The sequence below is a fragment of the Anabrus simplex genome, chromosome 1 (genome assembly GCF_040414725.1).
Source record: "Anabrus simplex isolate iqAnaSimp1 chromosome 1, ASM4041472v1, whole genome shotgun sequence".
Lineage (NCBI taxonomy): Eukaryota > Metazoa > Arthropoda > Insecta > Orthoptera > Tettigoniidae > Anabrus > Anabrus simplex.
In genome coordinates this window covers 304,224,582-305,378,014 of record NC_090265.1, presented here as the reverse complement: position 1 = coordinate 305,378,014, position 1,153,433 = coordinate 304,224,582, and the positions used below count along the sequence as shown (strand labels likewise).

At 39.8% G+C, this 1,153,433-nt stretch overlaps 1 protein-coding gene across 1 annotated transcript; it reads left to right on the top strand.

Annotated features, from left to right (window-relative positions):
• Positions 1 to 254,312: 254,312 nt before the first annotated feature.
• LOC136864566 (zwei Ig domain protein zig-8) lies at positions 254,313 to 983,773 on the top strand. Its single transcript, XM_068226246.1, has 8 exons — positions 254,313 to 254,331; positions 254,388 to 254,599; positions 586,959 to 587,169; positions 701,580 to 701,666; positions 774,058 to 774,185; positions 805,603 to 805,771; positions 838,489 to 838,617; positions 983,145 to 983,773. The coding sequence occupies exons 1-8, from the start codon at positions 254,313 to 254,315 to the stop codon at positions 983,300 to 983,302; spliced, it is 1,113 nt and encodes a 370-aa protein (XP_068082347.1). The 3' UTR covers positions 983,303 to 983,773.
• Positions 983,774 to 1,153,433: the final 169,660 nt, after the last annotated feature.

Sequence of the window (1,153,433 nt, the reverse complement as noted above, 5' to 3'; positions counted from 1 at the left end):
TCTCATTCCCCTAACGCCTCGAACTTTCCGCGAGAGGATATAAACTGCTGATTTTAGGGTCTCCGGGCCACTTCTGTTCCATCTTTCAGTGTGTAAAGTACATAGCAGGGGGCGGGAAGCGCCTCTTTCTTCGGCGACAGTCAACAACCAGGTAATGGCCGACTAATTACTTCTTTTCTTGCTTGCTGAGCAGTTTAACTCTCGGGGCGGGTCCGAAGTTTTTCCATTATGTAACCTTCCTTAAGATGTAAAGAAACTTGTATCCATTCTATCTTTTAAACTACATATTGGGATAGAGAGTGCTTAACCCTCTCGAGCTCCCACTCATATTGTTTTGAGGTGAACTTATATTTTTCTCAACCTATTCTTCTTCGACTTAATGTAAATTGTTTCCTTCTTAAGTCACCTCTTTAGTATGGGATTAGCCCTTGTATTAACGGCCTAGTGCCAAGTAGGTTTTAAACAAAGCGTATTAGGAGTGCAAGTTCGCCTCCTCTCTAATTGTTATTTTAGAGGTCAAGTAATTAATCTTTTCTCACTTAATAGACCTCAGTAGGTTGGGTATTTTACCCCTGTGTCTATGTCCAGAGAGGACAACTTGAAGGTGGAGTTTGGTGTGGCCTTTGAGAGGCTTAAAGTTGAGAGCGAGTGGCTCTTTCTTGAAAATTAAGTGTTGTATGCCTCGAGGAGGCTTTTCTGTGTAATTTGGAGCAAGTGGTCTGGAACATGAACGGGGTTTTCGGCCCCTCTGGTAAAATTTATTTTGGAGTAAAGTCGGGCTAATTGCTCAAGAATTGTGAATTTGGGGCTCGAAGCCCAAATCCTGTAAATCCTGTAATTGGAACTGTTGTTGCCTTGCTACTCTGTACCTGCCGTAATTGTTATTTCTTAATTTTGAAAAGAAAATATAACCTTGTTAAATTTTAAATTCATTTTACTTTCGTAGCTTGAGACCTGTTCACCACCCCGCACCTTCTTTCACCTCTACCTACCACCAAAATACGGTAACAATTATTATTATTATTGCTGTTATTATTAATATTGTAAGTATGTATATCTCACTGGGGTGGAATTTTGTTTCCGTTATAGAATATTTCGATTGCGTTTAACTGTGCTATACTTGGTATTAATTTCGGTAGTGTTCACTTTGATTCTATGTACAATAATTAGTTTAGTGCAAGAGAAGGCGTAACGGCCTTAACTACGCTAATAAAGACATTTATCTACCCACCTATCTATCTATCTATCTATCTATCTATCTGTCTATCTATCTATCTATCTATCTATCGTTCATTATCCACTAGACTGTGGAGTTTGTGGCAATTCAGTTTTTATTCAATATAATTTCTATTAGGACTATAATAATGCTCCGAAATCACCGGAATGTTTTCACGTCAAGTTCTTGTGTGACCTTTTTTTTCATCTTTGCTTGAATTCATATACCCTAAATACACTACGCTGATCTCCACGTTCCCTTTAAAATTCTAAATATTCAAAATGGTTATGTTTTTTCTACTTCCTGTTAAGTATATTTCTAAAACTGTCACCTCTCAATAAATGCTTGAAAGCTGTTAAGCTCTTTTAATATCCATCACACTCATTGTTACATCAAGCTATTCAATTGAAAAGCAAATTAAAAATACATAGGAATGAAATGTCACTGAGGAAAAGTTTAATTGATTGTAGTAATAACGCACGCATTACCGATAAAGCACGCAATGTGGACTTTTATGCTGCACTGCACAATCTGAAATCGATAAAGCGGCGCTTTCATAGCACATTTCTGGCAGGAAGTGTTGTGCAATTACAAATATTAGTTAGAACAACTCTCTCATGGAAAACATTTCAATTCTAAACATTTGAAATGGCATAGTTAGATATAAAAATGGAAATTACAACTTAGCTCCTTTGTTCAAACGTATAACACAGTTCAAGCTCTAAGTGTGATTTAAATAAACTTCCAAGGTCATGGGTTAGATTTCTCGTAAAGAATGTTAGGAAATTTAGGAAATATATCACTATTTTCTGAGAGGGTTGTAATCGAGGGTTTCACTCATCAAATGAATACCAAGGTGTTTCTTGAGGACAAGACAATCTGTATTTAAGTAAAATACGCTACGACTGCTGCTGCTGATGATGATGCTTGTTGTTTAAAGGGGCTTAACTCCTAGGTCATCAACCCCAAAGTTCAATACTGATCGAACATTTACGTAGATTTGTGTACCTCACAGTAATAACTTCTTTGCCAATCGTATACCGCGGTGCGAACATTAAGGGCGAACTCGATAAAGATTCAGTTTTGTTGTTGTTGTTGTTGTTGTTGTTGTTGTTGTTTTTGTTGTTGTTGTTGTTGTTGTGGTTGTTGTAAACATTAATCCAAACTACGAGAGTCGCGGTGTAATTAAGATATGTCTTCAGAAAGGAAAGAACATAAAATACAACTGTGAGGACTTCAGTTTGTCAGTACAAGATCTTACTCAGAAGTACGCCACACCATTGAAACTTTCAGCAAAGAAATTCCAAGATATCAATACATTAATTCCGCATGTGCCTCTTTCATGGAGGAATTACTTCAAAAAATTCTTAATTCTCGTGATAATAGGCGTCCTTCACACCAAAATAACGTAGACGTCGTTTAGGAGGGAAAAGATGTTGATCAACTAGACTATTGATATAATTTGTCCTGGGCCAAAGGGCAGTATACTACTAGAAATTTAGCCATGGAGCCGGACAAATCTTCGTTGACATTTGGTATACAAATAAACGCTAGAGAATAAAAGTAATTTAAATGGAATTCTATACAACTTTCCTTCAGTTCAAGATATTGGTATGATTAATTTTTGGAATTTTAGAATTACTCCGGACAACCAGACGGTAAGTGCCTAGTCCAAAACTTTATCACCTAACTTAGATTATGTAATTCAGTATATCGTCTTTGCGCCTTGAATTACCGTTATGTGTCAATGTTGAGGGGAGGAATACTCACCCGCAGCACATTTAACACAAAAATTCGCTGATATAGTTCAGGCAGTACTGAACTTCAGATGACAGAACCTTTCTGGTCAGAGTTCTAAGCTCAAATATTCTCATACAGCGGTGTTTTTAGGTACAACGACGATATAAAATCATACAATGCCAAGACATGAAATAATCCACCATTTCTTGTTAATTGGTGTTTAGCTCCCACACGAGTTCTCCCTATTATCACACTCACTGTAACAGAAAGTTTCCGCGCGAGTTTTCCCTTCGTCCCTTTCCACCAAACACGGTAGCTGTTGGGACGTAAGTCAGTTATTTTTATAAACAACCGGCCCATTAACGGCGGATGCATTTTGCTTGTTTATAATATAAATGGAAAATGAAGACGTAGGATTTAAAACGATTTATCATTTAGTGTATGTCTAATATACACACTTTTATCAACAGCAAATGCATACACATCAATACATAGGATATTTACAAATTATTAAAATTGAACTGAGCATGGTTACACGCATTTCACAACTGAATGTCCCGTCCATTAATCCACAGCACAGCTTCTGGAGTTGTCAGCATAAATTACTTCTTCATTACCATGATACGCTTGAATCTTGCAGTCACTGACAATGTGTTGTACTGTTTAACGTGGAGGACCGCAGTCACAGTAGAGAGTATACAGTTTGTTCCATTTGTGTAGTGCATCTTTTCGCCTGCCATGTTTTGTGCTGATTATGTTCAGGTAGTCCAGGTGTTGCGCGGTAGCTGAAATCCACTTCCAAGTTAAGCACCTGAGAAAATGGTAGATTAGGTTTCTTGGAGACCTTGTGGAATTCTCTGATAGGGGCAGTAGATCTGCGCAAATCAGGGGAAATTTTCCTCTTCAGCAGTGGAAGCCAGTGAACTTGAGTAGATTTGATTACGTGGGATATTAATAATTAATGTTATTTGCTTTACGTCCCACTAACTACTTTTACGGTTTTCGGAGACGCCGAGGTGCCGGAATGTAGTTCCGCAGGAGTTATTTTACGTGCCAGGAAATCTAAAGACACGAGGCTAACGTATTTGAGCTCCTTCAGATACCACAGGACTGAGCCAGGATCGAATCTGCGAAGTTGGGGTCAGAAGGCCAGCGCCTCATCTCTCTGAGCCACACAGCCCGGCTAGTCAGGTATTATACGCACGGTAATATTAATTTGGGTGTCAACAAGCCTTGTATGATTGCTGTTCATCGAAACATATACACAGTACTCAGCACTTGAGTGCACCAAACCCAAGTCTGAAGATCTCAGGGTGGTTGCTGAAGATTCCCAGGTAGTTCCACATAATTGATGGGGAATATTGTTACGAGTCATCAGTTCCTAAGCTAAGTTCGGAAGGTGTTCCTTGAAGGGCAGTGTTCGGTCCAAGATGACACGAGGATATTTTGAGTTCTAACTATGACGAAGAACTCTGCCACTGAAACGTAGCCTATGTTCAGTTTCACGTTCGCCAAATTATTATTCACTTGAAAGCAAGATAACTCTGTTTTATTCTCACTAGGTTGAATTCATCACATTTTGAAGTCTCCAGCATAGACAAGAATTTGGTCTGCATCTCTTCAGTCCTTTCCAGTGTATTGTCCTGTACGGCTAGAACCGGATCGTCGGCATAGCAGAATTTTCTGGACAGTGCGTTAGGAAGGGGAGATATGTAAACACTGTACAGTGGTGACTGGACTTATCCTTGGGGCAATCCATTGTTCGGCTTCCTCTCATTGCTTATCTTGCTTCCAGTGATTACCTGGAGATTCCGATCGCTCAGCATGTTATTGAAAAGTCGCGCCATCATGCCGCAGGGTATGATTCGTAGATATTTGTAGATCAGGCCTTCCTCGAAGCAGTGTCGAAGGTAGCAGTTAGGTCAACAATCGTCAGAGATGTAATCGACTTAATTTCGTGCTCTGCCTCTATGAACTACGTAAGTTGGTCATAACAACTCCGTCCTGGTGTAAAGCCTCCTTGATCAACTGGAATATAATCTGCAATAGTGCTATTTATTCTGTTATAGACCATCCTTTCAAAAAAAAAAAGCTTGTAGCAGCAGCTAAGAAAGACTACGGAACGATAGCTTTCTAGAGTTGTTGTAGAGTTGTCTGCGTCCGTAGCATTACTTAAGCTACACGTGCCTGCTGGGTCGTCCTCAACGAGCAACAGCGATACGGACAACCAAACTATCCATAGTATTTCCTGTAAAACGCACACAACTATAGTTGGAAAGAAAAAACATTATTACCGAGCTCGATAGCTGTAGTCGCTTAAGTGCGGCCAGTATCCAGTATTCGGGAGATAGTAGGTTCGAACCCCACTGTCGGCAGCCCTGAAAATGGTTTTCCGTGGTTTCCCATTTTCACACCAGGCAAATGCTGGGGCTGTACCTTAATTAAGGCCACGGCCGCTTCCTTCCCACTCCTAGCCCTTCCCTGTCCCATCGTCGCCACAAGACCTATCTGTGTCGGTGCGACGTAAAGCAACTAGCAAAAAAAAAAAACAAAAAAAAAATTATAAACACACTATGGCGAATTTCGTTCAAGAGCCAATTTGAACTACCTATGTCAAGTCGACATCTTTATTACACCATCCTTATCAATATTTATAAATCTAAACGATAAATATATATTATATTGTGGGATTACAAGCGAGCAAAAAGCATGAAGTGAAAACTGTTATATACGAGAAAAATACGTTTGAAAGTTTTCAGTCTTTCGTTATCAAGATCTGCTATCACAATAGGAATATATGTCTTTAAAATTATACATTGAATACCTATCTATATAGCACAGTGCAGTTGAAATTTTCGTAACTAACCATGTTTAACTAACAGTACTTGTTGTACATGCCATAAATTAAGGAAACATCAATTGAATTCATATATACTTAGCGTACTTTACCTTTTTAAATATTTCATTACATGCGGTATTTAGAAGACAATACTTGCTAACATATTCTTAAGGTGATTTACATGTTTAAATTTAAATTACGTTTCTACCACCGATAAAGTGGATGCGCGGGTTGGGTAACGTAGCTAACAGCTTGCATTCGGGAGATAGTGGGTTTGAACCCCACTGTCGACAGCCCTGAAGATATTTTCCGTGGTTTCTCATTTTTACACCAGGCAAATGCCTGGACGGAACCTTAATTAAGGCAATGGATGCTTCCTTCCCACTTCTAACACTTTCCTGTCCTACCGTCACCTTGAGACATATCTGTATCGGTGAGACGTAAACCAAATTGTAAAAACAAATTAAACATTAAAGTTTCTACCTATGAATATACTGTTTAGTGAGGGAAACAGCACAGTGGGGAAATTACTATTTAGCTGCTATATGACAATTCGTTATGTAACCCGTTTAAATTATTAAGCTTAGTCGGCTTTTAAGGCATCTCAGTTAGAAATTTCATTTGACATCAGCGTAAAAAGCAATGGGCCAACTAGAAAATTTATAGCCCTTGTCATGTCATATTGGCACGATTCAAATAAACATACGGGGGAACATTACCTGGCTTCCCATTTCAATTTGAACGCTGATAAGAACAAAACAATTTCTAAAATTTCACTATATTTTCAGGCCACAAAATTATTTAGAAAAAATTAAGTCAACTTTATTTGCTCTTCTCATTTGTGGTATTAATTATTTGGCACTTCAGATAATAACATGGAAAAGCACCAGCAGTGAATTTAACTAACAACAATTATCATCAATATTCAAACATGTTCGAACAAACTTCTTTCTACATCAGGTGGACTTAGATGTGTGATACCCATAAGATAATAAATAATGCGATAAAATTACAACATTAACATATAAAACACACCAAGTGCAACTAAATCACTACTCACATCACAATTTAAACTGGTTAAATGGTTTAATGTACTTTACCTGAGCTAAATTTATCTGTAGAGACTGCCGGGCTGAGTTGCTCAGACGGTTGAGGCGCTGGCCTTCTGACCCTAACTTGGCAGGTTCGATCCTGGCTCAGTCCGGTGGTATTTTAAGGTGCTCAAATACGGCAGCCCCGTGTCCTCGTGTCATTAGGTTTACTGGCACGTAAAAGAACTCCTGCGGGAAAAAATTCCGGTACCTCGGCGTCCACGAAAACCGAAAAAGTAGTTAGTGGGACGTAAAACAAATAACATTATTAACTTTAGAGACTTAACAAGAAAATACAGTTACCTCCTCGTACGGCTTAATGAATATCATCAGTGAGTGGAGCGGAAAAATCACATAACATATCGTGAAAATGTCAAAATCTGAAAAATCTATGTTTTACTTGTAAATCAATGGTGCAATAACTCGCCGTCGCAGAAGACGACTTTATTTTAAAATCCTAAGGTGGACATTTTGTACAGATGGTAGGATTCCAGGTGTCACCTCGTCGGCAAGTACCTACCCACAATTTACGAATATCCTCGTGTTTCGAGTATGTATAAAATAACATATTTCTTTGAGGCCATTTTTAAAAGAAATATATACAACATTGAACAAACAAGATAATATCGAATGGAATATAAATAAAATGTCAAGCAATCAAATTTTTAACAGCACTGTGATCAGTGTTCACACAAACCCGAGGAAATGAATGCACAACATTTGAAGAAAAGTACTGAATGTACGGTATTCTTTCTGAAAATACGCACACAAAGGATTTTACATTTATATTTAAGAAAAAATCTATAAGAAGTGTGTTATAAATATTTCTTCATGCAATGATCGCGACATCGTTCTGTCGTCCGGCTCCATGGCTAAATGGTTAGCGTGCTGGCCTTTGGCCACAGGGGTCCCGGGTTCGAATCCCGGCAGGGTCGGGAATTTTAACCTTAAATGGTTAATTTCGCAGGCACGGGGGCTGGGTGTATGTGTCGTCTTCATCATCATTTCATCCTCATCACGACCCGCAGGTCGTCTACGGGCATCGAATCAAAAGACCTGCATCTGGCGAGCCGAACTTGTCCTCGGACACTCCCGGCACAAAAAGCCATACGCCATTTCATTTTTTCATCGTTCTGTCGTCGTGAATGCCGCGGAAAATGAAGAATTTAATTTACTGCAAACCAAGTATATCGTGAAGTCACTTCTGTGACTATTACATGGGTCTCCAAACTGAAAAGTTCTTTGCACCGTTACACCGAGTTTGATCCTGGCTGAAGTCGGTGACATTTGAGAACGATAAATAACTTCTGTGGATTTGATTATGAAACTGTACTGTGTCAGGGCCATCCGAAAATGGAGAACTCTTATAGTGCTAAAATGCTGTGGTCATAAGCCAGATCAACAATTTACGACCAAAATGATGAACTTTAACGTGTGAAGAAGCAGGGCTTGAGAGAGAACCGGTATAAATTGTTTATATTTCACAATGTATTCATAGGATATACGTCATGAGGAGGAATTTATACCGTTTTATTATTCAACGATTAATTAGATATTACGATTTTGCTACTTACTGGATAAAAAGTAATTCAATTGAATTATGACCACCATTCTTTCAAAGCCGTTCGAAATTAGAAAGGAGGTGCTTTTAGGCACCTTAAATAAGTTGCAATGCTTAATTTTAGACCACAACGCCTGCAAAGCAGGTGGATCTAGATTCTCAAACAATATTAATGTTTTGTGTACTTTCATTTATCGGAAAACGATAATGCTGGAAAAGAAAAGATTTAAAGTGAAGCTTCCATATTCAAGAAATTCTACGAGCAATCACCCTTCAGCATAGGATGTAAATTTTCATCGTAACCTCGAAGAAGTCAGCACTCCGCTACTAGAGTTTGTAGGGAGAGCAGCTGGTGCTGACTTCAGAATGTAAGTGGCCCGATCACTCGAGTATCACGGACTACGTAACAGCACCTGACAGAAGAATAGCTGCTGCATCGTCTTCAAATATACTCATCATTAAAATATCTCGAGAATGAAATAAGCATACCATTTAGATATCAAAAACCAAACCCAACCCCATGGCAGTACAGCCCTTGAAGGGCCTTGGCCTTCCAAGCGACCGCTGCTCAGCCCGAAGGCCTGCAGATTACGAGGTGTCGTGTGGTCAGCACGACGAATCCTCTCGGCCGTTATTCTTGGCTTTCTAGACCGGGGCCGCTATCTCACCGTCAGATAGCTCCTCAATTCTAATCACGTAGGCTGAGTGGACCTTGAACCAGCCCTCAGGTCCAGGTAAAAATCCCTGACCTGGCCGGGAATCGAACCCGGGGCCTCCCGGTAAGAGGCAGGCACGCTACCCCTACACCACGGGGCCGGCATTTATATATCAAATGATGATAATAAAAATGATGGCGTGTGGCCTCCGGGAGGCCTGGCGCAGGTCTTTCGATCTAACGCTGTAGAAGCGACCTGCGTGTCTGTGAGCCATCGCAAATGAAATGAATGTTAAATTTCCCGACCCGCCTGGGAAACAAACCCGCTACTACTTGCACCAAAGGCCTTCCCGCTAACCATTTAGCTATGGAGTCGGACATTCTATAGTAAGACATTTTATATAATAACTTAATAACCTTCGAACGTTTAAAGCGATGACAACAGATTTTCTTTACATTCAACAATATTCCATTTAAAATGGATACATTCATTGAAACGAAATTATTCAGTATGAATAATTTCATTTTACTTTCTACGTTATAAAATAGGTTATTATTATTATTATTATTATTATTATTATTATTATTATTATTATTATTCATACACTTCTCCACAGGAAATATGGGTAGTAATGGGGCACGGGATGCACCAAGTGCCTTACATAATTAAAGTATTTACACATTATAATACAAACGTTGATGTACAGGTATATACAAAACTGTAGATCACGGGATCTTAATTCTTGCGAGAGGAACGATCGCACAATGTTGCATGTTGACAGGAGGACAGAATGTTGCATAATTTTGTACATGTTCGGTGGAAGACCCAGTTCTCGAAGACTCTTGTGAAGTGTGTGTGGAATGAGGCCGTTGACTGACAGAATCACAGGAACTATTCGTACCAGTTTCATCTTCCAGATCCTCTTTATCTCTTCTGCAAGTTCTTTGTACTTGGATATTTTTTCACTGTACTTCGTTTCGGCCGGCTGTGGACCACGTTATTTCAACCGTTTGCATCCTTGAGCTTTAAGTCTTTGCCAGTATTCCCGCATTCGCTTTCTGTGAGTTTCCTCTCTTTCATCAGTCCACATCTTGCCTGTTTTCAACTTCGGCTTTTCTTGCAATTGCTGGTATGCTCGAACTTTCTTCTGGAGAGGAACGCGTTCCTGGATGTCTTCATGCGTGATCCCTATTTCTTGAAGGTCTTTTTCAACTTCGGTGAACCAGGGTCCCTTGGTTTTCTTGTTTACAAAGTAGGATAAGATCCGGTTGGTCAGTCTCTGCGAGCTCATACGTGTTATGTAGCCATAAAAATTAATCCTCCGTTTCCGAATGGTGTCCGTTATCCTTTCCACATGCTTTCTACAGTTCGTTGTTATGCCGTCTCCTGTACTCACCATTTTCTCTGATTGGTCCTAGGATCTTCCTCAGGACTTTTCTTTCCTTGGCTTCTAACTTTTCAATTAAACCATTCCTGTTCAATACAAGACATTCTGCTGCGTAAAGGGCCTCTGTACGAATGACCGAACAATAATGCCTAAGCTTTGCCTTGATGGACACTGATCTTTTGTTAAGATATTTCTAGATAGTTGGTATGCCACTTCCATCTTGTTGATTCTAGATGTGATTGCTAGTTTCTCAGAGTTGTTAGGTGCTATCCACTCGCCTAAGTATTTAAACTTTTCTGCTCGTTTTATTTTCCCCTGTTATAAAATTAACTCTCTATAATCTGGCTTGATATTCGTTATAAATTATGTGTTTTCAATGGAGATCTGGAGGCCAGGCTTTGCTGCTTGGGTTTTAAATAGGTTGATTTGTTTTGCAGCGGTATGTAGGAAATCAGAGAATATCGCAAGAACATCTGCCAAAGCTAGGCAATCTATCTTCAAGCCAGTTCTCTTGTATCCTATTTGAAGTCCTATCCCGACGTCTTCCTTGGACATCTCTTTGCGCCATTCGAGAAATATTTTTTCCAGTACACAGTTGAAGAGGAGAGGCGATAATCCGTCTCCCTGCCTTACACCTGTCTTGATTTCGAAGATGTCCGAAATCTCTCCCCTGAATTTCACTCTAGAGGTTGTGTTGGTTAGAGTCCGTTGGATAATTGCTCTCGTTTTGTTGTCTAAACCCATATCCTTTAGAATTTGGAGGAGTGTATGTCGATCTACAGAATCATAGGATTTTTTGAAGTCGTCGAAGGTAACCACAAACTTCTTATTTCTGAGATTCAGATAGGAAAGAACAGACTTAAGATTCATGATCTGCTCTGCGCATGATCGACTTTTGCTAAACCCTCCTTGATATTCACTCAACTGTAAATCAGGCTGGTCTTCTGCCCGGGTCTGAAGGGCTTTCGAGAGAATTTTGTACGTTATCGAATGGAGGGAGATGCCACGGTAGTTGTTTACATCTGCTTTATCACCTTTCTTATGAAGGGGATTAATCAGGGCTGTTGTCCAGTCACTTGGAACTTTCTCTGTTATTATTATTTATTTTTTATTTATTTATTTATTTATTTATTTATTTATTTATTTATTTATTTATTTATTTATTTATTTATTTATTTATGTGAGTACGACGTTAAATAACTATCAAGAATAGTACTATTCATTTATTATAAGAGGTATTGGTGTCAAAGTCAATAGTCTCATAACATAATATCATTGACTATGTTAGGGGACCCCAGGCACGTCAACTATATACCCCAAGTGGAATTCAGAGGTCATCTGAAGTACTATGAAGTACTATTCTGCTACTCACCCAAAATATCTGGCTGTGTTAATAGACCATTTTATGACAAACAACGAACGTCAAATCAGAAGAGCAGCGAAAGTTCAATAAATAAACTAGATCCTGAACAAGCTTACACTTAGTGGTATACCGGGCGAGTTGGCCGTGCGGTCAGGGGCGCGTGGCTGTGAGCTTGCATCCGGGAGTTAATCAGTTCGAATACCAATGTCGGCAGCCCTAAGATGGTTTTCCGTGGTTTCCTGTTTCCACACCAGGAAATTGCTGGGGTTGTACCTTTATTAAGGCCACGGCCGCTTCCTTCCAACTCCTAGGCCTTTCCTATCCCATCGTCGCCATAAGACCTATCTGTGTTGGTGTGATGTAAAGCAAAAAAAAAAAAAACACTTAGTGGTACAGGTTGGGGAGCAAATGTGGCGGTTCTGAGAACAACAGTCGTTGCCTTATTTTATCCTGTTGCAGAATATTGTAGTCCTGTATGGCTGTTTAGCGCACGCTCGATGAGTGTTAACACCCAGGAGAATGGTAGAATGAGGACAGTATTTGGCACCACCCCTGAACTGGATTCCTTTTTTAGTCCATTCAATCTGTCCTCTCCATCTTTAAAGATAAACAGCCCTGAGATTCGAAAGGCAAAAATGTTCCGAAAATATTTCTTCCGATACACCAACATGGTACGCAACAAAATTTTGGGAGATTAACATAAAGAAATCCCTCATGAAAGCTAGGCGATAGATTGCTTGAATCTCTGTTTAGTTCGGATCAAGCTTGGTGTTAAGAATGGGGTACATGGAGCCCTGCTCCCCTGGCGTTAATCGCTGACCCTTGTAAAGAGCGCCATGGTTTCAACTTGCTGAGAAATATTTCGACATCATTCAACCGAGTGCGAACTAGTTACTTGTAGGTTTCGGCAGCAAAAGTGGGGAAGGATAGGAGAGACTGTGGTCACACACCTCAAACCATTCAGCAGGCAGTCATGGAAAGCCAGTAAAGTTAAGAATATCTAAAAGAAACGTTCATGAATAGCATGCGGCCTCACAAGAGGCCTGACTTCGTTGACATCTCTGGACATCCATTTCTGATAATGTCGCTATTCACCTGTGTAGTATCCACTAAAAGTATTAAAATATACTCGTTTTAAGTTTATATCCTTTTAGGATACGAAATATATATTATAAATATGGATATGGTGGAAGGTGACCAGAACGAGCTGGACGAAAAGAAAAAAAAACAACCTGGAAGTCTTAAGGGAAGTTAAAGAAGAGAGAAGATTTTTTAAACTAAATGGAAAACAGGAAATTAAAATATATTGGACATGTCATCAGACACAATACTTTCATCACTAACATGCTTGAAGGGAAAGTGCTGGGAAAGAAAGGCAGAGGAAGACCTTGGATGAAGTATTTGGACGACATCAAGAAGAGTTTAGGTTGTGACATGGAACTGAAACGAACAGCCAATGAAAGAAAAGAGTGGTTGCATCGACAAGGCATTAGACTTTAGAATATTGATTGATTTAACTAAATAATAATAATAATAATAATAATAATAATAATAATAATAATAATAATAATAATAATAATAATAATAATAATAATAATAATAATAATAATAATAATAATAAAAGTAATAACAATAATAACAATAATGTCCTTCCCGTGACTTTGTTCATATTATTTATCTAGAATTTGTCTTGCCAGAACTTGAAATGTGGTATTGGCCAAGAAATAGACAAGAAGAAATAACGAAACAGAGTAGAGGCATGGAATATATCTTACAATACTTTGGTTAACTACATGTGGTACACGATCTGCTATTTCAGAATCAAAGCAGCTAGCGCACGGTGTCTTCCAACTCTAGCGTGACATCACTGGCGAGCGTGACGTCACGGGAAGTCTGGAAGGAAAGGAAGCGTAAAAACGGACTGGCAGCTCATGATTATCGTGCTGTCACGCAGTTGGTAATGGTAGAATTAGGTAATGACTGGCTTTGTATATTACAATGCGTTCTTGCCGTAACCAATCATGCAATATGTCACACTAATCATTTACATGGCTGGTTTTAACTCAGCAAATTCATTTGCTTATTCATAACATTGATTGACAGACATTAGTAACAGACAGTAAGACGGGAGAGGAACATCTTTTTGAAAAAAGATAATTATTTGCTTCATGCTATAATTTATTTCTTTGTTACCGAATTAATCATTTATGTACGTTGTGCATTCGTTTGCAGAAGTGCTGTGAATACCTATATAATTCCTTAACTATATTATATTTCAAAACTTCTTTCTGTCCAATGTTATACAGGATATGATTAATATACTGACTTCTTTGCTGGCCAAGCGTCGCATTCCAGTGATTTTTATGGCTTAAATTTTCACTTTAAAACCATATAACGACCATCAAATACTCAACGAACACCCAAAGTGAGCCAAGAAGAATATGTAGGGACAGGTGAGGGACTGTACCACTTGGTTTTCTTGACGTCACCTGGCGCAACTCTAACTTTTGAGTAAAATGGAAGACACTTTGCTCTAGGGACACAGATACTTATATAGTCCGAAGATAATATATTTTAACATATTCAGCGAATTTCAGAATTTCGTGCACCATATAACTTCTGCCCCAATTGTTCTAATTTTACAACTACGATACCGTTTTATTGGGCGTAATATTTTCTATTCGGTGATGCACGCATCTTGGGTCGTAATTTACATTCATAATAAGATGCAAATTATTACATCTTCGTCCCCGCTTATTTTGCCCCTAAAAGCCATAGGGTAATTGTTTTGGTTATGAGGGGAATGTTGCATAATGATACCTAGTAACTATGATATTCCAATTTATGGATGATATCACCGGCCTACGAAGATTTTCCGGCAAAAGCAATTGTATGTGATATACGTTACGTTTGGATAGAGGCAGTCTCTTCTTTCGGTGTCTCCGTCAGATATTTTCAGGACTCTCGGTTGCCATAATTAAGGAAGTTGTTTTCAATGGCCCCCAAATTCGGAAGCTTATGAAGGAGCTGACATTCAGTACGACGATGAACGAAACACCCCTCTTCAGGCATGAGAGTCATATAAGGATGTTTGTAGGAAATTTCTGGGTAATGTTAAAGATGTCAACTACCAACAGATTGTGGAAACCTTGCTGTACAACTTCCAGAAATTGTGTTGCCGTATGAGCTTAAAATTACCTTTCCTGCACAATCATCTGGATGATTTTCCTGCAAATTTCAGCGAGGAATATGGCGAGCGGTTCCATCAGGATCTAAAAGAAATTGAAATGAGGTATCGGAGGCGATGGGACGTCTCCATGATGTCAGATTACTGTCGGTGTCTAGTGCGAGGTAACACTACTGAGGAACACAAACGCAAATCAACACAGCGTTCATCAACATCAAAGTGCAGAAAAACAATAGTGTTCTTGTAGTGAGATTCGTACTTTCTAGAATGAACGTGTTACTTTTTTGTATATTCGTTGCAATTTGATCATGTGCCAATAAAATCACATATATTCCCTATGATGATGTTTTCTATCGAAATTACAACAATATGTCAAATTTGGATTTAAAATAGCAAAAAAACTGTATGTGAGAGGCAAACGCGGTTTACATATTTGAAATCAGCACACCTAAATTATGGTAAATCACCACTTCAACCTTTCGCCGGAGAGAATTTATTTTTGCAGGCCGGTGTAATTTTTTCCCATTGTTTTCTGGTTCTACGGAACACTTTCCTTTCTTATTCTTAGAATTATCCCCTTGAAAGTTCAGCTTCATCTTCCAATTCATGTCTATTGCCTTTTTCTAGCTATGTTTTTGAACTGACTCATTCAATATAACATACAACAAAGCATAATAATCATTAATGGAGTGTGTCCTCCGAAGAGGACTGGCGCAGGTCTCTCGAGTCTACGCCGTATAGACAACCTGCGCGTCTATGAGGATGGAGCCCTACCTATGATGAACTGTAATGATGAATACGGCACACACACCCAGCCCCCGATCCTTCGGAATTAACCAATTAAGGTTAAAATCCCCGACCCGGTCAGGAATCGAACCCGGCAGTCTCTGGACCAAAGGCCAACACACTAACCATTTAGCCATGGAGCCGGACTAATAATTAATCACTTGATAACCTATCAAAATGATACGGAGACATCCTGAACACGAGAGGCCGGAAGAGTTTGAATAACATTGGAAACGACTGGAGTGTAGCCTATGATAAATAAATCCTATCTCACCTGAAACTGAAATGGAAATTCGCGGAAACCATTTTGTATATTATAATGAAATGTCGTATCTCCTGTCTTCCCAGCTAGTGAATGCTGCCTGCCACGACCATTGTTCAAATCGTGCATGAACGATTCGTTCAAATGAAAGTTCTTGTTTCTCAGTCATTAGTAAATTACACTGATAAACATTCTGGTGAAAAGGAAACTTTGACAAATGAAATTTGTTATTTATTTAAACACAATACTTTTCGTGTCAAAGGTAAACCAATATTAATAATAAACAGCTCTTTATTAATCATCATAATTAATAAAGATACAGCACAGAAATTGTGCATGGTATAAACAAAGTTTGTCATATGCACTGTCAACGCTCACTATTACAGAAGTTCACAATAGATAATCCCCGGTTTTGGCATATAATTACATGATATCGACTGCAGTGCTCACTGCACAGCTTGCAAACACATATTTCGTCAGGGTCATGGAAGTACTCAGTGTTGCACAGTTTATGGTGATACCCATGGACCGCCATCGAGTTAACGAAATGTCGCATTTCTTGATTAGTCTTCGTCCATGTTCTATTCATCATCGCCTCCGTTGAGTAAAACTCAAGCCAAATTTCTTCCCTCTGTTCTGCAGTAATTTTTCCCGAGCGTCTGTGGATGGAAAACCTCGCTTCATTCAGAGGTCCTCGATGAAGAAGGTCTCCTTTGCAAACTCATATGCAAGCCTTGATTTTGTGTATTTTGATATTCGCAGTGTAGCTTTCAGGAAGCGCGACTTGACTGCTTCAATCGCCTTCAGCTCAGCCAGACCCAGTTCATCCCATATAATGTCCAGTCCATATGTGGCAATTGGCGCAATTTTCGCATCGAATAGTTTCAAAGCAGTTTCTAGTGAAAGCTTGGTAATTATTTTAATATCATATATTGCTTTGGTGGCCACCGTTGCTCTAGACTTTACGTGAATCCTATAGGTTGTTGCTGTTGTTTGCATGGTCAGTCCTAGATACTTAAATGTATTGACAGACTTGAGGACTGTAGATCCTAGGTATATCCTGTCACTTGTGGCCTCTAGGCCACCTTTCCGAAATGTCATTTTCACTGTTTTCTCTGTGTTAAATTTCATCTTGTTATCTTTTTTCCACCTGTCTGGATTGTTTACAGCCTTTTTGCACATCATGTAGGGAACTTGATCCAGTGACCATGTCGTCTGCGTATAAGTATATTTTCAAATCCTCTATTCCTTGTTGAGTAATCTTTACCATATCGTACGTCGCAATGGAGTACTCCGTTGGTCTGCATGATCAGTTTCGAAGTCGCGACTTGATCATCAATTTGTATGTAATTTGTCGTCAGTATGTTACTTATCGGAGTCGTGAGCTTGTCTTTCCCTATTATGGCTTCCAGCTTCGCGATTATTATTGGTCTGCGTAACGTGTCGAAAGCTTTTGCATAGTCAACAAATAATGCATGGAATTTGCCTCGTGGATGTCTAAGGCCTTCTTCAATGCCATTGATGAGGTTGTTAATGGCATGGAGGGTGCTCCTTCCTTTACGGAATCCAAAATGTTCCTCGAGGAGTTTGTGTTCTACAGCGTCTGCGACTCTTTTTGTGAGAAGCTTTGTCATTATTTTCAGCATGCATTTTTCTATAGCTGTTCCTCTATATGAGTTAGGATCTGACTGGTCGCCTTTTCCCTTGTACAACATTTTCATAGTCGAGGTTCTCCAAGATGTGGGGATGTTACATACTTGTAAACAGAGGTTCATTAGATTTGAAATCACCGGTAATAGTGTCTCTGATGAGTCTTTGATGTGTTCGATGTATATGCCACCGGTCCTATGGCCTTCTTATTTTTTAGTGACATAATAGCTTCGTACACCTCTTCCTTTGTGAACGGGTCAGTTACTTCTTGGTATGATCGTGGTTCAGTGTTTTTCCTTTTCTTTTATAAGTTGCTTTACGTCGCACCGATACAGATAGTTGTTATGGCGACGATGGGATAGGAAAATTGCTAGGAGTAGAAAGAAAGTGGCTGTGGCCTTAATTAAGGTACATCCCCAGTATTTACCTGGTGTGAAAGTGGGAAACCACGGAAAACCATCCTCAGGGCTGCCAACAGTGGAGTTCAAACCGACTTATCTTCCGAAAACTGGATACTAACCGCACTTAAGCGACTGCAGTTATAGAGCATGATTTGTTTCAATATGTTGGTGCTGATGATTATTGTTTTAAGAGGAAGTAAAACTAGGCAGCCATCCTCTAAATATTTTTTCAAAACGTTAACTCCATTCTACTATGCATTGCCCAAACATTCTTTTTAAATTGTTTCCTTTACCACACAGTCCACCTGTTCACATTTATGAAGACTTCGGGAATTATGCACACGGGTAAACATAAGGCAGGCGCCGGGCTCAGTGGCTCAGACGGTTGAGGTGCTTGTCTTCTGACCCCAACTTGGCAGGTTCAATCCTGGCTCAGTTCGATGGTATTTGAAAGTGCTCAAATACGACAACATCGTGTCGGTAGATTTACTGAAACGTAAAAAAAACTCCTGAGGGTCTAAATTCTGCCTCCTCGGCGTCTCGGAAAGCCATAGAAGGAGTTAGTGGGACGTAAAGAAAATAACATTATTATAATTCATAAGGCAGGCCTAGAGACATACACTGTTTTCATCCTCTAGTTGCAGTAATTATTACTTTAATTGTAGTACTTGTATCATTATTCTAAATGAACTCTTTATTCGGGCATTAAATCAAAAAATTGGAGTAGTAGTAGCATGTCTCCCGGGGGCAGTGAATTAATATGGCTGCGAGTATACAGAATAGAGAGTTGGCTTTTAAAGTAAATACGTTGTAGTACATACAATGGATTATTGTGGCAGATATGGTGGAGACAAAGCCCCTATTCTCTTCTAAAATCAAACATTTGTGTATTTACATTACAACATTCCTTCTCGACAATTTAGGGCTGTATTGATTCATAATGTATTGCGGGCGTACGCAACATGCTGCGCAGGTGCATGTTTATGTAGCATATGGAACATTATGAAGAGGACATTGTTTATAATGTGCTACTTCGTTGTTCACATTTGAATGTTAACTTTAAATGGCCTTAATAATTTAAAGTAGTTCTTATCATGTAGTGGATACTTCATATCATTCATATTACTATTAAAATTAAAATTATTATTATTATTATTATTATTATTATTATTATTATTATTATTATTATTATTATTATTATTATTATTATTATTCAGGATGGGCATTGGAAAGTCTTGAATCCGTCACAACAACAAAACATGTTATACATAGATGATCGGTGAACAGAAATTGAAATGACCTGTCTAAAGCATTTGATAGGGTGGATCATAGGAGACTACTGGCAAAAATGAGTGCAATTGGACTAGACAAAAGAGTGACCAAATGGGTTGCTATATTTCTAGAAAATAGATCTCAGAGAATAAGAGTAGGTGAAGCTTTATCTGACCCTGTAATAATTAAGAGGGGAATTCCTCAAGGCAGTATTATCGGACCTTTATGTTTTCTTATATATATAAATGATATGAGTAAAGGAGTGGAATCGGAGGTAAGGCTTTTTGCGGATGATGTTATTCTCTATAGAGTGATAAATAAGTTACAAGATTGTGAGCAACTGCAACGTGACCTCGAAAATGTTGTGAGATGGACAGCAGATGAATGGTATGTTGATAAACGGGGTTAAAAGCCAGGTTGTGAGTTTCACAAAAAGGAAAAGTCCTCTCAGTTTTAATTACTGCGTTGATGGGGTGAAAGTTCCTTTTGGGGATCATTGTAGGTATCTGGGTGTTAATATACGGAAAGATCTTCATTGGGGTAATCACATAAATAGGATTGTAAATGAAGGGTACCTATCTCTGCACATGGTTATGAGGGTGTTTAGGGGTTGTAGTAAGGATGTAAAGGAGAGGGCATATAAGTCTCTGGTAAGACCCCAACTAGAGTATGGTTCCAGTGGATGGGACCCTCACCAGGATTACCTGATTCAAGAACTGGAAAAAATCCAAAGAAAAGCAGCTCGATTTGTTCTGGGTGATTTCCAACAAATGAGTAGCGTTACAAAAATGTTCCAAAGTTTGGGTTGGGAAGAATTGAGAGAAATAAGAAGAGCTGTTCGACTAAGTGGTATGTTCCGAGCTGTCAGCGGAGAGATGGCGTGGAATGACATTAGTAGACGAATAAGTTTGAGTGGCGTTTATAAAAGTAGGAAAGATCACAATATGAAGATAAAGTTGGAATTTAAGGGGACAAACTGGGGCAAATATTCATTTATAGGAAGGGGAGTTAGGGATTGGAATAACTTACCAAGGGAGACGTTCAGTAAATTTCCAATTTCTTTGAAATCATTTCGGAAAAGGCTAGGAAAGCAACAGATAGGGAATCTGCCACCTGGTCGACTGCCCTAAATGCAGATCAGTATTCATTCATTCATTCATTCATTCATTCATGGAAAAACCAGAGTGGGTATTTCTGCTGTGAAAAATGGAAAAGTACTTGTATTAGTTTTACTCGTGTTGTTTAATTTCATATTTATCCGATATTCATTAATTTCACTTAAAATTTTAGGAAACGCGAGGATTTCTCTATGAGACGTGAACAGTATTTTCTTGCAACTAACTCAATCTTATATTTTACTAGCTGACGTACCCGTGCTTCGCTACGGAATTCTACATTTTATACGGAATTCTAATGTGCACGTTGTGAGAAATATTGTATTAATTTGCACAGCTCTTAACGTTACCCTAGAAACGCGACGGGGAAGACACCAAACATCTTTTCTCTTATGAAAACTGAGTTAGGGAATTTTCACTGTAATGGTAGAACCGCTTGCATACCATCAGTCACAGTCAATTTGGGGAGTTTTCTTTATAATGGTAGACACTCACTCTCCACCTGCCTTTTTACATCTTCAGAAAGTCTGTCTTAGTGGTTTTACCAACTGAAAAGAACACACGTTAAAATGACGTCAGTAGGAATGGCGCGATTGGAAGCAGTGCTTTCATATGAAATACTCGATCCATTGAAACACCACACATTTTATCACTTTTAACGAACAGGACTACACTGCCGATCTAACAGTCCAAAGTTCCAGAGCTGGAATGACCACGCCGCAGAGAGCCGTGATTCGTGAACATTCTTCGTCATTTTTCGGCGGGGAGAGGGTCCAATAGTGGAGACTCCCAGGACAAAAACTATGCCCTACATATATCAGCCAAGGTTCCATTTTAATTCCGTGGCATGGGAAGCCATTTTTGGTCCCAGACACGAGGAGCCATATTCAGTCCGTGATGTCAGGAAGTGTTTGTCTGTATGTACGTATGCGATGGCCAGCCATATCTGTGGCATGCAGAGATCTGAAAATTTAATATACGTGGGCACAACATTTCACCGATCACGAATGACTGTGTCAAAGAGCAATTCTTGTTCCAAGAAATGAAGCTGTCGGCGTCATCAAGAAAAATCTTTTACAAGAATTACCTGCTGTTCTACAAATTACAAGTCTATCGTCATGACATGTCATACAGAAAGAGCTTTTGAACAACTTTGAGTCACCGGGAGTACCCTCGAACAGCTTAGAGCCAAGGAATGTGGCACCGATTATCCTTTCCTCTGCAGTGAAACACGACTCTCAGTCAAGAAACATATGCCGAATATTACTGAAAATATCGCAGGTGAAGTAGTATTCATTCCTCGGATTGAAACGATCCCTTTAGGTATACAGTTTCAATTTAGACGTCTGCAGTTCCCCGTTTGTATGTTTCGCTATATGCATCAAAATGGCACAAGGACAATCGCTTGAATTTGTAGGACCCCATTTTCGGAAACAATGCTTCTCCTATGGTCAATTGTACGTGGGTTGTTCAAGAGTGAGCAAGGCAGACACACTATACTTCTTAGCTCCAAATGGAAGGACACTTTTAATAAAGTAATCCAGAAACTCTATAAGTAAAAATAAAGTGTTTGTTTTTCATGCGATATGGACTTTTATATTGTTATGACATTATTTTGTACCATCCATGATCTTATAAATAATGTTGTAGGGGGTGCGCTGTATGTAATTTTGTTTGTTTTGCCAATTTGTCAAGACCGAATCGGTTGTTTTTACTTTACGTGTCAGTTTGTCTGTTTGTTTGTCTGTTCCACCATCACGGCAAAACGGCTGGATAGATTTCAACCAAACTTCATATTTGGTGTATACTCACCTCGAGGAAGGTTTCTATATGCATTTCATTTTAAAATCTTTGATTAGACGAGAGGTTTATAGGAAAACCAGAACGATTTTCCTGCATTTTCTCTTTTACTATTGATTTTCTGTAAACTCCGTGGACCGTATGTGAAACACATCTTCATTATAAACAACTTTCGTTATGTTCATAATTTACCTTACTATTCAAATGACGGAGAAATTTACTATTTTCTACGGGTATCATGTCTGCGTGTGTGACCGACAGACCGACAACGAACCTACAGGTTACCATGGCAACGTCTCTGACTGCTTGCCAGCAGGGAAGTAACGCATTGCCATTTTCCTCATCATACCTTTAAATTCATGGTTGTTCCTTGGGTAGAAGGCAAGAGAGGGCGTCAATCGGCCATTCTGCGGGATATTGACGGAGTATCGTTGGAGTTTATAAGCGTCCTCGAACAGCTTAAGTGATAACACCATTAGTCATCTTATCTGTTGACCGAAGAATGCCTGCGCCTAAATTTCTCCTCTGTTACCTCTTTCTTATATCCATAACTCACACCAGCATAATTTATTGAGGGGCATTTGATTTTCCAATACATTCACTAGGTATTTACATATTTGTCGTCATCCGGCTGTCCTCAGTTTTAATCCATTTTCTATTCATTTCAACTTTCTTTTCTGAATTATTTTCTTCCTTAATTACACCGTATGTATGCGAGTTCTAATCCCGAAAGACTGACACTCTTTCCTTTGAGGAAATATTCTAAGTTATGCAAATGTATAACTTTCGGCCCCGGAAAATATCGAAATATGGATGTAATTTTAACGACGGTGCACACCTTCGTTTCGGGATAATTGGTGGCTAATCTGTAAGTCTTATCACAAATCAGAAAGCGCAATCGCGTTTCATTTTGGAGAGATCTACAACTTTCGTCCTATGACTTTTTATCGTATTTCTATTCTTTATACGTTAAATAGAGCTGTATTTCTCGATTTCAAGTTAATTTTGTACTTTCACACGTATATGTTAACATTAATTTGGCACACTTATAGGAAAGATAGAATCATGACATTCGGCACGCACATTGGCATGACCAGTGGCAATGTGATAGCCAAATTTTATGATTCTATCTGTCAAATGAGTATCACAAATATAAAGTAGAATGCGAAAACTGTAAAAAATTTCACGCCCAAAGACTCTAATTCAATCTTACCTATAAATATAGGAGATACGAGAAGATGTCATGGGACCAACCATGTAGAACACTGAAAGAGGCGTCTGATAGTGAGGTCCGTTTGCAGATATGTCGCAGAGTTCCAAGGCAGTAACTCTCAAAATAAAGGTCTGCACTTCTAGAGTGTGTCTGTACATTGGCTATTTTGGCGACATTTCTGTACAGTTATCCGTGTAAGGTGTAATAATGACCACCTGCATCTTTTTAGCTTTGGTGTCTGTTTTTCTGTTTGTCCGTTTGTCTGTTTGCCTATAACTTGGAAACTACTGGATATATTTCCACCAAAATTCATATTTAGAATCCACCTGTCCTTGGGTAGGTTTCAGGGCAAATATTGTTTCTAAATCCATGAAATGACTGGGGTGTTTATACGAGACCGAAACCGTGATTTTGCACTCCCACAAAATATACACAACCAAACTTAATAGAAAAATACCTGCCTTAATGGAAATTAATTTTTAAACCTTTTTTCTCGTGTGCATCATTTCGGTAAGGGGATTTATAAGGGAGATATCATTAACTGGACTTAACTTAAGAACGGGCGCGTGTTGAGCGTATTTCTTACAACTTGAAAACTATTGAAGATATTTGAACCAAACATTATATTTAGCATCCACCTTTCCAAAGGTAGATTTTAAAGGTCAATAACATTTCCTGTTCCTGGAATGGACTGGCGGTTTATAGGGAACCGAAATGGTGAATTTACTCTTCCGCAATATATACAGTACATGACCAACCTGACTGGAAATCGACCAAATGTTTTGGAAATCCATTTATAAAACATTTTCTCATGTGTAGTTTTTCAACAGAAAGATTAATAAGGGAGATATCATGAATGGTCGGTTTTGCAGGGTAAGTCCAGCAGACATAGATCAAAAGGTGTTGTACATGGAGCAGATTACTTACCTATCGGGCCGATGACCTTCGATGTTAGGCCCCTTAAAACAACAAGCATCAAGCAACAACCTTATCTATCTATATAAGTAAAATCCTAACGACTGTGTACCTGTACATTGACTATTTTGGCGAAATGTTCGCACAGCTACGCGTTTTTTGGTTTAGTTTCCTGAAAGTCCTAAACCCTCCTCGCCCAAAATCCACATTACGGCATAATCTGCCAGACGAACAAGAAAACAGAAATTTGGCAAAATTATACGTTTTAGCCTGTAAATGACAGAACATTTCCAAGAGCTTTAAATTCCTCACTCTTTTCCCCGAAGAATATCGAAATATGGAGGCAATTTTAATGATGGTGCAGATCTTCGCGAAGTCTTATCACATAAGGGAAGGCACAATCTCCGTTCAATTTGGAGTGATCTACAACCTTGGTCTCATGACTTTTTGTTGTATCTGTATCCCTTTTACGTTTGATTTTTGTCTTTGGACTTTAGACTTTTCTCATGCATAATTAATACTTTCATTCACTTATAAGAAAGATAGAATCATCAAACCCTACACGAAAATTGGCCCACCCAGTAGCCATATGTGAGCCAAATGCTATGTACGTAGCAGTCACATAATTATCTGAAAACAATGCAATGTGAGATAATCTTACAAAAATTTTACCCTATTCAACGTTTCTAACTCAATCTGACCCATGAATAGATCAGATATCATACGACCAGCCATTTAGGCCGCTGAATCTGACGTCTTATGGTACAATCCTTTGTCGATATGACGTACCGTTTTGCAGCAGTCTATCTGTAAATGAAGGTCTGCAATATTTTAAGCATGCATATACTTTCGTATGTCAATCTATTTATATTCACTTATGTCGTCTTGTAGCGATCGAGAAAGGGTGTGTCTGGTATTGTAATCAGTACTTCCCACACCGACTTTGACTGGCAGTAGGAAAGGGGTCCTTCTCCAACACCTGTGTAACTGGCATTAGTAAGGAAGTCCTACCATTGTAGTGAATAATTCACTTCTCGATTTGACTTGCAGAAGGCAAGGGAGCATGCATTGTTGTTTAAAAGTCCCCTACCCGATTGTGTTTGGCTGTAGGCAAGGGTACCCGCCCTTATAAACAAATGTATCCATCTAAAATGTGACTGGTATTAGGCATAGTGGCCTGCTATTTTGATGGAAACTCACCAACTTGGTGTGACTGGTAGTAAGCTGGCTGGCTGTAGGAAAAGCGGCATGTCATTATAATTATAACTGCACAACTCAATTTCGACTGGTAGTAGAGAAGTTGCCAAACATTCTAATCACAACTGTAATCTGTCTGGAAGTAGGAAAGTGGGCTTGCCATTGTAACGAAAACTCCCAAATCGATTGTGACCGCGCAGTAGGCAATGAGGCCTGCAATTATAATGAAAACTTCCCAACTCGATTGTGAATGGCAGTAGGCAAGTGAGCCTGCCGTTATCATCACAAATCCGTAACAAGCACTTTACATTGGAAACACCGTATTGGGAACTTCCCTATGCTGTTTCTCGGATAACGCTAAGAGAATGCCATTTTAAAACAATCTTATTTACTGCATGTACAGTATTTACTTCGATATTCGAATACAATGTAGAATACCGTAGCGAAGCACGGGTACATTTGCTAGTTGAAAATAAAAATAAAATAAAAATTTAACTAGTGTAGTTCATGCAATTTATGAAAAAACGATGTGTGTTAATATATTCTTGCAAATTTTGCTTTAAATAATTGGTTTTTAACATCTAATGATTGCATTAATAAGCGCGGAAGAAGCCACGAATAAATGCTAATAATAATAATAATAATGATAATAATAATAATAACAATAATAATAATAATAATAATAATAATAATAATAATAATAATAATAATAATAATAATAATAATAATAATACCGAGCGAGTTGGCCATGTGGAGGGTTGCATAGCTATGAACATTTCGGGAGATGATAGATTAAAATCCCACCGTCATCATCCCTGAAGATTGTTTGCCAAGGTTTCGTATTTTCACATCAAGCGGCTGTACCTCAATATCTTTTTTTATAATTTGTTCTACGTCGCACCGACACGGATAGGTTTTATGGTGACGATGGGATAGGAAAGGCTCAGGAGTGGGAAGGAAGCGGCCGTGGCCTTAATTAAGGTAGAGCCCCAGCATTGTCCTGGTGTGAAAATGGGAAACCACGGAAAACCATCTTCAAGGCTGCCAGCAGTGGGGCTCGAAATCACTATTGCATCCGGGAGATAGTGGGTTCGAGCCCCAATGTCGGCAGCCCTGAAGATGGTTTAAATAATTGGTTTTTAACATCTGATCGTTGAATTAATAAACGCGGGAGAAGTCGCGGGTACATGCTAATAATAATAATAATAATAATAATAATAATAATAATAATAATAATAATAATAATAATAATAATAATAATAATTGTTCCAGGGTATCTGTGGAACGCAGAGGTGAAAGAAGGTGCTGGGTAGAAAAGGTCTATCTACGATATCAAAAACTAATTTAAAACTTTAACGCATGTTATATTTCTTTTCAAATAACAAACTTAACAATTTTTTCACTGAGTGAAAACATCAAAATCTCAGGTACAATGCCAATTATGCTACAAGGGTGGAACATCCAGGAATAGGGAATTTAACAGCTTTGGGCTTCAAGCCCCAGATGTACAAGTTCTGAGCTACAAGCTCCAGTTTACAAAATTTACAACGTCAGCAAAATCTCAATGTTTCTTTACACAGGGGTACCTAATACCCAACCTACTGGGCCTCGTTGAAAGAAGAACAGGTTAATTTACTGGCCCGAACACAAACGAATGGAGGCGTACACTTGCGCTCCTAGAAAATTTAAAAACCTAATTGTCCCCTCGGCCCGATGATGCAGAGGCTAATCCCAAGCTACTGAGGTGACTAGAATGTAGGTTAATCTAACACTTTGCAGAAAAGAAAGAAGGTTACAAAATCATAGTCACCTCAGATTAAACTGAAGGGGAACTTAAGAGGGTAACGCACTCGCTATCCCCAATTTACAGTTAAAGACGTTACGAAACTTTACATTAACCGAAAGGAAACTTACGTTTTAGAAAAGGTTGGTTACATAGTTATAAATTCGAACCTTCCCCTCGGATAAGTTTGCGGAGACAGCTAGAAATATAGAATATTGGTGGCCATTACCTGGTCTGTTGTTCTTCCTGCCGAGGTATGAGGTGCCCCACCTCCTGTCTTAACACACACACTCAGAAAGACAACGATCAATGAGACAAGGAAGCCAGAAAAGCCTCAGCTTATATACCTGAGGGGATTGTTCGAGAGGATTCTGGACAAATACGGACACAGACTCTCAATTTTATTGGCAGAATCAAAAGTTACACCCAAAAACCAATAAGAAGCCTGTGATAGTCTGAAAAATAATTACAGAAAAATTTGATTGGCCAGACACCAAAGCTGGCGGGAAGAGAAGGAAGTGTTACAAACCTTGAAATATATTAAAAAGATAAAAGTTAATTTCCTAAGAAAAACCTATAAACACTTAAGTTCTTTCAGTACCAAATTATTCCACTTTGCAACAGAGTGCGTGACCTCAGTTTTGTAGAGACATCTATAGAAAAACTTTCAAATTTCTTGATGTACACCAAAACAAAACAAAATACATCCAATCAGTTTATGAATCAAATGACAAACTTCTCAATTATTCAGTAGCGACATCTTCTGATTAATGTCCCAACTTCATGCAGTAGCAGTTTCACGTTTGGTTGATAGATAGAGTTCTTTAAGGTGCTACTTTTGAATGTGCGGAGTTGAAGTGCACCTCCTGGTACAAAAATAATACCGAGCGAGTTGGCCATGTGGTTAGGGTCGCATAGCTATGAACCCACTATTGCACCTGGCAAATGCTGGGGCTGTACCTTAATTTAGTCCACGGCCACGTCCTTACGTATCCTAAACTTTCCCATCCTTGCATCGCCGAAAACCTTTAACGTTACAACAACGTTAAACCATTAGCAATAATAATAATAATAATTATAATAATAAACGAAATGAAAGTCTGCAACCTTTATTTACCAGTTGAGAATCTCTGCGGTCGTTCACGCTTTCTCTCACTTCCATTATAATTATTATTTACTTTAGAATGATGAAATGGCGTATGACTTTTAGTGCCGGGAGTGTCCGAGGACAAGTTCGGCTCGTCAGATGCACGTATTTTGATTTGACACACGTAGGCGACCTGCTTGTCGTTATGGGAATGAAAATGACGATGAAGACGACACGTACACCCAGCCCCCGTGCCAGCGGACTTAACCAATTATGGTTAAAATTCCCAACCCTGCCTGGAACAGAACCCGGGACCCTTGTGACCAAACGCTAGCACACTGAACATGTAGCATGGAGCCGGACTTTAGAACGATGGTAGGTGTGAAGAAAATATTATATTCGTGCAAAAATTCCATCTCCAGTGCCTTTTCTTGACCATTGTTGATGTTTAATGACCCACGGACACTAAAAAGTGGCTTTCGCAATACCACTCAGATTTAAGCAGCTAGTTGCTTTACGTCGCGCCGACACAGATATGTCTTATGGCGACGATGGGACAAGGAAAGGCTGGGAGTGGGAAGGAAGCGGCCGTGGCCTTAATTAAGGTACAGACCCAGCGTTTGCCTGGTGTGAAAATGGGAAACCACGGAAAACCATCTTCAGGGCTGCCGACAGTGGGGTTCGAACCTACTATCTCCCGAATACGCACTCAGATTTAAATTTGAGGTATTTCAACGGTGCAGATCTCGTCGAAGACGATATTACGTTACGTTACGTTACGATGCGTTACGTTACGTTACTATTTGTATCTGGATGTAAATTGCAAGTTAGAGAGTTGGTCCGTATCCTCTTTGTCATCATGCCCTTTATCTTGAGGTTCTTGTTGTTTAAAGTAGGCTAACATCTAGGTCATCGGCCCGTGCCCAATGATCATGCCATGTGATGATTTAATGGCGTTTCCCGTACACACTGTATGCGCTAAAGAAATGCAGTGTATTTCGAATTCTCGTGAATGAAAGTTGTATTTTCAAAACGCACATTTACGCCCCAGTGATTCCAGTTTCACATGAAGCTGTACCTCCGTTTACTTTTGACAGAACCATGTTAATCTACAACCGTTATGTGAAGTTTAGAGGACTGTCGATTCAGAAGTGCGGTTTCTCTTAGCGAGCGTCGAGAAACAGGTAAACTACGTAGAAAACTGGACGCCGATCAAACAAGTTATGATAAAGTTTATATGAAACCCAGATTTGTACCGAGAGATGTTTAACGCGCGTTCGGTGACTCACGGTACGCAGCACATGAAGGAAAACATTAGTGCACTCCTTCGACGTTCAACGTGTACAGAATTCGCTAACAAAGGCTAGCCGAAGTCCGAACAGTTGTCCACCCGGAGAGAACTTATGTTGCTAATTGCTTCAAGAGAGTACTTCTTCTACCACTTTTCCCACACCTCTGTGGTCGCGGGTGAAAAACCTGTGGATTTTACCCTGTTTTACGCCCGGATGCCCTTCTTGACGCCAGCCCTTTGTGGGAAGATGTAATGATTATTGCATATTTCTATGGTGGACGGTAACATGGTGTGGTGTATGAATATGAAGTGGAGTGTGCTGGGACATACACAAGTACCCAGTCCCCGAAGCAGACGAATTAATAGGACGCGATTAACATCCCCGACCCGGCCGGGAATCAAACACGAGACCTTCTGATCCAAAGGCCTCAAAGCTGTACATTCAGATAGCTTGAAGAGAGTACTGTTTATTATTTATTTCACAAGTCTGAGCCCTAGCTTACTCGAAATCGAACGTTAACATTCCACAAAGCGCATGTGAGGATGTCAGGTAGACTACTTCCAGCATTGTATTACCGTCAACTTGTGGAACGGAATGAAGGAGATTATTTAATTAAACTGCTCGTTCTACGTGGGAAATTTAATCGAAAAGTTTATTTCAAGTTCTCGGTAACGAATGTTTGTGTGTTCTTTAAAAAGTAACATTAAACAGAACATGTAGTTTACACATCATAATATCCTCAACTATCACGTGCGGAACATTATAATTTCACATCATTTAGGACAGAAAAATCAGTGTCACAAGCCTGTCAATGATAGGCGTTCACAGCCCTAAGTCAGCAATATGGGAAAGTACAAGCCTACCGAGCGTTTACGAGCGCGCAGCTGTACCTTGCATTTGGGAGATAGTGGGTTCGAACCCCACTGTCGGCAGCCCTAAAGATTGTTTCTCGTCGTTTCCCCATTTTTACACCAGGCAAATACTGCGGTTGTTCCTTGATAAATTTCACGTTCGCTTCCTTCCTACTGCTAGCCCTTTTCTATCCCATCGTCGCCATAAGATCTAAGCCAATTGTAAGAAACAAAACAAAAAAATACAAACTGACTGAGAGGAAGAGACTTGCGTCCGCGTGCACAGATATTTCTAGCACGGGCACTGAGCTTACGGCGGGCAAGGTTTGATACCCGTGATTTTGGCTGTCCGCTTGTCAAATTCGATGTGCTGTTTTAGCCTACTTGTTGGAAGGGAAACCAGAACTCAGTTGGGCGACCTCGTGATTGGTATTAATTTTGTTAGATAAACACCAACACCATTCCAATTCCATGCCTACAAAACACAGACTCAAGAGAACAACGGCTATTACCCCTTAAAAAGCGATTGAATTCCGCTTCGGTCTGAAGACAGTGCACTAATACGGCATGTGGGCTACCCTTGAGTATAGTAATGTCACGACTGCTCTGTCACAAACTTGCTCTCATGGTACAATTGCGTGTGGAATTTCACATCAGCGTCATGAGAGCAGTAGTGTCGTGCTGTCGCATATAAAATAGTCTGTACGACACCACTGTCGTGGCAGTGTGACAGTGGCATCGACAAGTAATCATACGGTGACACTACTGCGACATTTATCGCCACGACAGAAGTGTCATGACATCAATGTCATCGTGAGAACTAACCTTTAGGCTGAGTAATTAACTATCTCGGATGACACTGAATGCGCCATCACAGGTGTTTAGCATGTCAGTAATAATGTCATGGTAGGCCAAGATTTTTACGTGCACTTTTGAATTGACTGACTCGACATCGAAACTGTGAACTTTGAAACTCTACGACTGATCTACCGAAATACATTCTAATAATAATAATAATAATAATAATAATAATAATAATAATAATAATAATAATAATGATCACCATCATCATCATCATCATCATCGTCATCATCATCATACCATACGTTTTACGTCCAACTTACTAGTATTACGATATTCCAGGTGCCAGAATTTCCTCTTTTTATTCACTTACCTGTCGTTAAATCCAACAACATGAAGATGACGTAGGTAGTTTCAGAGTAACTGTGACGGAAGGGAAGTAAAAGAAGAGACAGCGGTATAATGCTATGTTAAAATCATGCAGTTCCGTATTAAGGACACGTTAACATTACTTTCGTACCAACAACTTCTTTATAGGCTATTTGATAGTATATTTTTGCACAGGAGTAGCGTGTCCACTTAGCAATTCCCAGAACTAGAAGGTGATAAATGCTTTCTGCTCCTATTTCCTTTGATACTTTCAAACCATCCATGCACTGAGCTATTGCAACATATGTAGTCTATGTTCATTAATAATATATATTTTGTCCATCACTTTTCAGCCACGTTACATTACTTTTCCTCGTCAATAACTGATATGTATTTTCCATGTAACTTTTACCCGTATTATTTGGTATTAACAGGTTTAAGTGCGGCTACGAAGTCATGCATGACAGAAAGCACTCTTTCAGCGAACATGCAGTGTCGATATTTTTGTTTAAATTTCGGATGAGAAAGCAACATCTACGTAAGTATCTTGTAAATAAGCTCACCGGACACACATTAATCACCCCTGGAGAAATCATTACAAGCATAATCTAATGCCATATAACCTCAATTCTAGACTTGATATCCAGTTGAATTCAGTTATGAAGAAATTTCACAAGGTTGTGCAGGTACGTTGTATCCAGGTTAAGCCACTTGCTGAGGATTTGATCGCGCAGTTCCACCAAATTGCGGGGATGCTGATGTCGACGTTTTACCCACTGTTCCAACATGTTCCACAGATTTTCAGTGGGGTTCAAATCAGGTGATTTTGGAGGCCAATCGAGATGTAATAGGGTAGGGGAGTTTTCGTAAGACCAGTTACATACGCGTCCAGCCCGATGAACTCTGGTGTTGTCTTGAAGTATCGGGATATTAATAGCATACTCATCATGCAGATGTTGACTGAAAGGCAACACCTGATCATCCAGAAGATTTAAATAAACCTGCTGGTTCATGTTAGTGGTCACCTCAGTGAGTGGGCCCAATCCATACGAAAAAGTCCCCCAAAACGTCACAAACCCACCTTCGGCTTGAACCTAACCTTGCGCACATCGAGGATGAAATGCTTCATTTGGCCTTCGGTGCACTGGACGACGTGCGTCATTAGAATACAGGTAGAAACGTGATTCGTCAGACCACATTACGTTCCGCCAGTCAGCTACTATCCACGTTCGATGACGGGCAGCTTTATGTGGCTGTGTGGGCAACGGCCTTTTGCGAGATGACTGACTCCAAATGTTCATTGCATGCAGTTCCCGTTGCAATGTTCTCTCGCTAACAGTTGGGACGAACCTTCATTCACTGACTGACGGGTTTGGAAGCGCTTTTGATTCACAAGCCGTGAAACACCTCTTCGGTCCCTCTGTCAGGATTGTTTCAAACCACAATTCTGACTTTGTGTTTCGTGGCCACGTATAATATACCACTTCTTGTAGACACGTTGAACAGTCCGCTGCGAAACACCAACGAATCCAGCAACTTCACGCGCCGTATTGCCATGGGCACGGCCAAACCCGATTGCCCCTTCTTACCACTCTGCTGCATCCTTACATCTACTCATGTTGATGTACATTGTCCGCTTGGAACTTCAATGTCTCACTGATCGATACTGCCTTATGCTCACGTAGAGGCAGTGAGCGTGCGATTGAGCACGGGGCTCATTGGCTGCGCCGTCTGTACATACATACCGATCCATTTGTGCGTGCACACTTGGGTGACTATATTTTTTGTCAAGTGAGCTTACAAGCAGAATGAAATACTTCACAGAGCGCTGCAGGCCTGTGTATATGAAGCTGCATGAAAACACTCGTAGACTCACTGATTTTGCTTGCTCTTCCTAATAATCCAGCTATTACAGAACTAGATTTGTTCCTGGACATTATCATGTAATAAAACTGAAGTCTTCGGCGAATGTGATTTGAATGGTTTAAAAGATGCAGCTGGTGAAATCTTGTGTTTCATTTATATGAGGACCTTAAACTATACTTTCCGCTCGCATCATTATGGGGATCGAACTCACCATTTCCCGAGTGCAAGATACACATTCACGGCTCGCGCTCTGTGGCCATTTCGCTCGGTAGAGTAATAAAGAGTAAAGCATAACCTAACATTTCTACCATAGGAATGAAATTACGAAAGCCAAGAAACCTTTCGGCAACTAACTTACACTCCCAGAGCTTCAAGGAAATTCAGCCTAAGAGATCATGAACGAAAATACTGAATCAAATTAACATTAATCGGCTTGTTTCTTGCCAGTGGTCACACTATCACATACAGGCTTTGGGTAGTTAAAGTGATAGAACTGGGAAGGTAGTGACAGTGGCCTTAAATGAAATACAGAGTAGACATTTGCATGGTGGAAGAAAGGAAAATCACAGGCGACTATCTTCAGGGCTGCTGAGAGCAGTGTTTGAACACTCCATCTTTCGAGTGGAAGTTTAGTGCTATACAATCTATACCGTGTAGACAACTCGCTCGATACATTAAGAAGAATGGAGGAGGGGTGGGAACCCAGGACACGAATGATTACTGGCTGCGGTGGTAAGATAAGCAGAATGAGTAGTAGGAGACAATCGATGTTCGTGTTATCAGAAGGAAGGAAATACGGACACGGGAGAGGCGATTGTATAGTCGCTCAAAATAAAAAGGTATCCAGTATTCGGAAATTAAAGGGTTCGAACCCCACTGTCGACATCCCTAAAGATGGTTTTCTGTGGTTTCCTATTTTCACACCAGGCGAATGCTGGGGATGTACCTTAATTAAGTCCACGGCCGCTTGCTGCCCAGTCCTAGCCCTTTCCTGTCCCATCGTTGCCATAAGACGTAAAGCCAATAGCAAAAAAAAAAAGAATGAGTGCATGGTGTTGTACGTTCCTCGCTTTTTAATATTTCATCAGGCTTTATTTGAACGATCATCAAAACATAATTCGTCTCCCATATAGATACAAACCCTGTGTATACCCACAACAAACATTATATTTATAGGTTCAATTGTTTCTGAGGAAAGTGTACCTGCAAGGAACTTCAACAATTCCGTGATCTCGTTCTTTTTTGAACGACTGTACTTTTGACTACCAGCAATCATTCTCGCAAGTTATGCGAGTATTTCCCAATTACCAATAAATACTAACCCCTCCAGTGTACTGTGCTTTCACTTACTTCTGTACTGCAACATCGTCCTGAAAACAAAGGTAAAATGTTAAAAATAAGCAAAACTATCACTGTACAGACTCTGAATTTTCTTGAAGGAGTGAAAGGTGAAAGCTACCACTAGGCTACCTGTAACTTCAGTGCTAAGTGCCTTAGTGACGTTAGAGTCCAGCCAAAGTTAGTATATGGCCTAGGTTAGTATGTATGATAGACTAACCTTGGAGTCGCCCACCTTCGCCCCATCCGGCTCCGTAACAGCTAGTTAAACATGCTGATACAGCCGGGTCGAGGATATTCATCTAATTTGTTTAATTCTGTTATCTTGTGGACTGGGTGTCTGCGCATCTTCAGCATTCGATTTCATCTTAGGTAGGACCCAGTTCTCACAAACGTGTAGGTCGTCCATGGGCGTAAACTCGAAAGCCCTGCACCAGTCCGTTCTAGAGATCATAATCTATTATTACATTTCATTGTTTACCTTTGTCCCACGAATTAGTATTCATTTCTGATGTAGGTTTAGTGACCCTCAGGAACATGCGCCTCTCTAGAAGTGCAGAAAACTACTTTTTTAGTCCTGGTTTGGATCTAAGTTTTCTCGCCTCCCTGTTGGAGAATCGAACCTATCTCCTTTCACGTGAACAGAGTACAAGAATTCTGTCTCATGTTGTTAAACCTGAAGATAGAGATAGATGGGAATAATTTTCTCTTTGATCTTACTTCATTTCTTGAAAATTACACTCTGTCACGGCAGCGGGTCACTGTCTTCATACGTCTTGATTAAATTTCACAAAAGCTTAAATCCTTGTAGGAAACACAACTCAAGGACTAGAAATTTTCCACCTGTTTATTGATATTTGAGTGGGATGGCTACTCTTTTGTCAGTACTGGTTAACACTGGCGGTGACAAGAAATCTAAATCAATTCATTTTTTAGTGGGCGTGACAAGTCACTGGCTTCTCATTAAGGCGGCTGAAATTCGAATATCGATCGATCAATATCAGATTTCTAAAATAAACAGTCACATCTCTACGACGTAAAACTGTAGGTTCCATGACTTTAACGAATATACTGCAGTATTGTTTGCTTTTGTATCCAGCTCTTTCCCATTCCACAATTTTTCTTATTCATAGAATTTCATTCAACTCCCTTGTAAATATAAACAATGAATCCCAAACCGTAGGCACATTTATGTATCACAGATTTTCAGGCAGATTTCAAGAGCACTTATTAGGCTATACGAGACTGTTGACTACAATGCACCAAGTTTCTTAAATCACAGAACAATTATCATTCGTGTGCTACTTCGTCAAAAATATTGCTTACATTTCAGAAAGTTCTATGCACGTGCTCTACTGGCTAAGGAAGAGGTAGCAATAATAATAATAATAATAATAATAATAATAATAATAATAATAATAATAATAATAATAATAACCCACCAGTCTGCTTCTTTGGTTGAACGATCTGCGTACTGTCCTATGGTTCACAGAGCCCCGGGTTAGATTCCTAGTGGGCCCAACGATTTTGAGTGCGTACTGTTAATTCCCCTGTCTGGAGGACTGTGTGTGTGTGCATGTCTTGCTACACTTCTCTTCATCCGGATACACTGCAATACACTACCAGCACCACAGGAACATGCAAGGGTGAATGAATAGTAGGTAGCTCAAAAGAAAGAATGCGTTCATGGTACGGCATGTTCTTAGCTTGAAATATTTTATCAGGCTTCATTTTAATTAATATCAAAATATAATCCACTTTCCAAGTAGATGTAAATCCTATGGATTATATCTCTACGTTCAACCGTTTCTGAGAAAAATGTAACCCAAGAGGAATATATTAAATACCATGGTCTATGAGTGGCTGTCGATCCTTTACACAGGGTTGGCGTCTGGAAGGGCAACCATCCATAAAACTAGGCCATACCCGCATCTAGCGCCGACAAAATAAATTAAGAAATGATCCAGGAAGAAGAAAAACAAGCCCCCAGCTACCGATTGTAGAACGTCTGAAGTGGTGTCAACTAACCAGCCTTCGTATCAATTTCTACATTAATTGTTTACTGCTATATAGTAGTGAGAGCGGAATTGTGCAGGTATAATCCAAGCACAATTTCAGCTGACAGTATTTTATCAAATACGAGTATTGATGACTTCCGCAATCAGCCTTCAATATTTTTGAAAGTATTTTGCTTCTAAACTTTCAGCATTAAGTTCATGGATTACCACGACGAGAGTGTTCCCTGGTACGTTATTTTGGCAATATAATATGGCAAGTACAGTATATCGGTGAGGATGTATGGGCGGGGAGAATGAGACACTCAACAAGATGAAACACACACGAATTGTCGCCCGGTTCCACTCCGCACTGCACTGCCAGGCAGGGCTTGGCTGACCTATATACGACCAATCGATACCATGCAGCCTGCCCTACCCGACCCAACTGAGCCCAGCCCATAGCTAGGCTCTAGGTATTAATGATAGCCATAGACCTAGAACTTAAGACTAACAATTTATTTTAAAATGTGAGGGCTATTGAGATCTGAACCACAAGAACGGGGAAGATCCGCTTTCGAAGACATTTCTCTCTTGGTCAGGTCATTGCCCTGATATCGAGTATTCTGCGAGATTGCTTAGCATTTTTCAGATCACCCAATGTGATGGTTACTGCCAAAAGATTATTTCAGCGTAGGTTATGTGGACGGCCAAATTTGCTGCTGAAAGACACCTCAGATACTGTTTCATAACACTGCTAATATTCACGATAGTTTAGATTAGTGAGATACTACAGTTTTATCATACCGGGCGAGTTGACCATGCGGTTAGGAACGCGCAGCTGTGAGCTCGCATCTGGGATATAGTGGGTTCGAATCCCACTGTCGGCAGCCCCGAAGATGGTTTTCCGTGGTTTCCCTTTTTCACACCAGGAAAATGCTGGGGCTGTACCCTAATTAAGGCTACGACCGCTTCCTTCCCATTCCTAGGCCATTCTGGTCCCATCGTCGCCATAAGACCTATCTGTGTGAGTGCGACGTAAAGAAAGTAGCAAAAAAAACCAATTTTATCATACAGCTAAGTTCGTCACTTGTAAAGGCGTAAAAATGATTTGTACTAATATAAAGAGAGACCTTGAGTATATGTGTATGTAAGGGATGATCTCAGGAACTACTGGACCGATTAAAAAATTCGCTCACCATCTGGGAGGGTAACATTGTATCATCCCGGAATATTGCAAGGATCTTGCGTGAAACGTGACTGAAGGAAAAATTGGCAGCAAAATTAACTCCGAAAGTTTGTATGTTTGCCTGTCTGTTTTTTCCACGTAAAACTACTTGACTTACGCAGTTCAAATTTGACAAGGCTATTGCTGGTACCGTTGGTTTTTTGTTTGCTAGTTGCTTTACGTCGCACCGACACAGATAGGTCTTATGGCGAAGATGGGACAAGGAAGGGCTAGGAGTGGGAAGGAAGCGGCCGTGGCCTTAATTAAGGTACAGCCCCAGCATTTGCCTGGTGTGAAAATGGTGAAACCACGGAAAACCATTTTCAGGGCTGCCGACAGTGGGGTTCGAACCTACTATCGCCCGAATACTGGATACTGGCCGCACTTAAGCGACTGCAGCTATCGAGCTCGGTGGTACCGTTAGTTAACACATAGGCTACTTACTATCACTCTTTTAAGTGGGCTATGCAGCGTATCAAAATGTGAACCAAGTCAAAGGAAAACATATGCCTGGGTCCCTTAAAAATGAATACGCTGCCTAAAAGCTTAGTCCTATTTAACAACACATCGCAAAAAAGTGTACTTAAAATTCGATCACCCAAAAAAAGAGTTGTACGCATTTTTTTAATAACTCTTATAATTTCCGAGAAAAGAATGCTTTTCTGTGTTTTGGCGTATAATTCTGAGGGTTGGAGTGTGATTTCCTTAATTTTAACGAATAAAATGTGCCAAAAAATGCTGGATGTTACACCATTTAATTCGAGAACAGTTACACAGATTCGTGTGTATTTCGCGGCGCCCACTCACGCACTCGCCTTTACTTTTCGCAGCAATCAACTCTGCTTCAGTTTGACGATGACACTATAGCGCCGAGTGTGCGTCTTTTTTTAATTTTAAATACCTTTCATTGCCAAGAAATATAAATATATTAAACAAATGGCAGAACAAAAAAACACACTCGGTCAGCCAACATGGCATGGAGGTTCATGTTCTAACTGCTGTTGCTGTATATCTCATACAACTATATTAGTGCAATGTCTTGAAGTGAACCTCGTAGCAGTTGAATGGAGCGTACAACAGTCGGTATTTAAAAATTTCAAGCTATAATAGCTCGTAAAACAATTGTACTAGAATCCTGGGAAAAGCACCGTTGATATTCTAAATTACTATAGTTTTATTTTTTTAATATCAATAGGAATTTTTCCATTTGAACAATTAAACTACACATTGTAATAATTATGAACATTTTATGTATGTTCTACAATTATGAGTTCTTGGTTGCACTTCATTTCTGTGAAAATAGTACATCAATAGCACGTTACATTTGAGAAATATTTAGGGTGCTAGGTTTAGATGATTCAGCCTGTATATTATAAAATCAAACCTATAACTGTCCTTAATACTACGAACATATATGAAAAACAGGTTTCTAAGGGAATTATATATGAATTATGTCATTTGTACTGTTAAAATGCAATAATTTGCACATTTGCCAATGAGATAATTGCTCACGATTCCACACCACACATTTAAATTCTATGGATGCTGACGTTCCGCCTGACGAAGCTAAAGGGGATTGTTTAGGGATTAATGGTGGATGTTTCGGAGGTTTACTTAGCCATGGTTTTTAAATGTTAGTTCATAACTAAACAGTTTTTAATAATAATGCCCACGTACAAAAAGTTAACACAATTCTCAAAACCGTTTCCATGCAGGTCTTGATGGAGAGAGACATGTAAAAATACGGATGGAACTTATGACGGGTGAGAATGCGTAGTACAGTTACTTGACCCATGTCATGTCTTCGTTTTTAAGTGCGGCCAGTATCCAGTAATCGGGAGATAGTGGGTTCGAGCCCCGCTGTCGGCAGCCCTGAAGATGGTTTTCCATGGTTTCCATTTTCATACCAGGCAAATGCCGGGGCTGTACCTTAATTAAGGCCACGGCCGCTTCCTTCCACTTCCTAGGCCTTTCCTATCCCATCGTCGCCATAAGACCTATCTGTGTCGGTGCGACGTAAAGCAAATAGATTAAAAAGTCTTATTTTCTCTAATTAAAATTTGAAAGTGGTTGGTATTCGAGATGTATCCAGTACGTCTGAAGATGAATTTCACACAATGAAGTTTTTTTTTTGCTAGGGGCTTTACGTCGCACCGACACAGATATGTCTTACGGCGACAATGGGATAGGAAAGGCCTTGGAGTTGGAAGGAAGCGGCCGTGGCCTTAATTAAGGTACAGCCCCATCATTTGCCTGGTGTGAAAATGGGAAACCACGGAAAACCATCTTCAGGGTTGCCGATAGTGGGATTCGAACCTACTATCTCCCGGATGCAAGCTCACAACCGTGCGCCTCTACGCGCACGGCCAACTCGCCCGGTACACAATGAAGTAGAAGAGTACAAAGCAAAATGTGCAGATGAAGACTCCAAGTTTTGGAGTTTGTGACTAATACAAAGTAGATAAGAACCTAAATATAACAGCTATTTCATTCACATATCGTGATATTTCGCCCGGATCTGATAGATGCATTTCACAGCGATGTCTGATAATTTTACAGAATGACAGTGAACTGAATTCGAAATTAAGTTCATATTTATTGACAGAACCAATCTCTTGTCAAACTAGCAAGAAGTGACTGGCATTAATTGACGCGATGTCTTTCATTAGAGCCTGATGGCAGCGTTGAATATAACCTAATTCGATTTCCTTCAATCGGCTGGAAGTTAAATTATCTCTTTAGTATTTCATGTGGGACCAAAGCTGATTGATACTGACAACGTTGAGGCCAGAGAAAGGACTAAATAAATGAGAAATTAATTAGAATGTGCGCAAGAAATTACTTACTTGAAAATGGAACTAGCAACTAGGCTTATCGTTACTTGCATTCGGCTCACCGCTTATACTGGAGGGATGCAGTTAGTTGAAATACGCCAACCTCATGGTGTTGGTATACAGGTGTTCTCGAAAAAGGTTCTAATATTTGAGGCAACATGCAAAAAATGAAGGAAAGAAGCAGTGGCGAAACTACTTGTAGTCATCTGATGCAATGCCTACCCTAAGAAATACGGTTACATTATATAAATATGGTAACAAATCTATCTGCTCTAGTTATTGTGCTAAAACTGCAATAATCACTGTTTTAACGTGTGCTAAATGATGGCAGCAGATCGCTGATCGCCCGCTAGATGGTAACAGCGAACTACTTGTTGTGACTGGGAGGCAGGACGTTACTTGACTCACCCAGGACTTTTTGTTTTGTTTGCATTCCACCAGTTTGGGAGTCGGAGCGGGGTGGTGGAGGAAAGTTAGGTTACCACCCGCGCCCCTCTCTCCGCAAGATCGTAGGCCCGTTGAGGCATGCCGCTTCTGCCATTTGAGTGTGCAGAAATTCCAGCGCGAAGACGACAATGAAATACCATATTGTTAATAGTTGTGTAAGTGCGCACGCTATATTCTTTTGAACTAGTGCGCAATCAGCGCATTATTGGCATTAGACACAACCAAATACAGTAAAGACAATACGCGACACTGCGACATTCAGCGATATATCGAGCGACAGCTATTAGAGCTCTCTCTAGCGGATTGACCTGAGAACTACTAATTCTGTCATAAGAGCACGTGTATTTGAATGTGTAGTTTTTGGTGTTATTTATGCGTTTTCAGTAAGTTGACATAATTAAATAGTAGCGTGTGTCATTCCTACATATCTCCTCTCAACATGAGGGGAAGGTATGTGCTGTGTTTGGCTGCAGTAACTATGAAGTAGAGAAGAATGCACGGTCTTTCTTCCGTTCACCTCGTGACAAGAAAATGTAAGTAATACTGTGTTTGCATATATATTATTCCAGTGACAAAGATATTTTTATAGTACTTCATAATCTTCTGACCTGCTCGACCCATATTTTAACTGGCTTAAGATATAATACGCATATTTTATTGTATAGTACAGCAGTTAACCTTCAATACCGATGCGTTGTTGTAGGTGTGATCTGTGGGTTTGATTTAATTCAGGAAAATACATTTGCATATGAGTGTGGCTGGTTGTGTTCCATGTTACTCGATTTTGGAATGCCGTAATGCGTTGTCAAGCACTGAAGAAAATATGGGCGAGTTAAGAAATGTACATATTTTGTTGAAACAATATGATGATGCAAATTTGCTTTACCCTAATGTAATGGCATTATGGCAAGTATTGCTTATAGGGAAAGTCTGAATGTTTTTGAGGCTAAATTTATAGATTTTCTTTGTTAGTAGGCCTCATGTTAAAAGGAAAATTGTCCAGCTCTTAAATGTAAATGCATTGAATCATGTGCGTAAGTAATGTGCCGATATTTTTGTTGACAAGTGTTTAATATGATAATACAATGCTTTTAAATAAGAAAGAAGAAAAATCTAGCCGTGAATGTTCAGGCAGGAATTCTAAAGCTAAAAAAGGAATGCTTAAATGAAAGATGAAGCCTTCAAAGCAGTCCATTTCACATCTTGATTATATGTCTAATTTCAGTCTTTAAATAATAACCTGTTAATAATTCTTCACTCATTGCTTTAGCAACATAGAAGTTAATACCTTAGTAACACTTTCTTTCTAGACGAATTTATCCCTTTTCATATATACATTTCCACTGATATTTGAATTTAGTGCAAATTTTCAGGTCAAGCCAATAGGAGCGCCACTTGCGACTTGTCTCCCGTTTTAACAAGGCTAAATCCAGAAGTGTCACGTATTGTCTCTACTGTATTTGAAACAACCCATTAAAATTCTGAGTTTCTGCTAGTTGTGTAAAAGAAGACTGACATCGTATGGTGGAAACACGCGTTCAAATAATGAGAAGTAGCTTCGGGAACTTGACGAATCTTTTAACCTCTTAAAATGTAAACCATTCTCTTCTTTGAATTACGAAGAGGAGTTTGAAGCCAAAAACAAAAGATGTATGCCTGATTCAGATATTAAGTATTTTGACGGTGAAATAGCAAGAAAATTTCTATTTCCTTGGTATACACGATAATCATGGTTAACAGCCTGTTCCAAAAGCAAGAACCTTTTTTTTTTTTTAATTTTGTGGTGAAAAGGAATGGACATTGAATGGGGTAATTTTTCACAAACATCTTCTTTAAAAAAGCGAATAAGCATCAAAATTCAAATAAACATATTCAGAATCAGAGAGATTCCGTTTACTGGGGCGTGGGACGGTAGAACATTCTTTATATGAAGGTGCAAGAATTCAAGCCGTTAAACATAACGAAGTCGTGAAACAAAATAGGCTTGTTGTTGAGAGACATTGATATTGTTTTTTCTTGGGCAGGAGAAGCTTAGATTTCCAGGTCATTTCGAAGGAAAAGACTCAATCAACAGGGGATATTATCTACAGTTGTTAGATCTTCTTTCAAAACAGAAACAGTTCATTCGAGATCATCTCCAGTCCACATCGGGCTTTAAAGGCACATCAAGCGAAATACAGAATGAATTAATTGAGTCTGTAACTGCCATAATTCAGGAGACAATGAAAGCAGAGTTAGATTCCTGTGATTCCATTGGAATTCAGACAGATGAGACCGTAGATGTATCAAACAGATCTCAAGTTAGTGTAACATTCCGGTTCTGCTGGGTCCCACAGAAAGATGCGTAGGCTTTTATGATGTTTCGATTGATAATACTGCACCAGGCTTAACGGAATTAACGGTCGATATTCTGCGAAAGTGGGGAGTAATTGATAAAGTCGTATGTCAAATATATGACGGGTGCTCCACAATGGCAGAAAAGCATGGGAGTGTTCAGCATTACGTCAAACAAGTTTGCCCGAGGGCAATACTTCTACACTGCTACGCCGACAAGTTAAACCTTGTTCTTCTCCACTGCTCCAAAACAATAAAATTAGTCAGGCTCTTCATTCATAATCTGACAGCGTTTCATTTTTAGTAGTTCCTCAAAGAGAGCTCAATGTATTTGTTTGATCCGACATTTCGTATTACAAATGATCAAGGAAATACGCGATGTATAAAAGAAACTACTATAATTATCGAGAATTATAATTCTCAGGAAGGCCCAATTTATTTATTTGCTCTGTCTCTATCGAGATTTTTTAATACATTGTTCTGCTGCAACATAAAACCACATCTGACGTAATTCTGTTCAATACTGATATTAGGATAAACAACTGGTATGCGATCAGTAAACATGGTATCCTCTTCTATCGAAAAAAGTCGTAAGATAAATAGTGAGATAAAAGTAGATGATGGGACATTCCAAACGTTCAAAATTTTAACATCTGAATTTCTTGACACCTTACTTATGAAAATCCAGTTTGTTGAGTTGTTGGATCCAACTCACTTCACACGGTGTAGTTTACAAAGAAAGCTTCCCTGCTATTAAAATGAACATTTGTATGAACATATACCTCTTTTTTAATAGAGAAGGATTGGAAAATGAATTGATAAACATTTACTCCGATATAGAAAAATGTTTGTCCCCTCAAAAACTTCACATTATATTGTCCTCAATGACCTGTGTATGTGGAAGCGTCAAAATTGATTCGCTTAATATTAGCATTTCCTGTGACCACGGCTTCCTGTGAAAGGAGTATAAGTACTCAGAAGAGGATAAAGCACACTTGCGTAATACTGTGAACATATTGACCATTTTGAAACTAAGAAAACTCGACGTTTGAAACTACTCTACAAGAAATTTTAAGGTAAGTTTTCCTGCCTACCCATTCATTAACTAATAGCTTCGCCACTGGAAAGAAGATCCTATAAACATTGGTCGCAAACCCAGTAACTTCAGAGTTATGGTCCACTACCATCAATGATCACCGTGTCTTTGATCTACTCTTTACAACATGTGCTCGATGTGATCGCCATCCATTGAAATACAGCCTTCCACACCCTACGTCGCAGGGAGACACGCGTTAGTCCGGACAGCCCTGGCTGTTGCCGGATTAGATCACAGGCACTGAACACGCGTTCTTGTGCAAGGTATGTCTCTCCTACAAAATAAAACAACAGAACACTGTAGTAAGTTTAGGACCAATGTTTAGGTAGGAACGTATTTCCGTATTTTGTTACATACGACATTATTGGAACATCGTGATCATTGACAGCAGTGATGCAGACCACTGGGTTAGTGACCAATGTTTAGAGGACCTTTTCTCCTTCATTTGTTTCGTGCTGCCTCCTCTACTGGACAAGGACATCCTGTACATATTGCCGCATAAATTAAGTCATGTGGAATAAAATACTAGCACATCAACACCTCCAAAAGAGTTAGTGATACGTGAAACCAATAAAACAATCAATTAAGTAATACCTGGTTGCCAGCCCCTTCACTATTGTTATTTCGTCTCGGTGTTTTCCAAATTCGTACGTTCCTCATCGCCAGATGTTTCATTCCAGGCTTATGTCTATGTCTTACACCTCTCATATGTTACGCAAACACGTTATGTGAACCGCTTAGTCTGATTGTGATGGTTCGGTCAGCTTCCGCTTCGAACGCTAGCGTTGTGCCACGTTCTGGGGTCCATCTAGTGGTGAATGAACGTACCATTTCCACTTCTACTTCTATTATAACGTTCCAAATTCAAAAGTGTCATTGTTTAAGAAGCATTTCTCGTGGACAGTCGAGAATACTTCTGAGGACGCAGAGCACAGTCTTCTGCGAAACGTTAAGAATTTCACCTTATATCCTTGACACGGTACAAGTCCAAAAGCCTATACAATATCATGTCAATAATACTTTACTTTTAAAGAACGAAGCCATACTTTCCAGTGTTAACTTAGTTAATATAACTTAAAAGCCTTTCAGTTTGTCGAACACAATAGTTCAAAGTATAACATATAACACTATATAGCATATCTGGAAAATAATTATACACACTATCAGCTTCATAATATTGTAACTATAAATGTTATTTAAATGGTTAATATACGGTTTAATGTGTGAAGGATGACAATGTTCTTTGAAATTAGTTTCAGTGATCGGCGTGTCATGGTCTGCCACTTCTATCTGAATCGAGACCGCCCGACGTAGTAAAGCTAGTATAACTAGCGATTCCATGGAGTGCTGCAAGTGATACTGCTACATTTGTCTAGTAGAAATCTATCAAACTAGGTAATACCATAACTTCATGACCAGATCAGCTGAAATGATGAAAATCGTGCTAAATTTAAAAAAGACTACATATCTTCGGTATAAGTAGATCAGAGACTTCCAGGGATAGAGAAAAATTGAGAAATACGCTAAGCCCAAGAAGTGTGCAGCGAATTGTGCAAGAGAGTGCCGGCAGCGCATGACAGTAGGCATGTGGTGGGCATTGGTTTGGTATCTATACTAACAACAGTAATACTTTCACTATGCTGGTTGTAGTAACTTACCCGTTGCTCTGTTTTCTTATTCATTATTAAACTAACTCCTACATTTCCCCTGTTTGGTTTTGTGTTGATAATTCTGTAGTCGCCTGATCAAAAATTATTATATTCTTGCCAACGTACTTCACTTAAACAAACTACATCTAACATTAGTATATCCATTTACTTTTTCAGATTCTCTAAAATTTCTAACATTCCACGCTTTAACTCGCAGAGTCAGTATCCATCTTCCTGACGATTGCCCCTGACACCAGGACATCCGAATAGGGACTATTTTACCTCGAGAGGATTTTACCCGGGAGGAAGCCATCATCAGTACGTCATTCATACAGAGAGAGCTCCATGTCCTCGGAAGTTAGTTACGGCTGTAGTTTCCCTTTGCTTTCAGCCGTGTAGCAGTATCAACACAGCTAAACCATGTTAAATATTATTACAAGGCCATATCAGTCAATAATCTAGATTGTCACCCTTGCCACTTCCAAAAGGCTATTGCCCCGTTTTCGGTGAAACATTCGTAAGACTGGTCTCTCGTCAAATACTCATCGTGCGGCTTGGCTATCTACTTCTCGGGAGCGCACAAACCTCCCATCCGTTGCAAGATCACATGTTTCGCAGGGGAGAGTTTTCACAATATCGCTCTTAAAGGCAGACTGGGATGTTCCATACAGAGGCAGGAAATGAATACCAACACGAAAAAGACATTAGATTAATGCAATTTACGCTAACTTATTGTCAAGGTAATTTATTTCTTTGATTAAAGTTTCCAGGTTATAGGTTCAAGTATGCGTGAGAAGACGTACCTTTTGGTACGTTAATAACTGCTGAAGTTGCCACAATTTTGAATGCAAACATGCAAGCGTGCATGCATTGTGTCGTACACATGGCGTATATCATTGTGTAGGATGGAGGTCCATACTTGGTCATTTATATCAACAATGGTTAATGCTTGTATTGAATGACGCTGGACTTGGCGTCCAATAATATCCCATACATGATCAATGGGCAAATGATCTGGTGATCCCGCAGGCCAAGGCAACTGGTCGGCACTCAGTAGAGCACGTTGGTTGACAGCAGGGGTATGAGGATGAGCGTTATCCTATTGGAAAACAAAACCCTTGAACATTGCGAATGAATGGCAGCCCAACCGATACAATCACATGTCTGTCGTACACATCCGCTGTCAAGGTTCTTTGATTAACGACGAGAGTGCTCCTGCTGTCAAAAGAAAATTGCTTCCCAGACCGTAATTCCTGGTGTATGTCCAGTATGTTGACGCCACAGACAGCTTGGTACCACAACAGATGTCCAACCCGCTTTCCAATGAGATCTAGCTTGACAGCACTGAAGTCGCAGGCGCAGCGGTTCTGTGTTACGTGCCATGAACGTGACAGGACGTCCGGATTGGAGCTATTCCTCAAGTAATCAATTTGCCACGGTTTTCTGTGTCGTTCTGGTGCCACCTGAAGCTCTTATGACCGCTGCAGATGCAGTACGATCCACCAACACCCTCTCCATGGTGACCCATGTGTAGCCGGTCCTCGGTCTACTTGAGACTTCATCGGTGACCATTGTTGCCAACACCGATGCACTGTGGATGCATCCCTACCAAGTCTTTCTGCAATATTGCGGAAAGACGATACTTCTTCTCGTAGGACTATTACACGGCATCGTTCATACTCAGTAAGCTGCTAATACTGCCTTCCTCGTCTCCTTAAAGGCATGTTTGACTCAAACCTTCCTCACAACATCAAAACCTGACGAAGGCTAGCGCTCACCAAGTGTACAACACGTATTTAAACCAAACTTGCTCTGCAAGGTTGTAGTGGCATTACTAGCATCACTCTTCTCCGACTAGCGCGCAAATTTGAAAAGGCTTCATCTTTCAGATGTTCAAACACGCCTCCCGACTTTCGTGTATCTGGCACAACTCCTTCTTGGTGTCTGGATTTCATTTTCCGCGAGTATATATCGATTACATAGAAACGATGTAACTTCATACAGCAGGTTCATATAGCTACGAGCTTGCATCCAGGGAATAGTGGGTTCGAATTTCAATGCTAACAACCCCAACGATGGTTTTCCGTGGTTTACCATTTCCCACAGGCCTGTACATTAATGAAGTCAACGACCATTATCTTCCCTTTCCTTCCAATTCCATATACAATTATCGCCGAACACGTACCTGTGTTAGAGCGATTTTTTCTGCCCTGCCTCTTACCCGCAGAGAGTGGATTTTCTTCCGGGCAAGTTCTATTACTTTTTCTGAAGATAGGTGAAGGATATTCACTCAGTCTAGTGAAATCATCTGAAGAAATGACTTATATGATAGTCAGGGAACCCAGTCACAAACACCAAGCAAGTTCAGCTGAGGATATCACCGCGCTGACCATGTGGCACTCCAATATCTAAAGGCCCTCTGGTCGGACAGAAATAATCTAGGCAAGCCAAGAAACTTAATGGGCTGTGTATGCCACAGAGTTAGCGCGACGTTAAGCTATTAGGAATCGAAAAGGAAAAGAAGGAAAAAGAAACGAAAGTGCTGGTTGCTAGACGGCGGCCTTCTAACTGAACCTATAGTTAGCTGATCGTTTGAGTCTGGGTGTATGCTTTGTTGAAAGCTGCGTGAATAATGCATAATAGATTGATCTTTGATACATAGGAAAGCGTTACTTAAATAAGTACGAGTACAAAAATGGACTGCTCATACGGGAGGCCGAGTAGTCATCGATCCGACTTCTTTCTCCTGAACTTTTCATAGTTACTTGGGGTAGGTATTTTGTATGGTGTTAGCCCATTTTTACAGTTGGATGCCCTTCTTGACGCCAACCCTATAAGTAACAATATATTCACTATTGTGTGTTTCTATGGTGGTTTGTAGTGTGATGTGTTGTATGTAAATGAAGACGTGAATTACGACGAACACAAACACCACCCCCCGAGCTATAGAAATTAACCAGTCAACGTTAAAATCCCTGTATCGGCCGGTAATCGAACCTGTGGACCTCTAAATACAAGGAGAGTACACTGACTATTTAGCCAAGTAGCCAAACTTAGCACCGAACCGAATGCCAAAAGAAAAAATCAAGAATATAACCAAGAGTACAAGTAGGTTGGCAAACAACTCCCCCCTCTCCATATTCGCATTTTTACGAGCTATAATTCTTCAAACTCTGTTGGACACTGGGATGATATTTTATCGGCTACGTCAACTAATATTTATCCCATTTAAATTAAATAAGTTATATGCAGTAGTAAAACACCATATCGGCATATGTTTTCAAACTGACTTGCCACGTTTTGAGTTTACGGGTATTTTGACCACGATGCACATTCATCAGTAGTTTACCTCAGCATGTCATGATTTAAGGTATGCACATCAGTTCAACTATTGAAATTACACCACACTATCACTAAAAAATCTTCCAGATATCTCTAATTCTCGCAAAGCACTTCACAAACAAGTTTCCAGCAGTCTCTTCAGACTTGTACGAAATAACTGTCTTTATCTTTCTTCGCCAGTGAATAGCATACATTTCAACGTCGAAGTTGAAAATTGACTTGGTGGTGAGTGAACTTTAGAGTAACTACTCTGTATACATTACATACATACATTATCACTAGAGAACGTTATGCCTTTCAGCGTTCAGTCTGCAAGCCTCTGTGAATTAACTAAACGTCTCCACAAACCTCTATTTACAGCTAGTACTGTGGCCTTATTTAGTTCTATACCTCTTATAATTAAATCTTTAAAAACTGAGTGTAACCATCATCGTCTTGGTCTCCCTCTACTTTTCTTACTTTCCATAACAGTGTCCATTATTATCTTCGGAAAGCTATCTTCCTCCATTTGGCTCACATTACCCCACCACCGAAGCAGGCTTATGCGTACAGATTCGCCCATCGAGTTCATTCCTGACTTAGCCTTTATCTCCTCATTCCGAGTACCCTCCTGCCATTATTCTCACCTATTTGTACCAGCAATCATTCTCCCTACTTTCATGTCTGTTACTTCTTACTTATGAATAAGATATCCTCAGTCCACCCAGATTTCCCTCCCGTAAAGCAAAGTTGGTCTAAAAACAGACCGATGTAAAGATAGTTTCGTCCGGGAGCTGACTCCCTTCTTAAAGAACACTGTTGAACGCAACTGCGAGCTCACTGCATTAGCTTTACTACATATTGATTAAATTTCACTTTACTATATTACCATCCTGGAAGAACAACAACCTAAATACAGAAAATTATCTAACTATTCCATCTTTTTATCACCACTCTGACATTCAATTCTCTTGAATTTCTTACCTACTGACATCAAATTAGTCTTCGAAAGGCAAATTTTCATACCATACACATTGCACCTATTTTCAAGTTCCTAGATATTAGACTACAGGCTTTCGGCACAATCTGTCATTAGGACTAAGTCGTCAGTATAGGCCAGACCGCATACTACATTTCCATCTAACTGAATCCCTCCCTGCCACTGTATACCTTTCAGCTGATGATCCACGTAAACTACGAACAGCAAAGGTGAAAGATTAAAGGTTTGTCTAACTCCTGTAAGTATCCTGAACCAAGAACTCGTTCTACTATCAATTCTTATTGAATCCCAATCGTCAACATGAATGCCTTTGATTGATTTTAATAATCTACCATAATTCCAAAGTCCCCCAGTATGGCGAACATCTTTTCCCTCGATGCCCTTGTCATATGCTTTCGCTAGATCTATGAAACAGAAACACAACTGTCTATTCCTCTCATAACACTTTTTCATTTACCTAGCGCATACTTAAGATCTGATCCCGACAGCCCCTCTATTGTCTGAAGCCAGACTGGTTTTCATCCAACTTCCTTTCAACCACTGATCGCACCCTCTCTTCCAAGTCGTCAGTGAATACTTTGCTTGGTACACTTATCAATGGGATACCTCGATGGTTGTTGCAATCCTTCCTGTTCCCTGGCTTATAGGTAGGTGCAATTACTGCTATTGTCCAATCTGAAGGTATCTTACCAACACTCAGTGCTAATCTTACTACTATATGAAGCCATTTCACCCTGCCTTCATACTGTACTTCACCAATTTAGGTCTAATTTCATCTATTCCCGCTGCTTTATGAAAATGGAGTTTAGTAACCATCCTTTCCACTTCCTCAAGCGTAATTTCACCAACATCATTTTCCTCCTCCTGATGAGGTTGGTTGTTCGCGACACCACCAGGAAGATTTCCTTTTACGCTGAGAAGATTTTCAAGATATTCCCTCCACCTGTTCTGTGATTCCCTGGGATCTATTATGAGTTCACCTGAATCACCCAAAACAAAGTTCATTTCCTTTTTCCCTCCCTTCCTAAGATTCTTTATTACTGTCCAGAAAGAATTCCCTGCTATACGTACTTGACCTAGTCTTTCCAGGTTATTACCAAAATCTTCCCACGACTTCTTTTTGGATTCAACAACTATTTGTTTCGCTCTGTTTCTTTCATCTTCGTACAATTCCCTGTCCGCATCGGCCCTTCTTTGGAGCCGTTTCAGATAAGCCTTCCTTTTACGTTTACAAGCTGCTCTCACTTTATCATTGCAAGAAGATGTTCGCTTTTTACCATCTTTACACACAGTCGTTCCTAGGCATTCCCTTGCTGTTTTCTACTACAACATCCCTTTATACCACCCATTCTCTTTCTATATCCTGAACCTGCTTACTGTCCACTGTTCGAAACTTCTCACTAATCATATCCATGCACAGCTCTCTAATTTCCTCGTCCTGGAGATCGTCTAACCTGATTCGTTTGTAGACAGATTTCACTTTCTCTATTCTAGGCGTAGAGATACTTAGTTCACTACAGATCAGATAGTGGTCTGTATCATCGAATTTCCACGAAAAACTCGTATATTCTTAACGGACTTTTAGAATAGCATTATGCTTGAAGAATGTGTTCCTAACTGCTAAACCCGTACTAGCACAGAAGTTCAGCAAACGCTTTCCATTCCCATTAGCTTCCATATCTTCCCCACATTTATCGATCACCTTTTCGTATCCTTCGGTTCTATGTCCAACTCTCGCATCGAAGTCGCCCATTAGCACTATTATATCCTTGCTGTTGACCCTGACTACAATGTCCGTCAATGCTTAGTAAACTTGTTAACTTCATCCTAATCTGCACCCGCATATGGTGAATACACTGAAACAATTCTCGCCCTAATTTTCCAACCTCTAAATTTACCCACATCATTCGCTGATTTACGTGCCTAACAGAAACTATATTGCATGCAATAGTATTCCTGATAAACAGCCCTAACCCACACTCTGCCCTTTCCGTTTTAGCACCCGTCAAGTACACTTTATAATCTCCTATCTCTTCCTCGTTTTCTCCCCTTACCCGAATACTACTCTGTATTGTAGCGTTATTTTGAGAGCTCGAACAAGCTATTTGGTTCTCGAGTACCTTTTCTTGTGGTTGGATATCGACACTCAAAGCTGGTGTGAAGTCGTGTTAAAGATTTATGTACGCAGTGCCAGAACTTCAAAGTCACGTAGTACTAGTCCTCATGCTGCGTTTAGAAGCATGCACGACCTTTCCCAACCCTCCAGATGTTCATAACAATTTCCTAATATCAATTCAACAGCCTATTTACGAGTGTACGAGAATCTTTTACTTTATCAGCGACATGATTGAAAACGTTAAAATATGTACATATTTATATAGTCACAATAACAACTGCGGTTTTCTTGCGACAATGAGAAGTGAGAGGTAAGGAGCGCCCATGGTCCTAATTAAGGTACAACTCTGGCATTTAGTTGGTGTGGGAATGGGAAACAATGGCAGACATTTGCAGGGACTTCCGAATGGAAGCTTACTGCTACAGGTAAACAACCTATAGGGAATCCACCACCTGGACGTCTGGCGTAAATGCAGATCAGTGGTGATTGACTGAAATGGCGGCAAGTGTCAGATCGCCACCCTGATTGATAAAGGTCTTCTTCTTTTTTTTTTTGCTAGTTGCTTTACGTGACACCGACACAGATAGGTCTTATGGCGAGGATGGGATAGGAAAGGTGTAGGACTGGGAAGGAAGCGGCCGTGTCCTTAATTAATGTACAGTCCCAGCATGCGCCTGGTGTGAAAATGGGAAACCACGGAAAACCATCTTCAGGGCTGCCGACAGTGGGGTTTGAACCCACTATCTCCCGGATGCAAGCTCACAACTGCATGCTCTTAACCGCATGGCCAACTCGCCCGGTAAAGGTCTTTCTATGGGTATGGTTATCTAGTTACTTTCCCCCTTAAAACAAGAATCATAAGCACCACCGCCACCAATGTCTTGTTGAATACAGCTCAGTGTTATTGACATATTTTCCGTTTTCTTTCTCCAAACCATACTTCTGAAACAAAGTTCGTGGTAAGACTCTACTGCTTTAATTTCAATTGATAATACACTGCAATAAGACCACAGTTGATGGCGTATCAGATCCTCTGGAAAGTCTCTACGGATTCGTTTACTTATAAGCAAAGTTCTAGTTTCTGACTACAGACACAATTGTGACATTATCGAGTCATGATCCTATATTAAATCACTGTACAATTCCTTCACGAATCTTCATTTAAATATTGTAATATTATTTCATTTTTCAAAATGGTATAAACTTCACCCTAGATCTTGTCTTTCCTCAGAGCACTGGTCTGTAGTGTTCTTAGTATTTTTTGTAGTGTAATTTTCACGAAGTTCGCTATTTGTGTCAAGAATGTGGGAACGGAACGACACAGTTGGTCGGAAGGCGTGCTTAAATCCAAGATAGGTATGATTCCGGATGAAACGGCACGTTGAACACCACCCTTCCATGAAAATATTCCAATGTTCCTAAATGCAGATCGGTGGTGACTGAGTGAATTAACGGCAAGTGCCGGATACGCACCTTGGTCGATATTGGTCTGCTTAAAGGCATGGATATCTAGTTACGTTTCCCCTCAAAAGCATAATCATAATAACCACCACCACTACCAAACGTCTTGCTGAATACAGTCCATTAATACTGACATATTTTCATTTTCTTTCTCCAGATCATACTTGCCATCATCAGCAAATAAAGGGACGTCATATTACATTTATAAAATGTTCCTCTTGTTTAAAACTTGTGCCTCTTGTCAAATATGAGACTTATGTATTTTTTATTGTAATGTATTGAAAACAGTCAGATGTCTAATCTTAAGGTTCTTTTCTTTCACAGGTATGTGCCGTTTTTCTGTTTCAAAGAGTCCATTGAAATTATCAGCTGTTAAGAAGGTAAGGGAACACGGTCATGATATCGTTATTCAGATAAAGTTCAGTAATTTCTTTAGTCGTGTTGAATCATAAATTTTCGGGAAGTATTTGAAACTGGGAAATATTTCAGGTGCTCTATTCAGTGGATGACAACAACATCGTATCATTTTTATTGTGTTGACAATGCCACTCATCGCAAGTTCGATTATGTGAAATGAAAGACACGTTAGATAGTAAATTTGATAGATTTTATTTAATAAGTGGCCGATGAACAAACAACTGCTTTTATATTTGCGGTTGTTACATTACTCATGTTATTTATAGTGAACTAATGTAGAATAGAATAGAAAACTACCATCCCCCAGTTCCGGATCGCCTGAAACTAAGAAGAGAGCACACTTTATTGCAAATCATTAAGTTTGATACATGCATTATATTTTCCTCTTCAATTAATACATTACTACATATGATATTATATTTAACCTACTCGTAATTATATTCATTATTCTAGGGCCTCTTACCCATCTTATCTTTATCCTTCATTATTCTCGTTCGTATTTAGTTCGATTTGTTTTAAATTTCCTTTCTCAACATATTTTTTAAAATACAAAAGAATTCTGATATTCTTTCCGATGTAATCAGCACTTTATTTAATAGTTTAACAATTGTATAAATTCACTCTCTCTAATTTTGTTTTATATTCACTCGCAATTCTTCGGTTGCCCTACAAACTCTTAATAAATGCGCTTCTTCCTTTTCTTGTCTGTAGATTAGACACTGATTTTCCTTATTTCTCTCTCTCTCTCTCTCTCTGACCTTTATTTTTATATATTACCATTAGGAACTACACCATTCCTCTTCCTTCTCTGTTGGGGAGCCTTTCTCTCTTTACTGCATTATTTTGTATAATTTTACAAAATTCCAGCAGTGTCCTTTTAGTTTCACATTCTGCCATATACGCCTGTTTCTCAATATCCTTCACTCTAACCATTACATTTTTATTTAATACCTTATCTTTATACTGAATCCCTTTTTTACCCCAGTAGCTTCCCATTTCTATTCTGTCGAACATCCTTTTCACGTTCGTTAGCCAGTAATCATACTTTAGGTGTTTCATCTATTGATGGTATGCTAAATTCAGTATTTCCCTCCATTCTTTCCTTCTTAATCTTAACCAGTATTTTATTATTTTCCTGAATATATCTGCTTGAATGATTATATCCTCACAGCTAGCTAGCCGTGCAAGCTGGAAGCCCCATAATTATTTTACAGATTGTATTACATCTAATTATTTTATCTGTAATTCAAAGCCTCATATTGCTGCCCCATTCAATGCTTTTGAAATCAGTAGCGGATTTAAAATATTTTTATATAACTTGTATTAAGTATTAGGCATCCTCCTTTCTAAACACCCTGCGCTGGATAAAGTGGCTCGATTAGCACGAGTTTATCTTTACAGTTCTGCGTGGGAGATTTTTTCGTATTGAATGGTACCGGTTAGTGAATATATTAGAGTATTATCTGTGATAGAGTGATAATGTATAGGCAAATCCCACGTGTGAGTAGGAATATGTTGAGACGGTCAAATCCACGATTTTCAAACAAAATGTCAACTCTAAAATATGGGCCCGTTATTATAATTTTCTTTTTGGATTCAGACAATTTTGTTATATGAATGTAAGGCGTCCAGTTTTCTATCCTTAAACACCTAAAGTACCTCCGCGTGTCTTTGTGTTTTAGAGTTATTAATCGCAAGCCAACTGATGTACCTGAAAACCATCATTTGTTACCCCCCCCCCAATGTTCCTGTGTATCTCACACGTATATATACTCACAGAGTGCCCATCTAATGTACCATTTTCGCTCTCATGTACTACATTTCCAATCGAACAGTTCCTTAAACATTCGTATCAGATACTTACTCCCAGAGTTATAAGCCCGAATGTGAGCACATGATTTTGTTACACCAAAGTTCGAATACATCAGTGTGCCATTACATTATGCCCACCTATCGAATACGAGTTAGGACCACTTTTAGCCCGCAGCACCGCGGCCATTTGGCGAAACATCGATTCAACGAGGTAGCGGAAGGTACCCTGGAGTATCTGATACCAGAGACGCAACACCGTCTCCTCCAGTTTTCGTACACTACTTGACAGTGGTGATCTAGCATGAATCCGCTCCTCCAAGTCAAACAACAGATGTTCAATGGGGTTCATATCGGCCATATTTGGGTGCCACAACATTAAAGTAAATTCACTATCATGTTCCTTGAACCAGTTCTTCACAATCCTGGCAGTGTGCCATAGTGCATTTTCCTGCTGGAAATGAACATCACCATCAAGGAACACTTTGTAAATGAACGGATGGACGTCGTTCCCAATTACGTCTTGGTAGCAGTTACCTGTTAGGAATTGGTGTACCCATTGTCCCTCGCCCAGATCATGCTCTTGCACTAGTCTGTCTCCTCCCGATTAAAATCGGCGTACACACGTTTGGTCGTCGACGTGATGAACCAGGAATCTGGATTTATAGGTCCAGGCGAACATTTTCCTATCAGTCACAGTGTAGTAGCGATTATTTTGAGCCCCACTTCGTGAACTGCTTTCGGTGGAGTACAGTCAGCATTGAGGTATGACTGGATGGTCGACTCGACAGTTCCATGCGCAGCAGTGTTCGATGAACCGTGTGCTCTTGGACTGGTTATCACCGTTGTAACGTTTGGCGATTTCTCGAACTGTAACCCCGCGGTCGCTCCAAACACTGCTCGACGGCCTCCGCTGGCTTCTGGCATTTATAAGCACTGACCACATACGACTGGATGGAGCGTCGTTGTTTGCTCGTCCTTGCACCATTTTGTCACTACAGCGGCACGAGAACAGTCGACAAGCCTCGCCGTTTCAGAGATGCTGGTACCAGGGTACCGTGACATCACAATTTTCCCTCTATCAATTGCGACGGGATCGGCCGCTTTTTCCATTCTGATAATGGAGACATTACTAACAGCATAGCCTGTAGACATGACTTATATATTCCATGCTTCCACCCTCTGGGCGCTCTAAAAATTCCCAGGTCAGGGCGGTCATTATGAAATGGATCAGTGGTGTATATGTAGCCAGATCAATAGACGTGTTCACTTCAAAGTTTGGAGTAAACTAAACATCCTATCGGGACATACCTCTGGTGCTAATTTAGGAGCTAATTACGTCACTATCTTGTGAGATACAAGCTTGTAAACTTCAGAGAGCATTATGTATACTATCACATCGTAAATCTGATATTTTGCTACCGATATTTGATATTGGTCCAATTTTTCAAGGATGTACTCTTAATCTTTGTATTTAATTAAATATCGTATTTGAATAATGATCTTGTGGTTTTCCTCATTGATATACACAGCGTATATCCTGATATAACAGTGTCCCTTTTCCCACGTTCTCCACCAGTACCACTACAACCTGAATTGTGCTACGATATTTCACAATGTTTACGTACACTCAACCCCAATTAAAATAAGGCAGGCTTCCATTAGATTTAACCCATATAATACTGAATGTCGAGTCAACAATTTGGATTTGTAAGTCATAATATTGTTTATTAAGTGAACGAGCATTTGCAACCACATTATATTCATTCATCCCTTACATTTTCTGGTTGATGAACTTTTTTTTTTGCTAGTTGCTTTACGTCGCACCGACACAGATAGGTCTTATGGCGACGATGGGACTGGAAAGGGCTAGGAGTGGGAAGGAAGCTGCCGTGGCCTTAATTAAGGTACAGCCCCAGCATTTGCCTGGTGTGAAAATGGGAAACAACGGAAAACCATTTTCAGGGCTGCCGACAGTGGGATTCGAACCTACTATCTCCCGAATACTGGATACTGCCGCAATTAAGCGACTGCAGCTATCGAGCTCGGTAGGTTGATAAACTAGCATGTTATACTTTTGTTGTACTGCGATCAGTTTTCAAAATAACACTATCGTAACTTTATTGCAGACCCGATTCTTCAAAATTCTGTCAATAATTAGCAATTGAACATTTCGAATCTTGCCCGTAGACTGTGCGAAGTTGTGTTGCTTCGGTACTTCCGCCCGGCTTGTCTCGTACATGTCAGCGTGCAGCTGTGTGGCCCTGCCCACTCATGTGCATGCATATTTATACGCGGCTGGTGAAGTTACACTAAAAATGTTGGCAGCAGATGGATGACCATTCATCATGCCGACGCTAAGTGGCTGTGCAGAGCCCTCTACGACACTCATCAGAGTGACGACCCAACAAGGTCAACGCTCTGTTTCCAAAATACTGTTCAGCATCATTCTCCAGCTTGCGAATCCAGATTTCATGTTATGAAAATGAACTTCCTCCCTTTTCTGAGAATGCAAAATTTTAAAATGTTAGTGACTTGTATTGAATGACTGTCATAAAATGTTGTTGTTGTTGTTGTTACTGCTGCTTTTGTTCCAGACCGGCTGGAAAGCATAGTTGCGTAGAAGGTTGTGGGATCAAATCCCCGTGCAGCCATAGGGATGTAAGGGAACTGTGAGAATGCTGTGTACTTAGTATGTATGAAGACCGTATAATAAAGTATATGAATGTTGTAGCTATACTACTGACGAGTGCATTTCTAATTGGCTGAAGCCTGGATTAGGAGGTAAAGCCAACGCTAGGCTGTAGGAGTAGCAAACTTCCGTTTATTCTCGGTTCGTAAAAGCTGTTTAATACGTATTTGAGGTTCAGAAATGGGGATCACTCAGTCTCCTGCGGTCATCCCAGAAACTGTGTGATATGAGAGACAGCGAACTCGATCAAGACAAACAATTTAGCTGAGGAATGCGTGACTCATTCCACGGGGCACTCTGGTATCAGTCGTCTTGGCAGGGAGCGCGGATGACAGGTTTTGATTTAACCTTGTTAAGGAAAGATGTGTCATGATAAGTATTTCACGCAGTATCTCGGTATTTCCTTTAAAGTGGAGTATATTATAGTCTCATCTCAGTTGTGTTATCTGAGTCTAAATTAATTCAATTTTAGTCTCTAACAAACTAGCCTCTTGGCCTTGTTTAGTTTTATATCTCTTATCTTTAAAACATGTAGCCATCGTCGTATTTTTCACCCTTTGCTCAACTCTGGACTAGCCCATTAGTCTTCTCGGTAACCTACCTTCTCCATCCGGCTCACATTACCCCACCACCGAACCCGGTTTATACGTACAGCTTTATCCATGGAGTTCATTCCCCTGAGCGAGTTATCCGTGCGGTTAGGTTCGCGCAGCTGTAAGTTTGAATCTGGGAGATAGTGGGTTCGGACCCCACTGTCGGCAGACCTGAAGATGGTTTTCCTTGGTTTCCCATTTTCACACGAGGCAAATGCTGGGGCTGTACCTTAATTAAAGCCACGACCGCTTCCTTCCCACTACAGTCGTTTCCTATCCCAACGTCGCCAGAAGACCTATCTGTCTCGGTGCGACGTACAGCAAATTGTAAAAAATGAAAATAAAAAACAATGGAGTTCATCCCTAATTTCACTGTCGGCAGCCCTGAAGATGGTTTTCCGTGGTTTCCCATTTTCACACCAGGCAAATGCTGGGGCTGTACCTTAATTAAGGCCACGGCCGCTTCTTTCCCACTCCTAGCCCTTCCCTGTCCCATCGTCGCCATAAGACCTATCTGTGTCGGTGCGACGTAAAGCAACTAGCGACATCCCTAATTTTATCTCCTTATTTCGAGTACCCGCCTGCCATTATTCGCGCCTGCCTGTACTACCACATTTTCACTACTTTCTTGTCTGTTCCTTCCAAAATAAGAACAATATATCCTTAGTTCGAACATATTTAACCCCTGTACAGCGAACTCGGTCTGAAAGCTGAGAGTTGTAAAGATAATTTTGTTCGAGAACACCCTTGCTTCTTACAGAATACCAATGATCTCAGCTGCGATCTCATTGTATTATCGTTGTTATTGATTCAGTTTCACTTAATATAAGTTATTACCGTTCTGGGAGAATGCACATCCTAAGTATTGTTACAGTTCTGTATCTCCTACTAGATATTCTCCCTAAAGTCAGTCTGAAATATTGAAGTGTAAATATATGACTCATTACTGTACCTACAGTATGTATTTTCTATTAAATCATTCATCTGGCTCCCAAACTGTGAATGTTAAATTATTTTCTATGGTGAGGTGTAGAAACTTAAGTAACTTTTAGTTCCATTCGTCACTTGCTGTATCTGTCTCAGTACACCAACAAGAATATTGCACATTCTATCCACATAGATTGGGAGGTGAGACATAATATGACCCAACGACAAATATCATTTCTTTATTGCCCGCCTCCGTAGAGTAATGGTTAGCACTATTTGCTGCCGTCCTCGAGTGCCCGGTTTCAATTCCCAGTAGAGCCAGAAATTTAAGAATGGCAGGAGGAGTGGTATGTGGTTAAAATGATACCAAGAAATTTAATAGTGACAGTAGGACTGGTATGTGATTAAAATGAGTAAATCCAGCTCACTTCCATTAGGGGTGTACCTGAAAAGAGCAGCACTACCTCGACATGAGTACACGCGTTCCTTTTATTTCTTTATCAGTTGCCTTCTTAGAAGAATAAAAATTATTCATTTGACTGAGTCTAGCCAGTTAGAATCTGTACATTCACACAGTCACGATCCTGTGTGGCTGAGGCGGTAGAACAGGCCTCGTTGCTGCCTGTCGTGACAAGTGGAACCCCACGAACCCTTATTTTGGAAGTGTGTATTGATTGCAACGAGGCCGTATCTGAGAGTGACATTGATTCCACTTGATTGTGTCATTCTCCTCACTTTCATCTTTCCTATCTAACTTCCCTTGGTCAACTCTTGTTCTTTTCCGACTCCGACGGTATTGTAATTGTGAGGCGTACGGTGTCTCATTTTCACGTCCTTTGTTGATTCCTTCCTTTCTTTTGTTGATACTCCCATTCCTCACAAAGCCGGATCTACTTCATTTCTTCCTCCAATTGAACAGGTCTCTGGAAGACGAGCCTTTAGTTCACGGGCCACTTTTAAGGAAATTCTTCTAATTAAACCGGTATGATTTATAGAATATCCCCTCACGGTTTCGTTTCAGAAAATTATGATCTGAGCAATTGAAATAACTTATTGTTGCTGATTGACGTAATTAGGTTTTCTAATGTTACTTGGTGTAAGTATTTTTTTTAATTATTTGCTTTACATCGCACCGACACAGATAGGTCTTACGGCGACGATGGACAGGCAAGGGCTAAGAGTGGGAAGAAAACCGCTGAGGCCTTAATTAAGGTACAGCCACAGCATTTGCTTGGTGTGAAAATTGAAAACCACTGGAAACCATCTTCAGGGCTGCCAACAGTGGGGTTCAAACCCGGTGTCTTCCGAATGCAAGCGGCTCTAACCACACGGCGAACTCGCTCGATGTATATGTAAGGTAAACTGAAGAGAGCAGAGACAATCCCGTATCTAGCAGCTATGGCAGAGTGTATACATTATCCGTCATCACTTGAGTTTCTGTTGAAAACACTTTAACAAAGAACTGGAAAGGTGGTCTCGAAGAATAATTAACTTCCTAAATCCATTACAAAAGGTAAAAGATAAGAAGATAGATGCGATACAGTTATACAGTCTACGGAAATGCAGAGCAAGTAGTTCTATGCTGTGCTCACCAACATACTTGGACACATAAAAAATTAACCCCGTTTCGTGCTGTGGAAACAGAAATACAGTTCCCAACAGTTAAAGGATATTGAACTTGAAACCGTGAATCCGGCATAGGCCTAAGGAAAAATCTACGAATGAAAATCATGTTCGTTAATTATTACATGAACATGTATGTAGTTAGGTATAACATTTGATGAAAGTAAACTTTATAGACTAAGTATGCAAGACATTGTAACATATTTGGCTAGATTTTATATCATTGGATTTCAAACCTGTGTGTTGCAAAATAGTTACTTCCAAAATTACCAAACTCATTATGGTATTAATTACCCACATAAAATATTTCACTGCGAACGTAAAAGTTCACTATTATTGTTCAGTATTCACGATTATAGTATTTTTAATTATAAAGGTACTGTGTAACAATCATTGTTATAAACAGGAGCGGCTGGTGTTGAAGTGCTGTAGCACTTTGCAAATATTATCTGCAATTAAATACAGTGCATTGAAATAGACGACAGCCAAAGAATAGGAAATTATTTAACTGCCCTCACAACCAGGTAACTAGTCGTGTGCTCAACGCCGGGTGGCTGTGGAGGGTTGTGCAATCACAGCTCAGCGAGAATTTCTAAGCTTTTTGTCAGAAGGCAGGAACTCTGCCTTTTGCGCATGCGTGTCGAACTTCTCCGATAGGCTGTGGAAACTACAGCTAATACCGCCAAGACATCACTTCACAGCGATTCTTCACTCGACCACAGAGAGACAGCCCTAGTCATTCTTGCATTACGACCGAAATGAGAACGTGACACGTGCCACCCTCTTGACTCAGCGGTAGTATTTAAGAGGGGATCGCTCAAAACAAACGGGAAAACAAAATACTGTAGAGATGTTTTCGCCAGGTCTTTTAATACCAAAGAGGATAGGCTACTTCCTATTTGCCTATTCCCTAGCCACCTTTGTAAATCAATGAAGTGTAAAAATTGTACTTTTCATGTTGTAGAAATAAGGACATGATATTGTGATTTTCTTTAATAAAAGTGTCTAGTTTCTACATGTCACAATAAAAACATAACAAGTAATTTTGCATTACGACGTTGCTGGTTTTGTTTCAATGATTTTGGTAACACTGGGAAGTTCTGTTTTTGCGCGCTCACACCAAGTGTTTGAGTTCGTGAATATTTTGCCATAGCGGCTGTTATTGCGTGTTTAGTTATACAGTTGTATAATTTTGTTTTCATGATCAATGTGTATATGTGTTGGGGTTGTTTGCATGTTTGTTCAGTGTGGAAAACTCAGTGGAGAGCCTCTTGAAAACCGCATACCGGTATGTTTCTCAATATTCTTAAGTTTTGGAGAGGGATGGGTTACAGCACACAACTGATTATCTGCACCAGCTACCACTGGTTATAAAACTTCCCATTAAAATTGGGCTTACTTATACACTATACTTAATTTTGAAATAGTTCAAATATGCATGCAAGTATCTCAATTAACTATGTTGCCTTGTGGGCCCTTCTTTCAGAAGGCTTTTCAATTATTGTTAAAAGAGGATGGTTGCCGAGTTGTACCTCTTCTTTAAATAATCAACGCCACATAGGAACAACAGAATTGAGTGTGAAAGTTTAAATAAACCTGACAGAATTTTCAAACTGATGTGTGGACCGTATGTATATTACCACCACATCAATACAGTGTGTAAACGTTTTCAATATCCTTACGAACATTTTTCAACTTCAGGCTTCATTGATGATCATGAAACGTGCCAGTGGCAAAAATTGTTTCATTCTGTACATCGATATTTTTCATATACACTGACTGACAGTGACAATGCAACACCAAGGAGGAGTGGTTCGAAAGGGATGAGAGTTGGGGAAAAAACAGAGACGGCACGGATGAATAATTGAGGTTTATTTCAAACCGATATGCAGGTTACACAATGCGCACGGCATCGACTCAGTAGGATGTAGGACCACCGCGAGCGGCGATGCACGCAGAAACACGTCGAGGTACAGAGTCAATAAGAGTGCGGATGGTGTCCTGAGAGATGGTTCTCCATTCTCTGTCAACCATTTGCCACAGTTGGTCGTCCGTACGAGGCTGGGGCAGAGTTTGCAAACGGCGTCCAATGAGATCCCACACGTGTTCGATTGGTGAGAGATCCGGAGAGTACGCTGGCCACGGAAGCATCTGTACACCTCGTAGAGCCTGTTGGGAGATGCGAGCAGTGTGTGGGCGGGCATTATCCTGCTGAAACAGAGCATTGGGCAGCCCCTGAAGGTACGGGAGTGCCACCGGCCGCAGCACATGCTGCACGTAGCGGTGGGCATTTAACGTGCCTTGAATACGCACTAGAGGTGACGTGGAATCATACGCAATAGCGCCCCAAACCATGATGCCGCGTTGTCTAGCGGTAGGGCGCTCCACAGTTACTGCCGGATTTGACCTTTCTCCACGCCGACGCCACACTCGTCTGCGGTGAGTATCACTGACAGAACAGAAGCGTGACTCATCGGAGAACACGACGTTCCGCCATTCCTTCATCCAAGTCGCTCTAGCCCGGCACCATGCCAGGCGTGCACGTCTATGCTGTGGAGTCAATGGTAGTCTTCTGAGAGCACGCCGGGAGTGAAGGCCTCCTTCAGCCAATCGACGGGAAATTGTTCTGGTCGATATTGGAACAGCCAGGGTGTCTTGCACATGCTGAAGAATGGCGGTTGACGTGGCGTGCGGGGCTGCCACCGCTTGGCGGCGGATGCGCCGATCCTCGCGTGCTGACGTCACTCGGGCTGCGCCTGGACCCCTCGCACGTGCCACATGTCCCTGCGCCAACCATCTTCGCCACAGGCGCTGCACCGTGGACACATCCCTATGGGTATCGGCTGCGATTTGACGAAGCGACCAACCTGCCCTTCTCAGCCCGATCACCATACCCCTCGTAAAGTCGTCTGTCTGTTAGAAATGCCTCCGTTGACGGCGGCCTGGCATTCTTAGCTATACACGTGTCCTGTGGCACACGACAACACGTTCTACAATGACTGTCGGCTGAGAAATCACGGTACGAAGTGGGCCATTCGCCAACGCCGTGTCCCATTTATCGTTCGCTACGTGCGCAGCACAGTGGCGCATTTCACATCATGAGCATACCTCAGTGACGTCAGTCTACCCTGCAATTGGCATAAAGTTCTGACCACTCCTTCTTGGTGTTGCATTTGCTCTGTCAGTCAGTGTATAATAAGGGCTATTATAGATAACACAATACAACAAAGATGAGTCCTATAACCTCTCTTTTGACTAGTATGTACTAAATTGTACAACCTCATTACATTTATCCTGTTTTCATGCCAGGCTATATTGGACTTCATCTGATGGAACAGTTAATTCCTTAGCAGGACGTATAGGGAAAAATGAATTAAGGACAAGAGAAATTAATGTCTTTTATAAGGACATAGGTATTGTAGTAGATACCAAGCTTGGAAGACATGAGGAGCAGGACCACGTGATTCGAACTGAGAGGTACAGGAACCCAAAACTTGTACTAGATGCAAACCGGGAGAGTAAGATGAAGGTTGGAAAGCCAATGCTAAAATGGTTGGATAATGTGCCGGTATACCTAATAGAAGCACGAATAAGGGATGGAGAAGTTGAGAACAACATTGAAAAGAACAAATATCTGTCGTTGGGGACACCAAGGTTTAATTACAAATATCTCGAGCAAAAGTTGTAGTAGCAGTAGTAGTCCAGGTACACATTCATCCCCGTTCTACTCGTGTATTCGATCGGGGGTTTCTCATGTTTCATATTTAATTATAAACACACCAAACGTTTTAGCTAAGGGTCGTGTGGCAGTATATTTGCACTCGAACGATTAGGAATTCCATTACTACTGTCAACAGTCCTGGTTTCCGAAGTTTTCCAAACCAGGAAAGCTTGCAGATTTGCGTTTATGTTTATATGGTGACCATGGCCACAGGAACTCCGATTTTGCGTGGAATCTGAACCATATGGACGTGATTTATTATTTCAAACATCCCACGTGCATTGGCTTCGATTCGAACCACAGCCGCCTTATAATTCAGTAACCATGCCACTTGGCTATCACGCCCCACGCTTGGTTTTCCATTGTCAGACTAGGCAAATGCCGAGCTGACCTTAAGGTCAGTCCAGGTCCCTTTCCTTTCCTAGTCTCACAGAATGCGTATAAGTTATGTATTAGTAAAACGGTAAGCAGTTAGGACATAGAAATCTTGACTATGATAATATTTCAACTTACAGAGATCTTCAATCAGTGTAACGACTGGAGTGAATTCGTTTGAAGTCTTCAGGCCACTCCAAATCCTTTAATTGGAATTTATTTTCATACAACAATAAAATGTCTTTATATTCCAGCAATAACTTAGAAGTTACAAGACTTTTTAAACAAAGACTGAAAAAGAAACTTGAAAGGTAGCTTTTTTGTTCATGCTAATTATATACTTACCTCGCTAACTTTCATCTTTACTATAATTAACTTGCTGGGTTTGTTTTACCTCTTAATTTACTTTTAAGGGCACAAGTCTTTGATTCAAGCGAACTCGGTAAGTAGTAACTTTATCAGAAATTTTAATCACAATTAATGAATTCAAAACGGAACGGAATGCTCATGGGATTGCTTTCCAGATTTTCTTTATATACAGTGAAGTTAGCCGCGTTTACGAAAGATAAAGAACACATAGTGTTGTATTTGTATAGTAACAGTAATTGCTGTTGTTTCTTCACTTGTGTGCTGAGAAAGCTTTGATGTTAAATACCTAATTACTGGCGCTGTGCTCTAGCGATAGAGAGCCTGCCTCACAACCGGAGGACCAAGATTCGACGGCGGCCAGCTCAGGGATCTTTTTGCGGATCGGAGGGCCTGTTCGAATTCCAATCATCCAGTATGAGAACAATTGAGTAGCTGTCGGGTGGCAAGATAGTGGTCCTAGTCTAGAAAACCAAGAATAACGGTCAAGGAGATTCACCGCGCTGACCATGCGTTACTTTGTGATATGCAGGCCTTGGGTTGAGCAGTGGTTGCTTAGTAGGCAAAAGCCCATTAGAGTAGCATCATGAGGGTGGAAGGGGGTAATAAGTTTATTATCTCTTCTAATATTATGATTTAAAATGACTACTGCATTTGGCTCATGAATCAGTGGCCAGTCTTGTTTAAGAATATCAGGAATTTGAATCACTCACGGCTGTCTATCGCAACAAATTTATTTTTCTTTTATCACTTCCAATTTATCGCACTTACATACGCTTTAAAATCATCAGAAGCGCATCGAAAAATCTTCTTTGTTACATTAGACTCAGAACGCACAATCAGCAGGCGTTACTCAGTTATTCTGATGAAGCCCACATATAGGCAGGCTGTGGCTCAAAGGGTTTGTAATTTTCCATGCTGAATGTATTGTTTTCTGAACAGGTTAAAATACATAGTGTTTGTATTTGACTTTTTAATATTCATTCAGTTTTATTAACGTTACTTATTTAGTTTTGTAGTTATTCTTACATAAACAAAATAAGTACAATATAAATTCTGGAGCTCTGGTAATAATACGACACGTAATTCTGAACATAATAAAATATGTAATATGCACCTTCTTAAAATTTGTAAGGAAAATAATTTTCCGTCCTCTGGATATCGGTTATCTCATAGTAATTGAGTCTCTTCCCGGCAGATGTCTCACAAATGAGCTGAATATGTCTCTGTCCCTAATGACCCTTCGGGTTGAGCGTGGGACTCCCGCCAGGAGGGTGGAGTATTTGATCAAACCCAAAAATTATTATTTTCAGTTCTTTCTGCTTTAGGATCACGACCGCTTTACGAGATGGCGGTAGTGGTGATTATTTTTTTAGAATGAAGTAAAACTGGGCAACGATTCTCTATATAACACTAATAAGAGAGAGAGAGGAAATGGGAGGGATCCGGCACTTTGAAGAATGAAGGTATCGGCGTGAAAGTGAAAGACCCCCTCGGCCTCGAATACTCTAATACCATGGGGATCAGAAAAGAACAGGAGTTGACCAAATGAGGTCGGATAGGACAGATGAAAGTGAGGAGCTTGGCACAAGTAAGTTGAAACAATGCCAGGACTCAGCTAAGGGCCCCGTCGTCAACAACCCACGCTCCAAAGTTGAGAGCCCCTGGGACCCCTTTTAGTTGCCTCTTACGACTGGTAGGTGATACCGTATGTGTTTAAGGCACATTCTAAATATAGCTTATAAGCCTATGTACTGTATTGCACATCCTTAATTAGTAATTCCACAAAACGCTTTCACGGCCGCAGATCTAAAATTCACAGGAATAGAACCACTTAAAAGCTGGTTCTGTCTCTTTGATTTCTAAAGTTATTCTTCTTCTACTTCCTAATAATATATTCTTCCAAGATAACTTCTTGAGACGCACATGTTCCCGTGATTCACTAATCCTTTTTTATTTATTACTTTCGTGGTTTTCATGGTCACTGAGGTGCTGGAATTTACTCCAGTAGTTCTTCTATATTTCAATTAATCTAATGGCACGAGACTGATGTCAACTTGGCTCAAAAGGTCAGCAGTCGATGATCTGAGCCGCGCTGCCCAGCACAAACAGCTGAGGAAGGAGTCACAATGTATGCAGACCGCGTCACAGCTACTTCATTGTGTCGTGTAAACACCATATTTCACATTTTTTCACGTTAATGGCCGAATATACACTGACTGACAGAGCAAATGCAACACCAAGGAGGAGTGGTCAGAACTTTATGCCAATTGCAGGGTAGACTGACGTCACTGAGGTATGCTCATGATGTGAAATGCGCCGCTGTGCTGCGCACGTAGCGATCGATAAATGGGACACGGCGTTGGCGAATGGCCCACTTCGTACCGTGATTTATCAGCCGACAGTCATTGTAGAACGTGTTGTCGTGTGCCACAGGACACGTGTATAGCTAAGAATACCAGGCCGCCGTCAACGGAGGCATTTCCAGCAGACAGACGACTTTACGAGGGGTATGGTGATCGGGCTGAGAAGGGCAGGTTGGTCGCTTCGTCAAATCGCAGCCGATACCCATAGGAATGTGTCCACGGTGCAGCGCCTGTGGCGAAGATGGTTGGCGCAGGGACATGTGGCACGTGCGAGGGGTCCAGGCGCAGCCCGAGCGATGTCAGCACGCGAGGATCGGCGCATCCGCCGCCAAGCGGTGGCAGCCCCGCACGCCACGTCAACCGCCATTCTTCAGCATGTGCAAGACACCCTGGCTGTTCCAATATCGACCAGAACAATTTCCCGTCGATTGGTTGAAGGAGGCCTGCACTCCCGGCGTCCGCTCAGAAGACTACCATTGACTCCACAGCATAGACGTGCACGCCTGGCATGGTGCCGGGCTAGAGCGACTTGGATGAGGGAATGGCGGAACGTCGTGTTCTCCGATGAGTCACGCTTCTGTTCTGTCAGTGATAGTCACCGCAGACGAGTGTGGCGTCGGCGTGGAGAAAGGTCAAATCCGGCAGTAACTGTGGAGCGCCCTACCACTAGACAACGCGGCATCATGGTTTGGGGCGCTATTGCGTATGATTCCACGTCACCTCTAGTGCGTATTCAAGGCACGTTAAATGCCCACCGCTACGTGCAGCATGTGCTGCGGCCGGTGGCACTCCCGTACCTTCAGGGGCTGCCCAGTGCTCTGTGTCAGCAGGATAATGCCCGCCCACACACTGCTCGCATCTCCCAACAGGCTCTACGAGGTGTACAGATGCTTCCGTGGCCAGCGTACTCTCCGGATCTCTCACCAATCGAACACGTGTGGGATCTCATTGGACGCCGTTTGCAAACTCTGCCCCAGCCTCGTACGGACGACCAACTGTGACAAATGGTTGACAGAGAATGGAGAACCAGCCCTCAGGACACCATCCGCACTCTTATTGACTCTGTACCTCGACGTGTTTCTGCGTGCATCGCCGCTCGCTGTGGTCCTACATCCTACTGAGTCGATGCCGTGCGCATTGTGTAACCTGCATATCGGTTTGAAATAAACATCAATTATTCGTCCGTGCCGTCTCTGTTTTTTCCCCAACTTTCATCCCTTTCGAACCACTCCTTCTTGGTGTTGCATTTGCTCTGTCAGTCAGTGTATTAGCTACCTTAATGACAATTACCACGATAGTAAATTTTAACAACTCACATGAAGGTAAACTTGTGAATTTCCCTTCATGTTACCTTATATACCCACCCGCTCAACATATGTTGGTAGTTAATGATGAGCGGAAAAACTTCCGCTGGTTTAATACGGAATATTTACTCTTATGTTAACACAAGGGTGCAGAGATTTGAAGTTTCTGTCTCAGTGATTTTATTTATCCCTAAGTAGCTGGAACAAAGTTTTGGGGTAATATCTGAAGCATAATATGCAACCTGTCTACCAAATACATATACCGTAAATCCCTCACAGTCATTTAACTCACAGTTTTTGTAATGGTACTATGTATTTATTGGTCAAGCGCTCAATGAATCTCGTCGAGACTCACGCATAATTGTGCCACAATGTACACATTGCATAACATGAACATTAAATACCACACAGAAATTGGGATCTCTCATAAGGGTACAGCGGTGGGTAGAACATTCATATTAGATGCTCAGACTAGTGACCTTTGGCGCAGCATTGATTCTTCCAGTTTTGCCTACGGAAGAGTACGTTCCTGGATGTTCTCTCGAGTTGTTGGGATATTGCGATAGACACCGCCTTTGAGTATCTTCAAAGAAAGAAGTTTAAGTTCAGGAGATCGATCAGACCACTTAATTGGTGTTCCATGACCAATCCATCTACCAGGATATTTGTGGTCCAGAACACGACGTGCATTACAGGGCACTTTGTTCAGGACATCTTTCGTGCCGGTACTACATTATAATTTTGTTTTTTGGAGGCAACTCCTCCAGAAGGTGGCATACTCCCTACAGGTTCGGTTACCATTCACGAAATGAGGCCCCTATAACCGTATTGCCAACCATCCCACACCAGACGTTAACTCTCTATTGACTCACCCACCTGTCGAAGCCGTCGTGGATTCTCGACGGACCAATAATAAATGTTTCTTCATATTCACTTAGAGAACGACGATTCATCGGTAATATTAACATCCGTAAAAAAAGGTCGGGTTGGCGCAGAGTTGATGCTGTACCCATTGAAAGGAAAAGTCGCGCCGTGCAATTAATAGAGGCATGTACAATACTATCCTTGCTTCTGTTTCCGTAGTAAACTGGTGCATGCAACTCACATTTGCCAAGTTGTTTCTAAGGCTTCCCACGCCTGTCAAATGGGAGGGTGACTCCGTTTCTCCCATAGGTCCGAGGCTTGCTTAAAACGTTCTGAGTGTGCTCGGTGAAAATTCTGTGATATCCCCTCTAACGGGTTACGAAACACCGGTGGATTGTATAATCCTAGGCTCTTGAGCACAACGAAAGCCTTGACTCAGAATATGTCCGAGATGCCCGCTCCCATTCCACAACAACTGCTATCCCGACTCTCAAGTCCACTTACTAGGCCACACAACCGTTCCCTACAGTGACTACAGGAACCCACACCACGAACCAATCTTTCAATCCGGAAAGTATGTGTGATGTGTCGCATTCATAAACTTTCCTGTAAATGATTAATCAACCATATAACCACTATATTTAACCTATAGTTTGTCATGGAAATGATTTCATGTACAATTAAGTACATGGAGCGCGTCTGAAAATGCCCACGGTCTTCTAATATAGAGTCGTATGGATTGGAAATTGAACACTTTATAGTCTTTGTATTGCCGTATATTCTTAAGAATTTCCATAACTTTTATTCGACTGGCTACCATCAGGCGTGGAACTATTGATTCCTACACCCATTTGCTGTATGGTAATCTGAACGAGATTTTTTGCAATTATGTCGTCAAGGGTGGCATTCAGTCTAGCATATATTGCTATAGGTTGGATCCACATGTACAGTAAGGGAACGAACAGGAGAACTAGAGCATAATTTGTCAACTGATCCTTACTTTTCTCTGAAGTAAATGTTTCCATATCAACAAAACCATTCACTTGTAACGAATTTGAGTTAAAGCGAATTTCTTCTTTAAGCTTTACCTTATTAAATATGAGCATCCCAAGGCTTTTATGCTCCTTCCCTCCACTACAATATTGTGCTATGGCAGCAGTAGCATGATCATTTATCCCATCCGAATATTTGAGGCCCTTCACCAATTTTCTCAAATGAGCCTCAGAAGGCAAAGCAAGTACAGATTTAAGACTTTATTTTTAAAAGAAGGAAATCCAAGAGAAATTCATTCCATTTTTACTTTTCACTTGATATTTAATTAACATCGTACCGAATATAACTTTCTGCTCTTTGCTGCGAGAGACGAAATGTTTGGATTATGTGAAACTGCTCGTTGATTTTATACTTGAAATGCTTTTTCCATGCAAATGCATTTTATCTTCGGCGACATTTAGTCTATTATGTGTTCTAATGAAATTACGTGTCTTATTCTTCAGTCTCCTCTTTAACAAATCAATTGTCTTCCTAGCATTTGCGGCATCAGAGCTATGTACAACTGCTAAACGTACGGGATGATCACTGGCATTTACTTCTAATTAGGTCTTTTAATAGACATATCTGCTCGCGTGGATTGCCTCTTCGCAGGAGGATTATGTTTTCTAACGGTCGTGGAGATATATTTTGGCAGATTAGTTAGTAAATATATGGGGGAAATCTTCTTGTTTTAATTTCCACCGCTGTCTTGGTATCTCTACTCTTTCACCATTCACCGTAAATGAGTTTACATTTATTAAGAAGTTATCGTAAACCGTAAACATGAATATCACACACGAAACAGAAAAATTATGAATGTTTTCTTCGGACAGATTTCTCCCATTCCAGGTGAACACTACATCAAATGTAGATCGTTAGTGTCATACTGTATTTTACCATGTAGCGCAATCGTGCCCCAAAGCATCAAACAACGGGTCTTAATGGACCATTCTGAGTTACAAATTTTGTGTCTGTTTTTAAGGATCTGTTTATTAGAATGGTACATTTTGATTTATTTTTGAATAGGTCTTGAAGAGTTTCAGTGCCATTATTTTAGAAAACTGATGTTAGTTTCTATATCTCAATAATGAATTTCTCTATGTCTCACTACTCAGGAGTATTATTTTCTCCTTCCAGCTATACAAAATTCGTATGAAACACTTTTCCATTTAGAGCTCAGGAACGGAATTATTGAGGATGGTTAAGATAAACGGGACACCCTATATATATATATATATATATATATATATATCTCTAACACTGACTTTCCAAATTCTGACATCTGTAGACCGTCAATCTTGAGAGTGATGGACAGTAGTGTATCACGTATACGTGTATCAATTAACGTGAATGGTATCTCGCGTGTGCTACCTTAATTTTTACATCGTCCTATACCCTTATTGGAGTTTTCATGCTCTGATGTCAGTGCGCGTGATAAATAAGCTCATCCCGAACGAAATTGACGCAAATCCAATTCCCAGACTCATCAGTCGCTTCGTGAGAGATCGGACAAGAAAACTGAGTTGACACGATCACAATTGTGTTAGGTGACGGGTATTGAGTGGGTTCAGCATTATCTGAGCACGTCCACCCATTATACGTACCAACTCTTCCCGAAATTCATCATTGTCACCCCGTTCCTCTCTGCCCCTTACCCACTTCTGGTAAACGAGCTTCAGCTTGAGTTGAGAAGTGCCCCATCTATTGGATGTACTGTAGTGATTTAAAGAGCCTTTCAATGGATGTAGCCAGACTATTGTAATACACTGATACTAGACGACTTGTTTTAAGATAAGAATCTCTTATCTAAATTACAGTGAAAATATGTTTTTTCAAAATTGAATGGTGTACGATCACTACATGGATATGTGGGGAAATTTTTAATAGTAAATTGTAATCGCAAGATGTAAAAATTCTGAAAAAGAAATTCTAATGTTGGCTGCAACGGAGTTAATTGGCTGCATGGTGCAGGTCATGTGGCTATGAGCCTGGTGGTGGATTCAAACCCCACAGGCACACACCCTGAAGATATTTCTCCGTAATTTCCTATCAGGAAAATGTTGAGGACGTACCTTAATTAAAGCCAGAGCTACTACCAGTCCCTTTCCTACCTTGTTGTCGCCGGAAATGAAATTTTGATTCATGCGCTTGATATACTTATTAAGAAACTGTCCATTCCTGTCTATCAGGCCAATATTTTATGTTTGTGAATATAATATTAATGGACCCACAACAATAAAAACACTGGCGGTGTTTCAGTAATTCATATGTCAAATTTTATTTTTCTTAGAGGTTACATTCAGAAGGCTGCTGTTCTTGTATGGATAAGAAATCAAAGTTCTAGTTTTACGTCATCATTTATATAATTTACTGGCTGTAGTACCCGGCGTTGCCCGGTTGGTTTTTGAATGTTTACTAGTAAGATTAGTATTTCCAGTTATAGTTATGTGTGAAGTGAATATTTATATAATTCCTTTTTCGGGATATTGATTTTGACCATATATTATGTAGTTATAGAGTTATGTAGATGTATTTGATTTCATTTTTTAGATTATTTAAGTTTCGAGTTAAAATTGATCCTTTTGGAAGTTCGAATTTACTGGGAAGGATCCTTTCAAGAAATAATACGTGATAACTACATATATTCATCTGTCGCGCTATATATATGGTGTACACGATTTTATCTGTCTTTGAGACTGTCACCAATAAGCCTTGCGACCCCAAAAGCAGTGAATTAAACACTAATCTCGGTCATTTTGGACCATATATTATTAGACCCCATTCAGTCTCCCGTCTCAATAGAGGCTTAACGTGGACTTTCATGGTATTCAGAGCGTCACAGTTCGTCTGAGCGACAGAGAAACAATAGATTCGACATTAATGTCGGTCATTTTTCTATTTTTAAATGCCATCCCCTCCCATTACCCACCCAAAGCGGAGATTGGTATGTTTCAATTCCATGGTATTCTTTTTACAGATGGTAAGTAATATGTGTACCACGTTTCGTCGAGAGCTATCCAAAAGGGAGCTGAAACAGGACTTAAAAATCCGGAGTGTCACTATTCATCTCAGCGACCCCGAAAAGTATGGATTCGACACTATTTTCGTTTATTATTTGTATCTCACTCCCTCTCCCCCCCCCCCTTGCCACCACCACAAATTGGGCTAAAATTGGACTTAAAAAATCCGGAGTGTCACGACTCATCTCAGCGACCCCGGAAACTATGCATAAACGCTATGTTCGATTATCTTTATATCTCCCCCACCCCCTCGACCCCTACACCTAAGGGATGAAAAATCCGGAGTGTCACTATTCATCTCAGCGACCTCGAGCACTATGGATTCAACATAATTTTCGATTATTTTTATATCGCTCTCCCCCCTCGCCACCCACACGAAAGGGGGCGGAACTTTGACTTAAACAAACCTCATTGTCACCCAGAATATGGATTTGGGACTATTTTCGATTATTTTTATAACTCAGCTCCCTAGTCCCCCGTATTTAAGGGTGTTTGTGGTGTCTTTCTCCCACAAGGTTTATCTCCTGATACTAAGTAACAAGTGTACCAAGTTTCGTTGAAATCGCTCCAGTGCTTTCTGAGATGTAATATCTATATATATAAAGCAACTTGTCCTGACTGACTGACTGACTGACTGATTCATCATCGCCGAGCCAAAACTACTGGACATAAAGAAATGACATTTTGGGGATACATTCGTATTAAGATGTAAGTGCTCTCTAAGAGAGGATTTTTGGATATTCCGTCGCTAAGGGGGTGAAAAGATATGAGTGTATCTATATCTCAAAAGTTTAAAAGTTTACATATGTAAAAATTGGTGTTTAGAATCTTCTTTAAAAATAAGCAAACACGTATTTTTTTTGTTTTCGGAAAATCCCAATAGGAAGGGTGGAAAAGGGTGAAAAAGGGGTTGAATATCTTTAATGAGGATACTTATATCTCAGAAACTGAATATATTACAGACCTGAAAATTGGTATCTGGGATCTCCTTTAAAAATTAACACGTATTTTTTTGTTTCTGGAAAATCCGATTAATGGGGGTTAAACAGGAGTGACAAATTGGGGTGAATTTTTAGAAAGACTATATCTACAGTATATCTCATAAACGTGAAATATTACAGACATAAAAATTGGTATTTGGAATCTCCTGTAAAAGTAAAGAATCATAGGTGATTTTGTTTTGCAAAATCCACTTAAGAGGAACTAAAAAGGGGGGTTAAATTTGAATATGAGAATTTCTACAGTATATCTCAAAACTTAACATGTTACAGAAGTGAAAAATGGTATTTTTATCTCCATTAAAAATAAAGAAGCGTGTATATTTTGTTTTCGGTAAAGCCACTTGGGTGGGTGGGGGGTAAAAGTGACTGAAATTGGGGTTGAATTCTTTTAATTAGGATGCTGATTTCTCAAAAACTGAGGATGTTACAGATGTGAAATTTGGTATTTGGAAACTGCTTCAAAAGAAAAGAAACGTATTCTTGGAAAATCCAATGAAGGGGGGAGGGGGAGGTGAAATAATTGAAACATTAATTGAATTAATTGTATGAGAATACTTACATCTAATAAAAACTAAAGTTGCCACAGGCGTGAACATTGGCATTTGGATCTCCTTTAAAAAACAAAGAATAACGTGTTTGGGGGGTGGGACGGAAATCATCTTGGGGGGCGGGAGTGAAAAGGAGTTGAATTCCTTTCATGAGGTCACATATCTCAAAAAATTGAAGATGCTAGAGTCGTGATAATTGCTATTTAGTATATCCTTTACTACTAAAGAAACAAGAATTTTTTGCCCAAAAATTCACTTTGAGGGTGGGGGATTGTGGAAAGAAGTGAAAAAACTGAATTATTTTTATGGGGTACTTACATCTCAAAACTGAAAGTAACAGACGTGAACATTGATATTTGGAATCTCCTTTAAACATAAAGAAACACGCCTTACATTTTGGGAGGGGGGGGGGGTAAATCAACGGCGGTGGGGTGAAAAAGGAGTTAAAACCAATTGATTTTACTGTTCATAATATACTAAATAGGAGCCTCTGTGGCTCAGGCAACAGCACGCCGGCCTCTCGCCGTGGGTTCCGTGGTTCAAATCCCGGTCTCTCCATGTGAGATTTGTGCTGGACAAAGCGGAGGCGGGACAGGTTTTTCTCCGGGTACTCCGGCTTTCCCTGTCATCATTCATTCCAGCAATACACTCCAATACCATTTCATTTCATTTGTCATTCATTAATCATTGACCCAGAGGAGTGCGACAGGCTTCGGCAGCCGACACAATTCCTATCCTCGCCGCTAGATAGGGGCTTCATTCATTCATTCCATTCCTGACGCGGTCGAATGATTCGGAACAGGCTGTGGATTTTCAGTGTACTTATTCTGATCATAAACCGAACATTTTTAATCTTTTCTGGGTTCGTTTTCAAGAGCCATCCTTTGCTTTGGAGAACGTTCCTAGATTACAGTAGATTCTCCTTGCATATAAATAAAAATTTAAACACATTTGAAATAAAAAAATAGGAATGATATTGTCGGTGCAATTGTTCACCTCTTTAATAAGGTCAATAATGCACGGAAGTGTATCATTCGTATCGCCAGAAAACCCGCGCACTTGCATACGCGCCACAATGGTGTTGGTCACACAGTCAGCAATGAAAATGGCAGCAGATGTACTGTAATTTACCGCCAAGTAGCGGTCATTTATCTTGCTGTGAGGTCCTGAACAATAATAATAATAATAATAATAATAATAATAATAATAATAATAATAATAATAATAATAATAATAATAATAATAATAACAATAATATTGTTCTGGACCGTCGTCAAAATGTGCGGACCACGCTGGAAACAGGTCCTGGCCGGGTAATGACTACGAATACAGTCCGGCCGCGGGTTTAGTACCGCCATGGCACCCAAGACGACACCACGCCGGATCTCCACAAGGATTTGATCCATATTAAAAATGCTTATAGGAAAAGATGGCAAAGATTTAGGGACCCAACTGACCGGGTGGAATACTTGGACCTAGGTCGCAAAGTACGAAATCTATTGCTGGAAAAAAAATTGAAATATGGGAGGAACTTTGCCGTAATCTCTCAGAGAACGAGTCAGATCGCGAATGTTGGCGGATTCTCTCAGAAAACGAGTCAGATCACGAATTTCAGCGGATTATATATAAAATGTTAAGCATTCAGTTATAAATTTCAGTATAATCCCGTAGCGAAGCACGGGTATCTTGCTAGTATATATATATATATATACACACATACAATGACATTTATATATACCTATGGATAGATTACTTAGACTCGCCTTTGCTCTTTGAGAACCCCCAGTTGCTCTTTGTTAGGAGTGGATGATAACTCGTGTCTTTCCACTGTTGATATTGTATATTTTTCACAGTTTCCGAAATATTTTACGCGTCGAATACAGAGCTACATTTTTCAAATTGGACAGACCTATCAAACTTGGTCCTATGACATGAGTACTGTACATCTCTATCAGGGCATGTTGGATTGCTATGTCCATATAACAGGCATAAGGATGAACCTCCTATCAAGAAAGGTACTTTATAAAACATGGCGGCGTGTTCCCATGCTCCTAATATGCAGCATTTGTTACGGGACTATCATGATATAGCGTAAGCTGCTGTCGCCTACCGACAGTCTGTCCATCAAGTCGATCCAATCATTGTGCGGCTTTGCATTTTAATAAAATTACATAAAATTACTCATAATATTAAAAGTACCTATTCGATTTCGTTCAAACTACTTCATAATCTTTCTCAGAAGTAATAAGAACAAATTGTGAAATTTTCAGCGAAATCGGTCCAATAGTTTTTGAGTCTATTAATCTCAAATATATCAACATCCAATTTTATATAGAAGATGTAGCCAGAAGATCTCCAATTTTACGTGGAATCCAAACTACTGGGACGTGAAATGTCATTTACAAATCCTCCATGCATTGTTCAGGATTCTAACTGAAACCTGTGATATCATTCGACAATCACGCCCCTCTGCATCATACTTAGTGCCGATCATTATGTACCAGAAATGCTTCAGAAAATCACTCATCATACCTGATAGAGGATGCAAAATTATACTTGTGTACAAAATATTGTGAGGTTCGCGTCATTTCTAGGTGCCATTACCAAAGTAAGAACTTCACATACATTCATGAGTTTATTTCCAATTTTTTCCACTTGGAAAATTCCAAACCCCACTAGTATTTTATGGAGCTCATATGCACCACAGATGTTGAGGAAAGATACCATGCACCAGTTCTAGTTCAAGGAAGATCTCCTGCTTCACCAAACACACATACATTTTTAAATAGTACTAGTTGTCAAAGAGAATATAGAAAAATTGAATCGTTACGTGTGTGTTGCGTACAAGAAAGTAAGGAAGTGAGAAAAGGGAGAGGTGTATCATTTAGGTACAGACTAAACAACTTAACTCCATTGCAATACATAGTCTACAGTAATACTCAGTTACGTAACATAGCTGGAAAGGTGCACGACTGCTACTCTCATTCTTGTGGAATCGAATGTCAGTACCGTCGGTTGGAATTTAATAGCGCTTGAATGCAGGGGATACATATCGGCAGATTTTCTTACACATTAAATAACTAAATTTTGTGGCAAATTTTTGGTACTTCGTCGCTCTTCAGACCAAAGAATACTGTGCAAGCTTGCAGACTTTTTCTGACAATTGATCGTTAAAATAGCCACGGGGTCTCCAGTTTCACATGGAATACGAATTACAAGGAGATAACATTTCGTTTGAAAAATACCGAATGTATTGTTGGGAATTCAAATCGTAACCACCTTGGCGAGAAGCTGGACACTATGTAACTCTGTTATTAAGGCCCCCGCTCTGAATACCGACAGCAGGTGCGACATCATTAAACACACAGCAGTATAATTATTATTAGCACTTATTACCATATTATTATTAGCTGGATCATTCGCTGGATGATCAGCGTACTGCTCATCGGTTCAGAGAGCCTCGTGTTCGATGCCCGGCTGGATTAGAGATTTTAACTGTGGGTAGTTCATTCTTTCTGATTATATTAAAAATGTTTGCGAAATTACTAACAGGTTTGATAGAAGACAGTTGGGGTTTAGTAAAGGTTATTCAAGTGAAGCTCAGCTTGTAGAATGCCAAGATGCCAGTATTTTAGTTTCAAGAGGTCAAATGGACAGTATAGCGATTGACCTACCCATGGCTCCTAATAGAGTAGATCATGGGATATTAGACGAAAATGAGGGCTATTGAACCAGACAAAAGAGTTCTTGAATTGGTGGATACATTTCTAGAAAGTAGAACTCAGAGAATTACAGTAGGTTAACTGTTAACTGATCCTGTAATGATTAAGAGGGGAGTGCCGCAGAGCAGTATTATTGAACCTTCATGTTTTCTCATCTTCTTCTTTCTTCTTTTTCTACCGCTTTTCCCAAACCTGTGGGGTCGCAGGTGCGAACTGTGTCGCACACATGGATTTGGCCCTGTTTTACGGTCGGATACCCTTCCTGACGCCAACCCTATATGGAGGGATGTAATCACTAGTGCGTGTTTTTGTGGTGGTTGGTAGTGTAGTGTGTTGTGTGAATATGAAGAGGAAAGTATTGGGATAAACACAAACAGCCAGTCCTCGAGCCAGAAGACTTAATCAGAGGCGATTAAAATCCCCGATCCGGCCGGGAATCGAACTCGGGACCCTTTGAACCGAAGGCCTCAACGTTGACCATTCAGCCAATGAGTCGGGCGTGTTGTCATATATATATATATATATATATATATATATATATATATATATATGTATTACTTTATAGAGTACCGTAGTAAATGAGTTGCGGGATTGTGAGCGACCTACACAATGTTCGAAGATGGATAGCGGACAATGGTACGATGGACGAAAAGTCAAGTTGTGAGTTTCACCTAGTGGAAATGTCCTGTCTGTTTTAATTACTGTGTTGATGGGGTGATAGTCCCTCATGAGGAACACTATAAGTACCTAGGTGTTAACATAAGGAATGATATTCTTTAGGGTAATCATATTAACGAGGTTGTTAAGAAAGCGTATATATCTCTTCATATGGTTAAGAAAGTATTTACGGGTTTTAGTAAGGATGTAAATCAGAGGGCGTATCCGTCTCAGATAACACCCCATTTAGTGTACGGTTCTAGTGTATGGGACCTACGTACACCAGGAATAGTTACTACGAGAACTAGAAAAGAACCGAACGAAAGCAGCAAGATTTGTACAGGGTGATTTCTGACAAAAGAGAAGTTGTAAAGTTCGGGCCGAAAATACTTGGGAGTAAGAGACATGATGCTCGACTATGTAATATGATTCGTGCTATCAGTGGAGAGACAGCGTGAAATGACATTAGTGGACGAATGAGCTTGAGTGGAGCTTTTAAATGTAGAAAAGATCATAATATGAAGATCAAGTTTTAATTCAAGAGGAGAAATTGGGGTAAACATTCATATTTCGGACGAGGAGTAGGTGTTGGAATAAATTATCAAGGGATATGTTCGATGAGTTACCGATTCAAAATGTTTAATAATAAGCTACATAAACAACTGATAGTGGATTTGCCAACTGGGTGACATCTCTGAATGCAAATCATAGGGTTGTTGTCATGAAGAGGTCCTCGCGTAAAACTGGGTCCAAACCAGTCGATGTTCCGACCGAAATAATAGGGTAGGAAGGCCTTAAATTGTTATTATTATCATTACTATTATTGTTGTTGTTATTGTTATGTTATTTGCTTTACGTCCCACTAACTACTTTTACGGTTTTCGGAGACACTGAGGTGCCGGAATTTAGTCCCGCAGGAGTTCTTTTACGTGCCAGTAAATCTACCGGCACGAGGCTGACGTATTCGATCACCTTCAAATACCACCGGACTGAGCCAGGATCGAACCTGCCCGGTTGGGGTCAAAAGCCCAGCGTCTCAACGGTCTGAGCCACTCAGCCAGGCATTCTCATGTGGTTGGTAATGTGGTGTGTTGTGTTGTGCCACACACAAGTAAGTTCACATAATAGAGTAAATTCTTAGCCACAGCACGCATGTAGACTTGTGTGAGGAGAACCACACCGTCCGTAGCACTGATCAAGATAAATACGTAAGATCTAAGATTGCTCCTATTTATAGGGGCAAATTGGACGGTGATTGGTTGATTTAATTCGAAATCACAGCAGTGGCAACTTAGAATCAGATGAAATAAGCTAGCGAGTGACAACCCTCTAACAGTTACAATTCCTTGCTAAAGAATGTTCATACCAAACCCCTAAGTGGCACTCCAAACCAAAAGTAGTGACATCTGTTATTAAACGTGCTCTTCAGAAAGTTCTGCAGATCTCCGAAAGTTTTCACCGCCCTTAGGCGTTTAAGGTGTTGCCTACCACTGCGGAAAGGCCCTACTGCTTGTACAATAATAATAATAATAATAATAATAATAATAATAATAATAATAATAATAATAATAATAATAATAATAATAATAATAATGCCATGAGTAAGACCCTCCGATGAATTTTAAACGGTGTGTTCTACGACTGTGCATCCATCTCCAGGAAAAGCTGTGAACTTGATGAAATCATAGTAACTTTTCCATTTGAGGACTAGATGTCTGTGACATCAAAAGGTTACGTAATCTAGAGATCATATGTCATAACTTGTCAGGGAGAATGTTTGTATTTAGATGTTATTCATACTGTTGATCTTCCATTGATTAATTTAATTCTCTGAAGTTACTTAAACTGCAATTATTTTTTTTTTTTGCTATGGGCTTTACGTCGCACCGACACAGATAGGTCTTATGGCGACGATGGGATAGGAAAGGCCTAGGAGTTGGAAGGAAGCGGCCGTGGCCTTAATTAAGGTACAGCCCCAGCATTTGCCTGGTGTGAAAATGGGAATCCATGGAAAACCATTTTCACGGCTGCCGATAGTGGGATTCGAACCTACTATCTCCCGGATGCAAGCTCACAGCCGCGCGCCTCTACGCGCACGGCCAACTCGCCCGGTGCAATTTATTTAATCCGCCCCTCTAGAGGTGTGATATCAAGCTAATTCACCTATCAGAATGTATGATATGAATTACATTTATTATAATAATCAAAATAGTTTTCACAAATCGTTTAGATGGTTCTGCTAAAACTCCTATGTAAGAATTGAGCTTTGAGGAGAGTCTGTCTGACCTTGCGGCAGCTTTAAAGTATGTGTAGTACGAACTGAGAGAGAGGAAATCTCCTTAGGGATATAACGGGGCGGCGTTTCCAGCATCATGACATCGTAATGAACAAGGTATGGCTAGGTCGTCGGCTCCGTTCCCAAATTTAAGGTAGGTCTTTCTCTTTTGAGAACAAATGTTACTATTCGTCTTTAGATTTTTAGATTTTCATTTCCCCTTCGAAAATAGTTGAACTGTAAGGAAGGACGAGTGTTTATCCTTGTTACCCGCCCTAAATTTAAGTAAGGTGACTAAGTTTTTCAACCTCCTATATTTCTTTCCGAGCTTTAAATTATCAAATAGTCACCTGATACTATGGGATTAGCGTCTGTGTCATAGTGCTGAACGCCAACTCAGGGATCTTGATTTAAACATTAAACCGGAGCGCTTGGATTTCAGTCTCCGTTTCACTGCGTACTTTCGGCCTTATAACTTTAAACCTTATTTTCTTTTTCTTAGACCGAGTAGTGAGGACTGTATGCTTCTGTAAATCTTCCTATTTTTATGATAATTATGTTATTGGGTTTACGTCCCGCTATCTACTTTTACGGTTTTCGAAAACGACGAGGTGCCGGAATTTAGTCCATTAGGACTACTGGAATTCTGCCAGTACCGGTATATTTATATTTTCTGTCAGTGCCAGAATATTTACCGACACGAGGCTGACGTATTTGAGCACCTTCAAATACCACCGGACTGAGCCAGGATCGAACCTGCCAAGTTGGAGTCAGAAGGCCAACACCTCAACCATCTGAGCCACTCAGCCCGGAATTTATATTTTCGAGGCTAGCATTAATATTAGTTTTGTAGGGGTATTTGTACTGCAATGTACTACTGCTTTACATTGCGAGGATGACCGACGCGGTCATATGTATAAATTCATAGTCCATAACAGGCAAACTGTGTTATGATATATAAGGATCTTTCGGGGTTAGACACCCTGCGCATTATCAATATTATGGCTTTGCCTTCCTTTGACTATATAAATTCTAGACGGGATTACCTCCCTCTTGCTAGCAACTTAAGACCTGCGGATCAAAGAGTTTGACTGAGCTACTCAAAGCGAGTAGCATTTAATTCATCGTACTGTTGTAAATATGTTTGAGCCTTCGAGCTCCTCATGTTGTAAATATCCAAAATTAGTCTATTTAAATTCTAGAATGTCTCATCTTTCAGTGAATTATTGAAGGTAACTTCTCAATTCCGGTTATTATAAACTTGTTAAATACATTGAAAGAAAAATAATTAACCTCAAACGTAATTTTTCTCGTTACACGTAAATTCTGGTTTATCCTTATCCAGCAATTCACCCTTCACGCTTCTTTCCCCTCTCCGCTCCGCGGATATAAAAGTATGTAACAATAATAAACATAATTTCTGCTCAAATCGAACTAATTTCAGTCATGATCATGTTAGGAAGACAATTTCCATTCTGGTGCTCTTTTCGAAACTAAATAACTAAAAATTAACATTCAATTTAACTTCAGAAATGGTTAACGCCTATAATGTCATAAGTGGCTATTGACAGTTTTTCACGAGCCTATATCGAGGAGAAAAAAATTATAATAGATGACTGCCAGCGGCCTGGATTATTGCTGAAAGTCAATAGCTATGCATCATGTATATATATCTTACTGTATTGTAGCAGCCTCATAAATAAATAAATAAATAAATAAATAAATAAATAAATAAATAAATAAATAAATAAATAAATAAATAAATAAATGACCGATTAAGGTACTTATTTATCCTATAATGTACCAGCCGTATGTTCTGCTGCTGCAGTCCAGTCAGTTGTCAACCTCAGTTGTTCTGCTTTGTATTTCGTGGAACTAAAATTTTCTCTGTAAATAAATTAACTGTTAATTTCCTAATTATCTCTCAATTGAATCATAATGTATAATTCTCACCAATATAGTTAATTCAGTTTCTATTTCAAATTTTAATTATGTTTGGTAGTTCGTTATCCTCCACATAATGTATGTGTGTACAACTTTTCTGTTTAAATCATTCTTTTGGAATTCATCTGTACACGAGTAAAGGTATCTCATGAATATACAGTAATTAAAATACAATTGCTCAGTATCCATGCTTTCTTTAAGGTCTGTCAGGGCGTATTTCAGTTTAGCCTGAGGCTATGCAATTACTGGCTTTAACTTGTATTTCTCGCGCAAGAGGGCACACTTCTTTCTTCTAGAAAATGAGATAAAAAGGAAATTCTCTCTTTTAATACGGTATTCTTCTACGACTTGCAACGTCGTTTATTTTTACCACAGTGCTTTGTTCACACAACTGTAATTACGAAACGTTTCATTCCGTCAGGTACGTACGCAGAACACTGGGATTTCATAATGCATCGTTATATGAAAACTCCATACGGGTTTCAGATATTATAATTTATAATAAAGTAAAGGATGTAAACACTAAAGCTGACGATGTTAGAATAAAACAAAACAAATACAATATGTATTACTTTACTATCGAAAGACAATACAATTCATTCAAAATCTATTATCTAAGGACCTGAATACACACAACTATTGAATAAATGAACAAGAAGTTAACATTAGTTTTAGACTTGTATACGACTCCTTTTGGGAATATATGTTCCATATATTATGGACTTCCAGTGCAGGAAATTAGTAGAACTGATAACGTGCTTACATATTGACGAATCGACCGTCAGTCATTTTTTTAAGTTGCACATCTTAATTTACATCCAGTAGTCCAATAATAGCACTTTCTGATTTTTTCGATGACATTCTTTGCTCCATTAATTAAGAGTAAACATTTACTTCAAATAAAATTAAGTTTACATCTTTTACCTTTAATTTGTTGGAAGGAGAAAAACGAAACTAAGTCAATATTATTTTTAAAATTACAATACTTTAAAAGTATTCGGTTTAGTTATAATTATATCATATTCTTGATAAATTAACACACTGCACAAATATTACATCTGATTTCTGACTTTTATTAGCTTCTTGGATCTAAGGTTCCCTAATGGGAGCATTTTGAGTTTAGCATAAACAATGGATTCAGACAACAAAACATGTCGCAAACTGAAACTTGGCGAAGATTTTCATTTTTTGTCGTTGAGAAGCGACTTTTCCATAGATAACCAAGCCAATAGTGGAACCTACAGAATCTCCAGAACCGTTCCATGAAATATTGCCAGAAACACACCTCTACCATTTTCAATAGCTGACGTGTACACAAATCTAAAGGGTTAAATAGTGACTTAATAGAAATAATAAATAGCACAATTCTTTGGGTTTGTTTCGGATCAGCTACTGCAATTGCGTTCCAAGGGAAGGTAAGATCTATTCCACTGCAGAAGACGTGAATGTAGCAAGTGCCCTAAATACAATGCCAAGACCAACGTTGTGGTGTACAAATAAATGTTTCCACGTTATGGACAATATCCATATTATTATTATTATTATTATTATTATTATTATTATTATTATTATTATTATTATTATTATTATTACCGGTACTTTATAAGAACAGTTAAATAAATTATTTTGATGTTTTCTTTGGGAAAGGTGATTTAAAGAGAGCCCTTGACAGTGCCAAGGGACGCGACGAATGCGAATACGTCTGTTTTATATATAACTAGCTGATGTACCCGTGCTTCGCTACGGGATTCTCAGAAAGACTGACTTGGTGGTTTTCCTAACTGAATTCAACATAGGTCATTACCAAAAAGGTCAGTAGGAATGTAGCGATTGAAAGCAATGTTATCATATAAAATACTCGATCAAATAAATAACCGCACACTCTCTCACTTTCAACGAACAGTACTACGGTGTCGATCTAAGAGTCCAAAGTTCCAGAGCTGGAGTAGGGATTGTATAGCTCGAATACTATGATGAACCAGTGTGTTACGTACCAGATATATCAGAAAATGTATGAACCAGAGGAATGGCATGCTAAAGAAGAAAGTTATCTTACACCCCAGCTACTTCCCGCCAATATACAGGCAGGCTGTTACAGTTGATACGAACAGGCGAGTTGGCCGTGTGGTTACGGGCGTTCAGCTGTGAGCTTGCATCCGGAAGATAGTGGATTCGAACCCCACTGCCGGCAACCCTGAAGGTCGTATTCGGGAGATAGTGGGTTCGAGCCCCACTGTCGGCAGCCCTGACGACGGTTTTCCGTGGTTTCCCATTTTCACACCAGCAAATGCCGGGACTGTACCTTAATTAAAGCCACGGCCGCTTCCTTTCACTTCCTAGACCTTTCCTATCCCATCGTCGCCATAAGACATATCAGTGTCGGTGCGACTTTAAGAAAAAAAAGAAAAGATGGCATTCCGTGGTTTCCCATTTTCACACCAGTCACACCAGGCTGTACCTTAAAGCCAAGGCCGCTTCCTTCACACCACTATTCATTTCCTATCCCATCGTCGCCATAAGACCTACCTGTGTCGGTGCGACGTCAAGCAAATTAAAAAAACCTCGGTACGCTGCAGTAATCCTATCTATCGGGGATGAGAGGAAACAGAAGACAAAAAGCACATCGCAACAAACAATGGTCAATGTAATGTTATTGTTGATAAAGTTTATGAGCTTTCTATATTGCAGGCCTTCACATTAGTTTTCTTTCGACTCTGTGATGTTAGGGTGTCTTACAAAGTAATTTATATCGTAGACTGTAGTTCCTTATTCTCAGACTTTACATACCGATTTTCACTAAATTCTGTTTACCCATTTACTCGTGACTCGGCGCTGATATGGACTTAGTAACAAAAATCCAAATTCATGAATATCTCCGATTATATGCGGTACGGTAACAATGTATAAGACATAAGTGATCGGAAATTGAATAACTTCTTACATAACTACTACTAACTTACGACATAACTTATGTTAGTTATGTAGTATTTATCGACATGACCACTAATAACATAAATAACTTATTTGAGAATTATATTTCATACCTTCCCCTAAACCACCATTTCACTCAGCGTGTATAAAATAATTTGCAGCCTAGATTGCAGTAGTTCATCACCCGACATTACATACCGATTTTTTAAAAATTATCTTCAGACGTTTTATTATGATTAGTGTACATACATACATACATGCATACAGACAGACAGACGGAAATTACGGAAAAGTAAACAAATGCATTTCGTTGTTATTGTTGACATGACCGATACAGAAATACCATTACTTTCAAATTCTAAGTAATGTACAGACAAAACTCTTATTTTATATATATAGATTTATCGATACGACCACTAATAACATAAATAACTTATTTGAGAATTACATTTCAGACCTTCCCCTAAATTACCATTTCACTCAGCGTGAATAAAATAATTTATAGCCGAGCATGTAGCGGTTCATCACCCGACATTACATGCAGATTTTCATTAAATTCTCTTCCGCCGTTTTCTAGTGATGCGTGTACAATCAGACAGACAGACAGACAGACAGACAGACAGACAGACAGACAGACAGACAGACAGACAGACAGACAGACAGACAGACAGACAGACAGACATTATGGAAAAGTAAAAAATGCATTTCCTTGTTACTGTGGACACGACAGATACAGAAATACCATTCATTTCAAATTCTGAGCAATGTACAGGCAAAACACTTATTTTATATATAGATTACATTTCAGGCCTTCCTCTAAACTACCATTTCGCTTACTGTGAATAGCATTATTGACAGCCTAGATTATAGCGACCTATTCTCCGACTTTGCATAGCAATTTTCGTGAAGATACGGCCACTAATAAAAATAAATATTTGACAATTAAATTCTAGGCCTTCCCCTAAACTACCATTTTTCTCAGCGTGTATAGCCTATATTGTAGAGACTTATTTCCTATCTTTGTCTAGCGATTTTCGTTAGGACACGACCACTAATAACATAAATATTTTTGAATTAAATTTCAGGCCTTCCCCTAAACTACCATTTCACTCGGCGTGATTAAAATAATTTTTTAGCCTAGATTGTAGCGGCTCATCACCCGACTTTACATTCCGATTTTCATTAAATTCTCTTCAGCCGTTTTCTCGTGATGCGTGTACAGACAGACAGACAGACAGACAGACAGACAGACAGACAGACAGACAGACAGACAGACAGACAGACAGACAGACAGACATTACGGAAAAGTAAAAAATGCATTTTCTTGTTACTGAGGACATGACCGATACAGAAATACCATTCTTTTCAAATTTTGAGCAATGTACAGACAAAACTCTTATTTTATATATATATAGACTAGCTGATGTACCCGTGCTTCGCTACAGAATTCTACATTGTACACAGAATTCTAAGTTAGGTAGTGTACACGTTGTGAGCAAGATTGTCTTAAATTGTATAGCCAAAAGAGAAACCCCCTCTTCACTGCTAGTTTGGAATAAATTGAATGTAGAATTTAATAAAAGTGAAGTGAAAGGAGCTTTTCTTAAGAAACGGCTCTTTTCAAAGTTGAATTTTGAGTTATTTAGTGAATATTGTGGTGCTATAATTTGGAAAAGGCCTAAATTGTTATTCTAGACCAGGCCATAATACTACTACTACTACTACTAGTAGTAGTAGTAGTAGTACCACCGCCACCACTAAATTAGGCTCAGCCTTAAGTATGCACACTGCTCATTCAAAACAGCGCGTCAGAGTAGGGATCGAATAGCTGAAATACTATGATGATCCAGTGTGTTACGTACCAGCTGTATCGGAAAATGTACGAATCAGAGGAATGGCATGCTAAAGAAGAAAGTTTTCTAACTCCCTGGCTATTTCCCGCCAATCAGTCAGGCTGTTATACTCGGTACGCAGCAGTAATCCCACCTATCGGAGTTGAGAGGCAGCATAAGAGACAAAGAACATCACAATAAACAATGGTCATTGTAATGTTATTGCTGATCAATGTTATGCGCTTTCGATATTACAGGCCTTCACATTTCGTTTTATTCCCACACTGAAATACCACTCTTCTCATAGTCGGTACGGTAAAACTGAATAAAAGATAAATGATCGGAAATTGTATTCACTATAACTTTATTATATAGTACTTTTCGATAGGACCAATAACATTGGTATTTAAAAATGACATTTTAGACGCCTTCCCCTAAACTACAATTTCATCCAGGATGAATAAAATTGTTTATAGCTTGGACTGTAGTTCCTTATTCCCCTACTCTATATAGCGATTTTCATTAAATTCTGTTAACCCATTTTCTCGTGGCTCGGCATAGATATGGACTTGGCAACAAAAATACAAATTCATGAATATCTGTGTTATCATAGCCGGTACGGTAAAAATGTAGAAGACATAAATGGTCGGAAATTTAATTCTCTATAACTTTGGTTATGTAGTATTTATCGATACGACAACTAATAATATAAATATTTGAGAATTACATTTAGGCCTTCCCCTAAACTACCATTTCGCTCAGCGTAAATAAAATTACTTATAGCTTAAATTATAGTGGCTCATTCTCCGACTTTGCATACCTATTTTCAATGAAACAGAACCACTAATAACGTAAATATTTAAAAATTATATTTTAGTCCTTCCCCTAAACTACCATTTCACTCAGCGTGAATAAAATTATTCATAGGCTAGATTGTAGCGACTTATTCCCCGACTTTTCATACCGATTTTCATTAAATTCTCTTCGGCCGTTTTCTAGTGATGCGTGTACATACATACATACATACATACATACATACAGACAGACAGACAGAAATTACGGAAATGTAAAAAGTGCATTTCCTGGTTACTGTGGACATGACCGATGCAGATATACAATTCTTTTCAAATTCTGAGCAATGTACAGACAAAACTCTTATTTTATATATATATAGATGAATTGCCTATTCCCGTCTGCCTTTTACGACGATTTTGGGGAAACTAGGAAATGTCAACAACTGAAATTAGCAATGGATATAGGTTGTTATCTCTCATGTGTAGTAAAGAAAAATACGTTTCTTGCAGATAAGCTTCATCTGTTTTTGTGAGGTCGAACTACGTCCATCCCCGAGCTCCGTCGACTTCCAAGCGACCCTGGGAAAATGACAACGTTTGGAAAGCTGAAATTGGCATCAGTTATACGTCGCAGGGACATTACAATAATGACCATTATGTTTGAAGTGTTTTGTGAAAAATATCTTCTTTCAGTAAAGTGAATGATTCATATTCACCATTCTGGCGACTGTAATAACATTACCTCCATCTGCAGGCATGAGATATTAATATTAATATCATATTCTAACATAAGACTGAACTAAGTCTTGCCAAATGCTCTGAAGTATTCACGTGTAGAGAGCGATATCCAGTAAATGACTATCGTTAAAACTACGTTTAAGGTAGTTGCGTAGTAGATATCGTCTCTATTTATCCGTAAAACAATGGTAGATTTAATGCGTGATTTAGAATCCAGTGATCACTTAATGGAGGAACATATTTATTTCATATTTCCAAATACTTTACACGTTGTAATTTCAACTGTCTTCGGCAGATTTATGTACTATTAAATAAACAAATAATATTATAATTACACTGCATGAAATATTACCTTATAGCTGCAAATAATAACATTAATTCCTGTCCACTGTTAAAAGAGTACTTAACGTTTCTACTAGCTTTACTGCAACGAGGTAAGAAGTTATTTAGTCTTTGCTGCGCTATGCTCTGATTGAGCTAGCAATCATATGTCTAGGCTCGTATTGTCTGGTGTTACATGGCAATCGCTGTAGTACAAAAGCCTTTCCTTTTCCTGTCCTGCCGTGGCTCAAAGGCGACACGAAGAGGAACACAAAGGATAATGAAAGAATGGGTCAATGGAGATGTGGAGAACTCAAAAGATTGAAATCGTCTTTGTGAAATCACGATCTTAAAGAATCTCGTTTTAATCAAACGCAAATGGGAATCTTTCGCACTAAGAGGTCGATATTCGCTTTCGAATTGCGACTGAGGGACAACTTTCCCCATTGCTACATGCATTCATTGCAGGTGACATAGCTGCAGCTTGAAATCATTTGATGAGTCTTAGAAAATGTTCTTCCTCCGAAGGGAGAAAATGGCGTTAGAAATTTATATAACCAATTGAATTAATTCAGTAATGGCCTGCTTTATTAACTACTAAGACTCGCATTTTAATATCCTCTGTGTTTGAATTAATAATAAGAAGAAAATGCTCCTTTGAGCTTCGGTACTCATGGGTGTATTTAAACGAATTCGCTTGAGAACTATAAATGCAGTTTGAGATATACTTTGATGATGATAGAATATTTGAAATCCATACACTTCATTTTTGGCAAACTTTAATGAAATGATGTCCCTGCAGGAAAAGCAACATACACCAATGAGTAGAGGCATGATTTTGTTTGCATTAATTTAATGTTGGATTTCGCAAACTTTCGCGTTATTTCGCGAAATAGGGCTGATAATATTTTTTAAATTTCGCTTTAATCCTTTCCTAAAGTTTAAATCGCGAGATTTGCGAATTATTTAGGTGAAAGTTTAGATAAATAAAGAGAAGCGATATTGATAATAATTCATTATTCCGTATGTAATTTTTATTAGAACTATAATATAGCCCTAATCAAGATTACATAACGAATTACTCTTTCACCCACATGAACGTAGGTTTCACCCTATATCACCATACAATGAAGGGATTTTATAGAATATTAATACCAAGAGATACTTCTGTCGAAATGAGAAATCCTTATTCTGTTTTCTCTTTCCGTTCACACACGTGATATTTGATCACTATTTTCCATGAATCTCGCTGCATTTTCGCACTTACAGCAAAATAAGTAAATTTCGCTTTAAACTAGCCTTATCGCTTTAATTCGCTGTAATTCGCGAAAACAAAATCACTAATTTTCAACCAGAATCATATGATTCGCTTAGATATTTCGAAATCACTTCAAATATTTTTGTCGCGTTTATCATTAATGCAAAAAATTCATGCCTCTACCAATGAGCAGTTTCATTAGATAGCTGTCGTTTTAGAATATAAAGTGTTGTGGGCAGCCTGGTGAACGTAATAGTACCGCGTGGCACTTAACTGTCATGTCTTCAAACCTTATGCTGGCCGTGGGAGTAACAATTAAGCACAGGGTAGGTGGGTCGCGAGATCTAAGCGCATTTGATCACGACCAGATTGTCGCTGCTAGACGTAATGGTCATACCATTTCTGAAGTCGTGAAGGCACTGGGCTGTCAATGGGCCACCGTTTCAAGAGTTGTTTTTGTGAATTCAGGCAAACCTTCTGCCGACAGAATCAGTTGCCATGGTGAACAACGTGTTGGTGATAGTTTTTGACATTGGCTAGTTCGGATGAAAGGAGCAGACAGACAAGTCATAGTGCAGCATACAACTTGCGAGGTGTGAGTAGCCATGCTATTTAGAAACATCTCTTCGGAATGAGGTATAGAAGCTACCCATCTTTATATACCATACGTCACAAGGCAAACAGTCCGATATGGGGAAAGGAGCACCACGACTGGACTTTCAAAACATGGAAAAATGTCGCCTGGACAGGTATATCAAGGTACCAGCAGGTAAATGTCGAGAGCAGGGTACGAGTATGGCATCCAGCACGTGAGGTAACGGATCCTTCTTGCCAGCAGGATACAGTGCAGGCCAGTAGCGGAAGTACCTCTTATGGGGACTGTTCACGTGGGATGAAATGAGATTTCTGGTACATCTGCTCACGGGTCAAAGATACAGGGACCTGCTCTTGCTGTCAGATCGTATATACGCATTTGTTCACCTCCAGAACGCTGCAGAAGATCTGTACATACAGCAAGACAACGCCCTGGCCCATCACTCACGAACTGTGGCCATTTGGTTCGGCGAACACTCCACGAATATGTGGATGCTGCTGGAATGGATATGTGGGTCCTGGACCCCGTTCCGATCAATCTGTGCATTATGAGACGCTGTGCAGCAGTATGGCTCTTCAAATCTTCCGGTGTGTTGTGGAGCCCTTGCCGTGCCACGTCGCATCGTTACTGTCATCAAGTCGAAAGAGGTGCTTCATGCTACAAGTCAAGTATCTCTAATTAAATTGCTTTGTTTATTCGTACACAATTATTGTTAAATATTTAGACATGGAGCGACAGATTTCCTTCGTAATAGGTAGATTTCCTGAAAGAAGAAACTATCGGCTGGATAATGCTCAATCCCCGAATACAAGCACCATCACAAAGGAGAACACATTTTCTGTATTAATATTACGAGATATCCAAAATTTTATCTAGAGGAAATATGAAGCTAGATTTGTATTTATTTTGACTATTTAGAGCATAACTGCAAATTAAATAAGAAACGGTATTGTTATTAATAATAATCGTGCCCTCCGCTACCGTGTGCAGGCATTTTAATTTGACAACATCTGGCTGCTTGCTCGTCAATTTCGACGGTCGGTTTTATTCTAGGCCTAACAGATGGCAGCGTAAATCACGCATATGGCTGAGTTTTAATTAATTTTGTCTGTTGAACACCAAATGTGTCACAAGAGATATTTTACATGCCGAAATCGTACGATATGGAGTTCCGAATGGACTTTTCTTCCGCCCCTCAAAAATCCGACTACCTCTGCTGGGACTGAACCCAGAAAATCGTCACCACTCTGTCTCGAATTTTGTTCAGCCATGGCCAACTCGATAGATGGTTCCGGCCTGCTACACATGGCAGTTCACACGGATGACGTCACACACATGTAGTACATCAATATGGAAGCATGAGTCTTGTTTTCATGGTGGTTTGGTATCACGTTGTTGTTAATTCAACATTATTAACTGTTAGTTGGTGTTTTCGAGGGATAACTGTACGAGAAAGCATCAGAAGAGATTTTTTTTTTCAGCAATAGTATGTGTTTGTTACTGCAGCATTGGAATTTGAGCAGCCTGATGTTAAGAACTATTGCTAAGTTGTGTGATAGGTTACGTGAACCCACTGAACGATAATAAATTGTCTAACGTATTTTAAAGCTTATCAGTTGATTATTTAATTATGATTAGTATTATAGTGTGTTAGTATAGGCTCCTTTTTGTTATATGGGACGAACATGTAGTGTGCTTGGTTGTACGTATATTGCAGTTGCCGTTCAAATATCTCAACATTTGCGTTTTCTAGCGATAAGGAGAACGAAATAAGTGGATTCACGCTATAAACCGAGCTAATTTTGAACCCAATAAATATGCCTGTGTCTGTACTGGACATTTTTCTGAAAATCATATAATTCGGGTAGACACGGCGTAAAGACCATACGGTTTCTTTTCAAGCGTGCCCATGGAAAAGCCAAAATTAACTGACGATGCTGAGCAGTTGCCATATATGCCACTACACAGTGGAAAGCATAGGGATTTTTCTTTTAATGTTTCGAAAATGAAATTTGAAGAACCTGGCCAATTTCGGTGACAAGCGTGGGTGTGTGGTGTAGAATTAATTAGTGTTGTGTCCAAGATCTGTCATATTTTGGGAAATACTTTCTAACAGTTAACAACATCATGTGCTCGAAGAAGCATAAAGCTATGACGTTATTTTTAGAGAGAACAATTCGTCTAGTGGCGATCATCGTAGAGTCCAATTGAGTGGCCTTCATGCGAATATTTTGAATATGCAACATATTTTCAGTGCATATGTGTCTGATTTTATATGCAATTTCTTCTGATAGCGCTTCTTCAATGTTATGTGTTTATAGGAATAGTATTGCTTTATTTTGCTACGTCATGATAAAAGTATCGTATCATTGGTATAGGACTTAAACGCGCAACGAAGACTTAGCACTAAGCGTGTGACGTCAGAACCCTTGGTAGCAGGCTTCTATGTCAAGATGGCTATGGTTCAGCCGTATCGCAGTTCACCTTACTGCCACGTGCTTTCGGAGAAAGATGTCACTTTAAAATATCGAATTAAACGCGTGAATAGAGCCTTGTAACTTCGCATAAATTCGTGAAGAAAACATGTAATGCATTGCAGATTCTCCTACTTATAAGGGGTACAAGTGCTATTAATATAAATAAACTAGGGTGCCCGTGCGAGAAATCTCGCATGTTCATAAAGTATGTGGTGGAGTAGTCCCCTGATGAGCTACTGGTGAACTAAGGAATTCACAAATCAGTACAATGTTTGACAGTCTTATTTACCACTTAATATTATGTTTGATATTTTTAAACATTTATGGTTCATGTTTGTGGGTTACTGTAGTCACGTCCTAGTTCGTGAACCATGGGCAACGGCTGAGTGGCCTAGTAAGTGGTCCTGAGAGTCGGGATACCAGTTGCTATGGAATGAGAGTGGGCATCTCGGACATATTCTGAGTCGTGGCCCTCCTTGTGCTCAGGCGGCTAGGACTATAAAATTCACCGGTGGTCCATAACCCGTTAGAGGAGAGATCCTCACTTGGACTATGTGCAAGTAGGGCAGCATCCTGCTTCATGAATTTACCGAGCTCAGAACACTTTAAGCAAGCCTCGGACCTATGGGAGTAATGGAGTCCCACTCCCATTTGACAGGAGAGGGACTCCTTGGAAACAACTTGGCGAATGAAATGGAATTCGATGGGGAGCTATCAATATTAATGGGGCTTATGGAAGAAAATAGGTAGAACTGGCTGGGTCAGCAAAGAGGATGCATCTGGATGTGCTAGGAGTAAGTGATATTCGGGTAAGGGGAGATAATGAGGAAGAGATAGGAGATTATAAAGTGTACTTGACGGGCGTTAGAAAGGGAAGGGCAGAGTCTGGGGTAGGGCTCTTTATCAGGAATACCATTGCACGCAACATAGTTTCTGTTAGGCACGTAAATGAGCGAATGATGTGGGGAGATTGGTCAGTGGGAGGAATTAGGACAAGAAATGTGTCCGTGTATTCACCATGTGAGGGTGCAGATGAGGATGAAGTTGACAAGTTTTATGAAGCATTGAGTGACATCGTGGTCAGGGTCAACAGCAAGAATATAATAGTGCTAATGGGCGATTTCAATGCGAGAGTTGGGAATAGAACTGAAGGATACGAAAGGGTGATTGGTAAATGTGGGAAAGATATGGAAGCTAATGGGAATGGGAAGCGTTTGCTGGACTTCTGTGCTAGTATGGGTTTAGCTGTTACAAATACATTCTTCAAGCATAAGGCAATTCACCGCTACACATGGGAGGCTAGGGGTACCAGATCCATAATAGACTATATCTTAACAGACTTTGAATTCAGGAAATCTGTTAGGAATGTACGAGTTTTTCGCGAATTTTTCGATGATACAAACCATTATCTGATCTGTAGTGAACTAAGTATCTCTAGGCCTAGGGTAGAGAAAGTGAAATCTGTCTGCAAACGAATAAGGGTAGAAAGTCTCCAGGATGAGGAAATTAGACAGAAGTACATGGATATGATTAGTGAGAAGTTTCGAACAGTAGACAGTAAGCAGGTTCAGGATATAGAAAGTGAATGCGTGGCATACAGGGATGCTGTAGTAGAAACAGCAAGGGAATGCCTAGGAACAACTGTGTGTAAAGATGGGAAAAACCGAACATCTTGGTGGAATGATGAAGTGAGAGCAGCCTGTAAACGTAAAAAGAAGGCTTATCAGAAATGGCTCCAAACAAGGGCCGAGGCAGACAGAGATTTGTACGTAGATGAAAGAAACAGAGCAAAACAAATAGTTGTTGAATCCAAAAAGAAGTCATGGGAAGATTTTGGTAATAACCTGGAAAGGCTAGGTCAAGCAGCAGGGAAACCTTTCTGGACAGTAATAAAGAATCTTAGGAAGGGAGGGAAAAAGGAAATGAACAGTGTTTTGAGTAATTCAGGTGAACTCATAATAGATCCCAGGGAATCACTGGAGAGGTGGAGGGAATATTTTGAACATCTTCTCAATGTAAAAGGAAATCATCATGGTGGTGTTGCAAACAGCCAAGCTCATTGGGAGGAGGGAAAGGATGTTGGTGAAATTATGCTTGAGGAAGTGGAAAGGATAGTAATTAAACTCCATTGTCATAAGGCAGCAGGAATAGATGAAATTAGACCTGAAATGGTGAAGTACAGTGGGGAGGCAGGGATGAAATGGCTTCATAGAGTAGTAAAATTAGCGTGGAGTGTTGGTAAGGTACCTTCAGATTGGACAAAAGCAGTAATTGCACCTATCTATAAGCAAGGGAACAGGAAGGATTGCAACAACTATCGAGGTATCTCATTGATTAGTATACCGGGCAAAGTATTCACTGGCATCCTGGAAGGGAGGGTGCGATCAGTCGTTGAGAGGAAGTTGGATGAAAACCAGTGTGGTTTCAGACCACAGAGAGGCTGTCAGGATCAGATTTTCAGTATGCGCCAGGTAATTGAAAAATGCTACGAGAGAAATAGGCAGTTGTGTTTATGTTTCGTAGATTTAGAGAAAGCATATGACAGGGTACCGAGGGAAAAGATGTTCGCCATACGGGGGGCTATGGAATTAAAGGTACATTATTAAAATCAATCAAAGGCGTTTATGTTGACAATTGGACTTCAGTGAGAATTGATGGTAGAATGAGTTCTTGGTTCAGGGTACTTACAGGAGTTAGACAAGGCTGTAATCTTTCACCTTTGCTGTTCGTAGTTTACATGGATCATCTGCTGAAAGGTATAAAATGGCAGGGAGGGATTCAGTTAGGTGGAAATGTAGTAAGCAGTTTGGCCTATGCTGACGACTTGGTCTTAATGGCAGACTGTGCCGAAAGCCTGCAGTCTAATATCTTGGAACTTGAAAATAGGTGCAATGAGTATGGTATGAAAATTAGCCTCTCGAAGACTAAATTGATGTCAGTAGGTAAGAAATTCAACAGAATCGAATGTCAGATTGATGATACAAAGCTAGAACAGGTCGATAATTTCAAGTATTTAGGTTGTGTGTTCTCCCAGGATGGTAATATAGTAAGTGAGATTGAATCAAGGTGTAGTAAAGCTAATGCAGTGAGCTCGCAGTTGCGATCAGCAGTATTCTGTAAGAAGGAAGTCAGCTCCCAGACGAAACTATCCTTACATCGGTCTGCTTTCAGACCAACTTTGCTTTACGGGAGCGAAAGCTGGGTGGACTCAGGATATCTTATTCATAAGTTAGAAGTAACAGACATGAAAGTAGCGATAATGATTGCTGGTACAAACAGGTGGGAACAATGGCAGGAGGGTACTCGGAATGAGGAGATAAAGGCTAATTTAGGAATGAACTCGATGGATGAAGTTGTACGCATAAACCGGCTTCGGTGGTGGGGTCATGTGAGGCGAATGGAGGAGGATAGGTTGCCTAGGAGAATAATGGACTCTGTTATGGAGGGTAAGAGAAGTAGAGGGAGACCAAGACGACGATGGTTAGACTCGGTTTCTAACGATTTAAAGATAAGAGGTATAGAACTAAATAAGGCCACAACACTAGTTGCAAATCGAGGATTGTGGCGACGTTTAGTAAATTCTCAGAGGCTTGCAGACTGAACGCTGAAAGGCATAACAGTCTATAATGATAATGTATGTATGTATGTATGTATGTATGTATGTATGGTATCCACTTGAACGGAAGCAAATGCAAGTGCAATACTATACTGATGAATGTTCCGGAAGTAATTTTTGGTTTTACTATCATTATTTTCTTAACTGATAATTACAGCATATTATATTGACATAAAAGGGGCGTCACAGCAGCCAAAATGTGAAGTAGACAGGAATGATGGCGCGTATCTTCCTACTTGATGTTTATGAAATGAGAGTGCAATTCGTCGCTGTTAATGTCTATTCTCTTTCTTTTGAATGCTCATTTGTCACGATCGGTTACTTATGAGCGCCGCAAAAGGGATCTGTACTACTGAAATAATATATTTGAATTGTAGGTGGTCCGTTGTCTGTAAATTCGTTTATCGTGCAATGTTTGGAGATATTAAATCCGTTTTACGTCATCTCAAGACCTTATCAGTGGTTCTTAGCTCCCGTGTCCATTTGTTTGTTTGTTTGTTTGTTTGTTCCACAATCACGGGAAAGAGGCTGAAACATTCCTACCAAACTTCATATTTGGAGTCATCTCATCCAGAAGCAGGTTCTGATATGTTTATGATTTTAAATTTTTTAATTAATTTTCTCTTTGGGTAAATCAAATATTCATATATTTCAATAATGTGTGTGACGCGATGTTACCTAGCAACTGTGCAGGCTGTGATGTGAAGTATTAATGGGTTGCCGTGACATACAGATCCACGTCACGGTGCTCTCCAGCTTTGTTGAAAGTTACAAAGTACATGAGGAGTGAGGACCTTCGAAGTGGCGCTCGCCAATGTGTAAGATGAACGGGGTTCAAAACGATACTCATGAATTTTGAACAACGAAACACTCATGGGGCGATGGATAGTATTCTGGCCGGCGTTAGGAGACCATCTGTTCGGAGATCTTCAGTGAGCCTGCTGTATCTCGACTTCAGCATATACATGAAATGCTCTAGAGCTTAGTTGTGGAAATCTACGCCTCTGAGTGCCTCTTGATGAATCAAAAGGGCCCATTCAGGAAACTATAACTTAGGAAGATCTTGATGAGGAGACTAGGAGCCATAAGAGAGGAGGATGGCACCTTACAGGACAGGGTACAACAACGAGTCACAGCAAGACACAATAACATACATGAGAAAAAGCTGACTTCCTACGACCACATGGCACGTCTCAAACCCTGCAGGCTCACCAACAGAATCCTCATAATGACAAGTAGGGGAAAGACTTCCAAGTGGATTACCTCAGTAAAATCAGAGCTAGAGGAACTACATATCTCATTAGAGACCCCACAGAGTGTCGATCTCAGTACCGACAAGCCATCCTATAGGGAGTCTTTCCGCTGTCCCTCACAAGCAAAAAGTTTGCAGGTACCATCAGACCTAAGTGGAAGGAAGAAGGCACACAGCCAGAAAACATGCTGGGCCAAGAAAACGCAGAAGACCATAATTAAGAGTTAAGGTGAGTACCGTGGTCTCTAGTAGATCAAAACGAACCAAATAATAATAATAATAATAATAATAATAATAATAATAATAATAATAATAATAATAATAATAATAATAATAATATATAATATTATTATTCTTTTTCTGCTCGCTTTCGGCCACTACGGACCACAGAGTAACTACAATTTTATCCGTGATCATCTCTTCCCTCCGCTGGTTTTGAAGTTCTGCCAAAATAGCTTCATTCGTTGGTTTATCTGCATCCTTCTTTCTTCTGAAAATAAAACACTTTCGAAGCTTTATTTTCACCTCCTCCTCGGAAGCCTCTGAAGTTTGAAACGAATTGTCGAAAGTTGTTCCTGTTTTGAATGTCTTCATGACTAATGCCCATTCTTTCCATATCAGCAGGTATCTCCATAAACCACCTGGGAACAATTTTTTTTTTCCCTTCGAAATGTGCAACGAGTTTTCGAGTCAGCTTTTCTTGATTCATACATAGGGGATGTCCATAAAATTGTATTCGTCTCTTCTTCATCGACTCTATAATTCTCGCAGTCCCTTTGTATAACTCTTTGTTAGGTCTTAATCTTCGTTGTCCGCCAACATAGGTCCCAAAATCTTCCTTAGGATCTTTCTTTCTTCTTCGGTTGTTTAATATAATATTAAATATAAATAATAATAATTACTTTTTCTGAAAAAATCACTGTTGAAGGTTTATCTTATTATTATTATTATTATTATTATTATTATTATTATTATTATTATTATTATTATTATTATTATCATGAAACATGCTTCATCGTATTTCCCTTTATGTGCAATTTAAACACTCTTGGCAACGGTACGATAACCTTTCTTTCTCTCTTATTCAAATGTCGTCTGATTCCACCAGGTACTGTAATCAGGATATCTTTGTCAGACGAAATTCCTGCTGGATGAGCAGAAAGTGTAATCTAGGACTCCTTAGTGTGAAGCACGTGCTGTAACCAACTATCTGCTATGAATGTAAATCAGGGATTAAAGGTATGCATGACATAATATCTGTAATCAGAGTCGAGATTAATACGGAAGACAGACACCACTAATTTAACAAGTTTCGCGAACAAAGGAACTTTGTGTAGGCTGATGATCCACTTCTGTTTTCACTAATGACTGCTGTATGTCAGGTATACAAAAATATCCCTCCCCCCAACCACACAAGAGTTCTCATTTTGGGAGCGTAGTTTGGCGATCAAGGGCCCCTAGCTGAGTTTGATATTGGTTCTACTTACAGTACTTGTGCCAGACCCCTCACACTCACCTATCCCATGTGGCCTTTCTCGAGCAACTTTCGGTTTGTTTTGAATCCAATTATATTAGGTTTGTGAAGCCTATGCTGTCTTTGATTTTTCCTCTCTTCCCAGCCCTTACCTTTATTTCACTGATATCCTTTCTTCGAATGGTCGGACCTCTGCCATGTTTCTCCTGATGGTTTTCCTGTTGTACTTCACAAACCAATAACCATCTCCATCAGGAAAGGTTTCTCATTTTTTTTTTGCTAGTTGCTTTACGTCGCACCGACACAGATAGGTCTTATGGCGACGATGGGACAGGAAAGGGCTAGGAGTGGGAAGGAAGCGGCCGTGGCCTTAATTAAGGTACAGCCCCAGCATTTGCCTGGTGTGAAAATGGGAAACCATGGAAAACCATTTTCAGGGCTGCCGACAGTGGGTTTCTCATTTTAAGATCACTTTCCATGTTTTCAAGGGAGTTAAAAGTAGTTACCATTAAAATTTCGTAATAGTATTCCACCACACAGTGCTCAGTTTATCTCATGTGGTCCTCATACATATTATCCGTTATTTATTTTCTCCTTACAGCCTTTTGTTGTTTAAATTTTTATTGTTGGCTACCTTATTAGAGTGCTTCCACCAGTTTATTCCACGCCAGATCACCACTGACAGCTCGAAACATACCACATAGTCTAGCATCTCGTCTCCTTAATTCCAACTCTTCCCAGTCCAAAGTTTGCAACATTTTAGTAACACTACTCCTTTCTTGGAAATCACCCAGAAAAAAATCGTACTGCTTTCCTTTGATTTTTTCCCAGTCCTCGCATCAAGTAGCCGTGGTGTCGGTTACATACACCGGATCCATACTCTAACTGCGGTCTTACCAGGGACTTATACACCCTCTCCTTTACATCCTTACTACAATTCCAACTATTATCATAACCAGGTGAAGAGACCTGTAACCTTTCCTAACTACCTCGCTCAAGCAGATCATTCCTTATATTTACGCCTAGGTACTTACATTATTTCCCATGAGGTACTACCACCTCATCAACACAATAATTAAAACTGAGAGAACTGTTCCTCCTGGTGAAACTTACAACTTGACTTTTCATCCCATTTACATCCATAGCATTGTCTGCTGTCCGTCTCACTACATTGTTTAAGTCCCGCTGCAGTCGCTCACAATCCTGCAACTCATTTACTACTCTATTGAATAGAACATCATCTGCAAGTATAATTATCTATGAATCCAGATCTTTAGCCATGCCTCCTCTTATTCATTACAAGATCAGATAACGCTGCACCTGCTATAGTTCTCTGAGTTCTCTGAGTATTCTCTGAGTATTTTCTAGAAATGTAACCACCCATTAAACTACTCAATTGTCCACTCCAATTGTCCTCGTTTTCGCCATTAATCTACTGTGATGTACCCTGTCAAAAGCCTTGGATACTGTAGGTCAATAGCGATACGGTCTATTCGACCTTGTGAATCTAAAATATCTGATAAATCTTGCTGGAGTCCTAGACGTTGAGCTTCACTAAACCCGAACTGCTTTCTATTAAACCAGTTAGCAATTTCGCAGTCCGCCTCTGTGGTGTAGTGGTTAGCGTGATTGGCTGCCACCCCCGGAGGTCCGGGTTCGATTCCCGACACTGCCACGAAATTAGAAAAGTGGTACGAGGGCTGGAACGGGGTCCACTCAGCCTCGGGAGGTCAACTGAGTAGAGGTGGGTTCGATTCCCACCTCAGCCATCCTGGAAGTGGTTTTCCGTGGTTTCCCACTTCTCCTCCAGGCAAACGCCGGGATGGTACCTAACTTAAGGCCACGGCCGCTTCTTTCCCTCTTCCTTGCCTGTCCTATCCAATATTCCCATCCCTCCACAAGGCCCCTGTTCAGCATAGCAGGTCAGGCTGCCTGGGCTGGGTACTGGTCATCCTCCCTGTTGTATCCCCCGACCCAGAGTCTGAAGCTCCAGGACACTGCCCTTGAGGCGGTAGAGGTGGGATCCCTCGCTGAGTCCGAGGGAAAACAGACCCAGGAGCGTAAACAGATTAAGAAGAAGAAGCAATTTCGCAAACGTGTCTCATATAATCAGAAAGAATGCTTTCCCGGAGCTTACAAACTACAATGTCAAACTGACTGGCCTGTAATTTTCGGTTTTATGTTTGTCTCCCCTTCCCTTGTGCACTGAGGCTAGTATTGCTACTCCCTATTCATTTGGTATAGCTCATTCACGCAAACAGTAATCAAACAAGTATTTCAGATACCCCATAGCCTTCAAGATATCCCCAGAAATCTCAACCCCAGCCGCCCTTCTATCTTTCAACTTTTGTATATTTTTATAAATGTCTTTATTATGATGATGAGGAGGAGGAGGAGTAGCAGGAGAATAATGATAATAATAATAAGAAGAAAAAAGAACAACTTAAACTATAAACTCCTTTGGGATAGAGATGTTATATCGGATGTCACTCTCAGCAATAACAGATACATTGTTTTTGACAAGCATTGCAATTTGCAGACAACAATAGCAAGAAAATATCAACACACCCGGAAGTAACAATAGAAACACGAATGTGAAAATTTCACCCTGTTATCACCTTTCCAATAGTTTTATCAAATACTAGTGTTTTTCCAAGAATCTACACAGGTCAGTAGTTACACTTAATGTACTTGTGTGACATTATCCTTTCTGAGGATTTTTCTTCTTCCCCTCCGTCCGGGAGTTTTATCAGATACTGTATAACAACGCGTGGAAAAAACCGTTGTTACTTTCACTTCCTGACAAATACCCGGCATTGACACTAATTACACTTGCCACACATGTGCTTCGTAACTAGCAGTTGACGACAATTGACTTATCATTAAGGTAGTGTTCACCTTCACGAACTCACTAAGGAATATATATGCCAAAAATAGGCTATGTTAGCACTTACACTCAAGACCTCAATATCGACCGTTAAACATACATATACAGGATGAATCGAAATGCGCGCACTCGGGCGTCGCAGTGCAACTCCTCACATGACAGAAATAAAAAAGTGTCTCTCACACAAGTTCGTCCTGCGGGTATATCCGGCAGAAAGAGGACATTGAAGAGTGGCAATCTGGCAACACTGTAACCACCTCTCTCAACACATAACGGTCGTGCTCTACAGTTGGTGCAGTGGATAGTGTTCTGGGTTAGCATGCAGGAGGTCTAAGGGTCGATTGTGTTGAGGCGTATGTTTTATATTTCGTAAATGTAGTGTAGGTGGTATGGTATCTGGCATCTTAATCGTCAACAGCGAATAAATTCACGCCCACGACGTGGAAAGGGCGTCATTCAAAGCTGACCAGTGAAAACGATTGTTCTTCCATTTCTAGGATCGTCGTATGTAAGTGCAAATGGTTTCTAGAGGACCTGCTGCAATCGCTGTTGACGATTAAGATACCAGATACCATACCACCTGGACTACATTTACGAAATAAAAAACATACGCCTCAACACATGATCGACCTCTCGACCTCCTGCATGCTAACCCAAAACTCTATCCACTGCGCCAACTGTACAGCACGACTAATATGAGCTGACAGAGGTAGTTACCTTACATGCGGTTACAGTGTTGCCAGATTGCCACTCTTCAACGTCCTTTTTCTGCCGGATATACTCGCAGGACGAACTTGTGTGAGAGACATTTTTTTATTGCTGGCATGTGAGGAGTCACGCTGCGACGTCTGTGTGCGCGAATTTCGGTTCATCCTGTATACTACGAGGGTAAGAATTATTCAGCATAAAAATGTCTACAAGAAAGTCCGCGACAGAATACATAGCCTACTGTAAGTGTTTTTATGTTACAGTTGTTCTTGTTTGGGTGTTCATTCAATAAAATGGTTTGATGCAACCCTCCATTCCACCCTATCTTGTGCTAAGGTTTTCATATCTACGTAACGTACAACTGCATCTACTCGAATATGTTAATCATATTCATACTGCCTGCACTTCCCTCAAAAATAACTGAACAAGTCCTGGGTGTCTGAAGATGTGTCCTATCGTTTCATCTGTTCTTCTTCTTATTGTTAATCTGTTTACCCTCCAGGGATCCCACCTCTACCGCCTCAAGGGCATTGTCCTGGAGCTTCAAACTTTGGGTCGGTGGATACAACTGGGGAGAGTGACCAGTAACTCGCCCAGGCCTCACCTGCTATGCTGAACAGGGCCCTTGTGGGGGTTGGGAAGATTGGAAAGGATAGACAAGGATGAAGGAAGGAAGCGGCTGTGGCCTTAAGTTAGGTAGCATCCCAGCATTTGCCTGGAGGAGAAGTGGGAAACCACGGAAAACCACTTCCAGGATGGCTGAGGTGGGAATCGAACCCACCTCTATTCATTTGACCACCCGAGGTTGAGTGGACCCCGTTCCAGCCCTCGTACCACTTTTCAAATTTCGTGGCATAGCCGGGAATCGAATCCGGGCCTCCAGGGGTGGCAGCTAATCACACCATCCACTACACCACAGAGGCGGACATCGTGTTTTGATTACCATTCCTTTTATGTCGCACCGACACAGGTCTTACGGCATAGGGAAAGGCTAGGAGTGGGAAGGAAGTGACCACAGCCTTAATTTACAGGACCAGCATTTTCCTTGTGTGAAAATGCGAAACCACGAAAAATTCAGTGCTACCGACAGTGGAGTTCGAATCCACTATCTCCCGAATGCAGGCTGTTAGCCTCGTGATCAAGACCACGCAGCCACTTGCTCGGCAAGGATCGTGCTTTTGTTACGCCAGCCATCATAGAGTACATCCCTGCATGTTACCTTGGTGGATCAGTATTAGCGTGTCTGTCTCCTGATCCGAAGTTCGCGGGATCGGTGTTGCCGTCTAATATTTTTACTTCATCCCTACAGATCATCCCTGTGGATGGTGCCTGTGCAATATATCCTCGAAATATCCTGCCTGTTGTAAAATGCAACTTAAGGGGGACCATGGGCTCTGAGTGTGGGTTGTCGACCATGGTTCCGCGAATTCAGTCTGGCATTGATTCCACATGTGTCAGGTTCCTCACTTTGACCTCCCTTGGTCAACTCTTGTTTTCTTCCTACCCCACAGATATTAGGTTTGCGAGGTTTAGGGATATTTTTATTTGTTTTCATGTCCTTCGCCGCCCTTCCCTTTCTTTTGCCGATATCCTCGTTCTTCGAAGTATCGGACCTCTTCCTATTTCCTTCCCATTAGTGTTAACAGAGGATGGTTGCCGAGTTTTACTTCCTCTTAGAACTATAATAACCACCACTACTACCACCATAACCACGACCACCCGCTACAGACCTCTGAGAACTTCCCTACATTCGCCATATGAAGTCCCTACTGAAGTGTAAATTTAATTGCCACTCCTCCTCCTCCTCCTCCTCCTCCTCTTTCTCCCACTACCACTACTACTACTACTAACGGGTAAAGTATCCAAAGGGCATTGATACGTAGGGTGATTCAAGAGGAATAGTAAATACTTCAGGACGCGGAAATACGGACCCTTTCAAGTATAAATGTTCCTATAAACTTTTGTCCAGTGTGCAATCTATGCGAAATTATAGGTGTTCGTACGGTACTTTAAGAAGAACCATATAAAAATTATTGAAGGGACACACATTATTTATTGGTGCAAAAACCCTACATATTGTACAACAATTTCACCCAAAATGACTTTTCGATACATTTATTGGTCCACAAATCTACGTTCACACACCATTCAAATACCCTGCATGTAGTTTTGATAAGTAATAACAAACAAACCCCCTTTGAAAGAACGTTAACAATTTTAAGTCAAAAAGACGTAAAACAACTCTCATTTTCTTTCAAAGCGTAATTTTACTGGCACTTAATTTACGTTTCCGACTTTGTTTCTCAGTTTTCTCATTGTCCCTACCTACTTCCGTACGAGTATTATATTTAAACAAGCTTACATACAGACGAGAAAGAACACCACATGGCCTATCCAGTAAAAGGGCTAATATAATATTCTGCTTGATTGCATGTCACAGAGACTGCAGATGAGCAAACTCGACGAAGTTCACCAAGCACATATCTCCCATTTTATTGACATTAATACCCACCGTGTTATTCACACAAGGACAGCAGGGGTTTGACAATGTGCAGTGACGCTTTTTTAGCTTCTATTTTATTATTATTATTGGTCTCATAATTTTGCCAAAAAGTCTCTGCGTTACGAGATGGATTCAGAGATCCGTCCCTACTTTGTTAGGCAAAGAGCCATACGTTCTTACGGGTAGGAATGTGTCTCTACGGTTGGGTACACTGGATGCTGGCCGTGGTTGTCAAAATTTGAAGGACGGTCAAAACCTTTAGAACGCTCAGGTTCAGCTCATAAAATCAAATTAACACCTCCACAGGAGTCCAGTAGAATTTCGCTTACTTTGCTAGATAGCAGCACAGTCAAGAAGTCAGAATTGTTAGCCAGACCGCCAAGATTGCACCACTTCAGGTCTGCTACTCGGTGACGGAGACCATGCGATTGTCATTATATCTCTCCACGCAGGCTTAGTCTCAGAAAATGCATCCGGCTGTAAAAATCAGCCAGCTCGACGTATGCGATGTAGAATGAACCCTCAACACCAAAAGGACATGGAAAAAGCGGTGGAGAAAGAAGTAAATAACAATTTCTATGCTGCTTCGTCAAAATTATTATAAAATGATTTCCCTTGAGATTTTGTCCTCCATATCACAAGTAAGAAGTGAGGTAAGGTAAGGGTTATTCTGCCCGAAGACAGGTCCGAACCTCCGCAGAGGTGTTCCTGAGCCGGCGTTTACGTGCGGTAGGGTGGCCAGTTCCTTTCCACTCCTCCATTCCCTTACCCCCACCAACAGCGCGTGGCAACACATCCAACTCCTGACCACGCCCAATGTTGCTTAACTTCGGAGATCTCCGTTGGCAGTAAGAAGTGAACTGGTTTAAAAATCTCTTCTTGATGATAATACAATATAACTTGACAAAATTTCCCACCTGTACTTCAGGCTATGATTGTCATCCCCAGTTAATTACACTATACACAGGATTACAGTTTAGGGGGCGTTATCAGCTCAGTGGCTTAGCTGGTTTCCCACGCGAAAGGCTGACAGTGGTGATTATTAATTTAAGAGGAAGTACAACTTGGCAACTATCCTCTATTAACACTATTCGGAGGGAAAACCTGAAGGGGTCCGACACTTCAAAATATGAAGAAAGACAAGGGCCACGAAGGGCGTGAAAATGAATACCTAGGCCTCACAATGTAATACCGTCGGGGTCGGAAAAGAACAAGAGTTCACCAAGGCAGGTCCGAAGGGGCACAAGAAGAAATTCCAGGACTCATCTAAGTGCCCTGTGATCGCCAACCTACGCTCCCAAGTTTAGAGCCCCTGGGGCCTCGTTTTATCGCCCCTTACGACAGGCTGGGGATACCGTGGGTGGAAAGCTGAGGTTCGAAATCCGTTCGACCGTGGGTTGAGATTTTCACCTCAGAAATCACGTGGCATTAGTAAGAACCCGGCCTTAAACCTCAAGCACCGAGCTCGATCGCTGCAGTCGCTTAAGTGCGGCCAATATTCGGGAGATAGTAGGTTCGAACCCCACTGTCGCCAGTCCTGAAGATGGTTTTCCGTGGTTTCCCGTTTTCACACCAGGCAAATGCTGGGGTTGTACCTTAATTAAGGCCACGGCCGCTTCCTTCCCAGTCCTAGCCCTTTCCTGTCCCATCGTCGCCATAAGACCTATCTGTGTCGGTGCGACATAAAGCCAAAAGCAAAAAAAAAAAAAAAAATCCAAGAAAAATCGAAATGAGCCTGGGGACTTCAGCGACCCCAGAAATATCTGCGATAAGCTGAAGAAACCTTTAATACGCATGACTACAGATGCCACAGATACACAAGCTATGGGGCTACACACATATTGCACTTTCTGACCAAAATGTCCTAAACCACTTCCATTAAGCGATAATACTAACCTAAAATAACGTCTCACTTTTCTGAAGAGTTCCCGGAGGTTAATTGCACGTCATACTATACGTTATCATATAAAGCTCGTTTGCTTTGCCGGGATATTATAACTACTGTATGCTTGCATACATCACCAAACTTGAAGGCTTATTCGGAAAGCATCCCGCAACTATTAATTGGCTGGCTGCCTTCCCTAAGCGAGTAATCCCCTATATCTGATCGTTCAACAACTTAGGACATTTTTTTCGTTTTACTTTGTACCCTCATTCCAAAACGAGACAAGTTCTCGTGAGGAAACGCTGAAAACAAACAGGAACTGTACCTTTTAATATTGTAGCAGAAACTAGATTCAGTCCCATAAAAGATCACGTGAAGGTAACACATATTTTACAATTCAGTTCAGTTTTAAATATTTCACATTCGAAACTAATAGTATCTTATAATTTATTTTCATATAAACAAAGATATGTGGTCAGTTAATCTTTTCAAATTTTCATAAAATCATAGCAAGTGATCAACTGTAGATTTAAGAATAACAATATTAAGTTATGCGTAAATTCTTGATAATTAATAGTTAGTTTGACATTTCATGTGAAAATTTTTGCACTATTTCCATGGAATCAAATGTGATTATTGTTAAGTGGTTGTGGTAGTTATTGAGATGAAGTACAACTAGGCAATCATCCTGTGTTAACAGTAATCTGAGAGAAAAACAATGAAGGTGTCCAATACTTTGGAAAATGAACATATCGGCCGAAGAAAGAAGGCCGTAGAAGTAAGACTCCCTAGGCATCGCAACTTAATACTGTCGGCGTCGTACAGGAACAAGAGTTGACCAAGGGAGGTCGGATAGGATAGATGAAAGTGAGGAGCCTGGCACTAGTAAGTCAAAGTAAAGCTAGGGCCCGATTAAGGGCTCCGTGGTTGCAAACCTACGCTTCCAAGTTAAGAGCCACTGGAACCCCTTTTAGTCGCCTTCTACAACAGGCAGTGAATACCACCCCCACCCACAGGGTGTGAAATTTCTTTAAATAATATAACTTTATCTAACGATGTACTACCCGGCTTTGCCCGTTGGTTTTTTAATGTTTACTTTCAAGATTAGTATTACCAGTTATGTGTGAAGTGATTATTTATAGAATTCCCTTTTGGGATATTGAATTTTACCATCCATTATGTAGTTTTAGATTTATTTATACGTGATTGATTTCAATTTTTATATTGTTTCATTTCCCAGTAAAACTTTGTCCTTGTGAAAGCTCGAATTGACTGGGAAGTATTTGATCCTTTCCCAAAAAGTGACAACTAGACCTACATGTATTCATCCGTCGCGCTATAGATACGATCTACGCGATTTCAACTGTCATTGAGACTCTCACCAATCAGCCTTGCGACCCCAAAAGCAGTGGATTCAATAATAATCTCGTTCATTTTAGATTATATACTATTAAACCGGCTATTTCTGCGGGATTTTTCTGTTGGGGTTCTCCCCCTTAGCCTTTTGGGATCCCTCCCCTTTCCCACAAGGCAGTGGTTGCTAATCCTATTTACCCCGCAAAAAGCTGCATTGTTCTTTCTTCCAGTTCCACCGTTCCATGAACTCTTCTTTCCGCCTTCACTGCCATTGAGGACTACAGTAGAGTTCACCAGAGCTCCGTTAGCCGTCGCTTTTCAGAGTTTCTGCAGGGCCTTCACAAATACCGTGCCGGGGCACACAAAGCCCCCCACTATACTTCACTTCTGCAGGCCATCGTCTACTTCACGCCGTTGCCCGTCTCCCACCACGAGGAAGAGGGGTTGGACTAGAGCAAGACCGTTTACCTTAGTAAAATGTTATGAACCGACGGAGATGGTTGAAGATAGCTTTTATAGTAACTAACAAGAAACTTTATGAAATATACGGCAAAGAGATACTGTTATGGTAAAGGGAGACTTAAATGCAAAATTTGGAGCAAATTATGGGAAGGCATGGTATGAGAAGCCGAAATGATAGTGGAGAACGATCTGTGAGGTAAATTTGGATTGGTTATTGGTGGTACAATTTTTCCTCGTACAGAATGTCATAAGGTAACGTGGGTCTCTCTGGATCATAAGACTGAAAACAAGATTGACCATTTTTGCCATGAAAATGAATTGTTGCATCTATAGGAGAGGAGCTGACGTTGGTAGTGACAACCATCTAGTCACAGCAACTGTAACGCATTAAGATAGCATCAGCGAGACGATCAGGTCAATATGGTGGTGTGAAATATAACACCGGCAGGCTGAAGGAGACTACCATCAAAGAAGAGTTCTCGATAGAACTTCGAAATCGGTACGAAGAGCTGGGCAAACTGGAGCAGGAAGGGATCAAGGATATTGACCAACCTTGGAATAAGGCTAAAGAAGCGTTCAACTCAACCTGTGAGGCGGTACTTGGAGCAAAACGTAAAGGAAGACCTGACTGGATTTCACACGCCACTTGGAACTTAATTGAATAGAGAAGAATGGCTAAAATCAAGAAAAATGCTGCTAAAGCACGAGATACTAAAGAGAAGTCCAACAAGGAATATACTTCCATCAATCGATCAGTTAAGCGTTGCTTTAGAAGGGATAAAAGGACGTTTATTAATAAGCTAACCACAGAAGCAGAGCATGCAACGGAAGTAGGAGATGTAATAACTGTCTACACCATCACAAGACAATTGGCCAACAAGAAAGTTGGTGGTACTAAGCCAATTAAGAATAAAGACTGAGAATGGCAACCTTCTTACCTCCGAGGAAGAGCATGTGTAGAGATGGAGAGAGTATTTTACGGAAGTCCTGAATCGGATTACACAACAAACTGAGGAGCCAGAGCAGGAGGATGAAGAGATACCAGAATAGTGAAGGATCAGCAGTGAGCCACCAACAAAAGGGCAGGCTGGGTTTCAAGTAGGCCACTCCTGTGCCAACCAGATCAATACCGTACGGATAATAGCAGAGCAATCAGCAGAATACCAGTTATCTTTGTATTTGCTCTTTACTGACTTTGAGAATGCCTTCGGCAGAATTTATAAGGATAAGATCTCGAGAACAATGAAGATCTTCGGCATTCGCATGAAGACCATCAGTCTGATTAAGTGCATGTATGATAAGTATAGTACATGCCAGTTTGAACATAAAGGGCGTTTGACGAAACCAATTGCAGTTAAGACTTGTGTGAAACAAGGATGTCTACTTTCACCCATACTGTTCCTTATGACACTTGATGTTGTCGTGAGAAGCGCAATGAATCGATGATTGGGAATCCAGTGGAATCTTACTCAATGACTGGAAGACTTGGACTTTGCCGATGACCTATGCTTACATGCTCATAGTTGTAAAGATATGGAAATTAAGCTTAAACACCTAGAAACTGAAGCACAGGAAGTTGGACTTCAGATTAACATTAAGACGATGAAGGAAATGCGATTGAGAAACCGAAATAACGCTTTGTTGCAATTGGATGGGCATGTTATAGAGTGAATTCTTTTGCTACCTAAGAAGCTTTGTAACGGTGAATGAAGGGCAGATGACGATGTGACCAGCCATTTGAACAAAGCTAAAGATTCGTTAGCAACACTCCGTCCTATAAGGAGGTCTAAAGAACTCATTATGAGAATAAAACTGCGGATCATTAATAGCAGTGTTAAGTATGTGCTCCTTTATGCATGTGAAACCTGGAAAGTGACCAAATCTTTGCAGGAAGATGCAAACATTTCTGAACAAATGCCTTAGAAACATCTTAGGGATATATTGGCCAGAAGTAGTGTCCAGTGAGGAACTATGGAATATAACGCACCAAACACCGATTGAACAGCAGATTAAGAAACGAAAGTGGTAGAGGATTGGCCATACACTCTATAGACCTGATGACAGCATAGCAAAACAATGCTCCTCAACAGAAGTTTAAGGAATTAAGTCAAGTCACAATTAATCCCCTTTCGGAGTCCCGTCTCAATGGAGGCTGCTATTTGCTTTACGACGCACCGACACAGAGAGGTCTTATGGCGACGATGGGACAGGAAAGGCCTAGGAATGGGAAGGAAGCGGCCGTGGCCTTAATTAAGGTAGAGCTCCAGCATTTTCCTGGTGTGAAAATGGGAAACCACTGAAAACCACAATGGAGGCTGAACGTGGACTTAAGCGATATTCAGAGCGTCCCAATTCGTCTCAACTACACCTACACAATGGATTAAACATTAAATCGATTACTTTCCATTATTTTTAAATGTCATTCCCTCCCATTCCCCACCCCTATCGGGAATTGGTATGTTTCATCATCACGCTGTTTTTTTCAGATGGTAAGTCATATGTGTACCAAGTTTTATTGAGAGCTATTCTGGAACATACTCACATACAACCATATACCTCGGTTATTTTTACATACTTTTTAACCCCTTCTCAAACTCCATACTGATTGCGGTAAAGTATGACTTAACCATCCAGAGTGTCACAGTTCAACTCAGCAAACTCGTAAACGATGGTATTCGAAGTTAATATCAGTCATTTTCGTTTATTTTTATATTTCACCACCTCCGCTAGGAGTACTATGGGTGTTTTACCCATTTCTTTCAGATGTGTCATGTGTGTACCAATAATTTTGTATGAGGGCTATGTGAGAAGAAACACACATGCATCCTTAATTTAGTCATTTTTGAGAATTTCTTCTCCATTCTTTCACATCTCTATACCGATGGGGGTTGAACATTGACTTCAACGACGTCCGTAGTGTCCGTATTCGTCTCAGTGACCACGAAAGCTATGGACTCGACTCCACTTTCTATAGTTATATTTCAAAATCTCCCCCTGGCCCCTACCCCAAAGGGGTATGAAATTAGATTTTAACAATCCGGAGTAAAACTATTCACCACAGCGACCCAGTAAACTATGGATTCGACACTATTTTCGATTATTTTATATCTCACTCCTCCCTCGCCCCCACCCCAAAGGGTGTTGAATATAGACTTTAAAAAATCCGGAGTGTCACTATTCATCTCAGTGACCCTGAAAACTATGGATTCGACTCTATTTTATATTATTATTATTGTTATATCTAACACCCCCTCGCCCCATCCCAAAGGGGGATGAATACAGACTTTCACAATCCGGAGTGACACTATTTATCTCAGCGACCCCGAAAACTATGGATTCAACATTATTTTCAATTCTTTTTATATCTCCCGCCCCCTCGCCTCCATCCATAAGGGTGATGAACTTGGACTTCAAAAAAATTCCGGAGTGTCACTATGCATCTCAGCGACCCCCAAAACTATGAATTCTCTCTGCTAGGGGCTTTACGTCGCACCGACACAGATAGGTCTTATGGCGACGATGGGATAGGAAAGGCCTAGGAGTTGGAAGGAAGCGGCCGTGGCCTTAATTAAGGTACAGCCCCAGCATTTGCCTGGTGTGAAAATGGGAAACCACGGAAAACCATTTTCAGGGCTGCCGATAGTGGGATTCGAACCTACTATCTCCCGGATGCAAGCTCACAGCCGCGCGCCTCTACGCGCACGGCCAACTCGCCCGGTGACTATGAATTCGACACTATTGTCGATTATCTTTATGTCTCACTCCACTCCCCCCCCCCCAAAGGGTGCTGAATATGGATTCTAAAAATCCGGAGTGTCACTATACATCTCACCGACCCCGAAAACTATGGATTCGACACTATTTCCGATTATTTTTATACCTCATTCCCACCTCTCCTCCCAATACAAAGGGTAATGAATTTGGACTTTAAAAAAATTCTAGAGTGTCACTATTCGTCTAAACCATCCCAAAAAATATGGATTCGACTCTATTTTCTATTCTTATTCTTATCCTTATCCTTATCCTTATCCTTATCCTTATTCTTGTTCTTGTTCTTGTTCTTGTTCTTGTTCTTGTTCTTGTTCTTGTTCTTGTTCTTGTTCTTGTTCTTGTTCTTGTTCTTGTTCTTGTTCTTGTTCTTGTTCTTGTTCTTGTCCTTATTATTAATTCTCAATCCCCTGCCCTCGCGCCCTCCTCAAAGGGAGCTGAAATAGGACTTAAAAATTCCAGAGAGGTACTGTTCATCTCAGCGACCCCATGAACTATGGATTCGACACTATTTTCGATTTTTTAATATCTCACTCCCCCCTCGCGCTTACCCCAAAGGAGGCTGAAAGTGGACTTTAAAATATCCGGAATGTCACTATTCATCTCCGTGACCCGAAAAAGTATGGATTCGACACTATTTTCGATTATTTTTATAACTCATCACCTTCGTTCCCACCTTTAAGAGTGCTTGTGGTGTCTTTTCCCCCATGGGGTTTGTCTCATGATACTAAGTCATAAGTGTACAAAGTTTGGAGCAAATCGCTCCAGTGGTTTAGGAGGAGATGTAATACATTCCCACATACAATAATATTTATATACGTATATTGACCTGTAGACAGATTACATAGACTCGCCTCCTATCAAAAAGGATACGTTATAAAACATGGAGGTGTGTTCCCGTCCTCCTATATACAGCATTTTTTACCGGACTTTCATGATATAGCGTAAGCTGCTGTCCCCTAGAGACAATCTGTCCATCAAGTCGATACCATGTTGGTGCGGCTTTGCAATTTAATAAAATTACATAAAATTTCTCATCATAAAAAACTATCCATCGAATTTCTTTCAAATCACTTGATAAACACTCCCAAAAGTAATAAGAACAAGTTGTGAAATTTTCAGCGAAATCGGTCCAGTAATTTTTAAGTCTATTAATCTCAAATATACCAACATCTAATTTTATACATACAGATAGAACAATAATTTTTAGGGAAATAAATGTGGAATTGCTCTAGGGATAAATGGTCTCGGAAGAAAACAGTTCAGAGAACAGAAGTATTGAGGAAGAAATTCAGTAGGAAAAATAGTCTAGGAAGATAATATTTTAGGGATAAAGCTCTAGGGAAAAGTGTCTGGGAACGGGAGGATAGTCTTGTGTATGTTGTGTGAGTTGCAGGTATTTTTGGGACAGCGTAGATATCCAGTCCCGTGACTGTATAGGAATGAAATCCCTCAACCACACTGAGAATCGAACATGGATCCCCGAGGACCAACGGCCAATATGCTAACCATTATGGAACCTCAGTGTCTTGCGCACCCGACTTCGAAATGGAAGGTCGAATGATAATGCCTCAGCATTAAATATTTATTATTATTATTATTATTATTATTATTATTATTATTATTATTATTATTATTATTATTATTATTATTATTATTATTATTATTATTATGAAGTGAATGTGAAATTGTGGGGCATGGAGATCTAACTTCATTACGAATGATTACGCTATTATATGTATGTATATATATTAGGTAGATGATACAGCAACGTAACTTGTTATGAAAATAGCTCATGTGTACGACGATTCGATAGTGTACTGTCAAAAATTTCATAACTCCACCATCCTTGACATGAAAAGGAAAGTATCGATGTATTTTTAGAAGAACTCCTTCACTTGCTGGATAGCAGAAAAGATAAGACAAGCGAATTGTTACTTTTACATAGTGTAAGGTTCGTCTGTTTTGTCACTGGAGAAACTGGGGCAGGAGGAACAGTTTTAGCGGTATTGATGTTCTAGACAGGAAGATAGGGAAAGAGGGCCAGCTTATATTGACTTCCAGGACTTGTAGAGCGTTATGGAATCTCAATGTCTTGCGCACCCGACTGCGAAATGGAAGGTCGAATGATAGCTGCTCAGCATCAAAGCAAATTTAACCTTACCTTCGGCTCGTCGTAGAATACAAAAAACAAAACGAAATAATATTCATATTAGGTAGATGATACAGCAACATAACTTTTTATGAAAATAGTTCATGTGTACGACGATTCGATGACGGATAAATAAGTAGTTTGTAGGTCAATAACACCATTCATCCATTAATTATGTACTTATTCGTTTCTCCTCTAGCCAAGCAGGAAATTTATAAATGCTTTATCATAAATTAATTGATAAGAGCTCTGAAACAGTTACGCATACTGTACATAGTTCCTAGAGGTACTCTCGTGTAGTTTGCGGATAATGAATTAAGGAAGTAATGAATTACTGAATTAATAATTAACTAGAGCTGTGTGATTTATAGGTGATTAACACAATCCTTCATTCATTCATTCAATCCCCATCCATGAAAATTATTTGTCATTGAAATGGCGTATGGCTTTTAGTGCCGGGAGAGTTCGAGGACAAGTTTGGCTCGCCTGTTGCAGGCCTTTTGATTTGACACCCGTAGGCGACCTGCGCGTCGTGATGAGAATGAAATGATGATGAAAAACGACACATACACCCAGTCTCCGTGCCAGCGAAATTAACCAATCATGGTTAAAATTCCCGACCCTGCCGGGAATCGAACCCGGGACCCCTGTGACCAAAGGCCAGCACGCTAACCATTTAGTCATGGAGCCCGGCAATTATTTGTCATTAATCAGCAGGTTCCGTACTGTTACACCCACCAATGAGACTGATACTACGGGTGAAGTTTCATTTTATTCTGGCCTGTGAAATGAGACAATGGAAAAAATACTTCATCCATAAAAAAATAGAAACCAGACTGAATTCGTTGACAGAACTCTGTTCTGAATGTCATGTGATTCCTAGGAAATAAAGAGGAATGTTTAATACTCTCTTTTAAGTCGCACCGAGACAGTCAGGTCTTATTGCGACAATGGGATTGGAAAGGGCTAGGAATGGGTAGGAAGCGGCCTTGGCCTTAATTAAGTTACAGCCCTGGTGTAAAAATCGGAAACCACGGAAAACTATCCTCAGGGCTGCCGACAGTGGGGTTCGAACCCACTATTTCTCGGATGCAAGCTCACAGCTGCGCGTTCCTAAACCTACGGCCAACTCGCATGGTGATATAAAGTTTAAATATGATTTTTGACATGATTCTTGACTTTAATGGTGCAGTCGGACAGGCATTGCCTCATGTTCACAAGATAGTAGGCTCGAAACTGGTATGAACTGAAATCATTAATCATTTTTAGACCTGAAGTTATACTCGTATGTGTAACTTGAAACTTAATGGAACTTCTGATTATGTCACAGAAATGAGTGGTAGTGATTATTGTGTTAGGCAATCATCCCCTCTACCAGAAGAATGGGGCATTAGTCTTGATCCATTGCAGGATGATACAAATATGTGCACTCTCTAAAAGTCAAATAAGAAAATATACATGTATTATTACAATTTTGAAAATGGAGACTAAACTTTTATTATCCCATTACGATCTCTTCCCGGGCTGGACCGTGTTGTTGTTTCATTCACCGTATGTTCAGATTACCGACATTACGAATACATTGCAGTATTATTTATTAAGGTGATTGATCGGTTATAGCAATCAGTTTTCCCACACAAGCAAAATCAACTGTGAAGATGGCCTCTGTGGCCTCTCTTCTACCGTCTCTCCTTTCCCAGTCTACCGTAAACCCTGAGGACGTCTTTAGAAATTCTGGAACGTAACTGTCGTTCGACGGTCAGATGGGCAATTTCCTTCTTTAACTTGCGGTGGTCCTGTGTTTTCATTGACCGGCATGTAGGTGATTTACGTATCCAAGAATAGCTGATTAGCCTTTCTCTACATTTATGATGTTCGATGTTCCTTTATTTCTTTCTATAACTCGAGCCGCTCATGCTAGAAGCTTAGTTACCGAGCTCGATAGCTGCAGTCGCTTAAGTGCGGCCAGTATCCAGTATTCGGGAGATAGTAGGTTCGAACCCCACTGTCGGCAGCCCTGAAAATTGTTTTCCGTGGTTTCCCATTTTCACACCAGGCAAATGCTGGGGCTGTACCTTAATTAAGGCCACGGCCTCTTCCTTCCCACTCATAGCCCTTTCCTGTTCCATCGTCGCCATAAGACCTATCTGTGTCGGTGCGACGTAAAGCAACTAGAAAAAAAAGCTTAGTTTCATCAGGAATGCTTAGCTAAAGCTTAAATTCACATGGCATGGTTCTGGGTATGACGGATATGGTTTTTGTGTCTGGTGAAAATTAATTGCTGAGTTTGACTTGAATGTAGCTGCGGCATCTGCTACGTAAGCAACTAATTTCTACTTTTATTAACAACTTCAATAACCCTATATGTGTTGTATTTAATCCAAATTGTGAAACAACTATTATTATTATTATTATTATTATTATTATTATTATTATTATTATTATTATTATTATTATTATTCATTTCTTGTTTTTTTTCTTTATCCATTTACGTTCCAGGGTTGGTTTCTCCCTCGGACTCATCGAGGGTTCCCACCTCTACCGCCTCAAGGGCAGTGTGCTGGAGCGTGACACACTGGGTTGGGATACAACTGGGGAGGAGGTCAAGTACCTCACCCAGGTGGCCTCAACTGCAATGCTGAACTGGGGCCTTGTGGGGGGGGGGGGGATGGGATGATTGGAAGGGACAGACAAGGAAGAGGGATGGAATCGGCCGTGGCCATAAATTAGGTACCATCCCGGTATTTGTCTGGAGGAGATGTGGGAAAGCACGGAAAACCACTTCGAGGATGGCTGAGGTGGGAATAGATCCCACCTCTACTCAGTTGACCTCTCTAGGCTGAGTGGACCCCGTTCCAGCCCTCGTGCCATATTTCGAATTTCTTCGCAGAGCCGAGAATCGAAACCGGGCCTCCGGGGGTGGCGGCTAATCACGCTAACCACTACATCACAGAAGCGGACCATTATTATTATTATTATTATTATTATTATTATTATTATTATTATTATTATTCTTATTATTATTATTATTATTATTATTATTATTATTATTATTATTATTATTAAATGTTTAAGACTATGTACTATACGAATATCCGAAAGCATTTTATCTCTCATAATGATATGGATTTAACAAGGAATAAATCCACAGTTGGCTGTTACAACTGACTGTACTCATTTTGATTTTGGTTATGATGGGCAGCTCATGGTAAATCAGCGAAATTAACAAAATACAGAGTTTGGCTTAAAAATTTCCGTATCAAAAATCTCTATTAATTGGTGCAGAATTTGGCTACTGCAATGCAGACTGGTCCGGCCAATACATTAGAGTGTGCATTTGCGTGAATCGCTGAATGCTACGGTAAATATTCCACTCCAATAACCTCATCACACATATTTGGCTAACATGCAGTACATCTGTTGACGTTTGGAGAGGCTGGAGGGAATGTGTAGCATGCAGAGTCAACTTATGAGGTCGTACGTTATGATGTCAACTAGACAAAGGCGATTGTACATAGCTGACTCAATCCTTCGCCATGGTAAGACTAGTGTACGCAGTGGTGGTGTTAGTTGATGGAAGGGTTTTGGGATATCTTTGTGATCAGCTTCATGTTCTCTGCAGCATTTTCGTTGGTTTAAGTGTGAACAGGTCATGGCCAAAGAATTCAGTACTATCTAAGTTTAAGAGGCTTGTACGTCATTTTAAATTAGACGTAGCAAGTTGGCTGCACTGTTTGAATCACGGACTGTTCTTGTGAGCTTGCAATCGAGAGGAAGTAGGTTCAAACACCATTGTCGGCAGCTCTGAAGATAATTTTATCCGTGGTTTCCATTTTAACGCCTTAAATAAGACCACGGTTGCTTTCTTCCCACTCCGAGCTATTTCCTACCCCTATCGTCGCGATAAGATCAATTTGTCAGTGTGACAAGGCGCGGACAAGAAAAAGTAATGCAGAGGGATCTGATGACCTGAATGTTTTGAGAAATCTTCAAATGCCAACATTATCATGGTAAAATTCTCAAAACCAAAAAGCTAGTTATGATTTGATGTCAATCAACTTTTCTTTATAAGAACGAAACGTGATTAATAAAAATCTGGCAGCGAATGGAATCAATCACATTTAGTACTGTCTTGTTTAATTAAAGAACCTCAGATGTGTATTATGCCATACTATAAATTTTAACTTATTCTGGCGTACTTGACAGTTGCAATAAAGTTAAATGAACTTTTCTCGTTTAAAAACATTTAGTGACTTGCTTAATTAATTTTTCTCTTGAACGATGGGGTACAGGAGTTGTTATGAAGGGAAAATTTTATGAATCACCTTTGATATATACGCTCTGTACATTCTAGAGAAATATGGTGGATAAAAATAGAATTCCGTGCGGTGAAGTCATTAATCAGATGTATAAAAGAGAGAAAACTCTATATACATATCACAGAGCATTGGAAATACTCGTGAATAAGAAATAAGCCTTCGATATTAAATTTTAAAAAGCAAAGGCATCTCCGTCCATGCTATAAAGGCCCATGGAGGGGTATAACGTAAACTATTCGTAACCTCGGCACTTGGTGGGTAGACTGGTTAGCGCTACGCCCGACCCGTTTGTCCCAAGGAATTAACTTGATGCTCATTTGTGATGTAAGCAGGTTGCACCTCAAGATCATGTACATCACCTGACGTGAAAATATCGTTTCTTAATTTTATTATATATTCAATTAATGATCTGCATTTAGGGCTGCTGCCCAGGTGGCAAATTCCCATCAATAATTTTCTTAAATGTTTTCAAATAACTTGGACATTTATCACATATTTCACTTGATAAATTATTACTCCTCATCCTATAAATTAATATTTGCCCGAAATTTTTCGATTACCTAATGGGAAATAGAACCCACATCCTTCCGGGTGAACTGAGCACGGCTTTACCGCTTCGGCCGTATTAGCTCTTTCGGTAGTAAAAAGTGTACGTTATATTTCACGATAATAAAAGGCCGATTATAAATGTAATTTATGCAAGGACGTTACGCACAGTTGACAAGCAGACTTTACGAGTCATGTCCTTCATTACTTAGGAGTATATCAATTTTCTTTTCTGCTGAACCATGCTACCAGCACGCGTCCCGCAATTAGGTTTCGTTTGATATTATTTCCAGAACTCATCCTCAATATTTCTAATCCATGAAATTACCGGGATCGAGCGAGTTGGCCGTGCGGTTAGGGGCGTGCGACCGTGAGCTCTTATTAGGGAGACTGTGGTTTCGAATCCCACTGTCGGCGCCCTGAAGATAATTTCCGTGGTTTCCCATTTCCACACTTTTCAATTGCTGGGGTGTACCTTAATTAATGCCACGGCCGCTCCCACTCTTAGCCCTTTCCTATCCCATCGTCGCTATAAGACCTATCTGTGTCAGTGCGACGCAAAGCAAACTGTAAAAGAAAAAAAAAACCACTTTCGTAGGAAATTTGATGAGCAGCGCATAACCTGCGCGGTTGATGAAAGTTGTATATATGTACGTATGCATGTAATCGTGTAATGCATATCTTAGACGGTGAGAGCGCACGGCTTGTAATGTTCGCAATCGAACTTTGCTAGAAAATGGGTTCGTACGTTTTAGTTGCAAGGAGTTTAATTACGCCATGTGTTTTTAAACAAGATGGCTCCGCATTGAAAGCTCAAGCTCTCACTGTATTGAGAATACGATACAACATGAAAGGAGAAAGGTCTATCGGACGACCTCTGCCAGAGCTGAGTCTATTGAGAAGTAGGATCGTTTAAACAATGGGCTACAGAAGAAGTGGACGTCACGTAGGCTATAAGAAAAGCATAATAAAATTGCAACATTTGTTTGGAAGTGTAATGAGAATTCATGAAATGTTATTTTGTTAACCATAGGTGGTTTCATTCCGATTGGGTAACTCGGACTCTAGAGAGCTGGCCTTCTTAGCTCAACTTTGCAGGTTCGATCCGGGTTCAGTGGTTAGTCTCTTGTCAGGTTTACTGGTACTTAAAAGAACTCCAGTGGCACCTTAGGCGTCTCCGAAAACCGTAAAAGTGCTAGTGGGGTGTAAACACTAAGAACTTCATCATCATCATCATCATCATCATCTGATCTCCCAACTGAGTACACTTATATAAATACAATTGTTATAAATGTCTCTATACACTTCAAGTTTTCACACAGTACTTTGTATTTATCTCGGATGATGAGGTTCAGTTCAGTTTTAGTCTGTTTTTCTGTCTGTATCAACATCACAGGAAAACGACTGAACAGAATTTATCGAACCTGGGTATTTAGGATTAGGGATATCCTGGTCTTGCACTACGCAATACATTATTTGAATAGATTTTATTTTTACAAGTTGCTTTACTTCTCACCGACATAGATAGGTATTATGGCGACGATGGGATAGGAAAGGGCTAAGAGTGGGTAGGAAGCGGCCGTGGCCTTAATTAATGTACAGCCTCACAATCTGACTGATGTGAAAATTGCAAGCTACGGAAAACTATCTTCATGCTGCCGACAGTGTGGTTCGAACCCACTATCTCCCGAGTTCAAGCTCACAGCTGCGCGCCCCTAGCTGCACGTCCAACTCGCTCGGTTATTTGATTTGTATTCACTGGCACATCAATATTAACGGGGTCAAAACAGAAAATGTCAAATTTATCTGTTAGTATTACTTCTATTGAGACACTGGGACATAATAAAGGTTGTATAGACTGATATATAATAGCGACTTCTGGCTCGTTAAGGAAAGCAACGGGAAACTACCTCACTCCTCATTTCCCTAGTATGCCTCTTCAGTGACGCCTAGGCTATGTATGACAGCTGTTGCAGGAGCTGTAGAGGATCAAACCAGCCTTCGGGATGAATACCCAACATACAGCACAACAGTTATTTACTGAACTGCAAAGGAAAGTGTTGCGTACAATATTTTATTTCATACTATGATGAATTTCCTTATTTTAAATTAAGTGAATTGAATTAAAAATAAATTTGATTCGTTGCGACTCAAATCGTCCATGTTTGATCCATGAACAGACGTTTTCTTGTTTGGTTGTTCGTGTCATTCCTCCTTTCATCATAAAATGAAGAATTTCGGCGGTCTCCTCGAGTATTCCAAGAAAGACGAAACCCATTCATAGAACTTAGCGACAAAGCTTTAAAATACAATCCCGTTTAACCAAACATACTGTTGAGGTTATGGAAGGTAGACATCGAGTACCTCTAATCAGACGATCGAATAGAAGCCAGCCTCTTACTCCGATGTTCCGGATTCTGTTGACTCTGCGATTTTACGCGACAGGGTGTTTTCAAATCGTAGCTAGTGATTAAGCTACGGTCTATCGAGCCATCCATAAAGTAATGCGAGAAATTGCTACGTTGAGACGCACTTTATCAATATGCCGACTGACCAATGAGAAGCAAGGAGAATCGTGTGTCAGTTCTATGACATAGCTCATTTCCCAGGAATTCTTGGTACTATAGACTGTACACAAGTGCCTATCATATCGCCAGAGAGTAACAATGCTGAAGTGTTCAGGAACAGGCATGGATGGTTCTCCCTGAATGTACACGTTATATTTGATACTAATCTGAGTTTTCTTGACATAGTAGCAAGGTGGCCTGGGTCTGTACATGACAGTAACATATTCTATAACTCTAGAGTTCATGCTCTGTTTGAGGCGAAGGAAATACACAAAGGATTTCTTCCCAGAAATAGTGCCTGTCTACCTTTGCTACGAGTACCTCCTCATTCCAGCATTACACAAAGCGACACCTGCAGAATAACAGAGTTCATAAGAGATCGCGATCCACAATTGAAGGAACTTTCGATGTTGTTAAAAGACGATTTCCCTGCTTGAAGGTTGGTCTTCGAGTGAAATTACTCCTGGTTCCGCCTATTAGAGTGGAAACCTTTGTCCTATATAACATGGCCTTGGATTCCATAGATGGTGAACCTGAAGTAGAAGGAGATATTATAGTAGGAAGAACGGTTTTCGAGGAACTTCGAGTCTTCGAGGAAGCTCGTCAACCAGTCATCAATATATGAATAGCCTATACAATATTTTATGCTTGCCTATTTGTCTTCATAATTCGTCGTTTGACATTCTTGTACCATAACTGTAAGGTTTTCCAATCCCGTTACGTCAAATTTGCGTGGGAATTGAAGTGTGAAACTAGTGCTTTTCAGGCATTTTTCTTCTCTTTCGTACTTACAGCATCAGTCTTTTTATTTTCGATTGTATTCTTATATTTTGTAACAACTAAACCAATTAACAAGTCCTTTACATTCGCTGTAAAATTCGGGACCCGATTTCTCCGCTCATCGACATCCTTGTCATGCTTTTCTATGTTCATATCCATTTTTCAGTAAATGTGTTTGGGATCTGATTGAAACTAGACAGGAGAGAACAAAAAGATGAAATAACGTGACATTACTACCAACACACTCCTGATTAGTTCGAATTCCCTAGGCTGTTTACGACGTTACCAAGCGAAGTTCTATGGTCGCGGATCAAAGTTGATCCGGATCATGAGATCCGAGATCAGCGTTATACAACACAACGAGCACCTTGAAAAGAGTCATTTTCTGATCTCGAATCAAAATTGATCCCGGATCAGCTGTCCTGAGAATGTTTTTCCCTGCGTTTCCATTCTCTTACACTATGGCGGTTGCCGGGACAGTTCCAGGTATAGGCTACGGCCGCCAACCCCGCCACATTCACTATACGTACCCTTCACAGTTATAAATATCCTTAGCCTGAGAGAAAGCGCCACTTTCTAAGAGATAATAATAGTTATAATAATAATAATAATAATAATAATAATAATAATAATAATAATAATAATAATAATAATAATATATGGCCTCCGGAGAGGCCTGGTGCAGGTCTTTAGAGTTGACGCTGTATAGGCGGCCTGCGCGCTTGTGAGGATGGGGCTCTACCTAAGACGGATTCTAATGCTGAATGCGGCACAAATATCCCGCCAGATTAATTAACTAATGAAAGTTAAAATCCCCCACCCGGCCTGGAATTGAACCCGAAGGCCAGCATGCTAGCCATTTAGGCATGGAGCTGGAAAAAAGTAAAACCGTGTCATCATCCATAGGTGGTGTAGCTCTTTTCAGGCACACGACTAACCGAAGTGAGCTGCACGTGCCATTTTAACCACATACCAGCCCTCCTGTCATTCTTTAATCGTTGGCAGTACCGGGAATCGAACCTAAGCCTCCGAGTGCTAACGGTTACGCTACGGAGGCGGAGCCTTCCGCGTGGGAAGCCTGCAGCTAAGACACTGGTGCTATTCACGCCCCCTGGTAACATAACATTCGCAGTCCTAATTAAGATAAAGTGTCATATTTTTCGCCCGTGAAAATGTGAAATAACGGAGAATCGTATTCATAATCTTAATGATGAATTCTTACAACTACAAAACGCATGTTACCTTGTCAACTTGATTGGCGACATGATCTACATTGACATATGATAATCAATTCAATTAGTCTTGACTGATTGCCTAAGATAGTTGTTCAGGCACTCGAATCCAGTGCTCAAGGTTATGGGACCGAATTCCGACACAGTCGGCTGGTGAGTCTTTCCGGATAGTAAACTTACTTCTGAGTTAAAGAATCCCTTTACAGTGTAAATTCTGGTACTTCAGCACATCTTAAGACCGGCAATATTGGTAGCTGATGTGGTGTTAAGTATTTTTATTATTATCGACTATACAGGCTGTTAGGTGTATACGTGCAGATATTAAGCTAGTCGGCTAAGAAAAATACATCTCATAATATATGCTATGTACGTTTTACCTTGTCCTATTAGTTTGCCCATAACTGAGCCAAATATTTCAGGACCTAATGTGTTTTGAACGGCCGTAGCAGGATATGCCGGTGATGTCATTCTGTCCACGCGTAGCGGAAGTACAGTAGCCGAGTATAGGGCTTGTTGAACCTGTTTCTTATCGCAGGCCAACACATGTTGTTGTGCACTTCCCCTAAAGGCTTGGCAAGTAGAAGAGGATGACTCACGTGCCAGGTCACTTGCTGTACTCGAAAACCGGTGTAGGGTACTCTGTGTGAAAAGTACACAGAATCCTTACAGTGACGTCGAAGATTCGTACAAGCACATACGTGCGAATCAGGTGTTGTGTATTTGTGTGCGATTTTTAAGACGTCAATGGCATTACTCAGTGATCCAAGCTGACAAAATGAAAGGAAATGGTTAATAAGTGAATGAAATATGGGCGCAACATTTCTGTGCTGTTATTGCGACAGTCTACGATGAATTTCTGACAATAGACAATGCGGGTTGTCTATGCTTATTCATAAACTTTTCAGGTCATTGAAAGGACGGTGGACACTGAAAGAAAAGGCTATAAGTATTCAGTGAAATTGTTATTAATGAGACAAATTTCAAAAACCGTAGTTGCATCCATCGTGAACATTGCTCGAAGGAAAAAGACCTACTGTGGAATTGCCGCCGGGCATTTCTAATAAAAGGCTTATTCTTCTTTTTCCTAATCTGTTTACCCTCCAGGGTTGGTTTTTCATGGGACACAGCAAGGGATCCCACCTCTACCGCCTCAAGGCTAGTGTCCTGGAGCGTGAGACATTGGATCGGGGATACAACTGGGGAGAATGACCAGTACCTCACCCAGGCGGCCTCACCTGCTATGCTGAACAGGGGCCTTGCGGGGGTATGGGAAGATTGGAAAGGATAGACAAGGAAGAGGGAAGGAAGCGGCCGTGGCCTTAAGTTAGGTACCATCCCGGCATTTGCCTGGAGAAGGGGGGAACTACGGGAAACAACTTTCAGGATGGCTGAGGTGGGAATCGGACCACCTCTACTCATTTGACCTCCCGAGGCTAAGTGGACCCCGTTCCAGCCCTCGTACCACTTTTCAAATTTCTTGTCAGAGCTGGAAATCGAACCCAAGCTTCGGGGGTGGCAGCTAATCACACTAACCACTGCACTACAGAGGCGGACGGAAGGCTTATTACTGAACAGTAAGTACCGATAGGTGAAATGATGACTGTAATGGACCCGTTTAATTAGAACTTCCGTAAAAATAATATTACTGCTACTACTACTACTACTACTAATAATAATAATAATAATAATAATAATAATAATAATAATAATAATAATAATAATAATATCTTTACGTTCCACTAACTAATTTGCACGGTTTTCGGAGACGCTGAAATGCCAGAATTTTTTTATCGCAGTATTTTTAATGCAAATAAATCTACAGACACGAGACTGACGTATGTGTGCCCCATCAAATATCATCAGACTGAGCTAAGATTGAACCTGCCAAGTTGGAGGTCGGAAGATAAGGACCTCAACGGTCTCAGACACTCAGACCGGTATCAATCACCTTACTTGCATACATTTGATCGGTGTAGCTTTCCTTATGGTGACGATGGGACGGGAAAGGGCTAGTATCGGAAAGGAAGCGATCGTGGCATTCATGACGTTACAGCCCCAGCACTTGCCTGGTGTGAACATGGAAAACCACGGTAAACCACCTTTAGGGCTGCCGACAGAGGGGTTGGAACCCACTATATCCCACTCATGAGCTGTGGAATATCCCCATTCAATAGGACAAGGCAGTTTCCAGCACCGGTTCTAATTAATATCAGGATGGGTGTAGTTGGAGGTCGGTTACATCTTTTTATTAATGTTATCTTGCTCCTGTACAGTAGATACAGTACGTTACTGGAGCTTTCAGAGGACGTGTCGCTTCGACTACGCCGAACCACGTGGATTTTACACGATGGTGCAGACATTTCCTCAACGGTAGACAGGACGATGTGGAACTATCAATTGGCCAGCCCTTATTCCAGTGGATTGTTATGCCTAGGGGGACATGAGAAACAAAGTATACCGAACTGAGGTAACCACTTCGGATGACCTCCGTGAACGTATGTTTAAGCACCAGAGGATATTCTGAACCACAGTGGTGTCTTGGCTCGAATGACAAGTTGCTTTACGTCGCACCGACACAGATAGGTATTATAACGATGACGGGGCAGGTAAGGGTTAGGAGTGGGAAAGAAGCAACCATGGCCTTAATTAAGGTACAGCCCCGCATTTGCCTCGTGTGAAAATGGGAAACCACGGAAAACCATCTTCAGGGCTACCGACAGTGGGGTACGAACCCACTATCTCCCGAATACTGGATACTGGTAGCACTTAAGCGACTGCAGCTATCGAGCTCGGTGTACCAGTAAATATACCGACACGAGGCTGACGTATTTGAGCACCTTCAAATACCACTGCACGGGGCCAGGTTCGAACATGCGAAGTTGGAGTCAAAAGGCTGGCACCTCAACCGTTTTAGCCACTCAACCAGGCAGGAAGCACGAAATGTAGGTACGTTTAATTTACTTAGTTGTATAATATGTCCATTTTTCGTTTGAAACAAAACGTTCGATGTGCTTCGATAATTCAATTCTGATTCTACTCATATGGATATCCTATGCCATGCATTTGTTCGTTGGCGCAAGGAACTGTCTTCCTTCTTCTACCTTTACGCAATGCACAACGGGGATCGTACCGCATTTCACGTCCCAGCGTGCGTATCCCAACCAATAATTATATCACACGCTCGTACAGGTCGCGCACCGACACAGGTTTTCAGGTCATTTCCATACTCACTAGACCACAGGGCTGACGACCACAGATATCCCTATCCCCTAAAGGACGTAACAGCAAATGAACCAGTATTAACGCTGAGAATTCAATACATCTCCAGGGTCCGAAACCGATAACTAGTGTTGTTGAAACCCCTAAGACGGAAACTAAATACTAACAACAACAAACCAGTCTGGCGATAATGTAATGTAACATGTTGTAGACTGGTAGCCTTCAGCTGTTACCGTAGGTCAGTTGCTCGTAAACATAAAACCAGTTTGGCAAGTATATGTAATTTAATAGCACACAATTTGTGTATATAAAGCGATTACATGTCATTTAAACATAAGTCAATTATAGGCCTATTTCTCTTAGAGCATTCCACGACATGGTAACGAGAACAAGTCAAATTACACAGTTTACACACACAACTCTCGTCCGGTTCATGAAAGATCCTGGTTTTGCAGAGTTTGTAGTGGTATCCATGAATTGCCATAGAATTGATAAAATGTCGGAGGTCCTGGTTTGTATTGGTCCATGTTCTGTTCGTCATTGCTTCAGTCGTATAGAATTCGGGACAAATATCATTCCTTTTGGCCACTCTTTCGTCCAGGAGTTTCTTCCATTGGTCTGTATAAGGTAGAGCAAGCTTGAATCTCAAATCTTCGATTAGGAAAGGCTCCTTTGCGAGTTCATAAACCAGTCTTGATCTAGTGAATCTAGACACACACAGGGTTGTCTTTAAGAATCGGGCTTTGACTTTTTCTAGAATGTGTAGGTCATTCTTTGTTAGCTTATCCCAAATGATTTCCAGTCCATATGTTAAAATAGGGATTATTTTTGCGTCAAACAGGGTAATGGCCGTCTTGAGAGATAGTCTGTTTAGATTCTTGATGTCAAATATCGCTTTCATAGCTGCCGCAGCACGTAGTCTAATATGAAGTCTAAAGGAGTTTGCTGTCGTCTGCATCGTCAAGCCCAGATATTTAAAACTGTTCACGTCGTTTAATGTTTCTGCTTTGTACGTCACTTTGTCACTTGAGGATGTTCGTCCACCCTTCCTGAAAATCATGTAGACAGTCTTTTCGATGTTTACCTGCAATTCATTTATATCTGCCCACTTCTCCAGTGCATCCAGTGCTTTTTGTAGCTCTTTAACATCGTGTGATCCTAGAACCATATCATCGGCATATAAATACGTGGTTACTTCGTTTGTCACCTCTTTTATCGCTTGGACCACATCATAGGTAGCTACATTAAACAATAGAGGACTGAGAGGGTCACCCTGTAGAACGCCATTTGTCTGCGTGATCTCCCTCGATGAGGTTATATTGTCTGAGATGATGACAGTGTTATTTATCAACATGTTATGGATCAAAAGAGTGAGCGCCTTGTCCTCTACAAGAGAATCTAGTTTCGACGATATGATGTTTCTATTAAGATTATCGAAGGCCTTGGAGAAATCTATGAACACTGTGTGAAATTTACCCTTTGGTAGCCGTAAGGTGTCATGTATATCGTCCAGTAGATTTCTTATTGCGTGTAGAGTACTTCTTCCTCTTCTAAATCCAAATTGCTCTTCCGGAAGTTTGGCTTCGATTTCTTCCGTCAGTCGAGTGGTTATTAGCTTGGTGAGTATCTTCATCAAATTATTCTCCAGAGCAATCCCTCTATAGGAATTTGGATCAAGCAAGTTACCCTTTCCTTTGTATAAGACCTTCAATGTGGAGGTTTTCCATGCTTTGGGGATGTCTCCTAGTAACAAGCAGAGGTTCATGAGATTCGTTATGGATGGAAGTAATACATTTATTGAAGCTTTAATGTGTTCACTGAAAATGCCATCAGGGCCCGGTGCTTTTCCATCTTTTAGTTTGAGTATAGTGTCAGAGACTTCTTTTTGTGAGAATAGGGTGATGCCTCCCCTGTCTGCTTCAACGTATTTTCTTGGATAGGCTGTTACGGATCTTTGTTGGTTTAGGATGCGTGAGAAGTGCTTTTCCCATGTATTCATGTCTATTTTGCCAGTTGTTGGAACTTTACGTGGTTTTAATGCCATGAATGGGTCCTTCTTGGCTTCGTCAGCCATCTTCATTGCTTCAAGTTCAATATACTTGTTTCTAGAAGTCTTCAGTAGTTCTTTGTATTTCCTTCTGAGCTGACTGTAGTTAGTTAAGTCTTCTATATTCAGTGTTGTTTTTGCCACATGAAGAGCCTTCAGGACTTGCTTTCTTTCCAAATAGCAGGTCTCATTGAACCACTTTTTGGATTTTCGTGGAGTTATTGTGATGAAGGCGGATCTGAAGATGTCTTCTAAAACAGAAGCTGCAGTATCCAATTCATGTTCCATTATTTTGTGGTTTAAGTCCATGATTTTATCGGTGCTTTGCAGGAGGACGTTCTCATTAAGCTTTCGGGCTATAGGCTTCATGGCGGTTTGTGCATTCCATGGGTGGGAAAGAACGTTCAGATGAAAGATCGCTGAGACTGGACAGTGCTTCTTTAATATTGACTCTGGAGATGAGTAGCATACCTTATAATCAATTAGTTTAAGTCCAGCACCTTTGAAGAATAGAACATCAATTGTACTGCTTCCATTGTGGGCAAAGTACGTCTTGTCAGATTTCCTGTTGACGAGGGTGAATCCTTCTTCCTCCAACGTTTGAAGCAATTCATGACCTCGATATTCATTGTTGTCTATCCTGCAATTTAAGTCTCCAGCAATGATTGTATTATTTTCTTGGTTCACCTTCGATAGAGCAGTCAAGAGGATATATAATACATCTTCCATTGCTGAGGAGGGGTCGATATATAATCCTATTACCGATAATTTGTTGGATTCCATTATTATAATGTTCTTATCTCTATAAGTGCATGACAGTTTTCCAACAACGGGTTTAAAGAAGCAGGCAATACCACTCACGGGTCTGCCTCGTTGCCCTTGTATGGCGAGTACTTGCTCTGAGTAGAATCCAGGTATGTTGATTTCGGTGGTCGCGAATCAACATACGTATATTACAGTATATTACGTAACATCTCGTGGCATGGAATAGGGAGCGCTCAGCTGTCACAGTAGTTCATTTGCTCTTAAACATAAACAGAACAGAAACCAGTTTGGCAGGGATGGCACGTGACTTGCCTGTTATCAAAGGAAAGCTATTCATTCACATGAACAAGGCATACTACCTATTCTAAAAACATCGTACCCCTTTGCTCTCGAAAATAACTTCCGAGGATTACTAAAAGTTTGATATATAGTGGTTCGTCACATCGTTCTCTATTGCTACAATAAATATCTGCACGTATACACCTAACAGCCTGTATATTTAAAACTTTTACTAAAACAGATTTGTCCAGTCCGTACGTCCGTTCTACTAGACCAATTAGCTCCAGTTTTATTTTATAATCCTCGGAATTCCTTGCCAGTGAATCATCAGGCATTGACAGGTCCCAAAGTTCAGTCAACTTTGAGAAATCATAAAAACAAATCATAAAATGACCACTCCAACAATTGTAGGCGAAGGCTTACCCTTCCCGCAACACTGTACTTAGCGGGTTGCATATCGTTAAGGAGCAATATCTTTTCTCATTGAAGCTAAAATGACGGCGACTATAGGCAAACCTGCAATTTCCACCAAACTTGGTACACATATGACTTATCTAGAGAGAAATGTCGTCAGAGTAAGATACACCAAGCAACCCTAGGGGCGGAACGCGAAGGAACTGACATGTACAAATTTCGAAAACGACCTATATGAGAGTTCAGTCTACAGTTTTTGGAGTCGCTGAGATGAATAGTGACACTCCGGATGACATTTAAGTCCAAGTTCAGCCACCATCGGCAGGGGAAATGTGAGAGGGTGAAAATAATAATGTCCAAAATGACCGAGATTATGTATGTATGTTCCAGCATAGGTCTCAGCCAAACTTGGTACTATCTGCAGCAAAATAATGTGGGGGTAAGACACCCATAGCACCCATACGGTTGAGATTGGGAGGGAGCAACATGTAAAACTCATAGCAAAAGACCAATATTAGTGTCGAATCCTTACTGTTCGGGGTCACAGGTGAATTGTGAACTCTGGATGCCGTTAAAGTTCAATTTTAGCCTCATGTAACAGGCATGCGAGTCAGATGGGATGAGAAAGGAAATGTCCCAAATAACCAAGATTAGTATTGAACTCACAGTTTTCGCGTTCGCTAGGCTGATAGGTAAGAGTCCCAGAGACAGTGGGAATCGTGTAAATCATATCCATAGCGAGACGCGTAAACACATACAATTATTTACTTTTATTATTCGTTTGAAAGGTTCAGCTACTTCCCACACAATACAGGCTGCCACAAGGACAAAGTTCCGTGAGAATTTGTTTATCTAGAAATAAAATTTTAAATAAAACACACAACAATAACCTTAAATCTATAAAATAGTTCCTAAAACATTAATCAACGTCACTATAAAGAAATCTACAAAAATTCACTTGACACGTAAATAACAGGTAATACAAATCCTAAAATTACACGTTCGAGACAGTACCCGGGCAGCTCATAGAGCAATTTTATATCAAGACAAGTTATTTGACATTTATCATGAATGCTGCGGAGCCCCACGGGGCCTCTGGTTATTATTATTTGCGTATGGACCCTGCTGGATCACGCATTACATTTACTATTCGCCTTTCTAACAGATCATATTGCATTCATTCTTTCACTGTGTGCCTGTTTTCTTTCCTCTGACCACTTAATCCCCGATCTTTTAGGGACTTAATTCTCTGGCGTTACTACGCATCTATTTATCCTGACGGTGAATGCTTCTGCCCAGTATTTCTGCTGTTTCTATCTTCGCTTTTTCCAGATCATTTTTAACATCTTGTATCCATGGTACGTTCTGCAGTTTTTCAGTATATGTCAAAATCTTGTGAGTTAGCCTTGAAGACGATTGTCTGTGAACGTGTCCATACAATTTTTTTAAAATTAAGTTTATTTATTGTCGCTTTAACTTAAAAAGTCATATCGCGACATTCATAATTATACATACAGGATTATTACATTGATTACATAGAGTTACAATTGTAAAAATAATAGTACATATTGATCAGATAGTAATTATATGTCACTGAATAGATTTGTTTGTCTAAAAAACTTAATTATGTTTTTACACTGAGTATCTTTGTTGAAGATGTCACATACTCTATTATTCTGGTTTAAATTACACAACTGTCTTTGTTGATCGTATAGATGACATTCTAGTAAGATGTGGTCAACAGTCTTTCTTTTTTGACAGGTGTCACATATTGGTGGAGGTTTCTTAGAGAAGATATGAGCATGAGTCAGTTTGCTATGGCCTATACGTATTCTAGTAATGAGCACTTGTTCTCGACGCTGAAGGAATGAAACATCAAATTTATCTGTAGATCCACGCCTGATATCATGGAGTCTTGTGGGTTGTTCCCTTGTCCACTCAGTTAACCACTGTTTTCGGATCTTTGTATTAAAAAAAGGAGCAACGTCGGTGTAGGGGATTAGAAAGTTTGGATCATGTACAGGAAGACGAGTTGCTTCTTTAGCTGATATGTCAGCTTGTTCATTGCCTTTTATTCCCTTATGTGAGGGAATCCATATTATGGTAACTTGCTGTCCTTTATTTTTCACGGTATTGTAAGTTTGCAGTATGTCTTGTGCTAATGTATTTGAGGATGATGCATTTTGAATGAGTTTTACTGTTGATAATGAATCACTAAGGATTAGAAAAGGTTCTTTTTGGGGGGAACTCTTTATGGATTCCATAGCTTTTAGGATAGCATACAGTTCACATGTGAATATGGAGCATGTAGCTGGTAGTGCATACTTCATTGTATGATCGGGGTGGACAACAGCACAGCCGCTACCATATTCGGTTTTTGAGCCATCAATGTATATAGGAGTGTGTCTGGGCAGACTTTCACACTTTTCAGATAACATTTGTTTAAATACGGTACTGTCTGTTGTTTCTTTATTGAATTCACTTAAATCTAATATTGTTGGTGGTGGTTCAGCTTTCCATGGAGGGAATGTGATGTCTTTTTTAGTTCTTGAAGCAATCGGTGGAACTGAAGAATTAATTTCCTGTAAGTATTGCGTAAACCTAACGTGGAAGGGTGTATGTCTCTTTTGTTGCGAGGAATAGCGTTGAGGCTGATAGCGTGGGAAAACCTACTCATGTGCTCTGGAGTGAGGAGAGGCCGCTATCTTCACTGCGTAGTTGATAGTCAGTTGTTTTCTACGAGTCCGAAGTGGGGGTTCATTAGCTTCTATTAATAAACTTGAGATCGGGCTAGTTTTGAATGCTCCCAGGACAATCCTGAGAGACGTGTTTTGAATCGGGTCAAGCATTTTCAATGAGGATGGTGTAGCTGAATTATATATAATAGACCCATAATCCAGTTTGGTGCGAATTATAGATTTGTAAGTGCACATTAATACATGAAGATCTGCTCCCCAGTTGTTAGCTGCCAATGATTTGAGTACATTAATTCGATGTAGGCAATCTTTTTTTACAGTTTTTAGATGGGAGTTCCATGTTAATTTTCTGTCAAAGGTCATTCCTAGTATTTTTATTTCATTTACTATCTCAATTTTATTTCCCTTGAGGTACAATTCTGGGCAGTTACTATCACTCTTTTGTTTGGAAAATAAGATGCATTTGGTTTTGGTTGAAGAAAAGGTAAAGCCTGTGTGTTTTCCCCATTTGGCAATATCTTGAAGATAATTTTGTATAATTGTTTGGGTGGTTGACAGGTTGCGACCTCTGCAAAAAATAGTCATACCATCAGCAAAGAAGCAAGTTTTTACAGGAGGGTTAACGCATGACGTGATGCCATTTATAGCTACTAAGAATAGTGTTACACTCAGAACTGAGCCTTGTGGGACACCATTTTCTAAACTGACTTCTTGGGACAGGGCACCATTAGCTCGAACTTGAATGCGTCGGTCTTGCGGGAAGTTATAGATAAAACTGATCATGTTTCCCTTAATATTATGTTGCAGTAGAGTTTTGATAACGTGAGTTTTCCACACTATATCATATGCTTTATGAATATCCAGGCAGACAGCAAGGAGATGTTGTCCATAATGGAAGGCATCCAGGATTTCTGACTCTAATACTACTAAGGTGTCAGCTGTTGAGTGAAACTGTCGGAAGCCACACTGTTCTGCAGTGAAGAAATTCTGTTGTTCTAGAACCCATTTTAGTCTTTTATTTATTATTTTTTCCATTAATTTGAACATAGTGCAGGTTAGAGCTATTGGTCGATAGTTATCGGGTAACATGTGGTCGCAGCCAGGTTTAGGTATTGGAATTACTATAGCTTTCCTCCAAGCTACAGGAAAGACTTTCTGTGACCAAATGAAATTAAATATTTCAGTGAGGAATGCTAGGCCTTCAGGAGGTAGTTCTTTCAAAAAGTCATATATAATATCGTCAGGACTTGGGCTTGTACTTCGACAGCTACTAAGTTCAAATAGTACTTCAGTAATACTGATATTATCGTTGTAGGATTGGTCAGCACTTAGGTGGATGTGTGACTGTAAATCAGGACAATCTTCACGAGAGGATAAAAATTCTTGTTCATAGTTTGAATCACTTGAAATTTTTGCAAAGTTCTCTGCTAATGCATTTGCAATATCGTGATGTGTAGTTGTAACTGATCCAGTCGTTTTATTTAGGGCTATGATACGTGAGGGTTTTTTAAGCCCTCTTATTTTTCGTAGGTGTTCCCAAATTGTGTTTTGTGGGGTCTGATGAGAAAGAGATGACACATACTTCAGCCAAGATGCTCGTTTACTCTCTTTTATGACTTTTCGGGCTGCAGCACGACTTTCTTGGAACCATAATTTGTTTTGTAAAGTGGGATGGCGTTTATACTTGTAGAATGCTTGTTTTTTCTTTTTAATTGCAGCTTTACAGGAATCATTCCACCAAGGAACTGATTTTCTGTAAGTTGTATTGTTGGTCCTTGGAACAGAATTTTCTGCGGCTTTAAGTATGATATTGGTGAATTATCTTACAATATAGTCAATTTTGTAATTTTTGAAATGGGTAGGTGGTGGTAATCTATATAACTCTGCCTTAATATTTTCTTTATATTCTTGCCAATTAGCATGTTTAGTATTCCATTTATTTGGGCATACACTTGGGTGGGGCTTGTTGTTTCCATTTATTATGATAGGAAAGTGATCACTTCCAAAAAGGGTTTTGCTAGCTGATGATGTATATATCGTTGCTGCATCTGGAGTGCTCAGACACAGATCTATAGTACTAAAAGTACCGTGCTGGATATCATAATGAGTAGGACCATTCGAGTCTATTAGGATCAAATTTTCAGAATCTAGCAACGATTCAATTGTTCTTCCTCTTGTGTTAGTGTAGAGACAGTTCCATAGGGTGTTATGGGAGTTGAAGTCTCCTAGGAGGAGGAATGGTTTAGGAAGTTGATTTGTCAGATCTACTAATTCATTTAAATCCATTTTCTGGCTGCTGGGCAAATAAATATTACAGATGCGTAGGGAAAATGTTAGAAAGACTGTAACTGCTACTGCTTCCAAATGGGTTTTTAGTGGTATTTCTTTTTGAGGAACATTGTCACGTATGTAAGTGGCAACCCCTCCACTTGCATGAATGGGATTGTTGCGGTTTTTGTGATATGCTGTGAATTGTCTCATATTAGCTACGTAGTTATCTCGAAAATTGGTTTCTTGTGAACAAATTATTTCGGGATGGTGTTCATTAATAAGTTGTTGTAGATATTCGTATTGAGAGTAAAATCCGTTCATATTCCACTGCAGTATCCAAGAATTCATGATGGCTTTTTAAAGATGTATTTACTAGATTTGATCCTTATCAGTTATTGGTATTGTCTGATCTGGGGCAGGCCTATTGCTTTCTCCGTTTATGGCAGTAAGTAGTTTCTTAACAAGTCTGGTACTCTGGTTTTTAATTTTTTTGTCCTGATAGTAGGGGTATAGTTTATTCAGGGTCTCTATGAGATCTTCAACATGGGAAGTGTAAGATAATGCAATAGGTAAGATATTTGTTGCTGATGTTCATTTAGTATTTTCAAATAAACTTTTGAGTTGTATGAAATTAAGAACAAAATTTGAGGGATTAGCTTCTATTACTTCCTTAAGAGGAAGTAGTTGTTCTTCAAGACTGAGGGGATTTAATACCATTAGTTTCTTCTTAGGCTGTTTAATGTCTTGGGTTTTATGTGATCCTAGAACAGGAAATTCATCATCTGTTTTATCATCTCCCGAGATAGAAGAATTATCTAAGAAGGAATTATTATCAGCCTTGGAAGTGTTATTAGAAGAGTCACTTGAAAGGAAGGGTCGTTTTATTCCTTGAGGTTTAGTTATGAGTGATTCTTTATTTACTTCATATATTGGGACTGAAGTGTTCAAGTTCAAGGAGATGTCCTGTTCAGAGAGGTTTCTAGAGGAAGATGATGTGTCATTAGAATATTCAATAATTTGCTGAGGGTTAGTAGTTGGCTGAGGATTCATAGTGGCATTTGCTGGGTTGGAGGTGTCCTCCTTGGAAGAAATTGAATGTTGATCAGGTGGCTGGTTGCTTTCTTCTAGAGTCGCAGGTAGTGAGGGACATACTCGGGCCAGGTGGCCTTCTTCTTTGCAAATGAAACAGGTGGGAACGTCTGACGAAGTGTAGATCCAATAACTGGTTCCTTCAAAACATATTTGTAGTGCATTCGGTAGTTTATTGAAGTCGTCGGGTTTAACATATAGTTGTCGGCAGAAGCTAAGAATGTGTGTGAATCCCGGAATATTAATTCCAGCCTTTAAGTTGGATATAGATGACATTGGTTTGATACCCAGTTGTTGTAAATGTTCTTTAATGACTGTGTTTGGTAAAATAGGGCATACATTGGATAATATCACTCTCTTGTTTGCGACAATTAACGGTCTGAGAGTGAGATCAATATTATTGATTTTAATTACGGGGTGACTGAGTGATAATTCCTGAACAATTTTTGTGTTTGATAGGAATATGCAAATTCTTGAGTTTGAAATACGAGATATATAACGTATGTTAGCTGGATCTGTTATTTTTCCTACAGCAAGGACGTAGTCTCTTATTGGGATTCCGTCGTGAGCATCAATAATAATAGCCTGTTCTTTTTTTTGGTGTTAACTGCATTACAGAAGCATAACTTTTTTGAGATTGTTTTGGAACATTATGGGTAGAGCTGTCGGTAAGGTTATGTACGGTCTGATTTCCTTGGTAAGAAGCCATTTCTTTGAAGGTGGAAGGCTTTGAAGCCTCCCTGAATTACGATGTTCAACTGTTGGTTATTGATATCCTAACAGTTTTCTAAACGTAGAACAGAAAAGAATCAATTTCACTCTAATTAAATAAAATTATGTCGAGTCCAGTCCTCGAAGTTTACACTGAGTCGTAATACTCACATTTAGTCCAGTATTTGCATTGAGAAAGAACTTGAAGTATGTTTATTTACGTAAAAACTGGCACACATCAATAGCACGTTTGTACACGTTCACCGCCACCTCGATCCTCCATACAATTTCAGTCTTCGTTTCCTGATGTCTGCGGCAAGGTTGGACAGTCTTTCCGTAGCTTTGCGTGATTTGAGTCTATGCCCAGAAATTTCCTCAAGATCTTACCTACCGAGCTCGATAGCTGCAGTCGCTTAAGTGCGGCCAGTATCAAGTAATCGGAAGATGGTTGGTTCGAACCCCACTGTCGGCGGCCCTGAAGATCCCTGAAGATGGTTTTCCGTGGTTTCCCATTTTTCGCCAAGAAAATACTGGGGCTGTACCTTAATTAAGGCCACGGTCGCTTCCTTCCCATTACTAGGCCTTTCCTGTTCCATCGTCGCCATAAGACATATCTGTGTCGGTGCGGCGTAAAGCAAATAGCAACAAAAAATCTTCCTTTCCTCCTTCAAGATGTTTTACATATCACCTTTAATTATTAAGTACCAAGATTTTACCTGCATACAGCACTTCATGTTTAATTACCGTATTATAATGTTTTGATTTTTGTATGCATGGACATGCATTTCTTGTCGTAGATGTCACGGGTTCTCCAATATGCTCTTTTGAGTTTTTGTAATTCGACTTTCTGTGCTTCATTTTCCAACCCTGTTAATTCTAGGATCTCGCCTAGATACTTAAACTATGGAACTTGATCTGCCCATATTTTGTTTATAATTCCTGAGTGTCTAATTTAGTGCAAATAAACTTGGTCTTCTCGAATGAGATCAGTAGTCCAGTTTTCTCAGCGCATTCCTTGAGGATTTCAATCTGTTTGATCGCTGAAATATCAGTGCCTGTTAGTAAAAGGGCATAGCTTTTACCCTGGGACTCTCCACTACCGTCCGCCAAAAAAAGACGAAGAGTGTTCACGGATTCCGGCTGTCTGTGGCTTGGTCATTCCAGCTCTGGAACTTTGGACTGTTAGATAGGCAGCGGAGTACTGTTCATTAAAAGTGAGAAAATGTGTGGTTTTCCATTTGATCGAGTATTTCAATGAAAGCATTGTTTTAAATCGCGCTATTCCTACTGACGTCACTATAATGACCTATGTTCATTTCAGTTGGGAAAAACCACTAAGAAAGTCTATCTGAGGATGTAAAAAGGCAGGTGAAGAGTGAGTGTCTGCCATTATAATGAAAGCAACCCAACCTGATTGTGACTGATGGTAGGCAGGGCGTGAGAAAAGACGTTTGGTGACTTCCCCGTCGCATTTCTAGGGTAATGTTAAGAGCTATGCAATGTAATACAATCTTGCTCACGTGTACACTACCTAAACTAGAATTCTGCATACAATAATAATAATAATAATAATAATAATAATAATAATAATAATAATAATAATAATAATAATAATAATAATAATAATAAGTGATATGAAGAAACTAGTCACAGACCGGAGAGAGATAATGATTACGATATAGCTTTTATACATGTGGTTAGGCGGAAGTGAGAATGAAAATATTCTCAAAATCCAAACACTGAATCCATATCAAAAGCTGTAATATAATACAAATGCCAAAATCTAAGCTAGTGCTTTTAGCAAATTGTTGATACTAATCTGCAAGGGAATTTACAGCGTACCCCTAGCAAATAGGAAAGCTATTTCTTTCAAGGTCATGAAGGCCTTTGTAGAAGTGGAAAGTAGAGGTTTCCACGATCCTTAACCTCGGTACTGACTGCAACAGAATTTTTAATCGTATGTTCGGCCGTTTTGGACCCAGGAATCAAGGAGGTACTCATTTTAAGTGTAGGCTGAGTGAACCTTAGGGTCACATGCATCTCCAGAATTTGAAGTTCCGTTTCTATTTTGTCCACCTTCATGACGGGGAATCGAACCATCGTCCTTCCCGGTGAACCGAACACGCTTTTACCCCCCGACTATAAAGCCCCTGGATACTCCTATGATGATATCAAAATACACCAGTATTCATCTCTGGGGAACGAAGCGCTAACAATTCGTCAAATTTAACTTAATTGCCATAAATATGTCGGAGGATGAAGAGTAGCAAAAATTATCCTTAAATTGCTGAGGTAGTGTCAGGTAGCCTGCAACTCGTCCATTACAATTTCTAGTTTATTTAATGCCCGCCGGCCAGACCAACTGGTGTTAAATCATAATGGGACTATATCAAAACGTCAGCCGCCACACACGAGTATTTACGACATTTTTGTTGGCAATGTGCGACCCGACCAGACTCGAATAATTCATGCGTATACGTACGTACAACGAATCATTATCCGCATATTGTATAGTGACTGCATTACACCACTAACACCCGGCTCATGCCGCAGCTTACAAGCAAAGTAGGATTCGTTCGCATTCTATTCGGGCTATTTCCTCTTATTGACGTAGTTGACATGGTCATGGTCCGAATTCGCACTCGTTAAAGCAGTATACCAACAGTTAGAAAGTGCTCATCAATTTCCCTTTGCAGTCAGTTCTCATTTTGTGAGGTTTGACAGTCATTTGCACAATAGTTATTCGTACGAAGTCCTAATCATCCATCTTAACATCAGACACATGGCCGTTCTGTCATAGGATAATCTGCGGTAGTCTGGATTCGTCTAAATGACATGAGAAAAACTGAGGAGTTGCTCTGAGGGAAAATGGCTTGTAAATTGTTATATTGCGGAAGGATCGCATGTTCTTTCAACTCGATACACAGTCCTGGCTCTAAGAATTCAGTAGTTGATTATCAGGCCGATTAAATATCAGGATTGTAGTGCCAAGAGTTTATTATGACCGAGCTAGTTGGATACGCGGTTCGAGTCACATGTATGTAGGCTTGCATTAGGGAGATAGTGGATTGTAATCTGACCGTCGGCGGACTTGAAGATGGTTTTCCGTCGTATTCCTTTAAATTTACTAGCCAAATTCTGGGGCTATACATTAATTTAGGCCACGGTCACTCCTTTCCCACTTTCCAGTTGAGATCGAACCAGGTACTCTATAAAATCATCGACAAGTTTACGATAAAGAAAAGGAAAAGGAGACTGGCCTTTTATGGACACATTAAAAGAATATATCAAGAGAGGTTGGCCAACAGAATACTCCATCTACAGTAAAAGTGAAAAATACAGCCCGAGCGGCTTACACAAGTGCACGAAGACCTAGCAGAAGTAGGTATCAAGGAGGAAGAGATACAGGACAGAACAAAATATAGGAAAAAGTTACATCCGAAAAGCCTCTGGCCAAGCCACATGAAACAAATCGGTGAAAGAATAAGGAAGGAGAATCCTAAAACTTACCTTTCGCGAGAGTGCAAAGTGAAAGGCATTAGTTTAAGTGACAGAAAAGCAGGTAGATGGTGTAAACGATGACAGTATCGATGAATGGATTAATAATAATAATAATAATACTAATAATAATAAAAATAATAATAATTTCGAGAACAGAACACCAACGATTAATCTTTTAAGTCATTAATGAATTAGAATACTCAAGAACCTCAATGAAATCATGTGCGAAATAAGAATTGTTAAGGATTTATTTCAAAGCATGAACATAATCATCACTGATCTGCATCTGGGGTTGTCGCTCAGGTGGCAGATTACCTATCAGTTGTTTAACGAGCCCTTTATAACTGATTTCAAAGAACTTTGAAATTTATCGAACATTTCCACTGGTAAATTATTCCAATCCCTAATTCCTTTCCCTATAAACGAATTTTTGCCCCAATATTTCCTCTTGAATTTCAACATAGTGTTAAAGCTCCACTCAGACTTAATCATCTACTAATGTCATTCTATACCATGTCTCAGATGACAGCTTAGATCATATCCCTTAGCCGAGCAGCTCCTCTCCTTACCCCCAAGTCTTCCCAGCCCAAAGTGTGCAACAGTTTCGTGACACAAGAATTAATCGTGCGGCTTGCCTCTGGTCCTCTTCCAAATTGTTATAGTTGAAGTAATATAGTTATATAAAATTAATATAGTCATATAAAATTACAATTAAAATTCAATCGGTATAAACTAAATAGAAATGACATAACTTCAGTGACGAGAACCAACGCAACTCATCCAAATATTCCGATTGCCCCGCTCCTTTACCACCTGATGACAGGGATTAGGGGTTTGCAGTAAGAAACAAACTTCACTAGAATTCTTTTATAGAGTGGAAGGCTCTTGGATTAATGTGAGACAATTATATGAACTTATATTGTGCTTAAATATAGCGTTAAGAGAGTACTTCTTGCCTCAGCCTAGAGAATGCACTTTCTCCGTAACAAGGTCTGGATTGTGGGCAACTAGTATTCACTTCTCTGTCTTCAGCTGTTGATGTATTACATATAGAATCGATTACTGAGCTTCTGATAATAGTGCAGAACGTTCCTTCCACACCATGGAAATGAGTGTACTTCTTCAGTGGATGATGACTATTTACCTACTTGGCCACATCAGGAACGACATCATCAGGCTGTGTATTGGCGTGCCAATTTTACCTGGTATGTGCATGTCCAATTAGCTGCACCTAACACCGTCGCATAGACATCTTACCATCTGCAAGGCGAGGGAACTAGGCCACCCGGATGACTCAAATATAGATGGTACTGTAGGTTACAGTAAATCAAGATCTGAAAACAGTTCATACCAGATGATGCAGGTGACCGTCTAAGTGATACAAAAATTGACTAGAAATAGGAACTTGTGCCACATCAAAAATTCTATGAGGACGAAGAAGAAGAAGAATAAGAAGAAGGTGTATTGTATAATTAAAATTACGTCTCTGATCTACAAGACTTGATTTAGAAAGACTGCGGTCCAAACGTTAAATAATTTGATTTACAGTTTTTGTATTTCTCAGAGTCTCTCCATGTGTAATTCGCCTAAATGGCATTCTAAGAACTTATTTTGTGTCCTTAACAACTATTGGATGTTAGCCCCATGTACATAATTACTAACTAGCAGTAAAGCCCGTGTATGGACAAATATACTGGACTCTATGAAAAAGTTGTCTTTAATTGAAAAACGAAAATTTGTTAGTAGTTCCAAGTATTCCTAATACGGTAAGAGGTTTGAATCCCTTTTAGAGTTTTTCCCACTCCATTTTTCTAAGTTTGAACTAATTTAGATATTTTAAATTATATTTTGGAGTTTTATTGTTTCTTGATTGAAACGCATGCAAGTCGCATCGTCCTCTGAGCAAAATTGAAACGATGCTGACAGAATAATGCTCATAATATCTCATGTTACGTCGCAATCACGTGATAGTACTTTACAGTTCTGACAGCCTTCGTGATGCTCGGTTCTGCTAAAATTTGACAACAGAGGAAGCGTTCTTAGCAGCTTTTTCCAAATTACGGATTCAAGATTGTTATTAAAAAGGTATGCGGTAACATTTATGGAATATTTTTGGACACAAAACATTCTACCTTTCTGGGTCGGGGCTCAAGTAAAACAGCCTCCAACTCGATATCTTTAACGATTAAGTAGTCAGATGGCTTTACTATTTTGCGGTGAGTTTTCCAAGAAACCCAACGTGTTAGGACTTCGTTTATAATTCTCACAGCCAGAGCTTTCGAATGAGATAAAATTGTGAAAATCCGCCTGTTAGAACTCCAGTAATGGGTGTTAACATACAGAGCCTTTTCCTTTTATATACCGTGTCATAACGGACAAGTGCTGGATCTCGTAGGAGGTTGGTAGGTTGTAGGTTACTTGATTGGATTGTTCCCGAGCGGTTTAAATGTCACGAAACTCCAACTAGGCGAAGAGAAGAAGGATAAGAAGAAGATGGTGCCGCTCCCTTGAAGAATATTTAATAGTCTCGAGAAGACTATTATTATTATTATTATTATTATTATTATTATTATTATTATTATTATTATTATTATTATTATTATTATTATTATTATTATTATCATCTGTTGCGTAATCCTCTTGTCCACTGACAAGGATTCGTTTAGGACCTGCTCCGGCGATTTACTGACGGAATGCCTCGGGGTAGAGCTGCCTAAGCTTCTATAGACCTCCGAGCCCCACCCAATGTTCTCGAAGCTCATGGAAATGTTCTATGGAACGTCATTACAGAACATTCTACCGTGTTACGGGCTCTACCAATCAGAGACCTGGAAATCCCGTATTCTTCCTCTGCGACTCGACCAGCTAGGCTGGCCTGACCTATGTCCTGTGTATGCTGAATCATCGCCTCATGGTTCTTACTGTAAGCCTTGTGACTGACTTCTTTGTCAAGACTCTGAAACTCAGCTTTTCAACCATATTACAGTTCTACATGAAATAAATAATATTTCCTTACTTCTATACCGTAATTCACATATAATGAATCCCAGCACCTCACGCTTGTTAACTCTAATATATCAGGTTATAGCAGTCCCTCCTACTTCCCAACGCGTCAAACCTCGGAGGAAGCTGCGTCCTTAGTTGTATCCCGGGGAGTACACGACATACGGTGGGTTTTACGAGCAAAACATATTTACTCATTTTTAGAGGTTTTAACATTTTCGCACTGTCCTGCAGCGCTGTTCTGGATTCTCTACCTCTAAATAATAATAATAATAATAATAATAATAATAATAATAATAATAATAATAATAATAATAATAATAATAATAATAATAATAATAATGAGAGCAGATATTGGCAATGAGAAAAGAACAATTTTAAACCTCATTTTTCTCAGAAGTATGATGTTTGACTGAATGTGTTACGATATATTGAATACTTACTTAGAAACATTACAATAGCACATCATGACACTTTCTCGTTTTAAGGTCTTTGAAGTACAGTGCACGTTTGTATTGCCTCCAATAGCGACAAAATCAAACAGAAAATGGCGTGATAGCCGAGTGACATGGTCGCTGGCTTCTCATCAAAGCAGTCGTGGGTCGATTCTTGAATCACTGAATGCGAGCTTTAAATTGCAAATTCACGTCCTTATGGCTCTTATTCCTTGTAAAACTCAGGCCACGCGGCTATGATCACGGTATTGTTACGTATAACAAAACTACAAGCTTCCATTTTGGGATGGAACTCTGTCGACTTTCATTCATAAATACCGAGTACATTCGAGCATTTCGTAACGTACGGATTTAACTTCAGTGATCTACTTATATGTCATAGTTCCTACACGGTGTCTGATTACCAATCGAGTAACAAGTAACTTCAGTGAAATTTAATTACAAGATTCGTAGATAATGTCATTAGTCTTGTCATTGCTATTAGTTAGCATATGAACTCCAGGGAAATATATGGCTCCTCTGTCTGAGACGTAACCCACTTAATGGCCTGAAATTCCATTTACGGAACGTTCCTGTTTATTCATATCCACGGTGATATCAGTCAGGATTTGGTGAGCTCGAGTGGATTTCTAAGAGTTGATCCCATAAGCTTGCTTGCTTCTGCTCATAGCCACTAGGGGGATGTTTTAAATACGTATCGAGCTATTCAATTTATTGCAAACGGTCTTACTAAAGAGGGAGGGGAGAGGGAAACATGTCGTCACTACATGGGTGTCCCATTCATGCAAATGAGGACGAGTTGTTTGTGAGGCTATGCCGTGCTTGTCGTTATTCGTTTCGCGTCCCTCTAACTACATTTAAGGTTTTCGGAAACACTGAACGGTCGGAATTTTGTCTCACTGGGGTTATTTTACGTGCAGCTGAATCTACTGACACGAGGCAGGCATATTTCATAATCTTCAAATACTTTGAACTGAGACCTGATTGAACCCGCTAACTCAGAACTCAGAAGGCCAGCACACTAACATCTGAGCCAATCAGCCCGCCAGACCCACTGTGTCTTCAAAAGATACGCTAGTTGGCTAGGTTACGTCTCAAAACTCACGAGTTTCAAAACAGATGGGCCAAAATTAGTTACAAATTGTACCAGAACTCACGACTACAAACTGGTAGCTAAAGTAAACATTCTAATGAGTCTCAAAATTCACGACTCCAGACAGCAGGTGCTTGCGATGACTGCAGGAGGGATGAGGTGCGCGGTGACTCACGCTTCCCTTTTAAGTCGCCTCTTAACGACAGGCAGGGGATACTGTGGATGTTATTATATAAAATATTTTTCAGTTGTCTTAATAATAATAATAATAATGTTATTTGCTTTACGTCCAACTAACTACTTTTTAAGGTCTTCGGAGACGCCGAGGTGCCGGAATTTAGTCCCGCAGGAGTTCTTTTACGTACCAGTAAATCTACCGACACGGGGCTGTCGTATTTGAGCACCTTCAAATACCACCGGACTGAGCCAGGATCGAACCTGCCAAGTTGGGGTTAGAAGGCCAGCGCCTTAACCGTCTGAGCCACTCAGCCCGGCTCAGTTGTCTTAAAGTTAATATAATGCATTCCTTTCATTTCACACAAATTTATAATAATGACGTGTGGCCTCCGGGAGGTCTGATGCAGGCCTTTAGAGTTGACGCCGTACAGGCGACCTCCACGCGCCTGTGAGGATAAGGCCCAACCTAAGATAAAGTCTAATACTGAAGACGGCACGAACACCCAGGCCCCGAGCAATAGGAATTAACTAAAAGCTAGAATCTCTGACCCGACCGGAAATCGAACCCGGGACCCCCTGGATCCCTTGGACTAACAATTTATGCATGCAGCCGGACGACATAAAATTAAAGTAGGTATATTGCCCTCTGCTAGATAAAAGAGACTGTCAGTTGTTAGTACTGTGGCGTAGTTCCATTATGCGGCCAGAAGGTGGCATTTACTGGAATAAGGAACCGTATTTAGAGATATTAAAGATCAAGACAAGTAATACACTCATTTAGTTCCAACACTTGGAGATTCATTTGAAAAAAAATAAAAGGGCGTATTTCTATTTTGCGTAAGTGTTCATCTATTAGCTTATTTCAATAGATTGTCAACCCGACGCACTTAAACCGAAAAAATGTATTCATGACGCATCCGATTATTCTGTGCGATATAACTGAATGATATTTGAAACTCATTCGATTATTTAAATTGATTATTCATTCACCGAGTTCGATAGCTGCAGTCGATTAAGTGCGGCCAGTATCCAGTATTAGGGAGATAGTAGGTTCGAACCCCACTATCGGCAGCCCTGAAGATGGTTTTCCGTGGTTTCCCATTTTCACACCAGGCGAATGCTGGGGCTGTACCTTAATTAAGGCCACGGCTGCTTCCTTCCCACTCCTAGCCCTTCCCTGTCCCATCGTCGCCATAAGACCTATCTGTGTCGGTGCGACGTATAGCAACTAGCAAAAAAAAAAAAAAAAAAAAAATATTCATTCGATTATTTAAATAATCGGATGGAATTTATTCGATTATTAAAAGTATTCCATTATCTCGTCACTAATAGGGTGGACATTTATCCATTCAAAGAAGAAATGGCCCTGCTCGTGAGTTTTGAGACTGGCCCAGGTAGAGAAACCGGTTCTTACTAATCCTCTGTCTGGAATCCGTGAGTTTTGAGACTTGTGAGTTTTGAGACGACACGGTATGTTATATGCGGTAGTTAACATTATTTTGTAAAATAATAGAAGGGTATTCTGGGTTCTGCATTCTTTACCTAGTGGATTGTCAGAGTTTCACGGACCACATGGCTGTGCGTTTGCATTTAACAGATGGTGGGTACGAAGATGGTTTTCAGTGGTCTCTCATTATCAAAGCCACCGTTGTCGAAAACTTATCTGAGTTTGTGCGACGTTAAAACAGTATAAAACTCTGGGCTTATAATTGAACTGTATCTTCGTGTGAAACATAAAACATCATCGTCGTTATCATATTCAAGGATTCAGTGATTAAGCCCTTCTAAATTTGTTTTGTCTGTGTAGTCATCTGGACACGTCCAGTATATCAAGAATCTTCTTATTCTTCCCTTTCCTGTTGGTCTATAATTTTATCCCTTACTAGAGGGCGAGTATTACGAATGCAAAATGGTTGTAATATGTACCGTATTGTATTTTGTACATGTGTCATCTGGTTAACATCATGATGGTCGGGGGGAGTGTAACTTGCCAATGATCGAGCCAATCTTATGTCTGTTGCCTCTTCTACGCGGTTCTATTGATTTAAGGACCCACACGCAGTGTCACGTCTCACTTTCTTCAGCAGTGTCCTTACACTACCTACACATCTGGAACTTGCATAGTTGAGATTCAGCATCCCTATGCTCGAATGCGAAAGACAGCATCTCGAATAGCTAATGGAGTGACCTATATTGAACTATCCACCACAATCTCTGATCTGACATAATCAGATCCTTTAAGGATGAGAACATTTTGGAACTGGTTCTGCTGTAAACGATCTCCATCTCTGAATATCCCAGTACTTGTCCCAAGTTTGGATAAAATTGGAGAATAAACGGGTGGAATTTTGATACACTGATACCGCTTGGTGTGACTGATAAAACACCAGAATTGCTTTGACTATCAATGCTTCCAGATCCTATTACAAGGAAACCCTATCAGATAAGGTTTGGCAGCCCTTCAGAAACTTCTCATTCGTAGTCAGGGGTTCTTTCTTTTTTGCTAGTTACTTTACGCCGCACCGACACAGATAGGTCTTATGGCGACGAATGGGGGAGGGGTGTTGTGTTTCAGGCTGATGACCCATTAACGTAAATATCACTCACTCAGAATTTTAATGGATTAAATTAAATAAGGTGTTTTCCAATAATAATAATAATAATAATAATAATAATAATAATAATAATAATAATAATAATAATAATAATCCATTTTTACGACCCACTAAGTACTTTTACAGTTTTCGGAGAAGCTTAATAATAATAATGATATTTGCTTTACGTCCCACTAACTACTTTTTAAGGTCTTGGGAGACGCCGAGGTGCCGGAATTTAGTCCCGCAGGAGTTCTTTTACGTGCCAGTAAATCTACCGACACGGGGCTGTCGTATTTGAGCACCTTCAAATACCACCGGACTGAGCCAGGATCGAACCTGCCAAGTTGGGGTTAGAAGGCCAGCGCCTTAACCGTCTGAGCCACTCAGCCCGGCTCAGAGAAGCTTAGGTACCGGACTGTTGCCCTGCAGGAGTTTGTTTACGTGCCGGTAAGTGTACTGATACGAGGCTGGCGTATTTGAGCACCTTCAAATACCATCGGACAGAGCCAGGACTGAGACTGCCAACTTGGACTCAGAAGGCCAATGCTCTACCGCCTGACCTACTCAGTACGGCACGTATTTCTCATTTGCACAATAGTCTGGAGCAAATGATTTCTTTTATGATAATTGTATCTGTGCTCTCATGACTCAATAAGAAATCGTATTTACAAGTAAAAGTAAATATACGAACATCACAGCAAAAATTAATTATTAATTTCAAATTTATTTACGTACCGCCTTGCAAATGTATTAGCGCCTTAACCATCTAAAATTCATAGACTACTTGGGAAAATCTGAGTCTGTATTTATGATCACAGCAATAATTCTTTGAGGTGGATATGAGGCACGATTAGCTCCCTGGGTTAGCTGCTGGCTTTCCACCCAGAAGGCTGAGACTCAAATCCAGGTCGTTCTTTTGTTGAGGTCTTAATCTCAAAAAATAGTGCGGCATCAGGAAAGGCATCCAACCTGAAATCCTCGGCGAAATATTAATAAGTTTGGGTGGCTTCAGCTTCCTCAGAAATAGCTGGGATATGCTGAAGAAAGCTTTTTAAAATAATCATTGAAGGATGTTTTTCTTACGCGCAACTCTTAACTATTTTCCTTAAAGCTGAAATATGTACCCTCCTCCAATATTGAACAATATTTTCTATTATATTAGCAAATGTGATGGAACTAACCGGTCTAGAAAACCAAGAATAACGGCGAGAGGACTCGTCGTGCTGACCACATCACCTCGTAATCTGCAGGACTTCGGGCTGAGCAGCGATCGCTCGGAAGATCAAGGCCCTTCAGGGCTGTACTGCCATGGGGTTAGTTAGTGATGGAAGTAAACATAACGTACACAATATTCTGATTACATACAGTACAGGTGGTTTCATGTAACAGCTATTGATAGAAAATGAAGGCTTAGTTTTCTACCTATTCTATTTATTTGTTTGTTTGTTTCTTTGTTATGTTGTTTAAACCTCTGTAACAACCAAATGAAAAATTGTCATATGTTATCATCTTGTTCCTATACTGCTGTGAGGAAATCTAAAACAGAAGATTTTGCATTAAATATTTCACTTTAATATAATATAGAACTTGTTTCTTAGATTACAATTTAACATCAATGTATAGAGTAAAAGGTTTATCTGGCGTACTGGTCAACTGGAGGAAGTAGAAGATTAAGCTCCAAACATTTTTAGCCTCTGGGGCAGTGCAATTAAAATAGTTACTGCTATGTCTCAATTGACTTTCATTCCTAGCGGCGCATTTTAGTGGGAGCATTCCCTCCTGTATCTACAGTGATCATTTGCATTTGGAATGAGGAAAAAATTGAATACATCAATGCCACCACCGACTCTTAATATCAGCCTTTCCAATTTGGAAGATAGCTCGTATTTCCACGGCACCTGTATATTATTATTATTGTTACGGGATTTCCGTTTTTCGCAGAGATAAGAAGTGCCTGAGTTGAAAGGTTGGACAAGGAATTGACTAGAGCAAAACATAACACAACGAATTTGAAAAATGTTATTTCCTTTCTTTCTTTTTTTTTTTTTTTTTTTTTTTGCTAGTTGTTCTACGTCGCACCGACACAGATATGTCCTATGGCGACGGTGGGATTGGAATGGCCTAGGAATGGGAAGGAAGCGGCCGTGGCCTTAATTAAGGTACAGCCCCAGCATTTTCCTGGTGTGAAAATGGGAAACCACGGAAAACAATCTTCAGGGCTGCCGACAGTGGGGTTCGAACCCACTATCTCCCGATTACTGGATACTGACCGCACTTAAGCGACTGCAGCTATCGAGCTCGGTCTTTCCTTTTTCCTAGTTTAAAATAGATAGATGGAAAATCTAAATGAATAATTGACAATATATCAATATTAATGAGATAGTTAGCTCTAAAAATCGGCGACTTAGAAGTCCGAAAATCAGGTACAAAAACAAATGATAATTTTTTTTGGCAAGTTGCTTTACGTCGCAGCGACACAGATAGGTCTTATTGCGACGATGGGAGAGGAAAGTGCTAGAAGTGGGAAGGAAGCGGCCGTGGCCTTAACTAAGGTACAGCCGCAGCATTTTCCTGGTGTGAAAATGGGAAACCACGGAAAACCATCTTCAGGGCTGCGAACAGTGGGGTTTGAACCCACTATCTCCCGAATACTGTATACTGGCCGCACTTAAGTGACTGCAGCTATCGAGCTCGGTCAAGTGATAATTATCAGGCAGTTAATTTTCATAGAAAAGTACATCATTGCTCTTGACAGGTACAATATTTTACAAGAGCACGATTTGCTCCAAGAATATACACTACTGAGAAGTCTGAGCTCCGAGAAACCATAGTCTAGCCTCTCAGAGGCAGTCAGTTTCCTTTGCTACACAGAAATTTACAAAAGGAAACCCATCGGCTGACCTCACTTTAGAGTGTTCAACAATTACTCCACAATTACAATAACATTAAGCACTGTTCCTAAAAGAAATTAAGGCGCTAAAACAGTTAACGAATAGTCAGGGGCATAATTGACCATACTACATGGCCGTAATGGAAGAAGAAGATAGTTGCTCAAAACCGGCTATAAACCACATGCAAGTAGGCGAAACACCTGCACTCCTTATAAAAATTGTTAAAACCCTAAGTGGGCTTATGTCCCAAAGATACAGAGGCTAAGCGTGCACTACACCAAGGTGACTAAAGGAGAAATATTAAGACAAGATTTAAGAAATTCAGAGGTTGAAAGGTCTAGTCACCCAATGCAAGGCTGAATGGGAACGACAGAAGGTAATCACTCTTTGTTCCCTTACATTACATATATTCCAATAGGGAATAGAACCAGAGTCCTTAGGCTTGCGAAAATTCTACTTTTTTTTTGCTAGGGGCTTTACGTCGCACCGACACAGATAGGTCTTATGGCGACGATATTCTACATTTTAACCACCAGTTTAAAACATTAGGTCTACATTAAAATAAAAGAGTTTACAATCTTCCCCTCAAACTATCCGCAGGAGCTATCACATGTCTAGGTAAATTCTGCCATTACCATGTGCCGCTGGATCTTCCTCACGCAGGTCTCGCCCCTGCCTCCTGGCTCACGTTAAGTCGCTCTCCTCAGCACTGGAGCAATTCAGACAAAACGGTCCTAAAGTGCCCTGCTATTACAGAACCATAAAGGGGAAGCTTCCAGAACTCTTTACTGATAGGCTGGATTCCTATACATACCTCCGGTTTTAATTGCCTAGAGAACATATTTTCAGGAATCAGATAGGTTAATTATAATCGCGGAGAAACCAGCTGAAGTGTCGACAACTTCGGTATATTAACAAAATCCTCATAACCAGGTTAACAAACTTCAAAATAAACATTACTCTATCAATTAATTACAAATCGATGGTCTAGCCATCTAAAGGTAGACAACAAAATCTTTGGAAGGATACAAGTTTAAGTCCGTAATCATAGATGGCCTTAGAGAAGGCGCTCAGCTTAAATAGAAGGGATAGATGTACCCCTGGGACAATTATTATTATTATTATTATTATTATTATTATTATTATTATTATTATTATTATTATTATTATTATTATTATTATACATATATATAATTCGCTGGGGCCATCAAGGACCACGTTAAGTCTTGTTGCATTTGACACTGAACTTGGCCTTCTTTAGAGCCCAAATTTCCCTCATTCTTTGTGAGTGGGCCTGCTCACGCTCCTCTGTTCAAGGGGCACCGTGTCTTCTCTTCGGTTGCTCGTCTCGGTTTAGCCCGTTCGTCAATATTTTCTTGCGAAAGAGATCTCCGTTGAAGGCGTCTTCAGCTGAGATATGTAGCATTTGCAGGTCTTCTTTGGTATTTCTAAACCAGGGAATTGTGGTTTTGGGGTTTGAATCAAAAAAGTGAAAGATTACTTTAGTTAACTTTCTTCTGTCCATTCTTTTCAGATGACCGTAAAATCGTGCCCGTCTTTTTCTGATTGTATCGGTAATTTTCTCTATTTTCCTTGTTGGATCTCTTTTGATGGATTCCATTTCTGTACTTTGATCCCAAGATTCCTCTCACAATTTTGCGTTCTCTTTTCTCCAGTTCTTCAAGGAGTCCTTTGTTGTCATTTAGAGACAGGGTTTCGGCTTCATATAGAACTACTGGCTTAAGAACTGTTTCATAGTGGCGTATCTTGGTGTTTTGGGAAAGGCATTTTTTGTTGTAGATTGTGCGGTATGTTTGGTAGGCTACTCGTTCCTGAAGTGCTTCTTTGTCCAGTCCATTTTTCATGATGATCTCACCCAGGTATTTGAATTTGTCTACTCGGGTGATGTCCCCGTATTTTGTATGGAGTTTTGGTGGAGCCTCTTTGATGTTAGTCATTACTTCTGTTTTCTCAAACGATATCTGCAAACCAGTTTGTTCGGCAATTTCCTTTAAATTTTCAACTTGAGCTCTAGCGGTTTCTATGTCGGTTGAGAGAACAGCAATATCATCGGCAAATGCTAAGCAGTCTGTTGCGATCCCCTTGGATTTGGTTCCTATTCTCAATGGACTGTAGTTGGTTTCCTGTAATCTCACCCGCCAGGTTCTGATGATCTTTTCAAGAACACAGTTGAAGAGTATCGGGGATAGCCCATCACCTTGTCGCACTCCTGTTTTGATGTCAAAGGAATGCGAGAGACATCCGTGGAACTTCACCTTGGATTTTGTATCGGTCAGGGTGGCTCTAATTAATGCCAGCAGTTTCAAATCAACTCCAAATTCATTTAAGATGTTTAGAAGGACTTCCCGGTCAATGGAGTCGTACGCCTTCTTAATGTCCACAAAGACAGACACATACTGCTTGGACCTTAGTGTACAATATCTGATGATCGTTTTCAGATTTTGGATCTGTTCAGCTGTTGAGCGACCTTTTCTGAACTCTCCTTGGTATTCACCTATTTGATGTTCGACTTGTGCTTCCAAACGCTCCAGGATGCCAGGTGATAGAATTTTGTAAGTCACAGGTAGCAAAGATATTCCTCTGTAGTTGTTGATGTTCTTCACGCTGCCTTTTTTGTGTAATGGATGGATCAGAGCTATTTTCCAATCTTCGGGTAGGGTCTCCTTATTTCAAATTTCTTCTGTTTGCTTTTGCAAGATATCAAGTGATTCTTCTGGGGCATATTTCCATAGTTCTGCTACTACTGAGTCTTCCCCCGGCGCTTTGTTATTTTTGAGACAGGCAATGTGGCGCTTGATTTCATCTCTGTCGGGTGGTCTGGAATCTGGGTACCTGAGTAAGGATTCCTTGGTCTCAATGGCGCTTTGCGGTTTAGAGCAATTAAGTAAATTCTTGAAGTAATCTGCCAGAATGCTGCAATTTTCTTCATTTGACGTCGCCAGTGTGCCGTCCGTTCGCTCAAAGCATACAGATGGTGGTTTATAGCCAGTGAGTTTGCGTCTGAAGGCTCTGTAGTACTCTCTGCTTTCATTCTTCCTAAAGTTTTGTTCTATCTTTTCAATGAGAGATTTTTCGTATTTACGTTTCTCAGTTCTGAACACCCTAGCTGCTTGGGCTCGTTGGGTTTTGTAGGTTTCCCAATCATTTTCTGATTTCGTAGAGTTGTACTGTTTCCACGCATTGAGTCTTTCTTGGAGGACTGATTCGCAGGTACTATTCCACCAGGCATGCTTTTTGCTTCTCTTGATTTCTGCAAAGTCTATTATTATTATTATTATTATTATTATTATTATTATTATTATTATTATTATTGTATGTGTATGTTTAGTCATCAGCCCGAAGGCTGGTTGGATCCTCAACAGCTCCGCCATCAGCTGTCATAGATGGCCTAGGCATCACTGAAGAGGCGTACTAGGGAAATAAAGAGTGACGTAGTTTCTCGTTGCTTTCCTCACCGAGCCAGAATTGCTATTACATATCAGTCTGCCAAGCCCACTGAAATGCATACACCTACCGACACTATGAGCAACATTTTCACACCATTCATAGCAGGGACTGGCTGCATAAGGATTGGCATTACTAGCATCGCTCATACCTCAGTCACTTTCATATTGTCAAAGCCAAGGATAAGACAGAGACAGATCAATGAAAGTAACAAAATTGCTCTAGCCTATACCAGAAGACAGTGCACTGTAAACACTAAGTCCCGCCAGCAAAGGCACATTATTATTATTATTATTATTATTATTATTATTATTATTATTATTATTATTATTATTATTATTATTATTATTATTATTTACTATTTTCGACTCCTTGTTGGTCACTAATATTAGGGTGCGTAAGAAATACAATGAATTAGGCAAGCATTTTGATGCCAATTAGTATATTCCTCGAAAGTAAAAATGACATCTTTTGCAATATAACACTTGAATATTCTAAATTGGGAGTTCAGAACAGGAATTGGCAAGTACCGTTCGCATACGGAAGAACTTGGTTACCATAGGTATTCGTTCAGGTTCACTCTCTCGACATTTTCCTTCGTCTATACAGTGCTACAAGAAGTAATATTTTATAGCTCTAATGTCCATTTCAACAACTAAGATCTTAATACTGTACACTCCAATGAGTCGAAAGGTAGCATACAGAAGGTCTTTACCGTGGTCGAATACAGGAACTTAATGTTTGTTGTAGTTAAATGCCCCAAATTACACCAACCTCAGCTGGAGTCTAGTCCAGTCTACTATCTTTGGAACATATGGCCAACTACTAACCGAATATGCCACTGAGGTCGACTCACTGCAAGAAGGGTAAACTCTCGCGTTTTTTATTATTATTATTATTATTATTATTATTATTATTATTATTATTATTATATTATTTTATTTTAGTATTTTAGGTCTTTCCAGCTTCTGTACTGCCTTTGGGGACGAATTTCAGACATTTTACCGACAACAATAATAATAATAATAATAATAATAATAATAATAATAATAATAATAATAATAATATGGCCTCAGCTATCATGTGTGGGGGCTGCCAGATCATCAGTTTCGACATTCCGTTTCACTCTACCAGAAGGCAGAGTAATACGGAACTCTTTTGGCTGACCTAAGGCTGAGTTTTTAGTAAATTTTGTCGAGTGAACACTAAACGTGTCACCATATATATTTTACTCGCCGATATCGTATTTCAGAGCGCTCCTGAGGGTTTTAGTGTAAGACAGAATTCAGTTCTATACGAGTCGTCTGTTCACTACCCAGCTAGAGGAAGTCTTACAACAATGATCGTTATAGAGACATCGATATGGTATAGACCACCACGAGCAACATCACATGGCTTTCCGGTCGAGTATGTTTATTCAATAAATGCAAATATAGGATAACGAGATAAAGGAAAAGGAAAAAGGGCTAGTACTTGATTGATTAAAAAAACAATAATAATAATAATAATAATAATAATAATAATAATAATAATAATAATAATAACCACTTCCTCCATTGTGCATGAAATTATTCACTTTTGTCTTACAATTCTAATTACAGTTATTAGTATTAATAATAGACTAGTATATTATTTTGTCATAACTTAATAACTCCGTTTTATATTGTACTTTTCCTGTGCACAACAATGTTAATTGTTTAAATTTTACATTACTGAACCTCTATGGATCAGTGGTAGAGTGTCGGCCTCAGGAACACAATACCGAGGGTTCAATCCCAACCAACGGAGTTTTGAAGTGCTGGAAAAGTCCATTCAAATAAATTATCCCACTTAGATTTAAAAGTATGCAGATTAGGAGATTCCATTCGACTAGTTACATATATACCAAGTTCAAATGTCACTAGAACACATTGAGTGCCAGCATGAAATTTCGGGATAGATGACGCAACACAAACAGGTCCAGCGAGTAGAGACAAAGTATAGCAGTGCAGCAAGTTGGTGACCACATGGCTGTGTACAAATAAGTATATTTTGTTGAGACGCAGTCATTATTCAGGTAGTGTCAAATCCACCAGCTGCCAACTACAGCTGACGTAGCGAGAAGACTGATCTAACTTAAGGCACGAAGAACCATGGACACAGGTTTGTAGAAAATTGAGCGCGAATGCCACCAGTGGCCGTTTTGATGTAAACTATGTCTGTAGCTTCAGAATCGTACTTAGGCCGGTAATAGTTACAAATATGAAAGTTTTATGATCGAATTAGACTATACGTGTGAGAACAGTGTTCAATATCTCCTTGTAAGGAAAGACCAATGTACCTACTTACGATAATCTGACTTCCATATGCCATCGAGAGATGCAATAGCGCCGACGTCTTGCGGTACGGGGATATAACTCAGCTCTGAATATCGGCGCGGTGGCAACACGGCATGTGAGGTGCCGTTAGATTACTCTTAGTGAATTTTTCAAATGTACGGCAAAAGAATAATCAAGCAGTGAACATTTGAGAAATTTGAAGTGCTAAGAATTACGAACAGCATCACTCTTTAGCAAGAAGCCCTGATACATGGACAAAACGTGGCTTCGCAATGATAGAAAAAACATTCGAGAGGATAGGACAGCTTGTACCAAATCACCAGTGCCGAGCGTCGAAAGGATAACAGATTACGTCTCCAAGTTAAGACGTTCGAGCGTTGTGAGACGACTTCCGCTCAGCTGCACCCCCAGCCGAGCACGTTTACAGCCCATCTCTAGCTATATACACTGTTTGGACAATACCCATCGTGCGGTACGTATTCTGCGTATAAACGGACGGAGCATGACCCCCAGTACGGACCTGTTCATATATATTTTATAATGCTGAATTGCAGATCGCATTGATCACACTTAAGGGCTGGCTGGCTGAGGCGGTAAAGGCGTGCTTGGTTCACCCGGAAAGACGTGGGTTCGATTCCCCGTCAGGAAGTCGTGAAATTTATGAAACCAGATTTCCACTTCCGGAGGTACACATGGCCCTGAGGTTCACTCAGCCTACACCAAAAACGAGCACCAGGTTAATTCCTGGGGGGCAAAGGCGGCCGGGCGTAGAGCTAACCACTGTATCCCACCAAGTGCCCAGGTTACGGATGGTGCAAGCCTTCACCTTCCAGGCCTCCACGGGCTTTCATGGCCTGTACGGAGATGACTTTGCATTGCTTTTTTGATCACATTTGCTACAATTTTTAACAACCGAATAGACATTAAAATTATAATTTATTCTGAATACTAGGAATAGTATCATCAGAAAGTTCTTCCCACTGACTGTGAGATGTGACGGAAATAAGATGTATATATCATGTTTGAAAATGCTCCTTCTCGAGGCCTTCTTGCTGATAAACAGAGAGTGGAAATTTTTATACTATGTGTTTCAGTCACGGCACGCTAGCATTTTTTAAATAGAATTAGAATCACAAGTAGACTAGAGTAGCTCCTTACGAGAAAATTGCTGCATACGGGTACGTTGGCATTAGCCTTAATGAGAGAGCAGCTGCAACAATCCTACGTCACGTGTCCGCCTCATGCATGTTCTATTATAAATGCCAGATGATAAATTGTGTTACTTTTTTGCTGTAAACTACTCATGCATTTAAATAATTTTAAATAAGCACACGGTCCATGATCGTGTCGTACGATTGGTTAAGATTATTGGATTCTCGCTAGACAATATATACCGTAAAGGACTAACATTTCCACCTGTGTAATGAAAATAATTTCTCATGGACTCACAACTTGAGACGTCTGGTGAACATGATGCAACACCTTAAGTTATATTCTGTGTCAAAATGAAACTGCTTTGGCCTCGTGATTCTACTCAAAATTGCCCAACTGTCATGCCATCTTTCTTCTTATTATTAATCTGTTTACCCTCCAGGGTTGGTTTTCCCATCGGACTCAGCGAGAGATCCCACCTCTAACGCCTCAAGTGCAATGTCCTGGAGCGTAAGACATTGGGTCTGGGGATAAAACTGAGGAGAATGGCCAGTGACCACACCTGCTATGCTGAACAAGGGCCTTGTAGGGGGTGGGAAGATCGGAAGGGATAGGGAAGGAAGGGGGAAGAAAGTCACCGTGGCCTTAAGTTAGGTACCATCCCGGCATTTGCCTGGAGGAGAAGTGGAAAACCACTTCCAGGATGGCTGAGATGGGAGTTGAATTCACCTCTACTCATTTGACCACGCGAGGCTGAGTGGACCCCGTTCCAGCCCTCGTACCGCTTTTCAAACTTCATGGCAGAGCTATGAATCGAACCCAGGCCTCCGGGGTTGGTCGCTAATAACACTAACCACCACACCACACAGGCGGACGTTATGCCATCCCACACGCGGAATGCGTTGCACTCAGCGAAAACTGTATGTTAAATATCGGTTGCATCAGGGCATTATGTTTTTATCTCATAAAATTGAACGCGGAACCTCCATGGGTCAGGATGCAGCGCGCTGGTCTCTCATCGCTGAGTTCCGTGGTTCAAATCCCGGTCATTCCATGTGAGATTTGTGCTGGACATAACGGAGGAGGGATAGGTTTACTCCGGTTACTCCAGTTTTCCCTGTCATCTTTCATTCCAGCACCACCCTACAATATAATTTAATTTCACCTGTCAGTCATTATTGCCTCAGAGGAATGCGACAGGCTTCGGCAGCTGGCACAATTCCTATCCTCGCCGCTAGATGGGGCTTCATTCACTCCATTCCCTACGCGGTAGAATGAGTGGAAACATACTGTGGATTTTCAAAACCGAATGCTACTGAAACAGCTTCCCATTTCAAATGGACTATACATTAGTTTAATCTCGCTGCTCGGCTCCTTTCTTTCGGTCCGACTTTCGTTTGTTCTCTTCTGGTACATAAAATAAACTTCCTAGGCGTATCGCAGTCACGGGAGCTACTCATGCTTAATTAGGTTTCCCTTCCGGCCACCATATGACTTTTCAGTAAATTTCTAGACCATACTCGACTGGGAATCGAACTTCAGACATCCGGACGGAAAGCTAACAGTTAAGTCACTGCACTAATCACGTTCGCTTCTGGCATATACGATATTTGGCTTATAAGGCCTAAGTAATATTTTATATTCCCACCATATATGGTAGGGGCTGCCTAGCCGAGGCGGTAAATGGCGTGCTCGGTTCGCCCGAACGGACGTGGGTTCGAATCCCCGTCAGGAAGTCGTAAAATTTAAGAAATGAGATTTCCACTTCTGGAGGTCCTGAGGTTCACTCAGCCTACACGAAGAATGAGTACCAGGTTAAATCCTGGGGGCAAAGGCAGCCGGCCGTAGAGCTAACCACTCTACCCCATCAAGTGTCGTGGTTAAGGATAGTGGAAGCTTTTACCTTCCACCCCTCCAAGGGCCTTCATCGCCTGTATGGAGATGACTTTGCTTTTCACCATATATGGTCCAATTTCAATAGCGGATAAGGTACACCGCGCGGCCTTCGCATGGCCATTTACACAGCGTGAAATACACTCTAGTTCCAGACACGCCACTAGAATTTGTGTTAGCCCTACATTGTTTAACACAGATATATAATGGAACTTCAGAAGCAAAAAGGTAAATTAGGGAGCATTTAGGGGAGATGAACGAAGAATTATCTACAATCTGTATAAAAATCAGTCTGCCGTGATAAGAATCGAGGGCTTTGAAAAAGAAGCAGCAATCCAGAAAGGAGTGAGGCAAGGCTGCAGTTTGTCCCCTCTCCTTTTCAATGTTTACATAGAACAGGCAGTAAAGGAAATCAAAGAGAAATTTGGAAAGGGAATCACAGTCCAAGGAGAGGAAATCAAAACCTTGAGATTTGCCGATGATATTGTTATTTTATCTGAGACTGCAGGAGATCTCGAGAAGTTGCTGAATGGTATGGATGAAGTCTTGGGTAAGGAGTACAAGATGAAAATAAACAAATCTAAAACAAAAGAAATGGAGTGCAGTCGAACGAAGGCAGGTGATGTAGGAAATATTAGATTAGGAAATGAAGTCTTAAAGGAAGTAGATGAATATTGTTACTTGGGTAGTAAAATAACTAATGATTGCAGAAGTAAGGAGGACATAAAATGCAGACTAGCACAAGCAAGGAAGAGCTTTCTTAAGAAAATAAATTTGCTCACTTCAAACGTTGATATCGGAATTAGAAAGATGTTTTTGAAGACTTTCGTGTGGAGCGTGGTATTGTATGGAAGTGAAACATGGACGATATCTAGCTCAGAAAGAAAGAAAATAGGAGCTTTTGAAATGTGGTGTTACAGAAGAATGCTGAAGGTGAAATGGATAGATCGAATCACGAATGAAGAGATACTGAATCGAATTGGTGAGAGGAGATCGATTTGGCTAAATTTGACGAAAAGAAGAGATAGAATGATAGGACACATCTTAAGACACGCAGGACTTGTGCAGTTGGTTTTTGAAGGAAGTATAGGTGGTAAGAACGGTAGGGGTAGACCAAGGTATGAATATGACAAGCAGATTAGAGCAGATGTAGGATGCAATAGTTACGTAGAAATGAAAAGGTTAGCACAGGATAGAGTGGCATGGAGAGCTGCATCAAACCAGTCTATGGACTGATGACTCGAACAATAATAATAATAATATTAATAATAATAATAATAATAATAATAATAATAATAATAGGTTTTATTTATTCTGGTGAAGTTAGGGATGTACTTCCTTTCTTACACTTAAACCAGTCTTAACCTAGGACATTGTTAATAATAACTACTGATGACAATAATATGAAAACGATATTAACAATAGTAACAGTAACAGTATTAATAAAAGTAATCACACGTAAAGAAAAAAATAATATCATCTATAATTATAATCTATAAAATACGTACAAAGAGTAGGCCTACATTAAAGATATATCTATATAATCTATATAATACGTACGTAGATTAGGCCTACATTAAAGATATATGAATATTGAATACTATAACTACTACTTAGGAGAAAGTTTAGAAAATATATATACTTCTACAATATACCCAGATATCGCCTTCAATTGAGAGGTGAAGAGATGGATTAGTTAGAAGAAGGAGAAGAAGATCTGTGAAAGGAAGAGGGAAATAATTATGAAGAAGCGGTAGGAGGAGATGTTTTCAGGTAAAAACCTGATGATTCGTGCGTGTTTACCTAATATTTCGACACAGGCCTGTTTAAAAGCTGAGCTGCTGGACATGCTTCTGACATCCACTGGTAAGAGATTCCATTGTCGGGCTGCGGTAACGGTGAATGACTTCGTGTAGATTGCCGTTCTGTGTACAGGAAGGGATAAACACATGATGCTGCAGGATCGGGTATTTTTGTTATGGTATGTGGAGAGGAGTTTGCTGCGATCACGCTACGAAAACCAGACGCCTTCTTCCAAATTTAGTTCCAACGCATTTTTCAGGGTATCCATCGTATTTGCACATACAGATTTGCAGATACATTCTCGGAGGCAGGTACAAATATTTCAGACGTCTTTCAAGTAGAGCGAGTGGAAGAGAAAAAATAGTAAGCTCACGTTCAGGCCAAGCTGACATGGCCAAGTACAAATTGCACTCAACTTTCACAACCAAGGTAAATTGGAGACAACTGGCATCGCGTATTCTCACATGGGAAAACGAAGGTGCAAGAATAGGAATTTGCTTGCCCAAGTGAAGAAACAAAAGAGAAAATCACATTCAGATAAACTCTATGCCACATTCCAGGTTTGTTGTCGACGAAATGACAATATAACCGGAGCATATACATGATCGTCACTTAGACCAGTTTCTTGGGGGTAATGAACTTACTACCAAAATTAGCCAACAACGCCGAAGGCAGCATCCATGACGTATGCATGTGGTTATCTCACAAATGTGGCTGAAGATAACACAACTGTCTGTACATGCTCACAACAACCAACAACAAAAAAAGGACCACTGAATATCCTGATTCACAGACAAGATAGGGGGAGGACTTAGATACCCTAAGCCATCGTTTGCGTCTCTGGTGGTACTGCTTGTAGTTTTTTGTACTAATGCTATTCCATTGTTGTCGAGACGAAATAATAGAGCAAAATTTTTTGAGGACCCCAAAAATGGGAATTGTTGTGAAAATAAATACAAGGAATGTGATGACGATAAACTTTTTTTCTATTTTGTTAACCAAGTTATTAAATTCACCTTTGGATAACGTTTGCAGAATTCTTATCTAGTACTAAACTGGAAGAGTATTAGCAGTTCCAGATAAACTCTATGCCACACTCAAGGTTTCTAGTGAAGTGAAGGGCATGAATGCTACAATTTCACTCAAGTAATAGAAGGAATTTGGCATAAAGAAGGTGCAGTATGCAGAAGGTATTATAAACATTTGTAAATCGCCAAAAGCCAATGAATTTGTTACACATATATAGAAATATTGCTTTTTTCAGTCAAGATGAAGTGTATTTGCAGATCGTTGGAGAAACGAGAAGTACGCAGGAGTTAAGAGATAGGCTGGAAGCGGAATTACAGACACTTTCTACAGAACAGGGAAAGGTTTGCTCTCATACTATCGACGACCTGGGAAGGGGTCCCATTCCTCCAAATTTTGGAGAGGAATAGCGGTGTTACTCCTGGTGTAATGGTGTGGGGAACCATCGGATATGACTTTAGGTCACGGCTGATAGTGTTTGAGGAGCTCTGACGGCACAACGGTACGTCGCGGACATCCTGCATCCTCATGTGTTATCTCTTGTATTACTGCAGATAACATTCGCTAGAAATTGCTTTAAACGCTCCTTGTCACTTTCTTGCGCAGTTTACTTATAACAAGTGCATTGCAAGAACAGGTTTGGAGTATTGCAGGATTAAGCACGTTGTAAGGTAGCACGTATGTAGTCCTGTTGTAAGTCGTAGAGAATACTACTGTATATACACACACGTAATTCAGTTGCTTGTTTACATTACAGCAGATGTCGCTGCCTACGCTCTGTGTTGAGCCTGGGGTGAACTACGCCATTTCAGGGGAAGACTGGAGTAGTGTACACAGTTCAGCACGATCTTCAGCTTAGTATTTATATTGTACGTTTTATGTTCGATGGATATTTCCCACTTTGACAGAGCCAGAATTTTAGCATAGATTCAGGGTGACATGCACAAGCAGCAGTATCACGCATTGTAAGAAAACGTGAAAAGTGCCATGAGATCAACGATGTGATTAACAAGCTGAGGGAAGGTCGACTGAGAGTGGTGATGCCACGTCATGATCCCTATATCCGCGGAACAGTGCAGAGGAGACAACTTCGACTGCTCAACAATCACGAGATGACTTCTTGAGGGCAATCGGTGTCCACGTATTTGCAAAAACATGTACGTAATTGACTGTATAGGGCCCAGTTAAGGTCATTTCGATCGATTCGACATGTTTCACTGGAGAATCGTCATCGTTTTGAGAGGAGAAAGTGGGCGATCCAATATCATAATTGAGGATGGATGAACTTCGTAACGTCATGTTTGTAGATTAAAAAACGGGTATCACTTAGGCAAGATACACGACGTCAACGGGTGTGGAGACGTAAAGGATGTGGTGAAATGTACCAGCATGTTCACTGACTGCATTCGTTTGAAGGCAGTGGCGTAATGTTTTCGACTGGGGTTGTACATGTCGTTGTTCACCTTTGATTCCGATTCGAGGGACTTTAACTGCAGCCCGCTATACCGATGAAATTCTTCAACCTTTGGGGGTGAAAAGCCCAGAGGAGTGTGACAGGCTTCAGCAGCCGGCACGTCTCCTATCCTCGCCGCTAGATGGGGGTTTCATTAATCCCATTCCTGACCCGGTCGATTGACTGGAAACAGGCTGTGGATTTTCATTTTTCAGGGGTGAAAAGCAATGTTCACTCACATCGAAGTGCATCAGTGCGGAAGTTAATGAGGGAAGGGGGGTATCAACCATACGAATAGCCCAGCTACTTCACCGGACATGAACTGCATTGAGAATGCATGGACAGGTTGAAAAGGGCGGCTCTGGATCGTCTACAACATCCACAGATACTCCCATACCCCGGATAGAATGTGACTTTCTTCCTCAAGGTGACGTCAAAGAACTGATCGCAAGAAGCTCACATCGTTTCATAGACCTGAATAATGCCAGGAGAGGTCATCCAGGATACTAAAGTAGAGTGAAGGAGGGATGAGCTTCAATAAAAGAAAATTTTAAAAAGCTACTAATTAATATTGTTATTAATATTTTTATTTTCGTGAAGGGCACATGAGCCATGGATCGTGTAGGTGCAATACATATCTGATATACAAGTTGCATAGTTAAGACAACACAGATGATCATAGCATCTTATGTAAATATTTTACAAATTTGTGATTAAATACAGAAAATGAAGCAGTCTGTCGGATACGTTGGATATTGGAGCAAAAAGCATTCGTGTTTGTAAAAGTTTATATTACCAAGTTGTATGTCTCTATGATACAACAATAAACAACATCCTGTAACTTTATTATTACATTGCACCTTTGATATTTCAAATATTTTTTCGGTGTGTACATAGCACGGGGCGGAAAGATCTGACCCTTATATTTTCGTTTAACAGTCCGCTCAGTTGTTTAATAGGAAATTCTGAGAGAAACGAATTAATTCTAAGATATGCAAACTTACAATCAGACGCACATTAGTGTAAATATATCCATAATAGAGTTCATACGAAAACATTCCTTCAAAGAGTCGGATACACAGTTAATTGTATATGTGTCGTGTCATTTAAATTCAACTCTGTTTGTCCGCCGACTATTCTAATCACGCAAAGTGCTGGCTGGCGTTTACTTAGTTGACGTTAACATGTCTCCAGTCTCAAACATCTCCGAATAACGTTCGTGTCTTAACAGGTGCGCCTTTATCGATTGTGCTTGCCTATGAGGGTAATCTCGCAGATGATCTTCTTAAAAGCGTTCGCTATCTAAAGTGAATCGTACGGAGCTACGAATATAAAGCACTCCCAATTGTTGAAGTGCCCGTTTTCTATTACCGTCTAGGTCGTCGTATTTGTTAAGCTTAAACGGCTCGTAAAATCCTGATTGACCATAACCGGGCAAGGGGATGGCCTCCTAACCTCATTACTGAAGGAGTCGATCCCATTACCGTGCCGGCCTGAGCCTGTACCGAGCGATGTCGCCCTCATCGTACACGTGAACGACGAAGTGGCTTTGAGTACAGTACACCTACCTGCCAATGCACTTTATTTCTAATCTTCTTCATGGTGTTCAATGGGGAGCGTTTTCCACTGAATTCATGAGCTCTTTTCCCTGCCTGATGGTATCAAATTACAACACTTAATGTTCACGTCCACTTGAAGATAGCTTTCTCAACGATGACATTGCGATGTAAAACATTAACAATAATATAGGAAAGGTCTGCAGTTTTGTGGTACGTTTCTTGATAAAACTGCAGTGCAATTAATCTCCGTTAATCTTCGTAGTTCACGAGGATGATCCGTAGTAGAACACATTATCTTATAATAAGAAGTGTCAAGGGAATCTTTGTTGAGACAACAATCAAAAATTAAATGTAATTACAGGATTTTCCTTTATATGCTCTCTAAACCCGAATTCATCTCGGGTGAGATATAATATTTACAGTGCACTGTATCTTCTAGTACGTATGAGCTAACCCGGCGGCCCCAGGTTCGATTCCCGGCAAGGTCATGGATTTTTAATTGTCAATGATTAATATCCCTGGCCTGGGGACTGGGTGTTTGTGTCGCCCTTAACGTTCCTTTCCTAACATTCAATACTCTACACTTCCGCAATTCCAATTACATGCACGTTCATATCATACGGTGCAAGTAGGGACAAAAGATCTATATAGGTCGACGCTCCGAATAAATAACATTTAAATAAATATGAGCTACGTAGATAACTTGTCATGTTTTAATACAGTAGATATATCTTAGTCTCACTTTGGTTATGCTGGTTTTGTAACGCTGTGCAGTTCTGTACGGCATCTTTTCTAAGCCAAACGCTTGCATTTAGCCTCTTTTATTTTTTCGTCCAATCTTTAAAAATACTAACCTCTGATTATACAAAGTTCGTCACATAGTTATCAATTCATGGAGCTTTCACTTTCCATTTCAACGAACGCATTTTCATATTTCTGCCACGATTAGAGAATGGGAGTTTTAATACGTAGAAACCTCTCATCAATGTTTTAAAGATATCAGACAAGTTCTAAAGTTAAAGATTGTAGAAGACGAATAAGGCAGATGAAAGAAATGGCAGGTTAGACAAGTGCCATCCACCAAATTCCCACTGATATTTTCAAACAGTGGCAGGTCAATACACTGCTTCATCACGGTTGTTATCATCAAGATCATCATCATCATCATCATCATCATCATCATCGGAAAGTCTATTTGCGAGGAACTAATTCAGTTTCGAAGTCCGTAAAGCACACTGTTGTTGATATATTAACTTAGAATGCACATGCGCAATATCAGCTACTAATGAAAAATCCCGTCTGCATCAGAATGGAAAATTTACGTTTGGATGGTATGAAAATCTGTTGCCTCTGGAGAGAATAATGTAGGAGATAAGAGTTACATTTCAGACAATGGTCATTGTCAGAGTTTCACAGAATGGTCAAAGTAAACTTTTAACTCGCACCATTAGCTGTGAATGAATAACGTATCACTGTACTCTTCCACTACATTTCATCCAAGTAATTCAAAATCGAACTCCTTCGGTGATTACAAATACACAAATAATGACACCATTTAAACCCAGGTTTTCAGATAAGACATTTTTTAACAATTTGTTTTGCGCCACTCAGACACAGTTAGGTCTTATGGTGACGATGGGATAGGAAAGAACTAGGAGTAGAAATTAGTGATCGTTGCCTTAATTAAGGTAGAGCCCCGGCATTTTACTGGTATGAAAACTGGAAACTATCTTCAGAGGTGCCAACAGTGGGGTTCGAACCCATTATGTCCCGAATACAAGCTGACAACTGCGTGACCTTATCCTCACAGCCACTGGTTTGGTCATATCAGATAAGCCACGCATACATTACAGGGAGCTGTTGACTAGATGTCCCAGGCCGCTTGGTTTTGTATCATTTCCGAATCAAATGTACCGTACTTAAATTATATTGGTATTGAAAGGAAACTACAGCTTCCATATATCTACCACAAATTTGTTACTTCAATGATTTTTCTCAGTCTCATGCTTGCCTTTCACAATATGAAAGCGAAAGCAATGCTACAAATGTTCTTTATTCAACCTGTTCCCGTTAGTAATGGCGTCAAAGAGTCATTATGAGATCGGTTGGTGAGCGTGTTTCCTCGAAATTAGCAGACGTATGTAATAGCGCATACTGGTTCAGGAAAGGAACGGGAAACTAACCCCTCATTACCCTGGTACACCTCTCCAATGACGCATAGGTTATCATGACAGCTGACAGCTTTCAGTCTGAGGACTCATCAAGAAGTAACTATGAGATGCAAAACGAAAAGATAAAAAATCTCATAGGCCGTGATGAGTTCTCGATGAGGGAAAGATAAAGGCTTCAGCTAATCGTAATCTCGGCAAAAAGTGAGAAAGACCGGTTAGCTCTATGCCCACCCGCTTTGCCTCCTGGAATTAACCTGGTACCCATTTCTGGAGTTGGCTGAGGAAACCCAGGGCTCCCTCTAGAAATGAAAATCTCGTTTTTAAAATTTTCAAGTTCCCGACGGGGAATTCAATCTACGTCCTTTTCGTGAGATGAGTATGCTTTTATCTCCTCGGCTTACAGACTCCAATAAGGAAAGGCGGAAATGGCAACCGAGGACTAATAAATGGATGTGAGGTACTCCAACAAAATATAATTATAATTGTGTTTCTGAATGTACCGAAACACTTTATCCGCATTTAACATTTAACTGAGGTTCTGCTGGGGAATGTTTTTGTGTTGTAGTTGAGTAACTTCTTTTTATATTTTTCCTTTTTACTGCCCTTTGTGTGCTAACCCCAACTTAAATCAAGTGATCTCCTGGAGCGATCCAACATTTGTGGAAATCCCAGACCCATTAAAGAGCTTCCAAGACGGTGATGGAATATTCAGTGTCTGTGCTTACACCACTTACAGACTAGAGTGGAAAAGATGTAAATGACGAGCGGAAAGAAATAAAAACTCGAAGAAGTGAGAGAAAGAGTAGGCTGCTAGTGGAATACGGAATTGGATTATTAGCGATGAGCAAAAATTTCAGAAACCATTTGCAACTAAGTCGTACATCCAGAAGAAATGACTTTCGAGAATTCAATATAACGAAGGTTTGTCACAGTTGATTTATTTAAATGTAATTCACTTGAATCAAACGTAAAAGCAGTTAGAACTTCCTTCCTCGTTGAAAAGTCTGTCGTGCAGTTAACATATAACTCTGAACAATCCTTCTTCATATATCTTCACGAAATAGAACACGTTTTCAACCTATCCACATATTATATTACAACAGTTTTGTCTTTGGTTCATGGATGATCTTTCTTTGTTCATTACAGAGACGGATAAGTACAGTTTATCCAGAATCTATCTAGCTTTTCCGTTGGTGTCCATTGGTCAATTGGCCAGTAAAGGCGTAGAAGCACAAAGGCATCCGGGTGTTTATAATAAACAGAACTAAGTGTCTTATCCAAACCTGGTTGTTGTCAAACTAATCATTGCATGCAGCTGGTGTGAAGATAGATAACAATATAAACTCAGAAGGAGACGATTATCGCGCTGTTTTTTCTCTTACAGCAATAATCACCACCAACACTATCACCATAACATTAACTCAGCCCCATGAAGGTAAATGAGGTAATATATAATTCTCTAAGAGTTTGCAACCGTAGTCGCAAAATGTGAAATTAACGGCAGCGAGATCTTTCACCACAACACATTGCCTATCCGAGTCCCTGGATTGAATTTAGAAATTGTTCAAGAATCCTAATCCTGGACTGAGGGATGAAATATATTTCATTCCTCATCATTAGTTAAACAAGGATGCTATCTGATAAGATAGATTGCGGATATGGTGAAGAAAGCCGAACAATATGGCTGAGGAAGTCGTCATTCTGATTCATGATACTCCAGTACCTGCAGACAGGTAGACTGATACTCAATCGTCATCTTTGCCGGCCTAATATGCCATGGAATAAATTTATTTCCTTTTGCCTGCATTTTTTAGATTTACCATGACGTCTAAATGGCAGGCAGACATGCTCCAGAAAAGTAAGCCGCCGGTCTACTCGAGGCCTGCCACGAAGTTTTTTTTGAAAGATACTTCTTATGAAATAGTTGTCAGATAGTTTACCTGGTATAAAAAGAAGAATGACGTAATAACGTTGTTAGTTTTATGGTCTAGTAACTACTTTTGCGATTTTTGGGGACGTCCAGATACCGGAGTTCTACTGACCAGAGTCTGTCCTACTTGAGCACCTTCAACCACCACAGGATAGAGCCAACTTTCAGTTCAGTTCAGTTCTTGAAACATGCCAGAATTCTTAAAATGGGTTCTATCATTTATCCTCTTTCCTCCTCTTTAATGGTGAAATTGCAACGAAAATAAGACCTTTTATCTATAGAACACACGATGTTGTTTCTAATGATGTACTTAATATCCAAGGAGTGCTCTCTGTTCATGACTAAATCCAGTGTATTGGTGTCTCAATGAGACGTGTCATTTCTGGCCATATAGGCAAGAATTAAGAAACGAGGCTTGTAGAGTACCTCCAGGGAGACCCAAAGTCCTCGTCCTGCAGTAGTAATCTTTACCAAGGAATCTCCTAGTGGCGCCGCGTCAGACAGCTTCTTTCCTTTCTTATCATTCTGGAGCTTGCGAAGTCTCGTCCTCATACTCCTCTGCACATAACCATGATACTGAAAATTCTCTACTGGCGTTTCACCGTAAGGTTTTGCATTCACTACAGTCAGAAATCTTTTTCTGTCCCCACCCCCTAAGTGTTTAGCATACCTTACTCCATAAAGATCTTCTGAACGCATGGATATTGCCTTTGCCCCTTCTACCTCCATACCACCACTAACACCAGTACAATTTGCAACACAACCACCACCAACTTTATATAAATCTAGTTTCCTCTTTCCTCTTATGGCACATTAGTGGCAGTATTTCCATATCAATCACTTTGCCGCTGTCAATGCTGGTAACAGAAACAACACCATTCAGACTTTTATGGTCTCTTCGTCGCCAGCTTCCATCAATTGCTACATACAAGTCCGTGCTTCCCTCATTCTCTTCTACTGCTTCTTCCACGGCCTTCTTCATGGATTCCATGGCACATATCTTACAGTATTACTGAGCAATCTGTTGTACTTTTGGTATTTGGTGGTACCCTTGCAAAAATTCATCACTGCGCAGAGTAACTTTCCTGCACTTTACCCCTTTCCAATGGAGCGCATATCGTAAACAAATCTAATATTCACATTATAGCCGTATTCTCCTCTCTTACTGGCATAAAGATAGTGTTTTTTGTCACAAACTTTATATTTTTATTTTTATTTTTGCTAGTGGCTTTACGTCGCACCGACGGAGATAGGTTTTATGGCGACGATGGGATAGGAAAGGCCTAGGAGTTATAAGGAAGTGGCCATGGCATTAAAATACAGCCCCAGAATTTGTCTGGTATGAAAATGGGAAACCACGGAAAACCACCTTCAGGGTTGCCGACGCTGGGATTTGAACCCACTATCTCCCGGATTCAAGCTGACAGCCGCGCGCTCCTAACCGCACGACCAACTCTCCCGGTCACTTTAAAATTATCTTTGAGGATAGTCCATATCTCTATTCAGCATCCTCGAAACAATACAGACAATCTATTACTATGTTTACACTGAGCAAAACTACAGACAGCTGCTGACAGTAATTCAATGTCTATAATAACATGTCCACAAAAATATGATTTCTTCAAATTATCCTTTTCTTCAGGTAATTTTATTACGTGACGCACAAGCCGGATAATTACTGGGTACACTAACATCAGATGTGAATGTGGTGTCAAGAGAAGAAATGTTACTGTTAGAGGTATACAACCTAGATATGTCTTCCGTATTATTCACTATGCGATTTCCACTCTCTGAGGCATTACTAGCCTCAGAAACATTATTTTCAAGCACTGCACTGCACTGCATTGCACCTTAGCTTTCTTCCAGGCCTTCCTCTTCGCTTCTAGAACAGCCTAATTGATCGCGGCATCTTTACTTCAGTAATCTTCAAATAAAATCAAAACAAGCGGGAATAATGATGAATCTAAACAGTAAACAAATGATGTCTGCGTCCGCAAGCAGGTTAGCCATCATGTGATCAGGAAATACTTCACCTTCTTAGAATAAACGTATGCTAAACTCCACGAACGAAACAACTTCCAATAGGAGGCGTAACCAGCATGGCCGACGGTGCTAAAACACACATTTTATGCCTTTCTAGTAGTAATGGGGGGAAATAATCAAATATTCAGAAATATCAGACACTAAACTACCAAATTCTCTCAAAATAAAAATAATCGACTTTTCCCACCACAATGAGGTACGGTATCCCCTTAATTGCTTGGAGCAAATGCGACTGGTCATAAGAGTTGACTGCTCCATTCTATCCCACTAAGTGCCAAGTTAATAGAGGAAGCCTTTATCTTCCATTGCTCCATAATGTTTATATGGCCTCTACGTAAGTGGCTTCGACATATTTACAACCAACCAAACAAACTTTTCTTCTGTTCTTAAATGTGCGTTTGATGTGTGGTGAATTTCTTTTTTTTTTTACAAGTTGTTTTCCGACGCACGGACACAGACAAGTCTTAATGACGACGATGAGCAGGAAAGGACTAGGGGTGGATAGGAAGCGTCCGCGGCCTTGATTAAGGTACAGCGTGGTGTGAAAGTGAGAAACCACGGAAAACCATCTTCAGGGCTGCCGACAGAGGTGTTCGAACGCACTTTCTTGCGAATACTGGATACTGGCCGCAGCTAAGTGACTACAGCTATCGAGCTCGGTATGGCGAATTTTATTATCATTATTATTTTATTATATTTGCCAAGGTCCTATTCCTTAGTAATGTTACCATACTTAGCTGTAGGGCAAAACACATCTCATAGCATATTGACATAATCTTTAGTGTATCCAATCGTTAAACCTATCTGTTGTTTATTTTTGAACGAGAAGATTAATGATTTACGAATATAGAATGTATCTGAACTACGGTAATGATTATGCTGAACTAAGGAGTGTGGCATAAATATGCATACGTTACATATAAAAGAAAATATTTTCAGCATTGTAAAGCCCCAAAAGGCGTAAGATGCATTTTATGAAGAAATTATATTTAATTAAGTAATTAAAATTAGAGTTAAAAATTGGTTTCATTTCCTTTGCTATGGAATGCGTTGTTATTTGAAGGGCATTTATTCTTTTACAATCATATTTTTTAAATAAATGTACATTTTAGGTGAGATATCTTTCTTACGATGCAATGTGTTTTTTGGTATGGGTTTACAGTTTTATTCAGTCTATTTCTGTGTTGTCGTATTTTGCAGTATGAAGGCGACAAAGGTATAGGCGACGCTGATATGCCTTTCCTTCTGTAGTAAGTTTCTATGATGAATGGTGTGAAGGTGCCGGTTTGTGTATTTATTTCCGTGGGTTTGGCAGGCTAATGTGTTAGAGTATTTTATTGCTTGGGGTGGAAAGCAAGGGTAAACTATTTCTCCCCTTGTTTCTACTTTACGTTTCTTCAGTGACTCCAAGCTCTTCTATGAGTGCGGACACTCTGGCAAGGCCACTATTTCCTTTGGGCCAGACAGATTTCAATAAAAGTTGGGTAAATGCTCAGCAAACATGTCCCGAATTTAATTTCAACAGTCCTTTTGCTGCAAAATCATCGTATGGTTATATTTATTTGCTAAAATTTGCTGGTCGGTTTGGAAAATTAGGTGAGAATGACGCACTGTGGTAACCAATAGTTCTATTTTAAAGAACACCGAAAATCGGATTTTGACAACACGAACAGAATTTCGCGCTTTACAAATCTCTTTTACTAACACGTGCAGTGTATGAGAACATCAAAATATCGTTTTTGATGGAAACTAAAATATGATATAGAAACATTTTGGTCCCTTATGTACAAACGTGCATGCAACGATGTTCAAATGTCTTAATTATTCATTTTACCGAGTTACAATACAATCCATGCCTTAGATACACCATATTTCATGTGAACAGCAAAAACGAAAATTAAGTTCCGAAATATTACATTAGGGCAGCGTGAATTTTACCGTTAAGTTTATGCTGTTTTAATTGATAATCCTATCATGTTTCATCGCAATCACTCCAACCCAACCAAACACTTGACTTGTGAGTAGCTTGGACGATTGAGCGCTGGGTTTTTAGCTCAAGGAAGTGGGTTCAATCCCGGTTCAATCCATTGGTATTTGAAGGTGCTCACACCAGCCTCGTGTAACTCAGATTTACTGTCACGTAAAATTACTCCTGTGGCATTTCTGAACACCGTGAGTGTAGTCAATAGCGCATAAAACAAATAACATTATTATTATTATTATTATATGATGTAGGAGGTGTCGGAACTGCTGGGAGGTTTTTTGGGTGAATAACCGCCAAAAAATTCTAAACTATATTCCATTCCTGCATACTTAGGTAAGAGGTGAGGCGTTGAGGATTATACAGTAGAAGGCTGTGGAATTGATCATGTAATCACGAGTAAAACTCTCTTGTATTTTATGATTTTTGTATTTCCTTACATACTATTTGATGTTGTATAGTTGGTTGCGACTTCTTTAAGATTAATGTACAATGCTAAATATATCTTTGGATAGTTAATGAGCGTTTTGGGAATAATTTGTAATGTACAAGATCTTCTAGCTTGTTTACATGTTTTTCAAGTAATATAACAACAGGAAATAGTGCACGACAATTTAATCTTATTTTCAATCGCTGCTATATCTGTGTCATTCATTTTTCTAATCTATTCTTCTCCGGCGCTTTGTTCAGTTACATGTGTGACGGATTCTGAGTGACATCTTAATATCTTAATATGATGTGGCTTGATAAGTCTGATACAGTGAGAAGTTCACGATTTGGAAGATGTTTTCGTGAATTTGTTGAATTTGATGAGAGATTCTCTACGCTTAGAAGTATTTTATAGTTAAGTTGTCCGTAGCAATTGTGATCTAATTGTGAGGGTTTTTGTATGTTCTTTATGTTTATAGAATTCCACATCACTTTTATGCCTTGTAACATGTAACTTGTCTGCATGTACCGTATATATTGTACGCAGAGATTGCTTCTGCTTAGTGGCATCAGACATCAGAATACAGTATATTCTGATCATATGTTCATTCTGATCTGTTCGGAAAATAAGTTGAAAATTTTAGTACATTCTTGTCCAACTCAATCGAACTTTTGCCTGGTCCAAAACATCCAGCCAGACAATATTATCAAGATAGGAAACTTTAGTAACTAAAGAAAACATTCAGGCCAGTGAATGCAGTAATCCTGCTAAGCCGTCTCCTAGAACGCAAATACGACTGAACAGACGTGAAAACTCGTATATAACAAAAAGTAGAACAATGCAGTACGCGCAGATTGCCCGATTAATATAACTAGCGAAGAAGATACCAGAAGGTCAGGATATCATTTCAAGATAGAGTTTTTCAACTGCTGTTCTGTAAACCAACATATAAACTTTTTGAGGTCATAAAATGCCCTGATTTTGACGAATGTACTATCTCCAAGTGGTTGTGAATTGTCCTGAAAGCAAATATAAGAGCTCGCTCAGGATTTAAAGACCTATAAAATCAGCACATGCAATAGGCCCCCGAGGCTGAAAAGAAGCCCTAATACAAACACACACAACGCTCCTTTTATGTTTAAAAGACCCTTAGGTCATGCAATAACTCTTAGAGTTCGAAGAAGGTTCCCAACAAAAATTATTAGAAATTTGGACGTCCTCAGGTGAGGTGGTGGTGATTACCGTTTTAGGAGAAAGTTCAACTAGGTACCCATCCTCTATTAGAACGTCCTCACAAGCTCAAAATATCATCACAAGATATTTATGACATCTTTACGTCATAAAATGAGTAGATTCCAAAGACGGTACAGATTATACTATTAATAGAATAAACTTATTCTGAAAGTTCAAAAAGAAGAAGAAGAACCAAACACACACACGCTAACACACACATAAGATTTGTTTAACTGAAACAGAGACAGAGCTGGCAACACTGCTAATAACCGATGAGACAGCCGAAAGGGAGGAGCAGTAAATGGTTTTGTGTTTGTAGTAACGACTCAGAACGTGGTCAGTAAGTAAGGGGAAAGTTTAAACAACATCAGCCGCATGGGTAACGACATAGAAAGGAATGTTTTGTAGCGGATGAAAAATGAAATGGCGTATGGCTTTTAGTGCCGGGATATCCCAGGACGGGTTCGGCTCGCCAGGTGCAGGTCTTTCTAATTGACACCCGTAGGTGACCTGCGCGTCGTGATGAGGATGAAATGATGAGGAAGACAACACATACACCCAGCCTCCGTGCCATTGGAATTAACCAATTAAGGTTAAAATCCCCGACCCGGCCGGGAATCGAACCCGGGACCCTCTGAACCGAAGGCCAGTACGCTGACTGTTCAGCCAACGAGTCGGACTTTTGTAGCGGATGATCCGAACTTCCCAAATTTTAACTAGGAAGGGGATTCCAGTATTAATTGTTGTGAATGACAGACAGAATAGGGATATATATGTGTTGAAAGCTACAAAGGCAGCTGGGATTGATAAGATTTCGGGGGATATATTAAAGGCTACGGGTTGGGATATAGTGCCATATCTGAAATATTTGATTACTGTTTGCATGAAGGAGCGATGCTGACTAAATGGAGAGCTGCAATATTTGCCCCAGTGTGCAACGGAAAGAGTGACAAACATAAAGCGGATAATTACAGTTCAGTCAGCTTGACGTTTGTTGTTTGTAAGCTCTGGGAAAGAATTCTTTCTGAATATATTAGACACGTTTTGCGAACTTACTAACTTGTTTGATAGATGGCAATTCGAGATTAAGAAAGGTTATTCCAGAGAAGCTCAACATGTAGCATTCCAGCAATGTATAGCACATAGTTTATATTCAGGACTGTATCGCTGTGGAGGTATCCAAGGCTTTTGACAGGTTACATAATGGGAGATTACCAAAAGTGAGGGCTATTGGACTAGACAAAAGAGTTGTTCAATGGGTGGCTGTATTTCTACAAAATAGAACTCAGAGAATTAGAATAGTATGAGTGTTATCTGATCCTGTAATATTTAGTAGGAGGGTCTAGCAGGACGGTATTATTGGACCTTTATGTATGAATAAAGAACTAGAATCACAGATAAGGCTATTTGCGGATGGTGTCATATTGTAGGCCTAGTAATAAATGAATTGTAGAATTGTGAGCAACTGCAGGGGATCTAGACGATGTTGTGAGATAGGCAGTTGGCAATGGTATGATGGCAAATGGGATGGAAAGTCAGGTTGTAATTTTCACCGAGAGAAAATGTCATCTCAGTGTGAATTACTGCGTTGGTGGGGTGATAGTACCTCATGGGGAACGCTGTTAAGTACCTAGGTGTTCATATAAGGAATGACCTTCATTGGAGTAATCATATTAACGAAGTTGTTGAAAAGGTTACAGATCTCTTCACATGGTTAAGAAAGTATTTATGGGTTGCAGTAAAGGAGAGGACAGGTAAGTCTTTGGTAAGAACCCAATTTGAGTACTGTTTGGTTCCAGTATATGGGGCCCACACCAGGACTACTTTGATACGAGAACTGGAAAAGATCCAAAGGAAAGCAGCACGATTTGTTCCGGGTGATTTCTGTCAAACGAGTAGTGTTACGAAATGTTGCAAACTTTGGGCTGGGAAGACTTGAAGTAAGGAGATGAGATGCTCGGCTATGTGGTATGTCTCGTTATAAATAGGTCAGATAACACGTCTTGATATGCCTGTCGTAGTAATATTTTTTGCCTGCCATTTTCAATAGATTTAAATGAACAATTAATACCTGCACATAATAACTGATTCATTCGAAATGTAGTTTTTAGTACACTTTTTTTGCATACGATATTCACTGTGCGTCGACCATTCCGACGTATCTGGATCTTAACACTTTCAAACGACCTCACCCGAAATAGTGCAACATACAATTGGCCGTGGCTGAACACCGGTTCGGGTAGGTAGGCACCCACCTTTCCAAGAGTTTGCCCTGCGCTTTATTAAGGGTCATTCAGAAGGCTAGTCGACTTGATAGCTTCCCGTCTGTGCGCGCCTCGACTGTTTTCTCTTTTTTCTTGCTTTTACAACTTGCTTTACGTCGCACCGACACAGATGGGTCTTATGGCGACGATGGGATGGGAAAGGCCTAGGAATGGGTAGGAAGCGGCCGTGGCCTTAATTAAGGTACAGCCCCAGCATTTTTCTGGTGTGAAAATGGGAAACCATAGAAAACCGTGTTCAGGGCTGCCGACAGTGGGGTTCGAACCCACTATCTCCCGGATGCAAGCTCACAGCTGCGCGACCCTAACCGCACGGCCAACTCGCCCGGTTGTTTTCTCTTAGCAGCATGTAACTTATTAGGAACGTCTTACCATATGCTGAGTATATTTAGAAGCGGAGAAGATCAGAGAATCAAAGAGTATCTAGCAAAGAATAGTATTCTTCCATGATCAAAGAAAGTATATATTCTCTGGCTTGACAGGGAGTATTCAATCATGGCTTCATGCTAAGGATGAAAATCACATATATCAGAATATTAATTCCCCTATGGATGGGGGCGGTAGAATTACAACCACGGTATCCCCTGCCTTTCGTAAGCGGCAACTAGAAGGGGGCCCAGGGGATCTAAACTTGGGAGCGTGGGTTGGCCACCACGGGGCCCTCAGCTGAGTCCTGGTACTGCTTAATTGTGCTAGGATCCTCACTTTCATCTATCCTATCCGACTTCCATTCTTCAACTCTTATTCTTTTCCGACCCTGACGGTATTACAGCACTCGAGGCCTAGGGAGTTTTTCAATTTCACGCCCTTCGTGGCTCGTGCCTTTCTATGGCCGATGCCTTCATTTTTCAAAGTGTCAGATCCCTTCCATTTTTCCTCTCTGATTAGAGTTATATAGAGGATGGTTGCCTAGTTGTACTTCCTCTTAAAACAATAATCACCACCACCACCTCAGAATATTAATGAAAGTGTTAAATTCTTAGCAACCGTCTAAGCACAGCATGTATTTTGCGGGCTAGGTTAACCCTTCGCCTGCAATTATTAGAGTGGTCATATGGTGACTTAATTTTAGGATTACTCAAAGTTGCTGAAGTTAGAGACCTATCAATGTCTGATGATTCACCATTTGGTGATTTCGGAGAGAATGAAAAAGGAATAATTAAGGAATAATAGTAATAGTAATAGTAATAGTAATAGTAATAGTAATAGTAATAGTAATAGTAATAGTAATGATATTGCTTTTACGTCCAAAAAGCTACTTTTATGATTATGTGTCAATAAATCTACGGAAATTATACTGACGTATGTGAGCATCTTCAAATATCACTGGAATGCGTTGCGATCGAACCCGGCAACTTGGGATCCGAAGGCCAGAGACCTTCAGTCTGAGCCATCCAGCTCAGTGGTTATTCTGGACAATTTCCTAGGTACTTGTCATGAATTGGAACTAATTTTTTAATAAGGTTCAAAGTACTGTTTACTTGAATGGAACTTGAAGTGGTAGAAAACAAACTTGTAATACGACAGTGAACACGTGAGGTTAAATGAGACACTGTAACTTACGTCCCCCACGACTATGGGAGGAATTTCCTTTCACTTAAGATACCGAAACTAAATGATAATCGCGCTTCAAATATCATTGTTTGCCTTGAATGCTGAGTAAATTAGCACCATTGAAGGTGGATGAGAACTGAATAGATGGCTGTGGAGTGTTAATGACGCCTACAGAATAGCGTGTCTCAAGCAGAAGAGACACACCGTAATAGCAGACCATTCACAATAATCTCGACAATCCTGCGGTGAAGTTTGTGTGCTGCCGCCTGCCTGCAGAACTAGATCTCTGCTATCCTGTAAAAGTCTCGGAAACATTTATAAGTGTATGGGGAGCCCTAGGTCTACGATACGATGCTCATTTAGTGGTCTGCGAAGTGTGGCAATTGCACTCCATTCAAGGTTTTTATCATTTCTAACCGCAGGAAGAAGTTACCTATGATTTAGAATACTTCTTTTTCCTTCGGAACCGTACTTTGCTCGGTGAGCATTATAAAACATATACTTAAATAATTTCTGGACATCACGAGCGACGACAGTGCGCAATATCTCACTGTAAGGGGAAAACAAGAGTCTGAACTTGTTATGATGTCATCGGGTGATGCAATAGAATGGCCATCTTGAGGTACTAAACTAACCGATCCGCGCAGGTTAGCAATAAGTGTACCGAGCAGGTGGCCGTGCGGTTAGGGGCGCGCAGCTGTGAGCTTGCATTCGGAAGATAGTGAGTTTGAACCCCACTGTCAGCAACCTTGAAGATAGTTTTCCGTTGTTTTACATTTTCACACCAGGCAAATGCTGTGGTTATACCTTAATTAAGGCCACGGCCCCTCCCTTCCCACTCCTAGCCCTTTCCTATCCCATCGTCGCCATGAAACGTATCTGTGTTGGTGCGACGTAAAGCAAATTGAAGGATAAAAGCAATTTGTGTACTGTAGCTCTGGACTCTGGTGTTATAGCAGGTCGTGTGAGGTACCGTTTGATTCGTCGTAGTGAGTTCTACAGATATGCGGTAATCTTCTTCTTCTTCTTCTTTTCCTGCCGCTTTTCCCACACCTGTGGGGTCGCGGGTGCGAACTGCGTCGCACATGTGGATTTGGCCCTGTTTTACGGCCGGATGCCCTTCCTGACGCCAACCCTCTATGGAGGGATGTAAGCACTATTGCGTGTTTCTGTGGTGGTTGGTAGTGTAGTATGTTGTCTGTATATGATGAGGAGAGTGTTGGGACGGACATATACACCCAGTCCCCGAGCCAGAAGAATTAATCAGAAGCGATTAAAATCCCCGACCCGGCCGGGAATCGAACCCGGGACCCTCGGAACCGAAGGCCAGTACGCTGACCATTCAGCCAGCGAGTCGGACTCTACAGATATGCGGTAATAATATGAGAAATTCGTAGTGCAAAGGGAGTGCGAAAAAGTATTTCTTTCTCAAAACATTGCAATATACGGGCAATAATTGACTTCAAAAATAAAATATGCATTCAAAATTATCAAGCTTCTTGTCAGAATTCAAAAGGTCTAAATTCACCTATGCTGAGTGTCTAGAGGCATATCAGGAGCGTCTCAATTAGGTGGCTGAGCGTTGAGAGGCGACTTCCGTACTACTGGAGCCCTGTAGACCACGAGCACATATACTATCCCCGTGGTGGAAAATTATTAGGAACTGGGATGTAGGTACTGATCACCCTGGTGCGCTCCGGTGCGCCCATCAAATTTCCCACGACTCTGCGTGGGTCGCCCGTTATTATTGAAGTCAGTCACTTTCCGTATATATGTTTTTTCTCACATCACAGACCTATTGTATAACGACTATCCCTTCAAGATATCTAAATTCGTTTAGAACTAATAAATCAAATGGAAACAATACAATTCTAACACATACAGAGTAGATAATATCATCACACGGTACGTATTCTTGACGTCATGATTCCGACATAGCCCCGTTCGATGAAGTTTTAGTCAGTGGTGACACCATTACAATTGTTAATTTATTTTGATAGCGGCATAACATAACTATAACTCAAATAGCCTTTCGACAAAGACTGTTAATCAAAACGGTCTTATCCTAGTGCATTGTTTTTTCCATATAAAATCATAGGTTCAAAAATACCAGGTTTGAAGTTTTAAGAGAGAGAATATCCAACAGACAACAGCCTCTATTAGGGAATCTAACTGATCGAACTTCTAATGAGTTCTTACAGAATAATATTTATCACAATGATTTCTATATTTTAGCTATTTTTGTTTTGGCAAGCATGTTATATCTGGTATGGTTATCTGTTGGATTTCCTGTCTTCTACTTTATTGAAATTTGAATCATGTTCACAGTCATGTCTTACCTGGAATACCGGTGATGTCTGATAATTGATAACCACATTGTTAATGTTCCTTTTTGAGGACTAAGGGCCGTTTCACGAAACGTGTCAGCTGGTGAAAAGAGCGACTCACTATTAATGATTAGTTGACTATGAAATATTAGGTATAAGAGATTTTATTCAATTACTTTTTGTCCCTCTCTTTTATCTCGTGTGGGTGGGGTGCTTCTGACCTACATTATAAATGTATGCTTCGTTAACATGGAAGGTTGTATGCTCGATTCGACTCCTTGGGTGCATAGACCACTTTCAGAGGCACAGATTCCAATCATTCTAAAATATAAACGAATTCAAAAGTAATTCCAGATAAAAGGGACGGCTGAGTGTAGAGGTGTTTGTTTTAACGGGCTTGTTATAACGAAATTTAAATCGTTCTTCATGGAATTTAATAGACCTGTGCGGACTTGGCTTTAGGGAATAAACTAAATATTATCGTAGATGAGCCTTTTTAATGTTTGATCCTAAACTGATCTACCGTTTAAACTCTTATTAAAATATTATTTCTTTTCGTATAAATGGATTAAAATATGCTCTCTCTCGCCATTATGTCTACAAAATAGTAGGTACATAATAATGAAAATCCAAAAATGGAATGTTGAGAACAAACGGGTACACGTAAACAACGAATATAAATTCTGACACAATGTTAGTACTTTATTATTTACAAGCTACTTCATAATGACATTGTTCTTTGTAATTATTTCATATATTTATATTTGTTTTATTTGCTCTTTAACTGGCACCAAACTGTAATTTTACAGACATAAACAAATATTTGGGCACGTTGTACCTTTCTTTCATATAGCATATACTACAAAAATGAATGAAACAAATTGCCGAGGTATTTCGGAATACATTTTTCCCTGACAGACAGACAGACAGACAGACAGACAGACAGACAGACTGACTGACTGACTGACTGACTGACTGACTGACTGACTGACTGACTGACTGACTGACTGACTGACTGACTGAGTTAGCTAATGGTACCGAACCTGGGCTGTAAATTTGTATTCGCGATATGGCAGATTCGAACCCCGCCTTCGTTGACCGTGAAAATGGTTTCCATGATGCCATTTTCACACTGAGCATATGATGTAGACGTTCCAAATAAAGCGAAGGGCGCTGTCTTTCAAGCTTAGTAATTTTCCATCCCAGTGCCACCAAAAGCCTGTATGTGTTATCGGAACGTTAAGCAGTTAGCAAAACAGTACGAAACAAGAAGGTGAAAACTAACATGTACCTTATCCGTGGAACATAATTTTCTCGTACATAGCGGTAAACCAAGCTTACTTTTCTCTCAAAGTAATTCCTTGGGCTGGAGTTATTTGCACATCATCACTGCAGCTTCACTGATAATTTGTACGGCACTTACTGGTTCACCAAGTAAGTTGGTCACGTGGTTTATGTTACATAACTGTGAGATGGCATTCGGGGGATGGTGGATTCGAATCCCACTGTCAGCAACCATAAAGGTGGTTTTCCGTAGTTTCCCATCTTCAATTTAGGCGATAACTTACTTTAAACCACAGTCGCTTCCTTCTCAATTCTAGCCCTGTCCTATCCCATCGTTGCCATAAAGTGCGACGTAAAGTAAACTCTAAAATAAAAGGAACATTGGCTTCAAATGGAAATTCAGAACCTTTAGACGTAATTAAGGCGCAAAAATTAGACAGACTGGAAGCAACACCTACCCTCAAAGGAATGGCATACTTGTGATCCAAAAATGGGAAGGATTACAGTCTCATCATACTCGCCTACTTGCATTAATACTGGTCAGCAATCATACAGAAATCAATATTCGGTTACTCGTTCAAATTATATTATTACTACCTTATTCTGTAAAGAAAGTCATAATTTCTTCTCCGTTGAATAGACTTATTTGTAACATTCGTTACTAGATCATCCTGAATTGTATTACGAACTATCAAACTATTCAAACTATCGCGAAGGTAATAATTTACTACATTACGCCTGTAAACTTCCATTTAAAAAGAAGTTAAAGAGATTACACGGTAATAGTTAACAGTCGTTGCATTTTTATTGATTATTGTCGCTCTTCATATTGCTGACTACAGTTGAGAACAAAGGGTGTAGTGTAGTCAAGTAAATATAAATAAAAATCAGCTGATCTTGTATTCCAATCATTTGTAGTTCTGAGTAGGTAGTTAAAGTATCCGTAATTTATATTTCGCTCCCTCGATCTTTCAGTATTTATGAGCGGTTAGCTAATAATAATAAAGTTCATATATCCCAGTAATTGCAATTCAAGTCCCTGGAGTAGTAGTAGTTTTGACAGAAATATTTGAGAAATTATTGTAGACAACCTCGTATTTTTCAGTAGGCCTAATTAAAGACACTTTTATTCTCCATCCCGTGGAGAAAGGAAAATAATAGTAATCCACCAGCTGTAATAATCACATAACCACATTTCAGTTGAGAATTGTAGTGAAGATAAAGTATAATAATTATATTAGATAGTACTTTGCCTGCTATATTCGTGCTTTTCTTCGTGTTCGGCAATAGTTTCGATACTTAAGCATTTAACCAAACGCAAGGTTTCATTTCTATTAGAGCATAGTAGGATAAAGTAATACTAAAGAAATAATCTTCTCTCTACGCGTTTAACTTTGTTGGTAGTCCTTGAGTACGGTAGTTCTTGCGAATTTCAAACTTTAGGCCTAATAGCAGTTTTCATTTATATATTGTGCTTAATAATAACCTGTTGTAATTAGTATACAACTGAACGTATTTTAAAAACTGTTGTAGTGTACTGTAGAGATATTAGAAGTTAGAGTGCTTATTCTGTTATTTTGAGTAGTCTTGCAAACTTCAAACTTTAATTGCAACTTCCATTTCAGTTGTGCTTAGTAATAACCTGTTGTATTATAATTAGGATACGTCTGAATGTAGTTTATAATCATTATAGTGTATTATAGCAGGTATCTTATTATAGTGTGTTTATTCTATTACTGTAAAATATTTGTGTAATATACTACCTTTAGAATCTATAGTATCTGTGGTATCTGTATTAACTCTCTTACTTTCGGTTTTCAGTAATTAACAGCAATTTTCCTTCTGTTAGGGTGTTGTAGAAAAAACTTCGTGCAACTAAGTAGTATTGTAGTGTAGTAGTAGCTCATATTATTTACCTTGTTTTTGTGTGATCTTTGTGAACTATCCTAGGCAATATTTATTTCCTTTAATTTTTATTTTGCACAGAATAAATTATTTTATTTTTTCTTTTCTTCCCATTATTCCGTAAATAATGGCTAAGGAGTGCAAGTGTAGCAACTGTAGGTGTGGCCAGGCATTAAGGAGTATGAGGGAGGAGTTGGAGAGTTTGAGGGAGATAATTAGGATTCTCTCAGAGGACAGGAAGGAAAGTAGACCTCCCTCAAATAATGTACAGGATACAGTAGGTGTAAAGGAGGGATGGAAAGTAAATGGGGGAATTGTAGAAGACAGGCGGTCTAATGTTTTAAGGGGAAGGAGATTGCAGGCTAAGGGCTCGGTTCAGGACCAGAATTCAGGACAGGTGTATGTGAGAAATCGGTACGAGTCACTGCAGGTAGAACAACCGAGGGAAGATGAGGAAAAGGGAACTGTTGCTGAGATGTGTTGAAGCAGGAGGAAGGTAAAAGGTAGGAAAGGGAAATGTAGTGCAGTGAAAAGGAAAAGACAGGTGCAACAGGGTCATCGGAGGGAGAAAAGGGAGGAGGAAGTAGCTTCTGCAGATAGGGCTGACCAGGAGCGAAGGGGATCAAATCAGGTGGGTAGGGTTGAGGCTCTCGTCATGGGGGATTCCATCGTTAGGCATGTGGGGAAAGTGTGTGGAGGAAAGGGAACTAGGGTAGAGTGTTATCCAGGAATTAGGTTGAGGCAGATGTTGAGGGAAGTAGAAGAAAGAGGGAAAGGATAAGGTGGTAGTGTTTCACGTTGGTACTAACAACGTAAGGCAAGAAGGTATAAGTGCCAACATAGTTGGGGATGTGTGGGATCTGGTGAATGCAGCACGGATGTAGTTTAAGGAAGCGGAGGTTGTTATCAGTGGAATACCGTCTTTTTTTTTTTTTGCTAGTTTTTTACGTCGCACCGACAGAGATAGGTCTTATGGCGACGATGGGACAGGGTAAGGCTAGGAGTGGGAAGGAAGCGGCCGTGGCCTTAATTAAGGTACAGCCCCAGCATTTGCCTGGTGTGAAAATGGGAAACCACGGAAAAGCATTTTCAGGGCTGCCGACAGTGGGGTTCGAACCTACTATCTCCCGAATACTGGATACTGGCCACACTTAAGCGACTGCAGGAATACCGTCTAGGATAGATACTGACTGGAGGGTGATTGGGGATTTAAATGATACTATGGAGTGGGTATGTGGGAAACTGGGAGTGAGATTTCTAGATCCGAATGGGTGGGTAGGAGACAGGGATCTGCGCTCAGATGGCCTTCACTTAAACCGCAATGGTACATGTAAGTTAGGAAACTTGTTTAGAAGGGTTATAGGCAGGTACATTCAGGGAAACGGGGTGGCCTAGGGAGCGGTGTTAAGCGAACAGGGAACTGGAAATCAAGTAGGGATGACATAAAAATGTTAGTGCTCAACTGTAGAAGCATAGTAAACAAAGGAATCGATTTAAGTAATATAATAGATATATACTTACAAGATATTGTAATAGGAGTTGAATCATTGCTGAGAAATGATATAATGGATGCAGAAATATTCTCACTGAACTGGAGTGTGTATCGTAGATATAGGATAGGAATGATAGGAGGGGGAGTATTCATTCTGGCGAAAGAAGAATGTGTAAGCTACGAGAAAGTTAAGGATGAAAAACATGAAATTCTGGGTGTAAGGCTCATCTCTAAAGATAATAGGCAACTTGATGTATTTGGTGTGTACAGACCGGGAAAGGGTAGCGCTGACGCTGATTCAGAATTATTTGATAAGGTAATCAGCTATGTTGGAAAAGATATGGAAAGTATTGTGATAGTAGCAGGTGATCTCAATTTACCAAAAAAAAAAAGAATTTGGAAGGTAATGCGAACGACAGGAAGCATGAACAACAAATGGCAAATAAGTTAATATGGGAAGGGCAGCTGATTTAGAAGGTGATGGAACGAACTAGAGGGAAAAATATTTTGGATGTGGTGCTGATAAAACCAGATGAGCTATATAGAGAAACCGAAGTAATAGATGGTATTAGTGATCATGAAGCTGGTTTTTTTCGAAGTTAAAAAAGTGTGAAAGAAAGGAAGGTATTAAAATTAGGACTATTAAACAGTACCTTATCGCTGATGAAACAGGCATGAGGGAGTTTTCAAAAAGTAAGTATGATCGCTGGAAAATGGTAAATAAAATGTAAACAGACTCTGGGGTGGGTTTTAAGCAATTGTTGAGGAATGTGAAAATAGGTTTGTACTATAAAGGTGGTAATGAATGGTAATGATCCACTATATTATAAACAGAGAAGTAAAGAGACTAAGAAGGAGGTGCAGGTTGGAACGAAATAGAGTTAGAAATGGTTATGGAAGTAAGGAGAAATTGAAGGAACTTACTAGGAAATTGAATCTAGCAAAGAAGTCAGCTAAGGATAACATGATGGCAAGCATAATTGATGGTCATACAAATTTTAGTGAAAAATGGAAGGGTATGTATAGGTACTTTAAGGCAGAAACAGGTTCAAAGAAGGACATTCCAGAAATAATTAATGAACAAGGGGAGTGTGTATGCGAGGATCTTCAAAAGGCAGAAGTATTCAGTCAGCAGTATGTAAAGATTGTCGGTTACAAGGACAATGTCCAGATAGGGGAGGTGTATACAAAGTATTAAAATTTACCTATGATAACAATGACATTTACAGTAAGATACAAATTTGAAAACTAGAAAAGCCGCTGGAATTGATAAGATTTCTGGGGATATACTAAAGGCAATGGGTTGGGATATAGTACCATATCTTTTTTGATTATTGTTTGATTGAAGGAGCTATACCAAATGAATGGAGAGTTGCTATAGTAGCCCCTGTGTATAAAGGAAAGGGTGATAGATATAAAGCTGAAAATTACAGGCGAGTCAGTTTGACATGCATTGCATGTAAGCTTTGGGAAAGCATTCGTTCTGATTATATTAGACATGTTTGCGAAATTAATAACTGGTTTGAAAGAAGGCAGTTTGGTTTTAGGAAATGTTATTCCACTGAAGCTCAGCTTATAGGATTTCAGCAAGGTATAGCAGATATCCTGGATTAAGGAGGCCAAATGGACTGCATTGCGATTGACCTATCAAAGGCATTTGATAGGGTAGATCATGGAAGACTACTGGCAAAAATGAGTGCAATTGGACTAGAAAAAAGAGTGACTGAATGGGTGGCTATATTTCTAGAAAATAGAACTCAGAGAATTAGAGTAGGCGAAGCTTTATCTGACCCTGTAATAATTAAGAGGAGAATTCCTCAAGGCAGTATTATTGGACCTTTATGTTTTCTTATATACAGTGGCGGTCAAAATAATAGAGCCACCTCTATTGACGAGATTAAGAACTAGGATATCTATTAGTTCGCAAAATCTCCACGAGTGCCGTGTTGTCAGTCCCTTTTAGACAATATCATGGAAGACGTCGCTGCTGTCTGTAGTCGTGCGAAAGGAAGCGTCTGAGCTAGACGTTCGAAAAGAGGCATAAAGGTAAGAATCTTATGGGTCAAAATAATAGAGCCGTTTTATAGAAGTCCCGTTCAAATTGATTTTTTGCAGTTGTTTTGGGGGCTAGTGATATTATTTGTCAACAAACCTCCACTCAATATTATTTTGTATGTAAACTGACGTTTGGTTTTGTTTACATTCTTCTAGATGGGCAGAGCAGAGCATACAAGTGATGATGGTCGTATAGTAATGTTCCGGATGTTCAAAAGTGGGATATCCATGAATCAAATAGCCAAAGATTTACACGTTTCGCGAAAACGAGTCCAGAACGCCATTAGACTGGCAAAACAAACAAAGCCGCAGGTGGGGAACAGGGGGCGATCTCGTGTAACTACTCCTCGCGTAGACAGACTCATCACTAGGGAAGTAAAGAAACCCATTTTTGTCACCACCACGACTGAAAGCCATTTTGTTTAGCGACAAAAATGATGTTCAACCATCATCTTCAACGATTCAAAGACGACTGAGATCCGCAAAATTGAATGGGCGCATTGCGAGACAGGAGCCACATGTTTCAAAAGCTAATGTTCGGAAAAGGTTGGCCTTCGCCCGGAGAAATGAACACAAACCCAATATTTGATGGAGGAACATCCTTTGGTCCGATGAATCCAAGTATAATAGGTTTGCCTCAGACGGAAAAGTCTATGTGCGCCGCCCACCAAACCAGGAATTTAATCCCAAGTACACTTTAAAAACTGTGAAATACGGTGGCGGAAGTGTTACGGTATGGGGATGTTTTTCATGGTATGGCCTTGGTCCAATACACCGTATCAACGGCATAATGAACGCAGAAATGTACAACGACATCTTAGCAAATGTGATGCTGCCTTATGCTGAAGAGAAAATGCCGCTGAAATGGAAATTTCAGCACGATAACGATCCAAAGCATACTGCAAGGATCATAAGGCAGTTTTTTCAATATCACCATATCGAAGTATTAGAGTGGCCACCTCAATCCCCTGACGCATCATCCATCGAGAACTTATGGGAGATCGTAGACAAGAGAATTGACCTCTCAAAAGCTACGTCTTTAGATAAACTTTGGGAAGAAATCTAGAGAGCCTTGTATGCGATCAGCAGCGACGAATGCAGGCGTTTACTCGACTCTATGGGTAAGAGGTGCAGGGAAATCCTCAAAAATAAGGGTTACATCACGAAGTACTAATGCACTCCTATGCAAAAACGACTGTTCCTGCAAATTTCATAAGACTTAGATCAAGTACAAAATATTTGTGTCAATTGGCTCTATTCTTTGACCCTGTGGTCTGGTATTATTTTGAATATTATTGATTAGTTTCAGTTGTGTTATCTATATAACTGACTGTGGTACAATGTGACTCTGTTGTAATGGTTCCTGTACAACGTAAAATTTTGTTTCCATCATAGTACAAACATGTCTAGTAATAAATTTGCACTTTATTCTAAACCTTTGCCAGGTGGCTCTATTATTTTGACCACCACTGTATATCAATGATGTGTGTAATGAAGTGGAATCAGAGATAAGGCTGTTTTCAGATGATGTTATTAAGTACAGAGTAATAAATAAGTTACAAGTTTGTGAGCGGCTGCAGGGTTACCTCGATAGTGTTGTGAGACGGACGGTGGGCAATGGTATGATGATAAACGGGGTTAAAAGGTTGTGAGTTTCACAAATAGGAAAAGTTCTTTCAATTTTAATTACTGCGTTGATGGGGTGAAAGTTCCTTTTGGGGATCATTGTAAGTACGTAGGTGTTAATATAAGAAAAGATGTTCATTGGGGTAATCACATAAATATGATTGTTAATAAAGGGTACAGATCTCTGCACGTGGTTATGAGAGTATTTAGGGATTGTAGTAAGGATTTAAAGGAGAGGCATATAAGTCTCTGCTAAGATCTTAACTAGAGTATGGTTCCAGTGTATGAGACCCTCACCAGGATTACTTGATTCAAGAACTGGAAAAAATCCAAAGAAAAGCAGCTCGATTTGTTCTGGGTGATTTACGACAAAAGAGTAGTGTTACAAAAATGTTGCGAAGTTTGGGCAGGGAAGAGTTTGGAGAAAGGAGACGAGCTGCTCGATAAAGTGGTATGTTCCTTGCTGTCAGTGGAGATATGGCGTGGGAGGACATCAGTAGAAGAATAAGTCTGAGTGGTGTCTTTAAAGTAGGAAAGATCACAATATGAAGATAAAGTTGGAATTCAAGAGGACAAATTGGGGCAAATATTTGTTTACAGGAAGGGGAGTTAGGGATTGGAATAATTTACCAAGGGAGATGTTCAATAATTGTCCAATTTCTTAGCGATCATTTAAGAAAAGGCTAGGAAAGCAACAGATAGGGAATCTGCCACCTGGGCGACTGCCCTAAATGCAGATCAGTAGTGATTGTTGTTAACAGCTAAGTCCAGGAACGTATTTTAGTAGTAGGATAGAATGCAAACGAATATCAAAAATCCTCCTGCAACTCGAATGTTTTGCTATGAGAATTGCGTAGTAATTCCAGGTACGATTTGTAATAACCCGTACGGTTATACAACTCTCCCTACACAACCGTAGATACTTAATATTAGTTTGATTCCATCCTATTACTATGTGGAATTCTTCGGACAGTTTATCAGTAACGAAATGCTAATACATTTTGTGTCAATGGTACATACTTCTTTTTCAATACGCATAATTTAATTTCCCTCCGGATTACAAGGCTGTATCAAAAAGGTAAGTAAAACAAAGAATACTGCGCATTAACTTTATTATTACATTCAAGAACTTGCCGGTCGTGTTATTAAAAGTTGCAGTGCTCGGGACAATAGCTTAAACTTTTGTTATGAAAAGTTTTATTACGCTGAAAGCTTGTACGAAGTTCAATTTTGGCGCTATATCCAATGCTTGATCCTATCTAAGAAAAGATTGTAAATCCAACTGTTTGCTCTATGCATTTACTTCAATTATATATTTTTAATTCAATAACAAGAGTGATATGAGTTTGCTGATACCCGATTTCTCTCACTAGCAATTTTTTTTTTTTTTTTAATGCTGCTTGCTTTACGTCGCACCGACACTGATAGGTCTTATGACGAAGATGGGACAAGGAAGGGCTAGGAGTGGGAAGGAAACGGCCGTGGCCTTAATTGAGGTACAGCCCCAGCATTTGCCTGGTGTGAAAATGGGAAACCACGGAAAACCACTTTCAGGGCTGCCGACAGTGGGATTCGAACCTACTATCTCCCGAATACTGGATACTGGCCGCACTTAAGTGACTGCAGCTATCGAGCTCGGTCACTAGCAATGGGAACCTCAATGAAAATGTTGCGTACGTACATAACAAAGGAGATTTGTTGTTATTATGTGAATACTCTGTCTGTTATTGTGCTGTGGGAAGAAGAAACAGTTTACTTGCGAATAAGTTATTAGTTTCCAATCAACATTCTGAGGTAAAAGCCAGACTGAGAAGACTCTGAAATTACGTGGAATCTGACTGATTTATATTTATAGTGTTCAACAGTTCAGCACGAGATGTGCAGTTTGTATTTCTGCAATGTATACTCCAGCAAAAATGTTTGAATATATTATCCTTTATTTTAGAGAACATATAGGCCTATATTAGTATGTCAACGCGGCTTTTAACGAGGAAGAAGTACTTCACAGATATTTGATTGATTTTGTTCAATTTATTTAAGACTCGATGAAAAAAGATCAGTTGATACGATAGCCTATATACGGATATTTGATTGATTTTGTTCAATTTATTTAAGACTCGATGAAAAAAAATCAGTTGATTCGATAGCCTATATACGGATTTGACAAGGTTGATCATGTCCGCCTCTGTGGTGTAGTGGTTGGTGTGATTAGCTGCCACCCCCGGAGGCCCGGGTTCGATTCCCGGCTCTGCCATGAAATTTGAAAAGTGGTACGGGGGCTGGAACGGGGTCCACTCAGCCTCGGGAGGTCAAATGAGTAGAGGTGGGTTCGATTCCCACCTCGGCCATCCTGGAAATGGTTATCTGTGGTTCCCACTTCTCCTCCAGGCAAATGCTGGGATGGTACCTAACTTAAGGCTACGGCCGCTTTATCGTTCTACGATGGGATTCTATTTGACGTAAATAAATATCACACGAAACCACGTTCACTCCCTTGTATAAATTACTTTAGTTACACTGTACGTCACAACACACAACTATACATAGGAGCAAATGACACTATATACAACACTCAATAGCGGAGTACCCTGAAGTCGATTCTGACAAGTACAGATGTCAATAACACTGACGCGCGCACTATAACATACTCTCTCTTGAATTCACCGCCTCACTCACTTGAGTCCAGTACTCAGACTCCACCTCGGAGCCCAACAGTCACTCCCAGTCCATCACTTGCCTGAGTCCCAAGAATCAGGATTTGCGAACTAAAAACTTAGAACTTCGAACTGCCTTCACTGACTGACAGCTCGATATTTATACTACTCGATCAACCATCTAGAATGATTGACTTCTGGAAGAGTTCTTACAACCCTCTATTGAAACGCACTCGAAACATCGATCGACCAGCTAGTCGAATGGGTACTCGAATGTTCTTTCAATATTAAAAAAATGTACATGGAAATATCTACAACATTCGTAATGTATCTACATGTTTCTGGATAATAAAACCTTACAGTAAGTTTCCAGAACCTTTCACCTATACCAAATTATAGTACAATAAGTCTAACATACGAACATTATGGAATTTTCTACCGCTTTCGACTCTATAGATTTTGAGGTTAAACAATACGCATTTGAGGTTATACAATTTTGTACTACATATTTACAGAGGAACCATATACTAGTCATGTTTAACACTTAATAAAAGATAATTTAGCATTAAATACACTATAATTAAAATATATTAACCATACTAATTGAAGGTTTTACACCAATTACGATGTCGTACCTACGACAGCTTCCTTCCCTCTTCCTTCTCTATCCCTTCCAATCTAACCATCCCCCACAAGGCCCCTGTTCAGCATAGCAGGTGAGGGCGGCTGGGTGAGGTACTGGTCATACTCCCCCTTTGTATCACCCAACCCAATGTCTGACGCTCCAGGACACTGCCCTTGAAGAAGTAGAGGTGGAATTCCTCGCTAAGTTCGAGGGAAAAGCCAAACCTGGAGCGTAAACAGATAAAGTAAGTAAGATTCATCATGAGATTTAAGTAGTGAAATTATTTTTTGGCCAATCCTCTCAATTATCAAAGTTAATTTCTTCTTATTTATCAAACTGACGCAGTGCCAAACATTCAACCTGACTAGGACCTTCCGATGCCATGTTTTTTCAAGCGTCATTCAAGGGTCAAAGCTGAGCCCAAACATTTTTGCTATTAACTATTCGAAGAAACCCGTGTGTTACTCTAGAGGCGTACAAGCGAAGTCTAGAGTGAAGGATTTACCCAATGCTTTCCTCACTTAGCTAGAAAGTCTGCCCGAGCCCACTGAAAATTATAAATTAATTCACCACGGGGACTGGCTACAAAAGGAATGAGTTCCCAGCATCCCGCATATCTCAGTCACTTACTTATTATTAAAGCTAGAGATCAGACGTGGATATATTGAGAGAATGGACAAACTTGTCCTAGCCCATATCAAAAGACCTAGTGCACAGTAAATATATATATTAGCAGGCGAGTTGGCCGTGCGGTTAGGGGCGCTCAGCTGTAAGCTTACATCTGGGAGATAGTGGGTTCAAACCCCACTCTCGACAGCCCCGAGGATGGTTTTGCATTGCTTCCCATCTTCAAACCAGGCAAATGCTGGGGCTGTACCTTAATTAAGGCCAAGGCCGCTTCTTTCCCACTCCTAGGCCTTTTCTATCCCACCGTCGCCGTAACACTTATCTGTGTCGGTGCGACGCTAAAAACAAGTATCAATATCAAATACTAGCAAATGTACCCGTGCTTCGCTACGGTATTCTACTTTGTATGCGGATATCGACGTAAATACTGTGCGTGCAGTAAATGAGATTGTTTTAAAATTGCATCCCCCTTAGCCTTCTCCGAGAAATAGCATGGGGAGGTCCCAATACGTTGTTTCCAATGTAAAGTGAGGGTTGCGGAGTTGTGATGATAACGGCAGGCTCACTTGCCTACTGCCATTCACAATCGAGTTGGCAAGTTTACATTATAATTGTAGGCCCCATTGCCTACTGCGCGGTCACAACCGATTTGGGAAGTTTTAGTTACAATGGCAGACCCATTTCCTACTTTCAGACAGATTAGAGTTGAGGAGTTTTTATTATAATAGCAGGCAACTTCCCTACCACCAGTCAAAATTGAGTTGTACAGTTATCATTATAATGACAGACCCTTTTTACTGCTACCAGCCAGCTTACTGCCAATCACACAGAATTAGTGAGTTTCTATGAAAATAGCAGGCCACTATGCCTAATGCTAGTGAAATTTTAGATTGGAACATTTGTTTATAATGGCGGGCACCCTGGCCTAGAGCCAAACACAATAGGGTAGGGGACTTTCGAACAAAACTGCATGATCCCTTGCCTTCTGCAAGACAAATCGAAAAGTGAATTATTCATTAAAATGGTAGGCCCTCCTTACTAATGCCAGTTGCACAGGAGTTGGAGAAGGAACCCATTCCTACTGCCAGCAGTCAAAGTCGGTGTAGGGAGTACTGATTACAATAGCAGATACACCCTTTCACGATCGCTACAAATCGACATCAATGAATATGTATAGATGGACATACGAAAGTATATGCATGTTTACAATATTGCAGACCTTCATTTACAGATTAACTGCTGCTAAGCGTTACGTCATATTGACAAAGGATTTTACCGTAAGCGCAGTATTTAACGATCTAAATGGCTGGTCCTATGATATTTTCTCGCATCTCATCTATTCATGGGTCAGATTGAATCAGAAACGTTAAATAGGTTGGAATTTGTGTAAGATTATCTTACATTGCATTACTTTTCAGATACTTATGTGACCTAGAATTTGGCTCACATATGGGTGCTGGGTGGGCCAATGATCGTGTAGAGGTTGATAATACTATCTTTACTGTAAGTGATTGAAAGCATGAATTATATAAAGAGTCCAAATTTACTTAAAATCGAGAAATAGAGACGAATCTAACGTATAAGCGATACAGATACGACAACGAAGATTATGTCATCTGTTACGTGATAGGACTTCCCGTTTATCCCACGAAATACCTCTAAACGAAGGTCTGCACCATCATCAAAATTGCCTCCATATTTCGATATTCTTCGAGAATAAAAAATGAAAAAATTAAAGATCTGTGAAGTTTTTTGTTTGTTACAGACTGAAATGTATAATTTTGCCAAATTTCAATTTTCTTGCTTGTCTGGCACATTATGCTGCAATCTGGATTTTGGATGAGGGGGTAAAAATTATGACTTTCAGGAAATTAAACCAAAAAATATGCAGACGATCATTATTACCCCTCCGACGCGTATCTGTACGAAAATTTCAATAAAATACTCAATGTACAGGCACACACAGTCGTTACGATTTTATTTATATAGATAGATAAGGAATCTGCTCCACGTACAACATATTTTGGCTACGTCCGCTGGACTTAACCTGCAAAACCAACCGTTCATGATACCTCACTTATTAATCCTCCTGTCGAATAATTCACACGAGAACAAAAGTTTTAGAAACGGATTTCCATTAAGGATTGTAGATTTCGATTAATTTCGGATGTGCATATTTTGAGGAAGTGCGAAATCATGGTTCCGGTTTCGGATAAACCCCCAGTAAATTTAGGTATTCACAAATAATATTGGCCCTAAAATCTACACAAGGATAGGTGGATTCTAAATATCAAGTTTGGTAGAAATATATTCAGTAGTTTTCAAGTTATTAAAACTCATACAGTCAAACCGACAGACACCAAAGTTAAGAAATATGCAGATGGTCATTATTACAACTGAAACGGATAAATGTACGGAAATTCCGCCAAAATAGCCAATGTATAGACAGACGGTCGTTGCGATTATATTTATCTAGATGACAGATATGCATGGGCACGTTTGAAAGTGCAAACCTTCATTTCGAGATTTACTGCTCCTAAACGGTACATCATACCAACAAACGGTTTGCACCCTCAGACGTCCCCTTTATCGCTCTACATGTTTGGTGTTAAAACATGTTCTCGTATCTCACATATTTATGGGTTCGATTGAGTTACGATATTTGAATGGGGTGAAATTTGGGAACATTTTCATCATTTTACATTATTTTTCACATACTTATGTGAAAGCTAGAATCATGAAATTGGGTTCGCATATAGCCATTGGTCGTGTCAATGTGCGAGCCAAATTCGATGACTCTACCTTTCTTATAAGTGTGTCAAACGAAGTAATACACGTGTAAAAAGCACAAAATTTACGAGCCATCGAAATACTGTATACAGCCAAATCTACCCTATAAGGGAGAGAGAGAGAGAGAGAGAGAGAGAGACGACAAAATGTCACAGGACCAAAGTTGTAGATCACTAGAAATTGAACGGAGATCGTGCCATCCGTTTTGTGATAGGACTTACCGTTTAGCCGCGAAATTCCTCGAAACGAAGATCTGCACCGTCATTAAATTGCCTATATTTCGATATTATTCGGCATAAAAAGTGAAATATTTAAAGATCTTGGAAATTTTCCGTAGGTTACCCGCTAAAACGTATAAATTCGCTTAATTTCAATTTTTCAGCTCGTGTGGCAGATTGTGAGGCAATCTTGATTTTGGGCGAGGGGGTGTAAAATTTAGGACTTCCAGGAAACTATAGCTAAAAAATATGCAGGTGGTCATTATTACCCCTTAAACGGAAAGCTGTACGGAAATTTCGCCAAAATAATCAATGCACAGACACACGGTCGTTACGATATGATTTATCTAGATAGATAAGTGATCTGCTCCACGTATAACACCTTTTGGGCTATGTCCGCTAGACTTAGCCTGAAAACCGACCTTTCACGTTATCTCCCTTATGAATCCTCCCGTTGAAAAATGCATATGAGAAAAAGAAATTAGAATTGGATTTCCAAACAGTTTGATCGATATCCAGTCAGGTTGGTCTTGTGCTTTTTATATTGTGGGAGAGTAAAAATCACAACTTCGGTCCTCTATAAAATCCCAGTCCATTCCGGGAATTTGAAATGGTATAAACCTTAAAACTTACTCTTGGAGTGGTGGATGCTAAATATAAAATTTTGGTTCAAATATCTCAGTAGTTTTCAAGTTGTAAGAAATACGCTTTACGCGCACCCGCTCTTGCGTTATGTCCGGTGGAACTTGTACCGAAAAACGGTCCGTTAATAATATCGACACTCAAAAGTAAAGACAGACTTCCAAATAACAGTGTGCTCTCGTAATGTCGTATTTTCACTTATTGGAACTTTAGGATTTCAACTGAGTGCTTCATTCATAGGGAAAGTGTATCATAAACTCTTATTATACGATATTTACGTCAAGTACATAATAAGTTACAAAAAATAGGGCAATACTCAGAACTTTTTACCAGAAGATCAGATTTAATTTCAAGTGTATCATATTTGAGTTTTATGTGTTTACAAGAAGGAATTACAGATTTTACTTTATTTAATTTATGTATAAAGCGTTATCTGAAATCGCAGGGGCCAATAGAAAAGACTCTAGGATTTCTTATTTACAATATGCTTTATTATTAATTTATGCCATGAAAGTTATGATGGACATGACTGATTGAGAAAGACATTATTCAGTTGAATTTTACTTGATCAACTTGATTGTTTTGATATTCTGTTGTTGAAATTGGGATCTATTTTCTAGTAAATATATACGATTCGGCGATTTATTCCAGAAATTGAATAAAGGAAAGAAAGAAATAATATATATAATTAAGCCTTGCAATCCTCCCTCTCTTCTCCTAAGGACTAGGCACCCCTTAGAAAGACCTCATGCTCTTGAAAATCAACTTTTCCTGGTACAATATACATTACAACAATTCTGAAATTTTCAATATATTGCAGTAAAATTGTGTCCGCCTCTGTGGTGTAGTGGTTAGCGTGATTAGCTGCCACTCCCGGAGGTCCGGGTTCGATTCCCGGCTCTGTCACGAAATTTGAAAAGTGGTATGAGGGCTGGAACGGGGTCCACTCAGCCTCGGGAGGTCAACTGAGTAGAGGTGGGTTCGCTTCCCACCTCAGCCATCGTGGAAGTGGTTTTCCGTGGTTTTCCACTTCTCCTCCAGGCGAATGCCGGGATGGTACCTAACTTAAGGCCACGGCCGTTTCCTTCCCTCTTCCTTGCCTATCCCTTCCAATCTTCCCATCCCTCCACAAGGCCCCTGTTCAGCATAGCAGGTGAGGCCGCCTAGGCGAGATACTGGTCATTCTCCCCAGTTGTATACCCCGACCAAGAGTCTGAAGCTCCGGGACACTGCCCTTGAGGCGGTAGAGGTGGGATCCCTCGCTGAGTCCGAGGGAAAAGCCGAACCTGGAGGGTAAACAGATGATGATGATGATGATGATGATGAAAATTGTATTTTCCGTCTTCATTGGATGCAGTGAGAATCATGTTTTAAGTTAATTTGTTCCTTTATTTTGATTCTGAATTGGAATTTTGTTGCACTTGCTTCTCATCACGTATCTTATACAGCTTCTGAATATACTGAAGTCATAATTCGTGCCATGTTTAGTGGGAGCATGATACTCCTACTGCTAAAAGTTCCCAGATTTAATTCTTGTATTTCCTAATTACTGTTTAATCTGTATTCATCAAGTATGGATACTTTCAGTCTCCAATGGTATTAGCATTGCAAACTCATTCATTGTCTCACGTTTATCACCCTTCTTTGCTACCTAAAGTGTCCGGTTCCATGGCTAAATGGTTGGCGTGCTGGCCTTTGGCCACAGGGGTCCCGGGTTCGATTCCCGACAGGGTGGGCATTTTAACCACAATTGGTTAATTCCGCTGGTCCGGGGGCTGGGTGTATGTGTCGTCTTCATCATTTTATCCTCATCACGACGCGCAGGCCACCTACGGGTGTCAGATCAAAAGACCTGCATCTGGCGAGCCGAACTTGTCCTTGGACACTCCCGGAACTAAAAGCCATACGCCATTTCTTTTCATTTTGCTACCAAAGTCACTCTTTATTTGCTTGCGCGAAGCCAAACATTTCCTATTCAGTACGTTATTAGGACTAACCCCTTCAATCTCACATCTGTCAAACGTCACAACGTGCAGCCAACTTGGTGCCATGTTTGCCGTCGCATTTTTGTACGGTATTTCTTCAATGATGACTGGAGGGGCCGTACAGTGTTAGTGGACAGACTTCACTTTAAAACCTATCGTAATTTCTAGTGAGTGTAACGAGTGTCAAAGAAATAATGGCTGCGTAGATATCCTCAATGTAAGTTGTTATATTTGAAGAAAAACGTAAGGACTTCTCATCTCTATCATCCAAGACCAAATTTTAACATGTTACTAATTATAAAGCAAATAGTTATTATAATAGTTTATATAATCTCCATAATATATTTTAAATAATTAGCTGTTGTTTCAGTCGTTGAGAGGAAACGATTGGCCGATAGGAAGGCGTTTCTATCTCGAACCCCCACTACTCCTCCCCTTTCCCTTTACACCTCGCCCTTGAGCTCGATAGCTGCAGTCGCTTAAGTGCGGTCAGTATCCAGTAATCGGGAGATAGTGGGTTCGAGCCCCGCTGTCGGCAGCCCTGAAGATGATTTTCCGTGGTTTCCCACTTTCACACCAGGCAAATGCCGGGGCTGTACCTTAATTAAGGCCACGGCCGCTTCCTTCCACTTCCTAGGCCTTTCCTATCCCATCGTCGTCATAAGACCTATCTGTGTCGGTGCGACGTAAAGCAAATAGCAAAATATATATATATACCTCGCCCAGCACTAAGACGGGCCTTTTAGTTATTTGTTGTACGAATGAAATAAACTGGGCATCGATTATGGGAAATAACGTTTACTATAACCCTTTTAATACGTTATTTAGGTTAGAGTAGGCTAATATTCATGATGATATTAGGCATATTTTTGTTAATTTTTGTTCAAGTCTTCCTTTCAACAACCCTTGCTCTGCAATAGGAATTACATTATTAAACACTAAGGTTTGTTGGGATGTGTAGCTTAGACAGTAGAGTGCTGATCTTTTGATCTCAAGAGAGAGGGTTCGATCCCGGCTTAATCCAGTGGTATTTGAAAGTTTTCAAATATGCTCGCGTCGTTTCGGTGGATTTACTGACACGTACAACGAAATCCTACAGGACAAAATCCCGCCACCTTGGCTTTTCCGAAAACCGCAAAAAATTGATTATTTGACGTAATATTAAACTTCGTTTAACACTAAGCTTCATGACATTCCACGCAGAAGTCATAACGAACAGACAAGCATTAAAACCAAAAGTAAACTGAACCGACATTGCCTATTACTTTCCCTGTCCTATATAAAAGGGGCTGCCTGGCCGAGGCGGTAAAGGCGTGCTTGCTTCGCTCGGAAGGACGTGGGTTCGAATCCCCGTCAGGTAGTTGTGAAATTTAAGAAGCGAGATTTCCACTTCCGGAGGTCATATGGCCCTGTGGTTCACTCAGCCTCCACCAAATATGGGTACCAGACTAATTCCTGGGGGCAAAGGCTCCCGGGCGTAGAGCTAACCACTCTACCCCATCAAGTGCCGAGGTTACGAATAGTGAAAGCCTTTGCCTTCCACTCCTCCAAGGGACTCCATGGCCTGTACGGAGATGGTTCTGCTTTTATTTTGCTTTTGTCCTATATAAAAACAAGTACAGTAGGTACAGAGTGAAAGGAGTGAAAGCAGATAAAGGTATACAATAAACGTTTAATGTTTATCAGATAGCACTGCTGACTATTGTTTTTGTGAAGCCGGGATCAGTTCTTGGCCTAAGAGACTGTAATGGAATTGATTCAATCTCGCAAATGAATTTAGGAAAATAAGCGCCATGGTTCCCAGGTGTAGATCAATGGCAGAGATAAACCCTCTAGTTAATATGCACCCCGTAAATCTTCGGCAGTAAACTGTATGGCAAAAGTATAGTAGGTGAAAGTTCTGCAAGGTGTATATAATCAACACATCTTCTTCTTCCCAATTATATGGGGTCACTAAAGCGGATATTTCTCCTCCACGTTGCTCCGTCCTGAACCATCTCTTCCAGTAGCCCCAGCTGTTTCATGTTTCCTTGAATGCCTTCCATCCATCGCCTTCTGGATCGTCCTCGACTTTTTTTCCGTGGTGGAAGGAGTTCAGTCTCTCTCCCCATATAATCGTGATCTCTTCTTACAACGTGGCCGCGCCATCTGTGCCCAGCTTCTCTGACTTTCTTAGGAACTTGCACCACGTTAAGTTTTCCCCTAATCACTTCATTTCTCACTTTGTCCAATCTTATATGCCCACTTGCCCACCTGAGCATTCACATCACTGCTGCGTCCAGTTACTACTACTACTACTAAAATATTTTCATTCCTCGCCTGAAGGGGGAGGCGGGCCTCTTTAGACGGTGTCACCGTCCCTCAGGCTGGAAGATTTGTTACGATGAAGGAGATGTGCGGAGAAGGTTGAAGGATTTGGCGGCCGGGGCCTGTACTAGGAACTCTCCCGGCATTCGCCTTAGTGCAGGAGAATCAAAAACCACGGAAAACCATTCTCAGAACAGCCAACGGTTGGGGCCAATCGTGAGGTCCAGCCCTGTCCCGTCTACCAAATGCAGAGGCGTAGAGCCACGGTAGAGCCGTGGCCAGCCTTACTCTGCAAGGTTGGCCGGTCAGAGTGCAGAGCTGTTGGACCACGGACTATGCGTGGCCGCTTATGGGCCGAGACCCACTCTACATCTGCCAAGCCGCGTCCATTTGTCCGTCAATTTCCGTGTTAACTGCCAAGTTTCTTCTCCATATATCATTTTGGTCTCACAGCTGGTATGTAAGTTGCACAATTAACACCAAACAAAGAGAAACCATACGTCTAATAATCTTTAGTACCTGCAGCACTCTTCGGTTTACAGTATAATATCATATATTATGAAAGGAAGCGGAATCGTAAAAGATGAGAGGATCGCACATACAAAACAGTCTTTACAACAGTCATTCAGTTCTCTTAGTCTCGACACGAATATTGAGAAAGCTGGTAATTAATCTTGTTTTCGCGACTACTGGAATGTTTTTCCTACCCTTTTTTTTTTACAGTCCCAGTTGATTAATGTTTCATGGTGTGGGTTACTGTAGTCACTTCATAGTTCATGAACGATGGCCAAGTATGTGATCCTGAAAGTCGGGATACCATTTGCTATGGCATAGGAGTGGGCATCTCGGACATATTCTGAGTCGTGGCCGTCCTTGTGCTCAGGCGGCTAGGGCTATACAATCCACCGGTGGTCCATAACCCGTTAGAGAGATCCTGACTTGGACTATGTAAGTAGGGTAGCATCCTGCTTCATGATTTTACCGAGCTCAGAACATTTTAAACAAGCTTCGGACCTATCGGAGTAGAGGAGTCCCACCTCTACTTGACATGCGCGGGACTCCTTCGAAACAACTTGGTAAACAAAATGTAATTCCGTGGGGAGCTATAATGTGGGATGTAGAAGAAATAATGTAGAACTGGCGACACAAAAAGAATGCGTCCGGATCTGTTTAGCAGTTAATTATATTCGGGTATGGCGGAATAACGAGGAAGATATTCCCAAAAAAGGGAAGGGAAGAGTTCGGGGTAGGACTGTTCATCAGGAATACTATTTCTGTTCGGCACGTAAATAAATGAATGATGTGGGTGGACTCAGCAGTGGTGTAATTAGGACGAGAATTGTCTCAGTCTATTCACCATGTGTTGATGCAGTTGCTAATGAAGTTGATAATAAGTAATGTTATTGGCTTTGCGTCCCACTAACTACGTCTTCTGTTTTCGGAGACGCCAAGGTGGCAGAATTTAGTCCTGCACGAGTTCGTTTATGTGCCAGTAAATCTACCGACACGAGGCTGACGTATTTGTGCACCTTCAAATACCACCGGACTGGGCCAGGATTGAACCTGCCAAGTTGGGGTCAGAAGGCCAGTGCTTCAACCGTCTGAGCCCCCATACCCGAATATAATTAACCAGTAAACACATCCAGACGCATCCTCTTTGGTGTCTCAGCTAGTTCTACATTCTTTCCTCCATACCCTGCCCGTCCGGTGGAGTGTTTATGTGACCGGTAGGGTAAACACGCCGTGGCCAGTAGAACGTAGCAAGTGTTAAGAGATAGTGTCAGAGCGCTATGAAGCAAACGCGTGGAAGTTCTACAATTGAGGGAAACGGTGACGGAGACGCATGAAATGTTGGTTCACGGGATGCAAACCGTGAGCAATAAACGTCCCTGCGCACAGTGTGATCCATGTGCTAGCGCTGTGTGCCTTTCCTTGAGCATCAACTGTGCAATCCTAATCTCGATCCTGCGGACTTCTTCCTTTTTCCTCGGTCGAAGAGGGTGAGCAACGTTTGTGGACTTGGCAGCAATCTAAGTTCGTATGACAACCGTTCTACGATCAGTTTCTGCAGAGGCACTTGCTGACAGTTGAAGCTGTATGAACGTTGCCAAACACGTGGTGTAGTGGATGACGATTATTTTGAAGGACAGTAAAGGAAATTTACTTGTTTCTTTCATTCTGCTTTTCTAATGAGCATCGAAAATTTTATTCACATCGTGTACATGAAACCAGCAAGAATGATTGATGATACAAACAAGTGAGAACAGTGGCAGGTGGGCACTCATAATGAAGAGATAGAGACTATGTAAGAATGAGCACAACAGATGAAGTTGTGCGGATTCTGTAATGATTCATGTGAGGTAAATGGAGTTTGGTAATTACCTTGGAGAATAAAAGACGTCCGCCTGTGTGGTGTAGTGGTTAGTGTGATTAGCTGCCACCCCCGGAGGCTCGGGCTCGATTCCCAAGTCTGCCACGAAATTTGAAAAGTGGTACGAGGGCTGGAACGGGGTCCACTCAGCCTCGGGAGCTCAACTGAGTAGAGGTGGGTTCGATTCCCACCTCAGTCATCCTGGAAGTGGTTTCCGTGGTTTCCCAATTCTCCTCCAGGCAAATGCCGGGATGGTACCTAACTTAAAGCCACGGCTGCTTCCTTCCCTCTTCCTTGTCTATCCCTTCCAATCTTCCCATCCCCCCGCAAGGCGCCGGTTCAGCGTAGAAGGTGAGGCCACCTGGGCAAGGTACTGCTCATCCACCCCAGTTGTATCCCCGACCCAGAGTCTGAAGCTCCGGGGCACTGCCCTTGAGGCGGTAGATGTGGTATCCCTTGCTGAGTCCGAGGGAAAAACCGACCCTGGAGGGTAAACAGATATAGAAGAAGAATAAGATGAAGAAGGAGAAGAATAAGAATAGACTTGTTAATTGAGGGCAAGAAAAGCAGAAGGAGATCAATATGATGGTTAGACTGAGTTTTTAATGACATAATTATAATAGACATGGAACTAAACGACGGCACTGACCTAGATGCGAAGAGTGGATTGTAGAGGGACTTATTTCATGCACAATGGCTTGTAGGCTGGGCACTGAGAAGTATATATATTTTAATTTACATCGATTGATACAACGCGGGTTACGAATACACACACTGCGTGACACTTTTTGTTCCCACGCTTTTTCTTTATAGTCAGAGACGTTCTTAGCCTCAGGTTTCTCCTCAGTCATTCTTCTGCTGGAGTATTACATAGTTTATCAGATCTTTTCTCAGTATTAACCCTCAATTCTACAGCTTTCGTTCGCAAACAAGTTTACCTTGAATTTCTGATGGTTTTACCACCTACACGTAGATTTTTCTATCAGCCAGTAGGGATAAGATTTCCATTTCTTGTGAGACCTGAGTACTTTTGAGCCAATATCTTTGTCTTCATCCCCTCCAGATGTCTGTGAAATGTCAGTCTTCTCATTCTTTTTGTAGTGGTGATATTTTCGATCCTTGCATGTAATTCCTAGTTGTACCTCTGGTACAAGGCAAAACCTTGTAACATTTTCCTGGTCCTAATATTTTCCTGAGGAATTTTATTTCTCTTTTTCGGTCAGTTTCTCGCATTCCTATTGAACTACTTTGAGGTAGGTGTCTCTTTTTGGCGGGAAGGAAACGGATCTGGATTTTATAAGTACTTTGTCAATTATTATTATTATTATTATTATTATTATTATTATTATTATTATTATTATTATTATTATTATTATTATTCCCGATGCATAGAATAATGTTTACCTGTGCAAACGGAATGGAACTTCAACGTTTTCCGTTCATTGCCAACCTACTAGACGCTCGTAGTGTCAGGATATTTTTGGCGGGAACCTCCCGATTGAACGCGCCATGTTGCCAGGTACAAAGAAGTAATAAAGTAGAAAGTTGTACGCTGTCACCAGCGGAAACGAGGTAGTGCTGGTAATAAATGACTCGCGGGTTGCGTTCGAAGCGACTCGCTGTGGTAGGTAGTGGGACCACTAATGTGTTTTCTCACGCCGATTGCCCAAGTGATGAAACTGACGTTGGAAAATTACTCTGAGCGTTCAAACTCATTTCAGTCAGAAAGATTGGACAAATGCTAGAAGTTCAACATTACGCCACGTTAGGCGATATGAATTCGCAATCGTCTAACTCACTCATGCATCGGAGGTGCTGGGAATTGTTAGAAATTATCAGTTATCTGCAACTTACAGAAGGAAGATGGAGAAGGAATCTGATTTTTCGTGCGATGAGGATATAAGTTAAAATAGGGGAACTGAGAGGAATGGAATGTAAATAAAACTCTCTCTGTGGGAGGGGGATGTCATAAATTCAGTATGGGAATATCCAAAAGAAAACAATCATTGATCGAAGATGACTGGAAGCGTGGAAGCGTGGCCTCTGCTATTGCCACTCTTGTGCACTAGGAATTAGCCCCTAAGTTACACTTTATATCATAATTAATTACTGTCAGTGAAAGCGTACCACTGAACTGCATTTAGAGCTGTCGCTCAGGTGGTAAATTCTCTATCAGTTACTTACCTAGTCTTTTCTTAGATGATTTCAAAATAGTCGAAAATGTAACGAACATCTCCTTGAGTAAAATATTTCAACCGCTAATTCCTGTTCCTATAAACGAATATTTGCCCCAGTTTGTCCACTTTAATTTAAATCTTCATATTATGATTATTCCTACCTTTCAAAACACCACTTAAGCCTATTCCTCCACGTATATTAGCCTACGTCATTTCTCTACTGACAGCTCTGAACATAAGCGTTAGTCGAGCAGCTCTTCTTCTTACACCCGAGACTTTCCAGCCCAACGTTTGTAAAATTTTCGTAAACACCACTCGTTGGTCTGAAATCACCCAGAACAAATCGTGCTGTTTTCTTTTGATATTTCCCGGTTCTCGACTCAAGTAATCCTGGTAAGGGTTGATACCTTTGGTAAGATTAAATTATCAACAAGGTAAGAAATTTAAAGTAACTAGTAAAATTTTTTCGTATGATAATAGTTATAGTATTGATTTAATGTCCTTTAAATTCCTACATTTCCCCTCTGTGGTTTAGTGGTTAGTGTGATTAGCTGCCACCCCGGGAGGCCCGGATTCGATTCCTGGCTCTGCCACGAAATTTGAAAAGTGGTACGAGGGCTGGAACGGGTTCCACTCAGCTTCTGGAGGTCAACTGAGTAGAGGTGGGTTCGATTCCCACCTCAGCCATCCTCGAAGTGGTTTTCCGTTTTTTCACACTTCTCTTTCAGGGAAACGCCGGGATCGTACCTAACTTAAGGCCACGGCCGCTTCCTTCCCTCTTCCTTGCTTATCCTTTCCAATCTTCCCACCCCCCACCAAGGCCCCTGTTCAACATAGCATGTGAGGCCGCCTGGGCGAGGTACTGGTCATTCTCCTCAGTTGTATCCCCCGACCCAATGTCTCACGCTCCAGGACACTGCCCTTGAGGCGGTAGAGGTGAGATCCCTCGCTGAGTCCGAGGAAAAATCCAACCCTGGAGGGTAAGCAGATTAAGAAGGAAAGAAAGAAAATTCCTACAGATTTCAAGGATACTGTAGAGTCTATGTTGTTTACTAAGTGTCTTCCTTAAAGTGATGGTTGAGAATGACACGGACAAGTCGTATTTAAACATCTTCAAATGTCTCAGTTGGGAACTAACATGCACTCACCGTGGTCAACGCCTAGGAGAAGGTTACGCTTAAACTTACACCGTGGTCAACGCCTAGCAGAAGGTTACGCTTAAACTTACTCCGTGGTCAACGCCTAGGAGAAGGTTAAGCCCCATTCACAATGCAAACGTAACGTAACGTAAACTTAAAATTAACGTTAACTTAGAAGTTAGCGGCCATCTTATCTAATGGAACCATTCACAATGCGCCGACGTAAACTTAACTGCGAGTCCGTAAAATTAAGGGATTGCAAACTCCAAGCTCTTGCGGTTAATTTTACGTTAACTTTAAGAACCAGCCAATCAGAGCAGAGGTAAACATTGTGTGTTGTGCATGATATAATGACTTCTTTCGACGAAACACTTGTAATTCTCTTTCAAAATAATCTTTGTGTATAGGCTATGTATGATAGAAGGAAAAAGAATTACAAATACGCTGTACCGAAAAATAATAGGTGGAAATAAATTTCCTGTAGTAATGAAATCTGACGGTAAATGGCGGGAGACAAGCTCGTAGCGCTGGCGAACGGACGAGAGACAATCCCTGTCATAAATAAAACAGTGTCCCTGTATATTTCTTAACATTATGACGGACTACTAGTTTACGAAAACGATATCATCCAAAACAAATAGATCCAAACGCCTCATCGGGGTGTGATAGATAGGGTCATAGATGTCGGTAAAGGAGACCTTACATTTCTTTTTATTACAAAAGGGGAAGCAAATCGTAAGAAAGGCAAACAGTCCAGGTTTCCTCCGCATGTCCAAAAATCGCCCTGAGATAACCTTCTTTGATTCAAGGGATGAACCCATTTTCTGCACCGTTGTTTAGATCGCCTTTTCAGGTACCGTAGGCCTACACGGCTCCCAGGAGCAAAGCAATAGATGTTTGAAGTAATATGAATTCCGCTACCACGTTGTTTGATTCCATCGAGGTATTGAAATATAAAACTGCGAGATAGCCCAAAACCTGACTTCCGTACTCAATAACATGGCAGTGTTTTGATTGGCTGCTGTGTACTCTTTACGTTAATGTTACGTTCCTCCATTGTGAATACCACAAATTTTACGTTAATTTTACGGTTACGTTACGTCGTTAAGTTTACGGTTACGTTTGCATTGTGAATGGGGCCTTACGCTTAAACTTACTCCGTGGTCAACGCCTAAGAGAAGGTTACGCTTAAACTTATACTGTGGTCAACGCCTAGGAGAAGGTTACGCTTAAACCTACACGATTCAGAATGATTAACACAAAATTACTCAGATATAACACAAACGCTATAACAATTACACTACACACAGTTAAACAACATTTGTTATAGTCAACCGCTGGATCACAAGTCACGATGGCTCTCTGGAACAGTATATGACTCCACTAATATCAAGGAATTTTTTTTCTTTCTACAGAAATATTCATGTGTGACCTACTTCTGATTTCTGAAACTAGAGAGCTAATATCCATACAGTTTACGTGTGATACTGACCATGGAATGTGCATATGGACGTTTTCCTGTTGCTTCCTGTACTTTTAGCTTAAAAATGTTATCAGGATTTTACAATATGACGTCTTTCTGAGGTATTAATGCTTTCTTTAATAATCTTAGTGAAAAGAGAGGGCTAGTAGAGCGTGTTATTTATGGTGATAAAAGTTGCAATTAATCTACCTATTATCCTGTTTTCCTTTTTACCTTCAGTTGAACAAGGTCCATAAGTCACTCCTAAAAGCTAGAACCGAAATCAGATTTTTTAAAATTTTTCACGGAATGTCTTCACAAGGGTGCGTGTCCCTTATTTTACCTTCAGTCGCTTCAGTCACTGATCAATGTAATATGTCCGTAAATTGAAATACTTTTACGTTTTTTATCTTGCTACTTGTTTAACGTCACACTAGCACATCGAAGGTAGTCGGCGACGGAAAGATGGGAAAAGGCTAGGATTCGGAAGGTAGCGGCCGTGGCCTTAATTAAAGAACATTATTTGTCGGGTTTGAAAATGGAAACAACGGAAAACGATCTTCAAGGCTGTTGACGGTGGAATTCGAACCCACTCTCTCCCGAAGCTTACAGCTAAGCAACCCTAACCGCACGGCCAACTCGGTCGGTACATTTATGTTTCTGGAGACACCGAGGTGCCGAAATTTAGTCCAGAAGATGTTCTCTTACGTGCCAGTAAATTTACCGACACGCCAGTGGCTCATTTGAGCTCCTAAAAATACCACCGGTCTGAGCCAGAAACGAACGCGCCAGTTTGGGCTCAGGAGGCCAGCGTTCTACCACTTGAGGTAGGTACTCAGCCCAGCGAAGAGTATTGTGAAGTACCGTAGTCTTTTTTGAAGGGTGATAATAAACTTATCATTCATGTTGCTAGAAGACTACAAAGGACCGTTTCTACATGAGCTAGATTTTATTTATTTTTCTCGAAAGTGTGCATTGACCTACAACTCAGAACTGTTCATCCTCGTGGATGTTAAGCCTCTTGAAAAGAAGTTGTGTACGCCTCTGTGGTGTAGTGGTTAGTGTGATTAGCTGCCACCCCCGGAGGTCTGGGTTCGATTCCCGACTCTGCCACGAAATTTGAAAAGTGGTACGAGGGCTGGAACGGGGTCTACTCTGCTTCGACAGGTCAACTGAGTAGAGGTGGGTTCGATTCCCATCTCAGCCACCCTGGAAGCGTTTTTTCGTGGTTTGCCACTTCTCCTCCAGGCAAATGCCGGGATGGTACCTAACTTAAGGCCACGGCCGCTTCCTTCTCTCTTCCTTGTCTATCCCTTCCAATCTTCCTATCCCCCACCAAGGCCCCTGTTCAGCATAGCAGGTGAGGCCGCCTGGGCGAGGTATTGGTCATTCTCTCCAGTTGTATCCCCCGACCGATTTTCTCACGATCCAGAACACTGCCTTTGAGTCGGTGGGTATTGGATCCCTCGCTGAGTCCGAGGGAAAAACCAATGCTGGAGGGTAAACAGATTAACAAAGAAAGAAAGAAAGAAAGAAAGAAAGAAAGAAAAAGAAGTTGTTTCACTTTCTATGTTCGCTAGGTGAATTATCCTTGTTTTGAATAGTAGTATCTCATTGTATTTGAATGGAGACATTATTATGGAAGTAAAAGTGGTGTTTTGGTGCTAACAGAATAATAACTGAACATTAACTGTCGTGTGACGTGCACCACAGTCACGCGATAAACAAACTCCTCATTGCTATGTTCTTATCCTTTCACCGTAACAACCATTATAGTAATAATGTCTGACTTTATCGTCCTTCGCTGTATTCAGAACCATCAGAGATTTCAGACTACTGTATTTTATCCAAGTGAATCACCTCTACCAGCCCATACATCTGTTCACATTTGGGGTATGTAAATAGAGGAGACTGATTCGAGGTAACGGTGAATTCACTAATGTAATGAGCATTTCCCTACTCCAGTCTATATATTCAGGGTGTTAATGTAATCCTTTGTAACTAGCCTCTTCTTCTGTTGACGTGCGTTTTACTCTCCCAGGGGCTTTCTAGTTGGGAGCGTTGTGAAGTGACCATAGGGTCTTAACACAGACTTCCCGAACTGCTACCTTTTCCTCTTTCAAAACTCACGACACGGCGTTTGGGATATTTTCATGACTTTAATAATAATAATAATAATAATAATAATAATAATAATAATAATAATAATAATAATATGTACCCTCTCCCTAAAAATCAAGAGCAACTGGTTAACTGAAAGTGAAAGAGAGAGACCAAACGAAACCTGGGCAAAGGCAAGCAAAAAATTCTTCAGTGAGAAAGTGAAGAGATTTTGGAAAAAAAGTAAGCAAGTACATCGCCAGAATAAATTCAGTCATGCTCATTAGTTGGGAATAACGGTATAAAAATAATGTTATTGATCTCACGAACTACTTGTAACCGAGCTCGATAGCTGCAGTCGCTTAAGTGCGACCAGTATCCAGTAATCGGGAGATAGTGGATTCGAACCCCACTGTCGGCAGCCCTGAAGATGGTTTTCCGTGGTTTCCCATTTTCACACTAGGCAAATGCTGGAGCTGTACCTTAATTAAGGCCACGGCCACTTCCTTCCCATTCCTAGGCCTTTTCCTTCCCATCGTCGCCACAGGACATATCTGTGTCGGTGCGACGTAAAGCAAATAGCAAAAAAGAACTACTTGTAATGCTTCCGAGCACGTCACTGTGACGGAATTTTGTTTCGGAGGAGTACTTCAGCATTCTGCTGAATCTACTGGTATGAGAAGATAATATTTTTTGGACCCATGGGCACTGCCACCATATTTACAATTATTGATGGTTTCAACTGTCGAATATCATTGGTACAGTTTATTACATTACCTTTCTTCCCTCACAGTTGGTCCAGACTTGCGGTTTGAATTCCGGACAATGCATGTGTGAGTTTTGACATGAAATCTCACGTCACAGTGGTTTGGATTCCATGTAAAACTGGCGGTCCCGTGGCTATGATCTCGATATCAACAAACCCATAACAATACAAGCTTACTTCTCGCTTTTGATTTGTACTTTGATTTGATATCTAGTATGTACCTATTATTAAGCTCATTTAACGCTGCGTATTGAAAATGAGTTCCATCACAACAGAAAATTTTTCTGCAAGAAGGCGGACGTAGGCTACTGTAGGCATCAGATGAATTAAATATCCCATCTCGTTAAAAGTTATCACCGCATTTCTTGAACGAGTGTGATTCTTAGCTCTGCTTGTCGGCAAAATAATTCCATTCCCTCTGCTGGAAACTATTTTGCATGTATATTAAAGTCCATCTTTGTGCTTGCATGAAAAGTGATTCTTTAGTTATATTTGTTCAAGATCTGCTCGAGAGTAAAGGGGCATCAGCAAATAATCTTTTCTCTGTAGCCTGGAAGTTTTAAGACTGTTGGAGGAGTGACTAAGTGCGGCGGAATACTTGAGAATGAAATGTTTTTAGAGTTGTAATCTATAGATTTAAGGAAATCATTGAAATGAACAATGTATCTCAGTTTTGATTTGGCACTGCCAGAATTATAAATATATTGAATTTGAAGTGTCATAAACGTTACACACCACTGCCAAATAGCTTCAGTTCTAAACGTAGGGAAGGTACTCAGTCAATGTACGCGGTGTAGCAAGTCGGTGATACTTCTGAGGATTTGGGTGTACTTTAGTCTTTATTTTCTAGTGACCGGGTGAGTTGGCCGTACGGCTAGGGGGGCGCAACTATATAATTGCATCGGGGAGATAGTGGGTTCGAACCCCACTGTCGGCAGCCCTGTAGATGTTTTTCAGTGGTTTCCCATTTTCACACCAGGCAAACGCTAGGGCTGTACCTTAATTAAGACTACGGCTGCCTCATTCCCACTCTTAGCCCTTTCCTATTCCATCGTCGTCGTAAGACCTATCTGTGTCTGAGCGACGTAAAGCAGCTTGTAAATTGTATGTTCTAGTGCAGGGTTTCCCCAACGTTTTGTATCTAAGGCCCCCTCAACATATCGCATGTATGTCCAAGGACCCCTTAGCCACAGAACATAATACTGCAGTGAGTAACCAATAACATATTTGCCATTAATGCTTTCACGGCCCGTACCGGTACTTATAGACATGATAGTGTATAGGCTTTTGGGCTCATTCCGGTCAAGAAAATAAGGTGAAATTCTTAACGTTTTGCAGAAAACTGTGCTCTGCGTCCTGAATTTCACCTTATTTTCTTGATACGGCATAAGCCCAAAAGCCTGTACACTATCATGTCAAAAACATATTTGTTTAATGATACCATGTTTGATTTTATTCGTATTATTTAGGACTAATGTATATTTATTTGTTTATTTATTTGAAAATTAAATTTAACTTCATTTACATAAAGATACTTTATACATGCCCAGTAATTAATAAACAGTATGAGACTTAGCTAATAGTTACAACAGCCTCGATCTGGAAATTTATTTGACAAAATTCACTTGTTGCGGTTGTTGGATCAATAATAATAATAATAATAATAATAATAATAATAATAATAATAATAATAATAATAATAATAATAATAATAATAATAATAATAATTTCGTATGGCCATTTATAGACGAGTGTATCCCATGTAAGGCAGAACCTCCGATGAGGGTGGGCGACATTTGCCATGTGTAGGTAACTGCGTGTTATTGTGGTGGAGGATAGTGGTATGTGTGGTGTGTGAGTTGCAGCAATGTTGGGAACAGCACAAACACCCAGTCCCCGGGCCACTGGAATTAACCAATGAAAGTTAAGATCCCCTACCCGGCCGGGAATCGAACCCAGGACCCTCTGAACCGAAGGCCAGTACGCTGACCATTCAGCCAAGGAGTCGGAGTGTTGGATCAATGGGGCGGGGGGTGCTGTTCTCCAAAGACTAAGCGTATTACAGGCGTAGTCATTTGGATCGAAGATCAGCTTCTACATTAGCTCTGTTTTCTGTAGTTCGTTTACATTTGTGCGAGGGCAAAAAAAGTACATTCACGCGATGTTTGTCATGAAGGCCATTAAACGCAGTATTTCCTTTCTAGAAACTGTCGGGTATAGGCGATGTCATGGACACAAAAGTCGATCAGAGACGTAGAGTTGTGATACATTCATGGAACTTCCTCAAGCTAAACATACCACTCCATCTGACTGTCCACTCATGTCATCCCTTTATTTTTCTCTTTCTCTCTGCCAAGACACTTCCCCTAGTTGATCTCTCTCAAGGGAGGGCATTTTATGTTCAGTTTCAAAAAAGGGGTTTATGTTCGGCGAGATTTTCTCAACCAGAGACAGAAAATATGAAGTGTCTCACATGGAAGCAAGAGTCTCGGGCTGCTGGCAGCAGGGTGGCCGCACCGTATTGGTGGGTGTTATACTGCCAATCACTGGGCAGATGTTTGTGAAATGTGGAACTGTAGGAGTTGTTTCCAAGTAGTCACAGAACATGTGCAAAGATTTCAACGCTCAGGGAATTAAAGAATGGGACAAACATGGACTTGTTGGCATTGTGACCTGCCGCCATTAACGAGCCCTTTCTTCTCCAATTCCAGTGACGTCACTAGTGATTCCGTAAAGAGGTACAATTGTAAACATGTTGATAATAATAATCTGACAATTTTGAGTTTAACTCACGCAGAATTTTGCACCCAGGCAGAAAAGAAACCACTCTCGCTTTCCTCGCAAGCCCCAATCTCTCTATAGTGTGTATCAGCGAAACATGGCTGTTGGACGAAATTGAAGAATCTGAAGTGGTACCTGATTTCTCCACACCGTTCCGAAAGGAATGGTTCCTAACCTCAGTAGACGGATTTCTCCTTGCTGCGAAACATGATCGTAAAAATCTGACAAGACGCTCCGACCCGGAAATGTCCCCATAAGGGCTTAAGTGAAACTCTGCATTGACTCACATTAGCGCTCGTAGTGGTGCTTATGTGAAACAGTTCAGTGACTCACATTAGCGCTCGTAGTGGTAGAAGAAGGCAAACCGTCGACCAGACAACGATGATTGAGAAAAGGAGTCATTTTTAGGAATAAAAAGAATATAATCTCATACTATATTATATTTTATTTATCTAAAATTCATAGCTCATATCATATCCCTAGGATGTCTTCAACATTAAGTTGCTCGCCTGAATGGCTAGAGTTATGGAGTTTTGCATATCTTTAAATTGCTCCTGGGAAACCGGATACAATAAACGTTACACAGATAAATTCAAGAAATACTATTCATAACATTTACAACTAGGACATTAAACCACAATTCAGAATCCTTCTGGACTAACATAGTAATCATATTTTGTAGTGATATACAATTTAAGTAAATTAAAGCAGAGTACATAACTCTAAAACTTGAAATATTTATTAGTACGTGATAGGTCCCGATTAAATTACAAATAATTTGTAGTAAACCCAGCCAAGTAACATATTATTCTTTCAAATCATCTCAGTTAAAATACTCATTCAACATTAAGAATCCATTATGACAAGTAAATCAAACGTTGTCCGCATCTGTGGTGTAGTGGTTAACGTGATTAGCTGCCACCCCCGGAGGTCCGGGTTCGATTCCCGGCTCTGCCACGAAATTTGAAAAGTGGTACGAGGGCTGGAACGGGGTCCACTCAGCCTCGGGAGGTCAACTGAGTAGAGGTGGGTTCGATTCCCACCTCAGCCATCCTAGAAGTGGTTTTCCGTGGTTCCCCACTTCTCCCCCAGGCAAATGCCGGGATGGTACCTAACTTAAGGCCACGGCCGCTTCCTTCCCTCTTCCTTGTCTATCCCTTCCAATCTTCCGCATCCCCCGCAAGGCCCCTGTTCAGCATAGCAGGTGAGGTCGCCTGGGCGAGGTACTGGTCATTCTCCCCAGTTGTATCCCCCGACCAAGAGTCTGAAGCTCCAGGACACTGCCCTTGAGGCAGTAGAGGTGGGATCCCTCGCTGAGCCTGAGGGAAAAACCGAACCTGGAGGGTAAACAGATGATGAATTATGAAATCAAACGTTGTTAAAGAAGAAATTACACTTTATAATCAATAAATGTAATACAATTTAATTGGTCATTATTTAAAACTAGAATGTAAGCCTGTCTTCAACAGAGGAACTTACTGTGGGAAAAGTAATTGAAACTTTGATGTTAATGTACCTTATAAATATAAGGCATCCACAAGGTCGACAAATGCAATTACATTTCAGGTGTAATTGGAAATGTAAAATGAGTATGTTAATATGACCTATAAATAAAAGTTCCTAAGTCACATATATGCCTCCCGTCATTTCTTGATGGATGCAGTAATTTTGCATCCATCTCTCGGCACAGGCCAGAGCAAAGTGTAGCTTCCACTGAAGTCCCAGTCTCACCCATGGCTGTGACAATATGGAAGCTGCTGGGGTGTGGGTCGTGCTGTGTAATGACATTCAGAGCACAACCAGTGCGTCTGAGTGTTATAAAAGGTGTTGCTCATAGGGTCAGTTGTGCTATAGGTCGGCCGCTCGTTCTTGGCCGGTGCAATTCACGTGCGCAGTGGTCTCTCCACGCATAGCGAGCCTATAAATTTCTTCCCACTACGGTAACCAGTATATTTGACGTGCGCAGTGATCTCCCCGCGCAGGACATGCGAATAATAATTATGGCCTCAGTTCTCTCCTCGAACTGACAGCGTGCGGACACCAGAGTAACGCGAGCGGTAAGAATAGTGACTAGTGGTTCGTTTTTACTTCCTTACAATGCCTCCCGTTCATTCGAAACTAGGGTCGAAAACCTTGCGTAGTCAATCACGTGAAATAATTTCGAATGTACACGAATTTATGAAGAGAGAAGCAGCGGCCGGCGAAGTGATGATCCCTTTGAAAAAGGTTCAGGAAAGGGTCGTAAGGGCGACTCGTGTGTCTGAACGATCTGTGAGACGGATTATTAGGGAAAGAGAAGCCGCTGAAGAAACGGGAACATCATTTGGAACGCCTGGGAAAAAGCACGCAGTAAGGAAACGTATTACTGGTGTGGATGACTTCGACGTGTCTGTGATTCGCCGTACAGTGCATGACTTTTATCTTGTAGAGAAATGTGCGCCAACAATCGGCAAACTCCTTCCTAGACTTCAGGATGAGGATAACATAAAGTTTACAGGAGGGAAAACAAGTTTAAAACTTATATTGAAGAATATGGGTTTTAAATGGAAAAAGACAAGAAACAACAGGGCTGTTCTGATAGAACGACATGACATTAGGTCTTTGCGTGTAGAGTTCCTAAAGGCAATTAAGAAATGTCGAGAGGAGGGTCGTCCCATAGTTTATGAGGACGAGTCTTACCTTCATAGTAGCCACTCAAGCCCTAAGAACTGGAGTGATGACAGGGCAGCAGGTTTGATGACACCTGTATCGAAGGGCAGTAGATTAATAATCGTTCATGCCGGTGGCTCGTCGGGTTTTGTACCGAACGCCCTATTAATGTTCAAATCGGGGCGGTCGACGGGAGACTACCATAATGAAATGAACTCTGAAAATTATCAGCGCTGGTTGACAGAACAATTAATACCAAATTTACAACCTAATTCTGTGCTGGTAATAGATAATGCTTCTTACCATAACGTTCGTCTGAACAAAACTCCAACCTCTAATAGTAGGAAAGATACCATGAAAGCATGGCTTAGAGGGAAAGGAATTCCGTTTGAAGAGAGTATGCTAAAGGCTGAATTGTACAACATTATTAAATTGCACAAACCGCTCCATCAACAGTATCTCGTAGATGAAATTATGGCAAGACATGGGCACACTACCTTGAGACTACCCCCATACCATCCTGATTTAAACCCCATAGAAATGATATGGGCTGACGAGAAACAATGGGTAGGAAATAGGAACACCACCTTTAAAATGGACGATGTTATCGCTTTGTGCAGGGAAAGATTATCAGAAATCGGAGAAGAGGAATGGAGAAAGGTTTGCCGTCGCACAGAGGAAAATGAATTAGAATATTATGCATGGGAAGGACTAATCGAAGATGCTATTGAAAGAATAGCGTTCACAGTTAATAGCAGTTGTGACATTAGTGACAGTGACGGTGACAGTGAATCAGAAGAGAACATACAATCAGGAGACAGTGAAGACACAGCGATGTCAGGTGTAGAGGAACTGAATTATTAGCTCCTGTGAATATTAGTATTAGTACTTTACCTCAGTAGTAAGTTAGAAATATATTATCCTTTTCTTTTTAGTTAACTGGAACGTACAGTAATGCCTACTAGCGATGTGAATCTTTTAGTGTAAAGAATAATGTGTATAAAGATTTCGTGTGAACGGAAAGTTGGTTTGCTTTGCTTTGCTCTGACCGCTTCTTATACAGCCTGCAGCATGGTGACGGACGGACAGACGAGCGGGGCGAAGGGTGCCCGAAGACTGGCATGGGTAAGTCACATGCTCTTCTATACTCACTCTATTGTTCCCCGCGCAAGTGGGCAGCCAAGAACGAGCGGCCGACCTATACAATAGCACTGCCTAGCCCAGTGAGGAAAGCAATGGCAAACTACCTCACTCCTCGTCTTGCCTAGTACGCCTCATTTAGGTACTGCCATTGGTTTTTGTGGTTTTCCTATAACTGCATAGCCTTTGGTGGTACTATTTGGGGATCCAACCAGCCTCTGGGCTGATGACCTAACAGACAAGTCACATAGGCCTATATGCCATTCGCACAGAATCATAAATATAAAAATGTCCTTATAAATCATATCGAGAATGTTTGTAAATGAGAGTTGTACTTTGATGTCTATGTGTCTGTGTATTCTTGAAAAAGCTACTTAGGTTGCTACTGTCCATGGCTAAATACTGGAGTGGATACATTCATCTTTACTGTATGTGAAGTTTGCCCTAGAGACTTGTTGATTGTGACAGAAAGGGTTAAACTTTGAGAAAATTTACTGATCATTATGTTTGTTGTTTAAAGGGCCTAACATCTAGGTCATCGGCCCCCAGAAAATTTACCCAGTTAAGTTTAAAATATTTTCAATGTTAATATTTTTGTCCAACTTCACGACACCCAAACTCGTTCCGTTATACAAAGCAGCTTTAGTACTTACATTACGAAGAAAATGTATGATTCATCTAGCTGTTAAGTCTAACCTGGGAGGCGTCATGCTTGGAATATGAAGATACCTCAGCTACCTCCATTAAAAGCATCGTATTGCATGGGGTCAGTAATAATGAACGTTCTTTTGCTACACTTCAAAAACTCCAGAACTTGTTGGTTGATGACGTAATTAGGTATAAAATTGCTACATTGCATTGTTCGTATAACCTACAATCTAGTCGCGATTTCAGTATCTCAGACGTTCCCGTTTTCTCGGTACTGCTGTGGAAGGTGACAGAACTCAGAGATGGGCTTGTTCATGCCAATAGATGGAACTGTAATTGTCAACGTGGCAAATATGGCACAATCACATCGCTAAAAGAAACGCATTTTTCTTTACAACGTACAGTTATCGTGGTTGCGAGAGGTTTATTCTATTTTTGTTGTGAAGGAGAGATAACAACCTATATCTGGCACCAATTTCAGCTCTTCAAATGTTCTTGTTTTCTCAATATCGCTGTGAAAGTCACACGGAAATAGAGATTTTACATATAGTGAAGGTAGATAGAGGATATCGTATTTTTAATCTATTGTGCATTCTATTATAATGTGGTCCGTATTCCAATTAGGATGGAACTTTAAGGTTTATTTTATACATTTAACTGGCCATACAATTCAGTATATTGGTTTCAAATGAAGACAAGATTAAAATTGTCAGATTTTGTTAATTTCACACATGCTTTTCCTTTTTAATGAACATAGAGGGCATGTTCCCGCAGGCAAATCATATGATAATGCATTAAATTTTTAATTATAATATCATTAGTGAAATGTTTAATACTACCATTGAATGTGCCCTAATGTGATCACATCTGCATGTAATAATCACATGAACGAGCTTTGCTAAATGCTACAAGCTTACTATGAACAGAAAATTTCCATATTAACGTTTATTCGTTGCTGAATATTGAGACAATAAATGTCATAAAAATTTAAAGTTAATTGCTTTACTAAAATTTTCTACACTAATGCATATTTCGAGTGTTAATTATGTAGGTGTTTATTTCCTGTTTATCGATTTTTAGTTCGCCATTCAAATGAAGGAATGTGGAAATAATCTATTCCCCTGCTCAGTTATTTTGATTTTATAACATTTACAGCGTAAGGTCCTAACATTTGCGATAAAATGTCTGTAACTTGTATAAATGTTGGTCAGATACCTAAGACTATTAAAGAGTACCTCGATGATGATGCTTGTTGTGTAAAGGAGCCTAACATCTAGGTCATCGGCCCGATAAGAATACTCTCATAAGTAATATAGGAGTAGATATTGAATGTGAACACACAATCTCCTCATATCTCCGAGCTGAATATACAGTATGGGTCACGAAGCTGTAAGGTTCCATTCGGGTGATGGCGGATTCGAAATAACTGTCGGAAACTTCAAAGCTGGTCATCCTCGGTGTGGTTGTAGCCAATCCACTCCCAGTTCTGTCCCTACCGTATTACAGCATCCCATTCCGGCTCCATGGCTAAATGGTTAGCGTGCTAACCTTTGGTCGAAGGGGTCCCGGGTTCGATTCCCGGCCGCGTCTGGAATTTTAACCTTAATTGGTTAATTTCGCTGCAAGGGGGCTGGGTGTATGTGTCGTCTTCACCATCATTTCATCCTCATACCGACGCGCAGGTCGCATATGGGAGTCAAATAAAAAGACCTGCACCTGGCGAGCCGAACATGTCCTCGGACATACGCCATTTCATTCTTACAGCATTTCAGAAACATGTACGTATTAGGGTGACGTTAAAGGACAAGCAAACAAAATATGGTTTGATGTGTCGGAACACGGCCCCAGGTATTTTAACGTGAATCAGCCATGTAAAAGAAAGTAAACTGGTGTCCTTGTCTGGAGGTGGTCAGCCCTTTTCAGGCACATCGCCCAATAGAGGTGAGCAGCATGTAAAATTTTATCCACACGCCAGTCTTCTTGTCATTCTTAAATCTCTGGCAATGCCGGATATCGAACCCAGGCGACGAAGGACGGCAGCCAATGGTGCCAACCGTTACATTACGAAGGCGGACATCTCTCGTGTGAATGGAGGTGTCAGTGCCTTGTGACTCGTTAATGGGACACATCGATGACCACACCATTGCCGGATCACTGGCTGGTACATGGCCGGGTGGTATCTTCCTAACCTTGCTGAGTCTGTTCTATTCATCACTGGAAAGTGGCACCTTTGTGGATTCACCACGACTCGCACTTTCTTCTAATTATGATTTACGGTTATTTCACTATCATAAATTCGCCGTATGCCTGGACATTATTACTTGATACTTATTGTCTAACAGTTATCACAGCGTACCAGTGATGCAACTCTTTACAAGTTGACTATATTCTACATGAAATGACTTTTATGTCATTTAAATCGTTTGAAGCGAGCGTTCGCTACGCACACTTAAAATAGACTACCCGCGCGGAACCAAACTCTCTATAAGAGCGTCGATTCCTCGTTGTAACTTTGAATATTTTCGAAAACTATTCTTATTGGTGGACAGTAATCTGGCCTTGATGCAACTTCTTTCTTGTTGCTACCGGTATTTGCTTTACGTCGCACCGACACAGATAGGTCTTATGGTGACGATGGGATAGGAAAGGGCGAGAAATGGGAAGGAAGTGGCCCTGGCCTTAATTAAAGAACATCCCCAGCATTTGCCTCGTGTGAAAATGGGAAACCACGGAAAACCATCATCAGGGCTGCCGACAGTGGGGTTCGAACTCACTATCTCTCGGATACAAGCTCACAGCTGCGCGCTCGTAAGCGCACGGCCAGCTCGCCCGGTGACGCAGCGTCTTAGAGTATACTTCTTGCCTGAATTTTCGAATGTAGATGCAATTTTTGTAGTTTGTTTCAAGTATGGTGTGTAGGATCTTTCTTTATTTTTCTCTAAATCCGCAAGCAAACATTTCTCGGACAGGATAAGGCATTTGGATGCATACAGCGATACTGGTTTGATGACAGTGTTGTAGTTATTATTATTATTATTATTATTATTATTATTATTATTATTATTATTATTATTATTAATTCATTAATTAAGTAGATACCCAGAGTTCATCCACCTTTCGTCTCCACAGAGCAAAGTCAGCCTGTTAACAGAGCTATCTCTGAATCTGTGACTTCACCTTCCTTCAACTGTAAAGTTTCCTTTTCTATAATTATAGGAATTTGCGTATTTTGATAAATAAATAAGCCTCACCTTTCTGGTATTTACTTTCGTATAATAAACAATTTCTCTGTCTGTTCACTCAGTGCCGAATTTAGCACCTACGGTACTCATTGGCACAAGAAATTTTGCGTATTGCAAGATGGACTAAGCGTTGTTGAATGTGAGATTATTGTAAATAATTTTTAATCCTCGCAAGAGCCAAAACGCAAACGTTAAGGTGTGCAATTTTAAACAGGAGTACATGAATAAATCTTTATACCAAAAAAAAAAAAAAAAAAGCTGCCAGGCTGAGTGGCAAGACGGTTAAGGCACTGGCTTTCTGACCCCCAACTTGGCAGGTTCGATTCTGGCTAAGTCCTGTGGTATTTGAAGGTGCTCAAATACGTCAGCCTCGTGTCGGTAGATTTACTGGTATGTTAAGGAACTCTTGGGGAACTAAATTCTGGCACCTCGGCGTCTCCAAAGCTCGTAAACAATCAGTTAGTAGGACTTGAAACCGATACAGTTATTATTATTATTATTATTATTATTATTATTATTATTATTATTATTATTATTATTATTATTATTATTATTGTACCGGGCGGTACACCTCCACACCGTTTATTTAAAAGTTGCGCCAGTTGAAACTCCTCTTCTGGAGGAAGTCTGAACTTTATCTACGGTCTTAATTTCCAAATTTCTCAGAAGATGTCACTACCTGGAAATTTTTGAGTTTGTGAACTGTGTCATTTTCGACGTACTTTTGTCTTGCTTGTATTAAGAAGTGTGAACTTTCTCTTCTAGAGGACACTACGGAAGATCAACAATAGGGCACCCTAGTGCGGAGTCAAAGAACTATTTTGTTGGAGAAAATTTAATTTCAGGAGTTTGTTCTTTGTTAAATTTCTTTCTGTCATTGTTTAAGTTGGCAATATTTACCCCTTTCTTCCTCTTGTTTTGAATGTATCCAATCACGAATTTTTTTCAATTAATTTCTGACCAATCTGGTGTATCTTTCCCCAACTTGAATCTGTTGCGGGGTCCTACCCAATAAAATCTTTGTGGGAGGGTGTTTTCTTTCCCCTAACGCCTAGAACTTTCTGCGAGAGTATTTAAACTGCTGATTTTAGGGTCTCCGGGCCACTTCTGTTCCATCTTTCAGTGTATTAAGTACATAGCAGGAGGCGGGAAGCGCCTCTTTCCTCGGCAGCGGTCAACAATAAGGTAATGGCCGATTAATAAATTTTTTCTTTGCCAGCTCAGCAGTTTAACTTTCGGGGCAGGTTCTAAGCGTTCCCCTATGTAACCTTTTCCTAAAATGTAACTTCTCTTTTCTTCTATTCTCTTGTAAAGCGACATACTGGGATAGAGAGTGTTAACCCTCTCGAGCTCCCACTCACATTGTTTGAGGTGAACTTATTTTTCGCAACCTATTCTTCAGTAATGTAAGTTAGTAGTTTCTTAAGTCACCTCTGTAGTATGGGATTAGCCCTTGCATCAGTGGCCTTAGAGCCAAAATAGGTCTTAAAGACAAAGTGTATTAGGAGTGCAAGTTCGCCTCCTCTCAAATTGTGATTTTATAGGTCATGTATTAACTTTCTTGTCATTTAACAGACCTCAGTAGATTGGGTATTTTGCCCCTGTGTATATGTCCTTTGAGGACGGCTTAAAGGTGGAGTTCGGAGTGGCCTATGATAGGCTTGTATTTTAAGGGGAAGTTGCCCTTTTTGAAAATTGTGTTTCTGCCTCAAGGAGGCTTTTGGATGTAATTGGAAGCCGGTGTTTCTGGCATGTTTGGGGGTTTTCGGCCCCTTTGTTGTATGGTGTTCATTGTAAGGTTGGGCTCATGGCTCAAGAATTATGTTTCTGATTTTTTGAAGCCCCAAATGGGGTACCTATGTAAATGTATTTGTCAATCGTGTTTCGGCTACTAAGTACCTGTTCTATTTGTTGTTACCTAATTTTGAAAAGAAAATATAACTTTGTTAAATTTTAAAATTAATTTCACTTTAGTAGCTTGAGACCCCTTCACCACCCAGCACCTTCTTTCATGCATAACTACCACCAAAACACGGTAACAATTATTATTAAAACCAAACTGGAACACACGATGACATACAATCCACAAAATGATCAGCAATTAATTAGATAAAAGACCGAGCTCGATAGCTGCAGTCGCTTAAGTGCGGCCAGTGTCCAGTATTCGGGAGATAGTGGGTTCGAACCCCACTGTCGGCAGCCCTGAAAATGGTTTTCTTTGGTTTCCCATTTTCACACCAGGCAAATGCTGGGGCTGTACCTTAATTAAGGCCACGGCCGCTTCCTTCCCACCGGGCGAGTTGGCCGTGCGCGTAGAGGCGCGCGGCTGTGAGCTTGCATCCGGGAGATAGTAGGTTCGAATCCCACTATCAGCAGCCCTAAAAATGGTTTCCCGTGGTTTCCCATTTTCACACCAGGCAAATGCTGGGGCTGTACCTTAATTAAGGCCACGGCCGCTTCCTTCCAACTCCTAGGCCATTCCTATCCCATCGTCGCCATAAGACCTATCTGTGTCGGTGCGACGTAAAGCAACTAGCAAAAAAAAAAAAAGATAAAAGCTGTCATGAACAGCGTTAGAAACAAATTATAATGAGTGATCCCGATCGTTTTCCGTGAAACCAAACTAATTACTAGTGTGGCGTACAGCACCCACTGCTCACTGCAAACCTTCCTCATTCACGTTGTAAGATATATCAGAATGAATTCAAAACTTGTTTTAAACGTTTTCTGTGCATGGTTAACTTGTTGCTGCCCCATACTCTTGAATAAGGAGAACATAAATAAGACTTTACACTGCAAGGGAACTGAAATACGCGATGAAAAAGTCCAAATTGTTATACAGCACGAGTCGCTCACTACGGTAAGAGAAACAAAAAAAGCATGGAGGTGATTATTAAGATAACAAAGCTAAGATGTTTAATCCAGCTCTCTCTTTTCTATATTAAAATTGTATACTGCTAAGACAAGAATTACGCATCCAGGTCTGAAAGAGCAACTGCCATTCCTTAGTAACATCCTTAATGTTCACAATTTAAGTGTAAATATGAATAGTGAATACCGCAATCTCCGGTTGCCACGTTAGATCTACGCTGGACGGTGCGAGAAACAATGTCTCAGCAGTTGCCAAGTGACTTCTGTCGGCAGTCACATACAGTATGTCACTTTCTTATTCATACAGTTTCATAGTGTGGAAAGAGCATTCTAATTTGGACATTCAAATGGATGTTATAGTAATTGTCTTTTAAGAAATGTATTTCTGGTAGATTTCTTTACAATGCCATACAAAAATAATATTTAAAACAACATATAGTATAAATTACTCGAGAATATAACAAAACATGACCTTTTACTACGTCACATTGTTATTCATACAGATGCCAGTTCTTCAACTAAACGTATAAATGAAATGAACCGTAGCACCTATCCTAGTACTTTGTGGAGTAATCCTTGGCTTTAATGACAGCTTGACACCTACGCTGCATGGAATGTACTAGCCTCGCAAACGTTTCATGGCTGACACTGCACCACTCTTAGGTCACAACTCGTTTTAACTCACCTTAGGATGAAACCGTTCTACTGTGAACCCTACACTTCGAAAACGCCCATAAATGTTCAATAGGGTTCAAGTCAGCAGACTGGGGAAGTGTTTTTAATTGTTGTGGAATGTTACAAATTAACCACGCCTTGTTCAGAGCAGCGGTATGTTTGGGGTCGTTACCCTGCTGAAACATGTAGGTCGGTAGCATTCCAAAATTTTTCAGCACTTTGTTTAACATTGTTCTTCAAAATATTATTGTACACTATTTTGTCCATCGTGCCTTCAATAAACTGAATTTTTCCTACACCTTGTGCCGACATACACCCCCACATCTTAACCGATCCACCTCCAACTGTACTGGCCACATAGTTGTCCGTACTGGTCTTTCTCCACACCCTGCGGGCATCATCGGAACCAAACAGGTCGATTTTAATTTCATCTGACCAGAAGATATTATTCCTGAACTTCTGGCCCTTGTTTTCGTGTTTTTTTGCAAGGAGCAGTCTTCCAGCACGGTTCTCTTTACAAACATAGGCCCTCTTCCTAGGTACACGGCCATGGTAACCGTGTCGATGTAAAACTCGCCGGACCGTCCGAGTACACATTTTCTTACCAGTAGCAGCTTCCAGTTCTGCCCGCAGCTTTGGAGCACTTATGAGAGGGTTGGATTTCACTCGCCTCACAATGAGTCTTATGCTTGTGGACTTAGTTTCTTTTGTTTGGGTTTTCTTGGCACATTCTTCACTGACCCTTCGTACTTAAACTTATTCACGATATATTGAACAGTGGCATGACTTCTCTTCACCATGAGCACCATGAGTGCTACACTGACAATTGTCTGTTTCAGCTCATAGCCAAACTCTTTACCCTTGCCCATTTCTACTAGCACTCTCACAGGTCTAAGGCGAACACATCCAGCAACAACTCTCTTCGCACCACACCTACTTACGTAGGCCTATGCGCCGTTCAATGCTGTCCGATGACTAGTGTATGAATAACAACGCGACTTGAAGTTTTGGATTGAATGCAGTTTTTTTGTGTGTAAACACAAATTATTTGCACTCACAAAAAATTGTGCATTGAGTGGTTACGTCTTGTTATTACATTCGCGACACACAACTATAAATCAATCATTTCCATGACTATACAGGCACATGGAACGCTTTATAACGAAATGGGTTGTGTATGGATACGAAAGTGACATACTGTATGCTTGCTAGAGGCAACACAACACAGTACGAAATTAAAAGTTGTAATTAAAAATAAAATTACTTTATTGGACCATATATCTTGGCTTTATATCCTCCTTATCATCGCCCTGTCACCTTAGTGCATTTTGCCATGGAGGAGAGGCTCGCCTTGCATAATGGATCGAAGAGGCATATTAATATAAACAAGGAACAATATAAAGCAGAATGCAATTAAGAAGACATTAATGTTAAGAAGTTAAAAAAATGATAAGAGATTTCGTTCATTACTCCTAGTGCTTTGACCCCTACTTAAACACGGCACTGGAATGCGGCTCTGAGTGGATATGTAATAGTGTACACACTTGGCTGATGATTAGGAACCGTTTCAGGCCGCCATGACGGTTTATCAACGTGCATATTACTGTTAGTACACTAGATGCTGATGATGCATTCAACACCACGGCTTTATCACCAATTAGCACTATCGAGCGTCCTTAAAGGGGGTTGGGGGAGAGGGAGAAGCTGTTTGTAGCACAGTCCAGTGCAGTTGACACCCTAACACGAGGCTTATCACTTAGTTATTTGCTTTTATAACTCAAATAAATCCTTTACTAAAAACTCTATAGCGTACTTAATTTGGAAATTAAGTTTGGGACAAAAATATCACAATTCATCGTTTACCATTTATTTATGATAGGGCCGATTTTAATTTCTTAATATTTTTTTTTTCTGTCGAACCGTTAAATGCAGCAAAATTGTTGTGAAGATTTTGCAAACATTCTTCACTGACCATTTCCCACAACGTACATTTTGATAGAAATAAGGTACATTATCTCCAAAACGACTACATCAGCTTGGAATTATCATGTTATGCTTATACCTATAGTTCGCCGTGTATTAATCTGATGAACAATAAAGAATATTACCATTCATATAACTTGAGAAAAATTGCTAACTCACAATTAGAATTTTTTATTGATTATGACATTATCGGAAAAAATTGAGGGGAAACTTCTAACACTAGACCAAAAATGTTTTATTGGGTTGTAGGTGCGTCCTTTTCTGCATGTGCATAGTTTTAAGTCTAAATTACCTACGTGTATAAATTTTCATCACTATTGAATCAGTGATTTTGAAGGTAATAGCATTATATTGGAACAGATTTAGTCATATGTAAGTTAGTCATAGCCAAATCGAGATTAAAACTTATAAATCCTAGTATTGAAAGAAAATATCTCATAATAAATTATGTAAAGCAAGAATTGATAAATCGGAAAGTTATCAAATAATTAATTGCCCCATTTTATCCTTCCGCTAACAGGATATGATAACGAATTGAATTCTCGAATAATTCTTAACTATACGAAGTCAAATAAGTAATCCAATCTTATGCTAAAGAAGATGGAAACTTGAACACTTAGAAGAAGAATGTGACTAGGAGTTTCACAAATGTATGGTTTCAATTCATGGTAATTTAAGTAGAAAACCTATCACAAACATTCAAGAATACGACGAAGTAACATAACATATAAATATATTTAATTCTAAGGCATAGGAAACATGTGACTTTCAAAACCTTATGACTGAAATTACGCGTTCTAAGAAAGTCACTAAATTTCTGGAATGTTCACTCAAGTTCATAATATCCTAGTGGAAGAAAGTGGAATTAGAAAAATTTCTGAATCTTATTGTTTTGGGTATCATAGATCGAAATTAAGCAACCCTAAAAAATAGTTCCCTTTGGTAAAATTTCCCCTTGCTATACATTTGTCATAGGAACGTTTCCTCCTGAACATTGTGTATCCTTAACTTGGTATCTTCAGATTTCCAATCGATTTGATTTTTTTTTTTTTTTACAATTTACAATTTGTTTTACGTCGAACCGACACAGACGAGTCGATTTGAAAACTTACGAAAACACTTCTTATGTAAGGTGGTTGCAATCTACTATCTAAATGACGATTAACTGAATTTCTATACAAAAATGTTCATGATTATTTTTAATGGTACTTAGATCGCATTAACTATACAGTCTATATAAGATACTTTGTAAATCCCAGTGGCTTGATTAATTCGACAGCAAATTTTGAAATGTTTCCTCTTTTAAGAATTTCAACAAATTTAATATTATAAATCCTGTAGGATCTATACCTTTTTTAAATGTGGTATAATTGGCTAGTAAATCCTCCTTTTCCCCTAGTCTACCTTTGAATCACACTTATCCAGCTCCATGGCTGAAAGGTTAGGGTGCTTCCCTTTGGTCCAAGGGACCTCGGGTTCGATTCGCGGTCTGGTCGGGGATTTCAAGCTTAATAGGTTATTTCCACTGGGTCGGGGACTGGGTGTGTGTGTATCGTCCTTAAACAGAAAGTATATGGAAAACAATGAAAGAAAGAAAGAAAGAAAGAATTAGAAAAGTAAAAAACTATCAGTGAAAAAGTCTGAAAAAAACAGTGTCGACTTTAAACCTCACTGTGAATTCCCGTTTACATCCACAGCGATTCTTCTCTGTGTTTTCCACTAATTTAGACCTTTATTGATGACGTTTCATTTTAAACACGCAATATTTAATTGGAAGCTTAGCGAATTATATGGTATGAAATTTGTCAGTAATTTGTCAATAGATAATGAGGAGAAAACAAAAAATATAGGGCCTAGTTGTACCTTCCATATATTACTGTTTACTCTATTGCCAGATGTGTATCAGAATCACATTTCTTTCCTTCTGCACCTCTACCCTTAATTATGTCCTTGACTCACTCAGCGGGCAGCTCACCTACGATTAAGTTGAATTTTAACAGAAATTTCTTTATTCTTGTGTCAGATTTTTATGTTACGATAGCTGTTCTATTTCTGGACAGTCACTAGATCATGCAAATAGTTTCATTCTTAGTGTATTAAATTTCAGAAATAATAATAATAATAATAATAATAATAATAATAATAATAATAATAATAATAATAATAATAATGCCGGGCTGAGTGGCTCAGACGATTGAGGCGCTGGATTTCTGACCCCAACTTGGCAGCTTCGATCCTGGTTCAGTCCGGTGGTATTTCAAGGTGCTGAAATATGTCAGCCTCGTGTCGGTAGATTTACTCGAACGAAAAAAGAACTCCAGCGGGACTAAATTCCGGCACCTCGGCGTCTCCAAAAACCGTAAAAGTAGTTAATGGGACGTAAAACAAATAACATTATGAATAATAATAATAATAATAATAATAATAATAATAATAATAATAATAATAATAATAATAATAATATGAGAAAACACAATACATGGACTCCAAGAACAGTAGTGTGGAATCACTTGGGACCAAATATGGCAATATCACACGAGTTAAACATTTCAAGTACTTAGGTGAAATTATCGGAAGCACTGGTAACGACAGGATAGCCAACAAAACCCGTGCCGAAATTTACGTAAAGCCTACACAGTCACTTGGAATATCTACAATAAGAAATCCCTTTCCATCCAAGCCAAGCTGCGTCATTACCATACAGTAGTTCTTCCTGAAGCACTCGACGCGATTGAGACATCAACACTGACCATCAATATCAATGACATCGAGAAAATGGAACGGCAAATACTTAGGAAAATATTTGGACCAAAGTTCCAAGATGGAATATGGATGCGAAAAAGCTCGGAAGAACTCTACTCGCTGACCGAAAGATTCACTTCAATCGCCCGGGAAAGACGTATGCAATTCTACGGACATCTAGCACGAATGAACGACTCGCGACTGACCAAGAAAATCTTCCATATTATCAGCGAAACCCGACAAAATAAAGTACGACGGCTTGCTGACACCCAAAAGGATCTCGCAGAAGTCGGCGTTGAACCACTGACAACTACACGGGCTACATTTAGACACAAAATTAACTTGCACAGCTTTGCAGCCAGACAATGTACAAGAAACTTGAAACTCCAGGAGGCATGGACTCAAGAAAGACGACAGACTCACAGTGCGAGGATGAAGAAGTTTTGGGAGGATAAGAGAAACAAGAAGAAGAATGCTAACTAATGGTTCTACGTGCTCCTTAGAGGGCCTAACGCATATATATATTATAATAATAGTAATAATAATTTCTCATCAACGTTATAATATTAGTTTTATTCTTTGACATATGATCGGGACATTTCTTGTTATCTATTACGATAGCTTATGTAGATAGTTGGTTCCGAATCAGAAACTAGCCGAAATATATTCCTCATGGCTGATATGCTACAATTATGTTCATGCACCGAACGTCATAAAGTATTAGTGTGTGAGAAGTCAGTACAGATCAATGCATGGTAGAAGTTGATTGGACCATGTACGAAAGTGTCCATTGGTCACGAATCCTGTAAGAATACCACGAAAGGTATAATATATATAAAGCAGAATATCTATCTGTCTGTATGTTCGTCTGTTCCATATACAAATCTATACCGTTCCACCAATCTGAGCCAAATTTTGTATACATACCTTTCAGAACCACATCTACACGAAATTTTAACATCCCTCTCCATCCCCTAGATTTAGGCCCTTTGGAACATTAACATAGGCAAATGTAGGCGAAATATTCACTTTGTGGTACAAGGACAAGACAAAGCTCATTTTAAGTCCGTTAAGTAAAACAAAACGGACCCTGAAAACCATGTTTTAAGGGCCTAAAACCAATCGTATTGGAGATATTGGCATCACACTACCAAACTCTAGGAATTGCACGAAGAAAAGACCAGCAGTAATCATGGCAACGTCAGCTCTAGGATTTTGCAGTAGAATACAGGCCTGGTTTTCGAAGTAGGCACGTGCGTAAATGTAGTCTAGGCCAAGGAGAGATTCTGCTACACATATGACTGTCTCGAACAAAATACTGTGGGGTAAGCCACCGCTAGGGATGTTGCTCGGGAGAGGGAGGCATATATAAAAATAATCGAAAATAATGTCGAAACCATAGGTTTCGGGGTTGCTGAGATGAACGGTGACACTCTGCATGTCGTTTAAGTCCAAGTTCAGTCCCCGTCAGCATGGGGGTAAGAAGGGCTTAAAAAAGTTCATAATGGCCCTGTTTATGGATTTATGTGTGTGCAACCCTCTGAGCGGGAGTAGAAAGGGGATGAAGTATAAAAGTAATAGAAAACGACCAATATTAAAGTAGAATCCATAGTTTTCGTCGTCACTGAGATGAATAGTGACACTCTAGATGTCGTTTAGTCCAAGTTCACCCGCCTTGGCATGGGGGTGAGAAGAGGTGAAAAATAAAATATCCAAAATAACCGAGAGTATGGATGAATGTATGGTCCACAATAGCTTTCAAATAAACATAGTTCACATATGGCTTACCATCTGATAAAATTATTGTGGTGGAAGGACTCCCCTAACACCATGACACTTTGGACGCCGTTTAAGTCAAAGTTCAGGCCCAGTCGGAATGGAGGTTGAGAAGGGATAAGAAAAAAGGAATGACCAAAATGACCAAGATTATGGGTGTATGTGTTATATTCCAGCATAGTTCTCAACAAAAAATAGTGCACACATGACTTAGGCCTACTATACTACCTGGAAAAAATGACATGGGGTAAGACACCCCTAGCACTCCTGGCAGAGGTGATGATACTGAATAATAATCAAAAACGACGAATATCACTGTGGAATCCATAGTTTTCGGGGTTGCTTAGATGAATACTGACACTCCAGATGCCTTTAATTTGAAGGTCATAGCACATCACAGCTCTCAACCAAACAGCTCTGGGGGAGGGGTGACATATGAAACAATCTAAAACAGCCGATATTAGTGTCGAAGCCATATTTTCCGGAGTTACGAAGATGAATAGTTCCCGGCGAGTTGGCCGTGCGGTTAGGGGCACGCAGCTGTGAGCTCGCATCCGGGAGATAGTGGGTTCGAATCCCACTGTCGGCAGCCCTGAAGATGGTTTTCCGTGGTTTCCCATTTTAACACAAGGCAAATGCTGGGGCTGTACCTTAATTGAAGCCACGGCCGCTCCCTTCCCATTTCTAGGCCTTTCCTATCCCGTTGTCACCATAACACCTATCTGTGTCGGTGCGACGTAAGGCAAATAGCAAAAAAAGAAGGAGATGAATAGTGACACTCCGGATATCGTTTAAGTCCAAATTCAGCACCCATCGGCATGGTGATTCAGAAGGGGTGGTAAAGAAAATGTCAAAATTCACCGAGTTAACGTTGATTACATAGTTTTCGGTGTCCCTCGGCCGATTGGTGACAGTGTCAGTGACAGTTGGAATCGTGTACATCCTAATATAATGTGACACGTAAGTAGATTAGGTTATAACTTATTTTTATTATTTGTTTGAGAAGATAAACTACTTCCCAGTCAATCTGGGCTGCTACAAGGAAATACTTTAAGGCGAAACAAAATAATCTCCTGCTAAAACGTACAATTATACACAACAATATTTCTAAAAAGTGTTCATCAATAATCAATCAACGTCACAATTAAGAAAACTTAAAAAACACTACGAAACCTAAAAGTAAAATCTGTGAAAGATAAAATTACCGAAAATATAGAAGTGTGTGTGTACAGTATCTTCCAGAATAGCTCTTAACCAAACTTCGTACAAGGACGAATTACTAGCTCGAAAAGGTACTGGAGGAGTAAGACACCTTCTAGTAAACCCAGGGTAGGGAATGACGTACAAGAATAATCGAAAACGACTAATATTAGCATCGAATCCATAGTTTCCACGGTCGCTGAGTTGTATTGTGGCACTCTGGATGCCGTTTAAGTAACAGCTCAGCTGCGTAGGCATGGTGAATGGTGGTGATGAGGAAAATGTCCAAACTGACCGAGATTAGTTTAACTAACGAGAAAGAAAATAATCTATGACTTGAAATTAAACACATAACACTAACTTCTAAACTACAAAATAGTTAGTAATCATTCAACGTCACAACAACGAAATCTACAAAAAAAAAAACTCTTCACACATAATTTACAGGTAATAAAATACCTTAAAATTAAACATTCAATAAAACGCTTGGGCAGCGCCGGGTAATATGGCTAGTTTCTTAATGTAGTTCATAATGATCAATTACATTTCTTCAGAATTGGAAAATTATTTTATTTCACTACAGATACTATTTTACAAATAAATAAATTTCAACTAACCTTTGAATATAGCCTGAAAGCTAACAAATCTGAATATTTTCACCTTTTTCGTTCAGAGTACATGACACAAAAGTTTTCTCTTCGTGATATTCAGCAAAGCAATATCTGTACAGTGGAACTTGGCATCTCTCATAAGCCATTACCGTCTTCACTTTGCAACAAAGGGCACATCTCGTAACTTGCTTCTTTGTGATGAGATGACCTTCACGGGCCGCACGAGCAGGTTTATTTATCCTGGGCGTAGTGTCTTCGGAGAAGCGTCGCCCGAATCTTCATCTGAGCTACCATCTTCAGGAGGTCCAAGAACAACATCGGCACCAAGGACGTCTGACGAATCTAGAGTCTGAAGCTTCTCAATTATCTCTGCTACAATAACTGCCATGTGCTGAAAGACGGATGTTGAGATATAACGGCGATATTGTGTGTACAATCGTAACCGAAACAAGACCAAGGTTGCTTCAGTTATCCTTTGAAATTCAACAGAAATAACAAACTTTACACTAATATCAAAAATTATTTTTGAATCTGATTCTGGTATTTGGATCTTTTCTTGAATAATTTTGTATCAGGGTCTAGATAATTGACATAAAATTATATCTTCAAGCATTATGTGACATAAATATTGCAATTACATTGATTAAAAAAATGCCTGCTAGATTATGAACATGTTTGTAGGACTCATGTCCAACGGGCACTTTCATGCCCACCTTAAGTTTTAAGTATCATAGAATCACACCAAGTGCACATGAACACAATCCAGTGACAATGACATCATTGCACATCTTGGTATAATCTTTCTCAGCTAACAATTAAATTACACAGATGATAATGTGTGCGAAGATTACTTCCCCTTTGGAGCTTGTGATGACATTCAAACTTCCTTCGTTCCTTCCTTCCTTCCTTGTAACTCTCAATAAGTGATCAAACGCAATAGTTGGTAGGCACACACACACACACACACACACACACACACACACACACACACACACACACACACATGCTCATTGTTGTGCCTATTTCTTGCTGACAATGCCCAGACATATTTAAAAACATTGTAGATTCCTCCAATAATTAAATTTCCAAGAGGGCACAAAAGTGCCCGTTGGGCACAAATGGGTTATAGTTTTTCAGTGTACACAACAAGAAGCAGTTGTGATTTATAGTGTATAAACAAATTACTCCACAGTCCCATCCCCATGCGAACACATTAACAGGATCTATTATGGCATAATATCCTATCTTCCAAGGATATGGTACGTAATTTTCATGTTGATTGATATTCACTCATATTTTTCGACAAACGTTTGCTAATTATTCACTATTCCTTTACTCTGTCTACTGGTCTTAATGGCAGCCTGCAATCCAATATATTGGAGCTTGAAAAGAGTTGCAGCGAATATGATATGAAATTAGCTTTTCCAATATTAACGTGATATCAGCTTGGTAGAAGAAATTGAACGTCAGGTCGTGAATGCTAAACTGGAACAGGTGAATCAGTTCATTAATATGTGTATATTACTTTGGTAAGAAATGCTTAATAGATTACGAACATATTTGTGGGACTCATGTCCAAGGGGCATTTTCATGCCCACCTTAAGGTTTTCTTATTTACTTATTTACTTATTTTTGATGTGTTTATGTATGGCGAAGTTAAGGCTCTTACACTTAACCAAACCATGCGGCTTGATACTGAATACATTATACGTGTTCAGCCTTAATATAAACTAAAACTAAAAGATCTACATTTCAAGTCTAAAATGGGCACAACTATTTGAATATTAACTACTCTACTTGATATTCATATAACATCACAGTAATTTATAAAAATATTAGGGAACTATTTACTCAAGCCATTCATTCGTACATTCACACATAGCTGTATAACATAGCCTGCGAAATGTACGGGTTGTTGTAAGGATGTAAATGAGATGACGTACAAGTCTCTGGTAAGACAATTAGAGCCGAATTCATAGTCAGCACTTATATATAAGTGGAACCCTTAAGTAATAAGGGATCACTTATAATAAGTATTCACTTATATGAGTTTACATTTCATAGACAGCAGTTATAGAGCACACCCATTGATACAGTAAGTATCACTGGAGATGTGACAATGCTGTATATAATGCCCATGCTTCCTGGGTCGTGTAGTTTTGGCTACCGAATAGTGGGATGATCCATTGTGTTTTGTTTATCGAAGGACATCCCGCGTACGCGCGCGAAATTTTTGAGGTTTAAGGATCGTCTATATTGGATTTAATTATCAGAATGGATAACAAAACAGCGAGCTGAGACGGCACCTACAAGAACTTGTATCGAAGTACAGTAGATGCACATAATATAGAACAAGTAGACCGACGCAGTTTCTCATCAGAATATGAATGCCGTGAGAAAAACTTGTTGTGGACAATGCAAACTACGAAAATGCCCAGAGTCTAATTTTCTTCTTAATATGATATGTTTATATATATATATATAGTTATCCAGGCACTCGAACCTATACAAATATTCATCCAAATGTAGAACATCAAGCCTTACAACGCTTTTAATGATTTGACAAATATATCCGAAGCCGTTACGTTGTAATAGGCCCAATTACTTCCCCAATAAAATGCAATTAGTATGTTTTGATGTGCGATGCCATAATTTCAGAAACTTCTGATATATACCGGCAAACGACTGGTTGAATAACCTGATATAATTAGCACAAATCAACCTTAAAATAAATGGTAGTAGTGCAACACGTTCATTTTTCTTATAACTCAGTATAGTTCTTTACTATTCTATAGGCCTACAGTCTTGATAACTTATCAACTTGTAACACATTTCCAGTTAATTAAGTGAAATACCGGTAATGATGATGGTGATAATAATATCAATAATAATAATAATAACCTTAAGAGGTGGCATAAAATCCCAAAACAATATCTTCATTAATGGTGAGATAGAGAGTCCTCTAGAGGTTATGTTCACTCTCTCAATCAAAGGAACAAGAATATTCATAACTCTCACTTTACTAAAACGAAACCTTCTTTAAATTGTTGGTCACATTACATTTCGACAGGATTTTCCATCTCTACTGAGTGCACGGAAAGTATTCTGTGAATGAAATGCAACATATTCAGCAAAATAATCCTCCATCTTGCTGCAACATAAGTGAGTCACTTAAGTGTGTGTGGGAGGTCCACTTATAGCAATAAGTGGGACACTTAAGTAGGTAATATGAAATGAAACCTGGCTTATAAGGGGCACTTATGTATAAGTGCTGTCTATGAATTCCGCCCTTAGAGTATGGTTCCAGTGTATGAGCCCCATGGAAGGATTACTTAAACAATTTTAAAATATCCGAAGAAAAGCAACACGATTTGTTCTGGGTGATTTCCGCTAAGGGACTAGTGTTACCAAGATGTTGCAAACTTTGAGCTAGGAAGACTTGGAAGTAAGGAGACGAGCTGATCGACTGAGCGGTCTGTTCCTAGCTGTCAGTATATAGATGGCGTGGAATGGCATTAATTTACAAAGAACCTTCATAATATGAACAAAAATTTGTAAATTAAAAGGAAAAATTGGGACAAATATTATTTCATTGGAAGGGGAATAAGTGACTGGGATAATTTATGAATAGAAATGTTGGATAAATTTCTAAGTTCTTTGAAATCGCTTAAGAGAAGGCAAGGTAAACAACTGATTGGGAATATGCCACCAGGGCGACAGCTCTAAATGCTGATAAATGATGACTAATCAGAGGAATTAAAGTGAACGAGACTACGGATGTAATAGAGGATTGTGGGGGCCGTTATTTAATTCATAGAGGCTTGCAGATTGAGCTCTTAGTTGGCCTAACAGTCTGTAGTGAAGATGTATATAAGTATTTATGCCCTTACTCTGTTATTTATTGCTTGTTTATTAATTATAATGTTATTTCTCAACGTATAGGCCTACTTCAGTGGCAAAAATATAAGCCTGCAGTACACAAAAGTGTGTGTGAGAGAGAGAGAGACTAGGCATAAAGGAAATCTCTGACAGATTCGTAGGCTGTTCTTATTTTATTCTTTTTTATTGCTTAGGTTAGTTCCAAGTTCTCGGAACCCATAATCTAGCGGAGATTGTATATTTACTCGTCTACATTGACGGGCTTCTGCAGAGTTTCCCACGCTACTATTTTTGTGCCCTGATGAACGAGAGAAAAGAGTATCAACGTGCACACCACACAAGCGCTTGTTCAGAAATCGTAAGATCTAGGGAGAATTGAAATAACTACATTAACACTGACCTTAACAGTTTTGAATTCACATTTTACGTCAAGTAATATAAGTTACTTGATTTGTATCAAGAATGTTTTAAGGGGCGTGGTAGATGAATGGCATAGTCACTGGCTTCTGACTGAGTCAGTCGCGGTTTGAATCGCAGCCAATTCATGTGGGAGTTATGAAATTTAAATCCGTGTGGTTAGGATTTCACTTAAAACTGGAGGCGAATATAAATCAAGTCACGAAAATAAAATACAAGTTTGCCTTTTATAAATGCATTAACATTCTTTGAAATCATGGTAGGCCTGTGTTTGCGAAACACCAATAGGAATAACAGTGCTCGATATTTAACGTTCCGTCAATAACTGCTCATTGCAAGAACATTGAGTCTAGGTCCTATTGGTACATCAGCTAACGCACGACACATTTAAATGTAAATCGACTGCGCTGTGGTATGAACCCGTAACTTTAAACGTGGAAGGTAAGATGCCACCATTCTACGCAGTGAGTTGGCTACGCAGTTTGAGTCACATAGTTGTGAGCTTGATTTCGATACATAATGGGTTCGAGCTCCACTGCCTGCATCACTGCTTATGGTATCCCATTTTCACATCATGCAAATCCTGGGGCTGTACCTTAATAAGTTTACGGGCACTTCCTTCCTAGCTCTGTTCTATCTCATCGCGCTGTAAGACCTCTCTTATGGTGTTAAGAAGGGAATTTAAGAAGCCTAACCGACGAATCACGAAATATACAGCATGACGATCAATGTCATTACATTGGTCAAAGTGACGGTTGATCTATTACTGCGCACTCGAATCACCACGAGTCTCTCTTTAACAAGCGCATAATGTTCATTAATATTTACACAGCGTTTAAGCAATCAGTTCTCAAGTTCGAGGTGTTAAAATAGGTATAATTTCCTTGTCTACCATTTTTATCTAAAAAAATATTTCTGGTTCTTCTAGGAGAATTTGCTGTGCTAATACGAATTCTTGTGTCTCTTCCGTTAACAGCAAACAGAGAATCAATCAATCAATCAATCAATCAATCAATCAATCAATCAATCAATCAATCAATCAATCAATCAATCAATCAATCAATCAATCAATCAATCAATCAATCAATCAATCAATCAATCAATCAATCAATCAATCAATCAATTAATTAATTAATTAATTAATTAATCAAACAAACAAAAACAAATTAACAAGAAACAAGCAAACTCTACAGCACTTTTACAGCTCTGATGGACCTTGGCCTACTGTCCAGCTCGACAGCCTGCAGATTACGAGGTTACGCAAGGTCAGCGAGACGTTTATTTTCGGCCATTATTCTCCGCTCCCTATACTGGGCCCAAATCTCGCCGTCAGATGTCAAAAAGCTCAAGTATTCTCACGTAAACTGAGCTCACATCTCGTTTTAAAATCATTGAAATGTAGGTTTCGTTAAAACTATCAATGAACTTAAGAATATATCTTAGCGGATCAGGAAAAAGTTGTGAAGGTAGAATACCTTTCCTAGATTGGCAAACATTTTGTTGTAGATTTAGACTATTAAAGGTATTTGTGTCCTTTCTGATGACTTTAGTTCATTAATACTAGAATTACCACTTTGATTTAAAATTAATAATATACTTTCTGCACCACCTCCGTCCTTTCTTCACCATTTGCTCTAGACGGATCAGAATGGCTCAAGTCACAGCGTTGCAGGTCCCCTTGAAACAACATGAACTTGTTGCAGCATAATAGATGAATGTGGTTAATACCGTGAGATATTTCAAAGCTCCTAGGGATTTAACTTGGACTGGTTCACCTGCACTTCTTGTTTCACGGTATAATGTGAATGATTTATAAATGTTAACTTTACTTCCACAGTTAAGATCTAATTTGTAAAGTTGTGAACTCAGAGACTCCTTTTCGCCTTGAGAATTCTCTTTCTTCATTTAATGTTTCAGCATCTGGCGAGAGGTTGATAGCGCCAGCTACGAGCTTAAATTAACTGCTAGTCCTCAGATACGTACCCCCTTTTTCTTTATGTGCAAAACCATCCATTTGAATCCTTGCTGTGTAAGTAGATCTTACTTCATATTGGAACTTTGATTTATGTATGATTTCTTGGGAATATTACACCAAACATATAACAGAAATGAAATTAACTTTCACATATAGAATCAATGCAAGAAAGTCTACAACGCTGTACTATCTTAACTGATTTGACGTTTTTTATTTATTCTGCAAGGTATGAGTGTCAATTAATTTTATTCATTTATATTCATTAAATTTTAGATGTGCAATCCAGTGGTGATGGATGCAAACAGGGTACATACACGTAAGTACCTCCATCCCGAATAAACATTTCATCTTCTGCATAATCAATATTTTAAAAATGATGTGGCCGAGAAGCCTTTTGTAGTCCAATGGCATGTATAATTACTGAAGATCTTCTTTTATCTCCGATTGCAAACTTTCAATTTAAAGAACGATGTACAAATAATAAATTGTCACATATGACTTCGTCATTCACCCTTGAATGTACTAGAGAAATTATTAAAACTAGTATCTCCTGTCACGTTCGTATAATCACAACCTCTCGGCTGTTTTCTTTTTAACGACAAGTCATTAAGAGGAGGGGGTCACCCCCATATTTCTGTGTGTCTCTTTCCTTCCGTAGTAATGTCAATTATATTAACGATTATTGTGTCTTCCCATCCATTTTCTTGCTTTCATTCCGTGCCCTGTAGGTTATATGGTAACGCCCTCTCTCTGGCGGGGAGATGTGTGACTACTTGCGGTACAGTGAAGGAAGAAGGAAAAAGATCGGCCATGGTTTATAAATACGCTGGCGGAAAATAAAAGCCCAACATCAAGAAGACATTAGTTTAGAGGAATGCAATGTGACAGGGTGGTACATTAATAACCTCTGTAGTCGCGACGATTTTGAATACAAACATGCAAACGTGAATGCATTGTGTCGTACATGTGCCGAATGTCATTTTGTTGGATGGAGTTCCACGCCTGCTGCACTTGTTCAGTTATATCAGCTACGGTTAAGGTTGGTATTGGATGGCGCTGGATTTGTCATCTCATAATGTCCCATACGTTCTCAATGGGCGAAAAGCCTGGTGACCTTGCAGGCCAATGGAACAGGTCGACACTCTCCGACACTCTGTAGAGCACGTTGGTATGAGGACGTGCGTTATCCCGTTTGAAAACACCCCCTTGCTTACTACGAATGAATGACAGCGCAACCAGTCCAGTCAACAGATGGACGTACAAATCCGCTGCCAAGGTTCTTGGGATAACGACGAGTGTGCACTTCCTGTCAAAGGAAATCGCTCTCCAGACCATAACTCCTTGTAAATGTTCAGTGTGTCGACGCCTCAAACAGCTTAGTTCCAAGCGCTCAGCTGGCCCCCTTTTCACCAAAGTAAGACCATAACTGGCACCGAGACAGAAACGGATCTCGTCTGAGAACACAACAGATCTCCACTCCACCTTCCAATGAACTCTAGATTTACACAACTGAAATCGCAGATGGCAGTGATTCCGAGTTAGTGGCATGAACGCTACAGGACGTCTGGTTCGCTGCGTCACTGTGGCGCCAACTGAAGTTGCATACGCAGTACGCTACACCATATCCATGTAGCGAATACGGCTATCTTCCCTCCTCCATAGTGGCCAGTGTGCTGCTGGACCCTTGTTTTATGGGACAGTGCCTTCCCGTGACAATATTGCTACCAACACCGACGCACTGTGGATACATCCCTGCCAGGTCTTTCTGAGATATCGCGGAATGAACATCCACCTTCTCATAGGCCTATTAATCAGCCCCGGCCTTATTCAAACCGTTGCCGACAAGATATGCAAGACTAGGAAGTGGTCCGATAGAATTGCGGGACGCAAGTAGTTTCACGACATCCGCTAGAGGTCTCGACATTGTGCTATGCTGCTCGCGCGAAATGCATTAATTTAACAGTACATGTTAGTATTAAAACACGCAAAAACTAATGAACCACAAATAAAAAAATGTCTCGAACATGTAACTAGGAATTATAGTCGCTTGATACCTTGTAAAGTATATTTAAGTCATATTTAAAACCATCTAAAGTGAACTTTAGAGAAATAAATATAGTGTCGATAGAAATAAGTTAAAATTAGCATGACCATTGCTCGTATCATTCACATTTTTAACATCTTCCCGCTTAACAAAGGCTTTGTCTTGAAATCCTTTACCAAGTAATTTGTAATCTGTAATTTTATAAGCTTCGTTGTCGAGAATTGATTGTAAACGTTTTGTAATGAGAGTGACCTTTGATAACATTCATCATATTTGAATGCTTCAATTAACTCTGGGGCAACAAAAATGTTACGTTTTCTAATCTAAATTCGTGTTGCCCAGGTAACGTAAGGAATTACGCGCAAATTTTCAAGTATTTTGCAGAAAGTAAACACGTTTTCTTGAGAGGTAGCGTAATGCTCCACGATCTTGCGTCCTAATGAAGCACATCAGTAGACTGTCATTCTTGGACAAGGATAACTATTCCGAGCATGATTCACAATTGTTTTCTTCTTCCGCACCTCGAACAAGATGACCTCCTACCATGGCCAAGGAGGGTGATTCCAGAGCGAAAGGTTTCTCTGAAAAATTCTTAATATCAATAGCACGTTAGATAATATTAAACTTGCAGACCCTCAACCAAAAATAATGGATCTGAAAGAAAATAAAAATCGCGAAGTGACTGGGGAGCGTACCTTCAAGAGTCTCGTCAAGTTTCGGGTTGGCAACAATGAGGCATGAAGGGATTGTTTATATTTCAAACAAACGGATATGGAATGTCAAGTTGAGAAAAGTGAGCATTTCCGACGCATTTTACTCTTTGAGTTTAATCGAGGATCCAGTGCAGCAGGAGAACAATTTGTGAAGTGTAGGGGAATGAAGCAATTGCTGAAAGAACAACACATGAGAATACTCGTCAAACAACGCTGGAAATGGCGCAAGTTTTTTAATACGATCAGTCAACTATTGTACGCCAATTTCATTGGATGGGTAAGGTACAGAAATTGGGTATATGGGTACCACATATGCTAAGTGAGAGTAACAAAAATCTACGGGTAAACATCTGTTCATCATTGCTTGCGAGGCACCGGTTGGCTCGTGATAGGCATGAATCATTCCTTTCGAACATTGTCATCGCCAACGAGAATTGGTGCCTGTATGTCAACATGAAGAAGAGGAAGAAGTGGCTCAGTCTATCAAGAAAAACAACTCCCTCTGCCAAGGATAGTGCCCATCCACAGAAAATCATGTTGTGCGTTTGGTGGAACAAAGATAGCATTCTTCACCATGAACTTCTTCCGATAAACGTAACGATTACCTCTGCTGTGTATAGTGACCAGCTAAGACGGCTTGCCGTTGCTATTGACACCAAAAGACAAAGGCAGCAACCAGTCTTATTGCTCCATGATAACACTCGTCCGCATACAGTGCAATTGACGAAAGGTGTGATTCCTGAACTTCACTAGGAACCTCTTCATCATCCTCTGGATCACACTGAACTTGCTCCCTCAGATTTCCATCTTTTCTGCTCTCTTTTTAACCACATTCAGGGGCAAGTGTTTCCTGACGAAGCTTCTCTTGACAATGGCTAACAGATTTCTTTCAGTCAAAACCAAAAGAGTTCTACAGGCGAGGCATTCAACTGCTACCTTAACGTTGGCAGAAGGTCATACTGAGTGATTGTGATTGTGTGTCACAGGGCGTAACAGTGACAGTAAAATAAAATAAAGTAAAATATGAAATATAAGAACCGCATGAACTTATGCATCGACCCAACAATTTGAGAACTGTTCTTGGAAGAACAGTAGCTTCCAGATCTCATTTGCCCTGATCTTTCGATTATTCCTGACAATTTTCAGCAGCTGTCCTAAAAACCTCTCTTTCTACGTTCGAAGAGTTTGATTTACCAGGCAAGTGATTAAAGTTGTTTCCGTAGCATAAATACAGGACCTCACATCCAACATACCATTAAATCCGCCTCTTCTCCTCAGTTGACTAAACAGAAGTCAATATCGTCACTACTCAAGTTCCGACAAAAGAGAAAATGGAAGCCAACTGACAATAAATATTTAATGCACTGCTGAGTTGACTTGGTGGTAAAAACAGGGATTCATAAGTTTGTTGACCCATCTGGTGACTCTCCAAAACATATTGTTGAATTCATATAAATAAGGAAATATATTTTCAAAGCATCATCCGACTACATAAAGATAATTGTATCCGCATTTATCGGCATATTATAGTACTTAATGTTACATAAGTCTTAAATATCATGCCGTTTCCTGATATGGTCCATAAATGTTATGGTCTCTTTAAGAAATCCCATATCTGACACTGCTTCTGTAACGCATGCCAAAAATAAAAAATTAGCCCATTGGACATTCCTTTTATTTTTCAAGTTACATGGAAAAATCACTTCCCTCGTTAAACCACGAATAGGCTTCACTTTTGCTGCCTTTGTATATTATATAGCTCCTTTATTTTTTACGTCCTACTAACTAGTATAGTTTCTTAGTATGGATGCTTGATATTCTTTTTAATGGAAAATTCTTTCGGAAAGACTGGGAAAGAATGTTTCCTAGCACATGACTAGAGTCGAAACTCAGAAAGGGAGGCAGGTTTTGGTCATTTGGATGCTGAATTTCAGGCGAGATGGTCCCATTTCACAAGTCCTTTATCATACTTACATTAACTGTACAGTTGTCGGTAACCAACCGCAAAATTTGAAAACTTGTGTCATTCAATTCAGAAAAAACCTTCAAAATTAATTTACACACACTTTTGTGTACTCGTTAACCGACGGTTGAAATATAATGCTACAGGAATCCTAAAATAAGTAGAGAACCCTCGAAACACAAAGCAATGAAGCCTGTTATCAATGCTGTAGCTAAAGCTTTTTCATGTGCATTGGCGGAGTCTCCTACAATCGTTCAAGGTTATGATCATAGTGTACTTTTGGTTTGATAGCCACTTTAACTAAGATGCGGGATCTTCAATGTTCTTCCACGCATGTCACATTCATGGCTTTGTAATGGAGCTTTTGTTTATTGAGGGATGTTATTCCAGTTTCTCTATAGAATAGCCAACATAATTCTTAAGCGTCTTTTAATGGGTAAATCTGAGGCAGTGAAGTGACCTCGTGAATCTGTTTCCGACTAGCGATTTTCTTATATATTTCGTTCCATAAGGGTCTATTTGTTCTAATTTGAATAATACCTTCATTTCTCCATTCTCACCATTTTGCCTTAGTTACTTTTTCATCAAGTACCAAATTTTCAGCTTTCTTCGAGGACTTCAAATATTTTATATCTTAACTTAAATATGTTTGTCTCAGTCGGTAGGCCTAATTTAATTTCCTTTCCAGTATATATTTCTCTTTTGTTTTGGAGTCCTAGCTTTATGCTCAACAAGTGGGAAAGAGACTTGCATTTCTATTTCATTAGTGGTAGACCCACATGCGTAATCCGACTTAGTCATTATACATTTCCACAATCATTATAGGCAGAAAACTGTACGCTTATCTTATTTGGAGTTGTACATGTGGCTTCCGATCTCTTTCTACGTTCTACGTTCTGTAAGCGGGATAACCTGTTGAGACTGAAGGCACTCTGTTAGGAAGAAGTTATCTTTTTGTTGTACTTAAACTGAAGCCATAATCTTCAAAATATAACTTGCAGGCTCTGGATGACGTCCGAGGGGACCAAAATGGCTACTCCACCCCCCTCTACCTGTCTGGATAAAGCATTCTACATTTTTTCTTTAAAATTGGATCGGCAGGAAACGGATGAAAACTCCAGTGTTCCCCTTTCTTTGACGCATCGGATTTGCAGTACAGTACACAACAATAGGCATATGAAACTTACTTTGAGTTCATTTGAACACGAAGCGAAATCTATACGTAAACGTATTAAAATCACTTTTCTCCATATGTTAATAGCCTACAGCACTTGCAAAAAGTAACACGATGTAGAGACATCTGGGGACGATACTGCAAACATGGTTGGGGACGGTTGTTTTTCTCGGAACTAGCGCACACTTCTCGGCTTTTTATGTCTCGTAGGCAACGTTCAAACTCATTAAACTGCTGAAGCTGCTTTCTTCGTCCCCTTAAAGTCATGTTTGACTCACACCTGCCTCACAACGTCAACACCGGTCGATGTCTAACGCTCACGACGCGTACAGCGCGTATTTAAAACAAACTTGCTTTGCAAGGTTGTATTGGTGCTACTTACACCCTCTTCATTGACTAGCTCACAAACTTGAATAGGCGTCATCTATAAGACGTGCAAACACGCCTCCCGAGTTTCGTTTATCTAGCACAACTGGTTTTTGGTGTTAGGATTTCATTTTCAGCCAGTATAGGAACTTTCCCAGTATTTGCCTGGAAATGAGAATGGTAAACCACAGAAAACCATTCTCAGGACAGCCGATAGTAGATTATTAGCCACTCGTCTTCTGAATGCAGAGCTGCTGAGTGATAACCACTCAGCTCAATGTTGGTATTTCATACGCATTCGAACTGAGACGCACTGCCTACTTCTTACAACTTGTAAATATCGTAATTCATCTTTCTTGTAGCAGAACTCTTTCATTATTGTTCCTACACATCCTTACCAACAATATATTTCACGTACTTCATTATAATACCTTTCACTTGTGAATAAGTACAGTATCTTGCCTCCACCCAGCTTTCAGTCCTCTGCTTCGGAGTCAATATTTATAATCTGCAGCCTCCCATTGCAATATTACTAATTTGCATTACGTCGCACCGACACAGCTACGATGGGATGGGGAAGGGATAGGAGTGGGAAGGAAGAGGCCGTGGCCTTAATTAAGCTACAGCCCCAGCATGTGCCTGGTGTGAAAATGGCTAGTTGTTTTACGTCGCACCGACACAGATAGGTCTTACGGCGACAATGGGACAGGAAAGAGCTAGGAGTGGGAAGGAAGCGGCCGTGGCCTTAATTAAGGTATAGCCCCAGCATTTGCCTGGTGTGAAAATGGGAAACCACGGGAAACCCTCTTCAGAACTGCCGACAGTGCGATTCGAACCCACCATCATCCGAATGCAAGCTCACAGCGGCGTGTCCCTAACCGCACGGCCAACTCGCTTGGTCACAATATTAAGTAGATGGATTCTGAGAACTCGTTGTATGCACTTCGAAAAACCTGTCTTATAATACGTTCGCTGTGCTGTAATCTTGGGAAAGTACTCGGTATTGTGAAAACTCAGTAACTACTCAACTTAGGTGACTTCTACATGACTTTTGGAATCATTTCCCTAGAAAAACTTTACGTTAGTAAAGATTTAGAGCAATCAAAGCAATGATGTGTTAAATACACTGTAGGCAAGTAATTAGCGTAAAGCGATATTAGTTTATACGATTTCTACCTAATCGAAACAATTGTGTTAATTTGTAATTTATGCATGCCTCATGCGTGGGATGGATTTCAACATTTTTTCTATTTATTCGCACTACAGCCTCACTATCCGTACAATTACTTCAACTTTGTTATTCTCTATCATCACACCGGGCGAGTTAGCCGTGCGGTTAGGGGCGTGCGCCTGTGAGCTTGCATACGGGAGATACCATGTAGTGGGTTCGAACCCCACTATCGGCAGCCCAGAAGATGGTTTATCCGTGGTTTCTCATTTTCACAACAGGCAAATGCTTGGGCTGTACCTTAATGAAGGCCATGGCCGCTTTCTTCCTACTCCTAGGCCTTTCCTATCCCACGTCGCCATAAGACCTATCTGTGTCAGTTCGACGTAAGGCAAACAGCAAACAAAATATATCATCAGAATGAGCACATCTCTACCCATCACATTCGAGCATATAATTTGTGAAAACATACATGTGACTGTCTGCTTCCTTTATAGTAAAACTTTCAAGGTGAGAATTGAATTTTAGTTAGTGCCCTTGCGATCAGAAATTCTACCTTTAATCAGTCATATTTCTTGTACAGTGCCAGCATGCTAGAGCCGTGCAATGAACGACACTGGTCTCATTCCCTCTACACTATTACACAGCTCGTTTCGTCAGAGAACGAGCCTGCTGCTAGAACGAACTGAGACATATTTATTGCTGCTCAGTTGAAACCGACGAGAATTGTTCAGTGAGCTGTGTCAACCCAAACTCTATTAAAGGATCGGTATACCAGACCACTCAGTTGTTCAGACTTCAAGTTGTTGCTATGTTTCTACTCCGCGTGCGTGCGTTACGAGTGTCTTCACAAGAAATGCGTGTGGTGAACAGACGCATGTGGCAACAGTGTACAAGTGCCCGAGTCGCTTGAACTTCCAAGTTTCGGAGCTGCTCGACCTGTCCTGGCTCGCTTTTACTAACTGTGACCAGACAGCATGGGTATTTCGGTAGATTCATTTGTTTGGTGAAGTTGAGCGCCATTTAGAGTTTAAATTCTCTAAACACTCACTGAACAGAGGATTCGAATAGGAATCACTGAATGAGCTTCGACTGAGATGGACATTTTTTGTGAGTGAGTTTGAGTGAGTCTACACGTTGTTTTGCACAGTTGTAAACGTACTTTTTAAAAGGAGTCTTGATTGAAGAAATATTTCGATTGCATCTATAATTTCTACCTGTTTTCTTGTCTGGTAATTGGTGCTACAACGGATGTTGACGATCCACAAAACATCAAGCTTGCTTTTTGTTTATCACTTTCCTAATATATATATATATATATATCTTTTTTTGCTAGTTGCTTTACGTCGCACCGACACAGATAGGTTTTATGGCGACGATGGGACAGGGAAGGGCTAGGAGTGGGAAGGAAGCGGCCATGGCCTTAATTAAGGTACAGCCCCAGCATTTGCCTGGTGTGAAAATGGGAAACCACGGAAAACCATCTTCAGGGCTGCCGACTGTGGGGTTCGAACCTACTATCTCCCGAATAGTAGATACTGGCCGCACTTAAGCGACTGCAGCTATCGAGCTCGGTCCTAATATAAAAAAAAGTTACGCTGTTATATTGGCAAAGTAATTATTGTACATATATACTGTACTTTAAAGAGAAAGAAACCGGGCGAGTTGGCCGTGCGCGTAGAGGCGCGTGGCTGTGAGCTTGCATCCGGGAGATAGTAGGTTCGAATCCCACTATCGGCAGCCCTGAAAGTGGTTTTCCGTGGTTTCCCATTTTCACACCAGGCAAATGCTGGGGCTGTACCTTCATTAAGGCCACGGCCGCTTCCCTCCAACTCCTAGGCCTTTGCTATCCCATCGTCGCCATAAGACCTATCTGTGTCGGTGCGACGTAAAGCCCCTAGCAAAAAAAAAAAAAAAAAAAAAAAGAGAAGGAAAGAAATATTGTATTACGGAAATTCATTCCACTTTACAACGTTCAATGCTAATTCTTACGTACTAAATTTCCGAAGTGTGCAATGTCATATTTAAAATTTTGTTTGTTTTCTGTAACATTATATAGATTGTTAATGGTCTCTTTTCTGCCTCTCTAGGGTCCTCGTACGTGAGTGGAGGTTACGGTCAAGGGGCGGGGGCTGGCTTCAACTCGTTACAGCCTCCAGGTTCACCTCCTCCGCCGCCACCGCCCCCACCACCTGGACGGAACGATCCCTACTTCGACGCTATGACACCACGAAATGTGACAGCGCTGGTCGGAAAATCAGCATACCTGACTTGCAGAGTTCGAAACTTGGGCAACAAAACGGTAAGTAAAGCTGATAGATTCTACGAGTATCCGTTAGTTGTGTTAATGCATTCTTCTTCTTACTTGCGCGTCGTAGCTCGAGAGTTCTTCAAGGAATGAGGCGTGCTCTACGACTTCGTCACAATGAGTGCTCTTTCTTAGCTACTGCATTAAAAGCTGAGTGAAAGAAATGCCACGGCTTACTGCTATTGTAACTGTTAACTTTATCTGAATATTTTACTTTAGAAATAATGTAAATTGGTGAGCAGTAACTTTTACAAAATTTCAAAAAGAAAACTTTTCTTTGAAATAGTTGTCATAAACACAGTGTCCATTTTGTTAGAAATTTTGTGTCATATTCAAAATGGCTTTATCCTTTTGTTTAATAAAAAGCGAAATTCTAAATCGTTTGCTAATATTTAAAAACCGTTATTTCTTTTTTATTATTTTGTACTAATTTTAACACAGAAATCTCTCAAATTAGTGACATAAATGTTATAATTTAATGAAAAATGTAATGCGTTCAAAACTAACATATTACTCTCAATAAATTGATTGTTTCAGTCCGTGGGAATATGTTGAAAATTAAATTGATCGGTGGCCAGTTGTGTAATAGTTCTTCGTACAATGTCGTAGTGTCTTCCTCTTGAGAAATATACTCCATCAGCTTGGGAATGTCATCAACTATTCTTTTTATTGGAATGCGCACTTTAGGTAGAAAAATTGTACAACACGTTTTACATGAAATCAGTAGTAATTACACCGCCATTACTCATAAGGTGAATAATGTTCACATACTAGCTGAGTTTGAATTAGAACTCCTCTTCCTGTTGCGCAAGGGATGTCACAAAAATCTTGTCAAATCTTCTCAACCAACAGGTTATATTATATTGTATCAGAACAACGTGATATTGTTATTCAAGTATGGTTTTATTTCCTACATGTATGGGCTGTTAAGAGCAGAAACAACTTAGTCAATTACTTATGATGTACATGCAATAAAAAGTAATTTTCCATCGCCATCTATAGCTCTCAATAATAACCTTACGTATGCTTTTTATGGTTAGAATGATGAATTTACCTATACAGAACGTAGCTTCATTCTTAACCCATGACAATGAGTGAAGATATTTTTGACTACTACTACTAAATATTTTGTTTCCTGCTCTGAAGGGGAGGTGGGCCTCCTACGCAGTGACGCCGTCTCTCAGGCCAGGAGATTTGTATCGGAGAAGATGTGTGAGGAAGGTGAGAGGGTTGGCGGCCGTGGCCTATACTAGGAACTGTTCCGGCATACGCCTTAGCGCAGAATGGAAAACCACGGAAAACCATCCCTATGACAGCCAACCGAGAGGACCAGCCCCTCTCCATCTCCGGATATAGAGGCGTAGAGTCACGGAAGAGCCGTGGCCACCCATCTGCTTGGTTAGCGTGTCGGAGGGCCGAACTATCGGACCAAGGACCAGTTGTGGCTAATTGTGGGCCGAGACCCTCTCTGCATGCCCCGATGTTGTTTTGAAATTAATTCATTTAAAGATAATGCTATCACATATATTACAATAGTTATTTCTGAAATCGTATATCATTACCACTCGGCAGTCACTTCACATCTGGTAAGTTGCGTGCTTCTGATACGTTACACCTGTATGCATTCAGAATCCAAGGCAAACGTCAAAGGATGTAGATACATTTGTTTAAATCTGTGCCACTAAATGGTCATTAAAATGTAACCATGTATAAAGGTAGATACACAAATGGAACTATACATGAATTACATGAGGCACGTCCATGTACTCTAGAAACCTAGAGCTTGGTATCGGTGTATTTTGCATCCCCTTATTCAATTAAAAAAAAAAAACACGCTGTGGACCTGGTTCACGGCTTATCATTATCAACCTGCAACACGTTCCGTTCCACTTTCTTCTTCTTCCTGGATTTCTCCCACTTACCTGGGGGTTGGCATTTTGTATGGAATTACCCCACTTTTACGACTGAATACCTTTCCCGACATCAAATCTATGTATTTTTCTGATGGTTTGTGATGTGAAGTGTTGTATGCAAATGTGTATTAAGACGAAAAGAAACATTCAGCCTCCAACCGGGAGGAATTAAGCACATGAAGTTTAAGTCCCAGACCGGTCTGGAATCGAACCCGCGGTCCCCTGATCATTCGGCTACGTTCCATTGATAATACTCATTGTAACGTATGCGTAAAGTGATGTGCGCTTTCAGCCAGTAACAAATGCAGGCTGTGATGATGATGATAATAATAATAATAATAATAATAATAATAATAATAATAATAATAATAATAATAATTATTATTATTATTATTATTATTATTATTATTATTTTAATTTGATGCCATCTAGGCTGCCTAAACATCAATTTCGATGTTCGGTTGAGTGATCTATGGCTGAGTTTTAATTCCTTTTTTTTCGGGTAAACACCAAATGTGTCACAAGGGATTTCTTTTCTTTTCCGACATCGTTCGACATGGACTGTCGGATGATCATTTTGCCCTTAAAAATTCCGACGAGCTCTACCACGTTTGAATCCATCTTCCTGCCACTTGAAGGCCAACACTCTCTCACTGATCCAAAGGGAGAGCTTAGGCTGATTTAAGACGCTTTATCTAAAAAAAAAGTACAAGTTTTTCAAATAAGGTGTTGTAAACTTAAAGCTGATTTATTCTTTATTGATCTGATATGTACGATTCCATAAAGAATACATTTCACTTTTTCGGAATCCTTTCCTTAATAGCCATGAATATTAATGGAAAATATCCCATCTGATATCTAGATATATTACACTTCCTCAATTTAGAGGGAGCTTAAAAGACAAAGTATATTTTGTGCCGGGTAAAAGTGCATAATGGGCAAATAATGAGAAACAATCTGTTGGATTTTAAATACAAATAACAATCGAAAATGGTTTCTTAAAATGCTTAATAGAAAATAAATAAAATAGGTTTATCGTCTTAAAGAAAACCCCGAAAATGATTTCTTAATATACCTTTCGCCGTTTTAAGGTAGAAAACGCAATGTCGCTCAGCAAATATTTTGGTAGGTAGAATGTCCTGTAGAACTCGTCCATCACAAAGCCTATTACTTCAATAATTTTTAGTTTGCATGCTTAGAATAGTAGGCACATACATCCCCTTCTTCTAACGAATAACATCCTCAGGTTGACTCGTGGAAGGGTATCTCACATGAGGTAATACACTGTTTGTGAGGGTAATCTGCAGCTCCACTAACATCACGAAGATATGTTGATATGCTTTTATGAAAGAGTGGTGGACTTTAGTGTTTTATATCATATTATGCCTAAATAAAAATGAATGCAGCGAAATTTTATTTACGTGAACAGTTGTTAAAAAATCTAGTAGCCTAGTTAGATTTCGAAATAACTACCACAATTCATTCGGTCAATCATAACGACCGCTTTTCTTGGATGTGAACTAAGACAACAACAATAAATGTTTAACAAGAGAAATAAATTAATGAACCACTTACATTCGTAAAAAACGATATTGATCACTGCTGTCGATGACAAGGAAGAACGTGTTCTTCTGCCACTTTTCAATGGCAATATTTGAAATGATGCGATCTCTAGATCGACTCATGTACCTATATTTAATTTACTCCTTGGAACAACGATCCCTGTCACCACGCAATGTATGCCAGATGGAATGCAGTGGCTTAGAGTATTTTTATAATCCGTGTGAGAACAGACTGGAAATCATTTGTCTTATTGCCAAGACGTTTGCTAAGCATACATTCGTTATCTACGCAAATATGTACAAACTTCACCCTTATAGATATGAACGTTACTGGGAGGCGTGAAATTTTCCAATTTTTTTTTTTGCTAGGGGCTTTACGTCGCACCGACACAGATAGGTCTTATGGCGACGATGGGATGGGAAAGGCCTAGGAGTTGGAGGGAAGCGGCCGTGGCCTTAATTAAGGTACAGCCCCAGCATTTGCCTGGTGTGAAAATGGGACGGAAAACCATCTTCAGGGCTGCCGATAGTGGGATTCGAACCTACTATCTCCCGGATGCAAGCTCACAGCCGCGCGCCTCTACGCGCACGGCCAACTCGCCCGGTTTTCCTATTATTTTTAGCTGAAAGTCACTGTAAAGAAAGGAAACTCTATTTCTCCGTCTCTCCATATCTATATATCTTTAAAAATAATAAATAATAACACCCACTATACGGCACGAATTTGATAGATTTGTCACTCAGACCTGCACGAGTTACTTTTTATTGTCATCTTTCTTGAGAAATGATGCCACTTTCCAGTATATTTCCTCATCATACGTGGCTGTTAACTCTTGGGAACACTCGTAGGCCGTGGATCTCCAAGCTGTACAAGAGCTTCGGTGGTCCCCAGTCGTTTTCATGCTGCCGCTTGGCATACAAAGGAGGTAATATGTACATTTACAGTGTCTGTGGTACTTCAGTAAAGTGAAATACCTAGTGAGGGATTTACGAGTTAAAAAGCAAATCATCTGTGACCAAAGTGGGAACAAGAAAACTGATCCCAAAAGCACCATCTACGTGTGGAAGTGCTACTGCGAATCCCTGTACAAGGGAGGCCCAGCAAGGAAACGCGGAATTTATGATGGCTTACTAGATAACAAGGAACCTTCAATACTTAGATTGTAAGTGGAGAAAACAATCAGACATTTGCGACAAAACAAAGCTCCTGATGTGGGTGGAATCACTGCTGAAATCCATGAGTACAGAAGGGGTACATGTAATACTAAATATTTGTAAGAATATATGGGACACAGAGAAGTGGCCAGATGAGTGGTGTGAGTCAATATTAACCCCTATTTACAAGAATGAAGCTCCTGCAGATACTGACCTTTTACGCTAGCAATGTTCTTCTTCGAATCATCAATGAGACTGAAAGCCTTCCTTCTGCCACAAACATCTAGAGAGCATAGTGGGTTCATACGATGCAAGGGCAGAAGGGAAAATATCTTGAAATTTCGGCAGATCATAGAGAAGGTCCGAGAGTAAAACATCCTGGCATTATTTTGCTTTGTCGACTTCAGGAAGGCGCTTGACTCAGTGAAGTAGGAGCCTTTGTGGAATATACTTCGGAACATGGAAGTTCAGAACCATTTGACACGTCTGATTAAGCCAATTTACAATAACAGAGCCAAAGTATCGGTCAACGATTTTTTCCAGAACCTGCAAGATGAAGCAGGAGTGACATGAGAATGCATTTTGTCGCCTATATTACACAACAACTACCTTGAAGGCATCATGAGGAAGGTCCAGGATGGATGAGAATGCGGCTTCAAACTGAAATTCACAACGATCAGCAACCTGAGGTACGCCAATGACACTCTCACCATAATGGCACGTGCCAGGGAGCTGGAGATAATATTATGGATCGACTGATAAGGACGAGCAGGGATTATGCCCTTGACATCAAATAGAGCATGACGAAAGTCATGGTCTTCGACAGGGCGAACAACAACTTGCCACACATAAGTAGGGTAGAGATTCGTCTGCCTGGGAACTCTAGTCTTGAGGCCGCTCGGATGAGGTAAGGAGACGCCTTGCGCCGGCCCACGTAGCGACTACGAAACTGAGCAAGGCATGGAGGGACAGGACCATCACCAAGAATACGAAAATGAAGCTGGTAAATACGTTGATATTTCCGCCACGTACGCCGCTGTGACATGGGAAGTTAAAACAGGTGACAGGAAGAAGATAGAAGCACTGAAAATGTGCTGCAAATATCATGGACGGAACACCGAACCAACGCTTCACTTCTTGAGAAGATTGTCGTCAAGGAAAAATTCATGGAGAAGATCAACCAAGCATTCTTAAGATACTTTGCTGAGATTTCTGTGAGGAAGGATGCCATGGAGAAGGTGGTAGAAGGGAAGGTACCAGGAGGGAGAACTCAGAGGTGGGCTCTTGCGAGATTGGTCGATCGGATAAGGACACTTGTTGGATAGTTTTTATTCGAAGCTCCGCATCGATCATCATTGCGAAAACTTTCCAGCTGCTAGTGACATGTCACCACGCCCTGTAAAGGGTTAAAAAAAAAAAGGAGAGAGAGGGTTGGCTGATAAGGCATAGTGAAGCCTCCTACTTTGTTGCGATGCGCCAGGAGTAATCCATATAATAAAATCACATCCATGTCATTCTTCTTGTATGTTCTCTAGCCCATTACACTTCTATAAACTAGGATAATCTCAGAATATTAGTTGGAATAGAAACATAATATTTTCGTTAGTGTTAATCGGATACATTTCGGAGAGTTGTGCAGTCGATGTACGTGCCGTGCCCAATTTGTGTAATAGAAGTCAATGAATAGGAGGCATAATGCCAGAAGCAATCCATTGTGTGGCCCGTGCTTGACCAACCCACCTGTAAGTCGTCACTCCTGCGTAAGATATAAGCCACAAGCCGCGTCCTAATGTGTCATTGTTCCAAGATATTAATCGTGTACAGTATATTTCTATCAGGATTCTCTTTTTGAATCAGACACAATAAGAGTCTTTTGAATGTTTCTGGATCGAATGTGAAAGAATGCTTCGACGATTACTAGGACTTCTACTGTGTATTTGAATGCTTCATTGGATAGAGATAAAAACATTACTACTATGTGCTGTTGAAAAAATATTCTAGACCAACGGAGTTCCCAAATTTTGCACTCTCGATTTTAATGTAAATGTGATTCTGCCATGTGGAGATAAAGCGGGGTCTAACCAGTTGAGATCGAAAATTTAGAAATATGTGTGTCATTTATTGTGTATTATGTTTTCTTGAATGTGTAAACATTTGAAAATGGTATAGCAACTTGAAGTGTATAAAAGTAAATAAATATTGTTTTCAGTCCGTAGGTACTTCCACGCCCACTTTTATGCGTCATAATCATTCATCCACCACCTGTGTCCTAAAGAAAAATGGTGCAAGTATAATATTGAAAGCAGCAGTTACATGCACACTCACCAACTTACAGAAGCAGTGTTGAATGAAATTAAACCTATATTTAGAGCGCTCGGTGACAAAATACAAACTCACCATCTCAAATGGTATGAAGGAAATCATGGTAGGATTCGGGAGTTGCAGAAAGCTGGACTAGATCCAGTAGTTCACTCAATAAAATTCTTGCGTGGCATGGATCAAAGGCGGATGGAACAAGCAGTGACAAACTGCAACAGAAAGCGAAACAGGACAGAATACCTAAAACGAACAGCTTGTAAGACAATGAAAAATATGCACATGGTGGACACGAGGTTTTCTACCATCTGTAGAAATATGATTATGTTTTAGAAGTAAGACAAAATTACAAATGCTATTTCCATAACCTATATATTCTACCATTTATGTTCCTTTTCCACAGAAACTAACTAGTGAAAATGCATTAAATTTACAGGACTTAATTACAAAACATCCATTCTGAATGTCCTCTGTAATGAATTTAAACAGAATGCTAGCAGCTTATATATCATTCATAACACATTCCGAAACTTGGTGCAAAATAGACTAAAACTAAAAAAATGAAAAAAAATACTACTTACATCGCAGGTGTTCGAGCTCAGCACTTGTCGAAGGCCATAAGGTAACAACATGAAAACCAAATGAATTGCTTCATGGGTTACGGAGGAAAAGGAACATTTTTTTCCAATATATTTTTCAAAAAGTGTTGATAAAACTTCGCAATATGTTTTATTTGACACATACCTTAAATTTTGTTAGATTTATGATTAAAACTGAGGTCACAAGAATTACTATTAATATTTTCATCCTTTTCGGATTACATCCCTGCTTAATATGCGTCAACACAATTTGATTTACAGTAGCTTCTCCTTAAAGACGGCTGAGAATAATTAATAGAATAAAGAAAAGAGAGAAAGTAAAAAAGAAAGAAAGAAAGAAAGAAATGTTTATAATCCATTCTGTTGAACATGCACTGATTTGCAGGTATCGTTGGTTCTTTCAAAGGCAGGGATATAACGTCTTTCAAATTCTAGAAAGATTCAGAGGTATGAAGTGTAAGCTTGTTTGCGTTTTTCAGTCATCAAAGAACGTTATTGACTCCATCAAGATGTTTTTGTACTTTCCTTCTGGATATATGGTCCTCTCTCAGGGACTGAGATTTGAGCATATATTTTCTGGAGAACATAATATTTTTCTGCGGATGTTATGGAGGTCGTGATACTTGAAAAACATTTGGAATCACAGAAGTGAGATACAATCAAATTCTTGCGTTTCGTATTCTACGTAATTATTATCTGGGAAAAATGCAGTAAACCTGAAACTTAATTTGAATTACACCATAATTAGATTCCAAAATATGAGATGTGGTTAACCAAGGCATGGCATCGACCGGTAATGACAGCATAACGTGACTTAGAGCGGGTCTTTATCCCATCCTGGAAATCAACAGTGAATATCCGTCTTTTAGGATGACGAAATGAATTACTTTCTATCACTCGCTTTCTTCAGTAAACTGTTCTTCTGGGGAGACGGTGAGCTAGTGTTATACTGTAGAAGTTTCAGTTTACTATAACCCATTGTTTATTCATCGAGTAACCATTTTACACACCGCTGTGGAAGATGGTGGTTCCTTTGTAGAAGTATTTCCATGCAAGAAATGTGCTTTAAGACTGTGGATGCATGTTACTGGACTTTCGTTGCGAGTATATACTATACTAGCAGAAGTACCCGTTCTGGTTTCAGTTACTCATACTATCGGCGTGACCGACTTCATTAGATATTTATATCACTGGTGTATTTACTTAAGTACGTAGTAATTATTTGTAATAATTATAATGTATCTTCTTCGTCTTTTCTTCATGGGGCCTCTAAACATTAGTTACTAATTAGCGTCGACCTCTAAGATCTTTTGCTACCATGTTTTTCCTTCATTCACACACCTAGATATACCTGCTCCCTTCACAAATCTGCAGGTTTAGTGTAAGTATACTTCCGCTAGATTGTACCACAAATATAAATATTATTGAATGTATTTGTTTGATCCGACATTTCGTAACTATTACAAATGATCAAGAAAAAACGCGATGCATAAAAGAAACTACTATAATTATCGAGAATTATAATTCTCAGGGCTTGTCACTCATGTCGCACATCATACAATGAATCTGAGTATAAATTGTGTACAGTACATAGGTTGTTTTCATGGTTACAATGATCGTAAAAGTGGACCAAAATATCGGCACTAATAACATCAGTGATCCTACTACTCCATGATTTGACAGAAAATAGTTTAAACTAAAGGTAACAGACTCCGCAGAATGCTGAAACCTAAGCCAGTACATAAAAACGGAGGCCCGTCGGCAACCGCTGGTCGCTGTACAGCGGAGAACTCCGGGGCTACTACTTTTATACTTCACTCCCTTTCCATCCCCGCCCAAAGGAGTGCTATGAGCGTCTTACACAACAGTTTATATTTTCCAGATAGTAAGTCGTATGTGTATCAGTTTTTGTTGGCAACTATGCCCAAAAGTACATGCATAATCTAGCTGCTGTAGAATCCTGGAGCTGACGTTGCCATGGTTACGGCCATTCGTTTCTTTATCCGATTCCTAGAGCAGGGGTAGTGTGGTTCCAATATCTCCATAACGGTTGGTTTTAGGGCCTTAAAACATGGTTTTCGGGCCCGAAGGGTTTACCGAGTTTTGTTCTTTGCGTCAAGGCGCTTAAAATGAGCTTTGTCTTGTCCTTGTACGACAAAATCGATTTCACCTATATTAGCCTATTATCTTAATATTTTATATCTCCCCCCGTCACCCCCCTCGAATTGTTTTGAAAATAAAATACAGCCCATGTTACTCACTGGCAATGTACTATATGTGAAGTAATATTTAAAATCGGTTCAGTAATTTTTGAGTCTATCCGTTACAAACAAATATACCAATTTTCCCTCTTTACAATATTAGTATAGTAGTATAGATTGCATCCCTACACACACACACACACACACACACACACACACACACACACAAACACACACACACACACACACACACACACACACACACACACACACACACACAAACAAACAAACAAACAAACAAACAAACACATAGTTGCCGTCAGGAAGGGCATCCAGTCGTAAAACGTGGTCAAATCCACATGTACGACACAATTCGCACCCGCAACCCCACACGTGTGGGTAAAGCGATAGAAGAAGAAGAAGATACTCACTTTAAAAATTCACCCGCTTTTATATTCTTTTCACCCTCTTAAGTGGATTTTCCAAAAATAGTGTGTCCATTTTTAAAGAAGATTCCAAGTACCAATTTTAAAGTCTGTAACAACTTCATTTTTTGAGATATTTGTATCCTCATATAAATAATTCAACTCCTTCCTCACTTCTTTTCACACACCCCTCCCCCCCTTAAGTGGATTTTCTGAAAACGAACTTTTGTGTTCTTTTATTTTTGAAGGCGATTCAAAATATCAATATTCATGTCTGTAACATGTTAGGTCCTTGTGACTTATTGTGGATAATTTCGCTGCTGTAGAATCCTGGAGCTGACGTTGCCATGGTTACGGCAGTTCATTACTTTATCCGATTCCTAGAGCAGGGGTAGTGTGGTACCAATATCTCCGTAACGGTTGGTTTTAGGGCTTACCGAGTGTTTTCTTTGCGTTAAGAGGATTAAATTGAGCTTTGTATCGTCCTTATACGACAAATTTGATATTTAGCCTATATTAGCCTATTATTTTTATATCTCCCCCCCCCCGTGCCCCCCACCTCGAATTGTTTCGAAAATAAAATACAGCCCATGTTACGCACTGGCAATATAGCTTTCTATAGGTGAAGTAATTTTTAAAATCGGTTCAGTAGTTTCTGAGTCTATTCGTTACAAACAAACAAATTTTCCCTCTTTATAATATTGGTATAGAAGTATAGATTTGAGAAGAGTGTCTTCATTCGACAAGACGGTGGAGTTGCTGGAGGCAGAGATTTTGACGGATAGGATGCACTGGACGTTCGGTAATGGAATATAAAAGTGTATTCTTCTGGATTACAGGGGAAGGTTAAAACATTATAACATTAGATGGAATGTATCCGTGTGAACACTTTTCAGGAATATCAGGTAATTCGAAAAGTACTGTAACTCAAGAACTTTGGTTACGTTAGGTCGATTTTTATCCTTTTCATTTGGAATCATTTTAGAAATCTAAGAATCTTTTGTAATACCATAGGGGTAATTTTCCAATTTTCGCTGCCATACTTTCAACATGCATAACTAGTTCACAAAATTCTTCTTTATATCCTTTCATAGGCATTCCACAAATGGTATTCGTGGTTGAATGGCAGTCACTAATCCCGACTATTTCTGATGTTTTCATATTGTTAAATGATATTAAGGGATTCGTAAAATATTGTCGTAGGCTTTTTATGGGATTATTAATAATGGACATATCGATGTTTTAATATTACTGTAGTAATTTCTGACAATAGCAGAAAGGTTCGTACTATTACTTCAGATATGTTATTAAGTTTTACATTGGACAATTACATTTTGAAATATCAATTATACTACTTCAGCTTGCGGTTTTGGTGGCTGAGTTGGGCACTGGCCTTCCGTATCAGACTGGGTTCGATGGCGCAAGCTGTTCCCTTATTGAGATCCTTGCAACACACCTGATACTCTACAGTACCTACACGCATGTCTCGTAATTTCAATGTAATGTATCCCCTTTGGTTTTCAACTTGAGGGCAGGCGAACAAAAGACGTGTTAGTGAGGTTTACATTTTTTGAAGGAAATAAGATAGTGGTAAATAAATAATAATAATAATCGTATGGCCTCAGCTACCGTGTGCAGACATTTCAATTTGACGCCATCTGGCTGTCTGCTCGTCAATTTCGACGTTCCGTTTTACTCTAGGCCCCCACTAGATGGCAGACCGAGTAAACCGAAACTCTCTTGGGCGTCTATGGCTGAGATTTAATTAATTTTGTCGGGTAAACACCAAATGTGTCACCAGAGATCTTTTACATGCCGACATCGTACGACATGGAGTGTCGAATGGACTTTTTTCTGCCCTTCAAAAATCCGACTACCTCTGCCGGGTTTGAACCCGCTATCTTGGGATCCGGAGGCCGACACTCTACCGCTGATCCACAGAGGCAGCTATAAGATAGTGGTGCTGGTTGTTATCACCGCAACATGATGTGCTGCAATAACGAGGGAGACTTTTCGGTCTGTGGCATAATCACTCGAGATGAGACTGGAAATGGGCATTGCCATTGATGGTCCATACTTCGAGCACACACTAACATGGAAACGTTAATGTGAGGGTCACGAATTGAGGAACTTCTTATGAAATATATCCTAATTCATTTGTGATAATTCCACCGAGAGTTAACCAACGAATGATCGTGAGCAAAGAATCAACGTAGTGGCTTTATCGCATAAACATCTTTAAATGTAAAACTCCGTTGGTGTTTTAACAATTAAACAGACGATACTGTATTATGTTCCCGTGCCCAGCCCACTTCGATCATGACCGATGAAGTCTAACTCGAACATTCTTAATGCTCTTTTCTAATAGGAGCTGTTCAATTTTGTTGTTTTCATAATTATTTCAGTTCATATGTACTGCATTCACAAAACAGAGACAAAAATGTTTTAGTTACGTCCGTTTGTAACCAACACTGTTATTTTATGTATTTTAGAAGCGTAAAGCTCTCTATCCTGTATTTAGCTCCTTCGTCATTAAACACGTTGAAAACTCAAGGGATACATTACATTTTCTTTACGAGGCATGCTTGTACGTGCTGTAGAGTGCCAGTTGTGAGGCTGCGATCACACAAAGGAAACAGTTTGCACCCGTGAGCACCGTCTGAACGGCCCCACTCTCAGCGAGTAGACCCGAAAAAGTTACTGATTTCAAAAACTAATTATCCGATGTATAATTATTTATATGTTTGAAGTGAAGACTTTTCTGCTAGTGAGAAATTATTGTAGTTCAACTTAAACAAACGAAGTTGGTGTTGGTATCTGCATTACTGCGAGTAACAATCCCGCGGTGATACAGCTTTATGAGACTTCTAATAGCATTCAAGTATATTAGAACATCGATATCTTCAGCCGCTTATGAAGAGTCGTGGTCTACGTGGAAGATTCTGAACAGGCTGCGGTCTGGGTTCAGTCAATCTAAGAACAATATGAAAAAGTGGGGTCTGTCTGAAGAGTCAGCCCTGGGCCTGCGGAGAAGAACAAACCATGGCGCACCTACTTAATTGCAACTCCTGCCCTCTCGTTTGTACCATGGAAGATTTGGTGAAGGCCACACCAAATGGTCGAGATCTCGCCAAATTCTGGGCCAATATGATATAATTGTTACTTGAATGTTCCTCAAGTATGTTTTCACCAGTTAGGTCTATCTCTCATTCTTAGTTAATAATTTACATGATGCATTGCTTCTGATACGAATAAATAAATAAATAAATAAATAAATAAATAAAGTAGATTAGAAGTTACTTTGTGCAACATCCTGGGAGAATAACCCTGTATATGCCATAATCTGATGCACAGTGAGTGATATTGAAGCTCCTACTGGCTGAATGTTTTGCACTGGCAGAATAATTCGTGCAGGATGAGTTACTTACGAGGACAAGTCCAGTATAGCAGGTATATTTCCTGTACTTTGTTATGGTGTGTATTTTTTATTTTTTATTTTTATTTTTTAGAAAGAACTATACTCGGAGCTCCTCAAGTGGTACACTTTCTCGTTGGAATTCGACCACATTCCGTTTGACATTTGCGAACTGCCAGGGATAGGGAATTATCGAGTTACCTTTTTACGTCATAATTTGAATCTTCGTTGAGCGTTAGTAGAGCTGTTGTCACAATAGAATGCAAGGGAAACAAGTTATGTTGGGCCGTTCCATTATTCTGTTGAATTAGGGGAAGGTTTCCCTCCACATAGGCACCACTCTCCATCAGTAGAACTATTCATTGTTGCCATCACGGTATTTCGCTTGTTAAAAGAGAATATTAATAGTTAATAATAAACTATACGGTGAATGTAACACAGCTAGGCATGATGCAAATTACAAGGGTGGCAACGCCAGCGGGGAGCTCAGCCAACATGAGCTGTCCCAACTCACTTCCAGGTCGAGAAGGTGTAATTGTTAATAACGACAAAAGCACGTACAAAGTCTAGTTCGTATCCACAATAATCGCTGCTAATGAAAAAACTGGAGGACGATGGAGAGTTTACTTTTAGCTGGGATGAGAGGAATCTGCCTTTGAATAGGAAGAGGATAAAGCACATAGGATTTACAACTCGCAAACAATTCACAGCGAATGTAGAACGGGCCAATGATGTGATCATGAAAGTTCGCTCCGTATACACAGATAATTATCTCCTTCCGTGTGGTAAACCACTCTGCAAAAGAACGTATATTTAATCAACACGTTGTACAGGTATTCTGAACTGCTCACCAAGCCTATGGGATCACTACTGAATTACATGCCATGAACTCTTGTAATCAGTTCAGTGACTCGTTCATAGTGTGAGTTAAAAAGCTGCTTTGATCATTTGGTGAATTCTGACGACCGAGTGAGATGGCCGTGCGGTTAGGGTGATTGTGAGTTTGCATTCGGAAGGTGGTGGGTTCGAATCTCACCGTCGGCTGCCCTGAAGATGGTTGTCAGTGGTTTTCCAATTTCATGCCAGGCAAATGCTGGGGTTGTACCTTATTTAAGGCCACGGCCGTTACCTTCACAATCCTAGCTATTTCCCATCCTTGCATCTCCGAAAACCTTAAACGTTAACCGTTGGCAAAAAGTAAGAAAGTTCTGGTGATGGCCGCTTACTAAAATGGTTCTCCTATCTCCTACAGATATATCTGCTTTTCAGAGGCAGATGATTATCCTACCATTTGAACAAAATATTTTCTATCTCCTGTACACCAAATTTTCCATTAGTAGGTAATGCCTCAGATATGCACGGCTTCTTAGTGAAGGATTATCGTCGTGGTCTTCAATTCAGAGGGTACTGGATTCGATTTACAGTCTGGTTAGGGATTCCTTTTATATCTGGCTTGTTCCTCTTGCTCGGATACTGGGCGTTTGTGTGTATCTCAGTATGCGCCTCTTCATATATACACACGAACACACAGCATACCACCACAGGAATATGCAAAAGCGAATACTTACCTCCGTATAGGCTTGGCCTAAGAAAGAGTATCCAGTCGTTTCAGGATTCTGTTGCACCGCGGAGTGCATAAACTCTCGGCATTGTTCAAAAGTAGAACTAATTTGGGGATACTAAGGAGAGAGTAACGTTGAATTAGAGTTGCTTTGGAACGTTCTCATGATTACAACTGAAGACCACATTTTATGAGATCTGTAGAGTTATCAGCGTATTAAAGCACAATGAAATTAGTACACTTGTCTTAATTTTCACTGTGATATTATTTTTAATATACTTCATACTTATACATATCTCAAGTGCTGGTGTAAATATCGCTAGTTGACCCAGCAAGTTAGCTACGCCGTTTGGTCATATAACTGTGAGCTTGTATTTGAGAGATGGTGGGTTCGAACCCCATTGTCGACAGCCATGAAGTTGTTTGTCCATGGTTTCCCATTTTTACACCTGAAAATACTGGGGCAGTAAAATATAGCCACACATGCTTCCTTTCCACCCTAGCCTGGTCCTATCCCATCATCGTCATCATAAGAACATAAAACAAATAGTAAATAGCTTCGTTAGTAGATCACTGGCTGCTATGTTATAGAAGAGAACTGGATGTGTGGTAATACACTCCATTGAAGAGCCGATTCTTAAGATGTACTCCATCAGGTTAACGGAAGGTGGAACTTTAGAAGAAATGCATGACGTATAAGGTAAGCTAGCTTATCTTATAAAGTATACCTACAGCTTTGTTCCTTAACAGCATTTGATAGTAGGAGTCTTTGATGCGGTTGCACATTCATGTACACCACTTGTCATTCTTCCTTGTCAATGTTCTTCTCAAGCAAAATCCTCTCTCACGGAATCTATAAATGTTTTTCGGGGTGTACTATGGCATCGCCTGGCAAGTGGATTCATGTCCAAAATTCTTAGTGGACTCTCCTCATGACATGGTTGTACAAAATCAGTCTGCATTTATGGATCTTTATTTTGGTCAATCTCGTCTTCAGTATTATCACTTCATTCCTTATTCGGTCCATTCTTGTGACTCCACCAAAAAACGTACAATTTTCATCTCAGTCACATTAAGAGGCTTCTCTAACCTTTCACTTGTTTCGTGAGTTTTATATGCATAAAGAAATTCTATTCGTACAAGAGCCTTATAAATTCCCTTTTTTAAACCTATTAGCAAACTCTTCGTCACACAGTGGTCAAGAGTCTTCCATTCAACTAGCCAGCCTATATCCTCCTTGCTACTTCTCGATAAAAATTGTTCTCTTTCTCGACCACTGGGTTACATTAAGAGCCATGCTTTGAATGACCTCCTTTACTAGTATATATCATGTTATACAATATTGACTAGAAAGTATGCTATCTTACCTCTTCTTGCTCCATTCTCTCTCTTTCACTGGAAACCATTTGTTTGGTTTTAATGTTGTCAAAAAAACGTGGATGTTGTGCCTTACTACTAATCCAGTCCAGTTCGACGTGAATAGTAAGTTAAAAATTCCAGAAGTATTATTACGTTCCTGGGAAATAAGTGGAATAATTTAATAAAAAATAAAAACAAAGGAATAAATATATAATTTTCCTCTTATAGATTTTCGCAGACAACCAGATATTTTCCATGAAACAAAGTGTTGTGCACAGGTTATCATTCTATTCTGATTTAGTGTCGTGCGAAGTAAACAGGAAGTTACGGCATGTCTATGTAACAACTCCGCTGTCATATTGAATAGTAGGCATGTCGGACATTCAGAGTCACGCATAATTACCAGCGTCATTTCTATTATGGCCATATACGACTCACAGTGACAGCATTCAACAGTTCGCGTTGTTCAGACTAACTAGACTGGTGTATTATATACAATACTGAATCACTTGTAATGAGTTCTATTGCAGTTCAGTGCATGACTTTTGTTCTAGCGAATTTCGAATTATTTGAGATAATACTGTCGTAAGGAGATCCGACTCGTTGGCTGAGTGGTCAGCGTACTGCCTTTCGGTTCAGAGGGTCCCGGGTTCGATTCCCGGCCGGATCAGGGATTTTAAATCGCTTCTGATTAATTCTTCTGACTCTCAGGGACTGGGTGTTTGTGTATGTCCCAATACTCCCATCTGCATGTTCAGACAACACACCACACTACCAACCCTCCACATCACGCAATAGTGATTACATCCCTCCATAGAGGGTTGGCGTCAGGAAGGGCATCCGACCGTAAAACAGGGCCAAATCCACATTTGTTTTTTGCGACGCAGTTTGCAACTGCGACTCCACAGATGTGGGAAAAGTGGCAGGAAAAGAAAAAAGAAATATTACTGTCATAAGGAAAGACTAAAAGGAGAAATGCAATTCATGGAAAGTCTTTACTCTCGTCAAACGCAGAAATGCGGTCTATTTCGTTACATTTTCCGAAATAATAAATATGACATGATGCAACTGATCGCCGAGCAAATTGGCATTGCGGTTAGGGGCGCGCGGCTTTGAGCTTATATTCGGGAGGCAGTGAGTCCGAACCCCACTGTCGGTAGCCTTGAAGATGGTTTTCTGTGGTTTACCACTTTCACACCAGGCAAATGATGGGGCTGTCCTTAATTAAGGCCAAGGCCGCTTCCTTCCTACTCCAGGCCTTTCCTATCCCATCGTCACCATAAGATGTATAGCCTATGTGTCGGTGAGAAGTAAAAGCAGATTGTTAAATAAATAAAAATAAGCTACTGATCACAGACGGCAATATAGAAGGGAAACACGGTTATGGGTGGAGAAGATCATCCTGGGCGTGAAACCGCCAACAGTGGTTCTGTATCCACGATACGGCAACGCTGAAAGGAGAGGAGAAAAATATGAACAATTACTGCATGATGGTCGCCAGCCTGCTGTGAGGAAATGGCACCTGAAAGGAAGATGAAGAGAAAGAAGTTGTTATACAAAGGAAATGAACTAACCAGAGAAACCTGTTGCGACTGAGCATGACCACACCCGTCAAGACAAAGATGTAACATTTTGAAGGTATTGATGAGCTGGCTACCACCGAGCAATTCCATATCCGTTCACATCGACAGGAGACTGGCATTCTAAAAAACTTCAGTAACGAGGAAGAAGGCCTGTGTATAAACAGCATCTGTCTTCTAGCATTCAGAAACAGGCAGCGACTCAGTACCGGTAGCATACGTTTATAAATCCGAAACGTTCGTATCTTCACCTATATAAGGATTCAATTTCATTCGACTGTCCTGACGTGACCTGCTGTAGAGTAAGCGAAACTTCGATACCTGTCAAGTATATTTTTAGTAACTAATGCCGATGCTGATGCATTTAATATTTTCAGGTAACGAGCGTAGGAAAGACACGTACAGACAAAGAGAGACCTGCTAAGTGAGGATAATAGAGGTGCTCGGTTCATTCCTAGAGGATAGCGGATCAAACACTCAATAATACATAGTGAAAATGGAGTAAATATATGCTATTGGCTTTACGTCGCACCGACACATATGTCTTACGACGACGATAGGACAGGAAAGGGCTAGGACTGGGAAGGAAGCGGCCGTGGCCTTAATTAAGGTACAGCCCCAGCATTTGCCTGGTGTGAAAATGGGAAACCACGGAAAACCATCTTCAGGGCTGCCGATAGTGGGGTTCGAACCTACTATCTCCCGAATACTGGATACTGGCCGCAATTAAGCGACTGCAGCTATTGAGCTCGGTAGAAAATATATGAACGAGATCATTGGTCCGTTAAATCTTCCATATCGAGACGTCGTAACCCCTACTTCTTTGTAACTTCCAAATACATCTCTATGTAGTTCCTGACATGAAAACTTTTGTACGGATGAATCAGCACCAAACATTGTATTCCTCGTCCAAGTGCCATGGTCTGTCGAAATAAAATATTCTTTGTCTTGCTCTGCATTAAACATTTTGTGAGCTTGCATTATTCAGGAGATGGTGGGTTTGAACCCCACTGTCGAAAGCCCTGAAGATGGTTTTTACAACAGGCAAATGCTGCGGCTATAGCTACCTTAAGTAAGCCAATGTTGTATTAAACATTTTTCCCAATACACGCCTATCGACCGAGCGAGTTGGCTGCGTAGTTCGTGCCGTGTAAATGTTAGCGTGCTTTACGTAGATGGTGGGTTTTGCGTGGTTTACCCAGTGAGTTGGTTATGCGGTCTGGGGCATATAGTTGTGAGCTAACCTTCGGTAGATGATGGATTTTACCGAGCTCGATAGCTGCAGTCGCTTAAGTGCGGCCAGTATCCAGTAATCGGGAGATAGTGGGTTCGAACCCCACTGTCGGCAGCCCTGAAGATGGTTTTCCGTGGTTTCCCATTATCACAACAGGCAAATGCTGGGGCTGTACTTTAATTAAGGCCACGGCCGCTTCCTTCCCATTCCTAGGCTTTTCCTATCCCATCGTCGCCATAAGACATATCTGTGTCGGTGAGACGTAAAGCAAAATAGCAAAAAAAAAATTGATGGTGCATTCGAACCCCACTGTCGGCAGACCTGAAAATAGTTTTCGTGGTTTCCCATTTTCACACCAGGAATATGTTGGGGCTATACCTTAACTAAGGCTATGGTCACTTCACTTCCTGTCCCATCCCATCAGTCCTGTCTATATTGGTACGACATAAAAAAATATATTAACAACTTTTCCGTGGCTTCCTGTTAACACATCAGGCAAATGCTGGGGCTGTACCTAAGGCCATATTCGCTTCCTTCCCTGTCCTCTCCAATCGTCACCTAGAAATTTCTCTGGGTTTATGTGATATTAAACCAGTAGAGAAAGGAAAACTTTTCGGGTGAACTTGCGTAACGTTATGTTAAGAAAGTGACAGACCGTCTATGGGGCAATTTGTAATGAATATCACCAATAGACGTGCACCATTTTCTTGAATAAGTGTAAATAAACCTCTTTGTATATACCAGCTATGCCGATGCATTTAATATTTTCAGGTAACGAGCGTTGAAAAGACACCTACAGACAAAGAGAGACCTGCCTAGTGAGGATAATGGAGGTGCTTTCAGTCATGTTTGTACTCGAGGACTTCAATTTTCGTCCGATAATCTCTCGGGTCAGGAAATCTGTGCTATAAAACAGATCTGTCTACATATATTTACAGAATTATTTAACAAATAATTAATAATTTCCACAGTAGACAGTGTCTAATGATCCTGTTCTAATGGGTCTCTACTCATAATATACATTGTTACACGGAGGTCATGTTCAGAGTAAAACCAGAGCCTTGAGACAAACTAAATATTTAATATGTAAAACGATTTAATATTCCGCGAGGGGACTGAGATCAATATAATAAATGAATTCTTGTGGTTACCCTCGTCACTCTTCAGCAAATTTGCCCAAGCGCTTTGTCCCAATTTAAACAGCGCGTTCTGTGCGCAAACCCTGGGGATTTACAGCTGACACGAGCCTCGGATGGAATCGATCGATGGCTGGAGGAGCGAGATTTTAGTCGATTATATCAACTGATCTGCGTAATGTGCCCACCCGGTATGCATCATTTTAAACTCTCTAACCAGTTTCAGAAAGATAAAAAAAAAAAAAAAAAAAGGATTGTAAGGCTTTTGTGCCGTTGATATCATTAGTGTGCTTTCATTCAAAATGTTTTGAACTGCAAGTAGTGTGAGAAATACGCGAGGGATATATTTGAAAATGCAGTACACATTTGCGCTGTTCAAGTACGGTTACGTTCTTCCTTCCTACCATTCACGAGTAAATAAATAAATACATAAATAAAATAGACATGGTAAGGGTTATTCTGCCCGAAGGCAAGTCCGAACCTCCGCAGAGGTGTTCCTGAGCCGGAGTTTACGTATGGTAGGGTGGCCAGTTCCTTTCCGCTCCTCCATTCCCTTACCCCCAGCCAACAGCGCGTGGCAAGCCATCCAACTCCGGACCACGCCCAATGTTGCTTAACTTCGGAGATCTCACGGGATCTGGTGTTTCAACACGGCTACGGCCGTTGGCTAAAATAAATAAATAAATAAATAAATTAATTAATTAAATAAGTAGGGAAGGAACAACACATATAGAGAAATAAACAGGCTTAAGTAAATAAAACTATAAATCATACACACACTTCTAATTTTGTTTTGGCGAGATAAGATCACACTTTCGATACTTGATACGGGTCTGTGTAAGCCGTGTTTTCTTTCTTCGAAATCGTATTTTCTTCTGAAGGGTTACTGGTTCGAAATGTTGGAACAAAGTCGCTTATTTACGTTTTAATTTTGCCTGGAATTAATCCTTCTACAGACGGCTATGTTGGCAAACGAATAAGAGTACAACAGTCTCGAGAATGTATTTTCGTAATTGCACGCTTATGATGGAGGAGGCTTGTGTAACTTACGTAATTATATATTAATTTATATCATTGAAAGATAAGCCTCCGTGGCTCAGATGGCAGCGCGTCAGCCTCTCACCGCTGGATACCGTGGTTCAAATCCCGGTCGTTTCATGTGAGATTTGTGCTAGACAAAGCGGAGGCGGGACAGGTTTTTCTCCGGGTACTCCGGTTTTTCCTGTCATCTTTCATTCCAGCAACACTCTCCATTCTCATTTCATAACATCTATTAGTCATTAATAAATCACTTTGGGAGTGGAGACCCCATCGTACTAACAGCCCATATCTGCTTCATTCATTCCATCCCTGACCCGGTCAATGACTGGAAAACAGGTTGTGGGTTTTAATTTTCATTTTCATTATTGAGAGATAACGTACCCCTTCACCGATTTGCATCTAACTGAATAAACGATGATGGTTTTTAGGATATGGCGATAGCAGCCCATGGCCCTCCTCTTTAGTTTATCGCATTTTGTGCTCCTTTCGTATTTTCTGCTAGGGGCTTTACGTCGCACCGACACAGATAGGTCTTATGGCGACGATGGGATAGGAAAGGCCTAGGAGTTGGAAGGAAGCGGCCGTGGCCTTAATTAAGGTACAGCCCCCAGCATTTGCCTGGTGTGAAGATGGGAAACCACGGAAAACCATCTTCAGGGCTGCCGATAATGGGATTCGAACCTACTATCTCCCGGATGCAAGCTCACAGCCGCGCGCCTCTACGCGCACGGCCAACTCGCCCGGTCTTTCGTATTTTGGAACCCCCTGTGGGTGGAGGACGCAGACGAAGAATTGTCGCAAGAGGCGACTAAAAAGGGGCGACCACGGTATGATGGAATTGAAACCATGCCATTACTTGTGATTAGTACCATTAAGTGAGGAACACCACAGGTCGACGTTACATACAATTAGTACCATTATGTTAGGAACACCATGGGTCAGGGCGTTGCCTGTGATTAGTACCTGTTGTCCGTGCACTGAATTGCTTTGGTTCCCCTGTGTTCAGAATGGGTCTGCGTTCCCAATAAGTAGTAATAGTACAGTACATGAGGAAAACTATGGGTCTATGTCACCTGTTGCTGGTACCATAATGTGTGATACACCGTGGGTCTACATTGCCTATGATTAGTACCACTATGTGAGCAACACAATGTGTATACATGGCCTGTGATTAGTTGGCCACTATGTGACGAACACCACGGGAATACTGGCGCCCGTGATTAGTCCCACTAAATTAAGAGTACTATAAATCTGCATTGCTTGTGAGTTGTAACCTTAACCGAGCTCGATAGCTGCAATCGCTTAAGTGCGGCCAGAATCCGGTACATGGGAGGTAATGGGTTCGAACCCAACTTCGGCAGCCCAGAAGATGGTTTTCCGTGGATTCCCGTTTTCACACCAGGTAAATGCTGCGGCTGTACCTTAATTAAAGCCCAAGCCTCTTCCTTCCCACTTCTAGACCTTTCCTGTCCCATCGTTGCCGTATTACCTATTGTGTCGTTAAAGCAAACTGTAAAAAAAAAAAAAAAAAAAAAAAAAAATGTACCCTTATGTGAGGACCACAATGGGTCTGTGTTACCTGTGACTGGTGTCATTATGTGTGACATACCATGGGTCTACGTTACCTGTGATTAGTGCCACTATTCGAGGATGACCATGGTTCTACTTTACCAATGATTACGAGTGGCCGGTGACAATAAACATCATCTCAGCATATGGGGCATTGTGAATCGGATCCACTCTTTGTTTTGGATTCACAGTAATTCTTCATTATCATTTGTTATAGATTTTAGTCAGTGGATCTATTTTGTTTTAATTATCGTCTCATTTCGTTTAACCTCGTATAAGTTAGGTCCCTTTAAACAACAAATGTCATCATCATCGTTTTTGGACATTATTTTGATCATTTCTGATAGAAAATTAACAGTTTGGTCAACTTTCTTAGTTAACTTATCGATCTGTTAATTACGAGTTCTAAAATATTACGACGAAAGTGAGCACTTTAGAAATGTCAACGGCTTTTGCCGTGAAGATCGGAAAATTTCAGAGTTTCTAATTTAGACAGGATCAACGAACTAAAGAATGATAAACATTGGCGGCGATTGGGAATTAAAAGTGGGGAGGGGAATGTATAGACAACAAAAAGTACATGGGTTAGTGGGATATAGCGGGCGGGGGGGGGGGGGGGCTGGGAGGGAGGAAGACGGCGTGGTGTATGCATGTAAACTGAAAAAACCCTCCAAAGTGGGAATTATGTATGCTCTCTTAGCTAGTTTCCACAGAGAGGTAAATGTTTTACCAACTTATGTGTGGCAATAATTTGAGATTCTGATTTAATAATAGACTATACAATAAAAATTTCACCAAAGGAACAATATATACATCTATTACAATTAAATAGAAGTACGGCGAGATTATGCAATTAAAATCATTTAGTATTTGACTAGGCCTATACACTAAGAAACTAATAAGACAGTAAAGAAACTGCTAGACGGACGAATGTGCGCGGCAAGTCGGTGAATCATACCTCAGTGTTCATGATCTTGGCAAAAAATTATACCCCTGGTACCCTTTCTCACAGCATATGCAAAGTCCCCACTACTTGCTGTGGCGCTATGCAAATCAGTTAGCCATGACGAGCGACATTTTGTGCGTATTTCCGCTAATAATTAACGAAAATAAAGTAAAGAATTAGCTGATAAGAAAACAGAGCTTGTACAAAGTGCTTTTATAAAAAAAATACTCCTATATTCCTAATTTCAGACGGCTAAAATTGAATAATTTTTTCTCCACAAAGTGGGGGGGGGGGCAACTGCCCCCCTCGCCCCTCTTTGTCGCCGATACTGATGATATATGATACTTATCCAACACTCTAATTACTCTAATTACGCGGAGTGTCCTCCCACTGAATTGGGGGCGTGTGAGACAAATGAGTGTGAAAGTTGGAAGTTGTTGATGTATCAGAATCCAAGAGATGAAATGTGATTAGAGTTCTCCAATGCTGTGTAGTTTTTAATACAAGGAGGTGGCGTCGGGGTGATGACACACTAGAGTTATTTAGCATTTTCGTGATATATGTGTCATGAAATTCGATAAAATATAGCAAGGACGGGGAATATGAGGAAAATGGCTGAGTCTGGCTAAAAAAACACATCCAGCATGAGCTGATGAAGAAGTTGTAAGAGATGACCTTGACTTGAGGGTGTTACTGGTATGACCTTCAGGAATATTGAGATGTTATGGAATATGAGGTTACCAGTTCGCAGTGAGACAGTAAGTTTCCACTGGGACAGAGAAAACAGCGGTGTTAAAGTTTTGAATATTTACAAGAAACATATGAACTCTCCCTCAACCACGTGGATGTATGTATTGCTAAATGAATATCCGATGACTGCTAAAGTTATTTTGCCGGCTGCGAGATGTTGAGGTAGCGTGCCTGCCTCTTACCTGGAGGTCCCGTGTTCGATTCTCGGTCAAGCACGGGACTTTTACCTGAATCTGAGTGCTGGTTCGAGGTCCACTTAACCTACGTAACTACAATTGAGGAGCTATCTGACGCGAGATGGCGGCCCCGGTCTAGAGAACCAACAATATCGGCCGGGAGGATTCGTCGTGATGACCACACGACATCTTATAATCTGCAGGCCGTTGGGCTGAGAATCGGGTGCTTGATAGGCCATGGCCCTGCGGGGCTGTTGTGCTATGGGGTTTCGTTTTCTTTTTCTTAAGTTATTTTATGACCAAGTTCTGAAAGTGTGGATAGGCCGTGAACGCAAAGTATTATGGTACGAGACATTTGTAGAGAAACCTGTCATATATTATTGTATTGCTTCTTTTTCTCCTTCAATGTCACTTTCGTGTTTCGTACGATGACCGTAGAGTTCCCAGTTTCAATTTGGGATTTGACCATATAATCCTGGCCATTGTATGTGAGATTTTTGGAATGGATTCTTACGTCCCTAATGTTCGGATTCCACGTGAAATCGGAGATCGTGTGCTTATGATCTTGATATCAACAGTCACTTAAAATTACAGTCTTACCTGCTGGTTTTGCTCTTCCTACACCACGCGATGATCCGTGTAAAGGATCCCACGTGCAGTCACCGAAACTCTAACCAGGGACGCTTGGATTGGAAGCGTCTGGATCATTGTTCCAGCCCTCCCTTTCCTACTCTAATTGACAAGACTATTCTTTGATGTAGAACAAAGCCACTACGAGTCAACTCTGAGACATCAGCAATGAACACCGACACTGTGAGGAAGTATTCATGTCTGACTGTAATGAGTTACGAAATAGTACGATGAGTTCTTATTGAGGAAACAAAAGTCTCTTCTGTCAAATCTCATCAAAAAGCATCGTCATATAATAGGTGGAAATATCAGTAGCCGGAGTTCTAATAATGTAATGTAGAAATATTTTGTTTATTAGAACAAAGATAAAGGATTCAAGTATTCTCTAATAGGACATTTGTATGTACCGTATTTCTTTCTTTCAGGTCGTTATCTTGGAGTGATAAAAAAAAGATAGTAAGGTAGGCTTTAGAGTGAGTAAAACATATTGAATAATTTAAAAAAAGACGAAATGAAAGGTAAAACTGTCTGAAAAGAGAAAATTGATAATGAAGACCTCGCTAGGGTTTCGGAAACAAGTACCTCCTCGTTAAAGGATCGTTAGTGAGGTTACGTTAGGGGTAAGGGGGTGGGTGACGGAGTTGAAACAAGCACACGAAAAGAGAGCGCCTTCATTACTGGAGATGCGGCTATTGACAAACAAGCCGAGCCGAGCCGCCTGTGCGCTCAAAGAGTCATTCATCGCCACTCCCATCCTATATGAGGTAATTCAGTAAAACATGGTAACAAGGTTTCATTACGCTTTTGAGGAAGCTTTTAAATGGGGCGACTGTATGAGTGGTGAGAAGAGAGAAATATGTAAGCTTCCAAAGTAATGGAATGTGCAACCGTGTGCAAAGAACTGTTGATGTACGTGGAAGAATGTATAGGAGCCACAAGCCTGAGGATACCTAAAACACAGATTGTTAACAAGGTACAATGCATATCAAATTAGCGTACATTTTACGATATGTAGCTTCTTTCCTCATATTAGAAAGATGTCAAATATACACAGAAATTATACAGCAGAGCTGTGTAAAGACAACTCTCATTAAACACACACATCCTGTATGATCACGACAAACAAATCACAATTGCGCACGTGAAATTCACGGGGTGGGACTTGATATACGTTATTCTTCCAACAGCAACAATATCATTCACCTTTTGTAGCCCGAGTGGCTGGGTATCGATTCCGCACTTTTCAGTGACTTCTCCGTCTTGAATACAAAACAATTAACGGGTAGATTTCTGAATAAGGAAATCATGTAATATACGGCTGTAACAGTTGGACAGATTTAATAATTGAATATAATGAATAAATACTGATCTGCATTTAGGGCAGTTGATCAGGTGGCAGATTCCCTATCTGTTGCTTTCCTAGCCTTTTCCTAAATGATTTCAAAGAAATTGGAAATTTATTGAACGTCTCCCTTGGTAAGTTATTCCAATCCCTAACTCCCCTTCCTATAAATGAATTTCGTGTGGCCATTGTAGTTTGGAGCAACCGTTCGACGAATGTGTGTGAAAAATTGCGTGTTTGTGTGGTGGAGAGTAGAGTTGTGTTTGACATTCAGGAAATGTTAGTGTCAACACAAACATCCAACACCGAGACAAGGTTCCCTACTATCCCAAAACGCCACCGAAAATCGAACCCGGGTTCCGTATATTCGAAGGCCGAGACGCTGACCAGTCGGCCACGAAAGTCGGACTAACTACGAGTCTTCACAAACCCTGACGTGGAGCAGCTCTTTTTATTTACACCTTCAATGGAAGTGAGTTGCATGTACATTTTAACAACATACACACAATCCTGTCAATCCCAAATTTATGGCAGTAAAGGGAATTGAGCCGAGGCCTCCAAGGATGGAATCTAATAGCTTTAACCATTAAACTACGGCGACGAGCAAATGGGCAGATAAACAGGAAGATGGGACGCTGATCATCACTTTTATCGTGTGACTCTTGACACCTATGTACTCCCGAATCAGTGTTATATGTGGCACTACTTCATTTATCTCTCATTTCCGTCTTATACACTGTCCGGTAGTTTCTGATGTATCTGGAAATGCTGTTCACTGGCATGTGTCAAGTCATGCGTCGAGGTGTAAGACCCCGATGCTTCCTTGCTTCTTCCGTGCTTGAAACTTGCGATCTCACACCGGAGATATATGTGTCTGCAACAGTCCTACTTTTCGTCCAGTTGACATAGCCTCTTCGAGTAAAGACGACATTATATATGTACGTAGCTAATGTTGCCCAATAAGAGGTAAGGGAAGTGGGTTATGATTTAACATGGCATCTGCCCAACATTCTTCATACATATTGTACCCGTAAAAAGTGTTTATATCTTTAAGGCGCTTGATATTAAATTAACGAGCATGGATCTTATCCTAGGGAGTGGCTTTATCATTGGAGTTGGTACAGACAGGGGTATAGTTATCAATTTTAGAGATTCTTTTGATAAATTGAGTTTATTGATCATCAAAAGCAAGTTCATATCACCTTCGTACAGCAAGCAGCATGGAAGTGCCGTGGCTGGTTGGTACCTCCGAGTCCTGGGATGGCGCTGGACATCGCCTGGGCAGGGACCACACCTGCTCGGATGGGGAGTTCTGGAATGCCTCGAGGTTCTGGAATAATAATAATAATAATAATAATAATAATAATAATAATAATAATAATAATAATAATAACAATCTCGATAGCTGCAGTCGCTTAAGTGCGGCCAGTATCCAGTATTCGGGAGATAGTGGGTTTGAACCCCACTGTCGGCAGCCCTGAAGATGGTTTTCCGTGGTTTCCTATTTTCACACCAGGCAAATGCTGGGGCTGTACCTTAATTAAGGCCACGGCCGCGTCCTTCCGAGTCCTAGCCCTTTCTTGTCCCATCGTCGCCATAAGACCTATCTGTGTCGGTGCAACGTAAAGCCAATAGCAATAATAATAATAATAATAATAATAATAATAATAATAATAATAATAATAATAATAATAATAATAATAATAATAATAATAATAATAATAATGTATTATTACTTTCCAACTCTTTGGGTGAAAAGTCAACGTGGTGGCCTTCATTCCAGAGGTCCCCAGGTCCCATTCCCGGCAAGGCTGGGAACTTTAAGCGCCGCTGGTTAATTTCTTTAGCTCGAGGGCTGGTTGATTGAGATCGTCTTAATGCACATCTTCATTTACGTATAACATATCACACAAATAATCACCACAGAAACACATCATAGTGAATATATCTCTGCATACGGGGTTAGCGTCAGGAAGGGCATTCTGTCGTAAAACTCGACAGACCCCATGGATGTCTGGTCAGGTTACTCTGCCATGGTAAAGTAGTCTATTATGTAGCCAGTGACTCCACGCCGAGTATCGGGCGGTGGTCAATAAACCTGACACCTCTGAGGAAGCCAATTGCTTCGCGGGAGGGTGGTGGTCCCTCAGTGGAGTAAATGCCTCTTGCCTGCATCTTGTTGGAGAGCAGTAGCTTTGACAGAACTGACTATGGCCAAAGAGATCTCGCTCGTGGAAAAGGCTCAGGAGTAGACAGTGACACGTGAAGCTGGAGCAGCGGAAAGGGTGTCGTGCTGCGATGCAGAAAATGAAAATCACAGCCTGTTTCCAGTCATTTGACCGGGTCAGGAATGGAATGAATGAAGCCCCATCTAGCGGCGAGGATAGGAAATGTGCCGGCTGCCGAAGCCTGTCGCACTCCGATGGGACAATGGTTAATGACTGAAAGATGAGATGAAATGATATTGGAGAGTGTTGCTGAAATTTGTGATGTCAGGGAAAAGCGGAGTACCCAAAGAAAAACCTGTCCCGCCTCCGCTTTGTCCAGCAAAAACTCACACGGACTGACCGGGATTTGAACCATGGAACACAGCAGTGAGAGCCACGGAGGCCTCTGCGATGCAGAAGGACACGGAAAACCACTACATTATATTTCTCAGGATAATCATCAAGGCTGCTATGTTTAACCTCGGCCCCGAGTACCAGTGCCGCTTAAATGGGGCAGGGTTGCTAAGAATATCATGGTCAGCCGGGATGATATGTACTTGAAATGTCCGTGGTACGTTCGAAGGAGGAAAAATTGACAGCATAATTCAGTAGATCAGCGTGTTGGAAATCAGTGAGACGAGATGGCCATGCACTGGACAGCGTAGGATGTTGGAGCACACATTGCACTATGTGAGCAATGTCGACCAGCAGCACAGAAAGTTGTTGGAATGACACTGAATCACGAGACCTCGAGTACTGTGCTCGGCGTGCTGCCTCTTTCAGATAGAGTGTAGCTGGTGAAGCTACACGGCCAAACATTTGATAGCAACATCATCCACGTGTATGCGCCAACAGTGGTCAAGCCCGACGAAGAGATCGAAGAACTTTATAAGACCGTACGGTAAGCCTTAGAACACACCGAACGACGTGAGTTGATCGCCATCATTGGGTATTTTAACTCCAAATTCCGGAGAGGAAGTGTAAAAGACATCGTTGGGGAGTATACGGTCTTGGGGAGAGAAATAAACGGGGTGATCTTCTTATTCAATTTTGTCGCGAAGAGGATTTCGCTGTCATGAACACCAAACTACCACCTAGAAGGCTTTACACGTGGAAGTTACATGCAGACAATGAAAACAACCTAGTCATAAATCAAATAGATTTAAGTTTGTTCAACAATATTTCAGAAAGAGGGAGACCTCGGTCAAAACCTACCCGGGAGCAGAGGTACTGACTTATCATAACCCTTTAGTTTGTCAGATATGCATGAAAATGAAGAAGCTTGTTAAAAGAAGAAAATACGGCTTTCCTCTAGATACCCTAAAGGACATAGCAATACGGGAGGGAGTACGTGAAACGATGGGGGAGGTCTTAAAGGGCGCCACAAGAATGGTTATAGATACTGGGGAGAGATGAGACAACATTAAAAGTGCAATTAAACCTGCAAGTAGAAAACATCTGGATAGGAATGAGGAGAAGATTAAGAATGGATGACGAATGACATTCTGCAATTCCGCAGAAAAGGAATAAGAGCTGACAAGGAGGAGTAGGTGAATGGCAAGTGCAAAGAAGTCGAGGAGTTTCAGGACAAATATGTCCTTTTAAATATTCATCGTAGCCGGGATGAGTGGTTGAGGCGCTTGCCTTCTGACCCGAACTTGACAGGTTCGATCCTGGCTCAGTCCGGTGGTATTTGACGGTGCTCAAATACGTCAGCCTCTTGTCTGTAGATTTACTGGCACTTAAAAGAACTCCTGCGCGACTAAATTCGGCACCTCGGTGTCTCAGCGTAGTTTTTGGGACGTAAATCAAATAACATTATTACTTATATTCATCGTAAAATCAGTGAAACAATGGGCAAGAACAAATGAAGCCTACATCGTTCCTGCTCGACAATGATGGAAACCTGGTGGTAGAAAATGAAAAAGAAATATCTGGAAGGCGTACATTCTGCCATGAACGAGGAGAAAAATCAGACATAAGGGGAACTTTAAGACCTTTAATTCACGTGAACGAAGTGAAACATGCCCTTGAAATACGTAAAAGTAGAAGGACAAACGGATGAGATCCCATCGAAATGCTGAAGGTGATGGGTGAAGTCAGTGTTAGAGAAGTGCCAAAGCGCTTCAACGCCATCTACGATTCAGGGACCATTCTAGAGGACAGGCTAATATCGACATTCATAACGCTGCCTAAGAAATAATCCACTAAGAAATGTTAGGATTTCCGAACTATCAGCCTGGTAAGCCATATGTTGAAACTCTTTCTGAAAATCATACATACCGGGCGAGTTAGCCGTGCGGTTAGAGGCGCGTGGCTGTAAGCTTGCATCCGGGAGATAGTGGGTTCAAATCCCACTGCCGGCAGTCCTGACGATGGTTTTCCGTGGTTTCCCATTTCCACACCAGGCTGCACCTTAATTAAGGCCACGGCCGCTTCCTTCCAATTCCTAGGCCTATCCAATCCCATCGTCATCATAAGATCTATCTGTGTCGGTGCGACGTAAAGCCACTAGCAAAAAGTAAATCATACATGTCAGAATCTACAAGAAGTGTAAAGAATACACAAGTGAACCGCAATTAGGATTGGGTACCAGCTATACCGTTTTCGCCTTGCATGTACTCGTTAAGAGATGGAGGGTCCTGAACTGTGACGTTCTTTCGTGCTTCATGGACTACACCAAGGCGTTTGAATTTCTGTCTGCACAAGAAGATGACCTAGGCCCTTCACAGTGTAGGTGTGGATGATGGTGGTGATGATGATCATGATAATAATAATAATAATAATAATAATAATAATAATAATGTTTCTACGTCTCACTGACTACTTTTTACGGTTTTTGGAGACGTCTGGGTGCCGGAATTTTGTCTCCCAAGAGTTCTTTTACGTGCCAGTAAATCTACAGACAGGAGGCTGACGTATTTGAGCACCTTCAAATACCACCGGATTAAACCAGGATCGAACCTTCCAAGATGGAATCAGAAGGCCATCCACTCAGCCCGCCTGTGTGTGAATGAAAAATACATCTGACTTATTACCGGTCTCTACTGGTACCAGCGCGCTCAAGTCCGAGTCGAAGACTACTGTAGGTGACCGAGATAATAGAAAACCACAGCGATATCAGGCTTTGCGTACTTTCCCCTACTCTATCCAATATTTGCTCCGAGGAGATATTCGCAGAAGCTTTGGCTGACCTACATATGAGCATCAGAATCAACGGCCGGTACGTAGGCGACATGATCCTGCTAGCAACGAACCTGAGGACTGAGTGAGAACTGTAAAATAAGTTTCTGGATTAGAACTAAATAAAGAAGATCCTGTTCAAGGTGATCAATAGCAGGTGCACTGATGGCAAGAAAACGAAGAAATTGAGGGACATGGCAAATTCGTCTATCTAGAAAGCAGTGTCAACATACAGTGTCCCCCCCCCCCCGATGCAGTAATCAAAGCCTGAATAGCAATAATTGTCAGATCGAACAAAATGAGACCCTTATATTGCTGCAAGTATCTCGGCCTGTCGACGAAACTGTGCATTACCTTGTTCTCTTGTACGGAGTAGAGGTGTGGATTCTAACACAAGCAACTGAGAGGCGATCGAAATGTGAATCTATAGAAGCGGATCTGCAACGATAAAGAGCTGATGAAAATCGTGAAGAAACGGACATTACAATATTTCGGACACATCATGTCCAACGAGGAGAAATATCGAACACTCCAACTCATAATACAAGGCAAGTTATTCGCGAAAAGATGTCCAGAACACCGTCGGATCTCCTGGCAGATAAACCTCTGCCAGTGGTTTGAACTGTCATCTGCCGAGCTGCTCCGAAGATCTATGAACAGAACTACAATAAGTCCAATGATCGCCAATATCTGAAGAGATAAGGCAATTTTTTTGCTAGTTGCTTTACGTCGCACCGACACAGATAGGTCTTATGGCGACGAAAGGATATGAAAGGGCCCAAACTGGGAAGGAAGTGGCCGCGGCCTTAATTAAAGGTCAGTCCAAGCATTTGCCTGGTGTAAAAATGGGAAACCACGGAAAACCATCTTCAGGGCTGCCGACGGTGGGGTTCGAGCCCACTATCTCCCGGATGCAAGCTCACAGCTGCGCTCCTCTAATTGCACGGCCAACTCGCCAGGTGGGTAAGGCACGAGAATAAAAATAAGAAGAATAAGAATCCCACCATAGGTAATTGGGAAAAATGCAGGGAAACATTATTATTATTATTATTATTATTATTATTATTATTATTATTATTATTATTGTAGGACTTGAAGGACAGGGCAGTAACACTAGTGACATGTGTTTATTTACTGTGTATGTCAATATGAGTGGATTAATATTATTGATTTTACTGTAAGTTCCACTAAATATATTTACAAATTTCGGAGACACTGAGATGCTGTAAATTTTCCCCACTGGAGACGTTTTAAGTGCCGATAAATCTACCAGCACGAGGCTGCATATGTGAGTACCTTCAAATACCAAAATAGCAAGCGAGAACCGAGCCTACTAACTCGTGCTCAGAAGGCCACTCAGCCTGGCACGAATAAATTAATGCTTGTACATTCGATTACACTGTATGAGTATGCTGAGTCGTCAACACGAACACGTCAACATAACCACCATCAGCTGTCATAGATAGCCTAAACGTCACTAAAGAAGTGTACCAGAGAAATAAGGAGTGAGGTAGTATCCTATTGCTTTCCTGAGTGAACAAATAGTTGTTGTTACATAACAGTCGGCCAACCTCACTGTAATGTGTACATAAAGTGATCCTACGGCCATTTTAAACAAGGTTTGATGTATCTTACCGTGATACCACTTTCAAATATCCCGTGTGTTTTCTAATGAGCAGTGTGTTACAATATTTTTCTTTATGCAACGTCTCAAACTATGGCGATATTCTTAATAAATCTTTACCATCAGAATATTGGCTAACAGATTAGGAACGTGGTAGAGTACATGTCCTCGGACACTCCATCACTAAAAGTCATAAGCTACAGGAAATTAATAATACTCTTAAATAACATTAATTTTGAGAGAAAGATTTTGTTGCATTGTAGAGCCTAGGTCTCATACTAAAAAATGTACCCCATTGCAAATGTCTTCCTAAACCAAACGTCAGATCTTTCCCGTTCGCTACCCTTGGAGACTAACAGCACTACCTGTTGACCTATTGATAACTTATCTTTATGGAAATGAAACTCAATTTTTAGTAGTTTTTGACAGTCACGCAGTAGCACTGTATAAACTAGCTTCCTCGTAAGCATAGCGTTAGATTTTTCAAAATAACTTGAATGTTGATTACTACAATTTTTTAGGTAAAACTATTTTATTCTCACCAAGCTCGATAGCTGCAGTCGCTTAGGTGTGGACAGTATCCAGTATTTGTGAGATAGTGAGTTCGAACTCCGCTGTCGGCAGCCCTGAAGATGTTTTCTTTTCCCATTTTCACAGCAGAAAAATGCTGGGGCTGTACCGGCTTCTTTCTCAATCCTAGCCCTTCCTGTCCCTCCGTAACCATAAGACCTAGCCGATCTGTGTCTGTGCGACGTAAAGCAATTTGTAAAAAACGACGATTTATTTTCACCTAGGAATGGTTAAGGAGGTATCAGTTTTGTTTATGCACTATGACTTATTCCCATACATAATCATAATGTTAATGGCTTTACGTCCGAGTAACTACTTTCGCGGCTTTCGGAGACGCCGAGGTGCCAGAATCTAGTCCCGCAGGAGTTCTTTAACGTTCCAGCAAATCTACCGACACGAGGCTGTTTGAGCACCTTCAGATATCACCGGAGTGAGCTAGGATCGAACCTGCCAAGTTGGGGTCGGGAGACCAGCGCCTCAACCGTTTGAGCCACACAGCCCGGCACTTGTTCCCAGAGGCAGACAATATTACAGAGAAGCTGTTAATGTAAAGTTATATACTGGTGCAGTATACTTGTTCATTAAATATATTTGGAAGGAACCTATGATCCGAAACGTCAAAAAATCAGTATTAAAAAACCGTTTCTTCGAACTTAAAACTGATAACATAGGTACGGCAGATTTGTAATGATATATTGTCCAATATCACTACTAACCTCGAAAGTATCCGTAAAGAACATTTATCTCAGAATTTCTAATGGTAAAATTCCTAGAGCAGAAAAATGAATTCCGGCATTATTATTTGTGTACTAACTGCTCACAGGTAAAAGTATGCTAAACATCTGTCATCTATGAATTAATTTCAATTGTTTAAAGCAATTCGCACAGCGCAAAATTAAAATCGTATCATAATCTGGGGTTTGAAAGACACATTCAATTAGAATGTTAGCCGTATTATGGCAATCCACGATCTAAAATCAGTCTGTTAGCTTTCCCTCCAAGCTAGAGGCAACCGATTAAATCACAGGAGTTACCACACAATAATAAACACTGTCATGAAAACTGTAGTTAATGCGTTATGTAGAAGGCTAACGACGTCCTGTATGTGTAGTAACCGGTGCTGGATGGAGTTTAGCTTAAGATTATCCAAGGTAGAAATGGAATTCCTCCAGATCCTAGGAAGAGAAACAAGGAGATATTAATGAAGCACCTTGCTTAATGAAACTAATTAGACTGCCTTCTCGCCACACTAGGTTTATTACACTTTTTCCTCTCGCACTACCATGGCCATCTATTATGTGTTAAAAGAAACAGATGAGCGCATAAATCACAGGTTTCTGCATTGCCTTGTACATTACATTATCTTCACTTATAACGGAGAATCCGGATATTCCACGACAACCTCCCCTTACTTACTCTTTCTTTCAATCTCCTTGGGTTTTCCTCCAGTGTTACTTGCTTTCAAGATTTTGGCCCGGTTTCCTTTCTTTTCAAAATTAATACAGCACGAAATCGGCCATCCCAATAAATATCTCCGAAGAAAAGAAAAACCACATTGATTTAATTTATTATTATTAATAATAATACAGTATTAGTATAATTATCATTCGCTTAAAACCCACCCTTCCCACGCGAGAATGAGTTAGTTTTTTATTTCTTAATCATAAAATATCGAAATATAACATACTGTACTTACTTTTCTTAATTAGCTTGTATAAAACACTTGTGCAAACTTTGAGCCCTCTACCTTCGTGAGAAGTACGGTACGCGATTTAATATTATTGTCTTTTCTAGAAGTTAACCCAATTTCATTATGTTTATCAGAAATCGTCAGAATATGAGAACTGCATTTTTCTAATTAGTTTATAAGGAACAGCTGTGCCAAATTAGATCAATCTAGCATTATGGGAAGAGTGAAGTTTAGTGATATTATTTTAGGGTAGTTACCACAACTTATCCCCCATTATCAAAAAATTTGAGATAAAACATTAATTAGTTTATGCGAGACACGTGTGCCAAATTGCAGACTTCTATCTTCGTGGGAAGTGATCTATTTAGTGATACTATTCCAGGAAGTGAAATTATGTGTGAGAAATATTTATAAATTATACTTTGTTACTTTACCTTTAAATGATGTATATGTTTGTTTTAGTTTAGTTGATTATTTCAAAAGGTCAGGGGTCACTACGTGTAGAGGACCTATTTTCCCCTGGACTTCCATGGATTCTGAAAGGTTTTGTTGTTAATAAATAAGTAAATAAATAAATAAATAATGAATGAATGTTTTTTTTTGCTAGTTGCTTTACGTCGCACCGACACAGATAGGTCTTATGGCGACGATGGGAGAGGAAAGGGATAGGAGTGGGAAGGAAGCGGCCGTGGCCTTAATTAAGGTACAGCCCCAGCATTTGTCTGGTGTGAAAATGGGAAACACAACCATTTTCATGGCTGCCGACAGTGGGGTTCGAACCTACTATCTCCCGAATACTGGATACTGGCCGCACTTAAGCAACTGCAGCTATCGAGCTCGGTAATGAATGAATGAATGAAAGGGTAGTTAACATAATTTCTCTCCGTTTGTGGCAGAACATCGGAATAAAACATATTTACTTTTCCTAATTACCTTACAAAGAACACGTGTGCCAATTTCAACTGCCTAGTTTCGTGGGAAGTATGAGAAAGTGGTTGGTGAGTAAGTGAGTGAGTCGGGGCTTTCGCTCTTTGCAGTAGAATTAATCAATTTCTCTTAAATGTAAGGTACTGTAGTTATTAATAATATGTACCATACAACTAACACAATCAAATAAACTATGCATTTTAACAGATTATTATTATTATTATTATTATTATTATTATTATTATTATTATTATTATTATTAAAACTGAAATGAGTTATAGAATTACTTGATATGACCTTATTTTGCTAACATGGATAAATAGCATTATGCTGGTATACATTGATACCCCAACACATTTACACATTACTTCGAATTAAATTAATTTGCCAAAAAATCTCTATCAGACAGGAGACGAATGAAATTACACCCAATACAATACCCTTTGGGTGCCAATTTAACGATAGTTTTTTTTTCGATTGGTTTATGTCTCTCTAACACATCGACAGTTTTCGCCAAAGCAAGTATATAGAAGTGTTATGATTGGGAAGGTGGTGGCCATGGCTTTAATTAACGTACAGCCCTAACATTTTCCTGGTGTGAAAATAGGAAACCACAGAAAACCATTTACATGGCTGCCGACAGTGCGATTCGAAGCAACTATCTTCCGAATGAAAGCTGATAGTTACTTGGCACAAACCATGCAATCATGTTCTCGGTCTCTTAATTATTAGTTATTACGGCAGTTGACCTATATGATATTTCGAAAAGTATACATAGAGAGGTTATACACTTTATATTATGGACCGATGGACCTGATTAATGGCATCACCGTTGAGTAACCACGGAGATACAGTTGTCCTTTGCAAATTAAGATTTGAAAAATAGGGCTCACATCGACCTTCTGTATTCATAAAGTTGCTAATTTGATTGAATCTTCATTATGATAATTATGGGTTCTTAAAAATCATATAAGACGAATGACATTAGTCATTAACAGTAATTCATAATTATACGAGTAAAAATGTGTAAATGTATGATTTACTATTGTTAATTTTAGCCAGTAAGGGTGCCGAATGACACTGAAATTACGAGATCTGGTTGATTTAGAAATTATTAATTTTTTGGAATAGATCACGAATGTTCATATTTATCAGAGCGGAAGCGATATCTATATAGTTAATGAGTCTGTGCAACTTGAAATCAAGGACTGATAATACATGAAGTAGTTGCTAATTTTGTTAAACTGACATGGGATATTCAATGTGTTCATATTTGTTGTACAGGCGTGAATGAATGGTGTGTGTATGAGAAGTTAACAAAATGAAAGCGATAGTATTTTAAGTGAACTCGCTGAGTTCTTTATACCTTATTATCACGCAACCTATGCACTGTATGTCCTCTTCCTTCCTAATAAGGGCACAATACAGATGTTGATTTTTTTGTTTTCTACATTTTGGAATAAATAGTAAAATATACTGCTATGTTAGACTAAACCAATACAAATGAAATATTCAAAGGGCGGCACATGTGAAACACGTGGTGTCACTGATCCAACACTGACTATCTAACGTTTAACGGAAAGAATTGCCGGACCTAATGTATCATATATGAAGAGGCTAATAGGTGGCAACTCACCGCCGACATTCTGGCTGCATCCTGCTACCGTCAGCATAATAACTCAGCGTGCCTCCCTCCATTGTGGTATTCGATGTCATGACACTCATCAGTGAACATGACGCATGAAACTAACCTGTATGCTGCAAATGATCTGCAAATACTTTCCACTCCACAAGATAATTATGATCACTAATGATACCGTAATTGCCATCATTACCGAACAGTTCCAACTATTTTAACAGCGTGGTTGGAAGGGGACAGAAAAGTCCTGCATAAATAACCCATTCAACAAATTGTACAAATTGATACATGTTGTCAGTTTCTGTCGACCTTTGGTTTTACTGAATAACGCTAATTAGTTTGTGCAGTTACTACGTTTGGAAGAAATATATGATACGCGTGACTAGAGAAATAATTACGTAGCAGATAGGTTTTTTTTTTTTGCCGAATACTGTCATTAACTTCTGCTGGGTTGTTTAGTTTTCCTATAAGTGGAACAGGCGAATTCGAAGAGAACACAGTCACAAACATACTGTATGTTTTTGTTCACTGTTATAATTAAAATGAGCTTCAGAAGATAAAAAGTATAAAGTGTATCTCTGTCCTTCCTGTTGTTAACCGCTATTCCAATGCGACAATACTGAAATTAGTTTTAAAATAGCGTGATGTGATATAGTATAGTCTATTAGAGTAAATATAATAAATACTGTTCAAAGCTTGCATGTATTCTGGCATGCCTCTTGCAACTGGAAACAGATTTTCAATTCAATGTTTCATATCCATTCGCTAGAACTGGCCTAGAGTTTCATGAGGAAAAATTTTAAAATAAAAATTATAAAATAATGCGGACCTTGAATAGTGACCGAACTAGCAATAGACTGTGAGTTATATTACATATTATTATTAAAACACCAGTTCTTTGTGGCCGTGTAGAAACTGCTAGTCGTGAAGCGATCGACTTCAGGATTGTCAAGCCAGAAGAATTTGAAATAAATGACGTTGATGTCCATATGCTAAAACGTTTTTATGTAGGTACATGTGAATGCTTCACCTCTATTTGATATGATGAACTAACAACATTCGTTAATTCAGAATGAATTGTGTTATATTGTGGTGAAATAACCACAAAACTCTCAACGTCTTAGTAAGCCAAGGCTGCGATGACGGGGTGTAGTGGAAAATACCTAAACCAGTTGAACGTCTTGGGAGTTGGAAAATAAAAGCACTAGGTCGGTAGAAATGCATGCACAAGTAAAGGAAGTACGCGGTGATCACTTTAATTTAATAGCGTATGGCGTACAGAGAGGCCTGGTGCGTGTTCTTCGAGTTGACTCCCTACAGGCGTTCTGTACGTTTGTGACGATGGGGTCCTACCTAAGATGAGTTCTAACGATGAAGACGGCAAAAATACTCAGCCCCCGAGCCAGACGAATTAATCTATGGAAGTTAAAATGCGGGACCCGGCCGGGAACCGAAACCAAGACTTCTTGAACCAAAGGCCAACATGCTAAACATTTAGCCATAGAGCCTAAAACGGTGATCGCTGAATGATGATGATGATGCTGATGACGATGACGAAGTAAGTTTAATATTGTTTAGAATATTGCTGTGCGTGTTATAGTAGATGAAACGGCAGATATCAGCTAAAAGGAAAAATTGTAACGTGATTCTTGAGGTGAAAATCTCGACCCAGAATCGAAGCCCAGCCTTCCACGTGGAAAACCAGCCCTGGGATAATCACGCTTCCCATTTTTAACCAACAACCAGTGTAAAACAAATTAAAATCGGGGAAATGTTCGGCTTCTCAAAAGTTTATTATCAGCAACTGTCAGTTCATAGTGAACGGAAGTGGCTGTGTGATTTGGGTCACGTAGCTATCAGCTTGCATTCTGGAGATAGTGGGTTCGAACCCCACTGTCGGCAGCCTTGAAGATGATTGTCCGTAGTTCCCCATTTTCACACCAGGAAAATGCTGGGGCTGTGCCTGAATTAAGGCCGCGGACGCTTCCTTCCTTCCTACTCGTAGTCCTTTCCATTCCCATCGTTGCCTTAAGACATATTCGTGTTGGTTTACCGGACTTCGATTCTCGACTCTGCTTTACATTTTTGTTTTGAGGGAACGAAACAGGCTACTCACAATCTCAGGTAACGAAATTGATGAGAATAGTGAGATCAAATTCTACTATCGACCATAGAAGTGGCTTTCTCGCTTCCCCCCAGATCAATACCATGTTGGCATCCAAGAATTATTCCACGACTGCTTCCTTCTCAATCTAGCGCCGATTTGTTACAGATACGGGCAATTGTGCAGGTACCACTTTCACATAACGATACCGTATGTGGAGCTGATGATCTGAATCACTAAAGCCCTTTACATGAAGAAACTGAAGAAGCATGGATTTATCTTCTTGTTAGCGCAGCCTCATATAAGAGGACACTAAATTTTGGTCCTTTGTAATACTCATTTTCTGTACTCAGTAACCCATACATAATTGCTTAAAATATATAGAGGTTGTCCCACGTTTACCTACGAACTATTGCTTTAATAAAGGACGCTGTAAAAAGAAATGAAATGCAATATGTATGAATGTCAACTTGAGACGAATTGACCCACAAGAAAGAGCTACCAAATACCAGAATACAAAAATCTGTTGACTAGTACAATGCAAACTTTAGGGTTTACCTTTACATACTACTATATTTATTGTAGCCAATGGCCACAGATGATAGCATTAACCAATAAAGAAAAGGAAATTATTAGATATTTTGCAATTTGTTTCACGTCACACCGACACAGATAAGTTTTGTGGTGACAATGGGATGGGAAAAGCCTAGGAGTCAGAAGGAAGTGGCCGTGGCCTTAATTAAGGTACATCCCCAGCATCTGCTTGGTGTTAAAACGGGAAACCGGGGAAAGCCATCTAGAGGTCTACGGACAGTGAGGTTCGAACCCACTATCTCCCAGATGCAAGTTCACAACTGCGCACCCCTAAACGCACGGTCAACTCGCCCGGTGAAATTATTATACACAATGATACTAGGTTATGTATAGTGCTCTATCACCACTATTATTCATTCTCTACATGAATACAGCTGATATACAGACACCGTACCTCTGGGCCTTCTCTGGACCCTTCTCTACACAGGTGATGTGGCACTTGCCCAAACCAAAACCACTAGTAATCAGAATTAACGATCACGACCAGCAGAAGACCATGCATTTTAAATACCTCGGGTCTGTTGTCACGTCACTCTGCGATGCCCTTTCTGATATCCAGGCGAGGGTAAACGCAGCCTAGCTCAAATGAAGTATAGTTACCAGACTCACCTGCGACAAAAGGTACCTCAGCATCTAAAGACAAAAATTTACAGCACCGTGTTATGCCCAGCGGCAATTTATGGGGTAGAATGTCACCCAATGACGAAATAAAAGCAAGCTCTTCATACCATGGAGATGAAGATGCTTCGATGGACTCTTGGACCGACTCGTTGTGAGAAATGCAGACGCACGACTAAGACTTGGCGTTTCTCCAATTGAGGAAAAAGTAAGGGAAGCTCATCTCCGGTGGTACGGTCACGTAATGAGAAGGCAGGACTACTCTATTGTAAAACCAGCTCTCGAATTAGAACCGGGTGTAATACGGCCACGTGGGAGACTATTAAAGCGGTGGACCGATAACATCCAGGCCGACAGGCGTGATATTGGCTTAAAACCTGAAGATGTCGGTAAGAGACTGGAATAGAGGAGAGATAGCAAAACTGCGGACCCCGTATGTTGGGATAAACACTTGGAAAGGGAGAGATACGAAGTTATGTACTGTACAATGTTTGCGCTGGTCATTTCAAGTCTTGTCTTTGCAGAATCTTGTTAGTGACGCAGACCGCCGAAGGATTATGCAACTGTTCGTTACGACGTATCTCGTAATAATAATAATAATAATAATAATAATAATAATAATAATAATAATAATAATAATAATAATTTCGTGTAGCTATTTAGCCGAGTGCAGCCCTTGTAAGTCAGACCCTCCGATGAGGGTGGGCGGCATCTGCCATGTATAAGTAACTGCGTGTTATTGTGGTGGAGGACAGTGTTATTTGTGTCAGGAATGTTGGGGATAGCACAAACACGCAGCACGCGAGCAATTGGAGTTAACCGAAGAAGGTTGAAATCCCCTAACCAGCCGGGAATCGAACCCGGACCCTCTTAACCGAAGTCCAGTACGCTGACCGTTCAGCCAACAAGTGGTACCAAACTCATGATCTCATCCCGCGGTGGTGCAGCTCTTTTCAGGCACACCCCCAATGGAGGTGAGCTGCATGTACCAATTAAACAACATACCAGCCCTCCTACCATTCTTAAATTTCTGGCAGTATCGGGAATAAAACTGGGCCCCGAGGACGGCAACTAATAACACTAACTGTTACACTACGGAGGCGGACTAGCTGTGAACATGCATTCGGAAGATAGTGGGTTTGAATCCCTACTGCCAGCAGCCCTGAAGATAGTTGTCCGCGGTTTCCCATTTTCACACCACGCAAATGCTGAGGGATGTATCTTAATTAAGCCCACGGCTAATTCGTTCCCACTCATAGCCCTTTCTTATCCCATCGTTGCCATAGCATCTATCTGTATCGGTGCGACGTAAAACAGCTTATAAAAGGAATGTAGGTTATGCTCAGTTTAGGGCCGGGTATCCTTCCTGACACCAATCCTATGTGAAGGGTTGTATTCACTGCTGCGTGTTTCTGTCGTAGTTGGTAGTGTTAACTGGTGTATGTGAATGACGATGTGTATTATGAGGTCTACTAACACCCAGGCCCTGAAGTAGAGCAATTAGCCAAACGCAGTTAAAATACCCAGCCCGGTCGGGGATCGAATCTGGGGGCTTATGAACAAAAGATCACTACGCTAACAGTTTGAAAATAAATCTTCTTCAAAGTGAAAATGATAACCTACAACCTGTTTTCCAGTCATTGACCGGGTGAGGAATGGAATGAATCAAGCCCCTATCTTGCGGCGAGGATAGGAGTTGTGCCGGCTGCCGAGGCCTGTCGCACTCATCTGGGGCAATGTTTAATGACTGAAAGATGAAATGAAATGACAATGGGGAGGGAAAACCGGAGTACCCGGAGAAAAACATATCCCGCCTCCGCTTTGTCCAGCACAAATCTCACATGGATTGACCGGGATTTGAACTATGAAACCCAGCGGTGAGAGGCCAACGCGCTGCCGCCTTTGCCACGGAGGCTCTCTGCTTCAAAGTAATAATGAGCATTAATTTCCGAAAGGTGAGAGACTTCCAATCCGATCTCCTTCCGCAGAATCCTCATCCGATTGAATAGGCGATTCTGGAGGTTCGATGAAAATACTCTTGATCTGTATTCCTCCAGAATAGCTACTATTTCATGGATATTTAGGCCACTGCAAGTAACAACATATATAAATATAAAAGAATATTAGACTGCATCTCCATCTCTATCATGGGCTTGGTTAGGGGTAAAATAAATTCAAGTGTTATGTACTTAAAACTAATCAAAGTATTTATTCGTAAGCGATATTAAATATCTGAGCTTCATAGAGCATCAAAACAACACACTTCTATGGCAGACAAAAGTTGCCACGGTAAACGGCTAGCGATGCCGTACGGCACCGGACACAATTTATCGTAAGATTTTCATGACATACAATGTTAGTTTGATCTTAGCTCCATTTATAATTAATATGTAACGTGTTAGGAAGAGAAAGAACATGTGTTGGACCTTGTAATATCCAACAGTTTAATTTACAGGAACAGCTTACCTAACACAAGCATCCATAGTTCAGCTTCGTAAGAGTAACCAAACAATGACAAACAATGACGTTACACACAAGGCAGAAAGACACATTTGTTTCATCAGTGGGGCTCGGGAGAGTTTAGAATGCTGGAGCCAATAGTTTGCATTTTAACTGACCTTCTGTACGCTTCGGTCATGTGATGCCAAACGACATTGCCAGCTATTGGTGTCATATACGGTTGAAACGTTCCTTTACCCATCCACACACGCGATCAATCGTGGTAATGAACTTACCGCAGTATAGAATCTTTTGTACTGTATCTATATATTCACGTAAAGTATTGTGAATCTATTTCACTGTCTGTGCTATGTAAATGTATCTGCTCGGCTGTCCAGCGCATTTAAAAGTTGAAAGCTATCGCAGTGGTTGATATTGTATACCACATTCGTATTGGTCTGTCGTAGCTTTCCGGCATTTTAACCGCTCGCTGTCCTCCCTAGGGGGACAGCCTGTACCACAGACTGGGGGAGACAGAGGAGAGAAAACAGTTATAATTAGCTGGCGGCTGAGCGAGGCTAGGTGACCACTCGGTGGGCAGCTTTAGAAATTAACTTCGAAAAAGGCAGTGAACGTCCATTAGTGTACACCTCATTTAGCGTTAATTCTGTTTGTTATCGGAATGACAGTTCAGATTCACAGTGAAAGCAGAAAAGGAAGATTACTTCAATCATATTGAAATTGAAAATTATAATTTCAATGAAATAAAATATACGAGTTTTAAAGCACAAGTGATATACCTGCTGTATAGTACGTTGTGGGGGGCTGAAATCGTACAGGAGTGCATGATATAGATTCTATCGGGACTTAGTTGTTCAAAGTTACAGTTTTAAATGTTGCTTAGTCTGATTTAAAAAGACAACCAGTAAGAGCGAATAGTTAGATACATCGGCTAAAGAATGAGAATATCAACTCAGATTAATTCTTAAACGGGTCCATTCCGATGTGATAAAAGACAATGTATTTGCTGATTATCACCGCGATCAGTGGTAGATTGTAGGTTACATGAAGACTTTTCTGGTCTGTTCCCCCTCAAAACTATTAAAATAGCAAAACAGGCATCCTTGACATCCAGTCTCTTACTCTCACTGTACATATAAAGTTATCATAATAATAATAATAATAATAATAATAATAATAATAATAATAATAATTTATGTTTAATATACGTGATTTGTAATTGTTAGAAAATTGTCCAAGCTCCTTGATATACAGGTTGATTTAAAAGGTCGACTTACAACAACTTTTGAATAGGAACGTGTAGTCTGTGTTAAACGAAACCCCGAATCAGCGCAAGGCTAAGATTGTCAGAAACTTTATTATATTTAATTTTCCAAAAGGTTGTATATTCCTTTAAAAAAATCAGCACATTTAGCGAAGCCATAGTCAGTTGTGCTTATCTCTGCCGGAGTTTTGTTATGCTATATGAATGTGATGAGGGGAAGTTCGAGTAACTTTTGTGAATGGCATTCAGTGTCCATTGTCTAACTTCACTGAGTGTACATACGACTATCATGTCGTTGATTGTCATTTCTGCATTTTTCAAGAACGTAGAGCATTTTGAAAGTAAATAAATTAAATTTCCCGTTACATCGTTTCTGGGGTTCCCAGGCTTGCACCGACGCAGGGTTTCCTCTTAGACAATAGGCCTATGTTATATTCCCTAGTAGTATTTCGACCCTCTATGGGCTACCTTGATTTCAGCGCAACATTTTAATAACCCCTTATACAGGCAATTTTAGTATATGAAAGCAGCAAATGTGGAATTTGTCGAAATTTACTTTTACCTTCGATTTCTTCATCATCCAGTGTTACATATCTTAAAATATAGAGATCTTCAGCTGTGGTTGAGCTGGTAATCAGAATGGCAGAACCAATCACAGCTTCAGAATAATGTGTGCAGACACAATATGCATTACTAACTCGCTGTGTTCATTTATATTTCAAATTCATCCCTCAACTAACTTGATATCTACCTCACGTAACTGTCTACTACTATGAATTCCTCTCAATAACATAAATATTCTGAGGAATGGAGATCAATCAAATAGACGGTAGTACCTACAAGCAGTACCAGTAGCCGTAATTATTGCTATGTGATTATGTTAACTAAAAGTTACGAAAATGAATTTACAATTGGACCATATTTTTCAGAAAGAAATGCAAAATACATAAACTGACAAAAACGAAGTTAAAGTTAATCTGAAATTAAAAAATCATTAACAACTTTAATTAAATACTTATTGCTTTAACTGAAAACTCATTGCAAGGTACATTTTTTCTTCTTCTTTTTTTGCAATTTTGCTTTACATCGCACCGACACAGATAGGTCTTATGGCGATGGTAGTATAGGAAAGGGTTAGGCGACCGTGGCCTTAATTAAGGTACAACCCCAATATTTGCCTGGTATTAAAATGGGAAACCACGGAAAACCATCTTCAGGGCTACCGACAGTGGGGTTCGAACCCACTAACAGATAGATCTTATGGTGCGACGATGGGATAGGAAAAGCCTAGAAACGAGAAGGAAGCGGCCGTGGCCTTAGTTACGCCCCAGCATTTGCCTGGTGTAAAAATGGGAAATCACGGAAAACCATCTTCAGTTCTGCGGACAGTAGGGTTCGAACCCACTATCTCTCGGATGTAGGCTCACAGCTGAGCGTCCCTAACCGTACGACCAACTCGCCCAGTGAAAGGTATATGTTTGTGCTTTGTTTCCTTTCTGAAAAATGTCCTATAGAACAAATCTATGTTGCTGAACTAACTTGGGTGATATCTTTTCGGTTTCATTATGAATCTGATTCTACGTCGTCATATTTATTTATCAAAATATGGTTATGATGCGATATTTTCTCGATTTCAAAGTTAGGAAGTCATGAACAACCTTCATCATCTCCTGCGTCTTCTATCTCCTATCAAAGACCACGACCTAGTAATCAAGTCTTCAACAGAATTCAGATCCTCGAGCTTTGGAGCTGGTATGGGGTTTCTGCTCGGCTACAGATCTATCAGATTTACTAAGGCACCAGTATTCATAGTAGGTAATCGACCAAGTTGTTTCTCCTTGCTATAAATCTTAGAAAATTATTATGAAATTGTATCCTTAACAATATGGAGGAAGGTTTCTCTTTCGAAGAGGTATTTCTCTTGTTTCCTTGGTTTTTGTCAACTTTTCTGTTTGTTACCATGTTCCAAGCAATGTGTTAACTTTTTTTCACCACTAGTGGATTTTCTTTTCTACAACACTTCATCACTATAATGTAGTCTTCAGGAAAATATAGACGTCACTGGTTATTCTATGTCATAAAAGTCTGAATCATTGAACAGAATGCTATGCTTCGAAAGGTGAAATCGTAATAGAATTGTCTTTAACGATGCATGTGTTTCAAATGCAGCTTTCAGCACGAGCGTCAATTTTATATTTTTGTTCTGACTTCCACAACTGTCTGATCATAAAAGCAGCTCATCGATTTCCATTTCAATATTGTTTTGTAAGTGAAACAGTAGAGAGGATCCCACTACTTCCTTCTCCCCATAGATAACAGTACCCTTTGTTCTTCTTCCCTCCATGGACAGCCGTACCACAATTATATATCCAAAGCTGTCTCTTATGAAAAGGGACATAATATATTAACTTACCTGTATTTTGCATTCTCCTATATCGGACACCGATACCGCATTTTTAGACTGACATATTGACACATATCCTTCCCTTGCTAAAGGAGTTCGTTATTAAATAATATTACCTCAAAATAAATGGTCACTTCAAGACAAAAACTACGTACTCGTAGAACGTCAAGGTCGGATACCAAAATCATACTGCTTTCCAGTATGTAGCCTAAACCTTGGCTGCTTTCCTTTTAAGAACGGAATAACACTGAGGGGCCATAATTTTGTCCTATTGAAGGTTTGCATGCCAGTAAACTTAACGGCATCAGATTGGTGTATTTGAGCACCTTAGAAGACCAGCGATCTTGCGGATGAGCTTCTTGAGTTTGTATGGGTGTTACAGCTACATTATAAAAAATAATCACTTTAATTGCTTCTTATTTGTTAAGTATTCGGCGCGCAGGCTGGTTGGATCTTCGAAAAACACCACCAAATATTTTGTGGTAGTAGGAAAATGGCAAAATTTTGTGGCGGCCATTATGAGGCGTGGCGTACAAGGCACAGTTGAGAAATGATGTAACTTCACTTTATTATTATTATTATTATTATTATTATTATTATTATTATTATTATTATTATTATTATTATTATTATTATTATTATTATTATTATTATTATAGTTTTTAACATTAGTACGTAAAAGGCGTCAAAATCTAGAACTTAAGTAATACTTCGTGCTGTATTCTAGCTACTCTATTTGGGCATAACATGCCTTGTTGTCTGGACACAGCACGTTAACCCGCTATTACTAAGTATTACCAAACCGATATTAGCTACCATAACTTACCATGAGTGTAAACAACTTGACGTGAATTGCGGTGCTACTAAAACCTCAAACTGTGGTATTAAATGGCTAATTACTCTTAGCCGTTGATAAAACCACAAGTTAAATCACGTAAAGCAAACATAATTTCAGAATTCAAACATAAATGACTAATTATTGTGATTGTATTCATTGAAAGGGGATTAACTACCATGGTGAAGGAAAATCATTCTAAATGATAGATTTGCCGGATATATACCATACATGATAAATGCCAACATTTTATCTGTAATTAATACCACTATTTCAAATAACACCGCACTATACGTACAGGCATGCAGTATAAGCTATAATTTAAACTATACATTGATATAATGCAGTGGCTATAATACAAATTTGTTGATAATATTTTCCTCACGATTTATATACAAGCGTTTTAACGACCCATGTTTTATACCCGATTTTAAGTTAAATTTATCTAGTATATCCGTACTCCGTTAAAATTACATCTAATGATATACGTATGTTACATTACATTGTCGAAAGTTGTGAATCTTGAGATGTATTCTGGACACCAACAGAGGTCCAGAAATGATAGGTGCCAGAGGGATTACACTTAAAAAGATTGTCTGAACGTCTTGAGGAAGATTGAAACACCTGAATCCACAATCAACACTCGTTATTAATTCGGGAATCACTTGTATTCTACGTCATGACTGTGTATGTAAAATGCTTAACATTTTAATAGTAAAGGACAGGAAAGCCAACAGATTACCCTTGTGTTCGATACCAGATATGAACCTGCTTGCTAGGAAAGCACCAGTAAAATATAGAAGAAAACTATAAAGTTCATTGTCATAATTATTGTTCTGTGTAAACTAATTAGCCGGCCCCGTGGTGTAGGGGTAGCGTGCCTGCCTCTTACCCAGTGGCCCCGGGTTCAATTCCCGGCTAGGTCATGGATTTTTACCTGGACCTGAGGGCTGGTTCGAGGTCCACTCAGCCTACGTAATTAGAATTGAGGAGCTATCTGACGATGAGATAGGGGCCGCGGTCTAGAAAGCCAAGAATAAGGGCCGAGAGTATTCGTCGTGCTAACCACACGACACCTCGTAATCTGCAGGCCTTCGGGTTAAGCAGGGGTGAATTGGTAGGCCAAGGCCCTTCAAGGGCTGTAGTGCCATGGGGTTTGGTTTGATTTTGGTAAATTTATTAGGAGGCCGATCGGTTCAATTCCTCAATAGCCGCGGCTATCTGTTAGATATTGTATCTTAATATTGATTCCTCAATGTGAAGGTTGGTTCTACTCTCAATAGTTCCACCATCAGCCTTCGGATATAAACGTCTAACATTACAGACATAAATATATTCATGAGATCATGCAAAAATTCAGTCAACATATGTAAGACGATAGGTGTGAGTGTGTAAACGACTGCAATGTTTTAACGTAGTCTATAAGTTGGTATGAAGCAGTTGTAATTTCCCGATGGATAATATCAAGAAATGACTTTTAGCAATGTACTACTACCATGGCCATAGCATTTGAACTTTCTCATGGAGGAGGATGATCGTCTCCACCATTTACTGGAGGCTACTGTTTGATACCTGGCGCCTTTAATAAAACGGCCCCATTGCTGACCCTGAAAATGGATTAAATACTTTCAGCAGTAAACTTAAGATATCCTGGAACACTAATGTCCTAAGGAATATAAACTAATACTATCAATTCTCTAAATTTAGTACACATATCAACAAAATTAGTTAGACCTACTATGTTTTTGAATGACTGACGAGTACTGTTGCTACTCCAACCACTACTCTTATACCTTCATCTCCTTCACACAATATACATAACATTTGTTTGAGCGCCAGTTGCTTTTTTAAATAAAAACAACAAAATTTGGTAGAGCACACCTCTTATATCAATTATCTCAAGGCGTGAGGTGATAAACTCACATATTTGGCAATATACAGGGATATGGATCAGGACAATATTAAATTACTGTTGCATTTCCACAATTGAGGATTGTACATGGAACTAGAATCACTTATTATAATTAAAATAAAACTGAGTTTATGACTATAATTTACGTCACAATGAACAAGCATTGACGTCTTTTAATTTAACAAAAAAAATATATCTAGTGAGATTTGCGGTAATATGAAAAAGAAAATTTAATCTAAACAAAAAAAGCTATTGGCATGAACTTGAAGTGAGATGTGATATCGCCGCTGATTACATTCTTCTTCATGTTATGAATGCATAACATGTCTGATGCTTTAATTACCTGATGTCTGCATACACCGCTGTTGAACTTGAAATTCCTGGGAAAACCTATGAGCTGAAGTCGGGAGCCGTCTGCTGTTATCTTATATAACAAGGACTTGGCCTACATACTATGTACGCGTGTAGGGAGCTCCAATGTAATTACGTCCACTCAATATATTATAAGAAATTGGAAAATATTATTGAAACATCTTGTGAAGTCCATCCTCACAAGATGATGTTTCTTTATCAGCATAGTACTCGTCTCTGCTCGGATACAACCACCACTTGTAGACCTCCTCGATTATTACTTCTTCAAACACAACTCTTAGCACTGACCATCCTTAGATAATGAACAAAAGAAATTGTTAGGAGTGTGCTGCTATATGGCTGTGAAGGATGGACTCTCTTGAAGGAGGACGTGAAACGACTAGAGGCAGTGGAAATGTGGCTATGGAGGAAGATGACAAGAACTAGCTGGATTGAGAAGAAGTGCTTAGAGAAATAAACACCCAGATACATTTAAGAACAACGATAAAAAGGAGAACAGCGTCAGTTTTGGTCACATTCTCCGGCATAATGACTTCATAAAGAACTTGTTCGAAGGCAAGGTGATGGGAAAGAAAGGCAGAGGGAAACCACGGAAGAAGATCATTGAAGAAGTAGTTGAAATGATGGGATGCCAAGGTTATGGAGAGATGAAAAGGATCGCAGAGAGAAGAGATCAATGATTGCAGCGACAAGGCAAAACCTTTAGATAATGATGAAAGGAAGGTGAAGTTCCTCACGTATCACGTATAACATGGTTGAGGTCTTAAAGCCACGGTATGAGGACGTAAGTGCTTAAAATCACTGATCCTCAATCCAGTTATTTGAGATACACCTTCTGGTAAACGAGGAGTTGCCCTGTGAGAACTCTGTAAAAATTCAATTTGAAAATCACTGAACAATCTAAAAAACGAGGTCAACAGGTCGAGGTATAACATTTCCAGAAGGGTATTCAAAATCAAACATAAAAATCAAGCGAAAATTGATATATTTTCATGTTGTGCGGGAAAATGAGGGCTAATTCGTTCGGAAGAAGAAAATATTAGAAGAAACAGAAAGTTACCAAGGAGATGTGGATAGAATGAGTGTAAAATGACTCCAAGATGTCAGAATATGCTCAAAACCTATCTGTCAATCGAATTCATTGATATTTGCATTAATATTAAACGCTGAAATTCACGTTTGGCTTAAAGGTATGTATGTTATGTAAGTATTATATGCCTGAGCAATAAACAATCTTGCTGTCCCTCTGTTTTTTTAAATGATTTCAAAACATCTCTTACTCATATCAAAATGGTATCTTAGCAAATGTTGTATCATTACGAAGAATCCGCTACACATAAGGGAAGGTTTTAAAACTGTACTAATATCACTATATTTGCATCTTACTAACTACTTTTTAGGTCTTATAATAATTTACTAAAGTGAGAGTGATAATAGGATAAAATTAAGTAGTTGTTCGACTCACCTCACAGAATCCTGCACAAAAACTCCATAATTATGCATAAAAGCAAGTGTACGTTATGGCCTTGGCGTTGGGCTTCTGACTCCGACTTGAAAGGATCAATCCTGACTGAGTCCGGTGGTATTTGAAGGTGCTCAAATACGTCAACCTCTTGTCAGTAGACTTACTGGCACGTAATAGAACTCCTGCGGGACTAAATTACGGCACCTCGGCGTCTCCTGAAACCATAAAACTAGTTAGTGGGACGTAAACCAAATAACATTAAATTAGGCGTATGGAGGATCCTTTGATGTAGTCCTTGAAGGAAAGAAAACTTAATTGTGGTATTCGAAGCTCAGATTCCCGGGACAGCCAATCAGTTATACAAGTCTTTGCAACTCCAGTGGGTGATTTTCTTAGGAAAATGTCACGGAATGTATCTCCAAGAATACTGAAAGAATCGCCAAACATTACTGTAATTTTTTGTTCACTGTTTAGATAAAAATACACAATCACCGATGTGAAGAATTGCGTCAAAGGAAGGCCACTGATTAGAATAATAAATGAAATGTGGTGTGTGGACGTAACTGTTGGAATGTATAACGTTGGCGTCAGGAAGGACACCTAGGCGTAAAACTGCGAACTATCTATATCAAGTGAGAACTCCAGTAAATTAGGAAAAATTATATCAAGAATATGGGAACAAGTATTATCTTTCAAGGCACATTATCTCTTTTAGAATTTGCAATGCCTGACTTTAAGCAGTAGAATGTTGGTTAGTTTTATTTGACTGTAGGATATGAATCGTGTTCGAACGTCTAGGTTGTTTTATGTTTATTCTAACATTAAAATGTTCACATATCGATGGCACTGAAACTTCTTTTGTGCTATGTTGGTTATCGCTAGCAGCGGTCATTCATACACATCGATATTGGAACGCGGTGTACACGTTTAAAGGTATAAACAAGCTATATAATGTATAAATTTACATGACATCCACTGGCGTCTCTAAACGTTTCTTGAGATGCTGTTAATGTTCACATTAGGTAAGAGAAAGCACGTATTTTGTCAAAGTAAACTACACCTTTCAGATACGAAATGATGAAAAGTCCTCAGCCTACATCCAGTAATTCGTCCGGGACAGGAATGGAATGAATGAAGCTCCGAGCGCAATCCTCGTATGATATGTATAATTTACGTCAAATTAACTTAGTGAAAATTGCAAAACCTTGATTATCTTGTCATTCATGTGTTGACAATGTATTAAAATTACGTTCACAATGTATCCCTCTTTTGGGTTTATAGTGTGTAGAGGGTTATTTCGTTATTTCGTCATTTGGTCTCGCCTCAAACTTTTGAGTCCATGCAAAGATATTTCATTGTACTCCATATTAACTAAAAGCTACTTTACTAACTATTTAGCTCAAGTGCACGATGACCAAACCAGTGGAAGAATACCGAGGAAATGTCCCTATATTCGCCTTGGCGAAGAGAATGGAAAACCACGGAAAATCCTCCTCAGGACAGCCGACGGTGGTGCCAGCCAATTCGCCTTCCGAATACAGGATCCTAAAGCCACGGTAAGGCCGAGGCCATTATTAGCCTAAGATACTATACTCGGTGTGCAGAATTATATGTTAAATTTTGTGGTAAGATGGATTGGAATATGGAGAGTACCGGTAGTCTTTGTAAATCTGTCTTTGATATTAACCGACTCCATAGGTGTCAATACATTATAGTGCGTAGTAGTAGTAGTAGCAGCAGCTGTTGTATTTCCCACCGTTCGTGAAGTTTCAACCATTGCAACTGTATGTAATATATCTATGTGTTCATCACGTCTAGTATTCATAACGTAAAGAACGTATTCGTTATGCACCCTCTGTAGTGTGATGTTCGAAGTTGCAGATTTATCGTTATATACTACTGAATCATAGTAACAATAATTGGAAATACCAGGATTCAAACAACTAGCTTCCGCGTATATGGTGACGTGCATGAAGTCTATATTTCAAAATATGCATGGATTTTACACCCTTTCCAATCACATCTGACGTATAATTGACCAGGAAAATATTCTGTACAAAATTAGACCTAGATTCTTAACAATGTCACTGTAAGAGATATATATGTCTAGAATTCTTGTTGCTCGGAGTGATTTCAGATCAAAAGTGTTCAGAAATGTTGATATAAGCTTCGCAACTAAGGAGGAGAAGAAGAAGAAGACAAACGAATACGAAGACCTTTCTTTGTACAATTCTTTATTCTGTTTAGAATGGTTTCGATTGCTAATTATCTGCATATTGAAGTATGTTTTACTTGGCACTCATTCAAAATTGCCAACGAAATAATATCGTATAATACTATTGAATTAAATTACGTTTCGCTCTAAATGTTAAACATTACGCATTACTGTTTAAACGTATTATAATGAATTGTTAACATTGTGGTATTTATACCATTTATAATGGAATGTTTGAGTAAATTTTATTATAAGGATCTCATATTTAGCAGCTATAAACCCGAAAGGCATATATGATGATCCTCGTAGAAATGCTTCTTTCTATGCTGTGTTATCGTATCGGCTGCACTACAGTAGATGTAATGGCTCTCATTTTATGGGCGACAGCGAGCGCTAGCAGTACACAGCTCGCAGCAATAAAACGCACCTCAAACATCAAATTATTATTGAGTAGGAAGCTTGTGAGCGATCACCTGAACGACTCAGAGCGCCAGGATATTCAGTCCAGTGTATCAACGTTTCGAAAGATAAACATATGAGTAGCATTTAACGATATCTCTTCAATTATTTAAATTTATATGAAATACAGGTGCAATGTTACCATGGCTCAGTTGAACGGAAACAAGTGAATAATGTATCTCGACATGGACGTATGACTTTGATCAACTCAAGTTTTCATGGACACATTTTATTGGTGGACTAGCAATCAAACTTCATATTCAAATGGTCAGCGTTCTATTCTTTGGAACACAGGGATTGGAATTTCATTCCAATGCGAGTCATGGGCTATTAATATGAGCAGGTACCTTGTTTCCCACCTTGAGCCTTCGTGGGGTGTTTACGATTTTTATGAAATGAATTTGAGCCAGGTAAGTTGCGTTCAACAAAGGAAGTGCCAACTTTCTTCTTTACAAGCTAACTAAATATCGAATATTCTGAATGCATCCTTTATGCGTTCAGGTTGCGAAGATATAGATGCCGCTTTCACTGACAACCTGAAGTCGCTTCCGATGGAGGACGAAAATATAACTTCCGTCACGGATTATATTTAGGAAACTTGTATCACCAATTTCGAATTCTCCGCCACCTGCATGGACTGAATTTCCTCATACCACAAATGGATGTGAACCGTGTCACAGAAAACAGAACATCCTTACCACAGTCACCGCAAAATTTGATTCATATGGACATCCTTTAATTCTAGAGAACCCCGGGTGGGGGTGGGTGGGTGGGGGGGCGCAACTTACATACACACAAAACAAACATAGCACGCAGCTTACGTACAGTCAATTCCTATGGCTCGCGACTTAGATGTTTCCGCTCCTAATACTCTCGCAGCTCACATATAATACATTAAACCTCACTTCTCTACCCCTAAATGCAAATTAATTCCCGTGTGGCGTGATATTCGAGTGGCATAGAAACTTACTCCCCACTGAAGTGGGCTCAGTTCAATACACAGCCAATGCATGTGGAACTTTTAGCATGTAAAAGTCGCTCCCTCTTGTCCCGCTATTACTATGATATCAATATTCTCGTTGAAGCTTACTTTCCTGTCTGTTGTTTAGTTTACTTACTTCGACAGACGTCGCTCAACCTTCCAACGGCAATAAGTCACATGATATAAAGTTCCAACTTTTCCATCCAATTTTCGTGAAGAGTTTGATGATTCTGTATTTTCTATAAGTGATAAGTGATAAGTGATAAGTGATAAGTGATAAGTCATAAGTCATAAGACCAAGGTTGTAGATCATTTCAAAGTGAATGGAGATTGTGCAATCTGTTATGTGATAGGAATTCCCGAAGGTCTGGACCATCATTAAAATTGCCTCCATATTTCGATATTCTTCGGGGATAAAGAGTGAAAAATGTAGAGATCTTGGAAGTTTTCCGTCCGTTACAGACTAAAACGTATAATTTTGTCAAATTTCCATTTTCTTTTTCGTCTTTTCTTTGCCGCAATCTGGATTTTGGGCGAGGATGGTAAAATTAGGAATTTTAGGAAACTAAACCAAAAAAAATATGCAGATGGTCATTATTACCCCTTAAACGGGTAGCTGGGCGAAAATTTCGCAAAAATAGTCAATGTAGAGGCACACAGTCGTTACGATTTTATTTATATAGATAGATAAGGAATCTGCTCCACGTACCACACCTTTCGGGCTATGTCCGCTGAACTTAACCTGCAAAACTGACCATTCATGATATCTCTCTTATTAATCCTTCTGACGAAAAATGCACATGAAAAAAGAGTTTTATAGATGGAATTCCATCACGTTTGGGCGATTTCCAGTCAGGTTGGTCTTGTACTGTATATATTGTGGAAGAGTAAAATCACCTTTTCGGTTCCCTATAAACCACCAGTCCATTCCTTTAAAACCTACCTTTGGACAGGTGGATGCTAAATACAAAGTTTGGTTCGAATATCTACAGTAGTTTTTCAAGTTGTAAGAAATACGCTTTACACACACCCGCTCTTGAGTTAAGTCCGGTGGAACTTGTACCGAAAAACGGTCCGTTAATGATATCTCCCTTATTAATCCTTGTATCGAAATGATGCACATGAGGAAAAAGGTTTAGAAATTAATTTCCATTAAGTTTGGTTGTGTATATTTTGTGGGAGTGCAATATCACGGTTTCGGTTTCGTATAAGCCCCCAGTCATTTCAGGGATTTAGAAACAATATTTACCCTAAAGCCTATCCAAGGACAGGTGGATTCGAAATATGAAGTTTTGTGGAAATATATCCAGTAGACTATAGCACCCGCGTTCATACGGAGTAAGTAAGGAAGAAAATAATACAGTTAAGAAAGTTGAAATTAATAGAAAATGGATTATAACTGAGGACAGCTGGATAACGACAAATATGTAAATATCAAGTGAATGTATCGGAAAATCAAATGCCCCTCAATAAATTATGCTTGTGTCTGTTATGGATATAATAAAGCCGTAACAGAGGAGAAACTTAGGCGCAGTGATTCTTAGGTAAACAGATAAGAAGATGACTAATGGTGTTATTACCGGTACTTAATCTATTCGAGGGCGGTTATAACCTCCAACGATATTCCGCCAATATCCCTCAGATAGGCCGATTGACGCCTCTCTTGCCTTCCACCCAAGGAACAACTACGAATTTAAAAGCATGATGAGGTAAATGGCAATATGTTACTTCCGTGCTTGCAAGCAGTCAGAGACGTTGCCATGGTAACCTGTAGGTTCGTTGGCGGTCTGTCGGTCACTCAATGCAGAGCATGATACCCGCAGAAAATAGTAAATTTCTCCGTAATGTGAAGGCAAATTATGAACATAACGAAAAGTTTACAGAAAACCAATAGTATATGACATGCATATCGAAACCTTCCCTACCCAAACGTCCACCTACCCCCCCACCCCTGGAGGAAGCATCCTACTCGATACAGAGGAAGGCTGCATTTATCATATTCCCATGTTGTCTGAATCACTCTTCCTGAAGCTGCTTTCCTTTCCTTTCAACAGATGCACAATATGCACACACCTTCTTACTTCCTTGTATCTACGTGATTTTGTGTAGAATTTTGTGAAACATTGTTGTCGATGGTAACGGTCGTTGGCGACCAAGACGCTTCCTTGATGAAAAAATTATTTATCATCTGTCTATAGAGTGCCAATCTGAAGTTCTTTTGAGTGTCACCATGTCTGGAAGGTGCTGGTTGATTATTTTCATTGTATGAAATAAAACTATTCACTACTGTAGTGTTCAGTGCAAATCCAAAAATATACCTCCACCATTTCACAGTCTTCCTTCCCCAACTTTAGTACGATCTTGTTTTATGATCTGATTTATCTACAACCCCCATGTATTTTGTGCATCTGTCAATTGTTAAAGGGCATGGAACAGTAATTTGTTCACTTCCCTTCCCAGTTTTCCGTTTTACTTCAACTATGACGTTTCGATCACAGTTTTAGGAAACAGCACAGATGTCCCTGTTGTCATGCCAAGCCAAAGCTGTCACATCACTCACTTGATTTATTTTACTTTCTCTCCTTTTCAGTTCCAGATATTTAGGATTCTTTAGTTCAGCTGGCCATGCTTTACGATTGAGTCTTGTAGTTGCACAGGCATATACTCCATTGTCATGCAAGTGTTGTAATAACCCTGAGGATGAGAAATTTTTTTTCGAAATAAACGTGATGGTATGACCCTAACCTATCTTCTAATAAAATTGTGACAACCTGGTTTTCCAACAGTATTTCCTTGTTCCTGGTTTCCTTTCTACCACCATAGATATTGTGTTTGAGAACATATCCTTTCGGAGTGGCAAGAGTCCACGATTTGAAACCCTAATTTACCGGTTTCTATTGCATGTAGCCTACTGTTTCATAACATTGCGTCCATTGAGTGGGATCATTGCCCCATCAAGAGATAATTCTCTGCTTGGATTATATTTGTACTGGAAGCTTTCCATTATTTGCAAGAGTGGGAGAACTCCTTGAAGTATGTCGTAATAAGGTTCATCTCTGGCTTTTAGCTTTCCAACGTCCACAATATGAAAGTATTTTGTGAGAAACTTATACGTCATGAAAGTTATACAGCTTTTTATTACAGGACACTCAATGTCTGGAATAAATCAATAATCACGTGATTCGAGAATTGGAAAGATGTCCATGTATATAACAACTCCAATTTAAGCTTTCATTTCCTCTAAGCAAGTGTCCCATTCAGTATCTATTTGACAGGACTGTGCCTGTTTGAATACTGCATTGATATTTGTGCAATTGGCTATCCCATTGAATAGTTTACCTCCTCCTAACATACGTAAAAACATAATCTACTTCTCGTGACCCACTTTCAACACCCACATAATCATGCGGAGTAACGAAACGAAATGTTTGTGTTACCTGAATTGCCGGCGCATCGCTATGAGGTCCGATTTCTGGATATCCGTTTTCAGCTACATCACTGATATCACTAAAATTATCTTCATTGATATGTTCTTCACTCACTAAAAGTTCACTTCCATCACTACTCAACGAGTCTGTGTCACTTTCTTCGCCTAAATTTAACTCACTTTTCAATATCCGCAGTACTCAGTCGCGTCATGATTACGAACGAAACAGCTGATCCGCGCGCGCTGAAATTCAAGACAGATTATCGCTCTTCTTTTATTTCCTAAGTCGTGTATCTTATACAGAGTGTCCATAAATGCCTTGTAAACATTTCACTGCCGAAAAAGAGCACACAACTACCGCATAGATCGCAGGCGTGAGTAGATAATGCGGCCGGGCGCTTTCGGGCACTGAAGACCGGAAGGCAAAATGAACAGACGGGCGCTATCGGGCGCTAAGGGCGGGTAAGTGAACTGGCAGCAGTCCTTTCGCCGGCCACGCTTCGATTGTAACACTAAAATGACATAAGCGGTGTATCTTAACTTTGGCCAGATTAACACTCCAGTGGTCGCGCGGATCACAATAGTGGTCCAGCCGTTTAGTTCTTTTCGCTCCTGTTTTTTTTTTTTTTTTTTTTTTTTTTGGTATGACTGTTGATCTTGACCATCTGTGTACCTTCCACGCGCCCCATACCCTCTATGATAATGCAGTAGTCTGCTAACCTTGACTGGTGGTTGTTGCGTTATAAAGCAATTTATTCTTGTGGATCACAGCTGTGATCCGTGCTACACTAGCTTGACTTCTTTTGACTTTGTTTGTTTTCTTATTACGGTGTCTAATCTCAGTTCATGTGCATACATCTACTCCGTGTTATGAGTTTAAATTAATTATTGGTATATAAGTACAAAATGGATGACTATGAGAATATAAATCGATGGCTGAATGAACCAGACAGTGAGGTACCTCAAAAAGTTATACAGATTACTGTACAATGTCCGGTAATTTTTTAGGTATTTCTTATAAATTCATTCGTAATTAATTATATTATATTGTGCACAAAATAAAGTTCTTTTCATAATGCATAATCATATTCGTTGAATAAATAGCATAGAATAGCCTTATATTGCAAAGAAAGTACGGATCACAATTGTGATCCGCGCGACCACTGACGTGACTTTTCTTCGCGCGACCACTGGAGAGCTGTTAATGGCGTATGGCAACAAGTTAGATACATATGTATATACAAGTACATAATATTTAAAGATATACATAGACAAGAAACATGTTTCTTGGAAGCAAAATTTAGTTATAGCAGAATGTCCAGTTGGGTGGTCCACTGTATGACTTCCTCTGTTGGTTCCAAAAAGTCACTCGGGCTAGAAAATCACTACCACAACCAAAATTAATATTGTACTGTAACTTTCACGACTGACTAACAAAGACTAAGGCAACACAGTAGGTGCACGATACATAAGTGCGTGAGTCAACAACATGACCATCCTTCGCAATCCCAATGCGAGGATTCCACAATCCATCTCAGTAATGCAGTTCACTACATTCCAGCCCAAACATATCAACGTGTCAAATGCATTTATAAAAATGTCCGTAAAAATATCAGAGTTCTGAAATCAGAGGGCCGGATATGAGAAGCTGTACTTTATTTTACACACCTTGGGTTATATTTAACTTCAGTTTATAACAATTGAAGACTGCACATGTGCGCTATACGGCTGTTGATAACACAGTTTGTGTGTCTTTTTCGACCAAATAAGTTCTTCGATAAACTTATCATAAGTTAAAATTATTTTAGATTGTCACGTACCAGTACCCTTAACGTATCGGAAACGAACGGAATGGAGTTGTTGCAGTTTAACGGTCTGAAATGCCGCCTAATTCAGCCAGCGTCGAACCTGCTATCTTAGAAATAGTGGAACAACGACCAACGGACTGTGCCATTCAGGTTGACAACATTTTTGAAGTATCTTGAGTGTTAAAATAAGAAGAGTGTGAAATAGGCAGTACTTGATAATGTGGAGCTCAAGAGAATTGTATTCTTTAAATAGAAGACTTTTAGACAATCGTCACGAAATATAATCCAGTTAATAATATTAATAATTTAATAAAGCTGTAAGGCCAAAAATCTACAAAAGTACTATTAAAATGTAATTACTGCGAGGAACCCACTCTTCACAAGTAAAGAACAAAGAAGTATTCATTGAGAACACAAAAGTCGCGCTTAACAATGAAACTGGGAATACAATAGAGTTAATTACCGGGCGGACAGGAAATCATAAACTTTTCATCTTGAGAGGAAACATGCGCACGTCTAAAGTCTCAAAACAACCTCCTTCAAAGTTGAGCACCTTTTCGTACTTGGGGCTTCACCTTTGATTTTTGTTCTTACTCGCAGTACATATAATTAAATACATCATAACGCTGCTCAATTATCCATATTATATCGAGTTAATAACATTTTAGCAAGTACAATATGAATAATTCTGAATATTTATGCTCAGTTTTCTTCTTGCAATTGGCTTTGCTTCGGACCGACACAGATAGGTCTTATGGCGACGGTGGGATAGGAAACGCCTTGGAGTGGAAAGGAAGCGGTAGTGGCCTTAATTACGGTACGGCTCCAGCATTTGACTGGTATGAAAATGGGAAACTACGGAAAACCATCTTTAGTGCTGCTGACAGTACGTTTCGAACCCACTATCTCCCGGACACAAGCGCACAGCTGCGCGCCCCTAACCGCACCGCCAACTCGCCTGGTTGTTCATTTTCAAAAATCTATAAATGTACATGCATTCTAGCAGGGAATTGTGATGTTTGATACCAAAGACATTGACAAATAATTTCTTCAGAATAAATAAAAGCCAATAAATACTACACATTTTAAAAGGTAACATATATTTTTCAAATGTTGTAACACTTTATATATTTCTTCTTTATATTATATTCCTGAATTTTAGTTCTGAAACTTAAATATCACCGATCGCTCTGGTTTTTAAACACTTTTATATCTGCTATCATTGTAGTTTTTTATAGAGACACACTGAAAAATAAGTCCAGAAAGGAGAATATCATTTCAGAAATGATCCCTGGGTTCTGCGTTAATAGCAGATGTACAAGTAACAAGTTCATTTTGGAGCACTTATGGTAGAATTTCCACGTAAACTCCATTCCCTAATTCAAAATTCTCACGCAGAAATTACGGGGTCAATTAAGTTTCACTCTGAAGGCCTGCAAGCCGTAATTGGTCAGACGATTGATTTCTATTCTGAAAGTGGAATGATCAAATGTCAGCGCGGCCGGCTGATAGTTGAGGGTATCTAAATGCGAGAGACACAGGCCAGTCGATTTACTGTCACCTAATCTTGTCTTTCTTCACGACGAAATTCTGGCATTCCTACATTCTCTGAAATATAATATAGCAAATGAAGGGATAAATTAAATCAAGGATTATTATTATTATTATTATTATTATTATTATTATTATTATTATTATTATTATTATTATTATTATTATTATTATTAGTATTAGTATTAGTATTAGTATTATTATTAGTATTAGTCTTAAAAACCAAACCCCATAGCACTACTGTCCTTGAAGGGCCTTGGCCTATCAAGCGACCGCTGCTCAGCCCGAAGACCTGCAGATTGCGAGGGGTCGTGTGGTCAGCACGACGAATCCTCTCGGCCGTTATTCTTGGCTTTCTAGACCGGGGCCGCTATCTCACCGTCAGATAGCTCCTCAATTCTAATCACGTAGGCTGAGTGGACCTCAAACCCGCCCTCAGGTCCAGGTAAAAATCCCTGACCTGGCCGGGAATCGAACGCGGGGCCTCAGGGTAAGAGGCAGGAGCGCTACCTCTACACCACGGGGCCGACACATTATTATTATTATTATTATTATTATTATTATTATTATTATTATTATTATTATTATTATTATTTTGATTATTATTTTTATTTCAGTGTATTTGTATCAATATTCTAATAAGCAGGAATTCCATTATATTTACCCAGTGATAGCCGAATTCATCAGCCTGCTTCTTTTGAGCTCTACTTTCCGAATCCTGAATTTCAATACTGAAACAATGGTGTAATCCGTTTCAGTGGAACACTACACAATCAACCTTACAACAACTTTCAGTAGGCTTAGTAAGTTCTTAGTGAAAATATTCTTCCTTTCATTTGCGTCTATATTATCATTCATTACATTTACTTGGAAAGAATTCATGATACCTTTTACCTAGTGGTGATTTATTTGTTTGAAAACATGTTGTTCCTTAATGATATTCCTGATTGAATGAAAGTTAAACATTTTAAGAGCAGGACGAATATAACATTTTATCTATATCTAAGATACTATAAAATACTGGCAAGCCGATTGAAGGCCCTGGTCTACTCAAATTAATACTGCCCAGCCAGATAGCTAAACAATATTGGAATGCCAAGGGTCAGCGTTACGGCAATCTCAGCCGTATTGTTTGTCCTTTGCCTCTCATCATAGGCAGTCCCTTATTTGGTCTCACGAGGTCACTGCTCATTCCAGAATTTAAATCCTTGGACTGGTCGGGTATTGAACCCAGAGCCTTCGGATAAGAGACAGACATGCTATTCCTGCAACATGAGGCTCGATTGTCTGTTAATTAAAATGAAAATCCGCAATCTATATTAAGTCATTCAACCGGGTCAGGAATGGAATGAATGAAGCACCGTCTAGCGGTGAGAATAGGAATTGTGCCGGCTACCGAAGCATGTCGCACTATTCTTGGGCAAAGATGAATGACTAACAGATGTAATGAAATGATATTGGTGAGTGTTGGAATGAAAGATGACAGGGAAAACCGGAGTGCCCGAAAAAAACCCAACCTGTTCCGCCTCTGTTTGTTTCAGCACAAATCTCACATGGAGTGACCGGAATTTGAACTACGGAACCCAAAGGTGAGAGGTCGTCTGAGCCACGGAGGATCGCTCCGCTTTTAATAACATGAAAAATTTAAGTCAAATATCTCCTTTTAAAATACTGGTTTAAGTTTGGCGTTGAATGACTGGTGATTGGACAGTTAGGTGATTAGGGGTAACGTGTAGAGAATAAGACAGCAAATGGGAGTTAAATAGGTATAAAGAGACTAGCAGGCAATGTACGGAAGTAGTTGAAGGATGATGACAAATTTGTTAGTCGTTAATCTTCTATTACAAGGATTGTGGATTGGATCCCTGCAGAGGGCGGTGTTGTTTGACGGTGTTTCAGTGCAATACAATGTTAAATAATGCTGTGAGGCAAATTTACCACATATCAGCAACTGTTAAAACCTAGCGAAATTATTATTATTATTATTATTATTATTATTATTATTATTATTATTATTATTATTATTATTATTATTATTATTATTATTATTATTATTATTATTATTATAGCTGCCTCAGTGGATCAGTGGTAGAGTGCCGGCCTCCGGATCCCAAGATAGCGGGTTCAAACCCGGCAGAGGTAGTCGGATTTTTGAAGGGCGGAGAAAAGTCCATTCGACACTCCATGTCGTACGATGTCGGCATGTAAAAGATCTCTGGTGACACATTTGGTATTTACCCGACAAAATTCATTAAATCTCAGCTATAGACGCCCAAGAGAGTTTCGGTTTACTCGGTCTGCCATCTAGTGGGCCTAGAGTAAAACGGAACGTCGAAGGTGACGAGCAGACAGCCAGATGGCGTCAAATTGAAATGTCTGCACACGGTACCTGAGGCCATACGATTATTATTATTATTATTATTATTATTATTATTATTATTGTTGTTGCGGAGTTTTGTGGTTTTGCAGAGATAAAAGAAGGTGCGGGCTGAAATAGGTCTCAACTAAGAAGCACGAAAGATGAATTAAAATTTTTACAAGGTTATATTTTCAAAACTTAACTATGGTAGCATAGAATTTTGAGCATACAACAAATAACAACAAGTTAAATCAGGTACACAATTTAGAGAATATTTAACCGGTTCCCACTAGGGGAAATAACAAAGACAATAAGGTATACAGCCGTTGTACCAAAAACCAGTTAAGTGATTTTTACATATATTGGGCTATGGCCCGAATTCATTAACTCTTGAGCTCTCAGCTCACAATCAAAAAAGCTACAGGGCAGAAAACCCCTAAGTACAAGGAGGACTTGCTCCTAATTACAATGTTAAAGAAAAGAGCAGAACCGCTCTCAATATTACAAGCCTATCAAAGGCTACAACCTTCACTTCAGACTGCCCTCAAGGGACACTAAGAAACAGAGGTATTTGATACCCAACCTACAGGGCCTTTACATGAGGAAAACAAAACATCAGGTTAAATTACTGGCCCATAATACAAGATTGAATGGAGGCGATAACTTGCACTCCTACACAAAGTTTTTGTCTAAAAACCTATGTGGCGCTAGGCCGATCAGGCAGGGGCTAATCCCAAGCTAGGGAGGTGACTAGTATGGAAAACATTAATATATTAAGGAAGAGAAGAAACGGTTACGAAAACGTAGTCACCTCAATTTCAAAATGAAGGGGAGCTCGAGAGGGTGAAGCACTCTCTATCCCCGCTTTCAAGTTCAAGAAAAATGAAGTTTACCAGGAAAAAGGATTTACATGTTGTATGGTTTACATATTAAAGGTATCGAACCTTCCCCGAGAGTTAAACTGCTGAGCTAGCAAGAAATAAAGATGTTAAAAGGCCATTACCTTGATGAAGAACTGCTGCCTGAAGAACGAGGCGCTTCCCGCCCCCTGCTACATATCCACACACTTAGAAAGATGTAATACGAATGGCCCGGAAACAAGAAAATCAGCAGTTTATATATCCTCGTGGAACATTCGAGACCTTTCAGAAAAGATTAGACACACCCCTTTCGCTTTTATTGGATCGCTTAGAGCCTATGTCGAAGATGGTGTACATGATTGGTTGAAAATAAATTAAAGAAATTTGGGATTGGCTAAATTCAAAACAGGCGGAAAGAAAGGATTGATGTTGCCAACCCAAAAATAACAGAACAAAATATAGTAAAAGCAAAACTTATGAATACTAAATTTCTTCAAGAAGGTTCATTCCTTCACACCAGAGTGCGTAATCATAGTTTTTAGTAGAGACATCTGGTAGAGAATGTCCACACTTCTAGATACATGAAAAACAGAAACACCACGAAATTCACATAGAGCCATCTTCGGAGAACCTGTTGAGGTAATACAGTTTGTTCAGGCTTTTTCCTGTAGAGGAGTTTTCAACTGGCGCAATATTTAAATTCGCGGCGTGGAGGTGTACCGCCCGGTACAATTATTATTATTATTATTATTATTATTATTATTATTATTATTATTATTATTATTATTATTATTACTTAGAGTTAGGTATGCGTATGTGTAAAGTAATGGATGTTTACATCGATAATAATTTAATTTGACGATATATCTATCGACACAGGAAAAGATGTCACCACCACTTAACTGTAGTTGTAGCCTATTGCTTTCATTGATATAAGGAGGTCATTTGAGCTGGTACCGTATCGTTGAAAAAGCAAGGCCTGTAAACTATCGTATGAAATCGTAACGTTAATTTTCGAAAAGTGCTTTTGCAGTATGTAGCGTACGCTCTGAAGTTATATCATGAACGAGACTGGCCTATTCGTTCAAATGGCTCGACAGCCAATTAAATCTTATAGCTCCCGGCTTCCACCCTGGAGTATTCGTATGAATGACGTCACTGAAAGGTAAACTATCGGATTGTGCCCCAGCGAGAAGTAACCACTAATAATTAAGCTATTTAAACACAACTAGGTTGAGTGGAATACTGAATATCTGACACCTATCATTATTCATTCCCTCAGAGGCCACCGACGTTTACTTTGTCCTGTTGCCTGACTAATGATATAGAACGTTTATAATAAGAATACTGTTGAAAGAAACAGGCCAACGTTTGTATGTCTTTACTTTAAATTGTCAACTCGTAAACATTCCAATTATTTTGATGAGAAGCATTAGAGTAAAGAAATCAACATTTATTGATGCAATATTATCGTTAACAACGATACATTTGTCCTAATGAGCTAATTTGAACCGTACGAATCTCTTAATTTATCCGAATTCAAACCATTATATTAACAATAGATATTAATAAGGATGTGGTAAACAGTTCATGGAAAACGCGGAATAGAAATAACCAGTTGCATGATTGAAGCCAAAACAGCCTTCAATTAAAAAATGTAAATAAAACACTTCATATTCAAGCATCTTCTTCCTGGCCTTTTCTCAGTTTCTTGGGCTAGCCCTTATTGAAGATATGGCCCGCTTTTACGGAGGATGCCCCTTTCTGACACCAACCGTATATGGAGGGATATAATAACTATAGCGTGTTTCTGTGATGATTGGTAGCGTGATTCCCTTCACATTCAAGAATATCAGTATAAATATTAGAAAGCACCTGGTGAGTAAATATATCATAAGCTTTCTGCTTTATGGTACTGAAACCTGGACCCTTGCCTTGGATGAATAAAGAAGGATTACAGCGTTTGAGATTAAGTAACGAATGATAAAACGCTACGAAAGGTACCGTAGGGGAAAGGTCATGTTTGTGGAATATTCTGACGCACAAAAGAGAAAAAATTTTAGGTTAGGATTTATGTTATTATGAACCTCTTATTCACACAGTTCTGGTAAGGAAGAACTATAAAGGACGACCATGGCTTGCATACATCAAATAATAGGAGACAAGTCCTGCTACAGTTACAAACAGATGAAGAGTTTAGCTGATGAACGAGTGGCATGAAGAGCCACTACAGACCAATCAATGGATTGAACATCACAGAAGAAAAATGCATTTGTTATATCCCAGCTAGCCAATAAGAAACTGGAAAATTACTTATTCTTTCAAGAGAATATGAAACATGTAACTTTCTAGCACCTAATGTTATTAAGTGTTAGTATTTCCCAAAACCGTGCTAGAGTTTGAGAATGGAAGATCCAAAAAGGGCTGTCTGTGAAGAAGACGATCTATTATATAAATGCAACATTCGTCCTATAAAACCAAACCAAACCCAACCCCATGGCTCAAGAGCCCCCGTAGGGCCATGGCCTACCAAGCGACCGCTGCTCAGCCCGAAGACCTGCAGATTATGAAGTGTCGTATGGTTAGCACGACGTATCCTCACGGCCATTATTCTTGACTCCCTAGACCGGACCCGCCATCTCATCGTCAGATAGATCCTCAATTGTAATCACTTAGGCTGACTGGACCTCGAACCAGCCCTCAGATGCCGGTAAAAATTCTTGTCCTGGCAGGGAAACGAACGTGGGGCCTGCGGATAAGAAGCAGGCACGCTACCCTTTACATCGCGGGACCGGAAACGTTCGTCTTATACATTGGAGAAATGGCCTTCGGATGACAATAATAAATCTCATAAATACAATAGCGTTACCACCAAATGTAGAATGTTTTCAGAATCACAAGTGAGTTAAATAAACGTAACATTATACCTTTGCAGATTTAAATACACGATACCATATTGAGTGCATTAAGCTCCTTGGATAAATGATTAGCGTACCGGCCATCGGTTCAGATGGACCCGGGTTCAATTCCTGGACGACTCGAGGATTTCTACTGTGTATGGTTAATTCCTCTGGCTTGGGGACTGGGTGTTTTTGTTTGTCTAGTAAACTTCTCGTCATGTCCATACAATACACCACATTACCAACGACTACTAAAACACGCAATAGTGAATTCTTTCTTCCACGTTGCGTTGACGTCGGTAAGAACTTCTGGCCGTAAAACGGGGCCATATCCGCACGAAATGCTGACCCCTATAAATGAGGGAATGTAGATAATGAAGAATAGTGTGTTAAATTAATTAAACTGTGATTATAGGGAAATTGGTTAATAAAATTACTTAATACTTGAATATTTCGTATACTAGTAAGCAGAGGAAAAGTATTTACGATTTGGTAACGTTTCACGTGGATATTTGGAGAATAATTTCTTAGTATTCTCTCACAGATAAGTCACGTCTTCAGGCATGGCTTTCTTGTCTGATGCATATAAAAATGTAGCGTGACAGTGAAGGTACGAGGAACTTAAGTACCTCAAGGTCATAATATCCACATATAATAATAAAAATAACATTGACTGTGTAATCAGGGCATTTACTGTGTAGAAGTAGCGTAACACGTTTATAGGTCTGTAAATTAAAATTTCCACATGCACTTTGACGTTCTGAGAATGTTCAAACTGAGAAGTTGATTTTTATACCAGGAAATACTGTTTAAGCTGGTTATAAATAGAATTATGATGCACTCTCCTAACAAGGAAACTTGAATCAAGTGAAAGGCGCTGACTTTACTGTCTATTTATCTGCAACTTACCTCTCAAAGTTACAACCTATGTTATGGTTTTACTGCTGAGGACACGCTACCGAAGTATCAAGAATGAGCTAACTTAAAGGGGATATTCCAAGTACGGCGGACACATATAAAATAAGATATTCTTAGTATGGGACCACCAAGACCAAATCATACGTTGAAAACGATCTTCGAAGTATGCGGAAGGAAACGTACTTCGTTTGTTAAACAGAAAATCTTTCTTCTTCCTTTCTTCTTCCTTTCTTCATCCGTTTACCCTCCAGGGTTGGTTTTTCCCTTGGATTCAGTGAGGGATCCCGCCTCTACCGCGTCAAGGGCGGTGTCCTGAAGCGTGAGACTTTGGGTTGGAGGATACAACTGGGGAAGCGGACCAGTATCTCGCCTAGGCGGCCTCACAAGCTATGTTGAACAGAGGCCTTGTAGGGGGATGGCAAGATCGGAAGGGATAGACAAGTAAGAGGGAAGGAAGCGGCCGTGGCTTTAAGTTAGGTATCATCCCGGCATTTACCTGCAGGAGAATTGGGAAACAACGGAAAACCACTTCCAGGATGACTGAGGTGGGAATCGACCCCTCTCTAGTCAGTCGACCTTCTGCGGCTCAGTGGACGCCGTTCCAGCCCTCGTACCTATTTTCAAATTTCGTGGCAGAGCCAGGAATGGAAACCGGTCCTCCTGGGCTGGCCATCACGCTAACCACTACACCACAGAAGCGGATTGAATAGAAAATACTACTACAAAATCTAGTACATTTCTTTTAATGATCGTACAGTACCTTAAACTGTGATCGTTAAATCGTCCGTGACTTCATCCAATAATAACTTTTTAATGAAGTGTTCAGTTAAGGTTGCTAAAAACCGAGCGAATGGCTACGTGGCTTGCGTCACATAGCTGTCAGTTTGTATTTTGGAGATAGTGGGTTCTAACCTCACTGCCGGCAGCCAAGAAGATAGCTTTCCATGTTTTCCCATTTGGACATCAAGCATATGCTAGGGCTGTACCTTAATTAAGACCACGGTCGCTTCCTTCCCGGTCCTAGTCCTTTCTATCCCATCGTCGCCGTAAGACCTATCTGTGAAGGTGCGATGAAAGGCAAATGGTGAATTAACTAGACTTTATGAAGGGGGTTGACAATTGATGCGACTGTTCGTGAGTTTTGAGGACCCAGTTGACATTTCAAATAATGTTAATTTCCTTCTATAGTGATTGATTATCGTTACAACGTCATAGTTGATTGTTACGCCTTTCAACGTTGATTCTGAAAGCCTGCAGATTGTTGATTACTCCTGCACCTGTATAATGAAGATTAGCGTTTGCATAACTTATGTGCCATCATATTGGAAGAAACTTGAGAGGACTGCATGTCGGGTAGTGTATACGCACCTAGAACAGATGGATCATTACAATTACACGGGATGTAAAATTGTATTATATAGAGCGAAGGTGAATCAAGGCGTAGGAAAGTGAATGCAATAAACAGTATTCTGTAAGAAGGAAGGGGCTCTAGGACGAAATTATCTTTACAATGGTCCGTTTCGAGGCCAGCTTTGCTGTACGGGAGTGATAGCGCGGGTGAACGAATGCAGACTATGTCATTCATAAGTTTGTACTAACAGACATGAAGGTAGCAGAACTAATTCCTGGTACAAACAGAGGGAAACAATGACAGGAGGATACTCATGATGGAGAGATAAAGGCCAAGTTAGGAATGAACTTGATGGATGAGGAAAACAACAGGTAGGGAATCTGCCACCTGGGCGACTGCCCTAAATGCAGATCAGTATTTATTTATTGATTGATTGATTGATTGATTGATTGATTGATTGATTGATTGATTGATTGATTGATTGATTGATTGATTGATTGATTGATTGATTGATTGATTGATTGATTGATTGATTGATTGATTGATTGATTGATTGATTGATTGATTGATTGATTGATTGATTGATTGATTGATTGATTGATTGATTGATTGATTGATTGATTGATTGATTGATTGATTGATTGATTGATTGATTGATTTGTATCGGCTTCAGTGGTGGAATCATGTGGGACGAACGTATGAGGACAGGTTACCTAGGAAAATAATGCACTCGACTCTGGAGTGTAAGGGAGGAAGATGATATAAAGATTAAAAGTGGTGGCACAAAACGAGGCAGGAGAGCATCGACACAATATAATAATTACACGTAGTAATTAAGAGCATCTTATTGAGAACGTATTAAAATAAAGTGGTGTTAAAAATTTACAATAATTTTGATTACATCACGAACAACTTCCATTCAATCACTTTTTAAGAAGTAGGTATTATCTTAAGCTGTAACTGTTTATTTATGCTATAACGTTTCATTCCGAAATCCAGCAATATGACACTAATTTTTGTGTTCTCTTCTGACACGATGATTCATCCTTTACTGAACAGCACTTAGAGACTCATCGCTTATGTCAATAATTCATCAACCGCAGCCAGAGACAAATTGTCCAATTTGATTTAAGAAGTGAACTGAACTCAGTTGACATGTTTCCTGCTCATGATATAGTGGTGGAGATTATTTTTGAAAAGGGAATTACAACTATATGATACACTCGATAATAATCTTACAAGATAAGCCCTTTGGAAACAATCGTGGGTCTCTTGCACTGGAAAACATAGTCTGTTAATGTTCCTGGGAGTCATATATATATTTTTATGGTCTCCCCCACAGCCCCCGCTCTTACAAAATAGTGATTGTTTCAGTCGTGAACTGGATGTCAGACGACTACACCTCTCATTTCATCTCTCAGCGCACATCGTTAACGATGTAAACTTATATTTTATGCACGCTGCATTTCATTGTGCAAGAGCGAATTTAATTTCTTGCTATACAAAATCATAGGTATCTGAGATTTCTTATTTATATTTTACAATTTTGCAGAAGTGTGCATTTACTTCTACCTTGCAGACTAATACACTATATTCTGTTAGTGTAGCAAATATTAACAATTATTTCCATGTACCTCAGGATTGTTTATCTTCGTTGTCAAGACGATATTCGAGTTGTATCTGGTCGTTTATTATCTAGAGATGCAAAATTGAATGTTATATGCGCCTAGTTCTTAAATAGTAAGCGTTTTATTTATCATCACCATCATCATCATCATCAATGTCCCACTCCAGTCACCCGGGTGTGGTTCATATTAAAAAATTATGAAGACAATGCCAAATGCACACTCTTCTTCTTCTTTTCCTACTGCTTCTTCCCACGCCTGTGGGATCGCGGGTGCACACACACACACACACACACACACACACACCGGGCGAGTTGGCCGTGCGCGTAGAAGCGCGCGGCTGTGAGCTTGCATCCGGGAGATAGTAGGTTCGAATCCCACTATCGGCAGCCCTGAAGATGGTTTTCCGTGGTTTCCCATTTTCACACCAGGCAAATGCTGGAGCTGTACCTTAATTAAGGCCACGGCCGCTTCCTTCCAACTCCTAGGCCTTTCCTCTCCCATCGTCGCCATAAGACCTATCTGTGTCGGTGCGACGTAAAGCCCCTAGCAAAAAAAACACACACACACACACACACACGCGCATTTGTCCCTATTTTACGGCCAGATGCCCTTCCTGACGCCGACCTTATATGGAGGGGTGTAATCACTATTGCGTGTTTCTGTGGTAGTTTGTAGTGTGGAATGTTGGCTGAATATGAAGAGGGGAGTGTTTGGACGGACACAAACACCCAGGCTCAGAGCCAGAAGAATTAATCAGAAGCGATTAAAATCCCCGACCAGGCTGGGAATCGAACCCGGGACCCTCTGAACCGAAGGCCAGTACGCTGACCATTCAGCCAACGAGTCGGACATAATAAATGTACACTCATGACCACAAAAACCAGAACACCTTAAAAGACTAGAGATAGAAAGTTCATATTTATAGGACATGTGCATTCGTATATTCTGCAGAAATGATCAGCATTTGAACCATGTCGGCCCTCAGCATCAAGGTCCACGTCGATATCTCGGCGCACCACCACCGACTGGTAAAATGTGCGCATTATTGGCATGAGAGAACGTGATGCATCCATCCGGGAGATTGCTGCTCATGTGGGGCGAAGTGTATCGGCAGTGCAACGGGTGTGTACAGAATGGTTCACAGAAGGCCGTAGAATACGACGATGCAGGTCTGGTCGCACCACCCAGACCATCCACCCGAGAAGATCGGCATCTCATCGAATGGCATCGCAGGACAGATCTGCGTCCCCAACAGTGGAACAGTGAAACAAATCGTACACTATCAGGAATGACAGTCCGTCGCCGTTTATTAAGATCTGGGTTACCGGCACGTCGTCCACTTCTTCGCCTACGTTTCACTAATGTGCATAAACAGGCTAGACTGCAATGGTGTATGGAACGGCGTCACTGGGGACAGGAACGGCAACAGAAAGCTTTTTTGGACGAATCCAGGTTCTGTTTGTTTGAAAATGATGACCGCATTTTAGTTCGCCGCAGACAGGAGAGGCATCACACTGACTACATTCGTACAAGACATACAGCGGCAACTCAAGGCCTTATGATGTGGGCTGCTATTGGGTACAACCACAAATCACAGTTGGTGCGTGTCCAGCGCACTGTGATCAGTTTGACCTACGTGAATGACATCCTGCGACAGTAGCCATACCCTTTCTGCACGACACCCCAGACGCCATATTTTGGGAGGAGAATGCGTGACCCCATGTTGCTGCACGTACATGTGCATTTTTATTGTTACAGGATGTCAGACTCTTGCCCTGGCCCGCCCAATCGCCGGACATGTCGCCAATCGAAAATGTGTGGAATATGGTGAAACGATGGGTGCGTCGCTGTAACCCAATGCCAACCACCAAAGATGAACTGTGGAACCAGGTGAATGCAGCATGGAAGGCTATACCCCAAGACGCCATTCGTGCCGTATACGCGTCGATACCATCACGCATGGAACAAGTTGTTAGTGCCCATGCAGGATTCAGTGCCTACTAGGCAATAGGGCAAATGCTGAACGTAGATGATTGAAATGTTAATCGTTTCTGCAGAACATACTAATGAACATCTCCTGTGAATATGAACTTCCTAACTCTAGTCTTTCAAGGTGTTCTGTTTCTTTCATGAACATGAGTGTATTACTGAATCATTTTACCGGAGGACACTATGCTGACCGTCCAGCCCAGAAGCTGGACAGAATGTGTGCTTCTCAACATCAGCAATAATATCATAAAAATTCATTTCCTTACTGATATCAACGGATGGAGATTTCTGTATTATAACAAGTAAAATGCAAATCACTCTTCTTTACACATTCGCTATTAGTCCTACAGACCTTTCCGTTGCCAAGGAGCTGAAATTATGTAATAATGATGTAATACCATGAAGTTCGAGTTCTGTAATTACCAAATATTGAATATAAATCCCTAACACCATACGGTTATGAATGCCGAAATGATCACGAGCATAAGCCGCATTGGCTAGTAACATGCTCTGACGCTTGTAAGCGCAACTAGCAGTGAATTTGTTAAAATCTACCCCCTTATTAGAGGGCAGCCCGTGTAGCAGATATGACGTACGTTATTTTACAGTTATAATAATATTATGCTTTCGTATTTATAAAGGCATATATTTTTACAAGAAATAACTGGTTAACGAAAGCATTACTTGGTTATATAGTGAAGGTAAAATCAGTATTTTCCATTAATGCAGAGCATTGATGAATATAGACATTACCTAAGACTGAAATGAAGTAGTACGATATGTAAAATATTAAAAACTCATCACACCTTGACTTGGAATTAACACAATTTATAAACATATCTCCATGATTATTACACATTACTTTACGAGTTCAATGAAGTATTTTTTTTAAATCGTGCATTTTAATGTTAACGCTCTTAGTATCTGATGAAGGTTAAACGTATTTTAAGATGAGTCGAAAATGTCAAAACCCTGTGTTCAATATGTTTGGACTTTTTTCAATTGATGGTTGTTACGTGTATACAAAGTGAGCAAATTTGTAGTTGTGCAAGCTTTAATGGGTTGAACAGTCAAGGTAAACTCATTATCAAAATTTTTGCTTTATTCACCGCATTCGTGAGTATCATCATTCCCTAAGACTGAAGTGTGACAGTAGTGCCTGCAGTTAATTGCACAGTTTTATGAATACGCAGAACATTATACCTTGACTTTCAATTAAAACAGTTTTAAAAATACTTTCATGATTATTGCTCACTATTCTAGGAGTTAAATTATTATATAAAAACGTAATAAATCGTGCATTTTAAAGTTAATGCTCTTGATATCCGCTGAAGGTTGCAAGTACTAACAATGTGAGCCGAAAATATTGGAACCCTCTGTTCAAGATGTATTTGTCCGCAAGTTCAATTGATGGCTGTTACATATATACACAGTGAGCAAATATGTAGTCTTAGGACACTCTTATAGCCACGGTACCTCTATTCTTACGTAGAATTTGAATTGCAAGAACATGAAAATTCATTTTTGTAATTTTCCTTATGTTAACTGAGATTCAAATTTCGGCCATCTGGGTGAGCAGCCAGAAGCCAATATCATTCAGCTATCACGCCCCTAATATTTGCTGTGTTTCATAATAACCTTTTACTTAAGCCACATCCAACCATGTAGTTGTTGGAGGTGGTTCACCTTTAGAAATTTGTACAAGGTCATTTCCAGCTGCCTAAGGTCCAGATTATAACGTAGTGTAGTATTTTACACACTATAGGGCAACAAGGTACAGATACACTGATATCAGTACCAACGCCAGAATATCATTTCCAAAAACAGCCCCTCACGCTCATACAATCGGCGGGCAGAGTTGATCAGATGTTAGAAACACTCGCTTCTGAACCCGCGTTAGCGAGATCCATTGCATTTCAGTGCGATGTTATTTGAAAGTGCTCAAATAAATCAGCCACGCTTCACGCTTCGGTAGATTTGCCAGCAAATAAAACGATTCCTGAGGGATACAATTCTGTGCCTTCAAGAATCGTAAAAGTATTTAGTGGGACATAAAAAACATAACGTTTTTAGTCTTTTAGTCACACAGTCAGTGACTGAGTTAAACGCACTTAGTCTTTTTCATATTTAAGACCATGGCGATTACCTTCCCAATCCCAGTCCGTTTTCGTACTTACATCACTGAAGACCTTCGATATGTTAGTGTGACCTCAAACCGCCACCAAGAAAGTTATACAGCTCAATACCAAGTTGTTCCAACAAACAATACCAGCGTTGAAGGATGTCGTCATGTCTTTTCAAATTCAGAAGCAATACATCATATCACGTCTGCATGCGTGACAATAGCCACGAATATTACCCCAGTGGTGGGCGAAACTTTGCTTAACGAGATAACACACTGAGTATGCAATCTGCAAGACATTGTAATTGGACTTATTCGTATGCAACCTGCAGAACATATTCCAGAAGGGGTCTAGCAAATGCAACCCGCAAGACAAAGTAAGGAAGTTTCGCTAGTATGCAACCCGCAAGACAATAATTCTAGCTATTTGCTTTACGTCGCCCCAACACAGATGGGTCTTATGACGACGATGGGACAGGAAAGGCCTAGGAGTGGGAAGGAAGCGGCCGTGGCCTTAAGGTACAGCCATTTGTCTGGTGTTAAAATTGCAAACCACGGAAAACCATCTTCAGGGCTGCCGACAGTGGGGTTCAAACCCATTATCTCCCGGTTGCAAGCTCACAGCTGCGCGACCCTATCCGCACGGCCAACTCGCCCGCTGCCAATAATTCAAAGGGTTAGTAAAGCGAGTATGTTACAATAGTCTTTGTATGCAAGAAATTTGATTTGTATCTCTTGTATGCACACGCATTTATTTTCCTCATATTTTCAAAAGTTTAGTGTGGAGGGAGGAGGTACGATGAGGGCGGGAGCGTTTCATCCAGTAGATACTTCAAGTTCATGAAGTACGGGTGTAATTAGGAGCCAATGTCGCCCACATTTGCATTACGCAGTCGCTAACTTCACACACTGCGAATATAAACCGCGAACGTAGTACGAAATGCCTTTTCATCTTTTAAAAATTATGACTTCAATTTATTGAGTTCACACTTCTTTTCGTTTCCATAATGAGATCTGATGGAAAGCGAGAAATGATTTTGACGATGTCCTGTGAGTATATTCCTGACTGCGAATAAGTGATATAATTTGCTTCGTTGGAATTGAATGAGAATATTCAGTCAATGAAAATATTCAAAAGTGTAGAATATAGAAAACAAAATGACCAGTTGCACGTTTTCTAAATAAATATCATCTGAAGGGGTACAATATATTTAAACGTATTCTTTTTTTTTTTTTTTTTTTGTTCATTCCGCACGAATGAAGTAATTTCAAATATATTTTCTTCAAAAGGTACATTTTCTGAGTTCAGCTTTTGTATCCACAAGGCCTCATATTTTTTAAAAATATAATTTTATAGGTCGTCTTTTGAACAACATTTGATCATCATCTAGGTACAACTTTTACACATAAAATATGTACAACAGTATGAGTTAACAATTAAACAAAAATTACTTACGTTGATGAAGTACATAACAAGTAAAATTTTATATCATTTTTGGTAACCATGTGATAAACAAAAAAAAGTTAGATTCTCAAATAAGCAGTTTTCAAGAAATTCATCACAACATTAAGTACGCATTTGTTTTCTACTTGTAACACTAAGTGATACTGGTCGGGATCGGCAATAGGAGATTTTGCAATTCAGATAAATAGCCGTGTGGAGCAGTATCATAGAAACTACACTGCCTGACAAAAATATTAAGCACCCAGAAGGAGTGGTTGAACGTGAATGAAACTACATATGCTGAAAGACCATGTGCCTTTATTGAACTAATTACAATATGGGATGCAAAAGACAAGGACGTTGGCAGTTACAGGTGGAATTTTGGCGCCAGGTCAGTAGGTTATCCCCCCCCCCCCCCCCGCCTGGCCGCATTGCGTGTTCTTATGCGGTTCGGAATGGTGTCAAACAGCCTTTCGATCCTCTCCTGAAGAGAGTTAGTTCGCAGTGGTTGCGGCTTTCTCTCCATATCCCGCCGGTTGATGATGATGATGATGCTTGTTGTTTAAAGGGGCCTAACATCGAAGGTCATCGGCCCCTCCCCGCCGGTTGGTACTGGAACGGAGTCCCCTTCCAAGTAGGGGCTTCAGGTGGTTGTTTGAAGATACCACGGTCTGTCGACTGTTTTCTCCATATGCGTGACGCTTAAAATTTTCTCAACCGTCTCAAATTAAATGTAATTTTATGACAATCTCTACAAACAGTTGTTTGAGATGCTACAATCTTTATACTCGGTTATCCAAATAACCTGTTGTGAAAATATGAAAGTAAAATTCAGTTGATTGTAAACCATTGTTACAGTATCACGTGTTCAATGATGGAGAAGTCCAGGGATCTTTCTGGCCATGGGAGGATCTCAACATGCTCTAGGCAGTCTATAGACACGTTTGCTGTATTTGGAAGTGCATTATCTTGCTAGAATGTCCCATGTTGCTGTGCCCTAAGGGGTCGGATGTGCGGACGCAGAATGTCTGTGACGTATCGCTGTAGCGTCAAAATTTTCCAAATCACTATTAGATGTGACCTGATCGCATATACTATGGCTCCCCACACCATGATGCAAGGGATTACGTCTGTGGGTATTTCCACAATATGGGCAGGATCTACCCTCTGCACTCCACGCCGCCAAACCCGCACACGATGGTCATCGGAGGTTATGGAGAAGCGGGACTCATCACTGAACATGATGCGACGCCAGTGTCCCTCTGTCCGTACCCCCCGGGCAAGGCACCACTCCAAACGCAGGCGTTGGTGTTCTGGTGTCAATGGCAACCGACGTATGGGGCAGTAGGACCTCAATCCGGCGGTTGCACGTCGTTGAGACACTATGCGGGATCTCACATGATGTTGTAATGTTTCCGGTACATGTTTGCGGATGGTGGGTGCCGAGGTTATGGGATCCCGCAATGTTTGGCACACCATACGACGGCCCTCCCTCGGGGTGGTGTTTCCTGGTCGACTCGAACCTCCACGACGTGATTGGGTGCCCTCATGTAGCCATTGAGTCCAACATCGGACCACTGCAGAGTAACCTGAAGAGAAAATATTTAAAGCACAGTCCATGATTTCATACAAGTAACCATGCGTTCGGATATCCAACTGAAGAGTTTGTAATTTCTGCGCAACACTTTGTGAGTCCGTAATGATGAAAGCGAGGTTGAATCATATACGTTGACAAAATCGAAATGCAACATTTATAGACAAAATTTCTGCTGTGGAAGTATGGGCTTCAGGTGGTTGTTTGAGGATATCACGGTCTGTCGACTGTTTTCTCCATATGCGTGACGCTTAAAATTTTCTCAACCGTCTCAAATTAAATGTGATTTTATGACCATCCCTACAAACAGTTGTTTGCTTTTTTTTTCTGCTAGGGGCTTTACGTCGCACCGACACAGATAGGTCTTATGGCGACGATGGGATGGGAAAGGCCTAGGAGTTGGAAGGAAGCGGCCGTGGCCTTAATTAAGGTACAGCCCCAGCATTTGCCTGGTGTGAAAATGGGAAACCACGGAAAACCATCTTCAGGGCTGCCGATAGTGGGATTCGAACCTATTATCTCCCGGAAACAGTTGTTTGAGATGCTACAATATTTATACTCGATTATCCAAATAACCTGTTGTGAAAATATGAAAGTAAAATTCAGTTGATTGTAAACAATTATTTACACTATAAAAGAGCGCTAAGACGAGAATATGAAGCAGGAACTTTATTAAACACAGAGTCATATCCCATCCAGTCATCCAATTTGGGACCATATGTCTATACGTAAGTATGTTTGGGCCACATGGAGCGAATCAGAGCCGGAATGTAGTTCTGCTGTGTATTTCTATGGTGAAATATCTAGTAGGTGTATATAGACGGACAATGCGTTGAACACTGGAATCTGAAATTGAAACGGGGCATGCTTCGTGTGTTGACATTTAATGGGAAAATAATTTTCAGTTCATTGTGACAGCATAAGAAAAGCTGTGGCCGGTGTCGCGACCGTCGTCCATTTATGCCATATATTTCGGCCAATATTTGCAGTGCAGAAAAATCCGAACGCTGTAATAAAAATCTCTTACCTAATATTTACCGACTTAGTTGCAAAGTTATTTCACCAGCTTCTACTAAGAGCACATTTGTTAGTGTAGATCACATGGCACACAAACATATGTTGATCGCCAAAATTTGTTTGATGTCAATATTCTTTGTGATGTGTGCAAGATCATTCCCATACAAAAACTCACTTAGTAGATGGTTGAGCGTATCCTAGAACGATATAGAATCATTAGTATAACAGGATCCGCTCCCCGCCAGGTACGGGTCACAAAACGGATAATATTAAGCGCTCGTTCAATTTTTGGAAGAATGTGTGGCAATATGACAAGTCTAAGTTAGACCATCATAAATATGCAGACCCACAATGCATAATGACGGTTTACCCTGGGAATGTGAATGGCCTTAAATGAATATCAGCAAGCCGAGTAAACATCGCCACAGTAGATTTCGATCGAGACAGCTGAAGTCCGCTGTTATGCCTCTTTTTTACCTGATCACGTGCCATATGATGTTAGAGAAGAGATATGACGTCGAAGCTGGAGGAGTTGACTTTCTGTTCCATGTTGAGTATTCCCAAATTTTGGTAGGATATTCTGTGATCCCTACATTCCGTGTTTCCTTGAGAGGGAAGAGATAGGATAAGAAAGTATTATACGGTATTATACGTCGTAAGTGTATTTTAAAACGTGCACCTTGAGGCTAAACGGACGCTCAAGGTCAGCGGTGTAAAGTTTGTACAGAACCAAGTTGCACACAACACCCTATGGCAGCCCTTTACTCACAAGGTGAGGGTCATACTGACGACTATGTCCATCTCGGGTATATAAGGTATGTACAGTATGTCGTTCATGTAACAATGTCTTAAGACCGCGTATACAAGTTGAAGAGGGGGTTAATTTTGTTTATTGTTATAATCTGTGTTCTTCACAATTTGCTTTACGTCGCACCGGCACAGATAGGTCTTATGGCAACGATGGGATAGGAAAGGCCTAGGAGTAGGAAGGAATCGGCCGTGTGAAAAATTGGATACCACGGAAAACCATCTTCAGTTCTACCGACAGCGGAGCTTGAACCCACTATCTCCCGGATGCAAACTCACAGTTACGTGACCCTAACCACACGGCCAACTCACCCGGTAGTCTTGGATTTAGACTGTAAATTTAACATGGATTGCGACAGTATGACAGACCAGCCAGTTGCAAATATTTGCGTCAGAAAAATGGAAAAATTATATTGTAAATGCCGAACTCAAATACAAATATTTCTATGATGGAAAATTAGGCTGGTAAACCTAACCGTAATCACCATGAATATATGTTAATGGTTATTACAACGACATGCATACCAAGTGGGTACATTAATTACCGTTTCCCCCATATGTGTTAGACTTAGAAATGTCTTAACTGTCTCAAGTAAATCACGATTGCATGACAATCTCCACAAGCAATTGTTATAGATGCTGCAATCTGCATAGTTGATTATCCAATCATGTATTGTGAAAATATGAAAGTAATATTCAGTTGATTAATTACAGTGTAAAAGGGAGTTAAGACGAGAAAATGAAACAAGAACGTTATTCTCAGAATCGTATGTATTATCCAAACAAGTGGACATTAAACGAAAGAGAAAAAGCGTTTCACTACAGCTACCATCTAAACGTTACTATACCGTTTATAAAAATGAAATCGAATCCCCGTCAGGAAGTCGTAAAATTTAAGAAACGAAATTTCCACTTCCAGAGGTGCATATGGCCCTGAGATTCACTCAGCCTACACCAAAAATGAGTACCAGGTTAATTCCTGGGGGCAAAGGCGGCCGGGCTTAGAGCTAACCATTCTACCCCATCAAGTGCCGCGGTTAACAATGGTGAAAACCTTTATCTTCCACTCCTCCAAGGGCCTTCGTGGCCTGTACGGAGGTGACTTTGCTTGCTTGCTTGCTTGCTTATAAATAAAACCTTCTGGTTGTTTGTTAATCTGAAGTGCAAGTTACTGGACTGCTTCGCTTAATTTACATTTCCTCTTATATATTACTTCCCTGGGCCCTGTCTAGCGCATTATTTCCACATTCTCACTGTTAAGAAGTCGACGCAGAAAACCAGGATTCCACCTAAATCGATGGTGTCCTTACTCTCTTTTATGAAAGTAAATTTGTTCTTCTATCGCCTAAATGACACTTCTTAATAATAATAATAATAATAATAATAATAATAATAATAATAATAATAATAATAATAATAATAACAATAATAATATATTTCCTTACAAGAACAAAACCGAGCTCGATAGCTGCAGTCGCTTAAGTGCGGTCAGTATCCAGTAATCGGGAGATAGTGGGTTCGAATCCCACTGTCGGCAGCCCTGAAGATGGTTTTCCGTGGTTTCCCATTTTTACACCAAGCAAACACCGGGGCTGTACCTTAATTAAGGCCATGGCCGCTTCCTTCCCATTCCTACGCCTTTCCCATCCTACCGTCGCCATAAGACATATCTGTGTCGGTGCGACGTAAAGCAAATAACAAAAAAATAAATAAATTACAAGACCAAAGTTTTCATTGGACTCACCGGATGGGATACAAAAGGAGATCACGTACGTAGATAACAGCTGTCTTTTAAACAACATGACTTTCTGTTCCATGTTGAGTATTCCCAAATTTTGGTAGAATGTTCTGTGATCCCTACATTCCGTGTTTCCTTGAGAGGGAAGAGATAGGACAAGAAAGTATTATACGGTATTTCCTTCATAAAACATATGCAGTAACGGTATGTCATCGCCTCTTTCAGGTTGTCATAGCTAAAAAAATAAAATAAAATAAACTGATGGTATTTCCGACGTTGGTGTTGTTTGTAGTTGTGGAGGTGGAACTAACTGTTCTTAAGAGACCAAGCATCGTGACTGATAAATCTCTTAACGTTTCGCGTTATTTCCTATTTTCACACCAGGCAAATGCTGGGCTATACCTCAAATTACTACCATGGTGTTCTAGGTGGATGTGTTACAGAATATTTTCTAAACCATATTGCCGTTCATACAATCAGATCTGAAGACCATTATTCCACTGTGTATCACAATTGCAGTATATAAAGCAAATAATAAAAGCTAGTACACCCGCGCTGCGCACAAAATTCATTATAAATAGGTCAGATAACTTGTCTTGATATGCCTGCCGTAGTCAAATTGTTTTTCCTGCCATTTTCAATAGTTTATTGAACATTTAATGCCGGTACATAATTACTGATTCTTTCGTAATGTAGTTTATAACACTTCTTTCCATACAATATTCACTATGCTTCGAACATTCGGATGTATTTGAATCTTATCATTTTCAAAAGATGAGACTGTGCAACATACAATTGGCCGTGGCTCAATACTGGTTCGGGTAAGTAGATTACCCACTTTTTCAAGAGTTTTCCCCTGCACTTTATTAATGGTCGAACGGAAGGTTAGTCGACTCTCCCGTCCATGCGGACGTCGGCTGCTTTCTCTTAGCAGCATGTAAATTATTAGAAACGTTCTGCCATCTGTTGAGTATGTTTAGAAGCTGGGGAGGGTCAGAGAAGCAAAGAGTACTATCTTTCTTTCTTAATCTGCTTACCCGCTAGGGTTGGCTTTTCCCTCGGACTCAGCGAGCGATCCCACTTCTACCGCCTCAAGGGCAGTGTCCTGGAGCGTGATGCATCGGGTCGGGGGATACAACTGGGGAGGAGGACAAGTACCTCGTCCAGGCTGCCTCACCTGCTCTGCTGAATAGGGGCCTTGGTGGGGGATGGAAGATTGGAAAGGATAGACAAGGAAGAGGGAAGGAAACGGCCATGGCCTTATGTTTGGTAGCATCCAGGCATTTGCCTGGAGGTGAAGTGGGAAACCACGGAAAACCACTTCGAGGATGGCCGAGGTGGGAATCGAACCCCCCTATACTCAGTTGACCTCACGAGGCTGAGTGAAACCCGTTCCAGCCCTCGTACCTCTTTTCAAATTTCGTGGCAGAGCCGAGAATCGAACCCGGACCTCTGGGGGTGGCAGAGAATCACACTAACCATTACACCACAGTACCTAACAGAAAATAGTATTCTTCCATGATTAGATAAGGTAAGGTAAGGGCGTATTCTGCCCGAAGGCAGGTCCGAACCTCCGCAGAGATGTGCCTGAGCCGGAGTTTACGTACGCTAGGGTGACCAGTTCCTTTCCGCTCCTCCATTCCCTTAACCCCCCCCCCCCAAAAAAAAAACCTCGTGACAACCCATCCAAATCCTGAGCACGCCCAATGTTGCTTAACTTCGGAGATCTCACGGGATCCGGTGTTTCAAGATGGCCACGGTCGTTGACTCCATGATGAGAAGAAGGATGAAAATCAGACGTATCAGAATATTAATTAGAGTGCCAATTGCTTAGCAACCGCTATGTACAGAATATATTGCGGGCTAGGGTAATCCTCCGCCTGCAGTTACTGGAGTGGTCATTTAGTGATTTGATATTAAGATTACTCGAATTTGACTGAATGTATAGACCTTTCAATGCCTGATGATTCACCGGCAGGTATTTTCGGAGAGAATAAAACAAAAAACGAATCAAATCGGTCCAGTAGAACTGCTGGACGGTCTGGAAAATGCTGTTTCTAGTAAACTTCTTCAACATATAGATTGACTCGAGAAGTACCTATTCTTCGAAAATTAGGCGGTAAAGACTTAATAAAATATTGCGAGGGTCTTATAAGGGGGAAATGTTTACTAATAGACGTCGAACAGGGAATGGCAGAAGTAAATAGCAGAGTCGTTACACTCGATTAGGGGACTGTGATTCCTTCGGGGTTGTGTGATCTGAGATATTTCGTAATTTTACTTTGGTGACAAGCTTGTTATTGTCCTATTTGTTTTACTTTTTTCATTTGGACTGTTCATATGCAGCGGCGTGTAATATTGCCGCCCACGTGACCACAGTTTGAATTCCATACAAAGAATGTACTATTTCAGAAATGAAGGAAACATATCCCTGCGGTTCGGATTCCACATAAAAATGGAGGACCCACAGCTATGACCACGATATCAACAGTCAAATAAACCTAAGAAGGTTGCCTTTATAACAAATTACTCTAACAGCTACTTTGTTCTTCTTAATACAATTTTCTTCCATTTTTATTTACTGCAACACCAATATGAGTGTTCATTTTATTCATAAATAATGCCGCGGTTTCATAATTTTTGATCGTTAATGTAATCTGACACACAATGTTCAAGTGGGACCGTCGCCCGGCGACAGACACCAAGCGGATATCGATCCTCCAGCCCTCGGACTGGGAAATGGCAGTCGGCAGCATTGTGCATGCGCGGTTGTCCATAGATCACAGCAAGCTATGCTCTATAAAATATTCATCGCGGCAACACACACGCAAGTGCCATTGTCGCCCCCAGTTTCGAGCTTCATTCATATTACCGACTCACACAGCAAGTACTTCACTCCTTGCAGACCCACAACTATCTGATATAGCACCTATACTAAAGAGCAGTAATATATATATATATACATGAAATCGTAACGACGTGTGTCTGTACATTGACTGTTTTGGCGTAATTTTCATTGCGTTATCCGTTCTGGTGTAATAATGAAAATGTTCATATTTTGTAGCTTTGGTGTGGGTTAGTCTGTTTGTATGAGTTCTTATAACTGTAACAGACGGCCCCAAGTTCGATTCCCGGCCGGGTCATGGGTTTTTAATTGTAGATGATTAATATCTCTGGCCTGGGGACTGGATGTTTGTGTCGTCCTTAACGTTCCTTTCCTCACATTCAACACTCTACACTTCCGCAATTACACGTATGCGGAGGTTTCTATCATAAGGTAAAAGTAGTGGCAAAGATCTGCAGAGGTCGACGCCACGAACAAATACAACAAAATATACACAGCCAAACTTAATGACCGTTTCTCGGTACAAGTCCCAACGGACTTAACTGAAGAGTGGGTGTGTGTAAAGCGTATTTCGTACAACTTGAAAACTACTGGAGATATTTCATGCAAATTTCATACTTAGCATCCACCTATCCAAAGGTATATTTTGAGGTCCACACCATGTCAAATTCCCGGAATGGACTTGCGGTTTATAGGGAAATGGAACAGCTATTTTACTTTCCAACAATATATACAAGACCAATCCGAATGTAAATCGACCAACCTTTATGGAAATCAATTTTTAAAACATTTTTCTCATGTGCATTTTTTCGCTAGGAGTATTAATAAGGGAGATATCATGAACGGTCGTCTTTGCAGGCTAATTCCACCGGATATAGCCTAAAAGGTATTGCACGTGGAGCAGATTCGTTATCTATGTAAATAAAATCGTAACGACCGTATGTCTGTAACTTGACTGTTTCGGCGAAATTTTCGTACAATTATCCATTTCAGGTGTAATAAAGACCATCTGCATATTTGTTAGCTTTGGATTCCGGAAAGTCCTCATTTTTATCCCCTACCTCCAAAGCAAGAATGCGGCACCATCTGCCAGACGAGCTAGAATATTGACATTTGGTAAAATTATATGTCTCAGCCTGTAACCGACGGAAAGCTTCTAAGATCTTTAAATATTCCACTTCTTACCCCCGAAATATATCAAAATATTGATGCCATTTTTATGTCGGTGCAGACCTTCATTTCGAGGCATTTAGTGGCTAAACGGTAAGTCGTATCACAAAACGGATTGCCCTATCTCCGTTCAATTCTACACGAACATTGGCCCACCTGGTATCCATACGTGATCTACAACTTCGATCCTACGACTTTTTGTCGTATTTGTCTTCCTTATCCGTTAGATTTGTCTCTATTTCTCGATTATACCTACATATTGCTCTTTGTAGACGTGTAATTCATAGTTTGAATCACTTATACGAAAGATGGAAGCATTCACTTCCACACGAATATTGGCCCACTCAATTCTACTCTATATTTGTAACTGTCACATAAGTATCAAACACCTTACCCAAATTTCACCGTATTCAAAGTTTCTAACTAAATCTCACCCATAAATAGACGAGATAGGAGAAAAGATCATGAGTCCAACCATTTAGACCACTAAATAAGCCGTCGTATAGTACAATCCGTTTGTCGATATGACGTATTGCTCAGCAGCATTTAATCTGTAAATAAAGGTATGCATTATTGTAAACATGTATATACTTCGTATGTTGATCTATATATATTGATTGAAGTCGATTTTTAGCGATATAGAAAGGGTGTGTCTGCCATTATAATTAATATTTTAATCGATAGCGACCCTCAGCAAGAAGGTGTCTGCTAATCATTACTCTCCACATCGACTTTGACTGGCAGTAGGAATGGGATCCTTCCCTAACTGATGTTTAACTGACATTGGTAAGGAGGAACTACTATTGTAATGAATAATTCCCTTCTCAATTTGACTGGCAGAAGTCAAGGGAGCATGCAACTGTGTTCAAAACTCCCCTAACTGATTGTGTTTGGGAGTAGATAAGTGTGCCGCCATTATGAACAAATTTACCCTTCAAAAATGTGACTGGCAATAGGCATAGCGGCCTGCTATTATAATGGAAACTCGCCAACTCGGTGTGACTGAAATTATGAAAAGAGACCTGTCATTTTAATGATAATAGCACAACTGAAGTTTGACTGGCATCAGGGAAAGTGTCTGACATTTCAATAAAAACTCCTCAACTGTAATCTGTCTGGAATTAGGAAAGGGGGCCTGCCATTGTAACGAAAATTCCCCAAATCGATTATGACCGCGCAGTAGGTAATGGAGCCTGCCATTATAGTTAAAATTTGCCTACTTGATCGTGAATGGCGGTAGGCAAGTGACCCTTCCGTTATCATCACAACTCCTCAACTCGCACTTTACATTGAAAACAACGTATGGGAACCTCCCCCTGCTGTTTCTGGATACGCTAAGAGACAAGCAATTTTAAAAAATCTAATTCAGCGCATGTACAGTAATTTGCTCATTACGACTTTGTTTATATAGAAGACTACTCATTTTAAACATCGCACAGATACGCTATACCTATCATAAATGAGACACACATAAGTATTCTGTGTCATCACATTAACACTAAGAAAATACTGCAGGAGGAAATTACTCACGCATGAGAAAAATTCAACCGTGAATTCCACGCCGAGGTTTCTGGGTCTCTGCCTTGTATTTGTTTGTGTTATCGAGATACCTCGTGCAACTAAAAAATTGGAAGGATTCATTGTAGCACACAGAAAGGGGCACTAACTTAATTTATATGGATCAATCCGAATTCCACTTGTTAAAATAAGAAAGATGCGCGATGATATATTCCAATCGGGTTTCTCCGACCCTACTGTGGTTACGTTCTGTTCGATTGTTTGGGATTACAGTATGGGAACATATCCTGTAGCTATTGGGGATTATTTTGATTATACGGGACAAATGTCTATTGTTACATTCACAATACTGACAGTACGTCACGAAGGCAAGACTCTGAATAACCGAAAATAATTACAGTTCAGTTTCTCACCTTTACCAAGCCTGAAACTGTTTCTAAGAATACGTAGGAACGTATTACTACCAGTAAGTATATTAGTATTATTGAGGAAACGAAACTTGCAATATTTGTGACATATTGTAACCATGGTTCATTTATCATGATGTTATAATGACTCAGTTGCAGTCTTGTCCGCCTCCGTAGCGTAACGGTTGGTGTTATTAGCTGCCGTTCTCGGGGTCCCGGGTTCGATTCCCGGTACTGCCAGAAATTTAATAATGTCAGCAGGGCTTGTATGTGGTTGAAATGGTACATACAGCTCATCTCCATTGGGGGTGTGCCTGAAAAGAGCTGCACCACCTCGAAATGAGGACACGAGTTTACTTACTTTAGCTGCAGTCTTGAATAACACATATATCAGGAATGGAATGACAAAGGAGAGAACTTTACTGCCCAAATCGACAATCCTCCGATATAAAACAGAAGAGATAATTTCAGTCGCTGTTTGTTACAATTTTATCCTCAGAGTAGCCCAATTTTAAGGTATGATCGGAAGAAATAGCATTCGGGGAAACCTGCACGCTAAAGTCTCAATACATTCGATTTTCCATTGTCAACATTAAGACAAGGCATATTCTTATTAGTGTTGAAAAGGACGTTTACAGTGCCGTCCGTATTTATTTAACAGAAGATCCACTGTGGTTGCGTGCATTGTAATAAATACATGCTATCCCCTGTCTCTCGTAAAAGGCGACTCAGTGGGGGACTAGAGAGACAAAATGTAAATTTGGGCCAGGCGCTGCAAGCTAACTATAAATAAGGCATGAAATTCAGGAAGGACGGACGTCGAGCCAACGCAGCCTCCTTAACATGCAGTCAAAAGCCTAGAAATGATAAATCATTTCAAATACCTAGGGGTTACCTTCGAAGTGATAGGCTAAACTTTTACGCGCCTCATTGAAAATAGTGTGATAATAGCAGGAAAATTCACATGGGCCATTAAGAAATTCGACGAATTATCATTAGAAACAGCCTGTGAACTCTTTAACCTAACTATAGTCCCAATTGCTTCAAATGCAATCTGGACAATATGGCCTATTCTGACCTACAGAAATATGGAAAGACTTGTCAGATGCCGGCATTGGAAAGGGAAGTTCCACGAAGGCATGAACGTGAATAACTCCCTTGGTCTCAGGAACCTAATACCTTCGGGGTCGTAGGAGTTCGAGAGTTGACCAAATGCGGTCGATAGGAATGACTGTAGAGAGGAGCCTCACACAAATGGAAGCAATGCCAGACTCAGCTAGGGGAACCGTGGTGGCCAACCCACGATCGCAAGGTGAGACCCCTAGTCCCCCTTTTAATGAGTAGGATTATTAAACACGCTATGTACGAGAAAATAAACATTTAATGTTCACACAATGTTTGTGTCGTTTCCACAAAAACTCTTGTTCTTTTGGTACAGTCTAGGAGGTGATGCAGCGAATAGTGCTGCTCCGACACTGAACAAATGTGCTGGGGATCTATGTTGTGACGTCCATGTCTCAGGCAAATCTTGTAACTTAATCCGTGGATAGCCGTTCTTGTGTGCAGATGGCTAAGTTCGAAACTGCTCCCACTTCGAAGTGTCGGGTCACTTCCATTTTTCTTATGATTATTTTTCAGACAGGTTTGCGACACGTCCCCTTAAAATAATAATCACCATCACTACCTCAGAAAAATGGCAAGAAAAACTATTCTCAAAGTACGCGTTCGAAAGGGTACGGGGACGATAAAGTGTGCCTGCTCATTGAATGATCGCCAAAGGTGACGGCGGGGAGGGTTCGTCACTTCTACGAAAGCTTTTTGCGTTAGTTAATAGATTAACGCAGCAGGAAGTCCTCGCTATACTTGGTAATGTCCTCGGGAAGACAGCCGATCTCGAGACAACGTCAAGGACTGTTCTTTAGGAAAGGGTTTTCCGGGCTCGCTATCTTTCGAGGTTCAGGAAGGACCGAATCTTCGGAGTTGTTAACATTTGGATGAGGTATGATGTAAGGAGGGTGTCCGAAAGATTCCGCTGGCGGCAAAGCGCACGATCTGTTTGAATGGTTGCCACCGCTACCAAAGCTTCCTGCCTTAATTCATAAGGTAGGCAGAAGGAAGCCCTCGCTGTACTTGGTAATATCCTCGGGGTGACAGGCGAACTCGGGACAACCTCAAGGTCTCTTCCTCAGGAGAGCGTTTTCTGGGTTGCCTCCCTCTCTAGGTTCAATCTGCGACCCAGTCTCTTACCCTGCGAGCTAGCTGACGGAGACCTTCGTCATCAACACGTTGTATTCTACGGCAGTTGAATCCTGGTGTTGGTGGTATTCCGCATAGAATACGCTTGACTGGATGGCCCGCAGAAAGCTCAGTGCCAGAATAACTTCGGGGATGGAATGACTCATACGCCTGGCACGGATAATCTGGTCTCAATTGAATACGCATAGATATCTTGCCTTGTCCATCCTGTGGTCAACTGTTGCTGACACGACCAGTGCGAAGTATGATGTCAAAGCAGTCACGTGTTTATCGGGCCGATAACAGCGCCATTATACCAAAATGGTAGCTAACTCTAATTCAGTTGCTCATCAGTGTACTTCAGGATCGCCTGCTAAAACCGTCGTGAATAATAATTTAACCACGCTCTACTGTTAAGATGAGTTTCTAGAGAATAATTGGATACGAATTATCTTTCGAAATGTAAAACAAGCTACTCGTTACGATGACTAGGTAACTTCCGTTCGAATGGTATTCCTCGCACTACTAAAGCCTACTATATCATATCCTTTCAATACTTGGAATTATTCAAAATCTTCTGTTTGGAACATTTTGTCTCATTTTAATATGACGTGAAGTTACTTAGCTGTGGTATTTTAATGAAACTCTATCCACTGACGGTCTTTTGGTAAAATGTTACTGAGTCTTTTTCAAACCTAAAATCTGAAATATTACATTTAAATAGAAATGTTATGTTTTCAGAGAGTAAATTCCATATGATAAACTTTGTTATGCTCTTCTAGGTGTGTAGTTAGTAACCTGTAACTCCCAGCACGATTTTTAAAGTAGCTTTCAAGAGTAGGAAAGATGAAGATAAAGTTGGAGTTCAAGAGGACAAATTGGGGCAAATATTCATTTATGTCGGAAGATGAGTTGTCAATTTATCAAGGGAGATGTTCAATAAATTGCCAACTTATTTACATGTATTTAAGAAAAGACTAGGTAAACAACAGGTAGGGAATATGTCACCAGGGTGACTACCCTAATTGCAGATCAGATCGGTGGTGACTGACTGATTGACTAATTATTGATACTTCCTGATGTGTTCTTTGAAATGTTAGACATTTCAGACAATTTTTAAAACAACAGTTGCTGTTCCTTTCTCGTAAATAAGAAAGCGTATTACTGAAATCTTACACGGCTTCAAATATGTTCAAAGATGGAATCGGTTTCCAGGAATAGCAGCGAGTAAAGAGATTGCTGGTGCTCACCCACAAGCTGAACATGTTCTCATTAGTGGATGGGAGCCTGCAAATGTAGCGGACATGATTGAAATTGCCATATGCTGTATATCACAACACGTGCACTTGATGATATGCTGAGATCAAACGGACCGTGCTGCAGATAAATTATCTTACAGTGATTGAGAAGTGACGCTCCGAATCTAGATGTCGAGAAACTAGTATGTTTTAGTAAAGACAAAATTATCGCAGCTCTAATGACACGAATGGCAGAAATAAGCGGCACGGGATAATCCCTTCCATATTGTGACTGAGAGAAATACAAAGCAAATATCAGGCTCTAGGAACTTAAATGTTCTATTTAGTAAATACATTGAAAATGAAATTAAAATCCTCAGGTTTCAAGTTACTGTATCTCAGGTCCAATCCGAAGATTCGGGAATCTAATTCTGTTCATACGTCTTACTTCACCCACATCTGAAAGCGTAGTTCTGAGAAAGGGATAAGGTGATTTTTTTATCAAATTAATTCAGTGGAAATATCTTATCTACTGTCCATACAGAATTAGTATTACATTAAAACACTGTTCAGACAAGAAGGAAATAAAGAAAGAAATCGCATGGTGCTACATCCGTGATGTACCTTGGCCTACCAACCGTCCTCTGCTCAACCTGAAGTCCTGCAAACCACAAGATAACGCATTGTTTTCATCGAGCCCTCTCGGCCATTATTCTTGCCTTTATAAACCCGGGCAGCTACCTTACCGCCAGAGAATTTCTCAATTGTTCTCTCATGGGCGGATTGAACTTCGAACCAGCCTTCAGCTCGAGATAAAAATCCCCGATCTGGCCAGTACCCTAAACCACGGTGTTCTGGTAAGAATCAAGCTTGCTGCCCATGGACTGCAGGTCCAGCAATGCACTATTTCGCTAGATTAAATTAACTAATGTGACCTCTTAGAAAAATTCCGAATACATACAGTGTGTGAGCTGAATTTCCATTAATGTATCTTGGATAGTCTCGCACTAATAGGAAATCCTTTTTTGTATTCTTAAACTTGATACGAACAGTTTCAGTACGACAGTAATTTAACTTACATGTTGGATGTCGGCCTTCTACTTCTTTACGATCTCATTGTCTGGATGACGATGAATAGCGCCTTACACACACGTAATATAAACACGAACAGATGAGTGCATAAAATTTTGTCGACCTTCAAATGGTGATTTATATTGGTAATGGAATGTAGTAACAAACATTTTCACCCTTTTCGTGGCCCCTTTCGTTTGCTGATACCTGCATTCCTATGATTACCATTAACATGTTTTGGCTGATAATCCAGGTATTACTTAATTAATGCTTCCTCTCTTTTATCTTACGACATTTGATCGTAGCCTTGGGCCGATTGTCGTTATGTTTAAAATAATACTGTTAAAAAAAGCCCAAATGTTATGTGGTTAAGTGTAAGAGAGTATCATGAGCTCTAGCTGCACCACTTGTAACTAAATAAATAAATAAATAAATAAATAAATAAATAAATAAATAAATAAATAAATAAATAAATAAATAAATAAATAAATAAATAAATAAATAAATAAATAAATAAATAAATAAATAAATAAATAAATAAATAAATAAATAAATAAATAAATAAATAAATAAATAAATAAATTGCTCTGGGAAGATTGTAAGTTCGAATCCAAGTTGGCAGTTTTGAAGGTAGTTTTACGTAGTGTCCAATTTTCACACTAGGCAAACAAAAGCCTCGGTAGCTTTCTTCCCACAAAAACGCAAGATTGAATTATTAAGTGCACAGGATTCATAATTGCGTAGTCGTTGACCCTTAAAACAGGACATAATGTATATTGTGATGCTATCAATTCAGCAATGTAATAATGAATTTCGTACCGAAGAGATAAAGTAAATAACTTGAAGTACTCATTAAAAATGTACACGTAAGAAAGATATCTGTGAAGTCCGCAGTACTTTTGTTTTCCGTTTGATGTAAGGTCCATCTGTGATTTGGGGTGGCCGTAAGGTAGAGGGAAGGCCGCACAGAGCCATGCTATAAAGTGTGGGCCAACTCCGGGATACCTACGGGACTCCTGGCCGGTTCAGTATTTACTACATACATATAGACTTTGACACATGATGCAGCATTACGTATCACCGCACATCTCCGTAACGCATAGACCGTATGAAGGAGTAGGGACTAGTGTGTAATTTAAATTAACGTTTAAAGGGAAGTGATGTTGAATACCACTTAAATTTGACTAATATAAGTTTATATCATTATTAAATAATCTGTTGATTGATTGATTGATTGATTGATTGATTGATTGATTGATTGATTGATTGATTGATTGATTGATTGATTGATTGATTGATTGATTGATTGATTGATTGATTGATTGATTGATTGATTGATTGATTGATTGATTGATTGATTGATTGATTGATTGATTGATTGATTGATTGATTGATTGATTGATTGATTGATTGATTGATTGATTGATTGATTGATTGATTGATTGATTTAGAACTTTATTTTCATGGACGTAACGTTTGCTCTTCCCCTGATTATATAAATGTCATTTCACGCTCCTCCCCAGTCAATTTTTAAATCAAAACAAAGATGTAATTGTTAATACTACCTACATTTTCACTCAAGATTTAGTATTACTATAGTAGGCCTAGAGCAACACATCAGTTATAATACTTGACCAAAAAATGCATATACATATGATCAAATATTTTAATATCGAAGTTCTTTGTGATGGATATGCCTGTTTATGAGAACAAAGTTTATTAAACGTCTGTGAATATCAGAAATGGGAATTTCAAATTCTTTTAAACATCTTATCTTGAACGACTTCCAATTAATTGCTGGCAAAATAGAAAATCCTCTCTTGAATAAGTCAGTTCAAAAGAAAAGAAAGTTGGAAAGTCCTCACTAAATGCAACCACATCTCCGATAAAACCAATTTATGTGATGAAGTATTACACTTAGATCCAGGAGTTCTTACTCTTTTACATTCAGAGATGATGTATCGGGAACATTTTGAATTATATTTTAATTTAGTTACATTCACAAAGGTAAGGTAAGGGTTGTTCTGCTCGAAGGCAGGTCCGAACCTCCCCAGAGGTGTTCCTGAGCCGGAGTTTACGTGCGGTAGGGTAACATTCACAAAAATCACTGAAAATAATTTTTCTAATGACTTAGGAAATTTTTATTTTACATCCGTGAGAAAGTAAGCTACTCTCCATTTTCCGGCATTCTACGCCAACTTTGAGGGTCGCGCCAACCTGATATTAACCGCTCGTCTTTATTATTGAAGGAATATTTAATGGTTGGTCGTCAGGAGGTGTACATTATTTTCGACAGCTCGATTATCACTATAGTTAATATGGTTGAAGAAAAATATTGTTACCTTTCGAACGCTCTTTAAATACAACAGATGTTTAACACATATTTTCTTTTAGTAGTTGTGGATTGGGATAGGATTAGGACAGGGAAGATAGCAGCACTGGCCTTCTTTATGGTACAGCTCTGGAATTTGACCGCTGTAAAAATTATATGTGACCTGTGACGGAGGCCCGGCCGCAGATCTTTTGTGCGTAGAATACGTCGCGTGGCTGTTGGGAGTGGCTGGGTTTGTGGTTAGGTTAGTTTTAGGCTCCTGAGGTTATCTTTCCTTAGGCTGTTTACAAAAGTCTTGCGCGGAGACTAATTCGCTTTGAGAGCGTAGTTCACAACTTCTCTCGGATTTCACACGCCATCTATATCGTCAATTAAACTCTGCCTCGGATATTCCGGGACTTGTTTGCTTTCTTTTAACTTACTGTTTCTTCCTGTTTGCGCTCGCGGTTTACTTGAACTTCCTTTAAATTATGAAATGGAGAATTTTCGGAAATTTTCACTAAAGTCTCAACTTGTTCACAACGTTCTCGTATCTAATAATGCTTTTTCACAAAGATTACTACAGATATCGATATATCTCGCGAAGACGGAACGAATAGCACCTCAAAGTTACGTCGCGGTCTGTAGTTAGGCTAAATTTACTGCTCACTCCGAGCTCCAAACTGACAGATATGCGCAACTCTAACTTTTGCACCATCTGACTTTGAAATAAAGTTTTATATTTTTTCTAACATTATTAGTTTTGAAATTATTGCACGGAATCCGGAATAGACCTTTTGGGGACACAGGGAGTTTCACCGAGGGAGCCAGTGCCGGAACGGAATAACAGGAGCATTTTACGTCAAAGTGAAAAGTAACAAATAACCATCCACAGAGCTGGCAACTGTGGGGTTCGAACCCACCTTCTCCCGTATGTAACATTACAGCTTCATGACTCCAGCGCCGTAGTAAGCTCAGTTTGTGACACATATTTTAGGAGACACATTTCTGGTTGTGTTTACCTCCAGTGTGTTATGTCTAATCCTCCCAATTCCTATATATTTTTTACCAAAGTTATCCACATCATCTCAAATATGATATCATCCCGGAAAAAAGTAGCCTTTAGATGGTTCAGATGTTATCCAGTCATTATGTGTCTTTCACATCAATCTGTCAGTTATAAAGAGTTACTCATTTTTACATTTTTATAACAAAAAATAGGATGCACTAATGTACCGTGCAGTTTAATCACACCAGTCTCTTGAAATGGCAATCATGGAATTATTAAAAAGATAACCCATGACTTTACTACATGTTTGCATGTCGGTGAGGACGCGTAATTTCGAAAAAAAATCAATGGAACGTTTTCAGCCTATGTGACGAACAAAGCTGATGATTCCACTAACTCCTCATGTGTTAAAGAATGGATCGATTATGGTCATATCTCCTTAGTCGATTGCTTCACCATTTCCGTCAGCTCATTTGTAACCTTATGAATATGAAGATGTTGAGAGTCTTCAACATGTTTCAAAATACATAAAAGTTAGAGTATTGGACCTGTTTCCACTGAGTCAATAGTAACCTCTTAATTAAAGTGTTAAAGTGGAATCAAGCTCTTTTCAGTTTCGACATACATAATGTAAATATTTAAGTTTTCCGGACTGTCTAAACTAATCAGAGACAAAAAACACCATAAAATACTTCTAAATGAAAACGTTATGCTAACAAGAGAATTTACTTGAAAATGCCTGGAAATGAAATTATTATATTATCAATAGAATGATATGTTTAATTCCTAAATGAATATCATCAGACGATATCAGTCACTCTTCACCATCCGTATATAATTTCAATATTGTTTTCAGTGTTCATGTTGTTGATCAACATTTGTCGAATATTATGAAAAAGTGCAAATCCTTTTTTCTGTTAAAATTCTATGTTACGTCGTAATAAATATGAAACTGTTTTCTGAACTTGTCCTATTTATTACGACATATTGAAACACTCAAAAGATTGTGTGAGAGAGAGAAGGGAATGAGTGGAACACTTTTCCCGTTGCCACGCGGGGTATGGTCTGAAGTGAGATGAATCTTCATAGCTAGTTTTAACGACCAAGTGCCCTTTCTGATATCTACCTCACATCGAAATGAAATTAAATGAATGACGTGATATGGTAGGAAGAGAAAGAGTGAAACCCGGTGCCGGCACACAGCCTACTCCTGTCGGATAATATCACGGGGTCTGCTCAAAGTGTAAAGGCTCCATCTGAGGGACGAATCACTATCAATAACGTCATATGCCTTCGGTCCATAAGAATACTGCGATGATGTTTGGAATTGAATCCAGGCTTATAGCGAACATTTTAGTGAAAACTGAAAGATTACTTATGTTAATTAATCTACAGTATAACACTAGCTATCAGATCCACTTGATCTTTTATATATGCCAAACTTTGTCTGAAATACCGAAAGAAATTACTCCTTGTGGATGGGAATTGCCTTTTTATTTAAATTATTGTACATAATGATTCGTGAGCATTTCACCTTGTACTTAACCTCTATTGAACGGCGTTTCTTATATTTAACTCTTACCAAGCAAATGAGGGTGAAGTTTGGGTCACGTAGCTATCGGTTTGCATTTGGGAGATGGTAGGTTCGAACCCCACTGTCGGCAGTCTTGAAGATGGTTATTCGTGGTTTTCCATTTCCATACCTGGCAAATATATATAAAATCAACTGACTAAAGTCCAGTGTCCTGCGTTTAAGACAATGTATGTCCAATCCTTATCATGTTTCTCTGCGCGGATGGATATGAATCGAGATGAATCTTCGTAGTCAGTTATTGAGACCAGATTCCCTTCCTGACGTCAACCTCATCAGAGGAACTGATGAGACGAAACGGCAGTCGAAAGGAGAGGGTGAAACTTGGTGCCGGCACATAGGCTACTCTATCGAATATCACCAGCGGGCTGCTCAAGTCTTAATGTCTCCATCCGACGTAAGAATCGCCATTAGCAGCGTCATATGCCCTCATTCCACTGCGGAGAACTTTGACACTAAATCCAGGCTTTTGGTACGCAATCTAGTGATTAGTATTGTATATATTCTGATGGTAAAGATTTTTTCTACCAAGGGACGCGAATCAGCTAACCACGATGTCGAACATTTGGACTTTACGCCTTAACGATCATGGCCAACAGGTGGATTACAATGACGAAAATGTTTAATCCAAATTTGAATATAACTTCAAGTTCGTAATTTGTAATGAAATGAAATGTCCTATGGCTTTTAGTGCCGGGATATACCAGGACGGGTTTGGCTCGCCAGGTGCAGGTCTTTCTATTTGACACCTGTAGGCGACCTGCGCGTCGTGATGAGGATGAAATGATGATGAAGGCAGCACATACACCCAGCCCCCGTGTCACTGGAATTAACCAATTAAGGTTAAAAATCCCAGACCCGGCCGGGAATCGAACCAGGGACCCTCTGAACCGAGAGCCAGTACGCTGACCGTTCAGCCAACGAGTCGGACCGTAATTTGTAAATTTACTACTGACTGTATAAAATAAGATATTTTAGCGCTTCGTGCTCCAAGAAACAATTCGATTTATTAAGGAAAGCTCGATATTCGTAACTCATTCGTTGTCAACTCGTCGACTATTTGATGCTTTCAAAACATTCCAAAAAAAATTTCATACATCTAGAAGCACAGTTTCAATTCTTGCTTGTTCGGTGCTCTCTTTTCCTTCTGAAGCTATCGTGCAAATAATTCCATACACCAAATTATTTTTGCCCCAACATAAATGATAATGCTCTCAAAACAAATACTTTTTGCTAGGGGCTTAACGTCGCACCGACACAGATAGGTTTTATGGCGACGATGAGATAGGAAATGCCTAGGAGTTGGAAGGAAGCGGCCGTGGTCTTAATTAAGGTACAGCCTCATTCGTTGTCAATCCCACTGTCGTTGTTTTCCCCGACAATTAAAATATAGTAAAATTAATTTTGTCTTTAATGGGTTTAGGCTACTTATGTAAAGGTTCTTCTAGAGGGAATGGTGGTGCTTTCCGTTTTAGCAAAGAACTGTAAAAACTGTTATTGACAATGTTCACGTTGAGCTGTATTCTGCAACAATCTGTCTTTGATTCTGCAGTGATCTGCTTTGCACGAAGCTGACCCATAATATAAAGTATCAGGTAAGGTAAGGTAAGGGTTATTCTGCCCGAAGGCAGGTCCGAACCTCCGCAGAGGTGATCCTGAGCCGGAGTTTACGTGCGGTAGGGTGGCCAGTTCCTTTCCGCTCCTCCATTCCCTTACCCCTCACCAAAAGCGGGTGGCAACCCATCCAACTCCTGACCACGCCCAATGTTGCTTAACTTCGGAGATCTCACGGGATCCGGTGTTTCAACACGGCTCCGGCCGTTGGCAAGTAACAGGAGTACACTATTTTAAAATATTAATTGAATTAGTGAAGGTTCCATTGAAGTAGATGTAGAGAAAAAAAATGCAACGATTACACAGCAATGACCTAAAGCGAGTTTTAAAAACTTCAGCAGACACCAGATGACAGATTGTCAACACATTTCACTTCAACTAATATTTAACATGGTGCTGCCAAAGAAGACGAAAATGTCCTGCATGATTCAATCAGAAAGAAATTCGGTCCGATTCCTTATCAGAAAGCCGAGAAAATTTTGAAACGACACTTCTATCTCCGGATAGGCAAATGACTGGGTTTGACTCGACCTACGGTATAAATTAGTTTTAGGTATAGGATAAGGCGACCAAGTATAGAACTGACCTCGGTGTCATTGTGACCGGGCGACTTCGCCGAGCGGCTCGAGGCGCTCAGCTGTGAGCTTGCATTCGGGAGATAGTAGGTTCGAACCCCAATGTCAGCAGCCCAGGAAATGGTTTTCCGTCGTTTCCTATGTTCGCACTGGGAAAATTCTGGGGCTTAATTAAGACCACAACCGCTTGCTTCCCACTCCTAGCCCTTTCATATCCCATCGTCGCTATAAGATCCATCTGTGTCGGAGCGACGTAAAGCAACTTGCAAAAGGTATCATAGTGCCGACGATATGGCCTTTGATTTACATTTTTTCAGAGCACGTTGCGGTAATGATTTAACTTCCTTTAATATTTGGGGGAGAAATCAGTTCTTGATCCACGTTCCATTAAAACTGACTCTTAAAAATTGTCTCAAGATATCTCCTTGAGTCCGTTCCATTTTTTCAATTTTTACTATCATATATTAGGGGCTGCCTGACCGAGGTGGTAAAGGCGTGCTCGGTTCGCCCGGAAGGACGTGGGTTCGAATCCCCGTCAGGAAGTCGTAAAATTTAAGAAACAAGATTTCCACTTCCTGAGGTGCACATGGCTCTGGGGTTCACTCAGCCTACACCAAAAATGAGTACCACGTATTCCTGGCGGCAAAGGGGACCGGGCGTAGAGCTAACCACTCTGCCCCATCAAGTGGTGAGGTTACGGATGGTGGAAGCCTTTACCTTCCAACCCTCCAAGGGCCTTCATGGCCTGTACGGAAATGACTTTGCTTTGCTTACTATCATATATTACTGCTATCTATAGCGCTGTAAGCATGTGATACTAAATACCTCGAGTTCCACTCAATACTACCTAAAACTGAAATTTTCCTCCAATTAATAACACAGCTTATGAGGTCTATAGAAATCTACCTATATGTGATGGTTCAATGTTAGCTTCAACACTGGCGCATAAAGAATTTTTCCTCTATAGTGGGAAGCTGAAGAAGTTTCCGTAGAGATATCAGATGTCCCCTGTGTCATTTCCGTATTGGCCCGTAATATTTCCTTTCTCAACTCCAGCGACGCGGGTGAAAGGTTTCCTCAGCCAGAACGTCTTTGAAACCTATACGCTCGCGAGGGATTCACATGACCCGATATTCGCTGGAACGAGACTGCACCACGTAGGAAGGCATGAAGTGGAACATTTTGTCATCACGATGGCCTTACTGATGTGCAGCCCAGCATAAACATTTTGAATGGTATGGGACACATTGTAACTTTTGGATACGGTTACCCATCTAAGGCGACAAAGATATTCTCTGTTCACCTGAAAGAACGTGGATTAGATTCCTCTTCAAGGAGTCCAGAAATTTACTTCTGGAGAAGTACGTGGATCAGAGGTTCACTTGGCCTGCTCCAAAGCTCCGGGGGAAAAGGCGTCCAGAAATCGAATCTTCTACCCGTGGTAGTGCCGAAGTAACGAATAGTTCTACTCCTCCAAAAGACTAAATAACCTAAGCGCGGATGGTTATGCTTTTCTGTATTACGTTTGGGAACACAAGAGCAAACATTCTAATCATCAGTATTTAATAATACCAATAATAATGGTGGATTTATATCCCTCTTCCCACTGTTATAGTTTTGGAGACGATGAGGTGCCAGAATTTTGTCCCACGGAAGTTGGTTTACGTGCCAGTAAATTTTCCGACACGAGATTGGTGCATTTGAGCACCTCCAAAATACTACCATAATTTGGAATACCGACATAGCCACTCAGCCTGGCTACCGAACATTTTGAAGATGATTTAAACATTACTGAGGCATTCATTCACATACAGCAAGTCTACGACCTTGAGACGCTACACACGCAACGTTCATCCATTTTTGTCGAGTGGTGAGCGGCTTGCTTTCCGTTTGTCTTCTTTGGGATGTACAAAAGTAAGAGTAAATGCTGCAGAATGTACAACAAGGCGTTACTGTCAAATTTGTTGTATAAGAGGGCGTCCATCCGCCGAAAATATTATAGATGACTCTAAACACAGTTTAAAAAGGAGTTTCTCTCTGTAACCCATGTCTTTCAGTTGTGTAAATCATTCGGAGAAGGAAGGCAGAGCGAGTTCATCACGAACCATTTGGTCGTTGTCCATGAACTTCTACCACCCCCCACAACTATTGACCAAGTTAATGAAGTCGGGAGAATAATCGCATCACTGCATCAATGTTCTTACAAGTGTTCCGGAATTTCCCACCAAGTGTGACATTTTGAAAATAAAATGTAATAGCAACTATGAAAGAATAGAATACTATTGTCTCTAAATCATGCTGAGTAGCAACTGAGAAAAGAGTACTATATTATTTTACGGTAATTATTAATACCGTAATATACGAAGTTCTGATTATATTAAGGAATGCTGAAACTATTCCAAAAATGTTAGAAAATAAAGATATTGTTTATGTGTACAGTATAAATACTCTCCTCTTCATTCACATAAAACACGCCGGGCTGAGTGGCTCAGACAATTGACGTGCTGGTCTTCTGACTCCAACTTGGCAGGTTCGATCCTGGTCAGTCCGGTGGTATTTGAAGGTGCTCAAGTTCCTCAGCCTCGTGTCGGTATTTTTACTGGCACGCAAAATAACTCCTGCGGGACTAAATTCCGGTACCTCCGTATCTCTGAAAACCGTAAAAATAGTTAGTGGGACGAAAAGCCAATAACATTATTATTATTATTATTATTATTATTATTATTATTATGATTATTATTATTATTACATAAAACAAACCACACTACCAAACACCTCAGAAACACGTAATTGTAAACACGTCCCTCCACAGAGAGCGTGGGAAAAGACATATGGTCGTAAATGTAGGTCAGGCTCACATCAGCGATGCAGTTTGCATCCGCGACCCCAAAAATGTGTGGCAAAAATGTCATTATGATGATTATTATTATTATTACCTATTATTATTATTATTATTTTTTATTATTATTATTATTATTATTATTATTATTATTATTATTATTATTATTATTTATTTTTAAGTTCCACAACACCTTTTGTGTTCAGTATCGTGATCTGGGCAGAGATGATGCAAATTATTTTTGCTGTTTGTCTCTATTCACCGAGCTAGTGGCTGCGAGGTTTAGGTCACGAAGCTAGCAGCTTGCTCTCGGGAGATAAGGGTTCTAACCAGACTATCGGCATCCCTGAAAATGGTATTCCCTCCTTTCCCTTTTTCACATGAGGCAAATGCTGGGGAAGTACCTTAATTAAGGCCATGGTGACTTCCTTCCCAATCCTAGGCCTTTTCTATCCCATCGTCACCACAAGACCTATCAGTGTCGGTACGACATACGGTAAAGAAAATTGCAAAAATTGTGTCTCTAACGAAGTGTTGAAAATGTATTAGGTGCATCGTACTATAAGTTCTCTCAGTGTGTATATCATATGTCGAGTGTCGGCCTGCAGAACCCAAAATCGAAGGTGAAAAGTACATGACGCTGGAGACTAGAGGAATATTACTACTACTAATACTACTACCAGGCCTACTACCAAAATCCAAATGAGAAGGATCATAAATTTAGGTCTATTCGTTCATTTTCGTTGTGATTCTCAGAGCATAATTATCTGTAGTAATATAACAAGAGCTACAGAGTTTATCTAGAGAGAAATTGAAGCTCGATTTGAATTTACGTCTTTTTGACTCTTTACTCAAAAACTACAACATTAGATAAATAAACCGCACGGTACTTAACGCCCTTGAAAGGGCCTTGGCCTGCTCAGCGACCGCTGCTTAGCCCGAAGGCCTGCAGATTACGAGGGGTCGTGTGGTCAGCACGACGCATCCTCTCGGCCGATATTCTGGGCTTTCGAGACCGGAGCCGCCATCTCACCGTCAGATAGCTCCTCAATTCTAATCACGTAGACTGAGTGGACATCGAACGAGTCTTCAGGTCGAGAGAAAAATCCCTGACATGGCCGGAAATCGAACCCGGGGCCTCTGGGCAAGAGGCAGGCACGCTACCCCTACACCACGGGGCCGGCAATTAGATAATAACGATAGTAAAATTGTATAGTGACATAAAAATCAAATACGTATGTATTGATAACCTTTGCAGAGAACAAAACTGTCAACACCGAAATATATTGTTTCATTTTTGCATTTAATCTTTTTGGGCCGCAGTGTTAGTGAGAATAACGAAGTTCTGTAAATGTATCACTGTGGACAACTGAAGTATGATATTAGAGAACATAAGCTATAAAATCTTTGAGTGCCCTATTGTGATGAATTTATATAAGGAGAAGTGCATCCAGGTGTGATAATACGAAAACGATAATACTGTGGCGATAGACAGCTGTTGATTGACGAAAGTGCCCGATAGTCTTATACCGGCTTGGCCATCGGGGCCATGAGCTAAATAGTCGTGTATCTAGCGTCGCTTGTATCGATAATGTGTTTTATCATTCAGTCAGCACGTTCATTATGACTGTATCATGTTGCATTTCATAAATATTAAATATTCATATTGATGCAGTTACACAATTCTAAATGTTTGACAAATTTTAACTGTATGATTGGAATAGGACTTCTTTCTCTGTTCAGTTATCCTTTGAACGAAGGAATCGCCTCAAATGGTTATTTCAATTACTTTTATTCTGATAGAGCTAGGGGTAAGATTCTCTTCGTACTTACTATACATGAGAACTGATGGCTCTGTTCTCTGCCGGGATATTGAATATCTGGGGAAACGAGACACGGTCCAAATACTAATGGCGTCCGACTCAACTGGAGGCTTGGGGATTGAAGGAAGGGGTGCGAATAAAGGAACGACTGAAGGTCATCCTGAACCCTTCCCTGAAAAGTGATAATAGTCCTGAGCAGCCATTTTCTACCCAGAGAGACTTGTGCGTTGTGTGTGTATGAGTGATTGCTGTAATTTCACATTCTTACAATATGCCGAGTGGTTAATTTTTTTAACAGACAATAGAAACGAATATTGCACGGAACTAGTGTTATATTGAACTTGTCTTAAATTAATCTGCTTTAGTTCAAACTATAGTGATAATTTTACCACAGAAACCTTTTTGATAGCGTAGTATCCAACATAGGAATTGTCAAAAGCTGTCACTCGATAAATTGTGTTACAGAGGTAAAATATTTATTTTAACATAGAACTGATAAGATATATCTCGATTACAGATCCAACACAACATATTTTTGGATCTATACCATAAGGATAATTATTTAGGAATGAAAAAATAAAATCAACTGGATGAGTATGAGTGCCTAGAAAGTGAAGCAAATTTCACAGTAATCGTTCTTGTCGGTTTTCTTTTTTTGCTAGTGGCTTTACGTTGCACCGACACAGATAGGTCTTACGGCGACGATGGGATAGGAAATATCTAGGAGTTGGAAGGAATTGGCCGTGGCCTTAATTAAGGTACAGCCCCAGCATTTTCCCGGCGTGAAAATGGGTTACCACGGAAAACCATCTTCAGGGCTGCTGACAGTGGGATTCGAACTCACTCTCCCCCGGATGCAAGCTCACAGCCGCGTGTCCCTAACCGCACGGCCAACTCGCCCGGTGTGTCAAGGCTGTCAAGTACCGAGCTCGATAGCTGTAGTCGCTTAAGGCAGCCAGTATCCGGTAATCGGGAGATAGTGGGTTCGAGTCCCACTGTCGGCAGCCCTTAAGATGGTGTTCCGTGGTTTCCCATTTTTACAGATCTCATGGCATACTTTCGGAAGTTTCTCATACGTAACTTCTGAGTATATTGGTATAAGAAACCCGTATTCTACGGTGATTCGTTACAGGGTAATAATTTAGGCCTAATTACGATTTATTCGGTTTGTTACCACAGTCCTTTTGTTTCTGTTAAAACACCTTCATATCAGTGAAAAAGCCTGTAATATTCAGTAACCAAAACACACAACACGAAACACAGATTAATTCAAAGCCTGTATATGGAATAACCAAAACGTACAACACAAAACACAGAGTAATTCAACAACCCTAACGAGCCACCGAAGACCACGGGTCCCTTATACCAATGTACTCAGAGGGTATCCCTGAACAACCCCCGAAAGTTCGTTGGTGGAGTTTGGTTTCACACTGTATATGCAAATACATATGGCAAGATAAAAATAAAATACCTAAATTTGTAGATCTAGTGATTCTACCAACTGAATGGAAGAAATTGTACTGATGAATCAGTAAATCGAAATTAGCGATTACTGTTAAATGACAAAATTTTACACAATTTTGTACTGGATTGTCATTAACAAATAATGACGTGTACTTTTCATGGGTCAAGAGTGAAGTTTGATTGCGTAATGCATTTAGTCAGAATGGCGTGAGATTGTAGATTGTTTCAGATATCTTACTTCTAATCTAAGATTTCTGCCAGTGACTGAGATTTCAAATACCCGACGAGAAAGTTAAGAATATGATAATTTTAGTAAAATATTCACGTATAATTTTAAATCTGCCTTTATAAATAGTTTACTTTTCAAGAATTCACTCCTTTGAAACTCAGTGCATATTCTCAATAAATAATACATTGAATGAAAAAATGAAATGGTGTATGGCTTTTAATGCCGGGAGTGTCTAAGGACATGTTCGATTTGACGCCCGTAGGCTACCTGCGTGTCGTTATGAGGATGGAATTATGATGATGACGACAATACACCCAGTGCCCGTGCCAGCGAAATTAACCAATGATAGTTAAAATTCCCGACCCTGCCGGAAATCGAACCCAGGATCCCTGTGACCAAAGGCCAGCACGCTAACCATTTAGCCATGGAACCTTGAATGAATTTTCGACTTGTATTTGAATGTATAAGCCGGCCCCGTGGTGTGGGGGTAGTGTGCCTGCCTCTTACCCGGAGGCCCCGGTTTCGATTCCCGGCCAGGTCAGGGATTTTTACCTGGACCTGAGGGGTGGTTCGAGGTCTACTCAGCGTACGTGATTAGAATTGAGAAGCTATCTGACGGTGAGATAGCGGTCCCGGTCTCGAAAACCAAGAATAACGGCCGAGAGGATTCGTCGTGCTGACCACACGATACCTCGTAATCTGCAGGCCTTCTGGCTGAACAGCGGTCGCTTGGTAGGCCAAGGCCCTTCAAGGACTGTAGTGCCATGGGGGGGGGTATTTGAATGTATAAATACATTCTATTTAGAGGTATAGAATTTTCCCAGATTATTTCGAAAGGAATAAGACTGGGTTTCCATAACATCTAAGCTGAGTATGCGAGCATACAGTGGGTAGATCTATAGTAACTTGATATATGGAAGGAACGCTTTGCAGATGATATACCCTCATTACCTGCAGTGAAGATGATTCCAAGAGAGAGAGGATTTTATTCTAACTTACGGACTGGATAAAAATATGAGAAAGATTAAATTCGAGGTAATTGATCGAGGAGCTCAAATCAAATTTACTGGGGTGGTTTGAGATTGAGGTTGACTCAGTCATCAGTTACACAGGAAATTTCGAGAAGAAAATAAAAAAGCATACTATCCTGGGGCGAGTTGAATAAGCTTACTTGGAAATGAAAGAACATTTGAAATTTCGATGATTCGGTAGGTTGAAATACAGTACTTGCATTCCCCTTATTTTCGTATGGCTATAAAAGCTGGACTGTCAAGGCTTAAAACTAAAGTACCGAGCTCGATAACTGTAGTCGCTTAAGTGCGGCCAGTATCCAGTAATCGGGTGATAGTGGGTTCGAGTCCCACTGTCGGCAGCCCTGAAAATGGTTTTCCGTGGTTTCCCATTTTCACACCAGGCAAATGCCGGGGCTGTACCTTAATTAAGGCCACGGCCGCTTCCTTCCAATTCCTAGGCCTCTCCTATTCTATCGTCACCATAAGACATATCTGTGTCGGTGCGACGTAAAGCAAATAGCAAAAAAAGAAAAAAAAGGTCGTACCGTTACGTTTCAGCTGTGGGGTGATTGCGGAGAATTCCGCGTGTGTCTTGGACCAAAAGAAGAGTTCGTGTATTAAGATCTGAATATCAGTTCATTCATTTGTCAGTTCGGTGGGCACATTTTGAAGAGGGAAATGCAAGGCAAAGCTGAAGTTAGTAGTTCTCGAGAAAGAACAGTAAGTTACCGGGTAGGGCCTATATCAGGCTAAGAGGTCACTGGACTGCCACTTGAACTTACGTTAAGTAGGTGGAGATCGTTGTAGTTGAATTCTCCCCATGGATGTAGTTCCTTGTCTCTACAATTTACTGTACGTCGCACCGTCTTTTATAGATTTTACGGCGACGATGAGATAGGAAAGGGCTAGGAGTGGCAGCCGTGGCAGCTAATGATGAGGATGAGACATGCACACACACGCGGGTTGTCCCCTTTGAAGATGAGCTGATACCTATATCCTACAGGATGCATGCATCTATCATTATAATAATTGAAACACATTTCGGGGAAGTGAATACAGACTCCTCCTTCACTGTTCGTTCAGAATGTACGCAACAATGAATTATAAATAAATCGTATATGTTCCTAAATGGTACTATTCCATACGACATACTAATTCAATTAAGTTTAAAGCAAACTTTCAAGTTTCGACAAAGACAGAGCTACTTATAACACACACAAGGTTGAAGAATATCTCACTAATCAGTATATTCTCAATTTCTTATAAACTTCGACACCTGCACTGTGTAATACCTCACATATTCGCATTCTGTGCTTGCTGTAACCTATTTAGCAAAGTGTATTCCTTTGAGCTCACACAACAGGAAATGTAACAGTTGATTGATCAATTAGAATGCGGCTGGGAAATTTGTTCTGTACACGATTTGAAGGGGGTGATATAGTCCCTCTTGGAGAGGTTAAGCTCAATAAACACTAATTATTGTAGGTTTGTTGTGATTGAAATGGGACTGTGGTTTAAGCTTAATAGATCAAATTACATGGAGCCTACCGACGAGACTTGAATCTCTATACCTGGAACCTAATTACATTGTAATCCCCTTCCATATTTCCTTCAGCGTCATCTCACCTCCAGCAACTCTCGACAGCTTGAAGGGAATTTAACTGTAATTCGACTCTAGGAGCTTAGTTTCACAAATAGTATTTATGTGGGACTTAACATTACGCAGTTCCCAACACCAAACTCTGCGATCGGCTCAGAAAGTGACAGCATAATTTCCGAATGAAGAGCATTGTACAAAATATATTTTCCTTATAAGCCCACATCCATTACTGGTGAGACATAGAAAGCACTATGTTTTCTGCTATAGACTAGAGAGAAGAAGATGTTTTACTTTTAGTGATTTGTCTCCGTCCCATTCTTAGCTTTGAGGATATTAATTTTGACCAACGTATGCACAATACTATTAATGTCATTCCTTCTGCAGCCGTTGAGAAAGTGTTGCTTATAGAGTCGGTTAGTCTATACATTCAGTGGGCGTATCAGACTGATATGTAATAGCTAGGACTCGGAAGTAGAGGAAAAATCCTTTTATTTTGGAATGTCCAAAGACGAGGCCCAACATAATATATGTTAATTATGGGCCATGGTAAACCAGAAAACGGTGGGTTTTTGTCCCTTTTTGCCTTTTTTTAGTTTATTGAGCCCTTATAGCCCCTTTTAAGGTATTAAAAGCTCTTTTTTGCAATTTCTCCTTCTTTCAACTATATTTTAATGCCCATTCTCAGTTCGAATCATCGTTAATTCATCCATTACCTCTTAAATATCTTTTCTCTACTAAATACACAGGCCTATATTTGAACAATATCCTAAAATAGAGAAAATGAAATGAAATAAAAAATGAAACTAGTGCTTGAAAAATTCAGGGGTATCAAATTTCGCGCAAGATAAGTGAAATATTGAACGGAGAAAGTTCTGATGTGAGTGTTTTTGAAGAGTAAGATCTCACTTGCTTCAAGTATGAACCCTTAACATCCGTTGATGAGGAGAGATGTTTCGCAACGTGCTTTCTGAAAACTGACGATCCTCTACACTTTAGAATCTGGAGATGACTATTGTGATGTACTTGAAAAGCAACAATTTCCGAATTCCAATTTCTGTAACTCTAGTGTGCCGCCTGCGTTGTGTAGGGGTAGCGTGCTTGCGTCTTACCCGGAGACCCCGGGTTCGATTCCCGACGAGGTCAGGTAATTTTACCTGGACCTAAGGGCTGGTCCATTCTGGCTAGGTGATTAGAACTGAGAAGCTATCTGACGGTAAGATAGCGACCCCGGTCCAGAAAGCCAAGAATAATGGCTGAGAGGATTCGTCGTGCTGACCACACGACACCTCGTAATCTGCATGCCTTCGCGCTGAGCGGCGGTCGCTTGGTAGGCCAAGGCCCTTCAAGGGCTGTAGTTGCATGGGGATTGGTTTGGTTTAGTTAACTCTAGTGTTGTTAAGCCAAATATTTTTCCAATTACACTAATTTCAATTTCTTTTCCCTAGGACGTCCGTTGCGATTTCTCTGAATTCATTCTAGGTGGAAAAAATATTTTACTTTAAACTCTGCAAGTACTTTTTTAACAAACAAGGAATTCATTTTTTAAATATTATAATAAATATGCCCTGTCTGAAAGAAGAAATATTTCACTCTTATGTTTTTGCACTGTATGTTACATACCACCAAAATTTTACATTTTTAAACATTATATTCCTTCATTAAATAGGTAATTAAAACTCTGAATGAATTCGGATCGCATTTTTACGTTTCTTTCCTCAGGTCTTAGGTCTTTTTATAGGTTGTTAGACAATTTACAAGTCTTCAACTTCCGAGTCTTAGTAATAACAAACACATTCTGGTTCTGTGAGAAAAGTAACGGAAACGACCTAACTCCTCATTTCCCTAGTATGCATCTTCAGTGAATCTTATATGATCTGTACCAGCTACTGGTGGAGCTATTGATGATCCAACCTGCCTTCGGTTTCATGACTCCGACGATTATACTGAATTTTTTGGTATAATGATTGGTGATGCGCGGAAAATTAAGTATGGACCAATGTTTGAGCGTAGCGTTAACTGCTCTCCAAAGCTGCCTCAGTATGACTCATAACCAAAGTTCATAGGTTTTATTCCGGCCGAGGTAGCCGATCTTGGCACTCCATGTCTTCATTGTTGGCATTTGAAAGGTCTCTGCTGATGCCTTTACTGTTACCAGAAAAGATTGAATTACTTCGACGGAAGGAAACTTTCCGCAGAATTCCACTTTCGTTGTTAGATATCAGCAGAAGAATGTAAAAATTAGAAAGCGCGCCACGTAGGTGGCAGAATTTAAAGCAGATCTTCAGCTTGGTGGCCATGTAATTATTATGTTTGCTACTCGTGAAATAATCACAATATTAGAGTTGAACATCACATAATAACGTTTTAAGACGTCTTTCAACATCTCTATGTTTATATTTTTTAGAAAACTAGCAGTTTCTCTTTGGCTCCGTCCGCAACGAATCATGTTATTCATTATTATCCCCACGGATGTACATGCCAAGTTTCGAGGTAATGAAATATTAAATATGAACTGTTGTGATAACAAAATGCAATATTATATCACGTAGAGTAATGGAAAACTATGGTACACACGACTGAAGCAAGAACAGTAATCCAATCTATGACTAATACGAAATCTGTATAGGTTGGAATAAACAGACTTAAGAAAGTACGGCTGAAAGCAATCACTCATTACTCATTCCAGACAATAAATTGCTATACTGTATCATAGATAAAAAACCTCCACCTAAAAGCAGTCGTTTGATACTCATGTATAGAGGTGAGGTTAAGAAACGTAGGGCAATACAAAACTAGGGTACGTACGATTCCAGAAAATGCAGTTATCTACGAAGTTTGTATAGGTTGTAATAAATAAATTACGTCTGAAAGCAATTACTCAATACTCATTCCAGACAATAAATTGCTATATTGTATCGCAGAGCAAAGTCCGCCACGCATGAGTAATCATTTGATACTTGTTCATGGAAATGAGTTTAATTTTCCAGATAATAAATTGTTAGATTACCGGGCGTGTTGGCCGTGCGGTTAGGGTAACGCAGCTGTGAGCTTGCATCCGGAAGATAGTGGGTTCGAACCCCACTGTCGGCAGCCCTAAAGATGGTTTTCCGTGGTTTCCCATTTTCACACCAGGCAAATGCTGGGGCTGTTCCTAATTAAGGCCACGGACGCTTCCTTCCCACTCCTAGACTTTTCATGTCCCATCGTCGCCATAAGACCTATCTGTGTCAGTGCGACGTAAAGCAAATAGCAAAAAATGCTTGATTTTATTATAGACATTCCTTGCTATTTTAATTTCCATGTTGTATCATACATCTAAATCCGCCATCTGTATTGCCAATTATTATTACTATAAATTGATCAAATATCATATCATGGTCAATTATTAGTACGTTTTTTTAAATTTTTTATTAGGATTATATATCATAAAGTCAGTGCTACTGTAAAAGTTAATACTAAATGACTAGAACTTGTAAAAATATAAGGGAATAACCATTTGATACTCATTCATGGAATTTAGGTTAATATTACAGATAATAAATAACTAGATTTCATCATAGATATTCGTTTGTCCAGTCTATCCGTTAAGAGTGTTGGTGTCAAAAATGGCACCAACACATAAAACCTATCCGCATATCACATACTATGACTTTAATAAAATCTTTGACGATATAAATACTTCTAATACCCGTTGGACTCATTTAGGGGTTTAAAGTTAAGTTTCGAGGGAATAAATCGCTGGATTGTATCAGAACGAAATGCAGGGAAGTGCCAACGAATATCGTAGACCTGTACCTGCGTATGCTATTCTAAGTCCCTTAATTTTTCGTGTGTTTAGTCTATTCCTTAAGAGCTTTTGTATCAAAACTCTATTATATTCAAGTATTTTGCTATTTGATTTAAGTAATATTTTTCCGCTGGGTACCAGTAAATCTGTATTATGAGAAACAAATACAATGTCACGTGTAATATCAACAGTGGAAGGTTTTAGTACTTTAAGGATTTCCCCAACAACAACAGCAACAACAACAACAACAACAACAACAAAATGCGTGTCATTGACATAGTATTTATATCGTGTGGAAGGCGTGACCGCAATTCATCAGTCAATTTTACAATAACATTTGTTCATCCTTGGCGTATATTAAACTCAATGTCAGTTTTGATACTATGTGTGGTCACTTGCGAGTAGAGCAGATGTTATGACAAACATTTCTATTTTACCTTCTGCTTCACGTTCGACTAATGGGCTTGAACGTAGTGAAGAAGTCTCTTGCTGACTCACTCAGACTGTTGAAGGTATCGGCCTTTCTTTCAAAGGTTATCGCGTTGTGCATGTGGTCTTTGCAATGTAAAAAATTCCTATGAATCGAAAAGAAAAGTATGAAATTGGAAGAAAGCCAAAATTGCACATATAACGGAAATGGATAGCTAAAACTATTCCGGCCCCGTGGTGTACGGGTAGCGTGCCTGCCTCTTACCCGGAGGCCCCGGATTCGATTCCTAGCCAGGTCAGGGACCTTTACCCGGGTCTGAGGGCTGGTTCGAGGTCCACTCAGACTGCGTGATTAGAATTGAGGAACTATCTGACGGTGAGATGGCGGACCCGGTCTAGAAAGCCAAGAATAACGGCCGAGAGAATTCGTCGTGCAGACTACACGACACCTCGTAATCTGCAGGGCTTCGGGGTGCGCAACGGTCGCTTGGTAGTCCAATATCTTCAGGGCTGTAGTCATATGGGGTTAGGATAGATAGTTCATAGCTAAAAATGTAGCTAATAACTAAACTCAAAATTTTGTAGCAAGTAACTTTTCAAAATAGCTAGTACTAGATCTTAAATGGCTAAATTTGCAACACTACACGAGTGCCTCATGAGCTGTGGTGATAAATTTGATATTGATCAGTGAAGGAATTTAGAGTTGTATAACGAACAAACAAGCAAACATATTTTTGATTTTATAGATGGTACATGAATATAATTTCTTCACTACCTGTACATTTCCCTGACTTACTTGTGCGTTATATCAGCCAGGTGTGAGTTGTGATGGTGGTGATAATGTCGTATGGCTTTAAGTGCCGGGATATCCCAGGACGGGTACGGCTCGCCAGGTGCAGGTCTTTCTATTTGACTCCCATAGACGACCTGCGCGTCGTGATGAGGGTGAAATGATGATGAAGACAAATACACCCAGCCCCCGTGCCATTGGAATTAAACAATTAAGGTTAAAATCCCCGACCCTGCCGTGAATCGAACCCGGGACCCTCTGAACCGAAGGCCAGTACGCTGACCATACAGCCAACGAGTCGGACATGGTGGTGATAATTGCTTTAAAGATAAATACAACGAGGCAACAATCCCTATGTTTAACATTAATCAGATGGGAGAATGTAAGACTTATCACCCTTCAGAGAATGAGGTGTCAGAAAAAGAAAGGAACGGTCTTGAAGGGTGTAGAAATGAAAGACTTCCAATCGAACTCGATCGGGAACTGGGAAGAAAACAAGAGCTGACCAAGGAAGTTCAGAGAGAGAAGTTGAATACGACAAGCCTGGCACAGGAAAGCAGTGCTAGGCTCGGCTAGAAACCCCGTAGTTGTCAACCAACGCTCCCAACTTGAGAGCCGCTGAGGTAACACCACTTCATACGCTCTGAATATGGGCTGGGGATACTACGATTCTATTCTTCTACCCCAACCGACAGAGAGATAATTACTACATTGGGCCGACCTGAGTAGTGCATTGTTCTTCTGTTCCGAAATTGTGGATACAAACCTGGCTAAGGTTGGTGGCAGTTGAGGATTTTATACTGAGATAACTCCAAGACGTCTGAAGACAGCACGTTAAAGAACGCCAACGCACCAGTGTATCTTAAAGTACGAGTATTTAGAAATTGAAAGAAGGTGGTAGTGGTTGTGTACCGGGCGGTACACCTCTACACCGTTTATTTAAAAGTTGCGCCAGTTGAAACTCCTCTTCTGGAGGAAGGTTGAACTTTATCTATTCTATTAATTCTCTACTTTCCCAGAAGATGTCACCACGTGGAAGATTTTGAGCTTTTGAACTGTGTCACTTTTGATGTATTTTTGTTTCGCTTGAAGTAAGAAGTGTGAACTTTCTCTTCTAGAGGACACTACTGAAGATCAACAATAGTGCAACCTAGTGCGGAGTCAAAGAACTATTTTGTTGGAGAAATTTTTATTTCAAGAGTTTGTTCTTTGTTAAATTTCTTTCTGTCATGGTTTAAGTTGGCTGTATACCCCTCTTTTTCCCCCTAGTTTGGATCTAGCCAATCCCGAATTTCTTTAATTAATTTTCCACCAATAATGTGTTTCTTTTTCCTCTATGTAGGGGTTTCTTTTCCCGAACCAATAAAAAGTTTGAGGGAGGGTGTTTTATTTCCCCTAACGCCTAGAATCTTCCGCGAGAGGATATAAACTGCTGATTTTGGGGTCTCCGGGCCACTTTTGTTCCATCTCTCAGTGTGTAAAGTACATAGCAGGAGGCGGGAAGCGCCTCTTTCTTCACCAGCTGTTCAACTTCAGGTAATGGCCTCTTAATAACATCTTTTCTAGCTAGAGTTGGCAGTTTAACTCTCGCGGCGGGTTCTAGGTCTTCCACCATGTAACTTTCCTTTCTAATGTAAAAGCAACTGGTATCTATTCTATCTTTCAAACTACATATCGGGATAGAGAGTGCTTAACCCTCTCGAGCTCCCACTCACATTGTTTTGAGGTGAACTTATTTTTCGCAACCTATTCTTCAGTAATGTAATGTAAGTTTGTGTTTTCTTAAGTCACCTCAGTAGTATGGGATTAGCCCTTGCATCAGCGGCCTAAGAGCCAACGTAGGTCTTAGAAACAAAGTGTATTAAGGAGTGCAAGTTCGCCTCCTCTCAAATTGTGATTTTAGAGGTCACGTAATTAACCTTCTTTTCATTTATTAGACCTCAGTAGATTGGGTATTTCTCCCCTGTGTTTTGGTCCGTTGAGGACAACTTGAAGGTGGAGTTTGGTGTAGCCTTTGAGAGGCTTAAATTTTGAGAGCGTGGGGCTCTTTTGAAAATCGAGTGTCATATGCCTCGTGGAGGCTTTTTAGTGTAATGTGGAGCAAGGGCTCCGAGGTATGAATGGGGTTTTCTGCCCCTCTGTTGAAACTAGTGTCTTTGAGGTAAAACTGGGCTGATTGCCCAAGCATTGTGTTTTCGGGGCTCGAAGCCCAAATCCTGTAAATATTGTGACTCCCCGTTGATTTGCTACATTGTACCTGCCATGCTTGTTATATCTTTGTTTTGAAAAGAAAATATAACCGTGTTAAATTTTGAAATTAATTTCTCTTTAGTAGCTTGAGATCCATTCACCACCCAGCACCTTCTTTCACGCCTACCTACCACAAAAACACGGTAACAAGTGGTAGCAGAGCGTGGTTGAATGGGTCTCAATTTAGCCCCTTTTGACGGCTAAACATTGCTTTGATTCGAACTCTAACAATTGTCTCAGTTGCTGGAATTTTTTTGAGTTTTTCAAAATTGTTCTGTCATCATGCCCGGCCCTCGCGATGTTCTCCTCCTTAACTATTTGCGCAAAGAGGAGTTGATATACGAGTTAACTATCAGAAATGTGCAATCTGGAGGCACGGTTGCAATCGACACCAACAAGCTTAGAGAGTCCCTTGATTTGCCCATTTCCATCCCCAATTTGGGAGAGAAAGAAATTGATGAGTCTCTTTCCACGATCGTCGAGAATATTACTGGGCTAGCATCTGTAGTCAGTTTTTTTGATGAAAATGATCCGTCTCCTAACCAAATTAAGCGTGTGCAAGGCAGATTATATCACTTTTCAAATAGAGTTAATGATCTGTTGTCTCTGAAGGTGAATGACGTTCAGAGGAAGCAAGCTAATACGCTCCTTGAAACTATCTCTGAATTGTCTAGTAAAGTCACTCAATTGTTAACTGGGGAAGTTCCTCCCAAATCTGATCAGCCCACCGTTGTGAATGTAAGTAGTGAGGAAGAACCTGCTAAGGGAGAAGGCAATAGGATAACCGTTGCTGCTCAAACTATCTCTGCCCCATTGGACAACGAGTCTGAACGCCGCACATCGTTGAACAATGTACGTGCTGAATTAACTTCCTTGCCATTGAAACCTTTACCTACTATGTCGCCCGGGTTTAGCAGCTTGCCTCATCCATTGGCAATGTTGCTCAGAGGTATATCCAAGTTTTCCGTTAATACCACCAGTGACGTAATTTCATTTTTAAGATTTCTAGTGGAATTTCAGGATCATGCTCTTGTTTTTTCTCTTTCGCCATGTCAAATTTTGCAAATTATCTATCCGTATGCTATTGGTATTCTCTCTGATAAAATAGTTAGAGCCATCGCTGAGCAATCTTCTATTGAGGATTTCCATGCCCATTTGCTAGCTAACTTCATCCCGGCTAGGGCCAGGTCCTCCCTTATTCAGAAATACTATTATCGGGTACAGCGCTTGGATGAAAACCTGGCAGACTTCATCCAAGATATTAAGTTTTATACTAGGGTGTTTGCTCTTCACTTCCCTGAGGATCAAATTGTACAAGCTATTGTGGAAGGTATTTCACCATCCTATAGGTCATATTTGTGTTTCGCGGCGTGCCCGCAAACGTTCTCGGAACTTGAAGCATTGGCAGTCTCAGCGGAAGGAGTTAGATACGCCGATTCTTTGCGTGTCGCGAAAGAACCCCCGCCTTCCTTTAGTAACACTCGGCCTCCACCTCGCCGACCAGTCAATCCCCGTAAATGTTATGCTTGCGGGTCGCCTGACCATCTGCGGAATAAGTGTCCTCTGATCAAGTCAAGTGGGACAAGGAATGGAGCAGGGTCATCACAAGGCTGTTTTAAGTGTGGGGCCTCCTCACATATCGCCAAGAACTGCCCAAACTCAAATAGCACCCCCTCCTGCTCAACTTCTGGTGCGAATTCCAGCTATGCCAATAATAAAAAGTGACTAGTGGCGTCGGCTGAGCCGACTAATCCATCTTCCCGAGACTCAGCCCCTAGTAAACAGATTGTAAATGCAGAGAACGATCAGCCTTCAAGTTCATCTTTTGAATGCCCTAAAGAGTGTCTTAGGATTGCGGCGGATACCCCCGCACCTGTTCCTTTTCTTAAGATTGAGGTAAATAACGAGCCTATAACAGCTCTCTTAGATTCAGGCAGTGTTTGTTCCATTATTTCGGCTGATTGGTATTCTAAATTGAAATCTGTTTGTAAACTCCCTGACTATGACTCATCTCCTGTTAAATATGTTTCGGCTAATTCATCTCCATTAGAAATTCTAGGTTCCTTACATGTCAAAATTCGGGTTTTTAAATTTACATGGAAAATCAAATTGTTTGTGGCCAAGCATTTGTCTTGCCCCATCATTCTGGGAGCGGACTTCATGTCTCACACTGGTCTGGTGCTCGATCTTCAGAGTAAGTCGTGCACATTCAAATTTGCCTCTAACTGTAAAATCCCTCTATTAAAGTGTACTTCTGCATCATGTTCATCTATTTCGCCTACCCAGGATGAGATGTTGTTAGACCTTAGACATCTACCTGAGGAGCAGGCTGATAGTATTCGCAAATTGTGTCAGTCGTTTCCCGAGGTGTTCTCTGATACTCTTGGTGTTACTGACCTTATTGAATACAAAATTGAGGTCACGGATTCGATTCCTGTTCGCTTTCCACCGTATAGGCTATCTCCACCTAAAATGAAGGCTCTGAAAGAAATCATCGATCAGATGTTGAAGGATGGTATTATTAGGCCCTCTAAGTCAGCGTATTCCTCGCCTATTTTTCTAGTCCCGAAACCCCAAGGAGGCTTCAGGCCGGTCATTGATTACAGGGCTCTCAATCGGAAGGTGGTGTTGCAATCTGTGCCCCTTCCCGACCTTCATTCTTGCTTTTCATGGTTTCGTAAGGCCAAGTTCTTCACCATCTTGGACTTGAATCAGGCCTATAATCAAATTCCCCTTGCCGAAGAGTCTAAACATCTTACAGCGTTTGCCACGGACTGGAACTTATACGAATACAACCGCGTGCCTTTCGGGCTCCCCACGGGGGCAGCTGTGCTCACTAGGCTACTAGATAGGGTCTTTTCCGACATCAAATTTGAGTACTTATATCACTACTTGGATGATGTCGTCGTATTTTCCGAAACCTTTGAAGAACATCTAGATCATTTGCGAGAAGTTCTCAATCGCCTTCGTAAGGCTGGGTTAACTGTTAAGTTGTCCAAGGTTGCCTTTGCTAAGCCCTCTATGTCATTCCTAGGGCATATTGTGTCACCTGATGGTGTAGCAGTCGATCATTCTAGAACACAGGCCATCCGTGATTTTAAACCTCCCAAGGACATTAAAGGTATCGCCAGGTTCATTGGCATGGTGAATTTCTTCAGGAAGTTCATTCCTAATTTTGCTAATAGAGCGGCGCCCTTAAACCTTCTTCATAGGAAAGGCATCAAATTCGAGTGGGGACCTTCTCAACAAGCCGCTTTTGAAGATCTGAAATTAGCTCTCTGTAATGCCCCTGTACTTGCTATGCCTGATTTCTCGAAGAAATTCATCGTCCAAACCGACGCATCGTCGTCAGCAGTAGCTGCAGTTCTTCTTCAAGAGACTGAACTAGGGAGGCGACCCATCGCCTATGCGTCTAGGACATTGTCAGCTCAAGAAGCAAAGTACTCCATATATGAGCTTGAAGGTTTGGCAGTCTTATTCGCCTTAGAAAAGTTCCGTCTCTATCTGGAACACGTCAAATTCGATCTGGAGACAGATAATCAAGCCTTAAGCTGGGTCTTAGGTAGGCCGCGTCGTACAGGTCGTATAGCCCGTTGGGCCATCCGTATTTCTGCCTTCCAATTCGATGTCAGGCATATCAGAGGTACCGAAAATGTTGTTGCCGATGGACTCAGCCGTATGTTTCATAACGACGTAGAGACCCAAGAACCGGTCGACAGTTCATCACCTTCCGAGTCCATACTATCTGGTGTTAATGCCATCTTAACAGATGCTCCCATGCTCTTTAGGGATATCGAGAAATACCAACGTGAAGATCCGACGCTGGGTCCGATAATGGAAACCCTTTCTTCTGGGGAACATGTCGTCCCTTATGTTCTGAGGAATGGTGTTTTATGTTGCCCTTCGAGGCATGATAAGTTGATGAAAGTTGTCGTTCCAGCGGTTCTTGTACCTATGATCTTCAAATATTATCATGAGACCCCATTGGGGGGGCATCTTGGAATCTTTAAAACTCGTGAAAAGATTCGTGAAATGTTCATATGGAAAGGTATGGACGGTGAAATTCGGGAACTGGTAAAAGCTTGTAAATCTTGTTTGATCAGTAAACCCACCATGTCCACTAAAGTAGGCCTTTTGTCTTCTCATCAAGCGTCGCGCCCCATGGAACGCCTGTATATCGATTATGTGGGACCCTTCCCCCAGTCAAAGGGTAATGCCAACAAGTTCATCTTTGTGTGTGTAGATGGTTTTACAAGATTTTCCTGGTTATTTCCGACTAAGCTGGCTACCGCTCAGTCCACCATTACTTGCCTAAATTCTATTTTTGCTTCTTTTGGTCCGTGCCAATATATTGTATCTGATAATGCTAAGGCGTTCACATCAAATTTATTTCGTAAATTCTGCTTTGACTTGTCCATCTCTCATGTAACTACTTCTGCTTATTACCCTCAACCATCTCTGGCTGAACGGGTTAACCGTAATCTCAGGTCCGCACTCATTGCCTATCATCATGAAGATCCTTCCAGGTGGGACACGTCCCTGCATTGGATTGCTTTTGCTTTGAATTCGGCGGTTCATGAATCTCACAAGTTTACTCCAACTTCTTTAATGTTCAAGTTTGTTCCCAACTCGCCGCTCTCTAACCTCTGGTCTCTGAGTGACATTCTGCCCGAGACAATAGATCCGGATAACATTAAAGATCTTTGGAAGAAGGCTAAAGCCAATCTTAAAGTGTCTCATGAAAAGGTTAGGGAAAGGTATGATCGTGGACGGAGACCCACCACTTTGAAGGTAGGTGACCAGGTTATGGTCAAAAATTTTGTTCCCGCGGGCAAGCTTGCCCCCAGATTTCATGGGCCTTGTATCATTCTCGATTTTCTTACGCCGGTTACCTTATTGCTAAGTAACCCAGCCACCGAGAGGATATTTAGAGTTCACCTGTCCCAGGTGAAACCGGTGTAATTTCTGTGTTAACTTGCTTCATATTATTTTGAAAGGATATGAAGGTTATATTTTTTTTTTGAGTTTCACTTGTAAGGCATTCTGCCCCTTCTGTAATATTTTGGTTTTAGATGTAAGCCTTTTGTAAAACCCACCCCGATCCGTTAAACTGCCATCCTGTTCTTGCCACGGCCATTACCACGCTCCCGTCTCCTGCTCCACCTTACACTGTGGCTTCATAATAGTAAATGTCATGGATATCTACACGCCGCTGGCCCCTCAACCTCTCCACAAGCCTGTACCCTCAAAGAAAATGATTGTCCAACACAATTCTGCCGCCTAGCTTTAATGTTTCAGCGCCCCCGCAGCCGCGCAGCGCCGTGCAGCGACTGGGGAGGGGGATGGGCCCCCTCCTCTCCAGCGAGGACGACATGTGCACGGCGAGCCGGAGCTCACCTCCCGGCCAAGGCTAATGTGCGGCGCACGACCTGCTACATGCCCGCAGCCTGTATCTGTTCACCGCGGGCGCGGCGTACTTCAACACCTCTGCTCCCCTCATAGTGCGGGCGAGCGGTATCTCAGGGTACTTGAGGGGTCCGAGCGGCCTCCGTTGGACGCAAGCTGCAACGGCCGGTCCGGCCATTCGACTCAATCTACATCAACTACATGGACAGTCACCATAAGCAATAACTACACTTGGGAATTCAACTACAATATTTGGTGGACATTGCAAAATTTTTCTTCACCTTTAAGTATTAAAAGTTTATCTTCAGAAATTCAAATTCTACAAACATAAAGACTTTCATTCACCTGCAACAACAACATTTTGAAACTGAATTAAGAAATCTTGTAAATGCTTCTGCTATCTATCTTCATCATTACTTGGACTTTGTTTCAAACTGATTTCATGTGTCACCCCTGGAGGAACTTTTGGGGGGGGGAGGTCTGTACCGGGCGGTACACCTCTACACCGTTTATTTAAAAGTTGCGCCAGTTGAAACTCCTCTTCTGGAGGAAGGTTGAACTTTATCTATTCTATTAATTCTCTACTTTCCCAGAAGATGTCACCACGTGGAAGATTTTGAGCTTTTGAACTGTGTCACTTTTGATGTATTTTTGTTTCGCTTGAAGTAAGAAGTGTGAACTTTCTCTTCTAGAGGACACTACTGAAGATCAACAATAGTGCAACCTAGTGCGGAGTCAAAGAACTATTTTGTTGGAGAAATTTTTATTTCAAGAGTTTGTTCTTTGTTAAATTTCTTTCTGTCATGGTTTAAGTTGGCTGTATACCCCTCTTTTTCCCCCTAGTTTGGATCTAGCCAATCCCGAATTTCTTTAATTAATTTTCCACCAATAATGTGTTTCTTTTTCCTCTATGTAGGGGTTTCTTTTCCCGAACCAATAAAAAGTTTGAGGGAGGGTGTTTTATTTCCCCTAACGCCTAGAATCTTCCGCGAGAGGATATAAACTGCTGATTTTGGGGTCTCCGGGCCACTTTTGTTCCATCTCTCAGTGTGTAAAGTACATAGCAGGAGGCGGGAAGCGCCTCTTTCTTCACCAGCTGTTCAACTTCAGGTAATGGCCTCTTAATAACATCTTTTCTAGCTAGAGTTGGCAGTTTAACTCTCGCGGCGGGTTCTAGGTCTTCCACCATGTAACTTTCCTTTCTAATGTAAAAGCAACTGGTATCTATTCTATCTTTCAAACTACATATCGGGATAGAGAGTGCTTAACCCTCTCGAGCTCCCACTCACATTGTTTTGAGGTGAACTTATTTTTCGCAACCTATTCTTCAGTAATGTAATGTAAGTTTGTGTTTTCTTAAGTCACCTCAGTAGTATGGGATTAGCCCTTGCATCAGCGGCCTAAGAGCCAACGTAGGTCTTAGAAACAAAGTGTATTAAGGAGTGCAAGTTCGCCTCCTCTCAAATTGTGATTTTAGAGGTCACGTAATTAACCTTCTTTTCATTTATTAGACCTCAGTAGATTGGGTATTTCTCCCCTGTGTTTTGGTCCGTTGAGGACAACTTGAAGGTGGAGTTTGGTGTAGCCTTTGAGAGGCTTAAATTTTGAGAGCGTGGGGCTCTTTTGAAAATCGAGTGTCATATGCCTCGTGGAGGCTTTTTAGTGTAATGTGGAGCAAGGGCTCCGAGGTATGAATGGGGTTTTCTGCCCCTCTGTTGAAACTAGTGTCTTTGAGGTAAAACTGGGCTGATTGCCCAAGCATTGTGTTTTCGGGGCTCGAAGCCCAAATCCTGTAAATATTGTGACTCCCCGTTGATTTGCTACATTGTACCTGCCATGCTTGTTATATCTTTGTTTTGAAAAGAAAATATAACCGTGTTAAATTTTGAAATTAATTTCTCTTTAGTAGCTTGAGATCCATTCACCACCCAGCACCTTCTTTCACGCCTACCTACCACAAAAACACGGTAACAGGTTGTATTTAAGGTTTTAGGAGGAAGTAGCTGACAAATATGCAAAGATCCTCTCTCAACACAAATCAACAAGGGAAAAAGAAACAGGACCAATCCTTCGGTAGAAGCCCTGGCCTACTGAGCCCACGTTGGCAGTTTCGTTTCCGACTCAGTCCGGTAGTATTTGAAGGTGCTCCATTATACCAGTCAGTCGTTGTAGATTTAGCGGCATGTAGATAAACTCCTTGGGGACAATGGGCTATAACTGGTGTACTGTATTGCTTTACGTCGCACCGACACGGACAGGTTTTATGGTGACCATGGGATAGGAAAGGGCGAAGGAAGTGACGGTGGCATTAATTAAGATACAGCCCCAGAATTTGCCTGGTGTGGAAATTGGAAACCACGGAAAGCTATCTTCAGGGCTGCCGACAATAGAGTTCAAACCCACTATCTCCTGTACGCAATCTGACAGCTACGTGACTCAAACCGCGTGGGCACTTGCTCGGTACTGGCAGAGAATACAGTAATAGATGAACATACATGAAATCCAGACCACATAATACAGTTCGAAGCCGCTGAGGCACTCGCCAGGATATCGATATTGAGGCCAGACTAATTGAAGAATTATCCTCAAGTTCCAGACTGGAACTCATGGGAAGTCAAAATATGCTGGCCGGGGTTTATATGTAATTCATCCTAGTCTCAGGGGATGTAAATTGAGTGAGCTTCAGACGATCTGGTAAGATAAACTGTATCTCGTGATTTACAGACCTGTTTCCCCATCATTGCAGCCAACCTTGGCAAGCTACTGGGTATCCAGTGCTAGTCTGATGGATTAATGAACACACACAACTCTACGTCCATTGGGTCCTCACACAAATAAACGGACCTTAACAACGTGTGTTCTTAGGCTTCACACAACAACTATCTACCCCACTATCCACGCTGTTTTACTTGTTTTGCCGTGTATAATCAGCTGCAGCTGCTCCACAGTAAAGAACGCAGCATCCTGATTACCAATATATTGAAAACCTACAACCTGTTTTCCAGTCATTGACCGGGTCAGCGATGTGATGAATGAAACATATTTAGGCTGTTATTGCAATGGGGTCGCCACTCCCAAGGTGATTTATTAATGAGTGATAAATGCTATGAAATGATAATGGAGAGTGTTGCTGGAATGACAGATGACAGGGAAAACCGGAGTACCCGGAGAAAAACCTGTCCTGCCTCCTCTTTGTCCAGCACAAATCTCACATGGAGTGCCCGGGATTTGAACCACGGTATCCAGCGGTGAGAGGCCGACGCGCTGCCGTCTAAGCCACGGAGGCTACCAATATATTAATGAATGAAAATAATTTCTAATTTTATCCTCTGTCTACCAGATGCAATCAAATTTCACAATTCACTTTATGTCCTACCGACACATATAGGTCTTACGGCGACGATGGGATAGGCAAGGTCTAGGAATGGGAGGGAAGTGGCCGTGGCCTAAATTAAGGTACAGCTCCGGAATTCACCTGATATGAAAATGGGAAACCAAGGATAACCCTCTTCAGGGCTGCTGACAGTGGAGTTCGAGCACACTATCTCCCGGATGGAAGATCACAGCTGCACGCCCTTAACCGCACAACCAACTCGCTCGGCAAGCAATCTAATAATAATGTTATTGCTTTTTGTACTTTAAACTAACTACTTCTGACGGTTTTCGGATGAGATGAAATCTGTTCGAATCGCTTTAAATGTATATTTATTTGGAGGATTTTGTCCGAAGCAAAGATTGGCCATAACATGTTGTAGACTGTTTATCTTACTGTATTAACTAAGAGAGAAAACAGCGTAGGGTATATAAATCATTCTCTTATAACTAAACCAGGTGGAGGATATTACCTGTCCAATCTTTCTTTCTTTCTTAATCTGCTTACCCTCCAGGGTCGGTTTTTTCCCTCGGACTCAGCGAGGGATTCCACCTCTACCGCCTCAGGGGCAGTGTCGTGGAGCTTCAGACTTTGGGTCGAGGAATACAACTGGGGAGGATGACCAGTACCTCATCCAGGCGGCCTCACCTGCTATGCTGAACAGGGGCCTTGCGGGGAATGGGAAGATTGGAAGGGAGAGACAAGGAAGAGGGAAGGAAGCGGCCGTGGCTATAAGTTAGGTACCATCCCGGCATTTGCCTGGAGGAGAAGTGGGAAACCACGGAAAACCACTTCCAGGATGGCTGAGGTGGGAATAGAACCCAATTCTACTCATTTGATCTCCCGAGGCTGAGTAGACCCCGTTCCAGCCCTCGTACCAATTTTCAAATTTCGTGGCAGAGCCGGGAATCGAACCCGGACCTCCGGGGGTGGCAGCTAATCACACTAACCACTACACTACAGAGGTGGACACCCGTCCAATAATAATAATAATAATAATAATAATAATAATAATAATAATAATAATAATAAATTATTGGTGACGATATAATATATATCTCAAAAAATAAATTACAAGTACAAATAATGGTGGAAACTCTACTGACATATCCATTAAAACTGGTCTTCAAATTTCATATTAAAAACTAAATATACTGAACACAGACACAACGGAGAAAAGTGCCTAACAATGCAACATGGAAATATCCAAAGAACTGATAAATTCAAATATGTGGGAGAATGGACCCAGTCGAAAGGACTGGATAACACAACCTGCAAAGGGAGATCGAAAAGCCCGGGTGAGTTGGCCGTGCGGTAGGAGCCGTGCAGCTATGAGCTTGAATCCAGGAGATAGTGGGTTCGAACCCCACTATCGGCAGCCCTGAAGATGGTTTTCTGTGGTTTCCCATTTTTACTCCAGGCAAATGCTGGGGCTGTTCCTTAATTTTTTTTTTGCTAGGGGCTTTACGTCGCACCGACACAGATAGGTCTTATGGCGACGATGGGATAGGAAAGGCCTAGGAGTTGGAAGGAAGCGGCCGTGGCCTTAATTAAGGTACAGCCCCAGCATTTGCCTGGTGTGAAAATGGGAAACCACGGAAAACCATATTCAGGGCTGCCGATAGTGGGATTCGAACCTACTATCTCCCGGATGCAAGCTCACAGCCGCGCGCCTCTACGCGCACAGCCAACTCGCCCGGTGTGTTCCTTAATTAAGACCACGGCCGCTTCCTTCCCGCTCGTAGCCCTTTCCCATCCCATCGTCGTCGTAAGACCTATTTATGTCGGTGTGACGTAAATCAAATTGTAAAATTGGAGATTGAAGAAGATGAACATGGCTTTTAAACTCACTCAACACTGTTACACGAAATGGTCGGTATCGTTTGACTTGAATGAAATGGCGTATGGCTTTTAGTGCGGGGAGATCCCAGGACGGGTTCGGCTCACCAGGTGCAGGTCTTTTGATTTGACGCCCGTAACCGACCTGCGCGTCGTGATGAGAATGAGATGATGATGAAGACATAGAGATTATTTTTGTTTTGAGAGATCGATAGGTGACGGAAGTGTTTAGCTCGGTGACTTAGCTGCTGGTTTTCCAACCGGATAGCTGAGGTTCAAATCTCCCAATTAGTTCCGGGACTTCAGATATCCTTCGAAAAGACGGAACTAATGATTCAGGACAAAAAGGATCCGACACAAAATATTGTCACCAAATATGGAACAATTAAAAGAGTACAGAAGTTTAAATATCTAGGGGAATGGATAACCCCAACAGGACTACCAGGAATAGCATTACAGGAAAGGGCAAGAAAGATGGAAGCAGCATACCAGTTATGTCGAAATGTCTACAATAAAAAATCAGTTTCATTCACTGCAAAAATCAGACATTACAACACTGTCATCAAACCAGAGAGTCTATATGCGATCGAATGTATTCCACTGAACAGGAAGGGCTTACTAGAAAACATTGAAAAGACAGAAAGGAAGATCTTGAGGAAGATACTAGGGCCCAGGAAAGTGGGTCAAGAATTTAGACTGCGACCAAATGAGGAACTATACAAAAGGACCGAAAAAATCACAACATCCTTCAAGAAGAGAAGACTCTGCTTCTACGGACACATTAAAAGAATGCCACCAGAGAGAACAGCCAAGCGAATTCTGGAATACATGGAGAACAGGAAGACACAAACTAGCTGGCTTAAAGGGGTCAAGGAGGATATGGAGGAAAATAATATATCACAGCAGGCAGTGTACAACAGACAGGAATACAGAAAAATCATCAACAAAATTAAGGGATTCAAAGATCAAAGTAGAAAAAAACGGACCGGCAACAACTGGTCACGAGAACGTAAAGAAGCCCACTCCGAAAGGATGAAGAAGTACTGGGCCGATCGAAAGAGGAAGAACCGTAAATGAATGATACTTAACGTGGTCCATAGTAGACCTATTCGAAAACAAGAAGAAGAAAGTGACGTCAGGAAGGCCATCCAGCCTTAAACACCCGGAGAAAATCAAAATGATCCTGGGAGGCTCCAGCGACCTCAAGTGGTATGAACTGAAGACTCCGTTTCAAGAAATCAAACATCGAGTTAATCCAGCCAGAATCTAACAATATTTTCATTCAAGCCATACAATAATAATGGCGTGTGGCCTCCGAAGAGACCGAGTGCAGGTCTTTCTAGTTGACGCCGTATAGGCGACTGATGGATTCTAATGCTGAAGACGGCACACATACCCATCCCCCGTGGCACTGACATTAACCAATGAAGGTTAAAATCTCCGACCCGGCTGGAAATCGAACCCGGGACCCTCTGGACCAAACCCACGGTGTGTTTGTGTTTGATGGTGATTTCTCGGCGTGGCTCTCGATCTGGTCTTAAACCACGTACAGATTTATCAATACCGCCTCAGAAATGGTATTTAATTTCGCCCGCGAAGCGATCTGATTGGCTAACTTCAGCAGCTGATAAAATGACAACAGAGTGATATATTGAATTATATTTTCAAATTATGTATCAGTATGACCAACCCTCTAACGTGATATATCGAATTATATTTTCAAATTATATATCAGTATGACCAACCCTCTAACGTGATATATCGAATTATATTTTCAAATTATATATCAGTATGACCAACCCTCTAACGTTGTTTCACGTTGGTTCCGACCTCTTTGTATTTGATGTAATACCGTTTGTAGACCTGTGAGGTTTTTATCGCAAAGACCCACCAGCAGAGTTACGGACTGACTGCCGAATGTAGGCTTATTACACTACCCTATCAAATGATGAATACTAAAGTCTTTGATAATGAACTGACTGCACGCCTTTGATATACCCCGTGGGTAGAACATGTTATCAAGAGGAGATACTCCGTCATGTTCGGGAAATTATGTGTAGCTATTGATGCTTTCAGGGCCCGGTGAAATTCTTTACGCTTCGCAGAGAACTGTGCTCAGTCTAGACTGATTCTAAATGTTCGGTCAGCTTCCGCTTCGAACGCTAGCGCTGTGCCACGTCCGGGGAGCCATCTGGTGACGAATGAACGTACCTTGTTGCTGTCACATCTCCAGATGTGACGAACACATCCTGATACAACTGATCAGAGAGGGTTATATAGAAGGGAAATGTTGACATAGACGAATATTTTTATTTTACTTTTTTGCTAGTGGTTTAACATCACGCTGACACATTGAACGTCTTCGACGACTCAAGGAGGGGAAAGGGCTAGGACTGGGAGGTTAACGGCCATAACCTTAATTAAGGTACAGCCCCAGCATTCACCTGATGTGAAAATGAGAAACAACTGAAAACCATATTCAGGGCTGCCGACGGTGGGAGTCGAACCCACCACCACCTAAATGAAGTTCACAGCTACGCGACACTAACCGTATGGTTAAGTTTCTCGTTAGGAAAAATATTCCTTGAACGAGGAACCCCGGATAGCCGTTCGACCACCCACGATGCGGCAACTCTGAAACGGGAACAGGAAACAGAAATATGTAGTCCATGATCGACAAACTTTTATCAGGAGAGTGCACTACTAGAAGAAAAAGAAACATGTATAGTTTTAACACCGGTCCATTATCCCTGTATTCTTAACTAGAGAACACATTCCTGCTATTATATCTGCGTGTACGACTTTTGATTCTATCATTGGGTTTCTGGAGTATGGAGCAGTCTTGTTTCCTGCCCGCGGCAGTCTAGGTTGCTTATGTGATTCTCTGTTTATTCAAGTTGCTCTTCAAAATATTAGGAGAGTTTTGTGACTTACTTGTCTCTGCTTCTGATGAACAAAATAAAATGGAGTTTAACGTACCTAGAGAGGATAGTTGCCTAGTTGCACTTCCTCTTAAAACAATAATCACCACCACCATCACCTTATAATTACCTGGCTAATGGTACCGTTAGAAATAAAAATGGTATGCCAATTCAAAACAGTATATTAAGAATACAACTGAAACTATAAACTCAGTACTCACTTGCCCGTAAACACTCCCTCATATACAACTAATTTAAGATTAAGAATTTTCACAAATTTAGGGATGTTATCTTCGAGTCTGCTTAAGAGAAATCAGAACCGTAGCCACAAATATTACTATTAAATCAGAGGGGGAGTTCGTGATAGTGAAGTAACATAGTCAATGGCTTATCACAAAGACGGTCCTTGTTCAAATCCCGGCCTATGCATGAGGGATTTTTGAAATGAAAAGTCACGACCGCGTGGTTTGGATTCCACTTAAAACTGTAAGTTTCATGAGGTAATCACGCTATCTACAAGCTTGCTTTAATCCAGAGGAGATTGGCTGTGTGTTCATACAAAGAGGAAGCAATAACCAGTCGTGATTAGGGGATGTGTTTACCACCTCGATGTGAAGTCCACAAGGACACTAAATCTTCGTGAATAATGCATAGCTCGTACACATCATCATACGATTTCACAGAGTCATTCACGTGTTATATCTGCATAGACGTAAACGCATTTCATCATTTACATGAATATACCATTTATATGAGATGCAACACACCTAACCTACATGAATTGTTACATTTAACACTTGCAATTTAATCAGCAACATGTCTCAGTGACATGCAACGAAGCCTGCAGTGCCAGGTAAGTCTGCATAGCAATATCATAATTAGGCTACTATATATACCTTTGATGACGGTGAATTGTAATGTCTGCAGTCCTGATAAATTCAGCAATATGTAGTAAATTTGTAAAATTTGCATCCGGGAGAAAACATAAAGTATAAACATACAATTCCATGGACTGATATGTTTTTATGCCATGGCTGTTTTGAAATAAACTATTGAATTACTTTAGTTGCAATTGAGCGTTTGAGATTTTTACAGGACGTTCAAATGTTTTTCATTTAATGTGCTTTAAGGCTATTTTTTTTTCTTTACAGTGATTACGGTGCTTTATGTATCGAATTTAGATTGATTGTTAATTTATTCGTGTTGAATAACTTGAAGGGACTGTCAAGCCGGGATGATAAAGGTGTGCTAGTTTCACCCGAAAGATTCAGATTCGATTCGTCGTCAAGACATGGAAAAGTTTAGGAAAATACTTGCATATCCAGAGACTCGTGATCCTGGAGTTTATTCAGTCTACATCAGAAATCAGCAACAGGCTAATTTATGGACATGAATGTGGGCCGCTAACCACTGTTTCACTTTATGTCGAGATCACGGATAGTGCAAATATTTACTTTTGACACCTACTCGGGTATTCGTGGCCTGTTCGTAGATTATTTTAGCTCTAAATAACTTGAAATGAATAACCTTCTATAAATGGTGTATTAAAGTTCAAAAATGAAACTTCTAGCGATGACAGAAGAGACAAAACCGGATATTTTAATAATTTACTATATGTCGTGAATTGAAAGTTGTAGATCATTTTCCTATAAACTAATGTCGGATTTCCCCTGTTTCTTCTTTGATTAATACTGAGAGAGGCTCATCCTTTAAAAACATTTCCCCTTTAAAAATCGCCATCATTACCAGTCTCCACATCATTAAAAATCAGGATAACATAAATTTGAATTTTCGCGAGCGCACCATAAATTAGCATCCGATAAGAGCAGGAAGCCAGCTGAATGGTTCGTTACTGGGCTTCACTGACTTTCAGTGGCTGTTATTAATGTGTATATTGTAACATTCGCTGAGACCCCTCGTTTACGTAAATACAAGGGCATTTCCCGCTACCGATACCAGAAAAATACATACAATAGGATATGTTGTGTTAACAAAGGTACAAGAAGATGATTAACACATTCATACCACGAAATGAATTAGTAATAATTACTACACGAACAGATCCATGGTAGCAAAATTGAATTTATAAGAGTTTTGACGTGAGAACACCACTGTGAAGAAGTAATCAGTTATATTGGCTTTGATCTCTTCTGTTTCTCGTTTCAGATATGGATGAATACCTAATAATAATAATAATCGTATGGCCTCAGCTGCCGTTTTGCAGACATTTCGATTTGACGCCATCTGGCTGTCTGCTCCTCAATTTCGACGTTCCGGTTACTCTGTCTGCCATCTAGCGGACCTAGAGTAAACCGGATCTCTCTTGGGCGTCTATGGCTGAGATTGAATTAATTTTGTCGGGTAAATACCAAATGTATCACCAGAGATCTTTTACATGCCGACACCATAAATTAGCATCCGATAAGAGCAGGAAGGCAGCTGAATGGTTCGTTACTGGGCTTCACTGACGTTCAGTGGCTGTTATTAATGTGAATACCTGAATGGTTCCTAATAAAATAGGCCATGGCCCTTCCTTTGTATTATTAGCCCTAATTAATCACAAATACGCCAGTGTAGGCACCACGCAATAAGTAGGCTGCACAGATTGATTGTTCTCATTGTCGCATGACCATAAAGTCAAAGAATAACTGACGTTGTATAATTGCTTGGTTTTGTAGATAATTGTTTGAACATTTGCATTTTGTTACAGTATTTTCATTCTTCCTGAGAAGTTATTGCATATAATCTTTCAAGGAAATTTCAAGGTCTTGTCAAAACAGCATGTTGCCATGGAATAAGATATTTTCATTTGGTAGGTTTTTTTAATTTTCTCTGCGGCAGTAATGGGGTCGCCACTCCATTCCATAATCACGTGTTCCCTGCCACTCTAATACTTGTTAAACAGGTTCTCCACCCTAGTTCTTACATTCTGTGCTGTTCCGTTCCGGTGGGCCTGCGATCCATCATGGGAACGTAATATCGCCGCTGGCAACAGAACAATGCATTGGGGGTTGAGTTAGTGAAACACACGTGAATAATTGGTGTAATATAAATCGCTGAGATAGTAGAGTAGGGCTAGGTAACAAGAGGTGAACAAATTAAACTTATTAGACACTCGCAGTTGAAGTATCCTAATATATTTGGCCCATTACCATATTATATCCAGTTGGTGCGATTTGTCAAGTTTTTCTCGACTTCCCAATTAGTAATCAATAATACAATCGCAGGATGTCAGGCAGTACGCTTAAAAGGCATTTTCACATCCGAATACCATGGTAGGACTAAGAAACTGCGACGTTCGTGGTTCCGAGTTTCAAAATCTCCCGATGAATTTCCTCTCATAAAGTTGATTTTTCTCAGCGTGTTTCTCCCATAGTCATTGCACTACGTCTGTTATTGTATTATAGGCCTATTTCATTTTCAGGCGTGTAACCTATTCTTGGAAGGGAGAGGCTCTAAGCTTTAGAGCTCAACAGGACGAAACTGTGTTATTATGCTGATAGAGTGTACGTATTGGGAGGCTGCGGAGCATTGAGTTGAAATGCAAAAATAAAACACTATGTTCCCGTGCTGAACGTTTCTCTGTATAAGTTATGAACAGTTATGTATTTGAGTAGAGAATAAAGGGCGAAGGTAGTCGTTTGAAAAATAGAGCGCTGTGATTGGTCACGTGACTGTAAGACTTATCACGGCGTGTCGCAAATTCAAAATTTGGTGGGCAAATTTTCGGCGGGAAAAATATTTGGAGGTTAAATTTTTAATTTTGAATGAATTTTTCAGCACTAACAGCCGAACTGGGCCCAGCGCACGCTAACAAAAGCTTTCGATCTTTAAACTTCTTGTTGGTAGTCCTGTTCCAAACCATTTTGAATTTCCGTTTTTTTCTTTTTTTGGCAAGGAAAACAGAAGAACATATTATATTAGCAGGGAAAATTTTGGGCGATAAAATGTTAGAATTTTTAATTTTCGGAATATTTTCTGGCCAATCAGAGCCCGGTCTCTGATGACACAAAACTTACTGATCAGATCACAAGGCCTACTGATTAAGACTCTATACACTAGCCTGGAATGAAAAAAGGACCTGAAACTAGACTGAAACCGCGAAAAACAATGCTGATCAGTAGTCCTTGTGATCTGATCATAGAGGGTCTTGTGATCTTACCAGTAGGTATTGTGATCTGATAATTAGGCAAAAGGTAGCAAATACCAACTATGAAACAAATCAGATAATTATAAAAACAAACTGATAAAATGGTGAACAAAATTCAGCAACGAATGTGACGAAAACAATTCCTTCATCATCTTCAACGATTTCACCATAATAGCAACTGATAAGGCATCTTACTAGAATAGCGATTCAAAATTTCGCAAAAATTGGCCTCATTCCTCATCCTCCAGAAAAACATATCATTTAATATCGTCAAAGGAAGCTTATCAGTAGTGACCTGAAATGTACCGCGGCTTTAATATAAAATACATTTCCACAGGAGAAACTGTGAAATATCGGTGTAGATTTTTTCTGATTTAAATGTGTTCAATCCTCAGACCGTTCTTCACGACCTCAAAAACAAACTAGTGTCACTCAAGTCCTCTTCACCTTCTCAGCAAGACCAGCAGTTTTTGATAGTAAATGTCTTAAGTCGTCCAACTCTTATGTATCCTTTACAAACGATGCCACTAACGCAATACCACACTCATTCTTGTAGGACGTAAATAAAATGATCAAATATACAGTGAAATAAAGACTGTACTCACGATTCAGCATACCCCGTACAATGCTGTACAGTCATACTGTGCTCACGATCCAGCACACCCCGTACAATGCTCTACAGTCATGCTGTGCTCACGATCTAGCACACCCCGTACAATGCTGTACAGTCATACTGTGCTCACGATCCAGTACACCCCGTACAATGCTCTACAGTCATACTGTGCTCACGATCCAGCATACCCCGTACAATGCTCTACAGTCATGCTGTGCTCACGATCCAGCACACCCCGTACAATGCTGTACAGTCATACTGTGCTCACGATCCAGCACACCCCGTACAATGCTGTACAGTCATGCTGTGCTCACGATCCAGCACACCCCGTACAATGCTGTACAGTCATGCTGTGCTCACGATCCAGCACACCCCGTACAATGCTGTACAGTCATACTGTGCTCACGATCCAGCACACCCCGTACAATCCTCTACAGTCATACTGTGCTCACGATCCAGCATACCCCGTACAATGCTCTACAGTCATACTGTGCTCACGATCTAGCACACCCCGTACAATGCTGTACAGTCATACTGTGCTCACGATCTAGCACACCCCGCACAATGCTCCACAGTCATACTGTGCTCACGATCCAGTACACCCCGCACAATGCTCTACAGTCATACTGTGCTCACGATCCAGCACACCCCGTACAATCCTCTACAGTCATACTGTGCTCACGATCCAGCACACCCCGTACAATGCTCTACAGTCATACTGTGCTCACGATCTAACACACCCCGTACAATGCTCTACAGTCATACTGTGCTCACGATCCAGCACACCCCGTACAATGCTCTACAGTCATACTGTGCTCACGATCTAGCACACCCCGTACAATGCTCTACAGTCATACTGTGCTCACGATCTAACACACCCCGTACAATACTCTACAGTCATACTGTGCTCACGATCCAGCACACCCCGTACAATGCTCTACAGTCATACTGTGCTCACGATCTAACACACCCCGTACAATGCTGTACAGTCATACTGTGCTCACGATCTAACACACCCCGTACAATGCTCTACAGTCATGCTGTGCTCACGATCTAGCACACCCCGTACAATCCTCTACAGTCATACTGTGCTCACGATCCAGCACACCCCGCACAATGCTCTACAGTCATACTGTGCTCACGATCCAGCACACCCCGTACAATCCTCTACAGTCATACTGTGCTCACGATCACCCCGTACAATGCTCTACAGTCATACTGTGCTCACGATCCAGCACACCCCGTACAATGCTGTACAGTCATACTGTGCTCACGATCCAGCACACCCCGTACAATGCTCTACAGTCATACTGTGCTCACGATCCAGCACACCCCGTACAATGCTGTACAGTCATACTGTGCTCACGATCCAACACACCCCGTACAATGCTCTACAGTCATACTGTGCTCACGATCCAGCACACCCCGTACAATCCTCTACAGTCATACTGTGCTCACGATCCAGCACACCCCGCACAATGCTCTACAGTCATACTGTGCTCACGATCCAGCACACCCCGTACAATGCTCTACAGTCATGCTGTACTCACGATCCAGCACACCCCGTACAATGCTCTACAGTCATGCTGTGCTCACGATCTAGCACACCCCGTACAATCCTCTACAGTCATACTGTGCTCACGATCCAGCACACCCCGTACAATGCTCTACAGTCATGCTGTGCTCACGATCCAGCACACCCCGTACAATGCTCTACAGTCATACTGTGCTCACGATCACCCCGTACAATGCTCTACAGTCATGCTATGCTCACGATCCAGCACACCCCGTACAATGCTCTACAGTCATGCTGTGCTCACGATCCAGCACACCCCGTACAATGCTCTACAGTCATGCTGTGCTCACGATCCAGCACACCCCGTACAATGCTCTACAGTCATACTGTGCTCACGATCACCCCGTACAATGCTCTACAGTCATGCTATGCTCACGATCCAGCACACCCCGTACAATGCTCTACAGTCATACTGTGCTCACGATCCAGCACACCCCGTACAATACTCTACAGTCATACTGTGCTCACGATCCAGCACACCCCGTACAATGCTCTACAGTCATACTGTGCTCACGATCACCCCGTACAATGCTCTACAGTCATACTGTGCTCACGATCCAGCACACCCCGTACAATGCTGTACAGTCATACTGTGCTCACGATCCAGCACACCCCGTACAATGCTCTACAGTCATACTGTGCTCACGATCCAGCACACCCCGTACAATACTCTACAGTCATACTGTGCTCACGATCCAGCACACCCCGTACAATGCTCTACAGTCATACTGTGGTCACGATCTAACACACCCCGTACAATGCTCTACAGTCATACTGTGCTCACGATCCAACACACCCCGTACAATGCTCTACAGTCATACTGTGCTCACGATCCAGCACACCCCGTACAATGCTCTACAGTCATACTGTGCTCACGATCCAGCACACCCCGTACAATGCTCTACAGTCATACTGTGCTCACGATCCAGCACACTCCGTACAATGCTCTACAGTCATACTGTGCTCACGATCCAGCACACCCCGTACAATGCTCTACAGTCATACTGTGCTCACGATCCAGCACACCCCGTACAATGCTCTACAGTCATACTGTGCTCACGATCCAACACACCCCGTACAATGCTCTACAGTCATGCTGTACTCACGATCCAGCACACCCCGTACAATGCTCTACAGTCATACTGTGCTCACGATCCAGCACACTCCGTACAATGCTCTACAGTCATACTGTGCTCACGATCCAGCACACCCCGTACAATGCTCTACAGTCATACTGTGCTCACGATCTAGCACACCCCGTACAATCCTCTACAGTCATACTGTGCTCACGATCCAGCACACCCCGTACAATCCTCTACAGTCATACTGTGCTCACGATCCAGCACACCCCGTACAATGCTCTACAGTCATACTGTGCTCACGATCCAGCACACCCCGTACAATGCTCTACAGTCATACTGTGCTCACGATCTAACACACCCCGTACAATCCTCTACAGTCATGCTGTGCTCACGATCCAGCACACCCCGTACAATCCTCTACAGTCATGCTATGCTCACGATCCAGCACACCCCGTACAATGCTCTACAGTCATACTGTGCTCACGATCCAGCACACCCCGTACAATCCTCTACAGTCATGCTATGCTCACGATCCAGCACACCCCGTACAATACTCTACAGTCATACTGTGCTCACGATCCAGCACACCCCGTACAATGCTCTACAGTCATACTGTGCTCACGATCCAGCACACCCCGTACAATGCTCTACAGTCACACTGTGCTCACGATCCAGCACACCCCGTACAATGCTCTACAGTCATACTGTGCTCACGATCCAGCACACCCCGTACAATGCTCTACAGTCACACTGTGCTCACGATCCAGCACACCCCGTACAATGCTCTACAGTCATACTGTGCTCACGATCCAGCACACCCCGTACAATGCTCTACAGTCATACTGTGCTCACGATCTAGCACACCCCGTACAATGCTCTACAGCCATACTGTGCTCACGATCCAGCACACCCCGTACAATGCTCTACAGTCATACTGTGCTCACGATCTAACACACCCGTACAATGCTCTACAGTCATACTGTGCTCACGATCCAGCACACCCCGTACAATGCTCTACAGTCATACTGTGCTCACGATCTAACACACCCCGTACAATGCTCTACAGTCATACTGTGCTCACGATCTAGCACACCCCGTTCAGTGCTCTACAGTCATACTGTGCTCACGATCTAACACACCCCGTACAATGCTCTACAGTCATACTGTGCTCACGATCCAGCACACCCCGTACAATACTCTACAGTCATACTGTGCTCACGATCCAGCACACCCCGTACAATGCTCTACAGTCATACTGTGCTCACGATCCAGCACACCCCGTACAATGCTCTACAGTCACACTGTGCTCACGATCCAGCACACCCCGTACAATGCTCTACAGTCATACTGTGCTCACGATCCAGCACACCCCGTACAATGCTCTACAGTCATACTGTGCTCACGATCTAACACACCCCGTACAATGCTCTACAGTCATACTGTGCTCACGATCTAGCACACCCCGTACAATCCTCTACAGTCATGCTATGCTCACGATCCAGCACACCCCGCACAATGCTCTACAGTCATACTGTGCTCACGATCTAGCACACCCCGTTCAGTGCTCTACAGTCATACTGTGCTCACGATCCAGCACACCCCGTACAATGCTCTACAGTCATACTGTGCTCACGATCCAGCACACCCCGCACAATCCTCTACAGTCATACTGTGCTCACGATCCAGCACACCCCGTACAATGCTCTACAGCCATACTGTGCTCACGATCCAGTACACCCCGCACAATGCTCCACAGTCATACTGTGCTCACGATCCAGCACACCCCGTACAATGCTCTACAGCCATACTGTGCTCACGATCCAGCACACCCCGTACAATGCTCTACAGTCATACTGTGCTCACGATCCAGCACACCCCGTACAATGCTCTACAGCCATACTGTGCTCACGATCCAGTACACCCCGCACAATCCTCTACAGTCATACTGTGCTCACGATCCAGCACACCCCGTACAATGCTCTACAGTCATACTGTGCTCACGATCCAGCACACCCCGTACAATGCTCTACAGTCATACTGTGCTCACGATCTAACACACCCCGTACAATGCTCTACAGCCATACTGTGCTCACGATCCAGCACACCCCGTACAATGCTCTACAGTCATACTGTGCTCACGATCCAGCACACCCCGTACAATGCTGTACAGTCATACTGTGCTCACGATCCAGCACACCCCGTACAATGCTCTACAGTCATACTGTGCTCACGATCTAACACACCCCGTACAATGCTCTACAGCCATACTGTGCTCACGATCCAGCACACCCCGTACAATGCTCTACAGTCATACTGTGCTCACGATCTAACACACCCCGTACAATGCTCTACAGTCATACTGTGCTCACGATCCAGCACACCCCGCACAATGCTCTACAGTCATGCTATGCTCACGATCCAGTACACCCCGCACAATGCTCTACAGTCATACTGTGCTCACGATCCAGCACACCCCGCACAATGCTCTACAGTCATGCTATGCTCACGATCCAGCATACCCCGTACAATGCTCTACAGTCATACTGTGCTCACGATCCAGCACACCCCGTACAATGCTCTACAGTCATACTGTGCTCACGATCCAGCACACCCCGTACAATGCTGTACAGCCATACTGTGCTCACGATCCAGCACACCCCGCACAATGCTCTACAGTCATACTAAATTCATATGTCTCAGAATTTTCAGAACTGCCTGAAAATCCTTCCCACAACAAATAATTTCACTTAAATGACAACACATGGCCAACAATACAACAACGCAAGGTGACTTCATTGTCTCCAGGAACTGAATGTACAACACATGATGGAACAATGATGGAAAACCATGCATTGCTCAGAGGGATTCATAATATGACAAATAGTGCCATCTCCCTCATAAATATAAAGTTTTTTACCGAACACACCCAAGCCAACAACCGGGCTCAGAACCACCAGGGACTCACCAGGAGCGAATGGCGCGATTGCCTTAAGATGACAGTACACATTATTTCAGGCAGATCCTGTGTACCGTAACCGTTGTCGAAACTGGCACAACGAGATATAAACGCTCCATCATGTTCTAGAACGTTGTACGCACGCTGAAACTCTAAGTAATGCTAGGAATCACAGCATTCGTTCCATTCTAGCCAAGAGCTTGTAAGATTCTGGCGTTGTTTACCATCTCAACTACTGGCAGCAATCATTGAATAAACTATATCGTCTTCGACGACAAAACAAAGATCAGGTATATAATCGACTAACTATCAGATTCGAGACTGATGTGAAAACCTGTGGACAAAGAGAAAATAATAAAATACTATATTGATACGTACGTATGTTGGGTATTCAGCCCGAAGGCTGGTTTGATCCTCTGCAGCTCCGCCAACAGCTGTCATAAATAGCCTAGGCGTCACTGAAGAGGCGTACTAGGGAAATGAGGAGCGAAGTAGTTTCCCGTTGCTTTCCTCACCGAGCCAGCAGTTGCTATTACATATCAGTATGCCAAGCCCACTGAAATGCAGGCACCAACCGACCCTATGAGCGATATTTTCACACCATTCATAACATGGACTGGCTGCATAAAGAATGGTATTACTAGCAACACTCATACCTCAGTCACTTTCATATTGTCAAAGCCAAGGATGAGACTGAGACAGGTCAATAAAAGTAACAAATTTGATATAGCCCATACCAGAAAACATAGTGCACTGTAAACACTACATCTCACCAGCAAAGACGTACCAAATTAAAATCCTAGAAATTTTGGGACGTATGTTCGGTGCTAGAGGTATGATTACGTCTTTCTCTGTCAAATTCTGCAACAGACTCAGAATAAAAACGATACCACCCATACCTTTGCTTTCACAGCACCAAAGGGATCAGTCTAGACCTTGAGACATCATCTCCATGCATCATCATCTTGACGCACTGTAATACCGCAAATTAAAATCTCTCTCTTTGATTTTTATACTTCACCATTCATAACCGCTGTAGGCTATTAATGTATAAACTAGCTCTAGTATTATGGATTCTAGTATTATGGATAATTTCAGACATATTAATAATAATAATAATTCCGTGGCCCAAAACCTTCCATTGTTATGCAACTTTAAGTAAGTAGCAAAAATATTGATAACTATATCTTCTCAGTTCCTGAAATGTAAGTATTACAAGTAGATTGCACCTGGGAAACTCAATTTCGGCGTTTTTTCTCGTAGCTGGGGTTCAGCTATAATCAGAGCTTCTACTAGTTAGTAACAATGTTGGTGGCTTTACGTTCTAATAACTTTTACAAGTTTCGAAGACGCCAAAGTGCCTATACCGACACTAGGCTGGCGTATTTGAGCACGTTCAAATACCACCGGCCTGAGTAAGGGTCGAACCTGCCAAGCTAGGCTCAGCAATCACACTCAACTGAGTTGATGGCTATGTATATTCGTATTTCTTAATGAACCAACAATAATATAAAGAACGCTTTCCTTCTAGTAATCTCCTCTACACGTATTTGTTAGCATTGTGGACTTACGCTCAATTATTGTATGAGTGAAAATAATCATGTGTTTTGATTTCATTTTGAAAACCTGCTATGACAGATACTTCATTGTTTATCCTCCACGTGAACATAGTTTACATATTTAGATGGGATTTTATGGTTTTCAGTAATTTTCAATGAACCAGAATTCACATAATTTGCTTATGTGTTATTATTTAGCCAAATTAATGGCTATTATAGAATGCAAGTGCTCTATAAAAACATGTTTTAACACAGAAACACAATGTTTGTTAGAATAAAGAAAGGGAAATTAACCAACAGATTATAATTGTACTGATTATTAATATGATTTCAAAGAGCAAAGTTTATGGTTAATTTCACTGTGGCTGTAACACATTTCCGCAACTGTATTGAGTGCATGGGCTCTTTGATGGTTACAGTTCATTTTCATTCAATGAGAAGGGAGTGAAGAAGTGGAACAATTTGCCAGGGGATATGTTTGATCCTCTTCCAAAATCTGTACAGATATTCAAGAAAAGGATAAACAGCAACAGAGAAAAAAAAAGAAATTTTAGAGGGCATTCGACCTGTGCAGGTTGTTGTAAATAAGGATTTTTTGTGAATAAATTAATTCCATCCCCTTGTCTATGGAGAGTGGACAGCTGAAATAGCGGACTGCCTGTAGGAGTGAAGTACAGTGGGGACTTCGAGGGCTCCGGGACCGCTACGGTAGCTGTGAAGGCCCTTCAGGAACTCTGAAAAGCAGTAGCAAAATGGGCTCTGGTTAGGACGCAGCAGGTCGTTATGTACGTTAGATACCAAAATGGGTTTAAAAAAAGTAATGTACATTTGAATCTTATAGCCATTGTATAGTACTTTTTGAAGTGATTCCTTATATTGTATATGAGTTGATTTAGTGTGTAAGTTACATAAGATATTATGAGTAGAATTTTGTAAATAATATACATTTATTAAGGATGAGCTGTGTCGTTTAATAGTAAAATTATTAATGTAAATTGTATAATATTTTTTTGGAAAAATGAATTTTATTTTAAATGTAAGTTTTGTTTTGAGAACAATATTTTTTGTGTGTATCATTTACCACCGAGGTAGACACCTCATTTGCAAATATATTATTTTGATTGATTTGATTTGAACTAGCAAGGCATCAGATTATATTGATTTATTTTATTGTTATTATTAACGGAAATGCGCACAATGTGCAAAATACAAACACTATATTACATTATTCTAGTCCTAGTTTTGTCACAGATATTTGTCTTTTACTGCAGATATTTGCATGATATCTTTCACAGTGTTCATTGCACAATTCACACACACAATTTTCATTTGAGTGATGAAATCTATTATTTTGGCAGAACTCGTGATGAAAACCATGTGTTGCATATCACGTTATTACGAGTCGAAGCTCGTACTTTGCTTGTTTCCAATCATCCGGCATTATGGCGTCTGTTGAATAAAAGTCGTTCAAGGTATAGCTGCGTTTTTCTATTAGAATTTGGAATGTGTCCTCGTAGGCCCTAAGTGTTTGGCAGGTATATCTGCATTCTGATGTCTGCTATAAAGAAAGTTGACATAGATTAGTCTTGATGGTGCTGTTTTCCCGATACATTCAATAAAGTGCCCGGGCAGCACCGGGTAATTTTCATTGATAATTCAAAAATACTTCTTTTTTTTTTTTGCTAGTTGCTTTACGTCGCACCGACACAGATAGGTCTTATGGCGAAGATGGGATACGAAAGTGTTAGGAGTGGGAAGGAAGCGGCCGTGGCCTCAATTGTACAGCACCGGAATTTGCCTGATGTGAAAATGGGAAAACACGGAAAACCATCTTCAGGGCTGCCGGAAGAGGGGTTCGAACCCACTCTCTCCCGAATACTGGATACTGGCCGCACTTAAGTGACTGCAGCTATCGAGGTCGGTAATTCAAAAAAATACTACTAATATAAACTAATGATTTGTTTATATTCAGAAAATGAAAGTAGCAGCTAGTATGTTGCACCGTAAGGCTATAAGACCCTTCTATTTTTTGACATATTTTTAAGTGGGGTGCATTAGTTGAGAAAAAGAAATTCTTTTCAATGTTTTCAGTTTATTTTTCTGAATTCCTATTCCTCTCTCCTAACAGACGTTATTTTGCGAATCAGGAATGCTTCAGTTACTCATCGTTAAGTTCTACAGATAAAATCCTCTTCCTTTTGCATGCTGTTTGTGATTTTAGTAACCATGGAACTGTTTCTGTGTTACAAAGGTTTTGGTATGAAACGCCTCCAACTTGGTATTCGGGTGGTGTAACTTTAACTTAGCAGTAAGGAGCACGTTTTATGTAGAACGCAATGCAGTTAATATTTGTTTACACGAGTTAAGATAATGCACCAGCAGTGTCAAAACATGACTTCCACAAAGCTTTGCCTTGACATAATCATTCTAACACTTTACAAGTTACTAAAACATGGTAGGCTATATATATGAGGTCACCTCAAGAATTTTCTTCCATAGTAGCATAATACACGCTACCGAACAATACGTAGCAGCTCCATGAACGTCACTGAACCGTTACTGAGCAAATAGCACGCGAGTGTAAACAACGGTAAGACGTAAATTACAAGTGGTGCAAGAGCTGTGAATGCCGGAATAGGAATGTAGGAGACTCAAATAACATTGGGAATATGTTTTTTATTATGAACTAATGTTCTTGCACTGTGTGAAACGGTCCCATTTATTTGATACCCGATTCTTCTTCTACTTTCTTTGCTATCTTACACTTCTTGGCGGGGTCACGGTTGGGAACTGTGTCGCATATATAGACTTGGTCCTGTTTAATGGTCAAGATGTTCTTCCTGATACCAAGCTATTCGCAGGATGCATTCTACTGTTTTTATGTTTCTCTGTTGGGTGGTAATGACATGTGGTGTGTGCATATAAAGAGTCGTATTTTGAAACAAACACGAACTCCCAGTCACCGAGCTAAAACCTTCGGCCTGGCTTGGATTCGAACCCAGCACTCTCTGAACCGATGGCTCTGACACTGAATATTCCGGTAAGGATTCGGACTTCCTTTGAAAATTAAGTAGAGTAGGATATTCTACACTTAATCAAGGAAATACTAAGTTAGTTCGTTCTATTAATTCCCAATACACAAATCCAAGTCCCTCCGGCCTCAGTGGCTCAAGTGGTAAAGCGCTGGCTTTACGTGCACAAGTTCACGTATTTGATAGCAGCTCACTCCAATGGTATTTGAAGAAGCGCAAATACACCAGCCTCCTGCCGGCAGATTCACCACCACGTAAAAGAACTCCTGCGGGACAGAATATCCAACACCTTCGAAACCCATGAAAGCGGCTTGTGGGATGTGAAGTCCGTAACACTACCATAATCATATCCAAATCTTCGATGAGTTGAACAAGATATTCTAAGCTGGTTTCATAAAACATCATCATCATCAACAACAACAACAACAACAAATACAATAACCACCACCACCACCACCACCTACTACTACGGTATATCCCGGGATCAAATCATTCTAATTAGGCCTACATAATCTTTAGTGTCTGCCATGTCTGGAGCAGTAATTCAGTCCTTGCCCGGAAGAGAGTTTCATAGACAGTCAATTATACATCAGAGGAAAAGAACATTCTGTCGTGTGTTTACAACCTAATGGAATCGGAGAGCAGAATATTTCAGTTCGAGTCCCTAAGGTAGTCACACTTTCAGCTCCTTTGCCTTGTGAAATGACCGCTGTAGCACCACTACGACCTTACGAAGTAAGTTTGCTTTAATTACGCGCTGTACACTTCGTGTGCGTTAGCCATTATCCGGTATTGACGTTATGAGGTACGATAATAATAATGTTATTGGTTTTAGGTCACACTAAGTACTTTTCGGTTTTCGAAGACGCCAAGGTGCCGGAATTTAGTGCCGCAGGAGTTCTTTTACGTGCCAGTAAAACAACCGACATCAGGCTGACGTATTTGAGCACCCTCAAATACCACTAGACTGAGCCAGGAACGAACCTGCCAAGTTGGGGTCAGAAAGCAAGCGCCTCAACTGTCTGAGCCACTCAGCCCGGCTTATGAGGTAGGTGCGAGTCAAACATGCCTTTAATGAGACGAAGAAGGCAGCATCAGCAAGTTATTGAGCTTGAACGAGACCGTGTTATATAGGGCTACGAGAAGGTGGATGTTCTTTCCGCGATATTGCAGAAAGACATGGCAGGGATGTATCTACAGTGCATCTGTGTTGGCAACAATGGTCACGGGAAGGCACACGGGCCACTACAGAAAGGGAAGACAGCCGTATTCGCCGCATGACTGTGGTGGATAGTACTGCATCTGTAGCAGCCTTGTGACCAGAGTGACACAGTGTGGTACAAATGTGGCGATAGAATAGTTATTCCTATCTTAATCTATATATTAATTTTTTTTATGAAAACTGAAGTCAGTCAGTCCGGTCATTCTATACGGCCGATTTCCTTCATTCTTTTTTTAACTGAAAGGTATTCATGCACAGATTTGTCATCAAGTACTATAAATCACTTAACTTCCGCCTTCCTCAAATGATTTGATTTTCAGTATTTTTTGTCTCTTTGAAACCATCATATCTTTGGTTCTAATTGAGGTATGGAGTTTGTTGTAGCCTAAGAACACTCAGTGGATCAAGCTCTTTCATTTCAGCTCTTAACTATTCAAATTGGTTGATTCTGAGGAAAGTTATGAGTGCACATTCAATTTGACGTCTCATTTCTTCAACATTTTTCCTCATTGAAGCAATCATATCTTTCGTTCTAATTCAGATACGCAGTTAGTTTTGGTCTAAAAACGCTCAGTGGATCAAGCGCTTTCTTTTGAGGTAATAACTACTTAAATTGGTAGATTCTGAGAAAATTTATGAATACATTTGTCACCATGACGAATATCTTTGAAGGACTTTTTAACAGTTCGGCGCGTAGTGTTGTTCCAAGGAACGTTTAATTCAATTTATTTGTGTGATGTATTTTCAACTGTTTTGTTGACATAATATTACATTCTATTACCACAGCAGATCATGTGCTTTATTTCATTAACTCGAAACTTTGCAAATACATCCGTGAGGATAGTAACGAACAACACCATACTTTGTACGTTGCGGGCGGAGCCAGCGGGAAACTGCTAATTATACTTATTTCGATACAATCTTTCACACCTTGGTGAGTTTGCTCCGTCAGTTCCGACAATATGTATATGCCACAGTCCCCTCCTTCACTCTGTTTTCAAGTAACGACAAAAGTAAAGTTTACACAAACGCGGAGGATACTCAAGTCATCGGACAGCTGTCACTCGCAGAAAGCTCAAGAAGATGTTGTCCTCGATATCCCAGGGCATATACATGAAGCCACAAGAACCAAGTAAATGAGTAGCAAAAGTACGAGGTTGCGTAAAGGGGTGCCAGCTCGAAGTGAACGCCTTTCCCACACACTTCCGCAGTTAAATATTATTTTAACAGCACTGACAATGACTGCAATAGTTACAACCGTTCATATGGTTCACATTGTGGTCCAGCCAGAGTCCATTTCTCTGAAACACACTTCTTTAATGAAATTAAATGTCGTATGGCTTTTAGTGCCGGGATATCCCAGGACTGGTTCGGCTCGCCAGGTGCAGGTCTTTCTATTTGACTCCCGTAGGCGACCTGCGCGTCGTGATGAGGATGAAATGATGATTAAGACAACACATACACCCAGCCCCCGTGCCATTGGAATTAACCAATTAAGGTTAAAATCCCCGACCCGGCCGGGAATCGAACCCGGGACCCTCTGAACCGAAGGCCAGTACGCTGACCGTTCAGCCAACGAGTCGGACACTTCTTTAATAACACCATTATTATCTAATTATATTTTCCGTAATGCAGGTTTTGGAAATTGCTTTCGGCCTTCTTAAATTAGTACAAGCTGATTTATTGAAACATGAAATTTAAAGGAACGTTGTAATGAAATGTCACATGGCTTTCAGTGCCGGGATATCCCAGGACGGGTTCGGCTCGTCAGGTGCAGGTCTTTCTATTTGACTCCCATAGGCGACCTGCGCGTCGTGATGAGGATGAAATGATGATGAAGACAACACATACACCCAGCCCCCGTGCCATTGGAATTAACCAATTAAGGTTAAAATCCCCGACCCGGCCGGGAATCGAACCCGAAACCCTCTGAACTGAAGGCCAGTACGCTGACCGTTCAGCCAACGAGTCGGACAAAGGAACGTTAAGAAGTACGAAGAACCTTATCAAATTTCAGGACAGCTGAGTTTTGTGTTCGGAGGTGGCAATTGTTATTATAAACGGAAAAAGATTGTGATCATCAGTCTCCAGTGACATTAGAAGAGGTTTGTCCCTCGAAGATGAGGATGTCTGTTAAAGAAATGTTGACAACTAAGCTCTTTCAAACTTAATAACGTCAAATTCGGGCAAATGTCAATCAATGGCGGTAAGACAATACAAGATTAAAGGAAACTCAGGCATATGTTTGTAATAGTAAAGACTCAACTGGGATCCTGGCATGATATTCGATGGGGATGTTATTCGTAAAATAATAAATAATAATGTTACTGGCTTTATGTCCCACTAACTACTTTTGAGGTTTTCGGAGACGTCGAGGTGCCGGAATTTAGTCCCGCAGGAGTTCTTTTACGTCCCAGTAAATCTACCGACACGAGTCTGACGTATTTGACCACCTCCGAATACCACTAGACTGAGCCGGGATCGAACATACCAAGTTGGGTTCAGAAGGCCAGCGGCTCAACAGTCTGATCCACTCAGCCTGGCTATGTTATTTGTGATACAAGTACAAGCAGAAATGCATTCGAAGAGTCATTTGGAGCACATTACTGAATCACAACGACTTTAGGAATAAGAATATTATTGACAGTGTTTAAGAGTGACCAAGGTAGTGAATGACATTATTGCATAAAGGTTTGGAATACAACTACAGTTTAGTGGATGCTCATTACTCAGAGTAACTTGGTAAATTACCTTTGAAGAGCAATAAAATATGAGTAATGTTAATTATTATGTGAAAACAAATATATTAAATAAATTAAATTTTGATCAATCAACTGTAAGATATAAGTAATGCTTTTAATTAACAAATTATTGAAATGGATTCAATGTTTATTTTTCACATTGTATCAAAAGCTGTTGTAATTAATAATTGAGTGTTAATTAAATGAGCCAATTTATGAAGTGAGCGAGGAATACTTTGATACCCTTTCAAACAGAGATTATTTATTAAATTATACAGGTTTTTCATACGTCATAATATTGGGTTTTCATGAAAGGAATGAGTCATAAAAATAGGTTCAAAAGAAGTTTTACAGGTATTTTTTCCCTGTATCAGACAGTAGAATAAAGAAGCTCTCCAGTAACACAACTTATTATGACTTGTTTCAAATAAATTTCTTAAACATAATGAGATTGCTTTCAAGGTGGTACTGCGAGTTTATGGCAATGTGATTGAACATGTCACAAAAATCAAATACATGGTCAGTTTAATAATAGACGATTGGAATCCTGAAATGAAAAAAAAAAGAGAGAGAAACAGCAAGAACAACTTTTTCTTTTCTAAATGGGAACACTTGTCTGTGATGATATCAATTTCAAGTTTCGTCAACGTATGGTCAATGTTACATCTGGTCATTTCTTCTGTGTGTGGCAGAAAGCTTGGCATTAAAAAAGAGCACTCTAAGTAGTATGGCATTTGAAATGTGGATTCATCGCAGAATACTGCGTATTTCCTGTAATGACCTACTGATAAATGAAGTAGTTCTCACGCTGCCCAGAGGAAGAAGAGAATTAGTTTTGACAGTGAAGTGTCATAAACTTAGTTATCTTGGCTTATATTACGTGGAGAAGTCTACCACTTAATCTAGCCAATCCTGTATAGGAAAATAGAAAGGAGGTGCTGTGCAGGTCGAAGACGGATCTCACGGATGGACAATATTAAAGCATGAACTGGTATTAACAAAGTGAGCGATCCGTTCACGCTGGATGAAGACGGAGAATAACTCTTCAGAGTGATCGCCGACGTTAGTAAACCCGAGTACAGCACTTAAAAAAGAAGAAGTCTTGTATTACATCATACATCCTACTCATTGCGTGGTTCTTTGCAGGCGGGATTCGAGCGAACTAAGAGTTGTGGTGGCGCAGTCGGTTGAATCAGAGCTCGCGCTACAATCTACTCACGTGTATCTTTGTGCCACTAGCATTAATCTCGGGTTGCAGGTTGGATGCAGTGTTACTATAGCATATTAGAGAACTTGCAAACGTTTGAGGAAATTATGCAGAATCTGATCTATGATTGCTTTTTATTTAGAATGACGACATCCCCGAAAAAATTGGCGAAGTGTTGTGGCTACTCCGACCATTACTCTTATACTTACATATCTTCCACATAATATAAATAACATTTGTTTGAGCGCCAGTTGCTTTTTTAAGAAAAACAACAAAATTCGGTAGAGCATACCTCTTATATCAATTATCTCAAGGCGTGAGATGATAAACTCACATATCTGGCAATATACAGGGATATGGATCAGGACAATATTAAATTACTGTTGCATTTCCACAATTGAGGATTGTACATGGAACTGGAAGCACTTATTATAATTCAAAATAAAACTGAGTTTATGACTAAATTTACGTCACAATGAACAATCATTGACGTCTTTTAATTTAACACAAGAAATATATCGTGAGATTTGCGGTATTAAGAAAAGGAAAATTTAATCTAAACAAAAAAAGCTATTGGCATGAACTTGAAGTGAGATATGATATCGCCGCTGATTACACTCTTCTTCATGTTATGAATGCATAACATGTCTGATGCTTTAATTACCTGTTGTCTGCATACACCGCTGTTGAACTTGAAATTCTTGGGAAAACCTGTGAGCTGAAGTCGGGAGCCGTCTGTTGTAATCTTCTTATATAACAAGGAGTTGGCCTACATACCATGTACGCGTGTAGGGAGCTACAATGTAATTACGTCCACTCAAAATATTTTAAATAATTGGAAAATATTATTGAAACATCTTGTGAAGTCCATCCTCACAAGAAGATGATGTTTCTTTATCAGCATAGTACCCGTCTCTGCTCGGATACAAGCACCACTTGTAGACTTCCTCGATGATTACCTCTTCAAACACAACTCTTAGCTCTGACCATCACACTAAGACCACTTCTTCCATTTGATACATCAGACTGTTACATATGATCTCCACAATATCAACTGCTTATGAACTGAGTCCCTCTCCCTATCGTAGCATCACCTTATATCACCTCGCGATGACGACTCATCTCCCCACTCACTGTTCATCCCTTCCACTTCCACATACAGTAGCTGGCGAATACTGACACATGGTCGCAATCACGTGTCCACGCACTGATGTCATCAGTCATGTGTCGTCTAAGCGTACCCAAGCGGTCCGAGAATGACTGTACCGAATGCGTCACCGGGAAATCTCCTTGCACAGTTAAACATAGCCTCGATTGCAAAATACTATGCCAGCTCATCTAGCCAAAGTTACAAGCCACAGCATGACAATATGAAACCAAAAAATCTCACTTACTACAATACAGAATAATTACAAACATATTCACTTAACCTATGATTAAATACAATAATATACGCGATACCTAATTATTACAGTCTAAATGATGAGAAACAGAATATATAAAATCTAATGAATCAGGTTAATAGTAATAATAATAATAATAATAATAATAATAATAATAATAATAATAAATACAGAATGGAGTCTGTAACCCTGTTGTACGGTTACAGAACGCCTCCCTCATGAAATAATCGATTAAATGAATCGATTGATTCATGAAATATCTACACAATCACCTGAAATCGAGTACACCATAGATACATGTATAAAAATGCCCTTTACAAATTTGTACATAGTATCATCCATCTGGATGTTCGTTGTTACACATATAAAACATTTATCAATTATCATTTTCACTTTGATTATACAGTATTATTTACATACAGATTACATTTCTTTCTCACTTCTGCCGTTTCAAACGTTCATTGAGTGTTCAAAAGTAATTCTCGAAGACATTTCATTAGGTACACTGTCTCCAAGCACTGGAGTTTATTGCACTGCCGTGCTCACTTAATATCACAACACACGCTAATTTCACTGAAGTCCTGTTCGCAATGCCAGCTTCATAAAATATGGTGAATTAACATAATAATGAAACTTAATCAACAAACTCACATGATATATTTCTTAAGATTCCTTATATTGTATGTGCTTACGATATTTCCTTCCTTGTCTTCTAATGAATAAGCACATTTCCCAATCCGTTTCACTACGGTGAAGTATCCCTGATATAACAAGAAAAACTTAGAAAATTGACCAGCTTCTGCTGATGACGGAAGTGGCACTCTGAGTAAAACCTTGTCACCAAGCTCAAATTCATCCAATATAATCCTACAAAAGTTAAGTTATCAATAACATTAAATTTGTGTTCGTAAAGATGTGTTCTACCAGGCCGATCGCTAAAAACATCACTATGTGATATCAATAATTCACACAATTCGTCCTTCTGACTTTCCGCTAAATTACATGTCTCCCCTGTCTCATACAATTCATCTCTAGAATCTCTCTGTATAGACACATGGCAGACATCAATATTTTTCCTCATATTAGGAATTTCACAAGATCCTTCCGTACTAGAACACACTTTATTCGCACTAATTTCTGACAAAACATCATATGGTAAACTGACTTCCCTGCTACTCTTTCCCCAAATAAGATTGACATTACACAGATCAAAATTTAATTTAGCCTTGTGACACGTTAACCAGTCAGTACCTAAAATAACGGCATAAACTAAATTAGGCACAACTAAGCATGGTTGGAAAACACATTCTCCACTTAATTTAATGGGGACAGCTATTTGTTTATTCACTCTTTGAGACTTGTTTCCAACAGCTGTTACGATGAACGTATTCCTCACTGGAATTTCCGCTACCTCATACTTCTCTCTCAAAACTTCCTCATACAGCTTGGAATTTACACATGACTTCTCACTACCAGAGTCCAACAAAATCTTAACTTTTCTGCCCCATATCAGCAGTTCAATCGTCGGGGTAACAGTAACACTACTTAAATTATCCTCATTACTTAATATAAGATCACTTAACAAATCTTGCCTTATATCTAAATTTAAATTACACTTATAAAATTTATTGTCTACGAATAAGTCGTCACTTAAAATATTTGAATTATTGCTACTTAGGTCACAATCATGTTCACTTACAACTATAGGCTGGTCGACATTGCCATACTTATCTACCTTATACGTGAACTCACCATTTACGGACTGTTTCAGTGACCTGTTTATACAGTCCGTTGCGCGTTTAAAGTACTTGGTTCGGTTACGACTTGTTGGTTACACACCTCAGTCGGCCTCCCCTGTTGCCTATTTCCTCTAGCGTCATTATTATTATTATTATGGCCTGTATTCTCCCGCCTCCCAGCTTCTGGTTGATTACCATAATCACGCCTCCCAGTCCTGAAATTTTCCGAACTATTTTGATAATTTCTCTCCCTGTGGAAATTATTATTAGGTCTCTCCTGATATTCTCTTCTGTAGTTACGATTATTCATAGTCCTGTCCTGATTATTAGATTGGTTACCCCTTCCTTCTACATTCCAATTAGGTGTTCTACTATTATTCAAGCTACTACCTAAGGCATCAAAACTTTCCAACAAAATCTCCATTTCCTTAATAGTCTCCACTCTTTGCATACAAACAGCTTCTCTTATTCTATCGGGATAGTGCTTAGCCATAAGTCTAACTATATCAGCCTCAGGTCCAATACATTCTAAATTTCTCCACACCAAAACATGAGCCAAAAAGTATTCAGTCATTCTAACACCCTCGTTAGAATTATACCTGCCAAACATTACTCTCTCTCTCTCTCTACTCTGAACACCTTCACTCCAAAATTTAGCCATGAATTTCTCCTTAAATTCAGTTAGACTAGACATCGAGCTTTTATATACTTGAAACCAAGACTTAGTCTCTCCTACGAAAGCATTAGATAAGATCTCCAATACAGTTTCCCAGCTAATACTATTGTCTCTTAATTGAACAGCAAATTTCTTCTCTACTACTCTCATAAATTCCATCGGGTTAAATTCTTTCCCAGAAAACTTAGGTAAGTCATGATCTCTAGTGATTAAACCATTATTTACAATTATTTCACGTACATTTCTACTATCACGCACTTCTTTCTGGAGTACTCTCTGGCAACTCAGAAATTTTTCTTCCAATGTTTCCTCAGCCTTTTCTTCAATTTTTCTTAACTTCTCCTGTAATTTTTCTTCCGATTCTCTCACCTTCTGTGATAATGATTTTTGTTCACTCTCTAGATCACCTACTTCTCCAAGTTTTCTTTCCACCTGTTCTACCCTACTAATACATTTCCTAGTTTCTTGCCCCACTGTATTGGTTATCTTTTCAAACCTTTCTTCTGCTAACTCATTGATTTCTCCTTTATTGGACTCGATCTTGGCGCCTAATTCATCAATCTGTTTGATGCATGTCTCACTAATTTGTTCTATTTCCGCATGGAGATTGCTCCGACCCAATTCCATCTCAGCTCTGATATCACTACACTCCTTATTTACTTTACTTTCTAAATTATTAATTTGCTTACTTATTTCTAACACCTTATGATCTATCTTATTACTAACATCATCAATCTTCTTATTAATACTATTTATGGCATTACTATGAGCTTCAATTTTTTTACTAATAATATTATTCTGAGATTCAATTTTCTCACTCATAATATTATTCTGAAATTCAATTTTCTCACTCATAATATTATTCTGAGATTCAATTTTCTCACTAATAACCGTTTCAATTTTCTCACTCATAATATTATTCTGAGATTCAATTTTCTCACTAATAACCGTTTCAATTTTCTCACTCATAATATTATTCTGAGATTCAATTTTCTCACTAATGATATTATTCTGCTCAGTCATTTTGGACATCAGCAAATTAAATAAACCCAGGTCAATCACCCCTTTACTTTGATCTTGCGTGACAGCGTTTTCCTCACTTTCTACTATTTTATGACTTTCAGCAGGTCCCAACTTAGTCACCAACTTCCTATTTATGTTACCACCTTGGATTTCCTTGGACACAATACCCTCAGCCTCATCACCTGACTGCATATTGCTATCCTTGTCCATCTTCGGTTTCCTACTAATTTTTCGCGATCTCAAAGCTATTTCCCCTTGCACTTCCTCTGACATTACCCCTTAAATACAAACTTCAACAAAATAACCTTCCTAACATTACTCGGTGAATTTAACATGTGCGTACTCATTAAAAGAACTGATCCATGTATATTGCCATTCAGAAACACTTTTTCTGAACCTTTCGAGTCCCACGTTGCTGGCGACACTTTGTGGCTACTCCGACCATTACTCTTATACTTACATATCTTCCACATAATATAAATAACATTTGTTTGAGCGCCAGTTGCTTTTTTAAGAAAAACAACAAAATTCGGTAGAGCATACCTCTTATATCAATTATCTCAAGGCGTGAGGTGATAAACTCACATATCTGGCAATATACAGGGATATGGATCAGGACAATATTAAATTACTGTTGCATTTCCACAATTGAGGATTGTACATGGAACTGGAAGCACTTATTATAATTCAAAATAAAACTGAGTTTATGACTAAATTTACGTCACAATGAACAATCATTGACGTCTTTTAATTTAACACAAGAAATATATCGTGAGATTTGCGGTATTAAGAAAAGGAAAATTTAATCTAAACAAAAAAGCTATTGGCATGAACTTGAAGTGAGATATGATATCGCCGCTGATTACACTCTTCTTCATGTTATGAATGCATAACATGTCTGATGCTTTAATTACCTGTTGTCTGCATACACCGCTGTTGAACTTGAAATTCTTGGGAAAACCTGTGAGCTGAAGTCGGGAGCCGTCTGTTGTAATCTTCTTATATAACAAGGAGTTGGCCTACATACCATGTACGCGTGTAGGGAGCTCCAATGTAATTACGTCCACTCAAAATATTTTAAATAATTGGAAAATATTATTGAAACATCTTGTGAAGTCCATCCTCACAAGAAGATGATGTTTCTTTATCAGCATAGTACCCGTCTCTGCTCGGATACAAGCACCACTTGTAGACTTCCTCGATGATTACCTCTTCAAACACAACTCTTAGCTCTGACCATCACACTAAGACCACTTCTTCCATTTGATACATCAGACTGTTACATATGATCTCCACAATATCAACTGCTTATGAACTGAGTCCCTCTCCCTATCGTAGCATCACCTTATATCACCTCGCGATGACGACTCATCTCCCCACTCACTGTTCATCCCTTCCACTTCCACATACAGTAGCTGGCGAATACTGACACATGGTCGCAATCACGTGTCCACGCACTGATGTCATCAGTCATGTGTCGTCTAAGCGTACCCAAGCGGTCCGAGAATGACTGTACCGAATGCGTCACCGGGAAATCTCCTTGCACAGTTAAACATAGCCTCGATTGCAAAATACTATGCCAGCTCATCTAGCCAAAGTTACAAGCCACAGCATGACAATATGAAACCAAAAAATCTCACTTACTACAATACAGAATAATTACAAACATATTCACTTAACCTATGATTAAATACAATAATATACGCGATACCTAATTATTACAGTCTAAATGATGAGAAACAGAATATATAAAATCTAATGAATCAGGTTAATAGTAATAATAATAATAATAATAATAATAATAATAATAATAATAATAATAATAAATACAGAATGGAGTCTGTAACCCTGTTGTACGGTTACAGTGTTTCGACCTCACAACAGGAAGTTGATATATTATTTTCTACAGGTTTTTAGAGAGGAAAAGAGGAGAGGTCTCGTAATACCTCTCCAGAAATCTGTCGAAAGGACTGTTAAAGTTGTTGGTAGAAGTGAAAAAACTGTGTATAATATTGTAAGCAGTGTGAGTATGCCTAGTCGGAAGAAGATAGAGCTTGACGAATTCGATAAGAGTGTTGTGCACTCGAAACTTTTTGGAATTTTATGACGTTTACCAAAAAAATCCACACTTTACGTAAACTTTATGGCTATAGATAGCAAAATACCGTTTATGGGATGGAAACGCATATTATAGAGACTTATAAAAATATGGAGTTGACATTTAGAATGTGTGAAACCATTGATGGAGCGTAGTGATGTTGTTGCCCGACGCGTAGCATTCCTCTGTGTATTGCGGCGGAATGAAATTGGGCCTAAAACCCTTTCATGTACACAGATCAGATATGGATTCATGTCCACTACATGGTAAAAATGTTCTGGCAGTACGAGGACGTTCCAGAGATTATGGTGTACCAAAGTGCAGGAAAAAGAGCTGTTGTCGTTCATGTGGGTGGTGGAATGAAGGTGCAGAGTTTATTTACAGTTCGAATTCGTAATCACAGGATCATAACGACGACGTAAACAGCACAAATTATACTAATTACCTTCAGGACCGACTCATCCCAAATCTTCCGCCTGGCTGCATTGTAGTTTTTGATAATGCGCCATATCATACTGTTCTGGAAAACCATCTTCCCACACGTTCTCCTCGCAAAGATATTTTAGGTCGTCGCTGAAGGACAGAAAAATTTCTTTGGTCGATGACGTAACTAAAAAAGAGTTGGTGCAAGTTGTAAAAGGAAATAAACTTGAACATGTGTAGACGGTACGGTAGACAGCATTTTGAGAGAAAGTAGGTTTACTGTTCTGAGATTATCCACATATAATTGAGACCTGAATCCAATCGAAACCATTTGGAAATCAGCAAATGAAATATAGTCGCAAACTGCCTCCAATCCTCACTGTCGGCTTTGAAAGAACTAACGCCACTGCAAGCAACAAGTGAGAAATACTGGTTAAGAAAGTAGTGATGAAGACAGTGTGCAGGAATACAATACCACCATAGCTAGGGAATCGGATGGTAGCTCCAACCGATACAGCGGGAGAGACATCTAACAATTTTCTTTATACATTGGTCCTAAGACCATCAAAAGGTATCCCCTGTGAGTGGGGGCAGTAGAAAACACCCACAGAATCTCCTGCCTGTAGTAAGAGGCGACTAAAAGGGGCTCTAGGGACTCTCAACTTGGGAGCGTGGGTTGGCGACCACGGCATTGTTTCCACTTACTTGTACCAGGCTCCTCACTTTTATCTACCCTATCCGACCTCCCTTGGTTAACTCTTCTTCTTTCCCGACCCCGACAGTATTAGAGCACTCAAGGCCTATGGAGTCTTTCATTATCACGCCCTTCGCGGCCCTTGTCTTTCATTGTCCGGTACCTTCATTTTTCGAAGTGTCGGATCCCTTCCATTTTTTTCTCTCTGATTAGTGTTATATAGAGAATGGTTGCTTAGTTATACTTACTCTTAAAACAGTAATCACCACCACCACCATCAAAAGGTACAGTGTCGATCAACGACTCAGCTACGGTGTTACTTGCAATTACAAAAACAGAATAAAATTAAGAATCAGAATGAATCTCAGAATAAACCGGAATCAAACTGAATCCCTCCAAGGGATGGAAGACTTCATAACACTTTTCTTGGTCACGTGGCTACTGTTACTACAAGTTTCCCTCTCTTAGAACACATCGGTCAGCCAGCTAATTACATTGCCGGTGCTCATCCCACGTGGTGACGCTTCCTTCAAAATATTCGCGCCCGATATTAGCGTACCCATGCTAAAATGACGGTTGACCTGTGTGGGTCATGAGCGACCTCATCCTCAGGCATAGGAAATTCCGTCGTGTTTCATTACTTCCTTACCTTGCCCAAACATATGACAACTAGTGAATTACTTTAGCATAAAAGCTAAAACTTTAGGTTAATCGACAAATCTCCCCTTACAACGAGTTTTACCCTTAATCTAATAAACAAATACGACCAATTCTGATATTCTGTAGTACATAATGAGATGAAATGGTGCCGTCAATAAATAATTAATAACGGAAATCGATGACAGAACTGAATATGAAAATGATGGATCTTAATTAATATGAATAATTAATGAAAGGGAATACATGTATCTTAATGAAACGGGCTCGAGGTACAGCCATCCGTTATTGCATACAGAAATAATAAACAGCTAAAAAAATTCACGTCGTTGTATTTATTCATGCAAATACGTTTGCACAACTTTTACAATTTGCCAACATTTCATTAAACAATGGTGAAGTATGTGAGAAGTAAGTGATATTTTTTTACAAGAGGCCACCCTGCAGGCTCAACTTTGTGACGCTCCCGTAGCCATCTCATTCACACTACACACATATGTTGGTCATATTTTATAGCTAAGTGAGTCTAGTTTCATCCGGTGGGCATTTTCGATACACTTTTACTCACTTACCAGTCATATATTCTGATGCTCCTGTAAAGTTTACCAAAATTAGTTTATTTTTAGTCACATGAAAATTAAAGTCTACAGCCTGTTTTCCAGTCATTGACCAGGTCAGGGATGAAATGAAATTAATCTTATATATAGGCTGTTAGTACGATGGGGTCGCCACACCCAAAGTGATTTATTAATGAGTGATAGATGCTATGAAATGAGAACGGAGAGTGTTGTTGGAATGAAAGATGACAGGGAAAACCGGAATACCCGGAGAAAAACCTGTCCCGCCTCTGCTTTGGGAACAGGGAAATGGAAATCAAGTAGGGATGGCATAAAATTGTTAGTGTTAAACTGTAGAAGTATTGTAAGGAAAGGAATAGAATTAAGTAATTTAATAGATATATATTTACCAGATATTGTAATAGGAGTTGAATCATGGCTGAGAAATGATATAATGGATGCAGAAATTTTCTCACGGCACTGGAGTGTGTATCGTAGAGATAGGATAGGAAGGGTGGGAGGGGGAGTGTTCATTCTGGTGAAAGAAGAATTTGTAAGTTACAAAAAAGTTAAAGATGAGACACATGAAATTCTAGGTGTAAGGCTCATTTCTAAAGATAATAGGCAATTTGATATATTTGGAGTGTACAGATCGGGAAAAGGTAGCACTGACGCTGATTCGGAATTATTTGATAGGATAGTCGGCTATATGGGAAACGACATGGAAAGAAATGTGATTGTAGCGGAAGATCTGAATTTGCCAGATGTCAATTGGGAAGGAAATGCGAACGACAGGAAGCATGACCAACAAATGGCAAATAAGTTAATATGGGAAGGACAGCTGATTCAGAAAGTTATGGAACCAACCAGAGGGAAAATATCCTGGATGTCGTGCTGATAAAACCAGATGAGCTCTATAAGGAAACTGAAGTAATAGATGGTATTAGTGATCATGAAGCTGTTTTTGTGGTAGTTAAAAATAAATGTGATATAAAGTAAGGTCTTAAAAGTAGGACTGTTAGGCAGTACCATATGGCTGATAAAGCAGGCATGAGGCAGTTTCTAAAAAGTAACTATGATCGGTGGAAAACGGTAAATAAAAATGTAAATAGACTCTGGGATGGGTTTAAAGAAATTGTTGAGGAATGCGAAAACAGGTTTTTACCATTAAGGGTGGTAAGGAATGGTAAAGACCCACCTTATTATAATAGAGAAATAAAGAGACTAAGAAGGAGGTGCAGACTGGAAAGAAATAGAGTTAGAAATGGCTGCGGAAGTAAGGATAAATTGAAGGAACTTACTAGAAAATTGAATCTAGCCAAGAAGGCAGCTAAGGATAACATGATGTCAAGCATAATTGGCAGTCATACAAATTTTAGTGAAAAATGGAAGGGTATGTATAGGTATTTTAAGGCAGAAACAGGTTCCAAGCAGGACATTCCAGGAATAATTAATGAACAAGGAAAGTGTGTATGTGAGGATCTTCAAAAGGCAGAAGTATTCAGTCAGCAGTATGTAAAGATTGTTGGTTACAAGGATAATGTCGAGATAGAGGAGGAGACTAAGGCCAAAGAAGTAATAAAATTTACATATTATAACAATAACATTTACAATAAGATACAAAAGTTGAAAACTAGAAAAGCGGCTGGAATTGATCAGATTTCTGGGGATATACTAAAGACAATGGGTTGGGATATAGTACCATATCTGAAGTACTTATTTGATTATTGTTTGGTCGGAGGAGCAATACCAGATGAATGGAGAGTTGCTATAGTAGCCCCTGTGTATAAAGATGAAATTACAGGCCAGTAAGTTTGACATGCATTGTATGTAAGCTTTGGGAAGGCATTCTTTCTGATTATATTAGACATGTTTGTGAAATTAATAACTGGTTCGATAGAAGGCAATTCGGTTTTAGGAAAGGTTATTCCACTGAAGCTCAACTTGTAGGATTTCAGCAAGATATAGCAGATATCTTGGATTCTGGAGGTCAAATGGACTGTATCGCGATTGACCTGTCTAAAGCATTTGATAGGGTGGATCATGGGAGACTACTGGCATAAATGAGTGCAATTGGACTAGACAAAAGAGTGACTGAATGGGTTGCTATATTTCTAGAAAATATATCTCAGAGAATTAAAGTAGGTGAATAATTAAGAGGGGAATTCCTCAAGGCAGTATTATCGGACCTTTATGTTTTCTTATATATATAAATGATATGAGTAAAGGAGTGGAATCGGAGGTAAGGCGTTTTGCGGATGATGTTATTCTCTATAGAGTGATAAATAACAGCAGGCAATGGTATGTTGATAAACGGGGTTAAAAGTCAGGTTGTGAGTTTCACAAATAGGAAAAGTCCTCTCAGTTTTAATTGCTGCGTTGATGGGGTGAAAGTTCCTTTTGGGGATCATTGTAAGTATCTAGGTGTTAATATAAGGAAAGATCTTCATTGGGGTAATCACATAAATGGGATTGTAAATAAAGGGTACAGATCTCTGCACATGGTTATGGGGGTGTTTAGGGGTTGTAGTAAGGATGTAAAGGAGAGTGCATATAAGTCTCTGGTAAGACCCCAACTAGAGTATGGTTCCAGTGTATGGGACCCTCACCAGGATTACCTGATTCAAGAACTGGAAAAAATCCAAAGAAAAGCAGCTCGATTTGTTCTGGGTGATTTCCGACAAAAGAGTAGCGTTACAAAAATGTTGCAGTGTTTGGGTTGGGAAGAATTGAGAGAAAGAAGAGGAGGAGCTGCTCAACTAAGTGGTATGTTCCGAGCTGTCAGCGGAGAGATGGCGTGGAATGACATTAGTAGACGAATAATTTTGAATGGCGTTTATAAAAGTAGGAAAGATCACAATATGAAGATAAAGTTGGAATTCGAGAGGACAAACTGGGGCAAATATTCATTTATAGGTAGGGGAGTTAGGGATTGGAATAACTTACCAAGGGAGATGTTCAATAAATTTCCGATTTCTTTGAAATCAGCTTGGAAAATGCTAGGAAAGCAACACATAGTGAATCTGCCACCTGGGCGACTGCCCTGAATGCAGATCAGTATTGATTGATTGATTGATTGATTGATTGTTCCCACACAAATCTGACATGGAGTGACCGGGATTTGAACCACGGTATCCAGCGGTGAGAGGCCGACGCGCTGTCTTCTGAGCCACGGAGGCTTTTAGTCACATGATGTTTAATATTTCGTAGGTGCTCCTGCGAAATCTGGTAGGCGTAAATATTGTAGGAGAAATACTGACCCGCAGCACGTATATCATCAAGGGAGAGAATTCTTTTGAAATAACTCGCACAGTATTGAAATTTAGATGGCAGAACCTTACCGGCCAAAGTCCTATTTCACATAGCGGTTTTCAAAGGTTCTTTCGTTTATAGACACACTAGCAAGATACCCGTGCTTCGCTACGGTATTATACTGAAATTTATAATTGAATGCTTATTGTTTTAGATATATAATCCGCCGAAATTCGCGGTCTGACTCGTTTTGTGCGAGAACCCACCAAAATTCCCGATCTGACTCGTTTTCTATTAGATTACGGCATGTTTCCTCCCATTTTTCAATCTTCTTTTCCAGCAATCGATTTCGTTCTTCCCGGGCTAGGCTCAGGTATTCCTCCCGGTCAGTTGGGTCCGTAAATCTTTGCCATCTTTTCCTATAATCATTTTTAATATGGATAAAATCCTTCAGGAGATCCGGCGTGGTGTCATATTGGGTGCCTAGAAGGCACTGAACCCGCGGCCGGACTGCATTCTTAGTCACTACCCGTCCAGGAGCCGTTTCCAGCGCGGCCCGCACATTTGACGACGGTCCGGAACATCATCATTATTATTATTATTATTATTATTATTATTATTATTATTATTATTATTATTATTATTATTATTATTATTATTATTATTATTATTATGTGTTGCTGGAATGGATGATGACAGGAAAACCGGAGTATCCGGAGAAAAACCTGTCCCGCCTCCGTTTTGTCCAGCACGAATGTCACATGGAGTGAACGGGATTTGAACCACGGAACCCAGCTGTGAGAGGCCGGCGCGCTGCCGAGGATCCTTATAAGTACATTAAGAACAGTAAAATCAATTGGTCTCACCTCCTTCTACACCCCACCGCCGTTAAGTTTATTTACCGGTACCCCCCCAAAAAAATTAAAAGAATGCTTGTTTCTTATGTTTAAAGGAGATTTCAAACACCAATGTTCACGTCTATTACCTTCAGTTTTGAGATATAAGTATCCCCATAAAAATAATTTACTTTTTTCACTTCATTTCACACTACTCCCCTCCCCCCTAAGTGAATTTTCCCGCAAAAAATACTTGTTTCTTTAATAGTAAAGGATCTTCTAAATACCAATTATCACGACTCTAACTTCTTCAGTTTTTGATTTATGTGTCCTCATGAAAGGAATTCGACTCCTTTACACTCCCGCCCTCCAAGATGGTTTCCCCCCAAAACGCGTTTTTCTTTGTTTTTAAAGGAGATCCAAATACGAATTTTCACGTCTGTAACAACTTTAGTTTTTATTAGATGTATGTATTCTCATTCAATTAATTTAATTAATTTTTCAATTCTTTCACCCCCCCCCCCCTCATTGGATTTTCCGAGAATACGTGTTTCTTTATTTTTAAAGCAGATTGCAAATATCAAATTTCACGTCTGTAACATCTTCATTTTTGAGATATCAGTAGCCTAATTAAAAGAATTCAACACAATTTTCAGTCACTTTTACCCCCCCCCTCCACCCAAAAGGTTTTTCCGAAAGCTAAAAATACACATTTCTTTATGTTTAATAGAGATAAAAAAATACCATTTTTCACTTCTGTAACATGTTAAGTTTTTTGAGATAAACTGTAAAAATTCTCATTTTAAAATTTCACCCCTTTTGAGTTCCCCTTAAGTGGAGTTTCCAAACACAAATCACCTATGTTTCTTTAGATTTACAGAAGATACAAACACCCACTTTTTACGTCTGGAACATTTTACGTTTCCAAGATATTCTGTAGATATAGTCTTTCAAAAATTCACCCAATTTGTCACTCCTGTTTAACCGCCATTATTTGGATTTTCCAAAACTAAAAAATACGTGTTTCTTTATTTTTAAAGGAGATCCCATATACAAATTTTCAGTTCTGTAATATCTTTCGTTTCTGAGATATATGTATCCTCATTCAAGGCATTGAACCCATTTTTCACCCTTTTACACCCCTCCTATTGGGATTTACAGGAAACAAAAAATACGTTTTCCTTTATTTTTAGAGGAGATTCTAACTACCAATTTTTACATCTGTAAATTTTAAAGTTTTAAGATGTATACACACTCATTTTAAAAAATTTACCCTCCTCCCTTTTTACCCCCCAATATTTGGATTTTCCAAAAACGAAAAAATACGTGTGTTTATTTATTTTTAAAGGAGATTCTATATACCAATTTTCACATATATAACCTTTAAAAATTTTGAGATAGATACACTCATTTTAAAATATTACTCCCTTTTCACACCCCCCTAAATTGGATTTTCCAGAAACAAAAAAATACGTGTTTCTTTATTTTTAACGGAGATCCCAAACCCCAATTTTCAGGTCTGTAATATCTTCAGTTTCTGATATATAAGTAGCCTCATTAAAGGCATTCAACCACTTTTTAGCCCCTTTTCACTCCTCCTATTGCGATTTTCCGAAAACAAAAAAAAATACGTGTTCCTTTATTTTTAATGAAGGTTCTAAATACCAATTTTTACATCTGCAAACTTTAAAAGTTTGGAGATATAGATTCCTTCATTTTAAAAATTCACCCCCTTTTCACCCTCCCATTAATTGGATTTTCAAAAAACAAAAAAATACGTGTTTCTTTATTTTTAAAAGAGATCAAAAGTACCAATTTTCAGGTCTGTAATATCTTCAGTTTCTGAGATATAGGTACTGGTATCCTGATTAAAGGCATTCAACCCATTTTTCCCCATTTTCACCCTTTTTCACCCCTCCTATTGGGATTTTCTGAAAACAAAAAAATACGTGTTTCCTTATTTTTAAAGAAGATTCTAAATACCAATTTTTACATCTGTAAACTTTTAAAGTTTTGAGATATAGAGCAACTCATTTTAAAACTTCACCCCCGTTTTCACCCCCTTAGCGAAGGAATATCCAAAAATCCTCTCTTAGCGAGCACCTACGTCTTAATATGAATATATCCCCAAAATTTCATCTCTTTATGTCCAGTAGTTTTGGCTCGGCGATGATGAATCAGTCAGTCAGTCAGGACAAGTTATTTTATATATATAGACTAGCAAGATACCCGTGCTTCGCTACGGTATTGTACTGAAATTTATAATTGAATGCTTATTGTTTTAGATATATAATCCGCCGAAATTCGCGATCTGACTCGTTTTCTGTGAGAATCCACCAAAATTCCCGATCTGACTCGTTTTCTATTAGATTACGGCACGTTTCCTCCCATTTTTCAATCTTGCTTTCCAGCAATCGATTTCGTACTTCCCGGGCTAGGCTCAGGTATTCCTCCCGGTCAGTTGGCTCCGTAAATCTTTGCCATCTTTTCCTATAATCATTTTAATATGTATAAAATCCTTCAGGAGATCCGGCGTGGTGTCATATTGGGTGCTTTGGCGGCACTGAACCCGCGGCCGGACTGCATTCTTAGTCATTACCCGTCCAGGAGCCGTTTCCAGCGCGATCCGCACATTTGACGACGGTCCGGAACATTATTATTATTATTATTATTATTATTATTATTATTATTATTATTATTATTATTATTACTATTATGTGTTGCTGGAAAGGCTGATGACAGGGAAAACCGGAGTATCCGGAGAAAAACCTGTCCCACCTCCGTTTTTTCCAGCACGAATGTCACATGGAGTGACCGGGATTTGAACCACGGAACCCAGCTGTGAGAGAGGCCCGCGCGCTGCCGCCTTAGCAAAGGAGGATACTTATAAGTACATTAAGAACAGTAAAATCAATGGGTTCACCTCCTTCTACACCCCACCGCCGTTAAGTTTATTTACCGGCAAACCCCCCCCCCCCCCAAAAAAAAATTAAAAGAAGGCTTGTTTCTTTATGTTTAAAGGAGATTCCAAACACCAATGTTCACGTCTATTGCCGTCAGTTTTGAGATATAAGTATCCCCATAAAAATAATTTATTTTTTTCACTTCATCTCACACTACTCCCCCCCACCCGTAAGTGAATTTTCCCGCAAAAAATACTTGCTTCTTTAATAGTAAAAGATCTTCTAAATACCAATTATCACGACTCTAACTTCTTCAGCTTTTGATTTATGTGTCGTCATGAAAGGAATTCAACTCCTTTACACTCCCACCCTCCAAGATGGTTTCCCCACCGAAACGCGTTTTTCTTTGTTTTTAAAGGAGATCTAAATACGAATTTTCACGTCTGTAACAACTTTAGTTTTTATTAGATGTTTGCATTCTCATACAATTAAGTCAATTAAATTTTCAATACTTTCACCCCCCCCCCCCCTCATTGGATTTTGCGAGAATACGTGTTTCTTTACTTTTAAAGCAGATTGCAAATATCGAATTTCACGTCTGTAACATCTTCATTTTTGAGATATCAGTAGCCTAATTAAAAGAATTCAACACCATTTTCAGTCACTCTTACCCACCCCCCACCACCCAAGTGGTATTTCCGAAAAATAAAAATACACGGTTCGTTATGTTTAATAGAGATAAAAAATACCATTTTTCACTTCTGTAACATGTTAAGTTTTTTTAGATATACTGTAAAAATTCTCATTTTAAAATTTCACCACTTTTGAGTTCCCCTTAGGTGGATTTCCAAAAACAAATCACCTATGTTTCTTTACATTTACAGGAGATTCCAAACACCCACTTTTTACGTCTGTAACATTTTACGTTTCCAAGATATTCTGTAGATATAGTCTTTCAAAAAATTCACCCAATTTGTCACTCCTGTTTAACCGCCATTAATTGGATTTCCAAAAACTAAAAAATACGTGTTTCTTTATTTTTAAAGGAGGTCCCATATACAAATTTTCGGTTCTGTAATATCTTCAGGTTCTGAAATATAAGTATCCTCATTAAAGGCATTCAACCCATTTTTCACCCTTTTACACCCCTCCTATTGGGATTTACAGGAAACAAAAAAATACGTGTTCCTTTATTTTTAGAGGAGATTCTAACTACCAATTTTTACATCTGTAAATTTTTAAGTTTTAAGATGTAAACACACTCATTTCTAAAAATTCACCCCCCACTTTCAACCCCCAATATTTATATCTTCAAAAAACGAAAAAATACGTGTTTCTTTACTTTTAAAGTAGATACCACATACCAATTTTCAGGTCTGTAATATCTTCAGGTTCTGAAATATAAGAAGCCTCATTAAAGGCATTCAACCCATTATTCACCCTTTTACACCCTTCCTATTGGGATTTTCCGAGAACAAAAGATTACGCGTTTCTTTATTTTTAAAGGAGATTCTAAATACCAATTTTTACATCCATACACTTTAAAAGTTTTGGGATATAGATACACTCATTTTAAAAAATCACCCCCTTTTCACCCCCCCCCCATTAATTGGATTTTCGAAAAACAAAAAAATACGTGATTCTTTATTTTTTAAAGAGATCCCAAACATCAATTTTCAGGTCTGTAATATCTTCAGGTTCTGAGATATAAGTAGCCTCATTAAAGGCATTCAACCCCTTTTTCACCCATTTTTACGATTCCTATTGCGATTTTCAAAAAACCAAAAAATACGTGTTTCTTTATTCTTAATGAAGATTCTAAATATCAATTTTTACATCTGCAAACTTTAAAAGTTTGGAGATATAAATTCACTCATTTTAAAAATTCGCCCCCTTTTCACCCTCCCATTAATTGGATTTTCCAAAAACAAAAAAATACGTGTTTCTTTATTTTTAATAGAGATCAAAAGTACCAAGTTTCAGGTCTGTAACATCTTCAGTTTCTGAGATATAAGTACCGTTATCCTGATTAAAGGCATTCAACCCATTTCCCCACATTTTTACCCTTTTTCATCCCTCCTATTGCGATTTTCTGAAAACAAAAAAATACGTGTTCCTTTATTTTTAAGGAAGGTTCTAAATACCAATTTTTACAGCTGCAAACTTTAAAAGTTTGGAGATATAGATTCACTCATTTTAAAAATTCACCCCCTTTTCACCCTCCCATTAATTGGATTTTCCAAAAACAAAAAAATACGTGTTTCTTTATTTTTAAAAGAGATCAAACGTACCAATTTTCAGGTCTGTAATATCTTCAGTTTCTGAGATATAGGTACCGGTATCCTGATTAAAGGCATTCAACCCATTTTCCCCATTTTCACCCTTTTTCACCCCTCCTATTGGGATTTTCTGAAAACAAAAAAATACGTGTTTCCTTATTTGTAAAGACGATTCTAAATACCAATTTTTACATCTGTAAACTTTTAAAGTTTTGAGATATAGAGCAACTCATTTTAAAATTTCACCCCCGTTTTCACCCCCTTAGCGAAGGAATATCCCAAAATCCTCTCTTAGCGAGCACCTACGTCTTAATATGAATATATCCCCAAAATTTCATCTCTTTATGTCCAGTAGTTTTGGCTCGGCGATGATGAATCAGTCAGTCAGGACAAGTTATTTTATATATATATAGATTTAAATTTTGATAGGTGGGCTGTGCGCCGGCACCGGGCTTCAACCTCTCAACCTTTCAACTATCATATTATGTCACATCATTCACTACATCTCATTAACTTCACTGACGAGTTGACGTTAGGAAGAGCATCCGATCGTAGAAGGTCATTACGAAGATTCATATCACTTCATACTCGGTACAACCGGGCGAGTTGGCGGTGAGGTTAGGAGCGCGCGCCTGTGAACTTGCATCGGGGAGATAGTGGGTTGAAATCCAACTGTCGACATCCCTGAAGATGATTTTCCGTGGTTTCCTATTTTCCACCAGGCAAATGCTGGAGTTGTACCTTAATTAAGGCCACGGCCGCTTGGGAAGGGCTAGGAGTGGAAAGAGAGCGGCCATGGCCCTAATTAGGGTACAGCCCCAGCATTTGCCTGGTGTGAAAATGGGAAACCACGGAAAACCAACTTCAGGGCTTCCGGCAGTGGGGTTCGAACCCACTATATCGCAGATGTTAGCTAACAGCAGCGCGTCCCAAACCGCACGGCCAACTCACCCGGTACGTAGAAAACTGGGATAAGGGTTAGACATACAGATGTTTTTCTTATATGTCTCGTCGAAATGAAACAAGCCACACCTCACTTATCTCTGTGCAGCTACACCGCGCATGGTAACTGACTTTCGATAGACAAATCAAACCTTAAATGGGGTGACCACCTTATAATGACGTCATACACATTGTCAGTTACTGCGGTCACGTTGAGCGATGAGTGCATTCAGCCTTCTACTTTAAAATACTGCTAATCACTCCCTGTGTGTAATACGTTTTGCGTTATAATCACTGTGTGCGTGACATGAAAAGCACCACATCGATTGTTTTTCCCGCAGAACCTCGTCCCCAATATTTGAATGACTTTTCACATTTTTTTAACGAGTGTGTTGAAATATTTCAAAAGTTATCCAAGTTCTCTTTAAGTTACTCATTTGAAATCCATACTGTGCGTATGATTAAAATTAACCGTTCTGTATTTTCAACTGTATTCAAGGAAACTACCCTATCAATAATTGAGAAATAAAATGTATTCATCTACATATAACTTAAAATTACCAAATTCAGCAATAAATTATGAAATCTGATTCAGTTTTATAGGAAGCAACTTAAAAAAATACAATATAATTTTCATAGGGAGGATCCTTCAACATTTATTGGCTTTAGGCATTCAATTAGCATATTTTTCTGCTTCTTCTTCTTCGTCTTCTACCGCGTTTCCGACACTTGTAGGGTCGCGGGTGGGAACTGAGTCACAGATGAAAATTGGGTCCTGTTTTATGACATGACGCACTTCCTGACGCCAACCCTATGTGAAGGGATGCACTCACTAATCCGTGTTTTTGTGCTGGCTGTTAATGTGGTGTATTTTCTGAGTATGAAGAGGAGAGTGTTGGGACAAACACTAATATCCACTTCCCGTGCCAAAAGAATTAATCAGACGCAATTGGAATCCTCGGTGAGACAGGGAATTAAAACTGGGATTCTCTGAACCAGCGGCATCAATGCTGGCCATACAACCAAGGAGTTGGGCACATGCAGTTAGCACCTAATCATCTTTATTCCTTGTTTATATAGCTAATACGTCTGTTACATGTTATGGAACGTATATGAATGGTCTTACATACGGCAGATGATGGATTCACTACCAACTATCGGAAAACTTGAAGACGATTTTCCGTGGTTTCTCATTTTCGCACCAAAGTTATTCCGTGACTGTACCCCACAACCTTCCCAATCCTAGCTTGGCCTCATCTCAGCGTCACTATAAACCTGTTCTTGTTAGTGTGACGTTCAAACACAATAAAATACAGCATTATTTCATTAAATGTTTCTCGAAATGAAATAAATTGCATCCTTATTTTCCTTCTTCTACATCTTCTCCTATACCCTGGTGGGGTCATGGGTGCAACTGTTCCGTACTGACGACTTAACCTTGTTTTATAGCTGGATGCCCGTTCCTAACGCCAACCCTCCGTGGAGAGATTTATTCATTATACTTGTAGAGTATTTATGTAATGGTTTTAGTAATAATAATAATAATAATAATAATAATAATAATAATAATAATAATAATAATAATAATAATAATAATAATAATAATAATAATAATAATAATGCTATTTTGCTTTACGTCCCTCTAATTAACTTTACTCTTTTAGGAGACGCCGACGTGCTGTAATGTAGTACCGCAGGAGTTCTTTTACGTGCCAGTATATCTGTCGACACCAGGCTGACATATTTGAGTACCTTCAAATACCACTGGACTGAGCTAGGATCGAACCTGCCAAGTTGGGGTCAGAAGGCCAGCGTCTTAACCGTCTGAGCCACTCAGCCCTGCGTAGTGGTTTGAAGTGTGATCTGTGAATATAAAAAGGTGTGCATTAGGTCAATCGCGTACACCCAATTCCCGAATCCGAAAAAGTAATGAGGTGCGATTAAAATTCCTAACATGGCCGTGAATCAAACCGGGGCCCTCTCAACCGAAGGCTATGCCGCCGACCATTCAGCGAAGGGGCTACACAATGAAGTACGTTCCACAGTAAAAGTTACAGTATTAATAATGAATGGCAAATATGTTACTGCTGATTTGATGGTAATCAAGTTGTTGAAGCGCTTTCGGACGACAATTTTCTGGCATCCTATGCCACTGACTTCTGGTACAGGAACTTTGGATGTCCAGTGTTCGTTTGCAACGTTACGGATAGAACCGTCAGTTTTTATTATAGTGCGGTGGAATTATTCAGGTATTTTAAATAGTTTTTCACTGAACTAAGTAACGGACACCCGGTGGAGTTGATCAGAAGATAAACCCTAGTTTTGGGATTCTATCTCTCCTCAGTCCTATTTGTATCACTACCACGTCAAACAACTCCTGCGGAACAAAACTCCGACCCTTCATCGTCCCCGAAATCCGTAAAAGTCGTGGTATATAAAATCAATATTATTATTAAGTAGTGTATATCAGCAATTGATGTAATCTCTTGTCTTCGAAAATAACTTAAATTATGTCACCTTAAAGTAATGTTTTGTATAGGTTCTTGTGAGCCAGTAATAAATATATACCAAATTCATCACATCGACTCTGGCCTTTTATCATAATCAACTTTATGGATACTATGATGTAGTGAATACTGCCATAACTTTATGATGTCGAATGGAAGTCGCCTTCCTAGGGTAAAGTCTCAAATTTTCACTGAATGGTTTATCAGATTCCTAACGGCTAAGCGTTTTGAAATACAGAATATCTTTCTTTCTTTCTTTCTTTTCTCCTTCTTAATCTGTTTGCCATTCAGAGTTGGTTTTCCCTCGGACTAAGCGATGGATCTCACCTCTACAGGGGATTACAACTGGAGGGAAGGACCAGCACCTTGCCAGGCAGCCTCACCTTCTATTCTGAACAGGGGCCTTTTGGGGGGATGGGAAGTTATAAACAATGAAAGGGAAGTAAGTGGCCGTGGCCTTAAGTTAGGTACCATCTCGCCATCTGCCTGGATGAGAATTGGAAAACCACGTAAAACCACTTCGAGGATGGCTGAGGAGGGAATCGCACATCACTCTACTCAGCTGACCCCCCGAGGCTGATTGGACCCCGTTCCAGCCCTCGTACCACTTTTTACATTTCGTGGGAGGGCCGGGAATAGAACCCGAGCCTCCGGGCGTGGCAACTGATCATACAAACCACTACGTCACAAAGGTAGATAAGACAGATTTTACGAATTAAAATACATTATTTCGCCTATTTTGGTACATACCGAGTGCTACTAGAGGAGCAGAAATGTTTTGGGCACCCAACACTATGTAAAGGTGAGCTAGAAATCAAAAAAATCAAATGATTTTATTCTTAGATTTTATACAACAAAATAACTTGGAATTTTCTGACCAAACTGGTGATTCAGTTGCTAATAATGCTTCTATAAACATGCTTTTAATGTTTCCAAGTTATGGTAGGGTCTTTAGAGTTTTTAAATGCTTCTCTTTAATCTCCACAGTTCTCAAAACTAATTGTCGTAGAAGATTGTGTTTTGTATGAATTTTTGATTAAAGCTTCATTTTTGTGATAATAGTATTGTCAGAACGAGTGTGTCTACATAGAATGAAACCCCGTTCACAATTCAGTGTTTGATTATAGTGATTATAGCAGCTGGAGTTTTCAGTTTATTCAAAACTATTGAACGGATGGAATTACAATTTCTACGAGTATCAACGCATTAAGTCGCCTCTGTGGTGTAGTGGTTAGCGTGATTAGCTGTCACGTCCGGGTTCGATTCCCGGCTCTGCCACGAAATTTGAAAAGTGGTACGAGGGCTGGAACGGGGTCCACTCAGCCTCGGGAGGTCAACAGAGTAGAGGTGGGTTCGATTCCCACCTCAGCCATCCTGGAAGTGGGTTTCCGTGGTTTCCCACTTCTCCTCCAGGCAAATGCCGGGATGGTACCTCACTTAAGGCCACAGCCGCTTCCTTCCCTCTTCCTTGCCTGTCCCACCCAATCTCCCCATCCCTCTACAAGGCCCCTGTTCAGCATAGCAGGTGAGGCCGCCTGGGCGAGGTACTGGTCATTCTCCCCAGTTGTATCCCTCGACCCAAAGTCTGCAGCTCCAGGACACTGCCCTTGAGGCGGTAGAGGTGGGATCCCTCGCTGAGTCCGAGGGAAAAGCCAACCCTGGAGGGTAAACAGCTTAAGATAAGATAACATCAACGCATTAAGATAGATTAAGTTACTAAACCAATAGTATAGACAAAACATTTATACTACTTGAATTAGACTTATTCATATCATTGTCCACTTCCGTAGTGTAATGAGTAGCAATAATAGGTGGCATCCTCAAGAAACCGGATTGGATCCCTGGTACAGCCAAACTTAAGATTGCAGGAGGGCTGGTATGTGGTGAGAAAGGTACATGCAACTGCACCACCTCGGGACATGGACACGAATTCGTTCGATTCCGTGGCTAAATGGTTAGCGTTCTGGCCTTTGGTACAAGGGGTCACGGGTTTGATTACTGTCCAGATCGGGGATTTTAACCTTCATTGATTAATTCATCTGACTCTGGGATTGGTTGTGAGTGTGTGTGCGCCGTATTTTTCATTAGAATTTATAATTCATTCCATCCTCACAGTCATGCAGGTCACCTATTGGCGTCAATTTAAAAGACTTGCACCAGGCCTCTCCGAAGGCATGCCATTATTATTATTATTATTATAACTATTATTATTATGGATATATTTTAAGTTATTTTCAGAAAATATGTAGGTCTTAGCAGAAATCCTCACAATGAAGATCTGTCTTCTGCCGCGCTCTTCGTTTAGTGGCATAGGCCTATAGCTTCTTGCTATCCCGACGTTATTCGCCATCTAGTTACCTCCTCCCTCTTCTTCATCTCTTTCTGTTCACTATTCTTTCTAGGGCGTCCATCAATAACCCTCTCTTCTCAGCCAGAGGATAAGAAAGTTTCACTTCCTTGCTTAGACAGCATTAAATACCTTACTCTTTCCTTCAACTCTCTCCAGTACCTCCTCAGTCCGTACTCTCTACACCCAGAATGACATTTCCATTCTCCTCCACAACCACATCTCGAAAACATCCAATCTCTTTTCATCTGCCTTCCTTCCCGTCCCATACATTGTCACACTTCAAACAAAGCATGTTGCCTACGTAAAAGATAATCATAAACCTTATTCTACTATAGAACATTCCCAACCTATGATATTACTTCTGCGAAGAATAGTGCTTTATAATAATGAAAAGTATGGCATATTTCGGGATATACAACACTATTAATTAGTAATGGCTGCCTCTGTGGATCCGTGGTAGAGTGTCGGCCTCTGGATCCCAAGATAGCGGGTTCAAACCCGGCAGAGGTAGTGGGATTTTTGAAGGGCGGAAAAAAGTTCACTCGACACTCCATGTCGTACGATGTCGGCATGTAAAAGAGCTCTGGTGATACATTTGGTATTTACCCGACGCCCAAGAGAGATCCGGTTTACCCTGTCTGCCATCTAGTGGGCCTAGAGTAAAACGGAACGTCGAAATTGACGAGCAGACAACCAGATGGCGTCAAATCGAAATGTCTGCACACGGTAGCTGAGGCCATACGATTATTATTATTATTATTATTATTATTATTATTATTATTATTATTATTATTATTAGTAATGGCCCAAGTTCATTTCCGTATTTTCCTCTTGGCAGCAATAACGCCCTGGAGAGATGAAAAGCACGCTATTCGTGCATAGTAGTCTATATTTCAGTATTTTGTGGCTAATAATTGATAAAGCACTCGAATGTTTTTGAAGTGTAGCAACATAAAATCAGTCGGTTGTATTTGTGATTGACAGCATTAATCATGTAAATAACGCAAATGTTTCATGCTGGAAATATCATACGTCGATCACAAAAACTGAAAATCAAATTGTATCAACAGTTAAAGTATGATGGGAAAGTGACAGATAGGTATCGCTTGATACTGGAAGCAATATGCAGAAATTGAATGAGTGTAATAAGAAAAATTCACTAGCTGTAGCTTGAATTTCTTGAAAAGATCCTGCACAAAGCCGCGCATGTAGTGAGGGAGGCTGCCTGTTCTCCCAGTTCCCAGGCTGGTTCAGTCTTCATTGTACGCTTGCGTTGAGAACATCCGTCAAGCTCTTTCTACGAAATGATGGCGGGAGTGATTAGTTTCACTTATGACTTCTAGGCTCTACAGCTGTACATTTCATCGTTAGTGTGGGCTGGAAGAGTAGCTTACAGTAGGCCCCAAATATATTCGTTGATATCGTCTGCTGGGCCGAGTGGCTCAGCGGTAGAGTTCTGGCCATTTTAGTCAAAGATTAGCGGTTCGATCCCGGATCATTCCAGTGATATTTGAAGATGCTCAAATACGCCAGTCTCATAACGGTACCTCCGGCACAACATTTGCTCACCTCGGCGTCTCCGAAAACCATAAATATACAGTCAGTGTGACGTAAAGCCAATAACGTTATTATTGTTACAAATAGGAGAATAAAGCACTGTTTGTTTTGTTGGAATAATTTGACCTAGTATGAACCAATTGGTATACACACATACACACAATAACTGGACATTGAGTAACAACACTTCACTAATTAGTGGCTATTTACAAAAGTCTCCTGTCCTCACAGTTGGTCTCCGGCCTGGCAGTCTTGACCTGGAAGGGACGATTCTTCAGTAATCTTTATTGGCAAGCCTCACTTTTAACTTGGCTGTACACACCAAGCACCCCACCCAGCAGTTCCCTGCAGATGGATTCGAACACATCAGCGTTGACTCGCGGTGATTGCACACTCAGCTTGACTCCAAACAAGACCAATAAGTCGCGCATCAGTTGTCGTCACTGCTCCACACTCTGAATTAATCAACTCATATCACTTGGCAAGACAATACCACAGCACCAATGCAAAAACTAAGCGGCAACAATTGCTCCAACATTCCATCACGATGACACTATTTCTACATTCACAGCACTGCTACGATACCACATACTGTCCAAGGAGGCCTTGATTTTATACCTCTTGTGATGAAGTATTAGAATCTTCGGGGCGCGTCCAGATTAGGAGCATACCAATTTCGCCTTCTAGAAAGTCGACGGAGACACCAGACGAAAATCAGAAGAGGAAAGGCCGTTATGTGCCCTCAGTCTGTTTGGGACGTCGCCGGTCTGACACTTTATTCCTTCCAGGAAATACCGAACGCTGGCACTCGCATTAGCACGTAACATTGTTAACAAGATTATAATTGTTGAAAACTTTTAAATAACAAAAGTGGTGGAATATACATTTGGTGGCCATATATGTCTAGTGCTATGTTTTTTACTGTACTATGAACGATACCAGAGATATTTAAAATTTTATAATTTTGTATCTTATACTGTTTCATCTATGAGAAAATGACTGAATGTATTTCCACTGAACGTGATCTTTGAATAAAGAAAGATGGGGTCTGCAACATAAGCTCTACGTCATTCCATTAGTAAAAGGCAAGCGAAGTTTAGGAGATGAATTAAAAGTGAAATATCAGATATCTCCGTTAAAATTTATACTACCGTACCGGAAAAGTGCACAGGAAAAAAGAGGCAGTAGAATTCGCTATCAAAGGAACACGTCAGTGATGGATAATGATAGATATTTTGATATTCACTGCTCAAAAAAATATGGACACTTCGTTATATGGTCAAGCTTCCATGATACGCATACATATTGAAATAAGAACAGACAAGCAATTAAATCAAACTTTGAAGTGTTCCTTAGACACTCAGACATGACGTTATTACACAACGTGTCATAAACAAAGTGGTCCCTGGCCATATACCAAATGGCTACGTGGTAAGTGCGAGTATTTTTAAGTTTTATTGCCAGCACCCGCTTCACAACGCCTTCTCATGCTTCTGAAAAGGCGCTGCACTTTCATTTGAGGCATACATTCCCAGTCTTTCAAAAATACGTCTCCAATACCTTATACTGTACTGTGTGGGGTTGTGGATTTCTCGCTCGGATGAGTTGCACCAGTTGGCCCCAGACTCAAGCGGGGATTTTTGGATGGCCACTTCACTCCTTACAGGTGGTGCTCATGCAATAATAATAATAATAATAATAATAATAATAATAATAATAATAATAATAATAATAATAATAATAATAATAATAATAATAATAATAATAATAATAATAATAATAATAATCATCATCATCATCATCATCATCATCATAACAATAATAACAATATACGCCTCTGTGGTGTAGTAGTTAGTGTGATTAGCTGCCACCCCAGAGGCCTGGGTTCAATTCCCGGCTCTGCCACGAAATTTGAAAAGTAGTGCGAGTTCGGGAAGTCAACTGAGTAGAGAGAGGCTTGATTCCCTCCTCAGCCATCCTCGAAGTAGTTGTCCGTGGTTTCCCAATTTTCCTCCAGACAAATGCCGGTATGGTACCTAACTTAAGTCCACGACCGCTTCCTTCCCTCTTCCTTGTCTATCCCTTCCAATCTTCCCATCCGCCATAAGGCCCCTGTTCAGCATAGGAGGTGAGGCTAACTGGACATGGTACTGGTCCTCCTCCCCAGTTGTATACCCCGACCCAACGTCTCAAGCTCCAGGAAACTACCTTTGAGGCGGTAGAGATGGGATCCCTCTCTGAATCCTAGGGAAAACTAACCATGGAGGGTAAACAGATTAAGAAATTATTATTATTATTATTATTATTATTATTATTATTATTATTATTATTATTATTATTATTATTATTATTATTATTATTATTATTATTATTATTATTATATCCTTTCTAATGGTGATTGTTACCATAGTAACATTGGGCTTGAGTCTGGAGTAAATCGGAGGCGAGGCAAGGCAACGCATGACTGTATCCGCGTTTACATCCCAGTTTTCACCAGCAGCCAGGCCACGCCTCTTGGTCGCTTAGAAGGTCATTTTGAAACAAATAGTGCTATCGTAGCTTAGCATCTTGTTATCTCTTGGACGTTGATGACCTAATGATCGTTTCAAACTAATCCAGGCTTTCTGTAGCATCAAGTTATAATCTTATCGACGCGCTGGAACAATAAGAGAAGCCATATCGACCGCACGGTATACATGAAGTTTTCTTCGGAATATCTGAGCAAGTTTACGAAGTTTGTCACATCATGGAAATACTTGTGGATTTTGCTTTATCATGTAAGTGGCTTGGGACATTAGGTTCAACATCCATGTGTGCGCGCGCGTGCGTTTGTGTGTGTGTGTGTGCGTGTGTGTGTGTGTGTGTGTGTGTGTGTGTGTGAGACATCCATCTGAGCACCATTATAGCTGTGATGTGCCTAAAGATGCATGTATTACAGGCCTGCTTGACGGAGAGTGAAGATTAAACTGAGTAGTCTTACGCCCAGCTACATGGGCAAACCCCCAAACATGCCTGTGATGCAATGCTGTTGGCCTATACTATGAAATGTCGCATGGCTTTTAGTGCCGGTATATCCCAGGACGGGTTCGGCTCGCCAGGAGCAGTTCTTTATATTTGACGGCCGTAGGCGACCTGCGAGTCGTAATGAGGATGAAATGATGATGAAGACAACACATACACCCAGCCCCCGTGCCATTGGAATTAACCAATTAAGGTTAAAATCCCCGACCCGGCACCCTCTGAACCCAAGGCCAGTACGCTGACCGTTCAACCAACGAGTCGGACGGCCTATACTATAATCGAGTATGAAAGATCCGGCCAAGTTTGATCTCGTTCGGTCTTTTCTGTCAGTGAAGATCATTTGTTGTCCATAATAATTAATAATTATATAAATGTGGCTTCACATGAGAGGATACATCGCAAAAAGCACAGAAAGTACCTTGTTAATTAATTGTCTGTTTTAATTTATACTATGCGTGAAAAAAATATTATTGTTTCAGTTATTATTCACTAGTCGTTAATTAAATTATAATTAGGAGTATTTATTTTTGTAAAGATATTGAGAATACATCGAGAATGCAAAAAGTACATTATTTAAATTAGGGATATATCCCCCGGTTGTAATATCTTGCAGTTATGATGTATGAATCGCAAACGCCTATGGATATAATATATATCATCGCTTCAAACACAGTACAACGTAACGGCAAAATTTTATACCAGAAGAAAGACCATATAAAAATTGTAAAAGTAATCAAGAAGTAGGAATTGGTCTCTTAGAATTTACTTAAAAAATGTGTACGAAAATGAACAGGATTTCTGTACCTATTTATCCTTGTGAGTTCTACGATATTGGACCGCCACATTTGGCTGTATTCTGTGACTACGAGGAGTTGTTTTTTAAGTGACGATATACTGAAATAGGGGAACGGTCCAGTATGAAATGTTTCGCCGAGTATAGCTGTCGCTGCCGGTAGAAGTCGAACCGAGGTGAACCAGTTTACACAGGCCCCTAGTACCTATAAATTCATAATTCGAAATAATAATTTTACTTCGTGAAATACCTGATTGGTCCGCCTCTGTGGTGTAGTGGTTAGTGTGTTTAGCTGCCATCCCCGGAGGCCCGGGTTCGATTCCCGGCTCTGCAACGAAATTTGAAAAATTTTACGAGGGCTGGAACGAGGTTCACTCAGCCTCGGGAGGTCCACTGAGTAGAGGTGGGTTCGATTCCCACCTCAGCCATCCTGGAAGTGGTTTTCCGTGGTTTCTCTCTTCTCCTCCAGGCAAATGCCGGGATGGTACCTAACTTAAGGTCACGGCGGCTTCCTTCCCTCTTCCTCGTATATCCCTTCCAATCTTCCCATCCCCCCCGCAATCCCCCTGTTCAGCATAGCAAGTGAGGCCACCTGGGAAAGGTACTGGCCATCCTCCCCAGTTGTATCCCCGACCCAGAGTCTGAAGCTCCAGGACACTACCCTTGTGGCGGTAGAAGCGGGATCCCACGCTGAGTCCGAGGGGAGAACCGACCCTGGAGGGTAAACAGATAAAGAAGAAGAAGAAATACCTGATTGAGCGCGCTAGTTTACTTTTATACAGATTCACAATAGTAATTCATCCCTTGCCCGACAGATCTGCCTAGAGAAAGTGACAACTGAGCATCAGCTGAATGAAGAGGAGACAGCCGAATCTTGTACTGTATTGTCGCGGTATCAACGTGACTATTAACTGGAAACCATGGAATTCCACGTCGATTATGGTGAGAGTAGAATTTTAATAGATGCATCTGCTCAGTTATGTTATTTGTGGCTGAATCGTCTGAGTCCGTTGCTAATTAGTCATCGTTCTGGTCTACAGTCTTCGAGATGCCTGGCCCGATTGCCACATTTGGTCAGTCCCTAGGCTCTAGGCTGCATGTTTATTCCTTCCCTGGCACTCCTGTAACTGATACGCAACCTGCTTAACTCCCTACACTGTGCTGATGTAAACAGTAGTTCCCTTCATACTGTAGACGCCACCCGCTACGCTGCACCTGGTTATAGTAACTACACGAAAATGTTATTAGCTCCCTCTGCAAATCAGTGGTAGTATGTCGGCCTCCGTATTCCAAGTTAGCGTACACAAACTCGGAGTTCTGAAGGACGTAAAAGAGTCAATTCGGCAACCTACGATGTCAGCATGAGTTACGTAAACGAAAGGCATCCACGAAATTTCTTTGTAATTTTTGTTCTAAATGGAGGATAATAATTGGCTTTCACACTACTCAATATTAAAATTTGCGGTAAATTAATAAATACCATTATTACTAGAGAAATATACGTAAGTAACTACGGCGATTATTTCGCTGAAGACACGAGATTCTTCTGTGACATTCTGCTTCATCGTGCAGTCTTTTGTTTCCTTCTCGAGGTCCAGGGCTGGCACATACGACACATACGAACGGAAGTGCTATGTCTGTGAATTCTCAATATCTTTGTCCATCATGACTAGCGTGGGCAGTTCAAACGGGAAAATGCAGGTGAAAAGTAAATCGTAAAGAACACAGAAATTATTTTTGTTGACAGAAAAGTAGCATGATCCCTGGACCAGTGATTATATTAATTAATGAGTTATGGGCACAAGTCATCAACTCGCCCCACCAAGTAACATGAAGCAAAAGTAAAGGAGTTCAAAGAAGTTAAGTGAACAAAGACTGAACACACAAAATGTTACAAGAACAGAAGACATACTGAAGCGCACTGATGTAAAATTCATAGTCGTAATGTAGCGAAGTATGCATGTATATAATTTCTCTAGTAATAATGGTATTTACTAATTTACCACTAATTTTAAGATTATTATCTTCCAATTACGACAAAAATTATAATGAAATTTCATGGATAGATTCATTCACGTACCCTCGGGTTGCTAAAGATCTCCCATTAGCTGTTTACGCGTCAAAATTAATCACAACTCAGCCACAGGTCACGCAAGAGAGGTCTGATTCTTCAGCCTCGTAGGATAAAACGGAACGTTGAAATTGATTTTCAGTCAGTCTAAATCACTTCAAATCAAAATTCCAGCACGTGGTAGCTGAGATACAACTATTATTATTATTATTATTATTATTATTATTATTATTATTATTATTATTATTATTATTATTCCCTAATCGGCCAGCTAGGGACCACGATGCCTCATTAAACATTCTGTCGTTAGTTTTATTGGTTTATTCAGCCCACGAACCTACTACGCTGGCGTAGCATGGGGAGAGGTGATACTCCCACGTGGCCGTTCCAGGTGGCGGATAGGTAGGTCTTAACTGGCTTGCCGGGAGACTTGAGGAAAATAAAATACCACTCGCGGACCAAACACGCAACCTCCTGTGGGTGAGGGACGCAGACGAAGAATTCACCCAAGGTACCCCCTGCCTGTCGTAAGAGGCGACTAAAAGGAGCCCAAGGGGCTTTCAAATTGGGAGCGTGGGTTGGCGACCACGGGGCCCTTAGCTGAGATCTGGCATTGCTTCCACTTATGCCAGGCTCCTGACTTTCATCTATGCTGTCCGACCTCCCTTGATCAACTCTTGTTCTTTTCCGATCCCGACGGTATTAGAGCATTCGAGGCCTAGGGAGTCTTTCATTTTCACGCCCTTCGTGGCCCTTGCCTTTCTTCGTCCGTTACTTGATTTTTCGAAGTGACGGATCCCTTCTTCCTTTTTCTCTGTCTACCCCCTGTGGGTGGAGGATTCAGACGAATAATACACCCACGGTATCCCCTGCCCGTTGTGAGAGGCGACTAAAAGGGGCTACCTAGGGATGATTGTATTAGAACCATGAAACTACTTTTGATTAGTACCATCACGCGGGTAACACCATAGGTTACCTTTACTTGCGAGTAGTACCACTATATTATGTACGAAATACGTTTGTGATTAGTTGCAGCAGCGAGTGGGTCACTATGGGGTTTCCAGTACCCGTGAGTCGTACCCTTGTGAGCAACACCACGGTTCTGGGCGTTGCCTGTGATTAGTACTGCTATATGAGCGGCACCGTGGGTCTGCGTTGCCTGTGCTTAGTACCCACCATGTGAGGAACACCACGCGAATACCAGCGCCCATGTTTAGTACACCTATTTGAGGAACACCATCGCTTTGCGTTGCCTATGTGTGGCGCCATTACGTGAGAAACAAAATAGGTCTGCGTTACCTGTACGACGCCAAATACTTGTGAGTAGTACCATCATGTGTGGAATACCGTGAGTCTACGCTACTTTTGATTAGTACCCCAACATGACAAATACCATGGTTCTCCTTTACTAGTGACAAGTACAATTATGCAGGGCCGTTAACAAGCATCCTCGATTCAGTATTGTGCTTTAGAAGTGGTCTCTTGGTCAATAATACTATTTGTTATGGTAGTTTTTGGGTGGGATCAAAGTGGGATCCACTGATTGTTTTAAATGCATATCCATCTATTCATTCTTCATGAAATTTTTTTTATTTTGGTCAGTGGATGATTTAAAACTTTTAATTTGTCATTTCATTTCGTACCATCAGGGGCCGATGACCTAGATGTTAGGCCACTTAAATAAACAAGCACTAGCTCCCTGTGTCAAGCACGGCGTTCATCCAAATACTTTGCACCAGTTCTCCACTTCACATCCCGGGAAGTCCCAAAAGTCACAATGCTTGTTCTGAAGAGGTTTCGTTTGTGCGCGTCATCCGGTCGTAGGCCCCTATCTTCGAGGTATTTCTTGACATTAACGTACCTGGGAATTCCTGTTTTGGTTCTTCTTCTTCTTCCTTATCTGTTTACCGTCCAGGGTCGGTTTTTCCCTGGGACTTAGCGAAGGATTCCACCTCTACCGCCTCAAGGGCAGTGTCCTGGAGCTTCAGACTCTGGGTCGGGGATACAACTGGGTAAGATGACGAGTACCTCGCCCAGGTGGACTCACCTGCTATGCTGAACAGGGGCCTTGTGGGGGGATGGGTAGATTGGAAGAGATAAGCAAGGAAGAGGGAAGGAAGCGGCCGTGGCGTTAAGTTAGTACCATCCCCGCGTTTTCTTGGAGGAAGAGTGGGAAACCACGGAAAACCACTTCCAGGATGGCTGAGGTGGGAATCGAACCCACCTCTACTCAGTTCACCTCCCGAGGCTGAGTGGACCCCGTTCCAGCCCTCTTACCACTTTTTTAAATTTCGTGACAGAGCCGAGAATCGAACGCTGACCTCCAGGGGTAGCAGCAAATCACACTAACCGCTACAACACAGAGGCAGACACTATTTTTAGATTTGAATGGAAATTGTTAAAAATGCGTTTTGTTCATCAAAAGTCGTCCGTCCCTCGTAGGTGAACGTAGAAGCGAGCCCTGCGTTTGCGCATTGTGTCCGTGATCTTCTCTAACTTAGAGTAGATTTCTTATCTGTATTTTCTTATGTACACACCGTTTTTGTAGTTTGGGCCAAAAATGTTGTGGAGAATCTTGCTCTCTTTCTGCTCTAACTTATTATTATTATTATTATTATTATTATTATTATTATTATTATTATTATTATTATTATTATTATTATTATTATTATTATTATTATTATTATTATTATTATTATAGTTATACAAACCCATCTTACATTCATGATAGAGTCGTGATATGAACCAGCCAAATCAGGCGGAATGCGTGCCAAGTATACGTAACAAATATGTTCAGTTTACGTAATATAGGTTTATTGACCGATAAGAGTCAAAACTTCATAGTATAATATCCAATATATACAGTATCTTATATCTGCCCCGCCTACATTAATATCAGCTCTATTTGGAATCCTTTTTGGATATTCAATTTCGTCATTAAATAAACCTGCTTCTACCACGTCTTATTTCGATTTGGACGTTATTCCCGTGGCATTTCCCCCCCTTAATCTTGTATGTGGTTTGAATATAACGTATCATTACTGCCGATGCAATATATCATGGCTCATGAACTTATCACTTCTGCGGTAGTCTTGCCGGGGTAAATAACGCATTTAATCAATCAAGACCTTTCCCACTCATTGCCCTGTAAACCAGTTACAGGCCTACTGATAAAGGTAAAGCTTGAAGTTAAACAACCCACTAGATACATCATCAAACCGACGGGTATGGCACTACCTCGTTATGAATGACAGATGAAGGAAACTCCAAGACTGAACATATCAAAATACAGCGTTCTTTGAATAGAAATGATTTTTTAGGAGGTCGCTATACAAGCTCTTTTCTTTTAGATATGGATCACTTGAAACGTCGTAGGGCTTTTAGTGCCGGGATATCCCAGGACGGGTTTGGCTCGCCAGGTGCAGGTCTTTCTACTTGACTCCCTTAGGCGACCTGCGCGTCATGATGAGTATGAAATGTTGATGAAGGCAACACATACACCCAACCAATTAAGGTTAAAATCCCCGACCCGGTCGGGAATCGAACCCGGGACCCTCTGAACCGAAGGCCAGTACGCTGACCGTTCAGCCAACGAGTCGGACATGGATCACTTGATTAGACGTAAATCCATTTCCAAGATTCAAAAATGTATTTACTTCGTGACATACCTGTCTGAGCGCGCTGGTTTACCATTAGATAGGTTCACATTATCTTCACCCCTTGCTCGACAGATCTACCCACACAGAGAGTGATAGTTCAACAGCTGAATGTGATTCTCTCGTGTGTAAACTGTTCTAGTGGAAATAGTTAATACTCCCGTCTCTAGAGAAGGAATTGCGATTTCTATTCACATGGATGGAACATTTTCATCTATTTCACTCTACCTAAGTCCTTACTCACCTTTAATAATTTCTAGCAGGGCTGAGTGGGTCAGACGATTGAGACGCTGGCCTTCTGACCCCAACTTGGCAGGTACGATCCTGGCTGAGTCCGGTGGTATTTTAAGGTGCTCAAGTATGTCAGCCTCATGTCGGTAGATTTACAGGCACGTAAACGACCTCCTGCGGGACTAAAATCCAGCACTTCGGCGTCTTTGAAACCGTAAAAGTAGTTAGTGTGCCTAAAGCAAATAGCATTATTATTTATAATAATTTCTCCATGCACCTGACGAGAGTATTTAATTAATTCATTATATTCTTCTATATCTGCCACTTTTTCAATGTTCTGATAGGTTTAGAGTGTAATCTGTGTCTCACATATGGACTGGGCTCAGTTTTAGAGCCAGATTTCCTTCCAGACGCTATCATATTTAAAATAATGGATACAACTATCTTATGTTCCGAAACAGTGAGGTTGTGTGTAAATGAATGTCTTAATTAAGATGATCGCAAACATCTAGTCGTTGAGCGAGATAAATTAATTTACAACTGTTAGGTTTATCAGTCTGCTGAAACTGATTTTTAAGAAATAAGTGTATAAACTAACCTGAAAAACCTATGGTTTAGATACAATTCTGTTGTCATATCGTTTTCTTTCCATGTATTTGATACATTGCTTTACTAAAAATTAGTTTTTCAGACTGAAGAACCTGAGTCGAAACTGAAAAGATATGGCTTTAGATATCACAAAAAACTATAGAAATTAACCAGATACTGCTAAAATCTCCTGCCCGGTCATAAATCCCACGCAGGTTTTTCTGAACCGAAGTCAACTATGGTGACGTTTCAGCCAAGGAGTCAGAATTCGTAAAAATTCACCACTCAATCATCACGTCTAGAGATCGTTCGTTGATTTATTCCAAAATCAATAACATTTATGTGCTGAAACAAAAGTTCTTGATGACGTTTACTTGTTGAAATTGTGGAATAATACTGTATAATTACTTGAATTTATATAGGTAGAAAAAATTATTGGTGAAGTCTAAAACGTAGGTATGATTCTATATTGTGAGTGGAACTTTATTTTCTTGATGTGTGACACTCTAGATAAATAGATAATGGCTGATTAAACGGAAGATTTCTTCAGAAACAGTCGCTGAAATGTGGTGATCCTATTACAGATAATAGAACTACAAATTCCTGTACGTAACATGTCGTGTTTGAAGATTATCGTTGCAATGAAAGGCTGCAAAACAGTCAAAAAATATATCCGACATTACTTTTAAAGAGAAGATCTAATACAGAATAAAAATGGCATATGCTTTTGAAAAATTGTATCATAGAACAAAACGTGTACGTAGTTACATACGACAATACTATGCTGGAAAGATCAGCATAGTATTGTATATCGCCAGTAGAGACAAACAAGTAATCCTTCGTTGAGCATTCAGTGCTGGATGTCTCCAAACCACAGTACACTTCTGCGTCTGGTTACACCAGGAAGTCATAGGAATTTTCAAAGATGCCAACAATTGTAACAGAAAGGGAGAGTAATGTTATTGGTTGTTACGTCTCACTTACTACTTTTACGGTTTTCGGAGCAGAAAGGAAGAAACGGAATGGGAAATCGCAACCTGGATACCCATACTAAAAGCCGTAGAATTAAATTAGCGAAGAAAAACAAGGAGCACAAAACAGAAAACAACGAACCATTGGTCACCATTCACCACAGCCGAATGCCCAGCCCTGAATCACTCTGTGCAGCAGAATGTCAGGGTCATGGAGAAATAGTCTCCTTACCTCTTGGGAGCGATTGGCTCAATTAGATCACGACATTTAAGTCCGGAAAACTTTTTTTATTTTTAATATATTTCCCTACATTGAAACGACGTTTCTATTTACATTGGCTATTAATTATTCCACGCACAGTATTATTTATTTATTTATTTATTTATTTATTTATTTATTTATTTATTTATTTATTTATTTATTTATTTATTTATTTATTCAATATATCTAGTGGAAGGCTTTTATATACAGGCAGTCGTTACTTACATAGTTCTAAAGTTTAGTAAATATATTAAATTTATCATGTATACTCACACTTATCTATGAAAACCTATTACCAATTATCTAGATGATAAATCACTGTGTATCTAATGGGCCCAATGATGATTGAGTTTAATAAGTGTGGATATTAGTCAAAATAAATTGAAACTGCACACATTGGTACTAACAGTGTACACACACGCACAGTTTGTCAGAAATACTTCACGCCCTCCGAACTGATTGCGATGATGATGATTATGTAGATGATGATTACTATTATCATTATTAACGTCGACATTTTACTCTAAAACGATTTTCTTTATCGAGCAGCTAAATTTGCTGACACAGAGCTCTTACTTTTAAGCAATCAGGCTGTCCCAAAAGTCGATTCCAAAATGATAACCAGAAACCAAGTTCCTACGTAACTACACAGTGAACCTGGCATCTATTATTTGTACGTAACCCCCGTAAATCATTGACTGAATCAGCATGTTACTTATTAAAAGGCTGACTTCTGTGATGTTGTGATGATGGCTGTGAATATCGCATTTTGTTTCGTAGAGTGGGAGGTAACATCATGAACTAATTTATGAGCCAGATTGAGTGTATCAATTATGATATTAAAATGGCCAATACCTATGAGATAATAGTTTATTCCTTTCTCTTATACTTATGCAAAGAAAAATCTCTGATTTCTGATCTCAGACTATCCTTTGTAATACCACAGTTCTAGAACTGAACGGAACACCACAAGTTTGAGTATTTAGTTTGCAGACTCGCTCAAGCCGAGGTCCCTAAAAATTTCGATCGGAGCATTTAAACACCGCTTATATTAATTGCGTAGATGAAGTAATATGAAGGTTTAATGAATATTAAACATTCTAATTAGTTCAACTTCAGAGTACTGATTGCCGAGTCTTAAGTAAGTATGGTTGGGTTAAATCCCACAGATCTCATTTTGGGTCTTCATTATGATTTGAGGACTTAGATTACTCCCTGGATTTAGCAAAGAGCTTCCAATATTACGTTCCAGAAATAAAATTGACTAAATATTCATGGCGATGGAAATTTAATTAGAACTGCACGAAAAATGACCAAGAGGATGGTAGAAATGAAGGAGATGGAGGAGGAGAGTTAAAGTAAGGTACGAAGGCAAAGCGGCTTAAAGAACCGGCTTCAAAATGCGAGTAATTTTCCGTAATCCCCGCGAGACATGTTTAAACGTCGGATTACCATGACAAAGACGATAGTCAGCCGGGCAGACACTCCTCCGCGTTCAACTGCTGCCTAGAATAGTCTGCACTTTGTATTCGCGGTACATCTCACCCATTTTGCAGTGACAAGCGTGTATTGTTCAACTGTTCCCCACCTCTTGAGCCAGGACGCTAAGTATAGCAGTAATATAGCGCTTCAACAACTTTTTTCTGTCAGGTAGAAAAGGACAAATAATTACGTCGTGTACCATTCGCTAAAGGGGAGGGGGAGGGAAGTAGGCCAGTTGCCTGTGTCAATCATCATACATAAACGAGTAATTGAATGCCTAAAACAGATAATTTGATTTTTAAAATACGTAGAAGAAAATTTCAAGACACAGAAACATCACCTGTACCCTATTTGGTGTAAGAGCCTGGATAATTTTTTGGCAACCACACAAAGGAAACTCCATTCCTTTGAGATGTGGATCTACCGGAGGATTTTAAAAACCTCATCAATGGACTGTATGAGGAACAAGATTTACTTCAGAGAGTAGTTGTCAATCTGAGTTCATGAGAAAAATAAAAATGTGTTTACATTTTGTGGGCTACGTAATGCAAAAGCACCGCCTGCTACAAGTAATACCTCAAGGAAGACTTGAAAGTAGAAGAGGGCGTGACAGAAGACGATTATTCTTGTTTAATAATTTGATAATTTAAGCTCTTCACAGAGCTTTTCCAAACCGCACAGCACAAAATCTACTACCTTTCTATTAGGCAGCAACAACGGATAGAATATTAAGAATAAAAGGAAAGCTTTTACTTCCTCCTATGATTTTATCTTCTTTGAGGTGCATTTCGCCGTTATGAGACTTGATATAGTATTTCTTCTTCTTAGTTAGCAAACAAAGGTCTTTCATCTCTCTTATCCACTCTCCTCTGCACAAAAACAATCGTTCTTTACTTGAATTTACGTGAATTTTTTTCTAGTGGTTTAACGTCTCAGTAACACATTGAAGGTTTTCGGTGATATTAGGATGGCATAAGGCTAGTGGACTATTAGAAAGGTAGCGGCCATGACCTTAATTAATGCAGAACCCAGCATTTGCCTGGTATGAAAGTGAGAAACCACCGAAAATCATCTTCGGCTGCCACGGTGGGATTCAGAGTACCATCACCCAAACGCAAGTCACATCTATTGAGAATCCCATCATCTTTTTTAGATTTAAACGTAGTCTACATAACTGATTTAGAAACGAACATTTTATTTTCCATTTACAGACTCAGGTCGAACACAAATGATGGGTGTGATTAATGATTCAAGCCCAGATAAAAATAGTCGACCCTCCTCTGCTCCTAACATTTCATTCGTTTACCACTGATCTGCTCTTAGGGCTGTCGTCCAGGTGGCAGATACTTAATACATTACTTAGTCTTTTCTTAAATGATTTCAAAGAAGTTATAAATTTATCGGATATTTCCATTGGCAAATTATCTTAGTCATTAATTCCTCTCCCTGTAAACGAATGTTTGCCCCACTTCATCCTAACAAACTTTACGTTCATATCATGACATTTCTCGCTTCTAAAAACTCCAGTCAAGCTTATTTGTCCACTAGTATCATTCCTCTCTATCTCTCTACAGACAGCTCGGAACATTCGTCTCCTTACCCTTAAGTCTTCCCAGCCCAAAGTACGAAATATTTTCGTAACACTATTCGTTTGTCGAAAATCACCCAGAACAAATCGTTCTGCTTTCCTATGGATGCACTGGAACCATACTGAAAATGGGGTCTTGCAAGTGACTTATACCCTCCTGAGACCCGGGAACTGGATTTTCGTAAAATTCAATTTCAACTAGGTTCAGAGACTAAGAAAATGGAAAACAATACAGCAGAGGCACATTTAAAAATATTTATTAACTTGAACATAATCAAAGTTATAGTATAATGTACTTCAAAACTCGAGTCGTTCATAGATATGCATCAAGGTTGGCCACGTCAAGCCTCAGAGCTGGGTATAGTGTACCATGGGGTCTCAGGTGGATACACCCTCTTATTTATATATTCACTATAAACCCTCATAACCATATGAAGAGACCTTTATTTACAATCTCGTTAATGTGATTATCCTAATTAAGATCGTTCCTTTTCTATTAACACCTAGGTATTTACAGAAGTCCTCATGTAGTACATTCACTCCCTCAACACAGGTAATTAAAACTGAGGGGTCTTTTCTTCTTGGCGGAACTTATCACCTGACTTTTTACCATATTTATATCATCTCTTCAGTCCCATTGATGGTTGATGATTTTAAATACATTTTTATCTATATCTACTGTACTGTACTCTCTCTACTGTTGCTGTGAATTTACTATCGTATCAAAGTCGTTTTATGTCGTTGGAGGTGTAGTCCACTTCCGTTAGTGTACAAGCATACAACAGCCTATATGTTACATATTTGTGTCGTATTATGGTTAAAATGTTCAGATTCTGTCCACATGATTAAAATTCGTATGTTACGTATGAAAAGGATTATCAAAATCATGTTTCAAATATAAATTCATAATTTATAATGGTGGATTCACATAGCTACCTGTTATCGGGTTGCAGGCCATCAGTAGTGGTTTCATTTATTCAGGAAATATCCATGTACTTGTTAGTTTATGCTGGACAGTTGCAGATTTATCTCAGTATTTCAGTGATAATACGTCCGGCTCCATGGCTAAATGGTTAGCGTGCTGGCCTTTGGTCACAGGGGTCCCGGGTTCGATTCCCGGTAGGGTCGGGAATTTTAACCGTAATTGGTTAATTCCAATGGCATATGTACCGTCTTCATCATCATTTCATCCTCATCACGACGCGCAGGTCGCCTACGGGTGTCAAATCAAAAGACCTGCATCTGGCGAACCGAACATGTCCTCGGACACTCCCGGCACTAAAAAGCCATACGCCATTTCTATATCACCACACTTGAACATACAGTGAGCAAAATATTTGATGTTAATTATTAAGGTTCGGAATTTAAGGAAAAGTCATATTTCTTTTCCGAGCTCATTTTATTCGAAATCTGAAAGGTAACTCTGAATGACGGGTCCCTGACGCCGTTTAAAGTAATTTGATGTTGCATATAAATTCTTATTTCGGCCACTTTTAGTGTTTTATCATAGTTTGCTTCTTTTAGTGATATAAGGTCATATTTGGCCATAATTTCAGCATTAGTTTTTATATGGAGCCTTCGCTAACAAGATGCGTGTTATCTCCGTCAAGTTTCAAACACAGGATTTTCAAATAGTTTCATCTTATTTTTCCGGAACAGATACTTAGCTGGTTTAAATGACCTGATTCCAAGAAAGAGCTGCTTTACGTATGTATTTTAACTCATATCACGGAATGTGATGATAGTGTGTTTCCACATTTGAATAGAATGTCACTCCAGTAGATACATTTCTTCTTTTTCTTCTTAATCTGCTTATCCTCCAGGCTTGGCTTTTCCCTCGGACTCAGCGAGGGATCCCACCTCTACCGCCTCAAGGTCAGTGTCCTGGAGCTTCAGACTCTGGGTCGGGGATACAACTGGGGAGGATGACCAGGACCTCGTCCAGTTGGCCTCACCTGCTATTCTGAACAAGGGCCTTGCGTGGGGATGGGAAGATTGGAAGGGATAGACAAAGGCATTTTCCTGGAGGAGAAGTGGGAAACCACGGAAAACCACTTCCAGGATGGCTGAGGTGGGAATCGAACGCACCTCTACTGAGTTGACCTCCCGAGGCTGAGGGGACCCCATTCCAGCCCTCGTACCACTTTTGAAATGTCGTGGCAGAGCCGGGAATCGAACCCGGACCTCCGGGGCTGGCAGCTAATCACACTAACCACTACACCACAGAGGCGGACGTAGATATATTTAACCGGTGTATTATCACTGATCGCGTTTAGGTACTTGATGATGCTTATTGTTTAAAGGGGCCTAACATCGAGGTCATCGGTCCCGTTTAGGTACCTAGGACGTTTAATGTTACTAATACTCCAATACTTGCTGCCTGTCCTTAAAATTCATGTCACCGAGCTCGATAGCTGAAGTCGCTTAAGTGCGGCCAGTATCCAGTAATCGGGAGATAGTGGGTTCGAATCCCACTGTCGGCAGCCCTGAAGATGGGTCTCCCTGGTTGACCATTTTCGAACCAAGCAAATGCCGGGGATGTACCTTAATTAAAGCCACGGCCGCTTCCTTCCCATTCCTATGTCTTCCCTATCTCATCGTCGCCATATCTGTGTCGGTGCGACGTAAAGGAAATATAAAAAAACATTTGTCATATTTGATAATTTATAGGTCATAATTTGTAATTTTTAAAGTCATATTTAGCTAGATTTTAGAGCATATTAGCTTTCATATTTTGTACTTTTTGACGTCATAAACTTCCGAACCCTAGTGATTATATTAGAGTATATGGCCAACAATAGTTTAAACCCACGTTAAAACCTTCTCTTACACATAACATTTCTTGAACATATGGTTCATTTGTCTTCAACATGATGAATTCCAGTAGACTTAAATTGGAGCGGCATTTTAACGGTACCAGTACTACGTATATTCATCATCTCATAATCCTTACCTGATACGTTACCAGGCTCCTAAAACTGGGAAGAGTATACCTTTTTCACTGTAAATATTACTACATATTTCTTCCTCTAATTCTTTTCTGAGTGGTATATAGTATGTAGGAAGACCACACGTGGCAAATTCCATGCCTTAAAACATATAATATTACACATTGTAGTAAGTCCAAAATGTGTTTTTAATTAACATTTCCATTTAAGTGCTGCTTCAAAAATAACTTGCCCTAGTGATTAGGATTTCACGAGAAATTGCAAGCCACGTTAAACTTCAACCTATCTACTTTTAGAAGTAAAATGAAATTTTGTTAAGACGAGGATCAGTGCCTTCGATAACCATGACCCAACTAATCACGGGCTCTCATAATTACATATATGATATTGAGATAAGGTTATGTGTCCTACATCAGAATAATGCAATAATCTAAAACTTCATGGCCGGTAACCTCAGAATTAAAAACTTCCTGGCTGTTAAGCCGTGGCTCACTGGAGATGTCCTGTACAGTTGTATACGAAACATCCAGAAGAAATGGGACATTTCATCCTGTTGAACAAAATTAAAATGGAGTATATCAAGTTTTAACTTGTTTATATTACAAGAAATAAGCGAGTGGTTAATTAATTCATGAGTAGGTTGGGCATATTCAGCCAAATAAAACCGTCCAAAATGTCGACAGAGGCTTTGAAAAGCGGATCCGAGGTCAACATGTCGTTCGTTTCTGCCATATCTAGCCACCCAGTCCTGACTAGTAACTACCAAGTCCTTTCAACAAGGCTATTAAATATTTAGTATTGCGTTTTCGTGGATCTCTTTCAGTTTGCCATAACCAGACTTACTCTGAGTGTCGCTGTGGTTCCACATACTGAGTCCTGGGGCTGACGGTTTGTGGGGGTGAGAGTGGGACAGGGGGTGTCTTATCCGGGCCGCGTGCAGCAGAGTTTGAGCACTGGGAGGAAGTAATGGCGCGTTTCCTCCACGAGCCAATACAATCGCTTATCGACGTGCCACCATTTTTCGGCTGCCTTGTGATATAATGCAGTGGTCGGAACCTCCTGGAATTACTGCACACTGTTTCGATAAAATGAAGTTATCTCCAAGTTCCGTGACTCATAACGCTATTGGCTTAGGATATGAACTCCACTGCAAAGTTTACTGGGAGCTTAAACCAGAGCGTAGAACAGAACAAAGGTGAAAATACACTAACATTCAGGTGCTGTATTTATCTCCGTAGTAATATATAACATAGCGTAAATATTTCCATTCAATTTGTTACATTGTTTTGTTCATTACTCAGACTGTCATCTTTTATATTCTGCTTCTTTCGTTGAATTATATTGGGGCCATTGTATATCGCACTTTGTAAACTGTATTTGTGAATTTAACTCTCTGTAAATGATTCCGATCATGTGAGTTATTTTAAGATTTTTTTGTTATCTATATAAAGGAGGACTAGGCGTCTCGATAGCAGAGCTCTGGATTTGGCGGATTCGAACCCAGCTCAGTCTGTTGATGTGTGAAGGTCTTAAAGTAAATTTACTGCAGGACAAAATTCGGATGCATCGACTTTGGCGAAAACTGTAAATGTCGTTAGTGGGACGTAAAAATAATGACAGTAGTAGTAGTAGTAGTAGTAGTAGTAGTACGTAAGCCTGTCTTCGTCAATTACAGTATTATCTAGCTGCCTCTGTGGATCCGTGGTAGAGTGTCGGCCTCCGGGTTCCAAAGAAAGCGGGTTGAAACCCGGCATAGGTAGTCGGATTTTCGAAGGGCGGAAAAAAGTCCATTCGACACTCCATGTCGTACGATGTCGGCATGTAAAAGATCTCTGGTGATACATTTGGTATTTACCCGACAAAATTAATTAAATCTCAGCCATACACGCCCAAGAGAGATCCGGTGTACTCTGTCTGCCATCTAGCGGACCTAGAGTAAAACGGAACGTCGAAATTGACGAGCAGACAGCCAGATGGCCTCAAATCGAAATGTCTGCAAACGGTAGCTGAGGCCATACGATTATTATTATTATTATTATTATTATTATTATTATTATTATTATTATTATTATTATTATTATTATTATTATTATTATTATTATTATTATTATTATTATTATTATTATTATTATTATTATTATTATTATTATTATTATTACAGTATTATCTCAGAAAGTAACTGAATATTTTAAATGGACTTTTAATATATTTTATGAATGCAAGTTACGTTTTCCAAGTTAAATGCGGCATTAGAATGGAATTAGAACAGGTACTTCATTGCAAACCATATTGAGTTTAGTTGTAGACTGGAGTTGTACTTTGACGTCTATGGATCAGCGCGCTCTTGAGAAAGCTGCATACGGTTGTCCAAAATCCCGGAATGGAGAGATTTATCCCAACTTTAAACTTTCTCCTGGTGACTTATTCATTGTGACATCGAAGGCTAGATAAAGGTAGGAATGATATTTCGGGATTAACAGGTGCTAAATCGTTTCTTGGAATAAAGCACTTTCTTCCTGAAGCTGAGTCCGTCAGAATTATTCTTCTTAATCTGCTTACCCTCCAAGGTTGGCTTTTCTCTCCGACTCAGCGATGGATCTCACCTCTAACGCCTCAAGAGCAGTGTCCTGGAGCTTCAGACTCTGGGTCGGGGATACAACTAGGGAGGATAACCAGTACCTCACCCAGGCGGCCTCATCTGCTATGCTGAACAGGGGCCTAGGTGGGGGATGGGAAGATTGGAAGGGATAGACAAGGAAGAGGGAAGGAAACGGCCGTGACTTTAACTTAGGTACCATCCCGGCATTTGCCTGGAGGAGAAGTGGGAAACCACAGAAATCCACTTCCAGGATGGCTGAGGTGGGAATCGAACCCACCTCTACTCAGTTGAGTCCATCAGAATTTCTGCACGAAAATACTTTTGTCTAGGTTTAGTACAGTCAGTCTCGTTCCGTTGCATAAAACAACTGTATTTTCTTCACTGATATCATCGCACTCTACGGTGGCAATGCTAATTTAAGTTATTTTGTCACCTATAAAACTATTCAGAACCTGTGGATCGAGACGCTACTTGTTCATTTTTGGGGAACAAAATTCCTACTTTCTAAAATTTGTATTCTCACTTAGATGAAAAGAAAAAACATGTGAATCTCTCAAGATATTTATTGAAATCTGGTTTTGTCGAATCTCTAAAACGCCATTTCGCCTAGTTCTCCGTTTTCGAGGTGTAGAAGCCATTCACTGAAGTTAAATCTAAATTTTGGGCCATAGAGTAGAATAATTTAAACTTCACTGGACAGTACTGTGAGAGTAATTACTGTCAAGCGCTGCCGAAAGTCTACACCAGCCACGATCAATTTTCTAGTGAAGGGTGATTTGTTGTTCATTTTAAGTAGCTGACCTACTGCTAAAAGAGCGTAATGGGGAGCCATGGTTGCCTCATTCCATGATTGACTTATCCTGTCTCATTTCCTTTATATTTTCTGATATCATTATTATGTTAGACTTAAGGTCTGTAAATTTAGACTCATCACTCTCCCTTTCCTGTTAATTAACTTTACTCACATTATCTTTCCCCAAACGTAACGTTCTAGCTTCAGTTGTTTGTCTCTGTAACTATATATTTTATCTTCGCCACTTTTGCCTCTATTTACTGTTTTTGTCTTTCTGGTGGAGTTTTATTGCATTGGATGGTCGGATCAATTAGAGTCTGTTGAATTAACCATAGTAAATTCACACAACTTTTGATGATCGAAGATTCCTTATTCAGTGAGACCTCACGCCTTCACGGACGTAATATTTCTGTTGAAGATGGAAGATGTGGCAAAAGCGATGGCGTAAACTCTGTAATCGATCATGTTAGGCTAATGACCTGCACTCGGATAAACATTGGAACAGGAGTCGAGAACAGATTAGTGTGTAACTACGGTATCGTAAATATTAACTTTGAACTCGTCACGATACACACATACAGCGCGTGACATGATATACATTGTTAATATTCCCGCCAATGATCTGTATTTGTGGACGTATTATCGGTATAATTAAGTCCGAGCTCCAAGCTCTAATGAAAAGATAAAAGCATTTTGTGGTTAAAAATTTGTTTCTCTGGAGACAATATCGTGAAACAAATAATTTATAAAATATGATAAAATGTAAATAGCCATCAGATTCTAATTCACTCATTAAATCTGTCTCTGAGCAAATGGAGACGATGTCTACTAGTGTCGTGCAAAACACGCTCTATGTTTGGTTCATATTTGGCGAGTATGGCCATGACCGAGCCTCGCTTCTCACAGGCGAGGCGAACTATGTTCGTTCGAAATTGCCCCTTCATACTCGCTCCTTCACGCGCTGGTGCAAGTGCTCGCTTCCCCTCGTTCTTGTTTAGCCGTACTCTGTTGCTTGTCTCGTGCACCTTTATCTATAGAAACATTCGCTTTTGCCTCAATGGTGGACGTATGACTGAGCATGTAACTGTCAATAGTTAAACTCGTACTTTTAGACTGTGATTCTGCAATATACTGAACTCGGGCGGCCTCGTATATATATATATATATATATATAGGTAAGCAATACTGGAAAATAATGTAGTAAATGTTGCTCCTGTCGGAGAAATGGTTAATGCATTTCACGTGCTGCCACGTGTATTCCTCTGCTTAAAAACAGACTGCAACATCGTATAGAGGCTATTCCACGTCGTCATTACTTCTTACTGTACCATTATTTGAAGCTGGGAAGCAAGACCGCTTTTTTCAGGTACCTCACTACTGCCTTTTTGGCGTTTATTGTGTTTAAAGATACTGGAGCATCTTTCATAAGAAGTCTCGTTTCATCGAATACGTGCGCAAGTGCTGTATTTATGCAGTGAGCAGCACAAGGCACACGTCTAGGTTCTTCGAAAGCTGTCTTTATGTTCGAACCCTGATCTGTTACAAAAAACATGTCTTCATAATCACACTGAGGAATGTTTAACTCGGACATTCTTTCGTGAACTTCCTCAATTATACTTACACTTGTTTTCTTTGTATTTGGAAATTTTGCAGTAAAAACCACATTAGTGATCAGCTTCCAATCTCTGTCTACATTTTGCGTAGTCAGCGTCAGATAATGGGTTTGGTGTATTGGTCAGTCCACATATCACCAGCAGCCGAGCAACATTTGTCGTGCATAGCAGAAATATTTAGCGGCATTATTTTGCTTCGTATTTCATCTGCCTATGCTTGGACGTTTCTGCTGATGGTGGAAGGATGCGGTAACACATCAACAATATCTACTTTTCCAAAATTAGCACGATATTAATCAGTTCTTGCCCTAATTCTTTAAAGCCTTCTCCGGCAACAGTGTTAAACGGTCGGAAATCTTTGGCACACACGAAATCACACGCGCTAGTTACGGTTTGCTTTGTAATGCCGGGCAATACTTGGCGAGAAAAGCCAGCATTAAATTTGCAGACGTGTTTCTTTTTAAATGAGTTTTACTGGGATTACATGTTAACAGTGCATTGCACATTTCACAGGAAACATACCATGTCTGTTGACTATCTGCAGTGACCACAAGTAGGAACTTCTTCCAAACATCAGAACAGAACCCATCTCTCTTGATTAGTTTATATTCACTGCTTTGAATTTTAGTCATAACGCTGTCCGTTGATTCACGTGCCATGGTGAACTTCAGCTCAAAACAAAAGGATAACGCAACCATTCCTTCGCCCTTTTATAGCTCCGAATTCTCGGGATTTGCTGTATGTAAACAAGGGAAAAAACACATTGCTTGCAACGTCAGTAAAGCAAGCAAGGCCATCTTCCCTAGTCAGCAACCTTCACTCCGAACATGACCTCTCGAACGAATTGGAGCAAACTCGGGCATTTTAGCTTACACGCTCCCCTCAGGCGTGATACTGGTTGCATATGCATTTAGGCACATGCTGTTCTGTCTTGGTTACCCGTCTCAAGTTCGAACAATGCACGACACTAATGTCTACTACCCCGACACTTAAATGTCCAAAACACAAATATATTGAATACTGAATTAATGTCATTACCCAATATCGCTCTATGTAACATCAAAGCAGGCAGGAAGACTTCGAAGAGTGGAAACTTCGAAGCAAACAGTAGGGCTTTGTTTCATCTTATGCGAATAGATTACGTTAATATTATTCGTGCAGAATATGACAATCTCACCTCGTTGAATGAGACACATTTTATCGAGAAAGCACCAAACATGCCAAATTTCATCTCACCCGAGTCATATCATTACCGTGGAAACACCTATAGCGATGCATCCACGATCAAGATTTGTTAATATGCCATCCCTCATCCTCAGCGGAAGGCGTTCTATCTCGTGTTTATCGATGGTGATAATGTGTTTCCATACTTCAGAATGGAAAAGATGATTCATTCCTTCATTGAAAAATAGTATCTTTCACTAAGCAGATCGAATATAATGGTCATTATTACAATGCTCTTTCGCTCCTCGAGGGAGCCTCTCCGGAGGAGTGGACCGGGCGGGGCCGTCCGACTCCTCCTTCTCGAAATGTTTTTTGGTAAAACAATTTCGGTAATGATCCTTCCCCAGGTTTACCTACGGAAACCTTGTTACGACTTTTACTTCCTCTAAATAATCAAGTTTGGTCATCTTTCCAGACACATCGGAAACTGCGCGAAGCAGATCCCGCGCACCGGTCCGAAGACCTCACTAAATCATTCAATCGGTAGTAGCGACGGGCGGTGTGTACAAAAGGCAGGGACGTAATCAACGCGAGCTTATGACACGCGCTTTCTGGGAATTCCTCGTTCATGGGGAACAATTGCAAGCCCCAATCCCTAGCACGAAGGAGGTTCAACGGGTTGCCCGGTCCTTGCGGACTAGGAGGACACGCTGATTCCTTCAGTGTAGCGCGCGTGCGGCCCAGAACATCTAAGGGCATCACAGACCTGTTATTGCTCAATCTCGTGCGGCTAGAAGCCGCCTGTCCCTCTAAGAAGATGTGTTGTCGCCGGTAGCACGAACGGATACTATTTAACAGGCTAGAGTCTCGTTCGTTATGGGAATTAACCAGACAGATCGCTCCACCAACTAAGAATGGCCATGCACCACCACCCACCGAATCAAGGAAGAGCTCTCAATCTGTCAATCCTTCCTTGGTGAGGTTTCCCGTGTTGAGTCAAATTAAGCCGCAGGCTCCACTCCTGGTGGTGCCCTTCCGTCAATTCCTTTAAGTTTCAGATTTGCAACCATACTTCCCCCGGAACCCAAAAGCTTTGGTTTCCCGGGAGCTGCCCGCCGAGTCATCGGAGGAACTTCGGCGGATCGCTAGCTGGCATCGTTTATGGTTAGAACTAGGGCGGTATCTGATCGCCTTCGAACCTCTAACTTTCGTTCTTGATTAATGAAAACATACTTGCAAACGTTCCCATTTCCTTAATATATAATATGTAGAACGCAACAAAAGTCGAGTTGTACTTAGTTCGAAGTCATGCGAATAGGTACAACTGTGCACGTCGTCATGGTGAATATGAAGCAATCACTTTGATGAAAAAACATTATTTTTCTTTTTGTAAAGTACAAAAGTCGGTGTCGTGTGAGATTTGGTGATTTTTTCTTGTAGAAGAGACTAAAAATCTATAACTGGTACCAATTTCAGTTGTTAAAACTTCTCTATATCTCAATCACAGACATGAGAGGGATTATATATATAATTATTAAAACAATATTATTCGTGCTTAATTTTAATTACAATACGCAGTATACTGCAGGTTTACGAACATCTATCGTTAATGTGACATCCACATATGATTTTTCTTGAAATTATAACCTCTCAGTCTCAGATTGTGTGGTAACAATCCATCTACTTTAACTGCGTCATAGAAGCTAGCTCTACCAGATGCTGATCATATGAAAACTCAACTGCTTTTTTATGCAAATTCCTTCATTCAACAAATATAACATCGTAAAATTAGGCTTCCGTCATAGCACAAATTGCGCATTTCTCAGTGCCTAATTTACCACATATACTGTGCAGTGATCTAGTATGACTTCCTCACCCTAATAAGATAATTATTTACTTCTTTGTGATGATGATGGTGATGATGATGATGATGATGATGATTATGGTCAGTATTATTATTACTATTATTATTGTTATTGTTATACGACCGCGTTGTTTTGCTTCAAATAACCGCAGAAATTGGAGTCGACAAAAATTGCTAGCTGCAATACGAGCAACCCTGATTAATACCATCTCCAAAGTAAAATTCCAAAAATGCTTCTCTGTACCTTTTGAAATTAAAACGGGTGTTAGGCACACAGATGGACTCTCACCACTACTGTTCAACTGCGTACTGGAGGAAATAATACAGGAATGGGGTCAGATACTACAAGATATAAAGTTGTTCAGACCTTTAAAGATTGGGTCGAAGAACAACTGAGTGGAAATGGACAGATACCGGCAGTTGTCAGTATAATTTTAACATTGTTCTGCAAATCTGTCTTTTGAGAGTTAGCAAAAATTACGTCACCTAAACCTAGTAACAACTGAAGTCCCATTCAAAAGGAACAAAAATGAACTTCCTGCAGAATGTCTGCGTGAGAAAACTGTGAATAAAGGTTCTAAAATAAAGTTAGGCTCCAATGCAACGAGCATTATTATTTTTTGCTTTCGTAATGATACTTATTGTTATTATAATAATAAAAATCAAGAATAACTGGATAATCGAAATTGAAGAAGGCCTTCAAGAATTATCAGCATAACAGGTGAAATGATATGTAACGAGCCTATCTTTAGAACGTCGGTGAACAAACGTCATTTTGCTTAACATGACAAAGACCTCTGCATGGACAGAAGAAGGGGAAAACACGAGAGGATAAAGATATGCTGGGATGGGAAGAAATCAAATTCATCTGCTAAATAAGTTTTATCGGTCTCCTTATTTTGGGAACAAAGTTGTGAAAAAGTACAAATAGTAAACCATGCCCGTACTGGCCAAGAAGGCTCCTAGAGGAGTGGAAGATAATAGTTTCCACTATGCGTAACCTCGACACTTCGTGGGATGGAGAGATTAGCGCTAATATTCTCGACTTTCTGACTGGAAATCGAACCCACGTCCGTCCAGATGAACCGAGTATGCCTTTGCAACCTCGGAAAGAAAATATTAGCAGTCACAGTATTATTATTATTATTATTATTATTATTATTAATATTATTATTAACATATCTTAATTTACTGTAAATTTTATGGGACATCATGCTTTCCTGGTCATTGGTCACTCCTGTAACCTTACTTTCCCAACGATCTAACGTCTCACTGACACATACAGGTTTTCGGTAAGTTGAGCCGGGAAGGTGATGGTGACTGTTGCCTTAAGGAGAAGTACAACTAGAGAACTATTCCCTCTTAACTCTAATCAGAAAAGAAGAAATGAAGAGGGCGTGGATATTAAAGATTTATTCGGCCTCGCTGATGTAATACCACCGGGATCAGACGAGAACCAGAGCTGATCAAGATAGGTAATAGGAGAGAGGAAAGCAAATAGCCTGACATAAGAAATCAGATTCGGGTAGGGGATCCATGGTCGCCAACCCACGCTCTCGCGTTGAAAACCCTTTTGGTTTCCTCTTGCAGGGGCCTTTACAACAGGCAGTCGATACAGTGGCTGTATTCTGCCACCGCCACCCACAAGGGGAAATAATCGGAATGTAGCGGCCACGGCATTAATTAAGGTACAACCCCAGTATCAGCCTGGTGTGAAATTGACAAAATATCTTCAGAGCTACGAACAGTAGCACTCGAATCTATCATTTTCCGTATGCAAGGTTACCGCAACATGACACAATCGCAAAGCCAATTCATTCAGTTTCTTTTACATTTGGGGGCGATGGCCTAGCTGTTAGGTCCTTTTAAACAACAACAACAACAACAGCAATAATCATTATCATCAGCATCTTTCAAACTTGCGCCCTAATTAAACCTCTAATTAGAGACAAGTTTCATACATATCTATTAAATAACATCCACCTCTTACCATGTTTCCTTTGTCTTCATATTGCTATAATAGACTACAATAAAACTTAATACATCATATCGATTTTTAAGCTCGAAGAGGCACTTTCCTCTGTCTACTGATATGACAATCGAGTTATAATAAAGGAAATGACTTAAGGGTGTATCAGATAAAGTTCATGTCATTATGAAATCGACAAACTTCCAGTAGTAAAATATTGTCACGCCAAAACTTCAGCATGCTCCTCAGATCGTCTTTCCTTTATTGTAGACAATGTTGGAATCTCTCTTACACTATTAGCAACTCATTTATTTACGACTTAACGATGCTTCTCTTCCAGTGGACACCGAAGAGCAACATACTGTAGAAAACTTAGTACCGATGAAGAGAGATATTTCTAATTTTATCTCCGAAACTAGAGATTCACAGCACACTAAAAACGATGGCCACGTTTTTTGTAGGTGAGGTGTCTGATTAATGTTCAAGTATTAGTCACGGATACTGTGTTATCTTTCAGAGATCCAATGGTAAATCTTGACCCAAATAATAATAATAATAATAATAATAATAATAATAATAATAATAATAATAATAATAATAATAATAATAATAATAATAATAATAATAATAATCTATACAAATAAAATCATAACGACCGTGTGTCTGTACACTGACTACTTTGGTAAAATTTCCGTACAGTTACCCGTTTAAGGTGTAATAATGACCATCTGCATATTTTTTAGCTTTGGTGTCTGCTTGTCTGTTTGTTTGTCTGAGTTCTTATAACTTGAAACCTACTGGATATATTTTTACCAAACTTCATATTTAGAATCCACCTGTCCTTCTTGGCCAATATTATTTCTCAATACCTAAATTTACTGGGATTTTTTCCGAAAGCGAAACCACGATTTTCCCCCACAAAATATGCACATCCTAAATTAATACAAATCTACCATCCTTAATGGAAATATTTCTAAAAATCTCCTTCGTGTGCATCATTTCGATATGAGGATTAATGAGGGAGATATCATTAACGGACTGTTTAGCGTATCTCATATGACTTGAAAACTACTGAAGATACTTCAACCGAACTTTATATTTAGCATCCACCTGTCCAAAGGTAGCTTTTAATGCCCATACCATTTCAAATTCCCGGAATGCACTGGCGGTTTATAGGGAAACGAAACAGTAATTTTACTCTCCCACAATATATACAAGACCAACTTAAGCGAGTTGCTCTGTATGGCGCAGAATGCTGGTCTTGCACGAAGGAGACGAAACAGCGACTTTGCACGAAGAAATCACAGATGCTCCGATTGACATCTGGCTTGACACTTAATCATAATGTCAGCATCAATGACGTTCACAAGCGATATAGTGTGGCACCAATCTCTGTAGGTATTAGACAAAGCCGTCTCGATTGGTATAGACATGTATTTCAAGATGCTGAAATAACAGCTTCAAATACTGGATTGCAAGACTGATTGGTGGAAACAGGCCAGTAGGACGACCGAGACAGATTTGCCTTGATACCATGCATGAAGAACTAAAAATTGCATGCCTTAATCTTGACATGGCACACGATCCAGTAAAGTGGCGACAGAAAGCCGAAAAAAAAAAAAAAAACCGGACCCGACTAGTATGTGAGACAAATGCTAAGGAAGAATAAGATGAAGATTAGTGCGCCTCAAAACTTGCCTGCAGTTACGACGCGGAATGTCGAGCTTTAAAAGAATCATCTACCCCGGTCAGAATTTAATCTGTAAACAGGGGATCATTTCGATATTGCCAGCAGCTAAATTAAATGACCATTCCTAAAGTGTGGTGTGGTGGGTGGATACCGGATCACAAACATATTGAGAAACAAACGAATCCGATTGGTTGACCATGGGGCAAGGATGCGCAAAAGGGCAATGATCAGTGCGATAATGGAGGGAACACCATAAAATACGCGTCTCTATGGTAGTGCAAGGCTGCGATGGTGGGGCGAGCTGTAAACATCTAAACTAATTGGGCGGCAAGGGAAACTGGAAGAGAGAAGCTCTAGATTGGCGGACATAGGGGCAAATTATTCGAGCAGCGTGGTCTCTTCAAGATTGATGATCATATAATCATGACAACGACAATAATTCCACGTTGCTATAGTAGTTAGATGCAGTTCTTGCAAGACAGAGCTTCAAAAATGAGGGTGGCGTCGTCTGCCGAATAGAGAACACTGGATGTTAATGTGGCGGCGGGTAATGTTGGTCGTGGTAAGTTGCATAAATATTAGAGACAGAACGGAGGCCCAATCCCCGAGCTAAGGGAATTCATAGTGCATGATTAAATTTCCATGACCCAGCTGGGAAACGAATGCAGCACCTCACGACCAGAAGGCTAAGATGGTAGTGATCTAGGCATGATAATAATATAATTTTAAACATTTTACTGTAACGTATTTTGGCTGACCGTCACTTTTGATTAGAAACAATTAAAAGAAATATCAGCGAAAATGGTCGCACGATTCTGCGTGCCGGGATGAGTGGCTCAGACGGTTCAGGCTCTGGCCTTCTGACCCCAACTTTGCAGGTTCGATTCTGGCTCAGTCCGGTGGTATTTGAAGGTGATAAATTACGTCAGCCTCGTGTCGGTAGACTTACTGGCAAATAAAAGAACTCCTGCGGCACTGAATTCCGGTACCTTGACGTCTCCAAAAACCGTAAAAGTAGTGAGTGGGAACTAAAGCCAATAGCACTATTTATTTATTGTTACGATTCTGCGTCCCTATTCCTTTTCTAGGGATCCACGGATACGCCACATTGGACATAATGCTTCCTTATGATAAGCAACCACACCTTCGAATTCACTGGATGGTATCGCTACTATTGTCTTATCTACCGGATTCGCTGTATGGGTCAATCATTCATTTGTATCTGTGGTATTGGTATAACATAGCTGTTGACATCGATTAAACTTGGGCACAGGAGATGGAGATAGATCTCGAACCAGAGTACCACAAACAGAAAGGAATGAATGACTCATACAGGGGTTCCAGCAGATATAAATTCCATCTAATGATCACGGAGTTTTGGATATCCAACGTTAGCAAGTATAATTCCCCAAGTGGAGGTTCTATAGATACTAGAAAAACATTTTCAGAACATTTCGTATATCCCAGGGAACGTGACACCCATAGCATGATTATGAACATGTAACTAGATAGCATTTGTTACCTCAGAGGTCGATGAGAATTCTGTGGTAAATCAACTCCCAGAACTTACAGAAGGGGCGTAATCTGGTGTTCGTATACCAAATCAGCCGTTTTACTCTTGAGAAGTGGACAGAAATATTTAAGCTAAAATTAAGCACCAGTGACTAGCAATGGTCAGGAGGATTGTGAGTGTTAATTACCCCTTACCGAATGAAAACGTTATGATCTTCTAAACAATGTCATTCTGCATGACAAAGCAGCAATGCACACTGCAGAGGGCGCACCAGAGCTGCTCGAGTGCTGGGAATGGTAAGTACTGAAATACCCACGGGTCCTGGCACCGTGTGAATTTGACCTGATTCCAACAATGAAGGATTCATGGCGTGGGAAACAGTTTGAGATACAAGAAGACCTTGCTGTCGTCGTGAGGTGTCACGATTCACACATTGTAAGTCAGATGGTATTCGCTCTTCCCACATCAGTGATAGCTTGTTACAGACGCTCTGAGGGATCGTCTTTGAGGTTTGATAGAGTTCATCTGCATGTTCTTCTGGTTCTGTAATACCAATGTATGATGTTGCTATAATTTGTAAATGTTTACTTGCTTACCTATCCTACATCTGGTATACGTGATCTACATTGTTCATACATTCCACTGAACAATACATGGTTCCCTTCTATTTATGTTTCTGAGTTTTGTACCAGTTCTTTGTTCATGCAAAAATAATAGTGGCCGAGACTAAAGAAGAAAAATGAGGTACTCATATTTATAATAATCGGTTAGATTTCACAGAAAATTTAGGATGTAGAATTTCGTTAGCAGTCCAACGGCCTATAAAGATGACTGAAAAATTATATTGCTAATTGCTAAATTGTGTCAATTAGTTGCAATGTAAGAATCTATTAATAACCCAGTGTTAGATGTGACATTTGGATGAAAATAACAGCAACGCCTCTCTTCATAATTCAGATATTCCTTACAGTCTGCACGTAAACCACATTAACTATTCACAGAATACAAAGCACGCGTTCTTTTCGCATTGTATGTGCTAAACATGCTTTCATATATCATCCGTGTGAAAAGAGTCGGTTGTGGCAATTACCCTGGGCAGATATAGTTTTATTAAAATCTACTGTGTGCAGGAGGTTGAAATTAACGCTAGCTCATTAGCCTACGGGTAGCCTAGCCATTTAATTATCCGGCAGCGCAGCGTGAGGTGGGAGTAGGGTTTCCAGTTTACACATAACAGACCGGCCAACGATCTTTAAAACCTAAAGCTGTCTGCCAAGAGATTGCGTTCTAATCCACGCTGTATTGTTAAATTGCCAGCTACTTTCGTAATTTACTTCACAAAAGGCAGTGCAAAAGTCGGGTGAAAGTTACCTTAATATTCATCATTCTCCAGTTATATTTTAAAACGAGGCAAGGAAACAGAAAGGAAACACATTTCCAGCTGGGACCATTTGTATAAAAATGTGTGTGAAACAATATACAAAGACCCTTTTTCTTATATTCTTATTTTTATTTCAAACTAGCATTTTCAACCGTTCTTTACATAGAAATTTACGCGAAGTTGCATACCTTACAACGTTTAATACGGCATGTTAAACTGATACTTTTCTACGAAAGCACGTAGCCGTTACGTGAAGTACGATAAAGCTGAACAAAGTCGTTTCAAAATGAGGACAATTACGGAATTTATTGTACGGTACTGTTCCTGGTCTGAAGTTGTGCGAAATTCTCCCTGCTTCTCAGTTACATATTGTTGTTTCTCTGACCACTGAATTGGTAATGTGATTGAAGACTCATGAAATCCATCGCTGATGATAACCTACATTAGTATCAGTTCTGTCGAAAAGAATAACGGCTCCTAAGTCCTTCCCGTTAGCCCACCTTGAAGTGACATATACCAAGTGTTCCACGGTACTTGGACTAAAAGTCAAATTATTCGTAAGCAACTCCGTTATTATCCGCCGTGCGATAAATGCGTATACAGGGGCCGATTACCTTCGATGTTAGGCCCCTTTAAACAACAAACATCATCATCACATCATCATCATCATCATCATCATCATCACCACCACCACCATCATCATCACCACCATCATCATCATCATCAATACGTATACGGCATAAAATAACGGAAATAATCTATATATTAAACATACATACATACATACATACATACATTATCATTATAGACTGTTATGCCTTTCAGCGTTCAGTTTATGAAAACTAAAGTCAGTCAGTCCGGCCATTCTATCCTGTTCAAATATTAACAACCAATTCAGAAATAGATTTCCATTAAATTAAGGTTGGTAGATGTCCATTCAGGTTGGACATGTATACTTTGTGGAAGAGTAAAAATCACTGTTCCGGTTTCCTTTAAACCTCCAGTCATTTCCGGAATTTTGAAATGGTATGAACCCGAGACTTACCTTTTGACAGTTGCATTCTAAATATGAAGTTTGGTTATAATATTTCAAGAAGTTTTCCAGTTATAAGGAATATGCTGTACAGATACCTCTTTTGGGCTAAGTCGCCTGGAACTTACACTAGACTGCAAAAACGTCCGTTAATGATATCTCCCTTACTAATCTTCCTTTCGAAAAGATCACGTGAGAAAGAAAGGTTTAGAAATTAATTTTCAGTAAGGCTGGAAGATTTTCATTAATGTTGGACATATATGACATATATATGTGGACAGGGGTTGCTCAGTCTGTTGGGGGCAACCTTGCCACATGATCATAGAAGCCCCTCTATCTTGTGACGTCCCTGGTATTCCTTACGTCCTGTGTGGGACCTAGGATCTTTCTGAGAATTCTTCACTCACTGAATTCTAGTTCTTCAATCAAGCCTTTATTCTTTTTAGAGACAGACACTCCCTGAAATACGGAGCGTCTGGGTGAATGACTGTTATGTAGTGTTTCAGCTTAAGACAGCTATCGCTTGTTGTTGGTGATTTGAATCAGTCGATTGACCAGTTGTTTGTTAACTCTCGCAGAGATGGCTGCTTTCTCTGACAAACTGGGTTAAGTCCAATCGCGTAGGTACTTAAATTTCTCCATTAGCTTGATTTTACTTTCTTCTAGTGACATATCTCCGTTTGACTCTTTCATGCTTGTGAGTGGTCTTCTTCAGTGACACTTTGAGTCTCATCTTGATCGCTTGTCTTTTCAGACAATTGACCTTGATTGCCACTATTTACAGAGATTCAGCTATCAGTACCATGCCGTCTGCAAAGGCCAGGCGGTCTACTGTCAGCCCCTCTCTTTTGTGTTCCAGGTAACCCCACTCTGGGCATCTGAATCACCCTTTCCGTGCATCATTCTCTCACAAGCTTTTCTAAGACGCAGTTGAAGAGGAGTGGGGAAATCCCGTCACTTTTTCTGATGCCTGTTTTAAACTTGACGGTATTTGAAAATTCTCCCCTGAATTTTACTTGAGTCTGTGTGAGTCAGTCAGAGTTTATAGAATGAGTCTTCGGTTCTTATTGTCTAGTCCTAGTTCCCCGAGAATTTTACCAAGGGTTTGTCATTCTACGGAGTAGTAGGCCTTACTAAAGTCAACAAACGGTACTACGATCTTGCATCTTCCAATCTTGGAGTTTTGAGATTGGGAATTTGCTCAGGGCAGGACTTGCTCTTCCACAATCCTCCCTGGTATTCCCCCTGTTGATTATCTGTCTTTGTTAGTTTGTTTATACACGATCTTATACGTCGTTTGGAGGAGAGAGATCCCTTGGTATATGTTTGTGAATTTAAGATATCCTTTCTTGTGTAGGGGTGGATTAAATCTGAAGTCCAGTCAAATGGCAGTTGCTCCGTTTCCCATATGTTCTGAATTATATCAGTGAACTTGTTCAATGCCTTGGTATAGGCACAGTTCCATAGTTCGTCCACAATTAACTCCTCTACAGCTGTCTTTTTGTTCTTGAGTTGCTGGATAATTTGGTTAACGTCTTCCACTACAGGAGGGTTTGCTGTCGATTGCTAGTAGTTAAAATCTTCACTAGGTGGATCGCAAATGAGCAGTTCTTAAAGAACTCGGCTAGCAGCTGGCAGTAGTCCTTACTAAGATTTTGTCTGAAAGTTCTGTGTAAGTCTCTGGTGTTATTTGTAGTGAAGCTCTCTTTGAACTGGATCAGTTGCTTGTGTTTGAAGGTTCGTTTAATTACTTAGATTATATTGGCTGTAAATTTCCTCTGTTTTATGATTGGTCTTCTGGGAGTTCCACCTCAGCCATGTTGTTTGTTTTGTGCTATTTTCCACCAAACATGTTTCCTGCTTGTTGCTAGTGGAGCGAGTTCACTGGCCGTCTTTAGTGGGGTCTCCTTCAGTTCGGCCCAGTTATTCAGATCTCCGTTATTCAACCTCTGGCTTACCTCTTGCTTGTGTCGTTCTGTGTCAATTCTGATTTTTATGGGGCTTTGTGTTGTCTGGTGTTTCTGGGAAGGAGTCTCAGTTCGGTCTTTGAGAGACAGTGATCCGATTTCAGGTTGGCACTTCTCAGTACTTTCACATTTTATATTAGCCTTTTTCGAGATGACCACATGGTCTGTTGAAACTCACCCAAGTTAGCGTTGGGAGAGATCCAGAACTTCAGTTTTCTAGCAACTGGCTGAAAGCTGTGGACTTCTTGATCAACCCGAAAGTCCTACGCAGCTACACCAGTCGTTCCCTGTTGCTCTTAGCGCCGAATAGTTGTCCAGCTTATTTCTATATGTTATCTCTCTTCCTAATTGCTCATTGAATTCGCCTAGTACTATGGTGGTATTCGTCTGCATGATTTTATCCTCCAAATCTTTCCAGAATTGTCCTCTTGTCCTGGTTTAATGGGACGTGTATATTGACTGAAATGTAGCCCTTGAGAGCGTAATTCATGTAAAGAATGGATTCTTGATTACTTGGTGAGGAAAAGTCAATAATGGAGTCCAGAATCTTGTGTCTGAATATACTATCTGCATCGAGCGAGAAGTCGCGGCAGCTTGTGGGTACGGCTCGAGTAACAGATACTGCACTCTAAGCTACAAATATTAGTCGTGACAGACAATGCGAGCTCTCTGAAATCATTGCATATTCATCTTCAAACTGTTCATTTTGCAGTACTTACAGAAATATGTCACTAAGCCACAATTGCACTAACACTTTGAATCTTCACGACTGCACCTCAATTCGCAAGAGTTGACTGACAGAAGAGATGTTTATTGTCAAGCTTTGAGACTTGAGATAGGCGCATGCGCGGCAGCCAAGCTCACCCCGCAACCACGTGACTTCTCCTCAGATGTTCATACTAAATTCCGTACCTAAGTGGGGTCTGCTGGGTTGGCTGAGAAATCTGTAACCTTGTGTCTCGAAGATGTTATCGTCGGTGAACCTGGTTTCTTGCCCTGCTGTTAGTAAAATTCCATGTCGTGTTAATGTGTCGATCCTATGTTTCAGATTAGCCACGTTGAGCAATGAATTGGCGTTTAGTTTTGCGAATAATCTTCATTGTCTTTACCGAAGTTAACGATTGTAATTTTCAGAATGCGACTCATTCTTGTTGCATGTTGGTGTGGTCTTCCCAGAGGCAATGATTCCCGTTCTGCTTAGCTTTGAGAGACGCAATACTTCGAATTTATTTGTCAATCAGATTTAAAATAGTGTTCAGTAGTCGCTCAATTCAACTACTGCCATATCATAGATTAGGTTTTTTTTTTCTAATTGACCTCAATTGCTTCGTTTCTACACTCTGTGAAACTCATCATTCCTTCCGTCCCAATGATGCTTCGGAAACTTCCCCGAGTTGTATATCAGACAGTGTCAGTGACAAGACGTTTCTTGTCAAAAATTGTGGTAGTATATTATGGAAGATATCTTTCAGACTCTTTTATTAAAGTTACCCAATGTACAAATATACTACAAATCTAAATAATCCAATCAACTTTTCAGCCAAGTGTTGAATCGCGTGATAAAACCTCGACTATCACCATGGCATACAAACGTGTCAACTGTGTGGCGAGTCGCATACCTCCGAAACGATAACAAATGCATTATTTCAGAGATTTTCTGAACTTTAAATTTACTGGTGAACTTAGATATTTCTTAAAATATCAGAAATCTGTGACATGGAAACATTAAAAGTAAGATATAGTATGTTCCCATTCTTAGTGATACCTGGGTATAATGTTGTTTACCGTATCCAAACAGGTCATCGCATTTATTAGGTAAATGAACGGGAATAATCGATCGTTTTGTTTTAATTGAATTAATATAAGCCTTCTTAGGATGTTTAAAGGACTTGGAGATTGTAAAGGAGTTTTGTATCCCTTGGGTCTGTCATCAATGACACGAGAAGCCGTGAAGAAGAGAGGCGTATTGTTCTAGGTCGTGCGGCATTGCTTAAACTCACCAAGATCTGGCAGAACCAGGCAATATCAAAAGCTACGAAGATATGCTTAGTTGAATCACTACTGTTCTTTGAGACCTGGACTGTGAATGTTAGAAACAAAATTCGAATTGATGCATCTTAGATTTGGTGTTGGCGGAGAATGCTGCGTGCGCCTTGGACAGAAAGGAGTACTAATGTTTCCATTCTGAACGAACTTAGCTTCAAGAAACGTCTATATTCCCGTGTGCGTTTGCGTTACCTTCAGTTCCTTGGCCACATTTTCAGAAGAGAAGGAGGGAACTCAGAAAAGCCACTTTGCAAATCGAAGTTGAAGGTAGTGGATCACGAGAAGAAGATCACTGGCCTACTTCTTCAGATCATGCTAAGGAAAGCTCTGGATGGAGGCAACTCGTCAAGGCTACAACGCAGAAATGATAGAATTATGAGGTCTCGACGCTAAATAATGAGCAAAACGACTTATGATGAATGATGAGGGAATCTTCTTAGGAAAGCCAATGTTCCAGTGTCGTCGTAACCTTAATAATAGTCCTCTTAAACCTGTAGACGTGTAATTTATAACTCAGATTCCCACTTAAAGACGTAGAAACTTCGGTGAAAGATTAAAATAATTTTTTAGACGGGTGTGATTTATGAAAAAACATTCTATTGATATCACTGTGCATTTCAGAACTTTTTCTCGGAAATCAATATTTCTTGATGTTACCAAATACTGAAAATTAAACAGTTTCAAGCATACGTATGATTTATGAATTTGTTTCACTCTATCTTCTACATCACAATTTCAGTGAGCAGTTTCCACAGCAATTACGGTGTAAATATATTTATATTATTCTACTGTGTTATTCTAAGCCACTATTCACCGAATAAAGAGCATTTCATAGATATTCTCGCTAAAAATGTCCACACGAAAGCACAATTTGATATCGAGTTTTCTCTTAATGAGAAAGGAAATTAAGAATTTCCACACCTACATGACTTCCAATGTGGACGTGAAGTAATCTGTCAAAGTGATCTTAATGAAGTTGTTAAATGCCTGTATTTACAGACAAAATGCATTCATGTGTGAACACATGGTACTGTTAATAGTGATTCATAGTCCATTAAACACTCATAGTGAGTGACAGCAAGCGTCGTTCATTTTTATCCAGTGTATTTTTTTTTAACCTACTATCTCCCGAATTGAAGCTGACTGCTACGTGACCCAAAACTCACAGCCACTTGTTCGGTACATTGTCGTTTATATACAACACATCACACTATAAACTACTTCAACAACACTCAGTAGTAGCGTTGACCTCAGGGAAGGCACCCAACCGATAAACTGGGATAATTCCATACAAAGTTCCAACCTCAGGTAATTGCGAAAAAGTGCAGTGTACTAAATCTACCGATGCGTCTCTCTTGCATTCAAACACCTTAAAAAGCGTTTGGCAGGATTCGATTCACAAACTTGCTCACGAGAGGCGAGGACAGGCAAAAGATGCCATCACTCACTCGGCCATATAACTATTAAGTGTGTTGTAGATACCCAACACAAATCCAAAAGTATAAGTTCGGTATACCCAAACAATGCCAATAATAATAATAATAATAATAATAATAATAATAATAATAATATCTAAAGCAGGGTTTAAGATTGCCATGAACAAGACACAGTTTATCACCAACATCAGAGATGCACCCAAATCAATCTCACTGAGGGACCAAGCAATACAAAGGACTAACTCCTTCAATTACTTATGAAAATGGATAACCCCAAACATGAATGAATATCAGGCCATGAACAGCAGATGCATCAAATCAGAAAGTGTCTACCATATATGTAAGAGTATGCACAAATCCAAATCCCTCTCCCTTAACTTCAAAATCAGGCATTACACTACTGTAGTGAGACCGTCAGTACTATGCGCCTCAGAATACCTAAACATGATAAGAAAAGGGTAACTTAGAAAACTGGAGCTGAAGGAAAGGAAGATCCTGAGAAAAATCATGGGCCCTATTAAAGAAGAACGCAAGTACATAATCAGGCATAACAACGAACTGTACCAACAATTGGAGAGCATTACAACATCTATGAGAAAGAGGAGATTGAACTTCTATGGTCATGTCATGAGAATGGACAATCAGAGGCTCACCTCCAGAATCTTCTACACCATCTCTAGAGGGAAAGCTACTAATTCCAAGTAGGCAAGACTTGTCAGGAAAGACCTTCAAGAATAGGACATTGCTCCCAGTGAAATCTATGATAGTAATAAGTACAGAACTTTGATCAGAACATCAAACTCTCTCCAGTCACGAACAGAAAAACAGTACGTCTGGGAGGAGGTGTGAAATGGACTCAGGAGCGAAAAGACATTCACAGTGCAAGAATGAAGGAGTACTGGCCAAAAAAGAACCACGTGGTCCATAGCAGGCCCAAACGGGACTAAAAGAAATAAGAATAACACCAGATATGTATCTCTCTGTTTAAAGTGCACTGTATTTTGTGGTATAATCTACGTCAAGGTCTATACCTTCCTTGATCTATCTCTGTCTGAATTTTGGCTTTGACAATTAGGAAGTATGAGAGGTATGGCCGAGGATGGTAATTCCATTTCTTTTGAAGTCGGTTATTGTGAAGAATGGCGTGAAGGTACTGCTAATAAGGCAGGTAGGGTTTATATATTCCAATGAGCTTGACACTCTAACATGTATTGCTCGGTTAAGTGCCTTATACCTCATTTTCCTTCTAAACATCTTCAGTGACTCCTCTTATAATAATACCACCACTGTCTGTCTATGACAGCTAATCTTGAAACAACTTTGGGGTCTACTACCCTGCACCCGACATGAATGATATTATTATGATAAAAATAATAATGACAACAATAACAGAGTAAAAAATTTATCAAGAGAAACCTTTTTCCTACTAAATATTGTCTCCTACTAAACATCTACCGAGTTCTGTATTTGTTAGACTTCCAGGCTGAGTGACTCGGACGACTGAGATGTTGGCCTTCTGACCCCAACTTGGCAAGTTCGACCCTGGCTCAGTTCGGTGATATTTGAAGGTGCTTAAATGCGTCAGCCTCGTGACAGTAGAATTACTGGAACGTAAATCCAGCGTGACTAAATTCCAGCTCCTCGGCGTCTCCGAAAATCGTAAAAGTAGTTAGTGCGACGTAAATCCAATAACGTAAAATCTCATTATTTGTTAGACTTTTAGAAATAAAGATATATATATATAGTCATTTAGGGATATCTCGACACGCTAAGCAAAAACCTGTAATTTTTATCATGCTTTATTTGTAAAATATTTCAATTATTTCCCAGGTGATTTTGTACACAGTTTAGTTCATGTTTTCTATTATTTATGGCAAAAATAACATTTCATAACGTGTTAAATTATCAAATAAATAAAGGATGCAATAATGTCCACTTCTCCCGCACTTAGGGAGAACCTGACACTAGGTAGGACCTTCGAATAGTTACACAACTATTGTACACAGTGAGTACATATAAACTGCTCATCGTTTCCATTTTCCACACACATCTCGTGGAACCATGTCATGCATTCCCCACTGCATTGGACCCATGCCTCATTACGGTTGTCGTCACATACTGCGCAGTAATTCTCAAATCAAAGAAGACTGCGTGAGAAACTAGCTTCCTCGTTGTTGTCCTTCGATTTGAAGGATTCTTTTCATTTTCGCGTTTCCCATTCTTTAAATTTTCCCGATAATCCTGCGAAGTCACCGTGGCGGATGGGGAAACAACGCATCCCTATTCATACAGCTTATGCCTTATCAAGCACATCCGGATCTGTGCAGTGCGTTGAGTGTCCGCCGATTATGAACCGAATCCTGCCCTGACGTTTGTAACGGTTTAGGTGATCTAGGAATGATGATTCGGACATTTTAACAACTGATCCACTGGGCATTCCTTTTTAGTGTATCTTTGCCTTACCCCTTTCATTACAACAAAGGGTGGGGTAGCGTATTCAATAGCATTACCACACACCATTACTGTTACCGTAGATCCCTTTTCTGCCGTTGTGCTGTGAAACACGTTTTTCTTTCCTTTTTCACTGATAATCTTCCCTGCCTTAAATATGAGCTGAACACCAGTTTCACTGACATTCAAAATATTACCAGGCTCTTGAGAAACCCAGTCATATCCAACCATTGTCTTTTGGTTTGTAAATATGCTTCTTAACACCATTCCACTGAGTGAACCTAAAAGCCAGTTCTCGTAAGTCGGTCACTGTTCGCCCAGACCCTTTAGAATCGAGATGAAAAATATGGTTGACTAACTGGTCCTCCATAGCTTTGTCAATTGTTGCTCCTTTTTCTAGTAGATATACCAGATGGTATTCTGGATCTGAGTGTATTCCTTGGAATACTGAAACACTTCGCAGCTGTTGCTAAAGTAGTTCCATTTTCTTTCACGTCCTTAATAGCAGCAGCCATATCTTCTGCATTCCATCGTCCAAGCAGACCTCTGTACACGTATTTCCGTGGCATCCTCCACCTATAACCATTTGGATGCAAAACTATTAATGCGAAACATCTACTTTATCATTAGTCTTCGACCTTCGTAATTTCAGTTTAATTTAACACTACAAATATTATTATAAAAATATCGCATTACAAAAATATTATACATATCCTAATACACTGCATTGTCATAATTTATTACTCCTACTAAACTGTAGAATTAACGCACCATTAAACCATGTCCCCAAAAATGTATCCCGGTTTAGAGATTCAGGGAGATCTCGACACTGTCGAGATCTCCCAGCTTGTCGTGTCTAGATCTCCCCGAGTTTCATTGGCAGGCAAGAGGTCGCAACACTTACCAAGCTGAAGGTTTGGCGATTTGGAAATGACATCACCGCTTCTCCGAAACTTGCTTAGTGCGCCTAACCTAAAACATTATCTTAAAAGTATCGCATATCTACCTATTTCGTTACACAACCTGCTCATCATATTATAGCAAGTTACTTTTAAATCAATCATCACTTACTTACTCACCTTCAATTGTTCATATGCCTTGTATTTATAGTGATAATCTTCAGCTAACAGGATGACCATGAGCACAAAACCATACGGCTCCAGTAAATGTAGTTGCAAGTTTGACCTGTGCAGTACTGTGGTTACCAGAGGCGCTAAGCTTAAAAGTGTCGAGTTCTCCCTCATGTCGGGATCTCCCTAAGTTACCTTATATATATATTAAACTTCAGATAAAATCAAGGAATTAGGAATCCTACAATAAATCTTACTTTCCTTCCAAAATAGGTCCATCATCATCACTTGTATTTCCTTATATTAGTAATAATCTTCAAAGAATGAAGGTGTCAATACAGAGGAGGAAAAGGGAATTCACAAAAAGAGTTTAAAGATATAGGAGTGACTTCGTCTGCTTCCACTTATCTTATAGTCATTAAGTAGTGACTCAGTGCATATACGACTTTACAAATATATATATATTCAGTGATTCGAGTTCACTGCTTATCATCGCACGATTAAAAGTCACACCCAATTTTAGGCTTGCTCACAATTCTTCCATGTAATAAGTTTCACATTTAATCACGTCACCCTGTACGTATACAGTGTATAAAAGTGTCTCTGTTTTTGACGAGAGCTGTACGCGCTGGTCGGCGCTCCAGAGGCACACTAGGGGTCCTTTGCTGTTAAACAACAGAAAGCTCAGTAAATTATTATTGGTCGAGTATTGCTAGGTTACGGCGCACTCTTTTACTGGGGTCTTTGAAAAGTTCACCTATATTTTATTACCAGGGCCGTGTCTCTTTGTTCTCCAGTGTTCAAAAAGGAAAATAAAATCCCGAAAGATGTAGATGATTTTGGCTTTGTACCAACTACCCGTGGGTTATCCTACACAGAGGCTCGGAAGAGACAATATTCTACATTGATAACCGCATTTTACTCTTCATGTGGCTATACGAAGTATGCCCGGGTCCACAACTTCATGTTATTAAAGTTCATATTTATGAAAATTTTGACGGATATTTAACAATAGAAGGGAAAACGTCCCTATTTCAAAATATTTTCAAAAACCAAATAAATCCGTAGAAATATCTCTATCTTCTCTAATAGAGTTGGTAACTGTAGAAAAACCTGAAAACCTGTACATAAACAACGACCAGATCCAAGCGGACAAAGAACATACTGTGAACGCTTTAATCAACTGACTCCAGTTACTGGAACCAGCCTGATTTATTTGAGTTTAAGTAGAGATTTAAATTCAGATGACCTTCCAATGAAAAATAACTATGGATTCACCGAGTTTCGTGCTGCATTCAGGAAGAAAGACAGCGACTAAACCTCTGCGCTAAACACGTTCCCCACCAATATTGATACGAATATAGGCTACGTGAATCCTTACATTTTCACTTTCGACTTACTTCTTTCAGTGTTCAATCTGCGTACTATGCGGCTAAACTACTCACTTCCACAATATTGCGTTCTAAGTTGTAGGAGTGACTTCGTCTGCTTCCATTAATGTTAAAGTCATTAATTCGTGAATCAATGGATATACGACTTTACAAATATATATTTCTTCAGTGATTCCAGTTCACTGCTTATGATCGCACGATTAAAAGTCATATTCAGTTTTCAGCTTGCTTACAATTCTTTGCTGTATTTTATCTTTAACCTCTTTTGGTGAATTCCCTCTTCCTTATCTTTCATGACACCTTCATTCTTTGAGAGCCATAATTCATCCTCCAAATTTTAGTACTAAGACTGATAATTTAAATATAATTCCTTAAATACAATCATAAGTTCATGAAGTAAGCAAGCAAACAGTAAGTGATTCAGTAATCTGTTTGGTAAAATTTATCACGGAGTTTTCTGTTAAGCGCGACTTGCGGAAAGAGGAACTTTATTTCATAGTTTATGTCTACTTTTTAGTCCTACTTCTTGATACGGGATGGGGGATGAGATGAGATGAAACAGTGTGGCATGGTTTTAAGAGCGATGCTCTTCCTGTCACCAGCCACAGTTGATGAGCTAATCAAGATTAAATTAATATAATGAATTAATGGTGCAAGGAAGTGGAAGGAATCGACTGTGGCCTATGAATAGAAACTGTCCCGGCATTTTCCTGGAAGTGAAAAATGGAAAACCACAGACGACCATTCTCAGAAAAGCCGACGGTGACTTCAAACCCCACTTGTCTCACGAGTGCAGAGCTTGGGTTTATAGCAGTGGCGTGTTAAGACTCGCGGTTACTCCACTCGATGAGGACGTTTATATCCAAGACTATCTGTGTAAAGAACATGAAGGCTCATGGAATAGCGGAATACAAAGGATCCGACTGTACTTGTAATCTGTATTACGTCAGATAGGATGTTTATATTCATGTACCTAACGAGGACTACTACTACTCAATGATTCCATTCTTCCTCTGAAGGGGGAACACCGTCTCTCAGGCAAGGAAATTTGTATCGGAGAAGGTGAGAGGGTTGGCGGCCCTGGCCTATACTAGGAACTGTCCCGGCATTTGCCCTAGTGCGGGAGAATGGAAAACCACGGAAAACAACGGAAAACCATTCTCAAGACAGCCGGCGGTGGGGACCAAACCCCCTCCGTCTCTCGAATACAGATGCACAAAGCTACGGTACAGCCGTGGCCACCCCTCCTCTGCTCGGTTGGCCGGTCGGAGTGCAGAGTTGTCGGACCACGGACCAGCCGTGGCTACTTGTCGGCCGAGACGCACTCTGCATCCGCCGACACGTAACGTAACGAGGACCAAAAGTGAAGTTTAATTATAATATATAAAATGTTTCGAAACAAATACGTGAGACACTTTCTTCCGCGTAACGTATGTTATTTATTTCATATTATATTGAATTTATTTATAAAATGAACACATTACTCCCACCATTCTAAAAGGCACCATCTACGAAAGAATCGATAGATATCATTCAAAAAACAAAAACCTGACGCTAGATATGTTGACTCGCCAGCAACTCAATGTAGCCATATGGTGAGTATGTAAATAATAATAATAATAATAATAATAATAATAATAATAATAATAATAATAATAATAATAATAATAATAATAATAATAATACATTTCATTAGCTTATAACAATTAATTCTGGGATCATTAGAGCCAACCAGGCTCATTTCGGCTTTGATCGGGGGGTCTTTCCTAACGCCACGTGAATTTAGAAACATGTCAACCCAGGTCGACCTGTATTCGAACCTCAGCCAGCAGATATAGAATAAAGTAACTACAGGATCTTGAAGCTCCTCTTTCGACATTATTTTGAACGTAAAATGTAATTCGACATAGTACAAAACAAAACATCATTCCCTTCTTATCACTCATTGTTTTGTCAGTGATATATAGCGTGAAGAACAAGATCATGTGGTGTTCTAAAAGTACTCATGCTTTCCTCAACTTCCTGACAGGAAACTAAATTCATGTCCCGAGAGAAAGGTGTCTCAAATGCCTTGATAATCCCCATCGTCTTTGTCGGAGTGTGAAAAATGTTACTTGTGTCGTTTTTAATACAGCAGAACGATCAAACCGTCTTAGAACGTCAACCAAGCGTATCACCAGAAACTTGCATTGTAATGTCAGTCTGATGTCGTGCAGCACCATTATTGATATAGTATTATAACAGCATTTGTAAAGTTTTACAATTTGATTGGAAAACTTCTACTCACATTTTGCAGCAATTAAGTGCTACAAGAAAACACATTACTTCAAAATATTCTTGCTTTCTTGGGATTGACTGAAAGAAAATGTAACCTTATTCTTTTAGGAGACAACCGCCAAGTCCTCTATTCTATTTAAGTTATGGTTCTTTTACTGCTTGCTCGAGTTGAAGACGGGGCTGCTCATTGACAAAACTTGTAACGAGGCGACTATGCTCCAGGCTTAGAAGGAGAGGCTGCTCGCTTTTGAGATCCTCTTCTCCTTGCCAGCTAGAAACGTGCTTCTCTCGTTCGGTGGCTGCGTCCATTTGATTATCAAAGCAGCGTTCTCGCCTTAAACTTCGCGATAAAATGTGAGGATGTACTCCTTGAGGGTCTTCAAGCTTGAAAGAAAAGGCAACTCTCCGCACAGTTTTCACCTGAAATTGTTTTAGAAGCAATTATACTAAAGTTTATTCTGCTCACTGGACGTATACAGTGCTTCCTATTACAAGCATTTGGTAACATTTAATGAAAGAGAAAGTTACACATTTATAATTACGCAAGCTAAATTGTGGATATAAAGTTTACTAGAGAAAAAAACCGTGGGTACAAACATACTCCTGGAGTAAACTATATCAAAGCAACAGAGATTTATATAAAGAATTCACCAGTTTTGTTGTTTACATAGATAGTGGTTCAGTGACCCTATCTACAGGACAACTTCAAATACTTTGTTGATGTTACTAATATCTGTAGAGCCGGCCCCGTTGTGTAGGGGTAACGTGCCTACCTCCTAGTCAGAGGCCCCGGGCTCCATTCCCGGCCATGTCAGGGAGTTTTACCTGAATCTGAGGGCTGGTTCGAGGTCCACTCAGCCTACGTGATTAGAATTGAGAAGCTATCTGACAGTGAGATAGCGACCCCGGTCTAAAAGTCAGGAATAATGGCCGAGAGGATTCGTCGTGCTGACCACATGACACCTCGTAACATGCAGGCCTTCGGGCTGAGCAGCGATCGTTTGGTAGGCCAAGGCCCTTTAGGGCTGCAGTGCTATGGAGTTAGTTTTATTTATACTTCTGTGGAATTCAAGACGGCTTATATTACTGAGTTTGAAGTCCAAAGGTCTATTGAACCATAATAAACCGTTAGATTATTCATCCCACAAAGAAATGTATATACAGGATGTATAAGAACTATACCGGTTTAAAAAAAATCAGGGATGCTCTTCGTGTTATGTTAAGAACGATGGTGCAATCGGATTGGCGGAGAAAATTTCCCTTTTCTAGAAAGTGAGGTTAATTTCTTACTTGAAATTGACGAACTCGTCGTATTTGCTATGCCAGAGCACAAGCCGCTGCCGTGCTTCAGGGAGGGAGGGGAAGTGAGGTGTACGATGGAGACAGAGATACTGCTCCCTGCGTATGAACGAATTTCCTCTTTGGACTCGCACAGAATTGCCCATTTCTCTTACAGGCAATATCCACAGTTCATATATTAAACGTAAATAACTTACTGCACACACAGTAATATTAAGATACACTTGCCAGTCAAGGAATGCGCCAAAAAAGTGTATCCTCTCATTTGTTGGGCGCAGTAATGTAGTTTATTAATTAACATGATCGAAGATGCAACGCTGCCGCCCCACGATTGTGTATTCCTTCAATCAAAACATTTTAAATGGAATGAAATACTAAACGAAGGAAACAATGCGCCCAATGGTTTGGTTACAGTACACGTTCGATATCCCCCCCCCCCCTTTCCCGCCTACTTCGATGCACAGTTCAGAAAGGTTTAGTAGGAACCTTGGACGACCTGGAAAGCTGACTGTATTTTTGGTACAAGCTCATATTCTCTTTCTACGGGGTTCGCATAGTAGTCAATTTGCTTAGAACACTCTCTACACTGCCTACTGGGGCTGGGAAGCGACTATGCGGAACGAACAAGCAATTTGATCATTCGCACACCCACGATTACCTCTGTCTCCCACTTCCCACTTCCCCTCCCTTCCTTTCCCTCCTCTGACAAACAACAACAGACGGCGACTGGCTTTCTCTTATAACAAATACGGCAAGGTCGTCAATTTGAATCGCGCCCCCGGCGGTAACAAAGTATCCTCATTTTCACGAAATGAAAAAAGGTTTTCCGCAAATCCGATTGCACCAACACGAAGAGCAGCCCTGACCTTTTTGTCGGTATACATCTGATACACCCTGTATACATTTATTACAATTCGCTTTACGTAGCACCGAGAGAGACAGGTACTATGGCGTCGATGGGATAGGAAAGGGCTAGGAGTTCGAAGGAAGTGGCCTTGGCCTTAATTAATGTACAGCCAGAGCATTTGCCTGTTATGAAAATGGGAAAGCATGAAAAACCATCTTCAGTTTTCGAACCCACTTTCCCCCGAATGTAAACTCACAGCTCACAGTTGCGCTCCTATAATGAAGAAGAAGAAATTTGTAATTAATTAAGCTGTGTATGATTTATTATGAAACTCGTTCCAAAAATAATTGTTTGATGATTATATCCTACATTTCTGCATTCCCAAAATTGACGAATCGCTTTGATTTAAGTTAATAACAACATTAATTACGTTGGTAGCACTACCATAAAATTTGGCTGCCCAGATTGAAAACCGCACTATAAGCCTTTGAAATGTAGGTATATCGAACAATAAGAGAGAAGAAACTGGGATACTGTAAAGAGAGAAGAAGCTTACCAACACCGTAACAAATGGAGAAGACAACCAATGATGAGGTACTCCGTCGATCCGGGAAATCATGTGAAATATTAACCCTCAAAAATGCACATCCTGCGGAATTATAAATGCAGCCAAGTACAACAAATCATAAAAGAAATATAGAATGGAAACGAGGGCGTGGGCGGAAAAGTCTATCCTAGACGCGGAACCTCGTACAGTGGTTCAACATCCACGTCACGGAACCTCTGAGCCGAGAAACACGAAATAGGAAAACTTACCCCATAGCTGTTACCAATCTTCTGCGAGGAGATAGCACCAGACGAAGAATGGGAGAGAAGTGCTTTATTTTTACTTCGGTGCTTCATTGTACGAGTATATCTAATGCATTACTTTGATGGCAATTTTTGGTATTTGATGTCTTTGATATAATATGCACAGATATCTCTCAAACTACAGAACAAAGAATGTTCATAGAGGCTTTAAAATAACTAAAGGGGTCATTGCATCAAAATCATAGCAAAGATTACCTACTGCCTACTCTTACATGATAATTGTTCCTTATGAAAGACTGCTTTAATCAAAAAGTAAATCATATCGTTGTTATGCCTGCGAAAGCCACTATATGAAATATTTCAGCGTAGATTGGCCGGTAAGGTCTGTATTTCTCCCACAACATTATAACATGGCCGAAAGGAATAATTGTTTTATTTTCAAGGAAATCGATAAGGCAATTTTCACCTGGTTTTCCGTTGCCGAGTCTTAGAAGCCATTCACTTAAGTTGTGTCTACAGCTGTTATATTCCTTTTTATTAATAATCGAGATTCCATAAAATCAGATTTAAAAAATATTTAACCGAATTCATTTAATTCTTCTTTTTATCCAAGTGAGAGTTCACTTTTTTCAAAAGTAGCAAATTTTGTGCTCAACAAACTAACATGTTAATTTCATCAACAAACAGTTTCTGAATATTTTGATTGATGACGAAAAACATATTATTAATTTTGGGCTATTGTGTAGAATATTTGAAACTTGACTAGACAACATGTTCTGGGTCTGTGAGAAATAACTGAATGGCAATGTTGGAACTCTCCGCCAAACAGATCACTTTTTGCTACACTTAGCAAAAGCTGATCTACTGCTGAAAAAGCATAATGATGAGTCATGCTTAATTCATCCCATTCTATTAACTTAGCCTGTTCCATTTCCTCCGCGTCTTCTGTTATCATTCTCACGTGAGACGTAGAAGTACCCCTATGCAAAATTAGAATATTACTCTCTCTTTCCTCTGACATGACTTAACTCAGTTCATCCCCTTCCAAACGTATTTTAGTTTCAGTGATTTCTCTTTTTAACTGCATTTTTCTAACTTCGTCACTTTTTAACTTTGTCTACATTTTTAGTCTGCTTCGTGGAGCTTTACAAGGTGGATAGTCGGATCATTTAGAATATGTAGATTTAATACAGTAAATTCATACAACGTGTGACTATCGAAGATTACACAGGAAATTCATACAACCTGTGACTCTCGAAGATTCCTTTCAAGTGAGATCTCATGATTTCATGGATGTAATGTTCTTCCAACTGATTTCTGAAAAGAATGACAGATTCTAATTAACTCATTAAACAGACCTTATAATGCGAATAAACCGAGATAATGTCTATTACGTAGCCAATTAAACGCATAGAACACAAATACATGAAAGAATGTCATGGGCCAGTATCGTACTCTGTAATTCAAACGCTTCAAAGCAAGCAACAAGACTTGGTTCATGCCAGTGGATGATGTTAACTGTGCTACTTACTCCAAAATGACGATCTGACTTATCTGAATGAGGGGAATTATCCATTGGTTTTTGTCAGCTATCGCTTTCAATACGTAAAATTTCAAAGCAGGTTCAGTCTTATGTCCATAGTTGACGTGCAACAAAATGACAATCTCAGGTCACTGGATGAAAGGCATTTTATTGAGACACTATCACTGACCCACAGAGGTAGCTTTGCCCCGAGGAATTAATCTAATACTCATCTTTGAGTGAACTCTAGCTCCGGTCATGTGCCTTCTCAAAAGTTTAAAATTCATTCCTAACTTTCTGGATTTCCTAAGGGCGAAACGAAAGTACGTCCTTTCGGCTGAATCAAACCCTCCTTTACCATTCTCGGATAGGCAGCCTCCGATCATTTTGGAGACTTCAGCCAAACTTAAACTTACTCATTAATTTAATTTCCCATTTCTGTAGAGTAATGCGAAGTAACATACCGTACTTAAACACCACAAGTGGTGTAGGATGTGGCTGTACACATTGTCTCAGATTCTCATTACGTACTTCTCCTCTGATGATAATGCTCTAACTTCTCACCAAACACGTTGTTGACTTTCTGGAATACCTGCAATAAGGAGACTACATCCCCGCACCTGACATGAGAAGAGCGAGGAATTATCTCCTACGTATCGTCGAGTGTTTCAGATTAAGTGGGGGATGAAGGACCGTGTAATTCAACAACTTATTACAAATTTGCACCTCATAATAGAATAATTGGCTCTCCTTTCTCCCCGATTAAATTCAAGAGTACACTGTTACACATTCTCCTTCTTTGAGTCATTTTGGGTTCTTATATAGAACGATCTGACACTTAAGAAACAATGCTCAAAAATTCTCGCATGTCATTAGTATGTAAAGAGGGAAAGTATGAATCCAGATAGCAGTCTTCTGTTTCCAGCAGCCGGCTCGAGTAGCTCAAACAGTAGAGTGCTGGCTTTCTGAGCTGAAGTTTGCGGGTTCTGTCTCCCTTACCAGTACGTAAAAGAAATACTGCGCTGGCCCTTGGGCCTGATGTCTGAGGAATGAATACTTACGGAAGTGGATGGAGGTAGCACTTATCGTGACGAGATGCTGAGAGACTACCTCGTAGGTACTATAGTTGCAAAGTCAGCATACCACATGTCATCTGATGGACGAAAGCCACGATGGCTTCATCAGTCCGCCGAACCAATGAGTGTCAGACCCGACGACGCCTTGGATCAAGAGAAATGGTGGAGGACAAGCCAGGAAAGAGTACCGTGCACCTTTGCGGGATATATGCTAGAACGAATATCTAAAGGAATTCAAATGGGGCAAATTTCCAGCAACTTGGTGCCTCCGAAATCCGCAAAAGCAGTTCGTCATTCGTTTTATAAATAACATTATTTATTATCTTTGAAGAAAAGTCCAGCTCCTCGGCGAAGTCGTTAGCGTTGCGGCTTTCGTTTCAGAAAATTCTGGGTTCGATTCCCGGCCGGGATGGCCATTTTAGACGTATCTGATTAATTCCGCTGACTCTAGGACTGTGTGTTTGTGTTCATCTTAATATATACCTCTCGACACACACACACATCACAATTCAACAATCTTCCAACCACCACAGAAGCATACAATAATGAAATCCATCCAAACAGGGTTGGCATGAGCGAGGACAACTGGCCGAAAAACAGTCCCAAATCCACATGTCCGACTTAGATCGCACCCCCGACCCCACCAGGTTGTTGTAAAAATTGGCAGGATAAGATTAATCTTCAAGCAAGACTAAAGGAAACCAAAATATTAAATACTGATTTGACCGGGCGAGTTGGCCGAGCGGTTAGAGGCGCGTGGCTGTGGGCTTGTATCTGGGAGGTAGTGGGTTTGAAACCCACTGTCGGCAGCCCTGAAGATGGTTTTCCGTGGTTTCCCATTTTCACACCAGGCAAATGCTGGGGCTGTACCTTAATTAAGGCCACGGCCGCTTCCTTCCAAATCCTAGGCCTTTCCTATCGCATCGTCACCATAAGACCTATCTGTGTCGGTGGGACGTAAATCCACTAGCAAAAAGTAAGTACTGATTTGATCGTAAACTAACGGTCTGCGAGAATTCCGTTCATTCTGAATCGATCCTGTTTCACAAAACTTGTTCAAGATTGCTTTCGAGAGATAATGGGTTCCAAACCCACTGTCGGCAGCCCTGAAGGTGGTTTGCCCTGATTTTCCATTTCACACCAAGTAAATGCTGGGTCTGTACCCTAATTAGGGCCACGGACGCTTCCTTCACGTTCCTAGCACTTTTCTGTCGCGTCGTCAGTGCGACGTGAAGCAAAGTGTAGAAAAAGTTAAGCCTTTCACGAATTTTCCAACTGCACTTAGTGATCTCCCTGGATGCTTCCTACTGAACTCAGCTGCCACGTCTGTCCGCAACTACCCCTATTGTTTACAAAGAAGAAGAATCTCCACTCACTCTTATCAAATAATTCCGCATCAGCGTCGGTGCTTCCATTTCAAGGTTTGTACAACCCAAAAATATCAAGGTGCTTATTATCTTTATAGATGAACCTAACAGCTAGAGTTTCGTAATTCTAATCCTTAACTATTTTGGCAGCTAACAAATTCTTCATTCACCAATATGAATACTCCCCCTCCTACCGTTCCTATCCTTTCTGTGCGATAAACTCCAGTCCCATGAAAAATTTTCCGCATCCATATCACTCCTCAGTCACGATTTAAGTCCTATTACAATATCTATACATTTATTTATAATATAGTATGCACCAAAATATACAGTACTGGAAATTATGTTAGTCTTATTGTCATTACCTTACTTATAGAGATGATGGCGTAAATGTTCAAAATTTGCTCCTTTGCGCTGTAGGCAGTGTCCATAACGATCACGCAGAATTTCCAACATAACATAGTATAACATAGTATTGAACGCACAGTTTTCGGAATGGCTAGGCTGATTGGTGACAGTCTCGCTCAGAGTTGAAATCATGTAAATCATTATCTACAGTGCGAGGCGTTAATAGGTTACATAACGTTATCATTTTTTGTTTATTATTTATTTGAAAGGATCAGCTACTTCCCAGACAATATGGATTACTATTTTAACGAAAAACCCATTTCAGAGCGAAATATTAAAATTATACGCAAAATCAAAACTCCAAAGCTACAGAAGAGTTCGTAAAATAACAATCAGCATCACGACAAAGAAATCTACTGTAAAAAGCGATCGATACTTGCATCGAATCCATAGTTTTCTTGATCACTGAAATGTATAGCGACATTTCGGATGCCGTTTAAGTCCAAATTCGGTGCCCATCGTTTGGGAGTTGGAAGGGGTGTAGAAAGGTTCAAAATGAAAGGTATTATGGATGTTTCTGTGAATGTTCCAGCATACCTCTCAACCAGAATTCGTCCACAAATATGACTTGCTATCGGAATAATCTACTGTGGTGGTAAGACCCCCCTGGTACCTCTAGGAGAAAGATTGATTGACATGTAAAAATAAGTAAAAATCGACCAATATTAGTGTCGAATCCATAGAATTCTGGCTCGCTAAGATATATCGTGACACTCCGAATGTTGTTCAAGTCCACGTTGAGCCCCCATCGGAATAGGTCAGGGTAAGGTGGTAGGGAAAATGGGTTAGAAAGAACATGACCAAAATGACTAACATTATGGAATTGTGTGTATAAGTTACAGCATAGCTCTCAACCAAACTTGGTACACATATGATATACTGCCTGGAAAAATGCTGTGGGAGAAAGCCACCCCTAGGGAATGAGGGTGACATGTAGAAATAATGGAAAACGACCTTTGTTAGTGCTGAATCCATCGTTTTCGAGGTCGCTAAGATGAATTGTGAGACTCTGGATGCCGTTTAAGTCCAAGTTCAGCCTCCATCGCCGTGGGGGTGAGAAGGGGTGAAAAATGTCCAAAATGACAGAGATTAGTTGTGAATCCCCACTTTTCGAAGTGGCTGAGCTGACTGAAGACAATTGGAATCGTATACATCATATCTATAACGTGACGCCTAAATATATACGGTTATAACTTATTTTTGTTATTTATTTCAAAGGACCAGCTATTTCCCAGACCGTCGGTGCTGCCACTAGGAGAACGTATAACGTGAAGCCAAATTACTTAAAAATAAACCAATATTATACCCCTAAATATAAATCTAAAAGTACAGAAGAGTTCTTAAAATATCAGTCAACGTCACAATAAAGAAATCTATGAACATTCACTTCGCGCATAATTAAACATGTTATAAAAACCGTACAACTAAACATTCAAAATAGTACCCCGGCAGCGCAGAGTAATACAGCTAGTAAGACGTATGAATGAGATTTGACACAATTTTGTATAATCTATGTAACTAACTTTCAAAATATTAAACCATTAATTTTTGCTCCCGTAACATTTTTAAAATCCACCAATTATTTTTAAATACGATAATATCAGAATTTGTTGTTCTATTTAGATAAAATTTTCACTTTATGGTATTTAGTCATATTATTCAACTCATACCGCCTCCTATAAGTATGACTATTGTAGAAAATTAGAATTTTAATAGGGTCTTCCGCTAAGTACGAGAAAGTACGAGAAATATGTGGCACTTTACATCAAGACCTCGTGAGTAAAATTTCACTACTTTCGTTGCTTTCTTATATACTCTGACAAAGTTCGATAACTGTGTCTTTATATGAATAGTGGAAAAAGGATTAATCGAATATCAAGAAATGAGATCAAACCGGCAGCGAAGATGATCGAGAGGGAAATGGAATATATTTTGCGGGAGTTATTTAGAGGGAAGTTCCGTCTTCGAACCCTTCAGCGATACGGCTCGAACCAATCGGCGAGGAAGGACGATTGACGAGCAGTCGTGAAAATTGCCAATTATCGGGAGATATAGAGAGAGCAGTGTGTGTGGAATGACAAATGTCGGGAGCACACCGCTGTGTTTGACCTTCCGTCCTGATATCCCTGCTCGACATAATTCAGTGGATCATCATATTGGTCAAGAACCAAGCGCAGCAAGTTCTTGAAACAAATACTGGGCCGATGACCTTAGATGGTAGGCCCCTTTAAACAAGCATCATCATCATCATCATCATCATCATCATCATCATCATCATCAGGAACAAATACTTCTTCACTATCATACAGGAGTTGGAGGTAAGCATTTGACATATGTTAGGACGAATAATAATATTAATAATAATAATAATCATATTCTAAAGGCTAAGCCTTGTCGCTGCAGCCACAGTCTTTTCAACTCAGCGTAGGTCTTGCACTTCATCCTCAGAAGCAGGTTCTTGAAGTAAGACACTCTGGGTCATCCTCTTCCTCTTTTTCCAGCAATTCTTCCTTCAGTGATATTACAAAGGAACTCCTCATGCCGCAGAATGTGACCAATAAATTTTATTTTCCGTTTTTCAATTTCAGTTATCAGATTTCCTTCTTCACTTATCTCTCTAAGGACTTCGGTATTGCTCTTCATTTCAGTCCAACTCTTCCTCTGCATTCTTCTCCAGATCCACATTTCAAATGCCTCTAGGTTTTTTCTTTTCTTGCATTCCTAATGTCCAGCTTTCGGAACCATACAGAAGCACGCTCCATAGAAAGGTTTTTGCAAAGGCCTTCCGAGTTTGAATATCTATGTTTGTTGGCCAGCAGATGCCTTTTGTCTTGGAATGCTCTCTTTGCCATGGCTATCCTCTTCGTGACTTCTGATATGCTCCGATTATCACTCGTGATCAGGCTTCCTAGGTAGCAAAACAGTTTCACTTGTTCTATTTTATCAGGGCCAATTTTGAAGTGTGTTAGAGGTGTTTTCTTGTCTTTACATATTGTCATGGTTTTTGTTTTCCTTGTATTAATTTTGAGGTTCCATTTGCCTAAAGTTTCTGCTAATACGAGGTGCATTCAAGTTCTAAGGCCTCCGATTTTTTTCCTAACTAACTATTCACCCGAAAACGATGAAACTGGCGTTACTTCTCGACGTAATCACCCTGCAGACGTACACATTTTTCACAACGTCGACGCCATGATACCATGGCAGCGGCGAAGGCTTCTTTAGGAGTATGTTTTGACCACTGGAAAATCGCTGAGCCAATAGCAGCACGGCTGGTGAATGTGCGGCCACGGAGAGTGTCTTTCATTGTTGGAAAAAGCTAAAAGTCAGTAGGAGCCAGGTCAGGTGAGTAGGGGGCATGAGGGATCACTTCAAAGTTGTTTTCACGAAGAAACGTTTGCGTAACGTAGCTCGATGTGCGGGTGCGTTGTCCTGGTGAAACAGCACACGCGCAGCCTTTCCCGGACGTTTTTGTTGCAGTGCAGGAAGGAACTTGTTCTTCAAAACATTTTCGTACAATGCACCTGTTACCGTAGTGCCCTTTGGAACGCAGTGGGTAAGGATTACGCCCTCGCTGTCCCAGAACATGGACACCATCATTTTTTCAGCACTGGCGGTTACCCGAAATTTTTTGGTGGCGGTGAATCTGTGTGCTTCCATTGAGCTGACTGGCGCTTTGTTTCTGGATTGAAAAATGGCTTCCACGTCTCATCCATTGTCACAATCGACGAAAAGAAAGTCCCATTCATGCTGTCGTTGCGCGTCAACATTGCTTGGCAACATCCCACACGGGCAGCCTTGTGGTCGTCCGTCAGCATTCGTGGCACCCACCTGGATGACACTTTTCGCATTTTCAGGTCGTCATGCAGGATTGTGTGCACAGAACCCACGGAAATGCCAACACTGGAGGCGATCTGTTCAACAGTCATTCGGCGATCCCCCAAAACAATTCTCTCCACTTTCTCGATCATGTCGTCAGACCGGCTTGTGCGAGCCCGAGGTTGTTTCGGCTTGTTGTCACACGATGTTCTGCCTTCATTAAACTGTCGCACCCACGAACGCACCTTCGACACATCCATAACTCCATCACCACATGTCTCCTTCAACTGTCGATGAATTTCAATTGGTGTCACACCACGCAAATTCAAAAAACGAATGATTGCACGCTGTTCACGTAAGGAAAACGTCGCCATTTTAAGTATGTAAAAAAGTTCTCATTCTCGCGGCTGGCGCTAAAAATCCATCTGTCGTATAGTGCTACCATCTCTGTGACGTTTTGACAACGAACGTGGGCTCCTTTTAAAACAATGCACATGTTTCTATTTCTTTCCAGTCTGGAGAAAAAAAAAATCGGAGGCCTTAGAACTTGAATGCACATCGTATGTTGATCATTCTCTGCATACTTTTACCTGTTTCTGCTAGTATGGCAATATCATCAGCAAATCTTATAGAGTGTACTTCTTTGCCATTAATTTTGATCCCCGTTGTGTTCTCCTTCATGAGTGCGATGGCTTCTTCGATGAAATTGAAGAGTTAAGGAGACAGTGGACATCCTTGCCCAACTCCTCTTCTTATTTTCGCATTTTCCTTTGTCCCACTGATTTCTAAATTAGTGTTCTGCATTCTGTATACATTTAGTATGAGGCGTCTATCCTTCCAATCAATTCCTGCTTTTTTCATGGTAAGGAAAAGTTGTTCCCAGTCTACTCGATCAAAAGCTTCCTCTAAGTCGACAATAATAATAATAATAATAATAATAATAATAATAATAATAATAATAATAATAATAATAATAATAATAATAATAATAATAATAATAATAATAATAATAACACAGGGCTCGATAGCTGCAGTCGTTTAAGTGCGACCAGTATCCAGTAATCGGGAGATAGTGGGTTCGAGCCCCACTGTCGGCAGCCCTGAAGATTATTTTCCGTGGTTTCCCATTTCCACACCAGGCAAATGCCGGGGCTGTACCTTAATTAAGGCCACGGCCGCTTCCTTCCACTTTCTAGGCCTCTCCTATCCCATCGTCGCCAGAAGACATATCTGTGTCGGTGCGACATAAAGCAACTTGTAAATAATAATGATAATAATAATAATAATAATAATAATAATAATAATAATAATAATAATAATAAGCAGGTAGGGACCCTCTTCGGAGGCAGCCCTGCCCAGGGAATGGCGCCCCTGCCTATGTGGGTCCCAGAGCACACTGACCCGGTGATCTGGTAAGGTTCCCAGCTCAGGGTTACGAGTGAAGACCTCAACGGCAGTGAAGGCGGAGATGAAGATCATTGGTACGGCGGAACTGGCGGAAGAGGCACCCTTTCTTTTTGGGATAGTAATAAAAAGCCTGTTTAAAATCCAGGTGCTTCTGAGTGGTATCCACTGGCTTCCTGGTCCGCGTCTGACACCTTGTGGGTGCGGCGGCAATACCAAGCTCCAGGAACTAACAATCCCTGGTTCTAAGCACCCAACACTGCTGGATCTCCTATTACAAGCCAAACATGATTCGTGAGCGTAGTAACAACATTACTCAAGGTGGTACCCAATCCACCCGTCGCATTGAGACGGCAACCAGGCTTTCGGATTCTGCGGAGCCTGGACAACCACGAAAACATGGGAGAGAGTCGGAGCTCTCTGGTAAACTATCCCACAAAACCCCCACATACATTTGGTACATTCAATATCAACACTTTGATACAACCAGGAAAATTACTAAATTTAGTCACATAACTTGATCGGCAAAAAAATATTATCCTTGCCCTGCAGGAAACTCGATTTACTGATGATGCCACCTTGGATTATGGAAATTACCATATATTCAAAAGTAAAAAAGAACAAAAGATTCTAAATAGAATCCCTTTATTTGGTATGAGCTTCGTAGTACATAAAAGTATACTGAACTCGGTCCAAGAAGTTAATTCCATCAATAATCGCCTAATGACCATGAGGATTCAGTGTGCCAATAAAAAATTTACATTAATAAATGCACACGCCCCTACAAATATAAACAACAAGAAGAATCCCCAAAACGTGGACAAAGTTTGGAACAAACTTGAAGAGGTAATGTCAAAAATTCCAAAGGATGAAGTCAAAATCCTCTTAGGCGATTTCAGTGCACAAATCGGCCGAGAAAAGGAGCACAGGAAAACTGTCGGACTCTATCCGGGGCACAAATTTACCAACAAAAACGGTTCAAGACCCATTGAACTATGTCAACAGTGCAACGTTAAAATCATGTCCACATCCCTCAGGAAGCATCCCAAAAAAAACAAAAAACCTGGAGGTCACCCATTGAATCAATTGGCGAATTTCAGATTGATCATGTAGCTATCTCATCTCTGCTACAGAAAGAGGTTGACGATGTACAAGTGAGAAGAGGAGCAATCATCGACTCTGATCACTGTCTCACAAGAGTTTATGTAAAATTTACTCCAAGGAAATACCATCCCAAGAAAATCCAACAAAAGAAATTTGACAAAAAAAGGATTCCTGTTACGGATCTAAAAGAAGCATGGGAAAATCAACCAGCGAAAACCTGGGAAGAATTCCATACCGTAATCATACAGAAGGCACGAGAAATGGTACCCTTAAAAAGGAATACAAAACATCCCTGGTGGAACTCAACATGCAATCAAGCCCTAGAGATAAGAACGTATGCGTTTCAGAAATACAACAGTAGAAAATCCTAGAAAACTCAACGGGAATTTTATGAGACCAGAAAACGAGTATCCTAAACCATTAGGCAAGAAAAAAGAAAGCACCTGAAAGAACAACTGAACTCAATTGAAGGAAACTTTAGAAACCGCAACACAAGAGATTTCTACAGAACGTTCACAGAAAATATCCGAGGATTCATTCCACAGAACTTATGTTTCGGGGAACAAGACGAGAAATCGGTGCTTATTAATAAAGAAAACTTCCAAGAACTTGCACGGTACTTCTCAGAACTTCTTAACTGCTCCGAACCCACTGAAAGATTTCTTGAAGAAGCATCCAGTTTCACTCACTCAGAATCAACTCCACCCAACTAGGAAGAAATTCAGAGCCACATTAAACGACTAAAGAACAACAGAACCTCAAGAAGAGACGGGATTGTTGCAGAATTCCTTAAGAATCCTTGTCCAAGTTCACTCAAGGAACTTACAGAAATCATACAGGAAATCTGAAAAAACGAAAAACTCCCAGAAGACTGGAAATGTGCCTTGATTTACCCATGTCACAAAAAAGGAGGCAAAACTGATGTCAACAACTATAGTCGAATCTCCTTCCTTGAAGTCGGCTACAAAATTTTCTCTGCATGCCTGTTGAAAAGAATACAAGAAACACTAGAGTTAAAGATTGGTGAATATCAAGCTGGGTTCCGCCCTCACAGATCGTGCACTGAACAGATCTTCAACCTCAAAACCGCCCTAAAATTCAGGGCCCTCAGAAACCTTCTAATCATTTGTATCTTCGTAGATTTCAAGAAGGCTTATGATTCAATTGATCGTCAATCTCTCTTCAGAATCCTGAACGAACAGGGACTAGACTCCAAAACGCTAAACTTTACTAAACAGACCCTCACTGACACGAAGTTAAGAGTGAAATTCACGGGAGAAATCAATGACGAATTCCTAATAAAAACTGGTGTCCGGCAAGGAGATGGACTGTCACCCCTCCTCTTCAACCTCGTCCTATATAAGGTGATGAGGGAATGGGAAAAAGAACTGAAATCACAAAATAGCTGGAACCCAGTAAATGTTGTGACACAAGAAAAAAGCTTGAAATTCCATGCTTAGCCTTCGCGGATGACCTGGCCCTTTTGTCCAGTGATGAAGTCACAGCAATAAAGCAAGTTGAAATTCTCCAAGAATGTGCCAGAAAGGTCGGACTTCATATCTCCTTCCATAAAACTGAATTTTTCTGTGCAAAACTAGACATCCATAGTCTCAATACAAAATACGGACAAATCAACAGAGTCCCTCACTTCAAAAAACCCTGGGCGAAATCCTTGAACCAACCGGACAAGAGAAAATAGCCCAAAACAACCGTGTCCAAAAACTCAGAAGAGCTTATGGGAGAATAAGAGAAATCTACAACACGTTAATTAAACATTACAATACTGTAATCAATCCTGAGGCTTAATATGCAGGGGAAACTCTAACGCTTCATGGAAAGGGCGAGCTGGAAAATATCTTAAAAGAAGAGCGAAAAATCATGAGAAAAATTTTAGGAACAAGACACATGGGAGAAGGGTATCGTCACCAAACCCAGAAATCCACAGGAAAATTATCTCACATTGCGGCAAACCTTAGGAAAAGAAGGCTAAAATTGTATTGACATGTTAAGATGCTTCCAGAAACCAGACTAACCCACCAAGTTCTTGAAAGAGTTGATAAACTGAAGAATTTACCTTGGATACAACAAACAAAAGCGGACATGAAGAACGCAAAAATTCAACCTGAAAAAAATTTGAATCAAAATATATATAGAAAGAAAATTGACAAGTGGGAAGTTACTCCAGAGAATGAAGTACCAAAATGAGCAGGTACCATGTGGACGGAAGAAAGGAAGAGGATCTTTAGTCAACATATGAAAGCATCCTGGATCCTCCGCAAACAAAATCATAAATAAAGCTTCGTGTGTTCCGAAAGAGACCATTCATGCATAATAATAATAATAATAATAATAATAATAATAATAATAATAATAATAACAATAATAATAATAATAATAGTTTTACGTCCACTAACAATGTTTAAGGTTTCTGGACATGGTGAGGTGCCGGGATTTTGTCCCGATGAGTTCTTTAACGTGCCAGTAAATATAGCCAACGAGTTTGACATATATCTGCACCTTCAAATACCACCGGACTGAGCCAGAATTGAACCTGCCAATTGGACCTCAGACGGCCATCTGAGTTATTTATCCAGGTGATGAATAAAATAAATCCCTATTCCGGTTGAAAGAGGAATTACTGTTAGGTATAAAAATGAAGAGACGGGGAAGTGCAGTTCAGTTATTGCTGTGTTAATGTAATTTATATTAATTAAATTCATCAATATTTTCATAATTCGTCTCTTCTTTCGTAAGATATGCGTTTGGAAGACTTTTATGTAATTAATTCATTCCAAGCAAGCAGCGGATCGAAGTGAAGGTACTGATGTAGCTGGTACAGTCAAGTATCAAACTAGGACCCCTGATGCTGAATGCCAATCGCAGTAGTTGCGAAGGATATACTGTACCTGTCCCAGGCATCGACAAAGTACTAAGTATAAAATCCTGCTTCACAAATATGTCACAGGTGGAAATCATATGGGTGAAGGGCATCGAAGTCCCATCCTCCCTACTTTCATTCAGAGTAACGGCAACGCTCGAGAGCATATGAGTCATGCTTCTGCCCGGTGAAAATTAAGTGGGCATATAACAAAGAATGGCGTATGGCTTTTAGTGCCGGGAGTGTCCGAGGACAAGTTCGGCTCGCCAGATGCAGGTCTTTTGATTCGACTTCCGTAGGCGACCTGCGCGTCGTGATGAGTATGAAATGATGATGAAGACGACACATAAACCCAGCTCCCGTGCCAGCGAAATTAACCAATTAAGGTTAAAATTCCCGACCCTGCCGGGAATCGAACCCGGGTCCCCTGTGGCCAAAGGCCAGCACGCTAACCATTTAGCCATGGAGCCGGACGGCATATAACATATATATCTTGAAAGTAAGGCACTATAGTAAGAGGAATACATTAATCAAAGAAATTATTAGAACGGATTTTTGCCGAATTCAAAACACACTTTTATTCCCTGAGAGATCATTGGTGAAAAGTTCTATACACACATGAGATGCCAAATAATTGCTTGCGTAGCGATTTGTAAGAACTACTACACTTAACTCGTCGAATGCGTAATGCCATTTAATGTCTTTACGAGCTCTTTATACACTCTTGAATTGCATTCCGACATTTCCAAACCGAAACTACTCAACCCTGCATATATTGCAAATTCACAGTCACAGGTTAGGGACTTTTCCCTTTCACTTCATTAATGATAGCATTTGTACATCCCCTGTATTCTGAGAGAACAATATAAATTACATTAAGATGGTGACATCTGAAGTGTTTTCTTTTCTAATGTTGTGAATTTTAAATTATTTGACGAATACATTCCTTATGACATCAACAAATTACCTAGTCATGAAAATCCCGCCGTCGCCTGTCATTAATGGATCCTTTCAATATCACATTAAACATTACCACACTACTGAATATACGTATCTCTCTGGGGTACCAAACTTACTACTAATATTTAAAATGCGAACATAACAAAACTGGTAAGCCTGTAACGCCAAAATGAATCATCATGCAATTACACAAAGCACAAACAATAAAATGCATAATATGGTGGAGCATTATCCCTGTAAACAAGACAATAAATACACTCCAATACCTTCCAGAATATTTGATTCCACAGAGATCTTCTGGTGTCGATCCAAGGACTTCGATAGCAGTCAGGTATCGAACTACGCCTTCTTGACTTAGAGGTGCTAACTGAAATTCCCTCACTACGACTTGATCTTAATACTCTAATTGGAGGAGTGCATCAACTACCGGATTACTAAACACAAAGCCTTCTGATGGTAAGGACAAATTACTACGCAAGCGAATATTTAAACACTGCGTTTTGAAATGGGCGAGACTATCTCTCCGGGTCAGAAGCACCACATGCTTGGGGGCAAAGCCCTTAAGAAACAAGCAACTGAAAGGTCTGGATCCTCACCTCCCTTTCACCCCTCTTCTCTGAAGCCATATATCACTCGCCTAAGGAAAACACCCCCTGTCCAGGAACGACTGAGTGGATATACACAATTCCTTGCGTAATAAAAGATTAACTATTAATTCATCTACCACAGGTTTTCCGGGCATACTACCCTCAATGGGCAAGGGCATCATTCACATATCATTCGCTTTCTTCCAATGCCTCAGCAAATTACACTATTGGCTTATATTATTATTATTATTATTATTATTATTATTATTATTATTATTATTATTATTATTATTATTATTATTATTGTCCGACTCGTTGGCTGAATGGTCAGCGTACTGGCCTTCGGTTCAGAGGGTCCCGGGTTCGATTCCCGGCCGGGTCGGGGATTTTAATCGCTTCTGATTAATTCTTCTGGCTCGGGGACTGGGTGTATATGTCCGTCCCAACACTCTCCTCATCATATTCAGACAACACACTACACTACCAACCACCACAGAAACACGCAATAGTGCTTACATCCCTCCATAGAGGGTTGGCGTCAGGAAGGGCATCCGGCCGTAAAAACAGGGCCAAATCCACATGTGCGACGCAGTTCGCACCCGCGACCCCACAAGTGTGGGAATAGCGGCAGGAAAAGAAAGAAAGAATGAAAGAAAGAGAATTATTATTATTATTATTATTATTATTATTGTTATTATTATTATTATTATTATTATTATTATTATTATTATTATTATTATTATTATTATTATTATTATTATTATTATTATTATACGAGTGGAACGTAGTTGTCTTTGACGGACAAATAAAATAGTTGATGATGTCACTATTCTACTTTTATGTACCCTTTGCTCATCCTGTTTCACTAACTTGTGAGCTCCACTGTTGATCTCTCTCTAGGACGACACTCCGTGATTATCCTGACCCTTGACTACTTTATAATTGTTGTTTACCATTCAATACGCTCTTATTATTACTGTTATCAACTTGGCTTGTGTAATCACAATATCTCTTGTAGCTCTACTTGGCGTACTTTGTCGGCAATGTTGAAATTTTCAACATTTTAAACATCTTCAACTAGAAGTATGAGGTGTTTTTGAATTAATTTTAGATATCTTGTAAGATTACTTCAGCACCATCTGACACTGACATCTGTAGGTCTTTTTGTCAGAATGTCTATCCATTATCACATACAACGCCCGAGTCGCAATCCTTGAATAGTCCTAAATATTATTCCATTTGCCCGTGTTTCAAGTCACGTTTTATTACAGATAATCATATTTGGCAGTCGATGCCACAGGAGAATTTAATGAATATTCATTTGAATATTATTTTTTGAATTCTTTTAGGTTACCATTTTACATTTTACCAATTTTCTTTCACTTCACATTGTTGTTTCAAAATGATCGCTCCTGTTAAAGTGCAGGTATATGTTTAATTTAAAATGCCTGATCCTAGATATTGCGAACAAAATAACTTAATATGAATACTGACACAACCGAAACAGGCGTACTGATTCCGTCACTAAATTATAACGTTTTGTGGGATGTAAAAATAAAAATGTCATGACCTTCCAGCTTTAGCGTTATATCTCGTTTTAAGAAATTGAGAAAAAATTCCACAATTTTACAGGACAAGTCCTAGAAATACTAGTGTTGTACCATACTCAGAGTAGAGACGAAACTTCACTGCATTCAGTGACCTAAGCAATCATTTGTGAATACATATATCTCTCTTGGTACGCGTCTTAATACGTCCTCGTATTCGAGGTATCTTCACCAAAATTAATTCCAATGAATGAGGAATGATATATGTAGGTCTTTCTGTCAGTTTGTCTATCCATTATCACATACAGATGCCCGAGTCGCAATCCTTGAATAGTCCAAAATATTATCCTACTTACCCGTGTTACAAGTCACGTTTTATTACCGATAATTATATTTGACAGTCGAGGCCAGAGGAGAATTTAAACTTATTTGTCTTGTCACAGTAGTGAGGTGTGAGTCATATAGATAGGTCAGCTGGACCTCTATATAAAAATAAAATAATATTTTTATTTCAGAATTGGCAAGCACCATAATTTAATTAGAAATCTAATTTATTGACTAAATAACATAGGGTAACCCAAAAGAACGGGAAATTTTTCGAACGGAGATTGATGGAAGAGAATTTAATTAGATCGATGGAAGAGAATAAAATTATAGTTTATAAACATTTTTCTATACCACTTTATCTCATAGAGTAGGGCATTGTAGAGTTTCTACTGATAATTTATTTCTTGAATATGAAATGGCATATGGCTTTTAGCGTCAAGTGTGTCCAAGAACAAGTTCGGCTCGCCAGATGCAGGTCTTTTGATTGAACACCCGTAGGCGTGATGGGGATGAAATGATTATGAAGACGACACATACAACCAGACTCCATGCTACCAGAATTAAGACCGAGCGAGTTGGCCGTGCGGTTAGGGATGCGCAGCTGTGAGCTTGCATACGGGAGATAGTGGGTCGAATCCCATTGTCGGAAGCCCTAAATATGGTTCTTCGTCATTTCCCATTTTCACACCAGGAGAATACTGCGGCTGTATTTTAATTAAGGCCACGGCCGCTTCCTTCCCACTCCTAGCCCCTTTCCTATCCCACCGTCGCCATAAGACCCATCTGTGTCAGTGTGACGTAAAGCAAACTATAAAACATAAAACCAAGCAGAATTAGGCAAGTTTTGTTGAAATTCCCGACCCTGCTGGAATCGAGCTTGGGACTCCTGTGACCAAAGGCCAGCACTCTAACCATTTATCCATGGAGCCGGACTCTAGAAGATGGCATCAGATAAATTACCAGCTTCTATGAGCAAATATTCTTCCAGTCCCTCTTAGAGGACATTGTGCATGATTTGGAATCCTGAAGGATTCCTCTCGTACCTTTGTTTTATGTTCTTCCATTGAAGCAGGTAATCTACAGTAAAACTTGCTCTTAAGGCATCCCCGTGAACAGAAATAAGACATTGTAAGTTCAGGAGGTCTTAGGGGTCATACAGTGCCACCGCTCCTTGAAACATCACGTTTGTCAACGATTGTCATATAGCTGTCTGTGTTGTTGCTTCGTCTTGTTACAGTTGATGTCAATCTCTTGTGGAAAATTGGGCATGTGCTGATTGAACGCGACCATGCTGCCCAATGTTGAAATATTCTATGCGCAGCTTTCATACCGTCATTCGTGTAATATGTGCTTTCTTCCTTTCTCAATCTGCTTACCTTCCCTCGGAATCAGCGAGGGACCCCACCTCTACCTCCTCAAGGGCAGTTTCCTCGAGCGTGTGACATTAGGTCAGAGGATGAAACTGGGGAGGATGACCAGTACCTCGCCCAGGCGGCCTCACCTGCTATGCTGAACAGGAGCCTTGGTGGGGGATGGGAAGATTGGAAAGGATAGACAAGGAAGAGGGAAGGAAGCGGCCGTGGCCTTAAGTTAGGTACGACCCCGACATTTGCCTGTAGGAGAAGTGGAAAACCACGGAAAACCACTTCGAGGATGGGTGAGATGAGAATGGAACCCACCTCTACTCAGTTGACCTCCCGAGACTGAGTGGACCCCGTTTCAGCCCTCATACCGCTTTGCAAATTTCGTGGCATAGCCGGGAATCGAACCGGACCTGCGGGGGTGGCAGCTAATCACACTAACCACTACACCGCAGAGGCGGACCGTGTAATATGTTTTGACGGAAAATGTACGCTACACACCACCCCGCTCCTCCACGATTTATAAATTGCAAGATGTTGCAAGTGGAGTTTTATTTTAATTTTGCTACCAAACTTGCAGGGTTACAACAATAAATTTCAGAATTTCCCGTTCTTTTAAGTCATACTGAATTACAAATTTATATGTTTTTCGGTGTTCGGGGAGTTTATATGCTGATACTTCTCGAGGGAACTTGCTGGGAGGCTGGAGTGGAGAGGAATCTTAATTCACTTTCCCATATAACTGTCTGGAGCGATGCATCGCTTTAAAATATCTTTCAGGAGAATGTTCCCATCAATGCAGGAGGATATTTAAGTCTTGAAAGCCTAAAGTGAATATTGAACCAGTTTTACTGCTGATTTTATAGCCATGGTATTCCGATATCTTGAACATTTCACAATGAACTTCCATGCAGTCGGAGTGGGGTATGGTTTATCCTTCATGGTTACAAACATCCTTCGTTTTTAAGTTACCCTTAACTGCAAGGAAGATTTGTATACGAAATAATTTTTAATATGATAGTGTGCGTTGCGTTGTTAGTAGAACACCATCAAGAAGAAGAACGCCTTTCCGTGGCAAAATTCTATCCCTCTACAGGTGTTAACATTATTATTATTATTATTATTATTATTATTATTATTATTATTATTATTATTATTATTATTATTATTATTCATTAATTCATTCAACTTCACTAATCCGCCAACTAGGGACCACCCAAAGCCTCACTTTACATTCTGGCATTTGTTCATTTTTCCCTTGATCCACGTCGTCTTCATTAGCTCACTGTGTTTAGCACGACGTTCTTCTGTCCATTTCGCACCAGTTGTCCGTTTTTTTGTCCCGGAAAGTCCCAAAAGTCTTGATGGCTGCTCTGAAAAAAATTCGGTCTTGTGCATCTTTTGCTTCTATGCCCAATTCTCTAAGATCTTTCTTGACATTAACGAACCATGGCACTGCCGTTTTTGGTTTTGAGTCAAATGTACTGAAGATACGTTTCGTCCATCAAGAGTCAATCCACCGTCCTATATGACCGTAGAGCGAACTCTGCCTTGACGCAGTGTGTCCGTGATTAACTCTATCTCAGAGTGTACTTCTTGCCTGGATTTTCTAAAGTAGATGCCAGTTTTGTAGTTTGGATCAAGTATGGTGTGAAGGATCTTTCTTTCCTTCCTCTCTAAATCCGCGAGCAAACATTTCTCGGACAGGATAAGGCATTCAAATGCATACAGTGATACTGGTTTGATGGCAGTGTTTCAGTGACGAATGTTTGTGTTCAGAGAAAAGCACTTTTTTTGTAGATGTTGCGGGTGGTTTGGAAAGCGCCTTCCATTTTCTTGATTCTTGCTGCTATGGTGTCTTGGTCAAGTCCATTTTGCTGGATCCATTTCCGAAGATATTTAAATTTATTAACACTGTTTATCGTTCCATATTTTGTGTTTATTTGTGCCGTATCATATTTGATGTTCGATATTACTTCTGTCTTTGGAAAGGAAATGTTTCTTCAGCTACTTCCAACTCATTCACCTGTTCTGCGAAACTTTCGAAATTTTATGTCAACAGGGCTAAATCATCAGCGAACGCCAAGCAATCTATTTCCACTCCGCTTTTCTTTGACCCAATCCTTAACGGTTTGTAAAAATTTCTTTCTTTTAACGCCCTTAGCCACTCCTTTATTACCTTCTCAAGTTCGCAGTTCAACAAAAGATGTTCAGAGGGTTCAGAGAGGCATCCTTGGAATTTTACTTTGGATTTGGTATTAGTTAGCTTTGCTCTTATTATCGCCAGCAGTTTCTCATCAACTCCCATTTTTGCAAGTATGTTAAGCAACACATCACGGTCGATGGATTCGTATGCATTCCTGAAGACTACAAATGTCGATACATAGGTTCGACTTCTCAGCATATGGTATCTTATTATGGTTTTCAGGTTAAATGTTTGTTCTGCACTTGATCGGCCTTTCCAAAAACCTGCTTGGGTATTCCCCGAGTTTGTGTTCAGCTTGCTGTTCTAATCTTTCAAAGATGGATAGTGACAGGATCTTGTAGGCTACTGACAGAAGAGAAATACCACGGTAAATGTTCATATCTCTTATATTTCCTTCATTGTGTAAAGGATGGATCAAAGCTAGCTTCCAGTCCTCTGGTAGTTATTCTTTATCCCATATATTTACTACGGTTTGGTGTAAGATTTCAATTGCTTCTTCCGGGGCATGTTTCCATAGTTCCGTAATCATGGAGTCTTCACCAGGAGCCTTGTTATTTTTCAGTCTCTTTATGTAGCGTTTGATTTCATCTAGATTTGGTGGAAAATATGGCAGGTTTTGGCTCACCGGTTTGTTTCTTTTGATGGGGTTGGCTGGTTATTCACAGTTTAGAAGGACGTTAAAATATTTAGCTAAGAATTCGCATTTTTCTTCATTTTATGTTGCGAGAGTTCCATCCTTTCTTAGAAAGCAGAGCCCTGTATCCTTGTACCTTCTTTTTAAAATTTCTGATGTAATCGCGAATCTCACCTCTATGAAAGTCTTGTTCAATCTTTTCCATTAGTTTTTTTCATACTTGCGTTTCTCACCGCGTATTATTCTTGCTGTCTGTGCTTGTTGTGTTTTGTTCGTTTCCCAATCTTCATCTTTTTTGTTGTTCCATCACGTGTGCTTCTTCCTCTTCTTCATTTCGGCCACTCTTTTTTCAGCTTGTATCATCTGCTTTTCTCGTGCTGTTGGAGTTTTTTCCACTGGTTGGGCAAGTCGTTAGAATTCATTCTCTCCTTCTCTGAGCTTTGTTGTGTCAAAGCGAATTATGGTAACTTAGTTTTTCTTTTTGTTGAGAGAGATTGGCGGAACTATATTACTTTATTACTTATTACTTTATACGTAGTGATAGTCTATGTTTATTCCCTTTTTTTATGGTAACGTTCATAATTCCCGTATTGTATCTTCGAGATATAGCAACATGGTATATTTGGAATTCTCCTATTGATTTTTTGGGGGCATCTCCTTGTCGTCTGTTTTCTGGGTAAGTGACGAAAGTGTGTTGACATCAATTGGAGGTTATGGTTATGACATATCTCAGTGTTGCGTTCTCCATTCTTGTTGGTTCCTTTGTGTGCTGGGTTGAGCCCAACTATTTTCCTGTGTTTCCGTTCACATTCTACCTGTGCATCCTACCTGGTAGCAAAATTTTCGCTAATCTGGCATCCAGGAGGATCCAGAATCTATCTGTGTCTTCCATGTCTTTTTTGTTTTGTTCATTAGTTGTAGCATGTGCATTGACTAGCGTATGTGTTTTATTTGCACCACCCAGAGATAGTAGGCATAACCTATCATTAAGAGCTTCAAAATTTGAGACTGGCCTGGTGCTGACAGCAAAAGCTGTACCGAAGATAAGGGTGGTTTTCATTATTCTCTTATGGGATTTGTTCTTGAAGAACTGATACCCTTCAGAATCAAACGTATCTTCATCAGTGAAGCGAGTTTCTCGCCGAGCCATTGCTGCGATTTTATTTTCGTGGAGGGTTTTGGTTAGCTGTTTCATCTTACCAGTTTGTATTACACTGTTTGTGTTGAACGTTGCCAAAACATGTCTCAGATATGGGTTTCATCTTTCGTGACTGTTCAGGATTTCCAAGACGCTCCGACTCGTATTTTTTATGATGTTGCACACCCCCCCCCCCACCCAGAATCCCAACGGGATGCATGCATGGCCTATCGGCGACAGTGGATTTCTTTGAAGAGTTGCCGCCTGGGGTATTATCTTCATCTCTTTGTTTTTCCATCATGCTTAAGAAGCTTTAGCTTAGCTTTGAGCAAATTGCTCATTCTGATTACAACCAAGGTTGTTACCTCTGGAGGGCCTTAAGATGTTCTCCGGCTGCGGGCAGACATTTCCTCCTAACCCGAATAATTACGTTTTCCCGCCAATACTCGGGTGGCTGATTGCAGCGATTTCTCATCACTGGGCGATGAGTTCGCCACATTCCTACGCCATTATTATTATTATTATTATTATTATTATTATTATTATTATTATTATTATTATTATTATTATTACGATGTTTTCGTGGATCACAGAGGGGAATGAAGAGTGTTGGGTGAACGGCTGGACAAAGCATAAACCAATATTTAAGTATTACACACAAACCAACAAAATTCAATGGATTTTCAAACAGTAGCAACAATCGTATAACGAAGGAAGGTATTGCCTTAAGAGTTTAGAAGGTCCGATATTTACACAAGAGGAGCTCGTAAGCCTAGAAAACGTACAACGTGTAGCTCATAAGCTCAGATAATTGACAACATTTAGGAATGAGATCTTCCTTCTCGAAAGAAGAAGACAAAGACTTCTGACCTCTAAGTCTCGAAAACTTACATTTTAGAAAGGGTAGGCTAGTCTTTACATATCTCGGAAGGTACGCTTCAGAGAGAAAAATCCGTAGCTTCTGGAACAATTTACATAACCTGGGTGTCGAACCCCGATGCTCAATTTACAATGAATTTTCGAAAGCACCCATTATTAATCAAAGTAGTCTGACCCTACAGACATTTGAAACAGCAAATACACTCTGCTATAATAAGTCACAAAAGTAACGCCTTTGCTACACTCGAAATAGGATTGAAAGATCCCTAAGTAATCAGAGGCATAAAGCCCATAATACACGGCTACAAAAGAGAGAGTACAAAGGAAGGTTACACACGAAAGGCCAAGAACAAAAGGAAAATGGAGGCTGTAAAATCATGCACGCCAAGCACTCATCACCTAACCGGGCATAAAGCTAGATGACATAGAGGCTAAGCAATGCTACAAGGTGACTAAGTGAAGAAGAATTTAAATTCTAAAATGATTATCACGGATTTTGAAAATTGGGAAACTTAGCCACTTAAAACGAAGTTCGAATAAGAGAAACGAGGGTGACCACTCGTGCGTCCTTACATTTTACCGAATTCCCATTAGGGGAGAAATATTATTAAAGTCCAAGGCTGGCTAAAGAAACGTATATTTAAATTTAGTGGAAAAAGAGAAAACTCTACATAAAAATTAAAGAAAGCCGGGTGACCTAACAGTTACGAGTTAAAAGTGAACGCTAGAATCTTCCCTATTTTCACACGCCAAGAGTTCACATGTTTAGAATTCTGACACATCTTCTCATGCCAGTCCGTCAGCCCACACCCCAGCATTATCTCCAAGGAGACGTTTCAGTCACGTAGCACACTCAATAATCAACTGCAGTAGGACCTTTGGTACTAAAAGTATACCTCCTTCATAGGGGACTGGCAGAAAGTTCCAGGAGGAATTAAAATCAATTTTGTCACTTTGATAAGATTTTGATAAGATTTTTGTCATTGAGATCAATTTGATCACAATGTTGATTACTCCAAAAAGTCAAATAAACAATTGTATGTTGATTAAGTACCCAACTTCAAAATACAAACATTCTCGATGGTAGTTAGAGTTTCTGAATACTACAAAATTGATGCTACTGGCATCTGGTCGCAAAAGGTAAACATTCTGCAACATACTAAAGAGGCTAACTAATGCCATTATTATTATTATTATTATTATTATTATTATTATTATTATTATTATTATTATTATTATTATTATTATTATTATTATTATTATTACATCGTTATGCCCTACTCTGAAGCACGGTCGACTTGCTTAGCTAATGTGTTGGTCTTCTTTTCCTCCCAAAATCTCTTCATCCTCTCGCTGAGCTTCTTTCTTCGCTCTTCTTTCCAAGTTATAGTAGCTCTGGTGTTGGGTTTGTCTTCAAAGTGGTGATTGTCGATTTTGGTTCTGAATGTAAATCTGTCCTGTACAATGTCTTCTGAGATGTTAATTTCCTGGAGATCTGTTTCAATTTCTTGGTTTTAGACGAAAGGGCCAGGTTGAAAATTCTTTTAGTTAGCCTGTTAGTGTTCATTCTGATGTGTCCATAAAATTTCAATCGTCTTTTCCCAAAAGTGTGAGAAATTTTTTCAGGATGACAATATATCTCCTGGGATGAATTTTTTCTCCATATTCCATCTATACAAACTGGCCCACAAAATTTCGTAAAATTTTTATTTTCTTGTTTCTCAATGTCGTTGGTTAAAGATCCACCACCAATGATTAAGGTTTCTGAGGCATATAACGATTCAGGTTTGAACACTGTATTATAGTGTCTAAGTTTTGCATTCCGAGATATTGATTTTTATTATACCTGTTCCAAGTGATCCTGTATGCTTTCTATAATTATAATAATAATAATTATTATTATTTTCGGGTTCTTTGGCTGAATATATAACGTAACAGTCTTCGCTTCAGAGAGTTACGTGTTCGATCTCCGGCCAGGACGAGGTTTATTTTTAACAGCATTTGGGTAACACCTCTAGCTCGGGTTTTGGGTTTGTGTTTTAATATACACCGCTTCACATGCTCATAATACATCACACTCCAACCCCTTCAGAAACATGAAACAGCTGTACTGTATACATCCTTCTACAGAGGGTTGGCATCAGGCGGGATAGCCGACGTAAAACAGGACCATGATCACATGAAGGGTATGGGAAAAACCGGTAAGTCAACTCTTTGTCGTAATCGAGTTAGGGGTGATATACTTGGCATCGGACTAATCTTAATTCCGTTTACTGTATTTCGAAATTCAGTTATTCAGAGCATATGATTATGTAACTTTTCATTTGTTTAGCTATGTAGTAATGTTTTGAAATTAAAAGTATGTTTTAAAGCTTCGAAAGAAGTTAACACACCTGCGTGTCAAAGGTGCTACTTAAAGAGCACCCACAAGACGTATTTTCCAATAAATGTTCAATGCGCGTATTGCTGTGTAGCTGAGCAACGTATATTAATTGGTTGTGATTCTTCAAAATATTCTCAGAAATCCAAAACTGCAACATCACTAACCTATTCAGTTGAAATGATCGTAAATGAAGTCCAGTAATGAGTAAATATCTTCAAATGAAGCTTCCAAAGTCTCCTCGTTGTCAGGTTTCAAACTACATTGTGACAATGTGATGAAAAATTTACTTATTGCACGTATCCTTGTGGATAGAAAGCAGTGCGTACCTCGTGCAACAGAACATAATTTAGTCACTGATCGAAGTTGTTCCCAGCTAAAGGTACTACTTTGCACTTGGTACAATTTCAAAATGTTTATTAATTTAATTTTGATTTCAAACGGCCATAAAACTCACGCCGACTTCCAGCATGTGCAACTGGATAGGGTTTACGAAACATTAAGATATTACCCAGCATTAATCAATACAGTATATTTTCCTATTTGCGACTTAATTACTCCATCCATCTATAGATACAGACACAGCTGACTGTATGGTCTGTCAGACCGAATGCCACTTAAAAATATAGAAATTCCAGAAATTCGAAGGAATACACTTATGTATTATCTTTCAAGTACAGTCCATATGTGTTATCTTCTGAGTATGGTATCTTCCAGTCCATGGTATAATCACTTTCAACGTAATAAGTAGCTCTGTTACCTGCCGTCTTTGAGCCCTGGTTCGATTCCAGGTACTGCCAGAGTTTGAATAATAGCAGCAGGGCCGGTTATGGTTGCAAAAGTTACATGCAGCTCACTTCCCTTGGGGGTGTACCTGAAAAAGTGCTACACCACCTCGAGTAATAAAACGACTACGCGAGTTTATTTTTATCTCCTCGAGGAAGAAGAATGGAGAATCTGAAAGAAGTCAGTAAGTCCGCGCAGAGATTTTGCCCCTAATCCAAGGATATGTATTGTAACAATCTTATGGCAGAAACGAATGAAAGTAATGGAACATGATTAACTGCATTTTGTTTAGCTGTTCTTACAAATAAATTACTAAATATAGACGAATTTTAATGTAACATCAGTGATAACAGAAAAGTGAGCTATTTAAAGATAATATGGATCCCTGTGGATTGTTCATACCTAACCTGTCAATCACTATAGTTCCTCGTTCCATTGCCACCCTGTTTGCAGTCCCTGAATTACGCAATATGGGGTAGAATAACACCATTATGTTATCTCACCCCTGCTTAATGGGACGCGCTTAATGCTTGTACACTGTGCTACGTGTGTAATGAAGCGAGCGTCCGTGGTTCGTGCCGGGGTCAAGGCTGTAGTGCATCCAATACTCAAGTATACTGCCAATACTCTGTTTACAGCCGGAAGTGAAGGTTTCCACCTTTGTACACGCCAGCCGCTCACCATTCACTCTCATTATGTATGCAGTAACTAGAGCCCGGAAGTTGAAGACCTACAAATTTGCCTAAAAATAGACGTAATCAAAACCTAAAAATATCAAAAGAGAACCTAAAACTAGGCCAAAAGCACGTCAAAATTCGATCCAAATTCGTTCATTTTTAGTTTTAATTACATCTGTAATAAAGTAATATAATGATTTAAAATGCAAACATATGGTAGTATGCAACATATAGTGCAAAAATATATGAGTTAAATACTTCTTTCAGACCGTATATATTTCAGATTAACATAATTTTTAAAAGGAATTTCGAATTTAAAGAAATACTTTTTCCACCTAGAATGAATTCAGCGAACCTGGAATGGATATCTGGGAGGAAAAAGAATTTAGATTAGTATAAATTGCAGCATATTTGGTTCAACCATGCTAGGGTTACAGAAATTGGAATTCGGAAACTTTACCTCAGTTGGCTTTGCAGTATGTCCCAATAACTATATCCAGGTTCGTAGACGTGAATGATCGTCGGTTTTCACACAGCACGTTGCGAAACATCAAGGAACTTCTCTTCTCATTAATGGATGTTAAGGGTTCATGCTTGAAGCTAGTGAGTCCTTCGTCTTCATTAACTCTCACATAAAAAATTTCTCCTTTCAGTGTTTCACTTATCTTGCACATAATTTGATAACCCTTGTTTTCCAAGCACTAGTCTCATTTTTCATTTAATTTTCCCTCTTTTCAGATATGGTTCAAATACAGTATATGTATTTACTAGAGAAAGGATTTTTAAGAGGTGATGAACTAATCATTCGACTCGAGAATGGGCAGTAAATTTGTAGTCGAAAAAAGATGAGGTTGTAAAAAATCCGTTACGGCCTAAAATAGTGTAAAAATGATCAATAAGCCTAAAATAGTGTAAAAAGGATCAATAAGCCAAGAATAGTGTAAAAAGGACCAATAAGCCTAAAAGAGTGCAAAAAGGACCAATAAGCGAAAAAGTGTGTAGAAAGGACCAATAAGTCAAAAAGAGGGTAAAAAGACCAATAAGCCAAAAGAATTGTAAAAAGCCGAAATGAGTGTAAAAAGGACCAATAACCCTAAAAGAGTGTAAAAAGGACCAATAAGCCTAAAAGAGCATAAAAAGGACCAATAATCCTAAAAGAGTGTAAAAAGGATCAATAAGCCAAGAAGAGTGTAAAAAGGACCAATAAGCCGAAAAGAGTGTAAAAAGACCAAAAATCCTAAGAGTGTAAAAAGGACCAATAAGCCTAAGAGCGTAAAAAGGACCAATAAGCTCAAAAGAAAGTAAAAAGGACCAATAAGCCAATTGAGTGTAAAAAAAATCATTAAGCCTAAAATAGTGTAAAAAGGACCAATAAACTACACTGACTGAGAAAATGTCATGGGATAGCGAACCACTGATGCGCAGGTGTCTTCTGTGCGCACCACACGCCCCCTGTGCCAGCGGCACTTGTATAGGAGACCTTGTGAGCAGTGGCTGTGCGTGTGACAGGTATAACATGGAACGTCGTCGTGAGCTGACACCGTTCGAACGGGGTATAGTGGTCGGTGCCCGACGGATGGGAAGTGCGATTTCGGAAGTGGTGCGGGAATTCGGCTTCACACGATCAACCGTGTCTAGGGAGTATCGTGAATTGTTGAATGCGGGAGCACCGTCCACAACAGACGAACGACCGGCCGTCCAGCCACCCTCGATGACCGTGACCGGCGACATCTGAGACGGATTGTCAATAGTGACAGACGGTTAACCGTGCAACAAATCACGGCTCAATTCAACACAGACCGTGCTAGACACGTCTCCAAGTGGACAATCCGTAGGAATATGAGTTCTGTGGGGTATGGGAGCCGGCGCCGCACACGGGTGCTACTGTTAACCCAACGTCATCGGGCAGAACGACGCGCATTTGTCGCCAGTCACCAGGGATGGACACTGGAACAACGTGATATGGTCGGACGAATCACGATTTCAACTGCACCATGCCGATGGGAGGCACCGTGTATGGCGCAGACCACATGGGGCGATGGATCCCGCCTGCCTCGAAGGTATGGTCCAGGGCGCTGGTGTTTCTGTTATGGTCTGGGGTGCATTTTTCTGATATGGAATGGGCCCCCTAGTTGTTCTGGAAGAGACTTTGAATGGTATGTGGTATGTTGAGCTGCTCGGAGACCATCTCCACCCATTTCTGGCCTTCCAGCGCCCAGACGGTTCTGCGGTGTTTCAAGATGATAACGCGCCGCCACATCGCTCCCAAGTCGCCCGGGAATGGTTCCAGGAATATGTAGTGGAGGTCCAACGACTGCCATGGCCACCCAGGAGCCCCGATATGAACCCTATCGAACATATCTGGGATGTCCTGGAACGCAGGCTCCGTGCCATGAATCCTACACCCACGAACAGACCAGCATTGGCGGCCGCTCTGCAAACGGTTTGGTGTCAGCTGCGTCCAGAGGACTACCAGGGACTTGTCGACTCACTTCCATGGCGTCTCACTGCATTTCGCAGGGCAAGAGGAGGCCCCACACGCTAGTAGGTGACTATCCCATGACATTTGCTAAGTCAGTGTAAAATATGCTGTAAATAGCAAAAAGAGACAAACAAAAACCACCATTTTTGGCCTACAATGTCACAGAATGAACGTATATTATGTTGGGCCTCGTCTTCGGATACTCGGAAAGAAAAGGATTTTTTCTCAACTTCGGAGCCATAGCAAAAGCAGAGCAAAACCTAATAAGAATTTCTGTAGGTTACAGTTTGAAACTCATTTCACTTTCTACTTATAAAGATGAGAAATTCCAGAAAACTGCAAGTTCAACCACGGCTCAGTCCTTTGGTATTTGAAGGTGCATAAATCAGTCTCGTGTAAGTAACCAGTAAAAGAATTCCTCGGGGACAAAATTCCAGCACCTCGGCGTCTCTGAAAACCGTGCAAGTCAAAATCGTTGTACAAATGTCGGACAGGTAAATAGTAATAAAAAATAGAATATATTGGACAAACGCTGGATAAAACAAACAAAAATATCGTAGCTGCGTACGAGAAGGGTTCCATCATTATGGGCCTGTCTGTTAAGTAATGAGCATGATGACTGGTTGCATCCTCCAAAAGTTGTACAGTCACCGGAAAACCACAAAAGCCAATGTACTGCGGCGCACTAAACATAGCTCTTTTCACTGTGAGAGAAAGTACTATTGCAGCATGACTGACCCTATGAGTAACATCTTTCACAGCATGTAAACCCACTCGTCTTGCACTAATAGCTTTTACCACTCTTATGAGGTATCGGAAACGAACTATGCCGCACACGTGGATTTAATCCTGTTTTACGGCCGTATGCCCTTCCTGACGCCATCCCTATATGGAAGGATGTAAATCGCTATTGCATGTATCTGTGGTGGTTGTTAGTCTCGCGTATTGTCTGAACAAGAAGGCGCCGATGATCTATCTGTTAAGCCCTTTCAAACAACACACATCATCATCATCATTATCATCTGAATATGAAGCTGCCTCTGTGGATCTGTGGTAGAGTGTCGGCCCCCGGATCCCAAGATAGCGGGTTCAAACCCGGCAGAGGTAGTCGGATTTTTGAAGGGCGGAAAAAGTCCATTCGATACTCCATGTCGTACGATGTCGGCATATAAAAGATATCTGGTTTTGAGCTTGACAACCGTGTGTACCCTAGCTGAGTTACTTGCTTCTACTTACTTCTCGTGTCTGTCTTTTCAATTTCAATTCTTCCCTCCGCACCTTCTTTCTCCCGCCACCCCCTCCCCTCTCCCTGGTCAATTCATTAAAATCTCAGCCATAGACGCCCAAGAGAGATCCGGTTTACTCTGGTTATCTGAATATGAAGAGTAAATTGTTGAGACAAATACAAACACGTGTCCCCTATCCAGAAGAATTCATCAGACTCTATAAAATCCCAATCTCGCTCAGGAATCGAACCCCGGACCCTCTGAAATGAAGGCTTCAGTGCTGATAATTGAGCCAAAAAGTCGTACCTTACCCTGAATATCATTACTTCAATCAATTTGGGGCCAATAGAACAGTCCGATAGCGACGTCTTTCTGCAATGAGAAGCGACAAAAAGGGATAACCTAAAGGGGTTTTGAGCTTGACAACCGTGTGTACCCTAGCTGAGTTACTTGCTTCTACCTACTTCTTGTGTCTGTCTTTTCAATTTCAATTCTTCTCTTCGCACCTTCTTTCTCCCGCCACCCCCCCCCCCCCCTCTCCCTGGTCAATTCATATTTTCTTCCGACCTCGACGGTATTAATTTTGTGACACCAAGAGAATCTTCCATTTTCACACCCTTTATGCGACTTAGCCAACGGCCGTAGCCGTGTTGAAACACCGGATCGCGTGAGATCTCTGAAGTTAAGCAACATTGGGCGTGGTCAGGATTTGGATGGGTTGCCATGCGCTGTTGGTGGGGGGTAAGGGAATGGAGGAGCGGAAAGGAACTGGCCACTCTACCTCAAGTTAACTCCGGCTCAGGAAAATTTCTGCGGAGGTTCGGGACCTGCCTTCGGGCAGAACAACCCCTTACCTTACCTTATGGGACTTACATTTTTTTTTTCAATGCCCTCATTCTTCGTAGAGTCAGAACTCTTCCCTTCTTTCTCTGATCTAAAAATCACTAAAACAGCTATTTCCTGTTTGTCCGGCCGGTCTACTGGAGCGATTTGGTTCATTTTTTTTATTCTCTCCGGAATTACCCGCCAGTGAATCATCAGGCATTGATCGGTCTGTAAGTTCAGTCAACGTTGATTAGGCCTAAGCCGAAAATCACTAAAAAGGCCACACCCAAGGCCCTACACCGTTAGCTGCGCAGTAGCGTGTGACTGGGGAGGAGCTGTCTATGCGCGTATCGCCATGTTGCGGGCACTCCGCAGCTCGCCGAGGAAATAGTAGTATGGAATTCATGCATTAACTTCAATTACGCACGAATGAAAACACCTCACGACAGGTAATTTTTATTCCTGCGATACAGGATAACACGGTAAGAAAAGATGTTCATTAGATATGATAAAATGTTAAAAAGGTGCCGCTTTAGAAAACAGAAGATCCGTAAGGAAATGTTGCATTCCAAGCACCAGGGAAACTTAGCTATTCCCAGGTCCTAATTCATTAATAAAAAATGCCACAGCCTACACCGACTAACGTGAATATACGCAATAAATATACAAGAATCAAGACGGTAATAACACGGAAATGATACTTATATATACAAACTGAACACATTTGCATTGTTATTGAACAAACCTCCGCAAAACATTTGGATAGCTGGCCTGTAAGTAACAGACGTAATAAAACAACATTTAGAAAACTTGATAAGAAGACTTCAAAATACACTAGTAATGATAGTAAATATATACCTACGTACATAAACACATGTCTTGAATTTACAGAATGAAAAACACACAAGAAACTGTAAACATCACCACGTGTTAACGATGCATTCAAAACTGAAGTGCCCACAACATGGCGATGCGCGAAGATATTCAATTTTCCGCATAGCACCAGCGCGCTCTGTGAGTCTAGGTAAGTAATATTAAAGTCTTTGGCCACACCAATAATTGCAGGCGAAGGCTTGCCTAGCCCGCAACACAATCTATACTTAGCGGGTTGCACACAGTTAAGGAGCAATTTATTTACGTTAAGACATCGGCGAAGCTAAACGATCACAAATGACAGGCGACCAAGTTCAGCCACCATCGGGGCATGGGGGTAGAGAAGAGGTAAAGCAGAATAGGTAAAAAAATAACTGAAAGTATGGATGTACGTTGGTATGTTCCAGCATACCACTCAAGCAAACATGATACACTTATGACTTACTATCTGAAAAGAAAATTATGTGGGGGTTAGATATCCCTATCACCCCTACGTTTGGAGTCTGGGAGGGAGTGACATGTAAACATAATATAAAACAACCAATGACCAATATTAGTGTGCTGTCTATACTTTTCGGGGTCGCTGTGATGAATTGTGACGCTCTGGATTTCGTTTAAGTACACGTTCAGCCTCAGTCGGCATGGGGGTCGGAAGGGATGGAAGAGAAAATGTCCAAAATGACCTGATTATTGTCGAATACACAGTTTACCGGTTCGCTAGGCAAGCAGGTGACAGTCCTAATGACAGCTTGAATCGTGTACATCATATCTATAGCACGACGCTTGAATACATACAGTTATCAGTTTTTATTATTTATTCGAAAGAATCAATCACTTCCTAGACAATCTGAGCTGCTACAAAGACAAATTTCCACGTGAAACAAAGTAATCCTAAATAAAAACTTTCAAGTAAGTACTCTAAACTATAAAATAGTTCGTAACATATCAATTAACGTCACAATAAAGAATTCTATACAAATTTACTTCACATGTAAGTCACAAATAATGCAAGTCCTAAAAGTAAACATTGAAAAAATGTAATATAAAGACACGTTATCTGACATATTTATAATGAATGCTAAGGATCATAACGGCTCCTCTAGTTAATGTTAATGGTTACCCTCTTGCACTTCCCCGTAAAAAAATATCACGCGTCATCCTATCATATAAGGAACATCAGCGGGTGCTACAATTTGTTCTGATTTGTGGCAAGTGACAGACGCAAAAATACTCCAATTATCAATGAAAAACACATCATTATTAGAGAACGGTATTCTATAACGCTTTTGTGCAGACTTCACCAAATATATACTCATTCATACTCTTAGAAATTACAGACATAGTGAACAGTGTTCTTAAAATTATTTTTAAAATTTCGTGGTACTACACTTTAGGTTATTGGAACTGCAAAATTTAGCCCATTTTTTGTATTCATATAAGTTTACCAGCCATAGCAGGAAAAGATAAGAAACGAGGAAAGTGAAAGTTTGAACGGAAACCAGTCCACGAGTCGTATGATTGTTATGTTGCGGATATACGTGAAGAAATAGAACAGTGTGATTTCCTCTTTGAGTTCAGAGAGCCTAAGACACTGTACAAACACACATTCCGTCGCTTTCACTAACTTCTCTTCGGGTAATCCCGTTTCTTTAAATGTCATGTTTCCGGTGTGGAGAAGGTTTAAGTTGAAACAAGCCTAAGTTTCTTTGATAGTAAGACGATTGACAGTCCAAAGACATGGGAAGTATTATATAGCCAACTGATTAGGAAATTTAAAGAAGGTAGGTCAATCTTGTATCATTTGTTCAAGAACAAGGAAATCACTTTACAATGGCGAAAAATGAGGGTATCCTCCTATTCAATACATCATATATTCCGTCATTAGACGGAGCAAACAAATTCAGACATGTTTCGGCTCGCTTGAGCCATCTTCAGTGAAAAAATTACGGGGGTTGGAATAATTTACATAATACAAGTTGAAAAAATGCTAAAAAACATAATGAAAGAGTAAACAAAAAACAAAAGAGAGCTTAGATGGAAAACAAAATTAGCACAAATATACACTATTTACATCAATATGCAGAGCAAAAAACTTACTGCGACAAAATTCAGTGAAGCAGGTGTTAATTTGAAATAATAATTGATACTAAAAACTGCGTTAACCTAAGAAACAAGGGAATGAGAAAACAAATGATGCAGATGGAAACAAATAATAGTAGCGCATGGTGAGGTTGTGGACCTCATAGTTTACATGATATATACAACAAGAACGTTTTGATGAGCCAGATCCAAGCTTTTCACAGTTTAATGATACAATACAGTCCACGTGCATTGCAGTAGTGGAATACTATCGAATGCCAGGAGCAATCCAGACCAGAAACATGTAATTCCTTAAAATTATTACCATACCCAACATGGGTACATTTCATGGGCCTTTTCTTTTAGGTTTCCTTGCGTTTTACTACGACATTCTTAAGGTGGAAATACCGCCTTTTGAACAAAGACACACCCCTCAAATGTGGTATATCATTGATATTAATTATGATTCTATTACACGTCAGAGTCTCTCTTCCTACAATTGTTGGGTTATATAACTATAAGAATAATAATAATCAGAGCTGTCAATTTAATGTGCTTTAGCAAATTAACTAATCAATGAGCTATAGCCAGTTAATCGAACCGATTAAAATTGAAGTGTTGTGAAGGAAAAATAATTGTTCTTCGTGGCATAAAACTTGTGTTTTCTATTGTTAGTTTCCATTTGGTGTGTTTGACCTCAGCTATTGAAAGTTATGACTCACTGGTCATTAAAGCAAGCTGATGTTCATATCTTTCTTTCAGAAAGGTGAAAGAAATAATACGTCCTTAAGTTTTTCTTGTAAAAGGAAGGTTATGACCATTACTTTTATTAACTATTGAAAAGGAAATACCAGTCAGGCTAGTTTAATATGTTTGCGGACCTTTACAAAACAGAATCAGGTATAATAATGGAGAGATGTGGGGAAGGTACTTGATGAAACTGTTATTAAGGAATTTCCAGAAATTTCTAGTTCATTTGCGAATAGAAAAACATTGTTTTGTAAGAAATGCGGAAAATCATTCAGTTATGCTGAAAGTACAACTAGTCTTCAATATAATATTGAACATATTCATCCCTTCCCAAGAGTATCTGCGTCTGTCGATGTCTCTATTAGTTCATCTCCTCAGCCAACGTTGGGACACCTAACACTAAGCCTGTGTCCTCTAATATTGAAACTGAAATTACGAATAAACTAGTGAAGTAGATTGTGCAAGATAGTAGGCCGCGTTGTTTCTGATCGTGGGACTGAAGAGGTTTTACGGGAAGCTCTTATTTTTTGCTTACCATCTTCCCTATACAGACACGGTAACCAAACAAAAAACAAAATGTGACAAGTTGTATGACGTAGAAAGGTCAAAATGATTAGACGAACGGAAACAGGCAGAATTTGTTAATCTCATGAGGGCTCTTTGGTCTTCCATATCTAAGAGTAGCTACCCAGGGTGTTACAACTCATTGGATTGATTCTAATGGGAAATATCGTAGTTCAACGTAACAAGTTATACATGTTAGAGAAAACTGCATTGCCGCCAAATGCACAGATGAGTTCGAAGATGTAGTTCGTGAATGGGATTTGGAAGACAAAGTTTTTGCTGTTTCCACCGACAATGCAAGAAATATCATTGTAGGAGTTGATAGAGCAAAGTACGACAATTTTCGATATCCAGCCCAGACTCTAGAATTAAGTTTAAATAAAGCTATAAGGGTATTCTGTGAACCCTATTAAAATTCGATTATTCGACCGATTAATCGATTAAAGGCATTAGGTTAACCGATCAAAATTTTTAATTGATCGACAGCTCCAATAATAATAATCGATTATTTTTTCACTCCTGATATGTGTTTATATTTGGGCTTTCGAACATCACACACATCGGTACAAGATCCACCTACGTCTACTGCTGCGCTGTGTTACTTGAGCAAGCGGTCAGTGGACAATCATGTGACTGGAGTTGGGATGAGGAGTTCTTCCATTCGCGCACAACAACGTTCTAAAGTTTTCTGTCAAATAAATTCACGCCCGTCTAACGAGTAAGAACACATCTATAAGCTACTGATGTTTGCTAGAAGATGGTGCTAGGATACTTATTCCACATGGAACTAAAAATCGACTGTAGGTTGTGTAACGGTTCTGATCCCGTTACGAATTATTATTATTATTATTATTATTATTATTATTATTATTATTATTATTATTATTATTATTATTATTAACTATTATTATTTTATGTATACAGTTCTATCATCTGAACATGCTATTTATTAATTATCGCGGGCAGATGACATTCGATGTTAGGCCCCTTTAAACAACAAGCAAGCATTAATTATCGCTTGCTCGATTTCATGGGTAGGAGTGGAAAGGAAGCAGTCGTGGCCTTAATCAAGGTACAGCTCGGCATTTACATGCTGTGAAAATGGGAAACCACGGAAAACCATCTACAGGGATGCCGACAGTGGGTTCGGACCCACTATCTGCCAAATACTGGATACTGGCCACACTTAAGTTACTGCAGCTATCGAGCTCGATTTACAGGGTTAGGCAAGGCTGTAGTTTACATAGTACACCATTATTATTCACAGTTTACTAATTTGATTTTCTGAAAGCTATAAAGTGACAAAGAGGGATTCAGCCCGGTGGAAATGCAGCTAGCAGTTTGGGCTGTGCTAACGACCTATTCTTAATAACAGACTGCAACCTAATAGCTGTGAGCTAGGAGAGAAACGAGCTTGATATGAAAATTATAATTTTCAAAACGAAAGTGATATCTGCAGGAAATAAATGTAAGAGGATCGAAAGTCGGATAGGGAATAAGAAACTAGAACATGTGGATTATTTCAAGTACTTAGGATGGGTATTCTCCCAGGATGGTATTTTTTTTTAAATCGAATCGAGGTGCAGCAAAGCTAACGCAGTCAGGTCACAGTTGCGATCCGCGGTACTCTGCAAGAAATATGTGGGCTATCTGATAACATTATATTTTCATCGGTCAGTTTTCAGATCGACTTACCTGTACGGGAGTGAAAGCCGTGTGGAACTCAGGATGTCTTTTTCATATGTAGGAAGTAACAGATAAAAAGCATCGCAAATTGACTGCTGGTGCAGACAGCACTCTCAGAAAGGTACTCAGAATGAAGGAATTAAGGCTAAGAAATGAACTTGATGGATGAAGCTGTGAATACAAACTGGTTCCAATGTTAGGTTATGTCAAGCGACTAGTCTAGAATAGGCTACCTTTTAGAATGATAGACTCAGCCTCGTAGGATAACAGAAGCAGTGGAAGACCAAGGCGATAATGAGTACACTCATTTTTAATACAATTTGCCTTACGTCGCATCGACACAGACAGGTCTTATAGTGACGATGGGGTAGGAAAGGGTGAGGAGTGGAAAGGAAGCAGACGTGGTCTTAATTAAGCATTTGTCTGGTATGAAAATGGGAAACAACAGAAAACTATATTCAGGGCTGCCGACATTAGGGTTCGAACCTACTATCCCCGAATGCAAGCTCACAGCTGCACGGCTCTAACCGCCGGGCCGCTTGCTTTGTGATTTTTTAATAATTAATTTAAAGGTAAGAATGCGAAACAATGCGAATCAAAATATTTCGTTACAAATAGAAGATTTTGGAGGCTCCTACTTAATTAATGGGAAAGAAACAGCTACCTTATTATGATATAGCCTCAGTATTTTCGTGGTGCGAAAATGGGAAACCCATTTCAGACCTTTTGGCGATAGTTTTCGAATCCAACTATCCTTCGTTTGCAAGCTTGAAGCAATACGACTCTGCTGCTAAACACCTCACTCGATACATGTACTGTATTTATTATTTCATCTCTGTGAGACAAAGTAGAATTTCTATTCAGGTGTTCTACTAGATTTAATATTATCTTGTGACGTTTATACAGTACACCAAACCACGGCGAAGACGTTCGGTAGAAACTACACTAAATAGAGGACAGCGCCGCTCGATTACATCCCGACATCGTTCTTGGGAAATTGCTTTGCAACTTAATCAGCGCATCTCATCTCCCTCAAAAATCAAATTGCTCTCGTGGAGTGAAGTGGAGTGGTGTGGAGGCCGTGGTAGTTAATGTTATTCCTTTGTAATGTCACTTTGCTCTTTCTAGCTTTATCTCGACTTACGTTCTGGTATACTCTGCATAAGAATGCCAGTAAGATACAGCAACTCGATAATAACACCTATTGAGATTTAGCAACTCACAAGGATTTGACCTGAATGCAGCATTGCACTTACTCATCGGGCCGAATTTTTACCACTCACTTATTTCTGCTCAACGATATTTGACCAATTCCAAAACAACTGATGCAATAATAATTCCTCAAATTGTGAAAATTTTGCACAGTGCGAACCGCAATCCAGGTGCCGATTATTCTCCCTGCCGTGTGAGGGCAAGTCGATAATGCAATAACCGCCTGACTCATACAGCTTGCTCAGGGATGTCATGGTCTCAGCTAGTCTGCGATAAGATTCCGTATAGCGTACAACATGATTACTTGTTACACAACAGTAATTGATCGATTTAGTGCATTTCATGGCTTATGAATAAAATGTTGAACAGTATGTTTTCGTATGCTGTAGAGAATGAGAAGTGAATTTCGCAAACAATGTCTGTGTCGCACCGACGCAGATAGGCCTTATGGCGACGATAGGATTGGAAAGGGCTAGGAATGGAATAGAAGTGGCCTTAGCCTTAATTAAGGTACAGGCCCAGCATTTACCTGGTCAGAAAACGGGAAACCACAAAAAACCATCCTCAAGACTGCCGACAGTATGGTTCAAACCCACTATCTCCCGAATGCAAGCTCAGAGCTGCACACCCGTAACGGCACGACCAACTTTCTCAGTGCAAACAATGTCCTGGAACACGAGACCAACGCGTTACAGAAAGGAAAATCGTGAATATATTCAAAACTGTGGATTCATTACTAAGCAAAAATCTAGTTAAACAATGACTATCTTAACTAACGAAAAACTCAGGATATATTTAAGGAAACTGGCTCAGCAAAGTCATGTGTCATATTCTTCTGTCCGGCGCGTGGCAGGAAGAAGGAAATGTTTAATCCTTACTACGTCACAAAAAGACAAAGTTTAAGTCCAAGTGATCCCTGTAAAGCGATTGAATCGCTTCATGCAGAAAGGGACTTGGTCCAAAATAGCAATGTTTCGTGAAAACATAACCATAATATTTTGGAATAATACATCATCCGAATCACATTTAAAACACGTGCATTAGGCAAGTTACAGCTTTTTTTTGCTATTGGCTTTACGTCGCACCGACACAGATATGTCTTATGGCGACGATGGGACAGGAAAGGGCTAGGACTGGGAAGGAAGAGTCCATGGCCTTAATTAAGGTACAGCCCCAGCATTTGCCTGGTTTGAAAATGGGAAACCACGGAAAACCATCTTCATGGCTGCCGACAGTGGGGTTCGAACCCACTATCTCTCGAATACTGGATACTGGCCGCACTTACGCGACTGCAGCTATCGAGCTCGGTCACAGCTCATTTATGGATTGTGTAAGAACATGTCGATATTCAACTACGTCATTTTCCGTTTAGGGGCTGTAAAATTCACTGGACTGAGGCCCTTTCTGCACAAATCGCTAGCATTTATAGGCAAAGAGTGAAAATATTTCAACAAAATATCAAGTTTAACACAATCATGTATTTTAAAATGCTAATCAGTTACATAAAATATGTTTCATAGTTACAATTGTTGATAATTGTAAGCTCTCAACTTTTGTGAGTCACTAACCCGAGGCCACTTCTGCACAAATCACCGATAGATAGAAGCACCTTGGTTTTATGGAGAAGAGGCCGGACTTCTTGGCTTAGGGCCGTTTTCATTGAATATTCCTGATCAACTCCTCGTTTATTGACTGCCATGAAGTCGGACTTAAGTTTTTCCAGCAAGAACACATGCATGTAGCAGTTTACACCACGCTAATATCAAAATGCCATTTTCGTAAGAAGTGGACTGAGGCCCTTTCTGCATGAACAGATTCACTTGGTTTCTTCAGTCTGTGAACAGTGGCGAATTAAATTCTGATGAGGTGAAGTTCTATTTTCAGGTACGTGTAAATTCAAAAACTAAGCAGTATCGGTAACGTGAGAGCCAAATAATAATTCAAGGAACTCCTCTTCATAACCTTAAAATTAGTGCTAAAAAAATTATAGGGCTAAATTTTTCAACGACACCATTAATTCTGATCGACCGAGCGAGTTGGCCGTGAGTTGTGAGCTTGCGTTCGGTAGATAGTGGTTTTGAACCCCAGTGTCGGCAGCCCTGCAGGTGGTTTTCCATAGTTTCCCATTTTCACACAAGGCAAATCGTCGCTGCCGGGACAAAACCTCCTATGTGAAATATTTTAGCTTAGAACCTTGGCCGATAAGGTTCTGTCGTCTAAGGTACAATATTGTGTGAATATTGTCAAGGCATTCTCGCTCTTCATAATGTATGTGCTGCGGGTCAGTATACCTCCAAAAATATTATCACATAGGAGGTTTTGTCCCGGCAACGACGAAATGCTGGGGCTGTACCTTAATTAGGGCCAAGGCCAGTTCCTTCCCACTCCTAGGACTTTCTCATCTCATCATTGCCATAAGACCTACTTGTGTTGGTGCGACGTAAAGCAAATTGTAGAACAGAATTCTGATCGATACGTAGAATTAATACTGAACGAGGTGTTTCCTTAACTGACTGAACAGGAAAACTCGCTCGGATATTTCCAGTAGGACGGGGCTAAGGCATATATCATTTGTAATTCAATTGATGAACTGCATGATGATTTGGGGGACAGAATAATCAGTGCAGGTTCACTCTTCCGATTGGACGCCTTCCGATTTCTATTGGTGAGATATTCTGAATGATAGAATGTGTATAAGTAACCTCGCACCCTAGACGAACTGAAAAATATGGAATTCGCTCTGAAATTTTGCAGATTCCTGAGATTGGATTTTAGAGAGTTAACCGTAACGCTGCAGTTCTTGTCTACAGGCTGACAGAGAATATTTACAACACTTATTGTGATGAAGCAAAGTGTTATTGTTTTGTTATCTATTCGTCAATCTGATTATCCATTCATCGAAGTTGATGGGTTTTCTTCGGACGTAAGGAAACGGTGTGACGGCGACCGCACAATCGTTTACCAACACGTGGCATGCAGGAAGGTCAGAAACCCTTGCGATACCCACCCTGTAATTGTCCACCTTTCGTGCTTTTCCCTTCTCTCCCCACCCATTTAGTTTTAGTTATCATAATCGTACAAGGATCTGAAATTATTCCTTATGTTTCGATGATGATGATGATGATGATGATAACGATGCTATAAGTTTTAAGTGACCAAATATCTGAGGTGATCGAAGACGCTAATATGCCAAACTGATTAGAATAGATATAGCCTGAAATAATTTCCTGTATTTCGTTAACACTAAATATATCCCCAGACATCTTTCACGTGTCGAATCGTACGGCATGGGCAGTTTGCAACATTAAAAAAACATTTCCTCTGTGCCTGCGATATTGATATGTGTAGGCCGACATTCTACCGCCAATCAATAGAGCGAGCTAGCCTACGAACTAATACTATGCATCCATTTGTTTCTTTGAAATTAAAACTAAGAGACCCAAAGAAGATTGTGTACAATATTAAAAGTGAACTCGCATTTGCATTCTCCAAGACGGCGAAGCTCTTCTCACCTACATCATCAATAGATATGAGCTGCTTCAACTTTCTCAGCTACGTACCAACACCCGCCGTATCTCTGACAGTGTTGGGATTCGAACCTGGGCCTCCAAGAAAAATAGGTAGCAAATGGGAACCGTTACACTGCGGAGGTAGATGGTATAGAATGGTATGTTTAGCATAGATCGTAACATTCTACTGTAAATTTTCTGTGACTGCTATACCCTAGCCATCAGCAGGAATTGATGAAAAGGGGCATCATCATTCGATGTAATTGCTTTTGCCACATTAGATTTATGGCTTGTATCATTTCATTTCTGTTTTTACTGTCATTTGATAACAAATTGGATTATCACTTCCAAAATCAATTCCGTCCATCGTTATGATAGTTTTGTAATAATCCCCGGGGGAAATAGCAGAGAGCAGCTCCATTTCATATTACATTAGCCACTCACGCGACTACCATTAGAAGTAACATATAAAAGAGGCTTTTGGAGTCTCACGTAACGTATAAGAAATAAAGTGGGATCTGATGTTTACATAAATACAAACATCAGAAGTACTTTGGGTTTAAATTGCTTAAGCCAGGTAATACTAAATTGTACTTTGTATTAACAATTCTGAGCTGTATTTCCCATGCAACGGGCACTACCGACTAATGACTGCTACATTGTTGAAACAAACAGACTTCTTCCATTTACTGGGAGCTTTACACCTTTTGCATCTTTAAAATGAGTAGCAGAGAGCAGCACTACTTCATATTGCATTAACCCCTCACGCTGCGTCCATTACAGGTAACGTCCGAAAGAGTTTCTATGTTCCTTATGTAACGCATATGACGTGGAACGGAACCTAAAATTTGCAGAAACACAAAATAATATTATATATTATCTTGATTAAAGTTGCTTAACCCAGATAATATAAATTTTCTTTAGCATTAAAAATTCACAGCTGCATTTCTCATCCTGTAGACCCTACCGACTAATGACTAATATAGGCTTATTGCTGAAACAAACAGACTTTTTATATGTAATGAGACCTATCCACTTTTTACGACCTTAAATTGAGTAAACCAAAAATTCTTGTACCTCGAACAAATTTCATGAAGCTACAGCCCTGACAGGTCTAGGCCTACCAAGTGGCCATTGCTAATTCTGAAGGCCTACAGATTACGATATGACGCGAGGTCGACGCATCATCTTCTCCGTTATTTTTGGCTTCGTATACCGGGCATAGCTCTACAATTGCTCTCACTAGCTGAGTGGACCTCGAACCAGCCCTCAAATTCATATAAAAACCCCTGACCTGTCCGGTAATAGAACCCATGGTCAACGTCTGAGAGGCAGGCTTGCTATTTTTAGGTTGCGGGGGAGGGGGAATTTATGTTGCTTAGCAGTTAGAAACGATACATTAATAGAATATATTACAATTTATGACATAGTGTTCAGAATCTTAAAAAGCTGTTATTACCTGTAAAACATTTTTAAAATTTGCATATGAATGTATTTGCAACTAAGTGGGGTTTGCTTTACTCAGTATTTGCGTATAATCTACAGCATAATCTATATTCGTTCAGAAATAATATTTTTCCTTAGTCGTTACCCTTCATATCAATTTATGTTTCAAATTCTTACACTTCTCATTATCTATTTAAAGTTTAAATACTTGTTCTGAGGAAAAGAGCCCAGAATGTGCTGTTTGCATAAATTAAACCAGCCCCCCTCCCCCTCCCCCCGCAAACCCTGATGAAAATATCTTAACCGGATTATGAGTATTGATGAAAGCCATGGATTTGTTTTCAAACCGACTTTTCTGTGTGGGAATGAAAGCTGAGTGGCCTCAGGATATCTCACTCATAAGTTAGAAATAATTATTGCAGATAAAAACATGTGGGAACAATGGCAGGAACGTACTCGGAATTTGAAGATAAAAGAATGAATTCGACGGTCGGATATAAATCGGCTACAGTGGATGGGTAATGCGAGGCGAATCGAGGAGGAAGGTTACCCAGAAGAGTAATAGGCTCGGCAATGGAAGTAACAATATCAGAGCCTGTCATCTTGGGAGAAGTTTAGTGGAGTGCATTGAAATAGCGTAATTATTAAGCAGGTAGGAGAATGGTATTACAGTATATTTCGTTCGATAAGACATTTAAATATACAACTGCATTGTCAAAAGTTCAAAAAGTACCTTGGTGAAGACATTTATCGATTCTCATAGAGTTGAATCAAGCGTGTACAGTTTACAATAGCTTACTGTTTCAAAATAATAACCAAATTACAGGTAGAAATATTTGATACAGTCGATCTTTGACGACCAGACCTGGTGAATGCTAAAACAAGTTAACTTTGTGTTAAACGGAACCAGATTTCCTTAGCTTGGTTTTCCAAGACGGTGATGAGGTCGACGGAGATTCACGCTACCACTATTTCGATTCAAAAGCATGCCCAAATGACATTTGAAATAATTTCTACACTTTTGATTTTACTCAATGTCAATAAAATTAGAAAAATTACAAAAGTAATTAGAGCCTCCTTGGCTCAGGTGGCAGCGTGATGATATCCTACCACTGTGTTCCGTGGTTCAAATCCCGGTCACTCCACGTGAGATTTTTGTTGGAAAGAGAGGAGGCGGGACAGGTTTTCAGGTTTGTCTCTGGGTACTCCGGTTTTCCCTGTCATGTTTCATTCCAGCAACACTCTCCAAAGTCATTTCATTTCATCTGTAAGTCATTAATCATTGCCCCAGTAGAGTGCGACAGGCTTCGGCAGCCGGTACAATTCCTATCCTCGCCGTAAGATGAGGGCTTCATTCATTCCACTCTTGAACCGGTCGAATGACTGGAAACAGGCTGAGAAATAAAAATAATTCCTGTCGAAAATTTCAGTTAATTTTCCTTCCCATACCGTATTAGATATGTTTTCGTATAAAACTCTATTTAAACCTTGACATGAAAATATTCCGATGTTTATATTAATATATATAAATTCAATTCCGTTACGTCGCTTATCGTCAAGTAAAAGAGTGAAGGGTGTGTCAAGCAAAGGCAGTAAAATCAAGCTTGGCTCCTCCAAATAGATTCAATTCACAATAGAAACAAGTACCAGGTGATTTCTCGGAGGAGAAAGCTGGCCGGTCGTCAAGCTCGTACAGCTGAGTAACGGATAGTGGAAGCCTTTACTTTTCACATCATTAGGCGCTTTCCTGATCTGTGCGAACATGGCTTTGCCCTTTCTTTCTTTCTTTCTTTCTTTCTTTCTTTCTTTCTTTCTTTCTTTCTATCTTTCTTTCTTTCTTTCTGTCTTTCTTTTTCTTTCTTTATTTCTTTCTTTAAACTGATTAATATTTAGTCCAAGGCTGTTTGTTGTATACTGACCCTTGCAAAACTTGCAAAAGTAAAGACAATATATAATCGTATAGTATCATAGTGAAGATTTGAGAGAAACTACAGACTTTGTAAATTATTAATAATCTGAATTATTCACTAAGTACTCTTTCTTTTAGTATTTTCAGTAAATAGATTACGGATAGCAATAACGTCTGCATACTCCTTTACGAATCGTAAAAGTTTACAGGTTTTTGTTTCTTTATATATATAAATTCGAACGTCTTATCATATTTAGTATTCCCCAATCGTGAAAGTTTTAATAGCAAACTGAACTATTGAGTTATAATCTTACAAGACTTCTGATATTCCCTTATCATATTGAACGTAATGCTTGTATCACGCTAGGGACGTTACAGCCCATCGTCTGTCAGGATACTGACACTACCGTGTATCTGGATTACCCTCCCAGCCCGAACATGACCATCCCTTCAGTCGGCTTATCTGCACTACAGTCCTCGTAGTACGTGATATATGTTTGGGAGTACCACCTAGAATATTGCTAAGTGGGGAACCGATGGACCACAGTAAACTGATCGTTGCAGACAAAAGATCGTGAAAAGAATTATGAATGAGGGCAAGTATTTTAAACATCGCACTGACTTTGTTAGAGAATATAGGAATCCAAAGTTATTGCTTAAAATACATTTGTATTTATATGCTTGTAATATGTATTCACACTCGGATTTATTTTAAATTTATGAACAAAAGTATCCATCAAATTGTGTCCCGGAAGAGAATGCATGCATAAAAGTCGTAAGAGGGGTAGTATGAAGGAAATTTTCAGTTTCTTCTGACTTACTTAAAGAGCAATTCATTGAAATTTATTTGACAAGAACTGGGTCAAAATGTGTTGAAACCATATTCAGCTAACAGTTCAGCGCTAATACGGAGAATTTAATTTGACATATAAGTCATATGTTACTTTTCAAATGCATGCAATGTATGGCTCAAACATCCTTTTAATTTATGTCAACGGAAGTTGTTTTATTTTTCAACACCTTCCCCAACAGAGAATCATGATTTAGTTTGCATCATGTTCGGAGGTTTAACACTGAATACCCATAGCGCTGATTATATTGAAAATTCCAACCGAATTCGCTGGAATCTGAAACTAAGATACGTGTGGGAGGCCAAAAGCCTATATCAATAAGCGCCCTGTTAAGCTTTCAATTAAAATAACATTATCAACGTAATGCGCGAAGATTACTGTTGTATATGTCAGATGGTTAAGAAAAATATTAAAGTTCAGTGCAAGAATGACAAAATACAGTAGGTGTAGAGGTAACGTGCCTGCTGTTACCCGGAGGCCTCAGATTCGTTTCCCGGTCAGATCAGGGATCTTTATCTGGATCTGAGGGTTAGTTCGAGGTCCACATAGCCTACGTGATTGCTATTGAGGATATATCTGACGGTGAGATAGCATCCCCTGTATAGAAAGCCAAGAAAACATCCAAGAGGATTCGTCATGTCGACCACATGAGCTTTGGTATGAATATGTTTAGTAATCAGGCTCCGGTAACCTTGTGTTCCGACATAACATTATCGATTTTTGACAAATATATTGCAGTTCAAATCCTTCAGTTCTTCACGAAGAATAAACGTAATGCCGTAGCAGTGTCCAATGTAAACCTTCAACTCGTAAAAGACGATATTTGCTGTCAGTCCTGGTTTATATTAGAAGGTTTCTAGAATTGATTAGTAGGAAGTGGTAGTGGTGGAAGGGTGAGGTAGCTGGCTTCTCAATAATGTGACCACTGTTTGAATATCCGGCAATTGCATATGAGACTTACGAAATAAAAAGCATACCCTTATGATTCAGATTCCACGTTGAACTGGCTGCAATCAAGATATCAAGTCAGGTAAAACTGAAGACCTTCCATTGATGTTTGGTTGTAACGGTGTAAATAGGAATCGAATATAATCTTTCTAAATTAAATTCAGTGTGAAATAATCTATAACACTCTTTCTGTCTGCCTCACGCTATTACAAATATTGTATCAAACATATGCACATAATATGCTAATATCTTTCCAATAAGTGGATGAAAAGTTGTTGAATGAGTTTAAAATATGCCAAATTATTTCTTCCTGTAATCCTAGCCGGCGTTCTTCTTACACATATCACGAAAAGAGCAAAGTGAGAAAGTTATGTGACAATTTTGAATCCTGGAATCTATTGTTTACGATGTATCTGCGTTTTTGAGTATGCAGTCCGGGAAATTAATAATAGAACTTCAGTACGTGGATCACCAATCATACGCTAAATACGCGTAATATCATAGAAAACTGCAAATATACACGCCATTGAACAGGTTCCGCGCATACAAAAACACAAACATAATTATCTCAATATTTAAAGTCCTTTCGTGAATAATTGTTGTCAATGAAAGCGTTACAGTACTTCTCGGTTCCTTTGCTGTGTAATATCTCCCAACCATAAAATTATGATGGTTCATGGCGTCAGTTACTGTAGTCACGTCCTCGTTCGTGAACCGTGGGCAATGGCTGAGTGGTCTAGTAAGTGGTCCTGCGAGTCGGAATACCAGTTGCTATGGAATTCAGAGTCATGGCCCTCCTTGTGCTCAAGTGGCTAGGACTATACATTCCACCGGTGGTCCCTGACCCGTTAGAGGAGAGATGCTTGCTTGGACTATATGTAAGCATAGTAGCATCCCGTTTCATAGAATTCTCGAAAACGTTCAGAATGTTTTAAGTAAGCCTTGAACCTATGGGAGTAACGGAGTCCAACTTCCATTTGTCAGGCGTGGGACTCCTTGGAAACAACTTGGCGAACAAAATGGAATTCGTTGGGGAGATATCAATATTAATGGAGCTTATGGAAGAAAGAAAGTAGAACTGGCTGAGTCAGCAAAGAGGATGCGTCTGGATGTGCTAGGATTAATGATATTCGGGTAAGAGGAATTAACGATGAATCGGTAGGATATTGTAACGTTTACTTGACGGGTGTTTAAAAGGGAAGGGCAGAGTGTGGAGTGGGGCTGTTCATCAGGTATACTATTGCACGTTACAGTTTATGTTAGGGATGCAAATGAGCGAATGATGTGGGTAGATTTGGCAGTTGGAGGAATTAGGACGAGAATTGTCTCAGTATAACCACCATGTGAGGGTACAGATGAGGATGAAGTTGACCAGTTTTATGAATCAATGAGTGACATCGTTGTCAGGGTCAACAGCGAGGATAGGATACTGCTAATGGGCGATTTCAATGCAAGAGTTGTCAGTGAATGTCCTAGGTCCTTTGTTGTTTGGTTCTGAGAAGAACCGTTTGTACTCATGAACATGTTTCCTCTATTTGCAGGAATATCGGCAAGAACATTTCTTTTGATCCAGCAGCCGATGTTGTTGCTTACTTAGCACCACCCGGGGGATACGTGTAGGGCACTTTAAGGTTATACCTACGGACGTAAAGCAACAGGCCAACAGCTAAACTACTGTGCTCATCCAAACTACTTGGGTATTGTGCTGGATCGTTCTTTGACGTATAAAGAACACCTCTGCAGAATAGCAGAAAAGGTTAAAACACGTAACAACATCCTTCAGAAATTCAGAGGCCCTAGTTGGGGAGCAAATGCTAATGTCCTCCGAACAACAGCTCTTGCCCTAGTACACCCACCTGCAGAATATTGCAGCCCCGTATGGATCAACAGCGCACACACAGGAAAAGTTGATGTCCTGCTGAATGATACCATGACGACAGTGTCTGGCACACTCAAATCCACACCACTTAAATGGCTGCCAGTATTAACTAACATCCATCTTCCTCACCTTCGAAGGCTAACGGCTGAAGAAGGAATGGTTAAAGTGTACTGCAAATACACTATTGCCGATTCATCAGGACTGCAACCCTCAGAAGCATGGAAGATTAAAATCTCGATATCCAACATGGCAACTAGGAAAGAGGCTGGTTGAATCACAGTACAACATATATAATGCCTGGAGGGAAGAGTGGGCTGTTTCAAACCCTGACCAGCTAGGGTTGATATCTGACCCTTGTAGGAAACTTGCTGGGTTCAACTTGCCAAGAAAAATCTGGGCTTCGCTGAACAGGGTGTGGACCGATCCTGGAAGATGCAAATTCTGGCTCCACAAGGGGAAAAATTTCCAGCTCTCATTGCGACTGCGCTGACGTGGCTCAGACAGTCCACCATGTTGCAATTATGTGCCCACTTCGGAGCTTCCAGGGACGATACCACAAACTTCATGCAGCAAGTGAAGAGCCAGTGAACTGGCTAAATTATCTGGACATTAAATGATAAGTTAATTACCATTCATTGATCCTTTGTCCGATTGTTGTTCTATCTCCTTTAAGTGTATATAGTTTTAAGTGTATATTATATATTCGTATATAGTTTCTCTGTACTCTCTATACGCCATACGAAATAGAATGGTAAATGTGGGGAACATATGGAAGCTAATAGTAATGGGAAGATTGCTGGACTTCTGTGCTGCTATGGGTTTAGCAGTTACGAACACATTCTTCAAGCATAAGGCTATTCACCACTACTCGTGGGTGTGTTGAGGCATCAGATCCACAATAGGCTATATCTTAACCGACTAAGAATTCAGGAAATCTTTTAGGTATATTCGGGTTTTCCGGGTTTTCTCCATGATACAGACCACTATCTGATTTGTGGTGAACTAAGTATCGCTAGGCCTAGGATAGAGAAATTGAAATCTATCTGAGGGCGAATAACGGTAGAAAATTCTCCAGGACAAGGAAATTAGACAGAAGTACATGTATATGATTAGATAAAAGTTCCAAACAATGGACAGTCGGCAGGTTCAGGATAGGGAAACAGAATGGGTGACATGCAGGGATGCTGTAGTAGAAACAGCAAAGTAATGCCTAGGGACAACACTATATGTAAAAATAGAGAAAAGCGAACATCTTGGTGGAATGGTGAAGTGAGAGCAGCTCGTAAACGTAAAAAAAGGTGTACAAAAATGGCTCCAAACAAGGTCTGATGCAGACACGGAACAGTACGTAGATGAAAGAAACAGAGCGAAACAAATAGTTGTTGAATCCAAAAAGAAGTTGCAGGTAATTTTGGTAATAACCTGGAAAGGCTAGGTCAAGCAGCAGGGAATCCCTTTCACACAGTAATAAAGAATCCTAGGAAGGGAGGGAAAAAGGATAATAATAGTGTTTTGGGTAATTCAGGTGAACTCATAATAGATCCCAGGGACCACTGGACAGGTGTAAGGAATATTTTGAAAATCTTCTTAACGTAAAAGGAAATCTTCCTGGTGATGTCGCGAATAACCGAGCTATTGGAGAGGAAGACAATGATATTGGTGAAATTGCGCTTGATGAAATGGAAAGTGCGGTAAACGAATTCCAGTGCCATAAAGCAGCAGGAATGGATTAAAATTAGACCTGAAGTTGTGAAATATAGTGGGAAGGCAGGGATAAAAAGGCTTCATAGAGTCATAAGTTTAGCATGGTGTGTTAGTAAGGTACCTTCTGATTGGACAAAAGCCGTAATTGCACCTCTCTATATGCAAGGCAACAGGAAGGATTGCAACAACTGTCGAGGTATCCCATTGATCAGTATACCAGGCACAGTTTTCACTAGCATCTTGTAAGGAAGGATGCGATCCGTGGTTAAGAGTAAGTTGGATGCAAACCAGTGTGGCTTCAGACCACAGAGGGGCTGTCCTGATCAGATTTTCAGTATGCACCAGGCAATTGGAAAACGCTACGAGAGGAATAGAGAGTTATATTTATGCTTCATAGATCTAGAGAAAGCATATGATAGAGTACCGAGGGAAAAGATGTTCACCGAACCGAGGGATTATGGGATAAAGGGTAGCTTATTAAAATCAATTAAAGGCATTTATGTTGACAATTGGACTGCAGTGAGAATTGACGATAGAATGAGTTCTTGGTTGAAGGTACTTACAGGGGTTTCACAAGACTGTAATTTCATCTCTGTTATTCATAGTTTACATAGATCATCTGCTGAAAGGTTTTAAGTGGCAGGGAGGATACAGCTAGGTGGAAATGTAGTAAGCAGAATCACAGAATATGCCAAAAGCCTGCAGTTTAATACATAGTAACTTGAAAATAGGTGCAATGAGTATGGTATGAAAATTAACCTATCGAAGGCTAAACTGATGTCAGTAGGTAAGAAATCCAAGAGAATGAATGTCAGATTGTGGATACAAAGCTGGAACAGGAAGATGATTTCAAGTATTTAGTATGTGTTCTTCCAGGATGGTAGTATTGTAAGTAAGATTGAATCAAGCTGCAGTAAAGCTAATGCAATTAGCTCGCGATTGGGATCAACAGTATTCTGTAATAAGGAATTCAGCTCCCGAACGAAATTATCTTTACATCGGTCTGTTTTCAGACAACTTTGCTGGTCGAAAGTGAAAGCTGGGTGACTCAGGATATCTTATTCACAAGTTAGAAGTAATAACCATGAAAGTAACGAGAATGATTTCAGGTACAATTAAGTGGAAACAGTGGCAGGAGGGTACTCGGAATTAAGAGATGAAAACTAAGTTAGGAATGAACTCGTTGCATGAAGCTGTACGCATAGACCAGCTTCGGTGATGGGATTATCTGAGGCGAATGGAAGAGGATAGATTACCTAGGAGAATAATGGTCTCTGTTCTGGAGGGTAAGAGAAGTGGAGGGAGACCTAGAAGTCGATGATTAGGTTCAGTTTCTAACGATTTAAAGATAAGAGGTATAGAACTAAACATGGCCACATAACTAGTTACGCATAGAGGATTTGATGGCGTTTAGTAAATTCACAGAGGCTTACAAACCGAACCCTGAAACCCATAACAGTCTACAATGAAGATGTACTGTATGTATGTATGTATGTATGTATGTATGTATGTATGTATGTATGTATGTATGTATGTATGTATGGAGTTTTAAGACATAAAAAATATTTTTCCAGGTATGTGAAAGAGATCCATAGTAGTTGCGTTGTCCACTTATTGTTCAGTAATTGACACCAATCAGTTTTGCGTCATATTATAGTGTATTGTATAGCTTAGCTGTGAACACAATTCGCCATATGGATCCCACAAGTATTAGACAGCCCGAAGACCAGTGCCAGTAATTTAGCCTAGAGCGAACTCGGAGTTCTCCAAGTAAAACAAACAGTCGCCCAAGTCCCAAGAAGTTGTATCAAGACGAGAACATAAACTAGACGCTGTAGTAGATGGGCTCACTTAATGACTAGGCAGCACATCAGGACGGAAGTTCTGATTCATCCATTCTCCTCATTCTACCAGTTGTTGCTCTGTGAATAGCCTATGTTGGACCCACTGTTTGTGAACTAAACATTTTGCTTCATGTTCTGGAGTCAACAAGCCTGAAACAACGTAGGAAAAGAGTGGTGAGAGTTGGTTTTTCAGAAGTTATCTAACAAGAAACAAAATAATTTCTTGTAATTTTCTTCAAGCAGGCGTAATTTAAGAAAAAATATACTGGAACTTGATATTTCAAAATTGTGGACAGAGGAAAAATTTGGATACTTTTATGTTCGTTAACTAAGAAATTATTTTTCTCTAAAGCTTTAGTTTTTCGGTTAGGTAACACTTTTGAGATGTCATATCGCTAGTTAATAATAACATGTATCATACTCAATCAAACACCACTGATCTCCATTTAGGGCTGAAGCCCAGGTACGAATTCCCTATTATTTTTATTTGTTACTTAGACTTTTCTTAAATGATTTCAAATAAGTTGGAAATCTGTCGAACATCTCCCTTCCACTTCCTATAAATTCCTGTTTGTCCTCTTGAATACCAATTTTATCTTCGTATTAGGATTCTTCCTTCTTTTAAAATCTCCACTCAAGCTTACTCTTCTACTCATGCCATTCCACACCATCTCTTCACTGTCAGCTCTAATCATACCGTTTAGTCGATGAGCTCGTCTCCTTACTCCTAAGTCTTCCCGTCAAAATTTGCATCATTTTCGTAACAATAAACTTGTGTCTAAATTCAACCATGAGCACATATCACATCAAAAGGTTATTTATTGTCCATGAAAATGAAGTCTTCTCCGAATTGCCGACGACTCAGTTCCGTTATTGATTGGACAAACGACGCCCCGTAGCCACTAAGAACACAAAATTGAGTCGTGTAGCTTTCAGGTTGCAGTTCTCACCTTTGTCGGTAGAGATCTGGCCTTTTGTGCTTAAGTTGGTGAGTTTAATCGCCACTCAGTCAGGTGGTATTTGAAGGTGCTGAACTACGCCAGCCTCGAGTCGGTAGATTTACTGGGAAAATTTAGAGTACTTTGGCGTCTCTGAAAACCATAAAACGGACGTGAAACCAAAATGCATGGTCATTATTTATCTCTATCCTGTAACTATAAACCCGTTACATCATAAATAGCATTTGAATCATTAAAAAAAGAAATAGTGTTCGGTGGACATAATTTCCTACGGGTCGCGAATTATTCCAAAACATCGCTTAGGACGTTTTCTCAAATTTTACAATTTTACATCCTGTTAGTGAAAGTATTCGTTACCTACAGACTCTTGCAGTGTTAATAACACGCACATTATTTCAAAAAATTAAACTCCCAGAAGGAAACCATAATTTAATTACATCGATTGCAATAATGTTAAAAACATATAAACTCTTTACGCCTTTTGTGCCGAGATTATACTATTTTTTTACAATTTCGCATTACGTCACACCGACACAGGTACGTCTTTTGGCGAAGGGCGACGATGGGAGAGGAAAGGTCTTGGAGTGAGAAGGAAATGGCCGTGGCCTTAATAAAAGCACAGCCCCAGCATTTGCCTCGTGTGAAAATGGATTACCACGGAAAACTACCTTCAGGGCTGCCGACAGTGGGGTTCAAACCAACTATCTCCCGGATGCAAGCTCAGAGCTGCGCGCCCCTAACCGCACAGCCATCTCGCCCGGCGTCGTGAAAAGGCCTAAAGATATTACATGTTTTACACACATTAATGTTTGAAATTGCATATGGTAGCTTTTACGCTTGTTGCCATTTCTTGATGGATGCAGTACTTTTACATCTGTCTCTTGGTACATGTCAGAGCAAAATATAGCTTCCAGCGAACTGAAGACCACCAGACACAGAAAGCTACGCTACGGTAAGCAATGCCAAGCTATGTTGTGCTATGTCACGAAAAAACAGCTAGCTAAACTGGGCTAGGCAGCCGTTTAAATATGGGGGATTAATTGAAGAGGAGACTTTTTCATTGGTCGCTGTCACGGAGAGGAGAAAAGTCTATTTTCATGAAATTGGAAAGAGAATAATTCGTGGTGAATTCCACCAAGCATTCCGTGGAAATGGTGAAGAATTAAAAATTACTTTCTTCTATATCAGGAATAGCCGGCCCCGTGGTGTAGGGGCAGCGTGCCTGTCTCTTACCCGGAGGCCCAGGGTTCGATTTCCGGCTAGGTCAGGGATTTTTAACTGGACCTGAGGTCTGGGTCGATGTCCACTCAGCCTACGTGATTAGAATTGCCAAGCTATCTGACGGTGAGATAGCGGCCCCGGTCTAGAAAGGCAAGAATAACGGTCGACAGCATTCGTCGTGCTGACCACACGACACCTCGTAATCTGCAGGCCTTCGGGCTGAGCAGCGGTCGCTTGGTAGGCCAAGACCCTTCAAGGGCTGTGGTGCTATGGGGTTTGGTTTGGTTTCAAATCAGGAACTGTTTCATGAACTTCTCTCTATTACTGAGGATGATATTAAGCAAAACTGAATATGAAGCACCCAAATTATAGAAAGTAGGATAAAAGTGTATGCAAAAGTAATAAATGATACGTTCAATCGATTTCCAAAGTTTAATTTATTTCTTGTCAACAGTTATCTTTCAGGGTTATCTTTAATAAGTTGACGGATAAGCATATTTGTGTATCTCTTCATTCAGACTTTCTTCCTTTCATCTCCATGATAATTAACAAACACAGAAACAATTAAGAAATAAAATAGCTACTGTATTGAGTCACTGCCTTCGTAATGTACAGGTCATACTGTAGGAAGCGCGCTAAGCCCATCAGCTGATCGATTAAGGTGGTCTGAACGAATGCTCTGAATTTTATTTGTGAATGTAATACATAGTAATTGAGCGCATTCTTTTGGATAATTATAAATTGTGAATGTTGAAGGTCTATTTTTAAGTATATTGTATGCCTGTTGTCTATATTTATCACATCACGTTTTATATAAAGAGCTCTTATTGAGATAATGAGACCTCATAGTTAAGGTTAGGTATGTTATTTTTCACGTTGTTAGTAATAAAAAAATAGGGACGTAATGCTTCTCGTGGAATTTATTAAGTGAATTGTTATTGTATATCACGTTTTTGAGGAAATATGTGTGGCGAATTTAAACAATTTGTTCCAATGCCAAGAAATTGTGTGCACCAGGACGAAAATCCAGCTATACAAGTGACTATACACCAATAATCTCATTTCCTTCGAATGACGGCAAGAGACATTTATGTAAGACGAAAATCCTAACCAAAATTGTAACAATTACGAGCTTCACTCATTTTTCCGAACTGATGGTGAGTTCTACTTTTGACTTTCTTCTTCTTACAGATTTATAGCAGTGCATTTTATTCTTGATACAGAAAAAGTCTAAAAGTATCCCATATGATCAGTAACCAAGTGAACGTATATTTGTGTTATTTTTTGGATTAGGTAATATTGAGAACGTGAGAAGTAAAACCCGGTCTAAAATATATAATTAAATGCAATTTATAAAACACCACAGTGGTTAGCGTGATTAGCTGCCACCCCCGGAGGCCCGGGTTCGATTCCCGGCTCTGCCACGAAATTTGAAAAGTGGTATGAGGGCTGGAACGGGGTCCACTCAGCCTCGGGAGGTCAACTGAGTAGAGGTGGGTTCGATTCCCACCTCAGCCATCCTGGAAGTGGTTTTCCGTGGTTTCCCACTTCTCCTCCAGGCGAATGCCGGGATGGTACCTAACATAAGGCCACGGCCGCATCCTTCCCTCTTCCTTGCCTATCCCTTCCAATCTTCCCATCCCTCCACAAGGCCCCTGTTCAGCATAGCAGGTGAGGTCGCCTGGGCGAGGTACTGGTCATTCTCCCCAGTTGTATCCCCGACCAAGAGTCTGAATCTCCAGGACACTGCCCTTGAGGCGGTAGAGGTGGAATCCCTCGCTGTGTCCGAGGGAAAAGCCGACCCTGGAGGGTAAACAGATGAGGATGATGATGATAAAACACCACCTTCTATTAAATGATTTTGGCATTATTTTACATAAAGTTTAAACAGTTTAAATTAGACTATTGCTAGGAGACAATATTTAGCTGTAAGAAGCAATGCAACTTCATTGCTTGAAGAATAGAGCCAGATGTTCCCAGAAAAAAGAAGCCACGAAAGCTGCAATATTTTCAAGATCACCTGGAGGTACGGTGGCAAATCTTTATTATTTTTTTTCTACATTCGTTGTCTCCACATTTTTATTAACGCCCAATAATTGCGATTTGTAGGGAATATGGGCGAGTAATACAATCGTTATGATTAGACCACTTTGATCACATTTTAAGCCTATTTCTCCTAAAATTACCTAGACCTAACTTACGAGATATGAAACGATTACAGGTGTTATTGATCTCACTTTTTATATTAACACAACATTAACTATAAGGCACAGCCACATCATACGCTTGCATGGCACGGGTCGGACGGAGGAAACCATTCGCCTCTTTGCGTGACGTCATCGGAGCTACAGTACGGCCTGTACATCACGAAGACAGTGATTGAGGTAATTCAAAAGCTACACACACATGCTAGATGCCAGGCAAAGCATCTGCACGTGCGCGAAGCCAACTACAGGTATGAAAATTGCCACTTTGGCGATCTGTAAAATTTAGTTTGGCGTTGCTTAGGTTAGAGTAGCTTAGCATAGCACTTTGTGTGTCTTATTCGATATAACTTCATTGGAGAGATTTATTTCGTTGGGTTGCGTAGCACAGTGTAGCTTAGCTTAGCTTTCCGTGCGTGGAGGCCTTTGTACTCGTATCTATGGCTGTGACAGGGTGGAGTAATGAGTGCTGAGTAATGACATTCGGAGCACGACTAATGCATCTGAGTGTACTACAACAGCGCTTTCTGGCCCAGTGAGGAAAGCAGTGATGTACTACCTTACTTCTCCTCCTACTTAGTACGCCTGATTTTGGTGCTACATCGGTTATTATAGTTACACTACAAATGTATAAACTTTGGTGGTGCCGTTTGAAGATCCAATCAGCCTTCGGGCTGATGACTCAGCAACCAGACAGGCAAGCAAACAGACAGAAAGACAGACATAAAGACAGACAGAAAGACAGATATGGTAGCTATTTGACTACATCATTGAAGTTATGTCTGAAAATAATATCTTTTTCTTCTACCGCTTTTCCCACATCTGTGGGGTCGCGGGTCCACATGTGAACTTGGCCCTGTTTTACGACCGGATGCCCTTCCAGACGCCAACCCTATATGGATGGATGCAATCACTATTGCTTATTTCTGTGGTAGTTGGTAGTGCAGTGTGTTGTATGAATATGAAGAGGAAAGCGTTGGAACAAACACAAACATCCAGTCCCCGAGCCAGAAGAATTAAGCAGACGTGATTAAAATCCCGAACCCGCCAAGGAATCGAACCCATGACCGTCTGAACCGAAAGCCTCAACGCTGACCATTAAGCCAAGGAGCTGGAAACAATGTATAAATAAATAACTACGCTAAATATAATGGGTTAACTTTTAGGCAAGCAGGTGTACAGTACACTCTGCTGATCCTCTTAGATTGTAATTTAGTTTTTAATAACAGAACAGGATAGCAACATTTCATTACACTGAAGTTGGCCTTAAATTCAATTATGATGAAGATAGTTCGGACGTTTTCCCTACCTACTGAACTTTACTACTTACACAATTAACATCGTATTTAGAAATTAAATTCATATATTACTTCCAGCCGTAGTCTCTCTTTTAATATAAAATTGTTTTAGATAAAGGGACATAATATACTTAAATGCAAGTGCTCCGTATCGTGACAAAATGAGAACACGAGACCACAGGAAAGTGGTGAGGGAGCGTGTCGCTGCCCTTAAAGTAGACCTGCTGCTTCACGTTTAAAGTGTCTCTCTCCTCTCCTCGCCATTTGTACTGAGAGCCACTAATGGTCATGAAAGCTTTTCGTAACGTTACTCATCTCATCAACCCTACGTTCCGTCCATCGCTCCTCATTAACAGCCTATTACTGTGAGGCTTCTTGTTTATTTAAACGTGCCCCAAGTAGGAAAATAAATAACGCACCGCTTAACTCAATTTGTGGTTTGCGATATCCTTTAAACGGAGACTTGCAAATGGCAATACAGTAGTTTATGCTCACATTGGACATGGATCATTCGAGCGATCAGGGACACACGTGACGTGAGACATTGTAAAATTAAGTGCGCGTTCGGATCTCCAAATACACTCGTTTTCTCACACCCTGTACTTTGAAGGATAAAATAAAACAGCTACTTCACGATGTATAAAGGTTTCTGTTAAAACTACCGCAAAACATCCCCAGAGCACTTAATGTGGCTGCTCCCACCACTAACATTTTTCTTAACCGCGTTATCAATTCTCGTATCATGAGTCACTTTTTACCAGCATAAAGTTTAATACATCTCCACAACCCTGTATCTGCGACTTAGAAACGCCTTATCCTTAAATAATTAAAATGGATATAATAATAATAATAATAATAATAATAATAATAATAATAATAATAATAATAATAATAATAATAATAATAATAATAATAATAATAATAATAATGCACCCGCTCTTGCAGCGGTCAGTGCAAGATTATCCCGGTAGCTCATTAATTCTTCTCAGGGTATCCTTTTTCCGCCCATAAAATCTGAGATTTTATATGTAATTATTTAACGTGGTTTCTGAAGAGATTCCGACCGCTGGGGTACGCAACATGTAAGTATCCGTATGCGCGAGAACGACGACCGATAACTTAAAAGTCTCTCGCATTTCATTTATGAGAAGATATTAATTGCTTACATCTAGTAAACTTATCAACTAACTTAACTCTAAACGTTGCCAGAACAGAAATTATAACACAGTCACATACTAAAGAAAATATATAAGATTATTTATTGAGAAAAATTAATATTCGAGATATAGTGAAATCTGGGTAGTATTACTTCCGTGTTATCTCATCATTTGAAAATAAGTTAGAGTCAGCGCTGGCTCATTTAAGATAAAATAGTGGAACTTAAAAAAAATGCTAACATTCTCTCATTAATAAAGTTCAAATTCCAATTAATACACATGTGAACCTTCGTAGCCATGTTCCGAAAGTATTACATCTTTTTTTAATAATATTTGCGATCATTGAGCATTCAAGGAATCAAATAAAATTTTCATATTGTAAATACTGCACTGTTAATTATTAAAGTTATCCTCACAACATATGAGACATGTTTCCCAAGTATACACTTTCGCGTGTATTAAATTGTGGCAGTGTTCACCGACCTTCCATTTATAAGTTAAAGTCTTTCATAAGTTTGAACTCAGAGTGTTAAGTAATATCTTTCTAGTGTGAACAAGTAACGACTTACGAGCTAAAGCAATACCACCCTCGTGCCTACGATATCTGGCTCCTAACTAACCATTGTAATACTCTTCATTTTTATATACTGAGTTGAAATCATATTTATATGAGTAGAAATAAAAAAAAATCTAACTAACTCTTCGAATAGTTTCTAATCCACACACTCATCTATTAGTGGCTCAATGTACTCTTATAATCTGCACTGTCTCAATATTTCATTTATATACGTGCTACTGAACGTGTATGGATAGTATAGAATGCAGGTATTACATATCAACCTGTAAGATCACCGCTCCACGAAATACTAGATATATAATCAATCATGAGTCTATTGCATCATATATAAGTACACTCTCTCTTACGCAGTACCTGTTATTCACCCAAGTCAAACACAATATCACTGTCACGATACACAATTCTACATAATTCATCTTTACCTTACCTTGAAATGGTCATCTGCGCGGAATTCTCTTCTTGACGTATATATATTCAAACATGGCATAGAAACTCACCTTATATTACTAATAAATCATTAGCACGTCAAATTGCAATTCTTACACTTCCCGTAGAACATAACTAAATCTCTTCACTTAAACCATTCATCAATATATAACCACATTTCAATACAATACCGTCGATACTTTAACATACTATCGGCTTCCATTTAGCCGCATGCATATAGCCATAACTCCGAAACCATATGCTAAATATTCAAGAATTGCTTAGCAAAATACGCAGTCAATAACCTCTATTTAATTACAGTCATACGAATTCATATGCCCTCTTTCTCTGACGAAAGGAATACTTAATTTGTCAATGATCATCGTATTGCGCAGGTATTTCGTGACGTAAACTATACTCAGGTAAAACGAGATTAATCGAACCTTTACTAGTAACTTAGACTCATTGATTCTAGCTCTACACAAGTAACACACCTCTCTCTTATCGGATATTATTTCCACTGTCGATGTGCTAGTGCGGTATCCAGTATATGTCATATTATCATTCTAATTCATCACTTCCATCTAATCTTAAAATCTTAAGTATTTCACACACTACTTATATTACACACGCGTACTTAATTACTTCATAAATCACCAAATTCTCAGCACATGCCAAAATAGATTGAGGGTGCAGATTACAAGAAACTACTCTACTATAGAAAAGTATGGACTTAGCTCGTCAGTTGCTACATCTGGTCTGGTGGTTGCTCCGTCCTTCTGTTGCTGCTAGACCCTCAGATTTGAACTGGATATCTGGCTGGGCTGGACGTTCATGGTCATCTGCTGGTTACATAGCTCGTCAGACCACTCCATATCGTCCGGTCTTTTGGCTGGCCGATCCTCATCCAACGTCATCATCTCCACTGGTTGGCCTGTCCAATACTCTCCGACTGGTCATCTGGTTCGATGGTACATATCCCCAGTTTGGTCCATCTTGATGAATTAGCAGACAGTCATCATCTTGTATCTGTAGACAATGAGAAGAATTCCTTGTGGGCAGTAATTAGTCATAGTATTCTGCATTTTTCTGTTATTTAAAATAATCGTCAAAGCTTTTCTTTCTGTGAAATATTTTCTCCGTAAATAATTATTATTTTTACTGCTACGGAAATTATAATCTTCTCGTATGTAGTTATTTAATATTTCACAAAAGTGAATTCCGATTCTTTCGATCGTTACGTTGCAGCTTATTAGCCCAAATCCGTCGTATATCACCAATATTTTATATATTTATATTTCTTTTTCTCGGCTCTTCTACTTGCATACAGCGATGAATACTTTAATTATTTGCTGTCGCGAATATATATAATTAATATTCTTCTTCAATAGGTAAGTATATTCGTCGAATATGTAGATCTGCTCGCATCTGCGTCTTGTCTCCGTGAAGTAATTTTTTTGAGAGTGTCGTTAAACAATTCACCCGCTGCTATATTTTTTTTAAAACAATTCAAATGAACCTCTACTGTTCTCCAGTGTCTTCGAAACCTATCCTTTCCGTGACGTACATAGCCTCCTATACGTTGCATCGATACGAAGTTCATTGCCTTAGTAGATCGCATGGGTCATACCTTCCTACGCCGCCATTTTGTTGTTGGTCTACGAGATGCGAACGGGCACATTTAATCCCCCTGGCACAAAGAAAATATATTGGTCACGATATATTTTCTCATTGTTAACTTGAATCTCAAATGTGACTTTGCATCTCGTATATTCTCTGCCATTGCGATATTATCTATTCGATTATCGAATATCAGCAGATTGATATCGATTACGTCCTAGTTGCATTAATTTGTTTACATGTCCCGTTACCATGTATTTGACAACTGCTTTTTCTTCATTCTAGAGGTCGTAATAAAGATATTTTTTTCTTCCTCTTTGTGCATTTCACAATGGTAGGTCTTTTAATGGCTTTAGACTTTCTTATCTCTTAAGTTCTTATTACATTTGCTGATTCTCTTGGAAGTACAACTTGATATTGCATGCATTATGTACGTTACGATATTTGCCATTTAATCTTGCTATTTCGTACGCATTATTCCCAAGTACGCGTTCGATTCTGTAGGGACCATTGTATAACGGCAGAAATTTAGCACATATTTTTGCTGGTGCATTTGATATTGGTGCAGTCTTAATTAGAACTAGATCTCCTTGTTTGAAATGTGGATGGAACTTCTTATTCCGCAGTCTTCTTAACCGTTTTTGAGACTGATCCTTGAGTCTCTGTTGGATCTTTAGATTTATTTCTTGAGGATCTGGCTTTTTCTCTAGCTGCATAGTGAAAATGCTGTCCCATGTTCTCTGTGGATGAACATTTTTATGGGCTACACTAGGAATTTGGGCTATTGATTGATTAACCGTGTTGTTTAAGCTTTCAGCTATGATATCTAGCATATCTATCCATTTCCAATGTTGTTGACTACAATATATTCTCCCGAATTTAGCGATCTCCTTCATATATCTCTCTACGGGATTAGCTGCTGGATGACGAACTGAGCATAACGTATGCTTGATACCCTCATTTCTTATTCGTTCGCGGAACATAACTGAAGTAAATTGTGTTCCTCTATCAGTAAGGATCCTCTCAGGTTTTCCCATTTCAGGAAATGTCTTATTAATGAGGCCGTGTAAAACTTGTTTAGTATTGGCTCTCTGTATGGCTTGCAATGAAATATATTTAGAAAATACGTCGATAACCACTAGTATATATTTCTTTCCCTTCCTAGCAGTGGGCAACTTTCCAAAAATATCTATTGCATAAATTTCCTGAGCTCTAGATGGTATAATTGGGATCGGTTTATGTCCGCATGTGTAATTGTTATGCTTTACTCTCTGACACACATCGCATGTTTTTGCTATGTTTCTTACTGATCTTCGTAATCCATTCCACGTGAACTTCTCCATTATCGTCCCTATAACCTTGTCTATACCAGCATGTCCTGTCATCTTATGAGTATGCCAGATTAATTCTCTTTGTAGCTCTTCCGGTATTACAATTCTTTTGCTGTTACTGATCTTGTCCACTACTTTTAGTAGTATTCCGTCTACGATTTCATATTTCTTTGTGAGTTCCGGCGTTGATTCCTTGTTAACCAAATTATCGATGATGATCTTTAATTTCTGGTCAGATTCTTGAAATTCTCTCAGATTCTCTAACTTTCTTAGTAGTTGTTCGTCTTGAGTATCCAGTTCGATTGTTAGCACATGTTCTTCACCTTCATGTGGGTTTCTACTTAACGCATCAGCTAAGATGTTTTCCTTTCCACTGCAATGTTCAATCTTTAGGTCAAACTGTTGCGTGAATAACATCCATCGCGTTATCCTTTCGCTGATCATGACGGCTTTTAACCCAAAAGTCAACGCCTTGTGGTCCGTCCGTATTGTTACTGGGTAGCCATAAATTATGCGTCTCCAATGTTGTAATGCGTGCACTATTGCGAGTAGTTCAAGCTCAGTAGTAGTATAATGTTGCTCATGTTTTCTAAGTTTCCTACTGGTAAATGCCAAATAAGTTCGTCTTTTGGTTTCATTATCTTCTTGATATAGGCATGCTCCTACACCAACGTGTGATGCATCAGCTTGAATTATGAATCTCTGTTGATAATCAGGATATCCCAGTTTAATACTTTTCTTCATCAGCTCTTTCATGTTGATGAATGCTTCTTCTGCCTCATCATTCCACTTCCATTTATTGTTGACCTTTAGCAAATTCTGTAACGGTGCAGCCGTATCTGTGTAACCTTCACAATGGTCTGAGAAGAATCCAGTCAACCCAAGAAATTGCCTTATATGCTTTACTTTAGTCGGCCTTGGGAAATCGCATATTGCCTTTATTTTTACGGGATTTGGTCTTATCCCTTCTCCATCGATCACGTGACCTACAAAAAGTACTTGGCTTTGGCAAAATTTAGATTTTGATAAATTTATTTTGAAGCCAGTTCTCTGTAAATTACTTAATAGCTTTTCCAATTTGACACAGTGTTCTTCGAAGGTAGTGCTCGCAAAGACTAGATCATCAACATAACAATTTACAAAGTCCTTTACTTCACTCGTTAGGCTTCTGTCTAGTGCCCTTATCAATACTGCCGAACTGACTTTTAATCCGAAAGGCAACCGACAATAGGCATATGTTTGGTTATTAAACATAAAACCTGTTAATAACCGTGACTTTTCTTCAAGTACAATATGGTGAAATGAAGCTGTGCAGTCCATACTCGTAAAATATTTCTGACCTCGAAATCTCTTCACAATGTCCTTAATTTTAGGGGCCTGACTATACTCTGGAATCAGTCTGGAATTTAGGACTCGCGCATCGAGGCACAAACGAAGTTTTCCGTTATTTTTCTTTACAATTACTATAGGGTTCAGAAATGGAGTGGTAGTCTTCACGATCAATCCATCAGCTAACATTTCCTCGATGATTTGTTTTACTTCAGTGAAATACTTCTCTGGCACATCATATATTTTTCCCTTATATGGCGTCCAGTCAGTAACTATCAGTTTGTACTTGTAGTTAGGAATCTGCCCAGGTTTATCACTAAAAACTTCAATATATTTCTTTATGATGTTGTACAATATTCGTTTTTCTTCTGTAGATACCGCAGCTTGAATGATAGCCTCCCAAATTTCGGGTTTTTCGCAGCTTTCCTCTTCGATTGCAACTATCTCTTCAATTCTCATGACCAATTCCGGCTCTAATTCTGTGTTAAGATCTCTTTCTTCTAGTTCTTGGCTCTTTTCGTCCAATAGATCCACTTCTTTTCCCTCGATTTTCAACAATTCGTTCTCTTCAAGTGTGCTACTAATTTGAACTCTTTCTACAGTTCTATTTCCATCATTTTCTACCACTGGAAATCGAATTTCACCTTTATCCATATCAATTGTCATCCTAGAGCTTATCATGAAGTCTATTCCAAAAATGACGTTGTATTTTATTTTCTTCATAACCATGAATGGATGCTCAAATTCATATTTTCCGATCTTTATACTTAAGTAGGCTTGTATCTTGCATTCAACAGACTTGTCTGGAATTATGCCTCGGATTTTTACACCAGATACAGGTATGATTGGTATCTGTATTTTCTGATTTAGCTCTTGGAATAAGGTATACGACATTACACTTATGCTAGCTCCAGAGTCCACTAAACAGTACAATCGTGTATTGAACACTCTCACAACTATTACTGGTAACTTGAATTTAGGTTGAATTTCGCGACAAGTATCTTCTTTTATTAAATCTTCAGGTTGAATGTCCCAATGATCTATTTGTGCTACTACCCAACTGCGAATTTTGACAATATTCATTAACGATTTAATATTTACAATTTCATGTTTAACTAGTTTGTCATCGGCGTTTTTTTTTTCGCTCAGATGCTTGTGAAATTTCTGTGTTCCCATGACTTTCTTGCTCCTTCCAGCCTTCCTCCTGTCTTCTTCGTTTATAATTCTGAAGTTCGAGACTTTCTGCGCCTTCGAGGTCGCCGTTTATATCCTTATTTTTGATGGCTTCCTCCCATCGGCTCCTATTTTGTCTCTCTTCTCTTAGCTCTTGAAGATATCGCCTATTCTCTTCATTTTGATTATATTGTGCAGGTCTTCTCCTCTCATCGTATCGCCTTCTGTTCCTCTGATATGGTCGACTTCTATTGTTCCCATATCGAGTATTACTCCTATACTGGAAACTATTTCTATTTCCAATTTGCCCACATCTTCCGTGCTGTTGACCACTATACTGACAATAACATTTTCTTGGTTCTTTGTTTTGGGCTCTAACACAATCTTCTGTCCTAATTTCATGACCTTTATCTAGTCCTTGGTTAGTGATTTCGGAGCTGAGCGTATTGACTGCTTCTATTTGTCTTATATTTCTGGGGTTCCTCTCTATTAAGCAGGATGACGTTAGGTCGATCTGTCTTAATCGTCTCTCCATGTCAATAGCAGTTTGTATATCAGAGGCTGCTAATAATCTTTGTATTTCGAGTGGTAATTGCCTCTGAATAGTTTTAATTGCCTCCAGTTCGCTAGGTGGAGAATCTAAGTCCTGAAAACGATGAAATTGTAGGGAGAAGAAATCACTAAAGCGAGTTTGGCCTGCAGTCGAAAATTTCCTTGAGTACAGCTCCAATCTTAGCTGTTGCTGGATCTCAGGATCCCAGAACTTCTTCAGGAAAGCTATTTTAAACTCATCATAGTTATGGAATGTGTATTTGAAAGCCTGGAACCAAATATTTGGGTTCCCGTCCAGATGCTTTTCGATAATTCTCAATTTCTTTTCCTCCTGAATTTTTCCTTCCCTAAAATATTCCTCAATGTCCCTAAGGAATTGTTTTGGTGAGGTTTTAACCGAACCGTCAAAATGTTTTGGGCGGTCGTCGTAATTTTTAATGATATTAATTATCGTGCTTCCCTCACTTTGATTACTACCGTTTAAATTTTCCAAATCTCTTCTACTTGGGTCACTTATCCCTGAAGGTGTGTTCTCTCTTTCATTAATCTGTACCTCTACTGCTCTCTGCCTATCACTAGAACTTGAGCCCATTGATTTTGCCGTGTGCGATTCCACCTTCATCTCTTGTATCTCTCTTCTCATCTGTTTCATCTCCTCTTCTGTCTTTTCAATTTTTCGTTCCGATTCCAGCTTGTTATCTTCTATTTTCTGCTTCAATTCATCAATTTTCTGCGCTACTTTGGTCGCAGCTTGGTCATATTTCTCATCTAGGTCTTGCTGTCTTAGATTTAATCCTTGCATATTAGCCGTTATATTATCTATTTTCTCTTGCTCTAATTTTCGGATTGTTTCCTGGTTCTCCGTTACCATTTCATTTATTTTGTTTATTTCCTCGTGTATTTCCCTATTTCTGTTTTCCATGGTTTCAGTCAACCTCATCTGCATGTTTTGGATTTCGTTCTTAACTTCACCTACTTCTAACCGTGTCTTCGCTGTTTCTTCATTCACTTCCTCTTGTTTCTTGCGTAGCTCCTCGATCATCCCTTTATGTTCGTCTTCTATTTTCCTAACAAATTCTTCTAAAGATTCTTTCTGTTTCTGTTGCCATTCTTCTTGTTTCTTTTGCAATTCTTGCATCAACTCATAATGCTCTTTCTTTCTTTCTTCGCATTGTTCTTGTTGCTTTCGTTCCTTTTCTATCCGTCTTCTTTCCTTCTCTTCTTCTAGTTTCCTCTCTTTCTCTTCACGCTCCTGTTTCTCCTTCTGTCTTTCTTCTTCTCGCTCCTGTTTCTCTTTCTGCCTTTCTTCTTCTCGCTCCTGTTTCTCTTTCTGCCTTTCTTCTTCCAGCTTCCTCTCTTTCTCTTCACGTTCCTGTTTCTCCTTCTGTTTTTCTTCTTCCAGTTTCCTCTCTTTTTCTTCCAGTTTCCTCTCTTTTTCTTGTTGTTGTTTCAAATATTCGAGAAACCATAATGGAGCTCCTTCTTGTTTCTCTTGAGCTCTTCTCATCTCCTCTTCTTGTTCTCTTCTTGTCTGAACTCTACCCTGTGTTGCCATTTTATGTCGTTTTCTATATATTCGTTATAATCTCAAAGTTTATATTAAGCTCTCTATTTTGTTAAAAATCACTTATTTGCCTAACAGTCCTCTAAGTTCACAAAATATCAAATATTATATCACACACACCACAATAACTTAATCTACAAGGTTTAAAAATAGTTCAAGGTTTGCACTATATGCACTAGTTTGAAGTTTTCTCTTCAGTAAATAATAATATTGATGGACCTTCCTGGAGATCGGCACCATCTCACCAGATAAACCAACAACAACCAGACCAAGAGTTCAAACCTATGATTTCGTTCACATTTCGGAACATGTTACGAAATAAATAAATTAAAATTCCGTTATGCTGCATTCCATATTTATATGTATGGCCATCAGCCTATACCATAATTAAAATTAACTAAGTTTCATTTCATATTGACTTAAAATCACCTAACCCTAGATTATTATTATTAAAAAGAAGCATTCATCTAATAAATACAATAATTCCTTATTAATATATCTTCACAGGTTCAGCCATGTGGTAATAATTAATAAATTACTCAATACATTAGTGACATGTTTTCTATACCCGATACCTACATTTCGAGCTTGGATACATGACTGCCTATTAAGTAATATAAGTTATCAGACTATTTCTTACACTCCCGCGATGTGTTTCTCTTGAGTCGCTACCCATTAATGCAACATGTAATTTATTTCAAAGTGAAGACCGTTTCCAATACTTTTTTTCACTTCATTTGGCGTTCCCACGGTGTGTTTCTCTTCACTCGCTCCACTATTGCGGCATTTATTACATCCTTTGGCAACAACAGTTCCCACGGCATCTTTCTTCATTTTAATCACGCTGAGATGTCAAAAATTACCTCTGGCGACCAATATTCAATGATCCCGCGGTGTCTTTCTCTTCAAATTATCACACATTGCGGCGTCATTTTAATAACTTTCCCACGGTGTGTTTCTCTTCAATTGCCCCACAGTTGGGCAGCCATTTTAAATACTTGCACCCGCTCTTGCAGCGGTCAGTGCAAGATTATCCCGGTAGCTCATTAATTCTTCTCAGGGTATCCTTTTTCCGCCCATAAAATCTGAGATTTTATATGTAATTATTTAACGTGGTTTCTGAAGAGATTCCGACCGCTGGGGTACGCAACATGTAAGTATCCGTATGCGCGAGAACGACGACCGATAACTTAAAAGTCTCTCGCATTTCATTTATGAGAAGATATTAATTGCTTACATCTAGTAAACTTATCAACTAACTTAACTCTAAACGTTGCCAGAACAGAAATTATAACACAGTCACATACTAAAGAAAATATATAAGATTATTTATTGAGAAAAATTAATATTCGAGATATAGTGAAATCTGGGTAGTATTACTTCCGTGTTATCTCATCATTTGAAAATAAGTTAGAGTCAGCGCTGGCTCATTTAAGATAAAATAGTGGAACTTAAAAAAAATGCTAACATTCTCTCATTAATAAAGTTCAAATTCCAATTAATACACATGTGAACCTTCGTAGCCAGGTTCCGAAAGTATTACATCTTTTTTTAATAATATTTGCGATCATTGAGCATTCAAGGAATCAAATAAAATTTTCATATTGTAAATACTGCACTGTTAATTATTAAAGTTATCCTCACAACATATGAGACATGTTTCCCAAGTATACACTTTCGCGTGTATTAAATTGTGGCAGTGTTCACCGACCTTCCATTTATAAGTTAAAGTCTTTCATAAGTTTGAACTCAGAGTGTTAAGTAATATCTTTCTAGTGTGAACAAGTAACGACTTACGAGCTAAAGCAATACCACCCTCGTGCCTACGATATCTGGCTCCTAACTAACCATTGTAATACTCTTCATTTTTATATACTGAGTTGAAATCATATTTATATGAGTAGAAATAAAAAAAAAAATCTAACTAACTCTTCGAATAGTTTCTAATCCACACACTCATCTATTAGTGGCTCAATGTACTCTTATAATCTGCACTGTCTCAATATTTCATTTATATACGTGCTACTGAACGTGTATGGATAGTATAGAATGCAGGTATTACATATCAACCTGTAAGATCACCGCTCCACGAAATACTAGATATATAATCAATCATGAGTCTATTGCATCATATATAAGTACACTCTCTCTTACGCAGTACCTGTTATTCACCCAAGTCAAACACAATATCACTGTCACGATACACAATTCTACATAATTCATCTTTACCTTACCTTGAAATGGTCATCTGCGCGGAATTCTCTTCTTGACGTATATATATTCAAACATGGCATAGAAACTCACCTTATATTACTAATAAATCATTAGCACGTCAAATTGCAATTCTTACACTTCCCGTAGAACATAACTAAATCTCTTCACTTAAACCATTCATCAATATATAACCACATTTCAATACAATACCGTCGATACTTTAACATACTATCGGCTTCCATTTAGCCGCATGCATATAGCCATAACTCCGAAACCATATGCTAAATATTCAAGAATTGCTTAGCAAAATACGCAGTCAATAACCTCTATTTAATTACAGTCATACGAATTCATATGCCCTCTTTCTCTGACGAAAGGAATACTTAATTTGTCAATGATCATCGTATTGCGCAGGTATTTCGTGACGTAAACTATACTCAGGTAAAACGAGATTAATCGAACCTTTACTAGTAACTTAGACTCATTGATTCTAGCTCTACACAAGTAACACACCTCTCTCTTATCGGATATTATTTCCACTGTCGATGTGCTAGTGCGGTATCCAGTATATGTCATATTATCATTCTAATTCATCACTTCCATCTAATCTTAAAATCTTAAGTATTTCACACACTACTTATATTACACACGCGTACTTAATTACTTCATAAATCACCAAATTCTCAGCACATGCCAAAATAGATTGAGGGTGCAGATTACAAGAAACTACTCTACTATAGAAAAGTATGGACTTAGCTCGTCAGTTGCTACATCTGGTCTGGTGGTTGCTCCGTCCTTCTGTTGCTGCTAGACCCTCAGATTTGAACTGGATATCTGGCTGGGCTGGACGTTCATGGTCATCTGCTGGTTACATAGCTCGTCAGACCACTCCATATCGTCCGGTCTTTTGGCTGGCCGATCCTCATCCAACGTCATCATCTCCACTGGTTGGCCTGTCCAATACTCTCCGACTGGTCATCTGGTTCGATGGTACATATCCCCAGTTTGGTCCATCTTGATGAATTAGCAGACAGTCATCATCTTGTATCTGTAGACAATGAGAAGAATTCCTTGTGGGCAGTAATTAGTCATAGTATTCTGCATTTTTCTGTTATTTAAAATAATCGTCAAAGCTTTTCTTTCTGTGAAATATTTTCTCCGTAAATAATTATTATTTTTACTGCTACGGAAATTATAATCTTCTCGTATGTAGTTATTTAATATTTCACAAAAGTGAATTCCGATTCTTTCGATCGTTACGTTGCTGCTTATTAGCCCAAATCCGTCGTATATCACCAATATTTTATATATTTATATTTCTTTTTCTCGGCTCTTCTACTTGCATACAGCGATGAATACTTTAATTATTTGCTGTCGCGAATATATATAATTAATATTCTTCTTCAATAGGTAAGTATATTCGTCGAATATGTAGATCTGCTCGCATCTGCGTCTTGTCTCCGTGAAGTAATTTTTTTGAGAGTGTCGTTAAACAATTCACCCGCTGCTATATTTTTTTTAAAACAATTCAAATGAACCTCTACTGTTCTCCAGTGTCTTCGAAACCTATCCTTTCCGTGACGTACATAGCCTCCTATACGTTGCATCGATACGAAGTTCATTGCCTTAGTAGATCGCATGGGTCATACCTTCCTACGCCGCCATTTTGTTGTTGGTCTACGAGATGCGAACGGGCACAATAATAATAATAATTCTATCGCTTTTCCCATACCTGTGGGGTTGTGGGTGCGACTGTGTCGAACATCAGGATTTTGGCACTGCTTTAAGGCTGGATGCCCTATCTTGAAGCCAACCGTACGTAGAAGCGTGTACTCACTATCAATCACTCAATCACTCAATCAGCCTATCAGTCAATCAATGATCTGCATTTTATGTTGTCGCCCAGAAGACAGATCACCTACCAATTGGAGCACTTAATGTAGCAGATCCCACCACTGATATTTTTCTTAAGAGCGTTATCAATTCTTCTTCACATCCCTATTGATCAACGGGAACCTCCACAATCATCTATCTGCAATTAGCGTTGAGCCCTCTGAAACGAAGGCCCCAACGCTGATAATTCAGCCAACGAGTTGGATAATAATAATAATAATAATAATAATAATAATAATAATAATAATAATAATAATAATAATAATAATAATCACCATTTCGTGTGATTGTTGCGTGTTACTGTGGTAGTTGGTACTGTGGTGTGTTGTCTGAATATGAAGAGGAGGATCTTGGGACAAGCATAAAAACCCAGTCCCCGAGCCAGATGAATTAATGAGACATGATTAAAATCCACACCCGACCGGAAACGAATCCGGGACCCTCTGAATCGAAGGCATCAACGCTGACCATTCAGCCAAGGAGTCGGGTAATAATAATAATAATAATAGTAATAATAATAATAATAATAATATCTTGCGACCTGGCGTAGCGCTTGTAAGGCAGACCCTCTGACGTGGGAGGGCGACATCGGCCTTTTATGGGGACTGCGTGGTTGTGAATAGGAAGATAATGTTATGTGGTGTGTGAGTTGCAGGGACGTTGGAGAGAGTATCCCCGACCCCCGAGCTAGGGTAATTAACCATTTAAGGTTAAATCTCCTACCGGGACAGGAATAGAACCGAGGTCCTTTGAAACGAAGGAGATTACGATGAAGATTCAGCTAAGAAGCTGGACATTAAAAATGGATTCTAATCATCGACATCTTGGTGTCCGTCTGCTTATTTTTCCCTTTGTTGCGGACTCCATTATTCTCCTAGTTAACCTAGATTCCTCCATTCCCATCATATGCCCCCAACGCGGAAGTCGGTTTGTACGCCCTGCTTCATCCGAGTACTTTCCCGCCACTGCTCTCATCATCCAGCTTCGTGGCTAGGGCGGAATTACACATACCGAGTGCTGGGTCGAGTTACTCGCTTTGTTACTCTACCGAGAAACTTATTGAAGAGTAGAAGTGATCACATGTGGAAGAGGCAGTGGACAAGTTAGTTCATGGAGATTAGTTTAACCCTCGACTGGCGTTGTGGGGTCTTTAAAGATACCAGTGAATTTGTACAACCCTGGCGCTCCCTCCGTATTCCGTTCTGACTACCGCCATTCACTGTAGCTGTTACTTAGTGCAAAGTCAACTGCCATCTGGAGTTGTAGCTCTTAGTAAATATTGGTTTTCTCAGGATATTGATTTAAATATTGTGTGGTGCCGTTTACGACCCCACAACAGCGTTTGTGTTACGAAGTTTGTCGTGACTTAAAATTTTGTAAGTGTTCATATTTCATTCGAAATGCGTGTTTGGTATTTTTTCTTCGTGTAATCCTTACTATGGCTTCCACATCTCACCCTGGCATGTAAGTGTGTGATCCTAGGATCGCAGTGTTTTAGAGGAAGATGCCGAAGGAAGTGACGATAGGAATCTCTCAGATGAAAATGATCCAGATTACAATTCCGAGCACGACAAGTATTCGGAACAAAAAGAAGGTGAGGAAGACGAACAGGGCAGTTTCATGGACAACCTAGACGTCCATAACCAGCCGTCATCTTTCTTTGGTAGAAACAGAAGTGGTCAGCTACCGAATCCAACAGGCAAGTGAGACGTCAAAGTCAGAATATTATTGTCAAACTTCCAACCCTTAAGTGGTTGTGAAAATGACGTAAATGACTTTGAAATTCAGAATTTTTATGAGTTTTGTATACTATAATATTTAAAAGTACGTTTCAATTTGCTTTGGAGCAATGAACATTTAAAATTTGTTTTCATTTAAGTTAAATTCATCGGAGTGCGATTTTCTTTTAAAATCAGCCATGGTAAAACAATTGTGCATTATCTCACAAAGTATAATCAGTAAAGATATTAATTTATCATTGTAGGTAGTGACAATGGTATAAGGAAATATAACTGACATGTATTTATTTTTGAAACTTAAATAAAGGATGTTTGAGGTCATCCATTCTATGGTATCATTTTCGACCCCACAAAGTTTTCACAACGCCAGTCGAGGGTTAAAGGGTACAGTAAACGTGGTTCCGCAACGGAGGAAAATGAGAAAAATTAAGAAAATTGTTAAATACAATTGCAACTTGATCATACCTGCTAGAATAGAGAAAATCGAAGAGTAAATAAGCAATAATAGAAAGCGGTTATGGACAATACCCTGCCTATTAAAAAGAGATAATAGAGGAGGAAGTGCGACTCTGTTAAGGGAATTTGAAACTGGAGATCTTAAAGAATATAGATCTTTCATGAGATTGGGGTTAGAGCAGTTTGATTGTTTGCTTGAAATGGTAACTCCTGAAGTTCAAAAAGCAGAAACTTTTTTTGTGAACTGCTATTGCAGCTAAAGTTAAATTACAGGTTACTTTATGTTTTTTTGCAACAGGAGCTAGCTATCGCTTTCTACAATGATATATCTTTAGTGTGTTGCCATAAGTAAATGTGTAACTGGGCAGTAATGTGAGTAATTGTTCGGCCGAGAGATTGGGACACTTTTCTATCCACTGTCTCGCCCGAGTTGCTCGCTCTTGGACGGAGTGCTGACTGTACTTATCACATTGGCCTAGCACTCGGCCCACTGCACTGTCTCAGCCCAGCACTGGATAAGTGTAATTCCGCCTTTAGCATTCTGGCCTGTTCTTCAAGGGTCCCGGGTTCGATTCCCGACCATGTCGAAAATTGGTTTATTCGTGTGGCTCGGGAACTGGGTGCTTATGTCGTCATCTACATTGCACTTCACCGTAGGTAGAGCCCCATGCTCACAGACGCATAGGCTGCCCATGGGTATCAACTCCAAAGACCTGCAGCGGCCCTTTTCGAAAGCCAAACGTCATTATTATTGTTGTTGTTATCTTCATTACCATCAACATCATCACCACCACCTACTTGCACCAGCAATTATGTGTTGAGACTACGGCTACAATTCCCGAGGAGTTACCGGACAGTTAACGTGAAGCAATAATTTGAAACTTGTGTGGGATCTATTCCGGTCAAGAAAGCTAAGCAGCAAGCTGTCACTAGGTTGACCACGTAATATTCCAAGATCTGCGGGCCATCTAGCTGGACAGCAGTCGTTATCCCAGCCCAAGGCTCTAAATGAGCTTTATGAACCGAGGTGTTTGGTTTTGGTTTAGTGGGGTATATGAGAACCTACGGGTCTCTTGCATTTAAACACTAATAGATCATAACCAACTGTGCCATGTAACTCTAAAAGCGTGTACACAAGAAGACGAACGCCTTTCCAACAGTGCTCTTCGTATGCAGTCCATGGCCATAGTCCAGGACTTGCATAGTATCCTCCTGGTTGCCTAAGAGTCGTTTCAAGATTTTATCAACATTGAAGACCGGCTTCAGGAACTGTTGAAGATGATGAATGATGTTACAAGGAGAAACACCGGGATTATTAATATGCAGTAACATTAATCAAAAGGTTGTCTAAAGGAAGGGAACTGAAACGAAAAACTGCATCGTTAAATTGAGAAACATGTACACTGTATTGTTATTAGCAGTAGCAGTAGTAGTATTTCATCGTAGGTAGGGCTTTCATCATAATATCTATCTGTGGTGAATATTCTCTAATCGGTGAACTATAACCCCAATAATACTTTGTAGAATAGAGTTCATTTTCTGCATTGGAAATTCAATTAATAATAATAATAATAATAATAATAATAATAATAATAATAATAATAATAATAATAATAATAATAATAATAATAATAACAGCAATTACTTTATTCTTCTTGTTTAGCCTTTACACTTTCACTGTTGAATGTAGGTTTCTTCCGTATTTCTTCAATACATTCGTGTCTTGAACCATTTGACACCAGCACGTTGTAATCGCTTGTTTGATGTCATCCAACCATCTCTTGTGGGGTCTTCTAACAAACCACTTCTTTCCATGGTCTCCAGCAACCAATGTTTGAGATCCACTTTCTGGGTCTTACTCGGCTGCATGTCTAAGCCACTACAGTTTTAATTTGACAACTCTATAGTACACAGGACATCTGTCAAGTTTGTTTTCTTCGTATCTCTCCCGAGCTCATTATGCCCGACGCTAACAATTGCTCACTGTGTGGACTGCTGTTACCTTTCTTCTAGCAACAGTCTCGAGACTGTAAGTCGTTATTGGTAGCTAAGTGTGACGTACCTTGGTCTTTCCGTAAACTAGTACGTCCTTCATAGATATTGGTACCGAGCACTATGTGACTGAAACGAAATGTTGAAGATCGTAAAACTTGGAGAACTTTCATGCAATTGACAAGTCTTAGGACTGGACACTAGCGAAATACAGGGAGAGAAGAATGTCGTGTATGAAAGTAAGTGGTTATAAATCTTTAAAGAATTACCTGTATTGAGTTGGCACCTGGTCCGCCTCTGTGGTGTAGTTATTAATGTGATTAGCTGCAACCCCCGGAGGCCCGGGTTTGATTCCCGGCTCTGCCACGAAATTTGAAAAGTGGTACGAGGGCTGGAACGGGGTCCACCCAGCCTCGGGAGGTCAACTGAGTAGAAGGGGTTTCGATTCCCTCCTCAGACATCCTGGAAGCGGCTTTCCATGGTTTCCCAGTTCTCCTCCAGGCAAATGCTGGGATGGTACCTATCCTAAGGCCACGGGCGCTTCCTTCCTTCCTTCCTTCCTTCCTTCCTTCCTTCCTTCCTTCCTTCCTTCCTTCCTTCCTTCCTTCCTTCCTTCCTTCTTCCTTGTCTGTCCCTTCGAAAATTCCCATCCGCCCACAAGGCCCCTGTTCAGCATAGCAGCCTAGGTCACCTGAGCGAGTTACTGGTCATCCTCCTCAATTGTATCCCCGACTCAGAGTCTGAAGCTCCAGGACACTGCCCTTGAGGCGGTAGAGGTGGGATACCTTGCTGAGTCCGAGGGAAAACCAACTCTGGAGGGTAAAATGATGATGAAGAAGAAGAAAAGTTGGCACCTGGATCTATTTGGACCAAACTCAGGCTATATTTAAAAGCAGCAAACCTACCACCGTACAGGCCATTTAGTCCCTTGGAGGAGTTTCGAATAAGGTCTTAGTAGTAACGTAACTATTTTATTTTGCTCACAAAACTCTATTAATCTTTGAGCTGTGTGATTTTGTTGACCTAGAGCAAAACGGTCGATACAGGGACTTTCAGCATTCTCTTCTACAATCGCATTCCAGCCATCTATGATGATCACATTCTCCCTGACTCGGGTGTTAAGTTCAAGAAAGGATTAAAATTCTTCGTATCTTCCTTTCAGTACTTCATAATCATCAATGCCTTTGCTGGCGAGATGTAGTGTTTACAGTGCACTATGTCTTCTGGTATGGGCTATATCAAATTTGTTACTTTCATTGACCTGTCTCAGTCTCATCCTTGGCTTTGACAATATGAAAGTGACTGAGGTATGAGTGATGCTAGTAATACCATTCCGTATACAGCCAATCCCTGTTATGAATGGTGATAAAATATCGCGCATAGGGTCGGTTGGTGCATGCTTTTCAGTGGGCTTGGCAGACCGATATGTAATAGCAACGACTGGCTCGGTGAGGAAAGCAACGGGAAACTACCTCACTCCTCAGTTCCCTAGTACGCTTCTTCAGTGACGCCTAGGCTATTTATGACAGCTGTTGGCGGAGCTGCAGAGGATCAAACCAGCCTTCGGGCTGAATACCCAGCATACACATAATCATCACTGGAGGTTCACGTGTAAGCTTTAACAATGCTTGTTTCGGCTGGTGATGTCTTGAGTCTTACCGCCATCGTCCTGTGACTCATAACTTTGATGTTCTTAAAAACTGCTGCAGTCTTTTTATCAAGAGGTGAGGCAACCATTCCTTGGCCTCTGAGAAATCTAGAATGTACCACACGAAATTCATCACTCTTGATCCAACCACCTTGCCCCGCAAACAAACAACGGTCGTTTCCTTGTACTCCTTATGTGGCATCGTCATCTAAGAAACAGATGTTCTGAGCCGGTCGCATGCTAGTTCTCTGTCATCTCATCCATCTTAACCAAATTGTCATTTTTACCATGTTGTGGCCAATGTTCACATCTGCACCAGGTTGGGCCATGCACTTCTTTGTTTGATTCCTGTATCGTTACCAAAGCCCAAGCACACTGAGATTGTACTTTCTTGCTTCCATTCTTACATTCTCTAGTTTACCAGGTCTTAATTTAGTGCTAACATTACTTTTAGCTAATTTGTGCAAGGTTTTCATTTGATGACAACCTGGAATACCTTACTTCTTCCCCTGCCGGGCTCGACATCTGTTGTTCCAGATCGTCGTAGTTGTCATCTATTTCAGCTTTACAATATTGTGCATTTAATGGCCTTGTTTAGGGAAAAATAGTGAGGGGTTTCCCTTTGCCTTCCTCACCAGCATTAACCCATCTAATGGGGCTTCTTAGCGCTGACCAATGTCTTTCATCTAAGATCTTCCACCCACTGCAGTTGAAAATACCAGCCGTCGACTAATATTCTTCCACCTCTCATTTATTGCAGTAGATGTTGCTGAAGTATGTCCTGGATGTTTTACAGTGGCATTTGATCCTCTGAGAGACCACCACTCTCCTACGCGACCGAATCCAACCATAGCCGTTGATTCCCTTAGGGAGCCAGGTTAATTCACATCCAACACTTGGCACTTGGCACGGCCTGCTCCATTAGTCTACCAGACATGTACGATATTCCTTCTTCTTCTTCGTCTTAATCTGCTTACCCTTCGGGGTTGGTTACTCCCTCGGACTCAGCGAGGGATCCCACATCTACCGCCTCAAGGGCAGTGTCCTTGAGCGTGAGACATTGGGTCGGGGATACAACTGGGGAGAATGGCCAGTACCTCGCCCAGGTGGCCTCACCTGCTATGCTGAATAGGGGCCTTGTAGGGGGATGGGAAGTTTGGAAGGGATAGGCAAGGGAGAGGGAAGGAAGCGCCCGTGGCCTTAAGTTAGGTACCATCCCGGCATTTCCATGGAGGGGAAGTGGGAAGCTACGGAAAACCACTTCTAGGATGACTGAGGTGGGAATCGAATCCACCTCTACTCAGTTGACCTCCCGAAGCTGAGTGGACCCGGTTCCAGCCTTCGGGCCACTTTTTCAAATTTAGTGGCAGAGCCGGGAATCGAACGCGGGCCTCCGGGGGTGGCAGCTAATCACACTAACCACTACACCACAGCGGCGAACAAGTAGAGATTTGTACAACTTATGGACTATTAGGTCCTCTTCACAAGAAACTCTCACGACCATGACTTTTGAACCTTTTTAAAACAAAATAAATTCGCCATGATGACACAGCTATACCTGTCGCCACGAGATCGAACTACGTACATTGTGACTTCTATTACCTTCCAAAGATATATTTGAGAGATTTAAAATGGTACCAGTTGTGGTTTACAAAAACAATGCAATGATGACCATCATTCCTGAACTGTTTAGTAAAAAATACTACCTTTCAGTGAAATTAAGGGTTTATCTCTATCGATGAGCACAAGATAGAGCATTTCACTTGGTGGCCAAAGTCGTTAACGCGCAAAGTCTTGACGGTCTGACACCGTGATCAGTTGGTTCGAGTCCCGTTCATTGAGAGGTGATGTTATAGAGTATCTAATCGCTGGAATGCGTGCCAAAAACTTGGATTAAATTCCACACCACTCCGCAGTGCTCGTATGGAGCGAGGGCGTATGTCGTTGTTCATGGTGATTCGTTTTGGACACTTGTATGTAGCTTTTGAAGAACACGCAGATCCTTAGACGTCAAAGTACAACTCAGAGCTACAACCGCACTCAATATGGTTTGTAAGAAAATACTAGAATACCTGTTTTGATTCCATTCGAATTGCCCGATAAAACAGACACTAACTTTTATTCATACGATATATAAATAGTCCATGTAGAATTTCCAATTACTTTATAGATAGTAATTTCGAATGTCCAAGGCAGGGTTATGTAGTTCTATTTACTTCATAAACAACATAATTTTCGTTGGTTTTTAACGCTGTGTCATAGAGAGATGACGGCTAAAATTAAGCCGAAAAATCATTTTGAAGACGAGACTTGAACCAGCTTGCTCTGACGAAATGTAATTGCAGTATCACACGAAGTTTCATCCTGTGCCGCCTCAGTCAATGTCAGTTATTCTGTGATTTTCCTGTTGCAGCATTAAGTTATTCATAAAATTGGATTTGATAGTAACTTTTGTTATTAAAATGCCAGAACAAAAGTTTCATGACAATTTCTAATTTCAAAGCAATTAGCACGGTAATAGGATGCAAAAATAAAATTAGGCATGACTTGAGGAAATTGTTACTCACAGATAACTTCCGGTGATATTGAGTTGTGTCGTGGCAAAGTTTACAGTTTACTCATTAAGAAATAAATCTCTCAGTCTCTCTTTCTCACTTCCACGTCTCGTCTTCGTCTTAATTATAAAACTCCTTTTATCTTTTTTATGATGACACTGAAGAAGACAGGTCCGAAAGTTCCTTTCTGCTTCTTCTGTCGAAGTTTGTACCGTAGTTAAAATACTATTGAATCAAAATACAGGGTGGTCGGAACAATGTGAAGCGGGTACATGCGCGTTAGAGGGTACGTCATACTGACAATTTGAAGAAAAAGAAAGGAATCGGTATCTCGCGCCAATCAGGGCTTTGCGAGATGGTGCTGCTAAATTTACAAGTGGCTTGAGAGCCATACCAAGAAATCAGAATCAAACAAAAAGAGACCTTGGCTTTCTGCCACAGCCACCGTAGCATATTTGCAGTGGCGCAAACGTATGAGCAATGAGGTCCGCGTTCAAATCACTCCCCTGGCAAAGCTTTTTTCTTCGATGAATGCTCTAAAGCTGATCTTAAGCCACGTGCAGATTTAACAACATCGCCTCGCAAAGCCCATTTGAATTCGCACGCGAAGCGATCTGATTGACTAACTCCAGCATCTGATAAAATGACAATGGTGTGATATGTCGAATTATTTATTTCAAATGTCCGACTCGTTGGCTGAATGGTCAGCGTATTGGCCTTCGGCTCAGAAGGCCCCGGGTTCGATTCCCGGCCGGGTCGGGGATTTTAACCTTAATTGGTTAATTCCAATGGCTCGGGGGCCGGGTGTGTGTGTGTGTGTGGCGTATTCAACATTAGAAATCCTCCTAGGTAGGGCCCTCATCTTCACAGACATGCAGGTAGCCTAATAGGCCGTCTACTAGAAAAAGACCTGCACCAGGCCTCCCCGGAGGCCATACGCCATTATTATTATTATTATTATTATTATTATTATTATTATTATTATTATTATTATTATTATTATTATTATTATTATTATTATTTCAAATTATTTATCAGTATGACCAACCCTCTAACGCTTATACACATGATTCACGTTGTTTCCCACCACCCTGAATATTGCAGTAGTCAACCAGATTGTGAGGAAATATTAATGGAGTAGGTGCAAACCAACATGATTATTAGCATAATTGTTTTACATCTCACTAACTACTTTCTTCGGAAAAGCTCAGGTGCCGAACTTTGCTCCTCACGAGTTCTCTTACGTATCCAGAGATACGAGATTGACGTATTTCGCCACGATTACCATCGAAATGAGCCGATATTTCTTATCAAATTTTCTAAAGAAATTATATGGAAAAATGAAATATAAGTAGCGTATGGCTTTTAGTGCGGGGAGTGTCCGAGGACAAGTTCGGCTCACCAGGTGCAGGTCTTTTGATTTGACTCCCGTAAGCGACCTGCGCGTCGAGATGAGGGTGAAATCATGATTAAGACGACACATACACCCAGTCCCCGTGCTAGCGAAATTAACCAATGATGGTTAAAATTCCCGGCCCTGCCGGGAATCGAACCCAGGACCCCTGTGACCAAAGGCCAGCGTGCTAACCATTTAGCCATAGTGCCGGACAATATAAGTAGCAATTGGAGTTAAGTGGAAAGAATTGAAAGACAAGAAATGGAAATACCATATGCGGCACTGAAATGTTGATTAATTGCGTTGGTACAATATTTGCTAAAAATGTGTACCATCGTATGCCACATATTGTTTGTAAAATTTATGGAGGTTATTCAGCCTGTTGATGAATGTAGGTCGATCATCATGTCTTTAAAACTGATTACCTCAACAACTACTGCAACAACGATAATAATAATAATAATAATAATAATAATAATAATAATAATAATAATAATAATAATAATAATAATAATAATAATAATAATAATCGCTTTTTGGCCCACTAAATGCTTTTACGATTTTTGGAGACGCAGAGATGCCGGAATTTAGTACCGCAGGAGTTATTTTACGCGCTAGTAAATCTACCGACACGAAGTTGACGTATTTGAGCACTTTCAAATATCAGCGGTCTGAGCCAGGATCGAACCTGCCAAGTAGGGGGCAGAAGGCCAGCGCCTCAATCGTCTCAGCCCGTCATTACTTCAACGTGCCCCATATGCAGGCATCTGAGGCCTTGAGTTTCGGGGAGCAGGAACGGTACGCCGCCTCTGTGGTGTAGTGGTTAGCGTGATTAGCTGCCACCCCCGGAGGCCCGGGTTCGATTCCCTGCTCTGCCACGAAATTTGAAAAGTGGTACGAGGGCTGGAACGGGGTCCACTCAGCCTCGGGAGGTCAACTGAGTAGAGGTGGGTTCGATTCCCACCTCAGCCATCCTGGAAGTGGTTTTCCGTGGTTTCCCACTTCTCCTCCAGGCGAATGCCGGGATGGTACCTAACTTAAGGCCACGGCCGCTTCCTTCCCTCTTCCTTGCCTATCCCTTCCAATCTTCCCATCCCTCCACAAGGCCCCTGTTCAGCATAGCAGGTGAGGCCGCCTGGGCGAGGTACTGGTCATACTCCCCAGTTGTATCCCCCGACCAAGAGTCTGAAGCTCCAGGACACTGCCCTTGAGGCGGTAGAGGTGGGATCCCTCGCTAAGTCCGAGGGAAAAACCGAACCTGGAGGGTAAACAGATGATGATGATGATGATGATGATGAGGAGGAACGGTACGAGAATGGAGTTCGACGTGAAATTAGACGATCTCCAAAGTCTCGTTGTAGAAAGGTAACTGACTCCCACGTGTTGTGGGCTGTAGCTTCATACTTTTTTGCTAGTGGCTTTACGTCGCACTGACACAGATAGGTCATAAGGCGACGACGGGATGGGAAAAGCCTAGGAGTTGGAAGGAAGCGGCCGTGGCCTTAATTAAGGTACAGCCCCAGCATTTGCCTGGTGTGAAAATGGGAAACCACGGAAAACTATATTCAGGGCTGCCGACAGTAGGATTCGAACCCACTATCTCCCGGATGCAAGCTCACAGCCACGTGCCCCTGACCGCACGGCTAACTCGCCCGGTGCAGCTTCATATTGCTGAATCCATTTTCGCTGGTGGAGGCAGTTTCTGGCGTGATAAAAACAGGGCAAATCCCACACGAATGCGCTAATGATGAAGTCTCTGTAGACTACCTTTAAACAAGCGTCGAATAGACCTGTTGCTCAAACCGAGTTTCAGCTACGCAAAGTACGCATTACGGGCTGTAACAGCTATTAGAGAAGTCGTCTAAGACTCTCATTTCTCGTCACGCTGCGTTGTCCCCTCTCGTTGACTTTAGACAGAACTTGTCAACATTGCTCTGTTATTTGGTGCCTGCATATTAAATCGTACTTCAACGTGAAGCAAACGCGGGCTATTCTGACGCCCCACTCGTTATGACCAGAAATATTGTTCCACAATAAATACCTTCTGTCCGCCTCTGTGGTGTAGTGGTTAGCGTGATTGGCTGCCAACCCCGGAGGTCCGGGTTCGATTCCCGGCTCTGCCACGAAATTTGAAAAGTGGTATGAGGGCTGGAACGGGGTCCACTCAGCCTCGGGAGGTCAAATGAGTAGAGATGGGTTCGATTCCCACCTCAGCCATCCTAGAAGTGGTTTTCCGTGGTTTCCCACTTCTCCTCCAGGCGAATGCCGGGATGGTACCTAACATAAGGCCACGGCCGCTTCCTTCCCTCTTCCTTGCCTATCCCTTCCAATCTTCCCATCCCTCCACAAGGCCCCTGTTCAGCATAGCAGGTGAGACCGCCTGGGCGAAGTACTGGTCATTCTCCCCAGTTGTATCCCCGACCGAGAGTCTGAAGCTCCAGGACACTACCCTTGAGGCGGTAGATGTGGGATCCCTCGCTGTGTGTCCGAGGGAAAAGTCGACCCTGGAGTGTAAACAGATGATGATGATGATGATGATGATGATGATGATAAATACCTTCTGCTCTGTTGTTAGAACCTTAATTGCAGAAATCAATACTAAACTGAATTCATAATATATCATACTATCATATGCAAAAGCAAATACCTCGTTGCTAGGATTTCAAAAAAATATATCGGCTTTACGTCGCACTGGCACAGATAGGTCTTGTGGCGACGATGGGATAGGAAAGAGCTAAGAGTGGGTAGGAAGCACCCGTGGCCTCAATTAAAGTACATCTCAGCATTTGGCTGGTGTAAAAATGGGATACCACGGAAAATCATCTTCATGGGTGCCGACAGTGAGATTCGAACCCACTATCTCCCTAATGCAAGCTCAGAGCTGCGCGCCCCTAACCACACAGCCAGCTCGCTCGCTCGGTTTGCTAGAGAAACGTAGACACGAGATGAACAATAATTTTAGTGGGTTTTTTTTGCCCTATACTGTAAATAGATAAATGCGAAGTCTGACTAGTTGGTTGGACATCGTCATGGCCTCTGACTTAGGGGATCCGAGTTCAATTCCTGGTTAGGTCGGTCATTTTAGCCGCGTCTAGCTTATTCCTCTGGCTCCAAGACTGGATTTGTGTTCATATTTACACACACCTCTCCATATACTCACAACACTACACTACAAACCACTACAGAAAGACCTAGCAGTGAATACAACTCTCCATATGCAGTTGGGGTCAGGAAGTGAATCTGGCCGTGAAAAAGCGCCAAGTTCACTTGTGTAACACAGTTAGCTCCTCAAATCCATCAGGGTGTCAGAATAGCTGGTGTTGAGGATGAAGAAAAAGAATTAAGACTGTCAGAGGGAATGAATATTCTCTGAATACATATAACCCCCCCCCCAAGCCCTATGGCACTACAGCCCTTGAAGGGCCTTGGCCTACCAAGCGACCGCTGCTCAGCCCGAAGGCCTGCAGATTACGAGGTGTCGTGTTGTTAGCACGATGAATCCTCTCGGCCGTTATTCTTGGCTTTCTAGACCGGGACCGCTATCTCACTGTCAATAGCTCCTAAATTCTAATCACGTAGGCTGAGTGGACCTCGAACCAGTCCTCAGGTCCAGGTAAAAATCCCTGACCTGGCCGTGAATCGAACCAGGGTCCTCCGGGTAAGAGGCAGGTACGCTACCCCTACACCAGGGGGCTGGCTGAATAAATGTATACATATCTTAATTTTCCTATACTCACCCACAGAGCGCGAATGATGGGATCAGTACTAGCCTCGTCATCAAATAATATGAGATTGTGTGTTTCCGGCAGTTTCAGGCTTGGTCTGTGGTCAGAGAGATCCACGCATTCGGTGAGAAACTGGTCGGTGATGAAATCGGCTCGACGTGAACATACTGGTGAACGATTAGGATTTGAACATCAATTTTCCAGGTTTTGAACTTTGCACCATTTTCAAAGCGGCTTTTAGTCCTGTTATCCGGTCAGTCGCAAATTCGTTCCTTCAAGTGAAGCCATTTCTGCTTTCAGCTAATGATAAACAATTGGCTAAATACAATTGTGCACAAGCAGTTACCTGCAGTGAATAAGAAGTGGCTCTCTGATCTTAGCAGGCAATCCCACGAGGCAAGAATAAACGGAACTGGAGCTGAGTCACGTGTGGTATGAAGTGCTCTCGATGTGTTCATATTATTCACTTGATCTGAAACTAAGCGACTCCACAAATTTACACATCTAAGTTACTTCATGATAGAGAAGATGTTCAGAAACGGACACAAAAGTAATGGACACATTGTTGTGGTTGCGTTTATAAATTGCCTTCACAAGAAAAACTGTTTGTATTTTTGGTCAGTATAAGGTGATAATAAAACGAGATGAATATTGCTATCAAAAAGGTTAGTCGAATGCTGGATTTCGTATTTACCAACTACGACCTATTTCGACATAGCCGATGAGGTGAACTAATAGCCAAGTAGCACTCGGTAGATAAATTGATTATAGACTGGCTTTCCAAAACGCATTTCCATACTTCCGATAGAATTCTAATAATCCGATTATAGCAGGTGGGATTTGTGATCGATCCAGCTACCTGTTGGAGTAGCTCGCATTCATGTCTTATCGAGAGTACTCCATATTATACCATTCATAAATTATTGGTAAAAATGCCATCACAATTATCATCCTGTATAATTGTCTATAATATGAAACGGAACCACTTGGCCGAATATAAATTGCTGCTGCCTTCTGATCAATGATACGGAATATACATGACATAATGAACTTCTTTTTTTTTTTTTTTTTTTTTTTTTTTTTTTTTTTTTTTTTTACGCCGCATCGACACAGATATGTCTTATGGCGACGATAAGATAGAAAAGGCCTAGGAATGGGAAGGAATGGGCCGTGGCCTTAATTAAGGTACAGCCCCGGCATTTGCCTGGTGTGAAAATGGGAAACGACGGAAAATCATCTTCAGGGCTGCCGACAGTGGGGTTCGAACCCACTATCACCCGATTACTTGATACTGGCCGCACTTAAGCGACTATACTGTAATGAAAATCCATAGTCTGATTCCAGTCATTCGACTGGGTCAGGAATGGAATGGAATTTAGCGGCGAGGATAGGAATTTGCCGGCTGCCGAAGCCTGTCGCACTCCTCTGGGGTAATGATTAATAAATGACAGATGAAATGAAATGATATTGGAGAGCGTTGCTGGAATGAATTATGACAGGGAAAACCGGAGTACTCGGAGAAAAACAGGTCCCGCCTCCGCTTTGTCCAGCATAAAACTCACGTGGAGTGGCCGCGATTTGAACCACGGAACGCAGCAGTGAGATGCCGGCGCGCTGCCGGGAGACTATGATATGATATGATATGATATGATATGATATGATATGATATGATATGATATGATATGATATGATATGATATGATATAATATGATATAATATGATATGATATGATATGATATGATATGATATGATATGATATGATATGATATGATATGATATGATATGATATGATATGATATGATATGATATGATATGATATGATATGATATGATATGATATGATATGATATGATATGATATGATATGATATGATATGATATGATATGATATGATATGATATGATATGATATGATAAAAGGCCAAATTTTGCAGGCTCGTTGGTTTTCTAGAAGTAAATAGGAATCATGGTAAGATCAACACAAGGTTTATTTCTTACACTTTATTTTGTAGCCTCGACAATGACTCATAATTCCGATGATACGTCGCGCCCGTCGTAAGAGGCTACAAAAAAGAGTAATTCTCGGAAACGACGCTTAGGAGCTTGGTTTATCCAATACAGGGCCTCTAAATTATTTATTTCATTTTTCCTATCAGATCTCCCTTGCTTAATATGTGTTCAACCCTAGCCTCGACGGTATGAGGTTAGCGACATCCAGTGAGTCCTTCATTTAACACCCGTCATGCCTTTTGTCTTTCATTCATACCAGGCGAGTTCGCTGTGCAGCTGTGAGCTTGCATCCGGGAGATAGTGGATTCGAACCCCACTGTCGGCAGCCCTGAATATGTTTCTTCGTGGTTTCCCATTTTCACACTAGGCAAATACTGGGGCTGCACCATATTTAAAAACACGGCCGCCGCTTCCTTCCCACTCCTAAACCTCTCCTATCCCATAAGACCTATCTGTGCCTGTACGACGTAAAGCAAAATTGTAAAAATGTAATTTTTTTTCACCTACAACTTCATTCCTCCACGGACCGACCTCTACCTTCTCCTCTTCCGATTAGTAATAACGGCGCGTGGCCCCGAAGAAGCCTGGTGGAGGTCTTTCAAGCTGTCGTCGTATAGGCGACCTGTGCGTCTGTGAGGACGGGGCCCTACCAGTAATGAATTCTAATGATGAAGGCGGCACACACACGCAGCTCCAGAGCTATCGGAATTAACCAATGAAGTTCAAAATCTCTGGCCCGGCCGAGAATCGAAACCAAGACTCTCTGAGCCAAAGGCTAGCACGCTAACAATTTAGCCATTAGTGATAGGAGGGGTGGTTGCCTAGTGGCACTCCCGCTCAAAATGATAATCAAAACCACCACAACACAAACGTTACCTTAATTCAATTATTGCCAACACATTCATGGTTTGGTTATCTGGTTTTTCTTCTATGGAAACATACAATTCCTTATATGTAAACCACCGAGTAAGTTGGCTGCGTGATTTGGGAAACGTAGCTGTGAGTTTGCATTCGGGAGATGGTGGGTTCGAATCCCGCCGTCAGCAGTTCTGGAGATGGTTTTCCATTTTGACACAAGGTAAGTGCTCAAGATGCATCTGAATCTAAATCTAAGTCCAAATCATCACAATGTTGACAGCCCTACGCATATACCAGGGCGGGGGCTTTACCTTAGTTAAGGCCTCGGTCACTTCCTTCCGATTCCTAGCCCTTTCCTATCCCATCGTCCCAGTGAGACCTGTCTGTGTAGGTGCGACGTAAAACCAACAGCAAAAAAACAAAATAAACTTGTATGAATGATGGGCATTTCGCAGTTTGTCTGTATGAACAATTAAGAAAACCACGGCACTTACGCCCTTCAAAGAGCCTTGGCCTGCCCAGCGACCGCTGCTCAGCCCGAAGGCCTGCAGGTTAATAGGGGCCGTGTGGTCAGCACACGACGCATCCTCTCGGTCGTTATTTTGAGTTTTCGAGACGGGGGCCGCCATCTCACCGTCAGATTGCTCCTCAATTCTAATCACGTAGGCTGAGTGGACCTCGAACCAGTCCTCAGGTAGAGAGAAAATTCCCTGATATGGCCGGGAATAGAACCCGGGGCCTCCGGGCGAGAGGCAGGCATGCTACCCCTACACCACGGGGCCGGCCTGTATGAACACTACCTCATATAAAATCTCTATCGATTGAACAGGAAGGAAAGCAAGCTTGGGATTATACTCACCTATTGATCATCTGTTATAAACCATGGGACCTTCGCTTTTATATGTAATCCTAACTAAATAGGCCTTCATACTTTCGCTTGCTTTGGCCAAAATTCGAACTACAGCTGCCGTAATTAGGAAGAAGCAATTAAGTTACTAAGCAGTAACGCGGTGGTAATGGTTAGGTAATTATTTTAAGGGGAAGTGCAGGTAGATAATTAACTTATTTTGAGTATCATTAGAAGAGAAAATTGGTGGAGTAGTACCCTTCGAAAAATGGATATCGGCTAAAGAAAGGGAAGTGCTACTGCCTAATCCACGCAAACTTTATACCGTCACGTGCTAACAAGAGTCCTCTGAAGTCCACGGGTAGGGTACAATAACGACCAAAATGAAGGAATAATATAACGACAGCAACAAAATTTATGTCGTCAGAATCTGGAGCTCGAGTTTATTTTTGACTGTTTAACAAACAGATAAAAATTAAATGGGTAGTTTAATAATAATAGAAATGAATTAGTATAAAACAAATCAAATACGAACTGTATTTACTTATGTCGTGATCTGGTTGTAATCTATTCAGAGAACAAAACGCTCAGTATGGAAATATCCTGTTTTATTTTTCCGTTTATTCTCCTTGGACCACAACCTGTCAGTATGTCTACTATCGGCCAGTGACGTTGTCTGTCTTCTTTGTGCGCTATACGGTCAAATGTATTATTGATGATAGCTTTTCGGCCATATAAGATGTTTCAATGTACTGTTCTGGTGCATTTACATAATAGCAAGTGCGTGTAGGTGCGATACAATTAAAGCGATAAAGAAACGAAAACATTGTGGCGATAGGCAGATCTGATAGGATGAAATTTCTGACATTCTTATATCGGACTGGTCATTCATTCATGACCAAACTAGTCTTAAAGGTTTTTTTTATCTAGTGGCTTAACGTCACACTACCACATCGATGACATACGGTGACGCAAGGATGGAAAAGTGCTAGGACTGGGAAGATAACTTTTTTTCTATTTGCTTTACGTCGCACTGACACAGATAGGAGACGATGGGATAGGAAAGGCCTAGGAGTTGGATGAAAGCGGCCGTGACCTTAATTAAGGTACAGCCCCAGCATTTGCCTGGTGTGAAAATGGGAAGCCACGGAAAACCACCTTCAGGGCTGCCAACAGTGGGGTTCGAACCCACTATCTCCCGGATGCGAGCTCACAGCTGCGCGCTCTTAACCGCACGGCCGACTCGCCCCGTGGGAAGATAACGGCCGTGGCCGTAATTACGGTACAGCCCCAGCGCTTGCCTTGTGCGAAAATGGAAAACCACGGAAAACCATCTTGATGGTTGCCGACGGTGGGATTCAAATCCAACATCTGCCTATTATAAGCTCACAGCTACATGACCCAAACCACCCGACTATCTCGCTCGGTTCATGGAAATGTCTTGGCTACTTGAACACTGTGGGTTTTTACTGATAATTCACAAACAGATGATATATTGAGATAGTCAACTGTATATTTTGTTTTAGATATGATTCCTCTTTAGTTAACCAGAAACAGAAATTAGATGAACACAAACATTACAACTTTTCTGACAAACTTAAGCCTGTATAGTGTTGCCAACCAATTCTGTATAAAATTTTCAATATGTGAGAAAAATTTCCCACATTTAACCAAAACATCCCGCTTTGTATAACTTGCATAAATTATAACAAAGAGAGCCTAATGTATAGAAGTATATTATACAAAAGTGATTGCCACAAAAAGTTATGCCTGATAGACCCATTCTGATTAACTGCTTGAATTCAACACAAAAACTGCACTTCAGTCATTATTCGGATTTGTTGTAAACAATCATGCTGTCCAGTGTTTTTAAACCAACCTTTGCCTATCTTCTAGTTCATTCTATGTTAATAACAAATTATCTAATCAAATGAACAGAAATAACACTCGTATGACAATGCGTCACTTATAACAAAAATATCTAAACTTAATAAACTACATAAACACTGTAGAATTATAGTTTCTGGAGAGGAAGACCTACAATTGCGTGCAGAATATCTGGCCCAACCCGAAAACTGCAGTAGTATTTTTCCCTTCCTATAGTTTCTACATTTACCTTATAATACCACTCAGAACTCGCTGCTTCACTCTGTGACTGGCTTGAAATAAAACCATACAAATAAATATGAAACAATGAGCGACGTTGCACTACGTGTACAGTAATAAGTGTCTCATAAATAGCTTCACTTAATGACATTTTCGATAATTGGAATTAATAAGCAGAGGTCGGGCTTATCCAGTGTGATATGATTAGAGTCTCGAATTTCTAGAACAGAGCTGAGTGTTACCCTTTACTCACATTTTGGGGAATTGTAAGTATCTCGTCAATTATGCTGCTAGAAGCATGCAAGTAGGGATAGGAGGTTGACACTGGAGAAGGCTGGGCTGTTAGGCATTTCATTACCAACCTATCTCGCCAGTTTACATGACCTAATGGTTTATTTGAGCACAGAACACAAACTAAAATTAGGTTGTATAATACAGACAATAACAACTGGGTACGGAAGTAACTACTTAGTGCCTAGACTATGGATAATGGAAGCTTTCACTTCTCAACCTTTCGTTTTGCTCAATCCCCAACGTAGAAGTGTCTTTGCTTTACGATCATAAAATTAACATTCTGCTTGTTTAAAATTTTAGAATTGTCCTTCTGCTGCCTTAGTGAGAAATCAAACAGGGGAAGTGTATTTTATTTCAGTGAAATTTATAGTCTGAAAATCGCTCATCAGTACATTGTCTTAAAACAAAATATATTAGAAATGGTTCAATGCTTCACCAGATCTAATAGAAGAATTTCTGTCCCTGCACTTGCTATACAATATATCTTTCAGTTGTTCATTGACGTATGTGGTAAGGTTCATCTGGCACAATTTCTCCATACTACATGCGGAAGTTCCAGTTATTTACATCCTCCCGTGATGAAAGCGGACGCTGTCTTTCACAACCCTTATGTGACATATTAGTTTGCTGCTCCTCTTCAACATCGTTGAGGTCGGACCATTATGAGATTTCGAAAACCTCACTGTGAGAAATTATTATTTAACATGTTTCTCAATGTAAACACTGTAAACATTTAGTTCCTTCAGTGATAAATACTAATTACCTATCAAAGAAGAAGTTTGTATTTTTAACGACAGGTACCAGGTACGGTATTGGTTATAAACATTCAGACCCCGAAACAAAATGAGCACTTGGATCACATGAAAAAAATGGACGTTCGAATAAGGCGTACATGAAATGTCTAAAAGTTTTCTGGTATAATGAGTGAAGTTGGAGGTGGAGGTGAAAACTCCAAATCTACTGTGGAGCAAGAGGTTAACAATATAAGAGCCACGCAATTGACCTGACCTTAACCTAAGATAATATTCTCTGATTGAGAAAATTCATGTCAGGCTTATTCTGACAGCTGACTGAGTAAACATTAGAAAGTCATAAATGAGAGGAAAAAGTCTGCAAAGGTCACTACTTTTGAAAATTAGTTATAGTTTTACATTTTGGTGAACAAAAAATATATATTACTGTTTAAGTCTGTTGAAATTACAAGAACGGATGAAATCTGAGCTGAAAATGGAAACAATTAATTCTAAAAAGCTACTTTTTTAACATAGGTCACGAAACATTACAGCCATACTACAACCCCTAAACAACATCAAAACCAGGTGCAGAGATCTGTACCCTTTATTTACAATCCCATTTATATGATTACTCCAATGAAGATCTTTCCTTACATTAACACCTAGGTACTTACAGTGATCCCCATAAGGAATTTCACCCCATCAACGCAGTCATTAAAACTGAGAGGACTTTTCCTATTTGCGAAACTCACAACCTGACTTTTAACCCCATTTATCAACATACAATTTCCTGCTTTCAGTCTCACAATATTATCGAGGTCATTTTGCAGTTGCTCATAATTCTCTAACTTATTTATTACTCTATACAGAATAACATTATCTGCAAAAAGCCTTATCTCTGTCTCCACTTCTTTACTCCTATCATTTATAAACATAAAGGTCCAACAACACTGCCTTGAGGAATTCCCCTGTTAATTATTAGAGGGTCAGTCACTCTTTTGTCCAGTCCAATTGCACTCATTTTTGCCAGCAGTCTCACATATTGACCCACCCTATGAAATGCTTTGGACAGGTCAATCGCGATACAGTCCATTTGACCTCTTGAATCCAAGATATCTTGCTGGAATCCTACAAGTTGAGCTTCAGTGGAATAACCTTTACTAAGCCCGAACTGCCTTCTATAGAACCAGTCATTAATTTCGAAACATATCTAATATAATCAGAAAGAATGCTTTCTCAAAGCTTACATGCCATGTATGTCAAGCTGACTGGCCTGTAATTTTCAGCTTCATTCATATCACCCTTTCCTTTATACACAAGGGCTACTATAGCAATTCTCCATTCATCTGGTATAGCTCCTTCATGCAAACAATAATCAAATAAGTACTTCAGATATTGTGCTATATCCCAACCCATTGTCTATAGTATATCCCCAGAAATCATTTCAAATCCAGCTGATTTTATAGTTTTCAAATTTTGTATCTTAATGTTATTGTTATCACATGTAAATTTTAATACTTCTTTAGCATTATTCACCTCCTCTATCTGAACATTATCCTTGTAACCAAGAATCTTTGCATACTGCTGACTGAATACTTCTGCCTTTTGAAGATTTTCACATACACACTCCCCTTGTTCATTCCCCTTCCTTTCTGAAAGCAGTATTAAGGGAGCATTCTTATCATTTGGACTGCGTGAATTTGTGGCCTGGAAGAATTTGCTTCATCGGTACAGCGTTGGAGAATTTCTCTGGTATTCAAGAGATATCTATTTTGCATTCCCGATAAGTAGGCATTTTATTTTCATATTGTCGTATCCTGGTTTATAATTCAGGCTGGAGTCTTGGAAGCGTATAGATACGTCATGTTACAGGTTATAGTCAGAAAGCAACTCAGATTAAAACACAACTTCTACTTATATAATAACAAACATATTCTTAATAGCGTGTTTGATCTCGGCTCAGTCCGGTATTTGAATATGCTCAAATACGTCAGCCTCTTGTCGACAGATTAATTGGCACGTTAAGAAAGTCTTGCGGGACAAAATTCTGACAATTTGGCGTCTCCGAAAATCGTAACAGTACTTATTGGAAAGTAAAGCTATAATAATAATAATAATAATAATAATAATAATAATAATAATAATAATAATAATAATAATAATAATAATAATAATGTCTTGGAAAAGGTGCGGTATCCAACTGATGAGCCCATGCTGCACTCTGCGCGAAACACTGGTAACTTTTGATGATTGAGTTTCCTGAATTTCATTTCTAGCTATCTCAATCATAAGCCATATTATTATTATTATTAATATTATTATTATTATTATTATTATTATTATTATTATTATCATTATTATTATTATTATTATCCGTTGTCAGATGGTCGCTGATCTTCCTTCAACAGGTCGTCTAGCGTAGTTTTGACTTGGCATACGAATTTTCTGGAGAATCGAGATTTCGGTTATCATCCACTAGATGAACTTGACACTCTGTTTCTCTCAGGAACGTGGACAAATTACTTTGTTCAGATTAGAACCTGGGCACTCTTCTTATAAGCAGGTAAAAGATAAAAGTAACATACAGTATACTCGACATTCTCCCGTTAACGCTCTGAGCAGGAAAAATGTTCGTACCGTCCTACATCCTCGTTATACTGTTTTCCGGGCTTCCAGAATGTCGCCAAGGTTGTTGCACTAACTTGGTGCGCCACACTTACGAAAGAGCCACCATTCGTTTCTGTGTTTCCCGTCTATTTCGAAACGTTCACGTGCATGCACTTTTATAGAAAAATCACTCGAACTTCGTCATCATCTTCTAAATTATACTGCTTTTTTCTGCGCGATTTTCTGTGTGCAAGTCTACCTACTTCGAGTCCCAAGTCTTACTGCGTACGAGATTTTATTATATTACAAAGTAACGTAACGTCCTTGCCTGACACTGTTGAATGATTCTCAATTCCACTAAATAAGATGTTATTTATTTTTGCTTTGAATACTATGATTTTTCATAATGCTCGGTAGTTATTCTCAAACAAATATTCTTTGATTCATTTCACAGTTATTACCCTTTTCACTACGGTACCTGAAGACAGATTGGATTCTTACTCTGAAGGTCACGGTTCGAACCTCATTTGGTCCGTTCGCTCTCTTATGTAAACAAGCGCACGCGTCACGATCCCATTTCACGACAGTGTGAATGTGGAAACTTCTAATTTCATTAGTTGCGATTCTCGGATGGTTTCTATTACCCTGTTCATCAGAAAACGGGAAAGAGTTTTAAATTGAAACTGCGGACCTTTCTTGTCAAGGACTTAAAAAAAAACACTATTTGTATAAAAACCCTTAGAAGAGTGTAAGTTAAACACTTCCGCTAGCCATAACCTCCACGTTTAGTGGGATAGAATGGCCACTTTTCCTCCTAGAAATTACTCTACTATTCAATTATTTTGTATTTTGCAGTCTCTTTAAAATGTAGTATCCATTTTTACATTTCTCGACCTTTTGACACGTCTTTCCTGCAAATTCAAGTACATGTTTACCACAACGAATTGAAAACTCCGTAAGCATGAAGGATCGATTACTTTTGCGTACATATCTCAATCAATCAATCAATCAATCAATCAATCAATCAATCAATCAATCAATCAATCAATCAATCAACCAACCAATCAACCAATCAATCAATCCACCACTGATCTGCATTCAGGGCACTCGCCCAGGTGGCAGCTTTCCTCCTTTAACATGTTCTCTTTCCTAGTTCCTTGCAGAAATTACTGAAGAGGTTTCACTGTTTATATAAAAGAGCAGGGAAATTGCAAGATTCAAAAGTATTGTGAAAAGAAAATTTCTGAGATGCAATATTAAGACTAAATATGTGAAAATAAGGGATATAAAAATGATCTCTGCACATTATTGTCCCCCAGATATGAAATAGGATTCATAATTGTTGGTCATGTAGTCCACCGTGAGCTCCATCAACTATATGGAAGCATTTATTACAAGGATTGTTACGTTATCTTATATCGATACCTCAAGGATATAAATTACTAAATAAACTAATTTGCAGTTTTAGTATAAATTAAAATGGGCGTCTGATCACGGTTTTCTTCTGTCGTTCACATATTCGTCTCATTACCCATTATGGTTTATTTTGTATTGACTTCCATTTTCAGGCCAAGAATGTTGTTTTGATTGTGGTTGTGCTATTTGTGTATATAGGCTGTATTTGGAACGAAAATATATTGGTAGAAAAAATAAAGTTCTGCCGACTTTCCCAAACATGAAACATTTAATTAAGAACGGAAATTGTTAAAAAGGAGCGTTTCAAATACGTACCAATATTGACTGTGCTTAACTGCTTAATCGAGAGGCGTACCAAGTTTTATGTCCGTAGGAGTATGTAATTAATGCTGTCGTTCGCATTATTTAACAAGTTCACTCTCAACAATAAACTGTCCCATTACAGTACTAGCCCACATATTTTACTGTATGAAATACACGGGATTATAGAATGTGGTCCGCAGTTCAAAGCATCTTCAGAAGGTTTCCGATTAATCCCAATGATAAGCATCAAGCCTAAAACAGTCACTGGAACTCAGGTATGTTATAATACTGTGCTTTGTGAGGGATTGTGGCGCTGCACTTTTCGCCCAATTTGTGCGCAGGTTAGTTTCATCATCAACATACAAGTCCACAAATACCATGTCCTCTCGAAAATTAAGTTAAACAATTGTTCCTGCATTCCCAATGAAAGACAGAGGCGGAGGGCAGTAAAGTGAAGATACTCTGGAGGATCAAATACCACAACTATATTTTATGCATCTTCATTACCACATTCACCATCTGTATCATTTTCCGTATCCGACGAGATTATCTCATGTTCAGAATCCGGATAAACCACCACATCACTTATTTCGCCTTCATCTAAAGTTATTTCGAGAGATTTTCTGAGAAATTTGCTTACTCTGTTGTCTTATTGACATTTTGCCGTGACTATCGTGTACACGAACTTTCTAGTAATGAGCAAATAAAAAGAGTCGTTCTGTATTTTTGTCAAGAAAGAAACCCACTTCAGTAATTCAAGATTCAAGTTTTGCCTTTTAGACATGTTCAGAAAGCCGTAATAAAATTGAGTTCAGATATTTATTATGGCTTGACCGTAGTCGACCATGCACATGAATCGTGAATGTCTGTTTTATTTCCTAGTTCATCCCTCTTATAGAACACTCGCCGAGATATTGTGAAGCGAAGTTGCTGCATTTACTGAATGTCTAATGTTGTTATTTGTGTGGAATCGGAATGTCGTGCCGCATCCTGGGGTAATTAATTTCCGTCGATTTACGACGTTTTATCATTTTTCCTAGTAGGATTTCCTAAGGTTGACACCGGCATTATTTCTTGTAGTAAAAAACTTCAAATACCAGATTACGCCTCGTATCTCCGATCAGTTTCACAGCTGAAGCTACCGTCCGGGCGAAATCCGTGTTCACACACTACGCGGGCGCGTTATTGTCCCTACCTCCACATGGAATATGGACTTTATAAACGCTAGAGTTTTGCTTTGAAGGAATTTTAAAATAAATGCTTCGTGTATGATACACCAAATTTCTAAGATTGATACTCGAAATCTACGAAAACCGACTGTCAAGGAATGTCATTACAGATAATTAATTCGAGGTTAGAATCCTGTTGCTAACAGTGACGTTCCCGAGTGGGGTTTGTCTCGGGTACCTTTGAAATTCGCTCTCGAAAAATGGGCTACTGGGTTGATAAGGAGCCATTGAGCACTTTTTCCAACACCAGATCATAACTCCGGAGTACTGCGGATATCACCAGCTTTATGTCAAATTTTAGAATTTTAGAAATTTTAGAAATTTAGATGAATTTTAGACGAATAAATACACAGTGTCATTACACAACGTGTATGTAATACACAATACAATTTTAAAAATTTATTAAAAGGAATTAATTATATGTATTTTAATTATATATAATTATATATACCTACCCCTACTACTACTGTTATTTCCCTACTACTATTATTTCAATCATATGTAAAATATTGATCTAGGCATAGATATTCTGGAAGTATCTGACTTATAATTCAAACTCACTAAGTTAGGAAATCAGAAATTAGTTTGTAACAGTGAAAGTTTTTATTGCCTCCGGATATATTTTCGATTGCAGTAAATTTTTGACACCACTGGTTTATGGGCAGTAACTAAAATAAAATATACACTATTTGATCAAAATTAAACTTACAGTTTGCCAGTAGCCTACAAAAAGTTCAAAAACAACTTCATGAGCAGTCTTAATTACAGGTCACAAGATTCTACAGTATCTATGTCTACAGCTCAGTACCTATCATCCAGTTTTAGCAAGCTCTCAGATACTCGTCACATAAACACCCTCGCCTACAACAGGAACATCCTGTCAATCCTAGCGCACACTACCAAACGGTATTCGCGGTAGGTGCTACGCAGGTCTGAAACTTCATACAAAACGAGTTACGGAGCCCTCGTCATTCAGAAACTAGTATAAGAAATATTTAATACACATTTAGTAGTGACCATTATTATCGTTCAAATTATAATTACAATTATCATTGTTAATATTTTAATTTTTATTATTATACTATTATTATAAAATATTAATACAGTTGCGATTACCTTATGGTTTTATTAACATTATTTTCTTATAACTTCTATTGTAGCTGTTAACCTTTGCTTACGAGGGAACACATACATGTGTTACACTCGGATTCGGTTGAAATTTGGTAGGAATATTTGTGGGAGGTAGTAGAATGATAAGGTGAAAACTGCATGTGCCCAGCGCAAGTTTAAATGCCAAAATTGAACAAATAAATAGTCGTAAAATTGGAAGTGCCGCGGGAGTATCGGGTTGTGGCGGAGAGGTAGGGAGGAGCGGAGCAGCGGACGTGAACCAACCAGGCTGTAACGAGTTGCGCCAGCAGCCAGGCAGCGTATATTTAGTGCGTTCCCCTTAACTTCCCGATCAGATGTGCAAAATGTAAATATGAAAACAGCACATGAAACAAGTATACAAAGGACGATGTTTGAACAACGATGCCAATAAGCTTTGAAGAATTCACGCCCGAGTTCTTGTTACTCGTTGTAATTTTTCAAACCTTATGGCATCGTTGTTCAAACATCGTCCTTTGTACACTTGTTTCATGTGCTGTTTTCATATTTACATTTTGCAGATCTGATCGGGAAGTTAAGGGGAACGTGCTAACTATACGCTGCCTGGCTGCTGGCGCAGCTCGACGCAGCCCGGTTGGTTCACGTCCGCTGCTTCGCTCCTCCCTACGTCTCCGCCACACCCCGATACTCCCGCGGCACTTCTAATTTTACGACTATTTATTTGTTCAATTTTGGCGTTTAAACTTGCGCTGGGCACATGCAGTTTTCACCTTAGCATTCTACTGCCTCCCACGAATATGCCTACCAAATTTCAACCGAATCCGAGTGTAACACATGTATGTGTTCCCTCGTTAGTATAAAAGAAGGCTTTATAGCCTTAACTATGTCAAGTAAACAAGGCAAATAGTTAATACCAATAACATTCAAAAGCGAATACATCTCTCTAGATAGGATTGGCGTTAGAAAAGCCATCCGTTAGTAGAACTGGGCTAAATCTACACAACAAGTAACAACGAACCCAAGTAACAGGAAAAGGTCAGGAAAGAAAAGAGGAAGAAAACCAATAACGCTATAATTATAGTCTAAGGAGACTCTTTCCTTGTCACTGAACATAACAGAAAATTCGACCATGTTAGCACAAATAAACATTTTGATTCGATTTCCCGCTCTATATATTGTTATCCTGTACACATCCTTAAGTATTTGAAATGATCCCTTCCCTACTTCGGTTTCGTACTTCCCCTCTGGCACTCAGTCGTCGTAGGTTTTGTCGAAAATTGTTATAATTTTAACCTCGGAAATTCTGACTGATTTTTTACAATACTTGGCCGATTTTCCGATTATTCCAGAAGAAAATTTTAATTGTAATACAAACAAATTAAAAATATTGAAAAAAACCATCTTTAGAGAAATTAACTGCTACGCTCGAACGAGCTGTGTGTATGAGGGGGGGGGGGGTTGGTATGTGTGTGTCCTTCACGTTACCACTTGCAACTTGAATTGTACCTGTTTGCCCTTCTAAGAGAACAGCGAAGCAACCACATCATTTGTCATTTGTCTGGTTTACCACACAATTTTTGCTACGATTTCCAAACTGAGCTGTTTATTTCTGTGGGTAAACCTATCTGAAATTCATTGCTTCCGACCGCTTTTGTGGTGACCAGCTCAGGGAGAAAGAAATAGACTTCCATGTTTTTTATTTTCTTAAATCGATTTGGAACAAGTGTGGAATACTGAAAAGTAGAGTAAGCAGCAAGTTTTCCTTTCGTAAGGGAATGGTGGAATGAGAAGTGGAGGAGATTTTTTCTTTATATCTTCAGTTGCCTGGTGGTTGAGGGCCAGAAGGGGTGCTGATTGGATCTGCGCCACTTGTGATCTGTATTCTAGTCGCACTCGCCAGGGAACAACGACTTGACCAAACATGGTATTTCGAACCTCTGTAGGCAGTCAACGTTATGATGAAGTCACGTTCACCATGAAGCCATCGCAAAATGACGACGATTCACACGAAAAACTCATGTCTACGATACTTTATATCAAAGTATTTTATGGAAATGAAAAAGAAATCCTTCACTTATCTATAATAAAGTGCTGTTCACCTTTCATTGTTATTAGAGACGGAATTTCAGCTTTATCTGCTGAACGATCATAACGAGTGCATAACAGTAGCCTACATTGTAAAATTCAGTGTGTAAGTGCGAAACCATGCACTTGATATTAAAGTGTATATTATAACTACATAGTTCATTCATTCATTCATTTACGTCTTGAAGGCGTGCGACCATTCCTCTGTGTGCTGTGATAATCGTTTCATTATTGTGTAAATTTCGTGTCCCATTCTATTTATAATATAAATATGCTAGGTAGTTGGGATTTTTTTGCTACTTGTTTTACGTCGCACCGACACAGACAGGTCTTACGGCGAGGATAGGACAGGAAAGGGCTAGGAGTGGAAAGGAAGCGGCCGTGGCTTTAATTAAGGTACAGCCCCAGCATTTGCCTGGTGTGAAAATGGGAAACCACGGAAAACCATTTTCAGGGCTGCCGACAGTGGGGTGTAGTTGGTTTTTGAGGGAAGTGTAGGTGATAAGAAAGGCAGGAGTAGACCAAGGTATGAATATGACAAGCAGATTAGAGAAGATGTAGGATGCAGCAGTTAGGTAGAAATTAAATGTTTAACACGGGATATTGTGGCATGATGGGCTGCATCAAACCAGTCTATGAACTAATTCAAACAACATATGTCAGACAGACCTCCTCTTTCTTTACCTAACATTTTGCCTTCAAATATATTTGTAACATATGCCTACTCATAATTCAATGTATTTAACCTTTTAACTACTACTATCCCTTCTTAATCACTTCCCTTAGTACTCTACTTACATATTCAGTTTTCTTTTTGTCCAATTTTCCTTTCCATGTACTGTTGTATTCCGATTTCTATTGCTTCAAGAAAGATCTTCTCCAGTTTTAACTTCCATACAAACGATTATACAGAAGATTTCCCAATCTCTCTCTCTCTCCCTCTCTCTCTCTCTCTCTCTCTCTCCCTACATGTATATTACAATTTGCCTTACGTCACTCCGAATCAGATAGGTCTTATGGCGACGATGGGATAGCAATGTGCTAGGAGTGGGAAGGAAACGGTCGTGGCCTTAATTAAGGTACAAACCCAGCATTTTCCTGGTGTGAAAATCGGAAACCACGGAAAGCCATCTTCAGGGCTACCAACAGTGGGCCTCGAACCCACTATCTCCCGAATGCAAGCTTACAACTGCATGCCTCTAACCGCACGGCCAACTCGCTTGGTGACTATATTCATGTGTAATTAAAATATATCTTTTTAGGCATAAGTACTTGTTTCGCCGGGGTCACTCTCCCCGCCACTTCCATCAAACACCTGTTATCTACACTAATCATACTTAAGATAGCGAAACTCTTTTACTTGATCGAATTTGATGGCATCAGTATTTATATTGATCTTGATCCAACTAGTGTAACTACTACATAGATAAAATATATAATTATGAAATTATAACATGACATAATTTTCACAAATAATCCTATGCGCTATGCTAATTCAGCTTACGAGATGAAATAGAAAATAGTAGTAACATCTTAAGGATCTTAATGATAATTTTACCTTATGTGGGGTAATCGCTGATGCTAGGTTTAATGTGAAATCCCTGGAAATTGGACATGAGGTCATGAACAAAGTAAATTACCCATCCAACAGTAACTTACTACTGTAGGAAAACTATGTAGTAGTGAAAAAACGTAATGAAGTTGTGTATAACATTAACTGTAGAGACTCTTGGTCCAGATTTGTGATAAGCAAATTTCAACAAGATGTAAAAGATAGGTCACCATTCTGACTTATTCGCCTAATCGGGGACGTGAAAGTTCAGGTTGCACATGTTTTCTATCTATAGAATGAGATGTGAGGTGGACCGGTGGGCATTAGTGGAGAACACAGTGTTCAGACCGACCCACAAATACCCGTTTGAAGGATGTTTCTAAGAGTTTTCGTTTTTAGAGTTGACGAATAGAGGACAAAAAGAATATCCAATTTGTTACTAGTGGTCGAACGAGTTTGAGTTTTAAAGCACTTTTTTCAATGATTGGGTCTAAACTCAGTTTGAACATAAAACTAGAAACGTGAGCTCCCACTTACAGTGCAGATGCAGATTCAGATGAAAAGAGTATGTCACAATTATTCAAAAACTAAAAATCTGAAATTCATCAGACTCTTCGTAATCAACTGTTCCTCAAGTTAATATTGTTGTTAGATGACGACGATTATGAAGATGATTGTTTAAATTGTTTAGAAAAATTGTAACGGTTTCTTTCTTACGAATTTATATTGCCCTAACTGTAATTCGCCTTTTGAATCAGGGGTATATTTTTTATTTTATTTTTATTTTTACTATTTGTTTTCTTTACGTCGCACCGACACAGATAGGCCTTATAGCGATCATGGGATAGAAGAGGCCTAGGAATTGGAAGGAAGCGGCCGTGGCCTTAATAAAGGGACAGTCCCAGCATTTGCCTGTGTGAAAATGGGAAACCGCGGAAAACTATATTCAGCGTTTCCGACAGTGGGTGCGAACCTATTATCTCACGGTTGCAAGCTGACAGCTGCGTGCCCCTAACCGCACAGTCAACTACCCCGGTAATCAGTGATAGGAAGTGAAGTTGTTGTATTTCAGACTCGGAAATGTGTTACTACAAGTAATTTACAACCTCAGTAATAACTCGGTGTGAATGTAAAGAATGTTGTGCTGGGCAGCTGCCCATAGAAGAAGGCATCTCAAAAGAAATGGCACAACAGTCCTGACGGACCTTGGCCTACCAATGGGCCGCTCCTCAGTCCGAAGACCTGCAGAATAAGAGATGACAGGTTATCAACGTGATAAATCCTCTCGGCCGTTATTCTTGGCTCTGTAGACCGAGGCAGCTGTCTCACCGTCAGATAGCTCCTCAATTGCAATCACGTAGGTTGAGTGGAATTCGAACCAGCCCTAATTTCTAGATACAAATCCCTTAGCTCGCCAGAAATCGAGCTCTTCGCTTCCGGGTAAGTGGCAGGCTCGCTATGCTTAGACTAGAATCTAACAGCATAACAATGTTCACGAGATGCTACATAGCGCTCTTGGAGCAACTGAATGGAGATCCTCTGCCTTGTCGGTCAGCATATTGACTTTACAGTGATTGATCAATATAGAAACGAGGCAGATTACTGGTCCAACAATTAGGATTGAAGTCTCAAAAACACAACCTCTGGATGTTGAGGGAGAGAATGAAGGCATATACGAGCCTTCAATACCATACGATTTTGATAAAATATAACTTACGTAGCCTCAGTGTGATTGGCCTTTTCCTTTTCACGATCGGAAACTTTTGCGTGGATTGGCGAGGACTATACAAACTGACTAGTAAATTGCAAGATGGCATTTTATTCAGCGTTTTTAAGCACTTAGTGGCTATCTTGAGAAATCTGTTATACGGCTTCCGAATCAAGTAGGGGCAAAAACAATATTCAAATAATACGTTGAAATCCAAAATATGTGTCACAGTGACAAACCTACCTCGGGCGAGACTAGTAAGTAATATTTATTTGTTCACGTATTTATTTATTTATTTTATTTATTTATTTATTATGAGCTCTCCCACGAATATTGCAAAGCAAAATAAATCATCTATCTATCTATCTATCTATCTATCTATCTCTTGCCGCATCTTGTTCTCATGATGAGATGTAGTAGACTCGTCCTTGTCATCAGGATGATCATTGTTTGTAAGATACCGGTACCTGATCACACAGTTCTTCTTCGATGGTTTGAACGCAAATCTGTTAAAAAAACGTTTCTACCATTAGTGGTCAGTACACCGTTGCGGCGCTGGGATTCGACACCCAGATTTCAGAAATATTTTTTTCTGAAATTACTTTTCGTTTAAAACTTCTGTTCATACGTTTTGGTAACAATACATAATGTAAAAAAAGGAAGATATTAATGCAGTTAATTAATGAAATTTATACAATAGACCTCTTTGGTCGCACTATGACGTTAAAAGTTTATTTCAAGCCAGTTGGAGCTTTTGACCACCAAGTGAATGCTACCCAGCCAGATGGGCTGCCAGGTCCGCTGTCTCTCGTATCAGGCAACTCCTCAGTTTATGTCACGAGGCTGAGCAAACTCCGTTCCAGACCTGTCTAGAATTTAAATCCCTGGACTAGTCGAGAATAGAAAACTGGCAGGGGAGACACGTTACCTCAACACCATTAAACATAATAATTTACAAGTTCATTAGCATGCAAAGCATTTTCAACTTTAGTACTACCTAACCAAACCACAAGTAGCTGGTATTTTTTCAGCTATTGTAAAACTTCTATTTCAATTTGCCCTATGAGTAACTTCCTCTGTAAAGGCCACACTAAAGTTTATCAGGATGACTGCTTCTCAGCGATAGGACTGCATATATTGATGTATTACGTAATCAGCATGATGATTCCTCAGCCCTAATACTTGACCTAGAAGGCCGGCTTCGTTGATTTTTCTAATCAGGCAGATTTTCACTTCACTTTAGGAGGCTGATTCAACATTATTTTAACACTCAGACAGTACTGAAATAAAATATACATATTTTCCCTTCACAGACATTCCAGGTTGATTAAGATATCTTGAATAAGGAATTATAGAGAGTTTTCGGTGTCCCTTTCTCTTCTGTGCTCATGTGACTGTAAAATATGTCTCTATTTTGGAAACGATGTTGTTTTTTTTTCTTATACATAAGAATCTTTATTCTCTGTGTTTAGGTTTCCTGGATCAGACACCGGGATATCCACATTCTTACGGTGGGTGGCTACACGTACACCAGCGATCAGCGCTTCCAAGCAAATCATCATCGGGACAACGAGGAATGGACACTACAGATAAAATGGGCGCAGAAACGCGACGCGGGGATTTACGAATGTCAGATCAGCACGCAACCCGTTAGGAGCTACTTCGTCAACCTGAACATTGTCGGTACGTATTTCCTTAATTATATCCAGATTGTTGTTACTTTATAGATACAAATTTATTCCGAAAATTTGACTATAATTTAATTACTTTACCCCGTAAATATGTAAATTAATGTACCTTTTCTGTGAGTAACATTTTAATTTAAACTGATTTACATCCCAGAAATTCTTATATGTTCTATAATATTTTATATGTTATCAAGATCTATTCCCATGTTTTTCTCTTGTAGTCATGTGCTTTTTGAAAGAGTAGCTACCAAAGTAGATTAGTCAAAATGAGACAAATGCTGATTCATAATCGTTCTAAGCATGATCATGGGCACTAGATAAGGACTTCTTTACAAAAGATAACCAGAAAATTTGTTTCACGACAAAAATAATATTATTTTTAAAAGTTTATTCTCTTGGGAATGTTCTGTTGTTGTTTTATTTTAGGGCTTTAAAATATCGTTATTAACAGACAAATTTACTTAGCGCATATATGAAATCTATCTGACAGTATCACTATGATATACAGTAGTGTTAGTGGTTGTTCATTCAAGTAGTATCTTCATTTTCTTCAGCGTTTGACCCCTGTTGGTGGGGTACACTACCATGTTTATACTCTTGGTACGAGTAGTATAAACTAGATAATCAACCTCTTGCAACTTTAAGGGACACTGGGACTGATTTCTAGGCATATTTTATCAAATATTTCGATTTTTCTATTTTCACATAATGCTCTATCCCTGACCATTGCGGATAAATTAGCGATATAATTTTCCACGTTCCGCCATTTTTAAAGGCACAGCGGGACATTTAAATGCCTGCTGCACAGCCATTTAAACGCTCCTATCTCTTCGATTTTCACCGAACATTATCCTGCACACGCATTTATGCGTTTTTCATGACATAATTTTGAAATGTGGTCTATGGCACCAACAGTACTGAAGGAGATGTGTGTAAACAACATTGCTAAGAGAATGGGAAAAGGTTTGAGACAGATGCTACGAACTTGGAAAGTGAAGGGTGTACCGTTAGGTGGCCGTTCAGGTGGTCTTACTAATGCTACAATTACCAAGCTTACCAGCTATTATAGGAATGATATTGTACAAAACACACTTAATGTTGCAAACCTGAAAAATGCTATGTCTGCCACACTCTTCTATTACATATCCACCAACAGTAAGCCCCAACATAAGAAATGCCCCCAAGGCTTAGATGATTGCAAGACGGGCGTCAGAACGACAAACAATTAAGTCCGTAAAATAAAATAAAATACTGAAGTTCATTAAACTCAAGCACGCATGGCGAACTGCAGTAAATATTCAATCACCGCTAGCTCAGCACCCAATGTTGGACAACCCTCATTATTACTGAGCTAACACTCTCCGCATTGCATACACTACTGCAGACACTCCCATCGCTCAAGTCACTTCGCAAAAAAATCTAATCTAAGACTTGAGTATGTACAGCTGACATCCCAGACCTATCGTCGGGCTTACCTAACGTCTGCACACCCTAACACTAAGCTCTATGTACACATACCTTCCTAACCCTATCGTTGAGCGTGAGCTAGGACGTCTCATCATCAGTATACTCCTAGGATAACATGTGACGTCCTAAATCTATTGTCGAGCGGAAATTGGGTCGTATACGCTTCCTCTAGCATGTCAGGCGAAATCGTAACCTCAAACACACTCTTAGATATTTCGGCTGTAAACCTGGTCGAAACTAATAACACACAACGAAACAAATCTTGCCACAGAATGAACGTAAGTCGGGAAATGCAACTAAGTCCCTATCTTGTTACTAAACGTGAAATTGAAAATAAATAACCTGTGGTGAACAATCCACAACTCAAACATTATCTCTGCATGCGCAATGAAGTTTGGAAAAAATAATAGTGACTTCCAACAAGTCTAACATTAATTGGATGTCGTCAAAATCAATAATCATCACCACCGCAAAAATCCACACTGTAATTTTCGGGTGAAGCCCTCAAATCGCCTACCGTCATTTTCCAAATATTCATATCCATGACTATCCAGTGAAACGAAACCCAATGAATCTACACAGCCAAACATATTGCTTTAATAACGTTCAATATCTCATCCCACAAGGTTTCCGATTTAGTGATAAATTACCGCCTTGTAATTTATGAACTTTACTGACTGGAAACTCGTCATTACAGTCAAACAACACCAACCGTGTATTCAGAATGCTCTCCTATCCTTGAGGTCATATTATTCTAATATTCATTATACTGACTTTATGTAACCAGTCACTTGATTTTTACTACCAAGATTTACAATATTCACCAGAAATCGTTTTTCACATGGGATCTTAACTTGAAATTTTTTTACTGTGCCTCACACTATAATCATCTCGAACCAACCTTCTCCAGGTCTCAGTTTTCGGATTGTTAGCGGAATATACTACAGCCTGCCACATAAATCCCACATTTAATATACAGCCTTTCTCAAAAATTCTTCTCCATCAGCAAATGTAGCCTGTCTAAAAAATTCATTCTCATCGCCTTCTCATGGCGGTATTATATGAAGTATACAGGCTTCCTCTGCCTTCAACATCTCTACAACTCTTATCTCCACATATAAAAATTCTTCGCCCTCAATCCATTTTCTTATATTTCAAGACTTTTCAAAACTCAATCCTCTCGTGACAAACAATTTTTATAAAAATATACCTTTTTATTTTATTGTTATTACAACTTTCGGACCTCAAGAATACAACAACACACCGTGATTTTCAATGTCACCGACATACACGATGTCACAAAATTTTACTTCCCATGAATAAAACATAACTGTATCGGATTTCACTGGAATATTCTAGACACCCGCAAACCTTGTAGAACATACCTGTTAATTCACTTTTAACATAGAAAAATGTTATTCCGCGGTAAACATTATTAATTATATTATTATTTCGACAAATATTTTCTGAATTCAAACTATATTCGAAATTAAGACATTCGCCACGACTACGTTATCGTTATCACCTTCCTAATTTTTCTCAATTGGGACAATATCTCAAAGAATATTAACACAATTTTTAAACTGCGCATTTTAGAGTTTCTTGACGTAAATTTTACAGCACTGAATAGTTTCACACGATGACCAGAAATATAATACCTTCGCCTGATCATTACTAAATATCAACCCGACACACGCAATGAAAATTTGTTGGGACAAACAATAATCTAACTACAACATTGATACAAAATATTCACAGACCTGAAATAGTAGCCACCATCCTGGATTCTGGCTGCATCTAGCCAGCAGACCTCACGTCTAGCATTCCATGGCTACATTTACCATCATCTTCTCACTCATATAACTTAAATTACACAACACTTTATAACGCACTTTCAAAACGTTTAACAGGCGACGAGCACTCTGCTCAAATCACCACGTCCACTGCGTTCGCAAGATCTCTGCTTCCTCTCACCCTACTAAAGGTCCAGATGTTCCAACAGATAAGAAACCAGACCCCGCAGCTAAGTTCCAGACTCCTCGTTAACAAACACACACTGAATACCGACAGAAATTCAATTACTTTTCACCCACATATCTAAACCTTCAATGTTCCCATTAGCAGCAGCTCAGAAAATTTCTATCATCTTCCACTTTAACATTATATTTGAACCATAGACACGAATATGTAATAAGTTATTTGGAGACCAAATTTTCGCACTTTCCTGCTGACGAGTGACGCGGGCTTTGCTGCTCCAACAACCAGACAGAGAATGTGAAATGGACGGAGGGAGATTTCTTTTATACCCTACGGGATGACGCTACTCACACCATGAAGCTTGGTTGTGTTATATGCTAATTCCGCATCCAATAGACCAATTTTCCTGAAATTTGTTCCATAACTTCGGACAGAATTACGATTTATTAGGTGTTAATTTCATATTTTTCACATACTCGCAACAGGCGAAATAAATTATTTCTGCCCGGGCGTTTCGCGGGTTTTCTTCATCCATCGGCCTTGGCACGTGTCGCTAGTTCGGGAGCCGGGCACAAATTCTTCTCTAGGCTTAATTGCATTTATTATTACCCTGGGGGTTCTGTCTTCACGTAGGGTTTAAGAATAATTTAGATTCTTTATTTCTGGATTTACTATGTCGCCAAAATCTCTCGTTACGAAGAATTCCTTGAATTTGATAAATTGTTCAATATTCGAAGTCCACCGAAGTGTCCCGGTATTTCACGAGCTCGCAAGCTTGCTCAGACACGGGGAGCTCGTTCCCACGAGACAGCCAGACCCTTGAAATAGAAACATGGCTGCTCTCAAAAAGTAGTTTGTAGCTGAAATAAATATTTGAAATTAAAATATAATTTTCTCATCGTAGAATTATGGGTTCAGTACATCCACAGAAATACTGACTGCTTTGGAAGAAACAAGCATGGTGAAACTATTTTACATATTCTAAGATGTGTGGTACAGGATAAGTGCCATCCGATTTTTAAAATAATGTTGTCATCCCTATACTGTCCGACTCGTTGGCTGAATGGTCAGCGTACTGGCCTTCGGTTCAGAGGGTCTCGGGTTCGATTCCCGGCCGGGTCGGGGATTTTAACCTTCATTAGTTAATTCCAATGGCCCGGGGGCTGGGTGTTTGTGCTGTCCCCAACATTCCTGCAACTCACACACCACATATAACACCATCCTCCACCACAATAACACGCAGTTACCGACACACGGCAGATGCCGCCCACCCTCATCAGAGGGTCTGCCTTACAAGGGCTGCACTCGGCTAGAAATAGCCACACGAAATTAAATTAAATCCCTATACTTAAAAAACGGGTGAAAGCAACAGCACAATTAGTTTAGTATCTGCGCTCGCAAGATGTTAGTACGTATTATTAACGAAATAATGTAGAGACAAGTTGAAGCCGAGTTTAGAGAAGATCAGTTTGGCTTCCGAAGAAATGTAGGAACACGCAAAGCAATACTGACTTTACGTCTAATCTTATAGGATGAATTAAGCACAAGCCCACATACGCGGAATCCTCAAATTCATAAAAGGCATTTGATGACATTAACTGGATCAAACTACTTGAGGTTATTAAGTGATTGCGATTAAATACTGAGAAAGAAGGGTTATCTACTGTCTGAACAACAATCGGCCTACCGTGATAAGAATCGAGGCCTGTGAGAAAGAAGCAGATGTTCAGAAAGAAGTAAGGTAGGGCTGCATTTTGTCCCCTCCCCACACCTTATTTCCAATGTTTACATAAAACAAGCAGAAAAGAAAATCAAAGACAAATTTGAAAACAGAGTCACAATCCAAACTCTGAAATTTGCTGTTGATATTCTTATGTTATCCGAGTCTAAAGAAAGAGGACGGCCGATTGGAATGCAGTGGTAGGCCAAGGAATAGATGGTAATGCGTAGGATACAAAAGACTGGAAGAGGAAGTCGGCTGGTAGAATTCCGTACTGATCATAATTTGGTCCTTCTGAATATGGACACGCCAACGGCCGTAGCCATGTTGAAACACCGGATCCCGTGAGATCTCCGAAGTTAAGCAACATTGGGCATGGTCAGGAGTTAGATGGGTTGCCACGCGCTGTTGGTGGGGGGGGGGGGTAAGGGAATGGAGGAGCGGAAAGGAACTAGCCACCCTACCGCACGTAAACTCCGGCTCAGGAACACCTCTGCGGAGGTTCGGACCTGCCTTCGGGCAGAACAACACTTATCTACCTAATATGGACACAGTATTGGCGAAAGGATACAGGAAACAAAACAAAAATATGTCAAAATGTACGGAATAGAACACATTCGAACGAAACCAGACGATGCTGGAAATATTAGATTACGAAATGACGTCTTAAAAGAAGTAGATGGATATTACTACTTGTGTAGAAGAGTAGCACGATGGGAGAAGTCACGAAGATATAAAATGCAGACTAACACAAACTATGTACATACTTCAAGGATAAATATGCATATTATAAATATATTTTTGAATCTTTTTTCAGAAGTTTCGTATTTATGGGCAATAGCTAGCGCAGAAAGATAGAAATACAATAGAATCTTTTAAAACGTAGTTTTAGAGAAAAGAATGCTGAAGGTGAAATGAGTAGATCAAATCACAGGTGAATATATGCCGAATCGAGTTGGTGAAAAAAGATTGATTTGGTCCAATTGTCCAAACGAAAAGGTGGATTAATAAACCTTGAGAAACCCATGACTTGTTCAAGTAGTCTTTGAGGTAAGTGAAAGGGCAAATAACAGCAGCGGTGTACAGAGACATGAATATCAAAGATTGAATTGCATGAAGGATGCAGTAGTTACGAAGCACAAGTCAGGGTGGCATGAAGAGTTACATGAAACCATTCTATGCACTGATGACCCAAGCAACAATAGCGAGATTGGGTATTGACTCACCATGAGGAGCCTCGAGGAGATAAGTTGATTTAGTAGAACCTAAAAGAAGTTACATTTTTTAGATAGGTTGATTGCCCAGCAAATATATAAACGTAGCTTATACCTGATATTCATTGTGGTGTAGTTTGTTTAAGCCCCCTGTAGTAGGTAAGGGTTATAAGCGAGTAAGAACAGTGAGACAAGGAAGTCTATTTAAACAGAGAACGCATAATGGTATAAAATGTTCTCTCCTACGTTGCACTGCGAGAAAGCGCAATAGACTACATAACTGGCCAGGTATTCAAACAATCATTGTTACAAGCAGATTATTAATCTCCAAGGGCCCACACTGTTTTCACGTCTCCCTGGCATACATTGTGTTTCTTCTACCCCTTCTTGTTGCAGGCGCAGTACATTGTTTATTCATAGCGTACTCTTTAACCTCGCTTTAACTTTTAAACGACTTTTAAAATATCCCCCCTCAGCTAAGGACTTGGAATTCAAGGCAGAACAATGAGGTTGCTCTTTTGCCGGAGATACACACAGCTAGCTCAAATTTATGAACGATGCGAAGAATATTTTCAATGTGCTTCATTTGTTTCATTGGATCCAACAGTCCAGACACTCTTCATGTTTGAAACGGATCTTTATGACATTAACAGTGTGGCGTAGGCTTAGAGAATTTGCTTTTACCCTTAGACTGCCGATTCTTGCCCTGGACTGATAACTGGAACAGGATTCCCTTAAAATTATGAGGTCAGTGGAGAAACTTTATGATACGTGAGACAATGGACCTGCGAGAAGGGTCAACTGGGTAAGGACACAAGCTAGAAATTCCTTATTCGAAGCATCGCAGCTGGCTAAACATCGATCTCATGGCGAAAACTTTCCAACTGCTAGTGACAAGTTACCACGCCCTGTTAAGGGTAAAAACGAGAGAGAGACAGAGACAGAGAGAGAGAGACCATTATAGAGGAGTTAAAATGTATGCATAATTCGGCGTGAAAAAAGTATACGCAATATCCTTCTTCTTCCTGGCCTTTTTTCCGATTGGTTGGGGTCGGCATTTGATGTGGGTTTGTCCGAGTTTTATGGCCTGGTGCCTTTTATGATGCCAACGCTGTGTGGAGGATGGGGAAGACCTATATTGCACACAAGGTCAATGAGAAGGTTAAATATTTAAAAAGAAGAGTCCATTGCGCCCAAGCAACATTTTATTACTGGTGGTCACTATCAAACTTTCGCACATGTGAAATTTATGCATGCGTTCATTGCAATAACAAAATGCAATTTTCCTTCACAATCTCAGGCCGGAGGCCCCGGGTTCGATTCCCGGCCAGGTCAGGGAATTGACCTGAGGGCTGGTTCGAGGTCCACTCAGCCTACGTGATTAGAATTGAGGAGCTACCTGACGGTGTGATGGCGGCCCCGGTCTCGAAAGCTCAGAATAACGACCGAGAGGATGCGTCGTGCTGACCACACGGCCCCTCGTAATCTGCAGGCCTTCGGGCTGAGCAGCTGTCGTTGGGCAGGCCAAAACCATTTCAATGGCGTTAAGTGCCGTGGGGGATGAATAATTTTACGTCCTTGAGATGTTAGATTATTATCAATATAAACTGTACTGGTAAGCAGCGTGTTATGTGTCCCGGTGGGTAGAGTTGGATAATTTAATTGTTTATTAGGTGTTTACAATTTTTTGATTCTCTTCGTTGCATGCTGTAATCTTGTATATAGAAATTTATAAATCAGTGATCATCACCAACACCACCACCAATACCTCCAAGATTACTACTTATAACAGTTTTTATAATGTAAGTTTATGAGCATACACATCCTCATCTATTTCTAATCGTCTAAATACACTATAATAATAATAATAATAATAATAATAATAATAATAATAATAATAATAATAATAGTTTTTCACCCCATCTTGCACGTTTTGGAGAGGCCGAGATGGCGTAATTCTGTCCCTCGGGAGTTCTTTACATGCCATGTGGCAGTAAAGCTACCGGCACGATACTATTTGTGCACCCGCTAACTAGATCTCAGGATGCCAGCGCTCTATCATCTCAACTACTCATCTCTGTAAACTTAGAAAATATTAACAGCCTTTCACTTTACGTTTTACAGACACTGTCGAAAGGGACTTCTTACACAGACATGAAAAGAAATTAGTAAAGCAGGAATGAGACACGAAACACCTGTTACATTACTAAGACAATACCCCAGCCTTTTGTTCTTCAGTTTGAAATTATTTCGAACCCCCTTTTATAATCTATAAATATCAGTCTGTAAAGTCACTCCGCTATTCGTCTTAGTCGGCAAGTAATTCACGTTAAAAAAAGAGTAAATAATACTTCAAAAACAAAACAAATGGCATTTTTGCATTTACTTGTGATGAAAGTCCTGTCATGCATGGTCTACAGCAGAACAGGTATTTTTATCTGGTACAGGCAATATTTATCTCATTATTAGCAGTCAGAGGAGTTATTTGCGTGTAATCTGGCCGTAATTACACATGTAATTAAAGTATAGATGAAACAACATAATTTAGTTGATGAGTGCATGTAATTAATTCGTGTTATTATTGGGAGATCAGTAGTAATATGTATGGCTTGTTGGGATCGAATACATTCGAAAAACATAGTGGATATTTCATGGCGGGTTGTGTCCCTTACTTGAATGCAACGAGTCAACTCTCTTGATGGGCTTCACGTAAGACTGTAGTTCGAATGCGGACGGTAACAGCAGCTGTATAGGTTTTGCGCGTTTTTCCACATTTATTTCAGGGAAATTCTGGAATAATATTTCATATTCTGTCCAAAATTAGTTGTACATACATACGCTATTTCTCACATTGTAGTAGAATGTATTCATATCCATACAAATTTTGACTTGATTTTCATTTCATAGAAGTTCCCAGTCCCTAAAACAAACAATGATCCTTTAAGCCTAAAACTCCTGTAGTTACTTTTCTCCATTGCACTGGATACCAAACATTACCATCTGTGCACACATATTAATCCTGACATACCATGTTTTACACGAACAGAAAACTCAAAGATGTCTCTGTAATTATAAAGTTGTGATACAACTATTACAATAATGAAAATAATTATGTTTTTTTAAAATTCAAATTTATGGTATGGCATGCACACAGATTATTAATTCAATATAAATAAGAATTAAAATACTACATACATTGAAAATGAGGGATCGCAAGGGTGTAAAGAATAGGGCATATACGTCTCTGGTAAGACCCCAAATAGAGTATGGTTCCAGTGTATGGGACCCTCAGTACGATTACTTGATTCAAGAACTGGAAAAAATCCAAACAAAAGCAGCTCGATTTGTTCTGGTTGATTTCCGAATAAAGAGTAGCGTTACAAAAATGTTGCAAAGTTTAGGCTGGGAGGACTTGGGAGAAAGGAGACCAGCTGCTCGACTAAGTAGTATGTTCCAAACTGTCAGTGGAGAGATGGCGTGGGAGGACATCAGTAGACGAATAAGTTTGAGTGGTGTTCTTAATAGTAGGTAAGAGCACAGTATGAAAATAAAGTTGGAATTCAAGAGGACAAATTGGGGCAAATATTCGTTTATAGGAAGGAAAGTTAGGGATTGGAATAACTTACCAAGGGAGATGTTCAATAAATTTCCAGTTTCTTTGCAGTCATTTAAGAAAAAGCTAGGAAGACAACAGATAGGGAATCTGCCTGCTGGGCGACTGCCCTAAATGCAGATCAGTAGCGATTGATTGAAAAGTTACAAAGCTACGTCAGGATACTGTTGGGCCTCGTCATGTATGTTGACCAAATTCTCAACAGACCCACTGAATAGTTTCTTGTCGCACTGGAAATGAATGTATTGAACAGTCTGGTTCAAGTGTCCGCAGTAACAACACGAGGGTGGTAGCCTATTTCAGTTACGGAGTCGGTAACTACATTTTCAGTGACCTGATCGAACACGACTGAGAGAAACGCTTTCGTAGGAGATCAAAGCCTGAAGGTCGATTTTTCTCATCAAGCAAACGTTTCTGGCCAAGAGGAGCAGCATCGAGCCAGCCCGAGTGCCACTCTTCCAATCCAGGATGCATGTTTTTTTAAAGGGGTTAAACATGTTGGTCACTGGCTGAACCATCCATTCCACTGTATACTCAATCAAAATCAATCATCAATGACCTGCATTTAGGGCGGTCACCCACCTTGCATATTCCCTCTCTGTTGTTTACCTCGCATTTACATTGTTTTATTTATAATTATTCACCTAGATTTTTCATAAATATTTTCAACGAAGTTGAAAATTTATCGAACATTTTGCTTGATAATTTATTCCGATTCCTTACTCTTCGTCCTATAAATGAATATTTTCCCCAATCTGTACTTTTGAATTCCATATTTATCTTCATATTATGATCTTTCCTGCCACCGTGGCTCAGACGGCAGCGCGTCGGCCTCTCACCGCTGTATACCGTGGTTCAAATCCCGGTCACTCCATTTGAGATTTGTGCTGGACAAAGCGGAGGCGGGACAGGTTTTTCTCCGGGTACTCCGGTTTTCCCTATCATCTTTCATTCCTGCAACACTCTCCATTCTTATTTCATAGCATCTATCAATCATTAATAAATCACTTTGGGAGTGGCGACCCCATCGTTCTAACAGCCTATATCTACTTTCGTTACATCCCTGGCCCGGTCAGTGACTGGAAAACAGGTTGTAGGTTTTCATTATGATCTTTCCTACTTGTAAAAGCTCCATTCAAGCTTATTCTCCTACTTATGTCATTCCACGCCAACTCACCACTGACAGCTCGTCACAAATAGACCATGGTATCAAGACGTCAGATGGGCAGAAAATAAGGGCCTGGTGAATCACCCTGTATAAGTACTTGTCAGCATTTAGCGAATAGCTCCATTTAAACTCATTCTAACAGAGTGATACTTATTGACAAAGTGCTGATTAATGTTTGTGTATTACTTAGCCAAGAAATCTATATGATAATGTGCTCCTTCCTTTCGGCCGTGCTTACAGTCGGGGACTTAAATTGTTCAGCAGATATCTTCCCTGTGTCAGAAAGTAATTGATGTATCTATGATGATATGTGAACCTGTGGTATGTGTAATCGTGATTGGTGTGGGCCGTGCCTAATTTAGAAATTAGTTCGACTATTGCTACCCATAAAGCGGTAGGAAAGAAAGATAGAATACACCGGTGTACCGTCTAGTCGATTCAGAGTAATTAAATCCCTATACTGAAGATTAGTCGAGAAACAGCTACGGCAACGACAAGTGTCGATTATTATTACGGAATCGGTTACCACTTCCCTTCCGAGAGCGGTGGATCGGGTTTGAGTTCCGTTGAGTTTTGAAGATGATCACATTTCTGGGTGTTTTGCCTGCGGTAACGGTAAAAGTTATTTATTTTGCAACAGAGTCTCTGTGTTCCTCAGGGTTTACCAGTTAAATCCTCGTAACTAATAGTTTCAGGATCACTTCTCAACATGTACTTGTTATCCAAGTATGAAAAAGTCCAGATGACCTAAAAGGTTATTATTTTCCGTTTGCCTCCTAACTGAAGACGTAATAGACATTTTAAGGTAATTTTAATGATAAAGTATAGGGTGCAAGTTATAGGAAACATATTGCCCGGAGGAGGGGCTTAGAGTAATTTAGGAAAATTTTCTTTCGTACAGTTAGGATTGGTTTCATAGAAAGAAATGTATCGTCTACCAAAATAAGAATGGGCATATGCTATTACATATTCATTGCATTTAATATTTTTACCGCACTTCAAATTTAATTATTTGATTTATTACCAAAATATAATTCACCTGGTATGTACATACAAATTCTGTGGAAAACATATATAGAGTAATTGTTTCTGAGAAAAATATACCACCGGGAATCTTACACAATACAATGCTCTCATTCTGTCCTTAGGTGACTACACATTGCTAGCCACTGGTTAGTATGCTAGGCTATTGTATTCAAGATCGTGGATACGCCCGGCCGAGACCGGTGAACATTTGAAGACTAACTAGATAACTAGAGTACAATACACGACAAGTTAGCGATTACACTATTTTTATTCTAAATGTTTTCGGCTTCAATGTTCTTTAAATTTTGCCCGGTATTCCCGCATACGTTTTTGATATTCTTTTCCTTTCCCTCAGTCTCGCGTTTCGTATCTTTAGTTTCAGGTTTTTTCTGAAACTCATATGTGATTTAAGTTTCTCATTAAGAGGATTCCGCTTTTGAAAATCTTCATGCATGTGTGATTTCCACTTCTTTCGAGTCCCTTCCTACCTTTTCTGAACCGCAGGCTTTCTTGGTGCTCTACCCTAGAAAATAGATGATGAGCCAGTTGCTTAATCTCCGTAGGATGAGGTGACACTAAAAGTCAATCTTTCCTTTCTAAAAGCGTCGGTGGTATTTACCACGTGCATGTACAGGAATACTGTAGTTTGTGGCTGTATTGTACCTTATCCCGAATTCCTCCTTTTCTTTGAGAGGACCAAGGATTGTCCTCAAGGTCTTTTGTTCTCTTATTACTATTGCTAATTATTAATATTATTACCAGCATGAAATGAAATCTCGCTTTGTTTTCTAGTTCCATAAAAGGCTAACATAGGTCCCGTCAACTCACTTTTTATTCCCCTCGTCACTCATTCTCACAATTCTCACGAAGCTAGAGGGCTGAAATATGACACATGTGGTTTTTTATAGTCTAATGGGAAAAGTAAAGTTCATTTATATATTTTATGATTAAGGGGGTGAAATCGTCCCTTTGGCACTCGGGCATAGGCTAATATATAGAAAAAGTATAGAATTTTTCACAGAAGGACCGGACAAAGCTCAATTTACGGCCTTTGATGCAAGAAAAATTACTCGGTATGCCCATACGAAACCAAGAAAACCACATTTTCCTAGAACCAACCCTTTCCGAGGTGTACCAAGAAAACCACGCATTTCATATCGCTAACTTCAGATAGAAAAAAAATAGCTCATGTCCTCATCCCGAGGTGGTGCAGCTATTTTCAGGCCCACCCCCAATGGAGGTGAGCTGCATGTACCATTTCATCCACATACCAGCCCTCCTGCCGTTTTTACATTTCTGGCAGTACCGGGAATCGAACCCAGGCCCCCGAGGACGGCAGCTAATACACTAACCGTTACGCTATGGAGGCGGACGCTAATTTCAGATGATCACCAGCTAGGTAACATTGCTTCGCCATCCATCCATGCTTTACATCACAGCCTGCACGGTTGCTAGGTTACACTTGTTGCACCGTTTGTGACAGATGTACTTTACAATGCTCATAGGTCCTTGGAGGATACAGCACAAATATATTTAAGCTTGGATTCCATTAATTCTAACAGTGGATATATTGCAGAACTCTATTATCCAATTGAGTTCCTCAGTGATCTATGCCCATCCGGAATACTACCTTACAATCTGCAATTGAAACTAGCAGCTTTTGTCTTGTTGCTCAGAATTCTGAATACCGGCTGAATAGAGTTGTTATTATTGCAGATTTATTGACAGATTCATCAACTGGAAATATCGTTTTCATTCCGTAAATTAACCTTGGACCTACAAACACTGACCTACCCTTTACTCTAAACAGGCTCTAATTCCTAATTAAACTTGCATTTTTCATGACTATTAACAAGTCTCAATGTCAGATATTAGATAAAGGGATTATTTTTCTAAGAGAACCTGTGCTCAGCCGCGGTCACATGTATGTGGCGCTGTCGGGGGTGCTCGACCAGGGGAAACTGACTGAGATTGTGGCAATATATTCACTCAAAGTACAAGGAGGTACTTTGATATTAACGGCATTTGAAACTTGAGTAATAAAGAGGAGTCCGCCTCTGTGCTGTAGTTGTTAGTGTGATTAGCTGCCACCCCAGGAGGCGCGGGTTCGATTCCCGGCTCTGCCACGAAATTTGAAAAGTAGAACGACGGCTGGAACGGGGTCCACTCATCCTCGGGAGGTCAACTGAGTAGAGGAAGTGGTTTTCCGTGGTTTCCCACTTCTCCTCCAGGCAAATGCCGGGATGGTACCTAATTTGAGGCCACGGCCGCTTGCTTCCTTTTTCCTCGCCTATCCTTTCCAATCTTCCCATCCCCCACCAAGGACCCTGTTCAGCATAGCATGTGAGGCTGCCTGGGCGAGGTACTGGTCATTCTCCCTAGCTGTATCCCCCGACCCAGTGTCTCGCGCTCCAGGACACTGCCCTTAGGGCGGTAGAGATGGAATCCCTCGCTGAGTCCGAGGGAAAAACCGACTCTGGAGTGTAAACAGATAAGAAGAAGAGAGAAAGTTATAAAGAGGAAACCTACAGAAATAACATTTTTTTAAACTGCAATAATAATAGAAATTAGAATACAATGTTTTAAAAATACAAAATATAAAATAAATGTGGGCTCTTTCCAGGAGCACCCCAAATGGAGGAGTGCTACATGTATCATTTTAACCACATATTAGCAGCCCCGGAGCCACCGTGGCTCAGGCGGCAGCGCTCCGGCAGCTCACAGCAAGGTTCCGTGGTTCAAATACCGGTCACACGATGTGAGGTTTTTGCTGGACAAAGTGGAGGCGGGATAGGTTTTTCTGAGGGGACTCCGGTCTTCCCTGTCATATTTAATTCCGGCAACACTCTCCAATATCATTTCATTTCGTCTGCCATTCATTAATCATTGCCCCAGAGGTGTGCGACAGACTTCGGCAGCAGGCATAGTTCCTATCTTCGCCGCTAGATGGGGGCTTCATTCATTCCATTCCTTACCCGGTCGAATGACTGGAAACAGGCTGTGGATTTTCGTTCATTACCAGCCCTCCTGCCATTCTTAAATCTCTGGCAGTATCGGGAATCATCAATCCGGGCTTCCAAGGACGGCAGGTAATAGTGCAGATTCAAAGTTCATAATTAGATTAATTCTTTGGTGTATTTTGTACAAACTATGCACTGATAGGTAAGAAATTGAGTTGTATTCATAGAATTGTAAGTTTTGGGGCATATGCATGTATATTTTGCTCCCTACGTTTCTCCAAGGAGTTCGGTTGTTATTAACGAAGATGTGTCGTACTTTGTTTCGTAAATTGAATATCGACAACTGGGAGCTCTATTTAAATCGTAACAGCTCTTGAAGAGCGGTCGCAGTCGCTAGTGAAGCGAGTACATGAGGCCTTAGTCCTGGGAGGCCAACCGATTAGGTAAATTGAGCTTCTGACGACCCATTCCAGTAGAATACACACGGCATGTTAACAGTATACTCTGTCAAGGGGAGCTAGACTGGAAGAGTAGTTTGGTTCTTCACGAAACATCTCAACGTTGGATACTTTGAATTTTACGTATATTTAAAATACATAACACGGTTAATGGCACTGTAGACATTGAAGAAGACCATTCATTAAATTTTGTGGCGTCATTGGGCAGAAAGTTCATTGTAGCCACCTTGAAGCAAGGAAACATGTGCTGTGGAGAAGAAGTAGATCGTCAAGGAGTAGGACTATTTGAAGAACAGTGGCATTGTATTTTAGCAGAAAAGTGCACGGAGAAACATAGCAACATTCTAAGAAAGAATGGTCAATTGTCATATGGTTCCCCACTACAGTATTTTGCTTGTCACCATTGTGATGAAGTGTGGGCTTCGCGGATCGCGATGATCTGCCATCTAACGGTCGACCAGTTGGAAGATTATCACACTCGATCACGAGTGATTGTCAGTGATGACGATGATGATTCTTGGGAGGGGAATGACGAAGGACGTTCTAATGTTTACAGTATTTCAGTCAACCTGTGTATATTTTATGAACATCTCTAAGTCATATAGTATAATTAAGATGTCACCCAGATGAAGGTTATATAGGTAGGGCACAATGGGGCAAATGATTTAGAGTTAAAAGCTTTAAACCTAACCTTCTCAGGGAAATGGTCTCTGAATTGAAACGTATGTATGTATCAGATAATGAAATGACACCGATTTCAAATTGTGGTGGCTGTGGCGTGTTTTGTCATTTATATCGAAAGTCTGTGATAAACAAATAACGACTTGAAAGTCAGTTATATGGCTAGAAAATTGGACGTATATTTGTACCTTCTGAGTGACGAGACGCAACATTGCTGTGAACTCTGTTGACAACTCTGAAATAGAGCGTTTTATTTTCGAAGATTTGTGTGACAATACTGATAGTGGAATCAGTTATCATTTGGAAATGTTTGAGAAATCAATATATGAAAGTAGTGAGTGTGTTGGTGAGGAACAGGGTACCTAACAAGTTCGAGATATTCGTGGTAATTTGGTGGATAAACAGGCAGCTGCAAGTTATGTTAAAAGTGTCATCCTAGATAAATAATTTATTTTGGAAGATCAACAGGAAATACTGTATGCTTGTGCACGAATAGGAAACACATTAATTTTAAGCTTTCAGAAGCAACGTTTAAAAGGTAAGTTGTGTACTGAAAATGTCATTCTGACTGCGGAAAGAAATAACATCATTTTTCATTTAAACAACTAATCTTGCTAAAAGTTTAGCACGCTGGCCTTTGGTCTAGAGGGTCCCGGGTTCTATTCCCCGCAGGGTCGGGGATTTTAACCTTCATTGGCTAATTCCCATGGCTTCGGGACTGGGTGTTTGTGCCGCATTCAACATTGCAGGGGCCCCATCCTCATAGACGCGCAGATAGAATATACGGCGTCAACTCGGAAAACCTGCACCAGGCCTCTTCGATGGCCACACGACAGTATCATTATTATTATTATTATTATTATTATTATTATTATTATTATTATTATTATTATTATTATTATTATTATTATTATCATTTGGACTTAAGTCTTGGAGCATTGATGACATTCTAATAATTTCGTGTGGCTATTTCTAGTCGGATGCAGCCCTTTTGTGGCAAACCCTCCGATGAGGGTGGGTAGCATGTGCCATGTGTAGGTAACTGCCTGTTATTGTGGTGGAGGATAGTGTTGTGTGTGGTGTGTGAGTCACAGGGACGTTGGGACAGAAGAAGCACCCAGTTCCCGAGCCAATGGAATTAACCATTTCAGATTAAATATTCCACCGGGCCGAGAATCGAACCCGGGTCCCTCTGAATCGAAGAGCGCTGCGCTGACCATTCTGCCAAGGAGCCGGATATTAAAGTAATAATCAACAAACTGAACACTGTCAAGAAGTACTTGAAGTCATTGCTACCCAAAACCTTCGAAAATGCATCTGAAAATAAATGCCTTAGCTGCATACATTAGTATTTCATGACCTTTTAGTAACTTCTCCTTCTTTATCTGTTTACCCTCCGGGGTCGGGTTTTCCCTCGGACTCAGTGAGGGATCCACCTCTACAGCCCCAAGGGCAGTGTCCTGGAGCTTCAGACTCTGGATCGTGGGATACAACTGGGGAGGACGACCAGTACCTCACCCAGGCGAACTCACCTGCTATGCTGAACAGGGGCCTTGCGGAGGGATGGGAAGATTGGAAGAGACAGACAAGGAAGAGGGAAGGAAGCGGCCGTGGCCTTAAGTTAGGTACCATCCCGGCATTTGCCTAGAGGAGAAGTGGGAAACCACGGAAAACCACTTCCAGGATGGCTGAGTTGGGAATCGAACACACCTCTACTCAGTTGACCTCCCGAGGCTGAGTGGACTCCGTTCCAGCCCTGATACCGCTTTTCAAATTTAGTGGCAGAGCCGGGAATCGAACCCGGGCCTCCGTGGGTGCCAGCTAATAACGCTAACCACTACACCACAGAGGTGGACCTTTTAGAAACAAATATTGTAAAGTGAACAATATTAGGCATGAATCCTACAATATAAATATATTGTGGACAGAGCAGTATTTTTGTTAAACTCAAACCATCAGCGAATCACCTAGAGTGTTATTTCAATTCTATTCATATATGTTCAGTTGCCATGACACATGTCCAATTGCCTCAGGCAAAGGTAACATAGCACATACATGGGGAAAATTTTTGTCCCTACCCCCTGTAGCATCATTTCTGGAAGTCCAAATGTCAAAGGTATGATGTACATAGTTAGGTTTGTCATCTTTTACTACTGAGCTCGATAGCTGCAGTCGCTTAAGTGCGGCCAGTATCCAGTATTCGGGAGATAGTAGGTTCGAACCCCATTGTCGGCAGCCCTGAAGTGTTTTTACGTGGTTTCCCATTTTCACACCAGGCAAATGCTGGGACTGTACCTTAATTAAGGCCACGGCCGCTTCCTTCCCAGTCCTAGCCCTTTACTGTCCCATCGTCGCCATAAGACCTGTCTGTGTCGGTGCTACGTAAAGCAACTAGCAAAATAAAGCATCTTTTAGCATGTTACTGAACTACAAGGAAGAATATTATTTAGGGTTAAGTCATAATGAACCTCGGAAGATAAGGAGACAAAATATGGTTCAGAAATTCAGCAATGTTCGCAAGAATGTGGCACTCCCAGCCCACAGGGATACAGCAGTGAGATTGCAAGCTTAAAGTAACGGTCACGTTAGGCGAAAACAGACAACCTTTTGTCAGAATTAAAAATAATAATAATAATGGCGTATGGCCTCTGGAGAGGAGTGGTGCAGGTCTTTTTCTGGTAGACGGCCTATTAGGCGACATGCATGTCTGTGAAGATGAGGGGCCTACCTACGATGATTTCTAATGTTGAATACGCCACAGACACACACCCAGCCCCCGAGCCATTGGAATTAACCAATTAAGGTTAAAATCCTCGACCCGGACAGGAATCGAACTCGGGACCCTCTTAACCGGAGGCCAGTACGCTGACCGTTCAGCCAACGAGTGGGACAGTTAAAAATAAATGTGTTAGAAAGGAATACTATTAAAGTGGGACTATTAGTCAATACCTTATGGGAGATAAGAGAAGAAAATTTTTAAAAATCAATCATGATAAATGGAAAATGGCATTAAAAAATGTAAACCGCCTATCGGATTTGTTTAAAGCAAATGCTGAGGAGTATAAAAAGAGATGTGTACCTTTAAAAGTGGAAAGGAACAGTAAGGACCCATTACATTATAACAGGGGAATAAAGAAATGAAGAAGGAAGAGCAGATTATAAAGAAATAGACTTAGGAATGGTTGCGGGAGTAAGGAGCTATTGAAGAAGCTCGATAGAAAATTGAATTCAGCGAAAAATCAGCTAAGGATAATATGATGGCAAACATAATTGGGAGCCGCATGAATTTCAGGGAGCGATGGAAGGACATGTATTGAGCAGAAACAGGTTGCAGGAAGGACTTTCTTGGGATCATTAATGAACAACGGGAGTTGATATGCGAGGAATTACAGAAGGAAGAAGTATATTCAGTCAGCAATATGTAAAGGTAGTTGGATATGAAGATAATGTCCTGATAGTGGAAGCGACTAATAATGCCTAAATCTGGAATTTAAGTATGATAACAAAGACATTTATTTTTTTAAAAAATACAAAAGTTGAAAGCTAGAAAGGCAGCTCGGGTTGATAAGATTTCTGGGGTGTATATTAAAGGCTATGGGTTGGGATATAGTGCCATATCTGAAATACTTGATTAGTGTTTGAATGAAGGAGTTATACCAAATGAATGGAAATCTGCAACGGTAGCCCCAGTGTACAAGGGTAAGGATGACAAACACAAAGAGGAAATTTATAGGCCGGTCAGCTTGACATGTGTAGTTTGTAAGATCTGGGCAAGTATCCTTCTGATTATATTAGACATGTTTGCGAAATTACTAACTGGTTTGATAGAAGAGAGTTCGTGTTTAGGAGAGGCTATTCCAGTGAAGCTCATCTTGTAGGATTCAAACAAGATTTAGCAGATATTTTAGATTCAGGAGGTCAAATGGACTGTTTCGCTATTGACTTATCCAAGGCTTTTGATGGGATAGATCGTGGGAGATTACTGACGAAAATGACGACAATTGGACTAGATAAAAGAGTGGCTGAATTGGGTGGCTACATTTCTAGAAAATAGAAATCTGAGAATTAGAGTGGGCAAAGCGTTATCTGATCCTGTAATGATTACGAGGGGTCCCGCAGGGCAGTGTTATTGGATATTTATGTTTTCTTATATATAATATCTTATATCTCTTACATCTTATATATAAAGATCTGTAATCACAGATAACTGGGTGAGTGGGCCGTGCGGTTAGGGGCGCGCAGCTGTGAGCTTGCATCTGGGAGATAGTGATTTCGAATCCAACTCTCGGCAGCCCTGAAGACGGTTAACGAGGCAGTTAAGAAAGGTTACAGATCTCTTCACATGGTTATGAAAGTATTTAGGGGTTGTATTTAGGATTTAAGGAAATGAAATGGCGTATGGCTTTTAGTGCTGGGAGTGTCCGAGGACATGTTCGGTTCGCCAGGTGCAGGTCTTTTGATTTGACTCCCGGAGGCGGCCTCCGCATCGTGATAAGGATGAAATGATGACGATACATGCACCCAGCCCCTGTGCCAGCGAAATTAACCAATGATGTTTAAAATTCGCGACCCTGCCGGTAATCGAACCCAGGATTCCTGTGACCAAAGGCCAGCACGCTAACCATTTAACCATGAAGCCGGACGGATTTGAGGAGAGGACATATAAGTCTCTGGTAAGAGCGCAGTTGGAGTATGGATCCTGTGTATGGGACCTTCACCAGGTAATTTTTGGTATGCAGTGCAATGAAGAGGAGTTTTAGGCTTAAAGGATCATTGTTTGTTTTAGGGACTGGGAACTTCACTGAAATGAAAATCAAATCAAAATATGTATGGATATGAACATATTATATGAAATAGCGTATGCATGAACAACTTATTTGGGGCAGAATATGAAATATTATTCCATAATTCCCTGAAATAAATGTGGAAAATCGCGCAAAACCTATACAGCTGCTATTACCGTCCGCATTCGAACTACAGTCTTACGTGAAGCCCACCAAGAGAGTTGACTCGTTGTATTCAAGTAAGGGACACAACCCGCCATGAAATATCCACTATGTGATTTGATTCCAACAAGCCATACATATTACTACTGGAAACACTTGGGAATAAGAAGACTAGATTCAAGAACTGGAAAAAATTCAAAGAAAAGCGGCTCGACTTGTTCTGGGTGATTTCCGACAAAAGAGTAGCGTTACAAAAATGTTGCAAAATTTGGGCTGGAGAGAATTGAGAGAAAGAAGGAGAGCTGCTCGACTAAGTGGTATGATCCGAGTTGTCAGCGGAGAGATGGCGTGGAATGACATTAGTAGACGAATAAGTTTGAGTGGCGTTTATAAAAGTGGGAAAGATCACACTATGAAGATAAAGTGGGAATTCAAGAGGACAAACTGGGGCAAATATTCATTTAAAGTAAGGGGATTTAGGGATTGGAATAACTTACCAAGGGAGATGTTCAATAAATTTCCAATCTCATTGAAATCATTTAATAAAAGGCTAGATAGGGATAGATATTGATTGATTTTAAATAATTATAATATTTCATAGATTTAGTAGTATGTTTCCTGATAGCACTTTGAGAATCTGAAATGATAGCAGCATTTTGAAAATATATTGATTGTGAGTAATACAGTGCCTCCCGTATGGCGAGAAGTTAAGCAGTATAGATGGATACTTCAATGGGAATAGAAAATGGCCATGTTCCTGTGGCAATATGCATACGGAAAAGTATGAAAAACCTTCCGTGTCTGTAGACTTTGCAGTGTAACTGTGGGCATAATACTACCAGGTAGATTCAATAAAGATTTTCACGTTTACGTGTTTATTTGGAGCAGGGTTTCCTTGTAGGTACTTCTAAACGTAATATGTGGATGCAGAAGATATCGAACAGGCGTAGTTAAACAGAAATACCAGAATCGTGTGGGAAGAAAAGGCTAGAAACACAACAGATAGGGAATCTGTCATCTGGGCGACTGCCCTGAATGTAGATCAGTAGTGACTGATTGATGATTTTGACTTTAAAGTCAATGGTATACTGAACATCAGTGCTTTGAAACATTATAAGAGTAGACGTGGCTGTCGTTCTCCATTATGTTCTGCATACTGATTATGTAGAAGGTGTATGCTCTAGAATAATGGGTGTTCGTCCAGAATAGATTGCTGAAAGAGAAACGTGTTGCCAATAGATTCCGCCTCTAGTGCAGGGATAATTCATGAGCTTCGACCTGAAGAGCATTGGTAGGCGTTGACAACGTTGTAGCAGGACATACCCTGTGAGCACGAAATTACTTTCTATAAAACATACTTCGGAGCGTTGTTATACAGCATAGTCAATAACAGTCCGTATTAAGGAGTGGTAGAGAATTACCAAAGGGGTCGAAGCAGCGCTGCACCAAGTGGAGGTTAAGCAAAGAAGGACATTGAATGAACGCAGTGTACTTGTCTGGACATAAGCAAAACATGTCCACTTCAAGGTAGTTTGCTATCCAAAGGCATCCCCAGGAGGCGGTCACAGATATCACAGAAAGGGAATATGGTACGAGCTGAATTATTGTAGGAGACTGAATAACCAGTTCATTTTTAGTGAATATTATTACTAATGATTTCGGAAGAGAAAGTGTAAACCACTCTGTGTAGTCATTCTTGAAGACGTGACGCAGTGTTCAAACGCTGAAGAGTAATCGCCAGACTGACTGAGGATGTGTAAATGCAGACATCATCAGCCTATTGCAAGACGTGGATGGCGAGACTAAATAATGTGTCCAAATCAGAGGTGCAGATAGCATACACTGCCTTGTGGAAAGCTGTACGCGATCTAATAAAAGTAGATCCTTCAATCAAAGTCCCAATCCCGAAGATAAGAGTTCTAGGGAGCTTCAGTGCTATAATATTGCTGTCATGTTCGTTTCCTGTCCATTGGGAGATCTTTCAAGACTTCCAAAAAACAGAGAAAGTCGTTCTGTGGATATAAAAAAGGAAGTGGAGAGTGAGTGTCTACGATTACAATGAAAACTGCCCAACTCGATTGTAACAGGCAGGATAGTGGTGCTTCCGTAATAATAAAAACTCCCAATTCGATTATCACTGGCAATAGGCAGGGGGCCTGCCATTACAATAAAAACTCCTTAAACTGGCCTTCACACGAGGAACCTACCAATCGTGTTCTGGGGTAACGTTAAGAGCTATTCAATTTAATAAAATCGTACTCACAACGTGTACACTATCTCACGTAGAATACAGTGTAAAATGTAGAATCCGTTGCAAAACATGAGCACGTCAGCCAGTTAGTTATGAATACACTCATCGCTACCGGCACCTACGGAGATTAATAGTGAAATTTAACAGACTTTACTCTCTTCAAACTTAAAACAGTTTTTATGTATTTTTATTTAATTATTGGATAACCAACGCAGTATAATTCACACAATATACTATATGTAAATTGTTCTAAACTATTTTCCAGGCTTACATACACCGCACTCCACTAATGGCTCACTGTACTATGAAAAATTCTTCCAAAAGCCCAATGAACACTGGAAAAGTGCAATACTTGTTAACCATACTGTGATAGAGATTGAATTGAAACTATGTAAGTAATAATGTAATACATAAAACCAACCACAGTCAATTAACAATGACAGGTGCTTTAAACCAGCGAATTAAAATGTCATTGTCCGCTTATAATTTAATTACATAATAATCGTTCACCTCTCCGTAATACCGCATTATGATGGGTCTATATATCATGTACGTATTACCATGCAAACACATAGCGGTTTGTACAATAACTCATGGGATCATAGCTATTTAATTTAGCTGGATTTTAAATAAGAATTGAAATCCGGCTTTTTATAACCACTTAATTGTGCGATTACAGAATCACTGTTCTTAAAACTAAAAACAGGTAAGCAAGAATACATTCTTCAGAGAACAAAAGTGTGATGAAAATATTAAAATTCCAGGGTCAAACTAGTGTTCCTTTCTGAATAAACCCCTACTTATGTCGTAGTTAATGTTTCTTAGATTCCATCACACTCCTCTCGTGCATTGTTCTGAAAGAAACGCTAATATTGCAGACTTGCTTGTAGTCGTTGTTCATTATGAATGTGCATTTTTGTGCTGTACCGAAACGCAGTACGGAATCGTAACGATTAAGAGAAATTAAATGAAATAGAAAATTAATTAATTAATTAATTAATTAATTAATTAATTAATGTATTTATTTATTTATTTATTTATTTATTTATTTATTTATTTATTTATTTATTTATTTATTTATTTATTTATTTATTTATTTACTGGCAGATGTTCCCGTGTTTCGCTACGGTACACTACATTCTATAAGGATATCGAAGTAAATTACTGTACATGCAGCGAATAACATCTTTTAAATTCCATGCCTCTTAGCGTTATCCGAGAAACAACATGAGGAGGTCCCCATACGTTGTTTCCAATACAAAGTGTGAGTTGCGGAATTGTGATGATAACGGCAGGCAAGTTTACATTATAATAGCAGGCCACATTGCCTACTGGGCGGTCACAGTCGATTTGGGGAGTTTTCTTTAAAATGGCAGGGCACGTCTCCTACTTCCAGACAGATTACAGTTGAGGTGTTTTTATTATAATGGCAGGCACCTTCACTACTGCGAGTAAAAATTGAGTTGTGCTGTTATCATTATTGTACCGGGCGGTACACCTCTACACCGTTTATTTAAAAGTTGCGCCAGTTGAAACTCCTCTTCTGGAGGAAGGTTGAACTTTATCTATTCTATTAATTCTCTACTTTCTCAGAAGATGTCACCACGTGGAAAATTTTGAGTTTTTGAACTGTGTCACTTTTGATGTGTTTTTGTTTCGCTTGAAGTAAGAAGTGTGAACTTTCTCTTCTAGAGGACACTACTGAAGATCAACAATAGCGCACCCTAGTGCGGAGTCAAAGAACTATTTTGTTGGAGAAATTTTTATTTCAAAAGTTTGTTTCTTGTTAAATTTCTTTCTGTTATTGTTTAAGTTGGCTGTATACCCCTCTTTTTCCCCTTGTTTTAGATTTATCCAATCCCGAATTTCTTTTAGTAATTTCTGACCAATCTGGTGTATCTTCCCCCAACTTGTATCTGTTGCGGGGTCCTATCCAATAAAAACATTGTGGGCGGGTGTTTTCATTCCCCTAACGCCTAGAAACTTCCGCGAGAGTATTTAAACTGCTGATTTTGGGGTCTCCGGGCCACTTCTGTTCCATCTTTCAGTGTATTAAGTACATAGCAGGAGGCGGGAAGCGCCTCTTTCTTCTTCAGCCGTTCAACACCAGGTAATGGCCTATTAATAACTTCTTTTCTTGCTAGGTCGGCAGTTTAACACTCGCGGCGGGTTCGAAGCATTTCCATCATGTAACCTTTTCCTAAAATGTAATTACTCTTTTCATCTTTTTCTTGTAAAGCTACATATTGGGATAGAGAGTACTAACCCTCTCGAGCTCCCACTCACATTTGTTTTGAGGTGAACTTATTTTCTCAAACTATTCTTCGTTTATGTAATGTAAAGTGTTCTTCTCTAAGTCACCTCTGTAGTATGGGATTAGCCCTTGCGTTAGTGGCCCAGAGCCAGATTAGGTTTTAAAAACAAAGGGTATTAGGAGTGCAAGTTCGCCTCCTCTCAAATTGTTATTTTAGAGGTCATGTAATCAACCTTCTTTTCATGTAATAGACCTCCGTAGGTTGGGTATTTTACCCCTGTGAATACGTCCTTAGAGGACAGCTTGAAGGTAGAGTTTGGTGTGGCCTTGTGATAGGCTTACAATTTTGAGAGCGGATCGCTCTTTGAAATTTGTTTCTGTATGCCTCGTGCAGGCTTTATGTGTAATGTTTGGAGCCAGTGCTCCTGGGCATGAATGGGGTTTTCTGCCCCTTGGCTAAAATTTTTTTTTTTGGAGTAAGGCGGGGCTGATTGCCCAGGAGTTATGAAGTAAGGGCACTGAGCCCGAATCCAGTAATATTGTACCTACATTTTTGCTACTCTGTACCTGTTATGATTGTTATCTCTTGTTTGTGAAAAGAAAATATAACCTAGTTAAATTTTAAATTAATTTTACATTGCACGTTAATTTCGTAGCTTGAAACCCATTCACACCCGCACCTTCTTTCATCTCTACCTACCACGGATATCTCCGTAACAATTATAATGGCAGGCCCCTTTTCCTACTGTCCACTAGCTTACTGCTTACGGCCAGTCACACCAATGTGGTAAGTTTCCATTAAAATAGCAGGTCACTATGCCTAATGCCAGTTTATAATGCCGGCACCTTGCCTACAGCCAAATACAATCGGATAGGGGAGTTTTGATCAAAACTGTACGCTTCGTTGCTTTCTGCAAGTCAAATCGAGAAGGGAATTATTTATTGTATTGGTAGGCTCTCCTTACTAATGCCAGTTACACAGGAGTTGGAGAAGACCCCTTTCCTGCTGCCGGTCAAAGTCGAAATGGGGAGTGCTGATTACTATAGCAGACACACCCTTTCTCGATCACTACAAATCGACATCACTGAATATACCGTATATATAGATTGACATACGAAAGTATATGCATGTTTACAATATTGCAGACCTTCATTTAAGGATTAACTGCTGCTAAACGGTACGTCATATCGACAAACGGATTGCACCATAGGACGCAATATTCAGCGGCCTAAATGGCTGGCCATATATATATTTTCTCGTATCTCATATATTCGTGGGTCGGATTGAGTTAAAAACGTTTAATAGGGTGAAATTTGGGTAAGATTCCCTCACAGTGCATTAATTTTCGGATAATTATGAGACAGCTTCAAACATAGCACATGGCTACTAGGTGGGCCAATGTTCGCGTAGAATATGGTGATTCTACCTTTCCTATAAGTGTGTCAAGGTATGAATTATGCGTGTGAAAAGTGCAAAATTTGCTTACAATCGAAAAATAGAGACAAATCTAAGGTATAAGTAATATAGATACGACAAAACGACACAGGACCAAAGTTATAGATCACTATAAATTGAACAGAGATTGCGCCATCCGTTTTGCGATAGGACTTACCGTTTAGCCACAAAATACCTCGAAACGAAGGTCCGCACTCTTATTAAAATTGTCTCTTTATTTCTATATTCTTCAGGGATAAAATGTCAAAAATGTAAAGATCTTGGAAGTTTTTCGTCCGTTACAGATTAAAATGTATAATTTTGCTAAATTTCAGTTTTCTAGCTCGTCTGGAAGATTGTGCCGCAATCTTGATTTGGGAGGAGTGGGGGGAAATTACCACTTTCAGGAAACTAAAGCTAAAAATGCATATGATCATTATCACCCCTTAAAAGGATAGCTGTACGAAAATTTCGCCAAAAGAGTCAATGTACAGACACGGCCGTTACGAATTTATGTATAAAGAGAGATAATAATCTGTTCCACGTACAACAACATTTGGGCTATGTCCGCCGGACTTAGCCTGCAAAGCCGACTGTTCATGATATCTCCATTATTAATCCCCCTGTCGAAAACATGCACATGAGAAAAAAGTTTTAGAAATGGATTTCCATCAAGGATGGTCGATTTGAAGTCAGGTTGGTCTTATATATATTGTGAGAGTGTAAAATCACTGTTTCGGTTCCCTAGTCTGGACAGGTGTATGCTAAATATAAAGTTTGGTTGAAATATCTTCAATAGTTTTCAAGTTATAAGAAATGCGCTTCACGCGCAGCTGTTTTGAGTTAAGTCCGTTGCGACTTGTGCTGAAAAACCGTCCGTTACTGATATCTCCCTTATTAATCCTCCTATCAAAATTATGCACATGAGAAAAATGTTCGAGAAATTGATTTCCTTTAAGGGTGTAGATTTCCATTAAATCTGGATGTGCATATTTTGTGCAAAGTCACGGTTCCGGTTTCGGTTAACCTCCAGTAAATTTATGTATTCAGAAATAATATTGCCCCTTAAACCTACCCAAAGACAGGTGAATTCTAGATATCAAGTTTGGCAGAAATATATCGAGTAGTTTTCAAATTATATGAACTCAGACATACAGACAAAGAGACACCAAAGCTAAAACATATACAGATGGTCATTAATGCACCTGAAATGGATAACTGTACGGAAATTTCACCACAAATAGTCATGTACAGGCACGCGGTCGTTATTATTTTATTTATATAGATTTATTTGGTTGTTTATTTACTTGTTTATTTAATACAGAACATACCAGGCTTTCGCGCAATTACGTTGTTCATAAACTCATAAGAATTTCAGGAATATTAAATCATAACAGAAAGTTCAAAATGTTAAATATATATACGAAGCACAGTAATCCAAATAATTAAATAATAAAATTACAACTTGAATAGAAACTTAGAAACTTAAAATACATGTAACACAAGGATATATTCGACGTAGATAGGATTCTAAACAAGGAAACGTTAGTCGTACAATATAAAATAGCATTATGAATTTGTAATACTGTTTTAATAAGAGATTTAGTACTATATGCAATACAATAAATTAAGTTAAAATTGAACTAGTCTATAAGTAATACAGATAACACTATATAAATTATAAGACTTACATTACAACGGCAAGTAAGACAGAGATGTGATATAGTACGCAACAGAAAGCGTTATACGAGCTGAAATAATAATAATAATAATAATAATAATAATAATAATAATAATAATAATGTAACATTTTTACGCCTCACTAACTACTCTTATGGTTTTCGGAAACGTTGAAGTGCCAGAATTTAGTCCCGCAGGAATTCGTTTATGTGCCAGTAACTCTAGCGACTTGAGGCTGACGTATTTGATCACTTTCAAATACCACCGGACAGAGCCAAGATCGAACCTGCCAAGTTGGGATCAGAAGGCCAAGCGCCTCAACCGTCTGAGGCACTCAGCCCGGCCGAACTGAAAGAGAATATAAGTTTACAGGTAATCTTAAATAAAATGTGTAGTCAAGTAGAACAGAAATTTAACAGTAGAATGTAGAGATTCGAAAGAAAAGATTATTTGGAAGAATGAAATCAGTCAAGTAGGCTATACACAGATCAACAACTTATAACAACCTATCACATGTAATTCCAAGTAGGTTTAGTTCATATATATATTTAATTTCTTATAAAGACATTGTTATCACTAAACACAAAAATTAAGAAAGACATATTTCCATATCATAAATTTAAATCTGGTACGATTATGTAATTTATTGATTTTTATGTTTGTGTTTGTCCAACCCTTGTCCCGTTTCCCTACGGGGTCGGGTATGAGGTGAGATGAATTTGTCGTGGCGGTTTTTTATGACCGGATGCCCTTCCTGACGTCAACCTCATCAGAGGAGTTAATGAGAGATGAAATGAATGACGTGATATATGATAGTAGGGAGAGGGTGAAACCCGGTGCCGGCACATAGCCTACTCCTGTCGAATAGCACCAAGGGGTCTGCTCAAGGCTTAACGTCCCCATCCGACGGACGAATCACCATCAACAGCGTCATATGCCCTCACTCCATATGAGCACTGCGGAGAGGTTTGGAATTTAATCCAGGCTTTTGGCACGCAATCTAGTGATTAGAAATTGTATACCACCACCTCCCCTACCCTGCCGGCCAACATTCTGATGGTGAAAATTTTTTCGACCAACGGGACTCGAACCGGCTAACCGCGGTGTTAGACCGTTTTTAGACTTCAGCGCCTTAACGATCATGGCCACCAAGCGGGTTAATTTATTGATTTTTATATTGTTACTAATAATATTATTGGTTTTACGTCCCCGTAATTACTTTTACGGCTTTCAGAGACGCTGAAGTGATCACTTTTTGTCCCACAGTAGTTTGATTAAGTGCTGGTAAATCTACAGACGTGAGGCTGAGTCAGGATCAATCCTGTGGTATGTGAGGCTGACAAATTACCCAGCCTCGTATCAGTAGATATACCTACACAAACCTTCCTGCAGCTCATTCTCCGAAAACTGTAAAAGTACATAGTTAATAAGATGTAAAAAAATATTATTATTATTATGAATGTTCATTCAGTTGATATTTCTTCATCTCATCACACTATATTCTCACTTTTTTTTCCTGGTCGTATGACTTCCTTTCCCTCACCACTTACAGTTCTTTCTCGTTCCGCTAACGTTGACATTCCTGTTTGTGCGACATTAAACCGCTAGCAAGGTAGTTTCTGTATGGTTGTACAAATATGTATACACGTCCCCCAAACTATACTGCACTGTATTGAATGAAACATGCACTTTGTTAGCTTTATACCTCCAGTCCCTTAAATCCTCTGTATCTCTTTCATCCCCGTAAGATGGAAATTGTGGCCGTGTGATTGCTTTAACCGGTATGAAGCATAACGTAAACTACCATAAGAACGGACTTTTCTGACCTGTGGCAAAATCCTGAAAGTTGGATAGGCATATAATCTGATACTCGGGGAAGTGTGCTGTATGGAATAATAAATACATATATCCCGTTGACTCGCAAAACACAGAAGAAAATAACATCGAACTGAACAGATAAGATCATGGAGAATATAACACAGAGAAACAAACCGAATCAATTTAAAGGTACTTAGTGAGGGAAGAGACAATCATAACAAGCAAATGCAAACGCAGTAAGTCGAGAAGGAAGGTTATAATCCTTATACTTCCTAAAAATATCACTGATTAAAGAAAGTTGCGGTTTATAGAGAAGAATGGGTTAAAAAGTGGATGTTTTTGAGACATAGATACCAATTTTCCAAGTTTCTAGATGTGCACGAAGCAATTTCGCCTCTACGTCCTCCACTCGAAAGTCACACTTTTCCAGCACTTGCTAAAATGATCGTGTTTGAAGCAGTCAGTCATATCTCGGCGTTAATGTTGTGATTTTGTTTTCCATGTTAATAACAAGCATTGTACCGTACCTAATAGAAATAGCTTGAGCGTGAATTGTTTCTACTCAGGTAAATAGAATTGTCTACTTGTCTAGAAACAAAAATGAATACCACTTCTAAATCATGATTCCTTTTTTTATTCACTTTTCCCATACTAGGATGGGGTCGTAGTTGCGAACTTCGTTGCAAGGGTGGACTTGTCCCTGCTTTACAGATGACACCAGCGCTATGTAGAGGGCTGTATTCAGTATTGCGCGTATCTGTGTTCGGCTTATCTAAATGAAGAGGTGTTATACTGAGATAAATACGAATACCCAATCTATGATCCAGATCAATTAACTAGACGTGTCTAAAATCCCCGTCCTGACCGAGAATCGAACCTGGGACCTTGCGATCCGAAAGCCGTGATGCTCACCGTTCAGCCAAGAAACCGAACACTCTAACTCAATAATGGAACAATTAATAAAAAATCCACCCGTTTAAGCCATTTCAAGAGTGTGTTTGAAATACTGCTTTTATCAGTCTATAGAAACAAAAAAGCAAGAGTGTAGTTTTACCTGACTATTGATCACGGCCACATGACCTTCAAGAATCCGAACGACGGGGCGTGTTTAGAATTGTGGTCGCCTTCGTGACAAACCAATGACAATGTTCCTTGGCTACCACGCCTCTACATCGTCAGGATGACTGTCCTGGTTTGTTTGTTTTGAAAAAGTGATCAGACAAGACTTAAGTTGTACATCATTCTTACGATATGTCACCGTGTATTCTAAATGTAGTGTGTTCTAGCGTGTATCTATTGCATAAGCTATTAATTTTTCTTTATGATTAAAATGGAGCCACTTCTCAGTATTTACCGAGCAAGTGGCCACGTGGTTTGGGCCACGTAACTATCAGCTTGCATTCGGGAGATAGTGAGTTCGAGCCCCAATGTCGGCAACCCTGAAGATGGTTTTCCATTGTTTCCCATTTTATGCCAGGCTTCATTTCTATTCCCAGCCCTTAACTATCCCACCGTCACCATAATGCCTATCTGTGTCAGTGCGACGTAAAGCAGATTGCCAAAAAAAATTTAGAAATCTCAATATTTCCTTTTGTCGAAACCTCTTTCGCTCAGTGTAAATTATGGTAAATTTTTAAGATAAGTTAGTTCCTTTTCGTTTCAAAGACCTAGTTTTTAATGCATTTACAGTAATTTCATCAACGTAAAGATTTCTTGTTTGATTCGTAAGTTCATTGTCAGATGAATGCTCGAGTGTTTTAAAATGCTATTCATTGAATTCATGAATTAAAACAACACTACTAAAGATGTTAGACACACGATACTGTCGGCTTTTAGAATATTTACGCTAGACATAACGCTTGTATTGTATTGTGTGCTAATCCATCATTCAAGTTTAAAAACTTCCATCATCCTGTATATACCATGAAGTTCGGAATTACCATTTTAAAATGATGCAAAGAAGTCACTTACTTCCACGCATGAACAGTTAAAAATTAGCGGAAAATGTTTTCTGAACAGAGATGCACAAAATATTTTAAAGAATTAAATAAAATATTAAGTAATGTCCCTTTAACATATCTGCCCTTAGGCTCCAGAAAATACATATATATCGAAGTGGGCATAACAAAATATCCGGAGTAAACAGGAAATTCATAGTAAATAATTACCAAAATTGATTCATACGCTTGTCAGAATTACTTATTGATACGAATCTTCGTTATAAATCTTGATATAATAAACTAAAATTGGTCAAAATATCACTGAAACCTTTAAAAATATTTGCACAAGAAATTATAATTCGAGTAGAGCTGCTTTATGCTTCTGTGGACAAGAAATACCGAACTTCTCAGAGTATAAATTATCTCTGATGCAGTTGTTGCCAATAAGAAGGTTTTCATAAAGATTGTTGCAGAAGTTTACATGTCAATAATAAACAAATATTGATTAACTTTGTTCATAAATATTGTTTATGATATATGAATTATCAAGCATAGGAACGCATGGTTATAAACAAAAACTATCTAGTTTAGGCGGAAAAGGCGTTTCCGATTCACCTGGAAGAACGTGGGCTTGATTCACCGTAGGAAGTCAAGAAATTCAGAAAAGAGACTTCAAATTCTGAAGAGGTGGGGTTTCCTCAATCTATACCAAAAATAAGTGATAAATTAATGAAAGTCTTTATCCTCTAGGGGCTGCCTGCCGAGGTGGTTAAGATATGGTCGATTCATCCGGAAAGACGTGGTAACGATTCCCCGTCAGGGAGTCGAAAAAATTAAGAAATGAGATTCCCACTTCCGAAGGTGCACATGGTTCTGAAGTTCACTCGGGGCAAAGGCGGCCGGGCGTAGAGTTGATCTCTCTACCCCACCAGGTGCCGAGGTTACGGATTGTGGATACCTTTACCTTCCACCCCTCCAAGGTCCTTCATGGCCTGTACGGAGATGAATTCGCTTTTGGCTCCATTTGCTTTATCCTGTACTCCTCTAAGAGCCTTGATGGTGTGAACAGAAATAGCTTTGCTTAGCCTTGCTAAGTTCATCAACTAAAATGAAACAGGATAAGGATATTCACTGTGAATAATAATAATAATAATAATAATAATAATAATAATAATAATAATAATAATAATAATAATAATAATAATAATAATCACGTACATTGTAGTGGTGATGTAAGTCCGACTCATTGGATGAATGGTCAGCGTTGAGGCCTTCGGTACAGAGGGTCCCAGGTTCGATTCCCGGCCAGGTCGGGGATTTTAATCGCGTCTGATTAATTCTTCAGGCCCGGGGACTGGTTGTTTGTGTTTGTCACAACACTTTTCTCTTCATATTCATACAACAAGCTATACTACCAGCCACCTCAGAAGCACGCAATTGTAATTACATCCCTTCATATAGGGTTGGCTTCAGGAAGGGTATCCGGACGTAAAATTGGGCCAAATCCGCATGTGCGACACAGTTCTCACCCGCGACCCCACAGAGGTGAGAAAAGCGGTAGAAGAAGAACTGTGTTGGTGATGTAGCTGTTATTATTATTTTATGTGAGAGTTCAAGTGGACAACCTCCCACTCTTAACATTAATCGGAGAAAAAATGGAAGAAATCCGACCCTCCGTAGAATGAGGGTCTGAGCAAATGATAGGGAAAGGCATGAAAGTGATAGCTACCCAGGCCTGGCAAATCTAATACCATGAGTGTCGGAAAAGAACAGGAGATCACATAGAAAATTGATGAAAGTGGTAAGCCACACGGAAATAAATGTCAGACTCTGCTAAGGGATTAGTGGTCACGAATTCATGTCGAAAGTTAAGAACGCCTGGGAGTTACACTTTTCAGTCAATGTTTGCAACTGCGTGAATGTGTTCCACCACCCATACACACAGGGGGTACATGTATTGATCATACGTCGTTGTTTCAGAAGAAAAGCGAATTAGAAATGTTTATGGATTGTAGATATAGACTTGTTTCTATAACCAGCTAACTTACTGTCAACAGCATAATCATTCCTCATCAATTTCAAATCCAATACAGGTTACAAATATATCGAATAAATATTCATTTATTCTAGAAATGTTTTACACGCAGTTTCATCATTTATGCATCGAGAAGGTTGTGAAGAACATACCATCTAATTAGTCGTCCCTCGTTGGTAATTGGATTTCTCCCATAATGGCATGCAAATGTGGCTTAGTGACAAGCAATATTGGAAAGTTCTTCTCCTGCAGTCGTTGGAAACCAGTGAAAATGACTCTCAGAGGTTGAAATAAATGTCTCATTTAGTGGCTATATAGAAGTACAACTCTCTAGGGATCGGTCTTACGGAATCGCTAGCACGGATGGCAAGCTAATTTTAAAACTGAGCCATTCACTACCAATTGTATTTTCTGCAGCATGGTTCTAACTTGGGACAACTATCAACACACAGACGTTTCTTCTTTACTTCCAATGCTCGTAACTTCCCTTTTCCTGGTTCCCTGATCATAATGTACATGACGCACAATTAAAGCTGCCTCTGGTTACAATCAACTGTTTAATGTCTTGCGAACGTAGTAAACCTTTTCGATTAATTCTTGGTCGCGGTTTTTATTAAGGTGACAACGGGAAATCGTGGAAAACCATCTTCAGGGCAGCCGAAGAGAGGGCTCGAACGCAGGGTATCTCCACATCAAGATTACGGCTAAACAACCTGAATCATGTAGCTGACTTGCAGTATAATACTTTATGTATATATCCCCTGAGTTTCGCCTCCTGGCCGGATCGTCGTATTGTAAGCGTGAACGTTTTATTATTTAGTCTCGGTAACAACAATAACTCCCACCACACCAACACGCAGGTTCCTAGGCATAGCAAACGCCGTCCACCCGACAAGGACAGCACAGGCTATTAATAGCCACGTGTTATTATTATTATTATTATTATTATTATTATTATTATTATTATTATTATTATTATTATTTTAGCCTGAAAATGAACCCAAATACCATAGAGTATTACTCAAAATCAGAAAGAATGTACTAATTCGGCCCAGGAAATTACCAGTAACTGAGCTTCGGAGACCTACACATCTGTCCCCATGAAACAAAACTATAAAATTCAGGTGAATCTAAATTATGTGTCCATAGTTTCTGCCAAGAATATCATCATTATTAGATGACCTATACAACGATTAATTAGGCTTTCCTCCTACGAGAAATATATTCTCAGTTTCAATTTGACTTCGGCTGAAAAACATAATGAACCACATTTCTTTATTACTTTTCGCTTTGTGACGACTTTTACCTATATCTAGTGATGAACTGACTTTAATTTCGATGCCGTTCTTCCGAAAAAAGTGATTTGTTAATTTTTCATTTAATATAAAAGAATTATCGACTTTAGGGGGTAGTCGCTTTGCCTCTAAATAGTTAAGTCACTCATAATTTCCTGCTACAATTTATACCAGCGATACACGTGCAACTGAGTGGTTCAGGTGACTTGATGTCGATCTTCTTCATTTCACCTTAGGTTTGTTGAATCTGTAATGCGGTGATCATCAGACGATAAGGTACATGATAACCTGAACTCTGTCCCTATATATGCGCACAACTCTATTTATCAATAGTCATCACCAATATCATGAATATAGCCAAATTTTTGACTGGTCTCCTGTACATACGTGATGAATATCATTGTAGTGTTAAATGTCTCAATTATTCCTTCCATTTATTATATTTAATTTGTAACGATTATGCCCTACTGCCACGAATAAGAAAAGATAGAAATATTAGTTAGTACATACGACATGCAGCTCAATAATAGAAGATAAGGAAGTTTTCCGCTAGGATCCTCGAGTTCCACTGTCACTTTTAAGATTTTCAAGTGTTTTTGGAAGTATATACAGCATATATGAGTTTCACTTTCGTGCGTTCTAAACAATATTAAGCAAACAATATTAAGCAGTATTATTAAGCAAATGGAAGCAAAGCTATCTCCATGCAGGTCATGTCCCCTGGAGGAGTAACCTCTGCACTTAGTGAGATAGAGTGGTTAGCTCTCTGCCGGGCATTTCCCTCCAGGAATTAACCTGGTAATCATGTCTGATGGAGGTTGAGTGAGCCTGAGGAAACGTGCGTCTCAAAAAGTGTAAACCTCGTATCAAAAATTTTCGATTTCTTGAAGAGAAACCGTAATGACATTGTCCTGAGCGATCCGAGTACGCCTTTACCTCCTGGACTAGGCGGACCCCGTGTTAACCCAGATATGCCTACCGTCCTTTTATAAAGACAGCTGACACTCTTTCATTATTTGCCTGTCATTTTTCTGGCTATAATGAGTTTGGTTTAACAATGTTGCGGTATTTGAGGGAAAGGTATGAACTTGCAGACTACCCATTTTAGTTTAGCTGGATGAGTTTGTGTGTGTTGTATGCATCTGTAAACAAAACCCATATTATGATCATAGAAGACAACGTACGCCGATGAATTCAAATGTAATACGATGATTGTTACAAGTACCTCACTGATTCTTTTTCCATACTTTATATTCTCTTGGCATGTAAGTATTATATTTCGATATCACCTAATGGTTTACTTTTATTGTTGCCAATGACGGAAGAATATAGGTGTCTTATAAAAAGTACAGTAGGCAAATATGAGTCTACGACAATCTTCATTTTTGTTTTCAGGTTTATGACTCTTGATGAAATAGTGAGTGCATCTGGAGGAAGAATATGACGATTTTAGTAAAACTGAGACGTCTGTCACCATGCTAAAACCTGGCAATGCTTGTGAAGACATCACTGATAATGATTCTGGAGACGAATATATGACGAATCTTCCCGGATCTTAGCTCCGTTCAGAAGCTAAAATAATTGGAAGTACAGAATATGAAGAAGGACAGGAAAGCGAATGTACAGGAAATGGACAAGAAGTATTAGAAAGTAACGCACTGATAACTGACACAAAGAAAGTACAACTCAATTGTAATATTTCTTCGAAGAAACAATACACTTGGACGGAAGGTGACCTGGCTGTGACTAATGTTCGATGGACAGATATGGCTCCCTTTGTAGTCTTGAGAATCCAGATTCTAGGTATGATCAAACAAACCATATCATCATACCACAAGGCAATCAGACGCGGTGTAGAATTTGTCACAAGAAGGCATCCATGAAATGTGAGAAGTGCGATGTTACATTGCATTATCAAGTGCCTTGCGCAATACCATACACAAAAAGCCTAAGACATGTGATGTTGTTGTTCAACATTGAAGTATCAAAAGTGTTTAGTACACTAGAAGTCAAATGTGTTGTGCAGTACCTCAAGGACGATAACTTCCATGTGACTGATTTTGAAAATCACTTCAAATATACATGAGTATGCTTTCCTTTTTATGAATATATATATGTGTGTGTATGTTTGTGCCGCACAATAAACATCTGACAACTGCATACATGTTACCTTATTCGCTATATGTGCATGTGGACAATATACCCTTTATATGCCTACTGTCCTTTTAAAAGGACACTTCTTTCTGTCTAAATATACTTTTTCTTCAAAGTTGGGGTTTATCTGTAGTAACCCATGCATTACGTTAATTATGTAACATAAAATCATGAGCCCACTCAAAAAATATGTTAGACATATCCGGGTTAAGGTACAGCCCCAGCCTGGTGTGAACAACGGAAAACCATCTTCAGGGCTGGGGGTTCGAACCCACTATCTCCCAAATTCAAACTGATAGCTACATGGCCTAAACCGCACAGCCACTCGCTAGTTCACAACGCTGTAGTTGTCCTACCAGATTTCCCTAGATCTCTTATAAGCTGGACTTACTTTTACTCATACCTGACTCCTTTTCCACAGCCTATCCATCTTCCATACCTAGAAATGCACGGACAAGCTTTTGCGTGCAGCTGCCTCATTTACAGCAGAATGATCAGACGTGCTTCTGTGTCCTAACATACAGTTTCATACTGCTTCATACAGCTCTTTTAATTAACTTACACATCTTATCTCCTCTTTTCCTTCTCTTTTATTCATAAGACCTTCCACCTTTTCAGACTCACTCTGCTCCGAACGCTATAGGTCTACCAGGTTTTCCTTTCTGTTTACATACAGCTCTTGTATACTGTAGTTCCTGTTTCTCATAGCTGACACTATATTCCTTTTCTTTTTCATAAGATGATTGGTTAGGTTGCTATTGGAGGCGTAATGGTACCTCACTATGTTGTACCCATGAAGGGAGACGGGTCCTGTTTTTCTATTCCCTATCTTACTTAATGTGCGGCACGGACTCGCTGGCCGAGTTGGCTTAGGGAAAGAGCTATTCTCACGCCTTAGAACGACACCGCAGCAAGCATCAATGATTCCTTATTGGACATACTTCCTACTATTACGGTGTTATTATGACTGGCTGTAGGCATGGGGGCCTGTCATTATAATCAATATTCCCCAACTCGAATGTAATTAGAAGTAGGAAAAGGCCTTTGTAATGAAACACCCAAAATCGACTGTGACCGGCAGTAGGAAATGGGGCCTGCCATTATAATGAAGACTCCCCAACTAAGACTTTACATAAGAAACAACGTATGGTGACCTCTCTGTGGTGTTTCTCCTCTAACACTAAAAGTACTGTAATTCAATGTAATAAAGTGTACAATGTGTATGATATTTTACCTACAATTCTCTATGGAGTATATAATTCCTTAGCGAAGCACGGCTACATAAGCTAGTTTAGTTGTAAATAACTAAATGTAAAATACGTCCCAGGAACATAAAATTGAGCAGGAAACGTGTACCTCAATTATTATTATTATTATTATTATTATTATTATTATTATTATTATTATTATTATTATTATTATTATTTATCATGTAAAATAATATCAAAATATCAATTGAGGAGTTAATAATAATAATAATAATAATAATAATAATAATAATAATAATAATAATAATAATAATAATAATAATAATAGACTGTTACCATCCTTTGATTTAGTTTTGAGCTCAAGACAATTGTAATATCAGATATTTTCCCTCAAGAATATTTAAAAATGTATTTAGGTGATCCTGAAATATGAAATTACGGCTGTTACTTTAGGAAATAAAATATAGACTATTCTCCGCGTAGGATGGCACGAATACCACACTCCGGATTCCAAAATGGTGGGGAAATAACGTAAGGCGTAAATCTCTAATACTTGGATTGGAATTTTCACCTGACAAATTACGTGACGGATGGTCTCATACCCTCAACTAAAATCTAAACTGAGTCAGGGAGGCTCCTTTTGATCCATGAAACGCCTTGAGAGTGGTGTATTTTCGATGTTTCGGCCGCCACCTGCAACTCACGCGCCTGGATTGGCTGTTGGGCGTGTGACCTAACAGGGCGGGCGATGTTGGCTGCAATGTTTAGAAGTGCTACTGTGCAAGATGGCTGCTAGGTACATTACTATTATGAGCCTAGGGGTTAAATAATATGTAGTCAGGTTGAAAGGACTTAAGCCCGCACTATAGAACTGCAGGAAGGTATGCATAAATAGCATAGGTTTTAAAGACGATGCGAAATCCATGTTCTAGTGGAAGCGTGCCTGTTTCATATTTGGGAGCCATGGGTTTGTACCTTCAACATTGATGTGAGGATTAGAAACAGGGTGTACTCATCATCTTGAGATCAAGAAATTGATACGCTGCTCTCTGAGAAAGGCAGTGAATCATCAAAACATAGTATGTCTTCACTCTGACAGCTTTATACTCCTTTATATATCTAGGCCATCTGGCTGGGTAGCAAATAGTACAAGAGTCTCAGATGGATGTATAGTCTACGAGAGGGGGATGGGGAGGAGGGGGCGTAGGGGGCGTAGGTCTAAAGAATACACTGCAAATGCTTTTGGAAATTACTTTACACAACCGTAATGCAGGACATAGGAGAGTTGCTACTCATTGAATTCTATTCTATAACACAAAAGAAATCGCTCTCTAGTCCAAACATTTTCCGGAAGTGAATGTAAAGGAGAAACAAACGGTGATCACTTCCGGAAGATGAACATAAATCTCTAATGAAGCAAGCATGGTCGACTCCTAGCCGTTTTAGTTTGTTGTTAATATCGGACCTGCAAGGCTAACCTCACAAACTTAAATTCGACCCCAGGCTTAAGCTCACACGGACACTAACCTTAAAGACACAATTTCTTAGCCCAAGAGTGAAAGCTTAACCTTAGACCCTCGGATTCGACCGCAGACTTAACTTCACAAGGGCTTTAACTTTATAGACCAGGTTTGACGCCCAGAACTAATCCCACAAGAGTGCAAGCTTAAGCGTACAGGCTTGGATTCGATCCAAGGCTTAACCTAACAGCCGTACTAGGCGAGATGGCTGCTATATATGGCTGCTGGCAGCCATGATCACTATGTCTTCAAGTCTCTATGGTCTGATAGCATGGTTAGCCGGTTCGCATCCTTGGTAGTAAAAATTTGCAGACACAGAATTTGACCGGGTGAGTAAGAGAGGTGGTGATAAACAATTTCTAATCGCTAGATTGCGTGCCATAAGCCTTAATTCAATCTAACTCTCTCCGCGGTGTTCATACGAAGTTTTTTACTGTGATTTGTCCGTCCGATGGAACGCTAAGCCCTGAAGAAACCCACTGGTGTTATTTGATAGGAGCAGGCTATGTTCCAACATGGAGGTTATTCTCCCTCCGCCTGTCTTGCGAGAAGACTAAAAGGAGAAGTTTCCGCCGGAAGCCCTCCACTTGGAAATGTAGACTGGTGACCATGAATCCCGCAGCTGGCACAGCTTCCCCGCACTTGTGTTGGGTTCCTCTCTTTCAACTCTCATATCCACCCTCTCTTGGTAAACTCTTGTTGTCTTTTGCCTCCACCGGTATTATAATATCGTTTCATTTCCACGCCTTTTGTGGCCCTTTCCTTTCCTAAAACACTCATCTAAGAACCCTGTGGTCGCCAACCCAATGCTCCCAATCTTAGAGCCCATTTCAGTCACCTCATAAAACAGGCAGGAGATATCGTGGATGTATTATACCACCTCCACTCACAGGAAGAGGTTCCGACTGAGGTTTAAGGCATTTCAGGGTGTATGAAAGGAAACTCCGTGTTGTTAGCTTCTGACTTACATGTAACAAGCTTTAACAGCTTCATTTTAGATAAAACCCTATTGACTATAAAAACAAGTAGAGAATTATTATATTTAAGTGGCCCGCCTATTCAATACATATATAATTTATTACATCTAGATGTAAGCGCTGTTCATGGTGATTTGTCCGTTAGATGGAACGTTAAGCCTTGAACAGACCCACTGGTGTTATTTGATAGGAGCAGGCTATGTTCCAGCATGCAGGGTTATTCTCCCCCCGCTTGTCTTGCGAGAAGGCTAAAAGGAGTAGCTTCCGCCGGAAGCCCTCCACTTGGAAAAGTAAACTGGTGACCATGAATCCCGCTGCTGGAAACAGCTCACCACAGCAGACGCGGTTCGAATACCGGTGAAGCTCAGTTGGTTTTCTTACATGAAAGAAGTCTCGTAAACCTGGAAGCCCCATGGCTCTAATGACGATATCATCTAAATGTAATAAATTATATATGTATTGAATAGGTGGTCCACTTAAATATCATAATTAAGTTATTCTTAAATATTCACTACTTGAGCTCCTGACGTGTTAAAGAACTAGTGAGGTTCGAAATTCCGACACTCCGACGTCCCTAAAGATCTTTAGCGATTGGAGATTGCCATCAATAATAAGTATTGTCTTTGTCATCGTCGATTTCCCTTTTCCAATTTCGGCCGTGTCGGGATGTTAATGGTAGGTTTCTATCTTCCTCTATCCATCCACCAGGTTCCCTTCTTATTATACTCTTCTTGATCTAGTACATCCAACTTAGTCTTGTTTTACCTTCTTCATTCTTAGCCTCCGTCATTCGCTTCGGTATCCTTCCCTCCTCCATACTCTTAACATGCAGAGATCATCTCCGTTTATTTATTTCCGTTTTGTTGGAAATTTTTTAAGAGGATTTCCTTCCTGACAACCTCGTTTCTTAAAACCTTTCTTGTCTTTCCTAGGATACTCGTTAAAAATTCCGTCTCGCTGGTCAAGATTTTACTCTCCTCTCTGTTTGTCGGTATCCTAGTCTCTCCTGCATTACATCAGTTTGGAGCAATAATATATCTTCAACATTACCCACTTTCACGTCTTTTACACTTCGTTTTTCCATACCAAGTCCCTTACGCTCTGATAAAATGCATTTCTCTGCAGTATCCTTTCACTGATATCCATGTCGAATCCTACATCCTCCACCAGTTCTCTTCCCAAGCACGGTATATAAAGTTTCCCGTAATTTGAAAATGTTATTGCACACTTATTTTCATTTCATATTTACCTATACACTCACTCACTGTGTCCAGTTGACCTTGTCCTCTCCATTTGCTTCCCACACACATTTTCATCTGTAAACAACATCAGCTGCAGTAACCTGTCCTTGTCTCGTTTCACAATTTCATCCATTGTTTGATTATGAACAAATAATGGCGACAGCGCACTTCCCAGCCAGTCCAGTTACATTCTGAAACCATTCTGTCTTTTCTAGAGCGGTTTGATCACTGATGCAACAATTCATTATTTTTGCTACTGTAGATGCCTCAACTATTGACCATTAATTAGATCTCTATGAAAGAATACATTAACTCATTTGTGAATTCGAACGGTTTCATAGCAGCTGTTATTTGGTAATATTGATGATGAATGAGTTCGTCGTGGCTCTCCTAGCCATAGCGAATACCTTAAACCAACATTATCTGAAGCTGTATGCGATGCAAAGTGGATGTAATCCTAGCGATCATTAGTAGTGCTGGACAGCTCTACACTGAAATTCAATTCAATAAACACAGTACATTTGCTACGTGTTGTGGTTTCCGAAGCCTCAGCGGCTTTGGAGTCTCAATTTTTGAATGCAGAATTAAGTTTAGTCCTCATAATTTCTATAATATAAATGGGTATTCACAGAATCTCTTGGTTAGAGTTTCTAAGCCAGAAATCCATACTGAGGATTCAGTGATTCCAATCGCATTTTTACGTCCTTTTTGCCAGTTTTTAGGTCTTTTTATGGATATCGTATTTTAAATCTTTTCACCGGCATTTTTAGGCAATTTGTAAGGTTTTCAACTTCTGATTCCTAATTATGGCATTTTATTAGTAGTAGTAGTAGTAGTAACAAATACATCGCGATTGGGAAATATCCCAGTGACAATGGCCCCTTGTGATAATAAAATTGAAACATAATTGCCCATGAACAATTTTATCCAGAAATGTATTTTGAACAACATATAACGTTGGGAGACCAAAACCTAATGCACATTACTGTTCTAGTAATTGTCACATTTTCTAAATCTAGTAATTGCAAAATTATATTCATTTTTTCATACTAAATACCTATCCTGTAAATTAGCTTTTATTACTAACAAAACCTCCTAAGGGAGAATTCATAAATGTATGTACGTGTGTATTAAAGTAAACAGTAGCGGTGGGGGAGGACCGGAAATTGTGTTTCTAGACACAACTCACTCGACAAGACCTCTCACCGTCACAAAAGCTGCTGAGTTTACCTTCTTCACAGCTAACAGGTTTCGACTGTGTTTGTGTGGATGTCAGCTGCTGCGAGACGTGCCCTACTTTTTATATGAAGGCGTTACTCACTCGTCTTTTCATCCTTTCCTGAGCTACTTAGCACGTGGATATCTTAATGTATCTATGTCGTATGTAAGATAACAACTGCTTCTTTTACCAATGAAACGTTTGTTTGTGGAAGAAGTATTGTCTCAATTCTAAGAGCTTAAATAACGCACTCCCTTCGGCAAAATTCGCTACAGTATATGGTCGGTGAAAGAGAAGTGATGACAGAACAGCCTACACGACGCCTTGTCTCTGATAGTACGAAGAGGTTTATTAAAGTTCAAAAGAAATTCTTAAAGTTCTTATTTTCAATTATTAGAAGAATTTAGGTTTATATCATTAGACACACGCCGAAAAATATATAGCAAAAACATCCCTAATTGGATATATGATGACTGAGATGGCAAATAAGTACTTAATGATATTTAGATAATTTGCACATAGAATGAAAACGTCAAATAGTTATTATAAACGATAAGCCTAATATTGTAAAATATTACATGTAAAAGAATAACTGAGAGATTAGAAAATTAATTAAATAACTGTTTAGTAAGTAATGTAGTATGAATGTATGTGTACATTTAACATGAGTTGGTGAATATCATGACGACCTTTTATAACAATTTGTTAGTTCATTCATATTAAACAACACCACAGTTCACACAACTGCTTTAAATGTGCTTGTGTTTCGTATAGGCCAGCTTTTAGCAGTAATTCCATTCCATTCGCGGTAAATGAAAACAGTTAAGCAGTGGTCTTACAAGGTAGATCTGTGTGTAGGTACGGCTACCAGGATGGTATTGTAGGATCGAGTATTTCTGTCACGGTATGAGAAGAAGTATGTGAAGAAAACTCTCAGGAAATTGGATTCAGTGCAAGTCGTTTAGTGGGTGGTTCGCTCGTCGCACGTCAAAACGAGTCCATGACAGTCGGGTAAACGATGGTCAAATGCTTCACCCACACAATATGACAGATGTCTTAAGAAATTCCAATACAAGTACCATAACGCACATGGATTAACAGGTAAAATCCAAATCCTGAACATTATGATTTAGAGCATAATAAGGATACAACTATTTATAACTTCACCCTTTATTCCCATTATTCAAGAATCAGAGGTCTCTTGTACCCCTTCATAAATGAAGGATTTGTGTCTGGCTCTTTGTCTGAATGGTCAGCGTTGGGACCTTCGGTTTATAGGGTCCCCGGTTCGATTCCCCAGAGAGTTCGGGATTTAGTCCCGTCTGGTTAACTCCTTCAACTCGAGGACTGCGTGTTTGTGTTTGTTCCAATACACTTCTCTTCATACATACACAACGCATCACACTTCCAACCAGCACTGAAACACGCAATAATGAATACATCCCTCTCGTTAGGGTTGACGTCAGGAAGGGCATCCAGCGTACAACAGGCCTCAGCCCACATATGTAACACAGTTCACACCCGCGCTCTCCCTAGGGTAGGGGAAAAATTATTGTAATAGAAGAATAATGTTGGAACCCCACTGTCTGCAGCCATGAAAGTGGTTTTTCCGTGGGTTTCCCATTTTCACACCAAGCAAGTGCTGGGGCTGTACCTTAATTAAGGCCATGGCCCCTTCTTTTCCACTCCTGTTCCTTTCCAATCCCATCATCACCATAAGACCTATCTGTGTCGGTTTGACGTAAAGAAAATTGTGAAAAAAGGACTGAAATGGATTTGACAAATACTGTGTCAATACTCTTTAAACAAAGTTATCAACCGTCAGTCAGTCATGGCACGCAATTAACCCATATGCTGCCATGTTCTACTTTATTCGAACGGCATTCACACTCCGTCCGGTGATATATTCGCGGCTTCAGTATGTTATTACCAAGTGATGCCACGTTCGACTTGAGTCGAAAATTTGAGAAGAGCATTTGCACTGTTACTTTTATTAAAATTGCACAGATAATCCACCCTTGTATATTGTGCTATGCTTTGAGAAGCATCACACTTTGAAGCGTTACAAAGAGTTTGCCAATAAATTACTAATTTTCCGTGCCCTAATAAGTCACTGCCATCAATTCATCACAATCATAAATAATATTTTTAAAGTTTTGTTTTTGCAGTGTATTGCTGTAGTGTGTAAATATTTAATCTCGATCAACAGAAAGCCAATTTTGACTGACTGATTCAGGAGATGGAAGAAAGTAGAACTCAAGGGTTTCGAAAGTGTATTGTCTAAATTGTATAATTTTGTAATAAATTGCATTTTTGCCGTCCATATCTTTCAATTAATTCTTAGTTTTGTAGGGTATTTCTATGAACAGGAACATCAGTTATCATCACGTTACCACAAAACACGTTTTCCTCATTTCGCTTTTTTAAAGTGTAATTCTGCGGTGTCAATATTATTTTCAAAATATAACTTTTCAATGGTTTTTTTTTATACTTATACCAAACGAAACCAAACCAAACCCCGTGGCACTACAGCCCTTGAAGGGCCTTGGCCTACCAAGCGACCGCTGCTCAGCCTGAAGGCCTGCAGATTACGAGGTGTCGTGTGGTCAGCACGACGAATCCTCTCGGCCGTTATTCTTGGCTTTCTAGACCGGGGCCGCTATCTCACCGTCAGATAGCTCCTCAGTTCTAATCACGTAGGCTGAGTGGACCTCGAACCAGCCCTCAGGTCCAGGTGAAAATCCCTGACCTGGCCGGGAATCGAACTCGGGGTCTCCGGGTGAGAGGCAGGCACGCTACCCCTACACCACGGGGCCGGCATTTTTATATTTATTCGAGAAGGAAATCACTTTTTGTAAGTTAAAAATGTCCCTTTTTCACAGTTTAGATCCATATTTTTAGAGTAAATTGTATAATTGGTATTGCACTTTTGCAGTGTACATACAGCGTATTTTGCACAGTGTCACATATGCAAGCTACATTATTACATTTTTAGTATTGTAGAGCACTCCTGTGAACAAAATCAGTCGGTTACCAATATTTTTCCACAAAAGTTAATTTTGTCATTTTTTCACATTTTGTTTATTTTTACAGTGTATTCCCGCAGAGTATCAATATTATTTTCAAAATATTATTCATTCGTTTTCGTTACAGTTCTAAGAAGAAAAACCCGTTATTAAAGGTATAAATAAACTTCCATTTTTCACTGCTTAGTTCCGCATTTTCATAGTAAAGCTTAAAATTTGATTCGGCAGCATAGAAATTAACACTATAAGTCTGTAAATATTTTTAGGAAAGGAAATAACTAACCGAGCAAGTTGTATTCACTCTAAAGGTCTTATAACCAGATGTTGATATGGTTGAACCTCATAGTAGACAGTTTTGAAGATGACTGTCCATGGTTTCTCATCTTTACACTAGACAAAGGGGCTGTATCTTAGTCCACTACCTTCTCAGTACTAACCCTACCCCACTTCAGTTGTTATTTTCCGGATTTCTATAATTATTTGGGATCGGCACTAATGTTCATTAAGCCCAGTATTTTATTTTTTGCTATTGGCTTTTACGTCGCACCGACACAGATAGGTCTTATGGCGACGACGGGACAGGGAAGGGCTAGGACTGGAAAGGAAGCGGCTGTGGCCTTATTTAAGGTACAGCCCCAGCATTTGCCTGATGTGAAAGTGGTAAATTACGGAAAACCATCTTTAGGGCTGCCGACAGTGGGGTTCGAATCCACTATTTCCCGAATACTGGATACTGGCCGCACTTAAGCGACTGCAGCTATCGAGCTCGGTAAGCCCAGTTTTACGGCCAGATATTCTTCCTGACATAAATCTTACGTGGATGAATGGATGGATGGATGGATGGATGGATGGATGGATGGATGGATGGATGGATGGATGGATGGATGGATGGATGCATTGTTGCGTGTTTCTCTGGTGGTTAGTAATATGATGAGTAGTATGTAAATAAAGATATCTATTAAGGAGAACTCAAAACACCCAGCCCCGGAACTGGAGGAATTAAACAGACGCGGATAAAATTCCCGATCCGGCCGGGAATCGAACTCGGGGCCCTCTGAACCGAAGGCCACTACGCTGACCACTAACGCAACGAGCCGGACATCTGTCCTACCCTAGATCCAACGCAAATTTATCTTCCTTAGTTTTACGTTGGACATCTCGAAATGAATATTTGGACAACTATTTGTATGTCTTTCATGAACCTTGTGAATATGTATTCAGCACGATTGAGCGATGAACGTAGAATGTTGCTGTTTTATATTACAATGGACATTCCATTCCAGTTCTTACGAGCTTAACTCAAAAACTCACATAACGTATCTGAAAACGATAACAGTATCTTTAAAAGCGAATGAAATGTGATTACTCTTAAATACTCCAATATCTTAGATCTGTACATCTTGAAATAACTTGCAACACGTTCTAGGACCGTACAGACAGAACACTTCTGAAGCTTACACAACTGTTTCATATTCTTTATCAAATACGCGAAGTGAATCTAATATAAAATCCATTTGCCTCTTCTTACCGCGTTGAACGGATTCTTGACAAATGCAGTTTTGGGAATATAGAATGTATAATACCGTCCTAAGAAGAAAAGAATGATGTCATCAACCCATTGTAATTAAATTCCGCATATAAGTAGATCCTGACTGCATTTGTTGAAATCCTAGGGCTGAATTGAAAGGATAGCTGCTACCAAAGCAGTATCTGCCCAAGGCGTAAGAATTGATTCATTGAATTGGGACTTGATTTTTATGAAGTTAGAATATGAATTTCTTTACCGAGCAAGTGGCCAGACGGTTTGAGTCACCTTGCGTTGGGGATATTTTGGGTTCGAATCCCACTGCCGGCAGCCTTGAAGATAGTTTTCCGTAGTTTCTCATTTTCACACCAAGCAAATGCTGGGGCATTGCCATCTGCTATGCTTATAACGCCTTCCCATTCGACTCCACTTCCATGCTAAATAGCGAACAGCTCGTAGTTGAAGTTTTGCTCACAGATATCCCTCTTGACAGCCTTCTTAGTTCTAATTGGATGGCTTTTCCTTTGTTAGTACATGCGTTTTAATGATTAATGAAATGTCTGTAATTGTGAATGAGTTTCTTGTTCATTAGCTACGACTGCATAAGTACCACCTAAGGTATGCAATGTCTGTTGCGTAGGTTCAGTTTGTATTAACAGTGTTTCATCTTTTTAAAATTATTCTGTGCGTACGTAGGCCTATGCATGTATCCGGGAAATGTAACGAGTTTTGAATGTCGCAGGAGTAATAGCAGAAAAGTAAAGATTTCATTTCGTGAATTTCCATGTCCCCCGGAGATCCGGGTTCGATTCCCGGCTCTGCCACGAAATTTGAAAAGTGGTACGAGGGCTGGAACGGGGTCCACTCAGCCTCGGGAGGTCAAATGAGTAGAGGTGGGTTCGATTCCCACCTCAGCCATCGTGGAAGTGGTTTTCCGTGGTTTCCCACTTCTCCTCCAGGCGAATGCCGGGATGGTACCTAACTTAAGGCCACGGCCGCTTCCTTCCCTCTTCCTTGCCTATCCCTTCCAATCTTCCCATCCCTCCACAAGGCCCCTGTTCAGCACAGCAGGTGAGGCCGCCTGGGCGAGGTACTGGTCGTTCTCCCCAGTTGTATCCCCGACCAAGAGTCTGAAGCTCCAGGACACTGCACTTGAGGCGGTAGAGGTGGGATCCCTCACTGAGTCCGAGGGAAAAGCCGAACCTGGAGGGTAAACAGATGATCATGATGATGATGATGAATTTCCATGTCATTCAAAGCTCAAACGCAAATGGCTCAGTGCTATATTTAGAGAGGTATTTGTACCCACTTTAAGTCAAGAACATCATTCGTATGTGGGCAGCATTGTCTTGAATCTGATTTTAACTCTGGGCTGAAAATAAATATTTTTTCTTTTTTTGCTAGGGGCTTTACGTCGCGCCGACACAGATAGGTCTTATGGCGACGATGGGATAGGAAAGGCCTAGGAGTTGGAAGGAAGCGGCCGTGGCCTTTATTAAGGTACAGCCCCAGCATTTGCCTGGCGTGAAAATGGGAAACCACGGAAAACCATTTTCAGGGCTGCCGATAGTGGGATTCGAACCTACTATCTCCCGGATGCAAGCTCACAGCCGCGCGCCTCTATGCGCACGGCCAACTCGCCCGGTAATAAATAAATTGAAGAATAGTATTCTCCCCTCTGCGTTTGAAGATTATCTTGTACATAAAACCCATAAAATAATCCCAGATAGCAGAGCAATTGTAAAATATAATATGAACCGTGGAAAGATTTTTTTACAATTGGTTTCGCGTCGCACCGACACAGATAGGTATTATGGCGACAATGGGATAGGAAGGTGCTAGGAGTGGAAAGGAAGCGGCCGTGGCCTTAATTAAGGTGAATCTCCATCATTTGCCTAGAATTAAAATGGGAAAAGCACGGAGAACATATTTGAGGGCTCCCGACAGTGAGGTTCGAACCCACTTTCTGCCGAATCCTAGCTCTCATCCGTACGCTCCTAACCGCACGGCCAACTCGATCGATGAACCGTGGAAAGAAGAGGAATTTAGACGTTGAGGACATAGTTCAAGGCAATAATTGCAGTACTGCTACGGCAGAAACCTCAACAGGTGATGAAAACCCACACGACACGCAATGTACCAATATGACCGATTATAGCCTCCGTGGTGTAACGGCTAGTGTTATTAGCTGCCCGATTCCCGGTACTGCCAGAAATTTAAGAATGGCAGAAGGGCTGGTGTGTGGTTGAAATGGTACATGCAGCTCACCTTCATTGGGGGTGTGCCTGAAAAGAGCTGCACCACCTCGGGATGAGGACACGAGTTCACCTTCACCTTCACCGATTATAATAGCAAGTTCGGTCTGAAAACAATCGTAACAATAATTAAGGTGTTGAAAAGCGTTTGTCGTCACTAAGAAAAAATTGTGGCGTGCAAAATAAAATTAAAGATTAAAGATACATGTAAAATCCCAGAGGAGGTACTTGCACCAATACGGCAACCAGCGCTACGCACGTTTATAAACCACGCTAGAAAATAATGAACTTAACCCTTCCAACACAACATCATCGTTTATTTTGGACGAAATCTTAATCTTCAACAAAAATCACCCAGTTGACCAAAAAATTGTATAAAACTATGTGTAATTTGGGAATTTATTTCACCTAAAGGATACAACATTTCTAGAAAATTGTGTTTAAATTACTAACAAGGAGCACACTTAGCCGCTACATAGGGGAAACATCATGTGAAACAGCTGTAACAGGCCTAGTAAAAGCCAGGCTTCAAGTAGAACTGGAATGGATGAATGAAATTGAAAGAATGTGTTCTATTATTTAAGATGAGAAATCAATAGAATAGCTTGTTTTCAGAAACCCAGTAGCCTTTTCTTCACTGCATGTCTTCCGGAAGACTAAAGCACGCCTTTACTTCTAGCTTTCGACTAGTGCCACATATTAATGAATGTTAGGAACTTTCTTCTAGAAAATACAATGACAGGCGGACATGAAGAAATAAGTGCTCTAAACAGGGCTTCCCTCTATCGCACAAAATGTATGTAATTGCTCCTGCTGATAATGTAAAAATAAGAGTTAATATACTATCATGTTTATTAGATGTCAAACTATAACGAAATAACTTCTTACAGATTCAAAATGACGTTATAAACCCAGACAGGGAGAAGTGTTGGGCTGATGGAGACTATACCAGGTCGAGTCGATCTTCGTCGAGAATTCTCACTGTCCGTATAATTTTCATCCTCTCATGGATATTCTTTCTAAACGCTTAAGAGACCAGCTCCTTGGTGTATGTTATTCGCAGATGGAATGTAGTACCAGTAGGGAACATAATAATAATAAGAAGAATATCTAGCATTTGCAAGACAGTCCTTCCGTCACCGAAAATCTTCAATGTATTAGTGCAACATTAAAACAAGTAGCGAAGAAGAATAATAATACCACCGAATGAGTTGGCAGTGTGGTTAGGGTGGTGTAGCTGTCAGCTAGATCGTCGGGAGCCCTAAAGATGGCTTTCGTGGTTTCCTACTTTCTCACCAGGAAAATGCTGGGGCTGTGCATTAATTAAGGCCACGGTCGGTACCTTCCCAATAATAATAACAGTTTTACGTCCCACTAACTACTTTTACGGTTTTCGGGGTTACCAAGACTTCGGAATTTTGTCCCGTAGGAGTTCCTTAACGTGCTAGTAAATCTACCGACACGGAGCTGACGTATTTTAGAATTTTCATATACCACCGGACTGAACCGGGATAGAACCCGCCAACTTCAACCCAGAAGGCCAGCCCTCTACCGCCTGAGATACCAATCCAGACCAATAGGGAACAGCTTGAACAGTGGAGATGTACACTAGAGGATAGAGATCTGAAAATTGGCCGGAAGGAAACTCAATTCTTGCGGCTATGGAAAATGGAATTGAAAATATTGAAATGGACTGTGAATAGTTTCAGGATACCTAAGATCCACTGTACATTGCTGAGTGCAGGCAGTACTGTATGTCAGTGAAGAATAAATTCTCTGCGAAAAGAAAAGGCCTATAAGAAAGTTATGAGATCTAAAGTATAGAGCAGATTCAAGGTTAAGGAGAAGTCACAGTGCCAGAGGCTTGAAGTCACCAAAATGAAAATGCTGCGGTGGATATGTGGTATTTCAAGGATGGGCAGAATTAAGCACATCTTTATAAGGGACAGTGCCAAATAGTCCAAGAGAGATTACTACTTTGGTAGTTATTTGGAATGAAGAGTGCTTGACCAAGGGGTAGAGGGTAGAATATAAGAAGACTTAGTAGCATTAATAGACTGACTTTCTGAATATGTGAGGAAGAAGCAGTTAAAAGAGAACGATGCTTGGTACAGAGGCAAATGTAAATTTCTTGTCATGAAAGACGAACCTCCTTGAAGGGGATAGGAAGAAGAGATGTGATATTCAACAATGGTTATTTTTATGTTCCAGTGATACCAGAGGAAAAAACTAGATCCACATTCAGTAATGAATGAAGAATATACAGTGAATATTTGCTGTAAAATTAATGTTCAGTAGTGATTACTTTACAGAGCAGAATCTGGCTATAGCGTTATAACTTCTCGCGAGAAAATCAAACTACACAGCCGTGCAATGAAAATGCGCACTAGAAACTATGCATTTGATGGTATTGGTAGTGAGGTAGTGCTACTGATGAGTAATACACCATGATCATAAGAACCGAGCAGCAGGACAAATTGCATATGGATCTGTTGTACGCATTCCAGTCATCTCTATTAGCGGTGCAAGCTGCGGCACGGTCTTAGAACGAGTTCAGAAGACACCAGATGTTGTCCTGAGGCAGAGGGGCTGATAAATTTTGAACTATGTATCAACTGATCCCACACGTGCTTGACTGGGGTCAAGTCAGGGCAAAGGGCCGGCCGTGTTAGTATAGGATCATGACGGAGGCAGTCCTTGGCGACCCGTGTAGTGGAATATTGCACCCAGAATCTCAGGCGGCAGTGGGAGCAAATGGGGGCGTAGTATCTCGTTCACATGCAACTGCACAGTCAGTGTTCCTAACACGGGTCGGATATCGTTGGTTTCGGCTCTTCAGGCCATAATGATTTGACTCTGCATGGCATCTGAAAACGGTTCATGGGAACACCACGCGATCCCTCCGCGCCTTGCGCATGATCTGTCGACCCTTTCGACTACAGGTCGTCCCCGTCTGTTCAGAGCCGGCCATCCGTATGTGGGTCCTTTCACGTATCCACTGCTCCCAACTGCATCGGACGGCATGATCTGAACGTTCCAGAGGTGGGCTACACGGTAATAATAGCACTCTGGGACCTTCAGTCAATATGAGTCTTCTCTTCTGCGGTATAAGCACGATCATGCGTCCTCTCTCGAAGTCCATCAATTGCTTAAAGAGACGTCGTTTGCGTCTTTCCGGCAATCTTCTCAGTACGCACGCTTGCTTAGTATCATCTAGTGTTTCTCGTGTTGTCTTACAACGCTACCGCCGAGTCTATGGACAAATACAAACGCACCAAAATTGGATTATGTCCAAACCAGTGCTTACTCTCACTAATTACGGAATGTAGAGGTTGTTACAATGTTTCTTAACGGTGCGCTATTTGCATTATCCAGCAGTGTGTGTACCACTGATAGGTAAACACAGAATTTTATTGATGATGATGCTTGTTGTTTAAAGGGGCCTAACATCTAAGTCATCGGCTCCCAGAATTTTATTAATATTGCATGAATTTACCAATCATTGTACAGTACTGTCATGGGAGGATGGTTAAAGAAACAGCAGGACGAGATAGTCGTGGGAAAAAAAATATTATCAATGAATGTACTACGGTGGTCCAATAAGTAATGCACATCTTTTATTTTGTTGTGGAATGAGAAGTTGGATAAGTTATTTTATTTTATTTTATTTTATTTTATTTTATTTTATTTTATTTTATTTTATTTTATTTTATATCGTTCTGCCTTCAGATTGAGCTTATTTCCGAAATCTATGCTAGACCATTTATTTAACCGTTGTGACTGATATTGGTTTTGAGATGATTTCTAATTGTAGCAGATCTGGGCTAAGATCAGGTTATCATCCAAGTGATATCTAGTTAATTCTTATGTGCATGGGAGTAAGATAGTTCCAGAAATTAAGAAAGAGAAAACCGGTCTACGATGAACAAACCACTCAAGTGTTTACTTTAACTGAAGGGAAACGTTGGGAATCCACTTCGAGAACAGTGGTATTTGAATTCATCAATCTTCGGAATTCAAGTCTATAGTTTAATGTTCTGCGATGACCTAATCCTTACGTAAGACATATTACATAACCTTTACTAAAAATACAATAAATTATCTATAAAAGAAGAAGTAAACAAGTCTTTTGAGTCCACGGCATTAGTTTGATTCGATTAAACCAGGGCCTCTCAAACGCCCAAACTCTCACGCGTGCAGAGCGAGGTGCATAGGCTCTGTGCACTGTGCATCGGTACGCTTCGCCTCAACTCGGCTTGACTCGGATGGTGTAGTGTGCTGAGAGCGACGAAGCGTTTGGTGGTAGATGACGTGTTTATCAGTGAAATAGACAAGCACACGACAACAACATAATAATGGAGCAACCTGTTTCGAAGAAAGCAAAGACTTCCGAAAGTCCATTTCAATCGAACTGGGAACTTTCGTATTTTTTTTGTTTGTTTGTCGTGACGATAACGCCAAATGCTTAATCTGTGGGACGATAATTAGGTGCGTAAGAAAATCATCTATTGAAAGACACTACAACAGACTACATTCGGAAAATTATTGTGAAATCATAGGAGACGTCAGAGAGAAAGAATTAAGGAAGTTGAAACAGCTTCTATATCCACAAATGAGTTTTGTTCCAGTACTGTAGCATTTTCATTTTGGTTACGGGTTCTGCATTTTTAAAAATTATGTTTACATTCCTCTCAAACATGTATGTGTATTTCTAATTCACTTTTTTAAATTTTTTTAATAACACTGGTAACCTTGTCCCATACAACTGTGCGTCTCCGCTCACCACACGTAAACATTTCGCAGTGGGGGAGAAACACCAGTGAAGGTGAGGAACGCGGAGACAGGCCGAACGGGGAGACAGGTGTAGGGAGAGAGGAGTGGGGGGGTCTGCACTCTGGTCAACCAAGCGAAGTCGTCTTTTGCACCGTGCACAGTGCATGCACCACGCGCATGCACCCTGAGAGGCCCTGGATTAAAAAATTTGTCTTTGCTTTCCGCGGTCAGTCCGACAGGGCAGAACGTCAGATAATAAGAAACTAAGAATGCGGAGAGTTGTATCTCCACTGATTTATTAAACTTTTGTTTCACCCCCAACCAGCGCTGAGAAGAGGAGGGTACAATACTATCACTTAGTTCCACACCACAACCGTGCATTTGCCATAGCTTTACTATCGGTGATTGGGATCGTACTTATTAACATTGTTGCCTTACATAGATTCGGTCTACATACTGACTGTGTAGGATTTCTGCCTGGATATTCTTAGCAGGTGGTGTGTAGTAGTTATTCGGGATAAACTGCGTAGAAAGAGACTTGTTTGTTTGGTACCATCACGGGTTTCCTTGGAAATGAACAGATGAAATCCAAGAAAGCTACTCCTAGAATTCTCAAGATTCATATTTTAACCTGTTTCTATTCTCAATTATCTGAGGCTGAATAAACACCCTGTCAACGCCTGAAATAGAACATGGAATTATGTTTATCCTCCAACCAATTCGGTGGAACTGCTTATCAAACCAACTGTGGGTACGACATTTACTGTAGTTTTCATGTAGCCACGTTGATAACCACAGTGTTGCACATTAGGAGGTACTTGTGACAGGAACCATCACACGGATAAGGCGTTAGTACGTTTTATAAACAATGCACAAAATGTTTAGGGAAGAATGAAAATGAGGAAAACAGACACATAATTATTTCATATCTTACGGCACATAAACTTCAAAGGTTATTCGATGAAGTATTTTGTAGCTCCAGTTACTGTACAATAATAACTTGTTTAATGCTATATTGGAGGTTATACATACGAACGCAGTCTATACAAATTCATCTGAAGAAAACGTTACCCATCACTAGATCCTATTTAAAGCTAATTCACAAAGTATCCCTTTAATTTCTGAGGACTTCTTAAAACTCAGAGCTACCGGGCGAGTTGGCCGTGCGGTTAGAGGCGCGCGGCTGTGACCTTCCTCTGGGAGATAGTGGGTTCGAATCCCACTGTCGGCAGCTCTGAAGATGGTTTTCCGTGGTTTCCCATTTTCACACTAGGCACATTCTATGGCTGTAACTTAATTAAGGCCACGACCGCTTCCTTCCGACTCCTAGCCCTTTCCTATCCCATCGTCGCCATAAGACCTATCTGTGTCGGTGCGACGTAAAGCCACTAGCAAAAAACCTCAGAGCTAAGAAATGACCGGGTCGATAATATTAGCAGCAAGTACATACACCGGTAACTTTGTCTACTTATATTGTCTATCGAAAGATATTTTCTTCTAGGCAGTTGCCAGGACAAGACTTGGGTCTACACAATTATAAGATCCGAATTTTGGATCCCCATTTTAACAGTGCCGGTGATGACTGTACTTTTATCCCACCGTTCCTATATTCACTTTAGGAAGATCTTGAAATTCGTAATTCAATGAAGTCTCGGTACACACAACAGCATTATTCAAATTGTAAAAGCCTGTGGTGCCCCTAATTCTAGAGAAAATAACCGTGTTAAATTTACATTACCCGTCCATTAACGAATGGTATTCAGATCTTGATTAATTTTTCCATGAATTATCTGAACTCCAGGCTGCCTGGACATATTTCCTTAGCGATGGATGCAATTTTCTTGTAAAAATAGCTAATCAAAATTCCTCTGTTTTCATGAATGTTTTCCTTAGTCATAGGAGTCATCGTACAAGATCCATTAACAAATCATTCGCACTGTTCTTCAATATTTTCCATTCAACCCTTCCTTTTAAATTCCCACATCGTCTCTGAGCAAGGAAAATTGGTGTTTAACTCTGTCGTTATGTGTCTATACGTCCGTAATCATCTCTGTGCCAGTCGCAAGGTGCTAGAAGTCGGCATTTTTAATCCCCCATTCGTCTAAGGATTTCAACCCTGAACCTTCCAGCTCTATGTCTAATTGGTTAGGGCGCTAGCGTTTGATCCTAGGAGTCCCAGGTTCGATTCCCTGAAGGATCGGGGATTTTAGCTATAATTGATTAATTCCACTGGCTAAGGGACTGTGTGTCTGTGCCGCCTTGAATATATTACAATTCTTCATATGTAGGGACTCGTTCTCACGGGCGTGCAGGACGCTTATAGGCGTCAGTTCGAAATACCTACAACAGGCCTCTTCGGAGATCGTGCGCTATTATAATTTATCCTGAACAAAGATCTGGAACAGCGTCCACTCAGTTTCATGAGATAGGCTGAGCAGATGTCTGAAAGAAGAGGCAGCACACCTAATCGAGAAAGTCTAGTAACGTCTAGTAATATCGCTGCGAAAGTCGTCAAACTGACAACTTGGCTCTCAAATACTGTATCTGCCAGCGAAGTGCTAGGCAGCAGTCGTCTTGGCAAGCCAAGGCCCTGAATAGGATATATGTGCTACGGGTACAGACAGACAAGAAGGGAAGGTTATCTTATCTTACACGACCTCAGAGAAATTCTTTCTGAGCAAGACTAGTTACAAGATATTAAAATCATTCCTTATTGACGGTTTTCACTTTACAAAGGTAGAATTAAGTGTATCCTCGTAATTCAGTGCATTCTTCTTAGGTTAACACAGCTTTTAGATTCCATTATATTTTGTATTAACCCCTGTTTTCACTGAATATTATCGCAGCGATTTGTTTATTGCTCCATATGATGATGTAAATATTGTATATTGTGCTGTTTTTATTTCCATCATGCCTCTCTTTTGTTTGTTTACTTGTTCCTTCATGACGTTTTTGCACATAGCTTGTATTATGTAACTTTCTTGCCCCCCTATTTTCACTGAAGATGGCTCAAACGAGTCGAAACGTGTTTGAATTTGATTACTCCATCTAATGATGGAATTATATGATGTATTGAATTAGGAGGATACACTTAATTTTACCTTTGTAAAGTGGAGACAAGTTATGTAGATTTTAGGAGACCTCAATTTATTAGTGAGATGCTTAACTCCAGCGCCGTGGTGTAGGAATAGCGAGCCTGTTTCTTATCCAGAGAAATATAGTTCGATTCCCAGCGTGTCCAGAGATGTTAATTCTGAACTGAGAACTGGAACGGGGGTTCACTCAGGCTTGTGCGATGGAAAGAGAAGCCGTCTGATACGAGAGGCGGTGGATTCGGTATGAAGCCAAGTAATGTCGCTCGAGTTGGCATTACAGTGACCATAGGGCATTTGCGTGTTTGCTTGCCACTTGGGTGGGTGGCAGTTGCAATGCCAGATTGAAGCTCTAATCGGCTGTTGCGCCACGAGTTTGTTATTAAATATGTCGAAAGCCAGCAACGTAGGGTAGTCTTTAAATATCCTAAATGCCACCGATTCCAATTGGGATCGAACCCGATAACTTGGAAATACTAACCGACTGCGCAACCAAGATCGACGGTATTACAGTAGTAACACCACCACCATCATCGTGTTCATAATTCCTACATGGCAGGCCTTCCTTATTCGAATCAGTAGCCTGGTACCCTATTTAACTGAAAGATCTGTCAACTTTATTTTACGTATGAAACCATTCCTTACTATTATTTTCCGTGCACCTCCTCACTAAGTGCTTCACTGAATTTTGTACCGAACTAGTCAAACTAGTTTGCTTCTGTGGTGTAGTATTTAGTATGATTATCTGCCACCCCCGGAGGCCCGGGTTCGATTCCCGGCTCTGCCACGAAATTTGAAAAGTGGTACGAGGGCTGGAATGGGGTCCACTCAGCCTCGGGAGGTCAACTGAGTAGAGGGGAGTTCGATTCCCACCTCAGCCATCCTGGAAGTGGTTTTCCGTGGTTTCCCACTTCTCCTCCAGGCAAATACCGGGATGGTACCTAAGGCCACGGCCGCTTCCTTCCCTCTTCCTTGTCTATCCCTTCCAATCTTCCCATCCCCTGCAAGGCCCCTGTTCAGCATAGCAGGTGAGGCCGCCTGGTCGAAGTACTGGTCATCCTCATCGGTTGTATCCCCAGACCCAATGTCTCACGCTCCAGGACACTTCCCTTGAGACGGTAGAGGTGGGATCCCTCGCTGAGTCCGAGGGAACAACCTACCCTTGAGGGTAAACAGATTAAGAAAGAAAGACTAGTCAAACTATGTAGGTTTTTAATGCAGTAATCGTGCATAACAAGATCAGGTCATAAATGACTGCATTCCTGAGATTGTGTCTCTTTATGTTGTACTTCTCGTATTTCGATAATATTTCACGGCATAAAACTTCTGTTTGAGAAAATTATCGGCTGTAATTTTGCTAATTTATTTATAGAAGCAGAGCAATTACCATCATCACTAGTGATGGTTTATGTTTGGAATTACTACAGCATCTGAGAGTAAAGGAGCACCAGGGAAGGATTACAGTATATTCATTTTTCATCGGGCCAGTTCGACGTGTGATGTGTAGCTGAAGGGAGGAGAAGGGAAAGGCTAGAAATTCCAAGCTGGCTGACTTCGGCTTCTTTGGGGAAACAACTAGAAATGAATTATTTCTTTTCTTGCTATTTGCTTCACGTCGCACCGACACAGACAGGTCGTATGGCGACGATGGGATAGGGAAGGCCTAGGAATGGGAAGGGAGTGGCCGTGGCCCTAATTGAGGTACATCCCCAGCATTTGCCTGATGTGAAAATGGGAAACCACGGAAAACCATCTTTAGGGCTGCCGTCAGTGGTATTCAACCCCTCTATCTGCCGGATGCAAGCTCACAGCAAGCGCACAGCCAACTCGCCCGGTGAAATGAATTCTGCATACGATGCTAAACAGCATGGATTTTTATATTCTAATACCCACCCTAATTATGGTTAATTTCTTCGCATTAATACCATTGCATTAACATTTTTGATATGTAATATTCAAATTATATTTCTCATTGCATAACTTCTGTCTGTTTAAGCTGTAAACATTAAGAGATCATCAGAGCAATGGCATCAGTGCTAATATTATCGTTCAAAATGAAAGTAAAGTTTGTGAAAAATTACATTGAAGTATTTTCTTACTTGAACGAATACCACAGGGATCATTAATTAATTCCAGAAAATGCTGAAGTATGACGTGACAACACAAAATAAATGATCTCACCCGTGGAAATTAATTTATCACTGCGTCATCCGTTAAATAATGGTGCGGTTGCTGACGAATAGGGATTGCGCGTTTGATGCTAACTATATCAAATAAACAATTTAATCCACAAGCAGCACCTTCAAAATTCAATATACAACTAGGAGCTTATTTTCAGGAATTCCCATTTGGTACAAAAAATGAGTTCCCGTAATGATAGAATCCAATCAACAAAATCTTGATGATTTAGTACTTTAGATTAATGGCTATGTAAATGAAATGACATTTTGTGGTTGTGTTGTTAAGGATAGATTTGATACTTCTATATCTGTATATGATCCGGGGGATGATTAATTTCCAAATATAAGTACCTATAGACGTAAAGCACTTTGTCAACCTCCATGAAGATATAAATTTGTTTCATCTGAATGAGAAATAGAGTCATTTGTTTACCAACATTTCAGTGATACCTTTCTTAATTGACTTTATATTTAAATGTATGATCGTTTCCCATGGTGAAGCAGGTGTTCTAATGAAGTATGTCAGTTTAAAACAATAACAGAAACAATAACATAAAATCATTGATCTAGTCAGTACAGTTGTATATACCGGGTGGTTCACCAGCCCCTATTTTCGGAGGTAGGTAACCCAACTAACGCGTATATTATAGTCATCAGAAAAATATTAGTACCTGCTTTTTCTATGGCCTTAGTACAACAATACCTTTTATATAATATTGTAGAAATCATCAGCGGGAGTGTTATTTCTATTAAACTATAACGAATGTGCAAAACGATCACATCTGCGAATAACACTATCTTAGGTTTGGACAGGAAGTGTCTATAAGGACTACAACGTGCTAGGAATATGCCGAGGATCGCGGTAGTTAAGGTGGCTAAAGCACGGGTGGTGTGGTAGTAGGTTCGAATCACAAGCTGGTACCCCTTTTCTCGATTAACGCCGTTTACAGTGACTGTAATATGGCCGCATATCATCCTGTTCCAAAGAGTGAATTTTTATTTGGTCCTGAAAAGGACCGTTTTTATTTGATGTTACGTAACCACGATGGACTACGACGTGATGGTCTGTTGGTAGGAAGTAGGGTACCGTGCATATTCAGAATAACAAGTGTTCGAAATTATGACCAATTTACAGTGTTCGTTTACATGTTTACCATTACGGAGCACGTGCCATACATTTGAATTCGACCGTACTTCCTCCATAAATTAGCAACAATTCAACGTAATCTTCGTAGGAATACATCATGAGGAGATGAATAAGTGTTGTGCTCTGACCTGGGAGGTGTGGATTATTATTAGTGTGCTTTGGATTCGGTAGGTTGTGGATTCGAATCCCATGCTGGCCATCCTGAAAACGATTATCCTCGGTTTCCCATTTTCACCATCAGGTGAATGCCGGGACGGTACCTTAATAAAAGGCCACGGCCGATTTCCTTCCCAATCCTTCCCCCACCCATCCTTAGGGGAAAGACGCCAAATCAGAGCGCACCCCTTAAAACCGATAGAAAAAATATTGATTATTATTGTATCCCCGTCCGCCTCTGTGGTGTAGTGGTTAGTGTGATTAGCTACCACACCCGGAGGCCCGGGTTCGATTCCCGGCTCTGCCATGAAATTTGAAAAGTGGCACGAGGGCTGGAACAGGGTACACTCAGCCTCGGGAGGTCAGTTGAGTAGAGGTGGGTTCGATTCCCACCTCAACAATCCTGAAAGTGGTTTTCTGTGGTTTCCCACTTCTCCTCCAGACAAATGCCGGGACGGTACCTAACTTAAGGCCACGGCCGCTTCCTTCCCCCTTCCTTGTCTATCCATTCCAATCTTCCATCCCTCCGCAAGGCTCCTGTTCAGCATAGCAGGTGAGGTAGCGTGGGCGAGGTACTAATCATCCTCCCCAGTTGTATACCCCGACCTAGAGTATGAAGCTCCAGGACACTGTCCTCGAAACGGTAGAGGCGGGATTCCTCGCTGGAGTGCGAGGGAAAAACTGACCCTGGAGGGTAAACAGATAATGATGATGATGATTTTATCCCCGCTAAAATGGAGTACATACCGGGAGAGTTACCGTGTGGTTATAGGCATGTAGTTGTGAGTTTTCATCCGGGAGATAGACTGTTCGAACCCTCCTGTCGACAGCCCTGAAGATGGTTTTCCATGGATTACCATTTTCACACCAGGCGAATGCTGGGGCTGTACGTTAATTAGGCTACGGCCGCTTCCTTCCCACTTCTAGGCCTTTCTTATCCCATCGTCGCCATAAGAGCTATCTGTGTCGGTGCAAAGTAAAGCCAATTCAAAAAAAAGAAAAAATGATAACCTCTACCGTTCCAAAACATTGCCTTATGCTGGATTCGAACCACCATGCTGCCGAAACTCATACGTTTTTCGCTCCAGAAATTTACCGATTCAGCCACGAAGTCAACATACACGGTGTTTGCAAGAGGTTTAGTAGTTAAGTACGGCCGTTCCACCTCGAAAGTTAACGTATTTGTCAAAATCTTCAGTGAGGATTTGCAGTGTTCATTTAACTTTCTTACGTTACAGAGTACGTGACATAACCTATTAATTCGATAGTATTACGGGTTTCTGTGTTATTTTAAGGCGCAATAAATCACATATTTGCAGAATAGTCCTTAGTGTTTGGCGCGGCAGTGTGCATAGTAGTTTTTCATTTGCTATGTCCATGGGTCAATTTTCAGTGATGACACACAGGTAGCGGAGAACATTATCGACCATAAGAAGAAATTTCTTTCATAAAACTAAATTATAAGGATCTTTAGGTTATACGCGTTAGTTGGGTTGCCTGTATCCGAAAAATAAGGGGCCGGTGAACCACCCGGTATACAGCAGTCATATTGTACGTATTTTGGAATTCCATTTGAATTTATGTTCTTCATTTATGTGCACTAGGGTGTCCCTTAAAAGGGCAAAAAATTCAATTATTGAAACGCATACCCTGTTATTGTGTTTATTAGTCTATTAGTTACCCAAGTACAGAATTTCAACTTCGTACATTAATTTTAACCCGTGCCGACGGGGCCTAAAAGTTTAGAAAATAGCTGCTTAAAGGGTCTCTTAAATGTAGTTGTAGATGATCACTAAAAACAATTATTTTAGAGAAATATAAATGAAAACGGATATTTATATAATGCTCTTCTTGTAAGTAACAAAAAAGATACAATTTTTACAGTTATTCATTTGGATATTTCCTCTTCAAAGTCTCTTTTTACAGTCTGGGTAAATTTTTCTATGTTCTTGCACACAATGTAAAAAGAAGTTCTTCTGTTCTTCATCTGCGATAAACAAACCATGAATGTCTGTCATTAGTCGAACAGCTCTTTCAGCTGTGTCATTAACTGCTTTTAAGGTAGAAACCTTCTTTTCAGCTTCCACAAACGCCACGTTGTCTTTCCATAAAGATACAATTTCTTGAAGGAAACCACTGTCAAGTTTCAGTCGTGAAAATAAATCTTTACTCTTGACAGAAACAAAATCACTCAAAGATTTCCCTGAAACAAGATAAAAAAATGCCTGTAGTGCCTATAAATAAAACAAATAAGTTCTAAATTAAATACCAGATTAAACACTACTAGGCTACTATGTACCATATAGAGAGCCAGGCATCTCTTTTTCGATGGAACATATCTCTTTCCGGAATCACCGAAGCTTCCTTTTTGTAAGTTTTCTACAATGTTTCCTTTAGTCTGCTCATCAACTGCATTATCAAAAATTGAAAGGATGGCTATTTCCTCTGACAAGTACCACAAGTGTTGACTGAACTTGTTTAAAGCCGCATTGGAAATCAACTTGTCAACTTTCTCGTAATCTTTTAAGATCTTTAAAAAACAAAAATCTTGATTCAGCGCTTTTATCGCCAAACTATATCCAAGCCACGTAAACTGCCACAATGAATAAACAAACATCTTGTAAAGCTTGTTTGTCCTTAGCGCTCATTTTAAACTGGGACTTCAGTAAACACATTTTTAAGGAGTAAATAGCTCTTGCCATCCGTCGTGCTTGATGCATTGTACCAGGAGGTCTGATTTTTATTTTATTTTTAATGTCTCCACCCAGAAAAACAATAGCGAGCTCAATGAGCTCGCGATAATCATCTCGTACAGTCGATTTTGCCAGCTCATTGTGAAAAAATGTCACCAATTCAACAATATTTGCCTCACAGAGATGTTGTTGGATAAAATCAGTGCACGGTTCGATGGCACTAGGATTAATATTCTTCCAGTTGTCTCTAAACTTTTTGAAGATAGGAATATCAGGACTGCTAGTGATTTGTTGGATTTTTGATTCAAACATACTTTTGAGCACCAGTTCGTAAATATGATGGCAGAAAGGAAAGAGTAACAACTCTCTTTCTAGTTTTTGCTCTAAAAGCACACAAGCTCCGTTCAAGCATCCTATATTAGATGCTGTTGTATCACAGCACATTATTGGTACCTTATCATCCAGGTTCCAGTCATGAAGGGCATTTGACACTGCTTTCGGTTGCTCTTTGCCGGAAGAGTTGCCTAACTTCGGCACAGCAGGAGGTTGTTCTTCCTCGTCATGTGAAATAACAATTGGTAGGCGTTCTTCTTTACACTTCTTACGTCCAGAGCAGGTGACAATTTTCCATCCCAATGAACAGTCAACACTTCGGGCATGTTATTCTGAAAATCGGATTTAATGGATCTCGCTCTATCTTTTCTCATTTGTGTTCGAATGCGTTGAATAGAAGATTTGTTGATCGGCTAATTGTCAGAACTAAGACCAAGTGCTTCTACTACAGACTGAGTTATATAAACAGAATCTCTGATGCTTAGTTGACATCTGTCTAAAGTTGTAACTAATTTAGATGTGATAAAATCTTTTCTTCTTCTTCTTGTCGACGTAGGTGGATGGCAGAGATTCTTCCAGACTTTCTTCAGAGCTTGTGGATTGTTCTTATACGTCTTCATGTGTATCAAAAGTCTGTAAAGTTGCATATTCCAATGAGCTCGCGGAAGGCATTTGCTTTAGTCTCTTTTTTTCTTCTGCGAGTTTTCTCAGCCTGGCCCTATCTTCAATATCAGCCAACTTTTGGTCAGCACCCGCTAGGCACCCCGGACGCCCTGGCTCTCTTTGCTTTTGCAAAAATATTTTATCTTCTTCGATTTTTATTCTTTCAAGAGCATCAACATGTGCTCTTAGAATAAATTCAAGTTGAAAGTTCTCTTCGCGGCGCCTATGTAAATCCTGAATCTTCTTGGTATTTTTTTGCACTTCTCGCCAGACCTGATAAAGATCCACTAACTTCTTAACACAATTAGGCACATCTCTGGTAGGTATTCTAGCCTTTTCCCAGAATATATTGCACTCCCGAATGACAAGATTTGCGCTTTCACTAACAGTCAACTTAATCTCACGTATGTTGAAAAATAGAACTGCAAGAACTTGACGATTAGATGGTAATTTTGCGCCTGTTATTTGGTGATTTACTTCACCAACCAAGAAGTTGCTTTTTTTATTGCTCTTTAGTTCCACTGACATCTTCGAAATATAAAACGATCCGTGATAGCTACCCGATAAGTGAAAACTAAGTGACAATGACAATGAGAGCGCGCCACTCCTGTGACGCAACTTGTATGGACATGTTTGCGCGCGAGTCGGCACGGGGTGCACTGTTCTAAATAAGGAAAAAATGTTTTCGGGTGTTTTAGGCCCAAATGAATAAAATAACACTAATGTGCACGTTTCGTCCGTTCATATGCTAGACATTATCTTGCTCAATATAGGCTTCGTTCACCCAGGCAGCCTGCTAGAAATGTTCCGTCCTGAGTTACTTAAGCGGTATGAGCGCTGCCTTCCGAGCCCAAGTTGTGGGGTTCGATTCTGGCTCATTCCGATGGTATTAGAAGGTACTCAAATACGCCAGCCTGGTAGATTCATAGGCACTTAAGAAACTCCTACAGACCAAATTCTGGCTCATCTACGATACCGTTATTATATTATGTCCCTAGAGTCGTTTAGGAACTCTCTTTGCGAAAGAAGGTTGTGAAATTTAACTCCGACAAAGTCGGTTGGCATTAGTGCTCGATGCATAGAGACTCATGCAAGTGGATTTATATATACCTTAGTTAGAACTCCGACCTCCTTTAAGACCGGTAGTAGTTGAGAGGAGTCACGTAGGCCACAACACATTATTATTATTATTATTATTATTATTATTATTATTATTATTATTATTATTATTATTATTATTACAGACGCTCTATTCAGTTACTCTAAGTACTCAAGAGGTCGCTTCAGGCATACTGGTATTTCCTTCTTTCTTTCTTACTTTCTTTCTTCCTTTCTTTTATTGGCTGGATGCCTGACGTCTGATGCTCTTTCTGAAGGCACGGGGTATTTCAAAGTGAAAATATCACCCTAGGCCCTTCCTGAATTCCAATCCGACAGCACTAAAGCAATAGTAGGAAAGCAATCAGGGACGGACTGTTGTCAAGTTCTCCCGACCTCTACGAGTTCGTGTCATGCGTCAGGTGTTCAGAATGGGAGCTTTCTGCTTTTATGGAAATGTATAGGGGATTTCCAGATCCTTCAAGTATTGTTGGAACTTATTCACAAGCCCTGTGGTGGAAATGACTAAAGGCCACGTCCATTTCCCGCAGTTTTCGAAATTCTACTGTGAGCTCGGTGTTCTCTTCAATCTTCTGGACATAGGTCTGCGGGATATTGAGATCTGAAGAAACTGTTACACCCATTATAGCTGTATTCCTGAGATGATTTTCAATAAGGGCAATCTCCTTATGGTCCTGTCTGTATGCAGAGATCGATTCCAGTAGAGCTTGAACCTTTCGTTTTTGAGCACATTGGATGGTCTGTATTCATAATGTGAAATTTTCTCATCCGTAAGCCCAACTTGAATCCCTGCTATTGGTGGCCAATTTTCACTGTCTCATCATGCCTATGAGTATATTCTTTACCTGCCATGGCTTTACATGCACGTACAATATGCTCCGCCGTCTCAGTTGTCCCTCCACATCTCCTGTATCTGTCGTGCACTTCTTCCTTTAAGACATATACTACTTGCGGTAGTTGCGGGGATTGCTATCAGGAATCCTTCTTTTTCTCCGTGGATGAATCCGTGTTTCAGCCAGGGAGTTGATTTCAGTCTGTCAACAGATGGTTGACTCAGACGGTGAGAATATGAGCCATGGAGTTCTTTCTGCTTCCACACATGCTATAGTTTTTCTGCGTTGCTGAATTTTGGGGGAGGAGTTGACATACTTTCCAGATTAAGTAGAGTAAACTTATCATCAGCATAACAGACAGCTGCCAATAGATTTTGATCTCGCTTTGAATGGAAGTATCTTCCTAAGTTTTCTGTCTGGTCGTGGCATATCCTTCTGAGATTGAGTATTGGTCTTCCTCCATTTAGACGTAATAATTAATGCCATTTGCTTTACGTCCCACTAACGCCGAGGTGACGGAATTCAGTCCCGCAGGAATTCTTTTACGTACCTGTAAATCTACCGACACGAGGTTGACGTATTTGAGCACCTTCAAATACAACCGGACTGAGCCAGGATCGAACCTGCCAAGTTGGAGTCAGAAGGCCAGTGCTTCCACCGTCTGAGCCACCCAGCCCGGCCCATTTAGACGTGGAAAGTTCATTCGCTCAGTTGCAGAATTAGGAGTAACCATTCTGTTTGTTGTCGAATATGTTTTCAGTTGTCTCCCCAGATCCTATAAATTTTTATTTCATACTATTTAATAGCACCAAATGGGAAGATGAGAACGGCAATTGTGAAAGAGTTAATTGCCTTTATTTTATTTCCTGTATTTAGGAATTATTTTAAAACGGCTATGTCTCTCGAGGAAAGCATTCTTCAGTCCGTCTTTGATCGTTGAGTGAATGGTCCCTTCAATTTGATGGAACCCCAGGTAATTGTAAAACTCTCCTGGTTAGAGATCATTCATTACTGCATTCTCAGGGACCTAAAATCCATCAGCAGATCCAAGTTTTCCCCGTTACAGATAAACTGTTATGCATTTCTCCATTCCGAACTCCACGTTAAGGCCAGAAACTGGATGACTTGTTCATAGCAAGCGGCATACATCTTAAGGTCATCCATGTAGAACAGGTGACTTAATATGTGGTTCGTTTCAGATGTCTTTATGTTACACCCGTAGCCTGTGATATTGAGTGTTCGGGTCAGTAAGTTAAGAGCTAGATAAAACCACAAAGGACTGAGGGAGTCACCTTGTAATATTGTTCTCCTAAAGTTGATGTCCCTCTTCTCGAAGTGCTGTCTAAGTCGGAGTGAATTACTGACTGCTGTTAATTAACAACTACTCGATGTACGTTTTACTTCCACGAGGCAATCATGTTTCACGGAGACGAACGCTGAATCAATATAAGCCGTGTAGAGATTGTTCTTATTTTGGATGGCTTTGGGTAACCAGCACGCTGCACATTATCAGTTGTTCTTTGCACCCTTTGTAATTGTTGTAGTAGCCTTCTTTTCTTCTGTCAGGATTCCAGAGTGTAGGCAGTGATTTTAGATCTTCTTGGCTAGTATGGAGAGTATCTGAAAGAGAGTTGGCAGGCAGGTAACAGGTCTGTACTGTTGTCTTCGTCCTTAGGCAGCAGGTAGGTGATACATTCTGTTATGAAATCTGATTCTCAAGGAGATTTTCTAGATGACTGCTTATCACTTGATGTGTGCTTGTGAGGACTTTACACACGTAAAAATGCACTTCACCTGGACCTGGCAATTTCCAGTTCGCTAGATGCTGGAGAGTCTCTTTCAAGTCCTCAGGTGTTATTCTCACACTTGTTATCTCATTAGTGACTGGGATCTCATTTTTTCATTATCTAGCTAATACGCATGCCTTTGATAACTTTCACGATTTTCCTAGCTGTCTGACCAAAATTTTCAACTTTAAGTTGGCGGGAACTTGATCTTCCGTTTCTTTACTTTTTGTTAACAGAGGTCTATAGAACGTTCCCTTATTGGACTAGAAGATCTTGTTTTCCTGCCGCCTCCTGGTGGTTTCTTTATGTCTTCGCAATCTACCATAGAGCACTTCAGGTCGTTGGATAGTAAGATCTATGAGTATGCCAGTTTGTCGGGGGATAATTCCCGTACTTCGAGTTGTCGAATGATTCTCTCGATTTCTTTCACCAGTTTATTTGTTCTTTTGTTGTCCGTCCTTTAGTAGACGTTCTAAGTTTTCCCAGATGGTCTCCACCTTTCCCTTCATTCTTTTCATCCACGGAGTATCATTATCACGACCCTCCACGGAGTTGAGTTTTCTGAGGTCGTGTCTTGAGCCCATGGATGTAACTACTGCAACATCAGAGTAGTAGACGGCACGATGGAGCTGTTCAAAGTAACGGCATATATTCTGAGGTATTATGAGCACATTCTCTCAGTCGTTTATTTAGTCGAGCGTGCGGAGTACATGTTTGTCCTGTCAGGTCAGTACCTTTGAATTCGATCCAAGTAGTCTGAAAATTGCGCTGTGGTCTAGGAGATTATTTGAAATTCATCGTCATTCCTGTTTCCGTATAATTCTTTGCTCATTTACCGCCGACCAGGTTTGCTCTGTCACAATGTTGCTGATACTGGGATAGAGTCAAGTGAACAGAAGATTAAATCATTAACTGATAGCAACAATGCACTGCGTCTTCATTCATTTCACTAATCCACTTAATGCGTTACCTTACTTTACCAATTGCTCATCTGCACTTGAAACTTGTGTAGCTGGTGCAATCTGTGTTGTTGTTGTTGTTGGGGGACTGCTCGGATTCGCCTCGGCTATAGGTACTTCGGGATTTTGCTCTGTCAAGGACCACCTGTTCAGTTGTTGTCCACCGATGGCTCGTCTGCTGTCACATCCAGTACCGGCTCCAGATGTTCGCTGGTGCTCCCCGAGGATCTCGTTTCACTTCGTGTCTCCATCTTTGATGGATGTTCCTTTTATACTTACAGCCAAATACAGGGGTACAGACGCTGTTTGCAACCGCCCGCTGTGGGTCAGACGCTGCAAGGGTGGTTTCGTTTCAGGATTTTCCTTCCCCCTAGACAGGTTGCCTTCTCTACGGCTGAGAAGTTTCGCGGTGCTATCATTCGGGCCAGAGAGACCTGGCTGCTGAGTGCATTTTCCAGAATGCGGCTATCCTTACGAGAGTACCCGCCTGCTACCCTATTATTGTTATTATTATTATTATTATTATTATCTTGCTATTAGTTTTACGTCGCACCGATACAGGTAGGTCTTATGGCGACGATGGGATAGGAAAGGGCTAGAAGTGGGAAGATAGGAAGGTAGGAATATATCCATTATTAATTCAGAAGTGTATAGGTGATGTCCATACCCTACAGGTGTTCTTGCAGGTTATTTTTTACACAAGACCTTTGGTGAACATGACTAGAGTCCTCACTGTTACCAGATCCATTTTCCAAAGTTTTCATTATTATACACACATACATTATCATTATAGACTGTTATGCCTTTCAGCGTTCAGTCTGCAAGCCTCTGAGAATTTACTAAACGTCGCCACAATCTTCGATTTGCAACTAGTGTTGTGGCCTCATTTAGTTCTATACTTCTTATCCTTAAATCGTTAGAAACAGAGTCTAACCATCGTCGTCTTGGTCTCCCTCTACTTCTCTTACCCTCCATAACAGAGTCCATTATTCTCCTAGGTAACCTATCCTCCTCCATTCGCCTCACATGACCCCACCACCGAAGCCGGTTTATGCGTACAGCTTCATCCATCGAGTTCATTCCTAAATAAGCCTTTATCTCCTCATTCCGAGTACCATCCTGCCATTGTTCCCACCTGTTTGCACCAGCAATCATTCTTGCTACTTTCATGTCTGTTACTTCTAACTTATGAATAAGATATCCTGAGTCCACCCAGCTTTCGCTCCCGTAAAGCAAAGTTGGTCTGAAAACCGACCGATGTAAAGATAGTTTCGTCTGGGAGCTGACTTCCTTCTTACAGAATACTGCTGATCGCAACTGCGAGCTCACTGCATTAGCTTTACTACACCTTGATTCAATCTCACTTACTATATTACCATCCTGGGAGAACACACAACCTAAATACTTGAAATTATCGACCTGTTCTAGCTTTGTATCACCAATCTGACATTCAATTCTGTTGAATTTCATACCTATTGACATCAATTTAGTCTTCGAGAGGCTTATTTTCATACCATACTCATTGCACCTATTTTCAAGTTCCAAGATATTAGACTGCAGGCTTTCGGCACAGTCTGCCATTAAGACCAAGTCGTCAGCATAGGCCAGACTGCTTACTACATTTCCACCTAACTGAATCCCTCCCTGCCATTTTATACCTTTCAACAGATGAACCATGTAAACTACGAACAGCAAAGGTGAAAGATTACAGCCTTGTCTAACTCCTGTAAGTACCCTGAACCAAGAACTCATTCTACCATCAATTCTCACCGAAGCCCAATTTTCAACATAAATGCCTTTGATTGATTTTAATAATCTACCTTTAATTCCATAGTCCCCCAGTATGGCGAACATCTTTTCCCTCGGTACCCTGTCATATGCTCTCTCTAGATCTACGAAACATAAACACAACTGCCTATTCCTCTCGTAGCATTTTTCAATTACCTGGCGCATACTAAAAATCTGATCCTGACAGCCTCTCTGTGGTCTGAAACCACACTGGTTTTCATCCAACTTCCTCTCAACGACTGATCGCACCCTCCCTTCCAAGATGCCAGTGAATACTTTGCCTGGTATACTAATCAATGCGATACCTCGATAGTTGTTGCAATCCTTCCTGTTCCCTTGCTTATAGATAGGTGCAATTACTGCTTGTGTCCAATATGAAGGTACCTTACCAACACTCCACGCTAATTTTACTACTCTATGAAGCCATTTCATCCCTGCCTTCCCACTATACTTCACCATTTCAGGTCTAATTTCATCTATTCCTGCTGCCTTATGACAATGGAGTTTATTTTTATCCTTTCCACTTCCTCAAGCATAATTTCACCAACATCATTTTCCTCCTCCCCATGAGCTTGTCTGTTTGCAACACCACCATGATGATTTCCTTTTACATTGAGAAGATGTTCAAAATATTCCCTCCACCTCTCCAGTGATTCCCTGGGATCTACTATGAGTTCACCTGAATTACTCAAAACACTGTTCATTTCCTTTTTCCCTCCCTTCCTAAGATTCTTTATTACTGTCTAGAAAGGTTTCCCTGCTGCTTGACCTAGCCTTTCCAGGTTAATACCAAAATCTTCCCATGACTTCTTTTTGGTTTCAACAACTATTTGTTTCGCTCGGTTTCTTTCATCTACGTACAAAGCCCTGTCTGCCTCGGCCCTTGTTTGGAGACATTTCTGATAAGCCTTCTTTTTACGTTTACAGGCTGCTCTCACTTCATCATTCCACCAAGATGTTCGCCTTTTCCCATCTTTACACACAGTTGTTCCTAGGCATTTCCTTGCTGTTTCTACTACAGCATCCCTGTATGCCACCCATTCACTTTCTATAACCTGAACCTGCTTACTGTCTACTGTTCGAAACTTCTCACTAATCATATCCATGTACTTCTGTCTAATTTCTTCGTCCTGGAGATTTTCTACCCTTATTCGTTTGCAGACAGATTTCACTTTCTCTACCCTAGGCCTAGAGATACTTAGTTCACTATAGATCAGATAGTGGTGTGTATCATCGAAAAATCCACGAAAAACTCGTACATTCCTAACAGATTTCCTGAATTCAAAGTCTGTTAATATATAGTCTATTATGGATCTGGTACCCCTAGCCTCCCACGTGTAGCGGTGAATAGCCTTATGCTTGAAGAATGTATTCGTAACTGCTAAACCCATACTAGCACAGAAGTCCAGCAAACGCTTCCCATTCCCATTAGCTTCCATATCTTCCCCACATTTACCAATCACCCTTGCGTATCCTTCAGTTCTATTCCCAACTCTCGCATTGAAATCGCCCATTAGCACTATTCTATCCTTGCTGTTTACCCTGACTACGATGTCACTCAATGCTTCATAAAACTTGTCAACTTCATCCTCATCTGCACCCTCACATGGTGAATACACGGACACAATTATTGTCCTAATTCCTCCCACTGACCAATCTCCCCACATCATTCGCTCATTTACGTGCCTAACAGAAACTATGTTGCGTGCAATGGTATTCCTGATAAAGAGCCCTACCTCAGACTCTGCCCTTCCCTTTCTAACACCCGTCAAGTACACTTTATAATCTCCTATCTCTTCCTCATTATCTCCACTTACCCGAATATCACTAACTCCTAGCACATCCAGATGCATCCTCTTTGCTGACTCAGCCAGTTCTACCTTCTTTCTTCCATAAGCCCCATTAATATTGATAGCTCCCCATCGAATTCCATTTCGTTCGCCAAGTTGTTTCCAAGGAGTCCCTCGCCTGTCAAATGGGAGTGGGACTCCATTACTCCCATAGGTCCGAGGCTTGCTTAAAGTGTTCTGGGCTCGGTAAATTCATGAAGCAGGATGCTGCCCTACTTGCACATAGTCCAAGTGAGGATCTCTCCTCTAACGGGTTATGGACCACCGGTGAATTGTATAGTCCTAGCCGCCTGAGCACAAGGAGGGCCACGACTCAGAATATGTCCGAGATGCCCACTCCCATTCCATAGCAACTGGTATCCCGACTCTCAGGACCACTTACTAGGCCACTCAGCCGTTGCCCATGGTTCACGAACTAGGACGTGACTACAGTAACCCATAAACATGAACCATTCATTATTATTATTATTATTATTATTATTATTATTATTATTATTATTATTATTATTATTATTATTATTATTATCAGCTATCACACATGGTACGGGTACAGGCAAGAATTAGATGAAAGGATGTTCACGGGATTTTTGAAGACAAGGTGGAAAGGAGGATCTAATAGCTGAGTGACAATCTTGATAGCTCATCACAATGCGGATGCAGTTCTTATTCAGAGGAGTGGAAATCAGATGTACCACAAGAATAATTCGTTCAGATTCAACAGTCTTCTGAAGGCCCTATGGCTTATGACTTGCGATTATTAGACACATGATACACCAAGCTTGCTTTACAATCAATCAATCAATCAATCAATCAATCAATCAATCAATCAATCAATCAATCAATCAATCAATCAATCAATCAATCAATCAATCAATCAATCAATCAATCAATCAATCAATCAATCAATCAAGCAATCAATCAATCAATCAATCAATCAATCAATTAATCAATCAATCAATCGGTCACTCAATCAATCAATCTGTCAGTCAATCAATCAATTAATCAGTCAATAAATAAATAAATAAATAAATAAATAAATAAATAAATAAATAAATAAATAAATAAATAATTCAGTCAATCAATCAATATTGATCTGAATTTGGCTGTCACCCAGGTGGCAGATTCCCTATCAGTTATTTACGTAGTCTTTTCTTAAACGATTTTAAAGTGGGAAATGTGTCCAACATATTCCTTGATAAATTATTCGAATCCCCCATTTCTCTTACTATGAACGAAAGAATGAAAAATTAACCTACAACCTGTTTTCCAGTCATTGACCGGGTCAGGGATGGACTGAATGAAGCAGATATAGGCTATTAGTATGATGGGGTCGCCAATCCCAAAGTGATTTATTAATGACTGATAGATGCTATGAAATAAGAATGGAGAGTGTTGGAATGAAAGATGACAGGGAAAACCGGAGTACCCGGAGAAAAACCTGTCCCGCCTCCGCTTTGTCCAGCACAAATCTCACATGGAGTGACCGGGATTTGAACCACGCTATCCAGCGCTGAGAAGCGGACGCACTGCCGTCTGAGCCACGGGGGCTCCTACTATCAACGAATATTTACCCCAATTTGTCTTCTTCAGTTCCAACCTAACCTTCATTTTATGATCTTTCCTAATTTATAAAACTCCACCTAAGCTTATTCATCTACTAATGCCATACCAAGTCATCTCTCCACTGTCAGCTCGAAACATTCCTCCTAGTCGAGCAGCTCGTTTCCTGACTCCTAAGTCTTCCCGGGCCGAGGTTTAGCAACATTTTCATTACACTACTCTTTTGTCAAAAATCACCCAGAACAAATTGTGATGCTTCCCTTTGAATTTTTTTCCAGTTCCTGTATCAAGTAATCCTGGTGAGGGTCCTATACACTAGAACCATACTCTAACTGTGGCATTACTAGTGACTTATACACCCTCTAATTTACATACTTAATACAACCCCTAATTATCCTCATAACCATATCAAGAGATCTGTAACCCCTTATTTACAATCTGGTTTATGTGATTATTCCAATGAATATCTTTCCTTGTTTTAGCATATAGTTACTTACAGTGATCCTCATGAGTTATTGTCATCCCTGCAACACAGTAGTTAAAACTAAGGTAACTTCTGTCCTGCTTCGCGATGTAGGGGGCAACGCGTCCGCTTGTCACCCGGCGGCCCCGGCTTCGATTCCTGGCCGGGTCAGGGGTTCTTAATTGTAAATGATTAATATCCCTGGCCTAGGGGCTGGGTGTTTGTGTCGTCCTTAATGTTCCTTTCCTCACATTCAACACTTTACACTTCCGTGATTTCCAAATACACGCAGGTACACAACATATGGTACAAAGTCGTGGTGAAAGATCTTAGGTCGACGCCCCGAACAAATAGCATTTAAAAAAAGATAACTTCTCCTCTTTGTGAAACGTACAACCAGACTTTTCACCCACTTCAAGTATCATACCGTTGTTTTTCAAGGTCTTTTTACAGTCGCTCATAATTCTGTGACTTATTTATTACTCCATAGTGTATAAATCATCCGCAGAATACTTTATCTGTGTTTTCATTTTCTTAATCGTATCACCTCTACTTATTATAAATAAAGTCACCGATCCTGTCTGTCTGTCTGTCTGTCTGTCTGTCTGTCTGTCTGTCTGTCTGTCTGTCTGTCTGTCTGTCTGTCTGTCTGTCTGTCTGTCTGTCTGTCTGTCTGTCTGTCTGTCTGTCTGTCTGTCTGTCTGTCTGTCTGTCTGTCTGTCTGTCTGTCTGTCTGTCTGTCTGTCTGTCTGTCTGTCTGTCTGTCTGTGAGTGCTAATCTCAAGAACCACTGAGTGCATTTTGACGTGATTTTCACCATTCTATTATGAGTTTCTCGAGAAAAGTTCATCTATGACCAAAGAAAGCCGAGCAGTAACGATCTCAGTGAAACATACCGAAGAAAATCGGCCGTTCGTGCGCCTTTTTAGTTTACGATGGTTAAACCTATAGAGGGTAAGAATTGTTCAGCAAAAAAAGTTCTATAAAAACCACCAACAGCATATATCTATCTTTAACGCAAGGTCCAGTATAAACATTTTTTTGTTGCAGTAACGATATAAGTGAAGTAAGTTCGAGAAAGAACGGTCGTTCGTGAGCCTTTTCTTCAGCATATGCTGTTTAAACTGTTAAATATACATCTGTACTATGAGGTTAGTAATTGTTTGGTATAAAATGTTGAAAAACAAATTTCGGGACAGTATATATCTATTTTTAATACATAAGTCACTATAACTGTTCGGAAGTTACAGTTTCCAGTAAAAAACATCAAATATAAAACAACTTGTAATCAGTTAATCCTTATCAAAATAAATTGTTTATTATCCTCAAGTAACTAACGTAAATGACCGCCTCTGTGGTGTAGTGGTTAGTGTGATTAGCTGCCACCCCGGGTTCGATTCCTGGTTCTGTCACGAAATTTGAAAAGTGGTACGAGGGGTGGAACGGGGCCCACTCGGCCTCGGGAGGTCAACTGAGTAGAGGTGGGTTCTGTTCCCACCTCAACCATCCTGGAAGTGGTTTTCCGTGGTTTCCCACTTCTCCTCCAGGCAAATGCCGGGATGGTACCTAACTTAAGGCCACGGCCGCGTCCTTCCCTCTTCCTTGTCTATCCTTTCCAATCTCCCCATCCCCCACCATGACCCCTAGAAGGTGAGGTAGCCTGGGCGAGGTACTTGTCATTCTCCCCAGTTGTATCCTCCGACCCGATGTCTGAAGCTCCAGGACACTGCCCTTGAGGCGGTAGAGGTGGGATCCCTAGCTAAGTCCGAGGGAAAAGCCAACCCTGGAGGGTAAAGGGATTAAGAGAACTAAACGTAAATTAAAATGTAATTTATAGAATGTATATTATTTTATACTTTCGGATATATCGACCTTTCATTTCTTTCGCGTGATCTCCATTCCGAAATATGGAAATGTAAATAGCCAGCTCCAGAGCGACTGACTAGGTTGCGAGCGAACGCGCGAGCTATCAACGGCTTCGGCCAGCATTCGTTGAGTATGCTATGATACAATAATGAATAGTTTTCCACTGATTTTTCGTTATCTATATAAAATCTATGATAACGCATCATGCCGAGACGGGAAGCGAATATAGGTCGTAGAACATTGCCTTCGAAAACGTGCGGTTATCACGTAGCAAAGAAACAGACCAGCAAAGGGATTCTCGAATGTCACAGGACAGAGAAAAAATGACTTCTCCTAATTTACTGCCCAGGTTCAAGTATGTAACACAGTATACACAGCAGTCGATAATGAAGAATCTGTCCATTGCCCCACAGAATTCCTTATATCCTTTCGGATTGCCACCACACAAGCTGATTTTGAAAATAAGGGTGACAATTATTGTCACGTAATCTACAGCCGCCAATGATATGCAATGGGAGACGCCTGGTAGTGAAAATTTGGAAAACCTCTTTGAAGTCATTTAATTGGCAGTGGAACATGGGAAACGGTTCTAGTACCGTCAGTACAAATGATTTCTTCAGATTTAACTTTTGATTTTAAACGAGTCAAATTCCCGATGACAATCTGCTTTAGCATGGCAATAAACAAAGCACAGGGTCAGACACTTAGTGTGGCTGGAGTTGAACTCACTGGAGAATGTTTTTCTCATGGACAGCTTTACGCGTTCCTTTCGCATGTTAAAACAAAACGAAGTGTTTTCATGTTCATTATTGAAGCACAAACGATTAATGTCGTATACGAGTATACGAATCACTTATATGTTTTCACCTTAAATTCACAACTGCTCCCGTGCGAAGCCGGGGAGGGTAGCTAGTTTATTTATATAATAAAACACTGACTTGCCGGATTCCCTTCTTAATTTTTACAGGATGAGTAGTCTAAATCTCCACCTCGCGGTCTGATTAAAATCCATGACCCCACCATAAAAGTAACTGGATTTCATCTCCCTCGGGCTATCTGGTCACGACTGAACAGAATTCGATGTGGTACTGCTCGAACCGGTGCAACCTTACATCTGTGGGGCTGGATAGACTCGCCTCGCTGAGACTGTGGATATATAGTGCAAACTATCAAGCATATCGTAGAGTAGTGCCCTCTACATATGTATCCTGAGTCCTTGGAAGATCTTCATGCAGCCAATCCAGAAGTATTTGAATGGATTAAATATCTACCAATCCATATTTAAGGTTATTTTTCTTTTGGTCCTGAAAATGAAAACCTACAACCTGTTTTGCATCATTGACCGGGACAGGGATGGAATGAATGAAGCAGATATAGGCTGATAGTACGATGGGGTCGCCACTCCCAAAGTGATTTATTAATGAGTGATAGATGCTATGAAATGAGAATGGAGAGTGTTGCTGGAATGAAAGATGACAGGGAAAATGCTACAAGTTGAGCCTCACAGGAATAGCCTTTCCTAAACCCGAACTGCTATCCACCAAACCAATCAGTAATTTCGCAAACGTGTTTATTATAATGAGAAAGAATGCTTCCCCAAAGCTTACATGTAACAGACGTCAAGCTGACCGGCCTGTGATTATCTCCGCCTACACTACAGCCCAGAAATCTTGAGACGTGGTGCAGTGAGAAACAGAGGCTGAGGAAGAGATACAAGGGCTTGGTTGCCACTGCACTGCCGTAAGGCAGAAAACAGAGAAAATGAGTTTAATTTGAATGTAGTTGATACGAAGCGCAAATGATGTAAACTAAGAAGAAATTTTTTAGCTTCTTATAATAATGATCATGATATATTATCATCATTTAAACAAATTCGTACTGATGTAACAATTCACTACGAAACATTAGGGGACGGGGACACTGTTAACCAGCCGGAACAGCCCCCGTCCAAGGGACAGTACTTCCAAATGGCATATTTTCTTCCGAGTGGCCCGGTTGTGACTGGTCATTTAGTGTGCATGTGCGTAATTAGAATCTTGATGCTAACTAGTGTTAAGTAGTGTATTTTGTAGGTTTATCTTGTAAAGTGTAGTTTAATTTTGTGTAGTGGACTGCAGGATGAGGTAGCGAATGGGTTTGAAAAAATCCGTAGCACTATACGTACATGGTTAGGCTCGGTTTATGTTTTGTCTCAAGCCGTCTAAGACAGACAGTAGCTAACAGTTAATAATTCAAATTAGAAAATTTGCCTCAAGTAGTAGTAGTAGTAGTAGTAGTAGTAGTAGTAGTAGTAGTAGTAGTTTATACAGAAGCTATCAGTAACTGAGTAGGATGAAAGAGAATTTGCATGAGATGAACATAAGGTTCTCTTGCCTGTCACAAATATCCCGATTGTACTTTCTAGTTCGACCATGTCAGCACACATAAGACTGCGTGCTGATTACCTTCATAAAAATGGATAGTCAGTCATGACAAAGCCTGTCACGGAAGTAAGTGACATGTCGACTTTTATGAATAGTGCAGCGAGGCATCGCAAAGACACTAACATGACAGGTGACGCCCACTGAAGTCTCAAACAATACGAAGTTACTGCGCATTGCCTGTCTTACCTTCTTGCAATAGATTAAGTTTGTTGTTGGATGTTGCTTAGGGGACACAGTAACATTCCCATCACCTAGTGTGTGGGAGTGGATCATGGTTAATAGTTTATACAACTTTGCAGGCTACAGTGCACTTTGTAGGACATTATTTTGATTCATGAGAAGTAAACGATTCGAAGACGATCGGCTAAGTAGTGCAGTTATTTGAGACTCAAAATTTCGGGTTCGAACCTTGACACAGTCGAATGATACATAAAATGCGATGGTCCATGTGAGTAGATTTACTGCCAGGTTGAAAACTCTTTTTAGGACAGAATCTGGCACTTAGGTGTCTCTTTAAAAGTATAGTGTTTGATGTTAGGACATATCATTAATTAATTGATTCAGAAGTCTAGGACATATGAGGTAACAACAAAAACAACGACAAGAAACCCGTGGTGCAACAGCCTGCCAAGGCGACTGCTGTTCAGCCAGATGGCCTACAGATGCTGGAGTGCCTCTTCGTCAGCGTGACGACATCTTGAGTCTTCTTGCTTGGCTTTCTTGACCGGGATCACCTCCTTTCGTATCAGAGAGCTCCTTACTTGGTCTCAAGTGGTTGAGAGAATCCCGTCCCAGCGCTCAATCCAGAATTAAAATCGTTGAACAGGCCGCGGATCGAAACTGCGGCCTCCGGATAAGAATCAAGCCCGCTACCACTACACCTCAAGGAAAGGGAATTCAATTTTAAGATGGACTCTGCCACGAAACCAACTCACTAATAATAATAATAATAATAATAATAATAATAATAATAATAATAATAATAATAATAATAATAATAATAATAATAATCGTATGGCCTCAGCTACCGTGTGCAGACATTTCAATTTGACGCCATCTGGCTGTCTGCTCGTCAATTTCGACGTTCCGTTTTACTCCAGGCCCACTAGATGGCAGACCGAGTAAACCGAAATTCTCTTGGGCGTCTATGGCTGAGATTTAGTCTAATGAATTTTGTCGGGTAAACACCAAATGTGTCACCAGAGATCTTTTACATCTTTTTCCGCCCTTCAAAAATCCTACTACCTCTGCCGGGTTTGAGCCCGATGTCTTGAGATCTGGAGGCCGACACTCTACCACTGTTAATACAGAATGGAGTGCTAAACAACTCGTTCCGGTTTACTGACCATCATCGCTAATCTATGCTAACATATAGAGCGAGACTGTGAGTTTGTGGCTTGTAACGGGTAATCTCAGAAACTACTAGACCGATGTTGAAATTTCTTTCACCGTTTGGAAGATAATGTCATTCCGGGTAACATAGGCTATGTATTATCCCAAAACATCAAAGGTTTCTCGAGAGAACCTTGATTTAAGGAAGAAATGGCAGCAATAATAAATCTCCATGTTAGTATATTTGCCTGTCTGTGTTTTTCCCTTGCTTGACAGATGGAGCTCAAATTTGGCAGGTGTATATTTGATACCGTTGGTTAACACACAGGCTACTTATTATCAAGCTATCTTATAAGTAGGCTATGTAGCGAAAGAAAATGTAAAGCAAGTCAGAGGGAAACGTACGCTTGGGATCCTCAACATTTAATACTCTGCCTAAACGGTTAATCTGAGCACACCAAGTGTACCTGAAGTTCGATTTCCCAAAAAAAAAGTTTACATGAATTTTCTTCGTCTCTATAACAGTTTTCGAAGAAAACAAGCCTTGCTGTGTTTTGGCGCATGCCTTATCCTTAATCTCTTCGTCTTGGTTTCTTCGATGTAAAAACTACTTGACGGATCGTGCTCAAATTTGGCAAGCATGCAACTGGATCCTTCGGTTAACATATAGGTTACTTCCGGTTACTGTTTATCTTAATGGGGCCCTGCATGGAAATAAAATGTAAACCAATTCATAGGAAAGTGTACACCTAGGACATTTAAAAGTGAATACCCTGCTTAAACTGTTAGTTCTATGAAATAATGGAGTCAGCGGTGTACTTATAATTATATTTCCTAGAAAGAAGTTCCTAACGATTTCCTTCGTAATTCTAACAGTATTCAAGAAAAATATGTTTTTTTGTGTTTTACTATCATACTCCTCTTAAGCGAAAGAAAATATGAAGCAAGTCAGAGGATAACATAGCCTGGAACACTTACAAGTGAATAAGCTGCCTGAATGGTAAGTTCCATTAAATATTCGAGCAGGTCAATGTACTTAAAATTCGATTTGCCAGAACAAATATTTAATCTATCTATCTATATAAAATAACTTGTACTGACTGACTGACTGACTGACTGACTGACTGACTGACTGACTGACTGACTGACTGACTGACTGACTGACTGACTGACTGACTGACTGACTGACTGACTGACTGACTGACTGACTGACTGACTGACTGACTGACTGACTGACTGACTGACTGACTGACTGACTGACTGACTGACTGACTGACTGACTGACTGACTGACTGACTGACTGACTGACTGACTGACTGACTGACTGACTGACTGACTGACTGACTGACTGACTGACTGACTGACTGACTGACTGACTGACTGACTGACTGACTGACTGACTGACTGACTGACTGACTGACTGACTGACTGACTGACTGACTGACTGACTGACTGACTGACTGACTGACTGACTGACTGACTGACTGACTGACTGACTGACTGACTGACTGACTGACTGACTGACTGACTGACTGACTGACTGACTGACTGACTGACTGACTGACTGACTGACTGACTGACTGACTGACTGACTGACTGACTGACTGACTGACTGACTGACTGACTGACTGACTGACTGACTGACTGACTGACTGACTGACTGACTGACTGACTGACTGACTGACTGACTGACTGACTGACTGACTGACTGACTGACTGACTGACTGACTGACTGACTGACTGACTGACTGACTGACTGACTGACTGACTGACTGACTGACTGACTGACTGACTGACTGACTGACTGACTGACTGACTGACTGACTGACTGACTGACTGACTGACTGACTGACTGACTGACTGACTGACTGACTGACTGACTGACTGACTGACTGACTGACTGACTGACTGACTGACTGACTGACTGACTGACTGACTGACTGACTGACTGACTGACTGACTGACTGACTGACTGACTGACTGACTGACTGACTGACTGACTGACTGACTGACTGACTGACTGACTGACTGACTGACTGACTGACTGACTGACTGACTGACTGACTGACTGACTGACTGACTGACTGACTGACTGACTGACTGACTGACTGACTGACTGACTGACTGACTGACTGACTGACTGACTGACTGACTGACTGACTGACTGACTGACTGACTGACTGACTGACTGACTGACTGACTGACTGACTGACTGACTGACTGACTGACTGACTGACTGACTGACTGACTGACTGACTGACTGACTGACTGACTGACTGACTGACTGACTGACTGACTGACTGACTGACTGACTGACTGACTGACTGACTGACTGACTGACTGACTGACTGACTGACTGACTGACTGACTGACTGACTGACTGACTGACTGACTGACTGACTGACTGACTGACTGACTGACTGACTGACTGACTGACTGACTGACTGACTGACTGACTGACTGACTGACTGACTGACTGACTGACTGACTGACTGACTGACTGACTGACTGACTGACTGACTGACTGACTGACTGACTGACTGACTGACTGACTGACTGACTGACTGACTGACTGACTGACTGACTGACTGACTGACTGACTGACTGACTGACTGACTGACTGACTGACTGACTGACTGACTGACTGACTGACTGACTGACTGACTGACTGACTGACTGACTGACTGACTGACTGACTGACTGACTGACTGACTGACTGACTGACTGACTGACTGACTGACTGACTGACTGACTGACTGACTGACTGACTGACTGACTGACTGACTGACTGACTGACTGACTGACTGACTGACTGACTGACTGACTGACTGACTGACTGACTGACTGACTGACTGACTGACTGACTGACTGACTGACTGACTGACTGACTGACTGACTGACTGACTGACTGACTGACTGACTGACTGACTGACTGACTGACTGACTGACTGACTGACTGACTGACTGACTGACTGACTGACTGACTGACTGACTGACTGACTGACTGACTGACTGACTGACTGACTGACTGACTGACTGACTGACTGACTGACTGACTGACTGACTGACTGACCATCGCCGAGCCAAAACTACTGGACATAAAGAAATGAAAGTTTGGGGTTACATTCATATTACGATGTCGGTGCTCACTAAGGGAGGATTTTTGGATATTCCGTCGCTAAGAGGGTGAAAAGGGGGTTGAAATTTAAATGAGTGTATCTATATCCCGAAAACTGAACAGTTTAAAGACATTAAAATTGGTATTTGGGATCTTCCTTCAAAATAAAGGAACACACATGTTTTTTTCCGGAATATCCCGTCAACGGAGGTGAAAAAAGGTGAAAAAGAGGTTGAACACCTTTTATGTGGATATATCTCAAAAATTGAAGACGTTACAGTCATGAAAATTGGTATTTGGAATCCCATTTAAAAATAAACACGTATTTTTTGTTTTTGGAAAATCTACTTAAGGGGTGGTGAACACGCCGCGCTGAGGCACTCAGTCTTGGCTTGGCAGCCGTTGAGGATGGAGCTGCCGTTGGATGTTACCGCCAAGTGCGAAGTGTGAGCAGTTATTCGGTTTTTGAACGCTAAAGTTACTGAACCGATTGAAATCCATCGCCAATTGATGGGAGACCGTCAATTTCCTTCGACACAGTCGTGAAGGTTGAGCATATCATGCATGAAGATCGGCGGATCACCCTGGATGATCTCTGCACTTTGGTTCCTGAGGTTCCCCGAAGCGCTGCTCACAGAATTTCTACGAAAAAGTTGAAATACCGGAAAGTGTGCGCAAGATGGGTGCCAGATGAAAGATGAGGTTCACAACTTCCCGAACAGCATGGCGGCGAGCTAGTATGACATAGGCATACAAAAACTGTTACAGCGTCTACAAAAATGCATAGACCGAAATTGTTATTTTGTAGAAAAATAGCTAAATGTACAATGTGTAAAATGATGTAAACATTGTAGAAATAAACAGGTCTATGTATTTATAAAAAAATAGGAGACCTTATTTTTGGGATTACCTTCGTTTATTAATTCCTTCCTCCGAAACGGTTTAACATACGAGAACAAAATTCCAAATGGCGGTATTTGTTTTAAATCCTAGATGTGAAATAGGAAATATTTTAAACGTTCCGTCGCTAAAGTGTCAAATGAGAGTAGCACCGTAAACCAAATCATTCGTTCCTCCAAACCCGTTTGGCGCACAATGTTGTAATTTTTCGAGAAGGATCTTGTTTTATGTCCTAGGTGTAAAATACCGTATACTTCAAAAAATTTCCCACCTAAGATGCTTAGATGGTTTTTTTAAAGCTATTTGTTCGGGGCGTCGACCTATAGAGATCTTTTGCCCCTACTTGCACCATATGATACGAACCTGGGTGTAATTGGAATTGCGAAAGTGTAGAGTGTTGAATGTGAAGAAAGGAACGTTAAGGATGACACAAACACCCAGTCTCCAGGCCAGGGATATTAATCATTTACAATTAAAAACGCCTGTCACCTACACCGCGGGGCCAGACTGCTTAGATGGTAGTTGACTCTCAAAAGCACAATATCTATTCTTCCTAAAGTGTTTCAGGCCTTCTATACCCTAGATGTTCACAAATATTTAAAAACATTCACCCCTTAAAAAAGGATTCATTTCTCCATTACTGTTCGACGTACAAGATCAAAATTTTACAGGTTGGTCGCTTTTACGTCCTAGATGTTATATCAGATATGGAAACATTCAAATTCTTCCGTACGAGGTTCAAGTAAGTGGTAGATTATAACAAATATGAACATTCCACAAAATCGTTTCACGTACGAACTGAGGGCGTATTTTACAGGCTCAGCTGACACTGGACTCTCCAAAATGTAAAACTTTGAATAATAACTTTCATTTTAAAGCCGTAGAGAAGCACGAGTATCTTGCTAGTACTATATAAACAGTAAAGGGAGGGTGTGAGTTTGTTAGTAGGTAACAGGTAATATCAATCATGCCGGGCCGATTTTGACTTTTTTCATCATTTGAAGGATAATATCATTCCGGATAACATAGGCTATAAATCATCCCGGAATATCAAAGAGTTCCCGCGAGAACCGTCATTCAAAGAAAACAGGGTTGCTGTAATAAATCTCAAAGTTTTTTATGTTTGCCTGTCAGTGATTGTTTACGTAGATACTACTTGACTGATGCTCAAATTTGGCAATGTTATAGCTGATACCTTTGGTTAACTCACAGGTTACTTACTATCACGCTATCTTTTGAAATGGCGTAAGGCGTAAGGACAATTTCGGCTCGCCAGATGCAGGTCTTTTGATTTGACTCTCGTAGGTGACCTGCGCGTTGTGATGAAGATGAAATGATGATGAAGACGACACATACACCCAGCCCCCGCGCCAGCGAAATTAACCAGGTATGGTTAAAATTCCCGACCCTGCCGGGAATCGAACCCGGGAACTCTGTGGCCAACGGCCAGCACGCTAACCATTTAGCCATGGAGCCGGACACGCTATCTTTTAAGCGGGATATATAGGCGTAAGTAAAGGAAATGTGAAGCAATTCAGAGGAAGTTGGGAAACCTCGGAAAACCGTCATCAGGGCTGCCGGCAGTGGGGTTCGAACCCACTATCTTCAGGATGTCCTTACTTTTAACGAATAAAATAAGCCACAAAATGGCAGAAGCTGTGCCTAAATTCTGTATACAATGTAGAATTTCATAGCAAAGCACAGGTACATCAGCTAGTCTTAAATAATTATTGTCGGGCTGAGTAGCTCAGATAGTAGATCTCTGTCCTTCTGAAATCAAGTTGCGGATTCGATCCTCAGTCCGTGGTATTGGACGGTTTTCAAACACATTAGCCTGATGTGGGTAGATTTATCGGCATATAAGGGAACTCATGTGGGACTAACTTCTTTCACCCTGGCGCCACCGAAAAATGTAAAAGTAGCTGGTGTGACCTAAAATATTATATTATATTATATTATATTATATTATATTATATTATATTATATTATATTATATTATATTATATTATATTATATTATATTATATTATATTATCACTAAACACATATTACCGGGCGAGTTGGCCGTGTGGTTAGTGGCACGCGGCTGTGAGTTTGCATCCGGGAGATAGTGGGTTCGAATTCCACTGTCGGCAGCCCTGAAGATGGTTTTCCGTGGTTTCCCATTTTCGCACCAGGCAAATGCTGAGGATGTACCTTAATTAAGGCCAATGCCGCTTCCTTCCAACTCCTAGGCCTTTCCCATCCCATCGTCGCCATAAGACCTACTGTATCTGTGTCGGTACGACGTAAAGCCACTAGCAATTTAAAAAAAACGTATTGACCAATGGATATGTTGCTGGTGATAAATGTTTTTAAAAAAGGTAATGGTGATCAACACGTCAATTATCAATTCTAGTTAATATCACAATTATCTGTATTTGGGAGCCTCAGAGTCTATTTGGCTGCGAGGTTCGGACCGTGTAACTGTTATCTTGCATTCGGGAGATGGTAGGTTTGATCCTCTCTATCAGCAGCCCTAAATATGTTTTCCCATTTTCACTCCAGGTAAAAGCTGGGGCTTAACTTCCACTTAGGCGATGGCCCTTCCCAGTCCTAGGGAGGACGTTTCTATCCCATTGTCGCTAAAAAAAAAGTCCTGTCTGAATTGTTGTGATGTTAAACCATTAGCAAGAAAGAAATCTTTGGAGTACGTATTTTTGTCCTAATAGAAATTCTTCATGAGCCAGTAAATCTCCTGTCCTGGTCTCCAGCGAATTTTGCGTTCCGTAGACATTCTGTACTCAAATATAGTTCATGAAATAATGTTATCTTCAGTAGTAATTGGCCTGACTTGATAAAATGTTGAAATATGATGTTACTACAAGTAATTATTAATCAAGAAATAGTTCAGATAGGAATCTCATTCTAAATGTTAATGTTAAAAGGCTGCAATGTTTGTAAAATTTCATGTATAATTATGGGTACTATTTTTATTAATCCAATTTTACGTAAAGTATTACAGTGGCTGTGTTTACAATATCAACAGACACGAAAAACTACAAGCTTTCTTTGTTTAATCTCACTTCAGTTATAAGAAATACATGATACCAGATTAGTGCCATCAAAAATGCAATATTCTCAATATACTGGTCACAAATCTAGTAAGCGATGGAGAACTCTCTGCCTGAAACCGTACAATGTATCATTTCACTTCACCCAGCCTCAAGATCTGTACAAAACTTTTGTTTTGTAGGTTTCATGATTATCTGTACCTTTATTCGATATTCTGTCGTAAAAGCTTACTTTTAAGAACTGAAATAGAGAAGAAACTGACAAAAATGAGAAAATATTTTCATGTTAGATCTCAATCTTCAGTTTTCGTTATCGACAAGTGATAGAGGGGCATCTAGATTATCTGTTACTTATTTATGAAATGTATGTATGTATGTTCAGTCTTCAGCCCTAAGGCTGGTTGGATCCTCAACAGCTATGCCATCAGCTGTCATAGATTGTCTAGGCATCACTGAAGAGGCGTACTAGGGAAATGAGGAGTGAGGTAGTTTCCCGTTGCTTTCCTCACCAAGCCAGAAGTTGCTATTACATATCAGTCTGCCAAGCCCACTGAAATGCATGCACCAACCGACCCTATGAGCAACATTTTCACACCATTCATAGCACGGACTGGCTGCACAAGGAATGGCATTACTAGCATAGCTCATACCTCAGCCACTTTCGTATTGTCAAAGCCAAGGATAAGACAGAGACAGATCAATGAAAGTAACAAAATTGCTCTAGCCCATACCAGAAAACATAGTGCACTGTAAACACTAGGTCCTGCCAGCAAAGGCATATTTATGAAATAACGCATTAATATATTCAAATACTGCCCAGATCCATCTCTGATCATATCGACTGCTTACAGTGCATTGTGTCTTCTGTTAAGGGCTGGATTTTTTTTTTTTTTTTTTTTTTTGTTACAAGTTTGTCTCAGTCGCATCTTTGAATTTGAAAATATGGAAGTAACTGAGGAATGAGAAACAATAGTAACACTTTGTTATGCTTCCAGAACCTGTGATAAATGGTGTAAAAGTGCCTTATTGAACCAAGGGACTTCATAGGCGCATATGTAATGTCACCTCGTGGCACAGATAGGAAAACAATGAGAAACAGTCTTACTCCTCATTTCTCAACTACGGCTCGCCATTGACGCTTAAGTTCAGAATGACAGTTGATGTTGAAACTCTTGGGAAATCCAACTTTAGGCTCCGGGCTTAACATACATATACTTCCAAAATCATCTAATACATTTGACAGGGTAGATCATGGCAGACTACTGGCAAGAATGAGCGCAACTGGGTTAGACAAAAGAGTGACCAGTGGGTGGCTATATCTCTAGAAAATAGAACTCCGGGAATTGAAGTAGTTGAAGCATTACCTGACCCTGTAATAATTAAGAGGTGAATTCCTCAAGGCAGTATTATTTTTTTTTTTTGCTAGGGGCTTTACGTCGCACCGACACAGATAGGTCTTATGGCGACGATGGGATAGGAAAGGCCTAGGAGTTGGAAGGAAGCGGCCGTGGCCTTAATTAAGGTACAGCCCCAGCATTTGCCTGGTGTGAGGCAGTATTATTGGACCTTTATATTTTGTTATATATATAAATGATATGAGTAAGGTAAGGTAAGGGTTATTCTGCCCGAAGGCATATCCGAACCTCCGCAGAGGTTTTCCTGAGCCGGAGTTTACGTGCGGTAGGGTTACCAGTTCCTTTCCGCTCCTCCATTTCCTTACCCCCCACCAAAAGCACGTGGCAACCTATCCAACTCCTGACCACGCCCAATGTTGCTTAACTTCGGAGATCTCACGGGATTCGGTGTTTCAACACGGCTACGGACGTTAATGATATGAGTAAAGAACTGTAATTAGAAATAAGGACTTTTGCGGATGATGTTATGCTGTATAGAGTAACAAATAAGTTACAAGATTGTGAGCAACCAAAAAAAAGACCTCGACAATGTTGTGAGATGGATAGCAGACAATGGTATCTTTATAAACGAGATTAAAAGTCAGGTTGCGAGTGCTCTCAGTTTTAATTACTGCGTTGAATGGGTGAACGTTCCTTATGGGGATCACTGTAAGTGCCTAGGTGTATGATAAGGAAAGATCTCCACCGGGGTAATCACACAAACGGGATTGTAAATAAATTTTAAAGAATTCTGCACATGATTATGAGGGTATTTAAGGTTTGTAGTAAGGATGTAAAGGAGAAGACATACAAGTCTCTGGTAAGACCCCAACTAGAGTATGGTTTCAGTGTATAGGACCCTCTCTAGGATTACTTGATTCGAGAAATGGAAAAAATCTAAAGAAAGGCAGCTCGATTTGTTCTGAGTGATTTCCGACAAAGGAGTAGCGTTAGGAAAATGCTGCATAGTTTGGGCTGGGAAGACATGGGGAAAAAGGAGACGACCTGCTAGGCTAAGTGATATATTCCGAGCTGTCAGTGGAGAGATGGCGTGGAATGACATTTGTAGACGAATAAGTTTGAGTAGTGTTTTCAACAGTAGGAAAGATCATAATATGAAGATAGAGTTGGAATTCAAGAGGACAAATTCGAGGAAATATTCGTTTATAGGACGAGGAGTTAGGGAGTGACATTATTTACCAAGGCAGATGTTCAATAAATTTCCAAATTCTTTCCAATTATTTTTAAAATCTAGGTAAACAACATATAGGGAATCTGCCACCTGGACCGACTCCCCTAAATGCAGATCACTGATTGATTCATTCATTCATTCATTCATTCATTCATTCATTCATTCATTCATTGATTGGATACCTTTGGTGACATTTTTCCCAATGTAGGCTAAGTATTGAACGTTCGTTTGTAGCATGGAAGAATCACGATGTTCCTTAGGCCTAATTGGATTGTACTTGTATTTCGAAAAATACCTAAGCATCTTTCGTCTCTAATCTTACTTATACGAGAAAAAGTCATCATACAGTAGTCCTAAGAGTTAATAATCAATTACAGCACAAGATCCACTTTCACATGCAGATGGCAGGACACGTCTAAACGCTATGGCCGGCGGAAATTGAGCGCGCCTATCTGACACGACCACTCGTCTGCTGTCAAACACTTGAGCCTTTCATACCCAGGAAATGATGTGTTCACGCTAAAGAAGGCTATTATCAGCGTTTAATGAGCCTCTGTCGAACATCTTGCTGGTTATATACCTCCACGACCCAACTTTGAAGATCAACACCTTCTCGTAATTACAAGTCTTTATCATTGCTCCTTAGTTGTAGCTTAATCACTCTGTTTTCTCTTATAAGTAGGGCTGCTACTTCTATGACTGGATATCAATGTTATAATGAATGCTGTGAATTATGGAGACTACAAGAATAAATAGCGACTCATAGTATTTATATACGCAAAATACAGTGCCGGTACTGCTTTGGAAATTTAAAAAAATATGTATGTACGCTACTTCATTTCATCTCTTAATAAAATGCATTTTTGTAGGGAGCGCCAAGGTCGCTCCTCGCTCCTGCAAGATACAATAGGCAAAAATGGTCGTTTACGTTAAAAAGGGTGGAAAGTGGGTGTTTATTTATGAGTTGAGTTGCTTCGAAACAAATGCGTGATCACTTTCACCCGTGGGGCCGATGACCTCGATGACCCCTTTAAACAACAAGCATCATCAACTTTCACCCGTGTAGTATTGTATTCCATACTATGATGAAATTGACTTCTTTCCGTACTCAAAAGACTACGGAAGATGACACTTAATGGTACATTGGCTACTTCCCGGAGGCATTTATTAGAAATCGTCTCTGATTGGTTGAACTCCGTTTCACACTAATGTAAACACGGATAGTCAGAGAGATTATGAACTTAATCTTGTTGAATTGTTTCCCCGCTATATTGCAGCACTGTGGTTCTGAGCCCATCTACACCAAACATGTCGTCTCTGCAGTCTCAGCTATTGTCTAGGTTAACCCATATCCGACAAATAAATATCGCATATATCTCGGTATATCATAAAGTTCGTACCACCTCCGATAAACCAGGACCGGAAGACCATGTTTACGACTCTGGTAGCTTAGTCGACTTTTTATTCCTTCAAATAACATTCATCTTGATATTTTCTTACCAAATATAGTACACACCTCTGAAATTTTTCGCAGAAAAACATACATTCACAACAAAACAAAAAATATATTTGCATGACTCAAACATGAATGATTTTCGCGGCAACGTGTCAGAATTATTAATAATTCACCATGGTATGAAAATGTGTCAGATACATGAAAGTAACAAACACGATCTAGCTTACACCAGGAAACACAGCACACACTGTACACTGTATCTACCCAGATATGGACCTGGAAATAATACAGTATTAATAATTAGAAACCTATTGCAAGTAATTGCACAACATTAATAAAATAATCACGTCCAAGTGAGTAAAATATAAGAAGTATTATTGTTTCATGTATATTTATTTGTGTCGTTTCTTTGATAAAACGAAACTTGTTCTACCAATGATTGTTTTCACAAAAACGGTTTATTTTTTTATTTAATACCGACGTTGTTACACGTTCCCATACACTAGAAGAAAACAAACATATTTCAACACACGTTAAAATAGAGATCGCGTACTGATTTCACACCTCAAAATTTTAGTGAACGTATTAAAAAAAATTAAAATATCATCTACTCTGTGCAAGAATGTATTTTTGAAAGTACTCTAGAACCCAGAATTTGGGACTAATACCTGTTTTAGTTAACGCAAGCTGTATTACTCGGCGCTGTCCGGGTACATTTTGAATTTATTGATTGAATTCTTGTAGATTTCTTTATCATGACGTGATTGATATTTTACGAACTATATTATAGTTTTATAGTTACTTTTATGCACTCAATTTTAAGTTTCAATTTTAGATTATTTTGTTTGACTTTAACATTTGTCCTTGTGGCATCCCAGATTGTCTGGGAAGTTGTTGATCTTTTCAAATAAACAATAAATGTAAGTGATAACTGTATTTACGCGTCGTACTGTATATATGATGTACACGATTCCAACTGTCAATGGGACCGTTCGTCACCAGTTAGGCTAGTGACCCCGTAAACTCTGGATTCAACACTAATCTCGGTCAATTTGGACATTTTCCTTTTCATCACTTCTCCCCCCATGCTGACGGGACCTGAACTTGAACTCAAACGGCATCCTGAGGGCCATGATTGATCTCAGCGACCCCGAAAACTATGGATTCGACACTAATATTGGACACTTTCGATTACTTTTACATTGCAGACCCTCCCCAGCCCCGTACCTAGGAGTGTATTACTCTCACAGTATATTTTTTTCCAGATAGTAAGTCATTTGTGTGCCAGATTTGGTTAAGAGGTATGCTGGAACATGCACACATATATAATCTCGGTCATGTTGGACACTTTCTTTATCACTCCTTCTCACTTCCCATGCCAATGAGGGCTGAACTTAGACTTCGGTATCCATAATGTCACTATTTATCTCAGGGAACCCGAAACTATGGATTCGACACTAATATTCGTCAGTTTAGAATATTTTTTACATGTCACGCCCTCCCCAATCCCATCCCTAGGAGCGTATTTCCCTCACAGGATATTTTTTCCAGAAAGTAAGACATCTATGTGCGAAATTTAGTTAAGAGGTATGCTGGAACATACACGCATGCATCCATAATCTCGGTCATGTTGGACACTTCCCTTATAGCCCTTCCTCACCTCCCATGTCGATGGGGGCTGAGCTTGGACTTGAACGGCATCCGTGATGTCACTATTCACCTCAGGCATCCCAAAAACTATGGCTTCGAGATTAATATTCGTCGTTTTCGAATATTTTTACATGTCACACCCTCCGTAGTCCCACCCCTAGAAGCGTATTACCCACGCAGTATATTTTTCCAGACAGTCACAACAACAACAACAACAACAACAACAACAACAACAACAACAATAATAATAATAATAATAATATGTTTTATTTATTCTGGCAAAGTTAGGGATGTACTCCTTTTATTACACTTAACTAGTCTTAACCTAGGACGTTGTTAAGTCATGTGTGAGCCAAATTTGGTTGAGACGTATGCTGGGAAATACGTCCGTAATCTCGTTCATTTTCGACAGTTTGTTCTTCACCCCTTCTCAACCCCCATATTTGTTTTATTTGCAAAGTGGTTGAATTATGTATGTACTGTATTTTCAGTCCGTCAGCTATTCCGCTGGTGGGATCCTCAACAGTTCCGCCATCAGCTGCCATAGATGGCCTAGGCATCACTGAAGAGGCGTACTAGGGAAATGAGGAGTGAGGTAGTTTCCCGTTGCTTTCCTCACCGAGCCAGAGTTGCTATTACATATCAGTCTGCCAAGCCCACTGAAATGCATACACCAACCGACACTATGACCAACATTTTCACACCATTCATAGCAGGGACTGGCTGCATAAGGATTGACATTACTAGCATCGCTCATACCTCAGTCACTTTCATATTGTCAAAGCCAAGGATAAGACAGATACAGATCAATGAAAGTAACAAAATTGCTCTAGCCTATACCAGAAGACATAGTGCACTGTAAACACTAGGTCCTGCCAGCAAAGGCATGGTTGAATTATACGGAAGCATATTTCCTGAAATTTCCTCTGGGTGAGGTAAGCCACCTGTCGAAATTCTTTTGTATCGAATCTCCGAACACAACATATTGGAGCGAGAATATACTCTCATCCATCAGTTCAGAGATTCTCCGATGATTAAAAATGAAAACTCACAAGTTGTATTTATCTCAGCTGTGATAAGTAGCCATTACATTACAGTGAGCAACGTTTTCGTGACTGCAACACTTCTTGGCCTGGGAGCAGTAGGAAATAGAACAGAGGTACTGCGCAGTCGTCAGAAACAACATTACTTTATTTTTTTCTAGCGGTTTAACGTCGCACTGACTCAGGTAGGATTTCGGAGAAGATGAGATAGGAAAAGGCAACATCTGGGAAGGAAGCTGCCGTGATCTTAATTGCGATACAGGCCCTTCCTTTGAGGAAACGAAGTACTTGACAAACATCAAATCTGCCACCCCACCCCTCCAAATCACCTGAAAAGAAAGAACGGAAGCAATTGAAGTGTCGACAGCTTCAGACAACCCGGTTAGATTGACCAGATAGAGACTATAGGAAGGGAAGCCAGAGCCAACAGGCGAGAGTAGATGATCAATTGATCACTCACTTACGTAGAACACACAGCTTGTACAAGAAAAAGGCCATCTCAAGAATGACAGCATATGTTGTGTAAGAAAAGCCAAGAAGTTTGAGAGAAAGATCCTTTGCAAGATAATGGGCCTGGAGATTGTGGATGGACGATGTGGGTTAAGAGAAAGTCAAGCATTTTCCCGAAAAAGGATTTTTTTTTTCAATCTGCTTAACGTCGCACCAACACAGATGTGTCTTACGGCGGCAATGAGATAGCAATGAGATAGTAAAGAGCTGGGAGTGGGGAGGAAGCGGCCGTGGCCTTAAATAAAGTACAGCCCCAGCATTTGCCTGTTATGAAAATGGGAAACCACGGAGAACCACATTCAGGGCTGCCGACAGTGGGGTTCGAACCCGCTGTCTCCCGAATGCAACGATTCTGGGCATCAAAGAAGGTTTCCAAAATGTATAAGTTACTAAAAGTGGTCTTCAATGGCCTTAAACGAATATAATAATAATAATAATAATAATAATAATAATAATAATAATAATAATAATAATAATAATAATAATAATCCACAAATCTACGCTGTCGTAGCAGAGGCAAGGTGATACACCCACGTGGCGCGTCCCAGATTGCGGATAGGGGGTCCTAACCGGCTTGCCGGCGGGCTCGAGCAAAATAAAAATAGCTCTTGCGGACCAACACATATTAGAGGCGGCTGACAAGTAGAAGCCGTAGAACAGCCAGAAACCATCTTGAGGAAACCTTTAAGGCTCATTTCCTTAGTTGTAACATCGTGATCGACAATTGGCGGTCTCCCCAATACCTTCAACCTTTTAGCATGATGGAAATGTCAGCTGACATAGAAACTACCCCAGGCCCTAGTGATTGCACTAGCTTTTCTCTGTCATCGGATTCTGGGGGACAGAGAATATCATCCGAGAATGTATCGGAGCCTCCCAATCTCTTCGTCCCAAACGCAAGCATTTTCTTGGCACCATCAACATCAATATACTTCTCGAAACTGGCAAATTGAAGCAATTAATGGACATGTTGGGCAGACTAAATATCCAAATTTTATCTCTTCAAGAAACCACATATACGGACGAAAATCACTTCGAGTCAGGCAACTACAGAATATACAAAGGTAAACTAGCAATTCCAGTCCTTAACACACCACTGGTAATTGGATCCGGGTCTGCAGTAAGAAATAATATCATAAATTCATTTATGAGTTTCGCATATCCCTCTGAAAAAATATCAGTGCTAGCAATCAAATCAGGAAACAAAGCTTATTCGCTAATCAATGCTCATGCACCTACAAATAATTACAACTAAAAAGACTCAGAAAAGTTCGAAAGAATTTGTGAACCTCTAGAAGAAACGGTAGCCTAAATTTCAATGCACAAATAGACAAAGAAAAGAAGTACAAAGCCACCGTAGGACTCTACCCTGCCCATAAAATAACCAGTAAGATGTAGAAAGATTATTCAAAATATGTATGCTACTTGATGTGAAACTAATATCAACTCATTTTGTAGCACGTCCGTAGAGGAAAACAACCTGGATCTCCCCGAACATCCATTTAGGAGAATTTCAGATAGACCCTTTGGCTATTACGAAGAGAAACCAAAAGGAGATAATGAATGTAGAAGTCAAGAAATATATCATCGACTCTGATCACCACCTATCTCTAATCAAAGTAAAGTTTCAACCTAACAGACCCAAATGTAGATCACGTCGAAACCCACGAATCGACCTAGCATTCTGAATCAAAACTGAAGCTCTTTCCTGTTTAATATCTCCGAGAAAAATGCTACTAGTTGGTCAGAACTTAAAGACTAACTTGTAAAAGCAGGCAAGTGCACTAACATACCTCCGAGGAAACGTAAACATAAGTGGTGGAAGGATACCAGTGATAAAGCGATAGAACTCCGCATGAAAGCAATTTGCATAAAACCACAGAGAAGTGGCATGCCTTCATTAACATCCAGAAGGGGATATCAAAGAATATAAGATTCGATAAACGTCACTACGGTTAGATCATACTGGCAGAAATCGAGCAAGAGTTACAGAAAATCAATACTTGGAACTTTTACAGAACCTTCAAAGAAGAACTGACGAGTTATAGGGCACACACTCTATGTTTTAAACGGCGAAATAATGAAGAAAAATCTAAACTTTTGACAGATCATTTCAAAGATCTTATAAATTGCGAACCTCCTACTGACCAACTCACTTTTGAGATCAGAACCAAATCCAGATTCAGAGCTTCCAACAGTAGAAGAAGTTGAACAAATAATACACGTGTTAAAAAACAACAAACTCCAGGGGATGATGGTATAACTGCTGATATGTGGAAACAAGGTAGTAGAAATCTAGCTTAGAAAATCCATATAATTCCTACAGATATCTAGATCAGTGAAACAAGTCCTGACGACTGGAAGTGTGCATTAATTCACCCGTTATATAAGAAAGGGAATGAAACTACAGAGATATTTCCCTACTAGCAGTCACCTACAAAATTCTTTCAAAACTCCTACTCAAGAGATCATTTGATTGGATTATACCAGGCAGGGTTCAGGAAAAGCGGGTCGTGCGCAGAACAGATTCTTAACCTCAAGACCATCCTACAAACTGTTAAAAGCAGGCAAACGGTGATTACTTTTGTGGACTTCAGAAAGGCATATGACTCTATAGACAGACAGACACTTTTCCGTGTAATGGAAGAATTCAAAGTAGACAGGAAAACAAGAGAATTAATCATGTAAACACTAACAGGCACCTCTTCCACGGTTAAATTCTTAGGGAAATTTTCTGAACCATTTGATGTTAAAACAGGAGTCCGACAAGGATATGTGTTGTCCCCTACATTGTTTAATATTGTTTTGGAAAAACTAATTAGGACTTGGTAAAAAGAAGTTAAAGGTTTATCCCTTGGCAGGATTACGTGAAAAAAAATTAATTGACAGTGTTTGGCTTTCACTGATGACTTAGTAATGTTGTCCAATAACAGACAGGAAGCGATTGCATCGATTGAAAAACTCCCTGAAATTACATCCTGAACAGAACTCCAGATCTCACATCAGAAATCTCACTACATGAAAGGATATCTTCAGTACCTAGACGGACAACCAATGAAAACCTAATATGGCAAAATATACCAAGTGTCTAAATTCAAATCCCTGGGAGAAGTCATCCATCCTTCAGGACTCAATCGTGAAGCAAACTGCAACAGACTCACTTGGAGCAGATATAATAAAAATATATATCCCGAAATGAAAAAAAAGACATTATAACACTGCAATCAAGCCTTAAGAACTATATGCATCTGAAACACTGATCACTGGGGACAGATCATTGATTAAAGATGTAGAAAAGCCAGAAAGAAAAATCTCAAGGAAAATTTTTGGACCAGTCTGTACAGGGGGAATTTGGATTGTAAGGAAATCTCATGACCTGTACCAACATTCAGAGAAAATCTCAAACACATTTAGGAAAATACGTTTGAAAATTTATGGACGTATTTTCAGAATGGGTAATCAGAGATTGACCAAAGGAATTGAAGGGTTTATTTCCAATGTGACGCAAATTCAAGCTTAACGTGAAATTGTATTACCACAATAGTTCTTTATCATGTGGGAACGTACTTATTTTCAAAGTGGAGTACATCGTGATTAAAATGGCAACCGAAAGTTGTATTTATTTCCTAAGTGACGCAAGTCCGCGATGTTTTTATTTCCAAAGTGCCTTAACTCCACATGACCAATAGATCAGCGCGCATATATCACCTGACCGCTTACTGGTTGTGGCGGAATTCTGCTCTTTTGCTCGTGGTTTTGTAGTGTGCAAACGCACCCTGCTGAAATGAGGTAGCAAATTGTTGTTTCTTGAAAGGGAACAGGGACCATTGAGCAATGTATTGAAAGAAGACAAAGGCAAGGATATAGAGAGCCTCCTCGATAAATTGTAAGTGAAGGACATCCTAACATGGCATTTTATGATACAATGCCCTCTTCGATTTCAACTTCTGAATATTGAAACCCACAAAGAGAAACATTACGCCTTCAACTCGAATATAATATTGATTTTTTTTAAGTATATCTTATGAGTTGTGCATGTGAAGTGTATGGACCAGTAGGTCCTTCCCATCATTTTATCCCGAAAAATTATGTGTTAAAAATACGAAGCAATCATATTTATGTTTGCTTTCAGCCATATGTTAGGCTTCGCTAAATTAAATTTATGTTTTTAACATACCGGTAGTAAACATTATTATTTTCAATTCATATTATGTGTAGTTTGAAATTCTTAAATTGTGACTAAGCACAGCATTTGTGAAGTATTAAGCATTATTTTGAAAGTTTGAGCACCTACGAAGAAACCTAGCCCACACCATTCTGCATAATTCGTATTTCGAACCACCCTTCAGTTTCAAAGCGACGAAAATCCAAGATCCGCCGTCCATTTTTATGGTGTTCTTTGCACTAAGATTTTAGCCACCATTACAAGCAGATTTTGTTCGAAGTGATGATGCTACATAGAAAAAATGAAGTCTCTATCTTATCACAAAACCAGGTAATTAAAAATGGTGAATCCTGAAAAAAATTTGTTTCTTGGAGATGCGTCACTTTGGAAATAAGCCCTTCAATTCTGAACCTTGCCCTATCAATTCATGTAAAAAAACAATGGCGACTCTAATTTTTAAAAGGTCTTCAGGAAATAATAATTTCTTGTGGCTATTTCTAGCCGGGTGCAGCCCTCGTAAGGCAGACTCTCCGATGAAGGTGGGCGGCATCTGCCATGTGTAGGTAACTGCATGTTACTGTGGTGGAAGATAGTGTTATGTGTGGTGTGTGAGTTGCAGGTACGTTGCAGACAGCACAAACACCCAGGTCCGGAGCCATTGGAATTAACCAATCACCGACCCGGCCGGGAATCGAAACCGGGACCCTCTGAACCGAAGACCAGTACACTGACCATTTAGCCAATGATTAGGACCCTCAGGAAATAGGCATCATAGATGAAATTGTGTTAGACAGATCTCAGTTCAAAAAATCAGTCGACAATCACCGCTTTAAACATCATCCAAGCACTACCACCAACAAAACCTGGTCAGAAGATCGCAAGAAAAGCCACAGCGAGAAGATGAAGAGATGTAGTGAGAAGAAAAAGGCAACGTCATCAGCTAAATAAGTTCAATCGCGCTCCTTAATTGGGCATAACGAAGAAAGAATAATAATAATAATAATAATAATAATAATAATAATAATAATAATAATAAAGCCAGGAAGTTCCCAAGCACGGTATTATTGGACCTGTCATTATCAAGTAAGTAAGCAATATTTTATACCAATCAACACTAGTGAAAACAGTAGCCTTTTAATTCGAAATAGGCATTTATATGGCAATGGTTAATCTTTGTAGGTTTTTACATTAAAAACCAAAGATAAAAATCCTACACTTCCAGCTTTGAAATGATACTTAAACACCCTTCCTGCTCCGGCTAAAACCTCAGGACGTGATACGTTCCACAAGAAATAAAAGTCCAAGCCTTTGAGGGGTAATTTAATTATGAATATTGATGTAATAATAATATGTGATAATTATGTTCGTGTAAAAAATGTTGTTCTATCTCAGGGAGTTTCTTAGCTAAGTCGAGTGGCGTGCCCGACGCTATCTGAAAGAAATCAATATCTTGGAAACTAGTGATCGTTTTTTAAGCACGCCTGTTTCTAAAAATCTTCTCGAGTTGGACGAATAACCCATGAGACATTTGTACCTTTCTGACTGTGCAATGAACTTTAATCACATAGCCATTCTGGGAGGATCTGCTTATAAGGAAACACACCCAGGCTTCAGCGTCTTATACTTATTGTCATTTTTCAGTGATACAGTCTTATTCTCAGTTGTCATTCGAGCGATGAGTCACGTATTCGCATCGTTGATTCTATGTATCAGAGCGTTGTAAATCTATTTAGCCGAGAAGACGAACTCTGCGATTGGTAGTGGACTATTAGTATTGAGGAAGCGGGGTGCTTTCCGTTCTCACGAATAATAATAATAATAATAATAATAATAATAATAATAATAATAATAATAATAATAATAATAATAATAATAATAATAATAATTCGCAGGCTATTATATATGAATGTTAGTAGCGCGTCGCAGTTTAAAAAATATCACAATTAGTGAATGTCAACGGCAAGTCAAGGCCTATAGAGGTAGCACTGAACCGACTTTATGAGCTTAGTGAGTATTAGGAGAATGCTTGATACCTAAATTGCAACCAACAATTTATTTTGATTGTACGCGAGTGTCTGAGTTAAACAGTCGGGAATAATTATCATTAGAGCGAATTTCCGGCCTGACTTTCACGTTGACGGGCTGGTAAACTTACCGGCAGGTAGATATAAAAAAAATTCCACTGCTCAGTTTTCTCTCTCATAGCGTGTTTAGCTGTCTCTTTTCTTCGCCTCGTCCTCCTCGATTCCTTTTGTTCCCGAGCCGTGAACGTCACCCGACCCAGCAGCAAAGTCTCCGGTTCATAACCAAGTAATGCGTTTTGATGCATTGACCTCAGTTCCTGGGTCCTGGGTACACTTAACTGTGTAACTAATTGTTGCGGAATGTTTATTCATTGTTGGATTGTTTTAAACCTGCCATATTTTAAACTAGGAAAGATGAATAGTCTCCTAAGAGTTTACTTCGCGAACGTCCGAGCAGTTTCTAAGTTCTGAACCTTGTAGAAAAGGATAGGGGGAAATCCTGGCAAGAGAAGGTGCACACAGTCTGTCACGTTTATCAAGAGAATGCCTGAGAACACACATGGGCAATGCGACCAGTGGTAGTGTCCGAGTTCGTAGGGAAGTTCCGGATGAGGTGGTCGTTTTTAGAAGGGTGACAAATATCGGGCTACTCCGTGTCATTGTCTATAGCATGTTAAAGATCTCTGGTGATGTACTCAGTGTCACCCGACAATATTACATTAGCTCAGCCATACGAACCGGCAAATAGAATTCTACATTCGTTGCTACTTAGCAATGAGGTGTTCCTGACTCCTTTACTAACTTTTAAAACATATAAATCTGAACTAAAACGAAAAATATGAAAATTAATATTCATTAAATAAAATACACAATCGTCGGACCTTGTACTCACACTTAGTTCTTAGTATACGTTATTTGATGGGCGCCAGCTACAACTCATTGCAGCAATAACAGAATGAGAATCTTGAATATCTCGAGGGTGTGGGGTAATAAGCTTACTTTTGACAACATACCATATAAGTTCTGGGAAAAGGAGATTGTCGTTTTGTTTCCCCATTAAATTTGAGGTTATGTAATTCTACTCTTGAAATAAAACGATAAATTAATTTGATATAACAAAATATATTCTTAAATTATATAGAAAAAATAGCAAGACCCGCTGCCATAAATCAGATGAAAATATAAAATTATGACATTACAACTGAAAGAAACTCGGCATTAAATTTGAATTCCTCTTGACCGGACATTTAAAAGTTATACAAGAAATGTATCCCTCACTGGTTCACTTGACTGTACTTTCAACACTTTGAGTGTAATTACGACGTATTCCTTTGAGTTGGTGTTTTGCTGTAGGTGTATCAAGCCTAATTTGGTGATGTATCCTCTTTGTTTCACTGACGACTAAGTATCCATATTACTGCTTCTTCTCCATCCAGATGACTGACTACTATTATCTCAGTACAACACTTCTTGGCAAGTGTCTCCATCCATATGACTTCTTGGTAAGTCTGTTCTTCTATATGACGTCATGGCAAGTCTCTTCGTCCATATGACTGACCGACCAACTGTGGCCGACTGAGGCCTTTCCTTCCCTTTGACTCACTCACTGCTCACTATCCATTTGACTGACCGACCAACTGTGGCCTCACTTTCCCATTGACCAATGACTGACGCTACAATATACAGCCAGCTTATATAGACTTTAGTTGACACACCTACGCAATCTCCAGAAATAACTGTGGTCTACTCCCACCCGGCTCCAAATGTCACATACAATGTTGAAATTGCCCTGGGCAACCTAGGTATCTCCAAAAAAAGATGAGCTCACCGCTAAATGAACACGATGACTCGGCAGTTACGCTAGCACTATTGTAACATGTGCGTTGCAATGTCAAAACTTATTACAAAGCATATCCATATATGATATTATGTAGCAAGTCTTACTTTACATGGTTAAATGCTAATATTTACACACACACACATATATATATATAAACAATAAATTAAATACAATCACGCAAGCGATAAACATTATATAATTGAATTGAACAATAATAATAATTACAATCTCACAGATAAAATAATAATAATACGGACATAATAATAATAATAATAATAATAATAATAATAATAACACAGATGAAATAATAGTAATAATAAAATACAGATATCATCTTGTAACGAGATTGCAGCAACACAATCGGAATGTGGAAATTGGTAGACAGGCTGCCTAGAGGTCTGCTGCTGGGTAGCTGATGCACATGATGCTGATTATTATTATTATTGTTATTATTATTACTTCAGGAAAATGTTAAGGCTAATATCTCAATTAAGGCTATGGCTGCTGCCTTCCCAGACTTAGGCCTTTTCCACTCCACTGTTACCAAATCCTTCTAAGTGTTAGCGGGTTAACGAGTTGCTTCTGTTGCGTCAACCCGGACTGCAATGAATAAGCGGATGGTTGTCCAGCAAGTGCCAGGCCTAGAATTTTTCGGCGCAATAGTAAAACGGAAACTCACTATGTAAATTGCGATGTCTATCTGCGCTTCTACAAGGAAAGCAACTGTTTTCAAATGTTCCACACACATATTAAACGTTTAGAAATGACGTACTAGAAACAGATTAAATGAAACATTTGACTGAATCCTTTTCATATAAATTGCTCTAAGTATGTTTTTAATTGCCAACAATATAATTTGTTGTCATTATTTGGTATTCCTTTACGCCCCCTCCCTTGCCCTGAAATAATTAGTTACGAACCATTTAAGATATTCCACTGCACCATTGTTTTGTGTCCGATAATTTAAACATTGTTCAACGAATACCTAATTAGCACGATAGTGCTGGTACCTTTCCAGAATCCGTATGGTAGAAATACATTTTAAAGTATTTTTCCCATTTCCAGACCTTATACCCATCATAGACATGTATTTTAAAGCAAAAAATCAACTCATTTTTTCATATGGGAAAGGGTTAGTGCGAGCTTAAAGTATTAGAACAACTACTTCTTGTTTTGTTCTTTTGTATACGAATGTTCTCATTTTAATATATAACTAGTAATACTATCATGATTATTAGGGGGAAAATATCTTTCTAGGTCGATGCCCTGAACAAATAGCATTTGTTTAAAGTCATGATTATTCGTCTGTTTGTATTGGAATATATTCCTTTGGTAAACAAGGAATCATTAGCCTCGAACAAACGACGCCACGTAACACAGCGGCTTACACTCCCTTTTTGGTCGATGTTATATAACCCGCATTAGCTTCGTATGTCTGCTGTACTGCAGATTAAAGGGAACAATGAGGGGTCTGTTGTTTTCCGATAGCAAGCATTTATCTGATGACGATATGTTTCTGTAACTATGTTTGCTGGGTGACGGCAGGAACTAACGGAAAGCCGTTTTGTGCTCTGAGCATAAATTGCCGCCTGGGAGAATTGTTAAAGGGAGTTTTAATGGCGGATATGGCCACTAAATAACAAAATATCTCCTGTTGTATGGAATGTAACATTTTATGTTCAGACTAAAACCACCAAATGTCGATTTATACTTCAGGCAATTCATGATACAACTGCAGTATAAAATTGTTCGTTCTTTCTCATTATTGGATGCATAAAAATGTAAGATAATTCAGATTGACCTATACAATTTTACGAGGCTAATTTTTGCATGATACGAGGTAATCATGATAGCGATGATGATAATAATATTATAGAACTCATTTGTTGTTAGTCAGCGCTCATTAGTAGGATATTTGACCTCGTTATGCACCAATACTCCTCCCTTTTTAGACTTTTATTCCCTCTAGATCAGTGTGTATGAAGCAGTTCTCGGTCCGTTGCATTCACTAAAACTACCCTCCAGCACAAACAAATTTATAGAAAACCTGACTTTGTAATTCGGATAAAATTAGATATATAGCTTTTTTATTTCAAAATTTCAATATCGCATAAACGTATACTTCCCCTTTAAAATAACTACCGAGGTCATAGTATATCGTTGTGAGAGTTATTTAGCGTTACATTTTAATAAAATGAAAAATTTGGACGAATGTGAATATACTTTTAATGTCTCCGGAACACAAGATATCATCTCATATGATTTAAAACAGCGTCAGCCTGTCTCAGAGGAGTTAGTGCACGAAGAGCTCCCTGTGTTGCCCCCAAACTTATGTACATGCAGAGTTGACATCATAGCGATCGACTGGAAAACCAGGACCGGTTTCATAATCGATCCCACTATCCACTTCGAAATGGACAAATAACAACTGTCTATCGTAAGAAGAATGATATCTACAATCCCCCAGTGAACTATCTTGTTGCCAAGTATGACGTACAAACTGTTACGGTAACAGGGTTGCCTGTGGGATGCAGAGGCGGGCCAAATTCCTTAACAAATTTTGTGACCGTTTCGGTCTAGGAACAAGAATGACAAAGAACAGCACTAATGGCTATAAAAGACGATCTTCAGATTTGGAGAAATAATAATTTCTAATTATTTTTACGATTTAAAATGACAAATTATGCATGGTACCCTTTGTCAAAGTGACATCCCATAATATTGGGAATCAGTTACAAATAAATAATCTGAGGGTAACTTTTCCAAATTATGCTGGAAGGTTATCATTGTTTGAAATCATACTCTTCCCATGTATATATGAGATATAGAACTAACAAGGTTCAAAAGAACGCAAAAAGCCATCTCTGTACAGGCCATGAGGGCCCTTGGAGGGCTGAAAGGTGAAGTAATCCATGTAAGTACTATATAGTGATTGGCTGTTTCGCCTAGCCCGCCTTTTCCTCCAGAAATTAATTTGGTACACATTTCTGTTGTAGGCTGTGTGAATTGTAACACCAAGAGCCGCTCCAGAGATGAAAATATTATTTCTTCTTTTTAATTCTGACGGGAAATCGAACCCATTCCTTCCGGGTAAACTAAGCACGCCTTTACTACCTTGACTGGGCATGATCCGACATTGTAGTACGTTCAGCTTGGTTCAAATTTCATACTTTACCTTTCTTGCAAAGTATGTATTTATTAATTTATTAATGCCTTTCTGTACATGGCGAGGCTCAGGCTTTGAAGCGTGCCATTATGCCAACCCACATAATTATGCACCTGCATAAACATAATATACTGAGCATTATAATTACTTAAAATTAAAAATTCGTTTAATAATATTTAAAGTTAACGGTGAAATGTTATTTAACTGAAATTTAAAGTATCATAAAAATTGTGGTCCGCCTCTGTGGTGTAGTGGTTAGCGTGATTAGCTGCAATCCCCGGAGGTCCGCGTTCGATTCCCGGCTCTGCCACGAAATTTGAAAAGTGGTACGAGGGCTGGAACGGGGTCCACTCAGCCTCGGGAGGTCAACTGAGTAGAGGTGGGTTCGATTCCCACCTCAGTCATCCTGGAAGCGGTTTTCCGTGGTTTCCTACTTCTCCTTCAGGAAAATGCCGGGATGGTACCTAACTTTAGGCCACGGCCGCTTCCTTCCCTCTTTCTTGCCTGTCCCATCCAATCTTCCCATCCCTCCACAAGGCCCCTGTTCAGCATAGCTGGTGAGGCCGCTTGGGCGAGGTACTGGTCATCCTCCCCAGTTGTATCCCCCGACCCAGAGTCTGAAGCTCCAGGACACTGCCCTTGAGGCGGTAGAGGTGGGATCCCTCGCTGAGTCCGAGGGAAAAACCGACCCTGGAGGGAAAACAGATTAAGAAGAAGAAGATAAAAAGAATGTTAATATTTTAAAATGAATTTATAATGTTTACTATTATTAAAATTCTTCCGGTCCCGTGATGTAGGGCGCAACGCGTCTGCCTATCACCCGGCGGCCCCAGGTTCGATTCCCGGCCAGGTCAGGTTTTTTAATTGTAATGATTAATATCCCTGGCCTGGGGACTGGGTGTGTGAGACGTCCTAATCTTCCTTTCCTCACACACAACATTCCACACTACCGCCATTCCAATTACACGCAGGTTCATACAATATGGTGCCAGTAGGGGAATAAGATCCACATGGGTCGACGCCCCGAACAAATAGCATTTTAAGAAAAGAAATTAAAACTGTATCTCTAAAAATTTAAACTATAATGTTACTAACCTTACATTTACATTTTATTCATATAACTTAATAATATAACACTTGAGGGTGCTTCTTAGAGTAAACTAATCTCAATGTAGGTAAAATTTCCAGCACATTCTTCGGAATAGCTTTAGGTTGCCTATGTCTCTCATTTCAGCCGGGAGAGAATTCCAGGAACGTATGGTCCCCGGTACAAACGAGTTGTTATACGTTCTACTGTGGTGAGTGGGGCTGGACAGCAGGGATCTTATTGATGACCTTAAAGTGCTCTACCAGAAGGAGAGAGGTAGCTGAAATCTGTTCTCAGATAATTTGGTTTACCTGTTCGCAGTATTTTGTGCAGAAGAGAAACAGCACGGTACTTACGTCTATCACATAATCTTAACCAGTACAGCTGATGGAGGAATGGGCTGATGTGGCAACATGCGGAACATTTAGAATGAATCGAATGCAGGCATTATGCGCCCGTTGAAATTTAGAACCAAGTGAACAACTTATGTTATTGTAGACTACATCACCATAATCAAATATTGGTAGTATTAGTCCTTGAACAAGCAATTTCCTGGTTTTGACAGGTAATTAGAAAGTCCGTCATTTTGTAGAGTGAGTGAAATGAACGTAATGCATGTTGACAAATTTTTGTTAGGTGCTCTGACCAACTGAACTACTTATCAACAATTATTCCAAGGTTCTTAACGGAGTCTTTCAGTATTGAAGGTGTCTCAGTGATCTTGATAACCGATATACTGATGCTTTCTTATTTGGCATGCGCTTTGTTAGATGCTATTATGATGGCTTGCAATTTTTAATTGGTTTACCTTCAGGCAGTGGCTGCTAGTCCATTCATTAATGTTACATAGGTCTTCGTTCAATTTCATGGTTACTTCTTGTATGTCATTCGGCTTGCTATGAATATACAATTGGATGTCATCTGCGTATAAATGATATTCACAGTTCGTCAGTTTTTCTGATAGGTCATTCATGTATAGGGAGAACAGAAGGGGTGATAACACCACACCCTGTGCTACCCCCATCTCAGTATTTCGCCATCTAGACACATTATCTCCCACTGACACAGATTGTTTACGTCCACTGAGATAGGAACGTACCCAGCATAATACATTATTAGAAAATTTCATCATTTCTAATTTGGCTAGTAAAATGTCTTTGTCAGCGCAGTCAAATGCCTTTGTAAGTTCGCGAAGAATTAGAATTGTCATTTGTCCGTTATCCATTGCTAGCTGAATGTCGTTAGTTACTTTTACTAATGCTGTGTTGGTACTGTAATTCGATCTAAACCCTGATTGATATCTGTCGAGTAAGTTATATTGTATGAGATAGTCTGTCATTTGTTTGTGTACTAGTTTCTCCAGTACTTTTCCTAGTGCAGGGAGGATACTAACAGGGCGGTAATCGTCAAGGGTAGTGGGGGTATTATTTTTCGGCAAGGGTCGGATGATGGCATTTTTCCACTTCTCAGGAAAGATTCCTGTCATAAAAGAGGTGTTAATAATGTGCGTTTTTTGTATGAAGAATGATGTCTAAAATTTTTCTTAAAATGGACAGGTTTATTCCGTCGTGTCCAGTAGACCCTGATCTTATGTCATTGAGGGCGCTCTTTACATCACCTGGAGTCACATGAGAGAAGAAAAATGTTTCTCCGCCATGCTTTCCCTTTGAAGGTAATCTGTGGCTCTTTAGGTACTTCTGTCCATCTGGATGTTCCTTGAGCTAAAATAATCATTCAAATCGTCCAAAGGTACATTACGGTTATTATCGTTTGTCTTTGTTTCATTTAGACCCATATCACGTAGAGTTTTCCATACAATAGCAGAGTTATGTGTGTTGAATATTTCGTACGAGTAGCATATGTTATCGTTTCTTATCATCTGCGTTGTTTTATTTCGGAGTCTTTTATACTTGTCAAAATTGTCCTGTGCTGGATGTTTCACACAGGAACTATAAGCTGTGGCTCTGTCTTTCATTTGTTGTCGAATTTCTTGATTGAGCCAAGGGTTAGAGGGCCGCTTTACTTGATCAGTAAGTTATGAGCCATGTCTGTCGTCTAAAGTTAAAGTTAAAGTTCGTTTAAAATGAGATACTTTGTCGTCGATGTCCTATATATACTGAATTGTGTGCCATGGTAGGCTCAGAGCGTCCTCGGTATGTGATTGTTTAGGCTTGTATTTTGGACACTACAAAGAGTAAGCAGCGTAAATCATACCATGTCAGGAAATACCTGGCACATGCATCTGTCCATGTGACAATGTACGGTCATTACCCAGTATTATTTACAATGATTAGATCGAGGAGTGTATGTGAGGTGGCAACATGGTGTGTGGGTCGTAACGGCAGAATTGTCATATTAATGGATTCAAACATGCAAGTTATTCGCCTAGTCTCAGCAGTTTCATTCGTCAGATCAGTGTTAAAGACTCCCATTAAAATCACGTGTTCATACCTGGAAAAATAAATCATGTAGCGCTTCCTCTAGATCTGTGATGTTTCCAGTCGTCGGTGGGCGGTACACTACACCGATTAAACACTTCGTACCACGAGCTTCAATTTCTACGAATAAGAATTCCGGTTTGTGAGAGTATACACTTGGCGATTTAAATATTACCTTATATTTCAAATCATCACGTATTAATATTCTGACTCCCCCTCCAGGATTTTCCTCTCTATCGTTCCTAACTAAACTGTATCCACACATTTTAACTAGTGCTGAAGGGATAGACTGACGCATCCATGACTCTGAAAACATTATAGCATGCAGAAGTACGGTAGGGCGTAAGAATGTCTTCAAGACGGTTAACGGTATTCTGCGAGGGGACTGGCACGACGGGGTAATGACCTGTCTGGGACAGTGGTGAAAGGAGACTGAAATTAGAGACATTTGTTTCCTGGTTGCTTAATGCTGCCAACTTGAAAGTTAAATTATTACAACTGATAGTAAGAAGTACCTACTGCAACTATAATATTAGTATCTAAATCAAAACTACAACTATGTGGAAAACTAACTTAAGTGAACTAAAATGACTATGGCGGTCCTTATATTGCAGTGAGTCTGCTCATGGCTAGTAAATACTCTTCAAATCTAAACGATTAGTTGTGGCTATTTTACGGTTCCCTTGTTTTACATATATGATCCCATACGTTCTGGACGGTAAATTTTGCGACTGAATCCTGAAGAAGTCGGAGTCGTGCTGGAGTTAGATCCTCGTGGGTGGTTTTTTTTTTTTTTTTTTTGAGCCCTTAAGTTTCTTTCTGTTCGTGAACGTAGCGTTTCTCTTACGGTATGATACAAACTTGGCGATTATAGGTCGCGGACACCCGTTCTGGACTTTTCCCACCCCTGTGAGACCTACCAGTGTCATCCACAGAACGACTGACCTCGATGTTGTCAGTGTTCTCGTCCACAGTTTCAGGTATACCGAGCACACGTAGGCACTTGCCTTCTTTGATACTGTTCCAAACAGTCAGTTTTATCCAGCAGTTCAGTTTTTAAACACTGATTGTTTTGTCCCGCTCCTCCAGAGCCCTCCTAAGTCCTTCAGTTACACTCGTATTGAAATGAATAGTCTCCTTTAATTGTTCAACAACTGACTTTGTTACCTGGTCCTGTATAAGGTTGGCAAGCGTGCCAAGTGTCTCCTTGCTGCTCAGCGCTTCCTGTACGGCCTGCTTAACTATGGCTTCCGTTGGCACTTGCTTCACCTTGCGTGGCATTATTAATTTATAAAATTTTTGCTTTTTGCTTCCACCAATCACTTCACTAACACTCACTGTGAACCACTGCACTGGTAGAGACAATGTAATACACTCTGAGCTGCCACACTGCGAAACTTCACCTGCTAAATTCATGTTCGCCACGAGCTTCGTATTCTGCGTCTATGCACTGTCCGCCATTACTCTCTTATCGCCTGTAACTTCGTATAGTTTAACTCAGCAAATCAAACCGTTTCCTGACTTCTGTTGACTATTTTTGTATGCCGTGAGCTAAGTCCACACCGCTCGCTGAAATGTCTCCTACTACGATATTTGTAATAAGCAACAAGTTGCAATGTTCAGTTAACCTATGAGTCCATGTGTTGTGCATATCATAAAGGAATTACATTTTAGATTTCCACACTACTTGAAAACATGCAGCAATAAGGTAGGCCTAGGTCCCGTGAAAAAACTCTGTGTGGGTCATATATTCGTTGTCATGAGTGTCGAATTTTTAGTACACAGGGAGAGAGCTCCAGAACTGACCATTTTAGTGAGTGTTAGTATCATGACCATCAAGAATTAATTCTTAATGAAGAATAGCCAGGATTATGACTGCGTGTTTTGTTGGTGGTGCATCTATGCGTCAATTATACACGGGGTATGACGAGGAAAAGTAAATATTGTCTAGGAGTGCATTGCTGGATATTTCCATACCGAATTGAAGGAACAATGCGGACTGTGATATAAATAGAAATCACGTATTGTTGTTGTAAAGTGTACTTTTGCCCATTATAGGATTATATGGAGTTTCAAACGTTAAAAAACGTTCAGAAATCACTTCGTTCTTTTATAGCTTCACCTGATGGAACACATATTTCATCATTTGTGTCTCAATTCCATTCAATATATCCCAGTAGTATTTTAGTAATTTTTACATTGGTGGGAAGGTGTATGTTCCATTCCAAAGAGAGTGACAACATTGCACTCAGCCTTCCAGTATGTCTACAGATTATGCTGCATAATCTATATGCAATGAAGCAATACAGTTATTCTTTGACTTTTGGATATTATTTTAAAGTGGGAGTGTTCATGAAATGTGTATGGTAACTATATTTCTTACTTGTTTACAACTTCTGCTACGCTCTTGTACAGGTTCATTACAAAAAATATATGTTTTAGGGTCCATCGCACATAGTCACCATGCCATTTAATATTGTTACGTATCACCATGAAATAAAACACTCAATTTCATTCGACAAGATAATCGCACAAAACGGAGTCAAATAATATCGTTTCTCCAATTCACCAGTTTATTATTTTTAATTATTGTTATTCTCTTCATTTCATTCCGATAGCTGATGGAGCGTTTTGTAGCATGTACATGGTTTTTCTAGTAGCATAAGAGTCTCACACCGATGAAGAAAGAGCATTGATTAAATTTCCTGCTGTAGTTTTGTTCATATCATGCAGAGAGAGAGAAATGTCAATAAGATAAATCACAAATAATTTACTGCACTATTATAATATTTGTTTCAACTTTTCAGTGAATTCAGAGACCATTAATCGCGAAGAGATCTTAGTTACAAATTATACTTTTAAATTATATGTGTTCACGATCTTCAGAGGAGGTTTTTATTTCATAGAGCAATGACGTATGATTATTTTCAGTGAGTAGGCCAGTAAACAAGAAACACTTTGTAGCCCCATGTCTACTCTCAAAAGTCCTGTCTAGTAACTTAAAAATTTTCTCCGGCAATGTCCCCTTTGTGTTTTATGCAAATGCACCAACAGTTGTAATTTTATGTCAGCAAAAGTGCCTTCAGAAATCCATAGCTCTAAAATATTTTATAGAGCATTTAACCTGTTTGAATGGTTTCGGTAAGAACCGGTTATACAACACGCACAGTAGATATTCATCCTGGCAATGGATAAAACGTTTAATTTCAGATATAGAACGTGATTAACACTCAAGAAAAAATCTTTAATTATTTCCTTTACAAGCTTCAACAATTGTTGTTCTCTTACAGACGCACCCCCGATGGAGGCGCCCCGGCGACTCAATGACGACGTTCACGACAATGGCATCCTCCTGCATCAGATGATCCGTGATGAAGGTTCTATTTACTTGTGTGTCCTCCCTTTAATCTGACTAACATTCACCCGCTGATATGATTGAGTTTTGGTTTGATATTAACTCGAAAGTTTCTTTTCAACTAACTCGCTTGCTCTTGCTTTTTGTTTACACGGAATATGCTTTCATTTCAGCTAGCATTAGTTTTGCACAGATTATATATATTACAAAGTTAAGTTCTGAAGAAGTTGTTGCTGATCATTGTCGTTTTAAGAAATCATCAGCTTTTTAAAATAATTATTGAAGGAGGAGGTCTAATTCCTCCTAGAGTGAGATTAAAGGAAAGGAAGAGTAGTGAAGAGGAGGAAAATAAATAAATAGATTCCTGGGTCTTCAAAATCTGTTATCATCTAGCCGATATTGACATAAGTAAGTTGAAATAGTGATAGACTCAGCTGGGACCCGTGATTTCAGTCTATCAGCTTCTAGAACAATTTGAAATAGTCAGTCCGTTTCTCTGTCAAACGTGTATAAAAAACTATCGTGAGGACTTTAGAAATTTATTTTCCTTTTTGACTAAATACAGTATTTAAATTAAATTTCAAAGCTTAGCGTTAATCGATTTCCACTTAATTGTGTTTAATTCTAGAGACCTATGTCAGTAGATATGCTGGTACTGTCAACAACTGAGGTGTCTATGGGCAATGAAGTAATTACGGTCAAAAACTATAAAAGGCCTGTTTTCAGCATGCAACATTTTTAACCGGTATTTGTATATTTTTCTCTGGTTCCAGATAGACTTTTTCTTAGCCTATGTGATAAACACGCGAATCCACACCTGGATTGTTTTATTATATTCGCACTATTATGTTATCTTGATCACTGCAATTGATCGAAAGTTACGATTAATCGTAATTTAGGTGGCGGTGGCTAGTGGCTGCCAATGGTCACGCTTAGCCACTGGTGACTAGTTTCGTCTGCGCGAGGCCTTAAACCTAAGCTATGTCTCCCGTCTAACAATGATGTAGTAGACGCATAATATGATGTCTATTTCGAAACAGTGCAAAGAAAGACTCCAGAAAAAAAGAGAATGACTATTCTTTTGTGTTTAAAGGAGAAAATATCAGGTATCTCTTATACTCCAGAAGAGTTTCCTTGGTTCTCAGGTCATATTTGTTTATTTATTTATTTATTTATTTATTTATTTATTTATTTATTTATTTATTTATTTATTTATTTATTTATTTATTTATTTATTTATTATTTATTTATTTATTTATTTCCTAGCTCTTATACCCGTCGCGTGTCCCGTGGTGTAGGGGTAGCAGCATCAGTAGTCAGTTAAGGAATAGTTACTTATGCAACTCATGCGTAAAGTGAACCGTTTTTGCATGAGTGTAAAGATTGAATCATTAGACTTTAGCCGAGTGCTTAAATTACGTGAATGTACAAACTTTCATGCCGAACAACTGGCATAAATAATTGTATATACTACCATAATAAATATATCAATTCTATGGGAAGAACTATATTGAAAAGAAACAGTTATATGTAACATGCCAATATTAGAAGTGTTTAGAATTTCTTCGTTTACGTTCTTATAATATACTCATTGGTATTATATATAGTAATTTCGTGCCTTTTGAAGCACACGGAGAAGTGTATAATGTATAGCAGGCCATGGATGTTCTAGGAGAACACATATAATATGATAAATTATAAATCGAAATGTTCATTCTTCCATTAATAGATCTTGAAATAATCTGGATAATGTTTTGTACAAAATATTAGAAAGTTTTTTGAAATAATTTTATTTCACAGTGTCCAGAAAAGACCTCTTTTTCAACCGCAAAACTGTTTATAAAACGCCTAGTTTTTGTTGTGGTAGTAGATAAAATCATTTTAATCTACGACTTGAATGAAGGCGATTGACACAGAAAGATTTGGTTCAGTTATTCATAAAAAGTAAAGTCATCTCCGTATAGGCCATGAAGGTCCTTGGAGGGGTGGAAGGTAAAGGCTTCTACTATCAGTAACCTCGGAACTTGATGGGGTAGAATTGTAAGCTCTACACCCGGCCACCTTCGCCCTCAGGAATTAACCTGGTACTCATTTTTGGTGTAAGCTTCCTGACGGGGAATCAGTTATTCATACCGGAAATGGAATTGGAACTGACTCCGACCATCACACAGTCACTGTCTTCTCACCAATGTGACCGTAATTCGATTCATGATCAATGCTTGTAGGACATTTAAATGAAACATCGCGTCCACACATAAAATTAGAGTTCCCGTGGATATTAGAAGTCAGTAATAAAGGTACATGCTTTCCAAAACACAGTAGCAATTAACGCAATCATAGGCCTGGTGGCCATGATCGTTAGGACGCTGAAGTCTAAAACGGTCTGACACCGAGGTTAGCCGATTCGAGTCCCGTTGGTCGAAACTTTTTCACCATCAGAATGCTGGCCGGCATGGTAGGGGAGGTGGTGGTATACAACTTCTAATCCCAGGATTGCGTGCCAAAAGCCTGAATTAAATTCCAAACCTCTCTGCAGTGCTCATATGGAGTGAGGGGGCATATGACGCTGTTGATGGTGATTCGTCCGTCGGATGGGGACATTAAGCCTTGAGCAGACCCCTTGGTGCTATTCTACAGGAGTAAGCTATGTGCCGGCACCGGGTTTCACCCTCTCCCTACTATCATATATCACGTCATTCATTTCATCTCATTAACTCCTCTGATGAGGTTGACGTCAGGAAGGGCATCCGGTTATAAAAACCTGCCACAACAGATTCATCTCATCTCATACCCGACCCCGTAGGAAAACGGGGCAAGGGTTGGACAAACATAGCTCGTGTAAGGCAATCCTGCCATTTTCCTGCTTCTGATTTTTATGGAACTTAGTAATAAACTGTGTATTGAGGTAAAGTATCATCCGTCAGTAGTTCGTTTCAACTGATTATTACTAAGTGTCATAACAATTGGAAGCGGTAAAGTCTCAGAGTTTCCTGGCCTGAAAATGTATACTCCACCTTAATTTTATGCGATTAAATAACATTAAACATCACATTCTATTTATGACGAGCCACTTTGGTTCTGCAAATGGATCATTAATGATCCAACTTGCAATTCTTCAGTTGGCTTCCCAGTAGTGATAGGAAAGTAAGAAAATAATACCCTTCACTCTTCAGGTAGCTCTTCAACTGATTCAGCTGCCCCCGTGAGTACAAGAATGATTTATTCATTCGATGGATCTTCCCTGGTGATCGAGACTGAACCATCCACACTATTTATGAATCGGAGATCAGAAATGAGTGGAGCATTAGAGTTCACAATCCTCACTTAATTACTCGACCAGGATTAAGACTTGCAATGTAGTAAATTGTTGTTTGAAGTGAAACTTTGGATTATGCTATAAAGATCAGTTCATATGGTGTCATTTGGGGTGAAACCTGAGAAGGTTGAATGCCGGTTAGGAAAAAGGCTACGATATTAGAAGATAATCACAGGCCATTTAAATTGAGTAGGATGTGACATATATGGAATATGTGAACTTGGCCCATTTTTACGCCGCTTGCCCTTCCTGACGCCAAACATATGCGGAGGGATGCTTTCAACTTTTACATATTTCTGTGGAGATTACACGAAGATATGTGTATTTATACAAACACAAACATCCAGTTACCAAATCAGAGGAATGAATCACAAGCAGCTAAATCCCCTGGCCCAGTCGCAAATCGAACTGGAGACCCTCAGAACTTACACTGACCATTCGTCCAAGGATCTGGTTGATGGCACAGGGAGAGAAATCACATCATAATGAACAAGAGTTAAGTGGGTTTGCAGGTTGTATTCAACGGTATTTTGTAAGAAGAAAGAAGTCGCAGACGAAATTATCCTTAAATCGCTCTACTTCTAAGCTGACTGTTGTACAGGAGTGAAATTTTGTTGTTCATGGGGTATTTTATTTAGAACTAGATGTAGCTGAGGTGAAAGTAGCGAAAATTTGTACAAATCGGTACAAAGAGGTAGAGACAGTGGTAGAGTATTCGTAGTGTGATGACGAAACCATGGACAGGTTTGACTAAACATGTCGGACGAAGCGATCGAATTTTTTGGCTTAGTTGTTGCAATCCAGCAAAATGGAATTTTAAGTGTAGCTTCACGGTGGAAATGTTAGCATGCTGGCCTGTGGCCGAACGGACCCTTGATTCGATTCCGAATCGGGGCGAGGATTTTAGACTTCATTACTTAATTTCGATGGCTCAAAGGCTGTGTGTGTGTGCGTGCGTGCGTGCGTGTGTGTCTGTGTGTGTGTGTGTGTGTGTGTGTGTGTGTGTGTGTGTGTGTGTGTGTGTGTGTGTGTGTGTGTGTGTGTGTGTGTGTGTCATAGATAGGGCCCCATCCTGACAGACATACAGATAGCCTGTAGATGTCAACTCGAAAGACCTGCACCGAGCCTCTTCGGAGCCCATACACCTGACATGTGCAGGCTTGGCTCGCTAGAAAAGCCCGTGAGCAGCAGCTTGCCAGTGCACCAGCCGGCAATAACAACCCGTACCTTCACGGAAAATTTCTCTTTTAAGCGTTGTTGTTCAATCTACTGTTCTACCAATATCATAAATAATTATCTGAAATAATAATATTAAGACTTTAATTTTATACCAGAAAATGTATTATAATACTGGTAGGTACAATGGACAGCCGTATAAACAAATTACGAATGTTTTAAACCCGATAATATACTGTATTCGAAACGTAATGAAAACATTGATAAAGGTGCAATTATATGTGATATACATGAATTACATTTCGTATTGTTGATCTTTCTCAATTAAATTTCCTCTTAGACCTGCAAGAGCTATTATGATACCATGTTTAATAATACGCTAGTGCCACTCTTTTCAGTCAACAGAGGAACACTTTTTTATTGACTTCATTTTGTTTGATTTTTTCAAGGTTTGGTGTTATATTTTGAGCTGATTCGTATTGTTGTATCAGATTTTGGACTAAATTGTCCCGCCCCCACTTTTAAATAATCTTTGATCAAATCTCCATGTGATGAATTCGTAATCGTTACAAAAAACTCTTATATATGGAAATTTCAGGTTTTAGTTGTTTTAGTTTTTATAATCATATTAGCAAATGTACCCGTGCTTCGCTACGGTATTCTACAATGTGTACGGATATCGAAGTAAATTGCTGTACATGAAGTGAATTAAAATATTTTAATTGCATGTCTCTTGGCATTATCCGACAAAAAGCATAGGGAGGTCCGCAGACGTTGTTTCTAATGTGAAGTGCGAGTTGCAGAGTTGTAATGATAACGACAGGTCCACTTGTCTGCCGCAATTCACTATGCGTAACGTCAGTCACATTTTGATGGGTAAATTTGTTAATAATCGGGGGCACCTATATCTAATGATAAAGAGAATCAGGTAAAAGAGTTTTAAATAAATGCACGCTCCCTTGCCTTCTGCTAGTCAAATCAAGAAGGGAATTATGCATTACAATGGTACACAGGCGTTGGAGAACTACCCCATTCCTATTGCTAGTTAAAGACGATGTGGGGAGTACTGATTACAACAGCAGACGTCCTCCTGCTGAGAGTCACTATTGATTTGTAAAGTATTAATTACAATGCAAGACACACCCCTTTCTAGATCGCTACAAATCGACTTAAACTAATAAATGTAGATCGACATACGGAAGTACATGCATGTTCAACTTCATTTATAGAATAACTGCTGCTAAACGGTGCATTCATATTGAAAAACGGATTGTATAAAAAGACGACTCTGGCCTCATTTAGCTATCTAAATGGCTGGCCCTACGATATTTCCTCGTATCTCATCTATTTAAAGGCAAGATTATTTTAGAAACGTTGAATAGGGCGAAATTTGTGTGAGGTTTCCACACAGTGAATTACTGTTCACATACTTATGCGACAGCTTTAAACATAGAATTTGGCTGGGTGGGCCAATATTCGTGTAGAATTTGATGATCCCATCTTTCCTATGACTCAAACTATCACTTATACGTGTACAAAGTGAAAAATGTAGGTAAATCCAGAAATAGAGCCAAATTTATATTAAGGGATAGAGATACGACAAAAAGTCGTAGGACCAAAGTTGTAGATCACTCCAAATTGAACTGAGATTGTGCCATCCGTTTTGTGATACGACTTACCGTTTAGCCACCAAATTGCCTCCATATTTCGATATTTTTGGGGGGTAAAAAAATAAATTTTTTAAACATCTCGTAAATTTTCCATCGGTTACAGGCAAAAAGCTATAATTTTGCCACATTTCTATTTTCTAACTCGTCTGGGAGATTGTGCTGCCCTCTTGATATGGGGGAGGGGGTTAAAAATTAGGACTTTCAGGAAACTTTTAGGCCCAATGAAACCTATAGGTTATCGTTCAGGATAAATATCACCGACTGTGTTCTTATGCATATTTGAAACTCCCAACGTGTCCCTCTCAGAGAATTTTGAGAATTTTAGATTTTTCTAAGGATCCTGAAGTCATCAGGTTGTCTGGTACCAAATTTTAAGTTTTAGGATGCCTAGAATGGTCACATTAATTCACGTCTGTTTTCATTTTTATGACTTAATTTATATATGTATAGTACAGTATGTGTAGATCGCGCCAAACTGACTTCTATTTGTTAATATGGATTATATATTTCATCCGCTTCCGAAGTGGTTCTAGGGGCGTCTTACTCCCACAGTACGTTTTCCAGGTAGTAAATCATACTTGAAAGTCATACTGGAACATACACACGTCTATTACCTTGGGCATTCTTGACAATTTATTTTTTCACCCTTTCTCACCCTCTATGCCAAGCGGGGGCTGAAGCTGGAATGTTACTATTCATCTCAGCGACCCGGAAAACTATGGATTAGGCAGTATATTCGATTATTATTATATGTCACACCCCCTCCCCCATAAAGGGGGTTAAACTTTGAGTTTTAAAAAATCGAAAGTGTTACTATTCATGTCAGCGACCACGAAAAGTATGGATTGAACACTACTTTTGATGATTTTTGTATCAGAGCCCCCTTGCCCCCCTGCCCCTAAGGTTTCTTGGGGTGTATTACCCCCACGTGGTTTGTCTCCTGATACTAAAAATTCCGAGTGTCGCTATTCATCCCAGAGTCCTCGAAAAGTATGGATTCGACACTATTTTCTTTAATTTGTATATCTGACCCCCTCACCCCCCCCATAAGGTTTCCTGGGCTGTCTTATCCCCACGTGGTTTGTCTCCTGATACTAAAAATCCGGAGTGTACAATTCACCTCGGCGACCCCGAAAACTATGTTTTAGTTTACTTTTATATATCACTCCCCCTCACCCACCAAAGGGGGCTGAACTTGGACTTAAAATACCCGGAGTGTCACTATTCATCTCAGTGAAACCGTAAAGTATGGATTCGGCACTAATTTCGTTAATTTGTATATCTGACCCCCTTGGCTCCCCCACCCGCCCCTAAGGTTTCCTGGGCTGTCTTATCCTCACTTTGTTTGTCTCCTGATACTAAGAATACGGAGTGTACAATTCACCTCGACGACCCCGAAAAGTATGTATTCGAACCTATTTTCTTTTAATTTTATATATCAGCCCCCTTCGCCCCCACACAAATGGGAGTAGAAATTTGACTTTTTTTAAATCCGGAGTGTCACTATTCACCTCAGCGACCCCACAAACTATGGATTCGACACTATTTTTGCTCTTTTTTCCTGAACCCCATAACCCCCCACCCCTAAGGGGGCTAGTGGTGGCTTACCCCCACAGTGCTCGTCTTCAGATAGCAAATAATATGTGTTCAAATTTTGATTGAAATTGCACCAGTGATTTAGGAGGAGATGTGTCATTTACACACATACATCCAACATCAGTCCCCACTCGCCCCCACCCAAATGGGAGCAGAAAATTGACTTTTTTTAAATCGGAATTGTCACTATTCACCTCAGCGACCCCAAAAACTATGGATTCGACACTATTTTCTATGTTTCACCTGAACCCCCTAACCCCCACGCCTAAGGGGGCTAGTGGTGGCTTACACCCACAATGCTCGTTTCCGGATAGCAAATAATAAGTGTTCAAAATTTGATTGAAATTGCTCCAGTGGTTTAGGAGGAGATGTGTCATTTACACACATACATACATACATGCATACATACTTACATACATACATACATACATACATACATATATACATACATACGTACGTACTCGTTTATTTTTATGTATCATTCCCCCCTCACCCCCCAAAGGGGACTGAACTTGGACTTTAAAAAACACGGAGTGTCACTGTTCATCTCAGCGATCCCGAAAAGTATGGATTCGCCACTATTTTCGCTAATTTGTATATCTGACCCCCTTCCCCCTCCCCGATACTAAAAATCCGGAGTGTACAATTCACCTCGACGACCCCGAAAACTATGTAATCGACACTATTTTCGTTTAATTTTATATATCAGTCTCCCCTCGCCTCCCACCAAAATGGGAGCAGAAATTTTACTTTTTAAAAATTCGGAGTGTCACTATTCACCTCAGAGACCCCAAAAACTATGGATTCGACACTATTTTCGATTATTCTTTTACCTGACCCCTTAACACCCCACCCCTAAGAGGGCTAGAGATGGCTTACCCCCACAGTGCTCTTCTCCAGATAGCAAAGAATAAGTTTCAAAATTTGATTGAAATTGCACCAGTGGTTTAGGAGGAGATGTGTCATTTACACACATACATCCATCATCAGTCCCCCCTCGCCCCCCACCCAAATGGGAGCAGAAATTTGACTTTTAAAAAATCTGGAGTGTCACTATTCACCTCAGCGACCCCCAAAACTACGGATTCGACACTATTTTCGATTATTATTTTACCTGACCCCCTAACCCCCCACTCCCAAGGGGAGGTGGCTTACCCCCACAATGCTCGTCTCTGGATAGCAAATAATAAGTGTTCAAAATTTGATTGAAATTGCTCCAGTGGTTTAGGAGGAGATGTGTCATTTACATACTGTACCGGGAAATGATTGCCGGGTTTGAGCATGGGAAGGATCTCAGGTAGTGTCCGGTGTTTTTTGGAGCAGGTACAGGGACGGATAGTATCGCAGGGCGAATAATAGATGGTAATTCCTTTTTTAAAAAATTATTAATAATAGCCACAGATATATCACCCTGCACTTGCAACTCAATTTGGTAGTTAATATTTGTCAAAAATGTAAAAATCAAAGATTTATGTTATGATCTTCTTGAAGTCTGTTTGCTTGAGAATATCAAGAATAATTTCACTCTTCCATAGAGCATGATTAACCTACAGTCTTTCTAATTTAACTGTAAACACAAAATATCAATTCGCACCTGGGAAGAGTTCATTATATATGGTGCTGACCTATAGTCTTTCTAAATTTAAAACCACAAAAATGAGCACACACTTGTCATGGAAAGTTTGATAAATTAATAAAATATTTGATTTCTTGCTGAATGACTTTCAGTTCGTTCAAATGGAAAATGAAATTAATAAAGCACTTGAAAGTCCTAAAGTTCATCTAGGTAATGTGAATTCAAATTAATTAATAACTTTGAAAATGAATTTATAGCAAAATGTGAACTTCTTTTAAATAACGATAAAATTATGAATTAATATCCACACGAAGCACTTGTAATAGCACTGTACTGGACTAAGTGCTTTGTAAAAAGTCAGTCAGTTGTGATTACTCACTCCGAATACGAGAAGATCTGCTTACGAGTGTTGGAGTTGGAGACTTGGTGTCTGGAACATTCCGCGGAGTGCGGGCGAAGACTCAAACTCAGCACCGGCGATGTTCAGTGAAGATACCACGCCAATCTCCCTCGTCGACGTCCCTCGATGGGTGGCATAACTGAAGAAACCATGTAAATCCCTCGTAGGAAACGAAGTTTGATGTAGCTAGATCACGTAACACTTTTGTCAAGATTTCCGTTGTTCTTGGAGGAAATTTTGGAACACGGAAAGTTCAATTGGCGCTATTGAATTCACAAATATCACGGATATTAATACTACACACTGTCGTAATGCACAGTTCTATTCTTACACTGATTTTATGATGTTGAATTAACATTCACAGTCCATGCTGCAGAAAACACAGTTCTTATATATACAGTTCATGGGTTTGATATGTAATACAGTTCATAATCGTCACTAATTATGTCTGAAATACGATTGTAAAGTAGTGAACACAGTCCATAAGCAGTTGAAAATGTGATTTGTAACAGTCTCTATCACAGTCTCTGAACAAATATGATTAACAGATTAAGGTGATTTTAGGGCAGTATTTACACCATACTAGTCTGTACTATTTAATCTTATTGTAAAAAGTCCTTAATGTTCACTGGGTTTCTCACAGTGGTGATCGAAAGATCGAGAAAGTGCACTAGGGAAAATAGTAAGTTTTGCCCTGGTATGGGACGAATGTCAAGTAAATAAAGTTACACACAGTTCACTGATATATTATCGTAAAAGAAATGTGTCTTAGAATGATTGAAGTTGTCGTAAATTATGATTTCATTTTGCCACACACAATGATTTAGGATATTGTCACAGTTCACAATGTCGTAGACTAGTCAGCAAAATATTGGACATTTCAATTCTCACTTCAAATTATAGCTTTACTCTGATAATAAATTCACAAGTATTATATTACGATAATTCACCTTGAGAAACGTCTAGAATCTTACCGTCGTCGCGGCGCGGCGGAAATTTCACGTACGGTACGACGTTCTTTCACTATTTCAACAGCGTTCGATTACGGCCATGATTATGTCCTCGCGAATCGCGACGGAGCATACTTTCTGCACACACTGTGCACACACACTAGTCTGTACACGGGACTGCACTGGCTATGGCCTTGGCCCAGTGGCCTATATATACACGTCTGGTGGGCAGCGCTTGGAATCAGGTGATGAGGGGCGAGTATTTCTCCCAAAGTTTAAATTGTCATATTTCGGAAACCGCTGGATGGATTGATTTCAATTTTGCAGGTTTTTTTCCAGAACATTGGCTACAATTCAGCGTTAGTCTCGAGTTAACCGGTACAGGCATTAAAAAGTTCATGAAAATAGCCAAGAAACTTCTGTAGGAGAAGTAAGCTGCAAGCGGCAGTGACGTCACTTGATCTTGCTTGACTTGTGTTCTCCCTCGTGGAGTGCAGTAGGTACGAGAACATTCTCTCACACAGCTGTTCACGTATCGCAACTGAATTGTATGCTAGAAAATAAAATTTGTAATTTATATATAGTAAGATAAGATAAGATTTACGAACCATCTAGCAATGGTCTAGTAATACGTTACAGAATAGTATCGTCCTAGTTAGTGCGTATTCAGTTTTAAAACATGTTTAAAGCCTAATATGATTAGGCATAAATTAATATTAATAAATTAATTAATACATATAATAAAAATGTCTTATTACATGTGCTACCATGATGACTTTTCTTCTTTCTATACATTCCAGGAAACGTATTTTTTCATCTACTCTCTTTTAAACATCTTCTTTTTTACTCTCTCAGTTCTTATTCATTTCGGCACCTAGGTGTCTCCGGAAACCATAAAAGTTGTTAGTCGTACGTAAATAAAATAACATTGTTAACCCTCGGACACTGAATGACTCGTACGCGCTGTTCTTTGGTTTCTTTGGTAATAATACCTTAAATAGTAGTATATGTAAATATTCTAAGCCAATTTGAAGAACATATTAGATTTTTCTTTTTCTGAGAATAGAAAGAGGTTTCTGACACTCTTTTACCTGACCCCCTAACACCCCACCCCTAAGAGACTCATCGAAGGACAGAGTTCTTTTACGTTCCAGTAAACCCACCGACACGAGGACGACGTATTTCAGCACCTTCAAATTTTACCGGACTGATCCAGGATCGAACCTGTCAGGTTGTGGTCACAAGATACGTGAATATAAATACGTACCTTTTGGTTGAGCATTTCCTCCTTTAGTCGCTTTATCAGTGGTAGACGATCTCCATCTTAATATTCATCTTATCCCTTACTATATTAAACGATAATATTTGGGGTTTAATTTATACAATTGATTCAAGGTTTAATGACAATTTAAACATTTATCCAACCTTCGACCATCCATAAATAAGTACAATACTTCCCATTCATGTCGAAACGACAACGAAGTCGAGAGGTTCCGCTTTGAACCTTCCGCAGTAAGATCCATTCTGTTAACTGAAACTGACTACGAATGCAACCTGCAATTATACAGTGCACAAGTGCCCCTGTGCCAATTCAATGTGCCCGCTACCCGTGTAGCAGTTCGCTGCCAGTTTCCCAGCATTTGCACGTCGCTGCCATACAACATTATTATTTTGCAGTTGGCATTGCCCTCATGGCAGGATATCCTATGTTGCCTAGGAAAATAATGAACACAACTTATTACGCCTCTACTTAGTCTACAACCTTCTCTTCTGTGAGCAAAAGTTACGCTGTGATGTGACAATCATTGTAACGTAACATAGAAAAGGCATCACACTGGGCATGCAGGAACTTTTTGAATAATATAAATTGTGAGCTAAAAACTGAGCATCAACAACATGACATATTATGAATATAATTTCATTATCGTTAGTAGACAAAACGTCAGTTCAGTATCGCGAAGAAAGGTGGCGTGTGTGGATGATAAAACATGACCTCATTGAATTAAAATTATGAGTTTCCCTGCAGTGTGCGTTCGTCCACCGCTCTGGGATTACTGTCACCATCGTAGCTCTCTGTGATGATATGATATGATACGCGCTGGACTCCAGTATTAATCCTAGAAATAAAAACACTACACTACATCGTACAGTTTGCTGAGCGTTAAAACATAGCCTGTATATAAAAGCATGCTTTGCTTCTACATGACAATTACTTCCATGGAAAAGCTTTTTATCGTATCCTTGACGTCAAATTAATACGCAACTCTAATATAGCTGATAAACTCCCCACTGGAGGTAGCTTAAGTGGAGCTGGTTACAAATTGTCAGAAAGTGGACCAGAAAGACTGTTAGGTGGGCATTCGTAGGGAGCCTCACATTACAAGCGTTGGTCAGAGATAGTAGTATAGTTACTTTAGAAACTCTCTCGTCTACCTGTCCCTTGGAGGCTCTTCAACCAGATAAGACCTTGTGCGAACTAATAATACGTAAATGAAATAGAAGGGCCAGAGGAGAAATGTATGTTACTATTAGAACCAGGCACAGCGTGATATTCATTTTGTCAAAATATGAAAATATGAAAAGGAATTCAGAATACGAAATACACCTTTAATGCTAAAATATATTTGTCCATGAAGCTTGGGAAGAAAGCTTTTATGAAAAGAAGATCCCTGTTAACATCCAAGTCAGTATTGCCACAATCATCCGTGAAAACATTTGTATGGAGTGTTGCTCCATATGCTTCAACAGCAAGATAGAATAGCGCTAATGGGCGATTTCAATGCGAGAGTTGGTAATAGAACTGAAGGATACGAAAGGGTGATTGGTAAATGTGGGGAAGATATGGAAGCTAACGGGAATGTAAAGCGTTTGCTAGACTTCTGTGCTACTGTAGCATGGGTTTAGCAGTTACGAATACATTCTTCAAGCATAAGGCTATTCACCGCTACACATGAGAGACTAGGGGTACCAGATCCATAATAGACTATATCTTAACCGACTATGAATTCAGGAAATCTGTTAGGAATGTACGAGTTTTCCGGGTATTTTTCGATGATACAGACCACTATCTGATCTGTAGTGAACTAAGTATCTCTAGGCCTAGGGCAGAGAAAGTAAAATCTGTCTGCAAACGAATAAGGGTAGAAAATCTCCAGGAAGAGGAAATTAGACAGAAGTACATGGATATGATTAGTGAGAAGTTTCGAACAGCAGACAGTAAGCAGGTTCAGGATATAGAAAGAGAATGGATGGCATACAGGGATGCTGTAGTAGAAACAGCAAGGGAATGCCTAGGAACAACTGTGTGCAAAGATGGGAAAAGGCGAACATCTTGGTGGAATGAAGAAGTGAGAGCAGCTTGTAAACGTAAAAATAAGGCTTATCAGAAATGGCTCCAAACAAGGGCCGAGACAGACAGGGATTTGTACGTAGATGAAAGAAAGAGAGCGAAACAAATAGTTGTTGAATCCAAAAAGAAGTCGTGGGAAAGGCTAGGTCAAGCAGCAGAGAAACCTTTCCGGACAGTAATATAGAATCTTAGGAAGGGAGGGAAAAAGGAAATGAACAGTGTTTCGAGTAATTCAGGTGAAAAAATATACCCCAGAGAATCACTGGAGAGGTAGAGGGAATATTTTGAACATCTTCTCAACGTAAAAGGAAATCTTCCTGGTGGTGTTGCAAACAGCCATACTCATGGGGAGGAAGAAAATGATGTTGGTGAAATTACGCTTGAGGAAGTGGAAAGGATGGTAAATAAACTCCATTTTCATAAAGCAGCAGGAAGGAAGGATTGCAACAACTATCGAGATATCTCATTGATTAGTATACCAGGCAAAGTATTCACTGGCATATTGGAAAGGAGGGTGTGATCAGTCGTTAAGAGGAAGTTGGATTAAAACCAGTGTGGTTTCAGACCACAGAGAGGCTGTCAGGATCATATTTTCAGTATGCGCCAGGTAATTGAAAAATGCTACGAGAGGAACAGGCAGTTGTGTTTATGTTTCGTAGATCTAGAGAAAATATATGACAGGGTACCGAGAAAAAAGATGTACGCCATACTGGGGGACTATGGAATTAAAAGTAGATTATTAAAATCAATCAAAGGCATTTATGTTGACAATTGGGCTGCAGTGAGAAATGATGGTATAATGAGTTCTTGGTTCAGGGTACTTACAGGGGTTAGACAAGGCTGTAATCTTTCACCTTTGCTGTTCGTAGTTTGCATGGATCATCTGCTGAAAGGTATAAAATGGCAGGGAGGGATTCAGTTAGGTGGAAGTGTAGTAAGAAGTCTGGCCAATGCTGACAACTTGGTCTAATGGCAGATTGTGCCGAAAGCATGCAGTCTAATATCATGGAACTTGAAAATAGGTGCAATGAGTATGGTATGTAAATTAGCCTTTGGAAGACTAAATTGATGTCATTAGGTAAGGAATTCAACAGTATTGAATGTCAGATTGGTGATACAAAGCTAGAACAGGTCGATAATTTCAAGTATTTAGGTTGTGTGTTCTCCCAGGATTGTAATATAGTAAGTGAGATTGAACCAAGGTGTAGTAAAGCTAATGCAGTGAGCTCTCAGTTGCAATCAACAGTATTCTGTAAGAAGGAAGTCAGCTCCCAAACGAAACTATCTTTACATCGGTCAGTTTTCAGACCAACTTTGCTTCACGGGAGCGAAAGCTGGGTGAATTCATTCTATTTTATTCACAAGTTAGAAGTAACAGACATGAAATGGCGAGAATGATTTCTGGTACAACAGGTGGGAACAATGGCTGGAGGGTACTCGGAATGAGGAGATAAAGGCTAATTTAGGAATGAACTTGATGGATGAAGCTGTACGCATAAACCGGCTTCGGTGGTGGGGTCATGTTAAGCAAATGGAGGAGGATAGGTTACCTAGGAGAATATTGGACTCTCTTATGGCGGGCAAGAAAAGTGGAGGTAGACAAAGACGATGATGGGTAGACTCAGTTTCTAACAATTTGAAGATAAGAGGTATAGAACTAAATGAGGCCACAGTACTAGTTGCAAATGGAGGATTGTGGTGACGTTTAGTAAATTCATAGAAGCTTGCAGATTGAATGCTGAAAGGCATAGCAGTCTATAACGATAAAATATGTATTATAATAATAATAATAATAATAATAATAATAATAATAATAATAATAATAATAATAATAATAATAATGTTATTGGCTTTATATTCCACTAACAACTTTTAAGGTTTTCGGAGACGCGCAGTGCCGGAGTTTAGCCCCGCATGAGTTCTTTTACGTGCCAGTAATCTATCGACACATGGCTGACGTATTTGAGCACCTTCAAATACCACCGGACTGAGCTAGGGTCGAATCTGCCGAGTTGGGGTCAGATGGCCAGCAGCTCAACCGTCTGAACCACTCAATATATTTACAATTACGTGAATCTATGCTCATGAAGATGGCACTTCATCAGGAAATTGCTTAAGAAAAGCATCGCGTACCCGTCGAGCCGGCTCGTACTTAAGATAACTTTTCCACACGAAAGTACGGAGTTGGGATGTTAACTGTATTACCATGTAAACAGCTGAGATTCAGACTTGCTATTGATGCTAGGTGGAACACGTGCACCCTCCTTGCAAGGTCAAGTACTATGAGCGTGCCTCCTGGACAGCTGCTTAGGTCTCGGAGAGTAGAAACGCCGCTGGACGGTCTGGGTTTATAAGACAAATCCTGTATATTCTCGAAATAAAATACCTACCTAGTGCGGGCTTGAAATTTTACATTTTATTCATTCGGAACAAACTTTTTGCCTCTTCCGCCACTGGGGCAGTAGATAGATTGGACTGAGACTCCAGTAGCGCGGAACTCGCCTCACGGTACACGTCCGGCCTAATTTTGAGACTCCCGATAAGTCTTTTGACGCTCAACGTTGGCTTTTTCGGAAATCTGACAAGCCGCGCTTTTATCTGGAGTGCCTTTTTAATACTGAAGTCATTCATTGACTAAATTTCACGACATTTTGCGACAGAAAGACAGCTTGCTATTGGCTTTACGTCGCACTGACACAGATATGTCTTATGGCGACGATGGGACAGGAAAGGGCTAGGAGTGGGAAGGAAGCGACCGTGGCCTTAATTAAGGTACAGTCCCAGGATTTGCCTGGTGTGAAAATGGGAAACCACGTAAAACCATCTTCAGGGCTACCGACAGTGGGGTTCGAACGCACTATCTCCCGAATACTGGATACTGGCCGCACTTAAGCGACTGCAGCTATCAAGGTCGGTGAAAGACAGCTTTCACTCTTCTTCGCACCAAAATTTTCTCTAATATGCACTATTTGATTTTGTCATATACGTGTAAACCTGCTGAGACAAATCAAACGATGCCTCACACCAAGTGCTGCAACGCCGCAATCCACAGTTACACTAACCACGTGGCAATTTTAGTACCTCAACATGGCAGCGCTATGCATAACCCGAGATGAGATTGTTGTTGCTCATTTGTCCTAAAGTTTATTCCCCGTGCTGAGTGGCTCAGACGGTTGAGGAGCTGGCCTTCTGATCCCAACTTGACAGGTTCGATCCTGACTCAATCCGGTGGTATTTGAAGGTACTCCTATAGGTCAGCCTCGTGTCGGTAGATTTACTGGCACGTAAAAGTACTCCTGCGGGACTAAATTCTGGCACTTCAGTGTCTCCAAAAACCGTAAAAGTAGTTAGTGGGACGTAAAGCCAATAACATTACTATAATTATTTTTTATGCATGTTTTAGTAAGTAACTTTTAGTGAACGCTCAGGAAGTTTTAAACATCGCATGACGAGAAAAGAGCGATTTAACTGGCAGACGGACAGGTAGGTCTTGGAAAACGCACTGAGTTACGTAAGATGAACAACTAATGCCATATACAAGAAAATCTCACAAGACCTACCACCATAAATTCAAAATTACTGAGTCGTCGCAGGTCGCTGGTTAAAGATTAAGACTAGAAACGAACGAGATATTGCGATTCTCCTGTACAGCAGTCTGCCCAATTGAGGACCGGAGATGGAAAAGTACTAGAAACATGTTTTCAAACAAACGCCAATAATAGAGTTCCCTAGCACAATGGCACTTTCAGCTTTCTCTACCAAAGGAGACCAGGAATGAATGATTATCTACGTCCTTTGAAGTGCAAGTATACTACATCCAATACATTTTGTATGATTACATAACAATATTTAGCTTCTATAAATATCATTTCCTTAATTACTTAGCTCAGAAATTAGAAAATACATGAGTGAGTGCACACCGACAAAATGGACAGCACAGAACGATTGCGGCGCGAGACGCTGTAATATTCACCCTTCCCCACCAAAGTCAGCTGGGTACATTGGGCTCTCTACCTGTTGAACTTCCTACCAACTAAACTGATGATCTCAGGTACATGCACAAGTTACCACCATATGCGGCATGGCTAATACATCCCCTTATTAACAAGAAACACATTTTTCATATTTTCATCCTTTCCATCTTTGGTCCTCAGCTTCTGTGTCAGACAATGTACATGTACTATGTCGTTTGCTGTAGAATGCAAGCGAATGGACATTGCTTTAAGAATGATATTTACTCTTTTGATAAATTCCACGTCACCTCACCTGTTTTAGGTTAGGCGTGCAAATATGCAGGTTTGCACAGTATACACCGTTTAATTGGCCATGGTCTTCATCATGTGTATGTGATCTCACTGACAGCAGATGCGTGGGAAAATACTGTTGAAAGACATTGCTCGTAAAAAGCATAGGAAGATCTATACATTTCCATGCAATTTTATTTAGATATTTAGATAGTTAGTACATTTATTTCGAAGACGATATAAGAGATTGTTATGAACACCTATAACATCTGTCCTAAAAGGTGTCTTAGTATTGAGAAAAAATTATATATATATAATTTAAGTTGTTTCCAAAAAACTGAATGGTAGAACCAGAAAGCATGTGAATATGTGGGTTGAAAAATTATTGAGTGCACTGAAAATCATCTTCAATTATTATATCTTCATTTATTTCTTCGTCACCTTTCTCGCAGCCAGGGAAAGGGGTCTCTGAGACGATGTAGGCTTATGATGCAGATGTACACTTGACGCAGTTTTACGACTGGTTTCCCCTAATTACACCACCTTATGTAGAAGGATAGGAGCTACCTGGCCGATGCGGTAAAGGCGTACTCTGTTCACCCGGAAGGACGTTGGTTCGGTCATCTGACAGGAAACCGAAAAAATTCAGAAACGAGATTTCCACTACCGGAGGTACATATGGCTTGAGGTTCACTCAGCCTACACCAAAAATGAGTATCAGGTTAAGTCCTGGGGTGAAATAATAATAATAATAATAATAATAATAATAATAATAATAATAATAATAATAATAATAATCCCACCGAGCTCGATAGCTGCAGTCGCTTAAGTGCGGCCAGTATCCAGCATTCGGCAGATAGTGGGTTTGAACCCCACTGTCGGCAGCCCGTGGTTTCCCATTTTCACACCTGACAAATGCTGGGGCTGTACCTTAATTAAGGCCACGATCGCTTCCTTCCTATTCCTAGGCCTTTCCTATCCCATCGTCGCCATAAGACCTATCTGTGTCGGTGTGATGTAAAACAAATAGCAAAAAAAAATTGGGGACAAAGGCATTTTGAACATTTCATATAATAATGTGTGTCATATGGTATGCTGGTACTTTCCATTCCCCTGTGCTTCCCATAATTAATGTATTATGTAGAGTTTTAAAAAAATTTGTTTCTTAATTACCTTGAAAATAAGATATAATTTCTGTACGTATTTAGCGGTATACGTATTTTTAGCTAACCACTCTACACCATCAGGTACCGAGGTTACGGATTGTGGGAGCGCATCCGTCATATTCAATGCGACGACGCGTTGATGCGAGCATCAATACTAACGGAAGGCATTTTGAACATTTCATATAATAATGTGTGTCATATGGTATGCTGGTACTTTCCATTCCCCTGTGCTTCCCATAATTAATGTATTATGTAGAGTTTTAAAAAATGAGTTCTAACATGAAAAGTAAATAATCTACGTGTAAGGGATGTGTCCTGAATTTTTTCCTCTACCTTATTGTTCCACCCTGAATAAGAGAGAGAGAGAGAGAGAGAGAGAGAGAGAGAGAGAGAGAGAGAGTGCGTGTGTGTGTGTGTGTGTGTGTCTGTAAGAGACAGAGAGAGACTAATTAGGGCCCTTTTTAAGACTGAGACTAGCCCAATTAGTAACTTGGGGTAGAGGCGCGCGGCTGTGAGCTTGCATCCGGGAGATAGTAGGTTCGAATCCCACTATCGGCAGCCCTGAAAATGGTTTTCCGTGGTTTCTCATTTTCACACCAGGCAAATGCTGGGGCTGTACCTTAATTAAGGCCTCGGCCGCTTCCTTCCAACTCCTAGGCCTTCCCTATCCCATCGTCGCCATAAGACCTATCTGTGTCGGTGCAACGTAAAGCCCCTAGCAAAAAAAACAAAAAAGTAACTTGGGAGAGAAATGTCTCCCTTAAACAAAAAATTTTGTTTCTTAATTACCTTGAAAATAAGATATAATTTCTGTACGTATTTAGCGGTATACGTATTTCCAGGCAGTCTTATTATTAAGGATGTTGTAAACTTAAAAACATTAAAAATCCTGTAGCATGTGTATTTGTAAGCGTGATGTGAACTGTGAGCAGTAATGGATTTTAAATATTAAAGTAGATGAATATCTATACTAGAGTATTAAATCTCAAATCCTGACGGTATGGAAAAAATATTTTAGACTTGCTCGTAATGGCATTAATTAATGAATTATGAATCTTAAAAAGTCTTGATTTATATAATACATTTTAAATCACCCAGAAGAACTGCTGGAAGAAAGTCATTAAAATGAGTAATTCTCCTTGCCTCTCTATGATGAACTTCCATATTTCCTCTCAGAAAGTGAAGCCAAACAAGCTTGTAGTTTTACACGGCTCTTAAAATCACATTCACGACCACGGTATCTCCAGTTTTACTAGCAATCCGAACCAGAGGACGTGACATTTAATTTCAAAATTCCACTATCCCAGGCTGGGACTGGAGCAGGCCAATTAGATTATTATCACATATATTTCTTAAATTAGGTAGCAGTCTCATTAGCAACAAGGATAAGCAGTACAAAGGCTGCAATGTTAAGACTCTCTTCGACAGCCCCGTTCCGTTCTGCAAATATAGCTGTAATTATTGAATAATATGGCTTCTGCAAATTAGCGCTAAACATTTTCGGTTGGTGTTGGTTGTGCCAAAATTTGTTAGAAGTCATCATTCTAATGTGTCCGTAAGAAAACGTAGCAAACGAAGCCTAGTAGAGGCAACAGCTTTAGTGATATACACTGCTGTTCTTAGAAAGTGAAACACGAAGAGCGAGACCTGTGATCACAATGCAATTTATTCCACATATTAGGTACATCACCAGACACAAATGATTACAATTACAGAACTGTATATAAACAGTGATCGTGGAAATTCAGTACGGCGTAGCGCCACCACGCGCTGCAATCAGAGCCGCTAGTGGCCGTGGTATGGAATCAAAGAGCACTTGACTATGCTGCTGGGAAATACTCTGCCACGCGGTTTGTAGGTGCGTCCATAAATCATCAACAGTGGCTGCAGGAGGACCTGAACGAACAAGTTGCCGACCGACCATATCCCAGACATGTTCAATGAGTGACATATCCGGCGAACGGGCAGGCCAGGGAAGCAGTGGATTCCGTCGCTCTTTGAAGAAGGCTTGCATATTCCTCGCCACATGCGGCCGGGCATTGTCCCGCTGGAATATGGCGCCTGGAACGGGCAGTGCCTTGGGCTGTAAAACCTCCCTGATGCAGCAGTAGCTGTTCAGATTGCCCTCAATACGTAGGAGGAGAGATCGCGTGTTATAGGCAATTGGCGTTTGTCCGCTATGCCGCTCAACAATACAGTCTGCCCGATGGCGTTCACCACGGTGACGTTTAACAGAGAAGGGCACTGCTGGACCTACGTGCACGCCATCTCTCTGCAATTTAAATCACTTATTATGGTTCCAGTGTTCTACGCGTCCTCTGATTTTGGCGTGTTTCAGAACATTGCTCCTGAGTGTTTCACTTTCTACGAACACCAGTGTATCTTAGACAAGGCTTACAACTTCGATATGATATAGACATGTGTTCCCCTCTTCAACACGAAGAGAAGTAAAAGTTAAATGAATTACTGTATATTCGAATGCTTTGTCGTGGTGACAGCCGGGAGAAAGTAACTGACTTCATAATATCGACAACGATTTTTAGTGCAAATAAGTGAAGGCAACCAGAAGAGGGTGGTCGTAATGAAGAGACCGAGCGAAATGGCCTTGCGGTTAGAGGCGTGTATCTGGGAGCTTTCATTCGGGAGGTAGTGGGTTCGAACCCCACTGTCGGCAGCCCTGAAAATAACTTTCCGTGGTTTCCTATTTTCACATCAGGCTAAGGATGAGGCTGTACCTTAATTAAGGCCACGGCCGCTTCCTTCCACCTCTTAACCCGTTCAAGTCCCATCGTCGCCATAAGCCCTGTGCCGGTGCGACGTGAAGCAACTTGTAGAGCAACAACAAAAGTCGTATTGAAGATGAGTGTACACGTTGAAATGGTCTGTGTGAAAGTGGTAGTGATTATCGTTTTAGCGGGAAGTACAGCCAGATAGCCAACTCCCTTAACTGAAGTCAGAAGGAAAAAAAGAGCAGGGTAGACCTTCAGTGAAGACTGATGATTTCATTTTCCTTTCCCTTCGCGGACTTTCGTTTCTTCATTTTGGCTCACAGAAATTCATTTACTTGCCAGTAAACCTATTGACGAGAGACTGACGTATTAGAGGACCTTCTAAAACCGTTGAACCGAGCCCGGATCAAAACCCACCAACTTGAGCTCAGAAGGAGAGCGCTTTGACCGTCTGAGCCATTCAGTCTGACGCAGTCCGTTCATCGTTATCCTTCAGACACCCTGATGTTTCTTGAAACCTATCACAATTGGAAGGACTTACAAATCAATACAAATTGTAGAGACAATGACGGAGTAAATTGGAAAGGATTTGACTTCTGACCTATTAGGTCAGTCATGGAAGTCCCTATTCCTTTTACTGTATGACACCATATGATAATACAGCATTTATTTGATAGTAAAATCAACAGAGGTCAATCTAAACCGTGCATTAATGTTCGTTCAAACGGTTTGCAGGGAACAAGTACACATGTTTACTGAACATCTGCATAGCCCTGTTTCAGTCTTCATTAATATGATATTTTATATTAATCTCTCTCGTTTGAACATTCTAAAGTCAGTGCAATTTAAAGTACATGTTTTTATTCTATTTTACCATTTTTCCATTTTACACACCATTTCAAAGAATATTACGCATTCGTTATTAAAAAGGTGTGCATTATTACAATTTTATGCACCATTGCCTCTTCAGTTGAGTGTGCTTTTAAACAGGTCAGCGTAATTTCATTAACTTCATTTGTACGGTTTACATTATGACATTACATTACATTATGACTACAGACAGAACGAACATCCTACAGTATTAATTTCTGGAGCCGATCCTGAAATGTTGAAGAGAGAGACACTAAAACATCCGGCTCTATGTGAGTATGGTCAGCGTCGAGGCCATTGGTTCAGAGAGTCGGTGGTTTTATTTCCAGCCTAGTCCGGGATTAACTAAGTTTTGTTAATTCCTCTGACTTGGGGCTTGGCTGTGTGCTTATACTTTCTTTCTTTCTTTCTCTCTCTCTTTCTTTCTTTCTTTCTTTCTTTATTTATTTATTTATTTATTTATTTATTTATTTATTTATTTATTTATTTATTTATTTATCTGTTTACCCTCCAGGGTTGGATTTTCTCCCGGACTCAGTGAGGGATACCACCTCTACCGCCTTAACGGCAGTGTCCTGGAGCGTGAGACACTGGGTCGAGGGTTGAAACTGGGGAGAATGACCAGTACCTCGCCCAGGCGGCCTCACCTACTATGCTGAACAGGGGCCTTGTGGGGGTTGGCAGGATTGGAAGGGATAGACAAGGAAGAGGGAAGGAAGCGGCTGTGGCCTTAAGTTAGGTACCATCCCAGCTTTTTCCTGGAAGAGAAGTGGAGAAACCACGGAAAACCACTTCCAAGATGGCTGAGGTGGGAATAGAACCCACCTCTACTTATTTGACCTCCCGAGGCTGAGTGGAGACTGTTCCAGCCCTCGTACGACTTTCCAAATTTCGTGACAGAGCGGGAATCGAACCCGGGCCTCCAGGGGTGGCAGCTAATCACGCTAACCACTACAACGCAGAGGCGGACTTGTCCTTATACACTACTCTTAATTAGTGTCGCCTCAGAACTCACGAGTCTTAAAACTCACCAGTATCAAAATTCTCGAATTCCTCGAAGAGGATTGGTAAGAGCAACTTTCTTTAACTGGACCCATCTCAAATCTCACGAGCCGGACCAGTTCTTCTTTGAATGGATAAATGTCCACCTTCCCCACATAACGACTATAGATATTTCAAAATGTAATCGGAATTGTGCGAAAAGGCCACTTCCTTCCAACTCCTAGGCCTTTCCTATGCCAAAGTCGCCATAAGACCTATCTGTGTCGGTGCGACGTAAAACCACTAGCAAAAAAAGTTATCTTCGAAGTGTTTGCATGTAATATCATTATACCATATTGATGCGACCTATTTGTGCTCTAGCAACAACCAAATGTCTTACCCATACCTGGACGTTAGCGACCTACCCGTTACCCCTAGATGTATGATGGATACGAATGTCAAATCGTCGACGAAGGAAACGTAACCCAGCTCAACACAATCAGCTCAAGTGTTCGCCAAGGTTGCATCCTCTCTCCTGCATTGTTCTAACTCATGGTGGACCGAGTTATGAGGCAGCCAGTAGAGGGGAAAAGTAGATGTATACAGTGGGAGGAACACAGCTTCCTTGAAGACTTGGATTCTGCTGATGACATCTGCCTACTGTCCAATAACATTTAACATATGAAGAGGAAGCTATTGTACTTAAAATAAGAAGCAGCAGCTGTCAGGCTTAAAATAAATGCTGCAAAGACAAAGGAGATCAGAGTCAATGGTACTGCTAACAACCAGCTCACAACATCCAGCAAGAAAATAGGGAAGTTATTTATTTTGTCTACCTTGGAAACACAATAACAAAGACTGGTGGCGCAGTGGACGTCAAAGTAGGAATCCGGAAAGCAAATGGCTCATTTGTTTCACTATACCGTGTTTGGAAGAACAGTAACGTCTCTCAAAAAATCAAGATGTGACTTGTTGATACCAACGTGAAGGCTCTTCTTCTTTACGGTTTTGAATCATGGAAGGTCATTAAGCAAATCACACAAATCACTCACCAATTCCAAGCGTTCGTACCGGGCGAGTTGGCCCTGCAGTTAGAGGTGCGCGGCTGTGACCTTGCATCCGGGAGATAGTGGGTTCGAATCCCACTGTCGGCAGCCCTGAAGATGGTTTCCCGTGATTTCCCATTTTCACACCAGGCAAATGATGGGGTTGTACCTTAATTAAGGCCACGGCTGCTTCCTTCCATCTCCTAGGCCTTTCCTATCCCATCGTTGCCATAAGTCCTATCTGTGTCGGTGCGACGTAAAATCACTAGCAAAAAAAAAAAGAAAAGCAACTGTTCGGCGTATCATATAAGATAGCCTGAAGGGACAGCAAATGAAAACATGTGAAAGGAAACCAACCAGAAGCCCATTTATAGGAAAATTAAGTGGGTATGGGTAGGGCACACATAAAGAAAACAGGTCGGAACAGTTGAAAAGTCAGTCTTAGACTGAGACCTAAGGGGACAGGAAAAGCGTAGAAGACCTTGAAACATTTTTTTTTACTTTACGTCGCACCGACGCAGGTCTTATGACGACGATGGGATAGGGAAGGCTACGAGTAGGAAGGAAGCGGCCGTGCCCTTAATTTAAATACAATCCCAGCATTTGCCTGGTGTGAAAATGAGAAACCACGGAGAACCATCTTCAGGGCTGCCGACAGTAGGGTTCGAACCCCACTATCTCCCGAATGTAAGCTCACAGCTATGTAACCCTAACCGCACGGCCAACTCGTTGGGTACCTAGGAACACATGGAAGCACAAAGAGGAACTGATTGAAACAGGGAGAACAAGGGAAGACGTAAAAGACCGCGCTGCAGAACGTGCCGAACGAAGAGCATTCCTGGATGTTACACATCCAAGAGTGAACACACCCATCGTTGTGTAACTTCAGAGATTTTATGTGATCTGATGTTTCGCTTCACATAATGTACGTGTTTTCATTGTGCTCCAGATTGAAGAATAACTAGATGTTCTTAATGCTGAAAACATTTCTGAGGAGACAAATTAGGGGTCCTCGTACTACGAAAAACGTATAATATTAAGCAATTTCCTCAACTGTGCCAAAATTTTAAGGGTTAAATGGCCCTGAAATGTTTCAAATTGTGAGTCCTCTATCAAGCTAAAAAATATATATTCTAAAATCACCTCCGGCCTGAATGCAGTTGCGGAAATACAGCCTAAAATCGCGTGTTTCTTTACTCGTTTCCTTTTTTATTCACATCCTAGACAAATTAACTTATTTGCATAATTCTTTCTGTAATGTGTTCCTTGGTTCAATACCCTCAGGTTTTTTTATTTCTAAAAATGTCTCACGGAATGAAGTTATAAGGCTTAAGTGAAACAATGCAATGACTCACATTAGCGCCCGTAGTGGTAGAAACTGCTAATCTAATCGACCGGATAACGATCATTAAGAAAAGGATTGTCATTTTTAGGAATAAATGAAGAATATATTCTCATACTTTATTATATTTTATTTACCTAAAATTCGTATAAGGGCTGCGTGGCCGAGGCGTGCTCGGTTCGCCCGGAAGGACGTGGGTTCGAATCCCCGTCAGGAAGTCGTAAAATTTAAGAAACGAAATTTCCACTTTCGGAGGTGCATATGGCCCTGAGGTTCACTCAGCCTACACCATAAATGAGTGCCAGGTTAATTCCTGGGGGTAAACGCGGCCGGGCGTAGAGCTAACCACTCTACCCCATCACGTGCCGAGATTAACAATGGTGGAAGCCTTTACCTTCCACTCCTCCAAGGACCTTCATGGCCTGTACGGAGGTGGCACACAAAATTCCTATATCATATTCCAAAGATGTTTTCAACATTGAGTTGCTTGGCTGAAGGGCTCGAATTTTTATTCTTGCAAAAGTCGATCTTATGTCATAGTTTTACTTGTTTTTTTTTTATGTCGGAATATGATAGCCGAGTGATATAGTCACTAGCTTCTCACCAAGAGAGCTGCGGTTCAAATCCTGGTTAATGCGTGTGAGATTTTTCTAAATGAGTCCTTGTCATTCGGACTCCACGTAAAACTGTAGTGGAGGATCGAGAGGAATCGGACGGCGGCTGGTTTCGGACAATCACAGATGTCTTTGTTAGCAGCATGTGACAGAAATTATTTAGTTACTCACAGGTCCACCTGCATGTTTGAAGGGTGGGTACATTATATTTAGTCGAGAAGCAGGATCGTTCGTTTATGATTGGTGGTGTATTTTTGTCCTTTGTATGATTTTCGGCCGGCACGGATTTATTTTTACCATGAAGTAGCAGCAACAAGGATAAGTTGTATTGAATTTTAAATACATTAGCATAAACAGTATTCCTTACTCTGTAATATCGTGGGCTTAGAATCAGTTTCATTTCTAAAGTTCTTGTTCAGTTTCTGTTGTTTCTTAAGGGAGTCATTCAGGCGGTATCGGTCACGAAACTAGCGCGTGGTATCGTACATCTTAGGTCGCAGTTCCTTCCAGGTTACTGACGGCACTGTCCTTTATTTTAGGTAAACATGGGGAAGATACGAGGACAACGGGAAGAAGGCAATATGGTATTAGCCGTGAAGAGTGTCAGGGACAATAAAATGAGTATTAAAGAGGCCAGTCAACATTTCTCTGTTCCAGAAAGCACGTTAGGTGAAAGCTCTTGGTGCTGGTACAGAGATTCCAATAAAGTGTGTACGGCGAACATTGGAACTTATCGGAGAACATCCTCAGATGAAGAAGAGAATGACTTGTAGATTCATATCACGACTCTAGACAGACAGCTCATGCCACTAAACAAAACAGAATTTTGAAAACATAGGTTTAATAAAATTATGGCAGGAAGGGAATTCTATTATGATTTTATGAAGAGGCACCAGGACCTCCGTGTGAGGACGGCTGAGTCTACCAACTTGTAGCGAGCAGTAGGCTTCAAAAAGGAGCAAGTGGACAACTTTTTGATAAATTAAATGATCTTATGACAAAATATTTGTTTAGTGGATCATGAATCTTCAGCGCTAATGAGTGTGATATTTGCAGAATGGCTAAACGTTAATTTGTTTGTATTTTGAATATGAAAAATCTCTTTTTTGTTAAAAAGATGGTCCGTCCGATACCACCCTCCACTTTTTAAACATACGAGAGTGTAATGACCTCATAATTTGTTAACATTGTCCGTGTTTTTGATTGTGATTTAATATATTCTAGTGATTATGTTAATATACGAATACAGATGCTTGTGAAATGCATTAGATGATATTTTTCTTATTCCATAAACAAATTACCACAGAAAAGTTAAACTGCCCAATACCTCCCGACATTCCCCTACGTCTCGCCTCTACGATCACCAAATCAACAGTCACGTAAAAATGCACACTTGCTTTACCACTTTTTTTATTTTTTACTTTTTTTGCTAGTTGCTTTACGTCGCACCGACACAGATAGGTCTTATGGCGACGATGGGATAGGAAAGGCCCAGGAGTTGGAAGGAGGCGGCCGTGGCCTTAATTAAGGTATGGCCCCAGCATTTGCCTGGTATGAAAATGGGAAACCACGGAAAACCATCTTCAAGGCTGCCGACAGTGGGGCTCGAACCCACGGTCTCCCGGATGCAAGCTCACAGCCGTGCGCCTCTACGAGCACGGCCAACTCGCCCGGTTTACCACATTCTGGTGTAATTCTTAACCTTATGTGCATTTCATTGGTCACACACGCAAGTGTAGTGATTTCATTGACTGTATCTTAGTGTATTACTCTTCTAATATTTTTGCTATGAATTGTAAATGTTTGTAGCACGTTGGGCGTTTCAAGTGCAGTCTGCCGGACATAAAATGTTATGAAAATGGTCATTGCCCCCCGAAGAGCTACTTGTGGGCTCTGCTCCACTCTGGAGAGTGTAAACCACCCTCCCAGCTCGCGGCTGGAGTGGCTGGAAGGGGAGGGAGGTTTCAAAGGATGATCCGGTCTGAGTCTGGCAGCATGGAACAAGTGGATCAAGCCAGCCGCGTTAGGATTTACATGGGCGGTGGCTCGATATCACCGCTGCTCCGCTGTGCTCTTCAAAGAACCTCGTGTTTCAGTCACTACCATCGACACAATTACCTCATAGTCAACAATGATTTATAGAATTATTTCATAGCCCAACATGTCTCGCTGTTATAGCTACTTGAGTAGTTTCCTGACTGTAGTAACTAGACACACGGTTTTGTAACTGATACAACACTTTCTGACAAGCAGACTGACGCACGGCACAGATTGGAATTTGAAGCTGCAGACTGGAGGAGGGTATAAGAGTATAAGAGTATAAAATGGGACATCATTTTCTGTAATGATTCTGGTGATTAGTTCCATAAATTTAGCTCATATTTATCTAGACATGAACATTCTTTTAAGACACATTCAAGCAGCCGAAGAGAAGAATACGAAGATCGCTTCTTAAATGAAAGCATCAGATTCTTGTGATTAGTTCCATAAATTTAGCTCATATTTATCTAGACATGAACATTCTTTTAAGACACATTCAAGCAGCCGAAGAGAAGAATAAGAAAATCGCTTCTTAAATGAAAGCATCACGTATGCAACCGTGACCTCCGATTCGAAAGTTGTTGACATGTTGTGAAATGTTTTGTGTTAGCGGTGCTACCTTAGAGTGCTGAAGGATGAAAACTGAAGGTTTGTAATAATGTTATTGGCTTTACGTCTCACTAACTATTTTTACTGTTTTCTGAGACGTAGGAACGCCGGAATTTAGTCCCTCAGGAGTTCTTTTACGTGTCAGTAAATCTCCAGACACGAGGCTGACGTATTTGAGCACATTCAAACATCACCACCGGGTGAGTTGGCCGTGCGGTTAGCAATGCGTACCTGTGAGCTCGCATCCGGGAGATAGTGGGTTCGAACCCCACTGTCGGCAGCCCTGAAGATTGTTTTCCGTGGTTTCCCATTTTCACACCAGGCAAATGCTGGGGCTGTACCTTAATTAAGGCTGTGGCCGGTTACTTCCTATTCCTAGGCCTTTTCTGTCCCATCGTCGTCATAAGACCTATCTGTGTCGGTGCGACGTAAAGCAAAAAAAAAAAAAGCAAATACCACCGGTCTAAGCAAAACTAAGTTGGGGTCAGAATGTCAGCGCCTCAACAGTCTGAGCCACTCAGCCCTGCTACTAAAGGCTTGTCAATGAACCAACTGCAAATTTTTGAAATCTGTATGTATTCCAGATCCCAGTGATATCAGGTTCTCCTTCGTGCCGGGAAATCATTGGAAGGTTCGCCCTTTTTTAAGCGGGAAAACAAGCTATGTCGGTCACATCGTCCGAAACGACAAATACAGTCTGATACTAATCAGAAAATGCTAAATACTCTAGCGTAGAAAGGAAACGAGGATATGGGGTTAGAAGGTTATCCTGAACGATACGTGTAAGCCAATTACCTCTACAGGTACCTTGCTTTGGTGCCAGAGATATTTGTCTTCACCATAATCCTTCTGCGCAAGTCGTCAACTAACACGAAATATACGAGTATATTTAGTGAATTTTCAATATTTTCAGTTGGTACTACTTGATTTCCGCCTCTGTGGTGTAGTGGTTAGCGTGATTAGCTGCCACCCCCGGAGGTACGGGTTCGATTCCCGGCTCTGCCACGAAATTTGAAAAGTGGTACGAGGGCTGGAACGGGGTCCACTCAGCCTCGGGAGGTCAACTGAGTAGAGGTGGGTTCGATTCCCACCTCAGCCATCCTCGAAGTGGTTTTCCGTGGTTTCCCACTTCTCCTACAGGCGAATGGCGGGATGGTACCTAACTTAAGGCCACGGCCGCTTCCTTCCCTCTTCCTTGCCTATCCCTTCCAATCTTCCCATCCCTCCACAAAGGCCCCTGTTCAGCATAGCAGGTGAGGCCGCCTGGGCGAGGTACTGGTCATTCTCCCCAGTTGTATCCCCCGACCAAGAGTCTGAAGCTCCAGGACACTGCCTTTGAGGCGGTAGAGGTGGGATCCCTCGCTGAGTCCGAGAGAAAAGCCGTACCTGGAGGGTAAACAGATGATGACGATGATGATGATGATGATGACTACTTGATTTTCTCCGGGCAATGGTTGCATAGGATTGTGCACTCTAGAGAAATTCAAGGCCTAAGAATGGGTTGTATGTAAATGTTAGTGGCTTTTTATTAGGGAAGTCGGGATAGGAAGGGGGCATACTGTTCTTTCTAGAAAGATTGTGTTCGCGCGAAACCGTAAGATAGGCCAAGTTGCTTTAAAAAGAAACACAGTACAAATAAAATTAATATACGACGTGAGTTGGCTGCGATGGTTACCTCAAATAACTCATAAACTGTTTCCCTTTCAATGATGTTACCGAGGTGGCTCATAAGAGAACTTGCAATAACTTTCCAGAGTGGCATTATCTGCCAACATTGTTCTCTTAAATTGTTCTCTGTTTACTGTATAAAGAGAGTCGTGGATTAATAGCCAACGGCCGTAGCCGTGTTGAAACACTGGATCCCGTGAGAACTCCGAAGTTAAGCAACGTTGGGCGTGGTCAGGAGTTGGATGGGTTGCCACGCGCTGTTGGTGGGGGGTAAGGGAATGGAGGAGCGGAAAGGAACTGGCCACCCTACCGCACGTAAACTCCGGCTCAGGAACACCTTTCCGGAGGTCCGGACCTGCCTTCGGGCAGAATCCCTTACCTTACCTTATTTTAATAGTTCTCGAGGAGAATATGCTTCATTCTGTAAGATATTCCTTTTCCTTGAGAATTACTTATCGGATTTAAAAACCTGCCTCTGAGGATCAGTAAAAGCGTGCCGGCTTCCATATCCCAAGTTAGTGAGTTCAGACCCGGCAGAGGTAGTTAAATTTTTGAATATGTGGAAAAATGTCCATTCGACACACCGTGTCGTACAATGTAAAAGATCTTTGGTGACACACTTGATGTTTACCAGACAAAATTAATTAAAAATCAACTATAGATGCCCAAGAGGTCGGTTTTCTCTGCCATCTAGTAGCACAGAGTAAAACGGAACGTCAAAATTGACGAACAGACAACCAAATGGCGTCAAATTAAAATGTCTGCATACGGTAGGTGAGACTATACGATTATTATTATTATTATTATTATTATTATTATTATTATTATTATTATTATTATTATTATTATTATTCCCAAATCTTCAATGGTTTATGATTTATTTGATATGGATATCCTAGCTAATTAAGCCGGTGTATAACTGAGCTTCTTACCCTCCGGATATTTCCCCGCGAGGCTTGCCCCAAATGAAATCTATAGCCCAACAATAATGTTGAACTTATTCACCTCGTACCTTCTTGATTTCATAGTAAATCCTAATTATATATTCGAGAGCATTTTTCAGAGAAATATTACAGCGTACCAGAAGCTAACATTTTCCTATGATGGTGTAAAATTGTGATTTATTCGATTCTTTACGTTTGCCTTTTATCAAACAGAATAACGTTGGAACATAATCATTGTTATTTAAATCAAGTGCAGTAAATAGTCCAGTAAAATGTTTTTGCAATAGTCAAATTATGATAGTACATACAGTAGGCTATATCATACCGTCGCACTGTATTCAGAGTATGAGATATTATTGTCATGATTCGATTTATTATTATTATTATCATTATTTCACTATTAAATTTTGTTCGTAATATTTTAAGCTGGAAGATCTCCATATGTAATATGAGTAATTTGTTTTGTACAAACGGATGGGAAAACAGTGCTATTTCAACTCTGAAACTTTGTATGAGTCATGTGGAACAACCAAGAGTCCGTTGATGTTGTTATTGTCTTGTGACACGGAAGTTGTGCGGGACGCGGTATTGATACAAGAGGATTTTCCACTCGCGATTGGATGGCCAGGATCAATCTAGGCGTATCATTTCAAGAGTAGAGTGAAGCTGAGGTCTATATAGGCACATGAGAAAACGGCGGAGCGAACTTAACTTCAAACTTTGGTGGAGCAGATTTGACTTCATACTTTGGTAGGAATATGAGACGTAACTTTGGTGGAACATTGATTATGTTTGTGAAACGTGACTGACCTACAAACTGTGGAGTGCTTTGGAATTGGTATTGTATTACTTGTGGCGGCTGGTATTATATGTTGGTGAAAGCTATGGGATACTGTATCTCAGACTTTACATAATTTATGTTCTGGAACAGCAAGCGTGTGTTTCTCGAGTGAATGTAACTTTAAACCAAGTGTTAGGGTCAAAGAACACAGTATTATAAGGTACAGTATCTGTGTGATATAACTAGTTCCAATAATGAGAATATGCAAGTAGTGTTGATACGCAGAGATAGTGAAGGTTATTCATCCACATATATATGCTTTGTAATGACCTTTCAACGGACTGACTGCGAATGGTAGCTTGGTCCTCGCTTTTGGTTTCCCACTGTTTTTGTTGTTGTTGTTGTTGTTGTTGTTGTTGTTGTAAATATGGAGTTTTCAAGCGGTATTTTGCGAGTGTATTTTATGTATATTTTGGCGTGTTTATGAGGTACCCATGCAGTTGTGTTATTTAGAATATAGTTAGTTATTTTAGAATCAGTGGAGTTATTGATCAACCTAGGTGCAGTTCTTATCTATTTAGTCGTTTTCAGAAGGTTAGGTAAGGCCTGAAACAGAGATACCAGTACGCCCTGGGAGAGAGAATTAGCATGCTTTATCAAAATTCGAGGGATCCTTTCTGGTGAACTCTGGCGCGCATATTACGGACATTTCGAAATATTATTTTATTAATTTGTTTTATTTTAATTATTTTATTAATTTATGTAGTATATATTAATATATTTTGAATTAGATTATAATTGACGCCCAAGCGTGTGACGATTAAGTACTTTCTTTTATTAATATTCGATTATTTTAATCATATTGCAATGGTTATGAATTATTATTATTGTTGTTATTTAGATAGATTACAAAATGAACCACAAACCGCTTCTTGTAAACATTCTTTGTTAGAAAACAATGTAATGTTTGTCAGTTTGTCTCTACTGAGTGCTTGATGTACAATTTAACAGGCTCAACAAGTAAATCATCAATTCTCTACGTATACAGGAGACACGACATTATGGCGTATCGCACGTTTTCATCAATGATTCAGATCCCATCTTCAGTTTCTAATGTCCAGTGATGATTTGCAATTATTAAGACCACGTGATTCCATTTCGTATCGTCACTGGACACGTATTCGTAACTTCTGGTTTTCTGGTTGTCCTTAATAAAAAGGACGTTTCCCCAAAACTTCCTTCTCACTGCCAGTCTACCATGTGAACTATACCCACCAAGCACGTATCGTACGATATGAGACATAATGGTCGTATTGCCAACCAGTGCACTTACTTAGTATTTTACCGAGCTCGATAGCTGCAGTCGCTTAAGTGCGGCCAGTATTCGGGAGATAGTAGGTTCGAGCCCCACTGTCAGCAGCCCTGAAAATGGTTTTCCGTGGTTTCCCATTTTCACACCAGGCAAATGCTGGGGCTGTACCTTAATTAAGGCCACGGCCGCTTCCTTCCCACTCCTATCCCTTCCCTGTTCCATCGTCGCCACAAGACCTATCTGTGTCGGAGCGACGTAAAGCCCCTAGCAAAAAAAAACTTAGTATTTTTTACGGTAAACATGGTTGCATAAGCTCCACAGATATTGCGACAGCTTCAGTAATATTAAGCGATAAAATATAAGTTGAAGTACTGTACATCCGAAATTATTTTCCTACTATATGTAGAATGTCTGTATCCACCACATGCGAGTAGAATTTATTTCGCATATTTCACATTTATCTGATCACATTTTCTCTAACTGGGATGTATGAACTCTACCCCACGTTTCTTCGTCGTCTTTGCCTCACGAAAGAATTCTTTTTGTAATTTTTTGCATTCTCTCGACACTCTTTCTTAATTGAAATGTTTTCCTTTTTGGCGCTCTTCAGGGATAATCACTATTATCCTTATCCCTTCTCTAACATTTGTCATTTTACTCCTTATATAACGAGTCAAATAAGATGCTGTTGAGAACTACAGGTCTCACAACAACCAAATGCTTAAAGTTGTAATACGACACGTATCAATAAAGGGATATAATTATTTAATAATCAACTTTCATATAAAAACACCACGCTATTTTACGATTAATTTTGTTGGTGTGGTCGGTTGGTTCCAGTAGATACATGATACCAAGATATACATTTAACCAGTTGTTAATGACGAGGGCGAGAAAAAGTGAAAATTCAGTGCTGTTGAGAGGATGCGTTCTATAATAATAATAATAATATCATCAGGAACTCACCCACCTGATTGTACTCCGATCCCTCGGGATCAACCCAGTCTCTTGAAAACAAGCATATCATGAATCATGCAAGTAAGAACAACATTACTCCAGGTGGTAACCAATCCACGCGCCAACTGAAAACGAAGGTGGCAACCAGCCACTTGGATTCTGGCGGATCCGGGCTTACACGAAAGAGAGAGTCGGAGCTCTCTGGCAAACTTCCCACTAAGACACCCTTCTACATCGGCGCGCTAAATATCAACCCACTCCTGCAAGTAGGTAACATTCTCAGATTAACATCAGAATTAGATCAGCAAAAAAATCCAGCTACTCGCCCTACAAGAGACCAGACTCACTGAGTCGGAAACATTAGAATATGGTAAGAGAATTTTCAAGAGCAAAACTACACGAACAGTAGGAAAAGCAACACCAATGTTAGGCATGGCCTTTTCCGTACACAAAAATATCGTGAACTCCGTAGAAGAGATCACACCCATAAACAACAGACTAATGACCTTGCGACATCCCTGTGCAAATCGTCACTATACCTTTGTAAATGCCCACGCACCCACCAACGACTGCAAAGATCAGAAACAAACAGAAAAACTTCTGGAACAAACTTGAAATCACACTCATAAAAATCCCTGAAAAAGACACAATCATTCTCCTCGGCGATTTCAACGGTAAAATTGGTAAAGAAAAGTGCTACAGAAAACTGTAGGAAGATTCTCAGCACACGAAAAGACAAAAAAAAATGGCAAACACCTCATTGAGCTTTGTCAACAACACGACATGAAAATCATGTCAACATCCCTACGGGAAAACCCCAATAAGCTCTTCAAATGGGAATCACCCAACACTTGCTGCGGCAAATACCAGATCGATCATGTCGCCATTTCCTTCCCAACACAAAAAGAAGTACACAACGTCCAAGTCCACAGTGGAGCCAACATTGACTCGGACCACCATCTGACGAGAATCAAAGTGAAATTTACCCCAAAACTCTTCTACCAGAAATCCAAGGCAAACAAAATGTTGGACACAATGCAAATAAAAACATCAAATCTCAGGGAAAAGTTGTAAAAAATCCCAGCCAAAATTTGGAACGACTTCCACGACAAAATCATGAAGAGCGCATCAGAGCAAATTCCACTACACAAAAAGAGCGGACACCCTTTTTGACACACCGAATGTGACCAAGCCATATTGAATAGAAAATACGCATACCCCAAGTTCATCAGCAACCGTACACCTGAAAATGAAGAAAAATTATGTGAAGTCCGCAGACAGACCTCTAAACTCATCAGAAAAACCAAGAGGAAATACCTGGAAGACCAACTGAAGTCGGCCGAACAGGACTTCAGTAACTACAACACCAGATAAATGACAGTGTCTTCCCCAACAGATTAAATGGGTACACGCTCAAGAACCTCTGCTTCAGAAAACAAAACGGAAAATTGGCACTCACCGATGACGACAACACCAAGGAACTCGCGAGATACTTCGAGTCACTACTCAACTACCCAGAACCAACAGAAAGATTTTCACATAAACCCCACCCGAACCCAAACCCAGACTCATCCCCACCTACACAAAAGGAAATACACCGACACATACGACTGAAAAACGACAAGGCATCCGGAGATGACGGCATCCTAGCAGAGCTTCTTAAACATTTAGAAAAGAAATCACTCCAAGAACTCACACAAATCATACATGAAATTTGGACAACGGAAAAATTACCAGAAAATTGGACACTTCACAAGAAAGGTGACCGAACAGATGTGAACAATTACAGGGGAATTTCCCTGCAAGTCGCATACAAAATCCTCTCCACAGCCTTCCTCCAAAGAACACAGGAACAACTGGAACCACTCATAGGTGAATACCAAGCGGGCTTCAGGCCCCACAGATCCTGTGCAGAATAGATGCTCAATCTGAAAACAATCTTGAAACTACGGCACACAAGAAAACAACCCACAATCTGCACCTCCGTGGACTTCTGGAAAGTATACGACTCCATTGACCGGCAATCCCTCTTCCAAACACTGAGTGAACACGGTCTGGACAACAAGACTCAAAAAATAATCAGACTCTCACCAACACAACCTCCCAAGTAAAATTCTTCGGAAATATATCTGAAAAATTTCAGATAAAAACCGGTGTCCGACAAGGAGATGGACTTTCCCCACTACTCTTTAGCATAGCCCTGGATAAAATTATGAGAGAATGGGAACAAGCTCTAAAACCTCAAGGAAATTGGCAACCATCAAGTATGACAAGAAAACATGTAAAAATGTCCTGTCTCGCTTTCGCATATGATCTCGCGATCCTCGCAACAAACGAACAACAGGCAATCGGCCAAATCGAAACCCTCAAAAAATGCTCAGAAAAATTCGGTCTACAAATCTCCTTCTCAAAAACCAAGGTCATGTGCAACCACTGCAGCCTCCAGATTTTGAACACGAAATTTGGCACAATCGAAAAAGTAACTGAGTTCCGATATCTCGGAGGAATTATAGTACCAACAGGAAAAGAACAGAAGGCCCTCGAGGTCCGCATCCAGAAATTGAATACAGCCCTCGGCCGAACGCAAAACATGTACAACAAATATGCCTTTCAATCTTCAACAAAATTCAACATTACAACACTGTGGTCAAACCTGAAATACTATACGCGAGTGAAACACTGGATCTTCACAGAACAACAGTACTCGAAGACATAATGAAGAACGTAAAATCATCAGAAAAGTTATCGGACCAAAACTGACTGACGAAGGATACCGACTGCAATCTCGTACGAAAACCGAGGGTCTCTCAAACCTTGCAGCCGACATAAGAAAAAGACGCCTGAAATTTTACGGACACATCAAACGCCTTCCAGAAAACAGACTGACAAGAATGTTACTTGAGGCAACAGAAAACATCAAAACAAATAGATGGACAACGGAAATCCGCCAAAACCTGGAAAAATCAGGAATCAAAGTGGCCGATATCGTTGACCGAACCTGCTACAGAACGAAAATCAGCAAGTGGAAAGTAAAGTCAGAGAGAAACCACAAGATGAAGACATGAACTAAGTGGACAGAAGAATGAAGAACCACGATGAGAGAAAAATTGAAGGCTGCCTGGCAAAGAAGAAAATGCACAACTTCTAAGTGAGCTTTGCGTGATCAGATTTCTGGTCTTTTTCGCATCTAATAATAATAATAATAATAATAATAATAATAATAATAATAATAATAATAATAATAATAAAATAATAATAATAATAATAATAATAATAATAATAATAATAATAATAATAATAATTGCGTTACCGAGTTGGCCGTGCGGAGATGTGAGCTTCCAATGAAAGAAAGATTGCAGAAGTTAGTTATGCTCGATGCAGTTTATGTATTTCGACCGGATACAATAAATAATTAGGGCTACAACCTCAAGTATTTTTATAATGTGCGTAATTAATTACAATTTTCACTATTATAATATTTTAAGAGGTGCTTTACAAGCAGTTCCAATAAAATATGGCATTAAGATGAATAAACTGTGGCTTGTGGTTGTTTGGATTTAAATGACCTGATAAACTCACCAACATCCCAACCCTGCTTACCGGGAACAAAATCAATAAGTCTGTTTATTTGATTAGGTAATTAATTTTGGATATTAAATATCGATTTCCTCACTCGTGATGAAAATCCCTCTCACCATTTAGACACTATCTGTTATCACCGGACGCCTGTTAAATTTTAAATATTATTTTAAGAAATTCAGTGAACAGGGAAAGTCACACAATACTACAACACTGCAAAATCAGTGTTTCGTTATGTATTTATATTACATTTTGCATAATGAATAAGAGGAATTTTACTTTTTTTAAATCAAAATACTCTCATTCCCATCCACGGAATTGTAAATCGTAGCTTCTAGGCTTAACCCTGTACCTTTGAAGACTGTAACCCAAAATTTATATCGTGTCATTTTTCTTTGAATGAATAAATATAAGAAAATAAAACTTGTTTTTTATATTCAGTGTAGTATAAAACAATATTGAAAAGGTCAAGGTTTTTGCTGCGATTATAGAGTTTTATTTTAAACAGTGCATCCCAATCAGTACTTCGCGGAGAGCTTCGTAATCACAATCGAATTTCTATGCTCCCTCGCTTTCCTGCAATGTGTGTTCGCTCTCCCGCTTTACTGTGACGTATGCTTGCTTGCCCGCGTTTACGTCACGCCAGCCCGGCCGCACTGGGCTAGTCTCAACGAGCGCCCAGCTGAGCACCTCTGGGTTATACAGACCAGCGCTCTACAAACCGAGCTACTCACGCCGGCTCTAGTTAATTCCTCTAGCCCAGGGACGGCAACGTCTCCTCATAACATACACACTCTACCGCCTCAAGGGCAGTGTCCTGGAGGGCGAGACGGTAGGTCATGGATAAAACTGTGGAGGAGAACCAGTACTTCGTCTAGGAGGCCTTACCTATACTCATCAGGGGCCTTTTGAGGAATGGGAAAATTGGAAGGGATAGACAAGCAAGAGGGTAGGAAGTGACCGTGAACTTAAGTTAGGTAGCATCCCGGCAGTTACCTAGAGGAGAAGTGGGAAACCACGGACAGCCACTTCCAGGATGGCTGAGGTGGGAATCGAACTCCCCTCTACTCAATTGACCTCCCGAGGCTGAGTGGATCAAGTTCCAGTCCTTGTACAACTCTTCAAATTTCGTGGCGGAGCCGAGAAACGAACCTGGGCTTCCGCGGATGGCAGCTAATCACACAACCACTACACCAGAGAGGCGGACGCATTCTTCGGCTAAACACTAAAAATATTTTGTTACAATGAACTGTGACCATACCCCCAAAGTACTATTGATAATATTAAAATAATGTTTAAAACTACACACTGAGCAGAGAAAGAAAAACGGTGGAATGTGCTTTCGGAATGATGGCCGAAAAATGCCAAGTGCTGAACGCTGTTATTCTCTGCCGTACTACTGAAAAGGCGATCGATATCACAAACTCCATCTGCATTCTTCACAACTTTGTGCATAAAATAGAAGGTCTGCCAAATACTCCACAATAATTCGACAGTGTCCGGCTCTATGGTTAAATGGTTAACGTGCTAGCCTTTGGTCACTGGGGCCCCGAGTTCGATTCATGGCAGGGTCGGAAATGTTTAACCATAATAGTTTAATTCCGCTGCACGGGGGCTGGGTGTATGTGTCGTCTTCATCATCATTTCATCCGCATCACGACGCGCAGGTCGCCTACGGGAGTCGAATGAAAAGACCTGCATCTGCCGAGCCAAACTTGTCCTCGGACACTCCCGGCACTAAAAGCCATACACCATTTTATTTCATTCGGCAGTTTTGAAATCCACACCAACATCACCAAAATACCACCGCGAGAGCTAGAACCACTCCTGGTGAAGTGAGAAATTAGTTAGTCAACTTCTTTCTCGCCCTTCGTGCTTCCCTTCCGTGGCAATGGAAATGTTGTACATAAACTCACTCTATTTTCATCAAATTGATTTGTTTTTATCTATTTCATTACGTTTGCAATTCAGGAACGGTTGCGGAATATAGCATTGTTCTAAAACTGACACTATAGTTTCACTGCATTTTTGTTTCTTGTTTACAGTTGTATCTTTCGAATTGGTGCCTCCTGTCATTTCTTGATGGATACAGTACTTTTGCGTCCATCTCTTGGCACAGGCCAGAGTAAAGTGTAGCTTCCACCGAAGTCCCAGTCAACATCCTTGGCTGTGACGATATGGAAGTTGCTGGGGTATGGGTAGTGCTGAGTATTGACATTCAGACCATGACTAGTGCATCTGAGTGTTATGAAAGGTGCTGCTCATAGGGTCAGTCGTGCTGCAATAGTACTTTCTGAACCAGTGAGGAAAGCAATGGAAAACTACCTCACTCCTCATCTTGCCTAGTACGCCTCATTTTGGTGCTGCCATTGGTTTTTTGGGTTTCCTTATAACCGCAGAACCTTTGGTGGTGCTATTTGAGGATCCAACCAGCCTCTGGGCTGATGACCTAACACACCTTTCGAATTAAGAAAATATTGTGTGCTTACCTGTGAGTTGAAATTCTTTGGCCACCTAACTCCAAGCTCTGTAAGTGACATCTCGTCATGAGTACCCTTTCATTCTGTAATAATACAGCACAGGATGCTTTTCAACTTCGCTCACAAATTTAAGGTTAAAAAAATACTCTGCCACTTCGTTCGAGTCGCGCTACTCAAGAGATTGAAGTAGTGAGGTGACCAGCATGCTGGGTCAAGAATATTGGGATCGGTTCCGTCTTCAGGTCTCTCCGACTCCAGTTGCGCCATGTAAGTGCTTCCATTGAAGTACACAAGTGGCGTTACCTGGTCGCCCAGTTTCCCGGTATTCAAGCTACTCCAGTTTCTTTTGAGTTGCTCATGGAAAGAAACTCACAAACTGGTCAATTCGCACTTGGTATAGTAGGTATTTAAGCATTAACAGCCAACGGCCGTAGCCGTGTTGAAACACCGGATCCCGGGAGATCTCCGAAGTTAAGTAACATTGGGCGTGGTCAGGAGTTGGATGGGTTGCCACGCGCTGTTGGTGGGGGTAAGGGAGTGGAGGAGCGGAAAGGAACTGGCCACCCTACCGCACGTAAACTCCGGCTCAGGAACACCTCTGCGGCGGTTCGGACCTGCCTTCGGGCAGAATAACCCTTACCTTACCGAAGCATTAACATGTGCCATATGAAAATAATCTTTAACCTCATCGGACATCTAAGGGGGACTTATTGGCTACTATGAACACTAACGAAAATAACAGGTAAAACGTATCATAGAATTAATTCTACCCCTTATGAGGTGTTCGTATACAGTAAACTGCAGAATTGTGTTATTTAACTTTCTTACACCAAATGTGAATTAATATTCGATAACCGCGACTCTACACGGATGAAAACAAATATCAAAATAGCAGTTTTCTAATAATTTATATCATCTAAATGATTTAATTTATTTATATATTATATTATATTATATTATATTATATTATATTATATTATTTATTTTTATTTATTTTTGCGATAAATTGTAAAAAATACGATCGCACGTTTAAAAATGCTGTATTTTTCTCTCACTGCACTGTAGGGATAATTTAGGACATTCAGGCAACATTTATGATCGTTCTCATGTTAATGTACCCATTGTGCCATTGATTATCTTCCTTTTTGTTATTACTTTTCATTTCGTTAATCCGTAAATTCCGTAGCCCATTAATTTATATGTTTGGTGTAGTATTCTGGAATCTTGCGGTCACCTGTAACTTTAGGGTGGTAAGTAAAACCGGGAGGTACGCTTTTACGGGCAAAAACTTCACTTTCAATTTATTTTCTTTATAGACATTACTCTTCTTTTTAATCGAGTGAAAATAATTAATTATTTCCACTGCTTCTAAAGATATGTTGATAAGAGTCTACGTAAAGTGTGTCCTTGCTAATTCAAATTATATGTTCGTTTATGTTAACAAAATTATCTGTGCTCTTTCCTTTTATACAAGTAATATACCAGGTTTTTAAATTATTAAAAATTTTGGAAAATTAATATGGAAGGTTAGAATATCTTCCAGATTCTGTGGTTTATTTTATTTAACTTCAGCAAAGGAATCATGTAATTATAAGTTAAATTGCAGTGTTTACATTTCAAAACCCCTTTAACCTGCAAAAAGTGAATATACAAGTTTTTTTAAAAAAATTGCGGGTAACTTGGAGGCTTTTTAAAATCTGAACATTACTATTTTCATGAATAATATTGAATTTACCGTATGTTACGTATATAAAGCCGGCCTTGCGGTCTAGGGATAGCGTACCCGCTTCTTACCCGGAGGCCGCTGATTCGATTTCCGGTCAGGTAAGGGATTTTTACCTGGACCTGAGGATTGGGTCGAGCTCCAATCAGCCGACATGATTGCAATTGGTGATGTGGTGACTCTGGTTTAGAAAACCAAGAATAACGGCCGAGGGGATTCGTCGCACTGACCATGCGTCACCTCACAATCTGTCCAACTCGTTGGTTGAACGGTCAGCGTACTGGCCTTCGGTTCAGAAGGTCCCGGGTTCGATTCGCTGCCGGGTCGCGGATTTTAACCTTAATTGGTTAATTCCTACGGCAAGGGGGTGGGTGTATGTGTTGTCTTCATCCTCATTTCATCCTCATCACGACGCGCAGGTCGCCTACGGGAGTCAAATAGAAGGACCTGCACCTGGCAAGCCGAACCCGTCCTGAGATATGCCGGCACTAAAAGTCATACGACATTTCATTTTTACCTCATAATCTGCAGGCCTTCGGGCTGAGCAGCGGTCGCTTGGTAGGCCAAGGCCCGACAGTGCAGTAGTGCCATGGGGTTTATTTGTTTGCTTTTTTAAGTATGTAAAGTTTTGTTTGTTTAAGTAGCTATTGTAATTATTACGTACACAAACGTGATATATACTAAATTTAAGTAATGAAATGTGTACGCCCACTCTTAATCAATTTCATTTCATCTTAGTAATATGAGTATTGATGACATATTTGTTATCACTAGTCTTCGTAGCTGAGCGAGCTAAAATAAATCTCTACCACTGGATACGGAAGCCATAATTCTGAAGTTCAATTTTTTGGGTACATTCAAAAGATATCACGCGTATGGATTTTTCTCATGAAACTGCCACATTTACTTCCTACATATTCCATGGCAAGTCTTAGAAAGCATACACGAATCTTAGGCACACACGACAGGCTTCCAGACAAGGTCAGGGAGGAAGAAGATCATGAATCTCCCAAGTGTTCTTTCATAGTCACCATAGTGGTTCAGGTATTTGTCCCATCGCACCGTTAGTTTGGAGATGCCGCTGTTGTATACGGATGGATGAGCGCGGAACCACCGCTGGACTTCGCGTCGTCGTCGGAATTGAATTACTAGTCTCCCAGAATTTCTTCAGCGGATTGAAAACGTGATGGTACGAGTAAGGTGCCAGGCCACTCCGACTGCTCATTCTCATTAAGGTCTTCTCCGCCATTAAAGAATTCGCAATACCATCACCGCACACTTCTCAAAGTCAGACTGTCCCTAAACGTCGGCTGTATTTATTTCTCTATGGTTATAGATGGCTGTTCGTCCCTTGCTCCATAGAACACGAATAGCACTTCGCATCTTATACGACGTGGACACGAGCCATCTTCATCGCCGTGCAGCGGAGCAGCGGGGAGTTAATGATGGCCTGGTGTAAGCATACCCTGTTGCATTGAATGTGCATCTCAGTTAATCACAACAACATTTTGGATGAAAAAATGGTGGCAAAACTTATTCGGTTTGCCTTCATAAATCATTTAAAAGAAACGGTCACTGGATTGTACAGGCGACTTCTGATTCTCAATTGAAAGAGTTGATAAGAAGCAAAAACTCTATCAAATTGATTTTTTTTAGTTAAAGCTGTGGGCACGTGTGGAATACCAATAATGGAAAATTATAACCAACCACCATCCAGAATATCGACCTTCTTCACCGCTAGCGCCTGAACACACCAGTGTTAAAAATATAATACCACAGTACATGCAAAGGATACGTAGTCGATATTAAAAAAGTACCACATTCAAAGTGAACCGCGCACTTAAGTGTCGTCTGAATTGCTTTTCTACAGAAGAAAAAGAAAATAAGAAAGGAAGATAAAACGAGGGAAGGTTGAAGCGAGAAATTATGCAAGAGGTAATTCTAGGAATGAAACGAAATTCTCTATTAAAAGAGAACGAAATAAAAGGAAAGGCCTTTATTTAAGTCAACCACCCATTTAGAAGTCTGTAAATGTAGCGAAGACGCTATAAACTTCACATAATGTGCGTATTCTTACATTTAGTACCAAATAATCTCTGGATTAGCTCACGGTGGCGTGACTGTAAAACTAAAGATAGTCCCCACACACCTCGTTCCTTTATTTGGTGTTAAGATCGATTCTGTCACTGGTTCAGGGATTTAAAGACTATACCGGAGAACAACGACATAGGTAACTCCAATTTGATCGACCTCCGTAGCGCAATCTGTAAGTCGTTATAGTTCTGTTCCCAAGATTTCTACTTCAGTTCCAACTGAGGGCAGGGATATTGAAAGGATTTTTAATGTGACAACTCCGAACCCCTAGTTTCCATCACGTGAACTCCCGTGGAATCAAACTGCTACATTCCGGCGTCTTTGAAAATATATTGCAATTAATAAAATGTTGAATTTGCAATACTTACCAAGACGACTATAGATGTAATGGAGGAATTGTAATTTATTAACATAGCCTATAATAGTACATAGTATATTAATGGTCATCATCGAGGGCTTCTGTTCAGAGGGTCCCTGGTTCGATTATTGGCCGGGTTGAGGATGTTAACTGGGTTGGCTGAGGGACTGGATGTCTATATTTGTCCCAATACAATCTTCTTCATAGACACGCAACACACCACAGTAACAACTAGTAGAGGAACATGCAACAGTGAATACATCCGGCGTCAGGTAGAGCATCCGGTCGTAAAATAGGGGCACATCTATACATTTCAAGAAAATCGACCCACAACTGTGTCATGTTCTGGAAGAAGCCGTGAAAGCAGAAGAAGAAGATAATGGTACATAGCGATTAAGAAAATACACGACAGTAACTTGGATTTATGCGTATTCTAGTTCACTTCCTTTTGGTATCCAGGGTATTCTGAACTTCATAACTTGAAAAATTTAAATGGTCCGTTATTGGATATTATAAATTTTCCAGCTAACTCATTCCCGCTTGCCAGCGTTTCGCCCTCGTGTGCTAGGTTGGGCTCATCAGTTGGTACCTAGCACACCTACCACGACGCTGGCTAGTGCATACCGTGGAGGCCACTTCGTAGGCTACTTGGAGCCACCGGCAGTGCCAATGTACTGTGAGAGACTTTGTCTCTTTACCAAAAATTGATGCCTGTTTCGCTATCAGATGACATAGATGTTGATTCCCGTAGGGAATCTGAAATATTTGTTCCGAATGAGTAAATTTATAATACCAATATAAATGGTCCGTTATTGGACATTATAAATTTTCCAGCTAACTCATTCCCGGTTGCCAGCGTTTCGCCCTCGTGTGCTAGGTTGGGCTAATCAGTTGGTACCTAACACACCTACCAAGACGCTGGCTAGTGCATACCGTGGAGGCCACTGCGTAGGCTACTTCAAGCCACCAGCAGTGCCAATGCACTATGAGAGACTTATAATGTCCAATAACGGACCATTTATATTGGTATTATAAACTTACTCATTCGGGACATATATTTCAGATTCCCTATGGGAATCAACATCTATGTCTTTAAAAAATTTGTCAGTAACAAAACCTGTTAAACATGCCTCTATTCTGCATTTTATTGTTCTAAGGAATTTCTCATATTTTCTCATGGCAATTATTTGCCTTTTAGTGAGCTCCGATTTTTTTCATTTTTTCATGTTGCGATCTCTTGAGCGAACAACATACTAACTGATGGTTACAAGCCGGCATCACTTGCTCTGTCCGGACAGATTATTCCATGGAACAACCATCATTCTCTCTCTTCGTGAATTTGTTTACGAGTCTCCAAAAGTATTTTTAATAAAACAAGGGAAAAGTTCGCATCTGAAGCTTTAGATCTTGCTATATTTTTCACCAAATATATGATACCTATATGTTACAGTAATACATGAAATAGTATATATAGACATCGGGAGCTTTTTTCGTTTATAATTATTATATTTAGAAGATTATTTAAAAAGTATGTTTTAAAACATTTCCTTAAGATATCGTATTCGAAGGAATGAACAACTTATGCGAATATCTGGAAATACTTGTCTTAGTACGTGAAATTCGAAAACAAATAATCATCATCATCATCATCTGTTTACCCTCCAGGGTCGGCTTTTCCCTCGGACACAGCGAGGGATCCCACCTCTACCGCCTCAAGGGCAGTTTCCTGGAGATTCAGACTCTTGGTCGGGGATACAACTGGGGAGAATGACCAGTACCTCGCCCAGGAGGCCTCACCTGCTATGCTGAACAGGGGCCTTGTGGAGGGATGGGAAGATTGGAAGGAATAGGCAAGGAAGAGGGAAGGAAGCGGCCGTGGCCTTATGTTAGGTACCATCCCGGCATTTGCCTGGAGGAAAAGTGGGAAACCACGGAAAACCACTTCCAGAATGGCTGAGGTGGAAATCGAACCCACCTCTACTCACTTGACCTCCCGAGGCTGAGTGGACCCCGTTCCAGCCCTCATACCACTTTTCAAATTTCGTGGCAGAGCCGGGAATCGAACCCGGGCCTCCGGGGGCGGCAGCTAATCACGCTAACCACTACACCACAGAGGCGGTGAAAACAAATAATAATAGTAAAAAATAAACCAAGGATCTTAATCCTTTAGTGAACAAAGTACATCATTGTCCATTTTAATGTATTAATGTGTATTTTATATACATGATAAAAGAATCAGTCCTCCTCTGTGGTGTAGTGGTTAGTTTCATTAGCTGCCATTAACCCCCAGATGCCCGGGTTCGATTCTCGGCTCTGCCACGAAATTTGAAAAGGGGTACGAGGGATGGAACGGGGTTCACTCAGCCTCGGGAGGTCAACTGAGTAGAGGTGGGTTCGATTCCCACCTCAGCCATCCTGGAAGTGATTTTCCGTGGTTTCCCACTTCTCCTCCAAGCAAATGCCGGGATGGTACCTAACTTAAGGCCACGGGCGCTTCCTTGCCTCTTCCTTGTCTATCCCTTCCAATCTTCCCATCCCCCGCAAGGTCCCTGTTCAGCATAGCAGATGAGGCCCCCTCACGCTCCAGGACACTGCCCTTGAGGCGGTAGAGGTGGGATCCCTCGCTGAGTTCGAGGGAGAAACCAACCCTGGAGGGTAAGCACATTAAGAAAGAAAGGTAAAATAATCATCGATACTGTGTAGAAGAGATAATAATATTTTGGGGTACGTCAATGAACATACCCAGAAATGTTCAAATGAAATAATTGCATCGGTTGTAAAGAGCACATTGTTCCGAACATGACACACAAACAGAAGAAAATTTCCAGTCTTGTTGAATGTGATCCAGTTAGATTTATAATTCCCATCGTTTCACTGTATACTGTGCCCGGTATTTTCAAGGATCTCCGTACTCTCTCCGAAGGGTAGACATAAAATGTATGTCTGTACACTCCCACTCTATACAGCAGTGGCCAGATATTGTATACATGAGCTTGAAGCTTTACATGCCTGTTGATGCTGCGATCTTAGGCATGGAAGCCGTAAAAGCCACAGGGACATGATTTCTCAGTTAGTAAACCTCATATGCATTGGCTGCCATTCGAATCGCGGCTACGTTGTTTAGAAACCAGAGATAATGACACTCGGTTGTTACGCCCCAGTGTTCTCTGCGCAGCCTGGAATTTTGCAGTACCGACGGGGTTGGCTGCTGGTCAATCTGCTGCTGTGGAGACAGGTTGGTTGACCTTTCCCCTTGTTCCCTGCTCCAGTGTCCACTTGACTTCGTTTCAAAAATCTCACTTGGGTTGACCAAGATTAGAACCACGGTGGCTTTGGTGAGAAGCCAATGACAATATCCTGCCATTTTAAGTCCATGGGGAAGGAAGCCATTTTTGGTCCCCGACACGATGAGCCATATTTAGTGCATAATATCCGGAAGTGTTTATCTGTATGTATGTGTGCGATGCCCAGCCAAATCTATGGCATGCAGAGATCTGAAATTTTTAATGTAGGCGTATTCTTAGAAGAATCTTTATCCATCCACCAACCCGGTAACTTAAGCACTGAAAGCAACAATATTATAATAAAAATAAAATAATGTTTTTCATGCAGTGTATTTAATAACGATGTGTGTTAATAAATATAATGTTTTTTTTATTTTGCTTTAAATAAATTGTTTAATGACCTGCTTTCACTCTATATTCTTTCATTCACTTAAAATCTTCGGGAATACGAGAATTTCGCTATACCAGCAATAAAACGTGAACTGTATTTTCTTTCAGCTAACTCAACATAAGTACTCAGCATATAAAGCGCATCTGGTGGCCATGATCGTTAAGGCGTGAGGTCTATATGGTGTTTAGCTGGTTCGAGTCCCGTTGGTCGAGGAAATTCCCCCATCAGAATGTTGGTAGGCAGGATAGGAGACGTGGTGGTATATACCATTTCTAATCACTAGGTTGCGTGCCAAAAGCCTAGATTAAATTCTAAACCTCTCCACAGATAGGTAATAGTAAACAAGAAATAGTAATACATATATCACTCAAGGTGCCATTTTAAGTCAATGGCATAGAAAGCCATTTTCGTTCAGTCCATGATATTCACCAGTGTTCGTCTCTGTGTGTGTGTGCGATGCTCAGCCAAATCAACGGCGCCCAGAGACTTGAATTTTCTCCATAGGTGGGCACAACATTTCACCGATTACACATGGCTGTATCAAAGAGCAATTATCTCTCCAGACATTTAAGTTGTCAACGTCATGAACAAGCAACGTTTACAAGAATTAACCGGTGTTCTACAAATTGACAAGTCTATCGACACAGCATGTAATATAGATGAGGCTGTCAATTACACGACAGACATTTTGAACAACTTGGTATCATCTTAATTACTCTCCAACATCTTGGAGTGAACGATTGCGGCACCGATTATCCTTCTCAGGTATATGAATCGTCCTTCCCTCTGCAACGGAACGCGACTCTCAGTCAGGAAAGAAGCCACAATCATAACTGGTCATGCCGAGGACGAAGTAGTATTCATTATCCAGATTCAAATCATCCCTTCGGATATACCGTTTCAAAATAGACGTCTGCAGCTCATCAAGGCACAAGGACAATCACTTAAAATTTTAGAACTCCATCTTCGGAAACTGTGCTTCTCCCATTGTCAATTGTACGTGGGTTGCTCAAATGTTGGAAAAGCAAAAACACTATACATCTTAGGTTCAAATGGTAGAACACTTAACATATTTTATCTGGAAGCTCTACGAGGAAAAATGAGTTTGGTTTTTATATAACATACAGTATTTTATATTGCTTTAATATTATTTGTGCCATCCACCAACCCGGTATCTTAAGCACTAAAGTAACAATATTATAATAAAAGTAAAATAATGTATTTCATGCAGTTTATTTAAATACCGATGTGTGTTAATAAATACTGTATAATGTTTTTAATTTTCCTTTTAAATAAATTGTTTAAAACATATAACGGTTGATTTAATAAACGCGGACGAAACCACGGGTATGTGCTAGTTATAAAAAAATTAAAAATCAATGTTTGACACTTTTCCTGATAATAAAAAAGATACCATTCTCATAAAAAGTTCAAAATTGTATATTACTGTAGGCTTACGTTGAACATTACTCTGAATTACTAGTACTAGAATGCAATATCTTCTGAAATTGACTTTTGAAAATTTGAAAGAATATTTCAAAAACTAAGCCTTTAGAAAATATTTTTTCGAAGAAATGGATGGAAACTGTTCATATTGGATATTTTATGAGTTGAGGACAAGTGCAGAAAAGCTCGGTTCAATCTCTCTGTCGTATTCATTCAGTAAATTTTCAATTTAATGGCCAGTGGATTGCTGTCTTCGTGTGTACCATTAAATATTAACTGTATCTACCTTGTGTACCTCTGGCACAAATTAAGGTTTTGAGAAGTCTGTAAGTCAAAGGGAATACGAGGAAAAGCATATCAACAATTCATGGAAATGTAAATCTTTGAGCCCTCTGCTGTCCGTCCACTTCCCAGCACGGCATTCCGTTTATTTAGTCATTGGCCAGTGTCCCCACCACATCCTGACAACACTTCTTATACGACTATCTCCTGAGGAGGAATACGTTCCTACTTGTCTAGGCTGGAACTGATTCGTAGCACTGTCATGGAGGAAGTAGAGTTGAATTTACATCCCAAACTTAATCATCTTTCCTTTTATAGACAAACGAGTGGCCCAACAGTGACGAGAACAATGTATAAATTATGGCGGCAGACGTTATAAGATTTCGTTGAACACGACATTAGTTGTTCTCCTGAGTTATGTGCGTAGCTCAGTGTGAGAGCTTTCCAAGACCCTTCTGGCCGCCTCCTCGTTAACTCACTCTTTCACCCCACGTTCCATGTCTTACGTGTTGGGTTACAACATGCATTATTATACAAATGGCATATATAGTGTTCTAGAGTTGAGGTTATACAGGACAATGCTTAATGTTAATATGATAAGATGTTGTATCTTGAGACTTGGGTAAGGTTAATTTTGATGTAAATACGCTGACGCAGGGAGTTAAGGCTGCCGAAACATGTACGTATAAATTATTCAAATATTAATAATATATTGACAGGGCGGACCAAAACCATCACCCGTTGTACATTATTGTTATTTAAAACATTCCTGCGCTTTCACTAAAACGACGATAATTCCTAAACCATTTATGAAAATTATGTAGTGTAAAGAGAATGAACATTAAAAGAATGAAAGTCCATAGCCTGTTCCAGTCATTTGTCCTGGTCAGGAGTGGAATAAATGAAGCCCTCAACTAGCGGCAAGGATATGAGTTGTGCCAGCTGTAAACGCCTGTCACACTCCAATGATTAATGACTGACAGATGAAATGAAATGATATTGAGAGTGTTGTGGAATGCAAGATGACAGGGAAAACCGAAGTACCCGGGGAAAAACCGGTCCCGCCTCCCCTTTGTCCAGCACAAATCTCACATGGAGTGACCGGGATTTGAACCATGAAACCCAGCAGTGAGAGGCCAGCGCACTGCCACCTCAGCCACGGAGGCTTCTAAAGAGAATGCATTATCTTAGTTAAGATTTGGAGATGAATAAATAATTTATTTTGATGAGGTTTACATAATTATTCTCCAAAAATGGTTTATAATTTTAAGATTGCTTTTTTACTTCAAAATATATCATGGTACTACTTATTGGTGACTATCTTATGCAGCCAGGTATGTACTTAATAATAATAATAATAATAATAATAATAATAATAATAATAATAATAATAATAATAATAATAATAATAATAATAATGGTTTTGCGTCATCGTGCCGACCACACGACACCTTATAATCTGCAAGCGTTCGCGCTGAGCAACGGTCGCTTGGTAGGCCATGGTCCTTAGGAGTTGTTGTACCATGGGTTTTGGTTTCGTTTGATATGAGAAGCTTCCCTGAAAGCTTGTAATTTTCATGTTTGCAATGCAATATTATTTGAAGAATAAGTAAACAAGAAATTATTTCTTTTTATTGCCAAGACCTATGTTTAATGGAAAATATCTGAACTGGTGCACGCCTGTGTTTAGAAATTACAGCGAACAAACGAAAACCACTCGAATCATCTCATTCACATACATGAGTATCCATGCAACAGTATTTAAATTGTAATACCAACTGGACCTTCCAGAGCTAAATCCTCATATTATAAAATTGAAGGGCTAGTAAGCTGTATGTCACTCATCTTTGAAGGTAATGATGAAGGAGAAGCACGTCTGTTGTCTGTATCCACCTAGTAGACAAGAACTCAAGCCGACAGAAATATCGACCTAACCCTGATCTTTAGTGACAGCGTTTCTTCATGTGGAATGGATTGATGCATTCTTCTCCCTTTCCTTCGTGTTCTGTATCACTCTTGTTCCCAAGGATACCATAAAACAAAGGAAAATGGAATTAGAACCGCTGCTTCAAATCTTCTGACGTGCCATCATTTCATATTGCATTGTTCAGCCGTCTGTAGCCATGTTAGATGAATACTGCCCTATCTTCCTCCAAGGAGAAATATTCTGATATTAAAAGGGGCGGGGAAATTTGAGAAACAACTTAAACTCAAAAGGAATATTGGCTGCAAAGAGCTTTGAAGAAGTACAAAGAGCGCAAATAGATGCAGGTGTTTTGAACGACTTGAACTGAAATTATTTAATGTCTCACATCCAGAATTGCACGTTCGATTCCGGCTCAGATTGAGGGTAATTACGGTTGCTTATTTGTTCTATCATCGTCTTGTTCTATTCTTTTGTCACACAATAATAATAATAATAATAATAATAATAATAATAATAATAATAATAATAATAATAATAATAATATCCTTATTTGTTTAGCTTCCCTTCTATGCAACATGTTTTAACGTCAGGGTATCCTGAGGGAATATTTTTATCCTACCGAAGTCAACGTCACGTAACTGTCGAATTTAAAAAGCAAAGTAATCTCCGCACAGGCCATGAAGGCCCTTGGAGGGGTGGAAGATACAGGCACTTGTTAGGGGTAGAGTGGTTAGATCTACGTCCGGCTGCCTTTGCGGCCTGGAATTAACCTGGTACTTATTTTTAGTGTAGGCTGAGTGAACCTCAGGGCCATGTGCACCTCCGGGAGTGGATATATCGTTTCTTAAAAGTTTCAACTCCCTGATGGGGAATCAAACCCACATCACTGCGGCTGAACCAAGCACGCTATTACCACCTCAGCCATGCAAAACCTAATTCTTGTATTTGATCACCCTCAAATGCAACTCATCTCATCCGGCATCAAAAAATATAAAACCAGAAAATATATACTGTATATACTTTGTCATTACATCGTTTGTACAAAATTCGCCTTTACTAACACTTTCTTATTTGCTAAATATCAAAACGATAAACAGTTTGAAGGTCACTGATATATTTGATGGATCCAATTAGTCAATCCATTACATTAAACAAGTTAAACTCAAAAGGAATATTGGCTGCAAAGCGCTTTGAAGAAACCAAGTATAAAGGGCACAGATAAATGCCGGTGAAACGTACCATAGCGCAAGTAACGTTAGCTGAGTACGTTTGACACGGCGAGTTATGATTCATAGCTCTGTACTCGGAAGACAGGTGGATTCGAATCCTCCGTTGACCATCCTCGAAATGTTTTTCCGTGGTTTCCCCTTTCAACTTCAGGAAACTTACGGGATAGTATCCTTCTGAGGGCTACGTTCGCTTCTTTGCCATTCCTATCCCGTTTACAGTAATTACACCTGCACCCACAGTAAAGACTCTCACAGAGCGGTACATGATGCTCACCGCCCCGTGGGGTCTACTGGGAAAAATCAGGTACAGAACAGGCGAACCGAACATGTCGTCGGACACTCTTGGCATTAAAATCTATACCCAATAATAATAATAATAATAATAATAATAATAATAATAATAATAATAATAATAATAATAATAATAATAATAATACAGTAATAGATGAAGGGCAAGTAGTGAAATAATTGCGAATTCCAGTCTTACCCTGTGTTACCCGACCGAACTCGATAGCTGCAGTCGCTTAAATGCGGCCAGTATCCAGTATTCGGGAGATAGTGGGTTCGAACCCCACTGTCGGCAGCCCTGAAGATGGATTTGCGTGGTTTCCCATTTTCACACCAGAAATATGCTGGGGTTGTACCTTATTAAGGCCACGGCCGCTTCCTTCCCAGTCCTAGCCCTTTGCTGTCCTATCGTCGCCTAAAGACTTATCTGTGTCGGTGCGACGTAAAAAAATGTGTTACCCGAGGTCAGTTTGACCGAGTGTATCGGCAGTGTGGTACGCGTCATATAGCTGTAGGCTTGAAATCAGGAAACATCTTATCGTCGACAACACTGAGGGTGTTTTTCAGTGGGATTTTTCCACACCAGGCAAATGCTGGGGTTTCTGCCTACCTTGTGTTCTAGCTCTTTACTCCTACAATTCCCCCCCCCCCCCCCACTTTCTCACCTCCCAGCCGTGTCGGCAAAAGCCTGCATGAGTTAGTGTGGCCTTAACTGCAAATATAAGATAAGCACCGTAAATGAATAAACATGAAAATCGAACTGAGGATCATCGGTCGTCCTTTTATATCTGTACTTGGTGAGGATGCTGATGCTTTTCTCCATTTTCAGTTCAACAGCCGGTGAGCAGCTGGTAACACTGCATTTAAATGAGATTAACTGTCAAACTTTACTCCTTACCTCTCTACTAATTGCCATATTTTGGTAGATGCAGTACTTTGGCTTATGCCTCTTGATACAGACCAGAAATGAAAATCCACAGCCGGTTTCCAGTCATTCAACCGGGTCGGAAATGGAATGCTACTTGCTTTACGTCGCACCGACACAGATAGGTCTTATGGCGACGATGGGACAGGAAGGGGCTAGGAGTGGGAAGGAAGCGGGCGTGGCCTTAATTAAGGTACAGCCCCAGCATTTGCCTGGTGTGAAAATGGGAAACCACGGAAAACCATTTTCAGGGCTGCCGACAGTGGGGTTCGAACCCACTATCTCCCGAATACTGGATACTGGCCGCACTTAAGCGACTGCAGCTATCGAGCTCGGTGGAAATGGAATGAATGAAGCCCCATCTAGCGGCGAGGATAGGAGTTGTGCCGGCTGCCGAAGCCTGTCGCACTCCTCTGGGGCAATGATTGATGAATGAGAGATGAAATGAAATGATATTGGAGAGTGTTGCTGGAATGAATTATGACAGGGGAAACGGGAGTACCCGGATAAAAACCGAGACAGACCAGAGCAAAATTCAATTTTTAATGTCTGATTATATTTGTAATTGTATGGAATCTGGCATTGAATTGCTGGCGCTAAGGATGTAGATATTGAGTGATATCACATACCCCTGGCTTGAGAGACGGCGTTACCGTCTAGGAGACCTACGGTTCCCTTCAGTGACAGAATGAAAACGTTTTAGTAGTAGTGAAGTGTTACTCGTAAAGTCAATTGTGCTGATAAATCATTTACTTCAGCCTGCTATGCAGGAACAAATATAGTAGGGTCTCAATAACCCGACCTTCCGTGTAATCTCAGACGAAAGGTCAGGGATTTACTCACCGCGAGCGTGCCATGTAATTGTATATTACAGAAATGGCTACGGTCAATATTTTTTAATACATAAAGCCGAGCAGTTAGTGGATGGCAATCGACTAGAAGTTGAAATGAATGGAGAGGAGCAAGTAGAAATTACTTAATGTGGGTTCACAGGAAGGAAGCTGCTGCATGTGCTGTAATGAAATGAAATGGCGTATAGCTTTTAGTGCCGGGAGTGTCCGAGGACAAGTTCGGCTCGCCAGATGCAAGCGTTATGTGCTGGGGTATAATACTTGGGAAAAAGCTGTAACTGCATTTATTTTTAAAAATCCTATTGACATGAGAATAAAATTTTTAAAAATAATCGAAGTGTCCGCACATTTCCTCGCCAGAGTTCACCAGAACGGATCCCTCGACTTACTCCCTCATCACGGAGTCTAATGTGAACGGTTTGCTAGTTGCTTTACGTCACACCGACACAGATACGTCTTATTGCGACGATGGGATAGGAAAGGCCTAGAAGTGAGAAGGAAGAGGCCGTAGCCTGAATTAAGGTACAGCCCCAGCATTTGCCTGGTGTGAATATGGGAAACCACTGAAAACCATTTTCAGGGCTGCCGACAGTGGGATTCGAACCCAGTATCTCCCGGATGCAAGCTCACAGTCGCGTGCCCCTGACCGCACGGCTAACTCGCCCGGTGTGAACAGTTTGAGTACTTACAGTAACTCCTGTGGTGTCTCAAAGCTCGTTGCGCAGAGGAATAGCTATGCACGTAGGGTGTCTACGTGCAGATATGTGCAAATTCCGGTTCTGAACTGCTGTTGTTTTGCGTGGATGGCCCACCATGTCGATCTGTTACTGAAAGGATGTCTTTGAACTTAATCCACAAACTGGAGACAGAACTTTGATTCACGTGAACATTTTATGTATTATTTATTTATTCATTTATCTGGCTTCTTTCAAGTGGCAAATTTAGGGCGTCTGGCCCTCCCTTACACTTAACCACATTCACAGATACATTAACCGGGAATCTAGTAGAGTTGCATTGTACTAACGCTCATACTCCAACAATGTTGGCAACGTGAACTTGTCTTTGTTGCATCAAAGTGATGATATGGATGCGACCTGCTAAAGACAGCGTATAACGAACCATTTAGCGCACAGTGCATAGAAGCGAGACACTGAAAAGCTTGCTTGAACGTCACCTCAGCTTCAGTGTACTGGATTTGTTTTCTAGTCGTGAGTCGAATGCCCCTAGCTATGAATAATGCAGGGTTTCCATGATTCAAAACAACGTACTTCCTGTCCGAAAGTAAATGAAACATAAATATTGTTTATTGGTAGATAAGCTTCAGATATTTAACCTTTTTTGATGACGGTATTTGACATTTTAGACACCCGTATCAGTAAATTTATTGGCATGTTAAGGAACCCATTTTCAGGGCAAATTTACGACATTGAGAGATCTTTTTAGAATCCATTGCAGTTGAGAAGTCTTTCGACTCACAGTATTACAAAACAAAGTAATTTTCTTCGATCAAGTTCACTAACCTAGTGAGGTTTGATAAGCTTGCTCGTCGTTTCTCTCAGATAACGGAGAAGAACGTCACCCGATTCTCTTTCCATCTCCTCCATCAAAGAGCCTTCCTGTCTTTTCTTCTAGTTTTGTTCCCTTTGATTTTCTTTCTCCATCACTGAGCAATACTTTCCAGTTTCTTCCCATTCTGGTCCTGTCAAGTCTCGTATTCTTTCCTCAGAACCAGTTTAGTTGGAAGTGACTAGCGGAATTGAAGATGTTATCGGCCTTCTGTTATATTTTCAGTATTTCGGACTATCATGTGGATGGTTAGCATTTCCCATGAACATGTGCGAACTGTTTGTATTAGAACCCCACCACTTGTCCATTTTCCTAAACACTCTGTTGTTCAGAGGCTGTTGTTGCTTCGTGAATGGGACTGAGGAAATACTGCAATTGCTCTACAGTCTCGCTTACTTCGTATTATTTACTACCTGCAGCAGTCTTAGAGCCATTTCCCCAAACTGTATATGTAGAATACATCGAAAAAAATTTCAACATCCTATGCATGGTACGCAAATTTTTATGTGATGGTGTTGTAAATGCAATAATAATCTAGTTGTAAGTCAACGACACCTCCACAAACATTCTGAGGAAAAGCTATGCAAGAACGAAATGTGCAGGGGTACGTTTTCACAAAGAAGGAATCTCAACCCTCCCTTGGCAAGAATTCTACAAGTGTCAAGAAAGTATTAATACGTTTTTGAGTATTGTTGATCTCGAAAGACAACAAGTGTACGATATGAAGTAATACATTTTCACGAAACATACTAGGAAATAACCTATACAATAATGCTCTTCAGGAACTGCTCATCTGATGAGTTAAACTGAGCACTGTCACTGCATTGCATAAGGCCATAGTCCTTAGGGAATTTACAAGGCTACTTATTTATTTTTATTTACTATTTATTTTTTTATAAGTCTGTGTACCGGTCAGTAAACTGTAGCGTTTAAGTATGGGAAATATTTTAAGTTATCGGTGAATGTCTGTGTGTTGTAACTGTTATGCTGCACTACCTGTAATGGAATGTCTTCAACTATAGTGTGTAAATTGTATGTGCATTACTGGGTGGCTGCTTTGTAATTGTTACGATACCTCTAAAATAAGTGATATTCTGTAAATGTAGTACGAATTTCTGTGCAGTTGCTTGTAATTATAAGGCAATACTACACGTAAGTATTTTTAATTGTCATGTACTATTGTGTTAGTTTGTGTATTTCTTTCGTATCCTTCTTTCATTACCATTGAAAATCTCGAGTTGGTATAACTTCTTGTAATATTTTGTTTTTGTGCAGGCCGCATTGTTTGCTGCAAGTTTTGTGGTTGTGTGATTTATTGATTAATTTAATGTCGTTGATATACTATTACTAGCAAATGTACCCGTGCTTCGCTACGGTATTCTACATTGTACACGGATATCGACGTAAAGACTGTGCGTGCAGCAAATGAGATTGTTTTAAAATTGCATGTCTTTTAGCCTTATCCGAGAAATAGCATGGGGAGGTCCACATACGTTGTTTCCAATGTAAAGTGAGGGTTGCGGAGTTGTGATGATAATGGCAGGCTCACTTGCCTACTGCCATTCACAATCGAGTTGGCAAGTTTACATTATAATTGCAGGCCCCAATGCTTACTGCGCGGTCACAATCGATTTGGGGAGTTTTAGTTACAATGGCAGACCCATTCCCTAATTTCAGACAGGTTACAGTTGAGGAGTTTTTATTATAATACCAGGCAACTTCCCTACCACCAGTCAAAATTGAGTTGTGCAGTTATCATTATAATGACAGTCCCATTTTACTGCTGCTAGCCAGCTTACTGCCAGTCACACAGAATTAGTGAGTTTCCATGAAAATAGCAGGCCACTATGCCTAATGCTAGTCAAATTTTAGATTGGAACATTTGTTTATAATGGCGGGCACCCTGGCCTAGAGCCACACACAATAGAGTAGGGGACTTTCGAACAAAACTGCATGATCCCTTGCCTTCTGCAAGACAAATCGAAAAGTGAATTATTCGTTAAAATGGTAGGCCCTCCTTACTAATGCCAGTTACACAGGAGTTGGAGAAGGACCCCATTCCTACTGCCAGCAGTCAAAGTCGGTGTAGGGAGTACTGATTACAATAGCAGACACACCCTTTCTCGATCGCTACAAATCGACATCAATGAATATATACAGATGGACATACGAAAGTATATAAATGTTTACAATATTGCAGACCTTCATTTACAGATTAACTGCTGCTAAACGGTACGTCATATCGACAAAGGATTGTACCGTAAGGCGTAGTATTTAGCGATCTAAATGGCTGGTCCTATGATATTTATTCGCATCTAATCTATTCATGGGTCACATTGAATCAGAAACGTTGAATAGGTTGAAATTTGTGTAAGAATATCCTACATTGCATTACTTTTCGGATAATTATGTGACATAGCATTTGGCTCACATATGGGTACTGGGTGGGCCAATGTTCGTGTAGAGTTTGATCATACTATCTTTCCTGTAAGTGATTGAAATGATGCACATGAGAAGAAAAGGTTTAGAAATTAATTTCCATTAAGGCAGGTAGATTTCCATTAAGTTTGGTTGTGTGTATTTTGAGGGAGTGCAAAATCACGGTTTCGGTTTCGTATAAACCCCCAATTAGTTCAGGGATTTAGAAACAATATTTGCCCTAAAACCTCCCGAAAGGACAGGTGGATTCTAAATATGAAGTTTGGTGGAAATATATCCAGTAGTTTTCAAGTTAGAGAAAGAAAAACAGACCAACAAACAAACAAACAAAGAAACAAACAAACAAACTAACTAACAGACACCAAGGAAACCTACCCTCGGACAGATGGATGCTATATATAAAGTTTGGTTCAAATATCTTGTTAGTTTTCAAGTTGTAAGAAGTACGCTTTACACGCACCCGCTCTTGCGTTAAGTCCGCTGGGATTTGTACCGAAAAACGGTCCGTTAATGATATCTCCCTTACTAAATCCTGTTATCGAAATGATGCACATGAGAAAAAAAGGTTTAGAAATTAATTTTCATTAAGGCAGGTTGATTTCCATTAAGTTCGGTTGTGTATACATTGAGGGAGTGCAAAATCACGGTTTCGGTTTCGTAAAAATCCCCACTCAGTTCAGGGATTTAGAAACGATATTTGCGCTAAAACCTATCCAAGGACAGGTGGATTCTAAATATGAAGTTTGGTGGAAATATATATTTAGTAGTTTTCAAGTTATAGAAGGACAGACAAACAGACAAACAGACAACAGACAAACAAACAGACAGACACCGAAGCTAAAAATGATGCAGATGGTCATTATTACACCTGAAACGGATAACTGTACGGAAATTTCGCCAAAATAATCAAGGTATAGACACACGGTCGTTACGATTTTATTTTTTTGTGCTAAATCCTACCCAAGGACAGGTGGATTCTAAATATGAAGTTTGGTGGAAATATATCCAGTAGTTTTCAAGTTATAGAAGGACAGACAAACAGACAAACAGACACCAAAGCTAAAAATGATGCAGATGGTCATTATTACACCTGAAACGGATAACTGTATGGAAATTTCGCCAAAATAATCAATGTACAGACACACGGTCGTTACGATTTTATTTATATAGATGGATAAGCATGAGCACGTTGAAAAGTGCAGACTTCCACTTCGAGATTCATATCTCCTAAACGGTTTATGATATTAAGAAACGGTTTGGGCCATCAGGCGCCTCATTTATCGCTCTACATGTTTGTTTCTAAACCATATCCTCGTATCTCCCATATTAAGGGGGTAAATTGAGTTCAAAGTTTGAATAGGGTGAAATTTGGGTGCATTTTTAACATTTTACATTACGTTTTGCCTACTTATGTATAAGCTACAATTATGAAATTTGGTACACATATGTCCCTTAATCCTGCCAATGTGCGCACCCAACGTGATGATCCTATCATTCTTACAAGTGTGTCAAACAATGAAATATACTTGTAAAAATCACCAAATTTACGAACAATCCAGAAATACGGCCAAATTTAACGTATAAGGGAGAGAGATACGACAAAATATCACAGGACCAAAGTTGTAGATCACTCTGAATTGAAGCGACGTTGAGCCGTCCGTTTTGTGATACGACTTACCGCTTAGCCAAAAAATAGCTCAAAAGGAATGTCTGCACAGTCATTAAAATTGCCTCCATATTTCGATATCTTTGGGGGTAAAAAGTGAAAAATTTGAACATCTTGGAATTTTCCCGTCGGTTAGGGACCAAAAGCTATAATTTCACCAAATTCCAATTGTCTACCTCGTCTGGAAGGTTGTGCCGCCATCTTGATTTGGGGGGATAGGGGATAAAAATGAGGAATTTCCCGAAAATTTTTAAGCCCACGAAACGTATAGGTTATCGTTTTGGATATACTATACGACTGTGTTCTTATGCTGAGCCCAAAATTTGAGCCCCCCCATCGTGCCCCCTTCAGGGAATTTTGAGAATTTCCGATTTTTCTAGGGATCCTGGAGTCATCAGTTTCCCTCGTACCAAGTTTCAAATTTCTGAGATTTCTGGAAGTGCCTCATTAATTCACGTCTTTTTCATTTTTAAATATTTATATATACATCGCTCCAGCCCGACTTGCTTTTATATATATAGATGACGGATAAGCATGAGCACGTTGAGAAGTGCAGACTTCCACTTCGAGATTCATATCTCCTAAACGGTTTATGATATTAAGAAACAGTTAGCGCCATCAGACGCCTCATTTATCGCTCTAAATGTTTGTTTCTAAACCATATCCTCGTATCTCCCATATTAAGGGGGTAAATTAGTTCAAATTTTGAATAGGGTGAAGTTTGGGTGCATTTTTAACATTTTACATTACATTTTGCCTACTTATGTATAAGCTAGAATCATGAAATTTGGTACACATATGTCCCTTAATCGTGGCAATGTGCGCACCTAACGCGATGATCCTATCATTCTTATAAGTGTGTCAAACAATGAAATATACTTGTAAAAATCACCAAATTTACGAACAATCCAGAAATACGGCCAACTTCAACGTGTAAGGGAGAGAGATACGACAAAATGTCACGGGACCAAAGTTGTAGATCACTCCGAATAGAAGGGACATTGTGCCATCCGTTTTGTGATACGACTTACCGTTTAGCCAAAAAATAGCTCAAAAGGAATGTCTGCACAGTCATTAAAATTGCCTCCATATTTCGATATCTTTGGGAGTAAAAAGTGAAACATTTGAACATCTTGGAATTTTCCCGTCGGTTAGGGACCAAAAGCTATAATTTCACCAAATTTCAATTGTCTACCTCGTCTGGCAGGTTATGCCGCCATCTTGATTTGGGGGGATAGGGGATAAAAATGAGGAAATTCCCCAAACTTTTTAAGCCAACGAAACCTATAGGTTATCGTTTTGGATATACTATACGACTGTGTTCTTATGCTGAGCCCAAAATTTGAGCCCCCCCAGCCTGCCCCCTTCAGGAAATTTCGAGAATTTCCGATTTTTCTAGGGATCCTGGGGTCATCAGTTTCCCTCGTACCAAGTTTCAAATTTCTGAGATTTCTGGAAGAGCCTCATTAATTCACGTCTTTTTTCATTTTTAAATACTTATATATACACCGCTCCAGCCCGACTTGCTTTTATATATATAGATGACGGATAAGCATGAGCACGTTGAAAAGTGCAGACTTCCACTTCGAGATTTATATCTCCTAAACGGTTTATGATATTAAGAAGCGGTTTGCGCCATCAGACGCCTCATTTATCACTCTACATGTTTGTTTCTAAACCATATCCTCGTATCTCCCATATTAAGGGGGTAAATTGAGTTCAAATTTTGAATAGGGTGAAATTTGGGTGCATTTTTAACATTTTACATTACATTTTTGCCTACTTATTTATAAGCTAAAATCATGATATTTGGTACACATATGTCCCTTAATCGTGCCAATGAGCGCACCTAACGCGATGATCCTATCATTCTTATAAGTGTGTCAAACAATGAAATAGACTTGTAAAAATCACCAAATTTACGAACAATCCAGAAATACGGCCAAATTTAACGTATAAGGGAGAGAGATACGACAAAATGTCACAGGACCAAAGTTGTAGATCACTCCGAATTGAAGCGACATTGTGCCATCCGTTTTGTGATACGACTTACCGTTTAGCCAAAAAAAAGCTCAAAAGGAATGTCTGCACAGTCATTAAAATTGCCTCCATATTTCGATATCTTTGGGGGTAAAAAGTGAAAAATTTGAACATCTTGGAATTTTCTCGTCGGTTAGGGACCAAAAGCTATAATTTCACCAAATTTCAATTGTCTACCTCGCCTGGCAGGTTGTGCCGCCATCTTGATTTGGGTGGATAGGGGATAAAAATGAGGAAATTCCCGAAAATTTTTAAGCCCACGAAACCTATAGGTTATCGTTTTGGATATACTATACGACTATGTTCTTATGCTGAGCCCAAAATTTGAGCCCCCCTCCCAGTGTGCCCCCGTCAGGGAATTTTGAGAATTTCCGATTTTTCTAGGGATCCTGGGGTCATCAGTTTCCCTCGTACCAAGTTTCAAATTTCTGAGATTTCTGGAAGTGCCTCATTAATTCACGTCTTTTTCATTTTTAAATATTTATATATACATCGCTCCAGCCCGACTTGCTTTTATATATATAGATGACGGATAAGCATGAGCACGTTGAAAAGTGCAGACTTCCACTTCGAGATTTATATCTCCTAAACGGTTTATGATATTAAGAAACGGTTTGCGCCATCAGACGCCTCATTTATCGCTCTAAATGTTTGTTTCTAAACCATATCCTCGTATCTCCCATATTAAGGGGGAAAATTGAGTTCAAATTTTGAATAGGGTGAAATTTGGGTGCATTTTTAACATTTTACATTACATTTTTGCCTACTTATGTATAAGCTAAAATCATGATATTTGGTACACATATGTCCCTTAATCGTGCCAATGAGCGCACATAACGCGATGATTCTATCATTCTTATAAGTGTGTCAAACAATGAAATAGACTTGTAAAAATCACCAAATTTACGAACAATCCAGAAATACGGCCAAATTTAACGTATAAGGGAGAGAGATACGACAAAATGTCACAGGACCAAAGTTGTAGATCACTTTGAATTGAAGCGACATTGTGCCATCCGTTTTGTGATACGACTTACCGTTTAGCCAAAAAATAGCTCTGCACAGTCATTAAAATTGCCTCCATATTTCGATATCTTTGGGGGTAAAAAGTGAAACATTTGAACATCTTGGAAGTTTCCCGTCGGTTAGGGACCAATAGCTATAATTTCACCAAATTTCAATTGTCTACCTCGTCTGGCAGGTTGTGCCGCCATCTTGATTTGGGGGGATAGGGGATAAAAATGAGGAAATTCCCGAAAATTTTTTAGCCCACGAAACCTATAGGTTATCGTTTTGGATATACTATACGACTATGTTTTTATGCTGAGCCCAAAATTTGAGCCCCCCCCCAGCGTGCCCCCTTCAGGGAATTTTGAGAATTTCCGATTTTTCTAGGGATCCTGGGGTCATCAGTTTCCCTCGTACCAAGTTTCAAATTTCTGAGATTTCTGGAAGTGCCTCATTAATTCACGTCTTTTTTCATTTTTAAATATTTATATATACATCGCTCCCGCCCTACTTGCTTTTATATATATAGACTAGCGAATGTACCCGTGCTTCGCTACGGTATTCTACATTGTATTCGAATATCGAAGTAAATAGTGTACATGCAGTAAATAAGATAGTTTTAAAATTGCATGTCTCTTAGCGTTATCCGAGAAAGAGCATGGGGAGGTCCCCGTACGTTTCCAATGTAAAGTGTTTGTTACGGATTTGTGATATAACGGCAGGCTCACTTGCCTACTGGCATTCACAATCAGGTTGGGAAGTTTACATTATAATTGCAGGCCCCATTGCCTACTATGCGGACAGAATCGATTTGGGGAGTTTTCGTTAAAATGGCAGCCCCCCTTTCCTACCTCCAGACAGATTACAGTTTTTATTATAATGGCAGGCAATTACCCTACTATCACTCGAAATTGAGTTGTGCAGTTATCATTATAATGACAGGCCCCTTTTCCTACTGCCAGCCAGCGTACTGCCAGTCACACCAAGTTGGTGAGTTTCCATCAAAATAGCAGGCCACTATGCCTAATGCCAGTCACATTTTAGATGAGTACATTTCTTTATAATGGCGGGCACCCTTGCCTACTGCCAAACACAATCGGGTAGGGGAGTTTTAAACAAAACTGCATGCTCACTTACCTTCTGCAAGTCAAATCGAGAAGGGAACTATTCATTACAATTGTAGGCCTTCCTTACTAATGACAGTTACACAGGAGTTGGAGAAGGAACCCTTTCCTACTGCCAGTCAAAGTCGGTGTGGGGAGTACTGATTACAATAGCAGACCGACCCTTTCTCGATCGCTAAATCGACATCAGTGAATATATATAGATCGACATACGAAAGTATATGCGTGTTTACAATATTGAAGACCTTCATTTACAGATTAACTGCTACTAAACGTACGTCATATCGACAAAGGATTATACCATAAGACACGCCGGATTTAGTGGCCTAAATGGCTGGTCCAATGATATGTCATCTATTCTTGGGTCAGATTTAGAAACGTGGAACAGGGTAAAGGTTTTGTAAGATCATCTCACATTACATTACTTTTCGGATAATAATGTGACAGCTACATATGTAGCATTTGGCTCACATATGGCTACTGAGTGGGCCAATTTTCGTGAAGAGTTTGATGATTCTGTATTTCATATAAGTAATTGAAAGTATGAATAATGCATGTGAAAATTCCAAATTGACTTAACATCGATTAATAGAGAAAAATCAAACGTAAAAGGGATACAGATACGGCATAAAGTCATAAGACCAAGGTTGTAGATCATTCCAAATTGAACGGAGATTGTGCAATCCGTTACGTGATAGGAATTTCCGAAGGTCTGCACCATCATTAAAATTGCCTGCATATTTCGATATTCTTCGGGGATAAAAAATGAAAAATTTAATGATATAGGATTTTTCATTCGTTACAGGCTAAAACGTATAATTTTGTCAAATTTCAATTATCTTCTTATTCTTCTGGCAGATTATGCCACAATGTGGATTTTGGGCGAGGCGGGTAAAAATTAGGACTTTCAGGAAATCAAAAATTATGGAGATTGTTATTATTACCCCTTAAACGGAAAGCTGTACGAAAATTTCGCCAAAATAGTCAGTGTAGAGGTACACAGTCGTTACGATTTGATTTATATAGATAAGGAATCTGCTCCATGTAAAACACCTTTTGGGCTATGTCCGCTGGACTTAACCTGCAAAAGTGACCATTCATGATATCTCCCTTATTAATCCTCCTGACGAAAAAATGCACATGAAAAAAAGGTTTAGAGGTGGAATTCCATCAGGTTTGGTCGATTTCCAGTCAGGTTGGTCTTGTTCTGTATATATTGTGGAAGAGTAAAATCACCATTTCGGTTCCTTATAAACCGCCAGTCCATTCCGGAACATGAAATGTTATTTACGTTTAAAACCTACCTTTGGACAGGTGGATGCTAACTATAAATTTTGTTTCGAATGTCTTCAGTAGTTTTCAAGTTGTAAGGAATACGCTTTACACGCACCCGCTCGTGAGTTAAGTCCGATGGGACTTGTACAGAAAAACGGTCCTTTAATGATATCTCCCTTATTGATCCTCGTATCGAAATGATGCACATGAGAAAAAAAGGTTTAGACATTAATTTCTACCAAGGTAGGTAGACTTCCATAAACTTTTGTTGTGTATATTTTTTGGAAGTGCAAAATCACTGTTTCGGTTTCGTATAAACCCCCAGTTAGTTCAGGGATTTAGAAACAATATTTGCCCTGAAACCTATCAAGGACAGGTGTATTCTAAATACGAATCTTGGTGGAAATGCATCCAGTAGTTTCTAGCATTCACGTACATACGGCGTAATTAAGGAAGAAAATAATACAGTTAAGAATGTTGAAACTAATAGAAAATGGATTATAACTGAGGACAGCCGGATAACGACAAATAAATAAATGCCGTGAGTTATGGATATAATAAAGCGCTAACAGAGGAGAAATTTAGGTTCAGTGATTCTTAGGTAAACAAATATGAAGATGACTAATGGTGTTATTACTTAATCTATTCGAGGGCGGTTATAACCTCCAACGATATTCCGCCAATATCCCGCAGATGAGCCGATTGATGCCTCTCTTGCCATCTACCCAAGGAACAACCACGAATTTAAAAGCATGATGAGGAAAATGGCAATACGTTACTTCCCTACTGGCATGCAGTCAGAGACGTTGCCATGGTAACCTGTAGGTTCGTTGTCGGTCTGTCGGTCACTAAATGCAGAGCATGATACCAGCAGAAAATTGTAAATTTCTCCGTCATGTGAAGAGTAAGGTAAATTATGAACATAACGAAAGTTGTTTATAATGAAGAGACGTTTCACGTACGGTAAACGAAGTTTACAGAAAATCAATAGTATAAGAGAAAATAGAGGAAAACCACTGTGGTTTTCCTATAAACACCCCGTCTATTCAAAGATTTTAAAATTATATGCATATCGGAACCTTTCCTGGGATGAGTATACTCTAAATATGAAGTTTGGCTGAGATCTATCCAGCCGTTTCGACGTGATGGTGGGAAAACCACTCTGGTTTTCCTATAAACCCCCCGTCTATTCAAGGATTTTAAAATGATATGCATATCTAAACCTTCCCCGGGATTAGTATACTCTAAATACAATGTTTGGTTGAGATCCATCCAGCCGTTTCGACGTGATGGTGGAAAAACCATTCTGGTTTTCCTATAAACCCCCCGTGTATTCAAATATTTTAAAATGATATGCATATCGAAACCTTCCCCGGGAGGAGTATACTCTAAATATGAAGTTTGCTTGAGATCTATCCAGCCGTTTCGACGTGATGGTGGAAAAACCATTCTGGTTTTCTTATAAACCCCCCGTGTATTCAAAGATTTTAAAATGATATGCGTATCTAAACCTTCCCCGGGATGAGTATACTCTAAATATGAAGTTTGGTTGAGATCTATCCAGCCGTTTCGACGTGATGGTGGAACAGACAAACAGACAAACAGACAAACAGACAAACAGAAACGAACAACTTTATTTATAAGATTATTTTTATACCACTCCCCTCGCCCCCTGCCAAAAGGGTGCTAGGGGTGTCTTACCCTCACGCGGTTTGTCTCCTGATACTAATTGATAAGTGTACCACGTTTGGTGAAATTGCTCCAGTGGTTTAGGAGGAGATGTGTCATATACACACCCACACCCACACACCCACGCACACACATACATCAATTTTTATATATAGTAAGAAGAAGAAGATAATATTTTTATATGTAGTTTTTCGATTAATTTTATATCTCACCCCCTTCGCTCCCCACTTGGATTTGCAAAAAATCCGGAGTAATACTATTCATCTCAGAGACCCTGAAATCTATGGATTCGAAACTGTTTTTAATTATTTCTATATCTCACCCCACCCCCCCACCCTTTGCTCCCAACCTAAAAGGGGGCTGGATTTTAAAAAAAATTCTAGAGTATCACTTTTCAACTCAGCGACCCCGAAAACTATGAATTCGACACTATTCTCGATTATTATTGTAACTACCACCCCCCTGACCCTCTCCCTTAAGGGCGCTAGGGATGGCTTACCCCCCACAGTGATCGTCTCCCGATAGTAAGTGATTCGTGTACCAAGTTTGGTTGAAATTGCTCCAGTGGTTTAGTTGGAGATGTGTCATTTACACACACACTTCCATTTCTATATATAGTAAGATTTTTACACTCGTTCTTCACCCCCTTTCCATCCCCGCCCAAAGGAGTCCTATGAGTGCCTTACACAACAGTATATTTTTTCCCAGATATTAAGTCTTATTTGTACCTATTTTGGTTGACAGCTATGCCCAAACGTACATGCATAATCTCACTGCTCTAGAATCCTGGAGCTGACGTTGCCATGGTTACGGCAGTTCATTTCTTTATCCGATTCCTAGAGCAGGGGTAGTGTGGTGCCAATATCTCCGTAACGGTTGGTTTTAGGACCTTAAAACATGGTTTTCGGGCCCGTAGGGCTTACCGAGTTTTGTTCTTTGCGTCAAGAGGATTAAATTGAGCTTTGTCTCGTCCTTATACGACAAATTTGATATTTTGCCTATAATAGTATAAGAGAAAATGGAGGAAAACCGTTTTTCCTATAAAACCCCCGTCTTTTCAAAGATTTTAAAATGATATGCATATCGAAACCTTCCCCGGGGTCAGTATACTCTAAATATGAAGTTTGGTTGAGATCTATCCAGCCGTTTCGACGTGATGGTGGAACAGACAAACAGACAGACAAACAGACAAACAGAAACAATTTTATTTATATAGATAGATGACGGATAAGCATGAGCACGTTGAAAAGTGCAGACTTCCACTTCGAGATTTATATCTCCTAAACGGTTTATGCTATTAAGAAACGGTTTGCGCCATCAGACGCCTCATTTATCGTTCTAAATGTTTGTTTCTAAACTATATCCTCGAATCTCCCATATTAAGGGGGTAAATTGAGTTCAAATTTTGAATAGGGTGAAATTTGGGTGCATTTTTAACAATTTACATTACATTTTGCCTACTTATGTATAAGCTAGAATCATGAAATTTGGTACACATATGTCCCTTAATCGTGCTAATGTGCGCACCCAACGTGATGATCCTATCATTCTTATAAGTGTGTCAAACAATGAAATATACTTGTCAAAATCACCAAATTTACGAACAATCCAGAAATACGGCCAAATTTAACGTATAAGGGAGAGAGATACGACAAAATGTCACGGGACCAAAGTTATAGATCACTCCGAATTGAAGCGACATTGTGCCTTCCATTTTGTGATACGACTTACCGTTTAGCCAAAATATAGCTCAAAAGGAATGTCTGCACAGTCATTAAAATTGCCTCCATATTTCGATATCATTGGGGGTAAAAAGTGAAAAATTTGAACATCTTGGAATTTTCCCGTCGGTTAGGGACCAAAAGCTATAATTTCACCAAATTTCAATTGTCTACCTCGTCTGGGAGGTTGTGCCGCCATCTTGATTTGGGGGATAGGGGATAAAAATGAGGAAATTCCCGAAAATTTTTAAGCCCACGAAACCTATAGGTTATCGGTTTGGATATACTATACGACTGTGTTCTTATGCTGAGCCCAAAATTTGAGCCCCCCCATCGTGCCCCCTTCAGGGAATTTTGAGAATTTCCGATTTTTCTAGGGATCCTGGGGTCATCAGTTTCCCTCGTACCAAGTTTCAAATTTCTGACATTTCTGGAAGAGCCTCATTAATTCACGTTTTTATTTTATTTTTAAATACTCATATATATACATCGCTCCAGCCCGACTTGCTTTTATATATATAGATGACGGATAAGCATGAGCACGTTGAAAAGTGCAGACTTCCACTTCGAGATTTATATCTCCTAAGCGGTTTATGATATTAAGAAACGGTTTGCGCCATCAGACGCCTCATTTATCGCTCTACATGTTTATTTCTAAACCATATCCTCGTATCTCCCATATTAAGGGGGTAAATTGAGTTCAAATTTTGAATAGGGTGAAATTTGGGTGCATTTTTAACATTTTACATTACATTTTTGCCTACTTATGTATAAGCTAAAATCATGATATTTGGTACACATATTTCCCTTAATCGTGCTAATGTGCGCACCTAACGCGATGATCCTATCATTCTTATATGTGTGTCAAACAATGAAATATACTTGTAAAAATCACCAAATTTACGAACAATCCAGAAATACGGCCAAATTTAACGTATAAGGGAGAGAGATACGACAAAATGTCACAGGACCAAAGTTGTAGATCACTCCGAATTGAAGTGACATTGTGCCATCCGTTTTGTGATACGACTTACCATTTAGCCAAAAAATAGCTCAAAAGGAATATCTGCACAGTCATTAAAATTGCCTCCATATTTCGATATCTTTGGGGGTAAAAAGTGAAAAATTTGAACATCTTGGAATTTTCTCGTCGGTTAGGGACCAATAGCTATAATTTCACCAAATTTCAATTGTCTACCTCGTCTGGCAGGTTGTGCCGCCATCTTGATTTGGGGGATAGGGGATAAAAATGAGGAAATTCCCGAAAATTTTTAAGCCCACGAAACCTATAGGTTATCGTTTTGGATATACTATACGACTGTGTTCTTATGCTGAGCCCAAAATTTGAGCCCCCCCCCCAGCGTGCCCCCTTCAGGGAATTTTGAGAATTTCCGATTTTTCTAGGGATCCTGGGGTCATCAGTTTCCCTCGTACCAAGTTTCAAATTTCTGAGATTTCTGGAAGTGCCTCATTAATTCACGTCTTTTTCATTTTTAAATATTTATATATACATCGCTCCAGCCCGACTTGCTTTTATATATATAGATAATCATACGTTGCCATTGGGATATCAGCTATAATAATAATTTTAAAGTTGTTTCTATCAAAATGTATCGTTAAATTAAGGTACTTCATCAAGTATTATTGTGTTTATTTTGGTTATTAACATACTGTTATGATCTTGTTTTGCAGTGCCAACGGCACAGATTCTTGGTGGTCCAGACCTGCACGTTGACAAAGGCAGCACTATCAACCTAACCTGCATCATCAAATATAGTCCAGAGCCACCAGCGTATATATTTTGGTACCATCACGACGAGGTAAGTTCTTCATTTCACACAATCCCATTCTTCCTTTACCAAATCTACCATTTTATTTCGCCTATTTTATTTAATTTTATGTAAACCTTGATCATAATTCAGACTAGCTTTACTGACCATCTTCTGTAATTATCACCTAATTTTGAAAATCCTTTCCTAGGCATCTCTTCAACCATGGGCCGTAGACACTATTTCAAAGAAAGTAGGTTGAGGAGAACTGAATGTTGTTAAATCTGGCTAATATTCCCATCGCTGGCTGATAATGATAATGTATTTTTATATTGACACATGCGCCCGTCTTGGAACATTTGAACAGTGCAGGGACTCGAACGACTTCTGGTTAGCGGAGCCTTGTATCGATTAGCCATTTCTGGTGTTGCCTACAGAAACATACGAGGCTCTTAACGGAGATCCACTGCAACCCGCATAATTTCAAAATATCCAAACGCTCTTCTTCTTTTGACAGCAAAATTGTTAAATGAGTAAACTGACGGACATTCTTTAAAATCTCGTATCACATTCTGTTCGCGTAAATTCGTTCTCTTCATGTGCAGCACTACAAACACTGCTAAGCGCATACTGCATTGCATCGAAACGATTACGAAAACAAAGTGAAATGTGTATTTTACAAGACAATTATTTCCAGTGAGAGAAGTTGAAAGCTGAAAAATACAGTGACATTATTTTATCTATGCATGAGATTGTCGCTCGCCCGGTTGCCAGCGCTGCAATCTTGTCTCCCGCCAATTTGCCACGATGCGCTCCTCGGCGCCACAAGTTCCCCTTCGCAGTCTGTTGAGAGCGTTATCAGCGTAAGGTTCAGTTTAGTTAAGTGTTCGCGTGTTTAGTGATCAGTGTGTTGTTCCAATACAATTCTCATTACTTGAGCGTGTGTATATACATAATACTTTCGTAAAGTAGAGAAAATATCGTGCGAAAAAACTCTATGACTCAGTGCCGGGCGAGCGCTGGCAGCTTTACGCCAAAGTGCTTGGCGGGAGACAGGCTCGCAGTGCAGGCGACCGGTTAGCGACAATCCCCTGAACAGATAAAGAATGCCCCTGTATATTAATAGAGACAGGCAACTTGATTTATTACGATTACACCTTTATCTAAAAACAGCACATGTACAAAAATCCCACTTTCACCAAAGAATCTTAGAAATGTGCAAATTGCAGTCCCAGTTCAATATGGGCCTATTTATACATTTTAACTTGAGGGCTTGGCGTATTTATGAAATATTCATATTTAGATCTTCATAACGTAGATAATAATAATAATAATAATAATAATAATAATAATAATAATAATAATAATAATAATAATAATAATAATAATAATAATAATAATAATAATTGCCAAACTCAAACACAAGCCTATTTAAGTAATATTTTACTTTGGGAGCTTAAACTGAGCAAAGAATATTTTTTCTACAGTTTTGGTATTACATCGTACTAACACAGAAAGGTATTATAGCGACGATGGAATAGGGCTAGGATTGTAGCGGCTGTGGCCTTAATTAAGGTACAGCCGCAGCATTTGCATGGTGTGAAAATGGGAGAGCAGAGCTAACAGGAAGTTGGCGAGGACACAATTGAGCTGTCCGCGGAAGACATCTTCGGAGCGTTTTAAGCCGGGAATCACTGCTACTACAGCCTCAGTCAACCTCTGAAGCCGCAGGGTCTGTCGAAACAGCTCAGCCTCAATACAGGGTGGTGCGAAAGTTACTTTACACTTATAAGATTCAAAGAAATTATTTTAAATAATTCTAACTTATATAATCTCACTTTTATATGTGGGGCCAATGACCTTCGATGTTAGGCCCCTTAAAACAACAAGCATCAACTTGTATATGTTTACAAGTTTGTAATACTTGTCAGTAAAAAAATGAAATGTCGTATGATTTTCAGTGCTGGGATATCCCAGGACGGGTTCGGCTCGCCAGGTGCAGGTCTTTCTATTTGACTCCCGTAGGCGACCGGCGCGTCGTGATGAGGATGAAATGATGATGAAGACAACACATACACCCAGCCCCCGTGCCGTTGGAATTAACCAATTAAGGTTAAAATCCCCGACCCGGCCGGGAATCGAACCCGGGACCCTCTGAACCGAAGGCCAGTACGCTGACCGTTCAGCCAACGAGTCGGACATACTGTCAGTGAAATGATAAGGAAACATGAAATGACTCGTCAATACAGTTGAGTATTCGTGCGATTCGTGTTGCTTTATTTAACCAAGTAAACTTGATTCGAAAACTGGACAGGATCCAAAGGAAAGCAGAACGATTTGTTTTGGATGATTTCCAAAAATATTAGTGCAACAAAAATGTTACCATCTTTGTGCTGGGAATACTTGGGAGTAATGAGACAGGTTGCTCGACTAAACGGTACGTTCCAATCTGTCGTTGGAGAGATGGAGTGGATTGACATAAGTAGACGAACAAGCTTGAATGGAGGAGATGTTTTAAGTAGGAAGGACCGTAATATGGGCATAAAGTTGGAATTCAAGTGGACAAAATTGGGGAGGAAGATAAATTAAGGATTGGAATAATATATCAAGGGAGATGTGTGACAGGTTTTCAACTTCTTTGAAATAATTTAAGGACATACCAGGTAAACAACTGATGGGAAATTTGCCACCCAGGTGGCAGCCCTAAATGCAGATCAGTGGTGACTGATTAATAACGAAAGAGAAAATTATCGTTTTAAAGTTACAGTTCCGACTGTTGTGCTGTGCGGGTGCGTTTGCGAGACCTGAAGTGTCCAGAAATAGGATACAGTATTCTCCTCATTTCTGAAAAGAAAGTTTTGCGGAATGCGTGAGTGCGGCCTTGCTCCAGGACACTGTCCTTGAGGCGGTAGAGGTGGGATCCCTCGCTGAGTCGGAGGGAAATACCACTCGTGGAGGATAAACAGATTAAAAAAGAAAGAAAGAAAGAAAGAAAGAAAGAAAGAAAGAAAGAAAGAAAGAAAGAAAGAAAGAGTGAGCAGTAAACGTCTCATGTGGGGACGCCAGGTCTCACATAGAAATCCTGTGAAGCTGGTGTATGTTGTCCATTGCGAGAAGAAACCACGAGGCAGACCGAGGAAAATGTAGAGTGATGGACAACCTGAAGACCTGAAGCAGATTTTCATTGACAATGACTGCTGGAAGAGAGCAAGAGACACAGTGAAGGAACTGCCTCGTAGCTGCACGCGGTCTACTGGACGTGTTCGTGGTGTGATGATGATGGTGACTGTGTTAATATTATTATTATTATTATTATTATTATTATTATTATTATTATTATTATTATTATTATTATTATTATTATTATTATTATTATTATTATTATTATTATTATGTAATTGTTATTAATACTAGCCTACCTCTTCCGTTTGATTTAAAGGAATATATCAATCTGCGACGCAACATTAATTCCAGTGCCTTTGAAAAAGCGTACTCTCCAAATGAATTTTTAATTTTCTCCTTTTGTTATGCAAAGCATAAATTATTAAAATGGCATAGCTATGAATACCATCAAAAATCAATACATTTCCAACCTGTCGCATCGACACAGTTAGGTCTTATGGCGACGATGGGACAGGAACAGGTTAGGAGTTTGAAGGAAGTGGCCGTGGCCTTAATTAAGGTACAGCCCCAGCATTTGCCTGGTGTGGAAATGGGAAACCACGGAAAACCATCTTCAGGGCTGCGGACAGTGGGGGTTTGAACCTACTATCTTCCGAATACTGGATACTGGCCGCACTTAAGCGACTGCAGCTATCGAGCTCGGTTGACCGATTTTTATTATTATTATTATTATTATTATTATTATTATTATTATTATTATTATTATTATATCCGGTTCCTTGGTTGAGTGATCAAGGTATTGGCCTTCAATCTTCAGGGCCCCGGTTTTAATTCCCAATTCTAGGAATATAATCTTAAGCGGTTCCCTTGGCTTGGGGACTGGAAGTTTGTGCCATTACCAACATTCCAATAACTCACATACCATACTTAACACTATTCCACACCACACTAACACTCTGTTTCTTATACAGCTCAGATACCGGCCACCCTCCTCGGAGGGTCTGCTTCACAAGGGCAGCACCAAGCTAGCAATAGTCATCACGAGATTATTATTATTATTATTATTAATAGTAGTAGTAGTAGTAGTAGTAGTAGTAGTAGTAGTAGTCAGGAACTAGAGCGTAATCACTACTAGAAGGAATTCATATGATCTTTAAACCCAAGATGAGCATAGAGAAAAGGCACTAGCTTGTCTGTAGTTAATAAGAAGAGATGATGAATAAAGAACGGTGGAGTGCTCCACTTTCATAGCGAATGCTGTTACAGTATCTCAGGCGGCGCCAAGTGTTCTGGAATTGTAGAGGAAATTACACTATCTGGCGAAGAATGTAAGAGTTACATTTTCGTTTGTGCTCTTTTATTACATTCATCCGACATAGAAGTACAAAGACTCCTGGTATATTGCATCAAATCTTGGAACTTCTAAGGCATATCTCCTTTAACTCTAAAATATCCAGCACATACAACTCAGAAACCCAGTCAATCGAGTTCTTCTTTCCAGCGATGGTTAGACGAAGATCACAAGTCAAATCAAGAGCCATTGAAAATGTAATTGTGTGTCTACTCTCACTCTTCTCCCAACTGCATCCTTGTGCGTGACACGAAAGAACAGGGAGAATTGGAGATATATAAGCTTCAGTATTATAGTAAATTTGAGTGCCATAGTGTCCCGACGGTAAATATTAGCTGGTGTTATAATAGCTCGCCTTCTGTTATATTAACCACAATGAACTGCACAGCAGCCTTCCTTTCAGGGGGTCCCAGATTCGACTTCCCGGTCGGACGAGGTTTTCTGACGGCATCTGGTTAACTTTTGTAGCTCAGGGACTAGACGTTTGTATTACTCTGCATTCATAGACAACACACCACAGAAACACACGCTGTCAGGAACGACATCTGGCATAAAACAGTGCCAAATCCGTATACGCGACACAGAACCAGCTGCTATGCCTGTGACATCAAAAACTGAACCCGAAAGTATAAACACACCCTTGCCGCATCTAATATAAACAACTTGAATATTTCATACGCTTCACTGTGATATAATTTGTATTTAATTTATCGCAGTAAGAACTACAGTAACACAATACATACATACATACATACATACATAAATACATACATAAATGCATACATACATACATACATAGATACATACATACATACATACGTACGTACGTACTGTACATACATACATACACACATACTACGCCCTACCCGCATCCAGGATAGTGAACGTAAAAGGAAATCCCGCCCATATTCTCAGGGTTGTCGATTAATTAATGCCTTTTTACGTGGGATCCGAAGAAGACGTAAATTTGTGGATTAATATTACTTGACCGTCGACCCTATGGACGTTTCCATCCGACACATTAATGCTGATTACCTCTTAATTCATTATCTTAACTCTAACGCATCTTATTACTATAATATCAAGTCATAAATAAGACTTAAGTTAATCTTAACCAATGGTATTTATTAACATAGGGAGAAAATCTTGGTAGAAAAATGAAATTATTACATTAAGGTTCAAAATAATTGACTTGGTAACGTTTGTAAAGTTCATCTTGCTGATCATTGTTCATATTCTTCCTTCATCAACTTAATAATCAATATTGAAGTGTGCTACCTTTTGTCATTCATACAACATTTGTACCTGAAATAGAAATTTACAATCTGAGTCTGGGAATATAGCTTCATTACAAGGACATCTCATCCTCTAAGATGTTGTGCAGTCTGACCTCGTCAACTTCCTTATCTGCAGAGTAGCAGTTGACTGTCATCTTTATTACCTATGCCGGTAAGAATCTCAAATAATGTAACTCTCGGTATGACGTTCAAGTGCATGCATACTTCTCCTTACGGGAATATCTCTTGATCATGTGACCCTTTTTATGTAGGTTATAGCCTGTCACAATCAACATAACACCTATATTGAAGACAAAATGCACTGTTGCTCTAAATTCAATGCATATGACCCCTGCTTGCGTCAATCAATTCAATAATTTGTTCAGTCACTCACTTTCTTCTTTTATTTCATCGTAGTATACCTATATATTCATTTAATCTTCCATTTCTTACTACAATATTATAGTCTCTTTAATATCTATTTCCCTTCACATATCTTATTTTCTCTATTCTCTTCATATTTAACCTTTCTTGACGCATGTATGTCTTTCTTCCTATACATGATCTTCATTGCGGTCATTGTCTTCTCAGCTTGTACGAATATCTCTTCTGCCTGATAACTTTTCATCTTATCGTCTTCATGTACTTCCTTCATGATTAATAACCTATCTCAACTACCTTCATTTTTAGCCTAGCACTTGGAAACTCTAGCATCATAACTGCTCCTGTTTACTCTAAAGTCTTATTGCGGTTTTGTTATGGCTTAAAATACTGTCTGCTCTCTTTATTCCCACTTATTGATCAATCACTCGCGATAATCAAACAAATTAAATCTTGTATGAAACATTTAACTGACACAATTAACGTTTTCCTGATAAGAAATGAACTCTAATAAGATCTACTACATGTTTTATACAAGAAACTTATCTCTTTTTTTTTCTGTGCTTCTGGCACGATTTATCTCTCTTTCATCCTGCGTCGATGGTAGCGATCATCATCTCCATGACTAGTGCTGCAGTTGTCGGCTGCGGTCTTGGCTCGTCTCAATCTAGCTTAGGTCACTCCGGACAGTCCTCCACTCATCTTTTTAAATACATTTCATCATCATATCTTGAGCAAATATAAAAATGAATAAAGACATGTGTGAAATCAGCTGATGCATGATGTTATATTCTAGGCCTTCTATTGTAGTAATGATTATTCCTTTAAGGTTTCCCTAGTTAGCTACTAATTTCTATTTCAGATTCCCAACATGTATGATTTAAATTCGATATGTGTGCTGTATGTGATTTGCGTAATCAGTTATCTTGTTGTAATGTAATGTTATTCTGGATTATTGCTTCTTTGATAGGTATTTCTTCCTTGGTGTAGTAGCTTGGCCGTCTTTCAAATCTCGTTGGCTGCTTTTCTTGACCTTTATGCGTCTTATTAGTATTCATTGAATTTGTGCGTGTTCCTTTGATGTCTTCTTGCAGATAATATTATTTTATTAAAATCTCCTATTTTCTTGTAGTTTCTTTTATTAATGTGCTTCCAGCTCAATTGCGATACGCCTTTGCTCGAAGATAGCCATTTTATTTTGTAAAGGATCTTTTTATGATGAGTTTCGTAACAATCTAATTCACCGGTTTTTGTCTTTCTCGCCGCCGTCGTAATTATGTAAATTTTTGACATTGCGTTATTCTAGATTTCTATTGAGTGTTAGAGTTATTCGTTCTGTTTAACTTCACTGGGGAAAATCGTGTTTACTCTAACTCCATCGGAATTTCACTTTTGGAATAGTGTAATGGTACAATACATACACATATACGTGGAATTCTTTGAACCGCGATCGGACAAACTGTATCTTTCTCCAAAGGAAACCAAGAACGAGAGATCAGCGATTTCTATATGGGCAAGGTCACACGGTCAGATAACTACGCTTCTTTCCTGGCACTGTTTAGACAGTAGAGTACGGCTGAACTGAAGAGTTAGTTGGTTCCTGTATTCAGATATAGTTCTTAATATGTTGTGAATCACGGGGTCACTGAAGCAAAGGGTGTTTCTTATGATCCTTTATTAAGGATAAGTCCAGAAAGTTTTGAAGAAGATCGTTTCTTAGCAAGTAACCTAGCGATACACCACCTACTGTACCCGTGCAGGATGGTCCATCTCATCATGATTTGATATGATCGATATGACATTGAAATTCAGAAATACATATTGGGAAGCTGTGCTGCTCACTTGGGAAATATATTACCATACCTGCAACTACATTCGGACGGACCTGGAGCCTGTCGGATTTTACTGAACCCTTTTGGTCTACTATGAAGGATAACTACTTTCCTTACCTATCAGCAAAGTTCATGAGATCTGTCTCTTGGGTCGTATCGGATTCTTCGTCACTTGCTGAGGTAAAGGTAGGGTTCAGTAATTCTAATCTATCTACTCAAATGAAAGGTCTGTTTAAAATATTCCTATTTATTCAAGTAATTCATGAAGAATTTATTATTTATCAACGGCATCATTGAAATCGACCGTCTCCACTGGACTCCACAATCATGTTTACATAGACGATCAGAAAACTGGTGTGAGCCTTTGACGTAACTGCCTGATGGGCATCCTTATTAGAAACCATTGTCCCAATTATTAATTAAAGAAAGGAAAGTCTGGAGATCCTTAAATTCGGCTTCCATGTGAGACTACATGTACCATCAAAGTGATTCTTTATGGTCCAGCCCTCGTAACACGAACTCTGGACTCTGGGAATAATTAAGGCAGTCCAATCGGTGTGTGCCACACAGTGGTTATACGGCATGGACCCTTAATTGAATCGATGTGACCTGCGACTATGTCATGGACCGACATCTAAACTTCTCAGTTACTTTAAAGTCATTGTGGATGGTGACCGCAAGGAAAATGATTCAACGGTGGCATATGGCTCTACTCTAAGTCACTGAGGTTGATGACCCCATAACCATCCAAGTTTCTAAGCTGAAGGCTAAACACAATTAAGTTACATCGGTTGATGACCAAAGTTTCCACTTTATTAACCCCAGCACCTTTACAGCTCAATCAATCAAAGTCAAATAATGCAACAACAACAATGCTCACAACTCTTTGTGGCAGTAAAATCGATTACCTTCGGATATGTCCCCTTAACCGTTACGTTAACATTTACATATACCTCAGAAAATAAACTACGATTTCCAGAATGCATCTTCAAGTTATTCGCTTGATTTAAAGTTATTTCAAAATACGGTTTTCATTGATTTTAATAATTAAATAAATTTAAATGATTTAATGAAATCTTAAAAAACAACAAATTATATTTCCACGGACGGATGGTTTCTTCACAAGTCCCTACACAATTCTTGACGTAATTTATTTTAATCATGTTTGATGTTTATCTGTTGATTCCTGTTTCTGGAAAAGAAATATTACATCATTCATGTCCAGTTTATATCTTGTTTCATGACCTCACACTTTAAATCTAATCTAACCCTGGCCATTATTAACACTTGGATAACCCTAATAATTCCGTACAGACCCAAAGTAACTTGCCGTATAATGCAAGCCAATTACGATGTCATATCTCGTCATAACATTTCATAAAGTTTGCGTACCCCTCACAAACAAAACGATCATCACTACCACCGCTCTATATTTTGGACAACCCTGAAATTGGCTAACCTTACTCATTATACTCTAAGTTCGTGGTCTCAAATGTACATTACGATCTCAATTAAACAAATTCACAGTATTCAACAACTCGCACGTTTTTCCCGGATGGAAATTTCATCTAGATTCCGTAATTATTTATCTCCGTTACCAACCGTTACCATCCTACACGTAAACCACTACACGTTCCGTTATACAAAACTGTCCCCCCTCGATCAGCTGACGGTCTCGGCACAAACGACCCTTCTCTATCTGTCAGTCTCGATATTAAACATCTGTTCATCTTGCCTGACTGGCCTCAAAGAAGGAAACATTTAACTTCGCAAAAAGACTAATTACAAAATACGATATATTCTGACCAACCAAATATGCACATAGATTTACTTTTAAAAGTCCCACAATCATTTTACACGTCGAACATCAATACCAGTGCAGATTCTCGTTTCTGCTTTCCATTCCCAACATTATAAAATCTTCCTCGGGCTCCCACAAGTCCCGGCTTCATCAACAGGTTTCCAAACACCGAGATTCACAAATCCTATCTCGACTCACACGACAAAACTAACCTCTGTTTCCCAAACTCACGACTATCACTGACAAAAGAACTGGAATAAAAATCCTTACTAGAATCCACGACGTCTAATAACGCACAATGCTTTAATAATAAATAACTTCGCATAAAATGATATTGTATTTTAATAACTGGATTTTCACGAAAATGACTGACAAATTTCCTGATATTATTGTCACTCAGACACGGTTTAAACGGACATAGAATACAATACACTCATGACAAATTCACCGACATGCGTTACTCAACACTACGTACAGCGCTTCCATCCGATTGAAAATGGGTAACCACTGATCCCTTTTGTACCAACTCCATCAAAATTCCAACTGAAAATTTTACGTCGAATGAACATCTTAATTTGACATCACAAAATATAGGCAATAAACTCACGGAAATGACGCTCTACATTGGACGTGATATCACTTCGAAACCCTATTTCATAACTTGTTACATCATACGGCACTCGCAAGACTTCAAAAATTTATCCAAGTGGAAAATAAAACAAATCACCTTTTCGTCGTATTCTAACATTTACAAAAACCACATAGGGGCGACCAACTGCGTCGTATATACCCCCTTCAAATACCTATAAGTTAGACATCATGAAACAAGATATAGTAGGCGCTAAGATGGCAAGTCACATACCTTAAGTCACGCCAGCATTCATCTTAGGGCTCACCTACGACCCTGGCATTTTTATTTAGCCATTTTTACATTTCTGGCTTTACAGATCATGTTATCTTCCGGTTTCCTGGAAACGAAGCATATAAAAAAAAGAAAATGCCCTTCACTTGTCGTTCTTGTTGATCGCACACGACGGATTGTAATTATTTCCCGCACACGAATTACCTTTACCACACACAATTTATACCAATTTCTTCGGTACCTTGATCGTCCTTTTTGTACAATTACTTCCACTCAAGAAAAACTATCTCCACATGGAGTCAAGACCCCAGCCACATCGGCTAAAATCTGTTGGTTGGACTTAGTCTACTTTTGTCGTTCGATTTTACAGAGCAGTTCAACCCTTTCTCTTCAGCCTCATGATACAAAATGCAGGAGTTTCAACATGGCGCCCCTCCTATATTTATAGAAACTACCCCCTCTCTCCAGGCATTTCCCTTTGCCGCCAAGAAAATTTTCGTAACTTTTCTGACCTAACTGAACTGTAATTAAAAGAGTTTTGAAGGTAACCACATACTTGCTACATTGCTGGCGGTAGTGTTCATGGACATTTAAAATTTATACGTATTAAATTAGCTGGATAAATGACCTCATTTGATAGGCACTATATTTTTGTCAACTTGGCGTGGGTACGCCATACACACACGCGCTCTTCTGAAATAACCCACCAAAATGGCTTAGCAGTCTCAAACTTTCTTCTGTATCCTTCCACGTACGGCATGTGCGGATCACGTCACGTATCCCAGAGCGTGGGACGGAAAGTAGCTGTCCCCTTGCCACGTGTCACTCCCGTGATATCGAGAAATCGAACTTCATATTCCAATTGACAATTTAATACATAATATTCTTAGGGCACAAAGGTCATGGGTTCAATATAGACATTAGAACATTTCCGTTGCGAAGAAGTACGGCTAGTTAAGCTATTTATCTCGGCAGAAATCAAACGAAGTGCCCGCTTATTTAATGACCGGAGTAGAAAGGGGTGAGCTAAGGACTAAGTCACTAATTGCTACCAGGAAAAAATATCGATATTCTTATAAATGGGAAAACAAAATTCCCAGCCTGCGGGCATATAGTCGTAAAGTTGGCTACGGGAAAAAGAAGGAACATTTGAAAGGCCCGCTTTACTTTTTAGGCCAATGGCAAAATTCGGGTCACTATCGCGACCTTTTTCAGGTGTACCAGCTTTGAATCTGTAAATATGAAATCCGACTATATTTCCAATTAATAATAAATAAAATATTCTAATCACTGAACTTCAACTGTGGGGATTTTAGGAGATCGTCATGGTCATTTGCAATAATTTTAATAAATTAAGATATCAAATTCTAGAAATTGACCCCAGCTGGACTGCTTTTGCCCAGAGTTACACCACGCCAATAGCGACGCTAGAGACCCGCGACACGTGGAAGACGGAAATTTAGTGATATCTTATCAATCCACGATAGATTCTTGATAAAATTACGACGTGTGAGTTAAAATTACCGAACCGTTCAGTTGTGAAAATTTGAACAGCCAGACCGGCCTCCAAATACCGATTCAAGAAACCCCCTCTCTTTGGGAAGAAAAGTATAAATAAAGCTTGTCGATTGATTTGACAGACACACTTGAACAGTCAGTTGAGGGCGGAAGTTCTACCGCTCGTCGCAAAATTCTCCGCGCCGCACTTAAGTTATCTACACTGAACAATCCGAGTACTTTGATTTCGTATTGGTTAAAGCCACAGTGATAAATTCAGTTTGACAGTTATTATGATTCTCGTCACGTAAGCTGTAATTTAATGAAGTATAAATTACCGGCATACGCCGGAAGCACTTGTAATGAAGGCAATGTGCCTAGCCTGCAATTATCAATCTGCAGACTCTGAATAGGTATGCGAAGGGACATTTTCCAGCATTCACTTGGAAGTGAGGTAGGGTATACTCTTAGTAAAGACAAGCTTGCCGTAATATTTCGAACGGTGAGACTTCGTCATCTGTAGAGGAAAATCGAGTCAGTGTAGCGAACACTAGACGGTTTAGACTATAACAATTTCCGCGTGTGCCGCATTCGATACTCGCGAAGCGCGTCGGGTCGCATTTATGATACTTCGTCGCTTAGTATTAATGGTTCCTAGTTCGGATAGAAACGAAGACAATTCAATGAATGTGTATATGATCTTGGGCACCTATAAGTCAGAATACTTGTTATTATTGTGTAAAGTTTAGTGTAAAATGTGTGTGATATATAAGTGCATAGGATTAATTCAGATCCATGTCCTGAAGGACAACACCATGTCAGAGTAAGGCAGATGGGGGCCTGAGCCCTTTATCCGCCCAACACCAAGAAGCCTACAAAACGATGAGTACCATAATATGATTAATTATGTGGGAACGTTATCGGGTTAAAATGGGGAATAAATATATTAATAATGATTACTTAAAAAAAACGCATGGACCGCTTCTCGGTTAGTGTAGATAAGACGGAGAGACGTAATTATAATAACAGTAAATATGGATTAAATCATTTAATTAAAGTTTGTTTCGTTGTATATAATTTTATTAGGCCTATGATTTTATCATGTATTTACTGTTGTGTTTCGGAGAGTGTTACGCTAAAACCATGTATTTAAATAAATTTCTCGACCGCTTCGGCCAATGTTATATTTTTAGTATTAGAAATAAGGCGTGATGTTATATTAAATCCGAATTGCCAGTGAATTTAAATGTGTGGTTTACGTACGGAAGTTCGGATAATAATAATAATAATAATAATAATAATAATAATAATAATAATAATAATACCGAGATGGTGAGATTTTGTCCGTGGTTATAAATGGATTAAATTGTCGGGAATTAAAATTACGATATTCAAATATAAACAGTGTTAAACTTTGAAACTTAAATGGATAAAATGCTGGGATGATTAGGAATCACTAATGACATTAAAATTTCTGATTGGGTTCCAAAATATGTGTTAATTAAATTTGTGTTAATTGATGAGTAGGAATGCTGCCGCTGGTTAGAATGAATGCTAAATAAGGGTCTAAATGTGTTGTTTGAATCGCTGGTCTAAGGAATTATAAATAAAAGTTCAAATATTATTGTGCGAATAGTGGTTTAGAACCACGGAATAATTACATATTCACGATTGTTAAAAGTTATGAGAATATAAAGTTACACCCTTACGATCATTTGTGGAGACTAACCTCAGAAAACAAATCAAGTGTAAAGGGGAAAGTTAGGGATAACATGCATTTAATGAATAAATAGATCGTATTATGTCGTCGATGGAATATAATCAGTCGTGAACTCTGTGAACAATAATTAAGGAATATTGCTCTAATGTAGGAGGATATAAGGATTCCCTCATCAGGGATATGTATAATGAAGCTACGATGAAATGTAAGGTGATACTACTATGAAACATAATGCGAAACTACGATAAAATACATAAGGAAGTCTAGGAGAAACAAAGAGAAAATTGGTGTCCGGGTACTGGAAAATGGAATTATCAGCCCGTGGGTTGTAGGCAGAGTAAGACTGAGTTACGGACAGTGCAGGGATCGCAACCCGCTATAGGACGTAATTGTCATACCCCATTCTTCCTTGTAGTTACTTAAGTGCCTTATTTGTATACATTAGTGTGTTTAGACATTTACTGAAGAACCGATCACCGGTGAGATAAATGCTAGTCTGGGACCAAGTGCGAGAGCGGGTGCATCATCAGTTTTGAGATTAAAATAACAGGAAAACCGTCTTTATTTGGGAACAAAATGAGCAGCAACTTCATCATTTTCTATTCGCTGTTAGCAATATGACAGCAGGGGTTATTTCATGGTTTGAAGGTAGAAGGTGAGAAAAAGAAGGTGTTGAAGTTTTTCTCCAATAAATAAAATATATAAGTCAAAAGTATTCTTAATTTCTGACAACGGTTGAAATAAAATACTGAGTTTTTAATGACATAAACGAACTAATTTACTGAGCTTCACAGAAAAAAGGAATACAAAATATCCATAGACACAAATGTGTGAAATATACCGTATTTCAGATATTTATGTTTTTCGAACCATCTTTCAAAGACGAAGAGACATTCTAAGGTATGGTTAAGATATGAGCCATTTTTTACGTTTATCAATTCTTCTTTTATTAAGATATTCTCTTCCAGGCTTATTATAGTGCTTCTTAAATTTGTTATTTTGTGTCCAGTAGGCTGAAAACTTCAAGTTTTATTATATGAAATATTAACGATGTCAGTATTAACTATTCGAACTCACAGCTTTCTATAGCCTCTATGGCTGAGGTGGCAGCACGCCCGCCTGTCACCGCTGGGTTCCGTGGTTCAAATCCTGGTTACTCCGTATGAGATTTGTGCTGGACAAAGCGGAGACGGGACAGATGTTTTCTCTAGGTACTCTGGTTTACCCTGTCACCTTTCATTCCAGCAAGACTCTCCAATATTAATTCCTTCCATCTTTCAGTCATTAATCGTTGCCCCAGAAAAATGCGACAGGCTTCGGCAGCCGGCACATGTACTACCCTCGTTGCTGGATGGGGACTTCATTCATTCCGTTCCTTACCAGGTTGAAACTGGAAACAGGCTGTATATTTTCATTTTCACAGCTTCCTGAATAACTCTTGTTTATTTCATGTCGTGTGAGGGATACCAGGGTTCATAAATTATAAAAATATTAAGATAAATTACAAAGGTGCTAAACTATTCTACTAACGACCTATAAAGTGCTAACTTTGAAAATTTAAGTGGTTCACTTTGGTCACTCTCTTCCTAGTTTTATAGATGTTGGGAGTGCTAGCGTACTGCATCTTGACCTGCTCTGTCTCATTCTTCAAGCTATTTTTCATTCCCTCCCCTCCTGGAGATGTGGATGGCCCAGCTTAGCAAGCACCGACCGCCAACATTTGCTCAGTACGCGACCATCCCAAGAGAAGCATTCATTTTTCAAATGGCCACCAGACACCTTCAGCCCTCCTTCCCTCCCGCAATCCACCTCCGCGACCGAAGGAATAAACACGTCTGCCGCGCACAATTCACCCCTCCCATTTCAAAATCAACCGAACCCACCCCTCTCTACCTTCGGGAACCCAGAATTGCTGCCTTGTCACTTTTTACAGATAAAAAAGTCGTTTGTTCCCAACGTTAGAGCGAAAGTATAATAAAATGTGAGAGCAATTTATACAATTATACCTGGGACACCGGTTTTAGTCGAGAGTACAGCAAATATTAGGTTAGTGCAAGAGTCCAGATAAATTTGTACTCATAAATCAATTTCTAAAACTTTTTTTCATGACTGAAGTGGAAGGTCTCTTTCTGACATCCCTTATATATTTCATAACCATTGAAGTATTGAGTCAAACAAGTACAGGCGAATGTAAGAGGAAGAGTTAAAATAAAATTCAGCAGAATTCAGATATTTAGAAACTGTTAGGACAAGGAGTAACATAATATTGACAACTTAACCTTTAAAATTAAATAAATATGTAATATTTTTAGAGAAATAGCACATTTTTAAATCTGAGTTATCTGGCTAGAAAGATGCCTGCAGAACTTGAATCCATATCCTCCTAGTTCTCTAAACTGGCAAGATACAACTCATGAGGGACCGATTGGGTTTAGAGTGATACAATGTACAGTCATCGGTTCAATGAGGAAAGTAACGGGAAATTATCTCACTCCTCATTTCTCCTAGTACACCTCTGCAGAGACGCCCACGCTTTCCGTTGTAGCAGATAGTGGAACTGCCGGTGATCCAACCAGCCTTGAAGCTTATAAACACACAACAAACGCGATGATATATACACGCACATCTTCATTATACTTTAGCGTTGTCTGCAATCTTCTGTCTGTAAAAATTAATGATGAACCCAATATTTCTGAAGTAGTTTCATTCGCTTTTTCCACGACCCGTTAAGATCACGGGTGTGAACTGTGTCGCGCGTGTGGATTTGGCCCTGTTTTAAGACCGGACACCCTTCCTGTCGCTAACATTATGTGGAGGTATGCATCCGCTATTGAGTGTTTCTGTGGTCGCAGGTAATGTGATGTATTATGCGTTATGAAGAGGAGTGCATTGGGACAACCACAAACATCCAGTCTCCATGTCAGAGGAATTAAACAGACACGGCTAAAATCCACGACCCGGTCTGAAATCAAACCTAGGACCCTCTGAACTTAAGGCCTTGACGCTGGCTATTCAGCCAAGCAGCCGCACCAATTTCATTTTAGTTATTATAGAGTTACTGTTACATAATTTTAATTAAACGATCCTTATTTACAAATCCCAATAGTGCCGAGTATTGTGTTCAAACTGTAATCTGAAAATGTATTCCGATTGATTATTAAAAGACACACGCATGATGTAATTTTGTACTAATTGTTGTTGTCTCGTCTCGTATAATGATGCTGCCTGTAATGGAAACATCATGTTTATTGCCTTTATTGAGGCCGATATCTTGGAGAAAACGCTGTGAAACAAACAGTCTTTCTAATGTAAGAACACTTGAAAAATCACGTAGTTCTAAGCCTGAATTGTAGAAAGCGATAGTCGGTTTGTCCCTAGCCAATGCTGTGTTGTGGCCGCAATGTCATGTCATTTCTGGTCATTTCTCCATTCAAAGAAGAGTGAGCTGTAAAGCCATTAAAAGGAGACGTTGTCTTCCAAGACGACTGCTGCCCACCTCGATGTTCTTCAGATACTGAGGTGATACATAGCCATTATGTCGAAAGAAAGAACCCTTTACAATCCTCAAAAGAGGATTAAAATCTTCCTATGAGCATGGAGTTGAACCTAGGGTGTCTAGCTAAGGGTCGGGAAAGAGAATCCTGTACACCGAGGCTTATCGACCTGCGCTTAATGAAGTTTATACCTAACAAAAGTGGTGGCGGTATATTTTAAGAGAAATCACACCCACTCAATTCTAAACACAGAGAAAATGGAAGATTAGTGATAGTGGTAATAGTAGTGAAGTTTATGTTTAATAGTGGAGGCCGTACTTTTTGCTTTGAGAGGAAGTAAAACCAAACCAAACCTCATGGCACTACACAGCCCTTGAAGGGCCTTGACCCACTAAGTGACCGCTGCTCAGCCCGAAGGCCTGCAGATTACGAGGTATCGTGTGGTCAGCAAGACGAACCCACTCGGCCGTTATTCTTGGCTTTCTAGACCGGGTCCGCTATCTCATCGTAAGGTAGCTCCTCAATTCTAATCACGCAGGCTGAGTGGACCTCGAACCAGCCCTCAGGTCTAGATAAAAATCCCTGACCTGGCCGGGAATCGAACCCGGGGCCTCCGGGTAAGAGGCAGGCACGCTACCCCTACACCACGGCGCCGGCTCTTTGAGAGGAAGTGCATCTAGGAAACCATCAACTCTTAATACTAATCACAAGAAAATGGAAGAGTGGTGGTGGTGGTGATCATTGTTTTAATAGAAAGTGCAACCATCCTCTCTTAACACCAATCACAGGGAAAATGGAAGAGTTTCGACACTTTTAAGAACGAAGATATTGACAAAGAGGGGGGCATGAACGACGTGAACACGAAAGACTCCCTTGGCCTCGCAAAACCTAGCACCATCAGGATCGGAAGGGAACAAGAGTGGATCAAGGAAGGTTAGACAGGAAAGGTGACCGTGAGGAGACTGGCGCAAGTAAGTGAAAGGAAAGCCAGGCTCGGATAGGGACTGTGTGTTCGCCAACCCATACTACCAAGTTGAAAGCTCTATTCTACTGCCCCCACCACAAAGGGTGTATGCATAAGAAGAAAAACTGGAAGCCCTACTTCTAATTTTACCAGAAGGACAATGTATCTATCAAGCAAAAGAGAAGGGAAGTTGATAATAATACGTTGATAATAATTCATTTTGGTCAAATAAAGCGTAAAATGCGGTAAATTAAGAAATATTACGAAATATTTTACTTGCTAGGGGCTTTACGTCGCACCGAGACAGATAGGTCTTATGGCGACGATGGGATAGGAAAGGCCTGGGAGTTGGAAGGAAGCGGCCGTGGCCTTAATTAAGGTACAGCCCCAGCATTTGCCTGGTGTGAAAATGGGAAACCACGGAAAACCATCTTCAGGGCTGCCGATAGTGGGATTCGAACCTACTATCTCCCGGATGCAAGCTCACAGCCGCTTGCCTCTACGCGCACGGCCAACTCGCCCGGTATATTTTACTTGCAGCGAATAACATGGATACATACTTTACTACCTTACAACTATTTTTTCTGCTACGTCGCAGCGCTTCCGTATGTATTTTGTTTGTCTAACACTTTCGTGTGTGATGTCTTTGCTCACTGAAGTTGTTTGAATTAATTAGGTGTCGTTTTCTTCATGTTGCTCATTCGTTTTGTGCCCTAACTCATTCATTAAATGATATATTTATTGATTCAGGGATCATGCTATTTTCCTTTCAAAAAACAAGTAACATATTTATTGATCCAGGGATCAAACTATTTTGCTGTTTGAACTGCCCGCGCTAGTCTTATGGACAAAGATAATGGCAATTCACAGACATAGCACTCCCATTTGTCGGTGCAAGCCCTGGACCTCAAGAAAGAAACAAAAGATGGCACGAGCAGCGGAATACAACATAAAGGAGTCCTGTCTACGGTCCGTAAGTACGTATACATGTTTCTCTAGATATTTCTCTAGTAACGACGGTTTATCTTAATTTACCGCGGATTTTTCACTTTATTTGTGTAAAATAAATTATTATGTTCCATTTGGGACAAATATTACAGTGACATTTCGTGGATACCTTTGATCTACATAACCGGCACTAAGTGCGATAGGGTGGATAGCTCTATGCCCAGGAATTAAACTGTTACTAATTCCTGCTGTAATCTAGGTGAACCTCGAGGGCATGTGCATTTCCAGAAGTAGAAATCTGGTTTCCAAATATTTCGACTTTCTGACAGGGAAACGAACTCACGTTCTTACGGTTGAAAACAGCACGTCAATGCCGCATCGGTCAGGCAGTCCGTAATATATCCTTTCTCCTCTTTAATACTGATACCGTACCTCGTTGATTTGCCGCTTGAATCAACATTCATCACAACTAGCAATAAACATCTCGGTAAAGGAAACCAAGAACATAACTTATAACATTTCACAGGCTGAAGGAAAGCTGTATTGTCAGAATGAAAACAGAGAGAAAATCATCAGAACTATTTGATGGTTTCAAAATGGCGTTTGCGGCTACCCATGAGTAAGGAAACTTGGCAGGCATGTAAACAATCACGACTTCAGCCCTTCACAAACAAAATGTGTAAAAGAACTTACTCTCTGAGTATCTTACGTAAGCACTGTAACCTCAATTGTATGCCCCCATTTCCCACGTAACAGCTATTCGGATCTCTTCATGTACACGAAAGTTCTGCAAGTTGAATGTAGGTCGGGAAGTTCTCTCGAATACATCCACTAGGATTCCATTTAACAGTGTGAGATACTTGTACATCAGAAATAAAATCCCCTTGCTACTGAATTGGTTTAAACTAACAGAAACAGGGTAATTTTATTGTGTTTTTCACACGATAAGGGAGACGTTCTGTATTTATGTTAGGCCCAGCAGGCAAGTGCTTGCCAACACTTCTTGTTCTGCTAATCCCAACGATACTTAAAGTGTACTTAGGGACGATGAGCTACCGGGAACCAGATTACTGCAAAAGTACAGTACTATACCCCTAGAGAGATTATTGGAAAAGGTGTATAGGATTTATGCACGAGTAACTCTTCTGCTCTTTACAGCGCTGGGTAAATTATCAGCTACCTAATTATCATAAAATAGACTTCTACTAAATTATGTTGGAGTGAATTCTCCTTCTTCAAGTCAGGTGGTGGGAGGTATTCAATTCTCTGCAGTAGTAGATGGGATATCATTTCACCATAATGAATACCACTCTAAACAGAACTCAACGGTCACGGTGACTGTGATTCGACTGCTGACAGGAGGCAGTATTTTACAATCCCTGTTACCGAGCTCGATGGTTGCAGTCGCTAAAGTGCGGCCAGTATCCAATATTCGGGAGACATGGGTTCGAACCCCACTGTCGGCAGCCCTGACAATGGTTTTATGTGGTTTCCCATTTTCACACCAGGCAAATGCCGTACCTTAATTAAGGCCACGGCACTTCCTTCCCAACCGTAGGCCTTTCCTATCCCATCATCGCCATAAGACCTATCTGCGTCGGTGTGACGTAAAGCAACTTTTTTAAAAAAATACATGCAATCCTTGCTGTTTAAATGAACCGCTATAACCGAATAGTCCCTAGTTTCGTGTTTCTCCGAAGAGCCTGTAAACTGGTTTTATGCAGGACCATATGACTACCGCAGGAGCTATGTGTCCTCGACAAACACGGTTAAAATTCTATTTACTTTCGGCCATGGAGTTGTGTCAACACAGCAAAGCCATTTCAAGCAAGTATCCTCAGTACAGTCGTCACAATACCTGAAAGTGTTGATAGTCTTCTTGGCTTAATCAGTCGTTAGGCTGGCTTTTGGTGGACGTGCAATTAAGTATTCCGGATTAGAATCCCAGTGATGAAGGAAAATTTAGAAACAGTGCGTGGTAGTTTGAAAAACATTCGATTTTAAATCCCTGGTAAATAACAGATGCCTTTGTTGGTGAGATGTAGTGTTTACAGTGCACTATGTCTTCTGGTATGGGCTAGAATAAATTTGTTACTTTCATTGTCCTGTTTCAGTCGGCTTTGCCAATATGAAGGTGACCGAGGTATGAGCGATGCTAGTAATACCATTCCTTATGCAGCCAGCCCCTCTTATGAATGGTGTGAAAATATCACTCATAGGGTTGGTTGGTGCATGCATTTCAGTGGGCTTGGCAGACTGATATGTAATAGCAACTTCTGGCTCGGTGAGGAAAGCAACAGGAAACTACCTCACTCCTCATTTCCCTAGTATGCCTCTTCAGTGACGCCTAGGCTATTTATGACAGCTGTTGGAGGAACTGTGGGGGATCAAAGCAGCCTTCGGGCTGAATACCCAACATACTGTAAATAACATAAAGCTTAATGCTTCACCTAGCCTATACGATTGTATTTATGTGTTTATTAGTATTATTATTATTATTATTATTATTATTATTATTATTATTATTATTATTATTATTATTATTATTATTATTATTATTTAAGTTCACCGTCCAGGACTGGTTTTTTTCTTGGACGCACACCTCTACCACCTCAAGGGCAATGTCCTGGAGCGTGAGACATTTGGTCTGGAGGAGGACCAGTACCTCACCCAGGTGGCCTCACCTGCTATGCTGAACAGGATCCTTGTGGGGAATGGAAAGATTGGAAGGGATAGACAAGAAAGAGGGAAAGAAGCGGTCGTGGCCTGAAGTTAGGTACCATCCCGGCATTTGCGTGGAGAAGAAGTGAGAAACCACAGAAAACCACTTCGAAGATGGCTGAGGCGGGAATCGAACCTCCTCTACTCAGTTGACCTCCCGAGGCTGAATGGACCGCGTTACAGTCCCCGTACCACTTTTCAAATTTCGGGGCAGAACCGGAATCGAACCAGGGGTGGCAACACCATACAGGTGGGCGTGTTTAATTATTTATTTATTTATTTATTTATTTATTTATTTATTTATTTATTTATTTATTTATTTATTTATTTATTTAAGGCTTTTAGAAGAGAAAAAGGCGAGATTCAGGAGGTTAAATGCACTGAATCACTATTGACTTACCCAAAACTTTCAACAGTGTTGATCATGAGAGACCGACGAAATTGAGAGCTATTTGACTAGATAAAGGAGTGATTGAACAGATGGTAGGAGGGGGGGGGGGGGGGCAGGTTTCACAAGGCAGTATTTTGGACCTTTTTCTTTATATGTGATTACAACAGGATCTCGACAAATTTGTGAGATGGACAGCAGATGGTAAACGGTGCGAAAAGTCAGATTGTATATTTCACGAAGTCATCGTTTGATGGAGTGAAAGTACTTCTTGGGGACCATTGGGTATCTGGGTATTAATATAGGTATTGATATTCATGAGGGTAATCACAGGTGATCACGAGGTTGTAAATATAGATTATAGATATTTTCATGTGGTTATGAGGGAATTTAAGTTTTTTAGGAATGTAAAGTTATAAATCACGGGTGAGACCCCAATTTGAGTATGGTTCCAGTGTATGGAATCCTCACAGGATTACTCGATTCGAGAACTGGTGATGAAATGAAATGAAATGTCGTATGGCTTTTAGTGCCGGGATATCCCAGGACGGGTTCGGCTCGCCAGATGCAGGTCTTTCTATTTGACACCCGTAGGTGACCTGCGCGTCGTGATGAGGATGAAATGATGATGAAGACAGCACATACACCCAGCCCCCGTGCCATTGGAATTAACCAATTAAGGTTAAAATCCCCGACCCGGCCGGGAATCGAACCCGGGACCCTCTGAACCGAAGGCCAGTACGCTGACCGTTCAGCCAACGAGTCGGACACCTGGAGATGATCCAAGGGAAAGCGACATGATTGGCTCTTGGTGATCTCCAACCAAAGAGTAGTGTTAGTAGAAAATGTTGCGAAACTTGGGCTGGGAAGACTTGGGAGTAAAGAGATGAGCTGATCGACTAAGTGATATATTCCGAGCTGTCGGCGTAGAGATGGCGTTGAATGACATTATAAGGCGAATAAACTGGAATATAGTTGTTAAACACACGAAATATCATAATAAAAGACTTAGAATTCAAGAGGACAAAATAATTGGGGCTAGTATTCGTTAAAAGAAAGAGGAATGAATATTTAGAGTAATTTACTAAGGGAAGAGTTCGATAAATTTTCAACTCCGTTGTGAGCGTTTCAGAAAAATCTAGGCCTGGCTGAGTGACTCAGATGGTTGAGGCGCTGGCTTTCTGACCGCAACTTGGCAGGTTCGATCCTGGCTCGGTCCGGTGGTATTTGAAGGTGCTCAAATACGTCAGCCTCGTGTCGGTAGATTTACTGGCACCTAAAAGAACTCCACTGGACTAAATTCCGACGCCTGGGCTCTTCGAAAACCGTAAAAGTAGTTAGTTGGACGTAAAGAAAATTATTATTAGAAAATACTAGGTTAACAATTGATAGGGAATATGTTACCTGAGCGACAGCACTAAATCTAGACCAATGGTGACTGACGATTTAAAAAGGGAAAGCTACTGACTAGCCGTTAGCCGTTGTCTCTGGAACGGATTTTGAACTTGTATGCCTTGTCAAATTCTTCCCAAGTACGGTTGGCATATTCGAAGTGACTACTGCGTGATTACGGTGCTGGCCATGGAAGCGTGTATTAATACACGTATTATTGTTGGCACGCAATAGTTTGACCATCAGAAGTATGCGAAGGAACTTGTATGCGTTCTATAATTCTATAGGTCTGTCTATCGTGAGCTCTTGATGTTAAGTGGTAAATGACAAAAGAAAGAAAAAGTACATAAAATTTTCAGAAAACCTGGACTTCAGTGTCTTCTCAACTGCTGCAGTTGCCACTTCTCCTTATTTAGAAGGTGAAACTTTCTGAAGTGTTTCACATCAAGAGAATATTATCTAGATTTCCTTCCCTCTTGGCAACAGCATCTGACTCTAACTGAGAACAAAGGGAATTCAACCAAAGCTTATGTTATGAACTCAGTCGTGTGTACTTGTTGTGATGTTGTGGAGATGAAACTATGGAGCATCATTGGCTGTTGGTATTAGCACACAATGAATACCTTGCGGGGTTTAATAGGAGGAGAGTAAAGATAGGATGAATTCTCTACGAGTTGACAGCTGATTGTGGGAGGTACGCACATAAAACAAAACGTCACGCACAACCTGTCTAGACGGCTAACTATTTAACATCAGTTTTTATTGTAATTGAGACTCAAACGAGAACCACGGAAAACTCATTACTCGGGTGCTGTCCTATCCGAGGTAGTAAAAACGTCCCCAGTTCACCTGGAAGGACATGATTTCTATTTCCAGTTGGATCGTCGAAAAATTTAGAAATCAGATTTCCATTCCTGGAGAGATGTCTGACACTGAGGTTCACTCAACCTATGGAAAAGTAAGTAGCAGGATAATTCCTGGAGGGGAAAAGGTGGCCGTGCTTTGAGCTAACTACTGTAGCCCGCTTACAGCGGAGGTTACGAATAGTAGATATCTTTACCTATCTCTCCTCCAAGGACCTTATGGGATGTACGAAAATGACTTTGCTTTGCATTGCATACAGACTGCAGGTCTCATAGACGAGAGGTCATGGGGGCTACGATCCTCTCGTTATGATAACATTTGGTGGCTATTTTACGCAGGATATATTTTCTCTTCCATAAAACATTGAAATGACCATAATTATGATCAATAAAATAAATTGTGTCCGCCTCTGTGGTGTAGTGGTTAGCGTGATTAGCTGCCACCCCCGGAGGTCCGGGTTCGATTCCCGGCTCTGCCACGAAATTTGAAAAGTGGTACGAGGGCTGGAACGGAGTCCACTCAGCCTCGGGAAGTCAACTGAGTAGAGGTGGGTTCGATTCCCACCTCAGCCATCCTCGAAGTGGTTTTCCGTGGTTTCCCACTTCTCCTCCAGGCGAATGCCGGGATAGTACCTAACTTAAGGCCACGGCCGCTTCCTTCCCTCTTCCTTGTCTATCCCTTCCAATCTTCCCATCCCTCCACAAGGCCCCTGTTCAGTATAGCAGGTGAGGCCGCCTGGGCGAGGTACTGGTCATTCTCCCCAGTTGTCTCCCCGACCAAGAGTCTGAAGCTCCAGGACACTGCCCTTGAGGCGGTAGAGGTGGGATCCCTCGCTGAGTCCGAGGGAAAAGCCGACCCTGGAGGGTAAACAGATGATGATGATGATGATGATGATGATGAAAATGCATTGTTTCCATGAACGTAGACATTTACATCATGCTATTGATTTTCAGTCTCAAGAACTGCTTTCATACGATAGATATGATAACGCGGACCATGAAAGAATCAATATAAATGCTTTTATACGGTTATCAGAGACACCGGGGTACCAGATCTTGACCCACAGAAGTTCCACGTGACAGTAAAACTAGCGAGACGAGGGTGGAGTATTTGAGCAATACCACCGGACTGAACCGGGATCAAACCTGCCAACATGGGCTCAGAAGACCAGCGCCATTTACCATTTGAGCCACTCAGCCCGACGAATGTAGGTAAGCCTACTTATAGTCAGTGAAGTTGTTTGTGTAACTGAAAATTACATATATTTCAACCTTATCCGTCTACCTTCGTAGTCTAGGGATTAGTATAGTAGCTTCCCGCTCGGTTGGAATGTATTTTATTCTCAATATTTTCGAAAATATTACAACAAGCTCGAGGGACCAGATATTTAAAAATTCCTTTCTTCGCCATCTATAATTTCCCGTAGTCCCCATCCTCTACTCCATATCTATAATGGGATGCATATAAGGTAAGGTAAGGGTTATTCTGCCCGAAGGCAGGTCCGAACCTCCGCAGAGGTGTTCCTGAGCCGGAGTTTACGTGCGGTAGGGTGGCCAGTTCCTTTCCGCTCCTCCATTCCCTTACCTCCACCAACAGCGCGTGGCAACCCATCCAACTCCTGACCACGCCCAATGTTGCTTAACTTCGGAGATCTCACGGGATCCGGTGTTTCAACACGGCTACGGCCGTTGGCGAATGCATATAGACCATGAGTATTTCCTTCCCATCTTAGCCTCAAGAAATAACAAAATAGGGCAGACACCATAGAGACCCAGGTTATAAAAATCGTGCCCACCTTAACCTTCCTTCTCTCTCATACAAACACATTCAGACACACGCACGCACGCACGCGCGCGCGTTGATTTACAGTGCCGTCCATGGTTTCTCATTTCCACACCAGACAAATGCTAGGGTTTTAATCAAGACCACAGATGCTCCTTCCCAGTCCTAACTCTGTCCTATCCTATCGTCTCCATAAGACCTATCCGAGTCGGTGTGACGTAAAACCGACATCAAACAAAACCTAGCAATATAGACATAAATATGATTTTAATATAGGCGTGGTTAACTCTCATTTCATATTTATATTATTTTGTAAATGATTCAAGTGAAACGGATTTTGTACAATTGGAGACAATACCAGGCTGAATTTTAGTGCCGAGGTTATGTTTTACCTTCTCAAACAAGGGCATGATATTTTTGAACTTTTATTCCAAAGAAAGGAACATCGTGATCACAGCACTACGTACTTAAACAATGCTTTGTTTTCACCATCACTTCAATTGCTGTAAGCTTTAAGGGATCTCAGAATACCAGAATGTGCATGGGTGGCGGTTCGTTTATTTACGAGTATAGCTACTGGCATGAGTATCTTACATTTAAGCACTCATAAATCCGAACCACTTTTACTGAACTTGGATCCTGCAAATTCAGTCAAAAAATGTGAGCGTATAACCAGCTACAACGTCGTTTGTGTGAAACATGCTTCTTGTACTAGCAGAAATTTCTCAAATTTAGGTGGGGAGTAAAGTAATTGGTTGTTATCTATGGAAACTCCCCCCCCCCCAACCATAAACGTATTCACCCTATGCCTGTTCATCGTGCGTTCGAAATTTAGGAACATTAACTCTATCCACCTAGGGATGGGGGGGGGGGGGGTTACTCAGAAGGAAAAGTATGTCTTTAATTTAGCAGTGATGAGTTGACATGGATATCGTGAGCCGTGGCGGATGGGAACATCTCACTCGATGCCTGATGGTAGCAGCTGGATACCCGATAACGACCGAGTAGCGTGTGGCAGGAGATGCTCCATAACCACGCACCCTCTCCTTGTTAATAGCTTGCTTGCGAGCCCGACCAGATGTGAGAACTGAAGAACTTGGTGTCCTAGTCGTAACTGTTCGTACACTGGGTGTATAATAAGTTAGATCATATAAATAATAATATTGTACAAACTACTAGTCACTAAATTCACTACTGTTGTGACAGAAAGATAAATACACACCGTCATATATACTGTTTTACCTGTGAGTCCAAGGAGTGTAACTTGGATGCTCAACTATTCTAGTGAAGTGGTTTGGCACGACCTACTGTACAATTGGAGGAGTTAAGTGCAGACCTAACCCAAGTACTTTCAGCTTCAAATGGGTTACTTTCTTTTGAGAATTCTCAACATACTTTGACGTAAGAGATTGAGTCAGGTTCATTTCTATGGTTGGTGTATAATATGTAATAATACAGTATTATTAGGAAACTAACTTGTAGTTGTTTGAGTCATCAGTCCATAGACTGGTTTGATGCAGCTCTCCGTGCCACCCTACCCTGTGCTAACATTTTCATTTCTACGAAACTATTGCATCCTACATCTGATCTAATCCGCTTGTCATATTCATACCTTGGTCTAACCCTACCGTTCTTACCGCCTACACTTCCTTCAAAAACCAGCTGAACAAGTCTTGGGTTTCTTAAGATGTGTCCTGTCATTCCATCCCTTTTTCTCGTCAAATTCAGCCAAATCTTCATTCGTGATTTGATCTATGCATCTCACCTTCAGCATTTTTCTTCTGTAATACCACATTTCAAAAGCTTCTACTTTCTTTCTGCGCTGGTTATCGTCCACGTTTCACTTCCATAAATGCCACGCTCCAGATGAAAGTCTTCAGAAACATATTTCTAATTCCTATATCAGTGTTGGAAGTGAACAAATTTCTTTTCGTAATTAAGCTCTTCCTTGCTTGTGCTAGTCTGCATTTTATGTCCTCCTTACTTCTGCCATTGTTAGTTATTTTACTACCCAAGTAACATTATTCATCTACTTCCCTTAAAACTTCATTTCCTAATATCATATTTCCTGCATCACCTGCCGTCATTTGACTGCACTCCATTACTTCTGTTTTGGACTTATTAATTTTCATCTTGTACTCCTTACCCCAGACTTCGTCCATAACATTCAGCAACTTCTCGAGATCTTCTGCAGTCTCATATGAAACAACAATATCATCGGCAAAATCTCAAGGTTTTGATTTTCTCTCCTGGGATTGCGATTCCCTTTCCAAATTCCTCTTTGATTTCCTTTACTGCCTGTTCTATGTAAACATTAGAAAGGAGAGGGGACAAACTGCAGCCTTGCCTCACTACTTTCTGAATTGCTGCTTATTTTTTAAGCCCTCGATTCTTATCACTGCAGGCTGATTTTTATACAGATTGTAGATAATTCTTCGTTCTCGGTACCTGATTCTGATCACCTTCAGAATCTCAAATAGCTTGGTCCAATCAACATTATCAAATGCCTTTTCAAGATCTACGAACGCCATGTATGTGGGCTTGTCCTTCTTAATTCGATCCTCTAGGATCAGACGTACAGTCAGGATTGTTTCACGTGTTCCTACATTTCTTCTGAAACCAAATTGACCTTCTCCCAACTCAGTTTCAACTTGTCTTTCCATTCTTCTGTAAATAATACGTGTTAAAGTTTGCAGGCATGAGATACTAACCTAATGGTGCGATAGTTTTCATACTTGTCAGCACCGGCCTTCTTGGGAATAGGTATAACAACATTCTACCTAAAATCGGATGCCACTTCTCCTGTTTCATACATTTTACACACTAAATGGAATAACCTTGCCACGCTAGTTTCTCCTAAAGCAGTCAGTAATTCATAGGGAACATCATCAATTCCAGGTGCCTTGTTCCTATTTAGGTCTCTCAAAGCTCTGTCAAATTATGAACTCAAAATTGGTTCTCCCATTTCATCAGCTTAAGTACCAATTATTCTCAAGGATTGTGAAAAAGGATGACAAATTTAACTATTTTATCTTTAAGATAGGCCAAGAAACACTGCATACAGGAAACTATATTATTTCCCTTCTCCTACAGTTTCCCTCTTATTGTATTTTATGTTATTTTTCTATATTATTTGTTCTTTCAAACAACGAACGTTTACAAATTGTGATCAGAATATAATTTCCTTGATTATTTGCAATTATATCAGTTCTGTCATTAAAGCTGTCTCGTCGTTAAATGTACGAAGTTAATTTAAGCGAATTTTCTCTTGAATTTATTTCAAGATAAAGTTTACCGTTTTAAAAATATCATCAACAAATTACGAGTCGTAGGAATATTGCTGTGTTAGACAATCGAAATGTAGAATAATTTTGCTTGCCTGTGGGTCTACAAAACGTCTGAATGACGTGTTTATGCTGATCGACAGATACATTTACCAATTAATTCATAAACTGCAGGTAACTAAAGAAATTAACCTTATATTCTGAAGAATTAAAATACAACTGACCTTGCTTTAATGTCACCACAATAAAACGTCAAAGGTGATTATGAATAGTAACCAAACTTAGGTAATAAAATTAAGTGAGAATTGTAGTGAACAGTCCACATGAAGAATCAAATCATACTTTATACTTCTTCGGACTTTTGTTGATATTTTTGTTTATTTATACAAGATAAGAAGTTACAGGCGATTTGACGATACAATGCAGAAATCCTCGAACACTTTTTATTCAATAATAATAATAATAATAATAATAATAATAATAATAATAATAATAATAATAATAATAATAATAATAATAATAATAATAATAATAATAATAATAATAATAAAGGACAGGTCACAGAAGCTGGATTGCAGGCCTTCTGAAGCAGTGCTATCTAGGAGACCTGCCTGACAATTTTGATAATCGTATCGAGTTACTGTCTAGCAGCGAAAGTAGAACTCTTCACCATACTTCATAATGTTGAGTCGTTTCTATCGAGTGAACACGGAATACGCCACCAGGGATATCTAATCTACCAGAAAAATTTGGTGTGGAATGCCAAGTTTATTCCCGCTCTCCAAAAATCGGATTTCTCTTCCCGAATCAAAAACATAGACATAGGGTCAAGAGTTGTACACGTCACCCCAGATCTCCTAAAAATTCGCATAGGCTGTGTATACAACACGGCCGCAAATTTTAGGCGTGACAGCATGTGCATGTTGAGTCATGAAGTGAAAAGTATGTGCCGAATGCAATAAATGTATTCGTAAATCGGAGAAAATTGAATGAAACACGATGCTCGCTCAGTATCACTGCATCTCCGCGGCCCCATTGGCCAAGCGAGATGTGTTACAACATGATGGTGCGGATGGCGTCATATCAGCGTCGGCGGTACTATGATCATTTTGTGAGGTGTATATCTCTTGAACAGATGGAGATATATCGATGATCCCTTCACCCTTGTGTTTGGCTTGATGATCTATATTCTTTTGATATTTCAGCCATATGTGTACAATAGGATTGGAGACATCGGCTTCGACGGTCACTTTTAGACTCAATATTCAAATTTTACGCGGAATTAGTAACGCAATACTGAGTGGAGTGTATGTCAGTTCAGCACTGAAGTGACACCTAAAACAAACAACACGTCAGCCAGCAACAGCCAGTCTCGGGCAGCGCATCGCAAGCGCCGTGTCATCCCACGCCTGTGGGGGAGGGACTCAATGAGCGTGTTTCAAACGAGTGTGACATGAGTCAAGAGATAGTAGCTGCATAAAGATACAAAATCGATTGCTTTGTGGTTTATAGCCACAGATCAGTAGGATGTTATACTGAGGTCTGTTTTCATTGCGCAGTGTTTCAGTTCATACACCCATTCGGTTGAAAACTTTGTCACGTCAAAATTTGTCTTAAATGCTACACTAAATCATACTATTTTATAAGGTTTATGCACATTTGTACTGCACAAGAAACGCTAACACAACCATATTCCACATTCAGGACAGCTTACAGATACCCAGCGATTTATCGTTAGCATGACACCTGGGATAAAATGTTGTTAATGATATGTTGCTTGTTGACAGGTCATCAGCTACGACTCGAGTCGAGGTGGGGTGAGTGTCATCACGGAAAAAGGAGAGGTGACCACCAGCTACCTGCTGATCCAACACGCCGAGCTGTCCGATTCCGGCAAATATTCGTGCAGCCCCTCCAACGCCGACGTGGCTAGTGTCCGGGTGCACGTACTTAACGGTACGTAATACACATGCATACAAGCATTCCTGAAGTTCTGTTAAAACTATCTGCGTACTAGGCTGACCTTTTCTTCATTTTCCCTTGTTCTTTGACGTTGTATTCTCCTCCTATCCTCTAAATTTTTATTTGGAAATTATGTATCTCCTATTTGTTCTATTTAACAAAGGTGGAGTATTTAGTATTAATTTTGACACATTCCACATGTCTTGAAACAGTTAAGATATTTTCATTACTTTCCTTGTATTTCATTACTAAAATAGAGATCATTCAGTCAATTATATTTTTAACTTTCTCTTCATTTGAAGACTTAAAAATTAATTTAATGCAGAACGATAAAGTGGTTGGATTTCACATACAGTACTTTCTCATATTCACATAGATAAAGTAACCTGCAAAAACCTGTTGGCTTCATTATTTAAGAATTATATCTGTGTGTGATAATTCTCCTGCACTAAAAGGGATCATACATGACATCAGGAACTATCGTCCTGTTAGTTTGCTCTCTGTCCTTTACAAGGTTTTCACCAGGTACTGACAAATAGAATCAGTTCAACACTTGATTTTGCCCAGCCAATTGAACAAGCAGGTCTTCGCCGAGGTTTTGGAACAATCGACCACATACTAAGCCTTCGTGAAGTTAACAGCAGAAGTAATGAATATCAAATGCCTCTCTGTCTAGCCTTTGTGGACTTTGAAAAGGCTCTTGACTCGGTGAGCCACACTGCTGTTATACAAGCCTTAGCCGAACACGGCGTCGATGCTGCCTACATACGAGTACTCCAGCATATTTTATAAAACCTCTTCAGCCTTCTTGAACGTCAGTGTGCCAACAACGGATTTTTCAAATTCAAAGGGGTGTAAAGAAAGGCAACCCCATATCTGCCAAGCTGTTCTCAGCAGTATTAGAAATGGCCATGTCAAAAATCAACTGGCAAGGTACAGGAATCAATGGGAAAAGGCTGAACAATTTAAGGTTAGCAGACGACATTACACTTTTGGCCAACTCTAATACAAGATCTTGTCTCAGTCTGTCAAAAAGTGGAACTATCCATGAACCTTTCTAAAACCGAAGTAATGCTCAACAAATGGACCTCAGCAGGAAAGCTACACGTGTGAAACTCCACACTTGGACATGTTAATGAGTATGTCTATCTTGACCAGCTTGTAAACATGAAAGGCGACCTATGACCGGAAATCATACGATCAAACTAGGATGGCAAGCCTACGGAAGAAATTCTTCAATCTTCAAATCCAACATGCCAACCCACCTAAAGAAGATAGTCTTTGACCTGAGTGTTCTCCCTATGCTGACTGACGGTTGTGCAACCTCGACATTGAGCGCGTTTGTTAAGCAAAACTCAGAACAGATCTATGGAACGGTTTATACTAGGCTTCACGAAGAAAGACAGGAAGAGAGCAGATTACATCAGGTCAGTCACAAACATTGACATTTTAGAAAGGGTGGCTACCCTAAAATGGCAGTGGGCAGGCCATGTTGCTCGGAGAACTGATGGTAGGTGGACAAAGCTTGTGATTGAGTGGAGTCCGAAAGATCATCTGAGACCAAAGGGAAGACCACCGGACGTATGGGATAAAGACATCCGGAGGATTACTGGGGTTAATTGGCAGAACATCGCTCAAGACCGTCCCAGATGGAGAGATCTTGCTTCGTACTTAAAGAGGCCACATCGCAAAAAGATTGAATATGGCTGATAGTGATCTGTGTGTGTGTTGTTCTACCCGTTGCTATTTCAACTAAGTACAAATTACTATCATTAACATGAATCCTAATTCAAAAAACTGTCATAAAAATATATTCACCTGAAGGCCATAAAATGCAATGGAAATCTAATTATTTGAAGTAGTGATATCTGTATGTTAAATATCTAGTAAATAAGTCACATCAAAGTACTGTGGTAAAAGTGATTTTTTTGTTTTACGAAATTAAATGTTCCTGTCAGTTCTATAATTGACGTCTAATATTTTGTCCCCAAAAAGTATTAGATACACCTCCTATTAATTCTGCTGCCTTTGTACTATAATTCGCCTTCCATGTAGATAAAATCCCTGTGGATATTCACAAAAAGTATATCTCCCTTTCTTAATCCGTTTATCCTGCGGGTTGGTTTTTCCCTCGGACTCAAGAAGGGATCACACCTCTACCGCCTCAAGGGCAGTGTCCTGGAGCGTGAGACGTTGAGTCGGGGGAATACAACTGGAGAGGAGGACCAGTACCTCGCCCAGTCGGCCTCAACTCCACAGGGGCCTTGTAGGGGGGAGATATTGGAAGGGATAGACAAGGAAGAGAGAAGGAAGCAGCCGTGGCCTTAAGTTAGGTGCCATTCCGGCATTTGCCTGGAGGACAAGCTGGAAACCATGGAAAATCACTTCGATGATAGCTGTTACCGCGTTTTGATGGTAGGTAGAGGTGTAAGAAGGTGCGGGCGTGAATGGGTCTCAAACTACGGAATCAAAGTTAACGTAAAATTTAACAAGGTTATATTTTCTTTTCAATATTAAGTAATAACAAAGAACAGGTACTTAGTAGCCGAAACACAATTTGAAATGTACAATTGCAGGGGTTACAGAGTTTGGGCTTCGAGCCCTGAGTTCACAATTTTTGAGCAACTAGCCCAACTTTCCGATATACAAATTTTGACAAAGGGGCAGAAGACCCCAATCAAACCCTGGAGCACTTGCTCCAAATTACACAGTAAAGCCTCCTCGAGGCACACAACACTCCGTTTCCAAAAGAGCCACTCGCTCTTTCATTTAAGCCTTTCCCAGGCCACACCAAACTCCACCTTCAAGTTGTCCGTCAACGGACATAAACACAGGGGTAAAATACCCAATCTACTGAGGTCTATTAAATGAAAAGCAGGTTAATTAAATGACCTCTAAAACAATTTGGGAGGAGGCGAGCTTGCACTCCTAATACACTTTGATTTTAAGACCTACTTTGGCTCTTAGGCCACTGATGCAAGGGCTAATCCCATACTACAGAGATGACTTAGAAAAGAACAATTTGTTTTACATTATCGAAGAATACGTTGAGGAAAATAAGTTCACCTCCGAACAATATGAGTGTGAGCTCGAGAGGGTTAGCACTCTCTATCCCAGAATGTAGCTTTACAAGAGAATCGAAGAAAAGAGTAGTTACATTTTAGGAAAAGGTTACATGGTAGAACGCTTCGCACCCGCCCCGAGCGTTAAACTGCTGAGCAAGAAAAGAAAGAATTTATTAATCGGCCATTACCTTATTGTTGACCGCTGCAGAAGAAAGAGGCGCTACCCGCCTCCTGCGATGTACTTAATACACTGAAAGATGGAACAGAAGTGGCACGGAGACCCAAAAATCAGCAGTTTATAACCTCTCGTGGAAGGTTCTAGGCGTTAGGGGAATGAAAACACCCGCCCACAATTATTTTATTGGCTAGGACCCCGCAATCGATTCAAGTTGGGGGAAGATACATCTGATTGGATAGAAATTAATTTAAGAAATTCGGGATTGGCTACATGCAAAACAAGGGGAAAGAGAGGGGTATACAGCCAACTTAAACAATAACAGAAAGAAATTTAGCAAAGAACAAACATTTGAAATAAAAATTTCTTCAACAAAATAGTTCTTTGACTCCGCACTAGGTTGCACTATTGTTGATCTTCAGTAGTGTCCTCTAGAAGAGAAAGTTCACACTTCTTACCTCAAGCTAAACAAAAACACATCAAAAGTGACACAGTTCAAAAACTCAAAATTTTCCACGTGGTGACATCTTCTGAGAAAGTAGAGAATTAATAGAGTAGATAAAGTTCAACCTTCCTCCAGAAGAGGAGTTTCAACTGGCGCAACTTTTAAATAGACGGTGTAGAGGTGTACCGCCCGGTACAGACCTCCCCCCCCCAAAAGTTCCTCCAGGGGTGACGCATGAGATCAGTTTGAAACAAAGTCCAAGTAATGATGTTGATATGAAGATAGATAGCAGGAGCATTTACAAGATTTCTTAATTCAGTTTCAAAATGTGGTTGTTGCAGGTGAATGAAAGTCTTTATATTTGTAGAATTTGAATTTCTGAAGATAAACTTTTACTACTTAAAAGTGAAGAAAATTTTGCAATGTCCACCAAATATTGTTGTTGAATTCCCAAGTGTAATTATTGCTTATGGTGACTGTCCATGTAGTTGATGTAGATTAAGTTGGATGGCCAGACCGGCCGTTGCAGCTTGCGTCCAAAGGAGGCCGCTCGGACCCCTCAAGTACCCTGAGATACCGCTCGCCCGCACTATGAGGGGAGCAGAGGTGTTGAAATACGCCGCGCCCGCGGTGAACATATACAGGCTGCGGGCCAGTAGCAGGTCGTGCGCCGCACATCAGCCTTGGCCGGGAGGAGAGCTCCGGCTCGCCGTACACATGTCGTCCTCGCTGGAGAGGAGGGGGCCCATCCCCCTCCCCAGTTGCTGCACGGCGCTGCGCGGCTGCGGGGGCACTGAAACATAAAAGCTCGGCGGCAAAATTGTGTTGGACCATCATCTTTTTTTTTTTGAGGGCACAGGCATGTAGATTGAGGGGCCAGCGGCGTGGCGATATCCATGGCATTTCATCTAAGCCAGCCACTGTATTTAGTGGAGCAGGAGACGGGAGCGTGGTAATGGCCGTGACAAGGACAGGATGGCAGTTTAACAATCGGGGGAGGTTTACAGAAATGCTTACATATAAAATAAAATAGAAGGAGCAGAATGCCTTAAAAGTGGAACTCAAAAAAAAAAATATAACCATCATATTCCTATCAAATTATATGAAGCAAGTTGACACAAAATTTACACCGGTTTCACCTGGGACAGGTGAACCCTAAATATCCTCTCGGTGGCTGGATTGCTTACTAACAATGTAACCGGTGTGAGAAAATCGAGAATGATGCATGGCCCATGGAATCTGGGGGCAAGCTTGCCCGCGGGAACAAAATTTTTGACCATAACCTGGTCACCTACCTTCAAAGGGGTGGATCTCCGTCCACGATCATACCTTTCCCTAACCTTTTCATGAGACACTTTAAGATTGGCTTTAGCCTTCTTCCAAAGATCTTTAATGTTATCCGGATCTATTGTCTCGGGTAGAATGTCATTCAGAGACCAGAGGTTAGAGAGCGGCGAGTTGGGAACAAACTTGAACATCAAAGAAGCTGGAGTAAACTTGTGAGATTCATGAACCGCCGAATTCAAAGCAAAAGCTATCCAATGCAGGGACGTGTCCCACCTGGAAGGATCTTCATGATGATAGGCAATAAGTGCAGACCTGAGATTACGGTTAACCCGTTCAGCCAGAGATGGTTGAGGGTAATAAGCAGAAGTAGTTACATGAGAGATGGACAAGTCAAAACAGAATTTACGAAAAAGATTTGATGTGAACGCCTTAGCATTATCAGATACAATATATTGGGACGGACCAAAAGAAGCAAAAATGGAATTTAGACAGGTAATGGTGGACTGAGCGGTAGCCAGCTTAGTCGGAAATAACCAAGAAAATCTGGTAAAACCATCTACACATACAAAGATGAACTTGTTGGCATTACCCTTTGACTGGGGGAAGGGTCCTACATAATCAATATACAGGCGTTCCATGGGGCGCGACGCTTGATGCGAAGACAAAAGGCCTACCTTGGTGGACATGGTGGGTTTACTCAGCAAACAGGATTTACAAGCTTTTACAAGTTCACGGATTTCACCGTCCATACCTTTCCAGATGAACATTTCACGAATCTTTTCACGGGTTTTAAAGATACCAAGATGCCCTCCTAATGGGGTTTCATGATAATACTTGAAGATCATAGGTACCAGAACGGCTGGAACGACAACTTTCATCATCTTATCATGCCTCGATGGGCAACATAGAACACCATTCCTCAGAACATAAGGGACAACCTGTTCCCCAGAAGAAAGGGTTTCCATTATCGGAGCCAGCGTCGGATCTTCACGTTGGTATTTCTCAATATCTCTAAAAAGCATGGGAGCATCTGTTAGGATGGCATTAACCTCGGATAGTATGGACTCGGAAGGTGATGAACTGTCGACCGGTTCGTGGGTCTCGACCTCGTTTGAAAACATACGGCTGAGTCCATCAGCAACAACATTTTCAGTACCTCTGATATGCCTGACATCGAATTGGAAGGCAGAAATACGAATGGCCCAACGGGCTATACGACCAGTACGACGCGGCCTACCTAAGACCCAGCTTAAGGCTTGATTATCTGTTTCCAGGTCGAATTTGACATGTTCCAGATAGAGACGGAACTTCTCTAAGGCGAATAAGACTGCCAAACCTTCGAGATCATACATGGAATACTTGGCTTCTTGAGCAGACAAAGTCCTAGATGCATAGGCGATGGGTCGCCTCCCTAGTTCAGTCTCTTGAAGAAGGACTGCAGCTACAGCTGACGACGACGCGTCCGTTTGGACGATGAATTTCTTTGAGAAATCAGGCATAGCAAGGACCGGGGCATTACAGAGAGCTAATTTCAGATCTTCAAAAGCGGCTTGTTGAGAAGGTCCCCACTCGAATTTGATGCCTTTCCTACGAAGAAGGTTTAAGGGCGCTGCTCTATTAGCAAAGTTAGGAATGAACTTTCTGAAGAAATTCACCATACCAATAAACCTGGCGATGCCTTTAATGTCCTTGGGAGGTTTAAAATCACGGATGGCCTGTGTTCTAGAATGATCGACTGCTACACCATCAGGTGACACAATATGCCCTAGGAAAGACATAGAGGGCTTAGCAAAGGCAACCTTGGACAACTTAACAGTTAACCCAGCCTTACGAAGGCGATCGAGAACTTCTCGCAAATGATCTAGATGTTCTTCAAAAGTCTCTGAAAATACGACGACATCATCTAAATAGTGATATAAGTACTCGAATTTGATGTCTGAGAAGACCCTATCTAGTAGCCTAGTGAGTACAGCTGCCCCCGTGGGGAGCCCGAAAGGCACGCGGTTGTATTCGTATAAATTCCAGTCCGTGGCAAACGCTGTAAGGTGTTTAGACTCTTCGGCAAGGGGAATTTGATTATAGGCCTGATTCAAGTCCAAGATAGTGAAGAACTTGGCCTTACGAAACCATGAAAAACAAGAATGAAGGTCAGGAAGGGGCACAGATTGCAACACCACCTTCCGATTGAGAGCCCTGTAATCAATGACAGGCCTGAAGCCTCCTTGGGGTTTCGGGACTAGAAAAATAGGCGATGAATACGCCGACTTAGAGGGCCTAATAATACCATCCTTCAACATCTGATCGATGATTTCTTTCAGAGCCTTCATTTTAGGTGGAGATAGCCTATAAGGTGGAAAACGGACAGGAATCGAATCCGTGACCTCAATTTTGTATTCAATAAGATCAGTAACACCAAGAGTATCAGTGAATACCTCTGGAAATGACTGACATAATTTACGAATACTATTAGCCTGCTCCTCAGGTAGATGTCTAAGGTCTAACAACATCTCATCCTGGGTAGGCGAAATAGAGAAACATGACACAGAATTACACTTAAACAAGGGAATTTTACAATTGGACGCAAATTTGAATGTGCACGACTTACTCTGAAGATCGAGCACAAGACCAGTGTGAGAAATAAAGTCCGCTCCCAGTATGATGGGGCAAGACAAGTGCTTAGCCACAAACAATTTAATTTTCCATGTAAATTTAAAAATACGAATTTTGACCAGTAAAGAACCTAGAATTTCTAATGGAGATGTATTAGCCGAAACATATTTAACAGGAGAAGAGTCATAGACAGGTAGTTTACAAACAGATTTCAATTTGGAGTACCATTCAGCCGAAATAATGGAACAAACACTGCCTGTATCTAATAGAGCTGTTATAGGTTCGTTATTTATCTCAATCTTAAGAAAAGGAACAGGTGCGGGGATATCCGCCGCAATCCTAAGACACTCTTTGGGGCATTCAAAAGATGTATTCGAAGACTTATCGTTCCCTGAATTCTCGACCTTTTTGCCAGGGGCTGAGCCTTGGGAAGATGGATTAGTTGACTCAGCCGAAGCCACTAGTCACTTTTGACTGTTGTTGGAAGTTACCCCAGAAGTTGAGCAGGAGGGGGTGCTATTCGAATTGGGACAATTCTTGGCGATATGTGAGAAAGCCCCACATTTAAAACAGCCCTGTGATGAACCAGCTCCATTATTTGCCCTACTAGACTTGATCAGAGGACACTTATTGCGCAGATGGTCAGGCGACCCGCAAGCATAACATTTACGAGGGGTGACTGATCGGCGAGGTGGAGGCCGAGTGTTACTAAAGGAAGGCGGGGGTTCTTTCGCAACACGCAATGAATCGGCGTATCTAACTCCTTCCGCTGAGACGGCCAATGCTTCAAGTTCCGAGAAAGTTTGCGGGCATGCCGCGAAACACAAATATGACCTGTAGGGTGGGGAGATCCCTTCAACAATAGCTTGCACGATCTGATCCTCAGGGAAGTGGAGAGCAAACACCCTAGTATAAAACTTAATGTCCTGTATGAAATTAGCCAAGTTTTCATCCAAGCGCTGTACCCGATAATTGTATTTCTGAATCAGAGATGACCTCGCGCGGGCAGGAATGAAATTTGCAAGCAAGTTGGCGTGAAAATCTTCAATAGATGACTGTTCAGCAATAGCTCTTACTATTTTATCTGAGAGAACACCAATAGCATAAGGATAGATAATTTGCAAAATTTGACAAGGGGAAAGAGAAAACACAAGGGCGTGATCCTGAAATTCAACTAGAAATCTTAAAAATGAAATTACATCACTGGTGGTGTTAACAGAAAACTTAGAAATACCTCTGAGCAACATTGCCAATGGATGAGGCAAGCTGCTAAACCCGGGTGACATAGTAGGTAAAGGTTTCAATGGTAAGGAAGTTAATTCAGAACGGATGTTACTCAACGATGCACGGCGTTCAGATTCGGTGTCCAATGGGGCCGGGATAGTTTGAGCAGCAACGGTTATCCTATTGACTTCTCCCTTGGGAGGCGCTTCCTCACTACCTGCATTCACTATGGTGGGCTGATCAGATTTGGGAGGAACTTCCCCAGTTAACAATTGAGTGACTTTACTAGACAATTCAGAAATAGTTTCAAGGAGCGTATTAGCTTCCTTCCTCTGAACGTCATTCACCTTTAGAGACAACAGATCATTAACTCTATTTGAAAAGTGATATAGTCTGCCTTGCACACGCTTAATTTGATTAGGAGACGGATCATTTTCATCAAAAAAACTAACTACAGATGCTAGCCCAGAAATATTCTCGACGATCGTGGAAAGAGAGTCATCAATTTCTTTCTCTCCCAAATTGGGGATGGAAATGGGCAAATCAAGGGACTCTCTAAGTTTGTTAGTGTCGATAGCAACCGTGCCTCCAGATTGCACGTTTCTAATAGTTAATTCGTAGATCAACTCCTCTTTGCGCAAATAGTTAAGGAGGAGAACATCGCGAGGGCCGGGCATGATGACAAAAAAAAAATTTGAACGACCTCAATAAAAAATTTCCAGCAACTGAGAAAATGGTTAGAGTTCGGATCAAAACAGTGTTTAGCCGTCAAAAGGGGCTAAATTGAGACCCATTCAACCACGCTCTGCTACCACTTGTTACCGCGTTTTGATGGTAGGTAGAGGTGTAAGAAGGTGCGGGCGTGAATGGGTCTCAAACTACGGAATCAAAGTTAACGTAAAATTTAACAAGGTTATATTTTCTTTTCAATATTAAGTAATAACAAAGAACAGGTACTTAGTAGCCGAAACACAATTTGAAATGTACAATTGCAGGGGTTACAGAGTTTGGGCTTCGAGCCCTGAGTTCACAATTTTTTAGCAACTAGCCCAACTTTCCGATATACAAATTTTGACAAAGGGGCAGAAGACCCCAATCAAACCCTGGAGCACTTGCTCCAAATTACACAGTAAAGCCTCCTCGAGGCACACAACACTCCGTTTCCAAAAGAGCCACTCGCTCTTTCATTTAAGCCTTTCCCAGGCCACACCAAACTCCACCTTCAAGTTGTCCGTCAACGGACATAAACACAGGGGTAAAATACCCAATCTACTGAGGTCTATTAAATGAAAAGCAGGTTAATTAAATGACCTCTAAAACAATTTGGGAGGAGGCGAGCTTGCACTCCTAATACACTTTGATTTTAAGACCTACTTTGGCTCTTAGGCCACTGATGCAAGGGCTAATCCCATACTACAGAGGTGACTTAGAAAAGAACAATTTGTTTTACATTATCGAAGAATACGTTGAGGAAAATAAGTTCACCTCCGAACAATATGAGTGGGAGCTCGAGAGGGTTAGCACTCTCTATCCCAGAATGTAGCTTTACAAGAGAATCGAAGAAAAGAGTAGTTACATTTTAGGAAAGGTTACATGGTAGAACGCTTCGCACCCGCCCCGAGCGTTAAACTGCTGAGCAAGAAAAGAAAGAATTTATTAATCGGCCATTACCTTATTGTTGACCGCTGCAGAAGAAAGAGGCGCTACCCGCCTCCTGCGATGTACTTAATACACTGAAAGATGGAACAGAAGTGGCACGGAGACCCAAAAATCAGCAGTTTATAACCTCTCGTGGAAGGTTCTAGGCGTTAGGGGAATGAAAACACCCGCCCACAATTATTTTATTGGCTAGGACCCCGCAATCGATTCAAGTTGGGGGAAGATACATCTGATTGGATAGAAATTAATTTAAGAAATTCGGGATTGGCTACATGCAAAACAAGGGGAAAGAGAGGGGTATACAGCCAACTTAAACAATAACAGAAAGAAATTTAGCAAAGAACAAACATTTGAAATAAAAATTTCTTCAACAAAATAGTTCTTTGACTCCGCACTAGGTTGCACTATTGTTGATCTTCAGTAGTGTCCTCTAGAAGAGAAAGTTCACACTTCTTACTTCAAGCTAAACAAAAACACATCAAAAGTGACACAGTTCAAAAACTCAAAATTTTCCACGTGGTGACATCTTCTGAGAAAGTAGAGAATTAATAGAGTAGATAAAGTTCAACCTTCCTCCAGAAGAGGAGTTTCAACTGGCGCAACTTTTAAATAGACGGTGTAGAGGTGTACCGCCCGGTACAATAGCTATGGTGGGAATCAAACCCAACCTAATCAGTCCACCTCCCGAGGCTGAATGAACCCCGTTCCAGCCCTCGTACCACTATTTAAATTTCGTGGCAGAGCCGGGAATCAAACCCGGGCCTCCGGGGGTGGCAGCTGACTACACTAACCACTACACCACAGTGGCGGACAACATTATATCTATGGGTTCATTCCTGAGAAAAGTGTGCCTAAGGGAAACTTATAAAACCATGCTCTCATTCCTTTTTTTGAGTGACTTTACATTGTTTGTAACGTTTTCCCTGCACCATGAAGAGGCCGCGGTTGAGATCTGTTGACCTGACCGATATTTCCGCCCCGATGCCTTTCTGAACGCCAACGCTATAGGGATGAATGTATTCGACTACAGTACTACGTGTTTCTGTGGTGGTTGCTAGTGTGGTGTGTGTAGATGAAGAAGTGTCCCCCGTACCTGAGAGCCACGGCGCTAGTTAAGCCAAGTAGTCAGGCACTTTTTTAGGTACATTGCTATAACAAATTTTCTTATGCGTGTTGCTCACGGTCAAATTCAAGTTTTATAAAACCCTTGACAAAACTTTTCATAAAATAGGATATGTTCTATTCCGGGTTTTTTTTTTTTTTTTTTTTTAGGAACCAATTAGCGAAGCTGGCATGACTACGATGCTGGCGCTACGACGTGAGAAGATTGTGAAGCTCGTTCGTAATCATGAACAAACAGTTCTAAAAAGGCAGAATCCGGGTGGACTAAGGAAAATGCTTGTGTTGGTAACGGGTTAAAACGCCAATGTATGACGACAGAAATGCAAGAAGGAAAGCAGAAAACTCAATCGCCGAATTTGTGTCAAACGTTCGGCCGAACACAAGCCAGGCTGACGTGAAGGCGAAGATAAACGGGCTTTGAACTCAATCCTTGGCAGCAGATACACATCTTAGTTTAGAACTTAGTTCATAGATGGCCATCCTGATGCTTCCACGGATTTTATAAAATAATTTTACCGTGAACTTCACAACTTGTTTTCTTCATATTTTTTATGAAATTAGTTGTGCAACAAATTTTACGAGACATTTTACCGAGGGCAGTGGGCATAAGGCTTTTCTTCGCAAACATAACATTTTAAATACCACCCTGGTATGTAAGATGTTAGTAACGTAGGTTACCTGAACAAAATTCACTGGTCTAGGGCACGGTGATATGGGTACAGGGATCTGGGTCGGTAGATGCAGAGTGAGTCTCGACCTATAAGTTGGCACGGCTGGTCCGTGGTCCAACAGCTCTGCACACTGACCTACCAACCGAGTAGAGGAGGGGTGACCACGGCTCTACCGTGGCTCTACGCCTCTGCATACGGGAGATGGGACAGGGCTGGTCCTCATGGCTGGCCCCAAACGTCAGCTGTCCTGAGAATCGTTTTCCGTGGTTCTCCAGTCTCCTTCACCAAAGTGAATACCGGGACAGTTCCTAGTTTAGGACACGGACGCCAACCTCTTCACCTTCTCCGAGCATCTCCTTCACCGTAACAAATCTCCCGGCCTGAGAGACCGTGTCACCACCTAAGAATGAAAACTTTTTAGTAGTAGAGTAGTACAAGGATTTGGAAGTCAAGTAGGAATGACAAAAATGTTAGTGTTGAACAGTAGAAGTATTGTAAAGAAAGGAATAGAATTAAGTAATTTAATAGATATATACTTACCATAGATTGTAATAGGAGTTGAATCATGGCTGAGAAGTGATATCATGGATGCAGAAATTTTCTCACGGAACTGGAGTGTGTATCGTAGAGATAGGATAGGAATGGTAGGAGGCGGAGTATTCATTCTGGTGAAGGAAGAACTTGTAAGCTACGTAAAAGTTAAAGATGGCATACATGAAATTCTAGGTGTAAGGCTCATTTCTAAAGATAATAGGCAACTTGGTATCTTTGGAGTGTACAGACCGAGAAAGGTTAGCGCTGACGCGCTGTCGAGGAGACTAAACGACTGAGTCATAGAGGGTAAGAAAAGTAGAGGGAGACCAAGGTGATGATGGATAGATTCAGTTTTTAATTATTTAAAGGTAAAATGTATGGAACAAAATAAGGCTAGTGTGCACTTATAGGTTTATGTAGGCGCTTGGTTACTTTACAGAGACTTGGTGACTGAACGCAAAACAGCATAACTGGTCAGGGGCACGCGGCTGTGAGCTTGCATCAGAGAGATAGTGGGTTCGAATCCCACTGTCGGCAGGCCTGAAGATGGTTCTCCGTGGTTTCCCATTTTCACACCAGGCAAATGCTGGGGCTGTACGTTAATTAAGGCCACGGCCGCTTCCTTCCAACTCTTAGGTCGTTCCTATCCCATCGTCGCCATAAAACCTATCTGTGTCCGTGCGACGTAAGGCAACTAGCAAAAAAAAAAAAACCAACATAACAGTAATGAAGATACATTATGTACATGTTTGTGTGTACTGTTCAAGCTCTTAATTTATAATTCTCTTTATCCGCACTCAAAACTCATTTTTCATGGTATCACATCCTTCTATTAACGAAGTTTAAATTTACCCTTTTATGCAAATAAAATCAGAATGAATATATCCCTCTGTTTGAAATATCGGTAAATATTAAGTGACCTAAAAGCCTCGCATCAAGCTCAGAATCAAATTCAGTAACATACTTCCGCAAACTTTCACAAAGCTGTCAGATAAAAGAGTTCCTTTGTGAATACATCGTTCATCCGCAAACATTGCCTGAAAGTTTGGAGAACTCTGCTTCCAGCTGAGGCGCCAAGTGACAGCTCCGTGCGTTGGCGTCCCAGAAGTTGCATTGGCGCTTCGGGAAAGCTGTCATGTACACCTCGACAAAGTGGTGTATTCATTCCTTCTGATGATAATGTTACGTACATTGTCTTCTCTTACCTCTGAGGATGAAATGTAATGAAATTGTTCGCAGTATGTCATTTACCGAACTTAGCATCAGATACATTATTTAAATTATTTAAATTAATGCTCACTCCCTAGTAATTTAGCTTTGAAATATTCGAAGCGACCATCTCCTTAAGCCATTTCAAAGTTACATGAACGTCTTGAATTGGAAAAATGCGAAAAATTTCCAATCATTCAAGAACAATATGTAATATAAAACAAGGTAATGATGATGAAGATGAATATTACTATTTATGGAGCCAAACGTCGATATCATCGGCCCAGAAAACATGTAGACGAGAGCTGAAACAGAAACATTATTAAATGCATGTTTCGTCCAATCAAGTGGACATCTTCAAATCTACGTGATACAAAATAGAATTACTGGATTTTGACCTCCTTTTCTTATCATGATATACAGGTTAATGCTCGCAAAAGACGAACAGCTTTTACGTTTGTAGTTACCTTTGAGCTGCTTGTCTGGGACGGGAATCCCTCAGTTCTCAGAATAACTCTAAAATATTAAAGGTGTTTATGGTGAAAATCAAAGTCTTACTAAGAGTGAATCAATTCTTGTTTCACTATATGATAATTGTTAAGAGCGCTAGATATGTCCCATATTTTCGTTTATTTGATATGTAAATCAATCACTGGAACTCTTAGAGAAAGATTCAGAATATTCATGATGGAGTCTGACGAATGATATAATTTGATGACTGTAATTATGGATATAATTCATGCTGGAAGACAATTAAATGATTTCACACTAGGTACATTGATTAAATTAACGAATTAACAAATAGGAGGTTAACAACAGTCAGAGAGTTGTACCAAATTAACGACTCCTAATAACTGGTCTACAGATTTTTCTGAAATGGATTTTCAGTGAAATAAATTCATTCGAGAGAAAAGTTAACACACGGTGTGGAAAATTTTGCTTGAAGACACATACTAAATTATTTATTTTTCATCAAGGGGGAGATATAGATTACCAGATCAGAAATGAGCATTTAAAAATATATTTTGTTAAACTCAACTTTAGGGTTTCTTTCTTTATTAATCCGTTTACCCTCCAGGGTTGGTTTTTCCCTCGGACTCAGCGAGGGATCCCACCTCTGCCGCCTCAAGGGCAGTGTCTTGGAGTGTGGGACTTTGGGTGGGGGTATAGAACTGAGAAGGAGGACCAATACCTCTCCCAGGTGGCCTCACCTGTTATGCTGAACAGGGGCCCTGTGGAGGTATGGGAAGATCGGAAGGGATAGACATGGAAGAGGGAAGGAAGCGGGCATGGCCTTAAGTTAGGTACCATCGCGGCATTTGTCTGGAGGAGAAGTGGGAAACCACGGAAAACCACTTTGAAGATGGCTGAGGTGGGAATCGAACCCTCTCTACTCGACCTCCCGAAGCTGAGTGTACCCCGTTCCTACCCTTCAGCCACTTTTCAAATTTCGTGGCAGAGCCGAGAGGCAGCTAATCATACGAACCACTACACCACGGAAGTGGACTTTAGGTTTACTTTCCAGGATGAATTATTGGAATATCTGTCCTGGGTCCAGAGATATAGGTAAAATTGTGACCGGCTGACATTTCCTGCCACGCCCCTTTACTCGTATACTATCGTCCTATTTTATTTTGAAAATTCATCGGCCTCTAAATCACGCCCCGTAGGTAGTATCGGTATGTACATTTACGAGACACGTTTTTGTTTTATTTTCAAGGAGTCCTGTAGATGTATATTACAGAATCTCCATGGAACCAAGTCGCATGTGTTGAATAGTGATGTTTAAACAATGACATCGATGTGGACTATCAGTTGCGTGACTCATTGTGAAACTTCAAGTATACGGTAGTATGGGTGCTCGAAAGGTATCTTATAAAACTATGATCAGTGTTTCAAAGGAAATCAGCACCAGAAATCTGGAAAATAAATAGTGAGTGACGCTAATGATACCCCAACACCCAACCTCAGTGTACGTGGCAAAATATTTACTCCAAAAGTAGTAGTTGAAGCCGATGGTGATCTGGATTGCTACCTGTTTTATGTAAATATTATGTTTCGTGAGATACGAAAATGTCTTAGGGGTGTGTGTGTGTTTTTTGAACCTGTGGAACTTAACCTAATCAATTTAGTAGGTTTGGTCTGTAAAGTGACAGCCAACTATGTATCATGTTTAGAAGTAGGTACATATTACAACAGCGAAATGTTGGGGAAACAAATAATATGTTATCTGTAAATATGAGAGGAGATTATGCCATGAGGTGTATTGGGCAAGGACTATAAAGTCTAAGTGTGTTTTTTTCGTTGTTTTGAACGTGCTACTATCTGTGCACAAAGTACCTATGCCCTTATTGCTGATCATATGCTTGATGCCACTGCTAAAGATTCATAAGAATGTTTGATGCAGGCTGCTGAAGAATAACCTGAATTTAGCAATTTTTCTGAGGTATCAGTTTCGGGTGATGGAACTTGGCCGACTATTTTTTATTTTATTTTTAGTTTAATTTTTTATTTTTGCTAGTGGTTAACGTTGCACTAACAAAATCAAGTCTTTCGGCGACGCAAGTATGAGAAAATGCTAGCATTGAGAAAGTAGCCTTAATAACGGTACAGCTCCACTATTTGTCCGGTGTGAAAATAGGAAACTATGCAAAATTTTCAGGGCTGCGGACGGTGGGGTTCGAAACCACCATCTCCCGAATGCAAGCTCGATTTGAACTTTGGGATGGGAAGTAAAACACTGTAAGATATACTGAATTCATGGAAATGAACTCAGAAGTACGTGAAATAAGTCACACAGGTACAACTGGCAGTATGGAGGTGGAGGTCAGAAGAGAGTCAGGTGCTGGTATGCAGTATGTTTATTACGTTTGGGACGGTGATGCAAACAGCTGCAGTGCAATCAATGAAACGCAGCTTATGGGCCTTATATATAGATCGACAAAATAGGGTGTGTTGGCCATGGGGACTCATCATACAAATCTCAAGACTAACTATAAAGGAATAATAAGTAGATGGCAAACCACTTTCAGATAAAAGTAGGCTCATTGATTCTGTTATTAACACATTGGCAGTGTACTATGGTAACTCTGTTAAGAGCAATAGCATTTCAGCTTCAGAAATGAAAACCGCCATTAGGGCTATCTTGAAGCACAAAGCTTCAACTGGCGAAACACCTCAGTACGATTTCTGTTCCTAACGAGCTGTTTCTTGGTGTAGTAAACAGAGGGCTGTCTCTGAAGGCAAGGAGGAAGAATATAAACACAATAATAATTTGTATCTATGGCAATAACGAAAGTCCGGCTCCATGGCTAAACGTTTAGCGTGCTGGCCTTTGGTCCCAGGGGCCCCGGGTTCGATTCCCGGCAGGTTGTGGAATTGTAATCATCATTGGTTCATTTCCCTGGCACGGGGGCTGGGTGTATGTGTTGTCTTCATCATCATTTCATCCTCATCACGACACGCAGGTCGCTTACGGGAGTCAAATCAAACAACCTGCACTTGGCGAGCCGAATCTCTCCTGGGATCTCCCGACACTAAAACCCATACGCCATTTCACTTTGTGCAATAATGAAATAAATTAGACCAATTTTTTAATATTTGTCTTCCAGTGATCTTTTGAAGAGGTGTGTAGGTTGTCGCACGCAGAACAGTAATGAATTCCTTAATGTCAAAATTTGGAAAATATGCCCCAAAACAGGATTCTGTAGCCAAAAATCTGTGCTGATATCAGGAAAGGATAAAGCCATTACATTCAATGATGGGATGGAGGGAAGAGTGAACATTTTAAAACAAATGGTATTGGAACCAGAAGCGTACTGTATTCAAGGACTGGATCAGAAGGATATGAAAAGAATTCAGTCGGCTGAGAAGAGAGTCCAGGAGATGCAGAAAGAGTATCAAATTGCAGGAAGAAGGAAAGAATCAAGAAACTTACGATCCAGGACAGTCTGAAAGGTGAGATATTCGAGAGTTATATTCTTTTTATGCAAAATTCTTTATTGCGGTTCCACTGAAAATATTTTTTGAACGGTTTCTGTTATAATTCTCGTACTATTTTATGGATAATGGTGATATTTTCAGGATTTCCTCCCAAAGTGTTGTACCACAATCAGCACCTCATTCTTAAAAACTTTTTTTCAGCTACTCAGAATAAAAATGCAATATAAATACTTAATTTGCAGTGCATGTTAGTGATTGAAGGTTCATTTTGTTGGTAGAGTTCTAATACATTTTTACAAACTTGGGATATATAAGGGCAAGAGTAATGCATGGTTAAAAAACAATAAGTTAGAAAATTTGATAAAAACTGTCATAATTAGAATTTTGACATTATAGAAGTTGCTCCTGGTTGCCAAGAAGTATACCCTTACTGGGATATTCCAATAATATCATGTACAACAATCGAATGAATACTAACACTTTATCCCTCTATTAATCTGGATCTCTCCCTTACATTTCTTCTTTCGGGAGTGAAAACATGAAGTATCTAGGCTGTCAATGAGTAAATGTCTATATGTACTGAAAATATCAAGAACAAGTTATGCCCAAGCACACTCTGAGTTAAACTGTCATATCTTGCAAGAATTTTGACGAGAGGTCTATTGGAAAATTATATCATCAAGTAAAATCTTAGAAGAAGGTAAATAATCTCGGCATTAAATGGTAGTAAATTAAGATGAATGGAATATGCTTTTTTAAGCAGATATCCAGGAAAGAGCTTGTTTGGTTCGCAGAACTTTTCCTTTAAAAGACAGACGTGAATAAATGGATACATACATGCATAGATACATACATATATACATACGGTACATATATACATAAGCTGTTATTCCTTTAAACCAGTCTACAATTTACGTGAACGAACTATGCGTATTCATAAGCCTGCATTCGTTGTTAGCTTTATGGCCCCACCCTTTATAATGTCTCTTACTTGGAAATTAAAATCAAGTGATCAAACCATTCAATTCCGAATCTGACAAAAATTGTGATGCCTACTAGGTATATACTGTAGATGTTCCTCAGCAGTTCATTGAGTTAAAGAATCGTTCAAGTATTTGATTTTAGGTAGCGGTTTTCCTGTATCGTGTTTGAAAACCATTCTAAATTTGAGGACACAATGTACAGTAACGAGGAGTGGACAAAAATAATATAACATATGTTGCAAAAGCATATTTATATTTATTTCTAGCAGTTACCCGGGGACTCCGCCCACAAAGTATCACATTGTTCATGGTGTAAAGTTTCGACGTAATGGAATAATATGCACGAGTTCTTGTGGTAATAGAATGCAATATTGTATCAACAAACACTTGAAAATATCTTAAAAATGAAAATGTAATTGCTCGGAGTTCCAACCCTGGAGCAAGCTGCATATAGTATTGGCCATGAGAGAAACACGGAGTATACAAATGAATCCTTGCTATGATTTCTCTTAACGATGGAGTTGAGGTGAGAGATTCAGAGCATAGTTTCCAATTGCTGCTATGTGTGGCTGTAGTAAAGATATCGCCAATAGGAAATAATTGTAGGTTTGCTTTGAAAGTTACTTATATGTGTTCAGAATTCAATTTTGAAGGTAATTTTGTTACAGTCGGTTGATTTATTAGTTTATAAATGACATAAAATATGAAATTGTGATCCACATAAGCAATCATTTGATACTTATTTATGGAATTTAGGTTAATTTTACTGATAATAAAACATTAGATAGGTCATAGATATCCCTTGCTATTTCAAGCGGCATGTTGTATTATTGAGTAGTCCGACTCGTTGGCTGAATGGTCAGCGTACTGGCCTTCGGCTCAGAGGGTCCCGGCTTCGATTCCCGACCGGAACGGGGAAATATAATCGGTTCTGATTAATTCTTCTCGTTCGGGGACTGGGTGTATGTGTCAGTCCCAACACTCTCCTCGTCATATTCAGACAACATACCACACTATCAACCACCACAGAAACACGCAATAGTAATTACATCCCTCCATATATATATATATATATATATATATATATATATATATATATATATATATATATATAGGGTTGGCGTCAGGAAGGGCATCCGGCCGTAAAACAGGGCCCAATATACATGTGCGACGCATTTCGCACCCGCGACCCCACACGTGTGTGGAAAAAGCGGTACCAAAAGAAGGAGAAGAAGAAGTATCATTGAGTAAAATCCGCCACCTGCAAGCAAACATTGTATACTTATTTACGGAATTGAGGTTAATTTTACGTCGAATAAATCGTTAGATAGTCTTAGATATTCTTGCTACTTTAAGTTCAATACTATTCGTTTATCCAGTTTAGGTATCGAAAATGCGTCAACACATTAAACCTTCCAGCCATATTTTAATGAAATATTTGACGACCTCTATGACCTCTTCGACCCGTCCGACTCATATATGGGACTGAGGTTAATTTTCCAGAGAATAACTCGCGAGATTGTATCTTAGAGCAGAAAGCATGAAAGTATCAACGAAGAGTTTAGTCCTGTAAGTCTGTATGAGATTTGACAATATTCCTTACTATTCGAATCTCCATACTTTCCGTGTGCCCAGCCTCTTATTCCTTGCTATACTTATTCCATGCTTCTCGTGTGACCAGTCTATTACTTAAGAGCTTTGGTATCAAAAATGGCGTCAATTCATAAAACCTTCTACTCATAGGCCTATATCACATATTGTGACCAATTTCATTCAATTTTTGACGATATAACTACCTTTACGACCCCTCCGAATGCCTAATGAGCCTTGGTGCAAATTTTGGTACTGGAGGTCTGTAGATTTGTATAACAAACGAACAAACTTTTGATCTTATAGATACAGATTACAAATTTATTTGCTTTACATCGCACCGGCACAGATAGGTCTTATGGTGACGTGGGATGGGTAACGGATAAGAATGGGAAGGAAGCGGCCATGGCCTTAATATTAAGATAAAGCCTCAGCATGTGCCTGGTGTGAAAAAGGGATACCATGGAAAACCATCTTCAGACCTGTCGACAGTGGAATTCGAACCTCTTATCTCCCGAACGCAACCTGCAAATATATCTATATCTATTATTTAGTAAAAGAAGATACTCAGAAGGAGTATAAATCCCTGCTAGCACCATATTTTGAAAAGGACTGCACCGACCATTCTAAGCCACCCCACTGCTCGAACGCCTATCATAATACACTCGTAAATTTAGCGTCTGACAGGAATGAATGGTTAGGTCACAAGTAGCATGTTGCCAGTCTTCTGCTATTCAGCTACTAGAACTCATATCAGTCCCCAACTTACACAGTAAGTTTTCCTAAGAGATGAATATGGATAGAACACAGATCGAAAGTTGTAATAGCTTCAAAAAATCTTGGGGAGATTCCTAAACAGAGCAGGAAAGTCATACTTGCTTTACCCGGAAGGACAAGTTTTCGATTCCCTGCCAGCGACTCGTAAAATTTCGAAACAGTACCTAACTCGTCGAGTGGCACATGACCAAGGGGTTCACTCAATGTACACCATACGTGAGTATCAGGTGAATTATTGAGGGCAAAAAGTGGCCAGGCATAGTGTTGAAGAATCTATTCCACTTACTGTCGCAGTTTAGAACTTTACCTTTCTGTGCAGAAATGATTTTGACTTAAAAGTATTTTAGAAATTGTGTTCTTTCTGTGAAATATTGTTATATATTGTATCTGTAGGACATTATTTTAAAAATTAACCATGGTGTTAGTGGTGGAAAATTTCTTTCAACGTGTAAATATTTTAATCGAATATATCTCTACATTGGCCTGTTTCAAAGTCGATTTTTCTGAATGGGAGCAAAAATTGGCTGGACTTAGAATACCTTATTCATAAGTTGCAAGTAACAGACATGAAAGTAACGAGAAATATTTCTGTACAAATAGGTGGAAATAACGGCACGAGGATACTCGGAATGAGGAGATAAAAAGGCTTAGTTAGAAATCAGCTCTATTGATGAAGATGACGCAAAAACTGGCTTCGGTGGTGGGAATCATGCAAGGTGAATGGAGGGGGATAGGTGCTTAGTTAATTCACAGTGGCTATAGTGGATGAGAAAGAGGAGGCGATGAGATGATAGTTAAATTCAGTGCTGAATTATTGTGGTGGTGGTGATGACTGCGGTTTCAAGCAGGGAAATATCAGTCCTGATTATTATTAAACAGACGCAAAAGAGGAATATTTGTATCCCAATGCTTAACGAGGACATCGGATAAAGAAAGGGAAGCATGGAAAGCGTGAAAGCGAGTAGTTCCTAGGCTTCTAAACCTTACATCACAGGGGTTGAAAGACACCAAGAGTTGAACAATGGAGGTCATAGGTCAGATGAGAAAGTTGGAAGATAGAAATCACTCTGTAAACAATTGACGTGTTTAAATGACACAAATTAAGGCATGTCATCAAATAGGATTTAAGTTCATTTGTTTACGTTTTGAGAAAAACGAAAAAAAATATATTTTATGCACATCTAATTATTATTTTAACATTATATTTTCCCATTTAAATTAGAGAAAAAATATAACATGTCAAGTTTTAAAGTCATAGTTTTTGTATACGTGTTTAAATATTCATTTCGAAGTTGAAGAAAATGAATGGTTATTGACCTTATCCAACGAAATACACTTCTAAAGAACTCTTTTTACTTTTAACATACTAAAATAATGATATATTTTTTACACGTTGGGTCTATTAATAATAATAATAATAATAATAATAATAATAATAATAATACCGAGCTCGATAGCTGCAGTCGCTTAAGTGCGGCCAGTATCCAGTATTCGGGAGATAGTATATTTCTGGGCTCCATACTCACGTATGGTGTACATTGAGTGAACCCCTTGGTCATGTGCCACTCGAAGACTTAGGTACTGTTTCGAAATTTTACGAGTCGCTGGCAGGGAATCGAAAACTTGTCCTTCCGGGTAAAGCAAGTATGACTTTCCTGCTCTGTTTAGGAATCTCCCCAAGATTTTTTGAAGCTATTACAACTTTCGATCTGTGTTCTATCCATATTCATCTCGTAGGAAAACTTACTGTGTAAGTTGCGGACTGATATGAGTTCTAGTAGCTGAATAGCAGAAGACTGGCAACATGCTACTTGTGACCTAACCATTCATTCCTGTCAGACGCTAAATTTACGAGTGTATTATGATAGGCGTTCGAGCAGTGGGGTGGCTTAGAATGGTCTTCACAATGTCACGCTAACTCCGTGTTGCGACAGGCAACAAACACAAGATAGAAACAAATTCAGTGAGATCTTTACAGCTGTGTAAACTTCACCACAAACTTCTACAAACTAAAAACAGAAAAGCTTTCGAAACTGTTTCACATCACGCTAATTCTCGTGACGTCACATTGTTGCTAACACCCCCTATGTGGAAGAGGGTAATTGGGTACAAAGTATAATATCGTTATGACGAATGGATTCTTCATTCGGGTGGCATAAACAAGTTTATAATTGCTTTCCATTTCCTCGAAGGATGCGCTTTAAAGTGAAGTAGGTGTAACAAACCTGTCAGATTTATGTGGAGACTTCTTGAAAGTGTAATATGTCTTAGAGAATTACGTTGGTCTTACTTTGAAGCTCAATTTAATTAGCATTTAAAGTTATATTACATTTGTACATTCACATCAGCTTGTTCATAATTCACCTCCTGGTTTGTTTTCCACCGGATGAAGTTATCACAACCTCGAGAGAAAGATTCTACATAATGCATTTAATAGTTGCTCAAGTTGTGTTGTCTTCATCACTCGCACCATGCTAATCAACTACTCACAAAATGATAATTCCGCTGCATTATAGGCAATTTACTCCAAATAGTCTGACAATTAAGGCTTCAATTTTATCTTCCTCTACTATTTTACAGAGTGTAAATGGCTTAAAGACGATAATAAAACTCTGGAATGCGTCAAATCTGGAAGAGGAAGGGAAACAGAATATCAGATAGCCAAAGACACTCGAATTTATTTAGAAATCATAGTTTTCAGTGTTTCCTTGTTAGAATAGGAATAACAATGTTGTTGAACTTACGTCTCACTACATTTTACTATTCTGTGAGACATCAAGGTGCCTAAAAAATTTCCAGCAGGAGTTCCTTAACGTGCCAGTAAATATACCGGCCTGAGGTTGACATATCCTTCAAATACCACTGGATTGAGTTAGATTTAATATGATAATTGGGATTTATAAAGGGACAATGCGTGATAAATTTTCAGATTAATTTAGGTGAGTAATTAATCTGAACATTGTAAAATAATTCGTTAAAAATATTATTAAAAAGCAAGCAAGTAAACTACAGTAGGTAGCTTGTAGTCGTATGTGACCGTTGAGATCGTGATCATAGTCATGGGACCTCCAGTTTTACTTATAATCCGAGCTATATTGCAAATATCCCGCACTCATTGCCTACGGGATATCTCCTATGTGAAATATATTTGTTAATAACAACAATAATCTTCCAAGTAATATTAGGGTAACTATCGTGATCTCTAACTACCTTTTGAACCATACTGTGACCGGGCGAGTTGGCCGTGCAGTAAGAGGCGCGCAGCTGTGAGCTTGCATCCGGGAGGTAGTGGGTTCGAATCCCACTGTCGGCGGCCCTGAAGGGGGTTTCCGTGGTTTCCCATTATAACACCAGGTAAATTTGGGGCTTTACCTTAATTAAGGACACGGCCGCTTCCTTCCCACTCTTAGGCCTTTCCTAACCCATCGTCATAATAAGATTTATCTGTGTCGGTGCGTCGTAAAGAAAATTATTTTTTTTAAAAAATTGTGTTATGGCCCAGAAGGTCGGGCATACATTGAAACAGGAATCCTGATAATTACGCTAACGTAGTTTTATCCATATTACATCAGGGAGTGAAATCCTGCCAAACGGTAAGCTTTTATCTGAAGAAAGGAACAAATAGTTGGCGCCGTTTGCACCGAACCGTTCTGATAATGACATCACAGATCAGTAACCTGCAGTCAATGGTGTGTAATTAAGCAATTACTTCAACTGTAACGTCCAGACTACGAGGGCGTATCGACATGTTGTGACAATCAGCAACTCAGTTCGACACTGGACGCAATGGTTACAGTGGAGGTTATGTGCTATACAACTTATCTCTGAACATGCACACCATATGGGCCGCTTGTATTGTTCTATCGACTGCGTGAAAGCTTTCATTTGGTTGAAAGTCATCTTATCTATTTTAACCATACCTTTGCGGAATACGAACACGCAGTTTGTTCGTGAAACATAATGAGGGCGGTGAGGATTGTGATCATGAGGATATATCTCGATAATATGAAAATATTTAACCTTCTGAAGGATTTAACATTATATCTTCAAAGGTTGCTTTTTTTTCTTCTTCTTCTTTTGCTAGTTGCTTTACGTCGCACCGACACAGATAGGTCTTATGGTGACGATGGGACAGGGAAGGGCTAGGAGTGGGAAGGAAGCGGCCGTGGCCTTAATTAAGGCACCAGTGTGCAATATTGCTTTACTACGCCGTGTCAAACAAATAAACTAACAAACAAATAGATGCCTGGTGTGAAAATGGGAAACCACGGAAAACCATTTTCAGGGCCGCCGACAGTGGGGTTCGAACCTACTATCTCCCGAATACTGGATACTTGCCGCACTTAAGCGACTGCAGCTATCGAGCTCGGTCTTCAAAGGTTGTGTTAAAATGGTTACGTGGCTATCAGAAGACCTGCAGGTATTGTTCAGAGTAATTCACGATGTGAGAAAGTTTCTCCGCGTAAGCATTATTTTTAATCACAGTTTTTAAATAGCAGATATCCCTGTGAAATGGAAATAGAGAAGACGTTTCATAAATCACGTCTCCGAGGTTATATTTTCTGAATATGTGGGTAACACGATAAGTTCTGTACTGTCACGTTCTACTGATGGCGTCTGTGTACATTGGTGGCTTAGTTAACAGCGCTCGAGAAAGTTATTGTACTATCAGTCGTGCTCCAAGATGGTTATAAGCGAAGTTGATTGGGTGATGTCCGCCTCTGTGGTGTAGTGGTTAGCGTGATTAGCTGCCACCCCCGGAGGCCCGGGTTCGATTCCCGGCTCTGCCACGAAATTTGAAAAGTGGTACGAGGGCTAGAACGGGGTCCACTCAGCCTCGGGAGGTCAACTGAGTAGAGGTGGGTTCGATTCCCACCTCAGCCATCCTGGAAGTGGTTTTCCGTGGTTTCCCACTTCTCCTCCAGGCGAATGTCGGGATGGTACCTAACTTAAGGCCACGGCCGCTTCCTTCCCTCTTCCTTGCCTGTTCCATCCAATCTTCCCATCCCTCCACAAGGCCCCTGTTCAGCATAGCAGGCGAGGCCGCCTGGGCGAGGTACTGGTCATACTCCCCAGTTGTATACCCCGACCAAGTGTCTGAAACTCCAGGACACTGCCCTTGAGGCGGTAGAGGTCCGCTAAGTCCGAGGGAAAAACCAAACCTGGAGGGTAAACAGATGATGATGATGATTGGGTGATAGTGCCTTGCCATACCAAACGGGTGAGTTGGTGAGTTCATACATTGTAGAAGCGCAGTAATTGTTGAATTGTCGTCGAGTGGACGTCTCGACTCAGCACTCACAGAGGTATCAGAGGCTGTTATCGAAAAGTGCTTCAGAGAAGACAAGCGTTGCGCAGGAGTAATACCCACACGAATGCACAACACTAAAAAATACTATTGACTATATACGTAACGTATTGGGATCGGGTTCGATTCCCGGCCAGGTCAGGGGTCCTTAATTGTAAATGATTAATATCCCTGGCCTGGGGACTGGGTACTTGTGTCGTCCTACGCGTTCCTTTCTTCACATTCAACACTTTACACTTCCGCAATTACACTTACACGCAGATTCCTCTCAAATGGTGTAAGTAGTGGCAAAAGATCTGTAGAAGTCGACGCCACGAACAAATATATATTTTTTTAACTCATGCGGGCACTTTCAAGAAACACTTTCCAGGGCATTATATTGGCACTTCACTTACAAGACCGATTTCAGTTTAGGGAACATGAAACATAGAATTGTATTATTATTATTATTATTAATGATGGTGTTGATTTTATTGTTATTGTTGTCGTTTTTGTTGTCCGGCTCCTTGGCTGCATGGTCAGAGTTGATGTCTTCGGTTCAGAGCGTCCAGGCTTCAATTCCCGGCCGGGTCGGGAATTTCAATCGTGTCTAGTTAATTCGTCTGGCCCGTAGAGTGGGTGTCTTTATATTCACACATAGGGTTGCAATATTCACAGACGGCAAATAAGGAACACGTTGATTTTTTCACCTTATAGAGCGAAAACGGAAGTCTGCAGCCATTTAATGAATGAAAGAAGACATCAAGAAAATAATGATACACCAGTGTACAATGAAATGAAATGAAATGGTGTATGGCTTTTAGTGCCGGGAGATCCCAGGACGGGTTCGGCTCGCCAGTTGCAGGTCTTTTGATTTGACTCCCGTGGGTGACCTGCGCATCGTGATGAGGATGAAATGATGATGAAGACACACATACACCCAGCCGCGTGCCAGAGAAATTAACCAATGATGGTTAAAATTCCCGACCCTGCCGGGAATCGAACCCGGGACCCCTGTGACCAAAGGCCAGCACGCTAACTATTTAGCCATGGAGCCGGACACCAGTGTGCAATATTTCCTTGCTATGCCGTATCAAACAAATAAACAAACAAACAAATAGTAGATGTCGTGAAGAGTAGAGATATCGTGAAAGCAACAATATATACCAATAATTTTATTTAACTACAGTGTGGTCAAAATAAAACCGGCCCGGAAAATATTTAAAATAGGATTGACCCTTGTTAATGAACATCACAGATGATGCTAGAAAAGACCACCGTTGAAGTCGATGCAGCGCTGTGCTCGATTTATCAAACTGTGAGACACGCGTAGCAGCTCCCCCTGAGGGATAGCAGCAATAGCGATTTCAATGTTCTGCTGTAGCTCTTCCAGTGTGTGAGGATTATTGGAGTACACCTGACCTTTCAATTTGCCCCACAGTTAAAATCACAGGGAGAGAGGTCAGTATTTAATTTGGATAGTCCACTGTCGGCTGACCCTTTAAAATACACCCACAGTTTGTAGGTCAAATCAATATTACTGTCAAATCCATACTTTTCGGGGTTGCTGATTTGCCGTTTAAGCCGAAGTTCATCCTCCAGATGCATGGGGGTTTAGAAGGTGTGAAAAAAGGAAATGTCCAAAATGACCTAGATTAGTGTTGAATTGACAGTTTTCGGGGTCGCTAGGCTGATTGGTGACAGTCCCAATTACATTTGGAGTCGTGACGCGTGAATACAAATAGTTATCACGTTTATTCTTTACTTTATAGGATCAACTACTTCCCAGGGAATCTGGGTTGCCTCAAGGACGAAGTTCCACGTAAAAAAAATCTAAAACTCTTTAAATTAAACTCATGGCAATAACTGGAGAACTAAGAAACAATTCGTAAAATACCAATCAACGTCACAATAAAGAAATATACAAGACGTCGCTTCATACATAATTAAGAGGTAATACAAATCCTAAGACTGAACATTCAAAAAATCTATCCGGGCAGCGCATGGAGCAATTCCGGACACGTTATCTGACCTATTTATATCGAATCCTGAGGAACAGCATTGGTCTTCTAGTTGATATTTTAAATTTTCTTTCAAGAAGACTGCTGTACGTTCCTAAGAGTGCGGAGTACGATTTGACATCCATGTTAAAGTACATATTGTAGGTATTAGTGTGGAATTGTATTTACAGCTCAGATTCATTGCCTAGATCATATGATGTGATATCAGTTCGGTTACTCGTATCTCATTGGACTATTTCAAAACATGTGTGGTGGACAGGTGCTTTCATCAATGTATGAATACACTCATATTTTACACCCTGTATTTGCTTTTCCATCGTTACCTTCCCGTATTTAGATGGGGTCATCTCAGCAGCCATGAATTTTAGTCTTGACTGGGAATGTGCCTACACTTCATACGTTTAATGTCTCATACCATGTACATGAAGCAATAGTGACAAAGAAACCTGTCAATCTCAAAATTAACGAAGTACTAGGAAATATTTTAGGTGTTCAGCTCGTCTAACGCGTGCATTTCTTGAAGTAATACTGGGCATCGGATACTAAACATTGTGAATCTTACCTCCGTTGAATAACAACTCAGTTTACCCTACGAAATCCGCATAACAAGGAAAATCAGAGCGAGAGGGGTAAATCGTGAAGTGGTTACAGTTTATAGAAAATGGGTCCAGACACCATCGTCGGCAGCCTTGAATATGGCTTTTCCCATTTTCACACAAGCCATTCACCGGCACTCTACCTGAATTAATGTCATGGTTGTCTTATCCTTTCTACCCCTGCGTCGCACAGTTTGTAATTTCAGGAATCTAGCCGGCCAGAAATCGCATCTCGGACACTAATGGACCGATTTACATAAAACTTAGTATGTAACTGCTATTATTGGAGATAATTAAGGGTGTGGTCAATCAAGTTCAAAAAACAAACTACTACGCCAAGAATAGAATTAGTAATTTTAGTAATTTGAATCAGTTTTAGTTACAGCTTTAAGAAATGAAATAGATGTAAATAAGTGGGAGATGCTGTTCAGAATGTTTAAAAACAGATACAGGAATACATGTACTTACCAAACAATTTAGTCGTTAGATGCAGTTCCATTTGAATCGCTAGCTTCACTGTCATTATCTCCTTGGGCAGAACCAGATACAGGAGGCTCAGACAGTAAGTTGAGCACTTCTTGTGAAAGAGGAATCAATTTCCTCTTCCTTGATTTCCCTAAGCTGGTAATATAAGGGTCTGAGGATATAAGCAGCCTATGGAATAGGTCAGTATTTGTGTCCTTTCTGGAGGTTTTCCTGGTGAATACTTCTCTGAAACGCCTATTAACTTTATTCCTGGTCTCCTGGGCTTCCTTGGAGAGTTGTCCAATAGGTATAATACAGTGCCCAATGACTTCTTTTTCGTGAACCAAGAGTTTGTGCAAAGTTACAGGCATGTAGTACCATTTGTATTTTTGTAAGTACAATTGTATAGTTTCCTTTGCGTACATGCCAAATGCCACTTTATCAATGGCATACCCATACAAAAGAGTTTCTAAGATGACACGTAGATGGTTTATTAAATTTACATCTATTCCAGTAATATCCGCAGAAGTGGAAGCCTCCCTGAAGAAACATCTAGCGGTGTTTCCATCATTAGTATTGCCAGCATTTTGCTTCGGTATATCAGCCAATAGACCTGTTTCCTCCATGAACCGAACCTGTATACTCTTCCTTCTTTCTTCAACCAGTTTCTTCTCCTTGGCATCTCTTATTTGCCACTTTCTTACATCAAGTCTGTACACTCAAAACATCGAATCCATGCATGAAGTGGCGATAACCCAAACTTAAGTGTTGTTGGGTTAATTACTCTCTCAGTCATTTCAGTAATATTGTTCATCTCTTTAGGGGACGCGCCACATACATAACACCTTTGGGAAGACTCATAGGAAGACAATGCACTGAAGACTTTTCCATCCACCATAGTGAAATGTAGCTCATGTTCAACTACTATTGTTTTTTCATCATTCAGGACTACCGTAGTAGGCAACAACTTCTCTTCCTGGTCACTGATACATTGCACCTCGTCACGGATTAAGTCGGCTGTTTCTTTCTGGAACTCTAATTTAATTGGCCTGCAGTGACGAGATGATGAAGGTCTAGGATTATGCCAAATTGTATCCTGGTTTCCGGTGTTTGGGTCGCTAGACTAAAGCTGAAGGGGCACAAGTGAAATGCAAAACAGAGAGTCGTCACTTAATGATCGACCATGTGAAAATTTCTGTTTATAGCGACTTTTATCTGAACTGCCATCACAGCCCCACTTCGTTACAAGTTTATAGTGATATTTACATTCTTGATCTGCCAAATTCAACATATTCTCTTGTATTTTGCAAATGCGGCGTACTGTATGGTCAAGAATCGCTTGTAATCGGACCTCTGCAGATGAATCAGTCATTAAAATATCACTGCGGTAACATTCATATTTACTTTTTCTCACTAGATAATATGAAGGGTACAAGTTACAGCTATATGTTTTAGCATTTTCCCTCAATTCCTTGTACTGATAAGATGACATATCATAGCGAGAGTCTGATCAGCTGACATTGTCGGTTGTTCCTGCAAAAATAAATTGCGTAACCTTTTCATTTTTGTCGCACGTTGAGGAGAGGCAAATGAAAGTTCACCAACAATATCAGCGGCGTCCTTTTTCCCAGAAGCTCGAAGACTCATCTGAGTGGCAGAAACTATCTCTTCTTGTGATTTTTCTTCAAGAAGTGATCTAGTTTTCCTTCTCTTAGACCGTTCACTCAATTCTGCGAACAGTTTACGCGGACGTCCTCGAGTGCTAGTACTGGCAGGCTCATCCTGACATCGTTGTGATGCACGTCCTTCTGCGAGGCTCACTTTCTGGTCCAACCAACTTTTGTTGTACTTCAAGAATTTGTCCTGTTTTCTACTATATTTTGTTCAGCGTGATCGAATTTTAGCACACAAAATACTGACCGATTTTCTTATTGACTTGGATATATCCTCGGAACAACCCTCAAGGGCTAAATGTTCAATTACAACATTCACAATATCATCCTTCCACTTATATTCCCTGCTGTTCCTCCACAGCTCGAAAACCGACCTCCGGGTTACAGAGTACATGGCTTCTGAAAAAAATTAATTACTCTCATGGTCGCGCCTGGTCGCAGCAAAAAATCACAGTTTTCTATTCATTAAAGTATAGATAACTCGTCCAAAACTTTCATTGCAGAAATCGAAGGCAATCCCGTTTGGAAGTCAGCTCAAATTTTTATAATTAGATGACGCTTGGACACCACACATTCCGGACAATAATATAGTAATTTTTAGAAAAGACACATAATATATAACATACATGCCTTCATCTAATATAATCACACTTCACGTTAAAGAAATATTAGTTCTGACGTCCTTACTGAGCCCTCGCATAAAAACAACTGCGCGCTCGTCTCGCCAGAATATTATCCCCTAACGGACAAGATCCAGACAGCACGAGCTTTCAGTACTTAATTACTGTACCCAAGAGTAAACACGTCTCACAGAAAATGCACCCCAAAGACAGGGGTGAAAAATATTATTTTTGGCCGGCTAGGTGCTAGAAATTACTCACTGTGCGTCGACAAAGTACGTGCATTAATGTGGACCCTACGCAGCTGGTAAAAGGAGAATAGTGCTCATGTAATGAAAATCTAAATTACAGTCGTATATCAAATCTAATTTACTGGATTAGCAGAAAAGCGTATCAGGTATTAGATGAAAGGGGCAGTCATAATTACTCCATACTTACGGAAATATGAAAACGGAACCTGATTAGGAACCAATCGGGCTCTCCCAAAACAATGAATTACCCACTGGGTTAAATATGCATGCCTCCAAAGTATCCATTCTCATTTTACTGGCTCCCAACATTTGAAAGACTTCAACACCTAAACATTTTCCGCCAAAACCTATTCTAACGTAGAAATATTTCCAGTGGCATAGTAAGGTGTTAGTGTCGTTGCAAATAGGGCAGATTTGGGGAGTATATTGAACATAATGTAAGTTGTATGTTGTAATGAAGCGGTGTAGGCGTGTTACTAAGTAGTGCTGGATGGTGGCGGTGTAGGAGGCGCTCCTGAAGGAAGGGTATCCGCTGTGAGCCGCGGAGGATCCAGCGAAGTCGCCGACCAGGACGCAGACGGCACGAGAAAGGGCGGTCGACGGGCGGGAGGTAGCAGCCAGAACATGCACTCGGGTAAGACCTTCTCAGGCATTTGCACTTCAATTCTCAATAACACATGATAAAAACGCTCACAATTTCAACTTCTCGATACTTTTCACACAGCATTTTGATGCACATGATACAGTAGATGGAACTTACCGTGGACGATAGTGTCCTTAATTCCCAAATTACTAGTGAAAGTTGCCTCACGGATATGCATGCTAACCGTATAGCTTTGAAAAGTACGAAAAAGTAACTCAATCAATCGATCTCATATCACGACGACTTCCAGTAGCAACAGTAGCTACAGCACGCGTGATTTTTCCCGACATTTCAATCTATCCACTTTAGGAACTCACCTTCAATACCAAAAATAATTTAATAATCTTAATTCTAACAATTACAGATTAATACAGATCACAAACACACAAGTTAACAGATACAGTATGTTTTACACACTCGGTCACTTTCAACGTTTTACACGCACAGTTCGTATACTAGGTTTTTAACTATATCGTTTCTAGTTGGCAAAGGGGACAAATAAACAATTAGTAGGTTACTAAATCCGTACAAAGTTTCTGGGATTTCATTTTTCTTGTGATGAATGCCTGCATGGTTTTTATATTTAATGCCTGCAAGTTTTTAATATTTAATTATTTATTGTTATGAATTCTCTTTGAATGGACCTTCTCTCTTTGCATGTACTTTTTATCCAATTCTTCTGAGGAGATCATCAACTTTGAACTTTAATTTTAAGAGATTTATTTTTAAATAATATAATTATTAGTCTCTCTACTTTACCTTTCTTCATAGGCTGACCATCTTGGACATGAATATCTGAATTGTATGATGCAATCGTCATCCACGATGTATTTTCCTGACCCAAAATTTAATTCTTCGACGTAAATATTAGACGCATAAAAGATAGATTTATAATAAAAATATCCAAGACGATCGTGAAGTGAAAGTACCAGGACACTTTTGGATGATCCGGGAATTAAATTACAATGGGAGGGCTTACCGCCTCCCCTTAAATACCACGACTTAAATAACCTCCCTAGAAGGAATTTAACATGAAATGCATAATCTAACGACAAAAATTACCACTATGCTACCATTCCATGCTATAATAATCATAATAATAATAATAATAATAATAATAATAATAATAATAATAATAATAATATACAAAACCTGTCCAAAACTTCGAATAAATAACATTGAATAGTTTCGACGTGAAAGAAAAACCCCTCGTTACATTAATAACAAACAGTTCCAAAGCAGCTTGACTGCAGCCTTTGTTTATAACATTTATTCCACTTTCGCATTCTTCTTCCCCACCTTTTTCCCACACTCTGGTGCGGTCATGAGTGAGGACTGTGTCGCATATATGAACTTGGACCAGTTTGGATGTCCTTTCTAACGCTAACGCAATGTTGAGGAATGTATTTACTAAGGCGTGTGGATAGGAAGAGATGTGTATTGAGTTAAACACGAATATTCAGAGGAATTAATCAGATGTGGCTAAAATTCCCGATCCAGCTGAGTATCGAACCTGAGACCTTTTCAATCGAAGGCTGAAACATTGACCACTCAGCCACGAAGCCGGACGATTTGTTCCACCTGAAGGTCACTTTTCTCAAAGTGCTGATCAGCTAAACACGCGTAATTACTCGCCTTAATTAATTAGTTTTAATTCGTGAAATTCTACTCCTCCATGGGATTTCGTAGCCTATCAGGAGAACACAGCCTTTACTAACACCCGAGTGCAGTTCACTAGCTCACATCTCTCTCCTTCTCCATCTTCGTTCAATGAGATCCGTGAGATCTCATGTCCTCAGGTCTCACCGCTGTATTGTAATGTTTAATTTTGGTGTCCCATGATAATACATTTAGAAATACAGTTGGAAATACGCCTGCTCCTGTAATACCACACTTTTGTGCTGTTCTAAACAAAACATAGGATACTCCATACAGAATAATTATGGGTAGTCAGCGACGACATCTTCTATTTCTCGTGTTACTAGGGCTACTCGCATGAGCGATCTCTCTTTATATACAGAGCATCCAAATTCATCTGCGTTCTTAAAATATGCACAGACGTGGACAAATAACTGTGCAGAGATTTTTTCTGAGCCAATGAATGATAGATTCCTACCTCGATAAAGAAATAAAGTTAAGGTACTCGTAATAAATGAAACGATGATGAAGAAACACTTCACGAAATAATGAAGACAAAACTCATTAAGATAAAATTAAAACGTGATCGAGGCAACAGTTCTTTGTGTATAGAATGAATAAAATCACACTTCAATTCCCAGTCGATCAAAGTGATTCATGACAAATCGCCTTATAAATCTATATATATAAAAGCAAGTCGGGCTGGAGCGATGTATATATAAATATTTAAAAATGAAAAAAGACGTGAATTAATGAGGCACTTCCAGAAATCTCAGAAATTTGAAACTTGGTACGGAGGAAACTGATGACCCCAGGATCCCTAGAAAAATCGGAAATTCTCAAAATTCCCTGAAGGGGGCACGCTGGGGGGGCTCAAATTTTGGGCTCAGCGTAAGAACACAGTCGTATAGTATATACAAAACGATAAACTATAGGTTTCGTGGGCTTAAAAATTTTCGAGAATTTCCTCATTTTTATCCCCTATCCCCCCAAATCAAAATGGCGGCACAACCTGCCAGACGAAGTAGACAATTGAAATTTGGTGAAATTATAGCTTTTGGTCCCTAACCGACGGGAAAATTCCAAGATGTTCAAATTTTTCACTTTTTACCCCCCAAAGATATCGAAATATGGAGGCAATTTTAATGACTGTGCAGACATTCCTTTTGAGCTATTTTTTGGCTAAACGGTAAGTCGTATCACAAAACGGATGGCACAATGTCGCTTCAATTCGGAGTGATCTACAACTTTGGTCCTGTGACATTTTGTCGTATCTCTCTCCCTAATACGTTAAATTTGGCCGTATTTCTGGATTGTTCGTAAATTTGGTGATTTTTACAAGTATATTTCATTGTTTGACACACTTATAAGAATGATAGGATCATCACGTTGTGTGCGCACATTGGCACGATTAAGGGACATATGTGTACCAAATTTCATGATTCTAGCTTATACATAAGTAGGCAAAAAGTAATGTAAAATGTTAAAAATGCACCCAAATTTCACCCTATTAAAAATTTGATCTCAATTTACCCCCTTAATATGGGAGATACGAGGAAATGGTTTAGAAACAAACATGTAGAGCGATAAATGAGGCGTCTGATGGCGCACACCGTTTCTTAATATCATAAACCGTTTAGGAGATATGAATCTCGAAGTGGAAGTCTGCACTTTTCAACGTGCTCATGCTTATCTGTCATCTATATATATAAAAGCAAGTCGGGCTGGAGCGATGTATATATAAATATTTAAAAATGAAAAAAGACGAGAATTAATGAGGCACTTCCAGAAATCTCAGAAATTTGAAACTTGGTACGGAGGAAACTGATGACCCCAGGATCCCTAGAAAAATCGGAAATTCTCAAAATTCCCTGAAGGGGGCACGCTGGGGGGGCTCAAATTTTGGGCTCAGCATAAGAACACAGTCGTATAGTTTATCCAAAACGATAACCTATAGGTTTCGTGGGCTTAAAAATTTTCGAGAATTTCCTCATTTTTATCCCCTATCCCCCCAAATCAAAATGGCGGCACAACCTGCCAGACGAAGTAGACAATTGAAATTTGGTGAAATTATAGCTTTTGGTCCCTAACCGACGGGAAAATTCCAAGATGTTCAAATTTTTCACTTTTTACCCCCCAAAGATATCGAAATATGGAGGCAATTTTAATGACTGTGCAGACATTCCTTTTGAGCTATTTTTTGGCTAAACGGTAAGTCGTATCACAAAACGGATGGCACAATGTCCCTTCAATTCGGAGTGATCTACAACTTTGGTCCTGTGACATTTTGTCGTATCTCTCTCCCTAATACGTTAAATTTGGCCGTATTTCTGGATTGTTCGTAAATTTGGTGATTTTTACAAGTATATTTCATTGTTTGACACACTTATAAGAATGATAGGATCATCACGTTGTGTGCGCACATTGGCACGATTAAGGGACATATGTGTACCAAATTTCATGATTCTAGCTTATACATAAGTAGGCAAAAAGTAATGTAAAATGTTAAAAATGCACCCAAATTTCACCCTATTAAAAATTTGATCTCAATTTACCCCCTTAATATGGGAGATACGAGGAAATGGTTTAGAAACAAACATGTAGAGCGATAAATGAGGCGTCTGATGGCGCACACCGTTTCTTAATATCATAAACCGTTTAGGAGATATGAATCTCGAAGTGGAAGTCTGCACTTTTCAACGTGCTCATGCTTATCTGTCATCTATATATATAAAAGCAAGTCGGGCTGGAGCGATGTATATATAAATATTTAAAAATGAAAAAAGACGTGAATTAATGAGGCACTTCCAGAAATCTCAGAAATTTGAAACTTGGTACGGAGGAAACTGATGACCCCAGGATCCCTAGAAAAATCGGAAATTCTCAAAATTCCCTGAAGGGGGCACGCTGGGGGGGCTCAAATTTTGGGCTCAGCATAAGAACACAGTCGTATAGTTTATCCAAAACGATAACCTATAGGTTTCGTGGGCTTAAAAATTTTCGAGAATTTCCTCATTTTTATCCCCTATCCCCCCAAATCAAAATGGCGGCACAACCTGCCAGACGAAGTAGACAATTGAAATTTGGTGAAATTATAGCTTTTGGTCCCTAACCGACGGGAAAATTCCAAGATGTTCAAATTTTTCACTTTTTACCCCCCAAAGATATCGAAATATGGAGGCAATTTTAATGACTGTGCAGACATTCCTTTTGAGCTATTTTTTGGCTAAACGGTAAGTCGTATCACAAAACGGATGGCACAATGTCCCTTCAATTCGGAGTGATCTACAACTTTGGTCCTGTGACATTTTGTCGTATCTCTCTCCCTAATACGTTAAATTTGGCCGTATTTCTGGATTGTTCGTAAATTTGGTGATTTTTACAAGTACATTTCATTGTTTGACACACTTATAAGAATGATAGGATCATCACGTTGTGTGCGCACATTGGCACGATTAAGGGACATGTGTGTACCAAATTTCATGATTCTAGCTTATACATAAGTAGGCAAAAAGTAATGTACAATGATAAAAATGCACCCAAATTTCACCCTATTCAAAATTTGATCTCAATTTACCCCCTTAATATGGGAGATACGAGGAAATGGTTTAGAAACAAATATGTAGAGCGATAAATGAGGCGTCTGATGGCGCACACCGTTTCTTAATATCATAAACCGTTTAGGAGATATGAATCTCGAAGTGGAAGTCTGCACTTTTCAACGTGCTCATGCTTATCCGTTATCTATATATATAAAAGCAAGTCGGGCTGGAGCGATGTATATATAAATATTTAAAAATGAAAAAAGACGTGAATTAATGAGGCACTTCCATAAATCTCAGAAATTTGAAACTTTGTACGGAGGAAACTGATGACCCCAGGATCCCTAGAAAAATCGGAAATTCTCAAAATTCCCTGAAGGGGGCACGCTGGGGGGGCTCAAATTTTGGGCTCAGCATAAGAACACAGTCGTATAGTATATCCAAAACGATAACCTATAGGTTTCGTGGGCTTAAAAATTTTCGAGAATTTCCTCATTTTTATCCCCTATCCCCCCAAATCAAAATGGCGGCACAACCTGCCAGACGAAGTAGACAATTGAAATTTGGTGAAATTATAGCTTTTGGTCCCTAACCGACGGGAAAATTCCAAGATGTTCAAATTTTTCACTTTTTACCCCCCAAAGATATCGAAATATGGAGCAATTTTAATGACTGTGCAGACATTCCTTTTGAGCTATTTTTTGGCTAAACGGTAAGTCGTATCACAAAACGGATGGCACAATGTCGCTTCAATTCGGAGTGATCTACAACTTTGGTCCTGTGACATTTTGTCGTATCTCTCTCCCTAATACGTTAAATTTGGCCGTATTTCTGGATTGTTCGTAAATTTGGTGATTTTTACAAGTACATTTCATTGTTTGACACACTTATAAGAATGATAGGATCATCACGTTGTGTGCGCACATTGGCACGATTAAGGGACATGTGTGTACCAAATTTCATGATTCTAGCTTATACATAAGTAGGCAAAAAGTAATGTAAAATGATAAAAATGCACCCAAATTTCACCCTATTCAAAATTTGATCTCAATTTACCCCCTTAATATGGGAGATACGATTAAATGGTTTAGAAACAAACATGTAGAGCGATAAATGAGGCGTCTGATGGCGCAAACCGTTTCTTAATATCATAAACCGTTTAGGAGATATGAATCTCGAAGTGGAAGTCTGCACTTTTCAACGTGCTCATGCTTATCTGTCATCTATATATATAAAAGCATGTCGGGCTGGAGCGATGTATATATAAATATTTAAAAATGAAAAAAGACGTGAATTAATGAGGCACTTCCATAAATCTCAGAAATTTGAAACTTGGTACGGAGGAAACTGATGACCCCAGGATCCCTAGAAAAATCGGAAATTCTCAAAATTCCCTGAAGGGGGCACGCTGGGGGGGCTCAAATTTTGGGCTCAGCATAAGAACACAGTCGTATAGTATATACAAAACGATAACCTATAGGTTTCGTGGGCTTAAAAATTTTCGAGAATTTCCTCATTTTTATCCCCTATCCCCCCAAATCAAAATGGCGGCACAACCTGCCAGACGAAGTAGACAATTGAAATTTGGTGAAATTATAGCTTTTGGTCCCTAACCGACGGGAAAATTCCAAGATGTTCAAATTTTTCACTTTTTACCCCCCAAAGATATCGAAATATGGAGGCAATTTTAATGACTGTGCAGACATTCCTTTTGAGCTATTTTTTGGCTAAACGGTAAGTCGTATCACAAAACGGATGGCACAATGTCGCTTCAATTCGGAGTGATCTACAACTTTGGTCCTGTGACATTTTGTCGTATCTCTCTCCCTAATACGTTAAATTTGGCCGTATTTCTGGATTGTTCGTAAATTTGGTGATTTTTACAAGTATATTTCATTGTTTGACACACTTATAAGAATGATAGGATCATCACGTTGTGTGCGCACATTGGCACGATTAAGGGACATATGTGTACCAAATTTCATGATTCTAGCTTATACATAAGTAGGCAAAAAGTAATGTAAAATGTTACAAATGCACCCAAATTTCACCCTATTAAAAATTTGATCTCAATTTACCCCCTTAATATGGGAGATACGAGGAAATGGTTTAGAAACAAACATGTAGAGCGATAAATGAGGCGTCTGATGGCGCACACCGTTTCTTAATATCATAAACCGTTTAGGAGATATGAATCTCGAAGTGGAAGTCTGCACTTTTCAACGTGCTCATGCTTATCTGTCATCTATATATATAAAAGCAAGTCGGGCTGGAGCGATGTATATATAAATATTTAAAAATGAAAAAAGACGTGAATTAATGAGGCACTTCCAGAAATCTCAGTTATTTGAAACTTGGTACGGAGGAAACTGATGACCCCAGGATCCCTAGAAAAATCGGAAATTCTCAAAATTCCCTGAAGGGGGCACGCTGGGGGGGCTCAAATTTTGGGCTCAGCGTAAGAACACAGTCGTATAGTATATACAAAACGATAACCTATAGGTTTCGAGGGCTTAAAAATTTTCGAGAATTTCCTCACTTTTATCCCCTATCCCCCCAAATCAAAATGGCGGCACAACCTGCCAGACGAAGTAGACAATTGAAATTTGGTGAAATTATAGCTTTTGGTCCCTAACCGACGGGAAAATTCCAAGATGTTCAAATTTTTCACTTTTTACCCCCCAAAGATATCGAAATATGGAGGCAATTTTAATGACTGTGCAGACATTCCTTTTGAGCTATTTTTTGGCTAAACGGTAAGTCGTATCACAAAACGGATGGCACAATGTCCCTTCAATTCGGAGTGATCTACAACTTTGGTCCTGTGACATTTTGTCGTATCTCTCTCCCTAATACGTTAAATTTGGCCGTATTTCTGGATTGTTCGTAAATTTGGTGATTTTTACAAGTATATTTCATTGTTTGACACACTTATAAGAATGATAGGATCATCACGTTGTGTGCGCACATTGGCACGATTAAGGGACATATGTGTACCAAATTTCATGATTCTAGCTTATACATAAGTAGGCAAAAAGTAATGTAAAATGTTAAAAATGCACCCAAATTTCACCCTATTAAAAATTTGATCTCAATTTACCCCCTTAATATGGGAGATACGAGGAAATGGTTTAGAAACAAACATGTAGAGCGATAAATGAGGCGTCTGATGGCGCACACCGTTTCTTAATATCATAAACCGTTTAGGAGATATGAATCTCGAAGTGGAAGTCTGCACTTTTCAACGTGCTCATGCTTATCTGTCATCTATATATATAAAAGCAAGTCGGGCTGGAGCGATGTATATATAAATATTTAAAAATGAAAAAAGACGTGAATTAATGAGGCACTTCCAGAAATCTCAGAAATTTGAAACTTGGTACGGAGGAAACTGATGACCCCAGGATCCCTAGAAAAATCGGAAATTCTCAAAATTCCCTGAAGGGGGCACGCTGGGGGGGCTCAAATTTTGGGCTCAGCATAAGAACACAGTCGTATAGTTTATCCAAAACGATAACCTATAGGTTTCGTGGGCTTAAAAATTTTCGAGAATTTCCTCATTTTTATCCCCTATCCCCCCAAATCAAAATGGCGGCACAACCTGCCAGACGAAGTAGACAATTGAAATTTGGTGAAATTATAGCTTTTGGTCCCTAACCGACGGGAAAATTCCAAGATGTTCAAATTTTTCACTTTTTACCCCCCAAAGATATCGAAATATGGAGGCAATTTTAATGACTGTGCAGACATTCCTTTTGAGCTATTTTTTGGCTAAACGGTAAGTCGTATCACAAAACGGATGGCACAATGTCGCTTCAATTCGGAGTGATCTACAACTTTGGTCCTGTGACATTTTGTCGTATCTCTCTCCCTAATACGTTAAATTTGGCCGTATTTCTGGATTGTTCGTAAATTTGGTGATTTTTACAAGTATATTTCATTGTTTGACACACTTATAAGAATGATAGGATCATCACGTTGTGTGCGCACATTGGCACGATTAAGGGACATATGTGTACCAAATTTCATGATTCTAGCTTATACATAAGTAGGCAAAAAGTAATGTAAAATGTTACAAATGCACCCAAATTTCACCCTATTAAAAATTTGATCTCAATTTACCCCCTTAATATGGGAGATACGAGGAAATGGTTTAGAAACAAACATGTAGAGCGATAAATGAGGCGTCTGATGGCGCACACCGTTTCTTAATATCATAAACCGTTTAGGAGATATGAATCTCGAAGTGGAAGTCTGCACTTTTCAACGTGCTCATGCTTATCTGTCATCTATATATATAAAAGCAAGTCGGGCTGGAGCGATGTATATATAAATATTTAAAAATGAAAAAAGACGTGAATTAATGAGGCACTTCCAGAAATCTCAGTTATTTGAAACTTGGTACGGAGGAAACTGATGACCCCAGGATCCCTAGAAAAATCGGAAATTCTCAAAATTCCCTGAAGGGGGCACGCTGGGGGGGCTCAAATTTTGGGCTCAGCGTAAGAACACAGTCGTATAGTATATACAAAACGATAACCTATAGGTTTCGTGGGCTTAAAAATTTTCGAGAATTTCCTCATTTTTATCCCCTATCCCCCCAAATCAAAATGGCGGCACAACCTGCCAGACGAAGTAGACAATTGAAATTTGGTGAAATTATAGCTTTTGGTCCCTAACCGACGGGAAAATTCCAAGATGTTCAAATTTTTCACTTTTTACCCCCCAAAGATATCGAAATATGGAGGCAATTTTAATGACTGTGCAGACATTCCTTTTGAGCTATTTTTTGGCTAAACGGTAAGTCGTATCACAAAACGGATGGCACAATGTCGCTTCAATTCGGAGTGATCTACAACTTTGGTCCTGTGACATTTTGTCGTATCTCTCTCCCTAATACGTTAAATTTGGCCGTATTTCTGGATTGTTCGTAAATTTGGTGATTTTTACAAGTATATTTCATTGTTTGACACACTTATAAGAATGATAGGATCATCACGTTGTGTGCGCACATTGGCACGATTAAGGGACATATGTGTACCAAATTTCATGATTCTAGCTTATACATAAGTAGGCAAAAAGTAATGTAAAATGTTAAAAATGCACCCAAATTTCACCCTATTAAAAATTTGATCTCAATTTACCCCCTTAATATGGGAGATACGAGGAAATGGTTTAGAAACAAACATGTAGAGCGATAAATGAGGCGTCTGATGGCGCACACCGTTTCTTAATATCATAAACCGTTTAGGAGATATGAATCTCGAAGTGGAAGTCTGCACTTTTCAACGTGCTCATGCTTATCTGTCATCTATATATATAAAAGCAAGTCGGGCTGGAGCGATGTATATATAAATATTTAAAAATGAAAAAAGACGTGAATTAATGAGGCACTTCCAGAAATCTCAGAAATTTGAAACTTGGTACGGAGGAAACTGATGACCCCAGGATCCCTAGAAAAATCGGAAATTCTCAAAATTCCCTGAAGGGGGCACGCTGGGGGGGCTCAAATTTTGGGCTCAGCATAAGAACACAGTCGTATAGTTTATCCAAAACGATAACCTATAGGTTTCGTGGGCTTAAAAATTTTCGAGAATTTCCTCATTTTTATCCCCTATCCCCCCAAATCAAAATGGCGGCACAACCTGCCAGACGAAGTAGACAATTGAAATTTGGTGAAATTATAGCTTTTGGTCCCTAACCGACGGGAAAATTCCAAGATGTTCAAATTTTTCACTTTTTACCCCCCAAAGATATCGAAATATGGAGGCAATTTTAATGACTGTGCAGACATTCCTTTTGAGCTATTTTTTGGCTAAACGGTAAGTCGTATCACAAAACGGATGGCACAATGTCGCTTCAATTCGGAGTGATCTACAACTTTGGTCCTGTGACATTTTGTCGTATCTCTCTCCCTAATACGTTAAATTTGGCCGTATTTCTGGATTGTTCGTAAATTTGGTGATTTTTACAAGTATATTTCATTGTTTGACACACTTATAAGAATGATAGGATCATCACGTTGTGTGCGCACATTGGCACGATTAAGGGACATATGTGTACCAAATTTCATGATTCTAGCTTATACATAAGTAGGCAAAAAGTAATGTAAAATGTTACAAATGCACCCAAATTTCACCCTATTAAAAATTTGATCTCAATTTACCCCCTTAATATGGGAGATACGAGGAAATGGTTTAGAAACAAACATGTAGAGCGATAAATGAGGCGTCTGATGGCGCACACCGTTTCTTAATATCATAAACCGTTTAGGAGATATGAATCTCGAAGTGGAAGTCTGCACTTTTCAACGTGCTCATGCTTATCTGTCATCTATATATATAAAAGCAAGTCGGGCTGGAGCGATGTATATATAAATATTTAAAAATGAAAAAAGACGTGAATTAATGAGGCACTTCCAGAAATCTCAGTTATTTGAAACTTGGTACGGAGGAAACTGATGACCCCAGGATCCCTAGAAAAATCGGAAATTCTCAAAATTCCCTGAAGGGGGCACGCTGGGGGGGCTCAAATTTTGGGCTCAGCGTAAGAACACAGTCGTATAGTATATACAAAACGATAACCTATAGGTTTCGTGGGCTTAAAAATTTTCGAGAATTTCCTCATTTTTATCCCCTATCCCCCCAAATCAAAATGGCGGCACAACCTGCCAGACGAAGTAGACAATTGAAATTTGGTGAAATTATAGCTTTTGGTCCCTAACCGACGGGAAAATTCCAAGATGTTCAAATTTTTCACTTTTTACCCCCCAAAGATATCGAAATATGGAGGCAATTTTAATGACTGTGCAGACATTCCTTTTGAGCTATTTTTTGGCTAAACGGTAAGTCGTATCACAAAACGGATGGCACAATGTCCCTTCAATTCGGAGTGATCTACAACTTTGGTCCTGTGACATTTTGTCGTATCTCTCTCCCTAATACGTTAAATTTGGCCGTATTTCTGGATTGTTCGTAAATTTGGTGATTTTTACAAGTATATTTCATTGTTTGACACACTTATAAGAATGATAGGATCATCACGTTGTGTGCGCACATTGGCACGATTAAGGGACATATGTGTACCAAATTTCATGATTCTAGCTTATACATAAGTAGGCAAAAAGTAATGTAAAATGTTAAAAATGCACCCAAATTTCACCCTATTAAAAATTTGATCTCAATTTACCCCCTTAATATGGGAGATACGAGGAAATGGTTTAGAAACAAACATGTAGAGCGATAAATGAGGCGTCTGATGGCGCACACCGTTTCTTAATATCATAAACCGTTTAGGAGATATGAATCTCGAAGTGGAAGTCTGCACTTTTCAACGTGCTCATGCTTATCTGTCATCTATATATATAAAAGCAAGTCGGGCTGGAGCGATGTATATATAAATATTTAAAAATGAAAAAAGACGTGAATTAATGAGGCACTTCCAGAAATCTCAGAAATTTGAAACTTGGTACGGAGGAAACTGATGACCCCAGGATCCCTAGAAAAATCGGAAATTCTCAAAATTCCCTGAAGGGGGCACGCTGGGGGGGCTCAAATTTTGGGCTCAGCATAAGAACACAGTCGTATAGTTTATCCAAAACGATAACCTATAGGTTTCGTGGGCTTAAAAATTTTCGAGAATTTCCTCATTTTTATCCCCTATCCCCCCAAATCAAAATGGCGGCACAACCTGCCAGACGAAGTAGACAATTGAAATTTGGTGAAATTATAGCTTTTGGTCCCTAACCGACGGGAAAATTCCAAGATGTTCAAATTTTTCACTTTTTACCCCCCAAAGATATCGAAATATGGAGGCAATTTTAATGACTGTGCAGACATTCCTTTTGAGCTATTTTTTGGCTAAACGGTAAGTCGTATCACAAAACGGATGGCACAATGTCGCTTCAATTCGGAGTGATCTACAACTTTGGTCCTGTGACATTTTGTCGTATCTCTCTCCCTAATACGTTAAATTTGGCCGTATTTCTGGATTGTTCGTAAATTTGGTGATTTTTACAAGTATATTTCATTGTTGACACACTTATAAGAATGATAGGATCATCACGTTGTGTGCGCACATTGGCACGATTAAGGGACATATGTGTACCAAATTTCATGATTCTAGCTTATACATAAGTAGGCAAAAAGTAATGTAAAATGTTACAAATGCACCAAATTTCACCCTATTAAAAATTTGATCTCAATTTACCCCCTTAATATGGGAGATACGAGGAAATGGTTTAGAAACAAACATGTAGAGCGATAAATGAGGCGTCTGATGGCGCACACTCCGTTTCTTAATATCATAAACCGTTTAGGAGATATGAATCTCGAAGTGGAAGTCTGCACTTTTCAACGTGCTCATGCTTATCTGTCATCTATATATATAAAAGCAAGTCGGGCTGGAGCGATGTATATATAATATTTAAAAATGAAAAAAGACGTGAATTAATGAGGCACTTCCAGAAATCTCAGTTATTTGAAACTTGGTACGGAGGAAACTGATGACCCCAGGATCCCTAGAAAAAATCGGAAATTCTCAAAATTCCCTGAAGGGGGCACGCTGGGGGGGCTCAAATTTTGGGCTCAGCGTAAGAACACAGTCGTATAGTATATACAAAACGATAACCTATAGGTTTCGTGGGCTTAAAAATTTTCGAGAATTTCCTCATTTTTATCCCCTATCCCCCCAAATCAAAATGGCGGCACAACCTGCCAGACGAAGTAGACAATTGAAATTTGGTGAAATTATAGCTTTTGGTCCCTAACCGACGGGAAAATTCCAAGATGTTCAAATTTTTCACTTTTTACCCCCCAAAGATATCGAAATATGGAGGCAATTTTAATGACTGTGCAGACATTCCTTTTGAGCTATTTTTTGGCTAAACGGTAAGTCGTATCACAAAACGGATGGCACAATGTCCCTTCAATTCGGAGTGATCTACAACTTTGGTCCTGTGACATTTTGTCGTATCTCTCTCCCTAATACGTTAAATTTGGCCGTATTTCTGGATTGTTCGTAAATTTGGTGATTTTTACAAGTATATTTCATTGTTTGACACACTTATAAGAATGATAGGATCATCACGTTGTGTGCGCACATTGGCACGATTAAGGGACATATGTGTATCCAAATTTCATGATTCTAGCTTATACATAAGTAGGCAAAAAGTAATGTAAAATGTTAAAAATGCACCCAAATTTCACCCTATTAAAAATTTGATCTCAATTTACCCCCTTAATATGGGAGATACGAGGAAATGGTTTAGAAACAAACATGTAGAGCGATAAATGAGGCGTCTGATGGCGCACACCGTTTCTTAATATCATAAACCGTTTAGGAGATATGAATCTCGAAGTGGAAGTCTGCACTTTTCAACGTGCTCATGCTTATCTGTCATCTATATATATAAAAGCAAGTCGGGCTGGGAGCGATGTATATATAAATATTTAAAAATGAAAAAAGACGTGAATTAATGAGGCACTTCCAGAAATCTCAGAAATTTGAAACTTGGTACGAGAAACTGATGACCCCAGGATCCCTAGAAAAAATCGGAAAATTCTCAAAATTCCCTGAAGGGGGGGTGCACGCTGGGGGGGGCTCAAATTTTGGGCTCAGCATAAGAACACAGTCGTATAGTTTATCCAAAACGATAACCTATAGGTTTCGTGGGCTTAAAATTTTTCGAGAATTTCCTCATTTTTATCCCCTATCCCCCCAAATCAAAATGGCGGCACAACCTGCCAGACGAAGTAGACAATTGAAATTTGGTGAAATTATAGCTTTTGGTCCCTAACCGACGGAAAATTCCAAGATGTTCAAATTTTTCACTTTTTACCCCCCAAAGATATCGAAATATGGAGGCAATTTTAATGACTGTGCAGACATTCCTTTTGAGCTATTTTTTGGCTAAACGGTAAGTCGTATCACAAAACGGATGGCACAATGTCGCTTCAATTCGGAGTGATCTACAACTTTGGTCCTGTGACATTTTGTCGTATCTCTCTCCCTAATACGTTAAATTTGGCCGTATTTCTGGATTGTTCGTAAATTTGGTGATTTTTACAAGTATATTTCATTGTTTGACACACTTATAAGATGATAGGATCATCACGTTGTGTGCGCACATTGGCACGATTAAGGGACATATGTGTACCAAATTTCATGATTCTAGCTTATACATAAGTAGGCAAAAAGTAATGTAAAATGTTACAAATGCACCCAAATTTCACCCTATTAAAAAATTTGATCTCAATTTACCCCCTTAATATGGGAGATACGAGGAAATGGTTTAGAAACAAACATGTAGAGCGATAAATGAGGCGTCTGATGGCGCACACCGTTTCTTAATATCATAAACCGTTTAGGAGATATGAATCTCGAAGTGGAAGTCTGCACTTTTCAACGTGCTCATGCTTATCTGTCATCTATATATATAAAAGCAAGTCGGGCTGGAGCGATGTATATATAAATATTAAAAATGAAAAAAGACGTGAATTAATGAGGCACTTCCAGAAATCTCAGTTATTTGAAACTTGGTACGGAGGAAACTGATGACCCCAGGATCCCTAGAAAAATCGGAAATTCTCAAAATTCCCTGAAGGGGGCACGCTGGGGGGGCTCAAATTTTGGGCTCAGCGTAAGAACACAGTCGTATAGTATATACAAAACGATAACCTATAGGTTTCGTGGGCTTAAAAATTTTCGAGAATTTCCTCATTTTTATCCCCTATCCCCCCAAATCAAAATGGCGGCACAACCTGCCAGACGAAGTAGACAATTGAAATTTGGTGAAATTATAGCTTTTGGTCCCTAACCGACGGGAAAATTCCAAGATGTTCAAATTTTTCACTTTTTACCCCCCAAAGATATCGAAATATGGAGGCAATTTTAATGACTGTGCAGACATTCCTTTTGAGCTATTTTTTGGCTAAACGGTAAGTCGTATCACAAAACGGATGGCACAATGTCGCTTCAATTCGGAGTGATCTACAACTTTGGTCCTGTGACATTTTGTCGTATCTCTCTCCCTAATACGTTAAATTTGGCCGTATTTCTGGATTGTTCGTAAATTTGGTGATTTTTACAAGTATATTTCATTGTTTGACACACTTATAAGAATGATAGGATCATCACGTTGTGTGCGCACATTGGCACGATTAAGGGACATATGTGTACCAAATTTCATGATTCTAGCTTATACATAAGTAGGCAAAAAGTAATGTAAAATGTTAAAAATGCACCCAAATTTCACCCTATTAAAAATTTGATCTCAATTTACCCCCTTAATATGGGAGATACGAGGAAATGGTTTAGAAACAAACATGTAGAGCGATAAATGAGGCGTCTGATGGCGCACACCGTTTCTTAATATCATAAACCGTTTAGGAGATATGAATCTCGAAGTGGAAGTCTGCACTTTTCAACGTGCTCATGCTTATCTGTCATCTATATATATAAAAGCAAGTCGGGCTGGAGCGATGTATATATAAATATTTAAAAATGAAAAAAGACGTGAATTAATGAGGCACTTCCAGAAATCTCAGAAATTTGAAACTTGGTACGGAGGAAACTGATGACCCCAGGATCCCTAGAAAAATCGGAAATTCTCAAAATTCCCTGAAGGGGGCACGCTGGGGGGGCTCAAATTTTGGGCTCAGCGTAAGAACACAGTCGTATAGTATATACAAAACGATAACCTATAGGTTTCGTGGGCTTAAAAATTTTCGAGAATTTCCTCATTTTTATCCCCTATCCCCCCAAATCAAAATGGCGGCACAACCTGCCAGACGAAGTAGACAATTGAAATTTGGTGAAATTATAGCTTTTGGTCCCTAACCGACGGGAAAATTCCAAGATGTTCAAATTTTTCACTTTTTACCCCCCAAAGATATCGAAATATGGAGGCAATTTTAATGACTGTGCAGACATTCCTTTTGAGCTATTTTTTGGCTAAACGGTAAGTCGTATCACAAAACGGATGGCACAATGTCGCTTCAATTCGGAGTGATCTACAACTTTGGTCCTGTGACATTTTGTCGTATCTCTCTCCCTAATACGTTAAATTTGGCCGTATTTCTGGATTGTTCGTAAATTTGGTGATTTTTACAAGTATATTTCATTGTTTGACACACTTATAAGAATGATAGGATCATCACGTTGTGTGCGCACATTGGCACGATTAAGGGACATATGTGTACCAAATTTCATGATTCTAGCTTATACATAAGTAGGCAAAAAGTAATGTAAAATGTTACAAATGCACCCAAATTTCACCCTATTAAAAATTTGATCTCAATTTACCCCCTTAATATGGGAGATACGAGGAAATGGTTTAGAAACAAACATGTAGAGCGATAAATGAGGCGTCTGATGGCGCACACCGTTTCTTAATATCATAAACCGTTTAGGAGATATGAATCTCGAAGTGGAAGTCTGCACTTTTCAACGTGCTCATGCTTATCTGTCATCTATATATATAAAAGCAAGTCGGGCTGGAGCGATGTATATATAAATATTTAAAAATGAAAAAAGACGTGAATTAATGAGGCACTTCCAGAAATCTCAGTTATTTGAAACTTGGTACGGAGGAAACTGATGACCCCAGGATCCCTAGAAAAATCGGAAATTCTCAAAATTCCCTGAAGGGGGCACGCTGGGGGGGCTCAAATTTTGGGCTCAGCGTAAGAACACAGTCGTATAGTATATACAAAACGATAACCTATAGGTTTCGTGGGCTTAAAAATTTTCGAGAATTTCCTCATTTTTATCCCCTATCCCCCCAAATCAAAATGGCGGCACAACCTGCCAGACGAAGTAGACAATTGAAATTTGGTGAAATTATAGCTTTTGGTCCCTAACCGACGGGAAAATTCCAAGATGTTCAAATTTTTCACTTTTTACCCCCCAAAGATATCGAAATATGGAGGCAATTTTAATGACTGTGCAGACATTCCTTTTGAGCTATTTTTTGGCTAAACGGTAAGTCGTATCACAAAACGGATGGCACAATGTCCCTTCAATTCGGAGTGATCTACAACTTTGGTCCTGTGACATTTTGTCGTATCTCTCTCCCTAATACGTTAAATTTGGCCGTATTTCTGGATTGTTCGTAAATTTGGTGATTTTTACAAGTATATTTCATTGTTTGACACACTTATAAGAATGATAGGATCATCACGTTGTGTGCGCACATTGGCACGATTAAGGGACATATGTGTACCAAATTTCATGATTCTAGCTTATACATAAGTAGGCAAAAAGTAATGTAAAATGTTAAAAATGCACCCAAATTTCACCCTATTAAAAATTTGATCTCAATTTACCCCCTTAATATGGGAGATACGAGGAAATGGTTTAGAAACAAACATGTAGAGCGATAAATGAGGCGTCTGATGGCGCACACCGTTTCTTAATATCATAAACCGTTTAGGAGATATGAATCTCGAAGTGGAAGTCTGCACTTTTCAACGTGCTCATGCTTATCTGTCATCTATATATATAAAAGCAAGTCGGGCTGGAGCGATGTATATATAAATATTTAAAAATGAAAAAAGACGTGAATTAATGAGGCACTTCCAGAAATCTCAGAAATTTGAAACTTGGTACGGAGGAAACTGATGACCCCAGGATCCCTAGAAAAATCGGAAATTCTCAAAATTCCCTGAAGGGGGCACGCTGGGGGGGCTCAAATTTTGGGCTCAGCATAAGAACACAGTCGTATAGTTTATCCAAAACGATAACCTATAGGTTTCGTGGGCTTAAAAATTTTCGAGAATTTCCTCATTTTTATCCCCTATCCCCCCAAATCAAAATGGCGGCACAACCTGCCAGACGAAGTAGACAATTGAAATTTGGTGAAATTATAGCTTTTGGTCCCTAACCGACGGGAAAATTCCAAGATGTTCAAATTTTTCACTTTTTACCCCCCAAAGATATCGAAATATGGAGGCAATTTTAATGACTGTGCAGACATTCCTTTTGAGCTATTTTTTGGCTAAACGGTAAGTCGTATCACAAAACGGATGGCACAATGTCGCTTCAATTCGGAGTGATCTACAACTTTGGTCCTGTGACATTTTGTCGTATCTCTCTCCCTAATACGTTAAATTTGGCCGTATTTCTGGATTGTTCGTAAATTTGGTGATTTTTACAAGTATATTTCATTGTTTGACACACTTATAAGAATGATAGGATCATCACGTTGTGTGCGCACATTGGCACGATTAAGGGACATATGTGTACCAAATTTCATGATTCTAGCTTATACATAAGTAGGCAAAAAGTAATGTAAAATGTTACAAATGCACCCAAATTTCACCCTATTAAAAATTTGATCTCAATTTACCCCCTTAATATGGGAGATACGAGGAAATGGTTTAGAAACAAACATGTAGAGCGATAAATGAGGCGTCTGATGGCGCACACCGTTTCTTAATATCATAAACCGTTTAGGAGATATGAATCTCGAAGTGGAAGTCTGCACTTTTCAACGTGCTCATGCTTATCTGTCATCTATATATATAAAAGCAAGTCGGGCTGGAGCGATGTATATATAAATATTTAAAAATGAAAAAAGACGTGAATTAATGAGGCACTTCCAGAAATCTCAGTTATTTGAAACTTGGTACGGAGGAAACTGATGACCCCAGGATCCCTAGAAAAATCGGAAATTCTCAAAATTCCCTGAAGGGGGCACGCTGGGGGGGCTCAAATTTTGGGCTCAGCGTAAGAACACAGTCGTATAGTATATACAAAACGATAACCTATAGGTTTCGTGGGCTTAAAAATTTTCGAGAATTTCCTCATTTTTATCCCCTATCCCCCCAAATCAAAATGGCGGCACAACCTGCCAGACGAAGTAGACAATTGAAATTTGGTGAAATTATAGCTTTTGGTCCCTAACCGACGGGAAAATTCCAAGATGTTCAAATTTTTCACTTTTTACCCCCCAAAGATATCGAAATATGGAGGCAATTTTAATGACTGTGCAGACATTCCTTTTGAGCTATTTTTTGGCTAAACGGTAAGTCGTATCACAAAACGGATGGCACAATGTCGCTTCAATTCGGAGTGATCTACAACTTTGGTCCTGTGACATTTTGTCGTATCTCTCTCCCTAATACGTTAAATTTGGCCGTATTTCTGGATTGTTCGTAAATTTGGTGATTTTTACAAGTATATTTCATTGTTTGACACACTTATAAGAATGATAGGATCATCACGTTGTGTGCGCACATTGGCACGATTAAGGGACATATGTGTACCAAATTTCATGATTCTAGCTTATACATAAGTAGGCAAAAAGTAATGTAAAATGTTACAAATGCACCCAAATTTCACCCTATTAAAAATTTGATCTCAATTTACCCCCTTAATATGGGAGATACGAGGAAATGGTTTAGAAACAAACATGTAGAGCGATAAATGAGGCGTCTGATGGCGCACACCGTTTCTTAATATCATAAACCGTTTAGGAGATATGAATCTCGAAGTGGAAGTCTGCACTTTTCAACGTGCTCATGCTTATCTGTCATCTATATATATAAAAGCAAGTCGGGCTGGAGCGATGTATATATAAATATTTAAAAATGAAAAAAGACGTGAATTAATGAGGCACTTCCAGAAATCTCAGTTATTTGAAACTTGGTACGGAGGAAACTGATGACCCCAGGATCCCTAGAAAAATCGGAAATTCTCAAAATTCCCTGAAGGGGGCACGCTGGGGGGGCTCAAATTTTGGGCTCAGCGTAAGAACACAGTCGTATAGTATATACAAAACGATAACCTATAGGTTTCGTGGGCTTAAAAATTTTCGAGAATTTCCTCATTTTTATCCCCTATCCCCCCAAATCAAAATGGCGGCACAACCTGCCAGACGAAGTAGACAATTGAAATTTGGTGAAATTATAGCTTTTGGTCCCTAACCGACGGGAAAATTCCAAGATGTTCAAATTTTTCACTTTTTACCCCCCAAAGATATCGAAATATGGAGGCAATTTTAATGACTGTGCAGACATTCCTTTTGAGCTATTTTTTGGCTAAACGGTAAGTCGTATCACAAAACGGATGGCACAATGTCCCTTCAATTCGGAGTGATCTACAACTTTGGTCCTGTGACATTTTGTCGTATCTCTCTCCCTAATACGTTAAATTTGGCCGTATTTCTGGATTGTTCGTAAATTTGGTGATTTTTACAAGTATATTTCATTGTTTGACACACTTATAAGAATGATAGGATCATCACGTTGTGTGCGCACATTGGCACGATTAAGGGACATATGTGTACCAAATTTCATGATTCTAGCTTATACATAAGTAGGCAAAAAGTAATGTAAAATGTTAAAAATGCACCCAAATTTCACCCTATTAAAAATTTGATCTCAATTTACCCCCTTAATATGGGAGATACGAGGAAATGGTTTAGAAACAAACATGTAGAGCGATAAATGAGGCGTCTGATGGCGCACACCGTTTCTTAATATCATAAACCGTTTAGGAGATATGAATCTCGAAGTGGAAGTCTGCACTTTTCAACGTGCTCATGCTTATCTGTCATCTATATATATAAAAGCAAGTCGGGCTGGAGCGATGTATATATAAATATTTAAAAATGAAAAAAGACGTGAATTAATGAGGCACTTCCAGAAATCTCAGAAATTTGAAACTTGGTACGGAGGAAACTGATGACCCCAGGATCCCTAGAAAAATCGGAAATTCTCAAAATTCCCTGAAGGGGGCACGCTGGGGGGGCTCAAATTTTGGGCTCAGCATAAGAACACAGTCGTATAGTTTATCCAAAACGATAACCTATAGGTTTCGTGGGCTTAAAAATTTTCGAGAATTTCCTCATTTTTATCCCCTATCCCCCCAAATCAAAATGGCGGCACAACCTGCCAGACGAAGTAGACAATTGAAATTTGGTGAAATTATAGCTTTTGGTCCCTAACCGACGGGAAAATTCCAAGATGTTCAAATTTTTCACTTTTTACCCCCCAAAGATATCGAAATATGGAGGCAATTTTAATGACTGTGCAGACATTCCTTTTGAGCTATTTTTTGGCTAAACGGTAAGTCGTATCACAAAACGGATGGCACAATGTCGCTTCAATTCGGAGTGATCTACAACTTTGGTCCTGTGACATTTTGTCGTATCTCTCTCCCTAATACGTTAAATTTGGCCGTATTTCTGGATTGTTCGTAAATTTGGTGATTTTTACAAGTATATTTCATTGTTTGACACACTTATAAGAATGATAGGATCATCACGTTGTGTGCGCACATTGGCACGATTAAGGGACATATGTGTACCAAATTTCATGATTCTAGCTTATACATAAGTAGGCAAAAAGTAATGTAAAATGTTACAAATGCACCCAAATTTCACCCTATTAAAAATTTGATCTCAATTTACCCCCTTAATATGGGAGATACGAGGAAATGGTTTAGAAACAAACATGTAGAGCGATAAATGAGGCGTCTGATGGCGCACACCGTTTCTTAATATCATAAACCGTTTAGGAGATATGAATCTCGAAGTGGAAGTCTGCACTTTTCAACGTGCTCATGCTTATCTGTCATCTATATATATAAAAGCAAGTCGGGCTGGAGCGATGTATATATAAATATTTAAAAATGAAAAAAGACGTGAATTAATGAGGCACTTCCAGAAATCTCAGTTATTTGAAACTTGGTACGGAGGAAACTGATGACCCCAGGATCCCTAGAAAAATCGGAAATTCTCAAAATTCCCTGAAGGGGGCACGCTGGGGGGGCTCAAATTTTGGGCTCAGCGTAAGAACACAGTCGTATAGTATATACAAAACGATAACCTATAGGTTTCGTGGGCTTAAAAATTTTCGAGAATTTCCTCATTTTTATCCCCTATCCCCCCAAATCAAAATGGCGGCACAACCTGCCAGACGAAGTAGACAATTGAAATTTGGTGAAATTATAGCTTTTGGTCCCTAACCGACGGGAAAATTCCAAGATGTTCAAATTTTTCACTTTTTACCCCCCAAAGATATCGAAATATGGAGGCAATTTTAATGACTGTGCAGACATTCCTTTTGAGCTATTTTTTGGCTAAACGGTAAGTCGTATCACAAAACGGATGGCACAATGTCCCTTCAATTCGGAGTGATCTACAACTTTGGTCCTGTGACATTTTGTCGTATCTCTCTCCCTAATACGTTAAATTTGGCCGTATTTCTGGATTGTTCGTAAATTTGGTGATTTTTACAAGTATATTTCATTGTTTGACACACTTATAAGAATGATAGGATCATCACGTTGTGTGCGCACATTGGCACGATTAAGGGACATATGTGTACCAAATTTCATGATTCTAGCTTATACATAAGTAGGCAAAAAGTAATGTAAAATGTTAAAAATGCACCCAAATTTCACCCTATTAAAAATTTGATCTCAATTTACCCCCTTAATATGGGAGATACGAGGAAATGGTTTAGAAACAAACATGTAGAGCGATAAATGAGGCGTCTGATGGCGCACACCGTTTCTTAATATCATAAACCGTTTAGGAGATATGAATCTCGAAGTGGAAGTCTGCACTTTTCAACGTGCTCATGCTTATCTGTCATCTATATATATAAAAGCAAGTCGGGCTGGAGCGATGTATATATAAATATTTAAAAATGAAAAAAGACGTGAATTAATGAGGCACTTCCAGAAATCTCAGAAATTTGAAACTTGGTACGGAGGAAACTGATGACCCCAGGATCCCTAGAAAAATCGGAAATTCTCAAAATTCCCTGAAGGGGGCACGCTGGGGGGGCTCAAATTTTGGGCTCAGCGTAAGAACACAGTCGTATAGTATATACAAAACGATAACCTATAGGTTTCGTGGGCTTAAAAATTTTCGAGAATTTCCTCATTTTTATCCCCTATCCCCCCAAATCAAAATGGCGGCACAACCTGCCAGACGAAGTAGACAATTGAAATTTGGTGAAATTATAGCTTTTGGTCCCTAACCGACGGGAAAATTCCAAGATGTTCAAATTTTTCACTTTTTACCCCCCAAAGATATCGAAATATGGAGGCAATTTTAATGACTGTGCAGACATTCCTTTTGAGCTATTTTTTGGCTAAACGGTAAGTCGTATCACAAAACGGATGGCACAATGTCGCTTCAATTCGGAGTGATCTACAACTTTGGTCCTGTGACATTTTGTCGTATCTCTCTCCCTAATACGTTAAATTTGGCCGTATTTCTGGATTGTTCGTAAATTTGGTGATTTTTACAAGTATATTTCATTGTTTGACACACTTATAAGAATGATAGGATCATCACGTTGTGTGCGCACATTGGCACGATTAAGGGACATATGTGTACCAAATTTCATGATTCTAGCTTATACATAAGTAGGCAAAAAGTAATGTAAAATGTTACAAATGCACCCAAATTTCACCCTATTAAAAATTTGATCTCAATTTACCCCCTTAATATGGGAGATACGAGGAAATGGTTTAGAAACAAACATGTAGAGCGATAAATGAGGCGTCTGATGGCGCACACCGTTTCTTAATATCATAAACCGTTTAGGAGATATGAATCTCGAAGTGGAAGTCTGCACTTTTCAACGTGCTCATGCTTATCTGTCATCTATATATATAAAAGCAAGTCGGGCTGGAGCGATGTATATATAAATATTTAAAAATGAAAAAAGACGTGAATTAATGAGGCACTTCCAGAAATCTCAGTTATTTGAAACTTGGTACGGAGGAAACTGATGACCCCAGGATCCCTAGAAAAATCGGAAATTCTCAAAATTCCCTGAAGGGGGCACGCTGGGGGGGCTCAAATTTTGGGCTCAGCGTAAGAACACAGTCGTATAGTATATACAAAACGATAACCTATAGGTTTCGTGGGCTTAAAAATTTTCGAGAATTTCCTCATTTTTATCCCCTATCCCCCCAAATCAAAATGGCGGCACAACCTGCCAGACGAAGTAGACAATTGAAATTTGGTGAAATTATAGCTTTTGGTCCCTAACCGACGGGAAAATTCCAAGATGTTCAAATTTTTCACTTTTTACCCCCCAAAGATATCGAAATATGGAGGCAATTTTAATGACTGTGCAGACATTCCTTTTGAGCTATTTTTTGGCTAAACGGTAAGTCGTATCACAAAACGGATGGCACAATGTCCCTTCAATTCGGAGTGATCTACAACTTTGGTCCTGTGACATTTTGTCGTATCTCTCTCCCTAATACGTTAAATTTGGCCGTATTTCTGGATTGTTCGTAAATTTGGTGATTTTTACAAGTATATTTCATTGTTTGACACACTTATAAGAATGATAGGATCATCACGTTGTGTGCGCACATTGGCACGATTAAGGGACATATGTGTACCAAATTTCATGATTCTAGCTTATACATAAGTAGGCAAAAAGTAATGTAAAATGTTAAAAATGCACCCAAATTTCACCCTATTAAAAATTTGATCTCAATTTACCCCCTTAATATGGGAGATACGAGGAAATGGTTTAGAAACAAACATGTAGAGCGATAAATGAGGCGTCTGATGGCGCACACCGTTTCTTAATATCATAAACCGTTTAGGAGATATGAATCTCGAAGTGGAAGTCTGCACTTTTCAACGTGCTCATGCTTATCTGTCATCTATATATATAAAAGCAAGTCGGGCTGGAGCGATGTATATATAAATATTTAAAAATGAAAAAAGACGTGAATTAATGAGGCACTTCCAGAAATCTCAGAAATTTGAAACTTGGTACGGAGGAAACTGATGACCCCAGGATCCCTAGAAAAATCGGAAATTCTCAAAATTCCCTGAAGGGGGCACGCTGGGGGGGCTCAAATTTTGGGCTCAGCATAAGAACACAGTCGTATAGTTTATCCAAAACGATAACCTATAGGTTTCGTGGGCTTAAAAATTTTCGAGAATTTCCTCATTTTTATCCCCTATCCCCCCAAATCAAAATGGCGGCACAACCTGCCAGACGAAGTAGACAATTGAAATTTGGTGAAATTATAGCTTTTGGTCCCTAACCGACGGGAAAATTCCAAGATGTTCAAATTTTTCACTTTTTACCCCCCAAAGATATCGAAATATGGAGGCAATTTTAATGACTGTGCAGACATTCCTTTTGAGCTATTTTTTGGCTAAACGGTAAGTCGTATCACAAAACGGATGGCACAATGTCGCTTCAATTCGGAGTGATCTACAACTTTGGTCCTGTGACATTTTGTCGTATCTCTCTCCCTAATACGTTAAATTTGGCCGTATTTCTGGATTGTTCGTAAATTTGGTGATTTTTACAAGTATATTTCATTGTTTGACACACTTATAAGAATGATAGGATCATCACGTTGTGTGCGCACATTGGCACGATTAAGGGACATATGTGTACCAAATTTCATGATTCTAGCTTATACATAAGTAGGCAAAAAGTAATGTAAAATGTTACAAATGCACCCAAATTTCACCCTATTAAAAATTTGATCTCAATTTACCCCCTTAATATGGGAGATACGAGGAAATGGTTTAGAAACAAACATGTAGAGCGATAAATGAGGCGTCTGATGGCGCACACCGTTTCTTAATATCATAAACCGTTTAGGAGATATGAATCTCGAAGTGGAAGTCTGCACTTTTCAACGTGCTCATGCTTATCTGTCATCTATATATATAAAAGCAAGTCGGGCTGGAGCGATGTATATATAAATATTTAAAAATGAAAAAAGACGTGAATTAATGAGGCACTTCCAGAAATCTCAGTTATTTGAAACTTGGTACGGAGGAAACTGATGACCCCAGGATCCCTAGAAAAATCGGAAATTCTCAAAATTCCCTGAAGGGGGCACGCTGGGGGGGCTCAAATTTTGGGCTCAGCGTAAGAACACAGTCGTATAGTATATACAAAACGATAACCTATAGGTTTCGTGGGCTTAAAAATTTTCGAGAATTTCCTCATTTTTATCCCCTATCCCCCCAAATCAAAATGGCGGCACAACCTGCCAGACGAAGTAGACAATTGAAATTTGGTGAAATTATAGCTTTTGGTCCCTAACCGACGGGAAAATTCCAAGATGTTCAAATTTTTCACTTTTTACCCCCCAAAGATATCGAAATATGGAGGCAATTTTAATGACTGTGCAGACATTCCTTTTGAGCTATTTTTTGGCTAAACGGTAAGTCGTATCACAAAACGGATGGCACAATGTCCCTTCAATTCGGAGTGATCTACAACTTTGGTCCTGTGACATTTTGTCGTATCTCTCTCCCTAATACGTTAAATTTGGCCGTATTTCTGGATTGTTCGTAAATTTGGTGATTTTTACAAGTATATTTCATTGTTTGACACACTTATAAGAATGATAGGATCATCACGTTGTGTGCGCACATTGGCACGATTAAGGGACATATGTGTACCAAATTTCATGATTCTAGCTTATACATAAGTAGGCAAAAAGTAATGTAAAATGTTAAAAATGCACCCAAATTTCACCCTATTAAAAATTTGATCTCAATTTACCCCCTTAATATGGGAGATACGAGGAAATGGTTTAGAAACAAACATGTAGAGCGATAAATGAGGCGTCTGATGGCGCACACCGTTTCTTAATATCATAAACCGTTTAGGAGATATGAATCTCGAAGTGGAAGTCTGCACTTTTCAACGTGCTCATGCTTATCTGTCATCTATATATATAAAAGCAAGTCGGGCTGGAGCGATGTATATATAAATATTTAAAAATGAAAAAAGACGTGAATTAATGAGGCACTTCCAGAAATCTCAGAAATTTGAAACTTGGTACGGAGGAAACTGATGACCCCAGGATCCCTAGAAAAATCGGAAATTCTCAAAATTCCCTGAAGGGGGCACGCTGGGGGGGCTCAAATTTTGGGCTCAGCATAAGAACACAGTCGTATAGTTTATCCAAAACGATAACCTATAGGTTTCGTGGGCTTAAAAATTTTCGAGAATTTCCTCATTTTTATCCCCTATCCCCCCAAATCAAAATGGCGGCACAACCTGCCAGACGAAGTAGACAATTGAAATTTGGTGAAATTATAGCTTTTGGTCCCTAACCGACGGGAAAATTCCAAGATGTTCAAATTTTTCACTTTTTACCCCCCAAAGATATCGAAATATGGAGGCAATTTTAATGACTGTGCAGACATTCCTTTTGAGCTATTTTTTGGCTAAACGGTAAGTCGTATCACAAAACGGATGGCACAATGTCGCTTCAATTCGGAGTGATCTACAACTTTGGTCCTGTGACATTTTGTCGTATCTCTCTCCCTAATACGTTAAATTTGGCCGTATTTCTGGATTGTTCGTAAATTTGGTGATTTTTACAAGTATATTTCATTGTTTGACACACTTATAAGAATGATAGGATCATCACGTTGTGTGCGCACATTGGCACGATTAAGGGACATATGTGTACCAAATTTCATGATTCTAGCTTATACATAAGTAGGCAAAAAGTAATGTAAAATGTTACAAATGCACCCAAATTTCACCCTATTAAAAATTTGATCTCAATTTACCCCCTTAATATGGGAGATACGAGGAAATGGTTTAGAAACAAACATGTAGAGCGATAAATGAGGCGTCTGATGGCGCACACCGTTTCTTAATATCATAAACCGTTTAGGAGATATGAATCTCGAAGTGGAAGTCTGCACTTTTCAACGTGCTCATGCTTATCTGTCATCTATATATATAAAAGCAAGTCGGGCTGGAGCGATGTATATATAAATATTTAAAAATGAAAAAAGACGTGAATTAATGAGGCACTTCCAGAAATCTCAGTTATTTGAAACTTGGTACGGAGGAAACTGATGACCCCAGGATCCCTAGAAAAATCGGAAATTCTCAAAATTCCCTGAAGGGGGCACGCTGGGGGGGCTCAAATTTTGGGCTCAGCGTAAGAACACAGTCGTATAGTATATACAAAACGATAACCTATAGGTTTCGTGGGCTTAAAAATTTTCGAGAATTTCCTCATTTTTATCCCCTATCCCCCCAAATCAAAATGGCGGCACAACCTGCCAGACGAAGTAGACAATTGAAATTTGGTGAAATTATAGCTTTTGGTCCCTAACCGACGGGAAAATTCCAAGATGTTCAAATTTTTCACTTTTTACCCCCCAAAGATATCGAAATATGGAGGCAATTTTAATGACTGTGCAGACATTCCTTTTGAGCTATTTTTTGGCTAAACGGTAAGTCGTATCACAAAACGGATGGCACAATGTCCCTTCAATTCGGAGTGATCTACAACTTTGGTCCTGTGACATTTTGTCGTATCTCTCTCCCTAATACGTTAAATTTGGCCGTATTTCTGGATTGTTCGTAAATTTGGTGATTTTTACAAGTATATTTCATTGTTTGACACACTTATAAGAATGATAGGATCATCACGTTGTGTGCGCACATTGGCACGATTAAGGGACATATGTGTACCAAATTTCATGATTCTAGCTTATACATAAGTAGGCAAAAAGTAATGTAAAATGTTAAAAATGCACCCAAATTTCACCCTATTAAAAATTTGATCTCAATTTACCCCCTTAATATGGGAGATACGAGGAAATGGTTTAGAAACAAACATGTAGAGCGATAAATGAGGCGTCTGATGGCGCACACCGTTTCTTAATATCATAAACCGTTTAGGAGATATGAATCTCGAAGTGGAAGTCTGCACTTCTCAACGTGCTCATGCTTATCTGTCATCTATATATATAAAAGCAAGTCGGGCTGGAGCGATGTATATATAAATATTTAAAAATGAAAAAAGACGTGAATTAATGAGGCACTTCCAGAAATCTCAGAAATTTGAAACTTGGTACGGAGGAAACTGATGACCCCAGGATCCCTAGAAAAATCGGAAATTCTCAAAATTCCCTGAAGGGGGCACGCTGGGGGGGCTCAAATTTTGGGCTCAGCATAAGAACACAGTCGTATAGTTTATCCAAAACGATAACCTATAGGTTTCGTGGGCTTAAAAATTTTCGAGAATTTCCTCATTTTTATCCCCTATCCCCCCAAATCAAAATGGCGGCACAACCTGCCAGACGAAGTAGACAATTGAAATTTGGTGAAATTATAGCTTTTGGTCCCTAACCGACGGGAAAATTCCAAGATGTTCAAATTTTTCACTTTTTACCCCCCAAAGATATCGAAATATGGAGGCAATTTTAATGACTGTGGAGACATTCCTTTTGAGCTATTTTTTGGCTAAACGGTAAGTCGTATCACAAAACGGATGGCACAATGTCGCTTCAATTCGGAGTGATCTACAACTTTGGTCCTGTGACATTTTGTCGTATCTCTCTCCCTAATACGTTAAATTTGGCCGTATTTCTGGATTGTTCGTAAATTTGGTGATTTTTACAAGTATATTTCATTGTTTGACACACTTATAAGAATGATAGGATCATCACGTTGTGTGCGCACATTGGCACGATTAAGGGACATATGTGTACCAAATTTCATGATTCTAGCTTATACATAAGTAGGCAAAAAGTAATGTAAAATGTTACAAATGCACCCAAATTTCACCCTATTAAAAATTTGATCTCAATTTACCCCCTTAATATGGGAGATACGAGGAAATGGTTTAGAAACAAACATGTAGAGCGATAAATGAGGCGTCTGATGGCGCACACCGTTTCTTAATATCATAAACCGTTTAGGAGATATGAATCTCGAAGTGGAAGTCTGCACTTTTCAACGTGCTCATGCTTATCTGTCATCTATATATATAAAAGCAAGTCGGGCTGGAGCGATGTATATATAAATATTTAAAAATGAAAAAAGACGTGAATTAATGAGGCACTTCCAGAAATCTCAGTTATTTGAAACTTGGTACGGAGGAAACTGATGACCCCAGGATCCCTAGAAAAATCGGAAATTCTCAAAATTCCCTGAAGGGGGCACGCTGGGGGGGCTCAAATTTTGGGCTCAGCGTAAGAACACAGTCGTATAGTATATACAAACGATAACCTATAGGTTTCGTGGGCTTAAAAATTTTCGAGAATTTCCTCATTTTTATCCCCTATCCCCCCAAATCAAAATGGCGGCACAACCTGCCAGACGAAGTAGACAATTGAAATTTGGTGAAATTATAGCTTTTGGTCCCTAACCGACGGGAAAATTCCAAGATGTTCAAATTTTTCACTTTTTACCCCCCAAAGATATCGAAATATGGAGGCAATTTTAATGACTGTGCAGACATTCCTTTTGAGCTATTTTTTGGCTAAACGGTAAGTCGTATCACAAAACGGATGGCACAATGTCCCTTCAATTCGGAGTGATCTACAACTTTGGTCCTGTGACATTTTGTCGTATCTCTCTCCCTAATACGTTAAATTTGGCCGTATTTCTGGATTGTTCGTAAATTTGGTGATTTTTACAAGTATATTTCATTGTTTGACACACTTATAAGAATGATAGGATCATCACGTTGTGTGCGCACATTGGCACGATTAAGGGACATATGTGTACCAAATTTCATGATTCTAGCTTATACATAAGTAGGCAAAAAGTAATGTAAAATGTTAAAAATGCACCCAAATTTCACCCTATTAAAAATTTGATCTCAATTTACCCCCTTAATATGGGAGATACGAGGAAATGGTTTAGAAACAAACATGTAGAGCGATAAATGAGGCGTCTGATGGCGCACACCGTTTCTTAATATCATAAACCGTTTAGGAGATATGAATCTCGAAGTGGAAGTCTGCACTTTTCAACGTGCTCATGCTTATCTGTCATCTATATATATAAAAGCAAGTCGGGCTGGAGCGATGTATATATAAATATTTAAAAATGAAAAAAGACGTGAATTAATGAGGCACTTCCAGAAATCTCAGAAATTTGAAACTTGGTACGGAGGAAACTGATGACCCCAGGATCCCTAGAAAAATCGGAAATTCTCAAAATTCCCTGAAGGGGGCACGCTGGGGGGGCTCAAATTTTGGGCTCAGCATAAGAACACAGTCGTATAGTTTATCCAAAACGATAACCTATAGGTTTCGTGGGCTTAAAAATTTTCGAGAATTTCATCATTTTTATCCCCTATCCCCCCAAATCAAAATGGCGGCACAACCTGCCAGACGAAGTAGACAATTGAAATTTGGTGAAATTATAGCTTTTGGTCCCTAACCGACGGGAAAATTCCAAGATGTTCAAATTTTTCACTTTTTACCCCCCAAAGATATCGAAATATGGAGGCAATTTTAATGACTGTGCAGACATTCCTTTTGAGCTATTTTTTGGCTAAACGGTAAGTCGTATCACAAAACGGATGGCACAATGTCGCTTCAATTCGGAGTGATCTACAACTTTGGTCCTGTGACATTTTGTCGTATCTCTCTCCCTAATACGTTAAATTTGGCCGTATTTCTGGATTGTTCGTAAATTTGGTGATTTTTACAAGTATATTTCATTGTTTGACACACTTACAAGAATGATAGGATCATCACGTTGTGTGCGCACATTGGCACGATTAAGGGACATATGTGTACCAAATTTCATGATTCTAGCTTATACATAAGTAGGCAAAAAGTAATGTAAAATGTTACAAATGCACCCAAATTTCACCCTATTAAAAATTTGATCTCAATTTACCCCCTTAATATGGGAGATACGAGGAAATGGTTTAGAAACAAACATGTAGAGCGATAAATGAGGCGTCTGATGGCGCACACCGTTTCTTAATATCATAAACCGTTTAGGAGATATGAATCTCGAAGTGGAAGTCTGCACTTTTCAACGTGCTCATGCTTATCTGTCATCTATATATATAAAAGCAAGTCGGGCTGGAGCGATGTATATATAAATATTTAAAAATGAAAAAAGACGTGAATTAATGAGGCACTTCCAGAAATCTCAGTTATTTGAAACTTGGTACGGAGGAAACTGATGACCCCAGGATCCCTAGAAAAATCGGAAATTCTCAAAATTCCCTGAAGGGGGCACGCTGGGGGGGCTCAAATTTTGGGCTCAGCGTAAGAACACAGTCGTATAGTATATACAAAACGATAACCTATAGGTTTCGTGGGCTTAAAAATTTTCGAGAATTTCCTCATTTTTATCCCCTATCCCCCCAAATCAAAATGGCGGCACAACCTGCCAGACGAAGTAGACAATTGAAATTTGGTGAAATTATAGCTTTTGGTCCCTAACCGACGGGAAAATTCCAAGATGTTCAAATTTTTCACTTTTTACCCCCCAAAGATATCGAAATATGGAGGCAATTTTAATGACTGTGCAGACATTCCTTTTGAGCTATTTTTTGGCTAAACGGTAAGTCGTATCACAAAACGGATGGCACAATGTCCCTTCAATTCGGAGTGATCTACAACTTTGGTCCTGTGACATTTTGTCGTATCTCTCTCCCTAATACGTTAAATTTGGCCGTATTTCTGGATTGTTCGTAAATTTGGTGATTTTTACAAGTATATTTCATTGTTTGACACACTTATAAGAATGATAGGATCATCACGTTGTGTGCGCACATTGGCACGATTAAGGGACATATGTGTACCAAATTTCATGATTCTAGCTTATACATAAGTAGGCAAAAAGTAATGTAAAATGTTAAAAATGCACCCAAATTTCACCCTATTAAAAATTTGATCTCAATTTACCCCCTTAATATGGGAGATACGAGGAAATGGTTTAGAAACAAACATGTAGAGCGATAAATGAGGCGTCTGATGGCGCACACCGTTTCTTAATATCATAAACCGTTTAGGAGATATGAATCTCGAAGTGGAAGTCTGCACTTTTCAACGTGCTCATGCTTATCTGTCATCTATATATATAAAAGCAAGTCGGGCTGGAGCGATGTATATATAAATATTTAAAAATGAAAAAAGACGTGAATTAATGAGGCACTTCCAGAAATCTCAGAAATTTGAAACTTGGTACGGAGGAAACTGATGACCCCAGGATCCCTAGAAAAATCGGAAATTCTCAAAATTCCCTGAAGGGGGCACGCTGGGGGGGCTCAAATTTTGGGCTCAGCATAAGAACACAGTCGTATAGTTTATCCAAAACAATAACCTATAGGTTTCGTGGGCTTAAAAATTTTCGAGAATTTCCTCATTTTTATCCCCTATCCCCCCAAATCAAAATGGCGGCACAACCTGCCAGACGAAGTAGACAATTGAAATTTGGTGAAATTATAGCTTTTGGTCCCTAACCGACGGCAAAATTCCAAGATGTTCAAATTTTTCACTTTTTACCCCCCAAAGATATCGAAATATGGAGGCAATTTTAATGACTGTGCAGACATTCCTTTTGAGCTATTTTTTGGCTAAACGGTAAGTCGTATCACAAAACGGATGGCACAATGTCCCTTCAATTCGGAGTGATCTACAACTTTGGTCCTGTGACATTTTGTCGTATCTCTCTCCCTAATACGTTAAATTTGGCCGTATTTCTGGATTGTTCGTAAATTTGGTGATTTTTACAAGTACATTTCATTGTTTGACACACTTATAGGAATGATAGGATCATCACGTTGTGTGCGCACATTGGCACGATTAAGGGACATGTGTGTACCAAATTTCATGATTCTAGCTTATACATAAGTAGGCAAAAAGTAATGTAAAATGGTAAAAATGCACCCAAATTTCACCCTATTCAAAATTTGATCTCAATTTACCCCCTTAATATGGGAGATACGAGGAAATGGTTTAGAAACAAATATGTAGAGCGATAAATGAGGCGTCTGATGGCGCACACCGTTTCTTAATATCATAAACCGTTTAGGAGATATGAATCTCGAAGTGGAAGTCTGCACTTTTCAACGTGCTCATGCTTATCTGTCATCTATATATATAAAAGCAAGTCGGGCTGGAGCGATGTATATATAAATATTTAAAAATGAAAAAAGACGTGAATTAATGAGGCACTTCCAGAAATCTCAGAAATTTGAAACTTGGTACGGAGGAAACTGATGACCCCAGGATCCCTAGAAAAATCGGAAATTCTCAAAATTCCCTGAAGGGGGCACGCTGGGGGGGCTCAAATTTTGGGCTCAGCATAAGAACACAGTCGTATAGTTTATCCAAAACGATAACCTATAGGTTTCGTGGGCTTAAAAATTTTCGAGAATTTCCTCATTTTTATCCCCTATCCCCCCAAATCAAAATGGCGGCACAACCTGCCAGACGAAGTAGACAATTGAAATTTGGTGAAATTATAGCTTTTGGTCCCTAACCGACGGGAAAATTCCAAGATGTTCAAATTTTTCACTTTTTACCCCCCAAAGATATCGAAATATGGAGGCAATTTTAATGACTGTGCAGACATTCCTTTTGAGCTATTTTTTGGCTAAACGGTAAGTCGTATCACAAAACGGATGGCACAATGTCCCTTCAATTCGGAGTGATCTACAACTTTGGTCCTGTGACATTTTGTCGTATCTCTCTCCCTAATACGTTAAATTTGGCCGTATTTCTGGATTGTTCGTAAATTTGGTGATTTTTACAAGTACATTTCATTGTTTGACACACTTATAGGAATGATAGGATCATCACGTTGTGTGCGCACATTGGCACGATTAAGGGACATGTGTGTACCAAATTTCATGATTCTAGCTTATACATAAGTAGGCAAAAAGTAATGTAAAATGGTAAAAATGCACCCAAATTTCACCCTATTCAAAATTTGATCTCAATTTACCCCCTTAATATGGGAGATACGAGGAAATGGTTTAGAAACAAATATGTAGAGCGATAAATGAGGCGTCTGATGGCGCACACCGTTTCTTAATATCATAAACCGTTTAGGAGATATGAATCTCGAAGTGGAAGTCTGCACTTTTCAACGTGCTCATGCTTATCCGTTATCTATCTATATATATAAAAGCAAGTCGGGCTGGAGCGATGTATATATAAATATTTAAAAATGAAAAAAGACGTGAATTAATGAGGCACTTCCATAAATCTCAGAAATTTGAAACTTTGTACGGAGGAAACTGATGACCCCAGGATCCCTAGAAAAATCGGAAATTCTCAAAATTCCCTGAAGGGGGCACGCTGGGGGGGCTCAAATTTTGGGCTCAGCATAAGAACACAGTCGTATAGTATATCTAAAACGATAACCTATAGGTTTCGTGGGCTTAAAAATTTTCGAGAATTTCCTCATTTTTATCCCCTATCCCCCCAAATCAAAATGGCGGCACAACCTGCCAGACGAAGTAGACAATTGAAATTTGGTGAAATTATAGCTTTTGGTCCCTAACCGACGGGAAAATTCCAAGATGTTCAAATTTTTCACTTTTTACCCCCCAAAGATATCGAAATATGGAGGCAATTTTAATGACTGTGCAGACATTCCTTTTGAGCTATTTTTTGGCTAAACGGTAAGTCGTATCACAAAACGGATGGCACAATGTCCCTTCAATTCGGAGTGATCTACAACTTTGGTCCTGTGACATTTTGTCGTATCTCTCTCCCTAATACGTTAAATTTGGCCGTATTTCTGGATTGTTCGTAAATTTGGTGATTTTTACAAGTACATTTCATTGTTTGACACACTTATAGGAATGATAGGATCATCACGTTGTGTGCGCACATTGGCACGATTAAGGGACATGTGTGTACCAAATTTCATGATTCTAGCTTATACATAAGTAGGCAAAAAGTAATGTAAAATGGTAAAAATGCACCCAAATTTCACCCTATTCAAAATTTGATCTCAATTTACCCCCTTAATATGGGAGATACGAGGAAATGGTTTAGAAACAAATATGTAGAGCGATAAATGAGGCGTCTGATGGCGCACACCGTTTCTTAATATCATAAACCGTTTAGGAGATATGAATCTCGAAGTGGAAGTCTGCACTTTTCAACGTGCTCATGCTTATCTGTCATCTATATATATAAAAGCAAGTCGGGCTGGAGCGATGTATATATAAATATTTAAAAATGAAAAAAGACGTGAATTAATGAGGCACTTCCAGAAATCTCAGAAATTTGAAACTTGGTACGGAGGAAACTGATGACCCCAGGATCCCTAGAAAAATCGGAAATTCTCAAAATTCCCTGAAGGGGGCACGCTGGGGGGGCTCAAATTTTGGGCTCAGCATAAGAACACAGTCGTATAGTTTATCCAAAACGATAACCTATAGGTTTCGTGGGCTTAAAAATTTTCGAGAATTTCCTCATTTTTATCCCCTATCCCCCCAAATCAAAATGGCGGCACAACCTGCCAGACGAAGTAGACAATTGAAATTTGGTGAAATTATAGCTTTTGGTCCCTAACCGACGGGAAAATTCCAAGATGTTCAAATTTTTCACTTTTTACCCCCCAAAGATATCGAAATATGGAGGCAATTTTAATGACTGTGCAGACATTCCTTTTGAGCTATTTTTTGGCTAAACGGTAAGTCGTATCACAAAACGGATGGCACAATGTCCCTTCAATTCGGAGTGATCTACAACTTTGGTCCTGTGACATTTTGTCGTATCTCTCTCCCTAATACGTTAAATTTGGCCGTATTTCTGGATTGTTCGTAAATTTGGTGATTTTTACAAGTACATTTCATTGTTTGACACACTTATAGGAATGATAGGATCATCACGTTGTGTGCGCACATTGGCACGATTAAGGGACATGTGTGTACCAAATTTCATGATTCTAGCTTATACATAAGTAGGCAAAAAGTAATGTAAAATGGTAAAAATGCACCCAAATTTCACCCTATTCAAAATTTGATCTCAATTTACCCCCTTAATATGGGAGATACGAGGAAATGGTTTAGAAACAAATATGTAGAGCGATAAATGAGGCGTCTGATGGCGCACACCGTTTCTTAATATCATAAACCGTTTAGGAGATATGAATCTCGAAGTGGAAGTCTGCACTTTTCAACGTGCTCATGCTTATCCGTTATCTATCTATATATATAAAAGCAAGTCGGGCTGGAGCGATGTATATATAAATATTTAAAAATGAAAAAAGACGTGAATTAATGAGGCACTTCCATAAATCTCAGAAATTTGAAACTTTGTACGGAGGAAACTGATGACCCCAGGATCCCTAGAAAAATCGGAAATTCTCAAAATTCCCTGAAGGGGGCACGCTGGGGGGGCTCAAATTTTGGGCTCAGCATAAGAACACAGTCGTATAGTATATCTAAAACGATAACCTATAGGTTTCGTGGGCTTAAAAATTTTCGAGAATTTCCTCATTTTTATCCCCTATCCCCCCAAATCAAAATGGCGGCACAACCTGCCAGACGAAGTAGACAATTGAAATTTGGTGAAATTATAGCTTTTGGTCCCTAACCGACGGGAAAATTCCAAGATGTTCAAATTTTTCACTTTTTACCCCCCAAAGATATCGAAATATGGAGGCAATTTTAATGACTGTGCAGACATTCCTTTTGAGCTATTTTTTGGCTAAACGGTAAGTCGTATCACAAAACGGATGGCACAATGTCTCTTCAATTCGGAGTGATCTACAACTTTGGTCCTGTGACATTTTGTCGTATCTCTCTCCCTAATACGTTAAATTTGGCCGTATTTCTGGATTGTTCGTAAATTTGGTGATTTTTACAAGTATATTTCATTGTTTGACACACTTATAAGAATGATAGGATCATCACGTTGTGTGCGCACATTGGCACGATTAAGGAACATGTGTGTACCAAATTTCATGATTCTAGCTTATACATAAGTAGGCAAAAAGTAATGTAAAATGATAAAAATGCACCCAAATTTCACCCTATTCAAAATTTGATCTCAATTTACCCCCTTAATATGGGAGATACGATTAAATGGTTTAGAAACAAACATGTAGAGCGATAAATGAGGCGTCTGATGGCGCAAACCGTTTCTTAATATCATAAACCGTTTAGGAGATATGAATCTCGAAGTGGAAGTCTGCACTTTTCAACGTGCTCATGCTTATCTGTCATCTATATATATAAAAGCAAGTCGGGCTGGAGCGATGTATATATAAATATTTAAAAATGAAAAAAGACGTGAATTAATGAGGCACTTCCAGAAATCTCAGAAATTTGAAACTTGGTACGGAGGAAACTGATGACCCCAGGATCCCTAGAAAAATCGGAAATTCTCAAAATTCCCTGAAGGGGGCACGCTGGGGGGGCTCAAATTTTGGGCTCAGCATAAGAACACAGTCGTATAGTATATCCAAAACGATAACCTATAGGTTTCGTGGGCTTAAAAATTTTCGAGAATTTCCTCATTTTTATCCCCTATCCCCCCAAATCAAAATGGCGGCACAACCTGCCAGACGAAGTAGACAATTGAAATTTGGTGAAATTATAGCTTTTGGTCCCTAACCGACGGGAAAATTCCAAGATGTTCAAATTTTTCACTTTTTACCCCCAAAGATATCGAAATATGGAGGCAATTTTAATGACTGTGCAGAGCTATTTTTTGGCTAAACGGTAAGTCGTATCACAAAACGGATGGCACAATGTCGCTTCAATTCAAAGTGATCTACAACTTTGGTCCTGTGACATTTTGTCGTATCTCTCTCCCTAATACGTTAAATTTGGCCGTATTTCTGGATTGTTCGTAAATTTGGTGATTTTTACAAGTATATTTCATTGTTTGACACACTTATAAGAATGATAGGATCATCACGTTGTGTGCGCACATTGGCACGATTAAGGGACATATGTGTACCAAATTTCATGATTCTAGCTTATACATAAGTAGGCAAAAAGTAATGTAAAATGTTAAAAATGCACCCAAATTTCACCCTATTAAAAATTTGATCTCAATTTACCCCCTTAATATGGGAGATACGAGGAAATGGTTTAGAAACAAACATGTAGAGCGATAAATGAGGCGTCTGATGGCGCACACCGTTTCTTAATATCATAAACCGTTTAGGAGATATGAATCTCGAAGTGGAAGTCTGCACTTTTCAACGTGCTCATGCTTATCTGTCATCTATATATATAAAAGCAAGTCGGGCTGGAGCGATGTATATATAAATATTTAAAAATGAAAAAAGACGTGAATTAATGAGGCACTTCCAGAAATCTCAGAAATTTGAAACTTGGTACGGAGGAAACTGATGACCCCAGGATCCCTAGAAAAATCGGAAATTCTCAAAATTCCCTGAAGGGGGCACGCTGGGGGGGCTCAAATTTTGGGCTCAGCATAAGAACACAGTCGTATAGTTTATCCAAAACGATAACCTATAGGTTTCGTGGGCTTAAAAATTTTCGAGAATTTCCTCATTTTTATCCCCTATCCCCCCAAATCAAAATGGCGGCACAACCTGCCAGACGAAGTAGACAATTGAAATTTGGTGAAATTATAGCTTTTGGTCCCTAACCGACGGGAAAATTCCAAGATGTTCAAATTTTTCACTTTTTACCCCCCAAAGATATCGAAATATGGAGGCAATTTTAATGACTGTGCAGACATTCCTTTTGAGCTATTTTTTGGCTAAACGGTAAGTCGTATCACAAAACGGATGGCACAATGTCGCTTCAATTCGGAGTGATCTACAACTTTGGTCCTGTGACATTTTGTCGTATCTCTCTCCCTAATACGTTAAATTTGGCCGTATTTCTGGATTGTTCGTAAATTTGGTGATTTTTACAAGTATATTTCATTGTTTGACACACTTATAAGAATGATAGGATCATCACGTTGTGTGCGCACATTGGCACGATTAAGGGACATATGTGTACCAAATTTCATGATTCTAGCTTATACATAAGTAGGCAAAAAGTAATGTAAAATGTTACAAATGCACCCAAATTTCACCCTATTAAAAATTTGATCTCAATTTACCCCCTTAATATGGGAGATACGAGGAAATGGTTTAGAAACAAACATGTAGAGCGATAAATGAGGCGTCTGATGGCGCACACCGTTTCTTAATATCATAAACCGTTTAGGAGATATGAATCTCGAAGTGGAAGTCTGCACTTTTCAACGTGCTCATGCTTATCTGTCATCTATATATATAAAAGCAAGTCGGGCTGGAGCGATGTATATATAAATATTTAAAAATGAAAAAAGACGTGAATTAATGAGGCACTTCCAGAAATCTCAGTTATTTGAAACTTGGTACGGAGGAAACTGATGACCCCAGGATCCCTAGAAAAATCGGAAATTCTCAAAATTCCCTGAAGGGGGCACGCTGGGGGGGCTCAAATTTTGGGCTCAGCGTAAGAACACAGTCGTATAGTATATACAAAACGATAACCTATAGGTTTCGTGGGCTTAAAAATTTTCGAGAATTTCCTCATTTTTATCCCCTATCCCCCCAAATCAAAATGGCGGCACAACCTGCCAGACGAAGTAGACAATTGAAATTTGGTGAAATTATAGCTTTTGGTCCCTAACCGACGGGAAAATTCCAAGATGTTCAAATTTTTCACTTTTTACCCCCCAAAGATATCGAAATATGGAGGCAATTTTAATGACTGTGCAGACATTCCTTTTGAGCTATTTTTTGGCTAAACGGTAAGTCGTATCACAAAACGGATGGCACAATGTCCCTTCAATTCGGAGTGATCTACAACTTTGGTCCTGTGACATTTTGTCGTATCTCTCTCCCTAATACGTTAAATTTGGCCGTATTTCTGGATTGTTCGTAAATTTGGTGATTTTTACAAGTATATTTCATTGTTTGACACACTTATAAGAATGATAGGATCATCACGTTGTGTGCGCACATTGGCACGATTAAGGGACATATGTGTACCAAATTTCATGATTCTAGCTTATACATAAGTAGGCAAAAAGTAATGTAAAATGTTAAAAATGCACCCAAATTTCACCCTATTAAAAATTTGATCTCAATTTACCCCCTTAATATGGGAGATACGAGGAAATGGTTTAGAAACAAACATGTAGAGCGATAAATGAGGCGTCTGATGGCGCACACCGTTTCTTAATATCATAAACCGTTTAGGAGATATGAATCTCGAAGTGGAAGTCTGCACTTTTCAACGTGCTCATGCTTATCTGTCATCTATATATATAAAAGCAAGTCGGGCTGGAGCGATGTATATATAAATATTTAAAAATGAAAAAAGACGTGAATTAATGAGGCACTTCCAGAAATCTCAGAAATTTGAAACTTGGTACGGAGGAAACTGATGACCCCAGGATCCCTAGAAAAATCGGAAATTCTCAAAATTCCCTGAAGGGGGCACGCTGGGGGGGCTCAAATTTTGGGCTCAGCATAAGAACACAGTCGTATAGTTTATCCAAAACGATAACCTATAGGTTTCGTGGGCTTAAAAATTTTCGAGAATTTCCTCATTTTTATCCCCTATCCCCCCAAATCAAAATGGCGGCACAACCTGCCAGACGAAGTAGACAATTGAAATTTGGTGAAATTATAGCTTTTGGTCCCTAACCGACGGGAAAATTCCAAGATGTTCAAATTTTTCACTTTTTACCCCCCAAAGATATCGAAATATGGAGGCAATTTTAATGACTGTGCAGACATTCCTTTTGAGCTATTTTTTGGCTAAACGGTAAGTCGTATCACAAAACGGATGGCACAATGTCGCTTCAATTCGGAGTGATCTACAACTTTGGTCCTGTGACATTTTGTCGTATCTCTCTCCCTAATACGTTAAATTTGGCCGTATTTCTGGATTGTTCGTAAATTTGGTGATTTTTACAAGTATATTTCATTGTTTGACACACTTATAAGAATGATAGGATCATCACGTTGTGTGCGCACATTGGCACGATTAAGGGACATATGTGTACCAAATTTCATGATTCTAGCTTATACATAAGTAGGCAAAAAGTAATGTAAAATGTTACAAATGCACCCAAATTTCACCCTATTAAAAATTTGATCTCAATTTACCCCCTTAATATGGGAGATACGAGGAAATGGTTTAGAAACAAACATGTAGAGCGATAAATGAGGCGTCTGATGGCGCACACCGTTTCTTAATATCATAAACCGTTTAGGAGATATGAATCTCGAAGTGGAAGTCTGCACTTTTCAACGTGCTCATGCTTATCTGTCATCTATATATATAAAAGCAAGTCGGGCTGGAGCGATGTATATATAAATATTTAAAAATGAAAAAAGACGTGAATTAATGAGGCACTTCCAGAAATCTCAGAAATTTGAAACTTGGTACGGAGGAAACTGATGACCCCAGGATCCCTAGAAAAATCGGAAATTCTCAAAATTCCCTGAAGGGGGCACGCTGGGGGGGCTCAAATTTTGGGCTCAGCATAAGAACACAGTCGTATAGTTTATCCAAAACGATAACCTATAGGTTTCGTGGGCTTAAAAATTTTCGAGAATTTCCTCATTTTTATCCCCTATCCCCCCAAATCAAAATGGCGGCACAACCTGCCAGACGAAGTAGACAATTGAAATTTGGTGAAATTATAGCTTTTGGTCCCTAACCGACGGGAAAATTCCAAGATGTTCAAATTTTTCACTTTTTACCCCCCAAAGATATCGAAATATGGAGGCAATTTTAATGACTGTGCAGACATTCCTTTTGAGCTATTTTTTGGCTAAACGGTAAGTCGTATCACAAAACGGATGGCACAATGTCGCTTCAATTCGGAGTGATCTACAACTTTGGTCCTGTGACATTTTGTCGTATCTCTCTCCCTAATACGTTAAATTTGGCCGTATTTCTGGATTGTTCGTAAATTTGGTGATTTTTACAAGTATATTTCATTGTTTGACACACTTATAAGAATGATAGGATCATCACGTTGTGTGCGCACATTGGCACGATTAAGGGACATATGTGTACCAAATTTCATGATTCTAGCTTATACATAAGTAGGCAAAAAGTAATGTAAAATGTTACAAATGCACCCAAATTTCACCCTATTAAAAATTTGATCTCAATTTACCCCCTTAATATGGGAGATACGAGGAAATGGTTTAGAAACAAACATGTAGAGCGATAAATGAGGCGTCTGATGGCGCACACCGTTTCTTAATATCATAAACCGTTTAGGAGATATGAATCTCGAAGTGGAAGTCTGCACTTTTCAACGTGCTCATGCTTATCTGTCATCTATATATATAAAAGCAAGTCGGGCTGGAGCGATGTATATATAAATATTTAAAAATGAAAAAAGACGTGAATTAATGAGGCACTTCCAGAAATCTCAGTTATTTGAAACTTGGTACGGAGGAAACTGATGACCCCAGGATCCCTAGAAAAATCGGAAATTCTCAAAATTCCCTGAAGGGGGCACGCTGGGGGGGCTCAAATTTTGGGCTCAGCGTAAGAACACAGTCGTATAGTATATACAAAACGATAACCTATAGGTTTCGTGGGCTTAAAAATTTTCGAGAATTTCCTCATTTTTATCCCCTATCCCCCCAAATCAAAATGGCGGCACAACCTGCCAGACGAAGTAGACAATTGAAATTTGGTGAAATTATAGCTTTTGGTCCCTAACCGACGGGAAAATTCCAAGATGTTCAAATTTTTCACTTTTTACCCCCCAAAGATATCGAAATATGGAGGCAATTTTAATGACTGTGCAGACATTCCTTTTGAGCTATTTTTTGGCTAAACGGTAAGTCGTATCACAAAACGGATGGCACAATGTCCCTTCAATTCGGAGTGATCTACAACTTTGGTCCTGTGACATTTTGTCGTATCTCTCTCCCTAATACGTTAAATTTGGCCGTATTTCTGGATTGTTCGTAAATTTGGTGATTTTTACAAGTATATTTCATTGTTTGACACACTTATAAGAATGATAGGATCATCACGTTGTGTGCGCACATTGGCACGATTAAGGGACATATGTGTACCAAATTTCATGATTCTAGCTTATACATAAGTAGGCAAAAAGTAATGTAAAATGTTAAAAATGCACCCAAATTTCACCCTATTAAAAATTTGATCTCAATTTACCCCCTTAATATGGGAGATACGAGGAAATGGTTTAGAAACAAACATGTAGAGCGATAAATGAGGCGTCTGATGGCGCACACCGTTTCTTAATATCATAAACCGTTTAGGAGATATGAATCTCGAAGTGGAAGTCTGCACTTTTCAACGTGCTCATGCTTATCTGTCATCTATATATATAAAAGCAAGTCGGGCTGGAGCGATGTATATATAAATATTTAAAAATGAAAAAAGACGTGAATTAATGAGGCACTTCCAGAAATCTCAGAAATTTGAAACTTGGTACGGAGGAAACTGATGACCCCAGGATCCCTAGAAAAATCGGAAATTCTCAAAATTCCCTGAAGGGGGCACGCTGGGGGGGCTCAAATTTTGGGCTCAGCATAAGAACACAGTCGTATAGTTTATCCAAAACGATAACCTATAGGTTTCGTGGGCTTAAAAATTTTCGAGAATTTCCTCATTTTTATCCCCTATCCCCCCAAATCAAAATGGCGGCACAACCTGCCAGACGAAGTAGACAATTGAAATTTGGTGAAATTATAGCTTTTGGTCCCTAACCGACGGGAAAATTCCAAGATGTTCAAATTTTTCACTTTTTACCCCCCAAAGATATCGAAATATGGAGGCAATTTTAATGACTGTGCAGACATTCCTTTTGAGCTATTTTTTGGCTAAACGGTAAGTCGTATCACAAAACGGATGGCACAATGTCGCTTCAATTCGGAGTGATCTACAACTTTGGTCCTGTGACATTTTGTCGTATCTCTCTCCCTAATACGTTAAATTTGGCCGTATTTCTGGATTGTTCGTAAATTTGGTGATTTTTACAAGTATATTTCATTGTTTGACACACTTATAAGAATGATAGGATCATCACGTTGTGTGCGCACATTGGCACGATTAAGGGACATATGTGTACCAAATTTCATGATTCTAGCTTATACATAAGTAGGCAAAAAGTAATGTAAAATGTTACAAATGCACCCAAATTTCACCCTATTAAAAATTTGATCTCAATTTACCCCCTTAATATGGGAGATACGAGGAAATGGTTTAGAAACAAACATGTAGAGCGATAAATGAGGCGTCTGATGGCGCACACCGTTTCTTAATATCATAAACCGTTTAGGAGATATGAATCTCGAAGTGGAAGTCTGCACTTTTCAACGTGCTCATGCTTATCTGTCATCTATATATATAAAAGCAAGTCGGGCTGGAGCGATGTATATATAAATATTTAAAAATGAAAAAAGACGTGAATTAATGAGGCACTTCCAGAAATCTCAGTTATTTGAAACTTGGTACGGAGGAAACTGATGACCCCAGGATCCCTAGAAAAATCGGAAATTCTCAAAATTCCCTGAAGGGGGCACGCTGGGGGGGCTCAAATTTTGGACTCAGCGTAAGAACACAGTCGTATAGTATATACAAAACGATAACCTATAGGTTTCGTGGGCTTAAAAATTTTCGAGAATTTCCTCATTTTTATCCCCTATCCCCCCAAATCAAAATGGCGGCACAACCTGCCAGACGAAGTAGACAATTGAAATTTGGTGAAATTATAGCTTTTGGTCCCTAACCGACGGGAAAATTCCAAGATGTTCAAATTTTTCACTTTTTACCCCCCAAAGATATCGAAATATGGAGGCAATTTTAATGACTGTGCAGACATTCCTTTTGAGCTATTTTTTGGCTAAACGGTAAGTCGTATCACAAAACGGATGGCACAATGTCCCTTCAATTCGGAGTGATCTACAACTTTGGTCCTGTGACATTTTGTCGTATCTCTCTCCCTAATACGTTAAATTTGGCCGTATTTCTGGATTGTTCGTAAATTTGGTGATTTTTACAAGTATATTTCATTGTTTGACACACTTATAAGAATGATAGGATCATCACGTTGTGTGCGCACATTGGCACGATTAAGGGACATATGTGTACCAAATTTCATGATTCTAGCTTATACATAAGTAGGCAAAAAGTAATGTAAAATGTTAAAAATGCACCCAAATTTCACCCTATTAAAAATTTGATCTCAATTTACCCCCTTAATATGGGAGATACGAGGAAATGGTTTAGAAACAAACATGTAGAGCGATAAATGAGGCGTCTGATGGCGCACACCGTTTCTTAATATCATAAACCGTTTAGGAGATATGAATCTCGAAGTGGAAGTCTGCACTTTTCAACGTGCTCATGCTTATCTGTCATCTATATATATAAAAGCAAGTCGGGCTGGAGCGATGTATATATAAATATTTAAAAATGAAAAAAGACGTGAATTAATGAGGCACTTCCAGAAATCTCAGAAATTTGAAACTTGGTACGGAGGAAACTGATGACCCCAGGATCCCTAGAAAAATCGGAAATTCTCAAAATTCCCTGAAGGGGGCACGCTGGGGGGGCTCAAATTTTGGGCTCAGCATAAGAACACAGTCGTATAGTTTATCCAAAACGATAACCTATAGGTTTCGTGGGCTTAAAAATTTTCGAGAATTTCCTCATTTTTATCCCCTATCCCCCCAAATCAAAATGGCGGCACAACCTGCCAGACGAAGTAGACAATTGAAATTTGGTGAAATTATAGCTTTTGGTCCCTAACCGACGGGAAAATTCCAAGATGTTCAAATTTTTCACTTTTTACCCCCCAAAGATATCGAAATATGGAGGCAATTTTAATGACTGTGCAGACATTCCTTTTGAGCTATTTTTTGGCTAAACGGTAAGTCGTATCACAAAACGGATGGCACAATGTCGCTTCAATTCGGAGTGATCTACAACTTTGGTCCTGTGACATTTTGTCGTATCTCTCTCCCTAATACGTTAAATTTGGCCGTATTTCTGGATTGTTCGTAAATTTGGTGATTTTTACAAGTATATTTCATTGTTTGACACACTTATAAGAATGATAGGATCATCACGTTGTGTGCGCACATTGGCACGATTAAGGGACATATGTGTACCAAATTTCATGATTCTAGCTTATACATAAGTAGGCAAAAAGTAATGTAAAATGTTACAAATGCACCCAAATTTCACCCTATTAAAAATTTGATCTCAATTTACCCCCTTAATATGGGAGATACGAGGAAATGGTTTAGAAACAAACATGTAGAGCGATAAATGAGGCGTCTGATGGCGCAAACCGTTTCTTAATATCATAAACCGTTTAGGAGATATGAATCTCGAAGTGGAAGTCTGCACTTTTCAACGTGCTCATGCTTATCTGTCATCTATATATATAAAAGCAAGTCGGGCTGGAGCGATGTATATATAAATATTTAAAAATGAAAAAAGACGTGAATTAATGAGGCACTTCCAGAAATCTCAGTTATTTGAAACTTGGTACGGAGGAAACTGATGACCCCAGGATCCCTAGAAAAATCGGAAATTCTCAAAATTCCCTGAAGGGGGCACGCTGGGGGGGGCTCAAATTTTGGGCTCAGCGTAAGAACACAGTCGTATAGTATATACAAAACGATAACCTATAGGTTTCGTGGGCTTAAAAATTTTCGAGAATTTCCTCATTTTTATCCCCTATCCCCCCAAATCAAAATGGCGGCACAACCTGCCAGACGAAGTAGACAATTGAAATTTGGTGAAATTATAGCTTTTGGTCCCTAACCGACGGGAAAATTCCAAGATGTTCAAATTTTTCACTTTTTACCCCCCAAAGATATCGAAATATGGAGGCAATTTTAATGACTGTGCAGACATTCCTTTTGAGCTATTTTTTGGCTAAACGGTAAGTCGTATCACAAAACGGATGGCACAATGTCCCTTCAATTCGGAGTGATCTACAACTTTGGTCCTGTGACATTTTGTCGTATCTCTCTCCCTAATACGTTAAATTTGGCCGTATTTCTGGATTGTTCGTAAATTTGGTGATTTTTACAAGTATATTTCATTGTTTGACACACTTATAAGAATGATAGGATCATCACGTTGTGTGCGCACATTGGCACGATTAAGGGACATATGTGTACCAAATTTCATGATTCTAGCTTATACATAAGTAGGCAAAAAGTAATGTAAAATGTTAAAAATGCACCCAAATTTCACCCTATTAAAAATTTGATCTCAATTTACCCCCTTAATATGGGAGATACGAGGAAATGGTTTAGAAACAAACATGTAGAGCGATAAATGAGGCGTCTGATGGCGCACACCGTTTCTTAATATCATAAACCGTTTAGGAGATATGAATCTCGAAGTGGAAGTCTGCACTTTTCAACGTGCTCATGCTTATCTGTCATCTATATATATAAAAGCAAGTCGGGCTGGAGCGATGTATATATAAATATTTAAAAATGAAAAAAGACGTGAATTAATGAGGCACTTCCAGAAATCTCAGAAATTTGAAACTTGGTACGGAGGAAACTGATGACCCCAGGATCCCTAGAAAAATCGGAAATTCTCAAAATTCCCTGAAGGGGGCACGCTGGGGGGGCTCAAATTTTGGGCTCAGCATAAGAACACAGTCGTATAGTTTATCCAAAACGATAACCTATAGGTTTCGTGGGCTTAAAAATTTTCGAGAATTTCCTCATTTTTATCCCCTATCCCCCCAAATCAAAATGGCGGCACAACCTGCCAGACGAAGTAGACAATTGAAATTTGGTGAAATTATAGCTTTTGGTCCCTAACCGACGGGAAAATTCCAAGATGTTCAAATTTTTCACTTTTTACCCCCCAAAGATATCGAAATATGGAGGCAATTTTAATGACTGTGCAGACATTCCTTTTGAGCTATTTTTTGGCTAAACGGTAAGTCGTATCACAAAACGGATGGCACAATGTCGCTTCAATTCGGAGTGATCTACAACTTTGGTCCTGTGACATTTTGTCGTATCTCTCTCCCTAATACGTTAAATTTGGCCGTATTTCTGGATTGTTCGTAAATTTGGTGATTTTTACAAGTATATTTCATTGTTTGACACACTTATAAGAATGATAGGATCATCACGTTGTGTGCGCACATTGGCACGATTAAGGGACATATGTGTACCAAATTTCATGATTCTAGCTTATACATAAGTAGGCAAAAAGTAATGTAAAATGTTACAAATGCACCCAAATTTCACCCTATTAAAAATTTGATCTCAATTTACCCCCTTAATATGGGAGATACGAGGAAATGGTTTAGAAACAAACATGTAGAGCGATAAATGAGGCGTCTGATGGCGCACACCGTTTCTTAATATCATAAACCGTTTAGGAGATATGAATCTCGAAGTGGAAGTCTGCACTTTTCAACGTGCTCATGCTTATCTGTCATCTATATATATAAAAGCAAGTCGGGCTGGAGCGATGTATATATAAATATTTAAAAATGAAAAAAGACGTGAATTAATGAGGCACTTCCAGAAATCTCAGTTATTTGAAACTTGGTACGGAGGAAACTGATGACCCCAGGATCCCTAGAAAAATCGGAAATTCTCAAAATTCCCTGAAGGGGGCACGCTGGGGGGGCTCAAATTTTGGGCTCAGCGTAAGAACACAGTCGTATAGTATATACAAACGATAACCTATAGGTTTCGTGGGCTTAAAAATTTTCGAGAATTTCCTCATTTTTATCCCCTATCCCCCCAAATCAAAATGGCGGCACAACCTGCCAGACGAAGTAGACAATTGAAATTTGGTGAAATTATAGCTTTTGGTCCCTAACCGACGGGAAAATTCCAAGATGTTCAAATTTTTCACTTTTTACCCCCCAAAGATATCGAAATATGGAGGCAATTTTAATGACTGTGCAGACATTCCTTTTGAGCTATTTTTTGGCTAAACGGTAAGTCGTATCACAAAACGGATGGCACAATGTCCCTTCAATTCGGAGTGATCTACAACTTTGGTCCTGTGACATTTTGTCGTATCTCTCTCCCTAATACGTTAAATTTGGCCGTATTTCTGGATTGTTCGTAAATTTGGTGATTTTTACAAGTATATTTCATTGTTTGACACACTTATAAGAATGATAGGATCATCACGTTGTGTGCGCACATTGGCACGATTAAGGGACATATGTGTACCAAATTTCATGATTCTAGCTTATACATAAGTAGGCAAAAAGTAATGTAAAATGTTACAAATGCACCCAAATTTCACCCTATTAAAAATTTGATCTCAATTTACCCCCTTAATATGGGAGATACGAGGAAATGGTTTAGAAACAAACATGTAGAGCGATAAATGAGGCGTCTGATGGCGCACACCGTTTCTTAATATCATAAACCGTTTAGGAGATATGAATCTCGAAGTGGAAGTCTGCACTTTTCAACGTGCTCATGCTTATCTGTCATCTATATATATAAAAGCAAGTCGGGCTGGAGCGATGTATATATAAATATTTAAAAATGAAAAAAGACGTGAATTAATGAGGCACTTCCAGAAATCTCAGTTATTTGAAACTTGGTACGGAGGAAACTGATGACCCCAGGATCCCTAGAAAAATCGGAAATTCTCAAAATTCCCTGAAGGGGGCACGCTGGGGGGGCTCAAATTTTGGGCTCAGCGTAAGAACACAGTCGTATAGTATATACAAAACGATAACCTATAGGTTTCGTGGGCTTAAAAATTTTCGAGAATTTCCTCATTTTTATCCCCTATCCCCCCAAATCAAAATGGCGGCACAACCTGCCAGACGAAGTAGACAATTGAAATTTGGTGAAATTATAGCTTTTGGTCCCTAACCGACGGCAAAATTCCAAGATGTTCAAATTTTTCACTTTTTACCCCCCAAAGATATCGAAATATGGAGGCAATTTTAATGACTGTGCAGACATTCCTTTTGAGCTATTTTTTGGCTAAACGGTAAGTCGTATCACAAAACGGATGGCACAATGTCCCTTCAATTCGGAGTGATCTACAACTTTGGTCCTGTGACATTTTGTCGTATCTCTCTCCCTAATACGTTAAATTTGGCCGTATTTCTGGATTGTTCGTAAATTTGGTGATTTTTACAAGTATATTTCATTGTTTGACACACTTATAAGAATGATAGGATCATCACGTTGTGTGCGCACATTGGCACGATTAAGGGACATATGTGTACCAAATTTCATGATTCTAGCTTATACATAAGTAGGCAAAAAGTAATGTAAAATGTTAAAAATGCACCCAAATTTCACCCTATTAAAAATTTGATCTCAATTTACCCCCTTAATATGGGAGATACGAGGAAATGGTTTAGAAACAAACATGTAGAGCGATAAATGAGGCGTCTGATGGCGCACACCGTTTCTTAATATCATAAACCGTTTAGGAGATATGAATCTCGAAGTGGAAGTCTGCACTTTTCAACGTGCTCATGCTTATCTGTCATCTATATATATAAAAGCAAGTCGGGCTGGAGCGATGTATATATAAATATTTAAAAATGAAAAAAGACGTGAATTAATGAGGCACTTCCAGAAATCTCAGAAATTTGAAACTTGGTACGGAGGAAACTGATGACCCCAGGATCCCTAGAAAAATCGGAAATTCTCAAAATTCCCTGAAGGGGGCACGCTGGGGGGGCTCAAATTTTGGGCTCAGCATAAGAACACAGTCGTATAGTTTATCCAAAACGATAACCTATAGGTTTCGTGGGCTTAAAAATTTTCGAGAATTTCCTCATTTTTATCCCCTATCCCCCCAAATCAAAATGGCGGCACAACCTGCCAGACGAAGTAGACAATTGAAATTTGGTGAAATTATAGCTTTTGGTCCCTAACCGACGGGAAAATTCCAAGATGTTCAAATTTTTCACTTTTTACCCCCCAAAGATATCGAAATATGGAGGCAATTTTAATGACTGTGCAGACATTCCTTTTGAGCTATTTTTTGGCTAAACGGTAAGTCGTATCACAAAACGGATGGCACAATGTCGCTTCAATTCGGAGTGATCTACAACTTTGGTCCTGTGACATTTTGTCGTATCTCTCTCCCTAATACGTTAAATTTGGCCGTATTTCTGGATTGTTCGTAAATTTGGTGATTTTTACAAGTATATTTCATTGTTTGACACACTTATAAGAATGATAGGATCATCACGTTGTGTGCGCACATTGGCACGATTAAGGGACATATGTGTACCAAATTTCATGATTCTAGCTTATACATAAGTAGGCAAAAAGTAATGTAAAATGTTACAAATGCACCCAAATTTCACCCTATTAAAAATTTGATCTCAATTTACCCCCTTAATATGGGAGATACGAGGAAATGGTTTAGAAACAAACATGTAGAGCGATAAATGAGGCGTCTGATGGCGCACACCGTTTCTTAATATCATAAACCGTTTAGGAGATATGAATCTCGAAGTGGAAGTCTGCACTTTTCAACGTGCTCATGCTTATCTGTCATCTATATATATAAAAGCAAGTCGGGCTGGAGCGATGTATATATAAATATTTAAAAATGAAAAAAGACGTGAATTAATGAGGCACTTCCAGAAATCTCAGAAATTTGAAACTTGGTACGGAGGAAACTGATGACCCCAGGATCCCTAGAAAAATCGGAAATTCTCAAAATTCCCTGAAGGGGGCACGCTGGGGGGGCTCAAATTTTGGGCTCAGCATAAGAACACAGTCGTATAGTTTATCCAAAACGATAACCTATAGGTTTCGTGGGCTTAAAAATTTTCGAGAATTTCCTCATTTTTATCCCCTATCCCCCCAAATCAAAATGGCGGCACAACCTGCCAGACGAAGTAGACAATTGAAATTTGGTGAAATTATAGCTTTTGGTCCCTAACCGACGGGAAAATTCCAAGATGTTCAAATTTTTCACTTTTTACCCCCCAAAGATATCGAAATATGGAGGCAATTTTAATGACTGTGCAGACATTCCTTTTGAGCTATTTTTTGGCTAAACGGTAAGTCGTATCACAAAACGGATGGCACAATGTCGCTTCAATTCGGAGTGATCTACAACTTTGGTCCTGTGACATTTTGTCGTATCTCTCTCCCTAATACGTTAAATTTGGCCGTATTTCTGGATTGTTCGTAAATTTGGTGATTTTTACAAGTATATTTCATTGTTTGACACACTTATAAGAATGATAGGATCATCACGTTGTGTGCGCACATTGGCACGATTAAGGGACATATGTGTACCAAATTTCATGATTCTAGCTTATACATAAGTAGGCAAAAAGTAATGTAAAATGTTACAAATGCACCCAAATTTCACCCTATTAAAAATTTGATCTCAATTTACCCCCTTAATATGGGAGATACGAGGAAATGGTTTAGAAACAAACATGTAGAGCGATAAATGAGGCGTCTGATGGCGCACACCGTTTCTTAATATCATAAACCGTTTAGGAGATATGAATCTCGAAGTGGAAGTCTGCACTTTTCAACGTGCTCATGCTTATCTGTCATCTATATATATAAAAGCAAGTCGGGCTGGAGCGATGTATATATAAATATTTAAAAATGAAAAAAGACGTGAATTAATGAGGCACTTCCAGAAATCTCAGTTATTTGAAACTTGGTACGGAGGAAACTGATGACCCCAGGATCCCTAGAAAAATCGGAAATTCTCAAAATTCCCTGAAGGGGGCACGCTGGGGGGGCTCAAATTTTGGGCTCAGCGTAAGAACACAGTCGTATAGTATATACAAACGATAACCTATAGGTTTCGTGGGCTTAAAAATTTTCGAGAATTTCCTCATTTTTATCCCCTATCCCCCCAAATCAAAATGGCGGCACAACCTGCCAGACGAAGTAGACAATTGAAATTTGGTGAAATTATAGCTTTTGGTCCCTAACCGACGGGAAAATTCCAAGATGTTCAAATTTTTCACTTTTTACCCCCCAAAGATATCGAAATATGGAGGCAATTTTAATGACTGTGCAGACATTCCTTTTGAGCTATTTTTTGGCTAAACGGTAAGTCGTATCACAAAACGGATGGCACAATGTCCCTTCAATTCGGAGTGATCTACAACTTTGGTCCTGTGACATTTTGTCGTATCTCTCTCCCTAATACGTTAAATTTGGCCGTATTTCTGGATTGTTCGTAAATTTGGTGATTTTTACAAGTATATTTCATTGTTTGACACACTTATAAGAATGATAGGATCATCACGTTGTGTGCGCACATTGGCACGATTAAGGGACATATGTGTACCAAATTTCATGATTCTAGCTTATACATAAGTAGGCAAAAAGTAATGTAAAATGTTAAAAATGCACCCAAATTTCACCCTATTAAAAATTTGATCTCAATTTACCCCCTTAATATGGGAGATACGAGGAAATGGTTTAGAAACAAACATGTAGAGCGATAAATGAGGCGTCTGATGGCGCACACCGTTTCTTAATATCATAAACCGTTTAGGAGATATGAATCTCGAAGTGGAAGTCTGCACTTTTCAACGTGCTCATGCTTATCTGTCATCTATATATATAAAAGCAAGTCGGGCTGGAGCGATGTATATATAAATATTTAAAAATGAAAAAAGACGTGAATTAATGAGGCACTTCCAGAAATCTCAGAAATTTGAAACTTGGTACGGAGGAAACTGATGACCCCAGGATCCCTAGAAAAATCGGAAATTCTCAAAATTCCCTGAAGGGGGCACGCTGGGGGGGCTCAAATTTTGGGCTCAGCATAAGAACACAGTCGTATAGTTTATCCAAAACGATAACCTATAGGTTTCGTGGGCTTAAAAATTTTCGAGAATTTCATCATTTTTATCCCCTATCCCCCCAAATCAAAATGGCGGCACAACCTGCCAGACGAAGTAGACAATTGAAATTTGGTGAAATTATAGCTTTTGGTCCCTAACCGACGGGAAAATTCCAAGATGTTCAAATTTTTCACTTTTTACCCCCCAAAGATATCGAAATATGGAGGCAATTTTAATGACTGTGCAGACATTCCTTTTGAGCTATTTTTTGGCTAAACGGTAAGTCGTATCACAAAACGGATGGCACAATGTCGCTTCAATTCGGAGTGATCTACAACTTTGGTCCTGTGACATTTTGTCGTATCTCTCTCCCTAATACGTTAAATTTGGCCGTATTTCTGGATTGTTCGTAAATTTGGTGATTTTTACAAGTATATTTCATTGTTTGACACACTTATAAGAATGATAGGATCATCACGTTGTGTGCGCACATTGGCACGATTAAGGGACATATGTGTACCAAATTTCATGATTCTAGCTTATACATAAGTAGGCAAAAAGTAATGTAAAATGTTACAAATGCACCCAAATTTCACCCTATTAAAAATTTGATCTCAATTTACCCCCTTAATATGGGAGATACGAGGAAATGGTTTAGAAACAAACATGTAGAGCGATAAATGAGGCGTCTGATGGCGCACACCGTTTCTTAATATCATAAACCGTTTAGGAGATATGAATCTCGAAGTGGAAGTCTGCACTTTTCAACGTGCTCATGCTTATCTGTCATCTATATATATAAAAGCAAGTCGGGCTGGAGCGATGTATATATAAATATTTAAAAATGAAAAAAGACGTGAATTAATGAGGCACTTCCAGAAATCTCAGTTATTTGAAACTTGGTACGGAGGAAACTGATGACCCCAGGATCCCTAGAAAAATCGGAAATTCTCAAAATTCCCTGAAGGGGGCACGCTGGGGGGGCTCAAATTTTGGGCTCAGCGTAAGAACACAGTCGTATAGTATATACAAAACGATAACCTATAGGTTTCGTGGGCTTAAAAATTTTCGAGAATTTCCTCATTTTTATCCCCTATCCCCCCAAATCAAAATGGCGGCACAACCTGCCAGACGAAGTAGACAATTGAAATTTGGTGAAATTATAGCTTTTGGTCCCTAACCGACGGGAAAATTCCAAGATGTTCAAATTTTTCACTTTTTACCCCCCAAAGATATCGAAATATGGAGGCAATTTTAATGACTGTGCAGACATTCCTTTTGAGCTATTTTTTGGCTAAACGGTAAGTCGTATCACAAAACGGATGGCACAATGTCCCTTCAATTCGGAGTGATCTACAACTTTGGTCCTGTGACATTTTGTCGTATCTCTCTCCCTAATACGTTAAATTTGGCCGTATTTCTGGATTGTTCGTAAATTTGGTGATTTTTACAAGTATATTTCATTGTTTGACACACTTATAAGAATGATAGGATCATCACGTTGTGTGCGCACATTGGCACGATTAACGGACATATGTGTACCAAATTTCATGATTCTAGCTTATACATAAGTAGGCAAAAAGTAATGTAAAATGTTAAAAATGCACCCAAATTTCACCCTATTAAAAATTTGATCTCAATTTACCCCCTTAATATGGGAGATACGAGGAAATGGTTTAGAAACAAACATGTAGAGCGATAAATGAGGCGTCTGATGGCGCACACCGTTTCTTAATATCATAAACCGTTTAGGAGATATGAATCTCGAAGTGGAAGTCTGCACTTTTCAACGTGCTCATGCTTATCTGTCATCTATATATATAAAAGCAAGTCGGGCTGGAGCGATGTATATATAAATATTTAAAAATGAAAAAAGACGTGAATTAATGAGGCACTTCCAGAAATCTCAGAAATTTGAAACTTGGTACGGAGGAAACTGATGACCCCAGGATCCCTAGAAAAATCGGAAATTCTCAAAATTCCCTGAAGGGGGCACGCTGGGGGGGCTCAAATTTTGGGCTCAGCATAAGAACACAGTCGTATAGTTTATCCAAAACGATAACCTATAGGTTTCGTGGGCTTAAAAATTTTCGAGAATTTCCTCATTTTTATCCCCTATCCCCCCAAATCAAAATGGCGGCACAACCTGCCAGACGAAGTAGACAATTGAAATTTGGTGAAATTATAGCTTTTGGTCCCTAACCGACGGGAAAATTCCAAGATGTTCAAATTTTTCACTTTTTACCCCCCAAAGATATCGAAATATGGAGGCAATTTTAATGACTGTGCAGACATTCCTTTTGAGCTATTTTTTGGCTAAACGGTAAGTCGTATCACAAAACGGATGGCACAATGTCCCTTCAATTCGGAGTGATCTACAACTTTGGTCCTGTGACATTTTGTCGTATCTCTCTCCCTAATACGTTAAATTTGGCAGTATTTCTGGATTGTTCGTAAATTTGGTGATTTTTACAAGTACATTTCATTGTTTGACACACTTATAGGAATGATAGGATCATCACGTTGTGTGCGCACATTGGCACGATTAAGGGACATGTGTGTACCAAATTTCATGATTCTAGCTTATACATAAGTAGGCAAAAAGTAATGTAAAATGGTAAAAATGCACCCAAATTTCACCCTATTAAAAATTTGATCTCAATTTACCCCCTTAATATGGGAGATACGAGGAAATGGTTTAGAAACAAATATGTAGAGCGATAAATGAGGCGTCTGATGGCGCACACCGTTTCTTAATATCATAAACCGTTTAGGAGATATGAATCTCGAAGTGGAAGTCTGCACTTTTCAACGTGCTCATGCTTATCCGTTATCTATCTATATATATAAAAGCAAGTCGGGCTGGAGCGATGTATATATAAATATTTAAAAATGAAAAAAGACGTGAATTAATGAGGCACTTCCATAAATCTCAGAAATTTGAAACTTTGTACGGAGGAAACTGATGACCCCAGGATCCCTAGAAAAATCGGAAATTCTCAAAATTCCCTGAAGGGGGCACGCTGGGGGGGCTCAAATTTTGGGCTCAGCATAAGAACACAGTCGTATAGTATATCTAAAACGATAACCTATAGGTTTCGTGGGCTTAAAAATTTTCGAGAATTTCCTCATTTTTATCCCCTATCCCCCCAAATCAAAATGGCGGCACAACCTGCCAGACGAAGTAGACAATTGAAATTTGGTGAAATTATAGCTTTTGGTCCCTAACCGACGGGAAAATTCCAAGATGTTCAAATTTTTCACTTTTTACCCCCCAAAGATATCGAAATATGGAGGCAATTTTAATGACTGTGCAGACATTCCTTTTGAGCTATTTTTTGGCTAAACGGTAAGTCGTATCACAAAACGGATGGCACAATGTCTCTTCAATTCGGAGTGATCTACAACTTTGGTCCTGTGACATCTTGTCGTATCTCTCTCCCTAATACGTTAAATTTGGCCGTATTTCTGGATTGTTCGTAAATTTGGTGATTTTTACAAGTATATTTCATTGTTTGACACACTTATAAGAATGATAGGATCATCACGTTGTGTGCGCACATTGGCACGATTAAGGAACATGTGTGTACCAAATTTCATGATTCTAGCTTATACATAAGTAGGCAAAAAGTAATGTAAAATGATAAAAATGCACCCAAATTTCACCCTATTCAAAATTTGATCTCAATTTACCCCCTTAATATGGGAGATACGATTAAATGGTTTAGAAACAAACATGTAGAGCGATAAATGAGGCGTCTGTTGGCGCAAACCGTTTCTTAATATCATAAACCGTTTAGGAGATATGAATCTCGAAGTGGAAGTCTGCACTTTTCAACGTGCTCATGCTTATCTGTCATCTATATATATAAAAGCAAGTCGGGCTGGAGCGATGTATATATAAATATTTAAAAATGAAAAAAGACGTGAATTAATGAGGCACTTCCAGAAATCTCAGAAATTTGAAACTTGGTACGGAGGAAACTGATGACCCCAGGATCCCTAGAAAAATCGGAAATTCTCAAAATTCCCTGAAGGGGGCACGCTGGGGGGGCTCAAATTTTGGGCTCAGCGTAAGAACACAGTCGTATAGTATATACAAAACGATAACCTATAGGTTTCGTGGGCTTAAAAATTTTCGAGAATTTCCTCATTTTTATCCCCTATCCCCCCAAATCAAAATGGCGGCACAACCTGCCAGACGAAGTAGACAATTGAAATTTGGTGAAATTATAGCTTTTGGTCCCTAACCGACGGGAAAATTCCAAGATGTTCAAATTTTTCACTTTTTACCCCCCAAAGATATCGAAATATGGAGGCAATTTTAATGACTGTGCAGACATTCCTTTTGAGCTATTTTTTGGCTAAACGGTAAGTCGTATCACAAAACGGATGGCACAATGTCCCTTCAATTCGGAGTGATCTACAACTTTGGTCCTGTGACATTTTGTCGTATCTCTCTCCCTAATACGTTAAATTTGGCCGTATTTCTGGATTGTTCGTAAATTTGGTGATTTTTACAAGTATATTTCATTGTTTGACACACTTATAAGAATGATAGGATCATCACGTTGTGTGCGCACATTGGCACGATTAAGGGACATATGTGTACCAAATTTCATGATTCTAGCTTATACATAAGTAGGCAAAAAGTAATGTAAAATGTTAAAAATGCACCCAAATTTCACCCTATTAAAAATTTGATCTCAATTTACCCCCTTAATATGGGAGATACGAGGAAATGGTTTAGAAACAAACATGTAGAGCGATAAATGAGGCGTCTGATGGCGCACACCGTTTCTTAATATCATAAACCGTTTAGGAGATATGAATCTCGAAGTGGAAGTCTGCACTTTTCAACGTGCTCATGCTTATCTGTCATCTATATATATAAAAGCAAGTCGGGCTGGAGCGATGTATATATAAATATTTAAAAATGAAAAAAGACGTGAATTAATGAGGCACTTCCAGAAATCTCAGAAATTTGAAACTTGGTACGGAGGAAACTGATGACCCCAGGATCCCTAGAAAAATCGGAAATTCTCAAAATTCCCTGAAGGGGGCACGCTGGGGGGGCTCAAATTTTGGGCTCAGCATAAGAACACAGTCGTATAGTTTATCCAAAACGATAACCTATAGGTTTCGTGGGCTTAAAAATTTTCGAGAATTTCCTCATTTTTATCCCCTATCCCCCCAAATCAAAATGGCGGCACAACCTGCCAGACGAAGTAGACAATTGAAATTTGGTGAAATTATAGCTTTTGGTCCCTAACCGACGGGAAAATTCCAAGATGTTCAAATTTTTCACTTTTTACCCCCCAAAGATATCGAAATATGGAGGCAATTTTAATGACTGTGCAGACATTCCTTTTGAGCTATTTTTTGGCTAAACGGTAAGTCGTATCACAAAACGGATGGCACAATGTCGCTTCAATTCGGAGTGATCTACAACTTTGGTCCTGTGACATTTTGTCGTATCTCTCTCCCTAATACGTTAAATTTGGCCGTATTTCTGGATTGTTCGTAAATTTGGTGATTTTTACAAGTACATTTCATTGTTTGACACACTTATAGGAATGATAGGATCATCACGTTGTGTGCGCACATTGGCACGATTAAGGGACATGTGTGTACCAAATTTCATGATTCTAGCTTATACATAAGTAGGCAAAAAGTAATGTAAAATGGTAAAAATGCACCCAAATTTCACCCTATTCAAAATTTGATCTCAATTTACCCCCTTAATATGGGAGATACGAGGAAATGGTTTAGAAACAAATATGTAGAGCGATAAATGAGGCGTCTGATGGCGCACACCGTTTCTTAATATCATAAACCGTTTAGGAGATATGAATCTCGAAGTGGAAGTCTGCACTTTTCAACGTGCTCATGCTTATCCGTTATCTATCTATATATATAAAAGCAAGTCGGGCTGGAGCGATGTATATATAAATATTTAAAAATGAAAAAAGACGTCAATTAATGAGGCACTTCCATAAATCTCAGAAATTTGAAACTTTGTACGGAGGAAACTGATGACCCCAGGATCCCTAGAAAAATCGGAAATTCTCAAAATTCCCTGAAGGGGGCACGCTGGGGGGGCTCAAATTTTGGGCTCAGCATAAGAACACAGTCGTATAGTATATCTAAAACGATAACCTATAGGTTTCGTGGGCTTAAAAATTTTCGAGAATTTCCTCATTTTTATCCCCTATCCCCCCAAATCAAAATGGCGGCACAACCTGCCAGACGAAGTAGACAATTGAAATTTGGTGAAATTATAGCTTTTGGTCCCTAACCGACGGGAAAATTCCAAGATGTTCAAATTTTTCACTTTTTACCCCCCAAAGATATCGAAATATGGAGGCAATTTTAATGACTGTGCAGACATTCCTTTTGAGCTATTTTTTGGCTAAACGGTAAGTCGTATCACAAAACGGATGGCACAATGTCTCTTCAATTCGGAGTGATCTACAACTTTGGTCCTGTGACATTTTGTCGTATCTCTCTCCCTAATACGTTAAATTTGGCCGTATTTCTGGATTGTTCGTAAATTTGGTGATTTTTACAAGTATATTTCATTGTTTAACACACTTATAAGAATGATAGGATCATCACGTTGTGTGCGCACATTGGCACGATTAAGGAACATGTGTGTACCAAATTTCATGATTCTAGCTTATACATAAGTAGGCAAAAAGTAATGTAAAATGATAAAAATGCACCCAAATTTCACCCTATTCAAAATTTGATCTCAATTTACCCCCTTAATATGGGAGATACGATTAAATGGTTTAGAAACAAACATGTAGAGCGATAAATGAGGCGTCTGATGGCGCAAACCGTTTCTTAATATCATAAACCGTTTAGGAGATATGAATCTCGAAGTGGAAGTCTGCACTTTTCAACGTGCTCATGCTTATCTGTCATCTATATATATAAAAGCAAGTCGGGCTGGAGCGATGTATATATAAATATTTAAAAATGAAAAAAGACGTGAATTAATGAGGCACTTCCAGAAATCTCAGAAATTTGAAACTTGGTACGGAGGAAACTGATGACCCCAGGATCCCTAGAAAAATCGGAAATTCTCAAAATTCCCTGAAGGGGGCACGCTGGGGGGGCTCAAATTTTGGGCTCAGCATAAGAACACAGTCGTATAGTATATCCAAAACGATAACCTATAGGTTTCGTGGGCTTAAAAATTTTCGAGAATTTCCTCATTTTTATCCCCTATCCCCCCAAATCAAAATGGCGGCACAACCTGCCAGACGAAGTAGACAATTGAAATTTGGTGAAATTATAGCTTTTGGTCCCTAACCGACGGGAAAATTCCAAGATGTTCAAATTTTTCACTTTTTACCCCCCAAAGATATCGAAATATGGAGGCAATTTTAATGACTGTGCAGACATTCCTTTTGAGCTATTTTTTGGCTAAACGGTAAGTCGTATCACAAAACGGATGGCACAATGTCCCTTCAATTCGGAGTTATCTACAACTTTGGTCCTGTGACATTTTGTCGTATCTCTCTCCCTAATACGTTAAATTTGGCCGTATTTCTGGATTGTTCGTAAATTTGGTGATTTTTACAAGTACATTTCATTGTTTGACACACTTATAAGAATGATAGGATCATCACGTTGTGTGCGCACATTGGCACGATTAAGGGACATGTGTGTACCAAATTTCATGATTCTAGCTTATACATAAGTAGGCAAAAAGTAATGTACAATGGTAAAAATGCACCCAAATTTCACCCTATTCAAAATTTGATCTCAATTTACCCCCTTAATATGGGAGATACGAGGAAATGGTTTAGAAACAAATATGTAGAGCGATAAATGAGGCGTCTGATGGCGCACACCGTTTCTTAATATCATAAACCGTTTAGGAGATATGAATCTCGAAGTGGAAGTCTGCACTTTTCAACGTGCTCATGCTTATCCGTTATCTATATATATAAAAGCAAGTCGGGCTGGAGCGATGTATATATAAATATTTAAAAATGAAAAAAGACGTGAATTAATGAGGCACTTCCATAAATCTCAGAAATTTGAAACTTGGTACGGAGGAAACTGATGACCCCAGGATCCCTAGAAAAATCGGAAATTCTCAAAATTCCCTGAAGGGGGCACGCTGGGGGGGCTCAAATTTTGGGCTCAGCATAAGAACACAGTCGTATAGTATATACAAAACGATAACCTATAGGTTTCGTGGGCTTAAAAATTTTCGAGAATTTCCTCATTTTTATCCCCTATCCCCCCAAATCAAAATGGCGGCACAACCTGCCAGACGAAGTAGACAATTGAAATTTGGTGAAATTATAGCTTTTGGTCCCTAACCGACGGGAAAATTCCAAGATGTTCAAATTTTTCACTTTTTACCCCCCAAAGATATCGAAATATGGAGGCAATTTTAATGACTGTGCAGACATTCCTTTTGAGCTATTTTTTGGCTAAACGGTAAGTCGTATCACAAAACGGATGGCACAATGTCTCTTCAATTCGGAGTGATCTACAACTTTGGTCCTGTGACATTTTGTCGTATCTCTCTCCCTAATACGTTAAATTTGGCCGTATTTCTGGATTGTTCGTAAATTTGGTGATTTTTACAAGTATATTTCATTGTTTGACACACTTATAAGAATGATAGGATCATCACGTTGTGTGCGCACATTGGCACGATTAAGGAACATGTGTGTACCAAATTTCATGATTCTAGCTTATACATAAGTAGGCAAAAAGTAATGTAAAATGATAAAAATGCACCCAAATTTCACCCTATTCAAAATTTGATCTCAATTTACCCCCTTAATATGGGAGATACGATTAAATGGTTTAGAAACAAACATGTAGAGCGATAAATGAGGCGTCTGATGGCGCAAACCGTTTCTTAATATCATAAACCGTTTAGGAGATATGAATCTCGAAGTGGAAGTCTGCACTTTTCAACGTGCTCATGCTTATCTGTCATCTATATATATAAAAGCAAGTCGGGCTGGAGCGATGTATATATAAATATTTAAAAATGAAAAAAGACGTGAATTTATGAGGCACTTCCAGAAATCTCAGAAATTTGAAACTTGGTACGGAGGAAACTGATGACCCCAGGATCCCTAGAAAAATCGGAAATTCTCAAAATTCCCTGAAGGGGGCACGCTGGGGGGGCTCAAATTTTGGGCTCAGCATAAGAACACAGTCGTATAGTATATCCAAAACGATAACCTATAGGTTTCGTGGGCTTAAAAATTTTCGAGAATTTCCTCATTTTTATCCCCTATCCCCCCAAATCAAAATGGCGGCACAACCTGCCAGACGAAGTAGACAATTGAAATTTGGTGAAATTATAGCTTTTGGTCCCTAACCGACGGGAAAATTCCAAGATGTTCAAATTTTTCACTTTTTACCCCCCAAAGATATCGAAATATGGAGGCAATTTTAATGACTGTGCAGACATTCCTTTTGAGCTATTTTTTGGCTAAACGGTAAGTCGTATCACAAAACGGATGGCACAATGTCCCTTCAATTCGGAGTTATCTACAACTTTGGTCCTGTGACATTTTGTCGTATCTCTCTCCCTAATACGTTAAATTTGGCCGTATTTCTGGATTGTTCGTAAATTTGGTGATTTTTACAAGTACATTTCATTGTTTGACACACTTATAAGAATGATAGGATCATCACGTTGTGTGCGCACATTGGCACGATTAAGGGACATGTGTGTACCAAATTTCATGATTCTAGCTTATACATAAGTAGGCAAAAAGTAATGTACAATGGTAAAAATGCACCCAAATTTCACCCTATTCAAAATTTGATCTCAATTTACCCCCTTAATATGGGAGATACGAGGAAATGGTTTAGAAACAAATATGTAGAGCGATAAATGAGGCGTCTGATGGCGCACACCGTTTCTTAATATCATAAACCGTTTAGGAGATATGAATCTCGAAGTGGAAGTCTGCACTTTTCAACGTGCTCATGCTTATCCGTTATCTATATATATAAAAGCAAGTCGGGCTGGAGCGATGTATATATAAATATTTAAAAATGAAAAAAGACGTGAATTAATGAGGCACTTCCATAAATCTCAGAAATTTGAAACTTGGTACGGAGGAAACTGATGACCCCAGGATCCCTAGAAAAATCGGAAATTCTCAAAATTCCCTGAAGGGGGCACGCTGGGGGGGCTCAAATTTTGGGCTCAGCATAAGAACACAGTCGTATAGTATATACAAAACGATAACCTATAGGTTTCGTGGGCTTAAAAATTTTCGAGAATTTCCTCATTTTTATCCCCTATCCCCCCAAATCAAAATGGCGGCACAACCTGCCAGACGAAGTAGACAATTGAAATTTGGTGAAATTATAGCTTTTGGTCCCTAACCGACGGGAAAATTCCAAGATGTTCAAATTTTTCACTTTTTACCCCCCTAAGATATCGAAATATGGAGGCAATTTTAATGACTGTGCAGACATTCCTTTTGAGCTATTTTTTGGCTAAACGGTAAGTCGTATCACAAAACGGATGGCACAATGTCCCTTCAATTCGGAGTGATCTACAACTTTGGTCCTGTGACATTTTGTCGTATCTCTCTCCCTTATACGTTAAATTTGGCCGTATTTCTGGATTGTTCGTAAATTTGGTGATTTTTACAAGTATATTTCATTGTTTGACACACTTATAAGAATGATAGGATCATCACGTTATGTGCGCACATTGGCACGATTAAGGGACATATGTGTACGAAATTTCATGATTCTAGCTTATACATAAGTAGGCAAAAAGTAATGTAAAATGTTAAAAATGCACCCAAATTTCACCCTATTCAAAATTTGATCTCAATTTACCCCCTTAATATGGGAGATACGGGGAAATGGTTTAGAAACAAACATGTAGAGCGATAAATGAGGCGTCTGATGGCGCAAACCGTTTCTTAATATCATAAACCGTTTAGGAGATATGAATCTCGAAGTGGAAGTCTGCACTTTTCAACGTGCTCATGCTTATCCGTTATCTATATAAATTAAATCGTAACGACCGTGTGTCTGTACATTGATTATTTTGGCGAAATTTCCGTACAGTTATCCGTTTCACCTGTAATTATGACCATCTGCATCATTTTTAGCTTTGGTGTCCGTTTGTCTGTTTGTTTGTCTGTTTGTCTGTCCTTCTATAACTTGAAAACTACTGGATATATTTCCACCAAACTTCATATTTAGAATCCACCTGTCCTTGGGTAGGTTTTAGCGCAAAAAATAAAAGCGTAACGACCGTGTGTCTGTACATTGATTTTGGCGAAATTTCCGTACAGTTATCCGTTTCAGGTGTAATAATGACCATCTGCATCATTTTTTTCTTTGGTGTCTGTCTGTTTGTCTGTTTGTCTGTCCTTCTATAACTTGAAAACTACTGGATATGTTTCCACCAAACTTCATATTTAGAATCCACCTCTCCTTGGGTAGGTTTTTGCTCAAATATCGTTTCTAAATCCCTGAACTGAGTGGGGATTTTTACGAAACCGAAACCGTGATTTTGCACTCCCTCAAAGTATACACAACCGAACTTAATGGAAATCAACCTGCCTTAATGAAAATGAATTTCTAAACCTTTTTTTCTCATGTGCATCATTTCGATAACAGGATTTAGTAAGGGATATATCATTAACGGACCGTTTTTCGGTACAAATCCCAGCGGGTGCGTGTAAAGCGTACTTCTTACAACTTGAAAACTAACAAGATATTTGAACCAAATTTTATATATAGCATCTATCTGTCCAGGTGTAGGTTTCCCTGGTGTCTGTTAGTTAGTTAGTTTGTTTGTTTGTTTCTTTGTTTGTTGGTCTGTTTGTCTTTCTCTAACTTGAAAACTACTGGATATATTTCCACCAAACTTCATATTTAGAATCCACCTGTCCTTTGGGGAGGTTTTAGGGCAAATATTGTTTCTAAATCCCTGAACTAATTGGGGGTTTATACGAAACCGAAACCGTGATTTTGCTCTCCCTCTAAATACACACATCCAAACTTTATGGAAATCTACCTGCCTTAATGGAAATTAATTTCTAAACCTTTTCTTCTCATGTGCATAATTTCAATCACTTACAGGAAAGATAGTATGATCAAACTCTACACGAACATTGGCCCACCCAGTACCCATATGTGAGCCAAATGCTATGCCACATAATTATCCGAAAAGTAATGGAAATGTAAGATATTCTTACACAAATTTCAACCTATTCAACGTTTTTGATTCAATCTGACCCATGAATAGATTAGATGCGAGAAAATATCATAGGACCAGCCATTTAGATCGCTAAATACTGCGCCTTACGGTACAATCCTTTGTCGATATGACGTACCGTTTAGCAGCAGTTAATCTGTAAATGAAGGTCTGCAATATTGTAAACATTCATATACTTTCGTATGTCCATCTGTATATATATTCATTGATGTCGATTTGTAGAGATCGAGAAAGGATGTGTCTGCTATTGTAATCAGTACTCCCTACACCGACTTTGAATGCTGGCAGTAGGAATGGGGTCCTTCTCCAACTCCTGTGTAACTGGCATTAGTAAGGAGGGCCTACCATTTTAATGAATAATTCACTTTTCGATTTGTCTTGCAGAAGGCAAGGGATCATGCAGTTTTGTTCGAAAGTCCCCTACTCTATTGTGTTTGGCTCTAGGCCAGGGTGCCCGCCATTATAAACAAATGTTCCAATCTAAAATTTGACTAGCATTAGGCATTGTGGCCTGCTATTTTCATGGAAACTCACTAATTCTGTATGACTGGCAGTAAGCTGGCTAGCAGCAGTAAAAAGGGACTGTCATTATAATGATAACTGCACAACTCAATTTTGACTGGTGGTAGGGAAGTTGCCTGGTATTATAATAAAAACTCCTCAACTGTAACCTGTCTGAAAGTAGGAAATGGGTCTGCCATTATAACTAAAACTCCCCAAATCGATTGTGACCGCGCAGTAGGCATTGGGGCCTGCAATTATAATGTAAACTTGCCAACTCGATTGTGAATGGCAGTAGGCAAGTGAGCCTGGCGTTATCATCACAACTCCGCAACCCTCACTTTACATTGGAAACAACGTATGTGGACCTCCCCATGCTATTTCTCGGATAAGGGTAAGAGACATGCAATTTTAAAACAATCTCATTTGCTGCACGCACAGTATTTACGTCGATATCCGTATACAATGTAGAATACCGTAGCGAAGCACGGGTACATTTGCTAGTAAATATATAATTTTCCATTTTAATTCTGGACTAAACAGAACATAGGATACTCCGCAAGAGACTAGGTATGATCATGATGGCGACATCGATTGCGCAAAATCAAAATCGTACTGGCAATAAACTGGTGAACTGCGCACGTGTATTAGCAAAACAAAGCCATATCTCCACAGGACACAAAGACCCTGAAAGAAGTGGAAGATAGACTGCAACCGTGTCACAAAGTGTGATGGTGTGCGTTAGCTTTATGTCCGGTAGGCCTTTACCACCTCAGCTAGGCAGTCCATCGGAAATGTGTTGTTCGGTATTCTTCTCCTAATTTCTAGCCTTTAACCAATTATTTGAGATCGATATTATATGTGAATTAAACTCAGTTTTATAGCCAGAAATCTTTCCTGACGCCAAACCTATTTGGTGGGATGTATTCACTATTGCCTGTTCCTGTTGTAATTTATAGTGGGATGTGTTATATGTAAATGAAGATTTGTGTTAATACAAATGCAAAGAGCCACTTCCCGTTCTAAAGGAATTAACCAGATATAGTTAAAATCCTCGGCCCGTTCGGAAATCGAACCCGGCGCTCTCTGAACCGAAGACTATTACGCTGACCATCCACCCAAGGAGCTGGACATGTTCAGACCGGAATTATCGGGGCAATTGCACTCGGGGGTATTCCTGCACTATTTATACCTGGAAGAAAGTCGTAAAGCCTAAATTTTCCTCCAGTATGTCTACGTCAGATTGAATCTACAGCCTATGACTGTTGATGAAGTAGTGTAATAAGAATTGTAAGGAACTATGGAATAAATTAGAGCAGTCTTCAGATGTACTGTCAACAAAAAGGTTGAATTACTGTCATTGTTTTTATTTTCAAGTCACAATCACAAAGAATAGAAACTTGGTACACACTCCGAACGACTTACTAACGTCATCAGAGTTACCGAGCATTACTTTAATCTCATATTCCTACATTCATTACATTACTTTTCCCTTTCTTTTACCCATAGTTGACTTGTTTGGTACCGAGCGAGTTAGCCATACGGTTAGGGAAGCGCAGCTGCTATCTTGCATTCGGGAGATAGTGGATTCGAACCCCACTATCGGCAGCCCTGAAGATTGTCTTCCGTGGTTTCCCATTTGCACACCAGGCAAATGCTGGGTCTGTACTACTTACACTTCCTTCCCACTCCTAGCTCTTTCCTGTCTCATCCTCGCCATAAACCTCTATGTGTCCGTGCGACGTAAACAAAATTGTAAAAAAAAAAAAAAAAAAAAAAAAGAAACTTGTTTGGGATTATATCGTTCACGCCCAATTGCTCAAATATTGATGGTTTCGTCCGTTGTCGATACCCAGCATAGTCCTGTATCTCACAATAAAATATGGTCATCTCATGACTAATACCTTCTGTATACCAGTCGAGTGGTATTTGAACGTGCTCAAATTCACCAGCATCGTGTTGGTTGATTTACTGGCACGTGAAAGAATTCATGCGGGACAAAATTCCAGTAACTTGGCGTCTCCGAAAACAATAAAAATTATTATTATTTTTATTATTATTATTATTATTATTATTATTATTATTATTATTATTATTATTATTATTATCTACTAGCTGGCGTACCCGTGCTTCGCTACGGAATTCTACATTGTGTACAGAATTCTAGGTTAGCTCTTAACGTTACCCCACAAACGCGACGGGGAAGTCACTATACGTCTTTTCTCATGTGAATGGGTTAGGGAATTTTCATTGTAATGACAGGCCATTGTGCTTACTATCAGTCACAATCAAGTTGGAGAGTTTTCGTTATAATGGCAGACACTCACTCTCAACCTGCCTTCTTACATCCTAAGAAAGAATGTCTTAAGTGTTTTCCCAACTGAAATCAACATAGGTCATTCCAATGACGTCAGTATCAATGTCGCGATTGAAAGCAATGCTATCATACGAAATACTTGATCAAATGAAAAACCGCACATTTTCTCACTTTTAACGAACAGTACTACGCTGCCGATCTAACAGTCCAAGGTTCCAGAGTTGGAATGAACAGGCCGCAGACAGCCGTGAACCAGTAGTATCAGAAAATTTATGACCCAGAGGAATGGCATGCTAAAGAAGAAAGCTATGTAACTTCCCAGCCACTTCTCGCCAATATTCAGGCAGGCTGTTATACTCGGTACACAGCAGTAATCCCATCTGTAGGAGATGAATGGCAGCAGAAGAGACAAAGAACATCACAACAAACAATGGTCAATGTAATGTTACTGTTGATCAATTTTATGAGCTTTCGATACTGTAGGCCTTCACATTTAGTTTTCTTCCGACTCTGTGATCCAACTCCTTTCATAGACTGTACGGTAAAACTGAATAAGACATAAATGATCGGAAATTGTATTCTCTATTTGTTATATAGAACTTTTCGACAGGAGCAATAACATACGTAATTAAAAATTAAATTTTAGGCGCCTTCCCCTAAACTACCACTTTCACCCAGAGTGAATACAATTATTTATTGCGTAGACTGTAGTTCCTTATTCCCCGAATCTACATGCCGGTTTACATTAAATTCTGTTTACCCATTTTCCCGTGACTCGATGTTGATATGGACTTAGGAACAAAAACCGCAATTCATGAATATATCTGTTATCATAGCAGGTAAGGTAAAACTGTATAAGAAATAAATGATCGGAAATTTAATTCTACACAACTGTAGTTATTTGGTGTTTATCGATAGGACCAGTAATAACATAAATATTTGAGAACTAAATATTAGGTCTTCCCCTAAACTACCATTTCATTCAGCGTGAATTAAATTATTTATATCCTAGTTTGTAGTGACGCATTCTCCAACTTTACATACCGATTTTTATTAAATTCCCTTCAGCGATTTTCTCGTAATGCGCGTACATACAAATAGACAGACAGATGACGGAAAATTAAAAAGTGCATTTCCTTGTTACTATGGACACCACCGATACACCGATACAGAAATACTATTATTTTTCAATTCTGAGCAATGTACAGACAAAACTCTCATTTCATATATATAAAATCTGAATTTAATCGAATAGCACTTCTACAGAGCACGTTAAACCAATGCTTCAATTCTTGCTATGTTCCGCTTTCTTCTCTGTCCATGTCTGTTTCATTCGTTCTGATCTGTGTTTCCGGAACTGTTCTATGTTATCTGACTGCTTTCTTTTTCTTTTCTTGCTCATCGCTGAAGATCACTTTTTGAATGTGGTCCCTAAACAACTTCGTATTATGTGTATCTTGTTAATGTTTCTTTCCTTGAGGTCATTTCATGTCTGTGTAAGCCATGCTGGTTGTGCTTTAAAGGTTTATGATTTTATTATAAATTCGTTTTGTCAGTCTGCCATTATTCATTCTATTCAAACGTCCGAAAAACGACAATCTTCTTTTACTCATGGTGTGTACTATATTCTCCACATGTAAGTAGACTTCTTTATTAGATCGTAGACTGTTGTCCTTGGACCAAGAATGTTTCTAACCATAATTTTGTTTATTTCACCTTTCCGCATTATTTTTAGTGTTTCGGCTCCACAAACAACCTCAAGTCTCACCACTGTATTGTAATGTTTAATTTTGGTGTCCTATGATAATGCAACCGTCTTTTTTTATATCCTTTCTAGTGATCTGGAATGCTACGTTCACCTTCTTTGCTCTTACCTCTAAGCTGTGTTTTCATTGTTGTTTATGTTTATCCATTCACCTAAATATATAAAGGAGTTGACATTTTTGGTTTTCTTTTGATTTATGATTACTTTATCAGGACGATCTTTAACGTTTGTTATATATTGTCTTTGGGAAGGAGATTTGTAAATCTATTTTCCCTGCTTGCTCTATTAAGCTTCCGATTTGGATTTTGGTGTTCTCCGGTGTGTTCGTAATGCCATCGGCGAGAGCCAAGAAATCTATATATGTTATATTTTTGATATCACAATTTAATATATTTCGTGTCTGATTTTCTCCACTCTCTAATCACCTTCTCCAGAGCACAGTTAAAAAATAAAGGCGACAACCCATCTCCCTGCCTGACTCCTGTTTTTATTGAAATTTGTTTGGAGAAATAATGTTTTGGTGCAGTTCCTTAGTCTAAGTTCAATTCTTTTAAAATGTTGTCTATAGATTCTCTATTAGTTTAATCATACGCTTTCTTGAATTTTATAAATGTAACTGTTGTGTCTTAGTTTTGCAGAATAGTTTCTTTGAATCCAAATCTGTTCAATGCATGATCTGTTTTTCTGAAATCCACCTTCATACTCCCCTATTTGTGGGTCTATTTGGGGTTCTGCTCTTATGCAGAGGGTGTATGATGGCTTTATTCCAGTCTTCTGGAATGTCTTCGTTCACGCAGATTTTATCTTCTTCTTTCTTTTGTTGATTTTGGCCACCTGTGGACTACGCAAATAACTCCTCATGATTTAAGTTTTCTTTGGCGCCAGTACTCCCTCATGCTCCTGCTTGCTGCTTCTTTCCTTTCAGCCGTCCATTGTTGCTTCGTCTTGGTCGCTGTTTCTGGCTCTAGGAAACCCTTAAATGTGTGTAACTTTTTTCTGAAGGTGGTTCTATTGTGGATTTTAAGTATTATATGTTTAAGTTTAAATATTATATCATCATCTAGGACTTTCCACAACTCTGCCTTAATTCCATCCTGACCTTTTTTTAAAGGAGCGTTTCATTTTTTCATTTCTTCTAAATCTGGATCTGTAGATTCATCTTGTTGGGTATAATTTTTACTAAAGACAAATTTGAGTTCCTGGTTACAATTATGTAAATCTTCTAAGTATTCTGCCATTATACAGCAGTTTTCCTGCTTAGAGTGAGCTGCTTAGTTTGTTTTCGGATTTACAAGTTGTAAAATTGATGATGTAAATTTGATCAGTTGTTTCTTAAACAAGTGGTAGAAATTTCTAATTATTTTTAAAGTATTCATTGAGTTGATGCAGTTCATTAACGATGAACAAATTTCTCTCTATTTTAAAAGTTTTTGTTGCTTCTCTTCATGTTTCTACCAATTGGTCTCTGTTTCCCTAACTCCTATTTGCATTCCATTTTCCCCATGTCTTCTATCTTACTTGTAGAACCTTGTCGCATTGATCATTCCACCATGTCTGTTCGCTTTTTTTTTTTTTTTTGTTTAGTTGGTGGTGGTTTTTTTTTTATTGCTGGTTTGATGATGCCGTTTTATCAGATCGTCCCAAGTTTGAAAGTCTTGGTTTTGAAATTCTTCTTTTAATTTATCCCTCTCCAATTTACTAGTGTCGTATTTTGGGATGTTAATTTGTCAGTTATATTTTCGTAATTCAGGCTTAATCTTAAATTTAGCTACAAAAATGTACTGGTAAAGTACAATATTAAAACTCTGACATTCCGTATTTCTTTCAATGACTTCCTGCTTATTGCTATGTGGTCTAGTTGTTTTTCACCACATAATGGATTCGGTGACACCCATGCCATTAGTTTTTTGGGTTTTATTTCAAAGAAAATTATCGATAGTAATAATAATAATAATAATAATAATAATAATAATAATAATAATAATAATAATAATAATAATAATAATAATAATAATACAAATCCATGGGTTACTACATTTTCTAGATCAGGAAAGAGAGCAGTGGCTATAGTGAATTTCAAGAATTTTCTTCTGTCGTACTTTTTTGCTGAAGGAGAACTTTTTTGTTACTTTTCTATCAAGCTCTTCAGCGACCAGATGCCAACTCTAAGTTCATGATAGATATGGTTCCAAGCAACAGGATTCGATATTAACTGTCAGAATACGAAAATGCTCAGAAAGAAAGACACCCAGTAATGTCGGTGTAGACACTAACAGAGGATATGGATGATGGGTGCTGTAAGTGACATGGCAATGCGAAAAGTTGAATATAATTTGGTGATTTCAAAGCAGATCTATAACGATACTTCAGGAAGGAGAGAATATTATCGTGATATTTCACTACATGTCACAATATAACAGAGTGTGTTTCAATTCTACGGAAAATGTCAAATATATGTAGACGCACTGTTAACTTACGAACGAATACTACTACTCAAAATACAAACACTTGTAGACAAGCCTCATATAGCTTTATGGACTGCAATTTTGGAAGTAAATCCTGTAGGCTTATGTATACAGTTATAATTCTAATTCAAAACAAATGCTTCTTCTTGCTCTTTTTATGACATTCCAAGCAGCAACATGGAGTGTTTCTGATATGCCAAGTAGTTTGTTCTTATACATAGCTCTTTGCGTACGTTGTGATCTAATCGATACTCATGCTTTTGAATAATCGTATTTTTATTCCACCAGCTATAAAAATATTATCATTTTAACATTGCTACCCATATAACAAAAGTTATGGCATACAAAGAAAAGCATATGATGTGTAGTAAAGTGGTGGAATCTTAAACAACTAGGGCAAATAATGAACTTTTACCTTATTCAAATTTTTAATCCGGAATCTTTCAGCTTTATGCGGTGATTTGTATCGTTCGTGTGCCCGATGCTTAAAACAGGAACAGGATATTTTATAACTGTTATGTTTATGTATTATTATTATTATTATTATTATTATTATTATTATTATTATTATTATTATTATATCTCCTTTCCTACTATTTTCCGAAATAAATAAGGCAAGATGACTTGGATAAAAAGCATGTCCCATTAGATGACTTAACTCGAAATCACAATGAATTAAATACGTAAAATTATAGTCCACCAATTAATTTAAATGAATTGATTTATCGTAAGGGTTTCTGATTGTTATCACATGATCTTTAGATTTCAAAACGTTGACTTAAAAGAAATATTCTGGTGAAAAGATTCACTCATAAAACATGACTACGCATCATGCACAATCAGGCATATAGAACCCACCTCCAAGACCAAGGTACTTAAATTTTGGGCCGACTCGTTCACTCATCATGGTCGTCTCACTGCTGTTACCGGAGCTCATTAACTGGGTTAGGGCTCCGCGTCAATATTTAGCCACTCCTGATATTTATTCGCATGAGATAAAAATCCATATTTAACTCCATTGTCCCACGCTGGAAGTTCATATTGACAAAGTTATGATGAGTTGGTTGAAGTATATTTCTTAGCTCAGCCTGTACCTGAGATAGACGTCTAAGTTGTGTGCTCACATTCGTGGATGAAACTTAACTTGACAGTAAAGCTGTAAGAGTGAAAATTATGCACCTAACTCATCCCATAATCACGCACAATGAAGTCGAACTGTCATTGGTTGTTAAAGACATCGTGCCAAACCATCTAGTATACCACACAATATTTCCATTTATATTCACTAAAATAGCGTTTTACTGCCAGAAAAGAAGATGCGGGTTTTCACTCACTCGTTAGTAAATATCTCGGAATTTATCTACCAATTTTTTGAGCTCTTTTATGAATTACCGAAGATTATTTTTCTCTGAAGGGTGGGTGCTATTCTCTGTCCCATATCAACGTGTATCAAATGTAGTTTATTCAAGTTATTGGATATAATACTTTCTTCAGCATCTCTAAAGACTATCCTCCTGAGTCCTGCTGGTGCTAGGTCGTAAAAGAGATTGACTAGCATAAGTATTTAATTCTTTAATTCACTTTCGATATAATTGAATATGATTTTATCACTTAACGAAGCTGCTGAGGTTGTATTAACTCCAGTTACTTCCTCTATGTCGACTCTGGAGTATCTTATACTCCTGCCATCTCTCCTAATAGCACCTTGAGTATTATTTAAGGTTTCAACCCAGTAGGAATTTGTTTCCCCTTTTCTTTGGAAACTACGCAACGTCTGAGGATATAAATAGGCGTTCATTGTTGAATTAGTATTCATTCAAATTTAAGTTGTGTAATTGTGCGCAGATTGCATTAATGACACCATTCTGTTCTACAAATTTTATTTTCTTAAACCAGATAAAATTATATATCATTGTCGGTAACTCCTGCATTTAGAGACACAGTATATACCACAGTGTAATATTTTATGTAACAAATACAATCGGTTAAAAATTGTAGACTTATCCCGTTATTACCACAGACTCAAAATTAACAATTAACAATTCCCTGTAATTCACACACCACACATAACACTATCCTCCACCACAATAACACGCAGTTACCTACACATGGCAGATGCCGCCCACCCTTATCGAAGGATCTGCCTTACAAGGGCTGCACCGGCTAGAAATGTGTGTATGTATTGCACCCGTCCCTACGCCTAATGGCTCCGGCATGATATCTACAGGGCGTTAACGGGTTGGAATAAAACAAATAGGCGCTTAACAAGACTAAGCTTAAAGGCATACAGGGTAGGAGACGGATCATACCTAATTACAATGAGAACACATTCGGGTTAAAGTTTAGGTTAATACAAGTGGTTTATTAGGCCTTAATGATGATGATGGTAATGACGCATTTATATACAAATGAATTACATGGATTATTATCAATTGTTGTTGTTTGTTATCGACTTTTAGTCGTATGTGATGGATCCGAGTATTATCTATCGCAGAGCGATCCATTATGACGAGATTCGAACGGGAAAACACTTATCATAGACACTGAGGCTATGTGACATCATTGATCAATAGGATTAACATGCATGCAACGAATCTGAGCAATCCCTATACTAAACACACAACTATTCCCCAACGAAATACCACGAAGGAACTCAAAAAAATGTGGAACAAACGCCCGGGTTTGAACCGACCCTCACTTGTATACAATTCACCACCCCGATGGTCAACACCATCGGCAACTCAATATAATCACAAGATACATAAACCCTTAAAGAACACAAATTATATACAGTAAACACGTGAGACATCCAGCCTTCGGTTGAGCATTGGGGTACCAATGCCGCTGTCGGGAACTGAACTGACACCCCTTGGGATGGAAGTGGGACTCTGAAAACCCTAAGCTAGATTATACTCAAGTGTGTAATGACAGTAAGCTAACAAGTACTGGTAACAATCGCCGTGTCATTTATTAGCGACTACATCATTCTGGCGTGTTGAATATTTCATTATTGGGCGATTCTTCCGCCCTCATTCTCTTCAACTCAAGGCTCCCCCTTACACGAGCGAACGAGCATACAAAAAAAAAACCAACACTTCTCCTCACTAGGTCAACTGCCCCAGCCCCTTTGCACGGCGGGTGGTCAGTGGCCTCGGCCTTCACAGGCATAACGCCCTTTCTTAACAAAACACCCCATCTCGGGGATCGTTCACTAATAAACTGAACTTCATTGTTCATTAAACAAAATTACATCGGCTCTCAATACTTCACTTCAATTCAACACACACATTCGTTTACAATATCATGATCCCGCGACGCGACACCGGTTTCTATGATACCAATACTTGCATGATTACCATAACTACAATTTATTATTATTATTATTATTATTATTATTATTATTATTATTATTATTATTATTATTGGGTTCATCATTACACCATCTCCCTACACGACTTACCTGGAAATTAGACCATACTGCGTGATCATAATTAACTTCCTCGTAATAACGGTGTAATTAATCCATATCTAAATCGTGATTTCTGATAAATCGTCACACGGTAATACAATTATGAATTAAATATTCCTCAATTTGCACTTAAATTGTGATAAGCCTGCCAATTAAAATCGTACACTTCCTATCTAAATATATGTCAGTGGAGGCCTGGGATGCCAGTTCCGAAGTCATATCTCGTAGTTCTGGGTGCTCACGGAATAAAATTACACTATTTACCAGCCATGCATTATCATCACTGGACTAACTACAACCTAACTTGAATTACTCTGAATTACTAACAATTAGTCTCCTGACGCATCAATAATTACAAGTTTCCCCAAATAAAATGATTAAGTCAATCTACTACTGCATGCAAACTTATCGTATTACCCCTTTATTTACAATTGATTGCTCAGACGTGTTACTAATTAAATAAAGTAAATAGAAGCTACGTGTATCATGGTAGCACATCTACATTACTGAAGTTACAATCTTTAACATTATAGCGTCAGGTAATGATAACTGTTCCCCGCCCAATCTGATTACGTCATATTAATTATGATTTATACTCATCTCCATCTCGATGACCCGTTGTCAGCTCAGGGAGTCCATTGCTGGTTTAGTGCTGACCCATAGGCACCAAAGCAGTTACTGGAGGCACCATTCTTCTTTCCAACCGGGAGTCCATTGTTCTAGGTTGACGAAACCGCTGGCAGTATTCCTGAGGCACACAACACGTCACTATTTATTCCAAGATTTGTGTAGTTACATTCAGTGTGAACGTCCAGCCCCGATATCGGACCTCACTCCGCAATCCGCGATTCAGTATCGGATTCCGCGTACCTTTGTTACTACTCGACACAGTAGCGCCGTAGTAATAATAATAATAATATTATTACAAATTATATTTAATGTTCGCGACACGTCCCTGATCTTTAAAGTTTAGACAATAGCATCAGGTCTATCCAATCTCTGCAATATTTACGCACAGTACGCGATTTCACTTGTAAATTAAATTGAAATTCACTCAAACAAAAGATCGCTGGAAGCTCGACGGCACGTAGCTTCGCCGCCCGTAAGCCACAAATCCCGACTGACTCTTCTCCCTTCCTGCAGTAGTTTTTACTAGGGAGCGATACCCCTTCCACTAATTTGTGTAGCGCCTATTCCCGGCGTACTCGAGGTAAAATAGTACGGGTGGTCGGTGACCAGTATCTAGTTGGTGCGATTGAGACATAACCACTCAATTATCCTTCGGTGAATCTCTTTAAATTAATTAAAATATGTTCTGCTTCCCCTACCACACGGGGTGAAGTCCCTCCGTCGAGGACGTGTCATGAGACTAACCAGATGGCCCCAGTACTTTTCCACGCAGAAACAACACAGTATTCTTTCTTCTGCTGAAAGTTATCACGGAAGAGGACATTAAACACTCTAAATAAATGTCCCAGTAACATTTATCCCTTTTAAATCGGGAGATGATCCCCTAATTCGAGTTTTATTAATTTTCTACCTCGTATGTAATTAAGTTGGCCAGTCCGATTCCAAGATGGCTCCTATATTCCGTTTCGAAAAAGTTAGTTTCCCCTCATTCTGTGAGCCTTGAGGAGGGATGTCTTCTCTCGAGTGATGTCACAGGGAATCCCCATTCGTAACCCCTCCCGGGTCTAAGTTGGCTTGGCTTCATCTGCGGGGCCCCCGCTACACAAAGGATAATACTGCGCAATAAGTCGCAGACAAAGAAATCTCGTCGAATAATTTTAAAATACACAATTTATCTATCTCAATGGTATGAATATTAATTAGTTCCGGTATGACCTCTATTAATGATATGAATATTAATCATTTTCAGCGTTCTTTCCCTTTAATAGCATTGCGTGCGTAATTACGGATATCGATATCAACCTAAGGTCCTTGGATCATGCCCCTGTCGGGTTCAGTATGTTCAGCCCTAAGGCTGGCTGGATCCTCAACAGCTCCGCCATCAGCTGTCATAGATGGCCTAGGCATCACTGAAGAGGCGTACTAGGGAAATGAGGAGTGGGGTAGTTTCCCGTTGCTTTCCTCACCGAGCCGGAAGTTGCTATTACATATCAGTCTGCCAAGCCCCCTGAAATGCATGCACCAACCGACCATATGAGCAACATTTTCACATCATTCATAGCAGGGATTGGCTGCAGAAGGAATGGCATTACTAGCATCGCCCTTACCTCAGTCACTTTCATATTGTCAAAGCCAAGTATAATGCCTATTGCTCACGGTAAAATGTTTCGTAAAATTTGTTGTACAAATAATTTTATAAAAATTGGATGAAAACAAGTTGTATTCGTCCAGTAAAACACTAGCAGCTTCCTTAGTCCACCTGGATCATGCCATTTTAGAGAGAAGTGTTTGTTTACAATCGAGCTTCAAAATCTTCTCACGACGTAGCGCCAGCATCATCGTGATGTCAGCTTCGCTGATTGGTTCGTTTCGTAAAATGAATTTTACGAAATAGAACATGTCGAATTTTATGAAAAGTTTTATCAAAGGTTTTATAAAACTCGAATTTGACCGTGATCAACAGAAATTTTATAAAAAATTAAATTATTGTACAATAAATTTGACAGAAAATTTTACCATGAGCAACAGGCGTAAGACAGAAACAGATCAATGAAAGTAACAAAATTACTCTAGCCCATACCAGAAGACATAGTGCACTGTAAACACTAGGTCCTGCCAGCAAAGGCAACGGCTATAAATAGCCACACGAAATTATTATTATTATTATTATTATTATTATTATTATTATTATTATTATTATTATTATTATTATTATTATTTAATCAGCTAGTGAGCATATGGTTAGTCTCAGTAAATATAAGAAACAATTAACTAACGTATGAGCTCAAAGGAAGATGAATTTCAATTATGACAGCCTTGTTTCCAGGTTAATTACAAGAGGTGTATCGTGTATAGGCAACTCCCGCAAGAGAGCTTTCAATTCAACGGATATTCGCATCTAGAATACTGAATACCTTAATCCGTAGTAAATACTCCGGCCATTATTTGATGTACTGAGATACGATGTAAGCTATTAGGAGTACTAGGCAGCTCCTGGTTAATTGCATATAGAATGAAGGATAACATCTGGACTGTTAACTGCTCTTCTCTACATTTTTCGATAAGATATCGATTACCGAACTTCTTCGAGAATTAATTTTTCAAAGTGATGACTACACGAAGCTCTCAGAGCCAAGCAATCGAAGGAAAGTGCTAGGTATTATCGACATATCGACTCTCTTAGATAGTGCTAATCATAAGAGCTGATTTCATACGGCCGGGATGATTAGATCAACTTGGCCAACTTGGCGGGTTCATTCCCAATTCAGTCAGGCGGTATATAGGCTGAAGGTGCTGAAAGATGCCAGTCTTGTGTCAGTATATTAACCGGCACTTAAAAGAACCCATTAGGACAACATTCCGACACCACATCGTCTCTGAAAATAATAAAAATCCGTTTCAAGAGTGCAAGTGTAAGGAATGAAATATTAATTTAACTTACTGTCTAATAATCGTAGTTCCCTTCAAAATCACTTCCACAATCAATACACAGATTTTAACCTTTCGGGAGGTTCTGGATTCAACTTAACCCTAGAACTACCAACGGGGGGCAAACATTTCCCGCGTTATCTCATTTTATGAATAAAATGCGCAATTTGTAAGCCAAAAAAGCAATATTTTAAATAGTTGTCACATAAGATGTCACATAGTCATTATTCCAATGTGTGTTTTTTTAAAGTTCCTATAATATACTTTTGTTGAGGGGGCAATTTTTGCCCCCCCCCCCCTAGACGTGCATGTAAACAGATTTCATATCTGACGAAATATCTTAATAATGTCAAATGGTCGGATTCACACATTTGCACTTATGAGATCGTTATTACACATCAATTGAATTGGCAGAAGAGTTATTTGAAGAAGCAAAGGTAGTAGGGACACTGAAAAGCAATCGTCGTCACATACCAGAGGAGCTGAAGAAAACCCGGGGCCGTGAGAAATATTCCTCCAAGTTCTTATTCACGGACCCAATAACACAAAGACCGCCCGTAACCCTGGTTTCGTACATCCCCCGCCAAAAGCCCACGAGAAATCTCCTTCTCCTCTCCACCCAGCATAGTGATGACAAAATTGGAAATTCTAGTGAGAAAAAGCTGAGATCAACTTGTATTATAACGATACAAAAGGAGGTGTAGATAGTGTTGGCCAAATGGCAAGATATCGCTCTGTAAAACGAGGTACAAGAAGATGGCTACTTTCTGTGTTCTTCACCCTAATAGATATTGCGTGTATAACCGCCTGCACCATATATAACCCTGACTGGAATAAGAAGAAACTGAATCTCAGGAGACTGTATATGTTAGAGTTGGGGCAACAGCTTTTAAGACCACTTGCAGAAGACAGGGCAAAGAACATGCTTGGTTTGAAAAACCTACCATTTCAGCTATGGAAAGTGTCCTTGGAAGGTCATTTCCCAGTGCTACTTCAACAACTGCTTCCGCTCCATCATACACAAGAGGAAGATGTCATCAGTGTTTGAAATCCATTCACACTAAGAAGGACAAAGACAAGATGACCAAAGTGACAATGGTTTGTTGCAGATGTTCCAAATACGTCTGCAAGACTCATTCTACGAAAACTATTATCTGTACCAACTGTGAAAGTGAAAGTGAATGAAAGACCATTCATAATGTTCCTATGATTTATGACTTAACTGTTGCTATAGGGCCTACACCATGCAAATTTCATTATTCTCTTTGTTGTTGTTTTTATTGTTGTTTGTGAGTGCAGTCATTGTTAACTTATGTCAATACTGTACTATTACAGGAACTGTATATTAAAAACTTCATTAGAGATGAAAATAATAGCGGGTAAATCCCCCCCCCCCTTAGATATCCAAGTGACAGATTTTACGTTGGTAATGCCAGGGTTAAGTAAGCTGCTTTGGTACTCTTTACAATAACAGTTCTTTTTCATACGCTTTTACAGTGAACTTCAATGAACGGCTCTCATTGTTTTTCGTTCCACAACAGTTGTCGGTACTTGATCGGAACAGCTGTGAAGATATCATGTCCAGCCGCTGTCGAATACAGTAGTTTCTGAGTCATAAAATTCGCCTTCTGCGTCCTCTTCTTCCTTGCACTTTTCCTGAATGATGAGCTGAAGGAGACTACTTCTCATTCTGCATTATGTGCTCAAAATACTTCAGTTTTTTTCCCATTACTGTTTCCGTGGTCTCAATTCCTTTCTTCATTCTGCGCCGTAGAATAGCATTACAAAATATAAGGGGCAGTCGAATGAAAACCGAACACCCGCCATAACATGTACTCCTCGCGAAAGGTGGCAACACTGTTGTTACGTATCGATATTGCCATCGCTGTGGTAGGTGAACTGCATAGCGACAACTCACAGGTGCACACAGTTGTTGGGTTATGTCTTTGTTGGTACGCGGACTGGTCTAGTGTGTTCGTCCAGCTGTAGAAATGGAGGCAAGTAAGGAAGAGCAGAGGAATGTGGTTCGTTTTTTGGTGGTGCAGCGCTGTGAAGACACTTTGCAAAAAGTGCGACGCATCATAAAGTCAAAACGCCCTGTAACGGCGGAGTCATTCCGTTGCATGATAGTGTTCGCCCCCATACTTTCAATCTGGCGAAGACTACGCTTCAGCGATTTGGTTGGCAAACACTTCAACATCCTCCGTACAGCCCCGATATTTCACTTGTGATTTTCACATTTTTGGCGACCTGAAGAAAGACATTGGTGGACGTCGGTTTCATTCGGACGAGGAAGTGCAAGAGTGAGTGCGGTTGTGGATCCGTCGGCGACCTGCCTCTTTCTACAAAACTGGAAATGATTATCTCATCTCCCAGTGGGATAAATGTGTTAACGATTTTGATAATTACTTTTGAATAAAACCATTCCATGGTCACGTTGTAGCGGATGTACGGTTTTCATTTGACAGACCTTATAATCTAGAACATGCGGCGGTAACTCAATCGCAGCATTCTAGTTCTGAGGTGTAGATTTAGAAGTTGCACAAAATGTTCTTCAGATTTCTGAGTGCCTGTCTAGCTTTTCCGATGCCGATACTGGTTTCTTTAGAAGGGTCCTAATTTTCATTTAGATCACATCTTACATTCAAAACTGTTGTAATTTTTGAAGTATCGTTTGGTTGCCCTTTTTCTGGCTGTTAAGTTAGCATTTTTGCTTTTCACGATTATATATTCTTTTTTTTTTTTGCGTTGACCTTCATGCTGTTCTCTTTACTCCCTGTGTGACTGGTCCGTTAAATATCTCCATGCCTTAATCCATGTTCGCCAGTACGACAGTGTCATATACTAATGTTAATATTATGGTAGTGGATCACTATGTTCTTTCTACAACTTCTGAAGCCTTCTTAAAAGTTATTTTCTGAGTATCATTATTTTCAAGAACAGAGGCTAAAATACACATTTCCGAGCTCGATAGCTGCAGTCGCTTAAGTGCGGCCAGTATCCAGTAATCGGGAGATAGTGGGTTCGAGCCCCACTGTCGGCAGCCCTGAAGATGGTTTTCCGTGGTTTCCCATTTTCACACCAGGCAAATGCTGGGGCTGTACCTTAATTAAGGCCACGGCCGCTTCCTTCCCACTCCTAGCCCGTTCCTGCCCCATCGTCGCCATAAGACCTATCTGTGTCGGGGCGACGTAAAGCAACTAGCAAAAAAAAAAAAAAAAAAAAAAAAATACACATTCTTGTCGGCCTTCTTTCATATCTTCAATTTCTGTGATAATATAGTTTCTAGTCAGAAAGCTGAAGACGGTTCTTGGTAATCTTTTATGATAATTCTAAAATCTTTGTCATCAATGCCTTATAATTCTCTGTATAGTTGCAATGGCCATGTAGCGCCTTCTACAGATGTTCTTTTCACTGAGGAAGAGGAAATAAATTGCATGGTGACATATCACGAAATTATAAAAGAAAATAAAGATGAAAGGAACGTGGTATGTGGACATTGTTACCGAGCTCGATAGCTGGAGTCGCGTATGACCAGTATCCTGAATTCGGGAGATACTGGATTCCCCTGTCGGCAGCCGTGAAGATGGTTTTCCGTGGTTTCCCATTTTCACATCAGGCAAATACTGGAGCTATACCTTATTAAAGCCATAGCCGCTTCCTTCCCACTCCTAGCCCTTTCCTTGTCCTATCGTCGCCATAAGACCTATCTGTGTCGGTGCGACGTAAAACAACATGTAAGAAAAAAGGATATTGCTACTATCCAGAAGAGTATGATCGATAAACAGAAAATATACCATGAGCAGCTGGTTTGAAAACCTACCGAAACGTCGACAGCAGAAGAGAGGAATGGGGAGTTTCTACTTCGAAGATAACAAGGACCATCCGTCAGTAAGTTGAATATTTTATGTATTACAGTGCACGTCCTGTAATTTACATAGTTGAATCAGCTGTACCTACCAAGGTTTTGTTCTCTGCTAGCATTCCGTATGGTAATAATGTACTGAAAGCACATCCTGCAAACGATTCTGAACACGATTATAGTTCACCGGGCGAGTTGGCCGTGCGGCTAGGGGCACGCAGCTGTGAGCTCGCATCCGGGAGATAGTCCGTTCGAGCTCCACTGTCGGCAGCCCTGAAGATGGTTTTCCGTGGTTTCCCATTTTCACACCAGGCAAATACTGGGGCTGTACCTTAATTAAGGCCACGGCCGCTTCCTACCAATTCCTAGGCCTTTACTGTCCCATCGTCGCCATAAGACCTATCTGTGTCGGTGCGACGTAAGGCAAATAGCAAACGATTATAGTTCCTGCCATGTTATTATAGACCCTTCGAAAAAGTGACACATTTTCAATCTTTTATCATAGGTCAGATGTTAAGATGCCGTGCCAAGTGACCGAGTATAGCAAACTACGACACTAACGCTTAAACTTATGATACAGTGACGTGGAGAGCGTACGAAACAGATGGAACAGCGAATTCCATGCGCGCAGTAAATCGCTACTATGTTTGTTTTTGTGCGCTGCACACACTGCACTGCTATACGGTTTGCATGAAGTCGACTGAGTCATTCGCCAGGTATTCCACGTTGACATGCTATTTATCTACGGTAAAGCAAGGGATAATTCGTTGTAGACACTGTCTGTATCGGGAAAGGTATACAGATAGGTGACAACCGACTGCAAAGACTTTTCGTAGTGTTGTAAGACGCTTTGGAACAACAGGGGTACTTCAGATGATACCACCTACTCCAGAGAAAACTGTAGAGGCTGTTCTGGATACAGCACGTAATAACTCCCACAGGAGCACACGGATAATTGCACAACGGTGAACGTTAGCCAGGCTTCCACACTACGAATACTGGATGCGCATAAATATTACCCCTACCATCTACAGCTAAACCACGGGCGAGATTTCGAAGCTCGCATAAATTTCTGTCAGTGGCTGTTAGAAAATCTGGAAAAGAATGCAGTATTCCTGTCGAAAACCCTGTTCTCCGACGAATCGCGGTTCCTCAGTAATGATACCGTCAACCACCACAACTCTTTAAGCGCCGACAATCCCCACTGAGTGCGACAGGCAGACTATCAAGTGCAATGGGAAGTGAATATATTGTGTGCAATCTTGGGTGATCGTCTTACTGGACTGTAGTTTCTTGAGGGTCATTTAACAGGCGCGCGCTACCTGCACCAAACTCCCACATCTGCTGGAGGATGTGACACTTGGAGAACGTTTAATGGTGTGGTTTCAGGAAAATAGAGCTCCACCGCATTGGACGTTAGCTGTACGTAACTCTCCGAATAAGACACGTACAGAAAAAGGAGGACCTGTCTCTTGGTCCACCAGGACACCGTATTTAACACCATTAGACCTCCTATGGAGGTATTTGAAACCAACAGTTTTCACGCAGGGCCAGAAAATCCCGAGCGCCTTCGACAGCTCACCACCGAAACCTGGAGATCATTAACACCAGCTATGCTAAAGCGCACTAGAATATCCAATCAGCGGCGTGCCCTGATGTGCATAAACCAAGCAGTCATCACTTCGAGCACTTGATAACGTAACTAAACATTGCTAGTGCAGTTTGGTTCCCCCAGCTACCTTTCACGTACATTAAAAGATGGTAAAATCTAAATAAAATATATCCCTGTCCGCATCTCGAACCTATCATATGTAAGACTGACGCACTGTAGCATTCGCCTTCCTCTTACCATCTACGTTTTACTGCATCTCATGCATGGTTATAGATCCTTTTGACAGGGTCGCAATATTCACGTCGTGTTTCAAAGACGTTCAATTTACATTTCAGATCATTTATAGAACGCACTCGTCGCTCCTGTTATTTAATAATATTCTGCCATAACAGGTTCCTGTTTTTGAGCAGACCGTAAATATACAGGTACACTTTTATTGCGTTTATTGTGCGTACCGGAAGGACAGATATTTTCAGGCCGTATATAAAACTTCGGTTAGCATAACAAATGTTGGTAATGCCAGCGGATTCACCTGGAATATACACATCACTATCATATCTGCAGTGAACTAGGGCTAGGATAGATAAAGCTAAATTACTCTGAAGACGAATTAGGGTAAAGATTCCCTAGAACAGGGAAATTAAACAAAAGTATATGGATATGATTAGTGAAAAGTTCCAAGCATTAGACAGTAAGCGGGTTCGGGATATAGAAAGAGAATGGGTAGCATACAGATATGCTGTTGCAGAAACATGAACAACTGTGTGTAAAGCTGGGAAAAACTCCAACATCTTGGTAAAATTATGAGTTCAGGCCATCTTGTAAACGTAAAAGGATGATAAATCAAAACTGTCTGCAAATAAGTACCGATGAAGATGGGGAATCGAACGTTGATGAAAGAAACAGAGCGAAAGAAATAATTGTTGAATCTAAGAAGTCATGGGAAGGTTTCGGTAATAATCTAGATAGACTTAGTAAAACAGCAGGGAAACCTTTTTGGACAGTAATAAAGAATCTTAGAAACGGAGGTAAATACCAGGAAATCACTAGAAATATGGAAGGAATATTTTTAAAATCTTCTCAACTTAAAAGGTAATGTTTATGTTGAAGTCGCGAACAACGGAGTTCATGAGGAAGTGAACGATATTCGCAGTGATATTACGCTCAATAAAGTGGAAAGAATGGTAAATAAACTAAATTTTCTTAAAGCGAAAGGAATAGCTGAAATTAAACCTGAAATGATGAAATATAGTGGAAAGGCAGGGATGAAATTGCTCCAGAGAGTAATAGTATTACCGTGAAATGTTAGTGAGGTCCCTTTTAGTTGGAAGAACAACATACATATAATAATAATAATAATAATAATAATAATAATAATAATAATAATAATAATAATAATAATAATAATAATAATAATAATAATAATAAAGACTGATAAATGACGAGAAGCCAGAAAACATCTTGAGGCAACCTCTAGGGCTAACAACCCTAGTTGTAAAAGGATGGGTACCCGTCCAAAGCAAAGTCAAGTCAAAAAGCATGATGGCACAACATTTCAAGAAACATACCCCAGGGGGTAAATCTTCGGATAAATCCCTCGTCGTGAACGCCACGGCGCACGAGTCTCGTTCGGATTCTGGGGGAGACTCGACATCATGCAAGAGACGAGTCGGAGCGTCTCGGTGTACCCCGAAGAGTCAAAAACTCAGAACAAAATCTAAAACCTTTCTAGCAACTTTCAACATAAATTCACTTACACAAACTGGCAAGCTGAAAACCCTCACCAAAGCTCTTCACGAAAATCAGATATCCATAATGGCCCTACAGGAAACAAGGTACCCAGATGATAAGATTTTTGAATCCGAAGGCTACCGATTTTTCAAGAGCAAAGCGCAAAGAGGAATTCTCAATGGAGCTGTGATACTTGGAACCGCGTTTGCTGTTAGTACCAAGATCCTTAAATCGGTTGAAAATTTCGAACCTGTGAATGACAGATTGTCTATACTCACAACGAAATGCGCGAACAAAACCTACGCCCTAGTTAACGCACATGCTCCTACAAACGATAAGAACAAGTCTGATCCAGACGAAGTTGGTAATTTCTGGGACCTACTGGATGAAAAATTAAACAAAATCCCCAAACACCATGTCAAGCTTCTTTTGGGTGACTTCAATGCCCAACTAGGTCGTGAACAGAAGTACAAGAAAGTTATAGGAAATTACCCTGCTCACAAAAGAACCAATCCCAACGGCAAAAGACTGGTGTCCATTTGCGAAAATCACAATCTGCAGGTCATGTCGACCCACTTTCGTCATCTTCCCAGAAAGCAAATGACTTAGCGTTCTCCCGTCCAAGCTCTCGGAGAGTTCCAAATTGATCATGTTGCAATCTCCAGGAGAAACAGCCCTGAGATTATGAATGTCAAGGTAAAGAAAGGCATCAATGTGGCCTCAGATCATTATATGTCTCTTATCAAATTCAAACCAATTCCCGCAAACACAAGGAAGACAACCAAACAGATCACACGCTTCGACAATGATAAACTTCGGCAAAGGGTCGAGGAGTTCCAGGAGAAGGCTATACCAAATGACTGTGACTTTAACAACGCCAAAAGTCTCCTTGTTGAGGCCGCCAAAGACGTTGCAGAAATCAAGAGAAGCAAAACGCATGCCTGGTGGAATGGTACCTGCGAATCAGTCCTCCAAGAAAGACTCAATGCGTGGAAACAGTACTACTCTACGAAATCAGAAAATGATCGGGAAACCTTCAAAACCCAACGTGCCCAAGCAGCTAGAGTGTTCAGAACTGAGAAACGTAAATACGAAAAATCTCTCATTGAAAAAATAGAACAAAACTTTAGGAAGAATGAAAGCAGAGAGTACTACAGAGCCTTCAAACGCAAACTCACTGGCTATAAACCACCATCTCTATGCTTTGAGCGAAAGGACGGCTCACTGGCGACGTCAAATGAAGAAAATTGCAGCATTCTGGCAGATTACTTCAAGAATTTACTTAATTGCTCTAAACCGCAAAGCCCCATTGAAACCAAGGAACCCTTACTCAGTTACCCAGATTCCAGACCACCCGACAGAGATGAAATCAAGCACCACATTGCCCGTGTCAAAAATAACAAAGCGCCGGGGGAAGACTCAGTAGTAGCAGAACTATGGAAATATGCCCCAGAGGAATCACTTGATATCTTGCAAAAGCAAATAGAAGAAATTTGGAACAAGGAGACCCTACCCGAAGATTGGAAAATAGCTTTGATCCATCCATTACACAAAAAAGGCAGCATGAAGAACATCAACAACTACAGAGGAATATCTTTGCTACCCGTGACTTACAAAATTCTATCACTTGCCATCCTGGAGCGTTTGGAAGCACAAGTCGAACATCAAATAGGTGAATACCAAGGAGGGTTCAGAAAAGGTCGCTCAACAGCTGAACAGATCCAAAATCTCAAAACGATCATCAGATATTGTACACTAAGGTCCAAGCAGTATGTGTCTCTTTGTGGACTTTAAGAAAGCGTACGACTCCATTGACCGGGAAGTCCTGCTAAACATCTTAAATGAATTTGGAGTTGATTTGAAACTGCTGGCATTAATTAGAGCCACCCTGACCGATACAAAATCCAAGGTGAAGTTCCACGGATGTCTCTCGCATTCCTTTGACATCAAAACAGGTGTCCGACAAGGTGATGGGCTATCCCCGATACTCTTCAACTGTGTTCTTGAAAAGATCATCAGAACCTGGCGGGTGAGATTACAGGAAACCAACTACAGTCCATTGAGGATAGGAACCAAATCTAAGGGGATCGCAACAGACTGCTTAGCATTTGCCGATGATATTGCTGTTCTCTCAAACGACATAGAAACCGCTAGAGCTCAAGTTGAAATTTTAAAGGAAATTGCCGAACAAACTGGTTTGCAGATATCGTTTGAGAAAACGGAAGTAATGACTAATATCAAAGAGGCTCCACCAAAACTCCATACAAAATACGGGGACATCACCCGAGTAGACAAATTCAAATACCTGGGTGAGATCATCATGAAAAATGGACTGGACAAAGAAGCACTTCAGGAGCGAGTACGCAAAGTGGAAATAGCCTACCAAACATCCCGCACAATCTACAACAAAAAATGCCTTTCCCAAAACACCAAGATACGTCACTATGAAACAGTTCTGAAGCCAGTAGTTCTATATGCAGCCGAAACCCTGTCTCTAAATGCCAACAAAGGACTCCTTGAAGAACTGGAGAAAAGAGATCGCAAAATTGTGAGAGGAATCTTGGGATCAAAGTACAGAAATGGAGTCCATCAAAAGAGATCCAACAAGGAAATCTACAGAAAAATAGAGAAAATTACCAACACAATCAGAAAAAGACGGGCTCGATTTTACGGTCATCTGAAAAGAATGGACGGAAGAAAGTTAACTAAAGGAATATTTCACTTTTTTGATTCAAACCCCAAAACCACAATTCCCTGGTTTAGAAATACCAAAGAAGACCTTCAAATGCTACATATCTCAGCTGAAGACGCCCTTAACAGAGATCTCTTCCGCAAGAAAATATTGACGAACGGGCTAAACCGAGACGAGCAACCGAAGAGAAGACACGGTGCCCCTTGGACAGAGGAGCGTAAGCAGGCCCACTCACAAAGAATGAGGGAAATTTGGGCTCTAAAGAAGGCCAAGTTCACTGTCAAATGCAACAAGACTTAACGTGGTCCTTGATGGCCCCAGCGAATTATATATAATAATAATAATAATAATAATAATAATAATAATAATAATTGTTGTTGTTGTAAAAGATACCGAGTTGTCGAAGATGATGATTTTCAGTGGTTTTCTATTTTCACAGCAGGAAAATACTGGGACTGTACCTTATTTAAGTCCATGGCCGCTTCGTTCCTAAACCTAGGACTTTCCTATCCCATCGTCGCCATAAGGCCTATTTGTGTCGGTGCAACGTAGAGCAAATAATTGAAAAATAAATAAATAAATAAATAAATAAATAAATAAATAAATAAATAAATGAAAAGGTATACATGAGAAAAATCTTTTAGAAATAAATTTCCGTTAAGGCTGGCAGATTTCTATTAAGGTTGGTCATGTATATTTCGTTCCAGAGAAAACCACTGTTCCGATCTTCCTATAAACCCCCCAGTCCATTAAAAGATTTAGAAATAATATTGACCCTTAAACCTGCCTAAGGACAGGTGGATTCTAAATATGTTTTGTTGAAATATATACATAGTATTTTTTCAGTTATAAGAACACAAACAGACAAAAAAATAGATAGTTATTATACGGTTATTATTACACCTGAAACGGATAACTATAAGAAAATTTCTCCAAAATAATGTACAGGCACACGTTCCTTACGATTTCATTTATATATATTATTAAATAATTAGCTTACAGATATCAAATTTGGTACATTAACATAAACGTATCGATAAATTATTATTATTAAGCACAATCATATTTAGATAAAACAATAGTATTATTTCCTCGATCTTGGCCATCTGTGGACCACGTGAAGTAACTTCATGATTTTCTTCCTCGATTTCCTTTCCTGTCCTTGCAGCAATTTTCCATTATTTCACTATGCTCTCTCCTTCTTTCCTCCGATCAGACAGAATTCCCTTGCTTCTTCTCCTTCTTCTAGAACAACCCGAACTATGTAATCCTTTTTCTGAAAACGAGTGTGTCTAATAACTCATTTGGTGTGATACACAGTTTAACCTACCCTGTTTAACTTCTTTATTGAAATGATCAAATATTCTCTGCGTTGGCCTCTTTGGATTTATCCGGACCCAATGGTCTGTTCACGATATATACAGTATATAAATGACACTATCAGATCAAATAAGCACTGCAAATATCATCTTTACGCTGATGATCTTCAAATTGATGACCACCTTAGAACTAACAATACACAACAAGCAAGATGTAATGTAAATGTTGACCTTGAACTAATTAATGATTATGCATTAAAACAACCTTAAATTAAACTCCCATAAAAAGCATGCCATTATCATCGGTACATCAAAATCTTCATATTTTAAAACAAAATTACATTCTTCCCATAACTTTAAATAATACTGTTATACATTTTAGTGAAATAGTTACTAACCTTGGAGTTTATTATAAATGAAACTCTAAATTGGTAGGCGCAAGTTACAAATATCTGTAAAAAGGTGCATCGTTGTTTGTACCCCTTAAAACGGTTCAGAAATATATTCCCTCGATCACTAAAAAATCAGCTTGTTCAGTCAGTATTATTTTCCATTTTCGTTACTGTGATATAATAGTTACGGCTATAACAAAAGAATTAAGCTTGAAACTACAACGCACTCACAATGCTTGCCTTAGATATGCAATTTTTGCAGTATGACGCTCAAGTTTTTCCCTACTATAAACAGTTATCTTGGCTACGACAGACGTAAACTACGTTCAACTACTCTTGTATACCAGATGCTTGCAGAAGACATTCCTGTCTACCTCTCCAGCAATTTTCGTCACCTCGGTTCGTTGCGTCTCCATGATACTCGCTCAGTGTCCGTCCTGTCAACCTGCCCCCAGAACAACCACATACTATCGAGCATTCACTGCCACCGCCTAGGAATGGTGGAATACTCTCCCCAAACAAGGATGATGCATCAAAAATATCTTACCAGCAGTTCCTCGTTAAATGCATCCAGCAAGATATCTGTGTGAGTGGAACGAGTGATTGTGTGTGAAAATGATGTTATTAGATTATTGTACAGTTAAAGAAAATGTTAGGTTAATGCGATAAGTCAAATTAAGTTTAGTTCTCGGGTAATAGTAAATTAGTTGAAATCTGTAACTTTCATGTTATACCTAGATTAAGCAATTTTTCACACTTAATATTTTTTTATATTTTACAATGTATACCAATAATTTAATTAAATTAAAAATATAAGTATCTGCCAATTATAAGTAAACATAGTAACATTACAGTATTTAATTTTGATCTAACACTGCAAGAAATAGTTACATTTATTTAATATTTTTATTATTAGAATCTTATATTTGGTTTCTTTGAGTTATTATAATGAAGTTAATATTTTTCAAATCTGTATTATGTGGGCAGTTCCTTCTTTTGTGTATATATTGGTATTTTTGAATTTGAATGATTGAATTTCCAATGAAAATGGAAGGGAACCCTATTGTGCAAAAACATATTAGGGATATAGTTTAACAATAACATACAATTTGCAACAGATTGAACATTATGATGAAAGCTTATTAAAGATGCAGTGGATGAAAGTTAAAAAATATATAACAACATTGTTTTTTTTTAAATATATGAAATTGAGGTTTGTTCAATTCGGTGTCACAAAAGTTCAGGAGACATACTAGGGTATATCTTGGTCTTTCAAAACAAGACAATCAAAAATTCAATACTGCACTGTTTGAGAGGATCCACAAAAGCGTAAGTAATCATCTGAGACATTGATGTTAAATTGCTCTAAATATGATTCAAATTTGCCGTGGCCAGATAGAAAATGTGTAAGCACAAAATTAGGCACGAGCACTTTGCAGCGGAATCGATGCTGGATCTCAGGAAAAAAAACAGTCCTGTCGTTACGGATCCTTTTGTGCTTGTGGTCCAGATGTTATTCCACTGAAAAGATGTGTGATTTCTAAGCTTCCTTTTCAGGTAACATATAGGAGCTTTATCATATGATACTTCCATCGCAGATTTTGCTGCTTCTTTTGCTAACAGGTCTGCATTCTCATTTCCAGTTGTCCCCGTGTGTCCTCGTACCCAGCATAAACACACGTGGGGACCATTCTGGATTATGGATCTTATGTCAGCAGCTATTGGATTTAAGATATACTTGTCATTTATAGCATTTAGTGCTGCTTGTGAGTCACTGTATGTCTTTTGCATTTTTTCCATTATCTCTGCACCAGTGCAGTACTCACTTTGTGGCCTAAAGTTCAGCTTGAAAAACTGAACAGTCTGAAGAAAGCTTATGTTGTTCTGAAAATATTTCAAGATCGTTTTCATATACCACGAAGGCACATCCAACTTGGTCATATTCATCATTGTCCGGTATGCGTGAGCCGTCTGTATATATTATACAGTCATGAGAGCTTGAGCAACTATCGCTGACAGGTTTTTTAAAGATACTAGGATGTTCAGATTGAAAATAATTGCTCTGTTCCTCCACGGTGATCTTGATAATGGGCACTGATGAGATTCTATTTTTCTTGACTAAAGCAAGCTCAGCCCTACAAATTTGAGTAAAAAATAATGGTTCAATTCCTGCAATAATAAGTGCATCATCAGTGGACGTTGTGCGGCAGGCGCGGGAAATTCCAAGAGCAAATCCTCTTCGGCGTTGCATTAAATTGTTTTGAGCCCATTTATTTTCCAGTACAAAGTGGAATGATGAGGTATAGTATAAAATAAATGGTATAAAGTCTGTGTTGTAGATTACTCGCAGTACGTCAGAATTGAGTCCCCATGAAGGCCTGCAGGCAACAGTTACACCTTGTATGAATTTGCTGACTTTGTTTTTCAGCCTATGAAAATGAGCCCTAAAAGTGAGGCGTTTATCTAGCATAACCCCTGAATACAGGTTCCAAGGTTATTCTGTGACCATTCATCATTATTTTTAGATTTTTCACTTTCATTCTTCTAGTGACTACCATAGCTTTGAACTTTGTTGGATTGAACTGGAGTTTGTTGTTCTCCCCCCAATTGTGGAAGATATCAGTGGTTGCATTTGCACATGGATTGAGTTCCTGTACATTGTCAGCTTCGATCAGAAGAAGGGCATCATCGGCGTAGGCAATGACATCACACCCTGTCAGGAGAGGCTGCTGCAGGAGGTCATCTACAAAATGTTCCAAAATCCAGGGCTGCAACTGGATTCCTGTGGACACCCCTTGACTACATGGTTGGTACTGGCTGCAGTTCCAATTTTAAGTGTAACTTTTCGATTTTGAAAGTACGCTTGTATTATATTATATATATTTCTGGGACATTGTTTTGTCCTTAAGTGAGAGAAAAATTTTGGCCACCAGGCATTATCGAAAGTACCTGTTATATCCAGAGAGATGAAAATAGCTACCATTTTCAATGGAAATATTTGTTGAATCCAACTACATCAAGGTCGGCGTCCATATTGCTTTTGGCTTAGCAGATTGTGACTATGCATATGGTATATCACTCGATCAATCATTAACTTCTCCAAAATCTTTCCAAGAACTGGTAATAGGCAGATAGGTCTGAAGGATTTAATAGTGGGTATGGTGGAGAAATCTTTGGGTATTATTCTAACCATTGCAAGTTTCCAGGAGAAAGGAAATACATTTAAGGATAAACATTTGTTGGAAAGGAGAGTGAACAGAGACGGGAAACAGAAGTGAATGTTTTTAATTATATTAGCTGATATGCCATCCCAACCTGGAGCTTTCTTGTCATTTTGTAAGAGGATAATGCACTCGATTTCTTGCTGTGAGAATGGTTCATCATCAGTAGTGTCAGGAGCAACTTCTGAAAAAGCCCTGATGTTCTTCTGTAAATCCGTGTCTTCCGCATCTTCCGGGATGAAAGCATTAATTAAGACAGTGGCAGTATCAGAAAAGGAATTTTTAAAGCCGTTTTCAGTCTCAGTAGAAGAAAGGTTACTGTTTAAGTTTATAGGCTTCTGTGATAACCTGTACACAAGTCCCCACGGGTTACTCTACGTTGGAATTGAACAAAATTCCTTCCAGCTATTATATTTTCGTTTTATTATTAAACTTTTGTACTCTTCCTTTGTCGTCAAATATATTTCTTCATATCTGCACCGCAGAACTGGGCATTTACAGCGCGCATATCGTCCCTGACAGGCTAGTACACGTTTCCGCATAATTGTAAGTTCTTCTTTCCACCGGAAGTTTCTAACAGGTTTCTGAGATAGTTTAGGTAAATTGCCTTCCGCAATTTTAATTGTAATATTGTTTAACTTATCAACAGTCTGGTCTAGTTCACTCGCTGCATTACAGGATTGTATTTCTTGTTGCATATTTCGGAGGGTTTTTTCAGCTGCATATTGAAAATGACTCTACTTGACATTTCCCGTCATATGTATTCTCGTTAAGTAATTGGAAACATTAATTTTGGGTATTTCTGCCGTTGGTTTTAACGTTATCATTATCAATGCATTATCCGAGAGTGTTGACAAGTCAATTACTTTCCAGTCAAATATAAATGAAAGAAGCGAAGAACTACATACACTACATCTAGATAGCTCTTGGGGTTACCCCAAGAATATGTAGGTTTAGCTCCTCTGTTAAGAACAGACAGATTATTAGCGCTGATTTTTTTTTGTCTTTAACATGAATGTTATTTGTGGTTCTTAGTATTTTAAGTTCGTCAGTTTTTAGTATTTATAAATGAAATGAAATGAAATGTCGTATGGCTTTTAGTGCCGGGATATCCCAGGACGGGTTCGGTTCGCCAAGTGCAGGTCTTTCTATTTGACTCCCGTAGGCGACCTGCGCGTCGTGATGAGGATGAAATGATGATGAAGACAACACATACACCCAGCCCCCGTGCCATTGGAATTAACCAATTAAGGTTAAAATCCCCAACTCGGCCTGGAATCGAACCCGGGACCCTCTGAACCGAAGGCCAGTACGCTGACCGTTCAGCCAACGAGTCGGACAGTATTTATAAATAATAATATGTATATGCTTAAGTGTAAGAGAGGGCCAGGAGCCCTAAATTTGCCACGGGTATCAAAGACTTATCTATCTATCCATAATAGTTAATCTTCTTTGTGCCCGGCTCCATGGCTAAATGGTTAGCGTGTTGGCCTTTGGTCACAGGGGTCCCGGGTTCGATTCCCGGCAGGGTCGAGAATTTTAATCATAATTAGTTCCTCTGGCATGGGGACTGGATGTATATGTTATCTTCATCATCATTTCATCCTCATCACGACGCGCAGGTCGTCGTCCGTGATAATCTTACAGCTGCGTGGTACATCGAGCAGATACTGCTGCAATATGTGTTGGTTGCTGCATACGGTGTTGGCCCCGAATTCGTATTCATGCACGACAATGCCAGGGCTCATGTAGCGCGCATTACCAGAGCTGTCTTGCGAGAACTGGACATTCAAGAGATGGAATGGCCAGCAGTGAGTTCCGACCTTAACCCCGTCGAGCATGTGTGGGATAGGCTTGACAGAATTGTTCGTGGGCGTCCTGTTCCACCACAGACTCTCCAAGACCTTGAAGAGGCTCTCATTGAAGAATGGGACCTAATACCGCAACGTGACCTCCGTCGACTTATACGGAACATGCCACGTAGGTGCCAGGCTGTGTTAAATGCTCGTGGAGGACATACACTATACTGAAGCTCTCCAGCCAGCACATCCCATGAGATATCTTAACCAGGTTCAGGTTGCAAGGAAATCAAGTCACCAACTGAAGGGTTAGGCAAAGACAAATTGTGATACGATGGGGGTGATAATGAGGTAGAATCTTCCCCTAACGGAAAATTATCGGAAAAACATGCCATTTTGAAAGAGAAAAAAAAACAAAATACGTATTCAAGAAGAAATATAGATCGATTACAATGGAGAAAGAATCAGATAAGAGTAAGAAAAGGATACTCCATTTCTGCATCAACGCACAGGCAGATTTATACTCAATTTATTATTTGTACACCATTAACCATATTATTTGTCATCACTAAATATTGACTGCGTTTGTACCGTTGAACACACCTAACCTGGATACACCACATTTATCCCCCGTCCCACCATAAACCATCCGTAACAACTGCAATCGAATATATTCACCGTCCTGACAACAGATAAGGAGCGACAAATTAAGTACCCCATTGGGATCGATGAAGATCAAAATTCTGTAACTTCGTATTTTAAGTGCATCTGCTGAAGGGATGTTGAAACTACATCATTGTTATTAATTATTCAATCTTGAGAAGCTTCAGAATGTGTTTGATGTTTGAAGAGCATTTTAGTCTTGAGAAATGTCCATGGACATCATGTAATCACATAGAAACTGCTCGAGTAATCAACAAATTGAAATGTCACATCGTGGCTGGTACCTCATATACAAACCAACATGAGAGATACACAGAAGGAAGACGCATGTAACGTTCCTCCGCGAAGCAATATTATTAATGGGATGTTCGCCGAAGTGAGTTTGGTGGAGAACTTCCCTTTATGTTTTTGCAGCGTTTAGGTTCAAAGGTCAGAAAAATATTCAGCTCCAGGTCCAACTATAAAGAATCTTGTAAACAATTTATACCTAGGTATTAAATATAAACATGTTTTTATGTAGGCCTTGTCCTTGATTGTGAATTATTAAATAATAGAAGCAAATAAAGGTAGGGTCAGAAAGAGAGAGCTAGCCTATGGATTAGCGCAGAATAAATACAAGCAGAGGACTATGTTTTACAGGGTAAACATTAGACACTATACCACGGTTGTCAAACCAGAGGGATTCAGTAGTCAGAATGTCCGAAACTGGACAAGAAATAGGAAATGGAGGAGCTAGAGGAGGAGAAAGAAGGAAACATCTTCAGAAATATCTTAGGACCAGAAAGAGGAGAAATGAAGATCTATACAGAGAATCAAAGGAGATCATAGATACCATACGTAAGAGGAGAATGAAGTTGTATGGGTACCTCACAAGAATGAACTAGAGCCGACTAACGAAGAAAATCTTGAACTACATCACCAAGAGAGAAGTAACTAAATTATGGATATTCGAAACGAGAAAGGACATGAGGAAAGTTATCATTAATCCTGAAAGTTATCTGGGATAGAGATATGTTTCGAGCTATGGTTGATAAATTCAAGGGGTTGCAGGAAAAGCAAAATAAAAAGGTCGAGATCATCTGGCCAGAGGAGTGGAAGAGGAACCATAGTGAACTAAAAATAATTTCTGGGAGAAGAGAGGTCTAACCACCCAATTAATTCTTTTCCGTGGTCCAAAATATGTAGACCATACTCGAAGAAAGAAGAAGAAGAACTGTAGCCAATCATAAGTTTTATTAAATTATTTGCTCCACTGCGCGTTTCAGAGTCTTCGCTCCATCGCCAGGGGGTGAAATGAGGACAAATAATTGTTGCTCTACTTGATACACAACTGTTTTCAAAGAATGTAATACTGTTGCATTTTAGGGTAGGTGTCTTCCTTTATACTAGGAAGAAAGGACTCCTTAGCGCCAATTTTAATTCAATATTTGAATTGGGAATGGTCCTTTCGTTTTGGCGCGAAGATAGCATATAGTGTGCAAGTCTGCCTCAATTTACGTTGCTAACATCCCGAAATCAAGCACAGCAATATCGGCATTAAGGACATGGTGTTACATGGGTTGTTTACCTTCACGAACTATAAGGGACTTCTGGACCACACGGTATATCAGTACAACTGTTTGGGCGTTAGCTCTATACCGAGGTACGATCCCCCCCTCCCCCCAGTTGCACCGATTTTAGAGAGGTTCCCTCACTTTCCGAGTGGTTCATCGTCGACTCGGTCAGGAGTCAATGTGAGCACCAAAGAGAAATCCTCGATCGACACATTCTTCCCCAGGGTAAATTCTTTGATGGCACTTCATTCAACCCTAGCAAGGGAAGTACTCGTGGTGTGTAATGTGCGGAAATTAAAATTAATCCTAACCTTCTCCCATTCGGTGTTAGACTAGAGGAGATATTTATTTCTATTTCGCTGAACATTATGAACGGAACGTAGTAGTGTGTTTATTTTTTCAATTGAACTTCGCTTTTACGTTGTCTCTTTAAGTATTGTGAGACAGAGGATATGTCTGTCATACTGTACCATACAGAAGCAGGTGAAGTATAGATCTATCATGAGAACTATTGTTCCTGTTGTAATGCCCGATTATATTTGCAAATTTAAAAGAACAAGAAATAGGATGCCCTTATCTCTTCCTATAACCTATATATGCTTTTTATATTAGATTTTGTCCGACTCGTTGGCTGAATGGTCAGCGTACTGGCCTTCGGTTCAGAGGGTCCTGGGTTCGATTCTCGGCCGGGTCGGGGATTTTAACCTTCATTGGTTAATTCCAATGGCCCGGGGGCTGGGTGTTTGTGCTGTTCCCAACATCCCTGCAACTCACACACTACACATAACACTATCCTCCACCACAATAATACGCAGTTACCTACACATGGCAGATGCCGCCCACACTCTTCGGAGGGTCTGCCTTACAAAGGCTGCACTCGGCTAGAAATAGCCACACGAAATTAATTATTATATTAGATTTTAATAATGTGTATGTGACTCATCGTCATTCTTGCGCTACATTAATCGTCATGAAATATTGTAAGTTATATTTTGCAACTTTTAGATGTATTTCTTAGAGACAGCATTGTTATAATACACTGACTGACAGAGCAAATGCAACACCAAGAAGGAGTGGTCAGAACTTTATGCCAATTGCAGGGTAGACTGACGTCACTGACGTATGCTCATGATGTGAAATGCGCCGCTGTGCTGCGCACGTAGCGAACGATAAATGGGACACGGCGTTGGCGAATGGCCCACTTCGTACCGTGATTTCTCAGCCGACAGTCATTGTAGAACGTGTTGTCGTGTGCCACAGGACACGTGTATAGCTAAGAATGCCAGGCCGCCGTCAACGGAGGCATTTCCAGCAGACAGACGACTTTAAGAGGGGTATGGTGATCGGGCTGAGAAGGGCAGGTTGGTCGCTTCGTCAAATCGCAGCCGATACCCATGGGGATGTGTCCACGGTGCAGCGCCTGTGGCGAAGATGGTTGGCGCAGGGACATGTGGCACGTGCGAGGGGTCCAGGCGCAGCCCGAGTGACGTCAGCACGCGAGGATCGGCGCATCCGCCGCCAAACGGTGGCAGCCCCGCACGCCACGTCAACCGCCATTCTTCAGCATGTGCAAGACACCCTGACTGTTCCAATATCGACCAGAACAATTTCCCGTCGATTGGTTGAAGGAGGCCTGCACTCCCGGCGTCCGCTCAGAAGACTACCATTGACTCCACAGCATAGACGTGCACGCCTGGCATGGTGCCGGGCTAGAGCGACTTGGATGAGGGAATGGCGGAACGTCGTGTTCTCCGATGAGTCACGCTTCTGTTCTGTCAGTGATAGTCACCGCAGACGAGTGTGGCGTCGGCGTGGAGAAAGGTCAAATCCCTACCGCTAGACAACGCGGCATCATGGTTTGGGGCGCTATTGTGTATGATTCCACGTCACCTCTAGTGCGTATTCAAGGCACGTTAAATGCCCACCGCTACGTGCAGCATGTGCTGCGGCCGGTGGCACTCCCGTACCTTCAGGGGCTGCCCAATGCTCTGTTTCAGCAGGATAATGCCCGCCCACACACTGCTCGCATCTCCCAACAGGCTCTACAAGGTGTACAGATGCTTCCGTGGCCAGCGTACTCTCCGGATCTCTCACCAATCGAACACGTGTGGGATCTCATTGGACGCCGTTTGCAAACTCTGCCCCAGCCTCGTACGGACGACCAACTGTGGCAAATGGTTGACAGAGAATGGAGAACCATCCCTCAGGACACCATCCGCACTCTTATTGACTCTGTACCTCGACGTGTTTCTGCGTGCATCGCCGCTCGCGGTGGTCCTACATCCTACTGAGTCGATGCCGTGCGCATTGTGTAACCTGCATATCGGTTTGAAATAAACATCAATTATTCGTCCGTGCCGTCTCAGTTTTTTCCCCAACTTTCATCCCTTTCGAACCACTCCTTCTTGGTGTTGCATTTGCTCTGTCAGTCAGTCTACATGTAGGGTATTTTTATTTATTTTCTGTAAACTTCGTATTAATTTCTGTGCGATTGCTTCTAATTATTACGTAAATTAAACTCGTGTCCTTCTACGCCTCGAGGTGGAGCAGCATTTTTCAAGCACGCTCCCATTGGGGATACGAGATCTGGGAATGATTTTGATAGTGATGGAAGGAAGCGCCATCCTCTTCTATATACCATTTCTCGTAGACGAATTTTCTCAGAAAAATGTAATGTTTCTGCACACACAAGTTTGTCTTCATTGAGTGTTTGGTGTATAATTTTAGCAGGCTGTTCATGTAAACCATTCACCTCTCTATGTTAACAATAAGTATAGACTTTCTTATATATCAAACTTCCTTCACCCCTTTCACAATTGTGAATCCCATCTCCGAACTCTTTTAGCACAATACGATTTCTATGCGAAGAATGTGAATCGTCACCGGACACGTCCATCTGAGTATTTGTAAGCTTATCTGAATTTCTGATCACCTTTAATAATTAGGTCATTTCTCCGATTGGAGCCTTTTCTTGAAAAGTTAATCGAGAAATTTACGCCCATCAAGCATGCATTGTATGATCTGTGGCATAATGGATGTTTTGTCCAACCTACCTATACACCAACTTACTGTTAGAAAGGGAAATACAAGTTCTGCTTGAGAAACCTTAGACTTTTACCTAATTCCCAGTGGCGGATTAATCGCCAATTTTGGTGCAGATGTGTGCACGCCTTGTACATTCTCGAGCTATGTAATTAGCCAACCGTGTCGTTAGGTTACCAGAAGGACAAATTAATTTGTAATAAATAACTTGATAGTCGTAAAGATAAAATCAGTGACTCGTTTTATTTATTTCATTTCGTTCATTTATTTATTTATTTATTTATTTATTTTACAGGGAGCGGTATTTTCAGTTCACAGTTACCTCCTGTGATGTTCTTTCCCTGTCGCAAAAAGCGATTAAAAGGGGCACCTGGGACTCTCACTTCTTTTTGCTATTTGCTTTACGTCGTACCGACACAGATAGGTCTTATGACGACGATCGGATAGAAAAGGCCTAGGAATGCGAAGGAAGCGGCCATGGCCTTAATTAAGGTGCAGGCCCAGCATTTGCCTGGTGTGAAAATGGAAAACCACGGAAAACCATCTTCAGGTGTGCCGACAGTGGGGTTCGAACCCAATATCTCCCGGATGCAAGCTCACAGCTGCGCGTTCCCAACCACACGGCGGACTCTCACTTGAGCGTGGTTTGGCGACCATGAAGTCTCTATATGTACCTGATATTGTTTTCACTTATTTGTGCCAGTCTTTTCACTTTCATATTTCTTGTCCGATTTTCTTCGGTCAACTCCTGTTATCTTTCGATCCTGGCGAAGTAGGGAGTATTTTTTTAATTACGGTACGCCTTTCGTGGACCTTATCTTTCTTTTGCCGATACTTTCATTTTTTGAAGTTTCGGATCTCTTTCACTTTCCCTTTAACTAATGTTAAGAGAGAATGCCCAGCTGCGCTTCCTTTTACAATAATAACCACCACCAGCAGCAGCTTGGTTCGCAGTCCACTTCCCATTCGCTAATACGCTGCTGGGACGTTGTCATGAAAGCCCTGCGCGACAGTCCCGCACCTCTCTCCATCTGCATACTAACTTTCTTCAGCTTACCCTAGTTATTTCTGGAGTCGCTGAAGCCACCCCAGACTCGTGTTTTGGCCGCGGATTTAAGGCCGGATGCCATTCCTGACGCCACAGGATTTTGAATACGAAAATATCAACCCAGAATCGATCGGGCTTCAAATCTCAGCCTTCCGGGTTGGAAGCTAGCAGTTACGCCCCTGAGCTGATTAGCTCCCCTGTCTCCACCTGTATTTTTTATGTACTTATTTACTATATTTTTTCTTGTTATGTAATTTAATTTTACTGCTACACCATTGTAAGCAGATTTTGCCGTCGACAAGTAGAAGAAGAAGATCTGTAATAACTATAAAACCGACGGATTTATATAAAACTGAACCAAATGGCATTATACAGTAATTCTTCATAGAAGACTAAAGGGTGATGTTACTGAGTACATATGCCCCTAATCCCAACAGAAAATATAATTTAGTTACCGGACGAGTTGGCCGTGCGGTTAGGGACGCACGGCTGTGAGCTTACATCCCGGAGATAGTGGGTTCAGATCTCACTATCGGCAGCCCTGAAGATGGTTTTCCGTTGTTTCCCATTTTCACACCAGGCAAATGCTGGGGCTGTACCTCATTTAAGGCCAAGGTCACTTCCTTCCCTCTTCCTTGTCTATCCCTTCCACTCTTCCCATCACCCACCAAGGCCCCTGTTCAGTATAGCAGGTGAGGCTGCCTGGGCGAGGTCCTGGTCATTTCCCCAGTTGTATCCCCCGGCCCAGAGTCTGAAGCCCCAGGACACTGCCCTTGAGGGGGTAGAGGTAGGATCCCCCGCTGAGTCCGAGGGAAAAATCGACCCTGGAGAGTAAACAGATGAAGAAGAAGAATATAAGGATTAAAATATGCTATATAAAGCCATAGCAGACTCCGAGTTAGTACAGTTACAATATGTCCAAGAAGTACAGTATTATACAGTGTGGTCGGAGACAACGTGGACCGGGTATATGAGCGTTACAGGGTTCGTCACACTTAGTGAAGCTTTTACGTAACTCAAGGGATACAATCACTTGGATTTTTAAAACCTGGTTGACGCGGTCAGATCCGCGGGTAATAGCTAGTGGTTAATAAAACCAATATTCGCTTTGTTCACTGCGTAGCTTTGATCTTGCCAAATTGATTTATCTGCACTACAGTATATTTATCATTCTGATTGGTATAATATAATTGAAAGATTACCACAATAAGGGTTGACTTGTAGATTTTTTTTACAATGAAATCATTAAAATTAAATTTCATTATCACTTCAAACGGGTTTGAAAGGAAAGAATATTTCTAACTAGTATTCCAATCGTGCCCAAACATAACTTCATTCGTTCGCGCATCCATGGAACTGAGGTCAGGGATGCGATTAAAAACACTTTTTGATCTTTACAGTATTTTAAATTATTCAGAACGGAACCTTCTAATAGAACTGACCTACATATTCAACTGCATACTATTCTACTAACGGAGGATGTGTATGGTAGAGGGATAATAATAATTTCTGAATAATCCCGTGAAACGTTTCTATGGAATTATGGAATCATGGAAGCGCCGACTGCATAATGATATTCTTAACAACAAAGATTTTTTGAATACTGTGATTTTCGTACTTAACACACCCTGAATATTAATAATAATAATAATAATCTTATTCTCCTCAATCCTAAGGTTGGTGGATAACATGCACGTCTTCCAAGCGTTTCCGTTCTTTGGCCAGCTTCTTCAAGTGGCAATAGGTGTGTTTGTCTTTAATGTTGTCTATAAATTACACTCTAGGTCTTCTCTTAGTCCTTCTAACTTCCATTTTCCCTTCAAGACTTATTGAACAGAAGAAGAAATGAAGAAATAGCTTAGTTCGCCACTTGCTTCATCATTATTTTGTTCAATAATAACAGCAATAATAATAATAATAATAATAATAATAATAATAATAATAATAATAATAATAATAATGGATAATAATAATTTTATTATTATTATTATTATTATTATTATTATTATTATTATTATTATTATTATTATTATCCATTATTATTATTATTATTATTATTATTATTATTATTATTATTATTATTATTATTATTATTATTATTATTACGGAGATATCCGTGGTAATCAGAGGTGAAAGAAGGTGCGGGCTGGAATGGGTCTAACTACAAGTTCGAAAGATGAATTAAAATTTCAACAAAGGTTATATTTTCAAAACTTAACAATGGTAACATAATTAACAATGGTAACATAGAATTTGAAAACTTAACAAGTCAACAACAAGCCAAAATCAGATACAAAGAAATTACAAGTGTTAGGGGATTATTACATGGTCTGGGCTTCGAGCCCCACAATCACAATCCTTGAGCTATTAGCCCAACTTTACCAAGGTACAAAATTGAACAAAGGGGCAGAAAACCCCATCATGCCAAGGAGCACTTGCTCCTACTTACAATGTTAAGCCTCCTAGAGGCACACAGAGATCAAATTTAGGAAAGGGCAGACCCGCTCTCAAAGTTCAAGCCTATCAGGAGGCCATAAGCAGACTTCACACTAACTGCCCTCAAGGCACACATATAATGGTACAGGGGTACTTCGTACCCAATCTACTGGGCCTTCTCAGGAAGGAAAACAAAGCGAGATAAATAAATGGCCCGAAATACAAAATTGAATGGAGACGATTACTTGCACTCCTACACCAAAGTTTTTTCTTTTTTTTTAAACCTATGTGGCGCTAGGCCGATAATACAGGGGCTAATCCCAAGCTAGAGAGGTGACTCGTATGAGAAAACTTTAATACATTAAGGAAGAGAAAAAACGGTTATGAAAACGCAGTCACCTCAATTTCAAAATTAAGGGGAACTCGAGAGGGTAAAGCACTCTCTATCCCCGCTTTACAGTAAAAGAGATTTGTAGATTTTACATAGACGGAAAAGGAATTTACATTTAAAAAGATGGGTTACATATTAAAGGATTCGAACCCTCCCCGAGAGTTAGACTGCTGAGCTAGCAAGAAAAGATGTTAAAAGGCCATTACCTTGTAGAAGAACTGCTGACTGAAGAACGAGGCGCTTCCCGCCCCCTGCTACATATTCACACACTGAATTAGATGTTATACTAGTGGCCCCGGGACAAGGAAAACAGCAGTTTTTATACCCTCGTGGAAAATTCGAGACCTTTCAAGAATGAGTAGACACCCCCCTCAACTTTATTGGATAGCTTAGAGCTACATATCCATATCGAAGAAGAAAGCAATGATTGGAGGAAAATTAATTACAGAAATTCGGGATTGGCTAAATTCAAAACAGGCGGATAGAAAGGATTAATATTGCCAACCCAAAGATAACAGAACAAAATATAGTAAAGACAAAACTTATGAATTAAAAAATTCTCCATGAAAGTTCATTCCTTCGCACCAGAGTGCATAATCGTAGTTTTTATGTAGAGACATCTGTTAGAGAATGTCCACACTTTTTGATCAATGACAAACAAAAACACTTCAAAATTCTGAGAAACTGTTGAGTTAATACAGTTTTTTAAAGTTCAGGCTTTCTCCTGTAGAGGAGTTTCGCTTGGCGCAATATTTGAACTAGCGGCGTGGAGGTGTAGCGCCCGGTACAATAATAATAATAATAATAATAATAATAATAATAATAATAATAATAATAATAATAATAATAATAATAATAATAATAATAATAATAATAATAATAATAATAAATAACAGTCTGATTCCTTCACTGAATGGTCGGAATAGAGGCCACCGGTTCAAAGGGTCCCGAGTTCAGTTCTCGGGCGGTTGGGGATTTTAATCGCGTCTGATTAATTATTCTACCTCCGACTGGGTATTTGTGCTTGTCCCAACACTTTCGTCTTCATATTCGCACAACACACCACATTACCAAACACCACAGAAACACGCAATAGCAATTACATCCCTCTGTATAAGGTTGGTGACAGGAAGGGCATCCGGCCAGAAAACATGACAAATCTACATGTGCGACGCTGTTCGCATTCGCGACCTCATAGGTGTGGGAAAAGCGGCAGAAGTAAAATAAGAAAATAAAATAATAGTAGGAAACTGGGATAAAAAGTATATTTACGTGCCAACCGTCATCTTCCATCATTTCCGTATAAGGACAAATACCTGAAGTAAGATACCCGAACCCTTCATTCAGTTGTATTAGGGCCTACATCAAGTTCGATGGAGGACGACTTTTGTAGATCGCCATCACTGCAATACGGGCTTCAGCACCAACAAGTTATTTTCGAGGAACTTAACATTAACACAATGCTGTCGATGTTATGCAAACAGTGGATTCTTCAGTTCTTCGGCTATATGGCCTCGCGAGGAGAAGAGATCCTGAAAAACTCATCGTCACAGGAATCGTCGCTAGGAAGAGTGAGTCTGGATGAGCTCCTACACACTTGTCTAATATCATTGCATATGTAGCAGAAACGACAACAATGGATGGAAATACGTAGCAATATCCACGGAGGTCACACTCCTCGGTACTGGTGGGGAATTTGTGGGGGTAAAAATGAACATTCCTTTAGTTACAATAATTTTTCATTTTGCAGATGGTTTTCTGGTTGAAAATTATTAAATTAAGGCAAATTTAAGTTATTCTGTATTCACAAGGCAATTTCCCAAAAGGAGAAGTCATAGTGAATACATTTAAATGAAAGCTATATATGCATCACACAAGCCGCCTTTGAAGGTGTTTGTGCGAGCGTAATATTGCATGGAGCTGAAGCGTGGATGATGATTGGTACACCGAGAAAGAAAATAGAATTCTTTGGCGTATGATGTTACAAGGAGAGGTGGGTAGATGGGATAAGAAAAGAAGACATATGGAATCGAGTTAGTTTACCAAGGCGAATATTAATAGACGAGAATCAGATGAGTAAAATAGTAAAATTTTGAATATCTTAACTTTATTTCTAGTAATTAGACATACCAGTATCCGTGATTTCAGTAAGTTTTAAATGTGTGTTTTGATTATTTATTGACTAACGTAACCTAACTCCATGGCACTAGAGCCCTGAAGGGCCTTGGCCTACCAAGTGACCGCTGCTCAGCCCGAAGGCCTGCAGATTACGAGGTGTCATGTGCTCAGCACGACGAATCCTCTCGGCAGTTATTCTTGGCATTCTAGACCATGGCCGCTATCTCACCGTCAGATAACTCCTCAATTGTGAACACGTAGACTGAGTGGATCTCGAACCAGCCCTCAGATCTAGGTAAAAATCCCTGATCTGCCCTGATCTTTTTATTAATATTCCTATGGTACTATAAATAATACCTGTGAAGAAGTGAAATGTTGAATGTTTATTTGTAAGTTATATATATATATATATATTATTTTTGAAAATAAAGGGAGTGAAAAAATACAAATCTTAAATATAAGGATTAGTCCGCCTCTGTAGTACAGTGGTTAGTGTGATTAGCTGCCACCCCCGGAGCCTCGGGTTCGATTCGCGGCTCTGCCACGAAATTTGAAAAGTGGTACGAGGGCTGGAACGGGGTCCACTCAGCCTCGGGAGATCAACTGAGTAGAGAGGGGTTCGATTCCCTCCTCAGCCATCGTGGAAGTGGTTTTCCGTGGTTTCCCACTTCTCCTCCAGGTAAATGCCGGGATGGTACCTAACTTAAGGCCAAGGCCAATTCCGTTCCTCTTCCTTGTCTATCCCTTCCACTCTTCCCATCACCCACCAAAGCCCCTATTCAGTATAGCAGGTGAGGCTGCCTGGGCGAGGTCCTGGTCATATCCCCCGGCCCAGAGTCTGAAGCCCCAGGACACTGCCCTTGAGGCGGTAGAGGTGGGATCCCTCGCTGAGTCCGAGGGAAAAATCGACCCTGGAGAGTAAACAGATGAAGAAGAAGAATATAAGGATTAAAACATGCTATATAAAGCCATAGCAAACTCCGAGTTAGTACAGTTACAATATGTCCAAGAAGTACAATATTATACAGTGTGGTCGGAAACAACGTGGACCGGGTATATGAGCGTTACAGGGTTCGTCACACTGATAAATGATTTATTAAGTCCATATCTCGCTCCGTTGCAATTTTATCAGCTGCTGAATTTAACCAAAAAGATACCGAGCGTGTTGGCCGTACCGTGAGGCATGCGGAGCTGTGGCCTTGCATTCGGGAGATAGTGGGTTTAAACCCCACTGTCGGCAGTCCTAAAGATGGTATATCGTGGTTTCCCATTTTCAAACCAGGCACATGCTGGGGCTGTACCTTAATTAAAGTTACGGCCAGTACCTTCCCAATCCTAACCCATCATTCTGTCGCCGATGAAAAGCAAACTATAAAACAGAAAATAAAACAAGCGGGCGCTTTGCGAGGCGGTGTTGCTAAACTTGTAAGCGGCTTAAGTCGGCTTGAGAGCACCAATCGAAGAAAAATAAACTTCGCCAGGGGAGGGATTTGAACACGGTCCTCCAAGCTAACAGGAACTACGGTAATAATAATAATTTCGTGTGGCTATTTCTAGCCTGATGCAGCCCTTGTAAGACAGACTCGCCGATAAGGGTGCGTAATATTGTCGTGGAGGATGGTATTGTGTGTGGTGTGTGAGTTGCATGGATTTTGGGGACAGCACAAACACCCATTCCCCGAGCCGAGGAAATTAACCATTTATGGTTAAAATCACCGACCCGGCCGGAAATCGAATCCGTGGCCACTGAACCGAAGAGCGCTGCACTGACCATTCAGCCAAGGAGCCGGACTACGCTACGGTAACACCGGCTGAAACCTACTGTGTCTTTGTGTTTGATCTGACTTCTTCGCATGACGCTCAAGCCAGTTGCTTTACGTCGCACCGACACAGACAGGTCTTATGGCGACGATGGAACAGGAAAGGTCTGGGAGTGGGAAGGAAACGATCGTGCCCTTAATTAAGGTACAGCCCCAGCATTTGCCTGGTGTGAAAATGGGAAACCACGGAAAACCATCTTCAGGGCTGCCGACAGTGGGGTTCGAACCTATTATCTCCCGAACACTGGATACTGGCCGCACTACAGCGACTGCAGCTATCGAGTTCAGTGAAGCCAGTCTTAAGCCACGCACAAATTTAGCAACACTGCCACACAAGGCCCATTTGAATTCACCCAGGAAGTGATCTGACTTGCTAACTTTATAAGCTGATAAAATGACAATGGCGCGAGATATCGAATTATTTGTTCACAAAGTATTTATCAGTCTCATGAACCATCGAACGCTCATATACCCGCTTCACGTTGTTTACGATCACCCTGCAGAGTTTTGTAAACAGGTAAGTGTGTAACAATGGAGCAACATTTTTTTTTTTTTTTAACAGGTTGTTTTACGTCGCACCAACACAGATAGGTCTTATGGTTAAAGCGGCCGTGGCCTTAATGAAGGTACATCCCCAGCATTTGCCTGGTGTGAAAATAGGGAACTGCGGAAAACTATATTCAGGGCTGCCGACAGGGGAATTCGAACCCACTAGCCCCCTAATTCAAGCTCACATCCACGTGACCCTAACCGCACGGCAAACTTGCTCGGTCAACAGTTACGAAACAGCAAAGCATTCCACTTCGAGATCGGGAAAGCTTATGTTGATACCGTGGAAACACCTGGTTCATATGCACAATATTACCTGATAATGATAACCTTGTCCACAGGAGAATTTACCTTACAGCGGTGCGAGAAGCATCTGCTTCTGAATAGGAAGATGATTGTAAGGAGAAAGGAGTTACATCCTTAGAAGTCGTTCAGTGTGGAGAATTACGAAGGAGTTTGCTTTTGATCTGTCTGTCTGTCTGTCTGTCTGTCTGTCTGTCTGTCTGTCTGTCTGTCTGTCTGTCTGTCTGTCTGTCTGTCTGTCTGTCTGTCTGTCTGTCTGTCTGTCTGTCTGTCTGTCTGCCTGTAAAGAAGTAGCTCAGACGGTACAAACGCTGGCCGTACGAGCACAAGCTACGGGATGAATCGCAGTTCAGTCCGGTGATGTTTCAAGGTGCCAAGATACGTCAGCTTCATGTCGGTAGGTTTACTGTCACGTAAAAGAACTGCTGCGAGACTACATTACATCACATGGGCATGTCTGAAAACCGTGAATGTTGCTAGTGGGGCGTAAAACCAATGACATTATTAAATCCCCATTAAGTTTATTCATTTCTTACTCAAAATACTTCACGTAGACATGTGTAATTGTGTTATCTTTCTTTCTTTCTTTCTTTCTTTCTTTCTTTCTTTCTTTCTTTCTTTCTTTCTTTCTTTTTCTTTCTTTCTTCATTAATCTGTTTAGAGTTTCTTTTCTCCTCGGACTCAGCGAGGGATCCTACCTCTAGCGCCTCAAGGGCAGTGTCGTGGAGCTTCAGACTCTGGGTCGGGGATACAACTGGGGAGGATGACCAGTACTACGCCCAGGCGGCCTCACCTGCTATGCTGAACAGGGATCTTGGTGGGGGATGCGAAGATTGGAAGGGATAGACAAGGAAGAGGGAAGGAAGCGGCCGTGGCCTTAAGTTAGGCACCATCCCGGCATTTGCCTGGAGGAGAAGTGGGAGAACACGGAAAACCACTTCCAGGATGGCTGAGGTGGGAATCGAACCCACCTCTACTCATTTGACCTCCCGAGGCTGAGTGGACCCCGTTCCAGCCCTCGTACCACTTTTCAAATTTAGTGACAGAGCTGGGAATAGAACCCGGGCCACTACACTATTATTAGTACCTACCTTTATTATTTTTTGTTGCGTTTAAAATATTCAGTTATTATTATTATTATTATTATTATTATTATTATTATTATTATTATTATTATTATATCCGCCTCCGTAGCGTAACGGTTAGTGTTGTTAGCTGCCATCCTCGGAGGCCCGGGTTCGATTCCCGGTAGCTTACTGCCAGAAATTTAAGAATGGCAGGAGGGCTGGTATGTGGTTAAAATGGTACATGCAGCTCACCTCCATTGGGGGTGTGCCCGAAAAAGAGCTGCACTACCTCGGAATGAGGACACGAGTTTACTTGCTTGTCCGGCTCCATGGCTAAGTGGTTAGCGTGCTGGCCTTTGGTCACAGGAGTCCCGGATTCGATTCCCGGCAGGCTCGGGAATTTTAAGCATAATTGGTTAATTCCCCTGGCACGGGGAGGTGGTGTATGTGCTGTTTCCATCATAATTTCATCCTCATTACGGCGCGCAGGTCGCCCACGGGAGTCAAATCAAAAGACCTGCACCAGGCCTCTCAGGAGGCCACACGGCATTTATTTATTTAGACTATCTTTTTATTATTATTATTATTATTATTATTATTATTATTATTATTATTATTATTATTATTATTCCGCTTTGCCACACCTGCAGGGCTGTGGGTGCGACCGAGTTTTCCACCGGATGCCCTTCCTACCGCCAACCCTATGTGGAGGGATGTAATCAATATTGAATCTTTCTGTGGTGGCTGGTAGTGTCGTGTGTTGTTTGAATATGAAGAGGAAAGAATTGGGACAAACACAAACACGAGATTCCGGGCCAGAATAATTAATCTGATGCCATCAAAATCCCCCAACTAGCCGGAAATCGAACCCGGGACCTTCTGAACCCTGATCATTCATCTAAGGATTCGGACTGTATTATTATATTCTACTAATACATAAATTCATATAACAGTTTTCCGAGACGTGAGATTGAATAAGCGATAATTTGCTTAGCTGGACGGAACTATCAAGGAGATTGTTACTCTTTTTTCCTCTCGGTATGCAACTTGAAAGAAATCGATATGGAGATGTAAAATCAGCCAGTCCATATGCTACGTATTAACGGGACAAATCTAGAGCTCAGTGTTATTAAACACGTTATTTATATTTTATGTACTGTCAACAATGGAAAACAGATATCCGTGCAATGCACATTTTTCATTTCTATGTTTATAAAAAGTAATTCATTTTTATTAGTACCTACCTTTATTATTTTTTGTTGCGTTTAAAATATTCAGTTGATAGTGATTCTCATTTACAGATCAACGTTACTGAACGTTATTCAGGACAAATTTCAATTTATGACTTGTGTACTGTATTTAATTTTAATTACTACGATTTCTCATCCATCATTAAATATTCATCATGACACCGTAAATAAGAAATCTATTCATAACAGAGTGGACCGGTTATAAATTTAATGCGTACATTTTCTTTCCACGCTCTGGAAAAGAATTTAGATCAAAACTGCTTGTTTAATGTCAGGCTTATGATTTTATTTTATAGGGGCTCCCTGGCGAGGCGATAAAGGCGTGCTCGGTTCGCCCGGAAGGATGTGGGTTCGAATCCACGCCAGGAAGTCGTAAAATTTAAGAAACGAGATTTCCACTTCCGGAGGTCCATATGGCCCTGAGGTTCACTCAACCTACACCAAAAATCAGTACCAGGTTAATTCCTGGGGGCAATGGCGGCCGGGCGTAGAGCTAACCACTCTACCCCATCACCTGCCGAGGTTAACAATGGTGGAAGCCTTTACCTTCTACTCCTCCAAGGGCTTTCATGGCCTGTACGGAGGAGACTTTGCTTTTATTTATTTTATAATATACTTTACGGCGCACCGACACAGATAGGTCTAACGGCGACGATGGGATAGGAAAAGGCTAGGAGTGGGAAGGAAGCGACCTTGGCCTTAACTAAGGTATAGCCCCAGCGTTTGTCAGGTGTGACAGTGGGAAAACACGGAAAACTATCTTCAGGGCTGTCGACAGTTGGGTACATCTCTCGAATTCAAGCTGATAGTTACGCGACCCAAACGCACAATGACTTGCTCGCTGTCAGGCTTATAACCAGGATATATTTCAAGGAGAGGGTATCTACTAAAGAACCCTCTTTCTCCTTAGAAAATTAAATCTTCTTAAATGTGTGCGGTATATACGGAGACATGAGGAGTACAGCATTATTTTCATTTAATTGTGCCAAGTTCCTCTAGTTTTCTTTCCAGTTCGACCTCACTGCTTGAAAAATTTTGAGTCTTCGATAATGTTCACTGCTCTACAAACAAACAAACAAACAAACAAACATCGTGACATCGTGGGAATCGATAAGAAAATGAGAGCAAGCTCCATCATTGTTCCACATTTCGTTTAAAAACTTCAGGATCATCCATTGTTAACTGACTCGGAAAAACTATAGTTTATGAACCCTAAGCGAATTATTTGAAACACATGTACAACCTTAAATGTACCGGTAACCGTTATAGGAATTTGGTATAACAGTAACAGCTTTCTTCTCTAACAATGTTATATGTTTCCTCTCTTTCAGTAGCTTGTTCAGTGTTTCTCACTACATTTCTATTTTTATCAGTTTTTGCTTGTCCGGCTCGATGGCTAAATGGTTAGCATGCTGTCCTTTGGTCCAACGTGTCCTGGGTTCGACTTCCGGTCGGGTCGGGAATTTTAAATTCCATTAGTTAATTCCTATGGCTCGGGGGCTGGATGTTGGTGATGTCTTCAGCATTAGATTTCATCTTAGATAGGGCACCATCCTCATAGACGCGCAGATCGCCTATAAGGTGTCAACTCGAAAGACCTGCATCAGGTCTTTCCGGAGGCGACACGACATTATTATTATTATTATTATTATTATTATTATTATTATTATTATTATTATTATTATTATTATTATTATTATTATTATTATTATTATTATTACTTTGTGTTTGAGACTGGCAATAGCTTTGCTGACCATGACCTCACTTTCTGCACCATAAGAATTACTAGGTAGGCGGTACTATCACTGGTGAACTAATTGCTCGAGTTATTGTACACGATTTCCATTTGCCTATTGCTTTATTTTCTTCACAACCCTCTTCGGAGGAGACTTTCATGCGTTGTTAAATATCTCAGCAAGTTTGGAAAATGTGTGGGACTGCATCACATTTCAAACTCCATCTCATTCTCACCATTTGAACTTTTCTTCCTTCTGTAACGAACGATTCTAACAAGGAAATAATCAGAGAAATGTTTGATAGTTTACTTTTATCAGAAGGATTTTAGTCCGTTTAAATAAATCATCCTCGGCGTTTGCTGTCTAAAAATGCAACTACTTGTTGTATATGATTTGTCGACATCCGGGAACGTTCCAGCACGGCATATTCAATGACACAATTTTGTTTAATGGATCTTACACGGTTTTCATTCACTAATCCGCATAAAATATACATAAAATACCAAGTACACCAATGTCATCACGAATTGACGTAACACATAGACGTGTTTATTATTTCACAATAACTTTTTGATCACATACATTTAACACCAAGAAATAAGGACTAAATACAGCGATTCTATGTGTCAAACTCACCAGCGCTTAGATAGTGACTCATGCCAGCAACAGTCAACCACTGGAGCCCGTGTCTAGCATGTAGCAACTACTTATACTAAAGTTATGGATTAAACGGTAAGTAAACACGTAGTTCAGGACGTAGATACGTTAATGCTGAAGGGCTCTCTTCAGATATTCATAAACTTCGCATTAGTAGACTAAATATTTCCTGTGTAATCTTAATCATTTAGTTACAGTTATGCTCAACGGGCGGCAATAATTGACATGTTAATAAATCTTCTGGGCTGTTCCTGTGTCAAGGAAACAAGGTGAAATTTTTCATGTTTTGCAGAGAAATTTACTCCGCGTCATCAGAAGAAAATCTCGTCTGTTCACGAGTAACACTTCTGTAATAATGACGGTCTGAATTTGAGATTACTTAACCGTTGATCTATTCACGGCCGACTTGATGCGCCGCTCCAGCTAGCTTCTTACCGGCCTTGACAATCGAATCCACGCACTGTAATCGGAGTAGTTTTATAACTCGACACGTAGCGTTGGCGCCCTACGTATTTGTATTGGAAAAGATATTAACTTTCATTGTCGATTTATCGTAATTTAGAGGCATAGAGAATGTTACATAGGTTAATAATGTTAAAATGATTAATCATAACGGTTACTTTCGTTGATATTTGCCAAAATAATGTCGTGAAATGAAACCGCGGAGAAATGGAGTAGTACAACTGACGTTCCTTAACTGTGAGGACTAACAGTAATCACTTTTATTACCCATATCATTTAGATGCATGGCATAACGTACCAAAATACTTTTGTCATCTAATGTTACTCTTGAGATTAAGAGTCATTGTTCAATTATTTTAAAATTCTTCAACTGCTGCTGTCAGGAAGGAGGCGTGGTCAAAACATAAAAGTCTTATTTTTCTAGTTAAATATTCGGTGAATGGATAACAGAAATATTTTGACTCAAACGTGTTTAAATTTTAATTTCACTATATAGACTATATATAGTTCAGATTACATTTCGTTCATACTTTGCACTAGAATTTTAATTAAAAATTGAGTGGGAGAAAAGTATTTTGAGTAAATATTTCGTAAAGTGTTCGCTGCTCAGGTAAAACTTAGCTTCATACGTTCGCCTTACTGTCATAACAATAATGGTTTCTAATTGTCAGTGTTTAAATATTAAAGTTCAGATTATCTTGGATAAAAGTGTGTTGTGTTGCTGTCATGTGACGAATATGACTCCGCATAAAGGATTATTCAATGACAGAAAATTCAGCGGTAATATAAATTTGAAAATAGAAAATAGAAACGGAAAACTAAGATGAAAGTGCTAATTCAAGTGTAGTTGTAAGGAGCTATAATACAAACGTGTTTCAGTCATCCTTGTGCTTGTAATGTCATTTCTGCTTCAGGCGTATCTTCACTATATGCTAGTTGTTCTACAGTGAAACTGACATTTGAAAAATTGCCTGTACCTTCGTTATTGGCTGTTGAACAGCTTATATCAGGATTTTGAAAATGATAGGCAGCCTCAACTATTTTGCGCTTCTTTGGGTGGAGGTGGTGCGGTTCTAGTAACTTTTCTTCTAGGACTCTTGGTACTAGTCCCCTTGTAACTAGGATGTATGGGAACACTGATGGTACAGAACCTTTCTTTAGTACTCTTCTACTTTTGCCTACAAATGAATGATCATGTTCTTTGAAACGAAGGCTACAGACAAAAGAAGAAGCAGAACTAGTCAGGGACAAAGTTATCGCGAGAAATTGCTTTGAACCACTCCTTAGTTTTGTCCTGGTCTACAGGGAATTCATGAAATGATAGTGTACCTTTGTTCGTTTCCCAGTTCAGAATACAAGGCACACAGCAATGCATGTTCGAATATTTCCAAACACAGTTAAAGAAAAACAAATCACTACACAATTAAAAAACGAATTAGCGCATAAATTAAAATTCTTGTTTAGGACGAAGTTTCGGCGAGAAATCACTTTGAGCCACTCATTACATTGTTCTTGTTTGCAGAAAATGTCTGTTCGAAGTTCAAAAGGGCGCACAATAATATCACATATTCCAAGATTTGTAAACATAATTCAAAACATCAAATCACCACACTATATAATAATAAAATGAACTAATTAGCGCATAACTATCAACTCTCAATAACAAGCCGACAAAAACCTCATTACGAACACATTAACAACACTTACGAAAGTAATAAATAATAATAATAATAATAATAATAATAATAATAATAATAATAATAATAATAATAATAATAATAATAATAATAATAATAATCGTATGGCCTCAGCTACCGTGGGCAGACATTTCAGTTTGTCGCCATCTGGCTGTCTGCTCGTCAATTTCGACGTTCCGTTTTACTCTAGGCCCACTAGATGGCAGACCGAGTACACCTAAACTCTCTTGGGCGTCTATGGCTGAGATTTAATGAATTTTGTCGGGTAAACAAATGTGTCACCCGAGATCTTTTACATGCCGACATCGTACGACATGGAGTGCCGAATGGACTTTTCTCCGCCCTTCAAAAATTCGACTACCTCTGCCGGGTTTGAATCCGCTATCTTGGGATCCAGAGGCCGGCACTCTACCACTGATCCACAGAGGCAGCTACTTACGAAAGTAAAGCAATATAAATGAAACTGGAAATGTGGCAGTATGCGATATACAGCTCCCTGTCAGTGACTTAGGCTGAAAACTAAAGATGGGCACTATCGACTGAAAACCACTATCGACTAGTGGGACGATAGTCCCTTCGAACTATCGACTGAATAGTCGAATGTTTTCAGTCCAACAAGAGTATGCATTACTTCCTGTCGAGAAGACTGAACAGTCGAATGATTTCAGTCGAATGAAATTATTCAAGTAGTCAGTCCATGAAAAACATTCGAATGTTTGCAGTCGAAACTCTCCGTATCAAAAGTGGAGAGTCGTGCTTTTACGAATTCGATTCATTTTAACGCAATTGACCAATAATTAGAAATTACTTGTATAGACACCCATTAGAACAAAATTAATGTTATATTGAGTGACTTAAAAAATTATTCAGAGGAGCCCACGTTTGCACCCGAGGAATCCACTCCGTTCCACATTAGGAATAAGAAGCTGTACCACCTGGATATCCCAGGTTCGTATTCCATTCACTGACAGCGGGAACCATATCCTTAATGTAGTTTTCCATGGGTTTTTCTACATTCATTCCTGGCAAATGTCACAATAGTACTGTACACCTTAGGTGTATACCCCAATCCCGGATTATATAATCACACTATCGAGGAATTTACAGCTGCGCAGGTTAAAATCCGATTTACGCACTCGTTCGTACACGGGGCTAATAAATAGAGAGATGCCCTTAATACGAACCAATATCATACGAATGGCCTTTCTTGGTGCTAAATGGACAGCGAAACGTACAAAGACGACAACGAGGCTCTATTCCCGAACAATGCCCTCAATAATAATATGTAAAACTTGTTGCTGTAGTACACACTCAAGATATATATGAGAATAGCCAAACACACTACTACGCTACTATTGTATTTTCTAGATGATTATTATTATAGTTATACAGATTATTATTATAGTTATGCCTTATTTATGAATAACGTAATTAACATAAACGAAAAGAAGACAAGAGAAAATCGCCATATTAAGTAGGTACCTATAAAGTTAACATATATATTACACATCCGAAGTGATCATAAACCGATAGTTCCATTCGCTTCCGCGACGTTGTGACGGGAGTGCGACTGAATTCAGTCGACTTGTTTTGTGCTGACTGGGCAGTGAAACGTGGAGATATGCGTGACGGGAATGCGACTGAATTCAGTCGACTTGTTTTGTGCTGACTGGACAGTGAAACGTGGAGAGATCCGTGACGGGAATGCGACTGAATTCATTCGACTTGTTTTTTAAAATAGTCGACTGTTACGATAGTTTCAACTATCGACTAGTTCGATAGTTATCAGTCGATAGTGCCCATCTCTACTGAAAACATAGTGAAGCGGGGAGCAAAGCAAAGAGCAGAGCAGCGAGCAAAGCAGCGAAATCAAACACGTGTTTGCAAGTGGGAGCTTGCATAGTGCAGCGGAGAGCAGAGCGTCACTTTTATCACGAGGAGAGAGCAAAGCGGAGCGTTCAAAATAATTTGATTTCGCTGCTTTGCTCGCTGCTCTTACCTTGGATCCAACATGGATATCGATCAATTAATTAGTGCTGTTTATATTCGTAATGCTCTGTGGGGCTAAAAGGACGCACAACACCACAATCGCTTTGTTTTAGATAAGCTTTGGGATGAAGTTGCTGCAGAAATGAAAACAAGTATGTAGATATACTAAATTACTGTAGTAGTTTTTAGATGATTTTACACGTGCCATAAATTTAAGGAATCTGGGCAAACTTGACTAATTCCAATATAATAAGCTTTTATTACTTGTTCTACTAGGTATGTTAGTTAAAAATTCGTAACATCTCAAATCGTGCGGTAATAACTGCTAAGTTTTCTTTTTTTCATCCGAGAGCGAGGTTGTGGAATCTTTGTTCCCATTACAGAATATGTACTGTATTACCGTAACTGCTTTTTGAGATATCAGTGTAAAGTGTATTGACATTTTGCGCCTATAGGAGATGAGGTGAGTTTTGTTAGGGCAGGTCCCTAACTATGCTAATGTTTAAACTATCGCGTTGCGGAGCGGCATTTCTGCGGGACTTCTCGTAAGCCGGTTGACCGTAGCAGTAGCTGGCTTTCCGGACGGGGAAAATGCCGAGTCCCGGCGGTTGAAACGTTTTTAGGCCTACAGATTGCTGCTTGTTGTTTAAAGGGGCTTAACATCTTGGTCACTGCTGTAGTTAAATCGTTCGTCGTCCTCATTCCGAAGGTGCGCAGCTCTCATCAGGTACACCGTCAAAGGAGATGAGATGCATATACTGTTTTAAAACACATACCGGCCCTCTTACCATCTTACATTGTTGGCTTATGAGAATAATCCGGGCCTTCGAGGGCGGCAGCTACGGACGTGGCCTGTAGTAAAGGCTTAATAATATATTTTAGATTAACATTTAAATGGTATTTAGCCTACGTTTGCCTTTTTCGGTACCGGTAATCGTTTTATATTGAGACGCTGCGTGTGTGGAGACACATTCAGGCTTCCCGGATAATATTTCTCACCAGAATGTTTCGTTACTGACTTATATATGCACGAGGAAACGTAGGAACGTATTTCGTAATTTAATACTCTGACTTACCCTAAACAACTGAAGACTAAAATCAACTCATTCCGAGAATATCTAGGACAGCTAATCTAATATTTCTCACCAGGCTCTTTCGTCACTGGGTTATTGGGTGCACATTACAACTTCTACTGGTACTGGTATCTGCGTTTTGCATCACATGCCAGATTTTAATGCAGAATTTTCCAGCATAAACAACTCGTCCATCATCCACTACCTGACTGCGAAGTCTGTTGGCGCGCACTGCTCGCTGCTTTGCCCTCCGCTTCACTATGACCACCAACCTCCTTCATCGGCGCGTTGATAATAAAATGCTTTGCTCGCTGCTCTGCTCTCTGCTTTGCTCCCCGCTTCACTATGTTTTCAGCCTTAGATGACCAGCGCTCGAGCGGCATTTTGGTGAAAGTTTCCAATTACAGCTTTATGCTGGGCGTCACAAGCGATTGTCAAGGCCGGTATAAGTCGGCCGTAGTCTATTGTTAGTGGTACTCTCGTTCGTCACTGATCATGCGTTGGCAAGTTCATATACGTAAGTTGAACTTACATACATCACACATTTTCATTATAGCCTGTTATACCTTTCAGCATTCAGTCTGCAATCCTACATGAATTAACAACCCTCTTTCGCAACTAGCTCTATGTCCTCTGACACCCGGCGGCCCCGGGTTCGATTCCCGGCTGGGTCAGGGGTTTTAATTGTAAATTATTAATATCCCTGGCGTGGAGACTGAGTGTTTGTGTCGTCCTTAACGTTCCTTTCCTCACATTAAACACTCTACACTTCCTCCATTCCAATTACAGACAGGTTCATATCACATGGTGAAAGTAGGGGCAAAAGATCTCTATAGGTAGACGCCCCGAACAAATAGCATTTCTTTATTTAATGCTCTATGTCCTCGTTTAGTTCCTCACCTCTTATTAAATCATTAAAGATAACAACTCGAACCATCGCCGCCTCGGTCTCGCTCTGATTCTCTTGCCCTCCTTGGTCAAGTCCATTATTGCCCTACGTAAAACGTATCATCCTCCATTTGCCTGACATGATTCCACCACCGAAGTCGTTTTATAAACTCAGCTTCATCCAAGTTTATTTCTAAATTAGCCTTCATCTCCTGATCGCAACTACCCTCCTGCCCTTGTTCCCATTGACTGTATCAGCAATCACTCCCATGTTAAATTAGAAATATTCTTATAGTAAAACGCACTCTCCAGATCACCACTGTCAGTACCATGACATAAAAATACTTCTTGTGAACTCCATAACTGAAATGTCACCGAGTGGCACCATCTATCACTCATATCACTTTATCTACGAGAGTTGTTAGTGATAAGAATAAGTAGAAAATACAAGCTACTTAACTTAGTGTCTGATTATTTAAATACACAGACTGAGAAGTGAATAACTGCAAGAGTGAGAGGCATTACAAATCAGATTGACAGAATTTAAGATGATAAGAAAATTACTAGAATTCGGTGAAATCAGCAAAAGGATGACGATAAAGACTTACAAACGAAACAAGTAAGAGATATAATGTGATTCGTTAACGAATATGTACAAAAATAAAGGTCAAATAGAGAAAGGTGATGAGAATTGTTGCTTGTTTTGTGGAGAATCAATGAAAGAGGCACATCTGTTAAGAGCATGTAAGGCAAAAGATTCCAACTGAGGTGCACCCACGGCCCCGGCCGGTCCCGGAGCAGCCCCGGCGCTGTGCTGTAACCCCGGCTAGGTGGTGGGGGAAGGAGGGGAAGTGCCAGGGACTGAACCACAGGTCGTCAAGTCAGCACGCAGCTTACGAAAACAATATTATTTATAACAATTCTGTGAACACATAAACAAACAATTTATTCTGTACATACATTGCGTTTGCCTTAATGTGTACATTTAGCGTTTAAGTCGATTGTTGACATCGCTTTGCGACAACTAATTTACCAATATTGAGTAAAATCGATTTTGCAGTAGAATTTCTACGCACAGCCCCTAAGACAACATCAGACAAAGAAGTCCTAGTTCTACATTTATTTAAATTCAGAATTGAAAACATCTGTTCGCATGCATAAGTTGTACCGAATATTGACGTAAATTTTAAGACAAGTGCATGAAGTCTGGGAAATTCTTGTGGATGAATACCTTTGTAAAAGGAAATTAAATCACCGCTGTAGTGGTAGTACCTGTCCTTTAGGATTGCGTTGCACTGTAGTTTTATCAGCCCTGATGGTGATTTTTCAGGACGCGTTGAAAATGGGGTCATAAACATTTCAAGTTGAGGTGCCATATCATTCATTTCTTTGGATTGGGCGTTTAATTCATGGTGCAAAGTCTGTAACGACGTCTGGTAGTCTCTAAAATTTTCTTAAGTGGACAAATGTAATGATTTTAATGAAGTAAATAATCAAAATTTCCGGCTTGAAACTGACTTTTCAATAACAAACTCTGCATTTTGAAAGCCTTAATTCTATCACACATGGTGCTAATCAATGTGTTTCTCCTTTGCAATGAAATATTTAACTCATTAAAATAAGATATTATGTCCGGCAAGAAAGCGAGGTCAGCTACCCGTTGTTTATTCCGCAAAGTTGGTTGTGGATAAACTTCTTCAATTATTGCAAAGAAGGTTGCTAGCACTTTAACGGAACTTAACCAGCGCATAATACAATAAAAGGGAATGTCGCTAAATTCTGCCTGGAGTTATTTTAAAAATTCTTTAACTGCCGATGGTTCAAACCTTGCTTTCTGCAGAAATTTACACATTTTGACACAGTATCCATAACAGATTTAAAGTTGCGAATGGTTTTTGCACATAATTGTTCTTGATGTAAAATACTACGTACTGCGTGGCGTAGGTGGGGAAGGAGGGGAAACGGTGCTGCTGAGTGCAGCGCTGATGCGCCCCAGCACCAAGTGTTCGAGTTGGAAAGGCCTGATGTAAGGAGACAAGATCACTTAGAATCTAATACCCCGAGAATTGTATCTAAGGTTAAAATATAGTGAGAGAAGAAAATCCACACAATAACATTGTAAAACTTTAAAGCAAAGAGTATATCGCACCAAAAAGAATAAAATTATTTTGTATAGTAAAGGGAACATGTGCTAAATGAAAAATAAAAGAACATAAAGTAACCCCTAATGAAAGTAACATTATTTAACATCTAGGATTTTAAAAGCCTGATGACGTATAAAATGAATACTAATTATATTTTATTATGTATTAATAGGCACCAATAATGGTAATAAGGATTATTATAAAATCTGTGTATGAAAACGATTTGGATTCAATAAACTAATACAATCTCCTCAGTTTTTGATGATCCGGACGTGCGGGAAGGGAGTTAGTACTCCATAATATTCTACTGTACTGAGAGGTTGTGAGCTCCTGCTGGTGCAGTAATATTGACATCAAATGCCAGTTCAAGGTGAGATCAACAGGGTCATTATACCTATTAGACTCAGTCGCAATTCACGATTGAAGCAATGAACTGTAGATTGGTGTGTGTGTGTGTGTGTGTCGCCCTCGCATCCTGAATGCATATTTGCATGACTGTAAATAATGCGAACCGCTCGCATTAATCTGTAGCCATTACTATATGGGCGAAGAGGGAGACATAGAATACAGGTGGTCTAGTAAGTCCATCATTAATATTTTAGAGGAGCCGTGGTCCAGCAAGTGACAAGGAGAATAACGGTCGGGCATTAGTCACATGGATGATATACATAGACTACCTCTGGCTCTCTCTTGTAATTATGAACGGTTCACCCGTCCTAATTGGGCGTTGTGTTAGTAACTTTGCTAGTTTTATTTTCAACTCTGCTAATTGCCATAGCGAAAACAATTGCAATTAGTGCCGTAAGCTAAAAGTTGGGCTTATCTCTTTGAGTATTCGAGCGATAGTTAAAGAGCTCTATAGGTCAGTGCATTAAAACGCACTGACCTATATCCATGAACCCTAGAGACATATGGGGGCAAATGCGACCCTCGTCCTTCCCTTGAATTAGTTTTATGTGGTATCTCATTCCAATCCAGGCAAATGCTGACGTAGGAGCCATCCCATTTTGAGGCTGAGACAGCGTAATGCTGTTGACATGATAAAAAGTGACACAAAATATGTACTTCACAAGTACAATATTTATTTATTTATTTATTTATTTATTTATTTATTTATTTATTTATTTATTTATTTATTTATTTATTTATTTATTTATTTATTTATTTATTTATTTATTTATTTATTTATTTATTTATTTATTTATTTATTTATTTATTTATTTATTTATTTATTTATTTATTTGTGATGTACAGCATACGGCTACATTGAGCACTTCACACTTCTACTTCCAATAGAAAAAATAACGAATTAACACATTTATTATAAAACATAACATGAATAAAAATGAGTGACAGGATGAAACATACATACACAACTGTTTGTTCAAATCGAAAACCACGAGAATTTTCATGTTCATAGCCAAGTTGTGCGGCAACCAGAAGATTTTCTATTCCGCTGTGATACACACCGATAAGCTAATATATTATGACCACCTACCTAATACAATGTATCCGCAGAAACTCGACCACTGGAGACGTATCCTTGGGTATCTGTTACCACAAGCCCAATGTCACAATCCTGACAATGTGGCATGGCGAAGTATTTTCTCGGAAGTGGCCGTCACCATCAGGAAGACTGTTGGAATGATCGGATGTACTTGGTTACCAAGAACGCCCAGATACCGGCCATCGATGTGAAACAAGGAACCTGGATTCATCGGACCAGGGGACCTTTTTCCAAGTATCTGTAGTCCATTGGTGATGATTTTGTACCCCCCTCATGCGCTGCTTTCGGTGAAGTGCATTGGGAAACATTGGTCTAGTTGGCCATTTCTCGAACTGAGGTACCGTGGTTGCTCCAAACATCGCTCAACAGTCTCCGCTGGCCTTTGGTATCAATAAACTGCTGTCGACACATAGCTGCACGACGCGTCGTTGTTTGACCATCGTTCGATACGTACTCACAACAGCGGCACGAGAGCAGGCCTAAAGGGCTGCCGCTTCAGAGATGGTGGTACCAAGGCATCATGCTATCAAAATGAGCCGGATATATCGCAGAGGAATCGGCTATTTTTCCCTTTCAGACTCCAGGGACACTACTAACAGCAAGCCTGCAAATCTGCCCTATATATTGTACCTTCCCCTGTCCTCAATTTGCCTAGCTCAGCGGAGACGCTGCGTGGAATATGAGTGGAAAGTTCTATCTCAAATTTAAAATTATAGGACAGGTTCTAGAATACATTATTCGTAAATGAGATCTCAAAGAGATAAACGGGTGGAAAGGTTTCTTAACAATAAGCATAAAAAATTAATTAAAATTAATTAATTAATTAATTACGAAAATATTACAATAAAATTCGCCTTCACAATTTTAAATAGAAACACGGGTCTCCAACCCAAATTACAATTATTATTGTGGAATACGGTATTATTATGTTTTTAACGTAGGATTCAAATAAATTTAACTTCGCATGCCATGTAGTTTCGATCTGAATCGTCTCTTTACATGAAATATATTTATAGATCCCCGTAATCAACGATGCACACAATAACAGTGGACAAAAACACATCGGACAAACACACACAAGATCAAAATAAACACCTCCTGAAAAAGAAAAGATATATAAACACTTGAAACACTTGATGTCATCGTCTGGGGTTCTTCATCTCGAACGCAAGACCTCTATGGCTCTGGATGTCAACTGCCAAGTTTTAGGCACGGCGGATAATTGCCGGCTAAATTTAGCAAGTCCTGGTCAGCTGGAGAGAGAAACTGAATAGCGAAATATTTCTACACACAAACAGAACTAACCTGCCTTGGTCTGGATAACGTGTTTGTGTGTTCACCCAGTTCATTCATTGTGGCTAAGTCAGCTAACATCGAGCGTCCATACCTGCGTTGGGTCAACAGACCTTTCTCCTCCCGGCTTCCTAAACCAATATCGTCTTTCAACACATTGTCGAAGAGGCGGCCTTCTGAGCTAAACTTGCATCTCATTATGACACACCAAACTGTGTCCCAATATTATGCCGCAATCAGGCCTCACATCAGCCTGCACTCAAATACATATTTCGCTTCTCTCATAAGGATAGCCTGTTCTCTTTACGGCTTCTACGCCTCACATCTAGAATACACAGTTTCGAATTCCGGCTCTCTCTCTTGGCCTATTCTCGCATCTAAGCCTCCTCAGCCCGCTTTCACAAATATCTCACTGCGGTATCATACATACACACTTATCTCGGCTCTCCCCGGCCACGCATCTACCCTCTTTAGGTTCTCATCCCACACATGGCTATGGATTAGTATGTTGCAGTATCATATAAAAGACCCTCCCTGAGTCACAACGGTGTAAATATCTCTCTGGTCCAGCTGCAAGCTGAAAAATTACCCCATGCGTAATCATGCACATCCTAATGCTGTTAACTATGTCGTCTGCGATACCGGGTTCCAAATTCGAATCTCTATAGGTATGTTGAACTCCAACTCATTTTGAAGACTTTGACATAAATGTAACCCTTCGCGTTCATACATAGCGCATAAGACATCTACATACAAAATCACGTAATAACCACCAAACTGTCATAACCCTCATACCATGTAAAGCAAAAGCTAATGAAACAAGTAAAACACATGGCTGGCGCATGTCGTCAGAGCCAGGCTATTACTTAACCTACACTTGAAATAAACATGCCTATGGCATTAAAAGTTACATGTTTAAATATTTACATTACTGAAAAGGCCTTGAGTCGAATTTATAGCCACAGTTCAACTTATCTGAGGTCCTTCGTCATTGCCTCAGCGCGCCGTCTCGGGCTGCGTTGTGGAGTTAGCACATTCTAGCGCTGCGTACACTGGGTCCTGAAGCCTGGCAATCGACTCCTGAGAACGCCATTACAGATGCCATCTTCTTTGTCGATCCTTGGCAGTCCTGAAAACTGTATGATTAAGTATGACACTCCTCTTCACTGCCCTGTATGTATTCGCGTAGCCGCGACCTAGACCAGATGATAATGACTTAACCTGCTACTGATGATATTAGTCCGACCATGAGTAGAGCATATTATGGGTATGGTACCCGGTAACAACATGTCTTTACGGCAGTTAACTTCCGCGAACCGTACTAAATTGAGGAACTTGATCTAGTTAGGATATTTATTTACTCGCAGTAAATGTTATAACTATAAATTTGAATCACCTTGTTAGAGGCACTTTGTCTCGAGGTTTTTACGAGCGACACGCTCTATACACCATTCTTTCAGCAACTAGCCTCCAGCTCACACGGCTGTCTACGCTTTACAGAATCGCCAGTTTCCGTTGGGATAGGTACATCCCCACTCTCACAAAAGAGTGTCTTTGTGTACCAGTCGCATCTTTCCAACGGCTGTTTGATTTTAAATAAGGAAACCTTTAACATGTCTACTTGTCACCGCTATGGTGCAAATAGTACTCCACAATTCCAATCACTATTTACCAGTGTTACACATTCGCTGAAACTTGCACTCGTATGGAAATACCCTCTCGAATTAGCTGCAACCAGGCCTGAAGTGCTAAGATTTGGCTACGTGTTGTTGGCTCTACTGGCTTCACGTGACAAATTCAAACATCTCTGTCTCTGTCTCTGCCTCTGTCTCTGTCTCTGTCTCTGTCTCTGTCTCTGTCTCTGTCTCTGTCTCTGTCTCTGTCTCTGTCTCGCGATCTTCTTTTTCTTACTCTGACTCGCTTGGGAACGGTATCTCCGGGGTCTTCACGAGTAAGTTCAAAATAGAACTTGCTTCCTGTTGTGGTTTCCATGAGTAACCGTAAAGACTGAAGCTTGCGCTACGGGGTTTGTCTCACCCTAAGGCACGGAGTTCGGGCTCTGTATGGTGCTATACTTGAATATATTATTAAAGTAAAATGATGATATTTGGACAGTCGTACAATGATACGGTACAATAATTATAACATGTTACCAGTTACCAGCATGTTACGGGTAACTCTCTCCACTCCAGGCGCACTAAACGTTCCCGGGTCGAGGTATTCATAACGCAACGGTCCATAGGTGTATCTTTTATCTGGTAATATACTGCTCGAGAAAGAAATCTTATCCCGTCCTTAAATGTTCCAACTACATAGTAAGAATTCATAGTGGAACGGGGATTGGACTATCGCGGCAATTACATTTCCCACTAATATAAAAGTGGGCTCCACTGTCATGCGAGTGTTTAGGTGCCAGTGTCAATTGAACGATATGATTGCCTCAGTCAGTGTGTGTGCGAAAATTAATCGGTGTGGAGTGTAGAGTTTACAAGTCATGGCTAGTCTTGTGGACTGAAGTAGGCAACTCGCGAGGCAATTGTCGTTGAATCAAGCCACTCGTTTACTTATACTGTTTCAAATAGCCTACTCACAGAAGTCCGTTGCAAGACTGCTGGTGGTTGCTCAGAATACGATTTGTTATGGTTTCTAGGAGACTAAAAGTGTTTCCAGGTGCGCTTTCACGGGCCATCAAACAAACCCACCCTAGGGCAGGATCGTTTTCTGTGTCTACAAGCTCTTAAAAACCGCCAAGTTACTGCACGAGCACTACAGATGGACCAACAGCAGGCTTCTGGAGAACGAGTTAGTGATCAAACAGTCATAAATAGTCTTCGAGAGGCCACTTAAAGCTCCCGACGACCCGCTGAAGTACCTGCACTGAACAGACCACATTGTGGCAAGGGACTGCAATTATCTAAGGACCATCTGCACTGGCAGCCAAGACACTGGCATCCTATGCTCTTCTCCGATGAATACCCTCGTTCAGACGGTCGCTTGCGAGTCTGGAGAAGATATTGTAATACATTTCGTCCGGCAACCGTGCAATCTATCGTTGTTTATGAAGGTGTATCTTTTATTGTGTTGACAGGCGTATGTCTTGACAAGAAAACAGATCTCCTGATCAATCGGAATACATTGTTGAAATCTTAGTTTGAATTGTGATTCCTCATGTATGACAACATGGAGAAGATGCATGCGTGTTGGATAATGTCAGAGTGCATGATGCTAACAACATTCGGAGATTCTGAAAAAGCACCACGTGCAACGAATGGAGTAGCCATCCAAAATTCCTGAATTGTATTCGATCTAAAATATCTGGTCCAAGCGTTCACCACCACTCTAAACACTAACAGGCTTGAAAAAGCCCTCCTGAAAGAGCGGGAACGTCTATTTCAGCTGAACGTACGGCGTCTTGTCAGAAGCATTAGAAGGCGTTGTGAAGCTGTTATACATGTGAGAGGCCAAAATAGCTTAATTATCACGTAGCCTTGGTTTATGACCAGGGACCACTTTGTGTATGACGTCGTGCACTGAGTGTCCAAGAAAGGTTTTCATCTCAGTTCTTAATTATTTCAAACAAGAAGATGCGTTTACGTTGCGTGCATGTTTTCATTTAAGTATGTATGCGTATCATGGAGGTATGATTGTATAAAATAATGACCATATTGTTTATCTGTACATATCAAGCTTATGTCTGTTGTTATTGGTCAGAGATGGATTTGAATGTTTCTTTGGGTTATTGTGTGCTAACTGTGAGCTATATGGTTAAAGTCTTTGAATCTAACGAAGCCGGGAGGAACACGGGGGGAGAGCATTGAAAGCGGATATTCTGAACGGAAATATCTATTTAAAATCCTGTGGAGGGAACTCAGGTCAGCTTCTGTCACCTAATGTATAGTAGTGGCACATTTAATACCTTTAATACTTGCTGCGTCGACTAATTTCTAACTTGGGTTTATCGGAAAACTTGTGCACAGAAAACGATAGATATTCTATCTTTGACTAATGAGAAAATTCTCTTTTTCTAAAAAGATGTATAAGAAATACATTTGACAAAGTAGTAATCCAAAACGATTAAATGTTACTTCTTAACTTAATTTGTACCGGTAACTGTTAAGTTGTTCAGTCTATCGAAATTCATTTGGTTATTTAGAAAGCACTGACAACCTTATGATTTCGGACTGCGTTATCGTGGGTGATTTCAATTTTCCTGAAATTAATGGTACTGGTTATTCATTTACAGAAGGAACTGTGACTGGGCAAAAGATTGGGCCAATTGATATCATATTTAGGTTTAACGCCGTACATTAATATTCTTAATTACAATTCTAGGACGCTGGATCTTGTACTGGCCAGTGGCATAGTTGACGAGAAACGTAAGGAATTTGCTCTGGTGTCTGAATATTTACATCGTCCCCCACTCTGTTTATCATTACCTCCAGTAAAGAGGTGTTCATTATCAAAAAAATATAAATCGAGAATACTACGATTTCAAGAAAGCGGATTTTCTACAACTGTATTACGAGTTAAGAGATATTGATTGGAACCCGTTGTATACGTATCAGAATGTGGATAAGGCTGTGGATTTCTTTTAGTCGTCAGTACATAGATCCTTCGGTAATTGCATACCTAAGGGTCAAGTCATTAAAGAATCAAAATTTCCAGTCTGGTTTAATCACGATATCATTCAGATATCCAAAAAGAAAAGGAAGTGTGCCAAAAAGAGGAAATTCTCCCGGTGCTATGACGATCGATTCAAACAGGGCACAGATCTGAAGTGAAAGTAAAATAAATTCCGCATATCGAGATTACATCAGTGAACTAGAGGTTACTTTAAAATGTGATATAACGCATTTCTGGAGGCACATTTAAAATAAGCGACTCACGAGATCAGGAGAAACTACGTTTGAGTATAATGGTGAGAGCTACGAGGGTGGTAATCTTGTTCATGGTTTTGCTAGATATTTTTCGTCATTTTACGTCAGATCAGATTTTAATTATATATTGGATAATTTGGCTTTGCATGACATTCCTCTATTTCCCTCTATTGAGATATTACATGTCAGTGAGATATCTGTTGCAAGAGGTGAAAAAGGCTATTAATGGTAAACTAAAGCCTAAAAGATCGAGTGGTCCTGATGGCATACCACCATATATAATTAGGACTTGTACCGATTAATTGGCTAATCAATTAACTTTCATTTTTAACCTTTCTATTCGTAATTCATCCTTTTCTGAGAACTGGAAAGTCACTAAAGTTACACCCATTCTTGAGACTGGCGGTTTTGTAATGATGTCTAGCCTAATTATCGCCCAGTGTGCATTATCAACGCCATAGCTAAGGTATACGAACATATATTGCACAATAATATTTATAACCGTCTTAAGATTGCTTTATCTGAATTTCAACATGGATTTGTACCCAACGGATCACTTATCACCAATCTGTTACGCTATACTCAAAATTTGTATGATACCATTAATACCAACGAAAGGACCGATGTTGTTTATATGGATTTCGAAAAAGCATTCGATAAACTCGACCATAGAATTTAATAATGTAATTTCTTGGTTCGATATTAATAATTTGAATGTTAGTAAATGTAAATGCATGACGTTTACCAGGAGGAAGGAATTTGAAGGCTCAGCCTATGATATACGCGGAGAAAAATTGGATAGGCCTTGGTATTATTTTGGACGGTAAGGTACCGTTCAACGATCATATCAATACAGTAACAAAGAATGCTTACCGAATGCTAGAATTTTTAATACGAACTTCGAGACATTTTACCCAGGCCTCTGTACTGAATAAATTATATATTACCTTCGTACGGAGCATACTGGAATATTCTGTAATAATTTGGAGCCCGTATGCAAAGCAACCAATTGTATAAAAAAAGTTCCTACGTTATCTTTTTTTCAAAACTTTTAAAACATTTTGCCTTTTCGACACATCAACCCAGTTATTAAGGAATATACTTCAATTTCCTTCACTGAAAACCAGACGGTCCTTAATTTCTGTACAAATACTAAGAAAAATTTTAATAGGACGATTTAAAACGCATTTCATTCCATGTTCCGCAGACAAGATCACGTCAGCACCAATTATTTCACATTCAAAGGTGAAAAACATTGCATCAGTCAAATTCACCCTTCGTAAAAATGACAACGCTGTATAACACTGTAACAAAAGAAGTCGATATATTCACCGAATCGGATGATGAATTCAATAAGAAACTAGAAGCCTGCCTTTACAATTTGTAATTTTTTATAATTGTTTCTGGTATTCGTCATATTTCCCTGTGTACTCAATCGTGTTTTAAGTATATTTGCTTTTTGTATTGTCTTTTACTTCGTATTACCGTGTGATTTCTAGTGCATTTTTCATTTCTTTCAAATTGTAAATTGTACCATATATAATATTAATATTGTTTTATTTTGTTTTTGTTTTTGTTGATATTTTGCTTTGTTTTTGTTAAACTTTAACTTCATAGATGCAGATTGTTACTGAATATTAAGAAGGTATTTAATAGGGTGTAAAACCTGTGTACTTTCAGATAAATAAATATATATAAACAAATGGCAGGCCCCTTTTCTTAATGCCAGTCACACCGAGTTGATGAGTTTCCATTATAATAGCGGGCCACTATGTCTAATGCCAGTCACATTTTAGATGGGGAAATTTGTTTATAATAGCGGGCACACTTGCCTACTCCCAAACACAATCGGTTAGGGGAGTTTTGAACAAATCGCACCCTTCCTTGACTTCTTCTAGTCAAATCGATAGGGGAATTATAAATTACAATGATATTCCCTCCTTACTAGTGCTAGTTACAAAAGTTGGGGAAGGATCCCATTCCTACTGCCAGTCAAAGTCGATCTGGAAAGTAATGATTACAATAACAGACGCCCTCCTGCTGAGAGTCACTATCAATTTGTAAAATATTAATTATAATGGTAAATACATCCTTTCTACATCGCTACAAATCGACTTCAATGAATATATATCAACATACGAAGTATATGCTCGTTTACAATCTTGCAAACCTTCATTTACAGATTAACTGCTGCTAAACGATACATCATATCGACAAAGGGATTGTACCACAAGACGCCTCATTCACCTGTCTCATCTATTTATGAGTAAAATTGAGTTAGAAACATTGAATAGGGTGAAATTTGGGTAAGGTTTTCCCACTTTAGGGTACTTATGTGACAGCTACAAACATAGAATTTGGCCCAGGTATGGATACTGGGTGTAGAATTAGGTGATTCTCTCTTTCGTATAAGTGATTCGAACTACGAAGTATACGTGTACAAAAAGCAAAATATAGGTGTAATCGAGAAATAGAGACAAATCCAACATATAAGGAATAGATCTACGAGGAAACGTCATAGTACCAAAGTTGTACATCAATCCAAATTGAACTGAGATTATGCCATCCGTTTTGTGATACGACTTACCGTTTAGCCACGAAATACCTCGAAACGAAGGTCTGCGCCGTCATTAAAATTGCCCCAATATTTCAGTATCTTGCGAGGGTAAAAAGTTAAACATTTAAAGATCTTAGAAGCTTTCCGTCGGTTACAGTGTAAGACATATAATCTTGCCAAATATCAATTTTCTAGCTCGTCTGGCAGATTGTGTCTCATGTTGGTTTAGGAGGAGGAGGGTCGTTAAAAATAAGGACTTTCAGGAAACTATAGCTAACAAATATGCAGATGGTCATTATTACACCTGAAGCAGATAACTGTACGAAAATTTCGCCAAAATAGTCAGTGTACAGACACACGGTCGTTAGGACTTTATTTATATAGATAAAGAATCTGCTCTACATACAACATCTTTTGGGCTATGTCCGCTAGACTTAGCCTGCAGAACGTACCGTTCATGATATCTCCCTTATTAATCCTCCTGCACGTGTGAAAAAAGTTTTAGAAATGGATTTCCATCAAGATTGGTCGATTTTCAGTCAGGTTAGTCTTGTATATATTGTGGGAGAGAATCACTGTTTCGGTTCCCTAGAATTCCGGGAATTTGACATAGTATGAACCTAAAAACTTACCAGTACCTTTGGACAGGTGGATGCTAAATATGAAGTTTGGTTGAAGTGTTTCCAGTAGTGTTGAAGTTATAAGAAATACGCTGAACACGCACCCGCTCTTGAGTTAAGTCCGATGGGACTTGTACCGAAAAACGGTCCATTAACAATATCTCTCTTATTAATCCTCCTATTGAAATGATGCACATGAGAAAAATGTTATAGAAATTGATTTCCATTCAGGATGGAAGATTTCCATTAATTTTGGATGTGCATATCTTGTGGGAGTGCAAAATCATGGTTTCGGTTTCAGATAAACCCCCCAGTAAACTTAGGTATGGTATTCAGAAATATTATTGTCACCGAAACCTACCCAAGGACAGGTGGATTCTAAATATCAAGTTCGGTTTAAATACATCCGGCAGTTTTCAAGTTAAAAGATCTCAGACAAACGAACAGACAAGCAAACAAACAGACACCAAAGCTAAAAAATATGCAGATGCTCATTGTTAAACATGAAACGGACAACTATACGGAAATTTCGCCAAAATAGTCAATGTACAGACACACGTTCGTTTCGATTTTATTTATATACTAGCAATTGTACTCGTGCTTCGCTACGGTATTCCAAATTGTGTACGGATATCGAAGTAAATTACTGTACATGAAGTGAATAATAATTTTTAAATTGCATGTAAATTGGCGTTATACGAGAAAAAGCATAGGGAGGTCCGCAGACGTTGTTTCCAATGTAAAGTGCGAGTTGTGGAGTTGTGATGATAACGACAGGTGCACTCGTCTGCCACAATTCACTATGGTTTAGAAACGTTGAATAGGGTGAAATTTTTGTAAGATTTTCACACAGTGAATTACTTTTCAGATACTTATGCGACAGCTTCAGAAATAGAATTTGGCTCACATATGGCCACTGGGTGGGCCAATATTCGTGTAGAATTTGATGATCCCATCTTTCCTATAAGTGAATCAAACCATCAATTATACGTGTACAAAGTGCAAAATTTAGGTAAATCCATAAATAGAGAAAATTTAATGTATAAAAGATAGAGATACGACAAAAGGTCATAGAGCCAAAGTTGTAGATCACTCCAAATTGAACGGAGATTGTGCCATCCGTTTTGTGATACGACTTACCGTTTAGCCACGAAATGCATCGAAAGGAAGGACTGTACCGTCATTAAAATTGCCTCCATATGTCGATATTTTTCGGGAGTAAAAATAACATTTTTAAACATCTCGTAAATTTTCCGTCGGTTACATGCTAAAAGCTATAATTTTGCAAAATTTCAATTTTCTAACTCATCTGGGAGATTGTGCTGCCATCTTGATATGGGAGAGTGGATTAAAAATCAGGACTTGCAGGAAACTTTTAAGCCCATTAAACCTGTAGGTTCTGGATAAATATCACCGACTGTGTTCTTATGCAGATTTGAAACTCCCAGCGTGTACCCCTCAGAGAATTATGGGAATCTGAGATTTTTCTAGGGATCCTGAAGTCATCAGCTTGTCTGGTACCAAGTTTTAAATTTCTAAGATGCCTAGAATGGTCTCACTAATACACTTCTGTTTTCATTTTTATGCCTTAATTTATATATATATATATATATATATATATATATATATAGTACAGTATATATAGATCGCGCCAAACAGACTTCCATCTATATATATATAAAATAGCTTGTCCTGACTGACTGACTGATTCATCATCGCCGAGCCAAAACTACTAGACATAATGAAATGAAATTTTTGGGGATACATTCATATTAAGATGTAGGTGCTCGCTAAGAGAGGATTTTTGGATATTCCGTTGCTAAGGGGGTGAAAAGGGGGGGTGACATTTTAAAATGAGTGCACCTATATCTCAAAACTTTAAAAGTTTACAAATGTAAAAATTGGTATTTAGAATCTTCTTTGAAAATAAGGAAACACGTATTTTTTTGTTTTCAGAAAATCCCAATAGGAGCGGTGAAAAGGGGTGAAAAAGGGGTTGAATGCCTTTAATCAGGATACCGGTACTTATATCTCAGAAACTGAAGAAATTACAGACCTGAAAATTGGTACTTTTGATCTCTTTTAAAAATAAAGGAACACGTTTTTGTTTGTTTGTGCAAAAGCCAATTAATGGGAGGGTGAAAAGGGGGTGAATTTTTAAAATGAGTGAATCTATATCTCCAAACTTTTAAAGTTTGCAAATGTAAAAACTGGTATTTAGAATCTTCATTAAAAATAAAGAAACACGTATTTTTTTGTTTTCGGAAAATCGCAATAGGAGGAGTGAAAAGGGGTGGAAAAAGGGTTGAATGCCTTTAATGAGGCTACTTATATCTCAGAAACTGAAGATATTACTGACCTGAAAATCGGTGTTTGGGATCTCCTTTAAAAATAAAGAAACACGTATTTTTTTGTTTCTGGAAAATCCAATTAAGGGAGGGGGGAAAAGGGGGTAATATTTTAAAATGAGTGTATCTATATCTCAAAACTTTTAAAGGTTATAGATGTGAAAATTGGTATTTAGAATCTCCTTTAAAAATAAAGAAACACGTATTCTTTTGTTTTCGGAAAATCCCAATAAGAAGGGTGTAAAAGGGTGAATAATGGGTTGAATGCCTTTAACGAGGCTACTTATATTTCAGAACCTGAAGATATTACAGACCTTAAAATTGGTATTTGTAATCTACTTTAAAAGTAAAGAAACACGTATTTTTTCGTTTTTGGAAAATCCAAGTATTGGGGGGTGAAAAGGGGGGGTGAATTTTTTAAAATGAGTGTGTCTACATCTTAAAACTTTAAAATTTACAGATGTAAAAATTGGTAGTTGGAATCTCCTCTAAAAATAAAGGAACACGTATTTTTTTGTTTCCTGTAAATCCCAATAGGAGGGGTGTAAAAGGGTGAAAAATGGGTTGAATGCCTTTAATGAGGATACATATATGTCAGAAACGAAAGATATTACAGAACTGAAAATTTGTATATGGGATCTCCTTTAAAAATAAAGAAACACGTATTTTTTTAGTTTTTGGAAAATCCAATTAATGGCGGTTAAACAGGAGTGACAAATTGGGGTGAATTTTTTGAAAGACTATATCTACAGAATATGTTGGAAACGTAAAATGTTACAGACGTAAAAAGTGGGTGTTTGGAATCTCCTGTAAATGTAAAAAAACATAGGTGATTTGTTTTTGGAAACTCCACTTAAGGGGAACTCAAAAGGGGTGAAATTTTAAAATGAGAATTTTTACAGTATATCTAAAAAAACTTAACATGTTACAGAAGTGAAAAATGGTATTTTTTATCTCTATTAAACATAAAGAAACGTGTATTTTTAGTTTTCGGAAATATCACTTTGGCGGAGGGGGGGGGCGGTAAAAGTGACTGAAAATGGTGTTGAATTCTTTTAATTAGGCTACTGATATATCAAAAATGAAGATGTTACAGACGTGAAATTTGATATTTTCAATCTGTTTTAAAGGTAATGAAACACGTATTCTCTTAAAATCCAATGAAGCGGGGGGGGGGTGAAAGAATTGAAAAATTAATTGGCTTAATTGTATGAGAATACATACATCTAATAAAAACTAAAGTTGTTACAGACGTGAAAATTCGTATTTGGATCTCCTTTAAAAACAAAGAAAAACGCGTTTTGGGCGGGAAACCATCTTGGAGGGCGGGAGTGTAAAGGAGTCGAATTCCTTTCATGAGGACACATAAATAAAAAACTGAGGAATTTAGAGTCGTGATAATTGGTATTTAGAAGATCCTTTACTATTAAAGAAACAAGTATTTTTGCTGGAAAGTTCACTTAGGTGGGGGGGGGGGGGAGAGTAGTGTGAAATGAAATGAAAAAAGTAAATTACTTTTATGGGGATACTTATACCTCAAAACTAAAGGTAATAGACGTGAACATTGGTGTTTGGAATCTTACTTAAACATAAAGAAACAAGCCTTCTTTTAATTTTTTTGGGGGGGGGGGGTGCGGTAAATAAACTTAACGGCGGTGGGGTGTAGAAGGAGGTGAGACCAATTGATTTTACTGTTATTAATGTACTTATAAGGATCCTCCGTTGCTCAGGCGGCAGCGCGCCGGCCTCTCACAGCTGGGTTCCGTGGTTCAAATCCCGGTCACTCCATGTGACATTCGTGCTGGACAAAACGGAGGCGGGACAGGTTTTTCTCCGGATACTCCGGTTTTCCCTGTCATCAACCATTCCAGCTACACATAATAGTAATAATAATAATAATAATAATAATAATAATAATAATAATAATAATAATAATAATAATAATAATGTTCCGGACCGTCGTCAAATGTGCTGACCGCGCTGGAAACGGCTCCTGGACGGCTAATGACTAAGAATGCAGTCCGGCCGCGTGTTCAGTGCCGCCAAGGCACCCAATATGACACCACGCCGTATCTTCTGAAGGATTTTATCCATATTAAAAATGATTATAGGAAAAGATGGCAAAGATTTACGGACCCAACTGACCGGGAGGAATACCTGAGCCTAGCCCGGGAAGTACGAAATCGATTGCTGGAAAGGAAGATTGAAAAATGGGAGGAGACACGCCGTTATCTAATAGAAAACGAGTCAGATCGGGAATTTTGGTGGATTCTCGCCGAAAACGAGTCAGATCACAAATTTCGGCGGATTATATATCTAAAACAATAAGCATTCAATTATAAATTTCAGTATAATACCGTAGCGAAGCACGGGTATCTTGCTAGTTTATTAATATGGATTGTATTTCACCCGCTTCCCTAGTGGTTCTAGGGGCGTCTTACTCCCACAGTATGTTTTCCAGGTAGTAAGTCATACTTAAAAGTCATACTGGAGCATACACACGTCCATTATCTCGGTCATTTCTGACAATTCATTTTTTCACCCTTTCTCAGCCCCTATGCCAAAGGGGTCTGAAGTTAGACTTTAAAACTCCGGAATGTAACTATTCATCTCAGCGATCCGGAAAACTATGGATTCGGCAGTATATTCGATTATTATTATATCTCACTCCCCCCACCCTAAAGGGAGCTTAACTTTGAGTTTTAAAAAATCGGGAGTGTTACTATTCATCTCAGCGACCCCGAAAAGTATGGATTCGACACTACTTTAAATGATTTGTATAACTCAGTCCCCTTTGCCCCCCCCCCCACCCCTAAGGGTTCCTGGGGTGTTTTACTCCCATGTGGTTTGTCTCCTGATACTAAAAATCCGGAGTGTCACTATTTATCTCAGCGATCCCGAAAACTATGTATTCGACACTATTTTCTACTATTTCTATATATCACTCTCACATCGCCCCCACCACGAAGAGGGCTTAACTTGGACATGAAAAAATTCCGGAGTGTTGCTATTCATTTCAGTGAGCCCGAAAAGTATGGATTCAACACTACTTTACGATACTTATATATTACCCCCCTCGCCCCCCCCACGCTCCTAAGCGTCCCTGGGGTGCCCTATCCCCACGTGGTTTGTTTCCTGATACCAAAAATCCGAAGTGTACAATTCACCTCAGCAACCCCGAAAACTATGTATTCGACACAATTTCCGTGTAATTTTATATATCACTCTCTCCTCGCCCTCCACCCCATAGGGGGATGAACTTGGACTCATAAAATATCCGGAGTCTCACTATTCATTTCAGCGACCCCGACAACTATGGATTCGACACTATTTTTGATTATTTTTATATATCACTCTTCCATTGCCCCCAACCTCGAAGGGGGCTGAACTTGGACTTTAAAAAATTCCGGAGTGTCACTGTTCATCTCAGCGACCCCGGAAAGTATGGATTCGACACTATTTTCGATTATTTTTATATCTCAGCCCCCTCGCCCCCCCTTCCCCTAAGGGTTCCTGGGCTGTCTTACCCCCACGTGGTTTGCCTCCTGATAATAAAAGTCCGGAGTATACAATTCACCTCGGCGACCCCCGAAAACTATGTATTTGACATTATTTTCGTTTAATTTTATATATCACTCCCCCCTCGCCCCCATGCGAAAGGGAGCTGAACTTTGACTTTTGAGAAATCGGGAGTGTCACTGTTCATATCAGCGACCCCGAAAACTGTGGATTCGACACTTTTTCGATTATTTTTACGCCTTGTCCCCCCTGATCCCCCACCCCTAAGAGAGCTACGGATGGCATACCCCCACAGTGCTCGTCTCCAGATAGTAAGTCATAAGTGTACCAAGTTTGGTTGAAATTGCTCCATTGGTTTAGGAGGAGATGTGTCATTTACACACACATACAAGCATACATCCATTTTTATACATAGTAAGAAGAAGAAGATTATGCTTGCTTTATTATTACATAGAGAAATTTTATTTTGAACACTGCAGACATCTAAACTTAAACTGTATATCCGAAGAAATTATTCGAATCCGAGGAATGAATATTACTTCGCTCGCGGCATGCCCAGTCATGAGAACGGTTTCAATAATATCAGTCTTCAGTTTCAGAGTCGTGTTCATTGCAGAGGACAGGATTCTTATTCTTAAGAAGGATAATTGGTGCCACAATCGTCCGCTCTAAGATATCCGAGGGTACTCCAGGTGACTTCAAATCTTTCAAAGCTCTGCCGTGTAGTCGATAGACTTGTAACTGTGTAGAATATCGGGTAATTCTTGTAAAAGTTGCTCGTTGAAAGAAATGAATGGCATGATATATGATGGTAAGAATGAAGAGGATGAAACCCATCGCCGGCACATAGACCACTCCTCTCGAATAGCTGAAGACTTTACGTCCCGATCCGACGGACGAATCACCATCAACGGCGTCATATGCCCTCACACCATATAAAACCAAAAACAGTTTCCTACGCCCTGGACGTAAAATGGCTCCTTGAATGTTGTGTTCTCTACCTATCTTATGTACGTTGCCTAGCGACAGCGACTCTATGTATTTAATCTTGGTGACAGCACGTTGGATTGTCATATCCCAATGCACGTTTTCCGATTTTTTTCGTTCGTAACTCACCAACGAAAGCGAAAATGAAAATTCCGGCTTCGAGGTGCATTCGGACCCCTTTCCATCTACCTATGTTCAAAATTTCAGACCTCTGCGTGCTGTAGATTTTTCTGGGCATAGCGCACAGACACACAGACAGATAGACAGACAGACAGACAGACAGACAGACAGACAGACAGACACTTCCTTTTATAATTATAGATATGTATACTCTGTTATGTGCGTATGTAGTGATTGGTAGTATGATATGTTGTATGTAAATGAATATGTGTATTAAGACCATTCAAATGCCCAGCACCCGAGCTAGAGGATTTAAGCAACGTAGTTAAAATCCTTAGACAGGCCAGGAATCGAACTTGGGTCCCTATGAATCGAAAGCCACTGCACTGACCATTCAGCTAAGCAGCCATATATTTGGGTTAATAAATACTGTATTTAGATCACTCAAACTACAATCTGAAGAGTCAACGAATATACGAGCATTTGCTTTATATTTTCAGGTAATCAGGAGCTTTTGTAGTAGAATAAAAGCAATGAATTTGAAAGTACAGTAATGGAAATTTAAGAGATATTTCTGTGGCTTGGTTCTAAAAGGGCAAATGTCAAAGAAACTGTTTTTGAGCTATGAGCATTTGAAGTTTTGCTTATAGTTTTCCAATTATTTTTTTCAACAACTAACTGTAAATAACTTTACACTTTCTTTATGGAAGTCACCTTATTAAACGCTAAGTTTTTCTATCGTATTCTTTAAAAATTGCCAGGTGTCTAATCTTTATTGGTAATCTAACATTATTGGCAAGGGCTTATTTAATTAAACCTTAACTGTTCGTTTAGTACTTAACAGAGACATTGGCCTTTTTAACATGTTGCGAGCCAGGATAAAACGCGTTTGTATCAGTTAATATCTCAATTTCGATTAAAAAAAAATGACATTGGCCCTTTTAGAACCAAGCCACAGATTTTATGTTTCTTGTTACGGAGCTCATGGTAGTGGTGCTCCTAGTGGTTAATGTTCAAATATGGGACGAGCTCAATGACAGTTCCAAAGTAAACCTGTATTCATGTGTACGTCAAAAGCACCCACCTTCACTTGATTAGACACTGAATGAACTTTATAATATTATGAATGTATACTATGTCTGATATCATCGTTCACTTTCTGTTACAGGAGAGCGGCCAGCAGCCATGCAGACCGGATCCGCAGGGCTGTCCAACAGCTCGCTAAACATCGTGACACTCATCCTGCTGTGCCTGCTGTACTCGTTCCTCCTGGAGGAGGTGCAGCTCAACGACGCGTCCTTCTGTGCTCGTCTCCGCGAGAGATAATGCCTCAAGGAGTGCCACTTACTCATTGCTCATGGTTTATTTCCAAACATTTTATTCTTTGAAATTTGTCAGTCAAACCCCGAGCGCTAACATTCTGTAAACATTAAATAGTTTGTGGAGAAGTGGGCGAGATATAAAATTAAAGCTGAAACTTAAATATTGCGGATGTTAATCCGTCCGTAAATGTATTAAAAGAAGCGTGTGTATAAAATAATGTATCTCGAAATGGTTGACGGTTAATCGAGGGACACAATATTTATTGTGCTGAATTATTCTAATAACTGAAATAGACATTTACACTTTTGTGAATAAAATAGGAGCATTACTAAAATGTTGAATGATATTGAGACTCCTGCCGAAGGAATGTCTAATAAAAGAAACTTAGTGATTTTAACCAAGAGCGTATATTACTGTTTTATTGTTCAGAAGTAAAGAGAAAATTCAAGCACGTTTAGAAAAATGTTGACATTTAAGAAACGAAACGGAGGACACCAGGGTTTATATGTTGCATTGACATATTTTTATATTCTTTATGAAGTTTTAATTATTATTTACCCTAGCACCGTAGTTGGTTTCCTATTATTATAATTTGAAAATCTGAGATGTCTTTAAAATACCTCTGAGGATTTCTAGACTTAATCTTCATCTGTGTTTCGCGTCCGATCACCGCCCATATCAGTGAGTGTTAAGATGTTTACATTTTGAGATACTGCATAAGGAACCGTTATGGTATAATATTTCCACTCTGAACTTATCTAAGCACTTCCTGGACCTGACTTGTATTGACTTCATAACTTCTTCTACGATTTTCTCAGCTGCCTAGCAAAGCTGGTTCAGCCCCTGGCTTCTCTGCTTCTGCATAATCAAAGCCTGACGAATTCCATTGACCTGCTAGCACATTTACCTGAACGTTAAGGAACTCTATTTCAGGGCAAAATTCCGACACTCTATTGTATCTCAAGAGTAATAATAATTCAAGAGATGTCAAACGAATAGAATTATTAATGCACAGAAGCTAAACTAAGTTCGTCAAAACGAAAGTATACACCATTTAAATTACACATTGTTATGAAATCGATAAGAATTGAAGGTATATTAAATTATAAAATTTACGAGCTCCCTAAAATCAAATAATTTAGTACCTGTAATTGTGGTAAAATTCTAGTACAAAGCAGGTTCGGGGTATTATTGAAAAATAGATTTACGTAGGGAAGTTACAAAGTATGTAAGAAGTTGTTCAACATGTAAAGGTCATAGAAAGACAATCAGGGCTTACTATTGTTCAATACCAAGAGAACGTTCGAAGGCTTTTATGAGGTAAGTTAAAATGTTGGTAAGGACCAAAACATCAAATAAAATTAAGAGAAAAATCAGTAAAAATTAAGCTGAAGGGAAATAAAATGTTATGGAAAGGAAATAATTAAAAACCAATGATATTTAGTAATGAAGTCATGGATAATTACCAAAAGAACCGCGAAGGGACAAAATAATCACTTAAACTTTTGTAGCTGAGGACAATATTCAGAATATGTTAAATTTGCATCAATTTACTCGTCAATTATTTAAATATAAAATGGAGAAAATAGAAACATTATATTCAATATCATTATGAAAGTCGGTGAATTTATTAGGAGGTACAGTAAACTCAATTACTTTGCTAAAGCGAAAAAAAATCATTTTAGAGAGTGACATTTATTTCTGAACGTCTATTGATTTTAGTAACATCTTATTTGTCTTATTCATATATCTCGTACGTCTTTTTCCAATGAGCTAACTGCATACAGTTAATGAATTAAAACTATTTTATACCCAGTCCCTGATTATATGAGGGAAGGAAAATAGCTTGGAAAATGAGCTATCCCTCAGATAAAAAACGACACTCTGAAGATACTATAACGTTCATTATTTGGATATATTCCACATAAGTGATATATCAGATGGTTAGCCTTGTGCACTCCATTCACGTTTTAAGGGGATCTGTAACGTATTTGAGGAATGTAAGTTACTTCGTATCCTGGTCTATTTAGTACAGCCTGCGTCCAATAGTGTGTAATCCCCACACGATACACACCCCGCTCTCCTGGGCTGAAGGGAGCTGCATATGTCTTCGTTACAACAGTCCTACAGTCAAAACAATAATAATAGTAATAATAATAATAGAATTCTTCTACTACCTTAAGCTTTTAATTTTTCTATTTACTGAATCTGTGTACCAGATTTCGACGCTTCAGTAGTGCAGCTTTCAAACAGCAAGAAATAATTCTACAGGAATTAGTTTTGAATGGTGGGCTTGGAGTAGGCCACCAAGAGAATTTAACGTGCCAAAAATATTGTGACATGGGATGCCAAGATTTGAGTTCACCCTTCAAAATCGGCTGCCTGGGCCGTGATTGAACCTGTAAAATTGGAACCTTGTAACGCTGTTCCACCGGGACAGTTAGGTCGACCGTCTAACGAGATAATTTGTTGATTTCATGTTATAGCTACAAAGAAAGCATTTATTTTGGAATGGATAAGATTCAAGGGATTCTAATAATAGTGTGACTTGAATGAGAAATAGCATTTTGGATAAACTTATACCCTCATCGTAGATATCACGCTAAATTACATTTTAATGAACACTAGTCCGTTATACTCTAGACATATGAAGACATTCTTGTTGTGTACTAGCATGTCTCTTCAGAGTTCAATATTATACCTCCTTTGGACTAATCAAGAATTCCTACTGTCCCTAATACTGACAATATAAGGCGTCCCCAGATTAACATCTCCACCGTGAAACTTCATTGATATAATTCCCATCTCATGGGGATGCATCACATAATCTTACCATTTACTCCCAGGATTTTACTCAAACATTTCCTTTCATTTTAATTCGATTGGATTTTATCAGCAGACACGAACAGGATTGAAAAATATAGTCATTTTCTAGTACAGATATGTATCGTTAAGTAGTTCAACAGAAATCCAGTTCTCTCCTAACAACTGTGTTCACAGACAGTAAAATTAATGCTTCAGAGCTGAATGTGTCTTTCTCAAGTGCTGAATGTCGTAACGGAATCGGTTAATGCATCTGTACGGAGAATGAAGTTTCAAGTTCGAGTTGAGAAAGCGTTAAGATTCTCAGTTCTTTTGTCTTAGAATAATGGTTGCCTTAAAAGAGGTAATTCTCTGAAGTCCTTTCTAGGTAATAGAACTGCTTTATGTCCATAGAACTGAATACAGCCTAATCCATTATGCTACCAATGATCACTTCTGCGCCTGCATTGAAGTCAAACTTGCATTAGAAATAGAATTTTATCTTTGTTGGTAACATCGTAACACATAAAATAATAACTTACTCTGACCATTCTCTCTCACACGTTTCATCTCGCTCCTTGACCTCCAAGGCTGTAGCCATGGAGCATCGACTTGATCCAGAACCAGAACCTCTCTCGCATTATGTAGTGCATTTTCTTTCCAGGCTTCCACACTTACAGTACATTTTCTTCAGCTAGCTCTCCAAGTTTTATTTAGTTGCATGCTTCACCCCTGCCCCCTAACCCCCACGTCCAACGGAACAAACTTTCATCTCACATAGTGAAAAATAATTAACAATAGTTGGACTTGCACCTCTAATGTGTACAAATAACTATTTTCACCCCAAACCACCCAACCGTAGAGAGCGTCCTGAGCCGTATGCTCAAAATTCTTCTACTTTTCCTGTCAAATGGTAAACCGTTATAATGACGAAGAAAATAAATAGGAACGTTTAATGGGAAATTAAATATTCTACGTTCGTTTACTGTTTCGTTAGATTAGCAGTTTATACCTTATTTGGTTTTTATCGAACAAAACATGAGCCAAACCAACCAAGAAATATTTTGTAAAAAATCAATTTTAATATGACTAACCCTTTAGGTAGCATATTCACATTTAGGGATGAACATTTTCCTACTCCACATTTTCTTCCCTGCGTGCCCCCTTAGGAGACAGCATGATGGTAGTTAGTCTATAGTCTATGGGAAGAACCAAGTCATGCATGGAAAAGAATTCTATTAAAATTAGTTCATTAGTTTTCGAGAATTAAATGCACGGATATAACAACATACAGAGAGACTAAATTCGTTGCATTTCATAACATTAACTTATATACATTTACAATATAATTATTCAACAGTGTAAGCTTTTATATAAAAATATTACCCCGTCAGAAATTCAGAGGTTGATACATATCACACCAGCTAAGTAGTGTGGTTGGTTACGTGCTTGTCTTCCCTACTCAAAGGTAAGAAATCGAATCCCAGTGACGTTGGATGGCGTTTAAGTGAGTTTAAATTCTGGAGACTCACATCAGAATCTCCTTCCATGTCAAACTTCTTGGTTTCCGTTGTCTCATTAAAAATATTGTAGTTGAAGGAAAGTTAAACACACATATTATTACCAGTATTATTATTATTATTATTATTATTATTATTATTATTATTATTATTATTATTATTATTATTATTATTATTATTATTATATCCAGATTGTGGTAACTTCTTTAGGAGACTATGGGATGTAATAAAAGTATTATTTAAGGAGAAATTCCAAGAGTGGATAGTATGCTTTTCACCATACCTTAATCGACCACTATTTCTCACACCAGCAACTTCTTATTCATTTTTTTATTGTAAGTTGGTCGGAAACAATCTGAAAAGCAAAGGTAAAATCCTTGGTAGCTACCCAGAATTGATCCTCTGCATTTACGGTCAAGAAGCTAACACATGAACAATTAAACTAAGGCGTCTTGTACAGTAACCAAAAGATGTATTTGGAGCACACCTGCAAACGTTTGCAAGGTAATTTACAACACTAAGTAATTTTGATATAATTTGCGTGTGAATTCAAACGACTGTGAACAACTTCTTACATACGTTCCTGAAATCTAATTTTATGCGGAAATTAAGTAATAAAAATAACTTTAACGCTCCTTTCCTGATACCATGTCAATACCTTACCATCTATCACCAATGTGTTAAGTTTAGGGCCAATAAAGATTATCGTAGGAGTAACAAAATAACCAGGGTTTGTAAGAAATGTTGAGGGTACATGGAAGCTAATGCTATTACAAAAAGAAAGATAAAGAAGCATTTTTAAATATTGATAATCTACATTCTCAGTTGCACAGTATAGATTACAGGAATATTGAGAAAATATTTGTTCATCCGATGAATCTGATTATCTTCTTCGTTCATGTGTATAGTGATACTAAAAGAAATGTTTATAAAATTCGAAGTGAAACATCTTTGCACGAACTGTGTATGAGTAGTCATTGTTGATTCATGAAGGAAGATTTTTCTCTAGAATTTCTTGAATATATGTAAAGATATACCTTGTTAATTTTGTTTTCGTTAAAGGAATACCACACATACCACATAGCCCTATGTGTCAATGTGTGGGTACTGGCTCAAGTAACTGCTGGACAGTTTGACAGACACTATGTTGATTGATAATTGAAACTATTTCGGAGACGAGGATTATTTATAGTAAAATAATGTTTTAATGAACTCTACATTGGTTAAGCAAGGCTTGAACATTTATTTTGTAAATACCTTGTGTTACAAATGAGCTTTGATTTTGTATGAATGTAAAAATAATAACATTAATACAAGATCAGCTTAGGTACACGAAAGAAACACAATGCGTTTTTCAACATCAGATTTCTAAATAAGGAGAAGTAGTACATATTTAGAACTGTATAAATGAATGTGTATATAAGGCATTAACAAGATAGAGAACTGTTCAAGAATATTTACATAGAATAACTGTTGAATACGAAGTGATACTGTGTTCAGAATACCAGGCATGCTAAACTAAAATATGTTCAGCCTTACTAGCCTTACTGTATGTATTGGGGTTGTCAAAAATGAGAGATTTCATAAATAATTCCTTGAACTGAAGATTTCCTTTACTACCCCTTATTGGAAAATGTAGACATTCACTCCGTATCTTCACAGCATTCAACCAAAATTAACTGCTAAAAGGCCTAAGTCTAATTTCAGAGGTATACAACACTGTATATTTCTGAACATTCCCTGATAGTCTATTTTGCATATGGGAAGTAACATTGTTCTCTTCATCAACAGAAACAAAGCAGTATGCTTTCTACTCGTCAAAAGTGAACATTATCGGTGATACGTGTAATATGTACTACGTGGATAAAACTCTACGACTCTCTTGTTGCACGAGTATAGACACAGTCTTTGCGGTTAAAAACGGGCATATTCCATTGAAATGAGTTTTCAGTTCAATTAAAACTATATTGTACTCATTAAAGACTAGTTAAATTTGTATGAAGTGGTTTTCATATCACTGGATTATTATGATGTGCTGGAGTTGTTTCATGGAGCCTTACATTAAGGTTATCAGCACTTTACGACGGAAAAACTACTCAAATATGTCATAATATATAACAATTTATTCGCAAAAATTTGGTCATTTATAAGTCGTTCACAATATGCTTCTTTCTTAAGTCGTTACTTGTTTGGATACAATGAGAGCAACGCTTATCCTAGAACATTGGCATCAGAAACGAAGTGCCATTTATATTAATTACTCTGGGTTTAAGAATTATGTGCTCTAGTGTACTTCAGTGACAGTTACTGAGAGAGCAATCTGAGAAGAGCTACAGCTTACACTGGGTCAAATGATGTGACTATTCTTGAGGATCGAAAACACAGGTGGGGCTTTTACAGGCTCTCAAAGATAATGCTTGAACTTTCCTGTCAGAGAAGAACTACGTCTATTGACCTGGCAGAAGAAATCTTTCTCCAAGGGAACTTCCGAGTTATTTTAAAACGTGCTCTGTGCATTTCAAGACATCGAATGTCCCTAGACGGGAATGAAAATGTTTAGTTTTAATTTCCTTATTTTCCATTCTAAGTTGAAAAGTATTATACTTTCATGGACAGCTCTCATTTTCATGTAAAGGTACGTTTTATTTAATTTTAGTATCTCAACATATTATGACGTCCCGCTAATAAATTAAAATCATTGTGAAACATCATCTAAAGCATATATTTCTAAGTGAGACAAAATGTCATGTCTTCTTTCCTATGAAAGCTGAAATTCACGCGATCAGGCTGTTATTAAAATCATTTTACTTTACAGAGAATGTGCTGAAATTGGTCACCAACTACAAACTATGACTTGAAAAGGTACTTATTCAAATTTATGATGATTCATTTCAGATAACAGAAATGAATCAGATAAACACAAAATTCATATAATTGAATTTACAAGACGTCATGATACCCGGAGGTTCGGTAACGAAGCATTTTAGAAAGAAAGGGACAATAGTCACATGCCCAACGTTTCAGTATTTGCAATTCATGCAGCGACTGTTTCCACTTTATGTCTTATTAAAAACGAATAGTCCTATATCAATGTTCTACTCTGCATATTTTCTCGCAAAGAAATTTAGACCGGTATCCTGTATTAATGTTCCTGAATTGTGGCAACCTTTTGTAGTTATGAATTCACTGTCAGTTATTTGTATCCATTGAGTATACAGGCCTACTCTCACGATCACTCGATTTTATTTAATCTAAATTAGAAATTCGAAAAGTTTTCAATGAAGGAACTATCAATACTTCTGGAGGAAAGTTCATTCTGTCTAATTTCAAAGGAAAATAACTCATTCAGTAACGCCCACCAATTCAGACACATCATTCAACAATTTCGAGTTGTCTGTTGTAACATGATGCGATCGTTAAACCTGCAGTACTTCCATTGTTCACTTTGTGATATACAGTATGGCTAAACACTCCGTTCACCCCTTTAATGTTTCATGATTGATTGTGTCTATCGCTATTAACGCATTGCTATCTGTCAAGAGTAAATGAAAACCGAACGATGGCAATGTAGTAAATATGCCATAAATTTCGTACAATAATATTCATGGAATAAATTTGTGATGTTCCTCCTAAATATAATTTTAAAACGTAAGAACACCTGACACCTTTATACCCGAGAAGGTTTCTTCATCTAATTCGAGAGGATTATGTATAAATTGTTAATAGCGACAGTTATCGCGCCTACAGAAAAGTGTATTTTCAAAAATGTAAATACTTCGTAAAATAAGAATACATATTTCAAATATTGCATCAGTTCACATATTAGATGCGGTTTTAAGAAGTGCTCGTCTTTTGAATTACGCAGACAAGTGTTCGATTTTTTAAGTTGAATAATAAACTAAACTATCTATGTTACTGTTGTTAATTGAGGGCAGTGTGAACTGGACCAGTGGTGAAAAACAAAAGACATAGTTTGCAAGAACAATATATAATTACACAGATTTATTGAAGATAAGATACCTGTATTTTATCAATCAGAATGTGAATTTATAATTAAAGAACTTGTTTAAAAATGTATCTTGTTAAAGACCTGTAGTGTATTGTGAACTATCCAGAACGATAATTAATAGTGTGAATGTATTTCGAGACAAATATATATTAACGTCAATTAGGAGTGTATTGAGTAAGAAATTAATTAAGAAAATTTGGAATTATAAGGGTATCTCTATGGTTAATATTAACCTGTGGATGTTGATTTTATGAAAAGAATGGCTTGTTACGCAAATTCGTGTGCATACAATTTGGCAGTGTACAACATCCATTAGTTCTATTTTTCACCATCCATTTCTTCATATAATTCATCATAAAATATATTTAAATCACTCGTCTTGCTTTTATCATCTGCATTTAGTTCTGCAGTTATGTATGCGCTTAAATTCGACATTTGGTTATGAAACAGCCTCTAGTTTTATAGTCACAATTAATATATATTACGGAGGATTCTAATTCTATTGTATAAAGGACAAGAAATAATTAATTTGGAAGTCAAGTGAACTTCTTCATTAAATTTAAACATCTTCTTACTCAAAATACTCCTCGTGTGAAGTTAAGAATACTCATGGAATGACAGATAAAAGTAAATGACTGAGATCGTGGAAAAGTATGTGTACACCATTAAATTCATTACAATTTTTTCACGAAAAGAATGTAAGAATATCTTTTACATCTTACAGTTCTCCTACTTCCTTCATTTTCGTTGCTAGAATGTAGAATCTTTACCAACGAATTCATTCGTTATCTGGAAATTATATCTACAACAATCAGGTAGGTATATAAAAATATTCATTTCATAAATATAGCATGTATGGGCATGTATTAGCATTTTTATATTTTTTTATTTATTTAGTATTCGAGTATTTAGTATAAACTCTTACATTACGAGAATTATTCATTTTTTATATTTTTTCTAAGTCGCATTAACCAATAATATTCCTCATGGAATAATGCGTGATTAATTAATACGTATCCACAAAACAATATTAAAATATGTATATAATTATTTTCTTCTCTATCTAAAGTATATATTGTTAGTCAACAAAATGAATTCTGTCTTAGCTCCGTATATTATCCTGATATCAAACATTCTTATCTATTTTTCTTGAGAGCCAAATAAAACACATTGGTGTATCAGGGGAACGTAAACAATACCAATTTTTACAGTTACCTGTTTCTTTTAGTGTGAGATATATCTATAACATTAAGACACATGGAATAGTTGCGATTTCATTTGAACACAAAAGTACATTAATATGTTAGGTTGAGGTTCCCTTTGTCCTACAATATTGAATATCGAAGAGTAAAACTTTGTGCATGCTCCAAACAGTATCTTCTAAATCTATACCTATGTAATGATGTACTCTACCATGTTCCTGAAATGGTTTCTAAATTTCAGGTGATTTGTTTCTCCATATGTAGACTTCCAGTTAAGTTACACTTTTCTCAGCCAATAGCATACAGACGTTTTCTAAACTTTTCACAATTAGAGTATGATGCCAGTGTATGGGGTCGTCAGCAGGATTACTTGATTGCACTTGATTCAAGAACTTGAAAACATCCTAAGAAAAGCAGCGTGATTTTTTCTGGGCGATTTTGGACAAAAGAGTAGTGTTACAAAATTGTTGCGGACCTTGGCCTTGGAAGACTTGGAAATAAAGTTACGATCCTGTCAACTTAGTGATAAATTCTGAGCTGTCAGCGGAGAGATGTCATGGTATGACATTAGGAGGTAAATATGGTTGACTGATTTTCATAAAGTTAGACGGTTGAGGCACTGGCCTTCTGACCTCAACTTGACAGGTTCGATCCTGTCTCAGTCCGGTGGTATTTTAAGGTGTTCAAATACGTCAGCCTCGTGTCGGTAGATTTACTGGCACATAAGAGAACTCTGCGGGACTAAATTCCGGCACCTCGGCGTCTCCGAAAGCCTTAAAAGGTAGGTAGTTTTACGTAGAGCAAATAACATTTTTGTAATGTATAAAAGGTCACAATATGAAGATCACGTTGAATTCAAGAGGACGAATTGGGGTAAATATTCATGTACAGGAAGGGGAGTGAGGGTTTGGAATAATTTACCAAAGGAGATGTTCGATAACTTTCCATCTTCTTAGAAATTACATTGACAGAAATTGAAATCTCAACCTCAAGAAGACATTAGTTTAGAGGAATGCAGTTTAGGCTGAGCAATTATCTGGGTAACGTATTTATTTGATTAAAGGTTTCAGGTCACAGGTTCAAGTATGTGCTGGAAAACATGTAGCATGGTGGTACTTTTATAACCGCTGTAGTCTATCGATTTTCAGTGTAAGCATGTAAACGAGCATGCATTGTGACGTACAGGTGCCGCTTGTCATTTAGTGGGATGGAGTTCCACTCATGTTGCACTTGGTCATTCAGATCAGCAACAGTTAATGCTGGTACTGGATGACACTGGATTTCTCGTCCCACAATATCCCATCCTTACCTCAATGGATGAATGATCTGGTGATCCGGCAGGCCAATGTAGAATAGAATAAATTTTATTGCATGTATTCTTACACATACTTTAATATAATCCTACAATTACAACATCCATTTGAATGAATTGAATGAATGAATGAATTAATTAATACCTACATGAATTAATTGATGCATGATTTCGTGATTATATTCGTGAGTGAGTGAATGAATGAATGAATGAATGAATGAATGGACTGAGTTCTTGTAAAAAATAACTAAGAAAAACCCTCTCTTGCAGTCACGGATAACCACCAACTTGGGAGAGAGTTTCATGAATAAATCGATGAGTTGAATTACCGCATGAATTGGTGCATGAATAAGCTGAGGAGAGAGCATTCATTAATGAATGAGTGGTTGATTGGATGAATGAATGCATGAAATGCATATGAACTTAGTTCTGTTGAAAAAAATCGTACACGGATGAATGAATAAACACTCTTCTCACCCAGTCACGGATAGCCAAGCGCTCACCTGACCCGCTTCTTACCAAACTACGGCCATCTCGGCACCAAGACAGAAACGGCTCTCATCTGAGAACACAACAGATATTCATTACGCCCTTCAGTGAGCTATAGCTTGACACCACTGAAGTCACAGATGGCAGTGATTCGGAGTTAGTGGCATGAACGCTACATGACGTCTGGCTCGCAGCTGTCCCTCAAGTAATCGATTTGTTACAGTTCCCTGCGTCATTCTGGTGCCAACTGAATCTCTAATGACTGCTGAAGATGCACTGCGATCCACCACAGCCATGTGGCAAATTCGGTGGTCTTCCCTCTCCGTAGAGGTCCGTCTGCGGCCGGAAACTGATCTTCTCGAGACAGTGCCTTCCTGTGACCATCGTTATCGACACGATCCACTGTGGGCAGATCCCCGGAAATGACATCCAACTTCTCGTAGCCGTATTAAACGGCCTCGTTTTAACTCGGTAAACTGCTGATACTGCTTTCTTCGTCCTCTTAAAGGTATATTTGACTCACACCTACCTCACAATGTCAACACCGGACATGACTAACGTTCACAAAGTGCAAGTATTGGAAGCAAACTTGCTCTACAAGATCACTGTGACGCTACTAGCATTACTCTTTGTCGACTAGCGCAAAAATATGAATAGACTTCATATTTCAGATATGCAAACACGCTTGCTGAATTTCTTTTATCTGGCACAATTTCTTTTTATGGTGTTGGAATTTCATTTTCCGCCAGTGTGTTTAAGAATAGACTACGTAAACAACTGTTGAGGAATCTGCCACCTCGGCGACCGCCCTAAATGCAGATCACTGGTGATTGATTTATTGATTGACTGAAAAGAGAAGATTCCTTTACCACTCAGCTCTTCCATTTGTCCTTAAGACACTCTCCATACACAAACACTTTCCATTTTGCGTATTTTAAAAAGACAAAACACTTTTAAAGCAAAGGTTATGATTGTAATTGACGATTAATAAGAAAAATAAAAACAATATTATATTTTCTAGAACCTGCCCTAACATAATATGTAATTAACCAACCCTGTTATTACAAATGAATACTGTTTTACACCGCCAAACAAACCTAGCCATACACCGCTTTACAGACATTATACAGTATCGCTTACTAATGAACTCCGTTTGCGGATAAGATTTGGCCTCTGGATCAGAAGATCAGAGTAGTGAGATTTTCGAAGGTCTGAAGAAGTCCTTTCGACACTCGATGTTATACAATGTCGGTGAATAAAAGTTTTTACACGCATGCAAACTAAATGCTATCAAATTAGAAATGCAAGTGAAAAATGTTCAGATATGATCTGTGATTACCCCTTAACAGTGACACCGGCCCATGACAACGAGAAGTTGATTTTGTATATTTCTCTTTACTATTCTATTTTATTTTTTGTACTATCTATTAAACAACTTAATTAAAATTTAATTACAACAGAATTCAACGTTAATTAAGTTGTTTCTTTTCCAAGTATAATGCTGTTACCATATGTTTTCTTTTGAAGATAGTTTGTAAATTTATTAATCAAAAGTATCTTTGACATACTGAAGAACTTAACAGTTATAAATTATTCTGATCTGGCATCAATGTCAATTGGTTTATTTTTTGTTATGCATAATCCCATATCAGTTAAAAATGATTGTATATTTCTCCATCAAAACACTATCAAACTATTAAATACGAATGTATAAACGCTAAAATTATATATATATATATATATAAATGCTATTCTATTACTTCAAAAGGCTAAAACACACTATCCCTTCTAATGTTCTATCTTGAAATTGTTAAATGGGGTGAAGATACTAATATCTTTAACAAATAATCCTATAGTCCAATAGATGACGGTAAAATGCATATAGATTATGTATCAAAATGGAATCTCGTCCCGAATGTCCATCACATAATCTCTCATGAGTAAAACATGCTATGTCGTTATCACATTGTTAATGACTGATGGGAGGTGGAATGCTCAATCTCATCATTAGTACGAGTGCAAATTTTGTGTTCTTTTACCATTGAAATCTGTGCTGCTAGAACTTTGAAATTCTTATAGCCAGTTTTAACATATTTTTTAAGTTTGCTGGTTAAGAATCAAGTGAAATGTATGACTTCAGTAATATTTTTAAAATTAAACAGTACATATGAGGAGGAAAATATAATAATTTCATGAAGCAAGTGAGTATTTCCTACAATTCAGATTCAGTATCCTTCTCTTTATTGTTTTATAAAATCTAAGAAAAATTTAATATTTTCAGTTTTACTTTGTGAGCCTTAGGGGCACACTATATAGAAAATGCCATTTGCTGAAAAGTGAAATTTAAGTAATTCGCTATGAAAACTCGCGCTACAAAATTGTGAATAATTAAGGTCGCTACAAAACTAATGCGTCACACGCTTGTACAAAACCAATCGCTTGTCTACAATTTTACTATTTACGGAAGCACCCTTACTGCATATTATATTTCAATTGATTTCAAACAGTTCCTCGCGTGTGGTGCGCTCGTGCTGGATTTAGAGTGCTTACTGCTCTGGACGTAGACCATTTTGGTACACTCTCCTATTATTTTATAAGTGAAGTCTAGAGGATTTTAATCAAACTCGATATTTAAGGATTAAGGATAGTTGATTATTAATCACAAAATTAGCCATTGTAAGGTTAGATTATGAAAGAAATTATCGTTAAAAACATATCGTTTTTAATTTCTGCAATAATAAATTATTCCTCGAAGTACCATATCAAGTCCCACTGAAGTTGGCCATCACTATGGTTATTGTTCGCGCTCTCTTGGCGGATGGAAATGTTTTTAAGCAGTTCGAATTCCTGCCCATTCTTTGATGTTCCCAAGCCATGATATCCTTATCCCCACTGAAATCTCTTTGACTTGTATTTTGAATTGTGCAGTCCTTTATATGAGTTGGTAACGGTCATTTCTGAGGATCTAAACAAGGAGGTGAGCGATTTTACAGCGTTTTATTGTTCGAGTGAAATCCCAAATTTTCCTTGTCCTCCTGGATACTTCTTGCTTCGTTGGTCGACCTACCTACGAACGGTATTTTTTAACTGTTCATTTAAGCAAATCTGTTTGTTGGAGAAAATTGGTCTGTTGCAGGTGGTCTTCTTTTACTTACATGTTTCATTGTGTCAGTGTTGTGTTATACTTTAAACTATGCTAAGGTAATTAATTAACCTCATTAATGCGCTCTTTAGTAGCCTACTTCTTGTTTATTGCGCATTGTTTCAATTCCTACCAAGTACATGCACTTTAATATTAATAATGAGGTTCGTGGAGAAATGTAATCTAAAGCGTTTCCGCATAGGCCTCGAAGTCGCTTGAAGGAGAGTATGTTAAAGGTTTCCACTATTTCTATTTTTAATCAAAAATGACCGTCCAGGAACGAAAATATCAATCAAACCAAGATTCATTAGTAACTTCAATTACTATTTTTATATAGATTTTAATAAATTATATCACTGAAAAAGTTCCGTTGCTAGGAGATGTCTGAAAACCCTCAAATGCAATCTTATTGTAAATTGAAGAACCCATTATTTTAGAAAAGGGGTATAATTGCGAAATTTTCTCTCTTTTCCTGTTGGTGATGAACAAGCTCAATAATACAGCACTACATCTCAAGACAGATTATCTGCAGAACTATAAACGTCCTGGTCCTCTTATAGCTGTAATCGTTCTTTCTGGACCGCCGAACAAAAGCACTCCATGAATATTAGAGCTGAAACTAGACAGCTTTATTACTGTTGTCATTAAGGTTAGAAGTAAATATATGAAGAACAATTTAGGCCACAATATGCGATGTGTGATATAAGCAATTCCTGTCCCTTAATATCTTACTCTTCAGAACTATATCCATTAATACGGCAAAAGGGTAACCTATCTGTACTACGGTTAGATTTCATTCTCTGGACACAAAATTGATAAAATGAAGCTAAGCCGTTTCCGCATAGTCTACGAAGTTCCTCAAAGATTAGGATGTTAAAGGTTTCCACTATTCTTAACCTCGGCACTCAGTGGGATACGGTGGTTAGCTTTATGGCTGACCAGCTTTCCCACCTTAGAAATAACCTGGTACTAACTTCTGGTGCAGAGCCGTATACCTCTCCAGAAGTGGAAATTTACCTTTACATTTTTCATGTTCCTGAAGGGAAACTGGACCTACGTCCTTCTAGATGAGTTGAGCGCGTCTTCAACAACTCGGCTAAGAAGCTCTCTAAATTAATAAAGCATCAAAGAAATGTAAAATTTATTCAAGGCATAAATGACCAACGGTCCTTTCATTCACATTAAGATTCATAGAATTTGTACCTAAATCTCTGTCTAAACCTTTGGCATCTTTACCGTGTTTCATTTTATTCAATCAATACATTCTCCCATCCAGGTAATTAATATGATTTTCGAAACTACTTAAGAATTGCATCAATATTTCCTAATGGGATACATTACTATGTACTAGGAAGAAATACGATAGTGTAGTAGGAAACTGATTCATATTTAGTGAATTAAAGTTTACCTTTAACATCATTAACCCATCCTAAAGTTGGGACTGAGTAGTAATGGGATGAATGTAAAAATAATGAATTCAGTTTTTAAATTTCTTCCAGAACTTCCCAATATCAATTAAAAGCAAAGTCCTCTCCGTACAGGCCATGAAGTCCCTTGGTTGGGCAAAAGGTAAAGGCATCCGCTATCCGTACCCTCGGCGCGCCCAGCCATCTTCGCTCCCAGGAATTAACCTGATACTCAGGACCATATGCACATCCGGAAGTGGAAATCTCGTTTCATAAATTTGTCGACTTACTGACAGGGAATTGAACCTACGTCCTTCCGGGTGAACCGAGCACGCTTTTACCGCCTTGGCCTGGCAGCCGCTTAACAATATTAATTATTCAGTCATAAAGAGTCTTTTCTTCAAATAATTAATTATAATCATCATCAAAAATTAGTTTCGAATTATTACTTTGAAATAATACCACAGTGAAATCCTGAAGCCTGCGGGAAAGTCCTACTGTATATCTGAGAATTAAATTAACTGTTCGAAGTAAACCTAATTGGATATTTAATGATTTACTGCGCTTCTAAAGTCCTTCACTTAAACAAAAGACACCATTATGTTTACTACCTGACGTCCCGTGCCGTAACTATTCGACTTCCAGTTTCAGGATCATGTTTCTGTTACTCTGAAAAACCTTTTCATCTCTTCCTTTCAGGAATTGAGATTAGCATCGTCGTGAACTGTCATGGCAGCAGCTGGCTTATAGGACACCTTTAGTGAATTTTGAAACAGGTTCCTGCACGGTGGAGAGCAACTTCATCTATATTCCAAGCACATTGTCAAAGCTGCATCTGGAGATATTTCTTGTGACATCCTTTCCAAGGTTACAGATGGCGAACATGGGAATTTCTGGATACGTATGAAGATAGCTACGAAATATTACTGCAGATCCAGATCAGAAAATTTTCTGAAGGGAAGGTAGACTACATCTTAGGAATTATTTGTATAGCACTTGCATCTGAATAGCGCCATTTACTAAGAGGACTGGAGTGTTATCACATATGAAGAAATTTCCTTTCAGTGAAATATCTTATTCTAATATGCCTTTACTTTGTCCGGTCAATTAAAGATTCCGCCTTTGAAGTGATAATAACTGTGCCTAAAGCCAACGGATTGCATATTTAAGACCTAATTTTGCCAATACCACTGACACTATTCTGTATATATTCCTCAATGAAACAACAATTAGTTATTCTCTAAGGAAAATCATGATCAAATCACGATTTGGGCAACTGATATTTTCGGAGTAGGTAATATGGATTGAGTCACCTAACATTACCACCGGCAGTAGTTCTTAAACAATAGGGAATTTTGAAAATTCAACTTGAACCGACGGAACGTTAGGAGAGGGGCTAATGAAATTAGTGGATATAATTAATTAAAATTTGTACGGAAAAATAGTTTTCAAGTTTTCGAATTTTTAAATGGAAAGCCTCTATTATCTTAAACGTAACTGAAAAAAAAAGAATCATTAATGTATTTTATTACAGCGTAACATGTTCATTCAGTCTCGAATAACTGTAATGTGAAGTTGACGCTTGAGATACACACCTCATCAGAGATACACTCCCGAGGACATGAAACATCGCATACAGGTAGACTGCGGCAAGATTGCACCAGATATGTTGAGCCATGTTACCCATTCATCTCGCGGCCGATTGCAAGTGTGTGCGGAAAGTAATGGGCATTTAATTGTGTAATTCTATTTTTTATTTTATTTTTTATTTTTATTTTTGCTAGTTGCTTTACGTCGCACCGACACAGATAGATCTTGTGGCAACGATGAGATAGGAAAGGCCTAGGAATGGGAAGGAAGCGGCCATGACCTCAATTAAGGTACAGCCCCAGCATTTTCCTGGTGTGAAAATGGAAAACCACGGAAAACCATCTTTAGGGCTGCCGACAGTGGGGTTCGAAGCCACTATCTCCCGGATGCGAGCTCACAGCTGCGCGCTCCTAACCACAGGGCCAACTCGCCCGGTAATTGTGTAATTCAATGTGTACAATTCTCTGACAAAGGTATTCCATACAGTGCAGAATTCTTACAGGAACTTAATAAAATATTGCCATGTGCATGTACTTCTCTGTTTATGTTTATTTCTAAACAAACCAATCATACCAATAGTTACCAGGTGTATGCATAAGCTTTCGCCGGCTTTTGTGCTAAAGAGTACACGTCATTTTCAAAGGAAATTTGTTCAGTATATTGGCCATCGGCTTCTACACACTTCGCCCATCTTTCAGGTAAGTTATAAATACCAAGCTACAAAAACTGCTTCTCTTTTGCGGCAAATCATTCGCCGAGCCATTTCCCAACTTCCTCGAAATTGCTGAAATGCTGCTCTGCCAGCGCGTACCCCATTGATGCGAAGAGGTGAGAGTCACATGGCGCCAGGTCGGGACACCGGAAGGATGTCCCATCCAAGCGATTTCAAGGGGGGCCGACGACCTTCGATGTTAAGCCCCTTAAAACAACAAGCATCATCAGCAATTTTAAGGTATGTTTCGCTATGTGAGACAGCGCATCGTCGCGTAACAAAATCACTTTGCCATGTCTTCTGGCCAATTTCGGTCGTTCTTCAATCAATGCGTGATTTAAATTAATCATTTGTTGGCGATAACGTTGTGCATCAACGGTTCCGCCGGGCTTTAAGAGTTCATAATATACAATACCACTACCAGAGCGCGCCCTGTCTTTCACATTGAAATCACTACGTTTAAACTGTCGAAACCATGTCTCACATGTTCTAATTGAAGGAGCGTGTTCACCACACGTGTCTACCAGCAAACGATAGTAGTAGGGCAAGACAGGTTCTAAAACACCGTGTCAACATTTTGTGTGCTGAGTCAGCACTCTAGTAGTGGGAAAAAGGAGGTCTGAGGTCATTGACCTCTGGTCTAGTAGTAGGGCAATGGGGATTCGCGGATTTTGCATAACAGAGCAAGCCTAACCGAATAGTCGCCATCTTGGAGGGCCTAACGTCACTTTTACGGCCAGATGCCCTTCCCGACGTCATATTTTGTGTACGAGAGCAAGCCCAACCTCACTTATACTGCCAAATTCCCTTCCCGACGCAATTTTGGAGGGGCCGAACCTCACAGAGTCCAGTTTTACGGCCAGATGCCCTTACCGACGCCATCTTGAGTAGTAGGGCAATTGGGAGTTGGAGGATTTTGTATAAGAGAGCAAGCGTAACCTCATGGAGGGGCCTAACCACACAGGGCCTAGTTTTACGACCAGATGCCCTTCCCGACGCCATCTATGATAGTCCTAACCTCACTTTTACGGCCAGATTCCCTTTCCGACGTCATCTTGCAATTTTACGGACAGATTCTCTTTCTCAGGCAATCTTGAAGGGGCCTAACTACACCGTCGCTATCTTGACTTAGTTTTACGGTCAGATGCCCTTCCTGTCACTGTTTTCGAGGGGCCTAACTACACCGTCGCCATCTTGGCCCAGTTTTACGGTCAGATGTCCTTACCGTAGCCAATTTTACGGGACTAACTACACAATTGCCATCTTAGGGTCCATTTTTATGGTCAGATGCCATTCTCTCCTCATAGACGTCATTTTGGAGGGGCATAACCACACATTACCCATGGGGCCAGTTTTACGGCCGCCATTTTGGAGGGGCTGAACCACATAGTCGTCATCATGGGGCCCAGTCTTACGGACAGATGCCCTTCCCTCCTCTTCATCTGACCTAGTTTTATGGCTAGATGCCTTTCCCTCCTCATTATCATGGAGGTGCCTAACCTCACTACTCCCACAGTCAGATCTCCTTCCTCTTTAGTCTCTGAGATAGTGTGATCAAGAATAGAACGCTTTTATTCCAACATGACAAGAACATTAATAATTGATGTACAAAGATTTAAAGTGAACGTCAACAAATTTGTGTTCAAGGAGATGGCTGTGTTAGATTGCACTGTGTTGTAGACGCCAAAACTCTTCAGTTTAGTATTTAGCCCACCTTTCCCTTACTGTTTGCAAACAGATGAGGACGAAAAGCAGACACAATGGTTAGAAATAAAATTAGGTCTGCAGTGGGAAGAAAAAGAAATACCTAATCGCTTCCTGTCTATGATCATGAATGTTCATTTGTCAATAGATCTTGTTTTTAACAGTTGTGAAAAGAAGGAATGGTCGCGCGTGAGTATCTACCATCAACATGTGAAATTACCGACATGCATGAATTATGATGTCCATCATTTAAACTCTTCACACGAAACATAGTGGAGACACAATTAAACATTCTTTACGCCATGTGTGCATGCTCTTTGATTGGTTATGTTGCAGTTCATGCCGGGAGATGAACAACATATGTAAATTGCAGTGGCGAAATGACGTCAGTGTGAAAGAAACGTTTGTAGAGTAAAGACATCATGTCACTTCTATCTGATATTAAGTGTAACGCAGTTGAAAAGGCAATCGTAAAGTTCCATGCTTGCGAAAAGGAACTAAACATTTTTACTGAAGAAGAGTTGAATGCATTACCAAAGGCATTTTTGGTAAATGTAGTTGCGAATGCTGTAAAGACGTTTTGAGGCAAGGTGCCTCGAGAGTGGACTAAAGATCCTGTTTTTTCGGAGCTTCAAACGTGTAGTTTACATCATGAACAAGTGAGTTTAGCTAGAAGACCTTCAGTGAAAGAGTGTCGTACTTGTCAACTCATGAAACTGTATCTCGGACCTAAAACTAACGAGTTGACTTCGCTTATAAACACTTATCACGGCTGCGATGAGAGTAAGCAATTTGTCGCAGCAAAAGGTGAAGAAACGTGCTGGTAGAAAGGTGAAGAAGCATGCTGGCCATGGACTCATCTATAAAGTGATTGATCTCCTTACTTTTGAGCTTCACCTTCCTAGTTAGCAGTACTGAGGCCCTGGTACTTGACTTGACGTCCCCTTGACATGTGGTGATCCTGGTGTCAATATGTTAGATGCTGCCTGCGAAGAGCATGATATTGCTTATCGTCAAAACAATCCTGAACTAAGACGTGTAGCTGATGAAAATCTGTATCGTAAAGCTATTCAGCGTGTGTCACCACATAATGCTACAGTTGCTGAGAAGTTAGCAGCACTTGTCGATGTGTCGATGCCGCGCAACGAAAGGAAAGCTGTTACTGGGTGGTGGCATTAAACAGCGAAGACAGTGAAAATAATCTATGTCAGAAAGGATAGAACAGATTAACTCGAAGAAAGAAAAATGTATATACTAAAATAAATACGATTTGTAAAACGTAATGCTGGTGTTGTTTGATTTTTTAATTTTAATCCTACCCTACAGCATATTAAAAAATTAACTAGTAGTGATAATGATGACTTTCAAGTTCAATCTTGTCATGCTGTGGAAGAAAGGAGAGGTAGAGGTTCGAGAATAAAAACACAAGATTTAATGTGCATCCACTTTATTAATCCATGAATTGAAGTTGTTATTAAAACCAAGCCATTTCACATACAGTTCATTTCCACAACGCCGAATAACACGTGCGATTAAATAGTGATCAGGATATTTTGCTTTCTGCAGTTCTTCGATGTAGAATCCTCGTTCAATAGACTGTCCTGTGAGATCGCGAAGTAAATATGTAACTGGATTAGTAAGCTTAACACTCCTGATTTGAATAATTCTGTGCTCCAGTTAGGGGTGAAATTTTGCAGCAAAGATAGACTTCTGTTTGCTGATGCGAAAGAAACATCTCTTTTAAAGCCATTGCTGAGCGGATCAGCCGTTTTGATTACAAGATGAATAACACCCAAGCGTGGTGTATTCTTAGTAACAAGATGTGGCTTTGTGCCGATAGTGCGATAGGGTGTATCGATGTAGGTAGACACGAGTTTAGGTAGCAGTTCAATCCAACGATAAGAACCTTGTGCTGTACATTCTCGCCACACCATTATTTTGAGTGTGCGATTAAAGTGTTCAACAACACTTGCCTTGAGATTGCTGTACCTAGAGTAGTGATGAATGCCAAGTAACTAGAGGTAAGAAGAAAAATCATTGTTGTAAAACTCTTTACCTTGATCGGCTTGAAGAAGCCTTGGGCAGCGTTTTGATTGTTCAACAATATGTTTAAATACATCTTTGACTGAGCTGCTGTCTTAGAACGCACAGGTTGTGCAAAAGCAAACTTAGAGTACACATCGATGACAGTAAGTAGATGCTTATACCTCTTATTGCTAGAGACATACGGCATCATTTGTACTAAGTCTGCTTGCCAGAGATCATTTTTCCGCCTGTAATAACGCGTCTGCGACAGTAGGTACGACGCGGTGGTTTATGAAACTCGTGTGCGATCCTTATCTTTAAAACGAGGTCCTATCCTGACGAGCCATTACTGAATAATAACCGCATGACGTAATTCTCTCTCTATTTCTAGAATTTCTTCTTCGTGGCCTGTGTGACCGGCATCTTGCGAAGCTCTTAGAAATTGTAATCGTTAGGATGAGTCCAGTATCTTACGTCTACATACGGCAACAAAGGCTTCCTGATAATATTTAGACCAAGTGCAGTTGGTTGATGTGACGGAAACAGCTTTGAAATAAACTCTCGATACGTGTGACTCTTATTTGCATTTACAGCTTCTGTCCTCTTGTAATTACGTCGTGTTGCGTCATTGGCAAAACGTATTGCTTTATATTTTTAAGATCATCTTGTAAAATTATATCCTTGTCAGGTATTTGTGAGAAAAGTTCTAAGAGTCCTTTAGTAGGTTTATATGTAACACATTTTACGATGAGTCTGTTGCCATTAATCTTAATATTTGCATTACCTATCCAGAAACAGTCGTCTTCATAGCGAATACCATAGGTTGTGTCAGTTTGTCCTGTAAAGAGTTTTTCTATATAAGGAGCAAAGAGTGATCCATAGGTATTTCGAATAAAATTCTTGAACTGATTACGATACTTTGGCGTGATCATAACCTCAGAAAAAGAAGGTAAATCTTGTGTTGATGTAGTAGGTGTTTCAGCAATAACATCTGTAGTTAAAAACTTAGCACGCTTAGATGATGAAGTATAGTTAAGTTCTTCTTCCTCATCCTCTTCTTCATCCCTATCGTGCTTCTCCTCTTCCTCATCCCGCTTCTCTTCTTCATGCATTTCTTTTTCATGCTTCTCTTCTTCATGCTTTTCTTGTTCATGAATCTTTTTGTTATAAGATGATTGCACAGAAACACACCAACGGCCGTAGCCGTGTTGAAACACCGGATCCCGTGAGATCTCCGAATTTAAGCACATTGGGCGTGGTCAAGATTTTGATGGGTTGCCATGCGCTGTTGGAGGCGGTAAGGGAATGGAGGAGCGGAAAGGAACTGGCCACCCTACCGTACATAAACTCCGTCTCAGGCACACTTCTGCGGAGGTTCGGACCTGCCTTCAGGAAGAATACACCCTTACCTTACCTTGCACAGAAACAAATCTTCTAGTAGGCAGGGGTAATGAAGTGGAATTAAAAGTTTCTTTCAGTGGCGTACCTACTGTAGTTGCGTTATCAAAATACATCAGTGTCTGCTTGAGTTCGTTTAATCTGTTTAAATTTTTGTCGAATATTGTTTCGAACACGGATGTTTTGTAATCTCTTTGCTGGATGTTGACATGATCGTGGTTTTTGAACAAATGGTGACTGTAACTCTGTGTTGATGCATATAAAATGATCAAAACCCATGCAATATCGTCCATAATGAACATCACTTTCTTTATCAATAACTAAAAAGCCGTAACGATATGATGATCAGCATGTACCACACATACCGTACGTTTGAAGTCATTGAATGTCATATCAGTGTTCACATGATCATAATTCACATGCCGCATGTTGCGCTCATCTTGCCGAAAAACCACAATAATATTTGCGTTGTCGCGTATCAACTGCAATCTACATATTTATGTCGCCCCGTACTAAAGTATGCACAAATAACGTTTTGCTGTTCTGTTGCGACATCGTCAAAGATCATGAGAGAATTGGGAGGCACATCATCCGGTGATGGTACTTGCTCATGTGCATTAAATAGAAAATATTCCAATCCATCTTTAACCAGTTAGTGCATTACAATTTGTAGTATAGTATATAGCGGCTGATAGAGTGACTTAACGAAACCGTAAATTTTTTCGAAGCGTATGCCATTTAAAGAGGTAATGAGTGTGAGTAAAATATTTGTCTTCCCACGTCCCGATGGGTCAGATATAATACATCGAATAGTAAAAGGTAACAACATTCCGTGTCGTCTTTTTGTAATTGTACCAGAACTAGGTAAGGGATGTGGCACTATGTCACTAACACATAGTGTGTCTTGCTGCTTTATAATTTTCATGGTAACTGAATAATAAAATAGGCAATGGTAATATATATATCAAACGAAACAACAAGTAACTGTCAGTTCATAATTCGCTCTTGACGAGTGAAGCCGTGTACAGTATGGTGAAAGAACGATATCCAAAACGTTATGGAGGAGAAAAATAAAACAGTTAGATGGAAAGAAGTTGTAAAGGCTGCACGAAAAGCTACACGAGAGGAATACAATCCGTGTGTACCTATTGGCACTACGCGCAGCAAGAGCGAAAATGTCTCCAAAGTGCAGAGCAATGTTTTGTAAACGTGCACGAATTATTCCTTACCAAAACGAGGATATCTTCCTGCGCTGTTGGCTGGACTAGCAGCCTTAGGGTCTTTGCTGGATGGTGCTCGTGCTGTAGCAAGAACTATTAAGGCTGTGGAAGAAGCGAAGCAATAGTTGAAAGAGAGTATACGTCATAACAAGACAATGGAGACAATTGCATTACGAGGCAAGGGCGTACACATGAAGCTATCGCCATACAAAAACGGGCTTGGTATCTACATATCACCAATAAACATCTACTGAATGCACTGCCACATCGAGCCCTAAACCACGAAGAAGTTTTTACATTTGCTGAACAACTAGGACATAATTATTTTCGATGTATGCACAGTATATGCGCGATCAACTACCAGCATGCCCACGTGAACGTGAGAGTGCTGTAATTAACCTAGATAACAGTCGCGGATCTGGAACTCATTACGTTGCCTACGTAAAACGTGAATCGGAAGTATGGTATTTCGATGGCTGTGGAGATTTACCTCCTCCATTTGAGCTTATACGTTATTTTGGAAGCAGTGCAGACATTGTTTACAATAAAAACCGTGTGCGAAAATTCAATACACGCATGTGCGGGCGATTATGTTTTATATTCTTGTACCAAACCCAGACAGTAGATAAACAGCAACAGTGTGGACGTGATGACTAACGGTGAAAGAATATTCGCTGTACGTTGAGCAGGACTCGAAACAACCGTCTACTTTAATCCACCGATCGAACTCAGTCATCAGCCACAGTCTTGGACTTTTGTCGTTTGAAAGCTAAATAAAATTCTATAATGTGCGTGATGGAGTAAACAAGTTCTTTTACGACGAGTATGTGCTAACGCTACCATCAGACAGTTATTCAGTAGAAGATATTCATGACTACATTGAAAGTACGTTAATTGAACAGTTTAGAAAAGAGTTTTAGTAATAATAATTACAAGTTCTAAATTACTGCGAGCAACATCACACATAAATGTGTTACTGGGTCATCATTCAAGATTGACTTCAAATCACAACCTGATTCGATTGGACCATTGCTTGGATTTTCACCAAGAGAGCTCACACCAAACGTACGTTACGAGTCTGATCAACCTATATCATTCTTCAATGATCATCATGTAAACATCACATGTAATATTATTACAGACTTGAATAGTAATCGACAACATTCACTTGTCCTGCACGACTTAATTATTACAGATAAAAGTGGTTATACTATTCGTGAGAAACCGTCAGTAGTTCTTTATCATCCCGTGGTTGTAAAACACATTAGTAACATCACTCTTAGGCTTGTGAATAAACATAATCAGCTTATTAATTTAGAGGGACACACGCACGTAGCTTACAAACTTCATCTTAAACCAGTATGAAAAAAATCTATAAAACATGGTGTACATTCCGGAGACATACTACATGTTTGTGAAGACTCCGCGAGTTAACAGATGACCATAAGCAGATTCTCCAAGAAACTCATGAAGGTGTAGTACGAAATTAGCATTCTTATCAACCTTTTACGTTTGAACTTAATAACAATGATGAAATTTGCTTTATCATTAATCAACAAGGTGTATACACCCTACCACACGAAAGCTACCTCTATATTGAAGGACGAGTAGATGAGGCAGATGGAAGTGGACCAAGCAATCTCAAATAACAACCATGGTCTAGCTTTTCTCTTTTCTGAAATGCGTTATGAAGTAAATAATGTGGAAATACATAGATCGAAGAATGTTGGTATTACAAGTTCAATGAAACTCTACCCTTCTCATAGTAGTAAAGAAAGTAATCTTTTAAGGATGGCAGGATGGTGTCCGAAAACTAATAACAACTGGATAATTAACCAGGACGAAACTTTTCCTGGTATGTTACCATTAAAACATATTCTCGGCTTTGTAGATGATTTTAGACTATTATAATTACACTTCATCGTATATTACGGAGGATTCCACATGTAACAATATCTGATACAGAAAAACTTAGATTCCTCAATATTGTAGAAAAGATACACCATTATCCATACGTTTTCGGAGTTAGGAGCTGCATGAATATCCTGTGTTACCACCTACAAACAAGCATAGCTGAGCTGTTAAAACGTCGTGTTTTATTGAAAAGCCATTGTGTATTATTTGTGGATTTCCCATCGTAAATTCAACCATGAAGAAGATAGCTCACAGTTAGATCACTGTAAATTAAGAAATATTAGACTATATCTCAACGGAATTACATATCCATACCAAAACACAGACATTCATTTTGAGAAAAATAAATTTGGGTTTCTCTATGACATGTTTTGTAAATTCCAATCATCGTATTATCAGAAAGAAGATCATCCGCTACTTCCACCTGAAGAGTTTAAAAATAAAGCACCGATTGTAGCTAGAGACTGCTCTTATCATGAAGAATCTATAAAAGAAACTCCTGTCGATATTCGTTTAGAATTTGAAATATATGAAAACAGTCCTGCTAACACAACAGCCTATTGTCTTATTATTCATATGAGTGATGTCACTTACCATCCACTGACGAATATTGTTACAAGACAATAAAGATGGATAGCCCTTTATCATGATCAATGGTGCGTGCTTCTTCACCGTACCTTATGGAACAGAAAGAAGAAAAAGGCTACGCGGTTACAGACAATCGTTTTAATAACAAACAAAACTGTGAATGGGCATGTTGGTTCATCTACCAGTGTAACTAATAAGCAACATCTTATTTATCTATTAAGATGTTATATAAACACAGAACCTTATATCAGATGCCAAAACATCTGATTCAATGTTTACCACCAGGATTTACAAAAAAAGAAAGTAACTGCTACATATAATGTTTAGAAGTAATATTTTAAACAATTTTGCGTTGCAAGTATCTTCGTATGTTAGTTTCTGTGGCGTTGAGGGGAAGAGTAATTTAACGTGGTTCCACCGTTGTAAATAACGTCGCAGAGTAATCTACGCAGAAGAGTTGGTACACGTTATATGAATCCTGGTCGTATCTACATGATCCACCAAAGCAATTGCTAGTTTTCGCTACTTGTAGTAGTAGGCTATGAATGCAACTAGCAACAATTAGAGTGTCAATGGGTAAGAACGAAAGAGTTACAATTCAAAATCTATTATTTCTCATAAGAAAAGTCGCTTACATCAATTAGAGCAGTTTACGTCATTGCCTCTCAAAAAAAACTTGTTACACAATTGCTATAAAAATTGGTGTGTATATACTTCTTGCTGCATTATTTATTATAATCTAGAAAAGAGTTACCACTCAAAATGATCCTTTCAAATTAAGTAAAGCCACTGATGTCGGAACATTGAATACAGTTCGAAGTGCTTCCTGGCATGAATACATTAGATATTTTGTTGTAACACTTTTTCTTTTTTGAGGTTGTAAAGGTCGAAATAAGCTACACATTGTTCGTAAAATCTCAAAAAAGCATTTTTTTTTCAAGTTGTAACCATTTTAATTCTCAGCCATCGATTTGTTATCAAACTATAAAATTATGAGAAAAGGAATATAATAAAAAGAGATTTAATAAAATAAATAGAATATTTGTAACAGCACATTTCAAATACCACCGGACTAAGCCAGGATCGAGCCTGCCAATTTGGGGTCAAAAGGCAGCGCCTCAACCGTCTGAGCCACTGAGCCTGGTACTTATTATTATTATTATTATTATTATTATTATTATTATTATTATTATTATAAGAATAAGAATAAGAATAAGAAGACCTTAAATTCCTTTTAAATAGGATGTGGGATGCTGGTTAACGCAAGAACAGGATCTGGGTGTAAAAATCAGAGTTTAAAAAGGTGCATTTCTCAAGTTATCTTGTGTGCAGCCTTGACTTCTGATTCGAAACACATTTGCGTGTTGTAAACTGCCATATGCTTAAATGCTGCTTTACAATGTCGCAGGCTCGACACTGAGGGCTTCGTCAATGAACCGAATACAGGTCTTTGAAAAGTGAATGTATAAAATATCTCATGAGCAGATTACATCACCAACGAGAAGGTATTCCGTCGTGATGGGAAATCATGTGAATTCTTAATACCCACAAAATACAAGGTATAAATGGACGTGAGGGGGGGGGGTGAAGATTATCCTGGGTGTGGAATCTCTGATAATTGTTTGATATCCATGACATGGCAACCCTAGTATGGGAAGAGCAAAATAAAATGAATTACTCTATGATGATCCCCAATTCCTGTGAGAAGATGACGCCAGAAGACAAAGGATTATTCTGCTATAGTTCTCAAAGGTGGGAGCCTCCGTGGCTCAGACGGCAGCGCGTCGGCCTCTCACCGCTGGATACCGTGGTTCAAATCCCGGTCACTCCATGTGAGATTTGTGCTGGACAAAGCGGAGGCGGGACAGGTTTTTCTCCGGGTACTCCGGTTATCCCTGTCATCTTTCATTCCAGCAACACTCTCCATTCTCATTTCATAGCATCTATCACTCATTAATATAAATCACTTTGGGAGTGGCGACCCCATCGTAATAACAGCCTATATATGATTCATTCATTACATCCCTGACCCGGTCAAAGACTGGAAAACAGGTTGTAGGTTTTCATTTTCAGTTCTCAAAGGTGTACATCTAGCAGATAATGTGTCTTTCTGCCGGCTTCAAGACGAATTATTCAACTATACTGTACGTTACAATGCATGCTTTACACATCAGAACAGATATCGCAGGCACGCATTTTTGTGACAGACTTCATACGTTCTAAGTACTCGGAGCCGTGGATCGTATTGTCTAATGATCCCTACATGAACAACAACAAAAAAAGCACCTATTCCAACCAGTGAGTACATTACAATACTTTGTCTTTTGTCAAAAATATTTCATAAACCTATAAGTTCTTTGTTTACTGACCATTTTTGCTTCGTGTTTCGTGAGATCTAATGGGATTTCAGAATCTTTTCCTGTAAGTTCTAGTCTAGTAAACCGTTCAGAAGTTGTTAAACAGCCATCTTGTGAAGTGAGTATGATTATTTTATAAGATTCGTAAATGAATAATTTTACTCTGATCTAATACATTCTGTATGTCTCTGAAATTAAAATACAGTTTAAAATGTACCAGTGCCGTGCGGCGGTTAGGGCCGCGCGGCTGTGAGCTTGCATCCGGGAGATAGTGGGTTCAAATCCCACTGTCGGCAGCCCTGAAGATGGTTTTCCGTGGTTTCCCATTTTCACACCAGGCAAATGCTGCGGCTGTACCTTAATTAAAGCGACGGCTGTTTCTTTCCCACTCCTAGCCCTTTCCTGTCCCATCATCGCCATAAGACCTATCTGAGTCGGTGCGACGTAAAGCCACTAGCAAAGAGAAAATGTATCAGTATTCAATTGGTAAAAATTACAGAGATCCAGCAATAAATTTACTTTGAAGTCCCTGTATGCTTCATGCAACCATCGGTAATACCGGTACTTTTCAGGTTATTCTGTCTGCTGGTGTGATTGATTTCAATTCCAGTGCTCTTTAGCATTGCTTGTAAACACTAAATTAACTACTTGAAAAGTAAACTGAACACGTGTGCTAAAATATTTCATGGGGAGACAGCGTAGTTTATAAGCATAAATATGATTTTTGTTGTTAAAATTACACATATTTTCTAATATTTTTGAGAATATGGCACAGTATATACGGAATGGTCCGCCTCTGTGGTGTAGTGGTTAGTGTGATTATCTGCCCCCCCCCCCCGGAGGCTCGGGTTCGATTCCCGGTTCTGCCACGAAATTTGAAAAGTGGTTCGAGGCCTGGAACGGGGTCCACTCAGCCTCGGGAGGTCAACTGAGTAGAGGTGGGTTCGATTCCCACCTCAGCCATCCTGGAAGTGGTTTTCCGTGGTTTCCCACATTTCCTCCAGGCAAATACCGGGATGGTACCTAACTTAAGGCCACGGCCGCTTCCTTCCCTCTTCCTTGTCTATCCCTTCCAATCTTCCCATTCCCCACCAAGGCCCCTGTTCATTATAGCAGGTGAGGCCGCCTGGGCGAGGTACTGGTCATCCTCCACATTTCTATCTCCCAAACCAATGTCTCACGCTCCAGGACACTACCCTTTAAGTGGTAGAGGTGGGATCCCTCGCTGAGTCCGAGGGAAAAATCAGCCCTGTAGGGTGAGCAGATTAAGAAAGAATATACGGAATGTCATTTCAGATTGAGTTACATATGAGCTGGAAAAGATTTCTAGTGGTGAAGATATACCTGATGAGGAATTCATCTGTATGTCGTCAATCAGTTTTTCTTCAATAAATATCGAATCACGACCTCACTCAAAGTCTTTACATTGCAAGTTTATGTCTCAGTGTAAATGGGAAGAAAAATTGTTTCCATGTGTACCACCTGATTAGTTCCATCAGTCCTGATGGGATTTGTCTCATTACCTTATTTTAAACAGTTAAGCCTTTGTTTCATTTGTCCTTATTTTATTGCTGTAACTTGTTTATCAGTGATATAGACTATGGAAAAGAATATAACAAAACAACCTGAACTTTGAGACAATTCAGTAAATAAAGGGTTAAGACAAGAAAATGTTAAGAAACCTGCCCCTAACCTGAAATATAAAGGTATCCGCGAAAGGTAATATTATCAGTATTTACATAATTCTGGAATTACTTTACACTAATCTACATTTTAAGTACAGTCCATGTACTTTCTTAGTATAGGAAGTAGATCAATATCATTTATTTGCTTGTGAAGAACGTTGGCGAGTCTCCAAATGAAGGAGAATTCCCTCCCCCCTCACCCTTTCACAGTACTGTAATGGATACACTATCTGCAAACAATTTGAAATTCTTGCAAGAGCGGGGGGAAATGTCTTAATGTGCTCTATAAATCATATTTCCTTTAGAACTATCTGCAATAACAGCATCTTGTATTTAAAACTTGACTGAGGTATTATATATCACTTCTCTGAATTTTCATCACGATGGAAATCTCTTTAAATGAATGGTAGAGGATTTAGAGAATAGAATGTAAATGATGTTTGCCGCACTCCACACGCCTTGATCAACACGTAATAATATCAGTATACAAAACGCCCAAGGACGTTACATGTTACAGCCGTTCTGAGTGGTTCAAATGGTAGAGCTCTCTGAGATCAAGTTGGCGGATTCGATTCCAACTCAGTCCAGTGGTATTTAAAAGTGAAAGTGTTCAAGTTAGTCAGCTTCTTGTCGGCACCTAAAATAAGGGACAAAACTGCCTTTGAAAGAAGAACATGGTCAGTCCCTTGAATAAGTAAGACCAGAACAAAGAGATGAGAGTACCATATAAAGAGAGGCAATGATAGACTCCGTAGGCCTCACAATACTATAAAATTAACGGTGGCGAGCACCGAAGAAGATTAATCTCTACTTCCGTAATATGGTTCTAGCAAAGTCAACACTCGGCGATTTCCGTACGAGAGTAAATTATTTCCGAAGTATTTTAGTTCTTTAAGATAGTCGTGGAGTAAATTATTACAAAGTCATATTTTGGAGAACATCGTCCTGTCGTATCTTTAAAAGGTAAGTAAAGCACAAACATGGGTTATATTTTATTCTCACGTCATGCATGGAATAATCCAGGAGTTGACATTTTGACTGAACTGGGATGAAAATATACTTTGGTGGTTCATGGTTAATGGATTAAATTAAACACATTGATGATCTCGATTAAGAAAACGATGGAAATGTAGTAGTGCATACAGTGCGTGGAAGGCGAGGTCAGTATGATATTTACTCGGAGAGGGATTTTAAAGAACGTTTTGGTCATAGGAAAGAATCCTTTACGCTCTTTCTGAATCATTTCAGAGATCATTTAAAACTTATTTCGGACACGAATTAAGCTGTATCTCCCAAATTACAGTTGTTGCGTGCCCTGCAAGAGTTTTGATGTCTTAGGAAAGATCTGGGATTATGGAATAATCGTTGCAAACTAAAATTAAACTAATATCCTAACACCTTGGACATTACTTCAATGATTAACTTCGAAACACAATCCGGGTATGTTGTCTGCCGGGTTTCCATGGCTTTCTGGTTTTTAGCTTTCGATTTCAGGTCTTTCCACAGAAGTTTCTGTTGTTCTTCACGGCACTTACGCAATTACAGTAGCTCAAAACATTGAATTCATCTGCATTTGCTTCCCTACCCAGCATCTTCATGTCGTATTATTGCTTGGTATATTCTTTGCATGGATTTTCAATACTTTACTATTAAATATTTATCTTCCCCGCGAATATTTTTCTCCTATCGCACAAAGTGTTATCCAATAAGAAAATTCCAAACTGAACGCGCGGACAGAGCAATATTCTGAGAGTGATGATCGCTACTTCTTCAGTAAATAAGGGATTGAAACAAGGGAATGTTAAGAAAACTGCACCTATCCTGAAATATAAAGGGTTAAAATCAGATAATGTTAAGAAATCTGTCCCTGGACTGAAATGTTGAGATATCCCGAAAGGTAACATTATCCGTATTTATGTAATTCTGCTCTTATTTTTACAATAATATACATTTTAAGTACAGTCCATGTACTTTCTTAATATAGGAAGTAGCCTATATGCTAAAGTAATATAGTTGAAGATGGCACATGATACCAATAGGATCGGATAATAAAAGGAGTTATCGTAATTAACCGAGGCTAGAAATGAAAGATAATCGAATAAGCCTAGTGAAAGTTAATGATGATATGTCAAGTTCATGTTTGTCATATTGGCCACCCTTAGGGGAAATCCATAATGATGACAATAATGAATATTTTTTTGACGTCCCTTCAATTGACAGCGATTTCAAGCGAATCCTAAAAGCCGCACTGTTTTTTATTCTGGATTTCTTTAACTTATGATAATGAAACAGGTTTCTTGTATCTGTTCTCTCTGACAGGCTAAACCGAGATTCAACTCTACAACTTGAAAGTAGAAGGTGAGTGTATAACCTGTGGCGTTCGCCTCGGGAAGAATTGCGGTTTTGAAAGAAACTTTGTGTTTAGCTGGAAATTCCTGGACAGATAGTGCGGCGTCATAAAGTAAGAACCATAGTGGAGATGCTCAGAAATGACGTATGCCTGTTATGTACATGCCTACTTACCTTCAGAATACATTAACTGTTGTGTATCCGTCTTACAATAATCGTACGTAATTAACTGCAGAGATAAAGCCCGCCTATTACGTAGGCCAAATTTCATTGCATTGCAAATACGCCCACCTTAAGATATAAAAGTATCTCACCTTACCTGGATTCCTTTCCGAAAACGGAAAAATAGTCAGTGGGACGTAAAAATAATATTATTTTTATCTAGTTTCCAAATCTCACCCCCACCCCAAATTATATAAAATTAACATAACACAACTTTCTCACACTGTCAGTCATTACTCACTATTATTTCCTTCACTAAATTGTATATCATTCGTCCGCCTCGTATTCAGAAGAAAAAGCTATGTATGTGTAATATGAATTTTATTTGTATCCTTCTATCTATCTGTTTACAGGCCGACTTCGGTGTACAGTGATGTTGGGTAGAATCAACAAAGAATGTGCACAAACTTGAAGTAATGAATATGAAAATAACTAGGATTATTGATGATGCAAACGGGGGAGGGGGAAAGGGGGAAAGGCTGATTGAGGAATGGTGTAAGAAGATGAAGCTGTGCGTATGAACCAACTTCCGTGATAGTATCATACTAGCAAATGTACCCGTGCTTCGCTACGGTATTCTACATTGTATACGGATATCGACGTAAATACTGTGCGTGCAGCAAATGAGATTGTTTTAAAATTGCATGTCTCTTAGCCTTATCCGAGAAATAGCATGGGGAGGTCCACATACGTTGTTTCCAATGTAAAGTGAGGGTTGCGGAGTTGTGATGATAACGCCAGGCTCACTTGCCTACTGCCATTCACAATCGAGTTGGCAAGTTTACATTATAATTGCAGGCCCCAATGCCTACTGCGCGGTCACAATCGATTTGGGGAGTTTTAGTTACAATGGCAGACCCATTTCCTACTTTCAGACAGGTTACAGTTGAGGAGTTTTTATTATAATACCAGGCAACTTCCCTACCACCAGTCAAAATTGAGTTGTGCAGTTATCATTATAATGACAGTCCCTTTTTACTGCTGCTAGCCAGCTTACTGCCAGTCACACAGAATTAGTGAGTTTCCATGAAAATAGCAGGCCACTATGCCTAATGCTAGTCAAATTTTAGATTGGAACATTTGTTTATAATGGCGGGCACCCTGGCCTAGAGCCAAACACAATAGAGTAGGGGACTTTCGAACAAAACTGCATGATCCCTTGCCTTCTGCAAGACAAATCGAAAAGTGAATTATTCATTAAAATGGTAGGCCCTCCTTACTAATGCCAGTTACACAGGAGTTGGAGAAGGACCCCATTCCTACTGCTAGCAGTCAAAGTCGGTGTAGGGAGTACTGATTACAATAGCAGACACATCCTTTCTCGATCGCTACAAATCGACATCAATGAATATATATACAGATGGACATACGAAAGTATATGAATGTTTACAATATTGCAGACCTTCATTTACAGATTAACTGCTGCTAAACGGTACGTCATATCGACAAAGGATTGTACCGTAAGGCGCAGTATTTAGCGATCTAAATGGGTGGTCCTATGACATTTTCTCGCATCTAATCTATTCATGGGTCAGATTGAATCAAAAACGTTGAATAGGTTGAAATTTGTGTAAGAATATCTTACATTGCATTACTTTTCGGATAATTATGTGACATAGCATTTGGCTCACATATGGGTACTGGGTGGGCAATGTTCGTGTAGAGTTTGATCATACTATCTTTCCTGTAAGTGATTGAAATGATGCACATGAGAAGAAAAGGTTTAGAAATTAATTTCCATTAAGGCAGGTAGATTTCCATAAAGTTTGGATGTGTGTATTTTGAGGGAGTGCAAAATCACGGTTTCGGTTTCGTATAAACCACCAATTTGTTCAGGGATTTAGAAACAATATTTGCCCTAAAACCTCCCCAAAGGACAGGTGGATTCTAAATATGAAGTTTGGTGGAAATATATCCAGTAGTTTTCAAGTTAGAGAAAGACAAACAGACCAACAAACAAACAAACAAACAAAGAAACAAACAAACTAACTAACTAACTAACAGACACCAAGGAAACCTACCCCTGGACAGATGGATGCTATATATAAAATTTGGTTCAAATATCTTGTTAGTTTTCAAGTTGTAAGAAGTACGCTTTACACGCACCCGCTGGGATTCGTACCGAAAAACGGTCCGCTAATGATATCTCCCTTACTAAATCCTGTTATCGAAATGATGCACATGAGAAAAAAAGGTTTAGAAATTCATTTTCATTAAGGCAGGTTGATTTCCATTAAGTTCGGTTGTGTATACTTTGAGGGAGTGCAAAATCACGGTTTCGGTTTCGTAAAAATCCCCACTCAGTTCAGGGATTTAGAAACGATATTTGCGCTAAAACCTACCCAAGGAGAGGTGGATTCTAAATATGAAGTTTGGTGGAAATATATCCAGTAGTTTTCAAGTTATAGAAGGACAGACAAACAGACAAACAGACAAACAAACAGACAAACGGACACCAAAGCTAAAAATGATGCAGATGGTCATAATTACACCTGAAACGGATAACTGTACGGAAATTTCGCCAAAATAATCAATGTACAGACACACGGTCGTTACGATTTTATTTTTTGCGCTAAAACCTACCCAAGGACAGGTGGAATCTAAATATGAAGTTTGGTGGAAACATATCCAGTAGTTTTCAAGTTATAGAAGGACAGACAAACAGACAAACAAACAGACAAACAGACAAACAGACACCAAAGATAAAAATGATGCAGATGGTCATTATTACACCTGAAACGGATAACTGTACGGAAATTTCGCCAAAATAATCAATGTACAGACACACGGTCGTTACGATTTCATTTTTTTGCGCTAAAACCTACCCAAGGACAGGTGGATTCTAAATATGAAGTTTGGTGGAAATATATCCAGTAGTTTTCAAGTTATAGAAGGACAGACAAACAGACAAACAGACAAACAAACAGACAAACGGACACCAAAGCTAAAAATGATGCAGATGGTCATAATTACAGGTGAAACGGATAACTGTACGGAAATTTCGCCAAAATAATCAATGTACAGACACACGGTCGTTACGATTTTATTTATATAGATGACGGATAAGCATGAGCACGTTGAAAAGTGCAGACTTCCACTTCGAGATTCATATCTCCTAAACGGTTTATGATATTAAGAAACGGTTTGCGCCATCAGACGCCTCATTTATCGCTCTACATGTTTGTTTCTAAACTATTTCCTCGTATCTCCCATATTAAGGGGGTAAATTGAGATCAAATTTTGAATAGGGTGAAATTTGGGTGCATTTTTAACATTTTACATTACTTTTTGCCTACTTATGTATAAGCTAGAATCATGAAATTTGGTACACATATGTCCCTTCATCGTGCCAATGTGCGCACACAACGTGATGATCCTATCATTCTTATAAGTGTGTCAAACAATGAAATATACTTGTAAAAATCACCAAATTTACGAACAATCCAGAAATACGGCCAAATTTAACGTATAAGGGAGAGAGATACGACAAAATGTCACAGGACCAAAGTTGTAGATCACTCCGAATTGAAGCGACATTGTGCCATCCGTTTTGTGATACGACTTACCGTTTAGCCAAAAAATAGCTCAAAAGGAATGTCTGCAAAGTCATTTAAATTGCCTCCATATTTCGATATCTTTGGGGGGTAAAAAGTGAAAAATTTGAACATCTTGGAATTTTCCCGTCGGTTAGGGACCAAAAGCTATAATTTCACCAAATTTCAATTGTCTACTTCGTCTGGCAGGTTGTGCCGCCATTTTGATTTGGGGGGATAGGGGATAAAAATTAGGAAATTCTCGAAAATTTTTAAGCCCACGAAACCTATAGGTTATCGTTTTGGATACACTATACGACTGTGTTCTTATGCTGAGCCCAAAATTTGAGCCCCCCCAGCGTGCCCCCTTCAGGGAATTTTGAGAATTTCCGATTTTTCTAGGGATGCTGGGGTCATCAGTTTCCTCCGTACCAAGTTTCAAATTTCTGAGATTTCTGGAAGTGCCTCATTAATTCACGTCTTTTTTCATTTTTAAATATTTATATATACATCGCTCCAGCCCGACTTGCTTTTATATATATAGATGAGGTGAATGGAGAAAGATAGGTTTGGGGGGGGGGGAAAGAGATAAAAGAAGGCGTAACAAATGATGATTAGACTTTAATATTTTAATATTTTGGGAGTTAGAAGTATAGGAGGAGAAGAGGTTGATGTGCAAATTACAAAATGAGCATTATAGAGGTGCCCGGTTCGTTCAAAAAACATTGAAGACTGAACGCTAAATGGTACAACAGTCAACAATGAAAATGTATGTATGTACGTATGTATGTATTGAACCCGTATACAACGTGCTCAATGATTAAAGTCCAATATAATTGAAGTCAAAAAACATGAGAAGTGAAGTAATGAGTAACTTGTACGGAGAGAACATGATTCCATCGGAGCTAAACAATGCAGGAGACCCGAGAGGCTTTTGCAACTCTCCTAAGTAGGGAATAATAGGACATCATCGGCGAGCTGACAATAAGGTCGTGAATCAGCCGGCAGGGGACTTAGCTGTCACAAAAATTCGAAGTACAAAATAGGGACATGCAAGATGTCGATTGAAGACAATACAGGTACAATAAACCTGTAAAACAATGTATTAATATCCGGTAGATGGTGAACACGGTCAGGCCCTCAAAACAGTTGGCGATTTCCAACCATAAACGAAGTATGAGACAGTCAAGACATAAAGCCGACTACAAAGGGTTTTGAACGGAGATTTCTACATAGTAATTCGCGTTAAGTACATGGAATGTTTCAGGGGCATACTGGGGATAGCAAATGCAAATTTTGATATCCATTCGGGAGGAGCGTCAACATGAATCTTCAGCGGTTATTGGTTTAGAGCGCGAAGCCAAGGCGGATGAAATTCGGAAAGCGGGAACTGAAGAAGTTATAAATAGATCAAAGACTGGCTGTTAGGTATCCTATATGATCGGGTCTTATTTGAGCTTAGCATGTTTGGCCTAATCTTGGCGAGTCTTACTGATCTTACCTTAGTCGAATATTGTCTTATTATTATGTGATCGTAGATTGTGATTCACTTAGTTAACGTAAGAGCGAAAAGAAAACTGAGAGAACTAAAGTTTGAAGATGAGAGGGAGATATTTAGCTATCAGGAAGGCGACAGTAGCTTAGTAATGGAGATAACGAAAACGTGTAGACTTGAGTACCGCAGTTGAGCAGATACAGAAACAAGAATTAAATTCGGAACAATCTCGGCAATGGTTCCTGCCGTGGCAATCGCGTTGGGGTTCGAATCGCGAAATTGAACTGTGATTGTCTAAAGATACATTAAAATTAAATGAGATGAAATTAAATGAAACCTACTCATTCTATTCTAATAAAAGAAAACGTTTAATGTCTGTGATTTATTTTAGTTGGGAATTTTCATGTCAGTTCGTGGGAATCACTTGTGTTTGGCTAATGTTAATATGGAGAGGATAATGTAAAGCCAATTAAGAATAAATAGTTGGGAGTGTTTTAGCAAATAATCTACACCTACCATAAAGGTAATGTCAAGTTCTTGGGAAGGTAATTTTACATTGCATGCTATTGTGTTGTGATAGAAGGAATGGGTGTGTTTTATTCTTAAGATGGCCTATTCCAGAGCGAAACTAGTTATCGATTGAAGTTGTCAAATATGTTTATAATTTAGAGTGATATTCATTGGATAAAGGGGCCTCCGTGGCTCAGACGGCAGTGCGTCGGCCTCTCACCGCTGGATACCGTGGTTCAAATCTCGGTCACTCCATGTGAGATTTGTGCTGGACAAAGCGGAGGCGGGACAGGTTTTTCTCCGGGTACTCCGGTTTTCCCTGTCATCTTTCATTCCAGCAACACTCTCCATTCTCATTTCATAGCAGTTATCAGTCCAGTCACTAATATATCACTTTGGGAGTGGCGACCCCATCGTACTAACAGCCTATATGTGCTTCATTCATCACATCCCTGACCTGGTCAATGACTGAAAAACAGGTTGTAGGTTTTCATTTTTATTCATTGAATAAAATGGCCTCCAGGTTGCGGGAGATCGTCGTTTCCTTTGTCAAGTTCCAAGTGTGAGAATTCAACATTTTTTATTATTAACAAATACATCGCAATTGGGAAATATCTCGGTGACAATGGTCACTTACAGTAGTGTGATATTAAAGTAAAGTTAAAACATAATTACACAACAACAAGCAATTCCATGGAAATAAAATACTACAAGAAATACTACTAGTTTAACATTCTAAAACCAGGATCATCGTAAACAAATTCACACGCAACTTAAGTATTTCCAGTGCTTAACACTACAGCTTACAATACTATAGGTTGAGCTTACTACTAGCTTAACATAACGAGTGACAATAAAGTAAACTACCCAACAACACCAACTGCAACAACAAGTGTACAACAAAACAACTCCATGCAAAGAAAATATTACAAGAAATACTAATTTAATATTATAAATCCGGCATCATCATATATTATTTCGCACACAACTTAAAAATTTCCAGTGCTTAACACTACGGCTTACAATACAATAGGTTGAGCTTACTATTAGCTTAACATTGCAAGTGATAATAAAGTAAGGTTAAAACATAATTACCCAACAACAACAACAAGAAAAACAACTACAACAACGAGAGTACAAGAAGCAATTCCATGGAAATAAAACATTACAATAAATACCATTAGTTTAACATTCTAAATCGAGCAGAAAATCGCAAATTCAGTGTCGGTCATTTACAACATTTATTTGCAGTTTACTTGCATAGCGCGGCTAGATATTAAGGCAGGTGTGTGGATTATTACAAGAATCGAATGAGACGATAGGGATCATCGTTAAAGCTCATTAAAGCAAGATTTATGTGATATGTTGACAGACCTTGGGGTAATTTGTGTTAGTGTCGTATTTCTTGTGTGGGCTTGGTTTTGAGAGGCCAAGGTATTTTAAACGACGCGACGGAGCGAACGGATCTCCAGTAACGTGCGCCGAATCTATGAGGAGCATGTGATCTCATGTTAACTTTATTTTTCCGTCGATGTGAATCCGAGGAGACAGAGTGGCCCAACTGTTTACATTCCGCTGCGTGAAATTCCGGCCCCAAGGAGTGTTGTATTTGATCAAATAGAGGAGGCCTGTTTGTTTACTCGCCCCCATGCCCATAGCTAATCAATCAATCATGGTTAGATACTTGCATATCTTCTTAAGTGTAAAATTATATTAAATTGACGAGTAAAAATGCAGGAACATTTAAATAAGCCTGATATCAATACGAGAGGGATGGTGATGATTGTTGTTTTCATTTTCTTGTTGTGTATAGAAGAATACTTGAGATTTAAATTCAGAGGCATTGTCAGTATGTGTGAACGATTTCCGCTGTGTGATATGAGACTGAAATCCTATCATTCACGTTTCTGTAAAAGGATTGACATTATGTTTTACAGGTCGTGCGTTCCCTAGTGTTCTTTATGTGTGATTTACCATGTAAAGATTCATGTGTACGTTGTTATTTAAATCCATGAGTTTTATTATTTAAGTCTGCCACCGTATCGTAACGGTTAGCATTATTAGCTGCCGTCTTCGGGGGCTCAGGTTCGATTCCCGGTACTGCCAGAAGTTTAAGATTGGCAGGAGGGCTGGTGTGTGGTTCAAATGGTACATGAGTTAAGTTTTTGATAGCTTAACAAAATTTATATTTTTATTCCGTATACTGAAGCTATCAAGGTTCCGAAAGTTCAGTATCGCGCTGCGTGGTATTCAATCAAAATAAAGAGAAGTCCAGTTGATGTTAGTTGGTTTTAATATTATTAACAGCCGTCCAATTAATACCGTGTCTGAACTGCATATCGGTTGATATGTTAGAGTCCAGTATCTCTGATGGAGAGACGTGAAGCCTAGAGATGTTGTGTGAACGAATCGTGGTTGGCGACTAGTTAATTATAGCTTTATTGCGCTATCTTATATAGTATATTCATCTCTGGATTTACGTGTCAACATCTTACAAAATATGTTATGACAAAGGTGACGTACATTGTCTATTTACTGGGAGGTTACAATAACAAGTTACTCATGAGTTGCACTCAAGGATACATTGTGACACAGTTAGGAAATATACTGTAATATGTTAGGGTTAGTTGTTATTGAAACTAGCCTCTTATCTTATTGACAATTTATATAAGCTTGTCTTATTGACCATTTATATAAGCCTTGTTATGAACCAACAGGGAGTGAAGTAATTACAATGTACTTCTTAATATAATAAAATAAGAAGTTCTGCTTGGAACTGAAATGGATGGACCGTTGCGGTCCTACCTTCGACTATTGGGGTTGGTATACATAACTCATGCAGCTCACCTCCATTGGGGGTGTGCCTGAAAATAGCTGCACAACCTCGGAATGAGGACACGAGTTTACTTTACTTTATTATTTAAGATAGCATGACCGAGCTCGACAGCTGCAGTCGCTTAAGTGCGGCCAGTATCCAGTATTCGGGAGACAGTAGGTTGGTACCCCACTGTCGCCAGCTCTGAAAATGATTTTCGGTAGTTTCCCATTTTCACACCAGGCAAATGCTGGGGCTGTACCTTAATTAAGGCCACGGCTGCTTCCTTCCCACTCCTAGCCCTTTCCTGTCCCATCGTCGCCGTAAAACCTATCTGTGTCGGTGCGATGTAAAACGACTAGCAAAAAAATAAGATAGCATGGACCCTCTCAAAGTTAAATAGATAAGTAAATAGTCATAATTGTATCCCTAGATCTTTACACAAGTTGTATTAGGATCCCACTACGATGTTGAAATGGATTAAGATTACTCATCTTTCACAAAGTGATTTAATGCTAGAGCAGAATAAGAGTGTCAAAGCATTTGTGTGCAAAGTTATTCATTTTTCGTTCGTATAAGGTTTTTAATACATTATTTTTATTTTAGTCAATTGTTGCTCTTAATTTATAGGATAGCTTTACCCAGTTTTCCTTGTTAGTCTGTTGAATTATATATTCTCCACAATCTAGGCCAGTGTAAAATTAATACATTCTGAAGTTGGAGTGTGACCGCACTCGCCTGAACTGGTGAGTTTAGTCGGAACAATGCTAGATTTTGGTACATGTACGGCGACAGCGTGTAGTACAAGAAATAACTTGAAAGAAATATTGTCTGACAAGATCCTGTATTCTAAGAAAACTGACTCCTTTATTTTAAATTAGCTTTCAGAAGTATATGTGGGTGTTATATATTCTTTCATAGTAGGTGATTTGTCATATGTCAAAGACGATCGAGGGGATCTGAATGAATTCATGCTGTACCCTATATAGAAGCGATTGAGGGTGCACTCACCCTTAATCACGTCTACATTACTGTATGTCCTGTGGAGCATTCTTGTCGTAATTTTTAAGAAAGAGAGTACTGCATGACCATGGGAGATATACACCTTTCAGTTACTTCTTCCTGTGCATGATCCCGTGATGTTACTGCCATACATAGCCTACCGACGTATTCCTTCACTATTGTAATTTTTGTTTCACTGGAGCCCAGTCTTGTAACTTGCTTCTGTCCATTTCTTGAGAGAGCTCTTATTAACCAGGTCGGTAGTTGAAGTTCTCTGAAGATAGCCTTCTTCCAGTTGTGTAGTTATGTTGAGTATATGAAATGATTTGGAGTCAGATTTAAGATAATATAGATCTCATCGGCTATTCTTCAAGGGAAACATTTTGCCCATCCACGAATTTTACAGGGTCATGTATTGATCGTCTTAAGGACATCAACCTCAAGTTGAAGTAATTGAGCTTTAGAAAATCAGGAATTTCAGCACATTATTATTTCTGTGGGATATTTTCTTCAACTATAAGAAAATTATTTTTAAAGATAATATTTTGGCTTCCGATCATGTAGCCAGCCTCGCTTTTTAATTATGCCAGTGTCGGTGAAAAATAGGAGAGGATGTAATGAACACAAGCAACCATTACCCGAGCCAGAGGAATTAACAAGAATTGTCTAAAATCCCCAACCCGGCCGGGAATTGAATCCGTGGTCCTCTGGACCAAATGTCACTGCACCGACCATTCAGCCAGGGGGCGGTCTCAATCAATGTTTACTATAGTTTTTACGTCATACCGATTCAGACAGTCTTATGGCGATAATGGGGTAGTGCAGGGCAATAAGGTATAGTCCCAGCATTTTCCTCATGTGAAAATGGGAAACCACGGGAAATTTTCTCCAGGGCTCTCGACACAGGGGATTCGAGCCTATTTTCTCCTGAATGCAAGCTCGCAGCTACGTGACTCAAACCGTACAGCCATGTCACTCGGTGGACCCGAGGATATTGGGACTTCTATTCACTGAATCTCTCACTGGTTGACAATGTATTCTCCGTACAATGAATTTATCGTAAGACCAAAACCACTGCTACAGTGAATTTTTCAATTTGTGTAATGAATATTGTATTCATTATTATTGTTTTATACACATAGTATAGTTAATTTATATTTATTGAATAAATGACCACTTCAGCCTACTTTCAATAGCCCATTTACAGATGTAGGTGAAGAAAGGATTACGATCGTAACTGGACTGCGAAACCTAGGTCACAATCTAACAACATCGCGAATAATATAAAATGAGTAGTCAGCAGATCATCTTTGAAGTAAATAACGTATTTGAAGGTAGATTTTTCAGAGTGAAACTAGACGATTCTTTGTTAGTGAAGTCATAACTATCATAATTGGATACCTTCAAAATAATGTATTTAGCAAGTAAAAATAACGTTTCTACAGTTATCCGACCTTGCATCCCACTTTTCATTTTTTTATGTATTCACTTGCTTTCACAAAGCGTCAATTGATGGTGCGCCGTTCACCGTGCTTCAAGTCATGAAAATCAGATTAAAATCTTCTTTCTTATTAATAACCTTGTCCTGGCCTTGGTTGTCGTCACTTGATGGATGAGTTGATGGGGGTTAATGATAACTGACACGATGCAGAAGGCTTTCATATCCGACACGCTACTCACTAAATCCAGTCCTGGTTTATTGTCCAGCATGTCTCTTTTGTATTCTGAGACGTGAATTAAAGGTGTTGATGCTCGCCTAAATAAATTGAGACTAACAAATATAATAAGGTGCCCAAACTCAATAAGTCTTATGATCAAATCCATATTCCTTATGTCTGTCACAGTGATTTTGAGAAAACAATCGAGTTTAAACAGCCAAAATTGGCACCATGTATAGGTTGTTATCTCCCCATTGCAATACAATGAACCTCTCATGGCTTCGATTTATCTACTTATTGAAGAAAAATATTTATTTCAATGAAGTGAATATTTTATCTTCGCCAAACTGATGCACACAATTTACTTCGGTTAAAAATGTCTTCACCGGGTGAGTTGGCCGTGCGCGTTGAGGCGCGCGGCTGTGAGCTTGCATCCGGGAGATAGCAGGTTCGAATCCCACTATCGGCAGCCCTGAAGATGGTTTTCCGTGGTTTCCCATTTTCACACCAGGCAAATGCTGGGGCTGTACCTTAATTAACGCCGCGACCGCTTCCTTCCAACTCCTAGGCATTTCCTATCCCATCGTCGCCATAAGACCTATCTGTGTCGGGGCGACGTAAAGCCCGTAGCAAAAAAAAGTCTTCTTTCAGTGAAGTGAATGAATCACCTTCACATTTCTGCCGTATGCTATTATATCGCCTCTATCTATTAGCACAAGACAAGAATTCTCACCGTTAAGATTTTGGAGTGACATCTAACAAATTTTGATCGAAAATGCTTCGTTATAGGTATTTCGATGGTAGAGATATGATCCCAGCGAGTTTCTCGATAAAATAAATATTTCAGCGAGGCGAGATTGTTATTTTGTTCCATTTATTAACATTGACATCTTCTGCTGACGTAAGATTGAACTAAGTCCTGCTCCATTCAAATTTTCGCATATAGAATGCGGTGTCTAAGAAATGAGGGTTGAAGCTTCGTTGTAGGTGGCTACTAGCGAGCACAGAATATCATGATGACCACACCAGGCGACACGTACTGCAATGCATTTGTTTTGTGCCCGTCGCCATACTGACAAACCCATCAGTGCCAGCCAGCCAACATCACCATTGTGCTGCCAGAGTTGAAGGCAATTATTTATTGAATGCAGCCGAATGGCCAAGAGGGTTTACAGTTTTACTTGACATCATTTATATTTTATCATTAATGTACTGGTTATTCTGAGCAGTTAGTGATATTGCTCTGTTTTTTACATTTGCCAGTGTGGTATCGGGTATCGATCACAGAGCTTATCACATAGCGCACACTTGCAGTCTTCACTTTGGTAGTGAAAACGTTTGTTAACATAAACCTTATGGTAAAACTCGTGCACTGACAAATACGTCACTAAATTTCTTGGTTTATAATTTGATTACCTCCATTTGTTTTTCATCACGGCATCCGTTAAATAAAACTAGTAGATGACGATGGACACGCGCAGCCGCCATATTGCCTAGGTCAAAATATGTGAGACGAGTTGCTGTCTGGTGCATGCATCGCAATATTGCAGCTCATTACAGCTGGATTCTGGCGAGATCATGGGAGCCCGCAGGAACTTTTCCAGGGGAAGAGGCACATTAACACTTTCCCAGATCAATTTTCCTGCTATAAAGAAGATGCATTATTTGGTTTCATTACCTACCTAGATACGCAACCCCCCGCCTCCATTTTCGTTGCAATTCTTGCTTGCTTTATTAAATGCAGCACTTCTCTGCTCTGAAACCCTTGGCTACTCTATGGCCAGAATGGATTGATATTTAGCCCTTAGTTCAGAGATTTTGACCACAAAATTTGTTTTTCCCTTCTGTGATTCATTATCAAAAGGTTCAGTTCTTAAAATGGTTAAAAATAATATAATGATCATGTCGTATTTACATAAATTAGAAATTAAGCAGTTCATTACAATGGTGATGTTAACCCAGTTGGCCGATTTTCTAAACCACTGGATATATTTTGAGATAACCCCAAGTCACTATGTTAAATTTAACTGTATAAATATCCCTAAAACTCAACCTGGCTAATTATTCGAATAGCACAAACAGTTGAATAAGTGGACAGTTATTTAAAACTAATGTTTCCAAATGTTTTTTAATCTAGTTTTGTACTCACTGTTACAGTGAATCATCACGTTTTTCCTCTTCTTCACAGCCAATCATGAATATATTACAGTGCTCTCTTGTACAAAGTGACAAACTTTGTAATGTTAATTTTATTTCCACACACACTTAGTTTCACGGCAGAGGTAAAAAGCACCGGCTACGACAATATTCTGTCTACTTTAAATCAGAAGAAAAGTAACGAATCAAAAAACTGTACTGATTTAGCAGCGTTCCAAAAATGAAGGCTTAGTTTTGTAATACGATTTCCAGCACACACATTCATTCAATCAAAACATATCTATCACTTGACAAATATTACCCATTATTTCTATATAAATGGACGTAAACCACGCTTAAATATGACACAAATTATTTAAATATTTTTTATATTTAATATGTCCTTAAAAATCAGAATCGGGTAAGAGAATTTTCACTCTTCTGGGAGCTTCTCTAGAAAATCGTCTGAAAACGTTTTTAATAAACTTCTGTTTGTCTTCTGCCACTCTTTCACGGTGCAAAGACAGCATGCAAAGCCCAATAAATAGATTGTTTGTCATTGTTGATCTAAGCCAAGGTTTTACCCTACGAAGCGTGCTGAAACTCCTCTCCGCTGTGCACGTAGTCGCGGACAGGGAATAAAAATTTCTAAAACTACACCTACGCTTGGGTAAAAATTCTTACTTCATTTTAAAAATTTCAGGATATTGATATCTTGTTTACAGTCCTTGGTTTGCCACACGTTATACCACAATTCTGCGTCCACCATTAACCTGTCAATTTTGTAGATATTAGAAACAACGTTCATAGAATGCAAACAATCTTCTTTTCTTAATGTTGCCATAACACAACGATAAAGAGAATACAGCAACAGTATGGTCTTGTTTTGTTCTCCAAAACGCGATTCTAGAGGCTGTATCAGTGAGTCTATGTAGATAATGTAAATTGAAACTCTGTAATAGTCCTCAGCCCTAGTTTCACTGTGGTTCGTCCTGTGACGCTGCTTGGCAGCGAGGCGAGGGAGCGTTATTTCAAATCCACTATTAGAAGCTGTATCCTCAGCATCCACCATTATTCTTTGAAAGTGCGTCTGATCGTTGCGTTTTAAAAAGGTCCGGAAGCAACAAGATTTCTCTAACTTTGAAGAGCTCCAGTCCTTCCGCTTGAAGGGAGTTTGTTACGGGTTCTAAAATGCCATTGTATTTTGCCATTACCTGCATTTCAACGATAAAGGCCGAGTTCGATTCTGAACAGTGAATCTTATGTGCACGTTGTCGAGTCTTGGAATTGAAACTTCGGCAGGTATAAATATTTTTGAGAGCCTTCATGATACTGGAAAAGTTTTCTGAAAAGAGCATAATGCTTTTATACTTTGAGGATCATTTCGTTACACAGAAAAGAGGTAAGTTTCAGATCTGCTTTCTTCGGAATGGACTTTCACGAAGAAAGTGAATTATTTCCTTGGTGGTACCTACCGCATTATTCACAACAGAGTTCATTGAGGTCGTTTATTACCAGGTGAAGTTTATGACAACCATAGTGACAGAAAATAGCCTTTAGGTACCTATCTTGTATTTAAAGATAAAAATTTCATTGTTCCGTATTGAAAGTATTAACGTTAAAAATTAAATAATTGAAAAAGAGGTTCAACCTATTCAATACATAAAAGAAAGAAATGTAGTGGTTACAAACCCTAGAGAAAAAACTCAAAATTCTTAAGAACAACTCTTGTTTACATAAATTCCAGTTTAAGAACCGTAACACACCCTTCAAAACTATTGAACAATTCCATCCTCCCATCGTAAATCTATCTAAAACAACTCTGAGTGATGTTGAAAACTCAATTCTTTCGAAGGGCTTCAAACACAATTGGCCCAATCTCAACACTTTCAATGTAGCCACCAATTTAATTATTGAATCTGAAATAGCCATTAATAAAATGCCAACAGATGAACAAGATGAAATCAGATATGAAGTAAAAAGGAAACTCGAAAAAATCTTCATTAACAATAACAAAAACATTTCTCTTTATAATAATAATAATAATAATAATAATAATAATAATAATAAAGTTTAGAGGACAACTCTCGGAGAGTTTCGCCATTAAAACAGGGGTGAGACAAGGAGATGGCATCTCATGTATATTATTTAACTGCGTTCTGGAAAAGATAATTAGAGAGTGGATGAGATTCCTTCCAGAGAACACTGGATTGCGGATGGGGATTAAAGCAGACAACCTGAGGATACCATGCCTAGCCTTTGCAGACGATCTGACTTTATTGGCAAATGACATACAGGAGGCTACTACTCAGCTCCAAACACTGCACTCAATAGCGGCTAAAACGGGTCTTTTGATCAACATAGGAAAGACCGAGTTTGTTACTAACATCAAAGATGCCCCTGGAAAGATGAGAGTCAGTGATAATATCTACATCAAGAGAGTCAAAAGTGTAAAGTACCTTGGGGAATGGTTCTCAGAGGACCTCAGTGAAACAATGGCTCTTGAACACAGGAGACTCAAACTAGATAAGGCTTACCATGCCTGTAGAAAGCTGTATGCTTCAAAAAATCTGTCGATGAATGTCAAACTAAGACACTACAATGCAGTAATCAGACCGTCAGTCCTCTATGCAGCAGAGTGTCTATATTTAACTAAGAAGACCCCACTAAGAGCCCTCGAGGTACAAGAAAGAAAGTTCCTGAGACGGATAGTGGGACCAAGAATTTTACCAGATGGAAGCCGATGGTATCAACCAAATCGTGAGCTATATAAACACCAAGAAAATCTCATAGATGCCATCAGAAGAAGGCGACTGGCTTTTTACGGACACCTATCCAGAATGGACTCAAATAGATTATCTCATAGGATCTTCAAGGCTGCTAACAAGGGCAAAGCTACTGGGTTCGTGTGGATGAAGCAAGTGGAGAAGGACCTTTCGGAACTCCACATAAATCAAAACGACATAGCTGATCGGAGTAACTATCATACAACTCTTAAAACTAAATCCTTTGTAACATCCCTCACAGAAGTTACCCACAGACCAAAAGACGAGACCAGGAAATGGTCTGAGGAACGTAAGATTGAATTTAGCCGGAAAATGAAGGACTACTGGGCCATCAGGAAAGCTCGAGGTACCAACAAGAAAACAGCTGCCAAACCAGCCGCTAAGAACACCAATTGTGGCAAACAACGACGATGACTTCAAGAAACAGCTAAAACACAAGCACCGTGGTCCATAGATGGCCCTAACGAATTAAATAATAATAATAATAATAATAATAATAATAATAATAATAATAATAATAATAATAATAATAATAATAATAATAATAATAATAATAATAATAATAATAATAATAATTTAATTAAAGATAATAAAATCATTTCAGATCTTAAAAAGAAAATCAATGACAATAATCTCATTATCACCAAATCTGATAAAGGCAACACTACTGTCATAATGGATAAAACTGACTACTTAGATAAAACCAAAAACTTTTTCAGTGACCCTTCTTTTTCTATAGTAAAAAGAGACCCAACCACAAAAATCCAACGCCTACTCAAACATACTTTAAAAAACGCTTCCTTTCTCCTCACAGATCAAGAAAAAACTAAATTAATAAACATGAACCCAGGACTACCCACTGCCAAAGCCCTCCCTAAAATTCACAAAACTAACATTCCCATCCGTCCAATAATCAGTTACAGACCCAGTCCCCTATACAACACTTCTAAATTCATCCAAACATTTTACTAAAAAATTATCGATTTTTATCCAACAAATCTATCAAAAACACTTCTGATCTAATCAACAAATTAAAGAATTTTGAAATCCAACCAAATTTTTCTCTCCATTCTTTTGACATTGTGAACATGTACCCTAGTATTCCAATTTCAAAATTATTCCCCATTATAAACAACAACCTAAACGAATTCAGTAACCTAAGTAAACTTGAAATTCAAGACTTCATGTCTATTTTAAAATTAGTTCTCAACAATAATTATTTTACCTTTGACAACACCATTTATCAACAATATGGCTTGGCTATGGGCTCACCAGCTTCTGGCATTCTTGTTGAAATTTACCTCGACTTCTTAGAAAACACAAGATTGAATAATAATAATAATTTCTCCAACATCCTCTTTTGGGCGAGATATGTCGATGACACATTAGTAATATTAAATGAGGAATCAACCAACGCAACCTCTACACTTCTTCTTCTCAACAACTTAGACTCTGACATTAAATTCACCCTCGAATCAGAACACAACCAAACTCTTAATTTTTAGGCCTAACTATTACTAGACATCCTTCCTCTTTATCTTACAAAATTTTCAGAAAATCAACCCAAACAGCAACCACAATATGACAAGATACTTCGCACCCCCAAGCTCATAAACGTGCTACTTATAACAGCTTAATTTTTCGTGCCTTCAACACCCCTATGTCCAAAAAAGATTTAAATAATGAATTAAACACCATCCGCAACATTGCTAAATTCAATGGCTTTAACAACTCCTTCATAAACCGCATCATCAACAAATTCAAAAACCGTCCAAAAACCACTTTATCTAAAGACACAATAAAACCAACTGCTTTTTCCACCTTCACTTTCACTCAGGATGCTTATAAAATAACTAATATTTTTAAAAAACATAACATGAAAATTTCTTTTAGAACTAACAATAGAAATCTTGATATCTTACACAACTCTAAATCTCTAAATAAGTCTAATGCTTTTTCTAAATCTGGTGTATACAGATTCAAATGCAACAACTGCAATTCCTCCTACGTCGGACAAACTGGCCGCAACTTCAATATCAGGCACTCTGAACATGTCAACGCCATTAAATACAACAGATTCTCTGCCATAGGACAGCACATACAAGACTCCAAGCATAGTTTCACCAGTATTGACAATGACATGAATATACTTAAAATCATTAACAAAGGCCCCCTCTTAAACATTACTGAAAATTGCTTTATCCACCTTGACCAGTACTTCAACCCTAATTTCAATTTAAACGAAATTTCTGAAAAACCCAATATCCTTTTTGACTTCCTAATTCTTCTTCTCAAAAATTCCAAATTCCAAAACCCCATTTCTAATTTCCATGCCTTACAAAGTTCCCACCCACATTTTCTACCTCCAATAACCCACCCTCCTAACCCACCCTAAACTACCTCTCCTTCATTTCCCTATCTTATCCTTCCTCAATACCATCTAACTTCAATTTCTTTTATTCTTTCTCTTATTTCACTATCACTCTTCCTCTGTTAATTTATTCTACCTTCTCTATTTAAAAAAACATCGACCTTCATTTCGGTTCTCGTCTTTCAAATTTTAACTCTTGTCTTGCGCCAACTTCGACTACTTCAATCATGACCTAATTTTTTTTTCAATTTAAAAAATAGCGCACTGTGCATATAAGTTTTCATTTGTTTTCCGATATTGCGCTTTTTACTATACTTTTTTCTCTTTACAATTGTTTTTTCAAGTCAACTGTTTTCCAAGAACTTAGCAGGAGCACAAGTACTCATTCAATTATACTGTTTTGCGTTGTATATTTCTATATATACGTACTTAACTTCCCGCAACCGAGACAAATACTGGACCTTCAGGATATTCTCCATTCTACATTGACGTTCGAGACCGCAGCGCATGACCTTGAATGTGCCGCGCTGATCACCGGGAGCTGGCGGTTTGCTTCTACAAATCTATTCGTCTACGACTTCTAGTTATTTATGATCTTCATATATTATTTGATAGTGTTGTGACTTTGTGCCTGACAGAGTGTGGAAACTGACCCATTTGATCGTTCTCCAATATTCATAAACATTGTGAGACTTCGCCTATCATTGCGTGTGCCATACTACCATTCTTAATATTACGTACTGTTTTCTTTTAAGTGACTCACAATTTCTACCCCCATCGTTATTTTATGTTTCATCTTATACCGATCCAGAGTTCACTTAATCTTTTTCTTTTTTTCTTTTTCTTTTTCATATGCATTGTTTTACATGTTTTTACGGCTGACGATGACCTGGACTAGGGTCGAAACCGGTCCCATTTATAGTTACTATTAAATAAGAATGTAACCACTACATTTCTTTCTTTTATGTATTGAATAGGTTGAACCTCTTTTTCAATTATTTAATTTTTAACCTATCTTGTAGTAATTTTCTAACTCCACCTTCATGTCCTGCCATAGTAGCCAACCGTCGTATCCTTGACCACTTAGTTTGGTTAAATCCAGACCAGAGCTTGTTAAAAAATTCAAATTGAGTTTGGGATTGACTTGGCATTCATTTCTTCCAAAGTCTGAAACCCAAGGAATTCTTCACATACTTTCAAATCCTCTTAATATGTATGCTTGACGATCGGAATTTCAATAGACACCTGCTCGATTCCAGATATGAGTATGTCTCATAACAGAGAAGGCATTGCATGAATTAATTAGTATCTCTCGTAATACCTGTTCACAAAATCTTATCATTTCATTTTGAAATCGATGAGAATTTTACTTGGTATTTTTTTGACGTTTTCCCACGAAGTGAGTCATGGGTGCAACAGAAAATGATAGTTGACAAAATTGGTTCCAGATTCTTTCTATTTTGCTCAGTCTGATGGTGGAGACTACTATTGATTTGATCAACTACAGTGAGTTGCCTTCCTTCATAGATATCCACAAAGTTTTTCGCCTATTCTGATGATTCTCTACACCAATGATCTTTGGCACTGGCACTGAAGTCCTTATATTGTGTGGAAATTTTCGTAATGAATGAACCTTGAAAACCTCTTTCAACGATCGGATTAAACAGAACACACGTTCGGCATAAAGCGCCCTCCAGTTCACGAGAATAGCATAGCCACGTACAATAATCCTTCAACCAATGGTGTCTGAAAGCGCGGCTGGTTCCAGCTCGCAAATCACCTTTAAAATCGTAGGTTATATGTGAAACCCATGGTTTTAACAATAATTCGTACTAAAGAGTGCCACTTACATTTTCTTGCTTTAAGAACATGCCAATGTCTTTTCTTTCACTTTCATCTTTCAGAAACACTTCGTTAACAATCCACCCTTGAAGTTCCGCTTGATCTCAGCATTAGTCTATATCTTGTGAAGATTCCAGTTCGCGAACACTGCACTCTTTGTTCTGTTCAACACTGTCACCTGACGCACTTATTTCCTGGGAACTTCCAGCCCCTTCACTTAAGTTACTAAGTTTAGCCTTTTTGAAAAACAGTCTTATATCCATTCCCAATGCATAGTCACTAAATCGTTTGATTTTATTAAAAGCGCTAAGTTAAATAGATAAAAATTACCAAATCACTTCTCACTATAATAGCCGCTTTGATAACAATACAAACATCGCAGAATCAATGAACTGTTATACAATAATTCGATTGTAGGTGATTTAACAATGTAAGTTAAGAACCTACTGTACAACAACAATGGTAGGCTGCCGTTCTATTATAGCAATCATCACTTTGCTCATAAGAAATTAGCCACCGTATTAGTGCACGCCTTAAAAATAACATTATAGAGCATTTCGCAGCACGAATAAAGATTGCGGTAAGATGAAACGGCGTAAAATTTGGAGAGAGCACAATAAATAATCTGCTTTGTAAGCACGACCTTACGAGACTAATGTCTTACCAGTCAGCAAACACGGCCTTGGTTTAGGAATTGAGCTTCGCTAGAGGTGTGATCATGTGTAAAATATATCCAGAACGTGCTTTCCCCTACGGTCACCACCGAGTACAAATTCCTAAGGTACCGTACGAGTGGTGGCAAATGTAGGTAGTCGCCACTCATGATGATGATGATGATAAGTGTAGTGGAAACATACCTAAAACTAGGGTAGGCGTAACCATATTGGAAACTGAAGCAGTGTTTCCATTAGTAGCCTAATGTATGACATTATTATAATATTTTTCTTGAATGCGAAAACCAGTATAACGTCACAGAAATTTCCAGTTATAACAGGTGTTAGATGACTGTCAGTTACTTCAATTTATGAAATAATCTGGTATGACATTAAACAATTGAACAACGTTTTTAGAATTCCAGCCCCCCCACCTTTGCGGGCACCCATGGGCGAGATAGCTCGTCATCACGCGCTGCATATTGCGGCTAGCTGGGCTAGCTCGTAAGCGTGGTATAAGCGCCACATGTTTGTTGGACCGTGCGTAGCTGCGTTGTCTGTGTCAGTCCGGTTCAGTAGTGGGTATACAAATTATTTTGTAAGGTTCACTGTTGAACTCATTTGTGGTTTGAATAATTGGCGTCTTCCTGTATTATTGTATTATAAAGCACTGTGCATTGATTTTCAGACTAAGAGGTGTCTCCAATAAGGGACTGACTACCTCCAATTCAATCTAGTCTTTTTGTATTATACTAGAGCAGGGGTTCTCAAAGTGTGTGCCGCGGTACAGTAGTGTGCCGTGAAATTGTTGGACTGTGCCGCGGAGAAAATGCTTGTGTATTCAATATTTTAGTAATAATATTTATTAAAATTACAGATCGGCGTAAGCCTACATGCAGTTAGAACTCAAAAAATAAGTGCTCTGTCAATAACATTATACTATTGTTGCAATTTATTGGGAAATGTAGGCTTGTTTACTTTTGCACAACTGTTCGATGCGGGGAGGAATCGCAGACACATACAACTGTAATTCTTGGTCTACTGAAAGAAGTCGCTCACGTTTCTTATTTTCACTGCAGGTCAGTGTCGAAGATCCCTGTTCACATAGATATCTTGTGGAAAACTGTATTCATAAGATATGGCATGCTCTGATAACACTGAGAAATCTCTTTTCACTGAAATAGCGCCCAGCTTCAAAGTTCGATCGGCTAGAAGTTCAGCCAATTCTTCTGCCTCTTCTAATGGTAGATGTTTTGTGTCCTCAGCAGTAACGGCAAAGAGATTGCAAACCCAGCCGCATTCGTTTAAGTTGAGGGAAGGAAGATATTCTTGCAGTTTATTCTCCAAAACAGAAAGATGTTCTAAAATCAGACTGGAAAAGATGTCGGTATCAGCTGTGCGAGGAAGCATTTCAATATCAATTTTTCAAATTTGAACTTCCGCACTCGAATTTTTCTTGAGAATCCATTCATTTTGACAGTTGATGTTAAGAATATTCTCTTTCTTTCCATGCATATTGGCACTGAGATAATTCAAAAGTCCAAAGATATCAGCTAGGTATGCAACTTAGGTACACCAAGTTTCGTCGCTAATGAGGTCAGCAAACTCAGGTTTTTCTGTGGCAAATATTTGTAATAACTCATTTCTAAGTTCATAAAATCTAGAAAGTACACTTCCTTTGGAGAACCAGCGGTGTGAAAGTCCAGAGTTTCAAGAACAGCTCCTGCTTCCTGACATATTACTTTGAGAAGTCTAGTTTTTAGAGCTCTACTTTTAATGTAATTAACCACTTCAACAACCGAGCTCATTACGTTCCTTAGATCTGAAGGAAGGGCTTTTGCCACCAAAGCTTCTCGACGTAAAAAAACAGTGTGTGGATCTAATGTGCGGAAAATCTTGCTTCAACCTCGAAGTAAAACCTTTCATTCGATCAGTCATTGCTGGGGCTCCATCAGTGCACACTGAAATACAATTTTTCCAATGTCGCTGTCATAGAATTGTATATATTTGATCCTGTTAGCGTCAGAGGCAATTCTTTGCAGGATAGGAACTCTTCAGTATGTGATTCTTCGTTTAAAATTCTTATGTAGCTCATTAATTGACATTTTTATTTACATCTGTTAAGTCATCCAGTTAAAGTGCACATTTATTTACCATCATGTAATTTTTCTACTACTTTTTTAATATCAACTGATGTGTCTTCTATGGGCGAACAATTATATCGTTTGTCAAAGGTGCTTTTGATATTTCCCTCTCGGCAGCCTCTCCTAACATGGAGTAATTATTTCTTTACAAGCAGGTAAAATCAAATTTTCTGTTGCTGTATGTGACTGCATATTCTGGTAATTATTTTTGCTAATTTTATAGCTATCTACTAGCGCTTTTTCTGAAGTTTTAAGTATTTTATTTATTGCCTTGCCTTCTTTAATTTGATAAAAGAGTAAACTATTTAAATAAGCTTTATATTTATTTTCCAAGTGACAGTGTTTCATTTTCAAGTGTCTCCTTAGTTTGCTTGGAGCCACATATTCATTGCTTAATTTTTCGTCACATACAACACACTAAGGAAGCTCAAGATTTTCTGATTCAGTAAATGTAATTCGGAAGCATGATTAAGAATCCTGATACCTGCGCACAGCTCCAGACGATGCGAAAGTAGCTTCTCACTGACACTTGATCCGGATGATTCACTTGTTCTATTTTAACTCTAACGTTCTTCACTGCTGTTTGATCGTTGGCGTTTAGTTAAAAACTTATCCATATTACAACGCAATATCTGTATATTTACTTCAGTTTTATAATAACACCAAATATTGCGACTTATTCAACAATCAATTGCACTACATTTAAACATCTCTCCGAATAAAACTGAAATGAACTGACTGCAGGTGACCATTGATTGGTTTATATATGCTCCACTAAGATTTGTGGGTGATCGATATGTTTCTCTAACAACGTTTCAGTGGTTCGTATAACTTTCGCTAGGGTTATCAATCTTTCGGGATTGCTCTGTAGCGTTCGAAATTCCTCTAAAGCAGGCATAGTCACTTGTACGTTGGGGTGTGCCGCTATACTCAGCATAGCGAAACATTTGCCGCGAACGAAAAAAGTTTGAGAACCCCTGTGCTAGAGCAAGATTTCGTTAATATGTGAAATGTGCTTACCAGTCAGAAAAGTAACCAATTAACAAGTATTTTTTAAAGTGCTTTCTCCATATCGATATCAAATACGCAGTTCCAATATATGATGTGTGTCATTAAAAAGGCAAATGTCGGGACAGTTCCTTTTTATAGAGCACGGTCAATCCCTTCTCCATCGTCCTTCATTACGTCGAAAATAGCCATAAACCTCCCGGCCAGAGAAAGGGCGTTACCCTCAAGTGGCCAGCTAAAGGTTTTCTTCAAATAATGACGTACATTACCACTGACTCCGTAGAATGCAATGATGCAATTGATTTTAATATAATAACTAGACCCCGGATTTTTATGCAAACCATTTGATCAATAGGAAGTATCGACTAGCCCGCTCTTCCGTAATGTAGTGAGAGTAACATGAACTCCAGGAATTTTGATGGGCCGTACTCCTGAAATGTATGCAAACCTCGTAGCATAGCCGTTGTGAAGGGTAGTCTATACTTATTATCCGCTTCAGTAAGTTACTGCCTAACCATCTGGGCCCTAATAATAACAATAAAGGCGTATAGTCTCCGGAGCGGCCTTGTGCATCTCTTTCGATTTGAATCCCATGGGCAACATACGCGTCTGTGAAGAATATCAAATTTTGAAGACTAAAAATCTCCAACCCGACCCGATCAAAAATCATACACACCCGGGATCCGTTGGAGCAAAGACCAGGATGCTGACCAGTTAGTTGTACAACTTAATCATGATGTTAATTATCCTGTTCAATTTCTTAAATCTCTTCGTCCTTCAGGCATGCCACCTCACAAATTAGACTTCGAAAGCTAATGTAGTAAGCTCGCAATTGTGATCAATAGTATTTTGTAAGGAAGAGATCAGCTCCCGGACAAAAATATTTTTACACCGGTCGGGTTTCAGACCGACTTTGCTGTACGGGAGTGAAATCTGGTTATACTCCAGGGTATCTTATTGATACATTATAAGTAACGAACAGAAAAGTAGTGAGAATGGTTGCTGGTACAAACATATGGAAACAATGATGTAAGGTTACTCAGAATGAGGAGATGAAGACTAAGGTATGAATTTGATGGCGGGAGCTGTACTTATAAACCGGCTTCGGTTGGGAGTTATGTGAGACGAATAGAGGAGGATAGGTTACCTTGGAGAATAATTTTGTCGTGGAGGGTAAGAGAAATAGAGGGAGACCGAGGCGATGATGGTTAGTCTCGGTTTTTAACGATTTAAAAAGGTATGAAACCTTTTTTTACAAGTTGTTTTACGTCGCACTGACTCAGATAGGTCTTGTGGCGACGATGGAATAGGAAAGGGCTAAGAGTGGGAAGGAAGCGGCCGTGTCTTAATTAAGATACAGCCCCAATATTTGCCTAGTGTTAAAATGGGAAAACACGGAAAACCATGTTCAGTGTTGCCAATAGTGGGGTTCGAACCCACTATCTCCCGAATACTGGCCGCACTTAAGCGACTGCAGCTATCGGAGGTATGAAACTAAATGAGGCCAGAGAACTAATTCGCACAATCGTCATATATATGTATCGTTCTAAAGACTTTTTCTTATGAGTAATCTCAATTCCCTCAGCAGATTTCAGAGGAGCTGCAGTAAAATCCCGCAATGCAGAAGACACTTCAGCTCAGCTTACGCCATGCGTTTCCTGATGTGCCACCACTATATGTGCTTTCCTCGAATATTTGAACTCACGTGAGAGATCGACTGTATCAAACCAAGACTCCGTAAAGCTAGCGAGGAAACGCACTGTTGGTTAATGTGCAACCTCGCAGTAAAACTGCTCTGCAACTTCTTGACATTCACAAAGGAATTCCTTCGTCTACAGAATTACCGTCGCACAATATAATGCCTGTTGCATGCAAACACGGAAACATACTTTTCTGCTACATTGCTTGCTGTGATCATAATAAGGACCTTCTTTTCTTACAGTATGAAATGCTTCTTCAGTCTAGAACGGTGATAGCTAGAGGGTAGATTTTGGCATATTTACATGTTTTGTTTGTTTCAAGATATAATATGCTCATAAGAAATAAAGGCAATTCATATCATTTGAAATGTATATGCACACGGAGTGCGCGCGTATTTTTGGCATACGTGCATACAAATTCATAACTGTAGTTTTTATTTTGTACAAAACAATATATATTGATCCTCAAATCGATACAAAAATGCAAATAAATGCCTATGTAAAAATGCCATTCGCCGCCGTAAGCATTTACAATGCATTGTTGTTGACAGTCGACAATATTAACAAGAGTTTGACAATAAGATTTTTGTCGGTGGCGTATTGACATCTGGTTCGTATGTTGGAATCGTAGGAAAATAATGTTTTACGATACCTGAAGTACTAGAAAGGCGAGATCATTCCTCGATTCTTGGCAGGGACTAATCTGCCCACCCCAAAAAGTAGAAGAATTAAAATAGAGGCGGCCTGAGACTAAATAATACCAACATTTTATTTGTTCCTGTGGTCTTGTCACTAGCAGGAACTAACTTAACCATTCCAGACCAATAGTTTGTAGTTCTAACCTACCTAACATCTTTGCCGTTCATCTTTCGTGTTAGTCAGTATCTGTGGATAAGCCGACGTTGGCAAACCTATTTAATACATTGAGAGCTCGTTGAAGCCACCTCTATGCTGGATTTTTAACCTATAGTATACATTCATTTCTTCCTTGTATGAAGACCAGTAACCACTAGAAATCACGCCAAAGGAAAAAGCAGATATAAGTACTCTACTTCAGCAATGGATATTTTGAGAACCAAGTTTATACATTGAAGAAGAACGAGTATTTCGCAGAGTATGCAATAGTGCATATTCCTGTTTTATAGTGCATAGTTGCATGCATATGTTGCCGTTTTTAGGGAAGAAGAATCCGTCCTCTAATGGTGGCTATGTAATTATTGATCTCTGGTTATATCTCGATAGCCGTGGGCAGAATTTTTATGGGGTTTTCATTGCTGTCTTTAAAAATTGAACGTTGTACTATAATGAACACAAGTTGAGCAGTAATGGTTTATGCGGAAGAACTCGGAAAAAGTGATGACACACGAACTGTTTTTTCAGCTCACACTGCCTAAACCTTCAAAGACGTGCACAAACTGCATGCCCAGGAATTGTAGAGCATAAAATGTTCTAAAATATTCTGGAGGGCGACATAGCTATCTTCAAAAGATCACTCAGAATAACAGCTTTTGTATTCGTTCAAGGTAGAAGCCAAGATTTACGTAGGGGAAGACTATGACTGAGACTGGTCTTAACGCTGTTTAAACCATCAAAGATATCATCAGACTGGTTTTTTTTTTTTTTTTGCTAGGGGCTTTACGTCGCGCCGACACAGATAGGTCTTATGGCGACGATGGGATAGGAAAGGCCTAGGAGTTGGAAGGAAGCGGCCGTGGCCTTAATTAAGGTACAGCCCCAGCATTTGCCTGGTGTGAAAATGGGAAACCACGGAAAACCATTTTCAGGGCTGCCGATAGTGGGATTCGAACCTACTATCTCCCGGATGCTCATCAGACTCTAACAGTTCGTTTGTTTGACGTTAATACATAATAATAAGGTAGTAGACGATAATCAAATAATCGTAGTGAGAGATAGAACTTTTCTACCGAACAGTAACACTCTGATGAATGAATAGTTTCGTTAATTCAAATGATAATCTTCTTGAAGTTTGAAAAGTAATGGTAAAAATTAAATGTCGTATGACTTTTAGTGCCGGGATATCCCAGGACGGGTTCGGCTCGCCAGGTACAGGTCTTTCTATTTGACACCCGTAGGTGACCTGCGCATCGTGATGAGGATGAAATGATGATGAAGACAACACATACACCCAGCCTCCGTGCCATTGGAATTAACCAATTAAGGTTAAAATCCACGACCCTGCCGGGAATCGAACCCAGGACCCTCTGAACCGAAGGCCAGTACGCTGACCGTTCAGCCAACGAGTCGGACAAAAGTAATGGTAATAATATGCCAGCGAAGCGACTGGAAAGTTATAGGTTTCGTGGTAGGTATATAGATGGCACGCAAAGTAAATAGAAATCGCGATCCTTAACAGGATAATTAATAGCATGTATTTAGTACCATCGGAATACAATGCCAATAAGAGGAGGACCAAAATTAAAATAACAACAAGAATCATTGAAAAAACACATTCAAAACAGTGATTCGAGCCAGCCACTGAATTACGATAAAGTTTCTCAGCACAGCAGAGAATTAAATACACAGTATACAAATTTGAACAACTAACTGACACTTGAATAAGACTAGAACCCTATGAGGTAAAAGAAGAAACGACTCGAGGTACGAATGCGATGTGAGAGAATCATCCTGCCAAGAAAAACTGAAATAGTCGTGTACTAATTGACGGTAAAAAATGTGTCAGTGTTCCAACCACCTGCTACCGTCGAGTCTCCTATATTTACAGTTCAAAACAAGGGACGATTGATCCTAGCACTCGCAGAAACTTCACAACTATTGTTTCATTATATTTTAATAGGAGAAGGAGGAGGCCAACTCTCTCTCCTCTGATTTGGATTGCACCGAACTCCGTCGCACCTTCAAATCATTTTTGCTCGGCCGGGTGGCTCACCATCTATAACTTAGCTTCCCGCCGATTCAATCAGCATATTAGGCCGACACCTAGTTGGTAGTCAGCCTCCCCAGCACCATGTCCAGCTGCGTGCTCCATGACATCGATCCCGCTCTCTCTGACCAGGACTTACTTGCCAAACTCCAAATGGCACACGTCCCAGCCCGAAGCGTCTCAAGGATACTGCAAGACTTCGTCCCTACACGTCGGGTCCTGCTACATCTCCACTCAGCTGACGCCGTTTCACATTTTCTCGCCAGCGGAATCTACTTGGACAGCCAGATCCACCGAGTGACATCTTGTCCTTCGTACTTTGCCAACGAAACACCACCACAGTGGACTCCGTCCCAACCATCTTCCTCTCATTTCTACACAACTCCCATCGCCACCACCACCAGCACCACCATCACCACTACCATCGCAACGACCAGCACGCCCTCCATCCCTCTCTATCCTTCTGTCCCGGTCACAACTGTTATAACATGCCATCCTTCTCCTCTCATGACTTCTTTCCTCCCTGTCTGCCCTAGCCCTGAAGGACCTCAACACCTGAACCAACCCACTGAGACATCTCCGTCTACAGCTGCAGCACTGCCTTCGTCACCACCATCTACGCACGCCGCCGACGCAGCAGCCTCCGCCGCACCACCATCCACGCAGTCCTCATCGACCTGTCACACCATGTACAGCTGTGTGATACGCGGAGTGGATCCTGCTCTCTCAGCTCGAACGATTCTCCAGGAACTTCAAGCCGAAGGCGTCCCAGTTCGTCGCGTCTTTCGGATCAAGAACTCCTCCGGCCCGACGTATATGGTCCGCATACACCTTCCAACTGCCGAAGATGTCCAACGACTTATTGCCAATGGAGCTTACATCTATCGCCATCGTCATAAAGTTGAGCCCTCTCTCTCCCCACCTCAACCTATTCGCCAACGTTTCAACCCACCATATTGCCGCCCCCAGCCAATTCCTCCTTTCCAACCTAGTACACCCGTTTGCCCACGTCTTTCCCCACCTAATTTCTTCCCTCCACCACCTCCAACGCTAGATATCATCCGACTCCTCATCACTTCCCTTAACAATATCACAACAATTCTGCAACTCCTCACATTCCATTTCCACCCTGCTACATTCATTTAAACTTCACTCCTCGAGCACAATTCCTATCGTTCCCATCTCCCCAGCTAAGAAGACCCACCGTTACTTCCTCATGAATATTTACATCGCTATCCCCATCTTCCTCTTCTATCACACCTTCTACTTCTTTTCCCTTCTCCCGGCCCGAGAGATCGCGACACGATCTAGGGGGCCCGCCCCGTCCTTCGGGCGGGGAATGAAAGCATTTAAGCAGCAGCAGGAGGAGGCGTCGGTAGATGCAGAGTGGTTCACGGCCCATTGGTGGCCATGGCAGTCCCGCGGTCCAACAGCTCTGCGCTCTGACCGGCCAACTGACCAGAGCAGGGGTGGTGCATTCGGTAGACGGGACAGGGCTGGATCTCACGGCTGGCCCCAACCGTCGGCTGTCCTGAGAATGGTTTACCGTGGTTTTCCATTCTCCTGCACTAAGGCGAATGCCGGGGGAGTTCCTAGTATATGCCACGGACGCCAACCCCCTCACCTTCTCCGAGCATCTCCTTAACCGTAACAAATCTCCCGGCCTGACAGACGGCGTCACCGTGTAAGAGGCCCACCTCCCCCTTCAGGGGAGGAACGAAAACGTTTTAGTACTAGCAGTAGTAGTAGTAGTAGGTTGAAAGGCCTGAAAGGCTGTGGGAATCAATGTCCCAATAAACAAAGTCTTTGCTCAGCAAGTGTGCCGCATCCGAAAAGATGGTAATAATCCCGTGCAATAGCACGCCGAGTAGCTGGATGCTCTGCCCTACATACACACACACCCCTATCTAATCTGAATTGATTGCAGTTTGAGAGAATCAGAGTTTGTATAGGAGGTGTGTGGAAAGTACAAAAAGCATTTAAACATACAGTTAATTCGAGAAGGTGACATGACGTAGCGATGACGTGGCGAGCAACGGTATGGAGTCTTACGGCGTTCATTTGAATGAAGGCTGCTGGTGCGAGCAGTTGTTGATGTTGCAACGTTCAGTAGAATGAGTGCTGGCGATGCATGATGTTGCGGCGATGTGAGCAGTCCATAATAAGGTAACTTAAATAGAGTCTAGGAGAATTCCCAGGGAAATGTTACACGACTATGTGTGTAAGAATTACCGAATAAAAAATGTTCTGTGAAAATTTCCTCGATACTACATGTGTATACGGAAGTACTCAGCTAAATGCAACATGTTTCCACGCCTTATAAGTCACCATTGAAATGTAGAAATGTAAACATAGTTAAATGTTATGTTAGGAAGCACATACGGTGAGAAAATGCATGTGAATATGTGGAAGAATGAACGAGGGAGTGAAAGGTTGTATAAATGAGAAATATGTATATATTAGGCTATGCTTTGTTACTTTACCTGTAAATAGTGTATATGACTGTTTTAGTTTAGGATTTAGGTCCTTATTTCAAAGGTCAGGGGCACTACGTGTAGGGGGCTTGTCCTTTTCCCCTGGCCTTCCATAGATACTGTAAAGGTTTATGGTAAATAAATAAATAATGAATGAATGAATGAATGAATGAATGAATGAATGAATGAATGAATGAATGAATGAATAATAACAAACAAAAATAACTCCGTATATTTAACATTAGTCGGCATTGGAAGTGTTATCCCCCAGGTTTTAGTTAACCTCTAATAGTCAAGGTTTACCCAAGGTTTATTCCAATCCATTTCACTCCAATAGCAACTGTTACACTTTTCCGTTCCACTTACGTAACTTAATGGAGGCAGTTGCTTGGATTCACAAACTCTGTTTTGACGTGAAGAAGTCACGTTCTATCCATTAACGGGACAAGACTTCTACGTGTATTCTGTTTCCTTGGTACAGAAGGCAGAGGGCATAGTCCACTGTATATGTAGCGTTGTCCGTGGAATATCATAGGACTGAAACGCTTCTGAAGGATTCAGTCGAACGACTCTTAAAGTACTGCTTCCCACCTTATTTCTATATCCTCCTCTGGCACTGCGTTGTTCTGGTTCTCATTTTAGACCTCTACATATATCAAGCAGCAACTTAAATTGCTTCTTTCAAAACGTATTTGTAAAATTTTAGAATCTTACAGTGCATTACAATGTGGTCAGAACCGAGCTCGATAGCTGCAGTCGCTTAAGTGCGGCCAGTGTCCAGTATTCGGGAGATAGTAGGTTCGAACCCCACTGTCGGCAGCCCTGAAAATGGTTTTTCGTGGTTTCCCATTTTCACACCAGGCAAATGCCGGGGCTGTACCTTAATTAAGGCCACGGCCGCTTCCTTCCCACTCCTAACCCTTTCCTGTCCCACCGTCGCCATAAGACGTATCTATGTCGGTGCGACGTAAAGCAACTAGCAAAAAAAAAAAAAAATGGTCAGAAAATATCCCTGTATAAGATTGTGGAAGAAGAGCAAGAATAGAGGAAACTTAAAGCTTTTCATTTTATACACTTTACAAAATAAAGTTTAAACTTTATATAAAGTATAACCATATTTATAGTTTAGTACAAATTCGAATGAGTCTTGTAAAACTACCATGCCGCGGGCCGTATTACAATATACACGCTTCCAAATAGTTCATTAACTTGTTCATAGTTGGTAGTACCAATCTAACAAACAGAAACACATTCGGCACCCTCGAAAGCCATGCTTTCACTAACGCTATCCTTATTTTGTAATATAAAGATGGTAGCGACATAATAATATTATGTTCCCCACGCTCTAAAAGAGAAAATTGCATCGTCAGACTTATCTTTCCACATAGGCTGTGATATATATTCCTTATAAAAGTACCCAAAATAGGTGGAGATTGCTAATACAAAACTCAACATACGGCGATGATTTTACAGCCCTCTACTATTTTAAACATCAAGTAGGGGTGTCGGCAGATTTGAAACAGACTTTATGGCCGTTGGACAAGATAGGCTGCATTACAATACTTTACCCTATGTCCCATTCAGCGAAGCTATTAGTTACTGAATGGATAGGCAGGAAAATTTACCTTCATGTTTATTGTAGAGTAGTTCCAAACGTCGAGTTTTCTTGGTTGCAAAATGCTCATTCACACGGCCCTTCAATAGCTGATCACTCGTTAATTTTTTCATAAACTTTTTCTCGACAGAAATGGTACTAATCTGCTGAGTCTTTCATTATTCACTGCATTTTCCAAGTATGTTTTTTTTTCCCTTCATACTACTCATACTCCTTTCAGAAGAAGCCGTGTTCAGAGGAAATGTTAATATTAAGTGAATCAGTTTCGACATTTCTACATACACTAATTCGAGGTCGTTTAGAACAGTATAAAGTAAACGTTTTTGAGGGGACAAATGTTTTTCTATATCGGAATAAATATTTATTAATTAATATTCCAACCTTTCTCTATTAAAATGACTTTACTGTATATTCATAACATTGTTCAGTTTAATAGCATGAAATCTCTTTTTGTAAACTATAAAGTGAGTTGGATCCAACAAGTCAACGAACTGGGTGCTTTTAAAATCGTCAAAGCGTATTTCCATTTGCATAATTAAGATGTCAAGAATTGTCAGCTAAATTCATCTCATTATTTATTTTACGATATTTTCAACGCAAGAGGGTACCATGTTTTCAGATCGCATGTCCTTGAGGATACCACTGGTTTTAATCATTTCAGTATTGCACAGAATTACGTCAGATATGGTTTTATGTTGCAGTAGAGCAAGGAGGTGGTTTGTATAAATAAATAAATATATATAGTAAATAAATTAATTGGACCTTCTTGAGTATGTTAATCAACCCAACAGCAGAATTGAACAATTCTCTGTCCCAAACCTCATCATTTTCTGCAATGTCTTCAAAAACCTGTCCTAGATCATCATAGTGTGAAAATATTGTGTGGACTCTTCTAGTATGAAAGCTCCAATGGGTAGTGCAAGCTTGTAGAAATTTGAAACCTTTGGATTTCAGAAGATGAGCTCTCATTGAGGATCTGCTAAAAATGAATGAAACGCTCTCAGGTTATAAATGTACACCCTGATTGATCTTATTGTTTTGGAGCAATGGGGTAGAACAAGATATAACTTGTGGCCGTAACAGTGTACAAATATTGCCCTTGGGCAAAGCAAATTTGTTTCACGCGATGCCAGACACCCCCTTGCTTTTCTGCCATTGTGGAGCACCCGTCTCACAAACGACTTTATAAATTACTCCCCACTTTTACATAATATCGACAATTAATTCTGATAAGCCTGATGCAGTCTTATCAACCGAAACATCATGGAAGCCTATGGATCTTTCTGTGGGACCCTGTTTTGAGCATAACTAGAATATTACACTGACTTGATACGTGTAAGGTCTCATCCTCCTGAATACCAATGAACTCACAAGAATCTAACTCTGCTTTGATCGTCTCCTGATTTATGGTAGTTACAGACTCGGTTGATTCATTCTGCATTTCGCTTTATGTGCCTTTAAATCCCAAAGTGGACTGGAGATGATATCAAATCTACAGCTCCTGTTTTGAAAGAAGATCTAACAACTTTAGGTAATTGCCCGTGTTGATCGAGTCTTCCCCTTCAAAATGACCTCGAAATCCAAGCTCCCGTTTCCCTAGAAAACAAACAGTATCAACAAGTCTCTCAACAACAGGCCTATTTTTGTTTCACGACTTCGCTATTTAACGGCTTGAATTCTTTCACCTTCAGATGAAGAATGTTCTACCCTCTCGCGCCCCAGCAAATGGAATCTCTCTTCATTGTGAATATGATTATTTGAATTTTGATGCTTTTCCGCTTTTATAACAGAGATTTGTTTAACTACTACCCCCATTTAACGTCCATTCGTTTTCATCACCAAACAAAACACCGTATAACAAGAAAGCTTCTTGCTTTCGGAACAGGCTGTTAACCACGAATATCGTGTACATCATACATACATACATACATCACCATTATATACCGTTATGCCTTTCAGCGTTCAGTTTGCAAGCCTCTGTGAATTTACTAAACGTCGCCACAATCCTCTATTTGCAACTAGTTCTGTGGCCTCATTTAGTCCATAACCCTTATCTTTAAATCGTTAGAAACTGAGTCTAACAACCGTCGTCTTGGCATCCCTCTACTTCTCTTACCCTGCATAACAGAGTCCATTGTTCTATTCGGTAACCTATCCTCCTCCATTCGCCTTAGATGACCCACCACCGAAGCCGGTTTATGCGTACAGCTTCATCCATTAAGGTCATTCCTAACTTAGCCTTTATGTTCTAATTTCGAGTAACCTCCTGCCATTGTCCCCACCTGTTTGTACCGGCAATCATTCTAGCTACTTTAATGTATGTTACTTCTAACTTATGAATAAGGTATCCTGTGTCCAACCACCTTTCACTCCAGTAAAGCAAACCTGGTTCGAAAACAGACCGATGTAAAGAGCTCCGGGAGCTGACTTCCTTCTTATGAATACTGTTGATCACAACTGCGAGCTCACTGCATTAGCTTTACTACACCTTGATTCGATCTCACAATACTACCATCCTGGGAGAACACACATCGTAAATACTTGAAATTATCTACCTGTTCCGGCTTCGTATCACCAATCTGGCATTCAGTTCCCTTGGATTTCTTACCTACTGACATCAATTTAATCGTAGAAAGGCTAATTTTCATGCCATACTCACCTATTTTCAAGTTCCAAGGTATTAGACTGCAGGCTTTCGGCACAATCTGCCATTAAGTCCAAGTCAGCAGTAAAGCCCAAACTGCTTACTACATTTCCACCTACCCAAATCCCTCCCTGCCACTTTATACCTTTCAGCAGAAGATCCATGTAAACTACGAATAACAACAAAGGAGAAATATCACAGCCTCATCTATCCCCTGTAAGTACCTTGAACCAAGACCTCATTCTACCAACAATTCTCACTGCAGCCCAATCGTCAACATAAAATGCCTTTGATTGATTTTAATAATCTACCTTTAATTCCATAGTGGTGAACATTGTTTCCTTTGTGACACTATCATATCCTTTCTCTAGATCTACGAAAAATAAACATATTCCTCTCGTAGCATTTTTCAATTACCTGGCACATACAGAATATCTGAACCTGACAGCCCCTGTATGGTTTGAAACCACGCTGGTTTTTATCCAACTTCCTCTCAACCACTGATCGCACCCTCCCTGCCAATATGTCAGAGAATACTTTGCCTGGTATGCAATTGAGATCCCTCGATAGTTGTTGCAATCCTTCCAGTTCCCTTGCTTATAGATAGGTGCAATTACTTACTGCTTTTTTCCAATCTGAACCCATTCTCTTTATATATCCTGAATCCGTTTAACGTTTACATTTCGGAACTTCTCACTAATCGTATCCATGTACTTCTGTCTAATTTGCTCGTTCTGGAAATGTTCTACCCTTATTCGTTTGCAAACAGATTTCACTTTCTCTATCCTAGGCATAGAGATACTTAGTTCACTACAGATCAGATAGTGGTCTGTATCATTGAAAAATCCCTGGAAATCCCCTACATTCCTAACAGATTTCCTGAATTCGAACTCGGTTAAAATATAGTATATTATTGTCCTGGTACCCCTAGCCTCCCATGTGTAGCAATGAATAGCCTTATTCTTGAAGAATTTATTTGTAACTGCTAAACCCACATTAGCACAGAAATCCAGCAAATGCTTCCCATTCCTATTAGCTTCTATATCTTCCCCACATTTACCAATCACCCTTTCGTATCCTTCAGTTCTATTTCCAACTTTCACATTGAAATCGCCCGTTAGCACTATTCTATCCTTGCTGTTGACCCTGACTACGATGTTACGCAATGCTTCATAAAACTTGTCAACTTCTTCCTCATCTGCATCCTCACATGTTGAATACACTGAGACAATTCTCGTATAATTCCTCCAACTACCAAATCTGTCCACATCATTCGCACATGTACGTGCCTAACAGAAGCTATGTTGCGTGCAATAGTATTCCTGATGAACACCCATACCTCACACACTGCCCTTCCCTTTTCCACACCCGTCAAGTACACTTTATAATCTCCTATCTCTTCCTCGTTACATCCCCTTACCCGAATATCATTTACTCCTAGCACATCCAAATGCATCTTCTTTGCTGTCTCAGCCAGTTCGACTTTCTTTCTTCCATAAGCCCCATTAATATTGATAGCCCCGTCTAATTCCATTTCGTTCACCAGGTTGTTTCCAAGGAACCCCTCGTCTGTCAGACAGGAGTGGGACTCCGTTACTCCAATGGGTCCGAGGCTTGCTAAAAACGGTTCTGAGCTCGGTAAATTTTGTGGAGCAGGATGCTGCCTTACTTACACACAGTCCAAGTGAGGATCTCTCTTCTAACGGGTTAGGGGCCACTAGCCGCTTGAGCACAAAGAGGGCCATGACTCAGAACATGTCCGAGATGCCCACTCCCATTCGGTAGCAACTGGTATCCCGATTCTCAGGACCACTTACTAGGCCACTGAGCCGTTGCCCATGGTTCACGAACTGGGATGTGACTAATCTATCCCACGCCAGGAACCACGAATGGGAGCCGATGACCTTGGATGGTAGACCCCTTTAAACAACAAGCATCATCATCATCATCATCATCATCATGAACCACGAATATACTAAGAAAAATCAAATTTTCTACCTACGTTGCCGTCAAAATGTTCAATATCTAAATTAACCACACGTCTTTTATTTTTGGATTCACACTTCTCTTCGTAGGTCCAAGAGGAGAACGGTTTACATTTTAAAGAGTTCAAAAAGACTTGTTAAATTCCCAAAGGGGCCTGGTTTGATTGTTGGATGCGCTAGCGAGTGGTTGGCTGCTCTAAGAGTTCTGTATTATCTTAGTGATAAAGTAGTTAATACTCGTAGAAATTTTGCTAATTTTGTGTGTATGTGAAACATTTAGTTCCACAAATATTCGTGTGTTTGTAGTAATTGAGATTAGTGGTATTTATTTACATTTTTTCACGGAGTAGTTCCGTAGGCTTGTACGTGATGCACTCATGAGTAATAGAATTTGGACGGCGAGAGAATGGCTAAAAGATTGGACAAACTCTATCTTAATCCCCTTGCACAAGAAAGGGTCAGTCAGGAAGTGTTCCAACTATCGCACAATTGCTTTGATATCTCATGCAAGTAAGATTGTACTGTACATCATAAACCAGAACCTCAATTCTTACATAATTCCTCACATATCCATTGAGCAATAAGGATTTGTTGCAGGAAAAGGAACACGGGAACAGATTTTTAACATGAAGCAAATAATTGAAAAATCTCTTGAGTTCTGTGTTCCTGTGCTAATATGCTTCCTTGACTATAAGAAAGCTTTCGATTGTGTTGTATGGAATAAACTATGGCAGGTTCTTGTTGAATTTGGCATTCCACAACATCTAATACCATTACTGAAAAGTCTGTATGAAAACAACATTCCAACTGTAAAGGTAGATGGCGACATTTCAGATTTTTTTCAGTAATTCGCAGGGTGTCCAACAGGACTGCATATTATCACCTATTCTGTGTAACATATTATGCTCAATATGTGATTAAGAAAGCCCTCAGTAACTGGACTGGTGGCATAGCAATTGGTGGACGAAAAATCAGTGGCCTGCGCTTTGATGATGAAACCACTCCCCTTGCCACCAGTGAAGATGAACTTATAATTACTAGTAAGGGTAAAAGATGCAAGTTTAGAATATGGGCTAGAGTTCAACCTGAGCAAGTCCGAATTAATGATAATTGACAGAGCGGCACAGATCCAGCTGGCAGGTCGATTAAGGAAACTGGAGATGGCAAATGACTTTATATACCTTGGGTCGACCATCTGTGATACAGGAAGTACAGGAAGTATCACCTTAGGGCGCGTTGCCATGAGCAAACTCACAAAAATATGGCAGAGCAGAGCAATAACAAAAAGTACAAAGATTAGACTAGTTGATTCTCTTGTGTTTTCTGTCTTCATTCATGGTTCAGAGAACTGGACCTTCAAGGCAAGAGATAAGTACCGTATTGACGCCTTTCAGATGTGATGTTGGAGAAGGATGCTCCGTGTACCTTGGACGGAAAGAAGAACTTCTGCATCTGTTATTCAAGAAGTGAATAACTCCGAACGTCTCTCTTCTCGCGTCATAAAGAGAATCGTCCAATTCTTCGGACATACTGTAAGACGGGATAGTGAAAATCTGGAGAAGTGTATCATGGAAGGCAAAGTTGTCGGCAGAAGACCGCGAAGAAGGACATCGAGCAGGTGGATTGATCAAGTTCTGTGTACCACCGGTCTGACTCTTCAGAAGGCTTGAAGAGAAGCTGAACGTCCTCAAAGTTGGCGCCGCTTAATCAAGAATATTGTGTGAATTTAAATGGGGTCACGACACTAAGAAACGAGTTGCACGACTCATCATGATGAGTTCCGTAGGCGTTCGTAAGTTAGGACTGCGTGAAAGAAGAAATATTTTTTTAAAGATTATTATTTAAATATCAGTAGGTTTGTTGATAGAATACTTACGAAAACGTGATACTAAAAAGAGCTGTAACTTCCTTAGCGGTTATATTAGTGCAGGCAATAGACAGCGTATTTCAAGTAGCAATTCAGCTGTTCCACCTATCACGAAGGTAATAATTTCTTTAAATAACGCGATATTGTTGTAAATTTTGTTTAAAGAAAGGATTTCAACAGAATACGTAGTATTTCACTGGCGACATAATTAACAGTCGTTGTATTGTTGCCCATTATTGTCGCTCTTCGTATTCAAATGTTGCATTATTCGCTACAGTCGTGCACAGAGGGTGTAGTGTAGTCACAAAAATAAAAATAATCAGCTGATTCCTGTATTCCGATTATTTGTAGTTCTGAGTAGGTAGTTTAAATGTCCGTAATTTATATTTTGCACCCTATACCATTCAGTATTAAAGAGCTGTTAGCTTGTAGGAATAAAATAAAAGGCTTTGCTTTTAACTTCATTTCTGTTGTGTCAATAATTATCCAAATTGTAATTAGGAAAATCTAAACGCAGTTTACAATTAGTATCAGGTACCAATTGCTTAGTTTTAACTCCAGCCCTATTGTTTCAGTTAAATTGTTATAATTAGAATACCGTACCACAAGTGCTCATCGTACTTTCTGTATCATTTGAGTAATATTTATCTAGTAGGGTAAAGTCTCTCTTCTGTTAGCGCGCAGGTACTAAACAAATAAACCGAGTAAGTAGAACCTATCAGACAGTTTTAATTACAGCTGTGTTGCTTCACTTAACCTGCTACAGTTAGTAATAGCGTTAAGTGAAGTTGATAATTGTACCGGTTGTTATTTTATTAGACAGTATCTTGCCTGTTATATTCGTGTGTTATTCTCCTGTACGGAAACCCCTTTACATTCAATAGAGCATAGTAAGATAAAAGAGTAATTATAGTTATAATAATCTGTGTGTTTATTTCGCTTTGTTGTGCGATCCTTGAGCAATTCTTCCGAATTTCAACATTTAACAGAAATTTTTATTTCTGTTTCCGCGTAGTGGGCCTAATGACCTTTTGTAATTTGGATACGTTTGAACGCATTTTAGAATTATTGTAGTGCATTGTAGTAGAAGAAATTAGTGTGCTTATTTTAGTATAGCGAAATATGTGTGTAGAACGGGAAATTTGTGTAGGAGTAGGGGAAATATATCTCTAGATATTTGACTCCTACTAAAATTCTATTCTTGAAATTAGGATAGGCTTCACTATATTTTAGAATTGTAGCGTAACTATTCTTAATAGACAGTATCTTGTTTGCCTTTTCTGTTTGCAAGTAACAATAATAATTATAATTTGTCCATAACTATACGTATTAGTGTATTTGAACAATTGTATAGTCAGCCTCTTATTCCTAGCATTTTATATCAGAATACGCGTAACTAATATTATAATTGCAGTGTAGTTAGTCTAACAGTTTGTTTCCTGATTGTATTATCGTCGTGAAATCTGTGTAGTATACATTATTTCCTTCTTCTGGCATATATACCTACGTCTATCCATAGAATACACAATGTTACTTCTGTTGATATTTCCATATCATTTCACATTTCTTTGAAGAGATAAAAGAATTGCTGAGAGAGGTAGGTGTAGGGACTGTGGGTGTGAGTGGGAACTGAGGAGGATGAGGGATGGGATAGCGAGCTAGAGGGAGATAATTAGACTAGTAACGGAGGACAGGAATGAAGATAGGCCTCTCTCTATAAATGTACAGGATAGGGTAGGTTGGGGAGATGGAAGGGATGGAAGAGGAGATGTTGTGAAAGACAGGTGGGCTAATGTCTTAAGGTCCCGGACAACATGGGTAAATGGTTTTCCTCAGCAAGTAGTCCCAGGAGAGGTATCGGTGAGGAATCGGTATGAGTCACTGCAGGTAGATCAGCAGAGGGAAGATGGGGGATCAGGGAAGTGTTGCAGATGTGGAGCGGGGCAAGAAGAAAGGCACCAACAGAAAAAGGAAATTTAGAGCACAGGATTGGAAGAGGGAGTTGGAACAGGGTAGTGAGAGAGAAAGAAAAGGGAAGAGGAAGGGAGTTCTGCAGAAGTCAGGGAAATGAAGGAGACCAGGAGTGGAGGGGATCTAATGAGGATGGGGTTGAGGCTCTCGACGTGCGTGACTCATTTGTTAGCAATGTGGGGAAAGTATGTAGAGGAAAGAGAACCAGGGTGAAGTGTTATCCAGGAATCAGGTTTAGGCAGATGTTGAAGAAAATAGAAGGGAGGGAGGAGGGTAAGGAGAAGGTGGCCATTTTCCATGTTGGTACCAAACAACGTACGGCAAGCAGGAATAGGTACTAACATAGTTGGAGATGGTGGGATCTGGTTACGACAGCATGGAAGAAGTTTAATGAAGCAGAAATTGTTATCAGTGAGATACTGTGTAGGAAGGATACTGAATGGAGTGTAATTAGGGATTTAAATGAGACTATGGAATGGGTATGTGGGGAATTGGGCGTGAGATTTGTATATCCTAATGGGCGGATAGGAGATGGTGATCTACTCTCAGATGGCTATCACTTGTACCGCGATGATACATATAAGTTAAGAGGTTTGTTTGGAAGAGTTATAGGGAGGTACATCCAGGGAAACGGGCTGGACCAGGGAGCGGTGATGACAGTATAGGAAGCATGAAGTCGAATGAGGATGACATAAAATTGTTAGTGCTAAACTGTAGAGGTATTGTAAAGAAAGGAATAGAATTAAGTGATTTGATAGATATATATTTACCAGATATTATAATAGGAATTGAATCATGGCTTAGAAATGATATTATGATTACGGAAATTTTCTCACAGAACTGGAGTGTTTATCGTAGAGACGGGTTAGGAACGACTGGAGGAGTATTTATACCAGTGAAAGAAGAATATGTAAGCTACGAAAAAGTTAAGGATGAGGAACATGAAATTCTAGGTGTAAGACTCATATCTAAAGACAATAGGTAACTTGATGTTTTTTGGGGTGTACCGATCTGGCGAGGCTGGCACTGACGCTGACGCAGAATTAATTGTTACGTAATCAGCGACGTTGGGTCCGACTCGTTGGCTGAATGGTCAGCGTACTGGCCTTCGGTTCAGAGGTCCCGGGTTCGTTTCCCGGCCGAGTCGGGGATTTTAACCTTCATTGGATAATTCCAATGGCTCGGGGGCTGGGTGTTTGTGCTTTCCCCAACATCCACCCACCCTCATCGAAGGGTCTGCCTTACAAGGGCTGCACTCGGCTAGAAATAGCCACACGAAATTAAATTATTAAGCTACGTGGGAAATAATACAGAGAGGAACGTCGTTGAAGCGGGTGATCTTTATTTGCCAAATGTTAACAGGGAAGGGAATGCGAATGATAGAAAGCATGACCAACAAATGGCGAATAAGTTATTATGGGAATGCCAGATGAATCAGAAAGTGGTGAAACCAACTAGAGGGAAAATATTCTAGACGAGGTGCTGATAAAACCAGATGAGCTCTATAGGAAAACTGAAGTGATAGATGGGATAAGTGATCATGAGGCTGTCTTTGTCAGAGTTAGAAAATAAATGTGTTAGAAATGAATGTTACAAAAGTAGAATTATTAGGCTGATCAGAGTGGAATGGGGAAATTTTAAAAAGGAATTATGATCAATGGAAAATGGTAAATGAAAACGTAAACAGTCTATGGAATGGGTTTAAAGCAATTGTTGAGGAATGTAAAAGCAGGTATGTACCTTTAAATGTGGTAAGAAATACTAAGGACAAATTATATTATAACAGGGAAATAAAGAGCTTAAGATAGAAGTGCAGATTAGAAAGAAATAGAGTCAGCAATGGTTCTCGGTGTAATGAGAGATTGAAGGCGCTCACTAGGAAATTGAATTCAGCGAAAAAATCAGCTAAGGATAACAGGATGGCAAACATAATTGGAAGTCACATGAATTTTAGGAAGAAAGGGAAGGACATGTACAGATACTTTACGGCAGAAACAGGTTCCCGGAATGACATTCCTGGGATCATTAATGATCAAGGGGTGTGTGCATGCGAGGACTTACAGAATGTTGAAATATTCAGTCAGCAATATGTAAAGGTATCCTAACAGAGGAGGCGACTAACAATGGCAAAATACCTAAATTTACCTACGATAATAAAGACATTTATTAAAAAAATGCAAAAGTTGAAAGCTAGTAAGGCAGCTGGGGTTGATAAGATTTCTGGGGATATATTAAAAGCTATGGGTTGGGATATACTGCCATATCTGATATACTTATTTGATTACTGCTTACAAAATGTAGCTATACCAAATGAATGGAGAGTTGCAATAGTAACACCAGTGTACAAGGGAAAGGGTGACAAACATGAAGCGGAAAATTACAGGCCAGTCAGTTTGATATGTGTAGTTTGTAAGCTCTGGGAAAGCATTATTTCTTATTATATTAGACACGTTTCAAATTACTAATCGGTTTGACAGAAGGCAGTTCGAGTTTAGGAAAGGTTATTCCACTGAAGCTCAACTTGTAGGTTTCCAGCAAGATTTAGCAGATATTTTAGATTCAGGAGGTGAAATGGCCTGTTTCGCTATTGACATATCCGAAGCTTTGGATAGGGTAGATCATGGTATATTACTGACAAAAATCAGGGCAATTAGACTAGATAAAATAGTGGTTGAATGGCTGGCTCCATTTCTAGAAAATAGAACTCGGAGAATTAGAGGATGTGAAATGTTAACTTATCCTGTAATGATTAAGAGGGGTGTCCAGCAGGGCTGTATTATTGGACCTTTATGTTTTCTTATATATATAAATGATATGAGTGAATGTCTGGAATCACAGATAAGGATATTTGCGGATGATGTAATACTGTAGAGTAGTAAATGAGTTGCAGGATTGTGAGCGACTGCAGGGGACTTAATGTAGTGAGAGGGACAGCAGACAATGGTATGGATGTAAATGGGATGTCTAGTCAACTTATAAGTTTCATTAAGAGTAAAAATTATGTGTTTTAATTATTGTGTTTATGGCGTAATAGTATCTCATGGGGAACAATGTTAAGTACCTAGGTGTTAATATAAGGAATGATTTTCATTGAGGTAATCATATTAACGAGGTGGTTCAGAAAGGTTACAGATCTCTGCACATGGTTATGAGAGTATTTAGCGGTTGTAGTAAGGCTATAAAGGAGAGTGCGTATAAGTCTCTGATAATACCGCTGTTAGAGTATGGCTCCTGTGTGTGGGACCCTCGCCAGAAATACTTAAAACGAGAACTAGAAAAAATTCAAAGGAAAGCAGCACGATTTGTTCTGTGTGATTTCCGACAAAGGAGTAGTGTTACTAAAATGTTGCAAACATTGGGGTGAGAAGACTTGGGAGTAAGGAGACGAGATGCTCGACTATGCGGTATGCTTCGAGCTGTCAGTGGTGAGTTGGCGTGGAATGACAGAAGTAGAAGAATAAGCCTGAGTGGAACTTTTAAAAGTAGGAAAGATCATAGTATGAAGATAAAGTTGTTATATTAGGGCAAATATTCATTTATAGGACGAGGAGTAAGAGATTGGAATAAATTATCAAGGCAAATGTTCTATAAATTTCCAAATTCGTTGAAAATGTTTAAGAAAAAGCTAGGTAAACATGAACATATGAGGTGAACAATTGATAGGGAATCTGCCACTTAGGCGACCGCCCTAAATGCAGATCATTGATGATGATTGATGACTTATGATACTTCACTCCTTATCTGAACGCGAGTTTCAACCAGATGATGTCAGTCTTGTTTTACACAACTAACAGAAACTCAGAATTTTAATTGGTTGTTTCCATGTCTGAATTGTCATCAATAATGCCAATAATGCACTGATTGCCTACTAATTCAAAATAATAGCGCACGCACTTATACAATTAACAATACGGTGCTTCATTGTCGCCTTCACACCGGGAGTTTCTGCACACTCAAACTCAGGCAGAAGACCCTCTTTACTTCATCCAGACCATTGGCCTTTGTCACTAACCTACCCTAACGTATTCAGACCAATGGCCTTTGTCACTGACCTACCCTAATGAATCCAGACCAATGGCTTTGTCACTAGAACTAGTTCTTTATATGAACAGTTGGCAGCCCTGTCCACAGCACGTTCACGCTCATCGCGAGACGCGAGCGTGAGAAAAACAAATGACAGTGCAATCGTGCCTAGATGCGTGCGCTGAAAAATGGTCTTACTGAACTTTTGCCATGACCTATGTACCTTTGGTATATATACTGACGCGTGCGCTTTTAACTGACGGGAGTAGACTTCAGAAGAATATGTTTATGATCAATATGTTAGGTAATATCACGCAATGACTTTGGATTGAAAAGGACTGACTGAGAGTGGGATTTTAACCCCAATATCCACTCAATTATGTTAACTACGACGGTGTCCATCCTATTCTAAACTAGTCTTAAATTCGAATCGGCTTAAATTAAACCAAACCGTACGGTTAGGGGTGCGCAGCTATGAGCTTGCATCGGGGAGATAGTGAGTTCGAATCCCAATGTCAGGAGCCCTGAAGATGGTTTTCCGTGGTTTCCCATTTTCACACCATGCAAATGCTGGGGTTGTACCTTAATTAAGGCCACGGTCGCTTCCTTCCAACTCCTAGTCCTTATCCCATCGTCTCCATAAGACCTACAGTACCTATGTCGGTGTGACGTAAAGCTACTAGCAAAAAAATAGTAATAAACCAAGGAAAGCAAAGCAGGAAGCTACAATACCTGCTTCTAGACGACGGCAGCAAATTTAAGGCCTTAAAATTCGTGGTAGAGCCGGTAATAGAACCTGAAGCAACCACGTGGGAAGCTACTACACTATGGAGGTACCTTTCAAAATGTTAATTTTACGACTGTGGTAGCATAATACTCACTTCTAAGTGAGGCACTTCATGTCAACCAAGGCTTTTAATAGGAATCACGAGTTCATAGACTACTAGGGATTTTGTCCCTGTCCCTGGCATACGATAGAGTGGTTTTGAATTTAAAACGGGAAGAATTACGATGAGAGTTGGGCGTTGTTATCATCCCCTAAAATTCTCTTTTGTTTGAAGGAATGGCAAATAACTTTAAACATCAGAACAATTAAAAGACAGTAACATTTTCTGCTACTAACCCGGCGAATTTTTTGCCAAATATTCTCATTTAATTTGTTCATTTAGGCATGGGTTATATGTCACGCAACTTCCGATAATCATTTAGATACACGTTAAGTATACCAGTAACTCCAACGCAACAGGAAATCATCGCCTTGTTAGGGAATGGAAGAGAGCTTCTCTCTTCAATAGGCTACCGCAGCGACTTTGCAGTAGAAACCAATAATATTAATTGGAATAGTTGCGAGCGATAAAACTCATCTAATACTAAATGGAGAAAAGTTTACAGTAAAACCAAGTGGGGACGTGATTACTTCTTTATACAGAATAAAAACTGCAAAACGTAGTAGTTAGTAGTTTTAATGGTACACAACTTAAAGAGATATTGCATGGCAAATCCATTAATAAAAGGTAGAGAAACATTTGTGTGAATGAAGAAAAACGACGAAACTTTATAAGAAACTTGTTTTTAACAATGCAAGTATAGTCTACTTTGTATTTTCTTAATAACGAATCACGAAAGCTTAAAGACCTGTTGATTAGAAATTATCTGGTAAAGATTTACTGTAATATTTAAGTGACATCGATTCAGACGGGTCTTGCGTCGACGATGGGATAGGACAGAAAGAAGCGACCGTTGCCTTAATTAAGGCACAGCTGTAGCTATTTTATGGTGTGAGCTTGTGATGTTTGGGACATTACTGCATGTATTAAATTATTGAACTATATAATTAATTGATAAGATGTATATATTTAATCACTGATAGGTCATTTTTAAATTAATAAATTTAATCATCCATTTCACATCATCATTTCATTTCTTTGTATCACGGCTATAACGTATTCTGAACGAACCACATATTGTGCAAAGTATTTCAACATCATTCATATTAATAGCTTGCAGTAAATTTTCCAATAGCCGTTGTGAAGTGACCAGAGTCAGCAGGCTAATTTCAGCCCATTTCCAGGAAATCAAGGTTACGAGGCACCTTACCCTCTCCACCTTATGAAGAGACAGTTGAAACATTATGAACGACTACTTTTCGAAGTTCGCTAGCTGACGCTTTATTTCAGCGGGAAAATTCAGCCTATGTGAATGAACATAATGAAGCAACGTGATGGATTCCTAGCAATACATAGGATAAGGGATGAGACCTCAAATCTTACTGGACCATGTGATATGGTTGATGGAGGGAGATTTTGACGGCTATATACCCGCCGACAAGAGCTGGAGAGGACACTTTAATTTAAATTTAAATTTAAATTTAAAGAGGAGGTCAGTGGGTAAGCTACTATGACCAGCATAGTCAACGGATTATTGTTGTCAAGATAGACACTAAGCCAATGCCCACCACAATAGCGCAGCTCTCTCTATATGAATGAATGAATGAATGAATGATGTACTAATGATGCCTTCCTCCCAGTTAAAATATTCCAAAGGTAATATAGACCCCATTCGGATGTCCGGGTGGGGACTATACGAGCGGGGACAATCATCAGAAAGAATACTACTACTCGTAGTTTAGCGGATGATAAAGAAATCGAAGAGAGAGAAGATTTAATACAATATATAAAAGGATATGAGTATCTGATTGTGATAGAAGACAGTGGTAGGCCAAGGAAGAAAAGGTAATGTAGTAGGGGAGTTTGAATAGAGACAATGAAAAAGCAAGTCGGTTTTTAGAATTCTGCACCGATCGTATTTTAGTCCTTGCTAATACTTCGTTCAAACACTGCAAATAACGGCGATATATGTGGACAGGACTTGGATAAACAGGAAGAAATCAAATGGACTTCATTATGATTAGGCACAGATTCAGGAATCAGGTGTTGGACTTTCAAGATCTTCCCAGGAGCAGACGTGGAATCTGACGATATCTTCATATTGAAAATGAAAATACATATTGGTTTTATTTTGGATGGTTCATCATCCCATATTCGCATATAGGATATTTCTGGCCGATTGCTGAATGGTTAGCGTGCTGCCTTTGGTCCAGGGGGTCCCGGATTCGATTCCCGGCCGAGCCGAAGATTTTAACCTTCATTGGTTAATTCCGATGGCTCTGGGGTTGGGTGTGTGTGGCGTCTTCAGCATTAGAATTCATCATAGATAGGGTCTCATCATCACAGACGCGCAGGTCACCTATAGGGTGTCAACTCGAAAGACCTGCACCAAGCCTCTCCGGTGGCCACACCCCAAAAACAAAAAAGTAGGATATTGTGATTTCTTCCCAGCTACAGCGGAAGTGGAAGTAAACTAGAGCTGATACATTAAAAGGTTGAGATTGTATTTTGCATTTCAGGAAACCAACGCTGTTAATATTGTGCAGGAGATATAGTTTATCCACTCAGGTCACTTCTGATGATCTTATTATTGTAAATGTTTATGTTTTCTTTTAAAACGGAGTGATAATATAGCCGTGAAGGGATTAATTATGTCCGCTTATCCACACGCCCAAGTAATCAAACCACTATCATAACAATATTTACACGTTTATGATGCGAATCGATGTAAGATGAGTTCCAATCGAACACCATGTCAATGTTTACGCACATGAATCAATTCCTGGTTCGTATGTTTGTTAATGTTCGTATTACGATGATGTAAAGCATAATTTTAACGTAATTAAGAATATTTTTCGGGTGTGGTGGTGGAGGGGGGGAATAACGTCGGCATTTTAAAACGCAGAAGTGGTGTTCGCAACTTCGCAAGACTACGATTATGCCTAGACGCTATTGTTGACGCGTCAGGTTAGACTTCAAATAACCATTGTTAAACAGGCTGTCAACTTACTATTGTTATTAAGTTCTTTGTTTTGAACAGATGATTTATTCATATTAAATCTCATTCATGCTGTAATAATTACACTATTTGTCAATATATATATATATATATATATATATATATATATAGTGCCCTTTTCAAGGCAACAACTGCGGTGTACCTCTTCCTTCTTCTGTGCGCCGGCTGCTCCTGTAATAAATGACATTTAAATGATACTCACCGCTGCATGTAGACTCTTCTTCCTCAGTCGCGGACCGTCCGTATATCCCCGAAGATAGACCACACGTCGATCAGGGAGTGAGGAAATGAAAAGTTGGGGTAAACTAACTATAAATGACGGTACCCAAAGACTGAATTAAAATTTAAATAACAAACTGATTTATTGAATAAAGTGCAAAGTGCCAAAAAATGAAAGTAAACTAAACTGGTGAAAAATGTAAACAAAATGTAATGAAATAGAAATTTAAAAAAAAAAGATTGAAGATCTGCCTTACAACAACTCAAATATCTGCCTAATAAAATTGACTGAATGTCAATCAATTAATTATCTTCCAGATTATGTGGACACTGTCTTGAAGACGATGATGTGAACAAATACAAAACTCTGGTCAGAAAATACCACCTCATTTGAAATACTGAATTGTATTACAAGAAGAATGTCTCTCAAAATAAATTAGTGTAGTTGAATAATTAATTAATTAATTACGTCATCACATCAACACTGACTCAGATGTGTTTATCAAACATTTAACACACGTGGCTTAGTTGTGAAACACCCAGCTTTCAAATAAAACGTTGACTGCACTAACCAAGTGTAACAAAACATAAGACAAAATTCAAGGAAACAGCCATGAACATCGTACTTCGTTTTACCACATAACCACTGCCTTATTCAAACACCTCGTGATTAAACAAAAAGAAATTATTGAAACATGAACCTGAGTGTTACAATCACTCATTTAATTATTTAAACTTCACCTGCATGACTGTGATAGCCTGGACTTCTTTTAAATATAAAGTAATTAGGCCAAGTGCCTCATGTTTACACTTCAAATGACAGCGATCCTTGTACATTAAAATTTTACTTAATTTGCCGCTGACTGTATTTCATTACGAACTCATAATTTGTGGTACCACCACTAGATGGAGGCAGACCCCATCTTATTTACCTCATTCATTGCGGCTGTTATTATACAACTGGTTTATTAAAGATCGCTTCATTTCCTAATTAAAATGTAGTGGATTTTAAAGGTTTGGTAATTACTGAATGCCTGGTATGAGCATACCACAACTACTATGAACTAATCGATGATCTCTTATCCTACACATGAAATCTTATTGACATAGTTTAACTTGTTAATGGAGAAACACTGCTCCAACAAAAGAAATACAGAAATCAAAACTAGCCTAGCTACATCCATCTATTTACATTAAATCAAATATAAATAATTCACATACGATCACATTCTACAAATAAACGGTAATAAAAGGTACACTCAGAAAGAATAACAAATAAACAAAACTAGATCCCAACATCGCTGCCTACTGAAAATTAATAAGGATGAAATGCGCAAAATATCGGAGTCTACAGAAAAATTTACCCCGCTAAGAGTAGCAAAATATTGTGAATTTGACGGCAATCTCTAACCTCAGACGACAAATGTCTGGCCATGACACTATTTAACCTTTATGGACAATAATTACTCAATTTCATGTCATCCATGACTCTACATGACTATCAAAAAATACACATTGATTCGTCGCTCTGCTCACATGTACTACGGCTAGCATAAACTGGCCTATTTGCCGAGCATCTACTTTCCCTGGAACTATTTGAAACAAAATACAGGCCTCTGCCTACAACCATAATCCATGTCGTTACGTATTTAACACTCTTGGTTAAAGTATTCATCTCTCAATTCTATTTACTCATCATTATTCTCGACGTAGTACCTCATAATACGGCCTCGCTCGTATCCGGCGGGCGAAATATCTGTCGTGCACATCACTATTTCTTACGACAGTTCATGATATGGTCCAAATATCACATTTCCATTATCAACGTAGATCATCAGGGATATTATTCATTTAGCTCGATCTCTAGATCATTCTCTGCTTCACTTGTTACAAAATATCAAAGCTGACTCATCAATGGCCTCCTGTCACTAACTGTTTACTAAGAAAAAAAAAGACGAGATTGCCTCTCAAAACACAGCTATTGAAAAATGTGTAACCGCAACTACACAGAAATAAATACTCGCGTCCACGAAAAATATCGTCGCAAAAATACACGGTATAAGGACTACCGGAAACAGTCATCTGAATGATGATTCCGCAACATAAAACAAGCTGAATGCGCAAATCTCCAAATAAGCATTAAAATCAACAAGGCGGCGTCTACAAGATCACAACTCCAACAGAAATATCGCTCGAAAAACTAAAGTTATAATAACATGATGATTATTATTATTATAATTATTATTATGAATCGGCATTACACTCATTGAGATCAAATAATATAGCATCCTAAACGGTCAAAGTGACTTACTACAAATGATCCATAATAATACGCAAACACATCTACATAAAAGAAGTGCGCAAATAACCCTAGCTGAAAGCGCAAAAATTATTATTATTATTATTATTATTATTATTATTATTATTATTATTATTATTATTATTATTATTATTATTATTATTATGTGAATTATTTACAATCCTACCTAACAGTCTAAGCTACATTTGATCATCGATTAGTCACAGTTCTACATATTTATTTATACATTATTTTGTAGATGCTCATACCTGAGTGCTGGAGGCATGTTGGATCACCCTCCGGGCTCCGTCATGGTGAATTAGAATTCCATCTTGAAACTGATGTGGTATTCCGAATTTTCACACACGCAAACTTGATACATTTTTATCATGGCGTTACACACGCTTACATTAACATAAACACTCGCATTTTCTCGCACTCCAGTGAAGATTATACAATCGCACTGCATAGACTCCTGACGTGAAGTCGAAAGTTTCCTCTCCGCTACCTGGCTGAAAAACACCTGCTGGTCTCCACACCCTTCTCTCAGTTGTTTACCTAGTGGCTTACCGGTTGTTCACCTCTTCGGAACATAACAGTTTGCTCAAGGTCTTTAACACTGCGGCCTTCCATTAAAGGAAAGACATTCTGCTCCCTGTCTGCTTTAACTAGTTTCTCCCCGAAAACATCTCGCTTGCCATAACAGTTTATTGTAAGTGATAAAAGCAAGCTAAAGTACAGTTTCCAATGATGTGGAGAAATTTATGCTGATCGTCCTCCAAAAAAAATGAAGAATAAAATAGCTCTCCAACAAATGTCAAACTACACGTGGATTAGAAAGGTTTTATGCAGCTACGCTGAAACATGGACTTGTCCCTCTCGATTAGTAATGTGAGTTCATTTAAGGCAAGTGTTAAAAAATATAGCTATTGCCTGTTATCTCTGCATAAACGCAAAGTAAAGTAAAAGTTTGTTAAAGTGTTCATTTCTGAAATGTTACTCTCCCAAGTAAAATACATGGCTCACTCGGATGCCATCAAGTGTCTCTGATCGCTTTCTTACCAGACAAAAGTAAAGTTCAAAGTTGACTAACTGAATTAGCTGACACGCTCTAAACACACTGAAGATTCAACTAACCCACGAACACACTGAACACACAGTGAAGATTCACCACTCTGCTCGCTGGTTTTGTAATGAGTTCTCCCCCCACCTTGAAAATAGTTCTGTGGAAGGGATGTGGCGTAGTGATCTAGCACTTGGGAGCGCTTTATCGTACATCCGTAGGTTAAAGCTTCAAAAATTATGTACAAAATCTTCCTAATTTCGGTCTGACTTACTTGTTATATTGCGCCGTGGGAAACGATCACAGGATAATCCCCACGAGGGCGCGCGTCACGGGCGTTATTTTCTTCCTTCGAATGGCTTCTTCTCGCCATGACAGTTCATTTCCTGGGCGATACTACTCTTCCGTGTGAAGTTAAATTTTATAAATTAGCCAATAATTAACCACACCTTCGCACCGATAAATTTTTAAATATTATTAGGAAGTCAGGACACTGTTTTACACAACTCTTCCGAGCTCCAAATAGCGAAATACTGACTGTAGATTCCCGCTATGACAGGACATTCAAATTTAGAATTTTGTGATTGGCTGAGACTTTCGCGCTCTCCGCAGCATGGACGCTTCCATTTTCTCCCAAGGGTTGGTGGGTGTTATCGTTGTCTCCCTTGTCCTGCTAAGTAGGTCAAGCCTCAACGCGTGATTTTCTCGTGAGAACCAAGTAGAAAGTTGCCACTCCTAGGCGGTACCATAAAATTTATTGGATGCAGTACACAGGGCTGTTTACAAGTTGCTCGTGCTCTAAGAAGAGTTTCGAGGATTTCCTTGCCGACTGACTGGCGCCAGAATGTTCCTTTGTGACTGCTAGCTCTCACAGCCTACTGTAGTATTCCATATGCGAAATATTCAACTTTTAATTCATAAATTAATTACGTAAATTCGCGTATGGGTGCAATATAAATAATTTGGAAAACAGTTTCGCGCCTTGCGTACGTCAATTTTATTATTTTAGTTAGATATTTTCCTCCTCCCATCCACTTGTCAGATTTTATTAAATTTACGACGAAATATCAGAAATGTTTTTCGACGACAAGAAGAAAATAAGAAACAGGTATTCTCAATCTATCTGGTATCCATCACATCAAACCACTATCAGGAGAGGTGAGTATCATGTCCCTTCGATTTGAGCAATGTCCACTACGAACGGGTTGATTGAGAATTTCTTAAAAATATTTGTTAGGATGAAACAAGTTACCTGTTCAATCTAGATCCTTTTTGTTTGCGTTAATTAGCGTATACACATTCACAATTGTGTGCATTTTATTCGTTCTTCTGAAAGAAAGTGTTGAGACTCGGCCGTTAGGGGAAGTGAAGTTCGAGACCGAATCCAGAATCTTGCTGAAAATAAAGCACGTACCAAGGTGTGGGACGCGTTTTAGTGCACGTTTGCCACTTTTAACCTCAAAGATCATGTAACCTTCTGACTCAACAGCATGTTCATCAGTAAACCTTATTTTTTGAATTGCTGTGGTTAGGATTTGATGCTAAGACAGGCTCTCATTGAGATTCTTCAATTTACCAACATTGAGGAGGGAGTTCACCTTAGAGGCCGCGAAGAAGGTTCGCTCTTTGTATCCGAATGCCCTCATGCGCCACTCAAACTGCCGTTGAATGCGTTACCACCTGGATTAGCAGCTTGTGCTGAATATTCCTCCATGCTTTCGGCAGTTGAGAAATAGTCAACTGAAGCCACCAAATGTTTCGTGCTGACCAAATTATTATCAAGACCTTGGAGAAAGCCCGATGCTCAGCTTAAGCTGGCATTCCCTCCATGCCCCATGCCTCGGCTTTCTTGCCTGTAATCGGGAAGCTAATTTCGGTAATTTCACACTGGGCGATGTATGTGCAACCTCTCTACAACGTTACTATTATACCGATTTTCCTACTCCTGTACGGTCGCGGATGCGAACTGTGTAGCACATGTGGATTTGGACCTGTTTTACTATGGATGCCCTTCCTGACGTCAACTATATATGGAGGGATGTAATCATTATTGCGTGTTTCTGTGGTGGTGGGTAGTGTAGTGTGTTGTCTGACTGTGGAAAAAAAGTGTTGGGACAAACACAAACACCCAGTCTCCGAGCGAGAAGAATTAATCAGATGGGATGAAAATCCCCGACCCGGCCAGGAATCGAACCCGGGACTCTCTTAACTGAAGGCCTCAACGCTGAAAATTCAGCCAAGGAATTGGATTATTATTATTATTATTATTATTATTATTATTATTATTATTATTATTATTATTATTATTGTTATTATTATTCACAGTTTTAACAAACTATCGATAATAACTGTAAAAATCCCCCTCTCGACTTACAATAATAACGGATTGCTCTTTGAATAAGTACGGTTGTTACATTTTTATAGAATATACATCTCTGAGTAGGGTCGTTAGGAAAGAAGGAAATTACTTTTGTTTGCTGCCATCAGTTTCGGATATCTGCTTCGAGTATTCTGTCCTCTTCTGGCTGCAGAACATTCAGAAGCTAGTAAAAGCAATACTTTGTATTAAAGTATCGGTATATAGCACCGTAATATCGCAGCGGGTGGCGTCCCAAGAGGCAACGAACGGACGAAGAATGTAAAGGATCTTGAAAGCACAGCATCGCCTGGGCTCCTCAACTCCTTCCCCTATCAATACCATGAATAGAGAGTCTTTTCATATCGATATGGGCATATTATGAAGTGCCACTTCATAATTCTTTAAAGAGAATGTTTTTATCAAAATATCTCTCCTCTTTTCTTTGGCTTCTGATACCATCCAAAATAAAACTAAAATACAACTAAACATTTACGAGATTTCCCTTCCTCTTCATTTAATTGTTAAGTGAATTATACAGAATTACTGAACATAGGATGCGGTTGTTATACCGTAGATAACACATGCTTTAACTAGCGATAAGGGTCGTGTAGTCATAACATTGCATTCGGGAAACGGTGTGTTCGAATCCCACCATCTAAAGCACTGAAGATGGTTTTCTATTCTCACACACACGCAAAAAACATTTCGTACAGAATTTAAAGCACTTGGAGTAGTGGAAGTTAAGTGCTTCCACTATCTGTAACCTCGGCTCTAAGTAAGATAAGATGGTTAGCGGCTATGTCCGGTCGCCTTTACCCGCAGGAATTAACCTGGTACTGACTTTTGGTGAAGGCTGAGTGTCTTCAGGGCAATGTGTGTCTCTCTCACAATGGAAATCTCATTACTAAATTGTTCCACTTACTGACGGTGAATCTAACTCACGACCTTCTTAGTGAAGTGAGCAAGCCTTTATCGTCTGCGTTAAGCAACCACTCTATTTTCACAACAGGAGAGTGCATTAACTTAAAACTGCAATAATAAAAAATACGTCTAACTTGCAAAGAATAGAGATTACTAGGGTAAATATATGTGTGCCTTCTGTATAGATGAACCGAGGAATCACCTAGTGTAGGTATTAACGTGTCCTATACCAGTCTGGGTGGAAACAAAATTCAGTATCCCGTCAGAGTTGTGACATTTAGGAAAATAGATAGACAATTTGCTTTACGTCGCGATGGTGATGGTGAGATACGAAAAGCCTAGGAATGGGAAGGAATCGGCCGTGCCCTTAATTAAGGTACAGCCTGGTGAAAATGGGAAACCACGGAAAATCTTATTCAGGGGTGCCGACAATGGGGTTCGAACCCACTATCTCCCAGATAAAAGCTCACAGCTGCGCACCCCTAACCGCACGGCCACCTCGCCCGGTATTTAGGAAAATGACTTCCTATTATGGAGAGGAACGTAGCTTAGAGATTCACGAAGCCTACAAAGGAGATCTGTATCCGATCATTTCCTGGGCCAAAAGCGGCCATGTATAGAGCTAACCACAATCAATCAATCAATCAATCAATCAATCAATCAATCAATCAATCAATCAATCAATCAATCAATCAATCAATCAATCAATCAATCAACCAATCAATAAATAAATAAATAAATAAATAAATAAATAAATAAATAAATAAATAAATAAATAAATAAATAAATAAATAAATACTGATCTGCGTTTAGAACAGACGCCCAGCTGCCAGATTCCCTATATGTTGTTTTCCTAGACTTTTCTTAAATGATTTCAAAGAATTTGGATATTTATTGAACATCTCCCTAGGTAAGTTATTCCAATCCCTAACTCCCCTTCCTATAAACGAATATTTTCCCCAATTTGTCCTCTTGAATTCCAACTTTACAACTTTATCTTCATATTGTGATATTTCCTACTTTTAAAGACACCACTCAAATTCGTCTACTAATGTCATTCCACGCCATCTCTCCACTCTCCCAAGTCTTCCCAGTCCATACTTTACAACATTTTGTAACACTACTCTTTTGTCGGAAATCACCCAGAACAAATCGAGCTGCTTTACTTTGGATTTTTTCCAGTTCTTGAATCCAGAAATCCTGGTGAGGGTCCCATACACTGGAACCATACTCTAGTTGGGGTCTTATCAGAGACTTACATGCCCTCTCCTTTACATCCTTACTACAACCTCTAAATACCCTCACAACTATGTGCAGAGATCTGTACCTTCATCTTCATATCTTCATTGGGGTAATCATACTTATGTGATTACCCCAATGAAGATATTTCCTTATATTAACACCTATGTACTTACAATGATCCCCAAAAGGATCTTTCACTCCATCAACGCAGTAATTAAAATTGAGAGGACTTTTCTTATTTATGAAACTCACAATCTGACTTTTAACCCTGTTTAACCCATTTGCTTACAAGTAGTGTTGAAGTTACAGATAGAGAAATGCTTTACCTTTCACTGCTCCATAGGCCGTAACGGCGTCTGCGGAGATAGAGTTTCCTTTACTAACTTCAACTGATGGATTCAGGGACATTTGTCTATGTCTTTTCAATGAATTGATACAATGTAGTCATCGTTGACGGGCCTAGTGTTCCTATTTCTTTACGTCATCTACTTTCGAAAGCAAGCTACAGCTACGTGACCAAACCGCGTAGCCAAGTCACTCGGTACTGGACAATGTCATTGACATCTGTTTGTACCCATCGTTCACGTGTAAGGTACCTTTTTTTAAGCCATGAGGTGTGGGTCTGGAGAGACATTCTTCGACCCAAGAATTCCGCTGTTACCATCAAACTACCCTTTCGCCTCGAGGCCCCTATAGTTTCCTTTGACACCCGCGGCCGGCGGATGCCGGTTATTCTTTCTGTCTTTCTTTCTTAATCTGCTTATCCTCCAGGGTTGGTTTTTCCCTCGGACTCGAACCCACCTCTACTCAGTTGATCTCCCGAGGCTGAGTGGACCCCGTTACAGCCCTCGTACCACTTTTCAAATTTCTAGGCAGAGCCGGGAATCGAACCCGGGCCTCCGGGGGTTGCAGCTAATCACGCTAACCACTACACCACAGAGAGTGCCGGTTATTAAGGTACAAAATCATTGGTTTCAAGCTGTAGCGAAAACCGGACAATCTGATGCCCATCCTGTAAGTTACTAGGACCGACCGAGAATCGACTAAACACCCAATCGAACAGCGCTGGTCGGCAGGTGCGCTGTAACGCGTGCTTTAACACGTAAAAATGTAATTTCTCTGAAACCGTTAGAGTTTCAAAGAAAATGCACAATTATGACCTTTATTCGCAGAAAACTTAATTGTATATAGACCTACACGTGGCGGGTTTTATTTTGTGAGAGGACTTACTATTTGTGCATTATATTGTTTGTTATTGGATTAAACATGCGTAAGCTCGGTAAATATTTGCATATTAATAGCCCTCATTTCTGGAATACGTGACTTAATATGTGTGACTAGTTTCCTGGAGAACCATAAGAGTTACAAAGAAAATCCATTTATTTAGTAGACATCCACCTTGCGGGTTTTATACTGTGATACGACCAATCGTTTTCCTATTATTTTGGTTCTTAATCGACAAAATATGCGCTAGTTCAATAAATATTCTCATATCATGTATACATACATACATACATACATACATACATACATACATACATATGTATCATCCTTATAGACTGTTATGCCTTTCAGTGTCCAGTCTGTGAACTCACTAAACGCCTCCATAATCCTCTATTTGTAACTAGCTCTGTGAACTCGTGTAGTTCCATGCCCCTCAAACAATTAGAAACTGACTCTAAACATTGCCATTTTGATCTCTCTCCACTTCTCTTACCATCCATGACTGAGTCCATTATTCTCCTCTTCATTTGATTTGCTTCACATGATCCTACCACCGAAGCCGGTTTATGCGTACCACTTCATCTATCAAATTCATTCCTAAGTTAGCCGTTATCTTCTCATTTCAAGGGCTCTCCTATCATTATTCCCCTCCCCCCTGTTTTTTCCAACGATAATTCTCACTACTTTCATGCTGTTACTTCTAATTTCGTCGTTTCGATTCACTCTGCCAAGTGACAGAGTAAATCGAATCTCGCTTGGGCGATCTATGGCTGAGTTAATTATTTTGTTTCTGTTGAACTAAATGTGTCACGGGAGATCTTACGGATACCGATATTACACATGGAAAGTCGAAATGACTTTCTTTCCGTCCTTCAAAATTTTGATTACCACTGCGAGGTTTAAACCCGCGATCTTGAGATCCGGAGGCCGTCAGTGTACCACTAATCCACAGAGAAACGTTTTTTGGAGACCTCCAGGTCCTCCAGTTAACAACATTTGTGTGAAATACAATCAATAACCTCACCCTCAATCGCCAAATTAAACATGCTACTAGCTGTAGTTATAGTAACAAAATTCTGAAACCACTTAAGAAACTTACCGCCGTTAATATGGAATTCTGTAATGACATGTAGTACACGTATTCACTCGAAAACTGTAAGTCATCAGTTGAGTTGCTCTTTTTATCTAAGCAGTGACATACTTGACTCCAGACAAACACTGTGAACGAAGTTACTTTCAAATGGAAATACCAGTTCCTTAAACATTAATATGGTTTATAATCAGGTCCCTTTTTTAAAACACGTTATAATGAAGACACAAGGAGGGTCTATATTAATATCTCAAATTAAACTAAAACACACAATTGTTCCATATGAAACACCAACTGGTAGTCGTCCTACTGATTTCTGAGGTAGTGTTACCACATCGCAAATACTCCAGCATGTAGTAGAGACAGCCATTCTCGAGACCTTTGCGCTAGTTTGTGATTCACCATCCAAACTAGCACTTGCCTGAATTCAGACTCACTGATCATTATATTGTATACCACCTTTCTACATCTTTCATCCCAGTTTACATCTATTGAAAATGTTTTCTTTGAGTCCCCTAATTTCTCTGCTTCTGCAATACGTAACATAGCACCATCCATCAGAATCTAGTTAAAAGAATAAATGAACAACGGTTCCTAAATATGTTTGAACATATTTTTATTAGCATAATTCTAATATTGTGTCATTTTTAAAGCGTATAAACGACAGATACATGTCTTAGAAACAATTCATCTTGTACAACACTTAGTTCCAGGTATCTAAAACAGATAATAGTACTTTAGAGTGCAACTTGAACATGTACACAGGATAAATATTTTGTATTAAAGATAGGCGCTTATAGTGTACACTCGTGGAAAACAGGTTTGATTAAAACGAATATTTCTACTTGTAGAATAAAATATCAGGAAGGAATGGGTTAATTGCCTATATCACAGGAGTATATTATTATTTTGTTACATTATTTCCGAGTAGTCAGCGTAGTGACCTCGCTTCCGTGGGGCAGGGGATATTAGTGGTGCCTTATTAATTGCCATGTTTGCCATTGTCTTAATACACATCTCTTCACTTACACACCACACTAAAAACCACCACAAAAAATAATCAAACGACGTTTGATTGTTCAAATACATCCATCCATATCTAGGGTTGGCGTCAGGAAGAAAAAACAGACAAAGAACTGAGCAAAGTCTACATGTGCGGCAGAATATACGGCCCGACCAAGGTGTGGGAAATCACGTTCACTATACATGTATTTGGAAGGAAGTATAGTATCACTGTTTTACTTAAAATTCAGATTTCAATGCACTTTGACTCTCCTAAATCCTGTACTTAATGCAATATTTTTTGAAAGATTAGGATCGATGAGTCTTCTAGACCGCAGAATGTCGAAGACCAGTCGAAAGGTGAAGATATAGATGATCTCGAAAGCATTAGCGAAGCTGAATCCCAACATAAGGCCGAGGATTCCTCCGACGGAAGCTGTGAAAAGAGAAAAACATTACTGCACATAAAACAACGAAATGATAACAACTTAAAAATCTTGTAATCGGTATATTTTACCATCAGATATCAACAATTAGTTCTCCATTTAATATTTTGTTCTCAGTTAGGATAGAGGACTTCTCGGAGAATAGCTAGATCGAATAAATCTTAATAACATACGCTGTATATAAGAGAACAGGTTAGAATAGAATCAGTCAGGCATAATTAAGGTCATTGAGCCCTCTCTTCCATATGACCAGAAAATTCAATATATACATATGCTGAATTAAAAGTAATAGACTACAATCGAAACACTTTATAGCAATAAACAATTGAGTATTTTTTAAAAATAAGAAAATAATTATGATGATCAATCAATCAATCAATCAATCAATACTCATCTGCATTTAGGGCAGTCGCCCAGGTGTCAGATTACCTATCTGTTGTTTCTTACGAGGGAACACATGCATGTGTTTCACTCGGATTCGGTTGAAATTTGGTAGGAATATTCGTGGGAAGCAGTAGAATGCTAAGGTGAAAACTGCATGTCCCCAGCGCAAGTTTAAACGCCAAAATAGAACAAATAAATAGTCGTAGAAGTGCCGCGGGAGTATCTAGGTGTGGCGGAGAGGGAGGGAGGAGCGAAGCAGCGGACGTGAGCCAACCGAGCTGTGTCGAGCTGCGCCAGTGCCGCTAGAGTTATCTTTACTGATCTGTCTCGTCCGCAAATTGCAACACGTTCGAATATGAAAACTATAAAAATTCAATAAAACTAGTAATTTTACAAGGCAGCAAACAGATATGAGATCAAAGATAGACCAAGAGCAATTGTTTGACTTATTTTCTACAACGTATTTCTTAATATGTTTAAACGAAATAAGTAATTCACGAAAGAAGCAGAGAAATCTGATAGCGAGTTTGTCACTTCTTAGCGATTCCTTTACTTGTGCCTCAGAGTATCCGATAAGCGGATCGAGATTGCGGTCATAAATAACTTTGGGTTTAATCGCCCTTTCACCAATTATCAGCGATCCAATCTCTTCCTCCGCACATCTGATATTTTGACATTCGTATTGAAGCCGCTGTTTCGTGAGCGATGTTATGCCCGTTACGCAAATATTTAGCGGCGTTTACCCGTATTTCTCTTTTTCCTTCCCGTAAAATTAAATTTGTGTTCGACTCTGTGGTGTAGTGGTTAGTGTGATTAGCTGTCACTCCCGGAGGTCCGAGTTCGATTCCCGACCCTGCCACGAAATTTGAAAAGTGGTACGAGGGCTGGAACGGGGTCCACTCAGCCTCGGGAGGTCAACCGAGTAGATGCGGGTTCGATTCCCAGCTCAGCCATCCTGGAAGTGGTTTTCCGTGGTTTCCCACTTCTCCTCCAGGCAAATGCCGGGATAGTACCTAACTTAAGGCCACGGTCGCTTCCTTCCCTCTTCCTTGCCTGTCCTTTCCAATTTTCCCATCCCTCCACAAGGCCCCTGTTCAGCATAGCAGGTGAGGCTGCCTGGGCGAGGTGCTGGTCATCCTCCCCAGCTGTATCCCCCAAACCAAACTCTGGTGCTCCAGGACACTACCCTTGAGGCGGTAGAGGTGGGATCCCTCGCTGAGTCCGAGGGAAAAACCGACCCTGGAGGGTAAACGGATGAAGAAAGAAAAAGAAAATTAAATTCGTTCTAACAGGAATAAAGCTCCTAAATGACCAATTTTAGCATGCTTTTCAATTTGGTTTGCTTGTATGTTTTTTTGTTTTTTGTCAAGTTCAGATACCGTAAAACTTTTTTTTTTCTGATTTCATTACCCGTATCCTACTTCTCAATTTACAGATTGCTTTTCTGTAATCTGGTATTTAATTTTCTCATCCGTACATTCTTTTTAGATTTTAACAGAGGTACTCGTAGACTTTCCTTGATATAGAAACGAGACTTGTACTCCTTTTTCGTTTGTGGCTGACGTATGAAGATATGATATGTTCATCGTTATCTGAATCGGAACTTTTACTAAATTTTGAAGGACCGGGAGAGTTGGCCGTGCGGTTAGAGGCGCGCGGCTGTGAGCTTGCATCCGGGAGATAGTGGGTTCGAATCCTACCGTCGGCAGCCCTGAAGATGGTTTTCCGTTTTTTCCCATTTTTCACACCAGGCAAATGCTGGGGCTGTACCTTAATGAAGGCCACGGCCGCTTTCTTCCCACTCCTAGGCTTTTCCTATCCCATCATCGCCATAAGACCTATCTGTGTCAGTGCAACGTAAAGCCACTAGCAAAAAAAAATTTGATGGCAATGCATCATTTTTGGGAGCTGGACGCTTCCTGCGTTTGACATTTTCCTGATTGTGAACAGGATACACAATGAAAACAGAAGGAAGTTTGATTGATGTGTTTACACTGAAATCTGTTTTATGAGAAGAATTGCTAGGTACCTAAAGAGATCCTACTATATCACCTTGCCTAGAAATAGTTTGCTTCCATATCTCCCTTAAACCGCACTCGGAAGGGAAACTACGGAACGTCAATTTTCATGGGGTTTTTTTTAGTGTCATCCGAAATACAGAGAGGTACACAACAGTGCACCTTCTTCTCAACCTCACAGACACTCACCGACAGAAACAATATTCGCAATAAATTGCACAAAATCAACACAGCATCACAATTACTCCGCATATCACAATGTTGAAGTCCCCCAAGAACAGAACGGAAACCTGACATCTAGCGGCCAAAACGTGAACACGGTCGGGCCGCTTTTGAAGCGACAAATTAGTAGCTATGCCCCGGCCTTGTATAGCTCGTAGGCAACGACAGTACACTACAATAATTTTAAACTACGTTCAGGCGTATCCTAATTACAATAACGTATGTTACTACTAAGCACAAACAGAAATGAAATTTGCAAGTTTGAAAATTTGCAAGAACTACTCAAAGATTACTCAAAGAAGAAGAAGGAGAAGGAGAAGAAGAAGAAGAAGAAGAAGAAGATGATGATGATGATGATGATGATGATGATGATGATAATGATGATGATGATGATGATTAAGGCGAAGCTAGTGCCTTAAGGTTGGACGTTGTTGGCCTAGTCAGCTAGACCGGGAGGCTTCTGATCAGATCCCTTAGCAGGCCTGACCAAACAGTACCCCTCGAGCGGACGCGCGCTCCTACCTTTCGTGCCGAGCGCAGAGTTGAGATGACGACGACGGGAGAGGATATGGGAAAGAAAATATACTAGTCTGACCGCTTGATAGCAGCACAGTAACCTTGCCAGACTATCAGCCAACCTGTTCTCGAAGGAATTTCAAGATTTCGAAGGGCTCAAGACAGATATCCATTTATTTATTAGACTTCTATCGCTTTTGGCTGAAAACGTTCCCCATTAGTTCCAGCTTGAGCTGGTAGATCTAGAGGAGAACATCCACCTCAAAGACGTATTTCTGCAAACCTGAAATGTGCAAGATTTTTATAAGAAGAAATATCATCCATTGCACGTACAAGGTGAAGTTATTTGCAAATAACACTTTTCTGTTCAGAAATTGAGCAAGTCCCGACTTCGTGCGGGTTTTGAAGGCTATTAACCAGCGCAACTCCGTGCGGTTTACTGTATCAAGAACCGTCATTCCAAAAATAAAACACATCGTACAGTCCAAACGCAAATAAATTAATACACGTCCCGTCTCGTATCACAGTATAGAGCGAATACATGTGCCTGTGAGAAGAAAGGTTGTTAACATAAAATACATAATATTGTTTTTCCATTATATGAAGTTTATTTACGAAGGCTGTGAATGCAAATCCTGCTTTATCTATCCGATTTCATCATAAACATACCTTCCGCTTTCCTTCGCATCCCGCGATTGACAGAATACATCCCCGTCTCACATCACACTTTCACCGTAATATCGCGGTGCTGCGGGACAGCCGGAGCAACTTGGTCGAGCTCCTGGGGCCAAGTCTTGGCGGTCACTGCTGTAAGACCTCGCCAACAACGGACCACCGCACCGTGCACCGTCGTTAATCCCACACCGAACAGCAAACGGAGACGTGTTATCAAATCTCAGCTATCTTAACAGAGCACCACACTTCGTACTGACGTTGGCACCAAGTTACCCACTAATTCTAGCATCGCATCTATACATTGATTTTACATCTGTTTAGCCTAGAGGGGCCGATGACTTTCGATGTTAGGCCCCTTAAAACTACAAGCATCATCATTATCATCTTTAGCCTAGCAGTTAGCCCCTCGTTTTTTTGATAGCTTGTTGATTATCTTGTGCAAGTGTTGAGTAAAAATAAATATAGTCTAGGATATAATCTTCCTGCTCCTTAGCTAGATAGTTAACAGAGTAGTCTATAGGTCAGAGTGTTCCTTGTTCGATTACCGGTTAGTCCGGTGTCTTTAAACACTTTTAGTTAATTCCTCTATCTCGGGGGCTGAGTGTCTATTACCACCTTAATACACATCTTCATTTACATACAGCCTATCGCACTACTATCCACCACAGAAACAGGCAATAGCCGGGTTGAGTAGCTCAGACGGTAGAGCACTAGCCTTCTGAGTCCAACTTGGGCAGGCTTGATCCTGGCTCAGTCCGGTGGTATCTGAAGGTGCTCAAATACGTCAGTCTCGTGTCCGTAGATTTAGTATCACGTTCATCTTGTGGGGAAAATTCCGGCACCTCGGCGCCTCCGAAAAGCGAAAAAGTATTTAGTGCAACGTAAAAAGAATATCATCATCAAACAGGCGTTAGCGAATACATCACTGAACATAAAGTTGGCGTCAGCAAGGACATCCGGCTGTGAAACAAGGCGTAATCCCATTAATGCAGATTCTCTATGATTGGGAAAAACGCCAGGAAATCAGAAGAAGTCTAGGATATAATCGAATCTAGTAATTGTCATTCCTATATAACTGAAATAAGCCATCGATTTGTTGAATTTATATTAAAATAGTATCCATTTGGTAATATAAATCTTCACCGTCAGATGATGGAGTGCACATCTTGTCCGCTGAAGGGTGATGCAAGGTGCGATGCTTCGTTGTGGACAATACCTTAGCCCGAGTTTAGTTGCGTTAGAGTGATCAACTCCTTTCCGTTGCTCCTCTGACCACATCTCGCAGGCTGTCCGTCCAAGTGGCTGTACAACTGACTCTCTCAACGAGCATCGTTTTAATACTAGATCAATTCAAAACTGACCTCCCCAGAAGTCTAAAATTTAAGAAACCTCGAAGTGTTAAGAACAAGGGAGAAAGAAAGCTCCTACAGCCCGACCGGGGAGTAAAGACATGCAATGGCGGAAAATGAAATCCCAATAAAAAGTTGCGCACTATTCGACTAAGATTTATGCTAGTAGCTCCATTATGACCTTGCAAATCAAGTTTGATTTTAATACGCGCTGTATACTTCGTGAGCGTCAGACATTGTCTGGTGTCGACGTCGTGAGGTTGGTGTGAGTCAAACCTTCCTTTAAGGAGACGAAGAAAGCAGTATCAGTTACTTACTGACATAAAACGAGGCCGTCTAGTAGGGCTACGAGAAGGTGGATGTTCTTTCCGCGATATTGCAGAAAGACTTGACGGGGATGTATCCACAGTGCATCGATGTTGGCAACAATGGTCACGTGAAGGCACTGTCTGTAGAGGACCGTGGTTCGGCCACAAACGGGCCACTACGGAGAGGCTATGGTAGATCGTACTGCATCTGCAGCAGGCATGAGAGCTTCAGTTGGCATCAGGGTGATACAACGAACTGTAACAATTCTATTATTTAAGGGATAACTCCGAGCCACACGTCCTGTAGCGTACATGCCAGTCACTCCGAATCACTGCCATCTGCAACTTCATTGGTGTCAAGCTAGAGCTTATCGGAGGGCTGAGCGGAGATCTGTTGTGGTCTCAGATGAGGTCCGTTTCTATCTTGGTGCCAGTGATGGCCATAGGTTGATAAGAAGGAGAACAGCTAAGCGTTTGGAACCAAGTTATCCGTGGCATCCACACAATGGATCTACACCAGGAGTTATGGTCTGGGGAGCGACTTCCTTTGACAGCATGAGCACTGTTGTCGTTACCTCAAGAACATTGACAGCGGATGTATACGTCATACTGGTGACTGAACCGGTTGTGCTGCCATTCATTCTCAGTATTCAAGGGAGGTATTTCCCGACAGGATAGCACTCATCCTCGTACCACAGCTGTCACCTAACCTGCTCTAGAGAGTGTCAACTAGTTGCCTTGGCCTGCGAGATCAGCATACCTTTCGTCCATAAAACACGTGTGGGACATTATGGGAAATCAAATCCAGCGTCATCCAATACAAGTATTATTCGTTACTGATTTCACTGACCAAGTGCAAAAGGCGTGGAACTTCATCCCACAAAATGACATACGGAAATTGTACGATACTATGAATGCTCGTTTGCATACATGTTTAAAAATCGTGGCGACTACAGTAGTTATCAATGTACCACCATGTCACATATTTTCTCGCGCATACATGTGACCTACAAACTTGAATCAAATAAATATGTTACCTAGAAAATTTATTAGCCTAAATTGAATTCCTCTAAACTAATGTCTTCTCGGTGTTGAGATTTCATTTTCCGCCAATGCATATAACAAGTTGCCCAGCTGAGGAAAGGATAGAACTGTGTGCTGTGTTAGCTCGCAAAGCAAGGCAGAATGTGCAAACAAGGTCTAGCATGCAAACTGAGCCCTAATGACATGAAGTGAACTTTCATATTTATTTTCTACATATATGCTTGAAAAAGGACCAGATTGAGCATATCCAATGTTAAATGAGCGCTAGTAAGTCCATAGCGTAGTGTGCTTTCAAACATTTATGGTAATGTCTTTCAGAATGAAGAGAACGATAATTTGTTAACAAACAATATCCAGAAAAAGAATTAACCGGACGGATTGCACAGTTCAGCTTTCGATTAACCCGGAATGACCTTGCTCACTCCCAAGTGGGTTGAAGTTTCCGTTAATAAAAGAAGATAAATTATATAAAGTTCCTAAGTTCATTTTCATGAATAATTTTACACACTTCTCTGATAGTAATCCAAGAAAGGCTCATAAGCAAATCCCCATCCATCTATCAGCCAAGCGGAATTCAAGGCACTAAAATTTTATCCAAGTACTTGCGGGATGAGCAATTCTCCATCGCAAAGAGAATAAGTTTGCAAGGATCATTCCCGAACGCTTTGCAGCTCACCGTCTTGTAGATCCCGATGTTTTCACCTCGGAAAACGCCAGTCAAGTCACCGAGATAACAAGGGGTACTAAGCTACTATTAGATGCTAGCTCGAAGTGATAGAGCATGTATAATAATTTCGTGTGGCTATTTCTAGCCGAGTGCAGCCCTTGTAAGGCAGACCCTCCGATGAGATATTTCATTAATATGAACTTGCAATAGGCTCGATTCCCTCTAGATCGAAAGATTCCTTGTCTCTTGCATCACTACATCACTTGCATCACTTACAAATTCGTCACACTCCACATCTAAAACACGTCTCACACGCGGTCTCCTTTTACTCGGATATTAACACGGCCGGTGGTTGATGATCTTTTTGGTGCAATGTGAACAATTGAAACAGACACACCAGCTAATTGGGATGTTAGTTTTGCGATACAGTGAAACCTCCTTAATTCGAAGTTTTAGGGCGCACGAATCGAACTTCCAATTACGTGATTTCGAATTAACTGCCAACGCGTATTTCAGAAATGCCAACCCTCACCGCGTCACGAAATATTCTAACACCCATTACCGCATGCAATTGACATTGATTCACAGTTTAAAACTTTAAAATTCCATGAAAACATCTATTTCCAAAATGTATCCAACAAAGTGCATTTACAGTATTCAAATAATGCACTTGGAATTTCACTGGCAAATATAACCTCACGCAACGAAAGGAAAAGAATTATTCAAAGCGAGGAGAAATCTATGCTGGCTCCCCTGCGCAAGTGCTTTATTCATTGGATTACTGTACTGTATGCATTTTAGATGCCTCGTGCTTGCACGGAAAGTATTCGATACTCTTAAACCATCGAGGTTTATCGAACTTTCCTATGACGAGGGGGAGGAAGTAGGAAGTCCCTCGATTCCGTCTCCATTGCACCACAGGGCAGTGACTCTCCTTGTAGGATGTCCCGCCATGGCACATCTTGTAATTCAGAAATGCCAACACTTGCCGCGTAACAAAGTATTCTAAGTCCAATGAATGCAGGCAATCACCTTGATTCAGAGTTTAAACCTTTCAAATGCCATGGAAAAACTACGGTATCTCCGAAATGTATTTAACAATGTGCATTTACGTTATTCAAATAATGCACTTGGATAAAATCACTGGCAAACATGACCTCACGCAACGAAAGAAGAAAATACGATTCAAAGACGAGGACAAATTGTGCTGGTTCCCCTGTGCAAGTGCTTTATTTTTTGTTTTACTATACTGTTTGCATTTTTGGATGCCTTGTATTTGCCCGGAAAGTGCCCGTCGCCCTTAAAACATTATGGCTTATCGCACTTTCCTATGACGAGGGGAGAAAGTCTTTCGCTTCCGTCTGCATTGCAACACAGTTCGTTTGGCCTAGGCATTAAAGAAACAAAACTATGCAGTTTCATCGGCATTAACAATATTGTTCGGTGCACATGAATTGATTATAATTATGAGCCACGCTTTTTTGTCAACTGTTGGCGTCGCCAGTGTTCACGGATTCTTCTTCTCTGCACACTTCCTGTTACGTGATATCGTGGCGTTCCTTAAAACGCTGAATACAAAAGAATTACGATTCACTCGAACTTAGCAACTATGAAATACACTATAGACACACCGAAGTGAGTGAAAATGTGGAAAGCTACCCCTGCACGTTATGGAAGACGCGTCTTATCGTGACGCGGGAAATTTGGAATTTAAATTACTCTGCTAAACACTACTTTGTATTTATTTATTTAAAGGCAATTTTGAATTAAAAGTCTGAATTGTTTTCCGTTTAAATATGACATACGGGCACAGTTTTCTTGCATCTGCGGTTACACAAAGCTTAACTGTACACCCAACATCAAAAACTAGGTGAGCCAGGATCATGATGCCAAACTTGACGCAAATAAAACCCGCATACCAATTTTGTGCCTCATTTTTTTTAATTTGTGGGTATTATTAGCGTAAACACAGTAAACATATTGTTACGTGCCAGCCCTGAAGTAGCACCTGTCGGTACTTCCTGGAAGGGACTAGTGAGCCAGATGGCCGTGGAGCTTCCAGTTGGCCTGGAGGACATGGCCCGTCCTCCCGTGCATTGTTTTCTTCGCCTGGCTTTCCCCGTGCGTTTCAAGGAGGTGCAACGAGAATGTTCTGTCCCTTCCCACATCGCAATTATTCCGGTACCTACCACGCCAGCTATAAAAAGGAGGTTAGGAAGTCAGTGTGTTTGGGTGAGTGTTGGAGTCAGGTGGATGAACTGAGGACGGCTGCAGTAGTGTTGGCTGCCTTCAGTGCCCCAACGTTGTCTGAACAAGGAATTGTTGTTGTTGTTGTTGTTGTTGTTGTTGTTGTGTCGAGTGAGTAGCTGGACTGAGGACTGCAGTTGTAGTGCTGGCGGCCGTCAGTTTCCCACCGGAGTCAGAATATCCTCTCCTACGGAACGGAATACTGTAAGTACTGCCATGGAGTATTGTTTGTGGAACAGTAATGTGAGTGGAATTGGAGCAGTGTTAACTGCCGTTGTTGTGCGGAAGATTGTACTGCTGGCTAGCACTGTAGACTGTTGTCAGTATATTTGACTGTGTGACTTATGGACTGTCTCTGGAGTCGAAACAAGGGACAGCCATCGTATGCTGTGTAGTCAGTAGCCAAGTTCAAACCTAGCTGTCTGCACGCAACTGCTATGTGGGATGACTGGACTTGGAGGGAATGTGGAAGTAAGGTGAACCTGGCAATTACCCGTGTCAGGTAATACCATCGAGCTGCACTTTCTGCTGTATGAAATGAAATGGCGTATGGCTTTTAGTGCCGGGAGAGTCCGGAGACAAGTTCGGCTCGCCAGATGCAGGTCTTTGGATTTGACTCCCATAGGCGACCTGCGCGTTGTGTTAAGGATGAAATGATGATGGAGGCGACACATATACCCAGCCCCCATGCCAGAGAAACTAACCAATTATGGTTAAAATTCCATATTCTGCCAGCAATCGAACCCGGGATCCTTGTGATCAAGGACCAACACGCTAACCATTTAGCCATGGAGCCGGACTCTGCTGTATGAAGGAGACAAAGACTTGTAAATATGCAGCAATTAGTGAGTGTGTTCATTCATGGTTGAATACAATTTTGTGCATGTTTATACATGTGTGCATGCATTTATTGGGTCAACCTAAAATAAATTAGAGCGAAAAAACAGGCGGTGTTTTATTCGGAAGACGCGTTTTATCGTGACGCGGAGAAATTTGGAATTTAAATTACTCTGTAAAACACTACTTTTTTTATTTAAAGGCAATTTTGAATTAAAAGTCTGAGTTGTTTTCAGTTTAAATATGACATACGGTGACAGTTTTCTTGCCTCTGCGGTTATATAAAACAGAATTGTACACCCAACATCAAAAACTAGGTGATCCAGGGGCATGATGCCAAACTTGACGCAAATAAACCCCGCACCCCAATTTTGTGCCTCATTTTAAAAACATATGTGGGGATTATTAGCGTAAACACAGTAAACATATTTTTACGTGCCAATCTGATGAAGATGCAACCATAATTGAATAATAAGAGGGTCCTTAAACGTGATTACAGCAAAATATTCAGCAAAATATTGAAACCGATTCGACTGGCATAAAGAAGATTTCGGATTTTGACAAAGGAAGATGTGTAGTAGCTGGTCTGACGTGTCAACTAACAGCAGAGGGAGAACACTAGAGGATTTTCTGATAGAAAACCAGATGTACATTATGAATGAAGACAATGGTTCACAAACATTTCACTCTAGTAGAGGTTCCAGCAATGTCGACTTAACAATATGAAATAAACATATAATGAAAGACATACGGAACTAGGACTGCGCCAAATAATAGAGTTGCTCCGACCGTGGTATCATTACATTTACAATAAGTCTGTCAGGAACAAAAACAAACTTCCCTCATTTCTGACATTCTACCCACATTTAACAATTCATCCATCCTTTATCTGGTTTTTATCATTTTATTCATTATCATTTAGTTAATGTTCAACTTTTTGTTAAATTATTAGCATTCTGCTAGGTTCCTTTCTTTGTTGGTTTCTATCATTTTCTTGGTTTGCTATCCTTCGAGAATACAGTACGATCACAGCAAAAATGTCCTATATTTAACTCATTAAAAATCGTTTTTCTTCTTAAGTTTATCATCATAAAATTCTGTCCGACTCGTTGGTTGAATGGTCAGCGTACTGGCCTTCGGTTCAGAGGGACCCGGGTTCGATTCTCGGCCGGGTCGGGGATTTTAACCTTAATTGGTTAATTCCAGTGGCCCGGGGGCTGGGTGTTTGTGCTGTCCCCAACATCCCTGCAACTCACACACCACACATAACACTATCCTCCACCACAATAACACGCAGTTACCTACAAATGGCAGATGCCGCCCACCCTCATCGGAGGGTCTGCCTTACAAGGGCTGCACTCGGCTAGAAATAGCCACACGAAATTATTATTATTATTATTATCATAAAATTCTAAAGATTGCTTTCCACAACATCAAAAATGCTAATCTTCAACGATGAAATAATATTTCCACCGTGACAGAACACGGGATAATCAAAATAAACTGCAACAAGATATCACATGATGCAACAAGACATTGAAATAAACTGTAGCAATCAGCACACATACCCCACACAAGGCACACGATTTTTATAAACTGATTTATGCGTTCATTGGACTCACTTATTTTTAATGCTGATTTTTATTGAGGCTACGACCCTATTTGACCTGTCGAAGACCTTAGCGCGATCAAAGGCTCTTGAAAATTCATCTTCTCTCATTATCATGCTTGTGATTTATTAATATGAAAATCACTTCATAGCACTAAAAGGTAACGTCAACGTCGTCTATCTTAAATGTGAAATGACGTTGATGAACATCAACTCATAATTTTCTCACAAAATCCCTCTAATGGGTTAAACTTGGGCTTACACATTACTTAAGGTTTTCCAAATTCATGTTGAGTGTACTCTAGAATGATTATTATACTTCCCATACCTGGTTGCGTTCACTTCGCAACACGTGCTCACTGAACATCATTCTACAAATTCATATAATCACATTCGCTGTGCTCTAAATTCATAAATAATGGGCTCTCATCCCACGCCGTCTATTCCACCGGCTACATTATCAACAACTGAGCACTAATTCACATCTATAACAAAATATTCACATACTTTACCTTATTTAAACAGTCAGCATTATTTATCGGCATTATTAATTCGGTGCGCAAATTAAAGTAAACATAATCATTATGCTCTAAAACCAGCTCAGTAAAATCATGAAAAATAAGATGATGACAAGGTGTAATAGTACACACCTACACCCTTAAATAAACACATGGGACCTATACAACAGATCTAACTGACACAATTAATTATATTATGGATCGCTTTACACCTGCAGATAGTGATAAAAGCGACAGTGAATACCACATAAGCATCAGATTCAAAATAATGGAACCACCTGACACAGAAGATGACAGGCCATTCACTAAAGAAGAAATAAGGGCAATAATTGAAGGCACGGATTGCAAAAAGCTCCAGAAGAGGATGGTGTTACATATTTTACCATAGCACCTTTGTATACAACTTCACTGTTCAACAAATGCTTAGAAACAAGAATATTTCCTTCACATTGGCAAAAGCCAAAACCATCCCAATAGCTAAGTCAGGTAAAGAAAACTCAGAAGATGTAAAAACATATCGACTACTCAGCTTATTAAATATAATGGCGAAGGTGTTACAGAAACTGTTCACAAACAGATTAATGTGTCACTTAAATTCGATTAATATGCTACATGACAGTCAGTTTGGATTCAGGCCTCAATTCAGCACATTGGACGCAGTTATGGACGTCAGGGATTACACAGAGTTGTCGCTGAAAAATATGATCAGTTGGACGTAGAAGGCGCCCTTGATAGTGCCTGGTGGCCTGGGTTTCTTAACTCCTTCGAGGAATTTCGTTGTCCTAAAAACTTCTACACCTTGATCAGAAGTTATCAAAGTGACACAAGATGTACATTAATAGCTTAGAGATAGAAAGGAATGTAAGCAGGGGATGCCCACAAGGATCTTGCTACGGACCTAGTCTGTGGAATGTCCAGTATGACTTATTATCAAAACTAAACTACAAGAAGGACACTAAAGTGACTGCTTTTGCAGATAATATCTTGGTCCTGATTAGAGGTGAAAACACACTGCAAATTGAAAACAAGGTCAGTATTGAAATATTGAAAATCTCCAATTGCGACGAAGTAAATAAAATATATTTCAACATAAATAAATCTCAAGTAATGCTGGTGTCCAAGGAAAAGCCAGAAAACAGGAGATTTTAACATATATTCCAACCATGGCAAAATGAAACAGATCCACTTAATGGAATATTTGGGTATATTAATCGACAGTAGGTTCAGATTCAATAGTCATATACAACATATACATGAAAATTATACGAAACTTGTACACGTCTTGTCAAGGTCAGCTAAAATTAATCGGAGATTCCGTTCCGATGTAATGATTATCATTTACAAAAGAGTAATATTTCCATTCCACTCGTATGACGTTTCTTTTTGGGTAGATGCCTTAAATGCAAACCATAATGTCAACAAATTTAAATGAGTGCAGGGGGTAGAAAATATTAAACTTACGAAAGCCTTCAGAACGACATCATATAAAGCATTATGCATACTCGCTGGAATGACTCCAATTAACGTTAAAAGCTTGGAAACTGCAAATTACTACAATATAATTAAAGGAAGAATAAAACACATAAGAGATTCCACCGAGATTGACTGTACAAAGAATTTCAAAAATTGGCCTTCCTTGCTGAAAACATAATACAAAACAAGAAGGAAGAAGTACTCTATACTGTCCAGATGTAGACAGACCGAGTCGGGTGTCGGGTCAGGAATTACTATGCATTGTCCCTGTATAAGTACCACATCGGTAATGGCCCAAGCTGTTCAGCGGATTCCAGGCGTGCACAGTCCGAGGCAAATAAAATTATTCCTAACTTATATGACTCATTGGATATAAGTGATGGAAAACATATATTCTTAAAAGTATCGACAAGATAAGGACACTAATATTATAAATGACGATAGGCAAACCACGACGAAGATTTGATGAAATATTTATTAACTAAGACAAGTCATGATATTGGACCAGAACAACAAAATTTGCATAAGTAAAATTAACCTTCGAATCATCTGTTGATAAAGTCCATCTTGAAACAAGTTCTTTATGCACCAACACACTCATTTAACATTTAATAAACTGGACTTATACCTGTTACAACTGGCAGCTGTGTACATTATTTTAGCATGATAAAGAGTACCCTTGTCCCATGTTTGCGCATAATGTCGCAGTGGAAACGCTAACCTAATCACTTTGGAGAAAATCCTAAGTGTATCTATACACAACAGCCTATGTAGGGTGGCGAGTACCGATATACACAACTCCCTCTGGAGTAAACAAACAAATATAAATCACTCATGGATTGAAACCACATACCAAAAAATCACGTATCAATAAAACATGACAAGAAATAACAGCACACAGGATTTCAAATTCTTCCATACAATAAAATATGGAACGTTCACTCCAATAAAGATCTCAAATTTCCGTGAAAGGAAATAGAGTAACTACAATCACTTTTAAACTTTTTCCCTGTAATAAAATGCATGACATTCGATATGTAAAAGACATTTTGGACTTCAATTCAACCATAATTTCAACGTTGTTACTTGAAATGAATGTCATGACACAAGACATATATCACCGTGGACTTCAATTCAGTCACAATTTCAACATTGTTTTTTGAAATAAATGACGTAACACTCGAAATAACGCACTTCACTCGAATTCTCACATAATTAACAATACCTATGAAAGAGGGTGAAATATACAACCGGCCGCTTAAACAAAAAAGGAACTTGGTAGACAATATTACCCCCGCCGTAAAATTCTACGGCAGAATAATTGTTATTTGAAAATCTCAACGACCTCCCAGACAATCCAGGCTGCCACAAGACCAAAGTTTAATTAGCACAGAGCAAAATGGTCTAAAAATATAACTTGAAATTATACACAGAACAATAACCCATAAACGATATAAGAGTTCGTAAAATATCAATCAAAGTCAGAATAAAGATAGCTACAAAAATTCGTTACACACATAATTAAACGGTATTACACATTCTAAATGTAAACATTTAATAAAGTATCCGGGCAGCGTCGGATAATATTTAGCTAGTAATAAATGCTAAATGTACATATTATTATATATAAAAATCAGTGTTTGTTTGTATGTCTGGAATGGTCTCAAAAACTACTGGACCGATTTCACTGAAAATTTCACAATTTGTTCTTATTACTCCTGGGAGGGTTTGGAAAGTGATTTGAAGGAAATCCGATGGGTAGTTTTTTATTATGAGCATTTTATTAATTTAATTGCAAATCCCCACTAAGATTGGATCGACTTGATGGGCATATTGTCGCGAGGCGACAGCAGCTTACGCTGTATTATGATAATCCGGTAAGAAATGCTGTATATAGGAGGATGGGAACACACCGCCATGTTTTATATGGTACCTTTCTTCTAAGGGGTTCATGAGCGTGCCTGTTATTTGGTAATAGCAATCCAACATGCCGTGATCAAGATGTACTTTTATGTCATAGGGCTACCCAGTTTGGAGAATGTAGCTGTGTAATAGATGTAAAATATCAACAGTGGAATGACACGAGTTATCACCCACTCCTAACGAAGAGCAACTGGGGATTCTCGACGAGCAAAGGAGAGTCTGTACCTAAATAATAATATATATGCGGGTTTGTACCATATCTCCTCATAAACCACTGGAGCGATCTCAACCAAACTTGGTACACTTCTGACTTAGTGTCAGGAGACAAATTGCGTGGCAGTAAGACACGCCAAGCACAATAAGGAGCGGGGGCTGGGAGCGAGGGGCGAGAGATATATAAATAATCGAAAATACTGTCGCATCCATACTTTTGGGGGTCCCTGAGATGAATAGTAACACTCCGGATTTTTTAAAAGTATAACTTCGGCCCTCTTTGGGGTAAAGAAGAAGAGGTGTATGATATGTCATAATAATTGAAAATAGCATCGAATCCATAGTTTTCAAAGTGGCTAAAATGGATAGTGACACTCCAGATCTTTTATAATTCCACCCCTTTGTGGTGGGGGCGAGGGGGCAGTGAGATATTAAAATAATCGAAAATAGTATGGAATCCATAGTTTTGGGGGTCGCTGAGATGAACAGTGACACTGCAGAATTTTTTAAGTCAAAGATCAGCCCATTTGGGGTGGGGGCGAGGATGGAGTGAGATAAAAATAATTGAAAATAGTGCCGAATCCATACTTTTCGGGATCGCTGAGATTAATAGTGACACTCCAAATTTCCAGAAGTCCAAGTTCAGCCCGTCTGTGGTGGGGGACGAAGTGGATTGAGATATAAAAATAATCGAACATTCTGTCGAATCCATAGTTTTCGGGGTCGCTGGGATGAATAGTGGCACTCCGGGTTTTTTAAAATTCCAAGTTCAGCCCGTTTGTGGTTGGGGCGAGGGGGAGTGAGATATAAAAATAATATAAAATACCTAGTGTCGAATCCATAGTTTTCGGGGTCGCTGAGATTAATAGTGACTCTCCGAATATATTATCCCTTAGGGGTAGAGGCGAGGGGATTGAGACATTAAAATATTCGTAAATAGCATCGAATCCATTCTTTTCGGGGTCGCTGAGATGAATAGTGACACTCCGAAATTTTTAGAAGTCCACGTTCAGCCTCGTTTAGTGTAGGGAGTGAGAAAAGGCGAAAAACAGCATTTCCAAAATGACCGAGATGATGGACGTGTGTATGTTTCAGCATAGCTCTCAACCAAAACTGTTACAAGTATGACTTATCATCTATAAAGTAATACCTTTGGGGTATTAAATCCCCAGCTCCCTAGGGTAGAGGGGAAATGTAAAAATAACTGAAAATGACCTATATTTGTGTCTAATCCATGGTTTTCGGGGTCGCTGAGATGGTCTGTGGACACTCTGGATGCCGTTGAAGACAAAGTATAGTCCCAATTAGCAGGGGGTGAAAACGGGTGAAGAAAGGAAAATGTTCAAAGCAGCCGAGTTTAAGGAGTTGTGATACACATGTGACTTACTATCTGGAATAAATTGCTATGGGGGTAAGATACCCTTAGCACCCATAAATACGGGAGTGATTTTTAACAAAACACAGCAGGAGGAGTGAACTATAAAAATAATAGACAACGACAAATATTAAGGTACAGTCCATAAATTTCGGAGTCACTGAGGTGAATAATGACACTCCGGATATCTTTGAAGTCCATGTTCAGCCCCCATAGGCATGGTGATAAGAAGGGGGTGGAAAAGAAAATGTCCGGAATGTCCGAAATTACGGATGTATGTGTGTTCATTCCAGCATAACTCTCATACAAAATTGGTACAACCGGGCGAGTTGGCCGTGCGGTTATGGCTACGTAGCTATGAGCTCGCATCCGGGAGATAGTGGGTTCGAACCCCACTGTCGGCAGCCTTGAAGATGGTTTTCCTTGGTTTCCCATTATCACACCAGGCAAATGCTGGGGCTGTACCTTAATTAAGGCCACGGCCACTTCCTTCCCATTCCTAGGCCTTTCCTGTCACATCGTTGCCGTAATACCTATCTGTGTCGGTGCGACGAAAAGCAAATAGCAAAAATTGGTACGCATATAACTTACTATCTCAAAAATATGCTGTTGGGGTAAAACACCCCTAGCACTCCTAAAGAATGTGGTGAAATATAAAAATAAACGAAACTGACTGATATTAATGTCGAATACATTGTTTACGAGGTCACTGAGTTGAACGGTGACACTCTGGATGGTTAAGTCTTACTTCAACCTCAATTAGTATGGATGTTGAGGAGCGGTGAAAATGAATGAATGTAACCTAGAATATGGATGTATGTGGGTATGTTCCAGAATAGCTCTCAGCGAAACTTGGTACACATATGAGATAGGGCCTACCATCTGGAAAAAGAATACTATGGAGATGAAATATCCCAATCACCGCTCGGGGTGGGGAACGGGAGGGAATGACATGTGAAAATAATGGAAAATAAGCGATATTAATACGAATGCATTGTTTATGTGCCGCTGAGACGAATTATAACGCTCCGGATACCGTTTAAGTCCACATTCATCCTTCATTGAGATAGGATCAAATACTTCCCGGTCAATTTGAGCTTCCACAAGGACAAAGTTTTACTCGAAAATTAAATAATCTAAAACTTGAAATCAAACATCTAAATAACACTTATTTTATTTATTTCGTATGGCATATAGAGGTTACAAAGAAACCATATATATACCAGGTGGCTCTCGAACGCCGTACATTCTGCTTATAAATGCCCCGCATGCACAAATGTTGAATGGGATATCCACCAACTGATTTTCACAGGGGAACTACTGCCAGCGGGCAGGTGACGTCAGAATATGGAGAGATAAGAAATGGAATGTTGCTCGCAGCATGTTACTCAGCGCTACCGGTCTAATGCACACCTTGCATTAGTAGACATCGTTTTCGACCGCATAGTTCTAGGCTGGTGTATGGTACAGCCGCACTATATTTGCTGTCTGCATATCGGCAATGGCTAGTGTGATCAGCAGCGGTGAATACACAGACATTATTTTAAGCTGGACAACCTGGTCGGAGTGCAACAGAAGATCCAAACAGACATACGCCTTCTACACACATACCCGAACAGTATTAGTTTTTTTTTTTCATACAATCAGCTCTTTCATCGAGTTGAATGTCTACACGTGTATACATTAATAAGTCATTAGATTTCATTTACTGCATCTTTGGCGTGTCTACAAACAGTAGCGGCGGTTAGGGGATGGAGTGAGGTGGGACAGTCGCTCGCACCCCCACTTTGTAGAGTAAATATTACACTTTATTCCACTTTAGCCAGCTGGAACTAGAAATTATTTAAAAAAAGATATTTGTACAAGCCTTGTTGTCTTATATGCTAAATCTTTTCTTTATTGTATAGCGCTACGGCAAGTAGTCGATACTTTGCATGTGATGTGAGGAAGGATAGTAAGGGTACATATCTTTTTGTCGAGGTCGTGGCCACTGAGTTATAATTCACCCGTTTGCCGCGCGCATTCGTCAGTCTGGCAGTCTCTTTATTGTCTGTTAGTTTCTTAGTGTGTATTCAAATACTAAATGATTTTTAATTGCATAATCATGCCGTACAATTATGTAATTGTACCGGGCGAGCTGGCCGTGGGGTTATGGGCGAGCAGCTCTGAGCTTTCACTCGGGAGACAGTGGTTTCGAATACCACTGTCGACAGCCCTGAAGATGGTTTTCCGTGATTTCCCATTTTCATACTAGGCAAATGCTGAGGCTGGGCCTTAATTAAGGTCACGGCCGCTTCCTTCCCATAAGTTCTATCTGTGTCGGTGCGACGTAAAGTCAATTTAAAAAGATATATTTATTGTAACTGTAATTTCAACGCGAGAGAATACCAACTTTACTTTCACCGGACTAAATTATTTCGTTTGTATTATGTTATTTTATATGTAAATGTAAGTAATCTGTCCCGTGGATTATTCGTAATAATAGTTTTTTTTTTTGAGATTTTGATTCAATGCTGTATAATAGAATTTTCACCAGGTCTCACAAACATTTTACGGGGCATTTACTTAATAAATAACATAACACAACACAAAGAAATATTTTGGGAACGTTGGTATTAGCTCCCGTTGAAATACGATTACAACTAAATATTTTTTACAATTGGCTTTACATCGCACCGACATAGATAGGATTTATGGCGACGGTGAGAAAGGAAAGGGATACGCGTGGAAAAGAAGCGACCGTGGCCTTAAATAAGGTACAGCCCCAGCACTTGCCTGGTGTAAAAATGAGAAACCACGGAAAACCATCTTCAGGGCTGCTGACAGTGGGATTCGAAATTACTATCTCCCGAGTGCAAGCTCAGAGCTGCGCGCCTGCAACCCCACGGCCACCTTTCCCGGTATAATTAAATAGAAGTACGAGATGATTATGCAATTAAAAATAATTTAGTATTTGAATACTCACTAAGAAACTAACAGACAGTAAAGAGACTGCCAGACTGATGAATGGGCGCGCCAAGTGGGTGAATTATAACTCAGTGGCCACGACCTCGGCAAAAAAATATGTACCCCTACTACCCTTCCTCACAGCACATGCAAAGTCTCCACTACTTGCCGTAGTGCTATACAAATTGGTTAGCCGTGACGAACAGTATTTTGTGCGTATTTCCGTCAATAATTGTGTTAATAATTAAAGAAAATAAACGAATGAATTAGCAGATAAGATAACAAGGTTTATACAAACAGCTTTTTAAAAATAATTTCTAGTTCCAGTGGCTAAAGTGGAATAAAAATGTAATGTTTACTCCACAAAGTGGGAGGGGGCAACTGACCTTCCTCGCCCCACTCCCAAATCGCCGCTACTGTTTGTAGACACGCCAAAGATGCAGAAAAGGAAATCTAATAACTTATTAATTTATACACGTGTAGACATTCCACTCAATGGAAGAGTTGCTTGTATGGAACAGAAACTAATACTGTTCGGTGAAGTACGTGTGTAGAAGGCATACGTCTGTTTGTGGCTTCTGTTGCATTCCGACCAGATTGTCCAGATTAAAATAATGTCTGTGTATTCACCGCTGCTGATCACACTAGCCATTGCTGATATGCAGACAGCAAATATAGTGCGGCTGTACCATACACCAGCCTAGAACTATGCAGTCGAAAACGATGTTTACAAATGCAAAATGCGCATTAGACCGGTAGCGATGAGTAACATGCTGCGAGCGACACTCCGTTTCCTATCTCTTCATATTCTGACCTAACCTGCCCGCTGGCAGTAGTTCCCCTGTGAAAATCAGTTGGTAGACATCCCATTCATCATTTGTGCATGCGGGGCATTTATAAGTAGAAAGTACGGCGTTCGAGAGCCACCTGGTATATATATATATATATATATACACTATATATACTTAAAACAGAAAGAACAACAATCGGACAAAGGATAAATGGATGGAAATATAACTTATAGTTTAATAACCAGAGAATTTAGCCAGTTCACTGCCTCTTCACTAGCTGCATGAAGTTCGTGGTGTCCTCCGTGGAAGCCCCGAAGTGGGCACATCATCACAACATGATGGACTGTCTGAGCCTCATCAACGCAGTCGCGATGACGGCTGGAAATTTTTCCCCGCTTGTGACGGCAAAAGTTGCATTTTCCAAGACCGGTCCGCATTCTGTTCAACGAAGCCCAGATTCTTCTTGACAAGTTGAACCCAGCAAGTTTCTCACAGGTATCAGATATCAACCCTAGCTGGTCAGGATTTGAAGCAGCCTACTCTTTCCTAAAACTACATAATAGACCGTAAAGTATCAAACAACGCCTCCAAAAGGTATTCTATAAAAATTCGCTTCACACATAACTGGTAATAAAAATCTTAAAGATATACTGTACATTAAAAACTATCCGGGCAACGCCAGGTATTACAGCTAGTATGTTCATAAGTTGAACTATTAGCATTTTTTTATTAATTGCGAACATTCCTCCAAAAATAAATGTACAATTCAGGGTGTTCCACGATACAGCCTGTTCAAATTTCGACTGATCATTCTCCTCCAACTGGATTCAGTATTTCATTTGTGATCCGATCTACCTCACATCATTTTAAGGAGCTTCTGTCTGATGCCTCATTAATTTGGAATTTTACACTCATGAAGCCATAGCTTTGGGAAAATTGTTTCCCACTGGATGCAAAACTTCTTAGATAGATAGTTAGACAGGTAGATATATGCCTTTATTTATGACCAAGTTAGGGCTCATGCCATTTCTTATATGTTCTGTTTTAATATTCCATTATAGTATAACATAAAATATCTCACATAGAAAATTGTTTACCGGTTTATGTCAATGCAACTTCATTCATTACACCTTACCTACAAGCTGCAGCCAATCGTAGTAGACATCCGTGCGGTATCGAGTTGCCACTAAGTCCAGGAAGAAGATGTGTAATATTGAGTGATTGTCTGGACTTATGTCATTCCTAAGGAAAGAAATCAGCAATTCAGGCTTTCAAACCATTACATTTGATTGCTTAAAATATCACCCTAATCGCTTGTATCTTCATACTTCATTTAGGCTAACTATAACTTCAGCCTGGTAAATAATGCTATACTACTATTATTTTACTACGTTAAAAGACCAGTTATGGACTTTCTTTTAACAATTTATAAAATGTATTTAGTGTCGCCGGTGGTGAGTTCATAAAGTCGTTGGAATCATTTAATTCTTGACATTATACTAAAATTTTGACATGAAACCTTCATTGGAAGAAACTAAGGAACTGACATTTTTTGAAGAATTCAATTAAACATTTTTTGTTGCTGTAAATGTATGTAAATTTTTATGTGTTTTATTTGTTGTGAAATTTTGTGGATTTAAAGAATTTTCAGGACTTATAGGAAAGACTGTTCATATTTAACAATCATTATGAGTGTTGGAAGATATTGATTTTCAGATTTAACCCCCTCCCTTTACAGAAGAGATTACACATAATTTAAGGTACATGTAAAACAAGTAATGATGTAATAATTCAAAAATAACAAACCTCAAGGAACAACGTCAGCCGATGATACACCAGGAAAAATTTTAATTTCAACAACATCCACATGGCTACGCCGGTTTACCAACATGACAACTAGAGAAAGGATGTATGGGAAGCAGACCGGGAAACCCTACAGAGGACGAGATCTTACGTGACGTTGTAGGGAAAGAAACGTGAGAGCATTAACCTTTTAGCCTGGTTTACTCACAATAAAGAATTTTAACAAGGTATAAAACACCAATTAAAAGGATAACATTATCACTTAAGAACAAGTTTAAATCGAACCACGAGGTTTCTATCGGTGGTTCTTCACTAAATCAAAAATCAACACAATATTACAATTACATTTAAGAAGGTGAGCATAACTTCGACGATCAAATTTACAATAAAAATTTAACAGGGAATATGACATAATTACAACCATCTTACAAGGCAAATCGAACAGAGTTTACGAGGAAAGAAAACAGCGGAAATTAAATTGAGCGCAGAGGCCTATAGAGGGGCAGTCCTCTCCTAATACACATCAGCGAGGGACGCATAGCTCAACAGGTGTACACTAAATTGACGCTGCATTACTGGAGACAACCCGAATGGAAAAATTAAAATTTGCATTTACACAAAAGGTTAATAAAAGGAATTGCCTCCAAAACAATGGATACAAAACTAAAACGGTGAAAACCAGGATCTAAGGTAAACTCCGAACAAATGAATTTACTGTACATATTAATTTAATTGAGAAAAGAAAACATGCTTAACCCGGGATGACTGGAGCCGCTGAGCGGACCACCTTACAAGGTGCATCCGATCGTTAAGACGTACGAAAACCAAAGACGCTGTAAAAAGCCTTGCTACTACCGAGTAGGCAAAGGCCGGAAAATGAGAAACACTCAAACAGCCAATCAGGGAAGTTACCTATGATTCGACCCGATGTTTCACCAATACAGTTTACCGTTATTCTTACCAATCGGATTACAGCACCATACATGATAATGTGATAAACATATTCTAGAGGTTTCGATTACGAAACTCTGCTATTTCATGATCGAAGCCTCCACGTAGCAACTACAGGGTGATACAAAAAAATTGATTACAACATGTACAATACTGGAGATCTCCAATACCAAAATCAATTACCAAAATCAATGTCTTCCAACACTGATAATGATTATTAAATATGAACAGACTTTCCTGTAAGTCCTGAAAAATTCTTTAAATCCACAAAATTTCACAACAAATAAAACATAAAAATTTACATAAATTTACAACAACAACAAATGTTTAATTGAATTCTTCAAAAAAATTTAGTTCCTTATTTTCTTTCAATGACGGTTTCATGACAAACTTTTAGTATAATGTCAAGAATCAAATGATTCCAACGACTGTATGAACTCACCACCGGCGACATTTAGTAAAAATTAAATATCCGTCTCTACGCAAATATCCATCCAAGGAAGTTACAATAATAACTGAGACCAGAGCATCTCTTAGTGCCATGATTCATTACCTCCAAAAATGTATCATTTTATAGAGTGGATAATTTTTACATTCTACTATTTTAACTTCCAGGAAAGGGCTACAGATACTTTTAAATAAGCCGTGTACCCTCCACCGATATATAGTATTTCATAATGAGTGACCATTATGGTATTTCTATTGCATGCAGCACCTCAAGCACATTCTATCTGCCTTGAGTAGATGTGAATTGAACATAGTATTATTATTTGTACATAAACTACCACGATACGCTCAAGACACAGTTCATTCCTTCACGGAGTACTGCTTCGTTTTGACAAGTAGTGGGTTTGAACGACATAATATTCATAAAACTTCACAGACACTTTATTGTGTCAACCATACGATAGGAAAAACAGTAAAGACTGCGTGTTTCTAGATCCCATAAAACTTTATGTCAACTTTAGGAGAGAAGAATATCTCAATAATGGGGATGCGATAGAGTAAAAGCAACATTCACGGTAAACTATCTTAGTGAAGAGATTCTCCCAGTTGAAGAAGGATAAAGTGTCCATTTTTGTTAGTGGAAACATCAGTTGTGTGTGCTGTATAGTCTGCTCTATAAATAAATAATGTATCGAGAGAGTGAATATAGAGCTTAGTGCCCATGATAACTGCTTGCAATTATTATTATTATTATTATTATTATTATTATTATTATTAATACTCATAGTAATAATAAAATAACAATATCACTGGATTTAAGTTATACTAGCTACTTTCTACGGATTTCAAAGACGCCAAGGTGCCAGAATGTTATCCCACGTAAGTTCTAATATAGGCATACGATAGTCTTGACACAAGTAAGCAACGTGAGATCATTAAAGATTTTGAGCTTCCACGAAACTTGGTCCGGCTGATAGAAATGACTATGAAAACCACAGTATGTAAAATCTGGGTGGAACAAGGTGTGGCAGAGACATTCGTAGTGATGAAGTCGCTGAGACAAGAATATATTTTCTCTACACTGTTACTTAAATTCACATTGGAGAAAGTAAGCCATCAACTGTCCTCAACCGAGGGGGAACAGTTCTTAATAGACGGGTGGAAGTATTAGCATATGCTGACGTTGTAGCAGGTATCGCAAGCAACAAAAATGTACTTGAGAAGACTTATATCGTGTTAGAAAATAGTGCAAAGTATTTAGGAGTAGAAGTAGCTATTAATAAGAGTAAATTTATGAAGATAGGAAATGCTGATAGAGTCTCAAGAGAAAATATTGTAAGTTTGAATGGCAAGGAATACCAAAGGGATGTTGAAGTTTTCATATTATTTGGATGGGAAAGTAAAAAGTCTGGCAACACTAGAGATGGGTACGAACTAATATACCATGGAAATGGAATCGCTGCCATCATTTACGAGAGCTCACGAGACCATGTTGTTGAAATCCAATGCTACTCAGGCCTCCTCACGGTCGTCCTAAATGATGATCCAAACCACCAGCCATGCGTTTTCTCAATTTATGCGCCACAGACAAGTTTCTGTGATAATGAGAAAGGACAGTTTTGGCAGCAATTGAAAGACCGTGTGTCAATGTGGCCCCAGGAAGACATGATTATTTGCGGTGAAATAAATGGACAAGATATACGCAACAATTATGGTGATAACTGCCATGGAGACAATGGCTATGGTACCCAAAACGATGATGGATGGCGTATCTGGACTTCACCGACGCCGATAACCTAGTCATCAGCAACACTTTCTTCAAGAACCGTGCTTGCCACCTTATTACTTATGCCAGTGGTAACAATAGCAGTCAGATTTATTTCACCGTAGAACGACGCTGCAATTTGCGAACAGTCAATTATGTTAAGGTTATATCGTCGCACTATGCTGCTCCTCAGCACAAACTGCACATTGCAGACCTGAGAGTTTGTAAATGTTGGAAAAGTGGCAACCTGAGGGGCCCGGAGAACGTCAAGTGGCGAAAGCTTCAAGACCACGAAGTGGCATTAGCCAGCAATGTCACATTTCCCTCTGTCAACCCAGACTCTATCGGCAGATTCCAACAATCAGTTCCGGAGCTAGAGCATCCCTGGATACAACAAAACCAGGCCACCGCCGCGTCAATAAACAGACATGGCTGAGGACGGCTCAGATTCAGCATAAACTTCATGAAAAAAATGCGTAATTAAGTTGGTTACCACAAAAGAATTGACAACAAGAGGAAATGATATGTTGCCGCAAAATGAGAGGCCAAGAAAGTTGTTTCTAAACGTAGAGATGATCATTATAACGATCTCTATAGTAAATTGGGCACGACAGAAGGTGAGAAAAGAATCTTCCGCCTTGCCATATCTCCAACCAGATCGGCGCACGACATCGAATTGGATAACATAATTAAACGATGGCGACATCACTTTGATGAGATTTCTAACATTGAGTTCCCTCACTTACCCATTCCAGGACGTCAGCGCCCATCTCAGCCATCACATCCGAAGACCTCCGCTATCAAATGCATAAAAAACACAAAATACCTACAGACGACCTACCAGCAGACTTTCGGAAGCTGTATGAATTACAAGGTGCTGTAACCAACTGATTGACCGACTTTCTCAACGCCATTTTAGATTCCGATTATATTCCCGCCAATTGGTGTAACCAACTGATTGGCCGACTTTTTCAACGCCATTTTAGATTCCGACTATATTCCCGCCAATGGGACTATAAATACGCCTACCACAGACCCACCCTTTTAAGACAAACGTGATCTGGCTGAATGACATAATTAACGTAGAATCATTCTTTTATCATATACATTAATGATTTTCTAGAAAATTCTCGATCGACGCCTGCGCGAGATCTCAAAAATTTACACTAAGCAGTGCGGCTTCATCAAGGATACTGGAAACACTGACACTATATTCGCAGCCTGAATGCTAATGGCGAAGCACAGGGAGAAAAACAGCCATTCCACTGGCCTCGAGAGGCCTTTAGACCGTGTTCCAAATCAAATGATATGGAATGGCATTCGCGAACAAGGCGTGTCTGAACTGCTCCTCTACTGGGTCAGTACACCTTCAGTGGAGTACATTGTGCAATCGACCTTTCAGAAAGATTCCCTGTGAATGATAGAGTCCATCAAGCTCAGCTCTTTCACTAATGCTCCCGGGACTACACGGTCACTGCAATGTCTTACATAGGAGTCTTGCAGTTGTGTTTCAACGACGCACTAGCCGCCAACTTCTTGGAGAGGTGTGGCAACCCAACTGACGAGCCTACTCTTGCACAGGGGCGAAACGCTGGTAATTTCACTACTGAAAAGTTCTAAAGTGTTTAGATAGTCGTTTGTTAACAGGCGAGCTGAGAAATGAGCCCTTCATTCTGCGGAAAACGTTTGAAAGTTACAGTTGTATTGTCGAGAGTAATGAGCGTGCTTATCCATGTTTTAGATCTGCTGTGGGCTCTAATTGTTTTATTCAGCCATTTTCATTTTATCGTCAACCATGGTACTATATTCATATTCCGCGGTGCGACCAATGGCAATAACTTGGGCCAGACTGTCGTCTTGCCATCACCATTCATTGGTAGCCCGCGCTACATGCATGAGCGTGCTCAAGATGCATTACTAAAGGTCAGACATTACGGACGCCCAGACATGACTTGCAAACCGAAGTGGATATAAATATTGTCAGAGTTGCTCACAGGTAAAAAACCAAATGATCAACTTGACATCGCAGCCCGAGTTTTCCGAGAGAAAGTGATTCAATTTATAGCCGTTCTGACAAAGGATGAAATGTTTCGTTCTGTCTAATGCTGGATGTATACAGCGGAATGGCAAAACCGCTCTCTCCTGCATATACATGAATTATTTGGACGTCCAGTTAAAATTCACCTAAACAGTCTGATAGCATTGTAAGTGCCGAAATACCAAACCAAAATATTGTCCCTGTCCTGGACGAGATCATCGTGCAAAACATGATCCGTGGCCCTTGTGGTTTTAACAACTCCAAGTCACCACGCATAAATAAGCCAGATGCAGTAAAGCTCTCATCAAGGAGCCTAAGACCAGTGAGAATGCATATCCCTTGTACTGACGAAGAAGCCCGCCAGACAGCAGCTACACAGCTCAGATCACCATGGTGACCACCGGCAACAGATCTGTCAACATCAGCAATTCCTTGAAAGCCCCGTCCAACACACTTCTGTGTAGAACGCCCATATACAAATGGAATTTTTCAGCTCTGTCAGATCGATTAAGTACAACTGCAAGTAACGTACATGAAAAAGTCCAGTGACCATGCTGCATTCAATCTTCATGGGCAATTTGATAAAGATAACCGGTGAGACAAAATTGAAATGTAGCCTGGACGCTGCAATAGTAGCAATGAGGGTTTTTGGAGAATCCTTGGATTTAGTGTGCACGAAAGATTTCCCACGGTCACACACTTGAACATACACCTAGAGAATTACCAACGCGTCTATTTTAAAGAGGGAAACTTCCAGGAACGGGCCCAAAGTCCTTCTAACGAAACACTCACAGCATTTTGTAACTTGTGCCAGGGGCGGTTTCTCCATAAGGTTGCAGGTTTGCACTACCCCCATTAATTTTTTATGTTTATTTTAGGTAAAGTTCATTTGGATTACTCAACTACTGTATTTTCATTCAACAAGACAATCCTTTCAAGAGCTTGAAAGAGCAAATACTGACTACAGGAGACTACAACCCGGTACTCTTAGTTGTTCACTGCAGGAGCCAAAAAGTTTGCAGCAGAGAGTCAACCTGAGGTAGGATGAAACCTGGGCTGCCAGCGGGGTGCGCGGGGCTGATCGAGGGGTGCTTTTAGGCTGCTAGAGGGGTGCGCGGGGAGAGGAAAAGATAGGCGTGGCTTCTTATAAATTGCTTAAATGGAGGTTTATCAACCTGGCTCCTCCTACCACGGCCGACTTGATGCGTCGCTCTTGCTAGCTCCTTGCAGCGCAGCGAGGGATCCAGTCGGCCGTGAAAGTCGCTAGAGACCGGTGGCGCTCAATGTGAAAGTCTGTTATAAAACAGGGCTGTCACCTAGCGACACTGAATGAAAATTCATCTGCTGGATATATAATTAATGGCTTTAAATTTGAAAATAAAAACCGCCATATCTTTCAGTATAGTTGTGAACTTTGTTATGTACGTACAAGCTAAGTAGCTTATTGATTTCACTGTGTAAACATTCGTGTCAGTGTGTGTATTTTTATTGTAGTACGTTTCTATCAGTTAGTGATATTTTGCCAGATCATGAATTCGGTGCAGTCTTTAATGTCTGGGCCGTTTCCGCAACGGACTGCCGAAGAAAAATCCGAGGTGAAACGAATGGGTAGGTCCACGCGACGTTTAATTTCGAAACCAGATACAATACCGGAATTAGGCTACCTCAAAGTGTTTCATTTCAATATGGTAAAAGAGTTCTTAAATGAAAAAAAAAATGTTACTGGGTTGTAGTAATAGGCCTATTCCTGAAAATAGAAATGTAAAATGTTTGTTTTGATTTTTAATAATAAAAAGTATTGTTGATGTACCTGGATTTGAAAATTAGCCTGTAATCATATTATATCAATGGTAAAAATTGTGCACCACTGAACTTTTAAACCACCAGCCGCCACTGACTTGTGCCACAATGATACTATAGCCAATACCCTTCTGTACTGTTAGATAATTCACTACTACACTTCGGATAAGTCTACAGGACAGTTTAAACACCGTCTTCTCCAAGCACCAGTGGATGACAACTCGGGCATCAAATACAGACATGCACGCCGTTCATCCCAGTAACTTAGAGAGCTCTCGTCTGCGTTTGTTATGCATAAGGTGCGTGGCCCCGCGTACTTCAAAGACGTGAGAACTGTACAAAATGCAGTCTATAACACCTACAGTGAAGCATATGAAGCTATGGGCCTTCTGGAAAGTGATTATAACTGGGACTCCACCTCGAGGAAGCAGTTTTGATCCGGTTACTCCCCTGCATACACTACCTGTTCGCAATCCTCCTCAATTCATATATCTTCCATAACCTTCGAAACCTCTGGGGAAAATTCTAAGACCACATGACAGAAAACATCCTCAACAGGTTCGGGAATCAAGCGTCAGAAATGGAAGCAAACGAAATGATCTACAACGAAGCACTTCTTTATATTGAACCGAGAGTTATGGCAATATGTGGGAATGACCTCAGTAACTTTGGGTTACCAAGATCTCAAGAGGATGAGCATTCCAATACCGGGACACTAAAAGAAATTAATTTCGTATAATACAATTCAACTGGAACAGCAAGTGCAAGACGTTCTACCTAAATTTCTTCCTGAGCAACAGCTTGTCTTCAATATGTGTTATTACTAGAATCTCAAATCAGGAGAGTGCCGTTTACCTTCTAGACCCTCCAGGGAGTACTAGCAAAACTTCTGTAATTAACCTGCTATTGGCTCAAGTTAGGAAAGATAACGGTTTTTCAATAGTTGTAGCGTCATGGGAAATCGTGTTCACACTGTTACCTGGAGGAAGAACTGTCGCTATATTTAAGCAAGACCGAGATCGCTACGTTCAATAACATAAGACTCGGAACGGGCGGCGCTGCTGCATCAGTGTAAGCTGCTGATACGGGATGAGTTCACTGTGTCTCACAAACGCGCTCTAGAGGCAATTGGCCGCACACTGCAGGGCCTGATGGGCAACAACCAGTTAATGGGAGACCTGGTAGTTTTGTTGGCCAGGAACTTCGGACGGACATTGCCATTCATAAAGAAAGGGACCCCTGCTGACGAGATGATGTCTGTCCTGTATAACTGTGTCTTTAAACTCAATCCGACGAAGAACATGAGGGTGCATCTCCACAATGACACAGATCCAGAACAGGTTTCGGCCGATTTCCTTAAGATAGACGAAGAGAAATTTTCTGCTAATGACCAGCAAACAATCGAACTCCTTTCAAACTTTGGCACTCTGGCCACTACTACCGATAACCTCATTTCCTCAGCGTTTCCTGTTAGACCCCGTAACTACCCGTCATCTGACTGGTAATGTGATCGGGAAATCTTACTACAAAAAGTGACCATGTGAACACCATTAAGATCGTGGAGCTGTACCCGAGCAGAACAGTACCTTCATCTTCATCGACGCCATTATAGATGATGACCATACTGTTAGTCATCCATCAGAAATTTAAATTAGTTGGATATATCTGGGGATCCAACAAAAAATAACCATCTTAAAGTGGGCGCACCGGTCATGTTGACGCGCAATTTGGATTCAGCCAGACAGTGTAACGACACCAGACTGGTTGTCAAAACAATCGAGTTCATTGTTATCGAGGTCATTGTTTTGACAGGCTGTCCCAAAGGCCAGCATGTTTCCATCTCCCAAGCCCCAATAATATATCAGACTTGCAATTCAAGAGACTGCAGTTCCCCATCAGGCTGGCCTTTGCAATGTTCATAAACAAGTCGCAAGGACAGACACCGAAAGTAGTAGGACTGCATCTAGAGAACCAGCGCTTCAGACACCACCCAGCTTTATGTGGCGAGCTCTCGAGTGTCGAGCGGGTATAACCTATACATTTATGTGCCCGATGAGGATTTAAACATTGTCTTCATGAGCGTGTTGTAAGACAAGCATATACTTGCGGGCAATCGTAATTTAAGCACTTCAATCCTTTCTCCTAAATCCGTACGAATAGCGTGTACTTTAGCTAGATCTAAATATGGCATTCATTCGGCTTTTACACACTCATTGTAGGAAAATATTTTAGCAATAATTCATAGCAAGTCCTGTGGCATATTTACTCCTTTCACACGCTATTATATGTACACACATATACAACTGTATAAAAATCACATTAACACAGGATCAGGGTGAGTGAGCTATGTGTTGCAATTCATGTAACTGTAAGCTTGTAAGCCAGAAATAATGCTGGGAATCTGTCTTAATTAGGGCCATACTTCTTCCTTCGCACTTCTATTCCTTTCATATTCCATTATCGCTGAAAACCTATCTGAGTCAGTGTGACGTTAAACGACTAGCTCCCTCCAAACACGACAATGTTAACAGCAATGTCGTAATCAGTAGACAATAACTATATGCACCCAAGATGCCCATAGTACGGATATAATTCTTCTCAAGTGCGACATAGCTAAGTCTTAGAATGGTGATCAACTACATCAGACTTGACAATGACAACTACAACAGTCAGCACATTGCTAATATTTATTGGTGTCTAACGCCTCTGGCTACTCTTGGTATCCTTGTTTTACAACAGATGAAGAGTTTCCACACCGATAAAACAAAGTCATAGTGTTTCTTTTCATTTTCTTCCCTTTGCCCTGGGAAAATTATTATTACAACAGGAAGAATTAATCAAATATCACTCACTCAAAAGCAGTGGCAGACGGGTTCATTTTCGTTAAAAATGGGATGTTGGTTGTTTCCACCAAGTAATTGAGAGTAAAGCACTCTGGTAAGCAATTACAAGGTTGAGGAGCTGTTCTGTAGTTGCCTGTATCATCATCTTCTTTGACGGCGTTGAACGTAGCGTCATCGACTCCCGCGGAATAGAACTTATCTAAACAAAAGAAAAACATAGCGTACTAAACACTCATAACCTCGTTTGAAGTAACGTGATCTAAGAACAAACAAACAAACAAACAAACAAGTGACTCAAAACTTATTAAGGGCACTGCCCTGTCAAGATAATTGCTGCCCAGTAAGATGACCTACAGGTAATGGAGTGTCACGTGATCAGTAGAACGGCATCTTCAGCCATATTATTTGAATTTCTTGACCAGAAATGAAACCTAATGGAGATGAAAAACAGAACACCAGGAAGCGCTTGTCACAGAAAATGTTGAAGTTAATCAGACACAGGGATTGTACTGCAGGTAGTATAACGTGCACATTCAATGGGTGTATGGAGTCTCAACAGGTCACTGATAGATTGTACAGCCCATTATGTATCCTCCTCTAGCAAGAAAGCTGGTCGAAACTCTTGTATGAAAACAATCGAATAGTTGTGAATCTAACGAGGAGAAAGTGAAAATCTGCTTAGTGGTAGCCATTATATTAGCCAAGCTTCAACATAAACAATTATATGGGTTATTCTTGGCGAGATTCCCGGTGTGAAGCTTCTTCGTTCGTGTTCTGCAGTCACTGTGCGGAACGCAATGACCGCACGTTAAGATGTGACTCGCTGATGTCCGTAGCATTGTAGTTACTCTCATTCAGTTCCTTCAATGCGTACTATTTTCATTATCTCTTAGTGTACTTACTTTTTCAGAAGACCACAGTCCATCAATTGCATCTAGTAATGTGAATAGTGTCTTGGGCAAACACGAGCAGATTTTTAGACTTTCAGTTCGTAGGCTGGTATTTTCATCTTGTTGCGATATGGGAGCTTGCCTGCCTAAGAGATCCTGAGAGCTCTGCCGGCAGCAGCGTAAGCTACTATCTACGTCTGATGAGAAGTCGCGGCAGATTGTAGGTACGGCACGAATTAATGATACTACACTCTAAGTTGTAAACATCAGTCATGACAGACCATGCAAGCTCTCTGAATCAATGTGCATTTATTATCGAATTGTTCATTATACAGTACATACAGTAAATATGTAACTAAGGCACAATATCACTACCACTTTGAAACTTCACGACAGCACCTCAATATTCACAAGAGCCACCGCGGACGGAACGGATGTTTATTGACAGGCCTTGAGAGTTGAGACTGGCGCATGCGCGGCAGTCGTACTTACCCCTCGCACCTGTTATCCTGTATGCACGCAACGCATGCCTCCTAAGCCGGACGGGTCACAAGTGATAGAAAAAGCTAAGAGCAATACCCTGACACTTCAGGTTTGGGACTGATCATGGGGCTAACAAACCCATATCGGAAAAATAAATCGTTACGGGACTCAAAGACAGGAATCGCCGGACTGATGATAACGGTAAACTACCGGTGCAAGTAAATGGAAGATGCAAACGGAAAAATGAAATGTACATAGCAACTTGGAATGTGCAAACCTTGAATAAACCGAAGATGGAAAGGGAGACCTCGGAAAACATGGCTGGATGATATGGAGGAGGATTTAAGAAAGATAGGAATAAGAAGTGGAGGATGCGTGCTGGAAGTTCCAGAATATTGAGCTACAATTAACCGTTTAAGTGCTGAGCTAGCAGTTGACTGTTTGGTACATCAGTGCTGAGTTTTTCATTCATATGGAAAAAATTGTAGAAGCCTGAATGTTTTACTTATCAGTGGGATTAATAGCTTAAAATGTTATTTATAAATCTAAATAGAAATGGAAAATCCTGCACTTATGTTCAATATTGTTTTGAGTTCTCGTGCACCGTCTAGAGGCGGGCGTAACAGTGCTGGGCCGGCCGTGTCAGCTCGTCTATAGGCGGGCGTAGCACTCATCGGGTTAAATGTCAGAGAGTCCAAGGTCCTGCATGGGCTATAGCGCCGAAGAGTAAGTAATTAATTCGTAGACAGCTCAGTACTTCCCACGGAGTCTAGTATGGTTCTACAAGCATGGTTGAAAAGTATTTTTCTGGAACTATTATGTTATATACAAGAGTAACAAATAAACAAAAAAATTACTGTTCCCAATAATGGGTCACGTAACTGTGAGCATACCCCTCTGTCGGCAGCCCTGATATTGGTTGTACGTGGTTTCCCATTTTCATACCAGGTAAATGCTGGGGCTGAACACTACTTAAGGCCAAGGTCACTTCCTTCCCCATCCTAGCCCTGTCCTACCACAACGTCGCCATAAGACCTTTATATCAGTGCAATACAGAACAAATATAAAAATCATTAACCCTCCTTCTTCCAGTGAGCAGATATGTTTACAAAACCTATGTTTGTATTTGGAGGTAAAGAACTCTGTACGGGTATTTCTGATGTGTCCTCGATGCCATGATGTTATGGAACAAACAATAGGTTATTGGTTTTACGTCCCACTAACTAATTGTTGGCGGTTTTCGGAGACGAAGAGGTGACGGAATTTGGTTCCGCACAAGTTCTTATACGTGCAGAGTAAATCTACTGACACGAGGCTGACGTATTTGAGTACTTTTAATGTCCTTTCTGCCTTTGCTTGTATATCGTGTTGTACACACGCCAGCATTTTGTGAATCTTAATTTTGGGCATTTTTCCCTATTGCCATCCCATTTTGGAATAGCTTAAGTACGTTATGTAAGTCATATTACTAACCTAATGCATATCTTACAACCCTTAAATTGATTTTTTAAAATAATTTGTTTTTATTTGTGTGACTTTACATCTGTAACGATCATTTGATTGTAATTCCGAGTGAAATTGAGTAGTGGCTGACTTACAAGGGTCATGGTCATTCCTATCAATTAATATGAAGTTGTCGACGTAAATTACTGATATTTTTCTAAAACCTACCAAAATATTTCTGGTCGGTAATTACAACACCGGGCGAGTTGGCCGCGTGGTTAGGGGCGCGCAGTTGTGAGCTTGCATCCGGGAGATAGTGGGTTCGAACCCCACTGTCGACAGCCCTGAAAATGGTTTTCCGTGGTTTCCCATTTTCACACCAGGTAAATACTGGGGATGTACCTTAATAGGGAACATGCATGATCCGGGGTTTTAATTAAAAATATGCTAATCTGATTCAAAATTTCATGCAGAATTCAAAAATGTGATCAGAATGTACAGATAATAACTCCAAACGTGATAAAAATCTACGAAGATGTCACGTCACGCAAGCATGCGATCTCATTGGTCTGACGTCATCGTACAGGTTGACTGAATTAGCAGACGAAGTAACACATAGTGTGCTGTGAGAAGCAGGATACACTTCGCGTATTTCTACTTTACGTTAGTGTCTAGTATGGTTAAATTCGAGGTCTATACATTGGATAATAATCTGAGTGGTATATTTTAGACTTAAAATGAATCCTCCGCAGACAGTGAGGCAGAAAACTTATAAATGGTGTAGAGTTCCGATGTGCAATAGCACATCGCATACCATACCAAACAAATTGTTTATAAATGTTCCAAAGACGCTAAAACTAGGGAGAAATGGATTTTGGCGAGCCGGAGAAATGCTGGTGATATATCGGAAAAGTCTACAGTTTATTTTTTTTTTTGAAGATTTTAACGTAAGATGAATTTGTTTGAATTTTCAAATCACTTTTCCATGTCAGCTGTTCTAGTGGTAAAACTTTAAATTTTAATGTATGATGCTTTATTTAAACGCTTCAATTACATCTTGGAATATGAAAGTAAAAACAGTGCATTAAATAATGCTGATTATTAAAGTATTCTCCAAACCTAACTATGTTTTGGGTGATCCATGTCAAGATAATAAATCAAAGGGGTTATGAACCATTTTGGCAGCTCTAATTCTACCAATATATCTTGGCATGGGACAGTTATGTATGTCTTTATTGAAGAGCTTAATTGGTAAAGAAATTTAGGCTATATCTAAATACTCTATAATGTAACAAAGAATAGGCGTGTACATCATGAAAGGAAACAACGTGAATTTAACAAATGTATAACTACACAAAACCAATGCTTGTCTATTGGGGTCTTATAAGTTAGCAATGCTCAATTATAATAATTATCATAATATTAATGAAATAAATAACATAATTGCACACAGGTGAAAATAGTGATGTAGGTGTTTAAAATATTATCCAACTTAGCCTAAGTTTTAGGTTATACAAGCCAAGTCAATAAACCGAAGGGTAAAAATACCGCGCGAGTTGGCCGTGCGGTTAGGAGCGCGCAGCTGTGAGCTCGCATCCGGGAGATAGTGGGTTTTGAACCCCACTGCCGGCAGCCCTGAAGATGGTTTTCCGTGGTTTCCCATTTTCACACCAGGCAAGTGTTGAGGCTGTACCTAAGGCCACGGCCGCTTTGTTCCCATTCCTAGGCCTTTCCTGTCCCATCGTCGCCATAAGACCTATATGTGACGGTGTGACGTAAAGCAAACAGCAAAAAAAATGTAAAAGTCACAGCACCCAAAGACATTCCTGTATTGAGCGACTAAAATGTCACCGGGACGCTTTTCTTTCCTGATATGCTCAGCTTGTTAAAAGCCAAATGTAATTCATGTTATTGGCTTCACGCCCCGCTAACTACTTCTACGATTTTCGGAGACGCCGATGTGCAGGAATTTAGTCCTGCAGGAGTTCTTTTACGTGCCAGTAAATCTACCGACACGAGGCTGACGTATTTGAGCACCTTCAACTACCACCGGACTGAACCAGGATCGAAACCACCGGACTGATCGAACCTGCCAAGTTGGGGTCAGAAGGCCAGCACCTCAACCGTCTGAACCACTCAGCCCGACTTGTGAAAACTAGATGAAGTCATATTCATCTTTATCATGTTTAACTTTTTCCCTCCACAAAGATATTTAATTCTCTTTCATGGGCCCTGGAAGTGGGTAGGCCAGTTGTCCCAACCATAAATATATATTTTTTTGGGAATGATAGATTATAGCCCTATAGTACTATGATCTTTCTTTCCTTCTTTCTTTCTTTCTTTCTTTCTTAATCAGTGTATCCTTCAGGGTTGGTTTTCTCTCGGACTCAGCGAGGGATTTCACCTCTACCACTTCAAGGGCAGTGTCCTGGAACGTGAGACTTTGAGTATGGGATGAAACTGGTGAGGAGGGCCATTACCTCGCCCAGGCGGCCTCACCTGTTATGCTCAACAGGGGCCTTGTTGGAGGATGGGAGGATCGGAAGGGATAGACAAGGAAGAGGGAAGGAAACGGCCGTGGCCTTAGGTGCCTGGAGGAGAAGTAGGAAAATACGAAAAACCACTTCGAGGATGGCTGAGATGGGATTCGAAACCCTTCTACTCAGTTGACCTCCCGAGGCTGAGTAGACCCCGTTCCAGTCCTCGTACTATTTGTTTTCAACTTTCATGGCAGAGCCGGGAATCGAAACCGGGCCTCCGGCAGTGGCACACATTAACCACTACACCACAGAAGCGGGCTAGTACTATAATGCTACCTATATGTTTATGTTAGTGCTGAAATCCGATTTCTTACTTTACTAATGCTGAAAGCCCGAAAATGTAATGTTCTTCTTTAATAGGGGAATCAGTCTAGAAGGAAATGTTGAAAGTGATGTGATATCTATCCAGGTTCGTTGTTATCCTAATACAATGGGTTACAGTACATTGCACGTATATAAAAGACGCCACTTACAAACTTGCTTGTTATCCGTGAATTTCTGCGGCCACAAAAGTCACATTTTTCAAGAATGATGACATCTACACATGGTAGATTGTCTGACTGCGCTGTTTCGAACCTTTCTTCTGTCATTTCGAAGTTATTCGCGATCGTGAATAATAAACAATCGGCTTTTAGCAACGGCTGATGCACAACGGCTGATAGAGCTCCATGCGGTACTGGATCGTGACGTCACAGCGCGCCGCTTACGTCAGAGGCCGTTTCACTCGCCTTGCGGAAAGGCACTATTAAATATTTTTTTAATGGTAGAAAACAAGGCAACATACCACAATGTAATACGTTTACGTACTATTTCATTGGTGTACTTTTCAAAAAAAATATTTTTGAAAATGATGCATGTTCCCAATTAAGGCCACGGCCGCTTCCTTCCACTCCTAGCCCTTTCCTATCCCATCGTCGCCATAAAACCTATCTGTGTTGGTGCGACGTAAAAGAAGTAGCAAAAAAGTAATTACAACGACAGTCTGAAACTAGTCTTTTTTATTTATCCATTGTAATTCTGTATCACTATTATTTCCATACTAGCAAATGTACCCGTGCTTCGCTAACGGTATTCTACATTGTATACGGATTTCTCCGTAAGGTACTGTAGAGGTAGTGAGTAAGTTTATATTAAATAATTATTGCATGCCTCTTAGCGCTATCCTAGAAACAAAACAGGGAGGAATGAATACGTTGTTTCCGATGCAAGGTAGGCATTGGGGACGTTTTGAGTAATGGCAGGCCACATTTCCTACTGCCAATCACAATCGAGTTCGGAAGGTTCTATTATAACGGCGGGATCACTTGGCAATTGACATTCACAATAAAGATGGAGAATGTTCATTACAAGACAGGCGATTTTTCCTAATGCAAGTCACAATCGAGTTCGGAAGATTTGATTATAATCGAAAAATGTAGCACTATCTAACGTATCAACAATAGAACTGCGATTATGCTATCTGTTTTGATTTACGACTTACCGTTTAGCCACCAATAATCCCAAAACGAAGGTCTGCACTTCATTAAAATGCATCCATACTTCTATATTGCGCCTTTCCTGCGTCCAGGTACGACACACATAAAAATACTCCGACAGCTCAATAATCTCTCAGGGTAAACCTTCATGTAAATAATTTGCCTTAACGTGAATTCAGAAGAGAAATCCGACCTCGTGCGAAATAATTCATTACCGGATGAACGTCTCCATCCTACTACATGTTTTTTCCAACGCATGTACCATCAGAAATCGCCAAAATCCACTTAACACTAAGTTACCCTACGACAATTACCTATAAATCAATTACTCACACATATGCAAATCTATAATAAGAATGTTATTAAACTTGTTAAAATATTCGTCCAATAAATCATAAAATAAATTAACATTATCCATGGATTTCATTTATATTAGCGCTGGCTTAGTAAAATTCAATTTAAATCCTGACATGAACTAACATCTTGTTTTTACATTTTCATTTGATATGTAAATATTTACTTAATTAATCACATTATTTAAACAATAATCAAATTGGAAAAATCAACCATATCACTGATTCATATAACACATGATTCATATTTAGGTGTTTTCTTTCAAGTTACGCAATCTAAATTGTTTTATGAATATCGCTTCATCTCCGTTATCTCCGTTGAATGACATGCTAAGGTCACTAACACATATTGCCACTTATAATCTTGGCACCTATCACCCTAGTCTTACTATGTTTACGTATTCGTAAAATTAGCACGTATCTTTCACAAATAAAGTAATCTAAATCTCATTACTAACTCTACTAATTCTTAATTAGCCATAATCTCATCCTCTTATTCCATACTTGACTTTACATGAAGCCTTATTTGCGTTGAAAAGTTAATATGATTAACTCATATGAATAACTCCTCTCAGTTTAATATTACCTCTATATGATATTGCTATGGATATTTCCCTACTACACAGCCTTATTTTAATATAGCAAGAACCATCTACTCTGATATACGCGTCTGGGTTAGCCATGCCTACCTTGTCTTACGATATTCCCTCGAAGTATTAATCATTCCATGTACTTGCTTCTTATAATTGATCCATAACATGAATATTTATACTTAGCATCCATCATTACGTCTTTGCTGCAACTATCTTCCTGACACTTGATTTCAATTCCTTCATATTACTCCATTCACTTCTATATATCGCTCAATTCAATCAATTATAAACATCAACATAACCAATTTTTCATATCACGACCTCTTCGCATGTAATACAGTTCCTACGACGTATTAAGCTTCATTGCATCTATATTCACTTCATTGGATCATAATTCATCTCACAGAATAATATTTAACCTCTAGTATTCCATAATACCATTTCATGACGTACATAGACAAGGAATAACTCATATAATCTACACTCCCTTTCCATATCATTTCATTATGACGCTTAATAAGCATGTTCGGGATCCAAACCCATTTAAGAGATCTAATACGTGCATATACTCTCATTCTGCTGTGTGAAATCTACACTCATTCTTCTCAAATAATCATAAATTCATCAGCTATCACAATACACTCAATACATGTATAATCACTTCTTCGAGATATATCGATTTTCTCACACCTTAACCTCGTAATATATCATTCAATCATTGCACTTCACTGGGTCACCTGTTATCTTAAATACTTCACAATTATTATAAATTTCATGAGGTTACTACTTTCTAACTTAATTAAGAACTATCATTTAATAACTTAGCTTGTCATTCAACGGCTATGGCGACTTTGTAGCTCTCGGCGCTACATCTGTAGTCCTTGGCAGGCTGGATACTATGGGTCAGCTGAAGTCCTCTCCTTCATCAAGTTTGGTTGGCTGGCTGGTTACATATTCACCTCCAGGTCGGTCCACCTCGAATTTAGCAAGGCATAATGATCTTCTCTCCTGCGCTAGTGTTAACATAAAATAATCCCAACAAGTAAGAGTTCATTTTAATGCTTCTTGAAAATCAAATATCTCGTCAATACTCTTGTATTTTGCTTATAGAGCTGACTTTTCCCAAAATGTTTAACATTGGATTCAGTGTATCTTCGATCTTATCTTTGCCTTAATTTTTTATATAGAATTTTATATAATAATTCTAGTAGTATAAAGGGAGAGTTCGGCCGCCACCTCCACCTCAGGCTCCCAGTGGCCACCTCCACCTCCACCTCAGCCAGAGGCCTCCCAGTGGCCACCTCCACCTCCACCTCAGCCAGTGGCCTCCCAGATGCCTCCTCCACCTCAGCCAGAGGCCTCTTCCAGTGCTGCCAACTTAACCTAACTAGCGCGAAATTTGAATTTGTAAACAAAGCCACGTGCTTTTTGACAGACAACAACGCACCGCTAACCTCAGTACTGCCATCTTGACGGGCCTAAACCTCAGTAGTGCCAACTTAACCTCACAAGCGCGAGGTAAACAAAGCCACGTGCTTTTTGACAGCCACGTGCTTTTTGACAGATTTGTAAACAAAGCCACGTGCTTTTTGACAGCTGTCATCGACAACAACGCATCGCAAACCTCAGTACTACCATCTTGACGGGCCTAAACCCCAGTAGTGCCAACTTAACCTAACTAGCATGAGGTAAACAAAGCCACGTGTTTTTGACAGCCACGTGCTTTTTGACAGATTTGTAAACAAAGCCACGTGCTTTTTGACAGACAACAACGCATCGCTAACCCCAGTACTGCCATCTTGACGGGCCTAAACCTCAGTAGTACCAACTTAACCTAACTAGCGCGAGATAAACAAAGCCACGTGCTTTTTGACAGCCACGTGCTGTTTTGACAGCTGTCATCCGCCATCTTTAAACTACAGAGCACCGTGCTGCCCTCTTTCGTCACCTGTCATCGGCAGTGCTGCCATCTTGACGGGCCTAAACCTTAGTGCTACCAACTTAACCTCACTAGCTCGAGATAAACAAATCCACGTGCTTTTTGACAGCTACGTGCTTTTTTGATAGCTGTCATCCGCCATCTTTAATCTATAGAGCACAGTGCTGCCCTCTTTAGCTACTTACCTTTGAAATGTGGTGGCGGATAATTTGAAAAATGCTTTTCGACAAGCAGCCATCTTTAATCCAGAGAGAACAGTGCTGCCCTCTATGTGGTGGCGGCAAATTGAAAAATTCCACGTGCTCTTGTTTGAAAACAAACTCACTTGCTTTTTTGACAGCTGTCATCTGCCATCTTTGAGCACAGTGCTGCCCTCTTTAGTTTGAAATGTGGTGGTGGTAAATTCCACGTGCTCTTGTTTGGAAACAAAGCCACGTGCAGCTGTCATCCGCTATCTTTAAGCAACAGAGCACTGTGCTACTATCATGCGGGCAATTTCATCACCTGTCATCCGCCATCTTTAATCCACAGAACACCGTGCTGCCCTCTTTATGGCTACTACCTTAAGCACGTAGTAGCGGACAATTTGAAAAGTTCTGTTAGCTATCATCCGCCATCTTTAATCAAGAGAGCACCGTGCTGCCATCTTTAGCTAGATACCTTTGAAATGTGGTGGCGGCAAATTGAAAAATTCCACGTGCTCTTGTTTGGAAACAAACTCACGTGCTTTTTCGACAGCTACCATCCGCCATCTTTAATCAACAGAGCATAGTGCTACCCTCTTTGTGATGGCGGCAAATTCCACGTGCTCTTGTTTGGTAAACATAGCCATGTGCAGCTGTCATCCGCCATCTTTAATACAGAGAGCACCGTGCTGCCCTCTTTATCGTAGTAGATGTAAATTCGTCACCTGTCATCCGCGGTGCTGCCATCTTTAGCTAGATACCTTTGAAAAGTGGTGGCGGATAATTTAAAAAGAAAAATTCTACAGCAGCCCTCTCTCGACGCTAATTGCATAAGATGGTGGCTATACATGACTCCTTAAGGGTGCTTACGCAAGATGGCTGCTATACACAGGTTCTTATGAGACGCCCTTGGGATGCTTGCGCAAGATGGCAGTTATACATGGCTCCTTATGAGATACCCTAGGGATGCTTGCGCAAGATAGCGGCTGATCTTATGGGATGGCTTAAGGGTCCTTGCACAAGATGGCTTGAGACGCCCTAAGGATGCTTGCGCAAGATGGCGGACACAAGATGGCAGCTATACATAACTCCTTATGAGACGCTTTAAGGGTGCTTGCGCAAGATAGTTGCTACTCTTAGCTTAGAGGCTAACGTGTCGTGATAGTTCGATTCATTAAATTTAGGGCTTAAATGCAAAATGTTAAATATCTCGAAAACGATGCATCGTAGAGCAAAACGGACAAAATTTTTCCGCCTAATACGTAGGTTCTTAGTATCAGGAACAAGAAAAAACATAGTCTAATGATGAGATCAACGGTTCGATTCCTACTTAAGCCCTTTGGCATTCGCAGCTATCTATTTCTACAAGATGGTGGCTGCTCTTATGAGAAACAAGATGCCTTGAGACGTCCTAGGGATGCTTACGCAAGATGGCAGACACAAAATGGTGACTGTACATAGCTCCTTATGAGACGGCCTAGGGGTGCTCGCACAAGATGGCGGCTACTCTTATGAAGAAAGCTAGCTTAGAGGCTACTGCGCAAGATAACAGCTGCTGTTATGCATGTGGTGGAGGGCAATTTGAAATTCTATGTGCTTAATCAACAGAGCACCCTGCTGCCCTCTTTAGCTGAAATGTGGTGGTGGATAATTTGAAAAATTCTTTTGACAGCTATCATCTTTAAAAACAATGGCGACTATACATAGGCTGTTAAGGTCTTATCATTCTCCTCCTCCTCCTCCTCCTCCTCCTCCTCCCCCTCCTCCTTCTCTACCTCCTCCTCCGCCTCTTATGTCAAGGCATAGCTTTATATCGAACAAGTTTAAACCTGCATCGCGAAGGCAAGCGTGTGCAGCGATAACATTATTGTGCATGTTTAGACTTTCGAAACATAAGAAGAGTAGAATCAAACGCTGTACTCGATACGACATGTCATCAGAACATTGATTGATGCGTTCAGAAAAACAAAATAAGTGATCAAGACTAGAATCGAACAATGTACTCAATACGTCATGTGTTTAGAATATGTCAGGGGATACGCTTGTTCTAAGAAGATCAGATTGAAACATAACAAGACTAGAATAGAACACTGTAATCGATGTTGTTAACTTCAACATGTGATCAGAACATTGATTGATGTGTTCAGAACACAAAATAAGTGATCATGACTAGAATCGAACACTGTACTCGATACAACATGTGATCAGAACATTGATCGATGTGTTCAGAACACGAAATAAGTGATCAAGACTAGAATCGAACACTGTACTCAATACAACATGTGTTTAGAACATGTTAGGGGGTACCCTTGTTCTAAGAAGATCAGAATGAAACATAACAAGACTAGAATCGAACTCTGTAATCGATGTTGTTAACCTCAACATATGATCAGAACATTGTTTGATGTGTTCAGAGCAAAAGTACAATTTTGATGATTTGCTTAGTGTAAAATCAAAAACTATGGAAACACACTGTGCACATATCGCGTAGCTAACTCGCTCAGTAAACAATATTGCAAAACTACAACTTCAATGATTTGCATAGTGTAAAAATCAAAAACACACTGTACCCATACTGCGCAGCTAACTCGCTCGGTAAACGATATATCCAAAGTATAACTTCAAATTATTTACCTTCCATCATTCGTCTTGTGTGTAAAAATCAGTCGAACAAGTTATCGCATAAACATGGCTGAAAAAAATCGTGATAGTGTATGGAACCCAGGGGTTACATCTTATCAGAAGGGCAAAAAGGATGAAAGGACTCTTCCTCCTCCTTACCGCACATTCCTTGGCTAAAAGGCTAATAGGCTAAAGGGCTAATGGGCTAAAGGGCTAAAGGGCTAAAGGGCTAAAGGTGCAACAACCTCATCGATCGCTATCAGCAAGAACGCTTGTACTTTGTTAAGTGTAGAAAATTAATCTTTATTTGTAAATGGTTTCATGTTCAGAACAAGGAATGGAAAATCCCCGAGGTGTGATGAGTTACGTTTTTCGAACTAGTGTTTGGAACACTGAACTTTTCAAGATGATAGCAGAGAGTTTAGCAATGTTCTGTTGTTGGATTTTAAATTCCGCGCTACAACATGCATAAGGTGGTAGCCTTGAGGTTTACCGCCGTAAAGATGGCAAGAGTGAGGTTAACAATGTTCTGTTGTTGGATTGTAAATTCCGCGCTACAACATGCATAAGGTGGCAGCCTTGAGGTTTACCGCCGTAAAGATGGCAAGAGTGAGGTTAACAATGTTCTGCTGTTGGATTTTAAATTCCGCGCTATAACATGCATAAGGTGGCAGCCTTGAGGTTTACCGCCGTAAAGATGGCAGCAGTGAGGTTAGCGACGCTCTATTGTCCTTCAAAGTGAGGTTAGGGTTCGTCAAGAAGACAGCTGTCAAAAAAGCACGTGGCTATGTTTACCAAACAAGAGCACGTGGTCGTGACGTCACGGTCACGTAATCAATCCTTAGCTCGACGTCGTTAAGAGCAGTATTAGGGTTAGCTATGCTTAAAAGTCTTGGGAACAGAGCAGCAGTATGAATTGCTATGTTTCAAAGCGTGTACACATGACCTATCGATTTTACATGCATCGACCATCGAACTAAACTTCATCCGCTAGATCGTGCTGCTATCTTAGCATAACCTATACCTATAAAATTAAAGTACAATGAATAGCCATGTTTCAAAGCGTGTACACATCACCTATCGATTTTGCACACATCGACTCTCGTACTAAACTTCTTCCGCTAGATTGTGCTGCTATCTTAGCATAACCTATACGCGTGACCTTAAGGTACAAAGAATAGCCATGTTTCAAAGCGTGTACACATTACCTATCGACTTTGCATGCAACAAATATCGTACTAAACTTCTTCCGCTAGGTTGTGCTATCTTAGCATAACTTATACACATGAACTTAAAGTACAAAGAATAGCCATGTTTCAAAGCGTGTACACATTACTTATTGATTTTGCATGCATCAAATATCGTACTAAATTTCCTCCGCTAGATTGTGCTGCTATCTTAGCATAACCTATACCCATGAACTTAAAGTATAATGAATAGTCATGTTTCAAAGCGTGTACACATCAACTATCGAATTTGCATGTATCGACTCTCGTACTAAACTTCTGCAGGTAGATTGTGCTGCTATCTCAGCATAACTAAGACGCATGAACTTAAAGAACAAAGAAGAGCTATGTCTCAAAACGTGTACACATTACCTATCGATTTTGCAAGCATCGACTCTCGTACTAAAATCTTCCGCTAGATTGTGCTGCTATCTTAGCGTAACCTATACGCATGACCTTAAGGTACAAAGAATAGCCATGTTTCAAAGCGTGTACACATTACCTATCGACTTTGCATGCAACAAATATCGTACTAAACTTCTTCCGCTAGGTTGTGCTGCTATCTTAGCATAACTTATACACATGAACTTAAAGTACGAAGAATAGCCATGTTTCAAAGCGTGTACACATTACTTATTGATTTTGCATTCATCGAATCTCGTACTAAATTTCTTCCGCTAGATTGTGCTGCTATCTTAGCATAACCTATACCCATGAACTTAAAGTACAATGAATAGTCATGTTTTAAAGCGTGTACGCATCAACTATCGATTTTGCATGTATCGACTCTCGTGCAAAACTTCTTCAGGTAGATTGTGCTGCTATCTTAGCATAACTAAGACGCATGAACTTAAAGTACAAAGAATAGCCTTGTTTCAAAGCGTGTACACATTACTTAATGATTTTGCAAGCATCGACTCTCGTACTAAACTTCTTCCACTAGATTGTGCTAAAATCGTGTAAGTGTGCTGCTATCTTAGCATAACCTATCGATTTTACATGCATCGACTATCGCAAGCATAACTAAGACGCATGAACTTAAAGTACAAAGAATAGCCTTGTTTCAAAGCGTGTACAGATCACCCTGAACTTCTTCCGCCAGATTGTGCTGCTATCTTAGCATAACCTATACGCATGACTTTAAGGTACAAAGAATAGCCATGTTTCAAAGCGTGTACACATTACCTATCGACTTTGCATGTATCGACTCTCGTACAAAACTTCTTCCGCTAGGTTGTGCTGCTATCTTAGCATAACTCATACACATGAACTTAAAGTACAAAGAATAGCCTTGTTTCAAAGCGTTTACACATTACCTAATGATTTTGCACGAAACGACTATCATACTAAACTTTTTCCACTAGATTGTGCTAAAATCATGTAAGTGTGCTGCTACTCATACTAAACTTTTTCCACTAGATTGTGCTAAAATCATGTAAGTGTGCTGCTATCTTAGCATAACCTATCGATTTTACATGCATCGACTATCGTACTAGACTTCTTCCGCTAGAGCATGTAGCAATCGCTTTTGTGTATCCCAAACCCCTGTGCACGAACTTAAAGCATAAAGATGAGCTATGTTCTAAAGCGTGTACACATCACCTATCGATAATGTATGTATCGAATATCGTACTAAACGTCTCCTGCTAGAGCGTACGAGTATCGCTTGTGCGTGCACGAACTTAAAGCATAAAGAATAGCAATGTATAAAAATCTTGTAAACAAAGCAGCAGCATTACGTATAGTCAAGATTAAATGCGTGCACACATCATGTATCCAAGATGCACACAGTACTAAACTTATTCCATTAGATGTACAAAGTTCGCATGTGTTTGTACTGCTATCTTAGCATAGCCTATGTGCATGAACCTAAAGCATAAAGAATACTTATGTGTAAAAAATCTTGTGAACATAGCAGAGTGTTAACTACGTAGGTGTAGACATTGAACTTTACATGCTGAGGCAACATACTACGTGACCGTGACGTCACGACCACGTGCTCTTGTTTGGTAAACATAGCCACGTGCTTTTTTGACAGCTGTCTTCTTGACGAACCCTAACCTCACTTTGAAGGACAATAGAGCGTCGCTAACCTCACTGCTGCCATCTTTACGGCGGTAAACCTCAAGGCTGCCACCTTATACATGTTATAGCGCGGAATTTAAAATCCAACAGCAGAACATTGTTAACCTCACTCTTGCCATCTTTACGGCGGTAAACCTCAAGGCTGCCACCTTATGCATGTTGTAGCGCGGAATTTACAATCCAACAACAGAACATTGTTAACCTCACTCTTGCCATCTTTACGGCGGTAAACCTCAAGGCTACCACCTTATGCATGTTGTAGCGCGGAATTTAAAATCCAACAACAGAACATTGCTAAACTCTCTGCTATCATCTTGAAAAGTTCAGTGTTCCAAACACTAGTTCGAAAAACGTAACTCATCACACCTCGGGGATTTTCCATTCCTTGTTCTGAACATGAAACCATTTACAAATAAAGATTAATTTTCTACACTTAACAAAGTACAAGCGTTCTTGCTGATAGCGATCGATGAGGTTGTTGCACCTTTAGCCCTTTAGCCCTTTAGCCCTTTAGCCCATTAGCCCTTTAGCCTATTAGCCTTTTAGCCAAGGAATGTGCGGTAAGGAGGAGGAAGAGTCCTTTCATCCTTTTTGCCCTTCTGATAAGATGTAACCCCTGGGTTCCATACCCTATCACGATTTTTTTCAGCCATGTTTATGCGATAACTTGTTCGACTGATTTTTACACACAAGACGAATGATGGAAGGTAAATAATTTGAAGTTATACTTTGGATATATCGTTTACCGAGCGAGTTAGCTGCGCAGTATGGGTACAGTGTGTTTTTGATTTTTACACTATGCAAATCATTGAAGTTGTAGTTTTGCAATATTGTTTACTGAGCGAGTTAGCTACGCGATATGTGCACAGTGTGTTTCCATAGTTTTTGATTTTACACTAAGCAAATCATCAAAATTGTACTTTTGCTCTGAACACATCAAACAATGTTCTGATCATATGTTGAGGTTAACAACATCGATTACAGTGTTCGATTCTAGTCTTGTTATGTTTCATTCTGATCTTCTTAGAACAAGGGTACCCCCTAACATGTTCTAAACACATGTTGTATTGAGTACAGTGTTCGATTCTAGTCTTGATCACTTATTTCGTGTTCTGAACACATCGATCAATGTTCTGATCACATGTTGTATCGAGTACAGTGTTCGATTCTAGTCATGATCACTTATTTTGTGTTCTGAACACATCAATCAATGTTCTGATCACATGTTGAAGTTAACAACATCGATTACAGTGTTCTATTCTAGTCTTGTTATGTTTCAATCTGATCTTCTTAGAACAAGCGTATCCCCTGACATATTCTAAACACATGATGTATTGAGTACATTGTTCGATTCTAGTCTTGATCACTTATTTTGTTTTTCTGAACGCATCAATCAATGTTCTGATGACATGTCGTATCGAGTACAGCGTTTGATTCTACTCTTCTTATGTTTCGAAAGTCTAAACATGCACAATAATGTTATCGCTGCACACGCTTGCCTTCGCGATGCAGGTTTAAACTTGTTCGATATAAAGCTATGCCTTGACATAAGAGGCGGAGGAGGAGGTAGAGAAGGAGGAGGGGGGAGGAGGAGGAGGAGGAGGAGGAGGAGGAGAATGATAAGACCTTAACAGCCTATGTATAGTCGCCATTGTTTTTAAAGATGATAGCTGTCAAAAGAATTTTTCAAATTATCCACCACCACATTTCAGCTAAAGAGGGCAGCAGGGTGCTCTGTTGATTAAGCACATAGAATTTCAAATTGCCCTCCACCACATGCATAACAGCAGCTGTTATCTTGCGCAGTAGCCTCTAAGCTAGCTTTCTTCATAAGAGTAGCCGCCATCTTGTGCGAGCACCCCTAGGCCGTCTCATAAGGAGCTATGTATAGTCACCATTTTGTGTCTGCCATCTTGCGTAAGCATCCCTAGGACGTCTCAAGGCATCTTGTTTCTCATAAGAGCAGCCACCATCTTGTAGAAATAGATAGCTGCGAATGCCAAAGGGCTTAAGTAGGAATCGAACCGTTGATCTCATCATTAGACTATGTTTTTTCTTGTTCCTGATACTACGAACCTACGTATTAGGCGGAAAAATTTTGTCCGTTTTGCTCTACGATGCATCGTTTTCGAGATATTTAACATTTTGCATTTAAGCCTCCAAATTTAATGAATCGAACCTGCACGGTACGTTATACTCTCTACCATATCTAGACCTGATCATGTTACGAAGACTCGCTTCAATGCAAGCTAAAACAGAGCAAATGCCAAAGGGCCTAAGTAGGAACCGAACCGTTGATCTCATCATTAGACTATGATTTTCTTGTTCCTCATACTGCGAACCTAGGTATTAGGCAGAAAAAGTTTGTCCGTTTTGCTCTACGGTGCACCGTTTTCGATATATTTAACATTTTGCATTTAAGCCCTAAATTTAATGAATCGAACTATCACGACACGTTAGCCTCTAAGCTAAGAGTAGCAACTATCTTGCGCAAGCACCCTTAAAGCGTCTCATAAGGAGTTATGTATAGCTGCCATCTTGTGTCCGCCATCTTGCGCAAGCATCCTTAGGGCGTCTCAAGCCATCTTGTGCAAGGACCCTTAAGCCATCCCATAAGATCAGCCGCTATCTTGCGCAAGCATCCCTAGGGTATCTCATAAGGAGCCATGTATAACTGCCATCTTGCGCAAGCATCCCAAGGGCGTCTCATAAGAACCTGTGTATAGCAGCCATCTTGCGTAAGCACCCTTAAGGAGTCATGTATAGCCACCATCTTATGCAATTAGCGTCGAGAGAGGGCTGCTGTAGAATTTTTCTTTTTAAATTATCCGCCACCACTTTTCAAAGGTATCTAGCTAAAGATGGCAGCACCGCGGATGACAGGTGACGAATTTACATCTACTACGATAAAGAGGGTAGCACGGTGCTCTCTGTATTAAAGATGGCGGATGACAGCTGCACATGGCTATGTTTACCAAACAAGAGCACGTGGAATTTGCCGCCATCACAAAGAGGGTAGCACTATGCTCTGTTGATTAAAGATGGCGGATGGTAGCTGTCGAAAAAGCACGTGAGTTTGTTTCCAAACAAGAGCACGTGGAATTTTTCAATTTGCCGCCACCACATTTCAAAGGTATCTAGCTAAAGATGGCAGCACGGTGCTCTCTTGATTAAAGATGGCGGATGATAGCTAACAGAACTTTTCAAATTGTCCGCTACTACGTGCTTAAGGTAGTAGCCATAAAGAGGGCAGCACGGTGTTCTGTGGATTAAAGATGGCGGATGACAGGTGATGAAATTGCCCGCATGATAGTAGCACAGTGCTCTGTTGATTAAGATAGCGGATGACAGCTGCACGTGGCTTTGTTTCCAAACAAGAGCACGTGGAATTTACCACCACCACATTTCAAACTAAAGAGGGCAGCACTGTGCTCAAAGATGGCAGATGACAGCTGTCAAAAAAGCACGTGAGTTTGTTTTCAAACAAGAGCACGTGGAATTTTTCAATTTGCCGCCACCACATAGAGGGCAGCACTGTTCTCTCTGGATTAAAGATGGCTGCTTGTCGAAAAGCATTTTTCAAATTATCCGCCACCACATTTCAAAGGTAAGTAGCTAAAGAGGGCAGCACTGTGCTCTATAGATTAAAGATGGCGGATGACAGCTATCAAAAAAGCACGTAGCTGTCAAAAAGCACGTGGATTTGTTTATCTCGAGCTAGTGAGGTTAAGTTGGTAGCACTAAGGTTTAGGCCCGTCAAGATGGCAGCACTGCCGATGACAGGTGACGAAAGAGGGCAGCACGGTGCTCTGTAGTTTAAAGATGGCGGATGACAGCTGTCAAAACAGCACCTGGCTGTCAAAAAGCACGTGGCTTTGTTTATCTCGCGCTAGTTAGGTTAAGTTGGTACTACTGAGGTTTAGGCCCGTCAAGATGGCAGTACTGGGGATAGCGATGCGTTGTTGTCTGTCAAAAAGCACGTGGCTCTGTTTACAAATCTGTCAAAAAGCACGTGGCTGTCAAAAAACACGTGGCTTTGTTTACCTCATGCTAGTTAGGTTAAGTTGGCACTACTGGGGTTTAGGCCCGTCAAGATGGTAGTACTGAGGTTTGCGATGCGTTGTTGTCGATGACAGCTGTCAAAAAGCACGTGGCTTTGTTTACAAATCTGTCAAAAAGCACGTGGCTGTCAAAAAGCACGTGGCTTTGTTTACCTCGCGCTTGTGAGGTTAAGTTGGCACTACTGAGGTTTAGGCCCGTCAAGATGGCAGTACTGAGGTTAGCGGTGCGTTGTTGTCTGTCAAAAAGCACGTGGCTTTGTTTACAAATTCAAATTTCGCGCTAGTTAGGTTAAGTTGGCAGCACTGGAAGAGGCCTCTGGCTGAGGTGGAGGAGGCATCTGGGAGGCCACTGGCTGAGGTGGAGGTGGAGGTGGCCACTGGGAGGCCTCTGGCTGAGGTGGAGGTGGAGGTGGCCACTGGGAGCCTGAGGTGGAGGTGGCGGCCGAACTCTCCCATTATACTACTAATTCTGTTCTTTAAGGCTCAAGAATCTCTTCATTTTGCTTCTTGGTGATGATCCTTGGTTATTTTTCTTTTGAGTATTTCGTTTAACTTGGCTAATATCTTTCTTTCCTGACGCAGCTGAAATGTTTCGTGTCCGTCCAGTATCTCAGCAGATTAGTTAGTGTAATAATATATTTACTTGTTTCTTTTCAAACAATCCACTTGATATTTTTATGTTCTCTACTCACAGCCTTTGAAATTGTGCCCTTTACTCGGTCTTGGCCTCCTGTGAACTTTTAAAATTATAGTTCACTTCATATAATTCTTGCTTGTGTGATCCATACCTACACTCTGACGCCATTTTGAAACACGTCAGAAAATGCAATAGACACAATATTTTCCGAGGCCAAAAGTTATGTATTTCAACAGCTTGGAATTTCTCCTCAAAGAAAAGAGGGTCCAGGTATCGGGATTAGCTCTCGCATACCTGCGTAGAAATTAAGGAAGAAAATGATACACTTAGGAAAGTTGAAATTAAAAGAAAATCGAATTATAAATAAGGACAGCTGGTTAGGACAAATACACAGTTCAAAAAATTTCGGGTAACATAATTTTGAACGTGTGTCATGCTCCACAAAACAATACCTCGCACCCAGGCATATTACTAACTAAACCTTTATTCTTTACCGTTGAAGTATACAAAAGAACATCGATGGATTCGCGTTCATTTTCAGAATACAAACGGAAATGTCCAAATAGGGGCGAAAACAAAGTGATATCAGTCCTTCAGGGTGGATTTTTAACTTGGAGAGCTTCAGTATGGTGTATGTCCTCCATGAGCATTTAACACGGCTTGGCACCTACATGGCATGCTCAGTATTAGTCGCAGCTCGCCTTCTGTTTGCCCATACCCATGTCACGTTGCGGTATCAGGTCCCATTCTCAATGAAAGCCTGTTCGAGGTCTTGGAGAGTCTGTGGTGAAACAGGACGCCCACGAACACTTCTGTCAAGCCTATCCCACATATGCTCGATGGGATTAAGGTCAGGACTCACTGCTGGCCATTCCATCTCTTGAATGTCCAGTTCTCTAAGACAGCTCTTGTGATGCGCACTACATGAGCCCTGGCATTGTTGTGCATGAGTACGAATTCAGGGCCAACAACGTACGCAGCAACCAACACATGCCGTAGCAGTATCTGCCCGATGTGCCCCGCATCGGTAAGATTACCACGGACGACGATAAGATCCGTACGGCCATCAATACTGATGCCACCCCACATTATCACAGAACCTTGTCAAATCGGTCACCTTCCTGGACAACATTTGCCACGTACTACTCACCACGGCGTCTCCATACACGTTGACGCTCATCACGCTATGTCAGGGGAAATCTGGACTTGTCTGAACAACACAGGTCTCCATTGGCGAAGTTGCCAGATGACATGGGTATGGGCAAACAGAAGGCGAGCTGCGCGATATTGCTGCGTTAAACGGGGTACTCGAACAGGATGTCTGGGTCGTAAGGACACTTCCCTTAACCTGTTCCTTACTGGCTGGTCAGACACCGTGATTCCAGTGACCCTCCTGAGGTCTTGTTGCATTTCTCTGGCAGTTGATAAATGACGCCGCAACGCGCAGATGGTCAGATATCATCATCCTGTGGGGTTGTCATGCGTCCACGACCTTGTCCAACCCTCCTTGTGAACTGGCCTGTCTCACTGTAGTAATTCCACAAGCGGTGAATAACTGATGGAGAGACATTGAGATCCACAGCACGACGAAAAGTCCATCCTTCCTCCAACGATATTCCACCAATATCCCGCAGAATGGCCGATTTAGGTCTCTCTTGCTTTTTACCCAAGGAGCAACTGCGAGTTTACACGAATGGTGACGAAAATGGCAATACGTTACTTCCCTTATGGAAATCAGAGACGTTGCTTTGGTAACCTCTAAGTTCGTTGTCGGTCTGTCGGTCACTCAATGCAGAGCATGATACCCGCAGAAAATATTTATTTTCTCCGTTATTTGAGGAGTAAGCTTAATCATGAACATAACAAAAGTTGTTTATAATGAAGAGACGTTTCAGATACAGTCCACAGATTTTACAGAAAATCATTATTATTAGAGAAAATGGAGGAAAACTGTTCTGGTTTCCTATAAACCCCCGTCTATTCAAATATTTTTAAATCATATGCATATCATAGGTCGATATCTATTCAGCCGTTTTGCCGTGATGGTGGAACACACAGACAGACAGACAGACACAAAAAATAAAAACCACCGATTTGGCCTTGAGTTGATTTAAAACAGATAAGTATCTGAAACATTCGGAAAACAAACGAAATTACAGACAGCGGACCCCCTAAAACTTTATTTATATAGATATGAATTGTTCAATGCTAGTGCTCGGTATTTTTAAATGAACCTAAAATTGCAATGGCATCGAATCTTTTGAGTTAAGGGAGAGGCCATTTAGGACAATGTTCTAACATCATTACTTTCAGTATTATGAAAGGGCATAACGTTGAGAAAAGTGAAACAGATGCTTTGATACAGCTGAATCTCCTTGCAGATTTTTGCTTTTGTTAAGATTTGTTAATATGTTTTCTAGAAACATTTATTGAATAACCTTGGCATGTTGTTTTTTCTTAATGGGTGATATGGGATTCTATACGGAGACAGAAAATTTGAAGGATGTATTTGGTGTTACAGACCAACACTGTGATGAAAAATTAACCTTGAAATTAATTTGATAACCTGCCTGTTACTTCTGAGTACTGATTATCATATTTGAATATTATTCTTCTTCTGTTCGATTTTGATCACTGTGGATCACGGAGTAATAACTACGGTATCCTGGATAAGCTTTTCCCTCCCCTGGCTTTGATCTTCTGCCAATATAGCTTCATTCGTTGGCTTATCTGCTTCCTTCCTTCTTCTGAAAAAATCACTTGATAAGATTTCTATTCTCCTTCTTCTTGGAAGCCTCTGAAGTCTGAAACTAATGGCTTAGAACAGGGGGCAATCAAGTCAAGGATCAGAAAGATGGAATTAGCGTACCAGTTGACAAAAGATGTGTACAACAAGAAATCATTAAGGCTGAGAATAAAACTAAGGCAGTATAACACCGTGATCAAACCAGAAGGACTATACGCTGCTGAGACTTTGGATTTAGCAAGCAGAGGATTGCTGGAACAACCTTGTTTAATCAGGTTCCGTAATTTATCGTCCACACCAAATTCGTCCAAGATCCCCATTAAGGTTTCCCTATCAATAGAATAATAGGCCTTCTAAAAATCTACAAATGCTACTACATAATCCTTGTTCTGGCTCATTTTATTCCTGTTTTTGTTGTCTTCAAGACTAATGCCCATTCTCTCCATATCAGCTTTTATCTCTATAAACCACCTGGGAACATTTTTTCCTTCGAAATGTGTAACGAGATTTCAAGACAGCCTTTCTTGATTCAAACGTAGATGTCCATAAATTTGTATTAGTATCTTCTTCATCAACTCTATAATTCCATCAGTCTTTTTGTGTAAATCTTTATAAGGTCTTAATTTTCATTGTCCACCAATATACATAGGTCCCAGAATGTTCCTTAGTATCTTCCTTTCTTTCTTCTCCAGTTGTTCCAGCAATCCTCTGCTTGCTAAATCCAAAGTCTCACCAGCGTATAGTCCTTCTGGTTTGATCACGGTGTTATACTGCCTTAGTTTTATTCTCAGCCTTAATGATTTCTTGTTGTACACATCCTTCTTCAACTGGTACGCTAATTCCATCTTTCTGATCCTTGACTTGATTGCCTCCTGTTCTAAACCATTAGACAGGATCATCTTAGCAAGATATTTGAAGCTCTTGACTTTTTCTACCTTCCCTCCTGTTGCGTTCATGATTTTTGGAGCTGATTTGATGTTTGCCATTAATTTTGTTTTTTCAAGAGAGATATGCAAGCCCATCTTCATGGCAGCTTCACAAAGAATACTGATTCATCTACTTGCTGATTCGACCCTATTCTCAAAGATAGTCAGATCATCTGCAAAGGCGTGGCAATTGAAGTTCACCACATTATTCCCTGCCCCAATCCTGAATTTTTCTTTCTATCGCTAAGGCTCCCCGTTGTCCTTTCCATTCTCTAATGACCTTCTCCAACACACAGTTGAAGATCATTGATGAAAACCCATCCCTTTGTCCAACTCCTGTCTTAATTTCGAAGTAATCTGAAGTTTCCCCTCTGAACTTCACCTTCGACACAGTGTTGCTGATATCTTGTTTAATCAGGTTCCGTGATTTATCGTCCACACCAAATTCGTCCAAGATCCCCATTAAGGTTTCCCTATCAATAGAATAATAGGCCTTCTGAAAATCTACAAATGCTACTACATAATCCTTGTTCTGGCTCATTTTATTCCTGATTATGTTTCTCAAGTTCAGGATTTGTTCAGCATATGATCGTGTTTTTCTGAAAGTGGCCTGATATTCTCCAATTTCTTGGTCAATTCGTTGTTCAAATCTATTCTGCAGCACTTTGGATAGGATCTTGTAGGCTACGGCCAGCAGTGAAACGCCTCTGTAAGTATTCACATCAGTCTTGTCACCTTTCTTATTCCAATGATTATTGCTGTGTGATTATATTAATTTCATAGTGACTAAATGTGTTGAGTCACATGTAGTATACATGAGAGGATTACCGTCCTTTGAATATTTTCCGAAATAGAAGCAATGTAATTGATCTCTGAATTTCCCTTTTGATGTGTGGTTTTATTTCAACGTACCGCGTTCCTGTTAATTAAATTTCTCTCAATACAATAAATATTTTTAAATTTATTCAGTAATATCAAGGCTGATGAGAATCACTTACCTCTCTTGATTAATCTTATAAAAGATTTGGATTATTCAATAATATCAAGACTAAGGAGAATCATTTTTAATTAATTTAAAGCAAAGCAAAAAATCAATGTCATCTCCGCACAAGCAATGAAGGCCCTGGGAAGGGTGGAAGTTTCAGTATCCGTAACCTCTGCAATTGGTGGGATACTGTACCTGCCCAAGGCTTCAGTACATAAACAAAATACCGTGGCTCATAAACATGACATTAGAATGGAGCACCTCCGATGAGCTTCGAACTCAGTCCGGTATCGAAGTCTCAGCTCCCCTACTAGAATAGTACGCTAGCTAAGTCGGTAGAACATTACGGGTCTGAATGGACCGTCCGATGGGGTAATAATCTTCCAATAATCTCTATAATAGGAGAATATTAATTATGTGAGGAATACTAATGCATTACTAATGAGGAGATAAACTATATCTTTACTATACTAGTGAAATACATCTTATTCACATGGATATGCCATACAATAAACTTTAGAAATATTTAGAGTTATCTTGGCGTTTTAAATGTTTGGTAGTCCCTTTTTACACCTCATTCTACGTTTAATTATTTCAATATTAAAGAGGCATTTCCTCTTGAATTATTTACACTTTGCACTTGCACTTATCACATTACGCACTGCCTACCACGATTACACACATTTAATTAGTATGGGCATGCCCTGCTATAATTCCGTTTATCCGTCGAGAATTAATATATTCAAATTATACCAAGTTACGATACCCTAACATCGGGTGAACTGAAGTAAATTTTATGTTTCTATGACTACATTTCCAAATATTTGAAGGTCGTATCACGTCAACTCCCTAAATTCATAATTGCTGATTATGCAATATATTACACGCGCTTGTTCATTAGGATTCCAGCAAATACCCCAACATGACATTATATACAACTTTACAATTCTGTGTACAAACAATAGAGTGACTTCAAACATCCAATATCTCATGAATATACAATTTGCACTTCCTGTAATAAATAGACAAAACATATGCACTTTAAATACACTAGATGAAGTTGCAGGAGGTTCAATCCATCTGTCGGTAGTAACATTGAGCACCAACTTCCACTGTATCCAAGGAGTGAACCTGGGTCTCCTGAGACATGGAATATGTCAACCTGTAACCCTATCCATTTTAAATGGTTAAAGGAGAAATTGGTGGGATCGTTCATCTCAGAACACTGGAGCTTAATCAACGGCGTTAATAATAAATAGTAGCTTGGAATCATTGTTTCGAGGGAAATACGACAGATAATACTCCTCTACCCTTCACAAACAGAGCGAGCGCTCGGGCCCGTCTTCGTCCTTTCTCCGGGTATCATAAATCACGCCAGTTGTGACCTGTTCACTTCCAAAACACAACGGGTCGCCCTTCTCTGTCCCTTTAAATCTGTCCCTTCACAGCGAAATACATCATTCCTTTTCCGGCGGCTTATCCCGACTCATTACACCTTGAATCTACCTCGGCCTTAATTATTTTATGTATGGCGCAGCATGCAACTCGCGCTAATCAGTTTAACTCGAAAGGAGCTTCATCTACATTTCACCATACCACGTTCGAACTACAGCATGGACAATAAGCTGTCTCCTTCCCCTCCATACGCCGAAAACAAGCCACCTAGCAGATGAATCTACTACACGGGTCAAGTTATTCCAAGCACTCCCGAGCTAGATAGGCATGAAATGTATATTCCAATTTCATGTCTCGTTTGTTGTCTCCGACGTCTTACAATTCTAAACGGGGGTTTCCTATATCATTATGTGGAGTGTTCAATCAACAAATTGAAAAGCTTGTGATGACTCCTGTTAGCTAGTGAATCGGTGATGATCTGGGTCATTTATACAGAAACTTTGCACACTATTTTTTACGACACTTCACACTTAGTTAATCTAAGGTTCTTAAATCTACGTCATGCACTATAAACCCTAATCAAAAAGCAGAAAAGAAATAGGTTTGCCTCAACCATGAAGAAATATCTCATAAAAAGCCATAAAATAAAATGCTGTCATCCCGCTGAAATAGCGTACTAGCGACCTATGTTATATCTACGTGCAAATTTACCATTGTATTTTATATTATGATACGGTATTCAAATAATAATAATAATAATAATAATAATAATAATAATAATAATAATAATAATAATAATTGAAAATGTACTCATACTTCAGCGACCACGAACACAGCTTTACGGGAGGGCACACCCATTTATTTACTCAGTCTTCCTGATGCCCTCAGCGATGTGAAGTCCTTTGATGACCAAGTGGTGAATCACGAACATGACGGCTTGATCTCGTGCGAAGTTCCGGACGATCTTTGCTATACAAGGCGAAATTCCGGCAGGCAGCTAGATGTCTCGTTCTCTCTGCTACACAGGGAGGAATTCCGGCAGACTGCTAGATATCTCGTCCACTCCGACGTTCTTGTAGACTCCTTATGTAAATGAGGGGAAGTTGTTTCATGTGAATGAGTTAGTTTACATCACACATCACAGATTAAATATGGTTAGAACTGCTCAATGACGCAAGCACTCCAGCCTAATGACGGTTATGTCTCTGAAGCCCGACATTATTTCCCCCTCACCTGCCTATCCTTCTTATTGACAGTTACTCTAGGTCCTGAAGTTTCATTGGTTCAGTTAGAAATGATAGTGGATACGCTACTAATGTGTTAACACTCTCGTACTGCATAACAACAATGCAGGCATACTCCACTGCACTTAGTCATACGTAGGTCGAGCTCTTTACTGCGTTAGGGATTTATCTGACGAGACACTGCCCTTATGCATTGCCGACAATGGGTCGTTCATTCACTTTCCTAAATATTTCACGTCCGTTTCTGATACACTCGCTCCACGCACTTATCCTACGTGCCTATTTATGTTATTTTAGTCGTATTAGTTTAGGCATATATGAGGCTCGATGCACGACCTCCTCGTCACACGGACAACGATCATCACGGTTTCGTACCGTTTCTACTAAATGTGTTAGTGGCACACTGTACACGCAAATAGCTTAATCAGATTGTGGTTACTTCCACATAAATCACAGATTTTAATACATCACTGTAGTGTACTGTTCACACTTCAGAAATTTTCCTTCACAAGAACTCACACACAAGTCACGACGAACTGGTAACGAACTGATCACGAACTGAAAATGAACTGATGATGTCTGTTTCGCAACTCCGTAATAAATAGGCAAGATAACCTGAAGCTGGCAGAGGGGGAAAACATACCCATATCTCAAAATGCGCTCCGATAATACGTAACGTACAGTAACGAACGGGGTATCAAATTGTAGCTCCTGTACTTATTAAAATAGCTCCGTGGATTCTTGAGCAATCTTAAAAGCGTCCTTTGGTCTCTGTCGATGGGTGATGACAAGTACTAGGGAAATCCTTGAGCTCGTTGCCGCGGTTAAGAACCAACATCTGGTAACCATTAAGGCGAACACTTGTTACGGCGCAATTACCGTTCTTTCAATTATGTAGAGCACTTCTCGGCTTCATAATTATGTGTAAAATTCTCTGATTCAAATGAATGTTTGCACGTGAGTATCCGTTGAGTATTGTACGATTTTTATTAATTGTCTGGTGAAAAACAATCGAATTTGGCGAGCTGGCAATGGTGAATGAATCATGGAAATACGGTATAATGTTAGTTCTTACGTTGGATATCCTCCATGAGCTCTGGTAGTGACCTAGATTCTCAGTCACGTGATAACGCGTTTCTTTTCATCTCGCTCGCGGTTGGATTGAGAAAACATCAAGTACAAGCGCTCCTGCAGTTTGATTCGCTGCTAATTACCAACAACTAGAGTTGGGTCGCGCGAGTCAACGCATTGTCATTCGTGTCCCGGAACGGGTGCAAAAATCCTAACTTGGACAATTTATATCGTAGACTGACGCATAAAACAGTATATTTCATCTCCTGGGTATCATGACGTACTATTGGTTACGTTGTGAACGGTCACAGTACAGACGTTAGCTGTAAGCCCGTCCACCTTTTCCATCAGGAGTTAACCTGTAAATCACTATTGTGTAGCCTGAGTAAACATCTCAACCGTGTGCAACTCCGGAAGTGGAAATTCCGTTTCTTAATTTTTCAACTTCCTGACGGGGAATCGAATCCACGTCCTTCCGGGTGAACCGAACACAACTTTGCCGCTTCAGGAAGGATAACTTAATTCGAGAAACTTATTTTATTTTACTCAAACGTTTATTTATTAATTTTATCTACATTCATTGGAACAAGTGTTCTCATTTCAATTGATATTAGTTCATTTGAGTCTGACAGCTACGTAAGATTCAGCCTCTTCCACTCTTTCCAGATCATTATCTAATTAATTAATTGAATAGTTAACAATCAACGCTACAATGGCAGCAGAGCGTGTGCCGATATACGAACCTCTGCGTTATGCGCCCAACACGCTTCCACTTGGGAACTGGAAATTCCTGTGGAAAAATTTTATATCAACGCCAATGAAGCATTACCACGTAAGAACAAAATGCAACGGAGAAAATGGCTGTGTGGTTTGAGTCACGAAGCTATCAGCTTAGGTTCGGGAGATATTAGGTGTGAACCAACACTGTCGGCAGCACTGAAGATACTTTTACGTGGTTTCCCATTTTCTCGCCAGGAAAATGCTGGGGTGTACCTTAATTAAGGCCAAGGTCACCTGCTTCCCACTCCTAGCCCTTTTCTATCCCAAGGCCGCTATAAGATCTATCTGTACGGGGCGACGTAAAGCAAATTACAAACAAAAAATATATTTTACACAAGAAGGAAAAACTGTAAAACCTGTTCAGAAGTCTTAGGAATTGGCCTCTTATAATGAAACAGCTCCACTAGATTTTAAGTAAGAGATAAAGCGTCATTTATTCATGTGTTTGTCAATGATGATTACGAGTTATTGAACCACCACATTTGCCTGTATTCTGTTATCCACGCGATGTTGCGGGGCATGTTTGGTCGTCTATGAAGTGTACGGTCAAGTAAAACCATAGCATCACGTTCGCTGGCAATTCAAAATTGAACCGAGTCTAAACTGGTTCCCGCAGAACTCAATCGGCGATGGATTTTATTTTTTTGAGGGGAAAGTGCAAATAGATAACCACCCCCCTCTTAATATTACTCAAAAAAGGAAATGTTCCAAGGAATAAATATATCGGCAAATGAAACAAAAGAAGCACGAAGAGCATGAAAATGAAAGATTCCCTCAGCTTCAAAAAATATCGTCTGGGTCGGAAGCAAACAAGAATTGATCAATGTATATCAGATGGGAAAGATATATGTATGAAGCCTATCACAAGCAAATGGAAGCAATGCCACAATCATCATTAACCTGCCCCTTAAATTGAGAGTCTCTGCAGGCTCACCGCTTTCATCCGTCTCTTACGACAGAAGAAGATTCCCCAACCATAAGAGTGGAACTGTGTGATACACCTCTGATTTTGAAATTCCGACACGGATATCAGGTGATTGTGTTACTTTGAGTTATAAGTTCATTCTATCATGTTCTCGAAAACCACTGTTTTAAGTGAGCATTGTCTGTACTAGAAAATAGCGCAATATCAATAAAAATGAGTTTGAACACAGCGCTGGCCACTCGACTCCTAACCCTATGACGGAAGAAACGTGTGCCAAACCCCTTTCCTAACCCTTTTGGACTGAAGTACGAACATTGAAATTTGTGTCCCTACGCCTCCTGCCAATGAACTTCTCTGTTGATTATTTAATGTAGTCAACCTTTCCACATTCATATTTTCTACCTGTATGCATTGAGGTTCATATCCCTGTAATGAACGTAATATGTACCTGTCTTCATCCAGTGTCTGGTCTGTGCTGCTTCCTATGAGCTAGTACTGTAACTGTTGGTGACTCTCCGCCTCTACTGTCTCAATCAATCAGCGCTAGGCCTGTTAGAGGCCCGGCGAATGCACTCTGGTAAGCGTGAGGATGCCATGGACTTCGAGTTGACCTGCCACGGAGTCCGGACGTGGTGTGTGACCTCGCAGCGTCCTATTTTGGGCCCGAGATATGGACCGAGGGTAGATTTGCTATTTTCTATGGGCATTTTGCCCCGTCGATTTTGTGTCGTCGTCCTCGTTCCTGTTCTGTTAACTATTGGTGAATATTTGTAGTCTCGACTCTTTTGATCTAGAGGACGTGGCGCGTACCCTGTGACCATGTGCTCCGCCGGTAAACCTATGAAACTGTAAGTCTATTCACTCCTTTATTAATTATTTAAAATCGTTTTCAACCATAGATTCGCCCTCAAGAAAAGTGTTTTTAGAAGAAAAAAGGATTATTTGTTTTGCGTGAGCCAGACATGAACTTTCAAACGACGCCATGTCTTAAAATTATTCCTTTAGTTGCCTCGTTTTAGTATAAATTACTGGTCTCCTACGGAGTTATGACGCTTTTATTATTTAAAAAAATTAAGTTGATTTAAGTAACTAAGAAATGCGTGGTGTTTCGGTGAATACACAAAATTTCATTCTAACTACTTTTTTTACCGTAATGTAAACTCAAGGTAAAAGTTCAGCTTGTAAACCAAAAAGGTTCACGTAAGGCTTCCTAATTTCGTCTGACCCTTAACTAACCCATTTATTCACTTTTTGGGTTATTAATTTATTTCGTCTCTAATTGTATTCAGTTTATTTTGTTTTATGCCCGTTTATTGGGCAGGATCCGTTGGGATTTTTTTTGCTAGGGGCTTTACGTCGCACCGACACAGATAGGTCTTATGGCGACGATGGGATAGGAAAGGCCTAGGAGTTGGAATGAAGCGGCCGTGCCCTTAATTAAGGTACAGCCCCAGCATTTGCCTGGTGTGAAAATGGGAAAGCACGGAAAACCATTTTCAGGGCTGCCGATAGTGGGATTCGAACCTACTATCTCCCGGATGCAAGCTCACAGCCGCGCGCCTCTACGCGCACGGCCAACTCGCCCGGTCCGTTGGGATTGGTTTTATTTCTGCGGACATGATTTTTTTTTTTGTTTTGGTGACCTTAGCAACGTTTTGATGATGGTGATTGTTGTGTGAAAAGTTTTTTGGCTTGGTCGGAGTAATTGATTAATGCTATTTATGACGGTGAATTTTTAATGTTTCTATTAGTTCTTGACTCAAGGTGTTCTAAAATATTTCCTTCCACCGTCTAATTATCTTTGAGTTTGGAGTGTTTGGGCGATTCTGGTTCCTTACTTATTTGCTCTTTAACTTCGTGTCGTTTCGTTGACACCTTGGTAGCTAGTAAGTTACCTCACGTCAAATTAAAGTGCTGAATAGCACTGAGGTGTATCACTTCTGTAAGATGAACAGGTCATGTGGTAACTTCTACTAAAACTTAGGGTTCTAAAAAATATTTCTACTAAACGACCAGTCGTACTTGTAAAAATTAATTTATTGCATCTTAGAAGGAACTTTACATTTATTTAAGTCTGAGGACGACTTTGCCTTATTTTCTTTCCTGTTTGATTATAATGAATAAGTTTCATTTTGATAATTAAAGTTTGTCTTATTTTTACCTAAGGTGCGTTGGGTCTCATTTCTTTTGGTTAATTCAACAGTGCCACAGGTATTAACTACATTCACGGCCTTGTGTGTCCTTTGCGTGCTTCTTCAAGGCAAGTGTCTTGTTTCCCCCTCATCTTATTTTGTGTTGTGATTGGTTATTTGTGTTTTACCTTTGTTTTCTCCTGTATCTCACATGTACTAGCTTTAACTCCCTAATGGAGCTAGCACACAATTTATTTGCTGAACATTACAGGCTTCAGCCCAAATACATCTTCCCATACAAACCATACAATACGATAAAATAAAAGTGAAAATCTAAATCTACTATGTGGGTACTCACATGGGCGGGAGACCGAGCCACATGTAAGCACCACCCCTATACCATGTGGAAACTCACATGGGCGGATAACTGGGCCTCATGTAAGCTCCCACCTTATAACTCTAAATATCTTAACTTAATCTTGTGACCCCTCACACAGGCGGTAACCAATCCACATGTGAGACGCCACACCTAAAACTGGGCGTGCTGTCCCACCATGCTGAGGAAAAAATGAACCACCCTCCCTGGAACAACACGTCCGGCCCTCTAAACAGTTGACAAAATATGATCCTCACCATTCCGTTTTGGCGGCAGGTCACACGAGTGCTGACGCCCCGCTCCTAATGGGGCTAGTATGTTATAAACCTTCAAACCTTTTGGGTTTCCCACGGGTCTGTAAGGTTAACGCTGACCATTTGTGAGGTTATGGGTTTATCCCGCGGGTGGTGCACCCTCAGTGTCCTGAGTTTGAAGCCCAGAGATTTATTTGGATTTTTGATTTGGATTGAAACATCTTGGGAGCTCCGCTACCCTACATAGACGTGAGAAGATGACGTAGAGAAAAAAGAAAGATGACCTTTTAAGACTCCGAATTTCCATTCTATTTTTCTAATGCTGTTATACTCCATAAATTCTTCACAAAAATTAATTCAATACAGGACTTATTAGTGAATTTCCTGGCCGTGGAGGCAAACAAGATCGTCGACACGAAGTTCAAGTACAACCCTCACCAGGATTACTTGATTCAAGAACTGGAAAAATCCAAAGAAATGCAGCTCGATTTGTTCTGGATGATTTCCGACAAAAGAGTAGCGTTACTAAAAAGTTGCAAAGTTTGGGCTGGGAATACTTGGGAGAAAAGAAACGAGCTGCTTGACTAAGTGGTATGTTCCGAACTGTCAGTGGAGAGATGGCGTGGAATGACATTAGTCGACGAATAAAATTGAGTGGTATCTTTAAAAGTATGAAAGATCACAATATGAAGATAAAGTTGGAATTCAAGACGACAAACTGGTGCAAATATTCGTTTATAGGAAGGGGAGTTAGGGATTAGAATAATTTACCAAGGGAGATGTTCAATAAATTTCCAATTTCTTTGAAATCATTCAAGAAAAGGCTTGGAAAACAACAGATAGGGTATCTGCCACCTGGGCGACTGTCCTAAATGCAGATCAGTAGTGATTGATTGAATATGTAACACAAACTTAACACATCTACTACCGTATTTTACGCACTTTTCCTTATAAAAGTGACGTCCAAAATTCAGGAGTGTGTTAAACTCGAAAATGATTTTAAAATCATAAATGACAAGGGTTGTATGGATGGTGGGGGTGGAGAGTGGGTGGGAGAGAGGGAAAGGCAATTTATGAAGAAGTGTTCACTGCCTTTAATACAGTATATCAGCTTAGTGGTCATTTGAAAAATTCTTTGAAAAAGAAATTGAGGCAGGAAAATACAGCTATGGTTATTATTCCGAGAGACTTGGCAACAGCAACCTCTTGATATCTCAGTAAATAAACCCTTTAAAGAATATGTGAGAGGAATGGAGCAAATGGGTGATGGATGAAAACCAATACATGTTCATGTGGTCGGGTGCTTCAAAACGGCCTACAAACAAACAAATGTGTCAGTGGGTAAGAAGGTCGTGTTCCAGAGTGAATGATGACTTTAACGTTAAATCTTTTGAGAATGACGGCGTAAGTAACGTTCACGATGACAGTGAAGACTATCATACCGTATGCAATAAAACAAGCCACTCTAATTATTGTTCATCCACTGTCCACGTTTCTCAAGCAACTACGTATTTTATTTATTGTATACAATAGTTTGATATATTTTGAATTCAGTGTTGTGCTGATTTCTGCAATTATGGCTTCTCACAACAGAGGAGAGGCGTTTATCTTGGAACATAATTTTCGGTCATACTGAGTGGGGCATCAGAATGGAACGAGTTTGCTTCACGTCCAAAAACAGGCCGAGGAATGATTTAATAAGGAGACACAAGATAACAGAACAATATTGTATGTTGTTCAAAAGATCTGCCATACGAGATTGGTCCTGTGTCAACGAAAAGGGACAACAGGGCGCTTAAGAACAGTTATTACAAACGAGAATCATGGACATCTCCATTCTACAAAGCTTAGTGCACGACCAACATCACTGAAACTCAGTGTTAACAGTAGATCTATTCGGTGAATGTTTAAAGAGATGGATGGATTTGCATACCACGTTAAAAATGCCCATCGTCCAAAAGAAAGGAATGAGCGAGCCCGCTTACAGTATCATATTGCAGCTGGGTGTTGTCCATGACGTATGAGAAACCAGATTTATTCTGCAATATATGGCTTTCATGTGATGGAGCTACATCAACCTAAAACCAACTCGTCTCTTGGGATTTCAATGGGCTGATGTCGTTATACAAAAAATACCGCACAGTGCTTAGGTTAGGATTTGGTGAGCCGCGTCCAGCCATGGTATACTGGGGTAGCTATTTAGTCGAGGATGCTGCGCAGAATCTAATAATCGTGTATCAGGTAGTCTACAGAGACCTTATTACCCCATAGTGCGAATTTTCGCCATTTTTGTAGCGCCAGAAGCACTCTAACGAAGCGGATGGAGCAAGATGTGAACATCACTGGGGAGTCACGTAAGTTTCTGCAATGAAACCTTGGAGATCGCTTAGTTCCTCGTAGAACTCTATCCCCGTGCCCTTCCTGCTCGCCGCTTCAAGTGCTTCGAATGCCTACAGTATATATGAGGTACGTTGAAGGAATCGTTTTTCATGACAGATGACCCTCCTACAAATATTGCTGAATTGCGCGAGAAGGTAATTTCATGTTTATGCCGTTACAGAAAACGTTTTTATCAACATGTTCAATAATAATTTTCAGAGATGTTATAAACAGCGTGTAGCACACTTTGATACACGTTTTGAACATTCTGTGCCAACGTAATTAAGTAACATTCAAGTATCGTGTGTTTCGCTTCATACGGTATAATTATAAGAAGTGGAGAAGGAAAACGAAGTGGAAGGGAAAGAAGAAAGTTCGGATGATGATTTTCTGGGACTCTAAAGGTCACTTTTGTTTTATAAATCAATTAAAAATATTCTGACTTTGTAAACTAATCATGCATATGAAATATGTTATTTTTCCAAAAAGTTGCTAAAACATTAAGGTGCGTCTTACAGTCCGTAAAATACGGTACATCTTTTAATAGCAAGAAATCAATAATAGCTATACTTACAACGATATACTTACATTTGTTCTTTGAAAGACAGGGGATGTCAGTTAAGTTACAAATTTTATAGTTGCCTGGAAAGAAATACCAATCAGAATATTAAAATAATGCGCATCATATGAGACAACAATTATCTACTATGTCCAAGATCACAAGTTTTCCTGTGCATAAGCAGCAGTCGTGATCGCTTTCTTAAAACTGAATCCAGAAAGGCTATTTTGCAACAATCACACAGTATTGCCAGTTGTGGAACTTAATCCGTTGACATAAAGCGGTAAGGAGTTAATAATAAAGCACCACTTTAAATATTTTCTTATGTTTAAAAGTTAAAGGATAGAATTTCAAATACTAAAAATGATACTCGTATACCTATATAAGTGTTCTTTGAAAGACATGGGATTTACCTACTCCGTTTTATATTCCCAGAAGGTCCGTGCACCGTTATTTTGCGTCCATTGGATATAGGACCGGAAGACCCACCAAAGTGTCCTTGTTAACACCACTACGGGCATAGAGCCACACCTGCGCTCAGATGGCCTTCACTTAAACCGCAATGGTACGTATAAGTTAGAAATTTGTTCAGAAGGGTTATAAGGTGGTACATGCAGGGAAACGGGGTGATCTAGGGAGCGCTGATAAGGGTGCACGGATCTGGAAGTCAACTAGGGATAACATAAAAATGTTAGTGTTGAAGTGTAGAAGTATTGTAAAGAAAAGAATATAATGAAGTAATTTAATAGATATATACTTCCAAGATATTGTGTAGGAGTTGAATCATGGCTGAGAAATGATATAATGGATGCAGAAATTTTCTCACTGACTTGGAGTGTATGTCGTAGACATAGGATAGGAATGGTAGGAGGGAGAGTATTCATTCTGGTGAAAGTAGAATTTGTAAGCTACGAAAGAGTTAAAGATAACAAACATGAAATTCTAGGTGCGAGGTTCATCTCTAAAGATAATGCAAAATGACCTCGATAATGTTGTGGGATGGACAGTAGGCAATGGTATGATGATAAACCGGGTTAAAAGTTTTAATTACTACGTTGATGGGGTGAAAGTTCCTTTTGGGGATCATTGTAAGTACTCAGGCGTTGATAGAAGGAAAGATCTTCATTGGCGTAATCACATAAACGGGATTGTAAACAAAGGGTACAGATCTCTGCACATGGTTATGAAAGTATTTAGGGGTTGTAGTAAGGATGTAAAGGAGAGGGCAGTATTATTGGACTTTCATGTTTTCTTATACATAAACATGATATGACTAAAGAAGTGAAATCAGAGATAAAGCTTTTTGTGGATGTGATGGTTCCAGTGTGTGGGACCCTCACAAGGATTACTTGATTCAAGAACTGGAAAACATCCAAAGAAAAGCAGCTCATATGTTCTGGATGATTTGCGACAAAAGAGTAACGTTACTAAAATGTTAAGAAGTTTGGGCTGGGAAGAGCTGGGAGAAAGGAGACAAGCTGTTCGACTAAGTGGTATGTTCCGAGCTGTTAGTGGAGAGATGGCGTGGAATGATATAGTTAGACGTATAAGTTTGGGTGGTGTCTTTAAAAGTAGGAAAGATCAAAATATGAAGGTAAAGTTGGAATTTAAGAGGACAAATTGGGAAAAATATTCCTTTATAGGAAGGGGAGTTAGGGATTGGAATAACTTACCAAGGAAGATGTTCAGTAAATTCCGAATTTATTTGCATTCATTTAAGGAAAGGCCTCGAAAACAACAGATAAGGAATCTGCCACATGGGCGACTGCCCTAAATGCAGATCAGTAGTGACTGATTATTATTACTCTTGATACCTGACCACAAGACGTTACTAATTAGCCACGAAGGGCGTGAAAATAAAAGGCAAGCACCGCCTGTACTCCTCATGTCAAGGCGAAGTGAATTATAGGCTTTCGAACGGGGCATGATAGCTCAGGCCAGACAGACAGGAGTATATAATACTCGGTGGTACCACCATACCGTGACGTCCTGGAAGTGACGAGATCTATATCAGTTGTGATCTGACATCTCGAGAATCAGTGTAAACATTGTGGCGGTAATGGTAGCAGTGGTGATTATTTTTAAGAGGAAGTGTAATTGTTGTTGTTTTTTCTTTTTTTTTTTTTTGCTTTTCGTCGGACCGGCGCAGATAGGTCTTCTGGCGACGATGGGACGGGAAACGCCTAGGAATGGGAAAGAAGTGGCCGTGGCCTTAATTAAGGTACACCCCCAGCATTTGCCTGGTGTGAAAATGGGAAACCACGGAAAACCATCTTCAGGGCTGCCGACAGTGGGATTTGAACCCACTATCTCCCGGATGCGAGCTCACAGCTGCGCGCTCCTAACCGCACGGCCAACTCGCCCGGTAAAGTGTAATTGAACAACCATCCTCTCCTAACACTAATCATAAAGGAAAATGGAAGAGGTCCGATCCTTCGAATGATGAAGGTATCAGCAAAAGAAAGGGAAGGGCCGCGAAGGGCGTGAAAATGAAAGACACCCTCCGTCTTCACTGGTCATGGCAAGGCGACGTGAATTGTCGGCTTTCGAACAGAGCATGGTAGCTGGACTAGATAGATGGGAGATTTCATTTTCAAAGTTACATAGGCATTCTTCAATCGACAGTGCCACGTGCGTATCGGGAATATGTCAGGGAAGACATTACTACCCAAACTGGACAGCACAGTGGCCGATCACGAATGCTTAATGACCGTGATCAGCGCTGTCTTGGTAGAAATCCCCGTGGTAATAAACAAGCCACACTGGCTCGGATAATATACACATTCAACACAGGAGGTACCAGACGAACGTCTAGAAGATCAGCGCAGCGTTATTTTGTTTCCATTGGATATGGCAACAGAAGACCCACCGGAATGCTCTTGTTAACACTACGACACCGCGACACCGGACACAGAGTCTCACCTGGCCGTGTGACATTGTTAATTGGTGCCTTGAGGACTGGCGATGTGTGCTGTGGCCCGATGTGTTACGGCTCCATATTTCGAGCTGATGGTAGAGTTCGAGTGTGGCGCATACCTCAGTTGTCAACAAGGCACCGTTCAAGCTGGCGGTGACTTCGTAATGGTCTGGGGTGTGACCATGTGGCATGGGCTGGGCCCGATGGTCCACTTGAACAGGTCGTTGAACGGTGACCACTACGTTGAACTGCTCGAAGACCATTTGCATCCATTCATAGACTTAATTTACACCCACATAAAAACTCGTGGCGCTATAGTCCTGATGGGCCTTGGCTTATAAAGCACCATTGCTCAGCCAGAAGGGCTGCAGATGCACGCGGTCTGTGCGACGAAACTTCCCGGTCATTTTTCTTGGCTTTCTAGACCAGGGCCAATATTTCACCGTCAGAGAGGTCCTCAATAGTTCTCACGTAGCTGATTGAACCTTAAATCAGCCCCGGGTCCACATAAAAATCCTTTATCTGGCCTGAAATCGAACTCGATCTTCCGGGTAAGAGGCAGGACTAGCTACTGCCAGACCGAGCGTCCGGCGTGTACCCTTACAACGGTGAGAAATTCTAACAGGACAGGACACGCTGCCAATGGGTCCAATTCGTTCGTAATTGTTTCGAGGAGCATTCTGAAGATTTTTAACGACTACTGTGGCCACATCGTTCGATTCCATGCTTCCATCAAGCATTTATGGGACGAAGTGGAGAGGTCTATTCGTGCCTGCAAATAGCAGAACGCTGTGGTTAGCTGTCCAGAAGGCATGGGTCAACATCTCTCCACAGGTGTTTCGTTCACTTGTGGAAACGATGCCACGGTGAGTTCCTATACTTCACCGTGCTAGAGGAGTTCCACACATACTAGGCCCTAATCCCTTGACTTTTGGCATGTCAGTGTAAACATACATTTAGACTCGTGAGTAAGATGTAAAATGTATGCGATAAATCAATATGGTTAAAAATTTTCGCTTAAAAATTATCTCATATACGTTATGATTACAATCCAAGTTCATGAAAGAGGATTCAGTCTCAGGATTATGAGCAGTGCCATGTTGTCCCTTCGTAAAACATTGAAATAGTAAATGAAATATAATGATGAAGAACATGTCTTGCGATAAAACTCACACTATCAAGAAGCCGTCCATCATAAGGTACTCATTTCAGAGCAGCTAGCAAAACTATTTGCCACAACTTGAAAATTATATCATAGCCTTCTTTATTCTACCTTCACCTCTCGATTTTCTTTTTCTCTATTTAGATATATTTCTTTCTTTCCTTCTTTCTTCCTTCCTTTCTTTCTTTCTTTCTTTATTTCTTTCTTTCTTCTCATTTATCTCTTACCTGTAATTTATTAAACATTAAATTGATTATGACCCTATGATGCCTGTTGTCATTTCTTGATGGATACAGTACTTTTGCATCCATCTTTTCGCACAGGCCAGAGTAAAGTGTAGCTTCCACCGAAGTCCCAGTCAACATCATGGCTGTGACAATATGGAAGCTGCTGGGGTATGGGTAGTGCTGAGTAATGACATTCGGAGCACGACTAGTGCTTCTGAGTGTTATGAAAGGTGCTGCTCACAGGGTCAGCCATGCTGCAATAGTACTTTCTGACCCAGTGAGGAAAGCAATGGCGAACTACCTCACTCCTCATCTTGCCTAGTATGCCTCATTTCGGTGCTGCCGTTGGTTTTTGGGGTTTCCTTATAACCCCACAACCTTTGGTGGTGCTATTTGAGGATCCAACCAGCCTCTGGGCTGTTGACCTAACAGACAGACAGATGACCCTATTGCAAGTAATGAAAATCATTTTATTTTCCGTATTGAAAGATTCTCAATAATAATAATATAAAAGAATTTATTGGACTCCAACCTATTCAATACATTACTGGATGTTAACATTTTTAGTTAAACATCGTTAAAATGGAGACATGTTTCGCCCTCCATGTGGGGCATCATCAGTCATATCAAAGCACCTCAAAATTAAACCAGACGTCTGGTTGGAAATTATGAGCAATATTTATAAGAAAGAATACATTAAAAACACGTACAAAGTCCTATCCAAAACGAAATAACAACAGACTAGTTAGGTACACATAGTAAAATACGCTAGTGGTTTCTTAATATTAAAATGCACAGTATAAAAATGGAAGTAATCAAAGTCCGTATGATATTGAGTTCGATGGTGGTTCTGCGTTAGTATATACAAATGTTGGCAAAATAAAACACAATTTATAATTACTGTACACTTATTTCTAATTGTTAAAAATGATAAGGTAAAACATTCCAATTTGACTATTTATAATTTGGCTACAACCAAAATAATTCGCCCTAGAATTCATGAGGTAGTCAAACTCCGTTGGTCACTCTCTATTTGAATGGAGTGCACAGTGCGAGTGAACAGCTTTTGTTGATTATAACTGAGGCTGTGCTAAGACAGAGTTAAAACAACACTATCTTCATTTGAAGCTGGTGTTGTTTTAACTCTGTCTTAGCACAGCCTCAGTTATAATCAACAAAAGCTGTTCACTCGCACTGTGCACTCCATTCAAATAGAGAGTGACCAACGGAGTTTGACTACCTCATGAATTCTAGGGCGAATTATTTTGGTTGTAGCCAAATTATAAATAGTCAAATTGGAATGTTTTACCTTATCATTTTTAACAATTAGAAATAAGTGTACAGTAATTATAAATTGTGTTTTATTTTGCCAACATTTGTATATACTAACGCAGAACCACCATCGAACTCAATATCATACGGACTTTGATTACTTCCATTTTTATACTGTGCATTTTAATATTAAGAAACCACTAGCGTATTTTACTATGTGTACCTAACTAGTCTGTTGTTATTTCGTTTTGGATAGGACTTTGTACGTGTTTTTAATGTATTCTTTCTTATAAATATTGCTCATAATTTCCAACCAGACGTCTGGTTTAATTTTGAGGTGCTTTGATATGACTGATGATGCCCCACATGGAGGGCGAAACATGTCTCCATTTTAACGATGTTTAACTAAAAATGTTAACATCCAGTAATGTATTGAATAGGTTGGAGTCCAATAAATTCTTTTATATTATTATTATTGAGATGACCCTATGTCAAAAATTAAGTTCCCAGAAGGAAACTATAATTTAATTTCATCGATTGCAAAGTTTGAAAATATTCAAACTCTTAAGGTCTTTTTTTTTAACATTTGTAATCGATGAAATTGAATTACGGTTTCCTTCAGGGTAAACTTTTGATGTAAAGGTCAAAGGCAATCATTTATACAAGTTGAGGCACATGCTTCCCCGAGTGGACCATCACTGCACTGCCCTACACACGAGGAGTGCAGTAGTGTCTCAACGGCGGACTAGCCGCCAGCGTCTAGTAGAAGTGTAGCACTCCAACTGATGATCCCACTGCTACACTGGGAATTTCACGATTGAAAAAGGTCTAAAGAGCTTAAATGTTTTAAATAATTTCTGTGTTGATGAACAATTTTAATACCTCCTTTCAATTCCAACAATTTGGAGGGATAAGAAAGTACCAGATTTTGTTATGTAA

Coding starts and splice junctions, on each gene's coding strand:
- LOC136864566 (XM_068226246.1), top strand. Junction 774,186..805,602: donor TTTGGTACCATCACGACGAG/GTAAGTTCTTCA, acceptor GCTTGTTGACAG/GTCATCAGCTACGACTCGAG. Junction 838,618..983,144: donor CAGCCAGAACATGCACTCGG/GTAAGACCTTCT, acceptor TTTCTGTTACAG/GAGAGCGGCCAGCAGCCATG.